The sequence below is a fragment of the Ursus americanus genome, chromosome 16 (assembly GCF_024610735.1).
Source record: "Ursus americanus isolate L20-20 chromosome 16, mUrsAme1.1.p, whole genome shotgun sequence".
NCBI classification, from domain to species: domain Eukaryota; kingdom Metazoa; phylum Chordata; class Mammalia; order Carnivora; family Ursidae; genus Ursus; species Ursus americanus.
Window position 1 is genome coordinate 21,611,893 of NC_142142.1, and position 1,140,999 is coordinate 22,752,891.

The window sequence follows — 1,140,999 nt, forward strand, 5'->3', positions numbered from 1 at the left end:
CTGCAGGATGCTTTAAAGTGAAGTATTCAAATCCTTTTTAATCATCTCCCTTAAGGCAGATATGTTGATACTCAATCCAAACTCTTTTAGGTTATTCAGGATGGTAAGCAGCATGTCTGTCTATATTCTTTAAAGAAATAATTCAAAAGCAATTTAAGACAATTTTTGGCAAGACAGATTTCCCCTTGGATTCTTGGAAATACATAGAAATTTTATGTGGGGTGCTGAGAATGGAGATGATGTTCAGGACCCTAAAGTGGAGTATGTCAAAAGGTATTCATCATGTCCACTCCACTATAGACCTCTAGCTGCTTCTTTTGCTGTTTCCTAAGAGAAACACAAGCCTTCCAAATCTTCTTCAGATCAGGAAAATATTCAATTCCTAAATCTTCCTAAATTTCTTATATAGGTGTTCAAACTTGTGATACCAGATTAACAACTTTACAAAATTGTATATGTCTTCATAAGACTATCTAATTTCCCACAAGGCATGAGTCAATTTTTATAATGGTAGGTAAAATCTTCATGGCTCCTCAGTGACTTTCATATTTTACATTAATTAAATGCCCTGGGAAGAGAGAGAGAGAGAGACAGATAGCAAGATACACAAACGCACACATACAGAAAGTGGGATGAGATTAACAGTGAGAGAAAGAGAAATTCAAAAGCCATCTGCTCTACTTATTGAGTAAGCAAAAGGATTCTTGGACCCCTTATATAGTCTCTTTCCATATGCCTAGGGTAGGATGATCATCTTAGTAAACTGGAGTCATTTCAAGATTTAAAAATTTGTATGTTTTTGAGACAGCGTGGTCTCAAATGTAAACCAATTATTATGCTGAACTGTATAAAACTGTCATTTTTATAGGTCAAAAACTGTCAAATTCTAGCAATTGCTTATTGCTCAACTGTTCATATCATCTCTTATTCACTTTGTTGGTGAGGGAGTACCCCCCAAATAATACAAGATGATCAATCATATGACACTTAACACTGAAGGGAAGGAAGGTTGCTTGCCATGTAGGGCCACGAGAAGCTGTACTTGGGAGCACAGTGAACAAGCAGAGGCTGTGGAAGGCAGGCTTTAAAGTAATAAGATGAAGAGGTGCCCTTGGTTCTTGCAGGAGAATGTAACGGGGTTGTTTGAATAACCCACAAGCTGGCAGGGAACTCAGTCAGGCTGAGGTACAGTGCAGCTGCTAGCTAAGTCTGCTGATGGGAAGCATATCTGTTGAGAGGAAAGGAACTCACAGTTAATCCTTGGGACCCTTTGAAACCCGGTGACCCATGTCAAAGTAGCACATGCAGTTTTTGATATTACAGTACATCAACCTAACTTCAACTGATAATTCAACTGGCAAAAACTTCAACTGGAAAAAAAAAGTTGATATGTTCCATTGTTGGACAAAATTTAGTTGTGTTGTATTCATATCTTCAATATGGAGGCTTCCCAATCATAAGTTTTAGTATATGTGATTTTCTGATTAAGTGCTAAGATAGATGCTGCCAGTTGTCTACTCAATGTTGGTTCTTTCCTTCTTATTTACTAACTTTAACTTTATTCAGGCAACAATGTACTCAATTAAAAAACATGATGTCACAGGCTCCATTATAGTTGTGGTGACCATGTGACATAGCTTTGGCCAAGAAGATATTACCAGGAGGCTACTGGGTGGGAATTTCAGAAAAGCAATGCTTCCCTGATAAAATGTAACAGACTCACCTGCCACATATCTTTTGTTCTTAGGAACTTTGTCTTTTTCCTTTCTTGCTCCCTCATATGAAGATGCAATGTCTAGAAATGGAGAATTATGACCTTAAGAAGCATGTAACTTATACATATATATGAAAAATTTCAAGAATTAGTGTGGCATATGGGTGTACCTGAATTTAAATGTTGACTTCCAGTCATAGACGTAGATGGATAAACATGAAAACAATATGCAAATTCTTACTTTTCTCATTATTTGTCAATTTTCAAGTTTCCTGTAAAGTTTATATCTGAAAACATTTATTTAAGAATATTTATTGTTCCAAGCCTTTAGAGTATAAAAGTAAAACAAAACAAAAAACAAACATAGGGTATGCCCCTGATGAATTTCTAGTGAGGGATGCCACCACCTTAAAAAAAGAAAAGAAAAAGCAAAGTATTAGTAAGTATAAGGTATGACTGACAAATAGGAAGACAAGTGTTATTAATGAAGACAAAATGAGACAGTCAAGAAAACTGTGCTTCTTTCCTTCATCATCAGACTTTTCAAAGTAGTTATTTATACTTGTCTCCACTCTGTGCCTTACCACTCCCCTCACAATCCACTCTAATCTGTCTTCTCCCATCTTTACATCATCTAGGCATGAAAACAGCTCTTACTAAAGAGCACCAGTGATTTCCATATCACTAAAAACAATGTATATCTTTTGGTACCTTGTCTTAATTGCTTTTTCAACATGGTGTGACACAATTAAATTCTCCTCCTTTCTTGTAAAAAAACCCTTCCCTTTTAGTTTTCCTCCTTACCAGCTCATCTTTTTCTTTCATTGCATGTGAAAATTCCTCAGAGCTGAACCTGAGGTCTCTTTCTTTTTATTTTCTGTATTCTTGATGATGTTATCCATACCCATGGGGTCAATTAACATTTATATGTTAGTAATTCCAAATTTATATCTCTAGCCCAGATTTCACTTTTAATTTACAAACACAAATCCTAATATATTCGTGCAACAGCCTGACAATTTGTAGTTAAAATCGGACATTGTTTTTAACTTCCCAGCATCTGATTCCCTTTTTCTTTTCCTTTTTTTTAATAATAATTTTTTATTATGTTATGTTAGTCACCATACAGTACCTCCCAAGTTTTTGATGTAAAGTTCCATGATTCGTTACTTGCGTATAACACCCAGTGCACCATGCAATATGTGCCCTCCTTACTACCCATCACTGGCCTATGAAGTGAATGTCCAGCCACTTTGGAAAACAGTGTGGAGGTCCCTTAAAAGGTTAAAAATTGAACTACCCTATGATCCAGCAATTGCACTACTGGGCATTTACCCCAAATATACAGACGTAGTGAAGAGAAGGGCTATATGCACCCCAATGTTCATAGCAGCATTGTCCACAATAGCTAAATTGTGGAAGGAGCCGACATGCCCTTCAACATTGATTCCCTTTTTCTTGTTTAAGAAAATTAAGAGGTATAATCCTTGTTCCACAGAGGAATTTCAAAATTCCAAATCCTTGATGTCCCACTTTTTCTTGTATTTAGATCATGGGGACATGACCTAGGATCCATCAATCATATGTACCTATCACAGACTGTAAATGGAGAACTAGTGGCATAATGAACTGAAATTTGTGAGACTTCCCCTCTACCATGGGGTTGAGGGAAAAACGATCAAAGCCCTGGACCAGTAGTTGTGGTGCAGCTAGTGACAGGACTCTGTTCAGTGCTCATAGGGTTAGGGAAACAGTTACAGTGTTCACAGCTGGAGTCTCACTGGGCTAGTTCTATGGCATAATTTTGGGCACTGTCCCTGAATCTATATTTATGGATCTGGCTCTGTGCCAGAGTGATGATCTGTGATCTATGAGATGAGACATTTTTTCTTTTAAACTCTTTACTGAAATACAACACTTACACAGAGAAGTGAACAAACCCTAAGTAGACAGACTTCGTGAATGGCTGCAAACTAAGACAAACATGTAGTCAGCACCTTTTGATACCTCCTTTATGCTCACCTCCTCCCACAGCTTCTCTTACAAAGGTAACCATAACCCTGACTTCTAAAACAAATTTTGAACTTTATATCAATGGTTTTAGACAATATACACTCCACTGTGTCTGGCTGGCTTCCTTTGCTTAACATTATGCTCTTGGGATTCAACCACATTTTGCATGTAGTTGTAGACTTACTCATTCTTACTGGTTTATATTTACCACAAGGTAATACACAATGTATTAATTAATTTTTCTATATACAAGCATTTGAGTAGTTGCCAAATGGGGGCTATTTCCATTATTATTTGCAATATGTTATGAACATTCTTGTATTTGTCTTTTGGTGAATGTATGCATTCAATTCAATTGGATGCATACCTATGAGTGGAATAGCTGGGGCACAGGGCTTATGAATGTTCAGTTTTACTAGATACCATCACACAGTTCTCTAAAGTGTAGCAACTACTTCTCTTGTAACAATTTATTCTTCTCTTACAGGGTATAAAAATCCCAGTTCTTCCATCTTCTTATCAATGCTTGGAATTCTCTGGCATTTACATTTTAGCCACTTTGGTAAGCATGTTGTAGTGTAGAAGTAGTTATAATTTGCCTTTCTTTGATAAACAATTATTCATAGACTGGGTGGCATTTATTTCTCACAGTTCTGGGGGCTGAGAAGTCCAAGATCAAGGTTCTTGCAGATCTAGTGTTTGGAAAGGGTCTGCTTCCTGGCTTATAAATAGCTACCTTCTCCCTGTATTCTGACATAGCTGAGAGAGAGAAGCATGCTCTTTCTTGTCTCTTCTTATAAGGGTACTAATATTATCATGAGGGCTCCACCCTAATGACCTCATTACCTCCCACAGTCCCTATCTCCAAATACCATCACATTGAGGATCAGGGTTTCAACATATAAATTTGAGGGGAACATAAACATTTAGTCCATTGCAACAATAAAGTTGAGCACTTTTTCATGTGTGTATTTTTGATTTGGATAGTTTCTCTGTCTATTCAATTCTGTGACCATATGAGATCTCTGCCTTTTTCCTTAATTTATAGGTCTTCTTTGCATATTCTGGATATACTGCTTTGTTAATATATGTATTGCCAATATTTATAGGAGTTTTTATATATTCTGAATATGACTCCTTTTTTTAAAAAAAATAAAATACCATTTATTCATAAATATAGCTCCATAAAGTTAAAAGCAGGGACAACCTCTTTTTGGAAAAGGTAATATAAGAAGGCAACATATCACTTATTTTACATTTTTTATATCTTGTCTCATTCTGTGGGTTACTTTTACCTTTTCACTCTCTTAATGGAGTCTTTCGATAAAGAAAAGTTCTGGAGAAGAGAATTTCCAAGTTATTATTCTGTATGTTCCATGCTTTTGGTGTCCTATTTAAGAAACAATTGCCTACTATGAGTTCATGTAGATATTTCCCCATGTTTTCTTCTAAAGATTTTTTCCCCAGTAACTTTCAGTGAGTTATATTCTATATGAGTCAGATAAAGCTTGTTTACTTTGCTTGCAATTAAGAATACTATTATTTATAATCACCTAGACATTCCAATGTCACCCCAAATTCATCCAGAATAAAACAGAATTTGTCCTACCCTCAAAAACTAGGTTACTGCTTGTATTCTCTGTCAAAGCATGTCAAAGTAGCTACAAAAGCCAGAAATCTGGGATTTCCTTGATATCTTCTTTTTCACTTACCACATTCAGTCTCTTTCCCTATTAATTACTATTGTTGTGTAATACATCAGTGGCTTAAAGCAACAAAAACTACTTATCTCTCACAATTTCTATGGTTCAAGAATTCAGTGTGACTTGGCTGGGCAATTCTGGCAGGTAGTGTCTCTTAAGCAGGATGTAGTCCAATGTCAGCTGACACTGCAGTGCTCTGAAGGCTTGACTGAGGCAGGAAGATCTATTCTGAAGTTTGCTTATACACGGGGTTGGCAAGTTGTTCTTGACTGTTGGTGTAAAGCCCCAATTCTCCTCTACATAGACCTCTCCAAAGGGCTGCTTGAGTATCCTATTGGCATAGTTGCTGGCTTTCCCCAGGTTGAATATCTACTACACCAAGGCAGAAGTTGCAATGCCTCGTTTGATCTAACCTTAGTAGTAACTGTCACTTCTGTAAATACTTTATTAGTCACACAGGTCAGTCTGATTCAATATGGAAGTTGCTTACACAAGAACATGAATAACAGGAGGTGAGGATCGCTGAGTACCATCTTGGAGGCTGGCTACAACAATCACTGGATTTTGTCCATTTTGTATGAGAAATATCTCTCAACTCTGCCACTGCTGTGGTCTAACGGACAATCATTTATCTCTTGTCTAATATGACATATCTTCTTTAAAATCCTTTACAAGTCTTCTCCTCACGAGGAGTCAGAGTGATTTTTCCAATAGATAAATCTGATCATATTAATCCTCTGCTTTAAATCATCAGTAGTAAAAATACTTATAATTTATAAAGATTATATTATAAAATATAAAGATTATATAATATAATCAGCATTATAAATACTTCCTAATAATTTAAAGAAAATATCTAAAGCCACTGAAAGACATATTGGGTTCCCCATGATTTGGCTCTGCTCCCTTGTATTTCTCCTTCTATTTACAATACTATTGCCTCACTAGTCCTCTCTCAGTTACTCCAATGCTTAGATACTTATTCAACTCTAATGCTTCTTCCTGGAACACTCTTCTCTCTCACCCCATTTCTCATTTGACTAACTCCTAATCACTCTTAGATGCCCATTTAAATACAAACTCTTAACTTTTTTTTCCCCTAAGCTCCCACAATAAATTAGATCTTACTGTTATCCTGGGGTGCCTGGATGGTTCCGTCAGTTGAGCGTCCAACTCTTGATTTTGGCTCAGGTCATGATCTCAGGGTCCTGGGATGGGGCCTCATGTGGGCTCCATGCTCAGTGGAGAGTCTGCTTGAGGATTCTCCTTCTCCCTCCTTCTGCCCCTCTCCCTCCCTAAAATAAAATAAATAAATCTTTTAAAAAAAATTAGATCTTACTGCTATTCTTTATCACATCATGTGATTCTTTTCTACCATAGCTCTTAGTTTAGTATATTTAACTATTTAGGTAACTACTTGATTAGTGTCTATCTCTTCTACTAAAGTTCTGTAGGAATTGGAACCACATCTACTTTGCATTCCATAAGAAAGTGCCTAACTCACAGTAAGTCAATGCATATTCTTGAATAGCTTTGAATAAATGGATGAATAGATACATGGATGAATAGATGGGTGGGAGTGACTGAGTACCTAAAAGGGAAGTTGAGTAGAGAGCCTTAAATCTTGGGACATGATGAAGAAAAACAAGGCTGCAGATTTAGCTGGCCATATCTTTCCCCCAAGATAACTGGTTCCAGAATTTCTTGTATGGATATGTGTGTCTGGTAAATGGTGAAGGGGGTGATGGGAAAGTTGTATTCCAGCCAACAGGTGGAATCTGTAAAGCAGCTCATACTTTATATCATGGTTATTATTGAAGGAATGCCAGTTCATACATGCAAAAGAGTGACCACTCTGCAAACACATTTTGCCTTGTATATGTTATTGTTGATTGCCAGAAGCGATTTCAATTTAATTAAAGAAATGAACAGTTTTGATTCTCTTGCATTGTGTTTAACTACAGAAGTCCCTAGAAGACTTCCCTAGGAGACTTTCCTAGAAGTCTTTAAAACTGAAAGAGCTTCTGTCTGTTCTAATCTTTATACAATCAGAAGGAACCTAGATTCCATGTCAGCTTAATGCTCTACAGAATAAATGTCAATGATAGAAGTATTTTCAAATAGGGGCATAACATGAATTCTTTTTTTAAAAAAAATCCGTTTAGGGCTTCAAAAAAATGAGGGCATGAAATATTTTTAGTTGTCTTTATTTTTTATTTTAGTCCCAGTTCTTAATTCCACATACTATCTCAGTAACTTTGTTTCTTAGAAACACTAAGGAATAGCAACTCAAAGTCATAAACCAACTTGCTGAAAAGTAGTTGGAAACAAGATCTTAATACTAATACAAAGATGAAAATTACATATAGTCAATGAGTTTGGTATATTTATTTTTGTCAGTTTTGTGTGACAGAAAAATTGTGTATATGAAATACACAATATGTGTTAAAGACTACTCTTTTTGCTGCAGACTCTCAATTTCTGAATCTTATCTAATTTCTCTGCAGTATCATGCATAACTGATCACATGCTGATGCTTTTCTCTATTTGTTTAAACCAGATATCATGCAGCCTGTCTGCAGTACTTAGAAAGAAGAGTAGCTACAGAGCTGTACTTGGCTCTATCAAGCAATTTCTTGGTGGAAAATGACAAGTTTAATTTTTCTCAACAGGGAATCATTCAGCCTTACTTCTTAGGGAAGAAAAGCAATGGAAGAAGGAGTTATAAACTGGAGAACACATAAAATTTTACTTCAATTTTATTCTACTTTGTAATAATAATCTTTTGCCTTTGTATAACATGCTGCCTATATCACTTTCATGTTTACGGAGATATATTTTGTGCTTTCTTATACAAGATTCTTTCTTGTTAAAAGTCTGTGTTTCTTATTCTTATGAAATTAGCTTAAATCTTTTCATTATCTACTTTTTTCTATGAGAACCTCAGCACACATTTATTCGTCTGTGCCACGAATAAATGTGCTCAATACTATTAAGAATTCACACATACACACACATATGCTTAAGAAAGAACATCTGCTCATAATCCAAAATCCAATGACAAGAAGAGGACAAGCACACAGACACCAATAACACTAGGGAAAATGTGGTAATGTGTGAAAGGATTCATAAAATGAAAATGCCAAAGAAGTTCTGAGTAGAACAGAAATTATCACTAGGATTCTTGAATTGCTTATTATACACTAGATACTTTGTACTTTATACACTAGGTTGAATATTTACCATTATTCTGTGAGACAACTTATTTTCATTTTACAGATGAAAGAAAAAGATTCTCAAAGTTCTTGGGTTCCCAGTCCCAAATCAAAATAAATAAATGGAAGATCTAGAATCAAAAAGCACGTCAAGAGCCTAGGTATTTGGCTATCATGGAAAAACTTTGCATGGATGCATCACTTGACTTAAGCCGAGCATTGAAGAAATCAATAGGATTTTGAATAGTCAAAGAAAGGGACGGAGGAAACCAACCACTTGAACACAAGTATAAATCAGACCCCAGGCAGCTGGAATGGATATCTACAGGAGTGAGCCCAAGCATAATGGTGAGTTCTCAGCACAAAGCTGAGAGTTGATAGAGGAATATGAACTCTAACAGACAACTGAGAATAATGCCAAGAAGGAGGTAAAAATGAAGACTGGGCACTAAGTGCTAAGGACATTAAGGAGGTGGGGGCATGAACTAGTTTTCAGGGGGAGGAATGAAAGATGAGGATGGATAATACATCATGTCATTACATAAACTAACCTTGAAAAATTCCCATGTCTCTGTTTTTGACCCCACACTGAAAAATACCTTGATTTTGCCTTATTTATCAGAGACTGAAAGTGGTCACCAGTATCTTCTTCTTCCTTATTATCTTCATTTTCCAGGACATATGATTTCTTTATCCATTTTCCTTGCAATTAGATAAAGCCGATGACTAAGTTCTCGCCAGTGACATGTGAGTGAGTGATGGTCAGCACTTCCAGGCCCAGTTTAAGGAAGCTGTTCTGCATCCACTTGATCAATGATGGTGTGGCACAGGTACCATCCACTGACCTATATTTCTTGTCAAGTGGGAAACACTGCACCCCCTGCCCTTTTTGTGGTAGTAAAACACTGGAATTGTGGGATTATTTACCTCTGCAGTTATCCCACCCTGATACTCTTTGCTGAATAATTTGGCATGATAACTACTATCTCTGACTTGGTCCCTATTTCTCTCCTGCTTGCTATTCCTGAGACTGAATAGTGCTGGAGAAATTATGCAACCCTACTGGATAATGCCTCAACTGGGCTCCCAGTGTTGCTGTGCAATCCTTCTGTGTGCTTCTAGGTCATGAACTGTTCTCATTCCTTTCATGGCCTATTTTGAAGAATCACCACTCTCCTTAAGATCCTTCTTGCTCTGGCTTTCAGCAGATGAATTAGCCTTCCCTTTAGTTAAGTGCTTATTCAGGAATTGTGTCCATGTTTTTGCTGTCCTTTTCCTATTAAGTAGTTCTTTATGTATTACGGATATAAGACCATTATGCATATAAAATTTAAAAAATGGCTAAAATTAAAAAGACTGACTATACCAAAAGTTGGCAATGACGTGGAGAAACTAGAACTCTTGTACACTCTTGATGGAAATGTAAAATGGTACAATCACTTTGTAAAACTTTGGGCAGTTTTTTAAAATTTTCAGCATTCGTGTAGTCTATAATCTAGACATTCCACTCCAAAGTAGTTATCCAAGGGTCACAGAGGAGATCCCCAGTAGTAGTACGGCTGAGAAGAGGCTTTATATAGAGGATTTTCTGTGGTTTTGTGGCAGGGGTGAGATGTAAATACTTTTCTCTATTTTCCTTATGAACTATTCATTAAGGTTAATGTGAGTGACTACTTACTGTGTTTAAGCTGTTTTTTAATGAAAAGACTGCTGATAATTGTATTATATAAGCAACATCTATTGATTACTTACCGTGGTCCAAGTACTATGCCATCCACATTCACATATATTATCTTTTTCAAATCTTACAATTACCTTGAATAATAACTATTATTCCTCTTTTAGAAATGAGAAACAATGTAACTTGTACTATGACCAAAAGAAAACAAATAACACCTAAAAAGTTGCTGAGAATAACATACTGGGTGATCCTAACACCCTCTACCCTCCAATTAAAGATAAAGCTGCTTATTGTTATCTTTACTTGGAACTTGACCTTATTTTTATCTCAGTTTTTGACCTGTCAGTCTCAGGTTAGTATTAGTGGAAACTTACTTTGGGCTAGGCTTGAGGCAAAAAAAAAAAAAAAAAAAAAAAAAGCCTATGAGTGGGCTGAAAATAAGACATAGCACCTACATTCGATGCTTTAGAGGGGATGGAGAATAAAAAGATATTGCCTGGATGTCTATAGTGAAGATCAAGGTCCAAAGAAACACAGAAGAAAAGTATTGATGGTGTGATAAAGGAGTCTTCCAGAGGAAGTGACACTTCACCTGGGTCTTAAAAGATATGCAGGTATTATAGAAAAAGTAGGGGAAAGTGGCCCTGAGTCACTTCTGGCAGAGGGGCTGATGGTACAAAGGTACTGAAATTAAAAATCACAAAGTCATTAGAAATAGTGGGTAGTTCAGAATGGCTGGAGCCTGGAACAGAGATTTCAATACATGGTGCATGGCAATAAATATGGGAAATGGTACAGAGGACACCAACTCCTAGGAAGCTACTCTCATGTTTAGCAGCCAACTGGACCTAAACCAGACTCAGTCTCCCGCACTCTACAGGAATTTTATAACCATATTTCCTTCTTAGACATACAACATGGAGCTCAGTACTCTGATTTTCATTTATTTTTACATATACTCAGTTTAAATCAGAGTACAAAGAACAGATTACTTCGTGGCACAGAGCTTCTCAGGTAGCCAACTATTGATAAGATACCCTGATATTGCCCTCAGTTTTGTAGGTTCTTTAATGTGATTTGATCACCTTCCCCACAGATGAGAAGGCACAAGAGCCCCTAGTGGACTGCCTCACATTAGCAAAACTTACAATCAAACTGGCAAATTAGATGCCCATTTATTCATTAATAACACAGGAATGCCTCTCCATTGGCCAGAATATTAGAACTGGGCATTCTCAGTAACGGGAATGGCATTTAGTGAAGAACTACTCCATACAGCAGTGAGCACTTACATTATTTCAATTAGTTACCAACACAATTTTGTAATGTAGTTCTTACTTTATCCCAATTTTACAGATGAGGAATTCAAATGAAAAATATTATATGATCTTCCTTGTTCTCACAGCTATTGAGTCTTGAAGCTAAGATCCAAACCTAAGATTCTTTGATTTCTATCCCATACAATGGATAGAGTGCACCCACACGGGCTGAGGAAAAATGATGATGATCTAATTATTTTAATTATAATTTATTAGATGCTTACTTTCAGCCAGGTGCTTTTACATGCATTATCTTATGTAAGCTTCACAACACCTCTATTAGGTGGGAAACTACTTTCATTTTAGAAGTGAGGAGACAGATGTTCAGAAAGCTTAAGTAACTTTTCCAACCTTTCAACCTGGTTAAGTGGAGGGGCAAGTATTCAAACCAGGACTTTCTGCACACAAAGTTCTTTCCACTGCTAGTCAAATAAGAATACCTGATAAATGAGAATCAGAGTGGACAGAATTTGTTAATTGAGAGAATATTCCATCTAGACTAGGATAGAGGACAGAAAATCATTGAAATTGCCCTAGTAGGGACTGGTCATATCTTTAAAACTTGATGTAGCAGACTGAACAGTTTATACTATCAGTTTTTGCTTTTATTAAGAAGTCTTATTAATCACAAAGAGCTCCCGTCACCATCTTTATTCATTGTAGGCAATATACAGTATAATTTTCAGTTTATATATCTCTTTTTTTTCTCAGGAGAAATTTTAGGGATGACAAAGAAGCAAATTATCTCCAACCTGAGCAAAAACTTAATTACTTTTTGATAACATCCTAGAGCAATTTTTCTTTGCTAATCGGTAGTATATCTGTTTAACGCCCTGATCAGTGAAATTATGTTCTAGCCTAAAAAATGGATATATGTGTGATAGTTTTACAAACTTAAAACCTTTAAGCACTCTTGGGACCAGATCAATAAACTTTGACATTTCTTTCTAGCTCCTCGACTAACAATCTTACCAAGACAGTGCTTTTTGTGTTGTGTGTGTGTGTGTGTGGCATTTTTTTTTTCTATAAAGGCTTTTTGCAGAAGCAAGATTTACACTAGCTTCCTTTGAAGTTAGTACCTGTATGACAAGTTTGAAATAAAGCTAGACGTCTGCTCAAAATCAATACATCTGAGAAACTTCCTTCAACATTCTTTTGTCTCTTGAATTCAACTCCTTGAGAAAGTTTTGTTTCTTTTTTTTTTTAAGATTTTATTTATTTATTTGACTGAGAGATGAGAGAGCCAGAAAGCACAAACGAGAAGAATGGCAGAGGGAGAGGGAGAAGCAAGTTCCCCACTGAGCAGGGAACTGGATGCAGGACTCGATCCCAGGACCCTGAAATCATGACCTGAGCCAAAGGCAAACGCTCAACCAACTGAGCCACCCAGGCACCCTGAAAGTTTTGTTTCTTTCCACTGTAGCTCAATTATCTGGTGTGAGGTTTGGTACAAGTGAACATGTTTTCTAAAGGTTAGCTGAACAGATAAATATTTGAATGAATTTACCAACTATGGACTTGGCTTCATTTTTACAAGGCTTATTTTTTGGAAAGATATCCCTGATAAAGGAAATTCGTGTATAGGGACCCACAAAATGGAGGCTGCTCCAGTGGCGCAGATCACACCCCAAATCTCAACCAAAGTTAGCACAAACTTAGGGGAAACACTTCTCTCCCTAGGAAACCTAACATACCAATCGCAATCCTCCTACTCAGCTTTAGGGAGCTCACCTTACTATAGAAAACAGGATCTCCTAGCTAATCCTGCTTTGTGTCTGTACTGCCTCTTCTAACATTCTATAAAACTTGCTCTTGCCCAAAATCTCACAGGAAGAGTGCTTCACTACTTGTGAGGCACTGTACTCCTCCAGTCCATGGATTGTTTTCCCTTACATAAAGGACAGCAAACTTTGGGACCTCCTCTCCAGATTTCTCAGGCCTGTCCGGTCTTACTGGCTTGGAGTTTTCAGTATTTCCTCACCTGCCTGGGGCAATTCCCTCTCCCTCCACCCAGTTAATTCACATCATATTCAAGGATAGTTTCTAAACCTCCTTCTCCTATGCACAAGGATTTTTGTTTTTTTGTTTTTCTTAAATTTGAAAAGGATGGTGGACATTTATTTAGGCAACTTAGAGAATATTTAAAACAAAAGAGAAAAAAATAAAACAAAAGAGAAGTAGATAGAAGGTTAAGAAAAGGTCACTATAGTTAGTAAGAAGAGTCTGACTCACTGAAAAAAAAAAGCCATTAACTGACAAAAACAATCAGAAGAAAAATAATGAAAACATTTTGGGTGTCTGGCCAAACCAATACCAAAGCTGCAAGTGATGAGAATGGGAAATTAGTCAGAAAAGACTACAGGCACGCATCTGAGATACTCTGGTTCAGTTCCAGACCACACAATAAATTGACTATCATAAAGAAGCAAGTCATGAATTTTTTGTTTTCCTAGTACATATAAAAGTTATGCTATACTGTAGTTTATTAAGTATGAAACAGTATTATATCTTAAAAAAAACAATGTACATACCTTATTTAAAACATATTTTATTGATAAAAAAAGGCCCACCATCATCTAAGTGAGCCAGTCAACCCTTTGGCTGGTAGAGGATCTTGTCTGGATGTTGGTGGCTGCTGACTGACTAGGGTAATAGTTGCTGAAGGTTGGGGTGGTTGTGGCAATTTCCTAAAATAAGACAATGAAGTCTGCTGCATCATTTGACTCTATCATTTGACTTCATGAACTATTTCTCTGTAACATGCCATACTGCTTCATAGCATTTTACCCTCAGTAGAACTTCTTCCAGAATTGAGTCAGTCTTCTCAAACTCTGCCACTGCTTTATCTATCAGCTAAGTTTATGTATATTCTAAGTCTTTTGTTGTCAACATTTTTCATAGCTTCTTCAGGAGACATAGATTCCATCTCATGAAACCACTTTCTTTGCTCATCCATGAAAAGCAACTCTTCCTCTACTCAAGTTTTATCACGAGATTGAACAATTCAGTCATATCTTCAGGCTCCACTTCTAATTCTAGTTCTCTTGCTGTTTCCTCCACATCTGCACTGGTTAGGATTTTCATTTTCGCTTTGGTTTTCTAAGGATGTATTTCTAGTGCTATATGACTTTAGCCACTTAGAAGGTTAACAAGGAATTCCCTGGACTTTCAGCACCTTCTATAAGAGAGGATAGCTGATTCTTAGTTGTGTTGATGTGGTCACTACCTAGCCTGGTCTATAGATTTGTGTTCAATGCACAATAGCACCGTAGCTGCCTGGAGATCTGGGAGGTTGCTCAGTGGCTCTCACAGAGCTTGATGGTGACATAAAAATCTGAATTGCAGATGGAAACCCTGAGAATAGAAGAGCCTAGACCTGGTTGGGAACTTGGCCACCCTCTGAGGCCCTGCAGGTGGACATAAATGTGTGACGCAAGTGGGCACAAGACAATAGAAAGCGATGTGATTAGCAATTAACTAGAAAGCATATTTCACTAAAAATCTTCAAATTCTTCTTTCTTTCCCTCTCTCCTTTGAACTCAATGCCTGAAAACTGCACAGGCAGTCCTAAGTCTCAGTTTTGAGATCTCTGGTGGCCAATAAACTTCTACCCTGCATGATGATTTTTGATCTCAGATGCCTGGTCCAGTGCCTGGCACATTGTAATACTTAACTAAGGAAGCTATTTTTGCTACTGTTGCTTACTGGTTTTTATTGCCTCTTGTTTGAAAAGGTATTTAAACTGGTCAAATGTTAAATATTACTAGGATGACTATTATAAGCAATGCTGGATATTTAGAGTCAAACATATATAAACATTTGTTAGGTTAAAATGATACATACAGAATACAGAAATACACCAAAAATTATAGAGAAAAATGCACACAGATACACAAAGTGAGCATGCCTACATCAAGAAACACAACACCATCAGCATTTTGGAAGCACCAGGCCACCTCATGCTCATTTCTAAGGATGATGCTTAACATCAGTTAACAGTGTCTGCCTCCTAGAATGATCAGTGTAGAATCAAATTATTTTACTTATCTCCTCCATCAGACTGTGAAGAACTTTAGTCAGGGACTAGTTCTTTCTCTCCTTTTTATCCACATTATCATTTCAATGGCTTATAGGGTCATCTTAAAGTCCCCAGACCCCAGACATCTACCTAATGAGAAGCCACAGAAAAATCCCATTTCCAGGTCACATCTCAGTTTCTGATTTTATATATCAGATTTAGCTCTTTAGATGTACTAAGAGCTCTCAGAAAAGAGGCATATTCTAAATACAGTCTCTCTGGTTGAACATTAAAAACTGGCATAGAGGATGGTGAAAGCAAAAGGGGTTAATTAGCCATTTTGTGTACATTAGATAACACAGCCTCTTGCAGTTCAATGACCAATATCAGACGTTCTCTAGAAATGTGTTTGATGGAAATTCCCACTTACTCTTGTTTAAGTGGGTTGATACAACTTCGGTAAGCAAGTTGCAACACTGGGGAGAAAAAGGAGACAAGTACCAGCAAAGAAATTAAACTCAAGTGCTTTCTGGTACACCAAATAGCCATGGGAAACTCAGGGCACAATTGGAGGTTTCTGGCAAGCAGCCCCTCTATTCAGTTTCCTGTCCTTCTTGAACCAGATTATAGCACAAATTTTGTTACATAGCTATTTCCTTTGCAGACCATTGTCTTTAGCTTAGGTTTACCTCTAATCAATTCAAATTATCCTCATGCCAGTCCTGTGTTGAAATGTTACCGAGCACAAACTGAAAAAGATCATACTTTATTACAAGATGGGGATCCAGCAAGCTGTGAAGGAAGAGTGCAATAGTCAGTCTGGAAACATCTGTGGGAGTAACCAGATGTTTTATTTAGAGGAGAAACGCAGGCTGAGTGAATGACAGAAAAAGGCAAAAGAGTAGATGACTCATCTCTGAGCAGATGAGAGCACAAATGCTCATGGATTTTCTCCTTTTTTAAGCACTGTAGTTGGATTAAGTGTCTGAAATCATCCTCCTCATACTCTATGTTTTTGGAAACTATTGAATTAAGTTTCTCGATTCATGGCTCCTACTCAAGGATGACCGCCTTTGCATAGCAAATTTCTGATGCCTGGATTGGAAGAACCACAGCAAAGCCATCCCTGTTCATAAGCTGTGGTGGTGTGATTTTAAGGTCATCAGGAAAGTCTTCACTCAGGCTTCTCTCTCCCTGAAGTTCATAATCCCACCAAAGAGGATTCCTTCTTTCAGCAAAATCAATCAGTATCTCAAACTTAGTTTTAAAATGTAAATCCTGATACAAGGATTAACAAGTAAAATTCTGGGGTGCCTGGGTGGCTCAGCCATTAAGCATCTGCCTTCAGCTCAGGTCATGATCCCAGGATCTCGGGATCCAGCCCCACATCCGGCTCCCTGCTCTGCGGGAAGCCTGCTTCTCCCTCTCACACTCCCCTTGCTTGTGTTCCCTCTCTCACTGTCTCTCTCTGTCAAATAAATAAATAAAATCTTAAAAAAAAACAACAAAAAAGTAAAATTCTGTCTGAATCTCTTACAAAGCAAATTAAGGGCCTGGGGAAAAACTAGAGCAGTGTGTGTGTGTGTGTGTGTGTGTGTGTGTGTGTGTGTGTGTCACTTTCTTGAGAATGTAGTCCATCAGGCACTTCTCTGACCCTAGATTTTGAAATTCTAGCAGCAAGCAGAGAAAGGAAGGCATTTGAGGAAGAAGCAAAAAGGGAGACAAGGGTTCAGAAAATGAAATGAGGAGAGAAGACCAATTTTGGATTTTGAACTGATGATTTGAGTTTTTGAGTCTCAGTTTTCTCATCTGTAAAATAGAACCAATAACATTTTTTTTCTCAGCTATTTTTGGTCAATGACCAGAAGGGACTCTCTTTCCTTTGCCAGACTAATTAATTAACTAATCATCTTATTCTTTCTACAAAACAGTTAATGTAAGATTTGGAATTTCAAGAGATATATATAATCAAAAGAGTCTTTTCTGTTCCCTCCTATATTTATTTCTTGGCCCTTCTCTGGTGAGAATTCTTTATTATTATTTTTTTCCAAAGGCATATTAAAAGAATATTCTTCCTATCTTGGGTTAGAGACTAGGGACTAAAAGAAGTCTGCCCAAGCTCATAGTTCATGGACATGATTTGATCAGTAATTTGAAAAGGCAAGATGATTGTGTGTTTTTATTCTTTATTTATCTAAGCAATTTTTTGGAAGGTTTTTTTGATACTATCCTCTAGATTACTTTCACTACCGACAGTTGGTTAAAGCCAAGATTTTTCAGGAATGGAAAGATGATTTCATGCCAAATGCCCATCAGTTTTGGCCGCACAAGTTTCTAGAGACAGCTCAGGATCACTGCAAATTATATCTCTAGGTTCAGGAGAAAAGTAAACATGATACTAAATGTAAAACACCTAGCAGAGAACCTGCATGCTATTAATATGTATTCATAGCAATTTACATACTGACAATTTTGAGAGTAGTTTTCCTGGATTTTTTAGAACCACTCTATTTTATGCTACAAAATTGTGTATCCTTTTTCACTGATTGAATAAGTAAAACACGAGCTTACAGAAAACTCAAATTTTAAGACACATGATATTTATTTCTATGGACACCCAGAAGTATCATTACTACTGAATTATTAGTGCATTGGCTATTAATGTATTAAGGCCCAGGTTTCCTGTTTAAAACAAAACAAAACTAAATGATTCAATGACTAGGGACTTAGGATATCATAAACTTTTTTCATTACCAGTTGGCATGGAGCCAATTCCATCACTAATTTAGACTTTTTCTGAAGCAATTTTCAGTTTCTACCACCTCCCGAAGTAATGAGTTTCAGAAGCTTGCTTCATAGTATATGAGATAAGTCTTCTCCATCAAAGTTTTCCTCCTTCTCTTCCTCCTCCTCCTCCTTTTCCTTCTTCTCTCTTTTTTCCTCTTTCTTTGCTGCCCCTTCCTCCTTTTTCTTCTTCTTGAGGTCAAATTAACCATCAAGTTGAAAGCAGAGTTTCCTAGCTCTGATAGACTAAAATATCCAAATTTTGTTTACCCATGAATAAAATCAGATTTAGGGAATATCTTTAACTATTTGGTTGTCAACATCTCCAGACTATTGATAAATATTTCATTTCTTAACCTGTCACATAGAAAAATTATACTGCTCATCTACTTTAATATTGGGCATACTCATATGATTTATTTTTCCCAATGAAATCAGAATGAAAGTGGCATATAGCCACTTCTGAGCAGAAATTTTAAGAGCCATGCTCAATTTGTCCCATCTCTTCCCCTGAAAAAATAATTGTTGACAAGCAAACCCTTATCAGCATAAGTCCCTGAGTGACTAGTATGAGCAGTGTTGACCTGTACTGGAAATGTACAGTGAAGAAAGACATAAATCAGCTGTTAGGCCATTAAGATTTGGAGGATGGTTGTTACTGTGGCGTAATCTAGCCTATTGTAATAAAATACAATTGCATAATAGATTCTTAGCCTTTATCTTCTCAGTCTGAAAAGTTAGTTTCTTTTTTCTTTTTTAAGACTTCACTTGTCTATTTTGAAGGGGAGAGAGACAGAGAGCAAGTACGAGCTGGGGGAGGGGCAGAGGCAGAGGGAGAGAGAGAATCTCAAGCAGATTCTAGGCTGAGCGCAAAGCACCATGCAGGTCTTGATCTCATGACCCTGAGATTATGACCTGAACTGAAATCAAGAGTCAGATGTTTAACCAACTGAGCCACCCAGGAGCCCCTGAAAAGTTAGTTTCTAATGATGGTCTTCAAGTCAATGCAAACATATACCATACATTGGCAAGAAGATCTCCTAATACTCATGGCTGGTAAAATCCTGGCTTGAATCCCTTCACTTTTCATCATCATCATCATAACCGCATTATCAATGATATACTTAATAGTAAATTATACACTCTTAAAGTTAAGAATTAAAATGAGTTATCTTTCTAACGGTCTTATTCCAGCAATGAGAAAGCTCAGATTTTCCAGAGATAAGGGATTTATCTAGGACAATATAGTTAGGTTTCTTTTTAATTTTAACTTGTAATATTTTTCTAGATCTTTACACTTTGTAATCCACTCTGTTCAATTATGCATTGAATTTTTTTAAAAGATTTTATTTATTTATTTGACAGAGACAGCCAGCAAGAGAGGGAACACAAGCAGGGGGAGTGGGAGAGGAAGAAGCAGGCTCCCAGCGGAGGAGCCTGATGTGGGGCTCCATCCCAGAACGCTGGGATCACGCCCTGAGCCGAAGGCAGACGGTTAACAACTTCGCCACCCAGGCACCCCTGCATCGAATTTTTCAATTAAATTTTTAAAAAGTGAGTATTTCCTGGCTAGTGGAATAACCAAGATTAATCTTAATGGCTCTTCCTAGAGACCAGTGCTATTTCTAGGTGTATTAATTTCTTGGAGCTGCCATAACAAAGTACCACAAGACTCAGTGGCTTAACAGCGTTGTGTTTTCTCATGGTTCTGGAAACTGGAAGTCCCCAAGGTGTTGGCAGAGGTTTTTTCTGAGGTCTCTCTCCTCAATGTGAAGATGCTTTTCATTTTGTGTCCTTAACATGATCTTCCCTCTGTGCTTACATACCCTGGTGTCTCTGGGTTCAAATTTTCTTTTCTTAAAAGAATACCAGTCAGACTGGATTAAGGCCCACCTTTACAGCCTTATTTTACCTTAATCAGCTCTTTAAGGTCCTACCTCCAAATACAGTTACATTTTGAGGTACTGGGAATCAGAGCTTCAACATATCAATTTGGAGGGTGGGACTAGATTCAGCCCCCAACTCTAAGACAAACTGATAGCATTTTATATTAAAAACAAAACAAAAGTTATGGTTAGACTCCCACTGTAATTTTCACTAGCAGTGATGTTTATAGAGTATCAAGTAGAAGAGTTGGACAGAAAATATCTAGAAGACTTTAATATGTTACAAAAGGCCTTCTATCCCAGTGCTAAGACTATATACCACAGTCTGTGCAACTGACAGCTGAGCCATCTACAAGCTGTGTAAGATTGACCACACCTATGAAGCGGAATTCTCCCAGATGCCAAATGGAAACAATCTCACTCCCACTAATGAAAGTCATAATACTTCTGTCCTCTCTCTCTCAGTCCCTCCCTTCTCTTTCCCTCCTGCCTTTTTTTCTTTCCCCCATATGGCTCCTTTGAGTACAATGCCAGTTTCAGGTACCATGCTAAGAATCAAGTTTGGGTAAACCATAACCCTGCCCTCCAGGGGCTCATATCTAGGACATAAGACAGACAAGTGATCACACAATTATAAATAATGTAATATGTGTAATGCTTTACGCTATATGAAAGCATGGAGGAAGATTTTCTAAGTCACAAATGGAGAAGTGGGAAAGAGTCTTATCCTTTTCCTTTCTACAACTGTTCTTCCTTTTCAGAAGGTATTCCTACAATTATTATCATTATATTCCAAGAGATGGAGCATGTAGTACAAGGTGCATTTGCAAAGCATGGGACTAAATTTCTAACTAACGAACTGGGAAATATGCTTCAAAAGAAGTTGGCCCCTTTAAAGTCACCCCTTTGAGGGGCTACTCTCTAATTCCAAAGATGCTGTCTTTCCTTCAAGTATTTGGAATTTACATTTGGTCAGACTGTGAACTCTTCTACAACACAACAACAATTAATGTATGGTGCGTGATTAGGGTTTATAAAACAAGTAAATAGATTCAGAGACAGTGGCCCATTTTTAATATCATGTTTGGCCGATAATACTTGTTCCTGCATGTCTTGGGTTTTTAGGGAGTTAAGACATCCAAATTAAACAAAATCATGATCAGATGAAGAATGTTAGAGTTCACAATTAAGTACAACTGCACAGTAACGGAACTGGCATCCTTTCAAACCAGCTCTGAAGAAAACCAGAACAAAAGCAGGAAGACAAGAAAGCAGGGTTTGATGAATAGCAATGCCATTCTCAAATGTGAAGAGTGCTAGGTGTGATGTAGGAGGAGATTGCTGTATAAAATAAGTACTTTCTAAGAAAAGCGGATTGTATTAGAGGTGTAATTTCTTCTGAGAACAAAACACCATTCCAGGGTTACTCAAGCGCTGGATGATTGTGAACAAACAAAAGTGCCATAGAATTGAATTTCTGGATTGAAGCTGGATAATATGCATGGTGTGAAAAGAATTTGAAATTCCTAGGAGCAAGCCAGGGGAAGCCCACGAGGAAGGAGAAAAGAGGAAAGATACCACCAAGATGAAGAAAGGACAAGTGACACCACTGTGCCTGGGTGGCTAGGAGACAAAGGTAGATTGGTTCACATAGGGATTTGTTTCTTTGCTGCTTATACTGTTGCTGCAAGTATGAGTACCATACCTGTATGATTTTATTGTTAGTGTTATATAAAGTCAAAGAAAAAATCTGAAATCTTATACATGAGTCAAAGTGCTATAAATCAGCGACACCACGCAAAGAAGATGAAATAAAACTGATTTGTGGGAATAGGAGTTCAGAGCTAGAAGTGACAATGGAAACCTAAATCCTCCAGGGATTCATAGAACCCTCAGAAAAGGCTTTCATTGTGGCATGGGAGTTCTGAGAAGTCTTAGCTTAATGAAGGAGTAGGGTTATTCCAGTTGACATGTGGGTTTCATGTAAAAGACAGTGCTAGACAGACTTTTTTCTTAAAAGGAGAATACTTGATTTGAACAAACAGAACTGCATACCTTCCCTTAAATCCTTCTGTTTATTTTGTACATTTGTTTCCAAGGATCTGTGGTATAATCTGATCCCGATAAGGGAAATGATGTCATGTGCAGAAAAAAATGGGATGAACTAGACATAAGATTTGAGCACCTCAGTTTGGTTATAGAAAAGTGATCCCAAAGCTCTTTCCCCCACCCCCAGAAATGTCCTCCTTTTTCTTCCTTTGCTTTATTAAGGAAAGTTTCCCATCCAGCTACTGCTGCTGTTACAGAGCTGAATATGTCTGCTCACATCTCACTGTATTCTCTGGGAATTTCTATTTTAGCACCTGTACAGTTTTAGAGAACTTATGTCTTTACATATATGCTTTTCTTCCCCTTTAGAATGTGAGCTACTTGAGGGCAGGAAACATGTCTTATTTATTTACATTTAACCTGAACCTATTATTTATATCAATCATCCAGTAAGTGTTTACTGAATAAATGAATGAAAAAGTGGTTAAATGAATGCATGAATAAGTAAATGAATGAGAATGGGTATCTATATTCCTAGAACTTACAGTCTAAATACAGAAAAAAATCTGAATAATGAAGTATGAATGAGAACCCAAATCAAGTCAAAGCTTTTCAAAAGTCAAAAGGAATTTGGCCTGACTTCCTCCTTAGAGACTGTCTCAGTTTGTGTGTTTTAAACATATTTCATCTCCATGTCCTTTTTCCTAGAATTTCTGTAAGCCCTCACACTCACAAAGCAAATCTTTCCCCGAGAAATGAAAGAGGAAATAAGTGAAATGTCTTCCTGAATTCTTACAATGAAAGAATAACCTGGAAACACTTTCCCTTACACTCAGCTAAACATTCTTTAGTCTACATAACCCACTAAATCATAAGCTTGGAATATTCTTAAGAATGGAGCAAAATCCAAAGAACGAATTACATACCTAGTCAGGGTTACTGGCAATGTGCTCAGCAGCTGGTGAGAGAAAAGAGGAAGTGGCTAAACCAGACGATCTCATCAGCCTGTTGATCATGTGAGGGGAAGCTCAGAAGTTTTCTTTCTGTTGTTCTCATAGACCTCGGTATCACCCAAAACGAGACAAGAGACCTTTTTAAAGAGATCACATGAAGCTGATAATAGGAGTGCGTGGGTAAATCTGAACCTTGGGGAGAGATTACTGGCAGAAAACTAGAAGCATCGATTTGCCCTGTTCCTGGTCTTCTTCAAAGACCTGTTTTGAAAGCCGGCCAGCATGAGCTGACTATTGTCACTCTGCACTCGACCAGAACACAGTCTATTGCTGGAGAAAAAGCAGTATACGTGGGAAGGAGCTTGGCACCCCTTTGTGGGCCTTGGCTTGTGACTGCACAGCAGAGGACCACAAAAGGAAACCAGTTTGCTTCAGTGGGTTTTTTTGTTTTGTTTTGTTTTTTTAAAGGAGAACTGATTTGAACAAACAAAACTATGTACCTTCCCTTAAATCCTTGTGTTGATTTTGTACAATTTGTTTCCAAGGATCTATGGTATAATTTGATCCTGGTGAGATCTGTGATGTCATATGAGAAAAAAAAAAAAGGAAAAAAAAAAAGAAAGAAGAAAAGGAAAGGCTTATATTAAAAATTATTTTAAGATTGGAAATAAATATGGGCTAGGAGAAGGAAAGGATGTGGCTTGGTGGCTAGGAGGACTAGGAGGAAAGAGGGTGTGTTAGGTAGAGAGCACATGACATGTGAAATCCTAGAAGTTAGAGGGTCTAGTGTTTGGGGTGGCAGTACTGGAAACCACTGTGGGGGAGATGGGTGATTATACCCCCGGACAAGAGATGGGTAGAGTCTCTAAAATCCAAGGTCAGATCCACAGACATTTGTTTCATTTTTGGTTTGACTGTATACTGGGATCATTTTTAAATGACTAATGCCCTGGTATTATAGGAAGCTCTCTAGGTGATTTTAATATACTACATGCTAGAGGAAGCACCCTCACTTTGCCCTGAGTAGCTTCAATCTTGCAATACCCCTGACAGTATTTCTTGACTTCTTTTGCTTTAATGACCATCTGTAGTGTGTCACTTAAATATGTGGTTTTCAAATTTAAGATGCATAGGCATTTCCAGGGTATTTTGTAAATTAATTTTTAAAGGATAGATTTTGATTTAGTAAATCTGGGGAGAGGTGCGAGCCTTAACATTCTAGCAAGTTCTTTGCTGGCCCTTTGAACACACTGAGTAGCAAGACCTTAAATTACACCTACTTGCAGTCCTGTTCACACTTCAATTTTGGCATAGCTTTTAAGAGTCCAGGCTTTGATTTCTGACCACATTGACTTCTACCTTCTACTCGCTGATTGAGTTTCCTCACCTATGAAATAAGGATAAATGAGGGTTTTGGAGGATTATAAAAGATTGCTAATGAGGACTTACATGCAGGGCCTAGCACAAAGTTATTGTCTAATATATATTAAATATTATTATCTCTAACTCCTCAAATACTTTCTCTGTCAGAGCTCCTTTAATTTTTTTTCCTCTGTTCACTCACTTCTGTTTAATCTTACAGAAATTCTCAGTTCACCCAGTTGATCTCTAGTCCCGTGAATTCTGCCAACTTCCCCTATCCACCACTTCTCCCTTGGTCTCTCTTCCCTTTCCACCCATGTGTGTTCTCTGCTCAATCATGAAGACCATGCCTTCCATCCATTCGCTCATTAAACAAGTATTTTCTGAGCACCTGCTATGTGTTAGGCACTGTGGTAAGCTCTAAGAGTGTATCTGGTGGCTGGCTGATAAACTCTAATGGGCATAAACATGTATGTGTACACATGTATGCATACACATATACATGTTTTTATATTAAACACTGATACAAAGAATGGTAGCACACAATGTTGAATACTCTTTATTGTAAATTTCAGAGAGCCAATTTGTTCCCAAACAATTTTTTTTTTTGGCAAACTCCTGTGTCTTCAGCCAACTTATGGCTGCATCTAATGAATAAACATAGTTCACAGAGGAATGTCACTTGATTTTTTCAATATATATTAATGAATAAGATGAAAGCAAAATGAGGACAAATGTTGTAACTTCATTTGTTTGCCAACAACACGCTTCCTTGCTAATCTTAGGTTTTGAATACTGGAAGAATAACATTTCTTAAAGTTTTTATGTAACAGCTATAAGCACAGTCCATTTTTGAGCTTAAACTGTGTTATTAACATTTTCACCATTTTTTAAGCCTAGACAAGAAAATCAATAATAAATCAAGTCATCAACTAGTGTTCACTAATTTCCCCTACAGCTGGTTTCAAGCTCCCAATGTGACATCACTGAACAGATATTTGGGAAGAGATGTGCTGTAGCACATTAACAAATAGTGTTTCTACTATACAGATACAATCGATGAAAATAATCTCAAGAGAATAGATAAAAGGATACAGGGTATGATAAATAGGAAGTCATCAGTTCTGATTATTTACTAACTTTCGAAATTATACTTTAGGGGGCACCTGGGTGACACAGTCAGTTAAGTGTCTGACTCCTGGGTTCAGCTCAGGTCGTGATCTCAGTGTCGTGAGATCGAGCCCCACGTCAGCCACCGCATTCAGTGTGGAGTCTACTTGAGTTTCTCTCTCCCCTCCCTCTGCTCCTACCCCTCCCAACTCTCTCTCTCTCTTTCAAATATATAAAAATCTTTATTAAAAAAAAGAAATTATGACTTATTTGATTGCAAATTTAAACATCTTAGTATCAATGCTTAACAGCCAGATTGCAAAATTTCTGAATAATTAGTAATAGGCACTTGCTAGTTGGTACAAGGTGGCTCCAACACAGCATTTGTGAACACTTGTGAAATAGACTTAGTCATTGCCCTCATGAAGCTTAGAGTCTAGAAATGGAGGCAGAGAAATAAGTGGGCATAGGTCCTATAAAGACATCTAAGCCAAACTTGGAAAGATTAGTGGAGCAGGCAGAAATCTGATTCCCATGATCTTCACTTGCTGGTGTTATGCCCATGAATATGTTATGTTAAATGGCAAAGAGACTTTGTAGATTTGAATTTATAAAATAGTTGGCCTTAAGATAGAAAAGTTATCCTGGATTATCCCACTGTGCCTAATGTAATCATATGAACCCTTAAAATAGAGGAAGGAGGCAGAAGCAGAAATCAGAAAGATTTAAAGTATCAGAAGAATTTGATGCACTGTTGTTTGCTTGAAGAGGAAGGGAATCATGGAACAAGGAAAAGGGGATCATGGTCCTATGACCTTGAAAAATGAATTCTACCAATAGCTGTTAAGTTTGGAAGAAGAACCTTACTTAGCTCCAGATGAGAACCAGAGCCCTGGCCAATACCTTGATTTTAGCCCAGTGAAAACTTAAGATAATTGTGCCATACTGTGCCAGACTTCTGACCTACAGAAATGGTGAGATAACAAGTTTGTGTTGTGTAAAGCTGCTCCATATGTGGTAATTTGTTATACATTGATAGAAAAATAATACAATCAGTGAAGAAAGCATGAAAGTAATAGTTTTGGAGGAAGAGCAGGGGAAGAATGTTCTACCATTTCAGGGATCTAGAGCTGTTTGGAATGTATAAGAGGAAGAGAAATGAGAAATAATGATGGAGGGGCACCTGGGTGGCTGAGTCAGTTAAGCATCAGCCTTTGGCTCAGGTCATGGTCTCAGGGTCCTGGGATTGAGTCCCAAGTCAGGCTCCCTGCTCGGTGGGGTATCTACTTCTCCCTCACCTTCTGCCCCTCCACGTCCCCCTCTTGTGCTCTCTCTCTTTCTCTCGCTCTTGCTCCTGCTTGCTCTCTCTCTCTCAAATAAATAAATAAATCTTAAAAAATAAGAAGTAAAGATGGAAATGAGGTAGGTCCACTTATGAAGAGCCTTTTAAGCCAGGAGAATATTTTGAACATTTTCCCATGAGCAAAGGGAATCAAATTATTTACGATCAGATTGTATTTATGGAGAATAGATGAAAGGGTGTAGACTGGAAGCAGGCAGATCAATTAGATCAGAGGAGCCTGATAAGTTTGGGAAAAAGTGGGATGGGGATGCCTAACCCTGGATACAGACTATCACCTGCTTGTTCTTTCTCACTTCCATTCCTCAGTTCAGGTCAACAATCACTTGATTGGTACCAACTGTTTGCCAGGCACCAAACCAGCAGCGGGATACCCACCCAACCTCGACCTCAGCGTTGCTGACCTTTATCAGCAGTCACGTGGTGTAAGATAAATAAAGTTTACAGATTCCCCAAAATTGTTCTGCCATTTATTAAGTACACAACCTAGGGTGAGTCGCTTAATCCTTCTTAGCTTTCCTTTCCTGATGTGTCAATAATTTTATAGTTACTTCAAGAATCTACTGTGGGAATCAAATATAAAGTATACAAAAACTTTAAAAGTCATAAATGTCTTATTCAAATGATTTAATTTCTTCTCTTCATTCCTTTATATTCCATGTGCTCCAATTCTTCTCATATTCTTTTTACTCTCTCCTCTAGGTCATATTTCTTATTAAATTAGGTTAACAAATAATTTTTGAGAGCCAATTTTTTTTTAAAGATTTTATTTATTTATTCATTCAACAGAGATAGAGACAGCCAGCGAGAGAGGGAACACAAGCAGGGGGAGTGGGAGAGGAAGAAGCAGGCTCATAGCGGAGGAACCTGATGTGGGGCTTGATCCCACAATGCCGGGATCACGCCCTGAGCCGAAGGCAGACGCTTAAGCACTGTGCCACCCAGGCACCCCCTTGAGAGCCTATTATACACTATCTGCTCCTCTGAATTTCTCTCTGTATTTGTTTTACACATTGTTTTACACACACACACACAGACACACATAAACACAATTCCTGTCCCTCATGGCGTTTATTCTCTGAACCCTTAAGTATATATAACAAAGCTCATAATATATTCTTAGATGGAAAAGAAAAGTGATTACAAAATATGTTGGATTGGGCAAGCATGTTTGTGTGTATATGTGTGTGGTATGTGAAAGGAAACAGGGGAGAAAAAAATGAATTTATGCATAGAAGCAAAGATTGGAAAAATATACTTCAAACGTTAGTAGACTTCATCTCCAGATGATTTCATTTGGCTTTCTTTTCATATTTTCTAAATTTTCAGGAATAAATACATTTTATAAATTGAAAAGTATCTCCACACATTTTAGTTAGACCATAAAGTGCAAAGTGCTATGAATAATTTATACAGAGGATGTTATGGGAGTGGATATTTCTTTTTTTTTTTTATGGGGGGGTGGGGGTGGAGTAGATATTTCTAAATTAAATGATACCTGAGTGGAATCTCTATGCTCAGCTCCGAGGGATAAAAAGTTTTTTAGGAAAGAACCTAGGAAATGACATTTCAGAAGGAGGACTCAGGGATGAGAGAGGTTCAGCATTAAGTGTGCACAGGACAGTATTATGTGTGTAGTTCTTACTGCCTAAAGTGTGCCTTGGGTTGAAGCAAGAGATGGGAACTGAATGCCATGCTATGGATCTTAGATTTTATCCTTTAAGCGCTAAGGCATTTGAGCAGAGAATCCACTCAGAGTTAGACCTTCACTTTCGGTAGATTATAGTGGTAGCAGCGTGAAACATGTACAATAGAAAGTTAGAGGCAGACAGGAAGCATGGAGACTAGTGTCCAGGTTTAAAAAAAAATGATAGAAGTCTGGAATAGCACAATGTAGGAAGAATGAAGAGAAACTTTTATAGATAATTAAGAAATATTTCGGGCTTATATCCTACTCTGCCAGTGTCATACTACAGTCCTAAATTAACAACACCACAACTCAGATAAGGGAATATAGTTGGTGCCTACATAAAATGCCTACATGGTTTTCCAACTGGAAGAAGAATGTCAAAGTGGATGGGAAGGCCCGGACTCAAAGACCTTGGAAGACCTCATAATTTGGCTTAGGCCTAACTTCTGCATGCACAGAGGAGATATTTAGGATTAGAAATCCCCACACTCTGACCTAGGATGAGGCTGTTGAGAGATGGAAACAGCTCTGAGCCTGAGAGACTCCTGAGCAAGACCCAATAGGCCTCCATGGCAGATGAGGAACAGAGGAGCCCCCGCGGTCTTGTGGGCTGTCAGAGGACAGGCTGTGCAGAGATGTGACTTGGAAAGGGAGAGAGGGAGTTTTGTGTTTGAGTCATGCTTAGTTTTCGTGGCAGCACGATTTCCAACTGGCACAAAGTGAGTCAGGAATTAACAGAGAAAGCAAAAAGCCCGAGTGTGTCATGAGAACAGGATGTCAAGACATGTTTGCTCGCAGTGAGAAATAACTTGGCTGTCTGTGCTAAGGAGGGGCATAAAAGGCACAGAGAGGGATACATTCTCAAACTCTCTTTGGGTCATGCTTCACCTCATTCAACATCTGCTTTATGTTTGCGCCAAGGGAGCACAAGCTTTCCTGGTGTGATTTTCAGGCTTTCTCTTCATCATCTCTCCCTGACCATACACGTGGGAAGTGTCTAAAAGCTGTCCGATTAAGAGACAAACCTTCCTTTTCCATATACAATGAGTGAATATAGGTACTGAAATGCAAACCAAGGTGTGACTGATCTCTGCCTTCCTGCTGACAGACCTTGATGAGTGTGAAGACCGGGGTGTGAGAGGGGAGAGAAGCCCTAAAGCAAGGAGTCAGGAACACAGGGAGGTTTTTTTAAAGAGTCTGAGATCAGAAGTCAGGAGCACCTATGACACATGGCTTCTGAAGTGATGCCCAGTGAGGGCCACAGCCTCGTGTCTCTGAAGAGCCCTCTAAATCCTGCTACTGGGGGAAGTCAAACCTTCAGTGAGGTCTGAGGGGTTTGACAGCCTGACATAGATAATCCCTAAGATTCTTTTCATTTTCACATTTAGATGCCATGGACCAGGAGGATTGAAAATAACAATTATTTGGAGCTTTTGCAGAAAATAAGAGGAATCTACAAAAGTGACCTTTCCACAATAGGATAACAGAGGGTTTTAACTGAACCAACATCGAAGGCCACAGGTAAAAATCACAGGGCTGCCCTTTTCAGTGAGGCCTATTTTGAGTTTCAAAGGGATGTGCCTCATATTAGCCCTACATTAAAATACATTTGGGATTTGGCAGGGTGGTGTCTGTGTGTGTTTATTTCTTTTTACTCAAGTGAAAATTCTTTCTTCAGCAAAAAGCCCCAAGGTACAGGAAATATAATGAGGAGGCAGTAGGTGATGGAGTGAGAGCTGCTTTGGGCCCCAAAGTCTTCAGATTGGATACCAGGAAATGACCTGTCACATGACCTCCCAGAACCTGAAGACTTGTGAAACTGCTTTTCTGAGAAGACTTGCCTGGCAAACACCCACCCACACCTTCCTCTTGCTAGCTAGTCCTAAAGGAGTTCACTGTTAGCAAGGCAAGAACAGCTACCTTGATGCCCCTCTCCCAACCTCCATTGTGGCTCAGAGAAGGCCTTTACTCCTCAGAGGGCAGCTCGTGCCTGTGGTAAATAATCCCTTGGGAACTTTTTTTTTTTCTTTCTGTTTATTACCATTTCTCTAATCCTTTACCTTCAACACATTTTCTTTTTAAAATGGAATTGTTGCTGGGGCACCTGTTTGGCTCAGTCGGTAGAGCACGTGACTCTTGATCTCAGGATCTTGAGTTCAAGCCCTACATGAAGCCTACTTAATTAAAAAAAAAAAAGTCTGTAAAATGGAATTGTTGCCAATGAAATAGAACGAAGTTTGCTTTACAATTTTTTCACTGGTTAGGCCCATGCAGATACACAATAACATTTCTGAGGCCTTTTATTTCTTTCATTTTTTTTTTAAGTACTTGTTTGAGCTACACCTCCTTCAGCTAGGTCTTTTTTCTGGGAGGGGCTGAAATTGCCCTGGGGAGTGATGTGGGTGAAATAAAGTCAGAAACGCAGAGTAGGATTCCTACACCAATTGGCAAGAAAACCTGTACTTGTGTGTATATGACCTTGATTTGGGAAAGGTTAATTATCATATTTCCAAGGGTTAAAAGCAGAGCAAATGATTCAATGAACAATTTTAAAACTGAATTTTGATTCTCGATTTGAAATTTCCCTGGAACATAAAAGCTTGTGGTCCAACTCCCAGTTTGTGAAATGTTGAGTGGTAGACAGACTAGAAACCTTCAGATTATTTTCCTTTGCCTTCCTCCCCTATTGTCTCTTTCCCACGGAATTCTATGTAGAAGATGATAACATCTTCCAAACTTTTCTAGGATAGCCAACTAGCAGAGTGTGGCTCTTTACTACTCTGGGCAGAAGAAAACTCTGAGATCTTTCTCTTTGTCTATGTCCACCTATCCTTCAAAACACAGACAACATAACTCCTTCATCGTGAAGCCTCCCTTAATTCTCCTTTAATTCTTCCAAAATAAATTTTGAGAATTGTGAATAAGCAAAAGATATCCCTCTTCTAAACTTTCAAAGATCACAAAGCAGTGTTTTGTTAATCTATAATTAGAAGTTAACGGATTCCAAGTTATCGATTAAGTACTTCACAAGTACTAACATTGTAGGTAAATACAACTTTTATCTCCCTTTCGCAAATGATAAAGAGATGAAAAGATGATTAGGTGACTTGCCCAAGGCAACTGGTAAATGCTGGAGCCACTTATTTGCTGTATTGATACACATAATATACTCTTTAACTTTATTGATGTTTATATTAAGTATGTCTTATCTATATTTTTCCTTGCAACAATAATTTTTTTAAAAGATTTTATTTATTTATTCGACAGAGATAGAGACAGCCAGCAAGAGAGGGAACACAAGTAGGGGGAGTGGGAGAGGAAGAAGCAGGCTTATAGCAGAGGAGCCTGATGTGGGGCTCGATCCCATAACGCCGGGATCATGCCCTGAGCCAAAGGCAGACGCTTAACTGCTGTGCCACCCAGGCGCCCCTCCTTGCAACAATAATTAACACTTGTAAAGGGCTTTACATTTTGCCCATTCATGAGCTCATTAACAGCAAGAACACTTTTGTGATGTTGTATTACTATTTTCCTCATTTCATCAATGAGTAGGGCTCCCCAAGTTCCATGGCAAATATGTTATAGTGCCTAAATTGAGTCAGGTGCTTTGATTATAGATTTCACTCTTCCTCAGACCACAGAACTCTCTTGCCTAGCCTCATTCAGGGTCGACATGGTGTTTTTAGAGCCTTTGTAGGACCAGGCCTTTCTCTTCATCATAGCTATCTGAAGGCCTAAGTTGTGGAGACAGGGAAGGGGCATGTCCCGTACTGGCTCAGGGATCAGAGAAGGCTGCACATTCCCTTTACTCCTAAAAGTTGCCGTAAGGAGAGAATGTTCGGATCTTTCTAAAGTTGTATTACTTCCAACGGGATTAATGGGTATCACTTTACATTGGGCTGTTCTAGGAGGTCATAGAATGTAAGGAGCCAGGTCGATATGACCAGTGGCTTTATATGACCAGGTCAATATGTCAAGTTTTCACCAGCCCAAGTCTGGATATTGGTTCACAGAATGGCCCTTGTCTTTTCTGGGGATAGAATGAAGGTCCAGTTCCATTTGGCCAACACTAAGAAAAAATGATATGGAATAAAGAATTACTTGAATCCCTACAGTAGTTCAAGGGCATGTTATAGTTCATTTATCCTTTTAGTCGTCACTGTCTTGAGCACTATGTGCCAGACTCTATGTGCATATTAGAGCTTTACAGGTAAAATAGTGAACAAGAATTTGTCCACATCCTCGAGGATTTCATAATCTTGTGAAAGAGAAATGAAAGACAGTTATGCTGTGTGATGGTTGCTCACAATGACAAAAGCAGGGTGCTTTGCATCAGAGAAGAGAGTCACTTACACTAGAAAGTTGGATAAAGCAGAAGGTGGCAGTGGAGGGGAGGAGAGTGATTGAAGGAATGAGATACAGGGGAGAGTATTCCTGTCAAATGGAATTAGCATGCACACAGGTGAGAGACAAAGGAGGACACAGAAAGGCTGGAGTTTAGCACTCCCAGAATGTATTTGTACAGTAGGACTGAAATGTCTTCCACCTCTTGGGAGGTTAGAGCAACTGCTAGTCTCTGAGGGTTATGTTGCTTCACAATTCGCTCACCTAATAATGTCGTTACACACTAAAGGAATTCTCTAGGCCTTTGGACAAAAAAGTTCCAACTGCTAAAAACAACTTATGTTCAAAGTGCCTAGTACCTTGCTTCAGAAATAAATGGATGGAGGATAGTGTTTTCTGGTTACTATACTGTGCAGTAAACTGGCCCAAATGTACTGGCTTAAAACAACAAGCATTGTTTTATGTTTAGATTGTGTAGGTCAGAAGCTCATATAGGACTAATGAAGAAACCTGTTACACATCTATGGCCTAAGGCTACCTCCTATAAAGTATAAGAACACGTCTTGTGATGGACCACTGGGACTGCGTAGTGTGAGTATGCAAGCCAGGGTCATGTAAGAGTCTTCTTGGAAGCAGACTTCTTCCTCTGGTTTCCCTGGTCCGGCCCTCAACTAGACCTTGGGTGGCCTTCCATGGCTGGACTCCTGCTTAGCACCAGGTGACTTGCCTGGAATCCTTACTCTCATTCTACACAAGATTTTACAAATGGACTTTTGTGAATGGATGATCTGTTGAGGTCACAATGTCCCCTCCTGACTACCCTTTTATCCTGTTTGGCCTCACCCTTTTTCTCTTTAGCTCAGAACTAAGCCTGAGTTGAGATGTCCAGATTCTCTCACAAGGACTATAGTCTTTACCCCTGTTAGACTCCTGAGAGTTCTCAAACCTCTCAGTTTTGTTTTGTTTTTCTTCTTATATCCCAGTATAATTTGAAGAAACTGCCAAAGCTATGAGTACGAACCATATCTCATTGGTTTCCTTTTAAAATTTTAGTTAAAAATGATTTTTTGAATAGGCAATGCATTCACATAGATAAAAATTCTAAGATGAATAAATAGGTTTCCTTCCACACCATCACGTGCTTCATAAATGTTTCTAATTTTTCTAGTATAGGACCTCAAAATACTCACTGAATTTTAACAGTCAAGTTCCTAGCCAAGTACACATAGTACATGAGATGGATTTAGCTAATGAGCCTTAAGCTTCAGGGCACCTCACTTGCCTGGGCCCTGCCCTAGTTTGTTTGGGCTGCTATAACAAACTACCATAGACTGGGTGGCTTGTACACAACAGAAGTTTATTTCTCAGTTTGGATGCTAGGAAGTCCGAGATCAAGAGATTAGGTGTCTGGTCAGAATCTGCTTCCTGGTTCATAGTTATTTTTTCGCTGTGTCCTCACATAGTGGGGAGGTCTCTGTGGTCTCTTTTGTAAGAGCACAGATCCCATTCATGAGAGCTTCACCCTCATGACCTAAACATCTCCCAAAGGTCCCACCTCCTAATACCAACACATTAAGAGTTAGGATTTAACCTAAGAATTTGGGGAAGACACAAACATTGTCTATAGCAGTCCCCTTCCAAATCAATTTCCAGGAGCAAATTTGCAAAATTTGCAATCATAATATGTTTTAACCACATTATTTGAGTCTATTGACTCTCTTCACTCCAACACCCCTTGCCAAAAGGTGAGTGGGAGAGTACCTGTGGGCAATTTTAGGATCTGGCAAAGGAGAAATTGACTGGGATTACATTTTGTTTATGTTTAGAGAGAGATGTTTACAAGCTTTACATTCTCTTCTGTGAATAGCTAAGTTATTGTTAAGTGTAACATTGATTTTCCATTATATTCCTACCGCTCACTCACCTCTTGTCATAATATGAATCTGCGAGGCCAGAGTTATTTGCTATATAAAAACGTGTTAAGGCACCTAGAGTTGGGAGTATGTGTGAGAAAAAAGTATTATAGTGCTGGAGGAGATCATTTATTAAGGAGAATATTATGTTATTTTCTAGACTTTGTGATGTTTGTACTATCTGTCAGCACTGTTATAGTTGTAATTTTTTTCCAAGTCTTTTGTCAATTTTAAAATGTGTTTACACAATTTTTTGTTACTTTGTGTTCTTTTCCTTAGGTACCCAAACTTGTAAGAACTTCTGGCCCCACAGAATATTGATCGTCTCCTAGATAAATAGCTCAGCAGATGTCTCACTACTTTCCTTTACCCCTTTGCCCATCTGTCCCCTGGGAATGACCCAAACAATAGAAGGATTGGCTGTGTTTTCCACAATACAGTCTTGGCACTTTCTTGGTCCTTGCCAAAGTCACCAGCTCATAATCTCCACCACCATTGTTCAGATTAAAATGCAATCTTTATAAGTCATCTTGACTATGTCAATGCCTGAGTTAATGAGTTGAGAAAAGGACAAAAAGAAACCTAAAGGCAAAGCGAAGTAGGAGCGAGAGACAGCATCTCCTCTGCTGCCGCTTCTCCGCTAACTTTCCCAGTTTTATTTCCAATTTTCTCAGCAGTGTGTGCTCACTCTTTCCCTGACCTTGAAAGGACATTGTTAGATACGCACAAGGGAGGAACATGAGGAACTCCAGATAAACTAGACACCGACACAACACACAGAGTCAGAGTCATTTGTTTTCTCTGACAGTGCTTTACCATGCTGGATGGAAGGAGAAGAGACCATCAGTAAAGCAAATTGCTCAAACGGAGTTATAAATCAGCTCTGTACTCTTCAGAGGATTTATTCAGCTAAAGACATGTCTAATCCAGGCCCTTATGGCTTTATTATTATTATTATTATTATTATTATTATTATTATTATTATTATTTTGCTATGTGGAGAAATAACAGTTAATACAGTTAACTATCCCAAGGCAGAGGAGTATTATTAAAAAAGAGTACCGTAAAATGTTATTGATTTCTCAAGACACCATCAGATATTTTAAGGTTTGGATTTAATAACATATAATACAATTTCTTTTATCTGATTTTTATGTTTTCCCAATCTTTATAACGCCATGTGTTTCATATTTCAAAATCCTAATAAGATCAGTTCAATGGATCTTGATCCAAGTTACAAAAAAACTATGGCCTTTAGAGCCACATTGTCACATTCCCTCTGTCACGTCTTTCTATGTGACCGAATCTACTTTATGCTTATTCATATTTTTCTATTTATTAAATACCCACAGTATGATGTGATATGTTCTATAAAAGAAAGGATGGGAGTCACAAGGATTCCTAAGCTGCTTTGGGGAAACAGGTAAGGGAGAGAAGACGAAAACTTAGAAATTCATCTAAACTGAATTCAAAGCTTTTTTTTTAAAGAAGGACTACATCTGTTTTGTTCTCCATTCTTTGCCCAGTACATATGAGTTCCTAGCATTTGGGCGTTATTCTGGTACAGGGAAGGGATGTGGGAAAAGAAAAAAAAAATTGTTCCACATAAAGACAATACATATCTTCAAAGGAGGAGGAAACACAGAGATTAACATTAATAATTTATTGAGGGCCTAAAACATGCTAAAATTGCTATGTGGATATGGTGAAAGATACATTTGAAGAGTGGTGATCAGTTAGTAAGTACATGCATACCAGAGAGCTTCACAATTTTCAGTAATATTTAAAAAGAGGTCATTTACTTGGAAATAGCCGGGTAGTTGGCAATATAATTGGGCTACCGCTGAAGCCATCAAACTTCTGAACTACAATTTGTAGGAGGAGATAAATTCCCTTTGTTATTTAAGCCAATTTCTGTTATTTGCAACTGAAAGCAGCTCAGCTTTATGTCAGATGAGATAAAGCGTAAAAACAGAAAAAGTGACCTGCTCCCACCACACTGCTCCAAAGGAGTTCTGTACAACAGCTGCCATGGTAGTGTCACCATGGAACTCACTAGAAAAGCAAATTCTTGGGCCCCACCCCAGACCTGAATCTCTGCGACACAACCAGGGACCTTTTGAACAAGTTTCCAGGTGACTTTTATGCTTGCTGAAATTTGGAAACAGTGGCAGTCCTGAGAGGTCCCTCTTGTGCGTCTCCAACAAGTCACAGGTAGTGCCGAAGCCACTGGAAGGTAGACCGCCTTTGAGTGGCACAGCTGTAAAATACTCTTTCCTAAGTGCATGTGGAGGTAAACACTCCAGAGTTTCAAGGGATGTGTACTAAGATTTTGTTCTCACCAGAGGTATGCCCCACCTGATCGTGAATTAATTCCAGCTGGTTTCTTCCCAAAAGAAGAGGTGAAACAGCTGGAAGAATATTTCTTCTTTACTTAAATATTTCTTCTTTATATAAAGAAAAGTGTATCCTACAGGTTCTTTGGCTGCTAGGAACAGTTTAGGTCTCTAATTATTCTATTTTATTGTATTTTATATTAAAGATTTTATTTATTCATTTAAGAGAAAGAGAGAGTACCAGTGGGGGGAGCAGGAGAAGGCAAGGGAGAAGCAGGCTCCCTGCTGAGCAGGGAGCCCTAAAAGGGGCTTGATCCCAGGACCCTGAGATTTCAACCTGAGCTGAAGGCAGACACTTAAACAACTGAGCCACCCAGGTGTCCCTCTAATGATTTTAAGTAAGGAAAAGATGTTTGGTGGAAGAACCTAATTCACAGAGGAATCTATAGCAGCAGAAACATGGGACTGTTCTCGCTCAAGTGCTGCCACTGGATGAGTCAGTAACAACAATCTTACACTCTTGTGTGTCTTCATTCAAGTGTGTACATGTGCCATTCCCAGTATAAAAAGAAAGACTGGCCTACCTTTGGGCCCCATGATCACACGTGTGTTCCGTTCATGATTGGCAGACTTGTAACAATCACATGGATGGTGCTGGTGAGATGCTGTTCCCCCAAAGGAAAAGCTGCTGGATATAACAAAAACACAGACACCCATGATAATGCTGCTAATTCAGAAAAATGAGGAAGAAGAAATAAAAAGATTGTATAAAAAAGTCAAACGTGTATCATGAGAATAGAGTTTGAAAAGTTATGACACTGACCTAATGGGATGTATATATTTAATAAGCAACAAAAATAAAGAGCGTATGCTAGTTATTGTGCATTATGGCAGGTATGAGGCTTGTTTTATATAGAGCAGGGTTTCTCAATATCTGTGCAATGTATAGTCATTCTCTGTTGGGGGTGGGGAGATGCAGCCCTGTACATTGCAAGATGCTTAGCAACATCCTTGGCTCTACTCACTAGGTACCAGTAGCTCCCCCCTCTCCCTCGTGACAATCACAAATGTCCCCAGACATTGCCAAATGTCCTCTGGGTCAAAACTGCACCTGGTTTGGAACCATTGATTTGGAGATTTCAGAGCTTCTGGAAAAGACATGATACAGTAAGGATGATTTTCAAGCACTGTTGGGAAAAGAAAAGCTTGCCATTGATCACAGGAGGCAGAGATAAATCGGCATGGCTGTTGTACTTTGTACTGACCATTTAGATACAGATGAATGTAAACATCCTCATCAACCAGAGATGCCTTGTTCTTCTAAAGCATGTATCATATACAGGAAGGAAAGCTTCAGCAAGATGGCTAACCATTTCTCATTCCTGCTGCCTTATATCAAGATTAAAGACATTTAAAGATAGAATTCTTTCTAAGTGTTGAGCAGGAAGTTTAAGTAAGTGAAGGGACTACAGACTCCAGGTGGTATTTTTGACATATCTTCCTAACCATGAGGCTTTAGAACAGAAAAATGGTCTCAGAATTGAACATTTGGCTATACAGATGGTATTGGCAATCATTTGGACTTCTTAACAATAGCCTAAGACACTGGAATGATGGGCTCTTGGATGACATAGTCTATTTCACTAAAGCGGGAACATTTGTTTGTGAGGAATAGTACTTCTCAAAGGGTGGTCTACATCAGAGTTATTACCCAGAATACCAGTTTCTGGGCCCTAGAAAGACCTACTGAGCCCACTGGGAAAAGCAGATTGGAAGTTACTGAATTTGCAACTTGAAATTAGTGCTATAGGTTCTTATGCACCATGAGCTTTGAGAATTCATGGTCTACTAGATAGTTTGTCAATTACACAGCATCAAATCAGGTAAAGAGTTAGTGAAAAATATGTTAAGAAAGTTCTAATGTGAAGAAAGGAACATACCAAATATCTGGTAATTCTAAAAACAGAACAAAACAAAATAAAAAAAACCAGAACTAAAAACAGTGATAAAGAGGACAAGACAATGTATACCTACATATTTACTTGTAAAATTGAGATTATTACCTTAGATAATAAACATTAATCTTGTAAGGATTACTGAGACTTGCTGGGTTTAAGTGTGAGCCCTATTTAAAAAACAATACATCTTTTGGGCTAGAATTCAGAGATCTCCTGTATATCAAGAAATACATTGTAGAAATCTGCAAATTAGATTTGAGAGTCTATTTTCATGAGGACAGAGGGAGGGAAATAGAGGTGGTATCCCAGTGGATATACACTAGAAACAGCAGGGACCAGTTATAGAAATGAATAACATATCCTAAGAAAGGACATAAAGCCAATGCTGTAACATCTGCCAAAACATTCCTCTGGCTCAAAGAAGGGCTTCTGACCATTTTCTTTATTACCTTTTGGATAATTTCACTTCTGAGAAGGAGATAAAGTATCTAGGGTAACTGATACATGGGGCATAAAGATATAGTGACATGAAAGAGATTTGCCTCGGGGTAGAAAGCTGTCATGTTTCTTAGTTTATTATAACCAGGGAAGGAAAGACCAAGCGTAGTCTGAAGTTAGCTCTGCAAAGCAGATTTCAAGTTCAGAGAAAAGAGAGAGAGAGAAAAAAAAAAAAGCCAAACAAACACCAATGACACTGCATTATGAACATCTGGAAGGGAAGTTTACTAGAGGGATTGCAAAACTCCCAAAAAAAGCAATCGGCATTGTACAGTTGCAAGTGGCCTTAATGAAGAACAAAAGGACATAATTTAAAAAATCAGCGATATTGTACAGAGAGTATGCTGAAGTGACCAGATTTTCAAAAAGTACTATGTGTGTGGTAGAATAATTTATCAAACTATTAATATGTTTACTCTTTATTTTTCATCTCTCATCCCTAATTCACTTCTTCATAAATTTTTCTAGAGTGGGAAACAGAAGCTTCTTTTGTCTATGGTTCTTCTTTATTTTCCTGTAAAAATCCCTTGTTTATTACAGAGACTATACTAATGGATGTCCCTGAATGGTAGGCATGAGAGTGTTATAAAAACACTTTTAAGAGATTTCCTAAGCCTGGGAAAGGGATAGAGGTTAGTGGGTTCTAAAAACAGCTAAATCTCACATCCAGCAAAAGACCGCCCTCCAGTAAGTTTCCCAGACCACAGAGAGAATGCGTATAGTGCAGCTAAAGAACATGGATAGCAACAACTGTCATTACCCACACTAGAAAAGTACCTATGCTCAGGGAATCAGCAAGGTGAGGTCCTGTTTCAGGTCAAGGAGTGTCTAAGAAGTCATCAGTATGAACTAAATAAGGACTACAGGGGCATTCCTAATCCTCTGGTGCCCTATGTTGGAAATTTTGCACAAAATTTGATGGAAGACTAAAGAACTCCAATAAGACATTATATTAAATTTCCAACATGTACTAGCTGTGTGATACTGGGAAACTTAATCAGCCTCTTTGTGCTTCAGCTTCTTCTGTAAGGTAAGGATGATGCATCTCATAAAGGAGTAAAAAGGATTAAATGAGACAATGTAAATACAGTGGCAACACAGTGTCAGATATGTATAGGGGCTGGGTCAATAATTTCGTTGTTCTTTTTTCTTTGCCAAGTTAAAATATAGAAACATTCTTGAGATTTCTGACTGGGCTGACAATAGCAGGACTATTTAGAAGTCTACAAAGGAGGACTTAGTCCAGCTAGGTCGTTTCTTCCACCAATGAAGGGCATTGGAGGTATATGTTCCGAAAAATTAAAGCAGAGAGGCTATGGATTTGAAGACATCCAGCAAAGAGGTGAAGCTCTGTACTTAAAACAAAATGACTAATGAAATTCTATGTATTGAAGGTAAGATTTCTCATCCTAGCCTCCTTTGTCCATCTAGCTTCGAAGTGTCAGTAGCTAGACTTATAGATTCCTGATAGACGTTTGGAGGATTATTCTCTAGACTAAACGTAACTGATACAGAAAAAAGACCTGCATATATTAAAAATTGGGGAAGTCTAATATAAAGGCTGGGATACTTTCCAATTTCCAGGTTAGATTGATGTCTATCAGTCAAGAAGCCCTAACTATGTACTTAGTACTTCCAACCAGCTCTTTAGGACCCCACTTTTAAATATGAAAGGGAAAGAATTATTAAACATTATAGGAAGTATCTAAAATGAAAGAGAGAAAATCAAAACAACAAAAAAAGTCTATTTAGAAAAATAAGAGACAACAAAAGGAGAAGAAAATTTGTAAGAGATTAAAAATTAATACCACAGAGATAAGGAAAGCTATTTCAGCCATAAGAAGTGGACAGGCAGGTTTAAAAAATGATCAGAAAGTAAGAAAGAGTTGCCAGAAGTTAAAATAGGATATCCAAAGTAAAAGAAAAATGTTTGGGGGGCGCCTGGGTAGTGCAGTCGTTAAGCGTCTGCCTTCGGCTCAGGGCGTGATCCCGGAGGTCTGGGATCTAGCCCCACATCAGGCTCCTCCGCTGGGAGCCTGCTTCTTCCTCTCCCACTTCCCCTGCTTGTGTTCCCTCTCTCACTGGCTGTCTCTCTCTCCATCAAGTAAATAAATAAAATCTTAAAAAAAAAATGTTTGGAAGATAAACTTAATGAAATCATCCACAAATACAACAAAAAGGCAAAGAGATAAAAATAGAAGAAATAAAATTTAGAGAATCAATCTAGAAGGTATTATTTAAACAATACAAATTTGGGGAGAAAAAAACAGGAAATGAAAAGAAGTAAATTATCAAAGAAATAATATAAGGAAATTTATTAGGATATGGATTTCTAGTTGAAAAGGCCCACTGAAAACTCATCAAAAGAAATGGTCATGAAATTGCAAACACCAATGATAAAATGTTAATTTAAAATTGATCCAGAAAATAGTAAAAATAGTATATATAAAGATTTTGTGTTAAGAATAGTAGTTTGTAGATAATGGACTAATGTCTCTTAAATATTGAGAGGAAATGTTTTTCAACATAGAACCATTATGTCCAACTCAATATTCAATCAGATGTAAGGATAAAAAAAAGGTAGTTTCAGTCAAATACAATCTTGACCTCTTTTTTTTTTATGGTTTTATTTATTTATTTATTTATTTATTTTAATAATATTTATTTTGTTATATTAGTCACCATACAGTACATCCCCTGTTTTTGATGCAATGTTCCATGATTCATTACCTGCATATAACACCCAGTGTGCCATGCAATCTTGACCTCTTTTCAAAAAGCTACTGGAAGATGTGCACCACACACACAAAAAGGGAGTATATCAGGACACAGGAGAACATGGGTTTTTGGGAGTGGATAACCCAGACAGGAGAAAGAGGAGGTGAATTCCTAAGATGGTGACAGAATCTCCAGGACCTCAACTGTGCAGCAGGACTTCTGCAGACCAGCCTCCAGAGTGAAGTATAGGAAAGATAATCTCAGAAAAGACTCCAAGGAGAAAATGGAAAAAAGAAATGGATTTGGTTGAATGAAGGGTTTTATGTGTGCAATATTGTAATAGCTCTATTAAAAGGGTAGGAAGAAGGCTTAGTCATATATTCATGTAAACAAATTAAAAAAAAAAAAAAACCCCAAGAGGCAAATTTTAACTCCAGTAAAACAAGAAACCTGTGTAAGAAACTATATAAGAAATGTAATGACAATAGACTATTTGGCTCAGCAGTAATATTTATGTCATCATAACAATAAAAACACTAGACAAATTTAACCAATAATAATGACGATAACTATAATGGGGATAATGAGGGATCAAAGGGAAGGGAGAATGAAAGCTAACATCTTCATTTTCCATAATAGGAAGGCAGTTGACAATGTATAACCATGATGATATAAAAGATAATAGTAAACATATATTTTCAAATGTTTTTGTTTTGGAATAATAAATTTACAGAAAGTTACCCCAAAATGTCCAGAGAAGTCCCATGTACTCTTCACCTAGTTTTGTAAATAACTGCCTTACTCTTTTTCCAGATCAGCTGTGCTGGCTTGCATTCCCACCAGACTGTATGTGATCCAGGTTTTCTGCAACCTTGTCAGCATTTGTTGTCCCAGCTCTTTTTCATTTTAGTCATTCCGACGGTATGTGGTAGCATTTCATTGAGGTCGGTTTTTTTTTTTTTTTTTTAAGATTTTTTTAAAAGCAGTGTGTACACCCAAAGTGGGGCTGGAACCCACAACCCCAAGATCAAGAGTTGTATGCTCCACTGACTGAGCCAGCCAGGCATCCCTCATTGAGGTTTTGTCTTCTTTTAATGTTTAAAGATGTTGACCATTTCTGCATGTGCTTATTTGCCATCTGTATATCCTCTTCAGTAAAATGTCTGTTCCTTTCTATTGTCTATATTCTAATTGGATTGTGCTTTTTTTTTTTTTTACTGTTGAGTTTTGAGAGTTCTTTATGTGTTCTAGATATTTGTCTTTTTTTTTTAAAGATTTTATTTATTCATTTGACAGAGAGAGAGAGAGAGCCAGCGAGAGAGGGAACACAAGCAGGGGAAGTGGGAGAGGAAGAAGCAGGCTCCCAGTGGAGGAGCCTGATGCAGGGCTTGATCCCAGAACGCTGGGATCACGCCCTGAGCCGAAGGCAGACGCTTAACGACTGCACCACCCACGCGCCCCCAGATATTTGTCTTTTATTGGATATATGGTTTACAAGTATTTTCTCTTGGCCTACACCTTATTGTCCTTTCATCCTCTTAAAAGGGTCTTGCAGAGAAGTTTTTACCTTAAAGAAATGTAACTGATCAACTTTCCATTGGAGCATGTTCTTCATGTCAGGAACAGGAAGTCTTCACATATCCCTAGTTCCTGAAGAATTTTCCACTACATTTTCTTTCTTTTTAAATTGAGAGGTTTCTGTGTTTGTTTATCTACAGATGTCCAATTGCTCTGGCATCATTTATTGAAAAGACTACCCTTCCTCCATTTAATTTACTTTTGGATCTTTGTCAAAAGTCATTTGACCATATTTGTGTGGGGTTTATTTCTGCATTCTCTATTGTGTACCATTAAATTGTCTATCCCTTCGCCAGTATCAATCTTTGTTACTATAGCTATATAATGTTTTTTTATTATAATAATATTTTTATTATATTATGTTAGTGACCATACAGTACATCCCTGGTTTTTGATGTAAAGTTCCATGATTCGTTAGTTGCGTATAACACCCAGTGCACCATGCAATACGTGCCCTCCTTACTACCCATCACTAGCCAATCCCATTCCCCCACCCCCTCCCCTCTGAAGCCCTCAGTTTGTTTCTCAGAGTCCATAGTCTTTCATCCTTCATTCCCCCTTCTGATTACCCTCCCCTTTCTTTATCCCTTTCTTCTCCTACCGATCTTCCTAGTTCTTATGTTCCATAGATGAGAGAAACCATATGATAATTGTCTTTCTCTGCTTGACTTATTTCACTTAGCATTATCTCCTCCAGTGCCGTCCATGTTGCAGCAAATGTCGAGAACTCGTTCTTTCTGATAGCTGAGTAATATTCCATTGTATATATGGACCACATCTTCTCAATCCAGTCATCTGTTGAAGGGCATCTCAGCTCCTTCCATGATTTAGCTATTGCGGACAATGCTGCTATGAACATTGGGGTGCATATGGCCCTTCCCTTCACTATGTCTGTATCTTTGGGGTAAATACCCAGTAGTGCAATGGCTGGATCATAGGGTAGCTCAATTTTTAACTTTTTAAGGGACCTCCACACTGTTTTCCAGAGTGGCTGTACCAATTTGCATTCCCACCAACAATGTAGGAGGGATCCCCTTTCTCCACATCCTCTCCAACAATTGTTGTTTCTTGCCTTGTCAATTTTTGCCATTCTAACTGGTGTAAGGTGGTATCTCAGTGTGGTTTTGATTTGAATTTCCCTGATGGCTAATGACCCAGAGCGATCTACACTTTCAATGCTATCCTGATCAAAATACCAATGACATTTTTCAAAGAACTGGAACAAACAGCCCTTAAATTTGTGTGGAACCAAAAAAGGCCACGAATCTCCAAGGAACTGTTGAAAAGGAAAAACAAAGCTGGGGGCATCACAATGCCGGATTTCAAGTTGTACTACAAAGCTGTGATCACAAAGACAGCATGGTACCGGCACAAAAACAGACACATAGACCAATGGAACAGAATAGAGAACCCAGAAATGGATCCTCGGCTCTTTGGGCAACTAATCTTTGATAAAGCAGGAAAAAAACATCCGGTGGAAAAAAGACAGTCTCTTCAATAAATGGTGCTGGGAAAATTGGACAGCTATATGCAAAAGAATGAAACTTGACCACTCTCTCACACCATACACAAAGATAAACTCCAAATGGATGAAAGACCTCAATGTGAGACAGGAATCCATCAAAATCTTAGAGGAGAGCATAGCCAGCAACCTCTACGACATCGGCCATAGCAACCTTTTTCATGACACATCTCCAAAGGCAAGAGAAACAAAAGATAAAATGAACTTGTGGGACTTCATCAAGATAAAAAGCTTCTGCACAGCCAAGGAAACAGTCAAAAAAACTAAGAGGCAGCCCACGGAATGGGAGAATGTACTAGCTATATAATGTTTTACCTTCAAGTTGACTTATTCCTCCCACTTATTCTTTTTCAAAATTGTTTTAGCTATGATAGGCCCTTTAACTTCCACATACACTTTAGAATAATATTGTCTATATCTATAAAAGTTTTTGGTGTGCTTTTGATTGGAATTTTGTTAAACCTGTAGATCAATTTGGGGAGAATGGATGTCTTCATTATCTTGAGTCTTCCAATCAATGAACGCAGTATGTATCTCCATTTATTTAGGTCATCTTTGATCTATTTCATTAACATGTAAGTTTTAGTATATAGCTCTTACATGGCTTTTGTTAGATTTATACTTAAATATTTTATTTTCTTTGGAACAACTATAAAAAGAACTCTGTTTTTAAAAATTTTTGGTACACACAACATGTTTATTGCTAGTATGTGGAAATGCAGTTGATTTTTAAGTGTTGATCTTATATACTATACCCTTACTGAATTTGTTTATTAGTTATGGAGGGCTGGTTTTGTTTTTGTTTTTGTTTTTGTTTTTGGTAGATTCCTTGGTATTTTCTATGTGTCATGTCATTTGCAAATGTTTTATTTTTTCCTTTCCAATCCATATGCTTTTTCTTTCTTTCCCTTGCCTTATTGGGCTGGCTAGAATTTCTAATACTATGTTAAATAAGAGTGGTGAAAGTTTATTTTAGTTACTATATTTTTCAGTTCTGTAACTTCTGTTTCTCTTTTATATATTTTATTCATTTGGTGGTATTTCTTTTTCTTACTTTTTTCCAAGAGCATTTATAATATTCTTATTTTTTTTATTCTGGCTGTGTTAAATCTGTGTCAAATAATTCCAGTATTTGATTCATCTCAGTGTCTTTTGATTGTCTTCTCTTTCAAGTCGAGCTATTTTTCTGGCTTTTGGTATGGCAGGTGATTTTTGGTTGGATCATCAAAATTTGGAATATTAGGAGATTCTGAATTCCATTTTTAATTTTGGGTAATAATCAAACTTTTTAGGCTTAGCATACAGGTCCTAGTCTACTTTTGTGGGCTCTGTTTCCAATGACAATTGAGTTTTCAGAACCCTTTTGGTGTGATTCTGACCTGCTTCCTTTACTTGGTGCTGAAGGGTCTTTTGTTTCATTTCTGCTTCTACACCTGGAGTGGGAGAGATTGGGCCTATAAGGGTAGAAACTTCTTCCCTTGGCCACCAGATGCCAGCAAGGCCCCTTTTCAGTCCCTGCTGGTGTTGCCTCTGTAGTCAGAATGTGCTGCTCTGGCCTTCCTCCCTGGTTCTCTTCATGGGGGAGATGGATGATGCTAGGTCACTGTCTTTTCCTCAAGTCCTGTGGTCTATAAAGGCTCTTTCTTTCCACATTTCAGAGTTCTTCTATGCATGACTCCCTGCTGTATTACTTCCAGGTTTCTTAGTTGTCCTTAGTGGGGAGGAACAAGGAGAGATGAATCTATTCTATCTTGTCCCAGACTAAAAATCCAATTATCAGTATATGCATTTTTTAAAAATATGGAAGCAAATTTTAGAACAAATAGCAAAATAATTGAAAATAGTTGGTCTGGAGGAGCACAATGCAAAGAAAATCTTTGAGACAGAACAGAGGACTTTTTTTTCCCCCACTCTAAGTCTTTTGACACTAACTTTTAAAAAAAATCACAACTACTCTTAGGCGTGGTAGGCAGAATAATGGCCTCCAAAGATGTCTTGCCCTAATTCCTGGAAACTGAATGTGATGAGAAACCCTTCTGTGAATATATTAGTTTACACGGCAACAGGGACTTTACAGATTTAATTGAAGTTACTAATTAATTGACCTTAAAATGGGAAGCTTATTCTGGATTATCCAGATGGGTCCAATATAACCACACAAACCTTTGAAAACAGAGGGCAAGGACAAAAGAGAGAAGCAGAAAGCAGTCAAAGAGACACACTCTGCAGGTGTGGAAGAAAGCAAACATCCATGTTGTGAACTGCAAGCTCAGAGGGCCAGCCTTCATTTAGCAGCTAAGAATGATCTCTAGCTGACAGAAAAGAGACAGGGACCTCAGTCCTACAGCATCAAAGAACTGCATTCTGCTAACAATTCTGCCCAGAGGTGGGTTCTTTCTCAGGTCCTCCAGATAAGAGCCTGGCTTGCAGACACCTTGATTTTGTCTTATGAGATCCTAAGCAGAGGAGTCATTCAAGCATACCTAGACTTGGTCTACTGAACTCTGCTATAACAAATGGCTATTGTGTTAAGCCATTAAGTTTATTATACATATTTTTTATGTCAGGAAAGAAAACTAAGACATTGGCTAAAAATTCATTAAAAAAGAAATATGTAAATAAGACAAAATAAATAATCATATCTTTGTAGTCCTCTTACTGTACTTAACCCACTATATTATGATTAGTTCTATTTATATGTCTCCTATTCTAGATTATATGTTTATATCCTTTAAGATGATGCTAATGATCATGACAGTGCTCATGCACGAGAACTGAGACAACAAATTCTAATGTGGAATATTAATAAGAGCTGCTAAGTATTGAGTAGCCACTCTACAACACACAGTGTGATAGGTATCTTACATGTATTAATGCACTCATTTCATCCTATTAGTCACTATTCTACCTGTTTTACAGATGAAGAAAATGAGTTTTGGTGAAGTTCACTAACTGGCCCAAGTTAATGTGTTTTCTAAATGCTAAGATGGGATTCAAAGACTCTAAAACTAGTAAGTTTCCCACTATATCAAACCTACCTTTCTTATAAAAAAGCAATTGATATTTAGTTTCTAAATATTCTTTCTTGCCAAAGGAATGTTGAAAAAGAAAACCAAAACTGGTGGCATCACAATCCCAGACTTCAAGCACTATTACAAGGCTATAATTATCAAGACAGTGTGGTACTGGCATAAAAACAGACACATAGATCAATGGAACAAAATCAAGAACCCAGAAATGGACCCTCAGCTATATGGTTAACTAATCTTTGACAAAGCGGGAAAGAATATCCAATGGAAAAAGGACAGTCTCTTCAACAAATGGTTTTGGGAAAATTGGACAGCTACATGCAGAAGAATGAAACTGGACCATTTCCTTACATCATACACAAAAATAGACTCAAAATGGATGGAAGACCTAAATGTGAGACAGGAATCCATCAAAATCCTAGAGGAAAACACAGATAGCAATCTCTGTGACCTTGGCCACAGCAACTCCTTGCTAGACATGTCTCCAAAGGCAAGGGAAACAAAGGCAAAAATGAACTATTGGGACTTTTTTAAGATAAAGGAAAGGAAAGGAAACAGTCAACAAAAACAAAAGACAACTTACAGGATGAGAGAAGATATTTGTAAATGACATATCAGATAAAGGGCTAGTATCCAAAATCTATAAAGAACTCATCAAACTCAACACCCAAAGAACAAATAATCCAATCAAAAATGGGCAGAAGACATGAACAGACATTTCTGCAAAGAAGACATCCAAATGGCCATCAGACACATGAAAAAAATGCTCAACATCACTCTCAGCAAAGGAACACAAAACAAAACCACAATGAGATTATCATCTCATACCAGTCAGAATGGCAATAATTAACAAGTCAGGAAATAACAGCTGTTGGTGAGGATGTGGAGAAAGGGGAACACTCCTGCACTGTTGGTGGTAATGCAAGATGGTGCTGCCACTCTGAAAAACAGTATGGAGGTTCCTCAAGAAGTTGGAAATAGAGCGACTCTATGACCCAGCAATTGCACTACTGGGTATTTACACCAAAGATACAAATGTAGTGATCCGAAGGGGCACCTGCACCCCAATGTTTATAGCAGCAATGTCCACAATAGCCAAACTATGGAAAGAGCCCAGATGTCCATCGACAGATGAATGGATAAAGAAGATGTGGTATATATATACACAATGGAATATTACTCAGCCATCAAAAATTGAAATCTTGCCATTTACAAGACATGGATAGAACTAGAGGGTACTACGCTAAGCGAAATAAGTCAATAAGAGAAAGACAATTATCATATGATCCCAATGATATGTGGAATTTAAGAAACAGAACAGGATCATAGGGGAAGAGAGGAAAAAATAAAACAAGACAAAACCAGTGAGAGGGAGACAAACCATAAGAGACTCCTAATCATTGGAAACAAACTGAGGGTTGCTGAAGGTGAGGGAAGTGGAGGGATGGGGTATCTGGGTGATGGACATTAAAGAAGACATGTGATGTAGTGAGGACTGGGTATTATATAAGACTGATGAATCCTGACCTCAACCTCTGAAACCAATAATACATTGTATGTTAATTAATAGAATTTAAATAAAAAAATATTTAAAAACAAATAAGAATTTTTTCTTGAATTAGGCTAAAAGTATTTTCCTCTGAGGAATATGGGCTTTTTACATATAAGGAGTGGATTTATAGGAGCTCTGGGGGTAGCTCACTCAGTTAAGTGTCCCAGGGTCCTGGGATCAAGTCCCCACATCAGTCTCCCTGCTCAGCAGGGGGCCTACTTCTCCCTCTCCCTCTACACACAAAGCATGAAGATATGACCCACAACTAACCAATGGGACCTGATGATCTTTTTGAGGACCTAAGGTTAAGTTTTTGTGCTGGAAAAGAAAAATTTTTTTTTCTTAAAAAAGAGGTACACCAGGAGAAATTGTCCTCTTTTCTCTTTTTGATATGGCAGGATATGACCCTTAGGACTGTAGTAGTCATTTTGTGATTATGCAAAGGGATTGCCATAAAGAAGAAAGTTGAGGATGGCAGAGTTAAAACAATGTGTAGTAGTTTTCTACATATGGGCTGCCATGGCAAAGTACCATAAATTGTGGGGCTTAACACAACAGAAACTTACTGCCACACAATTCTAGATACTACAAATCTGACATCAAGGTATCACAGAGCCACGCTCCCTTTGAAAGCTGTAGGAGAATCTTTTCTTGCCTGTCTCTAGCTTCTGATGATTTATTGGCAACCTTTGGTGTCTCTTGGCTTATAGATACACATCTCTAATCTTCTATCTTGACACGGTGATCTCCCTGCATTTGTTTATATTTTTCCTCTCTGCATGTCCACCTCTATGTCCAAATTTCCCCTTTATAAGGACACAAGTCATATTGTATTAAGGCCCACCTTACTTTAACTGGATTACTTCTATTAAGATCCTATTTCCAAATAAGGCCACATTCTCAGGCACTGGGGATTAGTGCTTCATATACCTTTTGGGATGGCACAATTTGACCTATAACACAGTGGAAAAAGGCATGAGTCCCTACTGACATCGATGGGACATATAGCTCTAATCCTAATACCACATTTTCTCTTGATTTCTCTGCTGTACAGACATTTTGTTATCATGGCTTAAAACACTTTAGGTAGGTATTCTGTTATTTTCAGCTGCAATCATCCTAACTGATCCACACACTATAGTCTTTTTATTTTTATAATAACACTAAAGTATGTTACACAGAATAATGGAAAATTCAAGTTATGCATTCAGTTCTATTCTGGCTCCAAAGCTAAAGCATATAGTATTTCTTCTACACTGCCGCTTTCGTTTATTCATATATGACTTCATTTGTCCTTTATAATTCCAACTTAGCACAGTAACTTTTATCCAGTAAACACTTAATAAATGTTTATAGAACTGAATTTTCTTAAATTGAATCATTCATAGTGAAATGTTCTCCTCATCCCAGAAGGATAATGAAGAAATAAAAAACAACCATCAACTTAAGATTTTTGATTTTCATGTCTTTTGAGATGCATTCTTTCCCTCAAATCCAGCTTTCTAGATGTGTAGCCTCTCATGCAAAGGGAAGTACTGCTGTGATAGAAGCAATGCTAGATCAAATCCAGCTCCCTCTACTGTTTACTTGCTCCCACAAGGCTGGCTAAGTTGTCTTTCTCTGGGAGGCAACTTAAAACCATTTCTTCAACTCTATGTGGTAACAAAAGCAAGTTGCTCCCTAGCCCATATCTCTAACATTTTGATCTAAAGTCCTTTAGCTTCCTCATCCTTTTCTTCTAGGCAGGTGTCCCTCTTACGGGTGGATAAAGAGAACATTTTTGTTAGAGCTATTTTAAATTAGAAGAAAACATTCCCAGAGGTTATTTAAAGTAAAACAAAACAATACTTAATGTATATATCTCTATTTTAGGCCTTTGGATTCAACCTATGAGAAAGGAGAGTGTCTTTAATGGGTCTTGATCTCTCCCTCACTCTCTTTTCCATACATTTAGTGTATTGAGTAAGGCACATCCCTAACCTCCAGAAACTCACAGTCTAGTGTGAAGACAATCACATAAACAAATAATAATGGTGTGCAATTACGTGATATTTCTTAGGTATGTGTAAGGTCCTATGAAGACACAGAGAAGGAACAATTAACTGTGCTAGGGCCCATAGAAGGGCCCAACCAGTTTTTGAAACTGATGCCACATCAAGGCATCAAAGTTGAAAAACAGTTTGTCATGCAAGGGGAAAGAAAGTCTACTCCAGAGTGGGGACAGTTTGAGCAAAGTCATGTGAAATGACATGGAGTATTTTTCAGTATTCCCTTTCACTGAAAGAGGATAGCACAGGGGAGGGCAAGTCACAGGAAAGGGAGGCAGTGTGGAATCCTTCCCACCTCCCTTACCTTCGCACTGTCTCACCACAGGGTCAATGAAGAGCTCTGCCCTCACTTCACACAACTGTCCTCCTGAATCTTCCTTACTACCTATTCTTTGCACCAGTTCTATCTGTTTGCTTCAGACCCTTCCCATTTGTTTCTTTGCTTTTTTCCTCAACCTTTCCTATTTGGTTCTAGGCACTTCTGCTAGCTTCTATGCACATCCTGTCGTAGGTGACTCCTGTTCTCTCCCCCAAGAGCATTTCTGAGTGCCTCAGATAAACAGAACTCCCAGTTTTTGTAGGCTTTCTCTTTAATCCTGCCACTGTTAACACTCCCTCAGGCCATATTGCAAAAGGCTTTGTGCAACAAACTAAGGCATTTGGATTTTATCTTGAGGCCAACAGTGAACAATTAACGATGTGTAAGCAGAGGAGTGACATGAGCAGATTTGCATTTTGGGAAATATCCCTCTAGTTGAAGTGCAGAAATGAATTGGAAGATGATAAAAACAGAGGTAGGGAAATCCATGGACAGGTTCATAATGATCAAGACCTGAATAGTGACAGGCAGCTGATGGAGGAAGACAGGGAGGTGGATTCAAGAGTCAGTCAATAGATACCATGTCATGTTATCACCAGTCACTATAATCAACTTAGGTCAATTTTCTCTTTTATTTCTTAAAAGGACCTGCCAATGCCTATATATTTACTCTTGTTTTATCCCTTAAATCTATCTCACCAACTAAAATAAATAATTATTAATCCATAGAAATAAACTTAGAGCTGACTTTGACATCATCTAAGGCAACTGATAACAGAATAGAGGTCCCACTGTGAGAGGAGACACGTATGGTTGTTCTGCTTTCTAATCTAATTTTCATGCCGTTACACAATGATTTTTGTTTTTTCTTTCCACTCCTTATTTTCACTTAGGTACATTCTCAGTCAAATAGAAGTACACATTGCTTCCATACTCTGCATTCCTTCTCTAGGGAGTCCACAGGGCTTAGAGAGGAAGTTGGAAGAGGGACATAAAATCCACATGTGTGCAGCAATGACACTACTTACCCACTGAGCCCCATCTCCAAGTCATTGGGCTGGAGAACTCTCTCCTGTATTGTTAGTTTCTGCACTGTAATCCTGCCTGCTTCCCGCCCAATGGTTATGCCTCCCCTTGGAAAACTCACACTATCTGTTTGGGGGTGGCTTTAAATGGAATGTTACTCTAGTGGCACCTTTGTGGCTTGCCATCAGCATCTTCCATTAAATACAGCCACGAGAGTGTCTGATGGACTGTGTGAAAGAGGTAATTTCCCAGTTACAAGGAACTTCAATTGTTTTAACAGCCTCAAGCCCTGTCACACACTTCTACTAAAGGAAGATATTGCTTTTCAGCTTCTCACAGAGTGTGTTTCCCTTACATAATAGCTTTCTCTACCTCAGTGTTTACCTTTAAAAGCCCACCCGCTACTTCCATGTCATTGGCAGCTGTTGTTAAGTTAAATTTCTAAGTAAAACAATCATTTCGGGGCAGATTCAGGACTGAAGAGTTTAGTGAATGTCAAATTACTTTTTCTGAGTTCACTCCAGGAAGTGATCATTTCTTTTTATCCACTGTCTATAACTAATTCCAGACTATGAAGATGTCTCAAAAATCTGTAATGAATGTATATTGTCTACATTCCATTGTCCTTAATGCACTTTAGCATTTCTTTAATATCTCTCACAGAGAAGAAATTCCACCTAGTCTTATTTTTTTTTCAGTGGGATCTCTGCTCTGGTATGAACTGAGACACTTCAAAAGTATCTCAGTAAATACCATTTCTCTTTCACAGCTAAATACCTTTACAGCTTGGGGGGAAAAAAGCAAACACTGTCAAATGTAGCACATTAGTAAACTTTATGATCTGGAATGGAATTTAAAGGTCTTGTTGTCTGATATTTTGCAAACCAAAGCATACTACAAACTCAGTGGTCACTGAGGTGAAATATAGAATGTGAGACAGGAAGAAGCGGAATCTGAGCCTCACTCCCAGAGGGAAATGGTGAAAGGAACAGTCAAAAAAGGGTAAACAATTTGCCATACTAATCAGTGAATCAGTGGATGGAAAATACAGATCTAATTTGCAGATGAGGAAAATGGGACACAGAAAAAGTAAAGATTTGTTCAAAGTCACACAGTTAGCCATTGGCTGTTTGAAGATGCACCCCTGAATCTCTTGGCTTTGCTCCTTGTACATTATACCATAGCTGCTATTTGACCATTTACTTACACTAAGTACCTTGTCAGTAAAGAGAGGTATTTCCTTAAGAGAATAGTTATTAGAGTCTGAGAGGTTTAAGTTTAAATTCTTCTCCACTATGGACTTGGGGTAAGTAAGATGTTTTAGCTTTCTAAGCTTCCATTACTTCAACTTTAATATTGTAATACTGATAGTACATATATTATCATAACAGGTATACATAGACATTAAATGGTAAATGCATGTAAACTTTTTTGTTGAAGCCTGACACTATGCTTAATAAAAGTTTAGTCATTATTATTAAGATTTTTTAAAAATTATATATAACTTGCCTAAGACAATGCATAGCAAATAATCGATAGTAAATTACTGAGTTTCCACTTCATTTTATCTCTAAATTGGAAGACTTCCATTGCTTCCACTTCATTCTTAGGATCCTCACCAAATCCTGCTTTTCCACTGTCATTTTGGTGCTACCAAAAAAGCAATCTTTTCCATTGACTCTTTGAAATTCTCTTGAGAGTCTTCAGTAATGAGAAGCCCCCATCATTTCCTACCAATCCACCATGACATTTTCTTAGAATATAATAAAATATCAACACCCTAAGAAAACATTGCCTAATGCCTACATTATCTTCTGATAATACAAGCAATTGTCCTTATAATTACACTTCTGTTTTAGACATGAACATAATCTTCCAGTACTTGGTAGGCATATTTTTACCTACTTATTATCTTTAACTTATCCATCACCCAGTCTTATCAAGTCTTAAGCTCCTTTCCTTCGGTGTCACCCTTACAGTGCTTTTTCAGTCACTGTTTATTTTTCTCTTACCTCCAGTGCTTCTCCTGGGAAGTCAAGCCTTTGCATTGGTTCCAGAGTGGTCTCCCTTAAATATAATGATAATCTCATCATTTCCTACTTAAAACTCATCAGTGACTCACTGTGGGTTTTCTCACTATCCATATTTCAGGGCTCACTTTAGGGTAAAAATCAAGACCCTTTATGAAGATTAACCCCTTACGTCTATAAGCTGGCCCATGGCCACTTCTATAGCTTTGTCTCTTGCCATATTTTTTGATATCTGAGTTCCCATCTATCCTCCCACACCACTGTTGAAAATCATGTTTTATCTGTTCGAAATACTTACAACTCTGTTTATAGCCATACTCCCCTCCTGTCACTTCTGTCTTATTTTACTCTGTTCATTATTCATATTTTTAGATCTTCACTATGGTAGGCAGAATAATGGCCCTCCAAAGATGTTCACCTACTAATCCCTGAAACCTATTTCTATGTGTGATGGTTAATTTTATGGGTCAACTAGGCCAGGTATTTGGCCAAACATTATTCTATATGTTTTTGTATAGGTATTTTTTACATGATATTGACATTCAAATCAGTAGACTTTAAAACCCTCTATAATGTAGGTGGGTTTCATTCAATCAGCTGAAGATCTTAATAGGGAAATAAAACAAAACAAAACAAAACAAAAAACCTTCTCCAGTGAAGAGGGACTACATCTATAAACAGATTTCTATATCTATAGGGAAATAAAACAAAACAAAACAAAAAACCTTCTCCAGTGAAGAGGGACTACATCTATAAACAGATTTCTATATCTATAGGGAAATAAAACAAAACAAAACAAAAAACCTTCTCCAGTGAAGAGGGACTACATCTATAAACAGATTTCTATATCTTAATAGGGAAATAAAACAAAACAAAACAAAAAACCTTCTCCAGTGAAGAGGGACTACATCTATAAACAGATTTCTATATGTCTATTGGTTTTGTTTCTCCAGAGAACCCTGACTAATATACCATGTTACCTAACCTGACAAAGGAAAAGGAACTTGGCATATGTGATTAAGTTAAGGATCTTGTGAAGGAAAGATTATCTTGAATCACCCAAGTATGTTCAACATAATCACAAGGGAGGCAGGAGAGGCAGAATCAGAGAGAATCTGAAGCTGCTATACCTGGCTGACTTTGAAGATGAAGGAAGGGGCAATAAGCCAAGAAATTTAGGAGGCCTCTAGAAGCTGTAAAAGGCAAGGTGAGAGATTCTCTCCTCGGGTATCCAGAAATACAGCTCTGTCAACATCATGATTTTAGTCAAGTGAAAGCTATTTTAGATTCCTGGCCTCCAGAACTATAAGATGATAAATTTGTATTGCTTTAAGTCAATAAGTTTGTACCACTTTGTTATAGCAGCAGTAGGAAACTAATATGGATTTTGGTACCTAGAAATGAGATGGTGCTATGTGAATACCTAAAAGGTGGAAGCAGTTTAGGAATTGGGCAATGGGCAGGAGATGAAAGAATTTTGAACAGCATGAGAGAAAAAGTCTAGATTGCCTTTAAAAGACTGTTAATATAAATGCGGACATTAACAACTCTGCTAGTGAAAACTCAGAATGAAGTGAAAAGCACAGTATAGAAAGCTTATATTGTCTTAATACACACATAAATCATTATTATCAGACTATTGGTAAAAATACGGATATCAAAGAAATTGCTCGTAAGGGATCAGAAGAAAATTAGTAACATGTTATTGGAAACTGAAGGAAAGAAGATCCTTGGCATACTGTGGTTGAAAGCTTAGCTTAATTGTGTACAGCTATGTTGCAAGCAAAACCTGTAAGCAGTGAAACTGGATATTTACCTAGGTACATTTCCAAGCAAAGGATAAACAGTGTGACCTGGTTCCTTCTTGTTGCTTAGATAATGAGGAGAAAGAGAGAAAGACTGAGGGAAGAACTGTTAAGCAAAAAGGAACCAGGACTTCATGATTTGGAATATTCTCAACCTAACCAAATTGCAAAAGATGCAAAAATTAGAAGATTCATTGTCAGGGTAGTGTGCTCTGGACTAAAAGTCAATGCCATCCCCAACAACTTTTTGGTAGTGGGTTGGAAAGTTTAAAAAGTCAGCATATTCAGTCACATAGAAGACTCTTTGAAAAGGATAGGCATGTGACCCCTGGATTCCCCTGAGCCATCTAAATAGAATCTAGGAATAAGAGATGGGATTACATAAGAAAGACCTGTAGAAGAGCTTCCTGCTTAAAGGAGTCAATCCATGAGACATACATGAGAAAACCCCGAAGGTCCTGAAAATGTTGTATCATCAGAAACACTGACAGTTTGGACTGAAAAAAAAAAAAAAAAGAATGAAGACTTTTAGATTCACAAAATTCTACAAGAGGAAACAGGCAAATTAAAATTTACTAAGAGAGTAGACTTTAAATGTTCACACACACAAAAAAAAAAAGGAAAGGAAAAAAAAGGCAAATATGTGAGGTAAAAAAAAGTATGTATGTACACACACATATGTATATATATTATTTAATTTTCAAATTTGAAAATGTGTCAAGGGAATAAAAAGAGAAGGTGGACACCCTTGAGATAGTTATTAGTGTTTTGGAAGAACAAGGAGAAATATATGACCAAACATATAACAAAATATACAGAAATTGAGACAATGGAAGAAAAGATAAAGGACTTAGAAGAAGAACCTAGGGGATTTTATTTGCTAACAATGGGATTTAGAGAGAAGAAAGGAGCTGGCATAAGAGCGGCAATGGTTAACAAATGACAGAAGAAAATCTCAGTGAATTTAAAAACATTTAAATCTTCTAATTTAGAGTCCTCAACAATGTTCAGGCAAGATGGAGAAAACAAACATACACATATCCTTGTAAAATAACTGAACACTAAAGATAAAGACTTTTTTTTTTAGATAAAGACTTTGATAGAGTAAAACATTAATATTAAAATTTAAAAGTTTCCTGACAGAAAAATGAGCTTTTTTAAAAAAATAGATATTAAAGTGGTATCAGATATTTAATTTAAAATAGTAGAATCCAGAGGATGAAGAATAACAGCTACTAATGATGGGAAAAAGAACTACTACACTAGACTCTTTTTTACTTTTTTTAAGATTTTATATTTAAGTAATCTTTACACCCAACATGGGGCTCAAACTTACAACCCCGAGATCAAGAGTTGCATGCTCTACTGACTGAGCCAGCCAGGCACCCCAGAGTTACTACACTAGATTCTTATACCCAATCAGATATTATTTCTCTGTCAGGATAAATAGAAAAAAAATTGTAGATATTCAAATATTTAGAGAATATATCTATTTGACAAAAAATATTCCTGAAAGGATTCTAATAAATCAAGAAATGAAACCAATTAGAGACTTAAGATGGGAGAAACTGAGGTGGTTAGCAATGACTCAATCTTTCTCATTCTTAACCTCCATGTGTATGTGTGTATAAATGGATAATGATAGTGTGTGAATATGTACAATTTGAAACAATAACTCTTCAACTAATATAGTCATATTACAAGGGGGAAAACCTGTGATTAAAATTCTAAGTCATCTTAACAAATATAGGTATTTAGGAAGTTGGAGAATAGGGAGAAATCTTAAAACTTTCTAAACTTCTTTTTTTTTTTTTAAAGATTTTATTTATTTATTTGACAGAGAGAGAGACAGCCAGCGAGAGAGGGAACACAAGCAGGGGGAGTGGGAGAGGAAGAAGCAGGCTCATAGCAGAGGAGCCTGATGTGGGGCTCAATCCCAGAACGCTGGGATCACACCCTGAGCCGAAGGCAGACGCTTAACAACTGTGCCACCCAGGCGCCCCAAAACTTTCTAAACTTCTTATCCTGTAGTAGCTAAGGGTTAGGGAAATAAAATACACTAAAATGTTTATCATAATATAGTGTAAAATAAAGCAAGAGAAACAGGAAATATAGAGATGGAAAAGAATTGGTATCTTGTTTTCATATAATACCGAATATACAGATTTATAAATATAGATAGATATAGATGTTCAGGAAAGGAAGGGTGAACATAGCAGTTTGGAAGAATACAAATATTCCCTAATAAAAAAGGGTGAGATGTTGAATAAAAACCAATTAAAACCAAAATAAAATGAGGAAAATGAATAAGAAAAACTAATATGATAACATAAAGTAAAATGGAGAGAATAAAACCAAGTATATCAGTTGTTACAGCAAATGTGGGAGAACGTATCTTATTAAAATAAAAAGCAATGGGGAAAAGACATATTTTTTAATAAATGCTTTGGTCAATTGAGTATTCATAGGAAAATAAATAAAACTGGATGCTTCCCACACATAGAACAAAAACAAAAACATTAACTTCAGGTAGTTTGTAGACCAAAATAAAAAAGGAAAAACTGCAAGACATTCAGAAGATCACATGAGAAAATATCATCACGTAGTATTATAGAAAAACTGCTTAAGCAAACAAAATTAGCCATTTGCTAATAGATTGACATGTAAAGAGATAAAAATTAAAAGGTACGTGTAGCACATATACCTAGCAAAGGGCTTGCACTAGAATATATAAAATCAACTGAAAAAACATTAAGAATAAAGGAGGAAACTCAAAAGAATATTAGGCAGACGACCTGAACTATTACTTCTATTAACAGGAAATCCAAATGGTCAATAAACATTTTAAAATGCACAATATCATTAATAATCAGGAAAAAAAATTAAACCATACCACTATACCAGAGTGGCAGACACACAAAAATAGGAAAGTCTGACAATATTAAGTGTTATTAAGGATGTCAACTAGAAGATATTCATATTCACTGTGGTGGTCTTAAAATTAATTCAATTACACTGGAAAATGGTTTGCCATTATCAAGTAAAGTTGAAGATGCACATGATCTGTGATGCAGTTAATTTACTCATGTTACTTTTCCCAGAAAATCCATGCATGTGTGCACTAGGATACATGATCAAGAATGTTTAGAACAGCATTGTTCACAACGGCCAAAACTAGAAAAAAAAAGTCCCTCAACAGGAGAATGGATAAATAAATTGTGGTGTATTCATAAAAGAGAATTCAACAGTGATGAAAATGGACTTGAGCTATATGCAAGAGCATGGATGAATCTTACAAATATACTGCTATAAGAAGGAGCAAGACATGAAATAATGAATATGGTATAATTCAAAAGCAGTTACGACATTTCAAACTTAAGGGTGGTAACGATGTCCTGCCTCAGAATTTCACTACACCTTGCTCACACATTTACAGTCTTGTAAATTCTTCTCAAAATTCATAATTTATGTATGCCATCTCTTTCCGATGTATTTCTATCTGATTCAACTGTCAAAATTATGGTAAATTTGGTTTGGAAACACTATCATTGATTGTATTTTCCAAAGTTAGCCACAAAATTATTTCCCACCACGCATGCTCTTCCTACATGACATTCTTCCCATAGATAGGTGAGATTTATGTTCTCTCCTTTTAAAACTGGCTGGGTGTGTAATGATGTGGATGGAACTAGAGGGTATTAGGCCAAGTGAAATGAGTCAATCAGAGAAATTATCATATGATTTCAATGATATGTGGAATTTAAGAAACAAAACAGAGGATCATAGGGGAAGAGAGGAAAAAATAAAACAAGATGAAACCAGAGAGGGAGACAAACCATAAGAGACTCTTAATCATAGGAAACAAACTGAGGGTTGCTGGAGGGGAAGGGGTGGAGGGATAGGGTAACTGGGTGATGGACATTAAGGAGGGCATGTGATATATTATATAAGACTGATGAATCAATGACCTCTACCTCTGAAACCAATAATACTTTATATGTTAATTAATTGAATTTAAATTAAAAAATGTTAAAAAAAAAAAAGCCTGGTTGGGTATGTGCCAGCTAAGTGGTGCTGTATGACCTCTGCAGCTAGGTCTAAAAAGGTGATACAGCTTCTTCCTTATCCTCTTAGGACCCTCACTCCTAGAACTCAGTTACTATGCATGAGAAAGCTTAATCAGCCATACAGAGTATCATTTTTAGGGGTTCATAAATCCAGTTGATAGCCAGCAAAATCCACCATGCATGTGACTGAGCAAATATTCAAATGACTAAGTCATTCCTAGCCATTGAATCTACCCATCTGAGGCCCCAGACATCATAGAGGAGAAAAAAACCTATCCTCATGTAATATTTATGACTTCCTAACCTACAGAATCCATGACTGTAATAAAATAGTGGTGCTTTATGCCACTAGGTTGGGGTTGTTAGGAAGCAAAGGAATAACTAGAAGAGATTTTGGTACCATAAGCTGTGTGTTACCATCACAAAAACCTAAAACAGCTATCATTGACTTTGGGACTACGTACTGTGTGAAAGCCAGAGGGCCTCAAAAAAGTATTAGTGAAGCCAGCAGAGTTTTGAAGAGGCCATAAGTAAAGGCTTGAAGAAATAAGTAACATTTAATTAGTAGTTGGAGGAAAAGGGACCCTTGTTACTCATTAGTGAAAAGTTCGGCAACACTGTCACCTGCAGTGTAGGAAATAAGATACATACCTAATAAACTTGATGACATAACTTAGATTTCCAGGAAGATCACTTTGAAAGTGCCACCTGGCATCCTCTCACTGTGTAATAAATGTGAGAGGAAAAAAATGAGCTAAAAAATAATAAATCTGAAAGAACCAGGACTTGTTGGTTCAAAAATATAACTATCTCATTGTCACCTTCTCCAGGTGTCAAACTCTTCTGAATTTAAGAAATGAGCTCCAAAGATCAAAATTAAGGTAAGGCTGTCAGATCCTTTGTTAAGACATCAAAAATATGTAAGGCAATGTTTTATAGAACCTGTCAGACTGACAAAAAGGTTCATCTGAAAGAGGGTGCCTTGGAGATCTTCTCCAATAAGGTTTATAGACATTCTGTGATTAAGAATCTTTTCCAAATTTTCTTTTTTTGATTGCTCTATTACGTGAAATTGATTCATGTTCTTTTAAAGAAATTAACCTCATTAATAACTGTACATGTTCTTTATCTGAACCACAAATTTTAAACAAAACATAAGTACCATTCTCACAGAAATAGTAAATGCTTAACTAACAATACTTACTAATGATACGTTACTAACGATACTTAACTAACGTTACTAACGATAAAACTTTGGAGTGTCATTTGTATCCAAACTTCATGTTACTAGCAATAATAAGTCACTCGTATTTTTCATTGAAATAATCAGTTTTTCTTTCCTCAAATGTAAGTTATTTGTTTTTATTTTGTATTCTCTTCCACATCATCAAAAGACATTCTGTGCTTTTCTGACTTTTGTACAGTATCAGAAAAATGTCTAGACTATAGTTCATTATTAATGTCATTTTTTTCTTCCCTGTATATTCAGAAGAATCAATCTAAACTAAGAATAATTAACCACAATATAATTCAAGGATAATGACAAACTAATGCCTCATCTAAAGAATCCTGAGAGTAGTCTTGCAACTAATCATGACTTAGGCCATCTGGAAGACAGTGCTGAGTGTTTTGCAGATGCTACCATGATGGGAATCCAATTCCCCAGTGGTCTTTGTGGCATACTAAGACAATCAGCATAAACCAATAAAATTATAACTTTCTTATTAATTAATATTGCTGCTTACCACAATTACCATTACTATTACAATTACTACTACATGAAAGAATCTCAAGAAAAAAAAAGCAGTGTAGCCATTTCAGTACTAAAATATGAAAATGAATTTTTGAGAACTTAAGAACCAAGACAGTACAAGGATAGTAGCAGGTAGACTTAGGTGCCTATATTGTGTCCAGGCAAAATAGAAAGACAATTATCATATGGTTTCACTCATATGTGGAACATAAGGAATAGTGTGGAGGACCATAGGGGAAGGGAGGGAAAACTGAATGGGAAGAAATCGGAGAGGGAGACAAAGCATGAGAAATTCTGGACTCCGGGAACCAAACTGAGGGTTCCAGAAGGGAGGGGGGTGCGGGGTTGGGGAAACTGGGTGATGGGTATTAAGGAGGGCATGTGTGGTGATGAGCACTGGGTGTTACACACAACTTATGAATCGTTGAACATTACATCAAAAACTAATGATGTACTATATGCTGGCTAATTGAACATAATAATGAAAAAAGAAAAAAATTATTACAAAAAAAATAAAATAAAAAATAAAAAGTTCAAAAAAAAAGAAAAATAGAAGCATTTTCATTATGGCAATACATAAATTTTTGGGTAAAACTATAAATGAATTATAATTGTAAATGGATCTGATGTAAATATTTGTGTATGTAACTGAAACGTATAGTGAAATACATTTTGAAGCAAAAAAATTTTTGTTGATACCAAAAAAGCCTAAACAAACAAAAGCAAACCAAAACCAAAAAACAGCCAAAAAAAAAGGAGAGAGAATACAACACCGAATTTATATTCAAACATGTTACTCCATTCTTCTGATTTATTAAAACTCATTAATATGTCCCTAGAACACCGAGGTCAATAAATGTAGAACTCAAGTAGACAAAAGTCAAAATGTTTATATTCTTTAATATTCCCTTTGTAAACTTAGCTCCACATACTCAGAACTGAAAATACATATTGTCCTTTGGAAATGTTTAGGATTGTTTTTCAAACTAATTGTTAGGCATATTACTAGGTATGTTAGAATTCAGAGAATAGTATCCAAAATAACCAAACAGCACAAGCAGAGCTATGGGACTGTAAATACCCTACCATGAGATTAAACTTTACATTAGGATCTATTGATATTTCATCCACAAGTCAACATACTGTGAACACAAAGTTATGAAAATAATTCACTGCATTCAGTGAGCTTTTTGGATCATTCAGAAGGAAAACCCATAATGTTGGCACATATATATTCTGATATGGATGAACATAGGTGTCAATTGTTAACCAGTTGTGCTCCCAAAACTTACTGCATCAAGAAAATTACTTTAAAACTTGTTCTGACTCTTCATACAACAATAAAAATAAAGTAATTGTTAATAATGGTTAAAAAAAAAAGAGGAAATACATTCTTTGTGGGATGACCGTAAGTGTTATACAGAAATAAGGAAGCAGGAGTGCTGGGGTACACTGAGAGTGAAGTTTCTGTTTAATATGGAGTAGAAAGGAAAGGCTTTCAAAAATATTGGGGCACGTGGGTGCTCAATTGGTTAAGTGTCTGCCTTCGACTCAAGTCATGATCCCAGGGTCCTGGAATGAACCCCGCATCAGGCTCCCTGCTCAGTGTGGAGCCTGCTTCTCCCACTGCCCATCCTCCTGTTTGTGTGCTCTCTCTCAAATAAATAAATAAAATCTTTATATATATATATATATATATATATATATATATATATATATATATATATATTTCAATAGCAGGCATTCTTCTGTGATAATTTATAGAGCTATGATCTATGCACCTTTCTGCATGTGTTTATTATACTTCAAAAATGTTTTAAAAAATCCAGTCATCATCAACAATGTTTCAACTGCTTCACTTATTTTTTAGAAAGTACTTAAATGTATAATTCATGACTTTGAAGTTATTTTTATGGCTTATGTTGATCCTCTGGACTAGAAGGGACATTATCTAAAATAATATACTAGTTTTATTATTTATGACAGAAAGTGGAGTTCTTGAGAACTTTGAAAACTGCATTAAATCTTCATGCAGATGGGACAGTGTAATACTAAAGAGGGATATTGGACTTTCAGCCAAGATTTTGAAAATTTCCAGATGTCTTAATTGGCACTATCTCCAAATAAAAGTATCTCTAGATGAGGCAATCATTGGTAAATTATTCTAGTCACCTTTTTTCAATAAACTTTAAATTTGTTTCTAGTCAACACATAAATATCAAAGAGGATTAAATAATACATCTGAAGATCTAGAAATCAGCAACTGAAAGAATATATGTGTAAGCCAAGCTGGCAGCAACTTGTTATCTAGTTGTAGAAATGGTTTGGAAATTCTTTCAGACCTCGGATATTCACTCTGATGGAAATTATGAAATGGCGGTCACTAAAAATCTTTTAAGGAAATTTTAAATTAAACTTGGCTTTTTTAAAGGATATTTTAACAGAGATGCTAGTATTTTCTTTCTCTTTACAAGAAAGAAACATATTAGTCGTAAAGTTGATAGATTAATTCAATAAACAGAGTGACTGAATGTATAAATCAAAGAATGCATGAAAGAGAAGTGAAATTCTAGAAATGAAGAAATAAAACAAAGCAACAATTTCTAGAGGCTTAGATAGTCTAATAAATTATATGAAAATATGCTTGGAAGATGACAAACATGAAGGCATAATGAAATTTTGTATTTCTTTTAATTTATTGGGTCTTGAAAGTTGGCCCAATGATGTCTGCAAAGCCTGTGAATTAGTAGTGAAAATTGGTGTAACTAATTAAATATGATAGCATAATAATCATCCCTTAACATAATCTAATAAATGATTTTCTTCACTTAGTCAAAAGAAGTGAGATTAATACTACCTGAGATTTTAATATGCCTAAAGGCATTAAATGATTAAATGATTAAAAAAATCATTTTGAAAGTAATTTGTTCTATTCATCTTGAGTCTATTGTCATCTTAAACATTATCTTTTCATTCTCTTTTTGATGATTGGTTGATTCAAGTTACCTTTGTTGGTTATTTTTGTAACATATTTGTTAGGAAATTATCAATTTTTCTAGATTTGAAGTTTTTTTGCAGAAGAGTGGCATATAATATTCTTATATACATTTTCCTCATTTTCATACCTCTAGATATATTTTTTCTTATTTCTAAATTCAACTGTTTTTGCTCTTTCACTGTTTTGCTTAGTTTAATCTTCTCTGTTGTCAAATGACAACCCAGTAATTCATTTTTCTAAAGTATATTCTATTTCATTAGTTTTAAAAGTTAGTAGTTCTTTTACCCTATTCATATGTGCATGATTTTAACTGTTTTATCTCCTAAATTAGTGATATAAATGTTAACTTTCTTGACTTTTGTCTTTTGTTCTTTAATAATGAAGACATTTAATGTATCTATATCCATATATATTTCTACATATTAATGTAACTAACACAAATATTCATGTACTTGGTTACAAAGTACATTTTCACAGCTTTTACAAAAGTAAAGATTTTATAAGTATTCTCTGATAACAAGCAAACATATTAAAAATAAATAATAGAACTACATAAAAACTTGGAATTAATTAACACACATTTAGATAACCTTTAGATCATAATCGAAATAAAACAAAATTACCTAATTCTTATAAAAAGACAAAATGTGAACACTTAAAACCCAACCTATAGGAAACTAAACCAATTAACAGAAAACAACACATACCTTAACTGTCTTTATATATATATATATATATATATATATATATATATATATATATATATATATATATATAAAACTTGAATCAACTAATTACCAACCAATATTATAATATTCATTATATATGTGTGTATATAGATATATATACATAAATACATATATATGTATAACTTATACAATTGGTAATCAACTGATTACCAACCAATATTATAATATTCATTTTATGAGTATATATATAACTTACATTTGTAAGAATATATATATATATATATATAACTTGAATCAACCAATTACTAAAAAGAGAAAAGAAAGGTAACGTTTAAAAAGACAATAGGCCCAAGATGAGTAGAAGGAAGGAAATAATAAAGATCAGAGCAAAAATAAATGATACATAGGCTAAAATAACAATAGAAAAAAATTAATGAAACTAAGAGCTGCTTCATTGAAAAGATAAACAAAATTGATAAACTTTTAACCAGACTCATCAAGAAAAAAAGACAAGGACCCGAGTAAATAAAATCAGAAATGAGATAGGAGAAGTAACAACTGACACCATAGAAATACAAAAGATTATAAGAGAATACTCTAAAAAAAAAAAACTGTATGCTAACAAACTGGGCAAACTAGAAGAAAATGGATAAATTCCTATGAATATACAATGTTCCAAAACTGTTCCAAAATTTGAACAGACTGATTACAAATTACAAAATTGAATTGGTAATCAAAAAGCTATGAAAAATATAGGGGTGTCTGTGTGGCTCAGTCAGTTAGGCATCCAACTCTTGATTTCAGCTCAGGTCATGATCTCAGGGTTGTGAGATCAGGCCTCATGTCATGCTGCACGTTCAGTGGGGCATCTGCTTGAGATTCTCTCCCTCTCCCTCTGCCCATCCTCCCACCCATGCTCTCTCTTTTTCTCTCTAAAATAAATAAATAAATCTTAAAAGGGAAAACAAAAAGCTCTGAAAAGAATAAAAGTCCAGGCCAAGTTGGATTCAGAGGTGAATTCTACCAAACATTTAAAGAGTTAATACCTAGTCTCCTCAAGTCATTCCAAAAAATAGAAGAGGAAGGAGAGCTTCCAAATACATTCTACAAGGTCAGCATTATCCTGTTAAAAAAACCAAAGGCATCACAAAAAAAGAAAACTGCAGGCCAATCAATATCCATGATGAACATAGATGTAAAAATCCTCAACAGAATATTAGCAAAACCTCATACAATAATACATTGAAAAGATCAGGTAGGATTTAATCTGGAGATGCAAGGATGGTTCAATATGGAACAACCAATGAGATATATCACATCAACAAAACAATATGATCACCTCAATGGATGCAGAGATAGCATTTGACAAAATTCAACAACCATTCATGATAAAAACTCTCAACAAAGTGGGGTAGAGGGAACTTACTTCAACATACCTCATTCATACTTCCATATTTAAAAAACCCACAGCTAACATCATACTCAATGGTGAAAAATTGAGAGCATTTACTCTAAGATCAGGAACAAGATAAGAATGTCTATTCTTGCCACTTTTATTTATCATAATACTGGAAGTTCTAGCCAAGCAATGTGACAAGAAAAAGAAATAAGAGGAATCCATATTGGTAAAGAAGCAGCTAAACTGTCACCATTTGTAGATAACATGATACTATACATAGAAAATCCTAAAGACTCCACTAAGAAACTACTAGAATAAATGAATTCAGTAAAGTTGCAGGATACAAAATTAACACTCAGAAATTGGTAGTGGTTCTATATATTAATAATATAATTATAATATATGAATAATGAAGTAGCAGAAAGAGAAATTAAGAAAACAACACTATTGGGGTGCCTGTGTGGCACAGCATCTGACTCTTGATCTCAGCTAGGCCTTGACATCAAGGTCATGTGTGCAAGCCCTGCATTTGGCTCCATGCTGTGTCTGGAGCCTACTGAAAAGCAAAGCAGAGGAGAGGAGAGGAGAGGAGAGGAGAGGAGAGGAGAGGAGAGGAGAGGAGAGGAGAGGAGAGGAGAGGAGAGAAAGAAGAGAAGAGAAGAGAAGAGAAGAGAAGAGAAGAGAAGAGAAGAGAAGAGAAGAGAAAGAAGAGAAGAGAAGAGAAGAGAAGAGAAGAGGAAAGAAAAGAAAAAAGAGAAGAAAAGAAAAGAAAGAAAAGAAAGAAACATTACAAGTGCACCAAAAAAGAATAAAATACCTAGGAATAAATATAACCAAAGAGGTGGAAGACCTACAATCTGAAAACTGTAAAACATTGATGAAAGAGATTAAAGGTAACACAAACAAATGGAAAGATGGTCCATGCTCATGGAGTAGAAGAATTAATATCATTAAAATATCCATATTACCCAAAGCAATCTATGGATTCAATGTAACCCCTATCAAAATACCAATAGCACTTTTCACAAAACTAGAACAAATAATCCTAAAATTTGTATGGAACCACAAAAGATCCTGAATAGCCAAAGCAATCTTGAGAAAGAACAACAAAGCTGGAGGTATCACAATTCTAGATTTCAAGATATACTACAATGCTATAGTAATCAAAACAGTATGGTACTGGTACAAAAATAGACATATAGCTCAGTGGTACAGAATAAAGAGCCCAGAAATAAATCCACAGATATATGGTCAGTTAATCTATGAAAAATGAGGCAAGAATATATAATGGGGAAAATACAGTCTCTTCAATAAATGATGCTAGGAAAGCTGGACAGTTACATGTAAAAGAATGAAATTGGACAATCTTTTAATACCATACACAAGGATAAACTCAAAATATATTAATGATCTAAGTGTGAGACCTGGAACCATAAAAATCCTAGGAGAACACAGGTAGTAATTTCTCTGATGTTGCTTGTTGCACTATTTTTCTAGATATGTCTCCTAAGGCAAGGAAAACAAAAGCAAAAATAAACTACTGGGACTCCATCAAAATAAAGCTTTTGCACAGTGAAGGAAACCATCAATAAAATGAAAAGGCAACCTGGGGGAAGATATTTGCAAATGATATATCTGATAAGGGGTTAATATCCAAAATATATAAAGAACACCGAAACACAAACAATACAATTTTAAAAAATGGGCAAATGACCTGGATAGCCATTTTTCCAAAGAAGACATACAAATGGCCAACAGACACATGCAAAGATGCTCAACATAACTAATCATCAGAAAAATGCAAATCAAAACCACAATGAGATATCACCTTACACCTGTCTGAATGGCTAAAATAAAAAACATAAACAACAAGTATTGGTGAAAATGTGGAGAAAAAGAACCATCTTGGACTGCTTTGGTGGGCATGCAAACTGGTGCAGTCATTGTAGAAAACAGTATGGAGGTTTCTTAAAAAATTAAAAATAAAAATACCATATGATCCCACTTTTTTGGATATTTATCCATAAAAGTGAAAACACTAATTCAAAAGATATATGCACCACTGTGCTTATTGCATCCTTATTTAAAATAGCCAAGATATGAAAGCAACCTTAGTATCCATCAATAGACAAATGGATAAGATGTTGTACACACACACACACACACACACACACACACACACACTCACACTCACACTGGAATATTATGCAGCCATGCGAAAGGATGAGCTGGTGCCATTTAAGCCAATATGGACAGACCTAGAGGGTATTATGTTAAGAGAAATACGTCAGACTGAGAAATACGAACACTATATGATTTCACTCGTAAGTGGAATCTAGAAATAAAGAAAAATGAATAAACCAAAAGCAGAATCAGACTATAAATACAGAGAACAAACTGATAGTTACTGGAAGGGAGGGGCATAATAGGTGAAAGGGAGTGGGACAACTAGGCTTCCAGTTACAGAATGAATAAGTCATGGGGATGAAATGCTCAGCATAGAATACAGTCAGTGATATTGTAATAGTGATGTAAGGGGATAGATGATAGCTACACTTGTGGTGAACATGGCACAATGTATAAACTCATTGAAGCACTATGTTGTATACCTGAAGCTAATGTAACATTGTGTGCCAACTATATGCAGATTTTTTAAAAAGATAAAAATTTTTTAAAAAGAAAAAAGGAAAAAAACACCAAAAATGAACAAACAAGTAAATAAAACAGATGGTTTCACAACTAAGATCTAACTTTAAAATATACATAATTCCAATGGTCAATAATTACAGATCACTGAAAAAGAAAAATACACCAATTCATATTATAAAGGCAATTATATCGGCTAGGGTTCCTTTTAACTGTACACATTAGAAACCTTATTACAGTAGAAAAAAATAAAGGCTTATTTTAGCCTCAAAACAAGTACGTCTGAGGCAGGGGTCTGCTGGCCTTAGTTCCATGGGTTAGAAGGGTCAGACCACTAGGTCTCCTATTCCCTGGCTTTTCTCTCAAGATGGCTACTCCACTTCCAGCCACCAATAGTAAAATTGTGACGAAGGATAAAAGGGGCAAGGGAGCACCTAAACCAGACTTCTATTGTATCTCTTGGGCCAGTGTGATAAGGTTACTCCTCACTGGAAGGAATAAAAAGCTGAGTTATTAGGTTTTATAGCCTCTCTTGTAGAGACTGGCAAGAAGTTAGGATTAGATGAGACAGTCTCTTGTAACTGCAACTTAAGCAGGGAAACCTGGTCAAGATTTTATAATGTATGTGTGTACCTAACGTATGGTAACGGAAGAGGAATGTATTTAACAGAAGAGGAAGTATGGAAAGAGGAGGAAGCTGGAAATTTTGAAAAGGAACAAAACCCAATTCTGTAAAATATTTAATGTCAAAATTGAGAGTTTGAGCTTCGGAAGAATTGGGTACCCATCACACTTTCATCAAAATCTGTCACAGCATTATATTTCAGATATCTTAGTTAAAGCTAAGAATTGGGTAGAGGGGTTATCTTGCTTGGGCTGATGTAAGCAGGTGCTTGGAGTCTGCTTAAGTCTGGTACTCCCCTCCAGAGCTTGCTGGCACCCCACCCCCAACTCCACTCAACCCTTACATGAGTTCTCTGTCAAGCCTCTCTGCTCTTGAATCCATCCAGTCTCTTCACTTTGATGGCCACCTCAGATCAGCCAGGGTACGGGCAGTTGCAGCCCCTAAGTGCTGCTTCTTCTATTGCTCTCCTTTAGAATCCCAATGGAAAAAAAGCTAATGCCCTTATGAAACTGAGGCAGAGTTTATTGATCAAGTACATGGGTACTGGATTCAAATATGGATTTGACCTCCTTCCCAGCCACTTGTTAGCTATGTTGTCTTGGGTAAAAAAATTAACATCTTTGACTCTTAGACACCACACCTCTAAAATATCTACTACACAGAGTAATACAAGTATTAGCATATTGGCTTGCTTATAGTAACCAGTTAATAATTTTTAGCTCTAAATATTATCATTAGATGTTGCTTATGAACAACTAAGAAATGTCTTATTAGAGATTTTCTCTTGCCATAGTTTTAATCATTCATTCAGTCATTTATTCAGCATCCTCTACTGTGCTAGAAACTTTGGGACTCATCAAGAATTTTAACCTAACAATTTTTATCTGTTTTAATTTAGCTAACACACACAATGAACCCTGATAAATTTCCCTTCTACAAAAAAAGAAGCTGAAAATCAGATCAACTCAGTTATCTGCCCAAAGCTAAATAGGGAAAAGATCAAGGGCAGGAAGGATTTGGCTTCTCTGTTCTCCGTTCACTATTTTTTCTTAAGAAGTTTCCAAAGGTGGTTGTGTGTCAGAATTCTCTGGGAACCTTCTCTCTAAAGCACAAATGCCTGGGACCTACTCACTTTTCTGATTCAGTGAGTTTGGGAACCACCACTCTACCTTTGGTGTCCAACATGGTAGTCACTAGCTATCTGTTGCTACTTATATTTAAATCAAAATAAAATGAAATTTAAATTCAGCCCCTCAGTCACACTAGCTAGCTACATTTGAAGTGCTCAATAGTTACATATGGATAGTAGCTACTTCATTGCATCACACAGATTACAGAATATTACCATCATTGCAGAAAGTTCTATTGGAGAGCACTCTAGTCTATCTCATTCTAGTTCGTAGGATTTCATAGTCTCACTGTGTATAAATAAAAATTTTTTGCAACATATGCTGATGTAGGGGAGAGGATAGGGAGTGGTGGTAGTGGAGCACAGTGAGTCGTTCCTCAAGAACTTGGAAATAAGATGTTCCTCTGAGAAGAAACCTGTAGAATCAATGCCATCTTGATCATCTCAGAAATGAAAGATCTAGTGGTAGTGGCCCACCAGCCAATGGGCTTAACTACAACTTGCTTGATTACAGTAACATAAGGCGCCCCAGGAGTAGGAACTTTCATCAAGAAAAGACAAGACGGGGGTGTCTGGGTGGCTCAGTCATTAAGCATCTGCCTTCGGTTCAGGTCATGATCCTGGGTCCTGGGATCAAGCCCTGCATCGGGCTCCCTGCTCAGCGGAGGGCCTGCTTCTCCCTCTCCCACTCCCCCCTGCTTGTGTTCCCTCTCTCTCACTGTCTCTCTGTCAAATAAATAAATAAAATCTTTAAAAAAAAAAGGAAAGGAAAGACCTTCTCCAGATGTTTGTGGTGTCAATGTATACAAATAATGCTATACAGTTACATGGCTAATTCTATGTAATTACTGTTTTTACTTTTATGCTTTAAAATAGCATTATTAATATCTGTCTCATGAAGTCCAAGGAAGAGAATATGGCAGAATTTCTCCTTCATATTCAATTCTCACTGATTGTTATGTCTTTTTATGGATTAGAACATTGGAATTGTTTTCTTTCCTGTTTTATTCACTTGTATATATAAGTCTACCACTGAGAAATGGATCTGTCCCTGCTGTGCTGAGCTTGCAAGGCTAAGGTTCAGACCTTGACACATAGTAAATTAAACACACCAAAGTGGTGGTGAACTGTGATACGGTTTCTTGGCACCTGGGCCTGCTTTCTTTGCCACAGACACCAATGACCCACCCTACCTGGTCCCTGCATGTGCTAGCAAAACTGATCAGCAGACAATGAAATCATTTCTACCTGTAATGTCTCACTTACTTTCATCACAGGATCACAAAAGTTATTTTTAGTGTAATTTGACAAGGAAATTGAGGTTCAAGGAAATATAATGATTTGACCAGTCATGAAACTAGGTGGAAAGCTCAAACAAAACATCTAGTTTTTCTAAATCCCAGCTAAGTACTTTTCCCATTATTTCCCTCTCATTCTGTCAGAACTTAACAACTAACCTACAACCATGTCATATCAGAGTTCTGTAGCCTTCAAAATCTGTTCTGGAAATTAACTTATAATTGATTTATCAAGTTCATTTACTCATCACAGTGAATTTTTGTTTATTATTTCTCTGATGATTAAGTGCAATAGAATTCTCTGATGTGTGTGTTTTAATTGCTTTGAGGCTCATTAAGTAGAGCATTTGTCATTGTTTTATGCGGCCCAGTAGGAAAATCATCATTTGGAAATTATACTACAGGCCAGTTGAGTATCAGAAACACAGTATTATCAAGGTTTCCTGGAGCTACTAATAGACAATTTTAGGTCGTGTGTCAAATGAATCCTTATTACCGTAGACCAATGTTAAAACCATATTCTGCCATGCACACATTAGATACCTCCGACATATATTTATTGGATGGATGCATGCCCTCTATCTCTTTAAGCCTAGAATTTTCACTCAGTCATATCCAAATTTCACCCAATCAAATCAAATCCAAAAATCACCCCTGATGATATGTGAAGTTCATGACTCCAAATTTTACACCTCTCCTTGGGTTCCTAAGTACAAGATTGTTTTAAATCTTAAGCTGTATATTTTATGTGAATATTCTTTATATACCTTAAAATCCACCTAGCATGAACCAGACATGACTTCCCTCTGCAAACCTGCTCCCCACTTATTATTCAACTCACTTTCTAACATCTTCTCGGTACCCTGAATTAGCAATGTTGGAGTCATCTTTCCTTTCTTCATCTTACGGCATCAGATCTTTTTCCCTAAATGTAACTCCCTGAACTCACATACTTACTAAACGCTGGAGAAAAGATTCCAACCAGGCAGTCCAGTCCTGGAAGGCAGGCTCTTAGAGACTGACTGCACATGCCAACCCCAGTGCTGCTAACAAGATTGAGATCCTGCAACCTCCTAACTGGTCTTTCTGATCTAGTAACTCTCCTCCCTGAACCACTCAAAAACAAGGGGACAGAGGTGAGAGAAATCCTTTTGCCGTTATTATTTTACCTTCCTCCCACTTAAAGTCTTTAAAAATTCTCATCACCTGCCCCTCCCTTCCCAACCTCAAAATTCCCATAATTTACAAATTTCCTCCATAATATGATCCCAACTTGCTTATTGTCACTTTCCTCTAAATAGCCTTATGCCAATCTCACTTGCCTGTGTGCTCTGTCCTGCCTCAGTGCTCGTCCTATGCTGTTCCTGCTTTTTAATGCCTTTTTAATGCCTTTTTCCACATCATGCCACATGTTCAGTACCAGTTCTTCAAAGTCAAATTCATCTTTTAAAGCTCTCCTCCAAAAAAACCTCTCTTGATTCCCAAATGAAGTAATCTACTCCTCAGCCCACCACTTCTCTCTCTCTCTCTCTCTCTCTCTCTCTCTCTCTCTCCTTTGTGTGCTCTCATGGTCCCTCATTCTGGGAGGTGAGGAAAGACGGGGCACACAAAACTAAAAAGAACAATTCAAGGTGAGACATGGACAGAGCATGGAACAACAGTGTTAGGTAAGTCATCTACTTCAAACACCTCATTTTATAAGCAGGAACCTTAAAAACTATGAGAGAAAGGGACTTTGCTCTGACAGAAACTGCTGACTCTGATTTCAGTATGTAATCAGCACTATTAATATGCTTCATCAATTCATATGATGAAAATGCTAAGCAGCCACTAAACATGATAATAGAAAACTTGGAAAGATACTCATGGAAACTTGCAAAAAAGATTAATCAAGTGTTACATATGTTTGATTCCATTTCTGTAGAATGACGTGTGTGCATGCATATGTGTGCATGCGTGAGAAGACAGCAACACAAGAGGGGATGTGTGCAGAAGAATGTTCATCCAAGTGCAAACAATGTTTATGTTTAGATGATGACATCTGTTCTACATACTTTGATATCATTTAAAGTATTTACAACAGGAATGTATTATTGTTTATGATCGGTAAAAACACAAAAGGGCTGAGTGAATGCTTAGAACAGAGAAGGAAATGAGCTTCTCCAAATATTTACTTGGGAAACACATCACAGATTTTACTAAAGGATCCCTATCACTTTATTTCCTTTTACAGTTTCCATTTTTATATTTTTTCCAGAAGAACTTTATAACTAGGTAGTATGGACAAAACTGCCTAGTTTTTCTGCTCCTTTGAAATTCCACTTTAATTAAATTAACAAAGCTGCTGTAGTTCTACTCACAATTAAAAAAGAAAAGACATCATTTCCCAATAAAACATCCCCCGACCTCCCGCTGAGGTGTTCTATGACCATATTAACCAAGAGGGCTGGAATTCTCCTACATGCTTCTTTTAACAAGTTGTGTGACATTTTTATAAGCAATTTAAGAATACTGCCAAAAGGGACATTAATGGACTGAAGGGTCATACTTAAAACGAGGCTCACTTAAAGGTCACACTATACTTTCTGGGTCTTCCTGAGACCGGACATACTGTAACTTTTAACAGCATTCCTGGTTGCCTCTCTAATTGTATTTCACTAAATCTCTGATGCTCCCCATTACAAGAAAATGAGGATTCTATTTAAATGAAATGTTTTAACATTTTGAGAGCAACAGATTTTTTTTTCTCATGAGCACATTCTTTGATTGTTTGTCCTGGTTCCCTTCAGACAGTACACATATTTCTGCCTCCTTTCAGCTTCAGTCCCACCCACTTCACACAGCACATGCCAGTCTGCTTGCCACACCTCTACGTAAAGTTAATTTGGGCAGCATCTGTTGTTTCACATGGCTGAGGCAGTGCCTCGTGGTACAAAGAGCATGAGCCTTGCAGCCAGACAGACCTGGGCTTGTGCCTTGGTCCTACTCATTGCCAAGTGGCCTTCGCTAAAATACTTAATGTCTGTGAATCTCAATTTTCTCACATGAAAATGTGAGCAATTCTAAATCCTGGTGTTTGTGAGAATTTAGTGAGTCAGTGAATGTGTTTGTAAAGTGCTTAGCAGTGACTGGCATATTGTAGATTCTCCACAATGTGTAGCTATTAAGAATCAAGTTAAAACCACTCTGGCTTCTTTCCTCAGTGATGCCGCAAGGCTTCTGCATAGTCTTTTCTATAGTAAAACTAACCATTTGGATTTTAAAAGCATTTTATTTTACACAGTACCTCTGCATGCAGAATGTTACTACAACAATTGTACACAAAATATCTCCATTTAACAGTTTAGAACATTGAGGCTCAAAATATTAAGTCTTTTTTTTTTTTGACTGGCAAACAAGGCTTGCCTAAAGTTCAATGATTCATTAGTTGTGTATAACACCCAGTGCACCATGCAATACGTGCCCTCCTTACTACCCATCACCAGCCTATCCCATTCCCCCACCCCCCTCCCCTCTGAAGCCCTCAGTTTGTTTCTCAGAGTCCATAGTCTCTCATGCTTCATTCTGGAAACTCCTTAGGTAGGAAGAGGGGAGAGTAGTAACAGAACCCAGGTGTTCAGAAATGAAGACAAATTTTCTTTATGGCACATCCATGCTGCTTCCCTGCTTTTAACTGGTAACACAGTGATAGCCACTTGCTTGAGCCACAAGCACAACTACCTACTCATATTTAAAATATACACAAACTTGAGTCCCTACTATATGTCAAAGCATACTACACGGACATTGCACAAACATCATACCAGGTAATCTGGGTAGTAGTACTCTCTGGGGTAGGAGTAACCTCCACTTTACAGAAAGTCCGCCGACTTGCTTGTGGTCACATAATCACCAAGAGTCTGTTGGATGAAAAAATGTTTGAAAAATTTTCGATCAGATGGTCAATAAGTCCTAATGAGCTCTAAACTATAAAACTCACATTTTCACGTCAGTGAGAAAATTGAGATTTTTCATTTTATGGTAATCGTTACTCAGATTCAACCTCATTCTCTGTCCACGGTGGTATCTCCCTCTTCAGGTCTTTTCCGTGTCTTAATCCAACTCAAGTACACCATTAACTGCATCTTTGCTTAACATCTTAGCCAGGCCTAACTTTGTCACTTGAGATCTTCCACAACCTGATCCCAACTTAAATCTTCACTCCTCACATACCTGGCTTCCTCGCCATGTCCCACCACCTCTCTGCACATACATCCTCATATTCTCCCTGTTGCCTAGAAAACCCTTGACTCTTGATTCCATTTACATTCAATCTTTATTTTGAAATCAAAAGAGTGAAGATGGGGAGAATGGGAAGAATCAGCATTTACTACCTGCGAGGCACTGCGCTATGCACTTAATGTAATTATTTAATTTAATCCCCCTAACACCATGATGCTGGTATTACTATTCCCCATTTGAGAAAAGCGGTAAATGAGGTAAGGTAACTTTTTGAGCTAAAGTAACTTTTTCCTGAGATCACAGCTAAGATACCAGTTTGCCCAAAGTTTCAGCTCTCATTCTCTTTGATGCCACTTCTTTGAGTATCAGCAGGCCCTCTTCCCTGGCCCCCCTGGAGGCTAATTCCACCCTCCATTTCCTCCTCACCATGCACTCCCTCCCTACCAATGACTCCTTTTTTCTTTATGTTCCCATAGGTATTCCAGAACTCTCTCCTACCACTATCCCCAGGTACCCTAATGAGTTCATTCTTCTTGTTCCCTGGGGTTGTGCTCTTTCAGAGGTCAACTTAAGGGAGCGTCTAAACTAAAACACAAAGTTAACAGCTAATGAGTGTCAGCTTCGTGTGATGTCAAGAACATAGGTTTCTAGATATATTTTTAAAGATTTTATTTACTTATTTGAGAGAGAGAGAGAACGAGCACGAGTGGGAGGGAAGGGCAGCAGGAGAGGGAGAAGCAGACCCCAGTGAGCAAGGAGCCCAATGATACCAGGTCAATCCCAGGACCTTGGGATCATGACCTGAGCTGAAGGCAGGCACTCAACTGACTAAGCCACCCAGGTGCCCCTCTAGATATTTTTTTGTGAAGTATAATCAATACATAAAAAGAGTACATATCAGATGTGTAAGGTGAACACACGGATGGAACCAGCACTCCAGAAACGCCCTTCATGCTTCCTTTCAGTCTCTGCCTTCCCCAAAGGTTAACAATCTCCTACTTATCACATCCTCTTTCTATTACCTACATAAATAGAATAATACAATTTATACTATTTATTGTCTGGTATCTGTCACTCAATACCATGTCTGTAAAATTCATCCACATAGATGAATCATTCTTACTCTATTAGCTTAGCACACTCTTGATTTGCTTAGTTTTCTACTCTCAAAAATTATGAAATGCTTTATTTCCAAAAGTTAGAAATTCCTATTTAAGCTGTAAAATGTGATGTTTTGATATACATATATATATATATATATACATTATGAAATGATTATCAAAAATCAAGATAATTAACATATCCATCACCTCACAGCCATAGCCGAGCTGTTACAGTTTCTCTGTTCTGTTTGGGTTAAAATTATTTGCTAATTATTCAGTTCAAAAGGTGAAATTCTACTAACAGTAAACTGCAGAGGGACCTTGACATAAAGCCTTGTTGTCCACAGACACTACCTCTGGAGCAGATTTTTCTAGGTTAGGCTCTCTGTGAAGATGGTCCCCTTACATCCAGTGGAAAACAAGAGTTTTGCAATGGAGATCAAAAGGAACATGCATTAAATTTTCTCCGTTGGCCAAAGAAAGAGGCTTAAGAGTTGGAAATATTTTTTGGTAGAGAAAGGTAGTATTTTGGCAGGAAGTAACATACTTTATTTTTTAAAGTAAGTTGGCTAAAATGAACTTTTTTGCTATAATCTAGATATATGCCATTGGTGCTGTAATCTAAAAGTACACTTTACTCTGTGGGTGAGTAACAAAGGTTTCCCTTGGGGTGGGGTGAAATGAGGCTGGCATTCATCCTAGGTAATTGGGCATTGTTCTCCATCACTCTCACCTGCTCAGCCAGGGCCATTAATTCAGTATGTCAGCCTCTGCTGGGAGGAGCCCCAGTTAGTAAATCAATGTACAAGAAAAGAATCATGCATTCTAAGGGAAACAATCAGCTGTTCCATGCCACACAGGAGTGATTTCAATTTTGAGATAGCCAAGACTTCATTCATTAAGGATGTGAAAAAGCCTGATGTTAGACCTGTTTCTTTTATCTATATCCATTGGAAATCAGGTGTCAGAAATGAGTTACAAACAAGAAGAGAAATGCCCTGACCATGTCATTAACAGGGTTATAACCCGGGCTGTAAGTTTTTCCTATGATCTGTCATCACATCACATTCAGAAACTTACTGAAACATACTGTTCCTCCCAACCCTCAGTTTTAACCTCTCTATCACTTCTACTTATGTCGTAAAGACCTCAGAAGTATAACTGATTTATCTCGTCTTGTCTTCATCCTTTAGAATATCTTTTATGTCAGTCTTTTCTTCGCTGGGCCTTGCCAACAACCTGGACCTGGTCCTCAATAATCCACACACCCAATCTTGGGCCATTTTCTTCTGGCTGGTAACTCTGTCTCCTGGCTGTACATCTCAGCTCAATTTGTCTTCTTTGAATGCCAATTTCTTAATGACATTTCTTAGTTTATGCACCGTCAATAGTTTTCTGTTCCCTAAAAGTCTGTGGCCTGGCTTTGGATCCTCTCCATATTATGGCCTCATTTTAAATTTGCCTCTTCTACTGTTCTCTAACACATCTCTCCTACTTATGCAGATTATCCATCCATGCATCCATCCATCCAACCATCCATCATGAACCTATGGAGCACCCACTCACATCTGCACACCCAGCATAGGGTCTTCCACATAAGAGAAGTTCAATTACTACTTGCTGCATAATTGGGTCTACGAATCAAAGAATCCTTTCCCACACTTTCCTCGGTGGAATGGTCAAAAAGCCAGCCAGCCTTCCATGCTCAGGTCAGTCCAAAGCTCCCCTGGGAAGCCTTTTCCTACTACTCTCATCATTTGGCTTTATTTTTCTTTGAGTTCTCATGGCATCTGTTGTCTTTACGGCACCACAAAGGACTTCTTTAGTCACCAATTTCTTTTTACTCTATTTTATTGCTTATTTAGATATGCCGATCTTTCAAAAGAAAACTCAAGTTTTGTGAAGAAAAATTATTTGCCTTGTGCTGTTTTGCATCCCTTATATAAAACCACAGCAAGGCAGGACTAGTGAATGGTATTGGATAGGTTAGTGTGTCTCCTAGCCACAACCTCTTCTAATAGAACATTTTTTATCCACAGTTTTGGTGGAGTGAACAATGTGCACACCTTCAATACGTCCATGGGAAACAGTTTATTAGCCAGGTGAACACCCGAATCAAATTCTGGCCATCCAAACTACTGCAGAAAGATAAACTATAGTTTAAACTTGGTTCACATATATTGATAAACTAAATTAGCTGAAAGCAGAACAGAAAGAGGAAAATTTGTTGCACACATAATGACTGAGTGACATTAATGGAGAGCCTGTGGTAAAGACTCTTGCCCTCTTCTAAGATCTCCAGCTCCAGCTCTCAGGGTGCCCAGCTGTATGACAGGTCCTATACTTCATTATGCAAGCCCCACCATACCCACCCCCTCCCTTTTCCTCTAAGTTAGTTTAGGAATGTTCCTAAGAAAGAGTCTTGATTAGTCTTTTCTGAGAAAACATGCTCCTTTGGGAAGTGATCAAGAGTCTCCTCTCCTCCCTGGCTCTCTGCCAGGGTCCTTTGGCTCTTTGTTCCTTGACATAATCACTCTCACCATTTTTCTCATGCTTTCTTTTTCTTTTGTCTTGGAACCTTACTCTGGATTTAGAACTGAGTGAAACTGAGGTCCCAAAATGGCAATAAATTATAGTACACATTTTATGGGTCATGGCACTGAATGGACACAAACAAATTATGAATTTTTGATGGAGGCATCAAAATATTTGTCACAAAAGCCAAACAAAATGTTTTCCAAAAGACTCTCATGGAAAAATTTGAGCCAGAATCGAATATGTATCTTTCCTATAACTACTGAAGTAGGACAAAACCAAAATTCCAAAATCTGATATAAACAAAGATCCAAATGTTTGATCATATTTCATTTGTTTGATCCTCTGACCCAGCACTGTTTTGTGGTGTTAAAATACAATGCTTGGCAGGAATAACAATATCTTCTGTTTGAATAGTGCTTTGTAGATTACTAAATGTTTTCACATCCACAGTAGAAGTTGTTGAGAACACGGACTCAAAAGCTATGTCCCTGATCCATTGCTTAGAGCTGTGTGAGCTTAGACAAGTTTTTCTTATCTTCCCTGATCTTCAGTTTCTCCATTTGTGAAATGGGCATAAATTAGCATCTGTCTCATGGGGTCAATGAATAATATGCAAAGCCCTTAAAATAGTGCTTATGTATGATAAGCACCTTATTAGTCTTTGCTATACTAGGAGGAAGAGGAAGAGTTATTCTATTTGGTCTCCACAATCACCCTGCAAGGTAGGCTGAGCAAGGATAATTAAAAATACTTTATTTTTGAGGAAATCAACACTCTGAGAGAACTAATGACTTGCTAATGGTAGTCGTATAACAGAAATCTAAATTCAAGCCTTTTAAATTTCAACTCCAAGGATGTTTGATGATAGAAAATGTTGGAACTGTCTGTATAAATCACAGTGATTGCCAAGGAATAAATGCTTCTTACATACAGAGATAATCCCTCAAGCGGCTGTGTTAGTAGGCACCCTACCCCCAGTGACTGGACCAGAGTTGGGCATGTAATCATAGTTCAGTCAGAATTCTTTGGCGAGGAATTTGGAATCTAGAAGGAGGGAAAGACTAAAAATAAAAGTAAAATTGAGAGGGAAAGAGTGACAGATCCACTGTGGCTCGAGCTCAATCATGTACACTTGGGAACTATAAGCAGCCATGTTCCTCCAGCATCACCATATTCCACCAGTTGATTAATCAGACATAAGATCAGAGATAAGAGATGAATAGTACTTTATGTGCCAACAGTTTTCCTGTCTCTATTTTTAGCCCTTCCTGAGAGCTGGCTATATTCCTTTGGAGAGGGGGAGTAGTCTATGAAACAAAACTTAGCCATGAAAAGGAAATGTTGACTAATGAGTTAACAGCACTGACTCTGTTTGAACTCAAATCCTACCTCTACCACTTACTAGCTATGTGACCTTGGTTAAAAGCTTTGGTATCATTTTCCTCATTTGTAAAATGTGTATAACAATTGTACCTATATCATCAGTACCATCACGAGGAAAAAATGAGATAACTATAATGCTTTAAGAATAGTGCCTGGGACTTTAAATGCTCAATAACTATTAGCTGCTACTCTGCTTATAATAAATTCCCCTTTGGGGTTAAGCCAGGTCAAAATAGTTGACACTGAATTGGTTTAGCATATCATCATTTTCCAAGCAAACCAACTTGAAAACCGCAGTCATATGGCTTCTCTTTTTCCTTAATTTTCCAAATCTAATCAGTCACTAAGTCCTATTAAGTCTAGCATTGCGATTCCTTCTGCTACAGCCCTATTCCCTACATCCTCATTTTATTGTAATTAGCTCTCTGGATTGCTAGTGTGTTTATCTGTCTTTTACATTGGTTCCAGAGTAGATGATTACAGGCACAGAACAGCATTGTAGAATGGGGTTGATCTGCCATATTTGAATAACTGTTCATTTTAGGTAGGAAATGTGCTCTCCTACTCCCTTCAATCTCCACTTAGAGAAGAATGTCCAATATCATTAATCTAGAATTCAAAATCCTTTATTATCTGGCCCCCATATGACATTCAGTTCTCAATGTCAATTCATGCTTGACATCACTTACATTCTATCTTCACTGAACAGATTATTCATTTTCCTTAAATTTACATAGTCCTTCCATACCTTGGTAACCTGTTTCCTCTGGAATCTTTCCCACCTATTGAAATCCTCATTCCACAAGCCCAAATCAAGGACTTTGTTTTCCAAAAAGCCTTTCAGAAGGCCCCAGAATGTTGCCTCTCTCTGTTTGCTGATTTACCTGAACTTGAGAGGACAGACCTTCTCTGGGTCAACTCTGAGGCTCCTTACCCAGCTCCAATGAACATTTGTCAGTTTCTTCAAGCAGTGGTTCTCAGCGTACCCCCAAAACAGCAAAATTATATCAGCAAAAAGGTTGTGTGGGGGGAAGTAAAGAGTGTGGAAGGTGACATTCTTCATTTGCCAGATTCAGTATTATCTAAAACGACAATAATTTGGGTGGAATATATGAAGAGAAGAATCAATCCCTAGCACATCCCATTCTTTTGCTGGCTCTTATTTGCTTGTTGGTAGGCTGCAAATATGTAGATGTTAGGTAGGTACACATCACTCAGGTAGTATGAACTGGCATGTTGCTGGAAGGCTATAACTAAGGGATTCAATTTTTTAAAATCCCAAAACAAATCACGAAAGAAAGCTGCAAAGAGGTAAACACTGGACACTTTAAACTATGCTATTTTCTACTTAATAAGAGGAGAGGGCCTGTGCATGTGTTATCTTCAGGTCAAACGCTAGTTGTCTGGAAAGAAACCATAACTCAGACATGTTGAACAAAATAGAGATTTGAAGGGAAAGTGCTTTTCTGCCCAAGGCATGAAGTATGTCACATGTGAACAAATTATTCACGTCCTTTCCAAGGGTCTGGGTCGCATTCTATTATTTAAGGAAAAGAGGCAGCTGGGAAATTGTCCTTATGCATGCCAAGGAGATAAACCATTTTATGTATCTACTTTTTATTTTGTGCCATGCAAATGTTCTTCCTACACTATTAATTCTCACTACAGCCCTGTGAGGAAAGCACCATTATTATTTCCATTTTGTAGTTAATGAAACTGAATATTAGGGAGGTGAAGTAACTGGCTCAAAATCCCAGTTTAAATAATCTAACACACAGTACTATACTAAGTGGAAGAGCGGAGACTTGAATGTAGGTTTGTCTAACTCCAAAGGCTGTCTCTTGTAGAGGTCCACCACATCTCACCCACCCTTGACTTTTATAGTCTACTTATACTTAATATTTAGGAAGACATGGAGAGACCACATTATTATCATCTAAACTGGGATATTTTTGAGACTGAAAGTAGGTACAACCAGAACTTACACTGGGACAACAGGAATGAATTGGGACTGCCCTCAAGGAAAACCAGGATGTGTCATCTTGGTTCTATATCTATTTGGGAAAAGAACATAGACTTAGGAATGAAATAGTCTTGAGATCAAATCCAATTCTAAAGGCTCAGTTTTCTCAGCTCTAGGATGACCATGATCAAATCCTTAAATGATGTATTTATAGACTACCCGGCATCACCAAAGTTCATTGTAACTAAAGCACAAAGAATGTAGGACCTTTTTACTGTCCCCCTTTCCCTTCATATATTATTTTCTCAAGCTTGCCTTTGCACAAATATTCACATCTCCATTTACATGCCCCCAGAATTCAAGGTGCAAATCTTATAAAATCACATCATCCACTCCCAGAGTAAATAAAAAGCTCACTGGCACTCAATATATATTTGATGATTTGACTAATGGTGAAATAAATTGCATGCAGAGTTTGACAATAATTATCTTTCTTTTTTTGAAAATGAATTACATCTAGATTTTCTTGTAAACAAATAGATTCTTGCCCTTTTCTATATATTTTTGGGCATTCATATGGGGGCACTTCCCTAACCTGTTATATCATTAGTATCCTATCAATTTCTTCATTATTAAGGTTAGTTAAAAAAAAAAAAGGAGAGAAATATGCAGTAATCCTTAAATGGTCCAAAATGCTCTTTTTCACAGATTTCCAATAGATGGCATCTAAGTCACCTGGGTTCTATAACAACTACAGATTCCTTAAGCTCCACCCCTGAAGATTCTGCTTCCATAGATGTAGGGAATAGTGCACAAGGTTTCTTTCTTTCTTTAAGCTCTCTAGCTGATTCAGACAAGCAGACATGGTTGTAAGTTACTTTTTAACCTTCCTCATGGCTCTTCTAAACCAATCATCACGGTAGTTCAATCAATAAAGAAATATGTATTAGGCATCTATTATATGGTAGGCACTAGGTACTAGCTGTGAATATTATAGATCCTGATTTCATAGCAATTAAAGACAGTAGATTCCTTACAGCCTAAATTTTCAGATAGTTCCAATCCTGGGAGAAATACTGTTGGAAAGAACCTTATGATTCATAAGGCATGAATTCAGAGTTTCACAAATTCCCAAAAACTTGGAAAGAGAGCAATAAAGCCACAGTGAGAAGGGCTCATTCATTCAAACATCAGAGACCTTCAAGTAGATCATGTAATAGCTGAAATCAAGAGTATTAAATTTGTGAATGAAAAGTTTCTATTATACTCACAACAAAATAAGAGTTTGTCATCACCTCATCTCCCCCTTGTCTATTTTCTAAATACCATATAACCTCATTCAAAGCATGTATTTCTACAGTTGCAATTTTTCTATTAGTCTGTGTAACTGATTAACTTATCTGTACCACTGGACTAGACAACCCATGAGGGTGGCTACTGGCCCATGTTTTCTGTTCACTATTGCTTCTGTGGTGCCTAGCACCAATCTTCAGATACAATAGATAATCAAAAACCATTTCTTGAATGCATAAGTGAATGAATGCATGAGACTCTTCTCCCTGTCATACTAGAACATTCATACTCTAAAGGACTATACAGTACTTCTAGATAGCCCCCCTGGGGAACTTCATGCTTTTCCTGATCAATGTAGCATTTCCAAATCTTCCTTGGAAGTCTAGAGAGCCTGTTTTTATTTATATTTATTTTTATTAAATAAATATTGCCAGTGGAAGTAAATATTCATAATTTAAGAGAGGTTTTTATTTAAAAGAAAAAAAAAGAGTCAAAGATCACACTTGGTAAAATATTCGAAAAAATAAAAATACTTGCATATATATTTTGTTCTGAATTCTTGGGTAAATAGTCATTGCCAAACTTTTTTTTAGAGAAGCTGTATATTTTATCTCCCCAACATCAGTGTACAAAGATGCTCGTTTAATTGCTTTTATTCTAATATTAAATATCATTTAAATATGTTTGCTAATGTGTTAGAAACAATTATTTATCATTGCAATGTGTAATTCTTTAACTTCTCATAAAATTCAACTTTTTCCTATTGTCATTTGTATTTAATTTTTCTTTATAAACAAATCTATTGATTTTTTCCCCTCACAATCTCTTTTCCTTCTATGCTTAGAAAATCTTTTTTGTTTTTTAATCCTGAGTTTAGTCATTTTTCTTCCTGTTTTTTTTTTTTAAAGAGGTCACTTGTTTTTTTTTAACACTCAACAGTTTAATTGTACTTAAATAAAGAGTGGTGTATGGTGTTTTCCAAATTCTCTAATTTTGGTTTTTACATGCTCTATTTTTATGTGAGGAGTGTGTGTGTGTGTGTGTGTGTGTGTGTGTGTGTGTGTGTGGTTTCTTCTTTATTTAACCTTTATTTAATTATTAAATAAAATGTAGAGTTGCTGCTTTGTTGTTTTTTTTTTGTTTGTTTGTTTTGTTTTTTTGTTTTTTGCCTTTCCCTTTTTTCATCTCTTTCTTCCGGCAGGAGAGCAACTTAGTTCTATTTTGTTTCATCTTGTTTCTAATGAGTCTTAAGTTTTCCCCAAGATGTGAGTGACTTTGAAAGGGAAGCAAAGGAAAAGAACAACTTGGGCTTGCTTAAATCTCATGCTTATGAGTGTTTATCAAAGATGAAGAGATAGTGGAGTTGCCTGACTTGCAGAAAGGACTTCAATCAACACTTGGCTATAGCAAGTGTTTCCTGCTAGACTATAGGAAAATGTCTTTGGTTTGGGTTCATAGAGATGAAAGGAAGAGAGAATTTACTTAAATCACCTAGTTTTTAGATACAGTGAAACCCAAGCATAAAGGATAAAGGAGATAATACAGTATATACCACAGTATCTAGCACAATACCTGGCACATAAAAAGTGTCAATAGATACAAGTTTGCCTGGTCTACACCAAACGTAAAAGCAAAATATCTTTTTTTTTTTTTTGAGGTCTTATAGCGTAGATTCAAAAACATTGGCCTTAGAATCAGATTGCTAGGTAAGGAATATCTGCTCAGTACTTTGCTATGAATCTCGGGTCTTTGTACTTGGTTTCCTCAATCTAAAATGAGAATCTAGTTCTGTAGCTCTTTGGATTATGTTTAGCAGCATATAATTATAGTAGTTTATTTATTTATTATGTAAGAGAATCATACAGGGAGACCATCTACAGTGTCTTCTAATATCTTCAGAAACCCAGGCCATTTCTATTCTGCATCCTTAACAAGTGGCTTCCATCCTTAAAGTCAGCCTACAGTTAAGACACTCTAGTCATTTTGTATACATTTTATGCATCAAGAACCTGAAATTAAATTGGGGCTTTCTTTCTAAGGACAATGGAAAAAATTACTAACCGTGTAAGAATTTAGTAGTATCTGCCACATGATAACTCTTTTGCAGGGTCATGACATAATTAAATAGGATGAGGTATGTAAGGTGTCAAGGACAATGCCAGGGGCATAGGAGTAGAGTATTATAAGTGGTATTTACTACTGATCAACGTTACAAAGCAAATCAGTCATGGAGTCAAGACCTGTGTCTAGGTCTCCAGCTCTTCCCTATTTTTCATTTTTCATGCATTAAGGATATGTTGATGAGTAAAACATAGTGGAATTTTTAGAGGTTTCCGCCAGCTACTAATGCATGTGTTTTTAATGGGGTGAACTTCTTGGTGCTTTCTTCCATGGCCTGGGACATTTGCAGATTCAGAAGCCTGATTTTGTTGATATAATGATAACAGATGTGTCTTAGAACAGACTCACAGTAAACAAGCTTACATAGACTAATGTAGAGATACTAGGATGTCAACTTACTGATTTACACTGAGAAATATAACTTCCAAAGGAAAGAATACCATAATCTTTTGCCTACATACTCATTCCCTGAGAGTGACCTAAGCCTAAACCAAAATTTTATTTGAGAGTTATTAGTGAATATAATGGCAAGAAAAAAACAAAATGAGCTTAAATTGGAAAATCACATCCTCTAGCTAAGAGCAACCTTCCTTCTGGTGCCATGCTAGGGTCAAACTGATGACTTTTCACATTTGCTTTCTCTTTTTTCTCCCCCTCCCTGCCCCCCATCATCTATAGTTCCCATGTTCTCTTAAGAACTTACTAAAATTAGCATCTAGGTCCATTATTGCCAAACTTTGCTAATTATTTGATGCTAAATCTTATACCTAGGTCCTGGCCTAGATCCACCTGACCTGAAATTCTAAGTACTTCAAGAGAAGTAGCTCAGGGATCCAAACTGTCCCCAGATGTTTCTGTTGAATGACACTCCTTGGCCTCCTTCTAGGAATCATTGGTCTAATCTACAACTTTCCTAAGAGAGCTCATACACTGAAGTGAGAGGCAGAAGGAGGGAGCTGGGGAAGGGAGAGCACAGACAGTTTACCCTGCAGGGAAGTGCTATCTTCTCCCATCCCCATTTAATTCTCAGTCTGAAATTCTGAAGGTCCTTCTTCCTACTTGCCTTGAGAATTCTATTATAATGAGCCACTGTGATTCATTCTGTCAAGGAAGGGACAATCTATCAGTACTTAGCAGACATATCTGGTAGGTAAAAAAGGAAAATGATTCACGAGCTAAACTAGGAGAAATTTTGGTGGGGTAGAAAAAAGAAGAACCACTCTTGACTAGATGGATTAGGCAAGGATCTAGGAAGGCAGTGATATCTAAATTCAGCCTTGACCAATGGGTGGGATTTTGACAAGTGACCAATGAGAGATATCAGTCCAGGCAAAAGGAATACTGCATGTATAGGCATAGAAGTCTGACACTGTAGTATCATCTCTTTGAGCTTACACCAGAGATCAACTCTGTTCCTTCCCTCCACTTGCCCGTAAGGTAATTCTGAGCTTTGGTAAATTCCTGTGGGTATGTGATGCTGCCCATGTTGAAAGACCGGTTTCTAGAGCTTTGAGAGCCTGATCCAAAGCAATGTCTTATGAACAAGGAAATAATAATAACAGATAGAGAAGATCAAGCCAAACCCTGTGGAAGGTTAAAACTGGAGGTGAGGGGCGCCTGGGTGGCTCAGTCATTAAGCGTCTGCCTTCAGTTTAGGTCATGATCCCAGCATTCTGCTCAGCGGGAAGCCTGCTTCTCCCTCTCCCACTCCCCCTGCTTGTGTTCCCTCTCTCGCTGTCTCTCTCTTTGTCAAATAAATAAATAAATAAATAAAATCTTTAAAAATAAAATAAAATAAAGTAAAATAAGATAAAATAAAACTGGAGGTGAATGGTTTCATTGTCTCTTAGGCAGTCTTCAGAGATCAAGAATTGTGCTGACATAGATGTTCCAATTCGTTAGCAAAATACCCTTAAAGGAATGAGAAGGCCTTGAAGGCTACTGTAAAGATTTAGCTTTTATTCTCCATAATGTGAGAGGGTCTTAGAAGGTTTTAAGCAAAGGAATGTCAGGATCCAACTTATATTTTAAAGGGAACTCTGGCTATTGTGTTGAAATACACTAGGGTGGGGAAGGGATGTAGGGTGGAAGCAGAGACCAGTGAGAAGGCTACTGTTGGGGGTGGGAGTATGGGATAGGCCAGTGATGGGTATTAAGGAGGGCACTTATTGCATGGTGCACTGGGTGTTATATGCAACTAATGAATCATGGAACTTTACATCAAAAACCAGGGATGTACTGTATGGTGACTAACATAATATAATAAAAATATTATTATAAAAAAAAGAAGAGGTAAAAAAATCTAAGAGGCAACAGATATAGAGAAAATAATAGATGTGAGTTGTTCTGATTCTCTCTCTGTTTTGAATGTATATCAAATGAGAGTTATGAAGGTATGAAAGAGGAAAGAAGGAAAGACAAGAAACAAGGGTGTAGTTTTTGACTGAGCATTAGAAGAATGGATTTAGCAGAAATATTTTAGTATTTTAATGCTTAATAGAACAGCAAACAGCTAATCATCTTATAGTTCTCTGTAATTACAAGGGAATTTGTAATGTTATGACGTTATTTTATCAGCAGAACAATCTCAAGATAGGCTTCGCACTATTATCAACTCTATTTTACAAAAAATAAAACTGTGGCTCAAGGAAATAAAATTACTTGGCCTAAAATACCACAGCTAGTTGGTGATGGGACTCAAATTTTCACTGAGGTCTGATAGATTCCATCCAAGTCACACTCTGTTTGCCTTTTAATTTACTATTTATCCAGTATTTATTCAGACTAGGAGCAATTCTGTTTTCACACTGATTTCTTATCCTCCAATCTATGTTACCTAAGCAGCTATTCTGGGGAGATGCAGACGCAAGAGGAAAGGTGAGAGAAATGCTTCACTGTGTAACTGTGCTTCTCTAACAAACAGACACACTTAGCCTTGCACACTTGTGACCTGAAGTGGTGGCAACTTCTTTTGCAAACTGCTAAGATCAAGAGTTCAATATAAAAGGAGGCAATAGGGTGTCATGAAGGTAGCCCTCACATCAGGCCCTGACAGAAGACCTAGTTCAAGTTTCAGCATTCCGGAATATTAGCTGTCTGATTATGTCCTTGTCAAAAAGCTAATGCAAATCTTACTGAGGATGTAACATTGTTATTAAAGTTAATAATAATAATTAACAACTCATGAATGGCATTGATCACAAACATTATTTTGCTTTAGCCACCATTAATCCTGCAAAGGAGGATATCTTACTGATGAAAATTCTGATATTGTTAGTAAGTAGAGCTGGGAGTGTTAGTAAACAGAACTGAAGACATGTTAATTCCATTGCTCTTTATAAAAAACTTATCATACTGAGTCCTCTTAAACACCTGGGCTAACCCTCTATTTCTTTCATTTGCCAAGAATTTTGGCTTGAATTCATTAACCCCTGATCTAATAAAAACCCTAAAATACAAATGTTAGTTAAAAACTTGCTAAGCTTTCCCCTTAGCTCTACTTCCTCTCTTCCCATTCTCTATCCAAAAGCAACTTGTCGCTTTAGTCAAGGCCGGCTGCATGGCAAGGTGAATTTATATTCAGTTGTTTGCCTGATTCAGATAGTTGCATGTTTCTTAGCATTCTTAGTGTCCCTTGGGATGCTTTGCATGTGCTTCCTGAGCAACAGAGGGATGTGTTGGTTAAATTGCATGGTGCACTGGGGGTTATACGCAACTAATGAATCATCGAACTTTACATCAAAAACCAGGGATGTACTGTATGGTGACTAACATAATATAATAAAAAAACATTTAAAAAAAAGAATTTTCAGGCAGAAGAGCAACAGTTACATTTGTTTCAAAATATTGAAGGACTATAATAAATTTAAGCATTCAGTTAAAAAAAAAACGAGTTAAAAACAAAGTAATCAAAATGGTTCCTGGTAGGGCAGAAGGGTGTAATGGAATATCTTGAAAGAGGACAATTTTCCCCGGGTGTCTAGATGCTATCACATGCAGCCTTGCCCATCTGTTGGCAGAATGGATTTTTTAGCATATTGTCCACAGATGGATGATGTTAGCAGTGGCTACAATCCCTTGCCCAGGGCTTCTGAGCCAGAAGTGTGTCAGACTCATCTCTGGAGAATTCCAAGGGAAATGCTGCTATATAGCATGTCTCACTCCTTTGCTGCTAGTGTTTTCCAAGTTGGCAATTGCATAAGCATATGATATTCGTTATTTTTTTTTTAAGTGAGAAGTCATTTGGGACCTTCCTAAATTATTCTCTCTATGAAAGAAGCTGGGAGAAAGAAAGATTTTCAAATCTGATTTCCAATCTTCCAAATCATTCGAACCCAAGTGTCTTGCTGACTTTGGCCTGCCAGCTGCTCTGTTTTGTCTCTCCTGAATCCCATTCATTTATGATTTTTGAGCCACCTGTCAGTATGGTAAGCAGGAGAGAGGCCACAGTAAGAGGGCAGATTAGATGTGAATGTCTCTGTGAGCTTCTCTGTCATTGGAAGCTAATGCAATTGCATGTTGAGCAAGCAGATGATCCAAACCAAAGAGAAGCTACCTGCTGGAGCAGAAAGCCACTGGAATGGGAGGTAGGAAATGGGTTCTAGTCTAATTCACAAGGGCTTCTGTATGGATTAAACGACATTATGTATGTTCTACGTCCAGTTATAAATACATAGCAGATGTTCAATCTTTCCCTATCCTGGTCCTGACTCTTTCATGAACTAATAGGGGCATTGAATAAATCAGCCAATACTCTGTACAATCTCATCTCTAGGGGAAGAAGAGTTGAGAATTAAGGATGCATATTTAGACTCTATTTTGCCAAGAACTGTGCTAGGTGCTTAACATAAATTATTACATTTAATCCTCATAACAACCCTTCTGTTAAGTATTATCGTCCTGAGTCAAATGAGACATCCAACACTCAGAGTTTTAGTAATTCGCCCAAGGTCATGCAAACTTTATTTAAGTTATTATTTTAATTCCAGTTAGTTAACATAGAATGTTATATTAGTTTCTGGTGTACAATACAGTGATTCAATAATTCCATACATCACCCAAAGCTCATTTTGACAAATGCACCCCTTAGTCCCCATCACCTATTTCACCTGTTCTCCCCACAACCATCAGTTTTTTCCTCTATCATTGAATCTGTTTCTAGATTTGTCTCTCTTTTCTTTTCCCCTTTGCTTATTTGTTTTGTATCTTAAATTCCACATATGTGTGAAATCATATGGTATTTGTCTTTATCTGACTTATTTCGCTTAGCATTATACTCTCTAGTTCCATCCATGTCATTGCAAGATTTTCTTTTTTATGGCTGAATAATATTCCTGTGTGTGTGTGTGTGTGTGTGTGTGTGTGTGTGTGTGTGTACACACCACCTCTTTATCCATTCATCAATTCATGGACACTTGGGATGCTTCCATATCTTGGCTTTTGTAAATAATGCATGCATCCATTTGAATTAGTGTTTTTGTATTCTTTGGGTAAATATCCAATGCGGTGATTGCTGGGTCACAGGGTAGTTCCATTTTTAACTTTTTGAGGAATTTCCACACTGTTTTCCAGAATGGCTGCACCAGTCTGCATTCCCACCAAAAAGGCACGAATATTCCTAAATCTTCACATCCTTGCCAACATTGTTTCTTGTGTTGTTGGTTTTAGCCACTCTGACAGGTGTAAGGTGATATCTCATTGTACTTTTGACTTGCATTTCCCTAATGGTAAGTGATGATGAACATCTTTTCATGTGTTTATTGGTCATCTCTATGTTCTCTTTGGAAAAATGTCTGTTCATGTCTTCTGCCCATTTTTTTCATTGGATTGTTTGGTTTTGGGGTGTTGAGTTTTATCAGTTTTTTATATATTTTGAATATTAACCCCTTGTCGGACATGTCATTTGAAAATATTTTCTCCCATTCAGTAGGTTGCCTTTTAGTTTTGTTGATTGTTTTTTTTGCTGTACAAAAGTTTTTATTTTGATGTAGTCCCAGTAGTTTATTTTTCTTTCTCTTTCCTTAGGGGACCTATCTAGAAAAATGTTGTTAAGGCTGATGTCAGAGAAGTTACTGCCTGTGTTCTTTTCTAGGATTTTTATGGATCCAGGTCTTACATTTAGGTCTTTAATACATCTTGAATTTATTTTTGTGTATGGTAAGAAAGTGGTCCCGTTTTCCCAATACAATTTGTTGAAGAGACTTTTTCCTGTTAGATATTCCTTCCTGCTTTGTCAAAGAAGAATTGACCATACAGTTGTGAGTTTATTTCTGGGTTTTCTATTCTATTCCAATGATCTATGTGACTATTTTTGTGCCAGTACCATACTGTTTTGATCACCACAGCTTTGTCTGAAACTGTGATGCCTCCAACTTTGCTTTTCTTTTTCAAGGGATCTTTTGTGGTTTGACACAAATTTTAGAATTGTTTGTTCTAGTTCTGTGAAAAATGATGTTGGTGCTTTGATAGGGATTGCATTAAATCTGTGGATTGCTTTGGGTAGTATGGACATTTTAACAATATTTGGTTTTCCGACCCATGAATATGGAGTGCCTTTGCATATCTCATGTCATCTTCAATTTCTTTCATCAGTGTTTTGTACTTTTTAGTGTACAGGTCTTTCACCTCTTTGACTAGGTTTATTCCTAGGTACCTTATTTTTTGGGGTGCCATTGTAAATGGGATTGTTTTCTTAATTTCTCTTTCTGCTGTTTCATTTTTGTTGTATAGAAATGCAACAGATTCTGTACATAGATTTTGTATCCTGAGACTTCACTGATTTTTTTTATGAGTTCCAGAAGATTTTTAGTGGAGTCTTTTAGGTTTTCTATATACAGTATCACGTCTTCTGCAAATAGTGAACATTTGACTTGTTCCTTACAGATTTGGATGTCTTTTAGTTCTTTTTGTTGTCTGATGGCTGTGGCTAGGACTTCCAGTGCTATGTTGAATAAAAGTGGTGAGAACAGATATCCTTGTTTTGTTCCTGACCTTAAGAGAAAAGCCCTCAGTATTTCCCCATTAAGGATGATGTTAGTTATGGATTTTTCATACAAGGGCCATGTAAACTTTAAATACATTTTGGGTTTGTGGACTCCAATATTAAGGCCAATGAGAGAATTAGAAATAATGCTTCTCAATTTTTCCTTATGGCAGAGGAATGCGAACACATAAAATTACTTCACATCTTCCGTTTTATCTTTAAAACTCACATGGGTTTATCTGGATCCTATCCCATAATGCATGTGTGAATGTTTTAATATAAAATGAACGCCTTATAGTCGTGTTTATTTTCTTGTGTTCACAGTGTTAGTTCTTAGAGACATGCATATCCAGAGATGTGGTAATAATCAACTTTAGTAGGTGATCTCTATGGTTCCTTCCATTTTAATGATTTACAGGTTTAACTAATTGTCCTGGTATCAGGCAATTAGGATTATGTAGATAAACAGTTTTCAGTGTTACTTAGAAATGTAATGCTGTATTATTCCAAAGATAATTGGTTAAAGTGTTGCTAATAATAGCCTAGTCTCCATAGGCTGATGCAAGGCACAAGCTATTAGAGTTGACTGACTACCCTCTCCTGAGTCAGTATATCTCATACAAATGCCATAGTTCTAGGCAGCCCATGTGAGATGTGTGGGCAGCTTTGAAGAAAGGGAATGTGCCATTTCCCAGCTCCCAAAGACCATGGTGCCCTCAGGGGGCCCCCTCCTACAGCTGCAGATCTTTCCCATTCAGGACTCACTTTCTCCTCCTAGCCCCTTCAGTCCTAAGGGTCATGGCCACTTCCTACTATGGCTAGGCCCTACCAAACCCCAGTTAGTTGCCTAACCCTGCTCATACCTTTGCAAATAGTTCCTTCATTAACACTTTTTCAGTTAATCTTTTTTGGGTAGGCCACCTGATTCCTGCTGAGATTCTTTCTCTTTTCTGAGTTCTGCCCCCATATCTGCTACTTACTGGACTTGCTGACTATAGCTGCACAGTCTTCTCAACTCCCAAACGGAACTCATCACAAACCTGCTCCTCCCAATGTTTTTTTGCCTGACGATGTTTCAGACATCCCAGTCCTCTCCATCTCACTCCCTTCAGCCAGCCAGTCACTAATTTATATCAATTCACCTTCATGTTTCCTGAATTTAGCACTTCTTCACCATCTGCACAGTTTCTGCTCTCATTATTTGTCAAGTAGTTTGCCTCCTCATGAATCCATCTGCCCCTAGCTTGCCTTCCCCATTCCTTTTCCATTTTCTCTCCTATCACAATCGTATTTTGCAAACAAAAATCTGTTCATGCCAATCTACTCTAAAAGTCCTTTCAATGGTTCCTAATCACCTTAAAAATAAAGTCTAAACTCCTTAGCAAAGTATGCAAGCCTTTCTCTTTTTTTTCTTTTAACCCTCTTAGACACTTTCTTGATACTTCATAGGAACTCCGCACTTGAGTACTGCCAAATCCCTTCATGTTTATCACAGATGGCTGAACTTCACACTTGTGTGTCTGTACATGCTATTTCCTTTGCCAAGAATATCCTGTGTGTTGTAGTCCGACCTCCAACATCACCTGCTCTAGGAAACTTTCCCAGATAACCACACCCCTGACAACTGCTTTGGGTGTATCTTAAGGATTCTAGTGGCCCCTATCCTTCAGGTGATGGCATGCCCTAAGCAAAGTGCTCTGTTTTGCTGGATGAAATACCATTGCTGTGTCCTCCTCTATGCCAAGTGAACACCAGAAGCCTTCTGCTTGCTTTTCTCCTTGAGATGCTATCTCTTGACTGGGCTTGGAACTCAAGTGTGGGCTGTTCTCAAGTCAAGTCTCATGAGACAGTCAAGTCTCATGAGATAAGATGTGTGGGAATCACTGCTAGACCTTGGAGTCAGACGTGGTTTCAAATGCCAGGTCTTCTGTTGACCAGCTGCATATCTTTTAAGGAGGAAAAGTCCCGAGACTGTTATGCCAATGAATAACTTGCTTAATAGTTATGCAAAGGTCTCAGTTACAGTGGGCAGTCTGAAGCAATAGTATAAGTGAAACTGGCTCACAATTTTGCTTTTGAGTCAGAGCTAAGATTGAAGTATTCATTAGTCAGGCCCATCTCACCTTACTACACAGTGAGAAGTTCCCTTTGTTACTTGTAAAATATTACTGGTTAGGCAAATGTAATTTAAAATTTCTATCTGTATTGTAAAGTTCACTAATTTTTAAGCTAAAACTAACCATAGGAATAATTTAGAAATATATTAGGGAAGTATAATATTTTTCAATCTTTGATTTGTGGGGTGATATTTAAACTTACAATGCCCCCTAGGAATTAAAAAAATCAAAAATTTTAGGTAACAAATAAGAAGGGATTTTTAATTAAATAATTTATTTCTTATCTTTATATATTATGTAATAATTACATATTATATACAGTTGACCCTTGAACAGTGTGGGGGACACTGACCCCACATAACCAAAAATCTGCTTATAACTTTTGATCTCAAAAAACTTAACTACTAATAGCCTACTATTGACTAGAAGCCTTACCAATAACATAAGCAATTAACACATCTTTTGTATACTATATGTATTATACATTATATTCTTACAATAAAGTAAGCTAGAGACAATGTTATTAAAAATCATAAGGAAGAGAAAATATATTTACAGTACTGTAAAAAAAATCTGTGCATAAGTGGACCCATACTGTTCAAATCTGTGTTGTTCGAAGGTCAACTGTAATAGGATTTGCTCTTATATTATCTTCTGTAATTGATATATGTTTTACAGCTCCAGCTCAGACTTCTTCACTGAGCTCTAAACCCTAACACCCACCTGCTTCCCTAAGAGACATCTCAAATTCAACATGTCCTGATTCTCCTTCCAAAATCTGTTCCAACTAAAGCCTTTCCCAACTCAGAGGCTGCTCAATCCTGATCAAAAAACTTTGGACTCATCATTCTCAATTCCTCTTTCTTTAGCAGTCCACTTCCAGTCCATCAACAAATCTTGATGAGTCCATCTTAGACACATATACAAATTATGACCCCTTCTCGTGACCTCCACTGCTACCACTATGGTCTATAAGTCACTATCAGTTTCTTGTCTGTTAATTCCAATAGCTTCTCAACAGCCTCCCTGCTTCCTAACTCTGCCTCCTAAAAATTTATTCCAGGGCTTCCAGACTGGTCCCCTTAAAATAAACTATGTAAGTTATTCTTCTGCTAAAAACCCTACGAGTAAAAGCCAGCCTCCTTATTATGGCATGCAAGGCTCTATATGAGTTGACTCTGAGCTTACTGAAACCAGCAGCTACTCCAGGATCAGTTCCTCAGCCACACGAAGACTTGCAGTTCCTAAAGTGTTCAGACTTGTTCCTTCCTGGAGGTCTTTGCATTTATCATTTCCTCTGCCTGGTGCATTCTTTCCCCAGATATGTTCATGATTTGTTTCTGTACCTCCTTCAAGGCTTTGCTCAGATATTACCTAGAAGTAAAGTCTTTCCTGATGAACTTATTTAAAATTATTCCCCTTTCCTGAATTTTTCTCCTTTACTTAATTTTTCTCCACAGAACTTATTACTTTCTAATATATGCTAGACTTTGCTTGAGATATATTTTTTAAAGATTTTATTTATTTATTTGACAGAGATAGAGACAGCCAGCGAGAGAGGGAACACAACCAGGGGGAGTGGGAGAGGAAGAAGCAGGCTCATAGCGGAGGAGCCTGATGTGGGGCTCGATCCCATAATGCCAGGATCACGCCCTGAGCTGAAGGCAGACGCTTAACCGCTGTGCCACCCAGGCGCCCCTGCTTGAGATATTTTTGTCTCTTCTAGCAACACACACACATTCATATACATAATAAAAAGGCCCATGTAAACATAATTTTTGTTTTGTTCATTTCTGGACCTCCCAGAATGTAGAAAAGTGCCCTGCCACATAGGAGGCACCCATTAATTATTTGTTGTTTGAATGAATAACATATACATAAAGACAAATTTCAACTCTTTTTCCATTTATCAAAACACTTCTTAAAATTAACTCAAAATTATATTTGGAAGAAAAATCCATGTTTTGACGACAAAATAAGACGAGATTATTTCATGTTTAGCTTAGATATTAAATGTAATTTAAAGGTAGGTTGAAATATACTACCTATGATGACCAAAACAACTTGCCTTCATGATCTGTGTTAAGAAGTATATTTGGGGGGTGCCTGGATGGCTCAGTTGTTAAGGGTCTGCCTTCTGCTCAGGGTGTGATCCCAGGGTCCTAGGAACAAGCCCCACATCGGGCTCCCTGCTTTGCTGGGGAGCCTGCTTCTTCCTCTCCCATTCCCCCTGCTTGTGTTTCTTCTCTCGCTGGTGCTCTCTCTGTCGAATAAATAAAATCTTAAAAAAAAAGTATATTTAGAATTTAAATAATCAAATTGCTTATATTTCTAAAGTTAATGATTTGTTTCTAAATTAAACCAAACGTGTTCACATTGAAACCAAAAGCTACTCTATGCCACCTAGGGTTTGGCAGACTTAGTGAAGGTGTCTCGAATCCATAGTTCTCATTCTTTTTTTTTTTTTTTAAGATTTTTAAAATTTATTTATTTGACAGAGAGAGAGACAGCCAGCAAGAGAGGGAACACAGGCAGGGGGAGTGGGAGAGGAAGAAGGAGGCTCCCAGCGGAGGTGCCTGATGTGGGGCTCGATCACAACTCTGGGATCACGCCCTGAGCTGAAGGCAGATGCTTAACGACTGAGCCACCCAGGCACCCCCATAGTTCTCATTCTTATCAGCTGCTCATCTGCTCCTAGCTTTTCTCAGGGTCCTGGCCTCTCTGTGACTTCCCAGCACTAGGGTAAGTTTTCTGCCATGAATAGCGAGGCTTTTGGTGCCCTTTAGAAGTCCCCACAAAAGCAGAATTGTGAAACAGTCCATCACCAGACTGCCTCCCCTGTCTTCCCCATCCTTCTCCCAGTGCCGATTATTCACGGTTTGACACAAGAGTCCAGGAAAGCCTCTGGCGGGCGACCCTGTGTACGCACCAGCGCATTTTAGACCAGTCATTGTGAGGCCGCCTGCCCTGTCGCGAGCATTCCGTCCCCTCCCGAGGCCCACCTCTGGCTGGAACCTGGATAGGCCCGCGGCCCTCTCCCAATCTTCTTCTCCTACCTCCCCAGCACTGCTTGTTGACTGTGAACATGACGGTAAACACGTTCCATTTTGAACTGGCCCTGGGGAAACGGGTCAGTAGCTGTGCAGGAGAGAGGGAGGGTTCAGAACCCCTGGACAACTGAGAGCTAATTATGTATATATATTATATACATATATAAAATAGAAACAAACATAGTGGAAACAAGTCTTCCGAAGAACCGACAAGATGATGGAAGAGGAACAGAAGAAGAGGGCGACTTTTCACAAGTTCACTTACCCTGTCGTGGAGCTGGACCAGTGGCTGAACAAGGCCTAGGGGCTCCTGAGGCAGACGCTGCACCCGCCTAAGCGGGAAGCAAACGGTCTGCTGGCGGGCCTGCGCAGAGCGCACAAGGAGGCCCCACCCGTGGAGAAGCCCAGGTGGTGAACACGCACCTGCGCGCCTACCTGGTCTTCCTACCGCAGGTAGTAGGCTTCTGCAAGGGCCCGACCTTTAACCAGGTGGAAAGAAAGCCTGGGTTGACTGGCTGCTACCTCGGCGAGTTCTCCATCACCTACAAAGCTGTGAAGCACGGTTGGTTCCACATCCGGGTCACTCAATGCAGCCGCTTTAAGGCCTGAATGCCAATAATGATGCAGACTTCTCTTAGAAGGAAGGGAGGAAGGGAGGGAGGAGAAAGCAAGCCTCTAGATGGGTGTTGGGTAACATGGATCTAAATATTTAATTTCTTTTTAGTTATTTACAGTAGCCAGGATGTGGAAACAACCTAAATGTCCATCAATAGATGAATGGATAAAGAATATGACATATAAATACAATGGAATGTTCTTCGCTCTAAAAAGGAAGGAAATGCTGCCTTTTATAACATACTGGGTGAACCTTGAGGACCTTATGCTAATTGAGATAATATAGTCACTAAGAGGACAAATACGGCAAGATTATTTCACGTACGTGAGGTATCTCAAAGAGTCAAACTCTAAGAGTAGATTGGTGATTGCCAGGGGCAGGGATTGGGAGAAGTGAGGAATTGCTATTCCTTGGGTATAAAGTTTTAGGAAGGCAACATGAATAAGTTCTAGAGACCTGCTGTACAACATTGTGCCCATAATTAGCAATACCGTATTATATACCTAAAAATTTTTTTTTTGAGAGGGTGGATCTCATGGTGTTATTGCGGCAATAAAAAAAAAAGAAGTTAAAACGGATGTATCTACTGCCTTAAAGGCATGAAGGCCCTTGCATAACTTTGAAACTCTTAGAAACATTGATCTAAGACAACTGTTTCAGCTCCCAGAAGAAAAAAGAAGGTCTAGGGAAGGGGGACTATCTGAGTGGAGAAACCTCCAGAACTGAAGGAGGCTCTTGTGCAAAGTCATACACAATGTAGCTTGTATTCTTCTTAAGTCCTTCCTTTTTTGCCCTCCCCAGTTTCAAATATCCTTATGTTTTAAAGATTTATTAATTTATTTGAGATGGAGAGAGAGGGTGCGCAGGAGTTGGGGGAGGGGCAGGGGAGGAGAAGCAGACTCCCCGCTGAGCATGGAGCCCTACACTGGGCTTGATCCCAGGACCCTCACCACGATCAATACCTGAGCCCAGGGCAGCCGCTTAACCCACTGAGCCACCCAGTCCCCCCAGCTTTAAATACCCTGATTCAAATGCCACGTCTTTGTTATATCCTCTCTCATTTTTTTGTCCTTGTCGAGTATTATTTATTTTTATTAGTTACTAACAGAGGTGATTTAGTAATTCACTTTTTCATTTAATCTAATTTGGTTGTAAATGTTTATATAAACTACTTTCTCACATTTATTTCTGATATTTGCTATAGTAAATGGTAGTGAGTTTGTGGTTTAAGAGAGAGAGCGAGAGAGAGCCATGTGTGATCCTGAATTCTGATTGGTTGAATTTATACATGTACCACCTGTTAGAGAATATTGCACAAATGCTCAGGAATAAAAGTAACAATAACAGTTTTGCATTGGTGTATTATTATGTGTGTCGTATTTCTCATAGTATTTTATTAAATCTAAACATCCAACACTCAACACTTTTATCACAATATGACTACGGCTGTTGCAGCTAGCATTAAAGAAACATGTTCTGTATGCCAAACACCACGCACTTCGCTTCATGTACATTTTCTTATTTAATTCTCCCAAGGAGTTCTAGTCATATCAAGCTAATGGTGAACACTCCTGAACATACCATGCACTTTCTTATGTCAGTGGATGTGCTATTCCCTACGCCTAAACATTTTCTTCTGTATGCATCTGGTCAGCTCCTACTGATCCTCTAAAATTATGTTCTTTGGAAAGAACAATTATTATCTGTAGCTTGGAACATATGGATCTCACCTACACCTTTCCCCTTTACTTTCTCTTTGTCAGACACAGTTTACTGTTTTTTCCCCCCACAATTAAAAAATTACTGTGTCTACGTCTTTAATTTTCTCTACTAGTTTAGCAGATTACACAGTGCTCATGAGCAATCTGTGACATGAAATTGCTTACCCAAAGTCACAAACTTATCATTATTTTTTCTGTTTTTGTTTTTTCATTACACTACATTTAATATTTTATTTCTTGTTTTAGATTTTATAGGTTGATGAATCTGCTAATAGTAGATTTCTTTCTTTAAAGTATTAAAATCTACTTTCTCTTTCTTGACTTAGATTTTATCTAGCACTTCAAGTATCATATGAAATAGCAATGAACTAGAATGAGCCTGTTTTGGTTTGTCCAGGACAGTCCAGGTCTAAGTAGTTGCCCCAAGTAAAGCTGCTTGTCTCAATATAACTAATGCTTACATTTCAATCATAGTCACCTTAGAAATTGTGCATACATAGCATACTTCTCTCGTTCCTGATTTAATGGGAATTCTAATATTTTTCTATCAATATCATGCCATAGGTTTCTAATAGATTTTTTTTTTCATTTTAAGAAAGTGTCCTTCTGGGGCGCCTGGGTGGCTCAGTCATTAAGTGTCTGCCTTCAGCTCAGGGCGTGATCCCGGCATTCTGGGATCGAGCCCCACATCAGGCTCCTCTGCTGGAAGCCTGCTTCTTCCTCTCCCACTCCCCCTGGTTGTGTTCCCTCTCTCGTTGGCTGTCTCTATCTCTGTCAAATAAATAAATAAAATCTTTAAAAAAAAAAAAGAAACTGTCCTTCTATTTTTAGTTGCTACTTTGTTTGACTTTATTTTATTTTTAAGATTTTATGTATTTATTTCAGAGAGAGAGAGAGAGAGCACAAGCAGGGAGAGCGGCAGAGAGAGAGGGAGAAGAAGACTCCCTGCTGAGCAGGCAGCTTGAGGCGGGGCTGGATCCCAGGACCCTGGGATCAGGACCTGAGCTGAAGGCAGACACTTAACTGACTGAGCCACCTAGGCGCCGGTGCTACTTCATTTTATTTTAAACAGGAATTGGTGTTGACTTATCAAGTGTTTTTATCTTATTTATTATGTAGATTATATTTTTCTCTTAATATGTTAATGTAAACTAAGTTATAGATTTTCTAATATTGAACAACACTTAAAATCTTAGGATAAACTATATTTAGTTATGAAGTATTACTAGTTTGTCAAGTTTCACAACATGATGTGTAATTTCTTTGGGATTAAAATATATGTTTATGAGAAATAGTCTCTAAGTATTTCCCTCCTTGTCTGATTTGTCTTCCAAAGTTATAAAAGCCTCATAAAATGAGTTATAGATATTTCCATGTTTTTCCATGTTCTATATTTACATTCCATAATAGAATTCTCCTATAAAATATTTAGGTATACGCTTTTTAAGGTAAGATATTTTAAAAATTTCTCTCATGATATTTTATCATTTTTTGTTTATCTGCATTTCCTACTTGTTTTTGTTTCAATTGGATAATTTTATATTTTCCTAGAATAATATTCATCTATCTTTTTAGATTTATTAGTAAAAAGTTTTACCTCGTATTTTCTTACAAGTGCTCTCTATACATGTAGCTATGACTCCTTTCTTATTACTAATATTGTGATTTTTCCCTTTTACTTGATTAAATTTGACATGTGTTCATTAGTGTATTGGTCTTTTCCAATTAGAAGACTTAAGCTTTAAGGGTCATTTTTAATTTTCTGTGAGATAGTTGTATTATTTCTTTAAAAGATTTATTTATGTAATTGAGACAGAGAGAGTAGGGGGAGTGGTAGAGGGAGGGAATCTTTCAAGCAGACTCCCCACTGAGCACGGAGCCAGCCACGAGGCTCCATCTCATGACGCATCAAGATCAGGACCCGAACCAAAACCAAGAGTTGGATGTTCAACCAACTGAGCCACCGAGATGCCCCAGATATTTGTATTTTTGTATTAATTTTGACGCAATCAGTATTTGTATTTTCTTTGTTTTTTGTTGTTTATTTTTCAACATGTTAGTTGGATGTTTAATTAATTTATTTATCAGTCTATTTTTTAACGTTCACATTTAGTGTAAAACATTTTCTTTGGAGTACTCTTTAGTGCTTATACAGATATGCAGGGTTTTCACTAATGTTTATTTCAAAGTAAGATGTAATTTCAGTTTTCTTCTTCATCCTAAAAAACCTCTTAGAAAAGATATCCCAAATGAACATATTTCTTTTGCATATCTTTTTTTATTTTCAAAATTCATTTTTTTAGTCAGTGAATATAGACTCTATGATTTTTGCTTTTTGGGATTTGTTAAGATTTCCTTTGTGGTCAAATCCAAGGTTAATGTTTATAAATGTTCCATGGATGATGAAAAGGATGTCTATTATCTGTTAACAAGAACAAAGCTCTAAATAAATCTGATTTTTTATGGTATTTATGTTACTTGATTCCTCTAAATTCTATTTCTTTTCTTTCTTTCTTTTTTTTTTTTCTTTTGGCTTCTTGCTGTATTTGTGAGTTAAGTATATTATAAAGGTTGGTTCATTGTGATTGTGGAATTTTTGTGTGCATATATTTCTATTAGTCTTTGCTTTATATGTTTTGAAGCCATATTGTTAAGCATGTATAGGTTCAGGACTGCTCTGTTTTCCAAGTAGATTTTTATTGATTCAAAATATCCCTTTGGCCCTCTAAATTAATTTCATTTTGAATTACTTCTTGTCTGACATTAATATTCCTATATCCACCTTTGTTTATTTAGCATTTGCCTCTCAGTGTTTTGCATATGTGAGGGTTGGATTAGCTGAGGGTGCTGGTTAACATCACTCAGTAACACAACTGCATTATTTTTTCATTAGGCCTTAGCTTCCTTTAATTTTTTATCTGTTTGTTGGCCTAGTCATCATTACTTGCATTTTTCTTGTGTCCCTCACCCCCACTTTGTCCATTTGGAATGGCTGTATCTCAGCTCCTTTTTGCTCTCCTTTTTTAAAAATTATTTTTATTTTTATTTATTTTTATTTTTTAAAGATTTTTTTTTAATTCATTTATTTGACAGAGAGAGAGAGCACAAGCAGGGGGAGAGACAGGCAGAGGGAGAAGAAGGCTCCTCACCAAGCAGGGAGCCTGATGGAGGGCTCTATCCCAGGACACCAGGATAACGACCGGAGCTGAAGGCAGACACTTAGCTGAGTGAGCCACCCATAATTGAATTTGGGGTTCTTTGTTATTATGCGAAGAGCAAAAAAGTATTTCTACTGGCTTTTCTCTTACTGACTAGATAGAACTAGCTAGGGTATTCCCCTAATTGTGCTGCTTGATTTCTCCTAGATTATTAGGGTGAATACTTACCTTCCCAGAATAAAAACTTTTCTCTCTGTATTCAGTTAGAGTTTTTAATACCTCCTTGGAGTGTAGGGTGAGGTGGATATACTAGGGTTAATGATGTGATTTAAGCTCTTCAGAGAAAAAGTATGTGACAGAGAGAACCACAATACACAGGGAAGTAAAAGGTTCAAATCATTATTTTGAATATGTAGGAGTAGAAATGCATTATTATAGTATATGTTATAGATATGCCCATGTAACTTTGCTTATTTATGTAAGTTAGAAAAAACATGAAAAAAGTTTCTAAAATAACTTCTGAAAAACACTCATATCTTCTACTGCTCTTGGCACACAGTTCACTGCCTACTTAACGTCTCCTAATGTTATAGTGTCATAGACTGCTTCATCCAAAGCTGTTGGAGTTAAGGGAACCATCCAACATGTCTGATGAAAACAAAAACAAAAACAAAAAAAGAAAGATTTGGAATGGCTGTATCTCAGCTCCTTTTTGCTCTCCTTTTTTAAAAATTATTTTTATTTTTATTTATTTTTATTTTTTAAAGATTTTTTTAAAATTCATTTATTTGACAGAGAGAGAGAGCACAAGCAGGGGGAGAGACAGGCAGAGGGAGAAGCAGGCTCCTCACCAAGCAGGGATAAAGAAAAAGCTTGATCCCCGAAAGTAAAATTAATGTGCTGATAGAGCCCTGAGAAATCAGAAAATAGGAGGACAATGGATAATAAAATTGAGTAAGACTTCCCACGGCTCAATTAAATGGTTCTGAAGGTGACACTACCAATCCTTTTTTTCCTTTTCTAAAAGCCTTAGGAGATCATTATGGAACTAGCGATTAATTTTCAAGATTGAAGGAAAAAAGTGTGTACAAATTACAAATTTTATATCATAGCATTTTCAAACTTCTTTCCATGAAGCTCCACTTGGAGGAGACTACTCATAAATAATTAAAAAAATAAAATAAACAGACTTCTAAAGTTATTGTACATTAGCATATTTAAAGAGTGGCAAGTTCTGAGTCTGGGTGGCTCAGTTGCGTTAAGCATCTGCCTTCAGCTCAGGTCATGATTCCAGGGTGGTGGGATTGAGCCCCACCTTGGGCTCCTTGCTCAGCGGGAAGCCTACTCTTCCCTCTCCTTCTGCCGCTCCCCCTGCATGTGCTTGCTGTCTCTGTCAAATAGAAAAAAAAAATCTTAAAAAAAAAAGTGACAGGTTCTGAAGCAAAGTTAGTCATTTAGAGTTACTATGTTTTTCAAACTTTTAAAACTCTAAAAGCTTTCATTTTATTAAATACCTATTACTATTTAGCAGTTCAGAAAAGCCAATTTATTACATTATGTAATTTTCATGGACATAGCATTCATATAATTTATTATTTAACATTTGTCCTGTTATAGAAACACAATAGCTATGTAAAGCTTCCTTTTATGTCAACTGGTAAAAATACAAGCTCTATATAAATAAGCCAAATGTGTGTGATATATATATATACCACATAACTAGCCTGCTTATATAAATGTTTATATGGGTCATATACCTCAAAAAGACTCATATGTCACAGCAAAAATAAATGCCTTTGGACTGGAGTAAAAGTTAATTTAAAATATTCATCCATGTGGCTGTTTTCTTATAATACTTTTTGTTTAGGACTCTAAGAATAGCCACAGAGGTTGAGTCTACAGGTTTTCTTTATTGAATTCACTAAAATACTTCTTAAAAAAATAATAGACAGGGTAAAATGTAGTACCTGATTCTGAATTTCAAAATACATTGAGAAAAAAATGTAAATACTATACTGTGTTTATGGAGATAATTTCATTACTATAATTCTATTTACCTACCTATGTATCTAGCTGACTACCATTAAAAACTACATGTTTGAGACTTGTTTATTTTTAAAAACTGATCATTTATGTATAGTGTAACCAAAAAATTGACCAGAAGAAAAGCATTCTTTCTGTGGTGTTTAAGATTATTTTGCTAAGTCATCCTAGATGGACAATTACGAGGTTGCAGGAGTTCAAACTTCAATAGGTTTCCTCCCCACCCTGCCCAGTGATATATGCTTTAAGTTAGACAAGAATTTGTTATAGTTCTACAAATAATATTAGACATATCGAAGCTGAATATTAACTGTATAATAAATTCCAGGTTGCCATGAATAAGAGCTATTATCTATTGAGCATTTGTCACATACGAGGAATGCCGGAAATGAAAGAAATCTCACAGGTTATAGTAATTCATCTCTGCACTTTAAAAAAGAGGAACTGAGTTATAGAGAACTCAAGGTAATCTTTCCAATGTCATATGGGTCAGGGTTATGGATTTTTTAATTCACTGCTATTTCTATTGCATAGGCTGGTTTTGACTGGCTCTATCATGAGTCTATGGAGTCTTAGAAGACTTATTTGATCTTTAGAAAATGATTTGCTGTATGTGGTCCAGGTATCTCACCTCAGCCCTAAGTTTGTATAAACATATGCCCATTTGTATTACTTCAGAATAGAAGACACTGAAGCAGTAGAATCTGACAAAGCACACAAAATGGTTTTCTTTTTTAAGATCAAACATATTTTGTATCAATTTCCATATGTATAAGAATATTTGTATATACATATTATATGTGTATAAATAATACAATGTAGGGAAGCAGAGAGAATCTATGTTTTAAAATCTACATTGTTTTTCTCATCCACACATCATGCTTTTAGGTTTTAGGTAATCTGTGTTCAAGGAGTGTAAATTTGCTTAAGAATCCATCAAAGTAGAAAGTGACTTGACAAGTAATTTTTTTTTCTGGTAAAATTATACAGATATGCCCACACATGCACACACAAACATACACACAGAGACACATATATAGATGGACTCGGAAGTAAAATATCTATATAAATGTGTGTATGTTTGTATACACAACCAGACATTCACAGATATATAAACACACCTAATCTATATTATTTTTATGATGTAACCTCTATCAACACAGATAACTTTAGAACTATAATTTGTATTTGTATTTCCAGAAACAAAAAACAAGGTATAATCCCTACATGCTTCATTGTTTTTTAAAAAAGATATTTATGTCTTAAAAGATGTTTGTAGATGTCTTTGAGGACAGCATCTCTGGTTGGTTTGTGGTTGGTTTACATTTTTAATTTAATCTATTGTCCACAGGCTACTACGTAAATCCCATAATTCAAATGTGTAGATCATTTAGAATTTAAAGATGAATTAATAGTATGGCTCTTTGGGTCTTGGAAAACACTATTAAGACAACATTCTAAACATTTAAGGGGAAGCATCTTAAAGTCATACCATAGTTTCTTTTTTAATATTTTTCAAAAAGTAACTAACTTCACAAACACCAACTATAACATGATTTAGACAACTAAGAAACAGGCAAGTGTACTTTTAAATGCTAAAAGAAAACACATTTATACAAGTACAAAGCAAAACAATGCTGATAAAAATGTTAAACTTTATGAAAAAAATCATTTGCAATTCACATCAAAATAATTTAACATTCTCTATTGTTTTAATAGTACAAGCTGCAACACAGAAAAAGAACAGATACGCGCACACAATTTTAAAACCAAATCAGTTAAAGTGCAGAAAAAAGTAAGTACAAGCACTTGTAGCCCACACAAATCTTTTAGGATTGGCACCATCTTTCTAAAACATCTATATTCTATATAGATTTCTAATTACAACACCACCAGCAGCTGCCATTGAATTCTAGAAATACACACAATATACATAGTATATTTGTTCACATTGGGAAGATCAGTGAAATTCAGTCAACTATTTTGTACATGCCTCATTCTTCAACATAGTAGAGAATCTCCCAGGCCTCAGACCCTCTTGAGAGTGAATTTCGATTTATCTTTATGCTTTTCACTGATCTGTATTTTTCACAGTATAAAATTGTAAATGTTTAACTATAGAGATTCTGCCAGCTCAAGGGTTATTAAGAAGCTGTGGCTAAATGTGAACTCAGATAATACTTTTGAAGTCTCCAAAACACGTACATTTTGCTGGGAGACTAGCATAGGAAATGTTTTTTGTTTTTTTGTTTTTCTTAAAAAGTGTTTAATTCCTGGTTTGGAAGTCACAGAACTGCAGCAGAGACATTATAACAACTCATTCACAGTCAGAAATAGCTCCTAGTCTTCCTGATCACTTGCTGGCAACAGCAGAAGCTTGGGAAAGACTTTTACTAACAAGGATTAGCACATTCGGGGATTTACTGTTTTTCTTTGTTTCAGTCAAATCTCATATGATTTTCCTTTGCGTACGTACTCCCTCTCTGTTCCCCACCCCTCACCCAGAGAGATGCTTCTTCCCAATCCACATAGGGTCTTCTCTGCCCCTACTCCTCTCCCAAAACAGAAGAGTGAGTGGACTGCTTAGATGGTCCATATAACTTGATCAAACCAGGTCTTCTTTTTTTCATCCTGGGACCAAATTGTCCTTTAGGGTCACTTTTCTGAATCTTAGCATTTCACTGTACTTTCCCCTTCCTTTTGGTCATGCTGGTCCAACTGAATTATCACTGGGCACCAGGAACAGACTGTTTTCAAGGAAATTCAATGAAAATAGGTACCCAAATGAATTGCGAAGTTCATATCCTAGCCCTAGAATGAATATTCAGTTCTCCTTGTAGATTTATTACTTGGAACCTGGTATTAGAGTTGGCAAAGAGACAGAGTTAGCATCATTCCAAAATAAAAGATCCCAAGAATGCATTACGAATAATATTATGTATTATACAGTGTACTGAATGAAGTGGCAAAGGGTGCAGAACACAGAAAAATACATCTTGTTCTCCTCTAATTGGATATATTATTTTTCTTGTTACAGTTTATTATAATTTCATATAGAATTATCAGATGGCTACTTATTTGCATTAAATTTTAATTTCTGATGAATTTTCTCATATGGTAGTGAACTTTTTAACGAAATATGTTACTAAAAATTTAGAAGAGGAATTTGATCATGGAGAAAGTTTTTAAAAATGTTTTTCTATTGCTCAATACAGAATAAAGTGGAAATCAACCAAAGGGTTTAAGAAAGAAATTTAAAACTTAATAGTAGAGTATATTTGGAAAGGTTTCAATGTTTAAAAAATCAAGATGGTAATCCCCAGGTGAATGCCACCCTTTTCAAGAGGATTGAGGGGTGTTAATGCTTCAAAATATTTATATCTGTTTTTCAGGTAGAGGCAGACATTCACTTTCAATGAAACCATAAAGTTTAGCTAAATTCACTGTTTCAAGAGTCTCATTATAACATGTGGGTTTCAGGGTGCTTTGATGATGTTATTTTCAAATCTGGCATGGGAGGTTTGATTTTTGAAAATTTATATTTTACTAAATTAATGTTTGCTTTTAATATTTTATATTGGGAGATTTTATTTAAAAATTTAAGAACAGATATCAGGAAAGTCAAGCAGTATATGTATTATAACTTTTAAAAGTGGGGAATGATAAATTATGCCAATGGATATATTTCCATTTCTCAATTCCTTTTTTAAAGTAGGTGTAAAATAAAAAATACATGCCAAAATAAGGATATTGAGCTAAAGATAAAGGTTTCATTTATTTTTCTTTCTCCTAAAAATATACTTCTGCCTCACAGCAAATCTTTTTCATAAGGCTGTCTTTAGTATAAGGCTAGATCAACTAAACTCTAATTTTATAGGACACCTCCTCCTTTTCTTACTATCCTTATTTAAAAATTAAAAACGAAATCAAAAACCAAACCAAAACAAACAAACAAACAAAAAAACATTTGGCACCTGAGGATAGCTGTAATGGGAGAAGAAAGCGATGACAGTGGATACAGGGCTTGAGCTATGAATTCCACCTATATGAGCCTATTAAAGCACATGTATTTCTATTATATCTTTAAATCTCTCTTCTGCAGTATTTAAAAAGTGACAATATGAAGTGCACAAAATCATATTAATAATTATTTTAAAAAGGAAATATTAATAATTGCTTTGTCTCTTTTTGGAATGGCTAAGAAAGACTGTGTGTTTTATATTCATTAAGGTTCCTCTGTTTTAGTATTCTGTATTGCTTTGAAAAATCTACATTTGTCATAGTTCATAGCTGCCCTATTTAAGCAGCCAAGTAAAGTTAAAATCACTGCTCACTGGCATAGCTAAATCTCTGCTAAGCCAACTTGACACAGTTTAAAATTTCCAGTGTATTAAGATTGTGTTAACTTTTTGAACAACAGTCCCTTCAATCATGACGCTGTCTTCAGTGGGTCTATAGACCGTTCTTCCAGTGGTGGGACTTGAAAAGAACAGAGGAGCTCTTTGTGCATCAGGTTCTCAAAGGAAAGGAATGAAGAAGCCCAAATGCATATTTTAATATTTTAGCGGGCAATGCTAATGGAACAGCATTTGTAAGGAGGAGTGGCCACATTTCATGAAAGAGATAGCCAAGCTGGAGCTCAGGAATTATTATTATTATTATTATTATTATTAAAAGAGAATTTCCAGCTACACAACGTACCCTAGGGAGGGAATTACAAAACAGTATTCCAGAAAATATTTTTTTGCTACTCCAGTATTGATTGGCAACATGGTGAAATAGTCAAGAAATCTTCCACTGGTTTTCTTGGTTAATGGAGGTGAATTGAAATAACTAGGTGGACTCCCGGATGCAGGCTTCTGGAAGAGGATTTCAAACCAAATCGGGGAGGAATGTCTCTGGTAAAAGCCCTACACACGTCAGCGCAGCACTCATTATCCAGTTGTGTGTTATGCATGGGACACACTCTCAACAACGCCGCAGTAAATACTGGGCCCAAGGTACTGCTTTTCAAGGTCTTTACAGGACAGAAAAAAGAAAGAAAAAGAGAGAGAGAGAGAGAGAGAGAAAGGTTCACGTTTTGGTCCCAGATTTTGAGTTTGTTAGAAAATGTACATTCATGTTTGGTGAATCAAAGAATCTTCTGGGAAAAGAATTAAAGTAAACAAAACTTTTTACAGTTGCTTATTAAGTATGCTTTTCCCCCTCCATTATGCTGTTTCACATTCATTGCTTCCCTAGAGCAAAGCACTTGGTATGGAACTGGTTCAACAGACTCCTTGTCAGCCCTCAAAAAGATAAGCAGTGTTTCTTAAAAGCCCATGTTTTCTAAGGCCACTAGAAGAAAATCTGCCAAAAGATTTGTAGTTGGTGTCTTCGTCGGTTGATGTGAAATTAGCACTATTAACATGTTTCCATTACGGGTGTACTTGGCATCTTCCACCTCGGGTCTTAACCAGGCGACTATGCTTGTCACTGTGTCTGCGTGAACTCGGGAGATCTCGGCTCCGTCAGCGGAACCCAGCGTGGTTTCCAAGGACATTCACAACGACGAGGAGCTCTGAGTGTAATCTCTTATGATAAGTGTGTCATATTTGGGAGACGACGGGATACAGAGGGCCGACTCCGACACTGGTGAGTTGGGGGTGGTACTACCCGAGTCCACCGAGTCTCTAAAGGGGGACGGCGGGGTGAGAGCCACCAACTCTTCCAGGTCCGGCTTGCCGGCCGCAGCCTCGGGCCCGGCCGCTGCCGGGGTCTCCCGGGCAGCGCCCCCTGCCGGCGGGGCCGCTGCCGCCGCCGCCGCAGCCGCCGCGGGCTGCGAGCCGCCTGTGACCTCGATGGCGGGCAGCGGCTGGATTTCGGCGAACGTCGTCATGGTTGTGGGAAGCTGGATCTCTTTGGGGATCAGGTAGGACGAGCAGAGAGGGGCGCCGACGCCGGGGCCGGGCGCCGAGGTGGACAGCATCATGGAGTTGAGCTCGCTGATGTTGGCCGTGAAGCGGGTCACCACGCTGCTGATCTGCTCCATGAGCGAGCCCTGCGAGGAGCTGCTGCGCGCCGCGGGCTCCGAGTGCAGCGACGGCACGTCGTCGTCCGTGCGGCTGGCCGAGCCCGCGCGCTGGCTCAGCGTGCTGATGGGCGACGGCGAGCGCGGGCGCGCGGGCACGGGGAAGTGCTCCTCGGCCTCCACCACGTCGTATAGTGCCTTGGGACTGGCGTCCGGGGGCTCCGGCCCGCCGGGGCCGCCGCCCGCGACCCCCGCGCCCCCGCCCGCGGGCCCCGCGCCGCAGCCCGCGCCGCCCGCGCCGCCCGCGCCCAGGCCGCGGCTCTCCGTGCTCTTGGGGAAGGGCTTGATGACGGCGGTTTGGTTGGGGTTCTCCTTCTTGTTGATGTGGATGGACAGCCGCTGCCACAAGTGCTGCCCCCGGCTGCTCTTCTCGTTCTGGGCCCACGTGACGGATTTTCCGTTGGAGCTGCGGAGAGAAGGGAGACCAGAGGTGACTCGGAGGTTCCCCAGTGCTGGGTGATGGGACTCGGATTGGGAAGGACTGTTGCTGATCTTTCGGGAAATAAGGCGTCAGCGGACACTATGGGCAGAGATCTCGGAAGTGGCTTTTTGTTTGCTTGCGTTAAAGGCCGCTTTATCGTATTGGCCTTCGGTTTATCATTACCACGAAAGTGTGTTGTAGGGGATAGTAGGAAGGTTAAATGTATTTATGGAGATTCTGCAGTAGTTCTGAGCCCACCCGGGAGTGCAAGGGCTGGTTATGCTGCAAAGCTAGAAGCCAGGGCTTGCAGTATTGTGGCGGTGTGCAGAAGTGCCTAGTACTGGGCAAGGCTTCCTGAAGTTGGCAGCCTCTGACAGGAAACGGTAGAACTAGGACCTCAACTCACCCATCCAGTCGTCAGAGGGGAGGGAAAGGGTACGAGTCGAGGAAATAGACAGTGGTTCCAGTTCATTTTTTATTCTGCACGTCAACGACTGGTGTATGTCAACGACTGGTATATTTGACTAGGGATTTGTATCGAACTCCTGACTTTGAACATGGTTTTAGTTAGTCTGACTTATCTGCTGGAAAATAGAAATTCAATGAACACATACACACATTTCTAATTAATTAGAGCGTTTCTACTTCACCCAGATTTTCCTCACAAATTTGTTTTTAGGCCTAAAACTTGAATAACAATTCTGTGAGGGAGCATAGTGCCTTTGGCACCTAGCATATTGATTTCCAAATAGGGTCTTGATAAGTGTTATCTGGCTCACTTGACTTCTTAGGTCCTTTCTCCTTCTTCCCTTTCTCCACAGTTCATTTTGGTTTCCACCCTGGGGTCTGAAAGCTGCTCTGATGATGACGCAATTGGTGCCTCAGCCTCTCAGGTCCTGACTGTGTCCTCCTTACCATTAAATATGACACAACTTCTGAAACTACAGACCCTCTATCAGGAACCTCATTAATGGTCAGAGGATGTGACTTGACTGTCAGGGATGTTCTGTGGAGACCCTGGGGGGATTTCTCATCACAAAGGAAACTAAGATCTCTGTAACTAGGGGGTCTCTCTTGTCCATACAGCTCTGTCCTAGCTGCTGTGGCCAAGAGATAACCTTGGGCAGTCTATGAACAAAAGGCTTTGGCCACCCAGTTTTCTCATCTCAGCCAGGGGTGATGAAACTTAATCGTGCATAAGACTCATCCAGGGCATTTGTCAACTATCTCAGGCAGGACCCCAGGAGATTCTGATTGTCTGGATTGGGTTCCAAGGATCTATGCATTTTACATGCACTCCATCCCCAAAGTGATGACGCAGCAGGTGTTTCCCAAACTGAGAAATCTAGGAGGAAGCTCTCCTTTCTTTCTGGGTTCCCATTGCTCCCTTGGCCTCCTTGCTGGAGGGCCGAACTGCTTTCGCCAGGCAGGGAACTGAATTGTATTTGCAGCCCACCTGCCTTGAACTGCCGGACTGCAACTGCCAGATCCACTCTGCCTGAGACACCAACTCCTCCGATAACAGACCCCTGTTTCTGTGCTCCTATGACAGGATGCTTCCTGTCTCTTTCCCATACTGCTTCTCATTTCTTCATCTGCCCCTTTCCTCTTTGTGGTCTTCCTTTTTCTGCTTCTTCCTCTGAGATCTCATTCCATTTAATCTACCCAATATTTTGCAACCTGGTGTCGTTTAGAATTCTGGAACGTGACATGTCCCCCACCGCTGCCCCACTTCCTGCAAAGGATGGATAAACTCTTTCCAGGTTTGGGAGTTGCCGTACAGAACCTAACTTTCCTTTCCAGGAGAGTTTCCAGATTTGTTTCTACATTTTTGCATTAACCTGACCTGCCACCTTTTATGTTTTTAGTGCATTACTTTCTTTTTCCCAGGTGTCTACTAACTTCTGGAACATGGCACAGAAGAAATAGGCCAGACTATTTATGGGATTTGATTGGGAGGATGGTTGCCAACAACTCCTTTTCTCTCCTACCAGCAGGATAAGAAACAGCCATGTTGGGAAGGACAAATAATCTTTCAGGTTGCTGAGGCCACTTTTAATACAAAGCATGGGCTAGAAACTAGATGCATAACTGGATTTATCCTACTAAGCTTTACTGTAGAAAGATTCTTGCTCCCTTGACATAGAGAGATTTTGATGGAACATAACTCTGGGTATTAACAGTGACAGTCTTTGGAATCACATGTGGAAGTGCCTAAAAACATGATGGCAGATTGAAAAGCCTGTGGATGAATGTGCAAGAAGGCAGCTATCCTACCCAGCCAGTCTGCACAGAGTACTGACGTTGTTCCCGGCCATGCCTTTGCTCATAGTGTCCATGGTCATGTGGGAGAGAGAGCACCAAGCAATCTGTATACCAATGGAAATGGATGTAGGAGACACCAGAGAGATGGAGCCCAAATCTGAGTACTTCATTTTATTCCTTGGGTCATGAAAGGTTTTCTTTTCCAAAATGGGAACTTTTAGTAAGCATTTGATGGACGAATAGGATTCTAAAGCTAGCAGGACCATTGTGTGGTGTCCTGGAAGGTGCAGTGGACAAAGAAGCCCAAAATCTGGGTTCTAATCCTGGATCCGCCAGCCTGAGTGCTTGGAAAATACTAGTCTGTAAGCCTTGATGAAAAGCAGAGAGTATATCATTTGGTGAAGGTGGTTGTGAGGATTCAATAGACAGTGCAGGTGAAAGGTTCTTGTAAGGAGAAGGTGTCTAAGAGTATTAGTTTTTGCATTCCATGTGAATACTGCATCCCAGAAAATAAAAACAATGTACTAATATGGTTTTGAGCTCTGGCTGAGAAACAGAGAATTAAGTGTAACGTAAAATATTTTATGTGGTAAAGCCATAAAATATTTTTGGTTGTTCCACTGGGTTTGGTCTGTGGTCTTTTTCTACTCTAAGTGTCTCCTTAGATATCACATCCACTTCACTAAATTCTACAATATTCCACAATTTACTTCTTCCTGAAATGCTCTTTCATGGTGCTCCCTCCCTTTCTTCCATTTTGACTAAGCTCTTCCCATTGTTTTTGTTTGTTTGTTTTTTCAATTTTACCTTAATTGCTTTTTCTTGAGAGAAGTTTTTCTGACCCCACCTGGACTAGCTTGGATTCCCAGAGTCCTTGCATTAGGCACGTCATACCTCTTTGGTGTATGTCCGCCTCATCTGCTGGATGGAGTGTTGTGGGAGTACAGACAGAGGGTTCTTTGTTTCCTGTTATAGCCATAGGACCCAGTGCATGGTCTAGAACACAGTATGTGTTCAATAATATCTTTGAACTAATAATGGAGTAGATAAATGCATTCCATTTCAAAAAATCCAAACTGAATTGTTTTTGTTAGAATTTTAAAAATAATTCAATATTAAGAAAAATTCAGTAATTCAGTAATAATATTAAGAAAAATTCAGTATTAATGAAATTCTATTTCTTTTGTCTTATGGATCTACTTTTTATATAACTTACTGTAATCAGTAGTGCTCAGTGTATGCAAATAAAAGATATTACATTAACTAAGTACAATAACAGATCTTCATATCTACCATGAAAATCACAAAGGAAGTATTTGTTCCTTTTTTGTAATTTATATATGCATATGTGTATATGTATATGTATGTACATATGTGTGTGTGTGTGTGTGTGTGTGTCTATTCTAGTGAAACTTCTCAGTGATGAAAGTTTATGGAGGCAGGTATGGATAGTAGCCCTAGAATGTATGTGTAAGATCCAGCCCTGAGTGATGGTGGGCAAATTACTTAACACCTTTGTACCTCTTTGTTCTTTGGTACAAAATAGAAGAAATAAACCTCCCCTTGCTTACCTCACATGATTTCTGGGAGGAACCCAAACGGTAGTACACATGAGGGTACATTATAAAACATACCACCTCTGCAAACCTCACCATCAGATCTTCCAACCAATTGAGATAAAATCATCATTGTTGCTGTTGTTAAGATTTTTTTTTCCACATCAGGATTAGACATTTGTCCTGAGGGCCCTGAGGTAAGAAAAGGGAAAGCAACTTTTCCTTACCTGTTTTTAGCACTTCACCTTTCCCACCGAATATTTTAGGCATTAGAAAAGAAGGAGGAGAGAGGCATGGAGAGAGACAGAACAGATGATTTGCCACATCTGGAAAGGACAGTTTGGCCAAAAAAAACCTGTGAAAACTCTGTGCTCTTTCCAGGTACCAGTTAACGCTTTGCCAAATATAATACTAGCTGATCTAATGTTCTTTCTACTATGACAATTGGTTCTTTTCTGAGAGGGAGAAAAAAAGCATTTTGATCATGTTATTTGAGGGTTGCATTTTTTGTTTGTTTTTCGTTTACAGTTTGTGTCGGCCAAAATGACATCTTCTACCTTTATTCTCAGAAGTTTATTTTTCCTTTATCTATTCCATGCATGACACATAATTTATTCACTTCAAACAGGCTCTGAATGTCAGCTCAATGACCTCTCCCAGTTTCTCTATTCATCTGCCAAAACCTGTAGGAGGTAGCATTCTGCCATGGCACACCATCATGAGGAGGCAAATGTTAATAGAGTTGGACCATCCAAAAAGTCAATGGAATTTAGAATTTTTGTGTTCATTTTAAATGGCTGTTGAATAAAAATAATTTAAAAAAATGGCTGTTGAATGACCTGTGTGGGTTTTTTTCCTGAGAAATTGTTTAGGGTTTTATTAAGGCCGTATAAACAACTAAAATCCTCAGAATATTTCACTGAATTAAAAAACTATGCCTTTATCCTCTCTTTTGTTACATGGTTTAGTAGTACCTTCATGAGTTGTACAGATCTAGGGCATCAGAATAATCAAATATATCCTTTGAAAATTAGCACATTCTTTTCATGAAAAAATTATCTTCATTACTAAACCTCTCTTGTTTATGATTTTGAGTGGAGAGGCAGCCAGGAGAGAGGAATAGTAAGATCATGAGCTTCCTAATACAAAAAAATATTTTTGAAAAGTTTTTAAAAGCTTGTAATGTCACTAGCAGATACGGAGTGACTTCAGAAAATATTAGGCCAGTGAAAGAATTTCATGAATCAAGAATATTATAAGCAGAAGATTTCCAATTGCAGTTCCATTTTCTGCACATTTTCTTAAACTTTTATCAGTATATTTTTCTTGCCATAATTTGCTTTGAATTACGAAATATGGAAATATGGTTTTTAAAAGATAATGAGCTATTTGATATTGTTTATATTCAGACACTCTAAATTAGGTGGAATAATTTCTTTCTGAGTCTTCCCTAAAATCTGACATCTTGACTTTGAAAATTACACCGAGAAATACACCATGATATATAAGAAAACGGCAGAATCATCCATATAAATTTCCTCAGTTACAGCATAAATGGATGTAAATAGCTATCTTGTTGACAAAAAAAAGTTAAATGGCTGTGATAATGTATGCATTAGAAATACACATATAGACAAAAACACTTAAGTAAATCGAAATGAATTACCTACAGTGACACAATAATCGAAGCACTATCACCTTATATTTGCATACTGCTTTATAAAGTACTTTAGGAACACTGATTGTCAAAGGTAGATAGGATCAATGTCTTGGTCTTCCTTTCAAAGATAAGAAAACTGAGGCTCAGTGAGATAGGTGATTTACCCAAAGTTAAGCAGTTAGAAAATGACAACGTGGAACCAATACCATCTCATGATTTCCAGTTCATTTTTCATGACAGTACACCATCCATATTTGTTTTTTGAAGTGAGCTGTCCTTACTTCATGGAAGAGAAGCCCTCAGATGTTACCTGGTGATGATACGCATTTTTAAGTCGATAAGTTAGTCATTTGATTTATATTCTCTATTACCATATGTCTTTGTTCTTCTTAATCATGTACTTTGAAGTCTCAAGAAAGCACCCTATATCACTCTTTGGTTGTTAACTCAAATAGCACAGGTTGACCAAGCATTTATACTTGCCAAGGATAATGATTAGATGTCTCGATCATGAAGGCAGTTATTTATCACCATATAAATAAAATATCATATAGCAATTTTCAGCCCCTCTTTTTTTCCCCGTGCTGTGATCTAATAAAAGACCGTTGTTTTATGTGTGGCACACTTATTTTTTCTCTGACTTTTTTTGGAATACCACTAAATAAGAATGGTATAATTTCAAGGATAACTATTTTGCAAACTTTGGCATTTCAACGAATATTGGTTAACAAATGATATATGCTACCTTTGCAAATGATTGTGATTGATCAGTACTTTCTGGTACTGTGGTGGAGAGTTGCTGATATGAAACTTCCCTCAAAGAGGGCAAGAGAGAAGATGCACATAGAAGGCTAGCAATATGAGTTACTCATAGTATTTTGATAGAGGTTGTTTTTCTTTTCCTTAGGTCCTTGAAAGAAGGAAGCAGGTGGGCAGGTGGAAGGGTGCTGAGGACAAGGAGAATGAGAGATTGTGGAGCATGAGAACAAGTAGTTCATTGGGTAACTGTAGGGTACAGATCACAATGGATTCAAAACTTCGCAAGAGGAAGAAACCATTTGTAGCAGGAGGGGAGTGGCCAGGGAATGATTCTTGCCTCCAGAAGACAGATTGTATCTACACCTTGAAAAATTAGTAGATTATGGCAAAGTCCAAAAAGAGCAGTAGGCATTGCCCTCCCGGAAAGATAGCAGTGACTAAGTTCAGAAATCCACAAAGGATGTTCTAAGATAAGCAGTAGCCCTGTGTGGGGATGGATAAGAAGTTAAAGCATCAGCAGGTAAGAGTTTGGACTTTTTTGTCCACTATAAAAATGCTTTGTGGCCACCCATGACCTGCAAGGATGTTCTTTCTTTTCTTTTGCTATTTTAATAACTCATTAGTAATTAGCCTCGAACTTCTTATCAGTGTCTGGAATAGATAGGTGGTCTAATATATTTGACCAGAAGATGGTCTAATTATTAGATACATATGTGATCTACATACTCAATCAATAAATGAATGAATATATCAAGAAATACTCATGGGTTCTTTTCTGTGTTATTCTTCAACGCAAGAATTCTTTTTGCGTTATTTAATATTTTAGGTATTCGATATTTTTGGAACTCAACAAAAACAATTAAATGTAGGAATCATGCCAAAATCTTCTTTAAAATCTCACTGCAGCTTCATCCATTGACCTTATTCCTTGTCTGCCCTAGTCCTGGTCCTACTTCAGGAATATGTTAAGGCCTAATTAATATCTGTTAAGTTAATTAGTCCTTCAGGCATAAGGAGCCAAGAAGATTGACACAAGCAAAAGAGTGGTGTCCAGGGTAGATTTAAGAAGCTATTTTCATAGTGCAGGGACACAGTGTTAAGATGCTAACAGGTGTGGAAAAAATGAGGATGGAAAGGAATATACTGATCTGAAAACTGTGCAAGAAAAGACGTTTAGGTCCTTGCGCATTGGTATTAGAGGAGTGCAGAGAAAAGTTTCCTCACTAGGGAAAGAAGTTTCAAGGAAGGATTTGCAAATAAAGTGGAGATTAACTAGGTCTTAAAGCCTGGGGAATGTTAAAATAACATGGATAAACAAAATCCAATTAATATGTGTGTTGCATATACGGCAAAGCAGCTAATGCCACATGCTCAATCCCTGGAAGCCCTTCCAACAACCTTGTGGGGTGGACTTTTGCCTCCCTTTTATGTAGTTGGGAGCGAGCAGTGGCTGCCTGCTTCTATGATAATTCCATCAGAGAACATCTTTTGCTAGGCATTTAGTCCCTAATAAAAATCCTTGTGGGACAAGAACCACTTGGCCCTATTTTAACTAGTCTTTGGTTTAACAGGATGCCTTTTCAACAGGTCACAATCCATCCAGGGTGGGTTATTAAAGTGCCCCGTGCCTCTAGCTGCTACTTTCCCCACGTCCTCATAAGGAAAGAGCATTCAACGAAGGACGTAAAGCAGGAGCATGTGCCAAGCTTTCTGCTGGATCACCACAGAGTTTTCTTTCTCAAGTGAAGCTATTGTTTAAATCTAAAATTCAGTAACCTGGGCTCAAACCTCAAACTAAACTACTCCTCATACTGAGATGCAAGTTCTAGGTTTTAGTAGAGGTACTTCAACTAAGATTAGAGGATGTTTTTACATCCAAAATGGAAATTATGTTTTCCAGCAATTACTATTTGTAGCCCAGGTTACAGTTTCATAAAGAGAGAACAAAAGAAGACACAGCTATTTTGCGCCCCTTGGGTGGTACCACCAAGAAGACTTGGTGGAGGAATCCAGCTTGATTTAAAGCTTGAATAAAATATGGGGTTGGAATTGATGACTAAGAAGAGGAGAATCCCAGGATGATAATAGCTCCCTTTGGAATAGAACTTTACACCTCACACGGTGTTTTCATCTGCTTTATTATATTTGACCTTCACAACAGCTGTCTAACATAGCACTTATTGCATGGTATTTTTTTTAAAGATTTTATTTATTTATTTGACAGAGATAGAGACAGCCAGCAAGAGAGGGAACACAAGCAGGGGCAGTGGGAGAGGAAGAAGCAGGCTCATATCGGAGGAGCCTGATGTGGGGCTCGATCCCATAACGCCGGGATCATGCCCTGAGCGGAAGGCAGACGCTTAACCACTATGCCACCCAGGCGCCCCTATTGCATGGTATTTTTAATCACTTATTTACAAGTCTGTTTCTGTACTAAACCTGGAACACTCCAAGGACAGTGACTATGTACATTTCCTATGCTTAGTATGGTACCTGTTACAGGGTAGTTGGCTGCGAGTATTAGGGAAATGAAGCAAATTCTATCACTTGAATGCCTCATATAAACATATTATTAGGGATGCCTGGGTGGCTCAGTTGGTTACGTGGCTGCCTTTGGCTCAGGTCATGATCCTGGGGTTCTGGGATGAGCCCTGCTTTGGTCTCCCTGCTCAGCAGGGAGCCTTCTTCTCCCTCCCCGCTCCCTGCTCCTGCTCTCTCCTGTGCTTTCTCTTGCTCTCTCTTGCTCTCAAATAAATAAAAATTAAAAAAAAAATAAACAGATATTATTAAACTGTACTATAGATGCAAAACCTGAGGCTTATGGAATTTGTGCCCAAGTCAAATAAAAGGCAGAACACTGCCCCAGATCTCACCTTAAATACAGAGTCATTGCCAAAATGCAGTATTGTCTGTGTGCTAAGAACACACAAAAACTAAAGGGCTAACAAGACACATCCTTATGGAGCATCCAAGGAAATGATAACACCCAAGTTTGTATCCAGAAAATGACCTGATAGTAAATTCCAAAGCTCTCTAATAGCATTGACCTGAATGTTGCAGAGATGAATACTGAGGGAGTGGAGAATAAGAGAATGTCCCAGGATTTGATAATGGTTGCTGAGAAAATGATTTCTGCATAGAAAAAAGATTCCTTTTGATCTTATTTACCTTAACTGTAATGATGAAGAGTACTTTAGTTTTGAGGTTTGAATCCTGGTTGTTACCTACCACCAACATCCTTATTATCTACACAAAGCTCCTGGCTTAAGGAAATTTTTAAAAAAGATTTTATTTATTTATTTATTTATTTATTTATTTATTTATTTATTTATGAGAGAGAGAACACACGAGCGGGTGGGGGTTGGAGGGAGGCGTGGAAAGAAGGAGAAGCAGATTCCCCACCACTAAGCCTGGATCCTGACACGGGGTTCAAATCCAGGACCCTGGGATCAAGACCTGAGCCACAGGCAGACACTTAACCGACTGAGCCACCCAGGCTCCCTGCTTAAGGTAATTTTTGATGATTTTTTCTTACTGGATGTAAACAGGAACATGTCACAGATATGAGGTGCTGAGTAAGTTCCAGTCCCATCCCCTTTGGGATATGTCAGATGCCTAACTCTCTCTCTCCATCTGTCTGTCTCTCTTTCCTTGTGGTAAGGATGCGTAACATGAAATCTACCCTCTTAACAGACTTTTTTTAAATGTACAATACAATATGATCACTCACACCTGTTAGGATGGCTACGATGTGGAAAAAAAGAACCCTTGTGCACTGTTGGTGGAAATTCAAAATGGTGCAGCCACTGGCAAAACATTATGGAGGTTCCTCAAGAAATTAGAAATAGAACTACCATATGATCCAGCAATTCCATTTCTGTGTATATATCCAAGGGAATTGGAATCAGGATCTCAAAGAAGGATCAGCACTACCATGTTCACTGCAGCATTATTTGCAGTAGCAAAGTTGTGTAAACAACCTAAATGTCTACTGACAGATGAGTAAAGAAAGTGCACCCCTTTTGAACGTTTTTCCAAAGAAGACATCTAAATGTCCAATATATACATAGAAATGTACTTATCATCCCTAATCATCAGGGCAATGCAAATCAAAACCACAATGAGATATCACCTCACACCTATTAGAATTGCTAGTATCAAAAAGACAGTCAATTAAGCACCTGCCTTTGGCTCAGGTTGTGATCCCAGGGTCCTGGGATCAAGTCCTGCATCAGGCTCTTTGCTCGGTGGGGAGCCTGACGTTCCCCTTGCTTGTTCTGTCTCTCTCTCTCTCTCTCTCTGACAAACAAATAAATAAAATCTTAAAAAAAAAGACAGGAAATAACAAGTGTTGGCAAGGATGTGGAACAAAGAAAACTCTCATGCACTGTTGGTGAGCATGTAAACTGGTGCAACCAATTTGGAAAACAATGTGGAAGTTCCTCAAAAAATCAAAAATAGAACTACCATACAATCCAGCAGTTTCACTTCTGGGTATTTTTCCAAAGGAAATGAAATCACTGTCTTGAAAAGATATCTACAGTCCCATGTTTACTACAACATAATTTACAATAGCCAAGACATGGAAACAACCTCTGTGTCCATCAGCAGATGAATAAATAAGGAAAATGTGATACATATTTACATATACACAAACACACAGTGGAATATCATTCAGCCATTCCCCAAATAAGGAAATCTCACTATTTGTCCCAGTATGGATGATGCAGATGAAATATGAAAGCATTGTAATAAGTAAAATAAGTCAGAGAAAGACAAATACTGTATGATATCATGTGTATGTGGAATCTAAACAAAAAAAAAAAAAAAAAAGAAAAGAAACCCCAAAAACCTGAACTAATAGATACAGAAAACAGATTGGTGGTTGGTGGAAGTGGGAGTTGGGGGTGGGTGAAATGAGTGAAGAGAGCCAAAAGGTACAAACTTCCAGGTATGAGAGAAATAAGTCCTGGGGCTCTAATGTACAGCATGGTGACTGTAGTTAATAATACTGTATTGTATATTTGAAAGTTGCTAAGAGAATAGATCTTAAAATTTCACAAGAAGAAATTGTAAATGTGTGGTGATGGATGTTGTTAGCTAAATTTATTGTGGTGATCATTTTTCTATATATATATAGAACATATATCAAATCTTGTACACCTAATACTAACACAATTTTATATACAAATTTATATGTATATATCTACTAATATATTAGTATATACTAATAATTTTAGTATTAAAATGACTTTTTATATCTATCCTATACACTATTATCTTGTTTATGTCAATCTTCTTGGTTCCTCATAGATGACAGGAATCTTTCTCTGGCTCCTTAGAAAATTTATTAGGTAGGTGCCTACAAAAAATAACAGATGTTCCTGATTAATATTTGCTTTTGTCTTTTGCTAGCAATATACTGCCTTCTGTATGTATATCTGACTGCCTCATTTAGATTCTCTTACTCCTTTAAAATATCCATGTATGTTTTCATATATATGCTATTTTTAATCCCTTATCAACTATTTTATAGACTATAAAGCTGATGCTTAGAGAGATTCATGGGACCTCCATGCCCAGCCATCCAAGTGCCCCTCAAGTCTTTGTTTTGTAAGCACTCACTGAAAATCTCCAAGAAGTGCATATAACATGTAGTGTTGGCTACACTAATTTCATCCTTACTGTTACTTCTGCCGTTTCTTCTTTCCAGCTCATGGAGTATCTCTTGCACTTGGTCTAACATTCTTCAAAATATAGTTTGTGAAGTTTTCTTCCAGGGATTCTAAAAACCTGAACTTGAAACTGCATGCCATGTTGCTTTCTCCCTCCCTTATTCAAATCTGGGCCTTATTATCTGGATCACAGATATAACTATACCTTAATGTAGTCGATTGCTCCTGCAGTTTCCTTCAGAATGAGTTTTATTCCTTTATTAAGATTGTCAGGGACACCTGGGTGGCACAGTCAGTTAAGCATCCAACTCTTGGTTTCAGCTCAGGTCGTGATCTCAAGGTCATGAGACTGAGCCCCACATCAGGTTCCACCCTCAGCATGGAGTCTGCTTGAGACTCTATCTCCCTCTCCCTTTGCCTCTCCCCTGCATGCTCGCTCTCTCAAATAAATAAATCTTAAAAAGAAAAAAAAAGAACAAGAAAAAGATTGTCAGTTCTTTAGGGTGGAGATTATTCCATGTTTTCTGGAACACACCATGGTCCCTTAAATAGTGCAGCCTACATGCAGAAAGGTTCTCCTTGCACTCTTATTGATTGATTGACTGAGTCAACAGTCCCAGAGCACTTTTGGATACTGAGGGTGGAAAATTGAACAGGACATGTTTTTGCCTTCAAAAACCTTCAAGTTTAGTGGGAAGAGACAGGTGACCAGATAATATGCAGTATTATTATACTCAAGATACTTTAGAATTATGAGTTTGGGAGATGTAAAATAGATTGTAAGAATTTTGGAAAGGTTTCAAAGAGGAATTGACATTAGATTTGGGTTTTGAAAGCTGAGTAAGTTTGCCAGGCAGAACAGGACTGGGGGTTGGAAAAGATGGATTCAAGGAGCAAGGATGGGGCAATTCAGGTGGAGACACAGCACGTGTTAGGGTGTGAAATTGTAGAAAGGAGTCAGCATGTTTGGAGAACGGTCAGAATTAGAATAGGGTTAGTGTGTGAAGGTCCTTGTATTCTGAATGCATGGGCTTGGATTTTATCCCAGGTGGTAGGTATCATAGAGTGTGAATTCCAGAATCAAACTGAGTTTGGCTCCAGTGTGGACTTTATCGTTTACCTTTTTAAAGATGAAATAAAAGATCATATAGATAAAGGACTTAAGCCAGTGTCTGGTGTAGTCTGGTGTATCTAAGCACCCAGGGAGAACCATGGGAGAACATGAATTTTAAAGCAGAGTAATTATATCATTGAATTAATTTCATTGAAATTACTAGATTTTATTTTACATACTTTCCCAGAATTGATTGTTGAGAAAACAACCATGATAGCAAGTGGAGAATGGAAGAAAAAAAACAAAAAAACAAACAAAAAAAAAAGGACTTTCTAAGCTGAGTAGCCTTGGTTAACAGTAATACTAAATAGAATCTATTGAATGCCTGCTAAGTGCTGTGCTTGCATTATCTCATTTAGTTTTCACAGCATCATGTAGTAAGGAAGTACTCTATTATTATCCTCATTTTACGGACAGTGGAGATTAAGGAGGTAAAATGGTGCCTCAAGGTCACATTGGCTAGTGCTGGAACCAGGTTTTAAGGTCTTTGATTCACTCTACTGTGTTGGTTATTTAATATCCCTGAGCCTCATTTTCCTCATCTGTACCATGGAAAGATCATTCTTGGGAGAATCTAGTGTATAACCAATGGGAAGGGACCACTACTGTGTTTGATGCACAGTAATTACAGCAATGGTAATAACTGGTTATTGTTACTTACTTTATTTTATTTATTTATTTATTTATTTATTTTTAAGATTTTATTTATTTATTCGACAGAGATAGAGACAGCCAGCGAGAGAGGGAACACAGCAGGGGAGTGGGAGAGGAAGAAGCAGGCTCACAGCGGAGGAGCCTGATGCGGGGCTCGATCCCAGAACGCCGAGATCACGCCCTGAGCCGAAGGCAGACGCTTAACCGCTGTGCCACCCAGGTGCCCCTGTTACTTACTTTAGAACATCTCTAAACGTAACTTAGAACATTAATCTGAAACTGACTTTGGGGAGGAATGAAGAGAAGACTACTGCAGTAATCCTATCACTATGAAACTAACTGGCTTCATACTGGAAAGACAGAACATTTCTCTCTGTGGCTCTGAATTTTATACAACTTTATGTATAGTCCTTTCTGAACACTCAGTTCAGGTTAATATTATTTAGTTTATATTACTCTTAATTCTGTTTGCACTGGTATAAGCTGTAGCTTCTGATAGCAAATGAGTTAACTGTACACATTAGTTCTCCTGTGGGACAGGGATTTTTGTTGCATTGCAATTATCTGTTTTTTTCTGACTCTGTTCTCTTGTGGACTATGGAGTTTCAAGGGTATCAGTCAAGTCTTTGTCATCCATTTATCTCCAGAGTCTTGTAAGTGCTTGGCTCGTGGTAGGTGCTTAATACATGAGCATTACACAAGGGAAGATATAATTGAATCAATGAAAGGCAAAACAGTCTTAACACAGACATCACATTTTGGAATTGCTTTTCAAATCTGAGTTCCTCGTGATTATGACATGACTACTATCAGATTCTCTGAAGAGTCTATGAAATATTTATACCCACTAAAATTAGAAGCTACATCTACTAGGTGAAAATCAGTTACTCAAGTGATTGGAGATTAATACCTCACCTAATTGATATCCTGACATTGCAACAGTAAAAATCACCACGTACCACCCTCCTTCCTTCAAGTACTGGAGGGGGACTATAGATCTATCTATTTCATTTGATTAGGGAGCACTTTTCCAAAGAAAGACTGGGAGGCTCAGGATGTCTATTCCTCTCCTTCAGGGGGTACGACATGACATGAGCACCTCAGAACGCAGACTCCAATGAGCACTCTGATGGAATGGCCCTGCTGAGACAAGAGATCATAACATTCATTATTGAGGTTTTAGCCATCTCTGAGGTGGGCCTTCTCAGTATGAACTCACACCATAACAGGGCTTAGAGAATTTCCAGTTCTTAGAGCACCTCCCTGTTTAGGACTCTCTTTCACTTCTCCTGCAATCAGGAGGTCTCTGCTCTGAAACACATTTAGATTGTCCACTGTGGAAATACGAAAAGATGACAAGTTATGCTAGATTCCGACAGAAGAGAAAAAAATTCACATAAAAGGAAAATAACAACATAATATTTCAGGAAGCTAGAGTGTTAGGGATACATATAATGTTCTTATTCCTTTCCAAATGTGGGGGTGGAGGGAAAACGAAGAAGTGAGGGAGTGTCTGTAAGGCCCCGTCATTGTTTCAGGTAAGATGATAGTGTTCAGCTCTAGGGCTGCTTGCACAGGAAAATTCTCTCTCCCTGCCAGGTAACTTGGCTCTGGAAGAATCACCCCAGGCATGAATTCACTGGGTCCTGTCCTTTGCATAGATTCAGGATGGAAAACATAGGCAAATGAGATTCAGGGCGACACTCCAGGTTTTCTGTGATTGTTAAGCATTTCTTAGCCCCACCCTGCGACGGGTTGTTTGGTAATGGCCACAGAACCAGCCCAGATGTTTGCAGAGTAAATATGCTTGACTCTGACTCTGGGAAACAACTCAGGGGAGGAGTGGGAGCTGCTAAGAAAGAGGGCCTCAACAGCTGATGCCAAAAGTATCTGTAAAAATCGAATACTGATCCTCTCCCCAGCTCTTCTATTCAATTCCAAAGGCAGCACACTGGGATTAACTACTGTAACTTCTTTAGAAATGGTTTACATTGCCTCTATCTCCTTTCTGATAGCTTTTTCTCTTAATATTCATTCTCAACTTGTTTCTCCTGGATAAATGTCATTGTATGTGTATGTGTGTGTATTTATATAAACAAATATGAAGTTGGAAAGAAAGATTTGACAGTCTTGGACATTTTGGCCTCTCCTTTTATGTGTCTCTAGGCCTTTTCTCCTCCCTAATGGAAAGCTCTGTTAGAACACTGAAGGACTCGCTTTCCCTCTCCAGTACTTTCACTCTCTTCCACCAGTTTTTATTTAATGCTAAAGAAATGGGAAGGAAGAAAAAGTAGGAAGGGAAAACCATTTGTTCCCAATGAATTGTGCTTATCCATGGGGCTGAGATGGTCATTCCAACAGAACTATCCTTACTAATGCATGCAGTAGTCCCCTGGGCTTCACCTGGATATATCAGTGTAAAAAGCCTTGTCATTACCTCAGCTATATCCAGACAAGTGAGGAAACAAAAGCTAACTATTATCTTGCCGTTGTAGAGAAACTTAGACTATTCCCCGTGTAGATACATTTAATTGCTATCTCTATATATCTGGACCTGACCCAAGGAATAGTGGTCTGGTTGACCTGGAGTCCCCTTACCCTTTCCTACTATCTCCTATCCATCTCCTCACCCATATTCAATCAAGACAGCTTTGAGCAAATCTAATCGCTGGGCTGATTGGATCTGAGATTTCCAGACATTGACTAAATACTCTCAGGAACAGTGCATGACACAATGGAGACCTAATGTTTACCATGAATAGCTCCATGTCATCTCCTAGACGAATGGATCATTCCACAATATTGGTTTATGGATATAAATTGGAATGACCTAGGAAACTTGTTACAGTACAGACTTTGTCTCAGTACGTTTGTTAGGCAACAAAGTTTGGGAAGTCCAGTCCTAGACAATTGCTTCAAATCAGAAGTCACTCTGGACAGAGCTCCTATAGTCACTTGATACAGTCATTTTCACCTTGTCCAGCCAACTCCAGTGCTGTTTGACTGATTTTCAAGGACAGGAATTATGGCACTTTGTCATGTGTGAATAGAAGGAAACCAGTAGGCCCAATGAAAGGAAACCATTTTGTGGGAGTTACTTCCACAAAATGATCCATTGAGGCTTATCTTCCGGATACACTGAGATCCAAAGATGGCTGTATAAAGGGATCACAGGCATAAGGACCCCAGATACACTAATGTGCACACACATATATATGCCTACACAGGTACACATGCTCTCATTGCCTTGTCCCTGGGAGCCACGGACAAAGCTGGCCAAGCTCTTGGACAGGGCTGCTCTAAATGATTGGTCAAACTATATGCTACACAGTTCCAGGCACCGTTTTCACAGACTGCAAAATGAATTCCACCGCCCCCTCTCCAGAAGTTGTGCAATGCGGTGGTCCTTGGAGAAAGTTAGACATTATTTTGAAAACTAGAAGGAGCCTACTACAGAGTAAGCAAATACAATGTTTGGGGTGAAAGTTCAACAGGGCTCAACAGAATTATCTTCTTGCTGTGCAGCTGGATCCCAAGCTCTGCTCTCAGCACACGCACACACACATATGTACGCACTGTACTTCCTGCACTTCCCCTTTCCTTTCACCCAGGCTGACTTGCAGGAGCTTCCCTTCCACACCTTTGTACCACTGATGGATGGGGAAATGCCACAACACAGTAGAAGTGGAGAGTTAGCTCATGGTGAGTGATTCCCCAACTCGGGGCTCCTCTGACATTCTGGAACTGTTCAATGCCAATCTTAACAGTATTTATCTCCAGAGCCCTTTTCTTGAAACACGGTCCCATGCAATAAAGCACGTTCATTTCATGCAACACAACTAAGTTGATGCTTATAGTTCTAAATAACCCAGTTGCCTGGGCATAGCTCAGTTTGGAGAGCCTGGTATGAAGGAACATGCACAGCGCAGCGACAGGGGTTGTTTGCCACCAGACACAGAGAAAGAAAGGAGCTGCAAAGCTATGGTAGCTAGAGGAGGACTAGCTTTCCTGATTTCAGTTCATGAAAAGCTTCTTGCCTCTACAGCTCACTAGTTTGGCCCGGCATTTGCCCTTGTCTGTAAGATGATGTTACATCGAAACAAAGTCAGATTAATTCCCAGGTTTGTCTGGGACAGGGCTGGAATCTTTCCTCATTGCAGTCCTTCCCTCAGAACCAGTCCTAGGCTTTTGCCCTTTGTTTTGACAACTGATTGGACAGTCCTGAAATGTGAATTTCCTCCAATCTCTTCCACTTTGCAAACTCCAGAAGCATTTGACCAATAAGTTAAAATCCATGGGAGAACTGAATGTGAGCTAAGGCTTCAGACATGCAAAGCACACGATCCTGGGAAACAGCAGCATCTGGGACAGGAGGCTCCCATCACTTCACATGAGGATGGCATGGGTTTTGCAAATCAAACACACACAGAAAACCAGTGGTGACCCCGTTGGACACACTGCATGGGGTACACAGTGGAGCGAGGACCTACACCAGGGAGCCACCTGTTCCTCTAGCTTACGGACATTGATTTCACACCACCTCAGGCCACTCACAGTTTGCTTACCTGCTCATTGTTGCTCTCCCACCATTCCCCACACTCCCTTTGGGGGTGAAACACTCTATTTCCGACTTGTGCTGGGCCAGTCTCCTGTCTTTGTACCTGGTGAGCATGAACAAGGACAGGAGCAAACAGAAAGATATGATTGTGTGCTTAACTGGCCAGGCTGAGGAAGAGCTGTGGCTGCAGAGGGTGGTCCCATGACAAAACGGACTTCTGCTCTTTCCTGCAGTGGCTGACCTGTAATACGTATTAGATACTTGTGATGGCATATGGATAACATTTGGCATGATTTTGTTACTGCTTGTTAAACCACACATGATCTACCCTTCCGTAATGCCTATTAATCTATGATTTCATCACATTTAATAGTCAATGGTAAAAGAAAGGCAATTCTTAGCCTTTAAGAAAAAGATTAATATCAATAAATTAGAATTCATTTACTGTTTACCATGTGCCAGACATGGTGCTAGGATTTTACCTAAATTTAATCCTGGCAAGAACCCTATGCAGAAGCTCTGCTATGATTATATCCATTTTGCTGAAGAAAAGAAGCCCAAGATTGTAAGGATTAAGTAGATTGATCAAGGATTTTGAACACAGGGAGTCTAAATTTAGAACACACACTTTTAGTCATTGTAGTGTGTTGCCTTCCATTATGGGTTGTTTTGTTTTGCTTTGTTTCCAAATTGCTCTTTTCATTAACAAAGCTTTGTTGAGTGGCATTATGTCTGAGCATTATTTTAGAGACTGCTGATGCCAAAAGCAAAGAGATGCTTCTTGGATGTAAGAGGTTCATATAACCATTAAGCTGAAGTTGAACAGTCACTATTGGGCTACCTGCATTGTGGCGGATAGCTCAAACAGCTTTTGTATCAGAACTGGCAATTCACCACACCTGGAAGGTACTAGATATTTCTTTGTCTAAAGTAAATTATAAGATTCCCAACATTATGCTATATGGTGAATCAAGATGAGCCTTTATATTTGAATGACAGTTTTTAGAGCCAACATGCTTTCACGGAAATAATCTTTTCTTATTCATCAGTTTAAGCCTGTGGGTAACTAAAGAGGGTACAGTTATGCTCATTTGCCAGATGAGGAAGCTGAGACTTAATTCAACTGACTTGACCAACGTCACAAGGCTTACTGGTAAAGAATAACTGTTAGTAGAGCTTGCAAGGGCCCAAGACTCTTAAGGTTTATTGCCTTTTCCTTTCTAAAACTGGAGCCTAATATGATGCCACTTCATCCATACGCCTGGTGTTCAAAGGCAGTGATAAAGTGACTTGGTGTCAGAAGACTTGTTTACCCTTGGTATAGTCATCTTTCCCCTAAGTTTCTTTTCTTGCTGTCTCAAAATTAATATGAAATAAAACAAAATGCAACAAAAGCAAAATCATTATTAGTCCGGGATAGAGGTCTTCCTCTCTTAATTTTCTTTTAAAATGTTAAAAGTCTTTAGTATTTGAATAAAAATGGCTCACTAAATTAAGCCAAGTGGATGGAATAGATTACCTTATTCAATAGACTTTAGTTGAGCATCCATTTAATTCTAGACAATGCACTTTGGCCTGGAGATACAGAGATAAATAATTCACAGGTCCCTCTTCACAGCGTTCACGGTGTAGTGGAGAAGGAGGGGAAGAAGGTGCATGTTGTTTATCAGTTTCAGCCAGTGATCGTGAGAGAGGGTCTTCTGGAGATTTCTAGGAACAGTTTCTTTCTTTCTTTCTTTCTTTCTTTCTTTCTTTCTTTCTTTCTTTCTTTCTTTCTTTCTTTCTTTCTTTCTTTCTTTCTACTCTTGGCAAAGAAAACACTGGAAACCGTGGCCTCTTCTTGCTATGGACAATTGTTTGGTGTGGTACTTAGCAATGCTACACCCATGTTGTAGGCATGAGAGAAGATAAGCCAACATTCTAAAAAATGGTGGCGCGAAAGATTAGAAGAATGTAGGCCCTAGACAGTATCTCTGAGCAATGGAATTAGCCTGTTTCATCTCAGAACTTCTTTTTATGTAAGTCTTATCATGTCAGCCATTTTGAATTAGGTTTTAGATTCTCTGATGCCAAATCCCCCTAGATTTTACTTTGCTTTTGTTACTTTCTCTACCACAGCTGAGTCTAAGAATGTCTAAGGTTGTTTATAGCATTAGGTTTGGATATTTATAAGTTCTCTCTCCGTGTGTGTATGTGTGTGTATTTATGAAGACCCTAAAGAAGCAAGTTACTAACAAATGCTTTAGTCTTTACTTAATCATTTGTTTTCTTTTAAATACTGTTCCTTTTTATATATACTACCATATATAAAAAAGTTTAAGAATCTTCATAGAGTTAGATTTTGTATAGGAAGAAAAAGAGGGAGATAGATTGGGTAGAACAAAGGATTTTTTTCTCGATAACCCACATTTAGGGAACACCTAAACAATTGGCCCTTATAACCATGGTACAAACACCGCTGTTAATTTATTGGAAGCCATGCTAATTGTAGTCCTAACCCATGTAATATGGTGATTTATAAGAAAAATACATTTTGGTTATTCAAATAACCAAATATAAGTAATGCAGATGACTAAATACATATGAGAATGTAGATATTTCTTTGATATATTTGGTTTTCTTCCACTGTTCGGGCTTAGGGTTCTCAGCCGAACCCTTGGAATTTCCTAAGTGTTGAGAGTCATAAAGATGCCTTTTGCTATGTGAATAAGCTGAGTTCCCAAAGCACTTAAGGATGGGGGCTGGTTGCCAGTGCAGTCAGCCAAGTGATTAGAGGGTTGGAACTTCCAGTCCCACCCCCCTTGCCTCTGGGGAGGGGAGGTGGCCTGGAGACTGAGTTCAACCACCAGTGGTTGATGATGTAATCAATCATGCCTTTGTAATAAAGCCTCCATAAAACACCAAAAGGACAGGTTTGGAAAGTGTCTGGATTGGTGCACACGTGGAGGTGCTGGGAGGGTGGCCAGCCTGGGGAGGGCGCAGAAGCTCCACAGACCTTGTCCATGCATCTGTTCCATCCGGCTGTTCCTGAGGGATGTCCTACAAGAAACCTGTGCTCTGGTAAGTAAAATGTTTCCCTGAGTTCTGTGAGCCCCTTGAGGAAATTACTCAAATCTGAGGAGGGGGTCATGAGAATCTCTGGTTTATAGCCAGTTGGTCAGAAATATAGGTAACAACCTGACTTGCAACCATCTCAGAAGTCCAAGGAGGGGGTCGTTGGAACCTCCAATCTATAGCTGGTCGGTCAGAAGCCCAGGTGATAGCCTGGGCTTGTGACTGGCTTCAGAAGGGGTCGTGGAGGGGAGACAATCTTGTAGTACTGAACCCTAGACCTGTGGCATCTCCAGCTTGAAAGTGCCAGAGTTGATGTGAATTATAGGACACCCAGCTGGTCAAGAGAATTGCTTATTGGTATGGGAAGTGCCCACACTCCCAACACACACATACATGGGAACTGGGTCCAGGAAACCAAAGTAACCAGTTACTATGGGTTTAGTCTTACACTTTCAAACTTCAATGGGAACTATCACAAGTCAGAGCACTGAAAAGTACTTCAATAAAGCTTTTGGTCACATGTTTATTAGCATTGGCCTCAGTCTGCATGGATTTGCCAGAGATTTTCCTCAATCACTTTTCCTGTCACTAGACTAAGAAAGTATCAGGAAAAACAAAGAATACAAAGCTGTGTCCCTATGTGCTCATCCCTTACCTAGTCCAGTTCTAGACCCATGGAAAGGTGGTCCTGGCTCTCTGATGATTTTGGAATTCTCTTCCAGATGCCATCATGTCTGAGCTTGGAGCCAGATTTTATTTTCTAGTTTTCCCTTTGCCTTCCTGGCTTTGGACAAAATGTTTCTGCCTTTAGTTTTTAGTCATTGTTTCCCTTTCCCTCTTTCCCACTATGGGCCTTCCTAACAGTTCCCCTCCATCCCAGTATGATTTTCATAACAGCTTTGGAAACATTCAGCTTTGTTCCCATGCTGTCCTCAAACACCAGCCTAGCCTCAGCTTTTGGACTCCAGGCATAGTTCAGATAAGACCCCTACCCTTGGGTAACCTCGTTAGCGATCATCCAAACACAGTTTCTAATTTTAAAATGTATGAGGCAGAGTGCAACCCACTGCATTTTATTTTCCAGATTTATTGACACATCACCTTTAGAACTATCCTAATTTTGGATGCTGACAGTGATAAAGTAAGGAGGGAAACTCTGACATACATGTGAACAGCATTTCCAATATTGTAGAAAATGTTTCCTGTACCAATTGATTCTCTTAACAAACAAAGTAATTATTTTCCTCATCCTTCAGGAGAGCCTGTGGCTCAGAACACTTTACAGTCTGGCCAAGTCTCCATAATGGCCAGTCACAGAAACAGGGCTAGAAATCACATGTTCTACTTCCAAACATCATGCTTTTTATTAACACCTCACTTCTTAATGTCGTTTTACACTGAAAAAAAAAAAAAAGAAACTTTTCTAAATAATCTGATAACCCATTTGAGGGACCGAAAATGTCATACATGAAGGGAATAGTGTGTACTTAATGCAGCGGGGCTTTGAGCTCAATATAAACCCATTTTTTTATTTTCAAAGGTCAAATTTGACTACACCATGGCCAAGTAGAACAGATCACCCTCCAGGTCCCCTGCTAACATGGAAACAGACTGCCATTCCTCTGACTAGAGTTTACCTACAAGGGAATACACAAAAATCTGAAGGTCAAAAAGGCATTGCTGAGAACAACCGTCAATCATTGTTGATGTAGGGGATACTGCACCATATCAGAAGACACACAGGATGAGGTGGTAGACTTTTTCAACAACTCTGTAAAGTGTTACAAAGAGAACTGAGGGAAATTCCAAGTCAATCTTTCAAGGCAAAGACTCAGGGGAGATTTCTAGCTGAAGACAGAAGGGAAGTCCTTACAGATCTTCATTTTAAAGGGAAAGAATAAGGCCAAATCTAGTTCGTGATTACAAAGTTATTCCCTAATTCAATCCCATCTTTCTGCCCTCTCTGTGTCTGTACCGAAGTAAATATATTCAAATGGTTTACTACTAGTTCCAACAGATCTTGTGGCCTCCGTATCCAGAAAAGAAATAACTTTTGTCCCAACTCGCAATGTCAAGTTGATTCACTCAGAGATGTCAGATTAAAAACAAAAAAATAAGCGTGATTAATAGCCTGAGAAAATAATGTCAGAGATGAATATAAGTTGGGAAAGTATTTGAGAGGCTGCCAGGGAACATACTGCTCTGTCCTGTATAAAATAAAAGGGAGGTAGAAGTTGACAGGTGGGGAAGCAATGCAAATAAGCAATTAAAATGTAAAGAATCAGCTATATTGGCCCAGTAATTCTATTCATAGGAATTAATTCTAAGGAAATAATTCAACAGAAGCTCAAAGGCTTCTGTACAAAGATTATTCCTTTCAGTGTTGTGGAAAAATAGCGGAAACTAAACAAAACAAGAACAAACCGCTGGAGAATGGTTTAATAAATTATAGCATAGCAATATTATGGAAATGTGTTAAATTTGGTATTGAGTAAAGCCTTTCATTTAGCTTCCAGAAAATTCCCCAAGGATGTATTTTAATCCCACTTATGATGAGAACTTGTTTTCAGATATGAATCATCTGAAGTCATTGCCTTCCGCCATGTGCTTTTTTTTTTTTTTTTTGACATTATTTGTTTCACAATAGAAACCCAGGAAGGTAGAGATTTTAAAACTAATTCTAAGGTGCTTTACAAGCTTACACAACATCCTCAACAGGGAAAACTTTTCAGGGAGGAGCACAATGTTGATTGACCAGAGAGAGGATCTCCAGAAGAGAATAGGATCAGCCTAAAGAATCCTTGGGGCAAAGCAGTAATTACAAGTTGCTGGCTTCTCTCTTAGGACTGAGGGATTTTCAGATAAAATAATTTAGTCTTCCTGAGAACTGATGAGTTGTTTTTCCAACAGGAATTTTTCCTAACATTTTTGTGCATAAACAGCTGGAAAAGCTTTGGAGTCAGACCAAGCTGGGTAATGACAAGAAGAACCAATATTTACTGAGCACTGGGAATGTACCAGACACATTCTGAGTACCCAAACTTAACTGATGTAATCACTCAACAGCTCTACACATTAGGTACTCCTGATTTTCCTGTTGTACAAATGAGGAAGAGCCAGAACTCAGGGAGATTTACCCAAGGTTACCAGATTGGTTAACTCTGATGCATATTGTTTCTCACTAAAATGCTGGTTACCAATACTAGTGGGGCCATGTCTTAGGCCTGGTTCTGTCTTAAATGGCTGAAGGCACACCGGGAACTGTGCTATTTTTGAACCCTTTTATCTTTTTGCTGATCTCCTGGCTTAAGCCCCTGCTTCTGCTCTTCTTTTGACCCTTTTTACGCTAGTGAATAGGGAGACTGGTCCCTCTTTCCCTCTCCCATACTGACTTTGGTAACAATCTGCACTTTAGTAACTTCATTTTCTCAGTCTGGGGTCGGTTGGAGCCCAAACCTCAGTGTTTCTCTGTGGAAGCAGATTTGCTCTGAAAGTGATAGAGAATTGGGGGCCCTCACTTACAACAGTCCCTTGCAAGGCCCTGTTTCTATTTTTAATTCACATTCTGTTATCTTTTTCTTAAATAGAATCCCTTCCCCAAATTGTATGACCTTAAGTTTTATAAAACTTGAATCTACTGGGGTGCCTGGCTGGCTCAGTCGGTTAAGTGTCCGACTTTTGGTTTCGACTCAGGTTGTGATCTCCTGTGTTGTGAGATTGAGCCCCATGTGTCGGGGCGGGGGGGAGGGAGTCTGCTTGAGATTTTCTCCCTCTGCCCCTCTTTCCTCCCCACCTGCTCGCTTGCTTGTGCTCTGTCTCTAAAATAAATGAATAAGGAACACCTGGGTGGCTCAGTTGGTTGAGCATCTGCCTTTGACTCAGGTCATGATCCCAGAGTCCTGGGATCGAGTCCTGTGTTAGGCTCCTTGTTCAGTGGGGAGCCTGCTTCTCCCTTTGTCTGCTGCTCCCCCTGCTTGTGCGCGCTCTCTCTCTCTCTCGCTCTGACAAATAAATGAGTAAAATCTTAATCAATCAATCAATCAATCAATCATGTTGCCTGGGTGGTTCATTCTGTTAAGCATCTGCCTTTGGCTCAGGTCGTGGTCCTGGGGCCCTGTGTAGGGCTCCCATCTGGTCAGGGAGTCTGCTTCTCCCTCTATACCTGCCTCCACTCATGCTCTCTCTTTTTCTCAAATAAATAAATAAAATCTTTTTAAAAATTAAAAATAAAGACAGTTGGAGTTAAGATGGCGGAGCAGTAGGAGACACCGTTTTCAGCCGGTCCCCCGAGTCGAGCTGGATAGGTACCAGACCAGCCTAAACAACCACGGAACCAGCCTGAGACGCAGGAAGACGCATCTGGATCTCTACAAATGAACATCTCCAGCGCTGAGTATTGAGGTAGGAAGCGGGGAGCCATGAAACCGTGCACAGATATCGGAAGATAAACGGAAGGGGGAGGGAGCCGCCGCGTTCTGGCGCCGGGAAGCGGCAGCCACTTGCACGGGGGAGCGGGCGGGCTCGAGGTCGGCACCCACAAAACAGCAGACTGAGACCGTGAGCCGGGTGCACGCGCCACCAGGCATCTCGCGGATCACCGGAATCCCGGTGCCCTCACTGGATCCAGACTGAGACCGGGAGCTTCCGGAGCGCGCACCGCACCGGGCGGCTGGCAGCTGGCAGCATTAGAAACACAAAGGACAGAGACGCCGGCCCTGGAAGTGAGGGCTGGGACGCCGGGTGTGGGGCGCACATCCCGGGACGCTGCAGGGTTGAGCAGCACCAACAGAAACAGAGTTAAAGTGGCCAGAACATTAGTAGAGAACGGGCCGCAATCCCTCTGTTCTGTGACAGAGGCTGAAATTCGGCCGCTGCTGCTCTGACTCTCAGAAGAGGCACAGCAAACCGCCAGGGAAAGCCGCCAGAGAACAAAAGCCTGGAAATACCAGCTCAGGGAGTGCCCAACCCCATCCCCCCTCGCAGGGGACGCCGAGACTCTACCCAAACAGGGTTGCCTGAGTATCGGCGCGGCAGAGCCCTCCCCCAGAAGGCAGGCTGAAAAATCAAGAAGCCCACAACCCGGGCGCCTGGGTGGTGCAGTCATTGAGCGCCTGCCTTCGGCTTAGGGCGTGATCCCGGCGTTCCGGAAAGGAGTCCCTCATCGGGCTCCTCCGCTGGGAGCCTGCTTCTTCCTCTCCCACTCCCCTGCTTCTGTTCCCTCTCTCGCTGGTTGGCTGCCACATAAATAAATAAATAAAATCTTTAAAGAAGAAGCCCACATCCCTAAGATCCCTATAAAACAAGGGGCACGGCCTGGGACCCAGTCAATAATTTGGGCTCTGGAAACCCCGCAACCTCTCTTCATCAGAATGACAAGAAGGAGAATCCCCCCCCAGCAAAGAAAAGACAGTGAGTCTGTGGCCTCTGCCACAGAAATAATGGATATGGATGTAACCAAATTATCAGAAATGGAATTCAGAGTAACGATGGTCAAAATGATGAGTAGAATTGAAAAAACTATTAACGAAAAGGTTACTGAGAATATAGAATCCTTAAGGACAGAAATGAGAGCGAATCTGACAGAAATTAAAAATTCTATGAGCCAAATGCAGGCAAAACTAGAGGCTCTGACGGCCAGGGTCGCAGAAGCAGAGGAACGGGTTAGTGAATTGGAGGATGGGTTAATAGAGGAAAAAATGAAAATAGAAGATGGTCTTAAAAAAATCCACGCCCACGAATGTAGGTTACGGGAGATTACTGACTCAATGAAACGATCCAATGTTAGAATCATCGGCATCCCCGAGGGGGTGGAGAAAAACAGAGGTCTAGAAGAGATATTTGAACAAATTGTAGCTGAAAACTTCCCTAATCTAGCAAGGGAAACAAACATTCGTGTCCAAGAGGCAGAGAGGACCCCTCCCAAGCTCAACCATGACAAACCTACGCCACGTCACGTCATAGTGAAATTCGCAAATATTAGATGCAAGGATACAGTATTGAAAGCGGCCAGGGCAAAGAAATTTCTCACGTACCAAGGCAAAAGCATCAGAATTACGTCAGACCTGTCTACACAGACCTGGAATGAGAGAAAGGGTTGGGGGAGCATTTTTAAAGCTCTTTCAGAGAAAAACATGCAGCCAAGGATCCTTTATCCAGCAAGGCTGTCATTCAGAATTGATGCAGAAATAAAGACATTTCAGAATCGCCAGTCACTAACCAATTTTGTAACCACGAAACCAGCCCTACAGGAGATATTACGGGGGGTTCTATAAAAGTAAAAAGGCCCCAAGAGTGATACAGAACAGAAAGTCACAGCCAATACAAACAAAGACTTTACTGGCAACATGGCAACATTAAAATCATATTTCTCAGTAATCAGTCTTAATGTAAATGGTTTGAACCATCCCATAAAATGCCACAGGGTTGCAGATTGGATAAAAAGAAATGACCCATCCATTTGCTGTCTACAAGAGACTCATTTCAAACCCAAAGATGCATTCAGACTGAGAGTAAGGGGATGGAGTACCATCTTTCACGCAAATGGACCTCAAAAGAAAGCTGGGGTAGCAATTCTCATATCAGATAAATTGGATTTTAAACTACAGACTATAGTTAGAGACGCAGAAGGGCACTATATTATTCTTAAGGGAAGTATTCAACAAGTGGATATGACAATTATAAATATATATGCCCCCAACAGGGGAGCAGCAAGATACACAAGCCAACTCTTAACCAGAATAAAGAGACACATAGATAAAAATACATTAATAGTAGGGGACCTCAACACTCCACTATCAGAAATAGACAGAACACCCTGGCAAAAACTAAGCAAAGAATCAAAGGCTTTGAATGCCATACTCGACGAGTTGGACCTCATAGATATATATAGAACACTACACCCCAGAACCAAAGAATACTCATTCTATTCTAGTGCCCATGGAACATTCTCAAGAATAGACCATGTTCTGGGACACAAAACAGGTCTCAGCCGATACCAAAAGATTGAAATTATCCCCTGCATATTCTCAGACCACAACGCTCTGAAATTGGAACTCAACCACAAGGAAAAATTTGGAAGAAACTCAAACACTTGGAGACTAAGAACCATCCTGCTCAGGAATGACTCGATAAACCAGGAAATCAAAAATCAAATTAAACAATTTATGGAGACCAATGAGAATGAAAATACAACAGTCCAAAACCTATGGGATACTGCAAAGGCTGTCCTAAGGGGGAAATACATAGCCATCCAAGCCTCACTCAAAAGAATAGAAAAATCTAAAATGCAGTTTTTATATTCTCACCTCAAGAAGCTGGAACAGCAACAGAGGGACAGGCCTAATCCACGCACGAGGAAGCAGTTGACCAAAATTAGAGCTGAAATCAATCAAGCAGAAACCAGAAGTACAGTAGAGCAGATCAACAGGACTAGAAGCTGGTTCTTTGAGAGAATCAATAAAATTGACAGACCACTGGCAAGACTTATCCAAAAGAAAAGAGAAAGGACCCAGATTATTAAAATTATGAATGAAAAAGGAGAGGTCACGACGAGCACCACTGAAATTGGAAGGATTATTAGAAATTTTTATCAACAGCTATATGCCAATAAACTAAGCAATCTGGAAGAGATGGAATCCTTCCTGGAAACCTATAAACTACCAAGATTGAAACCGGAAGAAATTGATTCCTTAAACAGGCCAATTAATTATGAAGAAATTGAGTCAGTGATAAACAACCTTCCAAATAACAAAACTCCAGGCCTGGACGGTTTTCCTGGGGAATTCTACCAAACATTCAAAGAAGAAATAATACCTATTCTCCTAAAGCTATTTCAAAAAATAGAAACAGAAGGAAAGCTACCAAACTCATTCTATGAGGCCAATATTACCTTGATCCCCAAACCAGGCAAAGACCCCATCAAAAAGGAGAATTACAGACCGATTTCCCTAATGAATATGGATGCCAAAATCCTCAACAAGATACTTGCTAATAGAATCCAACAGTACATTAAAAGGATTATCCATCACGATCAGGTGGGATTCATACCTGGGATGCAAGCGTGGTTCAATATTCGCAAATCAATCAGCGTGATTCATCATATCAACAAGAAAAGACTCAGGAACCATATGATCCTCTCAATCGATGCCGAAAAAGCATTTGACAAAATACAGCATCCTTTCCTGATTAAAACCCTTCAGAGTGTAGGAATAGAAGGTACATTTCTCAATCTCATAAAAGCCATCTATGAAAAGCCTACTGCAAATATTATTCTCAATGGGGAAAAGCTGGAAGCCTTTCCCTTAAGATCAGGAACACGACAAGGATGCCCACTCTCGCCACTATTATTCAACATAGTACTAGAAGTCCTTGCAACAGCAATCAGACGACAAAAAGGGATCAAAGGTATTCAAATCGGCAAAGAAGAAGTCAAACTGTCTCTCTTCGCAGATGACATGATACTCTATATGGAAAACCCAAAAGAAGCCACTCCCAAACTATTAGAAGTTATAGAGCAATTCAGTAACGTGGCAGGATACAAAATAAATGCTCAGAAATCAGTTGCATTTCTATACACGAATAACGAGACCGAAGAAAGAGAAATTAGGGAATCCATCCCATTTACAATAGCACCAAAAACCATACGTTACCTTGGAATTAACTTAACCAGAGACGTAAAGGACCTATATTCTAGAAACTATAAATCACTCTTGAAAGACATTGAGGAAGACATAAAAAGATGGAAAGATATTCCATGCTCATGGATCGGAAGAATTAACATAGTTAAAATGTCCATGCTACCCAGAGCAATCTACACTTTCAATGCTATCCCGATCAAAATACCAAGGACATTTTTCAAAGAACTGGAACAAACAGTCCTTAAATTTGTATGGAAACAGAAAAGGCCCCGAATCTCCAAGGAACTGTTGAAAAGGAAAAACAAAGCTGGGGGCATCACAATGCCGGATTTCGAGCTGTACTACAAAGCTGTGATCACAAAGACAGCATGGTACTGGCACAAAAACAGACACATAGACCAATGGAACAGAATAGAGAGCCCAGAAATGGACCCTCGGCTCTTTGGGCAACTAATATTTGATAAAGCAGGAAAAAACATCCGGTGGGAAAAAGACAGTCTCTTCAATAAATGGTGCTGGGAAAATTGGACAGCTACATGCAAGAGAATGAAACTTGACCACTATCTCACACCATACACAAAAATAAACTCCAAATGGATGAAAGACCTCGATGTGAGACAGGAATCCATCAAAATTCTAGAGGAGAACATAGGCAACAACCTCTACGACATCGGCCAAAGCAACCTTTTTCATGACACATCCCCAAAGGCAAGAGAAACAAAAGATAAAATGAATTTATGGGACTTCATCAAGATTAAAAGTTTCCGCACAGCCAAGGAAACAGTCAGAAAAACTAAGAGGCAGCCCACGGAATGGGAGAATATATTTGCAAATGACACTACAGATAAAGGACTGGTATCCAAGATCTACAAAGAACTTCTGAAACTCAATACACGAGAAACAAATAAACAAATCAAAAAATGGGCAGAAGATATGAACAGACACTTTTCCAATGAAGACATACAAATGGCTAACAGACACATGAAAAAATGTTCAAAATCATTAGCCATCAAGGAAATTCAAATCAAAACCACACTGAGATACCACCTTACGCCAGTTAGAATGGCAAAAATAGACAAGGCAAGAAACAACAATTGTTGGAGAGGATGTGGAGAAAGGGGATCCCTCCTACATTGTTGGTGGGAATGCAAGTTGGTACAGCCACTCTGGAAAACAGTGTGGAGGTCCCTTAAAAAGTTAAAAATTGAGCTACCCTATGATCCAGCCATTGCACTACTGGGTATTTACCCCAAAGATACAGACGTAGTGAAGAGAAGGGCCATATGCGCCCCAATGTTCATAGCAGCAATGTCCACAATAGCTAAATCGTGGAAGGAGCCGAGATGCCCTTCAACAGATGACTGGATTAAGAAGTTGTGGTCCATATATACGATGGAATATTACTCAGCTATCAGAAAGAACGAGTTCTCAACATTTGCTACCACATGGACAGCACTGGAGGAGATAATGCTAAGTGAAATAAGTCAAGCAGAGAAAGACAACTATCATATGATTTCTCTCATCTATGGAACATAAGAACTAGGATGATCAGTAGGGGAAGAAAGGGATAAAGAAAGGGGGGGTAATCAGAAGGGGGAATGAAACATGAGAGACTATGGACTATGAGAAACAAACTGAGGACTTCAGAGGGGAGGGGGGTGGGGGAATGGGATAGACCGGTGATGGGTAGTAAAGAGGGCACGTATTGCATGGTGCACTGGGTGTTATACAGAACTAATGAATCATTGAGCCTTACATCGGAAACCGGGGATGTACTGTATGGTGACTAACATAATATAATAAAAAATCATTTAAAAAAAAAAATAAATAAATAAAAGTGAAAAAAAAATAAAAAAAAATTAAAAATAAAATAAACAAATGCATCTTAAAAACAAAACAAAACTTGAATCTACTGCTTCCCCAAATTTGCTTCCTCTCCCATAAGGAAACCATAACCCAGCTGTGTTATACTAGTGGACTTGCTAATGTTCTCTGAGTTACAGTTGCCCCCCCTGCCAGATGGAAATGTTGGGGATCAGGTGAGAGAGATTATGTAAAATTCTTATTCTTAACAGGGGCATATTAATGGTACTTTTATACTTTTTTTTTTTTTTTTTTTTTTGGTTCTAAGAACTTCTATAGCCTGGCAGGTTTTCCCCAGACAATTCTGATGCAAAATATTTTGTCCTGTTTCCTCCACATGTCCCTTAGGATACTTACGAAGAGATGAGTCCTCCTATGGGATAGGACCTGGATGATCCCCATTACATCTTGTGGGTTAATGAATCTTTGATTTTTACCACCACCCAGACCTCACTTGCAGGATCTCGGTGTTCCCACACGCCCTAACTCAGGCTACAGGAATGTATGCTGGATATGAAAGTGAAATGCAGACAGAAGAGGTTCTTTTCTTTGTCTCAACGCTTCTCTCCTGTTGGTTTTTAGTAGCACCCTGATCTCTTCCTTCGGAACACTTATTTCAAATTCTAATTAGACATCAGTTTGCCTACTAGCTCATTATCTTTCTCACTAAACTTAAACTTTACAGGAGAAAGGGCGTACGTGTTCCTTTGGCAAGCACCTAGTACAGGGCTTGGCATACAGCAGCAACTCAGCGAATGCTTTTCTGCATGATTGCAGCTGCAGAAATTGTAAAAGCGAGAACATTTATCAAAGGCGAGGCGGTAATATGTATCCAAGCCCACCTCCATCTAAACTGCCTTTCCCTTTCTGTTGTATACACAGCCCTTCACCGATTCTGATCACAACAGACTTGTTCTGTTGGCCACCCTCCTTTCCTCCTCTGTTGTCTTCTTTGCTCCAGCCCCACAGCCACACACAGAACTTTTCCTGTTACTTCTCGTCTCTTGAGGACTGCAGGACAAATAAAAAGTGCTTCCAAGTGTTGCCAAGAATCCTAGTTCCCCTTTCTCTGAGGCTTAAAAATCACTTGATTTTGACGGGACCAGGAGGAGGTAGGGGTGACAGAGGGAGGTTGCAGTGTTCCTGGTCCCTGTGTGCCTGCGAGGGGCTGAGGAGTGCAGGGAGGTTCTGCTTCCTGTGACTGTGGCAGCTGCCTGAGAGTGGGAACGACCCCCAGAGAGAGGGGAGCAGTTGTGGCAAGTCTGGGTTTGCTGAGTTGTGCTCTGACTCATGGGAGCTTTACAAAAATCATTTCTACTCTAGTGCACTGGACAGAATGTACTAAAATCCCAAGTCTGGACTGAGGACTGCCTTTCCACCTCCCTTCTAGTCTTCATTTCATTGTTTTAATAGTATCATTTTCATAAAGGCAGCTTACTTCTCCTGGTTTTAAGATAATGTCCTATGGTTTATTATAATCACATATAACTACAACAGATGGATTTACTGATTTTGCCATTTCTGAGCAGATTCCACATTGTTCAGTGTCTATCACAATAAATTGAGAGTGATTGTTTTAATTTCATAATGGGAGACACCGGAAGAAACATTACATAAAAATGATGATAAGGTCTTTTCTTTAGTAAATTTACTTGTTTCTTAAGTACTCATTATATACCAAGTACTGAGCTTGTAGTTGCACAGTGATCTGGAAGTAGAGGAGTTTATCATGGCAGAGTGTGATAAGCAAATAGTATGCAGTTACATAGCATCATATGTACCACATATATACATATAAACTCATATGAATACACATACATATATACACACACAATTGCACACAAATCTCCAAATAATCATATACAAACACACACATATAGGTAGTTCTCCAAATTTTTCTAACCATGTTGGGTTTTAGTTTGCTTGAGATAGGCAATAAATCAAGCAATTAAGGGTACTTGTTTTGGAGTTAGTCAACATGAGTTCAATTCCTAGCAATACCCCTTACTATCTGTATGATTTTGAGTAACTTATATAACTTTTCTTAAATTTTCTCTTTGAATAATGGGAGCAATACTATTTAACTCATAGTGTTGATATTTTGCATGAGGATTTTAGCATTTAATTTCAGAAAGACATTGCGAGGTAGGTACTATTATCATCCTCATTTTACAGATAAAGAAACAGCCACACAATGGTTAAGTAACTTGCTGAAATTCACACAGTAAGAGGGGGCAAAGCCAGACACATTATCTGAGCTGTCAAACTCTAAGGCCTGTACTCTAGAGAACACTAGAACGAAAACTGACAAAGGGATAACTAAAAGGGAAAAGAAAACTCAATTTCAAAAAATCAAGGAGAAGCCAAAGAATAGGAAGAGGAGAGGGGGCAAACTTAAGTGCCAGGCTGTGAGGAGTTTTTATATATTGTCTCAAGCATCCTTGCAACCCTGGGGAGGGGTAGTGATGACTTTATTCAGAAGAGACCTGTAGTTCACATAGCTGATGAATATTGATGTTGGAATTCGACAGTAGGTCCTTCTTATAAATAATATACTCAGACACATATCATGTGTCTTCTAGATATTTAGCATAGTGCTTGGTTCTGTAGTTGACATTAAGAAAACACGTTTCCCAGCCTCTGATCTCAAAGAGTTTATAATCTAATGGGGAATACAAACATGGATGCCATAAACAGTCAGAGAACACTAAATCCAGGGTGAAGATAACACCACCACATGCGGCCAAGACTGACTGATCATAGAACTAAAATGGCAAATGTCATGATGGAATTCTAATTTAACCTGGCCCGAGTGGCACATTATGCAGTCACAGGTTGTTGAATGCTTAAGTGAAAAGACATGATGTTATTTTTTTTCTTTTTTTTTAAGTTTGTATTTATTTATTTGAGAGAGAGACAGAGTGTGTGTGTGTATGCACGTGCGTGACCTAGTGGGGGAAGGACAGAGGGAGAAAAAGAAGCTCCAGCAGACTCCCAATGAGCGCAGAGCCCCACGTGGGCTTGATCTCAGGACATTGAGATCACAACCTGAGCCAAAATCAAGAGTCGGATGCTTAACTGACTGAGCCACCCAGGTGTTCCATGATGTTATTTTTCTGTTTTCTTTCTTCTCACACAGGACCTATGGGACTGAAAGGCTTAGCTTTCTCCATCCCTAGAGAGAGGGTGCAGACAGGGGGAGGAGGAGGAAAACCAATGCGAGCAGGCTCATTGCTCTGCCTTTTAGTGCCACATCAGAGCCACATCTGTATCCCCGTGCCCACATGGTGCCTAGAACCTGGCAGGCTTTCATAAAAGAAATGTGCTGATTGAAAGAATAAATGAGGAAGAAAAAAAGATTATTTCAGGGAAGACCTAGAGAAATCACAAGGGAGAAAAAAAACACTACAAACAGGACCCATAGTATCATGTTGTCCTTTGAGGCCTTTCCTGTCTGCTCTTAGATAACTATGTCCTTTTCTGTGCCCCTGTGTGCCCTCACCAAAGACGTGAAGCACCTACAACTCTATACTGACATTATTTGTTTACATCTCTGGCTCAGCTTTGAGGAGAGGCATTGTCTAGGGGAAGGACAGTATTATATTCATCTTTATTATCTCCAGTGCCTAAAATATCGTCTAGCTCACAGCAGACAACATCATGAATAATAGGTTCTTAGCAAACAGTACCTGTTTATTATTACTGTTGGGATAATAAACATGCACTGAGCAGAGAACCTTGCTTTCCTGTGACTGACTTACACCCAACTCTTTCCAGCCAACTTGTTTTTGTTGTCCGGTATACAACTTAGATCCTCCTACCAATTCATTAAGTTTAATTTGGATCCCGTTCTCCGTAGAAGTGTGCATTGCCCTCTTGTGTCTCCTCTAGTGAAATACCCCCCCTTTCATTATTTCTCCCCCTTCCTGTGAGGCTCTGCTGCCCTCTAGGGGGCCTTGTTCATCTCACACTTCTCAAGACCCAGTTTGATAGGCTTTTGGCAGCGCAGTCCTCGGGAGGACCATGCTCAGGGCTGGGCTGCCAGCTCCCAGGGTTCCCTTGTCTGCTCTTGTCATCCCCATCTTATAAACTTGTGGCTGTATGGTGTCATGGGTTTAGGGATATGGTACTTGGGCGTCAGCAAGCAAGGAGGATGTCAAGAACGGAAACCCATCACAAGTGGAGGTTTTGAGAAGGCTGCATGGGGTCTCGGTATGCTTGGTACCAACAGGTTCCCAATTATGGGTATTCCACTTGCATCATGGTAGTTTACATATTACATCAAAATGTATTCTATGGAATTCAGTAGCCGACTGATGGAAGTGTTCTACCTGATGAATGAACAATGATTTCTGTCTTAGCGTGGGCCTCTGGGAGACAAAGAACTTCCTCAAAGTATCTGGGGCCTAAACTGCTTTTTGTCAAAGCCCGCACCAACACCCGGTTGCCATATCCAGTAAAGATGGCCCTTGAGTCTATCTAGTTTGACTTAGCTGGAGCTGCTGACTACTTCTTTGTTTATGAATCATTCTTTTTCCTTTTGTGTCACTGCTTGCATCTGGGGGTCAGGGGTAGTTGGTCTATTCTTCGGGAATTCTTTGTCTACTCTGCAGACTTGCTTTCTTTATCTAGTCTCTGGTTCCTCCCTTGACTCTCCCACATTGTACTTCGAACACTAAACTTCTTTGATTTTCTTTCTTTCTTTTTTTTTAAAGATTTATTTATTTATTTATTTATTTATTTATTTATTTATTTGACAGAGAGAGAGATAGCCAGCGAGAGAGGGAACACAAGCAGGGGGAGTGGGAGAGGAAGAAGCAGGCTCCCAAAGGAGGAGCCTGATGTGGGGCTCTATCCCGGAACACCAGGATCACGTCCTGAGCCAAAGGCAGACGCTTAATGACTGAGCCACCCAGGCGCCCCTAAACTCCCTTGATTTTTAGGCCAGTTTTTCCAGCAGCTTCTTGGACTTGTTCACTTAGATATTCTCTTGGAAATCTTGAATTTAACAATTCCAAAACCAAACTCATATTTTCTTCAAACCTTCTCTCTTTTACCTTGGAATCATCTCTGGTCCCGTTTCTCCTCATTTAATCCTCTTATCATCACATGTGGATGGCTCCCCCCAATCCTTTATTTTAATCTCCAGCCTGGACTTCTCTAAGCTTATAAGACATAGTCCTATGTGTCAAAAACTGAACACTTGATTTTACCCTTCAAAACTCTTCCCCAAGTCTGAATTACAACAGTCCCAATCCTCCCATTTACATATTTATAGGTCATAAACCCAGATCTCATCTTTAATTTTTCTCTTTTCATTATATACAACTTAATGATTAAGTCCTATCACTACACTTCCTTCTTGAAATCATCATAATCTCTTACCTAGCCTGTCACAATGAATGTCTAACTGATTTCTTTCTTTAATCTTTTTTCCACTCTACATTCTATTCTAGCTCTAGAAACCAGATGGATCTCTTTAACATATTAGTCTCAGCGTATTTTCTTCAGCACTTTATCCTCAAAGCTTAAATCAGTTCCTGGTACACAGCACATTCTCAATTAATACTGGCTAGATGTACTTGATTAATAATATCAGGGTATTGAAATATAATCTGAGTCCTCATATAACTCATATAACTTTGGCTTGATCTTCAATGGGGCGATGTATATAAAATGTATTATGTACTATTTGAAAATATTTTTTAAATAGCATGTAATATCTTAATAGCATCTAATATCTGATTAAATATGTTTAAGTTGAGGACAAGGACAAATTAAGCATGGCTAACATTTTGAGACTGGGAAGTAGCATTAGTTGCATTTAACAGAAGACAGAAAGACAGAAGAATATTACAGAATAATTTATTTAGTATAAAAGAGTGAGTTTTGGATGTGTTGAGGTTGAAATGATGCCAGTTATGAAGATGGTACTATCCTGTTGCTATGTGAAGACTAACAACTAGAGCTACGGAGGAATACTTGAGAATTGAAAGTGCAATGATGGTTGGATTCTCCAAAGAAAAGAACACAAGGAGAAAGGAACCACGGGCCATGGATTGATTGTAGAGAGACAGCTAGGAGACAGGAAGTGGCCCCATGTAGCCCTAAACTCTGTACCTTTGTGCTTGCTGTTATCTCTTGCTGAAATGTCTTCCCCTACCTAAGCAACTCAAATGCTTCTACTTAGCTTTCTTTTCAATGCCACCTCCTCTGTGATTTTTTTAGTACATCACTGAGAGTTGAAATTGATAAATAATCCCCCCTTTGCAGACCAACAGGAATTTTTTTTTCCAGCTGAAGAATAACAGAGAATATAATAAGGCAGAGTACAAAGAGAATGAGGAGTAGCCTGGCAGTCATGAGTTTCAGTCACCTCAATCACAGGCTTGTACAATCTTGGAAAAATTTTTTCATGTCTCTGGGTCTCCATTTCTACGGCTATAAAAATTAGTATATCTTTACTTTTCAAAGTTGTTGTACAAATTAAATGACATATGTACTAGTTCAGAGCACACTGAAGGAGCTCGATAAATATTCGTTCTCTTCTGGTGTGTGTGTATGTGTTGGGGGAAATTGTCAGGAACGCAAGAGCAATTGGTGGCCAAGTGACTCAAGAAAAGTGGAAAAACTATTTTAGCCAAGAAGCTAGAGAAAAGGATATTCTTATCTTCCCATTTCTTATTTCTTCCTCAACAATTCCATCTTTACCAAGGGAATGGAGTTTGAGGAAAGAGGAAGAATCATTAACTCACAGAATTTTACCTAAGGCATACTTTCTTTTGGTGTGAAATCTTGTGTTCTGAAAGAGATACGACTTGCATGCCCCAGAGCTGGTGTAGCTAGCTCACTTCCAAGCAGAGCTAATGCAAATAAAAAGTACATTTCTGAAAACAAAGTTTTGAAAAAAAAAATGCTTAGTTTGCCTCACCACCCAATTTATATCAATTAATTGAAAATATTTTAATCAAATTCAAGAAGTAACAAATGAAATCACTAACGTCACTTGCAAATTAAAATTCAGTGTAATCACAGCATTCAAGAATATCAATTCATTATACAAAGGGAATGTTTTAGATGCAATTCATCAAAATCATCCAGACATAGTCTTTTATACTTCCACAAATATACTTCAATTATTGCAGAGCCAAAGCATTTAATTAATCATTTCAAAGCATTTCTCTTCCCCCAAATTAAATACCTGAAACATATCATTCGTAATACTACAACCCACCAGATCAAAATCTTCTTAGCATTTACCTCTGCCTACCTGGTGAGATATATTTAATCTCTGTTAAATATAATGGAAATATATTTAAATGGTATATTATCAAGTGGTGGCAGAGCAAGACTTGACAAGTTGACTTATTCTCTTGGAAAGTGAACTATGAGTGCTGATTCACCATTAGGTGAGGAACTAGATCTTCATCAGAGGCTAGAAAAGTGAATCTTTGCTCACATATTTATTAGAGAACTTTTTTTTTTAAGATTTTTTTTTGAGAGAGAGAGAGAATGAGAGAAAGAGCACAGAGGGAGAGGGCGAGGGAGAAGCAGCCTCCCCGCTAAGCAGATAGTCTGATGTGGGGCTCGATCCCAGACCCTGAGATCACGACCTGAGCCGAAGGCAGATGCCCCACCAACTGAGCCACCCAGGCATCCCTAGAGAACCTTTTGAAACAGCCACTGTGTTAGTTGCTGATGATGAAGACATAGAAAGCAATGCCTACAAGAAACTTACAGTCTAGCAGGGAGAAAAGCAAACAAATATAATGCAATTTGAGGGCTCTACATGAAGGGACCCAGCAAGTCCAATGGAAATGCAGTTTATAAAAGAGATATAATATTTGAGTTAGGAATTGGAGGGTAAAAAGGTGTTTTCTAGGTAGAAGGAAGATAAACACAGGTATTAGTAAAGGCAAAAAGAATAGAATATACATAGGCAGGAGCATACCAAGCAAGGAAACAGCTGAGGCCTTTAAGCAGTGGTGGAGGGGACATCAGGATTGGGTGGGATATTTAATATATGTTTGGAGGAGCACTGGTGGAGGGGACATTTGGGGATTGGTGGAGTAGCTTGGTGGCTGGACCTCAGGTTGAGAAGGTCAAGTCCTGAAGGTCCAGGTCTTTAAGGGCTTTGTGAGCTATGTAAAAGAGTTTTAGATTTTTATATTTTATGGGTTGTATACCTACGATTTGAAGGTTGGGTAATGTGATCAAATTTGCAGTTTAGAAAGATGGCTCTGGCAGCTGTTGGGGCAGGTTGGTGTATCGATAATAGAGATTTAGGACCTTAGTCAATAATTCAGACGATAGCTTATGGAGATCTGATCCATGGTAATATCGGTGAGAATGCGAAAGATAATGTAATATAAGTAGAGAATATGATTGACTGGGTGTGAAGCATCAAGGAAAGTGAAGAGTCAAGATTGACACAGGTTTGGGCAACTAGCTTAAAGGTGTAACTTTTATCCAGAGAGGAAATGTAAAAATAAGAAGAGCCTGCAATGATAATGTTTAGAGAAGTGATTATGAGGTTATTATTTAATTTTTTGGTCAAAATAATATTTTCCTCTGATGTCCTGTCTCATACGTTATAATTATTAAGGATTTCAAAAACACTGAATTCTAAAAATTGACTTAAATATTTGCATGAAATTGGTGCTTAAGAAGTATCTGGTGAATTTCACCATATCTAACCACTTTTTTTATTTTTATTTTAAGGACGTTATTTATTTTAGACAGAGAGAGCATGAGCAGGGGTGGGGGAAGTAGGGGAAGAAGGAGAAAGAGAATCTCAAGCAGACTCTACACCGAGTCCAGAGACCCACACAGGGCTCGATCTCATGACCCTGAGATCATGACCCTGAGCCAAAATCAAGAGTTGGATGCTTAACCAACTGAACCACCCAGGCACCCCAACCTGACCACTTTTAAAAGATATCTTCCAACATTTCACATAGTTTTAAATTGCTAACTTTAGAAATAGTCTTTATTTGAAGAAAGGAAATAAAAATAAATCATTAAAAAATCATAACTGGTAAAAATGTAACCATGTACTTAGTCTGATTCTGCTTTTAGGAAATATATCCCATTCGTGTACTAATTTAGTTCAAGTAAGTGCTATCTGCATTATGTGGATATTTCAGCCAAAAAACCCTGAAATGTCCTTCTTGTGCATACTTGCTTTGATGACCAAACTGGGTTGACTTTGGACCTTAACTAGATCACAACTCAGCAAGTACTCTAGACAGTGGCTTTAAGTCTCACAGAAAGAGAAAGTACTAAGGGAAAGGGTTAACAAAAGAAAATGGGGCAATGAGTAATCATTTCATTTGTCAAGGGTTTAAGCAGGAAGGTATCCAGCCTAAATCAAAATACAGGGAAGATGACACTTTTTACAAAAGTCTTTTTTCAATCCTGACCTTTCATTAATTCCTACAAATTCTTCACTACCCTTTCAAATATTGGGTTAGTGTTTATGATTTCTGGTAGCTGCGGCCATGGACGCTAAAGCCAAACTCCTGGGATTAGAATTGAAGGTCCAACCCTTTCTAGACATCCGTCCTTAGGCAAATTGCTTTCCCTCACTGTGCCTTAATTCTGTCGTTTATAAAGTGAGGATACTAATGTTGCCTGCCTCCTGGGGTTGTCTTGGGACTTGACAAAAGTTTCTAAGGCACTGATAATAGTGCCCACCACATCATAAATGCTGGTAAAGGTTAGCTATTAGCATCAACATCATCATTTTGATCATCCTATTTCCACATCCTATACTCCACCTTCTCTTCTATAGTTTCTGACCGTTTACACTTTGGGCTGGAGTGCCTAAAAGCTTGATTTTAAATCTAGTGGTGGTGACTGCTGACCCCATACTTGGTGTCATTTCTCATCCACCTCCCACTGGCAGCCTGTAGCCTCGTCTTACTTGCACTGAGCACTCTCCTACAAAATACTGCAGACTCTGACTCATTAACTTTTACTGAAGTAAAAGGCTACCTGCCCCTTCATCATGCTTTGGTGTGCTCCAGAAATGGTGTGACTCAGCACATGACAGGGCAGATCGGCTTCTCAGTCAGAAGGTCAAGCTTTAGAGAAAGCCTTACATTTTAGGGCTTACGTTCTTAACTGCGGCAGTGGTGTTCAAACCCTGGTTAAGCCAGCCACTCACCACTTTGGGCAAGTGTCTTCATCTTTCTAACCTTTGGTGTCCTCATTGGTATAATGGGCATAAGAAGTCTACTTGGAAATCAGGATCATGTAAGAAAGGTAGTGGTCTAACAGAACAAAAGACAACTTACTGAACGGGAGAAGTTATTTGCAAAGGACATATCCAATAAGGGGTTAGTATCCAAAATATATGAAGAATTTATAATTTATACAACTCAACACCAAAAAACCCCAAATAATCCAGTTAAAAATGGGAAGATACTTTTCCAAAAATGACATACAGATGGCCAACAGACACATGAAAAGATGCTCAACACCACTCATCATCACGGAAATGCAAATCAAAACCACAATGAGATACCACCTCACACCTGTCAGGATGGCGAAAATCAATAACACAAGAAAATACAAATGTTGGGTGGATGTGGAGAAAAAGGAACCCTCATGCACTGTTGGTAGGAGTGCAAACTGGTACAGCCACTGTGGAGTATGGATGGAGGTTCCTCAAAACGTTAAAAATAGAGCTACTGTATGATGCAGTAATTCTACTACTGGGTATTTACCCGAAGAATACAAAAAACACCAATTCAAAAAGATATATGCACACCAATGTTTATGGCAGGATAATTACAATAGCCAAGATATGAAAGCAGCCCAAGTGTCTATGGATAGATGAATGGGTAAAGAAGAGGTGGTATAGATATCTATGGTATATCACTTAGTCATTAAAAAAGAAGGAAATCTTGCCATTTGCAACAACATGGATGGATCTAGAAGACATAGTGCTAAGTGAAATAAGTCAGAGAGAGACAAATACCATATGATTTCATTCATGTGGAATTTAAGAAACAAAACAAATGAACAAAGAAAAAAAAGAGACAAATGAACAAACAAAACCCCCCAACTCTTAACCATAGAGAACAAACTGGTGGTTAACAGATGAGGTGGGTCGGGGATGGATGAAATAGGTGAAGGGCATTAAAAGTACACTTTTCATGATGAGCACTGCATAAAGTACAGAACTGTTTAATCACTATATTGTACACCTGAAACTAACATAGTACTCTATGTTAATTACACTGGAATTAAAATTTAAAAAAAGAAGTGAACTGCATTACATACATAGTATGCATGGGCACTTGTTGCATCCCCAATAAATCAAAGATCTTGATAGAAATTGGTTTGATTCCCGAAGAATAAGCACTGGAAGCATGATCAATTGAATTCAAAAGGCATTTGTGGTGGCAAAGTGTGTGTCAAGAAAATATTTAGGCAAGGCTCCTCTACAGCATATGACAATAACATGTATGTTTTTAAAATCTAGCATCACTATTCTAGGAAGTAATGCTGATTTTTTTTCCAGCTTTTATATATCACACCATTTTTATAGGTATGGAAATGTGTTATCAGTGATGACGAGAAAACCAACAAGTTTGTGTTAGGAATATTCTTCAGTCAGTACATCTGGGAATCAGCAGATCTACTGTTCGCACTGCTTTCTACAAAACTTTGCCTCCAGCTGCTCCCTTCAAGCTCTCTGTACAAGCCCACTGTGGCAGTCCTGCATCGTTTTGGCACAAGTTCAGCGAAATGCTCTCTCCCCTGGAGCCGCCCAGAGAACCCCGCCTGCCACCTAGTGGCCAGGAGAGGGACTGGTCCACTGCTGCTCGGGGTGGGCACGGAGGGGTGTGGGGGCAAGGAAAAGAAAGAAAGGGAATGAAGCATGAGAGACTATGGACTCTGGGAAACAAACTGAGGGCTTCAGAGGGGAGGGGGTGGAAGAATGGGATAGGCTGGTGATGGGTATTAAGGAGGGCACGTATTCATGGTGCACTGGGTGTTATACGCAACTAATGAATCATCGAACTTTACATAAAAAACCAGGGATGTACTGTATGGTGAGTAACGTAATATAATAAAAGAAATTAAAAAAAAAAAAAAGAAAGAAGGGGAGAGTCCGTAAACAGTTGACACACCGCACCCGGTTCTTCACTAGCACCACTGAGGATGGTTAGAAATGCCCTGGAGTTAAAGGCTGTTTTCTTTCAGCTCTTGACTTGCTGTCTGTCTGGCACTGTTCTCCCTGGAGATGGAGTCACAAAGCAGTGTCTGCACAGTGAATACAATTAAAGGAAAGCCTCTGGAAATGTCCAAGGGGAAATTAGATAACATGTGCTTTGATGCAGGGATTTGGAGTTTGAAGGTGAAAAAGACAGGCAAGACATCAGAAGTCTGCCTCTGCTTAGCCCCAGTTCAGCACATTAACATTCTGCTAATGTGTCTTAGTAAGTTCTTCACCGAACTCAATTTGCTCGTTTTTCTCAAGTATCATCAGACATTTCAAATATCTTTCAGATTAAAAGAAGTCCTAAAGTTAGACTTCTATTATGAGTGGATGCTGAGATCAATTTTTTTTCTTACGTTATTATTAAACAACGAAAGGGAAAAGTGCTTGCTGGTCCATTTGGGCTGGAACATTAGGTTCTCGTTTTGCTGTCCTGGCAGCCACTAGATCTGTGCATGGAGGAGAAATGTCTACTTTTGCCCTGGTCCATTCTTAGCAATGGGCTGCGCTCTTGGCTGTACCCCGTGGCTAGATAGTCCCTGAGAGAAGCATCCATGGTTCACCCTGAACTCAAATTCCCTCTTATTTCCCTCAGATGCTCCTACTGTGCCTTTTTTCCCCCTCAAGGTAATAATATGTCTGACTGAGTCAGAACACACTCTCAGGAGTGCCTGACTCCCACCAATGGGTCAAGTGGGCTCTGCTGTCTTTAGTTTCTGACCAAGACACTGATGGGAACCAGACTGAAATGAACAGACATATCATAGAAGATAGTTGAGATGGCATGGAGAACAGTGGGAACCTTCTATTATCCTTTGAGGAACATAAGTAGGAGGGATCTCCTTTTTACCTCTTGTATTACCTGTATTACAATAGCAATTTACTGAGCTCCTACGCAGAGCCAACCTAGGAATAAATAAGAAAATGTTCTTGTCCTCAGGAATTTCTGGTAGAATGTGTGTGTGTGTGCATGTGATACATATGACCACAGTAAACCCTCATAGAATGTCATGGAACCTCACCAGAATTTTGTATGGAGGAGACCAATTCTCCTCTCTCTCTGCCTGAGCCAAGATATCTTTTAGGGAGTATTATGCTCAGAGTAGAGTCCTTTACTTGAGCTCCAGAGTTTACAATGTAACATCTTCAAATCTCTCTCTGACTCTGATATCCCTGCCTTCCTGTTATAACAACCCTTGTGACAACCTTGGTTTCACCTGAGTAATCCAGGATAATCTCTTCTCAAGATCCTTAACATAATAATATCCACAAAGTCCCTTTTTCCATGGAAGGTGACATATTCACAGGTTCCAGGGAATGAAGTGTTACCATGTTTGAGGGTCATTACTCTGCCTACCACAGAGGACATCCATGTTAATATTATACTACTCCATTATCTCCCTTGTTCTGCCCATGCCATCTAAAACTGAAGAAAGTGTCTTTGCTGGTTTGGTTTTACTCTTCTTTTTATGGCAATATTATATGGTGACCATACACTGAAATTCTAGCCAATTTATATCCCAAGGCCTTTCCCACTCCTCCATCAGTTAACCACGCCCTCCCATTTTGCACTGATGCCATTGTTGGTTTGGACCTGAGTATAGGGGAATGGCAGCTGATCTCCTGACTGGACACTGGCTGCAGTGAGGTAAAAGTGTATGCCCTTCAGTCACTTAGGGAGAAAGTAGGTGTACATTTTAGAGTCCTCTCTGAGACTGCTGTGGAGTTTATGAATGGAGAGTGTGGAAAGTATGCCTAATAACCCAACCAATAGCAAGCCTCTGGCAATATCAGTGTTATTACCTTATGCCCAAGTGGGCAGGCGATGCCTTAGAGTTTGAGTCCACAGAGTAAAAGTCCTAATATGGGGCAAACAGGAAGGAGGAACAATTACCCACTTAATATATCCTCTTGAAAGCTTGTCAGTCATTTTATTGTGGGGAAAAAACATGGTGTTTAGACTTGGGTTTGAATCCCACTTTCATCCCTCATGAGCTGTGCCGTCTTGGACAAATCACTAAACCTCTCTGCACTTAAGTTTTCTCACCTTTAGAACAGAGAATAATAATAATGTTTACTGAGTCATGGTCTCTCTGTGTTTTTTTTCTCCAATTAAAAAAGCCACATGAATTAGAGAAAACAGTTAGTTTGCATTTTGGCTATGCCATTCTAACTCAGCAGAGGGAGAGTCACATTCTCTGGCAGCTTCTACCATCCAGAGTGTGTAGTCGCAAAGCCTGAGAACAAGGCCAGGCAGCAAGCTTGCAAACAGGAGGGATGTTGTGACTCTTTCTTTCTTTTTCTTTATTTCTTTCTTTTTTTTTTTTTTTTGGCTAAACATAAATGAACAATGTGAGGATGCACTTGCCTTCCCAAAGAGAACTTCATATCATTTGATGTATAAAATTGACCAAGTGATTCATCCCTTAGTTTCCAAACATTAAGTAAAATAGATCCATCTGGGCCAAATTAAAATTCAAAATACTTTTTTCATGAAGAAATATAAACTCACTGCCAAAACCACAAGGGGAATGAGACAAGTGGCTAACACTTACAAATCGCCTTTAAACTCTGAGGAAAGCCTGACTTCTGAAAAAGCACTGTCACAGAAACTCTGTAACCTTCTACTGAAGAATATAATGGAAATTTAGGGGACCATCGGCCACCAGGATGTAGCCATGATTTACTGGTAATTCAGACCAGGTTCCCAAAGTCAAATATTTCCATTTCAGTAAATTTACTGAAGACTGATGTCATGGAACCTCATATTAGGTCACCAGAGCTATATATTGGGTGGACGGGAACTAAGATGACCCCATGATTAGGAAACAGGAAACTCACATCTCCTGAACCTGGCCTGTGGGACATGCTCTGTATGACGCTCACAATGATCCTGTGAGCATAATACACAGTGTGATGCATAGTATCATCCTCATTTTCTAGCAGTTCTGAGAATTCAGGGCTTCGTCTCAAGTCCCAGACGTGAGTGGCAGAGCCAGGATTGGAATCCTTACCTTTGCTGACTAGGCTCACTTCCTACACCACAGTATGTCTGCCAAGTTATAACAGGATTGACACCGACAGGCTATCTTATTCCATGATGTCACCCTGACTGATTTGCCTATATGCCGCCCCCCCCCCCGCCCCAAATCACCTTTAGGGTCATTTCTCTGGGAGTAAAAATTAGCATCAAAGTACTAGTATTTTACTTGGCAGAAACACATTCACAGTGACTTTATTTATCAACGATAAGATGGAATATATATATATACATGGTTGAGAAAATGAATCCATCAGAAAGGCAATATTAAAATAAAAAAGGGCTATAAGAACATATAGACCTGGGTTTGAATCCCAAATTTACTACTTATAAACTATGCACTAAATAAAGCTTGCTTAACCTCTACCTGTCTCAGTTTTTTTTTTTTCTTTTCTGTGGAGGGGGTGATACTTTCTATTATAAAAAACTGTGTGAAGATAGATAGATGATAGATAGATAGATAGATAGATAGATAGATAGATAGACAGAAGATAGATGATAGATAGATAATACATATAAAAGTATAGATAGATAATACATATAAAAGTACTCAGTGCAACCTCTGCAATCAGGTAGTTGCTCGGAAAGTGTTTATGACACAGACGATGAAGCAGGTTATTAAGGATCATTATTGGAAAAGCACAAATGAATTCACTTGTTCTCTAGCAGAGAGGAAGGGTAAGGACACATAAGTTTTGGTTGGGGATAGCTGGGGAGGCATCACGCTGGTGTTAGGAAGTGGCCACGACTATGAGGAATTTGATGATAAACTGAAGAGGTTATTGAAAGGAAGTCGAGGGAGCTGGAAGGTGGGCAGATGGCAGCCCCCTGCTCAGGCTAAGCCTCTTCAGTCCATTCCCTGACTCCTGCCCACACATATTTGACATGCTGCAATTCCCTGCCCACACTGTGTTGGGTCATACCTCTGGGCTGTTGTTCATATTGTTCCCCCAAACTCTGTACCCCATGATGTTTATCTGGTTCATGTCATCTTTTATTCTTTGGGATTCAATGCAGGTGTCAGCCTTCCAGGAAGCCTTCCCGAAACCTCCAGATTGGACAAAGTGTCCTTTTTAGCCTGACTTCCTTCTGCATTGTCTCCTTTATCATGTCATATACTACAAAAATTAATGATTTGTATATGGTTTGGTCTCCCCCACTATTCCATGAGCTGCTCCTAAAGGCACAGTTTGTGTCTTATTTGTCTTTATATTCCTAGAATTCAGCAATGTACTTATAGTGATTACTCTAAAAACACTGGCTGGAATTACACTGGACTGGGTCAAGGTGGGAAACGCTAGGATTCCTTGTCTATTTCATGAGATTTTATCGAGGTTAGGCATACCAGAAGACACAAAAAGAATTATGTAGGAAATTAGTATAAATCCTCATAATTCCTAATTATAATAAAATGCTCATATTAATAAGTATAATAAATATGATAAATAGTAAAAACAAGTCAGATTTTTTCTGCAAAAACAAAATCTATATAGTTAAAAATCACCATTAAATAGAAGAGATATTGGGTAGCCCTTTCAAGTTCAAATTTTACCTCAGAGGCTTCTAAGAGAAAACACCAGTCAAATCAGGCTCAGCTGAAGGAATGACCGTGGCAAGAAAGTACAGTTCCGTAAAGATCCAGGGAAGAGTTTTCAGGGAAACTCCTGGGGGCAAGTCACATTTCGTACCCATTCAGTCTCAGTTTTTCACAGTTCAGGCTACAAAATATGAAGAGCTGGAATGGGGACCATTGTGGAATGGTTATCTGCATGGGTCCTGAAGCCAGCCTGTCTTTATTGGAAGCCTGCCTCTTCTACTGACTGTGTTTATGGATTTGAGCAAGTAAGTTACCCTCTGCTTAGCTTGGTTGCCTTATCTGTAAGATCAGGATTGTTTTGAGGATTAAAAGAGTTAATCCACAGAAGGGTTTTGTTTTGAGCAGCAGCAGGCCCATCCATCACCAAGTGCTTAATGAATATAAGTATTCACTGTCCTCCACCCTTCTTTGTGTTCACTGTCAAATGCCAGTGCTGTTCACACGTCATTATTCGTATATCCACCCATCTATCCATTTATTCAACAAACATTTTTAAGCGCAAACCACATGCCTGGCACTATGCTGCGTTCCAAAAGTCCAGGAAAAATGAAGACATGGACCCTGTGCTTAGTCGGTTCACACGATAATGTGTGAATGTGTGTGTCTGCTCACATGCATGCATGTGCATGTGTTTAAGGGAGTCTTACAGTTAAACATGGAATTATAACACAGGATGATGAATGTGTGAGAGGGAGAAGCACATGGCTCATTTGGATGATAAAGGGTGGAACCTAATATGGTCTCGGAGAATCAGGACAGGCTTGCCAGTAGAAGCGGTATCAAAGATGAGTGTGATTTAACCGAGTGAGAGTTGAGGGTGGTGGGTCCAGTGTGTTTTTTAACAAATTAACTGCATTGATAGAGGCCTGAAAAGCAAGAAAATTGAGTGGGTCTGAATGGAAAGTCAAGCAGGGAGTGACTAGATGCCAGGCTGGCCGGAGGAGGGCTCACGCCATCAAGGGCCTTTCCTGGCATGGAAGGGGAAGGAAGTTTGGCTCTATCTTATCCTCGCTGGTGAAGCCCTAAGGACAGCTAAGCAGGCATAAAGTATTTAAATAGTATCTATTGTTTGAATTGGATCCTTTGGGCAGTTTTTCTAATTCTCCACGTGTAGAATTTGCTGCTTCTAACTCTGGGCCCCTCTGTTCCCCTGTAGACTCCTATCATAGCACTCTATCACTTTATTGAACTTAACCTGTTTCCAGTTCTATTTCGGGAGACTGAGGGCTCCTCAAAGACTGTTTCTTACTTATCTCTGTATCCCCGGAATCTACTTGGCACAGAACAGGCACTCAGTGGAAGCTTGATTAAAAACAAAAAGTTTACTTGTAGCAGGAAGTATTTTTTCTTATATTTTTCAAACAAAGTATTCTCAGATAAAATCTGGGTAATGAAGTCAACAAAGTGAGTAGTTCTGCTCCATGTAATGGCAGTGTGATCCCTAAGAGCTGCTGCCTACCCGAATCAACATCTATCACTGGGCGCTGCTGTGTGTCAGGCATGGTGCTAGGCGCTGAGGAAGACAGAAGTACTTTTAAGACAGCATTGCATAGTTGTGAAAATATCGCATGTCTACACAAAACAGCCCCCCCACCAGGTCCCTAGGGCCTACCACAGTGCCTGACAACGTTCAGTTCTGTTTGTATAAATAATAAATGAAGAAGGTGTGAGGAATGTGTGCTAAATGTTCTGGGAGTCCAGATGAGGGAAAATCTGTGAGACAGTTTAATCTGATAAGGTTTCAGCGGGGAAGCTGGGCCCCGGAAGAGAAAAACAACCTGGAAAGATAGAAGGAAGAGGCAGGGGCTTCTAAAGAGAAAGAGATACACCAATGTCCCTTCATATAGACTAATAACTCCTTAATGACATCTGAGCAATGGAAATCATCAAAGCTCTGAACATAGTTGGGGTATGTTGGCATTCACACAAGGGAACCAATTTTCCAGGCCAGCTATAATCTGGGCAATGGACATGAAAGGGCTAGTGGTTGCTTTAGCAGGTAGTCTGACTGGACTCTCGTGACAATGTCAATGAAAGCAAAGTTAATTAGTTAATTGAAACAAAAGCGGCAAATGATAGTTTCTAAAATTAAGGTGGAGGCAGTGCTAACGTTTCTGCCGCTTGAGAATCCCCAGTGAGGCTTTTACCTTCTGAGAAGATGCATGTTCTGAGCTACAGCCTCTGTCATCCATTTAGCCATGAAGTGCCCACTGCGTCTGAGAACCTTAGCCCCACGACCCTGGAAATTCTGAATCTTGTAGAACCAGAACTTTAGACTCATCACATTCAGTGCTTTATTTAGGTCAGAACTGGTTTTGTGTTCATTTGTCAGTTTGCAGCTGAAGTGAAGGCCTTACACGGAAGCATGGCATTATCTGCTTGACAATGATTTGAGGCTGTACCATGTCGTGCTGGAAAATTAGTGTCTAGAACCAAAATGTTAATCACAGGGACCTCTATACATTGATGGCATAAATAGTACGTTTCTATATAAAAAAATCTATAGTGAGTCACTCCGTTTAAATAAAAATCTCCCTTTGCTATTTCAGTGAGTTGAATGACTGACTCTGGGCACTTTTCTTTTTGGTGCTCTAGGGTGAGACTGTTTTACTTCCCAGAAAACTGTTAGATCTCTTAGCATTGGCTCTATTTTTCCCTTAGGTGCTCAGAGAAAAACAATGGTTCTCTCTCCATGACCAGAGGTGGAAATTGGCTCTTTCTGTCCCCCTTCTCACTGAAGATAGTCTCCCAGAAACATCTTCTCTTTGGCGATGATGATATTTTCCATTGTGAATCCCCTTTGTAGTATCAGTGCTCCAGAAAGTTAAGAGAGTTACTTGAAAATAATAGTCCTGTGTTAAACAAGCTTGGGAAATGATTGAAAAGAATGAATGAATGAATGATTGGTTTCTTCACTGCAAAACTTCTCAGTGTTTATCCCTAAACACAGTCACACTATTCTAAAGGAATAGTCAAGAGTGTTTTCAAGCTTCTTTGACCAAATACTTTTTTTTTTAAGGGAACAATTTGTGAGACTAGCTGTCTAAAGAATACATCCTGGGGAAGGCTCAGCTCTAAGGCCAATGAGCTAAGGCCTCAGTTGAGAGTTGTATGTAACTGGTCACAAGACTAAGAGTGGGGGCGCCTGGGTGGCTCAGTCGTTAAGCATCTGCCTTCAGCTCAGGGCGTGATCCCGGCGTTATGGGATTGAACCCCACATCAGGCTCCTCCGCTATGAGCCTGCTTCTTCCTCTCCCACTCCCCCTGCTTGTGTTCCCTCTCTCGCTGGCTGTCTCTATCTCAGTCGAATAAATAAATAAAATCTTTAAAAAAAAAAGACTGTAAGAGTGTTCTAACACACTGGTCCTCACATTCCCCATTTGAAAAACGGGGAAGATTATTGCTTCTCCTTTTAATATTTTGTGACCACTAGGTAATTCTCCTACCATTACTATTACTGCTGCCACTACTAGGTACTATCACTTTATACGGCAGACACTATTTATGGGCTTATCCAATAAGCACTTGAAACCCCCTTCTCCCTCTCAGTTTCCATTATAGAAGATGTAAAAGATAAATGTACACTTTTTTCTACTCTCTTGCAGCTAGGGGTAACTACATGAGACAGTTTTGGCCAAAGAGATAGAAAGGCAATTATGGAATCCTGAGAAGACCATTGTTTTCCCTAATGAAAGGGTGTAACACATGGAGCCATTGTGCAACCATGAGTAAAAAGGCCTGGAGAGGGGGCCTGGGTGGTTCTGTTGGTTAAGCGTCTGCCTTCAGCTCAGGTCATGATCCCAGGGTCCTGAGATCAAGTCCCATGTCAGCCTCCCTGGTCAGCTTCTCCCTTTCCCTCTGCCTCTCACCCTGCCTTGTACGTTTGCTCTCTCCCTCACTCACTCTCTCTCTTAAATAAATACAATCTTAAAAAAAAAAAAAGGCCCAGAGACCAGTGGAGATGTTGGCTTTGGCACCACTGAGCATTGGAAGACCACCAGGAGCTGTCTGTCTACATGTTTCTTGTAATACGAGGGAAATGAAACCCATACAAATCATATAAATCTCTGAAAATCAGGCTTTCTCTTATTTGGCAGCTGAACACATTTCTAAAGATTTATCTACCATTTATTGAGTGCTTTCTATGCACTAAAGTAAGCATTTAACACATATCACTTCATTCACTCTCACAACATGGATCATTATCTACCATTTTACAGTTGAGGAAACAGACTGACGTACCTTGTTCAAATTCACACTGCTAGATTTGAATCTAGGTGTGGCTCCAAAGCCAGAACTATACACTAGTTTGTTCTATTTGCATCTACTATCTCTACATCCACTGCTCCAAAGACTATGTCCTAACTTTTGAGTCACTATAACCTTGTGAGGTATTACTTTCATTCTAAAGTATGCAATTAGTGTCATCTTTAAAATGGAGCTCTAGCTGTCTGCCATGAGATGTAGAAGGGATATCCATAGGCCTTTTCAAACAGGGCCCAGACCCAGTCTGGGTTTATAGTAGCCTGCCTCTCTATGTAACAGATGGAAGAAAGCAGAACCAGGCTGGGCCTAGCATAGCAGCTGCTTCTCTCCAAAGACCAACGGTCAGAGATTTAAGTTAACTATTTAAGCCCCTTATAGATCCCAATAGATGGGCTCATTGGCATATTACAGAATTCAAGCCTGAGAAGCCCAACTGATGAAGGTAATTTAGAATAAAATATGAAAATATTAGAAGCATCCAAGTTCACTTCTCTCCCCATCATTTAATTCCTAGAGATAGATAATGTGATACACACTGGACTTTATAAATTAAAAGGGAAGATAAATCCATATATAACCAGTTATATCTTACAATGTGATAAATACCATATTAACATGTTGTTAATTGATGTTGGATCACAGAGAATAAATACTTAGTGTGAGAGGTCATGGGAAACATAGAGGAAAATAATTTTAGTTTGGATCTAAATTATTTTGTAGGGTTATAGCTAAAGGGGGGGGCTGGTAGGGGATATGTGTGTGATGCAAGGATATTATAGCTTTTTCTGGCCTTTCTTCTCCATATCAAAAGCAGGATCCAGCAAAAAATAAGTCACTATATAATCCGACCATAGCCTGTCTCAGCCATCATCACACAGACCAGCATTTGCCACGTCTACATACAGGAAACTCAACAAGTGTCAAATGTCCCTCCTCATCATCTTCAATATTCTAAAACCCAAACTACAAAATCCTGTCATCAAGGACTACACGGCCCTGTAGGAAAAACAAGTTAAAATACTGCCCCAAATCCTGAGAATTTCTGTTTCCTATTGGCACTATCACTAAATTGTGTTATTTATTTTGCCCCTTATTTCCTAAAGTAGAGAAGAAATAGTTGAAAATGGTAACTTAATGTTACTAGAGGCATGTTAGAATTATAACAAAACGTGAGATCAATCGATGGGATAGATGACCTGATTCTTGAGCAGAAACTGAGGACCATGGGAGTGCAGGGGATATTTGTAATAGAGATCACAGTAGACTTCATGTTATGAAAGGTAGGAGAACCACTAGGGGATAGTAGTATGCACACCTGAACACAAGCAAGAAATACCCACCGCATTCCTACTTCCCAAATTTATTTGCTCAATAAATATCCCAAAGATTATTAAGTGTCTTCTATGTGTCACATGCCCTTCTTGGTACTTCCAGGCACTGGAGGCCACTCCTAAGGAGCTCACCTTGCCTAAATTAGGACAAAGGGTGTGCTCTACAATCTGGCAAGGAACTAGACCATGTCAAAATGGAGATGCTCTAGAAAGCTCAGGCTGTGTAATTAATGTGTGTATAGACCTATATTGTCTTTTACGATGCTCTCTTTGTTATTAGCATCATCCTGATTACATGCCTGACACAGAGACTTCCAGGGGTGGAAGAAGACTGACAAGTGTTAATGTAGTTAAAAATAATAGCAAACACACACTTATGTGGCATATACTTTACATGTATTTACTTATTTAGTCTCACAACCCTGTTTGAAGGCTGTGTTTCATTATTTCCATTCATCAGAGAAGGAAACCACAGCACAGGGAGGTTAAATGATTTGCCCACGGTTCCACAGCTGGTAGGTGATGCTCCCAGTATTCAATCCCAGAGCTGCCTGGCTCTGTACTCTGATACCTTCAGTAAAGTATCTGCTGTGTACCTGGCCTTTACACATATATTATTTCTTTCACTCTTTACAATCCTCTGAGGTAGGTGATATGATCTCAATTTGGCAGATGAAGAAACTCAGGCTCAGAGAAAAGGAATGGCAGTACCAGAGTTCAGACTCAGGAGAAGCTGGCTACAAAGCCGGTGCTCTTCCCCATTGCTCCACACTGTCTAAGGAGCCTGCCTTGGGTGAGCTTTTGGGGCACTTAGGCAGAGGTTCACAATTCTATTCCTCTAGCAGCCTGTTTGTTTTACCTATCAGAATGCCTTGGAAGATTTTATTTAAAGAGAGAGTTTGGTAAAAGAAAAGTTTGAAAAATAAATCTTCTTGGACAAAATAAAAGGCTGATCATACGGAAGTTTCAGAAAAAGAGTATTCTAGAGAGGAGTCAGGAAAGCAGATGGAAAATATTCTAGCAATTTAGATAGATGAAAGGCCTTCTGGGTAGACCATGACATTGCCAGGATTTATCGAAGAAGTAGAAGACACAGTTGTTCATCCCAAGATTTACAATTTAGTTAAATAGCTTGCTCAGTGTACATGGAAAAAGATGAGAGGCATACAGGAATTAGAAAAAAATAAAATAAAAGAGGCAAAGATACAAGTTAATAATGCAAATGAATTAAGCTATGTGATTAAGTATCTTGTAAGTGCTTTTCAATCCTCAGAAGACACAGTATCTTTACCATCACCATTATTCAGGCTTTGAAGAATTAGGGCTGATAGAAAGGTGGGACTTTCCACGCAGGCTAAATTATGGCATAAGAGAATTGTTCAAGCAATAATATTTTGCTATTTGTCTTCCATTCAAAAGATGTTTATCTTCCATTTATTTATCTAGACTTTAGGAGAATTGTAAAATCTCTGTAGAGTAAGCAGATGATATCCTAACTAGCTCTTTTGATATGTACTTCTTAAATGGAGGGAGTCCTTATTCCCAGGAACAATCTATGTAGCCTTTTTAATACCTCCGAATTTGTTCCCAAGCCACTGATAAGATGATCTCATTGCTCCCCTGTTGGAAAGTTATTAGTTGCACTAATTTCACATCATCCCACCCAAAGAGGCCACAGTCTTCTCTTTCCCAGAGAAGCAGGGAAGGAGAAAATGGTTACTAGCCAGTCTTACCACTAGCATAAGTCTGAGCAGCTCCATGGGATGATAGGTTACACTTTAAGTTTTTAAAGTTTGTCATATTTAAACAGATTTTAAGGAACCATATATCTCTAGGATAGCATGAAATATAGCAATCTATGCTACCAGTATTCTCTAGATGTTTGTTAAAGAAACAGATCTCAATCAGCTAAAAAAAATGATCTCATTGCTTTCTGAAGTGCCTTGGGAGGTATTTATCACATAAGGAAGTCCCTCATGGTGGGGGAATCATTGGCTATTGGCTCCAGATTCTTTTAAGATGGGAACTGCCCCATAAGTACTACCTTGAAGGGTGGGATAGGACTGTGGACAACAGAGAAAATGGGAAACTGGCTAGTTGTTGTAGAAGATAATATGCAAGGTTACTTTTGCCTCTTTTGGATACTTAGACATTTCCCAAAGAGTTCATGTTTTCCATTAAGAACTAAAACGTAGAGTCTACATTCACATGTGTCTATGGGATGGGCAGTCAAGAGCTCTTCTGGGCTTGGAAAAGGTCAGGCACACAGCGCAGCCAGATATGTAAGGCTCATGGCACTCCGTGTTCAGCATAATCTTCTATGTTAAGAATAACCTTCTCTACTCTGGTCTGGTGAATTAGAATTTGGTCCATGATGTATTTCTGTCCCCTCAGGACCTGGAGGTCCTTGCCTTGGCTTAATGACTTAACTGTGCTCTTCCTGCCCTTTTGGACCTTATTTCCTTTTTGCCGAAACTCTGTTTTTTTTCTTTATTCCAACTTTGCTGTTTCTGGCTTTGGCATAACTAACTGGGGCCACATCCAATTAACCCCATAAAAACCATTCAACGAGAATGCCCAAGGCCCCTTTCCCAACCCTCTGCCTCCCAGAGTTTAATTCACTCAGCTATTTCCCATTTAAAAGATCCAGGAAGCAAATGCCTTTGCTTCAGCTATAGGGGCCAGTGCCCCACAACTTCCCCCCACAACTTTTACCTTAGGGTTTCCCCAGAGGAGCCCCTCCTCTTCCACAGGTTGACCAGGCTGCTGGATCTGCTGGCTGCTGAGGATGACTTGCCATCCCCCACGTGCATGCGCACCACGGTAGATGTGGTGAAGGCGCTGCGCACATTTCTCTCTGGTTTGGCCAGGATGATGTACACCTTCGGCACAAACATGCAGCCTAGTGCCACTGTGGCACTGAGACTGACTGAGAAACACATGGTGATGATTTTGTAGTTGCTGCCAAAGTAGATTGGCACAAAGGCCAGCCATATAATGCAGGTGGTGTACATTGTGAAGGCGATATACTTGGCCTCGTTGAAGTTAGCTGGAACATTTCTGGTCTTGAAAGCATAGAAGGTACAGCTTAAAATCAGCAAGCCATTGTATCCAAGAGGAGTGACAACTCCTAGGTTGGTGGTATTACAGATCAGGTAGACTTCTCGAATGCTTGGGTAGTCATGCATTATATCAGGAGGCTCCATTATAAAGAGGGCAACAATGATGCCCAACTGAATGCATATGAGAATGAAAGCAATCACAAGCTGGGCACAGGCACTCATGAATCTGGGCTTTTTGGTACAGATCTTCTTCTTGCTGCCGGCCAGGATCCTTGCAATACGATTGGTCTTGGTTACAAGGGCTGAGTAGCTCATGGCTGGGGAAAGACCAATACCAATTCTCTGAAGGTAGCAGTAAATCTGTTTAGGCTTTGCAATGAGGCAGAAGGTACATAAGTAACCCAGGCAGATGCCAGCCAGGATGATATAGCAGAGTTCCCTGCTAGAGGATTTGACTACTGGTGTATCGCGGTAAATGATGAAGACTGCAGTGACAAACAGGGTGGCCAGCAGGCCGAGGCAAGCAAACACCACAGCTGCAATAGGCTCAGGGTCACCCCAGCGAAGATACTGTACTGGAATCAAGTCACAACCTGCAGAGACACAGACACATATTGGAAAAAAAAGGAAGAAACATTTACTTGGATCACCTAAGTAAACTGCCTAAGTTACAAGCAGCTGCTTATGACCCTTTCACTTTGACTCCACTCTACCTTTCTAATCTCAGTATCCTATGCTACTCAGTTCTTCGTATATTCATTCATAAAATATGTATCTTTATAGTATCACATACTCTGCAATAGGAGCTGTTCTAGGTTCTGAAAACAAAATGGTAAACAACATGCTCCCTGCTCTCCTAAGAAATAACTGGGGAGGGAGTGCTTCTAAATAATTACTTACAACTGTGATAAGGGCCATTAAGAAGGACAGCATGGTTCCTAATGCAGTCTGTGGGAGCAATCAAAGCCTCCTTCAACAGGATTGAGCAAATGGAAGTGTTGGTTTGATTAGTTTGGGCATTCAGTAGGTTTGGCGCACAGAGATTAATTGTAAGGAAGGACCGAGGGGGCACTGGAGGCATGAAAGAAGGTCACTGTACAGGTGCAATGAGTGGCCTAGATAAGGCTGGGAGGTAGGCAGGAAGGGATCTTGCAGGGCAGAGAGGCCTAGACCAATAGGAAATCATTGGAAGGATCTATATACAGGAGAGGAAGGACATGGTCAGATCTGTTTTAAACATTCCTTTGGTTGCTGTGTGGATATGGGATGAGGTAAAGGTGTGGACAGATTTGAAAATTACTTGAAACAATACAGATAGTTTAAATGGATGTGGGTCTCCTTGAAAGGTCAAGAAATCAAGAATGACCAACGTTGGATCCATCTGTGCTGTCCTTGAATCCACTGTATAGAAAAGTTAGGATTTTCAGAGAATTGTATGGTTCCAATGTTATATTAGAGAAGATACTTTAAAAAGGGGGGGGAGGGTAGCAGAGGCAAAGTGACCCCAAAGGCAAACAATTGATCTGTGTGGGAAGTGCCAACACTCCAAAAATTATTCTTGACTCATGGCTTGCAGGTTTTTATATTACTTCATCACATCAGAAAAAATGACAAAACTTGGCATCATTTGGATTATGCACCTTCTTTTCACATTTCTTTAGGATGGTGGTTCTCAAACTTGACTGCACACTGGAATCACCCAGAGACATTTTCAAAAAAATACTGTGGCTGGGTCTCACTGTCAGAGTTTCTGATTTAACTGGTCTGGACATCAGGATTTTTAACAGACACTCCAAGTGATTCTAAACGTGCAGCCAAAGTTGAGAACCACTGCTCTAGAAGGGTCATTTCTCTGTGTGTGTGTGTGTGTGTGTGTGTGTGTGTGTGTGTGTGTGTGTATGTATAAAGTATCATTTTTTATATTTAACAGAAACATAGAAATATAGAAACCATATTGAGTGAGCAGGAAAAGAGTTAAACAATCTGGAGCATTGGAGATTTGAGGAACATGGCAGAGATAATAATTGCCGGCAAATATCCATTCTCCCCTTTATTCTCAGCAACAGATCTCTAATTTCATTTGGGGCTGGTAAAGGGTGCAGCTACACTACATTTTCCAGCAACCTTTGCAGTCAGATGTGCTATGTGACTAGGTTTTAGCTAGAAATATGTAAGCAGGGAACTCCTTATAGAAAAATGACTCATCTTGGAGAATACCCTTTTTGCCCTTCTCGGCTTTCTCCTTCTCCTGCCTGGAATATAAAGATGATGGCTAGAGCTCCAGCAGTTATCTTGAAATTTAAGGTAATTTTAAGGACAGAAAATGTGTTCTGAGTTTTGGAAGAGAATCACTGTTAACCATGGAATCACAGAGTAGCTCTAGACTGTGGACATCTCATTTGCCTTGCGTAGGCTACTTTTCCCCCTGATGTATGCAGCCAAACCAAATCCTAATTGACACAGGTATAAAATTTTCTATTAAATTCCCATATCCCATGATCAACGGTGTTGTACTAAGAGGCTTTGAATACCAAAGATTACTTGGAGGTAGGGGAGACAATAATAAGTAATGATAGCAAGGAAGCATGTAGTTCTTTCAAAATATGTCTAAGGGCAGCTCTTGTAAAAAGGAAAGGAAATATTCTCTGTCTCTTATTTCTGCCATGCCAGTCTCTTTCTTCAAGATCTCAGACTTTAAATAGTACCATTAATATTATTGTTAAATTCATTATGGATTTAATGGGATTTGTGAGTTAGCCTAGGATCCTCAGCACACTCTACAGAATTGTTTCTATGGGAAAATGCAGTCTTATTTTAAAAACCTGTGTATTTAGAAGCACCTTGGTGCCCCAGTCGGTTAAGCGTCTGACTCTTGATTTCTGCTCAGTTCATGATCTCAGGGTCATGAGATTGAGCCCCGCGTCAGACTCCAAGCTAAGCATGGGGCCTGCTTAAGATTTTCTCTCTCCCTGGGGCGCCTGGGTAGCGCAGTCGTTAAAGCGTCTGCCTTCGGCTCAGGGCGTGATCCCGGGCTCCTCCGCTGGGAGCCTGCTTCTTCCTCTCTCACTCCCCTGCTGTGTTCCTGCTCTCGCTGGCTGTCTCTCTGTCACATAAATAAATAAAATCTTAAAAAAAATTTTTTTTTCTCTCTCCTTTTCTCTCTGCCCCTTTACCCCTGCTCACTCTCTCTCTCTAAAACAAAACAAAGCAAATAAACAAAAAACCCCTGTGTATTTAATATTGAAACAAGGTGCTTGTAACTTAAAAAAATGTGGATGGCCCAGACTAAATATGAGACCGTTATTTTACATACTGTTATTAATTACAAATAAATGCATATTGCATTGCTAATGAAGATAGTTGTATCCTTATTTTTAGGCATCTGTGTTCACATATGTGTCTTATATGTTGGAATTCAGTCTCTGAGATTTTAGTATACCATGGGGTTTAACTTCATATTTATAGATTTGTTCCTTGTAGAGACTATTTTACAATAGGAAAATAGGGATTAATCAATCATTCCTACCTTTATTCTTCCATAACTGTTTATTTAGAACAGTGATGTGACAATGAAATTTATTATCTACTGTAGTTAATTCTAATGGGGCCTGTTTCCCCTCATAGGTCATGAGCTGCTAATGTCCACAGTAACTTACTGACATAGGAAACAGGTTATGTGGTGCATAAAGTGAGAATCCTTTCATTAGTTAAAAAGAATCTACTGAAAAAAGATGTATAAATATTTACTTTAAAGACTTTCGTTTTACTCTTATTTCTCTGCTGTTCTGCTAAATCTTAATTGCTTTTATCTAGATGTAATTAGCACCCTAATCCTAAATGTTTTGCATATGATAGCACTCACCACTATTTTTATATCAAATATATTTTTGAACTCTTCTATGTCACCCATTAACATCATGTGTAAAACTAAAGAACACACCATTAGATATATTTGTTGTAAGAAATGTGCATGAAGCATGCCTCTAATGTGATGTGATTATTGTCACAAATTTACCAGGATTTATACATTCAAATGTATGTTTTTTCATTTAATGTGAACCACTCAGAAGGCTTTATGTTTAGTTTAATGATGCTGTCATTGCACAAAATACTTTTGTAACTATTCTCTTCGAATAGCAAATTGGATTCTGATTAGAGTGTTATAATCACTGAATCTTATAATTGGGTAAGTTCTTAGAGTTTCCAAAAACGGATGTGCATCACAATCACTTGCGGCATCTACAAAAATCCAATCCAAGGGTCTAACTCAGGAGATTTTGAAATAGTGCATTTTGAATCAGGACAAAGGAATCTTATTTTGATAATGACTATACAACTGATCCTTGGTCCTTGGTTGGGAGCCCAACCTTAGGCTAGCAGACTGACTTCTTATCCAGTGTGCCTTTTTTGATAATTCCAAGGTGTGATCACCCACACTACACCTAAGACTAAACTATATTGTCTCAAAGCCAAGATTAGTGGTGGGGGAAGATAGATTGGAAAGGCAGGAGGTCAGGATGGCAAGTGGAACCTGGAGGTGAATAAACTGGTCAGAAGGCTATCACAAGAGGGTAGTCCTGGGATGTTGGGGCAAAACTAAGACATTGTACTGAAGAAAACATTGAGCTGGGAAAGACATTTTCAAGGTGGAATTGAAAGAAATTATGAGGTAGACAGAAGTGTCAGGAGAGGGGCTTCTAACCAAGTTGATAGCAATGCTAATAAAATAACTAAGATGATATAAGACGATATATATCACTAACTAAGGCTGTAGGAAGAGAAGGGTCACATTTTATGGGGATGATATCTAGTTCCAATTTGGACATGTGTTTGAAATATCTATGAGTTACTGAGTAGGTGGAAGCAGAGGTTTAGAATAGATATTAGGGTGGAAGTTATAGCTTTAGGAATTATCTGTTTACAGGTGGAAATAAGAGACATATAAATAAATACAATTAATGAGGAAATTCACAGATAGGGAGCAGAGCCTAGAAGTCTGGCTTAGCACCAATATTAAGAAATGGCAGAGGAAGAGTATATGTCAGGGAAGACATAAGGTAGACCAGCTAGAAGGAAAGAAGTATATCAGAAACCAAAGGGAAGTGGTCAACTGGATGGCTCACCATACCCTCCTCCAACAATATCATTACAGCTTTTCATTTTTTAAAAAAAATCCTTGCCCAGAGAGCTGGCACAAAGTTTTGAGCTTCAGGTTTGCAGATATCTCCTCTGGTGGTACATCTTTCTCTTATTTCTTTCCTCCCTTACTACTACTAGATCTATTTCTTTTGAACAAGGTGGTTTCTTTCCATTGCTGTGTTCCTATCATGGAACATAGTCTTCCAAATCTTGGAATAATGCTAATCTTATTATGATATAAATTTAAATTCTTATTGACTACTCCCTCTGCTGTGTGTATTGGTTTACAAACATCTGAATGCCCTGTTATTCTTCCTAAACCTTCTTTATTTCCTTCTGTGAATTACTGGGCATTTTCTTCCTTAAAGTTAGTTTGTTTTTTATTCCCTGTTTCCTTCTTAGTGTAATGGTAAGTTACTGGTACATACTGGAAGGGTATACAGAGGTTAACTAAGAGTACAATATATATATTTTATAGTTTTAGTATAAATTTAATCAACTTAGCATATGTTATGTTTTAAAGAATCTTGATCATGTCAATGAAGTTCTCTCCTAGCAAGCATTGTTAGAATTTCACAGAAGATACACAACATTGCAGTTCTTTCTAAATATGCAGGTGATCAGCAGACTAGAAAAACAAGACTTATTTTCTGATAACATTTATTTAAGTAGTTACCCATTTCTCATTTTCCTCCTCTTTCATGCTTGATCCTTATTCTATTGTTCTCTAGTATAATCTATGCTTTCATTGCTTGAAGTGATAAATACTGAAAATACAAAAGTTTTTTTTTTTAAGGGAAAGTGAACTGCCAAAACTATATAGTCCACACTCATCCTGTGATTCCACCAGTGTGCTTTCCATACCTCTAACGGGAGAATGGATGGTCCACTGATTTCTGGACACCTAAAAACTATATGACTGCTCAGTAATAACTGGTACTCACACTTGTTGTTCAGGTATTAGTCTTAAAGGATCAATATTCCTGTAGTTAATAGTTCCTAGACCATTGCATTTTCAAGTCCTGTTCCAAGTGTCTGTTAAGGCAGAAGGAATGAGGAGTCAAAGATCCTGGGGATGGATATCTGATATTCTATAAGTCAGCTAGACAGGAACTCCTTAACAAGTTCCATATTTTTGGAGGAAGGGAAGGTTGCTGCGAATCTCCAAGAATCAGATATATGTGTCCTCAGCTGCTGATCAGGCCATTTCAGGTGTACAAAACCGATATGGGACCATTGCGGGTCTATCCTTTGATACCTGAGCAATAGATCTGCCCAGAGTACAAGGTGTTGACTGGTGACTAACATCATGCTTGCTTTCAGGCTGTTCCATCCATAAGCCATTTGTCTGTTTTTACTCCTGTTTTTACTTCTCTAGAGTTTGATTTCTAGGATGTAGAGCTGAGATATCAGAGGAATGGAGACTCAGAATTCTTTCTGCATTGTCCATATCCCTGAAAATAATCTCTTCACATAGCTTGAACTAAAGTTTTTTTTTCTTTATTATTTCCACGGTGCAGAAGAATTGGAAGTGGTGTGTGTGTGTGTATGTATGTATGTGTGTGTGCGTGTGTGTGTGTGTGCACGTGCGTGCATGATATCTAGGTACCTTATTTTTCTTTGTAGCCTTTACTATAACATCACCTATTTTGTGTGTATGAGAGAGAGAGATTATGTTGTCAAGGACTATCCTCCTTCCTTGACTATAACACTCTGATGTTAGATAATTTGTCTCTTTTGCTCACAAACGGATCCCTGGTACTGAGCACAGTGCTTGGCTCATATTAACATGGAAACTCACAAATTAATATATACACCATACAATCAGAGTTTATAATTTTCATCCTGGTGTATGGATCAAGTCATTCTCAGTGAACCTTTTTTGTTGCCTTTAAGAAGTTCCAAGTTACAGAATTCTTAGTTACCATTATAGATAAAAGTCTAAATTTAATACATTACACCTGAATTTTAGAGTAAAGATTCTGTTAACCAGAGAGAGCAAAACTAAGTAAGTACCTCAAAAGCTTACTTCTGCCTAGAGGTGACCTGTTTCACATTAGAAATATTCCTGGTACTAACTTGGCAATGATAAATGTCTTATGATTGATTGATTAATCTAACTCTGAGTAATTCACTGGATCTGGGAAGTATGGTTAGAGGAAAGAGAAAGGCAGTAGACAGAAGTCATTCTTCAACAAGTGCCATCTATGAAATTCAGAGTCACTCTTCTCAAGAAGGCTGTTAATTGCAACATGTTTTACTTTAGGCCAGGAAAAAAAAAAGTCCTTAGTGGGGAAGACTTATCTAGAGTTGATTGATTTTTACCATTACGTTATCATAAAACAAAACATACCATGATTACTCCCTGATTTAGTCTGTATCTAAAATGTTGGGCAAGTTTTACCTGAAACTGCCTCAATAGGAAGCTACCTCATTCCTGCTTATGCCCGTGTTACAAAAAGGAGGAAACTAACACTTATTGAGAGCCTACTATATGTCAGATGTTATCCTAGATATTTTAGTAATCTTCATAATAAATAAGTAAGGTAAGTATCATTAATTCTGTTTCACAGAGCAACAGTATAAGGTTTGATATGCTAACTTACTGGGGCTGAGATTAAAACCTTGTGGGATTTTGGTTGATTGATGCTGTATCAGGAGAGGCAAACTGATCAAGTGCCCCTTTGAAAGGAGTCTTGAGGCTACTTAGTAGGAAAGAGAATCATGAATGATTAACAGTGTCTGCCCATGGGCAAGGAGGAGCCAGTGGTAGCATACATATTTGATATTTGTTATCCTAACAAAAAGCCATGCCCCCTTCTGAGAAAATCTCAGTGGTTCACACTCATCAGCATTGTCCTCATCCTGGCACATATGTCCTGAGTTTCTGGGCCAGAGACACCGATTGTTGCTTTTGTGTTCCTGAAGTTTTCTAGTGTAGATATATTCTTGAATGGGCACCAGATCCCTACAAGGACACAAGAACAAGGATTGATTGTGGGACATTTCTAACATTGCCACACAGGGGACACACAGCCATCCATTTATGACTGGACCCAGCCTATATCATGCCCTTCATGGTTTATTAAATATTTGTATTTTAGATTCCCTTAATAAAATCCCCTCAAATTGCTGACAACTCAGGGCTGCAGCGTTTATTTAGTTTTCATTTTTGTTCTTTTTTTATTGGTTGCATTTATAAGGGAGTTTGAAATTGTATGCAAAGATTTATTTCATAATTAAAGCATAAAGGATGGTTTAATGGTACTGCAGGGTGCTAAGGGGAAGGATTATCACAGATGCACATTTGTAGGGAACAGCTTTGAAAAATATGACTTCTGGTCATACTGCAGATGAAGAAGAGAGGAAAAACAGCGTAGGAATTTCAGTAGTAAAATGTGCTGACTGGAACACTTTGTACCATTTTTACCTTTCCCCTCTCCCTTTTCACTAGCTAACTCCTCCTTCCTCTTTCATTTGCCAGATCCTCTGAGCATGGCTTTTCTGATCTCCTGAGCCCGAAGGACAGGCCCCTCCCAGGTGGTCAGCCTCTGGGCCTGGGCCTATCACTGCGTTCTCACACCACTGTTTTGCACATAATAGCACAACCATCCTGCTCATAGTGAGTTTGCAGCATCTGCCTTACCTGGTGGACTGTGAGCAGTTTGAGAGCAGGAGGCCGTGCCTTTGCTTTTGTACTGTGCTTGACATACAACAGGGAGTGAAACAGGTGAATGAATCTATGCTTACATTAAAGAGGGGGGACAGCTGAAGAATCAGGAGACAGGCACTTCATTTTCAGGTTGCACACAACTATTTCCTGAGAATATGAGGCTTTTACTCTATTTATGTCTCAATTTGCCTACACATGAAACAAAAATAATGCAGAATTCCATTCCTTTCTCTTCCTTATAATGAGAGCTTTGATCTCGAGAAACCCTTGGAGAAGAATTCACATATGAGAAATTAAAGACTGATTACCTGAAAAGCATGAGTGAAGCAATTTCTCGAAACTGAGTCTATAAAAGGCTTAAAACTATTTTTGTGTTTTACCGGAATAAAACGCTACAGTCATCACTTTAAAACCAACAGACTCTCAAAATTTTACGTAGATATTTTCAGCCCTAATGAGTGTTTTACAATTAATTTATATCTTTCTATTAAAATTATGGCTTGCCAGACCCCTTCCTCTGGTTTTAGTCACTCTTATAATTTTTTTTTTCAAATAGTCTGCATACTAAAAGGCATTTTCCTCCTGTGTAGCTGGTCTTCCATCAAAATGTCTGAGGCTTTCTGATTTTATGACTCGGAGTTTTTGCAGGCCCCACAGTATTTCTTCTTTGTTCCCACAGACTCTGTCACACAGTCTTGATTTTTTGTTTTGTTTTGTTTTGTTTTGTTTTGTTTTGTTTTGTTTTGTTTGGGCCTTGGAGACTTAAGAAGAGTGTTTAAAGGCTGGGGTTTACATTACCTTACCTAAGGTTGATTGCAAAATCACATGTACATTCTTCCGTGGATTTTACCTCTCATTTCTCTTCCCAAGACTACTAATTCCTGAATTTTAAGTGTCATAATAATGAAGTATTTCTTAATTGAGCCACTGGTATATATTTTATTAACTAAAATGCTCTAAGAAGTCCATGAGAAGAAAATATAGGAACAAACCCACCCATATATAAATGCGTAAGGGCCAAGATTAACTCCTCGTTTTACCACTGAAGAGATTAAAAATGTTCACCTAGCCCAACTAGAGCACGCCACTCACTTCTCAGTTGAGCACACACTAACAAGCACCCACTCCATTCAGGGCACTTGGCCCACACCACAGTGACACAAAGCAAAGCATTTATTCCTTTAAAATGGTGGCTGGGTCAAACACTCAGGCTCTGTGACTCTACTCTTCTAGGCACTTATATCTTCTTCAATACCCCACATTCTACTAAGTAGGCACCATTACTCCATGCACTTTTAATGAAGAGAACTGAGGTAAGATTGGACGTGGAGAGCATCTGAAGGAACCACAGGAGAAGAAGAACAGATGTGGAAAACCAAAGAAATGTAAAGAAAAGAGTGAAAAGTGAAGTTAGATGTGTAGAGGCCTATTTCTACAGCCTCATGACAGAATGTCATAAGGGAATTATAATATTTCTGGCAATTACTGCTGAGTTCAAATGGGAAGTCAGCAGAAGCTTTAGGAAGGAAGATAATAATACCTTCCTGCCTACATCTCAAGGATCAGACGTAGGACCATATAAAATAACATGCGACTTGAAGAGTGGCATGACAATTATGAAGTGAAAAAAGGAGGAAAAAAAGAAGCCTATGCATAAAATAGTAGTGACTCAACATCTGCTAAATTGCCTGTGTGTTTTATTAGATTGTCTTATGTTCTTCTGTGGAAAAGCCAGGCCTATTTAATCTTTCTCACCTATACATATATACACAGCCCCAAGTAAATGATATTATATTGTCTTAAATTGTTTGTAAGTACAAGGCAGCACATATGCTCTCAGAATTTTTCACTTGACTTAATGTGATTTTTAAGAGGTGGCAAGTAGGAGACATTTATCTGCTTCATATTGCTCATATAATATACCATTGCTTTATGAAGTATTTTCCAAGTGGGTTAGATAATGTAGTGGTAGGCACTGTGTTATAATGTTTTATGTTATTGGGGGGAAATGTGATAATTTATTTTGGGTAAGCTATATTTATCAAGAACTGAAATCAATGAAACCACATTATTTTCTTCAGTCTGGTTATATTAGAGTGGTTTTTGACCACGAGGACATTGTTTTTAGCCAGACCACAAATTTATCACTGTGAAGAATACAGTGCACATTTTTCATTGCATGGTTTCTGGCAAGATGAAAACTGGCTTATGTTCTCTTTGAGACTTGTTTTGAGAAGTTCCATTGAGAGAGGGCCTTTTAGCAATTTTATTTTTCCTTGGCACAAATGGTGTTATGTTTATAAGTATATCACATTTTGACTTCTCGTGGGATAAACAAATTTATCAGTTAATGAAAATTGAGAAATTGGAGGAGTAAGAAGTCATTTGACAATTTTTCGATGCATGAGCCCTGGAATTCTGCTTAAAAAAACCATTGTTCTTTCCAGCGTTAACTAAAACAGCTTCATCAAGCTCAGTATTTGAAAATGACCACTGCACACAATTCTTCATTGCATTTTAGAGATCATTTCAGAAGGAATCCAGTAAGTCATGCTCATTTCCATATTGCCTACGGCATTGTATCAAGGAAAAAGCAAAGAATTTTACATAAGGGTTTTACAGTAAGGCTTGAACATTATATCTTTTACTTACTGTGTGACCACAAGCACAGATATTTTACATTTGCAACCTCACTTTTCTGTAAAATGGAGATAATGATTCCAATCTTTTTGGAGGATAAGGAGGATTAGTTAGCAGAATACGAAGCTCCTATTACAATGGGTGACAGGCATTCTCTACATGGGGATTTGTTTTCTTCTATTCTGTAATTTCTTCAGCAAAAATGTATTATCTACTATGTTCTAGGAACTTGATATACCAAAATGAACAAAACAGGCAAGGAAAAAAAAAAACCTACTTTAGCCTATAGTCCATCTAGGGATATTGACAATATGCATATAATCAGTAAAAAATTAATACCTAAACAATAGAATGAAAGTTGCATATGAAATGGAGAAAATAAGAGGTAGAAGAGGGTAAGGAGGGACAACTGGTAGTATTAAACAAGTTGTCTAGAATAGACATTTGAGCAAGGACTTGGAGGAAGGAAGGATAATAGTATGTGTGTCTGGGGTAGAGCATTTCAGCAGAGAACAGCTAGGACAATGACCCTAGGATAAGAGCCTTCTAGGTGTTTTATCAGAGCTAAAGAAGGACAAATGTGTTAGAGGGAAGGGAAGGTGAAGTGAAGGGAAAGTACTCCAGAAACATAACAAAGGACCAGATTATATAGAACATAAATTTGTAAGGACTTTGACTTTTTTTAAATTTGTTTTAATTTTTGTATTATGTTAAGTTAGCCACCATACAGTATATCATTAGTTTCTGATGAAGTGATCAATGATTCATTAGTTGTCTTTGAATGAGATAGGAAACTATCAGAGGTTCTTAGACAATGGAGTGACATGATCTGGCTTATTTTCCAAAAGGGTATCTCTGCTTGGGGTATTAAGAAGTGGCTGTAGCTAGGGGCAAGCGTAGAATCAGAAAGACTACTTAGGAGGTTATTTCAGTAGTAGAGGTAATTAATGATGATTACTAGGACCAGGGTTCTTACAGTGGAGGTAGTGAGAAGTGGTAGAATTCTGCTTGAAGAGTCAGTGGGATTTCCTGGTTGACTGATTAAAGGATCTGAGAGGAATCAAAGGTGATTCCAAAGTGATTAGCTTGAGCTTCTGAAAGAATGGATTTGCCATCAAGTGAAATATAGAATGCTACAGATAGAGCAGCCTTGGGGATCAGGAAGGTAAAGACCTGGTTTGCATCTTTGGAAGTGTAAAATTTGAGATCTCTATTAGACATTCAAATAAATATGTCAGGGAAGCAGTTGAATATTCAAGTTTGGAGATCAGATGAGATGTCTGGGCTATATATTTAAATTCAGAAATTTCTTCAATATATAACTAAGAACAATAACATGAGACTGGGTAAGATCACCAATGAAGCAAGTGTAGATAGAAAAGATTAAGCCTTGGGACACTCCAAAACTTTATCCTTAATTTTAGTTCAAACACATAGCTGGATATAAATGTAAAAATACTGAGGTCAATAGATGCTAGATCCCTTTTGGGGAAAATTAAAAAAATCTTTTTCCTCTTGTGATTGAGAAAAATAGCGTAAGTGGATAATGATGCCTTCAATGAAACCAGAAAATTCTTGATTACGGAGAGTGATTTTAAAAAGAGGGGGGGTGCCTGGGTGGCTCAGTCGGTTGAGCAGCCGACTCTTGATCTCCTCTTAGGTCTTTGGTCTCAGGGTTGTGAGTTCAAGCCCCAAGTGCATTTTAGTATTGTTATGGCTCATGACTACTTTTCTGGGGTTTCCAGATCACTGTTAACCTGCACAATCCATTCATTTATAATCAGAAGGCCTAAGAAGAGCATCTGAGTGACCCTAAAAGAAATGTTCATTATGAACATTCATAGATAGTTCAACAGATAAAAATTCACTGCCTATTCTGTGCCATTCACTGGGCTAGATAGACATTGATTTAAAGGATCTTACTGGCAAATGTGGAAGACACTCAATAGAGAGAGGTTGGAACTTTCTCCAGATTTTTTCATTCATTCATCTTTAATCAATTTCTATATTCATTTCTCATCACTATATATTTTTTAAATTTTATTAACACTAGACTGATAATACAATTGAACTGGTAACAGATACTAAACTCCTTGCACACTATTTCATCTCTCTAATAATTCTGTGAACTAGTTACTACTATTACCTTCATTTTATGTAAGAAGTTGAAGCTCGGAGAAGGAAATTTATTTTCATGAAGTCACACAATGAATCACTGGCGGGGTATAGATTTGAACATGGATATGTCTGACTCCAAAGCCTTTTGATTTAAACCACTATGCCCTTGGAAGATAATAAAGATGAATTGTTGCAGACATGTCATGCACACAGTCAAAATTCTCATCTGCATTTTTAAAACTACATTTGTCATAAATTCACCTTCCTGAGATTATATTGGTGTTTATGTAGCAAACTTCAGGAAAATCTAGAAAGTGCTTAGCGACCTGGGAATTCCATTGTTAAACAAAGTAGTCTGGTCACCTGGTCACCATTATGATGTTTGGTCTTTAGAAAAGGATAATCCCTGGGCACTTGGATGGCTCAGTTGGTTAAGCATCTGCCTTTGACTCAGTTACCTGAGTCAGGCTCCCTGCTCAGTGGGGAGACTGTTTCTTCCTCTGCCCTTCCCCCCCTGCATTTGTGCTTTCTCAAATAAATAAATAAACTCTTTAAAAAAAGAGAAAGAAGGGGGTAGTCCCCATAATAACAGCTTTGTTAAAAAGGTGAATGTGAAATAGTGCTTCGCTTGCTCCTGAATAGCTTTGTGATATTGGAAAAAATATTTTCAGACACATACATTCCTAGATATGACATGCTGTAACATTCCTCAGGGTCTTTTCTGTTTGAAAATTCCTCTCCCTTTTACCTGGTTAGCTTCTCATTTCACATTCACTGATTCCATTTCCTTCCAGAAGGTACCACGAAACTGCCAAGACCTGGTTAATTTTCTATTCTCAATGCTCCTATAGTAATCCCTACTTACTCTCATTCTAATACTTTTATTTCCTCCTTTATTCCTTTCTTTCGTTTATTCATTCATCCTATTTCCTCTTCTCTCTTGTATTCTTTCAATGGACAAACATTAAATCAATTTCTGCTATATGCTGGACATACTTAATAAATTACAGTGAAATTGCTTTTTTATTAGTACATTTGTCTGCTCAGGCCCTGGGATACTTGAGGGTAGGATCTGTGTCTTCATGATCACTGTATGTCCAGTGCCCAGTGCTATGTTTGCACCTAGTTGAATTATTGAATTATTCACTCATGACTACTACCCTCTGTGTCACCAGTGAACCTGGCATATGGTTCATTTATAGCATATATCATAGGTTATACTCTTAATACAATTACTTCTTTAAGTCAGCCCTCTTCTGTTATAGACATTTGATTCTATATAAATAGAATGCCAGGCACCTTCCATTTACATCTCTATCGATAGAACTTTGCACAGTTAACAGCAGTGTAGAAACTTGATAAAAGAACTTTTGTTGAATGAATGGTAGAATAACCAGCTGGTATAACATATGTTCCTATTCAAATTACTACCTAACCTAGAAGCCAAGAAACTAGAGGTTACCATTTATGAAAACCTGTTCTGTATTTAATATTAACAGGAACTATTTATTATAATCATAATGATAAAAATAAACTGATTTCTCAACTAAACTCCTAACAGATCTCCCCTAAAGAATCAGAAGCAAATAATATTTAATACATGGCAAGGATTTTCTACCCCTTTCCTCATCCAAATTGAATTGTAATAAACAGGCAGCATATTTTAAGCACATTTGAAATGAAAATATCACAGTAACTTGGAGATAATTAACATGTGACCAGCTTGAAAGTGGAATTTTTTTCTTTTCTATAATTTCTGGATAATATGGGACTCCAAAATGTGATGGTGGAGAAAGGAAGGTGGTGTAGCATAAAATAGTACAGTACTTAGGTTTGATTTTCCACTAGCTTTGTCAGTTAGTCACTAGTTTGAACAATTTACAGAATCTTCCTGGGTCTTAATTAACTCAATTATAAAACAGTAATATTTACCTCATAGGATTCAAAAGGATAACGCTTAAGATAGTTAAAATTATTGGTAAGGAAAATCAATCTTCCCTGTTTTTTTAAAATGTACTTATTTGTTAAAAGGCAAAAAAAAAAAGTCCCAAGGAAAGTGGGACAAACTGAGGAACACAAATGAAGTGATTATTTGTAGGAAGAGAGTAACTGAAATGCCAGAGTTATAAAACTTGCGTGGCTAGTCCCCTTGGAGCTCATCCTCCAATCCTTCCCAGGTTCCCACCAACTCTCTTTTGTTTGACTCTCCTCTCTTTTTCTCCCTTAATGAAGATACAAAAGTTCCAACCTCCAAAGCAATTAGGTAACTCAGGGAACCAAAGAAACTTCCGAGAGAATGTTCCTACTGACATTAAAATGTTGATACGCCCTGCCTTCCTTCTATTTTACAGCTCTGCATTGAAAATAAATAAGATACATTTCCTTATAAGTGAAAAGCAGGAAATCATTCTAACTTCCTGTCATAAAGCTTCTTATTGAGTTACTTTCTGGAAAGTCATTTTGTTTTTGCTTTTTCCTTTCAGTTAGGTTTGTTTGAAGATTGCCAGACTTGGCAAGTCCACCTGAAAGGGTTTCCGGTGGCTTTGGCTTTAGACAGAGGAGCCAAAGATCTGCTACTTTTAACCCATCCCAAATTCTTTGAGAGAAACAAATGAAAGATTCTTTCTAGGACAGTTTTTGCATTTATCTGATGGGGAATGGTGTGCAATGAAAAAGTTGTCTTGGCAGAAGCTTTTAAGGAATTCTGTGAATACTGAACCCCAATTGTTGCTTTCCACTATTTTTCCCTCCTTCCTTGCTCAAATTTGATTAGATTGCAGTTGCATTCTTCTGTCAGGGAACAATTACCTTCTCCTTTTGATTTTAATTCCTAATCAGACTTCTCTGTTGCTTTTTTCCCACCACATCATCATAGTCCAAAACACAGATTCACATTGTGATTTGCAAAATTTCATTATTGTGGTTTTTCTCTTATCCTCCTTTTAAAATCCCCATTTTAATCTTTATTTTTAAATTGTATCTTTCAGTATTCAATATTTGAATAGCTCAAATAGTATGAGTATTTTAACTTCTAAAGATTGTAAACATGCTGGGAATTATAGAACAAACATAAAAAACCCAGATTTAACAAATGGTGATATTTTGTCATAATTATTTCAAATTACACACACACAGTTTACAGACAAAATTAAAACCTCTTTTGTAACTCCCATCTGACTCCCTCCCTTCTCTCTCTCCAGAAAAAAATCACTGTTCTGAAATAATCTTTTTAAACAATATTCACTCTTTATGTTGCAACTACTTGATTAATATTTATAGAGCAGTCCACTATGTATGCATTAACTTTCTTATTCAGTTTTTGGACAATCCTGGAGATGATAATTGCCTTGTTCCAAACTATTCTTTCCACTAGAATGTAAACATCAAAAGGGTGGAGAATTTTATGTTTTAGTCATGGAAATATTTTCAGCCTTTAGAATATTGCCTGGGGCAGAGGAAGTGCTAGGTATATATTTTTTGAACAAATGACTAATGATTCAATAATGATTTTTAATTTCCCTTAGAACAAACTTCAAACTATTTACCATGGCTTACAAAGCCCTCCAAGAATTGGCCTCTGCCTCGCTTGCCTGTCTCATTCCCTCCACCCCATAGTCTCTGTTCTTCCTCAGTTCTTGTATTCTATGCCCCAAACACTCTTCTCTTTCATTTTAGTTTGGCCAACTTCCACCTTTCCTTTAACTCTTGCATGTCCAGTGTTCATGGACGAGGCAAACTTAAAACTCATCTAAGTTGCTTACACTGATGTAGGATCCTATGCCCTTGGGTGCTCTCTGTTATTAACACTCAACCTCTCACTGTTCTCTATCAATATTTAGGATGATCATCTCTTTGAGGGCAGGGATCCCATTTATCCTTTTCCCGGCTAACACAGACATCTGAAGAGTGTTAGACAAAGAATAATGACTTGCTGTCTCAATGAAAATAAGTTGGATTAGGGACATTACCTGTATTCTGCCCTCCCTCATCCTCCATTTTTAAATCTCCTTTTTTCCCCTTCTTCTTCCTGGTTTTCATGCCAGATTCTCTTTCTCTCTTTTCCTAATTTCTGGTTCCTGCCAATTTATGATAGCTATTAAGAATATGGCTAGCTTAAAATTTATTTTAATAGACTTATTGGTGGAAATATATTCTTATAACATAATCCAATATTATATGCATATATGTTTACACACACACATATGTACAAATGTATGTATATGAAAAAGTCACCCATAATCCCAGCACTCACAAACATTTTTTCCTACCAGTGAGTCATCTTCATTTCAGCCATCTATCATATGAATATATACAACTATACAGATACATGGATGAAAATATAGATAGACATTAATGTCAGTTGATTGTCACCTCTAGTCTAAATAATTATTCAATTGTTGTAGGCTCAGATCTCTTGACCATGCTACCATTCTTATAGAATTGTGTTGGGATTAAATAAATTAACATTTGTAAGATGCTTCAAACAGTTCCTGACACGTAGAAAGCATACATGTATGTGTAGTTGCTATCTATTATCACAATGAGGGTACTGACAGAGAGGTGACCTGAGCTATCATGTTATAGGGCTGAAGTAGGGTAACTATAAGCCAAGTGGGTAGAAGGAAGACTTAAAATTTTCCCTGAAGCTAGCCCCATCTCTGTGGTGTGCTGAAGCCAGCAGAGTAGTCTTCTGGCTACAGAGCAGCCCCAAGTGCTCTGATGACATTGCATCAGAGTCAGTGAGATAGGGTCACAAAGAGCTACAGGCTCCTTGGAAAAATGCCGTAGATCTCAATTAAAGGTTAAATTTCACATAATATCAATGTGGAGACCTTTCCAAGTTTGGCATTTATTGCCCGCACCTTCTCCTCCCCTACTTTCACATACAAACCAACTCACTTGTATGCACGTAGCCAGAGGAAAAGCATTTCATTCTTCTGCTTGAAAACCTCCACTGGCCCTACACTGCCTATAGGATAAAGTCCAAACTCTTTAGTTAAAGGCTGTCTTCATAGGATGGCCCTAATACATACTTTCATCTTCATTTGTTACACTCCCCATAATTTTCCTGCTGGTTGACATACATTGACTGAGTGCCTGCTCTGTGCAAGACATCATGTCAGATGCTGGGAATGCAAATATGATTGAGATAGAGTTATGTACCTGAGAAACTAATGATTCAGTAAGAAAGGAAGATAAAGATAAAGGCCATTAAAATCCAGTTTGAAAACTGATGTAAAGAGGGAAGCAGAATTTACTTTAGAAATACAGAATAGGGGGCTTCTCAGTCTAAGTACATCAAAAAAGATTTCATAGAGAAAGTGACATTTGAACAGAGTAAGAAAGGATAAGCCAGAGTTACTCAAGTAAAGAGGAGTAAGTGCCTTCCAAGCAGAGAAGATAACACAGGTATTGACATGGAGGAATAAAGTAGCATTGGGTGTATATAATGAATTATAAACAGCCCTTGATGCCAGAAGGTAAAATGAGAGTTGATAAGTGGTAATGACTGAAACTAGAAAGATTATAGGAGGGCGGGGATGAGAGGGAATTTTGTATGCCATGTTGAAAAACTTGGTTTTTATGAAATTGAGGAATGTACCCTTTATCCCTACACTCTGAAGGGTTTTAATCAGGAAAGGATGCTGTATTTTGTCAAATGCTTTTTCTGCATCAATTGAGAGGATCATATGGTTCTTGACTCTTTTCTTGTTGATATGATCTATCACACTGATCGATTTGCAAATGTTGGACCACCCTTGCATCACAGGGATGAATCCCACTTGGTCTTGATGGATAATCCTTTTAATGTACCGTTGGATCCTATTAGCTAGGATCTTGTTGAGAAGTTTGGCATCGATATTCATCAGGGAAATCGGTCTGTGATTCTCTTTTTGATGGGGTCTTTGCCTGGTTTGGGGATGAAGGTAATACTGGCCTCATAGAATGAGTTGGATAGTTTTCCTTCTGTTTCTATTTTTTGAAACAGCTTCAGGAGAATAGGTATTATTTCTTCTTTGAATGTTTGGTAGAATTCCCTGGGGAATCCGTCAGGCCCTGGACTCTTGTTTTTGGGGAGGTTTTTGATCACTGCTTCAATCTCTTTGTAATTAATCTGTCTGTTTAAATAGTCAGTTTCTTCCTGTTTCAGTCTTGGTAGTTTATAGGTTTCCAGGAAGGCATCCATTTCTTCCTGGTTGTTTAATTTATTGGCATAAAGTTGTTGATAAAAGTTTCTAATGATCCTTCCTATTTCATTCGTGTTGGTCATGATGTCTCCCCTTTCATTCATAATTTTATTAATTTGGGTCATATGCACCCCAATAGCAGCATTGTCCACAATAGGAAGGAGCCGAGATGCCCTTCAACAGATGACTGGATTAAGACGATGTGGTCCATATATACAATGGAATATTACTCAGCCATCAGAAAGAACGATTACCCAACATTTGCAGCAAAATGGACGGGACTGGAGGAGATTATGCTAAGTGAAATAAGTCAAACAGAGAAAGACAATTATCATATGGTTTCACTCATTTATGGAACCTAAGAAATAGCAGGAAGATTGGTAGGAGAAGGAAGGGAAGAATGAAGGGGGAGGTAAACAGAGGGGGGAATGAACCATGAGAAACTATAGACTCTGGGAAACAAAGTGAGGGCTTCAGAGGGGAGGGAGGTGGGGGATTGGGATAGGCCGGTGATGGGTATTAAGGAGGGCACATATCACATGGAGCACTGGATGTTATACGCAAGTAATGAATCATGGAACACTACATCAAAAACTAAGGATGTATTGTATGGCGACTAACATAACATAATAAAAAATTATTATAAGAAAAGAAAAAAAAAGGAAAACTCGAAATATATCCAGTAGAGATATGGAAATGCTGGTAAGTGTTGAGCAATGAAGCAAAAGGGACAAATCTGTATTTTGGATACATTATCCAGCAGCAAGATAAAAAGTAGACTTAGAGACAAATGGCATACATTTGGGAATACGGAAATACACTGGGAAATTACTGCAATGCTCAAATGTGAGAAGATGAGAACCCAGTCAAGGGAAGAGTTGTACAAATGGAAAGGAGAGAATAAGAACATTTAGCAATTCAAATAGCCAGGCTTGACAGGTGCCTGGATGTGGCCAGGAATAGAGAAGAGTTGCACACTCCTTCTAATATGAACTTCTTCACTTTTTAAAAAGTGAGATGAGATTATGCCTCAACATTAAATGTTCTTGAATTTTGCATGTTAAGCATGTCCTCCTTCATTCTTCCATAATACTTTTGTTCATTTCTTATCTATCTGCAGCACTCAGTACACTGTGTTGTTACCATTTATATGCTTTTCTCCCACTAGATTATAAGTTTCTTGAAAAATTTGACTATATTTTATATTTCCAGTTTCTATTATATTTTCTGCTCAAACTAAGGAGCTTGTTAAATTAATTAATTCATATTTCATATTTTTACCTTTTTACCTCCCTTATTAACTTCTTTTTTTTTAAAGATTTATTTATTTTAGGGGGGGAAGGGCAGAAGAAGAGGAAGAGAGAGAATCCTTAATCAGACTCCCCACTGAGCGTGGAATCCAAGGACCCTGAGATCCCAACCTGAGCCAAAATCAAGAGTCAGCCGCTTAACTGACTGAATCACCCAGGCTCCCCCTTATTAAAGATAAGCTATCTTCTTTAAGATAGACATTGCATCTTTATTTCTAGATATTTATTTCAATGGTAGGCAAATAAGCTTGTAATATGCATTTGATAAATGTTTATTGAAAAAATTGGAAGGAGGGGCACCTGCGTGGCACAGCGGTTAAGCTTCTGCCTTCGGCTCAGGGCGTGATCCCGGCGTTATGGGATTGAGCCCCATATCAGGCTCCTCCGCTATGAGCCTGCTTCTTCCTCTCCCACTCCCCCTGCTTGTATTCCCTCTCTCGCTGGCTGTCTCTATCTCTGTCAGATAAATAAATAAAATCTTAAAAAAAAAAAAAGAAAAAATTGGAAGGAAAGATGAAAGGTATTATATTCTGTTTTTATATTGTAAAAATTAGAAATAGCTGTGAAATATAATCTTGAGAACACAATGACATATTCTTTTACATGTTTGGGAGAAAAAAAGAACCCAAACCAAAACAACACAAAAGCCAAACAAACAAAACAAACAAGAACAGCAAAAACAAAAAACCAAGCTGAGATGAGTTTTACCCTGTGCTAACATTCTTCAAAAACTCATTAGTTAGAGCTTCCTGGTTTAGACTAAGGAAAAGTACTAAGAGTAGCAAAGTTTTAGACCAACTTCCACCCAACTCTGTGCTACTTTTTTTGCTTTTGGATATGTCATGACATATTTTAGTCTTTTCCTGGCAAATAGCTCTCCCTCTCCACCTCAAATGATGGTTAACTGGGACCCTGCTTAGGACCTTCTGGGAATAGTCTGAGGATGGGCTGAAAACATCCAGTAGAAAACCTAGGAATTCTGATCTACTTTGGGGGTGAGGGCAGGAATATTGACCAATCTCTCCCTGAAATATAAAGATTTTCATGGTTAGCCCAGGCATTGGGAAGGCTTCTGTCCCTAAAGGAATTCTTTGTCACATGAACAAGACCACCAAGATGAGAAATACTTGGAGGTGTGACCCCTTCCATCCATGCCTGCATCCTTTTGCAGTTCATTTTTGAGTCATATACCTACGCTGACATTGTGATACATATACCTGTAAGGTCATCAGTGGGCCATGACCCTAGCTGGCACGCCTTGCAGGTGTACTCATCAAAGACATACTCATTCTCTTTACAGGGTGTACAGGTCCAACAACAGCTGACTTCTCCCTTCCGGATCACCTAAGGTAAATATTTAAAATTTTGATTATTTTTGTACAAATAAAAATCCAGCAATCCATTATTCAAATATGCTGCTTTGCAAAGCAGAAATGGCTTTCACATAAGTTATTTCAGATGTTATCAGATAGGCAATGTAAGCATTAATATTCTCATTTTATAATCAAAGAAGCTGAAGCTGAGTTTAAGCTATCAGTCCACATCAAAAATTAGTTGTTGACAGGGTCTGGAATTAAATTAAATGCAAATCTTTGGATACTTAGCTTTAGATGTCTATATTTAATTAAGTGCCTGTGTTTGTGCTCATATATAAATACATTCATTTACGTATGTATGTATGTATGTAACTGAATTTTCCCCAAAGTCTGTGTCTGTCTTTCCCTAAAACTAAGAACTTTTACTCTTCAAATTTACCTTGGCTTCCCTCCACTAGTTGAATAATTTTTAGCAAAAAACATCATATACCTGCTACAGTTCAAAAATCTACCCATATTGATTAAAAATCATTAGGAATTTCTACTGAATTAAGAGGTAAAACATGACTTTTTTTTTATGGAGTTCATCTTTTGGTCTCTGTTTCTACTGAAAATCTGGTTCAATAACTCACAGCTCATTCCTTCCTATTCTAGTAGCTTTGATTTGCTTGGGATGTCGGTGGATAAGGTCATTGAGACTATTATATACCCCTTCATCTGTTAGATTTTTTTAAGGCAATAGGATATAATTGAAATAATTTAACAGTTGAAGGAGTCCCAGATGTTATTCTTTAGAAATGGATGTCTTTTATTTTTTTCCGCCACTGGTGCATGAATAGCCTCTGTGGAATAGAGACAGCATTCATTAAACATTCCTATAAATAATTAAAACTCTGATTAATCACCAGCAATAACCAGACACAGCGATGATTATACCATATATTCCTCGTCCTCCATCCTGACTCTATTACTGACCTTCTATAGTAACAACATCTAGATATTGATAGCCATATACAGTTGTAATCTGGCACCTCTTTCTTTATATTTTCTATCCCTTTTGCTAGCTCTTGACACTGCAACCACACAAGGAGAGAATGATGATGAAAAGGTCTGAATCGTCCTTTTCTTGAAATAACCAGATAAGTGAGGCAGAGTTGCTAATTAGACTTGCTTAATCTACCTAAAGTACTCTTCATAATAATACTTATTGGCTGTTTTCTGTATGCTGGCAGTACACTGTTATCTCATTAAAACATTAGAGTGGCTCTGTTTAAGGTGGTTGGTTTTATTTTGTTCTTTTTTTTTAAGGGGAGAGAACCTAGGTGTAATGAGCTTACATAACACATACGGTAAATAGCCATTGGACTTCAAGGCTCATGCTCATAAACCCTGAGCCTTATTGGTCTATATAAAGGCACAGGTGCGGGGATGGGTGAAATAGGTGATGGGGATTAGGAGTGCACTTGTCATGATGAGCACCTGGTGATGTAGGGAAGTGCTGAATTACTATATTGTATACCTGAAACTAATATAATGCTGTATGTATAACTAACTGGAATTAAAATAAAACCTAAAAACAATAAAGATAGAGTTCATGATATTTTGAAAAATATAGTAGGAAGAGTCCTGGCCTTGAGAATCAAGAGGCACAGGATTCTAGTCTTTCTTGTAGCCACTAAATAAATAGTTGTGCAGCTTTGAACAGTCCCCCAGCTGATCCTGTTTCTTCATACCAAGACGAATGTTTTTAAATAATATCTAGCTTTATAGGCTTTCCCAAGGATTAAAATATTATAGTGATTTGTAAACTGTAGGACACTCTAAAAATGTTAACTGTTTTATTAGTAATGTACATATAAATATTTATAGAGAGAAGTAAATTTGATTTTAAGGTAATTTCAACCACACTTGGTAAAACTACTGTTGGACAATTACTAGATTTTGTAATGCAAGCAAGCATTTGAAATACTGAAGGATTTTCTTTCTTATCAGGGCATGGCAAACAAAAGCAGTTGCATTCTTCCTCCTAAAAATATACTCACTTCCATGCTTTAGTTTGCACTGGTGTGTAAAATTTCAGTTTTTGTTTTTTTTTTACCAAAATAAGATCATTTCCTTTTCCAAAAATAATTCCAATATTATAGTCTTTTTTTGTTTGTTTGTTTGTTTGTTTAATCTGGTGACAGCTCTATATGTCTGTTTCTGATCATTTAGGTTTGATTTTTTAAAACTTTTTCTCATTTGATATATACGTTCTGTTTCACATTCATTTTGAGTATAAGGGGTAGTGATAATTCTGTTACATAGTGATTCCCATTCTTTTTGAAAACCCTGGAAGTAGTGCTGCTTTCTTTATGAATAATAATATGTAACACATTTGAACCTTTGCTAGATCAAGTGTACTTCCATGGACACTAAGTTAACAAATCTGAAAAATGGCATGAGGTGTTGACATCTTTAATGAAATTGCTCAATGACATCCTTAAACCATATTAAGAAAATGTTGTCTACTGTGTATTTAATAGAGTGAAAATGATATACGGTTAGGAAAATAAAATTTGGGATCAAAAAAAGACTAAATAAACATTACAGATTAGCTAGTATTAAAAATATGATACTAGGGAGTCAAATTCTTCCCATGATGTAATTTTTTCACAGCAGAATGAGGTAGAAAAAGATATATAAAAAAATCCCCAAATCAGCCATTCAGCATTTTGAAGTTACAGTTCAAACTGTCTTGCTGTGAAAGGTCAAAACGAATAACATCCATGTAGTAATTTACACAGGCTTATCTTTCTACAGGAGGAAATGGAAATTATGAACAATCGATATTCCGAATGAATCTAAAAAACATTTCACATACAGAGTCTAATTTCAAGATGACTGGGCAAGATGCAGACTGTCACTGAATATTAAGTGTTTGCAAACTTTTTCTGCAAAAGACCAAATAGTAAATATTTTTGGCTTTGTTGTCCAGGCAGTCTCTATTGCAACTCAACTTTTCAACTCAATTTATTATAGCATGAAAGCAGGCATAGACAATATATAAACAAATGAGCCTTGTGTACTTCAATTTTTTAAAAGATTTATTTATTTATTTATTTATTTGAGAGAGAGAGCGTGCACATGCACATGAATGGGGGGGCAAAGGGAGAGAGAGAGAGAATCTCAAGCAGACTCCCCACTGAGCATGGAGCCTGATGTGGGCTTGATCCCAGGACGCTAAGATCAGCCCTGAGCTGAAATCAAGAGTCAGACACTTAAACTGACTGAGCCACGCAGGTGCCCCTCAATAAAACTTTATTTACAAAACCAAGCAGCAAGGTTGGATTTGGCACATGGGCTGTGGTTTACTAACCCTGTTGTGTATCATAACAAAACATAAGAAATTTTTAGCTACTCCATAAACTACTGTGCCATTTAGCAGATACTAAAAAAATTATATTTATATTTATTTACCTTGTCTTTCTTCTTTCTGGTCTTATGCTTACCAAATCTTCAGAACTACCTCTTGAAGATCTTACAATTAATATTGAATTATTTCAGTTTCATTTGTAATCATCAATGAATGAACACCTCAAATGTTTCAAACAGAGTAAACACAAGGTTGATTGAAAAGACCAAGGCCAACTTCTCTGGGTGTATACACTGCCTGAAATGTGGTACCATAGTATTTCAATAAGTATTTGATGAGTAAATTATTTTGATATCATTTTTCTTCCCCTAGGGCCTTATACCCAATAACTAAACTTCTTTCTATTTTTATTATATCTTCATTCTTTCTTTCATGACCGTTTATTTTTCATGACTGTTTATTTCCTGTAAGTGTGGCCAGAACTTACTTAGTCTAAAAGTAACTTTTCAATGTCCTCAAACTACTAGGACTGCCCCTTACCTGCTTTTCACCACACATTTCTTTCTGCTCAGTTACCTTTCTATCCTGTTTAATCTCCAAGTACTATTTCCAGAAGGCTCCAGATGAAGGGCTAACCCCAATTTTCCTGTCTTTCCCTCAGTTCTTGTCTTCCTTGACCTCTCTCTTCCACTGACCACCACCTTCCATGACAGTATGCTCTCTGGCTCTATCTCTCCCTGGCTCTATTGTCCCTCGCTCTACCTTTTCTTCTTCCCTTATGCTTTCAAAGCAGATCTTCAATATCTATTCTTGGTCTACATTTACTTTCTCTGTATACTTTCAGGTTCAGTGACCGATCTACTTGAACAGCTCCAACTTTAGCTCTATTCAATTAACTTCTAAATCTGTATCTTCAGCCTCATTTTTTGTTCCTTTATCATAGACCAATGTTTTCTGTCACTGGCTAGATATCTCAAAACCAACAGGCTGCCAAACTAACCCATTGCCTTTCTCTAAAACCATTCCCATTTTTTCTATGCTTGACAACGACACTTTCTAGTTAGTAAGAACTGAAATTACAATTGATTGTCATAGACTTCTTTTTCTTTTTCTTTTTAAAAGATTTATTTATTTATTTATTTGACAGAGATAGAGACAGCCAGCGAGAGAGGGAACACAGCAGGGGGAGTGGGAGAGGAAGAAGCAAGCTCATAGCAGAGGACCTGATGTGGGGCTCCATCCCATAACGCCAGGATCACACCCTGAGCCGAAGGCAGACACTTAATGACTGCGCCACCCAGGCGCCCCTAGACTTCTTTTTCTTCTCCAACCCTACATCCAATTGGTAGCCAGGTATAACTGAGTATACCTCTCTATATAATATTTCTTTCAAATATCTCCCCTGCTCCCTCTCTGTTCTCACTGTTTCTTCCATAATTCAGGGTTCTTATCCATTATCACAGTGTCCTTCTTAATTGAGACAAGTAATGTTTCATAACTATTCATGCATCTCACCTACTATAGTCCAGTTTATGTCAACATCTTCGTCAAGATTACTCTGACTCCTGGTTCATAAAAATTAAGTTCAACCTGCTTAGTATGACATTCAAAACTCTCCACAAATATGGTTTCAATCTATCACTTTGACTTTCTCTTTTATAATAACTCTTTAAAGCAACAAAACCTAGATTATCCACTCTTCTTCCAGAACAGTCTTCAATCAACTACTTCTGTATCTTTCCAATTATTGTTCCTTCTACATAAGTGATCATATTTCCACATCTCTCTCTGAAATCATATCCATTCTTCATGGTCCAGTGTCTGATATTTTACTTAGAAGAAATCTCTCCTTTTCTTTTATATGAACTTATACACATGTGGGGGGTTTTTGTTTCTTAATGAAGTCATCGCATTTTATATGATGTTGCTTATTTGTGCCCATTTTTCCTCAGCTAGACTATAAATCTTCTGGCAGTAAATGTGTGTTACTTATTTTTGCCCCATTGGTTAAACTATTAAATTAGTAGGAGTTTGATAAATATTTGTTAAGTTAATTGGAAATTAATGTGGTTTCCAACTGTGAACTATTTATCCCCAGGAAGCACATCTTTCAAGGGCTTACATGAGTATAAAGGGTGTGGGCAAACATGACTCATCAACTGGTTCAATCAGTCCTACTACGAAGATTTTTGTGGGTCATACTATCAAAAGGAATTGATGAGAGAAAAGTAAAAACAAAACAAAACACAAAACAAAATTTCTGATATTAGAAGCTTATAATATAAAAAGACAAATATCTGAATGTTTAAGAAATAACCAATGATGGGGCACCTGGGTGGCCCAGTTGGTTGAGTGTCCAACTCTTGGTTTCTGCTCAGGTCATGATCTCAGGGTCATGAGACTGAACCCTGTATCAGACTCCATGCTCAGCACAGAGTCTGCTTGGGATTCTTTCCCTCTTTCTCGTCTTCTCTGTCTGCTCTTCCAACCCCCCTCCACTGCATGCAAACACAATGCATTTTCTCTCTCTCAAATAAACAAATACATCTTTTTCTTTTAAAGAAATAGCCAATGATAGTGAATGCTTTTGAATTTATAACAAAAGTTTAAAAAAAACATTGACACCATTTTACCTTTATCTGGCCTTTCTCACATGGTTCACTGCACACGGATCTGATGATGCTGTTTTTCTTGGACCATACTTCATCATCATCCATTTTTAATTCTCCATTGTCCCAGCTTCCAACATTGATATAATCAAAATAATCTTTTCCCATTTCCTTGAAATTCATTATTTCATACCTTAGGAACAAGAATATAATGATTATTCAGCTAAGGATATAAGTTTTCTGCTGTGAAAAAGCAATATATTTCATTTCCCAAAAATGTATCTACTGTCATATTAGTGACATTGGAATTTTCCATGACACTAAGCTTAGAATAGCAAAAAAGTCTGTTGGCTTTACTTTCTCTTAAGGGACTTTTTTTTCTTTTTTTTTTAACCATCAAGCTTATACCTGAAATAGAAGATAATCCCATGTGAGAAGGTGACTTGACCTCAGCAGGATGACAGACAGTTTTGAAATAACTTCAAGAAGTTTAAACAAGTACACTGTTAGGCTTCTAAAACAGATAGAAAGGTTTTTATCTCCACTCAAATAAAATGACAAAATTTTCCTTTACTAACCAAGTAAGAAATTTGGTAAACCTTTAATCTTGTCTTCAGCTTGAGGGAATGTGGGGATAATCTGGGTAGGGCCTGATCTTACCTTTTTTTTCTTCCCTTTTCAATGGCTAAACTCATTGTATAAAAGACACTTTCAGGAATGATGTTTAGAAAAGAATTTATGAGGTTGGAAAAGGGCAGCAGAGTAGGAGGATACTAGACTTGTCTTGTCCCTCAAGTACAACTAGGTAACTATCAAATTATCCTAAATACCCTAGAAATCAACCTGAAGAGTGGTAGAACAAGCTCCACAACTAAAGACAGAGAAGAGGCCACACTGAGGAAGGTAGGAAGTGTGGAGACTCAGTTTGGGAGAAACAGGTCATGGCTGCTGTGGTGGGGAGGGAGCCACTGCTGAGGAGAAAGGTGAAAGACAGACTAACACATAGGCGAGTGCATGAGGATAACAAATCCCCATACCAACTGACTCGGAAGGCAAAAGGGCCTGAATTTCATGAGTTCTTGTAAGTCTAGGGTTCTAAAGGTCAGTGGGCTTGGCTCCAGGAGAACCTGGAGGATATTGGGGCTACTCTTGTAGAAAAGGCAGGCAAATAACCGGCATACATGCATCATGGAAACAGTGAGCTGAAGAGTGCCTGGGGCGCACAGTGGGGAGGTTATCTGCTCATCTTGGAGCCTGTCCTAAAGAAGCACCATTCACAGAGAGACACCTCCAGGGATGAAAGAACTGGGAGGTGCCATTTCCCTGCACTGCCCCTCAGCATAAACACAGAGCCACCTGTGGTAACCAGCCGAGCACTGACCACTCATTACCTAACTTGCTTACACCAAGCCCTGGCCCTTGCTCCAGTGCAACTGCCTTTCCCAGTCATGCTTCCCTAAATCCCAGCATGACAGGCCACCTTCCCAAGAAGACTGGGCAAAACCCCAACTCACACATCTCCTGATGCAGGAGTTTGGAGTTTGCAGGAGTTTGCAGGGCCTTGGTTCTGGCAGCAGTGGCAACAGGTCTCATTTCACAAGCAGACCAGAGCTCACCTAGTAAAAATGAGCCACATTCAGGCCAGGGGCCAAACAGTACCCACAACAGACAAAAAGAACCTCTGAAGATGACTGGCCTAAAGGATAAAGTGACCAGGGCAGAACAGCAGAGCATGTGCAGCACACATTGGAACTACTTGCTGAAGTCCCAGGCCCTGGGGAACAGGGGATACTACACTGTAGAGCACTACAGACCTCTTCTTCATAAGGCCATTACCCTCAAGAACAGGAGAAATAGCTGAATTTCCTAACATAGTCACAGAGACTTAGACAAAATGAGAAGACAGAGGAATTTGTCCCAAATGAAAGAACAGGACAAGGTCACTGCCAGAGATCTAAGTGAAACAGATATAAGTAACATTCCTGATAGAGAATTTAAAGTAATAAACATAAAAATACTCACTGGACTAGAAAAAAGAGTATAAGACATGAATAAGACACTTAACACAGAGATAAGGAATAACATAGCAGAGATAAAAAGTTCAATAAAGGAAATGAGAAACATGCTTGATAGAATGAACAGCAGGGTGGGAGAAGCAGAGGAAGAAATTAATGACCTAGTAGACAGAGCAATGGAAAGTGATCAAGCTGACTAAAAGAGAGAATAAAGAATTATGCAAAACAAGAATATACTTAGGGAAATCAGTGACTCCATTGAATGTAATAGCATTCATATTATAGGGATCCCAGAAGAAGAAGAAGAAGAAGAAGAAGAAGAAGAAGAAGAAGAAGAAGAAGAAGAAGAAGAAGAAGAAGAAGAAGAAGAAGAGAAAACAGGGCAGAAAATTTATTTGAAGAAATAATAGCTGAAAGCTTCCCTAATCTGGGGAAGGACCAGATACCCAGATCCAGGAGGCACAGAGAACCCCCCAAAAAATCAACTAAAGCAGATCCACACCAAGACATGTCATAAATAAAATAGGAAAATGTAGTGATAAAAAAAATTTAGAGCAGCAATACAAAAGAAGACAGTTAGATACAAGGGAAACCCCATAGGGCTATCAGCGGATTTTTTAGCAGAAACCTTGCAAGCCGGAAGGGGGTGGCATGATATACTCAAAGTGCTGAATGAGAAAAATCTGCAGCCAAGAATACTCTATCCAGCAAGGCTGTCATTTGGAATAGAAGTAAGATAAAGGGTTTCCCAGAAAAATGAAAACTAATGGCGTTCATGACCACTAAACCAGAAGTACTAAGAGGGACTGCAAGAAATATTAAAGGCGACTATTGAAGTGGAAAACACAGACCAAAAGTGAAAGTATAATGGTAGGAAACACAAAAGCAGTAAAAATTAATAGTCCCATTAAAAAAATCAGTCAAGGAACTCACAAAATAAAAGGATGTAAAATACAATGACATATACCTAATATGTGGGGAAGAGAGGAGTAAAAAATGGGTTCAATCTTAAATGACCATCAACTTGATATAGGCTGCTATATGCAGAACAGGTTATATATAAACCTAATGGTAACCATATATCTAAAACCACTAATAAATATGCAAAGAGTAAAAGGAAAGAAATCCAAACATATCATTAAAGAAAATCAGCAAAACATAAAAGAAAGAAAAGGATCAGAGAAAATTTTCAGAAACAACCACAAAATGAATAATAAAATGACAATAAGTACATATCTATCAATAATTACTTTAAATGTAAATGGAGTAAATGCTCCAATCAAAAGACACAGAGTGACAGAATGGATAAAAAAACAAAACCCATCTATATGCTGCCTACAAGGGACTCTTTTTAGACCTAAAGACACCTGCAGATTAAAAGTGAGGGGATGGAGAAACATTTATTATGAAAATGGGTGTCAAAAGAAAGCTTTAAAGCAAAGACTGTAAAAAGAAACAAATAAGGGGACATATAATAATACAGGGGACATACAACAAGAAGCTATAACAAATATAAGTATTTATGCATCCAACGTAGGAGCACCCAAATACATAAAACAGTTAATAAAAACATAAAGGAACTAATATATAATAATACAATAATATTAGGGGACTTTAACACCCCACTTAGATCAATAGACAGATCATCTAAACAGAAAATCAACAAAGAAACAATGGCTTTGAATGACACCCTGTACTAGATGGATTTAACAGATACATTCAGAACATTCCATCCTAAAACAGCAGAATGCACATTCTTTTTAAGTGCACCTGGGACATTCTCCAGAATAGATCACAAAACAAGCTTCAACAAATTCAAGAAGATTGAAGTCATACTGCTTCTTTTCTGACCACAACAGTATGAAACTAGAAGTCAATCACAAGAAAAAACCTGGAAAGACCACAAATACATGGAGGTTAAATAACATGCTACTAAAAAATGAATGGGTCAACCAGGACATAAAAGGAGAAATAAAAAAACTAGAAACAAATGACAGACTAAAATTTTTGGGATGCAGCAGAAGCAGTTCTAAGAGGGAAATTTATAGCCATATAGGGCTCACTCAAGAAGCAAGAAAAACCTCAAATAAACATTCTTACACTGAAAGGAGCTAGAAAAAGAACAACAAACAAAACCTAAAACCAGCAGAAGGAAGGAAATAATAAAGATTAGAGCAGAAATAAATGATACAGAAACAAACAAACGAACAAACAAAAAGAACAAATCAATGAAACCAGGACCTGGTTCTTTGAACACAATCAATAAACTTGATAAACCTCTACCCAAACTTATCAAGGAAAAAAGAGAAAGGGCACAAATAAATAAAATGACAAGTGAGAGAGGAGAAATAACAACTAACACCACAAAAATACAAATAATTATAAGGGTATATTATGAAAACTATATGCCAATAAACTGGACAACCTAGAAGAAATGAATAAATTCCTAGAAACATATAAGCTACAAAAACTGAGACAGGAGGAAATAGAAAATTCAAACAGATCCATAACCAGCATAAAAATTAAATCAGAAATCAAAAACTCCCAACAAAGTAATGCAGGACAAGGTGGCTTCACAGGCAAATTCTACCAAACATTTCAAGACTTAATACCTGTTCTTCTCAAAGTGTTCCAAAAAATAGAACAGGGAGGAAAACTTCCAAATTCATTCTATGAGGTCAGCATTACCCTGATACCAAAACCAGATAAAGACACCACTAAAAAAGAGAACTACAGGCCAAAATCCCTTATGGACATAGTTGCAAAAATTCTCAACAAAGACTAGCAAACCAAATTCAACAATACATTAAAAAAAATCATTCACCATGATCAAGTGGGATTTACTCTGGGATTGCAAACACTTTCCAATATTCCCAAATCAAACAATGTGATACATCACATCAATAAGGTAAAGGACAAGAACCATATAATCATTTCAATAGATGACAAAAAAGCTTTTGTCAAAGTACAACATCCATTCATGATAAAAACCTTCTGCAAAGTAGCTTTGGAGGGAGCATACCTCAACATAATAAAGGCCATATATGAAAAACCCACAGCTAACATCATCCTTATGGGGGAAAAACAGAACTTCTCCTGTAAGATTAGGAACAAGACAAGAATGTCCACACTCACCACTTTTTAAAAAAGAATTTTATTTGGGGTGCCTGGGTGGCTTAGTTGGTTGAGCATCTGACTGTTGGTTTCAACTCAGATCATATCTTGCAGTGGGATGGAGCCTTGTGATCAGCTCTGCACTCAGGCAAGTCTCCTGGAGGTTCTCTCCATTCGCCTCTCCCACCCCTCCCCCCAACATGCACTCCCATGGTATCTAAATAGATAGATGATAGATAGATAGATAGATAGATAGATAGATAGATAGATAGATAGATAGACCAATGTCTTACACCTGACACAGGACTTGAACTCACAATCCCAAGATTAAGAGCCACATGCTCTACCAAATGAGCCAGCCAAGCTCCCCATATGGCTTTTATTCAGGATAGTACTAGAAGTCCTAGCCATGGCAAGCAGACAACAATTATAAAAACAACAATAACAATAACAACAGCAGCAGCAACAAGGCATCCAAATTGGTGAAGAAGTAGTAAAATTTTCACTATTTGCAGATGACAACACATTATATATAGAAAACCCAAAAGATTCTACCAAGAAACAGCTAGAACTGATAAGCGAATTCAGTAGAGCCATGGGATTCAAAATCAATGTACAGAAATCTGCTGTGTATCTATACACCAAAAATGAAGCAGCAGAAAGAGAAATTAAGAAAACAATCCCATTTACAATGACATCGACGTAATATACCTAGGAATAAACCTAAACAAAGAATTGAAAGACCTGTACTCTGTAAAGTATAAAACACTGATGAAAGAAATTGAAGAGGATGCAGAGAAATGGAAAGACATTCCACGCTCATGGGTTGGAATAACAAATGTTGTTAAAATGTCTATATTACTGAAAGCAATGTATACATCTAATGCAATTCCTATCGAAATACCAACAGCATTTTTCAAGAGCTAAGACAAACAATGCTAAAATTTGTATGGAACCACAAAAGCCCAAATAGCCAAAGCAACCTTGAAAAAGCAAAACAAAGTTGGATGCATCACATTGTGGACTTTAAGTTATATGAAAAAGCTGTATTGATCACGAAAATTTGGTACTGGTATAAAAATAAACACAGATCAATAGAAGAGAATAGAAAACCCAGAAATAAACCAACAAGTATATGGTCAATTATTCTTCAACAAAGCAGGAAAGAATATTCAATGGGAAAAAGAGAGTCTCTTCAACACGTGGTGCTGGGAAAACTGGGCAGCAATATGCAAAAGAATGAAACTGGACCACTTTCTTTCACCATTCACAAAAATAAACTCAAAATGGATTAAAGACCTAAACATGAGACCTGAAACCATAAAAATCCTTGAAAAGGCAGTAATTTATTTGGCATCAGCCATAGCAACTTTTTTCTAGATATGTCTCCTGAGGCAAGAGAAACAAAAGCAAACATAAACTACTGGGACTTCATCAAAATGAAAAGCTTCTGCACAGCAAAGGAAACAATCAACAAAACTAAAAAGCAACCTTGGAATGGGAGAAGTTATTTGCAAATCACATGTCTCATAAAGGGTTGGCATCCAAAATATATAAAGAACTTATAAAAGTCAACACCCAATAAACAAATAATCCAATGAAAAAATGGCAGAAGACATGATAGATATTTCTCCAAAGAAGACATTTATATAGCTAACAGACACATGAAAAGATGTTCATCATCACTTACCATTAAGGAAGTGCAAATCAAAGCTACAATGAGATATCACCTCAACCTGTCAGAGTGGCTAAAATCAACAACACAGGAAACAACAGGTGACGACAAGGGTGTGGAGAAAGGGGGGCCCTTGTGCACTGTTGGTGGGAATGCAAAGTGGTGCAGCCACTCTGGAAAACAATATGGTGGTTCCTCAAAAGGTTAAGTACTCTATGATTCAGCAATCACACTACTGAGTATTTACCCAAAGAATACAAAAACACTAATTCAAAGGGCTACATGCACCCCTATGTCTATAGCAACATTATTTACAATAATGGATATTCTAGATATGGAAGCAGCTCAAATATCTATTGATTGATGAATGGATAAAGGAGAGAGAGAGAGAGAGAGAGAGTGTGTGTGTGTGTGTGTATATATATATATATATATATATATATATATATATATATATATATATTATAAAATTCAGCCATAAAAAGGAATGAACTCTTACCATTTGCAATGACATGGATGGAACTAAAGAGTATAATGCTAAGTGAAATAAATCAGTCAGAGAAAGATGAATACCACATGATTTCACTCAAATGTGGAATTTAAGAAACAAAACAAACTAGCAAAGGGAGAAAAAGGAGAGAGGGAGATATAAATCAAGAAACAGACTCTTAAGTTATAGAGAACAAACTGATGGTTACCAGAGGAGAGATGGGTGGGGGTTGGGTGAAATAGGTGATGGGGATTAAGGAGTGTACGTGTTGTGATGAGCACTGGGTGATGAATGGAATTGTTGAGTCACTAGATTGTACACCTAAAACCCAATCTAACACTGTATGTTAACTAACTGGAATTAATACAATACAATACAATACAATACAATACAATACAATACAATAAATACAATACAATAAATACAATACAATACAATACAATAAAAAAGTCTGAAAAGAATTAGCTTCTAAAGCACCTCATGCAATGTAAAAATGCTGGAAGATACTAATACCTTGTGAGTTCTCAGCCTTTATTAGCTATTGTTCTCATTTTGAGTATGAGGATAGAGATGTAAAGAGGGAAAATTAATGTACTTATTTATAAGATTTTTCTTACGTGCAAGAACATTTCCAGAGAAGCATTTTTGAAATAATTTTCTAATGTCAGGACAGTGCATGAGCAATACCATCACTTTATCGGCTCCTGTAGACACAACTGTGGGTATGTCTTAGGTACACAAAGTTTTCACATAGTACCCCATGCTTTTACCTCTTAGGACTTATAGGATTGGCAGATGGGCTTTGATAAATGCCCCCTCCATCCTTCCACGCTCAGCATAGTTAGCTATCTGCAAATTGACATGGATGGAAAACTTTCTAGCTTTTGGGTTCCAGTGACCAGATTACTATACTCAGACCAATGCTTAGTAAGGAAATGTTAAGAACAAATCTGACATCAGTCTGTTTGAATCTACACTGTAAAATGATACCATTCTGTTTTTACTCCCAATCACAGTATTTTACAGTAGTGTCTTTTTCAGAATGTTAATTCATTCTTAAATTTTGTTAGTTGCTCAGTAGCTTAAGGATCATCCTAAAGTGTTTTATCTGCAGTAAATAACAATTTTGAGTAACTGTCTCAAGTTCACTTCTAAACCCAAAGTATCAATCTACAGGATACATAACTGAGTCCTAAACCTTCCCACTCTGTCACAGTCATCCAATGGTTACTATGTATACAATGAGTTGAGATATTCAAAAATAGAGCACTAAGGCTAAAAAAGAAACTCATGTGTTATGTCATTGACTACTTCAAATATATAGGCTCCTGAGACTTCCAAAGGTACCTGTGTGAGCCAATAGAGACTCTGTGAGCAAATAAGCTTTGAAAATTCTAGAATGGGAAAAAGAAAATTATCGGTGTCAGGAAGCTTCTTTCTTGGCTGCTGCTGATTTGAAGAGCTATGAGGGTTTCACTGCTCACCCCAAAGGAGCCCTCAAGCCATTCCTACCCATCTTTCACTCTCACAGGTCTATCTATACTGTGAATTTTACAGATAATGAAACTGAAGCTTGGTGAGGTTATTGAGCGGTACCATACTGTGGAGTATGCAAGTGGCAGAGCAAACCGAAACTCAGCCTTTAGACTTCCAGTCCAATGTTCTTGCCCATTAGACTGCTCCACATCTATTTGACAGAGTGAAAAATCAACTTTCCTTGCCCCTCGATTGCAGAACTCTGCATTTATGTAGGAGAAACGGGAAAGTGTGGAGAGATCCAATTTTTGCAAAATAAATATGAAAACTGTATAGAACAGAAAATGTTATATTTGACAGGGAAAGGATTTCAAGAAAAGTTAAACCTTAATTTTGGTTCAAATCTGTCAACCTGTTTTAGCTGTGTTAGAGAAAATGAATCCTTCTCATGGAATTACCCTTTAGATTTCTGGTAATTATTTCTTATCTACAAGAGAAATACAGAGCTGGTATTACTAGTCGTTCCATTGGTGAAATTATAACATTGCTGTAAAAATCTTTGGTAGCAGTACATTAGAAAAAGAAATAGGTAAAAAATAATTCTCCATTAAAAAAAAAGATTTCTCCGTCAATTGGTATGAATTCTTTCAATTTTCAGAGATGGATATAGATTTTATTCTCCATCATAAGTGAGAGAAAGTGAGTGTTTGAAAAATACTCTTAGTTAGATTTTGGGTAATCCCCTCTCTTTCTCACTATCTTGCTCTCTTGCTCTCTTTCACTGAGCCTCTTGGTTTCTACATCTTTCTGCTCCTGAAACTTCTTTCTCATCACTGTATGGTATGTGTGACCTGTATTCTCTAATATCTCTTCCTTCTTTCTCCTTTCTCTCTGCCTTCCCTCATCTCTCTTCCTTAACTGGCCACAGTTCATAGTCGAAATATACTGAATTTTTAAAAAAACGAATTTCATATAGCATTCAAAAACAAAATAAAGCAGATAAAATGTTTTCTAACCAAAAAGAAAAAAAAAAGCCCTTTTAAAGCACTAAATAGAAATAGAGGCAGGCAGGGTTCAGTTTAACAGAACTAAGGAAATTTCTAAGTGATTATAACTCTCTGAAAATTAGAGCAGCTTCCTTCCTCAGAAGATGGTAAGGTCTTCTTTACCCAAGGGGCTGAAGCAAGGGGAATGGCAACATCATAAAGGGGAAGGGACTGTGCAGAAATTTAGATTTATATAGCTCCTAAAATCCTCTTAGTCTATAATTCTAATGCTTAGCTCTGTGTTTTTTTAAAACTTTGATTCTTAAATATGTGACAAATTGTCTGTTGGTCAAGAAAATTGACACTTTAAGCACATACAACAAAGCAATTATAATTATAATTATAATTATCTATGTCTTTGGGGGTAGATTATTGGAGATTAAAGAGAAACCACAAAGTGGCTTTGACCAAGTCCTTTAATAGTAACTAATAATGAAATCCTTTTCCAGGATACACATAGAACCATTTCACATGTAACATAAAGAAAATGGAAAAAAAAAAAAGAAAGAAAACTAAGTTACATTTTCCTCATTTGAATTTAATGATTGTGCCTGGGAATTGCATACTGTCCTTGTTCTGTTACTAATTGACTGCATGACAGTGGGTGCAACTCTTCCTTTTTCTGAGACTCCATTTTCGCCCCAAGGAAAGTTAGGAAATTAAAACAAATCATCTCTGTCGTCCTTCCATGGGCAGAGCCACATATTAAGAACCCTTGCGCAAACCAGCTCAGTATCTTCTAATTTCTAGTGTTCTAGCCTTATTTTCTATTTGTCACATCTGTTTCTGTCCACCCATTCCTCTTTTCTTGCCTCTTGGATTAATCAAATTTTTAAAAGTATTCTGTTGACTTTTCAGCTATTCCTCTTGTTAAGGGATTAAATATGCATTCTTTACTTATTTTATTCTATTTAAAGTTAATATTGTGTTATTAATGTAAATTATAAGAAACTTGCCTTGTAGAATTCTAGACCCCCTTTCTTTATGCCGTGTTGACAAATAGTTTTCATCCCCACACTTATCAATCCCACAATATAATGTTAAAATTCTTGCTCTAAATAGTCAGTTGTACTTAGTCTGATATTCTGATGTTGACTCTCCATGTTTTCTCTGCCTAGTTATGGGCAGTCCCAGACAGTGCTGAGGTCTCTTAAACCTTAGTTTTCAATGGACTCTAAGAGGTCAAAAAACTTTTGCTCTAAAGGGACAGCCAATATTTTGAGGCTTTGTGAGATGGTCTCGATTGAAACTACTCAGTGCTGCCAGTGTAGTGTGAAAGAAGCCAGAGACAGGCTCTAAATAAGTGGGTGTGACTGTGTTCCAATAAAACCTGATTTATGAAAACAAACTTCAGACTCCATTTGGCCTGCAGACCGCAGTTTGCTGACCTGTGGTCCATACCATTGGTGGTAAATAGTCAAGGTCCATATATCTTATATGTAATTCTGAAATCCTTAGAGCTCTGAAAATTATATTTTTATAATTCACTTGGCAGCAAAACATGACCCAGTCTGAACTTATCTGGTGAGAGAACTTGACCCGCACTGGAATGAGGCTACGTATCTCCCATTTATCATACTTTGTGTGACTATTTGTATGTTTTACTATAGAGATATTAATATGTTGATTAAAGAGTGCAGCTCCACAGCATGCTGGTGGCATAAGAGGACTGTGTTACCCTTTCTAAATTGAAAAATTCTCAATTCTGTAACAAACCTTGCTCCGAGGGTTTCCTTAAAGAATTGTGGACTGATAGTTCTGATTCGATGTGAGGTTTAACAGCAGTGGTGAAAATGAACTCTCTAATGGTCTGTGAGTGTGTTTGCCAGAGCAAGTTACTATCTGTCCCTGTTTCCTCTGTTTAAGATCTTCCTCCTGTGCCTCTGTCATTTTAGGGGACTCCCTAGTCACCCCAGTCTCCTGTAGTTCATTGCCCAGTTTGGAATGTCTTTGACCCAGCAGAACCATAACTTTTACTCCACAGAAAAAAACAATAGAATGCCTACCAGTACATTTCTCAAAAAATAGTATCTTTTTAATTTTGATCCTGGTTGATTAATTAGCAGGCTGGTGTATAAGGTTAGGAGTGAAGTCCCGGAGACTGAATTAGAATCTTGGGTTGTCATGTATTAGACTGTACCTTTGGGGAAGTCACTTAATCTTTGTAAGCTTCAGTTTGTGAGCCTTCAGCTGGAAATGAGAATGATAACATTACCTCATAGGGTTAAAATGTAGAGGACTTAGCTAAGTGTTTGGCTCAGGCCGCATGTTCAATAAATATTAGTTTAGTTATTTTGTAAATAGAACTGGATTAATTGGAAAAATAAAAAGCTGCAAACCACCTTCCTGAATCTGGTTGATGTCTTCAGAGGCCAATTCAGATTATTTATTAATGGGTTACTGTAATACCTAACCTTTGAAATATGTGGAAAGTCTCTGAACAATTGTGAATTCTTGGAAATTATTTGCAAAATTTTATGTATATTGTCCTTTAGAGAATATCTATAAATTTTATCTAAGCCTTATAGATATTCACGTTCTAAACAAGATTAAGAACCAATGTCCTAAATGCACCCCATTACAGCATATTTGGAGGATTATGAATGAGACAGTGATGTTCTGTTTGATCCATTAAGGTTTCCCATTGGAATAGAGCTGAGACATTTCTTCACTATCTGGTTTTGTGGAACTGGCTTGGGTGCATGACATGAAAACTCTTTGAATATTTGGAGTGTAGTCATCAAAGTTTATGAGCAAGTCAGAAGCTGATGTCAGTGCTATAGGTATGCTCACAGGAATAATAAATCCGTGCACAGATATCAGGGACTAGGCCTTGACTTGAGCCTACAGACTGAGCTCATTGGTTGACCTGCCCTATGAAGCCTTAACAACAAATGTGAAATTTTCTGTGGCCTTGATGAAATGCTTGTATTCCCTATTCCCCATGGGTATACTTAACAGCCCAAAAGAAGAAAGCTATATATGAAAAGTCAGCTTATCTTGGCAAAGAGCCTGCTTGAAGCAATATTCTTCCAGTCTCTAGAAGAGAAAAAATATATAGCTTTCTTCTTGGCGGCATGGCTTGGAACTAGCTGTCACTTAGCAGTTCAGCTTATGACATGGTAACAGCTGCCTCAGGGACCAGCTCCAGCTCACCTCAGCAATATGGGAACAAGCTAGAACCAAGGTGGTTGGTACATGGGTGGGCACATGGGGTGTGAGTCATGGAGGGAGTCATGAAATCTTCTCTTGGCAGGATTTGCTGCAAACAGAGTGTAAAGACACCCTCTCTAAGCATGCATGTCAAGCATAAACTGTTGCTGGAAGAATACTTGGCGATTTTACAGTGGAAGACCATAGGACCCTGATTGTGCCGATGTAAGGCAGAGTGAAGAGCCAGCCCTACTACAGCTCATAATATCTTTTCAGTGACAATATCCCTCATGGATTAAAAGTCTTATGTGTAGAGTCACTTAAGAATTTAGAGTATGAGATCTATGTGAATTCTGGTAAGTTCTAGTTACCTTATGACTTCCCTGGAGGCTGATCTGTAATAATGAGTAAGTTCATATTTCTCAGGCTCCTCTATAAATAATGAAAGGTGGAATTTCAGAGTAAAAGGCAATTTAGTCCTCGAGAAAGGAGGAAGTCCTCCAGCTAAAGGATAATAAAATAAAATGACTTATAACTTACTATAGGTACAGCGAACAATGTAACAGAACCTCAGCCCTATTTCTAAATTACCAGAAATGGAATTGTTCATGTTTCAGAATAGTTCTATGGCCCATGAAGAGATCACAGTACAGGAAATAACATGGAAAACATGTACAGAGAAACCACAGAGCTGGTTTTTGAGTTTCTACCATAACGTGAGGCTCCTGTCTCTAAGGATGGGTCTCTGAAATGGGATGATTCCAAGAGCCTGTTTTGGAAGTCAGCATCAATATGTGTACCTGGCCATGGAAAATGGGCCTCCCCTTCTCTATCTTTAATCCCTTTGTGATGTCAGAGCTGGGCAGTTATGACCAGAAAGCCTAGATAACCACAAAGGAGAAACGGGCACATCAGGATCAGCAGATGACTGTTCAGGTGCTATTGTCTAGAGGAGAATTATAACAGTACCTTCCTGGAGAGTCTCCATTCTCATCAAATAGGATCATATCTCCAGAAACCCCAGTAAAATTGGTTTTCATCAGGGAATCCAAAAGTTTCCGACCATCGATTGGCTTCATTGCATCACAAAGGCCCGCATAGCCTGGACAGAGGGACATCTGCATGTTGTGGAGTCCATAGGCCATGGAATAGATTGCATTGATCACAAATCCCATTTTGGAATCTTGAACGTGATGTGTTCTCAGAGTCAGAGAACCTGTTGAGAAACAAATTATGGATTAACTGTGAGATTTAATTCTATTGTAGCTCTCCATGGATTCTGAATAATCAGAGAATTCACAGGAACAATTTATCAGAGTTAGAACCAGAGTAAAAGAAAAGATACAGGTGCCAGCATAGTATGCCTACTAATTGTCTTCTATTTCCAGGTTTTTCTCCCCTGAAAACCTTGAAGAACAACCTGAATTCCCAAGAGTCATAAGGTTCACTTCCTCTATTACCAATCTCTGGAGATGGATGCAGAAGAGCACTGTATTTCTGTACCAGAAAATTTACCTTAAGGACAAATTAATCTCCTTAGTACTCAACTATGATAATCCCTCTTTGGTTTAGAAATCCACAACAAATGTCCAGTTTCCAAACTATTAAGTCTTAGCTAAGCAAACTAGATTTTCTACCATCTTGACTCAACTTACCTGTTTGGATTTATCATGCACCACTTTCAACCTCAAAGCATATGTCCTCCATAAACTAGCCTATTTGGAAATTCTAAAATATAATCTAACATTTACGTTCCATTAATTAATTAATTAACTTATTAATTTTTGGAGTCTGAGCATACAAAAAGCTGTGTGGTTGATGATCTAGGGACAAAACAAAGATGAAGTGGGTATGGATTCTGCACTAAGAAGAAACTTGCTCAATAATAGAGATAAATTATGTAACTATAGTGAAAGGTTGAAGGTGATAAATCTGTAACACATGTGGAGGTAAAATCTGTGGAGGCCCAAAGAGGGAGAGATCCCTTCCAATGGAGGGCTCTTGGGAAAGTTTCATTAAAGAACTAACATTTGGTCTGGCTTATTAATTCAATAAATATGGAATGAGCGCCTGTTGTTTCTGACTGCTCAGAATGTGCTGGGAATGAGGGACATAATGTTAACAAGATAAATCTGATTCTTGCCCTAGAGTCTAGAGGGCACATGGGAATCTAAGTGGGCCATTGTGGTGTAGTTTGATAAATGTGGAGGCAGGATTGAGTTAGGAGGGGAACCAGACCCAGAAGCTCACTGATGCTAACTATTATGAGTATCAGTGAAGGGTGGAGGGAAGAATGTTTGAAGGTACATAGATGAGATAGAGCATGCTGTGTTTTGTAAACTTTAAGAAGGGTGGCATGTCCAGAACATGACATGGGAGATGTGAGAATGGGGAGAACTAAAGGAGCAGAGGAAGGAAGGACTACTTAAACTACATTAAGATTTCTGCACTTTATCATCAGATCATTGGGATACTTTGCAGTGTTTAACTAGCAAGGGGCATGATCAGATTTCTATTTCAGGAAGACCCGTCTGGCTATAGTGTGGAGAAAGACTGAAAGGGCTGTGGGAGTGGAGCCAGAAAGACCCATGAAGAGGAGATACAATGATCTGCATGATAGCTGAAGGTGGCCTGGCCTGGGGGAGGCCATGGTTATGAGCAGTATGGTCTAGGAGGCAGAATCTACTACCAGGCCTGGTGAGCAAAGAATGGGGAGGATTGAGACATAAAGGAGAACATGGTAAGAAGGTGAAAGGAACAGCTGAGGCAAAGACACAGCTCATCATTTGGGGAAAGGTTTTCTGTAAGAGAGATAAAAAGGAATTTTCCAAAGTAGCATGGTTCTTCATGACTTTTCAAACTGTAGAGGCATATTATCCCCTTCTTCATTCCTGGCCCAAATGCTGATACTTTGTTTCCCTGAGCAGAGAAACAGGGAAAACAGCATGGCTCATCCTGATATAAGTTTAAGATTGGGAATCCCATTTCCATATAAGGACTAGACATTGGACCCAGGCTACTTCTTACAATTTTTAAAATTTCCTTTTCAGATGATCTTCATACTTCCACATTTCCCCTTCTTCCAATGGAAGAGGCTCCGTACTTGTAGGTCCTGAGTCAAATACCATAGGGTCACTTTTCACTCCTCTTTCCTTCATACCTTCTAAACTTTTATTTGATCTATCTTTAAAATATATCTAGAATTCAAGTACCTCACACCTATCTACTTCTACCATATTGGAGATGAATCATCTCCTATCTGAATTACAGTGACAGTCTTTTTTTTTAGTGCAATTTTAAGATTTATTATTTTATTTTATTTTTTTAATTTTTTTATTATATTAGTCACCGTACAGTACATCCCTGGTTTCTGATGTAAAGTTTGATGATTCATTAGTTGCGTATAACACCCAGTGCACCATGTAATAAGTGCCCTCCTTACTACCCATCACCAGCTTATCCCATTCCCCCATTCCCCCATCCCAATCCCCTCTGAAGCCCTCAGTTTGTTTCTCAGAGTCCATAGTCTCTCATGCTTCATTCCCCCTTCTGATTACCCCCCTTTCTTTATCCCTTTCTTCCCCTACAGATCTTCCTAGTTCTTATGTTCCACAGATGAGAGAAATCATATGATAATTGTCTTTCTCTGCTTGACTTATTTCACTTAGCATTATCTCCTCCAGTCCCGTCCATGTTGCAGCAAATGTTGAGAACTCGTTCTTTCTGATAGCTGAGTAATATTCCATTGTATATATGGACCACAACTTCGTAATCCAGTCATCTGTTGAAGGGCATCTCGGTTCCTTCCACGATATAGCTATTGTGGACAATGCTGCTATGAACATTGGGGTGCATATGGCCCTTCTCTTCATTAGGTCTGTATCTTTGGGGTAAATACCTAGTAGTGCAATGGCTGGATCATAGGGTAGCTCAATTTTTAACTTTTTAAGGGACCTCCACACTGTTTTCCAGACTGGCTGTACCAACTTGCATTCCCACCAACAATGTAGGAGGGATCCCCTTTCTCTACATCCTCTCCAACATTTGTTGGTTCTTGCCTTGTCATTTTTTGCCATTCTAACTGGCATAAGGTGGTATCTTAGTGTGGTTTTGATTTGAATTTCCCTGATGGCTAATGATTTTGAACATTTTTTCATGTGTCTGTTAGCTATTTGTATGTCCTCATTGGAAAAGTGTCTGTTCATATCTTCTGCCCATTTTATGATTTGTTTATTTGTTTCATGTGTATTGAGTTTGAGAAGTTCTTTATAGATCTTGGATACCAGTCTTTTATCTGTAGCATCATTTGCAAATATCTTCTCCCATTCTGTGGGCTGCCTCTTAGTTTTTTTGACTGTTTCCTTGGCTGTGCAGAAGATTTTTATCTTGATGTAGTCCCACAAGTTCATTTTATCTTTTGTTTCTCTTGCCTTTGGAGATGTGTCATGAAAAAGTTGCTTTGGCCGATGTCGTAGAGTTTGCTGCCTATGTTCTCCTCTAGGATTTTGATGGATTCCTGTCTCACATCGAGGTCTCTCATCCATTTGGGGTTTATCTTTGTGTATGGTGTGAGAGAGTGGTCAAGTTTCATTCTTTTGCATGTAGCTGTCCAATGTTCCCAGCACCACTTATTGAAGAGACTGTCTTTTTTCCACCGGATGTTTTTTCCTGCTTTATCAAAGATTAGTTGCCCAAAGAGCCGAGGGTCCATTTCTGGGTTCTCTATTCTGTTCCATTGGTCTATGTGTCTGTTTTTGTGCCAGTACCATGCTGTCTTTGTGATCACAGCTTTGTAGTACAGCTCGAAATCTGGCATTGTGATGCCCCCAGCTTTGTTTTTCCTTTTCAACAGTTCCTTGGCCATTCGGGGCCTTTTCTGGTTCCATACAAATTTAAGGACTATTTGTTCCAGTTCTTTGAAAAATGTCATTGGTATTTTGATCACGATAGCATTGAAAGTGTAGATTGCCCTGGGTAGCATGGACATTTTAACTATGTTAATTCTTCTGATCCATGAGCATGGAATATTTTTCCATCTTTTTGTGTCTTCCTCAATGTCTTTCAAGAGTGATTTATAGTTTCTAGAATATAGATCCTTTACGTCTCTCGTTAAGTTAATTCTAAGGTAACGTATGGTTTTTGGTGCTATTGTAAATGGGATGGATTCCCTAATTTCTCTTTCTTCATTCTCATTATTCATGTATGGAAATGCAACTGATTTCTGAGCATTGATTTTGTATCCCGCCACATTACTGAATTGCTCTATAAGTTCTAATAGTTTGGGAGTGGCTTCTTTTGGGTTTTCCATATAGAGTATCATGTCATCTGTGAAGAGAGACATTTTGACTTCTTCTTTGCTGATTTGGATACATTTTATTCCTTTTTGTTTTCTGATTGCTGTTGCAAGGACTTCTAGTACTATGTTGAATAATAGTGGCGAGAGTGGGCATCCTTGTCGTGTTCCTGATCTTAAGGGAAAGGCTTCCAGCTTTTCCCCATTGAGAATGATATTTGCTGTAGGCTTTTCATAGGTGGTTTTTATGAGATTGAGGAATGTACCCTCTATCCCTATACTCTGAAGGGTTTTAATTAGGAAAGGAATGCTGTATTTTGTCAAATGCTTTTTCTGCATCTATTGAGAGAATCATATGATTTCTGAATTTTTCTTTCTGGATAAAATCTAAGACACTGATCGATTTGCGAATGTTGAACCACCCTTGCATCCCAGGGATGAATCCCACCTGGTCATGATGGATAATCCTTTTAATGTACTGTTGGATTCTATTAGCCAGGATCTTGTTGAGGATTTTGGCGTCCATGTTCATTAGGGAAAATGGTCTGTGATTCTCCTTTTTGATGGGGTCTTTGCCTGGTTTGGGGATCAAGGTAATATTGGCCTCATAGAATGACTTTGGTAGCTTTCCTTCTGTTTCTACTTTTTGAAATAGCTTTAGGAGAGTAGGTATTATTTCTTCTTTGAATGTTTGGTAGAATTCCCCAGGAAAACCGTCCGGGCCTGGAGTTTTGTTTTTTGGAAGGTTGTTTATCACTGACCCAATCTCTTCATAATTAATTGGCCTGTTTAAAAAATCAATTTCTTTCCGTTTCAGTCTTGGTAGTTTATAGGTTTCCAGGAAGTCCTCCATCTCTTCCAGATTGCTTAATTTATTGGCATAAAGCTGTTGATAAAAGTTTCTAGAAATCCTTCCAATTTCATTGGTGTTGGTTGTGACCTCTCCTTTTTCATTCAAAATTTTATTAATTTGGGTCCTTTCTCTATTCTTTTGGATAAGTCTTGCCAGTGGGAGTGAGCCTTGAATGGCTATGTATTTCCCCCTTAGGACCAGCTTTGCAGTGTCCCACAGGTTTTGGACCGATGTGTTTTCATTCTCACTGGTCTCCATAAATTATTTAAACTGATTTTTAATTTCCTGGTTTACCCAATCATTCTTGAGCAGGATGGTTCTTATTCTCCAAGTGTTTGAGTTTCTTCCAAATTTTTCCTTGTGGTTGAGTTCCAATTTCAAAGTGTTGTGGTCTGAGAATATGCAGGGAATAATTTCAGTCTTTTGGTATCAGTCGAGACCTGTTTTGTGTCCCAGAACATGGTCTATCCTTGAGAATGTTCCGTGGGCATTAGAATAGAATGAGTATTCTTTAGTTCTGGGGTGTAGTGTTCTACATATATCTATGAGGTCCAACTCGTCGAGTATGGCATTCAAAGCCCTTGTTTCTTTGTCTACTTTTTGCATGGGTGTTCTTTTTCTGATAGTGGAGTGTTGAGGTCCCCTACTATTAACGTATTTTTATCTATATGTCTTTTTATTGTGGTTAAGAGTTGGCTTGTGTATCTTGCTGCTCCCCTGTTGGGGGCATATATATTTATAATTGTCATATCTACTTGTTGGATACATCCTTTAAGAATAATATAGTGCTCTTCTGTGTCTCTCACTATAGTCTTTAGTTTAAAATCCAATCTGTCTGATATGAGAATTGCTACCCCAGCTTTCTTTTGAGGTCCATTGGCATGAAAGATGGTATTCCATCCCTTTACTTTCAGTCTGAATGTATCTTTAGGTCACAAACAAACAAACAAACAAAATGAGTCTCTTGTAGACAGCAAATGGATGGGTCATGTCTTTTTATCCTATCTGAAACCCTGTGTATTATGGGAGCATTAAGGCCATTTACATTGAGACTGAATATTGAGAGATATGATTTTAATGATGCCATGTTGCCAGTACAGTCTTTGTTTCTATCGATTGTGGCCTTCTGTTCTGTATCACTCTTGGGGCCTTTTTACCTTTGTAGAACCCCCCTTAATATTTCCTGTAGGGCTGTTTTTGTGGTTACGAAATTGGTCGATGACTGGCGATTCTGGAAGATCTTTATTTCTCCATCAATTCTGAATGAGAACCTTGCTGGATAAAGGATCCTTGGCTGCATGTTTTTATCTGAAAGAGCTTTAAAAAGCCCCCCCCCCCCCACCTTTTCTCACGTTCCAGGTCTGTGTAGACAGGTCTGACATAATTTTGATACTTTTGCCATGGCACGTGAGAAATTTCTTTGCCTTGGCCACTTTCAATACTGTATCCTTGGATCTAGTATTTGCGAATTGCACTATGACGTAACTTGGCATAGGTTTGTCATGGTTGAGCTTAGGAGGGGTCCTCTCTGCCTCTTGGACACGGATGTTTGTTTCCCTTGCTAGGTTAGGGAAGTTTTCAGCTACAATTCATTCAAATATCTCTTCTAGACCTCTGTTTTTCTCCACCCCCTCGGGGATGCCAATGATTCTGACATTGGAACGTTTCATTGAGTTAGTAATCTCCCGTAAGCCTACATTCATGAGCGTGGATTTTTTTAAGTCCAGATTCTATTTTAGTTTTCTCCTCTACTAACCCATCCTCCAATTCGCTGATACATTCTTCTGCCTCATTCACCCTGGCCGTCAGAGCCTCTAGTTTTGACTGCATTTGATTCATACAATTTTTAATTTCTGCCAGATTTGCTCTCATTTCAGCCCTTAGAGATTCTATATTCTCATTAACATTTTCGTTAATACTTTTTTCAAGTCTACACATCATCTTGACTGAACTCCATTTCTGACAATTTGTTTATATCCATATCCATTAGTTCTGTGGCAGAGGCCACAGACTCATTGTCTTTTATTTGCTGGGGGGATTTCTCCTTCTCGTCACTCTGATGAGGAGAGGTTGCAGGGTCGTCCAGAGCCCAAATTATTGACCGGGACACAGGCCGTGCAGCCTTGTTTTATAGGGATCTTAGGGATGTGGGCTTCTTGATTTTTCAGCCTGCCTTCTGGGGGAACCCTGTTTGGGTAGAGTCTTCGTGTCCCCTGCGAGGGGGGGTGGGGGTGGGCACACTGTGAGCCGGTCTTTCTAGGCTTTTGTTCTCTGGCGCCTTTCCCTGGTGGTTTGCTGTGCCTCTTCAGAGAGTAGTAGCAGCAGTGGCCGAATCTCAGCCTCTGTCTCAGAACAGAGGGATCGCGGACCATTCTCCACTGATGTTCTGGCCACTTTAACTCTGTTTCTGTTGGTGCTGCTCAACCCTGCAGCGTCCAGGGATGTACGCCCCACACCCAGCGTCCTGGCCCTCACTTCCAGGGCTGGTGTGTCTCTGTCCTTTGTGTTTCTAATACCACCAGTTGCCCCCGTGCACTCCCGGAGCTCCCGGTCTGAGTCTGTTTCCAGTGAGCACACCGGAGCTCCGTTTCAGTCTGGTGGCGCGCATTCCCTGGACAGTCTTAGTCTGCTCTCTGGCGGGTGCTGGTCTGTGAGTCCACGGGCTCCCCGTACAGGTGGTTACCGCTTCCTGGTGCCCGAACGTGGCGGCTCCCTCCCCCTTCCGTTTATCTTCCGATATCTGTGCTGTTTAATGCCTCCCCGCTTCGTACCTCAATACTCAGTGCTGGAGATGTTCATTTGTGAGATCCAGATGTATCTTCCTGCGTCTCAGGCTGATTCCGTGGATGTTCAGGCTGGTCTGGTACCTATTCAACTCGACTCAGGGGACCAGCTGAAAAAGGGGACCCCTACTCCTTCACCATCTTAACTCCCCTCTCACAGTGACAGTCTTTTGACTAGTCTCTTTTTTACCTTTGCCTATCCTCCTCTACTCTAGCCAACTTTCAACACAAGAGCCAGAAAAATTCCCTTAAGATGTAAATCAGATCATGACACTCCTCTGACCAAACTTTCCAGTGGCTTCTTTATTGCTAGAAGTGAAAGCTGCACTCCTTGCAATGACCTTTGAAGACATGCAGTAACTTGACTCATGGCGCTCCATCCCTCATCCTTCTGACTCCATCTCCAAACATTCTACATTTAAATGATTCCTCTCCAGTCACACTAACCTCCTTCCCAAGCCTCAACTATTCAGGGGTGCCCCTGCTTCTGGGCCCTGTACTTGATATTCCTTCTACCCAGAATGCTCTGCCACAGAGATCTGCAGAATGTTTCCTCCTCAGCGCAGGTTTTTGCTCAAATACCATCTTCTCTGTGAAACCTTCTGGGGACATCCTGTCTAAATCTTATCTCCACCCCCCCCATACTCCCTACATCCTTTCCCAGCAATATTTTTCTCCTTACCACCATCTAAAACGCTACATGTTTGTATTTTTATTGTCTGTCTCAACTATCCACTAAAATGTAAACTTTGTGAGGCCAGGGATTTTATTTCTGGTTTTGTTCACTACTTAGTACCTCAACCAGTGTCTAGCACATAGTAAGTCTCCAATAAATATCTGTCTAATAAATTAACTGTCCCTTCTAACTAGACTATTCCTTCTACTTTCTTTTCCTTCTTGACCTTACTAACACTAATTCTATACATTTTTAAAGGTTCCAAGAATATTTCCTTCATAAAGACCACCAGGATTGCAGATACTAAAATTAATCTCACTTTACCAAACTCCCTATCACTTTCTCTATACCTCTCTTGGGTACCCTGCACACTGTGCTATAGAAATGTGGGAATACTTACGGGAGGAAGAATTTGAAGTATCCATTCCCCGTGTCAGTCCATCTCCTACCTCCCCCAACTCCCTAAATGGATGTGTGTTACACACCACCTCAGCCTCCCAACCCACTATCAGAGGTCAACAATAGTTACTTCTTCGGCTACTAGATAGGTGGTGGTTTGATTCTCATTCTCTTATTTTTTCTCTTATGAGAAGAGGAGGGAAATGTAGCTGTAAATTCTTGCTTTATGTCTTCTTAGCTCTGTGACTTGGGCAAGTTACTTAAATTCTCTAAGATTCGGTTTAATCATCTGTTAAATGGTGATAAGTCATAAATACCTTGCACAGTGCCTGGCACAAGGTAGATGCTTCATAAATAGTCACTGTACCAAAATGTAAATCATAACGACATTTAGCCAATATGTTGTGTGGTCAAGACTTTGGAGAATGAAAGTCTTGCCTGATAGGATGTGCAGTAAAGCTCAGACAGTCATCTTTCAGGTTTCCTTACTGATTTTTCTTTATGCCTTCTCTGTGATAGACAGCAACTGACACAAAGGCAACATTTGAGCCTTATTCATTTGTAAATCAAATCACAGTGCTTAGGGCATGGTTACTGCACTGTTTGTTGTATTGAATGGTGGCAAGAATGAAAATTTGCATTTTTGTTTGGCACTTTTCATTTTTTTTATAATAATATTTTTTATTATGTTATGTTAGTCACCATACAGTACATCCCTGGTTTTTGATGTAAAGTTCGATGATTCATTAGTTGCGTATAACACCCAGTGTACCATGCAATATGTGCCCTCCTTACTACCCATCACCAGCCTATCCCATTCCCCCACCCCCCTCCCCTCTGAAGCCCTCAGTTTGTTTCTCAGAGTCCATAGTCTCTCACGGTTCATTATAGAGGGGGAATGAAGCATGTTTGGCACTTTTCAAAATAATTTTTGCATATATCAGTGATGTGCCCTGATACTGTATTAATACTGCAGAGATAAAGAAACTGAGGTGTTGGGGTGCCTGGGTGGCTCAGTTGTTAAGTGTCTGCCTTCGGCTCAGGGCGTGATCCCAGAGTCCTGGGATCAAGCCCCACATCGGGCTCCACTGGGAGCCTGCTTCTTCCTCTCCCACTCCCCCTGCTTGTGTTCCCTCTCTCGCTGGCTGTCTCTCTTTCTGTCAAATAAATAAATAAAATCTTAAAAAAATGAGGTGTAGACAGTTTAAGTACATTTTCCAAGGTTATGCAAATAAAACCAGAAGTAGAAAGAATTTCTAGCACCAAGATCGGTGCCCTTCTTGCTGTACTATATCACTTTCACTAGAAATACTCTCTGCACCATATTGCTGTATCACCTTTTAAAAATTTTCTAATTAGGAGATAAAGTGAGGGAAAACAAACCGGTAACAAGGTTGGGTCTTTCCTGAAAAGCACTATGTTTCTGTTCCCTTGAATAATGCCCACTAGCGCTGCCCAAAACCCGGTCCTAGGAATATATAAAGGGGCTGACCAAAAGCAAGAGCTCAAAAACCAAAGGACATATTAGTTTTGCACAGTAGGTTGTATCATTTATTGTGACTGGGCATCTGGAAACAACTGGTCTGTTTGGGCAGCATTAGGGTCTTAGGCGCCTAAGTTTCTGGTAACTGTTTTCCTTGTCATTCTAAATACCAAAGGATTGCAAATTCAAAAACAAAGGAAGCCTGCCAGAAGAAAAGTAGTGTAAATTTAACCTTTGTAATTTCTCCTTAAGTCATTTTGATGCATGAATTTTTAAAGAAAAACATCTTAATCTGTTTTAGCATTCTGGATGCAACAGGGGGTCAATTAATAGAAATTCAAGTTTAAATTCTGCCTACACCACTTCACCTGGGTAGGAGCCTTTTTTCTCCATTAGAAGCAGCAGCTCAAGGCTGAGTTATCACCTTTAGGTAGCTGAGAGAGCTCGGGTGAAATGTGTGACAACAAAATAAATACTTTAAAAATGCTTTAATTTCATGAAACTCAATGAGCTTTAGGAGCTTTTTCCATGATAGATGAAGAAATTAAGGAAATTGAGATGCTTGTTTATAGCTGGCAAGCCTAGCTTTTCGTGCAGAGGATAGTGGTAGCTCTATTTAAAAGCAATTAATGCAATAGACTTAATATTTGTATGTGTGTGGGGAAATTTGATTTAGGGAATTCTTCTGCCTCTTATCTCTTCAGGCTTATATCTGTCTATATCTACCTGATCCCTATCTCCACACACATCAGAAGGGAGTGAATCTGCAAGATTCCCTACTTCGTGTTTGAGAGTGCATGCCAAATACTAGCAGCAGTAGAGCATAGAGGATTCAGAGTACAGATTCTGAAACCAGGCAGCAGGTTAGGATCACAGCTCTGCATGCTACTTACTAGCTGTGTGACTTTGGCCTAGGTCATGAACCTCTCTGTGACTGGAAAAAAAAATGGGTTTAATAATCGTATCTAATAGATTTATACAGGGATTAACTGAGTTTATATTTATAAAGCACTTGATAAAATAAAATGATTTATGTTACTTGGTCCCAGATCCAAGTTGTGTTACAAATGATCTGGTTTGTTTCTTCACATTCAAAATATAAAGATCTGGAAGAAGCGTGTTGCCAAGCAGAGAGGCATTTGCTGGTGCAAGTGTGCCTAGCGTGTTTTTGAGGAATACAAGAAAGGCCAAAACAGTGAGTAAGGGGAAGACAAGCAGGATATGAGCTAAGGGAGCTAGACAGGGACTGGATAATATAGGACTTTGGAATGTTTCTTTTTTTTTTTTTAAAGATTTTTTATTGTATTTATTTGACAGAGATAGACAGCCAGCGAGAGAGGGAACACAAGCAGGGGGAGTGGGAGAAGAAGAAGGAGGCTCCCAGCGGGGGAGCCCGATGTGAGACTCGATCCTGGAATGCCGGGATCAAGCCCTGAGCCGAAGGCAGACGCCTAACGACTGCACCACCCAGGTGCCCCAGGACTTTGGAATGTTTCTATCAGAGAAATATCATGATCTCCTTTTCATTTTAAAAACTTTACTTTGAGGAAGGAAGATTGAATGAAAGTGGGAAAACCTAGGGAGTATGGAAATAGGAGTTAAGAGACCATGGTGGCTTAGTCTAGGATAGGATTCTAAGTATATTTTGGAAGCAGGGAGAATAGGATGTGTTAGTCAATTGAATGTGAGCTATTAAAGAAAATGAAGAACCAAGCATTAATCCAGGTTTTCATTTTAAGCAACTAGGTGGATTAGAGTGCCTTTGAGGTGTGAGAAATAGGTCTGTCGGTGTGGGAAACCCAAAGTGCTGTCCAGGGCAGGTTGAACAGGGAGGTGAGTCAGTGGCCAATGTGACAGACTGGGCAATAGACCCTACTGGCTTAGATGAGGGTGATAGCAGTAGAGATGGTGAGAAGGGTCCAGATTCAGGGCCCATCTTGAAAACAGAACTGATGTGAGCAGCTGACTGACTGGATCTATTGCATTTATCAGACTCCTTCTTGAGTTCCTGGTGCCACACTATTTTGCTACCTGCATAGTGTTTCCTTGTGTGGCTATATCAAGATTTATGTTTTATTAGTTCCAGAACTAATTATATAATTAGAAATTATATAATTTCTTATAATTTCTTGCCTGGGTTACTGTAATAGCCTCCTAACAGGTCTTACTGCCTCCTAGCTTGCTCTGCCGGAATCTCTGTATTCCCGGTGTAGGTAATATAAGGAGTGGTCTTTCTACAGCACAAAACTGATTTTATTAGTCTCCTTTTAAAGCCATTCAGTTGATAACCAAATTATATCCTAAATACCTTGTCCTGACTTTCAAGAGTTTTCTATTCCACCCTTGATTTACCCCTCAATTCTGATCCATGATACTATATATATACCAGATATTTGGAACTTCCTGTAACCACATAATAAACTCTTCTCCCTTTATCTGGGCCTCTGTGCATTTCACTTTATATACCTGGAACATAATTTCCTGCAGATTTTCTACTTGTTAATTTGTGTGTGTCTAAGACTCTTCCACTTAGAAATTGGTCATGAACCTCTTCCAGTCCAGAATTGAGGATTTGCTCTGCTCTCCCATAGCACTGATGCTGGCACTTATCACACACTGAATCCCCTAATACACAAATTGCCTATTTACCTATACATATCTAGTCTAAAGGCTCTGCTTTGTTCTCTTGTAGCACTGGTGGTGACCTCTGGCCTATTTCTAGTACACTATGGACTCCCCAACAACAAAGATTCTGTGTCATTCACACAGTTAGCCCTTGTACCAAGCACAGGATGTCTGAGGGGCTGTCACCAAATACCAGATCTGGTCTTCAGATTGTCAAATCAGTGGATTAGAGCAATCATTCCTTTGTACGAGAGCACTAAACAAAACTAATATTGCCAGTTTACGATAAGATATGCCAGGTGGACCAGGCGATCACATTAAGCAATCTCATGGGCTTTCACCATCTCACAAAACGACATGAGAAAAATTCTGGCCCAGTGAAGATGGAGTAAGTCCTCTCCATCCTGGTTCTCCCATTGAATGCAGCCGAAAGCCTGAGGCACAATGACTAGAGCAGCTTTCAGAGGATTCTGAAAAGCAAATGGTAACAGGTAGATTGGAGAAGGAAACCAGAATTTAAGAATTTAAGACACCACTGAAGCATGCATGAGATTCTTGGATCCTTTCCCTCCTGTTTTTCTAGGCTCAGTTGCAAAGGTGGCCCAAAACACAGAACTGTGCACTCGTTCGAGGTACAGGCAGAAAGAGCTCCAAGAGAAGCCCTCTGTTTCTAGTCTGAAGTGTGAAAAGGGGCATCTTACAAGTCAGAGAGTGGGGGAAATTCCATTTTTGTTTATTTGTTTTCCTGTACAAACCCCAGGGCAGCCCTGCAGAGGTGGTGGTAGCAAAGGCCAACAGTGGCTGGGCAGGCTTCTGTCCCTCTTAGGGTGGGAGCCCTTCTCTATGACCAAAGGAACTGTGTCCCAAGAGTAATGGCAAATGCTATTTTCCTTTCTCTAGCCTCTCTCCCATGTGGCTCCCATGACAATCCAGCCAAAGGAACAGGAGGTAAAGGACAGAGGTAGAGACAAAAGCCTCAGATTTCTACCCACCAGGACCAGGACAGGATGGGAGAGGCTGAAAAATGTCAGGGAGACTGGGGACCAGGGAGATACTGGTGTAGAAAGGTCAGTCTATAGAGCCAGACTGAACTGAGGGGGGAGCTCAAGACAGTGATCTTACAAAGTCGAATATGAACTCCTGGGCTCCCCTTTGATTTGTGCAGGCATATATTTGACCTCGTTAGCTGACCAAAGTTTTGATATGTGAACTACGGGGTAGAACACGCGTAGGTGCAAGACTGGCCACTCAGTGAGGCACATGAGCAATAAGCTCTGAAACCACTGCAGAGGCTTTGAAACCTGGGCTGACAGTGGAACCAAGCCCAGAAAAGGTGGGTTCTGACTTGCAGCCTGACACTAACCAGGCGGATTTCTGGTTTTGTTTTGTTAATCAACATTCTCTAGAAGGTGACATTATATATGAAATGTCCAGCTTCATGAGATGATCCATGGACTATGGGGACTGTGTGTGATCACTTGGGAGAGCTGTAAGGGTCCCAACCACTTTTGCTGATCTTCTGTCTACATTTTTAAACTCCTTACTCTCTGTTGGTTGACACAGCCTTTCTTTAGATGTCTTAATAGAACTCAGAGCTCTATTCAATTCCTTTGTTCTTGCTGCTTAGGCCCTAGAGAGAAATTCTGGTTCTTAGTTAGTTTATTCATTGACTCATTCAGAGATTAATTAAGTCATTGATTAAACAGACTTTTATTGAGTCCATACTATATGTCAGACCCTGTGTTGGATGCCGGTGATACAAACTTGAGTAACAGCATCTCTGTCCTCAGAAACACTTAGCACATATCCTATGGGCTCAGTGATAGAAGTTTGTAGGGGGCCGAAGAGTTTGACCTTATTTGGCAAATGTTAAGGTCCAAGGCACACATAGTAAAATAATTCATTTTATTTAGACTTCTTTTCACATCCACTAAGCAGCAGGAAAGAGAGGGCATGTTAATTAGTTGGCATGTTGATACATGAAAGAACAGGACTTTATTCAACAGTATTTACTTTGTTTGAGGATTATTTCTTAGGGTCTACTATGGGCCAGCCAAATGTGGGCATGAGAATTTGTTCCAACCCAAACTGGCCAGCTGCTCTCAGGCTGGATCCACCTCACATCACCCTGCAGAGAAGAAATGGAAGCAAGGGAAGAAAGGTGGTTCCCTTTCTATTTCTTTTCTCAAAAATCTTGGATTTAGAATAGTTAACATTTTATCCTAATTTTACTATTGTTTAATCAAATGAGAAGACTCCAAAAGGATTAGCAGAAACTGAAATCCTCCAATCTGTGATTACAGTTTCATTTTACAGTGATCAAAACATGTACTTTAATTCATCTGGGGAATCAGAACATTGAAGCTTAGTAGCTGCTAAACAAAGGGAAATCAGACTGTCTTCACAATGCAGAATCAGAGAATATATATGGGACTCTAGAAAGCACCTAGTCTAGAAGGGGCTGAATTGGCCTTTAGATATATTTTGTTTGGCTGAATGCTATTTTGTGGAAATTTTACAAGAGAATCCAGCTTAGAAGACTCTCTTGAAAAAAAAACAGAAGATGTCACAATACTGGCTTCACATTCTCACGTGGTAAATGCTTCTCCCTTTTATATCATCTCTTTGGCCCCTATACTCCTCTGATCTTGGGAACTCCTATTTTGGTCCAATAAACTCAGTCAATAGATGAAGAAATCAGGCCAAGGGAGGGAAAAGGATCTCCCTAAAGGCATAGCTTTGGTTAATGGCAGCTGGTCCCAGACCTCTTGTGCTTAAACTTTTGGACTAGTGCTATTTTTATTGGGGAGGCAAAAGAAACCATGATTTAAAATTCTTTCCAGGAAACTAACCCATGACCATAGAGTAATGAAACGGGCAACATTTATTTTTTAAAAAATTTAAAAATCCCAAGTCAACTCTTTTCATTAGCCCTTAAACTAGATACTGAAATACTTTTGGATTGTCATTATTTCCTCTCCATCCACCAGTATGCTAAGGGTAGTAAAGGGAAGGGAAATGTAAGGGAAGTGATTCAAGTATATTCTAGGAAGGAGATTATAAATCTGGAAGATGTCACTTGATAATATACTGTAACATTGCAAAGAAAAAGAAATAGCAGGGAAACAAATTCTCCCTAATGTCATTTATTTTCTGAATCTACTCACTCCTTATGCATATGGCAAATGGATTCCACTTATACTCAGTGGCTGATATAATAATTTGCTTTCACTGTGACAGAAGGGCAGAACATCCCCCAAGCCAGAATTAATCTTTTGCTATTACGTGCTCCCACAGAAATGTGTGTATACCTCTATTACAACATGTAATAGTTTCTGCCATGCATTAGAATTACCTATGTGCTTGTCTGTGACCATCACAGAGTATTAGCAACATGAAGGCTAAAACTGTCTTGTGCACATTGTATGCTCCACAGTTCCTAATGCTGGCATAGAGTGAGCAACCCATTCTTTCATTTAACATTTTCTATAGCACCTATTTTGTAGAAAAATCTCAAAACATACCATGACATTCAGAGATTAGCTCATACGAGGCAATGAGTTCTATGCAGACGGTGACCACATTGATCTTGTTTTCTAGCACCCACAACAGTGTTTGATGTTGTCAGTAATGGTGGGTCATATCAGTGATGGAGGAACATGAACAGACTTCCTGTATGGAACTTAATATATGGTGGACCAGACAGAGACATGTATGTTTTAACAAAGACACAGCTAGCTTCTTGGGAGCAGAGGTTAAGATTGTTAAGATAAAGGACAGGTTAGGAGTTCTGAGGCTTGGATCAGAGATTAGTGATACCAGGAAGGAAAGAAATAGTCACGAAAGGACTGGATTGACCGCCAACATCACGTAACTCATCCGCGCTCTTTCTTAACACTGTGCCTTTTCTGTGCCAGGAAGCCTGGCAACACTGGCACCCAGAGCTGTATTGGTACACCTGTAGAAACACCAATTTCCAATACCTGCTGGGGCTCCAATTTATAACTGTGCCTGAAATTCAGGCAGTTGACCTCTAAATGTTCATATTGAAATGCAAATGAATGCAGCAGCTGCAGAAAGAAGACATGTCTTCAGGGAGCTACAGAAATTCAGCAGGGATTGTACACTTCTATGTGCAGAACACCAAATTTTAAATTTAAATGATTCACCGTGAACAGCCGGTTGGCAGCCCTCTGATGGATGTGTTATTTCAGATAGTGTATCTCTTTCATTCACATTACAGTATTTTGAGGAACTTCCATATGGTGTGTAAATGAAGGAAGATGTCCATAGGGATATGAAGGCTGGTGGTTATTTAAAAGAGTGCATGACGAAGAGCCATGGCATTACATTCTCCTTACTATACTAAGAACAAACTCCTAGGCCAGAGATTTCCACTTGGCCCTACCTGTCTGTCCATCTTCGATACTCCCCATTCTCTTCCATTTGAACTGTTTCACAATATTTCCTGAAGATATGGCATTCTCATCTCTATCTAATGAGCTTCCAATCACATTTGAAAACACAGTTTAGTGATCTCTCTACTGTGAAAACTTGCTAGAGTTTCCCAGTAGAGTTGAATAATTCCTTTTTTCAGGTCTTCCTTATTTGGAAAACAAGGAAAATAGTACCTTCTTGTCAAGTTGTGGCAATTAGAGACAGTACATATTGACATCATAACCCCATAATGGGTACCAAATACTTGGAAGCTCTTGGCTGGTGGTGTTATCTATCTACTACAGTTTATATACAAGAGGTCGCCAGATTATTCAAAGATACTTGTAAAATTAGTGCTCCCCATCTTTGAAAATTTGAGGATTACTCTACTTTTTAATTTGCAAAATGTACCAGAGTTTATAGTTCTGAAAGTAAGGGATGCTAAAAATTTTAATTTCATTAAGACTTCTATGTCTAATTAAAAATAACAAACATGCTAAATGGAGACCCCATCTCCTATAATAAGCACTGTGATTGAAATGAAGTAAAATGTGAAAAAATGAATTGCAGTTCAGTACATAAACCTTCTGTATATAAGCAAAATGCAGAATTCACAAATAGTCCATGTGGAAGATTAATTATCCTGTCTAATACTAGAGATTTGATTAGAATAGAAAGATTTGATAGACACTGGATCATGTTTATTGGAAACTATGAAGCTCCCTCTGTGAGCGTGCTATTTACTGTACCACTAGTACTAGCTTCTTCATTATAGACATTGCATTAAAATCACATTAATGCCACTTTCAACCATGACAAAGATTATTTTCTATAAACCATTTTATTTTGAAATAATTTCAAAAACAGCCATTAATGGAGAAGAGATGGGAAAAGAAAGTATTCCACAGATGCTGGATACTAGGTGCTTTATCTTCATTATCTTATTTAATCCTCATAGCAGACATATCAGCTAAACATTATTTTCTGCCTTTGTTTTGATGAGACACTTTGGGCTCAGAGACTTAAAATGCCCAATAACATAGAGTTAAAATGTAGTAAGGTGGAATTTCAGACTCAGTTCAGTCTGGTGTTATAGATGGACCTTTCTACATCAGTATCTCCCCTAATTTTTTATGAACATAAGAAAGTCACTTTTGCAAACGCCACTTTCCTTCCCTTGAAAATGAGACTCACCATACCTATTATCTTCGGAGGGTTAAGACTTGAGGAGAAATGAGAAAGTATATGTAAAAGGCTTTAATAGTAACGAGTAATATTTATTGGGAAATTACAGTATTATAATTTAGCCATTACATAAGCCCTGTGAGTAGACATTACCATTAGCCTCACTTTTTATACAAGGAAACTGAGGTTCATTTATGTTAAACAACTTTTCTAAGGACAAACAGATTGAAAACATCAAATTGTATAATTTCAGAAGGTAAAATTCTGGTATGCCAGAAATTAGGAAATTCCTGCCTCAACAATATGTAATTAGGACATATCTTAACTAGAAATAAATTCCTAACTATATTACTACATGCTTAGACTAAATAATAATAATGACATATAAAAGATTAAAATATAAAAATAAAGCAAGTGTATGTATCCAAAATTTGGGTTGAGCCTACATATATTATATAGAAGAGAGGGCAGAGGAGAAAAAAGGGAAAGAAAAATACAAAGTTATCAAATGCCTACATGTGTCAGTTTCTAGGTTTTTTTCAATATACATTGTTGACACTTTCCTCTCACTTCTTCTTCATCTTCTAAAGTACCCATATCCAAGTCCTATGGATTCATCCCCAGTCTCCATTCATGTGTCTACATCTCTACCATCACCAATTTAATCCAAACGACCATCATCCCTCACTTTTATTACCATAATTACCTTCAAACCAATTTAGCTTCATCCACACTGGCCACCCTTTAATTTGCTCTCCATATGCATAAAGAAAAAGCTTTTGAAAAACAAATCTGATCACGTCACCATATAGTCTTCCTTGATTTGCTTCACTCATAAAAATTGAATGAATTCCCATTGTTTTAAGATAAAAATAAATATGTTCTTCATACTCTGCCTACATCTCCAGGCTCATCTAAGGTGACTAACCTATGATAAATCCCAGTATTTATTAGATCCCTATAGCATATAGGATGCAACAACTGTAATTGAAAATAGTTGCAAGTACCCTCTTGCACTGTCGGTAGGAATGTAAACTGGTGCAGCCACTGTGGAAAACAGTACGGAGGTTTCTCAAAAAATTAAAAATAGAATTACCATATGATCCAGTAATTCTACTACTGGGTATTTACCCAAAGAATATGAAAACACAAATTTGAAAAGATATATGCACCCTTGTGTTTATTGAAACATTATTTACAATAGGCAAATCATGGAAGTAGCCCTCAACAGGGCTATTATCGAAGCATCTCTTAACAGATGAATGGATAAAGAAGATGTGGTATGAATATAGAGAAAGCTCAATATTACTCAGCCATAAAAAAGAATGAAATCTTGCCATTTGCAATGATATGGATGGAGCTAGAGGGTATTATGCTAAGCAAAATAAGTCAGTCAGAGAAAGACAGATACCATATGATTTCACTCATATGTGGGATTTAAGAAACAAAACAAATGAACAAAAAAACAAGAGATAAACCAAACACAGAGTCTTACCTATAGAGAACAAACTGATGGTTACTAGAGGGGAGGTGGGTGGGGGGATGGGTGAAACAGGTGAAGGGGATTAAGAGTACACTTATCATGATGAGCACTGGGTAATGTACAGATTTGTTGAATCACTATATTGTATACTTTAAACTAATATAACACTGTGTGTTAACTACACTGGAATTAAAATTAAAAAAAAAAAAGAGGAACATAACTAATTTTATGTTCCTGAAAGTGAAAGTGACCGAACAAGAAACAAAGAAAAAAGCAAATGGTGAAGCATTGCTAGTGTCTGGACTGAACACATTTTCAAATACTCTGGCACTGTGTTAACATAGAGAGTCATGCAGGGGAATACTATAAGAAACCAGCATTTGAAACATTAACTTTTTTAACTCCTAGGCTTACTCCCAACTTAACTCTGTGTCACCATGCCACCAGGCAGATACATATCCTCAGAGCACCAGAGAGATACCACACACCGTAGGCCCTTCCCCTTGGACTCATTTAATGTCGTGTGTTGAAGACAAAACCCCATAACGTAGAAACCATGAAGCTAAATCTCCTTGAAATGACTCAAGGAGAGACTGATTTTTCCTGCTTTATATCATTCTGCAAAATTCCAAATTGTGTTCAACAGTGGTTTAATGTTATCAGCTGGATAACTATTTACCAATTATTTTAGTTCTAATTCATTTGTTATGTTTTAATTAATTATTTACTTGGTTCTATCTAGTGCTCTATGGGTTTGTTTTGCATTTATAGAAGGCAGCACAATAAAAATAACAATTTTAGAGGCTTGGATTCAAATTTCAGCCCTTTATTTGTCAGTAATATGTCTGACCTGGGCAAGCCAGTAAGCCTCTTTAGCCTTAGTTTGCTTATCTGTAAAATATCAACAACAGTAATAATTTCCGAGGATCAAGACAGAGCAAGCGAATGAAAGAGCATGAGGAAACCATTTTACAATTACTACAAATTAATATTATTTTATAATCTATAGATGTGAGGGCAGGCTATACCAGTTCTCCAAAGAAATGTGTGAGCTGGTTCATTTGGACATGATATCTATTTGCAGTGAGACAAATCAAAATTGAAACATTATTGTCCTTTGAAAAGAATTCCTGCTTCTTAGGTATAATTATTGCTGGAGGTCAAGGTGGGACCTGCCCTTGGGTATATTAACTGTGGCCCATCTGTAGGTGTTTCTCCTTCCATGCTCAGTCCCCGGGGTGGCCCATTTGTTTTTTTAAAGATCAGAGTAGAAAGTGATGGAGTTAAAAAACGAAATGATTCACAAAGACGTTTTAAATTGTATATAATTTCTTGTCTAAAAAGGATATTTTCTAAACTCTCATCATGTTTGAAAAGGATAAAGATAAGTTACTGCTTAAATGCACAGTTCATCTTACCATTGTGAATATGCACTGATTTCATTATAACCTGGACTTTTATCCGTTTAATTCATGGGATCACCAACTCAGCACAAAGCTCAGAGCTGCATGCTGGGGGAAACTATGGTCATTTAATAAACATGTAATGTACATTCTTTTCTTCATTTAACAAGTATTTCTTGAGCACCAACTATATGTCAGGGCTCTTCTAGCCACGGTTTTCTGCAAATATTTATTAAGCACCTACTGTATTCAATAATCTTTACAATTGCTAACTGGCAGCAGAGAAGTCAGTCCCATGTATGCACACATGGGTTAGCTTATTTGGAATTGTACAGCCTGAGGTTTGTGACTGCTTTGCCATTTACTAGCTGTGTGATCTTGGGCAAGTCACTTAACCCCACGAAGCATTTTTCCTTCCATTGTTTTATAAAAGGACTCTAATGGTAGCTCTCTCATGAGATTGATGGGAGCATAACATGAGATCATGTTGGGCAGGTGTGGGTAAGAATAAAGCCTAGCAAGCAAGTAACTGCCTGTCAAATGTTAACATTTGACATGTTATGACATGTTATGATAACAATGATGGTAATGAGACCCCTTATAGCATTCCCAATTATTGAATTAATTTGCCATAATCTTCATTATTTGGACTCAGAATCCAAATCCCATTCCTAATTTTGATGAATTCCTCATTGCACCCAGATTCTGGTAAGCTTTTTACTCCTTCATTAGGGAGTTTGAAGTAGTCTTATTCCTCAGCATTCTCCGGGCCCTGGTTGCCAAGTAATGGGAATGTAACCCAGACTCAGTAAATTATAAGCTTCCTCCCAGGAATCTGGAGAAAGTGAAGTAAAGCAAAAGGATGGCTTGTATTGATTCATAATGAAGTAAGCGGTGGGGGCCCAAAGCAGTTAGACTCTGGCCAAACTGCTAAAAGAGGGGCTTCCTGTTTCGTGGCCTTAGGGAGCTGGTCCAAGTTTTCAAACTCGGTCCTCCAGCAACAGTAGATCCCGAGAGGCCTTAATAGTCTTCCAAATCCTAATATTTATTTATATTTTTATTTATTAATTTTACCTTTGAGAGCCAAGCTAATGTGGGTTTCCTGTGATTACAACCAAAACCTCTGACATGAGTCAAATTGTTTGCAAAAGCAACCTGTTATCAGCGGGAAAACCACTCACTAATTACATGAATTCCAATTCTCTGTTAATTTTTATAATAGTTACTGGTTTGGCTCTATCCGGTATTCCATGGGTGCCTACAGTCCAACAGAGGCAAATTATTTAATTTTAAGACTGAAGGAGAACCTCGGACCAAAATATTGCCTAAGTTGAATTATTAAACAAAGAGAATGCAGACTTCAAATTTGGTTCACTACTCCTGCTTTCCCTTGTCAGGGAGAGCAGATGCTTTGCACCTTGGAAGCTGCTTTTACAAGAGAGAACACTCTTCAATTACCTGTGACTGTATGAACCAGCTGATGCAGTCTAGAGAAAGAATCACCAGATGAATTTTCTTCTGTCAGTCTGTCTCATTGCAGATTGAGCCTTAATTAAATATTACCTGAAAACACAGAGGGAAACCCTGTGGTTCTTGCCTATTTCTTTCCCTTCTCCAAAGAAACTGAGAAACGGGAGAGAAAGGAAAAATGACAACAGAGAAACTGGAATAAGAAACTGAAAATTTCAGGTGTCAAGGGAACTTCTACTAAAGAAAACTTGCCGTGTGCTTCTGAGATAGTCTGATCCAACACCAGTTTTATTTTCTAAATTTTCCACATGATGACCAGTAACAGCTAATTATCCAGGATTTTTTAAAATACCTCCCTCCCCCCTTGAAGCAATTTACTACAAGGCAGATAATGTGTCCTAGAACCATAAAACACTCTTAAATATTGTTTTTATATTTTGATAGAATTTCCAGATGCAGCATATGCCAATTTGAGCAGAATACGGAAAACATTTTGACCTAGAAGCAACAGTTTGCACGTAGTTTATAGATGCACAAACCAATCCTTTTGTGTTGCTCTCTACTGCAGCCTATAGGGGTTTGTGACTTTGTTTGAGTTGTATTTTTCATACATGTATTTTTTGGCTGAACTCTTTCTTAGAATCACATTCTTTTTATTTGTTTGCAGTGTTGGGATTCTTAGCTCTGTAAATCTGCTAGAGAAAAATATGGTGTGGAAGAAAAATACTAATAATGATAGGATTTATTGAATTTTAGTAAAGGCCAGAGACTATGTGCTATGGACTCAACTATGTCCTCTCAAAAGCCCTAACTGCCAACATGATATTTAGGATAAGGCCTTTGGGAGATAGGCCCTTTGCAGGACATTTGGGATAGGCCCTATGAGATCACGAGTGTAGAGCCCTCATGATGGGATTAAGATCCTTACCAAGAAGAGACACCAGAGAGCTTGCCCTCTTTCTCTTTGCCATGTGAAGAGTCACCTGTGTACAAACCAGGAAGAAGAGGTTCTCACCAGAACCTGATCATACAGGCACCCTGATCTTGGGCTGGCAGCTTCCAGAACTGTGAGAAAATAAATATCTGCTACTTACACGTCCCAGTCTATGGTATTTTGTAACGGCATCCTCAGCTGCCTAACACACCATGTTAAGTGCTTCATTGGTACTATTCCATCTTCTTCTCTGTAAGATCTCTAGTAGGTAGGCATTTAACATCATCCCAAATTTATATCTGAAGAAACTGAGGAAAGAGAGTTTAAGTAACTTGTCCAGCGTCCCAGAGGTACTAAGAGCCAGTATATAAATTTAGTCTGTTGAATGCCAAAGCTGACCCATAACCACTCTACCTTGATGTCTCCAATGTGTACAACTATTTATGTAAACTTGCCACTCATCAACCAATTTGATAACATCTGTCATATTTATTAATATATGCATTTATATCATATTTCCTCATAGAATATTTTTGGGTTGAATGGTTTGTGCTCTTCCTGCTGTTACCGTCTGAATGATGGGCATTAAAGACAGTTGTCAATGGCCTCTAGCCTTGAGTTCTTTATGCTTCCATCTAGCCTTCTAGTCTTGAATTTACTGTAATTTTATACCAGGACTTCCTCATTACCACTACATGTCACTAAGCTACCAGTCCCACTTCTAATCATCCCTATACCTGTGTAACTTCAAACACGAAATATTTTAAGTGAAACTCATTTTCTCTTCCTAATCAATCCTTTTTCTATTTTCCCTATTTCTCTATTAACGAAATTTTCTCAGTTACCTATAATTGACACCTTGAAGTCACCCTTGACTCCTTCCTTTTCCTCAGCCCCACAGAGGGTCACCAAGTTTATATCACTCTTCTGTCATCCAACAGTAGCTGCTGTGACATCCTCAAATTCCCAGTGGATTAAGACAATTAAAGCTTATTTTATGCTCACTTCCATTATTAATCCTTCCTTTATCCCATAAACTCCAAGGACACTGTCAGATTAACCTTTTTAAATATGATTTTTATTATATCATTTTCCTGCTAAAGAAACTTCTAAAAATTACTTAATATGTAGAAGAAAAATATTCAAATCATGGCCTAGTGTGCATGATCCTTAAGAAATATTTCCCCACTTTCATTTCCAGTCTTAATCTGTTACCACATATGACACTTCTACTCCAATTGAACAAGTTCACCCCCATATCATCTGAACAGGCCTTGTATTTTCTCAACTCCATTCTTCAGTTCCTCTAGGCTTCTATGCTTAGAATCATCTGCCTCAGACTCTCCTTCTGTCATAGCCCAGCTGAACTTCTGGACTCAACTCAAATGCCAGCTATATTATTAAGCTCTCACCTCCCCAGACACAAGCAATCCCTACCTCTCTAATGCCTAAAGCTCTTAAGGCCTATTTCACTAATTTTCTACTTAACAGGTATCATGTTATATTAAAAGTATCCACAGATGAATTATAAGATACCTGAGGGAAGAGGTCAACTACTTATTTTTGCATCCTCTCTTATAACTTTTGAACTAGCCCAAGATCTTACTTAATCGATGTTAAAAAATGATAATTTGATAAAGAAGATATAATAAAAATTTTAATAAATGCCCTGAAGCTGCATCTTGAAAAGAAATCATGGGCCACTTAGGTCATATTATCGGCTCTGAAAGTACCAAGGCTTTGAGGTAATCTACAAGATATTTTAGAAGCAACAGCTCAAATATCCTAGACATATTTCAAAACTTGAATTGAGAGGGTCAGTAGGAATCAACACAGTAACAGATGGGGCCTCTAATTCTTGTAGTCACTTTGGAGTCAAGCAACATTTAAACATCACAACAAAAGTCGGGAACTACTGTGCATCAGCAGCAGTAGGAGGTTATATCACAGTACCTTCTGTGACAGCCTTTGAACATCTAGTCATATAACTTAATACAGTGGGTTTATTTCTTGCTCATATCACAGTCCAATATAGATGGTGAAGCTGTCCTGAGTCTCCCAAGTGACTCAGAACAAAGCTCTTTCTATCCCATGACTTGTGAATTAGAATGCTGTCATTGTCCCTGAACAAATAGAAACCCTTGGATTCTTCCACTCCTTCCTACATGACTTTCCCGTTGGCTCAGGCTCTTCTCTCTGCTTGGCCTCTCCTCTCCCCTTATCCACACCATGACCAAGCCGTCCCTTCTAAAGATCCTTGGAAAACTCGACTTGCACTGATTTCTTCTATCCATGGACTTCCATGACTCTTAGTAGTTGAGTCACACATTCCAGCAATGCTTTAAACCTGAGAGACCTTGTGGCAGAGTGGGCAGCCTGGGCACTCTGGAGTCACACTGAGGGCAAGGATTTGCAGTATAACTTGTTCTAGAAAAGCTAGTGAACCTCTCCAAGCTTTAGTTTCTACCTAACACAATAGTTACACTACTGTTACCTGGTAGAATGATAGGAAGAATAAGTGACACAGCTGTACTCGAGTCTCCTTTCCACAGTGCCTGGCATATAGAAGCACTCAATAAATAGAGGTTCCCTCTGCTTTACTTCCACTAGTTAAAAATATCCACTGCTTCCACTGCTATTGCCTGGATCCCAGCCATCATCTCTCATTTTATTACTGCAATAGCCTTCTAATTATCTCCCTGCTTTCTTCTCTGCCCACACTTACCATCTATTCTTAACATGACAGCCAAAGCGATCTTTAAAACAAAACAAAACAAAAAGCCAGTTCAAGTCCTTCCTTTGCCCCAAACTTTAATGGCTTCATGTTTCACTTGAGTAAAAGCCAAGGGCAATGCTATGCCAACAAGACCTTACAAGATCTTCCCCTCTGTTACCTCTTTGCCATCGTCTCCTCCTAGATTCCTCCAATTAACTCTGCTCTAGCCACACCTGCCTTCCAACTCTTGCCCTTCTCTGACTTTTTACCTGTGATTTCCCACTGCTGTAATCATCTTCCTTCCTGTACACCTGTGTTACTCCCTCATCTCCTCCTGGGATTTGTACAAAGTCACTTTCTTAGTAAGGTTGTCTCTGCATCCTCCCTACCATTCCAAATACTGCTTCCCTGCTTTCTTTTTCTCTTAGCAATTATCACCATCTAATATAATATATAATTTACTTATCTATTTTGTTTTAATCTATCTCCCCCAATAAGCACGTAAGCTCCATGAAGGCAGGAAATTTTGTCTGTTTAATTTACTGCTATAGCTCTAGCACCTAAAAAAAAAAAAGTAGCACAAAGTAGGCATTCAGTTAAGTATTTTCTGAAGAGATAAATAATATATTCAGTTTTAATAGAATATCTTCTATTCTTTTATGTGGATACCCTAAAGTCAAGTACCAGATCATATGGTTCCCCTGGATTCCACCCCGTATTACCCAATGCTGTAAGGGTACAGCAGTAATTTACCAACGTGAATTATCTTTTAATAGTCAAGCACTTTCACATCATTTTCTCAGTGATCATATCTTTGACAGAAGGCTCTCTTGTCACCTCAGTGCCACATCACAGCTGTGGGGGACAGTAGCTTCTTTATTTAGTAGCCATCTGGCCTGGGTGTCAATTCTCTACAATTTTTAAAGGTTGTGACACTGGCAATTACTGAAATGTCAAAACACTAGGCCAGCCATGGGGGCTGTGGCAACAACTGTCCCACATAGTTGCCATGGTGATGTGGTTAAACTCATATATAGCATCTGACACTCTGACATAAAATTAAAATTAAGTTAGCTCTATATATTGGCTCAAGGAATGGCATCTCTTATAAATAAAGCAGGTAAGCAGACTACAACACATGTATTAGTATGAAGACTAAGGCCATCAAAAGGCAGAGGATATATATGTATGTGTGTGTGTTTTAATGTCATATTCTAATAATATGCTGTTAATCATCATTCCTAGCCTGGAGATTATTGGAAAATATATTTACTAATACCAGTGGTGCATTTCACTTTCATTTTCAGAAAAATGTAATACAAATAATTTTAAAGCAAAACCCAATTTGGTAATTTGGTAAGTACAAAGCTTTATTACAGCATTTCTAGAGATCTTTTTATAGGATTATTTTACATGTATCATTTTATCTTCATACTGAGTCTAAAATAGAAGTATTATCCAAATTGTATAAGCAAAAAGGCAAGGCTAAGTAACTGGCTCATGGTTACAGAGTGAGTGAGTGATGGAGCTGAACTTAACACAGTTCCCTGCCCACCATGAAGCTTTCCTGCCCACTCACAGAGACTAGTGAGCCATCCAAGCAGCTAGTACCAAAGGCTGCCTGGGCAGCTCAAACGGGATGAGCTTAGGGATTAAAAACAAGAGGAAAAAATCCTACAAAATGAATTTCTATTTGGTTACGGGCATCAAAATCATAAGAGATAGAATAGATCAAGGTTTGGTTATTTGCTAGAATTCTCTGAAACCCGAGAGTACGTCTGGCAATATATATTATATATTTGTACTTAAAAACTTAAAGTATAATTGACACATATTCAACTGCACATATTGAAAGTGGACAATTTGATAAGTTTTCATATATTTATACTTTTGTAAAACCATTACAACAACTGTATCCATTACTTCCAAGAGTTTCCTCATAGACCTTTTTAATCCCTCCCATCCCCAGGCAAACACTGATTTGCTGCCAGTGTACCTTACTTTGCATTTTCTAAGGCTTCATAGAAATTGATTCATCCAGTGTGTACTCCTTATTTTCATGATTTCTTTCATTCAGCGTAATTATTTAAAGATCTGCTACATTGTTACACATACCAATAGTTCATTGCTTTCTGGTAATGAGTAATATACCCCTGGACCTACAGCTATCCAAATTTTCCAGTGCCATTTTTTAAAAAGCCTATCCTTTCTTCACTGAATTGCTTGTTCATCTTTGTCAAAACCAGTTTTCCATATATGTGGGGTCTGTGTCTGAATTGCCCATTGATCTATGTGCCTATCTTTATGCTGATACTACACTTTTAATTACTTTACTTTTAGACTGAGTCTTAAGATCATGTAGTGTTAATCCACCAACTTCATTCTTCTTTTTCAGAGTTGTTCTGAGTAATTTAGGTTTTTTGCCTTTCCATACAAAATTTTTAATCACTTTGTCAATTTCTACTTAAAAAAAAGACTGCTAAGATTTCAATTGGAATTCCTTGAATCTGTAGATCAATTTTGGCAGGATTGACACATTAACATTATTGAGTCTTTTGATATGTGCAAACATTATCTCTCTCCATTTAGTTAAATCTTCAGTTTTCTGAGCAACATTTTATGGTTTTCAACATAAAAATGTGCATATTTGTTGCCAGATTTACCCTTGACTATTTCATATTTTAAATGGTACTCATTTTATTTCATGTTCTAATTGTTTACTGCTATTACATAGAAATACCATAGATTTTTATTAATGCTTCAAGTTTTTATTTAAATTTTAGCTAGTTAACATATAGGGTAGTATTGGTTTCAGGAGTAGAATTTAGTGATTCACCACTTACATATAATACCCAGTGCTCATCACAAGTGCCCTCCTTAATAGCCATCACCCGTTTAGTGCATCCTCCTGCCAAGCTCCCCACCTCCAGCAATCTGCGGTTTGTTCTCTATAGTTAAGAGTCCCTTATGGTTTGTTTCCCTCTCTTTTTTCCCCTTTCCCTTATGTTCATCTGTTCTGTTTCTGAAATTCCACATATAAGTGAAATCATATGGTATTTGTCTTTCTCTGACTTATTTCGCTTAGCATAATAATTCTAGTTCCATCCACATCATTACAAATGGCAAGACTTCATTCTTTTTGATGGCTGAGTAATATTCTATAGTATATATATATATATATATATATATATATATATATATATATCCCCCATCTTCTTTATCCATTAGTCAGTTGATGGACATCTGGGCTCTTTCCATAATTTGGCCATTGTTGATAATGCTGCTATAACCATTGGGGCATATGCAACCTTTTGAATCAGTATTTTTGTATCCTATGGATAAACACCTAGTAGTACAATTGCTGTGTCACAGGGTAGTTCTATTTTCAACTTTTTGAAGAACCTCCATACTGTTCTCCAGAGTGGCTGCACAAGTTTGTACTTCCACCAACTGTTTAAGAGGGTTCCCCTTTCTCCACATCCTCTCCAACATCTGTTGTTTCCTCTGTTGTTAATTTTAGCCATTCTGACAGGTGTGAGGTCATATTTCATTGTGGGTTTGATTTGTATTTCCCTGATGATGAGTGATGTTGAGCATCTTTTCATGCATCTGTTAGTCATCTGGATGTCTTCTTTGGAAAAAAATGTCTATTCATGTCTTCTGCCCATTTCTTAACTGGATTATTTGGTTTTTGGGTGTTGAGTTTGATATGTTCTTTATAGATTTTGGATACCAACCGTTTGTCAGATATGTAATTTGTAAATATCTTCTCCCATTGTGAAGGTTGCCTTTTAGTTTTGTTGATTGTTTCCTTCGCTGTGCAGAAGCTTTTCATTTTGATGAAGTCCCAATAGTCTAATTTTCTTTTGTTTCCCTTGCCTCAGGAGACATATCTAGGAAAATGTTTCTATGGCCGACGTCAAAGAGGTTACTGCCTGTGTTCTATCGTAGGATTTTTATGGTTTCAGATCTCACATTTAGGTCTTTCATCCATTTTGAATTTATTTTTGTCTAGGGTGTAAGAAAGTGGTCCAATTTTATTCATCTGCATTTTGCTGTCCAGTTTTCCTAACACCATTTGTTGAAGAGACTGTCTTTTTCCCACTGGATATTCTTTCCTGCTTTATCAAAGATTAGTTGACCATACAGTTGTACACGCAAGAAATACAACAGATTTTTGCACATTAATCGTGTATACTACAAACTTTGTAAATTCACTAGAACTTTTTGAAGATTCCCCTGGATTTTCTAGGTAGATGATTATGTTAATAAAGACAGTTTAACTTCATCGTTTCATCTGGAGATTTTTATTTCTTTAGTTGCTATAGTCTAGTTTCATTGACTAGAAACTGGTGGTAAGAGCCAAACTCCTTATTGCCTGATCATATGGGGAAATTTTACTAGGCTGCTGAGAATTTTATCATAAATTAATATTAGGTTTTGGCATTTAACCCTTTTGTAGGTTTTTAATACAATAAATTACACTGACCAATTTTTGAATATTAAATCAGCCTTACATTTTAGGATAAATCTTACTTTGTCATGATATACTATATTTTTTACATCTAGTTGGATATAATTTGCTAAAATTTTCTTTAGAATATTTATACCAATGATTTTGAGGTATATAGTTCTTTTCTTGTGATATCTTGGTCTGATTTTATAACAGGGTAATGTTGGCCACATTGATTGAATTGGTAATTATTTCTGCCTTAATTTTCTGGTAGAGTTTATGTTAGAATTTCTATGAGTTCTTCCTTAAATATTTAGTAGCGATTCACCAGTGAAAACATCTGGTCTGTATTTTTCTTTGTGGGAAAATTTTTAACTACAAATTTAATTTCTATAATAGATATAGGACTACTCAGGTTGTCTATTCTTCAGTGATCTTTGGTAGTTTATGCGTTCCAAGGAATTTTTCCATTTTATCTAAGTTGACTAATTTATTGGATAGAATTGTTTTAATAAATGTTTCCTTATTTTTCTTTTCATATTTGTTGACTCTGGAGGGATGCTCTATGTCTCTCATTCCTGATATTTGTAATTTGTTTTTCTTTATTTTCCTGACCAATCTGTTTTTTCAATTGTATTGAACTTTTGAAAGAACCAGGCTTTAGTTTCATTGGTTTTCTCTATTGTATTTCTGGTTTGTATCACATTGATTTTTCACTCTGATCTATTACTTCCTTTCTTCTACTTACTTTGAGTTTAATTTGCTCTTTTTTTCCAGATTTCTTAAGGTAGATCTCTGGTCATCGACTCGAGATATTTTTCTTTTCTGATGTAGCAAGTTAATGCTGTAAAATTTCCTCTGAATATTGTTTTAGCCTTCCGAACTGTAAATTTTTCTAGTCAGACAGCTGTGAACAGACACTGTTCCTTGTCCCATATAGGTATCATACTATTCTCTCTAATCCTATGGGGGTTCTTTCCCAGGTCTGAAGTATTATCCTCATATGCATGCAGTGATCAATACTCAGCTCTATACTCTAGAGGGAGCCTCTGCCAATGGCCAGAGTTCTCACTTCCTTCACCTCTCTTTTGTTCCTTGCCTTGAGAACTCTAGCTTCCTTGGTTCCTCTGAAATCACAATTCCATCTTCTTAACTCAGAGGATTCACCACATTTATTTCCTATTTCTTAAGAATAACTGTCCTTCATCACTTGATAACCAATGTCTTGAAACCTCTTGTTTTATATATTTTGTCTTATTTTGTTTTTGTTGCTATTTTAAGAAGGGGAGTAATTCCAGTCTCTAGTACTTCATCTTTCCTAGAAGCAGGCACTTTCCCATCACATCTTCAGGTCTTCCCATACATCATCATACCTAAGCCTCACTAGAGTCCTCTGTCAGTTAGGTATCAGTTTTAATACTCATCTCATCTCACACATGAGAAAACGGAGATTCAGAGACACCTAATAGTGGGTATAGGTTGAGTTTTTTAATATAAATCTTCTGGGTGTAAATCTAATGCTTTTTACAGTGCACCTGTATGCCTTAAGTGACTGATTCAGCAAGCTTGTCTGGTCTCTCTCTGGTTTATCTTAAATTTCTTTAATACATCGTGCATTCCATTTCCAGTGTCTTAAGAGTTTGAAATGTAGTTTCTAATGCAAGGGTTTTCTTCTGGGGATCTCTTTGAGTACTTTCTGATGTTAGCTATTCATCATGAAGAATTACATACACTGACACTTACTTGGATGAATAATTACTCTTAATAATTTCTTAAACTCTGGAATTCAAATAAGAAATATGACAGATTATGTTTCTTAAAACTTTGATATGTTAATATCTGGGGCCTTGATGTAGCTCTATGTTCCATTTCGTTAAAGTAGAGCCCAAGATGGTGAAATTTTTCCCTCTTGGCAATGAAAAGTATCAAAATGTAACAAATCCAAGAATTGTATGAAGCCAAAACTGACACATCAAATTCTAATTAACTTAATTCTTTGGCTGATATAAAGACAGAAATGGGCTTCTGCTTAGCAGATTTCATCACATACACTACGATAATGTGATCAAATTTCTTTTTTACTGTATGGTTATTAAATTGTCCTACTGTAGTCTTTTCTGAAGTATGGTGATAATAAATGTCATATAAGATGAGTTCATAGTAAAACAAAACAACAACAAAGGAGATACTGAATTAAAGCAAGTTATTTAAATTTTTTTTACAATGGGGTTTGTCCTTTTCCAACATGTGGATATATATTATGAATCTCTAGAAAAATGGATAAAGAATGTAATAACCCAATATATGAACCATGGAATCCTTTTTTCACATTGGATTAGTTTTCTTTCCAAATGCTATCTTGGAGATATTAATGTTAGATTAATGCAAGGATGAGAAATCTTTAATCTGGGGTTAGCTATGGCACTTCATTAATTTGGCCCTTGTGATGCTTTTACTAGAGTTCAGCTCCTCCTACCTAAACAAGTATTTCCTCTCAATGTACTGTTCTGAGTTTTCCAGTCATGTTTTCAGACAGAGATGCTGAAGTATTTTGGGCAATGTCTAAACCACTAACAAGTGGGGTTTTTCTCTTAAGATTTACTTATTGGGGCACCTGAGTGGCTCAGTCAGTTAGGTGTATGACTCTTGATTTTCGCTCAGGTCATGAGCTCAGGGTTGTGAGATCCACAGTGGGTGTAGAGCCTGCTTAAGATTCTGTCTCTCCCTCTCCTCTCCCCTCTCTCTTTCTGTCTCTCTCTCTCTCCTTCTCTTAAAATTATTTATTTATTTATTTGTTTGTTTATTAGAAAGAGAGATATTGAGAGAGAGTGAGTGCACACAGCAGGGGAGGGGAAGAGGGAGAGGGAGAGAGAGAGGATCCTCAAGCAGACCCCTTGGTAAGCATGGAGCCCAATGAGGGACTCCATCCAAGGACCTTGAGATCATGAACTGAGCATAAATCAAGAGTCAGCCACTTAACTGAAGCAAACAAGATGGCAGAAAAACGTTTCTGATGCATAAGGAAGTATTCTTTAACTAACCTACCTCAAATATTTCCGACACATATTCATCAGAGAAAACGTGGACACCTCTGGCTGGAAACTTGCTGTACCAAAAATGGAAAAGAGCTACCACCAAGCTAGTGAAATTAACCTTTTTGAATACAGAGAATGCTTTTAATGTCAAAAAATTCCACACATTCCATGAATGGCTTTTGTACTGTTAGTATCTTTTATATAGAAAACACATAATGGCAATAAGCTACCAAGATTTGAGCAATTTAAAATTAATTTGTAATTTGTTAACTGCAACAGCTTGTGCACAAAAATAAGGTACTTGTGTATATAAACACACACATGTTCACACAGGATATGCAAGGCACAGTTCAGTTCACTGATAATGCTGAACCACATAAAAATTCTAGATTCAGGCAACAAATCAACAGTGACCTTGAGACCTGCAGCCCACAGATTGGGAACCACTGTTCTAGGTCTTCTAGCCATTGTAACACTACTTGGGTCTAAGAGAAATGAAGTCATATTCATTTAACAATATTTATCATATACTTGCTCTACATGAGGCATCACGCTTGGAATTTGGAAAACACAGATGAGTAAGACAGTTCCTCTCTTTGAGAAATTTCTAATTTAATGGAGACAGATGGACATAAAATGTTTACATACTGGTGTAACAATGTGAAAAATCTATTTATACATTAGTGTAATACAGTGGAAAAAATTATATTGCTGCAGCTGCTTTATCTCCTCTGAGAATGGCATCATGTTTTCTCTGGAGTAAATGGCTTTCTGTTTGGCAATGTAACTTCAGCAGCAGCTTTGCACTCAAAAGGTGAGCAACCCTTCTCCAAGGGTAGAATTTTGAAGGATACAAGAAAACAAAGAAACAGTTGAACAGCTCTACCTATGAAATGGAGAGATATTTACTGTGGCATATAAAAATATAGAGAGGAAAGGGGGCAAGTGTTATAGAGAAAGGAAAGGAGAGGAATCGAGCAACATAGTGGCAGAAATCTGGTCGGAGTGTGTGTGTGTGTGGGGGGGAGAGTATTGTGAGAAATTTGGACTAGAAGGAATTTTAGACTGGATATAGTGGCTATAGGACTTTTATTTGGAAGTGGGATAGTTAAGGTAAACTCATTAGAACATGAACACAGAAGTGAAAAAATCATAACTATATGTTATTTTTTTTTCAAAAGAAACACATCTAGTGATCATCACTGGCTCAAGAAATAGCACATCACTAGAGCCCCAGAAATGCCCTCCTGACCAAAGAACTTTTATGGTGTTCTGAACCCATTTTTCTCATCTTCATTTTATTGATAGTAGTTTGGCGTATGCAGAAATGCCTGTGTGAGTAGTTACTTGGTGGCATAAAAATAAAGGGAATGGAGGATCTATGCTCAATATCTGGATTGGTATGTGACAAAAAGAAGACAAAAGGCACAGGAAGTGACCTGAGGAAAAGTGGAGTTTCTTTGAGAACAGGAAACTGAAGTTACCCGAAACCATGAGAATACAAGCTCAGTGGAATTGACAAATATCTTGAGGTAGGTCTTTCACTGAGCAAAAGTATATGTGCAAAATTTCAGGGACTTAAGTAGGCATGCCATTCTAAAGTGGACTAACACACTCAGTGAAGTGCTTAGAGCATAGACTTCTTGGACTTAAGGGATAGAAGATGAGATTTGAAAAAATATATGGCGAATTTGAAGAGTTTTGACAGGGGGCAAAGAGGTGGGTTTCTTTTTTATTAACACCGGAGAACCATGGAAGATTAAAAATGGGAGTAATAAGGATGAAATTAATTCCTTAGATGGACTCTTTCAGTGCTAATTGTCAGCATAAAATGGAGGAGGGAGAAGCTGGTGTCAATAAGAAGATTAAATAGGAAGATTATTCTAATATGTGAGGTGAGAGATCCTGAAGAACCAAACCACAGCATGGGATAAAGATTTGAATTCAACCAGCAATGAAGAACAGAGAACAGATGTGGGAAATGTTCAAACAGTAGAATTAACAGTATTTGGTCATCAGTTGGCTGAGAGGATGCTAGAAGGGGAATAGGAGAGGACCCCTTATCCCTACATCTTGGGATACAGGATAGATGGGTGTATCATTTACTTAAGTTGGAGATGCTAAAAGGAGGAACTCAAAGTTTGGGGCTGTGGTTGCAAAAGTTATAATGAGGTGAGTTTTAGGTATGTAAGTTTGAGGTGCCCTCAGGACATCCAGGTAAGAATGCTTGTGTGTTAATGTCATAAATGACACCTCTGGAACGTACTGGAAGTGACAGGGGAAATCAGAGAAAGGAGACAGTAAATGAATGTCAGTGCGTGACAGTGTAACTGTAAAGGAAATGGGTCCTTAAATTGGTTCAAAAATAGAATAGCATACAGTTACTAGAAAATGGTTTTAATTTAATTCTCAGTACCTTTTATTATTGGGTTACTTAAATAAACAATTAGAAAAGTTAAACTATATTCTTCATACTTTTAATTTATTATCATTATTAATCATTTTGTATAATTCAAGTCTAACATAATTATGCAATTTAACTAAAACTTACCAAATTGGGCTCACTGTTAATAGTATATAAACCTAGATTCTGTCAAAACCACATAGTTAAAAATCTGAAGGGTTTTAGTAATATTTTGATTTAAGTTTTTAAATGCTTAAAAATAAAACAAAAATTGACAAAAGTATAAGCATTTTGGACATTAAAATTCCAGGGTTCACTTATATATCCAAATTGGGATTGCAGGGGTAGTGACGATTAAGAACACACACACACACACAAAAAGGAGGAGCCTTTGGTGTTAGGTAGGATGGAGAAGAAAGCAAATGAAAATTCTTTTACTGCATAACTTTAATAGGCCAAATAAATGCAAAATTAAAAAAAATTAAAGGCAGTGAAGATGTATGGACACAACAAAGACAGAATGAATGAACAGAGAGGAGACCTATGAAAGTGGGCAGGTGTCACCCGCTGCTTTCTTGTCTGAGGGCATCTGCAGGTTCTGGACCAGGCTGCCAATCTGGTTTGGTCTGAATGAAGGGACATTAGTTTACTAGGGTGGCCATAACAAAGTACCACAATTAGGTGGCTTAAAACAACAGAAATTTATTCTCTTGTGGTTCTGGAGGCTGGAAGTCAGAAATCAAGGTTTCGACAGGGCCAAGCTTCCTCTGAGACTCTTGGAAGAATCCTTCCTTGCCTCTTAGCCTCTAGAGATGGCCATTGATCTTTGGCATTCCTTGTCCTTGTATTGTATCACCCAAGTTTCTGCCTCTGTCTTCCCCTGCCATTCTTTCTGTGTGTCTCTCTGTCTCTGTGTCACTTCTCTTTTGGGGTGACTAAGAGCCCATCCTACTTTAGTGGGTCCTCATACTAACTAATTACATCTGTGATGATGCTATTTCTCTATGAAGTTAGCTTCTGAGGTGCTGGGAAAGGACATGAAGTGTGGCTGGGTGAGGGAGAGGTGTAACTCCACGTTGTACATGACACTTCTGGAAAAACGAGAAACCAGAAGTACTTTTGGATATTGAAATCATCTGGTATCTCAATTCATAAAAGGCAGGACCCCTAAGTGCATGATAGCCATTTTCCATTGTGATTCATTTGCTGGTTCTGGGAGCTGCTCGGGGGCTCAAGGTTTTGAAGAAGAAAACTGAACTGTCTCGTTGTTTTATACTATCTGAGAGAAAAGCCCCACTTGAGGAATAGAAACTGCTCAATCTTTAATTAGTCCTTTCCTCACAATGCATGCCAAATTTAGAAACAGTATGATACAGGAGGCTGGAGAGCAAAGCTCAAAAATAGTAAAAATCTGACTGAGTCAGTCAGCCAGGGCATGGGATACACTAGACTCTCAGTTGAAATTCCACATCAGTTATCCCTTAAAGACATTTTTTAATAATAATATTTTTATTATATTATGTTAGTCACCATACAGTACATCCCCGGTTTCCGATGTAAGGCTCGATGATTCATTAGTTGCGTATAACACCCAGTGGACCATCCAATACGTGTCCTCCTTACTACCCATCACCAGCCTATCCCATTCCCCCACCCCCCTCCCCTCTGAAGCCCTCAGTTTGTTTCTCAGAGTCCATAGTCTCTCATGCTTCATTCCCCCTTCTGATTACCCCCCCTTCCTTTATCCCTTTCTTCTCCTACCTATCTTCCTACTTCTTATGTTCCACAGATGAGTGAAACCATATGATAATTGTCTTTCTCTACTTGACTTATTTCACTTAGCATAATCTCCTCCAGTGTCGTCCATGTTGCAGCAAATGTTGAGAAATCGTTCTTTTTGATAGCTGAGTAATATTCCATTGTATATATGGACCACAACTTCTTAATCCAGTCATCTGTTGAAGGGCATCTCGGTTTCTTCCACAATTTAGCTATTGTGGACAATGCTGCTATGAACATTGGGGTGCATATGGCCCTTCTCTTCATTACGTCTGTATCTTTGGGGTAAATACCCAGTAGTGCAATGGCTGGGTCATAGGGTAGCTCAATTTTTGACTTTTTAAGGGACCTCCACACTATTTTCCAGACTGGCTGTACCAACTTGCATTCCCACCAACAATGTAGGAGGGATCCCCTTTCTCCACATCCTCTCCAGCAATTGTTGTTTCTTGCCTTGTCAATTTTTGCCATTCTAACTGGCGTAAGGTGGTATCTCGGTGTGGTTTTGATTTGAATTTCCTTGATGGCTAATGATTTTGAACATTTTTTCATGTGTCTGTTAGCCATTTGTATGTCTTCATTGGAAAAGTGTCTGTTCATATCTTCTGCCCATTTTATGATTTGTTTATTTGTTTCTCATGTATTGAGTTTGAGAAGTTCTTTACATCAGCCACAGCAACCTTTTTCATGACACATCTCCAAAGGCAAGAGAAACAAAAGAAAAAATGAACTAGTGGGACTTCACCAAGATAAAAAGCTTCTGCACAGCCAAGGAAACAGTCAAAAAAACTAAGAGGCAGCCCACAGAATGGGAGAATATATCTGCAAATGACACTACAGATAAAAGACTGGTATCCCTTAAAGACATTTTTAAACCAGAAGTTGTCTCCTTCTATCTTATGTTATAACTTACCCTACCTCAATTTCTTTGAATCTGGAAAAGGCAAACCATCACAAGGGGAAAAATAATATAAAATTCAATCTGTACGGTATTTTATACTCAATGTCTAGCACAAAAGAAAACATATGGTAGATGTTTCAAGAAGCACAAAATGTAACCAATATGAAAAATAAGCCAATAGAAGAAGACTGACAGAAGATCCAGATGTTAGAATTAGAAAAAGGGAACTGTAAAATAACTATAATCAATATGTTCAAGGAAATAGGATAAATGATTGAAAAAAGTGGATGAGAAAGAATATTTCAACAGAAAATTGAGGACTATAAAAAGAAAGAAAATGGGCATTCTGGGGCTGTAAAATACCATAACTGAAATTAAAAACTTGTTATTTTGGCTAATAGCCGACTGGACATAGGTGGAAATAAGATTGGTATAATCAAAGACAGAATAATAGAAAAGAATCAAATTGAAGCACAGAAAGAAAAAAGATAGGAAAGAAAGCCCAGAGAAAAAGTCACTTTATGACATAGTCAAATAATCTAATAGGTGTATTTGAGCACAGGAAAGAGCAGAGAGAGAGAAATGTGGCAGAAGGAATGTTTCAGGAAATAATGTCTGGGAAATTTTCAAAACTGATACGGGTCTTTCTTCAACAGGTTTAAGAAGCTCTGGAAACCCAAAGAATGAAATATTTTGGGAAATCACACCTAATTTCATTATCTAAAAACTTTAAAAAAGCCTTAAAAGCCTAGGAAAAAAGACACATTTGCATCAAGGGTACAACATTAAGAATGGTGGCTAACTTCTCAATGAAATCATGGAATTCTGGAAACAAAATGGAATGCTGTTTTCAAAGGAAAAAAAAAACTGAAGAAGACCTGGCAATACAGAATGCTATACTTGGCAAATACATTTTTCAAAAATAAAGGTGGAATATAGATATTCTTAGGGAAAAAAAGCTGATAAAATTTGTTGGCAGTAGACCTATATTACAAGAAATAGTAAAAGAAATTCTTCAGGCTGAAAAATATCACTGGTGAAAACAAGGAAGTACAAGAAGGAATGAAGAACACTGAAGTGGGTAGATATGACTGTTAACCATTTAGAGCAGCAATTCTAGCAAAACCTTGTAGTGTACATAATACATAGAGAAATAAATTATATGGCAGTAGCAAAAAATAGTGTAAGGGGGATAAACAGATATAAATATTTGCAAGATTTTTTAATGCAAACAAGAACCAACTTAAATTTGTTTGTATTAAATTAAAGATTTGTTTAGTAATTTCCACTGAAAACTAAATGAAATAAAAATATTAAGAAAGGTGATAGAATAAGATAATAAAAAATATTGCTGAATCCACAAGAAGGCAGTAAAAGAGGAATAAAGAATTAAAGAACAAGTGGACAAATAGAAAACAAATAACTAATGAGAGAAACAGAAACTAGTAATAAGCCATGGTCTAACTGGGCAATTTTAACGATACATATATCTAACAAAGGACTCATTATACAAGGAAGTTTTAAAATAGATGTTAAAAGATAATCAACTCAAAGAAATGTCCAAAAGACTTGAACAAACACTTTACAAAATAAGATGCCTAAATTTCCAATAAGCATATGAGAAAGAACTTAACTTGGTAATAGATAATGGAAAGCCAATAAAAATCACAATATGATACAAACACACACTCACAGAATATTTAAAATTAAAAAAAAAAGATAGTATCAAATGTTGATAAGAGTGCAGAGCAACTTGAACTCTCATACATTTCAGGGAAAGTAAAAATTAGTCCAATCACTTTAGAAAACTGCTTGGCACCATTTACTAAAGCTAAACATATGCAGAGCCTATTATGTAGCAATTCCATTACTAGGTATACATGTAACAGTAATTAGGATATAGGTCTGCCAGGAGATACGTACATACTTGTTCATAAAATCTTCGTTTCTAATGCCTAAACTGTAAATAATCCATATGTCCATCTATAGGAGAAATGATAGGTAAATTCTGGCAGTAAATCCATACAAAGGGACATGACACAGCAATAGAACACAATAAACTACTAATATATGCAATGACAGGATAAACTCTACCACATTACTTTGAGGGGAAAAGGCCAGACACAAAAAAGCAAATAATGAAAGATTCTATTTATATATTATAAGAGAATAGGCAAAACTAACAGGCATTGAAAGAATTCATATGAATGAGACATATTATCTATAAAGCTACTGCTAATTCTGGACTACTAGATTTAGATACCTCTCCTAACTTTTATACTTTGCCTTCCAAGAATCTCCTAAGAAAAATAAGCAGTAATTCAGCTATGAGTATTTCTGTTTTTTGTGTCAAGCCATTTTTCTTATTGAGCTATCTGTTAGGTTTAAGGTACTGAAGACAGTGAGTAAGGTAAAGCTTCTTGACTGGCATGAATTACAAACTCTTAATACTTCTTAACACTCCAACTCAAAAATGGTTGTCTTATGCACACTGCCTGATGAAAGGGCTTAAGTACATTATATTTCGGAAAACACTGGTAACGTTTGGTAGTGTTATAAATACGAGTAAACTACTGGGGCCTCTTTGAAGATGGGGATTCAGATACAAAAAGGACATTTGAGGAAATAAGAAAATACGGTCAAAAGTAAAGAGTAGTGAACATTTGGGTATCCATTACTGCATTTCATAATCATATACAAATAATTTTAAGATTTTTCTTTTTTGTACCTTTGACCTATATATTAACTATTATATAATGCAAATTTGATGGCAATTTTTAAAAACCATCATATTCTATCTCTTTAATATACCATATTTGTTAAACTTTAGACAAACCTAAGTCCAAGTATAAGTTCCAGTGTTTAATAGTTAGGTGACTGTGAGCAAGTTATTTTTTCTCTCTAAATCTCGGTTTTGTTATTTTTAAATAAGGATAATCACAGTGCCTCCCTTATTGAGAAGAATAACAGAGGTTTTGCATATGAAGTGTCCATGTTTATGTACAAAATGACATCTGTTGTCAGATAAGATTCCAGAGGTGGCAGAGTGGCTAAAGAGTGCTTTTTAGTACTAGAGTAAGGAACCAATTCTGACCAGAGAAATCATATCAGGGTAGTCATGTGAAAGAGAGCTATAGCAATAGGTTGAAAGGGAGGCTTTGGCAGAACAGTTTCCATAGAAATAATATTCCATGGAAATCAATTAAAGAGTTTTTCAAGACTACATCTAAATAAGATCTCCAACAGTGGGGGAAAAAAGAGAAACAAAGAACTATTTCAAGGAGAAGACATTTCAGACAAAAAGGCATAGAGAAAGAGCATTGGTACAAAAGAGGGTGAAGACCAGCTGGAAAAATTCCCTTAGCCACACTGGTTAGGGACTGTCACTAACTCCTTGATAGAAGAGAATGAAGATGAGATCAGATCTATTGTTTATCCTTTATAAGTCCTTGAATGTAGCTACATATAGCAATCTGTACACAATCATAGGACTGGAACCCAGAGAGGAAGCGCTTCCCAAATCTCAAGGGAGGAAAGAAGTCTGTGTCCATCAGAAACTGGATAGAATGGTGAAAAATATGAAATTAGCTGTAAGAATTGAAATTGTGTAACAGCAGTCACAATGCTGTGTATTTTCACACTTTTTTTTCCTGAAAATAAAAATAAAAATGAAGGAAATGAACAAAAATTTGAAGATTTTGGACAAGCAGTATCTGAAGTGAGAGAGAAACAAACAGAGGCTTACACCATGAGCCTTCTGTGATTTCTGGACTTCGGTGACCAGTACAATATCCCACACTACAGCATTCTTCCCCTCCCTTATTACCCAAATAGGAACTGACATAAGGGTGCCAAGTTCTTATTTTAGCAAGTACTGACATTTAAAAACAATCACATATCACCATTTATTCTCTTCTTCATTTCACAAAAGAATGAACTGATACCAAAAAAATCTAGGATGGACATGAACTGGGAAGGAAAGTGCATTATGAAAAATTCTGTATATCATTCCCATTATTCTCATTTTTGTGCTGATATGGGACAACTTCTCTGTGGACTGGAATTGGTTTGTGGGCCAGGATTTCAAACTCACTGCCCCAGTGCTCTGTTGTGTTCCAGCATCGTGGATGAAGGCACCTATACCACCAATTCAAACATTTTATTCCTAAGCAAATGCATATGGGGTTCTTGTTACACAATATGGGGATAAGGCAGCCTCGACAAATCCCTTTCATTTTTAACAAACCTTAATTTTTGCAAGCTTTGACACATAGATCAATATTGGCCCTACCTCAGTTACTAGAGTCGAGATTCCCTTTCAGTGTGCAACAAATAAGAGTACCAAGACCCTGTGTTTAACTTTTATGATATCACTCACAACATTGGATTGCAACATTGGCTGGCATGACTATCTTCCTTCTAGACACTAAACCTCTTGAGGGAAAGAACTAGTTTTCCTCACCTTGGTGCCCTTACAATCAGAGCAACAGTTGGGACAATGTGAGCCCTTATAGGTATGTGAGAAGGCATGGCTCTGCTCAGATTATGTTTCCTGAAACATAGTAACTACACACAGCAAATCCCTGATGCTATGTTATAGTTTATTGATGAAAACAGGGATTGGCTCTGTCCTTTAAAATTCACTGACGCATTCTTCAGAATATATAAAATCCTTACTAAGTGTTTAATGCTGTGCTAACTGCTAAAGACAATCAAAACTAGCAGAATGTAGTTCTTGCCTTCAAGGCCGGCAACAACAGTTCCTCTCTGGAGCCCACATTATCCTCTTAGCACAGTGCCAATTTCTTAAATGATATAAATAATAAAATTGTTTGAGATCTCTGTGGAGTAAACATTTGCTCTGATATGTTTTTCTTAGCTCGAATGAAGTCCGTTTATCACTGTAAGTAGCAATACCCACTCTGTTTCTGTAAGAGTCCTCTTCTCTAACAGATTGCAGCCACTATCCCCCTGACACGGTTTACTTAACCTGGACCCTTAGTCTTATAGCCACTCTAAGTGAAACAAAGAATCTGCTTACTATTGCAGGTCTTGTTGTATTTGCTGTTCTCCTGTGCAAAGCCTTCTAGCCGGCACTGGAAACGATGCTGCCAAAATTCTTGAAACCAAGGGTTGCGAAGGTTTGTTTCCGGCCGGAGCTTCAGATAATAATCATCAAACCATTTGACATCAGGAGATTGGAGCTTGATTGTGATTCCACCAACAGCTTCTCGCTGATACCCATCTGTCACATCGTACCTATCAGCCCAGCCGTCACTGTGGGAAGACAAAACCCAGCTCAGTTCAGAACAGATACCTTCTAAGCAACTGATTACATATTTGCTTTCCTTTTGAAAATGTCAGTCACTGAATGGCTACTCAGGCCACACCAGTGTCCTACATTTTACCTACATGGATTTTTAAGAAAGAAGCTCAGAATAAAGAGTATAAAACACCACGGGAACTTTGGGTTTAAGAGGGCTAGAAGGCACCAGTCTCATTAACCTCAAACTCTGGAGAATAACCTAATGCTTTTGGCAGAATTTTACTGGTGGTAAAACCAGTATATGCATGGAAATTGCATGATATCACCATTCATACTATTTACTGAATGTTTAGTAGCTAGGTCAGGTTGACATTAAACTCATTCTGTTCCTTTACAATAATTATTATAGCGGTCATAAAGTAAAAATGAAAATATTTCTAAAACACACCTAATATTAATTTAACCCTCCTATGACATGATATTCATTTTTTCCCCTCATTTTACAAGTAAATTATAAGGAGGTTAAAAAAATGCTGATTATGGTCATTCTCTTAAATATAGATTCTTCAGCACTTCCAACCAAAATCCCATAATCCACAATCCACATATTCTTTCCTGTCACATGACACTTCTTTAGTATATTTAAAATGGACATATGAAATCCTGTTTTGCATTAGACAGGTTAAAAAACTTCTTAACAATGAGCCATCAAGGATGGTGACAGAGATCATGCACTTCAACATTACCATCATTCTATGCACTGATTACACAAAGTAACCTAGGCATTTTAAAATAAGAATTTGAAATCAGAGAGTTTGTGTTACAATGGTATAAGAGTATAAAAGAATAAGTGGAAAGTATTCTAAGCTTATTTGGAAAATATGTGAGACACAACATAGGAAATAAAAGACATAAAACGATGTTTATATCACATTTGGGCACACCTCGGGTCATTCAGGACAAAGATAACTGACTTTACTATTCTCTCTCTCACTGGAAGATGCACGAATTGTGCTAAGTATCTGCTGGGACCCAGTGTGCTGTTTTTCCTTTGAAGACAGGCAAGTGCTCTTTCAGGAAAGATAAAGAAAGTCATGGGACATTTTAACAGTGAGAAGAATTAACAGAGTGGGAAGAGATCAGGTTTGGAGAGAGCTGAGGGGAAAAACAGAATAGAGCCTCCTGAAGGCAAAGCAGGAAGTGTTTGGAGGTAATCAGTGGGGGAGGGGGAGGGTGGGCGCTGAGGAAACAGGGAGAGAAAGTATTTACATTTACAATTATTGTTTATTTCATCCATATTAGATATATTTGTGAGAATGTGAATTTCTTTTTAACTTCCTTCAAATGCATTTTTGTCTTTTTAATTTTTTTTTGTAGGTGGAGAGCATGCTCCAATATTTTGCATGTAAGATCAGTGCTGGGGAAGGTATTATATAAGTAATTAATTAAAATAAGTATTTTAAAAAATGTACTTTTTTTCTAGCATGCTCTGCTATGGCAACTCTGACTTAAAAACTGATAATGAGAGTTTCTCCAAAGGTCACAGATTACTCATGAAGATATCATAGGGGCTTGCCATAACTTGAGATTGTTTCCTAAGGCATCAGTGGGTGGAAGAGAACAAAAAATAAACAAACAAATGAACCATTTCTTCTTCTAAGTCATTGCTGACAAAAGAGATTTCGTTAAAAATTATGGGGAAATTTCAAAAAGTTTTGTGGCAGATCAGGAAAAAAACTAATAAGTCATGCAATATGTTTTGTCCCAGTGTTGAATTTGGTTACTTCACACATTCTCTTCCCTCAAATTTCTCATTTTCAGCTACAGAAGATTTTATTTAAAGCTGACAAGTTGAAATGATGTGGGCTTGTTTGCCTCATTTTCTCCCTCTGTTGTGGAGGGTTTATTATATCACTGGTACGAGAGTGTGGGTCTCATTGGCGCTGGAGGAGATGCAGGGGCGTGCTGCAAACGGGGCAGGAAGGGCTGTTTGTCAAGCAGAGCCCCATTCTCCAAGAAGTGGGAATTTAAATTGCTCCTTTTGTTAATGCTAGCTCGCTCTTATGTAACACTATGATTATGAATATTACATAAGAAATGTAAGATTATAATGGGTCCAATTTACCCTTCACAATTCATTCATTGAATTTAATGGGGTTTGTAAAAAGCTTGTCTTGATAAACTTTTTGGTAGGAAATATTTCCATAAAAAAAGTATCCATGCTGGAGTGTGTTGACTCAATTCTCATCATGTTCTTTAGCTTTTTTTTTTTTTTGGTATAAATCTCTTCTCCATATTTAAGAATCTAGCAAAAGATGTTTTATTATTAGTCTATAAATTAGAGTTGTGAATTTAAAACAGTTCAGCTCCAGATGTTCCCATTCAACAGCAAAGTAAAAATTGTAATGGAGTTTGTATGTAAACAGAAAATTCCAATATCTACTTGACAAAACAGGGTTATTCTATTTAAACTGACTGAGGAATATCTGCTATGTAAGTTTCAAGAACCTTCATTCCATGCTGGCTAAGTTAGATGGTATCATATTGACTTTAGGTTATTAAATAGGTCATTAAATATTAACATTTTCATCAAAATGTGCTTTTAAGATTTGTGTTAAGATGATAGGGTATCTCTAAGTAAGAAATAATAAATCCAAAAGCAAAATGAAATGCCAAGAAAAACTTGAGCTTACTTTTCTACAATCTAATGCTTTACATTACATTGATAGATTAGACTGTCAAGTACTACCTAAATACTTCTGGGTGACATCTATTTTACCAAATAAGGAATAGAGTAGGGAGGAAGACAAGGAAAGAAACTAAAAATACACCATATTTAAAGCACCTCTCTAGATTTAGTATCTATCAATCTATCTATGTCCATCCATCTATCCATCCATCCATCCATCCATCCATCCATCCATCCATCCATCCATTTATCTAATTTCTCTTCTCACTGGTGAGCATTTTACCCATCTCCCCATAATCCATTTCATTATTTTCCTTCCAATTCCTTGATATACAGTCAGTCCTCATTATTTGTAGATCCTGTGTGCAAATTCATTGACTTGCTAAAATTTATTTGCAACCCCCAAAATCAATACTCAGGGCATTTTTGTGTCACTTGCACACATGCACTTGCACACAAAATTTTGAGTCTCCTGATGTGCACATTTCCAGCTGAGACTGAAAAACATGCTCCTCTGCTTTCTTGTTTTAGCTTTCACATTATAAGCAAGTGTTCTTTTCATGATCTATTTAGTATCAGGGTTTTTGTATTTTCATGTTTTTTTGTTGTTGTTGGTTTCACTGTTGATTTCACTGTTTAAAATAACCTCCCAGCATAGTGCTGATGTGTTACCTAGAGTTCCCAAGTGCAAGAAGTCTGTGATAGTCCCTACATAGAAAATGCATTTTTAAAATCAGCTGCATTCATGCATGAGTAAAGTGCTATTTGTTGTGAGTTCAATATTAATGAATCAACAATATATATTAAATAAGGTATCTTTAGACAGGAACATGTATAAAGCAAGGTTATGTACTGCCTAGTTGATGGAAATGTTGTGAGTAGAGGCCTACAGCAATTTAAACCTGTACTCACTCTTCACTAATTCAATATTTGGTGCATGTTTATGGAACGTAACTACTGTGAATAGCAGTAGTTAAGTGTACATATAATATTCTTAATTTAAGTATTTTATTAGTCAAGCCTCTAGCTTTTCTTTGACTATAGAAACTGAGTGACTTGGACATTTTTAGCTTACTTAGGTTGACTCAACTAAAGGAGGAATCTTTAATATGTACCCATTCTCAAAACACCTCTTCAGTAGATACCTTAGAGTCTTTAAATTCTCCCTGAAGACATCTTAAGGACACGCTCATCCTGCAAGAATTTATTTTCATTTTCTTTCCAAATTGCATTACCAAGATATATATTCCTACTCTATTATCTATACTTCCTCCTTTCTCTTCTCAGCCCTCAATTCCCACTATTTCTCCTAATTAGCAATTCATGGAAATTTAATTTTTATCTGTTTTCAACAGAAGGTTGTTGTTTAACAAAATTGACTCTGGAATTCTCTACCTGTAATTCATCTTCCATATCTCTATAGCTTTTCTTATTTTCATCAACATTTATTAAATATCTACCTACCTTAGACTAAATTATTTTGTGGCAATAGACAGTTCCAATACCCCAGTGGTTTAGTACAAACGTTTATTTCTTGCTCAGCCTTTAGATTCACTGCAGATGGTCTATAACTGCTCCATGTTGCCTTCATTCTGAGACAGTCTGAAAGAACAGTTTCCTTCTGGGACATGCCAATCTTGTAGAAGGAAAAAACATGCAATGGTTCTTAAGTAGTCTACTCACAAGCAGCACAGGTCACTTCTGCTCATATTTCATTGATGAAAGCAAGTCATATGGCCAAGACCAACCTAAATGGGACAGGTGTGTATGATTTTTTCCACACAGGGGATCAATTAATGTTGTGAAGAAAAATTCACTTAACCTTATTTATTATATATTGAAATTATATTGAGACTGAGAAAAACTAGTTAAATAGGTTTTAGACACTACATTGCAAGACTCACAGACTAGTAGAGGAATGAGAGAGAAGGACAGAAACATAAATAAATGACCTCATACAAATATTGTTGCAGGTGTGAAACAAATGCAATGAAAGGAAGATCAGTTTTTTAAATTATTTATTTACTTATTTATAAAAGGAAACATTTATTTATTTGAGAGAGAGAGTGAATGTGGGGGAGGGGCAGAGGGAGAGGGAGAGAGAACCTTCAGCAGGCTCCACGCTCAGCACAGAGCCAGATGTTGTACTTCATTTCACTATCCTGAGACAAAATCAAGATCACATGCTTAACCAATTGAGCTACCCAGGCGGCCCCTGTTTTATTTTTTAAAAAAATATTTATTTATGTTTTATAGAGGCAGAGGGAAAGGGAGAGAATCCCAAGCAGACTCCCCACTGATCTTGGAGCTCCACTCAGCTCCATATCAGGACCCTGAGGTCATGACCTGAGATGAAACCTAGAGACTGGAGCTTAACCAAGTAAGCCACCGAGGCACCCTGGAAGATCAGTTTTAAACTGAAAAGTGTGGATAATGGAGTGATAACAGTATTTTGACATGTTATTTTCTAGATAGGGAGAAGGTATTTGGTAATCAGGAAGTAGTGGCTGTGAAGCATCACAGCTACGTGGATCACCCAGGACAGTGAACCAATGAGAAGCAAGCAGAGGAAGTCCAGTTGTGAATGGTCTTTTGTGTCATCCCAAGGGCTTGGACTTTTTCATTCAGGCAACAGGGAGCCAGTGGTGGCTTTTAAGGTGGGAAATGAAATGAGGAGACGATGAGATGCGGATGAACTATGGAGCAGTGTTACAGATCAGAGTGGTGGTAGATGAGTGTTCAGGGGGTCAAGTTAGAAAATGTGCTGCAGTGGTCACAGAAACCATTGGAGGCCTGAATTAAAGCAGTAGCAGCAGGCCTGAGGAGTCTTATTTGTAAGGAATTCTAAGAATCCCTAGGAAGAGAGGTGTGGAGAATAGGGGTAAAGAGGGAATTTTATGGTTTATGGCAGACATCAATGCTATTGTGATGAAAATGCAGCTCCACATCCTAAATGTAAAGTAGAGGAAGACAACAGGTCTGGGGTGAAAAAAAAATTCAATACAAGTTGGAGTCTGTGATGATCAGATTTCCCTTTATATGCTCTCTAGTAATTCTTTTCTCCTGGATTTCTATCTATTCTCTACATATACAGCTGATTTGAATGTTAAAAAAATAATAAAAGTTAAGAATTTTCTTGTCTTTGGTCCAGTACCATGTTAACCCACCCTATTCTATTATGTTTAGTTTTTTGTATGCTGAAAAATAGCTGTTGACATTCAGAAAATGAGCAATAATGAAAATTATAGAACTCTAAAGACTTGATACTCTATACCATTATGTCCTTAAAATATAAATATTTTAACCTTAGAATTATTATTTTTGTCACTTATTTTATTAAATCACTGATATATAAAGCAGATCAATACTTATGGTTATAAAATAATTACTTCAGGGTTTACAACCACAGATTTAATATCAAAATATATTTCTGGAATGTGGAAGCCCCTGAAGGCTGCATTCTAAAGGAATAAAAAAATCTTGGAAAATTATGAAGAGAAAAGGTTTATGAATCATCAAATGTTAGAGATGTTAAATAATTTTAAAAATTGTTTCTCTTATCAAAATCTAAATCTATATAATGCAGATGATATAATCTTGCTTTCCTCATTTTCTGTTAATATATTTTAAGTGACTGGTATGGAAAACAGAAAAATACATGTAGCACAGAAAACTGCATCGAATGATCCTTTAGTTACAGTCTCCATGTTCTATTCATTCCAGTTCATTGATTCAATAAACATTTTGAATGCCTCTTGTATGCATTCAAACTGCGCAGACACTGTGGTAGGTTCTAGTACATGCCTTTAAGGAGCCAACAGTCCATTAGGCATGACCTGGCTGAATGGGCAATCCTGATTTACAATCCATTGGCATTTTCCTCATTTATCCTTCGAACTGAACATGCCCTTTCCTTTTTCCTGTCTATCTGCAAACAGCACTGTTCATTAGGTTTCCAGTCACTGCATCACTTATGGAAAATCACATTCCTGTCCTACCTCCCTGAGATTATTCCCCAATCACCTCAATTAGTATTCTGGGTGTTTCTAAACTCTTGGTTCCTAACATTTACAATCTCTTGATTTATTTACATGGAAGGCTAATCACATACAATGGGTATGGATTTCATTAGTTGAACTCTCAGAGGTCAACCTGATGATTCAGTATAACTCCACAGAGTTCATGGCATCGGCCATGGGCAAACAACATGGAAAATCCCCTCCAAGTCTGTTTCAAAAAGCAATACTAGACGAAAAACATAAGCATCAGAGTGATTATTCCTCCAAGGGAGCAGTCATTAAATTAGTGTCAGGAGATGTGGTTTGGGGGGCTGTGCCAGGCACACGTGGTCATTCTTCAGTCCTATGTGTCAGAAGGTCAGTGTTGCAAAGAATAAGCACACACATGTTGTATCCTGGAGATATAACACATGGATTCCTTTGCCTCAAATAAGTCTCACGTTCACACCTCCAGACCTTTGAGTACGCTATTCCCTCTAGAAAGAGTGCCACCCCTTCAATGCCTCTCGTGTCTTCTGATTTTAAAATCCAATTCATCTGTCAAGACAATAGACTGGGCTAGAATGCAACCTAGTAAAACCTTCTTGAGCTCCCCCGGGCTGAACTGTTTCCTCCTCTCTGCTTTTAAAATGCAGGGACATTTATTCCTTTATTCATTTAACAAGTATTGGGTAACCAATATGTTAAATGTGGGGGCATAGTGGTGAACAGGAAGACAAGACCTGCTGTCATGGGGCAATATTATGATGCTTTTAGTTGTGCATGTGTCATCATATTTATTTCTGTTTCTCTAAGTAGGCTAGAAATGTTATGTTTTGGACAACTCCTCATCTTTATGTCTATTAGAAAGCCTGGCACATAGTGAGCACTCAAGAAATATTTAGTGTAACTTATTAGGGAATTAGATTTTTAAAGGCAAACTTCAAATTATAGAGAATTATTTTAAGATAACTGCATATTTTCATTTTTAATTGAGGATGCACCACTGTTGGATGCACCTTGTAAAATGACTCTGAATGGCTGAATTGATTCCCCCTCCAAAATGGTCCTCTCCATTCTCTACCTGATGCTATTAAGGTTAATGAGTACATTCATTAGGCCGCATCCCAGCATTTTTTTTTTCAAAATCTGTTCACAGCCCACATAATTATTATGGAAACTGCTGTTCTACCCACATGTAATCATCATCCTGCCAAATCTTTTACCAATAGCATTTTAACAGATATTTCAGGATTTTTTTTTCTAATAGTGGGAGTCTACTGACTGCTTGGCTGTCCTCATATAATATTTCTTTTTTTTTTTTCTCTCTCTCTCTGGGGGAGTAGGAGGTCTTAGAATCCCTAAATAATAGTGAAAAGCAAGGAAGGATATTGAGCTTTCAGATAAAAGTTCTTATGAATATACACCATTCAACACTAATGAATTATTTAATTCTGAAGAGAAGTACAATGTAGAATTTTCGAGAAAATGCTTAGGTTACTGAGAATCAGCCTATCTCTGGGGTTTATAAATATGAGTTTTCCCATTCCCCAGGCTTTATAAAGAATAAGTAGATGTAGATTGGAGGAGCTATAGTAGGGCATTCGAAAGAAGGATAAAAAGTTAAGAACCTAAAGTTTGCTATGTGTCTAGCGTAGATCAGGTGATTTCTATTACATTACTTTTCTTAATTCTCTTGGAGGTTACTATTTTTAACCCTAGTTTTTACTGCTCAGGAAACTGAGGCTCTGAGGGATTAAGGAAACTACTCAAAATTTCAGAGCAAATATAGAGACCCAGATATTTGAGCTGCAAAACTCCAGTGCTTTCCATACCTCCTAGAGCCTCCTAAGTAATGATGTACAGTGGTGATAGCACAGAGAAGTGTTTCTTAAGGGGATCATATTTAAGAGGCACATAATGGAGGACAGGGAACAGAGTGTAGGGCTGGGGCTGCATAGATAGAATTCTAACATGGCACCCAAGATTCCTGCTCTCTGGCATACACACACCTTCTCATACCTTTTTAGTCAAACACTAATCTAGATAAGTGCTGCTGTGAAGGGGTTTTCAAGATGCAATTAAGGTCCCAAATAAATTGACCTTAAAAACCAGGAGATCAACCTCAGTGAGTCTGCCCTAATCAGGTAATCCCTGAAAAGTGACTGGCTCTCCCTGGACAAAGAGATTCCAACATGAGAGGGATTTGAGGTGAGAGAGCTGGAGGAGAAGCTCCATTGCTGGCTTTAAAGATGGAGGTGGCTCTGTGTAAAGAAACACAGTGGCCTCTGGGAGCTGAGACTGCCACCTGGCGAACAACCAGCAAAGAAAGAGGGACTCAGGCTCACATCCAAAAGGAACTGAATTCAGCCAAAAACTTGAATGTGCTTGGAAGCAGATTCTTCCACAAAACCTCTAGAAAGTAATGCAGTTCAGCCAACACTCTGATTTCAGCCTGTTTAACCCTGAGTGGAGAACCCACTTATGCCAGCCATGGACCCCTGACTCTCAAAGAAATCATGAGATAATAATGAATACTGTTTTAAGCTGCTAAATTTGTGGTAATTTGCTACACAGTAATAGAAAGTTATTATATATTCCCCACCTCTCTGCTACATTTCCTCACTTGGAAGGCCAAAGCATTTTAATAATGGAAGGAATGCAATTGTAGGAGGATTGATGGAATTCTCAGTTTGGTTACAATAGACAGACTTCCAAAGGCTTGGGGATTACCAAAAATTATGGAGGGTATTTAACATATTGGAATAGTTGAAACATCCAACCTGCTTCAATTTAGACTTTAAGATGGTAAACATTCTCCCCTCTGGTTTAAAGACTTGTTCCTCAGGGGATGCTTCCTTATCATACACATCCTTCATAGAGGAGAAGCTGAGAAAGATCTTTGTGAATAGATTATTTTGTGAGTTGCACAATGTATTGTTTCTCTTGTCATATTATATAGCCATTTGGAGATATGCAAAAATTGAGGCAATTGTGTAAAATGTACGATATGGTAAGATAATTCATTTAAATGGAGAAAGTGTATTATGAGCAGACAATTGTACCCACAGTTTTCTATAACCTTTTCCATGTTTTCTCATGAAGCTTCCTTACTTAGGATAACCTTCCAGTTTTCAAACCCCTTTTCCACTGACAGACTAATTTCTTCTCCTATGTTGGTAAATTAAGCATAATGTTCAGAGTAATAATTATTTATTGAACATCTATTAAGTTCCAAGCAATAAGGCATATTTCATGATGATGCTGGTGAATATACCACACCCCTCCATACACACACTATTTGTTTTCTTCCCTTCTATCTTAAAACAGGTCATCAGGGACTTCATAATTTCAGATCTACTGTATTTTCCTCATAGTTTCCTCAACCTCCCTTCAGTATTTGACCTACTGTTCCAGTTAGCAGCATTTAATGAGTAACAGGGCACGTGCTAAATTCTCTGCAGAGTGCTGCAAATGAGGACTAAAGAGAAGAAAAGCTGTCATTCCTTACCCACTCTGCAGCATTGGAGACAGGGAAACAAGAACTTACAGAGTACTAACGGTCCTCACGTATTTAGGGTTTGCTGTCTGCCAGGCGTTGCTCCAAGCACTTTCTATGGGTGCTTCCTCTCTGCCAGGTATTATTTATATATTCATATTCATCATTTGTTAGAGAGGGTGGGTGGGGGAAGGGCAGAGGGAGAGGGAGAGAGAGAATCTTAAGCAGGTTCCATGCCCAGCACAGAGCCTGACACGAGCTCGATTCCACGACCATTAATCATGACCTGAGCCAAAATCAAGAGTCGGACGCTTAACTGACTGAGCCACCCACGCACCCCTCATATGATATTTTATATCTTCACATTTCATATGAAGAAAGTTCAGCTGGAAAAATAATACATCACCCAGGGTTATATAGGATTCAAACTCAGTCTATCTAAATCTAGAAATCAAAACTGAATCTGTACAACATATCAATGTGGTCTTTGATCCAAATGCTTGTTGGCAGTTACCTGGTTTTGTACATGAAAATGTAGAGAGAACGGTTATTTTAATTTCTGTTAAACACACACACACACACACACACACACACACACACACACACATGCACGCACACATCTTGGAATTGGTTTCTTTTTTTTTTTTCTCCCTGAGACCGTAAACAAAGAATTGCCTTAAACCACAGCATTCATCTTCTGAAAAAAAAATGCCCATCTTTTTAGTGTTAGAATACACTGGCACAGTTATTAAGAATCTTTCTACTCACAAAGAAAAGAGCTATTAGGAGATGCTCAAGAGACCTTGATATCTGTACATAAACACAGAATGGACTCTCTTCATTTCACATTTCACTTTGAGGCAACATATTTTTCCTTGACAAAATACCCCCATGACACCCACTGAAACCAAGTCTGTTGTTAACTTCTCACGTCTATCAGAGATGGTTTACCAGTGAACACTTATAAGCTGTGGAAGACCAGTAAATAATCAAGAATGGCTCTGGGTGGGAGACTAAGGTGTAGAAGTAGTCATTACTGAAAAAGCCAGATAAAAGTCAGAACCTAAAAGCCTGAAAATTTTGATGAATTTAGATGCTATAGGCCTAATAATTAATCCAAATAGACTGAAAATTTAAGTCACATATTGGAAACTGAACAGCTCCTTCCATTTCCAGCTATGATAGATTAGAACAAACCTGCCACTGAACACAAATAGAAAAGCTAGATACACTTTGAAAAATGTCTGCTTATGTTATGAGAAAGCTGTCAAGTCAGCCAGGTCTCAGGCACCAAGGTCCTAGAGAGAAAAAAATTATACTGAGGTATGATTTTCCCTTTGAGTACTGATAATTCATTGAAAGGCAGGGATGAGTGGCTAAGGGGTTGGAACAAAAGCAGAAAGTGAGGTTCAAAGTTTTTTAAGTTCTGGGCTAACATTACTCCAAAACATGATCAGCAAATATCTGGGAGAGAAGAGAGAACAGATGTGAAAAAGACATTTGGTACTATCCCTTGAGCCATCTGCTTATTTGTAGGAAGTTGCTGAGAAGCTTAGAAGTTGAGCATAAGGCAATGGCTAAGAGGCTGAGAAGATGGGCAGAGCTTTACACAGTTACAGCGGATTGAAAAAAAAATTGGCATTTTGGACCTCCAAAAAGAAATACTCCCAGTAAATACTCCAGGCTTTCATTTATGATTCTTAAAGGCTATATCCTCATTGCCAGGCCAAACCAGAAAAAGACAAGCTGCAACAAAAATGGGACCCAACTTCAAATCATCTCAATAGTGTAGATGTAACTTTAATTAGATTAAAGTGGTTGTTCTCTGTTATAACTGCTGGAAAGCAGCAAAAGCAAATCTTTGGAGCAACTTAACTATTAGACATAGCTTCAGATGATCTCTACCTTGTCTATCATTCAATTAAAATAAATTAAAGCAGTTTTTTGGGTAGGGGTGAGATGTTGAGGATGTTTATGAACAGATTCTAAAATTTGTATGAAATATAATTGACTAAGAATAGTCACTATTATTTTGATAAAGGGAACAAATTTGGGAAAATACACCAGTAGATGCCAAGACTTAGTATAAAGTTACAACTATATCTAATGTGTAGAGATAGATAAACAGACTAAAGGGACAGAGTCCTACGGGTATACAGAGATTTGATTTCTGACAAAGCCAACACCACAAAGAAGCACAAAAAATGTTCTATTAAATAAATGACAAATCTATATCTATATGGAAAAAATCTTGATACTTAATCCATGAAAATTAATTTCAGACAGATTATAGATCTAAATGTAAGTGATAAAACAATAAAGCTTCTAGCTGATAACAAACTTCCAGATATAACATAAGGAGATTATATTCATTATCTTAGGATAAGAAAGATTTCTCAAACACATCACAGAAAGGACTAACCATTAAAATCAGGATTATTAAAAATATTTATAATAAAGTTGATATATATATATATTTTTTTCTCATCAAAAGATATCACTGATTGAGTGTAAAGGAGGCCACAAATTAAGACAAGATCTCTGGAGTGTGTGTGTGTGTGTGTGTGTGTGTGTGTGTGTGTGCAGGTAGATATATAGATAATGGATGGATTAATAGGTAGGTAAGGCGATGATAGATAATTTAGAAAGCACTCATCTCTAGAATACATGAAGAATTCATATACATTAATATAAAAATAAGTCCTATAGAAAAAAACAGTCAACAAGTTTGAACACTACACTTCACGGAACAGCTTTGAAATGGCCAATAGATAAAACAAGTGCTCCACTTCACTCATAAGGGCGATACAAAGTAGAGCCGCGATGAATAGCATTACACACCAACACGGATGGCTAAAGTTAAGAAAAGATTGACATAGAGCAGGATTAAATCTGAAGCAATTTCAATTCTCAAACATTGACAGTAAAAGTAGAGCTTGGTATAATCACTTTGGAAAACTATTACGCAGTGTCTTTTTCTCTCTCTTTTTTAAAGATTTTATTTATTTATTTGAGAAAGAGGGCCAGAGAGAGAACACGAGTGGAGGGGAGGGGTGGAGGCAGAAAAATACTCCCCAGTAAGCAGGGAGCCTGATGCAGGGCTCAATCCCAGGACCCTGAGATCATAACCTGAGCCAAAGGCAAACGCTTAACTGACTGCGCCACCCAGATGCCCCCAGGCGCTGGCTATAACAACTGAATATAAGGATACACTATGACCAAGCAATTCCACTCTTTGGTATGTCCTCAGTAGAAATGCTTTCATATACACACCAAAAGGCATGTAGAAGAATGTTTACATGAGCACTATTTGCAATAATCTTGTTATTGAAAACAACCAAAATCTTGATTGCCAGTTAAAAGGATAATAAATTGTGGTTTACTTCACATAATTAGTACAGATAGCAAAGAAAATGAACAAGCTACTGCTACAGGAACCAAAATGTATAATATAAACATAATATTGAAGAAAAATATACACAAAAGAGAAAAACATTCCACTCATATTAAAATAAGACAAAGACAATGCTAACCTACAGTGTTAGAAGTTAAGATAATGGTTCCTTTTGATGAGTGTGCTCCAGCTTTCCTCCTGTTTTAGATTTCTTGCTTCATTCCATTGTGGTAGAAAAAGATATTTGACATAATTTCTATCTTCTTGAATTTGTTGAGACTTGTTCTGTGGCCTAAAATATAATCTATCTTAGAGAATGTTCTGTGTGCACTTGAGAAAAATGTGTATTCTGTTGCTGTAGGAAGGAATGCTTTGTATATGTCTGTTAGATCCATTTGATCTATAGTGTTGTTCAAATCCTCTGTTTCCTTATTGATTTCCCGTCTGGATGATATATCCATTGTTCGGAATGGAGTATTAAAGTCCCCAACTATTAATGTTTTGATGTTTCTTTCTCCTTTTAGTTCTGTTAGTATTTGATTATGTATTTAGAATCTCTGATGTTGGGTGCATAAGTATTTACAATGGTTTTATCTTCTTGATGGATAGGCCCCTTTTTCATTATATAATAATGTAGTTTGTCCTTTTTGACCATTTTTAATTTAAAGTCCATTTTGTCTGATACAAGTACAGCTACCCCTTTTCTCTTGGTTTCCATTTGCTTGAGATATCTTTTCTATCACTTCACTCTCAGTCTATGTGCGCTTAAAGCTAACATGAGTCTTTTGTATGCCTATTGTTGGATGTATGTTGTTGGATCTTGGTTTTTTTAAACATTCAGCCATTTTATGCTTTTTGATTAGATAATTTAATCCATTTATGTTTAAAGTGATTATAGAGGTGTAAAGACTTACTATTGCAATTTTGTTGTTTTCTTTCTTATTTTTCTGGTTTGATTCCTTGTTCCTATGTCCTCTCTTGGAGGTTTCATTTGTGATTTGATGACATTTTGTAGTGGTATGTTTTGACTCTGTTAGCATAATCTTGTGTACGTACTACAAATTTTTCCTTTGTGCTTATCATGAGGTTTACAAAAAAGAATGTCTTATAGCATCCTACTCTAAGCTAATAACGACTTAACTTCAACAGCATACAGAAATTTTAGCTTTTAATTCCCCCTCCTCACATTTTTGGTTATTGATATTATAATTTCCATCTTTTTAAATGTTATGTATCTAATACCAAATCATTGTAGCTATGATTATTTTTAATATATTTGTTTTTAAACTTTTAATCTAGAATTGTAAGTGAATTATGCACCAACATTACAATATTTGAATCTGACTTTGATTATCTATTTACCATTACCTGTGAGTTTTACACATTCAGATACTTTTACAATATTAATTTACATCTTTTTTACTTATGCTTGAAGAACACCCTTTAGCATTTCTTGTAAGGCAAGTCTAATGGTGACGAACTGTCTTAGCTTTTTTGTTTGTTTGTTTTGGAAAGAGTTCATCTTTCTTTCATTTCTGTAGGACAATTTGCCTTGTATAGTATTCTTGGTTGACAGTTTTCACCTCTGGTCAGGTGAGGTTGCTATGTTCTGTCCAGGTGGTACCACTGGTTGGACTTCTTGATTGGGCTATGGGCTTGGCTCTCCAGTTGCTCCTGGTTGTGTGGAATCTCAGGCCATGATCTTTCACTGGATGGTGCAGCTGGCTGGACTCTGTTTATGTGGGGTTCCAGGCAGAGCTTTGTGGTCAGACAAGGTCTCAAGCTGTGCTCTACAATCAGGTGGGAACATAGACTATGCCCTGATGTTGGGTAGGACTACAGGCTGGGCTTCGTAATCAGGTAGGCTGTTCTGATGTTGGGCAAGGTCACTGGCCAGGCTCTTTGGTTGGGAGGAGGCTTCAGCTGTATTCTATAGTTGGGTAGAGCTAGAGACTGTGCTCCACATTTTGTGGGGTGAGGATTACTTTCCAGCCTCCTTTGTTGGGGGCAAGAGACTCTGGCTATGCTCCATGATTGGACTGGGCCACTGGTGAGCCTTCCTGATGGCTGTGATCAGCAATCAGGCAAAGCCATAGGCTGGGCTCTTTGTGGGATGGGCTATAGGCTGGGCTCCACAGTTGAGTGGCACTGAAGACTGGGTTCCAAGATTGTCCAGGGTCACTGATTAGACTCTATATCTGCTTGTGTTTTTTGGTTAGGCTTCTTGGTTGGGGAGGACTTGAGGCTATATTTAGCTAGTAAGCAAGGGTTCAGATTTGCTTCCCTGCCCAGACAGGGCCATTTGACAGGCTCTAAGGCTGGTACAGAGTTTGCCTGATCAGGCTAGTGACCTGAATTAGGCAAAACTCTCCCACTGAGTACCAGACAGGGCCACAGGCTCAATTCTGTAAACTGGCAGAAACTTTGGCGGGGCTCTGTGCTCAGGTTTCCCTGCAAGCACAGCCATAGGATGTGCTATGGAGTTTCCCAGGTTCTCTGGTTGGACTTCTTGGTCAGGTGGGTATGGAGGCTATATTCAGCAATAGGCAGGGCTTCCAATTTTGTTCCCTGCCTGGGTGGAGCTGTAGAACAAACTCCACACCCAACACAGCTCACTGGATGATGAACCCAACCAGGCAGAACCACCCACTGGGCTTCCTGACCAGACAGGGCAACTGGCTCTGCTCTGCAGATGGGCAGAGGCACTGGCTTGGATCTCTGCTCAGGGATAGCTGCAAGGAGGAACGTGGTCCACTGAGATCTGAGTGCTAGTTGCCAAAACCCTAACTCCATTCTCTATTTCTGTCTACTCCTCAGTGGTCAAGCCCCATAAAATTTCCCAGTGATCCATGTGAAGCGAGAAGCAAGTGTACTTCATAGAAAGCATCTTGCAACATTGGGGGAGCTGGATATCCACCTTGCATTCTTTTTTCCCCACTGGAGAAAACCTAAGCTCAGGGGCCCCTCTCGCTTTTCCACTGTGCTGGCCTGGGGCAGAGGTGATGGGGTCCGCACGCAACTGCTCTTCTGGCCCTACCGAAGGGCACAGTGCTTCTCAGTCTCTGTGATCCAGAGGTGCTTCAGTGGCATCTTTGTCCTGGGATTTTCACCACCATGTCTTGTCTATGTATAATTGCTAGTTGTGAGGGCAACTGAAGTCAGGAATGACCTGTGTGGCTATCTTGATGACATCACTCTAGCCAGCAGTTTGGTTTTCATAGAAGTCTTAAACACAATCATATGTGACATAGTTCAATGTACAATTTTGATGGATGACTCTTCTCTATGAATATATTTGAGGAAAAACAAGACTTATTAGAAGGCAAGGACTTACAGTTCAGACGGGGACTGATGAATGTTTGAGGAAGAGAAGAGGACACAGGATTAAAGGAAAGACTCAAGTAAGTAGTTCAAAGAGGCAGTGTTTATGGATTAGTATTCTGTAGAGTAGGAGTAAGATAAAGGAGTCTAGAAGGACTCTGAATTTTCTTATTTGTGTGATAAGTACCATTTAGTAAAGAGAAATGTGTATTGGGGGTTTAGTTTTAGATATGTTGACTTTGAAATGTTTGTGAGATATACAAGTGGATTATGTTAAGAATGCAGTTACACAGATAGTCTGAAACTTAGAGAAGTCTGGCCCGAGATATTTAATTTAAATGTTGCCAATAGGGGGTGCCTGGGTAGCTCAGTCATTTAAGCATCTGCCTTCCACAGAGGTCATGATCTCAGGGTCCTGGGACCGAGCCCCATGTAGGGCTCACCGCTCAGTAGGGAACATGCTTCTCCCTCTCCCTCTGCCATTCCCCCTGCTTGTGCACACTCTCTCTCAAATAAATAAATAAAACCTTCAAAAAATAAATGTTGCCAAAAAATTGGTACTTGGTAGAATTGTTAGAAGGTAATGTGATCACCCAATGTGAGTGTTTGTGTGATATAAGCAAGGGAGCAATGTCTAAGTCCAGATGATACCTGCATTTAAGGAATATGTGGAGGAGAAGATATGCTTTTAGGAATTTGATAAAGAAAAGATATCATTCTCAGCAGGGAAAAGCTGAAAGCCTTTCCCTTAAGATCAGGAACACGACAAGGATGCCCACTCTCGTCATTATTATTCAACATAGTACTAGAACTCCTTGCAACAGCAATCAGACAACAAAAAGGGATAAAGGTATCCAAACTGTCAAAGAAGAAGTCAAACTGTCTCTCTTCACAGATGACATGATACTCTATATGGAAAACCCAAAAGACTCCACCCCCAAACTACTAGAACTTATAGAGCAATTCAGTAATGTGGCAGGATACAAAATCAATGCTCAGAAATCAGTTGCATTTCTATACACGAACAATGAGACTGAAGAAAGAGAAATTAGGGAATCCATTCCATTTACAATAGCACCAAAAATCATACATTATCTCGGAATTAACTTAACCAGAGACGTAAAGGATCTATATTCTAGAAACTACAAATCACTCTTGAAAGACATTGAGGAAGACAAAAAAAGATGGAATAATATTCCATGCTCATGGATCAGAAGAATAAACATAGTTAAAATGTCCATGCTACCCAGAGCAATCTACACTTTCAATGCCATCCCGATCAAAATACCGATGACATTTTTCAAAGAACTGGAACAGGGGCGCCTGGATGGCACAGCGGTTAAGCGTCTGCCTTCGGCTCAGGGTGTGGTCCCGGCGTTGTGGGATCGAGCCCCACATCAGGCTCCTCCGCTATGAGCCTGCTTCTTCCTCTCCCACTCCCCCTGCTTGTGTTCCCTCTCTCGCTGGCTGTCTCTATCTCTGTCGAATAAATAAATAAAATCTTTAAAAAAAAAAAAAAACAAAGAACTGGAACAAGCAGCCCTTAAATTTGTGTGGAACCAGAAAAGGCCCCGAATGGGCAAGCAACTGTTAAAAAGGAAAAACAAAGCTGGGGGCATCACGTTGCCGGATTTCAAGCTATACTACAAAGATGTGATCACAAAGACAGCATGGTACTGGCACAAAACAGACACATAGACCAATGGAACAGAATAGAGAACCCAGAAATGGACCCTTGGCTCTTTGGGCAACTAATCTTTGACAAAGCAGAAAAAAACTTCCAGTGGAAAAAAGACAGTCTCTTCAATAAATGGTGCTGGGAACATTGGACAGCTATATGCAAAAGAATGAAACTTGACCACTCTCTCACACCATACACAAAGATAAACTCCAAATGGATGAAAGACCTTGATGTGAGACAGGAATCCATCAAAAATCCTAGAGGAGAACATAGGCTGCAACCTCTTTGACATCAGCCACAGCAACTCTTTTCATGACACATCTTCAAAGGCAAGAGAAAAAAAAAGATAAAATGAATGTGTGGGACTTCATCAAGATAAAAAGCTTCTGCACAGCCAAGAAAACCGTCAAAAAACTAAGAGGCATCACACGGAATGGGAGAAGATATTTGCAAATGACATTACAGATAAATGACTGGTATCCAAGATCTACAAAGAACTTCTCAAACTCAATAAACGTGAAACAAATAATCAAATCAAAAAATGGGCAGAAGATATGAACAGACACTTTTCCAATGAAGACATACAAATGGCTAATAGACACATGAAAAATTGTTCAAAATCATTAGCCATCAGGGAAATTCAAATCAAAACCACACTGAGATACCACCTTACACCAGTTAGAATGGCAAAAATGGACAAGGCAGGAAACAACAATTGCTGGAGAGGATGTGGAGAAAGGGGATCCCTCCTACATTGCTGGTGGGAATGCAAGTTGGTACAGCCACTTTGGAAAACAGTGTGGAGGTCCCTTAAAAAGTTAAAAATAGAACTACCCTATGATCCAGCAATTGCACTACTGGGTATTTACCCCAAAGATACAGACGTAATGAAGAGAAGGGCCATATACACCCCAATGTTCATAGCACCATTGTCCACAATAGCTAAATTGAGGAAGGAGCTGAGATGCCCTTCAACAGATGACTGGATTAAGAAATGTGGTCCATATATACAATGGAATATTACTCAGCCATCAGAAAGAATGATTTCTCAACATTTGCTGCAACATGGACGGCACTGGAGGAGATAATGCTACGTGAAATAAGTCAAGCAGAGAAAGACAATTATCATATGGTTTCACTCATTTATGGAACGTAAGAAATAGGAAGATCAGTAGGAGAAGGAAGGGAAAAATGAAGGACGGTAAACAGAAGGGGGAATGAACCATGAGAGACCGTGGACTCTGGGAAAGAAACTGAGGGCTTCGGTGGGGGGGGGGGTTGGGATAGGACAGTGATGGGTATTAAGGAGGGCACATATTGCATGGAGCACTGGGTGTTATATGCAAATAATGAATCATAGAACATTGCATCAAAAACTGGGGATGTACTGTATGGTGACTAATATAACAAAATAAAAATTATAAAAAAAATAAAAAATAAACAAAAAACCCCACAAAACCAAAAAAAAAAAAACCAACAACAACAAAAAAAGAAAAGATAAAGAGGGAAGAGAATAACAATGAGTATAGTGATGGGAGTAGGGTGCTAACACAAAGCCAAGAAAGGTAAGAGCTTCAAAAATAACAATCTAGCCACCAGTGGACCCATCACAAGGCACAGGACTTAAAACTGTCCTTAGGATCTAGCAACATGATCAGGATGTCCTAGTGGAGTGGTAAGGACAGAAGCCAGATTTTAGTAGAATGAGACTAAAATAAAAGAGAGAAAGAAAGGGCTGGTATGGATCATAATGGAATAAAGTTGCATGCTTTTCTCTAGTATTCCTCAACAGTTGAGAAATAGCACTGCTGAAGGTGGATTATAGAATGGATTTTGCCAAACGAGTGAAATGTAAAGATCAGGTTTGTAGGACATTTGAGGGTTTGGCTGAGAAACTGATTTGAATAATCAACTATGATATAGGATGATTAAGAAATTCAGGCTGGCCTGGAAGGAGCTGAGATTTTGGGGGAAAATGGGGAAATCCTAAAATAAGGGTCTTCTAGGAAAGGAAGGGCATATGAAGAGGCATGGAAAACAGGAGATGGCAAAAGCAAAAAGTAGATGATAAAAGTGAAATTAAGCGATGATAAAATAAGATAAAAACAGAGAGGGAGGAAAACCATAAGAGACTCTTAACTACAGAGAAGAAACTGAGGGTTGCTGGAGGGGAGGTGTGTGGGGGAAAAGCCAGATGGGGGATGGGCGTTATTAAGGAGGGCACTTGTTGGGATGAGCACTGGGTGTTGTATGTAAGTGATGAATCACCAAATTCCACTCCTGAAACCAATACTACACTATATGCTAACTAACTTGAATTTAAATAAAAAATAAATACGTGCTTTACTGAGAAAATAAAAAAGCATTAAAAGGAATACGCCAGATACATTCTGCTAGCTTCAGAAATTATAATGGGATTTGTTTCTAACCCAGGATTTGAACCTAACCCAGACTATTTAAAAACAAGAGAGAATGTGTTACATTTTTATTAGTAAGCTTTAGAAGACCTAACAACAACAACAACAACAAAAGAGATGATAAAAGCATGGTTGTTCAGAGAGTAGGATATTGGATTTAGGATTTCGAGGTGATGGAAGAATTGTAGATGTGCCATTAGGCATGTGTTAGGATAAACTGGACATTTATTTCCCTTACTCTCCATGCAAACTATTCTTTTCAATTAAATTTCACTTCAATTATTTTTAAGCACCATGTATTATCTTGTTTGATTATAATAGAGAAATTTTATGACTAGCGAAGTCTTGAGCAGGTGTCAGCAAACAATCTTTTAATAATAAGGAGGTTATTTTGTTTGTTATTGTTATTTGTGGTTTATTTGTTGAGTTATTTGAATGTAATGTGATGTTCATCTGTTGGACAGAATGTTTTTACCTAACTGGGAACATGACCTTCTTACCTTTTTTGCTAATGAGAAAGTCACTGCCAGTGTCCGTTCTCTAGAGCAGTTAGGATTTTATACACAAGGTCACACTCATGTGCACATATATCAATACATACGCTAACACATATAAGCCCACATACATTCATGCACAGACACATGGATGCAGATACATTTGCCCAGGAAAAACAGAATCAGTGTAAGCATCACCTTATCTAAGATATTATTCCTTATAGGATATTTTGGAAAGGGACAAAGAAAATTCATTTGTTCCGAAGAGGTGAGACAGTATGATGATCTGCAGCTCTAAAATTACTGGCAGTGAGCAGTGCAAGACTTTAGTCACAATTCAATACAGAAGAGTCAACCAAAGAATAACACTTAGAATGTGAATTTAGGCAGTTCAATGATTCTGTTCTGGACCCATGTCTAGTTATTAAAGTCACCCCGGAGAAGCCTGGCAACTTAAGAATAATTTATTTCTGAGCAGTAGATTCATTTGTTCCTCTTCTTACCAAATTAATTTATTATAGATTTTTTTATGGGAATAAAATTCACTCCTTTAGTTTGCTATTGCCCCTAAATGGTTTAATACTGGCTCTTCATGCCTGAATGTCCAGTTAGAGCAAAAGTTATGGTTCAAAAGTAGGAAGGGAGAAAAAGGTGTCAAGGGAGGTGTATTTTATTTTTAGTAGAAAATATGAACCTAAACAATGTGAGAGGAATAGAGAAGGGATGGATAGGACCAAATGGTTCATAGTTTAATATCTCTATCAGACCAGGAGACACCACATTATCCTCTCTCACTTAGAGTAGGTACTACTAGTCTTCCTTTGCTGTTACCAGTAAGATTTTTAAAAACACAAAACTAATAATACCACATCTCTGCTGAAACATTTTCTTTGGCTTTTTCTGGCTTTAAATAAAGTCCAAACTCCTTAACAAAGCACACAGATCCTTCATGATATTGTCCTTGCTCAATATTATCTCTCATCTTCTCCTGTTCTTTCCGTATGCCCTGATTGCTTTAGGTTCCCAGAAGATATCATGGTTTCTTACTAATTCTCCCTACTACCAGTTTTAAAATCACTTGTGTTTGCTTAGTCACATCTTTCTTCCCTTCATTTTTCTAATTCTACCTGTTTTCTGACCTCTTTTCAGATGTCTTCTCTTTTAAGCCTCTTGTGATCCCACCAGTCTGAAAGAGATATGCTTTTGTACCTTAATTCCAATTTAGTATGCGTCACATTGAATTTCATTTGTTTATATTGCTTCTCTTCCTCAAGACATGGTGAATTTCTTAAGGATGGTGCTTTAATTCTGTAGCCCCAGCACTTAACTCATTGCTTGTCAATGAAGCAGAGACTCCATAGTATTGGATAAATGGAAGGAGTGTAGCAGTGGTTAAAGAGGAACATTTTTTATCGGAACAAAAAAAGAGATATGCTAGCAGTTTAAATGGATAAGGATTTTGGAGGCTACACTGAGGATACAGGCCTGTGGGGCATTTGAGATGGGAAGTAATATTTTCTGTCTTCAAGAAGATTAAAATCTTTTTGGTTGACAAACTTTTGGTGCACAAAATAATTTCGAACAACCTAAGGCTATCTCTAAGCAAAAGTGTTGTGCACCAGAAGAGAAGCACAGCAGTAGGGAATATTTACGGTAATAATAACAGTCAGAGCAGGGTTTAAAGAAAAGAAAGGATTTGAACTGAGTTTTGATTATCCATAGGTTTTGTGTAGGCTGAAAAAAACAGGATTTTTTTAAGATAAAGGGATCATCAGGCACAAGAATGGAGATTTTCATGGCATGCGTAAGTGGTGGTAAGGATTCCATCTTAACTATTGCTTCCATGAAGATCCAAACTCCCTCCAAGGATTCTGCCTCACAGTCATAACTGCTTGCCAGATCCTTCTATCTAGGTGTCCCATCCTCATCTGAAGCTCTATAATTAACATTTGCAGCAACATGGACGGGACTGGAGGAGATTATGCTAAGTGATTAAGTCAAGCAGAGAAAGACAATTATCATATGGTTTCACTCACTGATGGACCATAAGAAATAGCAGGAAGATCGGTAGGAGAAGGAAGGGAAGACTGAAGGGGGAGGTAAACAGAAGGGGGAATGAACCACGAGAGACTATGGACTCTGGGAAACGCACTGAGGGTTTCAGAGGAGAGGGGGGTGGGCGGGTGGGCTACGCTGGTGATGGGTATTAAGGAGGGTGCATATTGCATGAAGCACTGGGTGTTATATGCAAACAATGAATCATGGAACACTGCATCAAAAACTAATGATGTACTGTATGGTGACTAACATAATATAATAAAAAATGTAAAAATATATATATAATTAAAGTCAAACTCATTTTCCTTCCCCCCTAGTCAGTTGCCCTGTCTTGACCCCTCTCAACTCATCCAGACTTCAAAGTTTGGACTTGTTAGCTCATGTCCTACACATGAAGAGTCAGGTAATGGTCTTGGCACATACTAGGCATTCTATAAATGTTTACTGAATGGACAAAAGGAAAGACTTTGGAGTCCAATGTGAACTTGTGAAGGTTAAACCCAGGAATGAATGGATGAGATATTGAAAGGCAGAAAGAATAGATAGCCATAACTGAGGGTCTGGGCATCCCAACATGTAAAAGAATCAAACATAGTGTTTGAAGAGTTAGAAACATTAAGTGCTGCCAACTGCAGCTCTGGTTTCATGAGTGATAAAAGACTTGAAGTTAATTATAACAAAGAACTTGGCAACAGGGATCATTAGGAAAGTCAACGTATTTTATCCTTTAGGGAAGTTACCAGCATTTCATAAAACTTAATTTAATGCCTTGAATTTTGTTATAATACTGTCATAAAATTCAGTCTATCTAATTCAGTGTTTTATTTCCCTAATTGATTGGTTTTATAACTGTGACTGACTTGAGTCCCACTCCCAACCTTTCTAGAGGAATTGAGTGAGCTATAAAAGTCTCCAAAGGATATTGTTAATTCAGTCTTCAATGAATTATTTGTAAACTTAAAAATGTTCATTAGTCACCTGCTATATATCTATGCTATCATTTGAGTTACAATGACAAATGATATGTTCTTTATTCACCCTCATCCACACCGCACATTTTCTTAAGTTCCTCGGGGACAGGTATTGTATCTTTGTTATATTTATGTCCCAGTACTTAGCAAATAGTGAACACTGAATAAATATTTGTTGAATTAATGGATGACAAATTATACATTGTAAGTACTATGATTTATATATGCACAGGATGCTATAGGAAGTATAAAAAGAATGATGATTACTTATTGCCTAGAACAGTATATTTCACAGAGATTTTCAATTTTGTTTATAAATTTTGGAAAGAATAAGTGAATCAGACAGAGTGAATCCCTCAACTCAAGGACTTCATCATTATCAAGTTGGTAGATAATGAAAGGAATTATTTTTAAAGTGAAAATTACAGACTTGATAAGTTAGTGAGTCTAAAACTGAAGTTAATCCATTCATCTAATCAACATGTACTTACTTAACACCTACTGTGTGCCAGGCACTGCACTTAATGCTTCTGATCAAATGGTGACCAAGATGTGGTCATTTTGTTGAAAGAACTCAGTGATCATTCATCTGAAATTATAGAAAAGCAATTTAAATTTAAAAAATGAAAATAGGGGCTCTCGGGTGGCTCCGTCATTTAACATCTGCCTTTGGCTCAGGTCATAATTCTGGGGTGCTGGGATCAAGCCCTGCATCAGGCTCCTTACTCAGCAGGGAGCCTGCTTCTCCCTCTGCCTGCCCCTCCCCCTGCTTGTGCTCTCTCTCTGTCAATAAATAAAATCTTTAAAAAATAAAAAATGAAAATAATCTCTTCTACTTAGCCAACTACATGAAAAAATATATCAAAGCTGTTTAAAGGCCGTTAGAGTAATACAATAATAACAAGTTGTTCTATAAATTAATAACTTTAAATTCTTTTATTGGTGGACAACCTGCCATTTCACCTTTTTATTTATGTTAATGTCCAATGATGTTGATTTTACTATGTGCATTTATGTGACTAGAAGGTATCTCTCTGTCCCTCTCTCACTCTCCATTTATAACAGTTTTTATTCAGTCGTACATTTTCAGCATTCTTCAGAAGCTCTCACTTATAGTGGGTAGTGGTTTTCTGTCAATATTCACTTTTGCCCTCCTCTGTCATAAGCAAATGTTTTAACTCCAGAGGTATGACCTGATTAGTCTCAGTCAATCAAGGGTAATCTATCTTATTTGCCACAATTATGGGTTTAGGTAACCTTAGCCAATATAGTTAGAATTTATATTTTTTCTGGCCGAGTCAGAAATTTGCTGGAAATTGTGTGATGTAGATATTCTCCTTCCCCCTGAAGACAATGTCATATGAAGGGGTAAAGCTGCTAATTCCTATTTTTCTACCGTGAGGGAGAAGCCGACCCTAGAGCAAATCTGCTTTGGCTTCATGTTTCATGGAGAGTCACAGGGAAATGGAGTCAGAGTTCTGGTCACAACATACCTAAAACTTGACCACTCTAGACTTTTTAGTTACATGAACTAATACATTCTCTTTAATGCTGAAGCCAGTCTACATTGAGTTATCTGTTATTTGTATAAAAAATAAAAACATTAAAAATTATAAGTAGGCACTAAACTGAAACGTGGCTATGAATCCATCATGATCATAAAGTTGTGCTTGATGTAGTGCATTAAACATTTAACTGGAAGAAAGAGACTTGTATTTCATTGAATACTAAAAATTGGCAAGTTTTTAGATTAACATTGCATATTATCACAATACACAGAATGTTATTATTACTGCCAGATAATCAGTTACTGACAATTATGCTGTATAAATTTCAAGATATTGGGATTAGTATATAGAATTAATAATAACCTTGTGATCCATAGAAATTTAAAAATCACAATATACACAATAATGTGGACTTAAGATTGCAAACATGATGAATTTTTAATTGGTCTAGCCCATCCTGAACCTTTCCTCACTTGTCTATTATCTGAACCACACCACAGAAATTGTGGCTTCTTAAGTCCACTGGCCATCAGCACTCATTTTCCACCTTTTAACATATTTCAGCAATTGGCTAGCTCTTTCCCCTCCATAATCTTCTCATTTATTTATTAACTCATTCATTCAGCACATTTATTTAGCAACCCCTACATGCCAAAGAACTTAGTTATAGAATACCTAATATAACAACAACAAAAAAGATATATGTGATGCCATTATAGTGAATAAAAACATTTATACCAAGATCACATAATAATTTTAAATTACAAATTGATTACAATAAGAGAAAGAGGTACAATAGTGAAGAAATATCAGATGTTGACTTGACTTCATCTGGGGGCCAGGATGACTTCCATGAAAAAGTGAAAGTTTAATCTGAGCTCAAAAGATTATGATAATTAACAAAAAAGAAATATGCCAGTAATAATTCAACCAGGTAAAGCAAGATCCTGAGAAGTAACCTATTTGAAGCTCCCATTTGAAGGAGCATGACTCATTGAAAGAAGTGAAAGAAGGACAGGGCAGAGAATGAGAGGGAAGAGTGACAAATGTGCTGAAAACCACATCACTGGAAACTCATAGGCCGCTTGAAAGATTTCAGTCTTTGCCCTAAGAATGAAAAGTCACTGAAGAGTTTCAAGAAAGCAATGACAGAATCAGATTTACCTTTTAGAAACATCACTCTCTAAACTAGTTAAGAATATGAAACATTACTGATGAGAGCCAAAAATAGAAGACACAGTGACAAATTAAGATGCAATTACATTTGCTGCAACATGGACGGCACTGGAGGAGATAATGCTAAGTGAAATAAGTCAATCAGAGAAAGACAATTATCATATGGTTTCTCTCATCTATGGAACATAAGAACTAGGAAGATCAGTAGGAGAAGAAAGGGATAAAGAAGGGGGAGTAATCAGAAGGGGGAATGAAGCATGAGAGACTATGGATTCTGAGAAACAAACTGTGGGCTTCAGAGGGGAGGGGGGTGGGAGAATGGGATAGGCTGGTGATGGGTAGTAAGGAGGGCACGTATTGCACGGTGCACTGGGTGTTATACACAACTCATGAATCATCGAACTTTACGTCAAAAACCAGGGATGTACTGTATAGTGACTAACATAATATAATAAAAAAAATTAGAAAATAAAAATAAATAAAAAATAAAAATAAAAAAATAAAAAATCCAGAGCTTGATTGAGAGACCTCTTGAATGAAAACGTACATCACTTAACAAAAGAAAGTATGTTGGAGCAAATTTGGGAATCAAAAATTTATTATGGTATGAAATGCTATGTGAAAAAGGTGGTTGAGAATTATAAATAAGAGACAATTAAAAGACTTTTGCAAGACTCTGAGTCTTTTGTAATATTTTTATGACTGATTCTAAGTCTCAGATTCAATGCCATTCATTGTGTCTAGATCTCAGACGCTCCTCTTCAAAACAGTCAAATAGACTTGCTTTCAGAACCCTTGTCAGCATTTCAATTTTTCTCTTTGCATTCTCTCATTTCCTGCATCTTCAAATTTGCACAGGCCTCAACATTCTTAAAAATAGTCTTAACTTGCTCCTATCCCCTGATAAGTTATGTCATCTTTATTCGTTTTTATTCACTTTCAAACTTGTATTAATGGAGCACACTTAACAATTTCACTTCTTCATCAATACCTTACATTTTTTAAGTTGTTTTCCCTTCTGCCCTTCCTATAGAAATTACTTTGTCAAAGTAAATAAGTACGTGTAAACATATACACACTCACACTCATCCCAATTTTTGTCTTTTTCTCCTATGACCTATGTGGAGCCCTTCCTTGAAACTCTTTCCTCTTTGGTTTCATGACCAGGGCTATTTGGTTTGGGACTCCTTTTCTGACTCCTTTGCTTTCTTTCCATTCTTTCATTTCTGGATTATATTTTCACTCTTATCCACAAACTCCAGAGGTTGAGTTCTTTTCTTTTTGTTTATCATATTGCATGTTTGTTTTTTTTTTTTAGAGGACTCTAGCTATTCTCATGGTGATCAATTGTCCTGCTCATTAAATGATCCAAATTATAGCCACCATGTGTACTGCCACATGTTTATATATGAAAAATCTAGTGTTCACATAGAACAATAACATTACCAATATTGTTAGCACAATTTAAAATGTATGATCACTGTTTGACTTAAATTCAATGAGCTGACTTTAATAAACTAGGACTCAGGGCCCAAATAGGTAACTTATTTCCTTATGTATCAATACACATCTATTGGGCTGCTGGGATGGTGGCTAATATAAAGAGGCAGAGCCTGGAAGATGCAAGGGTTTAATGGAACTTTATGGTGAATATAATATAAAAATTCAGCAATAATTCATCCTTGGAGAAAAATGATTTTAACAAATTACAGCATTTATTAAAATCAGAAAAAAGTAAACATTGATTATAATCAGATATTGTGCTAGATGTAATCATGTGTGGCAATAATATACAGGACAATGGGCTACCTATATATTTAGCTGTATGGAAACTACCACCGGAATATCAGTTATTTGACAACTGAAAAATGTTTGTGCGTGACTTCTTTTTTCTCTTTAAATCCAACTCATCCACCAAGGACACATTCTAGCATTAATTACTTCCTGATACCTTAATCAATCTTCCCTTTTCTCTTAATAATGAATCAATTTATATATATCTGCTTGTGATGTTTTGTATGCTTGTTAATGCAGTTATCTGTAATCATAGTTGGACAGGTTACAGTCAGGTGTTTACTTGTGTATACTACCACTAATTTGTGATCTCCATGAATTAAAGGCATCTTCCTTCCTTCCTTCCTTCCTCCCTCCCTTCCTTCCTCCTTTCTTTCTTCCCTCTCTCTCTGCCTTCTTTCCTCCTTTGTTTCTTCTTTTTTTCTTGATATTTCTTATGTCTGGTTTATTATAGCTGCTTCATAGCTTACTGGTGTTTAAACTGAATAGTCTTTTTAATCAACTAACATTTTAGGCAAACATTTTGTACTGAGCATTTTCAATGATATAAATTTCATTATTACCCTAAATAGTTAATTTCTCAGCTCTTAAACAAAAGCAAGTTACTTTTTTCCCAACTCATATAAAATAAAGTTTCCATCCTATTTTTAAAGTACTTTTCCTCCAGACAATTTATGACAATGAGTCATAGCTACAATGCCACCCCAGGCAGGTCTCAGGGGATCATTGTCCCCACAAGGAAGTGCATTAATTTCACACTGTGGTTCATTAATGGTATTGTCAATGCCCCCATGAGGTATGCACATTTGTGAATCCCTGATGTTTCCTGATTACTTGGCTTGCACTCTATTCCTTTACCAAGAAGTCCTTTCCACTAAGTTGTCACCAGGGAAAACAGTGCCAATGGCACATATATAAACTATACACACAATTGTCTACTACAGCAGCATTTTATACTGTACCTGTTAATAGTGTGTGTGTGTATATATATATATATATATATATATATATATATATATATATATCCTGCTAGACTAAACCATGTTAATGATTTCCTGGACATAATGTGATAAGCTATGTGTGGAAGTATCAGAATGGAGGCTATCAGTTGGTATTGTCCTCAAACTCACTAATAACCTCTCAAAAACCTAAAGTTTTATTATTTAGAAATTAGTTTTCTGGATAAATTCATATATAGTTGGTAGTTTAAAAAGAATTCTTTGGGTTCTCATTCAAGATTCAACATCTACTTTGGATAAATGAAAATTGATTATACAGGACAAAATCCTTCACCAGTTAAAAAATACTTAATGAATCCTCTTATGTGCCAAGCACTGGTTTAGGCACTGGGAAATTAGTGGTAATAAGAGATAAGAAGGGTGCCGGCCCTTCTGGAGCTTCTTTCAGAGGGCTTTGCAGAAAAATAAATAGGAACACACACACACACACACACACACACACACACACACACACACACATATATATATATATATATATAATGATATGTGTTATAATAAAAGAGAGTGAAATCCAAGACTCAGTAATAATTGTGGCAGGGAGTGTGGTACTTAGCAAGAATGATCAGGAAAGAGGCTTTGGAGTTGGTGACATTTGAACTAAGACCTGAATAATGAGAAGGAAGCACTCAGGGGGAAGTCTGGGAAAAGAATATTCTGGGCAAAGAAAACAGGAAATACAAGGGCTCTGATGCAGAAATAAGCACTGACATGTTCTTAGAATAAAGAACACTGTAGCTGAAGCATAATGAACAAAAGGGAGAGTGGTAAGAGATTACTCTGTAGAGGCAGAGAGGGATCATGTTGGATTTGTAGGCCATTTTATTTTACATGTGGTGTGAAACCTAATATACTAGTCCAGGTAAGGGGTAATGATGGCTTAGAACTGAGAGGTGAAAATATTGGTGATAACAATTATTGCACTGGGTGTATATCATGAAGCTTAAACACAGTGCAATTTACCATCGGTAGGATATGAAGAGTTACAGAAGGGAGTAAGAGTTGAGCCCAGAGGTTCTGGCTTGAAGAATGCATAGAAATATAATGTGCAATATCGGGGTGGAAGGTGGAGCAAGAGGTTCAGAGGCACAGATCAAGTTATCTTTATTAATATGCTAAATTTAAAATGCCTATTAGATATTCTAATTGAGATGTTGAAAAGGCAGCTGAATGGAATTGTCTGGAACTCAAGGGAAAGGTCCAGCCTGGAGACAATAAATTGCAGAATGAGCAGCAATGGAGATGGCCTTCAAAACCATGGGAAAAACGAGAATGTGAGGCAAAGAGCATAGGACACTATTGACCTTTTCACAAAGCCTCTCTCCTGCTTCTTCCTTCCCCTCAGTCTTCCCACCCTCCACATATCCCCACACTCCCCTCCCTGATTGCTCAGTTGGAAGTGATCCTTCTCCAAACTCCCCTCAAATCATCCCTTTCCTATCTCATGGTCCTCATAGCATTGACTAGATTTTGCTTTCTGTTACAGTGCTATTGTAGCTTGATCTCCTCTCCTAGACCCTCTTATGATAACAGTCCCTGAAGCTTTCTATCTGATTTGCCTAGAAATATTATTTCCTTTCCCAATCCCTGTTCTTAATTTTTTACCTGGTCTACACTAATCTACTGGGCAGGACCTTTCTTCCCTAATGCCTTCCCTAGCCATCCAGCCTAAATGATGCTCTGGGACAACTCTAGATTTAAGATCTCCTATGGTACGATGTAGCCATATCAGAAGTTCATCACTAAAAAATATGTATTCCAGGGGTGCTTGGGTGGCTCAGTCAGTTAAGTGTCCAACTCTTGGTTTCAGCTCAGGTCATGATCTCAGGGTCCTGAAACTGAGCCCTGAGCCCTGCAACTGGATCTGTACTCAGAGGGGAGTCTACTTGATGATTCTCTCCCTCTGCCCCTCCCCCCACTGGAGCATGAGCATGGGTGCACACTCTGTCTCTCTAAAATAAACAAACACATCTTTAAAAAAATATGTATTCCATATCTATCTACACATGATGGTGGAAAATGAATTTTACATATTTGCATTTAAATGTCTATACAGTTTCACTATATAAATGAAAAATGGGAATTTTCCATTCAATATGTATATCTGCATGGTCTTTATATTTAGAAAAGCCTCTTCACCAACATTATTTAAATAACTCATTGGTGTATTAATATTAATAATATTAATAATAATAAAAACTAATAATACTATTAGTATTACTATGCTATATATGAGAAAAGTTAGGAAACTTTAAAACGTTATCTAAGTTACAGATAAGTGATAATATTGAGAATCAAATCCAGAATACTGTCCACCACTGCAGTCTTCCTTCCAGTCTAACATAGCTTATTCAGAAGCCTCAAATAATTCAATTAAGACTTTATTTAAATTTCACCTTTTCCTTCCATTCACTATATGTATTTACATACCCCCACTCACAGGCATTTGCACATACATACTCACATTAAATGGTCAGTTAGGCTGTACCATTTGTAAAGGTCTTGGATGAGAAATGAGAAAGGCAGTGTGACAGGTATGATTATAGACTTGTAAAGTGAAACTCTATAAAGATCAACCTTCACCACTGGACTTAAATACTAAAGACTTAAACTGTTAGAATCAGATCACTGGGTATTTAAATAAATGTCCTAAATGCACTAAGTAGGGAATACAACAAAGTTTATATCCTAACATCTACTTATTATATAATCTCTTTCAATTGTCTTTAATTATATTTAATTTTAAATCACTTTTTTCCTAATAGATATAATAAAGGTGCAAGTGGACAAGTTCTTTTTTGATGACCAGGCTGTAGGAAGTCCAAACAAGAGCTAAGAATAATATTCTTCAGGGTCGCCTGAGTGGTTCAGTCAGTTGAGCATCTGACTCTTGATTTCAGCTTGGATCATGGTCTCAGGGTAGTGGGATGGAGCCCTGTGCGGGGCTTTGTACTGAGTGGGGATCTGCTTAGGGTTCTCTCTTTCCCTCTTCCTCTGCCCCCCCCACTCACTCTCTCTCTAAATAAATAAAATCTTTTTAAAAAAAGAATAATATTCTCCAAATTTCAGTACAGAATTCAAAAGAATTAATAAAATATTGACCAAAGTGGGACTTCTTCTATTTGCATAAAATCTACTTGATTTCATAATTATAGCCTAGTAAAAATCTATTTTTAAGACAGATAGAAAAATCCAACCAGAAAAATTTTACTTATCTGAGACTACTTTTTCAGTTATTTTTCAAAGAAACAAAATTACCCAAATATTTTATTCACTAATCCAAACCACATCAAAGAGGAACCGAATTGAATGCAAACTAGTATAGCCACTGTAGAAAACCATATGGAGTTTTCAAAAAGAAAGAAAGAGAAAGAAAGAAAGAAAGAAAGAAAGAAAGAAAGAAAGAAAGAAAGAAAGAAAGAAACCAGAATTATCATAGGATACAATTCCACTACTAGTAAATTCCATTTGCCCAAAGAATATGAAAGCACTAATTTGAAAAGATATATGCACCCCTATGTTTATTGCAGCATTATTTACAATGGCCAGAATATGGAAGAGGTGGTATATAAATATAAACATAAATATAAATATATATCATGGAATATTACTCAGCCATAGAAATAATGAAATCTTACTACTTGCAACAACATGAATGGATCTAGAGAGTATAATGCTAAGTGAAATAAGTCAGTCAGAGAAAGACAAATACCCTATGATTTCACTCACATGTAGAATTCAAGAAACAAAACAAAGGAACAAAGAAAAAAAAAGAGACAAACCAAAAAAAAAAAAAACAGATTTTTAAGTATAGAACAAACTGATGGTTACCAGAAGGCAGGTGGGCTGGGGGGGTTGGGTGACATAGGTGATGGGATTAAGGAGCACACTTATCATGATGAGCACTATGTAATGTAGAGAATTGTTGAGTCACTTTATTGTACACCTGAACCTAATCTAACCCTGTGTGTTAACGACACTGGAATTAAAATAAAAAAGAGGAACCCAATCTCTATCATTTATTTGCTCACCGAATGAGAGAATCATATTAATTATAAGTAAATATTTATAGATACACAGTAGAAAAAGAATTGTCTTTGAATCAGACATATCTGAGTTTTGATTCCAGCCACCCCCTCAATTTATTAGATTAGACCTTGAGCAGTTACTGAGCTTCCGTGAAACTCACTTCTATCATCGGCAAAATGTGAGACAAAGGACCACCTCTACATGGTTATTGTTATAATGAATGTTAAAATATTAAAAGCACTCATACGAAACAGACACTAAATGAAAGGGTCACTGCAAAGATAAAAATTAGTACTGTAGTGCTCACAGCATTGTGTACGATACCTGGCACCTAACAGGAACTTGATAAAGATTTGCTGAATGAATGAATATTAGAAATTACTGACATACCAAAAAGACTCAGTGTTTTAACAGTTCTTGTCCACATGTAAAAACAAACCATTCCTCTGAATATTTCATTCAACAAATATTTATCAAATGCCTGCTCTGTATTAGGCACAGTGCTAGGCTCTGGATATGGTGAATAAGTGTAACTTGCAGAGAAGTTAGTAAAACAGATCCTTGCATAGGCAACTTGCATACACTGGGGTGAGGTTGGTAGCACAAAGAGTGACATGAACTTGCAGGAAGGGTACCTAACCTAGTTTTGAGGAATTTGTGAAGACTTCTCAGAGAATGACTGAGAGGTTGGAGTCTGCACAAAAATAGTGGCAGAAATGAGGGGATGAAAGCTCAGCTTTGAGGTTGTGCTTATTCCTCACGGTGTCTGACATCAGTTCACAACCCTTCCTTGGCTTCTTTCCTCTGCACTGCTCTGGGCATGAAGATAGAGGCTTGGCTGTGTGGCATGATGATACAGATGACCACCAGATACCATCCAAGACGAAGCTGGGGAGGTCCTTAATTAAAACAAAACAAAACAAAACTATTTTTTTTCCTTAATTGAGGAGACATGTTTGAAGTTCTTTCTTTATGCCAGACACTAAGGAATAAAAACAACCTGTCCTTCAGGAGCTCACTACTCAGCTGAGTTGAGTAACATAAAAACAAATGCATAGAACAGCAAGAGAGGTGCTGATAAAAATTTGTTCAAAGACCTAGGACATCATCAGTTTATTAATGCAGATAAATACGAGTATAGTTGAGCATATTTAACACCAACACATATATCAAACATCAGTGTTATTTTCTTTTTATTTATGATTAAATTACAGAAATGGTTTTAGAATATGAGACGCTTTCTTGACCCTGACTCTCAGATATATGATTCAGAATATTAGATTTTAACTTAATAGCTCACATTTTATTCTTGGAACAGAGTTCAATCTGGTTTTTTTTTTTAAGAAAAGGAACTCCATCATTGTGGGAAGGCATATTAGAAACCTTGAACAAAGAAAGTAAAAATGTCACTATTTGCAGATGACATGATACTATATATAGAAAACCCTAAAGACTCCATCAAAAAAGTATTAGAACTAACAAAGGAATTCAGTAAAGTCACAGGATACAGAATTAACATACACAAATTGGTTGTGTTCTACACATTAATATTGTGCTATCAGAAAGAGAAATTAAGAAAATTATCTTATTTACAATTGCATCGGAAAGAATAAAATGCCTAGGAATAAATTTAACAAATGAGGTGAAAGACCTGTCTTCTGAAAACTATAAGATATTAATGAAAGAAACTGAAGATGACACAAATAAATGGAAAGATATTCTATACTCATGGTTTGGAAGAATTAATATTATTAAAATGTCCACACTACCCAAAGCAAGCTATGAATGCAATGCAAACTCCATGAAAATACCAACAGCATTTTTCACAGAACTAGAGCAAATAATCCTAAAATTTGTATGGAAACACAAAAGATCTGGAATAGCCAAAGTGATCTTGAGAAAGAACAAACCTGGAGGAATCACAGTGCCAGATTTCAAACTATACTACAAACCTATCGTAATCAAAGCAGTCTACTGGTACTGGCACAAAAACAGACATGTAGATTAATGAATAGAGCAGAGAGCCCAGAAATAAACCCAAACATACACGGTTGATTAGTTGACAACGAAGAAGGTAAGAATATACAATAGGAAAAAGACAGTCTCTTCAACAAATGGTGTTAGGAACACTGGACAGCTACATGCAAAAGAATGAAACTGGACCAGTTTCTTACACTGTACATCAAAATAAATTCAAAATGAATTGAAGAATTAAATGTAAGACCTCAGACCATAAAACTAGAAGAAAACAATGACAGTAAGCTCTTCGACATCGGTCTTAGCAATATTTATATTTTTTTGAACCAGCTTCCTCAGGCAAGGGTAGCAAAAGCTAAAATAAACAAATGGGATTACATCAAACTAAAAAGCTTTTTCACAACAGAGGAAACCATCAACAAAATGAAAAGGCAATGTTCTGAATAGGAAAAAATAACCCCTATGACAAGGGGTTAATATCCAAAATACACAAAGAACTTACATAACTTAATATTTAAAAAACCCCAATTAAAAACTGGGTAAAGGTCTTGAATCGATATTTTCCCCAAAGAAAACATAGAGGGCCAACAGATACCAGAAAAAATGCTTAACATCACTAATTGTTGGGGAAATATGAATCAAAATCACAATGAGCTATGACCTCACAACTGTCATATTTACTATTATAAAAGACAAAAAATAATGAGTGTTGGCAAGGATGTGGAGAAGAAGGAACCCTTGTATACTTGGTGGGAATGTTAATTGGTGTAGCCACAGTGGAAAACAGTATAAAGTTTCTTCAAAAAATTAAAAATAGAACCACCATATGATCCAGCAATTCTACTTCTGAGTATTTATCCAAAGAAAACAAAAACACTGATATAATGAGATATATGCACCTCTGTGTTCACTGCAACATTACTTATTATTGCCAAGATATGGAAGCAACCTAAGTGTCTATCAATAGATAAATGGATAAAGAAAATGAGGTATGGGTGTGCACACGCATACACACACTTAGTCACCAGAAAAATGAATGAAGTCTTGCCATTTGTGGAAAACCTGGATGGACCTAAAGGGTATTATACTAAATGAAATAAGTCAGACAGAAACACAAATACCATATGATTTCACTTCTACCTGGAATCTAAAAAAAAAATACAAATGAACAAGCAAAACAGAAACAAACTGTTGGTTACCAGAGCAAAGAGGCATTGGGGATTAAGTCAAATAAATGAAAGGGATTAAGAGCTACAAACTTCCAGTTACAAAATAAATAAATCAGGGGATGTAATGTGCAGCATAGGGATTATAATCAATGATATTGTAATAACCATATGGTAACGGTAACAAGACTTAACTGTGAGGATCATTTCATAACATACAACAACATCAAATCATTAAGATGCACACCTGAAACTCATAAGATAAGATATTGTGTGTCAATTATACTTTGGTAAAAAAAAAATTAAAAAAAGGAAAAATACTTAAAAAGAAAGTGATAGAATGAAATAGATTTATTCATTAAAATAGGGTATTATATGCAATTACCCAATGACATTTTTATTCACAATGCTTTATCTTTTTAAAAAGATGAATTCTGGAAAGAATTACAATTCGTTTAAAAGAAATAGCTCCTAATTCATATGACTTGTCACAGTTTGGCTCTGATAGATAAATACCTAAATTCCTGTTTTGGATTTGATGCCACACTAGGTGCCGAGGCAACTAAAATGAATGGCATGTTCCCTCCCCTGGAGGAACAGTCGCTCTGGTCACAGAGATCCAAGTGGTTCTGTAGGTAGGGTAAGGGTAGGGTAGAGTGCTCTTCTCAGTCAGGCTGGGGCTGGAAGGCAGAAGGGCCATGGCGGTTTTCCAAAGCTAGAGGTACAACCTGAATTGAGCTTTGAAAACAGATTATATAATCACTGAATCCACATTCCATTTTGACCTCACATCTTTATTCATCTCTCTGCTCAGTGATTTGAGGTAGCTTTACAACTGGAACTTGCATATGCAGAATTTGGAAGAGAACCAAGTTCAAACCAGCATATAGACAAGTTTACTTAACCCGAAATGCAAAGGTTGCAGAACACAAAGAGGACCCTGCCCTTTGGGTTCTTTAAATAATTTGCTACTGTCAGGAAGAGAGGGCTCTAGCTAGAGTGCAGTTCTGCAAATTGCAGAGGGTGGGAAGGGGGGCAGGAAAGTGGTGCAGGAGAAGGGAATAAATTTCTAATAAAGTTAAATAGGGGTTTGGGTCAAATGTCTCTTCTACTGTGACCACAGTTTTATTTTTTCCCTCTATCATACTGTAGGAAGAATCACATTTAACATATTTTAATTATTGCAATGACCCATGTAGTCATTTTTCTGTATTCCTAAGAATAATGTGTAGATGTGTCAACACTCTGGTGTTTGGTATTTCAAAAGAATAATAGTTACTTTGCTCAGCCATGAAGGAAGACCAAAGAGTGACCTTCCTATTGGAAGTAAGACACGTTATCTATGCAGTCAAAGCAATTAGAAATATGGTTACATGTAGAAAAGATTCTATCTACACCCATAATTTTAACCACTATCTCTGTATTGACGATTATTTTATGCCTGTTGACTATACGCCTTGGCTGCTCTCTACTCTGCCTGCCCACTGCAACCTGGATAGTCTACAAACACTCCAATCTCAACATCCAGATTTATCATTTCTCTCTCCACACTTACACATCACCTTGTGTTTCCTGGCACCTATTCAGGAACTTAAGCCAGACTTTGAGGCATTATCCATAGTTCCCACCTTCTCCTATACTGTCTTTCCTATGAACTCCCAATAAACAGGCATTTAATCAGGATCAAGTCTTGTCGTTTTTTTTTTTTTTTTTGTAAATATCCCTCAAACAAGACTCATGTCCATCTCACTGACTGTTCTTAGACAAGAATATTACAACAGCCTACATTCTGTTCCCGTGGTTCCACAATGAACTTTTAATGGTGAAATCAATGACGTCATCCTCCTGCTTGAGGCAGCTCCCTAGGAGCAGAAAGAGTCTAAATTACTTAGCATGGCCTCATCTCTTCCTTAGCCCTTACACGCTGTCAGCCTCCCCAGAGGAATACTCTGCTCTGGAAACTCTGGAAGCTCTGCACCATTTTCTTTGGTCTCTGGATAACTCCTGCGAAAGCCCTCAATGTTCATCTCAAAACTGATTTCCTTTTAGGAAATTTTCCTAGACCTCAGCTTGGTTAGAGACTCTCTTTCACCGTCCCATAGCACCCTTATCTCATAGCATATGCACTGTAATATTTCCTTTTCTGATCTGTCCTGTGGGCCCCTTCAGGGCAGGAGTGATCATCTGTTTATCTCTGTCTCTAGCACCTCCAATTGGGTTCTGCATAATGTAAGTGCTCCGTAACAGCTCTCGGAATGTATTAAAGCATGGACTCAGGTGAAGGAATGAGTAAATGAATGAACTGGATTATGATTAGCTACAGGATGAACTTCAAATAAGAAATAATGCTGAATGAGCAGAGCCCAACTTTCACCCAAGGCCCTCATGACATTCAAAAATCCTCTCGCTGATGTTCTCTGTGACCCTTAATGAGTCACATTGTTTCTTATCTGTAAAGCTTAATTAGTGTTTCAGCAATAAGTGCAAGGTCTTAAAATGCTAGGTGTTAAATTCATTGCTTCAGAAACAGTGTCAAGTGCATATTCATTTGAAATACAACCATAAGATATGCAACTATAATTCATTTTCAATTAAATAGTCTAGATTCCCTCTTGCCTGAAATAGATTTAAAGGCAGCTGGCTCCCAGCTGCTCCTGAAGATGCCTCAACTTTAAATATGGGAGTGTTGTCATTTCTGAGACACAAAGTCCCTTCTCTTAATTCCAGGGTAACATCTCATGACAGTGGCACTGGGGGGCCTGTGCAGGATGAGTGCTCAGAGAGAATGGGAGGAGAGGCAAATAGGCAATTCTCCTAATGGAAGCAGTTGATTGGCTCACTGTCAGCCAGAAGGCCAGCAATTTTCCAGTTTCTCCACTGGGCCTGAAAAACCTCACTGAGTAGTCTACTGCAGAGGAGAGGAAATGAATTTGTCTTAGCCAACTGGGGAATTAGGAAAGTGAAAATAAAAGTTTAAAGCTACACACAAAGATGACATTACATGAAAGCAATTACATTCAATTCAATTCAACAAACATCTTTTCGAGATCCTACTATTTACAAAACCCTGTGTTAGGTTCTGGGGAAGATACACTGATGAGTGGATGAGCAACAGTTGTGAACCTGGACAGTTTCACATAGGCAGCAATAAATGTGTCACTAATAGAAGTGAACCTGTTGTAAAAGCTGGTGTGGAAATACAAAAGATGGTGGGGATAAGAAAAGGAAAAGCAATTTTCGACTTGGGTTTGGAAAGGGCTTTTCAGAGGAAGTAGAATCTGGGGGTCTGGGCAGGTTCACAAACTGCACCCCTCATCTCTGCTCCATTCTGAAAAAGTTGAGAAATAGAGTAAGAGTGTGGGGTAAAATATCACCATAATCACTGATGATACTAAGCTGGGAGAAACAAGTGGGCTTCTTGAAATGGGTCCCCAGAAGTAGGCAGACTTACCCACCCACCATGGTAGCACTAGACTGGACATACCTTTCCAGGTGCGCAGGCTGAACACATAAGATTTAGGAACTTAGGACAGTTCTTGCTCTAAAATAAGGATCACTCCCCACAGAGGAAAGGTAAAGATGAGCTGCTACTAATTATTCTTCCCACACTTACCAGTCAGAGAAGTCAGCCTACCTCCTCAGAGAGAAGCTCAGAGCTACACTAATTAAGATCCCTCTGAGGAAGGAAATATTAGGACTAGGGAAGAAATGTTCCCAACATATGCTAGGATCTGAGTGGTGAGAGAGAAGGAAGGGCGCAGGCTTACAAATGTAAGCAAGCTCCCAGGAGATGGAATAATGTGATGATTTCATTAAGATGGAATAATGTGATTATTTACACTCTGAGTAAAACAAACATGGGTTTAATCCTAAATATTCTTGATGTAAACAAATCACCTAAATTCTCTGACCCTTGGCTTCTTCATTTTCAAGTTGGGGCTGAGAGTACCCACCTCATGGAACTCAATAAATAGTAGCTATGATAACTTCTACCACTGGAGCGACTAGAAAGGGGATTTGTTGAATAATCAGACAGCTTCCTTCACAAAGTGATTTGGCGATTCTAAGTTTTATTAATAATGTATTTCTTTCTGATATATCAGCTTGGTGAACTAAATTCCTAGGTATTGTGTTTTCTTGAAATGAACTCGGCCTATTAAACACATTTAGTCCACCATATTTTTGTAGTGTATTAGCATAGGAAGGCTCTCATGTGGATTTGTAAAGCAGGAAAGAAGAATGTTACAGGCAGGTACAAAGAATGGCACCAGAAAGTATAGTATAGGACCCAGTTTAAGTAAAGTGGTGTGAATGCAAATGAAGACAACCAGAGGAGCTGAGGGTGGAAAGAACACTGGGCGTCATTTCATTTCCAGTTCCACACTTTTTAGAGCATCTAACTTTTTTGGAGGGACCAGGCTTATGAGCCTGAACAAGCTTTAAACAGAACCCTGCCAGTTTCAGGGTACTAAATGCCCTTAAATGCATGACTGAATAATCAGAAGAATATCATGACCATACAAATGAAGATTATTCAGGAATGCACTTTCTGGTCTTTTAGAAAGCAATGTTGTGGGTATCTTTATTATATAAATATGAGTGTATATGGCTATGGAATCATCTTAGGTTGTTGAGTACATGTGACTTAGGGGAATTATGAACTATTTCTCCTATTTATGAATGTGCTAGAATGCTAAAAGACAGCCATCACACATGTTCTTTAGAGGACTACCTGACAAACTGGGATCTTCAAATGGAAATGTTTTTAAGCTTCCTGATGAAGTAGCTGCTCCTAAATGAGCTCTGAATTTAACCACATAAACCTTGGCTCCGTCCCAGTTTAACGACTAACTTCAGAGTTCTGTGTCTGGACCAAAGGTTACAGAATAATTAGGAGGGCTTATTTGCAGCCATCTAGGTGTGACATCTGACAAGGAGAAAGAAAATAGCAAAGAGTTAGCATGCCTCTTAATTTTCATCACATGAATTTTCAGAAAGGAAACCAAAAAGACTTGTCTGACTGCAATTTAACAACCTCTAGAAAAGATTACGTAACCATGTAGCAATGAGTTTATCTTTTAAAAATGTACAGTTTTTAGATGTTGAAAATATCACTGCTTGACCACTTAACTCAGCCATCTTCCAAATATGGACTTCCATTATTTCTATAGTGCAGCCGTCCTACTTGCTTTTAAGACCAAATGCTGAGATTCACTAAGAAGAAACTTTTCACACAAGAGCATATCTCTACTTCGTGTGATCATATTAATGCTTTGAAAGGCCCCAGGTCAGTATTTTTAGGAAATAACTATGGTAGGTTGTTTTTTTGTTTTTGTTTTTTCAGGATTTTCTCTAAGTTCCAAGTAAGTCTACCTTTCCCATTACCAAAGAAGCATTTAGATTCCAACATGGTGATTTAGATTACACTTCCTCTTCATATTTGAAATATTTCCTGGTGGAGTTTTCTGTGTCTTCCAATTACAATGATCCTGAAAGTGTTTTTGCTGTTTAGTTTCCAAGGGCTCAACACATATCTTGATAGTTGTGTTACTATGATGACAAGAATGACAGATGATTTGAGGAAAAAAAAAAGACTGACAAATGATTTGAATATTAAGCTACTCATCCTAAGTTACACTTAGGTGGGATGTGTGGTTTAGGTGAAATGATCATTTATAAGATAACACTTATGGAGTCTAAGTCAGACACACCTGGATATCATTATGGCATTCGATATTTAATAGTGGAGTCCCACTGAGAAACTTATAATGGTGCCTATCTCATAGTATGCTTGTGAAGATTCCATGGGATGATGTATGTTAAGTAGTGTCACAGTATTTTGCATATTTTGCACATAGTGAGCCCTTAATATGTATTTGGTTTTGTTATCTTTGAATGAGAGAAATAGAAAAAATCTTTGAACTTCATTAAACTTCTCTCTAAACTCCAGATTATGGTTAAATTTTATGTCAGATGACAGTATACATTTAAAACACTCTTTGGAGAAAGTGATACTGCATCTCCTTGTATATGATTTAATTTTTTTTCCTTTGAAGGCTGCCAGCTACAATTTAAGCATTTATTCTCTTTTCCATTATTTCTGGATTGGCACAGGAGCTGATTTAGCATTTAATTTATGTCTCATGTGTATACAGCATGTAGTGTATATAATTGCTATATACAGTATGTTTATAAAATGCTCATCATGGAATCAAATCCTAAGTCAGCAATTCTCTTTCAAATGCAGCTGCATCCAAATGACTCTATCCCTGGGGAAGGAACTATTTTATTTACCACCCCCCCCCAAGGCCATATGAAGCCAGGAACTCAAAGAGGAGCTGACAGAAGGCAGTTTTTCTCTGAGGGAGAGCTGCTTTTTCCTGATGGTAATGCCAGAGCAACCCTGGTGTTTGGTTCTGTCATTAAGGATTAATGTACTTTTGCATGGGTTCCCAGAGGAGCATTTTATGTTTTGTGATTCCCTGTGAGAATTAGGATAGCGCTTTGCAAGTGCCCACTAGATACTCATCTGTTAACCAACAGTAAAATACAAAATAAATGGATAACTGTAACAGCTGTGTAAAGTCATGTTCCTATCTTCCAACATTATGTGGTGCAGTGTCCAAGTGAGGCGACAGGGTACATATTAGACAATAAAGATTTGGTAGAGCTTGTTTTACCTCAGATCTACAGACCACATAAATTCCATGTGATTTGAAATTAACATGGATGAAATTGACCCATAAAATACATGAAAAATCATGAGTTGATGGGAAAACATTAGTTTTGGGTCTAGACAGAAGTTTCATAACTATCATAAATTTCTTACAGGATCCACAATTCAAAAAATGAGGCTCATGTTGAAGACTAAGCTTCTAAATTCATAGAATTCTCTTTGTATGTAAGTAAACTCATTAAATATTTAATCACATTCTGCCTGGAAATGTTGATCTGTGTCTGTCTTGGCATTCCTTCCATTCAGTTATGGTAACCAAACCCTGAAAGCCATTCTAGACGTCTTCTCTTCCATATGTAATCTAGCATCTGGTGTTGTCCATGTTACTGACTGAATACTTTTCAATTCCATCTGCTTTTTTGAACTCCACCAGCCGAGTGTCATTTATGCTATCATTATCTTTCATCTGAGCAACACAATGACCCCCTAACTCTCCATCACTACCCAGTCTTGTCCCCTGCCTGTCCGTTCTTCACAGGGCAGTTAGGGGACCTTTTAAAGATGCAAATCTAATTATCTATTTTCCGACTAAAATAATCTAGTGAGTTCTTCAGGGTAAAGACAAAACTCCTGTATGGTCTGGCCCTTGCTTACCGGTTCCCACTATATTGCACACACCTGTCTGTTTTCTCTACTCCAGCCAGAATAACTTTTAATCCTTCCTATGTGCCATGTCTTCTTCTGCCAAAGGGTCTCAGCATGTATGGTTCCCTGTGCCTTGAGTACTTCTTATTTTCTTCATCCAGTCAACACTATTAATACTTTGTATCTCTATGCAGTAGCCATTACCTTAGCAAAATCTTCTGTGACATCCACAATTAGGTCATTCCACTTTTTTTTTTAGATTTTTTAATTTATTCGTTTGACAGAGAGAGAGAGACAGCCAGCGAGAGAGGGAACACTAGGAGGGGGCGTGGGAGAGAAAGAAGAAGGCTCCCAGTGGAGGAGCCCAATGCAGGGCTCCATCCCAGAACGCCAGGATCATGCCCTCAGCCAAAGGCAGACGCTTAACAGCTGAGCCACCCAGGCGCCCCAGGTCAATTTCACTTTTATGCACATTCACAGAATCACATTTCTCTATCTCAGAGCACTTATCACACTGTAAGTTTGTATTTATTTTGTGATTATTTGGTAAGTGTGAATCCATCCAATTAGACTACAGGCTCCATGAAAGCAAATATTCTTAACTATTAAATTTCCACAGCTTGGCACTATTGCCTGGGAAAGAGGAGGCATCAATAAATATTTGCTGAGTGAATGGATAAAGTCTCTTCTATTGAACAATAAGGTTTTTAGAAGTAAAAATGATAGATGTATAATGAGTTGAACAAGTTGAAGGACTTCTATCTAACCTTCTTTATGATCAAATGACTTCTCCATTCACTTTCTGGCTCTATGGTCTTGGGTCCTTCTGAGTCCGCATGTTCTAGAAGTGGTTACAACTTAAGAGTAGCAACTACTATTATATCAAATTTATAGATGCAGAAAACTGAGGTTTAATAACAACAGATAGGGAAACCATTCCTCCCATGTGTTAGTTTCCCATTCTGACAAATGGGAGAGTTGCATTAGCTATTCTTTAAGGGTCATTCTTAATTATGAGGTCTGAAAGATTCTGGGATGACAGTTTACGCAGTTTGAGACAATCTATTATCTATATTCAACAAGCTATTTATGAGAGAGAGACTTAGAAATGTAGATAGAAACAGAAGCTCTGGATCTAAATTTCACTGAAGCATTTGTTTTTTACATATATAAATTAAAAAAAAAACTCATTGTGCAATCAGACCCTGAGCAAAGTTCAGAGTTATCAAAGCTACCTCAGCCAAAAGAGCTAGGAAATTGTCTTATCCTAGGCACTCAACATCCATGGGAGCAGTCTGCTTCCAATGACTGGTAGATGTTGAGGGATACAAAGGCTGACTCTCTTACTTCTGGAGGGTGACGTAGCAGTCCATTGTGAAATGAAAAAGTGGTACATTTGTGTCAAGAATGAGCAAAGCCTGTAAGAGCTAGTATGCCCCATGAATAGACAGTCCAGATCCCATATGATCACAATTAAATCAGTAATTCTCCCAGAACTAACACCTATGGCTTCATGGAGAATCTCTTATGGCCCAATGACAGAAGAGGGGGAAAAAAGCTAAGCTTGAGTAATGGATGAGCTTGTGTGTAAGTAGAAGGCAAAAAATCTGCTATTGCTATACCACAGACCTTCTCAGGGTGGCCCTGAAAAATAATGGTGAGAGAAGACCCTCTCAATGGACAGAACTTTGGTGGATATTCACTTTATGTGAGAACAAAAGTTACCTGAAATAGAATATATATGGATTACTGGCTGCAAGGAATTTAAAGAAAAAAAAAAAAAAAGGAAATCCACAGCAACAAGAAGGTCTGGGGAAAAGACATATGTATGAACCTTTGGGAGTGGCCAAAGTGTGAAGAGCATTGTGTTGCATGTTAAAGTTCATTAGAAACCATCACCACCAAAGGGGCACCAAATAGCCACTTGATACCAGCCATTCTGTCACTGGCCACCCCACTGCTGGCACAATGTGCTCAAGAAGATAGTACCTATTGGCTATGCGTGGATTTTACAGCATGGGCATTCATTCTCCAAGATTGATCTAGCTACTGGCACTGTCAAAGCTTTAACTTACAAGCAACAAAGACCAAGGTCAAATCCCCAATATGGCATTATTGTTCAAGGAGACTAACCAGCCACTTGGGACATGATGTCTATATTGTACTTCTTCTATTTTGAAAGGGGAAACAATTTATGTTCAGTGATATCAACACATAGTCCAAGTATGGATTTACCTTTCCTGTCCATGGGGCCTCAGCTGATCCTTCTAAATGATGGCTCACAGAGTGTTTAATCTACCAATGTGAGATCTTGCATAATGTTACACTAGACCAAGGGACACACTGATCAGCCAAAGAGGTGTGTTAGTGGGGTAGTGGTCACATATCCATGGGATTCACTGGTCCTATCATACATTGCACCTCTCAGAAGCTGCCAGCCATATAGAGTACTGGGACAGTGTCTTGAAAGCACAAATGAGGTATTAGCTTGGATACAATGCCCTCCAAGGATGGGATGACATTCTTTAAGATTCAATGGACATCTTTAACCAGTGAAGTCATGCTGTGTCTTTTATAGGTAAAGTATATTAGCTCAGCAACCAAGAGTGGAACTATGAGTGGCCCCACTTTTCATCACTCTATGTGTCTCACTTGGAGTATTTTTGTTTTCCTTCCCCACATACCTAGGTTCTGTGGTTCTGTGGTTAGAGGTCCTGGCTCCCAAAGAGAGATGCTTTCAGCATGGGGACACAGCAAGTGTCTCAAAAAGTATTAGCTTTAGCTGCTACTCAGTCATTTTAGATTTCTCTTGTGAAGAAAGCAGAAAACAAGGAAAGGAATCACCATCCTGGCCTGGATAATTGAACAAGTCATCAGGAAGGAAGAGCTGCCAACACACAAGGGCCCCAATGATAGGGAATATTATTCCTTGGGTGAATTATCCACTTGGGTGAATCACTGGAATGTCTTTTGGTATGTCCTTTCCCATCTTGACAGAAAACTGAGTGTAACAGCCAGTAGGTAAGCCATCAAAACAAGCATAGCTAAGGATGCATGCAGAAGTGAGGAAATCAAGAATGTAAATATACAAATCTAAAATGGGTAGTAGCAGAAGGAGAGAATGAGAGTAGTATCAGTGAAGGACCCAAGGTTGTTCCACCAACCTTCCGTTTCAATATTTCCCTAGGAAAAAAGACCAATCAAAATCTTGGAACAGATATTTTGAGTAAACTCAGTATATGAAGCCACTAGATCCAAACAGCACAAGAAATAGACTGTGGCAGATATAGGAAAGCTGCTTTGTCCAGGGTACCCCCCCCCCATTCACAGGAATAGTTGTGTGATTCAAAGGTACAAAGAGAGACAATTTGCTTCAAAAGGGGAAAGCTCTGAAAGCTTGTTTAGCTCAAGAGTCCTAAAGGATCAGAGAAAGTTCTCTGCTGCAACTGCCTCACAGTTCATCTTCTTCTTCTCTTTAGTCCTGTTCTGCTTTATCTTTCACAGTAACCAAGATCCTCTCCAGAAAAGCCCCTACATGCATTTTTCAGATTTGTGGTGTCTGTTTCCTGGAGACCCAGATATTGTGTTATGATCCCAAGAGGAAATTCAGCTACTTTTAAGTATTTAGAATTTACTTGATTTTATGGGAAGGCAATATGTACTTGAGGGTAACTTAAAAGGTGTTTTCAGACAATTTCATAGGGTCAGACCCATGTGATTCATTGAATTAAGGCTCACTGATAAAGTGTTGCTGGCTGAACTGTGTTCCCTAGAAACTTATATGTTGAAGGGTGCCTACAGATGCCAGTAATGTCTTCTCTACATAGATCATCAGACCTAGGGTCGGACCATTGCATATTCTTCTCTCAAAGACACTCAAAGTTGCTTCTGGCAGGAAAAGAAGGTATTTAAATGGAACTGGACATTTTGAAAATTATTTTCTCATCTCTGAGGCTGTTCAGAAAAATTTAATGGACTTAAGAGAAAAAGTGAATGAATGACCCTCCCTGACTCTTTTGGGGATTGGATGAGGTCAGTGATGGTTTTCTGTCTGGCTCCTGGCTGCACGTGAGAATCACCTGGGGGGTTTGAAGACACACCAGTGCTTGAGCTTCACTTCCAGAGATCCTTACTTAAGTGATCAAGGATGGGACCTGGGGATTCGTATTTTGTAGAATCATCCCAGAGGGTCTTGATTGTAGTCAGGGTAGAGAAACACTGAGCTGGATCATTTCGTTAGGTCCTTTCTAACTTTAACATTTCAGTCACCCCTAAATGTAACCTTCATACAAATAGATGCTAAAAGTATTACTGTGTTGAAGGCTCAAATTTCATCTCCACAATGCTAATGTGGTTAATTAGCTTTTGTGGTGAGGATTTCCCACCAGCATGGTGAAGATTTTTGACATGGGGTTAAATGATGCTGCCACTTAACCATCTACTGAAATAGCTTTTCTCTCTGCCTCCTACTCATCTCATCTCCAATTCATCCTCCACACACTTGCCAAGGATGATCACTCTTTTAAAAATCTAATCTGATTGTTTCACTCCCCTCTGTGCCACTCCCCTTCAATAATTGCTATTTCCCTCCAGATCAGGTGCAAACTCTTTGGGTCGGTCACACAAGAAGTTGCCCTCCTCTCCCCATTTAGCATATTCATATGTATACACTCTACACGTTTCAATCTTATTAAACCAATAATAACCAGTCTTTTTAGCACTTACTATGTGTTACCCACTTTTTAAAGTTTTTTACTTACATTAGCTTAGTGAAGTCTCATAACAACCCTATGAGTTAGATAAGGTTGTTCTCCATTTTATCCATTTAGAAACCAAGACTCAGAGAGGTTCAATAACTTCCTAAGGACACACAGCTAGCATACAGACTTGGTATTCAAAATCTGACACTTTGATCCCAAATCCTGTTTCTTGACCACTAAGTTTTATATCACCCTCACACTACCCATCAAGATTCATCTGTTGTTCTTCTATTATGAATGCTCATCTTTTACTAGATCATCAAATATTAATATCTATGATCCTTTAGGATTCAGCTGAGGTGTTTTCTCTCTGAGAAGCAGTCCCTAAGCCCTCACACTACACTCTACACTGAGTATCTCTCCTCTACTGTCCAGGCAACTTGTCTCAACATCTCTATCCTGGCATTTACTGCACTGTCCTGTAATTTTGTTTTTATGTATCTCCTTCAAAGTGGGGTGAAATCCACCCTGTGAAATCCTCAAGGTCAGGGACCATGTCTCCTATCTCTGTATTGTTATCATCCCCCACAGTGGAGAGTGAAGCCCTGACATGGGATATTCTCTTAGATAAAGTGGCCATATAATTTATCATCCAATTCATGGGTGAAAGAGGTACTATTAACAGTTGCCCAGGAATTATAGGTATAAACATGGATGTATGGTTACCTTATTTAAAAAACTGTTTCCTAAGGAGACTTCCTCTGTGTCTTAATGATCAAATTCTGACAATACAGATACTGACTTACCTTTAAGTAAATGTCTTTATCATACAAGAAAAATTGTACAACTTCTCCAAGATATGAGTGCTTATAATTTCACAACATCTATACTTTTGCTTACAGCTAAGTTTAAAGTAAGAATTAATAGCTGTATATAGAACTGGTGTCTCATTCAAGGAGATGGTATTTAGTTAGTGGTGACAAATCTTTGTTAAGAGAAAACTCATGAAATTAGTGATCTTACAGTAAAGTTAATTACTGACTGACATGGTGTATAGGTTGCAGTGTTTAAGGATTGATGATGTTTCTCTCTTTCACTTATTCCTGCTAAATGGGGACCAAGGCTTAATTCTGTAGCTCTCTGTGTACCTTATTTCTGAGTCCCTCAAGGGGAAACCAGTGGATAATCTGACTGATCGTCATTTAGTCGTTAAGAAGATAGTCACTGGTGCTTGAATGTCTAGGATTGACTCCCAGTTCTGTCACCTATTATCTGTGAGATCTTGGGTAAATTATTTAATGTGCCTCTATTTCTTCATTATAAAATATTACAAACCTACCTCATCTAGTTATCATGTTGATTAAGTTAATGTCTAAAACTACTTAGATCGATGCCTGGCTTTTGGTTATATAGTAGTATATGGTAGAGAAAGACATGAGCAGTGTCATTTGGATATAAAGGCCATGCACATGTGGAAAGCCCTCTTCTCTTCTCTATGACATGAGGGGTACTGGTTGGCTGAGCCAACCAGACTGATCATCCTCAACTCTCATATGTTACACCTATTTATTATTTCCTTCCACATTTGGAAGAGAGTGTTGCTATCACTTCAAATTTTTGTGTCATGAGGTCTCTGGTAGGTGATACAATCCTGAGGTTTTGATTCAAGCTGAGGAAAAAGGAAGACCTTTACTCTGAAGCTTCAGCTATATATCAGGAGTGCTATGGACCATGGCCCAGATAATAAAGCAGGGTACTGTGGCACCTGGGTGGCTCACTCTTGATTTTGGCTCAGGTCATGATCTCATGGTTGTGAGATCAAGCCACGCTTTGGGCTCCACACTCAGCATGGCATCTGCTTGAGATTCTCTTTCCCTCTCTCTCTGTTCCTCCCCCCACTCATGTGCACTCTCTTGCTCTCTCAAAATAAATAAAAAATAAAATCTTAAAAAAAAAAGCAGGGTACTTTTATTCTCTATGCATACATTCTTCAGGGTCTCCAGAAGAAGATTTTTCCAGTATGGGATTTCAACATTCTTTGTGCCTTTAAACAACGTCTATATATATCCTTCACACTGTAATCCTTTAATAGTGGTACATCAACACAAAGGAAGTAGGCTGACTGGATATGATTGCTTATCAACATGTTCGGTAAAGGGAGAGAATAGATATCAGAGCCTCCCAAAGAAGAAGATGCTGACCTTTCTGGAAGGATCAGTGAGTGGCCCCAGGAAGGACAATGACAAGGAAGGGAATTGCATGGACAAAGACACAATCAAGTAAGTGATCATGGTCAGGGTTGTGTGAAGGATTCTGGGTAGCATGGGGGAAGGATAAAGTAGACATTGACCATGAGGCTAAAGGGCTGGTTAGAGGTCAGGTCATGTAGAGCCAGGCCTCTTTCTGATGAGCAAAAGGAGTCCTTTAAGCAGGGTGTAGCAAGCCTGGATTTGCAATGCTGATAGATTTCCCTGGACCACTGGCATAGAAACAGGCAGGCAATGCCAATGAGGAGTGGAATGAGGAAGGGCCTTCTTGGAAATGGAATCCAAACCTAGTTGTCTGAAGTGAGGGAACCCAAACAAAGCTCTAGAGAGGAGGCTACCTAAGTGTCATCCTGACGGATTGCAGCAGAAACCAGCATGAACCCACAGCACTGGATCCTGGGCTGTCTGCCCAAACTCACTCTAAGGCAACAGAGGCTGTATTTCTGTGACTATTCCCAGGGAAGCATGTGCTGCTGGCATCATCCCCATGTGCCCTGGGGGCAAATTTAGCTGGGTTTTGAATGTGTGAATGCCCCATTATAGCTGAGTGTCTGAGAATCTCTCTCTTCACAAACATGCCCTGAACAAACGGAACCTGTTCTCAATAGGAAACAAATGTGCCCCTGGAGTTGGCACAGGGAATTTGGAAAGCAAGCAAGGTACAGCTCTCCTTCCTATCAAGCTGCCTCTTCCAGCTTCTTGCTAAAGACCCCTTCACTTCCCTCTCCTCCACAAACCAGAGGGAAAATGCTGTGTATTCACATTCACAACTCCAATTGTTCCAAATTAAACTGCCCCAGGAGCTGAATTACCTTTCTCAGTATTGTGGCACTCTGCAATCCAGAGGTTTCAAACAAGATTCCCTAAAGATAGGCATTGTTCCTTCCTCTGCTCAAAAAGAAAGCACTTGCAAAGTTGCAATTGTGCTCCCCACAGAAAGTGTTGTTTTGCTTGGTTTCATAAAACTGGTGGGTGGGAAGAACATATTGGCAACAAAATATAAAAAAATGTCTAGAAAAAATAGTTTCCAGCAATTCCTGAAACAGTTTTACTGAAGTTCCTTTTATTCTTAGGGCCTGAGAGAAACTTCTGCTAAGCAGGTGACCATGCTGGCCTGGCTTGTTAGCAGGAGCCCAAGAGAGGCGGTAATAATAGGACATGGATTGCCACCAACCTGAGATTAAATCATGGCTCTGTCATATACTGCTTGTAGCAAATTAGACAAATCACTTATGTTCCCCAGTGCATTTTCTCCACCCTCACAGAGTAAGTGTGGTTGAAAATACAGCATGCTATTATAAATTGCTTTGCAAAATATAATGAGCACCTCCACTCCAAAGGTTCAAAATTATTCAATAAAAATTTGAAGAACATAGTCTTTCTTTGGTTTCTGGTTCCATTAATTTATTCAAAATAGTTGAAACTTATTATGTGTTCGAAATAACCCCCATGATGGCTAATGATTTTGAATATTTTTTCATGTGCCTGTTAGCTATTTGTATGTCTTCATTGGAAAAGTGTCTGTTCATATCTTCTGCCCATTTATTGATTTGATTATTTGTTTCATGTGTATTGAGTTTGAGAAGTTCTTTGTAGATCTTGGATACCAGTCTTTTATCTGTAGTGTCATTTGCAAATATCTTCTCCCATTTCCTGGAATGCCTCTTAGTTTTTTGACGTTTTCCTTGGCTGTGCAGAAGCTTTTTATTTTGATGAAGTCCCACAAGTTCATTTTTTCTTTTGTTTCTCTTGCCTTTGGAGATGTGTCATGAAAAAAGTTGCTGTGGCCGATGTCGTATAGGTTGCTGCCTATGTTCTCCTCTAGGATTTTGATGGATTCCTCTCACATCGAGGTCTGTCATCCATTTGGAGTTTATCTTTGTGTATGGTGTGTGAGAGTGGTCAAGTGTTATTCCTTTGCATATAGCTGTCCAATGTTCCCAGCACCATTTATTGAAGAAACTTTTTCCACTGGATGTTTTTTCCTGCTTTGTCAGAGAATAGTTGCCCGAAGAGCCGAGGGTCCATTTATGGGTTCTCTATTCTGTTCCTTTGGTCTATGTGTCTGTTTTTGTGCCATTACCATGCTGTCTTTGTGATCACAGCTTTGTAGTATAGCTTGATTTCAAATCAAAACCACATTGAGATACCACCTTACTCCAGTTAGAATGGCAAAAATTGACAGCGAGGAAACAACAAATGTTGGAGAGGATGTGGAGAAAGGGGATCCCTCTTACACTGTTGGTGGGAATGCAAGCCACTTTGGAAAACAGTATGGAGGTCCCTTAAATAGTTAAAAATAAAACTACCCTATGATCCAGCAATTGCACTACTGGGTATTTACCCCAAAGATACAGATGTAGTGAAGAGAAGGGCCATATGCACCCCAATGTTCATAGCAGCATTGTCCACAATAGCTAAATCGTGGAAGGAACCGAGATGCCCTTCAACAGATGACTGTATTAAGAAGAGGTGGTCCATATATACAATGGAATATTACTCAGCCATCAGAAAGAACGATCCCACAACATTTGTAGCAACATGGACGGGACTGGAGGAGATTATGCTAAGTGAAATAAGTCAAGTAGAGAAAGACAATTATCATATGGTTTCACTCATTTATGGAACATACGAAGTAGGAAGATTGGTAGGAGAAGAAAGGGGAGAATGAAGGGGGGATAAACAGAAGGGGGAATGAACCATGAGAGACTGTGGACTCTGAGAAACAAATTGAGGGCTTCAGAGGGGAGGAGGGTGGGGGATTGGGATAGGCCAGTGATGGGTATTAAGGGGGGCACATATTGCATGGTGCACTGGGTGTTATATGCAAATAATGAATCATGGAACATTACATCAAAAACTTGGGATGTACTGTATGTTGACTAACATAACATAATAAAAAATTATTGTAAAAAACAAAACAAAACAAAATAACCCCCCAGAAAAGGAGCCCACCAGAGGAATAAATAACCCAACCTCACTGCTTCGTCCCTTAACTTCTTGCTCCAGCCTCCTAGTAGCTGAATCCAAAGGCAAAAGAGCCCACTGATGAAGTCCACATGTGTTAGCTCCCAGGGTGCTTGGTTGGGCTGAGAAGAGACAATTGTGGATGGGAAATGGCAACTGCAAGGGGTGTTCCTAAGGGAATGTGTCTTTATTCTAAAGGCAGTAGAAGCTTCCAGCTTTAGAATCTTTTGCGTAAAGCTCCCCTAGTTCTCATAGTAACATGCACTTCTCCAGTACACGCGTTTTGGATTCTGAGTCCCTGGGTTTACAACCTGGACCTATCACTTGTTAGCTGTATGACTATGAGCAAGTTGTTTAATCTTTTGGTTTCCTCATCTACAAAATGGGAATAATAAGAGTAAGTTTTGATTAGGACTATTGAAGGGATTAAATGTCACCATTCATTTAAAACATTTAGAAGAGTGTCTGGCAAAGAGGCGGTGTCAAAAAACCACTTACTCTCCTAATTCATGTTATTGACATATCAAAGAATAAAGAATCAAAGTTTAGAGACTTTTCCAAATAGTCACACAACTAGTCAATGTCATAACTGGGAGAGAGAGATTCCATTATAACCCACCAACTCTAATAACAGTAATCTACACTTTCCTGTAAACTCCTTGAGGACAAGGATTATATCTTAATCATTTTGCATTCAAGAAACCATCATAGTACACAATTTTTGCTCAATAAATGTTTGATGAATGAATATATAATGCACTGTGACAGAGATACAGAAGTAATTTTTGGAGGAGAGAGGAGAGCTTCCTTTGCAAGCCTGAAATTCTTCTCTCTTGTCTTATATAAATGGTTCTATAAATAACAAAACATAAGTTGCCTTCTTCAAGAAGGCACTGAGATTTAGTAATAAATTGTAAACAATTGACATATTGTATGACTGCTCTGAGGTCCATTACTTTGGTTGAAATATTTGAGTGACCATTTCTGAAGTCCCATATATATTGGAAGGAGAGACAGTCTATAGCTTATAGGAACTCATTAGAACCAACATTCTCTGAAGTCTAGGGTTTTCATTATTGTTTGGTAGAGGAATTGATGTATTATTCAATGAGATGCTGTTAGTGGCCCCATTGGTGCTTTATTCATTTCTTTTCACATTGACTATAGGGATAGCCTGGGGCTTCTCTGGGAAAATTGAGACTCTAAGTGTATAACTAGAGTTGTGATCTTGATGTCTTACTTGCATGGAAGCTAAGGCAGGAGTCTTAAATAACTGAGGTAACTTAGTCATCTTAGGTTAGAACGGTTTTAGAATGAATCTTGTTCATAGTTAGATGTCGATAAATCCATAAGGAAAAGCAGACTAGGAATCACAAGACTAGGGTCATATCATTGACAGTTGGTTGGTCAGGGCAATGACACTAAACTGTAAAATGGAAATAATAACTTGCCTTGTCACCATCTCAGGAACATCATTAGAATCCGGTGCAATTTTATCCTGTACATGCTGTGAATAATATAAAGACCAATACAAAAACCAAAAGTTATTAACTTTCTGTTTGTAAGAAACTGACAATTATACATTGTTTTCCCTATTTGGTGCCTTTGGCAGTCACCAAGTCTTTTTTCTTCCATTTGGTCAATGTTTGCCTCTATGCCTGGGTGTAGAAAGGCCCTAGTGTAGAAAAAAGGAATGCCTGCCTTCCATTCCCTTCTAGGTTTGGGATGATCGTAGCAGATTATAATAAAATTGTGTAACACTCATAGTTTTCAACTGCATTCCAGAAAGCATAGCGCCACACTGTACCTCTAATTCACTTTGAACATTTCGTCAAAATACATATTTACTAAGCATGTTCTAAAAGCCAGGTTCTGTGTTAGTCAAGTGGTTTCTAAATAAATATTAATAAAAATGTCCTCTTTCCCAAGAAAGTTCATGGTTTATTACAGGAAAGTGAATGGATTAACAGTAAGAGCTTTGAGTAGGTAACCCGATCCCCTTTCCCCAAGCCTCCATTTTTGACATGTGTTAAATAGAGATAATTGCATCTACCACTTAAGGTTGCTGTGAAGATGAAAGAATCTTGATAATTATAAAGCTTTGAGCACAGTGTCTGTCACATAAGTGCTCAGCTAGTGATGGCTGTTTTTCTTAGGAAAGGCACGTACAGAAACAGATCTTGCTGTGCCATTTGCTACACAGTGACAGAACAGAGGTGTCTTTATCTATCTCCTTTTAATGTCCAGGAGTGCAGACACATTTTCCTGTATAACCAAATACTGAAATGTCAGGGACATGAATACGATGTAAATGTTCCAAGGAAGGAAGAAGAGTAGTCTTTTTCTCAAGTAGGAAGTATGCAACATCACTTCTGCGGGCATGGACAACTTGGCTCAGGCACTCCGGACCTTCTTTGGAGACTAAACTTTGACGTGGGACCTAAATGTTAAAATGCAACAGGAGCAAAACATTTCCAGTTTTTCCTAAAAATTCACCCAAACCGTTGACAGCTCTCCATGAAAATGAATAAACCACTATTTTTTTTTCTTTCTGTTGAAAACAGTATAGTTTTCAAAGACAGTAACAGGAAAAAGATTGACACTGAAATTTTAAGATTTATTAATCTTATGGCATATAATTAATTCATCACAGATATTTTTTAGGGACACCTTGGTGGCTCATTTGGTTAAGCGTCTTCAGCTCAGGTCATGATCCCAGGGTCCTGGGATTGAGTCCCCACATTGAGCACCTTGCTCAGCAGGAAGACTGCTTCTCCCTCTGCCTGCTGTTCGCCCTCCTTCTGCATTCTCTCTCTCTTTCTCAGACAAAAAAATAAATAAAATCTTTTAAAAAAGGGTTTTTTAAAAATATTTTTTTGTGCTAAGAATATGGATTTAGTTTTCACCTCTTTCAATCATGGTGGTTAATTTGATATGGACTTATGGGTTTTGTTTTGTAGTTTCAGTTAACTAGTGAAGGAGTGTCATAAATAATAAATTCTGGAGAAATCTAGAAGGCGGTGGACCTACCATGGACTACAGGGGGGCTGTGGAATGTTTTCAAAAGGATGCAGGCTGTGAACTGAGTTTTAAGTAGCTATTAGAATACAGGTGCGTAGGGAGCAGGGGGTAAGAAGGTTTCTCAGAGAGTAGGTTAGGTGTACCTAATGTTAGAAATGCATGGAAGTACTGGGCTGGAAATGTCAGTTACAAGGTCAGCTTCAAAAAAAGACAGTGCATGTCTTTGGTAGCACTGTATTCATTTAGGGTAAAAATGGAGGAGAATTATTTTGATGGAGACATTCTGGGAAACAGCAATAGAAATCTAAAGCATGTCTTGCAGGTCACAGGTCTGGCCATATAGTACGGAAGAGTCCGGCAGTTCTACAAATCACTAGGGTCCCTTCTTCAAGACTTGGTTGCAGCTTGATCACACCTAGATGGCAGTCACTTGACCTCTGCTGCTTGCAAGTGCATCTACAGTCCCTTCACAAAATTCTCAAGTAGTCTGTGAAATGGAGCTTCACCCACACAAGTATGAGGCAGAGGCAGGTTTCCTGTTGATGTATATGAGAACATCTACAGTACAGCTACACCTAGAACTCTGTAAAGATGTGACTCCTTCCTTCTCCCTGGGACCCGTCATGGTAAAAAATTCCAAAGGAGACCATAAATTCCACTAGTTCTGAATGAAAGAAAGAACCTCAATACAGGTTAAGGGACTTTTTTGGATCCCAGCTTCTGCCTGATTTTTCTTCAGAATTAGAAGTGTTTTTTAAAAAGGAACATTGGGAAAATTATTTTCCCAACTATATTTTGGGGTATGTACATCATTTGAAAAGAATCAAAGGTGGGGAAGAGAATTAGCAGTTATGGAATGCTTGTAAATATACAAAACCTTTATGTACATTTCACCTAACAATCCTCTGAAATAGGCAGAGTTATGCCTTACAGAATAAAAGCATCATGTGGGCAGTGGTTGTCTATTTTGTTGCCCCAAATGCTTAAAACAGTACCTGTCATATGCTAGATGCTCAAGAAGTATTTGTGAAAGAAAAATGAATTTGAGTTGAATCTTGTCATTGAAGAAATAGTAGTAAAGGAGAGTTAATTCTATTTCCCAGGACTGCAGAGCTATTATCAGTTAAGCATGGTGCATACAGAAGGATCTGAACATAGTATCTGACTGCAAGACACAGGATTTGTCAACTACATCACAATACCTCTCCATAATGACATTTTTATGAAAAAAACAAAAAACAAAAAACAAAAAACCAATTATGCAATTCTCAGTAAGGTGAATGCTACTAATTTAGAGTCGGAATTTATCTAGGAAGCAGATATTGCTGCTGATACTTCCTGGGTTATTCTATAATTGAATCCTCTCCTGATTCAGAATGGAGAGAGATTTTACATCAATATTGGTAAGTTGCCTTAAATCCTTTTTGGAACAAGGATGGTAAACCTAAATACACACAAATAATGCTGATACACTGTGGTTTCATTTTTAAACAACAGGTATTTACTAAGTGCCAACTCTGGAATTTTGGGTATGTAGCATTAGGGATCAAGGTCACAGTGGAGAAAGGATACAATTCCTGCCTGAATTAGCATTCAGCTTTATTTTAGGTGGGGAGATAAATCAAATCAGGGTTTCCTAAACCTGGTTGTATATAAGAATAACCCAGGGAGCTTGTTAAAAAATACAGAATTAAACTATCTGGGATTGGGCTTATGAGAATTTCTGCTTTATCAACAGCCTCGGATCATTCTGATTCACAATCACATTTAGGAAACACTGAATTAGATGCACACTCAAATCCCTTCCAGATTTGGAATTCTAAGATTTTCTATTATTCTACAAGTGTCCTACAAACATAGAAAAAAAAAAAAGGAACATTTCTCTGAGAGGGAATGCTAGGTTAAAAAGGATGGGAGCTGTTAGTAAGGATGAAGTTTGGTCTGGAAAGTCATGGGCAGCCCTGGGCTAGCACCAGCCTAAACCCTGAGTGGCTTAGGCCAGAAGTAGATTCCCTAGGCTCTTCCAGGTTTGGCTAACTTGGTGAGACTTGGACTAATTATGGAAACTAAGCCAGTCTACTTGCTTGCATTTTTATTTTTTCCTATTTAGAAAAACAGCAAATCATCAAGTATGTCTGTGCCTTACTAGCAAAACTACACAATGCAACTGCTTCCTTTCTTTAAAGGAAAGGAACTCCATACAAAAATGGTCTTCTGTAGACTAATCCATTTAAATAGAAATAAGTTTTTATCACAGAAAACCAGGATTAGTGACTTTTGAGGGTTATATACTAAAAAAAGCTGTTAGTCTTTGTGTACGTTAAGATTACTTTATAAACACTGAAACATCAGAAAAATAGTTGTTAGTATTGTACTATACACAAAAACTACATTTCTTAATATTGTTAATGAGCACACTAGTTAACATTTCTTAATTGTTTAATATTCTCAGGCACTATGTTTTGAAATACTTTCCACAACTGATTCAATCTTCGTAACAATTTTATAAACTAGATCCCTTTTCAAACTCCATTTTGCTGATGACAAAACTGAGATTTATAGAGATTGGGTTCCTTGAAACATCCAGCTGACAAGCTTGGGGCAAAGACTCCAGCCTACTTCTGTCTGAATCCCCAGCCCATGTTTTTAAATACTACATTAAATTAGCTAAGTAAATAAAATAGATCTTTCCATACAACAGAATATTATTCTCTAGCCATTAAATTGTGTTTTTGAAGAATATTTAAAGGCATGGGAAGATGTCTATCACATCCACACTAAGGAAATATACATACATATTTAGGAAAAAGTTTGACAGAAATACATCAAAACATTAACATTTTTCTCTAGGTGGTTAAATTACGATATATTTGTGTTCTACCCAATACTTCTCTGTGTTTCCCATATTTTCTATAATAACTATTTATAATTAGAAGGATAATTATGTGTTATTAATTAAAACAAAACCTTTTGGGCACCTGGGTTGCTCAGTCGGTTAAGCGTCTGCCTTTGGCTCAGGTCATGATCCCAGGGGCCTGGGATCGAGTCCCATGTTGGGCTCCCTGCCCAGTGGGGAGTCTGCTTCTCTCTCTCCCTCTGCCCCTTCTCCCTGCTTGTGCTCTCTCTCATAAATAAATAAAAATCTTTAAAAAATAAAACCTTTTAATGTATTAGAAAAATTATAAGGAAATTCATCAAAATACTGAAAAGGCTCTTACTTAGGCAAAAGAGCTATGAACATGCAAAAATATCACTTTTTAAAAATAATTTCTAAAGGCTCCTCATAGGAAATATTTTAAAAATCCAAATGCCTTAGTTACCATACCAGATTTTTATAATCTAGCCCTTGGTTATCTTCCCAGATAAGATTTATATTTCCAGAAAGATTTATAATCTTTCAAGACTTAATCCCTAGAACTCTCTGTGAGGTATATTCTGTTTTCTGGTTTTACCAAACCACTTGAAGGTGACATGACCTATTTCTTCACATGTCAATGCCTGTCCATGGGTTCCACTTGCCTGGAATCGAGGCTAGGGTTCATATGGTCTTATTCCTTGTATTTAATATTCCTAACGTGGTGCTCAATACACAAGAAGCCTTCCACACATAACGGTTGAGTAAACGGAGTGGGTAGGTCCAGACTCTACAGCCAGTCCGAGTGGAAGAATGGTGTGTGGGTTTCATACCCACCCTAGACATTTGTTTGAAAGTCTGACAGTAGAAATGTATTCACTTACCATTATGTAATTTGAAATATGGAGATGAAAAAACATGTTTCATGTAAATTTTTTTGACAGAAAGGAAAAGGTTAGCTCTTATTAGGAGCCATTATCATCTTTTAATTCTCTGTTCAAATATCGCCTCTTCCCTAAAGCCTCCCTGTATTTCCTTTAGGCTCAGTTCACTTCTCTATCTTCTTATTGTTCATTTTGCTTTTTATGTTTCTATACCTACATATTTCACTGCATTGAAATAATTTATTTCTGACCTTTTTCCCTATATGATGCGAAGGGGAGCATAGAGTCTAATTCACTTTTATACTCTAAAAGCTCAACTCATAGTATACATTTGTTTAGGACTGGACATGCACAGGACTCCCTTTCTCAAATAACCCACAGACTCCATGAAAGACCTCACTGAGAAGACATTTGACTGAATTCCTCCTCTCATTCCAGTCCCAGATGTACAGGCAGTATCCAACTGACATTCGTTGAATAAACGAATGCCATGTGCAAAACTACAGAGGCATGCACAGAAGGTGTGTTCTTCTGTGGATGGAGTGACTACTATACAAAATCTAAGCATTTTTCTCAAATATCATTTTGACAACCAATGAGTAGCAGTGAACCCAATACTCCAGAGAGAGATTTGAGTGGGAGTCATTTATATTGACTGATGACTGCAGATCTAACAGGATCTTAACCATCCCTAGCAGACAATTAAGTGAAGGGAAGGGTGAGCATCCTTTCATAAAATATGAATAATTTATTAAGCGGCTACTCTCAGCCTCTGGTACAAGGTACTTGAATGAGTAACTGCCCGCAAGCCTGCCATATACCTTAAAAATTGCTTAGGACCCTGCCTTTCACACAATCTACTGAGTGAGGAAGGCTATAATGTTTTACCTCACAAATTGTGGCCAAAGTAGTTTTAGCTTGAAACATACTTACCACAAGTGTAACTAGATACTCATCCTACCCAGGGTACAATCCCAACAAAGCCCCTTTTAGAGCACCAGGCAACATCATGGTAGAGCTTCTTCCATGCAGTCCACCAGGATAATGGAATGAGAAATAGTGAGGTAACTAGCTGAGTTAATTTACTGATAGCCTGGGCAAAAGATTAGGAGCAAGAACAAAAGACATGTTTTGATTTAGAGTATTCACTATCCCTTTTTCCTTTAGGCAGTAAGAAGCGAGCATGATCTGTTGTTTACTCAGACCTTTTCTAGTTTTACCTAATAAAATCAGACTGTCTGCTTTAGAAGACCATGGGTGTTCTTTTCTCTGTAATGGGAATACATATCTGGTTTAACCAAAATTAAGTCAACACGTTGTAAAAGAGTTAAAAAGAATGTTGGAGAGCACCTTTCTGTTTAACCTCTCTGAAAAGTATCATGTGTGCTCTCCAAAGACCATTTCTATGGACTCAGACTCATGCAGTGTTTGTAGGACAATCGTTACCAGGAATGTTTGTGTGTGTGGTGGAAGGGGGTGGGGATGGCCCATATTCAGCTTATGCTACTTAGCTCAAAACCAGTCCTGATTGACAGTGACAAGTATTCAGTAATGTCTACAAATTTCAGATGGATTTCTCCAGAAGTAGAAACAAATACACACGATTCATCTAGGACAGCCATGATGTAACATTTTGATATGTGGATTCAAATCCAGGCATTGCCACTTTACTACCTGTATGACCTTAAGCACATTTCTTAATCTTTCTAAAACTTACTCTCCTCAGCTATAAATTTGGCAATAACAGAACCTTAATATAGGATTGTTGGAATGGTTAAATGGGAGAATACATGTAAAACATTTAGCCTCCTGCTTGTGACACAGAAACATAATCATGGTTACCTATAATATTGAGTATTTTTATTATTCAAAGAGCAACCAACTTTCCCTCTTTCTAGAAACTGAGTATTTTGGTGAGACTATGGGACTGAGAAATACCCACGGAAGAGATCATGTACGGTCATTACAGTCACCTCTGCAACAGTTGGGAATCTGAACATAAGAAAGTATTGCTTCATTGTGATCACAGCTGTGTACTATAGCTTGAAATCTGGAACATGATGCCCCCAGCTTTTTGTTTTTCCTTTTCAATACTTCCTTGGCAATTCGGGGCCTTTTCTGGTTCCACACAAATTTAAGGGCTGTTCCAGTTCTTTGAAAAACATCATTGGTATTTTGATCGGGATGGTATTGAAAGTGTAGATTGCTCTGGGTAGCATAGACATTTTAACTATGTTTATTCTTCTGATCCATGAGCATAGAATATTTTTTCCATCTTTTTGTGTCTTCTTCAATGTCTTTCAAGAGTGATTTGTAGTTTCTAGAATATAGATCCTGTGTAGTGAAGAGAAGGGCCATATGCACCCCAATGTTCATAGCAACATTGTCCACAATAGCTAAATTGTGGAAGGAGCCCAGATGCCCTTCAACAGATGACTGGATTAAGAAGAGGTGGTCCATATATACAATGGAATATTAGTCAGCCATCAGAAAGAACGATTACACAACATTTCTAGCAACATGGATGGGACTGGAGGAGATAATGCTGAGTGAAATAAGTCAAGCAGAGAAAGACAATTATCATATGGTTTCACTCATTTATGGAACATAAGAAATAGGAAGATCAGTAGGAGAAGGAAGGGGAGAATGAAGGGGGAATAATAAACAAAAGGGGGAATGAACCATGAGAGACTGTGGATTCTGGGAAACAAACTGAGGGCTTTAGAGTGGGTGGGGGTGGGGGATTGGCATAGGCTGGTGATGGGTATTAAGGAGGGCACATATTGCATGGAGCACTGGGTGTTATACGCAAATAATGAATCATGGAACAGTACATCAAAAACTAAGGATATACTGTATGGTGATTAACATAACATAATAAAAATTATTATAAAATATGCATTGCTTCATATTTTCTTGATTTTACTGATTGAGAAATATAGAATGGGGAACTATTCAAAAGTAGGACCTCCTTCTGAATTCAGACAAGCATGTTTAATGCATTGTTAGCAACACACTTTAAAGTTTCTTTTTGGAGCATTCTCTTTCACTGTGTCATTAATCATTCATACTTTATTACTGTTACATATCATTAATTATTCCAAACACCAATAAACCTTTCCAGAATCATACCGTTACAAATGCTTAGCCATGTCTTGATTTTGTGCCATCTTAAGTAACTGACAGTTTGTTGGAAATGACTACAAAGCGTCTATCAGTGAAGTCTCTCTCTGTAATGAAATTTTTGACCTTCTGAGGTTAATATAGAAAGAATATCCTATTGTATCAAGATCTTCAAATACGTGAAAAGAAATTGACAAAGAAAAAGGCAGCTTTTGTTCTCCACAACACTGGATGCAAATTTGAAAGACTGCTCACTTTTATGAAGACACATCTCATTGCTTCCTAATTTCTTCCCAGAAAAACAGACTGGGGATGTAAGGTGTGACTGAATGACTAGTGATATCTAATTATCACAAGCTGAACACATGGCCTGTCACTGAGTATTGGGTCAATTCACATTTCTAAATTAATTAGCAAAGCAATGAGAAGAAAACATCAAACAACCGAACATTCTTTCGGTCCACATTCAGTCAAGATTACATGGCATTCATTGCTAAGAATCACTAACAACACCTGTGAATTTAGCCTGTAACCATACTAGGCATTATGTTTACACCCTTCTTTGGTTTGGCCTTTTGGGGGCGGTGGGGAAGGTGGAAGAGCAGAACGATATTAATAAACCTGTCTCGTAAGATTGCGAATTTGAGTTGGTATGACTTTGGGGATGCACAGCCATTTGCAGCTTATTGGGAAATCTGCTGAGCTTCTGACACAGCTCCATCCTACCCCAGGGCCCTTGATGTGACTGTCATTTGGACATATCTCTAAGCATTGAGCAAAGGGAAAACCCAGAAATGAGAGGAATCACTTCATGGTGGCTTTTGTATTTCTAGAGACCGTAACATGCAGAACTCTCAGTGCAGCTGCTTCTGTTCCTCAATCTCTCACATTTGTTGGGAGGCAGTGGCACAAAAAATTCTCTCTGCCCTAAGACAAGGGTGATCCCTTGGCAGAAAGCCAGAGATATCCCATTGTGTGCTGTATGACAAAATAGTCTGTTTAGTTTGGGCTTTCTAGTAATTCATGGTTATGGCATGATTTATTTTTTAAATTAATAGACTTTCTTATTTTAGAGCAGTTTTACGTTTACAGAAAAGTTTATCAGAAAGAACAGGTATAACCATTTTATTGTACTTGGCTTTATTGTACTTTGCAGACATTGTGTTTTCTATAAATTGAAATTTTGTGGCAGCCCTGCATTGAGCAAGTCTATTGGCACCATTTTTCTAGTAGTGTTGGCTCACTTCATGTCTCTGTGTCACATTTTGGTCATTCTCACAATATTTCAGACTTTTTCTTTATTATTTTATTTGTTATGGTGATCTGTGATCAGCGACCTTCAATGTTACTACTGTCAGTTTTGGGGTGCCACAAACTGTGCCCATAAAAGACAGAGAACTCAACCAATAAATGTGTTTGTTCTGACTTTTCCACCAGCTGGCCATTCTTCCATCTCCCTCCCTATTTTGGGGCCTTCTTATTCCCCAAAACACAACAATCTTAAAATTAAGCCAATTAATAATTCTACAATGGCCTCTAAGTGTTTAAGTGAAAGGAAGGGTCACACCTCTCTCACTTTAAGTCAAAAGCTAGAAATTAATAAGCTTCGTGAGGAAGGCATGTGGACAACCAAGAAAGGCCAAAAGCTAGGTCTCTTATGCCATACAGTTTGCCAAGTTGTGAATGCAAATGAAAAGTTCTTGAAAGAAATTAAAAGTGCTACTCCAGTGAACACACATATAATGAGAAATGGAAACAGCCTCATTGCTGGTATGGAGAAAGTTTTAGTGGTCTGGAAAGAAGATCAAACCAGCCACAACATTCCCTTATGCCAAAGTCTAATCCAGAACAGGGCCTTCAATTCTATAAAGTCTGAGAGAGGTGAAGAAGTTGCAGAAGAAAAGTCTGAAGATGGCAGAGTTTGGTTCATGAGTTTTAAGGAGAGAAGCTGTCTCCATAACATAAAATTGTAAGATGAAGCAGTAAGTGCTGATGTAGAAGCTGCAGCAAGTTATACAGAAGATCTGGCTGAGATAATTTATGAAGATCATTACACTAAACAACCGATTTTCAATGTAGACAAAACAGCCTGCTATTGGAAGAAGATGCCATCTAAGACATTCATAGCTATAGAGGAGAAGTCAGTGCCTGGCTTCAAAGCTGAAAGGACAGGCTGGCTCTCCTATTAGGGGCTAAGGCAGCTGGTGACTTTCAGTTAAAACCAATGCTCATTTACCATCATGAAAATCCTAGGGCCCTTCAGAATGATGCTAAATCTACACGGCCTGTGCTCTTTCAAGGGAAGAACAAAGCCTGGATGAAAGCACATCTGTTTACAACATGGTCTACTGAATATTTTAAGCCCACTGTTGAGACCTACTGATCAGAAAAAAAATCTTCCTTTCAGAACATTACTGCTCATTGACAATGCACCAGGTCACCCAAGAAATCTGACAGAGATGTACACAATTGATGTTGTTTTTGTGCCCAATAAGACAATATTCATTCTGCAATTTATGGATCAATAAGTAATTTCAACTTTTAAGTCTTATTATTTGAGAAATATATGTTATAAGCCTATAGCTGCTATAGATAGTGATTCTGCTGATGGATCTGGGCAAAGCCAATTGAAAACTTTCTGGAAAGGATACACCATTCTGGATGCCATGAAGAACATTCATGATTCATGGGAAGAGGACAAAATATCAATGTGAAGAGGAGTTTGGAAGAAGTGGATTCCAGCCCACATGGATGACTATGAGGGCTTCAAGACTTGAGTGGAGGAAACAACTGCAGATGTGGTACAGAGAACTAGAATTACAAGTGGACCCTGAAGATGTGACTCAATTGCTGCAATCTCATGTTAAAACTTGAGGCATTCGTTCCTGATTAAAACACTTCAAAGTGTAGGGAGGGAGGGTACATTCCTCAATTTCATAAACCATCAATGAAAATCTTACAGTGAATATCATTCTCAAAGGGGAAAAGCTGGAAGCCTTTCCCTTAAGATCAGGAACACGACAAGGATGCCCACTCTCGCCATTATTATTCAACATAGTACTAGAAGTCCTTGCAACAGCAATCAGACAACAAAAAGTGATAAAAGGTATTCAAATCGGCAAAGAAGAAGTCAAACTGTCTCTCTTCGCAGATGACATGATACTCTATATGGAAAACCCAAAAGACTCCACCCCCAAACTATTAGAACTTATAGAGCAATTCAGTAATGTAGCAGGATACAAAATCAATGCTCAGAAATCAGTTGCATTTCTATACAGGAACAATGAGACTAAAGAAAGAGAAATTAGGGAATCCATCCCATTTACAACAGCACCAAAAATCATACGTTATCTCGGAATTAACAACCAGAGACATAAAGGATCTATCTATATTCTAGAAACTACATATCACTCTTGAAAGACATTGAAGAAGACACAAGAATATGGAAAAATATTCCATGCTCATGGATGAGAAGAATAAACATAGTTAAAATGTCTATGCTACCCAGAGCAATCTACACTTTCAATGCCATCCCGATCAAAATACTGATGACATTTTTCAAAGAACTGGAACAAACAGCCCTTAAATTTGTGTGGAACCAGAAAAGGCCTCAAATTGCCAAGGAATTGTTGAAAAGGAAAAACAAAGCTGGGGGCATCACGTTGCCGGATTTCATGCTATACTACAAAGCTGTGATCACAAAGACAGCATGGTACTGGCACAAAAACAGACACATAGACCAATGGAACAGAATAGAGAACCCAGAAATGGACCCTCAGCTCTTTGGGCAACTAATCTTTGACAAAGCAAGAAAAAACTTCCAGTTGAAAAAAGACAGTCTCTTCAATAAATGGTGCTGGGAACATTGGACAGCTATATGCAAAGGAATAACACTTGTCCACTCTCACACACCATACACAAAGATAAACTCCAAATGGATGACAGACCTCGATGTGAGAGGAATCCATCAAAATCCTAGAGGAGAACATAGGCTGCAACCTCTTTGACATCGGCCACAGCAACTTTTTTCATGACACATCTCCAAAGGCAAGAGAAGCAAAAGAAAAAATGAACCTGTGGGACTTCATCAAGATAAAAAGCTTCTACACACAGGGACACCTGGGTGGCACAGCGGTTAAGCGTCTGCCTTCGGCTCAGGGCGTGATCCCAGTGCTCTGGGATCGAGCCCCACATCAGGCTCCTCCTCTAGGAGCCTGCTTCTTCCTCTCCCACTCCCCCTGCTTGTGTTCCCTCTCTCGCTGGCTGTATCTATCTCTGTCAGATAAATAAATAAAATCTTAAAAAAAAAAAAAACTTCTACACAGCCAAGGAAACCATCAAAAAACTAAGAGGCATCCCACGGAATGGGAGAAGATATTTGCAAATGACACTACAGATAAAAGACCAGTATCCAAGATCTACAAAGAACTTCTCAAACTCAATACATGGGAAACAAATAATCAAATAAAAAAATGGGCAGAAGATATGAACAGACACGTTTCCAATGAAGACATACAAATGGCTAATAGACACATGAAAAAATGGTCAAAATCATTAGACATCAGGGACATTCAAATCAAAACCACACTGAGATACCACCTTACACCAGTTAGAATGGCAAAAATTGACAAGGCAGGAAACAACAAATGTTGGAGAGGATGTGGAGAAAGGGGATCCCTCCTACATTGTTGGTGGGAATGCAAGTTGGTACAGCCACTTTGGAAAACAGTGTGGAGGTCCCTTAAAAAGTTAAAAATTGAGCTACCCTATGATCCAGCCATTGCACTACTGGGTATTTACCCCAAAGATACAGACATAATGAAGAGAAGGGCCATATGCACCCCAATGTTCATAGCAGCAATGTCCACAATAGCTAAATCGTGGAAGGAGCCGAGATGCCCTTCAACAGGTCACTGGATTAAGAAGAGGTGGCCCATATATACAATGGAATATTACTCAGCCATCAGAAAGAACGATTACACAACATTTGTAGCAATATGGACGGGACTGGAGGAGATAATGCTAAGCGAAATAAGTCAAGTAGAGAAAGACAATTATCATATGGTTTCACTCATTTATGGAACACGAGAAGTAGGAAGATTGGTAGAAGAAGAAAGGGAAGAAGGAAGGAGGGTAAAAAGAAGGGGGAATGAACCACGAGAGACTATGGTCTCTGGGAAACAAACTGAGAGCTTTAGAGTGGAGGGGGGTGGGGGAATGGGATAGACTGGTGATGGGTATGAAAGAGGGCACATATTGCATGGTACACTGGGTGTTATACGCAAGTAATGAATCATGGAACTTTACATCAAAAACTAGGGATGTACTGTATGGTGACTAACATAATATAATAAAAAATTTTATAAAAAAATAGAGCTGAAATAAAAATTTATAGTAATTAAAAAAAGAAAGAAAAGAAAAAAAAGAAGTCAACTTCCCACAAAATATTTGAAAACATCAAGAAGACTACCATATATACAGATTTTTAAGCACTAACATGATATATGCCTCAAAGTGCAAGCTAAGAATACTATGAAGCTCCCATAATTAATTACAAATCCACTTAAGTAGGATTTATTTTACTGGGTATTATATGCAAACCATGAATCATCTAACACTACATCAAAAACTAATGATGTACTGTTGTGGTGACTAACGTAACATAATAAAATTTTTTAAAATGAAAATAAATAGAAAAAATAAATTGAGTTTCATCTCATGGATGAGCAAAGAAATTGATTTCTTGAGGTGGAATCTACTCCTGGTGAAGATGCTGTGAAGGCCGTTGAACTGACAATGAGAAATTTAGAATATTACATATGCTTAGTTAATAAATCAGTGCCAAGGTTTGAGAGGATTGACTCCAATTTTGAAAGTTCTACTGTGGGTGAAATGGTATCAAACAGCTTCGCGGGATATAGAGAAACCATTTGTGAAAGGAAGAGTCAATAAATGCAAAAAACTACATTGTTGTCTTATTTAACAAACTGCCACAGCCACCCAACCCCTAGCTACTACCACCCTGATCCCTCAACAGCTCTCAACACTGAGGCAAGACCCTCTATCAGCAAAAAGATTACAACTCACTGAAAGCTCAGCTGATGCTTAGAATTTTTAACAGTAAAGTATTTTTTAATTAAAGAATGTACGTTTTAGACACAATGTTGTTGCATGCTTAACAGACTACGGTATAGTGTAAACATACTTTTCTATGTACTGGGAAACCAAAAAATTCATTTGACTCACTTTATTGCAGTATTTGCTTTATTGCAATGCATTTTATTGCTGTGGTCTGGACACAAACCTGAAATATCTTCAAAGTATGACTGTATAGAGTTCTTATATACCCCCTCACACTGCCCCCAGTGTCCCCTATTATTAACACATTGCATTAGTGTAGTACATTTGTTACAATTGATGAACAAATATTAATAATTACTGACTAAAGTTCATAGATTACATTAGACCTCACCCTTTGTTTTGTACATTCCATGGGTTTTGACAAATGTAGAACATGTACACTGTGATCATACAATATAGAATAGTTTCACTGCCCTAAAAATACCCTGTATTGTACCCATTCATCTTCATCCCATGCCCCTGAAACTGTTGGCAAGCAGGGATGTTTCTACGATTTCCATAGTTTTGCTTTTCCCACCATGTCATATACCTGGAGTCATACAGGATGTAGCCTTTTCAAATTCATTCCTTTTACTTAGCAATATGCTTTCAAGGTTTCTCCATGTCTTTTCAGAGCTTGATAGCTCATTTCTTTTCATTGCTAAATAATATTCTATATGCGGTTGTACCCCAGTTTGTGTATCCACTCACCCACTAAAGGGCATCTTGGTTTCCTCCAAGTTTCGGCAATTATGACTAAAGCTTCTGTAAACATCTGTGTGCAGGTTTTGGTGTGAACATAAGTTTTCTTTTTTTTAATATATATAATTTTTATTTTGTTGTATTAGTCACCATACAGTACATCCCCAGTTTTTGATACAATATTCCATGATTCATTATTTGTGTATAACACCCAGTGCTCCATGTAATATGTGCCCTCCTTAATACCCATCACCAGCCTATCCCAATCCCCCACCTCCCTCCCCTCTGAAGCCCTCACTTTGTTTCCCAGAGTCTATAGTTTCTCATGGTTCATTCCCCCTTCTGTTTACCCCCCTTTCATTCTTCCCTTCCTTCTCCTACCTATCTTCCTATTTCTTAAGTTCCATAAATGAGTGAAACCATATGATAATTGTCTTTCTCTGCTTGACTTATTTCAATTCATTTGGGTAAACACCAAGGAGTGTGATTGCTGGAGTATATGAGAAGAGTATTTTTAGCTTTGTAAGAAACTGTTAAACTGTCTTCCAAAGTGGCTGGACCATTTTGCATTCCCACCAGCACTGAATGAGAGTCCCTGTTGCTCCTTGCTATTTTCTTGCTTGTCTCTCCAATCAAGTGGTTGTTAGCGTTGAAGGGGTCATTAAGCTATGTGAATTCTAAAAAAGATGTGGGAGATATCTGAAAATTCAGGCAACTAGGTAACAAACAACTGTTCAGTGTGGAGCATCCTTTGCCTGTTATCTCTGATGTTGTAAGGTGCAGTTCCCCTGTGGTTAGCATCTCTAGGATCCTCCAGCCCTGCAGTCACAACCCTCATCTTGGCCAACATCAAAGCATTCTACTCTAACCACAGGTCTGCTCTTGTAGCACCTATTCTCTTTGTTTACTTGGTAGCCAGAGTTAGCTTTTTGAAATGCAAATCCTAACCTAAAAACTTTCAGGAGACAGTTCAAATTCTTTTTTGTTTTATGGGGGGTTGGGGAGGGACAGAGGGAGAAAGAGAATCTTAAGCAGGCTCCATTCCCAGAGCAAAGCCAGACACAGGGCTCAATCTCATGAATTCAAGATCATGAGCTGAGCTGAAATCAAGAGTCAGACACCCCAGTGAGCCACCCAGGCACCCTGAAAGTTCAACATCTTCATATAACTTAGGAGGCCTTGCATGTGCTGGCCTCTCCTCATGCACCTCTGACCGTTTTCTTCACCGTTCAGTTCTGCCCATCTCTACTGGCTGTCTCCCTCTTTCATAAGAGTATTGAGTTGCTAACCCACTACGAGGCCTACGCATGTGCCATCCCTTTGTGTGGGACATCTGTTCCCTCTCACTGCTCTTCATTTGTTGAAATCATATTCATTTTCAGGTATCCACTGAAACGACCTTTCCTCAGGAGACCTTCTCTGGCACTCTGCTCACCTCGGGCCTTAAAGTTACTGGTTTCCCAATACCCCATACTTCCTCTTCACAGTGTCTCCCATAATCGTTAGTTTATAATTAACTATATGGTGTTTATCTCCTTCTCTAGACAGTATGTTTTATGAGGGTAGGATTGCATGTATTTTATTCACTGTATTGTCAGAATCTATAGTAGTGATTGGGCATTGCAGTAAATCAATTAATACTTAGTAAGTAAATGGATGGATAACAAAGATATAAATATTATGCTTCCAGATGGTAATTACTATGAGTAAAAAAGAAAATCTTCATCAATGTGCTACTGAAAACAGAAACTTCTAATATCCAGAAAAATGCCAGGTTTTTTTTAATGGGTCCAGAAAGCTGATAGAGTCCTTTTTCATACAGTCTTAGCCATAAGTATAAGATTCTTCACGACTTCACTCCCACCTACTTCTCCAGCCTCGTCACCTCCCACTCCTCCCTTACATGTGATGTTCTAGTAATGCTGGAATGAACTGTTTGCTATTCCCCACAGGTATCATGTTGTTTTATAGCCCTGTGATATTGGTTCTTCTTTTTCTACTGCTGAAAATATCCTCATTGTCTGGTAAATCACCTGTGATTCTTCTTGGTATGACTTACTTGCTGCCTCCTCCAGGAAGCCTTCCATGAATTCTCAGCCCAGGCCAAGTGTATCTGTGTGCTGCCATCTTACTCTATGTAGTCCTATATCATGGCTCAAATGTTCAACAAATGTCTAACGAATGACATGAATATCACTTATCAAATTATACCACACCACTGGAATATGTTTTTATCTTCCCATCTCACCTACAGTAGTGAGACTCTTTGTCTTGTCTGCTGTTTTATCCCCAGTGCCTGGCATGGAGTGGCTACCTAATCTAAATGATCTGAATGATCAATACCAAACAGTAATAAGTAGGTTAAGATTTCCTCAAGTATCCTTTTTGTTCATCCTCGATACCTAAGGGCTTATAAATAATCACAGCATCCTTTTTGTCCATCTTTGATAACCTAAGCAGTTATAAAAGATACATGAATTTGCTGACTTCCCTAAAAGCTGTCAGAATTCATCTCTTTTAGACTATAAGAACAGTGATCATGTCCCTGCTATGGTCTAAATTTCTATAGGACCACTTAAATCAAGGCCCCTGTTATAGACACCTTGCAAAAATGAAACCAGAATTAAGATTTGTCCAGGTTTTCCTGGATCATGTTCTAGTTCTTCCTTCAATGACAGAGACAATAACTCTTCATCCATTTCCTCTTTGAAACATCCCTATCACTAAATTTGAGCACTCGCTCCTCTGAACCCTACCACACTTTGTACATGTCTTCATCATAGTACTTACCAAGTTGTATTAAAACCATTTGTTGAGGGGCACCTGAGTGGCTCAGTCAGTTAAACATCTGCCTTTGACCCAGGTCATGATCTCAGGGTCCTGGGATCGAGGCCCACATTGGGCTCCCCGCTCGGAGGTGAGCCTACCTCTCCCTTTCCCTCTGCTTCTCTCCATGCTTGTTTTCTCTTGCTCTCTATCAAATAAAGAAATAAATTCTTTAAAAAATAAATTAAAAAAAATACTTGTTGAAATGTATGTCTCTCATGGTTGATTGCAAGCTCCCTGAAGACAGGATTCTGTCCCATCAATCTTCAAATTCTAAGAATCTAATCCAGTGGCTAGCCCAGGCACATAATAGTCCACAGTTTTTGAATAAATAAACCAATGATGATACATACAATAGAATAAGAATAGTTTATAAATAGGTGTTATAAATACCTGAAAACCAAGAACACCGCAATTTTTTAAAAACACAGTATAATCTTTAACATTGGCTCTGGGGAAATAACTGATGTTTACTGAATGCCTACTGTGTACTAATATTGTGCTGAATTCTGAGCACTTTGTCAATGTGCTTGTTTCATCTTTATAATAACCTGTCAAAGTAAATACAATCAGCTTATTTTTCAGATGAGGAAACCTGAATTCAGAGAATAGGGTTATAAGTATATGAAATGTCTGACAACAGGGTGCCTGAGTGGCTCAGTCAGTTAAGTGTCTGCCTTTGGCTCAGATCATGATCTCAGGGTCCTGGGATGGAGTCCCGCATCAGGCTCCCTGCTCAGTGGGGAGTATGCTTCTCCCTCTGCCTCTCCTCCCCCCACTCCCTCCCCCTCACGAGTTGGGCTCTCTCTCACTCACTCTCTCACTCAAATAAATAAATAAAATCTGAAAAAAAAAAAAGAAAGAAATGTCTGACACCAAAGTTCCTTTTCCTGCTATTGAGACACTATCATTTAAAGAGAAAAATATTCGGAATGGGAGAGAATATGTGGAGAAAGATGAAGTGATCTGTGGGTAAGGGCCCAAAGTAATGTTCCCCATACAAAACTTCGTCAGCCTTAGAACACAAAGTCTCATTGTACCCTTTTGGCTGTCCCTGCACTTCTCTCTGTACCTAAGCATATAGAACTCACTCTGCCCTAGAGACACTGGGAGGCCTGTCCTGGCGATATTTTTCCAGGACTGGGTGGCATCTGCAGATGCCTTGAACTGGGATCCTTGTCCAAGGATCTTTTCAAAGCTGTGGTTACCAAAGTGCATTTTCTACCTCTTTTCTGAATTTCCTTAACACTTTAATTTTACCTCAATTTATTAGTCATGTCAAGTAGATGTCATAGGGATAGCCCAATAAAACTATTTAGCAATAATGGATATCATGACAGATGAAAAATTTAGTTTTTATAGGATCAACCAATTCTTTGTATTATAGTGTGTTGTTTCTCTGGGTGTTTATACATTTGTTTCATTATAAGTTTTTTGAAAGTAGGAACCAAATTCTGCTTAGCTGTGTCTCCTCAGCATCTGGAACAGTATATTAAATAACTGTAAATTAAAGTCTGTCATTGAATATTTAAAGCATATATATCTTCCATCTGTTCATGAAGGTTCTGGAAAGCCTGGTGAAACATATACACTTTGAGATGAAGAATAATACACACACACACACACACACACACACACACACACACACACACGGCAATAGTGAAGATGAGATTCAGTGAAATCAAATCCTTTCCTCAGACCATGCATTGTGAGGGCCAGAACCCAGATTTTCTGGCTCTGAATCCTCTCTGTTTGCAATGTAAGCACCTTGGGGGCCAGGGGAAGTCTTGATATCGCATACCTTGAAAGCCCAGCAAATTTCTTACTTCTTTAATTTTGAGAATATAAGCAATACTGCCATTTATGCTATGGTAGTTGGAGACACATTAACAAGTGAAAATTGAAAAGCTAGAAATAGCAAAGCTTTTGTGGTTCGATATTAAGATGTCTGGGAGTTGACCACACAGGGCTGCAGATGTTTTCTCTGCTTGCCTATGTTATGTAATAGTGGAGAAATTTCTCAGGAACCTGAGCAGATTTTATTCTTGCAAATGTTGATGGTTCCAGGGGAGCTCAAGAGAATTAATAAACTTTAGAGAACGCAATCGGCTTCCATACGAACAAAATGCAGTAGTGGAAGAAAAGTGGGGGGAAAGGAATGCCTATGATCAATGTCATCCTTACTGTAACAGTTTCCAATACATTATAAATCAGTGAGTCTCCTGATGCCCGCCTGCTCTGCAATTCTAAGAGGGTTGGGTAAGCGGGATTTACCAAAGTGTGGTGTGAGGGCTGCAGGGAATCTACAAGATGATTTTAGGTAATCAGTGGTGAATAGTTTTATTTCAATACTCATGCATTTTTATGGCTAATTTATATTCATTAAAATTACTCTGTTCTTTCATTTACAGAAGTAAAGAAAATTTTCCTTCTAAGTAAACTAATTTCGTTATGGAATTGATTTTATTCAGAAACGACAAAGAAACTAGTAGTATAGGTAGTACATGGATATGAAAAATTATTTCTGAAATATGAAACACTTGTGACTGACATTCAAGAAACACTATGTTACAGCATAAGTTGACCCAAATAGTCCTATTATCTAATTTCCTTTTGTAAAAGAAAAGGCTCAAGGAGTTGTACTCCTCAACAAGTTGAATCTTTTTAATTTCAGAATATCTGGATCATTTTTTTCTGGCCCCAGTGCAAAAATTTTATGTATTATTATTATTATTTTTTTTACAAAAGACAATACCTGGTACAAAAGGTGCTACTTAAAGGCATCAATTACACATTTTTAAGAAGTCTGTGACTGACAATCTATATGGCAAATTGGAAATAGATTCCAGAGCTTGAATTAACACTGTTTGGTAACCAGATGGCTGTAACAGGTGACCAGGGAGAGATATCTAGATGGGTTCTAGGTTCACTAAAGTAGCATTTAACCAGGTAATAAGATATTAGAATAAGTGAATTCTATAATCTACTCATAAACTGGTCTCACTGAGATTTTACATTTGATGTGCACATTTGAAATAAACATTTAAGCTATCACTGCTTTTATAACACTTGAGTACTCACTCTAAATGAAATCCTCTCATTATATAACACCAAGAAATATATTAATTTTTTAATTTAATTTAATTTTTTTAGTAGTCTCTACACCAATGTGAGGCTTGAATTCACAACTTCAAGATTAAGAGTCACATGCTCTTCTGACTGAGCCAGCCAGGTGCCCCGTAAATATATTATTTTTTATGTTGATATTTACCACATTCTCACTCTTGTCTCATGGGCTTTTTCTTCATTTCCCCAAAGATAACTGTTACTTTAACAGTGCAGTGAAATCTCTCAGCTTCCCTGGCACTCTGTGGTCAGTAAACTTAGTCTAAAAATGTAGTTTCATCAGGATTCCATTTTGCCAGAAAAATGAAATAAAAGTAGTTCTCAGGATAAATATATTCTGTGCCCATTAACTTGTTGCTTGGTTTCACACTGGTAAAATGTTTATTTCATTCTGTGTCACTTCCTACCTGTCTCTATTCATCTCTGCCAGCTTTGTTTCCACACAGCAGTCTGTAATAACAGCCTGGCAAGGAGTGAGCTTAGTCCTCCAGACCCTGAGCTAAGGAGTATCTGGAGATACGCTGGGGCATCTTTCCCTTTGAGAAGTAAACAGGGTCTGAAAATGTGTCTGCTGCCCCCACACCTGATATCCTGGCTATGGAGGCCCTGCCTGAGAGTACCTTGTACTGTAGTTTCACACTTGCACCAACACCAGTGTATGTGTGCTTCTGCCTTTCCACTAGTTTATAACTTGAAAACAACTCATCAATTTTTCACACTATTCTCAAATCTGCAGTGTGATAATGTCAAATGCCAGAGTGTCCGGTGACACTGACTCAGATAATACCATTCTCCATACTACTGACACAGTAACATCCAGCCACGGGCTCTGAAGGGGGTGCACTCATACAATTGTCTGACGGCCAAATCCAAAAAAAATCATTATTAATTATTTTTATGTCTAATCATATAGCCTCATTTTCCTGTGCTACCTCCCTCTATGCAGTATAATGCTCTTCAGCACTCTCAAAGTTGTACTGATTTAGACAATCAATGGTGATCACTCGATTTATATCCTTTGAAATACCTGTTCACCTCTCTTAGCTTCAAAGGGACTAACATTATGATTTCTAAAGATCCCCCCAGTTCTAACATTTTATGAGAAATAAGGCCCACATGAAGTACACAGAACAATGATTTAAAAAAAAAACTTTCCTGAAAATCACCCATTCCAAATAAAAATATGAAATTTATTTTTGGACCCACAGACTAACTTTTCATGTGCAAATTGATCTTATGCCCACCCAACCCTACACAGGCAAAGAAAGCTAAGTTCTGATGCCCCCAAAGTTTATTTTCTCTGTTCTTTCTCAGCACCTCTTTGCAAGAAGCTAGGTGCACAGGGCTGAGTCAGCTTCGGGACAGAATAGGCTGATTCCAGCAGTGGGACTCCGGGGGCTATTTCCTCAACCAAGAAAAATCACTGTTATTACCTAGAGGAGTTGATGTTCCCTGCCTCTGTTTCCAACTTTCTTACAATTATGTGAATGTGAGGAGGACAGGGTCCTGCTTTGCTAGCATTTTCCATGATGCCTTCAACTGGCCAGCCCAGGCACGTTTCTCTGCAGGACAAGAACTGATGGGGAAACTGTATAATTTGCTGATTCTCTGGTGTTAAATCCCCTTGCAGGGCAACAATATAACCCACCACGACAAAATGAAAGTGCTCCTTTCATTGTATCGTAGCCATTTCACCAGGATGCAAAATTTTATTTATTACCAATATACGGAGAATGAGGCAGTACAGTTTAGCCAAGCGCTGGCAAACCTCTGGCCCCTGTCCCAGGTTTGCTCCCGTGTGGCAGCTGTGCAGCCTCGTCATCTAGCCTCCAAATCTGTCTATTTATCCAGGAAAGAGTTGCATTAGGTAGAGCAAACTAAATTCTGGACCAGGAAGCTACCTAAGTAAATTGATTATGGAAGCCAAGACTGAAAAAAAAGAAGGCCCCTAGTGGAAAAGAGAGAATGTGAATCCCAGATATTAAGCCTGGATATGAAACTGCAACTTGTAGTTCACATTGTGAAAAGATTTCATGCCAACAGAGAGGAGCAAATTCTCAAGTGTTGCTTCTTATGTCCAGACAGATTTCATGGTTGGTGGTTCTTTCCAAAAGTATGATGCCATCAGGGTATGCATCTAGGTCTCCACATTTTCATAGGGTTAAGAGTTGAATAGAGCCTGCCTGTCCAGCCCCCAGAACTAAACTGAGAAGCTGAAGTCAGGGACAGTGTCTCTCTCTGGGAGAGTGTCTTTCTCTCCCAGTGCCTTACATCCGGGAGGTATTCAACAAACCCTTAAATGTTGATGCCAATTAATGAAATGTAGGGGCATGTGACATGCATTAAATGTCTTTTATGTGTTATGTTATTTAACATCTTTTCTTTTTTCACAGGTAAAACAGTAAGACTCAGAGAGCTCATAATGCTTATAAGTGGTAGAACAAGAGTTACTGACTTTTCATTCCATGTGTGGTGATCTGTTTTCTGTACTGATCCATTGGCACTGAGGGGGTCAACAACTGGATAGCTACATGACACATTTGTACAGCACATCTTGTGATGCTTTCCCCCCCAGCTCTACACAAAATAAAAGGTGGGGAGGGACACCTTGTCAGGATTTTAGACTCTAACCTTCATTCACAAGATACACAGTCCTTTTAAACAGATTTTTAAAAGACTAAATGAAATTCAAATATTTTGATATATTGGAAATGAGCCATAAGAGACTCTTAATGATAGAGGACAAACTGGAGGTTGACAGAGGGAGGTGGGTGGGAGATGGGCTAGATGGGTGATGAGTATTAAGGAGGGCACTTGTGATGAGCACTGGGTGTTGTATGTAAAGGATGACTCACTGAATTCTACTCCAGAAACCAATATTGCATTATATGTTAACTACCTAGAATTTAAATAATAAAAAAAGAAATAAAATGTTATCAAGTTATATTTGAGAACTTTATAAATAGGAGCAGTAATTACATAACCCCTAAACTGCACAGTTACCATGTCCATGAACCTTTCAAATAAATGGAACTCTCTTTACAAATAAGCTATCCCCAGAGACAGTGGTTTTAATTCACTGAGAATTTCTCATGTTTGCTTTAATATAGGAGTATTTTCATTAAAACTTTTCTGTTTTCCTTACACCAATAACAATATAGACTAGGATTATCGTCTATACTGTTACAACTGGTGTTACAATTAGTGTCTCCACAGTACTGGTTTGTGCAGGATGGCTGGATTTAAGACTGCTTTCTTGGTGTAATTAATAATAGCACATTCAGAAGTGAAAGTGATAAGGTGTGATGGTTGGCTGGCCTTGAGAATACTCATCCTTTCAGCCCTCGGCCAAGCATGAGCCAGAGACTTCCAGCCATCCATGTATGCACTTTGTCATGCAGACATTACTGTTTTTCTCTATGTGCCACAGCATTACTAGGGTTGACACATCAACTGGGCAATGCAAGGCTAGGCAAAGAAAAACATCCTCTAATTTTTAAAAGTGCACAGGACAAATGTAATGGATTTATTATTCCCTGAGAGACTTGAGGGAATTAGAAATCTATATTTCCAAGTTTATTTGGGGAGTTATAATGATCTGGTCAATGGTGCTGGTTTTTCAAAGCAAGCTCATAGATACAGAGAACAGATTGGTGGTTGCCAGAGGCAGGGGGTTGGGGAACACATGGGTGAAGGGGGTCAAAGGTACAAACTTTCAACTATAAAATAAATAAGACATGGGGATATAATGTCAGTCTGACTACTATATTTAATAATACTATACAGCATATTTCAAAGTTGCTAAGAGACTAGATCTTAGAAATTCTCATCACAAGGAAAACATATTTTTGTAACAATGTAAGGTGACAGATGTTAATTAGACTTATTGTGGTGATCATTTCACAAAGTATATAAATATCGAATCATTATGTTGTATATCTGAAATGAATACCTCCATTTAAAAAAAAACAATAATGCTGGTTTTTCAGTAATAGAAAGGAATTTGGAGTCATGAACTTAGATTTTATTTTTTATTTGAATTAAATTAGCCAACATGTAGTACATCATTAGTTTCAGATGTAGTGTTCAATAATTTATCAGTTGCATATAACACACAGTGCTCATCATATCACATGCCCTCCTTAATGCCCATCACCCAATTACCCCATCCCCCCCGCCGCCTCCCCTCCAGCAACCCTCATAAACTTAGATTTTAATCTTGACTATGATGTGCCCTTTAGCAATTAACTTGCTCTAATTCTTGGTTTCTTTATCTGCTAAATGGGGATATTTTTACTTACATCTCATAAGATTATTATGAGGATTAAAATCACACATTAAGAATCTGATACCAAATACTCAAATAGATATTAATAATTATTACCAAATGATACCTGGGTATGTCCTTCCAATAGAACCCACTACCACAAAAATCAATGTTCTTGTCCATTTTCCTCCATAGACTATAACCTTCTTGAGAACCAAGACTAGGTCTTACTCATCTTAGAACCCAAGAGACTGCAGTGATGAGTGTGGTTCATGTTAGGCACTTGAATGTTTTGAAAGAAAGGTTATATAAAAAGTGGGAACCTTGGTTGACTTTCCTATCTTTTGTATGAATTTACTATGTATCTTTGGAAGATTTCTTTTTAATCTCTGAATTTCAGAATAAATCTATTCACTTTCAATAATTTCAACCAACATCAACAATATTATCAATACTGGAAATCCAATGACAAAAATGCCACATGTTTCTTTGATTAGTTAAGTAAACTAACTTTGCTTTTAAGAACTAGAATACTGTTTTAGAAGTGAGTGCTTCTAAATTTTTTTTATTTAGAAAAACTATTTACATGCACAAGAGTATTTGTTCAACATTGTAACAATTAGTAAAAATAACCTAAATCTCCAGTGATAGTAGAATGATTAATGTAGGTATGTTTAGCCACATGATGTAATATTTTGCTCTCAAATATAAGAAAATTACATGACACACAGAAAAATGTTAAAGTGGTTTTAAAAGCTGGAATATAAAATTGATAATTTCAATATTTTTAAAACACGCATATGAAAATGAATATACCAGAATGAAGAAAGTTAGAAAGTTTTATCTAGTGAAAATAGATTTTTAAAAATTCAGTTATTCAGAGAATAGTTTTCAAGCCAAGCATTGTCGAGCTATTACTAAGGTTTGAAATCACAGGGCATTTTTGAAATGTTTAAATTCATGTTTCTGTATTTTATAGTGTTATTTTATTATTTGTACTTTAGCATAGTTATAAAATCTCTTCTGAACATAAAACATGCCAAAATAAAATATAAAAAGATTTATTATATAATGGAAAGCTGTAACCTAAATATTATGTGTCAACATTTGTGCAATAAATGGATATTTAAGAAATGTTATGGAGAAATTAATGGTCAGAACCTCAGTAAAATGGTGTCTTCAAGTTCCTGAATTGCACTTGACATGTTGCCTTCCTTAAATGTGCACTAAAATAGAAGATTCATCCACTTCCAAGCCTTTATGTAAAGCTGCCCCTTCTATTGTTTGGAACAGTTGGTAGCAAATGTCTTAGTGATCTAGCTATTCAACATCGGCCTTTGTGAATGTGAAGATCTCTGAGTTCACAATTTTTTATTGGTTTATTTAAACATGAGCAACTATATCATAGTTAAGAAGACAATGCTGCAGACTCCTTTTCCTTCTCTGAATACTGAGGGTTTAAATAATATAAAGTAGCCAATAGCTTATACTCTGATCCTCACCTTCACCTCCTCTAACATGGTCACCCTTATACCTCTCTGCTGACTGATCTCGGCATTACCTTGTCCAAAATCCTCCCATGGCTCCTCATGACTACTGGATGAAATCAGTACATTTTGTCATTGCATTCAAGACCCTCTTCAATGAAACCTCAATACCCATCTCCAGCAGCACTCCTGCAAATACTCCATGTTCCATGATGAACCTCTCCCTGAAATTATCTGCTCTTGGCTCTTTGGTTATGCCATTCTTATACCTGGACTCCCCTTCTCTCCCCTATCTTTACATGATCTGATTCCAAATGTCCTTCAAAGTGCAGCTAAAATGCTGCCTTGCTCATGAGATATTTTTTAATACTTCCCATTAGAAGGGATTTCTCTGTTTCCAACTTATGCATGGAATTACAGTTAAATATTTCATAGTGTTTAGCACTTTTTACATTGTCATTTTATACCTTTTACTATACTGTACCCCTATGTTTGCTTTATATAACTGTTAGAGAAGTAGAACTAGTACTCTTGAGATGTGATCAATAGGCTCAGATTTACAAAAATTCCACTAATCACACAAATAATTCTCATGTAGCTTTCACCAAGATTCCTTAAACACTAACCTATTACAAAACCAAGTACTTTTAAGACCAGGGAATTGACTTTAACTCTAAACTGATAACCAGTCTTCTAAGTTTTTTCAAAGTTTGTCCATTTCCCCACTAACGTCTTTTCTCTAGATGAGGACCCAATCTGGGATCATTTTGTTGTTAGTCACCTTACATTTTCTTCAATTTAGGACAGATCTTCAGTCTGCCTTTGTTTTTGATGACTTCCTCAATTTTGAAGAATACTGGCCAGTTATTTTTTAAAATATTGCTCAATTTGGGTTTGTCTGTGTTTCTTTCTGATTAAACTTGGATCATGCATTTTTGGTAAGAATACAACAAATTTTATTTTGAGCCCTTTCAAGGAATTACTTCAACAGGCACATATATTAATATGTCTCATTACTACTGGAGTTCATTTTGATCACTTGGTCAAGATGATATTTCTGAGGTCTCTCCAATATCCAGTTACTATTTTTCCCTTTGTAATAGCTAAATGCAGTATAGAGAGATCCTTTCAGAATATGAAAATATCCTGTTTCTCATTACTTTAACACATTAATTTTAGCATCCACTGATGATATTGCCTGAAACAACTGTTGCTATGATGTTCACCAAATTTTTTTTTTCCATTTTCATCACTCTTTCTACACTTACCAATGGAATTCTACCATGAAGAATAGCTTCCCACACCCTCCCTCACTTACCTATATTTAATCATTTACTTCCATTATTTACTTCTATAATCTATTATTGACTCATAGATATTTTTTCAATTAATATTTTTAGTATAATTACATAGATCTTGGAGCAGCATATATATTTTTTGAGAATATCTGGGCAAGATGCAGCTGAGAACTGTTCTGAATGTTACACCTACTTCAACTCAATCATCACAGTAAGCTCTAGGCAGGTGGTATTGCCATACTCATTTAAAGATGAAGAAATTGAGACACCAGGAGCTTAGATGACTTGCCCAAGTTATTCCACCAGTAGGTGACAGAGTTAGGATCAGAACCTCAGCAGTCTGGTTCCAGAATCCATGTTTTTAACCAAAATAAAACATTTCATCCAATAAGGCTTGGTGAGAATCAGGAGGAGTTTTTTCTGTCCTGTTATTCACATTTCTGTAGCCAAGATCAGTAAGTGCACAAGGCATGTTAGGATCTCAGAATCATGGAACTAGAAGGCAGAGCTTGCTCACAAGAATGAGGTTGGAGGATGATAATCTGGCTGCATAGGCAGGTTCTAACAAGGATTGTAGAGCAATTGGAGCTATAACAGGATGGTTTCATCATGCTCCAGATATGGTCTATCAGTAGTATTTTCCTCTGTGCTGTCTTAACCATGCTCATTGCTGTAACTGATTAGGAGTGTATATCATGAGTGCAGGATGGGAGAATGAATATAACTGAGGTAGTCAATTAGTCAAATCTAGAAGGAAGACCAAGAATTAGAAAATTAGGCAGCAACATCTGTTGATGAGGAGTTTAATGGTAGGTGAATGAAGTATATTTATGATTAAAAGAATTACTAAGTCTAGAAACAGGGCTAGTCAGAAGTAGGTGACCAACAGATCAGTGGTCTGGAATACCAGGCAGGTAGTCAGGCTGACTACAGACCAGAGAATTGAAGCAAAATTTCAGTTCTACCACTGGACCAGCACAGAAGAAGAAAAGGAAATGTTGCAACTTGGAAACCTTCAAGACCCCTCCTTTGGTAGACAGAGCAGCACAATAACTACACAACTAGGTTAGGCCTAGTGATTGGACTTCAGACTAAGCTTTTGGTGGGGCTGAGAGTGGTGTCATTTCTCCTGCATCTGCCAGGAAATATCTCAAGAACTGGACATCATTGAACTGATAGATGGGACTCTTTCATTCATTTATTCTTATGTCCGTGCATTCACTCTTTATTGAGTGTCTCCAGTGAGCCATGCATATATGCAGGGAATAGATCATGGTCAAGACATGATCTACATCCTCGAAGGATCCATGTTCTAGTGAGGTTGTGTTTCAGTCATGAATAGCAGGTGCACGTAGGAGGGAGTGGTTACTCAAACTTGTGGTGGTGTGTCTGGATAGGAGGTTTAAGAGAAGGTTTCATGGAGGAAACAATTCCAGCTGTGAGGATAATCGAGGCAGAGAAACTGAGACAAGTGCCTACAAAGGCAAATACCTGTTATGAATGCCAACACATTAAAAAAATATGAATTGGTCCATCTTAATGAAAGAACATTATCAAAACCACCCCCATTACCATCTCTGATTAGCATGTTCAGCTATGGTGGAGTGGAAGGAAGGTCGAGATATTTATAGATTCTTAAATAGCTGTAAAGCACAGCACTGAATGACATTTGTGTGACCCCTTCCCCAATAATAGGAATTAGAGCTGTGGAAGATCTAGATGGTCATGGAGTTCAATCTCTAATTATTTCTAATTCTAGACAAGGTATAATAATAATTATTTACATTTGCATAATACTTACAAAACACCTTCATAACCATTATCTCATTTGGTCCTCACAACGATTTAATGAGATAAGCAGGAAAGATATTATTAAAATCCTTATTTCCCAGAAGAGGAAACTTAAGGAGTTAGAAATTTTAATGGCTACAGAAGACAAATCCAGGAAGTAGAACCAAATCTGGAATCAGGTTTTCTAATTTCTCGTCTAGCATTCTCTCCGTAACACCAACTCCTCCAATCTGCCAGCTAATCAAGCTCATACAGATGGTCCCTGACTTATGACAGTTTGACTTACATTTTTTTTTTACTTTAAATGGTTTGATGATGATACATATTCAATAGAAACTATACTTCTAATTTTGAATTTTTATCTCTTCCTGGGCTGGTGATATGCAGGATGATCCTCTCGTGATGCTGGACTGGGGCAGGGGAACTGCAGCTCCCAGTCAGCCACCTGATCATGGGAGTAAACCACCTACAACCCTTATAACCATTCGGCAAACTGTACACTCATTCTTCTTCTCACTTTCAATATAATATTCAATAAATTATATGAAATATTCAATACTTTATTACAAAATAGCATTTGTGTTGGTTGGTTTTGCCCAACTGTAGGCTAATATAAGTGTTCTGAGCACATTTAAAGTAGACTAAACACTGCTATTCAGTAGGTTGGATGTATTAAATGCATTTCAACTTATGATATTTTCAGCTTACGGTGAGTTTATAGGGACATAACCTCATTGTAAGTTGAAGAAAATCTGCAGTTTGAAATGGGGAGTCTGATATTCTCTCTTAGTGATTCCCTATGTATGCATGTCTCCTTCCTGCAGAAAGTCTATCAGGAGGGGAAGTAATAATGTTATAGAGAGAAAGTCTTTCAAAGTGTGACCTCTCTGAAATATTCATCTTAACATGTCCTCAGGAGTTTGCAGAAAAGGTATTTTTTTTTTTTTAGAAAAGGCATATTCTTATCCTTAGGTCAAATATAAAAACAGGAATCCTGTTATTCAAACACTGCTTAAGAAAGTTTCCTAGGCTCTCCTTTTAATGAGATTGCTACCCATTAAGCTCTATTTGATATATAATCCATACCTGCCCCTGCATAGGCTGTGGATATCAGACCCAAGGTTTTCAGGAGTAAAGTTGAGGCACCATCTCACCTTCCTTATAGAACTTCAAAAGATAAGCAAAAATACAAAGCTCTGAGGAAAATCCCAACCGAAAATAATCACCCAAACTGCCCTATTTGGCACAGAATCTGGGTATACAATAGGTCTCATGATTATGCTTTACTTTTTAGTTGCACAAGATTATGGGAGTGGGGGAAGGGAAAGTTGTGGGCAGATGATATTTTGATAACCTGAGCATGTTGGATCTTTATCCTTACTTCGGTTCCCAAACATCTGGGACATACACACTTTACCTCCCATGTCATTCCCTCTCCACTGCTGGATATGTTCAGGATGATTGGAAATGACATAACCTGGGCCTTTCCCAAAATGACCTTCAGTGGTGACCTCTTGGAGAACATTGTCTCTTATTTTGTGGGCTCCAAATTGGAGTGGACTTGCAGGATTCAGTGACGGTAAAGGGGATATGATTACAAAGCCTCAGGATAGGCTTTGGGCCATTTTGGCAGGATCCAAATAATCAGTGAACCCAATAGACTGCCTGTCTAGAAGATATTTGAGGCAAATAAAATCACATTTCATCATATCAGAAACCTAACAACAATTTCCTACAATTAATCACTAACCCAAAATGGCAGATTGTAGCCCCAGAAGCAGCAGATACTTCTAATTAGTGCTAGATGATTGACCACACACACTGATTTGGCCATACATGTTGGAAGGAATTACAGTTAATTGCCAATTGTAATGAAGCTCATATTGACTAGTTAGGCAAATATCAAAAGCAAAATTCAAACCTGTTTCAAGAAAAGATCAAAATGGTACTGAAAATTGGTGAACAAGGAGCTGTTTACAGGTTTATCTAATGACCTTTAATGTGAGAAACATGCTTGTAAAATTACAGAAAGGGATAAACATGTACTGCCTATTTACTAAGTTCTGAATTTATAAATCTAGGATGATAGTTAGATAAATAAATTTGTACCTCAACCTGGTAGAAAGCCAAATGATAGCAATTTGATTTACATTAAATATCTCCAAGTGAGGAATATTAATGAAAGGCCAGAGGAAAAAAAGGCAAGACAAGAAAAAATGATAGTGAAGCTTAATAGCAATGCATTAAAACAGACAGGGAGACATTAACGTCCAGACATTCTGTGCAGCAAATCATTACTTATGACAAGGTCACCTCTGCTATAAGTAGATATTCAGCAACCACTGAGTTATAGGCTGGCGGAGACCTTAAAAGTTACAAAATCTGTGCTTTTCATTTTACAGTGTCTGCAACTAAGGCCCTGGAGTAAGGGATAGAGGAGAAGAGAGCACCTGTCATGGAAAAGTGTATGCCTTTCACAGACCCCACTTATTCAATCCCATTATAAACCTTGAAAGGCAGGTGTCATTAGTCCCAGGTCATATAAGAGAAAACTAAGGCTTCAGAGAAGTGGTAGAGCTTGTCCTGCCACTCCTGCTGCCTTTATGGGAAGGCATCATGGCTGGCCTATTTGGTGAGCCAGTGGCAACCTGGGGACTGGATTCCAGTCTCAGTCTCAGGAGTTTATTCCTGACCCAGGTGATAATAACAGTCCTATCAGAGGCATTTTCTAGGATCTCAAAAATAGGATGGGAACCATTTAAAAAGTGCAAGCATTTAACATCCATTGGGTTTTAGGACAGGGGAAGGCTTACTTATTCCAGAATAGTTATGTATCTACATACCAATTTAGAAATAAAAAAAGTTCCCTAGAGTATACTGACTAATAATGTTGGTTCCCATTGATTGAACGCCAGCTATATGCTTGGCTGTAGAGTAGACAATTTACTTTTGTTTATACCTGATAGTATAATTATTACTAGACCTTGCAGGTTAAAAAAAATAAAGAAAAAGAAAGGAAAAGCAATGTATTACAGAGTGTTTAAGTGACTCCCACACAGTTCCATGGTCAAGGAGTGGCAAAGCCAGATTTTATACCCAGGTCTATGGTCCCCAATACTCCTGTTTTTGCTTCTCTACCACTTAGATCTCTTGATATTCCCTAACTCTTCACTGAACCCCATAGCATTCTCAGTCTGAATAGTTCATTTGGACCTTGATCTTGGTTCGTAGCCTGTATTTCTAATTTCCAAGTTTCTTTCTGTGCTAGTACTGTCTCCCTACAAAGATGGCATGCTTGGATACCTCTCTATCTTCCCCAGCATGAATGATGATACTTGACATACTGCTGACACAGCCTATGCCAATAGTAATAGCTGTGACGAAGGCCTGCTATAGGCAAGCTCTGGAGAGAGGTTCCCCACCATCCACCCCCAACCCTGGCTTTTTGTTGTTGTTGTTGTTAGTTTCTATCCTTGCTGAGAACTGCCTAAGGCATTCAAGAGGGAGCCTCAGAGGAAGTGTCCATCACTAAATTATAAGGGCTTCATAATATCCAGTTAACCTGGGACCCATCTCTCTATGAACACGCCAGTATATCTTTCTTTGTAGGATAAGGTGGAAACTGACCTTAACTTATTGTATCTGCCCAATGATTCTGTTTAGAAAGTTTGGTGCCCTTTATCTCATTTCCTCTCATAATCATGATATATTTCTTTCAATTGCTTCTCTTCTTTGCAGGTACTCCCTATAGCCCAGAACCCTAGAAGAAAATCCAGTAACAGTGAACACTTGTCCTCAGAGAAGGCAACAGAAATGAAGAAAACACTTCAAAATGTAGAAGCAGCAGACAGATCTTCCAATGCTAATGAGGCCAAAGTGGAAAACTGTACATAGACAAGTACTTAATGGCATCAATCAGTGATCTAAGTGTAAGGACTGATAAAATTTAAGAATAGAGTTTAATTCAGAATAAAACTGAATTCATTTTGAGAGACAAGCTTGAAGAGAAACTTCCTGGAATTAAGTGATTGGAAAGATTATGTTCTCTTTATTTTGGTTTCCCCCTGAGACTAAAAGCAGACTATTTGAAGGAAATAATATTTTTTCAAGATTTTTCCTTTTCCCCTTTAGTCTTCATATAAAAATGCTATTAATCTGATCTCAAATATATTCAAATATCATAAAAGTAATTGTATTTTGTTTTCTAGTCTTGAGAAAAAATGGGTATTCTTGGTTACAATATTTGATGTGCTTAATGAGCTTTAATATATGTTAAATAAGACTTCATTTCAAGTTACCTTGCTGAATTGGAGACTACTGAGTATATAGCTGCTGTTTGAGATAAAGTTACCCAAAACCAACAGCAATAAATATAAAATCTTGAAATGAATCTTCTTTATTTAACTTTTTACTGTGGAAAGTTTCAAACACATACAAAGAGAGACAGGATAATATAATGGACTCCCATTTATCCATCACCTGGCTTCATTTCTCTTCAGAATTTTGCCAATCATCTTGTCCCACCTAAACTTTCTCTTTCTCTCTCTCCCTGTCTGTCTCTCTCTCTTATCATAATATTTTAAAGCTGAATCTTGACATCAAGGCATTTCATCTGTAAACATATTACTATTTCCAACAGATATTTAAGATATATAGGTCTTTCACAATATCATAATCACACCTAATACATTATTAAGAATCATTTATTAATATTATTTAATACTTATTTCAACACTGAAATTCAAAAGTTGATGAAACCAGGTTATATTGTGAAATGTAGTCAGGATGTCTCTGGTATGGTAAGATGAGGAATTATCACCAATGTGGCCAGGGTTAACAAGACTAGGGCTCTTGGCCGAGAAGTTTCTCTGATTCTGATTCTTTTATAGAAAAGAGCTTCCTGCCTGCATCTCCTAGCTGATTTAGGATCAGCTATCTTGACTTATTCTCTGTTTTCTGAATTAATTCTCCTAAATTCTAATTGACTATTGTAATTTGATTCTCCACTTTGCAACAAGCATTCCTATATGAATACTTACTCTAGATATGATTCTAGCACCTCAGTTAAGCTTTGATCCCCATTTTCTACAGAGACAGCGTAATCCAGTGGTAAGTCTCTGTCATTACGGTTTATGTTAAACAAGTTTAATTTCTCCATTTACTACCTGTGTGATTATGGGCAAATTATTTACCTTTTCTGTGCCTCAGTTCCTTCATTTGCAAAATGAACATAATAAGAGTACTTAAAAAGTTGTTTTTTTAGAATTAGAAGAAATAACCCTTTGCTGAGTACCTGGTATATAGTAAGCATTCAATAAATGTTGACCATTTTGGTCCCCCTTGCTTCCAGCCTTTGCTGTGGGTTTGATAATCCTGGGGTTTCCCTCACTCCTCTTTGACCTCTTTAGCATGTCACAACAAACACCTTAACTCAGGTGTCACCTCTTTGGGGATAGCCATTGTCATTACTGTCACTCCTATCACCCTGTTTACATTGATCATTTTTTTTTGCACTTTCTCTGAAATATGAATAGATTTCCATAATGACATATAAAATAAAAATCCTCATCTTTAATTTACCTTTTCTTACTATTGGGCAATACGCTGCTTAACAACAAGATTGGTATTTAAGGCATCTTTGTTCAGTGTGCTTCTAGCATAGTATCTGTCGTAAATGTTTACTGAATGAATCCCTAGATATCATATGTAAGCATACTTTTCCTTTCTTGCTATTTCTAATACTAGTTCTTATCTTGTCTCAGGGACCCAGCACTTCCAGAATGCTATACTATCTTCTTCAGTAACCTTAAAAAGGTTTTCTATTTTCTACCACATCATGATTAAGCTCTATTTGGACTTCAAAGTCCTGTATAATCCAAGCTTACTATATTGATCCAATTGTATTTTACTCTACTTGACAATTATAATTCCTCGGTTGGTAAGCAGGACTCTTTCCATCCTACACATGATGATACATGTTTATTTCCATTGTTAAGCACTTTTCAAAACAGAACTTCTATCATTAAGGTCCCCAAGTGAGAAAATGGTATGATTCTTTGTTGCACTCCTTATGTTGAAAAAAGGACATCTTATTTTGATTTCATGGTATTTTATTGGTTTCTCTGACTCTTAATCAAATACTGCATTATATGATGGATCAGATGGCCTAGATTCAAATTTTGACTCTTTCACTTGCTAGCTGCATGAACTTGGATTAAATATTTAACTTTCCTAAGTCTCAATTTGCTCATCTGTGAAAGGGTAAGAGCATTAATACTCATCTCAGTGGGTTGCTTTGAGGGTTAAATGAGACAATGGCATATTGCAAAGGTTAAATAAATGCTAACTGTGATGATGATGGCATCAATAGTAAAGAATCTATTTTCTTGGGATGAAATTGGATTCAGTTTGCACCCATTGGATTTAGAGACAAAAATAAAACAAAAAGATAAGCCTACATATTTTTTTCAATATATAAGCTGATTGATTTTCTCCTGCCTTCTTCATACTAATTGGTTTGAAGGCAACAGATTTTCAGAATTCCTGTTCTCTTGTTACAGCCAAAGACAGTATCTACTAATAGGCTAGAATAACCATTTTCTATATATACACACATCAAAGGTAACTGCATATATAGCATGTGAGCATTTGAGAATGAAGGAGAATTATGGTTGGTGCTGTCAATATAAAAATTTAAAAACTATAATAAAGTCAAGAAATGTAGCTATAAAAATGTAAACTCTATCAATCATACACTTTAGACCTTATATTTTTCCTGGAATTTTTAGGTACAGAGATCATCCAATTGAAGTAGAATTCTTAAAAGTTACACATGTTTTTTACTTACAGATTGAAGTGTTTCAGATAGTAAATGTACCATCAGTATAACACTGTGATTCCACAAGTAAGAAACCTCCTTTAATATTTTTAATAAGAAAACATCATTTGCATTCACTTTCTATTTCACATTGAACCCATTGCTTCCCATTTCCTGATAGTGAGAAGCTAAGACCTCAAAACTCTTTCCAACAGTGTAGATGCATGCTAGAGTACGGTGTCAGGTGTTTTCCAAACATATCTCCAAGAAGAAGTTTTAGGGAAATTAAAAATATATATATTTTTAAATATATTTATTTATTTGACAGAGAAAGAGAGAGACAGCCAGCGAGAGAGGGAACACAAGCAGGGGGAGTGGGAGAGGAAGAAGCAGGCCCATAGCGGAGGAGCCTGATGTGGGGCTCGATCCCTTAACACCGGGATCACGCCCTGAGCCGAAGGCAGACGCTTAATGACTGCACCACCCAGGCGCCCCCCCCCCAAAAAAAATATTTGAACTACATGAAAATAAAAATGAAACTTACCAAAATTTTGTAGGATGCAACAAAAGCAGTACTTAGAGGAAAATTTATAGCACTGAATATATACACTGGAATAGACAAAATGTCTAAAACTAACAACATAACCTTTCACCTTGGAAACCCCCCCCCCAAAAAAAGAGCAATTTAAATCTAAAGAAAAAAAAAGAGGAAGAAAGGAAGTAATAAAAATTCAGCACACATCAATGAAACTGAAAACAGGAAATCAATAGAGAACATAAATTAAGCCAAAAGCTGGTTCTTAGAAAAGATTACTTAAAATTATAAACCTCTAGTTAAGCTAACCAAACATAGAGAAGACGCAACTTACTAATATAAAAAATGAAAGAGAGATAACTCTTGACACAATGGTTATTAAAATATAATAAGGAAATATTATGAATAGCTCTATGTCCACAAATTTGATAACTTAGGTGAACTGTAACAACTCCTTGAAAGGTGAAAACTACCAAAATCCATACAAGGGGAAGAAAATAATCTGAATAGGTTTATGACTACAGTACTAAAGAAATTGAATCAATAATTAATAGCCTTCAAAAAAAAAGCAATTACTCAGACAGATAATTTCCATGTATGCAAGGCTGGTTCAACATTTGAAAAGCAAGTGCTATGTAATTCATCACATAACAGAGTAGGGAAGAAAAATCATGTCATCATATCAATGGATGCAGAAAAAGTATTTGACAAAATCCATACCCACTTATGATTTCAAAAATATAAAAAAAAAACTGGCGGGAAACCCCCTCAACTTGATAAAGAATGTCTATAAAAGACCTATAGTTAATATTATACTTAATTACGAGAAATTGGGTACTTTCCACTTAACATTAGGAACAAAGTAGGGGTGCCCTTGTCTCATCACTCCTATTTAACCCCACACTGGAAGTCCTGGTTAATTTAGTAGAACAAGAAAAGTAAACATACATAGAAGGAAGAAATAAAACTGTCTTCGCTCATAGATTACATGATTGTTTATGCAAAAAGTTTCAAAGAATCAGAAAAAAAGATCCTATAATTAACAAGCAATTAGAGCAAGGTCACAATATACAAAGTTGGTATACCAAAGTCAATTGGTTTCCTTATTACCAGCAATGAACACTTGGAATTTTAAACTTAAACTGTAATACCATTTACAAGAAGAATGAAGTGCTTAGGAAATAACTCTAACAAAATATGCACAGGATCTGAATGCGGAAATTTATAAAATTATGATGAAAGTGATCAGGGAAGACCTAGATAATTGGAGAGGTGTTCTGCATCCATGGATTAAAAGAGTCAATGTTGACATGTCAATTCTTCCCAAGTTGATCTGCATATTCAACTCAATTCCAATCAAAACACTTGGTATAATGTCAGTCTTCTTAAATTTGTTGAGACTTGTTTTGTGACTTAACATATAATCTGCCTTAAAGAATGTTCATATGCTCTCAATAAAAATGTGTATCGCATTGCTATTGGGTGGGAATGTTCTAGATGTGTCAGTTATAACCATTTGGTCTAAGCATTGTTCAAGTTTGCTGTTTCCTCATTAATTTTCTGTCTGGATGTTCTTTCTAATGTTGAAAGTGTAAGTTTCCTGCTCTTATTGTATTTTTGTTTATTTCTCCCTTTAAATCTGTCAGTGTTTGCTTTATATGTTTAGGTGTGCTCATGTTAGGTGCATGTATATTTATTATTGTGATGTCTTTCTGATGAATTGAGTCTTTTATCATTATATAATGACTCTCATTACCTACTGTGAGTATTTTTGGCTTAAAGTCTATTTTATCTGATGTAAGTAAAGCCACCCTTGCTCACTTTTGGTTACCATTTGTATGGAATATATTTTTTCTATCCCTTCACTTTCAGTCTCTATGAGCAAGATACTAGTGGATATTAACAAATTGATTATAAAGTTTGTATAGAAGGGCAAAAGACCCATAATATCCAACACAATAGTAAAGAAAAAGAACAAAGTTCGAGGATAGACATTACCTATCCTTAAGACTTCCTATAAAGCTACAGCATACTATGGGTGAAAAAATAGACACACAGATCAATGAAACAGAATAGGGAGCTAGAATTAAGACCCATACAAATATAGTTAATTTATCTTTGATAAAGAGCAAAGGCAATTCATGGGAGAGAAGATAACATTTCAACAAATGGTGCTGGAAGAACTGGACATCTATTTTTTTAAAAAAAATGAATATAGACACAGACCTTAACACCTTTCACAAAAATTAACTCAAAATGGGTCATGTAAAATGCAAAGGCAAAATGCAAAACTATGTAAATGTAAAATATAAAACTATAAACTATTTTAGTAGATAACATAGGAGAAAATATAAGTAACCTTGGATTTCCCACTGAGGATCTAGTTACAACTCCAAAACCACAATCCATGGCAACCACCTGCCCCCCCAGAAAAGATGAATTCATCTTTATTAAAATTATAAACTCTATTCTGAGAACAATACTGCTAAGAGGATAAAGAGACAAACTATGTACTGGAAAAATAGTATTTGAAAAACACATATGTGATAAAAGATTACTATCCAAAATACATAAAGAACTGTAAAAGTCAACAATAAGAAAAAAACAAGCCGATTAAAAATTGGGCAAAAGATTTGAGCAGACATCTCACCAAAGAAGATATACAAGTGGCAAATAAGCATAATAAAAGATACTCAACATCATTTGTCATCAGGAAATTGTAAATTACAATAACAAGATACCACCACATACCCTATTAGAATGGCTAAAATTTAAAAAACTGACAATACTAACTGCTGGTAAGGATTTAAAGCAACAGGAACTCTTACTCATTTCTGGTGGGAATGTGAAACAGTACACTTCGGAAAAATTATGGCAGTTTTTTACAAAGCTACCGTATGATCCACCAGTTGTGCTCCTAAGTATGTTTCTGAGTTGAGAACTAACATCCACATAAAAACCTGCACCCAAATGTTTATAGAAATTTTATTAATAATGTCCAATAATGAGAAGCAACCAAGATATTCTGCATTAGGAGAATGGATAAACAAACCATGGTACATCCATACAAAGGAATATCATTCAATGATAAAAAAAGAAATGAACTATCAAACCATGGAGGCATGGAAGAATATTAAATGAATATTACTAAGGGAACAAAGCCAATATGAAATACCAAATACTGTGTGACTGTAGTTATACTACATTACGAAAAAGGCAAAAATATAGAGATACCCAAAAGTATAGTGGCTTCCAGGGTTTGGGAAGCAAGGAGACGTGAATATATGAAGCATAGGGGATTTTAGAGCAATAGAACCATTCTGTATATTGATAGATACTTGCCATTATGTATTTGTCAAAACCTACATAAATTCATAACATAGAGAGTGAATCTTAATGTATACAAATTTAAAAAATCATTTAGGATTTTGGGGATGCCAGGAAAGAATGCAGATTGTAACAAGAGTACCTAACCTTATTAAAAATGTATGAAAAAACCTCGCTGAAGGAGGTGCTAGCCTAAGTATCTTTGGAAATAAATGGAGTCTATAAGTGAAAAGAAACTGCATGTAAGTAGAATGTTGTAGTCAATGTTGTTTCACATGGGGATACGGCTTAACTATGATGATACTGATACATAAGTATCCCTCAATTAAGTAATTAAATAGCAGCAGATGGTGGGAGCCAAGTTTCTCACTGTTGGAGTGGGATCTTACAAATTAGCAAGGTGAGGGTCTAGAATAACCCATGTGGTAATAGAATAGAATTGGACACATCAAGAACGCCTGCTCAATTTAACATAGATGCAGGTTGTTGCATACAGAAATATTTATAGGTATGTGTATATATGAGTTATATTGTCATAAAATAAGGACGCTCTCAGAAAATAACAACAACAAAAGGCATTGATGGGGTATGTCAAAGGGGCACAAGAACAAACTGGAAACCACCCAGTGGACAAAGTTGGACAATTTGAGCAACAAAATACATTATTATTAGATTACAGTCTAAAAAATAAAATACCCACAAGACCATACTGATAAAAGTAAATAATAAGTTAATAAAATAGATAAATAGATAAATCTCCTCTCCAAATAAGTTATGTACGTATTCCACCCTAAAGGAGGGGGAGCAAAACTCTACACTCTTAAAGTGAGAGTATGTGCAATGACTTCCTTCCAAAGAGTAAAGAATGGAAGCAGGAGGGAAGAATAACTTTATAGTGGGGAAACTGAACTTAAACATTCCTTCAGCCAGGTGACCAAAGTCACATCAACAGTCATAAATCGCATTGACAATATGCACCCTTAAAATGATGTGATTAAAATGTCACCTTACCTCTGTGATCTATCCTCCAAAACCCTTTAACCCCAGTTGACCATGAGTAAAACATCAGACAAATCTCAGTTTGGGAACATCCTACAAAGTACCTGACCAGTGCTCATCAAAACTCAGAAGGTCATCAAAAACAAGAAAGTATGGGAAACTTTCAAAGCCTTGATGAGCCTAAGAAGACATGGTGACAAAATGTTATGTGTTCTGAATGGGATATAAGAACAGGAAAAGACATCAGATAAAAACTAAGGAAATATTAATAAACCATGGACTTTACTTAATGACATATCAATATTTTTAATCAATTTTAACAAATGCACCATATTAATATGTGTAATGCACTATTTAAGATGTTAATTTAGGGGAAACTGTTTATGTGTGTGTTTGGGAGGTAACAGGCAACTCTGTACTATCTGCTCAATATTTCTGTAAATCTAAAACTTCTAAAAAATAAAGCCTATTCATAAAGAAATCTATTGAAAAAATTCCTTGCTCTTAATTACTTGATGAAGCATGCATATAGTTTCTGTTTTAATGATGTGGGACTCAGAACTTGTGTTGGCTTAGTTAATATTTGTTTTATTACTTTGTGATTGATAGTATGTGTCACTAAAACTGAATAGAATTTTATCACATGAAAGGAGTAACAGGAATATGCTTCCAGCAGAGAATGTATTCTTGACAGAAATTGATAAGGGTTACAATTCTGAGGCATCTAATGATTTAAATCACTTACAGCACATGTATTAGTAGAATTTGGCAGAGTTTAATATAAACATAATCATTTGATAATGTATTCAGCTTCGAAAAGAATAACAGAGGGACATTTGCCACTTAGCCTCAGAATGGATTCCTGGACAAATATGACCATATTGCCACTCAGCAGTTGCTAAGCAATTTAAATGTCCTTTTCTCATTTTTAACTCTGTTAAATCAGAAATTCATCCCTCACTACATGGTAAACCCATGTGCTCATGAAAAATAACATTCAATAAAAACAAAAACTAATGTGAAATTTAAGAAACAAAACATATGAATATAGGGGAAAAAGAGAGAGAGAGAGAAAGCATAAAGCAGATTTTTAACTATAGGGAACAAACTGAGGGCTGCTGGAGGGGAGGTTGGCAGCGGGGATGGGCTAAATGGGTGATGGATATTAAGGAAGGCACTTGTGATGAGCACTGGTGTTGAATGGCTCACTAAATCCTACATGTAAAACTAATATTACACTGTATGTTAGCTAACTGGAATTCAAATTGAAACTTGAAAAAAAACAAAACAAATGGCTAAATATGTGGTTAATACCACAGAACGTTTGATATGGAAAGATCTTTATAGATCATCCAGTTCCAGGCAATCCAGGATGGTGGTTTCTCTAGCCACTTGACATGTGGCTGGTCTGAACTAAGATGTATTAAAGTGTAAAACACACTCATGATTTTGAATACTTCTCGCCAAAAAAGAGAAAGCAAAATAACTCAGTAATTTTTATATTGGTTATGTATTGAAGTGGTAACATTTTAAATACATTAGAAAAAATACTAAAATTTTCACCTGCTTCTTTTTACTTTCACAGTGTTGTCATTAGAAAATTTAAAATTATGCATGCGACTCATACTGTATTTCTCTTACATTATATTTCTATTGGGCAACACTAATCTAGTCTAATCTGATTTTTGTATAAAGGAAGAAACTGTGGCCCAGAGAACTTATTCTAATCAATTCAAGTTCCTGTTCTCAGTTAAGCTGGGTATTTTTAAACAAAAATGTTTCTCTGTTAAATTCAGGAGAAAAGCTGTTTCAAATTATGTATCAGGGTATCTTCACTTAGGTTTCATGAAGTTTAAATATACTTTGCATAATAATTCACTGCTGTCTACTGAAGCAAAATCTTGGCATGCTGCTCTTCTGGGTCAAATAAGATGAGCTACCATTTATTGAGTGCTTACTCTACTCCAGGGCTGCACTTCATATCATAAATAACTTGTCTCATTTATTAGTTTAATTCTCACTAAAATCCTTTATAGATGGTGAAGAAACCAGATTAGTCAGAAAGTGGTACGCATGGGATTTCAGCTGGGATGTTCAGTCTAAAGCCTATGTTATCCACCGTTCTCAACTGCCTCCTGCATACGTGATGATGAGTCTCGCTAAGTGGCTGGTGCTGTCAACAGAAAACCTGTAAGGATAATTTAGCCTTTCATAGCTGTTTGGAAGTAGCAGCAGTTGAAATCCCTTCAATTCTTCATCTGGCTGAATCCAGCCATGGTGTCATTTGCTCTAAAGAAAACGAGCATACTGTATTTTGTACTCTGGTGTCTCAAATTTATCAGGTTCTACTGGGTATAAAGGATCACATTGCAACAGAGGCTAAGGAAAAGGAGAATACTGGTTTGAGTCTGGATTGGTGTTTTTTTTTTTTTCCTATTTAGAAAACCCCCAAGTATCTGAAGATTTCAATAACAGGATTTTGTTCTGTGCTTTTTCAGGAGAAAGAGGAAATGACATCAGAGATTTCTAATTTCAGAATTAAAGCAATTAATATCCTTGCACACCCACATTCATTCCCACCCACACATACAGCTCTGAAAGAGGTTCATCACCCTTGAAACTGCTCCTCCTCCTAACTTCTATATTGTAGCTAAAAACCTTCCTTATTTGGGTTCTTAATCACCAAAAACCAAAAGCCACAGCTCATCTGCTTCAAATCATTCTTTTTTTTTTTTTTTTACCTCACACATCAACACTGTTACCAACATCCATTAATGTCCACTCCATGATGTCTCTTGCATTATCTCCCTCTTCTCCCTCTTCTTTAGCATGATAACCAACTAGTCATGACCTCCATCACCTTCTCATGGCCTAGGGCTACATCTCCCTCTTGCTCTCCATGTTCTAGCCACTCTGGCTTCTTTCATTTCCTGGAAAATAAGATGCCACTCCCTATGCCTAGAATGTTCTCCCACATCTCCCTAGCAAAGTATAACTCATTCTTCAGGTCTCAATTCTTCTGCAGAATCCCTTCCTGCAGAAACAAAGGAGATGATGAAGATCATCTTTAAATAGGCTCTTATGGCCTTTTTTGGGGGAGGGTAACACTTATAATGATAATAAGTAATTGTGTAGTTATATTTTAAGACTTCTCTTCTCTGTTGGAATGCTCTTAAATGTTATGCTAGTCTCCTTCACTATACCATGCTGCTTTTTTACTTATCAATGATTTCCTCTGTTAATTCTATTGCAAAATCTTAGAAAATTTTCAAAATACTAGCAAAAGTATCAAGTGGCTTTTTTTACATTTAATTTTTAATTTTAATTTAATTAAAATTTTAAACTATGGGTAGTTGTAAGTATGGTTTAGACTAATTATGGTTTGAGACTCCTTTTCTTGGCCTATCCTGGTAAGGCTAACCAAGCTACTTTCTAGTTGTATGATACTGGGAAAATATGTTTCTGTGAGTCACTTTGCTCATCTGGAAAATGGGAATAATAATACCACTAAATCTCAGAATTTTCAGGCAATATATCTGAGGGCAGATACATAATATCCATGAATGTTGTCAAGTATTAGTTTGCATTTTAGGATATCTAGATGTTTAGGAAATATATACATTTATCTCAATGATTTATTAGACACATAAAAAAGTGATTAAAACAACCTCTCAGAATTAAACTCCCATCACTAATGGGAGCACCTCTCAAGAGTGAGACACATTTGCAGCATCCTTTGATCTACTCACACATTACATTTCTGTAGTCATCAAAACATGGAGATTTTTTTTTTCACTAGGAAGTCTTAAGACTTCTTGAAATCACCTCAGGCTTATTCCTGTCTTTTTGAGTAGCTCTCTTTGGCATTCAGAGCTGGAGAAACAAATAAATGGGACAGTAGAGAAACAACCAAGCAATTATGTTTTATATTTTCTTTGATGCAACCTTTTGCACAAGGCTTATTTTGCAAAGCACACAGGGGTAGGGGTGGCTAAGAAAGGAAGCATGAGGGGAAGAGAAAATGCAACATCTGTAAGATATATTGCTCTGATTATCAGCACTGCTCCCATGTGACTCTGAAGAGTACCAGAATGTGCTCTGAGTATCAGCAGCAGAGAACTGAAAACACTACTTAAACAGAGATGGACCTCACAAGCTACACACACACACACACACACACACACACGCCCGTATTATGTAGACATGCATCTTTCATTTGTTTACAGATATATGCAGAACTCAAACCAGTCTATTTTTACCACACTAACGACCATGTATTATGCTTCTGTGCATGTATTATGTCAGATGTACAGTTAAGTGAAACAAAGGTGTGGTACAGCTTTTTGCTTGGCATTTCCAAGCAGGATGGATTTTCCTGGCTGTGATTCTGGCCATCACAACTACATTTTATTCTCACAGATGGTCCCCTGGTTGCTTCCAACTAGGTCCATTTGTCAGGCAAACAGTGAGCTTGTTCTGCTGCTCAGTGACTTTCGGAAGGGTCCCTGGGTTCCTGCTAAGTGTGAACAAAGAGGGGAACCTTTAAGGTGCTGACCACAGAACAACCCAGGCACGGCGCTCTGCTAGGGGAACAAGAGTTCTGGGTCTAATCACCTCTTAGCTCAGTGACACCTGTTGAAACTGACAAGCCAACAAATCTGAGATCCCACGCTGAGCAGAGGAATTAGGGACACTCTTAGTTGCCAACAATGTGGCTGCATGACAGCAGGAGCCTGAGAATCACATTAACACGGTACTGGATTTATATGTGTGTTTCCAAGCTTTCTCATGTGCTATCCCTCTTGGATAAAAATGTTGCATTTATGCATTGAAAAAAAATATTGTGATTCACCAAATTATTTTTATTTATTTGGATGTTTACAGATTTTGTCTTTGTATCACGTTTTTGAAAATTTATATTATCAGACCCATTTTTTCTAAACTACTTAAGAAAATATGAATTCTAATAAGAAAACATCAATTATTCTTGTATTATTACTAGTAGTAGCAGTGATGGCTAACTTTTACTAAGTACATATTATTTTTCCAGACACTTCCCTGTGACTTTACATGTATTGGTTCATTTAAGATTGTCTCTATTATAAATGAAGCTGTACCTCTTTATGCTCTGAGTATTGGAAAATGTTAGGTTTCACCAATTTATAGGGGAAAAGTTGTCTTTATTAACATAATGTCCAAATAACTGAACTGTCAATTCAAATGGTCCAAGACTGACAATTTGTGGTTCCAACAGGTTCCAGAAGAAATGTCAATAGTGATAATAGGTGCACTTGCTTATAGATGACTCACTATGTATGCCAGGCAAGGCAGTAGGCCCTTTACTGAGATTATTGTTGTTTGAGAGATTAAGTCATTTGCCCATGATCATTCTGCTAGACTGTGGCAAAGCCAGGGCTGAAACTAAAGTCTGCCTGACTCCAAAGGCTGGACTTCAAATAATTATGCTAGCAAGGACTCAAATTATTTTCTAAATATTGCATTTATTTCCACACTTTCAAAATGGAGTGAATTTTTACATATAGTTTGAGACATGGATTCTATCTGTTAGTTTTAGGGAGGTTTAACTATCCCTTACAGTAATTTGTAGATGCCCTCAAATTAAACTCAATACGATTGACTTTTATTCAAGCAATGTATTCATTAGAGTCATCACTGAATCTTAAGAATTCTGTAAACAATCCAGCATTAAATGGTGGGTCTCCAGGTGCCTGGGTAGCTCAGTCTTAAACATCCGGCTCTTGATTTTGGCTCAGGTCATGATTTCAGGGTTGTGAGATTGAGCCCCATTTGGGGTTCCATGCTCAGTAGGGAGTCTGCTTCTCTCCCTCTTCCTCCCCTCCCCCTGCTTGCAAGTCCACACACACACACACACACACACTCTCTCTCTCTCTCAAATAAATCTTTAAAGAGTGGGGCTCTTCATCATTGCCCATCTATAATTATGACTTTATCACTGAATTTCCATTATATAATAATAGTTGTTTATTTAAATATCTACAGGCTCTAAAATACTACTTCACTAAGAAAAAAAGACAGAGAATGTAGGTAGGTGGGTGTGTCTGAGCAGAAATGAGAGTAAAAGCAAGCCAAAGGAAAACAATGAAGCACAGGAAGTTAGAGCAGGGCATCTGTCCCATAGTTAGGTCTCTTACATAATAACAATAACTTCCCAGGAGTCTGATTTTTAATTCTATTTTTCTTCTTTTCCTCTTTCTGGATAATAAGGACAATACTACCCATACTCATTTGGATGCCAGAACATTCCTGTGATTGAGACAGCAGATGATATACTATGACAGAAATGAAGGAATACTTCTATTTCTTACTTTTTTTTTCTTGTTTGCACTTAGAAAATATCTTACACACCTAGTTGACAGGATTTTGGAAGGATTATATGAGCTAGTGCTTGCAAAGCATCTTATACACTGGTTCATAGGAAACACTAATGATTACTTTTACATTCCACCTTTCTATCCCATAAATATGCTAGCAGTGAGTCCCTCTATTACAGAAAAAAAATAATTCCTCCAAATCAGTGGAGTGCTTGTGTCAGCCTCATATCAGCTTAAGGAAACCCAGTATGCACATTTCTTCCTAGCTTCTCCTAACACTACAAATCAACCTCCCCTCATGTCACCTCCCCACTTCCTTTTATTTGCCCCAAGATCCAGTTATACATCCACTAGTATAAGAAATAATTTGCCTTCCATATTATTCCCTCAAGGAAATCTTATAATAGCAGGCAGGGTGGAAGGCAACTAATGGAAAGAAAGTAAACAGTTATCTTGTTTGTGTTCACAGCAATCTCATGCTCTGCTCAGGTGTCAAAGATAAGACGATGTCTCCTACTCATATACTGATCCATCAGATAGGCTATCCAATCATGGTGAAAAAGTCTGCTAGCTTAGAAGCACCCATAGGAGCCACACTTCTACTCTCCATCCTCACGGCCGCTGGAGAACTAATTGATCATTGCTCTCTTCTCACTAAGCCCACTCTTACTTAGGTGCTGGATATTGTGCTGAGGGCTTTAAATGCAAATCACATTATATCATGACAGTAATTTAATGTGGTAGATATTACCTGCAATGAAATACAGAGGAGGAAAATGAAGTTCAGAAAGACTAAGTGAACAACCCAATGTCAATAAAACTCTAAATGTTTGAGCTTGACTGGCTAGAATATACGTAGTCAGACTCCAAAGTCTATACTCTTTATCACTATATCATCTCCTCTCCTCTCCTCTTCCGTTGAATAAAAACTGTGTTGCCCTGGGTAGATGTTATTTATCTTATAAGTGAAGATAACTGAAGCATTAGGAAATGAATGCCTTTTAAAAATGATTCCATAAATGTAGAATTTAACGTTTCCTTACAGAATTATACAAAATACAAGGCAAGTCTATAAACCCGATTAGCGGATAAAAATCTGTTCATCTTTGGCAATGTTAATCTCTGGTCACATGTTGCAAATATTTAACTGCTATCTCCATCACATAATCCCTCCTCGTAAATTTATCTTGAAATATTTTTACAGCTTTATGCCATATAATTCACAAGAGAAGACCTAACTTAAGCTAATATTCTGAAACCATTCTCAAGAGGTTTTGCAATGTAAAAGTCTATATTCAATTTATCACACTATGGCAACTAACACTCTAAAAAAGCAGAACAGTTTGATTACTAGCATTAAACAGAGCTCTTAGAAGATTCCAAATGTATTCTGCTGAGGATTGTCAGTGGAGGTGGAGTGTATGGGATTATCTTTCTATCTCAACTGAAATGATTCCACGATAAGCATTTGGTTACTTAGTAACATTAAAATTGCATTTATGTTCCCTTATAATTAACGACTTTCAAATAAATACTTTTGTGAACAAATTACATACTTCACCCGAATTTTATTCTATCTTGGTAATTATTTCACTCAATTTCTAAGTGTAGAGAGCATGATTTTCCTTTATAAATACTTTTGTACATTCTAAAGAAAGGTTGGAAATTTAAGGACTCCACCAAAAAACTACTAGAAGTGATAAACGAATTCAGTAAAGTTACAGAATACAAAATCAATACCCAGAAATTGGTAGTGTTTCTATGCATCAGTAACAAAGTAGCAGAAAGAGAAATTAAGAAAGCAACACAATTTACAATTGTATGAAAAAGATAAAATGCCTAGGAGTAAACTTAACCAAGGAGGTAAAAGACTTGTACTCTGAAAACTATAAAACACTGGTGAAAGAAATTGAAGATGACAAACAAACAGAAATATATTCCATGTTTACAGACTGGTAGAACCAATATTCTTAAAATGTCCTTATCATTCAAAGTAATCTACAGATTAAATGCAATTCCTATCAAATGCCACCAACATTGTTCATAAAACTAGAACTAGTAATACAAAAATTTGTGTGGAACCACAAAAGACCCCAATGAGCCAGGGAAAACTTGAGAAAGAACAAAGTTGAAGGTATCACAAACCTAGATGTCAAGATATACCACAAAGCTGTAGTAATTAAAACAGTATGGTACTGGCACCAAAATAGGCATACAGATCAATGTAGCAGAGCAGAGCCCAGAAATAACCCCATGCTTATATGGTCAATTATTCTATGATAAAGTAGGCAAGATTTTGCAGGGGGAAAAGACAGTCTCTTCAATAAATGGTGCTGGGGAAACTAGACAGTTACATGTAAAAGAATGAAATTGGACTACCTTTTAACATCATACACAAAAATAAATCAAAATTTCTCTGTAATTTCTCTGACACTGGTCATAGCAAATTCTTCTAGATATGTCTCCTAAGGCAAGGGGAAGAAAAACAAAGATAAACTATTGGAACTACATTAAAACAAAAAGCTGCACAGCAAATGAAATCATCGACAAACAAAAGGACAACCTACTGGATGGGAGAAGATATTTGCAAATGATATATCCAATAAGGGGTTAATAGTTTGGATATATCTTCCCCTACCGATCCTCCTAGTTCTTATGTTCCATAGATGAGAGAAATCATATGATAATTGTCTTTCTCTGCTTGACTTATTTCACTTAGCATTATCTCCTCCAGTGCCGTCCATGTTGCAGCAAATGTTGAGAACTCATTCTTTCTGATAGCTGAGTAATATTCCATTGTATATATGGAAGGAAGGGATAAAGAAAGGTGGGGTAATCAGAAGGGGGAATGAAGCATGAGAGACTATGGACTCTGAGAAACAAACTGAGGGCTTCAGAGGGGAAGGGGGTGGGGGAATGGGATAGGCTGGTGATGGGTAGTAAGGAGGGCACGTATTGCATGGTGCACTGGGTGTTACACGCAACTAATGAATCATCGAACTTTACATCAGAAATCAGGGATGTACTGTATGGTGACTAACATAATATAATAAAAAAACACTAAAAAATAGTTTGGATATATCAATAAGGAGTTAATGTCCAAACTATATAAGGAACTTATACAACTCAACACCAAAACACCAAACAAGTCAATTAAAGAATAGGCTGGAAACCTGAATGGACATTTTTGCAAAGACATACAGATGGCCAACAGACACATGAAAAGATGCTCAACATCTGTAATCACCAAGGAAATGCAAACCAAAACCACAATGAACTATCACCTGTTAGAATGGCTAAAGTAAAAAAGACAAGAAATAACAAGTGTTGGTGAGGATGTGGAGAAAAAGGAAACTTTTACACAGTTGGTGGGAATGGAATTTGGTAGAGACATTTGGAAAATAGTATGGAGGTTCCTCAAAAAGTAAAAATAGAAATACCATATGATCTAATAATTCCGCTACAGGGTAATTACCCAAAGAAAATGAAAACACTAATTTGAAATGGTATATGTACCCCTCCATTTATTATAGCATTATTTACAATAACCAAGATATAAAAGCAACTTAAGTATCCATCAACAGACCAATGGATAAGGAAAATGTGGTATGCACATGCACATGCACATGTGTGTGTGTGTGTGTGTGTGTGTGTGTGTGTGTGTGTGTGTGTGTGTTTAAAATATATAACAGTATATTAGACAGCCATAAAAAGGATGAGATCCTGCCATTGGAGGCAACTTGGATGGACCTGGGGGTATTATGTTAAGTGATATAAACCAAACTAAAAAAAGACATATACCACATGATTTCACTTACAAGTGGAATCTTAAAAATTAGTTAACATATAGTGTATTATTAGTTTCAGGGGTAGTGTTAGTGATTCATCAGTTGTGTATAACACCCAGTGCTCATTACATCACTGGCTTGAATTTAAATAAGATCTAAAGAAAAATAAAGGTACTGGGGGCTAAGATGTAGACATATTTGGGAGGTCCTTATTCTGTCTACTACAAGAAATTAACAGGCAAAACAGTATCTATGTTTTGTCATTTTTTGACATGGCTAGCGACAGTGACAGTGACCCTGAACTATTTAGCTGTAGACAGACTGAAAGGTAACTACTGAAAAGATAATAAGGTAATATCTTGCTTTTATTGGCAGCACTTTCATTCTCTTCTCAGGTGCCAAAGATAATATGATGTCATCTAATCATATATTGACACATTAGATGAGATACCCAATCTCTTAGTTTAAAAATCTGTTATTTCAGAAACACCAATAGGAAGCACACATTTTCTATTTCCACTCTTAGGTCAAAGAGACATCAAGTATTTGCCATACACTGTGCCAGGTATTAAATATACAGGCATGAATAAGATGTGGTCTTTGGCACCAAGAAGCTCATGGCCTAGGAGAGAAACAGATTACAAATGTAGGAACTAGGAAGATCAGTAGGAGAAGAAAGGAATAAAGAAAGGGGGGGGTAATCAGAAGGGGGAGTGAAGTATGAGAGACTATGGACTCTGAGAAACAAACTGAGGGCTTCAGAGGGGAGAGGGCTGGGGGAATGGGATAGACTGGTGATGGGTAGTAAGGAGGGCACGTATTGCATGGTGCACTGGGTGTTATTTGCAACTAATGAATCATCAAACTTTACATAAAAAACCAGAGGTGTACTGTATGGTGACTAACATAATATAATAAAAAAAATTTTTTAAAAAGCCAAAATGGTCATGATTCTTGCATTATTCAGTCAATTCTCTTTGGCTTTTTGTACTCGTTTCTTTCAACTCTTCTGATCATTCATGCCCTGTCAGCCACACTGGAAGATGTATGGAGTATCTTCCACTTCTGATCATTTGTCTTTATACTGTCCTCAGCTTAGACAGCTCCTCCCATAAATACCAGCATGGCTCCCCACCTCTCCTTTCCTTTAAGTCTTCTCAAATATTACCCTCTCAGTAAAGTCATTCCTGACCAACTTATTTTAAGTCACTACCTTCACATACACTCTCCAAATGTCCATTCCCTGCTTCATTTTTCTCATATTCAATGCTTTACTTTTTGTGTTTTTGTCTGTCTCCCCCCCGACATTAGTAGGAGTGGTAGAAAGGACTTTTACAAAGAAGTGAATCATATTTTTATCCAATAATTCCATTTACTGTAAATTAGAATTTAAATTCCATAAAGTCAGGGAATTTTGTTTGCTTTGCTCAATGCTGTATGGCCTGGGTCAGGAAGAGTTCCCAACACACAGGAGGCCCTCTAAAAATATTTGTAGGAAGAATTAAAACTAAAATCATGTGTTTATTTGTTGAAAATTCTGAGCCCTTACAGTGTTTCAGATGTCCATTGGATAGGACCTTCAGATGGAAGAGACAAACAAATGTGAGTAAAGGAAAATATATTAATTACACATTGTATTTAATATATTAAATATATTAATTACACATTGTAATTAATATACAATAAAAGAAATAAACAGAGCTCTTTACTTAAAAATATAGTGTGTGTGTGTGATTGTGTGTGTGTATTCATGTTTTAATTAGGACAGTCAAGAAAGCCCTCTTGGAGGAGATGATGTTTTAGCTGAGACCGGATGTCTAAGATGGAACACTAATTTACAGAGCTGGTGTAACATTCAAAGCAGGGATTAGGCAAGTATAAATGTCTAGTGCAAGAAATAACTGGATATTCTTTTAAATGCCAGGACAACTAAAATGGAGAGGTTCCGGAGGATGCCACCATCATGAGGCCACATCATGAAAGGCATTAGGAGACATAAGGCATTGGGATTTATTTGAGGAGTTTATTGAGGGTGTCAACTGGCTTTGATTAGAAAAATGGCACCACCTCTTGAAGATTTCAAAAAGAGTCTTCAGGATTCTGCATGGTGAGTGATTGGGACTGTTGAAAGGATGGAGCCAGAATAGAAGGCTCCTATAGCAGTCCAGGTGTGATCAAATGCTTTGGGTTAGAAAGATAACAAACAATGGAAAAGAGCAAATATATTTAAGTTCTGCTTTAAAAACAGATGAACAGATGTTGCTGATGGGCTGAATTTGGGAAATGAAGAAGGGATAATTTCCTTTTTGGGTAATGAACTAATATCACTTACTGAGATGGGGAATCTAACTTTAGTAGGGGTAGGGTAGGAATGGAAATCTAGTTTTGGTGTTTTGTTTTTGTTTTTGGGTTTTTTTTTGACATTTTAAGTTTGAAAGGGCTGTATGATACCCAAGTGGAGCTATCATGTAGGCAGGTAGATATACGGTTCAATTTATGCCTGTCTTAATCATTATGCTATCAATTTCTCAAGGGGATATATTTTACCTTATTCATCTCTGTGGCAAAGTGGGTGTTTTATAAATGTTGTTGTAAATACTACTGACATTGTAAATACTATTCTCTTTATATCCTGCTGGCTTATATTAGGTTTGCAAGAAACATCTCCTTATTCTTCTTATCTTCATAGATCAGAATAGGCCATTATATGTAAATGGTGGACTCCAGAAAAACTTTTTAAAAATATTTTTCTTTGTCTTGTAAAATAAACCTAAGGGCCTTTTGGATATGACACGATAAACCTGATGGAAAGTTGTTAGAAGAAACAAAACAGATTAAACATAGGGGTAAAATTGTATTCATAAGGAAATAAGAATTTTGGATTGGAAGATCCTAAGAATAAACAGAAAACAGTAAGAATAGAGTGGGGAGAGGCCAGGGACCATGTGAGGAGGTAAAATACATGAAAAGTCAGGGTGTTAGAAAGGTCTTTTATGAGTAAATAAATCATATTTTATCCAATAATTCCATTTACAAATATAGTGAAGTTCTGGTTATATATTGTTTTTCCCCAGCCTCTGTTTATATGACATCTCTTCTGTTTGAGAACAAAGAGAGACATGGTCAGACTTGGCTGTAAAGATAGTGAGAATAAATTGCTGATAATATGTTAAAACTATTTGAGCTCTCGAAAAATGTGACTATGCTGGGAACAGGTTAAAAATTTCTTCTTAACTTTCAGTTCTGTTTAAAGCAACTACAGTTGACTCTTGAACAAACAGCACAGGTTTGAACTGCGTGGGTCTGCTTATATGTGGATTTTTTATATATATAAATACAGTATAGCACTGTAAATGTATTTTTCTTCTTCATGATTTTCTTAACATTTTCTTTTCTCTAGCTTACTTTGTTATAAGAATACAGTGTATAATACATATAACATACAAAATATGTGTTAATTGATTGTTTCTGTTATTGGTAAGGTTTACAGTCAACAGTAGCTAGTAGTAATTAAGTTTTGGGGGAGTCAAAAGTTACACATGGATTTTCAATTGTGTGGGTAGTCAGAAGCCCTAACACCCAGGTTGTTCAAGGGTCAACTGTATGTTGTTTCAAATTCAGTCAGTTGCTAGGGAAAATGGAAAAATGGCCATAAAATTGTATACGGAAAGTTGTTGCAAAACACATCAAGTAGAGATTTACACAGGTAGATATAACTTTTTAGATCCAATATAATGTGTAATAGCCTAAGGAAATGGTGAAAACCCCCAAATTTGGTATTTTTTTTTAAAGATTTTTATTTATTTATTTATTTATTTATTTATTTATTTATTTATTTATTTGACAGAGAGAGAAAGAGACAGCCAGAGAGAGAGGGAACACAAGCAGGGGGAGTAGGAGAGGAAGAAGCAGGCTCCCAATGGAGGACGCTGACATGGGGTTCGATCCCAGAACACTGGGATCACGCCCTGAGCTGAAGGCAGCCGCTTAACGACTGCGCCACCCAGGTTCCCCCAAATTTGGTATTTTGATGGAGATTCTATGCCACCTTTTCCATAAGCCATTGGTATTTTTACTATACACCACTGGCATCCATCTTTTTATCGGCCTCTTGGGGGGTATATTGTTTAGGAGAGGGAGTAATTTTAGAAGAAAAGCCAGGGTCTTCTTGAATCAATAACATAATTAAAGGGAAGAACACTGGACCAAGAAGAACCACATTCTACCCCAGACCCAGCTGTAAACTTAGGAAAGTTTGTTCCTTTCTCTGGTTCTTAGTTTCAGCATCTGGATGATGAATATGGGACAAATAATTGCTAAAGTCCCTTCTAGTTATAATAATCAAATCTATGATTGACAGATGAATGGCAAACTAAGAAGTGGAGGATAAAAACCTTAATAAGGAAATTGTGGGTAGTGAGATAAATTGTCAGGATTTGCAGGCAAAATTAAATAGCATAGAAGCAAAAAAAATTATCTTCTTTAAGAGAAAGGTTAAGAATGAATTGTTAAGTAAAGCCTATCTACCAGTTGAGATATTTGCTATATATAATTTTTCATTTGTCATAAATAGAAACAACATTTATTATTCAAGTTCACCATATTTAACCATTTTTGAAAGATTTTTTTTAATATACAAGAGAATTTGTAAACACTTCAAAAATCTTGTCATGAGTCTTACCTTTTGGAATGATAGAAACCTCTTAACTACCTCCTTCTGGTACCATGTTAAAAACTCAAGGGGAAATTTTGAACTCTTTAAACCACATGCCAATGGCATTCCATAGTCTACAGGATAGCTATTAAGCTAAAAATTCACTAGTTCCAGAGATTTCTTTCTTCCATGTCTCCCTATAATAAATCTGTGTTGTTGCAGTATTAAAGTGTTTTCTGCTTCCGAAATAGACAATGCTCTTTTGTTCCCTGTCTTTGTACATATAATTCCCCTGACCTACTATGTACTTCCTTTCCTTCTATTTCTACTCAAACCTGGCATATTCTTCTTAGTACCAAATACCAAATGAAGTCTTCCTTGACTCTATTAAAATCACTAACTAATGTCTAAAATTAATTCAACAATTATTTATTGACCATCTATTATGTGTCAGGCAACTTCTAAGCGTTATTCCAGACTTTCTATGCTGTTTTCGCACTATATTTATCTTCCCATCTATCTACCCACTCATTAATTCACTCATAAAATGTTATTCATATTATTTGAACAGATACAACACCACAGTGGACTGTACTTACCAATTTTTGTGACTATTTTTGCTACCAAACTCTGAATTCTTTGAGTGCCTAGACTCTATCTTTTCCATCTTTACTGAGTAAGAAAATGAGTTAAAAAAGCTATGCATGAGAACATTTATATTTTATTATTATGTAACAGCCACTTTGACCAGAAATATTTGCATCATAAAAAATTTAACCACACAAGATTTATAACTTCAAATGAAGCATAACATTTTTCTCTTTTAAAATGTAAAAAAAAAATCACTGGGAAATAAGGTGTAATAAGTCATTTTAAAAACAATATATGAGAATAGATGTATATGACATACAGGCAGACTCTTGGGATAGTATGAAAGGACAGGATGCCTCGGATGGAAAAGAGAGAAAAAATAATGAAGTCAAGATGAGCAATAAAGACAAGGGGTTGAGCATTTTAGACAACAGAGGTAATGATTTGGAGGTAGGAAATAACCTGATGTACTCTGCAAAGGTGAGGCTGGAGCATTTAACAGCGAGAATGAACACAGCAAAAAATAGATTTGGAAAGGATGGCAAGGGTTAGACTATGAAGAGCTTGAAATGCAATGATAGATAGTTTGAACTTTATCTTGTAGGTGGCAGGGAGCCTCTGGAAATTAGAGCAGCAGAATTAAATTTTAGAAAGATCACTTTAGCAACAATGAGAAAGATGAATTGCGAAGGATGGTAGAGGGAATGCAGGAAGAGCACATAGGAGACTATTGCAGTGGCAATAGATAATGAAGGTTGAAAACACTGGCAGCATGAATGCAGAGAAATGGACTAAAGATGTCAGTCATCTATTAGAATTGAGGGTTAAGGTTTCAACAAAAGATTGTATGATGACTCTCATTTTTCAGGATTGAAACTTCTGAAGAAGAAGAAAGGAGGATCTTTAGATGGTAAGGTAATAACTGGGTTTCATTCTAGCTAAGTTTGGGGTACCTTTGAAAAATTCACTGAAGATGTCATATGTGGGTGAAGATCTTAGGAAAAAATTGTGGGCTGAAAATTGAGATATGAGGAAACATAATAAGATGCTTAAGAAGAACAACTCTGTCTTATTTTCTCTGTATTTTAAATGTCAAATATAAAGCCTGGAACCTTCAATGAATGCTCAGCTGCTGCCATTAACATTGAGCTGATACCAACACCAACCTCCAAGCTCTCTTGATTAGAAAGGTAACAGATGCAAATCTTCTGTCATAAAGTAGAGGCTCAATAAAGGAACATTCTACAGATAACTTGGACTGCTGGGGTTATTTTGATTTGTTTTGTTTACTAAATTGCATGTCTTAGAATTATAAAATATCATTATGTGTTAAATGACCAAAATTACAATATATACAGAAGTATATAGGGTACTATTAAATAAAGGTGGTTTAAATTATGTTAAGGCATTATATTAATATTTTAAAGAGCTGACAATTTTATGACATAGTCAGAAATATAATTGATGCTAATTCACTTTTAACCCCTGGCCAGAAGTTTTTGTTGGTTGGTTGGTTGGTTGGCTTTTGTTTATTTGTTTAATCAGTGTTTACCCTGTGTTCTATAAACTCATTTGTTTTTCTCTGGGCTTTTGTGTCTTTTATTTTCTATTCAGTTATTTGTAACATCTTGTTTTACCTTTGCTGAAAAAGAGTAAAATAGATTTGAATTCATTGATCAGTATGTGATCTAGGTTGATGTGCAAGCTAGGTAGAAGGACATCTGTAGAAATAAAAGAAAGCTGGGAGAGCAAGTCAGATAAAATGTGGAGTTCCAAATAATAAGACTGTCAACATCCAGGCTTCTTCATCTCAGCACCCAATTTTACTGTCAACAATCTGATTTTTTTTTTTAATTCTTGTGGTGGCATTAAGGGCTGAGTCCTGTGATCAAACCAATAGCACTGTTTACTTAGGGGAGAGCTGACAACTTTCAGTTACTTTTGCTCTAGAAGTAGCCCATCTCATGCTTAGATGAGTTTACATGTATGAATCTAATCTGGGCAAAACCAGTCATGGGTAACTTATTTGTTCCATTATTCCAATTTGGTTTATTTACAGGTCAGAAAAAGCACAATGGAGGCCATCTCTTGAAATAAAAGAACTAAACAAATGTGGTGGCCATGGAAACTACTCTTCTATTAGTTGCCATTAACATACTTCATGCAAAAAGTAAAACATATTTAAGACAGGGCTTCTATGATTTCTGGTACTGAGATGACAGTAATATTGAAAATAAGGGGGATTTCTAGATAGACTAATAAAGCTTCAAACTATATCTCTGTTATAAGAAGGAAATTTTAAAGACAAGAATTTCTATCAACAACCCAATCAGTATTTAGTCAGTACATATTGTCTGGCCTACCTAATATATTTCTGTGCTTTGGAAGAAATAAGAAAAATATAGAGTTTTGATCATAAAATAATATCATCTAATAGTATTTTCTTGAAACAAATTTTTTCTTAGTGGTCTTATAGGAAATAATACCATTCCCTATTCCCATAGAATTAAGAATTATCATAGACTTAAGAATATGTGCGTGTGTTTTTAAAGATTCCTTAAAAATTATAAAGTGTCCAACCAACAATACGTATTGGTGAGGATGTGGAGAAACAGGAACTCTCACGCACTGTTGGTGGGAATATAAACTGATGCACCCACTGTGGAAGACAGTATAGAGATTCTTCAAATAATCAAAACTAAAACTACCCTATGATCCAGTAATCATGCTACTGGGTATTTGCCCAAAGCATAGGAAAACACTAATTCAAAGGGATACATGCTCCCCTATGCTTATTTCAGCATTAGTTATAATAGCCAAATTATGGAAGCAGCCCAAGTGTCCATCGGTAGATGAATGGATAAAGAATATGTGGTATGTATATACAATAGAATATTACTCAGCCATACAAAAGGAAAAAAATCTTGCTATTTGTAACAACATGGATGGATCTAGAAAGCATAATGCTCAGCAAAATAATCCAGTAAGAGAAAGACAAATACCATATGATTTCACTCATATGTGGAATTTAAGAAACAAAACAAATGAACAAAGGAAAAAGAAAAGAGACAAATCATAACTCTTAACTCTAGAGAACAAACTGATGGTTACCAGAGGGGAGGTGAGAGGGGGATGGGTGAAATAGGTGATGGGGATTAAGGAGTGCACCTGTTGTCATGAGCATGGGGTGATGTATGGAATTGTTGAATCACTGTATTGTGATTCTGAAACTAATATAACACTGTATGTTAACTATACTGGAAATAAAATAAAAATTTTAAAAAAATCACAAAGTGCCAATCATAAGTTGAAGAAAAAAAGTAGAATGTGTTTCTGGGTAAGGCAGAGAATCTCCTTTTATTTTATTATGTAGTCATTACCTAATTTTTTAGAATTAGAGACCAGACAAACCAACAAGGAAGGCCAACCATGTTTGCTCACACTGAAATAGGGACACTCAGGTGGTGAGGTAAAAAGGAAGGAAGATGAAGGAACCAGGAAAAGACTGGGAAGGACAGATAGAGAATAAATAATTTGGTATTTGGAATCTTCGATGTATCTGGAGCATGCCCATTTTTGTGTATTCCCATCTGTACTACCTTCCTTTAGGGAACCAGCATCTCTCACCACAATTAATGCAACAACCTCCCAAATGGTTCATCTTACCAATATTCAAGCCATTCTTTGTACTGAAATTAAAACGACCTTTCTAATAACATGCTATTTTATCCCCTTCTGTATTGGGGAGTAATTTTTAACCTTACGAAGTCAAAATTATTTACCATGACTTAAAATTCTCTGGCAGATCTGGGATAGTGTAGTGAGTCTGGAGAACTGGTTTGGGGTAGATCATGGACTTTTGAATGAATGATATTTTAATAGGAATATTCTGCTAAACCTTTAGAAGATGATCCAAAGTGAAGACACCACAAGACTTGTGACCAGTGAAGAATCTATTGCAACTGAGATGTTAAGAATTTACTGTAAGGTTCATCAATGGGAATGGATGTGAGAAGCATCATGGAGGTGAACTTAACAGAACTTGAAAACAAAATGTATACATTGGATATTGAAGAAATTCAAACCTGAACAAGAGAGAGGATGATTATGCTAGTAAGAGAGTATATTAAGATGAGGAGTTGCATCCTATCACTATGACTGCCATGTCAACTTGGATACAGAATTAGGCCAAAAAGTACATTCGCATCCTAATGGATATACCTCCTGGATGGGGTACATGAAAGCCCATACTCTCCATGAGTCTGGAGTCTAGTTAGTATGAGAAATAGCTAAGACAACTGTACATGTAAAGCCTAGAGAACTCTGACAGGACATAATTACCACCCTCCAAGGTGCATTAAATGACAAAGAAGATTGGCCATGTGGCTCTAATGACCCAAACCAAACAATGACCAAAGACCAAAATGCAAGGAGTAGAATTTACAAAAATTCTTAAAATAAGCAAGAGTATTTAATAATCAGAGCCAGATACATGGAAACGTGGTAGAGTCCACATCACTGAAATATGAAAATGTACTGAGAGGCATTGGCATCCCCACCTGTAGACTTTCACAAAAGAGATTATGGCAAGTTGGCACTGAATGAGCTTCACAAGAGAAAGCAGTGTCCCAGAGAGAAGGAAGTGACTTGGCTAGGTTTGAACAGTTCATGACATATTCTGATCCCATATGATTCACAGCCCATGCCCCCTATATTACATAACAATGGCTCTTCAACAGTGCTGTGATTCCCTCAGGGATACCACAGAGGGAAGGCCTGAACTAGGCAACACAGCTGGAAAAGAAGGAACAGTGAATTGACTGTGAACATTGAACAGTCTATTAGGATGGATTATATAACAGGGAAAGGCAAATAAAGAATTGTGTGGGTTGTTTTTTTTTTTTTTTACATTACTGCTTGAAGGCATCTATGAAGTCATTAGAAATAACCAAGGTGGTCATAGTAGCAATAACTACACTATTGTACACTTACTTGTGCAAGGCTCTGTGACAGGTTCTTAACCTAGATACTACTATACAGCAACCTTATCAATCGGATACTATTATTATTCCTCATTTTACAACTGAGTAAATGAAAACTTCAAGAGGTTATGTTACCAGCCCCAAATAATTTCTCTAGTAAGTGGTGAAGTAAGACTTAGAAATCAGTCTATGTCCTGAACCATTTTACTTTATTGCAAATGTGCTTATCACAGTGGGTCTCTTAGTTTGAGAAAACAAAATATTTCATAGTTACATGTCCTTACTGAATAGAAGGGGCTTAGAGAGACATTTCAGAAGCTTTCTTGGTAAAACACAAAAGCAATTAGCCAATCTTCTGGATTGTTACTTATTTAATGAAATGTATTAGTAATTTGAAATGGACTACAATGAATTACTCAGAGAAAATGGGTTCAACTAATTGGTCCAGAAAATCATCTCAAGGATATAATTAAATTGCCTAGTGTACTATTACTGCTAGCATAAACACTATTACAGATCTTCAGGATTGCTTGCATTTCCAGCATAATTAAAAATAAGTGGTAAGAAAGATGAGATCCATGAACAAAATGTGGTTCAAGGAATCAGTCATGTGGTTAGCTAATGAAAACAAACTAAAGTCACTATTTGAAACGTTTCCAGCATTTGAGTTTGCTGCTATATATTTTAGTTCTTAAGAATCATTCATTTAAAATAACCATCAAACTCTAAGTTGTTGTTTTTTGTTGTTGTTGTTTTGTTTTATGTTTTTTAGGGCAGTTACCATTTTTGTTAAGACCATACTTCTAGGTTGTTGGAACAAAAGATATTTAATAAATACATATTGAATATCTAAATTCAATTTTTATAAAAAGTACCGTTTTCTTCCAAATTTTATGGAAGGCACAATTTAAAAGACATACATGACACTCAGTACATTATTTAGTGACTTTAGTGAATTTAACCTGTTTCAAGCTAATGATAGATAATTGGATCAGAAAATCACATATAACTTCACTTCAATTTTGTTACTTCTGTAGAAATTCTTGATAAAAAAGGCAGGTAATAAATAGTAAAGAATGTAATTATTTTTAAGTGACAGGATATTTTCATGACTATTTTCCATTTATGCATGGGAGGTCACAAAGGGGGGATCAACATCTGCCATGGGTCCTGCATTAAATTTGCCTGATTCATAGCTAAAAAAAATAAATAAATAACCTGGTAGATGGAAAACAATATTCTTGGGATCTTAGTTAGGATCATATGTGTTTCTTCTTTGTCACAAGTTATCTTCTGTGAGGTCCATGAAGTAATATTGCTCTCCAGGGAAGATGCAGAACAAACAGGTGCCTGCATCTCTTCGCCTAATGACACAGGTGGGAGGAAGGTGTACACATATATCTTAGAAAAAAGGAGTAATTTTATTATACTCTTAGAATCTGGATTATTTCTTGGTACACAGTAGGAAACCAAGAAATGTGTGTTATTAAATTAATGAATTCCAAATTAATTTCCATGACTGTGTAGGCTTGGACGTCATCTCTGCAGAATTTACGTATTCAGCATAAGAAGATGGGGGTTTTCATTACCCAGTCAGTTTTTTTTTCAACAAATGCAAATCAAAGAACCAGCTCCTGAGAAATGCTAAATATAATAGGCATGTCTTAAGTGATCTAAGCAATAGCCCAAAGAGTTTTACCACTAAATTCTTCTGAGGTTTGCTTAAGATCATACCAAAAACACTGTGAGCTACCAAAACTAAAATCGAATAAATCAGGCAACACTAATTTCCCAATAATAGTCTCTTTTAAAGCAGGTTCTAAATTTTCTGGATTCCCTTATTGTCACAATATAGGAGCCTACCGTGGTATAAGACAGTTGAGATGGGTGTCAGGACACCTGTATTCCTATCTTGATTTTGAAAATATAATTTACTCTGTGAACTTAGTTTCAAGAATTGCTGTTGTTAAGCATGAGCGTTAAGGAGTTCTCCTGCTTGTGCTCACTTCCTTGCTCTCCTGCACGCGTGCTCTCTCTCTCTTCACACCTCTCTAAATTTCATTGGAGAGATGTGACATAAATGTAGTAAATAATAAACCTTAAAATATTTTGGTGTATATAAAATACCATGTTGTCATTTTTCCTTCTCTGCATTTTATAATACTTCTAAAAATCGTGTGCTATTCTCTCAGTGACTAGAAAGAATCCCATCTCCTTTTTCGTCTGCTCTTTCCTCTTTCACTTAGCAAACAACTAACTCCTTTAAGTCCCCAGGCCAAGTATCATTTTCTGATGGAAATCGTTTCTGACACTAAATGCTCTCTTTCCACCTAAATCAGTGTTAGGTGGCATTCAACTCTGCTCTCAATCTTATCATTGAATATGACAACATCATTTAATTAACTTTCCTTCTCCTGTCCTCTCCATTTGTCTGAAAAATCCCTTGAGGTCAGGTACTTGTCTTATTAATCTCTCATCCACTCATTCTAAAAACTTTTGTTGAACCTTTGTTATGTACAAGGCACTGGATTAGGGGTTAGGAATTCTTGACCCAAAGTTCAGTACATTACACAGAAAACAACTCTGTGGAATGAATGAATGGTAACTTAAATCAAGGAAATTTCAAAATGTAGCTCATTTTTAAAAAGTCTTAACTAGAAAGCTGGTTACTGTGGGGTGTTGTTCTAGCAGGGCAATGAGCCAACATCTTCACCGTATATCATTAAGTTCATAATTCTCTGTTTTAAAAGAAAGTGAGCTTTCAATCTTTAAATGTCATGTCTTTTCTACAGTTTTAACATTGGTAGGGAAAACAATGAGAACATAATAAATATGGAAGATTTTGAAAAGCACATGTTATTATATAAAGTTATATTACGGTCAGAATGGCTCCTTCACAGGTAGGGATGTTTGGGACAGAGTTGAGATTTAAAATCCTGGCTTTTGGGGTGCCTGGGTGGCACAGCGGTTGGGGTCTGCCTTCGGCTCAGGGCGTGATCCCGGCGATCTGGGATCGAGCCCCACATCAGGCTCTTCTGCTATGAGCCTGCTTCTTCCTCTCCCACTCCCCCTGCTTGTGTTCCCTCTCTCGCTGGCTGTCTCTATCTCTGTCGAATAAATAAATAAAATCTTTAAAAAAAATAAAATAAAATAAAATCCTGGCTTTTGAGTAGAAGTTGTGTTTCTGTGCTCTTTATTAATCTTAGAAGAGCATGGAAAAAGTACAATAGTGAGTCCTATTCTATATGAAAAATCAGAGAAGATGCAGGAGTTAAACATGCAACTTTGGCATTTGTTCTAAAGTAGCTCTGCATGAGAAAGGTCTAAAGTAAAAAAAAAAAAGTACTTCTAAAATGAATCACTGTTTAGTATCCCATGTTAACAAAAGTGAAAAACAGGAAACTTCAGGTCCTTTTCTTGAGGTAAAATTAGTAATATGCATCAATAGTTCTAAAAAGTCATGTCCTTTCATTCAAGAAATTTGCTCTCAGATACTTGTCTTAAAGAAAATTGTCCACATCTTTTCATATGAGAATTTTCATTGCATTTCTGTTTATAATAGTAATATCCAACCTCAATTTTTATTATTGATTTCCTAAATAACTTAGGAAGATTAAAAATAAATATTTTAAACTAGCCATTTAATATGAAATGTATCAGTAATAATTAAGTAAGGGACTACACAACTCTATATGTAGTGTTACCTCATTTTTTGAAAGTCTATATGAATATATATATTTACTTATTGAAGTATAGTTGACCCAATGTTACATTAGTTTCTGGTGTACAACACAGTGTGATTTCACATCTCTGTGTTATGCTATGCTCACTATAAGTGTGGCTACCATTTGTATAGAAATGTATATTTAAAGAGAATGACATGTACATCATATATATATGATATACTATGATACCCATATGTATGCACATGGAAAAAATTTGAGGCATATACATCAAATTATTATTCCTATTCATTTGAGGGCAGTGAGATAATGCATAATATGGATAAATGGGCAATGAAATAAATAATACAAAGAAATAGAAGTGCATACCATAAAGATATTCCAAACTTAAAATGCCACACTTGGTACCTTTAATGGAAAGCAGATATGATTTCAGCCTAAGTTTGCATATGAACCTATACGTCAACCTGTCTTAGAGGTTTTTTGGAGCAATGTTGGCTTTCCTGTGTATCTATGCTTATAGCAGTTCTACAATAATAGAGGCCAGAGATCTCTCAATCCACATTTTCTTATCCTTTACCTACATAAATGAGAATGGTATGAATAGTTCATAAAGTGCCCAGCTCAAACCAAATACCGCATAATGTGCAGAAGCACGTATTAGGAATCCCAACTGAAACAGTCTGGGCGTTGGTCCCAAACTTCCTGGCAAACAACAGACTCTGGAGGCCTATAGACAATGGAAGTTAGCACCAACTTCCCAGAGAAAAGAGAAAGTGACATCATGAATGAGTTCCTAACTGGAAAAAAATCTTAGCAACAATTTCTGAAAACAACACTACAGGGAGTTTATGTACATCTGTGAGAAAAGTAAAAAAATGAAATAAACCTCGGGGCTGGAAAGGAACTTACCTATCATTTAGCTCAAACCTTTCATTTCATAGAGGAAGAAATTGAGGCCAAAAAGGGGGAAAAATTGCCAAAACCCTATGTGAATTAGTTCTTTAAAATCAAATCTCCTGATTCCCAATTTAGTAGAATTCTTATTTAGGACACGTAAGACACAACACTAGTGTTTCTGCGGGCTGTGCCATTCTCCGGACAAAAGGAGATTATGTTATATCAAATTCTTTTTCGATCATGCCAGGCAGAATTATGTAATATTTTGTGGTTATAATACAAAACTCTTTTTAAATTTCTGTTAGATTTACATGCAAAACAGTATCAAATTATTTATTTATTTATCTCCCATAGCAAATTTCGTGTTCCTTGAGGATGAGAATCATCTTTTATTCACCTCAAATCCTCAGTACCAATTACACAGTCCAGGATATGGTAGGCACTCAGTAAATATTTCACAAATGAATGAATGATTTTCTTTCAATTACAACTGGTAGTAAGAGGTCCTGCCCTTGGATCAGCCAGGGAGTATGATGATATGATGGAAAGAGTGGGCTCTGCTAGTGAAGAGCCCTGGATTTCAGTCCCATTGGTAGCAGTTCCTAAATGCAAGACTTGAGGCAAGACCCTTAAGTGTCCTGAACAATATATTCCTCATTCATAAACCAGAGAAAATAATACCAGCTCTTCCATCTCCACACATGGCCATGAGGATCAAATGTGCTATGTGTGAAAGTAAGAGCAATTTTATTAAGAGCAAATTGTTAAAAGCATGAAAGGGAAGTGTGTGCAGGTGGAGTGTCTGGGTTTTAATCATAGTCTGGCTATTTCAGGGCATGCCATTCAAACAGATTGACCATTATATTAAAAGAATATATATATATATATGACATATGCTCTGATGAGAAATCCAAGTAAATGGCTATATAGTCCTGAGAGAATGACAGTAGAGAGGTATTATCAGTAGACCTTTAACATGCGAGAATGATACATCCTCAGATTTGGGCATTCCCATAAACTTGAAGACCTTAAATTCCAAAAATTTCTCCTCAAATGCATAAATAATTGTAAGTGGAGGATAATAAAGGATGTTGCCATGCACATCCTTGACAGCTGGCCAAGGGAGCTGTTCCTTTATGTCTCTGGATTGGAGATTCTTATTTGTATCTCAGTTAAAAAATAAATAAACTACTACATGGCACAGGCTGCTAGGTTTTCTTTTGCATAACAGACATCGCAGATGTTAAATTCAAGAATACCAATATCCTGCTGTAGCTGTACCCACAATTGTACTACTTTGAGGCAAATAAATCTATTGTACTAATCATCTACCCGAGTCCTATTGGAAGAAAATTTAGGAACATATCATTCTCTAAGCATACCACCTAACCTAAATTCTGTGTATTGATCTCAAAGACTCATTACTTCTGTCTTAAGCACCAAGGGGGTGTAGCAAGAGGGAGGGAAATAATGGATAATGGTGGGAAAGTGAGGCATAGGGGAGAAACCCATATAATAGGAAAAGTAAATTTCTTTCATACAGACAGTGAGTGTAGAGAAATAGAAGGCACATTCGCTTTGGAGGCAGACATTCCTAAGTCTGGATTTAAATTTTGGTCCTGCCATTTGCTAGATATATAGTCTCAGTTAAATTTTATAACCCGTAGGAAGAGAAAAACATACAGGCCATGCTGACAAAGGTCAGAGAATTTGGTTAGACCTTTCCCTGGTTGCTCCCATTTGCACCATGCAATAAGGCCAGGAATCTTCCAAGCTTTGGGAAATCTCTTCCTTGGTTGACCAAACAGGGAGTAAAGTGGGGAAAGGAAACATGGAGGGATATTCTAGGATAGTTTTCTAAGTTTCAGGGAGACAAATTCTCTCCTTTTCCTGGGTTTACTTAATGTTATACTTTTTTTTTTTTTTTACTCTTGCAATGAAAGTAATAAGATTTAAGAGTAAGGACACAGAGGGGGGATAAAAAAACAAAAATAGAATTTCTTCTGTATTTGGTTCAGGCTCTAAGACTATGAAGTCTAGCTCAGTTCACAAAAGAACTGAAATTTCAAATAGAAGTTGATGCCAAAATCTCAACTGTAATAAATCTGGTGATTTTTGTTTAGGGTCTCCCCCCATAAACACATGCACTGCAGACCTAATGGGGATTGTTGCAAACATTAGTTGGTAGCTTGTTAAGGAGCTGGACCCTGAGGTTCTACTGTATCACACAAGCATTCACATGTATCAGCTCATGTGTTCTGGCATTTCTCCATATAATTATAGAAAACAGAAAATACTGCTTCTTAAAACATTCAGTGCTGGTTTCCAGAAAAATAGGGCAAGTTAACCATCTGTATAGCTTTACTAATGTAAAAAAGAGGCTTCAAGGCAAATTGACATGATTGATCTATGAATCTTCATTCTTCTAATCAAAAATACTTTAAAAAATTTGATCAAAGAGTAAAGCCTAGGCATCATCATTTGTACTCTCCCCTTTTCCTGTTTTCAGTAATTAGCACATAAAAAATGCTTAAAATTCTGTTCAATGAAGGAATCCACTAATCTTATTAAAAATATATCTCTCCAACTTTTTTTTGTTGTAGTTGAGGAGTGTTTGATCTTTCTAGAATAATCTCTTCTCTATGCCTTCTTCCATCATTGCCACTGCCATTTTAAATTTCTGGTCAGGCTTCTATTTTTTGAAAGATTTTATTTATTTATTTGACAGAGAGAGAGAAAGAGAGTTAGAGAGAGAGCACAAACAAGGGGAGCAGCAGGCAGAGGGCGAGAGAGAAGCAGACTCCCTGCTGAGCAGGGATCCTGATGTGGGACTCAATCCCAGGATCCTGAGATCATGATCTAAGCTGAAGGCAGACACTTAACTGACTGAGTCACCCAGGTGCCCGGAGGTTTCTATCCTGCAAATGACTTATTACCCCTTCCAAAGGCCGCCCTTTAGAGGCAGCTGTCAGGTAATGCCAAGAGCACTGGAAAGGAAAATAACAATTCAAATCCCATCTTGTCATTCACTAGCTGTATGGCCTTGAACAATGTACTTAATCCCTCTGGACCTGAGCTTCCATATCCATACAATGTAAAGAAAAAACTTTGTGGTTCTTAACGAGGAATGCACATTGATATCACCGGTGGAACCTATTACCATATACAAACCCAGGTCCATCACCAGAGTTTCTGATTCAGTAGGTCTGAGGAGAGGAAGACAGACTAAACATCTGTATTTCTAAGATGGTCCATAAGCTTCTTTCAAACATAAGTTTGAAGTTTTAGAACTTTCCAAATTCTCATTTATTCAAGAATTTATTAAACAGGAATGGGGTACTTTGTATTTTTCTAAATCGTCTGGAGGAAATGCACTGGATATTTCAACATTAATCTAACCATTAATTTTAATTATTCTGTTACTCATTAATTTTAATGGTCAATTTAATTATTAACAGATGAGATCTAATTCCTTTGGTCTCTGCTTCTAGCTAATCAAGTTCTGGAGCCAAGGAAGTAATATGCAAACTACACTCTATCTTTCTTTTGATCTCCACTGTGGACACTAACCAGTTCCCAGGAATCAACTGATGCTGGAGAGCTCATGGCTGCTACTACTCAGGTCACTTTACATGGAGCTGGATTTACACCTAATTATGAAGCAGGCCACACTCATCAATTCTGGTGCCCTTTATTACCTTCAACGCCCTTCAACTGAGATTCCACACAGAAATACAGTTTTGTGCTGCCTCATTGGTGTGCTATGGAATCTACCCTAACTTCTTACACCTGTATTGGTTCAATATGTACGAAGGTCCTATTAAATTAACCTGTCCTCAGGTTCAATAATGGCTAATACCGTTGCTTCATTTCCCTATCCTGAACTGTCAGATACAATATAAATTTTAAAAGAGAACTTTAAGACGTCAACCCTTTTCCTTAAAGACTTGATTTAAATGTTACTTCAGTGAATTCTTCCGTCTTGTCCAGGCAAATCCAAATCCTACCATCCCTGAGCTGCTTCTGCATTTTATATGCTGTGCTAATTATCTGTTGGCATGGATTTCTCACCAGACATAGGCCTCTCAATGTCAAAGGCATTGCCTTTTTATCTGTGCTTCTTCATTGTCAGCTGTAATTCCTGAACATAGTCAGCCTCCAAAAGTTGCTGGTTGAACAAATGAATGAATGGGTAATATAAGAATTTCAGACAGCTTTTAAAAACAGTCTTAAAACTTCAGGTAGCTTTGAAAGGGAACTTCTAAAATCTCCTCATAATTGAACTTATTGGTGAGTTTGTATTCTACCTTTTCTGAAAAAAACAAAGGGCCATCAAATGACTCTATTGTTTAAAGACACAGCATGCATTCCCTCCTGCCTTTATTCAAGCAGACTGTGTCTGCAGTCCTAGTCAGACAGGCATGTGAAATTCAGAGATGAGTCTGAAATTGACTCTCTCTTCAAGTGATTTATAATCTGTAGGATGGATAAAAAACATCAATGAATAAGTAATTCAATGTTATAAGACAGGTACAGAGAAAGTTCTACAAGAATTTAGAGAAAGTGATCAAGGAAGGAATCATAGGAAAAGTGAACTTCGAATTGGATCTGGAGAAGATACAGTATTTGAATAAGCAGAGAATTAGGAAGCGTATTGCAAGCAGACAGAATACATATACAAAGACAAGGAGGTAAGGAAAATATGTCGGGGGTTCATACATATTTCCACTGATGGGGAGAAAAGAATGAAAAGGTGTGTAGGATGGAGGCAGATCGTATATAGCTCTCAGTGTGCACAACAGAGTTTGAACTATATCTTCTTACGCCAGTGGGAACCATTGGATTTCTCATCAGGGAACATGACATTACCAGAAAAGGAAAGGCCTCTCACATAAGACAAACCTAAATTCAGATATCAGCTCTACCATTTATTAGCTGGGGTGACCTGAAACAAGTTACTTAAACACTTTGATGCCCAGTTCTCAATCTGCCTTCTTAGTTACCATAATGATTAAAGAAATGATCACTTGAAAGCATTGAACACTGTTCTTAGCTCAGAATATTCACCGTATTTTATTTTAGGAAGAATATTCTGTCTCCAATGAGGATGCTGTTTTGAAATCTAAAGAGGCAGGAAAAAGAGAAACTGTTTAGGAGACTTTTGTTCAAATGGGAGACAATTCAGGCTGGGCTAGTGTCTAAAAGCGCAATAGGACCTGTATCTTACGGTACTTTGTACAGGAAGAAAATCATAATACTGCTTCTACTATGGGTATGTGAAATATCCCCTTGCTCTGCTAAGGGCCAATGTGACATTTACCATTGATCAGACCTGCAACCAGAGAATACCACCACTCTGTTAAGCACTCACTACTGGGTCCTGAGTCAGGAGTGATTGATGGTCTGTCATCTTTCTGAAAAACCTAAAAACTGCAAGTAATTATTGCCTATCAGGCTGTTAAGCAAGTCTGTCACTAAAAGAGAGATCTGATATGCAAGCTGTTTTTAGTGTTTCTTCAAAACAATCGGACAGTAAGAAGGAAGATTCTCTTATTTCTGAAGGATCCAAAAGTTAGGCAATATATCTTTCAAATAAGACCTTTTTGTATTATTTGAATACACTGTGTTAAGAAATTAAGTTGTACCTACTATCCAATTAGCAACTGTTTCTCACTTGCCATTGAGTTTTTATAACACTTTAGAATATTTATTTCTCAGTATTTGTTATCCTTTATAGAACATTAATTTTAATTCAAAAACAGGTACACCAGACATTTTATAGCATAATTTTGGTAAATATTCAATTATGAATTTCTAAATTTGAGTTATTTATTTTAAGATATACATGTGTACAAGTAAAATTGTATAATATCTATTATTCAATCATATTGCATGTTACAGTGTATATACTATATACTGGCAATTCCTTATTATATAAAAAGATTTTATGTATATATATGTGCAATGCATTTAGACATGTATATTAAAGACTCATTATCTCATATTTCAATTTTTTACTGAAAAATAAATTTTGGAATGACATTATTTCCTAATTTTTAACTAATTATAGCACTAAAATTTTGTGAGATAAAAGAATCTGATGGTCCTTAGACACTGCATGTTACTTTATAGCCATAAGATTTTATTTTTTAAAAGATTTATTTATTTATCTTAAGGGGGAGGGGCAGAGCGAGAGAGAGAGAGAGAATCTTAAGCAGACTCCCCACTGAGTGCAGAACCCCCCACGGGCTCCATCTCAGGACCCATGAGATCATGTCCTGAGCTAAAACCAAGAGTCTGATGCTCAACCAACTGAGCCACCCAGGTGCCACGTAGTCATAGGATTTTAACTGTAATATGCAGAGTGTATATTTACTATGAAAACTGCTTTTCTTGAAAGAACATTCAGGCACACAAAGAAATAAACAGAAAACATACTAAAAATATTATGCTGCATTTGCATTATTATTTCTAATTTCTCCCCTTTATATAAAAGGGGAAAGGAAAGAAGAAAATGGCATGGACCTTACAGTCAAATAGCATGGAATTGTGAAAAACAGCTTTTGTGAAGTGAAAAAGAAAGTTTCCCCAGACTTTATTAAGAGGCGACCAATTTCTCAAAACACATTTCAACACAGTGACCGTGGAAAATGACACTCCTCAGTGTCAGCATGTTGGAATCTAAAATATCACTGCAGGAGAAATAATAATAATACCATCCAAATTAGCTATTTAACAGCTCTTCTTTTCAATCTCCCAGTCTTCCTAGATGAACTGCTGGCTTGGCAGAAATCTCTGAATTCTGCTCATTCCATGTTCATGAATACTAATCATGTACCTTGAAATATGATCCCTGAACATGAATTCATTCTGCTCCCCAGGACATATTTTTATTTTTCACATTTCACAAAGATTTATGAGAGACACTTCTTTGGCATTTGTTGCCATCAGTGTTTCACTAATTAACATTCTTGTATATCCACAGAGGAGAATGGACACAGATTTACAATCCACTTCTTGTATCTTTGAATAGTGTGTTTGTTCCTGTGTGGAGACTGTTAATTAGTTTAACCAAGGCTTCTTAAAAACATTTTCATTCTTCTTTTTTTTTTTTTAATTCTCAAGTCATTGAGGAAAAAAAAAAACAGAGCAACTGATTCAAATGAAGAATATTATCTCATATATTTCTTGTAATTGAGGAACTACTTGGAAAATAGTCTTATCATGAAGATATGGAAATATCCAAGTGAAGGAAAGATTGTGATGAGTAAGTGTATTTTCTTAAGCTTTACGCCAAGCTTCCTTTACTCTCTATGGAGTATATTACAAAAAGTCTAACTGTAACTAGCAGATTCGAGTTTAAGCCCCCAGCTTCCCCATGCCTTGGCTCTGTGATCTTAAGCAAGTTAATTAGGGTGATGACAGATGAGTGTGGAGCTTATGTAAGTTCATTCAATCATTTATCTGTCAGTGAACTTGCTTCATGTAGTTCATCCCATTTAATCTTTGTAATTATTCATCAAAGTAAATACGATTAACACTATGTTATATCCTAGAAAACTGAAACCCAAAGATATTAAACAACCAAGTTAATAAGTGGTAAAGAGAGTAACCATACGACTTCAAGTAACAAATGCACTTTGAAAACAGCGCAGCATTACTGATATGTAAGGTACTACATCATTATAAGGACAATAAATCAGTACTGATTGAGACCAGGTATCAAGCAATTAATATGTAAAAAAAAAACTGGGAGGGGTTCTCCAGAGATAGGGTTGCCAGATTTGGCAAATAAGAATACAGAATTACCAGTTAAATTTGAATTTCATAAAAATAATACATATTTCTAGCATGAGTATTTTCCATGTAATATGCAGTATTGATACTAGAAAATGTGTTGTTTTTTTTTTAAATTTGACATTCAAATTTGACTGGGTGTCTTATATTTTATCTGACAGCCCTACTCAGGGACCTTTGCCTATAAAAAATAAAAGCTAGAAAGACTATTAATACTGAGGACAGAAACCACTGGAGGAGCTTATACAGGATTTTATGTCTTGGTTAGACCTCTGATATTACGGCCATTATTGGAATGAGACCCTACAAATGATCATGATTTCAGAGCAAAATAGTTGGATAAAACTGATGTCTGAATCAGCAAGTTTGAGTTAATGGAATAATACTGTGTGTGGTAGTCTCACCGGGACCCAGGAAAGCCAGTAATTATGAGGTTAAGGTGGTTGAGGAAGGTTTGATGAGGAGAACTTGGGCAGACTCTTCAAAGAAGAGTAGGATTTAGGTATATGAAGAAAAATAAGGGAGGGTTAGTGTCTGTCTGTGGCAGAATTAATGAAAATAAACACATGAGACTGAGCCTGTATTAAATATCAATTCTGCCCTAATATTTCCTGTAGCCCTATAAACACTGCAGAAAGGAACAGCTAAGATGACAGTAAATGCCCATAAATAAGTTGAGTGAGTTAGACTCTTGGAAACCAGGGATTGAGTTAGGAAAGGAGAAGATATTGAAGATCAGTTAAGGGCCATTGGGGTCAGCAGGTTGCAGAAGGCATGAACTGGCAGAATGAATCCCCCCCATTCCTCCAAAAATGAGACTGAAGAGAAAGAAAAGGAACAGCTTTTATCAGTAATCTTATATGTTGCCAGATAGACTAATCAGAATTAAATTCATTGTAAAATATAAATATAAGTTTAGAAAGTTCAATGTCTACCCAGGATCATTGTATATGGTTTTTCCTAATCTATTTATTGCCAGTCATGGCCAGGGAGGAAGTCAATAATTACAGATGGTCTCCTTGACCTTAAAGAGTTTTCAAATTTATGTCAGTATTTGAGAGAAACAGACTGAAGTCAGGAAGCCTGCTACTAAAATGTTAGCAGAGTTCATTCACCTATAAAATGGAAGTAAGACTACCTACCTTAAAGAAAGATCATGAAGACTGAATTAGATAAGATTTGGGGAAAAATTATCTTAGTTGTAATATTCTAGGCTCCCTGCCTTGAAAAAGTTATTGATCTAGAAATACTTCCAACATTCTTTCCAAGATACTATGATTCTATGAGAGATTAGAAGGACACCTTAGAAGAACAACAATTCAATTATTCAGACATGTCCCCAGCAGGACACAGACGAAGCTGGTATCACTGAAGACAAATAACAAAAGATATTTTCTGAAAAAATTCTGAATACATTTTATGGCAGACTAGAGAAAGGGGACAGAGAGAATAAAAGGCTTAAAATGAATTCTAAAATATAAAGAAGGACTTTGATACCCTGAATAAGGAATCATAAACCCAGTTTTGCATATTTTATAACAACAAAAATCTTTTATAGAACCCACAGTATTCTCTAGTATTCTGTACATATAGAGAAAATCTGACCCTTTGTCCTTCCTACACAAAGGGAAGAAAGGATTCCTGGAGGCCTCTCAGAGAAGTAGAGAAGAAAATAGTTTGGTCTGATAAAAAACTAGCTTTGGTGCACTTTTGTAGATTGAATGAACCTATTCTGTCTCACTCAGTGAAAGTAGAATGGATTTTTTTTTCAGAATTAGAGAGATTTGGCTCTGTAACTTAGTACCTATAAAATACAAGTTTGACAAGACGGGGAAGTAATGATACAAAATACATATACTGTCATGTGTATTAAATGAGCTATCTTATATAAAGCATACTACAGGCACACAGTAAATGATGATCTCCTTCCTTCTCCAATCAAATCTACCCCACCAGGCCCAATGCCTGTCCTCTTCCAATGGTACAACATGCCCAAAACCCCAGTACCTGGCAGTACAAACTTACAACATGTATCAGAGATAATGGCCAGGCATGACATGATACATTCCCTGAAGAAAGTCTTTTTTCCAGAGTGTAAAGGGAGAATTAAGTCGTTATGTAATACATTAAATGAGCACATTCTCGGCCACTTTGGCGATATCGCTAATGTTACTGCCTTCAGTGGTAACAAGAGGAAGGTGAAGTTAATTTCCCTTGCTTCAGAATTAGTATAAGTCTGAAGGGTACAATATTATAACAATAACTACATACAATATTAACCATTTTCTGCCAAAAGAAACACTACATTTCAATAGTAATTCCATAAATACCCAAGAAAAATTGTCCCAATATCCATATATATTGCAGTTAGCTCAGCCGGAAAAGTCATTTTAGTGATGAGGCTCTGAAGAGCCACCGCAAACTTGAGATAATTATATGTGATCCATCAACTACCAAAAGCATATTGGTGAGAGCTGCCCAATTATGTATGAATAAGAATCTTAGAATTAAAGAATGATCTAGCTGAAGAGAATCTTTCCTAATGCATTCATTGTAGAGACAAGAAAATGTCACCTGGAGATTATTTGCTTAGGCTTGCCCAGTAAGTGGAAGAGATGATTCTGAACCAGCTCTTTTGACTTAAATGCTTTCCATTAATAAACTATCATTATTGATACAAACACAACTAATACTTTGACTCTACTTTGAAGATCTTTATAAGGAGACACAAAAACACCCTATGAAAACTTTTCAATAAAGAAAGACAAAATTACATTTGTTCCCCCAAAACTAGATTTTAAAACAGAAAGCTTGAATTCTAGGAATTACAATCCTCCTTTTGAAGCCAGTATGGCATAATACATACCTGGTTTTACACGTGGGGAAATGGAAACACGAATATTTTAAATGTTTTGAGCATGGTTTCACAGATGCAAAATGACTTGAATCCAAGGCCTCTGAATCTCTGTCTATGCATTTTCCCCTCATCTTTTATATCCTTTCTCACTTAAATGTTGGTAACATTTCTACACCTGAAACTAACATTACACTATATGTTAACTAACTGTACTTAAATAAAAATTTGGAAAGAAAAAAAAAGAAATTAAGCAAAGCTGATATACAAATGTGTACACACATATTCCCACATACGATACATGATTCATGTAAAATGTTGGATTATCCAGATAGTTCCATGTTTGAGCAAGAATTTACAATGCTGAATAAAGTAGCTCAAAAATATTTAGGAAAGAAATATGCTCTCTTTATTCCATTTCAATTGACTCTACATTCATATCTTAGATAGAATTTTTATAAAAATATTTACTTTCTTCTTTAGCCACTAATCCAAGAGATAAAGAAAAGCAAGATTTGGTTTTCTTTTTTTTTTTTTTTTTAAGATTTATTTATTTATTTATTTGACAGAGATAGAGACAGCCAGCGAGAGAGGGAACACAAGCAGGGGGAGTGGGAGAGGAAGAAGCAGGCTCACAGAGGAGGAGCCTGACGTGGGGCTCGAACCCGGAACGCCGGGATCACGCCCTGAGCCGAAGGCAGACGCTTTAACCGCTGTGCCACCCAGGCGCCCCAAGATTTGGTTTTCTAAATTCAAATTGCTTCTAGGATGTAATAGTAATTTCAACTAGTAAATGATTCAAAAGTTAGAGCTGTTGGACTCTGGCTTCTGACCAAGGTGTTGTAACAAAGATCGGATTTATCCTCCCATCTGAAACAGCAAAAAACTGGACAAAATATTTTAAAAAAAGTAGTTTTCAAGAAACTGTATATCAAGCAATGGAGGATAGTGATCCATGAAAAATGGCAAATAAACAAGATGAACCCTATAATTGCCCCTAGCCTACTGCTTAAGGGAATTTCCAGGCCGTTGCCCTAGGAGTCTGGGGAGACAAAGGCTGCTAGAGTTTACAAGATACAGGACTAGAGAAGGGGACCCTGAAAATCTACAGAAGTACTCCCTGAAGTATTTACCAGGGTATTGATGAGTACATGCATGTGAGCAAACTACTAGAGGTCGTGTAATACGTCATGTGAAATGATTACATTGCATAGTACCCAGTGAGTATACAGCGCATGGGATAGTGCCTGTTCCCATAACCCAAAGTGGACAAACTCATAATTAACAGGCATTGGGAAGAAATCAGAGAGGCAGACAAACCATGAGAGACTCCGGACTCCAGGAACCAAAGTGAGGGTTACAAAAGAGAGTGGTGTGGGGGAAGGGGCAACTGAGGGATGGCTATTAAAGAGGGTATGTGTGGTGATGAGCACTGGGCGTTATACACAACTAATGAATTGTTGAACACTACATCAAAAACTAATGATGTACCATATGCTGGCTAATGGAACATAATAATAATAATAATAATAATAATAATAATAATAATAACAACAACAGGCCCTGGAAAAACTCATAATTAGCAGGTATTGAGTAGAGTACGCAGAAGGCTCCTGCTTCTGTCATGGAGAATAATTTGCTTTAGTCTAAACACAGATTTAGCCCTGCCTAAGAAATTATGAAACAGGACCAGTAAGGATCAAGCTGCCTCCAACTAACTGTATCCCAAGATAAAACTGAATACACACACACACACACACACACACACAAAACCACCACCACAAAGGCAAAACTTACATGATCTAGATTAAAAAAAAAAAGTTACCAGGCATGCATAATAGTAGGAAAATAGAAACCATAATGAAAAAAAGATTAATCAATCAAAACAGACTCAGAATTGAAAAAAATATTACTGTGGGTCAAAGTGTCAACTCACCAAGTGGACATGATAATCCTAAACACCTAATAACAGGGCTTCATAATACATGAAGTAAAAATTGATGAAACTGAAAAAGACAGAGATGAATTCACAACCATAGTCAAAATTTCAATACTGTTCTCCAATGATAGATAGATAGAACAAAATGACTGAAAAATAATAAGGTTAGAGAAGACTTGAACTCAGTCAACCAACATGAGCTAGTTGAAATTTATAAAATATTATACCAAACAACAGCACAATAGGTATCCTTTTTAAGTCCACACAGAATGTTTATCAAGACAGACCGTATTTTAGGCAATAAAACTAATATCAAATTAATTTAAAGCAATTTAAGTCATGCAAAATATACTTTTTACCACAATGAAATTACATTAGAAATCAATCCAGAGGATATCTGGAAAGTCCCTTGCTATTTGGAAATTAATAACACACTTATAACAACACATCAAAGAAGAAATCAAAATAGAAATTAGAAGACAGTTTGAAGTAAACGAAAATAAAAATACATCATATCAATGTTTGTGAGATATCAATAAAGAACTACTTAAGGGAAAATTTAGGGGGCTATATGCCTTTATTAGAAAAGAGGAAAAGTCATAAATCAAAAGCCTTAGCTTCCACTTTATAAAATCAGAACAAATGAAACTAAATATAAGCAGGAAAAAAAAAGAAAATCAAAGCAGAAATCAATGAAAGAAAACACAGAAAAACACCTGAGAAAATCAATGAAGCAAAAGCTGCTTATTACAGAAGATTCATAAAATTGATAAATCTCCAGCCAGATTGATCAAGAAAAGAGAAAAGAGAGAGAGAGAGAAGACACAAATTACCAATATGAATTATAAAACAAGTGACATCATTATGAATTCTATAGATATTAAAAGGATCATAAAGGAGCATTATAAATAATTTTATGCTAACAACTCTGATAACATAGATGAAATAGAAAAACTTCTTCACAACTCATTTATGAGGAAATAGATAACTCAAGTACACTTACTATTCTTTAAAAATGAATTTGCAAACTTTTCAAACAAAAACCAGTTAACTGCTTAACTGCTGAAGTTTATAACAGTAACTTGAGATTGGTTTACCATACAAAAATAAATTAATTTAATACAATATATTAACACACTGAAAAATAAAAATATGATTATTTAAATACATGCAATAAAGGTATTTGACAAAATCCAGCATCCATTCCTGATAAATGCTCTCAGTAAACTAGGAATAGAAGGAATCTTACTCAACCTGATAAAGGGCATCTATAAAAAAGTTAAAGCTAATATACTTAGTGGTGAAATACTGAATACTTTCCCCCTAAGATTAGAAAGAAGAAAAGGATATCTCCTGCCACCATACCTATTTAACATTATAGAGGTTCTAGACAATGAAATAAGACAAGATAAAAAAAAAATTAACGGTGCATGGATTGGAAAGTTTTTGGGGTAACAAATGCTCATCTGTATGTTTAAAAATATGCCGTAAATTGTGTGTCAATTATATCTTAATAAAGCTGTTAACAAAATATTACCAAGAAACATACACACACACAAAAATAAATTAATGCCTATGAAACATACCAATAAATTAACTAAATCACCACTTGATTAAGAAGACAAAATTTGGCTCTGTAATGCTCTGTTACTGTGGTTCACACAGTTGACTGTTCCTAAAATGTCTTCAAATTGAATTAAAAGTTGCAATAAGGACACAGATGGGAATTTTTCACAAATAATTTTGGTTATGTTTGGTTACTTGTTTCAGTGAAGTGTAACCAGTGTTTAAAATGTCTTTTTGATGTAAGAAAGTTTAATATTGGATGGTATTAAGAATTTTTTTCTTCGTTTTTTATCCATGTTTCTTTTCTGTTAGACTTACGGCTTCACAGTCTTAAACTATGACTTACCCAATTTTCAGCTATATTTAAGATAATTCCCAAACCCTGAGAATTAATTTCTAGTTTGGTGTCATCATATAACAACAACTCAGAAAAGTGATAACCTTTTACCATATTTAAAATTTTACATTGAGTTCTAATTTATTTGACTGTTACTAAAATTAACATGAACTAATTAAGGATATTTTTTATCATTCATGAACCAACCAACCAACAAAAACAAAGATTACTTTGAATGTGTGAGGAAAAAAATTGTAAGCTCCTTGAGAAAGAGATAATAATATTGAGTTATTTATCAAGTTACTGAATGCCTACTTTGTGCTAGGCCTTGTGTTAAGTTATGAGATTAATTGGTAATCAGCTTTAAACATGAGAAAAATGAGGTTTAGATAAATAATTTGCCTGACGTCTTACCTGGTAATCCACAGAGCTAAGAATTGAAATCAGCTTTTTTCGACTTTGAAGTCTGTATTTTTAGCCAACATGCTACAATATTTCCCTAAGCCTGTTTCTTTCATTTCTATAGTTTCATCTAACATGGAAACTTAAAAGTAGTAAGCACTTACAGACTACTTATTAAATAATGAGCACATGGCTCACTGACATTTACATTATTTAAATTTATCCAAACCTTAGTTCTTTTTTGCTTTGGAAAGTCAGAGAGCTTATGAAACATGGACATACAAGACAATAAATCCACTTCCATTATAAAAAAGAAAAAAATGAAAATTAATAGTCTAAAAGATCTGTAACAGTCCCATCTTTATGTTGCCTTGGAAGATAGATAGAATCCTACATGTCTTAAGTTGAAACAGCACATTTGGTTTACCTGCCACCATTATCTCTGGCTCTATTCAGCAATAGGTTATAATCATGATTATGACAGAAAAAAAAATCAGCCTTTTTCATTCTTATAAATGCCTTTGTTTTGTGCAGAAGTCTATGACAAACCTATATTTTGAAGGTATGGTCATGAATGATGAATATGTATTTCAAATGTGATTAAGTTATGCCCTTTCTGGTAGCAAGATTAAACTTATAAATGTATGGCTGCTTTGATATTCTATAATTTTCTCATTGCTGTTAAACATTCGTTACATAGAAATTATTGTTTTGCAAATTGTAACAGAATAACACATTCAATTAGTATGTATACAATAGGCATTATTCAACCCTCAGTCTTTCTATATCAATTTCTCAAATTATTCTCCTCAAAGTAACTGTAATCAATCAGTTCATTTGCAGAACAAAGCTGACTAATATTCATATTATATGCCTCTAAATCAGTTTCCTATATAAATATTCCATAAAATCAGTAGATATCAAAGGTAAATACAGATTTCAATTCTATAAAATAGGAAAGGAAATAAAAATAAAACATTAATTATTTGGTACACTTAAAAAATTCTTATAGTTTGACAGAATGTCCAAGGTCATTGAATTGCATTAATTGAGCCTAATTGCCAGAGTTTATATTTATCACTACTAACTTTCAATTTCTAGCTTAAGTTCAACTTTTCAATTGAGAAGGTTTTTTTCTTCTAATTTTAATCCTGTCATTAGTCACATAAGTCGAAACTTCCAGCTCTTTGTGAAGGACAAATTTGATATGCAATGCTTCCATGACTTCATACAAATCACTAATACAAATGTTCCCAAGAAAGAGAAAAAAGGAAGTCTAAGTAGAGTGTAAAGAATATAGATCTTGGAATCAAAATAATTAGGTTTGAGGCTTGATGCCACCATTTCTGAGCTAGTGACTTTGGGTAAATTATATAACACTGAAAGTTATAGATTACTCCTCTAAAACAGAGAAAATGTACAAAAATATGAAAATACCTTATCAACTGCAAATGTTAAGTTTATAGATGGTGTCCATAATATATAGTAGATATGTCACTGAAGATGTCTTTTTTTCGAAGACTATCTTTTAAGTTGATATTAATGTATGAATATTATTTAAGTAATCAGTTCATCTAAATTCATATTTAGGTATCAACTCATCTACACTTCCATTTTTTATATCATCCTCAATAATATCTGTGCAGAGTTTTACCAGATATCTTGCTAAATTCAGTATCTCAATCATCATTTTTTGAAAAAAAGAATGAATGGAAAGCATACATATTGTTAATGGCAATACCATAATTTGCCCTTCATTCCTATTAAAGTTGTGGGTCGTTCTTAGTGAATCTATGTGATTTCTGTGGATTGTGTGATTCCTTTTTTAAGGGCCCCAAACCAGAAATTTTAAAAATAATCCAATATAATCAGCAAAATTAATGTTCCTATTATTTCTATCCTTCTCTTCCCCCAACTACGTAGTTTTGAAAATGAAGTACTCACTGGCCAACTGATTCATCTGCAGTTAGGCATTAAGAAAATGAACTATGGAGTTTGAAAAACTCTGATTTGAACTTGGATCTGACATTTATTAGTCATGTAAGTAGCCTGGCTTCTTGGAGCATCTCATGCAGAAAATAATGTTTATTTTACCAGTTTGTTAGGAAAATTAAATGAAATAACATGTGCACAGTGTTTAATCAATGTTTGACCCACACCAAATGTTATCTCCACAATATTCTCTTTCCTCATCCCCTTTCCTTTCTGAAACAGAACAAACTGTTTTCAGGTTTATCTTTTAGAGGCATAGATTCCTAAACATATATTCTAACTTGGAGATATAGTAAACACTAAGAGAATGGCTTTTCTAAAATTTGCATAAGCCAACAAAAGCACCAAATTGATACTGTCAACAGCCCTTTCTTTGGGGCACTAGACAATTCAGCCTCATACAGGAAAGGCAAAATTCTCTATATTCAGGCATGTACAGTCTCATTTTAGAAATATATACAAACAGAGGGCACTGCCTGCAGATAAGCATCACTGAAGTCAGGAAATTTGTCAGCAAAGGTAATGATCCGATGGCCTCAGCTGAGTTCCTGAAAGGTCTCTACAACAGTGTTAAAATGGCCATAAATAACAAGATAATTAAGCATCTGTCCTGAAAATCCATTTGAAAAGAGCTGTTCTAAGTTTCTGAGAGTAAGTTGTCAAAAGGAGAAGTGAAAGCAGAGTTTGGGCTTCTTAAAATCACTAGCTTCCTGTTTCTTATATTAAAAAAATATTCACAAATCTTTTGAGTTGTTTGCATCTTTGGAAATTGTCCTGAGGAGCCAAAAAGGGGACAATAAAGCAGGGGGAAAGTGGTATGTATCTAAAATGCCCATCGCCTGAGCAGAGAGCCCTTAGTTGCAGGACCAGCCTAACAGGGATAAGTTCATTCTTTTCTGCCACTTTTCTCCGGGCTGTATAAGCCGGGACCCTTAGTTTCTCTGTTCTTTCTCTAGTACTACTTTACTTCAGACCTTCAGCATCTCCTGAATTATTGTAATGATATCTCAGTTGATCTTTCCAGGCTCTAGCCTGGTTTTCCTTTTGATCCCCTTCCATTTTACTCCTGGAGTAATCTTGAGGATACCAAACTCGCTCCTGTCATCTCCCCTACTTAAAGTGTCCCTTAAGTCCATTGTCTTCAGGATAAAGTCTAGAGTGGGAAAGTATTATTTTCAGTTTTGAACCTAGCATAAGTTTCCAGATTCTTCTCCAGCCATAGGGAATTCAGACTTGAAAAGGCCCTTGAAAAAGAGAAAAGTAGGAATGCCTGGGTGGCTCAGTCATTTAAGCGTCTGTCTGCCTTCCACCCAGGTCATGATCCCGGAGTCCCTGGATCAATTGAGCCCTGAGTTGGGCTTCTTGCTCAGCAGGGAGTCTACTTCTCCTTCTCCCTCTTCCCCTCCCCCCACTTGTGCTCTCTCTCTTGTGCTCTCTTGCTCTCTCTCTCTCAAATAAAGAAATAAAATCTTATAAAAAGAAACACAGAAAAGTATTATGGAGAAGAGTGGGTATTCCCAGTGAAATCAGTAATGGATGGAAGAAGGAACAACAAAGCCCTGTCTTTGAGAGACCATGGGCTTGACCTGAAAATGTTATATTTAGGCTGGCTTTGAAGGCTAGAAGGGGCTGGGTTAACTGAGATAACTGGTGAGAAAATTCCAGAGCATGAGTTGAGTTCATACGTGACTCTGTGAAAGAAGCAGGCAGAGAAGTGTGGTCCGCGTGAGATGACTATAGCATTTGCCAGCGTATCTAACATCTTCCCCACAATGAACTCATCTGTCCTTCTTGGACCTGACACATGGCAAGTCTACAACAAATACTCAGTGATGAATAAATCCATCCATAACAGATTCCCCTTACCTGCTACACAAACTTTACTATGAAGCAGCTTGTGCCCAGTGCTTTACAGAGAAGATTGTCTTTTAATGCCTGCCTGTTTCAGTGGAATCATTTCAGTGGAAGTTGTTACTTAAGTACCTTTTGATATTTCCTTTCTCAGACTGTTGTTTGGATCAAATATACAAGTGACTTTATATAATATAAGTTTGTGAGAGACTAGTAAATGCCAGGCATTGAGAATACAATGGTAAATAAAACAGACATAATCTATGGCCCATGGAATTTATGTCTTAGTTGGAAAGATAATTATAAAAACAGGTAATTTCACTACAGGATGACTCACAATTTGATAGATGACCTACTATGTCCTAGTCACTGTGCCAAGTATAGTGGAGATTATAATCTTATGAAGAATGGATATTATATAGATACAAATGCCAGTTCCTATATAATTACAAACTACACAAATGTGATGCTTTAAAATACAGGATAATATGAGATCACATAACAGGAATGAAGTTATTTTAGGTAATAAGAGAAGATTCACTGAGGAAGTGATATCTACACTGATATTTGATGGATGAGTAAGAATTAGCTGAGCTAAAACCTGTAAGAAGAACATTCAGATTGAAAGAATAGCATGTGCAAATATTCTGAGGCAGAGAATGGCTTCACATATTTTAAGAACTCAAAAAAATATAGTTCAGCTGGTATATGGTGACAAAGTACAGCAGCAGACAGGCTGGAGTAGAAATGCCATCTTAACAATATGGACTCTTCCAGTCCCTGAATGTGGTATATCTTCTTATTGATTTCAATATTTTCCCAGTGATACTGATTTCTATTCTTTTCCTTTTTCTTTTTTCTTTCAAGTTTTTATTCAAATTCCAGGCTGTCAACATACACTATAATATTAGTTTCAGGTGTAGAATTTAGAATTAAATCAATTATATACAACACCCAGCACTCATCACAGTAAGTGACCATCCTTAAACCTCATCACTTATTTAACCCATCCCCCTCCACCTCGCCTCTAGTAACCCTGTTTGGTCTCTATGGTTAAGAACCTGATTCCTGGTTTGCCTCTTTTCTTCCCCCTATGTTCATCTGCTTTCTTTCTTAAAATTCCACATGAGTGAAATCATATAGTATTTGTCTTTCTCTGATTGACTTGTTTTGCTTAGCATTATACTCTTTAGCTCCATCCATGTTCCTGCAAATGGCAAGATTCTTTTCTTTTTTCTTTTTGGCTGAGTAATACGCCTTTGTATATGTATATGTATAGGTATATGTATATATATGTATATGTATATGAATGTATGTATACACACACACATACACACACACACACACATACACACACACACACACACACACACACACACACACACACCACCTCTTCTTTAGCCATTCATCAGTCAATGGACATTTGGGCTCTTTCCATATTTTGGCTATTGTGAACACTGCTGCTGTAAACATTAGGGTGGATGGATCCCTTCGAATCACTATTTTTGTATCCTTTGAATAAATACCTAGTAGTGTAATTGTTGGGTCATAGGGTAGTTCTATTTTTAACTTTTTGAAGAAACTCCACACTGTTTTCCACAGTGGCTGCACCAGTTTGTACTTCCACCAAGAGTGTAAGAGGGTTCCCCTTTCTCTGCATCCTCACCAACACCTGTTGTTTTTTGTGTTGTTAATTATAACCATTCTGACTGGTTTGAGATGATATCTCCTTGCAGTTTTCACTTGTATTTCCTTGATGATGAGTGATGTTGGGCATCTTTCCATGTATCTGTTAGCCCATCTGGATGTCTTCTTTGGAAAAATGTCTATTCATATGTTCTGCCCATTTCCAAACTGGATTATTTGTTTTCTGGGTGTTGAGTTTTAGAAGTTCTTTATATATTTTAGATACTAACCCTTTATCAGATATGTCAGTTGCAAATATCTTCTCCCATTCCAAAGGTTGCCTTTTAGTGTTGTTGATTGTTTGCTTTGCAGAAGCTTTTTATCGTGATGAAATCCCAATAGTCCATTTTTGCTTTTGTTTCCCTTGCCTCAGGAGACAATGTCTAGTAAGAAGTTGCTATGGTTGAAGTCAAAGAGATTGCTGCCTGTGTTCTCCTCCAGGATTTTGATGGTTTCCTGTCTCACATTTAGGTCTTTCATCCATTTTGAATTTATTTTTGTGTATGTTATAAGAAAGTGGTCCACTTTCATTTTTCTGCATGTTGCTGTCCAGTTTTCCCAACATTTGTTGAAGAGACTTTTTCCCATTAGATATTCTTTCCTGTTTTGTTGAAGATTAGTTGACCATATAGTTGTGAGTCCATTTCTGGTTTCTCTATTCTATTCCATTGATCTGTATCTGTGTTTCTCTGACAGTACCATACTGTCTTGATCACTACATCTTTGTAATATAACTTTAAGTCCATAATTATGATGCCTCCAGTTTTGCTTTTCTTTTTTAAGGTTGCTTTGGCTATTTGAGGTCTTTTCTGGTTCCATATACATTTTAGGATTGTTTGTTCTAGTTCTGTGGAAAATGCTGTGTTATTTTGACAGAGATTGTATTAAATGTGTAGATTGCTTTGGGTAGTTATAGACATGTTAGCAATATTGATTCTTCTGATCCATGAGCATGGGATGTTTCTCCATTTCTTTGTGTCATCTTCAAATTCTTTCACCCGTGTTTTATAGTTTTCAGAGTACAGATCTTTTACCACTTTGGTTAGGTTTATTCCTAGGTATCTTATGGTTTTTGGTGTAATTGTAAATTGGATCAATTCCTTGATTTCTCTTTCTGCTGCTTCATTATTGATATATGGAAATGAAACAGATTTCTGTATGTTGATTGTTTCCCGCAACTTTACTGAATTCATGTATCACTTCTAGCAATTTTTCTGGTAGAGTCTTTTGGGTTTTCTACATAGAGGATCATGTTGTATGCAAATAGTGAAAGCTTGACTTCTTCCTAGCAGATGTGGATATATTTTGTTTCTTTTTGTTGTCTCATTGCCGAGCCTAGAATTTCCAGTACTATGTTAAATATCAGTGTTGAGAGTGGACATCCCTGTCTTGTTCCTGAGTATAGAGGAAAATCTCAGTTTTTCTCCATTGATACTAGCTGTGGGTTTTTCGTATATGGCCTTTATGATGTTAAGGTATGTTCCCTTTATCCCTATGGCAACCCAGGAATAAATCCCACTTGATTGTGGTGACTAATTTTTTTAATGTACTGTTGGATCCAATTTGGTAGTATTTTGTTGGGAATTTTTGCATCCATGTGGGGGTCTTTGTCTGGTTTTAGAATCAGGGTAATGTTGATTTCATAGAATGAGTTTGGACATTTTCTTTCCATTTCTATTTTTTGGAATACTTTGAGAAGAAAAGATATTAACTCTTCTTTAAATATTTGGTAGAATTCCTCTGGGAAGCTATCTGGCCCTGGACTTTTTTTTTTGGGAAATTTTTGATTACTGATTCAATTTTGTTATTGGTTACTGGTCTGTTCAAGTTGTCTATTTCTTCCTGTTTCAGTTTTCATAGTTTATATGTTTCTAGAAATTTATCAATTTCTTCCAGATTGTCTGATTTTGTACCGTATAATTTTTTACAATATTCTCTTAATAATTGTTTGCATTTCTGTGGTGTTGGTTGTTATTTCTCCCTTCTCATTTGTGATTTTATTGATTTGGGTCCTTTCTCTTTTTAAGTCTGGCTAGGGGTTTATCAATTTTATGAATTTTTTCAAAGAACCTGTTCTTGATTTCATTGGTTTGTTTGCTTGTTTGTTTGTTTTAGATTCTATATTATTTATTTCTGCTCTAATCATTATTATGTCTCTTCTTCTGCTTGCTTTAGGCTTTGTTTGTTCTTTTTCTAGCTCCTTCAAGTGTAAGGGTAGGTTATTTATTTGAAAATTTTCTTGCTTCTTGAGATAGGCCTGTATTGTTATACAATTCCCTCTGACAACAGCTTTGGCTGCAACCCAAAGGTTTTGGACCATTGTGTTTTCATTTTCATTTGTTTCCATGTATTTTTTTTTATTTCTTCTTTAATTTCCAGGTTGACCCATTCATTCTTCAGTAGCATGCTGTTTAACCTCCGTGTATTTTTGGTCTTTCCAAAATTTTTCTTGTGGTTGACTTCAGGTTTCATAGTGTTGTGGTCAGAAAAGATGTACTTGTTGAGGCCTGATATGTGATCAATTCCAGAGAATGTCCCAGGAGCACTCAAAAAAAAAATGTGTATTCTGCTGCCTGAGGATGAAATGTTCTGAATACACCTGTTAAGTCCAACTGGTCCAGTGTGTCATTCAAAGCCATTGTTTCCTTATTGATTTTCTGCTTAGATAATCTGTCTATTGCTGTGAGTGGAGTGTTAAAGTCCCCTATTATATTGCATTATTAACAATGAGTTACTTTGTTTTTGTTATAATTGTATTATATATTTGGGTGTTCCAAGCTGAGGGCAAAAATATTTACAACTGTTAGATCTTCCAGTTGGATAGGCCCCTTTATTATCATATAGTGCTCTTCTTCATCTCTTGTTACAGTCTTTGATTTAAAATCTAGTTTGTCTGACATTAAGTATTGCTACTCTGGCTTTCTTTTTATGTCCATTTGCATGATAAATGTTTCACCAGCCCCTTACTTTAAATCTGCAGGTATCTTTGGGTCTAAAATGAGTCTTTTGAAGATGACCGGGTGGCTCAGTTGGTTAAGCATCTGCCTTCAGATCAGGTCATGATCCTGGGGTCCTAGGACTGAGTCCCACACTGGGCTCCTTGCTCAGCAAGGAGTCTGCTTCTCCCTCTGCCTACCATTCCTCCTGCTTGTGCACATGCTCTCTCTCTCCCCCAAATAAATAAATAAAATCTTTAAAAAAGATAAGTAAAATAAAGAGTCTCTTGTAGGGAGCATATAGATGAGATATTTTAAATCCATTCTGACACGCTATGTCTTTTGATCGGAGTATTTAGTCCATTTCACATCAGAGTTAATTATTGATAGATCTATATTTAGTGCCATGTTCTTAATTGTTTTGTCTGGAAATTTTCTCCATCCCTTTCTAGTCTTTATTACTTTTGGTCTTTTCTTCCCACTCAAAAAAATCCCCTTTAATATTTCTTGCAGGGTTGGTTTAGTGGTCACAAACTCTTTTAGTTTTTGTTTGTCTGAGAAACTATCTCTTTGATTCTCAATGATAGACTTGCTGGATAGAGTATTCTTGGCTGGAGATTTTTCCCATTCGGCATGTTGAATATATCATGCCACTTTCTTCTGCCTTTCTAAATTTCTGTGAAATCAGTAGCTAGCTTTATGGGTCTTCCCTTGTAAGTGAGGGACTTCTTTTGTCTTGCAGCTTTAAGGACTTTTTTTTTTCTTTATATTTTGAAAATTTAACTACAATATATTTTGCTGTTGGCCTGATTCTGTTGACTTTGATGGGAGTTCTCTGTGTCTCCTGGATTTGGATGTTTGTTTCCTTCTCCAGATTAGGGAAGTATTCATCTATAATTTCCTCAAACAAACCTTCTGCCCCCTTTTTTCTCTCTTCTTCTGGGACTCCTATGATATGAATGTTATATTTGATGGAGTCACTGAGTTATCTAAGTCTACTGTTGTGATCCACCATTCTTTTTTCTCTTTTTTGCTCAGCTTCATTATTTTCCATAATTCCATCTTCTCTATCATGTATTCATTCCTCTGCTTGTTCCATCTTTGTGGTCATTATATCCAGTTGCTTTTGAATCTCAGTTATTGCATTTTTCATTTCTGCCTGATTGGTTTTTTAGCTCTTTTATCTCTGAAGAAAGGGTCTCCCTGATGTCTTCCATGCATGTCTCAAGCCCAGCAAGTACCCTTATGATTGTTGTTTCAAATTATGTATCAGGCATATTACTTATATCTGTTTCAATTAGATATTTGGCCATGATCTTTCCTTTTCCTTTCTTCTGGGATGAATTCCTCCAACTTGGCATTTTGTCTAGGTCTCTGTCTTCTCTATGTTAAAAAATCCTGTTATGTTTCCTGCTCCTCAGAGTAATGACTTTATGAAGAAGAGGTTAGAAAGTGTCTGTGGTGTGTGCTGTATGCACTCTGCTGCTGTATTTTGCTTGCTCTCTCCCTCAGGTCAGTCATCTGCAGAGGTTCTCCTTGCCTGAAGTGGGCATAGTCCAGACCTTGGCCATAGTGTGGCAAGTGGTTAACTAGGTGTGCTCTGGTCTGTGTTTTAAATGACTCCTCAAAAATTGAAGCTTTGCAGAACCCTACAGTCAATAGACATGTTGCATGTGGGGGTTTGTGCTGTTTTTTTTTTGGGAAAGGGCCTGCTGTGCTGGTCCTCAGGCACACTTGCCTGAGAAAAGTAGTACCAGCAGAACACAGGGGGGTGGCAGTTGGTATAAGCAGTTTAGGCTGTCACTATGGTGCTATGTTGCTTACTGAAGTTAGTTTATGTTGGGGGCAGGGGAGAGAAATGGTGCCAGCCAACTTCTTTGTCCCCATATAAGGGAGTACTTGCTTGCTATGTTCATGGAAGGACTCCCAAAAAAGTGAATAATTTCCCCTCATGCATTCTAGGCATTTCTCAGATCACTGTTTTCATGTGGTCTGTCTCTGGGTTGCTTGCCTGCCTGAAGCAGTGCAGTGCATCCTGGGCTCTATCCCATCCAAGCCTGCTGACTTTTAAAACTCCAAACCTTAGGAATTTGGTGTGAAGACCTGTGCTGGTCCTCTGGGAGAGGGTCTTACTGTGTTGGGACTGATGCAGATTTGACCAAGAGCAGCAGTGACTCCAGAGTGCAGACGCATGAGATCTGGAGCAAAGCAGGCTAAACAGCCAGTGTCTTGGTTAGCTGCCTTCACCAGGTGTCTCTGTGCCTATGCTAAGTCAGGGCAGGGGTGGGACAGGGAGGGGGGGAGTAAAATGGCACCTGGCAGCTCTTTTGTCCCTGGAGAAGCAATGCCACCTCTCACAGATGCACTCCAAGAAGAGGGAACAGTCTCCCCCCGACCCCCACCATGCCCTTTGGGTGATCCTCAGATCACTCTGTCTGCCTCCATGTTTTGTACTCCTGGAGAGAAGGGCAGTGCCCTCAGGTTTCTATTCCAGACAAGGCCACAGACCTCTAAAATCAGTCTTTGAGCCCTGCTGGTTGCAAAAACTCACAAAAATCAGTGTCTCTTGTTTTCCCAGACAACAGTTTTGGGGGTGTGTTTTCCTTGTGCTTATCTCTGTGTGCTCCAATCTCTCCTGACTTTCTCCATGACCAGGCTCCCTCCCTTCCACAGCACCTGAGATCCATTTCTCTGCCAAACCACATCTCTGCACTTCCTACCTTCCTCGATGTGGCCTCTTCTGTACCTCTAGTTGTGTAGTTTGTTCTGTCAGTCCTCAGGTTGATTTTTTCAGTATTCAGAATGATTTGATAGTTATCTAGCTGTGTTCAGGGGATGAGGCAAGCCTAGGGTTCTCTGACTATGCCACCATCTTAGCTCCCCTGGTTTCTATTCTTTTTAGTTCTTTCTCTGTGTGTGCTCTTTCTACCTGTCCCCAAGTCTCTCTCACCTCTCTTTGGAAGCTTGATACATTTTCTTTTTTTCTCCAGTTATCTGAAATTTGACAAAACATGTGTCTCAGTATGGCGGGGGTGATTTCCACTCACTGAGATATTCAGAGGGTCATTTTAACCTTGAAATTTGTGTTCTTCAGTTTTGGGGAATTTTTTTAAAATGGTAAATATGGTTTTAATGATTTATTCCTTTAATTTTCTCTATTCCCTTTCAAACTCTTATTTAAATGTTGGTGTATCCTAGATCATTTCTCTAGTTTTCTTATATTTTCTCTTCTATATACCATTCCTTTGCCTTTTTGTTTTACATTTTTTATATATTTCCTCAATTTGTTTCTCATATCCCTGTATTAAATGTTTTACTTCTATTACTACATAGACGTTTTATTTCTAATTTTTTTTCTTATTCTATTCATTTATTTGGTATTTTCTTATATTTTCAAAGATGCAATATCTTATCATGTCTTTGAAGATATTACTATTAGTTCTTTATTTGAACTCTTCATCTTCCCAGAGAGTCTCTGTTTCTTCCAAACAGCCTTTTATGTTTATTGGTTTTGTGCTTTGTCTTCCATGTTAGAGGCTTTTCTCAGATGTCTATGGGTATGCAATGGTTTCTTTTTATTTAATTGTGGGACATTAAAAAAAAAAAGAAAAAGGAGATTCTGTGCCTGTGTCTGAGGCCTGTCTATTGTGGACTTCTTATCAGACAGTCCTAACTGGGCTGTTTATTTGCCATCCCTGAAGTTGGGCTGGTCACATGTCTCAGGCAAGAAGTTATTTCAACTCTCCTGATTAGATAGAAAGATCTGGCTGCCTGCTTGTTAGGATCCCAATGAGGAAGAGGACTAAGGCTGTCAACCTTTGGTGTGTGAACATTTATTTTTTTCCTCTTTAAATATCGTGCCCTGTCTCTCAACTGGCTTGGATCCTTCAATCCAGAGATCTTAATTTTTGCCCTATACTCTGAATAAATTTCAACTTTTCTGCCAGAATCTGGGTGGGGTTCTGGAGATGTTTAGGCTTATGCAAAATTTCACTTACTTCTGCTTTTTTTTAAGCCTAGCTTCCAGACATAACTACCATCACAAATTCCTGAGCTTATGGTATATTGGTGTATTGGATTGTTTCTTGGCTGAAAATTTGGCTTTCTTTCTAGTTCATTCTTTCTTTCTACCACTTGTCCATTAAAAAATTTGTGTTACTGTCATCTCTTCTTCCTTTTTTTTTTTTTTTTTTGGTTTTCATATAATATATGGAAAAAACTCCCTTTCTTCAATTTGGAGGTATTCAGGAGAAAAGGGAATTAAATGCCAGTGTTCAACTTTCATTATTGGAAGTTGTTTGGATTGACTTTTAAAGCTTCACAGAATGTGGGGTGGTGGAGGGGAAGAACTGTAGATAATAGTGGTCTTTGAGGAATACATCAGGAACTACAGGGCTAGATTATATGAAAGGATCCTTTCATGTTTTGAACCTCTATATACTTTGCCCTTTTCCACATCAACCCACAGACAAGGTCTATGGCTTATTTAAGAAGTTCTAAATCATTAACCAGCTTCTGCATATGTGTGTATATTTGTTAAACTGAACATTCATAACAACTATCATCCTTTATGAATCATATATTTGTATTATGTACTTATTTTTAGATTTATAAATACTGCATGCATAATCATTTATGTAAACCTAAGCAACAACATGTTTCTAATCTTAGATATATAAACACATACGAGTCAACACTCATGAGTTCTTGTGAAAGCTACCACTTCTGACCATGAGTGTAGTCTAAAACAATTGTGTTCCATACACAATTCTTAGTACCTCAGTCTGATGTGTTTGGGTTTTTTCCTTATATTTTCAGCTGTGACTTTTAATTCTTTTTACCTCTCTGTTAGATGTTCAATTTACCTTCATGATCATCCATTATTTCAACTAACAGGTTAAAGATCTACTGAGCTGGATCCTGAATCCTTTGAGTTAACATTTGTTCTTTTCTCAATTACTGCTGAGTTTCTTATTCCTTGATTTATACCATTTCTGCTAATCAATAAGGCAACTCCCATCCAAAGAAAGCTGAAAGATTTTCACTATTTCACCTAGTTGCCTTCAATTTTTCCCTCTAGAGGCATTATGTTAGCACTACCCCAATCATTCAGGAATACTAGAGGCAGTCCAATTTGCTTTATTTGTCACTCTGTCATCTTAATTAATTCAGAAATGAGTTATGTCTTAAATCAGCAAATAAATATTTTCTATGACTTTTATCAAGACAAGGGAATAGATACCACTTAACACACATTTGTGGGTCTCTCTCATCATATCCAATAATCCTTATAAAATGGGATTGACAACATAAATCAAAAGTGGGGTGCAATGAATCCTAGACACTTGGAAAAGCTGCTTTGTGTCTTAAATATGAACAAATCATTCAAAATATGAAAGAAGAAAGACAAGTTGGGCTCAAATGATCATGGCTTTTGGAATTAAGTTAATTAGGGCAAATACTGGCTCTAGCCATAAGAAAGATTATCACTGTTTATGTATCTCTGAAAAAAACACCAAAAAGAGTTAAAGCACCTTGGGTTATAGTGTGAATGATACTACATGCTTTCTTTGATATTTTCAGTCATCCTTACCTTATTTCATCTTAACACATTGCATGCTCAAACACTATTATAAATGTTAACCATATTCTGCATTCTAATGTGGAACACAAATACATTGTATTTTTGATAGTTATTGGGTTATGTAACAAGAAGTGATTATTTTTATGTAAAAGAAAAGGACGAGTTTCACTGTAGGTGTCAAGCTGGCTTTTACACTCATCACTACTCCTTCTGGGATAGTATCTTTAAAGTTATAGGCACATCATGGGGAAGGCTTGAAACACCACAAACACCATTATGGAAACAAAGTAATTTAGAGTTAACAGAACATTGGCAATTCAATTTTTTCCCAATTTTTAGCAAAACAAATTATCATTACTTAATAAATAATATCTTATTTCTAAAAACAAGCAAAAAAAAAGATTTCTTCACTGCACTTATTAAACTTTGCTTCCACATAGAAAAAAACAAAAACAAAAACAAAAAACAAAGCAATCAGATTGAAAAGACATCCTGTGGAATGGGAGAAAATACTTGCAAATCCTTTATCTGATAAGGGGATAATATCCAAAGTATATAAGAGACTCATATAATTCAACAGCAAAAAATCCAAATAACTCTAAGAAAAGGGCAAAAGACTTAAATAGGCATTCCTCCAAGGAAATACAAATCAGCAACAGATATATGAAAAGGTGATTGACATCACTAATCATCAGAGATATGCGGATCAAAACCACAATGAAATATCATCTTATCCCTGTTAGGATGGCTCTTATGAAAAAGACAAGAGATATTTATCAGTGAGGATGTGGAGAAATTGGAATACTTACATACTGTTGGTAGGAATATAGAATGGTGCAGCCACAATAGAAAACAGTATGGAGATTCCTCAAAAAAATTAAAAATAGAAGTCTCATATAATCCAGCAATCTCACTTCTGGATGTATATTCAAAATAAGTGAAATAAAAAGTTGAAGCGATATCTGCACCCCTACATTCATTACAGCTTTATTCATAATAAAAATATACGGGAACAACCCACAAGTCCATGACAAATGAATAAAGAAAATATGGGGGCACCTGGGTGGCTCAGTCAATTAAGTGTCTGACTTTGGCTCAGATATGATCTCAGGGTGCTGGGATTGAGCCCCACATTGGGTTTCCCACTCAGGGGGAGTCTGCTTGTCCCTCTGCCTGTTCCCCCCTGCTCACATTCTCTCTCTCTCAAATAAATAAATACATAAAATATTTTTTAAATATGGCATATGCATACAATGGAATATTATTCAGCCATAAAAAAAGAAGGAAATCCTGACATTTATTGCAACATGGATGAACCTGGAGAACCTTATGCTAAGTGAAATAAGCCAGTCATAGATGAACAAATATTGCATGATTCCACTCGTATGAGTTATCTAAAAAGTCAAACGCATAGAAAGAAAGAATAAAATGATGGTTGCTGGGGACTAATGGGGAAATGTTTTACAATGGATATAAAATTTTAATTATATAAGATGAATAAATTCTAGAGATCTGCTGTACCTTTATAGTTAATAACACAATACCCATAGTTAACGATACAATAAAGTTGAAAAACTTTAAAATAAGTTGAGAAGATAGATCACATGTTAAGTATTCTTACTAAAACCCACACAACATGCACAAACACAAGGAAATTTTTGGAAATGATAGATATCTTGAGTACCCTGGTTGTGGTAATGGTATCACAGGTTAGGCGTATGTATAAACTCCTCAAGAAGTATACTTTCAATGTGTACAATATATTGTATATCAATTACACCTTGATAAATATAAAAACACAGAATTAAATATTTGATTTGTTATTTGTTTAAATCCTCCAGAAAGACAGGGGTTACATTGGTCATTTTTGCTACCTTATAGTCAAAGTATAGTGTTGCAATACAGTAAATACCAAATGAACACTTGTTGAAGAAATAAATGAATGGAAAATTCTTTTTAAAATAAGGAAAGACAGCAACTATACATACACAGATGAATAGACGTGTGTATAATTGCTTGCTTGTTTAATTTCTTTTTGGACCTTTGAAATTTTCATTAAAGCTTTCTAAAGGCCCATGAGCCTGCATTTGGTGGCCACTAGTCTAATGCTTATTTGGGTGGGCTGATGTCCATTTTCAAGCCATCTGGACACATTTTCCCTGATGGTTATCATGCATTTACTGAGCAAGGAGGATTAAATTGAATAATACACATAAAAGCGTTTGTAATCTTTAAAGCAACTACAGAAATATAAGGTATTAGCACTGTTATCGCTATGATATTGCCTCAAAATGTACAGTAGCAAATTCTAAGCCAAAAAATTCCTCCTTGTCTACTTAGAAGTCATTAGATTATGCAACATTTTTAAAAATGAAATTTTCCCACAGGAGTTTCCACCACTGCCTTTTTCAATTGTTTTGCCACATAATCCAGCCTGCTATAAAAACTGCAAAAATGTAAAAATGGAATCGCCAAGCTATAATAATCTCTTGAGACAACCATATTAAATGTAGTTACATCTTATAAGTTTTTCGGCATATCTTCAGAACTAAGATTCTATTGTGGGAGACAAAAGGTTTATTTGCAATAGATTTTTTTTTGAAAATAATGTTCTCTTCTCTGGCTGGATAAGTGATTTGTACAAATGACAAATGTCCTTTTTTTCTTTTTTTGAGATATGAGAACATCTGAACTAAAAACACAGAAACCCTAGTAAATTCCACATTCCTGTAAGTAACGATCAGTGAGCAAATGGCAGTACCATCTACCTCTACATTAACTCAGTCACCCTCTCCTAGGGCAACCTCCTGGGCCATGACCTCATTTGGCTCTGCTCCATATCAGCACTGTTGCATTTTAATTTCTTAATCTTCAAACACATCTCATCCTTCTGGGTCTCACATGACTCATCCCAACATGTGTCCTCATATTTCATGGAGATCTCTAGAACCCTTAGCTTTTAATTTTGTCTTAATATATTAGGCCCCTCTTTCTCTCCACAGCTTTGTTTTGAGACTAAGGAAGAGATAGCTGTTCAAAGAGTGTCAGGGTGAGATGAGGCTGGTGAGAGCAAGAGAACTAGCTCAGCTGTTCTGAGATCATAAAACTACTTATTTTGCTGGTGATATGAAACTTCCTTTTTCTCCCAGACATGCTATCTCTGATCTCTGAAGATTCCAGGGTCCTAAGAGGGAAATTTAAAAAAAAAATTTACCTGCCAAAATATGGGTTAAGGGTTCTCCAGCTCTTTAAAGATGATTTTATTAGGTGCTTATCAGATGTTTTTCCAGAGCCAGAGGATAGAGCAATGAACAAACTGATAAAAATCCCTGCCTTCCTGGAGATTATCTTCTAGCAAAGACTAGAAAGACAATAAACCAAGTGAAAAAGGAAATTATGTAGCACAGTAGAAGATAATAATGTGCTGGACTTCAGGTAAAAAATCCAGTGATGAGGATATCTGGGAGAAGACTGTGTCAGGCAAGGGAAACACTAAGTATGTAGGCCTTGAGGTGCACGTGTAACTCAGACATTTGAGGAACAGTAGGAAGACCATTGCGGCTGGGCTGGAGTCAAAGAGCAGAGAAGCAACAGGACATGGTTGGGGAGATACATGTGGGAGTCTGGTACGATATTGTAAAGACTGTGGCTTTTACTCTAAATGAAATGGCAAGTCAGTTCATGGGTTTGGAGACAGGAGGAAGGTTAAACTAGTGTGTTTAGGTTGACATCTTGAACCAGATCCAAACATCATTTTTAAAAGTACTCTGTGATAGAGCAAATTGTAAATTCAGCACTTAGGCTCCTAATTTCACATCTTATTTTATTTGTTCTAATATGTTTGTGAGTTTGTGTGTGTGTGCATTCTTTAATTTGTGTATTTGGATCTGAAGATATGAGCACCAATGCTTATTAAAATGACAATGTAAAAAGAAGAAAATAAGTAAATATGCTAAAGATAAAAATATAAAATTTCATAGTAAAATAACAAATTTATCTCATCAAACTCAAGTACAGGGAAGGATATTTGTTATAATTACTATCATATACCAGTGTTTTAGAGATTTTAGATTTTAGAATTTTAGAGTGAATACAATAAGTTGAGAAAATAACACAGTTAATGGAGAGAAAGTTATCAGTTATTTTGTGTCAATAAAATTATTGCATATCTAGAAAATCCAAGGCTTCTGGAAAAAGCTACAAACATTGAAATAGGAATTTCAATTATACAAACGTCGAGTTACTTTTATCTATATTAGCAATAATTAGCTAAACATAAAAATATGCTAACAAAAAGTACAATGCACAGTAATAATTCAATAAAAATACAAAATATTCATAAAGTAATCTTTATGGAAGGATATAAAAATCTGATTAAAATTCATTTCCTATTTTTGGATTTGAACATCTAATATCATTAAAATTTCAACCCTTCAAAGGTTAATATTTAGAAACTGAATTTTGTAATTAGAAAAATAATCTTAAAATTGATAGGGATGAACAATATTTAACAAAAAATGGAAATAATGAGTGTGGCATGCCTTACTAGTTATTAGAGGTCACTAAAAAGATAATATAATAAAAACATTCTGCTACTATCAAAAGTGGTACTAAGAAAATCTAAAATTATATACTAGTATACAGAAAATGATTAATTTTCAAAATATAAAATTTAATAAATGAAGCATTATTATTTCATTAGGAAATGATTATTTATTCAGTAATTCCTACAGGCACACTTGAGAATCTACCTTAAAATATGATGGATCTCTTACTATAGAGATTTAATTGAAAAAATTCTGTTTGGATTAAATGAATAAAGCTAAAAAAAACAAGCAATACTCTCCTGGTTTCAGAGAAAACAATTTCTTTTTTTTTTTTCAGAGAAAGCTTTTTGATCAAAGAAGAAAATCCAGAAGCTACAAAAGAACCATATTTAATGATCCACATAAAAAAATGACAAAACATATTCACATTAACAACAACAAAAAAAGTCAAAAACCAAAAATTAAGAAAAAAATGGTGTGGTGGTTATGTGTGTGTTATAACTGAAGGACTTGGAGCAATAAGAACTTTTACTCATTCTTGATATAAATATAAAATGATACAGTCACATTGGAAGGTAGTTAAAAATTTCTTACGAAAGTAAATATACCCTTACCATGCAATCCAATAATCATGCTCCTTGGTATTTATCAAAATGAACTGAAAACTATGCCCACACAAAAACCTGTACAGGGATGTTTATAACAGTTTTATTTGTAATTGCCAGAACTTGGAAGCAACCAAGGTGTCCTTCAGTAGGTGAATGGATAAACAAACTGTGGTATCCAGACAATGAAATATTATTCTTCACTAAAAAGAATTGAGCTATCAAGCTATGAAAAGACATGGGGGAAACTTAAGTGCATATTACTAACTGAAAGAAGACAATCTGCAAAGGCTACATACTGTATGACTCCAACTGTATGACATTCTGGAAAAGTCAAAACTATGAAGACAATAAGGACATCATTGGTTGCCAAAGATTAGCAGAGAGAAAGAGAGAGCAGTGAATAGGCAGAGCAGAGAGAATTTTTAGGGTAGTGCAAATGCTCTGTATGACACTGTATAACTCTGTTATTATACATTTCTCCACACTCATGTCATGTACAACACCAAGAGTGAGCCATAAGGTAAACTATGAACTCTGGATGATAGTGATTTATCAATGCAGGTTCATCAACTGTAATAAATGCACCATTGGGTGGGGAATGTTGGAATGGGAAGGCTATAAATGTGTGTGGGAGGGAGATTATGGGAAATGTCTGTACCTTCCTCTCAACTTTGCTGTGAACCTAAACCTCCTCTAAAAATTGTCTATTAAACAAACAAAGCAGATTTGGGGATCCAAGAATGTTAAATTGAGAGTCTCTATAAATCTTCTTGAAAAATAAAGATCTGCATTTATGTCTTGATAAGACAGCAGAAGACAATAGAGCTTTCAAGTGTTCTGAACAAATAACTGAACCATTTCTAATCTACATTCACCAGAGATGGCAAGGCTAATGCATTATGGTCAGACTACTAAAAAAACTAAATCTGTTTTCTTTCCCTTAGCAAGGAACTAAAACTTTGAACCTTCCTTCCCCTGAAATGGCACATGTGTCCAAACATGTTCATGGCATTCCTTATCCCACCATTTTACTAATCGTTTAACTTTTCCCATTGAAAGTGACTGATAGTTGATCACATGATTTAGCCTCATATAAAGTGCCTTGTTTTTCCCTGATGTGTTTTGTGAGGGCCAGAAGCTCAGCAATCTATACTGAAACTTATGAAATAGACCTCTCTCGTGAAATCATAGAGAGTGTGTCCTAAGAATTCCCTCTGCCTTCTACCACGGGGCTTTTAGTTGGCTTCCTTGCAGAGTGGCCTGCATTCACATGATTCTTTCTATTTCATAAGAGCTTGAGAAATCCGCCTTTTACTTAGGCTGATGAGTTGAGGAAACTGCCATACTTGATTCTCCTCTGAGGTCACAGCTATTCTCAAATGTTCATAATATGGTAGGTACTAGACGTCACAGAGATGAATAAACCTTTGCCCACACTTCAGGGAGCTCATATTACAGTGAAGAAGAAGAAGAGGAAAACAGAAAAATAGAAATGAAAGTCACAGGGGCTTTAAGGGATCTGTGGAAGCCCTACTAGCATTTAGGAAGTCTTTGGAACTGTTGGGTAATGTCTCACATGACAAAATTGAGTTTCATGGTAAAAGACAGGGAGGTCACTCCACGGAGAAGACCATGTAGGTGATTCTGCAAGCTTGGTATGCTTGGGGAATTCTAAGAATTTTGATATAGGAAATATAAGGATTTGGGAGTGGTGGAAGAAGGGTAGATGTATAATAATTCCACTATTTAGGTGGCATGAATTGGCACTGATTTACCCACCGTTATGATTCTCACCTGTTGTAGTTGTACCCACGTTTTACTAGTTGTCAAATATTTAATTAATTAATTATTAATAGTTGTCAAATATTTTAAATTTCACCTTTGAGTATAATAGAAAATGATTGGCAGATTTGGCCATATTTTAAAGGGCCATGTATGCCAAATTAGAGATTTGAATATGAAAGAAAAAGAGAGTCAAGTAAGATTATTATGCAGAAGGATTACATAACTAAATTGGTTTTTTCTTCTAAAATAACTCTCAGGAAAATGGGGAGGATGGATAGAAGGAGAAAGAATAAACTTGTAATCTATGTCATCAGTTTGATTTAGCAAATGAGTAAAAATAACTTTATTAGATTAATATTTATAACCAAACTGCATTCTTTATTAAATTTAGTACATTCTTTTATTTTAGATAAAATTAAGTCACTCAGGATTGAATAAAGAGGTATTTCAAATGCATCATAAGTTTCAATTGCTTTGAAGATTATGTTCCAGAATGTTAAAATAAAATTATAAAAAACTCCTTTGTTCTTGGTCTCCTCTCCATGATAAACATAGCACCCAAACCTATGCCTCTAACTCTGACCAAGAGTCTTAGGACTGTCTGATCCCATGACCCAACAGTGGCCTTCAAATCTCAAGGAGAATTAAAAAGACTGTGGAAGTTAATGTGCAAACTATGACTATTGCTGAATAAATACTCAAAGTCCTAATATGTATGTAAGTAAGCACAGCTATCTCAACAGATTAGAAAAACAAAACAAAACAAAACAAAACAAAAACCTCTAGATCAGGGAGTTAGTTAACTAACAACTGTTTTAGAATGATTTATCACAGTGTCCTCCAACTAATAGAAACACATACATAAGATAGTCACTCCACCAAATCATATTAGTCTTCCAGAAAACAGTGGAAGAGTAAATGAACTTCACTTGGTTTCACCACAGAATAATATTCTATGTTTGCCTTTGTTTCTTTGCAGGTGTTTGATCAATCTTTTTTTTTTTTTTAGATTTTATTTAAATTCAAGTTAGTTAACATGTAGTGTATTATTAGTTTCAGGCTAGAATTTAAAGTGATTCAACAGTTGCATATAATACCCAGTGTTCATTACAGCCAGTGCCCTCCTTCATGCCCATCGCCCAGTTACAATATCCCCTCATCCTACCTCCACTCCAGTAACCATCAGTTTGTTTCCTAGAGTTTGGAGTCTCTTATGGCTTGTCTCCCTCTCTGTTTTTATTTTATTTTATTTTTCCTTCCTTTCCCCTGTTTATCTGTTCTGTTTCTTAAATTCCACATATGAGTGAAATCATATGATATTTGTCTTTTCCTGACTGAATTATTTCACTTAGCATAATAGCAAAATATGTCTAGTTCCATCCACATCATTGCAAATGGCATGATTTCTTTCTTTTTTTTTTGGCTAACATTCCATTATATATGATATATATATGTATATATATATGTTATATATATAGTTTATATATATATATATCATTATATATGATATATATGTATATATATATGTATATATATAGTTATATATAAACTCTTTATCCAGTCATTAGTTGATGGATGATGGATGGACATCTGGGCTCTTTCCATGTTTTGGCTATTGTGGAAATTGCTGCTATAAACATTGGGGTACGTGGGTCCCTTCGAACCCTTTGGATAAATACCATGTAGTGCAATTATTGGGTCATAGAGTAGCTTTATTTTAAATTTTTGAGGAACCTCCATACTGTTTTCCACAGTGGCTGTACCCTTTTCTCCACATCCTTGCCAACATCTGTCATTTCCTGTGTTGTTAATTTTAGCCATTTTGACTGGTGTGAGGTGATACCTCATTCTGGTTTTGACTTGTATTTCTCTGATGATAAGCAATGTTGAGCATTTTTTCATGTGTCTGTTAGTCATTTGTATGTCTTCCTTGGAGAAATGTCTGTTCATGTGTTTTGCTCATCTTCACTGTATATTTTGTTTTTGGGGTGTTGAATTTGATAAGTTCTTCATACATTTTAGATACTAGACCTTTATCTGATTGATCATTTGCACATATTTTCTTCTGTTCCAAAGGTTGCCTTTTAGTGTTGTTGATTGTTTCCTTTGCTGTTCAGAAGATTTTTATCCTGATGAAGTCCTAATACTTTATTTTTGCTTTTGTTTCCCTTGCCTCCAGCAACATGTCTAGTAAGAAGTCACTCTGTCCAAAGTCAAAGAGGTTGCTGCCTCTGTTTTCCTTTAAAATTTTTTTATAATAACTTTTTATTACGTTAGTCACCTTCATATATACAAATAACGATATACAGTATACTTAGTTTTTGATGTAATGTTGCATGATTCATTATTTGCATATAAAACCCAGCGCACCATGCAATATATGCCCTCCTTAATACCTATCACCGGCCTACCCCAATCCCCCACCCCCTCCCCTCTGAAGCCCTCAGTTTGTTTCCCAGAGTCCATAGCCCCTCACGGTTAATTCCCCCTTCTGTTTATCCCCCCTCATTCTTCCCTACCTTCTCCTACTGATCTTCCTATTTCTTATGTTCCATAAATGAGTGAAACCATATGATAATTGTCTTTCTCTGCTTGACTTATTTCACTTAGCAGTATCTCCTCCAGTGCCGTCCATGTTGCTACAAATGTTGTGTAATCATTCTTTCTGATGGCTGAGTAATATTCCATTGTATATATGGACCACATCTTCTTAATCGAGTCATCTGTTGAAGGGCATCTCAGGTCCTTCCACGATTTAGCTATTGTGGACAATGCTGCTATGAACATTGGGGTGTATATGGCCCTTCTCTTCACTACATCTCTATCTTTGGGGTAAATACCCAGTAGTACAATGGCTGGATCATAGGGTAGTTCTATTTTTAACTTTTTAAGGGACCTCCTCACTGTTTTCCAAAGTGGCTGTACCAACTTGCATTCCCACCAACAGTGTAAGAGGGATCCCCTTTCTCCACATCCTCTCCAACATTTGTTGTTTCCTGCCTTGTCAATTTTTGCCATTCTAACTGGTGAAAGGTGGTATCTCAATGTGGTTTTGATTTGAATTTCCCTGATGTCTAATGATTTTGACCATTTTTTCATGTGTCTGTTAGCCATTTGTACGTCTTCATTGGAAAAGTGTCTGTTTATACCTTCTGCCCATTGTTTGATTATTTGTTTCCCGTGTATTGAGTTTGAGAAGTTCTTTGTAGATCTTGGATACCAGTCTTTTATCTGTAGTATCATTTGCAAATATGTTCTCCCATTCCGTGGGATGCCTCTTAGTTTTTTTGATGGTTTCCTTGGCTGTGCAGAAGCTATTTATCTTGATGAAGTACCACAAGTTCGTTTTTTCTTTTGTTTCTCTAGCCTTTGGAGATGTGTCAAGAAAAAAGTTGCTGTGGCCATTGTCAATGAGGTTGCAGCCTATGTTCTCCTGTAGGATTTTGATAGATTCCTGTCTCATATCGAGGTCTTTCATCCATTTGGAGTTTATCTTTGTGTATGGTGTGAGAGGGTGGTCAAATTTCATTCCTTTGCATATAGCTGTCCAATGTTCCCAGCACCTTTTTATTGAAGAGACTGTCTTTTTTTTCCACTGGATGTTTTTTCCTGCTTTATCAAAGATTAGTTGCCCAAAGAGCCGAGGGTCCATTTCTGGGTTCTCTATTCTGTTCCATTGGTCTATGTGTCTGTTTTTGTGCCAGTACCATGCTGTCTTTGTGATCACAGCTTTGTAGTATAACTTGAAATCCGTCAACATGATGCACCCAGCTTTGTCTTTCCTTTTCAACAACTCCTTGGCGATTCGGGACCTTTTCTGGATCCACACAAATTTAAGGGCTGTTTGTTCCAATTCTTTGAAAAATGTCCTTGGTATTTTGATTGGGATGGCATTGAAAGTGTAGATTGCTCTGGTAGCACGGACATTTTAACTATGTTAATTGTTCCGATCCATGAGCATGGAATATTTTTCCACCTTTTTGTGCCTTCTTCAATGGCTTTTGAGAGTGATTTGTAGTTTCTAGAATATAGATCTTTATGTATCTGGTTAATTCCGAGAAAACGTAGATTTTTGGTGCTATTGTAAATGGAATGGATTCCCTAATTTCTCTTTCTTCAGTCTCATTGTTCATGTATAGAAATGCAACTGATTCATAGTAGCATTGTCCACAATAGCTAAATCGTGGAAGGAACTGGGATGCCCTTCAACAGATGACTGGATTAAGAAGTTGTGGTCCATTATACAATGGAATATTACTAAGCTATCTGAAAGAACGAGTTCTCAACATTTGCTGCAACATGGACAGCAGTGGAGGAGATAATGCTAAGTGAAATAAGTCAAGCAGAGAAAGACAATTATCATATGATTTCTCTCATCTATGGAACATAAGAACTAGGAAGATTGATATGGGAAGAAAGGGATAAAGAAAGGGGGGGTAATCAGAAGGGGGAATGAAGCATGAGAGACTGTGGACTCTGAGAAACAAACTGAGGGCTTCAGAGGGGAGAGGGGTGGGGGAATGGGATAGACTGGTGATGGGTAGTAAGGAGGGCATGTATTGCATGGTGCACTGGGTGTTATACGCAACATTAAAATAAAAAAAATAAAATAAATTAAATTTTAAAAAGAATGATATATAGAGTTACAAAAAGAAAAAAAAAAACAAAAAGAAATGCCTCCGATTTCTGAGCATTGATTTTGTATCTCGCCACATTACTGAATTGTTCTATTAATTCTAGTACTTTGGGGGTGGAGTCTTTTGGGTTTTCCATTTAGAGTATCATGTCATCTGTGAAGAGAGACAGTTTCAGTTTGACTTCTTCTTTGCCAATTTGGATACCTTTTATCCCTTTTTGTTGTCTGATTGCTGTTGCAAGGAGTTCTAGTACTATGTTGAATAATAGCGGCGAGAGCGGGCATCCTTGTCGTGTTCCTGATCTTAAGGGAAAAGCTTTCAGCTTTTCCCATTGAGAATGATATTTACTGTAGGCTTTTCATAGATGGTTTTTATGAAATTGAGGAATGTACCCTCTATCCCTACACTCTGAAGGGTTTTAATCAGGAAAGGATGCTGTATTTTGTCAAATGCTTTTTCTGCATCGAGAGGATCATATGGTTCTTGATTCTTTTCTTGTTGATATGATGTATCACATTGATTGATTTGCGAATGTTGAACCATCCTTGCATCCCAGGGATGAATCCTATTTGGTCTTGATGGATAATCCTTTTAATGTACTGTTGGATCCTATTAGCTAGGATCTTGTTGAGAATTTGGCATCCATGTTCATCAGGGATATCGGTCTGTAATTCTCCTTTTTGATGGGATCTTTGCCTGGTTTGGGGATCAAGGTAATACTGGCCTCATAGAATGAGTTCAGTAGTTTCCCTTCTGTTTCTATTTTTTGAAACAGCTTCAGGAGAATAGGTAATATTTCCTCTATGAATTTTTGGTAGAATTCCCCAGGGAATCCGTCAGGCCCTGGACTCTGGTTTTTGGGGAGGTTTTTGATCACTGCTTCAATCTCTTCATTATTAATCAGTCTGTTTAAATAATCAATTTCTTCCTGTTTCAGTCTTGGTAGTTTATAGGTTTCCAAGAAGGCTTCCATTCCTTCCAGGTTTTTTAATTTATTGTATAAAGCTGTTGATAAAAGTTTCTAATGATCCTTCTTATTTCATTGGTGTTGGTTGTGAACTCTCCCCTTTCATTCATAATTTTATTAATTTGGGTCCTTTCTCTATTCTTTTGAATAAGTCTGGCCAGTGGCTTATCCATCTTATTTATTCTTTCAAGGAACGAGCTTCTAGTTCTGTTGATCTGCTCTACTGTGCTCCTTGTTTCTAATTCATTGATCTCTGCTCTAATGTTGATCAACTGCCTTCTCATGCTTGGGTTAGGCCTGTTCCTCTGTTCCAGCTCCAGCTTCTTGAGGTGAGAATATAAAAACTGCATTTTAGATTTTTCTATTCTTTTGTGTGATGCTTGGATAGCTATGTATTTTCCTCTTAGGACTGCCTTTGCAGTGTCCCACAGGTTTTGGACCATTGTGTTTTCATTCTTGTTGGTCCCCATAAATTGTTTAAATTGATTTTTGATTTCTTGGTTTATCCAATCATTCTTGAGCAGGATGGTTCTTAGTTTCCTAGTGTTTGAGTTTCTTCCAAATTTTTCCTTGTGGTTGAGTTCCAATTTCAAAGCATTGTGGTCTGAGAATATGCAGGGAATAATCTCAGTCTTTTGTTTTCAGTTGAGACCTGTTTTGTGACCCAGTATATGGTCTGTTCTGGATAAAGTTCCATGTGCATTTGAAAAGAATGAGTATTCTGTTGTTCTGGGGTGTAGTGTTCTGTATAAATCTATGAGGTCCATCTGGTCCAGGATGTCATTCAAAGCTCTTGTTTCTTTTTTGATTTTCTGCTTAGGTGATCTGTCTATTGCTGATAGTAGAGTGTTGAGGTCCCCTACTATTAACGTATTTTCATCTATATGTCTCTTTATTCTGGTTAAGAGTTGGCTTGTGTTTCTTGCTGCTTCCCTGTTGGGGGCATAGATATTTATAATTGTCATATCCGCTTGTTGGATACATCCTTTAAGAACAATATAGTGTCCTTCTGTATCTCTATCTACAGTCTTAAGTTTAAAATTGAATCTGTCTGATATAAGAATTGCTACCCCAGCTTTCTTTTGAGGTCCATTGGCATGAAAGATGGTATTCCATCCCTTTATTTTCAGTCTGGATGTATCTTTAGGTTCAAATGAGTCTCTTGTAGACAGCAAATGGATGGGTCATTTCTTTTTATCCAATCTGCAATCCTGTGGTGTTTTATGGGAGCATTTAGGCGATTTACATTGAGACTGATTATTGAGAGATATGATTTTAATGATGCCATGTTGCCAGGAAAGTCTTTGTTTCTATAGATTGTGACTTTCTGTTCTGTATCACTCTTGGGGCCTTTTTATTTTTATAGAACCCCCCCCTTAATATCTCCTGTAGGGCTGGTTTCATGATTATGAAATTGGTCAATGACTGGCGATTCTGGAAGGTCTTTATCTCTCCATCAATTCTGAATGACAGCCTTGCTGGATAGAGGATCCTTGGCTGCATGTTCTTCTCAGAGAGAGCTTTGAAAATACTCTGTCAACCCTTCCTATCCTGCCAGGTCTCTGTAGACAAGTCTGACGTTATTCTGATATTTTTACCTCTGTGCGTAAGGATTTTCTTCCCCATGGCTGCTTTCAATACTGTATCCTTGGATCTAATATTTGTGAATTGCACTATGGTGTGACGTGGTGTAGGTCTGTTGTCATTTACCTTTGGAGGGGTCTTCTCTGCCTCTTTGAAACGAATGCTTGTTTTCTTTGCCCAATTAGGGAAGGTCTCAACTAAAATTTGTTCAAAAACTCTTCTAGACCTCTCTCTTTCTCCACCCCCTTGGGGATGCCAATGATTCTGACATTGGAACGTTTCATTGAGTCAGTAATCTTCCATAATCTACATTCTTGAGATTGGACTTTTTGAGCCAACTTTCTGTTTTAGTTTTCTCTTCTACCATCCCATCCTCCAATTCACTAATTCGTTCCTCTGCCTCATTTACCCTAGCCGTCAGAGCATCTAGTTTAGACTGCAATTGATTCATAGCATTTTTTAATTTCTGCCAGATTCATTCTCATTCCTGCCCTTAGAGATTCTATATTCTCATTAATATTTTCTTTAATATTTTTTCAAGCCTACACATCATCTTGACCATTGTTACTCTGAACTCCATTTCTGACAATTTGGTTATATCCATATCCATCAGTTCTGTGGCCACAGTCTCTGTCGCCTTTCTTTGCTGAGAGTTTCTCCTCCTCATCATTCTGATGAGGAGAGGTTGAGGGGATGCACAGAGCCCAAACTATTGACCAGGACCCAGGCAGTGTGCACTTGTTTTATAGGGACCTTAGGGATGTGGGCTTCTTGATTTTTCAGCCTGCCTTCTGGGGGAGGGGCCTGCTGCGCTGATACTCAGGCAACCCTGTTTGGGTAGAGTCGCCCTGTCCCCTGCGAGGGGGGATGGGGATGGATACAATATGAGCTGGTATTTCTGGGCTTTTGTTCTCTGGCGGCTTTCCCTCGTGGTTTTCTGTGACTCTTCTGAGAGTCAGAGCAGCAGTGGCTGTATCCTAGCCTCTGTCTCAGAACAGAGAGATCACAGTCCGCTCTCCACTGAGCTCTCTTGGACACTTTAACTCTGTTTCTGTCGGTGCTGCCAAAAAACCCTGCAGCATCCCAGGTTTTGTGCCCCACAGCTGCTCTCACAGCCCTCACTTCCAGGGCTGGCTCGTCTCTGTCCTTTTTGTGTGTGTTTTTTTTTTCCTTGTCCTTTGTGCTTCTAACACCGCCAGCCGCCCCTGGTTCCTGTGTGCGCTCCTGAGCTCCCTGTTTCAGTGTGGTTCCTGAGTGCTCTGGAGCGCCATTTTTCAGTCTGGTTGCACGCTCCTGAGCTCCTGGTATCAGTCCGGTTCCAGTGAGCGCTCCGGAGCTCTGGTTTTCAGTCTGGTCATGTGTGTTCCTGGGCTCACGGTCTCAGTCTGCTCTCTCTTGGGTGCCGGTCCGGGAGTCTGGCCTGCTCCCTAGTGCAGGTGGCTACTGCTTCCCAGTGCCCAAGCGCAGCAGGTCCCTCCCCCTTCTGTCTATCTTCCGATATCTGTGCATGGATTCATGGCTCTCTGCTTCGTACCTCAATACTCAGCGCCGGAGATGTTCATTTGCAGAGATCCAGATGTATCTTCCTGCAACTCAGGTTGATTTCGTGGGTGCTTAGGATGGTCTGGTAGATATTCAGCTCGACTCAGGGGACTAGCTGAAAAAGGGGTTCCCGATGCCTCCACCATCTTTTCTCCTCCCTCTTCCTCTAGGATTTTGATGGATTCTTGTCTCACATTTAGGCCTTTAATCCATTTTGAGTTTATTTTTGTGTATGCTGTAAGAAAATGGTCCAGTTTCATTCTTCTGCATGTTGCTGTCCAGTTTTTCCAACACCATTTGTTGAAGAGACTGCCATTTTTCCATTGGATATTCTTTCCTATATTGTTGAAGATTAGTTGACCATAGAGTTGAGGGTCCATTTCTGGGTTCTTAATTCTGTTCCACTAACCTATGTGTATGTTTTTGTGCCAGTACCATACTATCTTGATGATCACAGCTTTGTAATACAGCTTTAAGTCTGGAATTGTGATGCCCCCAGCTTTGGTTTTCTTTTTCAATATTGCTTTAGCTATTCAGGGTCTTTTCTGGTTCTATACAAATTTTAGGATTGTTTTTGTTCCAGCTCTGAAAAATGCTGGTGTTATTTTGACAGGGATTGCATTAAATGTGTAGGTTGCTCTGGGTTAGGATAGACATTTTAATAATACTTGTTCTTCCAATCCATTAGCATGGAATGCTTTTCCATTTCTTTGTGTCTTCCTCAATTTCTTTTTTTTTAAAGATTTTATTTATTCATTTGGGAGGGAGAGAGAATAAGTTGGGGAGGGGGCCAGAAGGAGAGGGAGGAGTAGAGACCCTGCTGGGCAGGGAGCCCAATGCAGGGCTCAATCCTAGGACCCAGAGATCATGACCTGAACTGAAGGAAGATGCTTAACCAACTGAGCCACCCAGGCGCCCCCTCAATTTCTTTTATACATATATTATAGTTATCAGAGTACAGATCTTTTACCTCTTTGGTTAGGTTTATTTCTAGGTATCTTATGGTTTTTGGTGTAATTAAAAATGGGATCAATTCTTTGATTTCTCTTTCTGCTGCTTTACTGGTGTATAGAAATGCAACAGACTTCTGTGCGTTGATTTTATATCTTGTGACTTTGCTTAATTTTTGTATCAGTTCTAGCAATTTTTTGATGGAGTCTCTTAGCTTTTCTATAAAGAGTATCATGTCATCTGCAAAGAGTGAAAGTTTGACTTCTTCCCTGCCAATCTGGGTGTTCAATCATTCTTATAAAGAAAGCTTAAACTTTTCTATTTGCTGAAAACTAAATTTCATCAGATTGTTCCCATGTAAAAATAGTAATGCAGACTGAAAAGTCCATCTAATCATCGGATTCTTCTGTTTTATGGAATGTTGGGTTGCTCCAGGTTTTATTGTCTTAAGAAGGAGGAAGAAGAGGAAAGGGGGGAGTATCTCTTTTGCAATCTTCTTTAATGCTATTTTTTTCTTTATTAAAGATTGTCTATTTTAATAACAGAGAAAACTAAATTAATCTTTTATACCATAAGAATCAAGTTTATTACTGAAATAAAGATCTAACTAGTTTACCATAGTGGTTAAGGATACAGACTATCTTCTAATGCCCTGTCTGCCATTTACTGCTTATGTGATCTTGAGTGAATTGTTTGTCTCTCTGTGCCTCAGCAATAAAACAAGGTTAATAATAACAGCTTCCAAATAAGATTGTTATGAAAAGTCAGTAAATTAATACAGGAAAATCAATCACTCAGGGCAGTGCTTATTACATAAAAAACACTCCATAAAGAGCTATTATTATCATCCAATTAGTTTAAATTTTACTTAAATGTATTTTGCAAGTGCAATGCATCTTAAAAGCTACCAGAACCCTCTGAGATGCAGATGCCTCTAAAGTACAAGCCCTAGGACTGTAAGAAGACTTTGAAGTCATTTGTTTTCATCACTCACACAGGAATCTTTCTCTGTCCAATAACATCAAGGCCTTCTGTTCTCCTTCTGGGCATTTTCAATTGTCAGATCCATAGCACCTTAGAAAGCAACTGGTTTCATTTAAATTTCAGCTGCACATCTAATAAGCACGGTGATATTGATGAGACAAGTAATGTCTCTGAGCTCAGTGTCTCCATCTGTAAAGTCAAGTTAATATTCTTTATCTACTTCAGAAAGGACTTGAGAAAGAGAGAGAGAGAATATTTCTCACTCTTTAAATTTCACAAAGGAACATTCCAGAAAAATTTTTACTCTCTGGGAGGGAAAAGCATGGAAAGAAAACACACAGCTTGTCCTCACCCTCTCCCTCCCTTCCCCTGGGAATGAGTGACTGGTCTGTCTGGTGAGGTGGAGAAAGAATTGAGCAGGTGTGACTCAGCCTCTTCTTTTTATGGAGCAGTCTGTCCTCTCAATCTGAGTTTTCCTATTGTCATTCTGAAAGCCATCTTTTAAAGCAGGAAAGTCCTGCTACTGTCTAGCCTTGCCTGTGACTCTAGGGTTTAAGGGCAGTGTTAGGAGGTCCATTTGGTCACAGATCAAAGACTTGGTCTCTAATTAAATGATGTACATTAATCTCCATGACTCACTCCCACTGGTTTTTAATTTGAGAACAGGGCTGTTGTTTAATCAACCTTTAAAATCCTAACAGTACTAATTCATTACAATCCTTGATGAGACAGTACATATGCAAATGTCAAATCTGCTGTTATTTTAAGAGCATTCGTCCATGATAGTATAGCCAGATCTTTCTCTCCCTACTGCTTGTTACCAAAGGAATAATATAAAATAAAGATAATATATAAAACCACTTGTTAACAGTGTAGCTTTCCTTGTTCTCCAACGTTTACTGATAACTTCTCAAACCACTGCTACCCCGCCTCCCGCAACACACACACATTCCCCTTGGCCTCCAAAATTATGAAGAAAAGAGTGGCTATCAGGTGACTTCTGTATTTTCAAACTTTTAAACATACCTCATTTAAAAAAAAATTCTGTTCTACTTACGGAATTGACCTTCTTAGCTTGCTCCCTCCATCTAAGCTTCAAATGTCACTCATTCCCACATTTTAGGGGTTTTATATAATTAACAGTTCTCCCTCATTTATTAAATTGCCTATCCTACCTTGATCCTAAAATTAAGCAACCAAACCTCTGTGACTGGCCTCTGCATGCAACTTACAAATCCTTATGAGTCATAAAAGGAAAAGGTTGGCATTGTCCAAAATGTTATAAACAAAGTCAAAATTAAATAACAAGAGGGAAAATACTTGCTACACCTGTCAATGAACCCCTTCCTTAATTCATAAAGTACTTTTGTATAAATCAGCAAGGAGAAATAAACAGAAAAAAATTGGCTAAGTGCATGAAGCTTGAAGAAAAAATAAATATATCACTTATTCATATATGAAAGATATAGAATATCATTCATAATTAAAGAAGTACAAATTAAAATATTATGATACCAGTTTTCACCTATAAAATTATCAAGTACCAAATAATTTATTAATACTGTGTATAGACAGAGGGTATAAAAATATAAGTGTTTTTCACTGTATAGCTTTGTTCATTGTTAAAATTATTTTTTTGTGACCATAAATTACATTTTTGGGAAAAATGACTACATTAAAAACCTGTCTCTTGACCTCATCTTTCCTTAAGAGATAGTTTTACCGTTCTCTATTTCTTATTAGTTTAACCTCACAGAACAGTGGCTTATATGCCATAGGTTCATTTTTTCACCTCCTTACATTTTAGCTACTTCATTCTTAATCTACTTTAATCCCTCCATTTGTCCATCTCTTGCTAAATCACCAATTAATAAATCTATCTCAATAAATTTAAAGGTCCTTTAAGTATTATTTTCACTTGTTCTAGGATTATTTGACACTGGTGGCCCCTCCTTTAAACATTCTTCTCCACAGGCTGGGATGACACAACACTTTCTGGGTTTTCCTCCTCCATCCTGGATTTCTTTCTCCCTTTTGCCTTTTCATAGTTCATCCTTTTTCCAATCATTACATTTTGAGATCCCTTCCAAAGCCAAATTCTTCAACTTCTTCCACTTGAATTCTCCATACTCATGTCTTCCATTCATAAATCTAAACTACTCAGATGATTCACTCATTTTTATTTACAGCTTATATATCTATTTTGAGCCCCAGACTCACATATTCTCCAACTTTCTTGGCTATATTTATGTTTGAAATGCACATCAGGCCATTTTATCAAAAACTGAATTCATAATCTGTTCTCTGCATCACACCTGATTCTTTCAGCTCTGTTCATCTTGGTAAAGTTATCATCATTCATCTTGTTATAAAACACAAGAATCTTTCGAGTCACTCCTGACACCTTCCCCATGCTTCTCTACAATACCCAATGCATCTGACAACTACTGATTTTTTTCCTAACTTACTGAGTTGTACATGATATGCAAAAAGTCACATATATTCAATGTATACATTTTGATGATTTGGACTTATGCATATATCCTGATACCATCGTAACAAAAAGATAATAAACACATTTTAATTAGTAATCTACTACTTATTCCATTTTTGTTAGGGATACTAGTTCCTCTCTATCTACTGTATCTCTTCTAATCCATAATCTATACCTAAGTTATCTTTTGAAATACCACACCTGTCATATTCTTACCCCCCCCAAAAAAAAGGTTTCTCCAATAATGGGATAAATATCAAAATGCTAAAAGACTGAAAACATTGTCTCCTAGGTTCCTCTCCAAACTTCTTCACACTTGCTCCCCTTGCCTTCTTCCTCAACCTTCATGGTTCATAATGTGAGGCAGATAAAACTAGACAACTGTTTATAGACTGAGCATCATGCAACTAGTCTGGTCTTTCCAACTCAAGTGTAGATAAGCAGAAAACAACTCCAGACAAAATGCAGCATAGTTTGGCTAGCTTTATTTGCACTACATATTCACCATAAAAATCTCAATAATTTCAAGGCATTTTACTAAGTTTATTTAATTTTTAAAGGATAACCTAAAACAACAAAAACAACAATAAAGCAAAATTAAATGGAGCTTATCACAAGTGTAGAAACATTTATGTTGCTAAGCCTTCTCTTTTTGTGATAATTAGCATGGCCATTAGGATAAGAAACTGGTATAATCTTGTCTAGTCATTTAACTTCTGAGTCTCAATTTTCTCCCCTACAAAAATGGGTCATTATTGCCAAACTCAAAGGCATCTAAAAGTTGACATATTCAACATTGCTTACAGCACTAAATTAATCTCTCTCTCTCTTTTCCTCTACCCCTCCCCTCTTGTCTCCTCTCATCATTTTCTCTCCCTTCCTTCCCCCTCTCTTTCCCTCTCTCCTTGTTTCCTGACATATAACAGGAGCTCAGTGAAAATAAGTTTTGTTTTCTTTTTCTCACCATGATTAAAAGAAACTGAATGGCCCATTGGAAGACAAGTATACTTATTTTAAAAGGGGCTTTAACTTAGAATGAATACTCTGATAATATGCAAGGATAAAGATTAATTTCTACTTCTGAATAATACCTACTATAATAATTTCAGTAAACAATTGTTTGTAATTCTACCCACAAAAATATTTATTAGAATAAGCTCTTGTCCTTTCCATTTTGAAAAATATTGATAGAGAGTGGCCTCCTGATAAGAAATACAGGTTATAATTCCCAAATAGTTTTGAAATTTAACCACATTTCCTCTTGTATCCTGGTAACAATTATCATATTGAAGGACAGAGATTCTTAATTCAAACAGATAGTTTTAATTATAAACAAGATTTTAAAAAGATGATCTTTAAGTAGCTAATTTGCTTAAAGTTGGTCCTTGGTTCCAAGTTCATATTTAAGTATATAACTCATAAATAATATACCTCATATGATATTTTCTCAGGTCAAAAACTAAAACACTGTATCCATTCTAGAAAAATAAGATCCTTTAGAAATGTCATTACTGTTCAGATTATTGATCCCATTCTGCTGTCAGGGCCAAAGTGTTCAGCAAGACTATTTCAGGGACCTGGACAGGACATTTTTATTGGCAGTGAGACAACAGATTACCCTGAGTTCAAATGAGAAGACCCAGTGGCCAAGTCTATATCACTCTAACATTCTTCTGATGTGCAGCACAGCTGGTGAGATATGTTGATGGATGAGGTTGTCTCAGTAGCAGAGTTATCTTACTAGTCCTGCCGTGCATTTCAGTTGAATGACGTATTAAACATGGCTGTCCCAAGGCAACTGGACAGATTTATAACTACAGCTGTTAAATGGGACCCTCTAGGAAGTTCTAAATATAGATTCCTTCTCATAGCCTTGACTTCTAATTTCTTTTCTTTACTTTATTTCTTTTTTGGGGGGGAGGGGAGGGGAGAGAGAGCAAGCATGCATGTGTATGCAAGTGGTGGGGAGGGGCAGAGGGAGAGAGAGAATCGTAAGCAGGCTCCACACCCAGTGCACAGCCAGATGTGGGGCTTAATCTCACGACACTGAGATCATGACCTGAGCTGAAATCAAGAGTTGGACACTTAACTGATTGAGCCACCCAGGCACCCCTTGACTTATAATTTCTAAGAACCATTATGAATTGGGTCTGAGTTAGGTAAGGGAAGGAAGGAGCATAAAGGGAGATTGGGAGAATATATGCAAACAAAATAATCTCAAATTACTGAGAGCACAGCATAGAGAATATAGTCGATGATATTGTAATAGCATTGCATGGTAACAGATGGCAGGTACAGTTGGGGTGAGCATAGCATAACCCATAGAAATACTGAATCAAAAATCTGTACCCCTGAAACTAATGTAACATTGTGTGTCAACTACAAAGTGAATTAAATTTTTGGGAGGGAGCATTAAAATAAAAACGTTAGATTAAAATTATCTAGGATAATTTCTTTATATACTCATGATCTGTGAAGAACTGGGAGTTTGCTATCAGACAACTTTCCACTGTTTCTATTTTATAGGAAACAAGCTAATAGAGAAAAGCACTGAATTATGGCCCAATTGGGTTCTTGTGTGACCTTAACCATGTTATCCAAACTTTTGGGGTATCAGTTTCCTCACTTGTAAAATGGGAGTGAGTAGATGTACTAAATTCTCTCATAACTATTACAGTTTGCCTTTCTGCTCACTACCCTAGATTTCCGCTCTTATGAATAGGAATACTTTAAATTTACTGAAAAGTAACAGTGCACAGCATTAAATGCTCAGTTTCTAGAATTACCCACACTTATATTTAATTTTGTCTTCAACACCTACATCTATATAGCCTTCTAGTACTCAATATAAATTGAGTCTTAGAGTCCTTGTCTATAAAATGGCGATAATAGTATTCAGCATGAAGTTGTTCCTAGATTTACTTATTTTTTTTCATAGCACTTACTACCTTCTATCTAATTTACCATCTGTGAGGTTCATAAAGGTAGTGGGTATTGTCTGTTTTATTCACTGATATATCCCAAGCATCTTAACATATAGTAGCCAGTCAATAACAAATGAATACATGAAACAATGCATGTACAGAGTTTAGTGTAGTAATTGGCAGAAAGCATTTGATAAATTATCCCACAAATGATCTTGATAAATAGTTTTATTAATATCTAGAGTTCCATTTCACTATGAAGAAGTAGAAATGGAAGAAGCAGGAATGTTTCAAAGAGAAGATGAAGGGGACTGGCAAGCATATCATTACCAAATATCTGCAAGAGTACCACACATTACTTTCAAAGACAAAAATATGAGCCAAGAGGTGGAAACTACAGGGAGACTTTTTTTTTTTTAAGAGTAAGAGGACTTCTAACAAAACTCCTCTAAGATGAAATGAACTGGTGCTCAAGTAAATATTGAATTACTAGTAGCCAATGAATGAAGGGATTAAGAAATCTAATTAAAGGTTATGAATCTTATTATTCCATGAATCAGATGATATGGAGAGAACTTCTTATAAATAGCATGTACAAAATAAATTTTAAAATATATAAAATAGAGGCACCTGGCTGGCTCAGTGAGTAGAGTGTGTGACTTTTGATCTCAGGATTGTAAGTTTGAGCCCAACGTTGGGTGTAGAGATTACTTAAAAAATAAAATCTCTCTCTCTCTCTCTCTATATATATATATATATATGTATGTATGTATATAGTTATAGTTAGTTATAGTTATAAAATTGTGTATATATATGTTATATATATATAAAATACTGAATTTTGGCCTTCTGGTATGGTTGACAATAATAATATAGATGGAAAATGGCAAATATAATGAATACCTACCTATTTTCCTTATGTACATATGATCAAAAAACATTTACTTGTTGACAAATCATATGGGATGAAAAACAAATGGGATGAAATGTTGGGATGGGATGGGATGTTGACAAATCATATGGGATGAAAAACAAATGCTGCTGATTTGTCTTATTAACATTGGTGGGAGCAGCAGATAGGAGCTATAGAATCTCATACCCTACTGGAAAAACAGGACTATTTAAAGCCAGCTTCTTTCTTTCCTATTCTTTTACCCCAATGGTAACACTGCACTTTGGAATTTAATACTGGAGTGGGAGTGCTCCTGGGTTGTATGAAACTAACTTGTGCATCACTCTTGCCAACTAGGGATAATTTTAGAAAAAATGTATGACATCAGTGAAAAAGGAATCTCACTCAATATCATTTTTATGAAGGATAGTTGGCCTTAAACTAAAATAGCCCCATCAATCTACTGCCATCAGGTCAGACAGAAAAGCATTAGGTACATAAAGTGGCTGTCATAAAATGTAGCCAAGCAGGAGCCAAGTCTGATCACAGAAGGTCAGTTAGGCATTTAGAAAATAAAGGAAGCATGTTTTCTTTAATGAGCTATCAAAAGTTAATAACAAGTGAGTTAGCTATTTTGGACAGAAATATTGAGAAAGATGCAGGGGTTCTGAAGGTTTTCTGTATTTTTTAAATTGACTCCCTACTAAGAAGATGTACAATAACACAACAAACTACATTCACATGGTCAAACTATGGGATCATTTTACGAATTGTGATGGTTAATGTCATGTGACCACTTACTGGGCCATGGGGTACCCAGATACTTGGCTAAACATTATTCAGAGTGTGTATATGAGGGTGTTTCTGGATGACATTAACGTTTGCATCAATATGCTAAGTAATGAAGATTGTTCTCCCTAATGTGGGTGGGCCTCATCTAATCTACTGAAGACTTGAGTAGAATAAAAATGAGTGAGAGGGAACTCTTCCTGCATGGCTGCTTGAGCTGGGACATTGGTCTTTTCTGGCCTTCAGACTTGAATCCAAACATTGGCTCTTCTTGGACCTCAAGCCTACCAGTTTTCAGACCAGAAATATACCACTGGCTCTTCTATGTATCTCTCGACTCATCTCCCTCTCTCTCTCTCTCTCTCTCTCTCTCTCACACACACACACACACAAACACACATACACCATTATATCTGTTTCTCTAGAGAACTCTAATATACTGATTCAACAACATCAGCAGGGAATGAGCTAAGTTGTGCCAATCAAGTGGATTATCCAAATAATTAAAATCAATCCCAGTAGAAGTTAATGTTTTAGAAACTTGTCTGGTAATTGTGTGGATGATCAGGCAATGTAATAACACTTTTGTAATGTAAAATAATGAGCCAATTTTCCAATACTTTAAAAATTAGTCCTAAAGCAATTCCCCTTTCAAACTCAAAGTTCTATGACTCTATATTATAAAACAAGTTAAAGTAGCCATTTCAAAATCAATTTCAAAAGCAACACCAAAAAGTCTGAAAAATGTTTATTTCCCAAGGGAATTATGAAGTGATCCAAGTATCTAAGAACCCATCTCATTTCCTTACAGTCTTTTTTTTACGACTTAAGTACTCGTCATCTTCATGTGTTGATTCCTGTTACCATCATTAATCAGCACATGGTATATCTATTTATTGTCCAGGCTCTGGTGTTTTATGATATTCAAGTTCTACTTCTACCACACAGATTAAGTTTCCAAAGCATCTGTCCTTATGCACCAAAAGATACCTTTGATGCTGCCAAATTCCTGGCATTACCTTCATGTGAATTTTCTCATTGTCACTCACCTGCCCAGAAGCAGAAATTCACCTGCTAGACCCAGGCGTCTCATGGCCATCAGCAGACCTCTCACCGTCATGCCCTCACAGAAGCAGGCCACCACCCGGGCCTTGGGCAAGTGACTCCTGAGCTTCTTCAGCAGCTTATCGAAGCTCTGTTCCCCTGCATTGCTATAGATTTTGTAAGAGTGAGCGATGCAAATTCCTTCCTTGGCTGACATATCTTTGAAAGCTTCCATTCCACTCTCTCCATAGTTGCCTGTGTGAAAACAGATAAGCAGAGAGATAGTAAGATGGCAGTGTTGGATACAGTGGGTCCAATCAAGAATGCAGAAGCGCTGGGAGCATGAAGGTCACTTGGTAGTGTTGAACTTGGAGCCTGAAGACCTGCGTTTTTTTTTTTTTTTAGAGATTTTATTTATTTATTTGACAGAGAGAGAGACAGCCAGCGAGAGAGGGAACACGAGCAGGGCGAGTGCGAGAGGAAGAAGCAGGCTACCAGCGGAGGAACCTGATGCGGTGCTCGATCCCAGAACGCCGGGATCACGCCCTGAGCTGAAGGCAGATGCTCAACAACCGAGTCACCCAGGTGCCCCCTGAATGAGTTTTTGCTCTTTCACTGACTTGTTCATTTTGGGCAATTTACAACAAAACTATATTATACATATATGCATTGAACTTTAAATGTTGTTTTCACTGAAAGAGAGAAAATAGTATAAAAAACAGAAGCAACTCAGTTCCCCTTTTGATTTAAAAAGTTCATACTCTAGTGTGAGATGATGGTAGACATTTATCTGCTGTATTTTCATTCTATCTCACTTCCCTTTGCTTCTTATTGTATGACCATCTCATCCCACGACTCAGATTCCTGTATTTAAGGACACAATATATACACTTAATATGGTATAGATGCTCTTGTACAGATATCATATAGAGTATTATGTTTTTATAGAATATTATGCATATTACATTAGCAATCATAAGAATTTGTGACTTTATCCCAACTGAAAATTCCATATTCTTGCTTGAGATTTGAGTCTTGGTACAGGTAAATGTATAAGCTTCAAACAAAACATTTGAAGTTTCATTCTGTACAACTATAGGGAAGTCAGTGATTTGGGAGAATAATTCCAAAGTCCACTACAAATTTGATGGGCTAAAGACTGATGGTGGTCCTCTAAATTAATGGAAATGGTGATCAATACTTATAATCAACTGTATGCCAGGAAGTGTACCAAAACCTTTATAGATGTGATCTCATTTAACTCTCACAAGAATATACTGAGGAATGCGTTATGACTTCCATTCTGTAGATAAGAAAACAGATGCGGCAGTTAGGTTTACACTTGCTTAAATTTACATACCCAGGAGGTGGAATTCTGCACTACATTCTCAGATCTAAGAGTGTGGTTTCTGCTCCCTCCCCTCGTCCATGGCTGACTTTTGGAAGACTCAAAAGTCCAATTATATCTACATTTATTTTTCCTATTTAAAGGTCATGATACTTCAATTTTAGATATTTTTAGAGCCTAAAGGCTCTATAAATCATACCAGGCTCATTTTCTGAGTTTCCAAAAGAACAGGTGGGTAAGGGGAAATGATTTAAAGAATACAGGTTGCCTATTAAAAGACAAGCAAGCTGTGGAGCATCTAAGGATGTAACCAGCCTCACAATCAACTAGACCTAAGAGTAGAAATTTCTTCAGGAGGAGATGTCCAATGAATAAGGAAGGAAAAGGCATTCAGTTGCATTGGTTTCACTGTATGACTCTAATAGAGATTCTTATAAACCAGTATACCTGTATAACATTTTGATTTTTGAAGTCACTTCATACAGATTAGCTCACAGCTCCTTACACCAACTCTCTGATAGAGGTAATATTATCTTCCTCTCACAACTGATAAACTGAAGCTCACATTTAGCAAGTAGGTGGCCAAGTCTTGGTTTGAACATACAACTTCTCTCACTCCTGACTCTGTGTATGTTCCACTGTAGCATAGGCACCTTGCTGCAAATGAAATCCTCAGACTTTCAGGGTAGATTTTTATGTAGTTTTATCTTCCTGACAAACAGGATAGCTTAGGTCCTAGCCAAAAAACCTGATGGGCCAGACACACCTTTCCTTTTTCTCTAGAAATAAAATAACAAGAAGCCCCTATGATGATGGCAAGTGGACAATGTAGTTATTTTGCAATTAACAAAGTTTAAAGGCCACCCCCTCTGAAAAATGTGCCCAGGGGCCTAAATTACTAGCTTTATACTAATCGGAGTAATCTATTATTTTCTGATTTATTTTTAGCCAACTCTATTTTTCAACTGACTGTCTTGCACTTAATGCTTTCATTAGTACTGGGGTATTTGCATAAATAATTTGAAATTAGGTACGTAGTGATTGTGATGACAATGATAAAAATTCTCAGTTTATTCACAGTTAAGTAAGAAAAAAATAACTGACAACTTCATTATCTTTAGCACCTCTTCTAACAACTTGAACATTATTTTTGTTTATACAGTAAGTTATATAGAAGCAGCTTGTAATAGAGAACTTTGTTATTAGAGAGATTTAAGTTCTAATTCTGCTTGGATTAGTCTCTCTAAATCTAGCTTTTTCACCTGAAAATCAGAGGTAACACTGCCTAATACATGAGTATTTTGTCTATTATATGTGTTAAACATTATATCTAGTTTAAACTTTATAATAAATGCTTATAATTATTATATTAATATATTTTATAATTAATTCTATATACTATTATGCAATAGTGTATATAATGTCTAAACATTATATATATATATTTATAAACTATAAAATAATACATATGTTAACTATATAAAATATCTGATAGGTAGCCTGAACCCTGTTAATTGCACCTACTGGCATTGAATGTTCTAGATATAGTGAAGCTGCTCTCTCCTGGAGCATCTAAAACAAATAATGGAGCAAAAGGAATTAATACTGATCATTGGATTAAAGAATAAACTTAAACTAGTTGGGGAAATATGATTTTCTCAGAACAAAATCAAGCAGTGCTCTTTAAAATTAAAACAGGAAACAGTTTTAATATATGTGTGACATAAAAATTCTGCAGAATAATTTTGATTCAGTTAAAGTCATTATAAGCTGAGATTTAAAAATGGGAGCATGCAATCCATGTATTCCAATAAAACTGGGAAGCCTGAATTCATTGTTGGGATTTTCAGTAGTTGATATAAAGTCTGTATTTTGGAATTAAACACTTAAAATTAAAGGAGAAACTATTAAAAAGTTCATAAGCTTCTTATAGGAAATGAAATAGATTTCAAGCAATGTATAGAACGAGAAAAAGTTGAGGAAACAAAGATTTATTTTTCCAACAGGGAAATAAAAGTGATAGAGAAAGGAAGGTACAGTGTAAAATATTAAACTAGCCTGTGGCTTCATTTTAAGCAACTGGTAAGAGCAGGAAGGAATCCATCAGACACTCTTTTTTAAATAGCAGAGGGCTGGTGATTCGGAATTATGAGAAGAAGATGTAATCAAGGCTTTACTGGACTCTCAGCTCACACTATTTTGCAACAATGCAAATGCCAATTACTGATTTTCAACTTTATGAATCCACATAGGGACAAAGCAAAAAACTCATTATACAATAGAAATAAATCTTATTAACCTTTACAAAAAAAAAAAACTAAAGGAAAAGATGATAGGTTGAGAGATGGAAGCAGGGAGAGCTACGGTGTTAAAATCCCTCATGCACAATTTAGAAGTCAAGATACAGAAAACAAAAGAAAGATGAATTATTTGAATCTAAAAAAATAAGAGACTAATCTAAAATAGAGTTATACTTAAGGGAAGATACATGAATTAAGAGATGATATTGTCCATAAATTAAAAAGTAGACATTTAAAAAAGCATATATTCTTACTAAGAAATATAATGGTAAAAAACAGAAAAAAACCTAAAATGCACTTCTTACCCTTAAGCCCTTCTGTACTATTAGATTTTGAAAAATACAAAAGTTTAAATGAAAAAAAATTTAATAACATACTTAAAAGTTATTGAAATCAGGAAGTAGATATAGAAAATTTTAAATAGGTGCTTGCACTAGTACTATTTGACCTACATCATGTCTGTGGAGATCTGGAAGTATCTGGAAGTAGGTCCATCTGGGCCTACAAAGTACACATTGAAAACAAGACTGGTTAAAGATTAACTCCAAATCTTTCTTCTAACTTAAGAGAGATCATTTATTTGAACTTTATGATGAAAGGCACTAAACAATCCTTTAGTATGTAATGTATAATCAAAGGTAACTCCTCTTTCAGATGGTACCAATTCAGTATCAATAACTACTGTGTTACTGTGGCTTAAACACACTTCCAGATAAAGTAATAAAGTATAGGAACATAGACAGGATATACAGTATATGAGAGATTTTTCTAGCAAATTATACATTCGAGATATGGTTCAAATTTATAAATTTTGTCTGTATTGGGGAAAATGATCATAAGAATCAAAATTAAACTAACAGAATTACACTAAAAAGACTAAAATACTTTTCTTTGACATTTGTTTTTGTTTTTTTTTTCTCCATCAGACCATCATTATTCCTTCCATTGAAGCTTATGTGGTCATGTATAATCTCTTACCATCTCCTTTCTCTCATTTCTTCAAAACTTTAGCAAACATTATGTTTGGGACTCTTATTTCTTATGATGCCCTTCCATACGTCCCTTGAATGCCCCCATCCATTCCCAGTTATTTACTTTTATTCATGATGTTCTTTCCATCCCGAATACCCTTTCCCCATGTCTCCATGTTGAAATCTTACCCATTCTTTCTGGTCCAACTCAAATGCCCAGACTGTAAACTTATTTAGGATATAGACCACATCTCCATGGCACCATCCAACAAAAGCTTGTGGAACTAAATTGACCTACTCACCATGCTTTTCAAAAATCTCCCTATAAGGAATAGGTAACCTGTTCATTTGACAGATATTAATGAATTAATTAAATACAGATATGATACTAGGCACATAGTAGACTCTAGATATTTACATATTTTAGCTATTGATCTATATTACAATACTGAAGAGATAATTTTTGTTACTTGTAATTTTTAGAGAAGTTTATAATTGTGGTTCCTTCACCTTTATGACTAGGCTGATCACACTAAGGATTTTTTTTTTTTGATATTGAGAATTTTGTTAAAAATCCAATCCAAGATATTAACATTTTATTCCTTAAGAAAATATAACCCACTTCATATATGTGTTTTATCATGAGATTTCTAAGGAGAGTTCCTTGAGTCAAATAATGAGCTATGGTGTTAATTAGGTATTATATTGTATTAGGCTCAATTTAAAATACATATTCTGTGTTCTATGTTATGTATATATATTTATATGTTACATTCTCTATATACTTACTTGTATTTTGGATATATTATATATCCTACTTTCAACAACTGTAAGCCCCTTGAGGGTAATAAATTCATTTAAACATATCACTACATAATAGGTACTCAGGTTCTTGAACAGAAAAAGGTGGTACAGAAAGACAGGTAAAGACTAAAATTTTATTAAAGTAAATTTACTTGTTCAAATATGATCATCAAGTGGATGCTTAAAAAATGTAAAAACTACTTTTTCAAAAAGCATTCACTTTAGGAAAATTTTAATTCACTTTAAAGACAAGTATTAAGCTTGGAGTTCCACATTAGAACTTTTTTTTCCTTTTATTTGGTCCAAATGATCATTTTCCAAAAAGGAAATGAAGATTCTCAATATAAACTGTAATTTAAAAATACATTCTGATTGGCTTCTACTATTAATATCCTGTTACTATTATAAACAATGTATTTTTTATTGACAACTACTAGTGAAGGAAAACCCTGCCATTTCTCATGAGAGTTACTGCCTAGGATGATACCATCCCCCAGAATATGTGTGAATGGGATCAATAAATCAGTGTCTAAATCACCACTTCCTGCCCTTTCATGGGGCCATAAATGTTCATCAAGGGATCTTAACTAAAACTGCCCTTTTTGAATAAGCTATGTCTTAGTTAAACTAGTGGTTAACTAAAACAGCTAGAAGAGAGAAAAGCCAGAGAGACAAACACCTCTTCTCATTGTATTAGTATTTCTTTTATAAAGATATTCCTCTTTTTAAAAAATGTCTTCTCCCCATTATAGCCATCTGTGCAATGAGTATAGCAATTTCAAACTCTATATTGCACTCATTTATATTTGTCTCCTACTACTAGACAATTAAGTTCTTCAAAGCAGGTATTTATATCTTCACAACAAAAACAATATATGTACATATTTTTGTTCAATGAAAAGAAAGAAGGAAGTTAAGTGTAGCAAGGAATAGTCCTAATTAGGTCTACAGAACTGAGATTTAGATGTTTGGGATGCTGGAGGTATTATTAATGGAAAGGTTTTTAAAGCTAAAGGATTGGAGTAAATAAAACATTATTGTCATCTATCATGTACCCTTCATTACAGTTCCATGAATTATTATAAATGCCTTTGCTACGAAAATCTTGGCTAACAAACAGATTTCCAAGTTTGGGCCAATTATTTCAAATCCTACCCTGGAGTGTTTCTATGCCATGACCTATATAACACAGTATTTATTCAATGTGAGGTAGAACATTATTAGATCTCATCTAGAGTGTTTTATTATTGAAAGTACTAGAAGGATCTCATTTAACAAAATCACTTTAGGAATTACTCTAGGCATGGATTATGTAAGCAATATTTGAGCAATATTCCAATAGTGAATTCAGCAGAAAAAAAAATAACTAGTTGTAACATAGCTTGGATTTTTAACTATATATATATGTATATATATACATGTATATGTATAGAATATTATTTATGGGAATACAAACTAGGGCTATTGAATATTGTTAGAGAAGTATGTACCAAGCAGTTGCTGAGCAGTATACTATGTTGGTGAACTTTCCTACTGTCTACCAGGAAAAAAAGCTAGAAAAAGAAGTTTGATCTTAAAAGCAAAGATACGTGATGCCTGGGTGGCTCAGTTGGTTAAGCATCTGCCTTTAGCTCAGGTCATGATCTCAGGGTCCTGGGATAGAGTCCCACATCAGGCTCCCTACTCAGCAGGGAGTCTGCTTCTGCCTCTGCCTGCCGCTCTCCTTGCTTGTGCTCTCTCTCTCTTTGACAAATAAATAAAATCTTAAAAAAATAATAAATGAATAAATACATAAATAAGCAAGCAAGCAAGTAAAAATTAAGAACAAAGATACAAGTTGACTGTGCAAATCCATACATGGCAGAGGACATGAAAATCAAATCAAGGAATAAAGAGTACATGATAGTAATAGCTGTCAAACATGAAGTACAACAATTCTGAGTCCCACCTTTGGTTCTGTACTGTAGGTGGCTGAGCCTTAGAATCAAAAGTTGTGAGATATACTCCCTCCAGTAACTCTAGTCTATATAATTGGGTTGAACTAATTGAGATAGACAAAACTGAAAGGGAACCAAATTCAGAAAAAAAAAATCAAGTTTTAGAATTTATTTTTAAATATCTTTGAAAGAGCTAAGTAGGAATGCCAAATAGAAAACTGAATAAGGACATTCTGGCTCAGAGAATAGAAGTCTAAATTGGAACTATCTGGGATCATCAGAATATGGACAACAACAGTAAGAGCTGCAATTGTAGGATATGAAGAGAAGAGGGATCTGATTATATCCTAAAGACTTCAAATATTTATGCATTAATTGAGAAGGAAAAGTTGACACAGACAATGAAGAAGAAGAAACCAAGACAATGTATTGTCATGGGAGCCAAGATAACAAAATGCTTTTATCTGCTTTTGCACATTAACTGTATGAATAGTAAAGTAAGATGTGTGGTGAAAAAACTTACTGATTTGGGCCATTATAGTACAAGACATTTAATAGCAGGTTGTGTGTGAATGGGAGTAAGAGAATGAAGTTGGTATATATTTTTTAAAGATTTTATTTATTGATTTGACAGAAAGAGAGAGCACAAGCAGGGGGAGCAGCAGGCAGAAGGAGAAGCAGGCTTCCTGCTGAGCAGAGAGACCAACATGGGGCTCCATCCCAGGACCCTGGGATCATGACCTGAGCCGTAGGCAGACGATTAATGGACTGAGCCACCGGTGCCTGAAGATAGTATATTTATATACAACATTTTGAGACACTTGGCAATGAAGAGAAACAAAGAGTTATGCTGGTAATTGGAAGAGAATGTGGAAATCAAAGGAGAAGTTTTGTTTATTTTCTGATAGGGGTCCCTTAGGTGAAGGGTTTAGCCCAGGGCAGAATAAGCACTCAATATATGATAGTTTCTATCATCATCATCATCATCATCATCATCATCATCATCATCAATCTAGATCTTGTGGAATTAATTGGTAAAAGTTTAATATTATTATTATTGGTCACTTCAAATAACACAACTACTAATAATTTATTAATCATTATTTAAACCAACCAGTCCCATGAGGTAGCTATTATTTCCCACATGTTATAAATAAAGAGATTATGCTGAGAGAATTTGCCAAATAATTGATAGCTTCATCTGTCAAATTTCAAAGCCTATGCTCCCTTCCAACTGTATATTATACTCTTAAAGCACTGAGTGAGAATTGGTCATTTAGTTCTGTGGTTCTTCCAAAAGCATTCATCCACCACCAAATGTTTCATTTGAAACCAATGCCTGATACTACTGAATAGAATTCATTTCAGCAAACACACATTATTTGACAAGTACGTTTTTTGCCTAGTTACTACAAATATGATAGACATATGTGGTTTAGCACTAAATGATCTAATCTGTAACATTGCTGAGAATTGATGTTTAAATATCAAAGCCTTCCTTGTACAAAATATACAATGCTTAATTATAACTTTTCTGTAGACAAAGGCCTGTAAAATAAGAGGGGGCTTTTGGAAATAGACATGCCATATCATCTGTCATTGTTATTTCACTAAATCCTTACCAGGAAAGGAATCTTTGCTGGGACTTCAGAGAAACAGAAGGAAGAGAAAAAACTAATTTTTCTATTAAAAATACTGCAGTGTTTTAATTATTACCTTGTTAATATAGCTTAAATTAGAGATTTATAAAATGAAAAAAATCACTTTATTAATCTCAAAAATAATGGAGTTGTTGACTCATTTCTTTTTCTGGCTATTCTTCCTAAAGGAAAATAAAAAGTTGAGACAGAAGCTGTGACCCAGATTCCTGCTCTAACCCTCCAGAATTCAACTTCTTTCTTTCTTTGTAAGCTGTCAACTTCACAGCTTAAGCCTGCAGTGCACGTCTCATTAAGAGTGATTTCATTTCCACAGAAAGGATAAACCTCTTTATAGAACTGTGTGTCAATGGGTCGGGGGGGGGGGGTTGGTGAGTTATTCGTTTTGCCTATTTTACCTGCCAAGTCACCTCTGATCTGGATTCTAACTGGATCTAATGACAACCTGGAAACTCGCCCTTCTCAGCTGAAGGCCGAAAATCTGCAGCACAGCCAAAGCCATTCAAGCTTGACAGACTTTCCTTGAAAAGAAGCAACTTCTCTGACAGCAGCTCCCTGGCCTGCCACTACCTTCTCCAGTTCATATCTGTACCGTCTGGCTTCTGTGGCTGCAAGATTCTCTCTGGAAGGACTGTAACTCCCACAATACAGAGAGCAGGAATTCGGTTTGGACCAAATTCTGCCTGGACCATCATTTTACTGCTGAACTGAGAAATAAGTAGAAAGAACTGGAATGTAGTGTCATGTAGTTGCCAAATTGAGCTTCACTCAGGAGTGGGTCAATCATGTTGTATTTAGCAGGATGGTCTTGGGGACTGTCTTCTGTAGTGCAGACCTCTGCTGTCCAATATGGTATCCACATGTGACTGTTGGGCATTTGACATATGGCTAAGTCAAATTAAGATATTCTGCCACAATAAAACAGAATAGATTTCAAAGACTCGGTATGAAAAAAGTGTAAAAAAAGCCCATTAATATTTTATAATATTGATTACATGTTGAAATGATAAAATTTTGGATGTACTGGGTTAAATAAAATGTATTTTTAAAATTAATTTCACTTGTTTCTCTTAACCCTTTCTCAAAATTACACATATAAAATTATATACTCATTATATCTTTATTAGCGTGTACTGAATTATATATTCAGAGAAGACTGACATTCTGTATGTTTCAGAGTAGAATTTAAACTTCTTAAAACATTTTATGTTGTCCAAGAATTTTTTATTATCTAGTGTCTAATCTTTCTCTCTAGCCTTGCTGCCTGCATTTTCTTTATGTATATAGCACATGCTTCAGCCGTATGAAAGAATATACAGATCACCAAATACACGATGCTTTTACACATCTCTAAATTTCACTCATTTTTCCTAAGATATTCTTCTGTGTAGCTAATTCTGGCTCATCCTTCAAGACTCAGCGGAAAGTGACAGAACTCTCTAGTTCTAAATAGGTACCCTCTGCTGTGCCCTTACTGCCCACCTCCACTCCAACATCACACGATTTTTCATGTTTTATTATAATTATTTGTGTCTGATTACCTAAGAGACTGTGAACTAATCAGCAAAAGAGGTTAGATCTTAGTTACCCTTTTATCCAGAGCCAAGGCAGCCTAAGTATTTGTTGAATAAAAATTTATTTTAGAAAATGAGAACTGACTTTTCCCCCCAGGTTTATGGACATATAATTGACATATAACATTGTGTAAATTAAGGTACAAATGTGATGACTTAACATACATACATATTGTGTGTGTGTGTGTGTGTGTGTGTGTGTGTGTGTGTGTACCAAAAAGTCCCCAGTAGTGTCTGAGTGTCTGTTCTAAGGCAAGGGCAAAAGTCCTGGCCTGGAACCGGGAGAAGATGTGATTTTAGGTCTCATTTAGAAGGAATCCCAATTTCAAGCATTGGTAAGTGGACTCTAGGTTTTATATACTTTCTAATGACACCAAAAGTCTTTCTAAATATAGGATAAAGTAAGGGGTAGGTGGAGGAAGGCTGACATAGCTTACTAGCTTCTTAATCTTAGGTAGTTTCCATGGACCCCAGATTCAACACCTTTAAGAGAAATAGGTTCCATTCCACTCAATATCCAAGCATTTGCTGAAATGAATAATAAAAATAAAACTACATAACGCTGGGGGTGTGAGGTGATTAAATATGTCTGTTAAAATAATATTAATTAACATATAGAGGACTGATATACAAATACCTATATATAGTATGATCGATGTTCTTATATATGTGTGTATAAACGGTAGATATTCATTCAGATATATGATACACACACATATGTATATATGTATACATATGCATGTATATACTGTAACAGCAGTACAAAGTACTAAGTTGGATGTAGGTAGTAGAGGTAAAAGAAGAGATTTCTTCTAACTGGACACATCAGGTGACATATACACTATATCCTTTTGCTCTTTCTATTTTCTCCTATTATGTATGGATAATTTCTTGTTTTATTATTTTAATTTTAATATTTTTTGAGTATAGTTCACATACAATGCTACATTAGTTTCAGGTACACCACAGAGAGATTCAACTTCTACATATGTTACGCTATGCTCAACATATTTGACATGGTAAAGAGCTTAGTTACACCCTATTTCAAAGGACTGGTTTTGTCACATGAAGTAGATATTATCAAAATTTCTCCATCTGCCCTACATGATCGTACAAAGTACCTTGGCCTAGGTCCTCAATACCGTAGAGCTGAGGGAAACCAAGAGTGAGGCAGGGAAGGAAAGGTAGCCAATACAAGAGTAGATTACTGAGTCTATGGATTGCTCATTTTGTTGGACCATCTCTGAAGAGGACTTATAAAGCTGTTTTGCAAGGCCATGTTGAGGAAGAAGGGAGAAAAATATGTCCACAGTTTCTCATTTGCCAATGGTTAAAGATCACCTCCTCAGGGCATTATTTCCCCTACTCTTCTTTCTTATCATGAGTTGGCTCCAAGCAGTCGGCCTCAGCAGAGCAAGGTTGATCCTAAGTAGAATGTGAGAGGTATGTGGACAAGATGCAAAGCAAGGCACTACTGAGCTGTACCCATGTGAAATGATTTCAAGTCCATGTAAAGTTGGTTATCACACTATTGGCTGGGAGTGAAACTCAAAACAAAGGCCTGGAAACAAACCAGGAAGATTTGAAATGATATCTTAAGTGATATCTGATACCAGAGAGGTAAAACATTGGGTTAATTCAACTATTTGCGGTGCCTTTTTTTTTTTTAAGATTTTCATTTATTTGTTTGACAGCGAGAAAGAGAGAGAGCACAAGCAGGGGGAGCAGCAGGCAGAGGGAAAAGTAGGCTCCCTACTGAGCAAGGAGCCTGATGTGGGCCTGGATCCCAGAACCCAGGGAACATGACCTGAGCTGAAGGCAGATGCTTAACTGGCTAAGCCACCCAGGCTCCCCAGTGCCTCTTGTTTTTTTCACTTTTGACAAGATGTCTGCTTGGCTCCCATAATATGAGGGATATTTGGTGGTAAATGTTTAATAACTACTTCTTTGATGGGAAATGTGTGCATGTGTGTTAAAAATGTTACCGATTATGTAATTAATGTAGCACACCCTTTAGAAATAATAATAAAATACACAATTTAGTTTATTATAAATTCTATATAGCCAATTAACTATATTGCTTTCATTGAATTTTGCCAAAATCTTACATCCATAGCCAATGTATGTTTACAATTCACCAATCAGTGTATTTCTGATAAGAATGTTGACTGAAATTTTTATATATGTGAAGGCGTTTGATGAAAGTGAGGCCAAAGAAGTTGTAGTCAGAACTTTGCTTACCAATCAATGATATATGTAACTTCTTTGTTGAATCACAAAATAGTTTCAAATGCTAGAAGGATTTTTTTTTATATATATTGTGCAATCACAATGTGATGGTTATAAACTTGACATACTTTTAAGTTTAATCTAAATTGTTAGGATTTTCTCCATTGAAGCAATCTCTGATTTTCAGTGTGCCAATTTCATGGTTTAAATATTCCCACCATGACCAATTTTCAATCTATTATTGTGAGGTCATTAAACATGGAGTTAGTTAGAAGGGGATCACAGTAGTACACCAATACGGTATATTGAGCATATACATACTGTCTCTGTAAATAGCCTAAAGAGTATAGAAAACTGTAAAATGTGGAGAAATAATTAATAATAATCTGGTTTTCATTAGAATGTATTGATATTTTACTTTTTAGGATAATTTATTTAATTATAAATGTGTATAATTTAATTTTTAATAATGGTCCTGCTTAACAACGGGCTACTGAAAATATAACAATTCTCTTTTGCATACCTCTATGAGCTATTGCTAGCACACCCTGGATATGCCAATAAAATCTTTTAAGGTTCTGCTGGCCAGGGTGCCTCAGTGACTCAGTCAGTTAAGCATCCCACTCTTGGTTTGGGCTCAGGTCATGATCTCAGGGTCACGAGACTGAGCTCCAGGTTGGGCTCTGTGCTCAGTTGGTGGGAGGGAGTCTGCTTGAGATTCTCTTCCTCTCCCTCTGGCCCTCCCCTGCTTACTTGCTCTCTCTCGTTCTCCAATAAACAAATAAATTTTAAAGATTATGCTGGCCAATGGTCTCTGTGTTATTTTTAGTTACTCCAGGATTTTGAAAATCACAGACTCCCTTTGAATAGATCCAATACAGTAAAGGTACAAGTTTAATGGTGGAAAAAGGAATAGTATATCACTTTGGATTTGATTCAGGAAAAGGCCTGCTCATGAAGTAGAATTTAAGTTGGGTCTTGGAGACGGAATGGATTTTGGCAATCAGGAGATGGTGCTCCAGATGGAGCTAAAAGAGGTGGATAAGTGTGTGGTAAAGATCCAATCTGCCCACCTCGGAGCCAACAAGAAGGGAAGGCCATGTCCAGTCCAGGACCACAATGGGGAGGCCCTAACTTGATAGATAGATAAACAGGCACAACAGAAGGGTTTTGAGAGAGCAGGTGACATTATCTGGATACACATAAGAAAGAGTACCCTATTAATAATGAGCCAAGAGAGTGGAGTGCTTGTCCAGGGAAAAAACTAAAGAGTATTATAATTACAAAGTTTAGAAGTAATAACAGAATGAATTAGGATAGTGATAATGGAAACAAAGATATAATGGTGTACAGTGCCACTCTGTAATATAATTCAGAGGGGGTTGGTATTCACATGGAATACAAAGTGAATGATGGTCTTTGGGACTACACTATGTGATCTCTCTTTTTTGTTTAAGATTTTATTTATGAGCAGGAGGAGGGACAGAGGGAGAAGCACACTTCCTGCTGAGCAGGGAGCCCAACACAGGGGCTCGATCCCAGGACCCGGAGATCATGACCTAAGCCAAAGGCAGATGCTTAACTGACTGAGCACCCAGGTGCCCGCTATGCGGTCACTTAAAAAAAATAATTGACAGATGATTATTTCATATGAGATTAGAGAGAAAGCAGGAAGCTTAGTCAGAAGGCTAATGCAGTAGTCTAGGTGAAAAATGAGGGTGACTTAAAAGTAGTGGCAGTGGACATTATATCCATATGCAATATAGCACATGTGAACTGTGTGTCCCTGAAATTTATGTGTCGAAATCTTAACCCCCAAGGCCTCAGAATATTACTGTATTTGGAGACAAAGCCTTTGAATAGGTAATTAAAGTAAAATGAGGTCATATGGGTGGTTCCAAATCCGATATGACTTGTCCTTATAAAAAGAGATTGGGGCACAAACATGCACAAAGGGAAGATGATGTGAGGACACAGGAAGAAGATAGTCATCCACAAGCCAAAAAGTCAGGCCCTGAGAAGGAAACAACCCAGGTGATACATTGATCTTAGGCTTCTCCAGAACTGTGAGGAAACAAATTTCTGTTATTTAAGCCACCCGGTTTACAGTTCTTTGTTATGGCTGCCCAAGCAAACAAATACAGCCCTCTGAGCCATCCTCAGGCAAGATAAAATGTAATCTAATTTTGCGGTCAAAGGAATCATGAGTATTTGAGAAGGACGTTGGTGTGTATAGTATGTGGACTGAGCTGGGTTTTTGCATCAGCAATTCCCTGAGCACATGCACCTAGGCAAATTGTATAAGTACCTCTGAGCTCTGGTTTCTTAAATCACACTAGATGGGATACAACAGCCCAGTGTCTGGCACAAACACATCCGACCAAAGTTAGTTCTCAGTTTTCTCCTAGTTTTTTCTTCCTAACAGACAGTCACAAAAAAGGCCTTAAAAGAATGCTCTATTTAGCACAAGTTTAAATCTCACTTGATTTCATGAAACCTGGGTTCAAATCCTGGCTCTGTCACTTGCTAGTGTTTGGGCAAGTTACTTAATCTCTTGAAATCTTTGCTACCTCATCTATAAAATTCTCATAATAGGACTCAGGATTACATGTGATTTTGCATGTCAAAGGCTTAAAACATAAATATTGCTTAGGACATAGAAAAGGCTCAACAAGTATTACTATTACTAATCACAAGCAATTTTATAAGTTCTTTTTCTGTAAGTCCTTTTTCTTAGACACTGGTATTTGCCATCACTGTCTAAGACCAACTTCTCTCAATTAAAATTCTTCCTCTGTGGTTTTCCTCTATTCTCAATGCTTCAGCTAACACCTACAGCTCCCAATTTATATCTCCAGTTAGATACCTGGCAAATGTTAATTCAGCTGTTGCCAAGCATTCTTCCCAGACACTTAAAACTAAAGCTGTTCGTTAGATATGGTGGTGCACTGAGTGTCTAGTAGTATTGCTACAAAGTAATAACATTTTAGTATTTTTTAAAAACATGATCCCTATTCCTGTTGCCTATGTAGGCACCTCACAAAGCAAATTAGAACAGACATAACCTCTGTCATCAGGGAACTTAATAGCTAAAGCATCTTGATTGGATTCACCCAGGGTTTTAATAAAAAAACTCACGGTCCAATTCTCTTGTCCTCATTTGTCGCTGATGAAATCCCAGGATAGTACCGAAGTGTTGGCTTTTCTCACTCTGTTGCACTAATGTCTGCTCTTTTCCCCATACTCTAATCCTTTAATCATACCTTTGGGATTCTGGAGTGTAGTAAACCATTCGGGATTATCTCACACACAGGAATAGCAAGTTATTCTCTGAAGCATATGGAGGTTGCCAATGTGGCTTGTTTCCTCCCTGTCCCTCAAGATATCTTTTATTCCTCCCAGGGCTCCACAGGGCACTTCTGGCTAAGGGAATCCCTGAAATGGAAGTCCTGACTATTCCTAACTTTGCATTTTAAAAGCAAGTCAGATTTGGAAATGATCCTAGGATGCAGCACTATGTTGAGTCATGAACTTGTGGAATTGTAGGCCAGCTATGAAAAAAGTTAAACAACGATGGTCATGCTTTAATAAGAACTCATTCTTATTGAAATAAACATGGTATCTGTCCAACTTCTAAGAAGTGCCTCAGTGCCATCTCTGTGCATGGTCCCTTTTCCTGGCAGCAGACTCCTCTGCCTGTTTACTGGAGAAGAGTATATAATCCAGTTTACACTTACAGCTCTTCAGCCCCTTGGCCTCAGTGATTGGCCTAAAGGGGTGAGATGCTACCTAAACTAGTTGTCAGGTCTTTTGCTTGGAATTTTTTTTCAAACCCAATTTCAAAACTTATATAGGGAATGTCTTTATTGCCTGCAAAAATCTCTTCATTCTCTGCAAAAATGTGAGTCAAGCATACAGCATGGTTCTAGACACATGAAGAAATGAAAAAAAAGAGAACAATGCCCCCATAAAAAAAGAGGGGGGAGGAATTAAGAGGCAGAGAGTGGATCTATCAGAATTGGGCTCCTGGTTGTCCTTGCTAGTTTTCTCCTACTGCATCCCCAGCTTTCACAATTACATAAATAAATGAATCCCCTTTTTTGCTTAAGCTAGCTTGGTTTCAATTTCTGTCACTTGCAATGACAGTGTACTGACCGTTATTCTAATCAAAGCAAGAAACAAATATAAGGTAGCAGAGGAAATAATTCTACAGAGGTATTAGAACTTTAGTTAGGCCATAAGGATGGATAGAAAAAAGAAATACTTTAGTACATGACACAGAATTCCAGATATGGGACAGAACTTTATGTGGGCTTGAGAGAAGAGACAATGGATATGAAATTTATTTGTGGTTGTTACCAGGTTTTTCTAAATCACAGGGTCCCTGTGTGTTAGTAGTGGGAGAAAGCACTAAAATACAGACAGGTTTCAAAGCCAGACAGAAAGTTTCAACCTAATACAGGAGACAGTAAAACCATTTTTATGTTCCAAGTAGGAAATTTAAAGAATGAAAATAGCATTTAAAAAATCTTTTCCTGGAATTAATTTCAGTGATGACTGGAGACAAGAATACAGTGAGAGATCTCATGAGAAGCTCCTGAAGGAATCCAGTTATGAGATGACAACAGCCTGGAATCAGACATGGACAGCAGGAATGGAGAAGAAAGAGTTCATTGTAAAGGCACTTCTAAGAAGAAAACAGTGTTTGGCATTACATGGAGTAGTGGAGCATAGATCATACTACAGAGTACAAAGGTAAAATGAGAATAGGAGGTACAGATGGTGTTTATTGTCTGCAAATTCTAGTACATGGACGTGAAAGGAAGGATGTAACCAATCTAACTCAGGTACATCAATGTTAGCAAGAAGACACTAGCACATTAGGAAAGCTTTCATTCACATGATATTTTCATTCTTCAGAGTAATGTGCAATGCTAATTAGTGAAAAAGAATTTACAGATATTAGACCAATATCTAAGTAACTAAGTAACTTAAATTGCATTTTACTGGCAGTTAAATATATTATAACTCCATAAGAACCATGGGAGAATGAGTTAGACATTATTACACCCAATACACAGTTAAAGAAACTAAAGTTCAGAAAACCTCAGTAACTTGCTGAAAATCACAAAACTAATAAATATTGGGAATAGAAACTAGGCTTCTGGAATTTATCAAGTTCTCTTTCCATTATATCACATAGAAACTTACAAATCTAATTATCATTTTGCTATTAGGAAAACCTATATTTTCATTTAGAAGAAAAATGAGGACAGAAAAAAGAAATTAATGCTATTTAGCATTGTCAGTGTATCCTGGAAATCTTTGTGAGACTAATGAGAGCTACATGTTCCAGAAGATATTATATTATCATATATGCAAAGAATCATGAGCAGTAAAATTAATTCCTGAAGAAGAAAAGCAAGTCAAGATACAGGTAACAATGCATAATACAATGTGATGAGATAAACAGAATCACCTAAGAGTTATAATACAGAGAAATGATGGAAATCTAGGATAATTTAAATTTTATTGAAGTGAGTCTTCTAAAAGGTAAATTCATCATAAATTAAGGTGAAGCTGCTATTTCTTTCTCCTTCAAGACCTCATAGTTTAAATTGGATCAAAATAATGTCAGATGTTAACTACATTCTGAATATTAATGAAAGCAAAATAAACTATGTAAAACATTTTAAGCTAATCAGATCCATCTTTCTAAGAAAAGGTACGCTATCACAGCGCTTTAATCCTAAAGACTTCCATTAAATGATAATAAACTACAGGACAGAACAAAATTAAACAGTAAATATTTACTAAGCATTTACATTTGGAGTCCCTGGGCACTGAGAAGCATATACAAAAGATTGAGAAAGTCCATGCCTTGAGAAGGCTATACTACAGTGAAAAAAATAAAAAAGCTTACTTTAAAATGGAAATAACAATTTGATATAACATATAGTATAATAAAAAGAAAGCAGACTAGATTCAGATTTTGTAAGACATGACGTTCAAGAAGGAATGCATTTCAAGTGAAGAAAGACATAGAGATGAGACAGTGTAAGATCACTAGTTAATGATGTATATATAATCCACTTTGACTTGAAGGGGAATAATTTCATAGTATAAGAGAAGGTTGTTGGTCTGAAAACACAACATAAAGGCAAGTTGTAGAGGGTGGTGAGTGTGGGTTGAGTAAATTATCTCCAATTGATCTGAACATCTTTTGCCCTGATAGCCAGCCATCTGTCATTTATTTTTATGGAGATCATTCAGAGAAGAGATGTTTTATTTGCTTTTCTTGTTCTACTCCACATTTACAGGGTTACTTACCTGGTCTCCATGGCCTCAAATTCATAGCATTCATGACATTGATTAGGCAAAAATAAAAGAAACATACCAAAATTTGTGTAATAGAGTATGCCAGTGTTTAGAAGGAAACCGAACACATGAAGTGCTTAAATTTGAAATTAAAAGAGATCTAAAATGAATAATCTAAGTATCAACCTTAATAAACTAGGGAGAGAAAAAGATCAAATTAAACCCAAAGCAGGCAGAAAGGAGGAAGGAGAGAGACAAATATTGACAGGGTAAAAGAAAGCAATTCCCAATTAATTTTATAAAGCCAGAATTTTTCTTTTCTTTTTTTTTTTTTTAAGATTTTATTTATTTATTGGACAGGGAGAGACACAGGAAGAGAGGGAACACCAGAAGGGGGAGTGGGAGAGGGAGAAGCAGGCTTCCCGCTGAGCAGGGAGCCTGATGCGGGGCTTGATCCCAGGACCCTGGGATCATGACCTGAGCCGAAGGCAGACGCTTAATGACTGAGCCACCCAGGTGCCCCTATAAAGGCAGAATTTTCCTAATACCAAAGTCTGAGAAAGATATTACAAGAAGACTACTGACAGGAAAAATCCTCAATAAAATGTTAACAAATCAATCCTAGCAATAATAAAAGAGACAATATATCACAATAGAGTGGGGCTTATTCTAAGAATGCAAAGCTAGCTCAACATTCAAAAATCAAGCAATATAATTCATCATAGTAACATAATAAAGAAAAAATAATATGATCTCACTATTTGCAGGAAAAGCTTTAGATAAGATTCAATATTCATACATAATAAAAACTCTTAGCAAAGTAGGAACAGAATGAAACTTCATTAACATGATGAAGGGTATTTACTAAAAATATAAGGTTAACTATGCTGCTGTGAAAGACTAAATGCATTGCCTCTAGATCAGGAACAATGAAAGTATATCCCCTCCTATCATTATGATTAACGTTATACTGGAAAGTCCTAACCAGTGCAATAAGGCAGGAAAAGTAAATAAAATAAATTCAGATTGGTAATTAGAAAATAAGACTATCTCTTTTCACAGACGTTTCCCATAATTGTCTAGGTGAAATATTCCAAGGACTACAAAGCAGCTCCTAGATTAATAAGTCAGTTTAGCAACATTATAGAATATAGAATCATCATACAAAATCAATCATATTTCTAAGCATTAGCGATAAATAACTGGAATTCAAAGTTTAAACAATAGTGGCATTTATAATAGCACCCCACATATATTAAATACTTAAAGTATATCAAACCAAAATAGCATAGAATCTGCATACTGAAAACTACATGGATTAAAGAAATCAGTAGGAGCTAAGCAAATGGAAAGATACATATGCTCATGAATTGGAAAATTCAATATTGTTAAGATGATATTTTCCCCCAGCTTTACCCATAGATTTTACACAATTCCCATCAAAATTTCAAGAGATTTTTTTTGTAGATAGTAAAAAGTTCATTTTAAAATTTATATGGAAAGGCAAATGACCTAGAAAAACCAATTTAAAAAAAAATAGAGTATTCAGACTGCCTAATATCAAGGCTTAATATAAAGTTACAGTGATCAAACATTACTGGTGAAAGTATAGACACATAGGTCAATGGAACAGAAAAGAGTCCAGAAATAGACCCAAATACATATAATAAATTGTTGTGTGACTTATTTGCAAAGGCAACTAAGGTAATTTATTTTTTTTATAATTTTTATTTTGTTATATTAGTCACCATACAGTACATCCCCAGTTTTTGATGCAATGTTCCATGATTCATTATTTGCGTATAACACCCAGTGCACTATGCAATATGTGCCCTCCTTAATACCCATCACTGGCCTATCCCAATCCCCCACCCCCCTCCTCTCTGAAGCCCTCAGTTTGCTTCCCAGAGTCTACAGTCTCTCAGGGTTCATTCCCTCTTCTGTTTACCCCCTCATCATCCTTCCCTTCCTTCTCCTACTGATCTTCTTGTTTCTTATGTTCCATAAATGAGTGAAACCATATGATAATTGTCTTTCTCTGCTTGACTTATTTCATTTAGCATTATCTCCTCCAGTCCCATCCATGTTGATGCAAATGTTGAGAATTCGTTCTTTCTGATGGCTAAGTAATATTCCATTGTATATATGGACCACATCTTCTTAATCCAATCATCTGTTGAAGGGTATCTCGGCTCTTTCCACAATTTAGCTATTGTGGACAATGCTGCTATGAACATTGGGGTGCATATGGCCCTTCTCTTCACTATGTCTGTATCTCTGGGGTAAATACCCAGTAGTGCAATTGCTGGATCATAAGGTAGCTCAATTTTTAACTTTTTAAGGGACCTCCACACTGTTTTCCAAAATGGCTGTACCACCTGCAACTAAGGTAATTTAAAGGAAAAAGGATAGTCTTTTTAAACAAGTGGTGCTGGAACGATTGGGCATTCACTGGTAAAGAAAGAGATCTCTGTGCAAGCTTCATACTTTATTAAAAATTAACTCAAATTGATATAAATATAAAACCTAAATCATATATATATATATAAATATAAAACCTAAGTCATAGATATAAATATAAAACCTTAATCTATAAATCTTCAGAAAACAGGAGAGTATCTTTGTGACCTTGAGTAGAAGAGTTCTTAGATATTATACCAAGTCATGATTCTTAAAATTAAAACAACACTGATATATTAGACTTCATGAAAATGAAACACCTTTGCTCTGTGAAAGATATTCTCAGAATTTAAAGACAAGCAACAGATTGGAAAAAGTATTTGTCAGTTCCAAATCTGACAAAGGACTTGTACTGAAATATGGAAAGTACTCTCAAGACTCAACAAGAAAAAAATAAAGAATTCAATTTTAAAAATAGGTGGGGGAGTTTAGGAAGATGGTAGAGTAGGATGACCCTGAGCTCACCTCCTCCCGCAGACACTTCAGGCCAGCAACTTGTTTGAGATTCACACAGTGTAATTGACTCTGAAAATGACCTGAAGGCTGGTGGAACAGCTCTTCTATAGCTAAAGATATAAAGAAAGAGCCACATCAACAAATGTAGGAGGGGCAGGATGCAGTAGGAAACAAACCACTTTTGGCAACTCACAAGGAGGAGGGATATTACAGGCATGGAGGTCCTCCCTGAAGGGCAAGGGGATAAGCTCTACATCGGCACCCCCGGCCCCCGCCCCAGGGATTTGCACAGAGAAGACAAGCCCTCATAACATCTGGCTTTGAAAATCAGTAGGGCTTTACTTTGAGAGCTTTGAAAATCAGTGGGGTTTAACTCTGGAAGAGTTGGAGGGTTATAGGAAACTGAGACTCTGGGCCAGCACACTGTATCACTCACTCCAACACAGAACAAAGGCATCAGTTTGAAAAGCACCTGGGTTATACATGAAGATTTGCTGACTAATTTTACGGTAAGTGGTAGAGGGCAGAGATCTGTAGGAACTTCCTCTGGAAACAAAAGGACTGGCAGGTGCCATTTTCCTTGCCCTACTTCAGCCTAGCTGGCCCTAAGCTAACAGGAGCCAGTTCTGACACTCTCCACCTAACTTGCTAGCACTGCGTACCTCACCTCAGCATTCCCCTGTAAACCTGCTCCACCCAGCAAACCAGCCCTGGCAAGTATCCCTCCAGAGCGACTCCTGTTTTGGGGAGGGGGAGATGGAGGTGGAGGGGAAGCTCTGCCGACTGGCATGCCCACAGCAGCTGCCACTGGGCCTCCCAACCAGCTGTGCCAGAGACTAACCCCACCCACTGGCAAGCCAGCAACAGCTGCAGCCAGAAGTCTCAGCCAGCCACACTGGAGGCCAGCCCTGCCCACCGGTGCAACCACCAGAGTCATGACCCAGTCACAACAGGAGAGCTCATGCAGCCCACACAGGAGTCACCCCTGGAGTGCCTGGGTCTGGTGACCAGGCAGATTGCTCTACTGGGCACCACAGGACACCTTCTACATAAGACCACTACTTTCAAAACAAAGAGATGTAGTTGTCCTATCTAAAACATAGAAACAAACACAGAAATTCAAACAAAATAAGGAGACAGAGGGATATGTTCCAAATGAAAGAACAAGACACAACCCAGAAAAAGAACCAAACAAAATGGAGATAAGCCATCTATCTGATAAAAAGTTCAAAGTATTGGTCATAAAGAGCCTCACGGGACTTGAGAGGAGTAGATCAACTCAGTGAGAACTTCAAAAAAGAGATAGAAAATATAAAAAAGAACTAATCAGAGCTGAAAAATACAACAGCTGAAATGAAAATACACTATCAACACCAGATAAGAGAATTCAGAATGGACCAGCAATCTGGAAGACAGGATAGTGGAAATCATCCAAGCTGCACAGCTAAAGGAAAAAAGATTTTTTAAAAAAACGAGGCATAAAATAAAATAAAATAAAATAAAATAAAATAAAATAAAATAAAATAAAATAAAATAAAATAATAAAATAAAATAAAATAAAATAAAACATAATGATGATGATAGGTTAAAAGACCTCTAGGGCAACATCAAGCCTACTAATATTTGCATTATCAGGGTCTCAGCAAGAGAAGAGATATAGATGTGAGAGATATATTATTGTGTAGTCTACACCAGTGAACAACAAATATTTTTACAGCAAAGACAATTTATAATGGTTTAGAATGTTGACATTATTATTAATTAAAGATTACCACAGATGTCAAGAAACCAAATAATAACTATTAATTGGTTCCTCAAATTTATCTCTGTCTATTTCTGCTTTGAATAATAGGCAGAGCAGCTTGTGTAAAAATACTAATGATAAATAGCAACATTTTATATTCCTATAGTTCAAAAATATTTTTTAAATAATTTTTTATTATGTTAATCACCATAAATTATATCCTTAGTTTTCACATATTGCATGGTGCACTGGGTGTTATACGCAAATAATGAATCATGGAACACTACATCAAAAATATTTTTAAAACCCAATTATGATAGTCAACATTTATTATTAGCTGTGCAAAATTCTTTACTGTATTATTTTATTTAATCCTCACAGTATAACTGAGAGACGGGTATGGTAATATTCCTTCTTTATAATGAAAGACACAGACTTATTGACATTAAATTATTATTAAATCACAATGCTACAGATTAGGATTCAAAATTCCAGTCTGTCTGTTGGCAAGCTCATCACCCCTATAACCTAGCTGAGAAGTAGTTTTCAAAATTACCTCTGTTCTACAGATGATGAAAATGTGTCACAGAGTTTGTTATGTAATCCTGTGATACACATTTCCCCAATCTAAAATCAATGGCATTGGGGTGCCTCGGTGGCTCAGTCAGTTAAGGTTAAGGGTCTGCCTTGAGCTCAGCTCATGATCCAGGGTCCTGGGATCGAGTCCTGCATAGGGTTCTTTGCTCAGCTGGGAGCCTGCTTCTCCCTCTCCCTCTGCCTGCCACTACCTCTGCTTGTGCTCTCTTTCTCCTTCTCTCTGTGTCAAATAAATAAATAAAATATTTAAAAAAATAAAAACCACTGGCATCTACAAAGAAGAACTCAAATCAGTCTTTGTTTTAACTATTTTTTGAGTTATTTCCTTAGTGTTTCCTATAGGGCTTACAATATACAATATACATTTCATCAAAATCTTCTTCAGATTTGTACTAACCTAATTCTAGTAAGACATAGGAATTTTACTCTAGAGTTAACATTGTCTACATTTATTTACCATTCAAATAAATACTTTACCTTAGCTTTTGTTTGTTGTTTGAGGTTTCACAACTCAGATCTTGAGAAATAAAATGCCTCTTTCACCTCTGTATTTGAGTGGTCATTTGAACGTATTTTCTGCCTGTGAAAGGCAAAGTAATGGCCCTCAAATATGTCCTCGCCCTAATCCTCAGGTGCAGTAGATATGTAACCTTACCTGGAAAAAGGGACTCTGCAGATGTGATTAAGGTTAAGGATCTTGTGATGGGGCACTTATCCTGGATTATTCAGATGGTTCCCCTCTAATCACTTGAGTCTTTACAAGTGAAGAAACTTTTCTGATTACAGAGAATCAGAGAGATGGCAGAAAGAAAAAAAAGGAAAGAAAAGTATGTTTTCATTGGTTATATTGCTATTACAATGACCAAAGCAAGCTACAAAACATCTGCCAAAAGGTCAGAAATGTAATAAAGATTATTATTAAAAAAAAGAGTTGTCATTTTTCCCCATAGAATTGAAGGAATATATATAAATAAAACTTTAGTGTAGTCTCCAAATATTAACGAAAACTCAATAGAATTATCATCTTTGCAATTTAATAAATTAAAATATATTAATCATTATCTTAAAAGAGCAATAACTGCTAGGAAAGTAAGTATAGAGTTTGTAACAAGCTTCATATGTATAAATGTATTTCTATATTAATTAAAGCATGAATATTGCTAATTATTTGCATTCTAGAGCAAGATTTTTAAAAAAATAAATCAAAATACCAAAAGCATATTTGTTGTATTTTATTTTTTATATACAGTATAGCATTACTATAATGTTTGGGATCCTGAAAGTGTGCTTAAGTGCTTTTTTTATCCATGTTATTGAAATGTATCCTTCATGTGGTCTTACAGATTTTTAAAGTCTTCATTCATGTGTGATGAAGTTTGTTTCATTTTTGCGTACAAAACAAGTAGAAGCATTTGGCTTTATCCAATTATCAACAGAGATAAGAGGGAACAGACTTCTCTTCCTCAGATGAAGGGATCTCATATCTATTTCAGGACATTGAACACAAATGCGCCGTTGATAAAAACTTTCTAGACTACCCACCACACAATCAACATGGGTTTTAGATTTCACTATGTTGAATAGGAAAAAGAAAAAATATTAGTCTGAAAATATTTCAGTAGTCCTAGGTAAAATAGATATATCTGGTTTCCTATCCAAGAAAGAACGCAGCTGTCAAAATTGTAACGTTTAGACAATTAAGTACTTGAGTACTGAGTCTCAGGCAGCTATGATAGTCTGCAATCATCGAAAAATACATTTTTTTTATTTTTTACTTTATTTTTTAAGATTGATTGATTTATTAGAGAGAGAGAGAGAGAGAGAGAGAGGGAGGAGCAGAGAGGGAGAGAGGCAGACTCCCCACTGAATGCAGATCCTGACCTGGGCTCCATCCCAGGACCCTGAAATCATGACCTCAGCCAAATCAAGAGTTGGTCACTTAACCAACTGAGCCACCCAGGCACCCCCAGAAAATATGTTTTTAAGCTTTACCATTCTACATACCTGTCAACTGAGTTCCTATCTTCACTAATTTAAAAACCAAAACAACAAAACTCTAGGGACTATCAGCCATGTTAACAACTTGTTCAAATTAAACTGAGTTCTATAGGACTCCTTAAGCCAGACCTGATTTAATAGGTGGGTCATTCTTTGGTGCCTTGAGAATTAGCCTGAACTCGGTGTTTTCCAGTAAAGGAAGGCAATTTCCTTACTTTTCCACCTTAAGCTAATACTTAAAGATTTGGGTAAAAATCACTTCCTTTGTGTAGGAGGGAACATGTGGGCTTTGGAACCAGAAAAGGATTGTTGTGAGTCACTACTTACTAGCCTTATGTTTTTACCAACTTTATTAGTTTCCTAGGCTGCCATACAAAGTACCACAAACTAAGTGACTTTATACAACAGAAAGTTATTGTCTCATAGTTCTGGAGGGCAGAAGTCCAAAAGACAGCGTCATGATCCACTGAAACCTGTATTTGCCTATTTCTAGCTTCTGGTGTTATGACAGTAATCTTTGGCATTCCTTGTCTTAGAAATACATCACTCCAATCCTCCATCTTCACTTGGCATGCTCCATGTGTGTCTTCACATTGTCTTCTTTATGTGCATATCTGTCTCTGTGCCCAATTTCCTCCTTTTGTAAGAATATCAGTGATATTGAATTAGGGCCAACTTTATAGTCTACTTTTGATTACCTCTGTAAAGGCCCTATTTCCAAATAAGGTCACATTCTGAGGTACTTGGGTTAGGGCTTCAACATATCTTTTGAAATGGATACAATTCAACTGAAACACCACTTACTTAATTTCTCTAAGCTTCTGTTTCTTCATCTGTAAAATGCAAACAATCCTGTCTGCAGTGTTATTGAGAAAGAAGCAATGGAAAGCTAACTAGCATAGCAGCTGCTGTACCACAGGTGCTCCAATATATATAATTTCCCCTTTTCATTTACATTTCTCCCAGATATTTATATCTCCTCCATGTTCACCCAAAATATGATGCAATTTTCCTTCCCTTTATTATATTAAAAGTACATATCTATTTATCTGTCTGGCTTGCTACTATTTTTGAGATAGGAGACTGTTATAGTAATTTTAGATGCCCAATGCATACCTTAGTTTACTGCCTAAGAGGATTTATTGATAAAAGGAGTGAACAAATGATGGATAGATGAAAAATGCCTAGACATTACCCAAAAATACTCCTTTTAAACCTCAATTTCTCTTAGTGGGTCAGAGTTTAGGGAGTACCAGAAGTAAACTAATGAATATACATGTTCTGTTTTCTTATTCCTTTGTTTATGTTCTTATTGTTGTCACTTGATAGTCTCCTAGTTATTTGATTGTGATCTTGAGTTTTTTCACTATAAGCTTGGATTTTTAAAATCCAGTGGTGTTCACTGCAGTTTCCCAGGAGTTTCCTTTTAGAATATCTGCCAAAATAATTCATTGTTCTCTCAAGTTATTTCATCTTTAAAGACATCAACATTCTGCCCCGGAGGAGGGTATGGGGGAGAAATCTCATTAGGAAAGATGCTGGTTATAATCAGGCATCTATCAATCACAGTTAAATGTTATCTCACACTCTCTGAGATGGCGGAGATGCAGAACTGATTTACATTTTTCAATAAAAATTCTTTCTTCCCCATTTACTATATTTGGAAGAGAAACCTAGTAGTTTCACTGGTTATTTATGAGGGAAAAAAAAAGAGAACAGTATTTGAACAGAATTTTAAAAACACACCCATATTCTTGAATGCTTCTACCTTCAAGTAATGACAGAGGAAATGGACTGATTTATAACCAAAGATTGGTTTATAATAATGACCTGCAGTTTGAAATCCAGGCTTCATTTGGCAACATGAAACAATTATTCATAATACTGGAATAGCCTGAAATAATCTTTTATTATCCTGAATATAAATCTGAAGTTAAGGGGGGAAAAGCCTACATATTTTCTATGCAAAGGAGTGTAAAACAATCTCAACCTTACATTCCAGAAAAAATCAGAAGAACCAACTTAACTACACATTTTTTTTTGTCCAAATAAGTAAGACAAAGGAAAGGTTTGGTCAGCTGATTAAATTTATTAGTACTTTTTAGTGCTATCATTGTTTTCTAGCTCCACAAAGATTCTTTGTTCAGTCTGCTGAACTTTGAATATGATCCACTCACAAAGCTGATTCTCCTAGCTGCTACTTAATAAACGTAAGAAGACTTTAAAAAATACATCAGGAAAAAACAAGTTATAGATGGAGACTGTTTACCCATATTAATTAATTGCTTATTTTATGGGTCTCTGTTGTACCATCAAACAATTCTGCCAGAAATTATTTATGGGCATCTAGGTGGCATAAAGAATGAAATGCAGCCTGTGTGGCTCAGTCCGTTAAGTGTCTGACTCTTGGTTTCAGCTCAGGTTATGATCTCAGGGCCATGAAATTGAGCCCTGTGTCAGGCTCCACACTCAGAGTGGAGTCTGCTTGGGATTCTTTCTCTCCTTCTGTCCCTCCCACTCATGTGTGCTGCACCCTCTCTCTCCCTCTCTCAAATAAATCAATCTTAAAAAAAAGAGACAGAGAGACAGAGAATGAAATGGAACCAGAAAACTAGACATAACTTCAACATCAGATAAAGCCATGAATGCAGAACCCCACAAATTAGAGTAATATGCTGGTAAGTGTACAACCACCAGCTCTCTGGGGACAAAAACCCTGACATGCAGTATTTGTTGGCTTCCATGGCCTAAACGCTCCCAACTTTGCCAGTTTCCAGTTTCCAACATGATGTTGCTGAACATGGAGGTGGGAAGAGAAGCACACAATTGGCTCCTGTGAGTTGGTGGGAACAAACTTCAATGCACCACTGGTTAGATTTAAGTGTTAGAGTGTATGATTATTTTGCTAGATAGGATACTAAAGAATTTATGTGAATTTTTACATAGAGAAATCCCCTATGTCCAAAATATGCCAGTCAAAATAATCATTTTGAATAGCTAAATCTGTTGCCATTCTCATAATACTAATACAATTAAAACAGTAACAACTTTCTCTATGGAGGGTATATCACCTGCAACAAAACACATATTAGATTATATTAAATTTTATGAATATCTACTATGTATTATATTGGACCCTTGCTATGAGCAGGTGATTCAGAGATCAGTGGGGCACTGCATCTGTCTTTACCTTCTACAGAGGGCCACTAAATCGCTAATTCCAGTAGATAATGAAATAGTAACACAGAGGTAAAAGCTGTTCTGCAGTGCAGAGCAGGCATATTTAGCCCACTCTGATTCGTGATGGCTTTCTGGGAAAATGATGCTGCCAGAGCCACTTTACAAAACACAGAGTTTGTTACTTTAGAGTCATTCTAGTATTGCCAAACACATCTGTCCCCATATTCAAGGTGAATTCTGAAGACCTTACATGAAGGTGAAGTAGGTCCCTGATTTTATGAGGATGGTAATTAGAGGCTGAAAATCAGATGGAATTTTTAGGTCAGGTATAAGATCTTTAATGGAATCAAGATCTATTTGGTGGTGATGAAGAGATGGACAGCTCCAGTGGTAGCTGGTAGATTAGGTAATTAACAAGTTCCACTTAGTCATTTTCCCTTATCTGTTTTTTATTTTTTTTAATGTTTTTTTATTATATTATGTTAGTCACCATACAGTACATCCCTGGTTTCTGATGCAAAGTTCGATGATTCATTAGTTGTGTATAACACCCAGTGCTCTGTGCAATACATGCCCTCCTTACTACCCATCACCGGTCTATCCCATTCCCCTGCCCACCTCCCCTCTGAAGCCCTCAGTTTGAAATCAATTGTTTGGGCTGAACACTAACAAAATAACAGCTATTGTTTATTGTCTGACTTCAATGCTGTTAGGTCTTTTCACATACATTAATGCACTTAATTGTCACAATGAACCTATAAAGTGATATAAAATGATTTCTCTCATCTACGGAACATAAGAACTAGGAAGATCGGTGGGGGAAGAAAGGGATAAAGAAAGGGGGGGTAATCAGAAGGGGGAATGAAGCATGAGAGACTATGGACTCTGAGAAACAAACTGAGGGCTTCAGAGGGGAGGGGGATGGGGGAATGGGATAGACTGGTGATGGGTAGTAAGGAGGGCACGTATTGCATGGTGCACTGGGTGTTATACGCAACTAATGAATCATCAAACTTTACATCAGAAACCAGGGATGTACTGTATGGTGACCAACATAATATAATAAAAAAACATTAAAATGAAAAAAAAATCTTTCCCTCTTTATATTCAAAATTTGAGATAATTGTAAGCTGCATAAAATCCCAAAGTCAAGAAGGGACAGAAGTAGAATTCTAACCCAGTTCTTCCTGACTCTAATATCTTAGGCCTCTCCTGAGGTAGTTTCTAGCCTCATGTTCTTTGATTTCTTATTTGTCTTGCAGTGTTGCCTTAATTGCTATATTGGTCACACAACAAAGACTGGGGAAACCAAGGATCCAGGCTTTGCTCCTTTCATATACATGCATCCTTGTGAATAAGCTCTGGAAACAACAGGGAATTTTGCTATCAAGTTTTCACATTAACTTTTCAGCAATATTTCCCAGTTTACCAATTAGAGGGAGGTCTGTCTTCTCCTTGGCCTTTGAAAAGTGATCATTTGCTTGATCGCTCTCAACAGACATCTTCCTATAGCCTCTGATATTTTCTTTTCATCTCTTCTGGGTTGTTTATTTTTAATTACTTAACATTTTTGAAGCCTCCTCCTCTGAATGCATCACAAACCTAGGGCTAAAAAAGCCAAATGCTTCTATTTTGTTCCCCCACCTTCTATGCAAACAGCCAAAATGAATTTCACAAATGAGCCATGTTTTTTTCACAACTCTGGAATTACACAGGCTGTTCTCACTTCTGGAAGTGGTTCCATCCTTTCACCCATTTCTTTACATGGCAATTTCTCATCAGTTATGATTTAGATGATTCTGTGAGAAGCTCCCCAAGGGCCTCCCATCTTCACTCTGCTATAGCCCCCATCCTACTGTATGCCTTTCATGCAATTCTGCTATAACATAACATGGGAGAGCTTGGGGTCTGTAGCTAGGATATCTAGGGTTAAATATTGCCCTCTGCCACTTAAAAGCTGTGTAACCTTGGGCAAATTTCTCAATTTCTCCCAGCCTCATTTATTCATTTGTGAAGAGCACATAATAAGACAACTCACCTCAAAAGATGTTTGTCAGGATTAAATGGAAATGGTCCATGTAATTTGCCTGGCACATTTGCTGGTACATACTGAGAATTCAAAAAACATTATTATTAGGTGCTCAAATGTTGAATGATAAAAAATGAATATATGTATTTATTCAGAAAATATTTATTGAGGTTGACTTTATGCTAGGCACATTTCTAAGACCTGGGGAAGCAGCAGTGAGCACATGACAGTCACTTCCTGCTTCTATCAAGCTTATATTCTCTTAAAGAGACACAGACACCAAACATAAAAATAAATATGTATGGAAATAAAGAAGAGTAAGAGATTAGAAAATAAAAAAGGAAATGCTATTTTAAATAAGGTAGCCAGGGATAGCCTCCTGATTATGATCAGACTTATTCACATACTGAATGAAGAGAGAGGTATATCTATATCTCTATCTGGGGGAAGAGCAAATGTAAAGGCCTTGAGGACAGAGGATTTCTGACACTTTTCAAAGAAAAGCAAGTCAACTGGCTGGTTTATTAGAGAGGGAATAATCAAAGGGGAGTTGGGGGGGGGGAATGTTAGGAGGAGAGGGTGTGACAGAACTTTAGGGCTTGTTAACCAGGTAAGGACAATGGATTTCACTCTGAGTGAGATGGAAAACCATTTCAGAGTTTGTAATAGCATTACAGCATGAACTGATAATGCTTCAGTTGAAAATAGGATAAATAATTGGGAGGAGGAGCACCTTCAGATAGACAGTCAAGGGTCTAGTAGCCAACTGATGAAAAGGATACACTAAAAAGATGAAGTTCAGGGAAAGATAAGGAATTAACAAATGAGGTATTAAGAGTAAAACTAAACTGACCTTGTGCAAAGGAAAGTGAAGACAAAGGCATTGTGAAAGGTATGAGACTGTGAATGTATGTATGCAAGTCTGGGTCTAGTTATCAACTCTTTACCACGTAGAGAACCTTTGAGCATTTATTATATTTTCCTCTTGGATCCCATACTCTGAAATATTTTATTCACCAAAAATAATTATAATTAATTCGTGCTGCCATATTGTATTCATCAAAGTTGTAGTATCTATGGAACATAGGTATGAAATAAAATACTCATGTAAGCCTGCAAATATAAAGTGTGTCTTATATAATGCATTATGTACATATTAAATCATACATATGTATACAGGACACTGTATCTCTAGAATATATGCTTGTAAATAAGGACATTTACAGGTCCTGGGGGTTAGGACATGGATCTAACTTTTGGGGGACCACCATTCAACTCACTATATACAGAGGGGAAAGTTGCATTAGAAAGGAGAACTATCACACTGCATTATCTGTTAAGCATCTAGGATTATTATGTTAATATAAAAGACTCCATAAATGCAAGTCCTAGCCCTCTCAGAGTGTACTCATGTTTTATTGGTATATGAGTATACAACTGAATCATGGGTTCCACTGGAAGCATGCATGCATCATACATCTGCATCCAATCATTCTGACTGGATGGCCTAATGTGTTCATATGTTTTATCTGTTGTTCTTTCAAAAACTGCAGGGAAATGTTACTCTTGCAGATAAATCATTCTTACTGAGGTGAAGATTATGAGGTAGGGAAGAGCTGGGAAATAAAACATATCTGAATACCTATTCCCAAAGAGAGCTCAATATTTATTTATGAGGACCCTGAAAGCAGGAGGCTCCAAAGAGCAGAGGACATGTGCATGAGAACAAAGAGTTTAATCTAATAAAGAGGGAGGGATTTCTTGTTAGATTGATTCTCCTGAAGGACTATCTTCCTGATATCTGAGTTTGAGTGCAGGGCTCTTTCAGGATCTCTCAAATGCTCATTCTAAAAGGCATTTATTAGACACTTACTAATGCCAGATATAGACATGAGTTAATGAATAAAACAGAGTTTCTGCCTCTTAGGAACATAAAGCCTGGAGGAGGGCAGAGTTGGAAAGGGTGGTGGGGCCTGGGGTAGAAACAGATGCATTCACTACACTGTAATCTTACACTTTTTTTCAGAAACATTTTAAAAATGTAGAAGACAAAGATCAAGATCCAAAGACCGCAAAGAAATTTAAAAATACAATATTCAAATTTCTTGAAGTACCCTTAAATCTACTTAACACAGAGTAGAAAATCAATTACATTGGTCCTCCATGTTTGGTAGGCCTGAATTAATTTTAAAGCATCTTTATAAGGCAGATAAAAGAACTGGTGTTTACCAACAAGTAAATCAAAAGCATTTACAGTTACTGGTTTGTTAATTTCAGCTGATACTGGAGCGTTTCTAGCATTTACATTGGGCCATTTTGATGAAAGACTCCTAACACAGGAAAACTGAAACAAGAGTTTCTCTAAAGTGAATGTGAATTTTTTAGGATATGAAACATACTTTATCACTTTATTAGCCATCCTAAAATTTTGAAAATATTTATACATAGATCCGTGACTTATTTTCAAGAGGTTATCCCACTAGATCTCTCCTTAAAGTATAAGTAGCATTACTGAAGTAATGCTTTCCATCTGGGATAAAAAAAAAAATATTAAGCTCTGCATTGGGGCACTGGGTGGCTCAGTCGGTTAAGTGTCTACCTGTGGCTCAGGTCATGATCCCGGAGTCCTGGGATCAAGTCCCACACTAGGCTCCCTGCTCAGCAAGGAGCCTGCTTCTCCCTCTCTCCTTCTGCCACTCCCCCTGCTTGTGCTCTCTCTCTCTCAATAAATTAATTTTTAAAAATCTTCAAAAATTAAAAATTAAAAAAATAAAGCTCTGCATTATTTTATCTATTTTTATTTTAGGCAGTGGCAAACCTATACTCCTAGGAGAAACCGATGTTGGTAAGTTTTTGAAAAATAAATGCATACCAAAATTTTGGAAATTATCTGTGTTAAAAATAACCATAATCATGGCATAATGAATATAATACCTTTCTTGAAATTAGGAAATGTGGCATAAATTTTGAGTTTTATCACATATTAACTCTGTGACCTCCTGCAAATCACTTAATCCTACTTAAACATCATCTTCCTCTGCTAAGTGAATTAGCATGGAGCAATTAGATAGATTAAAACACACTACCATGTTTGAAAGTGGTAAGGGATCCAGGGGTGCCTGAATGGCTCAGTCCATTGAGCGTCTGACTCTTGGTTTCAGCTCAGGTCATGATCTCATGGATTGTGAGATCAAGCCCCACATTGGGCTCCCCGCTCAGCAGGGAGTCTGCTTGATGATTCTCTCCCTCTGCCCCTCTCCCCACTCACACACACTCTCTCTCTAAAATAAATTTATAATAAATCTTTAAAAAAATGGTAAATGATCCATACTGAAAAAGGTTAAAATAGAATATAATCAGTCACTATTATTTTTTTAAATATGTATTTTTTAATTGAAGTATAGTTAACATACAGTGTTATATTAGTTTTGGGTGTTCAATATAACAATTCAACAATTCCATACTTATTCAGTGCTCATCACTATAAACGTACTCCTAGTCCCCTTTATTTTGCCCATCCCCCCTCACTTCCTCTCTGGCAACCAACAATTTTTTCTCTGTCTTTAAGAGTCTGCTGTTTTCCTTTGTCTCTTTTTTTTCTTTGTTTTGTTCCTTAAATTCTACGTATGAGTAAAATCATATGGCATTTTCCTTCTCTTAGTTCACTTAGCATAATACTCTCTAAGTCCATCCATGTCGTTGCAAACAGCAAGATCTTGTTTCTTTTTTATGGAATATTCTAGTGTGCATGTGTGGGGATGTGTGTGTATCTATATGTATACCTGATTCCATTTTGGAAGCTTACATGATTCTAGGAAATTATCCATTTCCTTTAGGATGTTCAATTTTTTGTCATACACTTTTTAATAATATTCTCTTATAATCCTTTGTATTTCTTTGATGTCAGTACTTATTTCTACTCTTTCATTTCATTTATTTGAGTCTTCTCTCTTTTTTTCTTGATAAGTCTGGTGAAATGTATATCAATTTTGTTGATCCTTCCAAAGAACAAGTTCCTGGTTTCATTCATTTGTTCTGTTGTGGGTTTTGGGGTTTTTTGTTTGTTTGTTTGTTTTTTGTTTTGGTTTTTTTGTTGTTGTTGTTTTAGTTTATTTCATTTATTTCTGTTCTAAGACTTATTATTTCTTCCCTCCTGTTGGCTTTTGGCCTTTGTTTGTTCTTCTTTTTCTAGCTACTTTACATGTAAGGTTAGGTTGTTTATTTGAGATTTTTCTTGTTTTTTGAGCTAAGCCTGTATTGCTATAAATTTCCCTCTTTGAACAGCTTTTGCTGCATACTAAAGACTGTTGTGTTTCCATTTCCATTTGTCTCCATGTATGTTTTTACTTTCCTCTTTAATTTCTTGACTGACTCATTAATTGTTTAGTAGCATGTTATTTGACCTTCATGTATTTGTGTTCTTTGCAGATTTCTTCATGATTGATTTCTAGTTTTATAATGTTGTGGTTAGAAAAGATGCATGATATGACTTCAATCTTTTTGAATGTATTGTGGCTTGTTTTATGGCATAACGTGATCTATTCTGGAAAATGTTCCATGTGTTCTTTAAAAAATGTGTATTTTATTTTTGGAGGGACTGTTCTATCATATCTGTTAGGTCCATCTGGTCTAATGTGTCATTCAAAGACAATAGTTCCTTGTTGATTTTCTCTCTGGATGATTTATCCATTGATGTATGTGGAGGATTAAAGTCTCTTACTATTATTGTATTACTGTCAAATTTTTCCTTTATGTTTATTAATAATTGCTTTATGTATTTAGGTGATCCTATGTTGTGTGCATAGTTATAATTGTTATATCCTCTTGTTGGATTTTTTCCTTTATCATTATGTAGTATCCTTTTTAAAGACATTTATTTGAGAGAGAGAGCATGCGCATTAGTGGGAGGAGGGGTAGAGGGAGAGAATTTTCAAGTAGACTCCCGGCTGAGCGAGGAGCCCAATACAGGGCTTGATCTCACAATCCATGAGATCATGACCTGAGCTGAAACCAAGAGTCAGATGCCAACCAGCTGAGCCACTCAGGTGCCTCATGTAGTATCCCTCTTTATCTCTTGTTATAGTCTTTGTTTTAAAGTCTATTCTGTCCAGTGTAAATATTGCTTCCCAGCTTTCTTTGTGCTTCCATTTGCATTGTAAATGTTCTTTCACCCCTTCACTTTCAATCTGCATGTGTCTTTAGGTCTGAAGTGAGTCTCTTGTAGGAAGGATATGAATAGGTCTTGCTTTCTTTTATCCATTCACTCACCCTGCCTTTTGATTAGAACAATAGTATACTTATATTTAAAGTAAATATTTATAAATATGTGCTGATTGCCTTTTTTGTTTTGTTTTGTTTTACAGTTGTCTTTGTATTTCTTCTTTGTTCCTTTCTTCTGCTTTCTTCTCTTGTGGTTGGATGACTTCTTTACTGTTATGCTTGAATTGCTTTCTCTATTTTCTGTGTATTATAAATTTTTGATCTGTGGTTACTATTAGTTTCATATATAACATCTTATGTGTATAACACTTTATATTGATGGTTGCTTAAGTTTGAACTCATTTGCAAGGCACTAAATCTTTACTTTCCCACCATGTTTTGTGTATATGATGTCATGCTTTACATCCTTTTATTTTGTGACTCCCTTGACTGAGTTTTGTAGATATAATTGATTTTACTGCTTTTGTGCTCTAACCACCATACTGGTTTTATAAGTGATTAACCCATACTTTATTATACATTTGCTTTATGTGTGAATTTTTTTTCCTTTATAAGTTTTGTACTCCTGAGTGCCTGGGTGGCTCAGCTGGTTAAGCGTCTGCCTTCAGCTCAGATCATGATCCCATGGTCCTCGTATCAAACCCAATATCGGGCTCCCTGCTTAGTGGGGAGCCTGCTTCTCCCTCTCCTCCCAGCTAGTGCTCTCTCTATATATCCCTGTCTCTCTCTTTCAAATAAAATATTAAAAAAAAAACTTTCTTACTCCTGCTTATTGTCTTTCCATTCAAAGAATTCACTTTAACATTTCTTATAAAGTTTAGTGGTCATGAACTCCTTTAACTTCTGTTTGGGAACCTCTTTATCTCTCCTTCTATTCTGAATGGTAAGTTTGCTAGGTAGAGTATTCTTGGTTGCAGTTTTTTTTTTTTCCTTTCAACACTTTGAATGTATCATGCCACTCCCTTCTGGCCTGCAAAATCTCTGCTGAAAATTATCTGATACCCTTTGTATGTAACTGTTTTTCCTTATTGCTTTTAAAATACTCCCTTTATCACTTCTTTTTGCCATTTTAATTATTATGTATTTTGGTGTAAACTTCCTTGGGTTAATTTTGTTGGAGGCTCTCTGTGCTTCCTGGATCTGGATGTCTATTCCCCTCCCCAGATTAGGAAAGTTTTCAGCTATTTTACTTGAAATAAATTTTCTGTCCCCTTCTTACTCTCTTCTCTTTCTGGGATCCCTATAACACAGTGTATATTATTACACTTGATGATGTCATTGAGTCACCTTAATCTATTCTCATTTCTTAGTATTCTCTTTTCTTTTAACTGTTCAGCTTGGTTGCTTTCCATCACCATGTCTTCCAGATCGCTGATCTGTTCTTCTGCCTTCTCTAATTAGCAACTGATTCCCTCTAGTGTATTTTTTATGTCAGTCATTGAGTTCTTCATATCTGACTGGCTTTTTTTTATATTTTCTCTCTGTTGAAGTTCTCACTGAGTTTATTCACTCTGCTCTCAAGTCCAGTGAGTATCTTTATGACCACTACTTTGAATCCTTTATCAGGTATATTGCTTATCTCTGTTTCATTTAGCTCTTTTGTCATGGCTTTGTCCTTCTTTCATTTGGGACATATTCCTCTGTTTCCTCATTTTATGTAAATTTCTGTGCTTATTTCTATGTATTAGGAAAGTCAGCTACATCTCCTGATTTTGAATGTCATGGCCTTATGAAGAAGATATCCTGTGGTGTCCTGTAGCACAGTGCCCCCTGTTCACCAGAACCAGGAGCTCCAGAAGTATCTCCTATGTGGACTGTGTGCATCCTACAGTGTGGCTAAGCTGAATTTGCTGTCAGTCCATTTGGCTGCAATGACCCATTTTGCCTATTGTTGGTACACCATCTGTTACTATTATTAATAAAAAGAAATACTAAATAATTCCAGGTGCTCATTAACTATTCTGAACACCTATAACTGCCAATGACGATCTTTATTTTGTCTGGCTGTCCTCATAATTTAAGAGTTAGTTTGAAGATTTTTGGGTAATAGGTAAAGAATGCTGGCTTGGAAACAGATGCCAGACTCCAAATTCTAGTTGTTCTGTCTTTCCAGCTGTGAGACCTTGCATAGATTATTTGGCTCTTCTATGCCATAGTGTACTCATCTGTAGAATGGGGATGTTTATGAGAATCAAAGTTCCTAGAGGCTTATTTGGCATATAGTGTTTACCCCCATTAATGTTAGCTTGTAGTTGTCATTGTAGAGTTTGGCTGGAAGCCTGCTAACAGCCAGAAGGTCACAACTGGTGACATTTCAGCCTCCCACAAAAACCCCAGGGAACCCTCTGTGGTCTTCTGTGCTCCTGCTCTGTCCAGACCTGCTACTAGTGCCATGAATGGACATAGAAAGAGAGAGGGTGCAACTGAGAGAGAAGACTAAGAAAGAAAAATGGTGGAAATATAATAAAATGCTATTTCATCACAACAGAGTAGACTTTAGAAGGCATAGTGCTGGACCACAACTCAAGGCCTGGCCTCTTATGCTGTATCTTATCACTAAATATTTGTATGACTTTAAGATGTCACAATTTCTCTGCAGCTATTTTTACTCATCTGTGTATTTGAAATTATTGCAATTACAAGGAGCAACTGGGTAAAGTTTTACCATTTACCAGGGAGAAGGGCAAAATAACATAATTGTGAAAATGTAGAACTTTGGAATCAAGAAAAAAAAGGGTCAAATCCCAGGTCTGCCATTCCTATCTATATAATCTTGGCAATTCACTTCTCTATTCCCCAGTGTATTAATTAGAAGAGTAGCAATTAAGAAATGTTCCTCATAGAATCATTAACAATTTAAATAAAAATGTATAAACACATATACATGGTTCCAGAATCTCACAGCAGAAAGTTTGGCAGTAGCTTTAAAAACATGTCACGTGTTCTCTCTGTTGTATGTGATTCATGCCATTTGTACAGAATCCCACCACAACTGGAAAAAATAGCATCTGAAGGGACTAAAAGCAAAATAAGACAATACTGGTAAAAGGGTATTATAAAACAATGCCATCAAAAAATAGAATATGTACTAAAATATTAACTATGGTTGTCAAAATGAGATAAAACTCAGGGCAATGTTTCTTATTCATCCTTTCCCATATTTTATCATTTTTCTACAAATATTAGGTCTTTAATATTTGATCAAATGACATGTACAATAAAAATAATTGTGACTAGAGTGCCATGTGGACATTGTCTGTCTTGCAGTGCTTTTCAAAGTACAGCAAACCTGCGGTTCCTGCCTTCTAGCTGGTAGTTGCAATAGGAGGTATAGCTCCTGAAAAGCCCAGGATTGCCTGATAGAGTTTTTGACAATGAAAATAATAGTCATGATTCATCCTCATCTTACATGATAAAAGAAAAAATAAATTATTAGACTTTTCTAGTAATATGTCTGGTCAGTAGTGATAGCATCCTTGCAACCATTCCTGGGGTAGTCTCTTTCCTCTGCAATCCATCTTTCACATACCAGCCCAGATGAGGTAACTGTTTTCCTATGAACTTAAAAATGATTGCCCAAGCATAAAGAGGGTAATTTTTTGCTCTTTTTTCAGAAGTAATATGATCTTAAGTTTGATTTTCAGCTTATTATCCTATTATATCTTCTTTTACTACTGTATTTTAGTTTCTAGGTATATTGAAGTACAATCTCCAAAGCTTTGGTCATTTTTTCCCTCAGACTGGTATGCATTACTATTCTATTATTATTATTTTTTTGAAAATCCTTTTCAATATCTCAGATTAACCTAACAAAGCACCAAGAGTAGACCTTAAACTGACTGGTCAGATTTCAGGATGTCCGCTGAATCACATTAACAGAGTGAGGTCACCCAAATGTATGTGGCTCTCTCTTCTCTACACTCCCCAAGGAAACCCATCAACCTTGCCTTCCTGGCCGCCTTTTCTTAGAACTTTTATGCTCAGGAATATTCATCACTTTGAGCTTCAGAGCCAGCTAGTAGTAAGATTTGGACTTTGAGGTACAAAGTTTTGCTTAGGAATATTGAGTCTAATTCACACACTTCAATCCAGCTTTTCCAGAAAGTTTCATTGGCAGTTATAGGGATTATTCCAACTAAAAGTAATGTGGAACTTTGATTTCTCATTTGTCATTGTTCATTGAGTATACAATTGCCTCTGAAGCCTCAAGGGAAATAGATGATTGTAAGATACAGTTCTAGCAGTCTTGGATTGCTCTGGCCAAATTCTATTTGATAGCAATTTAAAACTCATCTTATACTTACACTTAATATATTAGCAAAGTTGGCACCTTGTTCTTGGGTATACTTCCTCCCTCAGTGTGGCTGGTGCGTGAGGTAAACTTGGTCATATTCTTCCTCCCCCTCCCCCTTCCCCTCTTTCTTTTTTTTTTTTTTTACCCACCACTAACATGTGGCTGAATGGCTAGACTGACCTGCCTTCCCTATGTCCTCTGACTTTGTGTTTATTTTGATTTTTCCCTTCACTCTGAATCATATGTTTCCTTTGAAAAGGGTCCTCCTCCACTCATCCCCATCAGTGCACGCATGTACACATGTACACACACACACACACACACACACACACAATTTCATACCTTTGACTTCTTTCCTTTATGACAATTATTACAACCTGCATTTTTCTCTTTTTGCTTGTCTATTTGCTTGATGTTTCTCGAGCTTTTCTGCTGGGTATATAAGCACCACAACAGCTTACATGCATATCTACAGCTCAACAGTGCCTCTCAGGGATAAGGAGCACAATAATAATAAATACATTCTCACCTGATATCAGGTGCTCAGAGTCCCATGGTGGGCAGCCTCAGCTATTTCAGTAATGGTAATTTTGGGGATAAATAAGATTTTTCCTGCTGTTTGTCTTTATTTTTCCTCTAGGAGATGGTATACTTTATTCTTTTTTTAAATTGTGGTAAAATATTTAAAAATTCACCCTTTTAACCACTTTAAGTATAAAATTCAGTGGCACTAATTACATTCACAATATTGTACAACCATCATCACTATCTCCAACATCTTTTTCTCCCAAATAGAAACTCTTTATCCATTAATCAATAACCTCCCATTCCTCCTTCCCCGGTCCCTACTTTCTGTCTCTACCAATATACCTATTCTAGATATTTCATATTCATATCTATTCTAGATATTTCATATAAGTAGAATAATACAATATTTGACTTTTTCTGTCTAGCTTATTTTTCTTAGCATAATGTTTTCAAGGTTCACCCTCATCATAGCATGGAAGAGAACTTTTTAAATGACTGAATAATATCCCATTGTAAGGATGGATGTTCTCAATGTATGCTTAACTTGTTTACACCTGTTGGCTATTGTTAAATAGTGTTTTTACAGATATTGGTGTATGAGTATTTGAGTCCCTGTTTTTGATACTTCTGAGTGTGTACCTAGAAGCAGAATTGTAAGGTTATGTGGTAATTCTACAGTTAACGTTTTGAGGTACCACCAAACTGTTTTCCACAGCAGCTGCACCATTTTACATTCTGCTGAGTGTAGTTTATATTGGCTTTTCCTTTGACTGAGCTTATAAGCAAGGAATGTATTAAACAAAATCTTGAAGCAATTTCTCATAGATATGTCTGAAATTGTCAAACAGCTAGACAAGGAAAAATATTTTCACCTATGCCATTTGAATCTGAAGGACTTATAAGCAAAAACATGACAAACCAGCAGAGGTATTTAAGACCTATTTCAAGCAAGAATGCAGTAGCTGAAATACCTATGCACATAAATATATAGCCACATAAGTGGGCTCACACTTTAAAAAATAAAATGCAGAATATATTTTCTTTTGATTTGAAATAAAAGTCCTAAAATTCCATGCAACCTGAAATCTAAAAATCATTTGGAATTCCTGATCTTTGTCCTTTTTGGTAGCTAGAGAATAGGGAGGGAAAGAGAAATTTAGTCTCTAATTCTTAAGGATTAAATCTTTTACTGAAATGAGCATATACCCTAAAGTAATAAGTAAATACCTCATGTCATATTTGGAACAAAATGGTTTCTTTATAAAGAGGAACATGCTTTTTTTTTTTTTCCTAACCAGTTCTTGGTTTTTGCATGTGACTCACCTGCTCCCAAAGAAATTAAAAAGATTAAAATCCACCATATAGAGTTTAATAACAATAATAAAAAAAAAAGCCTGGTCCCTATTGTGTACACAGCTCAGCTCCAGGTACAGGGATAACTGGCTGGACTCTAGGGAGTCATAAGAAAAGAGATTCATTTTTAACAAGCCTTTCGCCTACACAACACTATAATTGCACAGCTTGTGTGGGTGTCTGTATCTTTCTCTATTTATCTATCTTGTGTTCCCTGCTCATTTCCTACCGAAAAAAAAAGAAATAATAAAATAAGCCACGTGAAATTAAAACAAACAAATTAGAAAGCATTTAGATATTTTGGATTCAAAGGTAAAGCTCTCCCTCCCTGCTGGAATACTCTAAACATTTCTATCTGTAGGATTGGCAGTGTGAGTAGTTCATTCATGTACCAATAGGACTTTAGCCCAGGTCACATACTGTACTCAAAAAAGCATTGAGGTTCACAGCCTTGTTCCTTCATCCTGGCTCTAATTCTAATAAGCTATCTGATGTTGAGTGAGACATGAAATCTCTCTGAGCTGTGTTTTTTTATTTGTAAACTGAGGAAGTTGAACTAGATCGCTGGTTTACATATCATGTTACCTCAGAAATTAAAATTAGATGTCAGGGGTTGGCAAATTGGTAGGGCTCTGCGTTCCCTATCCTCACTTCAAACACGGTGGTTTTACCTTTATTTGTGTCATGCTTTTGGAGTCTGCACAATTTTGTTTGGGAGAAGAAAAAGTTCTCTTATTAGAGCTAGTGGTGGGGGGAACCTAGAGATATGAACCATTTAGTAACAATAAATTCTTTACCCAAGTATGAACTTCACGTATTTCCTTAATATAAACCAGTGAAAATGAGAGCATCTACCAGTTGGGGGTGCTGGTGAGCAATCTATAAGTAAGTGCCATTTTATACTGTGTTGGTGAGGCTCAGAGGACCATGTATCCACATGACTTCATAAAGGGACCAAAATGAAGAGTACTAGAGTGCTCAACAGTCAGGATTAGGGAGTACAGTAAAAATTCTATTCTTCAACAGTTGGGTTTTTTTTGCATCAAGATAACACATTAAATTATAAATTTACTTTGGCATAACTAAAATCATGATAATTGTTATTGACAATTTATTATCATCAACAAATCCATGTTTTTTATTACTATTATTTTTAAAGATTTTATTTATTTATTTGATGAGAGAAAGAAAGAGCACACAGAGGGGGAAGGGCAGGCAGAGGGAGAGGGAGAAGCAGGCTCCCTGCTGAGCAGGGAGGCCAACGCAGGGCTCAATCCTAGGACCCTGGGATCATGACCTGAGCCAAAGGCAGCTGCTTTACCCGACTGAGCCACCCAGGCGCCCCCATGTTTATTATTTTCATAAATGGTATGACTCATACTAAGAAACTTCTTTACTTCCGTCTATTTAATGAAAATAACTTCAAGATGGAAATCAAGATGCTCTGATTCTGGTCTTGGTTCCCTAAACTAACTCTACAGTCAAAGGCTAGCCTGTGCCCTCTAAGCATTTGTACTGTATTTCTGTACACTGTCACATTTTTGCCATAGTATAATTAGATAAGCATAATAAAACACTAAAAATATAGTAATAATGTGAAAGCAAATGTCTAAAACTGGGCATCACAACTGTATAAGAAAAAGACCTATAAGACCTCTCCATGTGAGAAAGACCATAGAAGCACACTCCACTGCTGTTTTGTCTCTCTCTCTCTTTCTCTCTGTATGTAGATCAATTGATCAATCGATCTCAGGTTAATCTGTCTACAATTGAGGATAATATATCAACTCTTGATGACATTTTTGTCAAAGAATATGTTAGATTTATAATCCTTAGAGTTAGAAACACCCATGTTGGTCATTTAGTCCAACATCTTGCTTACCATGAAATCCTTTCCACACCACCTCTGACAGATTGTAACTAAATTCAGCACAGAGAATTCCAGTTACGAAGTATATTCTGTCATCAAACAGATCAACTTGTTTAAACAACAGCAAGCAAACAAAGAACACTTAATAAAATGCCCTTCCTTGGATGTGGATTTTACTGTCTTAAGACACAGACTGGGCTTTACCCATTGACCCCATTATCCACATGTCAGTCCTTTAAATTTGTGATGGTAGGGACACGTTGCCAGGGCTGTCTACATGGGCACACAACCTGAGGGCGTGACTTAGCTAGGCTACATGCTCAGTTTAATCCTCTGCTGTCACTGTTCTGATAGTCTTAATATTTTGAGAACAATGATCCTACTTCTAGATTTTACAGTGGGCCTTGCAAATTATGTAGCCAATTCTGTATGTTTTCTTAAATCTTATGTTCCCAAGCTTAATAATCCTTGTTCCCTTATTCACAATGGCTTGCATTAAGTAACTTGTGTTCCTTTATCAATGACCGTGTTAGAAGGTGGTGCCCAGAATTAAGCACAGTGCCCTAGATATGGACTGATCAGTGAGGAAATCAGAGAAATAATTGTGTCCTGTGCTGATTATCCCGTGTCTCCATGTCCCCACACACTCCAGACCTAACCTTTAGACTTCTTTGCTCTGCTTTGTGCCAAAAGGTTGACTCTTGAAGAGGCAGCAACTGGGATCCCTTCTTGTCTGGGTTCCAGAGGGGTTTGGCTAATGAGAGGCAATAGGAGTTGGGGGGGGGGTATAGAAGAGAGAGTTCAGGATATTTTTTTGTCCCCCTTTCCCAACTTGGAGCTGCACCTCTGATTGAAACTGTATCCCTCCCTAACTACACTTCCCTCTGGTTGGCCCCTCTTCCACAATTCCATGTATTACTGGGCTTATAATATTATCTCTCTCCTTGTTCCATTGGCTCTAGTGGGTAATACTGGTTTCCTGTTGCTGCTGGTCCCTCAGTGCTGACTACACATCTGTGTATGTCCCTTCATTAAAGTATCTTTTGTTTTATTTTAAAGATTTTTTTTACTTATTTGAGAGAGAGAGAGCACTCGCAAGCGAGTGAGCGAGCAAAGAAGCATGGGCAGTGGGGAGGGGCAGAGGGAGAGGGAAAAGGCTTCCCACTGAGCAAGGAGCCAAGGAGCCCAATGTGGGGCTCAATCCCAGGACCCTGAGATCATGAACTGAGCTGAAGGTAGACACTTAACAGATGGAGCCACCCAGACACCAGTTTGCGTATGTTTTTGGAAATTTCTTTAGAAAGCTCAAGTGGATTTTCTTTGCTTCACTCAGTAGCTGATCTGTCTCCTTCCATGTTTTCAATCACCATCTTCAGGCTGATAATACTCAAATTTCTATCTTTGTAACAAACTGCTTCTAGAATCCATTCATTCAAACAAATATAAAGAAACAATTAGTATATGTCAAGTACCCTTCCAAATCTCAGGGAAATAGTAGTGCCTAAGCACATAAAATTCGATATCCTAATGAAGCTTATATTCCTGTGAGGAGTGGCATAATAAAACAGAGGACTCTAAGCAACTAAATGACATGAGTGACATAATTTAAAAGGATCACACTATCTATGTTGAGAAGAGACTGTCAGGAGCCTAGGGCAGAAGCCTGGAGAACAATGAGAATCCAGGTGAAAGGTCAAGGCAGTCACCAAGGTAGTGTCAGCCGGGGTGCTAAAGCCAGTGCTGAGCCTGAGCTTACATCCTACTGGATCCCAAGCTGGGAGCCATACACCACTGGTGTTTTACTGGTTTGCTTCACACAAGGTGTGTATCACTTCATAATGAATTACAGGTCAATAATACTCAGCTCAGAAGGACAAGGAAAATAATTTTCCTATTTCTTAGCAATATTTATTACCTTTTGTTTTCTCAAATCTAAAAAAAGAAATGAAGTTATAGCAAGGTACGTAGGGAAAATTAAAAATAAAAGAACAGTGAAAAACCTTTTATTGATCATTAAAACTTGTCTAAAATGAAATAAGAAGGTGATTATCATCTTTAATTGGACTTGGTGTTCAGGCAAAGATAAAATATTCAGATAATCAAGGCTTTCTCAAAAAGATTTTTTTAAAACATTTTATTTATTTTTATTTTAAGAGCAAAGAGCCAGAGTGGGGGGTGGGGGGTGGACATGGGGCAAAGCGGGAGGGAAAGGGAAAGGGAAAGAATCTCAAACAAACTCCATCTGAATGATGTGGGGCTCAGTCTCACAACTCTGAGATCATGCCCCAAGCAGCCAGACACTTAACCAACTGGGACACCCAGGCACCCCTCTCAGCAAGATTTGTAATAGCTTTTTAAAATCAACTTTTATGAAAAAGTGAATGTTTATGTTTTCCAGAAGATAGAATAATTGATAATTATAATATTAAGAGTACTAGGTACAGCTACCACAACCTACACTTGATAAAATAAAAAGGTTTTAATTTCTAATTAAGAGCAAAAGAAATTGAGGAGGTAGAGAAGGAGGAGGAGGGAGAGGGGAAATACTAACAGCTATACTCTGAAGCAGTTCTTCAAGCTGCCCTATGTTACTTTTCTAAAGTAACATATGGTTATGGTTTTACACATGAATCATAGAGCAATTCACTCTTTAAAAGGGCCTCAATCTAGAGCCCACCAAAATATAAATCCCATGAGGGCTGCTCAATGCCCCTTTGCACATGGTAGCTATTCAGCAAATAATTGTCAATGAATAAGTGAATCTAGCCCCTCTATTTTAACAGATAAATTAATTAAATGTTTAGCAATTATATTTCCACTATTTAATATTTAATTAACAGTTAAATATTCATAATTCAAGTATTCACATATGTAAGCCATTTACACAAAAATGCTACAATCTATCACTTTTCCACTTCTTGTAGCCTTTCTTTTGGTCTTTTATTCAGAAGGCTAAAACTCTAAGGCATACCATACTCATTCATGGTCAGCCTCATGATGTCTTGCATAAAGAAAGCCCTCTTTCTTCCTCCGTGGTTTGGAAGAACTAAGCTCAGTGCACCAGGACTGAGGATGTACCAAAAGGAAGGAAGTCAGCACAGACCACAGACATCCAGGAAGTTCCATCCTCCTGTTGGCCCTCCCCCAGTTCTGCTAGTGCTATTTGCACACAGCCAAATACCCCAAGATTGAAAATGAAAGCCTTCAGAATTTTTGGCAGAAAGAATATGTTCTAGAAGTAAGACCTCAGTGTTAGATTGTTTTGACTATCTGGGAGAATACATCATTGTTTAGAGTTTGCAATGTGAATGCTAACCCCTCCAAAAAAAAAGAAAGAAAAAAAACTTGATCTGAAAGCTGCACATATTTGTCATTATTTAGAAAGAAGATTACATAGATGAGAGAAATCATATGATAGTTGTCTTTCTCTGCTTGACTTATTTCACTTAGCATTATCTCTTCCAGTGCCGTCCATGTTGCAGCAAATGTTGAGAACTCGTTCTTTCTGATAGCTGAGTAATATTCCATTGTATATATGGAAGGAAGGGATAAAGAAAGGGGGGGTAATCAGAAGGCGGAATGAAACATGAGAGACTATGGACTATGAGAAACAAACTGAGGGCCTCAGAGAGGAGAGGGGTGGGGGAATGGGATAGGCTGGTGATGGGTAGTAAGGAGGGCATGTATTGCATGGTGCACTGGGTGTTACACACAACTAATGAATCATCGAACCTTACATCGGAAACCGGGGATGTACTGTATGGTGACTAACATAATATAATAAAAAATCATTAAAAAATAAAATAAAATAAAATAAACAATAAAAAAAAGAAAGATTACATTTTAAAAGTCTTAAATGTTTTCAATAGAAATTTTACAACCACAAAAGACTTAGCATTTTATCATAAATTTGGCATTTGTCAGACCACTGAACTTAATTTAAATGGGCCAACTTTGTCTCTTGGCGATGAGAATCCACAGGAACTGGTAGGCACTGTCTCTGGGGGAAAATCATATTCCTCAATATTTATGAGCCACATTATTAACTCGTCTACCTTTTCTCTAGCTAAAGGCTGGCATTACTATTGAAAACCGCACAAAGTTAAACCACCAATATACGCAGTAAGTATTTTCACTCTATTTACTCGTTTGTTTTATTTGTATGTGTGTTCAATTAAGTTTAATGAGATAACAAGAGATCTAGATTTCTTAAAAACATTCTCCAAAGACATTACTCATAGCTCAGACGAAACCTCTAATAAATGCACATTGTATCAAGTGCTTCCTGCTAAAATCCAGGGGAAAACGCACATAAAAATGTGATCTAAAAATTCCCTCAATCATTGGGATTTCAGACCCAGGTTCTGGTAGCCCATTTTCACTCCACCTCCCAGACCACTTGATTTTTAACCTAGAAATAAAGATGGTAGTCTTGACAAGTGTTATTACCTGTGGCTTGTGAGGAGCCTCTAACAGGACTGTGAGCTCTCTTAGGATTATGGGCAGAATTTCATATGGATGCACACACGTATATTTTCCTGGGCTAAAAGTCCATCAGATTCTCAATGGGACCGTGAGTAAAAATGATGAGAAATTTTAATGTGAGGAAAAGTGTATAAGACTAAAATTTAGCACGTCTGGACTCTGAATATAGTAGGGTGCTCACAAGTTACAGAATGGTGAATAACTCACTATCTCTCTGGGCCATTGTTACTTCACCTCTGAAATGAGAATAATAGGCTATCCCAACAATTCCACATTCTGCAGTGCAATCAACTGTAGCACCAAAAAGAGTAGATGCGAGGAGTCTGTGAATCCATAAGTGCACCAAGCTCCAGCTATAGACTGAGAGCATATCTCACATGTGTGTTTCTAAAGAATGGTGACTTTCCTGTGATTAATAGAACAGAAAAGTATTTACAAGCATCCCTCAATTAATTCTAGTTTTGGGGGACTCTTTGTTTTCTGAATCAACCAATACTGAAAAAAACTGACAATTAAGTGTGGGCTCTGCCAAAACATACTGGAAGGGCTAGTCCAGATGACCCCTATGGTATGTGCAATTCAGTAAAGTTCAAATATTTAATTAAGTATCCCAAATATGGACCTATAATTTTATGTTTTAATTTTGAAGTTTCTGTTTCAAGATAATTTTAACATTTAGACCATTTGCTATCAGGTGCCTTTGTAGACGCATGGATTGTAGTAAAAGGATATTAAGAGCTGTGGACAGAAAAATTCTTTCCCTTAATGTTGTCTAGAGGTATGTACCTATGTTATATACATCCACGTGTTTATTTCTTTGGTACTTTGGCTGCTGAATATAAGATTTAGTGTCAGACAAACTTAAGTTCATATCTTAGCTCTTTCCCTAGCCAAATAAGTGACCAAGTAAATAAACATTTCCAACTTCAGTTTCATCATGTGAAATAAGGATAATAATAACCAAGTCATGCTACAGGACATACAAAAAAATTAGACTCTATATCCCACGTCTGATAGGTTCTTGGTTCTGGAGTATTGGTTCAATCTGCACTTCCAAGGATATATGCACCCAACTAAGACCCAAATAAGCTCTTATACTATTGTGGTTTTTTTAAATTTTTTATATTTTTAAAAGGTTTATTTATTTAATTATTTGACACAGAGAGAGAGAGACAGAGAGAGTGAGCGCACACAAGCAGGGAGAGTGGCAGGCAGAGGGAGAAGCAGGCTCCCTGCTGAGCAGGGTGCCTGATGTGGGGCTCGATCCCTGGGATCATGACCTGAACTGGAGGCAGATGTCCAACCAACTGAGCCCCCCCGTGCCCCAGAATACTGTTTTTTTTAAACAGCATTTTATTTTTCCCCCTTTTAAAAGTTTTTATTTAAATTCCGGTGTTAGTTAACATACAGTGTAATATTAGTTTCAGGTGTACAGTGTAGTGACTCGACACTTCATACAACACTGGATACTCATCACAACACACGCACTCATTAAACTCCATCATCTTTTTCACCCATCCCACTGCCTACCTCCCCTCTGGTAACCATCAGTTTATTCTCCATAGTTAAGAGTCTGCCTTTGGTTTGCCTCTCTTTCTCTTTGCCTTCATTCTGCTTATTTGTTTTGTTTCTTAAATTCTAAATATGAGTGACATCATATAGTATTTGTCTTTCCCTAACTTGTTTTGCTTAGCATTATACTCTCTAGATCAATCGTATTGTTGTAAATGGCAAGATTTCATTTTCTTTATGGCAGAATAATATTTCATTGTGTATGTATGTATATATCTATATATCACATTTTATTTATATATTCATCAATCATTTATACTCCTTTAAATTACCTTTTAAAATAAAACTGTACTAATTACTCATATTAATAAATCTAATAATAAAAAGGATTAGTAATGACTAATTATTCATATTAATAAATCCAATAATAAAAAGCAATAATATTGCTTTGTAGAACGATACTTAAAGAAAACAAGCACCATGTATAATTTCCTTTACCACTCATCTTTAACTGTTATTAAACATAAACTAAATACTGGTATTTTACAAACTTAACTAAGAAGTTCCTTTATTCAGATTTAGATTGTCCTATGTTCATGAAAAAGCAAGATCAAAAATCTAGGGTTGTTTCAATTTATCACTAAAAGTTTTTGTTAAGGACAATGGTCTACTTACAACTAATAAAGAGCCTGACAGAATGTGGGTTTATTAATCTTCCTTTTTGTGATTTTAAGAAACTTGTCTATTTATCAATAAGTATTTTATGAACTGATGAAATTAACCTATATTTATCAATGAGGCCTCACAGATTCTTTTTTTAAAAAACATTATAAATGATAAATTAAATGTGTTTATCACTTGCTAATGTTATAAATGTCTTCTAAATAATTATTAGTAATCTGAGAAGTCTCAAAAAGATTAAAAGCTGAGAAAAAATTTCCTCGATTCATCTGGACTGAATCATTGTATGTATAAGTGATATACACATTATTCTTATCCACTTCTGTTATGTTTTAAACACACTGAGAATCTTAGTTTGTTTTATTACCCTAGTTTTTCTTTAAATTATTGGGTCAGATTGATATTTCAAAGAAATAAATTCAAATACAAATAGTTGACTAAGGTTGTCAGACACAGAGAAGAGTCTGTCATCTCTCTAAACTTTACTGTTGTGTATGTGTCTCAAGCCTCCCCAAAATAAGACATGCCAAAGAATGGCTGTATTAACTCCGGCTTACCTCAGGATTAAATAATAATCTGGCACATTACTCAAAGGAACTTGGATTATTTGGCCCTCAAATATGATTTCATATTATATTCCTAACTCTTGGGAGGTGAAGAAAAAAGGAAGTAGTCATAAGAATCATTTTAATGATTGATGAAGTGAAAGTGGGGTAGGTTTTATAAAAAATAAAGGCAAGGGAGTGTGGTTTCTGATTTTATTATTTCTAGCTGTGGAAAATTAGACCAAGTATGTAAAAATGGAGGACATTATTCTAATGACAAAATAGGGGGGAAATGCTATTATATGTACTACAGATGTGTGACTATTTCCAAAAACAATTGGAAACTTTCCTGAAAATAGTTCAAAAAAAAATTCTCCAAAGACCTTAGAATATTATGGGCTTAAGAATAAGCATTACAAATAAACACTATATCTTATTCATTCAACAAATATTTTTTAAAGATTTATTTGAGAAAGAGACAGAGAGGTTGCACACGTGTGCAAGTCAGGGGTGGGGCAAAAGGAGAGAACCTTCAAGCAGAGCCAGATGTGGGGCTCAATTCCATGGCCCATGAGATCACACCGAGCCCCTAAGCCACAACCAAGAGTCAGATGCTCAAAGAACTGAGCCGCCCGGGCGTCCCAACAAATATTTTTAAGTGTACATTTTGCCAGGCATGTTGAGTTCTGGTTATATTTCAAATGTAGCTAAGATATATCCCACTCAAGGAATATACATCAAAAATGGGAGAAATAATTAATCACATAATTATTTACAATTAAAAATTGCAATAATATTTACAATTAAAATTGTAATAATTATATTTACAATTAAAATTGTCTAATTATAATTATTAACATATAATTATTATTACAATTAACATAATTATTAACAATTAACCACATAAAATTAAAACTAAACAGACAGAAACAATATTGGGAAACCAAAAAGAAAAATAAATCAATTCTAATTAGGAAGATCAAGAAAGCTCCAAGCAGACAGTGGTATTTGATCTAGGTCCCACTAAAAAGTAGAGTATGAACATGCAGGCCTGGAAAGCCAGGTTGAGGAAATGGCATGAGCAAGGACAGAAAGAGATTAAAATGCAGTTACTATTGTTTTTCTCCTGCACTAGCTCTGTATTATAACCTGGAAATTATATTGTGTATGATGTCATATCCCATTTGGGGAATAAATGCCCTTATCTCTTATTTTTATTGTCATTTGCTATTTGTGTATAGATAGAAAGTATGCTGAAATATTTCTAAGCCTTTTTTTTAATGGTTCATATTTGAACTAAAGTGATAGTACTACTTAAATCTTCTCTTCTGTCTCCAGATATATGACATTATTTATGCTGTGAGGGCACACTACTTGGCCTATTAAGATATCCTAATATATGAGCCCACCTATAAAGTAGAGAGACTAGCAATTCAGTGCCTCCACAAATAAATCCACCTGGATCAGCTTCAAGGCTGACCAGCCTTATCAAAGATTGAAACACATGATAACAGTGTTAGGAAGAATGCAGGGAAAGAAGTCTCATGAACTATTAATGGGGATATAAACTGACATGAGATTACTGGGTGATAATTCATCCACCCATATTAAAACCTCACTGTTTTTTCTACCTTTCTGATATAACAGTAAAATAACGATGTTTCAATGGGATATGTAAATGTTTTGATTCAGGAATTATGCTTGTAACAATTAACCCCAAACTAATAATGCAAGATGTATGAAAGATTTGATTTTGAAAAAATTACCTTATGTTTACATACATAGCACAGAATATTTGGAAATAACAAACGCCTAGTGATAGTTGTGGCACATAGTATGCTATACTGACATGCTTGCTATGCAGGTACTAAAAATTACAATGTCTATACATACATTTAGTGACATGGAAATGTTCAAGATGTGTATTAGTGATGCTCAGCATAGTTCATTGCATATAGTGTACACTTGATCCTACTTAGTTATTATTACTGTTCTTGTCTGTTAGTAATGAAAATGTAATAAAATATAAATAATATGAAGCAGGTTTTATAATCTCTGTGTATACAGGATAATCATAAAGAAATAGCTATACATGGAACAACATATTAAGTGTTGTTATATTTTGGTCAGGTATTAGAGTGATTTAAAAATCATTCTTTGTTAGCCAAAGCAACCTTGAGAAAAAAGAGCAAAGCTGGAGGTATCGCAGTTCTAGGTTGCAAGATATACTACAAAGCTCTAGTAATCCAAACAGTATGGTACTAGAACAAAAATAGACACATAGACCAGTGGAATAGGATAGAGAAAGTAGAAATAAACCCAATCTTATATGGTCAATTAATCTATGAAAAAGGAGACAAGAATATAACTTCAGGAAAAGACAGTCTCTTCAATAACTGGTGTTGGCACAACTGGACAGCTATGTGTAAAAGAATGACACTGGACCACTTTCCTACACTATACACAAAAATAAACTATTGAGGCTACACCAAAATAAAGAGTTTTAGCACAATGAAGGAAACCATCAACAACATAAAAATGCAACCTACCAAATGGGAGAAGATACTTGAAAATCATTTATCTGATAAGGGGTTGGTATCTAAAATATATAAAGAATTTACACAACTCAACACTAAAAAACCCCCGAATAAACCAATTTAAAAATGGGCAGAGGACCTGAATAGATATTTTTCCAAAGAACACACACAGATGGCCAAAAGCCACATGAAAATATGCTCAACATCACTTATCATCAGGGAAAGGCAAATCAAAACCATAGTGAGATATGACCTCACATCTGTCAGAATGGCTAGTATCAAAAGGACAAGAAATAACAAGTGTTGATGAGGATCTGGATAAAAAGGAGCCCTTGTGCACTGTTGGTGGGAATGTAAATTGGTGCACCCACTGTGGAAAACAGTATGGATTTTCCACAAAAGATTAAAAATAAAAATACCATATGGTATTTACTCAAAGAAAATAAAATACTAATTTGAAAAGATATATGCACTCCCTATGGTTCCTGCAGTGTTATTTACAATAGCCAAGACATGGAAGCAACCCAAATGTCCACTGATAGACGAATGGATAAAGAAGAAGTGGAATATTACTCAGCCATAAAAAAAGAAAAGATCGCCCTTTGCAACAACACGGTTGGATCTAGAGGGTATAATGCCAAGTGAACTAAGAGAAAGAAAAAATACCATGTAATTTCACTTATGTGTGGAATCTAACAAAACAAACAAAAAACCAGAAATAGATTCTTGAGTACAGCGAACAAACTGGTGGTTGCCGGAGGAGTGGTGGCTGTGCAGATGGGGGTGAAACAGATGAAAGGGATTAAGAGGTACAAAATTCCAGTTATAAAATAAATAAGTCACAGGGATGAAAAGGACAGCATAAGGAACAGTCAATAATATTGTTGACAATATTATTATATTGTATGATGACAGATGGTGACTACAACTTATCATGGTAAGCACAGTGTAATGTACAGAATTGTCAAATCACTATGTTGTACACCTAAAACTAATGCAACATTTATATTGACTATACATCAATTTAAAGAAAATCACTCTTTGTTTTATATATACTTAGTAGTCTCTAGATATTTTCTAAGGATACTAAAAATCTATAAATCACCCTGGCTCACTGCAACTTGAAATCCACTCTGTTACATGGAAGTTTCAGTACCCTGTTGATTCGTTAGATAAAAAGACTTTAAAACCTTATGTTGCCAAAATGCCAGGTAGGCTTTCATTAAAGACCACCTAAACTGTTAACATTTAATTTGCAATTACTTTTCTACTTGCCTTGACCCATATGTCTCTAAATCATGTAGATGACCTTTTTACAAATCAATTTTACTTGGATAAACATACTCTTTGAGATTCTTTTAAGTTGTCTCAGAGACAAGCCTTCCAAATGGGTAATTCAGAAAGGTCACTCATAAGTAATTAACATTTAAACTTTACATTTCTTTGTATCTTTTAATAAACTAGAAAACTTGGGACATTTTCAGAAAATACTTCAGCTGTGCAGTACAAATGTTTTGGGCAATTCTTTTTGCTAAGCACATGCTTTGAATTGCCAGTGGAAAAGAAATGTGTCATTTTTCTTTCCCTCAACGAACATCTAACTAAATATGAAGCTCAAGAATAAAATAAATAAATAAAATAACAGCAATAAATGTTGAAGTGTAAGTACATGAGCTGGTGTTCTATTTGTGAAATGTCTCTGCTACGTTGGCCATGACTCTTCCGTCTGACTGTTCATTGCTAAATTTCAAATGGATGTATTAGAGACAAACTGCACGTTAATAGCCTTTCAACTGTTCATATTTTCTCATCTCTCAAAATCTATGCACAGGCTACTCTTTGGATATTTTCTCTCACTTCTAAAAATTTAAATACTTTCATTAATGTTGTCATTTATCATTCTACGTCCTCTGTTCCATTCAGTCTCACTTGCTGGATCTACTTAGTTTGAGTCTTAGATCAATGTACCACCACACAATTGTCTAAGTCAAATTTCACATTTTTCCTAATTCTCTCCATTACGTACTCTTGCATGAGACCCAAATCAGGAACACCCAGAAATCACATTAAAAAATATTATTTAATTCATTCATTTCCTTACAAGTTGGCTGCCTAAACTGCTCCAGGGAGATAAGAATAAAGCCCCTTTTAAAATACTCTTCAGAGATTAAAATCACTCCTTCCTTCAGTAAATGGCTTGGAACATTCATTACATATGCTAGGCATTCAAGGGAATATAAAAGTGCACCATATCTGGACCCACTGAAATAGAAACATATCCTAAGATACTAGCAAAAAAGGCAAGGACTTCTAGGGTTAGGGTTGTAATATTGGTTTTTATCTTACTGATATTGTTTTCTTCTTTTAAAAAGGAGCTTAACATCAATAAAGTCACGCTTGCTATATAACATGACTAAAAACTACCAAAAGAAACAAACAAAAACCCTTTATTTCACACTGCCCTAAACTTGCTTCTTCTCTAGCTTTTTCCTTCTTAATAATGTCATCAAAACACTTACTAAAGGTTTATTTTTTGTTCTTGAATCTTTTTCTGTTTGTTTTGGTCGTTGAATAAGGAAGGAGTTTCAAAGAGCTATCTGTTATTCTTCGACAACAGGGTTCATAATGAAGTCTACAAATTAGTCAAACTTTGTCAATTGATTTCAGGGATAACCCAGAAAAGTTAATAGCTCTTCTCTTCTGAATGAGAGTCTAACAGCTCAATACTGTTGCACATTTTGGTGCCCAAACCCACATCTGATTTATTTGCCATATGTTTTTGAGAAACAAAACAGTGGCATACAGTATGTAGATGATCATTTGCACCAAGAGAAGGTTAAATACTACCAGAGCCCAATGTGAAAATGGAGAATTTGGATAACTGAAGTAAAGAAAAGTGACAGAAGACTCGAGTTATCACATAGCACAATGAGGTAGAGTAAGGTTAAATGCAAAATCATATTCAGTATTATACTCATGTTGTACACCATGATTTAATTTCAGAAAAATATCATCAATCATATTAAATTAACAATTTTATTTGAGTTTTATTGGACGTTAATTTCATTTAAATTTTATTCAAAAATCTGCTTTACTTAAAATTGAATAGGCATTACAAACATTAGTATTGAATTCATAACATAGTGCTTTTATATTTTAAACATTACAATAAAAATAATGTATATGCTTTTCCTTTAAAAGGAGTTGAAAGTTAAATCTGAAACACAGTGGGCTACAGAAATAGGCCATCAATGTGCAAGAGAGTTGGCCAAAATCTATGACTGAAAGCTCTGGTGAAGGAAAGGGAAGGGCAAATTAATATCTGTCAGATGCCTGTTGTGTGCCTACTATGTGCTAGGTACTGCACTAGCTTTTGTTGTAACTAACAATTTCATTTAATTCTCACATCAACACTATAAATCTGTAGCTATTAATATCCCCATATGACAAATGAGAAAATATGAGCATAGAAACATCAGGTGACTTCGTCAAGGTCCCAACCTAGGAAATGACAGAGCTAAGATTCAGACTCTGATTTTATTTTTCTACAACCTCATGTTCTCTTCCGAAGGAACGGCGTTGTGTTTTGGCTCTCAATTTTCAGGTTAGAGGGTGCCAAAAATAAAGTAAGTGAATAAGATGACAAGGGTGAATTGGAATAGTGAAGAGAGAAGATGACACGGTGACAAGAAGAAATAATGTTTGTTTGTTTGTTTTTAATTACCATTTATCCAATCCTTGCTACCTGGAAGTAATGATTTCTCAGTTTGCGAATAAGGAAACAAGGCTGGGAAGCTGGGAAAGTTACATGGTTCAAGAGACGTAAAGCAGTAGCTACCAGTCATGTTTGTTTAGCTCCGAAGTGGCTCTGTAGTTGTTATAAGCAACCATGCTTCCAAATAAATAAGGAGGGATTCCTGCAAGCTACCAATGTGGTATGGACATTAATCTCTCCCATTACCAGATGCCCTCATAAAAGCAAAGGGCTCATAGGTCTCATTTTGAGACTTGCCCCTTCACTGGATAAATGGAAAGAGAGACACTCTTGTCAAAGAAACCCAAAAAAATAGAAATTTCATAGGATGAATAATCTTTATATATAAACTATACATTGTATGTTTTCATGTTCTTTTCTGTTAATTATACTCTTTATAAAACGTTTTTTTTTAAATACACATTCTACTATTTCTGGAAAGAGTTAGCTGACTAATATAGTATATGCATGGGGTAAGAGTAATTAAAAATAAAACTAAGTAAACCCCAACTAATCCTGATGTCTTTGGCAATATTTAGATGACATACAGATTACATCTATTTTAATGTTTTTTTTTTACATCTTCTATCAAGTAAATTCCACATTTCCTTTTTCTGATTATCAGAAGTCAATAGGAACTTCTGATAATTAATGGATATAAATATCAAGACTATAGGCAGTTATGGAAACGCAGTCTCAGAAAGACGAGTGGTCAAATCTCACCTCAGCCACTAGTAGCTATACAACATAATTAAGTTATTTAAATTACTGAAGATTTGAGTTCCTCAACTGAACAATGCATTCCTTGCAGGGTGATTGCACAGATTAAAATGACATATGCAAATTTGTTAACCAAGTGCCTAGAATTGGCAAGAAGTCAATACATGGTGAATATTATTATTAGTCAGAAGATCATTGTTTCAAACGTAAGTCAAATCTTAATAAAACACTTGTTGAAGGAAACAGAGGCTCTACTATTAAGGCCAATAGCAGTAAGACACATCTGAGTCATGCACTCATTCTCATTATCGCTTCTCACTTTTCTTCTGTTTACTACCATGTCAAAGAAAGAAAGGAAAGTCGTGAAAACATGAAAAACAATATGAAATAAAATGGAATTTAACATACAACTAAGGAAAGCTGACATAACTAGATAAACTATGTGGTAAGGACAAACACTTTAATACAAAGATATAACTATGGATATGTAAATATCAGCTTTTATGGATATTAAAGCCAGAATTAAAGGTTCCCCCCATAATATCTTTAGCCTGCTAATTTTAAATCACGTGAATGGTAATAGAAATATCATTAATGCATTTGTTCACAGAAAATTAGCAAGCTGTAAGGCACCCAAAGCGTCAGTCAGTTCACTCAATTAGTTTTATTGGAACCAACTGGACTATTAAAACGCAAACCTACCCTTGAGAGAAAAATGTAGCCTGGGCACAATTTATTAAATATTAATCACTTTGAGCACTAATAGTATACTTGACTGCCCTAGGATTTGAGGTATAGAGAGTAGGAGATGGAGAAGTTAGAAGCAAGATTACTAAAGAAAGAGCAGTTTCAATCTTGGTCATGCTATGTAACATAATTTATTATAGAAAAGAACAAATAAATGACACTGGTGAGAGTGGCAAAAAAAATTCTCAAAGTCATCTAAAGAAAAGAATGTTTCTTTGGGCCTTCTGAGAAAGAATGTAGGTATTGAGCTTAATTGGAGCACAAAGGAGCCAAGTGGCCTCGACCTTAATGTGTGGGGATGTCCTCTGGGTTTCTCATACGAAACATCCTACCTATCATACCTGCTTGCCTTGAAGGTGCTTAAAATCAAATAGTAAATGATAGTAAAATCAAATAGTAAATATTAATAATGTTCTCTGAGTAGAACAAGGAAAACATGAAAGTAATTTGAGGACCTGATAAAGCAGTATTTACACAAGCTCTTCTTAACAATTCTCTACTTTCATCATTTATAATGACTGAAATCTAAGTGGTAGATTTTTAATTTTCTACCAAATGAAAACAGAGCCTTCTTTCTTTCTGATATGAATTTGCATATCACCATTTGTCAGCAATAGTATAATAAATGAACCAAATGAAAACAATTATAGTAATGTTTCTTTTATCCAGCATTCATATGTCTCAAACTCTAAATTAAACAAATTATACTCTCAGGAACTAGAAGGGGGGAAAAGGGTTTCTGTGCCACAAAATCCCTGGACTCTGCACATCTCTTTCAAGAGAGCCTTTCAGGCAGTCACATACAATATGTGTCTCTTATTTTATAGACAGATTTTAAAGCAAACTCAATCCAAGCACACTCCAGAATAGAAGCAGAAAATTAGAAGAGATGGCTGTGACCAAGTCACACTGATATCCATGAGCAAAGGCATCAAAGGTGAAGACAAAAATGACAAGTAATGAATAAAACTGACACAATCAGTGTCATTTATAAAAGGGCAAACAGTTGTCATGATTCAAAAACTTCAGAAAACACGGTTGTATCAAAACAAAATGTAATTACAAATGATCATCATGACAAGCCTTACAGATAAGAAGATATTAGTTTTTGTACTTTTTACTCATGTTAGGAAGACAGCAGAGTGTAGAATACATTCTTACATTTTTTTAAAAAATATATTGTTTTTTAAAAGGTGAAGAAATTTTTTTATATTTTTGATGTTTGAAGAGCTAAACATTCATTATTTAAAAAATTAAGAGAAAAAGCCTGTTCTTCAACAAGAAAAAAAGGGTTCATTATTGAGCATGTATTTTATTTCAATTCTTGTGCTAACACTTTTCACAAATTTTCTAATTTAAACCATATTATTATTTTATTTTTTAAGAGAGAGAGAAAGCACATGCACATAATTTATCTAAAGTTACACATTCAGTAAGTGGTAGAACCAAAGTACCTCTGCCCAAAACATTGTCTTGATTTACTGTCTTTTTTTTTTAAGATTTTATTTATTCATTTGACAGAGAGAGAGCACAAGCAGGGCGAGTGGCAGGTAGAGGGAGAAGCAGGCTCCCTGCTAAGCAGGGAGCCCAATGTGGGGCTCAATCCCAGGACCCTGGGATCATGACCTGAGCTGAAGGCAGATGCTCAACCGACTGATCTACCCAGGTGTCCCTTGATTTACTGTCTTCTTGTCCCACCTGCACCATAACAGTGTTTAAGTAAAGGCAGGTTAACCATTTGAATGGAACATGAAAATTCTGTTATATTTTTACAGCTTCATGTTTTGGCATCAAATATATAAAAATAAAATTTGTTTTTGATTTCCTAAGTTATGTTAGTGTTGCATCTTGAAAACAGACCATTTCCATTAATATGTTCCAGGATGGATTCTAATCCATATTCTCTTTTATTCCCATACTGTGAATTTGTACTGTGTTTGCTGCCCTACTGATATTTGCCTAAAAAGTTCTTGATTGTGCTATATTTTAAATACACAATTGCTCTATTTTTCATGCTCTGCAATAATTTTCCTTGCATATTCTATATTTTTAGTTGATGACTAATTCATCTGTGGATGACTCAAGAATCCCTTTTTATTCTGGCACATCTGAAATAATTTCTCTTCTCTTGAGATCACCACAACATATATTCCAATTTCATTCCCCAAATATAACTGCTAAGATCTGAATTGTTTACTCAATTTTGTTTTGCTGTGTTTTTAATCATCACAACTTTGGTGCCAGGCGTACCTACTTTAAAATATTATCTTTACAATATAAAGCAATTAATTTTCAAATCAAATAGCCAAGTTTGCCCACATTAATTGCATTTTCATGAAGCTCAAACAAACATGATGTACAAATGTTATCCTACAGACTAGGGAAAATTATCGTAACACTAGAGAAAAATAGGTCAAAATGATCAAAGGACAGTAGAAGCTAATAGCTTTTAAAATTTGTAGTTGTGTGCATATTTCATCTCCACATTCAGGCTACAAAGGAAGAGATCGTGATCATTCCTCTTTGGTAATTCTCACTTAGTCTTCTAACAAGTCCTTGGATGTGTTAGGCATTAGGCTGGGCCCTTGAGGCCTGCCCTCAAGAAGCTCACAGTTTAGAACAGAAAGAGCAAACACAAAGCCAGATCTGAATAATTATGAGTATGTATCTGTTTGGTGAAATAATAGGAGCTCACCCGACATTTAGTAGATAATGGATAAATAAGTGTGGAGAGGTAGGAAGGAAACAAAATATCTAATGTTTAAATGAAGACTTGTTATTTAGAAGTAGTAGCTTCCAGTTGAAAAAATAAGCCAGAGGAGGGACATGCCAACAAGGGGTAAAAATATGGAAATGAGAAGTAAAAGCATGCGTGCAAGGGACTGTGCCCAAATTGGGGTAGCTGTGACAGAAAGAGCAAAAAAGATGACACAAGAGTTGAAATGCAGAAATAGAAGGAGCCAGATTGTAGACTTGGTCAAATATCACTCAATGAGGTTTAGCAGAGCTGAGCAGCAGTAGCTGAGTAGCCTAGCCTACAAAGCCTAGTAGCATCTTAACACAAAATTAGGTAAACCTGTCCAGATACACCAGAATGGAACCTATTAGTGGCCCAAACCTTAGCTGACACACTCCAAAATTCCACAAAATAAACCAATTGTAATTTTCCTTCTTCTTTGTTCTTTAGCTTCAATTTGCAACATTATTTAAGTGGTCCTTTTTTTCCTAATCTGAAATCACCCCACATACCATGATCTCATCTTAGATTTGTATTTTTTTTTTTTTTGGAAGAACTTTTAAAAGCATGTCAGCCTCATTGGATTGTCAATTTTTTTTTACTTCATTTCTTTGGGACGAAGGAGACTTTTTTTTATCAAAATAAGGTTGAAAAAAAGAGTTATCTGAGTTTTTTTATTTTATATAGCTTTAACTTTTGAAAAATGGAAGTAGCTTAATTATTCAAAAATAGAACAAACACAAGAGGAAACTCTGAAAGTGAATAGAACTAGAAATAAATAATTCTAATTCCATGCAAAATTGATAAAATATTCACAAGGGAAAAAAATTAATTCAAACAATTCTGAACACAGTGTTTTGACTGTAAAACCAATGCAAAATATAGCACAAGAATAAAAAGAACTGAAAAAACAATCTCAAACTTTATTTAGATGATTTCTTCATAGTAATCTGGGTGGACCAAATGAGAAACTATTTGGGGCACCTTCTGGGATTGAAGAGATGAATAAATATGGATATTTTGGGGAGAGAAAGATAATTCGCTGCAGAAGAGAAATACAAATATCATAGAGAGGGAGGTGAGCAAGAACCCTGTAGGGTTGTATATTGATGTGAACCACCAGTATGAATGCACTCACACTTGCGCTCATGGGCAGGCATGTATGTACGCACACACACATTTTTTTCTCTAATTAAATCCCCTGAAAGAGCCAAGAAGCAATGACATACCAGAGGCAAAAACAAAACAAAACAAAACAAAATTTTAAAAAATTAAAAAAAATAAACCTCAGAACCTAGATCTTTGTTCCTAATTCGCATTTTCCAATAATAAGAACCAGAGCTTCTTGGAGAAATGGCTGATTCCAGTCTGGGACAGAAAGAGTACAAGGTGAGCCTGGAACACCTTGTTGTGCCAGAAAATAAGGAGATGCCGAAAGCCTAATGGGGACATTACAAAAAAACACAGAAGCCAGTGTCAAAGGAGATCCCACTAACAAAACTGGAGCTGCTCATCAAAAAAGAATGATGACGATAATGGAATTTAACATCTTCAAATTAAAAAAAAGGAAGAAAACCATGTGTACATAGCAATAAGAGAAAGATATGGACAGAGAGAGAAAGAGGAGAGGAGAGGAGAGGAGAGGAGAGGAGAGGAGAGGAGAGGAGAGGAGAGGAGAGGAGAGGAGAGAAGTTCCTTTACGGAAAAATGGCATCTATAAATGTAGAACCACTATAGTAATAACTGATTTACAGAAGATCATTAAACCATAGACTGAGATGTTGTTGGAAACACAACATCAATTTTAATTTTACGAAGTGGAAAACTACCTTTAGCATGGAGATTATCTCATGGTTTTCGGCTTAACCAAATAGCAGTGCATCGTGTGCACATGATGTGATGCTGTGAGACCTACCCCACCAACTACAGGGTGTTCTTGCCTGACATGTTTGCCTTAAGTTGACCCAGGATGAGACAGTCAGACAAATCGAGACTGTGAGATATTTGGAAGAACAGCTGACCTGGACTCTCAAATAATGCCATGAGATGAAAAACAATACAAGTGAAAGAGACTGTTGTTTGACCAAGAGGAACTGAGGAGAAATAATGTGAATACATGAATATTGATTGGACATTATATATAAAAATAAAATAAATAAAACACAAAAATACAAAAACAAAATAAAATACAGCCATAAAGGACATTTTTTAGATGATTAGGGTAATCTGTATGGGCTGTCTATTGGTGATGTTATTGAATTAATGCTGAATTTCTTAGGTGTCATAAAGGTGCTAAGGCTATGCCAGAGAAGTTGCTCATTCTTGAAATATGCATTCTGAGGTATTTGTAGGTGAAATGTTATGACATTTGCAGCCTATTTTCAAATGGTTTGGCAAACGGGAAGTTCAGGGTAAGGTGTTTACAGATGGTGAATTTGGCAAGGATATATGAGTATATACCGTACCATTCTTTCAACTTTTAGTTTGTTTTAATTACTATTTTTTTAAAGGGGGAGAGAGACAGAGAACATTAAGTGGGCATGGGGCCTGATGTGGGGCTCGATTTCAGGACCCTAAGATCATGACCTGAGCTGAAATCAAGAGTCAGTAGCTTAACCAACTGAGCCACCCAGGCACCCCTAAGTTTGATTTTTTTTAATGAAAAAGAATAAACAAGCCAGAGACACTGCTTGAACAACTGCAGTCCATCCTAAATCCCAGATTAGAGCACTCATTATCTATTTCCTTCTCAAATGAGGCCTGCGTGAGGGGCAGCTGCTCCTCTCCCCCGGCAACAAGTTTTTGATGCCCCTCCAAAGTTCTCCTAGAATTATATATTCATAAATTAAGTCTGAGAAGGTCACTCACATACTTAAAACATTTTCAGGGGTTCTGTTGCCCTACAGGATGACTTTTAAGCTTAACACAGCATACAAGATTTTCTATTTGAAGATCTAATGACCTAGATTTCTCATCTTCCTATAAAATGAGTGTTGAAATTCAAAAACAGTGTGGCACTGCTGAACTCTGAAATTACTTTGATGTCTTGAGTTTAATTGATTTTTATAATATTGCATTTGCTCTATTAGTACCTCAAAAAATAGGTTTCAACATCTGTGATATCCCAGTGCTTTCATTTTTTATTGTAATAGCTGCAGGATGCAAAGTAGAGGCCCATGCCAAAAATTTTAAAACAATACATGTATCACACAAGCAACTCCAATTGCTCTATTAATATGGAACCATTTCTTGAATCCTTACAACTCCCTAGGAAGTAAGGGGCAAGTGGCCCCATCTGAGCACATTACTGCTGTTGTTATTAATAACTGTTATTACTCTGAGGTTTAGAGAGATTAACTGATTCACTCTAACAGCTTCTCATGGGTGTAAAGAACTCCTGAACTCTATGACCAATATTACCTCTTTTCTCACCTATTAGGCAATAAATTTTGATGTCTGTATAGTTTTTAAATTTATAGTAGTCATTTAATCAAAACTAACTTTCATTTGTGAAAATTCGACGCAGTTAAAATTTCTCTAGACAACTAAAAATCATCGTAAAGTAAACCAAAGTTTCCCTTCTATACATTAGCCTCAGAGTTTGCGGCAACAGGATAATCTCATCTATTTCCACCATTTCTTCTCCCATGTAAATTTGAAAGTCTAAGTCTGACTGTGTATGGCCAATTTTCTACTGAACATATTCATCTCAATATATTGCTACTACTCACTGATATCATATCAAAATAGAAACAAAGTTTATTTCCTTCCCATGAAAACCTCTTTGTCCTGTGATTTCCTTATCGACTAATGATATTAGACACAGCTTCCAAGTGGGAACTTCCGGTGCCCTGAGGGGCTTCTCCTTCTCCCTCTCTCTCACCCACCACAGAGAGTAGTTGAGTAGAAATAGAATCAGTACTGACAGATGTGGGCTTTGTGTCAGTAGACATGAATTCAGATTGTGCTGCATCTTTGAGCACACACCCTCACTTGTATTGGGCCTCTGATTTATCTAAAATAGAGATAACAAACCTCACCTCAAGAGACTGTTGTGAAGGGCACCTGGGTGGGTCAGTAGGGTAAGCCCCTGCCTTCTGCTCAGGTCATGATTCCAGGGTCCCAGGATAGAGTACAGCATCAGGTTCCCTGCTCAGTGGAGAGTCTGCTGCTTCCTCTGACCCTCCTCCCTCTCATGTTCTCTCTCACTCGCTTGCACTGTCTCTCAACTAAATAAACAAAGTCTTAAAAAAAAAGAGATTGTTGTGAGTCATAACTATGAATAATCAAGGTCAAATGTGTGGCACTTTCATAGTGTTGGATGGAGAAAAGATGTTCCTAAATTGTTTGACCTAAAGAATGATACATTTGAGCTCCATCTTGAAAGTTAAATTGATCACTGCTCTAACCTCATTTTTAGAAGGGGGTTGTTCCTCCTTAGAGCCTTGTCTTGTGATGAGATGAGCAAGTTTACTTTGATAGAGTGCAAAGGATGTGGAGACACAGAGGCTAAACTTGAAGCTGGAAAGATAGGGAGAGGCCAGATTAGACAAAGTCAAGATTTTGGATGATAGGGAATCAATGAAGGTTTATAAGTGGGGAAAATATAATCAAGTTGTGTACATCTATGTGTGTGTTTGGGTCAGGGCAGGAAAATAAAATAATTGTTTAATAATTCCTTTATTTTTAAAAAGTAAACAGCTGGGGATGCCTGGATGCCTCAGTCAGTTAGACATCCAACTCTTAATCTCAGCGTCTTGATTTCAGGATTGTAAATTGAAGCTCCATGTTGGAGCCTACTAAAGAAAGAAAAGAAAAAAAAAGAAAAGAAAAGAAAAGAAAAGAAAAGAAAAGAAAAGAAAAGAAAAGAAAAGAAAAAGAATGAATAAATGAAAGACACCTGTGTCCAGTTTGTAGCTACATTTCTACCCTAACAATTTTATAATTCTTGTTAGCCATTTTGACTCAAACTCGAGATAGAAAACATACAGAATTACAGTTAAAAACAGACTTCAATTCACTAGGATGCTCAGAATTTGTAAATATCACTTAATTAAATCCAAACACCAAATTTATGTACAACAACTTCCTTAAATTTTCTTTGTCATATATTCTGGATCTGTCCATGCAAACGAAGTAATCAATTTATTTTAGGGAGCACACTGTTATGATCTTTTCAAAAATTATTATTATTGTTTTAAGTTAGTTATTCAGTCTGGCTTCCCTACAGGGTTCTGGGAGAAAATGAGAACACGATGGCATTCATATGACTGACAGAATGCCAGTCAGTGAAGTCATCCAGTTATCACCTGGAGCATTCTTAATCTAACTGCTTTATTATTTCCTGTTCTTTAATCGGAGTGAGAATGTTTACTTACAGGGCAAGTCTGCACAGGTAGACTCACTGAGGAATCTAACAACTCTATCACTAAAGCGCTGTTTGGCTTTATTTTTATTTATTGATTTATTGTTTTTTAAAGATTTTATTTATTTATTTGACAGAGAGAGAGAGACAGCCAGTGAGAGAGGGAACACAAGCAGGGGGAGTGGGAGAGGAAGAAGAAGGCTCCCAGCAGAGGAGCCTGATGTGGGGCTCGATCCCAGAATGCCGGGATCACGCCCTGAGCCAAAGGCAGATGCTTAACAACTAAGCCACTCAGGCGCCCCAGCGTTCTTTGGCTTTAAAAATGAATTGAACATACTGAATTTTTTTTTAAGAAATAGGAAACACATGATCACGACAAATTTTAATAGGATGGCTAAATGAAAGATTACAGCTAGAATTATGAAAAACAACCCCCTTTTATTGTATCACTTATAAAACCTCATGTGTGACTTAATTTTACCAGTTTATCCTACCTCCTGCATTAATATTTGGTGTTTTTGCCTATTAAAGTTAATAGAATTCCCTATTTTCAGCTTGTTTTTTTCTGTTGAAAATGTTAGCTGAATGAATACTGGTGAAACAACTTTAAACAGCTTTCCCCTAAGCCCTATTTCCTCACATGCCAGTACCTTCCACACAGCGATCGATGCAAACTCCTCATTAGGACAATAGTCCCTCACGCCCATGGCCTCCTGACTCCACTACAGCGCTTACCAATGCACACTATGGAGGTTTAGCCATATATAATGTATTCTTTTTTTTTTTTCTTTTGGTATTTGAAAATGGGGCCTTTGGGAGAGGATTAGTGTTTTTTTTTTATTATTATATTATGTTAGTCACGATACAGTACATCCCTGGTTTCTGATGTAAAGTTTGATGATTCATTAGTTGCGTATAACACCCAGTGCACCATGGATACGTGCCCTCCTTACTACCCATCACCAGCCTATCCCATTCCCCCACCCCCCTCCCCTCTGAAGCCCTCAGTTTGTTTCTCAGAGTCCATAGTCTCTCATGCTTCATTCCCCCTTCTGATTACTCCCCCTTTCTTTATCCCTTTCTTCCCCTGTATTCTTTTTCCCCTTTGTACCCTAGCATTGCTATTCCCTTTTCCTAGCATCCCTTCCACCCTCTGCCTGGCAAACTCATCTTTCAAGGCTTTGCTGTAAATTTCAAACATTATCTCTGGTTTTTAAGTCTTTGCTGACTACCCTCTCTGCTGTTGGAATAATCTTGGTTGATTAATAGATTAATATCATCTATCAGTAATGCTGGAAAACATCTGCTTTTCCGGGGTGGAGGAGTGATTACCAGGGCTCCCCTCCTCCTACTGAACAACCTTGTGCAGTGTTAAGGAAAAAGGAAAAAGGAGTAAATAAATATGCTATTATACATAAAATACCTCATTCCCACCTTCTTTCCCCAAACCACCAATTATAGTATCAAAAATCTGAATGAGTATGAAGATGTCCCTGGGAAACAATAGTAGTTTTAAGGGCTGAGTTCTGGAGCCAGCACTAGCAAATTAGATGATACATCCCTTGGCTTTTAAATGTGATCTGCAGGAACCTTGGTTCCATGGAAATTGAAGGTGACTGGGAAAGGAGAAGGAAGAGCAAGGGGTCAAAGGGACAGGTAGCAGAGAAAGGAGGGGACTTTGGACAACCGACTTCACCTTGGGCAGAACAATCTCACTTCTACCTGTTTTATATACTGGCCTTCTGTATAACACTCCCTTTCTAAAAATAAAGAAGAGAACAGGTGCTTTAAAAAAAATTTGAAAATTACTGGTGTAAACATTTGACCTCCCATAGTAGTGGTCCAAAGCATTAGAACTGTATTCCCCAATGAATGAATCAGGAATTAGTATTCAAAACAGTCTGAGTCGGGTGCAGGTTTCTTTAATTAAGCTCCCAGTGTGGCTCACAAAGGACAGATGGCTACAGTTTCATGCTTTGGTTAAAAATGATGTGCTGCTTCAGTTTACACAAGTCTCTACCAGCTAGAAACAAAATTTTACCCATGATGGTTAAAAAAGGAGACCTTAGTAATTATTTCTTCCTTTTACACATTCATGAAATTTCCCTGACATGGGGGTATGCATTGTGTCTCTTTGTTAACTTAGGTAGAACTCTGCTGTACACAGAGTCCGGTATACAATATCTCATGAAGTTCCTTGAAGTTTTGAGTCTCTACTACATGGGGCAAACATATACCCTGTCCGTCTAATATGCCTCCTTTTTTTGGTGATCACTGTTTGGAATAGGCTCATTTCCAAAAGATCACATGAATTCAAGAAATAGCTACTGGTCTCCTATTAGGTGCAAAATATCAGATCTCAAAGAGATAAAGTTAATCACAGAAATCATTTAAAAAGCACAATTTTTTTAAAAGGGGAAATAAGATTTGGACCTAAGTAATATAATATAAGGAAGAAAGAAAATAAATAAAGACAAGTGCAATTAAAGGGACAAGGGAGTTAAAAAGAGAAACGACTGCTTTCAACTGGGGCACCCAAGGGGAAATGAAACATGGCCACCTTCTCATTTTATATCTGGAATGGCATTACTCTGTTTCTGACAAAAGAGCAAGCCCAGAATCAGCTTGCTTTGTTCCATCTTTACTGTCTGGATTGATGACTGATGAGCAGATACCCGATTTCGGGCTGTCCCTTGAAGCAACCCTCCCAAGATGTATGAGCAGCCTCTGGGCACTATGGTTAGTATTTATAATAAAAACACAATGAATAAGGCATAAGGCCCATTTTAAATCTGAATGCCATCTACAGGGAACCCACCTTCCTTCATCTATGAACTCGCATTATTCCAATTGTTTTCCCTTCAGTGTTGTGCTTTTCCACCTTTGTGCCCCTTTAGTTTTGAACGTCTTCCATCAATATAATCATTAGACTGTGTTATAACTGCTGGTTTTCTGTGTCTCTTCCATTGCTGTAAATTCTGAGGGAAATGCTTTGCTGTACTTGATTTCCACTACTTCCCAGGGTGTACCTCAGTTTTGAAATACAGTAGCCATACCAAATAAATATTTGTACATTTGAACAAATTTTGCCATAAAAAGTAAAATTATGAAATATTACCCTATCTGGAAACATATTTCAAGTAATTGAAGAGATCGATGACTGAACTTGAGACAGTGTAACATGGACAATTTATGAAGTGTGAGTTCGTTACTACAAGATACCAAATATAAATATAATAAGGTGAAGAGTTTTAGTTTAAAGAAACTGAAGGCTAAACTTAAGGAAACCTTCGAAATATATTGTTTTAAAATAAATATCAGGATGGATAAACAGGTGGAACACAGATCATTTTCAGGGAAGTGAAACAAATCTGTAGGATGGATACTTATCATGGATAAAGACATCATGTTTTTGGCAGAACACACTGAACTGCAGAACACAAGGAGTGAGCCTCACTGTAACTATGGACCTTAGTGGATAATAATGTGTCAACACTGTTTCACTAATTGTAAGGAATGTACTGCACTAACGCAACATGTTATCCTAGTGGATAACTTTCCACACAATTTTTCTTTAAACCTGAAACTGCTCTAAAAAATAAATTTTAAGTAAAAAGAAAAATCAAATCAAATCAATATAGATGTATTACAGAGTTATCTATAAGGATATTCACTGCAACATTTTTCCAATAGCAAAAAAATATGTATCTAATAGAGTATGTAATCATTGGAAAAAATATTTGAGAAGCTTAAATTGATGTATGTATCATTTATGATTCCGTATTTCATTTGTTATCTATTAGACCCCATCAGGAAGAACTACTCTTTCTCATTTACAATTCTAGAATTGTGTTTAGCAAAATTCCTAGCATATAATAGTAATTCGGTTGAATCTATGTTGTACTGGCAATTGAGAAAAAAGGTAACAGAATATTTATAAGAAGAACCTATTAAGAGACATGTGTGTGATATACACTTCTGTGTGTGTGTGTGTGTGTGTAAAGATAGAGGATGTATATGAGAAATGCAATTGCATATATCATATGCATGCACAGAGAGAGAGAAACTCAGTAAGAGACCAAAAGTAGCAAAATTATCTTTGGGGAATTTTTTCAATTTTTTTTATTTAGAGATACTTTCTAAATTTTCTGCAATAAATACATTAATTATAAGGAAAAGATAAAGAACCAGAAAATGAGTTATAAACTACTGAAAACAATCAAGTATTTATGAAGTAATATCCTTTGACATAGGGCAGTCTACTGTTAGAATGGCAAGGCAAATAAAAGTGCAAGACTAAAAAATTAGAAAAAATACTAAGAAAAGCAATCAGGGATTCCAGCCGGAGAGTCCAAATGCCATCCTCTCGTATTACAAGAAACTCTTCCTTGGGCATTATTTTCTTTGAGAGCACCAAGCTAAAAAGTTATTTTGTAGCAAAACCAATTCTATTGTGATCACTGAACAGAATTTTCACCTTGCAAGCCCAACCCACATTAAATTCCCAGGTTCGTTGTTAGGATCAAAGGAGATGCTCTTGGGAGAGAAGTTGGAAATGTCTAAGTGTACAAATGTGCATATGAATGGCACTCCAGTTATTTGATACCACCATTGTTAACAAAAAGCCAGGACTGAAACCAGAAAATGTTTATTATAGAAAGTCAGTCTACTAATTCCTGATTCACAGTTCCTCTTCTTCGAATGGCAGGGTGTGTGTGTATGAGAGAGAGAGAGAGAGACATGGAGAGGGAGAGGGAGGTTGCTTAATTTTTTAAACCAATGAATAGAGCTTCGTGTCTATTTATCTTTTCTGCTTTGTATATAAAACTGTTGAGTTCAAACCAGAAAGAGAATGGCTAACACTTCCAGGATCAATTCCATTTCCAGAACAGCCTCAGTTTTCAAATATTGTCTTGAAGAACTATGAGGTAAGAGAGAAGGTTGGAATATAAGGAAATTATCTGCAGACTCATAGGGATATTGAAAAACCAGTTTTTGAAAGGCATGGGGAAGTTAAAGGAAAAGAACTCTTCCCTTCTGGGGAACTTCGGGCCTGCCTGGAAGCAGAATGTATTAGCCTGCATGTCTCAGGCATTTGGCTGGTTGACAACCTCTTTTTATAGGGTGGGAGGTAAGAACTGACTCAATTTGCATTTGCTTTTTCAATCTATCAAACCTCAAAGACGGTTCATATTAGTTCTCCTGGTTAAACAACAAAGGAGCATAGTAGACACAATATAGACTTCTGGCACGTGATGTGAAGAGCACTGGGTGTTATATGCAACTGATGAATTACTGAACTCTACATCTGAAACTTATGATGTTCAGTATGTTGGCTATTTGAACTTAAATTTAAAAAAAAGAAAATAGCCTGATAAGAGCTAAAAAATATATTACGAATTTCCTGGTTCTTAAAAAAAAAAAAAAAGAGGGAGAGAGAGAGGCCTGCATTGTTTATTAGGGAGATGCAGGCAACTTGCTTATCCCTTATGAGCTTCAGTTTTCTCTGAATTATAAACAACAATATCCTGACCAGAGGGATTTTCTGAAGATAAGACACTCTACGTGCAACTGTGGGTACATGTTAAATGCTCAATAAACAAGTGCCATGTGATGACTGTTGAGTAATTCTGGCCTAGATCTATGTCTGCACATGCATGTGTATGTGTTATGTATGTATGCAACATTAAGCAAACTATGTATCACCTCATCTCTCAAGCATGGGAGTTCATTCAGTGCATTTAGTTTTGATTGCTCTGTACTGACCATTTCTACCACTGTTTAGTGTGGGAATAACGGAAGACACTTTTGGTGGAGTGACCTTTCTAAAATGCAATTCTGTTCCTGCCACACCCCTCCTTACAACTCACTGAACTTTCCCCAACTTCCACGGAGTGACTTTTTCATAAGGTGGTTAAGGTTGCAAGGAGGTTGAGGGGGGAGCTTTGGAGTCATGCCCTTGCCAACTTCAGTGTTAGTTCTCAGCAAAATCTCTCTCACCTCTGCCACACACACACACACACACACACACACACACACACGCACACCACGCTCTCTGCTTTTTTTCTGAGTTCATTCACACGATCCTCTTTCTCTGGAATACCAATCTTTGTCTCTTCCCTGAAAAATCTTCATCTTTTGAGTTTCTTCATTGAAGCCTTTTCTGATGGCTTTCTGTACTTCCTGTTGTCACTGCAGTGACATTGGTTGCCCTGGATTATGACCGCCTGCTTAATCATATGTCTCATATACGAGCCTACAAGTTGCCCAAGAGCAGAGATTTTCTCCCTTTCTCACCATTTTATTGCCAGGGAATTGTAGGGTAAATGGTATGTGGTATGCACTCAATCAATATTGGCCAAATGGTTGAATAAATATATTGATGTTCTAATGCAAAATTCATATTCCAAAATGAGCAGAAAAACTATCTTCAACTTAGTCAACTACCTCCTCTACATTTCATGGGAAATGGGAAAGTTTCCCTGGCAGAAGAGCTCTTTATCACCAGCAAATCTAATGTGGAAAATCACAGGGGCTCAGATGCTGTCTGAATGTCTACTGTCCTCTCAATGTTATGTGTCTAGAGGAAAATCAGACAATGGGGATCTTTAAAAAAAATAAATCAGAACAATATATCTTCAGTCTTAGGCAAGCATTTCCATCTCTTACATGAGAATAAAAACAAAGATGAGTAGATATCCATTTCCATATGCTATCCCATGATTGTTTTTATCTGTAAAATCTTCTAAAATGAATACAGAGAAGAGAGAAAGAAAATAAAAAATGCAATGGCCACTGTAACTATATTTAAGGGTTGGGACTACGGATGATTCTTTTACCCTCCCTTTTGAAACTGCCTAAATCTTAAAATTCCCTCTATAGTAATAATAACATGAATAGAGGTTGAAGAAAGCACCCAGGTTTCTGAATTACTACTTCTCATGTTGCAAAGACATTAAAATAAAAAGCTTGATGTTACAGATAAAATTCATGGCAGGTTTTATAGTACCTTGCAGTTTGTAAGGGTCCCAGTTTACTGACTGAGGGCCATGAGATGGAAAGAGAGGAGAGATCAAGACATGAACATCAACACTCCAGTTTTTAAATGAATGCATTCACTGTGATGTATACACACACACACACACACACACACACACACACACACACGCAAATCCCTGCAAGTAGATCAAAACCTCCTAGCATAAAATTGGGCACAAAATAGGTTTTCAGAATGAGGCCTTGAGAAGTACTTCTTTACATTGCAAAAGCCTATTTTATCACATTTTTCTTCATTCAGATAGTATCTTTATTTTTTTTATAATTTTTATTTTGTTATCTTAGCCACCATACAGTACATCCCTAGTTTTTGATGCAATGTTCCATGATTCATTATTTGCATATAAAACCCAGTGCACCATGCAATATGTGCCCTCCTTAATACCCATCACCGGCCTATCCCAATCCCCACCCCTCTCCCCTCTGAAGCCCTCAGTTTGTTTCCCAGAGTCCACAGTCTCTCATGGTTCATTCCCCCTTCTGTTTACCCCCTCTTCATTCCTCCCTTCCTTCTCCTACCGATCTTCCTATTTCTTATGTTCCATAAATGAGTGAAACCATATGATAATTGTCTTTCTCTGCTTGACTTATTTCACTTAGCATAATCTCCTCCAGTCCCATCCATGTTGCTGCAAATGTTGTGTAACCGTTCTTTCTGATGGCTGAGTAATATTCCATTGCATATATGGACCACATCCATCAAAATCCTAGAGGAGAACATAGGCTGCAACCTCTTTGACATCGACCACAGCAACTTTTTTCATGACACATCTCCAAAGGCAAGAGAAACAAAAGAAAAAATGAACTTGTGGGACTTCATCAAGATAAAAAGCTTCTGCACAGCCAAGGAAATAGTCAAAAAAAAAAAAAAAAAACTAAGAGGCAGCCCACGGAATGGGAAAAGATATTTGCTAATGACACTACAGATAAAAGACTAGTATCCAAGATCAGATAGTATCTTTAAAGGAGTACAAGAAGGTGTGTTAAACAGAACTAAAACCTGACTATATATACCTTGATGATCCCTCAAAGTCAAATACCCTGACCCGTTATAAGCCATAGACCATACAAGCCTGCACTCTCATTTGCTTTCATGTCCTTTGCATGGGCACTACTGCCAGGTTCTGTGGAGTGTTCTGGACCCTGAATAAATACTTGTTAGCCAGCCTTCAGTAGGCAAGCTCACTATCCACAGAATAATTTGATCCCCATATCTATACTGCTTAATCACACAACTTGTGAAAAAAATACAAAATGTCATTTTATGGAAAAAGAAAAGTTCATAAAAAGTTAATAATTCAGGGGTGCCTGGGTGGCTCAGTCAGTTAAAGTGTCTGCCTTCAGCTCAGATCATGATCTCAGGGTCTTGGATCGAGCCCCACATCTGGCTCCCTGCTCAGCGGGGAGCCTACTTCTTCTCCTGTTTGCCCTGTTTGTATTCTCTCTCTCTCTTTCTGTGAAATAAATAAAATCTTTAGAAAAAAAGTTAATAATTCAAAGTGAGGCAGAAAATCATATAATTAAATGTTTTATGCCACTAAAGATATATCAGCAGCCATTTGCTTATGGCCTTTGTAACGTGGTATCTTGCCTTACAAAGTTTCAAGAGAAGGCTCTCACCTAAATGGGCAGGTCACGGAACAAAGACTTGTGTAAACATCACTGAAAGAAACACATTATGTTTTATGTTAATTCAGTGTTTTGGATTATAAATGATGTAGACAGTTACTATTCAAAGAATGATTATCAACATGCTGCCCTACTTCTAGACCTAGCTTCACATTCTGGCCATTTCTGGCCATTTCCAATGCTAAGTACAAATCCCTAGTCTGAATGCTTTCCCTCCGAATGAAGAATGAAGAAATCACAATAGTAAATCATGTTGACATTCTCCATATTAACAGTCCCCAAAATGTTCCATTTGAGATGTAATGCTGCAGACCTAAAAGAAAATCAGTGCAGAATTCAAAACCCTGCCATCAACATCGTGAGACCCCCCAAAATGATACAGTGACATCTGACACTTTATAGTAATTTTTCAACATAATGTTAAAAAACATTTTTAGCTGACATTTCTTTGTATCTTCTCTCAGGCACGTAAAGCCAGTGTTATCACCTTTATCATAATGTTATATAAAGAAAAATGAGGCCCAGAGAGAAGAGATAATTGATGGAAGATTATTTAACAATTTAGTATTACAGTCAGGGCTAACATGTCCGACTGTCCGAGAGAACTTTCTGCAGTGATGGAAATGCTTTACAAATCAGAGCTGTCTGATATCTATAGCTACTGAGCACCTGAAACATAACTGGAACTAAAAAAATTTCATTTGTTTAATTTTAATTAATTTAAATTTAAATAGCCACATGTGGCTAGTAGCTCCAATACTGGACAACAAAGTGCCAGTGGATCCCTCCTTCCTCTGCCCTTCGATCACCTGAGAGAGTTTGTTACCACTGCCTGGAGCTCAGTCAGCTTGCAGTAAGGGTGCTTTCCAGCCTCGCTGCCCCGTGATGTGCATGGTGGAGAAGACACTGGGAAGGGTGAATGGAGGAAGGTTGCAAGGCAAAGGGTGAAGAAGCGAAATTTAACAGGGTGAAGGGAAGGAACTCTTTTACTATTATGTCTTCCATAATACCAGAACTCATGGAGATACTTAACCATTTACTAAGATCCCCCAAAATAATGTGAACAAATTTTATAATTTTTATGGCCTTCCTCACACTTTCAGGGTGCATTAACAACAATGACAACAATGAAAAAGTCAACAAATATGCAAATTGCAAATATGCAATTGTGCAATTTTACACAAATATAAATTCAGGCTAAGATAAGGAAGACGTCGGGGCGCCTGGGTGGCACAGTAGTTAAGCATCTGCCTTCTGCTCAGGGCGTGATCCCGGTGTTATGGGATCGGGCCCCACATCAGGCTCCTCCGCTATGAGCCTGCTTCTTCCTCTCCCACTCCTCCTGCTTGTGTTCCCTCTCTCGCTGGCTCTCTCTCTCTGTCAAATAAATAAAATCTTAAAAAAAAAAAGATAAGGAAGACGTGCAATGTTAGGATTCTTAAAAAATGGCCAGGATGGAGAAAATCTTTTATTTATTTTTTTAAAAATATTTTATTTATTTATTTGACAGAGAGAGACAGCCAGCGAGAGAGGGAACACAAGCAGGGGGAGTGGGAGAGGAAGAAGCAGGCTCATAGCGGAGAAGCCTGATGTGGGGCTTGATCCCAGAATGCCGGGATCACGCCCTGAGCTGAAGGCAGATGCTTAATGACTGCGCCACCCAGGCGCCCCAGGATGGAGAAAATCTTTTAAAATGTGCCATACAAAATACTTTGAATGGTTCAATTTATACTTTGTATATTGATCACTGCTGTGCATTAATGATTCAGAAAATTGTATGCAGAATATTTGGGTTAATCCTAAATTATTGATGAGTATGTATGTTTATATTCTATCTTGAAAATCAGTACATTTTGTATACCATGTATATTACTGCTTCATGACTGTAATACATATACATAATTATGTTATTATAATTTTGTTTAAGTCTGCATTTCCCTAGCATGTACAAAATAATCTGCCACATCTCTTCCTCCACCCTCTACTGCTTCATTAACTTTAATACCCATATTCTTCCTATCAAATTTCTTTACATTTCACCTGTACTCTAATCATCCCTTATTCCTCTCCCTGTTCCAAATTTCCCTGAACTTTCTTGCTTTTCTGCTGATATGGTGGAGTTCTCTTGAAGTTCTCTTCCCACTGCCCTGCACCCACTAAGTCTTGCATTTCCAGTAGGCAGACCAGATCCCTCCCACTACAGGAAGTCTTCTCTCTCATCAGAAGTCGTCGCTCCCCACTCAGTGTTTTCTTAGCAATTCTGACCTTGACATCATGTCTTGCACAGTAAACAGATGTCTGAAAGTACACGTTTCTAGTTAATAGTCAAAAGGCACCTTGAGGTCAGGACCACTTGAATCCCTCCAAAGTGCCTGCTTATGAGTTTGGTTCTTAACACCAGTTTTAAGGAATTAAAAAAAAATCAAGATGGGGAAACAGCATTTGTTTTTGCCACACTGACTCTAGACCATCAGTTTCACAAAACCGCTTCAGAAGGAAATGGAAACTCTACTCCAGCTACTCCTGATACTATTCATAAGTGAGAATGTGAAAGCACAGACCTTAGTATAGCAGGTTGGCACAGGATCCCCTCTGCCTGATAATTTTGTCAGAATAAATAATTACCTAACACTTTGCCTTCACAATCTTTGCACAGAAAAACTAGGGTGCTTGGAAGGCAACTCCCTTAACAAAATTCTAAGTAGTCAGAGACTAAAATAAATCTTAGTGATAGGTGGCATTTATCATAATTAAACTTATTCTAATTAAGTGAATTATTTTCTTGCTCAGTTATTACTCTATAAAACATATTTTACCATAACTTAATAAGCATTTTATTCATTTATTGAACAAATATTCAGTAAGCACACATCATATGCTAGGTCATTCTGCTAGGCTGGAAACTGATTATAAATATTACATTGTCCCTATTGTCAAATATTCAGTCCAGTAGGAAAGGAAGAATTACATAATAGCTTAAAACACAACTTTAAGTACAATGACTTCCATTCATTTCCTGGCTTGATCAACTGATCATTTAACTTTGAGCAATCCCCTTCACTTTCTTGATCTTGTTGATCTGTAGAATGGGGGATACTAAAAGGAAATTACTCATTGAGTTATTGTGAGAATTAAATAACCCAATGTGCTTAAAGACAGATAGTACTTAGTCCAATATTCGGCATTTAGTAAATGCTTTGTAATTAGTAGTAATACTAATAGCAATTCAATGTGAAGAGTGCTATGACCAAGGAATACAGAGTCTGCTCTGCACGTGTGAAAGACTAAGGACCTCATTCTGTAGGAGCAAGTTGGGAAAGGCTTCCCAGAGGAGGCAAGACCAGAACTATGAGTAGGGATTTTCCCAAAGACATTCCTAGGAATGGATGGCTGTTATAGATTAAGGACACATCCTCAGAGAAATATATTCAGAGATCTGTAAGCAGCACAGGATGGCTTGAGCAAAAGGCATATAGAGAAGAACCTAGAGAGCATGGAAAGGGATGCAAGAAACATTGAGAAGAGGAGGGCTCTGAGAGGATTTCCATTTTACAAAGATCAGTATGGCTACAGCTTTAAAAACATATACTTTAGGCAGCTGAAGTTTTAAGTGAGAAAACAAGTTGAGAAGTTACTTCAACTATCCAGGGCCATGGATGATAAGATTTCGAATTTCGTTATAAATGTCATGGCTGGAAATGAGAGAGGGATGAGGAAGCATCAAAATGAGGTCATGATTGGTCCCATATCTTGGCTATTATAATAATACTGCAATCAACAGAGGGGTGCACATATCTTTTCAAATTAGTGTTTTTGTTTTCTTTAGGTAAATATCCAGTAGTAGAATTATTGGATCATATGAATGAAGAAGATGTAATACACAAACATAGTGGAATATTACTTTTCCATAAAAAAAAAAGAATGAGATCTTGCCATTTGCAACAACATAGATGGATCTAGAGGATATAATGCCAAGTGGAGTAAGTCAGTGAGAGAAAGACAAATACCATGTGATTTCGCTCATATGTAGAATTTAGGAAACAAAACAAATGAACAAAATAAAAAGAGACAAACAAAAGGACAGACTCTTAAATACAGAGAACAAACTGGCAGTCGCCAGAGAGGAGGTGGGGGGGGATGGGTGAAAGAGGTGGAGGGGATTAATGGTATACTTACCTTGATGAGCACTGAGTAATGTACAGAATTGTTGAATCACTGTTTTGTACACCTGAACCTAATACAACACTGTATGTGAATTATACTTCAATAAAAATATTTAAATGATGTCATGATTAGTAATAGGGGTTGAGATATCATCATAGTATCACTGTAGAAGAAAGTATATTCCTCAATGAGTTTATTTTTTGACCATTTGCTATAATAAAAATGGATAAATACCCGAATTGCCATTATCAATAATAAATATTATATTTCAAGCTCTTCAGAAAGTCACCTATCCTTTCAGTTTATTCATACATAAATTGAGGATAATAATACTGTCATGCTTGGATTGTTGAGAAGACAAAGTAAACTGCAAATTTAAAGTAACTGTCCTAGTCGAGCTATGTATTAGGAGCTAAATAAATGTAAGTTTCTTTTCCACTATCATCCTTAATAGCTAGAGGGGAAACGTATCCCAGTTTTTCTCAAACTGTTCTTGTTTATCCTTGTTGTCCTAGTGTTCTTGGTTTGTTAAAAAATGAAAAATCCAAAAGAAATGCTACTGTATTATTTTTAATGACTGCACTAAACCTCAAGAAAACTATTGTAGGGGCCCTTGGACATATTTATGCATAAAGTAAAATATTTAATATAATGTGTTTCTGAGGCTTGGCTGGTGAGGATACTCCTTCCTTCCTCTTGATAGTGCAGTTCATGTCATTGGTACGGTCTTGGTATTTAAGCCTGTGGTTGTTTCCCTACAACTTTCCCCAGCCTATATTTCTTAGTCTTATTCACATCTAAGGGTAGCCTTAGACTATATATTCTTTCAAATGGAATATAAGCAGAAATGATGTGCAAAGCTTTGGTATTATCTCCTTTTCCTGCACTTTCTTCCTTTTCCCTTCCTGCAGGCTCAAATGTGGATGGTGATCATCAGCCAACCTCAACCATGCGGTGAAGGTAACACCCTAAGGTATGCTCAGGCAGCATCCCCCAGTAATCCCACAGGACAGAGCTGCCTCCTTGGTTGGGGTCACCTATCCACCTTTGAACAGGTACCTTTCTTACCTGCATAAGAAAGAAAAAACTATCTTTCTTATTTTGAAAAAACCCGGCATTAAAGGAATAGAGGTGGTTTTGATAGATGCACCTTTTTTTATTTCTACCTTTGTCCATGATATCATCTGCTAAAGTGTGAAATAGATATGCAGTTAACAATGTTTTCACTTTAACTGACGGTTAAAATGAAAGACAATAGTTTCTCTCTTTTCCCTGACTTTTCAGACACAATATAATAATTTTTTTCAAGGATAGCATACAGGACCGTTGCTGACAAAACAGAACATACTTTGACATGAGTAGCTAGGGATAGGTAACTCCTGGTCTAGCCTGGTTATAGAACTGTTTGATGCTCTTGGTATTTGGTATACTAGCCAGTCTGTAGCATCAGGGAGGAAAGTGGGAAATGAATAAGTCAGGTGTACATGAAATATGTTCAGTAAATAGAGGTCAAGCGACCAGTCTTGCCGAGAATAAGCTGAACTACTTTATTGCAGCAGTTTGGTCATTTTGGGATAAATTTACAACTATGCATGCATTTAATTAAATTATAATGTTTTATTTTGTAAAGAACTGTTTCAGCAGCAATGACCTAGAAAAAGAGAGGTTCATGTTTCATGAAAAGTTACTGAGTTTCCATCTCTAGAAAGTTCCATTAATAGAAATTAATGTACAATATAAACTCACTTATACAAACTATTTTTAAACATTTACTATCTAACATGACAGTCATATAACTGACCACATGAACCTGATGACACAAAACTGAAGAACTCAGCATCTGCTTCAAGAGTTAGTCGTTAGTTTAAGAACATTGCACCTGAAACAATAATGCAACCCACATATCAATTCAGAAGTGGCATGACTTTTCATTAAGATCAAATAACTGTGCTCTGTATTAATTTTGCCCAAGCTGTCTTGTGTGCATAAATAAAATAAAATGGTAGTGCTACCTAGATTAACTGCAACAGTTTAAGATGCAATTCATAGAAAAATCATTAGATGCTTCTTATTTTCTCTTCCAGCTCATAGAATAAACTTTTGGAAGTTTTTTCCACTGAAAGTGAAATATCTAGCAGTACTGTGAATGCTATCACAAATTCAGTTTAAAAGATAAGCATTGAAGATAAAGTGACTTGTTTTTACGAGGCAAATAAAAGTACAAATTTTGATGGAGCAAAGTACCATGAAAAAAACAATCATCTTACTATAAAAAGAAAAGTAGGGAGCAGAAATACACTTGCAATTTGTTGCACTATAAACATAATTCATAAGGGCATCAAAACAAGTTTCAACATTACATCAATCCAAGTAGAATCTATAGTTGTCAAAAGCACAAACATATGTTCAAAGGGTAGCTAAACTTTTAATTATTTGTGATGTGTGATATTGAATAATTAAAAAAAAAAACTCCAGCATATGTCCTTTGCCTCTTTACTATCCACCATCAATCAAAATTTAGAAGTATGTCAGCTTTTGAAAAACTAATTTCACATAAATCTCAATCTTCTTCCTCGATAATGAATGAATTTTGTAAATCAGCAGTATAAATTTTGGTTGGATTTTGTTCACATTAAGTTTATAATTTGTGATCAAACTATGCAATTACTAGAGTACCAAAAAGTTATCTTTTAAAAATTTTGGTAGAAGTGCACATAATGACAACAAAGCTTACCAAAAAAAGTATTTAAATTTATCTTACTAAAGCAAAAAGGACAGATTATAAGGAAAGCTTAAACTATGCATAGTGTTCTAATTTTTAAATTCTGTAATTATGTTTTGTACTATTTCAAACCGTGGAAAGGATTTTATTTTATTTTATTTTATTTATTTTATTTTATTTTATTTTATTTATTTTATTTTATTTTTCTTAGAGGGAAAGAGAGAGTGCATATGTGCACTAGTGTGCATTGGGGAGGGAGGGGCAAAGGGAGAGGGAAAGAATCTTAAACAGCCTCTACTCTCAGCGCTGAGCCTGAAGCAGGGCTGGATCTCATGACTCTGAGATCAACAGCCCGAAATCATGACCTGAGACTAAATCAAGAGCCAGACACCTAACCTACTGAGCCACCTAGGTGTCTCTATGGAAAGACTGTTTTTTTTTTATTTTAATGTTTTTTTATTATATTATGTTAGTCACCATACAGTACATCCCTGGTTTCTGATGTAAAGTTCGATGATTCGTTAGTTGTGTATAACACCCAGTGCACCATGCAATACATGCCCTTCTTACTACCCATCACCAGCCTATCCCATTCCCCCACCCCCTCCCGTCTGAAGCCCTCAGTTTGTTTCTCAGAGTCCATAGTCTCTCATGCTTCATTCCCCCTTCTGATTACCCCCCCCTTTCTTTATCCCTTTCTTCCCCTACCGATCTTCCTAGTTCTTATGTTCCATAGATGAGAGAAATCATATAATTGTCTTTCTCTGCTTGACTTATTTCACTTAGCATTATCTCCTCCACTGCTGTCCATGTTGCAGCAAATGTTCTTTCAGATAGCTTAGTAATTATCCATTGTATATATGGACCACAACTTCTTAATCCGGTCATCTGTTGAAGGGCATCTCAGTTCCTTCCACGATTTAGCTATTGTGGACAATGTTGCTATGAACATTGGGGTCCATATGGCGCTTCTCTTCACTACGTCTGTATCTTTGGGGTAAATACCCAGTAGTGGGTATGGCTGGGTCATAGGGTAGCTCAATTTTTACCTTTTTAAGGGACCTCCACACTGTTTTCCAGAGTGGCTGTACCAACTTGCATTCCCACCAGCAATGTAGGAGGGATCCCCTTTCTCCACATCCTCTCCAGCAATTGTTGTTTCTTGCCTTGTCAATTTTTGCCATTCTAAGTGGTGTAAGGTGGTATCTTAGTGTGGTTTTGATTTGAATTTCCCTGATGTCTAATGATTTAAAAAAAATTTTTTATGTGTCTGTTAGTCATTTGTATGTCATCATTGAAAAAGTGTCTGTTCATATCTTCTGCCCATTTTATGATTTGTTTATTTGTTTCTCGCGTATTGACTTTGAGAAGTTCTTTGTAGATCTTGGATACCAGTCTTTTATCTGTAGCGTCATTTGCAAATATATTCTCCCATCCCGTGGGCTGCCTCTTAGTTTTTTTGACTGTTTCCTTGGCTGTGCAGAAGCTTTTTATCTTGATGAAGTCCCACAAGTTCATTTTTTCTTTTGTTTCTCTTGCCTTTGGAGGTGTGTCATGAAAAAGGTTGCTTTGGCCGATGTCTTAGAGGTTGCTGCCTATGTTCTCCTCTAGGATTTTGATGGATTCCTGTCCCACATCAAGGTCTTTCATCCATTTGGAGTTTATCTTTTTGGTGTGAGAGAGTGGTCAAGTTTCATTGTTTTGCATGTAGCTGTCCAATTTTCCCAGCACCACTTATTGAAGAGACTGTCTTTTTTCCAATGGATGTTTTTTCCTGCTTTATCAAAGTTTAGTTGCCCAAAGAGCCAAGGGTCCATTTCTGGGATCTCTATTCTGTTCCACTGGTCTATGTGTCTGTTTTTGTGCCAGTACCATGCTTTCTTTGTGATCATAGCTTTGTAGTACAGCTCGAAATCCAGCATTGTGATGCCCCCAGCTTTGTTTTTCCTTTTCAACAGTTCCTTGGAGATTCGGGGCCTTTTCTGGTTCCATACAAATCAAAGGAAAGACTGTTTTTAAAGACTCCTATTTTTTAATTTGGGAAATTTATGTTTTATAACACAAAGGATTGAAATTGAGAAGAAAAATAATTTCCAGCACCTGAAATTATTTACATAATAAAAGAATCATAGAAATAATTTGATGAGTTTTGTCTTATAAAAATATTTGTCAAAGAAAATATTCTTAAGAAAGGAGAAAAGACTGTAAGTGTAAAACTATATATGCTTAAATATTTACACATTTCAATATAAAAATACAACTGAACACATCTTTCATTTACCAGAATCTTTTCTGATGTCTACTAGGTGTATTACTGAGTACCCGGAATGACTTCTGCTTTGTGGGTGATATATATTGTATTTAGTATATTAGAAATTGAAAAAATATTTATTACTTTACTTAAAATAATAAATCCATTATATGTTACTATAAATACTTTGATAAAAATTGGTATACATTTCTATAGAAAAACTTCTTAATGAGAATAGAGGTGCTGTTTTTTTTTTAATTTTTCAATTTTTGTAAATATCTGATTTATAGAAGGCAGTTAGTTGGATTTTCATATCTGCTTCTGCATTCGATCTGTTGTGGTATTATGTCAGTAAGCCCATGGAAAACTCTACCATACATTCATGAGAAAGTGAGAGCAAAAAAAGTAAATGACCAGCTACTATTATATAAAAGTGGTTTTGATTTCATGGGTGCTATAAAAGATTTTGAGTCCTCTCGAGGTTTTTGGACTACCTTTTGGTAATTGTTGCTCTTCAAGAAAAGATCATTTGAAGGTATCATAAATTTAAACTTAGTAACTCAAAATGCAAGTCTGAAGATGCTTACAGCAATTTTATATAGAAAAAATAGTGATATCATATTGAAATAAATATTTTCAGAAAAATATCAGTGACTATTAGAGACAAATATGTCTAAGAAATGGATAAAATTATGTAAAATTTTACTATTATTCAATTATGTAATTTTCAATGTTCAGATTCTCAATATAAGAGTTTTTAATTAGCTTCAATGTACATGGTATTGTAGAAATATGTTATTTATGTTATAGAAATAATTTTATTTTTTGTTATTTAGTGAATGTTATTTATCGAAATATGTTATTGAATATATAGAACTAATTTTATTTTTTGCATAGATTTTAATTTTCAAAATTTATTTTTTAGAATATAAACTCCTATAGTAAACACAGTTTTACAGGTATGAATTGATGAACTATTCATCTCAAAATTATAGTTCTTTTAAAGTTTTAAGATGTTCTATTTTGGGAACAAGTCAAGAAACTATACCCTCCCCCACCTGCACATGCACACACACAAACACAAACACATACAGTTTCATCTCTGATTTGGGAGAACACTGTGTTATTGACCTTGGTTGTGTCGGCCAGAGCCAGAGAGCTCTGAGTTAGAACCACTGCCCAGCCAAGAAGAAGAAAATGTGATAAGAGGTCAGTGCTTTGCTATTAATCATACTAGTGACTTCTATGCTTAGATGAGATGGGAAGGAATAAATCATTAAAGTCAATAGTCTTCCTAACAGGAAAAAAGATACAGTTAGAATTTGGAAAGTTTTTCTTCTCTTATTTTCCATAAGGAAGAAATTTTCAACTAAATTTAAAATATGGTGTTTATGGTGGGTATTTACTCAAAAGACAAAAACACTAATTCAAAGAGACATACGCACCCCTATGTTTATAGCAACATTATCTACTATAGCCAAAATATGGAAATGCCCATCGACAGATAAGTTGATGAAGATGTGATATATATATATATATTTTTTTCATTCTTTTTATGGAATATTATTCTGCCATAAAAAAGAATGAAATCTTGCCATTTCCAACAACACAGATGGATCCAGAGGGTATAATGCTGAGCAAATAAGTCAGTCAGAGAGACAAATACCACATGATTTCATTCATACGTGGAATTTAAGAAACAAAACAAACAAGTAAAGGGGAAAAAATAACAGAGAGAGAGAGAGAGAGAGAGAGAGACACTAATCAAGAAACAGACTCTTCACTGCAGAGAACAAACTGATGGTTACCAGACGGGAGGAGGGTGGGGGAATGGGTGAAACAGTGATGGGGATTAACTAGGCCACTTGCTCTGATGAGCACAGAGTGATGTATGGAAATGTAGAATAACTAAATTGTACACCTGAAACTAATTTTACATTGTATGTTAACTATACCAGAATTAAAACAATAACTTAATAAAAGATATGGTGCTCAAGAAAGGTTTCACTGATAAGATGATGTCTGAGTACACATCTGGATGAGGTGGGGGAGAGAGCCGTGAAGACTACTAGGAGAAAGCATATTGCAGGCAGAGGGAACTTCATGTGCAAAAGACCTGGGCTGACTTGTGCTTGGCGTTTTTGAGGAAGAACAAGTAGACCATTTGCCTAGAGCAAACTAAGGGAATGGTTGAAGTAAAGGCATGAGATCAGAGAAGTTGTAGGGATCAGAATAATGTGTTGGTCAATTTACAGTTACTAAGAATGAATTTGGGAACTACTGAAAGCTTGTAAGCAGGGCAGAGACATTATCCAATAATTAACACTTAAAACAATTACTAAGTGTCAGGTACTATTCTAAATACTTTAAATAAGCCTACTTAATTCTCACAAAAGTTGAGAATATTGCTACATAACTGCAACTGTGTTTTGCTAAAAGAATAGATTTCAGGTACTCTTATCACAAAAAAAGAGGTTACCATGTAAAGAGATATGTTAATTAGTTGGACTATGGTAATAATTTATATACATATATATATAAAATCATATTGTACATCTTTAATATATACAATTTTGATTTTAAAAAAGAATATTGCTAATATTGAAAAGGAGTTATGGAGTTCTTAAGATTGAGTTTGTAAACCACTGCTTATAAAGACAAATTTTCTAGGAAAGAACATTCACCACTAACAAGTTGATTTCTGACTAATGCTTCATGAAACAGAACTAACTTTTAGTGTAGAAGGATCACACTGTATTGTGAGACTAGACAGTAGCAGAGCAAATGTGGAAGCAGAGAGAAGATTTGGCAAACTTACAATATGCAGGAATTTTGGTATACTCAGGATAATGTGAGATGAAGATGTTTTGGTTGATTTACCCTGGATTCTTCTTTACTGCTGGTGACCCAATAATGTTAGTTGCATTTGATAGTATGGGACAAAGACAGGAGTAAAGGAGTTCAGTAGAATGAGAGGACAGATTTGAAACCAAATGAACCTACAGGACTGTGGTTAGTATAAAAATAAGCCCAAAATGATTCTGGTAAAGTTGCCTATCATTTCTGATTCCATTTGCTGCATAGAATAAAAACAAAAATAAAAACACAAATCCTAGACCCATCAAAGTAAATGAGTCAACAGACACTGGAATTTCCATGATACTGATAAGGATATTGACAAGGCTCAGAGATATTAGATAATATATACTAAAGGACACCCACCTAACAGCTGTTTGGATTTGAACCCAATTGTATTAGACTTCAGAGCCTAAAATAGCTGTTAAATTGTATCCCTAACCCTTTGATTTACAGTTGCTCAGGAGCCTCTGGGTCTCTGGGTGATAATTTCTTCAGGAATAACCTGAATACATAAATCAAGTCAACTCAAGTCAATCTAGGAGGCTTGACCAGAGCCAGGTGGGGTAAAAGGAGAAGGCTGAGGCCAAGCAGTGTAAACGAATCACTGTTTCAGTATATTGTTCTGAGCATCCAGACAGGTAGATAAACAAATGGGTGCAATGTTCAAGCAGCTCAGCTGTCCCCAGTGATTTGCTTTTTTGTTTAAGTCAAAATAACTCAGCCAGGTTGTCCTCAGAGAAATGCAATGGCATTTTAAAAAGACATTTTGCTTATTTTAAGAATACTGGCAAATCCAAAGAGATACAGCAGCCAAGAACTGAGGCTGCCATTTGCAATTGTGCCAGGGTCAAAGTCACTGTCTGTCCTTGGGTCATTCATTCAGCTGTTTTGAGACCTCATTTTCTACTTCACGGTTAAATGGAACTTTTGCTACTTACACATTTTTCAGATATTTTGCCATTTAATAAGAAGTATAGACAAGATGCTATCATCTTTTCTGTTAATTTTATCTTCCTTCTCTTTACCTCCCAAATTTCCAACATAACATTCCAAAATTTGCTTGACTTTTCACAGTCTTTCTCTTTTTTTTTCAGTTCCTAATAAATCTGTCACCTGGCACTGAATATTCCTTTCATTAATGGTGGTTATCCTTTAATACATATGTCCTATCTACCCACAGTAGCTGGGAGATCCTAGAAGGCAGAGAGCCACAATTACATACATATTTCCATATACATCCAGGGATTAGTCAAATGTTGTGCAGGAAGTAAGAGTTGGCTGAGTATTTGATGATGATGATGACTGTAATAACAATTACTGTTCATGGAGCACATGACTGGTACCAACCACATTATACACTGCCTTATTTTACACTTACAAAAAATTTACAAGGTATTTATTATGATTTGATTTTAGAGGTGAGGAAATTGAGACGTACAGAGTTTAAATAATTTGGGAAAATCAGAGAGAAATGACAATGATGTGATAAAAATCTAGACTTTTCTATATCCTAAGCTGATGCAGTACAGCAGAAGTGTCAATTCAGATATATATACTCCTCGCCATTCATTCACCAAAACATTTATGCATCCATTTGTCCATTAATTTAATGATTCATCAATTCATCCACCTTTGCTTCTATCCATACACTCATCCATTATCTATTCATACATCCACCCTTTGATCCATCCATCCACTCACCATGTAATCCATCTCTTCACTCACTTATCCAGCCATTCATCTAACCATTTATGTACACACTAAGCAATCCATTCATTCATTGATCTACTCACCTATCCGATGATTCCCTAACTCATTCATTAATTCCCTCAACTATCTGTATGTTGATCCCCTAGAAAATCTGTCCATTTATTCAGTTAATCACTCATCCATTTAGTAACATACTCATTCCTAATCCATCTATCCATTCACTCACATATTCATCTAATAATTAGAAACACATTCATTCATTACTGTTATCAAGCTCCTTCTTTATAGCATATCCTTGTTAGACACATAGAAAACCAAAATGAATAAGACATAGCCTCTGCCTTGAGTTTAAAGAAGTTCAAGAATCTTGAAAAAGTACTGTGTGGCAGATGAGAAAATAAATTCGTTATATAGATGGAGGAGATGGTTCAATAAAAAAAATTCTTAAAATAGGTGATATACAAACATAGTTTCAAAAGAAACATGAGTTGACAAGTTGGAAAACAAAAGAAACAGTTATTTCAGGCAATGGGAAATGGCAAAGTAAATGCAAATTTGCATTAAATAATGGGATTAGCCATTCCCTAATACTCATTATGCTATTCTCTGTGTACTAGTAAAACCACTAATTAATAGCAAGGCAAATAGTTACCCAAAATCAAAGTTACATTTTCCAGCCTCTCTTGTAGTTAAATATTGCCACTTACACAAGTTTTGATAATTGAATATGAGCATGAGTAATGTATGCAACATCCATATTGTTTTTTTAATAATATTTTTTATTATATTATGTTAGTCACCATACAGCACATTCCTAGTTTTTGATGAGAAGTTCCATGATTCATTACTTGCGTATAACACCCAGTGCACTATGCAATACGTGCCCTCCTTAATACCCATCACCAGCCTATCCCATCCCCCCCCCAAAGCCCTCAGTTTGTTTCCCAGAGTCCATAGTCTCTCATGCTTCATTCCCCCTTCTGATTACCCCCTCTTTCTTCTTCCCTTTCTTCTCCTACCAATCTTCCTACTTTTTATGTTCCATAAATGAGTGAAACCATATGATAATTGTCTTTCTCTGCTTGACTTATTTCACTTAGCATTACCTCCTCCAGTCCTGTTCATGTTGCAGCAAATGTTGAGAAATTGTTCTTTTTGATGGCTGAGTAATATTCCATTGTATATGTGGACCACATCTTCTTAATCCAGTCATCTGTTGAAGGGCATCTTGGCTCCTTCCACGATTTAGCTATTGTGGACAATGCTGCTATGAACATTGGGGTGCATATGGCCCTTCTCTTTACTACATCTGTATCTTTGAGGTAAATACCCAGTAAGTTTTATTTTTTTTTTTATTTTTCTTACATTTCTTTTTAGGCTTTATTTGCTCACATTTTAAAATTTTTTGTCGATTTTTATTGACCATTTTTTCCTAATATTCCTGAATAATAGCTATCATCCTATCTGTATGCTGAACAGGGTTAAAGTATGTTAATATTATTTATATAGAATTTATATATAATTCCAATATCAAATTTAATTCATTACGATCCCAATAAGTTTTAAATTTAATATAATATCTTTCTCTTATATCTTTCTTTTGGTTGGAATACCATTATACTATTGAGCCACCTTGGATCATGCAGATAAAGGCTACCTGCTAGATATGGCAGAATAAATAACAGGATAGAAAAATTCAGATCACGTGATGACTTTGTGCTCTTGAACATCTTCTAGCTTAGGCTTTTACCTTCTATCTTGTTTAAGACACTTTTAGTTTATTGTTCAGATTTTTTAATAGTATGTGAACCTACTTTGAAACAATTTAGACGTTGATACCTTAAAATGGGATGCTTCTTTAACAGAATATTAAATATGTGGCATTGTCTTTGAGGTAAGAAAGTAAGCTGTGAAGATCAGGATAATACATTCTGGAAAGTTGACAACTCTTAGTATATTGTGGTAAATATTTGTAAAACTTGCCATGATACTTAAAAAGAAGACCACTTCCTGAGAGAGTCTATGCTCAAGAGGAAATGATTGGAAATATTCAGAATATTGGTATATATTGGATCCTACCTTAATATTTAATAAAGGCTCAGAAGAGATGGAGGACATTGGACTGGAACTAAGGAGTTTGCACAGATTGAAAACTATACATATAAGCTAAGTAAGGCACTCTCTCTATATGTACCTTGAAATTAAACTGATAGAAAATCTGGTAATTTGTGGCCTTATAGATTGGAAAAGTGAATTGATTTTTTTATCTTAGATTGAAACAGAAATATTAGGAAGCTTCAAAAGAAACATCTTAGCTGGAGAAAGGATATGGCACCAAATCTTTTTAATTAAAAAATGTTAGCAAGACACTGGAGCTACTGCAGTAGCAAAAATCAAATTATCTTCCCATTTAATCCTGTTGTTTCCAATGACTTGAAGATAGCTGCCATGATTTGGTGAAACAGTAGGTTAGACAGGATTTATAAAGGATTAAAAAGAAGGCTAGATTTTCCAGACTTAATATCATACTAAAGCCACATTTTTCTCAGGAATGTAGAGAGCGAGAATGTGTACCATTCCTAATCTAACAATAAAAATACTGCAGGCAAACATCCAGTTCACAAATTTTGTTGACCTCTTCATAGTGCTGTTGTCACATGGCAACCAACTGGCCCCAAGTCTACAAATGCAGATAAGTGAAGCATAACCATTTCCTAAAATTATTAACAGACAACAAATTACTGATTGAAGAAGCTCAGAACAATAAGCAGGATAAATACCAAAAATACCAGATCTAGGCACATCATATTCAAGCTGCTGTAAACCAAAGACAAAGATAATTTCTTCATAGTAGCCAAGGAATGAAGGCAAATTATATACAGTGCAATAATACTAAGAATTACAGATGTCTCTTCAGAAATCATGCAAGCTGAAATAAGTCAAGCAGAGAAAGAAAATTATCATATGGTTTCACTTATTTGTGGAACATAAAGAACAGCAGGGATATCATTAGGAGAAGGAAGGGAAAAATGAAGGGGTTCAGGAAACAGAGGGAGAGATGAACCATGAGAGATTATGGACTCTGGGAAACAAACTGAGGGTTTGGGGGGGGGATGGGCTAGCCCAGTGATGGGTATTAAGAAGGGCACATATTGCATGGAGCACTGAGTGTTATATGCAAACAATGAAGCATGGAACACTACATCAAAAGCTAATGATGTAATGTATGGTGATTAACATATCATAATAATAATTTTAAAAAATCATGCTAGCTGGAAGATAACGGAGTAACATCTTAAAAGTGCTTTAAGAAAACAAACTGAAAATTTCCTTTAAAAATGCAGTTAACCAAAGTAGTCAGAAAAAGAAGAAAAATGAAACAAAACCCAGATGGAACAAATACAAATACCTAGCAGTTTGTAGATTTTAATCCTACCATATCAATAATAGCATTGTGTGAATGTTTTAAACATACCCATTAAAAGGTTGTCAAATTGCATTACAGTCTAAGACATACATCTATATTTATCTACAAGAACCTCATTTTAAATATAAAACCTTATATACGATAAAGGTAAAAAGATGAAAAGAAATGTAATAAACAAACCCTAACCAAAGGAAAGTTGGGATAGCATTATTAATACCAGATAAAGTGGAAATCAGAACTACAAATATTATCAGAAATAAAAAAGTTACATAATTTTGTTAAGAAGACATAAAAAAAATCTTAATTGTGTATGCGATGAACAACATGGCCTCAGAATACATAAATCAAAAAATGTTAGCACAGAAAAGAGAAATAGACAAATCCACAATTGTAGTTGAAGACTTTAATACTCTACTCACTAATTTAAAGAACAAGTAGGCAAAAAGTCAGGATGCTTATAGAATACCTCAAAAACACTAGTAACCAACTTGACATATCGTAGAGCACTCTGGCCCCAAACAACAGAATACACACTGTTCTCAAGCACACATAGAACATTCACCAAATCAGAGCACATATTGAAAAATTCAATAAACCTTAAATTTCAGAAAAGTAAAAATGATACAAGGTGTATTCTTGTGCCATGGTGAATTTAACCAGAAATAAATAACAAAGATATCTGGGAAATCCTCAAATATTTGAAAGCTAAAAGCACACCTTTATTTTTTAAATTTTAAGTCTTATGTAATTAACATACAGTGTTTTATTTGTTTCAGGTGCACAATATAGCAATTCAACAATCCCATACATTACTTGGTGCTCATGTAGATAACTGTATTCTTAATCCCCTTCACGTATTTCACCCATCCCCCCAACCCTACCTCCCTTCTGGTAACCACCAGTTTGTTTCTCTAATTAAGAGCCTGTTTTTTTGGTTTGTCTTTTTTTCCCCCTTCGTTTGTTTTGTTTCTTAAATTCCACATATGAGTGACATCATATGGCATTTGTCTTTCTCTGAATGGCTTATTTTGCTTAGCATTATATGGCATAGACCCATCCATGTTGTCACAAATGGCAAGAGTCCATTCTTTTTGATGGCTGAGCCTGCTTCTTCCTCTCCCACTCCCCCTGCCTGTGTTCCCTCTCTCACTGGCTGTCTCTCTCTGTCAAATTAATAAATAAAATCTTTAAAAAAAATGGAATTCATGAATTAGGAAAAGAGATAATGCTGGAAGTATCAATGTGAAAAATGATTTCCTATGATACAGCTTTAGTTAAAACTATGGTAAGATGTAGAAACATATAGATATATGCATACACACATATATTACTTACAACATGTTTCTCATCTCATTCTGTTGAGAAAGCATGGATACAAAAACGTCCCAGTCACAAAGAACACACAGAGTGCCCAAGGATTTGTTTCTAAATACTTCTTCCTGGGGCGCCTGGGTGGCACAGCGGTTAAGCACCTGCCTTCGGCTCAGGGCGTGATCCCGGCATTCCAGGATCGAGCCCCACATCAGGCTCCTCCGCTATGAGCCTGCTTCTTCCTCTCCCACTCCCCCTGCTTGTGTTCCCTCTCTCACTGGCTGTCTCTATCTCTGTCAAATAAATAAATAAAATCTTAAATAAATAAATAAATAAATAAATAAATAAATAAATACTTCTTCCTAGAGATGTACAGCTGACTCCAGGGCTAAAGGGAAAAAAAAAAAGAAATACAGGATGATCTGGGAAGATCATGTTGCACCAGAAATGAGGGTCATGTCAAAAGAACACAGGAACTAGCTTGAAGGAGCTCCCACTGGCTACGTCTAGGACAATGTGAATATCAAATAAATAATGATGACAGATTGTAATCTTTTCAGTAAAATGAGTATCCATGAGACTATACTAATATAAAAACATAATTGGATGCATATATAAATAGGGCTGAATAGATGTTTCTATGCCAACTAATAAATCTAAAATGAATTATTGAAATAGAACATCACAATTTGACAATCATCATAGTGATTTTATACTTATTAGTTAATAAATATCATATACTTACTAATTAACTTTCCAGTGAAGAAATCTGACAGACACCATTAATCAAATGATACATGCTAACTCCATCAATAATGGCACAAGTGAACATTGTTTACTCCTTGATATGTTGCAGTGAGAAGAGGCCAGCATCACCTCTGTGATAATCTTGCCCAGAATGCACAAATTCTTTAATCATGACAAACATCAGACACAAGTGGTGGGACATTCTGCATGGTAACTGGACTATACTCTTCAAAAATGTTAGGGTCATGAAAGACAAAGAAAGGCCAAGGAACTATTTCAAATTGAAGGATATTATCTATATATGACAATGAATGGAATAGTTGATCCTGGATTGGCTCCTGGACTTAAAATATATATATATATGTATGTATGTATGTATGTATTTGGGATAATTATGAAAATATGAATGGGGTCTGTGGACTAAATAATAATATTGAATTATACATTTTATATATATATATTACATATGATATATATATATATATATATTACATATAATATATATATTACACGTCATAGATGGAGATATATCCTCATTTTGATGGATATATTGTCCTTTGGGGGAAAATGTTCTTTTCTTTTTAAGTTTTTATTTAAATTCCAGTTTGTTAACATACAGTGTAGTATCAGTTTCAGGTGTATAATCAGGTGATTCAATACTTACATACAGCAACACCCGGTGCTCATCACAGCAAGTGCACTGTTTAAACCCCATTATCTACTTATCCCATCCCCCCACCTACTTCCTTTCTGGTAACCATCAGTTTGTTCTCTATAGTTAAGAGTCTGTTTCTTGGTTTGCTTTGCTCTCTCTTTTTTCCCCCTATACTCGTTTGTTTTGTTTCTTAAATTCCACATTTGAGTGAAATCATATGGTATTTGTCTTTCTCTGACTGACTATTTCGCTTAGCATAGTACTCTTGGATGGGAAAATGTTCTTGTACACGAGAAATGCATATTGGAGAATAAAGGGGTATGTTAGGCAGAATAATGATCCCCTAAAGGTTTCAGGTCCTGATACCTACAAGTTATATATATCACCTCATAACAAAAAGCGTCTTTGCAGATGTGACTAAAGTAATAATCTTGAGATGGGAAGATTATCTTGGATTATCCAAGTGGGCCCTCAAAAGCTATTACAAGTGTTCTTATCAGAGATAGGAAAAGGGAGATTTGACAGTCAGAACAGGAAAAGACAATGTGAATTAGAGGCTTTTATTGGAGTTATGTGGACACAAACCAAGGAATGCTAGCAGCCATGAGTAGTCAGAAAAAGCAAAACAGACCTCTTCTATAGACTCTGGAGGGAGCACCACCTTACTGACACCTTTCTGTCAGCACAGTAATACTACATTTAGACTTCTGGCCTCCTGAACTATGAGAAAATAAATTTCTGTTGTTTTAAGCATCAAGTCTGAGGTCATTTGTTGTGGCAGCCAAAGGAAACTAATACAAAGGATAATGGGGCATCATTTCTTAAATTTCTCAACTTTTCCGGAATATGATAAATGTTAACAGGCATGTCTGGGTGAAAGTTATACAAGAGCTCTGTATATTTTATCAACATTTTTATAAATTTGGAATTATTTCAAAAACGTTTAAAAAGCTTTAAAATTAGAAGGTGAAGTTGGTAAAGGTTAAGAGCTACTACTCAAGCAACATGAAACTGAAAGAAGCAAAAAAAAAATTGCAGAGAGATTATGAACCCTGATTTTCTATTTCATCCTTGAAATCTTGGCCTTTTATCCTAAAATTCTTTACTTCTTAGTTGTAAGATGGCTATAATATCTACACATATTACACTTGCCTTCAAGTTCAGAAGTGTGGTGAAAGAGGATAAGGGGCCATGCCAGTTGATTCTATACATTTTATCAAGAAAGCAAGAGTTTTCTAGCTATCTGTGGAAAATCTCTGTAGCTAGAATTTCAGTTGCAAGAGACTCTGTTGAGGTGAGCAATAACTTTCTCAGCTTCTTGAGTAAATACGGAGTTGGAGGAAAAGACTGAAAATGTCTGTTGAGGGGCTCCTGGGTGGCGCAGTCCTTAAGCATCTGCCTTTGGCTCAGGGTGTGATCCCAGCGTTCTGGGATCGAGCCCCACATCAGACTCCTTCCTAGGAGCCTGCTTCTGCCTCTCCCACTCCCCCTGCTTGTGCTTCCTCTCTTGCTGGCTGTCTCTGTCAAATAAATAAAAATCTTTAAAAAAAAAAAAGAAAGAAAGAAAGAAAATGTCTGTTGAGTAGTCTTACATGTGTTTGCCTATTGTCCCTTTTAGACGGTTAGCTCCTTGACGATATTTATATTTGTATTAAAGGTCTTAAGAATGCTTAAAATATGTACTCAATGGTTGTAGAAATAATTTATGCATATATGAATGAATGTATGAATTAATGGATTAATGAACCTAATACTCCAAGATCATATTAACCACGTGAATAAACATCTGTTTTATGAGAACATAGTTTTCAATGTAGAATCACATTGATACATAAAGAACACTGATATTTCAGAATACTTTGACCCTTATGCCATCATTTGCCTTTTGGTATGTAAGTTTTGTATCATGATGATTTGTCTATGGATTTCTCTTTTTGTGCCCACTGTTATGGTATCAGATTAAAACCATATCAAACTTTTGCCTGAATTGTTAAAATATCTCTTATCTCTCATCTCTTCAATGTCTTGTCTCTCACCCCACCAAATGAGGCAAGTAAGTAGCCACATACAGAAGAGGAAAAACAGGAAAGGCAAAACTTGATAAACAATTATATATAAGGAGCAATTGATAAGGCTACTTAATAAATATTGTGAAGAACCTCTCTTAGATAACTAAGTGGATGGGAATACCAAACACAGGAAAAGAGATTAATTGATAAGAAACAGATTATGCCAAATTGATGAGTCATGTTTTAGACAGAAATTTGATGTGCTTAGGGGACATCCTGGTGCAAATGAATAGTCAAGAATTAAATATTTGAGCCTTGAACTAAGAAAAATTAGAACATGAGATATACATTTGGCATTCTTCTGCACATAAGTGATAGTTGAAGCTTGTGGATAGATGAGATGAAGAAACCATGTAAAGTGTGAAGAAAATAAACTAAGAAAAACCTTGAATATTCACAAGCCCTAATGGCAGGCAGAGAATTGAAAGAGAAATTGCAAGGAAATAATAACGGCTGCCATTTACTACTGTGTGCAAAGCACCATGATGCTAGGTTTAGGCAGAGCTCCACTATGCATCGTGCAAGATTACTAGCACTACCTCAGCTTTTACAAGTGAGGAACCAGAAGCAAGAACGTTTCAGTTCTTTGTCCCTGGGTAGAGACAGAGCCAGCTGTTGTTGCTTGACCAAAGGGAGGGGTACTGAAACAGAAGCAGGCTGTGAATGCCACAGGAAGAAAGAGTTTAGGGTTAGATTGAGTTAACCAATCACATGGGACAAGAATGTTCATCAGTTAAGGATCAAAAAGAGACCTCGGGTCTATAATTTGGCAACCATTGGTGACACCTGCCAGTGAAATGTCAGTTCAAAATGAAGTTTAAAAGAAATTTAAATGACTTTTGGATGAAACTGGAGGAGAAGATGTAACAAAAGATCACAGATTTGGTTTTGAAATACATTCGTTCCAACACTGATTGCAACAGTGGTACCTGATATGTGGGAAAAGCAGAGAAGGAACACTATTTTGTGAGAGCTGTATTGAGGAGAAGGTGTGGGAAGAGAAAAGGCAATGCACCAAACTTCAGTGTTTAGCAGGCCTGCTCAAGTCAATCCAACTGCAGACTGACTAAAAGATCTTCAAATTAAAGGAAACCCATAACTGGAAATAAATATGTAGGTTCTGGTGAGTGTAAATTTTTATTTCTGGGTATCCAGCTATATTATGCTGAGGTACAACAAAATAAGGCCATGTGAATGCCACAGAGTCAGAGTGTAACACAGGAAAAACCTTAGTTTCTAATGCACATTTCCCTCACTATGAGGCCCAGGAGGAGTGAGGGTTCTGAAAGTTGATGAGATGTATGTCCTAGATAAATATTTCAGATAAGAATAGCTAGCATTTGTTAAAAGTTTACCATGTGTCCAACTTTACTAAATCCTTCAAATGGCTCATTTTATATGGCCTTCAGAGCATACTTTGACTTTAGTACTATTCTTAAACCCATGTACAAATGAGGAAACTGATGCTGACAGGTGTATAATAACTTGCCCATGTTACATAGCTTGTAAGTTTCAGAGCTTTGATTCCAACTGGGGTCTGAATGACTTTTGATAATGTATTCTAACCTACTCTACAATGCAACCTGCTATGTCCTTTGGTGGAAACTCATCAATAGCTCTCAGATAAGAGCAATAGCCGTATATCAAAATATGGACTTCTCTGGGCATTGAGAGGAAAGAGCATAAAGAGGAGACAACAGTGCAGATGTCATGAAATTAGAATTTAGAATTTCAGGGACCTTGAAAGTCATCTATTTTAAAGTTCTTCTGTTTGAAACTTGTATCCCTAAGGAACCCCTCTGCAATATACATTCTCAGGGCACCTAACCTCAGCTTGAACACTTCCAGTAGCAAAGAATGGTCCATTTGATGGACAAACCTATTTGTTTTTCATTCAGTCATCTCTCATTTTTGTTTTAATTACTTTCTGAGCCATAATCTGCCTCCCTCTACCTTGATCCCAATTTTATATCAGTTAAAAAAATATTCATTATCTTTAAACAGCATCTGCATACTCTCAATACATGTATTTTAAGTTGTAATTACCTAGGACTCAATTTTACTTCTCTCTTCTTAAGGTTCAAATCAATAATCATTAGCTGGAATAATTCCACTTAGAGCATCAGTAAATTTACCAAATTAACTAATCAAATAGGTGGAACCAACATAACAAGCAATTTCACAAATAGCTCCATGCTAGCTGCAACCTGAATATTCATGTAGAAGTGTAAAACCAATGTCAGACTGTACCTGTCTACTGTTATATTCATAACACTATTTCATTCATACCTTAACCAAGAGAGGACACTATTATGATCCCCATTTTATCCATGTAGAAACTAAGGCTAGCAGAAGCACAATTCACTCCCAGATGTCTGGTTTCAAACCTCAATTTTTCATCCCACAGTACGGTGGAATTGAAATGAGATCAACACCACCATTTTAACATATGTGAAAACTGAGGTCCTGATAACTAAGAACTATAGTGCTTGCCACACTTTAATGTCCATATGAATTACCTGGAGATCATGTAAAACTGCTGTTTTAGATACAGTAGATCTGGACTGGGGTCTAAGATTTTACCTTGCTAACAAGATCCCAAGTGATGCTGATGTTGCTGGCCCATGGGCCACATTTTGAGGAAGACAGTTAATTAGTCTTGAAATTTAAAATCAGTCCCACTCGGCAGCATTGGCATGATTTGAGAATTTCTTAGAAACTGGAGAAAGGGGAACCCTCTTAAACTGGTACAGCCACTCTGGAAAACAGTATGGAAGTTCCTCAAAAAGTTTAAAACAGAGCTACACTACGACCCAGCAATTGCATTACTAGGTATTTATCCCAAAGTACAGATGTAGTGAAAAGAAGGGGCACATGCACCCCAATGTTCATAGCAGCAATGTCCACAACAGCCAAACTGTGGAAGAAGCTGAGATGTCCTTCAACAAATGAATGGATAAAGAAGATGTGGTCCATATATACAATGGAATATTACTCAGCCATCAGAATGGATGAATACCTACCATCAATATGGATGGAACTGGAGGGTATTATGCTAAGTGAAGTAAGTCAAGCAGAGAAAGACAATTATCATATGGTTTCACTCATATGTGGAACATAAGCAATAGCACAGAGGACCCTAGGGGAAGGGAGGAAAATCTGAAGGGGGAGAAACCAGAAAGGAGGTGAACCATGAGAGACTATGGACCCCAGGAAACAAACTGAGGGTTTGAGAGGGGAGGATGGTGGGGGGAGGGGGTAAAATGGTGATGGGTAGGAAGGCAAGTGTTGTGATGAGCACTGGGTGTTACACATAACTAATGAATCACTGAATACTACATCAAAAACTAATGATGTACTATATAGTGGCTAACTGAACATAATAAAAAACAAAACCAAACAAAATAAAAAGAAATTCAATCTGTTTGGCCCTGCTTGAGACCCACCAAATTAGAAAGTCTGGGCAAGAGACCTGGAAATCCATGTTTTAGCAATCTTTCAAGGTTTTGTGTTCACACTAAAGTTTGAGAACCATTAATTTAGATTGCACATTGAATTAATATCAGAATAAGAAATTATGTCTCCTCACTCTCCTGAGCAGTGTTCTTTCCTGTATCCCAGATTGGTTCTTTCAGAGCTGGAATTAGCAACACTAAGCCATGTTGGTCTATAAATACTCCTCCCTTAAGATATCCATGTGGTGGTTTTAAAATATGCCAACAAACTCTTTGATATTCCTCTCTCCAATAAATGGAGCTGAGCTACCCTCTGCTTAAATGTTGACTCAGTTGACTGCCCTATATCTAATCAATAGATATAGCCAAAGTGATGACCTGTTACTTCCATGATTAGAATATAAAGAGACTGAGGCTTCCATCTTGGGTGCATTGTGTCTCCCAGAAACCAGCTGATATGTTGTGAGGACATTCAGGTAGCCTAAGGAGAGACCCATGTTGTGGGAAACTGAAATCTCCAGACATTAGTCATTGAGGAACTTAGGCCTGCCAACACACACATGGGGGTGCTTGGGAGAGACTGCTCCTCTACCCAAGCTTTCCCATGAGACTCATGAGAGACCTCTGGGCCAAAATCACCCAGCTATGATGGGCCCAGATTCCTGACCTAGTGAAACTATAAGAAAATAAATTTTTGTTGTTTTAAGTTGTTGAAATCTAGGGTTATCTGCTATACAGCAATGGAAAAATAATACAGTCTCTCAGCAATTGGATTCCTATGAAGTGAACAAGCTAACAGGGTAGCTCAAAACTTCCTATATTCTGGCTGTTTCTTGAAGAAGCAACCTAGGACTTTCCCCCTCGTACTGCTTTTATTCTTCACTTTTTTTTTTTTAAATATCAACTGCCTCAAAAAATGACCATATTTTAAGAATGACTTATGTCTGGAAATAACACTACTAAACTTGACATAAAATAGGGGTTCAACAGTTGCCTGCAACTTACCAAATTACGATGTAAATGAATCAATCACTATTTTTAAGAAATATTTAGGTCATCCCAGACCCAAATAGCACATTCACTCCTCAATGAATATATAAGTCCTTCCAAGACTTGAGAGATCGTATTTCACCAGCCAAAATGGATTTTGTGAAACAGGTAATACAAGTATTCAAATCATTCTAGAACAGGAGAGCTATAAACACTTTAATGAAAATTTTACTTTCAAATACTACTTCTGCAGGATGAGTTTGAACTTCTCTGTGTTTCAGATTCATAAGCCTAAATAAAAGCACTGAGCAGGCTGTTGTTCTAACATAGTATCCATTTCCAGTGAAATGGACCTTTGAAATACATGGTGAGAAATGATTGCAATAACCTCTCAATCTTAGGCCTAGTTAGTCCTGTAGAGGTATATTTTGAAACTTGTATCCCTAAGGAATTAGCCAAATAAAGTTAAAAGCCTTTTGCCTATTATAATCATCAAAGCAAAGCCACTCATTATGCAAAACACCAGCAAAAGTTAAAGAAATCTCTGATACATTAACACATTTATGACACTGAATACATTGTCAGGATAAATCAACATATTACCTGGGTACTGATGAGAGAACTGCCTTCTGAGCCACCCACCTTGACTTCCTGGTGTTTAACAAGGAACAGTCACAGAGAACAGCTGAACTGGGCTAAGAAGGAATGCTAATGCTGGAAACATCATGCTATTTTGGATTTCTAAAGTTGAAAGGGAATTTTTAGCTTGCCTCATTTTTTTCCTTTTCTTTTCTTTTTTTTTTTTTTTTTTTGGTGAGATGATCATTCAGATTCTACTTAAATACTTCAATGTTATTATATTAAAGGCATCTCATTCCATGTTTCATCATCCTTACCTCCTCAAAGATCCTCATATATCTAAATACTGCTTCTCTGAAGATTTCCCAGGATTGGGTAAAAAACACAAAAGATGACCACAGGTTGAGTTAGAGATAGTAAAATGACAGTACCTTGCACAAGGTTTTGCTATGTAGTCAGGGGCACTGTTCAGAAGGAGTCAGGATGGGAGGCCAGTTAAGGAATATAGTTCTGGCACAGATCCTAAGTATAAGCCTGCAAGAGGTCACATCAGAAGAGGTACCAAAGACCTGGACGATCTCACTCATTTTAGCTCTAATGGGTTGACAAGGTCCAGAGTCAAATGAGGTAAGGGAGTTAGTAACAGTGCTAAGGGAAAAGTTAAAAACAGCTGGTCTTAACTCAGCCTCTATTTGCTTTCACTTGCCTCATGCCCAAAGACTCCAGATTCCCAGGGGGAACTATGGGTATAGATAATATTAGGAAAAGGGTAAAGGCCTGATAGGTGAGGACTGCCATTGCTTGCAGTAGGGGCAGATTACAAGAGCACTCTGATGATCAGTGTCTGAAGAACAATTTACTGAGTCAATGCTGTTGGACCAAAAGCTATTACACGTCAAATGTAATCTAGGAGTTTTCATAAAATTATTTCCGTACTTTACAAAATGCAAAGTCATAGCCACTGCCTATAGTATGTATTCACTCTTTTGTTCCACTAATAAATGCATTCTTCTTTTATAAACTTCACAGGATTATATTACCTTTGTGCCAGCTGAGGCTCTGAAATGATATAAGAGGTTCACCAGGAATTCAAAAAGTATATCTTTCAGTTTTAAGATATAGAAGGGATTGCTGTGCAAAATTTACATTTTGATAATTTATTGCTTTCCCCCATAACCTTAAACTGGCAAACACTATAAATAATTTAATTCTATACACACATCTGATGTGTGTGCATGTTCGTGTGTGTGTGTGTGTGTATGTGTGTGTGTGTAACATAGTGTATATAATGTACATAAATTCCCAAGAGGAAAAATAACATAAAGAAGGGCCATTAATGCTCCTTTATGCCAAATATCTCTAGTTCCTTCAACCTTGCCTTAAATGGCATAGAATTGAAACCTATAGAATCACTCAACTCTGAGATATTTACTGGTTTGTTTGGCCCCTTTTCACATGAGAGCCCCTGAACCCAAAATGGAATACATTTCTACCAGGGGGGGCCACTCAGTTTAAGAATCATCAACATCATTATCATCATCATCACCATATCATCACCATTTATTATCTCCCATGCACAGAATACATCTATTATCATTCCTAGAGCCTATGGTGGTTATCATGAAAATACCACCATACTATTACTGATTTAGCTTTAATTTACAGTAAATTAGTCTATGATTTTTAAAAGTTATTTATTTATTTATTTATTTATTTATTTATTTATTTATGTATGTATGTATGTATGTATGTATAGAGCATGAGCAGGGGTGGAGGCAGAGGGAGAAGGAGAGAGAATCTCAAGCAGACTTCACACTGAGCATGGAGCCTGACATAGGGCTCAATCTCAAGATCCTGAGATCATGACATGAGCCAAAATCAAGAGTTGGACACTCAACTGACAGAGCTACCTCGGCACTCCTCTTTATGATTGTTTTTAATGAGAGCTTTAGAAAGTCACAGATACATTATTCTATTCATATTCAAGCAACATATGTTTTAACCTAAAATAAAATTTAACTGTATAAAATGTCATCTCATTAGAGACAGCAGGATGTAACAGAAGGGTTTGAGCTTTGGTGCGAGATAAACCTGACTTTGTACCTCTAGAATGCTACTGTCTGTGTGACTGAAGGTCAGTTTCTTGACTTCTCTGTGCCTCAGGTTCTTCATATGTAAAAGGACAACAATAATACTTCTAGGTTATTGTGGTGGTTACAAATAATATATAAGAAGTATTTGGCATATAATAGGGGTTCAACAAATGGTATATTATCCTTTCATTTATTGTTATCATGATGTTTAACATTTTTAAATGACAAGAACTTAAAGACTTGAATTTTTACAAATTTCATCAGTATTCCATCTCTGCCAGTATCCAAATCAATAATGCAAATGTCCAGCAGGACATGACTGCAATTAGAGGTCACGGTCTACCACTAGGTAACAACTTCTAGGTTGTTGTAGATTATTTAATCTAAAATAATAGCTCATATGTATCGATTCTTAGTAAAATCCAGGACAGATGCAGTACAGCTATTCAATAAGCTATGGCAATTTTACAAAGAAATGGAGGCACAGTAAGGAGTGCAATTATGATTGTGAACACAGAACCCAAACTCCTAACCCCCACAGAATCTGTGTGTTTCTTACTATTATCAAACAGGCTTGAGTCTGCCTGAACCTTCTATGTCAATAGTTCGTCATCTCGGATGTGCGAATATATTATCTTGTTAAACACCCTGCCAAAATCCAGATATAGTATGCCTACAGAGTCTTATAACTTTATATTTCTAAAATTTCTATTCTTTAAAAAAAGATATAAAGTTTAAACTTTATTATGGTTTTATTTCTGTTTCCTTTTCAGAGTTCTCAAAAATACCCTGAATAATGAGCTCTAAACTCTTGTTGAAATGTACTTCAGTTTTAGGAATCTTGTGAATCTATTTCCTTCCTTTCTTAAACTCTATTTTTTATAGGACTTCCGTAGCCTGATTCTTATTTTCCAAAGACTTTGTTTCTTTATCTAATAAGTGGAGATAATAACATCTAATAAATGGCATTGTTGTAAGGAATACATTTAAAAATCTAAGTGCTGAACACATGGCTTGGCATAAAACTAATCAATAATAGCTATTATTATGTAAATTTCACTCAATAGATTTGTGAGGAAGTTGATGATGCTGTTTTTCAACATCGTATTCTTTATTATTAGCAGCACTCTATTATACACAGAAGCAACGTTCAATAATTGTTTGCTGAATTAAGCATCCAGAGTAAGTTTTTATATTGCAGCAGCGCAATTTAGCAGCAAATCTGAACACATAAAACATTTTATTTTTCAGAAATAAAAATGGAATTCTTTTAGATTGCTTGTGGAGACGTATTTCCACTTAAGTTGTCCTATAAATAAATAAAAATACTTAGGTATGCTGATTTTTCCTCTAGGCTTAGCATATTTCCCCTAAATAATCCTGCTGGAGAAGACAGTAAATGAATAATTTCATCTCTAGTAAACTAGTCAATATTGGAGAAAAACACTCAGTTTGTTCTAATTTTCTTCCATATTGAATGAAATGCTATTTCTGGTGTGCACAGAGTAAGATTCCAGCAAAACTGTATTTTCAAATAATAGATTCACTTGGTTTCAACATAAGACACCTTTAAATGTTTGATAATTATTAATAAAGTCTTTAAAAACTGGGCTCAATTTTTAAAAATGAAGTTCTGTTCAGAAGGTACCAATTTAAATTTCAAGGGTACTGTCTCTTATTATTATACAGGAAGGTCTTGAATACCTGGAGCAGAGTCATGTGCATAAGGTTGAGACGGTCTGAGTAAGTGACCGTGGCAGGTAAGAAGCACACTTTCTACAGTGACAAGATTCAGATTTTAATCTGAGCTATCACCCTGTCAACTTCAGTGTTTCAGGAAGGGTCGTTTGCCTGTAAAAGGAAATTTTCTAGAGGAAGACAGATTTCATAGGATTCCCTCAAAACTGAGGCTCTGGTATTGGCATGTGAAGGGAGTGTTGTTTGATTTCAAAACACCCTGGTAAAGATGGGTAGAGGAGAATTACTTTCTCTTGCACAGCAACATACCTCCAATCAGGCATCCGATCTCCTAGAAGTCTTGCACGGAACTTTTTATTTCCCCTGCATTTATTATTTGTTTATAAATCCTTAGGCATATCATCTGCTTTATTTGACACCGTATAGAAAATTCTGCACGTTTTTATTAATAGTAGCTAAGTTTTTCTTTCACTTGCACCAAATCAATCCTCAGATTAGCCTGCTCTGGGAGGTTGATGTTGGAGAGGAGAAAGAGAGCAGCTGAAAGTTTGAGTGCCTCATATGGTCAGTTCCTATACAAGCTGCTCCTAACTTTATGTCATGTGATCCTCACATTCTCTACTAGGTATGTATTACCTTCATTTTACTGATAGGAAAACTGGGGTTCAGAGAGGGTAAGCAATTTATCAGAAGACACCCATCCAGTGAGTATGAAAGCTATGATTCCTAGCTTCAGCTCACATACCTTTAAGTCTGCACAGATTTTAGTAGGTCAGACAAGACATCTCTACCACAGAATGTCTCAGTGTCCTTCAGTAAACTCCTCTGCTTTCTCTAAAACTGTCCTGGTTTCTTATAAAGATCCATTTCACAAGGACCCAGGAATCATTTTATTTTTCAGCAATGTAGTTTCATCCCTGATGCTACTAATAACTCTTAAATAATCTAAACTGAATGAACAGTGGCAAGAGCCACAGGCAGGTGAGAAGAGTGTAAGGAGCCCTGGAGTGCTGTAGCCAATGCTCAGCCCAATTTGTGGGCAGCCAGCCCCTTAAAGCAACAGAAGCCTCTCGAATCATGAATCATGGAGGGTCAAACTGGTCTTGCTGTCATGCTTTCCAAATTGAAGGAGGATTGATTAGGTGACCAGTTGGTCATTAAAATTACTTTCTTATGTTCATCATGTGTTTTTTTTTGTTTGTTCGGTTTTTTTGTTTTTTTTTTTTACAAATAATTTGAAATAGTTCAAAGAATTTAGTTAGTGTCATTGGGATAACAGAACTTTTTCTAGCCTACCTTACAATATTCTGTATCCCTTGCATTTATAAAATTGAAGCATAGGAAAAATAATAATATATAAATCTTTTGCTAACATCTCAATTTTAACATTAAGTAATATTTAGCCACAGGCTTATGAATAATAGAGAAAAAGAACTTCTTCCAGCTTATAAAAAGCTGGCATTTCTAGTAAATTATTTTATATGTGTAATAATTATATTTCCTAATTTGTAGCATTTTATCTTTTGATAAATTTAACACTAAAGTATTTATGAGAATATCTTAATCCAGGATAATCTTGTAAACACAGGAGAAAAAAAATATATATATATACATACATACATGCACAATTTATCTGCATTTTTGTTTTAGAGACATACAGATTAACAATAACATATCACATTAGGGTATAATTTTGTGAGGGAAGTAGAATGGAAATACACATTCAAGAGTAACTGGGAACGATGTTAATTTTATGACTGTTGATGAGAACTGCTTACATTTTTAAATGGTCAATCCTGACTATCAGATCACTGGTTTTTAGATTTCACTTGTTACATTCAAATCAATGATGCTATGGTTCATTTGAAAATGTAACTACAATGTAACAAAAATCACGTCCTTTGTAACTATTCAAAGTTATAATTAGATGTTTTAGATAACAACATAAAAATGTACAAGTGTATATACTTATTGTGTAGGTATGATTTGGGGAGGTTGTGTATATTCTTTCAGAGTCTATATCAGCAAAAGAGTATGAAAACAAATGAGATAATAAATTAGTGCAGTTAGTTGATTTTTAAGTAGCTGGTTTTAAGTATTTAAATTTAAATAATTCTGGGGCAATTTGGAAGAGCAAAGACTCATGATCCAATAGGGGAAGGACCCTGAGGCTAGAGATTGAATGCACCTTATTTGTTGTTCTAGGCCTAGCACATAGTTAGTGCTTATTAAAATATACGTTGAATTAATAATCTATTGTAGAAGAGTCTATGTTAATCGACATTGTTTTAGCTTCAACAAAAGGACAGAATTCTCCTATATGCATCTCTGCTGATTTTCTTTTTCCAAAGAAGTTAAATCTTAAGCTAACCTTCACAACCATGACAGACCCTGCTTTTTCACTTTTTCTTTTGTAAGGCATTCACATTTACATTTTCAAGTGTATGCTATAATACTAACAGAGGAGTCTTTGCAATGTGGACATATTAACTTTTGGATTAATTCATTATAAATTTTTCTTCCTCACAGCAATTCTCTTGCTACTTTAAATTCACACACAAAACTCTATTTCCCCCTTGGTTGTTGTCACAATTTATCTTAATTAGCACCTAAAGCTTCTATGTGCCTGGTGACTATATGTATATTATGCAGCTAATTAACAATATTCTCTTAATTGTAAGAGAGTTACTTACCTAAGTTTAAACAAACAAGTAAAAAAAAGTAAAACCTGGCTAACTGAAGTTCACTTTATACTTGGAAGAGAGATATTTTTAATCTAAATGATTTCAATTCTATATAACACTCAGTTTATTAAAAATAGCAAGAGAAAGGGAGGCTATCATCTGATTTGTAGTACCGCTGGGGAACCTACAGAACGACTTGAGGTACTTTTATTTTCCAAGGCATAGCATCCCTAAGAAATATTCCATTTCACGTCTTCGAATTCTAAGAACACCTGCCTGATAATATCAAGAAAAGGAAATTTTATATTTATATTTAATATTTTCTTAAATTGCCATTTTAACAATTTTATCCATTGTCTTTCTAATTGCATTCTCTGTAACTTAAAATCTGGCATTGAGTTTGAGTCAACGCAACTTAATCATTTACTGAGTGCTTTGTCTGACCCCAGGCCCATTAAGCACACAGAGTTATAAATGCCACCCACCAGGAAGAAGTCCTGCTACCTCACTCCCACACCCAAACCTCTGTTTCACCATGTTCTTTAATACCTGGTTGCAGTGCCATCATTTTTTCTGGGGCTTTCTTTCCGACTATCCCCATGACCACAACTCCAAAATGTTGGTGTGCCCCACCTCATGCCACCACAGCTGGACAGGACTCATTCTGTTTATTTATATCCTCAGAGTCTGGCAAATTGTAAGTACATAATAAACATCCTTTAAATTATTTCATTTAATAATGATTATGGGAGTGGGTAAAACAATGTTCAGAGTATAAACTAAGGCAATTTTCTAAGACAATTAAGATAATTAAAGCTTTAACTCATTTTAACAGGAGAGCTCTGTGGATCTCAGTCATACCCTATACCTCACAGGTCCTTGAATTTTGATCCCACAGAAACTAACGTACACTTGGAATGATGGTTTAATAAACAAAACCTTCTGATATAAAATAAACTCAAATCACAATCATACTAGGAACACCAATAGAGTGCTTCTGTTTTATATAATGCTTTAATTCAGCAGTTTTCAAAGAACGGACATGGGCACCTCTTTCAGAGATTCCGCAATGTCAAAATTATTTTGATAGCATTACTAAAACATTGTCTATATTTTTCTACTGTGTGGACACTTGCAGTGATGGTACAAAAGCAATGGTTGGTAAAACTGCTGGGGCCTTAGTATGGATCGGCAGCAGTACCAAACTGTAAATGTTTGGGTTTTCTTTTTTTCACCACTACATCCTTGTAATAAAAAACTGAAAAGAAAATCCAGTCTCACTCATATCAACTCTTTTTTTTTTTTAATATTTATTTACCCATTTTGGAGAGAAAGAGAGAAAAGGAGAGAGCATGAACAGGCAAAAGGGTAGAGGCAAAGGGAGAGAGAGAATTCTGAAGCAGACTCCCTACTGAGTGCGGAGCCTAATGCAGGGCTGGATCCCAGGACCCTGAGATCTTGACCTGAGCTGAAATCAAGAGCCAGCCATTCAACCAAATGAGCCACCCAGGCACCCCATCAACTTTTTTTTTTAATGCACATCTTTTGACTGTTCTGTATAATATAGCAAGTCCTCATGAAGCTCTCTTGCTGCGCACCAAAATAGGATGGTTGTCTCTAGGAACAGCACTTGTGAGATTGAATTATGAGATGAGCTAGCCATTTCTTTCATAGAAGTGCGACTTTATTTGAAAGAATGACCAACATACAAATGATGGTGATTTAGACTTGGATATTTGGCTAATATTGTCTCCAATTTTTAAATTTTTTTTAAAAGATTGTGTTTATTTATTTGAGATAGGGCACAGAGGGAGAGTGAGGGGGAGAAGCAGACCCCCTACTGAGCAGAGAGCCTGATGAGGGATCCATCCCAGGGCCCTGGGATCATCACTTGAGCCAAAGGCAGAAGCTTAACTGATTGAGCCACCCAGGTATCCCCTATTTTCTCCAAATTTAATGAAGTGACTCTATCATTTCAAAGAAAACAACTGGCCATATTTTATGCCAATGATAAAAATTGAGTTTAAAAGAAAAAAGAAAGAATTTTGGAAAACTTTTAAACACTGTCATGAATTTAACAGTTTCTCAGTACTTGAATATTATTTTAATGAGATCAATGTGAATTAACAAATGAGATCTTTTGAAAGAACGTAATAAAATCTGTCAATGTTTGGAAGATCTTCATAACTTAGTGAACCAACATTTTCCAAGTGACCAATGAACAGAATTACAAAATCAGGCAAGGGTAAAAAATTCATTCAAAGTAAAAATTGGCCAATTGATTTTATTGTAAAAGAGCTCAAAATTTTCATCAATATGCTTATCAGATGCTATATTGCATTTAACCTTTTAGGAGATACCATTTGTATATTTTCATTGTAGAATTAATGAGACATATCCATTTATCTAACTGCATGATGCCAGAATTTTGTCAAATACTTGGATCAAAACAACATATTGAAAAGACTGAATGCTGAAGCAGCTATCACAATTGAGATATCTTGTATTAAGACAGACTTTTAAAAGATTTGCAAAGATGTTTCAAAATACTCTTTTGAATATTTTTGTTTTGGAAGAGAAAACTATTTTTCATAAAAAGTGTTATTTCACATAAGTATTATATTATTATCTTCATTTTATAAATATTTTAAATATTTCTCTGTTCATTTTTAATATGGTGAATATCAGTACATATAAACCACATAAACAAAAGCTCTTTGGGGGCCTGATATTTTTTAAGAATGTAAAGAAGTGTGGAGATCAAAAGTTTGAAAACTGCTTTCTTAATTATCTTACTTTATTTCAGCCTCACAACAGCTCAGTCAGGTATGTTTTTAGGAAACAAAGACCCGAGGTGCCTGGGTGGCTCAGTTGGTTAAGCGGCTACCTTTGGCTCAGGTCAGGATACCTTAGTCTTGCCACCAGAAGCATAATACGTAAAATGAAAACTGATAAATAAGCCTTCATCAAGATTAAAAGCTTTTGCTTTGTGAAAACCCATGTGGAGAAAATAAAAAGACAATCTGCAGACTGGGAGAAAGTATTTGTAAACCGTATCTGACAAAGGACTAGTTGCTTCAATTTATGAAGGACTTTCAAAGTTCAACAGGAAATTAATAATAATAGTGATGCAATTAGAAATGGGGCAAAAGATAAAAAGAAATATTTCACTGAAAAATTTGTGTAAATGAAGAGGTGATCTATACCATAAGCTAACAGGAAAATGCAACTTAAAACCATAATGAGTTACCACTACACAACTATCAGGATGTCTAAAAAAAAATTATAATACCAATCATTCATACATTTGTTGGTGGAAATTTAAAATTGTATATCTACTGTGGAAACAGCTTGGCAATTTCTTAATAAAAATAAACATTCTGCTACCATACAACCCAGCAACTGCACAGGACATTTATCCTAGAAACTAAAAATTCATGTTCACAGAAAAATATGTACACAAATCTTCATAACAGTTTTAATCACCATAAGTAGAAACAGATGTCCTTCAATGAGCGAATGTTTAAATAAATGATGAGGGGAAAAAAGAAAAAAGTAAACGATGATATATCTATACCATGGAATATTACTGGGCAACAACAAGGAACAAACTATTAATACATATAATTTATATAATCTCCAGAGAATTTTGCTGAATGAAAAAATCAATCTCCCAAGTCATAATTGTGTGGTTCCATTTATATGACACTGCTGAAAGGATAAAAATATAGAAATGGGCACCAAACAGACTGGTGGTTGATGGGAGTCAAGGAGGAGAAAGGAAAGGAAAAGTGGATGTGGTTATAAAAGGCAACATGAGGCTGGAACATGGTGATGGAACTCCATGGAACTCCTGTTTCTTAACTGTACAATGTCAACATCTTGACAGTACCTGCACTGTAGTTTTTTTTTTCAGGATTTATTTTTTTAATATAAATTCAAGTAGCCAACATATAGTACATCATTAGTTTCAGATGCAGAATTCAATAATTCATCAGTTGGGTATAACACCCAGACCTGCACTACAGTTTTGCATGATATTACGATCGGTGGAAACTGGAACGGTAAGGATTTTGTTTGCATTATTTTTTAACTGTATGTGAATTTGCATTTATCACAAAATAGCTTAATTTTTGACAAGGAAATCCTGAAAAACTATCAAAGACTGGCGGTATCAACACTACTAAATACAACATAAGATCCTGAATTGGATCCTAGAACAGAAGAAGAGCAATTAGTAGAAAAACTGGCAAGATCCAAATAAAGACTCTAATTTAGTTCATGATATTAAACCAAAGTTAATTTCTTACTCTTAACAAATGTACCAGGAATATGTAAAATGTTAACATTAGAGGAGACTGGGTGAAAGGTATGCGGGAACCATGCTTTATCTTTGCAATTTCATTGTAAGTCTAAAATTATTCCCAAATAAAGAGTTTAAGAAAAACCTATGGTTAAGAAATGTCCCTACCTGTTGTTTCTAGTCAAATACTAAGCATTGTATCTAAGCAAACAAAGTTCTCTGTCATTTACCTCTTGTCTCCCCTCCAAACTTATCTTTGGCTATTGGTTTTTTGTCCTTGAACTATATCAGTATGGAATGCCTTGTAATTCTCCAAATGTGTTTCATTGGGTCAACACTTATTCCTTTATACAGACTAGTCACTGGACCAAGAGTGACCTTCTATTCTCCCTGTTCTTCCCACTTGATTAAACCTAGTCTTCGTTTAGACATTCAGGTCAGACAAAATATTTTTCATGAATTATTCCTTGACCATCTTCACAACAGCACTGATCACTCTTCTGTTTCTTTACCTTACAAAGAAATAATACTCTCATTTGACTAATAATGATTTTTACCATGTTTTTTTTTTCCTCCATAAAATTCTGATGAAGCAGTAGTGTGGGGGAATGAACACAGACTTTGGATTAAAATACACCTAGATTTGAATTTCTCCTTCACTATATTTTAACTCTGTAACCTGAGTCATGACACTTAACTCTGAACCTCAATTACTTCTTCTATTAGAAAACCAGGGCTATTATTTTTACTTTATAGATTTGCTGTGAAATTAAATGAGAGAAAATAATAATGCAGTAACATTGTATGGTGACAGATGGTGACTACACTTACTGTGAAAAGTATTGAGTAATGTATAGAACTGTTGAATCACTATGTTGTACACCTGAAACTAATATAACATTGTACGTTAATTGTACTCCAATAAAAAATTGTGAAGCCAAAAAAATACTTAAAGCATCTAGTAAGACATCTGACAAAAATTCAATTATATCATTAATTTTCATTATCACTTTTAAGTTGTTGTCATTATTATATATTATGTGTTTGAAATGCCTTAGTATTGCTGTGAAAAGAATTTTGACATCATGGATCCTCTGAGAAAGTCTTCAGGACCCCCCAGTATCCACTGCCATTGTTTGGAAAGTACTGAATTAAAGCATTATATAAAATGGAAAACACTTCGTGTTTCTGATATGATTAGGATTTGCTTAAGATGAGGATTTAAATTAACTTCATGTCATAAGGTTTTCTTTACTAAACCACTGTCCCAAGTGGGGGAACACTGGATCAAGATCCAAGGATCAGTGAGGTAAGGTTTGACTATATCCCCCAGAGCTCCCTGCTTTCAATGAGTTATGACTTGTTATCTTAATTATCTTAGGAAATGATTTACCAATAACTTACCTCTTATGTTATACTCAGAACATTCACTTACCCTCTCATTCATTTTCATAACCATTATTAAAATCAAATCATTTAAAGGATGTTTATTATACACATATAATTTGCCAGACTCTAGAGGTACAGAAATGAATGAAATGTGACCTGTCTAGCTGTGGGGAACATAACCTTCAAAAATTGTAGGTGTGAGGATAGTAAAAAAAAAAAAAATCCCAGAAAAATGATGACTAAGATTTAAAAAACTTTGAGAGCTTTGGGTGTGAGATTAGAATATCAGGCTTTTAAACAGAGAGAATAGGAAACAATTTGCACCCACATGGGAAAAGACATGAAACAGGAGAACCACTAAGAGATAGTTGAACAGAACAAAGTCTATGTGTGAACATGTAACTTAAAATAAGGCCAGGGAGATATACAGTGCAAAGTACAGAAGAGGAGTATAGGCTACATGTTATGAAGGATGCTTAATGCATTAATGATGTAGGACATGGCTCCAGGCAAGGACAATTAGAAATCATCAGGATGGGTTTAATAACTATAATAGCTGCTGAGCTACTGAGATCCCCAGGGTGCAAATCATTTGGCATTTCCTAAATGTAAGTTCTCATTTCTAATAATATGATTGAAAAATAGCATATAAGTTGTATCAAATATGGGAAGGCATCCAGCAAGCCCCAGTTCTTGAAATGTCAAATGATAAAATATACACAAATGAGTGAACATAAACTGGAACCATGGGCATGGGATAAGAAGGAACCTTATGATTTCTTGCTTTTGAATTTTTCATCCAGAGGCTTTCCAGCAAGTAACATCTACCTCAGATATAGTCTTTAAAATCAAAGACAAAAGAAAAACAGAACCAAAAAATTTAAAAACCCTCACAGAGGGACAATAGTACATAGCTGTTAGTCAAAGTAAATGCTTATAGCTTCTCATTTTTCAGGGAAATTTTAATTATCACTCAATTTATTAGTTTCACAGTTCAACTCAGCACAAAAAACCCTTTGGGATAGTTTTACTATAAAAATGGCCTATTTTCTATGCATATAATTTGATTACAACTATGTCTTTGTCTCTGAAGTTCATGAGAAATGCTATCACCATCTGTAATAAAACACTCTATCTTCGAAACCATGAAGAAATATGCTGATGAACTTCTAAAGGACTTCTCTGACTCCCTCTGAAGAGAAGAAATAGTGGCATTTGGTTCATTTGGGCTTCATAAACCATGCAAGATAATTCAGGTTGAAACAACACACACTTAACACACACAAGCACACACAGACACATATGTTTATAAGATACATGTGGCAATTTTATGGAGGTAGATTGACAGGAAGAGCAAGACAGATAGACCCATTAAGCAATTATAGCATTCCAGGAACAGATTAGAGACCTGGGGGGATTGAAGAAGCCAAAAGGTAAGGGAAAACAAAGATGACAGAGCATCATGAAGAAAGATTTGGCAAGATCTGGTTGGTAATGGGATATGAAGGGTGAAGAAGAGAGTAGGATTAAGTATGAGTGGTATTTACAGTCTTGAAGACAGTGATAAGAGTGGTATCTCCAACATTATAGTTGGAATCAGGAAAAGAAAAATGTTTTCTATACGGAGATGGCTGATTAAGTTTTAGATGTGCAGATTTGGGGGCAAAGATAAATCTAATGTATATGTTCTTTTACCGGCTTTCTTGAGGTATAATTGATACACAAATAACTGCATATATTAACATACATAATTTGATGAGTTTGATCATATGCAAAACCTGTGATATCACTACCACAATCAAAGTAATAGACATATCAACACCTTCCAGAATTTCCTTATGATTCTTTTTTTTTTCGTTTTGTTTGTTTATTGTGGCAAGAACACAAAATGCAACCTACCTTCTTTATAGATGTTGTACAGCAGATCTCTAGAATGTATTCATCTAGCAAAACTGAAACTTTAGACTCACTGAACAATAATTCCCTATTTCCTCCATGCCCCTTTGCCCTTAGCAACCACTATTACATTATTTTAATCTATGAGTTTGGCTACTTTAAATACCTCATATAAGTGCAATTATGCAATATTTGTCATCCTGTGAATTAACATGCTGTCCTCCAGATTCATCCATGTTGTCATAATATATCTATCTTATAAATGGAAGCCTAAAAATAGGAAAGAAGCTGGCATGGGTGATGAACACTTGGAAGGCATCAAAATGGGTAAGATCTCTTTGAGAACAAATGTTTTAGAAGAAGCCAAGCACACAAACTGAACGAGGACAAATACCTGCAATCACAGGTCAGAGGCAGGACCCGTCTCATCAGAGAAGAAGGAATTCAGATTATTTAATTACCATTTTTTGAGCAGCTAATAGAATAAAAAAAAATTACAGATGAATATAGTCAATGGGATTATAACATGTTTGCCATATCTAATCCCACTATCATGGTAGTGTTAGGGACGAAGGAATATTGGGGCCAGGACCCCACTTACTGTATTAAGAAAGCAACACCCTCAATAGAAAACCATATAGGAAGTCTGAATTTCTACTCCCACCTAGTAAAAATGAGGCACCATGACCCTCCTTGATGGACTGGCACCAGAGAGACCTCCTAGACAGTCAGAACTTTCACCACCACCCAGTGGTAATGAAGATACCACCTCCTTCCCACCTCCAGTGGTGTCAGTGGGAGGTCTTATATGGAGCTTGAACTCCTAATCCTGCTCAGCAGTAATGAAAAGCACCCCACCTTGGGTGGGTGTCAATGGAGACCAAATGGGGAACCTGAAATTCTACCCCACCTACCAGTAATAAGGTGACACCCCATCTTCTGCTGCTAAAGCAATGTCAAAGTAAACCAGTTTAAACAGATTTCAATAAGATCTAGAGACTCATAACATAATGTCCCAAATATTCAGATTTCAATAGAAAATCACTCAAGCACTCATCCATGAAACAGGAAGATCTCAGATTGAATGAAAAAAGACCATCAGCAAATGCCAAGAACAACATGACTGAGATATTAACATATATTTTAAACTAGTCATCTTAAAGAGGGCAGTAGTAAGGAAGGCAGGTAAAATGAGCGAAGGGGAGTGGGAGAGACAGGCTTCCAGTTATGGAATGAATACATCATGGGAATTAAAGGCACGGCAAAAGGAATACATTCGATGATATTGCAATAGTGATATATGGGGACAGATGACAGCTACACTTGTGGTGAACATAGCGTAACATATATACTTGTCAAATCACTAGGTTGTACACCTGAAATTAATGTAACATTGTGTGTCAATTATACTCAAATTAAAAAAAAAATCTAAAAAATAGTCATCTTAAAACTTTTCAATAAGAAATTATGAAAATGAGTGAAAATAATGAAAAAAAATTAAAAGCTTCAGCATAGAAATGAAAGATATAAAGGAGAATTAAATGAAAAATAAAAGATACAGTAACAAGAAAAAACAAAACCCTTAACAGATGGGCTTATAACAGAATGGAGGGGAATAGGAGAATCAGTGAACAGGGAAAGAGGACAGAATTACTCAATCTGAACAAGAGAAAATGGATTAAAAAAGTAAAGAGCCTCAAGGATCTGAGGTGTTAAAACAAAAGATGTAACTATCATGTCGCTGGAGTCCTGGAAAGAGAGGAGAAAGAAGATAGGACAGAAAAAGTATTGACATAAATAATGGCTTGAATACTTCCCAAATTTGGTAAAAGACATAAGCCTAGAGATACAAGAAGCTGAGCAAACTCTAAACATTATAAACCCAATAAAGTCCACACCAAAACACATTATAGTTAAACTTCTGAAAAATAAAGACAAAAACTCTTAAAAGCAATTAGACAGAAAGGGCACCTTTGAAGAAAAAAAATTATCTGAATTGGCAGATTTCTTATCAGAAATCAGTGAGGCCAGAAAGAAGTAACAAAGTATTTTTCAAAGGCTGCAAGAAAAGAACACTGAAACTAAAACCTATATTCAGTAGAAATGTTCTTCGGAAATTAAAGGGCAATAAGACATTTTCAAATGAAGTAAAACTAGGAAAATGTGTCAGAAATGTACATCAAAAGACCATCTAGAGAATATTCTGTAAATAGAAAGAGACAGAAAAAGAAGGAATCTTGGAATATCAGAAAGGAAGAAAGAAAAAGTAAAAAGTAAGTAAATAAATTACACTTTCCTTCTCTTCAATTATGTATGGCAGTTGAAGAAATTATATAATATTGTCTGATATGGTTCTAAATAAATGTAAGGGAAATATTTAAGATAATTATGTTTTAATTGGGGAATGGGAAAAAGATATGAATATAGGTAAATTTTCTACACTTCACTTGAACTTGAAAAATAACATCATAGACTGTGATAAACTATGTGTATCTAATGTAATGGATGCCTAGAACAAAAGCTATTCAAATGGATGCATTCCAAAAACAATATAAAGACACCAAAATGAAAGTCCAGAGTATTCAAGTAACCCACAGGAAAGTAGGAAAAAAGTCCAGAGAAATCAAAATGAGAAAATCATCAGAAATAAAAAAATAATGGAGTGCCTAAGTGGCACACTCAGTTGAGTCTGACTCTTGGTTTCAGCTCAGGTCATGATCTCAGGGTCATGAGATTGAGCCGCATGTTGGGCTCAGCATGGAGTCTGCTTAAGACTCTCTCTCCCTCTGCCCCTCCCCACCCAGCATGCTCTCTCTCTCTAAAATAAATAAATCTTTTTTAAAAAGTCAAAATAAAATGGAAACTTTAACCATAATATAGTAATATTACACTGAATGTAAATGATCTAAATACACCAATTAAAAGAGATTGACAGAGTGGATTAAAAAAAACATGGCCCACAATATACTGTCTATAAGAAACTCCAAATATAATGATATAGGCAGATTAAAAGTAAGAAAAAATGGGAAAAGATATATTATGCAAACCATAATCAAACAAAACAGTAGTGGCTATACTAAGCTAACTTCAAAGCGAAGAAAATTACCAGAGATAGAGCAGGACATTATATAATGATTAAAAGAGCAAACCAATCCTAAATATGTATGCAACAAACAATAAATCTGCTAATTATGTGAAGCAAGAACTGACAGAATTGAGAGGAGAAATTAACAAACCCACAATTTCAGTGGGAGACTTCAACACCCTTCTCAACATTTCATTGAATAACCAGGAAAAAAGCAGTATGGATACAGAAATGTTCAACATCATCAAGTAATAGGATTTACTGAACATTTATGGAACATTCCACTCAATAACAGCAGAATAAACTTTTCTTTTTTCAGTGCCCTTGGAACATATACCAAGATGGACCTTATTCTGGTCCATAAAACAAGCCTCAACAAACAAAAAGGACTTGAAGTCATAAACAGTGTATTGTTTGACTACAATGAAATAAAACTAGAATCAGTAAAATAAAGATAACAGGAAACTCTCCAAACATTTAAACATTAAAGAATATACTTCTAAATGATCCATGGGTCAAAGAGGAAGTCTCAAGAAAAATTTTCATAATACACAAAACTGAATTATAGGAATTACACACCGTGACCAAGTAGTGTTTATTCTAGGGATGCAAGAATGGTAGGACATTTGTAAATCATCACCATAATACACCATATGTATTCATATTATCATCTCAATCAATGCAGAAAATTCATTTAACAAAATTCAACATCAATTTATTAAAAAGAAAAAAAAACCTCTCTGGAATATAGGAATAAAGGGGAACTTCCTCATCTTGGATAAAGAACATCTACAAAAACTAATAGCTAATGTTATTCTTAAAGGTGAAAGAATAAATGCTTTCCTAAGTTTAAGAACAAATCAAGGATGTTGAATCTTGAATAAGAATATATTCTTATTCAAAATAGAGCTAGACATTCTACAGCACAATAGGCAATAAAAAGTAGAAAGATTAAAAAGGAAGGAATAAAAGGGATCCCCTTTCTCCACATCCTCTCCAACACTGTTGGTGGAAATGCAAGTTGGTACAGCCACTTTGGAAAACAGTGTGGAGGTTCCTTAAAAAGTTAAAAATTGAGCTACCCTATGATCCAGCAATTGCAGTATTGGGTATTTACCCCAAAGATACAGACGTAATGAAGAGAAGGGCCATATGCACCTCAATGTTCATAGCAGCATCGTCCACAATAGCTAAATTGTGGAAGGAGCCGAGATGCCCTTCAACAGATGACTGGATTAAGAAGTTGTGGTCCATATATACAATGGAATATTACTCACCCATTAGAAAGAACGATTTCACAACATTTGCAGCAACATGAACGGGACTGGAGGAGATAACGCTAAGTGAAATAAGTCAAGCAGAGAAAGACAATTATCATATGGTTTCACTCATTGTGGAACATAAGAAGTAGGAAGATTGGTAGGAGAAGGAAGGGAAGAATGAAGGGGGAGTAAACAGAAGGGGAAATGAACCATGAGAGACTGTGGACTCTGGGAAACAAACTGGGGCTTCAGAGGGGAGGAGGGTGGGGGATTGGGATAGGCTGGTGATGGGTATTAAGGAGGGCACATATTGCGTGGTGTACTGGGTGTTATATGCAAATAATGAATCATGGAACATTGCATCAAAAACTGGGGATGTACTGTATGGTGACTAATATAACAAAATAAAAATTATATTTAATAAAAGGAAGGAATAAAACTATCCTTATTTGGGGATGACATTATTGTCTAAATAGAAAATCCCAAGAAATCTACAAAACAACTCCTAACCTAGAAGTGAGGTTAGCAGGGCTGCAGAAATTAATTGTATTTCTATATACAAGCGATAAACATGTGGATACAAAAAGTAAAAATGCTATACCACTTACCATCACCCGAAGAAATGAACTACTTAGGTCTAAATCTAATGAAACATGTACAGATTTTTTTGGTTGATAAAGACCAAAATAATCCTAAATTTTTTATCCAAAGGTAAAGGAACTAGAATAGCTAACACAATTTTGGAGGGAAAGAACAAGGTCAGTCTACTTGGTTTCAAGATCTAGTATTTAGTTACAGTAAACAACAATGTCTGATGCTGGCAGAAGGACAGGCACATAGATCAACAGAACAGATCAGAGAACTCAGGAACACACCCACACAAATATGCAAATATGCCAAATGATTTTTGAGAAAGGGGTAAAGCAATTCAATGTAGGAATAGAGCCTTTTCAACAAATGATGCTTCAGTAAGTTGTCATATATAGGCGAAACAACAATAACAAACAAACAAACAAAACTTCATCTAAACCTCATACCTCATACAAAAAAAATAATTCAGAATGGATCATAGGCTTAAAGTAAAACATAAATTATAAAAGTTTTAGGGAAAGATAGAAAGAAGTGTTCATAACTTAGGGGTAGGCAAAGAGTTCTTTGACACAGAAAGCAAGATTTATAAAAGGAAATGATGATAAATGGGACTTTGTCAAAATTTAAAAACTGTGTTCTACACAGGACCATATTAAGCATGTTAAAACAAAACAGGTTATAGACTGGAAGAAAATATTTGTAAACCAAATAGCCAAAAAGGAATACTGTCTAGACTACATAAAGAATTCTCAAATTTCAACAGTAAAAATGAATACATGAATAAATAAATATTCCAAATAGAATATGGGCAAAAATCTTGGTCAGACATTTCACTGAAGAGGATGTACTGATGACAAATAAGCATATGAAAAGGTGTTCAACATCAGTAGCCATCAGGGAAATGCCAAAAAAACAAAGAGATATCACTGGACACTTTACAGGGTGGCTAATTTTTTTTAAATGAATGATACCACCAATTATTCATAAATCAATAGTAGGAATATAAAATGACACAGCCACTCTGGAAAACAGTTTGGAGGTTTCTTGGGGAAAAAAAAAAAACTAAATTAAATGAAGCTTTTCACTACATTACAATCCTAGGGAAATGAAAACTTATGTTCACACACTAAAACCATAAGGGAATGTTCATAGCGGCTTCATTAGTCATAGCCCAAAACAGGAATCAGATCAGATGTCCTTCCGTGGGTGAATGGGTAAACAGACTGTGGTATATCTAAACCACGGACACTGCCTATCAATAAAAAGGAACAAGCCATTGGTACACCCCAACAATCCATATAAGTCTCCAGAGACTTATATGCTAAAGAAGGAAAGCCAATCCCACAGGGCTGCATAGTGTAGGGTTCCAATTAAGGAACATGTTTGAAAAGACAAAATGGTAGAAATGGCGAAGAGATTAGCAGTTGCCGGGGTGAGGGATGTGAAAGAGGGGAGGGAGGTGGACGCTTCTATAAAAAGGAAGCATGAAGGATCCCTGTGATGGCAAAGCAGCTCTGTGTCCTGACTGGACTGATGTCCCTAGCCAAGGTGTGATCTGTACTGCAGTTTTGCAAATGCCATTGGAGGAAACTGTGTAGAGTACAAGAGGTCTCTGTATATTTCTTATGACTGCATGTGAAGCTGTAATTATTTTAAAAATGAAAGCTTATTTTTAAAAGCTCTGACATCAGCATCCTGCTTTATTAAAAATAAATCATTCAAGGACTTTAAAAACATCACATTAATCATAATAAAGCCAACGAAAACAAAACACGTATATTTTAAGCAGATTGTCATTACTAAAACAAAAATTCTAGTCCTATTTTTTTCTTAACGCTCTCACTTCAGTGTGATTTTTACTTATATTGAAATAAGAAGCACCTATGTTTCTTGGAACTGTGAGCTATCTTTTTCCCCAGGAGAGTTCTGGAAATATGGTAATAACAACATTTTAAAAGGCATGTGGGCATAAAGGAAGTGCTTGGAGCACATGTTGTCTTCTAAACCTCTTGGCTTAAATATATTGGCTTCTATTTCAAATTTATCTATTTTCAGCTTGCTTTACTAACTGTATTTAGGTTAAGAAAGATGTAAAGTGCCAAAGTTGGAAGACAATTAAAATTCCAGAAGATTATACTTTAAATGAAGACATAACAAGGAACAGAAGAATTTTAATAAAATGTGTAAGTTATTTGCATCAGGGAAAGAGTTGGTGGATATATTTAGCAAACCGGATATGCATGATCTTGCCATTCAAGAACATTAGAAAAATCCCATTTTGGAGCCCTCACTTCCTAAAAAATACTCAAAAAGGAGAAGCTGCTAATGCAAATAACTAGATTTGTTGACTGTGATTCCCAAATAAAGACAGGCTTCTTTTGCAATGAACCCTGGTAGACTACCCCTTAGCAACAGCAACCTGTCATTCAAGTTCATTAGCTCCTTTATCCACCAAATATATGATATGTGTATTCGGTAAATATATTCTCCAAGTTTATTCTCTGCAACAAGGGCAAACTTTGTTTTGCATGTGTCCAATGTCAATAAAATACACAGAATCAACAGGAATGAATATTTAATAAAATAAACTGTTGTACACTTTACAATCAGTATACGCTCTTGTATTTTTGTTTATGTATTTTAGCATAAATCAGATAATAATCTTCATTGGTTTAAAACTCTGCGGAGGCTTCTCATTTCTGTCACGTGTTCTGCACTTTTTCCCATCTGCTCAGTACCCTCCTCCCTAGATAACCACATATCACTCCCTCGACTCCTTGAAATGGTTCTCTAAAGTCCTCTCTCCAGTGAGGCTGCCCTGGGAACCTTATTTAACATTTAGTCTAGTCTATCTCACATTCACATTCTTTAGGGTTCATTGACTATTTGCTTTTACAGTCTTTCTTCACCAGTAGAATATAAGCTCCAAAAAGCAGGAATTTTTACCTATTATTGTGCACTGCTCTATCTGCAGCACTTTTCTCATGACAAGGCACAGATCATGTGCTTGAACAGTTATGTTAAATAAATGGAAGAACTTATGTTTTTCCTCCCTTGCCATGTTTCCACAAACATTTGCTTAGTATTACGTTGATGGCATCGTGCTAGTGCCAGAGATGACTATAAGCTAGACACCAGCTCTGCTCTCACTGGTTTTGCTGTGGAGGGAAAGGCTGAATTGGGGTCAGGGAAGGGTATTGAAAACAAACAGACAAGGCAGTGCTTTAGGTCCAATACCTGCTATGATACCAGGCTTCTTCTTGCTAACACAAGACACAAACAGACCACAACAGAACTGTTAAAATCCTTACCCTTGGGGATCCGTCTAATGAGGACAGAGACAGACAGAGGTGGTTGTACAACGTTATGTGCATTAGGCTGAATTCAAATAATGACAATTCTTGGAACATGGAGGAAAGCCTGTCTCTATGGCATGGAAGGCTCTAAGGGCAACAACTTGAACTAAGTCTTAAAGAATTCATGACTAATTTTTAATAGTGCTCTGCAAATTGGAAAGCTAGAAAGAACTGCAATGGGAAGCTGCTGAGACACTATCTTGAACATTTAAACAACTTGTTATTTGAAGTGCAAGTCTAAGTGGTGTCTTAACATCAAAATCTATGTGAAAGCCTCCCTCCCTGCCTTGCACTGGATTAATGCAATGCACAGCTTGTGCAGCTGACCATGTAGCCCTTATTCTGATGCAGTAATACTATTTTGCATGCTAAAATGCTTCATAATTTAAAAAACACATCCACATTTGTTCTCTCATTAACATCTTGTAATATGGGTAGTAGATATTGTTGCCTCTTTTTTTTTTTAAGCTGGGAAATGAGGTTTAAGAGATATATTTTCACCTACTCCCAAAGTTATGTAGCTAATTAATGACAGATGTGGAACTTCTGTCCAATTTTTCTGACATCAAGTCATGCCCAGGTATCTGTTTAATTCCTACTACCCTCATTAGCTAGTACATTCAATGAACAAAGGAGCCACATCCCCAGAACCATAATAATCCTTAGGACCTTACACACATTTCATCTATTATAACAGCAGGGAAAGCAAACTGCATGGGGAGAATTTCAGGAGCCTTGGTGGATCTGTTGGTAAGAGAATTAAGATCTCTCCTGATTTTTCTCCATTTTCTTGGTGAAATAAGAAGGAAGGTCATTATTGAATGTAAAGAGTCAGATAAATTTTATAGACTTCAGAAGAGAGGAGCAGGTGTGAAGTAGTAATCTAGGGCACTGGGAGCATGAATGAACTACAAAATGTGGTTATAGGATTGACAGGTGGTAAATTGGGGCCACATAAGGTTTATGATAATAAACTAAAGTAAAAGTCATCAGTATCATTGTGTGTTTCCTCCAGCCCTGTTCAGTGGCTCAGGTGCAGGAATGAAAAAGGAGAAAGTGGGCTCTGCCGAGGTTGCAGTTGTACCAGTCAAGTATGGTGGCAGGAACTATGTATGAGGGAAAATAAAGCTATGCCAATGAGTGAGCATGAGGTTGAACTTGAAATATAGGCTGAATGAAATGGTCATGAGGACTTGAGAAGGAAAATGGTGATTAAAAAGGCAAGGAAAGTCTATGAGTTTTAGGTCTTTGTGCAATCAAAGAATGGTTGGAGCTGAGGGTACTGGAGGAATGCAATTAGAAAGAGATCCTGGCATATTAATAGATGGTAAATGCTGCATTTTTTTATGAATGAATATCCCATAACTCTCTCCTAAATGCCAGAGGCTACACCATATAATCTCTTTTTATCCTCTATGTTAAATTCCAAGAGATTTACATTTAGATTTCTAAGGTAAGTTTCTCATTTATTCAGCAAGAAAATATGACTTGTAATATTGACATCATCTTATTTTATCAGGGATAGATTGTAAGTGCAAAGAAGCCTGAAAATGTCTCTAATATTGACATTTCTATATTGCCACTTAAAATTGGATTACTCACATTGTTTTACATTTACACTTTTGATGGTCTCTGTTACAGACCTCCTGTACTTGGTTAGGGGGCGGGGCAGTCCTTTTTTTATTAGTAACCAAGGTTGGTGACCATTGGTGAGGACAGAACAAAGACATATCTTCTAAGAGAAGCTCATTGGATTTGGGGATTTCTAATCTGAAACCAAAAGGAAAAACACAGCATTCCTAAAATAATGAAGGAAAGCATCTGCAGGACAAAGTCTTAATGTTTAGGGGCGCCTGGGTGGCACAGCGGTTAAGCGTCTGCCTTTGGCTCAGGGCGTGATCCCAGTGATCTGGGATCGAGCCCCACATCAGGCTCTTCTGCTATGAGCCTGCTTCTTCCTCTCCCACTCCCCCTGCTTGTGTTCCCTCTCTCGCTGGCTGTCTCTATCTCTGTCAAATAAATAAATAAAATCTTTAAAAAAAAAAAAAAGTCTTAATGTTTAAGAGCTTAGGATCTGGGATAATTTAGACCTGGGTTTGAAATCTACCTTTGGGACTTGAGCAAGTTACTTCTAACCTTCTAAGAACCATTTTGTTCTTCAATAAAGCATAGCCAAGTGCGCTGTTTGTAAGGTTGCTGAGAAAAGGAATTTGATTACAGGTCCACTCAAAATTTACAATTTTTTTATCCCAACTGGGTGAAATATTCATGGTTTTGAGACTAGAAATCCATTCTCTTCTATAGAAAGATGCTGTCTTTCAAACACAGCTCTGCTTGGTTCTTCAGTCCACTTAGAGAGCTATGATATACGGGTTACATGCAATTGAGAACTCCATGATTTCACCTCCAAAAGTGGAACACACTCTGACAGACCCAGCTATTGCTGGGCTTAGGACACTACTGCCTTCTATGACAAAAAGATTTCATGTGCTAGAAGCAGGGACAACATTTAGCAAAGCTCTTACTTAGGTGAAGTCTATCTTTAAATTGATGCTCACAAGTAAAATTCTGCAATGGATTATTAAAATATTTTACTGCGTCTTACAGTTTTTAATGTATTTGTAAAAGGAATACATTTGAAACAGTTGTCACCAAAACTTGTTGGATTTCTCATCATTTGAGCAAAAGTTGCAAGCATGTCACTCTACACAAACAACAGGCTATACATTCCATAAGCAGAATGGGCTAGAAAGAGCAGAAATGACAGCGGCCAGAAAGAACCACCTATTTCTGTCAGGTTTTTTTTGACTTAGGGAAAGGCATGTAATTTGGAAGGCTAGGGTCAGGAAACATAAGATGTTATTTCCTATCCAGCACCAGATAGCTAAGAAAAGACCAAACAAATGTAATGGGGATGGACACATTGTAATCTGCATCAAAAATCTTTGAATTCAGAATGATTTAAGTTTGAATTGTGGACCTGGCCATCTTAGATAAGTTATTCAGTTTTCTCATCTGCAATATGACACAATAACACCTATTTTTTAAGACTTTATGAGCATAAAATAGGATTATGTAGCCAGTGTCTAGTTAAATGGCTGGCACTTAGAACGTGGTCAATAATTTATTGTCAAGGGATGTCTTCAGTGACCCTTTGCTACAAATGCTGTAACAGAGGATCCAGGGGGTGTCAGAGTTGCTTGATCTGGGTAATTAACCTAAGCATTCCTTTTATTTAAATTCTGTTTCATACCTACTATACATTTGGCATCTTGTTAGGCATCAGGACTATAAAAATAAAAGTCCTACCCCCCCCCGTCTTTATGAGCTTATGAGCTATCAGAGAAAGAAATAAGGAAACAGCAGGAAAGCACAATGTGCTTTGAAATCATGGAGGACAGACACTGACAGAGACTGGGAGCGTGAAGCAGCAGTGGTTGGAGAAGACTTGCAGGGATTCATTACATGGAAGGGCATTAAAAGGTGAGGAAGCAGTAATGAAAAATTATAGCATGACAGAATATGGAAAGAAAATGGCATAGTTGAAAGAGTACAATTTGGAATTCAGAAACTTGGTTTCTGTGGTCTGACTATGCCACATATTCCTATGGAACTAAGTAAATTTATATAACTCCCTTAAGCCTCAATGGACAGATCTGTGAAGTGGACTTGATAAGACCCACTTCATCACATTGTTGTCAGGCTTAAAGGAGATAATATATCATACATATCTGATATGTATATCAGAAATATACATATTTCTTTTTACACCATCATTTCCAGACTAGCATAAATAAAAGCAGAAATCCTCTCTTGGACTCTTCCTTACATTCAACTGAACTCCTGCTTCTAACCTGTTCAGCATGAAGGCTGAGAGACCTTTCAAAATAAATGCCAGGTAAAGTCACACTTCCGTTTAAAAGCCCTGAATGATTTCTATTGCCTCCTAAACCAAATAATTAATGAAGGGCTAAATGATTTGTCCCTGTCTCACTCAAGTCACTTTCATGACTCACCTTCCTCCATGACTCTGTGCTGCAGCCACACTGGCCATCTGGAAGTTCACACGTGTTAATGCCCCCTCCTACACTTTGTATTTTGCCTCTGCCTTGTACTCCTGTGTCTCCCACTTGGCCTACATAATTTCTAGTCATTCTCCACCCCTTGTGTCAAGTGTACCTTCCCCTTCCTTCCTGATTAGGTCACAAGCTCCTATCATACTTGCTCCCTTGACTTTGTAGCTCTTGACGAAAATTACACCTCGCATTTGCTTGGGTGAAAGTGTGCATTCCTCTCTACTCCATGACTACTACCCTAGGAAAGCAGGGAATGTATTTGTTGTAGCTTGATCTGGATGATTAGTGTTCTTTGCTTTACAATGGATCTCTCCACTAAGTATAATGCCAAGTATATGGTAGGCATTCAGGAAGCATTTTCTCAAATAGATGTATAAGTAAAAACTCCAAGTTCAGTGATTGATCACATCATTGGTAATCAATCAATGGGAGTGGTTTTTATTACTGTCATTGTTGTTCTCAGTTATTTCATGTTTTACAGTATTTACAAAAGAGTATAGATGTAAGTCAATGAGGGAGAAAAAATACTGCTTGTGGAAGTAGGAAGGAAACAGATCATGAAGGTCCTTGTATGCCTTTCTAAGTACTATGGGTTTCATCCAGAAGCAGTAAAGGGGTTAAAGCAGAAGAGCATTGCTTCTCTCCCTGCTAGTGCTCTCTCTGCCTCTCTTTCTCTCAAATGAATAAAATCTTTAAAAAAAGAGAGAGAGATCTCTCATTAACTCTGATTCAAACCTTAAGCAAAATTTCGTTTCTTTAAAATATATAGTAAGTTATGACCACATGGTCATACGTAAGTAATGGTTTTGGTAAAAACAATCAACAGAAAGCATGTTTAGAGAATAGAAGGAACAATAAATGTGCATGGGTTCTTTTAAAATTCCTGCATTTTCATTTGCCTCCATTATTTCTTTGGAGTTTGTTTCCTAATTAAGGGCATGGGTATAATTCTTTAAAAAGTAACTGACAGGGACACCTGGATGGCTCAGTTGGTTAAGCTTCTGCCTTTGGCTCAGGTCATGATCCCAGAGTCCTGGGATTGAGCACCAAGTCAGGCTCCCTGCTCAACGGGAAGCCTGCTTCTCCCTCTCCCTCTGCCTGCTGCTCCCCCTGCTTGTGCTCTCTTTCTCTCTCTCTGTCAAATAAATAAATAAAATCTAAAAAAAAAAGTAATTGACAAAGGATACCTTTGTATGTATCACTAATGAAGGGTCTAAGTTGCCTTTAACCCCATCACCTTAAACACCATATCAAAGACACCATCAGTGTCTAATCCTTCTTCTGCATCTCTTCCTCTTTTACCTCCTTACAAAAACAAAATACAAACCAAACTGAAATGTAGAGAATGGTTCTAGTGTTTGTAAGTTAATTTCAAGTGTATAAAATGAATTAATTTTTTAAACAAAGGTAAGTTGACATGTTAGCATGCATGGATGGAATGACACTAAATTGTAGATCACATAATTTTAGTTTTTATTCTTAACATTTTCCTTCTTTGGTATTCCTTAGACTTTCAGCTTGAATGACCTAATTTTAATTGTGAAAAAATTGAAAAGTGAAGAATTAGATCATTATATTCACTTCATTTCAATCACTAATTAACCCGTTTCCTTGAATAACAAATAGCAGTCAATTGATAAAACCAAAGCTTAGAGAAATGGAGGAATTTACTCAAGGTCATCTAACTAATTGCTGACAAAACTAGGATTCTGCCAAAGCCATTGTATGTGACGTGATAGCTGTATGAATTAATTAGATGGGAGGGATCCTTTCACAATATCAATGTATATGTATATCAAATCATCAGGGTATATATTTTAAATCTCTTATAATTTTAACTGTCACTTATACCTCAGTAAGGCTGAAAAAAAAAAAAGACAACCCACATAGCCATTGTGTCCATCAGGTAAAACAATAAAATACCTATACAATTGTACAGACTACCAAACTACTTAAGATCTAAACAAAACAATTATTGTCTTCAAGCCATAAAATAAAACTGTGAAATCAAAAAAGTTTATGATTTCAATATCTGCAAAATGAAACATACATCAAGTAATTAGCTACATCTCTCCATATGTGTATGTATGTACATGATACACATATATAAATATGCATGCACTCCTATGCATACACATATTAAGGCAACAGAAAAAAAATAATTTTTAAAACCCAAACCTCAAAATTATAAGACATAAAAATACTTTCACTTTTTTAGCAACAGAAAACTTTTAAATGTAGAACGTGAATGTATTTTAATATGAATATTACTTTGGGACAGCAGGTGTACATGTAAGGGTTCCCACGACTTATACATGCCTTAAGATGGCTTTGACATGTATGATGGCTCCTATCTAAGAGCCTGAGCTGCTGCAAGGACACCGTACCACAGGCTACACTGCAGTCAACACAGCAAGTCTGAGGACTTGGAAAGAGTTGCGAGAGGACTGAGGTTAGAGATGCAAAGGGAGAAGAGGAAGGGTGGATTTGGGGTAACCTCTGATAGTACCTTCTAGATTTGACAGGGAATCAGTTGCAGGAGATTGAGGTAAATACTGGGCAAACAGGTTTTTTAATGTGAGTTTTTTAAGTCTCAAGACCACATGTGATTAGAGAGATTTATACACAGTGAAAGCATGCCCAAAGAGTACTTTCCCTTAATGTTGCACAATGAATATATAAATTAACCAGAATGTGGACTGAGATCTGATTCCAAAGTCCAAGATTTTTCCACTATGTTACCCTACAAAGAAAACCCAAAGAAACTCCATAAGAATCCCCAAATCTCACGACAAATCTGAAGCTAGAGGAAGTAAAAAAGGACATACTCCAGTCTCAGAACTCTTCCCTAGAGTCTTTTCACATACAGTTTCTCACCACTCCCTAAAAAGTATAAGCTATTTGAGGGAGAAATGTTAAATACCTAAGGATCACAGAATTACAGAGTTATGGTAGACAGCAGCAATTGCCTAGAGTAAGCGTACTTAGCCTAGGGTCCATGCAGTTGTAAGAGCATCAGGGTAGCACAGAATAATTGAAACTGCGTATAGATTTATTTGATAAGATTTCCATATTTCTGGCAAGAAAATTCATAGGTTTCATAGTATTGTCAAAGGGACTGTGACTGAAAATGTTTAAAACTAGTGATATAGGGGCGCCTGGGTGGTTCAGTCCTTAAGCGTCTGCCTTCAGCTCAGGGCATGATCCCAAGGTCCTGCACTGCTGGGAGCCTGCTTCTTCCTCTCCCACTTCCCTTGCTTGTGTTCCCTCTCTCACTGTTTCTCTCTCTGTCAAATAAATAAATAAAATCTTTTAAAAAAGAACTAGTGATATAAAACAAACAACTTTTTGTAGATGAGAAATTGCAAGCACAGAGAGCTACAGTGACTATGGGGGAAACACGCAGCTGGATAGCAGAAGAATAGCTCCTAGAACAAAGGTCTCTTCCTCCCTAGTCCAACAGCTTTTTCCATATGAGAGGGCCACATATGATGCCCCACACCATGAGGGTGCAAAAGGAAAGTTGGTATCTGGAGAGTGTGGCTCGTAAATATGAGGAAGTGAGAAACCTTGGTGTCGTTAAGTATCCTGGTGGACCATAGGTCCTCCCTCCTTTGCTTTTCAAGAGACTGATAAGAAAATATGTGTATAGTTTTACATGGTTCAATTTAGAGAGAGAAACAATATCTTCTGTTTTATAAATTATGGTGCAAGGCTAACTGTGACCATTTTCTAAGAGGACGCAATGACTTAGGACCTGCTAACCTCAGTAAACGATACCTCAGTAAGGTGTAATTAATGTTCACCGTGCATCTGCTGAATTTTCCTAATGCATTAGCCTTTCCCCCCACCTTTACAACTCCTATAATCCTTCATAAGCCCTACTTTCAGTAATTTACAGTCAAGTTTCTTATCATATTTTAACATAATAGTACAATGTTAATTTAGATATTAGTTTTTGAGGGCAGAGGGATTTTAAAAAATTAATAATATATTCATCAAGGTTTTCAGGCTAATGCAGTTATGGATTTTATAAATATAATTTAAAGGAGAGATGACATCTATATTATCAGTTCAGTGTGTCCGGTTGGACTTTTCTATATTGTGGAGAAATTGTCAGGAGCTGCAAAAGAATTTTTCAGTTTGCCTACATGTAAGGATTAATCCTGATTATTGAAAACCAGAACTTCACAGAAAATTGCCCTTTCAGTCATAGTAACATCTCACACCAATGACTAGAATTTTGCAATGTACTTTCAGAAGGAAGTGGGTATGATACACTTGAAAAAACACAATGATCCATCTTTGCCGCCACCACCACCAATGACAACACTACTGTCAAGGCAGCAGTCACAGCACCTTGACCATTCACTGACTCTACACTAGGAGCAAGTCTGGTAAATGTTCCATACTGCTTCCATTATTGTACCTAATATTGTACTTAATATTCATGACATTGTTATTATGTGGATGCTATCACTCCTTTTAATATCTACAAGATACCAGTATCATCTCATAGACGTTTTCATAAGTGAGGAAACTTGTTTTGAAGGAGATTAAATGACTGGCCCCTTCTTCCATAACTGGTAAGGAACCATGTCTAGATTTGACCCCAAATTACATTGATTCCAAACCTAGTTCTATAAACCATCAAGTTATTTTGTCTCCCAAGTTGTTTATTTCATAGCAGTAATGCATTGGTTAATGGATGTATTTTCCACACTGATTCGGAAGGAAGGAAGGAAGGAAGGAAGGAAGGAAGGAAGGAAGGAAGGAAGGAAGGAAGGGGAGGAAGGGAGGGAGGGAGGGAGGGAGGGAGGAAGGGAGGGAGGAAGGAAGGAAGGAAAAGGGGAGGGGGAGAAAAAAAGAAAGAAGAAAGAAAGAAAGAAAGAAAGAAAGAAAGAAAGAAAGAAAGAAAGAAAGAAAGAAAGAAGAAAGAAAGAAAGAAAGAAAGAAAGAAAGAAAGAAAGAAAGAAAGAAAGAATATTATAAATTAAAAATAATAAAGTGAGAAATGTATGGTCAAAGGAAAAGATATGAAAGGTAAAGTGAACAGCAGATGAGTAGACTTTTATTTCAATGGAGCTCTGGACAAAAGGTGGCAAAATATACCTGCAAATTATACTAGCAAGTAAGCATCCATACAAAGTAGAAGAAATTTAACATGCTGGTTCATATTCCTTAGGTTAGAGCATCCAGATCCAATTCTGTGAGCCCTGGCATCAAGTTCCATAAGCAGAGTATGGACCATTTAAATTAGCATGCTGAAAGAGTGAATTTAGTTATCTTGCATATTGCAAACAGAGACCTTTATGGTAGAATCCATGGTAAGTAGAAAAATACAATTACCTTATATAACTCTACCTTTGGCGTGTATAGAATTCTGTCTCTAGGGCTGAGTCTACTAAAAGAAGCAAGAGCAACTGCTGCACAGCTTTTGGCAACCCATACCCTAATATGAAAGAGAAAGAAATGCATAGGAGACCTGTATTCAAAGCATGCACAAAACTAAACAAAATGTGTAGACCTTACAGAGACCAAAGATGTAAAAAAAATTCTTAAAGCCTCAGCACATCATCATCATAGCCAGCCCAAATGGTCAGAGAGCAAGAAAGCAATGCTCAATAACGACATGAAGAAATCTTTCCATACTGTTCGAATAATTTCATAAAACTCACTCGGTGCTCTATCTATTATTAGTCAAAGCACTGAGAACTTGTTTGCCATTACAGATGGTGGAGGATTTCTAGTTTGCATAAAATCAACATCCCATGAAGTTCTGAAAAAAACATATGTTTGCAGATGATTATTCAAAGATAGCACCAGACACCAGAACATTCATTATTCATTAGCTGCATCATTACAAATTTAATAGGATCCATTCTCCATATCTCACTGAAGCTAAGTCCCTGTGGACCAAGTTGATACAGGCAGTTTTATCTCCCTTTTCAGTTCAGATTAGATCAGTCTGGAGGATGCTATGTAACTAGCCTCATGTGAGAGTTTTGTAAATGTGATAAATGACAGATGTTGGAAGTAAAACAGATATGTATTGTTTTTCTAGATTTGTCAATAGCTACTGTAGGAGAAAATAGGCTCTCCGCACTCTTGTTCTTGCCTTGGCCCACACAGAACAAATGTCTGTTAGTACCTCTGCCTTCTGGGGAATATTAGAAGGAAACTTCTATATTTGTCTCTAACTTCTCTTTTATTGCTCGAAATAGCACCAGAGGAAGAAGTGTAGAACCTTCCAGGTGATACCTGAATAAAGCTGATTTATGGATCTCTGCATGACACTTTATGGACATGTTTTAGTCAGGATACTGGTGGAGAGGAGAGTAAATAATAAAAATCAGGTACCAAAATCCCACCTTAAGCCCCCAACAACTCAATATATTCTGACCTGTTTTCAAATCTTTGCTTTATAAGGTCAGATTTACCCCAAACTACTTTCAGGCAGAAATCCTTTTACTTCTGGTTGAGGTAATAGCTATAAACTGTGAAAGCCGCTCATCATCCCATGTCACCATCCTTTTCATAATTAAGGGTTTAGCCAAATGTCATTTCTACTGAGAAATGGTTTTTACATCTCAAGTCTAAATCTAATGTCCCTTCTGTGACCCTTTAGCACTTTTAACCCTTTTATAGCATTGTCACAGCCTGCCAGATAATTATTGAAATTATTTGACTATGTACCTTGTTCAATGACTAGAATGTGAATCACTCATAAGTAAAGGTTACACAATACTTATTTGTGTGTTCTCTCAGTCCTTATGGAGCAGGTTATGTATGAAAGGTATGGACAGATTTGAATCTATAAAGCTACGTATACCCACATATATATCTGTAAAAATATATATGTGTATATATTATACACACACACACACATTCTTGTTCAGGAAAGACAGAATGGCTAACATCAATAAATCAGGTCCTCTACTAAGAGATTCTGGAGTATAATCACTAATGACATCCTCAACCACATGCATATACATAAATATGTGTGCACGCGTCACACACACATGTACACACATCTCTACATATACATGCACAGCACCCCACACATCTTATCTTCCAATAACTGTGGCTAGTAACTCAACCTCTATTTCTTAATCAAAAATTTCTTTGCAAGAAAATTGCAAAGGCCATGGGCCATTTTTCAAATGTAGTATCACAACACAAAACAAAATGTGTGCTACTGGTCAACAGCGCTGGCACATCATAAAGGCACAAAGAAAATTCACTGAGTTGATCTGAACTTGACTTAGAAATTGTTGCCTAAATTCACTGTTTCTGCACACGGAGATCTTCCTCCTCTTTGTGTCAATTACTCTTAAATGTCTGGTTCTGGATCTGCTGACTTCTTGTGAGCAGACTGCTCACTGCAGGTGCTCAGGTAACCTGTACCCATTCATCTTTTACCAAGGCAGGTTCACAGGGTGGCCAATGGCATGTGTAAGACCACAGCTTGCCACTTCTGTCAATCAGTGGAATCACACAAAACACAGCATAACATGGCTCAGCTAAAAGAGCACAGAACTAGTATCAAAAGATCTCAGTTTAAGTAACATTCCATGACTTACTATTTATTTGAACTTGAATTGGTCACTTAGTGTGTCTAAACCTCAAATTCTTGGGGTGTCAATGTGGCTCAGTTGGTTAAGTGTCTGCCCTTGTCTCAGGTCATGATTTTGGGGTCCTGAGATCAAGCCCCGTGTTGGGCTTCCTTCTCTCCTCTCTCACTCTCCCTCTGTTCTCTCTCTCTCCCTGTTTCTCTCAAATAAACAAATAATTTTTAAAAAAATAAACCTCAAATTCTTTATTGGTAAACTGAGCACAATTCTAAAATTTCATAAATATACTTTATAAGACTGCTATGTTATATAATTTTGTGAATTTCATTATTATACAAAAGTCAGTGATTCCAGACCACACAATTTAAAATTTATATCTCATTTCTTTTGTTTCCTTTCAATGTGAGGTACCGCATGATATCACTTTGGCGCCAGGTCCGAGGAAATGTGTTGGCTGTTCATTTTATTGCTCTTCTTCCTGCTACTAGTGCTCATGACTGAAAAGAGATCAATGGGTGTCTTGGCAGTATTTGGAAGATGTATTCCTTAGGTAAAATTGAGAGGTAGTTACTCATGGGCAAACAAATGTTTCTAGATATGAGTCTGCCCTCATGTGGATATCTGAGCCTGATTCTTTATCAGGCAATTGTCAGTTCATTCTTTTTCCCTGAAGCTATTAAAGATCAAATATATACTTTCTTCTGTGCATTTTTGAAGAGTACAGATAGCACCAACAGCCATTTTCCAGCATATGTGTTAAGTATTTTGGAGGGTGTTCATTGAACGTTCCATTAGAAAAGCTTCCTGAATGGGTGAAAGTTATTTGATTGAAAATAACTTCGTGAGCTCTCATTAAAACTTTGAGTGTGACTACACAGATCAGTTTAGAAGAACACCAGTCATCACCCGGTTATTTTTATCTTGAGTCTCCCATTAGCTAACAATGTGATTTAAAGAACGTGTCATTTAACTTTGCCGCTCTCATTTTTTCTCTTGAAACAGAAGGCATGATATGTCTGCACCTGAGGTCTTCATTACTTCTAAAAGTGATCTAATGTGGTTTATAATGAAAGGAGCAGATTGCTAAAATTGAATAATCAAAATCCAGTTGGAAGGAAAAAGAATTAAAGGTATCAATCATCTAAGGGAAAAAAATATACTGTCTTTAGAAATTTATTCTAGTACTGAGCTCCCTGGAAGTTTAGGTTAGAAAAAAAAAAGTCTATCACCTATACACATACATATATATATTTATATAATACCATGCATATATAATATAGCACATATACTTTATATTTATTACATATTTATGTTATACATATACTTACATGTTATATGCATGAAAAAATATTGGTTTTCCATATGCACATATATTTTCATAAAATTTGCCCCAATTGGAAATTTTTCATGTTGATGTTCCTTTATATAAGGACGTTGAGGAACAAGACTGATAATGTCTTTAATAATAGTTTTATAGAGAGAAATTAATATTTTTCCAATATTTTGAGAATGTGGTATTTGCTGGCCAATGTGTAATCCTTTACATACACTCCCAATAGTCATTTAAATATCTCTAAAAATTTGATATTATCATCTCCATTTCTAGAAAGGATAAAAAGCAGTATTTAAAGAAGCTAAGTGATTTCCTTATGGCCAATGAGCTGGTATAATATAAAATCATTATACTGTGCTATTTCTATGCATCTGGACATAACTCAGCAAACATGCTTCTTTTGAGAGGTCAAACCAATGAGGAACATATTGGCTCCTCAGATATGGTACATGGATACAATTTCTACCTCTCCAGGGATAGAAGGATAAAATAGTCTTGAATATAACCTAAAGTAAAGATTGCTTTCAGTCTGTTTTCCACAGGGAAAAGGAACTGGATAATAGCCATTTACATATAAACTTTCTAATAAGATTATAAAATAAGGGTATTTTAAATTGCTGGTAGAGTATGATTTCATGGGGTGCCTGGTGGCTAGTTGGCTAAGCATCCGACTCTTGATTTTGGCTCAGGTAGTGATCTCAGGGTCCTAAAATTGAGCCCCACATCAGGTTATGGGCTCAGTGGGGAGTCTGCTTGAGATTCTCTCCCTGTCTCTCTCTGCCCTTTTCCCTGCTTGTGCTGTCTCTCAAATAAATAAATAAATAAATAAATAAATAAATAAATCTTTTTAAAAAAAAGAATGTGATTTCACTTACATGTGGAATCTAAAAAAGGCAAAACAAATGAGCAAATAAAAGCAGAGTCAGACCTATAAATAGTGAGAAATAGTGAGGTTGCCAGAAGGGAGGGGGATGGGAGGATGGGCAAAATGGGTGAAGGGGAGTGGGAGGTTCAGGCTTCCAGTAGGAAATAAATAAGTCATGGGGATAAAAGGCACAGCATAGAAAATATAGTTAATGGTACTGTAATAATGTTTATAGTGACAAATGGTAGCTACATTTGTGGTAAATGAGCACAGCTTGTCAAAGCTTGTCAAATCACTAGGCTGTACACCTAAAACTAATGTCATATTGTGTGTCAATGATGTTCAAATAAAAATATAAATAAATAGCTGTTAGAGCTACATATTTCTATTACCAGATATAAGAAGCGAGAGTTTCACTATCAGTAACACCAACAAGTCATTCATATTCTCTCATCAGTGACTACACAGAGGTGGATATAAGGGGAATAAACATGATAAGCCCTCAAGTCCTTGCAACTTTAAGAGTCTGTCTCTGTAAAACAGACTATATGGAAAAGCAAGCCTGTATTCGACTCCACTGACAATCCGGAATTCATCAGTGAGCACTTGTTCTATGTTCAGATCATCAAAGTTGAACTGCTAGACTTCTGGGCATGACCATGCCTCTCGTCTTAAAGCAATCCTGAATAGAAGGTAAGCAGACATGCCTGCTAATACTACTTTCTCCCTTACAACATAATCTCTATTGAGAATGTTGTTCATGGGGCAGGCTCATTCAGTAAGATTAATACTCAAACAAGGCCCAGGAAAATATACGGAGAGTGAAAGCTGGCCTTAGCACAACCACTCCCCCTCCTTCCACCAGTTACTGTGCTTTTCTTATCCCCTCGCATGTAACAAAAATGCCATTTACCAGCGATCAAATACTTACCCTGTGTCCAGTGCTCAACATAAATCATTAATCCTCCCAATTACCTTGCAAGGGAAGAAAGAATTTCCACTTACAGAGCAGAAGCTGAAGCTGATTGGCCAAGGTAACAAAGCTACTAAGTGTAAACCCAGGATTCCAGTCCAAGCCTATCTGATCCTGGCTTGAACTCTTTAAACTAACAATGTGATTTCTCTAACAAGCACTGTGTCTGATATTCAGTTCTCACTGGGTATTTGTTGTCTTTACTATAGAATTTCTATTGCAGAAGGAATAGTAAAGGTCACTATGCCCACCGGTAGCACTCCATTTCCACTCCCTACCCGCTTCATCTCTCTCACTCTTCTGGTTGTATATCCAGTGTTTGCAGCATAGTAGACTCTTTATATGCAACCTTATGTAAAGTTACTTAACACAACACAAAGTTGTTACATGGCTGCAATCAGTCCACTCTAGCAACCAGCACTTATAAGACTATATAAACTTATGTAGCAAGTATTCAGTAAATGCTCAGCTACTATTATCACCTTTGTCATTACACATTTGTTAAGTGAATTAATGAATGAAACCCACAGGTAGGATGCACGGAGTTGCTACAGATGAAATGACTGTGCTTAACACCAACAGGCATCCATGGACCCTCTCCAATCCCTAGAACAGAGCCCTGACCCTCAAAAAGGAACCACTTGTTAGTGATTATATTATCAGTGCTTCAACAATATGGGAAATGGGCTGTGGCCAGGACCTTCAGTTGCTGCTCTTCTCCAACTGCTTCTCAGCACAATCACTGTTCATGGCAATGTCCGTTCAGTTATTTGTTCATTTAAAAAATTCAACTATTTATTTTAATAGTGATTTGTTCCATTTTTCCCCACTTATTCTATTGCATGAGTATTATCGATCATGTATCCGAAACACTGTGGAAAGCAGCAGAATATGGAGATAAAAGACCAAATACCTGACCTGTGAAACAATTATAATACAACGTGATACGAAATAGACAGGAGACACTAATTCAGACTATGGTGGTAGGGGAGAGCGGGAAGATATAACATTATAGGCTTACATAAGAGGAAGGTTTTCTAAAGGAGGGATTTGAGTTTTGAAGAGTAAGAATAGTGAAGATTTTTAGAATGGCTTTAGATTTATAGAATTATTGCAAAGATAGTACAGAAAATCAGAAAAGTGTTCCATACTTAGTTTCTCCTATTGTTAATATCTTGCTTTAGTATGGCTCATTTATCACAAATAATGAACCAATATCGATACATTAACTGAAGTCCATCCTTTACTCTGATTCCCTTGGTTTTTACCTAGTTTCATTTTTCTTTGCTGGGATCCCATCCAGGATACCATATTATATTTACTCACTTATGTCTCTTTAGGCTCCTCAAGACTGACTGATTCGCAGATTTTTCTTGGTTTTAAATACCTTGACAGTTTTGAGGGGTACTAATCAGTACAATTTTGTAGAACTGTCCTTCATCTAATATTTTTCTCACAATTCGACTAGGGTAACGTGTTTTGGGGAGAAGGACCACCAAAGAAAGTACCATTCTCATCACATTATACTAAAGGTGCATACCATCAGTATTGCTGATCACTGTTGATTTTAGACTTGATGACCTGACTGAGGTCATGTTTACTAGGTTCTCTGTTATAAAGTTACTCTCTTCCACCCTTTCATACCACGTAGGCTTAATGCCAAGAAAGACGCCATCTTAAAAACATCCCTTTTCATCTCAAATACATCTCAAATTTCAGAGTGGGGACATTATTTCTGATCCTGGAAAGTACAGAAATTTTTCTGCTATAAAATAGGGTGATGAATCAGTGACCTTTGGTTTAACTATTCATATGATTTAATGGCTGACAGTGCACTGCCTGAAAGAAGTGATGTGATTCTGGAAGCCCCACTTATTACAATTTTATTCACATGCACATTGAGCTCTATTTTATGTGCTGCAGCTGCAACAACCTCAGGATGTGCCTCATAATCTTGTCTGTGCAAAATCTGGGTAGGGAAAGGGGTGGTGCGCAGCTGTGCATGGTTTGTGGAAGGAGATAAGCAAAAGCATTAACAATTGTTAATCTCTCACTTTTGAGGTGCTGAATATACATTACTTTATTTAATTTAACCCACATAATAACCCCGTGAGGTAGGTATTACCGGCCCTATTTTACAGCAGAGCAGTAACAGTCTCAGATCATACCAGATGGTAAGTGGCAGAACTAGAATTTAAACCCAGCTGTTTGGACTCCCAATCCCAAGTTTATAGCACCAACATACATTTTAGGCAAAGAATTAACTTTAGCAATATATTACATTCTTTTTACCACCACAGAAACTGCAGAGCATGCTCACTTGTAGAAAGCATTCTTAAGCTAAGTTGTCATCTTTCTGTTTGTCATCTTTCTGTCAAGTGGGGAAATAATAGAGATCCATGCTGAGAATGTGAACCACTGCAGAATTTAGTGATAGACTACTGGAATTATGAAAGATTACTGCATGTTAACAGTTAGAAAAGTCTAATTATAGCACTATTAACTAGAAGAGTAAAACCAAACCACAGTGTGGCCATGATGGTCCTCCTTTGATTGGATTAGTAGGTAGCCTCCTTAAAGACCTCCAGATACTCATACGTGGAACATGAGGAATAGCTCAGAGGACCACAGGGGAAGGGAGGGAAAGCTGAATGGGAGGGAAGAAATCAGAGAGGGAGACAAACCATGAGAGACTCTGGACTCTGGAAAACAAACTTAGGGTTACAGAAGGGAGAGGGATGGGGGTATGGGGACTGAATGATGGGTATTGAAGAGGGCATGTGTGGTGATGAGCACTGGGTGTTATATGCAACTAATGAATCGTTGAACACCACATCAAAAACTAATGATGTACTATATGCTGGCTAACTGAACATAATAGATAGATAGATAGATAGATAGATAGATAGATAGATAGATAGATGATAGATAGATAGATAGATAGATAGATAGATAGATAGATGATAGATAAAATGAAAAAAAAAGACTTCCAGATAATCTGGCCTATGTAGCCTAGACATAGAACTATAGGCAACGTCAATTCCAGCCCTCAACTCCAGCCTAGTTTTTGATAGATTACTAATTTGTTACACCTGGGAACTGATATTTTATGCTTATGTATCATTATGTATTATCCTATGTTAAAATAGTAAGTTCAACACCCATTTATGCAGTATCTACTATGTGCCAATCAAGGTCCAAACAGCCTTCACAATCACTATCTCAATTCTCGAATATCCCTGCTATGTAATCATGATGAATCCGATTAGACAGAAAAAGAAACTGAGGCTTACTGAGGATAGGAACTTTCTGAAAAGGCATAACTAGGAGTCAAGTCCAGGACATTCTTCCTATGAGGCCTATTACCTTTCAAAAGCAGGTGTCCCTGCACAAGCCTCTTTAAAAGCCTCCCATGGCCAAGGCTCCTGCTGTCAGTTCACTGCAGGAGCAATCCATTGGCTAGCTGCTTCCTTAATCTTACCTTTCTGCTTCCTTGATTTAGTTCAAGGATGCTTTCACAAGTTGCGGATGCAAATACCAAAACTATTGGGAGAGCAGGTTCTATGCAAGGTTGAGCTTTCCTAGGTATTTTAATTCAAAGAAACACTTAATTGCAAAGCTCCCTGCCCTTTTGGGCAGACAACTTTAAAGTGCAGGCCATCTGTACCGAGAATTGCAGCTCAAATTCCTGAGCACCCTTGAAAAAAGAGAGACAGAGACACTACAGGCAGAAAATCATGTGGAGATGTCCAGTGCAGTTAAGGAACACAAGCTTTAGAACTGGAAACAAGTTAGCCTGAGTTTTAGGCTCTACGTCCATTCATTTAAGTTCTTGGAGCCTCAGTTTCTTCTGTTACAGTGGGAGTTACAATGTCTTCCTCATAAAGTAGTTTATCCTTTAAGTCATCCATCCATTCAAAATTATTTCATAAGTGAATATTATGTACCAGATTCTCCTTTAGGCATTGGAGATATTGAGCAAAGTCTCTACTCTGACAAGTTGGGGGAAGAGCAGACAAGAAACAGGAGAATAGCAACAATGAAAAACACATGAGAATCTGAGATAATAAGTGTTCTTAATAAGTTATGTGGTAGAGAGTGTGTTCAGGGTTTGGTTTAGATTGGGTGAGGCCTGGCATAGGTGGGATGGCATTGCTTAGACAACATGAGAGATGTAAGCAAAGGTAGGCTGTATGTTTCTTGTGGGTTTTTTTTTTTTTTAAGATTTATTTATCTATTTTAGAGAGACAGAACAGGGCAAGGGGCAGAGGGAGAGGGAAAGAGAGAATCCTGAAGCAGACTCCTGTTAAGTGGGGAGCCCAACGTGGGGCTTGATCCCAGGACCTTGAGATCATGACCTGAGCCAAAATCAAGAGTCAACTGCTCAACCAACTGAGCCACCCAGGTGCCCCTAGGCTGTATGTTTCTTAAGGACAGATGCCATATCATATTTTTCCCCAGGATAACACATGAGGCCTGATTTGTAGCAGGTATTCAATATATATTTTAAATGAATATGTGCCTGGTCCCCAAGATGTATTCATTTTGTGGTTTTTCTTTCTATATCAGTGAAAACTGGTTTTCATGGCCAAAGGAGTCAATGTAAACTACATAGACTAAGTAAAATTTCAAGCATTTTGATATTGTAGAACCTTGACTCCATAGTCACCATTTGCCAACTATTTAACATATCCAGGGCAAGCTACGAGCAAGACTTGAAGAAGAAGAAGAAGAAGAAGAAGAAGAAGAAGAAGAAGAAGAAGAAGAAGAAGAAGAAGAAGAAAGAAAGAAAGAAAGAAAGAAAGAAAGAAAGAAAGAAAGAAAGAAAGAAAGACAGACTCAGAAACAAACTGAGGGCTTCAGAGGGGAGGGGGGTGGGGGAATGGGATAGGCTGGTGATGGGTAGTAAGGGGGGCACGTATTGCATGGTGCACTGGGTGTTATACGCAACTAATGAATCATCGAAATTTACATTAAAAAAATAAAAATTAAAAATTAAAAATTAAAAGAAAGAAAGAAAGAAAGAAAGAAAGAAAGAAAGAAAGAAAGAAAGAAAGAAAGAAAGAAAGAAAGAGTAAGTACAACAAAGTTACTATCCTGTCTGGCCAGGGGAGTAAAATGTGTTCAGACAGAACTGAAATACAAGACAGCACCCTCTCCAGTTCCTAAGTTTGGTGTGAAATGCTTTCAGTATGTCAAGAGCTTACTTATGGTGGGGCCACAGAGAGTTAAAGGAGGTGGGCTTTGTACTAGTCCGAGAAAGATTTAAAAATGAAAGTGTAGAGCAACTACTTTTCAGAAATTATGTTTAAAATGAAATTTCCAGAAACTTAATTCTCAAACATTAGCCTGCATCAGAATGCTTAAAATACAGATTCCGACCTCTACTCCCAAGTCCCTGATTCACTAAGTCTGGTGTAGGGTCCAAGAATGTGTATTTCTGAGAAGTTCCCAGATGATTCCCATGAAAGTTCCCAGATATTTCTCGCAGTGATATACAATATCCCAGGGTGTTATCACTACACTCCCCTAATCAATTAGGGATGAATGAAGTAAATATCAAGTGCGCACACATGTGTGTGTACGCGTGTGTTCCTTGTGTGGGCAGATGCAGAATACTGGAATAAAGTTGGAGAATGGTCTATCCTCTGCTACCAAGGGAAAACATTATCCCTTTTGTTTCTGCTTTCCATTTTATACAACATGGACCTACTTCCACTGCCTTCTTCCTTCAACTTCCCAGATTCATGCTATCTATCATAATGTTAAAGAAATAAAATGTTGCTATTAAACTAGAAATAAGAGCCATTGAGGTCATGAGAAATTCTAGTTTCAAGGCAATACAGACTAATTTGTAACTCTAGTCCCAGATATACAGGATCTTTTCTTGACCGGCCGGCCATCCATGCTTCATCATTTCCTTGATGCTCTTTTACCTTAGGGTAGGTTCCTTCATAAATTTAAAAATGTTAATGTTAAAAATGTATTAATGAAATAATACAATTTTGTTTCTCAATGGAGAACCTTACTAAACACAAAATATCAGCAGACATGTTCATTCATATTACCATATCACATTTTAGCCAAAAGTTCTCATGATAAAAAAAATTTGTATTCTATGCCAATATATTATGGCCAACAATATTAGAAAAACAATGTGTTCTACTTTGTTCAGCTTTTTAATAAAACATTTTCAATTGTTGTTTGTATATAACTGGAAAGAACAAACTGAATATCCCGGCTTAGGCTTGAAATTTATGGATCAAGCCTTGCAACCTAATATTGGGCCCTAATACTGTTTATAAATTATCTTCTACATCTTGGCCCAGCCCTGAATTATAGTAGATTCCCTAAATAACCAGAACTGGCTGTTCTACAGATGATGATCTCAAACGACAAGTAATCAAATCAGTTCTACACCATGATTAGGCAAGTCTTCCACCATGAAAGATTAATTTCTCTCTTCTTGATGTCTTTCCTTGGCCAGAAATCGGTAAGATGTTGGCAGGAGAAACTGAAAGCTGAAAACCAAGTGTAGTGAGAACGTAATCTAGAAAGTCTTGTTCATGTTATATTGACCTTCATTTTCTTCTACATCTTGTGTAAGGATGTACGGAGTAGTGGAAAATGAGAAAAAGGAACATGAACAGTACTTTGCTGCTCAAAAGGGAAAGCCTCCATTTGTGTCCCTGACTTCCAGGAAAAAATGCAGTTCTGTGCAAGTGATAACACTTTCTATCTGTATTGGTGGTTGATGATGAATTCTGAGCTCAGTATCTGAGATGGACATGAAATTATATTTAGAAGTTGCTGAGGATGGCTAAAGAAACATAGTGGAAAGGAAAATGCAGTCCAAATGCTGAAGATTTCAACAACAGTGAAAATATGAGACAAAGGTAATGCAGACATATTGAATGTGGAGTCAATAAAATTACAAAGAAGAAATGTGATAATACCCAAGAATGACCTGGAAGTAATTTACACTTAAAAGATGCAGCATACGGGGGTACCTGGGTAGCTTGGTCAGTTAGGCCTCTGTCTTTTGCTCAGGTCATGGTCCCAGGGTCCTGGAATACAGTCTTGCATTAGGTTCTGCTCAGTAGGGAGCCTGCTTATCCCTCTCTCTCTGCCTGCCACTCCCCCTATTTGTGCTCTCTCCCTAATAAATAAAATGAAATCTTTAAAAGAAAAAAAGATGTGTCATATTGACTTGAAAATGTGTCCATGCCATATTGTTGCTGTTGCTTTTTAGATTCAGCTACAAAAGAAAGTGAATGGGATTGAATTTTTGTTAAAAATATTACTTAACAAAATATGGAGAAAGAGAAGGAGAAGTGAAAGAAACTGATTTTGAAAAATTATACAGAAAAGGTGGAAAATTACAATACTGCCAATACTAGTTAACCTCCATGATGGAATTGGAGGGTCATGATTCCATAGGTATACTTTACTCTTCTGTGGTACTGGAATTTAGAACATAGGATATAGCATGATATAATAGAGTTTTTGGAATCAGAAATGCCTAAATGAAATTTTGTCTAAAGCATACTGTAACCTTGTAAATTTATTTTCTCTGTACTTTAATTTCCTTGGTTCCTGTAAAATGACAATAATTCTATTTACTTTACAAGTCAATAGGAAGAACAAATGAGATCATGTATATGAAAATCTATACACATAAATGTCATTTAATGTGTGGGAACCTATTATTGTTTTTCATATTCTCAGCCCCTGTTGGAGGAAAAGAAGAAGAACACAACAGATTAATCACTCTTTCTTTCCCTGTGAATTGAACACAAATTTAGAAAAAAGGGAAATCCATAGGGTGACATGGAAGGGTGTCTGGGAAAATTATTTTTTATAGTTATTTAAAACTTTTTTCTTACAATATTTCATGTATTATTGAAGCCATATGTCATAAGTGACCCATATGACAAAGTGAGGAAGCAAAGAATGGCCAAGTAATCAGACGTGGGGCAATCACACATCCTTTCACACACATGGGACACAAAAGGGATAATCCTCATACCCTTTCAGGAGGCAAGGACTAGCTTATTCTCACTCCTCATCTCCCACTTCTCTTTCTTATTGGATAATTGCTCACTAGCCATATCCAGCAATCCCTAATTGTTCCGCACCTTATCTGGCTACTCACTCAACTATCTCAAAGCCTACTAGCAATTAGTAACTAAGTTAGAGTGCCCAACAGACTACTGAAACAACGAAAGCCAAGAAGAGTTGTTTTACTAGACAAAATTAGTTTATGACAAAGTTTCAGATTTTCATACTTCTACATTAAGTAAGATACAATAAACATCAAGGTTGCAGTATAGACCAAGATCTCATGAATTAGTCACTTCAGTCTAAACTCTAAGACTCTAACCTCTAGGTCTTCAAAGGAAACACTTTCACATTAGCATTTTTGTGTCCTTCTTAGACTATATAGTTATACTTGAATTCAACTTTGAATAAATGTAATTCAACATGTGTTTATTTGACATCCATATACTCAGAATTTTGACAAGTGCTACAAAAGACATAAACAAATTTGTCATTCTTTATTACAACTAACATTAATTATAACTAACATTAATGTAATACCTTACTCCAACAGAATTATTACCTAATTTTTAGCAATTCAAATACCAGAATCGAACCACTATATGACCAAAATGTTTAGTGGCATTAAATTAACACACAGCATAATGTTAGGTGTTAAAAAAGAATAGTGCCTTGATACATCTCCAACAGTACATTTTTTTTTCTGATCAAAACATAGAATTTATAACAAAAACAAACCTAAGAAATTAGTAAGGAAAGGAAAGCTACAAAATGTTTGGTAGAAGCACAATTAAAATTAATTTTTGATTATTCTGTCAGGATAGTATTTTGGAGGAATAATTCAATACAACAAGAAACTACATGTAAAAGCAATTGACATCTAAGAAAGGAAGATACATTACCTCATTGATAGAAAATTAATTTTCCTAATAATTAGTGCTTTCTTCCTAAGATTCTGATACAATTTGACAGCAGGTCACATTCACTTTCAAAGGTAACAGTTTTCCCCCCGTGGCATATATATTTAAATAGATGCAAAAAACGCATTTGACAAAGTATAATATGCATTCATGATAAAAACCCTTAACAAAGTAGGTTTCGAAGGAAAACACCACAACATAATAAAGGCTATAAAAAAAAAAAACCCACAGCTAAGAGCATCCTCAATGGGAAAAAACTAAGAGTTTTTCTTCTACAGTCAGGAAGGAGACAGGGAAGTCTTCTTTCATCACTATTATTTACATAACATTGGAATTCCTAGCCACAGCAATCAGACAACAAAAAAGAAAAAGGCATCAAAGTCAGCAAGGAAAAAATAAAACTTACAATATTTGCAGATGATATGATACCATATACAGAAAACCCTAAAAGTTCACCAAAAAAACTGTTAAAACTGATAAACAAATTCAGTAAAGTCACAAGATATGAAATTAATATACAGAAATCTGTTGTGTTTCTATACACCAACATGAAGTGGCAGAGAGCTAAATTAAGGAATGGGATTCATTTGTAATTGCATTAAAAACAGTAAGATACCTAGGAATAAACCTAACCAAAGAGGTGAAAGACCTGTACTCTGAAAAATATCAAACACTTATGAAAGAAATTGAAGAGGATACAAAGAAATGGAAAACATTCCATGCTCATGGATTAAGAAAATATTGTTAAAATGTCTATATTAACCAAAACAATCTACACACTTAACATAAGTGCTATCGAAATACCACCAGAATTTGTCACAAAGGTAGAACGAACAATCCTAATATTTGTATGGACAAATGAAAGAGCCCGAATAGCTGAAACAACTTTGAAAAAGAAAAGCAAAGCTAGAAGCATTAAAATTCTGGACTTGAAATTATATTACAAAGTTGTAGTAATCAAAACAGTATGGTACTGGCACAAAAATAGACACATAGATCAACAGAACAGAACATAAAATCCAGAAAGGAACACATAACTATGTGGTCAATTAATCTTCAACAAAGCAGAAAATAATATATAATGGGAAAAAGGCAGTCTCTCTTCAACAAATGGTGTTGGGAAAACTGGACAGCAACATGCAAAAGCATGAAACTGGACCACTTTCTTACAACAAACACAAAAATAAATTTAAAATTGATGAAAGACCTTAATGTGAGACAGGAAATCATCAAAATCCTAGAGGAGAACACAGACAGTAACCTCCTCGACACTGGCCAGAGCAACTTCTTTCTCGATATGTCTCTGGAGGCAAGGGAAACAAAAGCAAAAATAAACTAGTGGGACTTCATCAAAATAAAAAGCTTCCGCACAAAACTATAAGGAAACCTATGGAATGGAAGAAGATATTTGCAAATGACATATCCAGGTAAGTATCCAAAACATATAAAGAACTTATAAAACTCTACACCCAATAAACCCAAATAATCCAACGAAAAAATGGGCAAAAGACATGAATAGACATTTTTCCAAAGAAGACATGCAGATGGCCAACAGACACATGAAAAGATGCTCAACATCACTGATCATCAGAGAAATGCAAATCAAAACAATAAGGAGATACTACCTCACACCTGTCAGACTGGCTAAAATCAACAATATAAGAAACCACTAGTGCTGGCAAGGATGTGAAGAACAAGGAACCCTCATGCACTGTGGGTGGGAGTGTAAACTGGTGCAGCCACTGCAGAAAATGGTATGGAGGTTCCTCAAAAAGTTAAAAATAGAATTATCATATGATCCAGTAACTCTACTCTAGGTATTTATGCAAAGAATATGAAAACACTAACTCGAAAAGATACAACCATTCCTATATTTCTTGCATCTTTGTTTCCAAAGGCCAAATTATGGAAACAGCCCAAGTGTCTAATGACTGATGAGTGGATAAAGAAGTGGTATATGTAATGGAATATTATTCAACCATAAAAAAGAAGGAAATCTTGCAATTTGCAACAACACTAATGGAACTAGAGGGTATAATGCTAAGTGAAATAAGTCAGTCACAGAAAGACAAATATCATATCATTTCACTCATACATGTAATTTAAGAAACAAAACAAATCAACAAAGGAAAAAGGAGACAAACAAAAAAACCCAGACTCTTTTTTTAAAAGATTTTATTTATTTGTCAGAGAGAGAAAGAGAGCACAAGTAGGGGGAGGGCAGGCAGAGGGAGAAGCAGGCTCCCCGCTGAGCAAGGAGTCCTTATTGGACTCAATTCCAGGACCCTGGGATCATGACTGGAGCCAAAGGCATATGCTTAACTAACTGAGCCACCCATGCATCCCAAAAACCCAGACTCTTAACTACAGAGACTCCCCTCACCAGAGGGGAGGCTGAAGGGGGGGAGGGATCTGTGTAAGAGATGAAGGGGATTAAGAGTACACTTATGGCGATGAGCACTGAGTAATGTATAGAATTGTTGAATCACTGTATTGTACACTTGTAACTAATATAACATTGTATGTTAATTATACTGGAATTAAAATAAAAAAGAAAGAACTCCTTTAAAATGTATAAACTAAGTCCTTAAGATGGGTTATGTGATTTTTCCCAAGTCAGTATAAATGTGAGAATCTTAGATCCAGATTATTTAATTCCAAATTTTGGGCTCTTATGCCCTGCTATATTTCATTAAGACCATAGAACTTGGCTGGATCCCCAAAGATACAGACGTAGTGAAGAGAAGGGCCATATGCACCCCAATGTTCATAGCAGCATTGTCCACAATAGCTAAATCATGGAAGGAGCCGAGATGCCCTTCAACAGATGACTGGATTAAGAAGATGTGGTCCATATATACAATGGAATATTACTCAGCTATCAAAAAGAACGATTTCTTTTTGGACGGCACTGGAGGAGATAATTCTAAGTGAAATAAGTCAAGCAGAGAAAGACAATTATAATATAGTTTCTTTCATCTATGGAACAAAAGAGCTAGGAAGATCGGCAGGAGAAGAAAGGGATAAAGAAAGGGAGGTAATCAGAAGGGGGAATGAAGCATGAGAGACTATGGACTCTGAGAAACAACCTGAGGGCTTCAGAGGGGAGGGGGGTGGGGGAATGGGATAGGCTGGTGATGGGTAGTAAGGAGGGCATGTATTGCATGGTGCACTGGGTGTTATATGCAACTAATGAATCATGGAACTTTACATCAAAAACCAGGGATGTACTGTATGGTAACTAATATAATATAATAAAAATTATTATTATAAAAAAAGAAACAAATGTGCTGGCAGTTAACTTTTTACATTATTTTGTTTACTGCTTACTTACTACTTACTGTAATTGATAGAGTCACCATTTAACTTGATATGACACAGGATACTGGAATCTATAAACTAATTGGTAAGGTATTAGAAAAATGACCATTGTGCCAACAAAGCAAGTAGACCATTTTGATAGGGTTATGATTGGTTGGGGCTGTTGGTTGTACAAATAAATTATTCTCTTTGATCTGTTTTAAAAAAAAAAAAGACCATAGGACTTGGCACAAAATTGCAAATATTGTAATCATGTGGACATACACTGTTTAGGAGAGAAAACAGAGAAGAATGACACCGGTGAGTTGATTAAATAGCCCATGGAGGAAGCAGGACAAACAGGGCTTCAATAATTTTTAAGGCTCTTAAACTTTGTAACATCAAGAATATAAGTTATTTAGATAAATAATTCCTAGCATAAAAGTTCAGGTAAATATAAATATATTTACCTAAGAACAACCTTGCTTAAGAAGCAAAACATTGTATTTCTCCCTGCCCATGGATAACCCTATCCAAGTTGCTTTCAAAATAAAGTTTTGGTCCTGTGAAATAGAATTTTGAATGTTTAAATATATAGAGTGACTGTGCATCAAGCATGAGATTGTTATTAAAACCTTTTGTTAGACCTCATCACTAGGGTAAATCATCCTTTACCTTTGTAAGCTCTGCTCTTCACTATACACATATATTATATTGCAGTTTTTGTGATAGTCCTTTAAAAACAGTTTTATTGGGATATAATTGATATACAAAACCTTGCATGTGTTTGTTTACAGTTTGATGAGTTTGCACATATGTATACACTGGTAAGACTTTAAATACGTCAATGTTGTCTGACCTTCTCCTTCCTAATCACAAAGAACTCCTCAAACTCAATACACAAGAAACAAATAAACAAATCATAAAATGGGCAGAAGATATGAACAGACACTTCTCCAATGAAGAAGTACAAATGGCTAACAGACACATGAAAAAATGTTCAAAATCATTAGCCATCAGGGAAATTCATATCAAAACCACATTGAGATACCACCTTATGCCAGTTAGAATGGCAAAAATTGACAAGGCAGGAAACAACAATTGTTGGAGAGAATGTGGAGAAAGGGGATACCTCCTACATTGTTGGTGGGAATGCAAGTTGGTACAACCACTCTGGAAAACAGTGTGGAGGTCCCTTAAAAAGTTAAAAATTGAGCTACCCTATGACCCAGCCATTGCACTACTGGGTATTTACCCCAAAGATACAGACGTAATGAAGAGAAGGGCCATATGCACCCCAATGTTCATAGCAGCATTGTCCACAATAGCTAAATCGTGGAAGGAGCCGAGATGCCCTTCAACAGATGACTGGATTAAGAAGATGTGGTCCATATATACAATGGAATATTACTCAGCCATCAGAAAGAACAATTTCACAACATTTGCAGCAACATGGACGAGACTGGAGGAGATAAAGCTAAGCAAAATAAGTCAAACAGAGAAAGACAATTATCATATGGTTTCACTTATTTATGGAACATAAGAAGTAGGAATATCAATAGGAGAAGAAAGGGAAGAAGAAAGGCGGGGTAAACAAAAGGGGGAATGAACCATGAAAGAGTATGGACTCTGGGAAACAAACTGAGGGCTTCAGAGGGGAGGGGGTGGGGGAATAGGATAGGCTGGTGATGGGTATTAAGGAGGGCACGTATTGCATGGTGCACTGGGTGTTATATGCAAGTAATGAATCATGGAACTTTACATCAAAAACTAGGGATGTACTGTATGGTGACTAACATAATATAATAAAAAAATATTATTATTAAAAAAGAAGAAGTGCCAGGTCATTTCAGATCTGACACTTTATCAATATCTGTTACTTATGGCATGTGCACGTGATGTGGAAAACAAGTCCCCCACCCCCCAAACACATCTAGCAAGCAAAATCTCACTGTTTTTGTGGTGGTGGAGTCATCAATAACCAAAGGTCTTTGATTAGCATCTGATTTCATGCTACCATGCTCAGTACTTTATAAAAGCCTAGCCGAAGCATATAGATCCTGGCACACAGTGAGTGTTCATTCAATATTTCATTAATACATCAGGCAGCTTTAGATTTCTAAAGTGCATTAACTGATTATTCAATTGACCATCATAATAAAAGACTAGTACAGAGAGTGCAGATATAACCATCTATCATCTTACAAACGAGGATCTGCAGATTCAGAAAGGTTAAGTGAACTAACTGCCCAAGGTCATCCCAAAGTGGGAAATCAAATATAGTCTCCAAAGTATTCCAAGATGAATGCTCTCTGCACTGATCTCAAAACCAAATTCTTTGACACTCTAACTGGATCAGAGGTAAAGTTTTCCAGGCTCAAATTCAATCACTTCAGTATGAGTTTTGGCCCTTTTTCAGTTAAGACTCATTTCAGTTGCCTTTGATTAGAAATTGTGTACAATTTCTGAAAGTCCACTTGTGGCCACTTTCATGTATTATATATTAAAAAATTGAGAACACACTTTTCTTTGTCACATCTCTCGATGATATTCTTTCTTCCTATGGATGGCACACGTGTTATACTCTCCTCAACCTCTTTAAACCTTAAAGTCATATACAATGCGATTTGCCATCTGCTGACAGAGGAAAGGTAAATGCAAAGGCATGTAACAATCTTTAAGGCTAGCAGAGAAATTTCCTGCCAAACAAACCCAAAGTACTACTCTCTACAGTCACAAAACAGCACTGCCTCCTTCAAGGATGTTGCTTTTCAAATAAATGAAACCAGTTCAGTAAAACCATTAATTCTACTGATTACTCAAAAGAATTTGAAAAATATTACAGTTCAAGATTCCAAACTAAGACTCAGAAAGAGAGAAGGTTGAGAATTTCAAGGAAGAAGCAAATACCAAGAAACATTAAAATCAGAGATAGGATTGAGTTTATGAATAATTTCACTCAAAGAATGTAAATTTGTATCAGGCAAAAATGAGGTATGATTAAAAGGAATAAAAAAATGTTTAAGTTTTCCCAGAGTTCCATATAATTAGATAATTATCAGAGGTCTAAATTCATAACAAGAAACAACTTCGGTTTTGTTAAATAAGCCAGAGAATGTCTTAATTACTAGCGATTACGCATTTTATGGTTTATTGTTTGAGGTTGTCTGCAATATCTGTTAATGAGGGAGATTAAAATCATATTATTTTACATAAAAATATTATTAACCTAACTAAGGCTATCCTGAATGGAACAATACTTATCAACTTCATCCTAGATCGGGGGCACTGAATAGTATAAACAAAGGGGTATAACTAGGCGACCTATGGTTCTCCACATAGCTGCCTTCGATCCCAGAGTATTAAGTACTAGGCAAGTATAAGAATCACGTTGTATTAAACAAAATAACAACAGATTGCTTTTTTTCTTTTTTTAAAATTCTGGCAGAGGATCTCTATCCCTGTTTACCTTAATCATGTAATATCCTGCTTCTACGATTACTTATCTCACTGTTATTATTTAGTAGTGATTATAAACAGAGACTCTTATAAAAACATTTTTAAACTCTCCATAATTTTCCAAATTATACTTAATAAAGACTTCTTTCCTTCTATCTAGTTTCTTAAAATACTCATCCCTTGCCATATCAGTGTCACTTTATAAATTTTTGCTTACACATAGCCGTATTCTTTTTATAAAGGTAAATTTTATATTAATATGAGGTCATGACTTGGTATACATGTCAGAGGAGTTACATGCTCACAAATGCATCATCCCATTTTTCTCAGAGTGTGTACTACAGAATCTAACACATAATATATTCCCAAAATACTAACTTACTAATGAATAAATTAGTTCATTTGTTGTAGCATCACATGGACCTTGAGCTCTATTAGGTGTGCTTTTATATAGTATATGCTTGCATAGAAATATATATATTGCTTTTTGTCCAAATATATGACATACTGTGTGTAAAATTTTCTCTCAAATAATCAAAAACATTGCTGCCAGTTTTTAATTACTTTTCTAACTTTAAACAACTTGGCAAATTAAAATACCACCAAACTCCCAAATAATTTGTATTTTTTTGCATTTTAATATTTATGTGAAGATCTACCATCAATACATACAAATTCATATAATTAATATTGCCAGTTTGATTCTTTAACACAAACATTTTAAAATAAAACCTAGAGTTTTAACATTAAATGTAAAGAAAATTAATGGTTGCTTATAAATTTTTATTTCCTCAGCACAAAAAAATGAGAACTAATTATATTCATGTAATAAGAGATGAGTGGACTAATTTAGGAATTGAAAACAACCAAATTAACTTTGATAATGAGTAATGGAGCCAGACAGCTTGCTTAATTTTTTTCAGTGTCTTGATATATTTTTTTCTCTCTTCTCTCAATTTACTTCAATAAAAACATATTAATTACCAGGTTCATTAGTAATTCAATTTTTTTTCAAATCCCATGAAATTGAAAGTATACTAACATGACACTTCAATACATCTTACTTAACTTGTATATTTCTCCAGCTTCTCGAAAGGATAAAAATTCATCATATAGCAATGCAATAATTTCTATTTCTGAAAGAATAATAACTCCCTGCTCTTATTAGGGAGAGTCAAGCCTTGAAATCCTAACCCAAATCTGGTGAAAAGTAGATCTATGACTTCTGAAAAAAAGTTATATAACCAAAGATATATCAAGGAGGTTTGTGAAGAAACTGGCAAAGATACAATATTTCTGTTTTTAAACACCTTGAGATAAGGAACAAAGACATATCCTTTTTATTCTCTATTCTGTTTTCATTGTAGCTATGGGTAGGACTGACATTCAGATAACAATAATAATACTATGCCAGTAATAGCACCAAAATTTATATCTGGTATCAATTCATAGATAAGAAAAACTGATAATTTCTGATAATAGTACATGCTTGATAAATAATAGTTACTATTACTGTCACTGCTATTATTTGAGCTATAATGATCTGTAAGAGAGCATCAGTTTAGTTTTCCATCTAATATAGCTATTAATATGTTTTACTTCCTAAGGTCCATATTATCTCCTTTTGGTTTTATACTCAGGCCTCTGGCATGACTCAATTTGGCTTTCATTAGCAAAGCTGCAGTTAAGGGGCAAGAGGAATTTTGTACCCACTGTAGGGTTTTTTTTAACTACAAAAGATGTTCATGCTTGTTATAAAAGTTAGCATAATTCAGAAGTACTTAAAATACAGTGTTAACTTTCCATCTTCAAATTCTCTGTTCCCATAACTCTACCCCCTACACACACACACACAGTGAAGACAACCATGTTAATAGTCTATGTTGTATTATGTGTTTGCAAAACTAACTTCCAAAATGAAAATTGGTAAAAATCTAAAACTCACTGCCTTTACTGGTCACTCTCCTAACTCTCTACCTCATTCATTACTCAATTTTAACTAGGTAAAGCCAAAGTGAAAATTTAGTATGAGAAAATTAAATTAAGTGACTTAGTCTGAAGTCCCTCTATTAGCAAGAATATTAATCAAGATTTACACTCAAACTTGCCTGTGTTCACACTACTTAAATAGAATGGTTGCAAAGTATCAGGAAACTTTGATTCCTGAGATGTCTTTGCAACAAACTTTGTGATTTAAGGTCATGACTCCAATGTAGTTTACCCATTTCATGAAACTACTTTTACTTCTTAAAGTGCTCTCTCATATCTTACTTCACTTTATCTTACTAACAGTGTTTGGCTTGATCTTCACATTCTCAAAAAACCTCAAATTTAGACTTAACTACATATCAAATGAGATTGTACATGTAATCATTAGAAAACTCAGATAAAACTGAAAAAAGGCTATCAATTTATGTTTAAACTTGTGCTTTATTACACACCCCATTACATGCGGTATATCATACTTTGTTTTATGTTACAAGGAACCATCTTAAGAACATCATCACATTGTATTTTCTGTGTGTGTGTGTGTGTGTGTGTGTGTGTGTGTGTGTGTGTGTTGGGGGGAGATGTATTAATTTGATATATGTACACTTTTAATACCAAAATTATAATTAATATCACTTGTATTTATTTTTAATGTACTATATTGGGATATCAAAAAAATAAAAAAAAAATGTCCCCAGGTTTGTCTTGATGTCTGATAAAAACTTGGACTAGGAACTTTCCTCTATCTTCGTGGTCTAGTGTCCTCGCCATTGTTCTATGTTGATGCTTACGTCACTTATCAACAACGTATTAATTAGTTATGTTTTCTCAAAGTCTTCACCATTTCCCACCATGGGTGTCTTAGAATTCTTGCTTATTCTTAAGAAGAAGACTTAGAACCCATCCATCCAGGAGAGAAAAACCACATGACACTGTCACAGAAGAATAAACCTGAGTATGTATATTGTATTTTTCTAGCAAAAAAATGTACTAACAATGTTAAAAAGAAAAGTAGAATAAGTAGCTTTCAAGTTTTTTTTAGCTGTACAACATAGTAAGAAATACATTTTAAGTGGTAACCCACAGGACACATATGGCTATGTGCAACTAAAATTAAAATGTACAAAACACTTACTATCATGTAATATTCTGAAGTTTATATTCTACTCCATCCTATTTTATTCACCTCTATATTAACTGCTGGTCTCAATCCAATGAACAGGTTTCACAAATGACTCGTGGGTTTTGATGCACTTTTTGGGTGAAAAAAAAAGACTAGGCAATTTCTTTCTCTTGAAAGCCTTTGTGTGTGTGTGAAAACAGATACATAAAATGCATCATTGGGACATAGTCCCTCATTTCAAAGTCCCCTAAAATGAACATAGCTGACTATCACACCTCTTGCCAAAAAATCTCCTCAACTCAACATTTAGTTAAGTTGAGAAGTCTTTCTGGAGTACATGCAAATGTGCCAAAATGAGATTTCATAACTCCTAGTCCTGATGAATTCCAAAGAAGTCTTTCATACATAAGGCTACATCACTTAACAATATGTTCTCCTGTTCCTAAAAAATGTGTACCATCCTGCTTCCTGCTATAATTGGCATCTGAAGGAAGGAGTGTGGCGTCTGCAATGGAGATGTGAATAAAAACAATCAGATACAGTCTGTACTTATCATCAGACTCACAAAAAGTTCTCCTGTGAGGTCAACTTGTTGCCACAAGCATCCTCCTTAATTTATTTTCTCTTTACTATAATTAATTCCTTCCGTGGGAACAAAGAAAGGTGTTGCTTTCAAACCTGAATAAAAAGATAAAAGAAACATGCTCAAAGATTTTCTCAGTGGGAAAACAAATAGCTTTCTTATTTCTTAGGAAGGGAAAAGGAGTCAATAAGTGTTGAATTCCACTCTTGCTTGAAGCCACCACTACCCCAATATAAAGGGAGGAAGTTTGGGTTTATTTAAAAAGAATTACACTTGGGTCCAAAAACTCGCTCTGCCACTAACTGGATGCAGTATTATTGGGAAAATTACTTCCTCTTTCTATACCTCTTCTCTAACCTATGAAATGATTACTTTATCATACTGTGTTACAGAATAAATGAATCAAGGAACAAATTAATGAAATATCACAGCATATGCAATCATGTTTTAATTCACAGAATAGAATCTCAACTAAATGACATTTGATTGTCAATATCAGTAGTTATCAAAAGGGACAGATAGTTCAACTCCCTCCTTCCCCCAAATGAGACTTAAGCTCACTTTTCCATAGCACCTCCGAGTGATTATCTATTCCAGGCTATGCATAGGACCTACAGAAAACTGACTCACCACCTTCTAAGAGAGGCAATTCCTTCAGTGAACATTTATACTACTGAATAAAAATAACCTTTTTTTTAAATTGAAGCATAATTTGTTACTCTGGCATTTCAGTAATTGGCTCTCTTTGCAATGCTCCTGGTCATATAGAGTGAGTATGGCTCTTTCCACCTGAATTCTCCAAATACCTAAAGGTAGCAGTCAGGTCCCTGCTATGTTTTATCTTTTGTGTGCCAAATTCATTCTCTGAAGACATAGTTTCAAGTCTCATAATCATTTCTGACCACTCTCTTTTGAATAGATCATACTTGGTTGCATTTATTTTAAATGTGGTGCCCAACATTTATAAAATCCATTCCAGGTGTGGTCTGTGAAAGCAAAAAAGCAAGCCACAGAAAGTCAGTCTTGGAAGGTATCTCCAAGAACATACTTTCTAGCACCTCTTCAGATGACAAATGAGGAAGGAGTTGAAGACATATTCTCAGAGTCACACAGTAAACACTCCTGTCTCTAGTGCCACTGTTATTTCTTTTAGTAAAACTAGTCCTTTCAATGTTATTTTTTTCCACCTCCAAAATATCATTAATGTAATCGGGAGTTTTCATATATTCATTTTCAAATTAATGGAATAATGAGGCTATTACCCTTGACCAGACTTACTGAGCAACCTATAAAGTATAAAAACTGCCAGTAACTAAAGAAGAGATGAGGAAAATGTGGTAAAGAGGGACAGAAAGAAAAAAACAGAGAAGGAAGAAAGGGAAAAAATCTTCTGTTTAGATTTTTGTGGGTATCTATCCCTGAGTACTTGCTTCATGTGTATTGGGTAGAGTTTGCTGTGCAGAAATTGTTTTAATTGGAACATGAACACCTCATACCATGCCCTCCCATTCCACAGTAATCTTCATTCAGTAGCAACCTTTGTTACTCAGACTAAACTTTATAAACCCAGAAGCTAATAAAGTTCTAATGACTGAGGAATGGAGTCACAAGATCATCTCCTTAATAAATACAATGAATGAACTTTTTGAATATTTAAACCCTAAATCTCAAAAAATAATGTTATCTCTTTGGGATCTGGAATAAGAGAGGCCAAGGAAGAACACAATGGAGGCAACTCGCATCCATAAAATGGAAAATGCTAAATATATCTAACAGGTGTACATACTAAGAGGTGATCTTCCTTTTTCTTTTTTTAAAGATTTTATTTATTTATTCGACAGAGATAGAGACAGCCAGCGAGAGAGGGAACACAAGCAGGGAGAGTGGGAGAGGAAGAAGCAGGCTCATAGCAGAGGAGCCTGATGTGGGGCTCGATCCCATAATGCCGGGATCATGCCCTGAGCCGAAGGCAGACGCTTAACCGCTGTGCCACCCAGGCGCCCGAAGAGGTGATCTTCCTTAAAGGAAACACCTGATTAGTTGGAACTGCACATTCCCCAGCACCACCAGGTATTTATTTGTGTGTGTTGAGGAACCAGTGCAATAATACCTGCTGAAAACAAGGGTCTTTTGAACTTAGTCATCCCAGGCTTGGAGTATTTCGGTGGGGGGTGGGCAAGGAAGGGACATTTCTGGTATTTTCAGCAGTGAATAGACAGTAATAGTGCGTGAGAGAATGGAAATAGGGAAGCTAGGTCTATCATGAATCTTTTATAGGTGAGTTAGAGTCAAACCAGGTCTAAAGTCCTTTCAGATCTAATCTGTAAACAGGGAAGATCTTGTCCAAGCCACAGCTAGATATGTCAATGGATCCTATGTTTTCCCTGATCAAAGCAATAATAAATCCCTCAGAGGCTAGCCACTAATAGTCCATATGCTATCCTATCTGGAAGGGAAGGTGAGAGCAACACCCCCTGAACGAATTTCCCAGGGCTACCTGTATTTCTTTCATTACCAACAATGAAGTTTCTGACAGTGATATATGGATATGAAAAATTACTTAATTACTACTAAAGTTGCCACTCTATTTCCCAGATTATGGTTCTATGATAAAATCAATTCAACGAAAAATCCACCTAAAAGTTCCTGCATCTTCTGTTTTTTTATGTATTGTTATATCAGGGTAACAAATATAATTACCCAATCATTCCATAATCAGAAAGATTTCTGGGGGTCTAATGTTTTCAGAATTTTTGTGAAGCAAAGGAAAATCTTTCAAAATTTCTGCAAAACCTGCAATATGACTCAGGCAAAGAAGCAATTCATCTAATTCACAGGTCAAGAGCAAAGGGGTCATGCCATTTCTCAAAGCTAATTTCTACATTAATGAGTTCATTTGTAGTCCCTATTACTACTTCAGATAGATATTAAAACTTTCAGCATATTGGCATCATTGAAATGAAGGAAAAGGAATAGAGCAATGAAATGGAGAACTAATACTAAGACCAAAAGAAGAAGGAGAGGGAGACGGAGAGGGAGAGGAAAGAGGAGGAGGAGAGGAGGAGGAGGAGGAAGAGGAGGAGGAGGAGGAGGAGGAGGAGGAGGAGGAGGAGGAGGAGGATGACGACAACAACAACAACAACTTGAGTAATTATACCTATCAATGATGTAGAAATGGACTTCTGGACAGGAATATTGAGTTCCGAAACCTAACTCTGTAACTATGTACAAGTAAGGCCAAATTACTTGTCCTTACTGTCTTTGGTTCCCCAACTGTAGCAGAGGTGTCAAACTACGTGCTCACTTAAGATGCTTCCAGTATTAACATTCTACAAAGTTAACAATAGTTTGTGTCTGAATTATTATCATGATCATCTCAAAATCCACCTCAACTCTCAACACTATTCAACCCCTAGAGAAACAAAATGAAACCCTTTTAAAAAGTATCAGTAAGGCTCATAGTGATATTTCTCATCTTTCCATACTAAATTGTTGTCTTGATATAATTACAATTAATAGAAAAAAATGTGACATGTTTCTTTGTTTCATGTGTATTGAGTTTGAGAAGTTCTTTGTAGATCTTGGATACCAGTCTTTTATCTGTAGTGTCATTTGCAAATATCTTCTCCCATTCCGTGAGCAGCCTCCTAGATTTTTGGACTGTTTCCTTGGCTGTGCAGAAGCTTTTTATTTTGATGAAGTCCCACAAGTTCATTTTATCTTTTGTTTCTCTTGCCTTTGGAGATGTGTCATGAAAAAGGTTGCTGTGGCCAATGTGAAAGAGGTTGCTGCCTATGTTCTCCTCTAGGATTTTGATGGATCCCTGTCTCACATTGAGGTCTCTCATCCATTTGGAGTTTATCTTTGTGTATGGTGTGAGAGAGTGGTCAAGTTTCATTCATTTGCATATAGCTGTCCAATGTTCCCAGCACCATTTATTGAACAGACTGTCTTTTTTCCACTGGATGTTTTTCCTGCTTTGTCAAAGATTAGTTGCCCAAAGAGCCGAGAGTCCATTTCTGGGTTCTCTATTCTGTTCTATTGGTCTATGTGTCTGTTTTCGTGCCAGTACCATGCTGTCTTTGTGATCACAGCTTTGTAGTATAGCTTGAAATCCGGCAACGTGATGCCCCCAGCTTTGTTTTTCCTTTTCAACAATTCCTTGGCAATTCAGGGCCTTTTCTGGTTCCACGCAAATTGAAGGGTTGGTTGTTCCAGTTCTTTGAAAAATGTCATTGGTATTTTGATCGGGATGGCATTGAAAGTGTAGATTGCTCTGGGTAGCATAGACATTTTAACTATGTTTATTCTTCTGATCCATGAGCATGGAATATTTTCCCATCTTTTTGTGTCTTCTTCAATGTCTTTCAAGAGTAATTTGTAGGTTCTAGAATATAGATCCTTTATGTCTCTGGTTAAGTTAATTCCAAGATAACATATGATTTTTGGTGCTATTGTAAATGGAATGGATTCCCTAATTTCTCTTTCTCCAGTCTCATTGTTCATGTATAGAAATGCAACTGATTTCTGAGCATTGATTTTGTATCTTGCCACATTACTGAATTGCTCTATAACTTCTAGTAGTTTAGGGGCGCAGTCTTTTGGGTTTTCCATATAGAGTATCAAGTCATCTGCGAAGAGAGACAGTTTGACTTCTTCTTTGACAGTTTGGATACCTTTTATCCCTTTTTGTTGTCTGATTGCTGTTGCAAGGAGTTCTAGTACTATGTTGAATAATAATGGCGAGAGTGGGCATCCTTGTCGTGTTCCTGATCTTAAGGAAAAGGCTTCCAGCTTTTCCCCATTGAGAATGATATTTACTGTAGGCTTTTCATAGATGGTTTTTATGAGATTGAGGAATGTAACCTCTATCCCTACACTCTGAAGGGTTTTAATCAGGAAAGGATGCTGTATTTTGTCAAATGCTTTCTCTGCATCAATTGAGAGGATCATATGGTTCTTGACTCTTTTCTTGTTGATATGATCTATCACACTGATCGATTTGTGAATGTTGAACCACCATTTCATCACAGGGATGAATCCCACTTGGTCATGATGGATAATCCTTTTAATGTACTGTTGGATCCTATTAGCTAGGATCTTGTAGAGAATTTTCACATCCATATTCATCAGGGGTATCAGTCTATAATTCTCCTTTTTGATAGGGTCTTTGCCTGGTTTGGGGATCAAGGTAATACTGGCCTCATAGAATGAGTTTGGTAGTTTTCCTTCTGTTTCTATTTTTTGAAACAGCTTTAGGAGAATAGGTATTATGTCTTCTTTGAATGTTTGGTAGAATTCCCTGGGGAATCCGTCAGGCCTGGGACTCTTGTTTTTTGGGAGGTTTTTGACAAATCAAAAAATGGGCAGAAGATATGAACAGACACTTTTCCAATGAAGACATACAAATGGCTAACAGACACATGAAAAAATGTTCAAAATCATTAGCCATCAAGGAAATTCAAATCAAAACCACACTGAGATACCACCTTACGCCAGTTAGAATGGCAAAAATAGACAAGGCAAGAAATAACAATTGTTGGAGAGGATGTGGAGAAAGGGGATCCCTCCTACATTGTTGGTGGGAATGCAAGTTGGTACAGCCACTCTGGAAAACAGTGTGGAGGTCCCTTAAAAAGTTAAAAATTGAGCTACCCTATGATCCAGCCATTGCACTACTGGGTATTTACCCCAAAGATACAGACGTAGTGAAGAGAAGGGCCATATGCACCCCAATGTTCATAGCAGCAATGTCCACAATAGCTAAATTGTGGAAGGAGCCGAGATGCCCTTCAACAGATGACTGGATTAAGAAGTTGTGGTCCATATATACGATGGAATATTACTCAGCTATCAGAAAGAACGAGTTCTCAACATTTGCTACAACATGGACAGCACTGGAGGAGATAACGCTAAGTGAAATAAGTCAAGCAGAGAAAGACAACTATCATATGATTTCTCTCATCTATGGAACATAAGAACTAGGATGATCGGTAGGGGAAGAAAGGGATAAAGAAAGGGGGGGTAATCAGAAGGGGGAATGAAACATGAGAGACTATGGACTATGAGAAACAAACTGAGGACTTCAGAGGGGAGGGGGGTGGGGGAATGGGATAGACCGGTGATGGGTAGTAAGGAGGGCACGTATTGCATGGTGCACTGGGTGTTATACACAACTAATGAATCATCGAGCCTTACATCGGAAACCGGGGATGTACTGTATGGTGACTAACATAATATAATAAAAAATCATTTAAAAAAAATAAAAAAAAATAAAAAAAAAAACAAATGGCTAACAGACACATGAAAAAATGTTCAAAATCATTAGTCATCAGGGAAATTCAAATCAAAACCACACTAAGATACCACCTTATGCCAGTTAGAATGGCAAAAATTGACAAGGCAGGAAACAACAAATGTTGGAGAAGATGTGGAGAAAGGGGATCCCCCTTACATTGGTGGTGGGAATGCAAGTTGGTACAGCCACTCTGGAAAACAGTATGGAGGTCCCTTAAAAAGTTAAAAATTGAGCTACCCTATGATCCAACAATTGCACTACTGGGTATTTACCTCAAAGATACAGACGTAGTGAAGAGAAGGGCCATATGCACCTCAATGTTCATAGCGGCATTATCCACAATAGCTAAATCGTGGAAGGAGCCAAGATGCCCTTCAACAGATGACTGGATTAAGAAGATGTGGTGCATATATACAATGGAATATTACTCAGCCATCAGAAAGAACAATTTCACAACATTTGCAGTAACATGAACGGGACTGGAGGAGATAATGTTAAGCAAAATAAGTCAAGCACAGAAAGACAATTATCATATGGTTTCACTCATTTATGGAACATAAGAAGTAGGAAGATCAGTAGGAGAAGAAAGGGATAAAGAAAGGGGGGGTAATCAGAAGGGGGAATGAACCATGAGAGAGTATGGACTCTGGGAAACAAACTGAGGGCTTCAGAGGGGACAGGGGTGGGGGAATGGGATAGGCTGGTGATGGGTAGTAAGGAGGGCATGTATTGCATGGTGCACTGGGTGTTATATGCAAGTAATGAATCATGGAACTTTACATCAAAAACTAGGGATGTACTGTATGGTGACTAACATAATAAAAAATATTATTATTAAAAAAAAGAAAAAATGTGACAGGAAAATGAGGTCCCATTCTTTAGAAGTTAAACTAAGCATATAGACTATGAATCACATTGAAAATCTTTCAAGCAAAACTTGATTGTTATCACCTGTTAAAATAATTGATGGAAAACCGTATCACAACTTGAAAGTGGTACATTGCAACGTACAGGTTAGACTGAAGACAATGTTCCTAATGATGTCATTTTACCAGTACAACTTATTGGTACATTTTTCCCCAAGAGCATCACTGACATGTTTTTTGGCTAGAACAAATTAACATTCCTATATTATTAGATGGAAATAATAAATCAAGAGTGAATGCAAACAAAAATGGAGTAGGGTATGGATAGAATTTTACAATTAATCAAGGGAAGCATCTTGGCACCTCATTTTTATAAAGAAGCAAAACTGAAAAATGACAAGCACCTGTTATTTATCTACATGCTATATATTCATAAACAGTGAGTTAGATACTATTCTAACACAAATTCATCCATTCAGCAAATAGTCTTTGAACACCTATTATGTGCTAGGCACCCTCATAGGCCCTGTGTACAGTGGAGTTTCAAAGTCAGCAAAAATTGCGAAGTATAAAAATCCCATAAGTCATCCATAAAGTATAATATACATGACTTTGTACATAAAATCCAATCTGTAACCACTTTTCTCAATGAAATAGAGCTGGATCAAGGGGAAGCATGTAACCATGGAATTCATGCAAGTGTCTTATTACTTAAAGCATCAACACTTTAAGGGAATTATCGAACCTTTAGTCATGGGAGTATGGATGAAAGACTTTAAATTTTTCTTCTTGCCTACAGCACTTACTTCACATTTATAAAATAATACATTATATTTTATTACACATGTAAATATAAAGATATTAATTCATTTTAATACATGTATTTTGTTTTGATTTTGAGGTATAAACGTTGTAGTAGTATCCAATTGGGAGACAGGACAGTTAAAGGCATGGGAATGAGTATGTTTATACTAGACTCTGTCTTGAAGGTATTCATTATTGCTCATAAATTTATGGTTAGCTGAGTAATGATTATAGTTTCAGCTGTCTCTATGTGTGATTGCAATTAATGGTGGGTCAGGAAGGCAACTGTGTTGGATCTTCATTGGGTGTTCTCACATAGTTGAGTTCAAGTGGTCTAAGATGGCCTCATCTGGAAAACCTGGGTGCTCTCATCTTTTGCATGGTGATGATAGTGTCCCAAGACAGACAGACAAGAAAGGAAGTCCTCACTTCCACTACATCTTATTAACCAAAGCAGTCATAAGGCTGGTGCTTCTTGGGAGTAGAAGGGAACTATCAAGTTACAAAACAAAGGAAGTCATCAAAACAGCTGGTCTGCCACACCCCCAAAGAGGGAAGCACTACTGATCCTGTGACATAAATGGACCCACATACCAAAGTTTGCAAAAGTGCTGAGGCAAAAGACCCCTTAGAGCAGAGAGAGTACTGACTCGATAGACACCTTCAAAAGGACTGTTTTTTTTTTTCTTCTTCTGAATAATTTCTGTTCCTTTCCTACACACAGTTGAAGAATTGGTATGGACTGCATTAAAAAAAATCTTTTTTTTTTCTTTTTTTGCTTTCATACTATTAATCGGTTTGCCTAGAAGGCCTAGGCAGAATTTCTGCATGGTACAACAAGCCACAGTAAATACTCAGTCTTGTAGCCTAGAAAAACCACATATCAAGGAAATGGCAAATGTAAGAGATTAACATTGAAGCAAAACCCCAAGTCTCCTTGTGTTCTCTTCTGGAATTCTGTGACAGCAACACTTTCTTGAAGGAACACCTTGTGATCCTGCCAGGAGGACTGAGTGACACAGCACTATCATGTTTAAGTATAAAGTAAATGAGCAATTTGTGGGGTGAGGGAGGATAAAGGATTTTTTAAATGGGACATCTTTTCATAGACATCAATGCCTCTTGGGAAAACATTTGGAAAGTTCAACACTCTTTAAAAAAGAGGAATATCAACTGGGCAAAGGTGGATAATTATAAGGACATAGGAATAATTTGAGGTACTGGGGCTGAGAGATCTAGGGCTAGAGAGGGTTACCCCAAACCAGCCAGAGAAAGAGGCTGAAGGAAGAACTGGTATTACCATTTCATGGAAAATCCCACAGGGGCTTTCTGAAGGGCCAGGCTACAGAAAACCAGGCATCATCTTGGGGAGTTTCCACAGTACCCAACAGAGCTTTATTTCATTACACTCAAGCACTTTTCTGATCCCAGATGTGATTTTTACCTTCTGAAACTTCTTACCACACCACTTCTATACAGATAAATTGTAAGATATAATACCACATAACCTCATTATCCACATACTTGCTTGGGATCAAAGCAATATAAATACTTTCTGACTAAACCACATAAAGAAATAAACCAAAGAGTATTTCTTCCTGTCTTTGTCCATACTCAAGTGTGCTCTCTCCTGAATCCTAGTGGTATCCAAATATTTTGCCAGTATTTTGGCAATAAAATTACTATTGACCTATTTTTGGCAAAATAATTAAATCTGCCTAGATTCGGCAATGGAATTTTTATTGGCTTATTTTTTTTTTTACCCACAAATAGAATGTTTCCTTTTAATGGTTATGTTTCAATAGGTGGCTTATGCTTATAAAACACAACTTCAAATGTTTGCATGTGAAAGTTATACAAGAAAAGTAAGTCTCTCCCATTCTACCTGATCCCCTAACTCTTCTATTTCCTCCTCAGCAGGAGCAATTGTTACCTGTTTTGGTCTTCTCTGAGAGCAATTCTTTGAATATCAATCAAATGATTTACATAAACTCCATTTTACACAAATAACATGCCATACACAAAACTGCACCTTGCTTTTTTCACTTAAAAAATGATCTTGGAGTTCATTATTATTATTTCATTGCCTACAGAATGCCTCATTCATTTTAATAGCTAAGCAATAATACTTATATGGACAAATCAGTTTATTTTATTAGATCACTATTGGTGTACATTTATGTTATAAATGTAAATTAGTAACAGCCAATGGTCATGATGATGAGTTTCACTTAGAACACAATCTTGAATTGGCCTGTCCTACATAGAGACCAAGACTTACTCTTCTAAAGCTAGAGGGAAGTGCCTACTGAAACTTATGATTTGAAGCGAACCAAAACATAAATTTATTCTTGGAATTTTAGAACATTTTTTTACTTTCCCACCTCATATTTTCTCATGCCCTTTCCTGGAACTCCATCCTTTCTTAATTTTCACCAATTGTCAGTATTCTTCCTGTCAAAATCCAACTCAAAATCCATTACCTTCTTGAAGATCTTGAAGATGGGGCCTATAACCACAGGATAGGACTTGATTTTTTCTCTGTTTACTTTAAAGACATATTTATAACTTCTTGTCATCATGAATAATCGTTATGTAAGTATCAATGCATGCCTCCTGTCCTTTGCCAGATTGTATACCCATTAAGGGTATTTATTGATATATAAAACAGAGGGCTGTCCCTTCACAGGACTATCAGAAGTCCTTACATGTATTTGTGCTTAATAAATATGTATTCTATAAATATATCCTCAGGTGTGATTACATTGAATTCTGTTCAATTATAATAGGGCCCTAAGCTAGAAGTCAGTAACTAGGAGTCCTACTTTTAAAATTACTGTTAGGTATACATTGGACGGACCATTTAAACTCTTAAAGCATGTGTATTTTAAAATGGGAATAAAATACCTGGATTGCCTGTATCACTGGATTGTTGTGAGGTTAAAGTGAAATATGGTTTTATAATGAAAATCTCAGCATTAGAAAAAATCCAAGGTCTCCTCGATCATCTATCCCTTGCTCAAAATCTCCATATACCAACATCTCGATAAGTAAATTACAAACTTATATGTAAGAATTTCCAGAGGCATAAAATTCTCAATCCGGTATGGAAGCCCATTTTTGTTTGTGCAGCTCTGAACATCGTTAATGAGTGGGCCCACGGTGAAATCTATATTATGCCACTTCATAATTAATAGTTTGCTATATCTGACTGGTGATTGGTTACCAACCTCCAAAGTAGGCTCACTCTGGTCATTTCATAAATTGTTCAATAACTCAACCCCACATTTTACAGGATTGGATTGTTTGGACCATATTGATAATGTTATTGCAAGATTCTTGAATTCTTAACTAATCCTCACAATGCTTCCATGAACTATAAAAAGTATTTTGTACCTTCTGGCTTTAGTATATGCATATGTTGTGCTAGAAAGAGTGTTGTGTAATTAGTGAGTCTCACATTTGGGTCACTTAAGGTAGTCAAACCAAACCTATCCCAAACAGCCTTAGTCATGAACTAATAAGTTATGTATATGAAAACATTTCAAAGCACCGCAACCAATAAAAAGGACTAATAGTGTTATTGTTTAAAAACCTCAGTCATGTTTTGCTTCCTTGTTTTGCTTTGAGCATAAAGAAGCAAGAAATTTTAAAGCAAAACAATTTTGACTTGTTAAAACTTACACTCTGAGTATGTTCTAGACAAGGGTAATATTAATTCATACATATCTTTCTTCCAGATTTAACTATACTCTCTTTTGAAAAAAAAATAGTTGTAAGACTAAACTGATGATTTTCTATTACAGTATACCTGGACCAGAACCGACTGCCTTCAGTTCCTACCTCCATTTATGTGTACCTTCTTCATCAAAAACAATAGGCAATTGGAGCAACTTTAAATGTGAAAATTATGAGGTGTTCAATGAATTTCAGAAAACTTAAAAATCTCTATAATCATCATAGCAGAAGTACAGATAATATAATGTATAACACAAAAAAAATTTCACTTCACTGAATGATGGCCACAAAAACATTCATATTAGCTTAAATCTAAGCTTCTCTAGACATCTGCCACTCGACCTCTTCTTATATTACTGGTATAACCAGGCAACTCACAAGATCCCAAATAATCAAGAATATTTTAGTCTTCCAAAGCCTGAAATTGTAACTGGGAATCTGCTGAGTGTATAATAAGACATACATCAACGGATGTAAAGGATGCTTACCTTCTGTGTGTACAGCTGACACATAGGTCCAGTTGTACCTCTTCACTATGTCCACCATGGCCCGTGCCTGCTGAGCATCTGAAGGTACAACCCTCATGAAGTACTTGAACAAAGTCTTGTCACTCAGATCCATGCTTGTTGCCGAGTAAGCAATCTGAGGTATGTTGAAAAGCTGGAGCAAGTTCTGGACCTGAATTGCCACGGAACTGGAGCCAGGCCCAATGACCCCTACAATGGGCTTCTTAGAGCGGAAGGAAGAGGAAGACCCATCCACGCAGCGCACCAAACCTTCTTCTTCTTCTGAAGAAATGAGGGAGTCCCTTATGAACTCAATGCTCTGCTCTAGGGCCACAGCTGAATGCCAGCAGGAATCCCTTATCTCACAACCCAGTGTGATGTTGGGCAAGAGCGTGGGGTCTGAGTTGATCCTTTCCAGAGTATGCAGCATGGCCTCCACTCTCTGAATGCCATACTGTTCACGAACTGCCCCACACTTCCTCTCATGAACTTTGTCCACTGTGGGCTGGTGGTGGACAGAAAAGAGAGCTCCAATAATGATGTCACCCGGCATGTGAGCCACCACCCTCCTCTCACTGGATTGTGCACTCCCACGGACATCTTCTTTCAAAAGCAGAACTGACAGGATCAACAGAAGGACCATTTTAGGAAAGGAGTTCAAGCTAATAAAGATAGCATCGTGGGGAAAATTTAGGAGAGTTCTGATAGATAGAATCAAACAACGTCCTATGTTGGGTGGCAAACCAAGGAATTAGCCAGTAATTTAGATGTGCTCTCTAAAGGACCACCACGTCCCCACGTACCATTGAGTTAGATGCATCCACGTGATCATGATCTTCAAAACCTGAAAAAAAAATAGCATCGGTATTTAGCAACGTAAGTACAACTAGTTTGAGAAACTCTCATGGTCTATATTAGTAGACTTTGATTATGTAAATTAGGAATATAATCTTTTTGAAAAAGCAATCTAAAAATCTTTAAGACTCTTCTTTGTCTCTTTTGTAATTTTGTAATTTGATGAAGCAATCTGATAGAGCTTCTTGATCCTACTTTACATAAATCAGTATTTTTTTCATTTGTTCATTTGGAGTACACAAAAGCAAATCTTATGTGTGGTAGGCCAAATGATACTCTTATGTGGAGATGAGAGAAAGCACCGTAAAAACAAAACTATGGCATGAACAGAAAACTTTAGGGAGTATGCAATCCAAAATAAAAAACACTAGTTGTCTCTGGGTGATGGTACTTTTTGTTTTAGAAACACTTTTTTTTCCAAATTTTCAGCATTAATCATGTATTAACTATGCAATCACAAAAATAAAGTAACTTTTAAATAAAGACTACATAACCCCTCTTCAAATGCAATGTAAGGCAAGCTGAACAATCTTCCCAATAAGTATTGTGTCCAGTTTCCATATAATATAAAACAAAGACATACGAGGCCAGGTAGGTATTTCCAAGCTAAATGAATTACAGGAAAGAAGGAAGAGGGTTGGGGTATTGCAGAGTAAAATGTTCCCCAACTAGGTAGAAAAACAAAGTGAAATGGGCACCAGTTTTTGGCAAAAATAGCTTTCAGTTCAAACTCCAGTTCTGCTATTAAGAATTATTAATAAAGTATTCAACCTCTCAGTACCAGAATTTTCTCATCCAAAAAGTCCCATCATATGTACTAGGCTACCCTTATGGTAATCAACATAAGATATCAACTATGCAAAAGTTTTGTATATTGAATAGGACTATATACGTTCAGGACATGACTTTTTCTGTTATTATATTTCCAAGGGCATTCTGTAGCTATGTGGTGAGGACAGAAAATTCTCTGGCAACCCACTCAGTCCTCCAGAGTCTTCAGAGTAATTACAGAGTCTTGTAATAAAATTCACAGTAATCAGTCCTCTATCTCTGGTCCAGGAGAAAAAAAAAATTCCATATCACAAAGACTCCAAGGGCTGGAAGGATGCATGTTTAGAACTATCCTTCCAAGTAGAAACTTAGTACAGTGTTGAATATAGTCATCTATTTCAGTTTAAACTTCCAGGAAGAAGGAAATTTGTCCCAAATTGCCTATAGCAAATTCTAGCAGAGTTTGTAAAAGGGAACTGACAAATTAGTGATTTGGGTTATTGAAATAATTGTATAAGAGACATATTTGGTACGTTATCCTCTCTGGAGCCAAGGATCTCAAATTGTTTTCAAGTGACTGACTCCCTAAGCAGCACCTTTCAAAGACAGGTGATGCTTCTTCAGGAATTTATACAAGTATGATGCTTCTTCAAGAATACTAATGGTTTTCAAAACCCATCAGATCTGCAAAAATTCTAGTCCACACACCAAGTGAAGATGACCTGAATCACAGTTCTAATCACTCCCCAGCTCCCACCATTTCCACCACTGCCTTTTACTGTTTCTTATGGCAACAGAGAAAGGCGGCCTTGCATAGTGCCAAACATTAAAATAAAAAACCTTATCAAATAACTAGATGTTCCAGGATAACTAGGTGTTTAGCAATATTTAGGGCAAAAAAATCAGTTTTGGTATAGAAGTTGGCACTGTAGGCAGGGGGCAGGGAACAAAGACTGATATTAACTCTTTCATTTGGGAAATTATCTGACTATTCTCAAGATTTCCCTTCACTTGCTTAGACCAAAGACGTAGAGACCAATGCTTATTCTCATGAACATGTGAATTCTACTTCAGACCAAAAAAAAAAAAATACATATACGTATGGTAAAAGAAATTACAATGTCTTGTTAAATCCAGAACGTTACTGAGCAAACTCAATAACAAAACAGGACTCACTTTTATTACATAAGAGCATCAAAGTGATAAGTGAGACTAGAAGTGGCTTAAAAATGGTGAAACTAAAATATTCCTATGAATTTTATTTGTTAGAATTATATTCGGCAAGCCCTATATATTGAGACATAGTCAACACACACACACGCACATAAAACACTGAAGTATTGCCTTCCATTTATAAGCTAAATTAATTTTTTAACTCATTCAAGAAATATCTACTAACTTTTGAGTGGGCAAGCCTAATGTAATGAATCAACACAATGATGTACATTGATAATTGCCATCATTATCTTTCATTGAACACCCATCATCCACCAGGCACTTGTTCATTAACTCATTTAACAAATATTGATGGCATGCCTATGCCATGACTCTGTCCTCGAAATTAAGTATTCAAGAGAGAACAGGTGATAGATACATGCTTCCTATCGGGCTCACAGATCAGTAGTATAAAAGGTGACTTTAGCTAGAGCCTGGTAAATGCAAAGAACGATAAAAGAAAGAAGGCAGTCATGTGAAAAGTATGGCCAGAGCATAAAGAATGGGAGCAACTGTGGTACAAGATGAGGCTGCAAAAATAAGAAAGGGCCAGACCATGTAGGATAGTGTAAGCTATTAAAAGGAATTTGTATGTTAAGAGCAATAGAAAACCATTGAGATATAAACAAACGACTGGCACAATTCAATCTTACAAAAGATTGTTCTAGCTGCTCATTGTTCTGGATAATGGACAGAAGAAATCTGATTAGGAGACCTGAATAATCTAAGTAAGGAATTACAGTGGCTTCACTATTATTGGGGACAGCAGATATAGAAAGAAGTGGACACAATCAGATATATTTTGCAAGTAGAATCAACTGGACTTGTGATGGACTGGATGTGGGTTATAAGGTAGAGAAAAATTAAGGTCTACTCCTAGGTTTTGAGTCTAAAAACAAGTGTATTTTACTATTAAAATATATGGGATGGACTGGTACAGAAACAGATGGAGGCGGAGAAAAACTGAGTAATTTTCTCCTGAACATGTTAAATGTGAGATACTTGTAAAGCACCTAGGTGCAGGTGCCAAACAGGAGGGTGGCTATATAAGGCTGGACCAAGACGAGTGATCTGGGTTAGAGATGTCAACTGAGGGTCACCAAGACATAAAATCTTTGCAATGAATATAATCAACTGGAAAGCAAGTATAAATAAAGAAAAGGTGGAGCTGAGAAGTAAGCCCCACAGAGAGGTCAGATTGTGGAAAAGCCAGAGAAGGAAACAAAGGCAAGTCATAAGTAAGGAGAGAACATAAGAACATGTGATATAAAAGGAACCAAAAGAGAAAGTCCTGAGCAATTTATATTCACAGACACACATAGGGCTTTCATGTTGCAAAAAATAAAATATATCCTGTTCTCCCAAAAATATTATTTTCTGTGTGCATTGAGTGTCTGTGTGTGGATGTGTCTGTGTGTGGCATGTGTGTGGCAATAATCCTTATAACAACCTTGAGATGTAAGTATTATTTTATTATATTTTACAAATGATGTAATTGGTTTTGATAAGTTAAAAACTGGCCAGTCATTCATAGCATAACATATAAAGGTATGGAATCACTGTATCATACACCTGAAACTAATGTAACATTGTGTGCCAACTAAACATAAATGAATGAATGAATGAATGAATGAATGAATAACTAGCCCATCCCTTAGAAAGTGATGGACTTAGAATTTATGTCACGTAGCCTCTCTGAGCCTAAATTGGAATGACAATAGTATCACTCAAAGGGTTTTAATGAGGATTGAATGAGATATTTCAAAATAGTCCTTTTATAAAATCGTCCCAGATCCTTCACATTGTAGTATTTGCTCTAATCCCTGAATTCACATGACATTTTTATTGATACTTTGTGTTTATTACTAAGCTAATATTATAGCTATTTATACATGTTTTATCTTCCAACACACTTTGGATCCCTTAAAGGTTAAATTGATGCTATATATGGCACCTGGTATAATCCTTACACAAGATAGATGTTCAATAAATTCTGCTACATGAACAAATAAATACAGTGAATTGCCTCCACTGGGCTTTCTGGTCAACTACCTGATTGAGGTTCCAAAATAGTATCCCTCGCCCCACCCTGGAAAATTTAAAAATGGATAATACAACTCCCTCCATCCAATGGGTTCAGGCAACAGAGGTCCTCAAAAAGAGAAGAGGGCACTGACAACGTAGCAGGCAGAAACCTTTAGAGTTCCCCATGGCTTTTCAACATATTAAGGAAAATTGCATCACAGAACTAGAGAGAGCCCTGTAGATGACTCAGTTTAATTGAGACTCACAAAGATTAAATGATTTTTGGCAGGCCTGGGACCAGAACCCAGCAAAATGCCATCTCAAAACTCAGGTTTAATCACATTCTACAACTTGGTATCTGCTCTTCCATAATTTTCTAAACATATAATTTTTATCATATTTTTAAATTCAAATAGTGTTAGTATGAAATCTATATCAATATATCTTATTATTCTCTATATATTGTAAATATTTTCCATATTGGTTCATTTTGTTGATGGGGACAACAATAACAATAATTAAAATACAGAGAGAGCTTACCACGTGCTAGGCACTATGTTTAGTGTTTCACATGAAATATCATTTGTCATAAAAAAACTGTAAGATAAATAATTTTATGCATATTTTACAGATGAAGGATCTGAGGCTCAGATAGATGGAATGGTTTGCTTAATATTCTAAAGCAAGTGACTATCAGAGCCAAGATTCACACTCAGAACACCCATTTCTTTTTAACAGCTGCATAACATTCAATTATATGATTATACCAAAATTTATTTAATTATCCCCTATTAGTAGATATTTAGATTGTTATAAATAATGTATTTTGCTTACTTTTGAAAGTATTTTTATAGGACAAATGCATGATATTGCTAGCATAAGCATTTTCACACTTTACTATCAATTTAGATTTTAAAAGGTAACATCAACCTCCTATACAGGTTCATGGGTGAGGCCATTTCTCCTTAGTTATCTCACCATGAGGTACATACATTTACTTAACAAGAGTCTTGGAGGAAAAGAAAAAAAGGAGGGGAAATAGTAATACTGTATTACTTTCTCAATTTATAGAACCTTTTCCCATTATTAATCCCACTTCAACCTACAACAAAATTACTGCCAAGAACATCTGATTATCCAATTTCATATATTAGGAAATGGAGTCTCCAAAAGAATAAATTATTTGCTTTAAGTTATAACTCTGAGGAAGTAGAGGTTATAGATTGGTAGAAAAGAAAGAAAGAAAGAAAGAAAGAGAAAGAAAGAAAGAAAGAAAGAAAGAAAGAAAGAAAGAAAGAAAGAAAGAAAGAGAAAAGAAAAAAATCAGGGTCTTGTTATAGATAAGGAGGAGGAATTAACTAATACAATGATTTAAAAAGCTTTCAAAATGTTACAGATCTACAACCTAATATACGGAGAGTTGTAATTCAATCAAAAGCAGTAAATGATAGGAGTTTACGTAGTGTAACTTATATATATTATATATATATAATAAACCTATACACACACACACACACACACACACCAATCTGTGATTGGTTTAGGGTCTTATTTTCAGAACCACTGTCTGCTTTATTCAATAATATATTTCTTGGCTCACAGCGTAATCAAATTAATCACTACCCCATTATAGAAAGCAGTAGACATATATTTAATATGCATAAAAGTATTCTGCCTCTGGTAATCATACAGTCTCCTATTGTATCCTAAATGAAGAAAAAACGTTGGTGGGTAGAATCTGCATAAATGGCAACTTACACTGTAACCAGATTCACAGCTCACATTGTCTTTTATTTTCAATAATCTTCTCAAACACTGACCATCTTTCTGGCACAGATGTCTCTTATATAACTTAATCCCCACACAAGCAAATCACACAGTTCAGGACATCAACACTAAAATGATTCCTTCTGCCTGAGCAATAGCCTCATCCCAAATAGACAGCGGTGTCAATATTGCATGTGCCGTGAATGCCTTTGATGTATTTTCCTGAAAACAAGTGCATCCCATAGATAAGAGACACTCTGAGGTATGATGCCGAGAGCTTTATAGTCTAGGAAAGCTCCTTTGTTGTAGCTATCTCAAGCACACATCTGTGACCTTGTAAACAAAAAAGCCCAGCACCCTCTCTATTTAGCCCAGATCCAAAAATATGTCATATTTTCAACAAAACCCCCTTAACCCAAAAAAGGGCCACAAAATAACATTGTACAAAAGTGAAATATGTTATTTTCTGCATTAATTAAAAGGTGTTGGCACTAGAATAAAGCCACTAAATCGTCGTAAATCATGAAACAACTGGTTTAGTAGTCCATGAAGACCTGAAACAGTCTTCTACAGCAAAGCAATACAAATGATGTAATCTACCGTTAACTAGTCTCAATTTAATTATCAAGCAGGGATTCCAGGCATCTTCCCATTTTGCAGCCTTCAGCTGCTTTCTTGTTATTTATGGCATACCTCGAAAGACTGTAAAGCATTACAGTGCATATTATATTACTTATCAGGTGCTTGAAAATGTGCTTTTGCATTTCTAACTCGATCTCCAGTTACTTATTAATAGCTAATATTTATTTGGTGACTATTTTGTGTTAAATAATGCATTAACATTATTTAATGTAAGTCTCAAAATGACCCTGTGAGGTACGTGTGATTACTACCTACATTAAATATCTCTAGAAATTAAGGTTTCAAAGCGAAGAATCTTGCCAGGAGTCTCATACCTATAATAAATGGCAGAGTCAGGACATGAACCCAACTCTCTCTGGCTCCAAAGCCCACACTCAACATAATCAGATGATAATGTCTCCCAAAAACCAAATGGGTTGGCTGGTTAAACCTTATGCATTGATTGCAAAACATTCTGGAGACTCTCTTTGCTTTCCATTACAAGTTTATATAATGACAGCCCACTACATTTAGAAGCCATACAAACCAACTAAATAAATAGAGTAGCTCTATTTCCTGGAATCATTTGGATCACAGTTCCCCACTCTTAGCACTGTAGACATATTGCTGTGGAGGTTTACTGTCCTGTGCATTGTAGATGTTTAGCAGCATCCCTGGTCTCCAGATGCCAATAGCAAACACACCTCCTCTAGTTGTAACAAATGAAAATGTCCCCAGAGACTGTCAAATGTCCCCTGCAGGTCAAAGTCATCCCCAGCTGAAAACTGCTGATTTATATCCTGGCAAGTTCTTCATAAGCATCAAAAAAGAATATAACTAAGTGCTAATCATCTGGATTTGTCAGTCCCAGAAAACTTTTTCCTGAAACGCCCTAATAATTTAAGGAGAGTAGTTTGGAATAAGCTTATCTTATCCCTTCTTTACTTTGTAACTTCTTTCTAGCTGCGTTATATTGTTTTAAAGGTTACACTTTCAATTTGAGAAATATAGATTAAACCCTGAGAGTGAAGGATGATATTGCCTTACATTAAATAAGCATGGTTCTGAGTAGCCATAAGTTGTAATAAATGAATGAGTATCCTCTGATACACTTTATCATTTTGAAGACCATTTTTAATATGAAATATCAAGTTCATTTTAATTTTAACAAGACAAAGAACATTTTATATAGTAATTATACACTGGTTTTTCAAAATCTCATTTTTATTTTTAAAAAGGTAATTATTATGTTATTTACCTTTCTTCTTAGTCTTTAAAGATTTCTACATTCTTGTGTATTAAGACAAACTGATTTTTAAGAAATATTTTTCAATTATTCCTCTGCAAAATATTATAAATGTAAACAGGTTACATTCTTCTTCTTCTTCTTCTTCTTCTTCTTATTATTATTATTATTATTATTACAGTGCCCACTAGCACCATTATGACATTTTAATTTTCCTCAGAACATTTATGTTTAAGAGCAAAGTTTAAGAGCAATAGCCTATAGCTAGAGTTACTGTGAAAACTAGGGAATTATTCATAGATCTGATATTTTTATAAGACTAACAAGACCAACTTTTGTAAAACCAACATAAAATACATTTTTCACATCTAAATCTTTCCTTTAAATTTCCTAACTAGTTTGACTAAAATAAGAGAAGATATTTGAAAGAGCAATTATGTACAAACCACAGGGTTGCTGAGGAGATTAAATTCAGTAACAAGGGAAAGGTAGGAAACATTTGATATTCAAAGGCCTAGATGAGATTAATAGTCACAACACTGTTTAATTGTAGGTCTGGAACTTTGCTTATATTTGTACAATTAATTCATCATAATTATTCAATGTGTCTTATAGTGTTACAACCTGTTCCCCATTTTTTTTAAGTAGTCTCCATGCCCAGCATGGAATCCAACATGGGGCTTGAGCTTACAACCCTGATGTCAAGACCTGAGCTAAGAGCAAGAGTCGGATGCTTAACCGACTGAGCCACCCAAGCGCCCCCCTGTGCCCCATTTGAAAAATGAGGAAAACAGAGGCAGAGCAATGTTAAGTAACCCACTCTAGGTTAATAGCTAGTAATCCCATAAAAAGATGGGATTCCAACTCAGGCAATCTTGTGCAAGGGTCTGCCCTCGCAACCATACCACGACTCACTGGAAACCACAATGAAACAATTCCATGATGTTTAACCACACCATAGGTTAAAGTTACCTAATGTAATGAAAGAGGGTAAGTTTGATTTCCAACCAATCGGATGTGTGTATTTATTTATTTGTCCCATTTCATTTGACAGTGGAAAGAAAACAACAACAACAACAACTCAGTTTTAACAACAGAGAACTAAGAACAAATATTGCTTTGCAAATTGTTATGAGGATTAAATAACAACAATGTGTGGCATGGCGCCCAACATGCTCAAGAAAGGGTAGTTGTTGGATCAAGGTTGAGCCTGAACCAAGACTTTTGCTTGGTTCCCCTCCTGACTAAAGGTAGATATATAATTCAAACAAGACTAGAACTGGTAAAATCTAGATTTTTTTCTTCCCCTGTGAATTTAAAGGAAATGAAAACAAGCCTATGGCATAATGTTTTTTAGAACTATGTTTCAACTGACTGAGATGAAGAAATACCAGGAAGATTGTCTTTTACAAACAGTTGAAAGTTCAAAATCAAAATTCAAATGTTATTTTTCACATCATGAACTAAAAAATATTTCTTTTTATGTTCCTATGTCCTCCTAAGCTCCACTCATTAATGAAAATAATGACTAAATGATGCTTCAGGACTAGCATTAATATTTCTCTGAATTTAAAAAATAACACATATTTCTAAACTATAGGCTGTTCCTGATTTGTAGTAATACACCTTCAGCATATTCAAACTCCAAACAAACTGATTAGCTTTAGCATATCCCAATATATATCAAAAGATAGTCTTCAGTATTTTTACAAAGCTGGTTTATACTCTATTAAAATAACACAGCAAAGAGTATAAAGAAGAATAGTTGGATATGTATCTTTCTTCATCCCATGAGGACAGAAAGCCTGGGAAAGAACGGTATATAAATAAGTACAATATTTTTCATGATTAGTGTTATCTCATATTTTCTATCTATAATTTCACCTACGCTTTATTGGCATTTAATTTAGTTTTTTTAATCTAAAATGCTCTGAAAACTTCATAAAAGAAAATGTGAGACCCCTATAAAATCTTTAATGTGTTTTGAACAAAACTGAGAACGTCAGAATTATTAAAATCCTTTAGTCACAAAAGTAACATATTTTGTGCTGGTTGGACAAAGTTTTCACCTTGGTGTTTGTCACCATGTCCATCACATGGACTATGAAGTGATGGCAGAGGCCTCTGTCTCCCTATGGAAGTAAGTATCTGGATTGTTCAAACATCAACCCCTCTCACAAATAATCTCAAATAAGTGCTTTAACAAATCAACATTGCAGAGTTTGGTTTCTCTTTGGGTACGGCCCACAGCCAAAATACTGCCATGTGATGGCAGTGATGTAGGGGGTGCGATGAAAATATCCAGATGATAGATTTTGTCAAGCAGAGTGTAAAGGACTAGGGAAAGCTTCTCTCTTAAAAGAAGCAGTTACGTGGAAAGTATTCTACCCACATTCTTCTCCTAAGAAACCCTGGAGGATCTGTCCGGAGTGCTGAAAAGGTCCCTGCTGGAGAAGGCTTTGTAGGATGTGCATTAACCTGATGAGTTCAGGAAGCAGTATTTTCAAGTCCCAAACTAAACATCCTTTTAAACAGAAACTGAAATCTATAAAGGACAGAAATAGTCACAACTCATTCTTAAATGTGTAATTCATAGATATAAGAGAGAAATTAAAGGAGAAAATTCCTTGTATTCTATGATGGTAATGAGGGTCACAAAACACACCTAACAAGAGGTAGCATACCTGAACACCCAAAACTCAAAAGGATGTCTAGAATGTTGAATAACTACGGGGATTCTACAGAAAAACTTGGCTTAGCCCCACTGGGGGAAGAGGCTGAACATAGTAAAAGGCGATGTTAACTTGGCTGTCTTAAATGGCTAGAAGCCAACATTAAGAATACAGATTAGCTCTGGCCCAGTCTCAAGGGACTCAGAACAATAAAACAATATGTAGGAAATGAAGAAAAAGGTAGAAGGGAGATGCTGCCTTCCCACTGGCCTGTGTCAATTTCTTAGTGGGAAGTGAAGTGCTGGAGAATCTATCTGCCTGGTTACTCAAGCTTACAGTTCAGCCGAGGCAGCCCCAGGTTTGTGCCTAAATAAACACAAGTGCTTGTTAACCTCTCCTCAATTTCCCTTCCCCACAGCACCTGCTCTGGAGGGAAATGAGGGCAGTCAGAAATTCCAGCACCAGTTCCAAGAGGCTTCCAGGCAGACTCTTCACTTCCCTTTGTGAGGTCCCAAGTCTGGGTTAGGCTCTGGTCACTGGCTAGCTCATGGGCCTGACTGGGGTTCTTTCCCCAAGTCGCTGTAGCCTGGGTTCCCTCCTCAGCTCCTTGCTCATGCTGCCCCTCCCAGGTAGCTAGCAGGCTGTGTTTCCAAAGGGAAAGATGCATCCACAGGACAGGAAAGAGCGGGAGGGAGCAGAATGGGGTTCAGAAAGAAGCACGCTAGCTTGAGTGAGAGCTGTGCTTTCAGCACCACCCGCTGTCCCCCCTCTTCCTGCAGCAGGCGCCTCGGTCGCGGCATCTTACCGATCTACTGGGAAGCGATTCTCCTTCCTTCCCTCTCCGCCTCTGCTTCTCCCAATTCCAAGCCCTCCGGTGGTTTGGGGCAGCACAGTCTGCATTCTAAACATGCGCACCTGGCCTTAGGGAGAGGGAATTCAGATCTGAAGGCATGCAGGATCGCTGTCTTAATCCTTGCAGCCATCCCCTCCTTTATACCCCATTGCTCTTGCCTTTTCTCCCAACAGGTTTAACTAAGGCCATCAGCAAATGGAACGGACTTCAAGCTCAAGGTCTGGCCAGCCCTGCTCCACACTCGTCCCACTCCCAAACCAAACTGTTAGCTACCCAGCAAGCTGATAGCTCCTACATCCTTCCCTGGTGCGGGGACACTTGGGCACACAGACCCTTAGCAAGCTTACCCCCCTGTTGGCCGTGCAGCGGGCAGTGAGACGCAGTCTAGCTAGCCCCCCATAAAGTTGGGCTGTGCTGATCAGCGGGGCAGAGCCAGCCTCTCCATTCCCGGGCTCCCCACCAAGAAGATCTTAAGCTCATCTCCTGTGCTCAGTGCGCACAGAACAGCAGAGCTGAGGGCGGCGTGTGCAGCAATCTCCCTGCTACTGAGAAAGGGGGGAAGGGGGGAAGGGGAGCTCGTGGAGGAGGGAGGGGTGGTAGTTTGTATTTATAGAGAACAGAGTTCTCAGCGCAACTTTTTGGTGCCACCAAGTGGCACAGTGAGTTCCTTTAGGAACACAGACTTCAGGTCTAATCTGGAGGGGTGAACCAGCTCCGAAGCCAGATGCTCACATGATAAGGGGATCGGGAGCACCCCCAGGACTTGAGTTTTCCCATGTGCACCTTCGTATCTCAGCACCTGGGATGCAGATGCCTGAGTTCTAGGAATGAGCTTGCATTGATGGGGAAGAAGTACCTATGCCCTCCTTGGACAAGTGGCAGAGGTGTCAAGGACAATGGGCAGATGCCAGTTGCCTCCTGGGAGTCTAGGAACTCTTGTCTCAGGAAGAATAGCCATTCTCCTCTCCCTCCTAACCCCTCTGCCCAGATTACAGTATTCTCAGATCTCACTCTAAAACCTTCCTGCCATCTGGAGTGCCCAACATTTCATGTAAGATGCCATTCATTTCCTTGCATTAAAATCAATTCCAGATTATTTCTCAAACCATAGGATTCAAAGAACTTTACAGCTTGCCACCAAACCTCCTCCTTTATTTGTTACCTTAAAAAAGGAAGCGACTTTAGGCTCTGTGGATCTGAATCTCTCCAAACAGCTCTCAGAACTCTAGGTTCCCTTGGCTATAGTCTAAGTGTCTGATTGTCCTGTTCAACCATTTCCACAGACTTCTCAACATGCATTACACCAACAGCACAGCCAGGAGCTTGCAAATGTCTTTGATACTTTGAGGGAGAATGCCTTGAAGCTTCATTTATCTGGATTTTCTGGGGGTTCTTCCTTGGATGCAGATCCAAAAACCCATACGATCACAGACAGACATTACTGCACGGAACTTTTGTGCCCTCAAACACAGAAGAATCTCTACATTTTGCAGAAATGGAGGAAATGGAGAAACTGAGTACACAAAGGTTAAGGGACTTTTTCAAGGTCACACATTTTCCTAGAGAACAACCCAGGAACTATCCAGGGTGGTACTAAATGAACACAGTGATGCCAAACCTGATTTCCAGGCTCCTGCTCCTTCAACCACCCCATTCACTCACTCATACTCAACTCCCTTTCCTCCCCCACCCCCACCGTCCCTCTCTCTGACCCCATCCTTTGCCAAAGTTCCATAAAGAAAACTAGCCTAAGGATATTTCCTTATCCCCACTGGGAGTACATGAACCTGAGTGTGTAAGTCCAGAGTTACAGGTGTACCCCTTAAAAATGGCCCCCTGTTCTAGAAAACCTCTCCCTCCTGTAGTGCAGTCATGGAAGTGTCATTTTAGAAATGGAACATTGGCATTCACACCAAACCAGGTCCCTCTTTTGCTGCCTCTTTTCAGAGTAAAGCATTAGCAAATGCTCTTCCTAGACGCCAAACACCTAATAGTCTCAAAAATAGATAAGCCCCCCTCCCTTGTTATGCACCCTTTTGTGCACATGTATCGGTATGCGAGAAAGAGAGAGAGAGAAAGAGAGAGACAGAGATCGAAATCCAAATGCCTCCTTTGGCTCAGATCTCTATTTTCTCCTCTGATTTTTTTTAGTTCGTTTTCTATGGAAACGAGCCCACTTAAGTCCTTCACTTATGCAAATAAAAGCAAAATGATCTTCATGAACCTCTCCTTGGAGCCACGCCGCGGTAGCCTGGGTTCCTGACTAGAAATTCGTGTCTGATTCACACAGCACACGTCCTTGCAGGGTGACTTTTCTAAACTTGCAGGACCTCGCAGCGTCCCTGGCTCCACCAGTTCTCCACCTGCCCACCACCTGCCCTCCTGGGTCCCTTTCGCCCGCGCTCCCGCCCCTCGCCTGAATGCTCTCCCGCCCCTCGCCTGAATCCTCTTCGTTCCCGTGCTGGGGGAGGGGCTCCGGCGGTATCCTACATCCGCGGTGACTCTCTAGCTGAAAGAAAGAAAACCGCGCTGTGCTTACCAGGTGCGCGCCCTGAGCCTGGCGCCCCCAGCCAGCCACTCCTCGCGGGCTTCCTGCGCTCCCGTGCCGGCCTGCGCTGCAGCTGGAGCGCGAGTGGCAGCGGCGGAGGCAGCGGCGGCGGGAGGCAGAGCGGCTCCGGAGCCCGCGGCGGTGGCGCTCGCGCTCTCGCGCCAGCGCCGGGAGCACGTGCCGAACTCGGGCAGACGCAGCTGGAAGCGCAGCGCAGGGGCAGCTTCCTACTCCTGCAGCGCGCGGCGGGGGGTGCGGTGGACCGACCAGGGCACAGACTCTGTGGGTAACCTGGAGCGTGGAGCCTCGTAGTCTCGGGGTACAGGCGAGAGTAGCTTCGGGCTCCCTCTGCAGCTCTTCAGCTTCCCTCTGGGAGCCGCGGAAGGAGAAGAGCTGTGCTTGGAGGCGTGGGTAGTGTGTCACTCAGAGAGAAACTGAGGGAGCAGGTAGATAATAAGCTTCATCCTGACAATGGCACTTAAACCCCTGACAATGATTGGGAGAAGGGGCGTCACTGCTGGAGGATACAGAGAACCAGGAAGTCAGGGAACCCCAAGATGATTCGGAGGTGTGAGTGCTTAGAAAGAACGGTCTCTTTAATGGCATTACTTATTAATAATGCCATTTCTCATTTGTCTGCACTTCTTACAAACGATTCTTTCTATATCCATTAAAATTTCTCTCTCCATTAAAATTTCTCTCTGTGTAGTAATTAAATATGTTTTACTTAAATGACTTTCCTTTCCCTCCCCCACCACCCCCATAACTACCAAGACTGTGAAAAATGCTGAAGTTATCTTTAAATTCCAAAAACAGACTTCATTTCTGCCTCTGAAAAGAGATTGGTATAAATTAATTGCATGGTTTAATTTAAAGAAAAGAAAGACATTGCAGTAATAGGATTATTACTATTCCCATTACATTTCCCTAGCTGAATTTTAGGAGCCAGGTGCTTGCTGCAGTTGGATGAAAGACCTACCAAAAGCTGAGGACACTCAAGATGATGAATACATTACTAATGTAGATTTCCCACCAGACCCTTGAAAACAAGTTGTTCTTTGATAGCTTCAGGATTCAACAAGAAGAAAGATATGTTATCTACCACACCTTGTTGTTCTTCACAATGGCATCTTTCTTCTCCCCATTTGTCTGTGTTCTCTGATGGTGGCATTGTTAATTTCTCAGATTCTTTCCATTGCAATCCAGGAAGTAAACTTTAGTACTTTGTAGACAGGCCAGCAAAGCTGTGGTTGATCTTCCTTAATGAGAAACAGGAGAAAGATGGTATAGATGAAAAAATGCAAAAATAGTGAGAGTTCCCAGGAAAATAAAGGGGAACTAGTGGCTAGCTGATTCGGGAGATGTGATTAAGTTTGATGTACAAAATGATTTGTTAGCGCAATTGTCGGGGGCATTGATGATAAGGAGAAGATCACAAATTTGATCCTGGCCTGGTCTACTTAGCTTTGAGTGAGCATAGGACACGCTAAGTTCCCAATCCTTCTTCATCAGTTGGAACTAGCTCAAAGCACATCAGTGAGTGGGCTAACCCTGAGAAGGGGTTCTCATGGTGGCTACTTAGTTACTTAAACTCTTCAATTTCCTATGCATATCTCCTGCCCTGCTATCTGCCAGGGTTTGGAGATGATGGGATGAGATAAGACATGTCAGAGCATGTCAGAAATGATAAAGTACTCCATAAATAGAATACATAGTTTACTGGGTTCCTGGGTGGCTCAGTCCTTAAGCATCTGCCTTTGGCTCAGGGCATGATCGAGAGTCCTGAGATCGAGACCCACATCAGGCTCCTCCACTGTGAGCCTGCTTCTTCCTCTTCCACTCCTCCTGCTTGTGTTCCCTCTCTCGCTCTGTCAAATAAATAAATACAATCATTAAAAAAAAAAAGAATACATAGTTTACCAAGACATATCCACTTCTAAAAGTTAAAATGAAAAGGACATTCCCCATGTTGAACAATAGTGATATTTTCAGCTGAGAAGGAAAACACAATCATATAATCTCGAATTGCTCAGGGACATTTTACAATATAGCTTTACCTCATAATGGTAATGTGCTGAATTAGGTAAAATTAAAATTTAAAGGAACAAAGAAACAATGTTTTAAGTCCCCAAAATAAGTTTTGATTATAAAATGTTCAAAGATATTTCTTTTGCCTTAGGATGAGCTATTAATAATCAAAATACTGTAAATCTTGCATAGAATACTATAAAGGAATGAAAAAGTTATTTATACATATAACTGATTAAGCTTAAAACGTGGAATTTTCATTGAATCCTTCCTTTCTCTCACACATTACAATTGGTCAGAAAATGGCTCTACCTTCAAAATGTATCCAGAATGCTACAACTTCTAACCACCTTCACGGATACTGTGTTGAATCAAGCCATCATCATCTTTTACCTGGTTACAGCAATAGCTTCCAAACTGGTCTTTCAGCTTCTTCACTTTTTCTCTATAGGCTATATTCAACACAGCAGCCAGAGTGTTTTTTTCTTTTGTTTTTTAAGGAAGTTAGCTCAAATCAAAACCCTCCAGTAACTTTCCATTACACTCAGAGTCAACACCCAAGTCTTTACCATGACTCCACATAATCTGTCCCCACTCCATTACCTTTCTGACCTCATTTCCTAGTACACTTCCCTTTTCTTTGCTCCTTCTGCTCCAGCCACAAGGACTCCCTTGCTATTTCTTAAACATGCCTGACATGCTCCAATTTAATGGTCTTTGCATTAGCCGTTTCTTCTGCTTGGAATGCTCTGTTCACAAGTAGTCATTGGGCTAAATTCTCTCCTTCAAATCTTGGCTAAAATCTCATCCTAAATATGTCCTTCCCAGGCTACCCTATTTAATACCACAATCTATTCTCCCTCATGATCTCAGTGTCCCTGATCCCCTTTACCCAATTCTTCCCCCCCCCAATAGCTCTTAATACAATCCAGTATACTATATCATTTCTTCATTTGTCAGGATTATTGTTTATTGTCTGTCTATTCCCCTCCCTCCCATTAAGTGTAAACTCCTCAAGGAAAGGAATATTTGTTTTATTGATATATTCCAAACACTGAGAAGAAAATTCTAGCATATAGAAGCTACTCAATAAATATGTTTGATTATTTAAATGAATCTGTAAATAGAAGTATACATTGTACACAGTGCCCTTCATTTTCCTGGTTGGCATCACTGATAGTCACGTGAGTGTTTGAAGGAGGTCTGCAAGACTACTGAGGGACAGCACTTGTGCCCAACCTGGGCACACTTCCCTACCTCTTACCCTCTTCCATCTTTGAATTTGTGCTTCTTACACTTAGCTCATGTTCTAAATTCCACAAGGATTATTGTAATCCTAAATGTTTCACGACAATCTGGTTATCTGAATCCATCAAATAACAGATCAAAAGTAGACTTTTAAAATAATTTGTCCAAGTGAATTTATTTTCATTCTTTTAATGGTAACTCATCAAGCATCTACTTTTTTTTTCTTTTAATTTTTTGCCTGTTACTATAAAAAGGACTGCAATAGAATGATGAACAAAATACTGGCTTGACTTTAGAAAACCTAAAGTTAGTAAGTATGTGTGTATGACCTATATATATGCTTATTGATTTATTCATACCATTTATTATATATATGCACCACTGCATATATTGTAGCCATTGTATATATTGTAGTCATGTATCAGGTATGGCTAAGTGTTGGGAATGCAATGGTGAATGAATTAGAATTTGTCCTTATAAAGCTTAAAGTCAAGTAAGGGTTGGGTCACACAAACAAACTAATATGTCTTGCAACTTGTGGGATGGCCAATGAAGAATCGAACAAGGTAAGTTATAAAGAATAGCATGGCATGAAGAAGGGCCTGGATATCTTTCTATAGAACATTAAAAAAAATAAAACAAAAAATTCTCTCTGAGATAGTAATATTAGGTAAAGATCCAAAAGAGTCAACTATGCAAAGAATGTTGCATGTGTGTTTGTGTTTGTGTAGTTTGGAGATTGGGGAGAAATGGTTGACCAGAGAGAGAGAAGAAAGGAAGGGGTTTATAGGCATAGGAAACAACAGCTGGAACTTCTGAGGCAGAACACTTGCCATGTTTTAGAAACTGAAAAGACATTGGTGTCAATGAACTAAATCTTGGAAAACCTTCGTTATATCTCAATTTGCTCAACTGCAAAATGGAGGTTATTTTATCAGATTTTATTTAATAAATTTCAACTGTCCCTAAATGTGAACAAAACAATTATATATAAAAGTCATTAGAAATAGAAAATAAAAGCCATGCCGAAAGAGGAAGTGACAAACACTCCAGTATTTTTGACTAGTGCAGGATCTGTGGTCTACCAGAAAACATTTACTTATGAGTTTACTAGCAAACAATAAGAAGAGGGCAGATGTCTTACCTAATTATTATTATCAATAATATAAGAAAATGAGTTTGTTCTTCGAAAAATAATTCTGTTAGTAAATGCTGATATTATTACATAGACCCTTGTATAAATTGTCCTTAAAGACTCAAGGCCTTCAACAAGAATTTTACAACAAAAATACAAACCTTTTTCATATTACATGGTCTTATATAAAACTCCAATCTAGGTTCCAGGCAAAATATGGAAATTTAAGTCAAAGAAGTTGTAACTTATGGGTCTAGTGTTACTTATCTCTATTCTCCAAGCAGGACAGATTTAGAATATGGAATGTTTTTCATTTGTCTGATACGGGGTAAAAAATAATAATAAAAAGCTTTATTTCTCAGTACTTGAGAAATTACAAGTATTTGGGTCAGTGTTTTCCAGGACAAAGTCCTATCCAACCAGTGCTCTTGGAAACTCCTTTCCACTCCATGATCATTGACCATGTTTCACTCTGTCATTATGATAGGGAAAACACTTTCTTTCCTGGAAGCCCACAGTGAATAACCAGATCTAATTAGACTTTGAACCCAAACCCAAAGGGTGTTTCATAGTGTCTACTGGATTTCAAGCCTAACAGTTTCACCCTTCAAAACTGCCTCTGGCTTTTTGGGCCAGAGGGGATTGGGCAAGCTACTAAACCTCAAAACCTCATTTCCTAATGTGGAAATGAGAAAATGGAAAATATAATTTAAAAAATACCTTGTTCTCTTGGTTATATATATAGTCACTTTGCAAACCAAAAAGTATTATAGAGATCTCAAGCAAATCATGGTTCTTTTTCTAACATTACTTTACAATCTAGCTTTATTTTTCCAGTACAAAAGTATGTGTAGCCAAGATTTTTGATAATGATGTTAGATTATTAGGGTCTTAGATAACAAAATAAAATTCCTCTCCACGTTATCTTTTTGTATTGACTAGAAATTTCTTATTTCCCTTCTCTAAAATATAGATCATAGTATCTTTCTAGTTGGGTTGTTGCTAAGATATTAGCAATATTGGGGTGAGGCAATTGTACAGTCCCTGAAACATGGTAAGTACAAGGTATTTAGTGATGATAATGATGCAAATGAGGATTCGTTAATTTTAATTTCCAGTTATTTACATCCTGTACATTAGAATGGGCAAAGCAGTAGACATATAGTTTGGGACTTGTGGCTCACTCTTTAAGACACTTGGAAATTTGAAAACCACTTTCTAGTCTCGTAGGGTTTGTTTCTTTGTAAATGTATTTAAATTGCAGGCAAGGTTTTGTGGTAACTTTTTTTTTTTAAGATTTTATATATTCATTCGACAGAGAGAGACAGCCAGTGAGAGAGGGAACACAAGCAGGGGGAGTGGGAGAGGAAGAAGCAGGCTCCCAGCGGAAGAGCTTGACGTGGGGCTCGATCCCAGAACACCGGGATCACGCCCTGAGCCAGAGGCAGACGCTTAACGACTGCGCCACCCAGGCGCCCCTGTGGTAACTCTTAGTTAATACTTTTGGCAAAGGAAGTGATTTGTTTCAACTACAATAAAAAATATATTAAATAAAGTGGCAGCATTCTGTTTTGCATTTAAATGACCGAGTAAAGTTATACAGATTTTTATCCTTCAAAACAGGGTTTGGAATAGAATCCCTGGAAATTTTGCACCAGAATCATTGCTTAATAGAATCCTTGGAAACTTTGCCCCGTATACATAAAAGACAATTATGTTCTTAATGATATGCATACAACGGTTGCAACTATTTATAATACATTTAAATATAAAGAGTTCTAACCACTTAAAATCTAACATTAACCTAACACTCACTGGAGTGATTTAGGAGGTTTCCGTTGTTTTTCAATGTTTCATTGTCTTATAAGTAGTTTATTGAGCTAAAGTCAATAATTTAAAGTTATGTAGTAATCAGTGCAATGCCAGAAATTTGAAAATTGATGAACTGATACCTTTTTTTTTTTTTATTCGACAGAGATAGAGACAGCCAGCGAGAGAGGGAACACAAGCAGGGGGAGTGGGAGAGAAAGAAGCAGGCTCATAGCGGAAGAGCCTGATGCGGGGCTCGATCCTGTAACGCCGGGATCACGCCCTGAGCCAAAGGCAGACGCTTAACCGCTGTGCCACCCAGGCGCCCCTGAACTGATACCTTCTTTTATTTTGTTAAATAGTTGGTTTTTACATCTCCTCAAGATTTATCAGGGATGTTGATCTGTGCTAGGCATGTGGATCTATCAAGAACATTGAGGCCCATCCATCAAGAACACATGGGCCCAAGAGCCCATGTGCTACAGCTGAAGTGATAAAGTATTCAGTTCTGCTCCTTAACTTCCGTATCTATAAAGTGGGGGGAAATACGAGTTCCATGGGTTAATTTTGAAAACTCAATAAGCTATACTTGTAAAACACAGATCTTGGCACATGGTAAGCATTCAACACATTGTTAGTCCTAAGTACTGAAGATGAGAAGCCAGATAGGCACTACCTGGTATCTCTGAATTCAATCTGCATGGATTTGACTCTCGGTTGTGTTGCTTACTGGTTGTGTATAAAGTAATTATTTAAACTTTCTGTGTCTTAGTTTCTTTATCTATGATGTAGTCCAAGAGTAATGGTAACTACTTCATAAGACCATTGTTAGTATTAAAGGAATTAACTATTGTTAAGTTTTTAGAACAGTGCCTTGCACATAGTTACCATGCAATGTTTTCTGTTATTGGCATAATTTAGAAGCGTTTCAATCCATAGTTACTCATTTAGGTTCCCTTCTCCTTTGATACAATGCAAATTTTGGGGGGTAGGCATCATATTTTATGAATTCTCCAACCTTAGTATTGTGGCTAGCATGCAGTGGTTACCAAACATATTTAATGAATAAATTAATGAATACATTCTATCAATCCATCCAGATTCTTGTAAGCTAGATTCTAAAGCACCCTAAAATGAGTGCAGACCCATAAGCTTTCAAGTTTAGGGTTCTACACATTAAAACGTGGGCTACACATTAGAATCATTTAGGAGAGGTTCTTAAACCACTGATTTAATTAGTATCATGTGGGGACCCAGGGAATTAGTTTTTTTAAGAGTGTCACAGATGATTCTATTGTGCAGCCAATATTCAGAACAACTGCCCAATCTATTTAAACCTTTTGTGCTCATTTTAAATTAATATGGCATAAAGTATTTCATAAATAAGAGTAATAAGAGTGTAGGTACCATATTTTAAGCAAAGCATGGTTTGATCACAGGAAAATAAGTTCTATGAGATTCATGGCCTGTTAGCCCCTGCTGATAATGGGAATCTTTTAAAATAAACTCCTGCATTTCACATTTATGAAGACTTTAAAGGCATACTTTCTATTAGAAACACACATATAATCTCCAAATATTCTTCATACCAAATGTGGGAAGTAGATGATAAAACCCAGAGAGGTGAAGTAGTTTGCCCTTACCACACAAGTTTAAAATAGCTACTTGAAAGGTAAAATAACATCCTGAGACCCAACACTCATGCTATTTACAATATTTCACGCTGCCTTATTCCTGCAAACACCTCTATACTTTGACACATAAATTGTCCAAATTGTGAATATTGACATACTTGTTTCATATATTCTAGAACAAAATGTTTTTATTATAAAATCTTAAATTAAGGGGCACCTGGGTGGCTCAGTTGGTGATACATCTGACTCTTTTTTTTTAAGTTTTTTTTTTAAGATTTTATTTATTCGACAGAGATAGAGACAGCCAGCGAGAGAGGGAACAGAAGCAGGAGAAGTGGGAGAGGAAGAAGCAGGCTCATAGCGGAGGAGCCTGATGTGGGGCTCGATCCCATAATGCCGGGATCACGCCCTGAGCCGAAGGCAGCCGCTTAACTGCTGTGCCACCCAGGTGCCCCTACGCATCTGACTCTTGATTCTGACTCAGGTGGTGATCTCAGGGTCATGGGATCAAGCCCTACTTTGGGCTCTGAGATGGGCTTAGAGCCTGCTTGGGGTTCTCTGTCTCTCCCTCTCCCTCTATTACCCAAACTTCACACACACATGTGCACTCACTTGCATGCGCTCTCTCTCTCTCAAGAAAGGAAGAAAGAAAGAAAGAGAGAGAGACAGAGAGAAAGAGTCTCAAAGAGGTATCACTGCACTTCCAGGAAAATAAAAGAAAGCAAAATATGTTTTTATATATAAAACATAGCAATTTGTTTTATGAATGTACATTCAGGAATAATGTTCAAAATATTGCAAGATCATTGATTCAATGTTCTATCTTCAAAATAAACTAGCTTTATTTGTTTGCATTTTACATGCAACTTTTAAAAATTATATATATGTGTGTGTGCATGCATGTGTGTATGTGTTTTGATGTACTTATAGACTCTCAAGCAAATATTAATTGAGGAGTTTTTACATGTCAGAATTTGCACTGTGTAAAAAGGTTACAAAGTACAACAACCTCTGGGTTCTGAAAGTCTAGTTGCATTTATATGATACATGAATAAAAATTGTATTCTGGTTGTCTTACTCGAAATTTTTGTAAACAATTTCCTGTATTTGTAATTATACCAGCTGATGATTATTTTTTCACTACATTCTATTTGTATTCATATGTAATTATATAAGGAAATCCTCAAGAAAGGGTCAAAATTTTAGGAAAACTGTGAAGTAGCTCTCTTACTAGCTAGAATATTCACTTAGAATATTAAATGATCGATTTTCTAATTATTGCTCTCATTTTAGATTTTAATGTTGTATTATTTTTTCCAGTTCTTAGAAATATTTTTAATTTAGAAAAGGCAAGGGCGTTTTGTCCTATCTTCTTTTTTTCACATTTCTCACCATAGATCTTCACTCAAAAAATAAGAAGATGAAAAAAGAAAAGAAGGAGGAAGAAAAGAAAAGAGTGAAGACAGGAAGAAAAAGAGAAAGAAAAAGAGCTAAGGAGAAAGAAAAAAGGAAGGGATGGAAGGAGGGGGGAAAGTGAAAAGAAAACAGTACAAATAGAATTTTACAAAAATTGTCAAGTCTCAAGGCTGCATAATCTAAAATAAATCATATAATTTATAAAGAAGTTATCCTCAAATGAAGGTTAAAATCTATGTCAGCATTCCACATTTAAGACTCAGAGGCTCAGCTCAAGACCTCTCTTCTTGATCTCTTGATGTTTCATGGACTCATGTCTGGTTTCCATGGTGACCATTTTCATGGTCTTTTAAATAATAAGAAAAATTTCTTTTCTCTCGTCATTTATTTCTAGAATCTTTGAATTAGAATCTTTCCTCTCTTCCTGGCATCCCAAGGAAGACTGTCCTTAACTTAAACTGCCTTTAACTTAGATAATAAATTACCATCTCAGGAAAGAAGTGCAAGAAAGAGAAATAAACACGCATCAGGCATTACAAATTAAAATTTTAGACAGATAGATGGTAGACAGTAGATGAGTGGACCAGCCTTATCTTTATTTCTCTGATGAAATGCATATAAACATAGATCTCCTTCTTCCGGGGAAACATAAGATCTATAATACCAATAAAGATCTAGTGAGGAAATAGAACTCGAGGGCATAAGCTGTGCTTCAGGGGAATTAAGTTAATAACCTATAGCTGATTTCTAAATTCAAAACATTCTAAATACGACTCTCTTGCACCAAATAATATGGAAAATATAATTTAAAATTTCCCAAGAAATCTTGGCATTTTCTACCATAAATATATTCTACCTAAATTTAAGCTCTCAATTTTGTCAGATCCATTATTGTTACTTCAAAATTTTAATCCAATCATTTTTATGTGATTATATTATGCATTTTCTTATGAATTATTGATTTCCAATTGGAAACATGCATGATACATTGAATAAATATACAAATATATGTGGTTTTTATAGTTACATGTTTATATATATAGTTTTTATTTTTATATATAAATGTAAGTATAAAGGCAGAATACCCAGCAACAGTATTTGATAATAGGATTGATGTAATGTTGATTTTAAAAATTCTCATTGTTAGTGATTAAATTGTGTCCTTTAGTTAAATAATATTTATAAAGACAGAATTATAGAACCTTCAGGTTATAAGACATCTTTAAAGTAGTATTATCAGACAAAATATAGGAAACCAACTTAAATTTGAATTTCAGGTTGAAGAATTATTTTTTCTAGTGTAAGTGTATGCCAAATATGTCATGGGACATACTTATACTAAAATAAAACAAAACAAACAAAAAAACCCTATTTTTGTTTTCCTAAAATTAAAATTTAACTGGTGTCTTTTTTTTTTATTTGTTAAATTTGGCAAACCAATTTTCAGAGGGAGAGGGAAAGGGAGAAGCAAGCTCCCCACCAAGCAGGGAGCCTGAAGTGGGGCTCAATCCCAGGGATCATGACCTGAGCCAAAGGCAGATGCTTGACTGACTAAGCCACCCAGGCACCCCTGGCAAACCAATTTTTAAGCCATATACTCTAACTGCCCTATGTTCCAGGGGTCTCATAGCAGAGTGGGAAACAGGGGAGAAAACAGTGACAAATGGTTGGATGAGTGCTAGGATAGAGCATTGTACAAGCTGCAGTTTACAGGGGCTTTGAAAGTACCCAGGAGATACAAATTTAAGATCTGGTGATCAAATGTTAGAAAGTTACAGTTATACACTGTTACACGTTCTAAAAGTCAAATACATGTAACTGGGAAGTAAGAGCAGGATCACAATGGAAACAGCCTTTTTCCTCTTGAAGATGCCTGGTGGGCCTACAGTTCATGATATCAAAGAGCCTCCATCCTGCAGTAATTACTTACAGTAGATATCAAAGAGACATCATCATAAAGCAACACCCAGACTAATACAACGTAGCCATGGATGATTTTTTTTAATGCATGAAAGTATCAGTTATGAAGCCTCTGGAAGTTTCTATGAAAATGTGAAAATAATTTTGATAAAAGTAACTCTAATAATACCTGAGTGCTTGAGAACAGCAACTGGGCCTTACTCGTCTCAGTATTTCTAACACAACACAATGCCTGGCAATCAAAACTTTTTTTTTAATAAATAAATTAATACCTCTTCACTCCCCTAGTGATTCTGCTTATTTGTTCTGATTTATCTAATTCTTGGCCTACTTCCTTCCTTCTGTTGGCTGGTATTCTTTCAGCGAGAGGCTAACCCAGAGACTATAGAAGATGATCATGTTATAGAGCTCGCATCAAGGAGTCAATATAACTAGAATCTCTTTCTACAATGACCAGAGAAGTCATGTGGGGTTTGGGTGGGCATCAGCATCTCGAGGTAGCAGTCCAGTATGTATACAAGGGCACTGAAGTGTCTGATGATCCTTGATGTGAAGTAGGTGGGGAGAGTCTAGTGCCAGATGATCTCCTGGGGCTCTGAAGAGAAGCAAACATCCAAATGCCTCTACTGAAAAGTCGAGCCAGGGTTATGCAATTATCACTATAAGACAGGTATTTGGGGTTCATGGCAAGACTCAACCCTAGCAAGAAACTTCAGTATGGATACTACATAGCTAATAGGACGTAAAGGGAGAGGGAAAGAATGTCATCTGGGAAATGAGATCCACTAGATAGAGTGTGTGACAAGTTACTCCAGGACGAATTAAGACTTAAAAAGGATCCCCAGAGAATAAAATGATTAAGGTGTACACCTATAAAAAAGTCAAAATAAAATCAATAACTCTGTAAAAACAGTGCAAAAGTCCTACAGAATTCTTAGTTATCCCTATGATAGCTGCCTCAATATTTATTTTCAAGTAGCAAGTATAAAATATAAAATAAATTTTAAAGAAGGGTGGATATTTGCCATGCACCTGAAATGTTCATGATTAGTTTTCCATTTGAGTAGCATAAGACTGGGTCTAAGATGGCAAAATTAATTTTATCAATTAAGTCCCTTCATACTGGTGAAGCAAAGCTAGAAAGGTGACCCCTCCATTGGTTAGGTGTGATTCTGAGACATGTGACCCAGTCAGAGGGTTGGCAGGGCAGCCACACTGGGTGTATCCCATTTGCTGACTCTGGATGCTTTCAGCTGCTATGTCTTCATTGCATTTTAAAATTGTGTGTACTCATTTGGAATATTTTTAAATGTATATGATATACCATTTAAATATATCATGAATGACAGTGATGAGTGAAACTAGGTATCCCTATTATTCATGTCCTTTTAAATATAGTCTGAAATGCTTGTGTTATTTTTGTTTTTACCCAAATGGAGTATAGCATATTAAGGGCACTGTTTTGTACCATTTTTTTCTTTATCAGTACAAATGGTCACCTTTGACTTTTGTCATTGCTGCATAGTATTTCTCTGTAGAGATGTACTATAGTTTTTAACCAGAATCTATAAGTAAACAATTAAGTTGTTTCCAGAATTTTGGTATTGCCAATCAGATCATAAAAAATACTCTTATTGAACATAACATTTCACACAACTGTGAATACGTATCAAGGATATACCCAAAGAATAGCTTCAGTTATAATTTAGACAGATATTCCTAAAACTTCCTCCATACAGGTTGTTCTAGTTAATGCTTCAGCAAGATATATATCTTTTAAAAATGCTCTTAATTTTATCCCCTTTCTTTTCCTAATGAGTGCATCTTTATTCTTCAAGATAAACTTCCTTCCCTACACATTTACAAAGATAGTATATTCATCACATATAGATCCTGACAAATACAGTAGCAGAAAAATGACATCTCTGTATGGCTTGAATTTGCATGCCTCTTATTATGAATAAGTCAAAGTATCATTTTATATACTTATGAGTCATTTGTAGTTCTATCAGCCATCCCTATCCTTTACTTCCTTTTTTCTTGAGCTTACTATGCTTTTCTTGATTTGTAAAAACTCTCTTCATAACAAGAAAAGTAGATCTTTGTGATACGAGTTGCAATTATTTTTCCAGGTTTTCATTTATCTGTTCATTTTGGTTTTTTTTGTGTTGATTAAATGAGTTTTAAAGATTTAAATAATCAAATTGGTCAAATTTTTTTAATATCACTTCTGGGTTTGTATCTTATTTAGAAAGATTATTTTTATAAATCAAATTTCTCCTTTATTTTTTTCTAGTATTTTTATGGTTTCTATTCTGTTTCTGTTTTTATTTTAAGCTTTGAATTATCAGACTTTATTTTGTTCTAAATTTTTATTTTTTGTTAAATCATGAGGTATACATCCAACGTTGTTTATTCCAGAAAACTACCCAGTTGTACTAACCATGACATTAAATATCTATCTTTTCTCTACTGATTTGTAAGGCCACCTTTTTCATATAGTAAGCAGTCAATTATATTTGGATTCATTTTTATATCAATAGTTTCCCACTAATGGCAACTTTGTCTCTTGGGAAACATTTGGAGCTGTTTGGATTGTCATAACTTGGAAGTGTTACTGGCAGGTGTTACTTAGTGGCCTCATTTGTGGCTGAACATCCTACACTGCACCTGACAACAATTACGCATCCTGAGAGGTCACTGGTACAGAAATTGAGAAACGCTGTTCTTGATTTATATTCTAGTCCACTGAGCTGTCTGTCCATGAACATTTCTGATACAGTAATAACATAGTTTTCTGATATAATATCTGATAAAGTTAACTCCTTTTCAGTATGTATCTTTTCTTGGAATTTTACTGGTTATTCCTGGTTGTTTATTTTACAAAAAACAATCTGTTTCTCTAACCTCCCCCCCAACACCCAATAAATCTCAAGGCATTTTTATTGACATTGTGTTAAATTTTAAGCAACTTGGGCAGAATTGATGTCTTCATCTTTTGCTTTCCTTAAAAACCTTCTTTTGTATCTCTCAATTGTCCTCAAACGTTTTTATCTTATTGAAACCTTCTCTGTTTATAAATTTACTTTCTTTTAATTTTTATTTGAAATGGGAGTCTTATTTTCACTGTTTTGTTTTGTTTGGTGTCCTTTGTTTGAAGCTAATGGGTTTTTATAAATTAATTTTCAACTTAATAAATTATCTTATTTTTTGTAGATTTTTTTATTTGACTTTAAACAAAGCAAAATTGATTTACTTTTACATAAACAATTATATGATCTCCAGAGAATGATAATTTTATATCTTTTCTAATTTGTATACCTCTTTTTTCTTCCTTTCTCCAACTGCACTGCCTAATAACTCGAAAATGATGCTACATAATAGTGGTAACAAATGGCAGCTTTGTTGTATTTTTTATTTTAACAAGAAAATGTTTTCCAGCAAACATGATGCATGTCTGTCTATTGTTATTTTATCAAAAATAGATGTTGAATTCTGACAATTTTTGTAGCATTTTTGGAAATTATTTGTTACTCTTGGTAAAATTAGGTAGTGTTACCCAACAATAAAACATTCTTTTATTTCTAGAATAAGCTGCATTTGAAGTGGTTTGTTATGCTTTTACTATTTTGCTGAATTCTATTTATTAATCTTTTATTTAGAATCTACATTAATACTCTATTGTATTTGACCAAACAGAGAAAAACATTATTTTCATTGTACTATGCAGGCGTGTTATAACCTTAGTGTCATATGTTACTAGCAGCATAATTTTTTCCTTATGAGATTTGAATTCTAAATATTCCCATCCGATAATGCCATCACTCTGAAAAAAGACCAAGTATTCACAGATAAATTAGTTCATGTTAGCATAACTAACCCTAGCTCCTGTAATAGATAAATCCTTAAACCTCAAAAAGACTTACTGGTTGCTCATGTTAGTCAGCAGGGACAGTGGAGCAGCTGGGGTAGATGCAAGAAATGGTGTCTTTTCTGCTACATATTAATTTAGGATGCAGGTAATTTTTATCTTGTGGCACTGCTATTTTCAATACATAGTTTCCAAATGTCTATGGAGTGGGAAAGGAGAAAGTGAGGGTTTTATGACCCTAAATATGGTGTGTATCAATTCCACCCACATTCTGTTGGCCAGAATTAAGTCAAATGGCCCAACTTAATTATGAGGGAGATTGGAAAACATAATCTTCCTTTACACCCAGGAGGAAAATGAAACAAGTCGTTGAACAATTTGGCAGTGGCAAAAAAAAACTTTATCATCTAATCCGCAAGAAAAGCGAGGGATTGGAGAATCAATAGCAAAACCAACAAATAACAACAACAAAAGTCATATACCTTAACTTTTTCTATTTTTCTGTTCATAACATAGTTTTTTAAATGCTATCTTGACTGAATTTTGAGGCCCCAGCTTGTAGAAATGTACCGCCAAGAAACAGTACTCAAGGTTCAGTTGAGTAGCCAATTAAGTCCATTCCCCCAAGTAGCTCTCTATCAGGTTATCACGCTCCAGACCACTACACACCTGCCCTAATTGTTCCAACACTAGGTACCAGATAACCATGGACAGGACCTATTCCCCAGAGCATGCTGAAACTCTCCAAAGCAGCTCAGGGCAAACTTGTTTCCCCATGGAAACCACAATAAAGGCATTTGCCCACAGTTCTCATCTTTCCTTCTGTATTGTGACCAATCTGGTGTTTCCCCTGAGTAGGCCTGCTCAGCATGCTGTGTTCTCCCCAGGGAACTGTGAGTAACAAACTGTAAAACTCTTTCAGTTTTTTCTCTCCTGATCTGTGATTGGCTTCACCATACCTCATCCAAGATGATATGCTTAAAGCACTGTTAAAAGTGCATACGGCATGGATAGAGCTAAAGAGTAAAATGCTAAGCAAAGTAAGTCAGTCAGAGAAAGAGAAATGCTATGTGATTTCACTCATATGTGGAATTTAAGAAACAAAATGAATGAGCAAAGGAATAAAAGAGAGAGAAATCAAGAAACAGACTTTTTTGAAATATTTTTATTATAATAATATTTTTTATTATATTATATTATATTTTATTATATTATGTTAGTCACCATACAGTAACTCCTGGTTTTTGATGTAAAGTTCGATGACTCATTAGTTGCATATAACACCCAGTGCACCATGCAATACGTGCCCTTCTTCTACCCATCACCAGCCCATCCCATTCCCCCCGCCGAAGCCCTCAGTTTGTTTCTCAGAGTTCAGAGTCTCTCATGCTTCATTCTCCCTTCTGATTACCCCCCCCTTTCTTTATCCCTTTCTTCCTAGTTCTTATGTTCAAGAAACAGACTCTTAACTATAGAAAACACACCGATGGTTACCAAAGGGGAGGGGGTGGGGGATGGGTGAAATTAGCGATGGGGTTTAAGGAGTGCACTTATCATGATGAGCCCTGGGTAATGTATAGAATTGTTGAATCGCTGTATTGTACACCGACACTACTAAAACACTATTATGTTAACGATACTGGAATTAAAATAAAATAAAATGATTTTTTAAAAGGGCATATAAATGTTCAATCCATTTTCCAGAAAGCATATTCAGTTTCAACGCCTAATCAACTGAAATGTCTCAGAGCATCTTATTTGTCAACATGGCACTATTAGTCTGGGTTCAAACTGACAAAGGAAACTGAGATATTACTTTCATTATCCAAGGGAGAAAGCCCCAAAAGTTGAATCAGTTGAATGCCTCTGTCCAAGCCAGTTCTTAAATGAAAATTCATGCAATGTCATCAGCCTATAGGAGGATAGCACTCAGTTCTGAAAAAGAAAAAGGAAGTATGTTTCTAACTGACAAGAGCATTTATGTTTTGATAGTTTCAAAACTATATAAGAAAATTTACCTAAAATTTGTTGTAAGCTGTTTCCTCTAAAATATGCAAGAGTATCAAATTAAGAAAGTCTGCCACAAATTAAATGAAATAATAACTGTCTAGTTTATAAAACTAGCTGAAGGTGGGTGTCAGCTCATTTAATGGCTATCTTTCATTTCTTGTTTCAGCACATCTTTTACTGAGGTTTTTTATTTATTTGTTTATTTATTTTTTTAAAAGAGAGAGTGTGCAACCAAGGGGGGAGAGGCAGAGGGAGAAGGAGAAAGAGAAGCCTAAGCAGATTCCAAGCTCAGTGTAAGCCCCACGCAGAGCTCAATTTTATGATCCTGAGATCATGACCTGAGCTGAAATCTAGAGTCCAAAGCCCAACTGACTGAGCCACCCAGGCACCCCTCTTGAGGTTTGTCTTTGAAATGACTTAAGACAGGAGAAGGAAAAAAGGACAGGACATAATTGTTTCTTAGAGCTCTCCTTGAACCTATTCAGTGCGTTTCTGAGGCATTGATATGGTATCAGGTTTGACATAATAACACCATAAATCACTGTTAAATGTACTTATCAAATTGTGTTATTAAAAGTCTCCAGTGAGAAAGTACTACCAAAATAATTTATAATTTGATTTGCATTCTGCTCATAACCTGGAGTATCAGGTATTATGGATTCCTTACTCTACTAGATAAGCCATATCTTGGTTTGTCTAGCACATTTTGTCAAATATTATTTAGCTACTTTTGTATTTATGAGAATGCCACACCAAGTTCCTTGGAGAAAGAGCAAAGCAGAGGACCTCTAGATTAGTGTGTGGTTAACATCAAGGATCTGACTTGAGTTTGAATTCTAGTTCTTAGATTTAAATAGCTCTTGCAAGCTTGATCTGATCACTTAAAATCTATAAATAAGTTTCATGTCTTAAAAAATCAACAATATCTTTCTTGTAACCATGTCAGAATTTAAAGAGCTAATGCATATGAAATACTTCATATAAAGTCTTCTAAACAGGAGGTGCTGGATAGTTGAAGGAATTGGGTGAATTTCACCCAGATTGTACATGTCTACATTCTAATGTCAATTTAGGCCAATAAAGGAAAGATGTGTCTATCAATGCCTGACCTTTAATGATGTCCTAGGCCTAAATATGCTATCTCAGACACCCTTCAGACCATGTTTCCTCATACATTGAACACTTGAGTTCTTGCCCAAGTTTTTGACACAGAAGTAATTTTTTGTTGTTTAACAAATAAAAAATAATAATTTTACTATTGATTGGGCATACAATAAGTGCCAAGCATCTTACTAAGCATTTTGCTTCCATCTACATAACAATCCCATGGTTAGGTATTCATTAGTCAATTCTTTCCCTTCTTCCCTGTCTCTTTCCTCCCTCCCTCCCTCCCTCCCTCCCTCCCTCCCTCTCTCCCTTTCTTTCTTTTTCTTTCTTTCTTTCTTTCTTTCTTTCTTTCTTTCTTTCTTTCTTTCTTTCTTTCTTTTTCTTCTTCTTATTCTTCTTCTTATTCTCTTCTTCTTCTTCTTCCTTCCTTCCTTCCTTCCTTCCTTCCTTCCTTCCTTCCTTCCCTCCTTCCTTCCATGCTTCCTTCGGTACCTACACCCCACCTCCCCCTTTTTATTTTCCATGTAGAGTTCCCACAGAAAAGAACACCTGGCCCTCCTTGTGCACAAGTTAGAACTTGGTTAGAATTTAGTTATCTAATTAACAATCTATGCATGCTAAAGCACATGGTTCATAGAGTGTAACTTTAAAAATGAACAAATTAAAATAATAAATAGTAAATTGTGCCATTTAACACACCTTCAAAGGAAAACTGTGCATGTTCCATGAAATAGTTGCCTAGGAAACAATTTCATCTTATTTTCGGCATAGAACAGTAGGTGTATAAATGCTCTGAATCAGTCCCCACACAGCATGAAAGCTGGTATTTATGAAGCCAGAAAGACAGTAAAGAAGCTTCTACCTTGTGGTAGATTAGGAAATCCAGAGAGGAAATGAGGTCTAAATTTTGTCTAAGAATTCTTTGAGAGATCAACTGGACAAGAACATCCCTTCAAGTTACTAGGAGAAGTTAAGAAGGATTTTAGTAGATATCTCTCCAAGGAAGATATATAAATGGCTAATAAATATAAGAAAAGATGCTTAACATCATAATCATCAGAGAAATGGAAATCAAAACCATAATGAGATATCCCCTTTAACCAATTAGGATGGCCACTATGAATAATAATAATAACAATTAATAAAAATGTGTTGGTGAAGGTGTGAAGAAATCAAAACTCCTGTACACTGTTGGTGGGGTTGTAAAATGTGCAGCCACTATGGAAAATAGATGTAGGTTTCCCAAAAAAATTAAAAGTAGAGCTTCCATATGATTCAGCAATCCCACATCTGGCTATTTACCTAAAAGTATAGAAAAAATCCTAAAGAGATATTTACACATGGGGTGCTCTCATTGCAGTATTATTCATAGTAGCCGAAGTGGAAGCAACACACATATTCATCCCTGAATGGATGGATAAAGAAAATGTGATCCATACATACAATGGAATATTAGTCAGCCTTTAAAAAGGAGGAAATCTTGTCATCTACCACAACATGAATAAATCTTGAGAACACTGTATTGAATGAAATAAGCCTGTCAGGAAAAGACAAATATCACATGATTCTATTTATAGTAGGTATCTAAAGTAGTCAAACTCTTAGAATTGTAGTTGTCAGAAGCTGGGGAGTGGTAGAAGAGGGAATAATTAAATGAGTATAGGTCTTCAGTTTTGCAAGATAAAAAAGTTCTAGAGATCCATTGTAGTAACATATGTATATAATTAACATTACTGCACTGTATAGTTAAAATTGGCTAAGATAGTAAATTTTATTTTGTTTTTTACCATAATAAAAAATTATAAAATAATTTTGGACTAGATCCTTTGCCTTTTCACGTAAATTATTGTCTCTTTAGTAAGTGTAGTGTCTTTTTAATTCTTAATTTTGATAATTTGTATTTTCTCAATCTGTCTAGTGATATATCAAGTTTAATCATCCTTTCAAAGACCTAACTTTTGGTTTCACTGAATTTTCTCTATTATTTTTCAGATTTCTATTTCATTGATTTTTACTTCATTGATTTTGACCCTTACACTTATTATTTCCTTCTCTCCAGTTGTTTTGAGCTTAATTGGGTCTTCTTTTGAATAGTTTCTTAAGTTGGAGTCTTAGAACATTAATTTGAAGCTTTTCTTTTCTTGTGTTTTTAGTGCTATAAATTTTACTATAAGCTGTATCCAACAAATTTTGATATATTATACTTTCATTTTGACTTGTTTTAAAACATTTTCTAATTTCCCTTGAGCTTTATTCTTTATCCATGTGTTATTTACAAGTGTAAGCTCTAATTTTTGAATACTTGGAAATGCATCCTATTTTTTTTTAGTTTAATTCCATTGTGTTTTACATACATACTCTTAAGATTTCAATACTTTTAAATTTGTTGAGACTTTTTTTATGTTCAAAATCTGATCTATCTTGATGTGTTCTGCACGCAGTTGAAAAATGTGTTTTATGTTTTGTTGGTTATAAGATTCTATAAAAACAATTAGGCCAAATTGGTTGATAACTCAGTACTGGTCTTACAAATTTTTTGTCAACTTCTTTTAGCCATTATTATGAGAGAAGCACAGAAATCTACAAGTATAATTGTGGATTTGTCTATTTCTCCTTTGGCTCTATTAGTTTTTTTGCTTTTTGCATTTTGAATTTCTGTGTATGCATACCCACTTCAGATCATTATATATTCTTGTTGAATTGACCCTTTGTAATCATATCGTGTCCATCTTTGTCACTTGTTGTAAAGTCAATTAGCATCAAATTTGGTTAATATTTTCCTAGTGTACGAAAGTAAACGGAGTGCATCAATATATTAAAAAGTATAACATATCATGATAAGTAGGTTTCATCTCATAAATGAAGCATTATGTCAACACTGGAAAATAATTTAATTCAATATATAAACAAAATATGAACAGAGGAAAATTTTATAATGATCTCAATAGATGTATTAAAATATTTGACAAAAATTAAACATTTATTTATAGTAAAAACTCTCAGTACATTATAAATAAAAAGGAATTTTCTCAGTCTGAAAAAGAGCATCTATGAAAAACTTTCCCCTAAGAGCAAAGGATTAAATGCTTTCTTCCTTAAAAATCAAGAACAAGTAAAAAATGTCTTCTATTACTAAATCTATTAAATATTTTACTGGAGGTAGATCTTAACTAAAACAATATGACAAGATAAAAACAAACAATCCATACGATTTGAAAAGGAAAGAATTAGTACTTATAGATGACATTATAATCTACATGGGAAAATCATCAAAAATATATCCAAAAAAGCTTCTAGAACTAATAAGTGAGTTTAACAAAATTACAGGACATAATGCAATGTAGAAAATTTAGTTGTATTTTATATACAATGCAGGGAATATTGAGGTGAGGCAGAAGAGTCAGCTTGGATGTAAAATTTAAGATGGCACTCATTTTTAGGATTATGGGACTAGCAATAAACAATATGAAATTCAAATAAGGAAATAATATTCATAATAGCACGAAAGTCTGAAATACTTAGTGATAATCTAATAGTATGTATAAGATTTGTATGCTAAAAATTGCAAAACATTATTAAGAGAAATTAATAAAAATTTAAGCTGATGAACAGATAAACAGTGTTCATCAATTAGAAGACCCAAATTCTCCTCAGATCGATCTATAGATTAAATTCAAGCTACATCAGTCTCTCAGCAAGCTTTTTAAATTTTGGTAGAAATTTATAAGCTTAATCTAAAATTTGTTTGTAAAGTGAAAGAACTGGAACAGGCAAAACACAATCAAAAAACAAAGTTGGAGGACTGAGATTCACTGTCTGGTTTCAGTGTTTACTGTAAAGCTACAGAAATCAAAACATGAAAGGCAACATAAAGCATGATTCCATTTGTATAAATTCTGGAGAAGGCAAAACTAAGGATAGAATCAGATCATCTTTTGGCAAGGTCTCATGGTGGGGGAAAGGGAATAATGGCAAAATGGTACCAGGGAATGTTCTGGATGATGGTAAGTTTTTCTATCTTGATTGTGGAAGGGTTTACACAACTATATGCACGTTATATATGTACTACATGACGATCACTGTGAATAGTAGGTAAACCTAAGAGCAGTAGAAGAATCATGGACTGCAGATTCAGGATTTATTTTATTAATAACAGCTCACCTCTTTCCTGCCAGTGTAACCTCAAGGACTTATATAGTGGGTGATTCTCATTTTTCTCATCTGTAAAATGGCCCACGATGGTAATAGTTACCTCTGTGTAAAGCTCTCTTGGTGCAGTGCCTGGCACACACACGTAATTTTATATATATATATAATATTTATATTTATATTTATATATCATACACACATATATATATCATACACACACACACATATATATATTTAATTTCCCTCCACTTCCTTTCCTTTTATGCCAGTATTTCTCAAAGTCTGACTTTTGGGCTTCTGGCATCAGAGTCACTTTTATATTAAAATGTAATCTTTGAGAATAAGATTGCAGAAAGTACATTCTAACAAGTGCTGAAATTGAGCAGGCAATGATGCTCTGACACCCTCAGGCTTCACTTGTTCCCAGCCTCTGCAACCTTTCTTTTCCATAGGCAAAATACCCAACAGCAGGATCTTCCTCAATCTCTAAGAATGATTTTTAATCCGAAGCCTTGAGGGATTTATTTGTTTTCTCAAATTGTCATCCAAGGACTTTGTGTATCAGAATATCCTGAGAGTGCTTGTTAAAAATCCAGATTTTTGAACTCCAATCCATACCTACTGAATTATAATCCCTAGGGATAAGGATTCCGGAATCTGCATTTAAACAAGCTTCCCAGGTGATTCTTATAAACTGTAACATTTAAGAACTCTAGCCAAACCCGCAAATCACACTCAAAGTGTGACTAATGTTGGGTTCAGTTTGGGTAACTCTATTCATATCTACTGTCCTGTGGCTGGTTCTCACTTCCAAGCAGCAGGAATGGAGGACTTCACTATATTTGTATTGGGCAGATTTTGGCCCCAACCTATACCCTAATTACCAGGTTTTGATTCCTACTGATATTTCTTTGTTCTGCAAGTGTTTATTGAGGAATTAGTAGGTGCCAGGCCCTAATCTATGTGTTGGAGATACAGCAGTGACTACAAAAAAAAAAAGAAAAAAAATTCCCCGAAAATTATTTTCTAATACATATACATACAATTAACAAAATTAAACAGTTAAGGATAGCTTGTTAGATGATTAAACATTGTTATGGAGAAAAATGAAACAAGGATGGAAATAGAAGTGTGAAGATTATAATTTTAAATAGGATGATCCGAAGTCTCACAAGAAGGTGCTGCTCTACCTGTTTCCTGTGCTTCTTAATATGGCCTAATGAGAAATAATCTTTTCATTACTAATGTCATGCTTATTAGCAAGCATGCCTAAAAGAGATAACACAGGTAACTATTACCATCATGGGTCACTGGCCTGTTCAGGACTGTTTGGCTAGCCCACCATCTAAAGTCTCTAACCATAGCCTTCAGATGTCAAATTCTGGGACAGGACTTGGTTACCTAGAGCCGGGAGCTGGTTCTGGATGAAACATCTGCCCCAGGTCATTTTTCCTAATTCAGCCATTACCAACCACACCTAGAGCTAGAGATAGTAGATTCACCTAGGTTTGAAGGACTAATTGCAGTAATAGACTCCCACCAGAAGAGGGTAGCAGAGGGTTGCAGAGTAAGAGCTTCTGCCGGCATAGGTCCCCCACAGAGCCTATGTTCAAACAGAACATTAATATAGTCAAAGTCAGGAGATGAGTTCACTGGGTAAAGCACTGGCCTGAGAAAGACGTCATTTGTAAGAACTGGGACTCATGTGGAATTACACATGCCCTGGAAGAAAGGGAAAGCAAAGTGTATCAGAGTGACAATTCTAGAGCACTTTTCTAATAAGTTCTCTTACCTGCTAACAAACCTTTGATTTCTTGCTAAAGTAGATTTATTTATTCAGTAGATCCTATTTATTCAGCTTTCTCTCCTGTCACTCTCACATACTTCACTCCTGTTAAGTTCTACTCCATTAAGAACACAATGGCCTCTACACCTGCCATGAGATCTCAAGACTCAAACTTTCTTTTCCTTTTTCTCTGTGGTAAACATTTACTTGAGTTGTTTAAGCTGATCATATAAAAGATTAAAACTGAAGCCTCAGAGGATTCCCTTATTTGAGAATAACAAAAAAGGAACCAGACCACCTATAGGATTCTTGTCTGCAACTCCAGCAACTAGCACAGCACCTGTACGTTATAGACACTCGATATTTTTTTTTATTGGAAGCATTCATCATATTATTACAGAAGGCAATTAACTGAGATGGCAATTTTTACAGTCCTTCTTCTAAAGGGGTAGGCAGTATGATGAATTTCATTTCTACCTTATGCTCTACAGAAGACAGATATAATGCCTCCTTTGTCAGCAGTACCAAGCAGAAAGCCTGTCACCTACTGATCTCTTTGGGTAGTAAGATGACAGTGATATCAAACAGATGAAGCTAAAAAGGCATCGCTGGAAGGCAGAATATTCTTCAAACGATCATTCCCATGAGCCTTGGTCCAAACAAGGCCAAAGGTCAGTACTCTTCCCTGTGCTTCCAATGGCCAAGACACTGACAGCTGTCAGCTACAGCAGATTTCCCAACATCTCTCTCAGGACATGAACTAACAGATAATATTCTTGACTCCTAGAGGCAAATATATGAGAAAGGAAAAGGAATGGGAATCACTGAGCTTGTTCTTTTCAATGAAGCTGTGGGAAAAAAATTCAAAAGCATTATTTTTCTTAACTTTTTTAAAAGATATGTAGAAAGCTATTATTATTTGCCTCATTTTTAAGAGGCAGTGGACTAAAGGGGGGTAAAAGGACTTGTTTAAGGTCACTCACCAGTTTTATTGACATTAGAGTCCATATTTTTTTTTCTATTCTGCCATGCTTTACCAATTCAATTCAATGTAACCCATGTATCATGTTTTATAATTTGCAAAACATGCTAATATTGGTTTTCTAATTTATCTGGCATAAGCACCATATTGGACATGTAAAATATTAGTTTTCTCTTTGGATAGATAAGGATACTAAGACCAGAATGGGGATACATGAATTTTGACTCTAAATCTTATCTTCCTTAAACAAATGGTTTGCCCCTATAAAATGGTTCGGGCTGCTCAACTTATAACCAAGAACAGGCAAAAATTTCCAAGGTAAGATCTGTTCTTTTCATCTTAGGTAAGTGCCTAATAACAATTCAACCTAGCCACACATAAGGTGATAAAAACTTAAACAAAACTGCATTTCCCTTACTCAAAATGCTGGGGGAAAAAAAAACATCAGAAATAGGCTTTGTCCATTTAGACACAAAATAAGCCTGGTCTTTGCTGCTTCCTTACATTGGTAAGATGGGCTGGGAGGGCAAGGGCAGGTGGCAATAATCTGACCTCTTTTCCTTCTCCCTAATGTCTTCTTGTCCAGCTGATAAACTTCTCATCCTTCAAGACTTTGCCCCAATATTTCCCCTTCTCTTACACCTTCTATAATGCTTTCAAGAAAATTGGCTCCTTCTTTTGTCTATAAATGCACCTTGAATATAATTCTTCCTGGTATCTATCATACCACATCTCTATATTCCCAGTGCTTCATATAGTGCTATCCATAGGAAAGGCATTATTATAAAGTATTTTCTGGGTTAAGGAAAGATGAACAGATGAGACAACACTGAAAATAACTGATGAATATGAAATATACAATAAACGTTTAATAACTTCAAGTTCTAGAATTAAGAGATGTAATATGCAACTTGGTAGTGACAATTTTTTATAATGTTTCTAAAATACTAGTACCTTAAAAATTACAAATATTTAACATATCACGAAGACAGACCACTTGATTTATTATGGAATAGAACTGGACTTCTATTCCCGTGGGGTGGGGGTGGAGAGCTGTGTTTTTATTCTTAAGATTATTGGTAGGACTAGTTGAGTGTAATAGTCATAAAGCTGTTGGGTCTCTATTTATATTTCCAGAGACCATAAGTTATGTTTCATGACTGGCATACTTAGCGATGGCCAAAGAGAGTCCAAGAAATTAGATGTAGCTGAATTGAATCCCTGATTTCAGCATGCTTCATTAAATAACATGGGCCAAGGAGTGGACTTCGGTTGACTTCTCAACACACATTTACTAAACACCTGCCATGTGCTTGAGCTTAATAATAAACATGGACCCTGCCCATTTGGTTCTTACAATTGAACACAAGAAATAAGGAAATGTGGAAAATGACTTTGATAAAAGGATGGATAAGATGGTGTAAGAGATGCAACAAATGAATAGAAACTGAGAGAGAAAGAGGACTTCAGAAGAGTTGTGGATCATAAAAGTCACGGTAGAAAATGTGGCATCTGAAAGACGTTTTGACTATTCTTAGATAAGGAGGAGAGAGACAGACACCAGGTGAGGTCAAACCAATTGTAGTCCCATATTTGTTTCAGAAGATAATACCTCAATGGCTCGCTAGATTCCAGATTGGGAGTAGGGAAGAGGAGAGCAGCCTCCTGGACTCAGACTGTAAGCCTGTACCTTCCATTCCCTTTATCTCCACTCCCATGACAGTCTCCACTTCATTGGTAAAATGGAAGTAATAACAATGACTTTATAAAGCTGTTGTGAAGAATGAATACAATCATGTATAGAAATGTTCTTCCATAGTGCCTGGCAATAGAAATCACTCATCATTAGTAACTGTTTATGTATTCTAGCATCATATTTCATTTCCTAGTGGATTTTCTTGAAAAATCCCCCCCCCCCAGTTATTTAATACGTAATGAACTAGTATTCTTATTTGAAGTATAAGTGCCTGCTGGATAGGGCCCAAATCTTCTGTTTACTCAGTTTATTTCTCTTACCCCCAATCCCACCTCCCAATCAGGAAGAGCTCAGCTCAAAGAACATGCTTATTGAATTATTTCCAAATTACCTTCAAGTATAAAACTTATCCCTATCCCTTATCACTATCTCTTCACATATTTAGAGCTGCATCACACTTCCATGATATAAATGCAAAAACCTGGGGGGGTTATTAAACAATTCTATCACACTAATTTATTCTTAGAGGTTAAAATTTCTAAAAGTTAGATAGGAACCGAAGCTTTTCCTTGACATATACATTTATTTCCTGGATATAATAAGGAGAAGTTTGCAAACTGTGAGGGGGTTTCATCAGAATGGCTCATTTTGATTATATTTTAAATGGTGATAATAAGGAAGCATCCTAAGTATCGGCTCTATTAGCATATTTCTTAGAAATCTTGTTAACTATGTGACAGAGTTGAATTTAAATTAATGAATAATTTAGAGATAAGAAGTTTCTGCTGTGACTATAATTTGCAGGTTCTTGAAGTTATGTCATAGAATAGTTTTAGGTCATAGGCACTGGGATCAAATACACCTACCTGATCTATCCTGATTCTCTTTCCCATGGGATTTTGAGAAAAATTGCATAATACCTCTAAGAGGTTTTGAAGTGTAGACACACACACACATACATTCAATCACTCATTCATTGACTATAAGTATCAGGGTAGCTAGCATAGGATTAAGCGCATCAGTCAGAGTCAGAAGAACATCTGGAATCCTGCTTTATGTGATCTTGAATATATGGTGGTACATTCCTGGGTCTCAATGTTATCATATATAAAATGAAGATAATACTAATACTGCTTGGTTGTCTTATTATGTACAAGAATCTGTTGAAAAATATTATACAACCTAGCACAAATGCAGCAACAAATGCTTTGAAGTTATTATTATTGCTCCTATTATAGTTATTATTATTATTATTATTACTACCCTTATAGCTACCTGGAGACCCACAAAGATGAACATAGTCCTTTAATCATTTATATTGCCGTGAATGCCAGCATGATGCCTGAAGTTAGGGGAGTCTCCATGTGATCTTGGGAAAAGGCCAAGAGAACAATATGATTGCAGAGATGCTCACCCTGTTTTCACCGAGCCTCTGAACCATGGCAGCAGCATCTTATTGCAAGACTGCACATTATATGAGAGTCATAATCCATGTATCCATGTACCTTACCTCACTATTTAACAAGATTTATTTACTTGTATCCAGAAATACTCCTCGCTAATCTGATAACCACGCGACAAAGCCTTTCCAGAATGGCTGAGATGTAGCTGATATTACATGGCATGATGATTTTGATAGTTCCATATTACTGTAGACAAAAATGTCCCCAAATTTCAGCTACCACATAACTAGGATCTTCCTTCCTCTGTTTTCCAATATTATCCTCACATCCCTCTAAGCCATCACAGGAAACATTCTCAAAGTCCACCATGTTTGGCAGTCAGTTTCCTCATTGATACTCTTCTTAATATCATTCTAGCTTCTACACAGTGCCTGATTCCAAAGCCACTCCCAAGTTTTTAGATATTTGTTATGACACCACATCCAAGTACTGAAGTCAGTATGAGTTATCTAGTCCATATAAAAAATTACTCTGAAATTTGGTGATCTAAAATGTGAAACATTTGACGGTTTTGGAAGATTAGAAAACTAGGAGCATTTTACCTGGGTGGGTCTGACTTAAGATCACTCATGAGGTTGTAGTCAAATGTATGCTGAAGATGCAATCATCTAAAAGCATGAGTGGAGCAGGAGAATCCACTTCCAAGTCACTCACGTGGCTGTTGGCAGGAGGCCTCCATTCCTTGTGACATGAACCTCCCTGTGTGACTTCTCAAACAGGTGCAGCTGGTTTTCCCAGAGTGGCTGACTCAAACAAGAGAGAGAGAAAATGTGAGCAAGCCAGAAGCTTCTTTTATTAACTATCTCCATAGTTACAGGCTGTCACTTCTTTATTTCTGCTTTCCTCTCTTGAGCATATGGACCAACACTGGTACATTGTTGAAAGCAGGTAAGCAGGGTCATGAGTATCAGAAGGGAGGATCCTTGGGCTCCCTTTGGAGGCTGGTTACTACACATGGGCCTAGTATATGTGAAGACAGCCGACTTACCTTTATATGTGAAGACAGCTGACTTACATGTGATATATGAAGCATGAATAAGTCATTCACTACTTTCATTCTGTTTAATTTCTGTGCAATTTAGGGAGAAGGGTAAAAGTTGTAATCCAAGCCAACAAAGCATAGTGGAAAGTATGTCTTGCTGCTATGTTTTTAAGACAAAGATTTTAAGGGAGTGAATTATCCTCCATTCCTTACTTCTAAAAATAATAACTTACCCTATCAGCTACAGTGCACATCAAATTATCTTATTTTATTCTTGATTAAGGAGAAGGAATAGAGGGCAGAAACAAACTTTTGGTAAACCATTGATAAGTAGAGACATTATAGCATGTTCACAACATGGTCAATCTCATTTAATCCTTACAACATTTTACACTTTAAGCCACGATCTGGGGAGACAAGTTCCAGAGCAAAGAAAGTCACACACAGTGGAGAAAACTATATAGAGGGCTGAAAAAATCTATAGAGGATTCCCCTTGAATTTTTAGCTAAGTGTAGAGCTGTGCATGAGTATGAGGAATTCCTCAGGGTCAGGGAAAGGACTACCCTAAAGGAGGAGGTGGCAGGATCTGTGGAGCTCGCAAATGTCCAGAAATCATGTGTCTTCACTAGCCGGAGTAGAAAATGTAATACTTCAGGAGGCATCAGGTAGAGGACTCAGAACGATAATACCCAAATAGTGTGGGAAAACTTGGCCTTGCTCTAGACCAACTTAACAAAGCTAAAAAGCAAGTGTCATAGGATGAGACTGATTATAAGAAAATTAACTACACCTCAGAATAAAAGTTAAGAATATTTTAAAAACCCAATTACTCAACCAGATCAAATCCACCATACCTGCCATCTAATTAAAAAAAATTAACAGGTATGGAAGAAGCAGGAAAATATACACTAGTAAGGAGAAAAATGGATAGAAACAAAAAAGTACACAGATATAGAATCAATAAATAAGGACATAATAGAGTTATAAGTATATCCCATATGTTCAAGAAAGTAGACAAAATAATTATCATGTTAAGAAATATGCAAAATTGAATTTCTAGATATAAAAATGTATTATCTGAGATGAAAACTGTACTAGATTGAGTTAAGAGCAAACATTGTGGGGAAAGATATTAGTGAACAGAAATTATCCAAATGAAACACAATGGTAAAGTAGTTTTCAGAAAATGGGACAAGTTAATTCAGCCTGATATTATGCATAGAGTCATAGAAAGAGGGAAACAAAAAATATTTGAAAAAAAACAATGGTTAAGGACATCAAATTGCTTTAACAGTAGTAAAGAGAAAATTTTAAGAGCAGCTGGACATGAAAGAGATATATTGTATACCAGGGAACAAAGAGAAAAATGACAAGGAACTTATTTATTGTTAGAAACAATATTAGCCAGAACATAAAGGAACAACAACCTGAAACTACTATCAAGTGAGAATTCTGTACCCAGTACAAATACCTATCAAAGATGAGGGTAAAGGACAACTTTTTCTGATATACAAATGTTGAAAGAAACCATCGTTAGCAGACCTGCACTGCAATGTACAGGAACATTAAAGGAAGTTGTTCAGGCAGAAGAAAAGATAACAGATGATAAATACATGGGTGAATATAATTTTTCCTTTTATTTATTTATTTTTAAAGATTTATTTATTTGATAAAGAAAGAGAGAGAGAGCCCGGGGGTAGAGGGGCAGAGGAAAAGGGAGAGAGAAACTCTAAGCAGTCTCCACACAGAGCTTGGAGCCGGACGTGGGGCTCCATCTCATGACCCTGAGATCACGACCTGAGCTGAAACCAAGAGTCAGATGCTTAACTGACTGCTCCATCCAGGCGCCCCTATAATTTTTCCTTTTAAAAAATTCTCTTTGAAAAATAATTGACTAAATAAAATAATAATGCATTATAAAATTTATGACATATTTATGAACTGTATATTAATAATATAAGAAAGATGAGAGAGGAGAAATGGAGTGTTCTGGTGTTATCACCTTGCATATAGTATATTATTAAAATAGCTAAGGAAGTTAAAGATGTATAATGTCAATCCTAAAAGAACAGCTAAATATGCAAATAAATAATTTAAAGTAATAAGTTTGGAAAGAAGGTAGAATGGAATGATAAAAAAAATACTGAATTAATCCAAAACAAGGCAGAAATTGAGGAAAATTGTGATAAAGTACAAAGAGGACCAACTGAAACAAATAGCAAGATGGAAGATTTAATCCAAACCATATCAACAAACATTGAATGTAAATGATGTAAACATCCAATCAAAGAGCAGAAAAGTCATACTGAATTTTATAAAGAGTCCCAGCTCTATGCTGCCTAAAAGAAATTCACTTTATAAGGACACAAATCAAATTAAAGGACAGAAAAAGATACATCATGCTAATGCTAACAAAAGAAATGTAGAATGGCAAATTTATTATCAAAATTTATTTCACAGTAAAGATTATTACAGGAATAAAAGGATCCTGTTATAATGATAAAGGACTTAATTCATAATAATCTGTTATTGTGTGAAGAAGTTATAAAAATCCAACACTTTTGCACTTAACATAACTTCAAAATACACATGAAGCATAAATTTATACAAATAAAAAGAGAAGCAAGTCCACAAATATAGCTGAGGATATCTCTCAATATTTTATGAAACAAATACACAAAAAATCAGTAAATATATGGAAGAATTTCACTTCTTTATCAACTAACCTGACCTATTAGACATTTATATAACATTCCATCCAACGACATCAGGATACATGTATTTTATAAGTGCACATGCAACATTACTAAGAGAGACCATATTCTGGTCCACAAGACAAGTCTTATTAATATAAGCATGTTTTCTGACTACAATGAAATTTAAATAAAAATTAATGAGGGGCGCCTGGATGGCTCAGTCAGTTAAGCACTTGTCTTTGGCTCAGGTCATGATCTCAGGGTCCTGGTATCAAGCCCCATGCCTGGCTCCCTGCTCAGTGGGGAGTCTGCTTGTCCTTCTCTCCCTCTCTCTGTCTCTTTCTCAAATAAATAAATAAAATCTTTTTTAAAAATTGCAGGCATTTTGCAGCTGTATAGTGTTAATTCAATGTGCTTTTAAGTTGCATGTTCCCAATGACTGAAATTGAGTGCCTTTTCACGTATTTATTTTCCATATATACATCTTCTATGGAGCGTCTGTCCGAATCTTTTGCTTATTTTAAAATTGGCTATTTATTATTGATGTGAAGTATTCTCTATATATTTAGATATAAGTTCTTTGTCAACTGCGTATTTGCAAATATTTTCTTCCAGTCCATGACTTACTTTTTTCCCTTTCATTAATGGAGACTTCTAAAGAGTAAAATTTTTGTAAATTTTGATAAAGCTGAATTGATCCTTTTATATCTCTCATTTTTTCATGTCCTTTTTAAATATCTTTGCTGAATCAAAATCTTCTATGTTTTCTTGTGGATGTTTTACATTTTTTAGTTCTTAAATTTTAGGTCTGTAATCCATTTTGAGTTAATTTTTGCATATGAAATGAAGAAAGTATCTCCATCACACATGTTGCAAATATTTTCTTTCAGTTTGTTTTATTAAAAAAAAAGTTTAAACTGTGTTCATAATGGTTTTTTTGGTCACAAAAGATGCTTTTTAGTTGTATGCAACCAAGTTTTTAATCCTTTTTTTACACCTGGATTTTGATTTATAGATGGAATGCCTTTATCTGCACCTAGGTTAAAGAGGAACACATTATGAGTTTCAGATTTTTTCAATAAAGATGAGTAAAATCTTTTAAATGATATATCCTTCTAGGAATTGCATGGCTTGCTGTTTACTATTATATTGCTGATCCATTTAGAGCTTATTTTTGTGTGTAAGGTAAGGAATGGATTGAAATTTATAACTTTTTTTTTTTCCCAAATGACTACCCAGTTGTTTTGGGCCCATCTTTGTCCATCTTTGAACCGGAGATTTGAGCTGCCACTCTTCTCCTGTATTAGAGTTCCACATTATTTGGGCTCTATTTTTATTTTTTATTTTTCTATTCCACCAGGCTCTCTCCTCTTGTTGCCAGTACTACACACACTGTCAATTCCCATTAACACATAATTTGATGTCTCATATATGTAAGATTTACATTCTTTCCTCCAACCTGCAGGAAAGTCTTTGCCAAGTTTATGCTCCCTCCTGGATTACTGCTATAAAATTGCACCCAAAATTTAACTTTGTACCTGTTCCTTCTCCTCATTTGCCATTTGAGTCCACTGGTTTCCTCTTTAGAGATCCTGAAAAATAGCAATCCCGTAACTTCATTATTTTATAGTAAAACCACTTAACACAGAAGAAATACTTCTCCCAGGTGAGGTGGCCTCATCAGTATTTATTGGCTCCTGGATACTCTTCTCTTCTTAAGATTGTTGCAGAGTTCCCAGTGGTTCAGCTTCTATCTAGCCAATTTCTGGCACACAAAATTCAGGGCTGGTGCTTGATGCCAAGATGAAATTTGGAGTGATGACCCTACAGATTTTGGGGGTGTATAGGTGGAAAAGGTCTGAAAAGCTGTACACATCACTCCAAATGACTTTCATCCACTTATTCATTGATAGGTGTTGCAATTGCTTCTTCAGTTGTTAGCACACAGCCAGACATTAAGCAGCAGAGAAAATCTCAGATGTGGTCTTCTTTTCTGCAATATTGGTTAGTCTCACAAGTGTCACAGAAGAAATATAGATTGTTGAAATTCAGGTGTTAGTTATTTTCTATTTTGTTTTTCAGTGTCCAGGAACCCATGTATTAAATTCTTTTTGAAATTTAGTCCAGGAAAAACATTTACTCTTCCCAAGACCAAATACATTGTATCTAAATAGATTATTTTCTAAGCTTTATCAAGTTTTTTTTTTTTCTTTTTTGGAGCCAGGGTATGGAGTATAAAAGAACTAACCAAATAAATAAACTGTTCTTATGGTAACTGGAAATATGTCAATATTCCCTTGTTTAACATAATCACTGAGAGGAGTACCATGGTAGCAGGACAAAGAGAGAAATCTTCCAACAGAAAATTAAATGGACCATGAGAGGTAAAATCAAGCAAATTGATTATTCTGACACTACAAAGTCAAACACATCTGAAGGCCAACATCACTAAAAAAAGTAAATCTTTCTCATAAAACAAAATTGCTCTAGGTTTGAATTCACTGGAAAAGAATTAGTCAAAATGTTAAATGACAAGTATATTAAACTTCTTGTTTATACTTTCCACAATGGTAGAAGGCAGATTTTCAAATTGTTGAGTACAGTATCAAGATTGGTGAAAACACAAGAAGCAAAATGACTAATTATGTAGACTACTTTAGGACTAGACATGTCACTCAATAATTAAAGTGTCAGTGAAATCAAGAAGATTTATAAGTCTTGTGTAATGAAATTATAACCTGAGAACTGTTGATTTTCCATGTAAATGGTGTCTTAGAATGACATGTGCATTTGCCACATAGATTTTATTTAATATATGTTAATATTTACACTATCAATGTTCTAAACTACTTCATGATCAAATCTTTAGAACAGAGAGGATAAACACTGTAAGAAATGTTATATTATGCTGTCAAAAATGGGGACAATGGGGCCAAGATTCTACATCCATATATATCCATATATCTATTCTATTCCCTTCTCTTGGAAAAGCTCATCCATTTAATATTACCTCTATCCCGTCTTCAAAATTGATATCTTTAGCCTTCATTTTTTGTGTGTGAACTATCAACACCAATTTCCAATTGTCTGATGGATATCTACAATAGTGTGCAAAGTAACTCCTGCAAGTTTCACTATAGCAACTTCTAATTTCTGGTCTAGGATGTATAAAGCTTGTAAATCACCACTCCATCCCTACAACCTGTGGAAAGCTGAACAAACTGAAAACTCAAGAACTCCTTTTATATCCATAAGAAAATTAGGTCACAGGGAAAACCATTGTCCCCCAGAGTTAGATAGACAGGCAGTCAAAACAGAGAATCACAACTTGCTGGAGCAGAAATCTTAAGAGGAACCAGTGCTGGGATAGTAAACCCTAAACTACAATTGATGAATTGCTGGAGCTCAGTGTGGACAAATTTGAGAGTCAAAAGCTCCATGGGCTCAGTCACAGAGGAGGGAAGATTGGAGGTTCCCACACTTTTATGAGTTTTACCTCAAGAGCTTGACCAGGTTCTCACAGTGAATATCAGTGAAAAATCCCCTCATTCTGCCTGCAGAGAAAGCAAGTTAAGTCACCATTTTGAAACACAACAGAGTATTATGTTCTTCTTAACACTTTCTGTCCTCAGGAGAAACTATTGAACCAGAGTCTAACGTACTGGGGGTTTTTAAGAGCCTGAATGACCTGGGAAAAGGGAAATACCTAACTCCAGCCAGCTCTAGCCTCCAGAGGGAGGAAGAGAAATATGTACCTCTTTCTAGCCTTCTATGAGGAATAAAGGAAATACACAACCCCAACCCCCTCTAGCCACCTTTTCCCACTAAGGGCAGGAGGAACTGAGAAGCACTTGTGAAGTTCACAGTGCTGTGGCACAGACCTACTGAATGAGACAAGAGCTACTCAAAGGACTATCCCCCGACACCTCACCACCACATTACTAAAAACTTATTTATAGTGGTTCCTTAACCCAGTACATCATGTCAGCTACCAAAAAAAAGTACAAGGTATACAAAAAGGTAAAAATAACCCACAGTTTTAAGAGACAGAACAAGGAATACAACTAGACTAAGATATAATACGCATGTCAGAATTACCAGACTAAGAATTTAAAACAACTATGATTAATATGTTCATAACTCTAATGGATAAAGTAGACAGTGTTCAAGACTAGACGGAGCAAGATAAGCAGAGAGATGGAATTTTTAAGAAAGAGTAAAAAAAAGACATCGTAGAGATAAATGAAAAAAAATAAAGAATGACTTTAGGGGCACCTGGGTGGCACTGTCGGTTAAGCATTGGACTCTTGATTTCAGCTCAGGTCATGATCTCAGGGTCCTGAGACTGAGCCCCACATTGGGCTCCCCACTCAGCTGGGGAGTCTGCTTGAGATTCTCTCTCTGTCTTCTCCTTCCCTCTTCTCATGGGCTCTCCCTCTCTCAAAATAATAAATAAATAAATCTAAAGAAAAAAATAATGTCTTTAGTGGGTTTATGAATAGAGTAGACAGTTGAGGAAAGGCTCTGAGCTTAAGGGTAGCTAAATAGAAACTGCCTAACCTGAAAAACGAAGAGAAAAAAAAGACTGTAAAAAGCCAGAATATTCAATAACCGTGGGACAACTATAAAGGTGTAACATACATGTGATGGGAATATCAGAAAGAGAAGAAAGACAGAAAGACATAAAAAAATCTGAAGCAGTAATGACTGAAAATTTCCCCCAATTTAATGTCAGACATCAAATCACAGGAAGCTCTGAGAACACCAAGTGGGATAAATGACAAAAACTTTCACCTAGGCATATTATATTTAAATTACAGGGCGGCTGACTGGCTCAGTTGGAAGGGCTTGAGATGCTTGATCTTGGGCATGAGTTTAAGCCCCATGATGGATATAGAAATTATTTAACTAACTAACTAAATAACAACAACAACAACAAAAAGATAAAGAAAAATCCTGAAGGAAGCCAGAGGGGGAAAAATCCAACTTCTCCTCAGAAACCATGCAAGCAAGAAGAGAGTAAAGGGAAACAAAAGATGAAGCGAAGGACTTGATGAGAGAAAAAAAAAAGTGCTAATGTAGAATTCTTTGCCCTGCAAAATGATCCTTCAAAGGCAAAAACTGAAGAAATAAAGATTCTGCTGTGTTTTTTCAGCTTGGTGTGCAAGGCAGAGAATGGTGGGAGACCGTGCTAGTGAGGTGGACAAAATCCAGACTAAAGGGGGTTAGGCAAATCATGTAAAAAATCAACTTAATCCCAGGGTGTCTGGGTGGCTCAGTTGGTTAAGCATCTGATGCTTGGTTTCAGCTCAGGTCAGGATCTCAGAGTCATGAGATTGAGCCCCATGTCAGGCTTCATGGTGAGCATGATACCTGTTAAGATTCTCTCTCTCTCTCCCTCTCCTTCTGCCCCCTGCTCTCTGCTTGTGCCCTCTCTAAAATCAATTTAATCCTATAGTCAATGGTACTAGCCAGTACTTATTAAGTGCTTATCATTTTTTGAGTATTGTGGTATTTTACATATATAATCTTATTTAAATCCTCATACAACCCAAGCAAAAAAATTGGGATACAGAGAAATTAAGCGATTTCTTAATAACAATGCAATGGGGAGTCATAAGAAGTTTTTAAGGATGAAAATGATGTTGCTATGCACATATTCTTTGCAGCCTTAATGGGTTCAGGAAATATTAAAGCTAAAATGAATTTGAGAGAAAGTCTAGCTCAAAAAGTTTAATTTACCCAACAAGGAATGGAAGCCCAGCGAGGCACATTAACTTGGTCAGGCCCTGCAGATTCAGTGGTAGAGTATGATTAGAATCTAGGACTCCAGGCTGACTTTACAACTTCATGGTGAGTTCCTTCCATTAACAGTCTCTGCTTGGATTTTAAAGATCATCGATTCAAACCAATAACAATGACTGCAACCTTAACCCTAATGACATCTTCTTCTTTCCTTCTTTTTCCATATTTACCATATCTGAAATGTAGTGTAAGAGAGAAAATAAGCAAACATTGGTTTTCCATCATGTGGAATTAGAATAGTTGACATTCTTTGATGCTCACTTAGTCATTTCAAACAGAATCGATTTCATTTTATTAGAGCTTTTAGGCTAAACTCTTGATAATTTCCTCATTAAATTTCACTCCTCCAAAATGCTCCCTGGCAAATTGTGGAGCAGTTGTCTCTGAAATGGTGTAGGGAAAAGATTGTGGACTTAGGAGCCAAGATAACAGGCCTCATGATCAAGTTCCATTGTTTGTAGGTCAAGTGATCTTGGACCAATTACTTAAATATTTTGGTGAATTAGTGGCAGCATTAATAACAACCTTGCCAAATTGTTGTGAGGATTGAATCTTATCATGATAAATTAGGCGTTTTTTTGATGTTCAAATGTTTTAGGAAAAAAGCTAGTTTTTCTTTTTTTTTCTTTTCTTTCTTTTTTTTTTTTTTTTTGTAGTCCACTAACTTGCTGAAAGCTAAGTGGTAATACAAGCAGATAATGAGAAAGTTTAAGGCCTTGGTTGTTTATAATAATTAACTTATAGCTGGGAATCTGTTAATGTAAAAAATTTTTAATTTGCTTTCAAGTGAGAGAATTTGCCATTTTAAAGACAGATTTCCTTCCTAAAGCTATTATGTATGCAGCACATAACTTCAGAGTGAGTAAGATAAAATCCAAAATGTGGAAATAACACAAAAATATATTTTAGATTTTCCAGTGTCATGTTCAGGCATGTACAACAGGCCCATCTAAAAGTTCAAAGACTATGGATACCTGGGTGGCTCAGTTGGTTAAGCATCTGTCTTTGGCTTGGGTCATAATCCGGGGGTCCTGAAATTGAGTCCCACATCCAGCTCCTTGCTCAGCAGGGAGCCTGCTTCTCCTTCTGCCTGCCACTCCCCCTGCTTGTGCTCTTTCTCATATAAGTAAATAAAATCTTAAAAAAAATAAAAGTTCAAAGACTATTTGAGAAATAAAGACTAATATAATCGTAAGAAAACGAATGCAGAAATAAATTCACTAAATTAAACGCAAAACCCAGGATTATCTTATTTCCTAGGTGAATGTATATTTGACTTACTATTTACTATTGATTAGGCCCCTGTTCATAAATTCTGTATGGTTTTAAACTTTTTTAAACTTTTTAAAAATTGCTGAATTACAAATATTTTTGGTTCAGAAAAAAAAATTAAAATAATTCTTGTCCAGGAGAAACAATAACCTCAAAGGTTATATAGTTTTATTGACATGTAGGGTATTAGCCACTTTTGTATCTAATACAGCAAATGTATTTACACATTTATGTTCTAGCTAAACAGATAAATATGTTCTACACATGTTCTCTGTCTTTGGGGAGAGGGGAATTATGTGTAAGTGTCAGCTCAATGAATTTTCACAAATTAAACCTACCCAATGTAACCAGCACTCAAGTCATGATGCAGACCATGGCTGCCATTCTAGAAGCCCCTCCAATCACAGCTGAGATATAAAAGGGTAACCACTATCTGACTTCTAATCACATAGATTAGTTTTGCATTTATATATATATATATGTATTGCATTGCATTTTATGTATCTATGCAATGCAAAACTTACCTATGTCATTTATATAATCATATATATACTATATTTGATTATAGTAATCATACACTAGGTACCCTTTCCTTTCTGACTTCCTTCAAGTTCAACATTAAATTTGCGATACTCATCCCAGATGGTGTGTATAATCATAGTTTGTTTATTCTTATTGCTATATAGAATTCCATTGTATGAATCTTTCTTTTTTAAAACTGTAATTGGCGTATAACATTATATTAGTTTCAGATGTACAGCATGATTCAATATTTGTATATATTGCAAAATGATCATCACAATAAATCTTGTTAACATCCATCACCATACATAGTTGCCATTTTTTTACAATGAGAATTTTTAAGATGCACTCTTTTAGCAACTTTCAAATATGCAATATTATGAACTATAGTCACCATGCGGTATATTATATCCCCAAGACTTTTTAATCTTATAACTGGCAATTTGTACTTTTCATTTGTCCTTCATCCATTCTGCCCACCCCCCACTTCCTATCTCTGGCAAACACCAATCTGTTCTCTGTTTCTATGAGATACAATGAATAAATATTCTTTGAACCAGCTTTACCATCCTGCTGTTTTTCTTGAATAATCACATTTTTGAAATGTGTTTGATATATATTTATACAAGAATCATCATTTTTTAATATTTAAAAAATATTGTTTTGAAGGAGTGGATCTTTTTGATGTCAATGTTTTCTAGGAAGAATCCTTTGAATGCTCCCTCCAGCTAAAGTCACAAAAGGAAAGGGGGCACTTGCCACTCCAGCAAAAAAGTGGACTGAACCATTATTGGGGAGTTGTTGCGGTTAACTCATAACATTTATCCATTTTATATCATTACTATGGAGTCAATATATCTACACAGAAGCAAAGACCCTCAGAGAGAAAAATGTAGGCTAGAGCCTATATTGAACCCCTCTCCTTTTGAAGCTCAATTTTATTAAAATCTCTGATCCCATGGCTTGAAGTCAACCAGGTGAGGAATGCTGGCAGAAAGAATATCAAGGTCATCCCAAGAATACTCACTCGGAATAGTCAGGGTGAGTGAATCAGGCTCACTTCCAGGGCTGAATGACTATGGGAAAAGATATTGTCACAAAAGAAAAACTGTGTGGATAACACCGAAAACCTTCTGCCCTCTCCTCTTGTTGCTCCCCCAACTGTACTGATAGAAGCAGCGCTCTGTGAATAGTCACTCAGCATATAAGGCTAAATAAAAATCAGTAATCCTGGAGAACCAAATGCAGAACACTTCTGGCTATTCTCCAGCTCAGAGTTACTACAGACTGTGAGGGGATCTACATCCATGGCTTATTCAGGGACAGTCAGCTTGACAGCCCAAACTGTCCATATGGCTACCACGGGCAAGCATAATACTTCAACAAAATCCTTTCTTTCTCCCATTTCCTATAACCTTAGAAATTCCTGCCTGACCAGCCACTGGAGTAGTGGACAATGAGAATATCCTGACTATCTGGGACACCTTACAACAGCAGCACTAAGAGCCAGTGACAGAAGAAATGGCAGCAGGAGAGAAAGGCCATTACTAGACTGATTAAATTCATTAGGTTTCTTGCTCTGAATATTCTCAGGCAGCCCCTCTGGACTGAATAATTTGTGGGATTCTGAAACTCAAAGGAGGAAGCCACATAAAAAAAAGGATAGTACATTTTCTACTAACATAGAAAGGGTGAAAGAAGAGCGGATCATTCAAAAGAGATAGGAACTTTATGTATCTGCTCCTAAAGTTTCAATGACACCTATTCTAGTTGTTACGGGTTGAGTTGTGTCCCTCAAAAATTCATATGTTGAAGTCCTAACCCCCAAGACCCCAGAATGTACCTTATTTGGAAATAGAGTCTTTACAGAAGTAATCAAGTTAGAATGAGCCATTTGGGTGAAACTTTATCCAGTATAACTGGTGTTCACAAAGGAGAAATTTGGACACAGACATGAACACAAGAAGAATGCCCTGTGACTATGAAAATGGCCATCTGCAACACAAGGAGAGGGGCCTGGAGCAAATCTTTCCCCCACAGCCCTCAGAAGGAGCTAATCCTGACACAATGCTGATTTCAGACGTCCAGCTTCCAAAACTGTGAGACAAATTCTGCTGTTTAAGCCACTCAGTTTGTGGTATTTTGTTACAGCAGCCCCAACAAACCAATACACAAGTTTGTATTAGAATACGTGCTATCTAGATCGGTAAGAAGACATAAATGCATACTGTATAAAATATTAATGTCTACTTTTATTTCATGTTAAATATATCAAACTGTGTATGTACAAATGTTATCTACTTAAATGCCCCATTCATGTGGAGGGAACTCACTGTCACCAATATGTAGCCTTTTAATCAAAACCATTTGGGGACGTAATGTTAGTGTTATCATTGGCATTGAATACACTTCTTTGCTGCTTTTTGGGTCTTAGACAAGACTCAACCACAAGCACAAATGTGGACATATGCCCAAGGCTGGCCAATCATATTATCCACTGAATCTAGCCATCACCATCCATCTGGTCATGAAATGTATTAAAAAGTAAGTGCTTCCAGAGGTGCCTGGGTTAAGCATCTGACTCTTGATTTTGGCTCAGGTCATGGTCCCAATGTCCTGGGATCATACCTCAAAGTGGGTTCCATGCTTAGCTGGGGGTCTGCTTAAGATTGTCTCTCTCTCCTTCACCCTTGCCCCTCCCCCCTGCTCTCTCTCTCTAAAATAAATAAATCTCAAAAAAAGTAAATGCCTTCTTACCTTCCAAGAAATCCCTCCCCACCTGTTTTATTAATTTACTTTAAATTGTGTTTCTGTCACAATTGAAATTACAAAGTTTTACTCAATGCATTTTTTAAAAATTTCCTTCAGATTAATATTCCCACTGATTAATTTTAGATGATAAATCTTAGATTTTTAGAGGGGAGTCATTTGGCTTTATAGAATTGGACATTTGGATGACTCATCATTGGTCACAAAGTTGTAAGTGGAATTAGAACAAAAATGTAGGCCTTGTAAATGATAAAATAACAAATTAATGAGGTTTCAGAGCTGAAAACAGCAATGAAACTCACCTAAACTAATTCCTAATAATTCTAATACTTGAATGCTCTTGATAATGTTTTTAATAAATATCAAGCTTTAAAGTGTCATGTTTATTATAACACATTGTTTTTTTAAAGTGATGGGAATAAAGAATGGTATTTAATTCTAAGTATTCTTTTTTTAAAAAAAGATTGTATTTATTTATTTGACAGAGATAGAGACAGCCAGCGAGAGAGGGAACACAAGCAGGGGGAGTGGGAGAGGAAGAAGCAGGCTCATAGCAGAAGAGCCTGATGTGGGGCTCGATCCCATAACGTAGGGATCATGCCCTGAGCCAAAGGCAGACGCTTAACTGCTGTGCCACCCAGGCGCCCCTAATTCTAAGTATTCTAAATAAGAGATATAGTAATGTTATTTGACACCAAACATGTGGTACATCTATAAAGTAATGGATTTGCTTTCCTATGGGGCTTATAAATAGGTTTTATGAAGTTCAGAATCTTCAAAGATGCTCCATTTTCTTGAATGAATAGTTAACTACCAAGATCCGTATGTAAAAATAATTAATACACATAACGATAATGGTGATAATAATACTTATATACTAATAATGATTTCCTATGATAGTTTAAAAATTGATATATAGTACACCAGACCTTTGTTTTGAGGTAAACAAAGGTATATTTCTTTGGTCTGAGAAATTACAAAAAAATATATTAAGAATCCTGCCTCTTGCATTAAATAGAGCAATGTAGGTGGCATAAAATAATCACTATACAACAATTGTTCCTTTAGTCCAAATCTAGAATATCTCTTCCCACGTAGTAGAGGAAAAATTAATATCTAAGGCTGACGTCTCACACCAGATGGAATGCTTTTCAATTCTAACAAACTAAAGTTAGCATGCTGTAATTGTGTCAACTAGCAAGTTCTTTATTGAATACCTAGTACCATGGGAGAAACAGCTATGAATCCCACTCTATTAGATTAGATAATTCTTATCAATGCAGAATTCAAAACAGAGAAAATAATGTTACATGGGATAATTAATTTATAATTGTGTTATATGTACATACAATATCTGAAAAGTAAAATGTAATACACATTTATACACACATATAAACATACACACACATATACATCTAATCAATTAGGTTTGAGTTGAGAACTATACAAAAAAACCTTAAGTAAAGTATAAATTGTACTGCAAATCATTTCCAAAACTATAATCTGATGATCTGAAAGCAGTGCGTGTGTGTGTGTGTGTGTGTGTGTGTGTGTGTGTGTATCTCTCTCAAATCACCTGCCAGTTAGGGATAATACTATCAGAAACTACTTACAATACAATTTATACCCTAAGAATGATCTACTTAAGGCCTTTGTACATAGCTGTCAACTCAAATCTAAATGATTAAATGCATATGTGTAGGTCTGATTATATGCATATATAATGTTTATATAAAGGTAGTGTGCAACAAAAATTAAGGAAAATGTCACAGGATGAATATACAACATTAATAAGTTAATCAAGGTTAGAAACATTCAGACACTAAAGAGAATTATTGAATTGCAACTAAAGTTTCCCTGAACGATTGTAATAAGCAAACTACACATCCAGCAATGATCTTCAACAGCGTTTACCATAGACATCCTTTCACTTGGAGCAAATAGACAGCAATCAATAATCGCCATGGAGTAGTTTTGTAATCTGTCCCACCAAACCATGTCAGCCTAGAGTGACACTGATAAGGCCCCTGCAGTGACTGTTCAGCATGTATGGTATTTGCAGAGAATGCACTGGATAAAAAATTTGAGAGAGTTGCTCATCGAGATGAAAAAGAATTATGATCTTAACAACTCACAATGTGCTTTCTCTTAGGTAGTGAGTTATACTTTAGGAAATATTTTGGAAAGTGGCCGAAAGCATGAGTAGGCAGTAAATGACAAGGTGACAAAAAAGACAGTTAATTTTCCCTTTGTTAGAACTGAACAGAAATATAAGACTACGGGGTAAGAAAAGAGGAGAAGAGAGAGGAGGGAAAGCCAAGGACCACATTGCAATGGCCAGTGACTTTTGCAAATAGACATTTCATATTTTATTTGGTCTATCCATACCTGATTTTGAGTGATTTGTGATTTTTTAGAGAGAATCTTTTTTTATAATAATTTTTTATTATGTTATGTTAGTCACCATACAATACATCCCAAGTTTTTGATGTTATGTTCCATGATTCATTACTTGCGTACAACACCCAGTGCACCATGCAATACATGCCCTCCTTAATACCCATCACCAGCCTATCCCATTCCCCCACCCCCTTCCCCTCTAAAGCCCTCAGTTTGTTTCCCCAGAGTCCACAGTCTCTCGTGGCTCATTCCCCCTTCTGTCTACCCCCCCTTCCTTCTTCCCTTTCTTCTCCTACTGATCTTCCTACTTCTTATGCTCCATAAATGAGTGAAACCATATGATAATTGTCTTTCTCTGCTTGACTTATTTTGCTTAATATTATCTCCTCCAGTCCTGTCCATGTTGCTGCAAATGTTGTGAAATCGTTCTTTTTGAGAGAATCTAAGCAGCTTATATTCTCATACTCGTAATTAGCCTCTTTACTGTCCATGAACTTAGCTTGTCAAATGGCCTCTCTGCATTTGAAGTAAGTTATTTTCCATAAGGTTCCTCAATAGATCCCTGGTGGGCTAGCTACACTGGCGGTCCAGAAAGCCTAATTACCCTAAATTCTCTAAGAGTAAACAACATGAAATTCAATCTGGGCTCCCAGTTTGTTCATTCCTAGTTGCTAAGGCAGCCCATGTTTAATTCCTAGAGATTAATCTCAGGGAGGTTGAAGAAGTTGTTTTCCTTGTTAGTCATGACTCCCCTTGTAATAGTACTGGGCAGATAGGGATTCAAATTTAACACTTTTATAGAGCAATTACAACATGGCAATGTATGCCCAATTCCTTCCTTGGGAAAGCAGGCCAGGGGAAGGGATGGGAAAAGGATGGTCAAAAGATGAAATGAGTGTGATTCTCTGTAACTGTAGGTGAAATCAAAATCAAGGGAGGAAACAGAGATGAAAGTCTGCTGGGTGATGGCTCAAGCAAGATTATTAAAGCAGAGAGGGGACTGAAATAAGACATCAAAAACAAAGGCAGGGCCAGATAAACACAAAAGCAGTCTAAATAGAGATCAAAGAATAAATTTATTAACAGAAAAATTAATTCTCAGTTATCCCAAAAGGTAGGATTTCTGGAATACTGGGTAGAGAGTGTGGATTTAAACTGGTATGATAATGAGCCATTCCACTCCCTTCTTAAATCTATAAACCTCGGGGCATACTGATGGGGACCAGGGATCTGTAGCATAAGCTTTGCTTGGGAACTGCTCATGCACTAAATGGCCTGAGAAATGGAAAGCTCAAGAATGGCAGGGCAAATTTTAAGGGGGAGGTAATGTAGTCAGGAGATGGATCTGTCCTTGTCTGATGACATTTATTGCATGAAAGCAATGTGTATTTGAGAAGACAAGAGCACATGAGCACTCAATGTGTCTGAGAGCAAATATAGTTCGAGTAAGAGACCATGTATTTCATGAGTGGTGAGTTCAAATAAAGTACATCGACTTTTAAAGCAATGTGTCCTATTGAATGACAAATTCTTACCAGCCCAACTATTTGCTCTGATTGCTACAGGGAAGAGTGAGTTAGGGGAAAGGTGAGGTAGAAAAACAGAAATTCCCTTATAGAAATTCCAAAGGAGCTAAAGTGAGAATATCAGAAAAAGGAGTTTTCTTTTGATGTTTCTTAGATTTTGTTCTTTTATCCCAAAGGCAATAATAATATCTATGGTCAACCAGGAATATTTATAAGCCCATTAAGGAGAAAGATTAGCCAACAAATCATGTTTGAGCTGTACTTACCTTCATCACACTGCTTGCTAATCTCTACTACCATTGATCCTTTTGGTTCTCCTAGGACAAGACATTGGTAGTTCAGTGTTTATGTTCAGATGAATCTACAATAAGTAAAGGAAGGATATTAATTACATGTTATTCTAATTAATTTCCCATTTTCCATTTTCCTTCTCACGCAGTCCAGTGTGTCTCACCCGGGCATAGAGGACAGTGAGTGCTATGGGGTTGCATAAGATTATTCAAAACAATATAGTTTTTGTAATCTAAAAAAATCCATATTTAAATAATATTACTTCTGTCCTCTGTAAGAAAAGTTAAATTCCAAAAGTGAAATCCTCCACCCTTTATTGTTTATAGAAATCCAAATCAAAAGTTTTCAATGACTTAATATCTTAATATGCTCAGTTTCAACTCAAAGAATTTATCTCAAGTAATATCTGGATTCCTCTGCATAGCTGTGGCTCCTTCAGTATCTTCAAAGTTGTATTAATCCTACTCTAAGACCCTCAGAAGCTCCACTTTTTAAAGAATCCAAAATTCAATAGGACACAGAAGAATATCACATAATCAGCTCTACAACTACACATGCTCTTTCTCTCTGAAAAATGCAAAAAATATATATACATAGTACTTTCACAAATCATGCTAAGCAAAATTGTGTTTCCAGAAACTAGGATTTAGTATAGTTCAGAATGTCATTACAAAGAACACAACAAAGACATCCAGATTGTATTTGGGAACATGGGAATTAGAGAGGAAGTATGAAGAGTCTCAAACCTTCTTGTATTCTTTCAAAACCTAAAAATTTGCAATAATGTCACATCTAGACACCAGCTCTTGCTGAGGCGGCCTTCTTCCCCATGGTGTCTTCCTACAACAAGCCCAGATGTCTTCTAACACCAATATCTTAGTTTTCTTGGTCTCATCCTAAGAGGGTCTTACTTAAATGGAACCTGCCTTCTTTTGTGATAGTTGTCTTCTGAAAACCCAAGCTTTCTTATTTATCTGCATTTCCAAAGAATCAGAATCAGTATAACCACAAGACAGCAGTTGTCATCCTTTTTCCCCAGCATTCCCTGTGACCATCACCCTCTAAAACACCAACCGGCTGGAGATCAAGTCAGAGGATTCTCTGCATCTAATGGAAAGTCTAGAATGAAGAAAATAAAATGAAAGTGAAGAACTTTTAATCAGTCAAGCAAAAGCCCAATAACTCCAAAGTACAAGTCTCTCAAGGTAAAAGCAGATTAAAGAATGTGGCTTAAGTTTAAGTCTGATAGAATCCTTTTATAACCCACCCATATTTACAGCCTGGAACACCCACCTAAGGGAGGAGTAGACTTTACCAGCTAAAATAATTCAGGCCTTCTACACTTAACAGTTACTCACAAGGAAAGAAGGGAGGAAGACAGAGTCAGAGAGCAACAGAGAACAGACAGAGAGAGAAGACAAAGAGACACATACATTCAGAGGGGTCAGGGGGACCAGACAGAGAGAAAGAGAGACAGAGAGAGAGATCGAGGTTACTGTCTTTAGAAGGCAGTTTTAGGTCCCTGACTCAAAGATTCTCACCACGTAGAAGTAGGAAACAGAATAATCTTTCCATTGGTCTTCTCGTTCATCTGTGAGACAGGAAATAGAAGGAAAAGAGTAGAGTGTATTTCCTAATATTTAGACAAAGTAACCCAACAGCTAGTAGAACAATGTTGCTAATTACATGACAGTCTTACACATTAGATTAACTGTTGTTTTTACTATGAGCAGAGACAAGTCAAGCAGCTCATAGACAGTGAAAGCTGCCTTCTCAACATGATGCCAGAGGATTCAAAGTTTGCAGAACTGCTCTCCTCAAAGAGCCCAAAGGTGAATGTGGGGAAGGTAGAGAGATCTCTGACACCATACCCACCATTCATTATAATTCCAGGTGGATTGCTGTCATGGATGGTGTGAGTTTGAGGGCATGAGCAGAAAGAACTGACTGGTAGGTAGAAACTTTGGGGAATTTTTTGCAGAGGAGGTGACATTTGTAAGATGATTTGAAAGTTAAGTAGGATTTTTATCAGGCAATCAAGTTGAAAAGGGCATTCCAAGTAATAAGACCAAAAACTTAGAGATATAAAGTATATAGCTCATTTGGTAAACAGAGAATTCAGACAGGAAAGGCTCATGTTATTGGAATTGACAGAGAAATGAAGAAATAGTGTGTGAACGTGAGTGTACAGGTATGTGTGGAAAAGACAATTTTCTCACATATTATGCCTCTTTTAAAATATCACACGAAGGCTCGAGATTTTAATCTTTAGCAATAGGAAATCAATAAAGGATTTTTCAGTATGAGAATGACATAATCTGATCTGTGATTTAGGAAAAAATATCTCTGGTGAACATGTGGAAGGTGAGGATAGAAGGCTAAACTTGATGTGAGCTCAAGGTCTTTCTGGTCCAGGCAATCCTATCCACATCATTGGTGCAATGCTCTCCATCAGGCATGAAGTTTGGTGATCTTTGCATAGGGCAGGACCCTCTGACAGCCTTAGGCCTCAGTGGCTCTTAGAAATGCTCTAAATGAGGGTTTGACCAATCTAAGATATGGCATTAGCAGTTATCAATGTTTTACATAATAAGCCAAAGACAACAAGAAAAATCTAGACCAATGTTAATATGGCTCAGAGATTTTCAGTGAAAACCTGACTGGTAAACTTAATCTCCCCTAATCTTTGTGCCTAATGACCAGCTACAAGATAGCTTGTAACCCCCCGAGAGTGTTTGGTAATTTATGGGGATATTTTCAATGACCAAAATCACTAGGAAGTGCTGCTTTTAGTGAACAGGGCTCTGGGATGCAAAACTTCCCAAAATGCGTAGGACAGGCTCTTAATAATAACAACCGTCATTAACACTGTGTCTCACCCAAAATGCCAACAGTTCTCCTGTCAGAAATATTGTTATACCAATATTTACTAAAGTGTGTTCTGTGGAACATTTTCTTTTTTAAAGATTTTATTTATTTATTTGACAGAGAGAGAGAGAGACAGCCAGCGAGAGAGGGAACACGAGCAGGGGGAGTGGGAGAGGAAGAAGCAGGCTCCCAGAAGAAGAGCCCGACTTGGGGCTCGATCCCAGAGCTCCAGGATCACGCCCTGAGCTGAAGGCAGACACTTAACGACTGAGCCACCTAAGCGCCCACTGTAGAACATTTTAATCTGAGGAAATTCTATGAAAAACAAACCAACAACTCAAAAAAACCTAGTACCAGTGTATTGTGCTAAGTGAATTTGGTCAATTCTGAATACCCCATCACCTCTTAGAGAAACATTGTATACATTTGCATATTAAAAACACTGAACAGTTCTGCTTAACTTTGTGTGATCCGATGTTTCTTTTTTTTCTGTATAGAAACCATCTTTCTAATCCAATGTTTCTTAAATATATTTCTCTGTAACATCCCATCAACCACTTTCAGAAATGGCTTGAGAAATACAGAATCCCAGTCCACATCCCAGATTTTGCATTTCTAACTAGTTCCGAGAGTAGCACTATTACTACTGGTGGGAGGATCACACTCTGGGTAGCAAGGGAGAGGGCTGGTTCTCAGCCCTTTCTGTGATTAAAATCGACTAGGACTCTTAATATACATATATATATTGGTGTCAGAGCCCCACTGCTGGAGATTCTGGTGAAGCTTATGCATCAACTTTAAAAAACAAAACAAAAACAAAACAAAACAAAACAAAAATCCCTGAACAACTCCCTAGGTGATTTTAATATCCAGCCAGGTCGATAATCGAATTGCTTTGAATTGTTACTGCTTTTATTTAATGGGTACCCATTTATCATGACAGATATCAATGGCTTTTATTTTTTGTTAATTTACTTATTGAGAAGAGATCTGAGTTTGAATAAGTATAATCAATATGATAAGCAAAAAAAATCTGGATTATAATATTTTTAGATCTATTTGCAGATCTCAAAGCAACCTCAGGCTTTTGTCTCTCAAGTTTCACTTTTCTCATTTGAGAAATGACAAAAGAAGCCGGCATCGATTTATCACATGATGATAATGATTTGAAAGAGAAATATGTCTTATGTTTAGTGGAACACACTTTAAAGAGCCAGTGCAAAGAGTCTATGGGCAAAAGAATGACATGTTTAGGCCCGTGTTTTGAAAGGCTACTCTACCAAAATATCTGTTAGAGAATTGAATGCAGCAAAGAGAAAGTGAAGGTGTGGAGAACAGTTAGGAGAGTGTTTCACATGTCCAGACAAGAGATTATGAAGCTTGAAAGAGAAATGAAGCAGTGTATGCAGGAGGAAGGAAATTAATCGATTAGAAATATTTTGAGGTTAGTCTTGCTTAGATGTTACAGGAGAGGAAACAAAAGTTTCCCTTTACCTTTTTAGGTTCTTGGCTGAGACCCACCCTATAATAAAAAGATTAACAAGAGAAAAGCAAATAGAAGTTTACTAATGTGTATACCTCTTCTATACATAGGAGAGACACAGGAAAATTGAGTAACTCTGAAATGTGCCAAGCTACCACCTTAAATACTATCTTCAGATAAAAATAAAAATGCTGTTGGGTGGGGGAGCCAGTTATGAGAGGCTATCGGGAAAAGCCCGATAATAAACTGAAACCCCTTAAAAGCATAAAGTTGAACAAAAATCAAAATGGCTGAACTCATGCTTTAGGGAAGCTCGATTTTAACCTTAGTAACCCTTTTCCTCTCCTCTGCAAACCTCCCCTCCTCTTCTGCAAACCTCCCCTCCTCTTCTGCAAAGTTCCCCTTCTCCCTTTTGCTTCAGGAACCTGGTACCACCCTGAAGACATGATCAATGAGGCTGGCAGCAGCACTCAATTCCTGTTGAAAACAGCTAGATACCCTATATCCCTATAAACCCCCAGCTCCTTCCTCTGAATGGCCTGAAGGTTTTGAAGGCCATAGCCTGTGGCAGCTTCCTTTGCCCATCAAAGCAATAAAGCTACTGTTCCTCTTTATCCTAAACTCTGTCTTCACATTGTATTTTGGCTCCCAAACAAGGAGATTGGTTTTCAACAACAAAACAAGGGTATGGTTGGGATGTAGCTTTTAGACCTTGCCTTCCTCATCGTATTGCATGGTGCACTGGGTGTTATACGCAACTAATGAATCATCGAACTTTACATAGAAAACCGGGGATGTACTGTATGGTGACTAACATAATATAATAAAAAAAACATTTAAAAAAAAAGAAGAAGCTTAAAAAAAAGAGTTTCGAGAGATTTAGTCATTCTCCTCTTTCTCTTAGAAGAGAAGGAGACACCCTTACAAATGGAGATCTGCCTTATAAATGTCAATGTGCCTCACAAACGGGCAACTTCTACTTGGTTAGCAGAGCTTTTCCTGTGTTTCTTGTTTCTCAAAAAGTACACAGCTCAAGGGGCATAGTTTAGGATGACAATTCTGTTCCCCTTTAATGTTTGTTAGTCTAAATGGAAAGAATGAAATAATGGACAATTTTACAAATAGCTCCCAGATTTTTTTTTTTCTTGGAAAGCTGAAATACAGAAGGAGAAATAATTTAGGAGATACAGATTTGGAAATACATAATTTTTAAGAATAGGTACTTAAAAATAAAAAAGAATAGGTACTTAAGTCTATGGCCATACCACCCTGAACATGCCTGATCTCCTCTGATCTCAGAAGCTAAGTGGGGCCCAGCCTGGTTAGTACTTGGGTGCAGATCACCTAGGAATTGCAGCTGCCGCTGACTTAAAAAAAAAAAAAAGTAAGTAAAACTATAAAAGTTAGATATCCTCCCAGGGAAAGAAAATAAATAGATTAAAGGAAAACACTAAGAATGAAACCAACATTTTAACAAATGCTTAACAGTTCTACCCTAAGAAAATTCTCTTAACCTGATGGATTCAATAGACTATCTTACAGAAATTTGACTGAACACCAATAAGACCAGCTGAGACTGGAACTGGGAAGAATTCCTGCACTTGTGCAGAAGGAATCAGAGTGAAGGAAAGTAACCTCTGTGATGACAAGCCCCTGCATCGGTCATACTTAACATTGCCATTCTTTGAATATCTGTCCTAAAAAGAGGCATGATTTCTGAATGCACATGCCCCAAAAGGGGGCCACCTCTCTTTGTCACTATATCCAATCAGCATATCCACATCCTGACCCCTTGCCCTTAAATACACTCAACCCTAACCCTTTGAGGAGGTAGGTTCAGGAAATCTTCTTTCCTCTCCTTGCTTGGTGTCTTGCAATAAAGTTCTTTTTCTCTACTGCAAAAGCTGGTGTCACTGTTTGCCTTACTGTACATTAGACAATAGAGCAGTAAGAAACCTCTATGTAAGTGATGACAAGCAAGTGAAGGTGAGTAAGTAGAATAATCAGAAGAGGAGGAAACCACAAAAAACCAACATGGAAAGATTTTCAATACAGAGCAGGAAGGTAACAGAATCAGTGTGCAGAGAGCTGTCAAAGAAAAGAATCAAACTCATTGTTGTAACTACCACGGATCTACTCCTGACCTGTGAGAGACATATTTCTTACCACGAAGGAAACTATAGTCAGATTAAGGGGAGAAAGAGAGAGGGAATCAGGCTGTAAAATGAAGGCAAAGAAAAGCAATCCTGAAAGAGTCATGAGAAGGTTTTTCCAGGGAGGAAATACTTGATATATTTCAAGGTAGGATGAAAGGCTGTGATGTGGCATTGGGGGCAGGGTTTGGGAGGAGATACAATAGAACAAGTTGCAAAAGAAGTCAGTGGGAGGAAAGGTAGAAAGTCCCATTGCTCTGGAAAGGGTGGATTCTCCAGCTAAAGATCAGGTCATCTGCCAAGAGGAAGCAAGTGTGTTAAAAAAAAATGGTTTGGGGTATCTTTTGTAAGAGAGATGAATAGGAATGCTGACCACTGAAGGTCCAGCTGAAGTTTAACAAATTCAATTTGTATTTTGACCAGAGGGTCATAGGCGTCTTCTTTTTTCCCTAATGGTGTCACCCTGGGAATCTTGGAGAGAAATATTATTGATTAATCTAACTAGATTTCCTGCTTATTTTGAGCAGAAAAAGATAGGGAGGAAATACGACATTAATAAGAATGTCTTCTCTTTGTATTAAAAGATATTTGTTTAAAAGAGCCCCAAATCTGGGGCACTGGGGTGTCTCAGTTGGTTAAGTGTCTGCCTTTGGCTCAGGTCATGATCTCAAGGTCCTAGGATCAAGCCCCACATCAGTCTCCCCGCTCAGTGGGGAGTCTGCTTGTCCCTCTGCCCCTCCTCCTGCTCCTGATCTCTCTCTCAAATAAATAAGTAAAATTTTTTTAAAAAAGCAAAACAACACAAATCAACACCTTCAGCATTCCATCCTCTTCATGATCACAGAACAGGTGACAAGAAATATTATAGGCATTCAATTAGAATTGGGTCATTAGTTCAGTAACCACTCTACAGTTGGTATAAGTCTGAAACCTCTTGTCTTCTGAGGAGAAAAATAATCCCTGTCATCAACTTGCTATGAGAGTGATTTTGACACCTCCTCAAATACTTCAAAAAGAATTTTCAGGTGATTTATTACCTGTCATAACAGATTCAGGCTCAAACTCTGAACACACCTTACTCAGTGTCAATCTAATCTGTAAAAGAAGTTTCATGGACAAGGAGGGAGAAAATCAGGAAAGGGGAAATTAACTATAAATATGGAAAAATTGATTTCTCATTGCTCCAGTGTCTACTCTTACAGCATGCTTGAATATAAGTTCAGAAAATGAGGTAGCCCAAGGAGAAAGCATTATAATAAATAAAGAAAACAACATGCACAGGGTAATCATAAAGTCCTCTATGATAGATTTGGGGTATATCAATCTTTAAACTCTCAGACTTCATTTTGAAGTCTTCAAAAGCCTGCATTCTAATTTGCAATTCTTTCACCTGATGAGATTTTACTAAAAATAGGATAAAGAATTAAAGTTGATTTTATAGTAATTATTGGTGTTATAGTATCCCTACAGTGATTACAGAAATAATCACTTGTTTATTTTTCTAACCGGGAATCAATTATATTTTCATTATAATTACCTACTCCATCCCTTCCCTTTTTAGTAGATGTGGTCTTTTTGAGGGGAGAAGGGACATCCTGGGGTGGAAAAAAATCACATAGAAAGAAATGGAAGCCATTTGCCTTTAGGATCTTTTCTTGACACATGGCCTTGCCTAGACAAATTCTAACTGAGAAAGAGAAGATTTCACAAAAAGTTGATATGTTGAAGTAGGTAAATAATATCATCAGAATACCCCCATTCCTTCATCTTCCCATCTTTATGGCAGTTTATATAATACAAAGAATGAAAAGCAGTTTTCTGGTCTTAACTTCTCCAACTGTTTTCTCTTACCTTTCAAGACTTACTCCTTTACCAAAACTGTGGGCATTGGGCTTTGAAGAATAAACTTACTAAATTTTACTTCTTTGAGGGGTTGATTCTTGTGGTACAGTGAGGTTAAAAATATGACAAAGGTTTTCTTAAGCCATTTTTTAGAAAAACAGAGGATTATGGAATATTCAGGTAAACTATGGTTTCAATAGTAGTATTCATTTCTATGTCTTAAGGAATCATGGAAAACTTGAGGGAGGCAGCTAACCAACATTAATTCAGAACATATTTCTTTAATACTCTTTAAAATATATTTGGAAATCATGTTAAAAAGTGATGTTATAATTCCAACATTTAAATTTTAGTTCTATAAAGAAGTTAAAGTCACCCTTTCCAATCCTCTATACCCAGGAGCAAATACAATTAACAAGTTGGATGCACATTCTCACTTTTTTTCTTGGATTCACAGAGGCATATTTATATTTGTAATATACTTGTACTTGCTAATCCTCCAATAAGATAGAGAGTCCATTTCTCTATTCATTGGAATCAAGGAGGCCCTAAGACTTTTTTTTAACCAAATGATTGTAAGTGAAATAATAGTATTCTAGTTACAGACCTGGCCCTTAATTAGATTGGCAGCACCTACTTTGTTTTTCTGGGACATACTTTGGAATACTCCCTCTTTGAACCCAGTTTCTATGTTGTGAGAAGTACTTGCCTTGTGGAGAGGTTATGTGTGGGCAGTCTATTCAACAAGTCCAGGTAAGCTTTCATCCAACAGTCAACATCAACTGCCATCCATGTGAATGAGGCATCTGGGACGTCATCCCAGTGATGCCTTAAATTACTATAGTCAAAACTTTCATTTGAATGTAGTTATTTGAGAAAATCCATGAAAGGATGACTCAGTTGAGCCCAACAAACCCACAGAACCATGAAAACTACTGGTGAATTTTTGTATTAAGCCACCTAATTTGGGAGTGGATCATTACAGAGCAGCAGATAACCAAAGCAGCCTTTCTCACATTTTAATATTTCAATTATTAGAATTATAATGAATGTGGTAATAGAAGGCATCATTCCATAATTTGCAATAATAAATTTCTCTCCTGGTAATACATAAGCTAATAGAGCTACCAATTGTGCATCTGCTTATCAGTAGTGTTTTAGATTTAGGGAAATATATTTCTTTAAGATGGCATGAATTAGAAAACAAACAACGACAACAAACGAAAACCACAAACAAACAACAACAACAACAACAAAAAATGATGCCGTGAATGAAAGTCCTAGTGGTTGAGATGTGTCAGTGAGTGTGAGGAGAATTTAGTAAATAGATCAGGCAGGCCTTAAATATCTAGGGTTTCAGGATTGAACATGCACAGGAAAAAAGACAGTAATACAGAATAAGGTATCCAGGAGCATAAGAATAAATCATCTATGCCAAAATATCTAGCTAAACTTATAAGCCAAAGTATTTGTAAAAAGGTAGGAGAAATGTTAAGAACACTGATTCAAAATTAAAAATGTTATATTCCAAAATAACTGCTATTTAAAGTGTAGTCCCCTAGTTATCAATCAAATTTCATAAACTGTGAGAACTTGAGCAAGTTTCTTCATCTTCTCAAATTTCAGTTGCTATGAAAAGATGAAAAAAAAAGAACATTCCTCCACAAAGTTCTCTTATAAAATAATGTTTCTGAAGGATTTCAAAGTGTAAATTGAAAATCAATGCAAGGGATTTTTATTAATATTATTACAGTGAACAGCAATGGCTTAGAATGAATCATATCCCACATTCTGGGTCAGAATTTAGTCCAGAACTCAATCTTCTCCTTATTCTAATACATTTAACCTATAAACTCTACTATCATATTTAGATCCACAGGGATGTTTAAATTCCTAGGAAAATATAAGCATATCAAATACTGTATATATAAAAAAGTGTGTGTGTGTGTGTGTACAAAATGTGCCATGATTAAGTGGAGTTTATCTCAGGAATCTATTATCCCAGAAATTAATCAAAGTTCAGAAATTAAATATTATAATTCACCATATACACTGATTTAAAAAGAAAAATTAAATGATGATATCAATAGATGTAAAAATAATTATTTAACAAAATTCAACATCTATTCATGACCAACATCCTGCCCCTGAAAAAAATTTTCCAATACCTAGGGATAGAAGGAAACATCCACAAGCTAATAAAGCATATCTACAAAAATCTTACAGCTAAAATCATACTTTATCTTCCCCTAAGATCAGGAAGAGGGCAACGACATCTCTTCTCACCACTCATATTCAAGATTGGATACTGCATATCCTAGTCAGTTCAGTGTAACAGATGAAAGAGATAAAAAACATGCATTGGAAAGGAAGACATAAAACTACTTTTCTCTTGGGGCACCTGGGTGGCTCAGCCGGTTAAGCTTCCAACTCTTGATTTCGGCTCATGATCTCAGGATCATCAAATTGAGCCCCACCTCAGACTCAGGGGCTGGGTGTGGAGCCTGCTTAAGATTCTCTCTCTCTCCCTCCCCCTCTCTAAAAAAAGCCCTGCTTTTCCCCCACACAAATGACATTACCGAATGTACAGAAAATCCCAAAAATGCACAAAAGTATTAATTGAATATTTATATGATATGAAAAATGAAATTAATTAAATGGCACCATTTGTAATTGTATCAAAATGTATAAAATCTTTATGGATAAATGTAACAGAATATGTGCAAGAAAAATGCAAAGCTTGTATACCCCAAACTACAAAACATCAATGAGAGAAATCAAATCTGGTTTCAAACCGGTATGAAAGTCATCTGGGGAACTTTTCAAAAATAAAGTTTCCTGACTTCTCTCTGGGTCTCCTGAATGAGAAACTTTGAAAATGAAGCCTAAAAATCTGTACCTACAGGTGATTCTCCTACAGACAAGTCTGCATTCAGATATAAGTGTTATTATCACTGAACTCAAGTAGGGTTATTTTTCTTTTAGTTTGAAAAGAGGCTTTTATTCCCTCTCTTTTCCCATCAAGCACCTCTTCAATATGTTTCTTGTTTCCCTGAGCTTTTATTTTATTTTTTTAAGATTTTATTAATTTACTTAGAAAGAGAGTGAGGGGAGAGGCAGAAAGAGGGAGAGAGAGAATCCCAAGCAGACTCTGCACTAAGCACAGAGCCCAATGCGAGGCTCAGGCCGGGCTGGATCCCATGACCCTGAGATCACAACCTGAGCCGAAATGAAGAGTCAGTCGCCCAACCGACTGAACCACCCAGGGGCCCCTCTTGTTCTCCCAAGCCTTTAGCAGATGCCCATATCCAATAAATAAATGCTGACTTGAATAGAGTGTTTACACAATAAGCACCAGTGAAAGGGGAGGAACAAAAAAGAAGAGTATATTTGGAGGATCCTGGTATTCAGTGATTTTCATTTTTTTTTTTTGCCACTCTAAAATTGTACTCTGATTTGCAATCCCCAGGCCCACAAACTTGTTGAGAGCGGCAATGCAGTAGCCACTGTGCATGGAATAAAATTGTTGCTAGAGCAACATCTGGTAGTGAGCAGAGAGGTCTCTGGGAAGAGGTAAAAGACCGCATGGATAGCTGTCACACTAAGTTAAAATGGGTTTGAGGGAGAAATAAATGGGGATGAGAGACAATCTCACAATGGCATGGGCTCTGGGGTGGGTCACAAAACATTCACGGAGAAGTTGCTTTTGGTTTGAGAGAGAAGAAAGGCAATTTTCAAAGTCTTCCTATCTTGAAGATTTCAGGTTTCTCACAACAGGTGGGGGAAGAAGAGTTTAAAGAGTATTAAACTGTACACCTGAAACTAGTGTTACACTGTGTGTTAACTAACCGGAATTTAAATAAAAATTTTAAAAAATAATAAAAAATAAAGAGCATTAAATAAGGGCCAGGAAGACTCGATTCTGATGCTTGTTCTGCTTCTATGTGACTGTGATCTTGGCTGTTTCATTACACCTCTTTTGTCTTTACTTTCCTGCTCTAAAAATGAGTGGATAGCATGAGTGGAAATTATCTTTAAGTTCCTATACTGGTCCAGAAAAAAGTCTGTACTTCAAAATATGGGATGTTTATACCGAATGAAAGGTACACAAAACTGAGATTTGGGTGAATAAGAAATGTGTCACTCAGCTCTTGAAAATGGACACCAAATCTTAAGAAAATTCTTTTAACCTGAATAGGCATGAACATTTTTCCAAGAGAGACACAGAGAGACGAAAACAGATCGACATAGAAACGCAGTGTCATAGTATGATAATCTGTTCTGTGGCACTGAGAAAGATACAGTGTAATCTAAATCCTGAAAAGCTTGAAACACTGGTAACAGACAACTGAACAAGGAGAAAGAATTTGTTGTCCATATCGCACTGACTGCTGTTTTTATTCTCTTAACTATATCCCTGTTGGTTCACAACTGGCCCCTATAGACAGGGAACAAGGAGAGACAGAAGAAAGAGGCAGACCACTCCAGATTAGGAGGAAGCAGGTGTCATAACCAAGGAAATTTATGAGGAATTCCTTGGGCAGTCACAAGATGAGTAGGTCACTGCACCTGAGTGCCTGAGTCTTAAAAGCTTATGTAGACACCTTGATGAAGTTGAATCATGTGTACCATCGGGATGGTCTCAGCAACACTCTACCCTCTCAAGGCTGCAACTCTCAAATGGCTTTGGCTGTGGGAACCGTGAACAGAACATATGTTCCAAGTGCTGGGGAGAGGGCTAGGTGAAGTCCTGCTGCAAGTCAACCAGCGGTTGTGTCCTCTAGATGACCTCCCCCAACAATCCCCACAGTACCTCTCATGGTGTGGGGGTGGGAAGGATTGGCACTCAGCTAGTTTAAATGAAGAGACTTTGTTTCCTCTCAAATGAAAGTTGCTGTACTCTTGAGTTGTTCATTTTTCTTTTCTTTGCTTTTCTTCACTTTGCTTTGCTTTCTTTTCTTTTTAAAATTTCTCTTCAATCTGGTACATTTCTGAATGGTAAAATAACCTGAATCAAAGCCAGTTCCATAGGCTTATATTTTCTCAGACAGGCCTCTGATCTGAGAGACTCATGGGAAGATTTTGGAAGGCGAATGAGAGAGAGTGTGTGTGATACTGTGATTTATAAGAAATATGTATTTGGTCTTTTTCTATGGTTGTGGCTCCTAAACCCCCTGGAATTTTGGAAGTGATGAAAATTTAAAGTTGTCCTTTATACTATGTTAATGAGGTGACTTATGGACCTAAGGATGGGAGCTGGTCACCAGAGGAAGCAACCATGTGACTAGAGGGTCAGAAATTTCAGTCCTACCCCATGACTTCCAAGAAGAGGGAGAGGCTGAAGGTCAAATCCTTCCTCAATGGCCAATGATTTAACCAATTATGCTTATGTAATGAAGGCTCCATAAAAAAACCAAAAGGATGGGTTTCAGAGAGCTCCTGGGTTGGCTGTTTCTGGAGAGTGGAGTGCCAGGGTATGGCATGGGAGCTCTGTACCCTTTCCCCATATATTGCCCTATGTATCTCTTCCACTGGGCTGTCCCTGAGTTATATCCTTTTATAGTAAACTGATGATCTAGTAAGTATATTGTTTCTCTGAGTTCTGGCAACAGCTCTAACAAATTAATTGAACTGGGAGGAGGAGGTTGTAGGAACCTCTGATTGATAGTCAGTTTGGTCCAAAGTACAGGTAACAACCTGGACTTTCCATTGGCCTCCCAAGTTGAAAGGGATCATTGCAGCCTCTATTCTGTAACCAGTCAGTCAGAAGCCAAGTAATAAGTTGGGCTTGCTACTGACATCTGAAGGGGCATAGGTGTGGCAGGGGCACAGTGGCGGTCTTGCAGTCAACCTGAAGAATCTGATGCTATTTCCAGGTCAATAGTGTCAGAATTGAGTTAAATTCTGCTCAATGTTGTTTGGGAAGCACCTCTAAACATACACATAGGAATTGGGTCCAAGAACTTCATTTAGTATGCCCTGTTTGACAGTGCAATTCAGATCAACATGAGTTGGTGATAATTGTAATCCTAACCTGTTTTACATTTCTCATTCTCACCGTCTCAGAACACAGAAAGAAGCTTGAGACATGTAGCCATGCATCAGTACATCATTCTTTCTTATGGCTGAATATTATTGTAATATAGGAATATACCACATTATCTTTATGCATTCATTCGTTGATGGATGTTTAGGTTTTTTCCCCCTTTTTATGCTATTATGAATAATGCTGCTGTAAATGTTCCCACACATGACTTTGTGTGAATATATGTTTTCATTTTTCCTTCCAAATACCTAGGAATAGCACTGTTGGGTCATATGGTAACTATGTTTTGTGAAAATATGCTAAGTGAAAAAAATCAGTCACAAAAGAGCACATACTATATAACTCCATTTATTTGAAAGTACAAAATAAAAAAATCTACAGAGATAGAGTGTATATTCATGGTTATGTAAGGCTGAGAGTAGAGAGGAGGGTATAGGAGAATAATAGCTAAAGGGTAAGGGGTTTCTTTTGGATGTGACAAAAATGTTCTAAAAGTGACAGTGAGGATGCTTGCACCTATTTGTGAATATATTAAAAACCAATAAAGTACACTTTAGGTGAATTGTATGGTATGTGAACTTTATCTCAATAAAATTATTAAAGATGAATTGGAAAACACATTCATATCAAACTAAAAAAAAATGTTTGTGGGAACCTTTTGCTTTACCCAGAACCATGTATCTGTGCTTGATCTTGGTTATTCCTTCCATGCAATCCTAGGTTGGTGTAAGTGAGGCTACTCTGTGCTTACCACTGTTATAGCTCCTTCCACTTGCACCAGATTTATGCATTTCATGGCTAGTTTTACATTAGATTGTTATCCCTTTGGGAGGTGAAGTGATATCATACTAATAATTATTTCCATAGGGCCACAGTGTTCCAGAGTCTGGAACATAATGGATAAAAAACAAATATGTTATATGGACAAATACCTCAAATCATTTTTCCTCACTGGAGAGTTAGAGAGTTTTCATAAGGAGGCATACAAGAAGGTTTCATTTGGAGCTGCCAATTCTGTTAAGTGACAACTTAAACTTCTCATTTAAAGTGGTATTCAGCTAGCAAGCTTCAGACACAGCCTCTTAAACTCACCACCAAAATACTTACAGGGACATGGATAAAGACAAAAATTCACACCATCATTTAAATGGACACCGACAGTTTAAGAGCTAAGAATTTCCACTAATTATGACTGAGGGAGTGGGTTAAAATTAACCAATAACCGAACAAGCAGACATCAGTAAGTGTCCTGTTCTTGAATCACCTCTTCAGGTAGAAGAGTCTTATCCATATGAAAGAAATTAGGGATTGATGTAGAATTCTCCTACTGAGAGATACAGGATTTTGTCAACAGGAAAATGGGCAACCACCTCTGCCATCTTTTCAGGGAGGCCATGTTTAATGTGCAAGATTACCATCCCATGCCCCACACCTTCAGATATGAAAACATCCATAAAGATATAACAAGTCCAAGGACACGTAAGGGACTCCTCTTACTTACTCGCATTCGTTACCCAAACATAACTGGGTCACTTTGTGGACACTTTTAGAGACCTCGTATTCCATCAAGCAATTTAAAGATTTTGTAGAAATTTCAGAAAAGCATTATATATCTTTAAGTATTTTAAAGAGGCAGAAAAAGGGAATTACTTTGCAAGACTTCATAGCCAACCTTTTACCAAAAATTTCCCAAAAGTCTTTCTAGCAAATGCTCAATGATGTTTCTTATTTTCTCTCTCCTACAAACTCTTTACAAAATTCTGATCCTTCCTATAAAGACAAAAAGAACCTTGAATGAATCCTAACAGATAAAATGAGTTATCTGTAAAGAAATGAAAATGAAGCTGGCCTCACTCTTCTCTGTAAAACCAAATGTCTGAAGTTTAATCGACAACTATCTTTACATTTTGATGGCAAAAGCTTTAGATATTAAGAGTTTCTGGAAAACAAAATATTGTTTCTATCAGTTATGTGTGATCTTGGTGCACCTTCAACTTGAATTATTAAAAAACTTACTGGGAAACATGAGCACCTGGGAGGGGCTTGTAGACTCTAGGCTTAAACCTAGGGAGGTCTGAAGAAACTGTTTCATTTGGAAACACCAGGTTGTTTTCTAGGACTGGTCAGATTTCTCAAAGAAAACGTCCAATCTCTTTCCCAAAAGAAAACAATCAAAACAACTGCTAGAAATCTAGGAACCAAGCTGGAGATGAGAGTTGGTATTTGGGGCTCACCTTTCAGTGTGTAAATGGGCTTTTCCCTATCCTTCCATTTTCAATACAGTACTCCCACCATCAACTGTGGGCTTCATCCCTTAATGTAGAAGCACGGGGGGCCTTCTCAGAGAATGGCAGCAGACCCCAGAGAAGACATTCTCTCAGAACTGGCTTAGAGATCTTGGAATCAGACTACCTCTTCGAAAGACTTTCAATTAATCATACTGTTTTCCTTTTTCCCTCCCTAGGCACTTCCAGAAATAGACTGTGGTATCAGTTACTGAGTCTTCTAGAATTTCTGCCGTACACACTGTGTAGTTCTGTTGATTTTCACTCTTCCAGTTTAGGATTCAGCTTGGTCTGACTTGGTCAGACAGTTGCCTTGACCATCCATCCCTCATGTTGCATCTTCCCAGTCATGAGTCTGTCTCTTCTTTCAGTCATGTCCTTGTGAGTTTATTTATTTAAGATTCCCCATTATCACTTATTTGTTTAATCTTAGCAAGAGGTGAAACTAAGTATGCTCTAACCAAATCTATTAATGAATTTATAATTTTAAATTATTACTAAGATGAATCCTAGTTGGTCATAATTACTTTGCTAATTTTGTTTGCTAAATTTTATCGAGATTTTTGCATTTTATCTATAAGTGATATTCCCCTATTGATTTCCTTTCTCATATTGTCTGGATTTGGTTTTGAAATAGGGTGAACGAGACTCATCAAATTAGTTAAAGCACTGTGTCCTATTTTTATTATCCATAAGGGATTAATATGGGAATATGTATTCCTAGATGTTTGGACAAAACAGAACTGTAAAAACACCTGGGAATGTTGCTTTTTGCAAATACATAGATACTTTATTACTGATCAAGTTTCTTTAATAGTTTCAGGGTTTATTTAGATTTTCTATTTCTTATAAAGTCAGTTTTGTTGATTGTATTTTCCCCTAAACGCATACATTAAAGACTTTAACTTTTTTTGAAAAAAGTTATTTATAAATTTGAGAGAGAGAGTGGGGGAGGCAGAGGGAGAGGGAGAGAGAAACTTTAGCAGACTCCTTGCTGAGCCTGATGGGGGACTTGATCTCATAACCTTGAGATTATGACCTGAGCTGAAACCAAGAGTCAGCCGCTTAACTGACTGTGCCACCCAGGAGCCCCTAAGCCTTTAAATTTTTAATCATAATTTTTAATAGAATTCTTCTTATGATTTTGTTTAATGCCCTTGCATCTATAGTTATGCTACCTTTATAATTAATAATAATTAATTTATAATTAATAATTTATAATTTAATAGAGTTTGTGCTTTCTCTTGAGTTTCTTATCAATCTCCTCAGAAATTTAACTATTTTATTAGTTCTCCAAAAAAAAAAGATCTTTTTTATTGTTTCATTGTCCTAAAAATCACTAATTGTAATATTTTTTTCTTCTACTTTCTTTGGCTTCTACTTTTTCCTCTAACTTCTTGAACTGAACACTTAAATTACTAAGTTTTAGTAATAACCTCTATTTGTAATATATACATTTTGAACCACAAATTTTCTTCTAGGAACCATTTTATTCCTGCATCCTCCTACGTTTTGTTACATAAAGCTTGTGTGTGTTTAGTTCTAAGTATATTGTAATGTCTATTTTGATTTTTTCTATAATTTAATTATTGATTAATATATGCTGTGTCATTTTGGCTTTTTGGAACTAATTATGACTTTTACTGAAATACAGTCAGAAAAGACATTTGTATAATTTTGTTCACTCAGTATTGGTTGAGATTTAGTTTTTGGCCTGGTTGATAGTCTATTAAAATGTTTCACATTTTATTAAAAAGATGAACTTTGTGTAATGGTTTCTCAGAAATCCCTGTTACACTTTTGGACATTTCAACATCAATGTTCAATTCTGGCATTGTTCGCTTTGTAAATTTGGGGGAATATGAAAGTACAAAGAGGGGGACCTGTGTGGCTCAGTCGGTTGAGCGTCAAGCTCTTGATTTCGGCTCAGGTCATGATCTCGGGTCCTGGTATTGAGCTCCGTGTCCGGCTTTGCACTTGGTGGGGAGTTGGCTTGAGATTCTCTTTCTCCCTCTGCCCCCTCAACCCCATGTGGGCGCATGCTCTCTTTCTCTCTCAAACAAGTAAATAAATCTTCACCAAAAAAAAGTACAGAGAATTTGTATGTTGCTATAAAGATTTAGAATTAAGCAACATAAATGCTACAATTAAAATATATATTACACAAATAAGATGGTTCTAAATGGAAATGAATAGCCTTGAATTCATATGGAAAGGGCTGTTCCTTTTATTATTAACAATTGTTTTCTTTATCCTTACTACATCTCTTGGGCTTGAAGCCTATTTTATCTGATAATAATAAAGCTACAGCAGATTGATTTTGGTTAATAATTTCCAGGTTTTTTTTTTTTTCTATTTCAACATTTTGGTACCTCTACATTTGGGACCTTATTTAGGGCAATGAATAGGTATATATAAATTCAGAAAAAAAAATTAGCTTTCTAGTAAATGAATTGGTCTTCCAATCTTTAAGTGATAGCTCTTTATCCTTAATAAAGCTTTTAAAGTCCATATTGCTTGTTATTTAATACTGTAGTTCTACCTCATTTTTAAACCACTCAAATTACTCAATATAGTTATTGGTGTTATAGTCAGTGTATTTATAATTTCCCACATCTTTCATCCAGTTGTATTTGCTCACCATTCCATCTTTCTGGATTTTTTGTTCTCCACAATGATATACATAGTATAGTCACTCTTTCACTGAGAAGCTGTGAATGGTAAATCCTCTCAGTGTTTCTTTCCAAGTGTCTGTATTTAATTTCATTCTTATATCATAATACATTAAACTATGAAATTGTATATTTGGGGATTCTTTTCTGTTAGTATTTTGTGTATGTCTTTGTATTGTCTTCTGTACTTCATAATTGCCTAACTTTTTTTTAAAATTAATCTGTCTTTTCTACCAGGTTCTTTGTTAAGATTTGTGTTTTGCTTTGATTTTCTTTTGTTTTGGAAGTCTATTTTATTTGCTCTGCTTGCAGCTCACTGTGCTTCTTAAATTGAGAACTAATGTTGTTCTATAATTCTGTAAACTTTCACTCATCCATAATTATTGATCATCTTTGCAATTCTTCCAAGCCAGGGGGTATGATGTCCCATCCAGCCTGTCCCTGAGGGGCAATCTTTTCACACTGCTGACTGTGCAAAGTTTCATCTCTCCTTTTATAGGCCTAAAAACGAATATCTTGCCCTATATAAGTGTGAAAACCTTATCTCTTAGCTTTAAATCCATATCTGGATTATTGCCCACTAAGTGCAGCAGATTTATAAATGACCACAGTGGCTTTTGATTTTCTATTCATGTCTGGAACTCAGAATTTCCCTTTCTGATTTTTTTCCTTCTTTCCTTTCTTCTTCTCTCCCATCCTTCCACCCTTTCTTTCTTTTTTGACTTCTACCAATTAGTAATGTTTAAAATATTTTTTCAGAATTTAAATTTATTTTAAAGCAGGCTGGAACTCTGCATTTTTTTCCTTCATATTTCTGTTATATTTGTAATCCATAAAGGAAGAGGAAAATAATCACCAATATACCAAGGTATCTAATAAAGCTTATATCTGACATATTATCTTAATTTTTCTTAATTTAGATAATAAAAGAAAAAATCATTAAGAAAATAAGTCTGCTAACACAACTCTTGGCTGAAAAGAGTCTAAGCCAGTAACTAGCAATGTAGACACGTAGGCTGACTGTGGTAAAGTCTAGGCTGTCAGATCAAAGAAAATCTTCCCTTTCTTCTGTCTTTCTGACAGAGCCCTAATGTCCTTAGCTCACCCTTTATAGACTATGGCCTTCTTTGGGCTTTCCATTTAATCATTATACCTCAGTAAATTGAACTGAGTCATACAATTGGCATGAAAGTCTATCTGAAAGCTGTCAGTGTTCTGTATATTACTAGTTTATAAAAAAATCTATCATCTCTTGACAGGGTGAAAGAAGGGAGTCAGGTTGGTTTGGCAGTCAGGCTATTGGGAAGACACAGTTGAATTGAAGTTGTGTATAACATGGCATAGATGGAAGTTCCTGCTTCCGGGGAAAACTAGCAGATTTTTCCAGAGTTTCTTCTTCCCCAGAACTACTTTGCAAAATGAATTGGATGCAGGGAATTTGCCTCATCTCCAGCTTCCTTCATGGTAACATTAGGCCAGTAAGTTCAGGCTGCGTCAGAGTTGTTTTTCTAGCATGAAGCATATGTTTTCTCTGTGTTTCAATGCCTCTGATCATACGATATAAATATGCCTTTGCGCACAACAGCAGTTTTCAAAGGGCTTTACAAATATCAGATCTTTGAGGAGTAAGTGATCAGAAAGAATGAAGCATTCTATGCCTGGGAATTTAGTTACAACTATAAAATATTCAGAGGGTCAGGCAAAAGTTTCTTAATCCCTTAGACTGTCTGATCCTCCAACATATAAAATAGAAATATTAGGATGTAGAATCTTAGTAACACAAAGATACATTTATTCCTAAGCTTGTTAATAAATTGAGATAATGTGGGATGAAAGAGAAATTGATAATCTAAAATTCTGTATAATTCTTTCATATTCACTGTCTAACATTTTTTTTAGAACTGCTTAATATAAGGAACAAATTTGATATATATGAATTCCACTTTTTGAATTTTACCTTTTAAGTAATGGCATGTCCTCCAGGAAAGAGATGTGTAAAACACAAAGAGAAAAATGTACGGAATTTTTGAGGGGCTGAGGATAGAAACCTCTTGTTTTAAAGATATCTAATTTAATTGTCACAGTAATCCTGTTAACTAATTTTATTATCCCTATTTTACTTAAATAAATAAATAAAAATAAAGCAAAATAAACTGAAGCTCAAAATGAGGTCGATGGCTGGTATAACAAAACTTTGGTCTTGAATGATGGACTCTTGTGTTTTAAAGCCTATTTTCATTTGTTTGTTTGATTTTGCTATGTATCATGATTGACTCTAGATAAAAGGCTATATTATTGGCCACTGGGTAAAAAGAAGATGTTTAACAAAAGTAATAGAGTTTACATCTAAGCGGTAAGGGTACCAAGCTATAGCAAAAGTGCTATCACGGAACTTCCAGGCCAGAAGTCTCGCTAATTCCCTTACAGACTTGGCATTATTGATTGACTCTTTTCCACACATGCAATATTTATCATTGATTTAGGCTGACAGCCACTTGAATAGCACAAAATCATTATACTTATATATTTTATAATGAGAAGACTTCTACAAAATGTTGGCTTAGTCCTCGATGGCGATGAATCAAGGGCCAATGGTGAAGGAACTGGGTTGCAGTAATGAGGAAGCACTTTTTCTTTGTTTGTCATGACCTTGCTGTATTTTATTTTCACCTAAAATAATCCTATCCATTTGTCCACATGAGCCCTAATACCTATACACCATGAAGTGTATAGCACGCAGTCTTTAAACTCATCCCTAAATCATGTCAGTTTTTCACACTGTTAGTATAGAAGTCATGTCTTCTCATTAATTCTACTTCTCAATCATAATCAAATACTTGAAGTCCTAAATGCATCTTATCATCTCTGTATTTTTCTGCTCCCTTACCTGGGCTATACTCTCTTCACCTTCACTTGTTTACTCATTCCATCCTTCCTTTAAAGCTCAATTCAGGCATCATCTATCCCCAGGAAGCTGCCTGAAAATCTTGTCTCCCCAGGTCCCTTCACAGATGAGATGGTGAGATGTGAGATAGAACACATGTCTCAAGCATGTTCCTCTAATTTCCTGCATATAAATCCCAACATAGAGAGATCTGGTGAGAAGAACAGAGGTATTGTAACTACACTGGTATGTTCAGACCCTGGATCCATCAGTTCTTAGTTGCATGCCCTTGGGTAAGTCATTCAAACTTTCTTGATCTCACTTTCTTTATTGGCAAGATTAGAATAACCATCTTATTCAGGTTTGTCCTAAAGATGAATGACATTATGTGAAAGGCACAGAATAGGGTTTATGCTGGATATCATTCTTTTGGCCTCCCAGGTCCATTCTTTGCCTTCTCTAACTCATTCTGGGACACATGAGGCTGACTATAAGAACTGCATCAATGGGTTCCTTTCTCTTCTGGCTTGAGCTTGGCTTCACTCACAGAGGTGCACAGACATAAAGATCAGAGGGCAGAAGGAAAGTGAAGTCAGGGGTCAAGGTATTTCATCCCCAAATCCTTTTTTGCTTTGTAGCCAAAGTTTGCTTGCATCCTTCTATAAGGACACAGCTCCTGTCAGCTGCCTCAGTCAATACAGTGACCTTCTCTGTGTTCCAGCACTTGTTCCCTCCCCTTGCCTTTCATACCCAGGATACTGCATTATTCCTTGTTCATTTCCTTTAACTCTTCTCCCCAAATTGTAAATAGCTCCTTTATTAAACCCTCCTCAAAAAGCCAGCTTGAGTGTGTCAGCTGTTTTCTGCCAGGGCCCTGACAAATATCACATTCAATATTATTGACAATGTGCACTTAACAAACTGTTCTGTAATCGTCTCTTGATTTCTCTGAATCCCTTGCCAGACCATGAACTACTTCAGAGCAGGGATCATGGTTTATTGTCACTGTTATTCTCTGTTGTCATGTACAATGCTTGGCAAAATATAACCACTCAATAAATGTTTGTTGATTAATTAGATGAGGGAAGGGATGCATATTATTCTGACTTCCTAAGAGGAGATACTGCCTTTTATTCTTCTGAGCACAGTGCTTCAAATGGGTGATAAAAATACATGCCTGCCATAATGAATGAATTTGTCCAGAAATCAGTTTAAGATGATTAAAAGGAATGTTTCAAGGCAAATTATTCTTGGGAACAGTCAACAGACCATCAGAGTAAGTGCCATATGAAATTAGCTTAAAAGGATAAGCAGAACTGACTGAATTCTGGAGAGGACACAGAAATTGAGTCTGGGTGAGTATCATCATAAATCCATACTTAGTTTAATAATCTATGTAACCATTCAGAGAACCATTCTCAAGAGTGAGTTGAGAAGGGAAGCATTCTATAGATTACTCAGGTAAACACTTTTTTTTTTCAACCATTGTCTTGCATTTAACATTACTGTGGGGCATCCATTTGGGAAGATACCACTTTGAAGCATAATCACTAGGTCAATTTTTTTCTCTTCACCATAAGAGATATGCTAATTATGTTAATTTAGTGGGGGTAGGAATAATTATGGGAATTACACTTTTAACTCTGTTCATCACAGGGATCATTGGGTACCCAGGAACAATAGGAGCAGGAAAGGAGCTCAGGAAAAGACAATGGGTTTCAAATGGCCAATTAGAAATTCTGGGTTGTGTTGGGGGTGCTGATTCAGGATGAAATAAACTTTAAAAGACAAGGAGATTGAGTTTGTAGATGTACTTTGTTGTCTAAATCTATGAAAAAGTAGCATGATTCTAACAACCTTTGGCAGTAGACCAGGCAGGCATTATTACTTCCATTTTATAACTGTGGAAGTTTAAAATCAGAGAGGTTAGGTGCTTTGCCTGAAGTCACATGGAACATGGCAGTACCAGAACTAATATGAACTAATCTGTGGCCCAGTGCTTTCCACCTTACCAGGATGACTCATCCCACCCACAGTTGACCAGTTCTTTCCTGGACTTTATTGAAGGCCCATTTATTATAGGCTTTTTTCCCCAAAGCTTTTCTTCTAAGAGTTCTATGTGTTTATTTCTTATTATAATGAATTTTATTTATTTATGTTGTTTTTGGTACTTATATGAAATGCTTTTTTTTAAGATTTTATTTAATTATTTTCTGAGAGAGAGAAAGAGAGCACAAGTAGGGGGAGCAGCAGGCAGAGAAGAAGCAGATTCCCCACTGAGCAGGGAGCCCGATGTGGGACTCGATCCCAGGACCCTGGTATCATGACCTGAGCTGAAGGTAGATACTTAACTGACTGAGCCACCCAAACATCCCATATGAGATGCTTTTTGATAATAAGAGATTATCTTTACTGATAAAACACTTAGGGGATGCTCATATCAGCCCTTATTTTTTATTTGTGTGGTTTTTTTCTTAAAGATTTTACTTATTTATTTGACAAAGACAGAAAGAAAACACAAGCAGGGGGAGTGGCACAGGGAGAGGGAGAAGTGGGCTCCCCACTGAGCAGGGAGCCTAATGTGGGACTTGATTCCAGGACCTCAGGATCATGACCTGAGCCAAAGACAGATGCTTAACCAACTGAGCTACCCAGGTGTCCCTTGGTTTAAGTTTTGATGTCCTCCTAGAGCCACACTTGTTCTTAAAAGCACACCCAAACCATTGTATGACATTGCCTTTCTGGTTATTCACAACCCATTAGCTGCAAAGCCCTTAGGGAAACTAGTTAATGTATGGGGTCCTGGATATTCAAAAACAACCCATGTTATGTGTGGACTGAATAATTTCTGAGACTTAAACATATATGCTTAATGTTTTACAAATGCATATACTCACTGTTATAAAAAGAAAATAATGGATTTATATGAGAGAATTATTAAACAAATAAGTTTGTGTTGTTGTTTATGTTTAATAAAAACTGAAAGACAATGCACTTTCTCCCAGAGGATCTGCACTATCTATTGACATGAAAACAGGTTTTTTTTTTTTCACTTGCAAAAATGCTATGCATTTTAGTTCTACATTTTGGTTCGTTAGCTAGGTCTGCTTTAATGCCATCAGAGGCTGTGCTGTCTTTCAGTGGCCGCTCTACAATTGTGTCTTTGTACTAACCCATTTTCTTTTCTTTTAAAGATTTTATTTATTTATTTATTTATTTATTTATTTATTTATTTATGAGAGAGAGAGAGAGAGAGAGAGACCATGAGAGGGGAGAGGGTCTGAGGGAGAAGCAGACTCCCTGCTGAGTGGGGAGCCTGATGCAGGACTTGATCCTGGGACTCAGGGATCATGACCTGAGCCGAAGGCAGTTCCTTAACCAACTGAGCCACCCAGGCACTCCCCATTTTCTTTAAGTGTTTTAAATTCTACTCTCTGTTCTTATAATGCAGGTTTTGCTCTTTGTTAATGCTGTTTAGATAATTCCTAATAAAGATTTAATTAAAAGTGGGGTGTGCATTAAGCAATAGCTGAACTAGCTTTACACATAGAATTCTGCACAATCAAGAAATGGACACACAAAGATTAAAACCCTATGCCTTTACGATAATTTATAGACAGTTCAACTGAAGCAAAGAAAATAGGAGTCATTTTGTATTGTGTTGACCATGATTTACCTAACACCCAACAGTTTTATGAGAATCAGTTTTGAAGGGAGATTTAGTGTATGATTGATGTACTCTATCACAAAAGACCACCTTCAAACTGGAGCAGAGGGTGGCTAAGTTTCATCTCTACTCTAGAAGCGTATCAAGGATATGGTCAAGTATCCAAGGCTGGCCCTTACCATAGTTATGAGAATATGACACAAGCAAAGTATAAAGTTAAGATTAGTAGAAAAGCAGGATTAGTATAATAAAGTGAAGTCAGAAAGTAAAATGTTATCAACATAGAAGATAATAAAATAGAATAGAATATCTGTGAGATTTGGAGTTATACTGATAGAGATATGCCTCTGAGATTCCCTAGTAGTTCGACCTTAAACACTAACCTTAATTTTTTTAACTATAGAGGGTATAACATGTTCCTTGTAGGCTTGTTATAAGGATTAAATTTTGGAGAGGGTAAAAAAAATTATATTTAATTTAGCAGCTGGACTATTTAGATGATCCCACTTTTGTTGGCAACATCCAAAACATCATAGGCAGTAGCGTGTTGAACATATGCCTTCTTCTTTCCTTTGGGGTTGATCAGGGTGTTGACCTTGGCTATGTCAATGTAGAGCTTCTTCACAGCCTGTTTGATCTGGTGCTTGTTGGCCTTGACATCCATAATGAGCACAAGTGTGTTGTTGTCTTCTGTTTCCTTCCTGGAAGACTCTGTGGTCAGCGGGACCTTGATGACAGCATAGTGGTCAAGCTTGTTTCTCCTGGGGGTGCTCTTTCCAGGATACCTCGGCTGCCTTCAGAGATACAGTGTCTTGGGTCATGAGAAGGTAGGTGATACGCAGATCTTTTTTCTTGTGGCTCTGGACAACTTTGGGCACCACTTTCTTGCCCTTCATTGCTTTTGCTTTGGCTTTAGTGTTGGCTTTGGGAGGGGCAGGGGCTTTCTTCTTCACTTTTGGCACCATCTTCATGAAAAGTGAAGATTAATTTTTTTAAAAAATTATGTGTAAAAAGCCCAGCCCAAAGTGGACATTTAGTAAATAATGTTGCATGAAAATGACTGTTGAATAAATCCTAAGTAAATGCTAGTCCTTTCTCTTCAACAAGGGAGCCCTCTGTCAGGATGTTGGCCAATGTGTCCCAAACTCTCCCTGTCAGTATCTCTTCACAGCAGGCCTTCTCCCTAGTCTATAATGAAATGGTATGATGTGATCTTAAAAGTTCATCTGTTAGCCTAAACTGCTATGCTTTATTACCTCAGTGTAGTGGATTTATGGTTGCTTATTTTATTATTTACCTTTTTCTGTATGTTTGAAATATTTTAGAACTTTAAAACACACTTCACAAAATAAGGATAATAAAAGAAGAAATGAATCTATCCATTTATCAATCCATACATTCTCCCTCTAATAAAGATATATGTAAAGTGCCAGGCACTATACCAGGTACTTGGCATGAAATCATATTTTTGCCCTCAAAAGATTCATGGTCTAAATTGGACATGAGACAAATTGATAGATCATTACAAGGTATTCTGATGAGTGCAATGCCAAAGGTAAAACCAGGGTATAACGAGAGAATAGAAGAAAGCACCCCCACTGACCCTTGGAGGAGTCCTGTAGAAAGCAAAGGCTTAATTGACATCTGAGCTAAACCTGTACAGTGTGACTAGATTATGCAAGTGAATAGAGAAAAGCATTCTTAGTAGGGAAAAGGGCATGTACTAAATTCAGAATTCTAAGGAAAGCAAGACATCTTGGTGTAATGGCAGAAGCTGAGTATCTTAGAGAATAAGGTTTTAATTAGAGGAAAAGGGCAAATGAGGATGCTGGTTAGAGAATAAGGGGCAATTTATAATAATGATATCTAATTATATCTAATAAAAGAGTTATTTCCTAGCTCTTAACACTGCAAAGTCCTAGACATAATGAGAACCCTGTAATGACGAACACCGTAAGCACCCAATTTATGGTTTTTAATAGTAACATTTAACATTTATTGAGTACTTAATACATGTCAGAACTTGTATTGAGTGTTTAACATATATCATTTTTTTAAAGATTTTATTTATTTATGTGACAGAGAGACAACCAGAGAGAGAGGGAACACTGCAGGGAAGTGGGAGAGGAAGAAGCAGGCTCCCAGCAGAGGAGCTCGATGTGGTACTCGATCCCGGAACGCCGGGATCACACCCTGGGCCGAAGGCAGACGCTTAACGACTGTGCTACCCAGGCACCCCTAACATATATCATTTAAAACTCGAAAGCAACCTATGTGATAGGGCTGAGTCCACTGAAGCCATGATAAGTGAGATTATTGAACAAATCATAAGTATATGCCTATTACTCCCCCTTTTTTCTTCCCACGAGGCCTAAGACTAATAACTGGCATCCTTGGATAAAAATTCAGTGATTCCAGAGCATCAGATCACAGTTGAGGCTTGTGACTCATACAACTTTGCACCCCAGGTATCTAGTATAGATTCTTGGACATGGTGAATACTGAATATTTATTGAATAAATGAATGAGTCTAAACTTAAACTGTAGAAAGTTGACGGCCACATATTTTTCCCTTTAACTCTGCACATGCATACAAACGAACACAATGATAATAATCATTACACAACATATCATAATGTAGGTTGTCTGATGTCTACTAATTAACTGAATATTGGATGCATCAATTTTTTTATTGAAATATAGTTGAAAAGATGCATCAGTTTTTACCTCTAAAAGAAAAACAATACATAAACTAATAAGAAAGCAAATACATTAAATTCTAGAAGCCTTCGTAATAGTTAAAACAAATATGTCGGTTATGTTTACAGATTGTTAGGGCACTAATTCATTGTTGTGAAAATTGATAAAGGACAAGAATTGAGCATTTACCCCACCTTTCTTGTATAGAATGTATTTCAGAGTAACTAAATAATTGATAAGGAAAAGTTATTCTTAAACAAGAATCATTATTAATAAAAGCAAATAGAATTACAAAATTCACTATTTTCATAATCTTTGCTGAGATAATGGATATAGGAAATTATTATCAATGAATGATTAAATTATGAGGTGAAAGTTTGTCAGAGAACTATAGAATAGACATGACAGTCTGACATTACCTCAAATTATTGTTCAATTTAAAAAACTAAGAGTGCAAAAAGCAGACAACATGTTCCTCTGATGTCTTTGAAAAAGTAGTGCATGACAACATCTGTGAAGAAATTCTTAACAAAAACAATAACAAAATTGATCCTGAACCTAATCACACCTCTAAATCTAATTCCCTAATTATAGAAAATCCAAGAGGTTATTATTGAAAATCTATGAGGTGATAGAAAATACAGGATAAAGAAACATGTTAGATGATATTGCAAGGATAAAATTAGTCATCCCTGAAGAGTGGAGAATTCTACTGAACAAAATTCAGTTTCTTCCATACGTAAGTTGCATTAAAAAAAAAGAAGAAGAAGATGAGGGGGCACTTGGGTGGCTCAGTCGGTTAAGCATGGGACTCTTGATTTTGGCTCAGGTCGTGATCTCAGGATCATGAGATCCAGCCCCACATCGGGCTCTGCACTTAGCACAGAGTCTGCTTGTCTCTCTCCCTCTATTCCTCCCCCTGCACTCACTCACTCACTCTCTCAAATAAATAAATAAATAAAAATTTTTTTAAAAATGAGAAACATAGTTTTTTTCCAAAGATTTTATTTATTTTTGTGAGAAAGAGAGAGAGACAGACAGACAGGCAGACAGAGAGAGAGAACAGGAGCAGTGGGGAGGGGCAGAGGAAGAAGCAGATTCCCCACTGAGCAGGGAGCCCGATGCGGCACTCGATCCCAGGACCTTGGGATCATGACCTGAGCCAAGGGCAGACACCGAACCAACTGAGCCACCCAGGTGCCCAAGAAACATAGATTTTTAAAAACAAGAAATATGTTAGACCTTGTTTGGATCTTCAAAAAAATATGTTTAAGATAATTAAAGTAGATTGAGCATAGACTTGAAATCAGATGATATTAAGGAATTATTGTTCTGTATTTTTGTCTGAGGTGTTATACTGGTATTGTAGTTACATTTTTAAATCCTTAACTGTTACCTGTGTATACTGAGACATTATAGAGAAGATATGTTATCTGACATTTATTTTAAAATACTAAAGAAGTTTTTTTCTTTTTATGTTGGTGGGACAGAGGAAACAATGCCTACAGAAAGATGATGGTGGTTCAAGTGTGATGATGGGTACATGCTAATTAATTAAATTATTTTTTTCTGGTTTGAGTATATTTAACTATTTCCACAGTAAAATTTATTTTTTAAATGGTAAATATTCAAATTGAGCTAATTATGTTACTTATACTCAATAAATGGTAGCTAGTATTAAAACTGATATAAGGAAGGCAAAAAATGAAGCTGGGGAAGAAGGTTCAAACTCTCATCAAATAAATGAGTGAAGACAAATGATCAGAGTAAGGGAAAAGAGCAAAGTTGACTGGCCAAAACCAACGAGTGGGTGAATGATCAATGCAAACACCAGAAACCAGAGGACAATTGTTTATGGCTACACTAGACCTTAAAATCTCAAATTCAGCATGTCTAAAATTGAACCCATACTCAATTTCCACAAACATTTTACCTTCAATCTTCTCTCATTTTAGTTAATGACACAAGCTAGAAACCTAGAAGTCAATCCGAAATCTCTTTCCTCTTCACCTCTCACTCCTTTTGAATTCATCACCCCTTTAACTCTCGAATCCATTCACGTCTGTCCCTCTCGGGGATCATCACTCTGGTTTCAAGCCAAATTTCTTGCCCGAGTTACTCCAATAATCTCTAACAGTGATTTCTGGATTTATTCTTGCTCCCATCCCCATGTCTGTTGTCGTCTCAGCAACTTGAGCAAATGTTTTCAATTTACATATGAGAACATCACAACTCTGCTCCAAACCTGTCATGGACTGATTTCATCCATATGTACACCTCCATACTTAAATCGAATCTCCATAGACTTCGGGGTTATAGCCGCTCTAAATGTCTTTAGGATTCGTGAACGTGCAATGTTCCTTCCACTTCGGAGTCTTTGCCTATAATATTCCCTCTGCCTGAGATGCACTCACATCCACTCTTGTCCTTTTCACCAAACAGACTTCTTCTAATCTTCCAGATGTCACTTGAATGTAACTTCTTCTAGAAAACCTCCCTTGACTATGCTTCATGACTAGTGAGGTCCCCCTGCCATTTTCCCTAGTAGTTCTTTTTTTTTTCTTTTAGAGCAGCTTTAAAAGTCATTTAGCCAGGGAAAAATTTAAAATACACACTTATAAATGTTATTTAAAATTTAAAATTAGCATAATCTCCTCCAGTCCCTGAGAGACTGTGGACTCTGGGAAACAAACTGAGGGCTTCAGAGGAGAGAGGGGTGGGAGACTGGGATAGGCCAGTGATGGGTATTAAGGAGGGCACATATTGCATGGTGCACTGGGTGTTATATGCAAATAATGAATCATGGAACATTGCATCAAAAACTGGGGATGTACTGTATGGTGACTAATATAACAAAATAAAAATAAAAATAAAAAAATTTAAATTTTTAAATTAAATTTAAATTTTTAAATTTAATTTAAATTTAAAATTTTTTATTTTTTTATTCCATTCATATAAAAATTTTCAATATTTTATTTTTTCATTTTTAAGATATAATTGGCATATGACATGGTATAGGTTTAAAGTATACTATACAGTGATTTGATATCTGTGTATATCAAATATATAGTGAAATGATTACCACAATACGGATAGTTAACACATCCATCACCTCACAGAGTTACAATTCTTTTGTTTGTTAGTTTGGTGGTATGAACTTTTAAGATCTACTCTCTCAGCAACTTTTTTTTTATAATAATTTTTTATTATGTTATGTTAGTCACCATACAGAATATCCTTAGTTTTTGATGTAATGTTCTATAATTCATTATTTGCGTATAACACTCAGTGCACATTATTTTAATAGACTATATATTTTATGAGGGTGGACACCTCTCTGTTGTGTTTACCATAGCAACCCTATCTCTTTGCATATGCCTGGTAATTGATAGTCAATAAATATTTGCAGGGTATTTACTGAGCCCTAACTCTGGCTAATAGAGTATTTTATTAACTTAGGTGTTAATTTATACAATAATCTCCTAGAATGGGACACTCTCAAATTCTATAAACTAGAGACACCTAGAGAACGTACATCTAGAGTTCAGGGAAGAACCAGTTTAAATGGGGTTTGATATGTAGGGCGTTTGTTTCGACAATAAGACTGTTACACATGTGGGCCAAGTAGATAGTGTTTCTATACTTGAGAGTAATAAAGAGGTCTGTCAAGTTAAATAAATCACTTTTGTGAAGGAAATTAAGAGGACAAAGTACATTTTTGCCATTCATCTAAGCATGGTTGGAGGCTATAAAAAAACAGACCTGGGAGAATAGACACAGAAGCCCAGCGGCGTGATGAAGGCTTTGTAAGTTATTTACTGGAAAGCCTGATAGGGGGGCAAGTGTAAAGGAAAATTCTTAATTAAATTGAACATTAGAAGTTGAATTCTGTCTGCAAGTAGATAGAACAGAATTACAAAAGGCCACATGTGGTTATAAGTAATACAGAACCAAGACTCCCCAGGGGCAAGAAGCCCTGTGCTAATCTCTCTGTGGCTCTGAAAGGAGGAAGAAAAAAGATTAAGCCTCCTTGTGGCAATCATGTGATGACTTCCTGATCCCAGCCAGAGGCAGCATTTCCATGGAAACCTCTCTTCCTCTTCACCCACACACTGCTCCTTCCACCTAAAAACGCTGCTTTTGAGTCCCAAGAGAGGTGTATAGAGGCACCTTAATGTTTTTTTTTCTGAATAATGAGACAAACTCCAGCAGAAAGGAGAAGAAAGCAGAGGTGGACACTGCTACTTACATTGAAAGTGATGGTCTTCCCCAGAATCCCACAGCTCACAGTTCAGGGACCAGGCACTGCTGCCTTCCTCAGAGCTTTCCCTTGTGCACAATTGTTCTGTATGTGTAGGGGGACCACCCAGCTTCCAGTCTGGAACAGGATAAAGAAGGAAATCTCGCAGGGACAACTGTGGTTTGACTATTCTCATCCTCTAATCTTTCACCTCACCTAGTTTAAGCCACCTAGTTTTTAGGTCCCTTCGTGGACTGGTCCTGGGTTTCATTTCCGCCACTGTGGGGAGCCTACCTGAATCTAGTTCTCCAGCTTTGCCTCTGTAGTTTCCAACCCTGCCTGAAGGATTATCTCCAGTCTATTTGTCTTTCCAACTTACGCCCACCATTAAGGTTTTATTCAAGGGACATCCTTTTAGTAAATTTAAATATTATTATCCAAAACTATGCAATCCTTTTCAGTATCTTCAGTTCACAAAGATGTCCCCTCCATTAAAAGTCTGATGTACATAATATCTATACTGCTTATTTGAAAACTAGCGTAAGTGGTAGAATTAAATTTTATCCATGTGTTTCAATTTATCTAGCTCACTATACACAGAGAAAGAATTCCTGAATGTATACGACCAATAAATATTTGCTGAATAAACATATTTATCCTATTTATTCACACCCTAAATTGAGAATTCTTTTACAAGACCCTATGGTAGTCAAAATTTCAAAACAATTTCTGACTTCTAGAACTTATGGGTGAAACAGTGTGGATACAGCATTTAAATAAAAAGAGTTTCCTTTGGAATATTAGGTAGTAGAAGTCTCCACAATAAAGCAGAGCACCCACCTATCCCACCCATAGGAATAGTCAGAAAATAAATGGTTAGATTGCTAGCAACTAGTCAACTGCACCAAGAGAATCAGGGAGACATAGAGGAAAGATTTTTTTTCTTCAGATACTTTGTATGAAATAAATAAATATATGCAATATAACCAAAGATCAGATATAATCTCTAGGCTCTGAAAAGCATCTCTTTCTGCAAAACTGAGTTCTGTAAATTCTGTGGCCTACTTACAGTCTCTGAGAAACAACTACTTTGCACCCATAATCTCTAACATTGCCTGAACTTTCTTAATAAGAGAAGCTCTATTCCTGACACCACCTCTTATTTTCCAATTCAAATCATCATTAATCTCCTACTCAACTAACTAGGTTTCCTTAGATCAGGCACTATTATTATTATTGTTACTGTTATTGTTATTATTATTACCATGTGAATTAAACTATTAATGGTGAATAGTGTTTCTCACTTTAACATAGGCCTGTCCCACTGGTGGGATTCGTGCCAACTCCAAAGAAAAGTTAGTCATGTGGTTTACAGAAGATGAAAGCTTAAGATAAAGCCCGAGAGTGTCTGATGCTGGAGGTGGGACTGGTATTATATAGGTCTTAGCCAAAACATGTGATAGTCACTCTGAAAGAGAAGTGCATAACTCAATTAACTGGCTCAAGCAGATCCGTGAGGACTAGAGGAAGAATGCTCCTGACTGCTCTGTGCTGCCTGCTGTGGAGTTTCCGGACCTCCACTGGCCATTTCCCTCGAGCCTGTGCCTCTTCCAAGAGCCTGATAGAGAAGGAATGCTGCCCACCATGGAGGGCTGACGGGAGTCCCTGTGGCCAGCTTTCGGGTAGGGGAGTCTGTCAGGACATCGTTCTGTCCAATGCCCCCCTCGGGCCTCAATTCCCCTTCACGGGGGTGGATGACAGGGAATCTTGGCCCTCAGTCTTTTACAATAGGACCTGCCAGTGCTTTGGCAACTTCATGGGATTCAACTGTGGAAATTGCAAGTTTGGCTTTTGGGGACCAAACTGCACAGAGAAGCGACTTCTCGTGAGAAAAAACATCTTTGATCTGAGTGTCCCAGAGAAGAACAAATTTCTTGCCTACCTTACTTTAGCGAAGCATACCATCAGCCCAGACTATGTCATCCCCACGGGCACCTATGGCCAAATGAACAATGGATCAACACCCATGTTTAATGACATCAACATTTATGACCTCTTTGTCTGGATGCATTATTATGTGTCAAGGGACACACTGCTCGGAGGGTCTCAAATCTGGAGAGACATTGATTTTGCTCATGAAGCCCCTGGTTTCCTGCCTTGGCACAGACTCTTCTTGTTGCTGTGGGAACAAGAAATCCAGAAGCTGACTGGGGATGAGAACTTCACTATTCCATACTGGGATTGGCGAGATGCTAAAAGCTGTGACATTTGCACAGATGAGTACATGGGAGGGCGCAACCCAGCAAACCCTAACTTACTCAGCCCAGCATCCTTCTTCTCCTCTTGGCAGGTAAGGCAACCTGGACATCCAATATCAGAGCATAAAAGAACCTTAGCAATTGCTTCTTCAGGCAGGTCTTCATATACCTCCCAACCCATCTCTCCTGCCAAGAGTAGAAAAGATCCCCTATTAAAAGTTCTCAGCACAGCTTGTATTTTTCCTTTATAGCACACTTCACAATTGTGATTACATAGGTATTTGTGTGTCTATTTGTCTAATATCCTCTACCAGTTTCTTAAACTCTAATAAAGAGTATTTGGTTCATCACGGCACTCTCAGCACCTAGGTTGGTGCCTGGCAAGTGGTAAGGTTTCATTAAGTATTTGTTGAATGAATGGATGGATGAATATTTAGATGATTAAGTTAATGATCTAGGTCAGTGCTTATGAAATTTTCTTCACAATAAAATTCATACAGTGTACAAATTATAAATCCCTGGTCCTAACCCTTAGACCCATTGATCAGAGTTTCAGCTGGGAGTCCTTAGGAAGGCATCATTTACTAAATGTCTATGGTAATTATTATCATCAGGGAAATTTGAGGAATATTATTTAGATTAAATCTTTTTTAAAAAAATGAGGATCCTGGAGCCCAAATAGGTAAATAATGAAAACAACTCATTTGCATTATGTGTGAAGACCTGTTGCAAGTGTTTCTGTGTGGTAACTCAGTTAATACTTTTACTATCCCTTCCCCCTGCTAAGGTTTAAAATACTGAGCTATCAAGGTAACCCGTACAAGATCACAGGATCACTAGGAACTAACAGAGACAGGTCAGGCTTGGCTGTCTGACCACCTAGACTTTCCCCAAGGACATGACTGCTATGTCTTTAGCCAAAGGATCTGGCTTACTCTGTCTCATCTTTTTCCATTAGGCTGCAGAAGAAATTAGCTTTTTTTTCCTAAATATGTGCAAATTTTAGAGGTACATGATAAGGGATTGCAATTCTGAAATTTAATTTCAATTTCTCCTATGCTGAATTTTTCACTCTGGATTAGGGGCAAAATGTGACCAAAGAAATACGCTTTTAATTATTTATCATTTTAAAACCATAAGGAGGAAGAAATGTTTTTCTGTCTGTATTCCAGACATTTTTAATACAGCACTTTTGACTAGCAGTGCTTTATGGAACTAAGCACAATGTTTAAATGAGATGGGAAGAATCTGGCATCCACATCTTGTGCTCTGCAGGTTTGAAATGTGAAGGGCTTTCTACCCTCCCCACTAAGTTCACACACCTTCCAAATGGAGCCTATCAAAGCTCATTGAAAAATGGTCATGATGTAATACCTGGTATCACTAATGTCAGCTATTTACCTAGAGGAATGAGTGTATTTATGCAGGAAAGGCTGGAAAAGATGAGCTTGAAAAAAAAAATCTATTTCAATAAGGCTTCAGACCTCCTACCTTAATCTATAAAGTGCAAAACTCTCATCTAGTTCTCTCATCCTCTGTTATGCTGAAAATACTGCTAAGCTAGGACAGGGATTTTCAGTCCATTATAATGCTTTCCTTAACTGTACAGCTTCGCTTGACCCAGAAAGGCTGGTAGCTTACCTAAATTACCAAAAATGTTACAACATCCACATGGAAGCTTAATAGGCAGATACTAATTGATATTTAATTACATAAGATATATGGTAGTTGGTATTACTAGAATTATATGCAATTTTTTTTCCTAATCATTTATTGAGTGGAAAGTCCCTCCCCATCCCCTTTTTTTCTTTATGATTATGGCCAATTTTATTTCTAAATAAATCTTTTTGGGTCTAGTGGGTAAACATTGGACTGAAATTATGACATTAGTTTCCATATTATTCAATGATTAAGCTGCTGTGTGTAATTGGTGTTAAAAATCAAATTCAGAAACAGAGTGAACAAAGACCATTGAAGAAAAAGAAGCAAATGATAGTTTAAATAAAAAAGGGGAATAAAAGAGAATTTGTGTCTGCTTACTGTGAGTGGTGTCCCTGTGTGAAGTGACAGTCGCTGTTTCCATTTCCGGTTACTGTCCTTTAAAAATGAAGATCAGTTGTTTATATCCATTTAATTCAGTAGTTCTTAGTATCTAAACCACTTAGGGAGCTTAAAGAAAATTGCATGGATCCACCCACCGAATTCCTGCTGGAAAATCCTCTTCAGGTGGTCCATTGGGAAGTCCAGGCATCTGCATCTTTAAACACTTTTAGAAAGATTTATTTATTTATTTTAGAGAGAGAGAGAGGGAGAGAGAGAGAGTGGGGGGGAGGGCCAGAGGGAGATAGACCAAGAGAATCCTCAAGCAGACTCCCCACTGAGCAGGAGCCCCACCTGGGACTCAATCCTACAACCCTGAGATCACAACGCTAGCCAAAACCAAGAGTCCAGCGCCCAACTGACTGAGCCACCCAGGCACCGCGAGGCATCTGCATTTTTAAAACTTTCTCTTGTGGGACGCCTGCGTGGCTCTTGTGGGGCACCTGGTGGCACAGTTGGTTAAGTGTCTGACTCTTGGTTTCGGCTCAGGTCATAAGATCCAGGCCCAGGTCAGGCTCCACACTCAGCATGGAGTCTACTTGAGATTCTCTCTCCCTCTCCCTCTGCCCCTCCTGCTTGTGCTCTCTCTCTGTCTCTCTAAAATAAATGTAAAAAATCTTTAAAAAGAATAAATAAAACTTCTCCTGTGATTCTTTTTTTTTTTTTAAGATTTTTATTTATTTATTTGACAGAGACAGACAGCCAGTGAGAGAGGGAACACAAGCAGGGGGAGTGGGAGAGGAAAAAGCAGGCTCCCAGCGGAGGAGCCCGATGTGGGACTCGATTCTGGAACGCCAGGATCACGCCCTGAGTCGAAGGCAGCCGCCTAATGACTGCGCTACCCAGGAGCCCCTTTCTCCTGTGATTCTAATGTGCAGCCATCGTTGAGAATCACCGATTTAATGAATCTGGAAATTGTTTTGGTATCTATTTCACTTTACAAACTCAGGTTCTGTAATAAACACACCACTAGTTTAAATGTTTTCACCTGAATTGTACACTCAAATCGAGAAGTGAGCTGCTCTGTGTGAAGTGAGAATCAAATAGCTTCTGGACTCAGTGAACTCATGGAGGCCTTTGAAATTAGCTAGACTGCTAGTCCTTTTAAGGCCAAGCCTCCATTTCTTCCTCAATTTCAGATATGTTTTACAACACAAAAACAGAGGTTTTAGAAATTCGTAGCATTTATTAACTGTGAGCTAAGAGACACTCAATGGTTTGTGGTGTAATACCCTTATTTTATAAAAGAAGATAGAGGCCCCAGAAAGGTATAATTTGTCCAAGGTCACACAGATGAGGACTGAAACCCGGTGCCTCTGACTCCAGTGCTGTTCCTCTGTTAATAAGGAGCCATTTAGGCTCAGAAGAGATCAATTAAGTCACTAATTTATGAATATAAAATTTGACTTGTAGCCACTTGGACTCCCTCAAAATTCAATTGCAAAGACAACTGGGACAGATATTCTGATGTAGTCCTTTTCATTTATGTTATACTGAAAATATCCCATTAGATTCTTACTGATCCACATCCTTTTCTCAGGCAGAATTGACCCTCACCCCTTTGAGCAATCATTATACTTTGTACAGATTTATATGATAGCATCTATAACTCTTCAGTACATGTCATTGTTTTCAAACCTGTCTTTGTTTATCAGACTGTCAGCTGCTCCAAAGAAGAAACCATTTCTAATTTATTTTTGTATCCACAGAGCCCAGAACCATGATATATGCATAGAATGGGCTTTATAAATGTATGCTGAATTGAACAAAATTAAAAGTCATAGAAATGTTAGCTTTATTAATAACATACATTAAAAATTAAACTCTGTATGCCTGGATTTCTAGAACCTTAGACCATACTTCTTTATAGCCCTGGGTCCCCAAGGCCAAGGACACAACAATGCAAAGTAAGCAGCGACTAACTGAACATGTGGAATAAAACATTTTATGTAGTTCTCTCTGGGCTTCTATATGTGTGTGTATGCATGCAAAAAATACAATAGAGAAAATCAAGCGAGTTACAACATATCTGAGTGTTATTTAAGTGAGATTAACAATATTTACTGATAGGGTTTTCTATTAAATAAAATAATATATAAATCATTTTCAGAATTCATGTCTTTTTTGTATATATTTTTTCATTTCTTTCTTTAATGCCTTGAGTTTTTAATGTAGAAACATGCTTGTCATCAGTTAAAACAGTCCAATATTTTTGGCGATAGGGGTCCTTAATAACATTAAAGTACAAATACCTGTGCTCAACACAATTAGATCCAATGTTATGCAAGCAGCAGATAGACCTGCTATAAAAAGGAAAGGTAGATCGGGGTAGCTGTCATGATGGATCAAAATAAAGAGAAATAAACATTCCTAGATGATAGACATGAGTGAAATGTGGCCAGGGAATTCACTCTTCAGGTGAAAAGCACATCACGTGGAAGCAAACAGTGGGAAGAAAAAAGAAAAAAGTCACATTTCAGCAGAGAGTCATGGGTTTTAGGTAACCATGGCAACAGCTCAGTGAAATAACAGCTTCTCTTTTTTCTTTATGGAAAAGATTCTGTGGAATGTCATATGGTTTACTTCCCCCCCCCCCGATAAATCTCTAATACCCTAATAGAATCTTTGCTCCTGACAGCTTTTAATAACTGGTAGTTTGTTGCTATGTACTTAAGTCTAAGAGAGCACTATCTAGGTTCACCTCCATTAATATGTCTGTTTCTTCTTTCTATCTCTCTTTTTTCATTTGACTTGGGACACTTGATTTTTTCCCCATCATATGTTATAAATCACCTGTGTTGAAATAGAAAAAGAACTTCCTCATCAGAAGACCTCTGCCACTTACCAGATGATATTGAACAAGTTACTTAAAGTCTTTGACCTTTGGTTTATCTCAACAGAAAAAAATGGGGTGCAATTATTATATATGTTTGTTTTCTGTGTTAAGGAAAGCACTAAATGCAATGGAAAGCAAAATAATGTAGTGGTATAATCTTTTGAGTCACAGAAACATGAGTTTCAGTGGACTTTTGTAACTTCGCTACAAGATACTAGACAAGTTACTTATTCTGGGATCTTTTTTCTTTAAAATTAGAATAATATATCTTAAAGAATTATTGTGGAGGGATTCAATGGAATCTGTTAATGTAAAATAACTGGCTTAGTAACTTACATATTCTTTGAGGTCCATGTGTGGAAATCATTATTATATCTTTATATGATATATCAATGTTCATTATTACAATAATTAATATTCAACCAGTGTTAAAGAACCAGAGTTAAAAACAATTTGGTGGCCTGCCCAATGGTCTTGTAGTCAATAATAGTATAATAGCTGTCATTATTTAAGAAAAAAAAAAGATTTATTTAGAGAGAGAGAGAGTGCACAAGAGAGGGGAGGAAGGATAGAAGGAGAGGAGAGATTCTCAAGCAGACTCCCTCTTGAGTGCAGAGCCTGACATGGGGAGCTCAATCCCAAGACCATGAGATCATGACCTGAGCCGAAATCAAAAGTCAGACACTCAACCAACTGAGCCACCCAGGCACCACAATAGGGATCATTATTAAACCCTTTATATCTGAAACTATATACTAAGTGCTTTGCATATGTTAAATTATTTGATCCTTCATTAAAAGTTATTTCAATCCCTATGTATTATAAGATGAAGAACCTTAATACTCATAGAGCTTAAGTAATTTGCCTAAGGTCATGTAGCTAATAAAAGTCAGTACCAGAAATCATGTCTGACTGTAATCTCCATGATACTAACCACTGTGCTAACCATTTCTCCTTCCTGACTCTCCTTCTGTATCAAATACAAACATGATGACTTGGAACTAAGTTTTTCTAATTATTTCTGGAACCAGGGTAGATTTCCTCCTTGTTACTAATACATCCAATCATCTGAACACTTAGTCACTTGGCTGTTGGCATTTCAGCAAAAATAGTTCCATTCAAACCTTTGCAAACGAGTCTGCTGTAGGAATTTTTGAGGCAGTAGGACTTTTGAAAATGTCCTGAGATGGTTTAATATTCCAACAGGAGTGAAAATAATTTCGTTTATGTACCTGACATGATGTCTAGTTAATTGACATAATAAAGGAATTCAATATATTATATTCAATGCAAAAGCTAAGTTAGCTTTATTCAACCATTCCTAAACCATTTACAGGCAGTAATAAATGTTATGTATATATACATTTGGAATTAGCACTGTGTATTAATGTTCTAGCTCTGGCTCTAAGCATCATATGACCTTAGACGAATCACCCAACAGATCTATTTCTCAATTATGCATGGATGAAAGGATTGAGGAATGTAGTGAAGTGTGAAGAAACCTGTAAACTGACATTTGCTGGGCAAAATCTGTGCTACTTTCTGTTACTATTTTATTTTATTATTAATACAGTAAATGTGAATTATACATTACAGTGTCATATAATAGTATATTTTTATTATACCCTATTATATTTAATACAATTTCATATTATGGTTGAGAAAATTGAGACTTAGCAAGTCTAAATAACATGCTCACTGACACATTGCCAGTAAGTAACAGAGCCGGAACTGATGCCCGCATCTACCGGAATTTGGCATCCAGTTCTTTTCCAACACACAACGCTTCAATTCATAAGTGATATCTTAGTGACCCAAAATTAAAAGCTTCTCTAAGTGTCTCTCATTGAACACAGTAGCAGCCATTCCTGGGAGGCACGGCTCATTCAGTTCCATCTCATGATAATTGAACTTGCTTTTACATTTCTCTAGAGTGCAAACTCACTGGAGCAGGAGACTAAGATTGTCTCGATTATTTTTAACTGTGGTGCAAACAAATGACCAGGAAGGCTTTTCACTTTTAAAATATTGTTCCATGTGCCTTGCCTGTTGTCCATAAAAGTATTCATCATAACCAGGGTTTTAGATGATACTAGCCTTTTGTATTCTCCCCTAGTCAGACTGTGTTTCCTCGTCATTAAAACAGGGGAAAAAATCATATAAACCTACAAGGTGGTTGTGTGAAGTTTTAAAAATGTACACAGTGATGCCTTCCTCATGTGTTTAATAAAAATGATATATTTTTAAAAATATCTTCTAGAGCAGAGTTTGGTACCGATTACAGGACGAGTTAAAAAGGTTGTTGAACACATGTTTGTAGTTGAAGATTCATTGGTTCATCCACTGATTTTATTCATCCATCAAATATTGGTTGAGCCTCTGTTCTAGATCCTATGAATAGTAATAATAATAAAGTTGTCCTGGTGAAGATCACATTTTCTAAGGGAGATGATACTGATTGTTTATCAAGGAATCTAAAGTAAGTGAAGTCTACATTGGCGAAGAATAATGTTATCTGCTCAATGGGCACAGGCCTCCTGTGGAAGTATGTGCTTGTGGGTCAAGGCGGGGTGGCTCTCCTGTACTTTTTGTTTTGAGTTAGGATTGATATCTTGCTACTTAGTTCCTTGCTCTCACTGAATCAAAGGCATCAATGATTTTAAGATGAATTAATTTAAATAGCACTGAGACCAAAAAGTAAAGATAAATCTGCCTATTAAATTGTGTGATTTTTTACTCATTTACAATTTTTATTTTATATTTATACTGAAAGAGCTCCTTTTGACTTCTTTAGTGAGATATTATCATAGTTTATTCTTCTGCCGACCTATAAATGAAACTATAAGTAAAATAATTCAGTGAAGAATTCCTGAAAATTCTTCATATTTAGAGTCAGATCCTTTTGAATTACTTTCGAAGTCAGAGTTAACAGTGTCTGTTTTTTTCTAAAATACTGCCTTATTCTTGAAGACGAGGTCAGATGTCAGATCCATGGCAAGGAGTGAGAATGCTTAGGTATGAACAAAGTTGTGGCAGGGAGAAACACGAGTAATGCTCAGAGAAGGGTAGCCAACCTGACTTTAGCAGTCAGGTCACATCATCTGTAGGCAAATTGAAGAGTGGTTCCCAGACTCAAGCTGTATTCTGGAGGTACAATTGACAAGACTGGCTAATGATTTCAACCGTTAGTGAAAGACCTAAGAGAATAAAATACAAATGAAAACTCACCAGTTTCTGGCTTTAAAAGGATGACTCACGGGTTTGAGCTGCAAGACGGTTGATGTGATAGGAAATATGGGGAGAAGAGCAGAGTTTGGGGAGTTTAAATGTGACATGTGAGATGCATGGGAGATAAGACTGAAATAGGAAGTCAGAGATGGATATAAAGGTTTAAAATTCAGAGAAGTGGTTTTGAACTAGAGATAAGAATTAGGGAGTTCTCACCAGGTAGTTGAAAGCTTTGAAACTTGTAAGAGCCAAAAGAGAAGATATAGAAATAGAGAAACAAGAGATGGCACAGACGTAAACTCAGGACTAGGGCTAGCTTCGTGGGCATACAACCAGCGAAGTCACACAATGGATGTTTAACAGATGCTTGTCAGATTTATATTCTCATCAAATAAATACTTGACAAAATTATATGAAGTCATTTTTATTATCCTCCTTTGATCATTGAGGCCTAGGGAATTTAACTCATTTTCTTAAGTAGATACAAGAAGAGAATTCTGTTCTAGATTTTAGATTTCACTCTTATTTTGCAACCCTCAGAAGGCTGGGTCCTTCAACAATTTCCTTTAAAATATGAAGCTCTTGGTGAATCTTCCCACCTTCTCCCTTTTGATGTTGAGGCCCCCACAACTCCTTTAACATAAAGGTTTTTGTGTAGATCATCTGCACCCGCCTGGAGGAGTACAACAGCCGGCAGGCTTTATGCGACGGAACTCCAGAGGGACCACTACTGCGAAATCCTGGAAACCATGACAAAGCCAGGACCCCGAGGCTCCCCTCCTCTGCTGATGTGGAATTCTGCCTAAGTCTGACCCAGTATGAATCGGATTCCATGGATAAAGCTGCCAATTTCAGCTTTAGAAATACACTGGAAGGTAATTCCCTTTTTTCACTCATTTAAAATTTCCTGTTTTTCTGAACTCCTGCTTGTAATCTCTTATCTAAAACTCCAGATATGTTAAGAATTCAGAATTTTCTAAGGACAAGTGGCATATATGCCTATGTGGCCAATAATCCTCACAGAATCTGAGCAGCACACCATCATCCAACACATACAACTCTTCAGCAAAAGGTATGAATACACCCCCGTCACAATAAAGAAAGACGAATGGCACTCTAATGGTGAATAAGGTCAGCTTTTTCCGCTGATAGAGTATTGATGCTGAACAAAACATTTTCAGACCATTTAGTATTTTGGAATTATGGATAAAAGACTGTGGAACTATCATACTTTGCAAGTTTTAGTATTTTACCTAGTTTAAAATAATCTGGACCCTAAGCTCTGTGAGCCAAGTCCATTCTCTTACCTATAATAAGGATAAAATCTATATGTCAGGTTAAGTCTCCATCTCATTATTCCTCAAGATTTCTGTACTTTGTCAGAGATTCCTTCTCAGAGGTTCTTCTAGGCCCACTTTTCCTAAAAAGCTTTCAGTACTGCTTGCTCTGCCCTTTAGCACCTGTTGATTCTTCTCTGCTCAATACTGTCCTGGTCATGAAACTCACTTTTTTCACCTTAATAAGCATTATGGAAGCAAACTACAAACAAAACAAACAAGCAAGCAAACATACAAACCAAGAACATTCACTCAAGTCACAGATTTAATAGGAAGTTTGTGAAGACAGGGGACTAACTTGTTGCAATGTCAACAATTCAATATTTAACATTAAACAGTCCACCTCCTACAAACCCCTTTGGCACCCTACCGTGTAGACAAAAGTTTCTCTCATTTCTTTCTTCTTAACTTTCTTGTTTTGCTTTCTTGTCCTTGTGGTTGTTGTTTTATCCTCTAACTTCTGTTGCTCAACTATACAACTATGTCTCCTTCATATCCCTGGGTCCTTCTAACCATAACCTCAGGCCTTGCTCTCCTCGAGAAGCAGTTAAAATAAGGAGTATATCATCTATATCACCCTAAAGAGGAATCCTGCTTCCAGCCATTAAAATAAAAATTGTGCTTATCTTCTGAAAGTAATATTAATGATTAACATTTTCCAGCCAATCACTGTGCCAAACACTATCTCTCTTAATTCTTACAACCATCCTCTGAGAAATATAGCACCATTATTTTGAGTTGAAAGAGAGGAAACAGGATTAGAGATATTATATAATTTGACTGTAAGCATTCATTCAGTCAGTGACAGAGCTAAATCTGTTCTGAGAATTGTCAAGTGTCAAAACCCAAGAGTCCTTTCCATTGTACTCAGATGACCCAGAGTGGGTTGAGAGTTTCTTGAAGGTGAACAATAAATATATCAAGCTGGACCTCAATAATATAATATAATATAAGAAGGCACTACATGGTGTCAGGAATCTCAGAGTCTATATGCTGAGACAAAGGTGCACACACAAGTTGGCAGTCACCATCTGGGAGGATTGGGTGTCCCATTGGACTATGCAGAGGTTAACAGCAAGACTCTAAATTCTGACTTAATGACACTGCAAAGTTGGACCTCATCCTTAAGGAAACAGAAGTACTTTATAGGTTTTTCAGGCAGATTTTCTAGTAGTTAAAATGCATGAACTTTGTAACTAAGGAACATGGGTTGGTCACAGAAATAAGGTAGGGGAGCCACATGTTTCTGGGCCTGAAGTTAATAAAAGAAAGCGGCTCGAGCTGTGTCAGCTCAGCCAGTGGCTTCCAAAGAGATTCTAACGCACAGAGGTAAGTGGAGAACATTAGATATATCACAAATAATTTGCTGCTATTAATAAATTATGGTTGTGAATTATTGTCTTCTTTTTTCTTTATTATTCTTATTCACACATAGTTTCTTATGTTTTCTTGAGGAGGAGAAAAAAGCATATGATAACACATTATCTGGCACATGATAGGTATTCATTAAGTTTTTGATAACTGAATACATAAATAAAACCTAATGTACTTCAAATTACATCTAACCCACCACTTAGCTTATTTATCAGTGTTGTATGTTGCCAATGTAGTGGTGGGAAAATCTTAGCAAACATTGATCTGAGCTATAAAAGGGCTTTCCCTGATCAAGGGCACATTTTTTTACTCTTTTCTTTAAACTTTTATTCAGAAATAATTTTAAGCCTACAGGAAAATTACAACAATAAAATAGAAAAGACACACATACATCCAGATTCACTTACTGTTTACATTATATCTGGTGTGCTGTCTCTCTCTCCCAAACTGAACCACTTGAGGGTGAGTGGTACAGATTAGAACACTTTACCCCTGGATATGTCAGTGTACTTTTCCTTAGAATGGGAATATTCTCTTACGTAACCACAGACCAGTTATTAACTACAGTAAATCATATATTGATATAAAGCTTTATTCTAATTTAATATTTACATTCTATTTTTTCAATAGACCTAATAATATCCTTATAGAATTTTTTTTTCCTTCATAACAGGATCCAGACTAGGGCAGGTAGCATTTGGTTGCCACATCTCTTTAGCCTTCTTTCATCTGAAATATTTTTACAGACACTTTTTTTTTCTTTAATGAGATTGACATTTTGGGGCAATACTGTCCCTTTCACTATTTTTAAATAGAATATCCTTTTTTTGAGTTTGTCTGATATTTCCTCATAATTGGATGCAGGTAATGCTTTCTGAGCCAGAATTCTATGTAGGTGGCTTTGTGTCTTTCTAAGAGTGTATCCCAATGGGAGGCACAGAACAACCATCTGTCTCACATTGATGATGTGAATTTGATCATCTGCTCCAGATGTAGTCCAATTTCCCCACTCCATAATTAGTTATTTTCTCTCTTTCAAAGTAATAAATTGATTAAATGGAGACATTTCTTAATACTATGCAAATATTCTGCTTTCTCCTGCAGTTGCCATCCATTGGTGGTTACAAAATGATGTGTCCAACTTCAGCACTCCCTTTACATTTATTAGACAACACTCAGTATTCTACTGTTAGCAAGATCCCACCTGCCTACCTTCTTTCCTTCTTTTCTGCCTCCCTGTATTTATCTATTTATCATCTTTCTTTCTTTCGTTCTTTCGTTCTTCTTAATAGTTTGCTGCTTTTTTTTAAAGATTTTATTTATTCATTTGAGACAGAGAGATACAGAGAGAGTGAGAGCATGAGCAGGGGTGAGGCAGAGGGAAAGGGAGAAACAGACTCCCTGCTGAACCAGGAGTCCGACATGGGGCTTGATCCCAGGACCTGGAGATCATGACCTGAGCTGAAGGCAGATGCTTAACCATCTGAGCCAACCAGGTGCCCCTCTATCTATCTTTCTATCTTAATCTATCTATGGTATCAAGTAAAGCCTTTCAGCACTCAGGATTTTTTCAATGGTATATAATTCTTTAAGATGCATCATTATCTCAGTGCTCGGATGGTTCCAGATTCCATCAATGGGCACACCTTCAAGCTGGCTCTTATGTCTTTGTTTCACTTCCCCATTATTATTTTTTTTTTAGCATTTTCTTTCTTTCTGGTATAACAAAGTATTCTAGAGTCATCTTGTACCTGCAGTGCCTTGGGCCTGAATCAGTCATATTTCTTCAGAAACAATTGTTCCTTTCTGTGGGGAAGGATATTAGAAACAAAGATCTGGGAGCAAGTATTGCTCACTGGACACATTTTAAAACCAGGATAGGATGGGATGTGGGATGTCTTGGCCTACAAGGAATGCTCAAGCAAGTATAGCTGTGAGGAACACAGAGTGGGAGAAGCAGGAGCAAAAGCAACTACTGCATTCTGCTCTCAGTAAACGAGGTGGAATAACCTCACAGTTATTGCTGCCCTTGGATTCTCTCTAGCCTTATGAGAGGTGTGTGATGTACATCCCATTGAACACATTCTCACAGCCAGACCTGGGATGGAGGAGCTGTTGTGTTTTCATCTGCTGAGGTTATTTATGTAACTTCAGCTTCCCTCTTAGATTTAAATGCTGAAATAAATATTGAAAATGTGCCATTTGTGAATTGTGTAAAAGAGACTCATGTTCTTTAATAAAGCAAAGAAAAAATAAGTATGCATTATAGAAGGTAGTCTTCTGATTAGGCTAAATATTTGATGCCCATGCAGTGTGGGCTATTGGATTCGAAGAAGAATCTTCTCACATCCAAATCTCTGACTGCCCAGGGTGTCTTGTACCTCACAGTTTATAATCGTGTTAATGCAAAGTTAGCAGTGGCATGTGTGTTGGGGGCTGAGGGAGGAATGCCAGTTTAGTGAAGCGGTTAAAAACAATCAAACTGACAGGAAGTTGATCCAAACTCTACTACTTTCTAGATATATCACATTGAATAAGTTACTTCACTTCTGGGCCTTAGTTTCATCATCTTTAAAATGTAGAAAAGAATAATAATTTATGGGGTTTGTGTAAAGATTATATGATATAATACATGTAAGGAATTTAAACATTTCTTCAATAAATGACAGCCTTAATTATGTTAAACCAGGATTATGTAAAACTCAGTTATCACTCATTAATTTTTCTGACAATTAGCTGAGAAACCAAGCATGGACTGACTCCTGAGAAAATAGGTCATGATGCGCAAGGTGTAGTAGAAAAATGGGGAAGGGGAAGGATGGAAAAAAATTTCTTGAGAGAGACCCAGAGATAGATAGCATTTCTGGAGGCAAATAGTTTTCAAGGGGAGTTCCCAAAAACAAAGAGACAAGAGAAAAGACAGCTCCAAAAGGAAAAAAAGTTACAAGAACAAGGAACAATTCTAATTTAAAGTTATGTTCACAACCCTAAGCACAGTGCAACTTAGGATCATGGAAACTTAGAGCTGAAAGACATTTCCATGCATTCACTCCAACATCCCATACTATGCTGAGATTCCACTATGACAATATCCCTGGGTAGCCATTCAAGGACAGGGACTAACCTACCTCACTAGGGACAACAAAAAGTTCCAGGGTGAGAAAAAAAAAAACAACAAACACCTAGTTCTATCCAATTTAAAGAGCCCTCCATGATTCTGGTACTATAGGAAATGATGGACTTCTAAAGACATGTAAAGATGACAGTTACATAGTTTCTGACCTCGAGGAGCTTACCATCCAATAAAGAAATGCCACACTGGCGCATGGGGAAAGCACAATATGACAAGCAGTATAAAATGAGGTAGGAACCCAGAGATAAACTAGACATATTTCCCAAGAAGGTGAAAATAGAATTGGATCTTGAAATATCAATAATTTCTCACCAAGAAGGGAGGAGGAAAAGCATTTCCAGCAGAGGGTACAACATGCATAGTGGAACAAAGCTGTGAAATTAGTTACCAAAAAATAAAAAGTTCTGTATGGCTGGAATATTAACTTTGCAAAGGGAGCTAAGAAGAGGTATAAAGAGTTTAGAATACATCCTGTGTACCCCTGTATCTCAATCTGCTCTAAAGGAAAAATAATTATAGTGTCCTAAAAATATGCCCACAGATCCCTGGGGAATTAAGAAACTAAAGTGTGTTCTGTGTAAATGTCCCTCATAGCTTCTCTGTAAAAGATAGATATTTGAAAACCTGATGGTACAATGTTTGTATCTTCAAGAATACGTCTACATATCTTGTTTTGTGAAACATGGCTTTAGACAATGTGAGTCAGGAGAGGGCAGCAGGAAGTTGATATGATCCTTTCTACATGTCAACAAGGTATGAAGCTGGTGGACTTAGCAGAATGAGGGATGATTAATCAGTGAGCCATTGAGGGGACGATGGATGGTGAGGGCTTGTTTTCAGGTAGGGAGACAGAGATGCAGATGAATTGGTTGGAGTCTAGCAACTTTGGTATACTCTAGAGTATAGAGGATCAGGGGTTCTTGGTAGCCAAATGTGAGGCGGACAGGTGAGCAACATATTGAAGATGGTTCTAAAACATCTCCCATCGATTTCTCATAATTGGTCCTTGTTTTGTCTTCTTAAGCTATATACCATTAAAAAAATCTAGTTTATCTTCATATGAAAGCTCTTCTAAAATAACTGCTACTATATTCTCCAGAACTTTTCTTTCCAGCAGTCCTCCAACCCTATTTTTTTGTGACTGCCAAACACATCACTGGGAAGTATCTCACCTCCTCATTTGCTAGGATTTCTTGAGGAGGAGTTCAAAAAAGTTAAGAAAGAAAGAAAGAAAGAAAGAAAGAAAGAAAGAAAGAAAGAAAGAAAGAAAGAAAGAAAGAAAGAAAGAAAGAAAGAAAAAGAAAGAAAGAAAAAGAGCTCTGGACTTTAATGAAAGTGGAAGTTTTGACATTTTGAATGACGTTTTATAGCAACATGCATATTTGAAGAGAAAGGCCAGCAGGCAGTCACAGTGAAGTCTCAAAGAATGACTGAGTTTTCAGTGTCTGTGCTTGAGAAATGGACTTTATTAGGACATCCAGAAATGATCACACAGACTCAAAAACTAAATTCCATTGAGACTGTAACTGTATAAATCTTAATGCCAAGGAGATGGTTTCAGTCGGATGGGACATTCTAGGGATGGGAAGACTCCAGCGCTCTCCTGTACACCTTTACTCATTCTGAGGAAATCAGAAAGCTGAACAGCTTGGTATTGATTGGTGTTCACTGACTCAGAACAGAAGCAAAAGGTTTTGAGAAGCTCAGAACAAGAAAACTTTTCCAAGCCTGGGTTATTTAACTCCCTAGAATTACCACCTTGCCAACTCTGTTGGTATTTGGATCAGGCAATGTTTCTGATCATAATAATAACAAAAATCTCTGTGTGCCAGACATTTTCATTTCTTGTGTTATATTATTTAATCCTGACAACAGTCCTATGATATTTAATATTCATTGATCACACTAATGCACCATCTTAAGTAGTTATTCCACTGAGTTTAGAAAACAGTATGTCTCCTTCCAGTTGAATGAGCTGATTCAACTTATTTGACTCAAAGCATAGCCTTGTTTTTTTTCTTCTCTTTGCTCCAAGTTCTCAGGGAAAATAGGATCCTTCCGATAACATGTAGGGAATTCAAACAAGTATCCTGTGTATTATTTTCAAAATGGGTTTGCTTTGATTGTGCTTCTCTTTTAATCAGGATATAACTACCTTTTTAAAGTCCTGAAATAAAATAAGGACTGCTATGTTATGGAGAAGGCTTTGTGGATAAATACTTACGTTTTTAAGAGATCTAGGGCAGAAGCTGCACTCAGGGTAGAGTTAGTACTTATGAACTAGGTTCACAAAATATAACTCAAGCATAATTCCTATGCATAATTTCTATGCATTCTTATGAAATGCATGTTAAATTCTTAATCAGTCAAAGCAGAAAGTGGTAAGATCAGAATACATTTATTTTATCTTGCCCTTAGAAACTCTCTAGCCAGGATGCAGTGATTACCTGCTAAAAACTATGACTGTTTAAACATTAGGAGGCATTTTAAATTTTGTAGAAACAAATTTCTTTAGGCTCAGTGACATTGTTCAGACATCTGGGTAGTAGAAACTCACAGTTTTATTTTTTTTTTCAGAAAAAAAAATACCTTAAAAACAGAATAATTTAGAGTGTGGGGATATTATTGCTTGATACTCGGTAAATTTAAGCAACAAATGCGATAATGACATACCCTGATATCTCTCTGTAAAAAAATGAAACAAAACAAATTGTTGTGTTAGTCCTCATTTATTTATACAGTTTTAAATGATTCTTCTGTTTCTACCATCTCTGACTGGTTGTAATGCTATGCAAATTATCCTTGCCAAATGTGAATATTGAGAAAATAAAGAGATTTATTTAAGGCATACGTCATCTTTCCTATGAGTTAAGAGGTGCTGGTATTATGTACTAGCAAACACCATCTTGGAAAGCTACACTGGAGAAAGATAGAGAAGAACTTCCCAGATCTCTATAAAGTAGACTGAAACACTGATTTTGAAGACATATAGCAATATATTTGAGTATTTGTTTTAACATTATGAGCATTCCTCATTTTTAAAATTTATTTAATGATGACCTGTTTAGGCTATTGCAAGAATATACTCACACCTAGCTCCTATTATATACACGAAATGTTTCCTTTTCCCTACTCCTGTCTTTGTAGTTTTCAATAGTTGTCCCAACTTTCCTTATAATTTAGTAAGGTTATTACTCCTCATGATATGTATTTATTCATAATAAATAGCTTTTATTTATTTTTTCATCATTCAATTTCACTGTCGAAAATGGCTGTTTGTTGAAGGATGATCTTATTTTCTATTTAAGGTCACAGAAAATCTTTAAGGAGCAAAATAATAATGCACCTGTTCTAAGAGTAGAGTCAGGCATTAGACATATAGAAATTTCACTTCCTTGGGACAAATCTTGGTGAAAATACCAGCACTCATTAGTAATAAACACTGCAAAGAAAAAGCAGGATTTTCTGTTTATACATTTATTTATTTAACAAAGATGAATTGAGAGATTTCAGGATATCAAACACAAAGTAACAATGTCTCTTGTAGGATGGCTTGTAATCTTCTGCAGAGGTAAGTCTAAAATATTTTGGCTTCAGTGTCTATTTACAACTCTTACAAAATATGGAGAACTACAATAAGACTTTGTTTATGTGGGTTATATCTATAGCTACTTACTGTTTTTAAAACTAAAACTAAAAAAACTTTGAAAATATTTGATTCATTAAAATAACAAAAAATATTCCTTACACACATATAAATAATGTACTTAAACATATTTAAAAAAAAATAGAAAGTGACATTCCCCTGCTTTATATTTTTGCAAAAAAAAAAAAAAAGAAGAAGAAGAAGACATCTGGATTCTATGTCTGCCTCTACACTCAGTGGTATTATGATATGGTGTTTGGTTGAAAAACTTGAAGAAAACATAACTTCACACAGGTATAAAATTAAAATAAGTAGAAGTATTTTTAAAAATATTTTCTGATAATTGTAGATCTTAATTTTTTTTGTACACCAAAACTTGACAAGTAGTAATTTCTTAAAAGTTGCTTGGAAACTCAAATTTTATCATGGGCAAAAAAATATCATCAGGTATTTTCTTTTTTAAGGACTTATTTATTTATTTATTTGATTGAGAGAGAGAGAGAGAGAGCAGGGAGAGGGGCATAGAGAGAGAATCTCAAGAAGACTCCCCCCTGAGCATGGAGCCCAATGTGGGCCTCCATCCCAGAATCCTGAGATCATGACCTGAGCATAATCCAAGAACCAGAGGCTTAGCCAACGCAACTGAGCCACCCAGGTGTCCCCATCAGTTTTCTTTTAAGTGACATACTTATTTTGTTCAATATCAAGAAAATGTCTGCCAAATGCCTAAGTCTGAATAACCTGAGTTTATGTCTCAGTTGTGCATTCAGGTAGAAATGGATTCCATAAAAAGCATGGTTATTTCAGTTCTCAATACAAACAATGGCACATCTGATTTTCTTCTAGATAGCCATCATACTTAAGAGTGCAGCAAAAGTATTACTTATGTATGTCACATTCTGGCTTCTCTAGGTTACCAGAGCAAAACTTTTATCTCTGATGCACTCCCAATCCTGCTTCTGTTCTATGGCCCAGCACTAATCACTCCACTCTGTGTGGGTATCTTAGAAGAAATCATTGTGCAAAAACAATGGACTTTTTAGAAAACCAAAAATACAGAAGAATCACAGTCAATAAACTAATAAAAGTACATAGACTTCCACTTCTGGAAAAATGGATTAGATATACATTTCTCTATTCTCTCTCTAAGTATAACTAAAATCTCTGTATATTGTACATAAAACAGAATAATATTAATGGTGAAGATAAGGCAGACTTGCTAGAGAACCTGGGACCTCTTGCATGGTAAGGAGTCCCTTGTGCTTTCTTTTTGGCCGTATATCCAAGATCTAGAGCCAAAGAAGCCTAGGAAATAGTAAGAGGTATAGAAAAACAAACAAACAAAGAAACAAACCTAAAGGACAACAAAAATTTGCTCTCTTTAGCCATAAGAAGTAGGGAAGAAAGCTTTAAGGCAATAACCACTATACTCCATTCAAACAATGAAAATACGAAGAAGAAGAAGAAGAAGAAGAAGAAGAAGAAGAAGAAGAAGAAGAAGAAGAAGAAGGAAGAAGAAGAAGAAGAAGAAGAAGAAGAAGAAGAAGAAGAAGAAGAAGAAGAAAAGGAAGAAGAAGAAGAAGAGGAATGAAGAAGAAGAAGAAGAAGAAGAAGAAGAAGAAGAAGAAGAAGAAGAAGAAGAAGAAGAAGAAGAAGAAGAAGAAGAAGAAGAAGAAGAAGAAGAAGAAGAAGAAGAAGAAGAAGAAGAAAGAAGAAGAAGAAGAGAAAAGAAAAGAAAAAAGAAAAGAAAAGAAAAGAAAAAAGAAAAGGAAAAAGGAAAGGAGAGAAGAGAAGAGAAGAGAAGAGAAGAGAAGAGAAGAGAAGAGAAGAGAAGAGAAGAGGAGGGGAGGGGAGGGGAGGGGAGGGGAGGGGAGAGGAGAGGAGAGGAGAGGAGAGGAGAGGAGAGGAGAGGAGAGGAGAGGAGAGGAGAGGAGAAGAAGAGAAGAGAAGAGAAGAGAAGAGAAGAGAAGAGAAGAGAGAAGAGAAGAGAAGAGAAAGAAGAGAAGAGAAGAGAAAGAAGAGAAGAGAAAGAAGAGAAGAAGAACACTTTATGGTAGAATACCCACCCACGCCAGTAAATGTTAGTTGGGATGACTAGACCTCCATCTTTACCAGAATAACAATGTGCCCCAATCCCCTGCTTGCATGGTAGAATAGAAGTCTGTGTAAGAAGCAGAGATTTCCATCCCAAAAAGGCAGTAAGGAGACATTCCTGTTACCTTAAATGGAGACCATAGAGGGGACCTGCACTTCCACACCTACCTGGCAGTAAAAAGGTGATACACTTTCTCTGCTGGATTGGGGTCAAAGGAAACTTGTGGAGAGGCAGGACCTCTACTACTACCCAGTGATATTGAGGCCATCCAATCCAGTGTTAGTGGAGGCCAATTAGGGAGCAGTAATGAGGCATTCCTACCTCTCAGAGCCAGGAAGCATAGAGACTTCCTGGAGAACAGATCAAGTGGGGAACCTGGACTTCTATCCCCACTTAACAGTTACGAGGCAATGTTTGTTTCTCCTTCCCTTGCTGTACTTGAGTTAGAGAAAGCCAGTTAAAATAGATTTTAATAAGATCCAGAGTCTCAAAATGTAATACCCAAAATGTTTAGGTTTCTAACAAAAATCATCACACCAAGAAAATCTCATGCTTGAATGAAAAAGACCATCAGTAGAAGTAGTAGTAAGATGACAGAGAAGGTCATCTTATAATAATAAATGAGTCATTCTTCCAAGAAGATATAGCAATCCTAAATATGTATGCACCAAACAGTGGAGCTCCAAAATATATGAAACAAAAGCTGATGAAACTGAAAGGAAAATAGACAAAATCCACAGTTATAGTTGGAGAATTTAATACCCCTTTCTCAACAACTGATAAGACTTGACAGAATACAAAAAAATATAAAAGAACTCACAACACTATCAACCAAAAGGATCTGATTGACATTTATAGAACACTTCACCCAACAACAAAAGAATAAACATTTGTTTTGAGTGCCTACAAAACATATACTTAGACCATATCCAAGACCATAAAACAAAACTCAACAAATTTAAAAGAACTGGAATCATATGGATTGTGTTCTCCCATCAAGATGGAATCAAACTATAAATCAATAACATAATGTTAACAGGAAAATATCATTAAAAAAAAAAGGATAAAAAGAAAACCACAGCCCAACATCACTCGTGCAAGGCTAGTTCAATATGTAAGTGTCTTATATCTTCACTCTTACATGAACAATATCTTGGCTATAATATTATATTATGGTTTTTCAAAGTGATACCATTGGGGAAAATTGAATAAAGGGCACATTAAATCTCTCATTATTTTTTGTAATTGAATGTAAATCTATAATTATCTGAAAATTACAACTTTAAAAATAACAAAACCAAGAAACAAAAAACTGTTAAGCCAATATTTGAAATTTACTTTTATTTTTTAATTTTTTATTTACAATAATTTTTTATTATGTTATGTTAGTCACCATACAGTACACCCCTAGTTTTTGATATAATGTTCCTTGATTCATTACTTGCATATAACACTCAGTGCACCATGCAGTACATGCCCTCCTTAATACCCATCACCGGCCTATCCCAATCCCTCACCACCCTCCCCTCTGAAGCCCTCAATTTGTTTCTCAGAGTCCATAGTCTCTCATGGCTCATTCCCCCTTCTGTTTACCCCCCCCCTTCATTCTTCCCTTTCTTCTCCTACCGATCTTCCTATTTCTTATGTTTCACGAATGAGTGAAACCATATGATAATTGTCTTTCTCTGCTTGACTAATTTCATAGATGGATGAGATAAAAGACCCTAATATTGAGTCTTTTTTGGTCAAGTAATTAACAATACTTTTGTGTATTTGCATTTATTCATAAATCAAGAGATGCAATGTGTAGCACGATCCAAGATAATATTACAGTTATTGATATATGCGAAAGTGGACTTAGGGCAAACATAATATAGATTTTATTCTAAATGTTGCATTCCTCAAATAGCTATTATCACTTTCTTTTCTGCCAGTTTGAGATTAATAGAAATACTGTCCCAGAGAATAAAGTAATTGCCCAATAACCGGTATACAACTCACCTGAGTCTATAGATTGTTTACAGAGAATTTCCTTAAATACACATCGTAGTTCTAGTAGATCAAGAACTACTTGCATCTCTAATTTTGTAAATACCTCTAAAACATCTTTATTAACCTTAAGTACCATCCTTAGATTTCCTTGCCTTGTTTTGATTTATACAAACAGCATTAATGTTTACTTTTTATTTTGTAGTCATATTTTATGGAGGAATAAGTTTTCATATAAATTCATAATAGCTACTGTTTATGTTATAGTAAAGTAAGAACAGAAACATTTTAATGAGGCAAACGCTAAGTAGGTGACTAGCCTAGCTCACTGGTTAAGAAAGAGCCTTGCTCCTATTTTTAAGTTTTGCAGTTATCCAGTTCCTGGTTTGGAGAAAAATGTTAAAGGTTATATGTCATTAGCTTTGGGAATCTGATATACATAGTCTAAACAATCTATAAAATAAGCAATTTATTTTTCCTTTAAAGAGATCTGTATAGAGTAAGATAAACAGAAAAATTGGTCATTAGACTAAAGTATTTGGAAACTATAGATGGCACATGCCCTTTTTAACACATCCTAGAATGAGGAATCTAAGAAGTTCTGCAATTTAGAAAGCTGTTTTGATTTGTTTAACTAGAAAGATTTCCAACTAATTTGGCCATAGAACCCATCCATTACCATCACCTTGTGTTTTTTATTTCTCCAAATACTCTTTTAAACTCTTTTGGTTTATACATTTCAAACATTTACTTGGGAAAATGTGGTCTAAAATTAAAATATTACACCTACAAATAACAAGGGCTAACTCTAGTCTCCATCTTTTTAGAGCCAATCAATTTCATGCCAGAGACTATGAATAATTATCCTTTCCTTCTTTACTGTTAAGTTTAAGAGGATCAAAGTGATTATTTATTCTCAAACTATTCCAAAAAATATAAAAGGAAGAAAAACTTCCAAATTCATTCTATAAGACCAGCATTACCCTGACACCAAAACTGGATAAAGACTCCACTAAAAAAGAGAAGTATCGATCAATATCCCTAATTAACATAGATGCAAAAATTCTCAGTAAAATAGTAGCAAACCAAATCCAACATTACATTAAAAGAGTCAACCATGATCAAGTGAGATTATTCCTGGGTTTTTCAAATCAATAACATGATCACATTAATCAAAGAAAGGATGAAAATCGCATAATCGTTTCAATAGACTCAGAAAAAGCATTTGACAAAGTACAACATCCATTCATGATAAAAACCCTCAACAAGGTAGGTGTGGAGGGAACATACCTCAACATAATAAAGGCCATAAGAAAAAAAAACAACTAATATCATCCTCAATGGGGAAAAAACTGAGAATTTTTTCACTAAAGTCAGGAACAAGACAGGGATGTCCACTCTCACCATTGTTATTTAACATAGTACTGGAAGTCCTAAGCACAGAAATCAGACAACTAAAAGAAATAAAAAGCATCCAAATCAACAAAGAAGAAATGAAACTTTCACTATTTGCAGTTATATGACAAAGCTGTAGTGATCAAGACAGCATGGTACTGGCACAAAAATAGACACATAGATCAATGGAACAGAATAGACAACCCATAAATGAACCCACAACTATATGGTTAATTAATCTTTGACAAAGCAGGAAAGACTATCCAATGGGAAAAAACAGTCCCTTCAACAAATGGTGTTGGGAAAACTGGACAGAAGAATGAAACTGGACCATGTTCTTACCCCATACACAAAAATAGATTGAAAATTGATGAAAGACCTAAATGTGAAACAGGAAACCATTAAAATCCTACAGAAGAATACAGGCAATAACCTCTTTGACATTGGCTGTAGCAGCTTCTTATTAGATGTCTCTGAGAGAAAGGGAACAAAAGCAAAAATAAATTATTGGGACTTCATCAAAATAAAAGGCTTCTGCACAGTGAAGGAAGCAATCAACAACACTAAAAGGAAGCCTATGGAATGGGAAAAGATATTTGTAAGTAAACTATCTGATAAAGGGTTAGTATCCGAAATATATAAAGAACTTATAAAACCCAACACCCCCAAAAATGAAAAATCCAATTAAAAATGGGCAGAAGACATGAATAGACATTTTCCAAAGAAGACATGCAGATGGCCACCAGACACATGTAAAGGTCCTCAACATCACTGATCATTAAGGAAGTACATTCAAAACTACAATGAAATACTACCTCAAGCCTGTCAGAATGGCTAAAATCAACAACACAAGAAAAAATAGGTGTTGCTGAGGATGCAGGGAAAGAGGAACCCACTTGCACTGTTGGGAATGCAAACTGGTGCAGCCATTGTGGAAAACAATATGGAGGTTCCTCAAAAAGTTAAAAGTAGAACTATGATCCAGTAATACTTGGTATTTACCCAAAGGATAAAAAATACTGATTCAAAGTGATACATGCACCCCAATATTTATAGAGGCATTATGTACAATAGGCAAACTATGGAAACAGCCCAAACATCCAACAACTGATGAATAGATAAAGAAGATATGGCACACACACACACATACACACACACACACATTGGAATATTACTCACCCATAAAAAAAACAATAGAATCTTGCCATTTGCAAAGACATGGATGAAGCTAGACAGTATAAATAAGTCCATTAGAGAAAAACAAATACTATGCAATTTCACTCAGATGTGGAATTTAAGGAACAAAACAAATAGGCATGGGGTGAAAAAGGAGAGAGAGAGAAAGGCAAACTGAGGCTTAGCTATAGAGGACAAACTGATGGTTACCAGAGGAGAGCTGGATGGGGGAATGGGTGAAGCAGGTGACGGGTATTAAGGAGTGCACTTGTGATGAGTACCAGGTGTTATATGAAAGTGTTGAATCATTAAAGGCATGCCTGAAACTAATATTACACTTTAAGTTAACTAACTCAAATTTAAATAAAAACTTCTAAAAAGAGAGAAAATATCCCAAAGTGATTATTTAGTCAGTTACAGATTTCAGTAGAAATTTATAGTAGAACTGTAGCTGGATCCAGGGGAAAACATGTGAAGTAGAAGATTGTTTACAATGCCAAATATGTGTGAGATAAAAACTATCAAGGTCTTTTAAAAAATTCATTAAGGTTTCTGCTTGCACAACTCTAGGGACACCATCCAATTTTTACCGTATTGTGCTCCAGCGAAGGGAATTATAAAATATAATCTAAATGGTACTCCCTAGGGTTGTACATTTTTATTATGCTATAAATCTATCCTCCCTTAAAAATTAAAACTTAAAAAAAACTAATAGCTAACATTTATTGAGAGATTACTAAATGTTAGGTACTTTAGGTAAACAATTTTTCTACCTTTTAGCAACCTAATTCCAAGTGGTAAGTTTTATTTATTGTCCCCATTTCATGGGTTAAAAAAAAAGTATGTCGGGAAAGCAAGGTCATCCGCTTATAGCAACATAAATCATAAGTGGCAGAGCTGGAATCCAAAATCGATACTGAATTCTGAGCTCCTAATCTCAAAGGGAAATGTTTAGAAATTTGACAAGTATACTACCATCCTTGAAGAGAGATTCCTAGAACTCAAGACATGAGATCCTGGGTAAGCTATTTATATTCATACAGCACATGTATTTCATCTACAAAATGGAGATAATATTTCTGTACTATCTATCTCTTAACGTTCATATGAGTATCAAATAAGAAATGTTTGTTAAATGTGGGAAGCCTCTGTTATACTACAATGAAGAAAATCTTTTTAAAGATTTATTCACATTATGTGAATTCTATTATCTTTTTATCAATAATTTTAACTTAAACAATATTTTTCTTTTTTGTCCTATGGTAAATTCAGAATCTTGTGACAGTGGCCTCACAGTAGGTGACTTATCAATAGAAGCTTTGAACGTTTATGAACTTGGAATTATCACTTCAGTGTTTAAATAAGTAGAAGAGAATATACTGATAAAAAGGATTCATATTATAGGCAGAAATACTTGCAATATGGTGATTAATATGGATAAGAAGCCAAAAGCAACTACGGCTCTAAGTATTCCTTTCAAGATTCTGTAGGTCATTAGTTCCATAAGATATTGTTGAGTTAGTCTATTTATTTCTCCTTCTTTTTGTTAGAGCTCACTTTAGATTATTGTAAGAAAGAAAACCCAAATAATGCGGCTTAAAAAAAAAACCGGTTTTTTTTGCTATCATGAAACCACAACAGAAGTGGATAATCCAGGATTGGTAGTGCAATTCTACCATCCTCAACAACCAACATCTATTTCTAAATCTTCATTTTAATATCTTCATCTTAATTGGCAAGAAGTACACAAAGTGGGAAAAAGAATGTGTGTCCATTTTCCTTTAAAGGCATAAGTTAGAAGTGTCTCTCATCAATTCTGTTTTAATCCCCATGGTCAAACAGACATGGCCACACTTAACTCCAAAGGGCAACTGAAAAATGTCATTTCCAGCTAGTGGCCATGTGCCCCACCACATTTAGGATATGTATTATTAGAAAAAGGAAGAGAACTAGTACTGGTGAAAAAAATAGCAGTTTCTGTTACAATCCCTCTCTCTAGTGTTTATTGAAATAACTTAGTGTTTTATAAAATGAACATCAAGTATACTCTGTCTACTACGTTTCATATAGGACAACAGTAAATCTATAGTGGTAAGTGAAGTACCAAAATATTCTTTTACTCCTGACCTTTTGAATTATTAAACTTGGAGAATTTATTATATAATTAGGAAATTAGAGTATTGTGCTAGAATGCATAGACCAAATGTTTGTGTCCCCTCCAATTTCATATATTGAAACCTTCCCCCTCGATGTGAAGTTTTAGAAGGTGGGCCTTTGGGATTTAATGAGGATTAGATGAGGTGATGAGAATGGAGCCCTCATGAACAGGATTAGTGTACCTATAAGAGTCACAACAGAGCTTGTTTCCCCTCTCTGCTCTCTGCCATGTGAGAATACAACCAGAAGCCACTAGTTTGCAGACTGGAAAAGGGCCTTCCCCAGAACTTGACTATGTTGGCACCCTCATCTTACGGCCTTCAGAAACATAAGAAATATATTTCTGTTGCTTATAAGCCACCTGGTCTATGATACTTTGTTAAAGTAGCCCACCCTGACTAGGCCATAAGAGCCAGAACAAATCCCCAAATCTTGGTGGTTTAACCTAATAAAAGTTGATTGATTACTTGCTCACACCAAGCCTAGTTTGGATGTTAACAGTTGGTGAGTGGCCTTTCATGTGGCTATTTTAGTGACTCTACTTTCCCTCAGCTTTCTAATGGATCTTCTGCATGTTCCTGGGAGACAAGAGAAGAGGGTGTTTGGTGGGTGCTACGGGAAGAATATATGGGTCAAGCCTAGGAGTGGTCCACCTACCTTCTGCCCATATTTCATTAGCCACAGTTCATTCACAGGGACACACCTAAATAGGAGGTTGGTTGTGCATACAGGAGTTCGAAGAACTAGGTTTCGTGAACACATTGAATGGATACATGTTGTGTCTTTCTCTTTAAGCCTTTTCAATTTTTTCCTCTCTAGGATTTAGTTATTGCTAGGGGTTTTAGTTTTGGGCTCACATTGAAGCCTCAACTCTTAATTTATCTGTTCTCACTTGCCATTGCTTTCTTCTTCCCATCTACCTTACTACAATATTTTGTGACTTTATCCCATTTTCCACCAAGTAGAAAAAGGCCATGAAATTCTCTTTTTCCTTAGCCATTATATATTCTTCTTTCCCAATGGCATCTCTCAAAACGTATACCATGATCTGTCGGTGAATAATTATTTCTATTAATGTGTGTTTTTTTTTCAAATGAAGAATCAACTTTCCATTCTTTCTTAACATCTACTATTATCTCCTCCATGCAGAGCAACACCACAACTATTTTTCATACAAGTTGTTTGGGTCTTGCTCTATATACAATTAATTATTGCATCAGAAGAATATTGACAGAATGGCCTGTTCAATAAAAACATAAGAGCCAGATTCAGAGCCATGACGCATCTCATGCAGTCATAAACCTAGGAACATTAGGGACATGTTCCAAAAACTTTTAGGTTAACTGATTTTATTTTATTTTTTTTTAGCTTACCTGATTTTAAAATTATGCCAACAACTAGAGTTGCATGTTTTAAAAAGAGAAATAAATATCCCATATTTATTTATTCAACAAACATTTGTAAAGCATCTACTGTGTGCAGACACTTTCCAGTACACTAAGAATGACTTGTGACTATGACGCAGATCTTTCTCTCTTGGAACAGTCAAATTAAGAATTGGACCATGAATATGTAAATATAATCCCCCCAAAATATAAATTATTAAGAAGAGGGAAGTATAAGTGTTATAAAACAGAGGAACATAGCCAAGTGTTTATTGTTAGAGAAACTCTGATTGAGGATCTTTGTGTGTGTGTGTGTGTTCTACTTTATTTTTTATTTTTTTTCCTACACAATTTTATTTTTTTATTTTTTTATTTTTAATTTTTTTTCATAATAATATTTTTATTATATTATGTTATTCACCATACAGTACATCCCTGGTTTTTGATGTAAAGTTCCATGATTCATTAGTTGCGTATAACGCCCAGTGCACCATGCAATACATGCCCTCCTTACTACCCATCACCAGCCTATCCCATTCCCCCACGCCCCTCCCCTCTGAAGTCCTCAGTATGTTTCTCATAATCCATAGTCATTCATGCTTCATTCCTCCTTCTGATTACCCCCTTTCTTTATCCTTTTCTTCTCCTACCAATCTTCCTTGTTCTTATGTCCATAGATGAGAGAAACCATATGATAATTGTCTTTCTCTGCTTGACTTATTTCACTTAGCATTGTCTCCTCCAGTGCCGTCCATGTTGCAGCAAATGTTGAGAAATCATTCTTTTTGATAGCTGAGTAATATTCCATTGTATATATGGACCATATCTTCTTGATCCAGTCATCTGTTGAAGGGCATCTCGGCTCCTTCCACAATTTAGCTATTGTTGACAATGCTGCTATGGCCCTTCTCTTCACTATGTCTGTATCTTTGGGATAAATACCCAGTAGTGCAATGGCTGGATCATAGGGTAGCACAATTTTTAACTTTTTAAGGGAACTCCACACTGTTTTCCAGAGTGGCTGTAACAACTTGCATTCCCACCAACAATGTAGGAGGGATCCCCTTTCTCCGCATCCTCTCCAGCAATTGTTGTTTCTTGCCTTGTCAATGTTTGCCATTCTAACTGGTGTAAGGTGGTATCTTGGTGTGGTTTTGATTTGAATTTCTCTGATGGCTAATGATTTTGAACATTTTTTCATGTGTCTGTTAGCCATTTGTATGTCTTCTTTGGAAAAGTGTCTGTTCATATCATCTGCCCATTTTTGGTTTGTTTATTTGTTTCTTGTGTATTGAGTTTGAGAAGTTCTTTGTAGATCTTGGATACCAGTCTTTTATCTGTAGTATCATTTACAAATATATTCTCCTATTTCGTGGGCTGCCTCTTAGTTTTTTTTTTTTTTGACTGTTTCCTTGGCTGTGCAGAAGATTTTTATCTTGATTAAGTCCCACAAGTGCATTTTATCTTTTGTTTCTCTTGCCTTTGGAGATGTGTCATGAAAAAAGTTGCTGTGGCCGATGTCGTAGAGGTTGCTGCCTATGCTCTCCTCTAGGATTTTGATGGATTCCTGTCTCACATTGAGGCCTTTCATCCATTTAGAGTTTATATTTGTGTATGGTGTGAGAGAGTGGTCAAGTTTCATTCTTTTGCATGTAGCTGTCCAATTTTCCCAGCACCATTTATTGAAGAGACTGTCTTTTTCCCACCGGATGTTTTCTCCTGCTTTATCAAATATTAGTTGCCCAAAGAGCCGAAAGTCCATTTCTGGGTTCTCTATTCTGTTCCATTGGTCTATGTGTCTGTTTTTGTGCCAGTACCATGCTGTCTTTGTGACCACAGTTTTGTAGTACAGCTTGAAATCCGGCATTGTGATGCCCCCAGCTTTGTTTTCCCTTTTCAACAATTCCTTGGTGATTCGGGGCCTTTTCTGGTTCCACACAAATTTAAGGGCTGTTTGTTCCAGTTCTTTATAAATGTCCTTGGTATTTTGATCGGGATGGCATTGAAAATGTAGATTGCTCTGAGTAGCATGGACATTTTAACTATGTAAATTCTTCCGATCCGTGAGCATGGAATATTTTTCCATCTTTTTGTGTCTTCCTCAATGTCTTTCAAGAATGATTTGTAGTTTCTAGAATATAGGTCCTTTACGTCTCTGGTTAAGTTAATTCCGAGATAACGTATGATTTTTGGTGCTATTGTAAATGGAATGGATTCCCTAATTTCTCTTTCTTCAGTCTCATTATTCGTGTATAGAAATGCAACTGATTTCTGAGCATTGATTTCGTATCTCGCCACATTACTGAATTGCTCTATAACTTCTAGTAGTTTGGGAGTGGATTCTTTTGGGTTTTCCATATAGAGTATCATGTCATCTGAGAAGAGAGCAGTTCAACTTCTTCTTTGCCAATTTGGATATCTTTTATCCCTTTTTGTTGTCTGATTGCTGTTGCAAGGACTTCTAGTACTATGTTGAATAATAATGGTGAGAGTGGGCATCCTTGTCGTGTTCCTGATGGAATTTATAATACTATTTTGTTAGGATATTGGAAAGAATTTGTAATTTTCCCCTTTTTATTCTTTGTATTTTACCTGACCTACTCCATCTCATCCTTGAGAATATCAGATCCTCAATCAGAATAGAATGAGTATTCTTTTTTGAGTAGGTCAGGTAAAATACGAAGAATAAAAGGGGAAAATTACAAATTCTTTCCAATATCCTAACAAAATAGTATTATAAATTCCCGGAGAGTCCTTATAATTAATAACAACTCCTGCTGTCAATAAACCATACTTTTTCACTTCCTAAAAACTTTTCAGATCCATTATCTTAATTGCTCCTCTCAAAAGATTTATACCGTCTTTATTATTACACTTATTTTGGAAATGAGGGAACTGAGATTCAGAATAACTTGACAAGGTCACACAGATGATAGGTAACAAAATCAGATCATCAACAGGAGAGGTCATGTCCCCAAATATTTCAAATACAGGGACCGAATTTTAGAGGAAACAGAGAATAGAGGTTAAGAATCAGACTGCCTGGGTTAAAATCCTGATACTGTCACTTATAGCCAGATGATTCTTGGTAAGTTTAACCTGTGTTTACTTGAAGTCCTCTATTTACAAAGTGAGGATCATCACAATACCTACCTCATGTGTTGTTATCACATGGGTTCATATTTATAAATTACTTAGAATGGTCTCTGTAATGAGAAAATTTTACCTAATAATAAAGTCACTGACTTGCATGCTGATGCACAGTCTTATTTTCTAGCTCCATGTACAAACCAAATCCTAAACAATGGAGTAGACGTATTTTAGATCTTCAGTGGACAAAAATTATTCCAGAAAAGTATTAGACCTAAACTGAGTTGACATCCAAAGTGTAACAATGTGATAATACTGTCTATGTAAAATGACTTTTAAAATCAACCTTTGAGATGCAATCAGACCCTTCTGCAAACTTTTGAAATTGAGTGAGGGAATTCAGTTTGACAGAAACAAACATGGGGCTTAAGGATGTGAATATCTGGCCCTATATAATGGTGGCATCCCCAAAGAATTCTAACCATCTCTGTGTTTTATGATGGGAATCTGATTGATCCAGCTGACTGTAAACCATCTGAAGTCCTGTGATAGAAAGCTTATAAAGTACTCATCCAAAAGAAGAGGGAGAGTGGGAACCACCATGATAGGTCCTTTTCAATCTTGAAAGAGAATTTTATTAAAAAACTGGGCTGGATCAGATGCCTCAGCTTTTTCATTGAAAAGAGTTCAGGGAAACAAGGATACTGTTAGAACTGGAAAAGATGTATTGTTACCTTGGAGATTTTATACTTTAGTACAACTGATAGCTCTATATCAACTAAGAGTGTAACAGAATCTCTGTAAGAGCAGAGATTTAAAATCTGGTAGATAATTAGCCCAAATCCAGGTTCTGCCACTTACCCATTGATTGACTTTGGATAAACCACCATAATTTTTTTGCATCTTAGTTTTACCACCTGAAAGTTGGCTTGATGATATTTTCTTTACAGAGTTATTATGAGGATTAAGTTTCATAAGAACATAAGGGAACACTTAGCCTGGTACCTACCACACAGAAGTTGAAAGTGTTATTAATAGCAAAAATCTTTTTTTAATATTTTATTTTGAGATTTTACCTATTTATTTGTCAGAAAGAGAGAGAGAGAGCACAAGAAGGGGGAGCAGCAGGCAGAGGGAGAAGCAGGCTCCCTGCTGAGCCAGGAGCCTGATGTGGGACTTGATCCCAGGACTCTGAGATCATGACCTGAGCCAAAGGCAGATGCTTAACTGACTGAGCCACCCAGGCATCCCAATAGCAAAAATCTTTGTTGTCAAGTGGTAATAACTAAATAGTAATAAAGGCAAGTAAAATATATGAATCATGTTTCCATTTGTAATAAAATTGTGAAGAGTAAGCTTTGTGATATGCAAGCACAAGCCTCTAGTTGAAATTGAAGGTTGAAAATGCAAACACCCTTGTGAAAGATTCAAACATATTTTCAAGTGATTTTAATCAAAGGCATCTTAAAAATAATTACCCTGGTACAGCATAGGGAATATAGCCAAAAGTAGTGTAATAGTGTTGTACAGTGACAGATGGTAGCCACACTTGTGGTGAGCACAGCATAACATAGACCTGTAGAATTGCTATGCTGAACACCTGAAACTGATGTAACATTGTATGTCAACGATACTTCAACTAAAAAAAATATTACCCTTAATTTAACATAAGTAGAATCTTTATTAATTTTGTTTCCCTACAACTAACTTTATTTGATGCCAATTTTTTTTCATCCATGGCATACGTATGCTCTCATTCATAGCAATAATTCCTACACATAAATTTATAGATAAGAAAGAAAGAATGGCATAAGGGGAAGACTTTTATTGTATGGAATGCCCTGTTAAACCAAGCCAATGACAGAATGTTATATAAAACCTTTGCAGGGTGACTAACCATCTCTGTTTGCCTAGGATTATGGGGTTTCCCAGAACAAGGATTAGCTATATAATTTGCAAGGCCCATTGCAAAATGAAAATATGGATCACCTTGTTCAAAAAATATTAAGAATTTCGAGATAGCGACAGCAGAGCATTAAACCAAGTATGGGCAGTTCTGGGTGGGGAACACTCAGTTGCATGCTTATGAAACTGGTCCTACATATGACACGGGATTTTCAGTGCTAAAACCAGAACAGTGTGGGGCAAACATGGACTAGGATGGTTGGTTACTGACCTTTGCTTCAAAAATAATTAGCATTAGCATTAATACACCATCCCAAAGTTTAAGCATACCAAAGGCACCAACTCCTATCAATTCAGTCATAAGTGAAGTACAGGGAAGAGACTACAGCTTGAATAACACTTTGTCTATAAAGATCTTTGCTTGTTTCAGTCTGTACGATTCAGTCAACTAAATAACTCTACTGTGTGGTTCAATATTCCTGTGTTGCCAAACGCACAAATCTAATCTTAGAATATAGAAAGCCATTATAAAACTTAATCTTAAAATAAGTTTCAGACAAATTTTAAATGAAGAAATGGATAATTATCCTTGATGTGTAAGATCATTTTATAGATGTGTCATAAAGTGGAGATAAGATGTAAGAATGCTGAAAAAAATCACTGGATGATGTAAATTATATATATGTTGTGTATTTATAACATGTATGTAAAGAAAATGATCACATATGTGCATGCACATACACAACACACACACACTGAGGTTACTAACAGGAGAAATTAGTCTGATATTGAAAACGATAAACAATTTAAAGTGATGGCACATGAAATAATTCTGTTGCTCTCTTTTATTGAATTTATGGAGATGACTATGACGAATTATCCATAGTCTTTGTGCAAACAATGAAAATAATTAAAGCAGTGGTTCTCAAACTTTAGTTTGCACTAGAATTGCCTGAAAGACTTGTTGATGCAAATGGTAAATCCCACTGATTTCTGATTCAATAGTTCTCTGGAGGACTAGAGTATTTGCATTTCTGACAAATTTATAGGTTAATGCTGCTGGCTCTGGGGACACATTTTTGAGAACCATGGAATTTGTCTAGCATTTGTGACCTTAACTATCCATCTAATAATTATATGGCAAGAAGCAATCACCCACTGCTACATTTGTTTCATTGCTCCATTCCCTGTTGTTGAAGGAATTTCCTGAGTCGAATTAAAAGTATTTTCTAATTAACATAAATGCTAATTAATTACATTTATGGCTGTAGAGCTAGTGCTTTATTTGAGAAAGTTTGAAACTAGATTCAAAGTTAATGCTTCCATTATACCTAGGGACCTGTTTATAGCCAAGATCTTTTTTTTTTTTGATATCCAATATTGTATTTCTACAGCAAGTAGTTTAAATTATAAGCCTTTTCAAAGTACTCAGCCATCAAATACAACCCCTTAAAATCATTGTGTATAACATTGTGAGTCTATGCACTTCGTAGTTCCTGAATTAAGTTGCACATTAGGAGACTAATTAGGGGGAATGTAGCCAGGGGGCCTGACAGTCCCTTTGCTTCAACCTTCAAATGCACTAACATACATTTTCTATCTTTTTGCTTTTTTTTCTCTGTTTATATCACTGAAACTCTAAGAAATATTAAAAGAGGTTTGAGATGCACTGAAAATAAAATAAATCAAAAAATGTACTCTGTTCTAAAGATTTAGCTACGTACTTTTTCACATTTCAAAATCTACTAGGCATGATGAAGTGTAACATCTATAATCCAACTTCCTAGAAAGGAGCATACAGAATTAAATAAGATGATATATGTAAAAATGCCCATTTGGTGCCTTCCACATAGTAGTTGCTAACTTTTTTTAAACATCATTTTCAAGGTTACACATTGGAGCAGTTATTAGCATGAAAATATTCTTTTTAATTTTTTTAATTAATTTTTTTTAAGATAGAGCACGAACAGAGAGGGAGCAGAGGGAGAAGGAGAGAGAGAATTTCAAGCAGGCTCCACTCTGAGCAGGGCTCGATCTCACAACCCTAAGATCATGACCTGAGCCAGAGTCAAGTGTCCAAGGCTTAAGTGACTGGGTCAACAGGGTGCCCCAACATGAAAATATTTTAAGGTAGAAGTGTGTAGTGTGCAATTTTACTTCCAGAATAGAGAAGGAGCAAATTTCAAGTGAAGGGAATAATACATTAAGAGGTAAAGTTTTTAAACCGTGAACTCAAGTTTGGAGGATGGAAAGCAATTTAGCCCGAATCAGTGAATTTCAACCCTGGTTGCACATTAGAATCACTTGGGTGTTTTTAACGCTCCAAGTGCCTATGCTCCACTCTATACCAATTAAATCTCAATCTCCAGGGGTTGGAGAGAGGCTTCAATGTTAAAAAACAAACAAACAAACAGAAAAACTCCAGAATACTATTGGGGAGGAAATGAAAGAAAAAAGACATGGGTTGATGAGCTGAAGTTTTGTATTGTTAGGATGAGCTGGAAACTGTGGTTATTAATTTCCCATAGGAACGCAGCACGCAGACTTGAAGGCCTAACCCAGAGTACTTTGGTTCAACAGTCGCTGCCCTTCACAAAGAACTGGGAGCCATTTTGGCGTCTGTGACTGCTAACAAGGTCCCTGCTGGCTTACTGGACTTCCCATCCTGGGGACTCCCCGGACAAAAAGGAAGCAGTCACACATTGGGCATCTCGCTGTTAATATAAGTAAACAGCAAGCTCATAAATTAATTTGGTAGTCCACAGGAAAAAGAGGCTTCCAAGTCAGCACAGACGCTACCCAACTGCAGTTTACCTAAAATCACAGGCTTGAAACCAATCAGCACTATCTTTGATTCCCTGATTCCCTCCATGACTAGCTTGAATTTAGATGTGTTAACTGATAGACGTGTAACTTCTATATAAACTTAAGTTTTCTCATCTGTAAATTGGGACAATGATACTATTTATATCACAGGTAGTATGGGGATTCAAATGAGATCATGTACATAAGAGATATTTCAAAAGCTTGATGTATAAACTGCTTTTATTTGGTGCCTAGAATTTCTTCTTCAACTTGCTCTTCCAAAAGAGAATTAAAATCTCAGCAAGAGAAACTACTGATATTGGTGTAATCCTCTCTTATTTTTCCAACGTGATTTACTGGCCAAAAAATGAATTGTGTGAAGTAAAATAGAAAATCATTTATTCAAAATTTTCACACTATTCAAGTCCATGACATTTTCTCTATTTTGTCTCTTAACAAGCAGCCTAGTAAAGCTATTTGAGGATCCCTTAAGATTTTATGGAGAGAAATGTATCTTTCCTATTCCCAGTCTCTATAAAATGATGTAAGTGAAGTATTGAAATGTATTTTGTATTTGGTGTTCTTTTAAATACAAAGATGTGAGAGTCTCTGTCTTTGTGGAAAATCAAAGCTAAAGATTTGGTCCCTACTTCTAAGGCATTTCCAGTCTATTTGAAGAAAAAAGATATGCATAGTTCATTTAAAATAGTTAATATAATAAGATTATCTATATTAATAATCTAGTACCTATCACAAAGATGTTGGGTATTTGTTCAACCTGTATCTTTGAACTATTTCTGAGCATGTATCACAATAGTCTGATAAACTCTATGCGCTTCTTATTCAGATTTCCTTTCTTAGTAACTTTGGAGGCTATCCCAGATGCAGTATCTGGCAAATTAGCAGAAGAAGTGAGTAAGGAAATGCTAAACCTTGCTGAGAACACTGTTAGAAATGCAATCTTACTTTCTAAGATCACCCTAACGGATGAAGGCAAGCAACAGGCAGGGTCTGTAGAGCAATGGAGTTTAGGAAGGGTAGAGGTGTCTGGTGTTGGGATGGGTCCTGATGGTGGGTATCATGGAAAAAGAGACTTTTCTGCAGTGGGAGTGACTCATATTCTTGGCTAATAGCTCTCATGATGAGCACCCATTGATCAAATGCAGTGAGCTGATAGAAATGGTAGGTACTACTCAGGAAGTCTCCATTTTGTGCCAGATTTTGTACTAGTTGCTTTACCCCTGCCAACAAAATTATTCCTCATCAGAATCCAGATGGGCAGTAATTATTCCGTCTCTTACCAATGAAGAAACTGAGACTAAAAAAAGATAGCTATCTTGACAAAAGCCATACATTTGGTGAGTGACAGAACTTAAAGTCAGGTCTGAGGAGCTCTAAAAATCTTTTCTCTATGGCAGTATCTTCAAACTGGGATAGACACACTACTGCAGGTTCACCAAGACTTTCTACAGAATACATGGTACAGAACATGTTAAGGAAATTTGTTTCCAGGTCCTCCTCCCAAGTATACTTTTCTTTTTCTTTTTTTAAAATATTTTATTTATTTATTTGACAGGGACAGAGAGACAGAGAGCACAAGCAGGGGGAGCAGGAGAGGGAGAAGCAGGCTCCACACTGAACAGGGAGCCCCAATGCAGGACTTGATCCCAGGACACTGGGATCATGACCTGAGCCAAAAGCGGATGCTTAACTGACTGAGCCACCCAGGCAATCCCCAAGTATATTTTTCTAAAATGAATCTTGAATGGGAAAGTTCCTGAAGGTTCTCCTTTTCCTCTCTTACCCAATACCTTTCTCGTACTTTTCAGGAGAAAAGCCTTCCTCTCACATATCATAAATCCATTCTCAACAAAGCACATTCTCAGAAGGGGTAAAAACTCGCAGGGTGCAAAACAAGTGGGGCATTCAAAATATTGGTGCCGGTGCTGCTAAAGGGCATGACTTTAATGACTAGGCGGCAAATATCTTGCAGGTCATGTGTTTTGTAAATAAATTTATAATTTATAAGATTGCTTTCATTAAAGAATTCTTGATTGAGCTGTCAGCTGATGAATCACGTTATTTTGATGCTTCATCAGTGAGTCATTTTTGGGCTGTAACTAAAAGAAAGCTCAAATAATTAAATGAGATTACTATGAAAAATCTTTTACTCCCATGTAGTTATTTTTGAGAACAAAGTTTTCTCAGGACCCAGATTTAGTTTTTGATATTTAGAATTGGATTTATGCTAAACTTTATCTCTTTGTAGCCATAAATAATATTAATCCATGGATAATTAATTTTTAACTAACAATCTTCCACCAATATTATTAAGAAATAAACTTTTGATAAAATTTTACTCTTTTATATTTAAAATTGTGTAAAACATTTTGATATATGTGTGTGAGTTTGATAAGTTGTTTATGGCTAAAATAGTGATAAATTAACCCAGATTAGATTGTTTCCATAAAATTTTTAAACAGTGATTTTAATCTTTATACCTATTTTCATTGCAGAAAAGTTTTTTTTTTTTAATCAAGCATAATTTATATAATATTTAGGTATGTTTCTCTGGGAAAGTAGAATAAAAATATGAGATGAAGTCAAAAAGGAAACCTCAAAATTTCAGATGATAATAGAGTTTGATTAGGTATTTTTGATATAGATGATAGTGAATGAGGTAAAAGTGGTATTAAATTTTTAGTTTTATGTTTATACTATTTGTAATATGTCTGAAGTTATATCCTCTGAAAGTATTTACAATTAGGATTAAAATAATCTGGATCTACTTAACAATATGTGACAGCATATATAAAATGTGGTCTTAAAACTTTCATTTGGTGCTATCTCAAGGGTAAAAGCTTAAAGAACACTGATGGGCAGAAATTTGTCTTCCATGATCCGGGATTTATTGCTACATAGAAAGGCAGTAAAACATTGCATTCAAAAGCCTGAGCTCTAGAAGAAAACAAGCTTGTGTCCCAGCCTTAATTTCTCTTATTTCTAAGTCTTACACAAGTTACTTGACTTCTCTAAGCTCTTTTTTCAAACTGATATAATGGAGATGATAAAGGTTGCCTAATTTGTAGGATAACTCCGAAGGGTATATGAAATTAATCATGTCAAGCTCTTAGAAAAATCCCTGCATACAGTAACGGCCTTATGTATATAATCATAAAAGTTTCATTGACAAGAGGGGAGAGAAGTGCATGTTCTTAGGCTAAGCTCCCAGTAGGACCAAGTCTTAGCATGGTCTCTGAGAATGAGCATAAAAAGCTCAAAAGGAGGGGGAAAAAAGTCACAAACTGAAGGATGGAAATACTGTGAGCCACAATGGTGGAAGTGCACAAAGTATCGAATGTAGAAGTTAAGAGCTGCACTTTTAGAAATCAACAGGGTGACAACAAAATAATCCTAGTTGCATAAAATTAGCTAGACTTCCACTGCCCAAATTATATTGCCTTCACTGTGTGTACCCTACTTTTATTATTATAATTATCATCTTCCAGTTTGTTTGATATTTCTAAATTCTGAAATTTAATAATATGCCCTTGGCCATATTCCCCCAACTAGGTTGCTACTTACAATTCAACTTTGATAAATAGACTTCTTTGTCTGGTTCTGAATCTGAGTTCTATTTATTTTATGTTTTGCCTGAATGGACTCTGAAATACTATCTTCCTCTTCTTCTTCCTCTTGTTCTTCCCAGGGACTGTGTGAAAGAGAACACAAAATAACTAAAGCTCAGGTCTTGAAGTTTAGTTGATCCTGGTTAAAATCCCAACTCTACCACTCCCTGTGCCGCCTAGGGAAATTCAACTTCTCTGAGCCTCGGTTTTCTCTTTTTCTCTTCTTTCCAGTGGAGATAATAATTTCTAATTGACAGAGTTACTGAAAAGGTTGGAGAACGTATGTCACCAAAAGCATTTAGCACAATTAATATTCAGAAAGTAATAGCTCATATTATCATTATTCACCCACTATTAGTATTCCTGATGCAATGAAAGGAACCTTTTAATGGAGTTCTGATTAATTTGAAATGAACAGTTTGCGAAATCAAACACCTTTTGACCTGATGTCCGCTAGGCTGTGGTACAGAGGGTCACAAATTTTCTGTTTTCTCTGGAACCAGAAACCAAAATTAAAAGTAACCACCAGAACTGGGAAGCAAGGAGATACATAACAGGCTGGAAAGATCTGCTCTAAGCGCCATTAAAGACTGAAGGGAGAGTGACCATGCTGATTAGTATAAAAAGGTCTTATTACTTTGTAGTATCTAAAGAAAAATAATAGGCAGAAGCAACAGGAGGGAATATGATTGGCTCCACCTATTCCACCTGATTAATCAGTCCACTGTACCCAGATTAACAGCCTTCAATTCCACCAAGATTTATTAAATACTCAGTGGGCATCCAAAATCTAAGGAATCCCAATAGAGAATGAATTTTATTATAGATTTTTATTACTTTGAGTTAAGTGCTCAAATGTAGTTGCAAACCAAATGAGATAATCATTGAGATTTTCAATTATTAGTGCAAACTGATTTTTTCTTTCCAATTTTCTTTTTAACAACAGGATTTGCTAGTCCACTTACTGGGATAGCAGATGCCTCTCAAAGCAGTATGCACAATGCCCTGCACATCTACATGAATGGAACGATGTCTCAGGTACAGGGATCTGCCAACGATCCCATCTTTCTTCTTCACCATGCATTCGTTGACAGGTTGGTTGATACTTTTTCATAAATTATGTGCTTATTGGTGTTAATTGTAGTGGGACTTTATCACATAAAAGCTAAGAAATTATGGTAGTCTATTGTTGCAGATCAGGGTCTCCCAGAAACAGACCCGAAACAAAAGATTTGGATGCAAATGTTTTATGTAAGTGTTTTGTTAAAGAGAAACCAGTAAGAGAATGGGTAAAGCACAATAAGAAGGGGAAAAAAGCCAAATAAGAGTACAGTTTCAGTTGAAGTCCCGGACTCAGCCAGATTTTGGTAGAGTGTGAATTACACCTCAGTTTGTTTTGCCTTAAGATAAAGGAACTGAATTTTTGTATTACCCTATCAAATAGTCATTGTCATTGGCTACAGGTTGCCCTGAGGTAGGAGCCTTAAAGCTCCCAGGCACTAGTCCATTCCAGACCTGTTGTGGAGCGCCAGTGCCCAAGGGCAGCCCTCCGAACGTGGCAGGGCCCTGTGGCCAGGAGTCAAGCCTGTAGAATCAGAGAGGTGCACACACAGACCTGGCACAAGGGATCTAAGGCCATCTGGGCAGGACACAAATCTGCTACATCCCTCTTTGAAACATATTTTTTCTCTCTGCCAATGTTATTATTATTTCTTCTTTTCCAATCTCAGACCCCCACATAGAAGCAGATATAGTCTTTGATCTCAACCATCGGCCTGAGCATTATACGATTAGCTCTCCAGACATGATGCACCATGGCCCAACCATCTTGTTTGATGTAATTTAATTCTCCTGGAGCCTTTTTTACCCTTATTAACCCTCTTCCTCTTTGTTACATGTGCAATGCCTTATCCGTAAAGAAGTTAGACTTAATCATACATGATGATAGCAGAAGAGAAAGTACCTGGAGGAGGGTCAGCTGTCTGTTTCTGGAGTTCTTCAAGAAGAGAGGAGGAAGTAAAGCATTGAATCGTGACAGACAAATGTAGGGATCTTTTTTTTCTTTTTTGTCCCCTCTTAGGTAGTTTTCTCCAGTGTAAAAAGGGCACAGATTTATACCTGCCATTAAGATAATACTTTCCTGGGGCGCCTGGGTGGCACAGCGGTTAAGCGTCTGCCTTCGGTTCAGGGCGTGATCCCGGCATTATGGGATCGAGCCCCACATCAGGCTCCTCCACTATGAGCCTGCTTCTTCCTCTCCCACTCCCCCTGCTTGTGTTCCCTCTCTCGCTGGCTGTCTCTATCTCTGTCGAATAAATAAAATCTTTAAAAAAAAAAGATAATACTTTCCTTCTTCGTGGTAAATACAAGAAGTTCTATTTTTCCTGTTTTAAAGATAAAGAAACTGACACTGAAAATTAGATGTTCTACTCATATTATCACCATTTCTAACTCACTCATTTCCCCAGAACATGGACATGATATCAGATAAAAAGTGACAGTGAGCCTGGAAGATTATTAGGCAGATTGTTATTGTCTGCAGAACAACTCTAATACTGTAGGAATTAAGTAACAGCCCAAGTCAAGTTTCATTCAGAAATCAGTTTTTAAGAATGCATATAAGCACCAAAATTATATTAATTTGACATCATAAGTACCTATACCTGTATATGAAGGAGGGAGCATGAGGCTTGGAAAAACATCTTACCAGAAAGAATAGATTGAACTCTTTTTATGAAGTCATTTTTACATCTTATTGTCCCTGCAAATTGTTGGCATTTTTTGATCTTTAGTGTCCCATGAACTTTAAAGAATTCTAGATTTCTTAGACAACTTTGTGCTCTAAGGAAGAAATCAGCACGCTATGGCTTATAGGCCCCATCTGTCTCCTGCCTTATTTGTAAATAAGGATTCATTGGAGTCACAATCATTCATTTATATCTTGTCTGTGGCTGCTTTCATGCTATAAGGGCTGAACTGAGTAGTTGTAACTGAGGCCATGGGGCCCACAAAGTGGAAACTATTTACTTTGTGGCCCTTTATAGAAAAAGTTTGCTGTCCCCAGCCAAACCACAGAATTCCATATTTATAGACCAGAAAAGAGAAAACAAAAAGTTGATCTTTAGCTACCTTGCCTATATCTGTCTTTATAGAAAATACTATAGTTGAATTCAGTGGCTGGGGGCATGTTTGTTTAATAGAGATCAAGCCATTATGCAGATGTATGGCTTTTAGGCCACTCTGCCACTCTTGAAAATTAAAATTTTCTGCCCTCTTAGAGTTCTCTGCTAATCGTATCTTACTATTAGATATCTGTATGCTTATTAAAATAACTGAAGGGGCGCCTGGGTGGCACAGTGGTTAAGCATCTGCCTTCGGCTCAGGGCATGATCCTGGCGTTATGGGATCGAGCCCCACATCAGGCTCCTCCGCTATGAGCCTGCTTCTTCCTCTCCTACTCCCCCTGCTTGTGTTCCCTCTCTCACTGGCTGTCTCTATCTCTGTCAAATAAATAAATAAAATCTTAAAAAAAAAATAACTGAAAAGTAATAAGCAAATGGCCAAGTAGTTTCTCACTCAGCCCACAGAGCCAAGCTGATGAAGATTCTGGAGATGGAGAGGGAGGAAAAAGCACCATTATGAAGGATAGAGACCCATGGATTGCCACAGAATACTGTGGCACCTGAGCTTTCCTCTCAAGTCTCTTCTCAATCAGATGGTCGATTCACTGCCATTCGACTAGTCACAAATATATTTATTGAGTACCCACTGCGTGCTGAGTATATTTGCCTAAATATTCCACATTCTTTCCTGTCTCTATGCATTGCTTATACCATTCTCCATACCTGAAACATATTTTCCTTTAGTTATCTAATTTTTATACAATCTTTAACTCAAGTTTCAATTTTCACCTCTTCCATGAAGTCTACCCAGACCATGCCAGTCTGTAAGCACATCTCCCATCCAAAGTGTGCTGGAGCCAGCCCACAATGGCTAGCAAGATCTAATATGGGCATCTTTCCCCAACTTTGCTTTAGTAACCTCAAGCTACAGCTTGAAATTAGTCATGGTGGGAGTATTTATACTATGAAATTGGCAAATGCTACAAATCAAGAATTTTATTCTGACCTCTGGTTATTAAAATAATGGCCAGGATACCACTCACTCCTCCATCTACTAACTGATACCACATTCTCTCTTTACTCTTCATTTAGGACACATTTATATTGTTCTTGATTATGTCATTACTCATTTGTGCTTTGTCTCTCTCACTAATCTGTGAATGACTTAATGGTAGGGCCCATGCTTTGTATTATATTTGTTTTTCTCACAGTATTGTGTCTAGCATATAACAAGTAAATATATAACCAATTTCTATCAAGTAAATGAATGATCAAAAAAACCTTAGCATGCTACATTTGTCACAGCTACAAAAGGAACTACAGAAAAGCCATTTTAACTGGAGGAATTTTCTTTTGCAAGTCTTAAAAAGCAAAATGTAATAATCATTTAATATTATGAACATGTCTTAAGATTTTGGCATATTTCTAGACATCAGACCTGGTTCTAGGCACTGAGGAAACAATAATGAGACAAGATCAATAATGAGAGAGGTCTGAAAGGCATAGTTTAGTGGGAAATACAAATGAGTAAACAACAATAGTACATTATGATTCATGCATAATCATGGAAGACATTCTTAGAAAGCTACATAAAAACCGATGACATAAGAGCCAATCTCTGAAGAACAGCAGCCTTACAAGACAAGAATGAATATTCAAGGATCAGGAGCACAGCTTTTGTCTCCTTGAGACCAGTCACAAATGAGAAGTATGAACTGAAGAAGAAAATGCAAGCCTGACATCCAAAACAAGGAAATAAGCCTCAAAGCTCATGGGAAGAGAAATTCATGACATTCCAGTGCCAAATAGTCTGCCATTAGAATGTGCCAACATTGGGAAAAGAAAGATGTAAACTAATTCCAATTCTCTCTACCACTTAAAAATATCAGAGAATGGATTTAATATAACAGTTTTAAAAGATAATATACATTTAGTTTTTATTATATTTGAGGCACTGTTCTAAACTCTTCTCGATTTCTATTTCATTCGGTTCACACCAAGTCTATAATGTAGGTTCTAGTATTATCCTACTTTATAGATTTAAAAAAGAGAGATAGAGATTATGTAGTTAGTAAAGGACAGAGTTGAGAGTTAAACAATGTACTCTTACTGCAGAACCAGGTTCTTAACCACTATGGGCAACTCCCTGGAGATTTGAAATGTAAGTGCCCTTCTGATTCCTCTTAGATTGAGGATAAACCATTTTCATTAAACATCAATTCATTCAAAAACATTCATTCATTCATCAAACATCTTAAGTTTTTACTGTATTCCATTTACCATGCCAGATATCATATCTGTTTTATTTGTTGAGAGGAATAAAAAGCCCTGACCTCCAGGTGCTTACAGTCTTTCAATACAGAAAAATAATTAATAATCATAGCAATGCAGCAAAGCCTATAAAAGAAGTATGAGAGGTATATGAATCCAGAGAGGAAAAGCTTAGCCCTGCCCTGAAAATTGAAGGCTTTCTTGAAAAGGTTCTCCTTTGATTTATTCTTAAAGATGAGGAAAAACTACAGATATGACAAGGAAGGTAAGGAAGTGTATGTCATACTTAGGGAACAAAATTGGTAAATCATAAGATAGAGGAAATCATGTTGAAGAAATTTTATTTAGCCAGGCTGGAGAACAGATTCCCACAAGTAGTAGCAAGATTAACATCAGATTTGAGGGCCCTGACATGTTTTTGGCTTCTTTGAAAGATTTCCTTTAAAGACTATATTGAAATATTTTAGTTTTTATTTTTGTTTTCTTGTAAATTAAAAAAAAAGCAACATAAAGGAGCAGATTAGGTGAAATTACCTAAAATCCATTCCGCAATTTAGAAAATTCAGAGAAGTAAAGAAAGGAACAAATTAACAAGAGAAGCCTCACTCCACCATTCCAATATACACTAAAGAATTGTATTTGTGCATAATTCTGTACTTTTTTCCCCCACTTAATAATCTCAGATATATTTTCACATCTGTGCATGTAGATCAATTCCTTTCCTTTTGAAGCTTTATAGAATTTCATTGTATATCAAGAGAATGAGAAAATAAGGCACAGACCGGGAGAAAATAATTGCAAAACATAGCTGATAAAGGACTTAATCCACAATATGAAAAAAAACTTCCTAACATTCAACAATAACAATATGAATCCAACTAAAAAGTGAGTCAAAGTCCTTAATAGACACCTCACCAGAGAAGATACACAAAGACAAGTAAGCATATGAAAAGATTCTCCACATCATTTGTCATCAGGGAAATGCAAATTAAAACAACAAGATAGACACTTTTTAGGATGGCCAAATCTGAAACACTGACACCACCAAATACTGGTGAAGAAAGAACGGGACAGGAGCTCTCAGTCATTGCTGGTGGAAATGCAAAATGAAATGACCAGTTTGGAAGATAGTTTGGCAGCTTATTACAAGACTAAACCTACTCTTACCATATGATCCAGCAATTTTGTTTTTTGGTATTTACACAGAGGAGCTGAAAACATATGCCCACACAAATATCTGCACATGGAAGCTTGTAACAACCATATTCATAATTGCCAAAACATGAAGGTAACCAAAATGTCCTTCAGTAGGTGAATGGATAAATAAACTGTGCTACATCTGGACAATGGATTATTCCGAGATAAAAAGAAATGAGCTATCAAGCCAAAAAAGGACATGGAGGAAATTTAAATATATATTACTAAGTAAAATAAACCAATCTGAAGAGGTTACATATTGTGAAATTCCACCTGTATGACATTCTGGAAAAGGCAAAACTATGGAGACTATAAAATGATCAGTGCTTGCCAGAGGTGAGAACAGGGGCAGATGAATAGGCACAGCACAGAGGACTTTTAAGGCAGTGAAAATACTCTCTATGATATTATAATGATGAATATAGGCCGTTACACGTTTTTCTAAACCTGAAGAATGTATACCACCAAGGGTAAACCCATATGTAAACTACGGACTCTGAGAGGTAATTTTTGCTCCAATGTAGGGTCATCAGTTGTACCAAATGTATAATTCTGGTGAGGGATGTTGCTCATGGAGGAGGTGATGCATGTGTTGGGGAAGAAGGTAAATGGGAAATCTCTGTACCTTCCTCTTAATTTTGTTGTGAACCTAAAACTTCTCTGAAAAAAGGGAGAAGGCTATGAGTAGTTGACATTTTAAATAACTGAAATTATGACATGACACTGTACTCTTGCTGCTTAATATCAGGCAAAGCACCATTAGGACTCATAAATAGAAACATATCATGGACATGGACAGTGAGGGCATTGATGAATCTCTAGGAACTTCCCATAAAGCATACAATTTCAAAAGGGCTTAATAGTCATTTACTTATATGAATATTAATGTCATTTACTTATACAAATTTAACCTAAGGAAGGCTGAGTATCTCTTCCTGTTTGAGAACTCTTCCCATGTAACTCATCAATAGTAACTACCAAATAAACCTACTTATTTCTATCTCTCTTTTCATAAGATGGAAGAATAGATCTTTGTGGTTTTGCTGGGAACCCTCTAAGAAATCACAAACAGAGTTTTAGGTGTAAAAGATATTCTAAAAGATTTATTTAACTTTTTATATTCAGGATCTGATGTGAGCAAGACAGAAATTAAAGAAGTTATCAGAGGAGAATTGAACACTTGATTAAGATGGGATTATAGGCACCTGAGAAAAAATACTTGGTTATACGTTTAATCAAAGTGTCAATAAAAGATTTCAAAATAAGAAAAAGAAGGTAACATGATTATAAAGAATCTTAGTTCTTTTATAAGTGAGGAAAGAGAAATCTTTGTTCTTTTTTTCTTTCTTAAATAGTCAGGAATATAATAAAGTCAACATATAGTAAAGGAAATTATTCTGGTTAAACACAGAATCTCTGCTATCCAGAAAGTAAAGAATAATCCTTTACATTGTAGGCAAAGGCAATAAGCAATAAGCTAAGGAAGTAAAGCCATCAAAATTTAAAACACTTTGCTAGGATTTTTAACAAATTTTATAACTGTTTTTCAAACTTAGGTATTCTAAATCAGGTCAAATAAAATTTACTTTCCAAATTTTGTCTTTTATTAGCTCCTTCATATTGTGGAACAAACTGACTGACACTTTAAGACAGAGTTTAAGGGCTCCACAATGTCAGCCCTAACTTCATCATAATATTATGATACCATTAACATGCAATGTGTTCATCATTGTTCTTTTTAAATGAATCAATAAATGTGTTAAAAAATTCCATTGTATGGATGCACTTTAATTTAGTAATCACTTATTAACAGCTCTTTTGATTGTTTCTCTCTTTTTTTTTTGCTAAAAAAGTATGTATGTATGTATGTATATAGATATACCATATATATAATTTTGAACATTGTGAACATAGCTAAAGAACAAATTTTTAACATTGGAATTGAAAGGTGAGAGGTTAAATACATTTAAAATTTGTAGATATTTCTAAATTGCCTTTCAAAAATGATTGTGACAACTACATTCCCACAAGTAGAGGATGAAAGTATTTCCTTCACCCTGTACCCTCACTTGCGAGATGCCATCAGCCTTATTAACCTTTGCTACTCAGAAAAGTAAGAAAATATCTATTTGAATTTCTCTATTTTATGTACACATTATAGATTTTTTTCCCTAAAATCTGTTGACATTTGTTGCTATTTTATATTAGGGTGTGTGGGGGGGCGGTTGCCTTTTTATTACTATATTGTATAGGCTTTTCATAATATTTTTAAAAGTTGGTCCTGAAATAAACATTACAAATATTTTCTGCATTTTAAAATTACCTTTTAAGTTTTAATGGTATGCTTCTCATTTCAGAAGTTAATTGTTTTTATATGGACTTTTTTAATCCAATCTTTTATTTGTGGCATCAGTGTGTTTACCTTCTTGTTCCTTGGTATTCTTATTTGTAAAAAGAATGGATTGCTGCAAAAACTCCAAGGTCCTTTCTGGACTTTACAATATTCTGGATATATTTTTTTAAAGAAATGACAATAGAATGCATTAGTACAATTACAAGGCTTTTAAGGGTTTCTTACTGACAGTTTAATCATGCATAGTTATGATTAATAGGTAACTGACAAATAAGTCCAATTCATAGTTATTTTTTTTCTCTGCCATTCAGAATAAGATCTGACAAGGGACTCTGACCTGTTCTCAGGTTTGTAAAAAACAAAAGAAAACAAAACAAACAAACAAAAAGCAATTAAACCCCAAAGTTCTGGCAAGAAGAGAAGGTTGAGGAGCAATTACCCTAAAAGGTAGAATAAGTTGGGGTGTTATTTCTTCTTTTTCTCTAAGAAGACCAGATTTGGGGCCTGATAAAAATACAGGGTTTTGAAACGTTAAACCAATCTAACGCTATAACACCCATCAAGCAAAGCTGATGTTTAAGCAATGGAAGTCGGAGTTTTTATGTTTATAGTTTCCTCCCAGATGGTGTACTGTGGATAAATGTCAGTGCCACAGAAAAGGAGCTTAGGAAATATTTCCCTTTCCTTGACACCTAATCACTCAAGAAGGCATGGACAAAAACAAACACACCTCTGCATGCAAGCATGCATTCATCTGTTACTTCTGCATGCAAGCATGCATTCATCTGTTAATAAGTACCTTCTTTGTTTTGTGTGCTATATTAGGCCATGGGGCTGCAGCAGTCACTAAATACCTAATGTGTAAATGTCCAGATGTGTAAATATGTCCAGTCCAGATGTGTAAATAACTAAGTAACACAAAACAAGATTCTTTAGTAAGGGCGGTTTAATAAGCTGGGGTATGTTAAAGAGCAGAAATGAGCACCAAAATGTAAGGACCACAAAAGCTGTCCTCTTCAACCCCTAGATCTGTAGCACCTGCCTCAAAGGGCAGCTAATCAGTGAACACTTTATTTAGAGTCTCTTATTTGGAATACTCTTATGACTGTGGCTTTATGAAGAATGAGTGGGATTTTGACTTGTGAATTTTGGTAGTAAAAACATTCAGTGCATAGGGAACAAAACAGGAAAGGCACAGAAGCATGAGGTTAAAAAAAAACTTTAGTGTTAGTCATGATCTCTCTCCTTTCATTCATATTTTTATTAACTTGGGTCCTTTCTCTTTTCTTTTGGATAAGTCTGGCCAGTGGTTTATTGATCTTACTAGTTCTTTCAAAGAACCAGCTTCTCATTTCGTTGACCTGCTCTACTGTATTTCTGGTTTCTGATTCATTGATCTCTGCTCTAATCTTAATTATTTCTCTTCTCATGCATGGCTTAGGCTTTATTTGTTGGTCCTTCTCCAGTTCTTTAAGGTGTAAAGTTAATTTGTGTATTTGAGATTTTTCTATTTTTTTGAGTGAGTCTTGGATGGCTATGTATTTCCCCCTTAGGACTGCCTTTGCAGTATCCCATAGGTTTTGGACCTATGTATTTTCACTCTCATTGGTTTCCATGAATTGCTTAAGTTCTTTGATTTCCTAGTTGACCCAAACATTCATTAACAGGATGGTCTTTAGCTTCCAAGTGTTTGAATTTCTTCCAATTTTTTTCTTGTGATTGAGTTCCAGTTTCAAAGCATTGTGGTCTGAGAATATGCATGGAATAATCTCAGCCTTTTGGTATTGGTTGAGACCTGATTTGTGACCCAGTATTTGGTCTATTCTGGAGAAAGTTTGAGAAGAATGAGTATTCTGTTGTTTTAGGGTAGAAAGATCTATATGTGTCTATGAGGTCCATCTGGTCCAGTGTGTCATTCAAAGCTCTTGTTTCTTTGTTGATTTTCTGCTTAGATTAACTGTCTATTGCTGAGAGTGGAGTGTTGAGGTCCCCTACTATTAATATATATTATCAATATGTCTCTTTATTTTGGTTAACAGTTGGGTTATGTCGTTGTCTGTTCCCATGTTGGAAGCGTAGATAATTACAATTGTTAGATCCTCTTATTGGGTAGACCCTTTAAGAATGATATAGTGTCCTTCCGTATCTCTAACTACAGTCTTTGGCTTAAAATCTAATTTGTCTTAGATGAGAATTGTTACCCCAGCTTTCTTTTGAGGTCCGTTGGCATGAAAAATGGTTCTCCATCCCTTCACTTTCAGTCTGGATGTATCTTTAGGTTCAAAATGTGTCTCTTGTGGACAGCATATGGATGGGTCATGTCTTGACTAATGTCAAGGAAATAGAAACAATTATTAGAAATTATTATCAACAACTATATTTCAATAAATTAAGCAACCTGGAAGAAACGGATGCTTTCCTGGAAACCGATAAACTACCAAGACTGAAACAGGAAGAAACTGACAATCTGAATAGACCAATAACCAGTAACAAGATTGAAGCAGTGATCAAAAACCTCCCAAAAAACAAAATTCCAGGGCCTGATGGATTCCCTGGGGAATTCTACCAAACATTGAAAGAAGAGATAATACCTATTCTCCTGAAGCTGTTTCAAAAAATTGAAACAGAAGGAAAACTACCACACTCATTCTACGAGGCCAGTATTACCTTGATCCCCAAACCAGGAAAAGACCCCATCAAAAAGGAGAATTATAGACCAATATCCCTGATGAATACGGACACCACAATTCTCAACAAGATCCTAGCTAATAGGATCCAACAGTACATTAAAAGGATTATCCATCACCAGCAGGTGGAATTTATCCCTGGGATGAAATGGTGGTTCAACAGTCACAAATCAATCAGTGTGATAGAACAAATTAATAAGAGAAGAGACAAGAACCATATGGTCCTCTCAATTGATACAGAAAAAGCATTTGACAAAATACAGCATCCTTTCCTGATTTAAACTCTTCAGAGTGTAGGGACAGAGGGTACATTCATCAATTTCATAAAAACCATCTATGAAAAGCCCACATTGAATATCATTCTCAATGGGTAAAAGCTGAGAGCCTTTCCCTTAAGATCAGGAACACGACAAGGATGCTCACTCTCACCACTATTTTTCAGCATAGTAGTAGAAGTCCTTAGCAACAGCAATCAGACAACAAAAAGAAATAAAAGGTATTCAAATTGGCAAAGAAGTCAAACTCTCTCTCTTCAGAGATGACATGATACTTTGTGTAGAAAACCAAAAGACTCCACCCCCAAATTACTAGAACTCATACAGCAATTCAGTAATGTAGCAGTATACAAAGTCAATGCACAGAAATCAGTTGTTTTCCTATACACTAACAATGTAACTGTAGAAAGAGAAATTAGGGAATTGATTCCATTTACAATCACACAAAAAACCATAAGATACCTTGGAATAAACCTAACAAAAGAGGTAAAGGATCTATACTCTAGAAACTAAAGAACACTTATGAAAGAAATTGAGGAAGACACAAAAAGATGGAAAAACATTCCATTCTCAAGGATCAGAAAAATAAACATTGTTAAAATGTCTCTGCTGCCCAGAGCAATCTATACTTTCAACACCATCCCGATCAAAGTACCAAAGACATTTTTCAAAGTGCTGGAACAAACAACCCTAAAATTGTATGGAACCAGAAAAGACCCTAAATCACCAAGGATATGTTGAAAAAGAAAAACAAAGCTGGGGGCATCACGTTGCCTGATTTTAAGCTATATTACAAAGCTGTGATCACCCAGACAGCATGGTACTGGCACAAAAACAGACACATAGATCAATGGAACAGAATAGAGAGCTCAGAAATGACTCTATGGTCAACTGATCTTTGACAAAGCAGGAAAAAACATCCAATGGAAAAAAGACAGTCTCTTCAATAAATGGTGCTGGGAAAATTGGACAGCCATATACAGAAGAATGAAACTCGACCATTCTCTTACACCATACACAAAGATAAACTCTAAATGACACTACAGATAAAGGGGCTGGTATCCAAGGTCTATTAAGAACTTCTCAAACTCAACACCCAAAAAACAAATAATCAAGTCAAATAATGGGCAGAATACACGAACAGACAATTTTCCAAAGAGGACATACAAATGGCTAACAGACACATGAAAAAATGTTCAAAATCATTAGCCATCAGGGAAATTCAAATCAAAACCACACTGAGATACCACCTTACACCAGTTAGAATGGCAAAAATTGACAAGGCAAGAAACAACAAATGTTGGAGAGGATGTGGAGAAAGGGGAACCCTCTTACACTATTGGTGGGAATGCAAATTGGTACAGCCACTTTGGAAAACAGTGTGGAGGTTCCTCAAAAAGTTAAAAATAGAGCTACCCTATGACCCAGCAATTGTACTATTGGGTATTTAGCCCCAAGGATACAAATGTAGTGAAAAGAAGGACCACATGCACTCCAATGTTCATAGCAGCAATGTCCACAATAACCAAACTATGAAGGAGCTGAGATGCCCTTCAACAGATGAATGGATAAAGAAGATGTGGTTCATATATACGATGGAATATTACTCAGCCTTCAGAAAGGATGATTACCCAAGATTTGTATCAACATGGATGGAACTGGAGGAGATAATGCTAAGTGAAATAAGTCAAGCAGAGAAAGACAATTATCATATAGTTTCACTTATTTGTGGAACATAAGGAATAGCATGGAGGACATTAGGAGAAGGAAGGGAAGAGTGAAGGAGGTGGATCAGAGGGGGAGATGAACTATGAGAGACTATGGACTCAGGGAAACAAACTGAGGGTTTTAAAGGGGAGAAGGATGGGGGGAATGGGTTAGTCCAGTGGTGGGTATTAAGGAGGGCACATATTGTGTGGAGCACTGGGTGTTATACACAAACAATGAATCATGGAACACTACATTGAAAACTAATGATATACTGTATGGTGACTAACATAACATAATTAAAAAAAAACTTTAGGAGAGAGACAAAAGTTAAAACACAGTAAGATGCTAAGAACACAATTAACTAGACTTACTGTGCACAGAACGCTAAGTGCATTATGTGGTTTGACTTGTTTAATGCTTCAGACAATCCTACCAGTGAAGTGTCATTTTCATCCTTAGCTGAAGGACAAATAGACTGAAGCACAGAGAGGTGAAGTCATCTGTTAGGATATTAATCGTGTTCTTAACCCATACTATATGCTTCTTCATAAAGAATTTAGAGTTAGCAGAAGAAATGTATATATAGAGAAAGAATATACTCTTCTCTCAACAGAGGAGCAGGAGCTGCCAGAAGAAGTGGTTATTTTGAGCACCAGCAGAGCAGCATGGTTAGTGCTGCCAGAGATGATTCTAAGAACAAGTTGGTTTAAAAAAAAAAAAAAGGTACTTAGCAAATTGAAACCGGAAGGGGGCAGGGAGCAGTGGGGTGTAGGAGAGCAAAGACGGGACTGATAATGGAGTGGGGAAGTTTCCCATTGACAGTGTCCAGAAGCTTAAGTTGTAACTGATTCTTAAACCCCCCTCTGATGTGGGTGGTTCTCTTCTCCATCATCCTGAAAGGGCAGGCACTGGACTCAGGGGCTAAGGAAGGTGGAGGTGGAGAAGGCAGGTCTGGCACCCAGCCTCCAGGAGCTCATGGTCTGGTTCCTAGATTGTAGGTGTGGAAGAGAAGTGCTCTAGTGGATGAACCATGACATCTGCTGTCAGAGGCCTGTGAGCATGTCCTGGCTCTGCCTCGTGATACTTGTGTGACCCTGAGAAGGTTGCTGAACCTCTCCCAGACTTATTTTCCTCTTATAAAATGACAGTAATAATACTACCTTCCTCATAGGAATATCAGTTTACACTTTAAAAACTATAACACATTATGCAATGACTAGCTGTTGTAAAAGGAAAAGAGTATAAGGGACTTTTAAAAACTCATACAGTGCTTTTGTTATTTATTCACTATTTTCCTTGTGTTCCTTAGTATTGATAACACCTCATTGGTTCTCCTATAGCCTGTCTCTTGAGCGCATGGGAATCCCAAGTAGGTACAAATGTGAAGCAGAATGTTCCAAGGATGGCAAGCCTGCCTCACAACGCAACTACAGATTAATTACATCTTTTGGAGAGACTTGTTGGCTATATTTGCTGCTGAGGCTTCCCCTTTACTCTACTCCCCAAGCATCCCGTGGGCCATCCTGCAAAGAAGGCTGCCCTAATCCACGTGCCCATAAAGCAAATGCCTTGCCAACTTGGCGGCCTAGAAATAGCCCAGGCAGAAGGCAGGTCCCTGGAGCTTTAGGAATGAAGAGCAGATTGCTTGCCTGCTGGCAATTGCAAGGCTGAAGCTTGCTCAGAAAGGCAGAAATCACAGGGTTATGGAAGGAGGTGAGTTCAAAAGCCAGAGAAATGTCTTAAAGTCGGCTCTAGGAATCAGATGGGATGGCAGGGGAGGACCTGGTTGTTTCTTGGTATCTTTTCATATTGTTGGATTGTAACCAGTTTTAAAAATATTCCCTGGTTTTTTTCTAAAGCAGGATAATTAATTCCCTAAAAAAAGGAGCAGTTATAACATCATAGTTTTACTAACCCATATTCCCACAGCTGATTTTGTTGTTGCTATTATTGTTCAGTTGAGCTCTTATATCAGTTGGCTTTGGTTAGACCAATTGTAGGTTTGTCTATCTCTCCTAATAAATCTTGAGCTCCTTGAAGACAGGGTCTATGTATTGACCACCTCTAGCATCCAGCCCAGAGTCTAGCACCTAATACAGACCTGGGTACATAGGACACATTTAATTAAATACTTATTAGACTGAAGTATTGTATGATAATTCTAAGGCAGGCAGCCATCTGCTAGGCGATAAATAACATTTTGTGGTGGATTAAAATATTAATCTAAGGGAATTGAATTGTGCGCTATTAGCTGATGAAGAAGCCATGTACTATAATAACCTAAAGAATGTTCCTCCTACAATGTGGGACATCTCCCAACTCTTTGTGGGATTAATTTGTTTTAGTACTAGGAGAATTAAATTGCTTAAAGTGTTAATAACTTAAAAATCCCAAATGAAAGAGGATAAAGAAACATGAGTCGTCATCATTTTTGCTGAATTTTTAAATCTGAAAGAGAATGCCAAGGTCAGTCTGAACCCCTGGCTTTACAAATAAGGAAGCCGGGGACCAGAGATGGTGACCTGCTCAAGGACACAGTTTTCTGCAAAGTAGAGAGAAAAGTATTTCGAGGTCTTGTGGTGCCAAGCAGGAGGTCCCAGAGACAGAATGGAATTTTTTAACATGACAGGGGGATATTTAACCAGGGAAGGCAGAAGCAGCATGACTGTAGGAAGGTCCTCACCATAGTTATTTAGAGAGCCAAAGGTCAGAATGGCTGAAAATATTAGGTCCAAAGGATGAACAGGGCTATAAAAATAAGTCAAAAGGCTGGAAATTAGGAGACTAGGGGACAATGAATCATGTGATTAAGATCACAGATTTTTGCATAGACATTCCTCATTTTGAATCCCAAGGCTATTACATCTAGCTCCATGATGCCTGGCAAGCCACTTATTGTCCCCTAAGCCTGCCCTTTCTCAGCCATGAAATTCTGCTAATATTGGTAGCTCTCTGATTGTAGCTTTGATAATTAATATGATTTTTTTTGTTATAATAATATTTTTTATTATATTATGTTAGTCACCATACAGTACATCCCTGGTTTTTGATGTAAAGTTCCATGATTCATTAGTTGCATATAACACCCAGTGCACCATGCAATACATGCCCTCCTTACTACCCATCACCGGTCTATCCCATTCCCCCAACCCCCTCCCATCTGAAGCCCTCAGTTTGTTTCTCAGAGTCCATAGTCTCTCATGCTTCATTCCCCCTTCTGATTACCCCCCTTTCTTTACCCCTTTCTTCTCCTACCGATCTTCCTAGCTTTTATGTTCCATAGATGAGAGAAATCATATGATAGTTGTCTTTCTCTGCTTGACTTATTTCACGTAGCATTATCTCCTCCAGTGCTGTCCATGTTGCAGCAAATGTTGAGAAATCGTTCTTTTTGATAGCAGAGTAATATTCCATTGTATATATGGACCACAACTTCTTAATCCAGTCATCTGTTGAAAGGCATCTCGGTTCCTTCCACGATTTAGCTATTGTGGACAATACTGCTATGAACATTGGGGTGCATATGGCCCTTCTTTTCACTACATCTGTATCTTTGGGGTAAATACCCAGTAGTGCAATGGCTGGATCATAGGGTAGCACAATTTTTAACTTTTTAAGGGACGTCCACACTGTTTTCCAGAGTGGCTGTACCAACCTGCATTCCCACCAACAATGTAGGAGGGATCCCCTTTCTCCACATCTTGTCCAACAATTCTTGTTTCTTGCCTTGTCAATTTTTGCCATTCTAACTGGTGTAAGGTGGTATCTTAGTGTGGTTTTGATATGAATTTCCCTGATAGCTAATGATTTTGAACATTTCTCCATGTGTCTGTTACCCATTTGTATGTCTTCATTGGAAAAGTGTCTGTTCATATCATCTGCCTGTTTTATGGTTTGTTTATTTCTTTATCGTGTATGGAGTTTGAGAAGTTCTTTGTAGATCTCGGATACCAGTCTTTTATCTGTAGCATCATTTGCAAATATATTCTCCCATTCCGTGGGCTGCTTCTTAGGTTTTTTTGTTTTGTTTTGTTTTGTTTTTTGACTGTTTCTTTGGCTGTGCAGAAGCTTTTTATCTTGATTAAGTCCCACAAGTTCATTTTATCTTTTGTTTCTCTTGCCTTTGGAGATGTGTCATGAAAAAGGTTGCTGTGCCCGATGTTGTAGAGGTTGCTGCTTATGTTCTCCTCTAGGAGTTTGATGGATTCCTGTCTCACATAGAGGCCTTTCATCCATTTAGAGTTTATATTTGTGTATGGTGTGAGAGAATGGTCAAGTTTCATTCTTTTGCATGTAGCTGTCCAATTTTCCCAGCACCATCTATTGAAAAGACTGTCTTTTTCCCACTGGATATTTTTTCCTGCTTTGTCAAAGATTAGTTGCCCAAAGAGCCAAGGGTCCATTTCTGGGTCCTCTATTCTGTTCCATTGGTCTATATGTCTGTTTTTGTGCCAGTACCATGCTGTCTTTGTGATCACAGCTTTGTAGTACAGCTCGAAATCCGGCATTGTGATGCCCCCAGCTTTGTTTTTCCTTTTCACCAATTCCTTGGCGATTCGGGGCCTTTTCTGGTTCCACACAAATTAAGGGCTGTTTGTTCCAGTTCTTTGAAAAATGTCATTGGTATTTTGATCGGGATAGAATTGAAAGTGTAGATTACTCTGGGTAGCATGAACATTTTAACTATGTTAATTCTTCCGATCCATGAGCATGGAATATTTTTCCATCTTTTTGTGTCTTCTTCAGTGTCTTTCAAGAGTGATTTGTAGTTTCTAGAATATAGGTCCTTTACGTCTCTGGTTAAGTTAATTCCAAGGTAACGTACGGTTTTTGGTGCTATTGTAAATGGGATGGATTCCCTAATTTCTCTTTCTTTAGTCTCATTATTCATGTATAGAAATGCAACTGATTTCTGAGCATTGATTTTTTATCCCGCCACAATACTGAATTTCTCTGTAACTTCTAATAGTTTGGGAGTGGATTCTTTTGGGTTTTCCATATAGAGTATCATGTCACCTGTGAAGAGAGACAGTTCGACTTCTTCTTTGCCAATTTGGATACCTTTTATCCCTTTTTGTTGTGTGATTGCTGTTGCAAGGACTTCTGGTACTATTTTGAATAATAATGGCGAGAGTGGGCATCCTTGTCGTGTTCCTGATCTTAAGGGAATGGCTTCCAGCTTTTCCCCATTGAGAATGATATTTGCTGTAGGCTTTTCATAGATGGTTTTTATGAGATTGAGGAATGTACCCTCTATCCCTACACTCTGAAGGGTTTTAATCAGGAAAGGATGCTGTATTTTGTCAAATGCTTTTTCTGCATCTATTGAGAGGATCATATGATTTTTGGCTTTTGTCTTGTTGATAAAATCTATGACACTGATAGATTTGTGAATGTTGAACTACCCCTGCATCCCAGGGATGAATCCCACTTGGTCATGATAGATAGTCCTTTTAATGTACCGTTGGACTCTATTAGCCAGGATCTTGTTGAGAGTTTTGGTGTCCATATTCATTAGGGAAATCGGTCTGTAATTCTCCTTTTGATGGGGTCTTTGCCTGGTTTGGGGATCAGGTAATATTGGCCTCATAGAATGAGTTTGGTAGTTTTCCTTCTGTTTCTATTTTCTGAAATAGCTTTAGGAGAATAGGTATTATTTCTTCTTTGAATGTTTGGTAGAATTCCCCAGGAAAACCATCAGGCCCTGGCGTTTTGTTTTTTGGAAGGTTATTAATCACTGTTTCAATCTCTTCATAATTAATTGGCCTGTTTATAAAATCAATTTCTTCCTGTTTCAGTCTTGGTAGTTTATAGGTTTCCAGGAAGGCCTCCATCTCTTCCAGACTGCTTAATTTATTGGCATAAAGCTGTTGATAAAAGCTTCTAATAATCCTTCCAATTTCATTGGTGTTGGTTGTGACCTCTCCCTTTTCATTCATAATTTTATTAATTTGGGTCCTTTCTCTATTCTTTTGGATAAGTCTTGCCAGTGGTCTGTCAATTTTATTGATTCTCTCAAAGAACCAGCTTCTAGTTCTGTTGATCTGCTCTACTGTACTCCTGGTTTCTAATTCATTGATCTCTTCTCTAATCTTGATCAACCAGTTTCTCGTGCATGGATTAGGCCTGTTCCTCTGTTGCTATTCCAGCTTCTTGAGGTGAGAATATAAAAACTGTATTTTAGATTTTTCTATTCTTTTCAGTGAGACTTGGATGGCTATGTATTTTCCCTTTAGGACTGCCTTTGCAGTTTCCCATAGGTTTTGGACCATTGTGTTTTCATTCTCATTGGGCTCCATAAATTGTGTATATTGATTTTTGATTCCCTGGTTTATGGAATCATTCTTGAGCAGGATGGTTCTTAATTAATATGATATTTTTATAAATGCATATGAAAGTTCTTAGCACTCAATTACAAGACAGGCAAGGTCCTTGCCATTAAGAGGCTTGCATTCTAGAGGGGGAAAACACATGTAAACCAGGAAATAGAGAAATAAGCACAAAATTCAATTAAGCATTATAATGTGATATAAAATACGTGTTTTATAAAGAATTACTTGGAAAACTTCCAATTTAGACAGATTGGCTTTTCTGAGGAAATAAGTTCTAAGTTGACCCTGGGCTTGTGAGTAGTCAGCCAGAAAACTCTTTTGGAAAAATATTTAAGGATGTGAGAACAAATCCAAAGGGTCCATGGCAGGAAAGAGCTTGGCTTGTCTCAGGGAAACCAGCAAAGCCAAAGATAGTGTTTACAATCTTGCATCCATAGGGTACAAGATGAGGTACCATCCAGTTGGTACAAGATGAAGTTAAAGAGATCAGCAGAGATCAGCTTAAGCCTAAGAACAGTGGAAAGATTTTAAATGATTTTATCAGGGTACTGAAATAATTTTAGAATAATTAACATTTTCAAAAGTTATCCTGACTACTGTGACAAATGAATTGTTGAGGCCAGATCTTTTATAGGAACATGAATTACTCTGTTACACTAGTCCAAACAAGAGACATTAGTGATTTCAACCAATTGAGTGAAGACAGAGCCCACTGTCATCTCATTGTGAATGAGACTGAGCCCACACATATTTCAGAGGTAAAACCAACAGGATGTGTTGCGACTAGATGATGGTGTAAATATATATAATGCTAGAAAGAAAAAAAAAGTGAAATCAAGATGACTCTTAGGATTAGGAGCATTAGGGAAGACAAAGGGGCCTTTACTGAAGTAGAAAAGACTAGGCAAATAATGAATTTAGTAAAGAAAACTGAATTAAGAATTCTATTTTGTATATATTAGGGTCCTTTTTGGATATGGTGATGAGATATTGAAGAGAGGCTGCCAAATAGTCTGTTGGATCTTGGAGTATGGAACTCATAAGAAAGAAAAAAGTTGGAGACATATATTTGGTCATCTTTAGCCTATAGGCATTATTTTACACCATGGGAGTGGAGATCACACTGGCTCTCAGAATAAATAGAGAAGAAAAGCCACAGTCTGTCAAACCCTATAGAAAGGAAGAGTGGATACTGGTGAGTCAGTAAAGAAGGATGAGAATCACTGGCCAATGAGGGAGGAGAGAAACAAGTATAGTAAGTCACAAAAGCCATGTAGGAAAAAAAATGAGGAAGTGAACAAATGTATCAAGTGCTTTTAAGAGATTAATACAGTGGGGAGAGAAAGAACCCATCAGGTTTGAAAACATAGGGGTAGTTGCATCTCTGAGAGTAACAGTTACGGTAGAATGGGAGCATCAGGAGCCAGATTAAGTGGGCTCTAAAAAGCTTTTGACAAGAAAAGGAGCAGAGAGATGGGAAACAGGGAAGGGGATAAGGAACCAGAGGAGAAATTGAAATATTTCTTTTTAGAGAGAGAAGGTATTAAAGAATGTTTGTATGCTACTGGAAATGAAAAACTACAGAGGAAGAGACATGTCAGTGAGAGGGAAAATCTGCTAGAGAAAGGTTCTTGAGATTTGAGGTCCAAAGCCCAGTGGAGAAGTGGGCCTTTGCAATGGTTATAGATGGGTCTTCTTTTATGCCTGAATGGACATAAAAAATAGGATGTAGATGCATGTGCATTTGTAAACTTGGTGTTGGAAAAATTAGGGTCTTCTGATTCAATTACTTCCATTTTCTCACTGAAATATGAGGGGAGGTCATCAACTCTACATGGGGTAGGAGCTGACTAGAAGGATAAGGATGGGAGAGGAAGAGTTTGTAGAAGGTTTGAGAAAAAATATTAAATAAATTATCCTTAACTTATGTCATTCAATATAGCAGTGGGCTGCTGTATTAAAGAAACATGCTAATAGGACAATAGGAAAGAAATAAAACATAAGTTTCATTAATCTCTGCTCTATATTCTGCAAGCCATTTCCATTTACACTATTTTTCTTAATATTTAAAGTAAGTATTTATTATCCCCTTTATAGAAGCTTGAAAACTGAGGCTTAGAGAGACTAAATATTTAAGAGCTACTGATTGATGAAAATAAGATTTTAAATTTAAAAAATTCCATTTGTCTGATGTGAAAATCCCTATCTTTCTGTTCTATCATCATTCCAATGAGGAAGTCACTGTAATCACATCAGAAACATGATCTGCAGGGTGATAGATTAGTTTGCTAGGACTGCCATGTACCATTGAACAACAGAAACTTATTTTCTCACAATTCTGGAGGCTAGAAGTCTGAGATCAAGGTATTGGCAAGGTTGGTTTCTCTCTCCTCGGCTTGTACATGTCTGTCTTCTCCCAGTATCTTCATATGGCCTTCCTTCCCTACATGTCTGTGTCCACATTTTCTCTTCTTATAGAAAGGACACCAGTCATATTGGATGAGGACTAATGATCACATTTTAACTTAACTACTTCTTTAAAAGACCCTATTTCCAAGTGCAGTCACATCCTGAGGTGCTTGGGACTAGGACTGCAACCTATAAAGTGGGCCAGGGGTGGCATAATTCAGCTCATAACAGATGGTGAGGATGAGAGTCAAACTGTAGTAGAATGAAAACAGGATAGAAATTGAAAATATCAAACAAGACCAAGCTTTTAATAATATGATGACAAAATAAAATAGGACAGCAAATTGTTGAAAAGAATTCAGAAAAAGAGTGTTTTGGAACGGCTTTTTTTTTTTCTTTAATAATAAGAGATCCATGACTAAATTTATAATTTCAGAGAAATTTGCTAAGGAAATGGGAGGGGGGAAAAGGCAATAAATGTGAAGCACATTGAAATCTTTAAAAGGTAAAATATGAAAAAAGATACATGGCTTCAATTCTAAAAAAAATGATTCTCTAGGGAGAAGTATCCCATATTTTTTCCCAAAGGAAAAACTAATCAAAGAATGATAACTGATGTATAAAATATTCATAGGAAATACTATCTTGAGAACCTCATTTGTCAAATTATTCATAAAATATCTTTTTATCATATAGCTTTGTTTTGTTAAATTACTTTAAATGATACAAGGGTTTCTGGAAATATCAAAACAGAATTTCTACGTGTGGGATTGGCAAAGCAGAGAGTAGGGAAAACTGAGGGTGTGCAATATAAATGTTATTTCTAGCCTGGAGTCAAGAAGGCCCAGGATAACTATTGTCATGTACAAAATGTCACAATGATCTGCAAATAACAATGAGGATGAGCATCTGTTGGAGGCTCAGGAAAGACATATTACAAAATCCAAGAAGTCACAATGGTAGTAATAATGAAAGGAGTTTTCTGTAGCTGGATCCTTATACAAAGCAATCTATCAGGAAAAAGTTACATGTATTTATCATTTTTTTATTATTATGTTCAATTAGCCAGCATATAGTACATCATTAGTTTTTGATGTTGTGTTCAATGATTCATTGAATCATTGCTTATGACACCCACTGCTCATCACAACATGTGCCCTCCTTAATACCCATCACCCGGTTACACCCCTCCCTTCTGTAACCCTCAGTTTGTTTCCCGGAGTCCAGAGTCTCTCATGGTTTATCTCCCTCTCTGATTTCTCCCCCTACAGTTTTCCCTCCCTTCCCCTGTGGTCCTCTGCGCTATTCCTTATGTTCTACCTATGTCTTTCTCTGCTAAACTTATTTCACTTTGTGTAATCCCCTGTAGTTCCATGCATGTTGATGCAAATGGTAGGTATTCATCCTTTCTGGTGGCTGAGTAATATTCCATTGAATATGTGTACCACATCTTCTTTACCCATTTATCTGTTGATAGACATCTTGGCTCCTTCCACAGTTTCAGGAGGAAGTTACATATGTTTATCAGAAGAGAAAAAAAGCAGTAAAGCCTCTTTAATATCAGTGAGAAAAAAGACAGCCGTACAGCCTTCCAGATTTGTCTTAGGGGGTTTCATCCAGTGTCAGCACAGCATGGAGTTTGGTGGCAGAATTCTTAGTCCTCTCCCAGAGGTAGCTAATCTTTTCCTGGCAATATAAGGCAGAGACCTGGGTAGAGGTGCAAACGTTTCCTCCCATTTCTCAGCAGCCATCATCTTTTCCTCAAATCAAAGATCTGTGACCTGAGCAGTTTTTCTGCCTGTCACACAGCAGCCAGTTAATAGCCTGTGATCTTGTAGCCCAGAGCACAGATGGATCCTCCAGGGAGATCTCCAGCACCTCAGACCTAAACAGGCCCAATGTGTCTTCTCTTGGGTCTCCCAGTCTTTCCCATGGGCATCCAGTAGAGACCTGTGGAAAAGAGCTGGTAAATGGTCATATATTGCCCTTGTGTCTTGCATTCTCAGGAATTAGAAAGAATACATTTGTTAGAATTTCAGTTCTTTCTTCCTTACCCCTTTATACCCCTTTCTCTCATATTCTGGTAAGCTGAAACAGTTCACATTTCCTGTCTCTCCTCTGCATGTCTTGCCACCCGTTGTAATCAGTTTGCTTGCTTTCACTGTGATGCTAGCTCTCTGCAGAGGCAAAAATGTGATTTTTAAATTATGACATTTTTATTGTTAAATCAGAAATGATGTACTCTTGTGATGTTTTTAGCTTGTAAATGGAAGCAGCGCTGATTGATGACAAGTATTAATTTTCTCCTGTCTTTTCCATCACAAAGGGAAGACAATCCTAGTGTTAGTTGTGTCAAGATGGAAGTAATCAAGCAAAAACCTTGGGGTAAACATAGGGAGTGAGGAATGGATCCGGAGAGAGACCGAAGTAATAGCTAAGACATAAAAGGGTGTTCAGAATTCATGTCTGAGGAACTGCTAACTAAGAGCATGTAAACCTAAGAATCAAAGTTCATAAGTAAGTGTCAGAGCTCAGAACTGACAAATAAAGAAAGGCTCAAGAGTCACTGTGGTCCCATATTCTATCCAGAATAACTCCTGTATTGCACTGCTATTACTGTGAGATTGACTTGGAAGACCTGAGCTTCCCTTCTCAGTCAGTCTTGTGGGTAATGCAGAGGCAGAACACAGGAGAAAAATGGAAATCCTGTTGAATAATGGTATTTTACTTGTGTTCTGGCTTTGGCATCATGCAACTGCCACATGTGGTCCCAAAATTACATCCATAGGTCATTGTATCATCAGGATGGAGTGTGAGCAAGAAAGCCAACAGTGTAGGTCTGCAAATGTGGCTACTGAGTACTTAATATTTTGCTAGTACAACTCGGGTATGCAATTTCCAATTTTAATTTAAAAATGGATGTGTGCTTCTGTTGTTAGAGAACCTATAAGTATGTTTGGAACAATTTGAGTACCTGAATATATGTTTTTCATCTGTAAAATGTATGAAATCTAAATACATATTGAGTATTGCTGATACTCTCCTATGTCTTGTCTTCAAAGTATACTCTCTAGTTACTGTCTCAGTTTTTCTTAACTTTGTCTAAAATAAAAATTTAACCCATGACCAATTAGCCAAGAAAAACTTTATTTTCTATAGTTTATTATCAAAAATTGACAGGGCTGTGTGTTCATGCGAGTGTGCGCGCGAGTGTATGTATGTTCTGTATTGGTCAGCATCCAATGAGAGAAAACAAAAAATGCCAGTTATTTTAACAGAGAGAACTGAACACAAATAGTAGTAGTAGATGAAAGAGATTTGAGAATTAAAAAGGAAACTGAAAGAATATGGGGATAGGAGCTGGAGGAAACCCCTAGGTTTGGAAAAAGACAAGGAAGTGGTTAGATGTATTAGAATCTGGTGACTTTTGGAAGGCCTTCACAGAACTGGCCTCAGACTTCTGACAAGGGGATATTGTTCAGTTAATATTGGTACCTCATGGTACTAGTTGATATTAGAATGGGGGGGCTTCATGAAACAGGAACTCAAACCTCAGGGCAGGGGGTTCTAAGTCCGTTGGTACTGATACCTCAGGAGTTTAGCAGCATTTTACAGAAGTAGATATCAGATTTCTGTGGGGGAATATAGTTCAACTTATGTTGAAACTTCTTAAGGGGTATGATGATGCTGATTCTGGGAGTGCTGATAAAAAACTGGCGGCTGAACTCTACTGCCTTCTCAGGGTCAAGAACAATCATTGAAATAAGTAGGAGAGAGCAAGCCCCTTGTTCTTCTCCCAGTCTATGTCAATATCTGGGAGGGATCCAGCTAGGAAAGGAGATAAACAGCTTACAAAGGTTTGGCCTCAGTATGACAAAGGGGGTATAGAAGGATATCTCTAGGGTTGAGAAACACTAGTGAATAACCAGCAGAGTCCACCCCCTGGCTTTTGAGATTCAACAGAAACACCTTCCCACACACAGTTAAATTGCATGTTAAAGCTGTACCGTACTTATGTTTTGTGTTTTTTTTAAATAAAAATTCACTCCTTCTATCCCCCAAAAGAAATTAACTAAAGCCCCAAAAGCCATTATATTCATTTCTGATTAATAGTCACAGTATACCTCTCTGGGAGATGTTATATGATTATCAAATTCTGTAACGGTCTATATTGAATATTCTGTACACTAAAAACTAAATTGTAAAATTAAATATTATTGATAGTCCTTGTATGGAATAAGAAGAAAGGAGATGTTTAAAAAGATATTAGTTAATATGTCAAAATATATGGACATAGATGGACACAAAAAATTAGGAAGTATGTAAAAATAACTTAGGATAGACAAGGAAGAAAACATTCATATCTGCTGCTGCCCTCATTTCCTTAACAGGTGATAATGCCTTGGTATCTCAGCTAGCCAAGCTCTTTACCAGTACATGACCCCAACTTTTATTCCTAGATGTGAATTCCAAGTTACTTTATCTTTCTTTGGTTTCTATGGTCTTCCATTAAATTTTAGCATTGAATATAGAAATGCTAAAACTCCCCAGAGAATGCCCTGACTTTCGTAGTCTTTCCCGAACTACTGTGTAGCAGCAGCCCAAACATACCTTGATAATCAGGATCAATTTTTTCAACCACTGTAGTATAGTATCCCTCTTGCTTGGTGGCATAAAGCATCTTAAATACCCTTTGATTAAACTTGCAATCCAATGCAATATTTCTATGTAGCTATATGGAAGCAGTTCTTCTACTTTGGAAAGTCATACCTGAAAACCAGACAATCTCAAAATTATGGTTACAGGAAAAAAAAATTATGTAAGTGGGTTGTAAAATGCAATTGTGAAGGAACCAGTCCCATTTCCATTCTTACTTCCAGCACCTGTAAGGATGCACATGGGAGAAATATTACTCAGTAATTCAAAACACGTATTGCCTTTGTTGAACAATACCTCATTCTTCAGGATATTTTCTCCCAACTGCTACCTCAACTGAATCTTCAGTGGTCAATCCACTATTTTATTAAGCCAATAGCTTTTAGGTGATGGAGTGCATAGTAAAACTAGTGAATTCCACAGGAAATAGCACAAGAGTGTGTTGCTTTTGCTATAAAGTGAGTTCTGTACTCAGAAGCCAAGTTGAGTGGAATAATGTGATAATGAAGAAACATCGTCTGGGTCCATGCGTAGTGGTGCTGGCAGAAGCACTATCCACAAAGAAAGCAAACCCATATGCAGATATTCATCTGTTTTGGTGAAAGCATTTGCTGTATGCATTATGATGATAGAAGTCCATTGTAATCAATGTACCAGGTGAATGAACTTTACCTGCTCCAAAGGCATGGTGTTTTATCAGAATCTCATACACCAGAGGGTATAACAGAGTCTGATACACCGGAACGTTTTAGCAGATTTGGCACTCCCTAGTGGTGGTAGCTAAGTCAGCCTTTTTGAGAAGGAAAACTATATCATTGAATCCATGCCTAGGCTCCACCTCTGTCGCTATGACTACTTTGCACATGGATTTTTTTTTTTTACCAAAACTGTTGAAACCTGGGAAAGAGGTTGAATGTCATCAACAGAATGTATAGCTTATTACCAATAATGGAAGGGTCTGTGAGACATTTGGATCTGCATTTGGGTCTGTGAGACAATAGCTTAATAATTACCACATGTTCTAAATATAAAATTGTATTATTCTAATAGCATCTATTTTCTCTTTAATATAAATTCCCTCAGAGACTCCTCCCTTGAGAATTCTTCCTATGGGGAAAGGCAAGTAAATTATTTTTTTAAAATATCTTTTACTTCCTATTAGATGGACAGATCCCAAACACTTGGTATGTCATGATTAATCAGAAAGCTCCTTCCCATTTGCACACTAATTAAAAAGAAGGCCTTTCACTTCAAAGAAGGGCAGTATACATCCTTTGAGAATAAAAAGATAACTTTACTCAAGGCCCTGAGAGTTCAAGACAAAGTATATTCACCTGTTTTTCAACTATATTCTCCACAGTTGAGTGGAATCATTGGGAATGATTGAGTTCTCCTCTAGGTGGAATCATTAGGAATGTGCCCCCCTCCAAGGGGTCTTTGTGAAAACTGGCATCTCTTCCTTTGAAATTCTCCATCAGCTTCTCCTTCCTTCTCCATCCACCAACTATGCTTCTAGCAACCCTTCAAACTCCAGCTCAAATATTGCTTCTTCTCGTTTTCCTTCCCTTCAGAATTGATCACTTCCTCCTTCTTACTTTCTTTTAGTTATCTCTATCCTAGTGTCTATTAAAATTGCATATTCCTGTATTTGTCCTCCCTTCCAGACTGTGGGCACTTTTAAGTGCAGGGACCAGTATTTCTGAGGTCTTTATGTGCAAGAATCAGTGTAGCCACTCCAAAATATTTGCTGACTTTTGAATAGGCACTTCAAGTTTGGGGATAAAAAATGACTCTTGATTGCAGATGGAGAATGTGCCAAATGGTCAGACACTATACTATTAGCTGCAGCTGAAAGGGATAGTCTGTTTGGAAACTAAAATTGCCCACTCAAACAGGTTTACTTTGGGATAATACACCCAACATTCAAAGAAGTTTTATTTTGGTAGATAAGGACTCAATTCTAGAAGAACTTCACAAATAGGTTAATAAGATAATAACCCAGGTCAAGGAAAACATGGCAGAAAAGATGAAGCACAGTTATTGGAATGTACGTAAGTGGTCAGTCCATGATCAGTGAAAACTTAGGTACTGTCATGGTGGTCTACCAATTCATTCTACTGAGATCACAATTAGTCCTCAAAACTGGTACATGCCTGAGCCTGGGGTGGAAATTAAGCAAAATGTGGGTGAAAAATGCTTGCAGAGGCTCGAAAAATAAGTCCCTGCTTATTTACTTTGTTAATAATTAAGTGTGCAGTAAGAACACTGTTTTTCTTAAATCCACTCAATATCCATCCACTTATGTTTTGTTTTTATTTGTCTGTTTGCTTATTCACTGTATGGATCATAATTTCTGTCTGGATCATAATTTCATGGGAGTTTTTCCCCAACATATTCTGTGATGCACATCATCAAAGGTGCCAGAGGAAGGGACACTTAAATCCTCATTTTTTTCTAATCTAGTACCTAATTTTAAAGTTGTCTAATTTTTCACACTGAAGCACCCCCAACTTATTTCACTGTTTTTCCATTTCTCACATTTTCCTTTGGCCAGATGTTGGCAAATAGGTGATGGAAGATTTTCCTTATTTTTCTCTTAAAATTAGTCAGTATATCCATCAGACTTCTAGCAAAGAAATCAATTTTTTGTGTGTGTTTTTGCTTGATTTGATACAGACAGCTAATATGAAGATACAATTTTTCCTCTTTGTCCCTTCAAGATGCTAGGTGTTATAATTTGTCAAGTTTATAAATAGTAAAATAAACAAAAACAAAAACACAATTTTTCTCATCTATGTTTGGGTAGAACCCATCTGAGGAGTTTTTTTTTTTTAATCTTTCACCAGAGCAATCAATATGTACCTCATTGCCACAATGCCACACCCTCAAAATGAATTAATAGACATAAAAATCAATATTGTGAAAGTAATTAGAGAAATCTCTTTAGATACTTGTCTTCACCAAAAAGCAACTTGCACATTGTTAATTTTATCAGGAACACGATTGGATTATTGTTTTTAAATCAATGAGCCAGTCTCACTCAGCTTAGGATACTTAATACATTTTGCTCAATGTCTGTCTCACTCATTTTCTAAATTGACCTGACAGAAGAGGTAATCTACTATGAAAGTGGTTCTTAAACCGTGCTATAGAAGTCTATGAGATGCTTTTAAAAAATAGCCAGGTACAGTCCCCCCCCCCCCAGACACACAACTTCTTATCTAATAAATATAAAAGCCTGGGACTCAGCATGTCAATGGATTGAGAACCACTGTGTTTATGCCCACAATGAATGGGTCTAGAATTGGCAACATGTATATAGCCACAGATGTGCTAAAAGTGAATTCTAAGAACACAGATAGCCATCAGCTTACAGTATTCTCTTAACCCCTTCTCTGAACAGCTAGACTTCTTTCTTTCAAGCTTAGCATTCTTCTTTTCATACTGAAAGTTAAATTTTGCCCTGTTGTGAAGGATACTTGGCTAGGACACTATTATCTTGCCTGACTTCTAAGGTCCTTTTCCCAAGAAGGCTGACACTACTTAAACCTCTATCACTGACAAAAAAATGCTAAGCAGACAGACTACCTAAAACGACATTACCTAAAACTCAGCACCCATACATCCCTGAACCATAGATTTCACACTAAGTTAGGTTCTTCCGTAAAAACAATTTGTAAATAGCTCCAAACATAACCACACTGAAGTATGTAATGTAGCTAGATTTTGGGAAAGGTCATTTGTACAAAGAATTGGAAGAAATAGAACTAAGGAATGAGTTTTCAAGGTCTGTGAATTTGAGTAAGCCAAAGTCAAACCAGAGTCCATGACATCTTTTTGAATGCTCATGTTTAGATCCCTGGATTCCCTGTTCAGTGGTTAACCTACGTAAGGCCAGGACAATTTCTTAGAGTCACCTAACTTGTGGCTCTACATCTTTGTCTCCAGACTGTCATGCTATCAATTACTCAGCATGTCTGCTGGTCAACTCTTAATGAGTAATAAAGAGAAGCATTCAGAAGTTCTTAAAATATATTGCATTATTGTTACACTGAATGCCCCCTAATGTTAATTAAAAACCATTCTCATGGGGCTCCTGGATGTCTCAGTCAGTTAAGTGGCTGCCTTCGGCTCAGATCACGATCCCAGAGTCCCAGGATCGAGCCCTGCATCAGGCTCCCCGCTCAACGGGGAGTCTGCTTCTCCTTCTGACCCTCCCCCCTCTCGTGCACTTTCTCTCTCTCACTCTCTCTCTCAAATAAATAAAATCTTTTCCAAAAATTCTCATTATTTATATCTATTATTCCCTTTTGCTAGGAGATCATGGATGTATTATATTAATTGATTTTTGGATATTAAACCAACCTTGAATTCTTGGGATAAATCCCACTTGATTGTTGTGTATAATTCTTTTTATATGTTGCTGGATTGGTTTAGTATAATTTGGTTGACTATTTAAATTTATATTCATAATGAACAAAAAGTGAAAAGAAAGTATATACCGTACATAAGGGGCGGAAAGCGGTCAAAAGAAACTGTGCCTAAGGGAGTCTAGATGTTATTTCTAGACAAATACTTAAACCAACTTTTTAAATATATGAAATGAGCTAAAACTAAAGGAAAGTATGAAAATGGCATCCTACTAAATAGAGAATATTAATAAAGAAATACAAATCATTAAGAAGAATCAAATAGAAATTTTGGAGTTAAAAGATATAATAATTAGAATAAAATATTAATGAGAAGGACTTAACAGCAGACTTGAGTCAGCAGAAGAATCATTAAACTTGAAGGTCATACAATTAAGATTAATCTGTTTGACAAACAGAGAGGAAAAAAAAGATGAAAAAAAAGAAACAGAACCTAAGGGACCTAGGGGACACAATCAAAGATATCAACAAATGCATAATAGAAGCCTCAGAAAGAGAGGAAATAGAGAAGGAAGTAGAAAAATATTTGAGAGGGGCGCCTGGGTGGCGCAGCGGTTAAGCGTCTGCCTTCGGCTCAGGGCGTGATCCTGCCATTGTGGGATCGAGCCCCACATCAGGCTCCTCTGCTGGGAGCCTGCTTCTTCCTCTCCCACTCCCCCTGCTTGTGTTCCCTCTCTCGCTGGCTGTCTCTATCTCTGTCAAATAAATAAATAAAATCTTTAAAAAAAAAAAAAAAGAAAAATATTTGAGAAAAAATAGCCCCAAACTTCCAAAATGTGATGAAAAACACAATCTTGTATATACAAGAATCTCAACAAACTCAAAATAAGATAAATGCAAAGAGATCCACCAATAGACACATCATAGTAAAAGTACTGAAAGCCAAAGACAAGGAGAACATGTAGAAAAAGCAAAAGAAGTGACTTATCACATAAAAAGGATCTCCAATAAAATTAAAGTTTCACTTCTCATCAAAAGCTATAAGAGCCAAAAAAGAGAGGACTTACATATTCAATCTGCTGAAAGAAAATATTGTGAATCAAGAATTCTATGTTCATCAAAATAATCCTTCAAAAATGAAGGGAAATTAAGACATTTCCCTGTAAACAAAAACTAAGAGATTGCATTGCTGGTAGACTTTCACAACAACAATGCTAAAGGGAGTCAGGCTGAAAAAAGGACACTAGACAGTGACTTAAATCTACATGAAATAAAGACCATGGAGAAAGGTAACAACATAGGTAAATATAAATGTATTTTCAATTTGTAATTTCTTTTTTTTCCTATCTGATTAAAAGAAAAATGCATAAAACAATAATTATAAAGCTAGTTGGGCATACAATATATGTTTGTGTAGCTTGAGACAGTAATGGCATAAAGATGAGGGAGTGCTCTATAGGAGGAAATATTTTATGTAATATTAAAATTAAGTTGGTATTAATTTAAAATAGATTGTTATAAGATGTCAATGGTAATCCCCAGGGCAATCGCTAAGAAAATAACTCTAGATAATATAGTAAAACAGATAAGAGTTAAGATGGCGGAGGAGTAGGAGACACCGTTTTCAGCCGGTCCTCCGAGTCGAGCTGGATAGGTACCAGACCAGCCTGAACACCCACGGAACCAGCCTGAGACACAGGAAGACGCATCTGTATCTCTACAAATGAACATCTCCAGCGCTGAGTATTGTGGTACGAAGCGGGGAGCCATGAAACTGTGCACAGATATCGGAAGATAAACGGAAGGGGGAGGGAGCCGCTGTGTTCGGGTGCCGGGAAGCGGTAGCCACTTGCACGGGAGAGCGGGCGGGGCTCATGGACGGCACCCGCGAAACAGCAGACTGAGACCGTGAGCCGGGTGCGCGCGCCACCAGGCTTCTTACGGAACTCCGGAATCCCGGTGCGCTCACTGGATCTAGACTGAGACCGGGAGATCCGGGAGCGGGCGCGGGGCGGCTGGCGGCTGGCGGCATTAGAAACACAAAGGACAGAGATGCGCCGGCCCTGGAAGTGAGGGCTGGGACGCCGGGTGTGGGGCGCACATCCCGGGACGCTGCAGGGTTGAGCAGCACCAACAGAAACAGAGTTAAAGTGGCCAGAACATTAGTAGAGAACGGGCTGCAATCCCTCTGTTCTGTGACAGAGGCTGAAATTTGGCCGCTGCTGCTCTGACTCTCAGAAGGGGCACAGCAAACCACCAGGGAAAGCCGCCAGAGAACAAAAGCCTGGAAATACCGGCTCAGGGAGTGCCCATCCCCATCCCCCCTCGCAGGGGATGCGGAGACTCTACCCAAACAGGGTTGCCTGAGTATCGGCGCGGCAGGCCCTTCCCCCAGAGCAGGCTGAAAAATCAAGAAGCCCACAACCCGAGGCGCCTGGGTGGTGCAGTCATTGAGCGCCTGCCTTCGGCTTAGGGCGTGATCCCGGCATTCCGGAAAGGAGTCCCTCATCGGGCTCCTCCGCTGGGAGTCTGCTTCTTCCTCTCCCACTCCCCTGCTTCTGTTCCCTCTCTCGCTGGTTGGCTGCCACATAAATAAATAAATAAAATCTTTAAAGAAGAAGCCCACGTCCCTAAGATCCCTATAAAACAAGGGGCACGGCCTGGGACCCAGTCAATAATTTGGGCTCTGGACAACCCCGCAACCTCTCCTCAACAGAATGACAAGAAGGAGAAGCCCCCGCCAGCAAAGAAAAGACAGTGAGTCTGTGGCCTCTGCCACAGAAATAATGGACATGGATGTAACCAAATTATCAGAAATGGAATTCAGAGTAACTATGGTCAAAATGATGAGTAGAATTGAAAAAACTATTAAAGAAAAGGTTACTGAGAATATAGAATCCCTAAGGACAGAAATGAAAGCGAATCTGACAGAAATTAAAAATTCTATGAGCCAAATGCAGGCAAAACTAGAGGCTCTGACGGCCAGGGTCGCAGAAGCAGAGGAACGGGTTAGTGAATTGGAGGATGGGTTAATAGAGGAAAAAATGAAAATAGAAGATGGTCTTAAAAAAATCCACGCCCACGAATGTAGGTTACGGGAGATTACTGACTCAATGAAACGATCCAATGTTAGAATCATCGGCATCCCCGAGGGGGTGGAGAAAAACAGAGGTCTAGAAGAGATATTTGAACAAATTGTAGCTGAAAACTTCCCTAATCTAGCGAGGGAAACAAACATTCGTGTCCAAGAGGCAGAGAGGACCCCTCCCAAGCTCAACCATGACAAACCTATGCCACGTCACGTCATAGTGCAATTCGCAAATATTAGATGCAAGGATACAGTATTGAAAGCGGCCAGGGCAAAGAAATTTCTCACGTACCAAGGCAAAAGCATCAGAATTACGTCAGACCTGTCTACACAGACCTGGAATGAGAGAAAGGGTTGGGGGAGCATATTTAAAGCTCTTTCAGAGGAAAACATGCAGCCAAGGATCCTTTATCCAGCAAGGCTGTCATTCAGAATTGACGGAGAAATAAAGACATTTCAGAATCGCCAGTCACTAACCAATTTTGTAACCACGAAACCAGCCCTACAGGAGATATTACGGGGGGTTCTATAAAAGTAAAAAGGCCCCAAGAGTGATACAGAACAGAAAGTCACAGCCAATACAAACAAAGACTTTACTGGCAACATGGCAACATTAAAATCATATTTCTCAGTAATCAGTCTTAATGTAAATGGTTTGAACCATCCCATAAAATCCCACAGGGTTGCAGATTGGATAAAAAGAAATGACCCATCCATTTGCTGTCTACAAGAGACTCATTTCAAACCCAAAGATGCATTCAGACTGAGAGTAAGGGGATGGAGTACCATCTTTCACGCAAATGGACCTCAAAAGAAAGCTGGGGTAGCAATTCTCATATCAGATAAATTGGATTTTAAACTACAGACTATAGTTAGAGACGCAGAAGGGCACTATATTATTCTTAAGGGAAGTATTCAACAAGTGGATATGACAATTATAAATATATATGCCCCCAACAGGGGAGCAGCAAGATACACAAGCCAACTCTTAACCAGAATAAAGAGACATATAAATAAAAATACATTAATAGTAGGGGACCTCAACACTCCACTATCAGAAATAGACAGAACACCCTGGCAAAAACTAAGCAAAGAATCAAAGGCTTTGAATGCCATACTCAACGAGTTGGACCTCATAGATATATATAGAACACTACACCCCAGAACCAAAGAATACTCATTCTATTCTAATGCCCATGGAACATTCTCAAGAATAGACCATGTTCTGGGACACAAAACAGGTCTCAACCGATACCAAAAGATTGAAATTATCCCCTGCATATTCTCAGACCACAACGCTCTGAAATTGGAACTCAACCACAAGGAAAAATTTGGAAGAAACTCAAACACTTGGAGACTAAGAACCATCCTGCTCAGGAATGACTCGATAAACCAGGAAATCAAAAATCAAATTAAACAATTTATGGAGACCAATGAGAATGAAAATACAACAGTCCAAAACCTATGGGATACTGCAAAGGCAGTCCTAAGGGGGAAATACATAGCCATCCAAGCCTCACTCAAAAGAATAGAAAAATCTAAAATGCAGTTTTTATATTCTCACCTCAAGAAGCTGGAACAGCAACAGAGGGACAGGCCTAATCCACGCACGAGGAAGCAGTTGACCAAAATTAGAGCTGAAATCAATCAAGCAGAAACCAGAAGTACAGTAGAGCAGATCAACAGGACTAGAAGCTGGTTCTTTGAGAGAATCAATAAAATTGACAGACCACTGGCAAGACTTATCCAAAAGAAAAGAGAAAGGACCCAGATTATTAAAATTATGAATGAAAAAGGAGAGGTCACGACGAACACCATTGAAATTGGAAGGATTATTAGAAATTTTTATCAACAGCTATATGCCAATAAACTAAGCAATCTGGAAGAGATGGAATCCTTCCTGGAAACCTATAAACTACCAAGATTGAAACCGGAAGAAATTGATTCCTTAAACAGGCCAATTAATTATGAAGAGATTGAGTCAGTGATAAACAACCTTCCAAATAACAAAACTCCAGGCCCGGACGGTTTTCCTGGGGAATTCTACCAAACATTCAAAGAAGAAATAATACCTATTCTCCTAAAGCTATTTCAAAAAATAGAAACAGAAGGAAAGCTACCAAACTCAGTCTATGAGGCCAATATTACCTTGATCCCCAAACCAGGCAAAGACCCCCTCAAAAAGGAGAATTACAAACCGATTTCCCTAATGAATATGGACGCCAAAATCCTCAACAAGATACTTGCTAATAGAATCCAACAGTACATTAAAAGGATTATCCATCGCGATCAAGTGGGATTCATACCTGGGATGCAAGCGTGGTTCAATATTCGCAAATCAATCAGCGTGATACATCATATCAACAAGAAAAGACTCAGGAACCATATGATCCTCTCAATCGATGCCGAAAAAGCATTTGACAAAATACAGCATCCTTTCCTGATTAAAACCCTTCAGAGTGTAGGAATAGAAGGTACATTTCTCAATCTCATAAAAGCCATCTATGAAAAGCCTACTGCAAATATTATTCTCAATGGGGAAAAGCTGGAAGCCTTTCCCTTAAGATCAGGAACTCGAAAAGGATGCCCACTCTCGCCACTATTATTCAACATAGTACTAGAAGTCCTTGCAACAGCAATCAGACGACAAAAAGGGATCAAAGGTATTCAAATTGGCAAAGAAGAAGTCAAAATGTCTCTCTTTGCAGATGACATGATACTCTATATGGAAAACCCAAAAGAAGCCACTCCCAAACTATTAGAAGTTATAGAGCAATTCAGTAACGTGGCAGGATACAAAATAAATGCTCAGAAATCAGTTGCATTTCTATACACGAATAACGAGACTGAAGAAAGAGAAATTAGGGAATCCATCCCATTTACAATAGCACCAAAAACCATACGTTACCTTGGAATTAACTTAACCAGAGACGTAAAGGACCTATATTCTAGAAACTATAAATCACTCTTGAAAGACATTGAGGAAGACAGAAAAAGATGGAAAGATATTCCATGCTCATGGATCGGAAGAATTAACATAGTTAAAATGTCCATGCTACCCAGAGCAATCTACACTTTCAATGCTATCCCGATCAAAATACCAAGGACATTTTTCAAAGAACTGGAACAAACAGTCCTTAAATTTGTATGGAAACAGAAAAGGCCCCGAATCTCCAAGGAACTGTTGAAAAGGAAAAACAAAGCTGGGGGCATCACAATGCCGGATTTCGAGCTGTACTACAAAGCTGTGATCACAAAGACAGCATGGTACTGGCACAAAAACAGACACATAGACCAATGGAACAGAATAGAGAGCCCAGAAATGGACCCTCGGCTCTTTGGGCAACTAATATTTGATAAAGCAGGAAAAAACATCCGGTGGGAAAAAGACAGTCTCTTCAATAAATGGTGCTGGGAAAATTGGACAGCTACATGCAAGAGAATGAAACTTGACCACTATCTCACACCATACACAAAAATAAACTCCAAATGGATGAAAGACCTCGATGTGAGACAGGAATCCATCAAAATTCTAGAGGAGAACATAGGCAACAACCTATACGACATCGGCCAAAGCAACCTTTTTCATGACACATCCCCAAAGGCAAGAGAAACAAAAGATAAAATGAACTTATGGGACTTCATCAAGATTAAAAGTTTCTGCACAGCCAAGGAAACAGTCAGAAAAACTAAGAGGCAGCCCACGGAATGGGAGAATATATTTGCAAATGACACTACAGATAAAGGACTGGTATCCAAGATCTACAAAGAACTTCTCAAACTCAATACACGAGAAACAAATAAACAAATCAAAAAATGGGCAGAAGATATGAACAGACACTTTTCCAATGAAGACATACAAATGGCTAACAGACACATGAAAAAATGTTCAAAATCATTAGCCATCAAGGAAATTCAAATCAAAACCACACTGAGATACCACCTTACGCCAGTTAGAATGGCAAAAATAGACAAGGCAAGAAACAACAATTGTTGGAGAGGATGTGGAGAAAGGGGATCCCTCCTACATTGTTGGTGGGAATGCAAGTTGGTACAGCCACTCTGGAAAACAGTGTGGAGGTCCCTTAAAAAGTTAAAAATTGAGCTACCCTATGACCCAGCCATTGCACTACTGGGTATTTACCCCAAAGATACAGACGTAGTGAAGATAAGGGCCATATGCACCCCAATGTTCATAGCAGCAATGTCCACAATAGCTAAATTGTGGAAGGAACCGAGATGCCCTTCAACAGATGACTGGATTAAGAAGTTGTGGTCCATATATACGATGGAATATTACTCAGCTATCAGAAAGAACGAGTTCTCAACATTTGCTACAACATGGACAGCACTGGAGGAGATAATGCTAAGTGAAATAAGTCAAGCAGAGAAAGACAACTATCATATGATTTCTCTCATCTATGGAACATAAGAACTAGGAAGATCGGTAGGGGAAGAAAGGGATAAAGAAAGGGGGGGTAATCAGAAGGGGGAATGAAACATGAGAGACTATGGACTATGAGAAACAAACTGAGGACTTCAGAGGGGAGGGGGGTGGGGGAATGGGATAGACTGGTGATGGGTAGTAAGGAGGGCACGTATTGCATGGTGCACTGGGTGTTATACACAACTAATGAATCATCGAGCCTTACATCGGAAACCGGGGATGTACTGTATGGTGACTAACATAATATAATAAAAAATCATTAAAAAAAAAATAAAATAAAATAAAGCTCCAAAAAAAAAATATAGTAAAACAAATGACAAAGGAACTAAAAGGGTAACTAGAAAATATATATTTATCATAAGAGAGGTCAGCAATGAAAGAATGGAGAAACAAAAAAGATATAAGATATCTATAGAAAAAAAAAACAAAATGGCAGCAGTAAGGACTTCCTTGTTAGTAATTACATTAATGTAAATAGATAGAATTCTCTAATTAAAGGCAGAAATTAGTTAACTGGATAAAGAAACAAAAATGACCCCACATGTGTTGCCTAAAAATAAACCCTGTAAATAAACAGACACAAATAGGCTGAAAATAAAAGAAGGAGAAAATTTTCATGTAAACAGTATTCAAAAGAGATCTAGAATAGCTATACTAATATCAGACCAAAAAAAAAAAAAAGAGAGAGAGAGACTTTAAAACAAAAATTATTACTAGATACAAAAGAAGACATAATATCATAATAAAAAGATCAGTCAAGAAGACATAACAATTATAAACATATATGCACCTAAGAATAGTAACAAAATACATGAAGCAAAAACTGACAGAATTGAAAGGAGAAATACACACTTTAACTATAATGAAGACTTCAATACCCAACTTTTAATAATGGATAGAATTACTAAGCCAAACATCAGCAAAGGAAAAGAAGATTTTAACAATATTATATACCAATGAGACCTAACAGACATATAATGAACATTCCATCCAAAAGCAGAAAATGTACATCCTTTCCCAGTGCACATGGAATATTCTCCAGCATCAATCATATGTTAGGCAATAAAATGAGTCTTAAAACTTTTAAAAGATTAAAATAATAAAATGTATGATCTCCAACCACAATTGAAAGAAATGAGAAGACAATAATAGAAATTTGAAAATGTTATAAATACATGGAAATTAAGCAACACACTTCTAAATAACCACTGGGTCAAAGAAGAAATCATAAGAGAAATTAGAAAATACTTCAAGTTAAATTAAAACAAAACACACAAAAACACACGGGATGCAGCAAAAGTGGTGTGCAGAGGAAAATTTATAGTTGTAAATCACCATATTAAAAAATGAGAAAAATCTCAAATTAGTAATCTAACCACCAACATCGAAATTAGAAAAGGAAGAGCAAATTAAACCCAAACAAGGAGGAAGAAATAATAAAAATTAGACTGGAAGTGGGAATCAGAATTATTACTATACAGAATAGGAAAACAATGGAGAAAATCAATAAAACTAAAAATTAATTCTTTGGAAAGATCAACAAAAATGATAGCCCTTTCGTTAAATTGGCCAAAAAAAAAAAAAGACTCAAATCAAAATCAGGAATGAAAGATGCAACATTACTACTGACTTTACAGGGAGAAAAATAGATTATGAGGAAATACTACAAACAATTGTAGAGCAACAAATTAGCAATGATGATGAAATGGACAAATTCCTAGAAACACATTAATTACTAAAACTAACCCAAAAAGAAATAGAAAATGCAAAAAGACCTATAACAAATAAAGATATGGAGGGAGTAATTTTTAAAAATCCAACAAAGAAAATCCCAGGATCAAATGGCTTAACTCATGAGTTCTACCAAGCATTTAAAGAACTAACACTAAAGTCTTTCAAAAAATAAAATACGAAGAAACATTTCCTAACTTATTCTGAGGCCAGTATTATCCTGATAGTGAAGCCAGACAAAACAATCACAGAAGAGAAAACTGCAGAATTATATCCTTTATATAAATGAAAAAGTCTTCAATAAAATACTGGAAAATAGAGTCCAACACTATATAAGATTTAGACCATGGGCAAGTGGGATTTATTCCAAAGAAGCAAGGTCAGTTCAACATATTACAATCAATCGATGTATTATATTAATATAATGAAAGGAGAAAAATCACATGATCATTTCAATAGATGCAGCAAAAACCAACATTCTTTCATGAAAAAACAAACACTTATGAAACTAGGAATAAAAGGAAACTTTCTCAATTTGATGAAGAACAGCTATGAAAAAGAACAGCTAGTATCACACTTAATGGTTAAAAACTGAAATCATTTCCCCTAAGTTTAGGAAAAAGACATGTTTGTTTGCTTTTGCCACTTCTTTTTAGCCAGGGCCATTAGGCAAGGAAAAAAATAAAAATTGTCCAAACTGGAAAGGAAGTAAAACCATCTCTATGTGCAGATGACATGATCTTATATATAGAAAACCCTAAAGAATCTACCAAAAAAAAAAAAAAGTGGGGATAGAGCTAATGAAAGAAGTTCAGCAAAGTTGCAGGATATAAAATCAATATATAAAAATACATTGCATCTCAGGGCACCTGGGTGGCACAGTTGGTTAAACATTCGATTCGATTTCTGCTCAGGTCATGGTCTTAGGGTCCTGAGATTGAGCCCTGCATCACTAGGCTCTGTGCTCTGCAGGGAGTCTGCTTCTCTCCTTCTCCCTTTCCCTTTCCCCCTCCCCCTGCTCTCTTTCTCAAATCCATCCATCCATTAATCAATCAGTAAATCTTTTTAAAAAGTTGTATTGCTATATACTAGCAATAAACAGTCTGAAAATGAAATTAAGAAAATAATTCCATTTGCAGTGGCAGCAGAAAGAATATAACAGGAATAAATTTGAAGAAGCACAAGACTTATATACTGAAAACTACAAAACTTGAATGAAATTAAAGAAAATCTATACTGGAAAGACACCTCTATTCATGAACTGGAAGAGTTGTCGTTAAAATGTCAACACTCCCCAAACTGATCTATAGATTCAAAGCAATCTCTGTCAAGTGAGAAGTACAAGGGTCATGATTCAAATGCCAGAGGGTTTTATGCTAAGTGTGAAGTAAGCCCGATAAAGACAAATGCCATTTGATTTCACTTACATGGGGAATCTATTTTAAAAAATGGACAAACAAATCAAAAACCAGAAACAGACTCCTAAATACAGAGACCAAACTGGTGGTTGCCAGAGGGGAGGGGGCTGGAAGGCGGGGATAGGCTAAATACGTAAAGGGGTTTAGGAGGTAAAAATTTCCAGTTATAAAATAGAAGATTTTCTTGAATAAATGTTTCTTCATTTGTGGTATGACCTCATAAAAGTTTCTGGAAACTTTAAATTATTGGGGTTGTTTTTTATCATTTTCACCCATTATGTTTGATTTGTGAACCAGGTCTACAGAGCTTCTCCCACTTCCCCTCAAGAAGTGGAAATCCAGAACCATTTTATTGTTTTAATTAAACAGTGCGCTTCAATATGTAAAAGACACATAAGCAGAACTGCTCTAATTGTGATTGAGCAAGGCCTCAAACACTGCCATGACCCTAGGCTACTTATTCACCGATGCCTGAGGAGGTGACAGCATTCTTTCAAGTCCTAATATGTGTTATATTAATATGGGCATAATATGTGATTTCTACATCTAAGACTTCTCTCTCCTTTCTCGGGAAAATCACTTTTCAAAAGTGCCATTGTCTTTCTGCTACTTCAAGAAAACAGCCAAATATATTTTTCCTCCCTTCTCCCTCATATAAGTCCCCAGTAAATGATATTAGTGCATGTTAATTTTTTTCAAGCTTCACTGATCCCTACATCAGTTTTGAGTACAAACCCATTAATGAGGTAATCAAATCTCCGAGAAACTCTTGTATTTTTGAATGATTGTATCTGGTAATATTTTCTTAATAGCTAGAGATTCTCAAATGTTTTGGACACAAAGAGAAACTGATAAAGCTTCATTGACACAGGCAAGCTCAACTTTCGAAAGGAAACAAGGAAATCCTAAGAACTTGGGACACAAGGGATAAATGGAATTACTAATCCTCCCTGTCTAGAAATGTATAGGCAGTTGAGGGAAAGGCTTCAAACAGGAAATTCATTTCTCTGCTTTTGAAAAGTGAGAGGGATTGTCAGCTGGGCCCAAGGAAGAGTTTGCAAATATGGCTGCCACGTCCATTCTGTCCTTCAGAATTCCTCTCTCTCTGCCATGTGGTTATGGATTCGAGTAATCTCCATGGCTACTGTTTCCCTTGATGTTCCCTAATAGCATTGTTCTCATTTCATGAATTTTACTCCTAATCACTTGGGGGAAAACAGGTAATAAGTGGTAACAAATTGGGACATTTGTAGAGATTTCAAAATCCTCACTATCATAAACTCTTTGGTTTATATCCTTGACTCTTCCTGAGATGGTCTGTATTTTCTCCTTTGGTCTTCTACCCTGTTAGTCATTGTATAAGAAGGGGTCTCTAATGTCTCTTCTCTCTAGTGATCATTCTTTCGCTCAGAAGACAGAGATTCTTTCTTTTATGTTCATTCTCTTCCCATAACAAAGACCCAATACAAACAGAATAATAGATTTCCCCTTTGCCTAAAGTGGTAATTTATATTTTTGACCAGATTGGGTGACACTCAGAATCAGTGCTCTTTGAAAGCAAATACATTTGTCACAAACCATGACAGACTTTTGACTCTGGGAAGCAAACCGAGGGTTACAGAGGGGGTGGGTGGGAGAATGGGGTAAGTGGGTGATGGGCATTAAGGAGGCCACATGATGTGATGAGCACTGGGTGTTATACACAACTGATGAATCAGTGAACACTACATCTGGAACTAGTGATGTATTATATGTTGGCTAATTAACTTTAAGAAAATTTTAAAAAAGAAATACATTTGTCAGTTTCTCCCAATTGGAAAAGAAACTTAGAAATTGTGGTAAAGATTTTTGGCTACACAAAAAAATAAAAGGGGTTAGATGGGTGTATAACAACTACTTTAGAGAAATATACACAGAAAATCTGTTTTTTCAGCCCTTGATCTATCTTTTCATGAGCTCCTTCCTTCTAGCAGTCAGAGTCATTTGCTGTGATTAAGATGTTGGGTTGTCAGCTCCAGTTGAATTTGTTTTCTGAAGGATGTTTTACATTATCTTCTTTGTTCATTAGGCTAGACTTGCGCACAGTATAATTTTTCTCATCTAAATTTCCAATGATATTACTGTTATTGCTCCATAAATTATTTGCGTATTTGTGTTCCATATGTTTCTATAATTGTAAATCATAAATATTCTTAGACATGCATAGAATATTTGCTGTTCACTGGAAAGAAGCATTTGAGCTCATACTGAATTTTTCTTCTGCCAGATGGTATTCCTGGTGTTCAAACATTTGTGACCTTCTTTGCTTTCTTGTTCCATTTACAGACATTACCTTCAGTTTTTCCTACAGTGTTAGGATAGGCCCTAGTTACTTAGCTACCCCATATGTGTTGTTGGTCCCTTGCCTCTAATCTCTCCAACAAAAAAATCCTTCCTGGGCAACACTTCCATATACATCTTCTTATGCACAACTTTTTTTCATGTCATTCACCTTCTCAAATGGCAGCAATGACTTTGATTATGTATGGAATAAATTCAAATTATTTCAAATGCCTTATGCTGACACCCATAGATTTTTGCTATTTTGTTCCTCTTCATTTTCCCCACTAATTTTTCTTTTATCCATATGCACCAAATAAACGTATTCTTTTTTTTTTCATTAAATGTTCTGGAAAAGAGAAACCCAGGAGATGTGCAGACCAGTTATAGGTGTTTGTGAGTTGGCACCTGTCCTACTAGTGATCCAAGGTGAAGAATGAGATTCTTAGTTATTTTTATTAACAAGGACTCATAGAACCTACAAGGAAAATGAAAGATACCCTGTTACAGTTGAGGACTGGTAAAAATTGATTAATGGAATTATAGCATTTGTGAAGCTGAGAATGCAGGGATCTCTAGGCTGTGAGGTAGGTTCCTAGGTGAAGAAATAATTCCATTAACTTCTCTGAATTTCCATCAAACGATACCAATTCTTGGTGAGGCTAACAGTGTTGGAAGTACGTCTGAAGGGCCAGATGCCAAAATGATAGTAATATCCTTTTGTCTGGAAAAAAGAGCTTTCAGTACAAACGAAGGAGTTCTCCATCTGTGCAGGTAATAGATGTTTGGTGAACTCCTTGCTGTAACCCTCAGGAGCAGATAAAATCAATCATGATTGGGGGAAAGTAGTAAGGCAGCTAACATCACATTGAAAGTTGATGCCTAGGGCCTAGAGACATGGTATTAAAAGCACGATTTAGAGAGAACATTGGAAACCACAGAGTGTCATCTGGTGCTCATGACAGCAATGCCAGGTCAGTGAAATGGTGCTTACACTAATTACACCCACCTTGAACTTGTTTTATTGTTCTTGCCAGAAATGATGACTTTCACTCCATGATACCTAAAGACAATTTTCCACATCAGATACAGGTGCTAGAGCCTTGGCTAAAGCAAAAATTAAGCTTTCATTTCTCATACAAAATGCCACAGAGTTTTCCACTCACAAGCTCTTTCTCAATATTTTTCTTTTCCTGGCTAAATGAGAAAATGGGCAAATCATGCAGGTTCACTCTGTTTGTTTGCAAAACATGCAATTGTAAGCACTTGTTATCATGGAAAGTACCAAGCGCAGCAAACCAGAGTTTGATTTCTGCTGCTCCATTTATTAACTAAATGAATTGAAGGAAGTTATTTAAACTCCTGCTTTTGGTCTGTTTGCTCGGTTTGTGTGTGTTTTCATCCGAACACTGCAGTGAGGTGATACTTTGCCAAGGCTAAGAACAAGTACTGCGGTGAGGTTGCCTGGTTTTAAATCCCTGTTCTGCCTCCTGCCACTGTACTAGCTGTGTAACCTTGAGCAGGAGTCTTTATCCTCTTTGTGCTTCAGTTTTCCTATCTGTAAAATAGGGATAAGAATCAAACATTCCTCACAGTATTGTTTGGTGAATTAAATGAGTTCCTACATGAGAAGTGCTTCCAGCAGGACGTGGCGTATAGTGTTACATAAGCTAACTCTCACAACTGCTACTGTTACTAATAACGCTCTTGCTGTATTGTTGGGGAAATAATATAATGTATGTCAAAATCGGCAGCATAGTACCACATATCTAAGTACTTAATAAATGGGAATAATTACTGAATCGTCACTATTTTAGAAGCCTCAGGAGCATCACTATAATGAAGAGTAGTAGGAAGTAATGGAGAAGTTTATGTTAAATGAAGAGAAATTTTGTAAGGAATGGAGGCACCATAGCTATCTTAAGAAAAGTCATAATTGTCTGCATTTGTAGAAGTTCTTATTCATTACTGGTCCACTGATACATCATGATCTCCAGTAGATGGAAATTACGTGTTGTCTTATTATTATTTAATATATTATTTTATATATTAATATATTTTTTAATATGTTAAATAATAATACACATGCCCACTGTAATCATATTTCTAAAATTCAAATTCAATCATGGTCACTGCTTAGGTGACAAATTAACTCTCAGGATCAATCCAAACTACATCCGCCTCCCCCTGTGCTGTATATAGACCTTTCACAATCTGACCCTTCTCACCTTTCTGGTCTCACTCCCTATTAATCCTGTACCACGCTACATTCTACTCCCACACACCAAAAAAACATTTTCAGTTTTCAATTAAGTCGGTGCCCAGGCTCCCTGTGGGTCTCCGGTTTGAATGCAAAGCCTTCAGCGTAATCTACTCATCCAGTTTAAACACCATCCCCGCTGTGAAAAGCTTTCCTTGACTCCCAACAATTAGTTGTTCCTGTTACAGTACCATAGGTTTTATACACATGCTTCCAAGAGCATAATTGACCTTGCTTTGAAATTTTATGTATCTCTCTATCACAACACGGAGTAAGATCCATAGAGGATAAGGATCATTCTGATCCCTCCGTGGAGACTGACATGAAGTGGGTACAAGATAGAATATTTAATGAACAAATAAATGGGCAATTTAACGAAGGGGGCCAGGGAAACTGTATTGTCACCACTTCCCTGGGAAGAACACTGAAAATCGGGAAGTCAATCAGTAATATCTATTGAAAGCCAAATGAAAAACCTGCCCTGTTTATACCAAACGTTGTCTGGGAGAGCTGGCCCATACGGATTCTCCTCACAGACCCCTCTGAGCAGCTGTGGCCTGTGAGTGCAGCCTGGCTCATTCAACTTGAGTGCAACTTCTGCTTAATACAGTGGTTCTCAGTCACGGATGCGCATTATAGTCACAAGGGGAGCACAGTAGCTTGTTTTTAATCCCCTCTCAAAACAGCTCCTGGCAGGGTGCTTTGCCACCTAATGACACCCCTACGTGTTTATGGGAAAAGAAAGAAAAACTCTGAAACTGCCTTTTGTAGACTTCTAGTTTTTTGGTTCTTTTTGGTTCATTATCACTGATATTTTGGTTCTGACACTAAAATTCCTTCAAGTTTCATCATTAGCTTGAGTGATTTTAATCTGGTTTTCACTCCATTCCCCATTCCCCAAGGACTTGTCTGTCCTTTCCCCAACCAAGCTAAGAAGTTGTAGAGCATATATTTAAAATTAAAGTCAATTGAGTTTGGCCCTGGTTGAATTTCTTAGCTGTGGAACCGGCTTATCATTTGCAGCTACTCATCCCTGACAATCTACTCATCCCTGACAATCTAACACATTTCTTTAAATGTGTTATTTTTCAGTAAAAATTTCCAAATACTCCTTAAATGAGTTCTATGATTAGGCAGGTGCATGAAGAAAAGGAGCTTCAGGGATACTGTTATTTCAAGCCCAGAGAGAGGCTCCAAGTATTTGCAGGGGTCTCGGCACAAATAAGTCATATATCTGTTACCTGGTTACTTCCTTTGGGCCTCCAAAGTCAGCTGTTGATTCATTTAATTATGCATTCATTAAACATGGTTATGTCAATTCCTTGCTTAAAATCCTCCAAAGGCTTCTCATAGATTTCAAGATAATTATCAGACTTCTTACCTTTTTTAATGTGTAGAAAGGCCCTGTATAGTTTTGGTTTAGCCACATGTACCCACATACATCCTTTTTCCAGCCCTTTTGAACCACTTGCAGGGCCCCCAAAGCATACCTCTGTTTCTTCATGCTTATGCTCTATTCTTTCCTAAACTGCCCTTTCCTGTTTATTACTTTGCCCAGACTTGTGCTATTCATTTTTCATCAGTTAGATACAAGTGCACCTAAAATGGAATGTCTTATTGTGATGGTTAATTTTATGTGTCATCTTGGGTAGGCCATTGGTACCCAGGTATTTGGTTGAACATTATTCTAGATGTTTCTGTGAAGATGTTTTTAAAGATGCTATTAATATTTCAATTAGACTTTGAGGAAAGCAGATTACCGTCCATAATGTGCGTAGACCTCATTTATCAGTTGAAGGCCTTCATAGGAGAAAACGGACCTCCCCAAGCAAGGATGAATTGTTCTAGCATAATGCCTTTGGACTTTAACTGTGTCTCTTTCTTCAGTCTCCAGCCTGTCTGCCTATCCAGCAGATTTTGGATTTGCCAACTTTCTACAATCATATGAGATTCTCTCTGGCTTTCTCTCTCTTTTACTCTATCTTCTTCTCTCTCTATTTTTCTCTATGTCTCTCTCCACAAGCATAGACACACACACACACACACACACACACCATTGGTTCTGTTTTTCTGGGGAACTCTAGTACATTACCCATCCCCTTCTGAATCAGATGCTATCTCATTTTTCTTTGTTCTCCCAAGATGTTAATGGCCCTGCTTCTCCCATGGCACTTCTCCCATACCATAACTGATCAGACTGCAACTCTTGAAGATGAGACAGTTATCTATTTGACTGTGTATTCCCAGCACCTAACCCAATGGTTATTACGTGCTAGACACTGTGCTAACTGTTGTGGGTCAGTAAATAGCACACCATCTACAGAGATATCCAACTCAAAACCATCAGCATCTCCTGGATTCCTCGTTTTCTCAGTTTCCTTATCGAACCACTAAATAAATGATATCTTAGTGTATTTAATTCACATTGTCTTTGAGATTTTAGTAAAAATTTGTGTGCTCTCCCAAGAAAACTCTACAATTGCCGCTATTTTCGAATTATGTGAACCCAGCCCACTTGTTGAGTAGGCAGTATGAGGGACATTAATGTACAATGATCAATAAGACAACATCATTGCTCTCAGTGAGCTTCCCCATACACCATTAGAGAATGACACATAATCAAATAAATTACAATATGACAAATGTAATAATCAAAGGAGAGAAACATTAACTCTGATTGGTATTTTCATAGAAGTGGCATTTGACACCTAAGCCTTGAAGGAACAAAAGATGTAGTAGAAAATAAAAGTTTAAGGAAATCTTATGAAAGGAAAACTCAAAACCAAAGTAATTATAGTTTTAATATCAATAATAGCAATACTTGTTCTATTCTATACATTATTCTAAGTGGTTTTGCATATATTAACACACTTAATACTTACAAGAATCATGTCAGGTAAGTACTATTACGTGTTAGTTTACTAGGGCCACCATAACATAGTACTGCCGTCTGGGTGAATTTGTTCCCCCCACTAGACTAGAATTTTGACTGGCTGGTTGTAGGTATCCCAAGCAGTGGGTCTCAAAGACAATGTGATGATCATTGCATCTGTCTTGGGCTTCCAGGAAGATCAAGCCTGAGAAAAATAATCGTAGATTCTCTTATCTTTTCAGTGTCTCACTACTCTCATAGCTTCACTTATTAACAGGCTGATGGCTTCTCAATTTATATTTTTGGAAGTAAATCTTGCTCTGAAATCCAGACCCAAATATCTAGCTACCCACCTGACATCCCCATTGAAATGTTTCAAAAGTATCTTCAAGCACACAGCACATCAAAAATCATGTTAACGTCCCTTCCTCATGTCACACTTCCTCTCCAGTTGTCTAAATCTTTGGGAATAAGAATATTTTGTCCTGCAGTATAAGCCAGAAAACCTGGAGTTTTCCATGACACCTCATCTTTCAGTTGTGATGCTTGGACAGTCACATACCATCTTTTAGTTCTTGTTTTCTCAGTGATTTCTTCATTCCTTGCTCCCTGTAAGCCTTACTACCCTTCAGCCCCTCTCCACAACACAATCTGTGCAATCCTTTAAGAATGATCATCTGTTCATGTTATCAACTACCACCACAGAGACAGTGACTTCCTGTTGTTTTTAGGAAAAAATACAAATATTTCTCACATGCCTTCTGCTGCCCTTCATGATGGGGGCCCCATTTACCTCTCTAGCTTGATCTCAAACTATTTTCTTCCTGCTCTCCATAGACATATCAGTCATTTATTTCTTTGGACTTGCTATGTACTTCTCATCAGAATCCTTTTGCAAATACTCTTCAGTCTTCAGAAATGTTCCTCCACCATTTCTCTAAATGTGCTTTCTTCAACTCTTGTTTTAACAGACTATCAGAGACTTTCCCAGAGGCTGCAGACTAAATGAAGTCTCCCCATTACATCTTCTTACCATGTTGCTTTCTTGCTTAGTATTTGCCAGTTTGAAACTACTGGTTAGTATCTGTCTCCACCCCTAGATGCTAAATACCACAAGGACAGGAAACTTTACCAAGGGGGACCTTGGGGAACCTTACCTTGCACAGAGACAGTTTATTATAGATGCTCAGAATGTACATATTCATCTATTTCCAAAGTAGATGAAATCAGAATAATCAAAGGCATTCTCCATTTCTGCTACAGTGTTTTTGATTTCCAGCATTTCCTTTGAGTCTTTCGTAGAGTCTTTCCACCAATCTACTTCACTGCCCATCTGTTCTTGCATGTCATTCACTTTTTCTGTGAGAGCCCTTAACATATTATTCACAACTACTTACATTTCCTGTCTGATAATTCCAATATCTATCTCATATTTGAGTTGGGGTTTACTTTGCTTTAATCGCTTTGTCTCTTCAGACTGTCCTTTTCTTGCCTTTTGGCATGCCATGTAATTTGTTATTGAAAGTCAGATGTATTTTATTGAGTAGTAGGAACTAAGGTAGATAGGCCTTTAATGTAAGGATTTATGTTAATCTGGCAAGAAGTTGGGCTATGTTTAATGATTTTTGTAGCTGTAGGTGCTGGGGGCTTCAAATTTCCCTAGGTCTGTCTTAGTCTTCACTTTTGGCTTTAGGCTTTCTTGTATACTCTGATACCGTCTGTCTTGCAGCTCTTTCAGTTGCAAACCCTGTCATTATACTGGAACTCTGTTGATATCAAGGTGTGTGTGTGGGGGCGGGGGTTGTGTTCTAAAATATTCTGATTAAATTTCAGTCTTTTACTTGGCAATGTCTTGGGGCTATGACCTTCATGACTGTTTCTCCAATGGTATAGCTTTTCTTTTCCTTTCCCTGCTACATTTTTGGTTACAGCATTCCCAATTTATTTCCTGGAAGCCCTAACCAATATGGCCTATGTTTTAGTTCCCCTTAAGTGAGAGAGAAAAGCTAGAATCCCCTTCCCCCAGTTGGGATAAGGCTCTGGGGAGTTATTTCCTCTGAATGAAAGAGGTTTGTTATGGAGAAGGCTGGAGACTTACTTCGTAATGGTACCTCTCTCCATCCCTCTGACAGAGCCAGGAGAGGATCTTTCTCCAGTCTTCATCATGAAAACCTGGTAGAGTTCTTGGAGTTAAAATCCCCAAAAGCATGGGAGTCCCCCTAACACTGTGGCTCCCAGGAGTTTCTCACTACCTGTTGGTCCATACGCAATCCCAACCATTCATCAAAATGTTCAAGTATCTCTACTGGTTTATGGATACAGCTGCTTCTGTTCCTGGTGAGCAAGTCTCAGCTGTGTTCCCCTGGATGTACTTATCTCTGCAGTTTGGGTGGGGGAGGTGACTGTCCTGTGACTTCATTCTCTCATGGTCCAAGAAAAGTTGTTGATTTTCCATTTGTCTAGCCTTTTCTTGCTGTAAGGATGGGAGTGTCCAGGGTTCTTACACATAAGACTTAAAACTAGATGTCTTACATTACTTTTATATATAAAACACATTCCTTCCTATTTGCATCTGCAATCATCTTTATGTTTTCTTAATTCCAGAAAACTGTCTAGATACAATTTATATAAATCTTTGATAAGAAGACAAGTTCTTGCCAAAATGTCAGTGTGATTATCTAAGTTAAGCCTCAGTATTCCAATGTGAGCCATTTTAGACATGATTTGATGAAATTAACTGAAGATGAGAACCACTGATGAAGAATTTAATCAAGATTAATACCTTCATTTTAAAAGGTTGATAAGGTGGGTGAGCACATTTAATGGTTTTATCCATTAAATCTTTTGGTGCTAAGAATTGATGTCCTCATCTTATCTAGGTAAAGAATTTTTGTTTCTTGGCAGAAAAAAAGATTATTTATAAGCCGAACTACAGTAGTAATTTTTCTCAATTGACAAAAGGCACAATTTTTGCCTCAAGCCCTTATCTGGTAGCTCATTTAGAAACAGTGGGCTGTTTCTAAATCAAAGTTTAATAGAGGTTGGGGGGAGATTAATTGTATCAGAGAGCTTCCTCATTAAAAAAAATAGATTTGCCAGTTGAGAAGCTGGTAAACATTGTTTAAGCATATTTAAATATTATTTAAATATTAAATATTGTATAATACAAATAAAATACCTTTTAAAAATTATAATACAATTCTCTTTTGTTAAAATATATGTAGTGTTATTATGCATATTTTACAAACTAGAGGTAACAGAAATATGAAGCAATTACATGAATTCTTTCTTCTCTCATTTCTGCTCATTTATATTTTCTGAATTGCATACAATGAATAAGTAATGCTTTTATGAAAAGAAGAAAGCTGCAGAAGTTAAAACAAAAAAACTAATAAAATTTTAGGACTTGAATAGAATGTGGGGTTTGTTTGTTAGGCCAGTTCCTAATTTCTATAGTTGAGAAGGCACCCACAGAAAAACCAATCCTTTTGAATCTTCTTTCTTATTCCTGCTAGTTAGAATCATAACACTTCCTAAAAAGACTCAGCTTAAAGGGGCGCCTGGATGACTCAGTCAATTAAGCATCCAACTTTTTTTTTATTTTAAGATTTTATTTATTTATTTGATGGAGAGAGAGACAGCCAGCGAGAGAGGGAACACAGGCAGGGGAAGTGGGAGAGGAAGAAGCAGCCTCCCAGCAGAGGAGCCTGATGTGGGGCTCAATCCCAGGACCCCGGGATCACGCCCTGAGCCAAAGGAAGACGCTTAACAACTGAGCCACCCAGGCGCCCCTAAGTATCCAACTCTTGATTTCAGCTCAAATCATGATCTCAGGGTTGTGAGATCAAGCCCCATGTTGGGCTCTGCAATGAGCATGGACTCTGCTTAAGATTCTCTCTCTCTCTCTCCCTCTCCCTCCACTCCTCACCCCCTCACCACCGCTTACACTCTCCCTCTAAAAAATAAAAATAAAAATTTAAATGTTTCCCTAATTAAAAAAAAAATACCAGCTCAAATATACATGGCTTTGGCATTTCTATAACAATATGTCTTCATCTCTCTTGCCAATTGTAACATTTTTCCAGGATAACCTTAATAGTGAGGAGGGGGGAGAAAAGGATGAACGGGATGTGGATGATGATTGTTTCCACTTACATTTGCCAAGCACTTTAACATACATTTTACTTATATTATACTAATTAATCCAGAAATATTATTCCCATTTCACAGGTGAAGAAAAGGAAATCAAACAGGTTAATTTTACAAATTTCCCTTGTCACAATCCATGGAATTAAGGTTTTTATATAGGCTCGTGTTTCTCCAAAATTTAACATATAATAAGTACTCAGTAAACATATTTAATAATTGAGCTATTTAGAGAACGTTTAGTATTTATGGACCAGATTTTTAGTGCTTATCAGTGGCCTGCTGATCCCTCAATCAATTCACAATTAAAAGCCAACTTTCTGGGAAACAAACTGAGGGTTAAGAATGGAGGGGGTGAGGGGATGGGGTAACCGGGTGTTGGGTGTTAAGGAGGGCATGTGTTGTGATGAGCACTGGGTGTTATACGCAACTAATGAAGCATTGAACACCACATCAAAAACTAATGATGTACTGTATGTTGGCTAACTGAACATACATAAATAAATAAACAAACACATAAATAGATAAAAGTCAACTTTAACCACAATTCGTTTCTGAGATCCAGATTCCCTAAGCAAATAGAATTGTTTTCCATCATGGAAAAAATGATCACCATGCTGCCATCCAGCATCATTGTTCTCTTCTTTATTGTACTTCAAAATGTTTTTCAATTTTTTTGTTTGTTTGAAGCATTATCACTTTCCTTTTTAGGAACTACCCCTGGGACTATGCACTTACCTTTTATCTCCCGGAATAATTTTTTTTTTAAGATTTTTTTATTTATTTATGTGACAGAGAGACAGCCAGCGAGAGGGGGAACACAGCAGGGGGAGTGGGAGAGGAAGAAGCAGGCTCATAGCGGAGGAGCCTGATGTGGGACTCGATCCAGGTACGCCAGGATCACGCCCTGAGCCGAAGGCAGATGCTTTAACGACTGCGCTACCCAGGCGCCCCTCCCGGAATAAATTTTATACCTAAGTAATAATACTTATTAGCGCTTTCACAAATTTTATCACAGTGGATAATCCCTTTGGAAATAGGGCCGATATTATTGCTTTCATTTAAGGATGAGGAGGCTAGATCTCCAAGAATTTCAATGATTTGCTTTGAGTCATACAGCTTTTAAAGCACAGAGCTAGGCCTCAAGGGGAGTTCTCTGACCTCAGATCTATGTTCTTCCCTCTGTTATATGACCTGATAATACAAAGTCATTTTCTTTCTCACATTTTTAGTGACACAATATAAATTCTTCTATAGCTTGAGTATTCTTACCCAGTCATTTTGATCCCTTAATTGTTTAGCTTTGGTTCCAGTCAGAATTTTTAATTGCACACAACAGAGACTAATTTACAGAATTAGTCTGGCTAATTTACAGAAAAAGAATTTACTAAGAAGATATTGGATAGCTCAGGAAATCATGGAGAAGCAGCTTCAGAAACAGGTGGGAACAAGGGAGGAGGAGGGTAACAACCATGAGAGCTGCTAAAACCATGCTATAGAACACAGGATATTCCCTTGCTGGACTTCTGGTCTTGCAAACCATAAAAATTGGATATTGTTATCGCAACACTCTTTGCCCACAACCAGAATAGTTTTCCATTGTCCTTGCTTCTGTGTGTCACTATCTTCTGTTTCAAAGGCTTCATGGGCATATCTGATTGACTGAGTATTGATCATATGGTCATACTCTAGTTTCAGGGGGAGCTGGGAAACCAGTCCAAGTATTTTTAGTTTCCATTATGAGAGGTGAGCTTCTTCTCTCCCCAAGTTTCATTAAGCATGCTCTTCATTAAACAAGGCAAGATGGGTGAAATAATTGAAAGTTCCCTAGCATGATCCAAAAGATGACCAAATTCCAGTACTAATTCCAACCTAGTTTTATGGGTTCTTTCTTTGGGCTAACTTTCTTTGAGACAAGAAACATATTTCTGAGTCTGAATAATCCTTTCTTCCACAGCATTTTTGAACAGTGGCTCCGAAGGCACCAACCTCTTCAAGAAGTTTATCCAGAAGCCAATGCACCCATTGGACACAACCGGGAATCCTACATGGTTCCTTTTATACCTCTGTACAGAAATGGTGATTTCTTTATTTCATCCAGAGATCTGGGCTATGACTATAGCAACCTACAAGAATCAGGTAAAGTTTAATTTCTTTCATATGAATTAGTGAATCTAGTGTGACCAATTTCTTTTGAGAGAGTACCTAACCTTATGTATTTATAATGTTATCCCCAAAGCCTTTAAATTGGGAAAGCACATTACAACCCTTAATTTATCACTGATTTGTTATTACATGAACTAAGTTGCAAGGATCTTTAAATTCACATCCATTCAGCTTAATATAGGGCATTTTGTATATGGCAACCATGGAAAGAACACTAGAATTAAAATCAGAAAGAAAAAAACAGGTTTAAGACATGAGTCTATCAACTGACTGTTGAGTGACCTTGGAAATTTTGTTTCAATCCCATGAATCTCAGTTTTTTAACCTGAAATATTGGGATCAGAATACCGCAAATAGATATTGTGATGATTTTTTTAAAGACTTTATTTATTTGAAAGCGAGAGAGAGTGAGAGAGAGCATGAGCTGAGGGAGAGGCAGATGGAGGGGGAGAGACAGACTCCCCACTGAGCAGGGAGCCCAATGTGGGGCTCGATCCCACGACACTGGGATCATGACCTGAGCTGAAGGCAGATGCTTAACCTACTGAGCCACTCACATGCCCTGAGATATTGTGATAATTAAATGAATATGATGTATTAAAGTGTCCAGTATGGAGTGGTACATGATAGACATCCAGCAGCTTTAGAGTTATCTTTGGGAACTTTCTCCTAGGGTTACCAAGAAAATTTGTGGATATTTTTAAGTCCAATTAATAATAAATAATAATAATAAATAAGAAGGAGTAGAAAAAAGAAAGAATGAACTATTATGACAATTGTTATGACTATGATTAAGGTAATAATATAAGACTTTAAGATTATAATTATATCTGAGCTTTAAATAATCTTCCTGAGTAGAAATATGTCAATATCTTCTTAATAAATGAGAAACAGTTAGCAATGTCTTCCCCCACCTAAGAGCCTGCTGCATGCAGATCTCATATATGTATTATTAATCAATCGTATGTAAGATAAGTATTATTACCTCCAGAAATGGCTGAGTACACAAATACAATGAGAATTTAAGTGACTTTCCCAATATCAGACACCAAGATATGAAGGAGCTAGATATCAATACCACAAGGCCCTCTCTTCAATTCACTACATTATGCTTCTACTCTAACACAAGAGGGTCAACAACCAAAAAGAGTAAAACAACATATGGCTTGTAGGTAAGAGGTATTCAATAAGCATTGGTATTCCATTATATTCATTGATAATTCATAAAAATTATAATTCACAAAAATAAGAGAAGTAAATTAAACAAATGAGTAATGGCATTTACCAACTTTCAACTCTTGTGCTAGATTTTAAGGACATAAATGACTGACACAAAAACCTCAACGAGCTCCCAGTTCAGTGTGGTAGCCAGACAATTGTGTAAGAAAGTACAAAACATCAGGCTGTGTTAAGTGCAGCAAAAGAGTCATAAACAAAAATCCAACAGGAGCACAAGGGAGAAAGCAATGACTTCTGAATAATTCAACCTAGAAAGACAAGACAAAACCCTGAAGGATGAGCAGGCAAGTAGCAGATAGAAAAGGGCAGAGAATATTCTAAACGAAGAGAATAACAAGAAAAATAGAGGTAAAAAGTGTACAGTGTATTTATGCAATGCTAAATTCTCCTATTTGAGTAGTATAAGCATTTGTCTCCCTGTGGAGAGAAATGGAGTCCTTTCATAATAATAACACATATTGAGTACTTTTTTATGTGACTGGAACTCCTCTAGGAGTGCCCTGTGCATTATTTCCTTTAATCTTCATAACTATTATATGAATGAGGTACTATTATTTCCATTTTCCTTTTTTTAAGTGAGAAAACAGAGGCTTAAAGAATATAAATAAGATGTCCCAGACATTCTAGCTAGTATGCAGCACAGCAGAACCACTGTTTAGGGCCAAACAGGAGAACCTGTATTTTGTCAACTTTTACCTGACCTTTGGGGGACCCTTAGCTGAACAAATATGGGTTTGATTAACCTGTTTTGTTTTATCTGAAAATCATAGCCAGTGAAAGGAATACTAAAATGGCTGGCATTGGAAATCAGTTTTTTTGAAAACTTTGAGATCACTGAGAACGGGGGATTTTGCAAAGGACAGACAGAGGTGTGGTAAGGGGAGTAAAAAAAGTAGCAGTTTTCCCTTCTGAAAAGGGAGGAAAGGAGCATATTGATAATGGCTTTTCAAAGATTCACCACTTAAGATTTCATGATTTTGGTTTCCAAAACATGCCAGACTCTTTCATGGGCTCATGATTTTAAACATGCTGTTCCCTCTGGCTAAATTCTGGTCCTGTTTATCCATTTGTCAAACTCTTGGGTAGTAAATCATTTTATGCATATATATAGTCATTTTTGATCACTCCTTCTTAGAGTTACGTGGTAATTTTTTATGTTTGAAGCTTTCCTCTGTCCACCTTGACTATGAGTCCTACAAGATTAGAATTGACATTTTGCAAATTTCTCTAGTTTAAGTATCAAATGACATCTAGTATCATTGGGGTGAAATCAGTGAATCAATTTGAGTACAAGTGATATTGATCATAAAAGGTGATATCTCTTAACTGGTATAAATAAAGCTTTCTATTAAAATGTCACCCCTTTTAATACCCAGGTCATTTTTAGATATGTATTTTTAAGGTATTTCAAGTCTCCTATAACACTAGGTATTTTCTAGGTAGATTTATTTATTTATTTATTTATTTATTTATTTATTTATTTATTCTTTCTATATACATGTATTTAATAACTGCACTGAACAAACCATTGTCTTAGAATGGATACAGTGGTAAAAAATATAGTCTATCTTCACAGGGTTTACATCGTAATGGAAGATAAAGACCTTAAACAATTACTTGCCCAGTGATTTATTTATTTAGAGACATACCTACCTCTAGGGGTCAATGAAGTGATATTTTAGAGGATAACAGTATGACGGGAAGAAGTGATTAGTTGAAAAGGGGACCTAGGGGCGCCTGGGTGGCTCAGTCGTTAAGCTGCCTTCCGCGCAGGGCGTGATCCCAGAGCCCTGGGATCAAGCCCCACATCAGGCTCCGCTGGGAGCCTGCTTCTTCATCTCCCACTCCCCCTGCTTGTGTTCCCTCTCTCACTGGCTGTCTCTCTCTCTGTGTCAAAAAAATAAATAAAATCTTTAAAAAAAAGAAAAAAGAAAAGGGGATCTTGATTTTGGATTTTGGCCATATTGTTAAAAAAAAACACAGCCATTGATAAATTTTAAATGGTTTGATTTGAGAGTTTTCAAAACATTCCTGTTGCTGCAACGTGTAGTAAATTCTGTAGAAGTTGCAAAGCACCTTCAGGGAAGGTAGTGAAGATGCTATTACACACGTCCAGGAGAGATGTGAAGGCAGTGTGGATTGCAGTGGTTGTGCTCAGAAGAGGGCAGAAGGCATGAAAGAATTTGACATTATTTTGAATTTGTATAGAATGTATAGAACTTGGAAAATGATTCATATATGAGGTGAGAAAGAAGGAGATATTGGGGATGCCTGTAAGCTCTCTAGCCTGTGACAATGAGGGATGGTGACATTCTCACTGAGATAGTGACAGTAGGAGCAAGGCCAAATATGGAGGGAATCTCATAGTTGTATTGGCTACACAGTGAAATGGGGTGATAAGAAACATCAGGGCAAATATGTCTCTGGGGCCGGTGGATGGCCTTGAAACTCAGAAGACATTCTGGCCTGCAGATACTAACAAGCTATAAATTACAGACATCAGCATATAAATTGTTATCTCTGTTAATCTTCACAATTTTATGTAGTAGTTATTTTGACTTTGTTTTATAGGTATATTGAAAACAGAAATGTAAAGTGACTAATTCTAAGTCACAGCATTACTAAGTGGCCAATACCGAATCCCAAACTAATTTTCTCCCCATTATTCCACAGTAGAGAGGGTTCTCTTTAGTCCCCACATGTCTTGCCCACTATGTTCCATTTCATGGTTCCTTCCCTGGTGTCCAAATGGGCACTTTTTACTGAAAAGGCAACAAAAACCATGGGAGCAGAGGAGGGGGTGGAGGCTCAAAGAATCTTATTAGGGACTTAAGGTATTTATTATTTATTTCTAGTTAAATGTTAAATATAAATATGTATATATATTATATATTTTAAATGTTTTATCTATTTAGAGTACTTTTCATACAATTGTGAAGCCATACCATTAATTTTAGAGAAGTTTGACTTTAAAAACAACAATAGTAATTACCTATTTTCCTTTTATGAATTATTCCATTGCTTCTGGTACACATTCAAGGAATTTAAAATTTATTCCTCTTTATTGCTAAACTTTAGGCCTACTAAAAAATTCCTTAAAAACTTGTTGATATAATTTAGTTCTCAATCAGTTTGTTATTCATCATTCAGGTACTCATGTTTATAATTACTAACATGTTTTCTGTAAAAAGCAGCTGATGTCTGGCATTTGTCAAACATTTTCTCTTATAATCGAATTTAGTGATGCTTTTAAAAATTGAGCAGCAGGTGATTTTGTTGCGTGCATAACTGATTAAAAAAGCGAGACCAAAAAGCTTTGGCAATGAAAGCTTGTGTCCTCAATGTTGTTGGTAAATGTGATCCTGCTTTCTGTGTGCTACCGCTCTGTTGAGAGCCTCCTAAACCCAAAATATTCCCGAAGACCTTGACATTTGCTGTTAAAAATGAGAGGAGGAGACATGATCATGGTAACTAGAGTGTCTCATTCTGCAGATGGGATTTGATGATGGACTTCTGTCATTCACAGAATAGCTATTCTTGCCTACATAGAATCTTGTCTATGTGTTAATCATTATTATATATATCCGTGCCAGGTGGTGGTGCAGTTCCCATTGCCTGGGATGGCTTGCCATCAACATCACAGGTTCAAGTTCTAATCCATTCTTCTACTCAGTGATATAGTCTTCTGGGAGTTTTTCCTTGACTCACCAAACAGATATAAGAGGTCTTTCCACCATGATTCTATTGTATCTTTTTGCATACTTTCATAATATCAGCATTACTCTTGAAATAATTGTGTGCTTGTCAGTCTCCTTTTCCAGTTATTGTTTCCTCCAGGCCAGGGCCTCTGTTTATGTATCTTTTTACTCACAGTGCCAGGACCACCACCTGGCATGTAATGTGTCCCAGTGAACATTTGCTGTATGAATGAATCAACGAATGAATGAATAGAAGAATGAAAGATAAAACAAATAAGACCTAATACTTGCTCTCAAGAATTTATGATCAAACCTGAAAAGTAAGCATATAAATAATTATTAACAATAGACAATTGTGTCCAGTGTCCCAAGGGAGCAAAGAAAGAAAGAGTCTGAGAATGCAAAAGAGGGAGCTGACCTGAATCAGTAATCAAAGTAGGTTTGAATGAGAAAACTCTTATTTCTTATAGGAAGCTGGTTCGATTGAAATATTGTTGAAATTATTATGGAATAACTAGAATCAGTAACAGTTATAAATTGCTTTCTATGTGCTAGGCATTGTACCAAGGGCTATATACACATTTTCTCATTTAAATATTACAGACAAACCTTCCAAGTTTCAGATTGGTAATTCACTAAGGTAGGATAATGGTCCCAAACTAACTCATACATTTGTTGTGTGAGTCAATGAGCATGTGATTTGAACATGATAGAGCACAAGGCAAACAGAAAACTGTATTATTATTCTGAAAAGAGTGACATGAAAAATGGAACTTTAGGTAAAAATAGAAAAATTATGACATTAAGAAATAATGTAAGGGTGGGGGGATGGGATAACTGGTAATAGGCATTAAGGATGGCATGTATCTGACGAGCACTGGGTGTTATGCAACTAATGAATCATTAAACACTACATCAAAAACTAATGATGTACTATATGTTGGCTAATTGAACATAATTTAAAAAGATAATAAAATTATCTCCTATGCAGGCATAAAAAAAAGAAATAATTTAAAGGTGTACTGTTTGGGTTCAAAAGCAGATAAGTGAGAATGGAAGTCTGAATTTTGGTTTGGAGCCATTGGAAAATATAAAGTGTTTCAAAGAAGATCTTGGTGATAGTAAAAATTGAGGCCACTTGGAGTCAACTGAAGTAGGAAAATTATCAGAGAAGCTGGACAGCAGGACAGATGTAGAAATAGTATTTTGAAATTGTGACTTGGGCTTAAGCTGAGCCAGAAACAGAGGAAGTCATATTTCTTACGTAACTTCTCACGCTCTGTTAGACATTTTAAATGTACTTTATATATTGAAGTGACTACTAGCAAAATAAGACAGGCATTTGTAATCCCTCTTTTAAAGTAATTTTAAATATATTGAAAGCAGTAACTTTTTTTTTACATCATGAATTTATTTTTCAAAGATTCATGCAAGCTTCTTTTTTTTTAATAATTTTTATTTTGTTATATTAGTCACCATACAGTAACTTTTTGATGTTTCTTTTTACTTTTAGTTTTTTGGCTTTCATTGTTTAGATTTAAATATCAAAATTATAAATCGTTTTTATAATTTATTTGGTAATCTTATCCTTTGCAAGTTGTTATCCCTTCCTGATGAAGAGAAACTCTAAATTGCAATACTGTTCAAATTATGCTTAATAAGCTCTAGGAATTTTAGAGGAAACTTAGTGACAGCTGGCAAAAAGATAGTGTCAAGGACAGAAGAAGAAAAGGTAATAGGAGAAATGGACCGGGTTTTACCCCTATACCCAGGGAAGCCCCACTTTTATCTCCTGTGAATGAACGTTGGGCTTTAGTACTATGAAATTAGTTTGTTACAAATTCTCCTGTAAAAAAAAAAAAAAAGAAGAACATTCCTGCTTTAATCATTCTGAATGTTACTGAGTTTATGGCAAACAGTGAGACTTTCGTTTTAAATTTTATTTCATGTTGTTACCCATGCTTTCCAAGATATGTTTTTAGATAAATATTCCCTTTCTCATTGGTTTGTGGATCTCATTTTTATTATACATGGAGTTTACATATAATTGCAATTCCAGAATTTCCTAAGGTAATTACTCTTGTATTGTGGTGGGCATATAATCAACTTTAAAATATTTGTGACTTTCAAAAATGCAAATGCAGAAACTCCATAGGAATGAGATTAGATTTGAAAAAGGGAGTTTATTGGTGTAAAAAAGGTATGAACACTCAGACTCTGGGAAAGGCAGAAATGCAGCTGAGACTGAGGAACAGCAGGAGCCAGGGAACTAAATGCTCTAAGGACTCTGTCTCTCTCTCTGTATCTCTTTGTCTCTCTGCTTCTCTGTCCCCTCTCTTTGTCTCTGTCTCTCTCTCTCCTTCTCTAGCTCTCATCTCTATTTCTTGGGATGTGTACTGTCTGACACAGGTTAAGAGGTAAGGCTGTCATCAGTTCTGGAGCCACCTGACAAATGTAGCACAGTGAATTCTGAGTAATAATTCTGATTGGCCCATCTTGAGTCAGTGGTCTACCATGTACTGATCAACTGTAGCCAAGGAAAGAGTTTACAAAAGAAGGTTATAGTTCTTGCATCAGCGAGGGTGGAAAGGTAGGGATAGGGAGCAGACGCAGGTTCAAAGATCTATGGCTTAAATAAATTACTTGATTTATTACTCAATAATAGTCTTGGTATGTTGTTGAATATCAGCTCCATAATTTCAGGAACCAGAGCTGCTTCTTTCTTGTGGTTCCACAAGACCTAGGGTTTAATCTGGACCACATGGTCCATGATGGCTCATCAACACACTATCTGCATTCCAGCTAAGCAAAAAGAAAAAAAGGAAAAAGAAGACATAGCTTCTTATTTTTAAGGAAACTGCCCCAAAGTTACATATATCGTTTTGTTCAAGACTTGAGTCACATAGACATAATTTGCTGCAAGAGAAGCCCAAGATGCACTCTCTTGTTTTCTTTGTATACAAAATGAATATGGAATATCTTAGAGTATCTTGTAAGTAGTGATGGGTATTTTTAAATCAAGCAAAAGGATATAACAAGCTATTATCTCCCAGGGAAATATAACATAAGGAAATGTAATCATAACACAATATTTGCTTCCACTGTGAATATTTATATACTAAAATTAATGAAAATCCTAGATGTGGATATGGCCCCAAATCATGATGTTATTATACCAAAAAGTCTGAGGAAAGAAAAGCGGAGTTGTATGAAAACAAAAATTATTATTTCTATATGAAGAACTCCAGATATAAACTTGGTGAATTAAAAGATGGTAATATTTACCTATTATTTAGAAATATGGAAGCAAATATAAGACTAAAGAGCTAAAAGTTACTGTAGTTGACCTGGTTGTAGGCACTGCATAATTTACAGATCATATGTTATCAATCAATTTTAAAACATTCCAACAAGGTGGTGTTATGCTTTTATTTTCCTAATGAAGAAACTAAGGCGTAGGGGTATTAGTGTGAATTTTCCAAGCTCTTACAGTTAGTAACTGGCAGAGTTGGCATTCAGACCCAAGCATCTGACTTGGGTCTATGCAAGTCAGTACTATGCAAGGATAATGATGATGACAATGATGATGATGTTAATGATAGTGATGATGATGATACTAATGATGACAACAGGAAAAACATTGGAATGTCTTTCTGTTTCAGAATGGGACATTTTTCAAGAATACATTAAGCCCTACTTAGAACAAGCAAGTCGGATCTGGCCATGGCTCATTGGGGCTGCTGTGGTGGGTTCCGCCCTCACTGCTGTGCTGGGAGGGCTCACTAGCCTATTGTGTCCTCGTCGCAAGAAACATAGACTCCATGAAGAAAAGCAGCCACTCCTCATGGAAAAGGAGGATTACCACAGTTTGTTGTATCAGACCCATTTATAAAAGGCTTAGGCAATAGAGTAGTGCCAACAAGGTTGACCTCACTTTAACTCAAATGATGTTCAAATCCCCAGGAGTTGTCCCCAGAGCAGTACCCGGCATTTGTCTATGAAGACCATCAGAATTGATACGAAAGGTACCCTTCCTTCAATGCAGGTAGAATACACCTGTGCTTGCCTGTCTTTCGATCATTCGTTAGACAGTTTTCCTCAAAGCCATATTTCTAAGAAAAGGATGCCATTTAGTAATGAGTAACTGCTACTTGTATCTGAATGAAAGTGCTCTTATAAAAATGTGGGAATAATTTTGATCTTTCTTCCTGATTGTTTAATGAAATGTTTCTTTTTTATTGTCCCCTTTCTTTGATTTCAATAAAATAGTAACAAATTTACATGGATTCTTTTGAGCTTGAAAAGTGCATTTTTATTTTCCTCAGAAAGCATAATGTTCCCCTTATATTTTACATTCTTGCACCAAAAATGTGTTAGGGACTTCAAATAGACAACAACCTTCAGCTCTTTCCTGCCATAGTTCTGATTATGTGTTTGAAGGTCACTGAAAATAAAGGCCCCACCCCTACAATAAATCTGGCTAAGTACCTGTCTCAAGATGTACTCATTAAATATGTTGACAATGGTGATAATCCTATTAAAAGCTTTTTTTTTAATTTTCTAAGAAGAATTTTATTAGAAAACATTTAAAATGCTACAGAACATTTGAAGTCTGAGTTGCCTTCTTGCAGTTCTATAGTAAAATCACATTTCTGTTTCTCTTGGCTATTAAGGCCTTAAATTAGGATATGCAGATAATCCTGTTCCTTGAATTTTTGGTTCCCATTGAAATTCTAAGAATAGTACAATTGATATTACATTTCTATTATAGCTATGTATAACATAAAAGACAAGGACCTGTTGTTGGAAGTTACAGGGGACCATTTTGGTCCAAAAAAAGGAAAAACAGTCCAATTCTCAGAGCTTTCCAAACCCAAAAGGGGCATCCTTAGAAAATCATAAGTCGTCGCCATTATAATTCTTCACATATATGTCAGATGGCTAATTCAAGTTGAATTCTACAAAGAGAATTTAAGTATTAAGTCTATAGTAATACTTAAATCTCCTCAGGACTCTTCACAACTCCCCATTTAGAAACAAGGCCAAGCACGTTCTACAGAAAGTCCCTGTGATTCTTCCACAGTATTCCAGGATGTTTCACCAGATTCCAATTTCCACTCTCCCTGGATATCCAACCTCGTTTGCCCAGTCCTGGCATCCTCCATCTCTTCATTTCTCTCATGCCTAGTCAGCATTTGTCTGCTTAACATTTTCAGTATAACTTGAGATTTACTACTTGAGTTGCCTTTCCCTCCTCATCTCTGAACACTGTCATTCCACTATCTCTTGATGCCAAAATTTAAAGACAGACTTGTCTCATCCAGGAACCCAGAAAACTGTGTGGGTCTGGCATCTGAACCTCTACATATCTGGGAGAGTATGTAAAAGGAGACCTACTGACCTGTATGGTACCTTTCAACTAAAATATTCTACAATTCCTGTTAAGCTCTGAAGCACAGTGTTCAGGTTGTTTATGAATGCATTTAAAAATGAGTGGACTGAAAAATCTGAGCTCTTAAGGCCTTTATCTAGAAAAGACTGACTTGAGTGTCGAGATCACATAACTTCAAATGATTACATTTCACTTAGTCCCAGTTTGGATTTCAAAGAAGAGCAAGAATTAGCCTATTATACATATTGGTCAAATGATCTTGGCTAGTTTTCATGTAGAATAAATAGAAATTCATGATTATTGCTGAAGTAATGCTTTTAACTCTCAGAAATTACTAATAGTTAATAAACTCAGTTAAATAGAGTAATATGATCTTCTAACTCCCATTAGTTGTCAGACTTATTTACTAGCTTATCTAATTTCAGATGCTTAGTGGAGAAAAGTCAGGCAAGGGTCTGGGGAACAGCGTATTTATTTAGACAGTGGCGGACTGTGGGACTCAAGGGCAAATACAAGGGATTCTTCAACTTGGTGCATAACCAGAAAAAAATTTTTTTAAATAAATTAACAATGGCATCTGAGAACTGGATTCAATTTAGCTGGGAATTGGAACCAGTAAAACTGAGAACCAAAAGTGGGAAAAGACATTTGGATAATGGTCTCCAGAAGATTCTGAGGAAGCAGTAGCAGTGAATGCGGTTGCCTTTAGTCTAATCTCAACACACAAAACAGTTACTTAGTTAGGTTTGGGGGCAAAATTTTAGTCCAGGAGGTATTTTTTAATCATTTTTACAAAGCACCTTGAATAGAAGTCCACCCCAGGAATTTTCATTGTTCTTGATAGTGATCTGTAGAAAGTCATTCTTTTCTTTATCACAAGACAATTCCCTCCTTTACCACTGAATTTCAAGATAGAATATTGTGTTGTTTCTCTAGAGGCTCAAGGTATTTACTTGTGTAGCAGCAATACCTGTGATAAAACCACCACCACATTGATGCTCAATAAGGTTTTCTCAATAAGGTACCCAAATTACCTGACCGATATTTGAAGATACCTGGCAGTTTCATTAAATTTGAACCAACATATTCTGCGGCATTGTTTCAGAGTGTGGCTTTTATAAATGCTTCATTTTGCCTCTGCTCTTTTTCCACTGCCACATTACAAGTCACATTTTGTTACAGAGAAAGGAATAAGCAGCTGCCACTCTTTTTGTTCCTCTTTCTGGGTTTTATTTATTTTTTTTAAAAAAAGAGTATTTTTAGTAACCAACCTTTCCAACAAGTCAAATATGTAATTCTCCATCTGTAGAAATAAGTATGTGATGGGTACAAGTCATTTCAACCAGTGTCTCTACCAGGCTGACAACTGGCATTGATGGTGGATGTTTTTAAATAGCCTTTCCCTTGTTTATACGGGCTTTGATTTGTAGGAACGTTTTACTTTGTCATCATTAAAAAGGGCCTCATTGGGGCCTCCTATTGTTAGCCTGTGCTATTTTGGAGGGCATGTCAGTAGAACAAAGTTCCACTCCCCTTCTGACTATACTTCTTCTGAAAGCTGCTGAAATGCAAGTAAAAAGAGTTTTGTTGGGTTTTTTTTTTAACTTTATGCTGCTTATTTTCAAAAGCATTTGCTAGTTTGTATAATATCATGAATATAAAATTGCCTATGGTAACTACTGGAGGTCTTAAGGGCTTTCGAATCATTCAGCTATTTAAAACTATATGGGAATAATTTGAGCACTTCTTTAAAATATAAGCCTTATTAAAACTCTAGATAGCCCGTGTTTATCTAATTGTTTCATAAATTCTTTTCTTAATTAACAAGGTAAGAAATTATTCTTCTAACTTCATGTTAACGTACCAATACATGTGTGCTTTACAATCATGATCATAGTGATTTCTGACTTCTTATTTTAAAATAAATAACAAAGATGTTACAATCTAGTCAGTAGTTATGATGTTCCAAGAACTGTGTTGAGCAATTCATATTATGTAAACTTATTTACTCCTCACGTCAATATGGGAGTAAGTATTATTTGTGCTTTCAAATGAAGAGACAATTGCTTAAACAGGAGACATACTTTGCCTAGATTCACATGTCAGTTCAGTAGTTTAGGTAATTTAGCTAGGGTCTGAATCCAGTTCCTCGTTCATAACTATAAATGTTGTTGATTATTATACAATTATGTTGATGTGCCATAACTTGCCAAGTCCTTGTTATGGGACATTTAGGTTTCATCTAGTTTTTTTTTAATTAAAAATTTTTAATTCCAGTATAAATGCACAGCATTACATTGGTTTCAGGTTTCATGGTTAATGCCATATGGAATATCTGGGCATATTTGGCATCTACTTTCTCTTAAATTAGCTTCCAGGAATTCAATCTCTGTATCAAAGCATATGAATAACTTTATGGCTTTTCTAATGAATTGCCACAGTGCTTTTGAAAAGAGTTGCACAGATTTAAAAATGCAGAGATGAAGTCTAAAAATAAGAGATTAAAGAAATGAAGAAGAAAATGGAGAGGTGAAGAACACTGAAGAAGGAAAAAGAGTTGCAATTCTCTTTGAACAGAACTGAAGACCCTAATTGTCACCTGGAGTGTTGCTTCTTTTCATAAATCTTTTTAGAATTATAACATCAATTTAATGGGCATTTTTTTCTCTCACAAAAACTAGGAGAAAATTCAGACCCAAGCAATTTTAGAGAGATAGGGAATAACATACATGTGAATTTGTCTCAAAATAAGATGTACATCTTGGCGAGGTAGAGAGGTGTGTGTGCCTCAAGCTATCAGAATCATGCAGGGAAAAACAAAACCAAAACCAAATAAAAAACAAGCAAGCAAAAAAAAAAAAAAAACCAAAAAACAAAACAAAACAAACAAACAAAAACCCAGCAACACTAGAATCCACCCTTGGAAGAATAAGCACAAGGCCTCAAAATAGTCTGAATCAACAGTCAGGGTCAGCTATGGGGATAATTAAGATCATGAAACAGGGGTAGGGAAGGCTGGGAAGACTCTGAAAACCAAGTCCCAGGGCAAGTTTGAATGCTTTATTTTTAGTGCTTTTTGAGCAAGTACTCTACCTGGAATTTGGTCAGTCTTCTTTAGCAGACCATGTCAGTTTTAAACACTTGCAGAATAATTGCAAAGTATAGATGTGTTTACATCAGTGTGTGTGTGGGGGGGGGCATACGTGCTATGTACAGAGTGAAAAAAAGAGAGAAAACAAGAAAGACTGAAATTTTTTTCCTCTCTCCAATATCAAAGAGAACTTTGTTGTTGGTTGTATTCATTTTTATTGCTACCGTAGTAAATTGCCACAAAGAGTGGCATAAACAATATAAATGTGTTATCTTGTAATTCAGTAGATGAGAAGTCCAACATGGGTTTCACTGAGCTAAAATCAAGGTGGCAGTAAGGCTATGTTCTTTGTGGAGGCTCTGGAGATTTCATTTCCCTCTGTTTTTCAGCTTCCCAAGGCCATCTACACTCCACTGCTCCCTCCATGGTTAAAGCCAGATACATTGTATCACTCTGATCATTCTTCTGTAGTCATCTCTCTGATTTCAAAAAGAAACTGATAAATGAATTGAACTCATCAAGTTCTATTAGATGAGGTAGTTAGGTAGTCTCAACAAAATCATGGCAAGTGTTGACAAACTGTGGCCCAAGGCCAGAATTCTGCCTGCCACCTGTTTTTGCAAATGAAGTTTTATTGGATCTCAGCCACATCCATTCATTTATGTTACATACTGTCGATGGTCATTTTCATGCTACAATGAGAGAGTTGAGGAGTTGCAACAAAGACCATATGCCCCTCCGCCCCCCCCCCCCTCCCCGCAAAGCCTATGATATTCATTACCTGGCCCATTACTGAAAATGTTTACTGACTCCTGGACTAAATCAAATCAAAATTTAGAGTCATGGAAGAGAAATAAATGTAGATATAAAATCATGAGAGAGAATTCCTCCTTAACAATTGTAACAATAGTTCCTTTTCTTGCTATTCTATTGTTTTGCCAGTTTATTAAGATATAAAGTTGTTTGGTACAAAAAGAAATAAAGATATAGATACAGTTACAGTTTATATATATAGTGTAGATTAGGAATGATTCACAAGGTTGCAATATTGAATTATGTGTATAAGGTCTATGAAACTGCCAGATAGGAAATCCTTTATTTTTCTGTCCCCAAATCAACAAACTTCTAACATTTTTGTTTTATTCATCTTATTTTTATTTTCTGCTGTTCCCATTTAAGCATCCTTCCTGCTGTCAAGGTCCCATCTCTGTAAGCTTGAGATCCCAACCCTGCTTGAACTCCCAAGGGCCTTTACTTCATTGCTTTTCCTCCTTTCCTGTGTCTTCAACCCTTCCCACTCTACAGAACCCTTGACTCTTCAGCATTTACACATGCTCACCTTAAAAACAAAATCATTCTCATTTGACATCACATTTTCCCCCAGCATTTGCCCTATTTCTTGTCTCCAGTCAAGCTTTTTAACAGAACCCTTCAAAAATATGTGATAAGCACTGGGTGTTATACGAAATTGACGAATCATTGAACGCTACATCTGAAACAAATGATGTATTATATGTTGGCTAACTGAATTTAAAAAAGGAAATATAAATATTTAAAAAATAAAAATAAAAATGTGTGGTCTCTATGTCTTTGCCTCCTACTTACCATTCAACCCAGTCCAATCTGTCTTCTGTTCCCACCTCTCCACTGAAACTCTTCTGACCAAGATCACCAACTGTCTGTAAATTGACAAATCTGATATTATGGTACTCGTTCTGCTTGATCCTTGATCTCTTTTTAAACTTTTTCCTTGTGGTTTCTGGAATAGAACTCACTTGTGGTTTTCCTTCTTCCTCTCTGGCTTTTCCTTCTCGGCATCCCTTATGGGCTCAGGTCTTCTATCTGTACATACTGGAAGTTTCTTGGTTGGGCTTCTCTGAGAAACAGACCAAGGCAGAAGCTTACATGCAGGAGATGTGCTAGAAAGTACTTGCAGGACTCACACTGCTGAGAGAGTAACAGAAGCAGGTTACTCCTGCTTATAGGTTACTCCTATAAGGAGTTCTACAGCTAGAATGGATATGAATAGTATATATATAAAAATTTATATTATTATATAAAATAATATGTATTATTAGAATGGATGTATAATGTATATAAATTTATTATAAGGGATTTGCTTATACAATAATGGGTGATTATGAAAAAATTCTGAAATAAATCTGAAGTCCTTAGGACAAGCAACTCAGAAGAGAGAATAACAAGCAAACTGGAATTCCAAGAACATGAGCTGAAATGTCTTCACAGGTAGGAGTCTCTATACTCAGGAAAGGCCAAGCCCTGCTAAAAGGGATTCCAATTGATTGAATCAGGCCCACTCAGAATAATATCCCTTTGATTAACTTAAAATCAACTGGGGGGGGGGGTCTTTGACAATACCTACAAGTTCCCTTCATAGCACTACCTGGATTAGTGCTTGGCCACATAACTGAAGATGTGTGAATTAGACAAAAATGCTTCTTCCAACTCTGTGAGAGAATATTCCTTGTGGTTCATTTTAGAAACATAGTAGAAAAGAAATTCTGGTACAGGAGTTCAGTATAGCCAAGTTGACACAGCAAAAGCCATCACACATGGTGAGGAGATGAGATCCTCCTGATTCTAAGCCATTCTCAGGCTGCAGCTTCTAATGGACAAGCTGGTAGTTTTGGGTGGTGTGGTATGTGAAGGACCCTTTGGATCCCATGGTCATGTGCTCCTTGTCACATCTTCTTTGCTGTACAGTGTTAGTATCCTAGAATCTCCACCAGAATCAGTTCTACAGCTACATCTCCTATTCTTAGTTCTGACCTACACAGCACAGACACCAGTGAGCTTCTCAAAAATACTGGTACCCTTCTCAGAAATTCTTAATCACTTTGGTAAGTGGAGGTTTTTTGAAGACTTCCCATGAGACAGCAGATGGTTTTTCCAGTCCTATCCACTCTATCCATCCTGGTCTGCCCTTTGATGCTTCCTCCAGCATCTGCCATGGAGTTCTGACATTTCACTTTCATTAATGGGGGCCATCTTTTTCTCAAACATCCAAGAGTGATCCTTGCATCATGTCAGCACTGTTTTCTGGGATTCTTTCAAGGATCTTAAATTTTATATCATGGGAGATGCTTCCCTTTTGGTAAATTTTTCCTATCTTGACCAGCTTCCTCAGGATCCAGACTTGTATATATTCTCCCAGAACTTCCTGGGTATATATCAGCAAAATCTGTATCTTGTGTACTTTTTCCTCTTTTAACTGACTTAGTATGTCTTCAAGCAGTTTCATATTGTCACTTGACCTTGATTATTGGTCTCACATCCATGAAGAGAGTTAGAGATAGGTACTGAAAGAGGTGTGTGTTGTTTGCAAAACAAAGTTGTCATCATTTTCAAGTAAGAGAAGAGGACTAGGCTTTAAGAGGGATAAGTAGGCCACTTTTGCAGCCCAGAGAGTCAAGGGGAAACTGAAGGTTCAAGATTCCTAAGTGCATTAACGTAAATGTCTCCATCTTGACTCAGGATTCCATTTACTTCCAACCAGAGTCCTGATCTTTAGGTATCAGAATTGATAAGGTTAAAAATTCAAACTTTGTAGCAGCTCAGTTTCCCATATTATTATTATTATTATTTTTTAAGATTTTATTTATTTATTTGACAGAGATAGAGACAGCCAGCGAGAGAGGGAACACAAGCAGGGGGAGTGGGAGAGGAAGAAGCAGGCTCATAGCAGAGGAGCCTGATGTGGGGCTCGATCCCAGAACGCCGGGATCATGCCCTGAGCCGAAGGCAGCCGCTTAACCGCTGTGCCACCCAAGCGCCCCAGTTTCCCATATTATTAAGTCCTAGACTGATCATCTGGTGTTTCCGTCCTCTTGTGACAGGGGCTGAAATCCTCTTTAGATTTTGCCAAGAAGGCTCTCTGGCTTTCACATATCAGCTTAAATTGTAGGTTCACTGGCTTTCACAGTCCACCTTAAAATAATTACTCCCCATCTTTCATTGTCTCTTTTTCAGTGTATCAATAGCACTTAACAAGAGCCATTTGCCTTGAACTTATCAAACCTCTAAATTATGCTTGAGTTACAGGTGTCCATTCTACTATTAGCCTATTCCAGGTGAAGTTTGAACAGCTGCTTGATACAACAAGTGAGGACTTCTGACACCAGATGTCTTCACGTGGTTTCCCCGAGGTCTCAGCCAATCCTAGAGCTATATGAAGCTGACAGAGTCCTTTAGAACTGTCCCACATCAAGGCCAGGATCTCTACCGTTTGTTTTTCCACCTTGTCTACTCGTTATGTATCAACTGTCCCAGGGAGGGGGTGGAAATTTGAAGAAGAGATTCCTTTCTAGTTCCTGGCGAGGGACTCAGCTATGCACAATCTGCAGCCAACACTGCCAGTAGCTGGGGAAATGAGTGTCTCAGTCCTGAAGGAGCAATCTGTTCAGTACAACACAGCATCTCTAAGATCCTCTTATCTTCCCATTCTACTTTCTTTGTGAATTTTCTTTTCCCAAATTTCCACAAGTATTGATGATTCTCAAGCTTATGTCTCTTGTCCAAGTTTCTTTTCAGATTTCCTGATGGATACACCCAAATGTTAGTTTTTTAAATTTACTTAAATATCCTTCAGGAATTAAAACTTACATTTAAAAATGAACTCTTTGGGTGCCTGGATGCCTCAGTTGGTTAAGTAAGCATTTGCCTGTGACTCAGGTCATGATCTCAGGGCCCTGGGATTGAGCCATACTTCATCTTCCTGATCAGCAGGGAGTCTGCATCTCCCTCACCCCACTGCTCTTGCTCTCTCTCCCTCTTTCTCTATCAAATAAATAAATAAAATCTTAAAAAATAAATAAATAAAAATGAACTCTTAATACCTTTCTAAAAATTAGTTCCTCCTCCAAACTGCCACACATGAATAAATGGCACCTATACCCTAGCCACTGAAGTCCTTTCTAATATCTCACCCCCCCCTTACCCTCCATCTTGGTTATACCTTCAATATACTGTGCATGTGGAAGATGTCCCTTTGTTCTCACCTGTCCTCTGTGGGAGAGTATGCTCTCTACTTCAGGTCTGGTCTAAGCCATCATCATTTGTTGCTCAAACTACTGTAATAACCTCTTGGCTGGATTCTATCTTCTTCACTTGCCTTTTTCTAATCCCTTTAACAATTGAAGTGGCTGTTTTTAAAGTGTGCTTCTAACAGTTTGGAAGGTAAATGTTACTCGCTGGTTAAATCCCAGGTCCTCTCAACAAAGGTTTCCTTGTTGCGGACCTGCCTGTCTTTCCAGGCCTATTTCATTCCATTCTGCTTCTTACATGCACAGTGCTCCCACAACATGGTGGTTTGTTTGCTTTTGCTTGGTTTTTAGCTCATTAAACGTGTGATTCTTTCTGCCATCATAGCACCCCAGATAGCACTTCCCTCTTGCCCCAAATTCCTACTCATACTTTAGATCTCAAATGCCACTTTCACAAAACAGATCTTCCTCTCATAACCTCTCATCACATATTTTATTTTTCTTTCATAGCATTTACCACAGCTTTTCATTGCATAACTATTTGTATATGTATACTTTAGTGTATTTGCTTCCCTTAAAGCAATAGCTCAATGAAGACAAGGCTGGTGTTGATTTCCAGACATATTCTCAATGCCTGGCCTCTAGTAAGCACGTGATGAATATTACACAGAAGAACGAAAATGAAATCAACAAAAGTTAGATCTCAGCAAACAGAGAAAACTAAAAACAGAATAAACACAATGTGTACATAGAAAATCACAGTAGGCCCCACCTCAGCATATAAAGGACTTGCAAACGCTTAGGGCTGCCGAGAGTTCTGCAAAGGTCAGTCTTGCATTAAACTAGGTAATACTCCTATAAAGGAAAAGTGGAGAAGCTGGTGAAAAGAGTAACCCTGAAAAGAGAAAAGTGCTCATGGAAAGATCCTCAGCAGGAACTGAAAGCACAATGACATGATAAATCTGCTAATGGCTCTAGAAGACAGTGTTCTTAGAGGCAGATGGTAAGCATCCCCAGTAGAGCTTCCATAGCATGATAAATCATGAAGAAAAGGCCATTAATGATAGACAATACTGGAATAATTTATAAAAATAGTTCAGTTCAGAGCAATTCTTTGTAGAAAGCAATCAATAAAATCATGGGCTGGAATTAGGCATACTCAGCCTCGGATTTGTGGGCATACAGAAGTGACTAGACAGAATTGCTGTCCTTATGATGTTTGCAGTCCAGGAAGAAATGTAAGAGATACTGACATGCACAAACTATAAAGGTAGAGCAGACTTGGCTTGGGGCATTGGAGAACAATTACAGAAGTTGAAAGACTTAGTGGACTTAATATTTACAGAGGACTTTATCATATGTCATGTAAAGATCTGGGCATATTACGTATTTGATCTCATTCCATTGTCACTAAAATTCTGTGAGTTTAGTATTATCCAAAAAGGAAGCTAGACTACCAAAAGACTAAGGGGCCTGCCTAAGGTCATACTGCTAATGTGAAGCTGGGATTCAAACCTACATCTGATTCTGAAGTTCACAGATTTTCGAATTGGTATAGCTTATGGGCACATGTACAGGATTTTGTATTGTGTACGTTTGTGTGTACATCTGGTGGTAGCATCAAGAAAAGTTCAAAAAAGTAATGACATGTAAGCTGATCTTTCTGGTTATTCAGATGACTGCTATGTCTTGAATCAAGTATTGAATGCAAGACAGAAAAGAGTATGTAAGAATTTTTGGTTCGTTTCCTTTGATAATAATGGAGCTTTTCTAGCAAAGCAAAAGAAAACCCTGTTCTCCAGCTCCCCGGATGACTAGAGGTCACTGGGGTGCGCATTCTCTGAAACTTTTCGGTGAGATGCATCCTTAACTGATGGCTGAAAGAATTTTGACTGTAGCCATTGATATTAAGTAAAAAAGAAGGCCAAGAGCTATGGATATTGAATATTTTTTTATGAAAAATGTTCTCAAACATACATGGAAAAAAATCATTTCTATTATGCTACGTGAGTAGTCTCTAATGCTCCTCTACATTTTGGCCAATGAATTAATGAACTGGTATTGAAGTTGCAACAACAGGTGGGATGGTAGCCATGGGAAGAGAAAACGACAGATGCAAGAAACTTCAAAAAGAAAAGAATAAAAGGGCTTGATTCATAAAAACAGTGAGAAAAAAATCAAAATTAATATTCAAGTTTTGAAGTCTGATTCTACTTTTTCCCTAACTAGTCAAATAATTAATGTGTAGGTGCTTAAAAAATCTTTGTTCATATAAATGATTAACTGATTCCTTTTGGTTTTTCTTTATAATATTTTTCTCTTTCCTGAGGACTATTTTAAGATTATGTCTATACATAGAGGTAACCTTAGCAATAACAAATATTTCTTATTTGTATGCTCCTCAGTTATAACAACACAATGAGAACTAGATTGAATTTAGCAAGAAGTACTGAGAACCTATTGAGAATCAGATATTTTGCTAGGAACCAGAATATAAAGATGATTAAGTTCCTAAGACTGTGCACTTCATTAAAGGAATGAACAATTACTAGAGGTGTCAGGCAAGCAGACGAATAACTATGAAATTGTAATGGAAATATTATCACCTCAGAGCAGTATCTTAAAATACATTTTCATAAATAAGATCATTACACAGAAAAAGTAACTAATTATCCATAGTCGACTCCTGGATTTCTTCAGGCTGGCCTAATTTCTTCCATAACACTTACATAATAGTTACGTTTTTGTCTGTTATATGCTAGACATAATTCTAAGCACTATTATCATATAATTGCTACTTTTCATATAAACCCTGAAAGTGGATATATTATCTTAGTTTTATAAGGTATAAACCCAAGGAACAGAGACCTGCCCAAAAGTTGCAGAACTAGACTTTCAGTTCATACCTGTCTGCTCTACTATCCTGCTTCCTGACTCCAATACATAGTCAGCTTTCTCTATGTAATAAAATTATCATTGTTATTAACAGTATTGAGCACTTACTCTGTCTCCTCAAATACTTCACATCTATTCATTCATGGAACTCTCATTCTATAAATAAGAAAACTAAAGCTGAGAAAAGTTAATGAAAAAAAAAAATTTCCCAAGATAGCAGAGCTAACCTTAGGCAGGATTTTAACTTAAGTAGTATGACTCTAAAATTCAGGGAGTTTGTCTCAAAAAGGGACAAACCATTGTGTTGTATGGTCAATTCTGGAATTCTGTAGGTCTAGAAAGACACCAAACTGTAAACTCAATTGAAACAAGTCATCAGCCTCCATCTTGACAGAGTATAATACTAAAAACATGACACCTGATAAGCAATCAAATTGGCCTCACCCTGTCATGTGTTGACCCGACAAATGCTATCTCGGGTACAGTGATTCTTCTGTATGAAATAAACCAAAGCAAGGTGGGAAAACTGGTCTCTGGTACTTTTTGGAAGTGTAATAAAAATGGCTGATGGAGTCAAGTCTGTTTTTCCAGGGAATATAAGCTGTTCTGTAAGTTATGGGTAGAATTAGGAGATTTGATAAAAAGGTTGGAGAATGCAAGTAAGAGAACAAAGAAAACAAGGCATATCTTAGAACAACTAATCCTCACAGCATAGCCCACTAAGGAAAAGATGGGAACAGACAGGTTGGAGAAGAGGATGGGTAGAAAATAGAAGCAGATGAGGAGTATCAGCAGTATGGGTGGTATCCTCATGATATTTAACAAAGCAATCAAAGAATGTTTGAATCCTGCTCTGCCAACTTCTGTTTTGTGTCAGGTACTCATATTTTGTGCGTATCAGGGATTGTATAAGAGGTCAACAAGATGCAAAGAAGAGAAAAAGTGGTGTTAGTTTACTGGGCCAGTGTCTAACCCCAATATAGGGCTCTCTGGTAAAGCAAGGCTGATACAGAGTATGTAAACAATAGTTTCAAATGGAGTCCTCAGCTGTTGGTTAAGGGTGACTCCAGATCCAGGGCATTTACTGCCGTTAGTCTGTTGGATGGAGAAAAGAAAGTGAAGAGAGAAAAGACACACGACAAAGAAGACAGCAACTTTCAGACAGGCTGCTTTACGAGTCAGCCACATGCACGGAATAGAGGAAATAGAGGAGAGAGCTGAGAGTGTGGGATAAGGTCCTGCATCCACTTGCCTTCCCAGCACACAGAAGAGTAGTGAGAGACAAGATACTGAGAGGCATGCAGGTTATGTCAGCATGCCCAATATGACACGGGTTTAGTGATTCTCTAGGAGGACTCGGCGTACAGCTGTACTCACAACTAAGATTTATTACAGCAAAAGGACACAAAGCAAAATCAGTAAGTGGAAAAAGTATGTGGGGTGAAGTCCACAGGGAATGAGGCACAACTTCCAAGAGTCCCTCCTAGTGGAGTCAATACAACATACACAGAATCCCTCCAGCAACAAGTGATGACAAATTGTGAAGTGTTGTCTACAAGGGAAGCTCACTGGAAACTCAAAATTTTTGTTGGGGATCCTAGCACTTATCAAAATTCCTGACTCCCAGAAGAAAAGCAGGTGTTCAATGTAAACCTTATTGTTTACACAAAAGTTTAGTCATATTGAGCCACTTTTATCAGTTAGGGTGGTGGGAACACTCCCGAAATCTAGAATCCTGGATGCCAGCAAATGGCCAATCTTGCGAGCAGGACTTTCTTAGAAGGGTAGAAGTCACAGGTCTGGATGTTAACTTTTTCTGAACACAAGTATATGCACAATCTTTTACACACAATAACCATGCCTACTAATGAATGTGAGCCAATAAAAATTCCATACTCTGTCCAAATTAATATTCCCTATTTTTGAGGTGGAAGAAGGGAAAGGATTAGAAGAGAAGTAGGTCAAGCTGGAGAAGTATTTTTCTCACCTATAGAAAAGACACTCCAGGTTAGCTCAAAATCAGTAATAAGTGGGAAGAATAAAGATGAAAGCTACAAAAAAGGCACAGAATCTTCCTTCCCAGTCGCCATATCCAGGAAAAGTAGACATGGATCATTCATAGCCTTGTTATTCATGGATTCCTTATGAGCCAGTCACCTACTTGCTCAATTTTTTTTGGAACCCCCAAATCAATACTTGCTGTACTTCCCTGGTCATTTGCAAACCTGCACAGAACAATGAAAAATTGGAGTCACTTGAGGCCCATGTTCCTAGATGATATGAAATATGGCATCTCTCTGCCTTCTTGTTCCAGCTCCCATACTGCTGTCCTTTTCTTGGTCCATTCAGTGCCACATTTTTTGCATGTTTATGATTTTTCTTGGTGATTTTGCTGTTTAAAATGGCCCACAAAGATAATGAAGTCCTGTCTAGTGTTCCTAAGTGCAAGGTGGCTGTGATGTGTCTTTTAGAAAACATACTGTTAGATAAACTTCATTCAGGCATGAGTTACAAGTGCTGTTGGCCATGAGTTCCATGTCAATGGATCAACAATATGTATTAAATAAGGAACACACATATTGACTGGTTGATAAAAGTATCGTGGTCAGAGGCTCCCAAGAACCTAAATGGGTGTGTGTGCGTGGCATCTTCACAGAACAAACTACCAGACAAACAAGACTCAGCTGTAACTACAGCATCACTACACACAGAAATAAACTCTATCTTTCAGTTTACCATAATGTTACCTGGTTCTACAATATACTGTTTGTGAATGGCAGCAACAGTGACCGTGGGCATAGAGGGACGTAGCTGGGCAGGCATGAGTCAGGCCTGCGTGACCCCCCCTAAGCCCAGAGACAAAGGAAACTCAACCAAGGATAGTAGCTTAATTCAGGGGTTGAATGGAAAAGAGACAGAAGCTGAGCCTAGGTTAATCCATTGACCTAAACAAATAGGCTACAGGACCCGGGAGGTTTGAGATCTATAGCTGCCTAGGATAACAACAGAAAAAAATAATGAAAAATATGTGCTTGAGAGTCCTAATAAAGGTTCTGGGTTAAAGTTGGTTTCAAGGAAACAGGTAAAGAATGGAGTCTATATTAAATGATGGAAAAGAGAAACTGTGAACATAGGACAGTTTCTGATCACAGGGTGGTTCCCGGCTCCCAGGGCTGTCTGCCCGCTGATCTACTTGGAAGCACCCTTCCGGTTACTGACAGGTTAAAGGGTAGGGCCAACACCTCCAAAAGGAAAGCTTCACAAAGCCCACACAGTTGTAACACATTACTAGACGTATTGTTTCCATCTGCTTTGAAAGACCAAATGTTTTTTTTCCCCTGTAAGTATCCCATCAGGGATTTAAAAAATAAATAATTAACTACTTCTCACAACCACCATAAAAGAAACCTAAGGCAAACAGACAGCTATTTTAAAAACTTGAAGCCTGCGTCTGTTTAGTAATCAAAACCTCCTACCAACGTCTTTTGTCAGAACAAACTGGAAATTTAATTTCAGAACTTACCTTGTCAAAATGCGTGCAAGGTGACTTTGAAATCTGTCACAATTAACAGTCACTCTAAGTCAAAGAAGTATTTTTTACACAATACCTTGGGTCTATATCTGAAATACAAAACCAAGTTTTAGATGTTTGCTTACATCTCCCAGTTTACGACACACATATCACAAAGCTGCAAACAGGGCCTCTGTAACACAAGCCACTTAAAAAGATTTCTTATAGATTTCATTGCCTAATAAAAAGTCTGATGAGGAACTTCTACTGTCACACATTTTCATATTTTTGAGCTCTGGCAAACACATTCCTGACAGCAGGGTCATCAATATGAATAAAGGAAGGCATTTTAGAGGAACTTTTAATCTTCAGGATTGAGATTTACATCAAAGTCTCCTTGATTTGCGTACCCCCAAAACATTTTTTTCCCAATTATCTTTTGTGGTTTTCCCTCACTGGCTGCTGCTGTTGAGTAATTTTACAACACTAATGCTATTAAAGCATGCACTCATGACCCCATTGTGACATAAAGCAAATAATGCACATAGGGAATGCAAGCACATAACTGCTAATCTTGCCTTTAAATGCATTTGAACTTGACCTATTGAAATGCCCATTACTGAATGCATGACAGCCTGGCAAAATACAGGAGGCAAGACACCATCTGAGGAAAGCAGATTCTTTGAAAATAAATCACTCAAAGGACTGCAATGTGGTAGGAATTGAGAACAATGCAGTACTACAGAGTGAAGTAACTTGCTTAAACCCTACAAACAAGGCACCACTTATAAAAGCTCTAAAATTAGAGCACTGTAGCAATTGATTTGGTCCATGAATGACTTTTAGATTAGAGAAACAATGAATAATAGTTTAATGTAACATTTATAAAGATGGGTACTCTGAAGCAAATATCTTTTCACTCTGCTGATGCAAAAGGCTTTCCCTCTTTGTGTACCTGGTGAGGCATACCTTAGGACCTAAAAGTGACCACAATCATATATACTGAAGCACTTTCACTCATCCTGTCCACTATCAAATTACAAGTTCACAGCCAATGCAGAAACACAACATGGAATGAATCTTAGAGAAGATTCTAGTGTGCATTATTCTGATGGGGGAAATCACACAACTAGTTTTCAGATGGTGCTGGAACACAGGTGTGTCTTTGAAAGCTTATGCCAAGCTGCTCATATCCCACCTATATAAATGTCAGGCAAACCTGTGAGTGAATGATTCTATTAGTATTTTTTATTTTGTGTAATTCACAGATTTCTAAAAAGGGAGATGGTGATATGTTGGGAAAAATACCCCCTTGTCCATAGGGGAGACATTTCAAGACCCTCACTGGATGCCTGAAACCACAGATAGTACTGAACCCTAGATATACTCTATTTTTTTCCCACATATACTTATCCACGACAAAATTTTATTTGTAAGTTAGGCACAGGAAGAGATTAAAAACAACTGATAATGAAATAGAACAATTGTAACAATATACTATAATAAAAGTTATGTGAATGTGGTCTTTCTCTCTCTCTCAAAATATTTTACTGTACTCACCCCTCTTCTCGTGATGATGTGAGATGGTAAAATGCTGAGGTGAGGAGACAAAGTAAGGTGAATAACACAGGCACCTTGACGTAGCGTTACGCGGCTACTATGTATTGACCTTCTGACCATACGTCAGAAAGAGGATCATCTGCTTCCGGGTCACGGTTGACTGCGTCAAGCCAAAACCATGGAAGGCAAAACCGCAGATAAAGGGGAATACTGCAAACAAAATCCTCTCAGCTGGAGTGGCTGTATTGGTGTAAATATTTATGGCAAACTCAATGTTTAGGTAAAACTGAAATCCTCAGTGATAAAGTATAAAAACTCAACGTTTAGACTTCATAATGAACATATTATATTTTATTAATTTTCTATGCAGAAAAAATATATGTAATTTTGACATCTTAAAATTGCATGAGTATTTCAATGGGCACAATTATGAGATGTAGGAATAATACCCCCCAAAAAACCCCCAAAACAAAAATAAAACCAAAATCCCAAACCCAGCATGAGAGAGATTTTAAGTATATTTGTCCAACCTTTTTTTGTTTAGCTTTTAAACACTATGTCATGTTCTAAAACAATAAAGGTTTTCTACAAACATACCATGTCTTTACAATAATAAAGTTACATTAAAAATAACTATATATAATTTTCCAAATCTTTGCAAGTATTGACTCTGTGTTAGCGCTTCCTCTCTAGCAAGGTATAAACCCACACCCCCATTTAGCCAGACAAGAATCAAATGCCACACTTGGATTGCTGAGGAATTCATATTTTGATAGGACTGTGCTTCCTCCCATTGCAAAACCGCCACCACTGAATGCTTATTATGAAAGCTGGAAAGTGTCATTATACATTATTGCAGAATGTCATTATCATTCAGGCAATTATCTCTCTCTCAAACACACACACACACACAATTTAAACACAAATATCTATAAAATAACACAAGCTTTAATGAAGATATATAGTGTGAAGTATCTTTGGTAAGAGTTAAAAAAAATTAATTTTATTCCATCTAGGAAAAAAATAATTACAGTTAAGTGCTTTTTTTCCTTCTATAGAATTGTTTCTAGTTCTAAGATATAGGTCTTGGTTTTAATTCAGTGGGATGTCTCATAAACACTTGCTTTTTCCTCCATCGAACCTTAAGTAGGATGGCTTATATCACCCTCCAGTAATTCCTAGCCTGACCATCATAGATCAATACAGGTATCTCTAGCCACATTGGGCCTGATCAAAATTACTTAAGCAGAATCTAGAAGGCAGCTATATTGGGCGTAACAGGCAACTTTGTTTATGGCAATCTCAGAAAAACAAAGATAGATAGTGGTGATTATTTGCTTGCGGGTATTTCTCTACTTGCCCAGAAAACATAATTAAACACTAAGCCTTTCAGGTACAATGGATGGTGACTCATAAAAGCATGTGTTTTTACTTTCTCAGAGCACTGTTTCATTTTTACTATGCTAGCAAAAATCTTACTAAGGAAGATTAACCCAGGAAATTTCTCTTACCTCAGCATTTTTTCCCCTTCTTCCCCACATGCTTTCTCCATTACATCCCAGTAAAAGGGATGTAGGCAGAGGTAGAAATTACATGCATTTTCATGTACAGAGTCTAATACTCTTCAGGGATAAAGTCTACGAGTCTTTGGATTTCTATCCTAGGGCCTATTTACTCTACACGCTGGAGGTGGTTGGATAAAATGATGACCCTGGCACTCTCAGGATAATCAGAACTGCAGTCAATCATTCCTACTTGTGAAAGCAATTTCTACTTTTCCCAACTCTGAATCTGAATCAAATTTTAATGAGAAGAGAAAAAATGAAAGAAAGGTTCCTGTCAATGCCATTTGGTCAGCAAATGGTGGTCATCTTTAAAAGAAGGATATAATCACACCTGGTGGGTGGTTACGATGCTAAGCTGACCAAAGAGCTAGAATTTTCCTAAACTGGACAGTCCCTAGGAATCAAGAATAAACTGTGCAGTACATTGAATCACAGAACATGGAGTACAACTCAGGTCACATTCCAACATGTGTGTGGTAAGGTAGTTTACATCATTTTTAAGACTCAGTTGGAGAGGAAAACCTAGAAGATGGAACTGCTTTCTCTCTAGCCAATGGGTTGGCTGACATATATATTTTTAGCAGACAAGCAAGGCCCCCATTTTGTACATTGTGGAGATCTCTCACCACTAAAATGAATTATATAGTCATCCTAACTGAGAACCAGTTTCAAATGAATGTGCAGATATAGGTGAACAGACACTGTTATAAGACAGAACTGTTTCTCAGCATCTGCATTTGTGAAGAAGGTTTCATTCTCTGGGTGCAAGGATGAGAGCTGAGAAATATGACCTTGCAGTGACAGAATTTTAATGTGCAGTGTATGCAACTGAAGAAAGGCCTGGCAGACTCCCCTTCTTTATTGCTACATATATTAGAGCATTTACATAGTGCTGGTTCTCATCTAAATGACGGGGTTGTCTCCAGGTCAACCAGCAGCTCATGAAAGATCTAATTCTCCTAGAAGCCAGATGTAATTCTGATCAAAGGTGAAGCTTCTGCTAAAATTCTAGTCACAGTGAAAATGTGAAAGGACCCTAGAAACAAACCAAACATTACATTCTTTTACATTTTCCCAAGCCACAGCAATAGCCAGTTCTGCCAAACATTTGAACATCTATCAAGTTCTGAAAAGAAAAGCATAATCACATCCTGATGTGTTCAGTAATTTTTCTTTCTTTGACTCCTTTTTTTTCTTCGTCCTAGTTTTGCTCTTCTGAGGCATTTCTTGCTCTTACCAATTCTTAATTTGTAGCCTAACACTGCAGTAAGATTACTGGTAATTTCTCTACAGTGTTTAAAATAAGAAATCCATTTTCAGATTTTATTAACAGGAATTTAACAATTTTGTATAGGAAAAACTAAACATTCTGTATATTCACTTCAAAGAAAATTTCTGGTCTCTGTTCGAAAGCAACATTGCTGAACTCTTTGCTTATTTTAAGTGGCTGGCATGGCCATTTTTCTTTTTCTCTCTTAACGGACCCTTTTTTGCTAAGTATTTGGAAGTCTTCTGCTTCTTTCCTTTGGAAAACTTCATCTAGCTAGCTTTTGCAACTTTGTCCTTTGAGAATACCACAGTATGGGATAAAGAAGCTGGGGTAATGGAGTGGAGATTTAGACAGAAGGAGACAGAGTTCTTATTGCTCTGTGCTGGTTGAAGTAAATGTTCATTATGCTTGATTTCATTTATTTCCTGTCTCACTCATTAAAAAAAGCTGATTCTTTTCTCCTGAACATAATGGTCATGTGGGTAGAGAACAATAATTGTCTGTTTTAATATCAACATTTCCCTGGATGGTTAGAAAGCTGGGAAGTTATGACTTCTGTTTATGAATCTAAATTTAAAGTTAAATATTAGTATTTCCTAGAAACCATACTATTCCACATTTCTTCAAAGTTCTGGAGAACATAATCCCTTCGACACAATCATCATATTTTAAAAGAGATTTCTGGAAATAGGTTCTAATTGGCAAAACATAAAAGACTAACACATTTAGAATCAGAAGATAATGGGAAGAAGAGTGTGATTTTCTACATTTGAATCTGGAATTAACACATAGTACCTTATTTTCCACCTCGCACTAAATAGAGTTTACAGGGAGACTCAAACTAATGGGACTAGATGCATCTTATTAGATGTGTATGTCATGGGGAGGGGAAAGCGCCCTTCAGTAGCAGAGATAAGGAAGGCTGAACTCCAGTTTCAGCTCTGTGACAAACTCAATGAATGCCTTTTTTCCCCGCCACAGTAAGTGCAGTCGCCACCTGTCACCATAACGTTACTGCGATATGACTACATATTCTCTGCGCCATACATCTCAGCCAGTGGAGGACAGAGCAAGCTACCATCTTCCTTTATGCCTCGGTGTTCACGACCACAAAATATGAGTACTCCTAACTTCAGCCTTTTATGTTTTTATAATATTACTGGATATGAAAATGTCCTGGACTGCACACGAAAAGGAAATGTTTATCATAAGTAGCAGCTAAAAATGTGTCTCATCAGTTTGTTTAAAAACAACACCATTCCAGCTGGGTTAACCTTAAGGAAAAAAAAATTTTTTTCTTAAGTCTTTTTTCTCTTTAGTATCATAAACATTCTTAGGCACTAGCATTATCTGTTGGTGACAATGGCCCATTTGCCTCTGACCAGCCTCTTTAGCAATGCCTTATGATTTCAGTCTATTACCTGCTGTGAATGCTCCAAGTAAACAGTAATTTGGGGAGTTGTAAGTAACTTGGATATAGAGAGTAAATCAATTCAGCCTATGCTTTGTCTATATTGCTTTCATTTTTTTGTTTTAAGTGCTTCTATTATCACAATCACCCAGCTGGCATTTTATGTTGCTAAATGAAAAAAAAGCCAAAGAACAAAAAACTATCATTTCATTTTTAAACTGATTTAAAAAAAGAAAAAAAAAAGTAAACCGTGAATACATGTGTGGTATGTATATATGTATTATATGAATCTAAGTCTTTTATTATTATGGATATATAAAATCACAGCCTTCCCTTGCATAAAGCAGGAGACCTAAAATTAAAAACTGAGGGAACGTTCTGTTGGATTCTCTGTTTGAGGGTATATAAAAAGAATTTCCTTGCCTTTGTCCACAGAGTTAATTTCATATTATAATCTTACAAAAAAGGATAGTTTCTTACAAAAAAATCACAAAAAATTATAAGTAGAGAGGCCTACAGTGACTGATTATTTTGGTCAGAGGTTCTTAAATTGGGTTCCTTGCTTTTGGAGATTGTGGGCTCCCCAAAATTGCATGTAATATTTTGTATTAATGTCATTATATTCATTTTTAATCAGGTTCTCAAAAAGATACATTATCCAGAAAAGATTAATAACTACTAATCTTGTCCAAATGAGAAGTCTTAATCTCAGCGTGGGAGCAACTTGCCACAGTCACACCATGGGCCAGTGACATCCACACCTGCAGAACTCAATGCCCCAAGACTCTCATGCTAGTGTAGATGCAAAGAGATTACGTTTCTCCAACTTGCATCATTTGTGAAAAAACACTGCCTGCTTTATTTGTTGCAAAGGTAAAGTGCGCTTATAGAGATCTCATGATACCATTTCAAGTTTAACATTTATTGTCACTGACATGAATGTTTTAAGACGTGTAGGACAAGACATAGCCCCAGAGGAAAAAAATCCCTCAAAACAAAACTCTTTTCTACATGCACGATGAAAACCTACTTTTATCACTACCTACAGAAGCAAAGGTGACCTGTATTTAACACTTCATGTTTGAATATCGACTAGAATTTCAAAGAGACAAGGCTGTTCATCTAGAATAACAGACCCACCTGGAAAGATGTTTCCTTTTCTGAAAAAATCTTCCACCTCTTTTACTGAAATTAAGGGGTATTAATATAATCACATCAATAAACTATGATCAGCAAAGAGTCAGTATTGAACATCAAGCCTCTACTAACTCAAATTTCTTTTTATTCATTCTTTCTGTTATGTGTTTTTATGAAAATTCTTTTTAATTTAGAAAGTGTTGCCAAGATGTACTGGTTATCAAATATGCCTTCAGAGCTAAATCTGTAGGAACATTGCACATTTCCCATATCTTTTTCTGACTCGCCTTCCTTCCACAGAAGGAAGAAGAAAGAATTCCAAGGGAAGGAAGAAATATCTATAAGTAACATGTTCATGGGCATTCAATGCTAGATGGTTTACCATGCTTGATTGCTATTGGTGAATCAGAGCAAAAAATGACAGCAGCATCTATCATGTTCTGTGAAACCATGCAAAATTTTAACAAAGGCAAGATAAGTCATTCTGCTTATTTCAGCAGTGTGCTCTATTTGATAGCAATTGATAGATGTCTACAAAACAAAATCACTAAAGGGCAAAAATGACTTAATGACTTAATTCTTTAAGTAGGGAAGTGGAGTTTTCCTCTGGGCCAAGAATGTAATGACCAGTGAGCATAAAGTGATAGGATCATCCAGTATCGTCCCAACAGTGACTTTAAACTCAATAATTTCCCAGCAAGATCCAGAAAACCAGATAGTGTAACAAATAATATTCCCGATTCTGAACTTAAATTCAAATAATTAATGAAGTATTTCCTCCTGTATAGAAAGTAAAGTACAGGGTGTTTGTTGTTGTTGTTCAGGAATGTGACTGCACTTTCAATGTCTCCAGTATAAAACAGTATGGGGTAAAAGAGAGATATCTTATATCTCAGTGACCACTAAGAGGCACAATGCTCTTCAGTTTCATAGTGCAAATTAAACAAAGTACCTTCAGAGACGAAAAATAAGACAGTCTATGCTGGGGGAAAAAGTAAATAAAAATAACGGAGGCCAGAATGCTGAACAAGGGAAAAAGTTATTAGTCTATATATTCCTTTATGATTTACAGTAATGGTATTTTCCTCATTACTATGCAACAGTAATAGATTAAGTAAATTGCAGATGAAAAGGACCTATTAAATCATCATATCTAATGCATGCAAAAGAGGGCAGATTTCCACAGAGGAAAAAAGAAGAAAGAAAAATATAAAAATAGATACTCTATTAACATCTACCAAAGTTCATTCAGCATTAAGTCCACAGACATCAAATAGAGGTATTAGCATCAGTAGTGAGGAAGAGGAGACACAAAGTACCCGTATTAATAGAGAGTCCTGTGCTGTATCTTCAAACATCTACTATATTTGCCTGGAGCTTTCCTAAATCAAAGCTACTCTGTTTATACTCACGTAGAAAATGTAATCTGAATTTCAATGCATTTTTAATTTCTTCCAATCTTGCATTTGTTCAACCAAAAACAATTTAAAGAGGACCAAGGCTATCAGCCTCACAGTGAGCAAGGGCAGCGCCTCGCTAGGGAGTTCTGGAATCTGCCATAAAAATCAACAGTGTGCATCTAATGCTTTTCTTTTCATCTGAGCCCTGAAAAGTGAATCATCACAGCAAATATTCTTCAGGGCCTCTTTGGTTTCCAGATTAAGCATGTAATGTGACCTGTCATCTTGCCACATCCTCTGCATTTCCATTTTAAATAATCATAAATAAGAAAACCTTGTTACTCTTTGGCATGACACAGCTACTTGATTCAGCTGAGCTTCAAAGTCTTAGAAATTGCACTCATTCCATGTTCAGAGTCCTGGTTCTTCCTAAAGTCTTTCAGCTGAAAGATTCCTTATTGTATTCAAATCTTGTCCCATATGGGTTGTTTTGGTTACTCAGTTTATGAAGAGTTTTAGAAATTGAATTGGGTCCGCAGCAGAAAACACCAACAGTTTTCCTGGTGAGAAAGAGGGAGAAAATGGAAAATCAGGTGGAAAATTAGGAAGAACATAATAAGAAGTATGTGTCGGGATCATGTTTAAGGTATTAACAAAGTTCATTTCTTGCTGCTTTGCATACTGAATTAATTTCCCAATTATTTCCAAATGTAAGTGATCACCATGAAGATATTTTATGTACTTCGTGCCTTCCTTCCCCGCTAGAATTCAGGGCAATTCAAAGAATGTAACTATGAGCACAGATTTGCTTATTATCAGACAGAAAGTGAGCCGTCTACCCTTAGCCTTTCCATTACATGCAGAAACCAAATCAAGAGCAGCAAATGATAGATGTCCATACACACTGGATCATATCAGTCTTCTCTTACTAGATGTTTTATATGCATTTTTCTAAAGATCCTATGAATTGTCATGGGCAGTGATGAGTAAAAGAAAGAAAAGCTATTACCAATTTGAAAGGATAATTCTAAGTAACTAATTTATATTCATGTTGAAACAAAAGCATACTAATCTGTATATATTTTCCTTTTTATTTATGCACTATAATAACCACACCAAATGCCAAGCAGGTTTTATTGTTTGCTAACATAAAATTTTAGTCGATAAATTATACATATCCCTAACAAATAGACTAAATAAATCCCAGGAAATGACTGGTATTTCACATCAACCTTCCTCCGAAGTTTGTTATTTGCATTGAATTCTTCCTAGGATACCGAAATGATTAACAATTCATATCATATCTTGGATAAATATAGTATGTCCTCATTATCTTATCTGAGAATAAGTGGTGCTGAAAAAAACCCAGTAAATCCATTTAAGTGAGTACCAAGATTTTATAATAAGTCCTTAAAAAAATGGTTTTACTTAAATTTTTCACCTTGAAAAATGAACACAAAGAACTACAAAAATAGAACTTTCACTTGCAGCCATGATAGAGTAGTTAGGATGAGATTTACCCTCATGCATTGAAAATCTAGGGGAAAAACCCAATATATGAGAGACGTATATTCAGATACTGGAGAGTAGGTAGAACAGAACAGTGATTCCTAAGAAAAAGAGAAAAACCAAGGTGAGAAAACTAGTTGCTGGCAACTGTCTCTGCTTATGACCTGGAGGCATTCTACAGGCTGCAGCACAGAGAAACTCAAGCCAAGATAGGGGGGTCTCACTGAGTTTAAGAGACAAAGAATGGAATTCGTGGAGGACTAAGTTCTAGAATTTGTGGAAGGGAAGAGAGATCTACAGAAGGAAGCTCTATCCTCAAGTCTTTGGCTGAGTACTGATGTGCTCATGTGTGAGAGGAAACTACATGAATCTGGATAAAGAACTAGCAGGGAGCCATAAAGCAAACAATTCTGAGCTGACACAAGGTTGTAAAGAATTCATAGTCCCGCAAGCCAGAACGGAAAGATCTACATATCATATGTGGGCAATGGGTAGTGTTCTAGAAAGTTATCACTTTACCTGCAAGAGGCAGGGTGGATGGTGGTAAAATTAGCCTTAGACTGAAGGTGCTCTGGATCTATACCCAGAAAGATCAAACTGAACCCAAGTCACAAAACTACATGCCAGAAACAAGTCCAACAGTATTGAAAAGAGAAGATCAAAATTTGGCATTTAACATCTAAACTTCACAATGTACAGTACTCAATAGGAAATCACCAAGAATTTTATAAACTATTACTAGGAGTGTTATGGGCTGAATTATGTCCGCTCAAACTTTGTTATGCTGAAAATCAAACCCCTAGTACTTCAGAATATAGTTGTATTTGGAGATAAAAGCTATAAAGATGTGATTAAGTTAAAATAAGGCTTTAGAGACTTATTTCAATCTGACTAATGTCTTCATATGAGAAAATTGGATACACGAAGAGACATGAGAGAATGCACACGCTCAGAGAAAAAGACCATATGAAAAGACAGCAAGAAGGTGGTCATCGGCAAGGCAAGGAGGGAGGTCTCAGGGGAAATCAGCCCTGCTGGCATCTTGATATTAGTCTTCCAGCCTCTAGGGATTTGAGAAAATAAATTTCTGTTGTTTAATCCACTCAGTCTGTGGGATTTTGTTATGGAAGCAAGTCCTAGCCAACTAATACAGAAACGGGCCCAGAATGACAAAAATGATGGACTTATCAAACATTTCACTGAAACAGTGATGAGAAACATGCTGTATTCAAAGGTAAGCATCAACATGATGAAAAAAGAAATGGAAGATTTTTTGAAGGCCTAACTGGAAATTCTAGAGATTAATGCAATATTTAAAATCATAAATAAACTGACGGGTTAACAGAAAAATAGGCACTGCAGAAGAAAATATAATTAAACTTAAAGACCTAGCACTACAGTCTATCTAAATGGACCACACAGAGAACAAAATTAGGAAAAAAGATGAACAGAGGCTCAGTGACCTTTGGCACAATATCAACTAGTATAACATAGAGGTAATTGTAGTCCTGACATGAGAGAAGACAAAGGGAAAGAGGAAAAACACGTAAGAAATAGTTATCAATTTCCCCCCCAAATTTGATGAAAACAAATACATAGATCCAAGGATCTAATGAACCCCAAGGAGAATACACACAAACAAAACCATGTAAGTCAACTTATAATAAAGCTGAAAACCAGGGACAAAGAGAAAAACATAAAAACAGCTGAAGGGGGCAAAAAGATACATTACAAATAAACAGAAGATGAAAGATGGAGTTCTTGTCAAAAACTGTGCATGTCAAGAGGCAATGAAGTGATAGCTTCAAAGTGCTGAAAGACAAGAGAAAATCCAACTATTCCATACCAAGCAAATTCTACACTAAACACAAATAACTTTCCAAACTGAGGATGGAATATAAGCTTTTCAAACAAAAGGGGAGAGATTCATCACCAGCAAACAGTACTATCAAGTATATTAAAGGAAATTCTTCAGGAAGGAGGATGAAATCAGATGGAAATTTGAATCTACCCAGAGGAATGAAGAGCACAAAAATGGTAAATGTATAAATATAGTGTGTATTTTGTCTAACTTTTCATCTTTTTGAAATATAATTGATTGATTTTAGCTTCATCAGAATTACTTGAGGGACTTCACAGACCATAGACCAGCTGGTCCACACACCATCCCTAGAGCTTCTGATACCAGAGATCTTGGAGAGGGCTCAAGAATTTGCTTTTCTAACAAGTTCCAGGTGACGCTGGTCCAAGGAATGCAGTTTGGGAACCAGTGCCTTAAAGAAATCGCTAAAAGCAGACAGACAAACAGAGAGGTATGGCTAATATGCCAATATAGGAGAAAAAAAATGGCATCATAAATGTGCTCAATCCAAAAGAAGATAGATGAAGAAAGAAAAAGAACAAATGAAGTAAATAGAAAGCAATAGTATACTGCTAGATTTATCAAAGGAAGCCAAGAACACTCAATGAGAAAAATACCATCCCTTCAATAAATGGTGCTGGGAAAACTGGATATTTACATGCATAAGAATGAAACTGGACCCCTATTTTACACCACTCACAAAAATTAACCTGGTAAGAATTAAAGACTTAAATGTAAGATCTGAAACCATCAAAGTCCGAGAAGAAAACACAAGGAAGAAGTCTTTGACATTAGTCTTGGAGTTAATTTCGTGGATATGACACCAGAAGTACAAGCAATAAAGCAGAAATAAACATGTGGGACTATATCAAATTAAAAAGCTTCTGTACAGCACAAGAAATGATCAACAAAATGAAAAGACAGCCTATGGAATGGGAAAAAATATTTGAAAACTACATATCTGATCAGGGGCTAATATCCAAAATACATAAGAAATATACACACAAAATAACAAAGACAAAAAAGAAAAAAGAAAAGAAATAATAATTGAATTAAAAAATGGGCAAACCCTGAATAGAAGTTCAGGCTATTTTCAAAACAGCCAAAAGGCACATGACAAGGTGCTCAGCATCACTAATCTTCAGGGAAATGCAAACCAAAACCACAATGGGATATCACCTCACACCTGTTAGAAAGGCTATAACCAAAAAGATGAAGAGGCAAATGTTGGCAAGGATGTGGAGAAAGGGGAACCCTTGTGCACTACCGTGGGAATGTAAATTGGTGCAGCCACTGTGGATAACAGTATGGAGGTTTCTCTAAAAATTATAAACAGAAGTTCCATATGATCCAGCAGTCCCTCTTCTAGGTATATTTCCAAAGGAAATGAAACATTATCTCAAAAAGATACTTGTACCTCCATGTTAATTGCAACTTTATTTACAATAGCCAAGACATGGAAACAACCTCAGTGTCCATCAATGGATAAATGGATAAAGAAATCATGATGTGATATACACATATATTTATGTTAATTATTTATACCACACACACACAGGGCAATATTATTCAGCCATAAAAAAGAAGGAAATCCTGCCATTTATAACAACATGATTGGAACTTGAGGGCACTGTGCTAAGTGATACAAATCAGACCAAGAAAAACATGATCTCGCCTATATGTGGAATCTAAAAAAAAACCCGCAAAACCCCCAAAACCCAAACTCATAGAAACAGAGAGATTGGTGGTTACCAGGGCCAGGTGGGAGAGGTAGGGAATCGGTGAATGTTGACAAAAAATTATAAACTTCTTGTTATAAGAAGAATAAGTTCTGGGAATGTAATGTTCAGCATGGTGACTATAGTTAGCAATACTGTGTTGTATATTTGAAAGGTGCGAAGAGAGTAGATCTTAAAAGTTCTCTTCACACACACACACACACACACACACAAATTGTAATTATGTGAGGTATGGCTGAGTTGATTAACCTTCTTGTGGTAGTCATTTTGCATTATATATACATATATCAAATCATTATGTTGTACAGATTAAATTTACACAATATTATGTGTTAATCATATCTCAATAAAGCTGGAAAAATTCCAACAATATTTTTACTCCATGAAATAATAAAATGTAATATATTTTGTAATAAATAAATATAATAAAATGCAATAATAATAATATGTAATGGAATAGTTTAAACACTACAACTAAATCCTCCAACTAAAAAACTCCAATATACATGAAACAAAAACTAATAGGACTATAAAGATAAATAAATCTAGAATTACAGTTGATGATTTCAACACTCTTCTCTCTGTAATTGACAGAACAAATAGAAAATCAGTAAGCGTACTAAGGACCTGAATACCACTATCAACGAATTGGAACAAATTGATATTTATAGTGTGCTCTATCCCCAAACCATGGAATACAAATTCTTTTCAAGTGCGTATGGAACATTTATCAAGACAGACCACATTCTGGGCAGTAAAACAATCTCAAATAAATTTTAAAGGATTGAAATCACAGAGTATATTTTCTTAAGAGAACCCAAGTGAACCAGAAATCAAAACCAAAAAGATACATGTGAAATCCCCACATGTTTGGAAATTAAACAAAATACTTCTAAAATAACCAATGGGTCAGAGAATAAATCACATGGAAAATTTAAAAATATTTTGAAGTACATAAAAATAAAAACATACCAACATTTGCATGATGTAGCTAAAGTGTTGAGAGGGGAATTTATAGTATTGAACACTTTTATTGGAAAAGAACAAGGGTCTGAGATCAATGATATAAGGTTCTACCTTAAGAAACTAGCAAAAGAAAACCTAATTTAACCCAAAGTAAGAAGAAAATAAAAAAGAAGTGTGAAAATAAATTATACTTAATAAAATTTAGATTACTATTAAAACCAGATCTAGACACACTAGGTTACTTAAATTGAATAAAACTGAAACATTCAGTTTATACCACCAAAAACCAAAGACAAACAAAAAACATAATGTGGTTTCCATGGAAGTGAGAAAGCACTGAGTCATTTTGTCTGTTTGTATACATTCTCTGTCAACACTGCGCCACAGTAAGATACCATTACTTTCTTCACAGGGCAATTACAAAGTTAGCTTTTCAATTTGTACAGACTTCCTAAAGGCTTCTCTTAAATATTTCACAAAATTATCATCTTTAAAGCACCCATATATCATATATATTTTTTTTTCATTTTGTATTTCATTTGTTAACTAATTTAACTCTAGTAGGTCTCTGTGTAATTTGAGGAGTTCCCCAGTGTTACTTTCACTAACAATGAGATCCTGTAACTTTTTCAAGATCTATACTTAATCTCTGCAATCCATTTGCACTAAATTTGCATTAGGTTGGGGCAATCCAACAATCATCTAGAAATTTATCCACAAAAACTTTGCTGATATGGGTGGAGATAGATGCTAATCAGAGAATGTTGTTTGGGGTCACATATTGGGAACTAGTTCTATGAATGTTCGATATATTTGTGCATATTTTCCTATTATACCACTTTGTTTTTCCACGTAGATTTGTAAGTGTGGGGTCTCATAATAATGACAGCTTATTCACTCCTTGTAATACAGACCCAGAAGGTTTGAGTGACTTGACCCAGGGACACCGATCGAATGTTAGACAGCAAACCTAGGTATTCTTAATCTGTACATTTTTTTTAAACACCATGAGGCAGGAGAATGTAGATATGGTCTCAAGACATTTTACCCAATCCCAGAGTAATAGTTCTCTACTCCAAAGGCCACAGAAAGTTAATTCTTTATGTCTCTTTTGAATAATGCATAAATTTGACTTATTTATGATATGATATACATTTTTATTACAAATAATAGGAAAATGGACTTTGGTTCAGATAATAAAAAAACATTTCCTGTCATTTTCTTAAATACTGAATGGCTTATAAAGTAATATTTAGAATATCTTATATGTTTTTGAAAAATTAGTTGTTGACACTTTTAGTATATTACAGTTAACATTCTGCTGTAATATACATTTTGTAATATACAACATCTCACTGTCCCGAGGAGGGTCATGGTAACATAAAATTGCTACTCTTTCTACTTGTGACCAGGCTCTGTGGTAAATAAAGTACACTGAACTTTACGGTCAGAAGATAGGGTTCATGTCTGAATTCTGACTCATTAACCATAGCTTGAGATAAATTATTATCTTTTCAGGTCCTAGCTTCTTCACTTGTAAAATAATGATGAAAGCAGAGTGACTTCAAAAGTTCCTTCACCATCCTTGATCATACCATTACATAATTCATTTTCTGAATTTAATAAAGGCACATAGGAAGAAACCACCTCATACATATGGGTAAAGAAAATTGAGTATAAATTGCCTTTTGGTTTTGATAAGACAGTATCTAAATACTGATACTCTTTGAGCCAGCAATTCCATGTCAAGGATCCTAACCTACTGCAATACTCCCACAAGAGCATGAGAAAATATGTACAAAGAAAATTATCATAGCACTGTCTGTAACAGTAAAGGACTAGAGGTAACCTAAATATCCATAAGTAGGTTAGCAACGATCATGTTATCCATATTCTAGAATACTGTGAGGTTGAATTACACGGAAATTATCCATGAACAATATATGAGTGTATGTGAAAAAGACTACGTTGAAGAATTCTATATTATAGATTCACTCAACTTTTGTTAAAAAGTTAAGTTTCGGCACATATTGCATGGTGCACTGGGTGTTATATGCAAATAATGAATCATGGAACATTGCATCAAAAACTGGGGATGTACTGTATGGTAACTAATATAACAAATAAAAATTATAAAAAAAAAAAGGAAACATATAACTAACATTTATTAAAGACCTATTATATCCTGATCAGGGTTTTATGATTTTTGTTTCCCAGATATTCTTATTCACTTCTTGTTTATTAAAATCCTAACAGGGTTTAAAATAAAATTAAGTTTCATAATTTCAGTGTATAGATTTTAAATATATATATATATGCATATGTATATGCACACATATTTATGAATATATACATTTATAAGTATGTATGTGTGTCTCTACATATTCTTTCAGTAATTTATGTACTCGAGGTTAACCAAAATTTTACATCTAAGTAAGGACTTCTGTTTAAATAACACCTTTTTTCCAGTTAGTAAACCCTTGGGATGTTGATCCGTTCTTTTCCTAAATATGCCACATAAAAATTCTTTAAAAATAATGCATTTTAGGTGTCTGTCCAGAGCAAATACACAAAGTGAAAGTGTTGTACAAAATATCAACAGTAGATGGTGCACACTTGTTCTTCTTAAACCAGCTTTGCTGTTTGAAGAAAATGAACAACCAACCAAATAAACATACAACATCTATCTAAGTTGTGAACAGTTTAACAAATGAGAATTCTTAAGAAGTAACCAAAGAAATCAATAATACCAATCTAATTTCTTATAAGTGATCCTCTACTGTTGTAGGGTTTGGTTTCAGAATTGAGCAAAGACAACAGCAACAACAACAAAATTCCAAAGTGTTTATCACTACACTATAAAAATTAATAAGAGAATGCTTGTCAGAAGTCAGCTGAATGTCATTAAAGAGGAAGGAGTCTGTGGTACATTGTGAGACCCAGGTGAGTATGACAAGATTATCATGTCTAAGGTGGAGGATACTGGAGAGAGATAGGAGAAGAATATAACCAAAATTGGAGTGACATTTTTTTAATTCTATAGTTCACCTTTAACTAGGGCCCTTGTTATTACAAAGGACCTCTGCTTTTGAAATAATGCTTTCCTTTTCAACCCAAAACTACTTCAAGAGAAGGGAAATGCAAAAGTGGTTTCAAACAGAACTACAACCTGACTTTCACAGGTAGCTATATTTCTTTTTAAAATTTGCTCTTGGCGGGGGGCGCCTGGGTGGCTCAGTCGTTAAGCTTCTGGCTTGGGCTCAGGGAGTGATCCTGGTGTATGAGATCAAGACCCACGTCAGGCTCCTCTGCTGGGAGCCTGCTTCTTCCTCCCCACTCCCCCTTGCTTGTGGTCCCTCTCTCGCTGGCTGTCAAATAAATAAAATCTTTAAAAAAAATTTTGCTCTTGGGACATAAGAAATAGCAGAAAGATCAGTAGGAGAAGGAAGGGAAGAATGAAGGGGGGGTAAACAGAAGGGGGAACCAACCATGAGAGACTATGGACTCTGGGAAACAAACTGAGGGCTTCAGAGGGGAGGGGTGTGGGGGACTGGGATAGGCCGGTGATGGGTATTAAGGAGGGTACAGATTGTATGGTGCACTGGGTGTTATACACAAGTAATGAATCATGGAACAGTACATCAAAAACTAAGGATATACTGTATGGTAACTAACATAACATAATAAAAAATTATTATAAAAAAAAATTTGCTCCTGGGGCTCCGCACCATAATTCCTGAAACAAAATCTCTAAAGATGGAGTCTAGGACTCCATGATGAATCACTGATTCTTTCAATAAATCATACTCATCCATGAATTCATGAATTGAAGCTTTTTTAAAACTCTTCGATCCAATAAGCTGCCTCATTCATTTATAAATATCCTTTTTATATTTATAAAAATGTAGTTTTTAAATTATGAATTGACCAACTATATACTAATAATTGTCATGATAAATCAACCGAGAAGAGCCATAGAGCCAAAGGAAATTTTTAAAAATTAAGTCTTCAATTTATCTACATTATCTTTTTATCTCAGCAGTATGTTTACTTAAGCAACAAAAATATGATTAGTTCAAATGTAAAAACACATTGAATTTTGATAAATTCTGTAGGTTAAAAAGGATAGAAATACAAGTTCAAGTAGAAAAAATAATGTAAAATTTCCAACTGCTAATGAAAGCTTGTTTGTATATCTTTCTGATAGATGAGGTTGGTATCAAAAACTGATATTTCAATTCCAGTAGACATGTTTAACGATTTACACTAATTTTAAAATGTCAACACATGCAATATGGTATAAATTAGAACTTTGCAACTATTTAAACTTTTGATGAAACTATTTCAATGCCAAATTTAAAATGTGTGAGTGGGTACATGGATTTCAAAATGTTTCAAGAATTCTTATAGACCGTTGCCCTGAACTACAAGTTTATAGAAGACAAGGGGGTTGGCTAGTCTGTGCCCTAAAGTGAATGTTCTCTTTCAACAGTCATCTCTTCAGATCACAGATATGTATTTCATAATCCTAAGATTCTTCAGAGAATTATAGCTTCCAAGATAAAAAAAAAATTGTGTCTGGAAATACTCCTGTTTTAGAGACTGCATATTACAAGTTAGTGTTTTTAAAAATTTATTCATTCTCATAAAAAAGTTCAAAAATCTGATTTTAAAGTGCATTCATTGTTAGAACTGCTGGTAGAGCTCCCTTGTTTGCCAACATGATTTCGAAAAGTTTTTCCAATGATCACCAGATACATGATATCGGAATGAATACCCATTTTAACATGGGTCTATGCAAATTTGAAAGTAGGTAGGAGAGTTTCATTCATAAATACTTTAATAGACTATTTCTTTTTTTTTAATAGACTATTTCTAAGCCAAATTTTAATTATTTGGCGTTCCAGGTAGGTGAGGTGGTCCCTGCCTTGCCTCCTCCTTTGCTAGTGATAACTGAGTGTTTAAGCAACTTGTAATTTGTAAACCTATTACTTAATTCATCTTTAAAAACTACATGTAATGACTTGAGATTATTTTAATTTGATCATTAGCCACATGGAAAATTTCCTGAGCAATAGTACTTACCCTCTATTACATTTTGCTATTTCATCAAACAGAAGTTTCCACCGAGGACGTCCAATAAAGAGTCTTGAATTCAATGCTTGATATTTTTCTCCAATTATCTTCTGCCAAAAAGAAAGCACTATATTTTATATGACACAGAGTTGGACGAGTAACCCAATTCTGTAACATCATTTCTACTGGTTCTGTGGCTTCCTACCAAATTGCTGTGATATCCAGAATGTAAGTATCAAATGGCAAGCTATTAAGTACAGTCATTTCAAAGCATCATATCCTTCCTCTTTTCCTTTAAAATCCATTATCTTCTTCAATGCCATTATTATAAATGGATGATTTTCCTAGACTTCAGTTCGTTGCTTCGTTTTTAACAACCACAATGTTAAAGAATGCATTTTAATTGCCTACTCTCAAAACGGGTGCAGCACATAAACTTTACTGAAGTGTTTTTACACTGCGAATACAGTCATCGTATTTGGCTCATTATATGAGTAAAATACTACAAATTGTCATCATAAATTTGGGGAAATGATCCTAGGCAAGACAGCCTAAGACAGAATGGCTCCAAATCTTGGGTCTATCAACAAATAACTTCTAATGGGCTGGTGTTTGCAATGAACAGAAGATTAGATCTGGATTGGCAAGGAAGGGTCAGAATGAAGTGAGAAGAGAGGAGAAAGTGTCTGAGTCGCAGGCAGACAAACTGAGAACCAATGTAACGTTCGGTCCATACCTTCATTACAGCCATACCGTGAGGAATAATGATACTGACTTGCTTCATGAGAATAGTAAAATGAAAATTTTTTTTTTACATACCAAGTGGGGTAGAAATCTGACTAGAAAAAATAGGGTTAGATTAGTTTTGAAGTAACTGACAAGCATTCCTCTTTTGTATCCAAAGTATTATAGAAAAAGTATAATAGAAAACACTAAAATAGAACTCGTGAAAGCATTCATGCCCAGATTTACACACCCACGTAGTACTTTGGTGTCATCTGTAAACATCAGTTTCCTCCTCTATAACATAGGGATAGCACTATCATCTACCTCTTGGATCTGCTGGAATTACACAAGATAATGAATATGAAATGCTTAGCACAGTGTCTAACACAGCAAATAAATAATGTGTGATGGCTATTACTACATTTTTAGTTTCCCATGAAGAGAAATAAGCTTAACTATGTATGACCTTATCTTGTCTTGCCACATAAAAACTCCCTTGATGAACACAATCATGAAACTGTTTGCTTCTGGTCCGTTCTCTAGAGGTAAGGAATTTGAGACGACAGTGAAAAGGAAAGAGATGAATTCAAAGGTCTGTTCCAGCTCCCTGTGAGGAGGACAAATGAAAGGCATAGCACAGTTGGCTTCCAGGACAAGCCATGGGTTTTCTGGACACACTGCAAAAGAGGCCTTCCTCTGGGAAACTTCTCTTCAAACCACCTGCAGAATTTTTCTTCCAGCACAGCTACCACAGTAAATCTTCTATTATCAAGAGGCTTGTTTAATTTATAAAAACATCCAACCACGTACCTGTATCCCATCTGTTTGACTGAGGTACAGCTGGATGTTGACATAGTCAGGTCTGTTCTCTTGCCAAAACTGAGAGGACATAAAAGTAAATAGACATGAGAATTCTCTCTGTAGACTCAGACTTTCTCCTCTGCTACCATATGTGATTCCACAATTTAAGATGTATTTTGTCTAATGTCTAACCAACATTTATAAGCAATACACATGCCAGATTCTAACATTAATAACCTGTGCCTCCTGGCACAATAAGTGTAAACAGCAGTAATAGTAGTGATAAGGGAATGGTAGATGGTGGTAGCATAAGTGAATCATTCTGTTACCTTTACAGATACAGAATCAAGTGTGCTAAATGCCACACTGATATTCCCCTCAATCCTTCCACATATCTCTTATTTTATTCCTGAGTCCCTAAATCATAGCCAAGAGTTCACTCATAAAGAACATGACTTTCTTAAAAAACAACAACACACAAATAGTGATATATAATATGCATGCTAGGAATCAAACAAAACAAAACAAACAAGACAAAAACAAAAAGCTCTGTTCCTGTTCCTGCCTTCCGCCTACTCAGCACTGGTTTTCCTTGTACAAAACTGTATGAGGCAGGAAATATACCTGCCAAAGGAAAAATAGTCTGGAAAAATCTCAAACATTTCAATTCTTTGAGAAGCAGATAAGAAAAATATCATCTGAAGGAAAATTAAAGAGGGTAAAAAGGTTGTTGTTGTCCCTGTATGCTTCCTTTTTCCTTTTCATTCAAAAATGAACCTACTAATAACTGACCTGACTCTCACTGACTCCTGACTCCTGAAATCTATTCTTCTAAAAATATTTTTGTACCTGAAACTAACATTACACTGTATGTTAACTATCTGGAATTTAAATAAAGACTCAAACAAAAACATATTTAAGATTTTTAAAAATATCTTTAAAATATTTCTAAATATGATTTGAAATATTTAAAAATTTTAAAATAATTTTTAAATAATTTTTTATTCTTAAAAGTATTCTTCTTAGGGCCGCCTTTCACCACTCTGAAATAGGGAGAAGCTGAAAGATAAGGACCAGGCATCAAAAGTGGAAGAAGAGAAGGAAAGGAATACAAGAGCATGGTGAGCTCCTTGAAGAACAGGTGTGGATCTGAGTGTCTGAGGTGACAGGACCAGCATGTCTTCAAAAGCCAAACCATTTCTTGAGTGTAAATCAGCATAGTGGGTTTGCTTGAGATGGTAAGGTTTTGCTGGACTTCATTGCTGCAAGAGGATCAACTGATTTAAAGTACTGTTTCTATATAGTATAATGATGTTTAGAGCAGCATTATCTACAGTAGCCAAATTATGGAAATGGTCCAAGTGTCCATTGACTGATGAATAGATAAAATGTGATATATATATATATATATATATATATATATATATATATATATATAATGAATAAATACACACATACACATATATATACACATACATAAATATGTACACATTATACATACATTACATACACACACACACACACACACACACACAAGAATATTACTCAGCCATCAAAAGGAATGAGATCTTGCCATTTGCAATGATGTGGATGGAACCAGAGTGTATTATGCTAAGTGAAGTAAGTCAGTCAGGGAAAGACAAATACCAAATGTTTTTACTCATATGTGGAATTTAAGAAACAAAACAAATGAGCAAAGGGGAAAAAAGAGAACGGGAGACCAACTAAGACTCTTAGCTGCAGGGAATATGCTGAGGGTTACCAGAGGGGAGGTGGGTGAGGGGGTGGGTGAAATAAGTGTTGGGGATGAAGGAGGGCATTTGTGATGAGCACTGGGTGATGTATGGAAGTGTTGAGTCACTAAATTGTACACCAGAACCTAATATTATGTCATATGTTAACTAACTAGAAGTTAAATAAAAACTGAAAATTAAATAAATAAATAAAAGTAAAATAAAATAAAAATTTAGATATGATGTATTGGGACTCAAAGTAGAAGTTTCAGGAATGCAAATAAAGTCACATTGCGAACTGGGGGTGATTAAGGAGGGTTTCATCAGCCCTCTAGGGAACTCTTACAATGAATGGTAGGAGCACCTGGCAGGTAACTGACTTGTGTCTATCGCCACCACTATCTGGCCCTGAGATTTCTAAGGAATTACTGACTCATCCAGGCCTCCGTTTTTTCATCTGGACAGTGATAGATAAGGTTGAATGTCATCATCCCCCATGTCTCTTTTCAGATCTAAAATGATACATTTTCTGACAGGTGGAAACTCTGAATATAAAATTCCAATAAAAACATATTTTACTTTAAGAGTGATGTGATGATTCTCATCTCCCATAATATTCTTAAAATATAATCATTAATTATATCTCATCAAATAGCTGCCTGAAGTTATATCCAAATACTAAATTCACTTTTAGGCACTTTCTGAATCGAATCAGGGTTTATGAACTTTAATTGTGAAGAAATAGAAACTTCCAGATGCCAGCAAAGAATAGCACCTCACAAAACACATGGCCTGTGTTGATTCTTGTTTTAAATGTCTACCAGGGTGCTGTTCTGAGATCAGTCCTATGACTTCTGCATCGATAACTGGGTTTGGTGCCCACAGCCCCAAGCAAGAACTATGCAAATTTGGATAGTGTTTTAAGGATTTCAATGTCTCCCCTTTAACTTACCCATCACTGAAGACAATAATATCTACTAAAGGCACGTTCTCCAAATAAAGGAACAGTGAAAAAATAGACATGTGGATCAACACAATCTAACAAATAGATTAGGATTGTCGGATCAGGCACAAATATTATGTTTTTCACTTTTATTTCTCCTGCCTGTACTCTTCCTTATTTTTCTCACAAATAAAAAATAACAGGATGTGAGTCCTGGAAGGAATTTTACAGATCACTAATAGGAATCATAGCAATCATTTATTAAATGCCTTCAAAATGATAGATACTTTAGATATGTTAAAGCTAAGTCTCACATCAGGTTTCAAGAGCTGTTAGCCTCCTTTACAAATTGAAAGTATAAATCAGGTTTATAGAGGTTAAGTGATTAACCCAAGGACTTGCAGTTCATTTGAGGTAGAATCACTGTTCCATTGTAAATGACAGACTTCAAATGCCTGATGGAGCCCTGATATCTTCATTTTGATTTTACCAACATGACTCACAGAGGTGAGGTGACTTGAAGCAAGTCATGTCGTTAGATATTGGCAGAGCTCATACCAGATCATCTGACTCCCGGCCCTGCACGCTTCCATCAGCAGGTTGGACAATCTGGCCAAGCAAGATCCACCTAAGGTCCTCTTTTATCATCATTGCAGATAGTCTGACACCAGACAGAGTGACTAGGGCAACTACGATAGCTTTGTCCTACGCATTCTAGGATGATATGAAAGAACTCACAGCTGGAACAAGATTGAAAGACTATATTTTCATCTGGTTTTCAAAAACACTTTCAGCTACTTTTACACGACTGTATGTAAAGTCCTTATGCTTTATTGCTATTGATTTCTCCCTCTCTCTCTCTCTCTTTCACACACACACACACACACTCACTGAATTTGGTAACACAGTTGCAAACACATCATCCTCAGAGATACAACTGAAGGACAGTTCATCCTGCTGATGGGAAAAACCAAAACATAGATGCAGAGGTGTGTGTAGAAGATAATCATCACCGTATTGTTTATACTGGTTTTAAACTTTTCTATTATTTACTCCATGGAATCCTAAGGGTAAAGCACATCCATCAAAAAACTTGAAATGGAAAGAAAACATAAATCTTAAGATTCAATTCCTTTGAGGGTCTTCTTTCCTTTATTCCTTTACTTCCCCACTCCTTGCTTTATAAAGCATCTGTTATTCAAATGTGCCTGTCCACATCTTGGATCCTTTTATTTAAAAAACGGTACAGTTTCTATATATCAGTTCAAGAAAGATTAAAAATTAGAAAAACAAAGGTAGAATTAGGAAATCCCAGAAGAAATACAACTGGTCAATAATCACAGGAGGAGAGGTTCAATCTCACTAGCATTTAGGAGAAAATAGAATGAGATCTCACTGTTTAAAAGATTGAGAGAAATTGAAAAGACTGATAATATAAAATTTTAAAATAATTGTCTCATACTCTTTGGTGGAAATGTAAATTTTTTAAAGGTTTTATTTATTCTTTCAGAGAGAGAGAGAGCACAAGGAGGGGGAGCAGCAAGCAGAGAGAGAGGGAGAAGCAGGCTCTCCGCTGAGCAGGGAGCCCAATGCGGGGCTCGATCCCAGGACCCAGTGATCACAACCTGAGCGGAAGGCAGACACTTAACCAACTGAGCCCCTCAGGCACCCCTGTCTTTCCTACTTAGGATGTAAATCACATGAGATCAAAAAACTGCTTTTTATTTTGTTCTTCAACGTAGCTCCAGGTCTTAGAACAGTTTGTGATTCATAGTAGGCAATGAGTGAATATTTGATGAGTGACAGAATGACAGACTGAATAAATGAATATCTGAATAAAAAAACATGTATGGGGCACCTCGGTGGCGCAGTTGTTAAGTGTCTGCCTTCAGCTCAGGGCATGATCCTGGCGTTATGGGATCGAGCCCCACATCAGGCTCCTCCGCTAGAAGCCTGCTTCTTCCTCTCCCACTCCCCCTGCTTGTGTTCCCTCTCTCGCTGGCTGTCTCTATCTCTGTCAAATAAATAAATAAAATCTTTTTAAAAAATGTATGATATTCATTGCAGTGTTCTTTTTTTAAAGACTTATTGATTTATTTATTTGTTGTTTATTTATTTATCTATTCATTTATTTAGAGAGTGCATGAGCACAATCTCAGAAGACTCCATGCTCAGCGTGGACCCTGATGTGGGGTTCGATCCCAGGACCCTGAGATCATGACCTGAGCTAAAATCAAGAATTGGACACTTAACCAATTGAGCCACCCAGGGGCCTCCATCATCGCTGTGTTCTTTGTAATAAAAGAGTAAATATCCATCATTAAGGGATGGTTAAATAAAGTATTAAGTACATCCATTCTACAAAATATTCTATAGCAGTAAAAAGAATGAGGTAACTATATATGTACTATTATTAAAAATGTTCAAGACATAGAAATAAGTTTAAAATAATTCATAGAACAATATGAATAGTATGGAAGAACTATAGAACACTCATGAGTTGCTTCTGGTTACACAGATTGGGTGAGGAAAGTAGTAAGGGAGGATTTGGTTTATCTGAATTATTTGATAGTTTTCCAAAGAAGGCATACAGATGGCCAAGAGACACATGAAAAAATGCTCAATATCACTAATCATTGTGTAAATGCAAATCAACATCACAATGAGATATCACTTCACACCTGTCAAAATGGCTAGTATCAAAAAGAAATTGTAAGTATTGGTGTGGGTGTGGAGAAAAGAGAGTCCACATGTACTGTTGGTGGAAACACAAGAACTGTGGAAAACAGTATAGAGGTGCCTCAAAAAATTAAAAATGGAAATGCCATATGATCCAGTAATTCCACTACTGAATATTGACTCAAAGAAAATGAAAACACTAATTTGAAAAGATATATGCACCCTTACGTTTATAGCAGCAGCATCTACAACAGTCAAGATAAGGAAGCAACCTAAGTGTTTACTGACATATGAATGAAGAAAGAATATATATATATATATGTATATGTATATGTATATGTGTGTGTATACATATATATATATATGTAAAAGAAATAAATTTTGTCATTTGCAACAATATGGATTGATCTAGAGGGTATTATGCTAAGTGAAATAAATCAGAGAAAGACAAATACCATATGATTTCACTTATATGTGGAGTCTAAAAAACAAAACAAACGTACAGAAACAGGCTCATAAACACAAACTGTGGTAGCCAAAGGAAAGGGGGGTGGGGGAATGGGTCAAATAGGTGAAAGGGACTGAGAAGTATAAACTTCCAGTTATAAAATAAATAAGACACAAGGATGAAAATTACAGCATAGGGGATATAGTCAATAATATTATAATAACTTTATATGGTGACAGATTATCATTACATATATCATGGTGAGCAGTTTGCAATGTGTAATTGTGGATTCACTATGTTGTACACCTGAAACTAACATACTACTATATGTCAACTATGCTACAAATAAAAAGAAAGAAGGGGGTGCCTGGGTGGCTCAGTCAGTTAAGCATCTGCCTTCAGCTCAGGTCGGGATCCTAGGGTCCTGGGATTGAGTCCCGCAACAGGCCCCCTGCTCTGCCCCACCCCTGTCTCTCATGAATAAATAAATAAAATCTTAAAAAAAAAGGAAAAGGAAAAAATTGCCGTAAAAATGCATGTGTATTATTTGTATAATTTGAAAAAATAACGATATGTATACTAATACATAAATACAAGTTTATGTGTAGAATAGATGAAGAGGGCCTATTTTTTATCTCTATAAGAATGAAAACTTAGAATTTGGAATTTTTGAAATTCTGCCTAGTGTGCCAAAAGTCTGGTGATGGTCCATTTGGAATATTAAAGGTGGAAACAAGAGATTAGAGCTAACAGAACAAAGGATGAAAAGTGCAGTAGCAACCATCTGCTGATGTTGCCCTGTCTTTCCTCACCACCCCACATGCATACATCATCTGCCATATGCCTACATTCCTATGTTAAAACACAAATAGTAGCATTTTTAAACATGTCATAGATATAAACACATACTCTCAGTTATCGAGATCTGAAAATATGTGTACTAAATTATTAATACATTACTTCTTTGATGTTTAAGAGATTTTTTTTCCTTCTTTCAACTTATCTGCATCATTTCTGGTTTATTCTCTAGTGAGAATTTATTGCTTTTGTAATTTGAAAAAAACTAAGTAGAAATTTAAAAACATTGCAAAAGTAAAAACAAACCTAATTTTACCTTGTTATGCAACACACAGAGTAAGTCTGCAAACCAACGGAAGGATTGGATGTCTCTGCACACCCAAATAAAATACAGTCTTCTAAGCTTGTATGGTTTCCAGTCATCCCTTTAAAATTAAAAGAACATGATGGTGATTAGGATGGCAAAAAAAAAAAAAAAAAGAATCCCTGTATCATTGAAAATTTGCTTTTCATTTACTAATGAAAAACCAGCCATTTACATGTATCATTTTATCATTTTTTTATCATTTGTCATTGCACTTATCACAACTCCCAAATGAATTTAAAATGTAATATACGGACTCAGAGGCATGATATACTCCACGAGCTTAAGTGTTTATATTTGTGAATATTTTATGTCCATTTTCAGCTGAAGGCAATAAACTAAACTCCTGGATGAGAATATGAGCCCTGTGTCTCAGAAAAAAGTTCTCTATTTTCGGTGAATTCTATCACTCAACAGGGCTCCAGTGGTCATTAGCCATGTCCTGGCCTCCAGGCAAGATGAGCCAAAACCATTCCAGAAAGCTGGTTGTTTATCCCCTTTTAAAAATCATTAAAGAAAGAGATGTAACAGTCACCTACTATGTAATGCATTCCAGGGCCTCATAATTCCAAGTCTGGATTCCTATTTATAATTATGAAGTCGGCTTGAGGTTAAGAAAATATTTTCTCCTTTTCTTAGCTTTAAGTATCCAAATAACTTGCAGTATGTTTTCAGAAACAAATGATTTCTGGCTTGGAATATGGTTGTTTTTCTAAGAACCTCCCAAAGTCCCAAATTTGTAACAAGTATTTAAAATGAAATAAAATACCATTCAAACACATCATTTCAACTTTATTATTTCCTTCTTTAGTACTCCATAAAAGACTCTTAATGCAAATTGTGTCTACTTGAAAAGTGAATGGAATAGATTTGAGAATAATTTCCTACTGTTATTTTGTTTGTGTTTTCACGACAACACTAATCCATTAATTTTTGCTTATCATCCTAGAACAAAAATAACTAAAAAAGTATTTCCTACATAAGCAATCTTACATTTGAAATTTCTATTCTTCGGTCTGTTAGAAATTTGCTGAGTAACAGACCAAGGAATCATGTGCTCATTTGTCATCTCCCAGCAAAGCTTTTCCTGACCATACATCTATAATGATCCCAGCCCTTTATTTCCATATCCCATTAATCTCTCTTCTTTTTATCAGAGTTCTAATATTTTCTGAAATAATGTTGTTTATGAATTTCTCACTGGTTTATTTTTTACCTGCTCCATTTGAATATAAGCTTTTTAAAGACAGGGTCTCTGTTTCATTCATTGCTGTATTTACCAGTCCCTATAGGATGGATTGGCACACAGGTGCTCAACGGTATTTGCTGACAGGAAGGATGAGGATTGCCAATTACCATTTAGGAGGAAGTACAGAAATGAAGGCTGGTGGAATGGCTTTAAAAGGACAGAGGAACACCTGTCTGTGATACTTTACAGGACAGCATGCCGAAAGCCATGGACCACATACTGAGAATCATTGAATTATTATCTCATCAATCAGTAAATGGAGTTCCATGAACAAGTACAGTAGTCCCTACTTATCAGTGGTTTCATTTTCTGTGGTTTTAGTTACCCACGGTAATCCACGGCTGGGAGGCAGATGATTCTCCATCTGACGTATTGTCAGAAGGTCAACAGCAGCATAATGCTTACAACATTCACCTCACTTCATCTCATCACATAGGCATTTTACCATCTCATCTCATCACAAGAAGGGTGAATCCAGTACAATAAGATATTGTCAGGGGGAGAAAGAGACACCACACTCACATAACTTTCATCACAGTATAGTGTTATAACTGTTCTATTTTAATATTAATTATTGTTGTTAATCTCTTCCTGTGCCTAACTTATTAAATTTTATCACAGGCATGTATGTATAGGAAAAAACATAACATATGTAGGGTTCAATACTATCTGCACTTTAAGGCATTCACTGGGAATCTTGGAACATATTCCCTGTACATAAAAGGGGGATTACTGTAGATGAATTCTATGAGGAATTACCTCATACTAAAAGAGAGATGTTTGAAATATTGATAGTTCTCTATTTGAACTAATAAAACCGACCAAAATAACATACAGCAGAGTGTTGAGTATTGATGCAAATGGAGTTACTCCAATGCCTCCAGCCACACAGAGGCTAACCTCATAGTTCAATGATTCTTCAAATGGACTTCCAAATGGACCATCAATGTATAGCCTGTGGAGAAGGCAGACAAAGGTGGGGAAAATGAAAATAAGTTAAATTAATTCTCTGTAATTGGTAGCAAACATGTTGAATCCAATTCCCAGGCTTTGTATGGCTCAGGCCTTATTTCATTGTTCTCATACTGAGAAACCTAAAGGAACAAGAAGTGTTGTGTATGAAGTCTCAACATTAAAACAGGTACATCTGTTTCTAAGCCTTCCCTTTTTGAGGGAAACATTAATTAAAAGTATAGAGAAGGGTATATAGGACCATGACAGATAGCTAAGGACAAGTTAAAGCTCTGATCATATTTTATTATTGTATTTGACTAAATCAAAATATCAATTGCTTTACTGGGTCTAAAGTCAATAAATAAGGTTCTCTTTAATGGCAAACTCAGTAACAGAAATATTTACTGAATCATTTACTCTGTGAACAGAAAAGTAATGAGAGAAAAAAAAAAAGAAACTGTTTCCCTCTTGCCCTAGTGAAGTTTATTTGTATAGAAACAACTGGAGAACAATCTCAAAAGAATCTCTGCTTACTTGAGATTGTATTTTCAAGTGTGTATGTGTGTGTGAAATCCGTAACTACAACAGAACTTGCCAATTGTTCACTTGATATTTTCCCTCTCTTCTCTCCTAATAACAAAACACTAATTTATTAAGGGAAGCAAAGTACCCAGCAAAAACACTACATCGCCCAAACTCCACTGCATTTATTTGGACTGTGTGACTCTGTACTGGTTAATGTCACATAAATGGCAGTGCTATTGGAAAAACTAGAAGGCTCTCTGCAGAATACTGTGTCAGCTGAAAGTTGCACCTCTATATCCCTCCCTTTGTTTCCTTCTTTCTGGTACCTAAAATGTTGACCTGATGGACTTCATACTTACCTTTGATGGCTTTAGATTAAGATAGCCTCTCTAAACTACCTAGCTCCAGGTATCTTTAGTGTGAAAGATATCTTAAAGGTATTGCCATTTTAATGCACTTTTTTCCTAGCACATAAAAAAGTAACTTTTCTAAAACATAGCAACTGTCCCCAAAAGTACATTTATGTCATCAGCCTTATGATATACATGTCTTTCACTGTGAGGAGCAACTGCAACAGTAGATCACTTACTTTTAAGCATCTGTGGTCTTACTGGTTAAATGTTAAATGAATGAATGAATGAATGAACAGTCTTTTGACCTCTGAGCTCCATGGCATGCAGTCTAAGTTGTATCCCATTAGTCACTGCCAATATTTGGTTTCCATTCCTCCTGGGTACTTATAGACAATACTCCTTGGAATTTTTGTGATTATATTGAGCCATACATCTAATTCTGACCACTGGGCTGTGAGACTTGCTACTTCTGGAATAAGGCAGGGAAAAGCTCTGTTCCTTCCATGAAAACTAAAAGCCATGTGTTGAACCAGAAGACAAAACCAACTGAATCCCTGAGCTGTTCTGGATCCATTGGACCCACAGAAGTCACTTCATGAGTAAGAAAGAAATGTATTTTGTGTCTAATCACATTTTCAAGATATTTCAAGTTTCACTAGTTACTGCAGCAGAATTCAGACAAGCATGACTACCACATGTACAGTTTATATTTAAATCCTCAAAGGAATTTGCAAGAGTGCTGATTTTAAAAAATACCATAGTCTATAAAAAAGCTACTTACTGTACCTCAAGGAACAATAACTAAAGTTTGATTGCTTAAGATAGTGTTCTAAGCATAGCAGAAATTCAGAAAATACTGATAGATCACATACACACAATATGCCTGATTCTTATTACATCCATCTCCTTCAAATTTTACAGATTAGTCACTCAACAAACATGCACTGTGTACCAATGATTTCTGTGATATTATTTTGGGCTCAAAGATAAAATTAACACCAGAATATCAAAAATGACCTTGCTGAAGTTTTTGCATCTTCATACGAAAATCACATTACATGGGTTGGAAAAGAATGACTACAATACTTTGATCTTTTTAAAGATAAGATATTTAAAAACATCAGTGATAAAATTGGCAGATGCTTTTAACATGTATTTAAAGAGCAGAATTTAGGATACGATTGTTTATACTTGTCTGATGTACAATGCTTTCATAAAGATATTTTCACTGAACAGAAAAAGAACAACCTGAAAACAAAGCTACCAGAAGATACTTGAAAATTAATGATCAGTACCTTAGATTCTTGATAGAAATCTCAAAATATCAGTGGCTCAAAAACAACATATGTGAATTGATTCTACCACTTCTCACCATGTAAGCAAATCTAGAATATAAACTTTAAGTAAGAAAGTTGGGCTTAAAAATAAATACTGCCAACTGTAAAAACAGATCATTGCAAATCTCCGCAACTATTTTAGAATCTACTACACCCAGTGTAATCTTCTCTTAGTTAGTCATTCACTCATTGAGCAAATGCTTTTATGCACCTGCAATGTGCTAGACAGTGTGCAAAGTGTCAGAGAAACAGAAATGAACAAGATAGAAAAAGTCCCTGGCCTCTTCTTTCTTTGATTCTAGTGGAAGAGGAGCTAGCCCATAAAGAAGGATATAAAAAGATATATAATGTCATACAGTGATAAGTGCTTTCAAAAACAGGTAAAACACAGTCATTGTTGGAGCTAGGTGACTGGTACATAAAAATTCATCATACTATTCTGTTTACTTTTATATATGCTTGAAATTTTGCATTAGCAGTTTAAAGGGATAGTCTGAGAAGGACTCTCTGTGCATAGGGCAATTGAACAGAGACTTAAATGAAGTGAAGAGGCAAGATATAAAAACATCTGGAAGAAGAATCTTTCCAGGAGGAATAACAGGAAGTATAAATAAACAAAGCATTTTGGCTTAAAGATATATTCACACCAGCCAAACCCTGCCTGGGAATTTTCAGCTCAGTTTCCGCATTCAATCTCCTGCTAATTGTATTTATGAATTTTTCTTTGTCAGGACTAATGCTCTGTTTGGACCAGTCCCTGTCATTTGTTCATTAACAAAATTTTTAACATCTATCCTATAAAAGGCACTTTCAGGCTCTGGAGATGATGGCAGTGAAAAGAGACAAACATCCCTGTCCTCGGAGAGGGCTTCTCTCTTGTGTGATTATCTAACACATCCTTTATTTGCATATATTATGTTCCATGTGCAAAGTCCTAGAGATAGAAAAGTACATCCCCTGTCCTCAGTAATTATGGTGCTGTCCACTTCTTTACTCGTGTCTGCTTCCTATAAGAAAAAATAAACACAAGGACATTTTATTTGACCAACAAAGGAGAAAAGCAGTTATGAAACACACCTCTTTCCTACTTGTCTGCTTTACAAGCAACAGGCCCCCATGCACACCCTCCCTACATGTTTGGTGTTCCAGAATAACTTTTGGCAAGAAGACAAGAATTCAGGGTTCTAGATATTTACTAGGGTTGAGAGCACAGGCCAGATACTTGTCCTTGCCAAATCTGATTTCCTTCACTTTGAAAAGGACCAATCATACGTGGTGACACAGAAAAAGCCTGCTTAAGAATTGTGGAGGGCCGCAAATATCAGAAATGCTCTTTGTTAATGGCATCAATGAGCCCCTGCAGTGCCCTCCTGTCAGGTCAACTGAGAGATCCAGCGTGAGATGACAAGTAGATGGGAATGTGGTGCAAAGGACCTTAGAGAAGCAGCTGTTTTTTTGTTTTTTTTCATTGATTTAAGTTTTTAAATTTTAATTCCAGTATAGCCAATACATGGTTATATCAGTTTTAAGTGTACAATATAACGATTCGACAATTCTATATATTATTCAGTACTCATCAGGGTAAGTGTACTCTTAATCCCCATCACCTATTTCACCCATCCCCACACCTACCTCCCCTCTGGTAACCATCAGTTTGTTCCCTATTAGAGTCTGGTTTTGGTTTGTCTCTCTCTCTCTTTTTTTCCCTTTATTTGTTTTGTTTCTTAAATTCCACATATAAGTGAAATCATATGGTATTTGTCTTTCTCTGACTGACTTTATATTCTCTAGCTCCATCCATGTCTTTGCAAATGGCAGGATTTCATTCTTTTTTATGGCTGAATAATATTCCATTGTGTATATTTATCACTTTTTTTCTATTCATCTATTGATGGACACTTGGGCTGCTACTGTAGTTTGGCTATTGTAAAAATGCTGCAATAAACACAGTGGTGCATATATCCCTTTGAATTAGTGTTCTTGTTTTCTTTGGATAAATACCAGTAACGCAATTACTGGATTGTAGGATAGTTTTATTTTTAAGTTAAAAAAATTTATTATGTTATGTTAGTCACCATACAGTACATCATTAGTTTTTGATGTAGTGTTCCATGATTCATTGTTTGCATATAACACCCAGTGCTCATTGCAATACATGCCCTCCTTAATACCCATCACCAGGCTAATCCATCCCCCCTCCCCCCTCCCCTCTGAAACCCTCAGTTTGTTTCCCAGAGTCCACAGTCTCTCGTGGTTCATCTCTCCCTCTGATTCCCCACCCCTTCCTTCTCCTAATGTCCTCCATGCTATTCCTTATGTTCCACATATAAGTGAAACCATATGATAATTGTCTTTTGAGGAACCTCCATACTGTTTTCCACAGTGGCTGCACCAGTTTGTATTCCCACCAACACTGCATAAGAGCTCCTTTTTCTTCACATCATAGCCAACACCTGTTTCTTGTGTTTTTGATTGTAGCCATTCTGACAGGTATGAGTTGATATCTCATTGTACTTTTAATTTACATTTCCTTGATGATGAGTGATGTTGAGCATCTTTTCAGGTGTCTGTTGGCTTTTTGTATGTCTTCATTGGAAAAATGTCTGTTCAGGTCCTCAGTCCATTTTTAAATTGCATTATATGATTTGGGGTGTTGAGTTGTATCAGTTTTTTATATATTTTGGATACTAACCCTTTATCGGATATGTCATTTACAAATATCTTCTCCCATTTCGTAGTTGTCTTTAATGTTCTTAGTTGTTTCCCTCACTGTGCAAAAGCTTTTTATTTTGATGTAGTCACAATACTTTATTTTGCTTTAGTGTCCCTTGCCTCAGGAGACAAACCTAGAAAAATGTGTTATAGCTGATGTCAGAGAAATTACTGCCTGTGCTCTCTTCTAGGATTTTTGTATTTAGGTCTCGTATTAAGGGCTTTAATCCATTTTGACTTTATTTTTGTGTTGGGTGTAAGAAAGTGGTCCAGTTTCATTCTTCTGCATGTTGCTTCCAGTTTTCCCAACACCATTTGTTGAAGAGACTGTCTTTTCTCATTGCATCTTCTTTCCTACCATGTCAAAGATTAATTGACCATATAATCATGGATGTATTTCTGGGTTTTCTATTCTGTTCTACTGATCAATATGTTTATTTTATGTCAGTATCATACTGTTTTGATTACTACAGCTTATAATATAACTTAAAGTCTGGAATTCTGATACCAGCAATTTTGTTTTTCTTTCCCAAGATTGTTTTGGCTATTTGGGGTCTTTGTTGGTTCCATACAAATTTTAGGATTGTTTGTTCTAGTTCTGTGAAAAATGCTGTTGGTATTTTGATAGGGATTGCATTAAATGTGTAGGTCGCTTTGGGTAGTATAGACATTTTAAAAATATTTGCTCTTCCAACCCTCGAGCATGGAATCTCTTCCCATTTCTTTGTGTTGTCTTGAATTTCTTTCATCAATGTTTTACAGTTTTCAGCAAGTTTATTCCTAAATATTTTATTGTTTTTGGTGCAACTCTAAATGGGATTGTTTTCTTAATGTCACTTTGTGCTGCTTCATTATTAGTGTATGGAAATACAAAAGATTTCTGTACATTGATTTTGTATCTTGTGACTTTGTTGAACTCGTTTATCAGTTCTAGTATTTTTTGGCGCAGTCTTTAGGTTTTTCTGTTTGTAGTTATCATGTGCAAATAGTGAAAGTTTTACATCTTCTTTATCACTTTGAATACCTTTTATTTTTTTGTTGTCTGATTGCTATGGCTGGGACTTCCAGTACTATGTTGAACAAGTGGTAAGAGCGGACATTCTTGTCTTGTTCCTGACCTTAGGGGAAAAAGCTCTCAGTTCCCTGATTGAGTATGATGTTTGCTGTGGATTTTTCACATAGGGCCTTTATTATATTGAGTTATGTTCCCTCTAGATCTACTTTGTTGAGTGTTTTTATCATGAATGGATGTTGTACTTTGTCAAATGATTTTTCTGCATCTATTCAAATGATCATATGGTTTTTAACCTCTTATTAATGTGATGTATAACACTGATTGATTTACAAATATTGAACCACCCCTGCATCCCAGGAATAAATCCCACTTGATCAAGGTGAATGATTTTTTTTTTATGTATTGGTGGATTCGGTTTGCTAGTATTTTATTGAGGATTTTTGCATCTATGTTCACCAGAGATATTGGTCTGTAGTTCTCTTTTTTTTGTGGTGTCTGGTTTTGGTATCAGGTAATTCTGGCCTCATAGAATGAATTTGGAAGTTTTCCTTCCTTTTCTACTTTTTTAAACAGTTTGAGAGAAATAGGTATTACTTGTTCTTTATTTGGTAGAATTCACATACAAAACGATCTGGTACTGAACTTTTGTTTGCTGGGAGTGTTTTGATTAGTGATTCAATTTCTTTGCTGGTTATCAGTCTGTTGAAATTTTCTATTTCTTCTTGCTTTAGTTTTGGTAGGTTATATGTTTCTAGGAATTTATCCATTTCTTCCCTTAGGTCTCTTGTTGTGGTTTGGTACTGTTCTTTCATTTGGGACATATTTCTGTCTTCTCATTTTGTCTAACTCTCTGTGTCTGTTTCTATAGGTTAGAAAAGTCAACTATGCCTCTTGCTCTTGATGGTAATGACATTATGAAGAAAGGATCCTGTAATGCCCACCAGTGCAGCATCCCCTGTTCCCCTGGACTTGGCACTTCAGAGAGTGTCTCCTATGCGTATTGCATGTGCTCTGCTGTTGAGTCTTGGTCTCTTTTTCCTTCAGTCTAGTTGTCTGCCGAGGCTCTCTCTGCCTGTTTTGGGCAATGTTTTGTCCCTAGATGGGTGGGGCATGTTTTAACAAGGTGTGCAGTGGTATGCTCGTGAAGTGAGACCTGCCACCACTGTGAGATGAGGTCCTGCAAAACATGCAGGTTTGGGAGGTTTGTGCACATCTAGGAGAGGGATCTGCAGTGCCGGAAGTGAGGCAAGTGTGGCTGAGAAGGGCACATCTGCTGAACCACGGGAGTGTAGAGCTTGGTGCAAGCAAGTTAGGTAGCAGGGCTGTGCTGGTTCCTACAGGTGGCTGCTGTTTATGTTGGAGGGCAGAAGAAGGAAGTGGCATCTGCCAGCTCCTTTGTTCCTGGAGGAGTCTTCCTGTGATCCCTGATCTTCAGGCCATACTCTGAGATGAGTAAATCACTCTCCTTCTTCTCCCTTCAGCACTTTCAAACTGCTGCTTCTATGCTGTATCTCTGCCTACTGTTTGTGGTGCTTTCTCTTTAAGGGTAGGGACTCAGCTTCCAAACACTTTCCAGACTCTCCTAGAGCTGAGCCCACTAATTTTTAAAATTCCAGGCTTTAAGTCCCACTGGTTATAAGAACTCATGAGATTCAGTCCTTCTCACTTCCAAAACCAAATGTTATGGGGTTTCGTCCTCTCTGTTCATGAGCTTCCTGGTGTGAAAGTCTGTTTTTCACCCTTCTCCACATCACTGGCTTCTTCCCCACTGTGGACAATCACAGCCTGTATCTGGACTCCTTGGATGTCCATGTGAAGTTGCAGTCCCTCCTGCTGGGAGGGAAAAAGCCACCCATGCCATGGGAAGCTGAGTTTAAAAGAAATAAGGACAGGAGAGTGTTGGTCACAGCTGGTTCATTGTCCAGGAAACCCAGAGTGATCTCCTGGGGTCACCTGTAGACTATTCTGTCTGTTTCACCACTGGCATTGGTCAGTAGCATCAGGACCATTTTACTCCCAAAACACGCTTTCACTATCCCTACCTTCCATGATGTGTCCTCTTCTCTACCTTTAGTTGTGGAGTTTATTCTGCTAATCCTAGAATTGTTTTCTGGGTTATTTACACTGATGTGAATGAGTGTTATCTAGTTGTATCCACAAGACAAGGCAAGTTTAGGGTCCTCCTACTCTACCATCTTCCCAACCTGTATCTTCTGTTTTTTTTTTGTTGTTGTTGTTTATTTGTTTGTTTGAAATACTTTTTGCAATTGGAGAAACAATTTTTTCTTCTTTGGGAGGAAAGATGAAGAATGAAATTACTGGTAATTTGGCAACACCTGGGCTTTTGAGGGAGGCAGAAAGAGGAACTATGTAAGTCATTTTTCATGTATTTAATGTGATTAATGTGTAAAATCCATTGCCTTTAATTTATGAGCAGTGATTTTCACCCATCTTAGTACCTGCTCTTTAAAGGAATGCAAAATGCCTGTTATCATTATTTTGTCTTGTTTTGTTTTGTTTTTGTTTTGTGAGACGATTACAGAAACTAAAGGCAACTCTCCAAAGTCTTGCAACAACATAATGGAGGTGAGAATCACCTGATATATTTTTAAACTACAGTTGATGACTAATAAAAATTTTCATTATGAAGGAGTGTGGATATAAGAGAATTCTAAGAAAAGGAGGGATGCTCTTTCCTGGACCTTTCAAAAATATATAAACATTTTTTTGAAAATTCAGTAAGTTTTCCCTTGAAAATAGGATACACTAACATGTTTAAAATCGATTTAAGGTTGCCTGGGTGGCTCAGTCGGTTAAGCATCTGCCTTTGGCTCAGGTCATGATCTCAGGGTAGTGGGATCGAGTCCCACATTGGGCTCCCTGCTCAGCAAGGAGTCTGTTTCTCCCTCTCTCTCTACCCTTTCCCCCTGCTCATGCTCTCGCTCTCTCTCAAATAAATAAATAAAATATTTTAAAAAATATTCTTAAAAAAAAAACAAAGTTGATTTAATTTTTCAATGTGTAATATCGATCAGCTCATAAGCCAGTTACATCAGATCTCTTCCTCTCAACAGAAAAATTAATGGGCTGCAAATTAATTCAACTATATTAAAAAATAAACGTAAAACCAACAGTTCTCGAACTCTTGTTCCCCAGTACTTCCTATTACTTCCCCCAAAACACATTGACATCATAATAAATTAAAATAGAACTTATTTAGATAATCTGATAATTTGTAAAAATTATTTTAAGAAAGATATGCAATATATTAATTTAAGAAAATAGATACTAATTATACTAGTATTTCAAAGAATAATAATACAAGAAGGAAAAAGTATTTTGTAGTCAAATTAATTTGGAAAATATGTTAAGAAAGTTTTTTTATTTGTTTATTTAAAAATTCCTTTTTTGGGAGGGCAAGCAGAGGGAGAGAGAGAATCCAGCATGGAGCTGGATCTCACAACCCTGAAATCATGATCTGAACCCAAATCAAAAGATGCTTAATTAATTGAGCCACCCAGGCACCCCTAAAAATTTCTTTAAAAAATAAAAAATAAATAAATAATTTCCTTAATTCAAAACTAGAGAAGCCTTCCATATGCCCAAAGTGCCTTATGAACCTCTAAGCAGGGGACACACAACACTTTGAAACATATTTCACCATAAATTCTTTCTCCATAAAATATTTGCCAAGATTTTAGAGAGTAGGGAACAAGTTAGGAAATACAAAATCAAGAAAAAGAAAAAGTATTCTTCTTTACCAGACCACTTCCCTCACTAAGTTTCACAAAGAATAACTAGCTACAACAGACGCTGCAAAAATTATTTTAAAGATTAAGTGGGTGGGGAATTAATGCCCTTTTATTTAACTTATAAGAATGGAAGGCTTAATATAAGTAAAGCCCACTACTATCTGATGCTGCCAAAAAAAAAAAAAAAAAAAAAAGCAAAGAGATGATTAATTGCAATATCTGCCCACAAGGGGGTTACAAAGTGGTAAGTGGTTGGGACAGTGTGCAGCATATAAAATGAGGCACAATTTGAGAAGTTCCTTACATGTGCTTTATATCCATGTTATATATACACAATGCTTTGTGCTTTTCACATATTGTCTGTCATAATCTTAACACTATATGAGGTGGTTACAGTATAACTATCCCCATTTAACAAATTAAGAACCTGAGGCCACGAGAGGTGCCACAACAGGTCTGAAGTTCCACATGTCCAAACGGAGGAGGGAGAGGATGAGGGAGAGGAAAACGTGAGGAGAGACAGATCAGGGTTCATTCGATAAAGAGAACCTCATAGGTTGTGCCTCTCAGTCACAGATCTAAAAATATCTTTCCACTCAGAAAGAAATAAGTGGTGCTTTCGTATGATAGCCATTGGTCAAATGTGAGAATAATCTGGAACTAACACTGCCTGCAGGAAAGGAAGCACATCATTGCTCTACAGCCACAGTGAGAGGAAGAGGAAGCCATTGCCCTCAGCAAAAGCTAGATGGGCTAAAATGTTGGAACTGTTCAGTGGTATTTAGGTTTTATAGCTATGCACGCACAACTTTTAAAAACACTTTATTACAGAGATTCCAGCAAGGGTTGGGGGTGGGGGTAGGTAGAGTGAACAGCTTTGAGATTACAATTTTGTAATTCTCCATCCCTGACTTCTCTGTCACCATAAAACTACCACTTAATTACATTTTGATAAATGTAAGTTTCTTAGGAATTAAAAATGTCATGTTATAAAAAATAGATTTTACTCAATAAATATATTTTTAAAGAATAAACAAAGGACGTGATATGCTAGCCTAAGACATAAAAGATCTTGGGATTATTAGCTGTAGCCACTGAAAGAGGATGCCATTATACAAAGATAAAATGAAGTAAATATTTTTTTCTTAATAGTCATTAGGTGGATAACAATCCTGAACTATTTTATGGTGTTTCAAAGATCAAAAACCACAACTGTATGAATTTCTGATTTGATGTCAGAGCAATCCTGGGTCAGCAAAATATGGCAAAAATGGACATTCCTCCACATCTTCTATCTGGATTGATGTCAAAGATGTTACTTTTAATGAAGTTTCAGGGGCAGTGAGGTTTCTATAGGGAATAGCTGTCTTTGAATTAAACTAGACAGCCCAAGGATTATTTTTCTGACCAGAATAAATTCATAGGCCTAATCTTTTTGTTTATGGAAAGATACTACAATGTATGACTATCAGCCTTTTCCTTGCCTGTCCCTGGACAACAACAGGACTATGTGGATGGCACAGTGCTAAATGATTTAGATGAATTATTTATCATTATTAAATTAGAGTTAAATGATATTATTTGACTACATTGATTAGGAAAGTGAGGTTCTGGCAGTTTAAACATTTGCTCGGGACCAACATCTAATAAGTGTCTTATGTTGAACCTCAGAAAGAATTCCGTTTATGTTTAGAAAACAAATAACCTAAAACTTCCCAAAACAGTAGTTTGTTTTGATTTTTCCAATCAGAGAAATAATCAAATGAGCCTTTTATAAATGATTAGTAACTCCATTTATGCCTAGAAATATTTTTACCTTAAAGTCTATTTTGATCGGAGTTAAGATGGCGGAGGAGTAGGGGTCCCCTTTTTCAGCTGGTCCCCTGAGTCGAGCTGGATAGGTACCAGACCATCCTGAACACCCACGGAATCAGCCTGAGATGCAGGAAGATACATACAGATCTCTACAAACGAACATCTCCAGTGCTGAGTATTGAGGTACAAAGCGGGGAGCTGTGAAGCCACGCACAGATACCAGAAGATAAATGGAAGGGGGAGGGAGCCACCACGTTCGGGTGCCAGGAAGCTGCAGCCACCTGCACTAGGGAGCAGGTGGACTAGTGGACCGGCACCCACAAGAGAGCAGACTGAGACCGGGGGCCAGGGAACGCACGCAACCAGTCTGAAAAACGGAGCTCTGGAGTGCACGAGAACCACACTGAAACGGAGCTCCAGAGCGTGCGGGGGTGGCTGGCGGCTGGTGGTGTTAGAAACACAAAGGAGAAGGGTGCCTGGGTGGCTCACTCATTAAGCGTCTGCCTTCGGGCTCAGGGCGTGATCCTGACATTCCTGGATCGAGCCCCACATTAGGCTCCTCCACTAGGAGCCTGCTTCTTCCTCTCCTACTCCCCCTGCTTGTGTTCCCTCTCTCGCTGACTGTCTCTCTCTGTCTAATAAATAAATAAATAAATAAATCTTTAAAAAAAAAAGAAAAGAAACACAAAGGACAGAGACGTGCCGGCCCTGGAAGTGAGGGCCGGGATGCCGGGTGTGAGGCGCACATCCCAGGACAATGTAGGGTTTAGCAGCACCAACAGAAACAGAGTTAAAGTGGCCAGAAGAGCTCAGTGGAGAGTGGACTGCGATCCCTCTGTTCTGAGACAGAGGCTGGTTTTCGGCCACTGCTGCTCTGACTCTCAGAAGAGGCACAGCAAACCACCAGGGAAAGCCACCAGAGAACAAAAGCCTGGAAATAGCGGCTCAAAGTGTGCCCATCCCCATCTCTCCCTCTCAGAGGACAGGGAGACTCTACCCAAACAGGGTTGCCTGAGAATCAGTGCGGCAGGCCCCTACCCCAGAAGGCAGGCTGAAAAATCAAGAAGCCCACATCCCTAAGGTCGCTAGAAAACAAGTGCACACTGCATGGGTCCTGGTCAATAATTTGGGCTCCGGACAACCCCACAACCTCTCCTCATCAGATGACGAGAAGGAGAAATCCCCCCCAGCAAAGAAAAGACAATGAGTCTGTGGCCTCTGCCACAGAACTGATGGATATGGATAAAACCAAATTATCAGAAATGGAGTTCAGAGTAACAATGGTCAAGATGATGTGTAAACTTGAAAAAAATATTCACGAAAATTTTAATGAGAATATAGAATATCTAACAGTGCAAATGAGAGCAAATCTGGCAGAAATTAAAAATTCTATGAATCAAATGCAGTCAAAACTAGAGGCTCTGACGGTCAGGGTGAATGAGGCGGAAGAACGTATCAGTGAATTTGAGGATGCATTACTAGAAGAGAAGGTTAAAACAGAAACTTGGCTCAAAAAAATCCAATCTCAAGAATGTAGGTTACAGGAGATTACTGACTCAATGAAATGTTCCAATGTCAGAATCATCAGCATCCCTGAGAGGGTGGAGAAAAACAGAGGTCTAGAAGAGATATTTGAACAAATTGTAGCTGAAAACTTCCCTAATCTAGCAAGGGAAACAGACATTTGTGTCCAAGAGGCAGAGAGGACCCCGCCCAGGCTCAACCACGACAAACCTACGCCACGTCAGGCCATAGTGCATTTCACAAATATTAGATCCAAGGATACAGTATTGAAAGCGGTAAGGGCAAAGAAATTTCCATGTACTAATGCAAAGGTATCAGAATTACGTCAGACCTGTCTATACAGACCTGGAATGAGAGAAAGGGTTGGGGGGCCATTTTTAAAGCTCTTTCAGAGAAAAACATTCAGTCAAGGATCCTTTATTCAGCAAGGCTGTCATTCAGAATTGATGGAGAAATAAAGACCTTCCAGAATAGCCAGTCACTGACCAATTTTGTAACCACGAAACCAGCCCTACAGGAGATATTAAGGGGGGTTCTATAAAAGTAAAAAGGCCCCAAGAGTGATACAGAACAGAAAGTCACAATCTATAGAAACAAAGACTTTACTGGCAACATGGCATCATTAAAATCATATCTCTCAATAATCAGTCTCAATGTAAATGCTAAATGCTCCCATAAAATGCCACAGGGTTGCAGATTGGATAAAAAGACATGACCCATCCATTTGCTGTCTACAAGAGACTCATTTTGAACCTAAAGATACATCCAGACTCAAAGTAAAGGGATGGAATACCATCTTTCATGCCAATGGACCTCAAAAGAAAGCTGGGGTAGCAATTCTCATATAAGACAGATTGGATTTTAACCTAAAGACTATAGTCAGAGACACAGAAGATCACTATATAATTCTTAAAGAATTTATCCAACACGTGGATATGACAATTATAAATATATATGCCCCCAACAGGGGAGCAGCAAGACACAAGCCAACTCTTACCAGAATAAAGAGACATATAGATAAAAATATGTTAATAGTACGGAACCTCAACACTCCACTATCAGCAATAGATAGATCACCTACGCAGAAAATTAACAAAGAAACAAGAGCTTTGAATGCCATACTCGATGAGTTGGGCCTCATAGATATATATATAGAACACTACACCCCAGAACCAAAGAATACTCATTCTATTCTAATGTACACGGAACATTCTCAAGAATAGACCATGTTCTGGGACACAAAACAGGTCTCAACAGATACCAAAAGACGGAAATTATTCCCTGCATATTCTCAGACCACAACGCTCTGAAATTGGAACTCAACCACAAGGAAAAATTTGGAAGAAACTCAAACCCTTGGAGACTAAGAACCATCCTGCTCAAGAATGATTCGATAAACCAGGACATCGAAAATCAATTTAAACAATTTATGGAGACCAATGAGAATGAAAACACATTGGTCCAAAACCGATGGAAACTGCAAAGGCAGTACTAAGGGGAAAATACATAGCCATTCAAGCCTCACTCAAAAGAATAGAAAAATCTAAAATGCAGTTTTTATATTCTCACCTCAAGAAGCTGGAACAGCAACAGAAGAACAGGCCTAATCCACGCATGAGAAAGCAGTTGATCAAGAATAGAGCAGAATGAATTAGAAACCAGGAGTACAGTAGAGCAGATCAACAGAACTAGAAGCTGGTTCCTTGAAAGAATAAATAAAATAGACAAGCCACTGGCAAGACTTAACCAATAGAGAAAGGACCCAAATTAATAAAATTATGAATGAAAAGGGAGAGGTCAAAACCAACACCAATGAAATAGGAAGGATTATTAGAAACTTTTATCAACAGCTTTATGCCAATAAATTAAGCAACCTGGGAGAGATGGAGGCCTTCCTGGAAACGTATAAACTACCAAAACTGAAACAGGAAGAAATTGATGATTTAAACAGACCAATTAATTATGAAAAGATTGAAGCAGTGATCAAAAACCTCCCCAAAAACAAGAGTCCAGGGCCTGATGGATTCCCGGGGAAATTCTACCAAACGTTCAAAGAAGAAATAATACCTATTCTCCTAAAGCTGTTTCAAAAAATAGAAACAGAAGGAAAACTACCAAACTCATTCTATGAGGCCAATATTATCTTGATCCTCAAACCAGGCAAAAACCCCATCAAAAAGGAGAATTATAGACCAATTTTCCTGATGAATATGGATGCCAAAATTCTCAACAAGATCCTAGCTAATAGGATCCAACAGTACATTAAAAGGATTATCCATCATGACCAAGTGGGATTCATCCGTGGGATGCAAGGGTGGTTCAACATTCGCAAATCTATCAGTGTCATAGATTTATCAACAAGAAAAAAGCCAAAATCATATGATCCTCTCAATGGATACAGAGAAAGCATTTGACAAAATACAGCATCCTTTCCTGATTAAAACCCTTCAGAGTGTAGGGATAGAGGGTACATTTCTCAATCTCATAAAAACCATCTATGAAAAGCCTATAGCAAATATCATTCTCAATGGGGAAAAGCTGAAAGCCTTTCCCTTAAGATCAGGAACATGACAAGGATGCCCACTCATGCCATTTTTATTCAACATAGTACTAGAAGTCCTTGCAACAGCAATCAGACAACAAAAAGGGATCAAAGGTATCCAAATCGGCAAAGAAGAAGTCAAACTGTCTCTCTTCGCAGATGACATGATACTCTATATGGAAAACCCAAAAGAATCCACTTCCAAACTACTAGAAGATATAGAGCAATTCAGTAATGTGGCGGGATACAAAATCAATGCTCAGAAATCAGTTGCATTTCTATACACGAATAATGAGACTGAAGAAAGAGAAATTAGGGAATCCATCCCATTTATAATAGCACCAAAAACCATACGTTACATTGGCATTAACTTAACCAGAGACATTAAGGATCTATATTCTAGAAACTACAAATCACTCTTGACAGACATTAAAGAAGACACAAAAGATGGAAAAATATTCCATGCTCATGGATCAGAAGAATTAACATAGTTAAAATGTCCATGCTACCCAGAGCAATCTACACTTTCAATGCTATCCCGATCAAAATACCGATGACATTTTTCAGTGAATTGGAACAAATAGCCCTTAATTTGTGTGGAACCAGAAAAGGCCCCGAATCACCAAGGAACTGTTGAAAAGGAAAAACAAATCTGGGGGCATCACAATGCCGGAATTTCAGCTGTACTACAAAGCTGTGATCACAAAGACAGCATGGTACTGGCACAAAAACAGACACATAGACCAATGAAACAGAATAGAGAACCCAGAGATGGACCCGCGGTTCTTTGGGCAACTAATCTTTGATAAAGCAGGAAAAAACATCTGGTGGAAAAAAGACAGTCTCTTCAATAAATGGTGCTGGGAAAATTGGACAGCTACATGCAAAAGAATGAAACTTGACCACTCTCTCACACCATACACAAAGATAAAAACTCCAAATGGATGAAAGACCTTGATGTGAGACAGGAATCCATCAATATCCTAGAGGAGAGCATAGGAAGCAACCTCTACAACATCGGCCACAGCAACCTTTTTCATGACATATCTCCAAAGGCAAGAGAAACAAAAGATAAAACGAATTTGTGGGACTTCTTCAAGATAAAAAGCTTCTGCACAGCCAAGGAAACAGTCAAAAAAAGTAAGAGGCAGCCCACGGAATGGGAGAAGATATTTGCAAATGTCACTACAGATAAAAGACTGGTATCCAAGATCTACAAAGAACTTCTCAAACTCAATACACAAGAAACAAATAAACAAATCATAAAATGGGCAGAAGATATGAACAGACACTTTTCCAATGAAGACATACAAATGACTAACAGACACATGAAAAAATGTTCAAAATCATTAGTCAACAGGGAAATTCAAATCAAAACCACACTAAGATACCACCTTACGCCAGTTAGAATGGCAAAAATAGACAAGGCAAGAAACAACAATTGCTGGAGAGGATGTGGAGAAAGGGGATCCCTCCTACATTGTTGGTGGGAATGCAAGTTGGTACAGCCACTCTGGAAAACAGTGTGGAGGTCCCTTAAAAAGTTAAAAATTGAGCTACCCTATGACCCAGCCATTGCACTACTGGGTATTTACCCCAAAGATACAGACGTAGTGAAGAGACGTGCCATATGCACCCCAATGTTCATAGCAGCATTGTCCACAATAGCTAAATTGTGGAAGGAGCCGAGATGCCCTTCAACAGACGACTGGATTAAGAAGCTGTGGTCCCTATATACAATGGAATATTACTCAGCTATCAGAAAGAACAATTTCTCAACATTTGCTGCAACATGGACGGCACTGGAGGAGATAATGCTACGTGAAATAAGTCAAGCAGAGAAAGACTATTTCATATGGTTTCTCTCATCTATGGAACATAAGAACTAGGAAGATCGGTAGGAGAAGAAAGGGCTGGTGATTGGTAGTAAGGAGGGCACATATTGCATGGTGCACTGGGTGTTATATGCAACTAATCAATAATGGAACTTTACATCAAAAACCAGGGATGTACTGTATGGTGACTAACATAATATAATAAAAAATATTATTATAAAAAAATAAAGAAAGAAAAAGTAAAATAAAGTAAAAAAAGTCTATTTTATCTGAAATAATTTTGCTTTGGTCAGAATTTCTCTGCCATATTCCTCACCTTCTTTACTTTCAGCCTTTATCTTTCTATTTTGAGTCAATCTCTTGAAAACTGTCAAATAGCTCAGTTTTATTTTGTTATGCCAGGCCAACAGCCTTTTCCTTTGAACTGGAGAACCGAGTTCAGTTATGGTGAGTGACTTACCACAATGTCATCTTGTCCTGTTTATTTTCCTTCTTTGTCTGTTTCTTCCCCTCCCCTTTCTTTCCTCGACTATTTTTTTTATTAAGTGTTAGTCTCTGTTTTAGTTTTCTATAAGTAAATTATGATGTTTCGCACTGTGAATTTATTTTTATTATATTGCTTGGGATTTATTGGTATATCTGAATTTGAGCTATTTTTCTTCAAATATGATATAGCTTATACTTCTCTCCTTCTTTCCCTTCTTTATGGAAGGTTAATGTAAAGAAATGCAGGAACTTCTCCCTCTACCCACTGTATTTTTTCAATATTTCTTTCTTATTTTCCATATCTTTGTCTCTCTATGCCACATTCCAGGTAATTATTTCCGTTCAATTTGACAGTTCATTTATTCTCTCTGTGGCTGTGTTAACCTGTGAAGTTTATGATATTGTTTCTTTTATTTGGAGAAGCTCTGTGGGCCCCTTTTCTAAAGCATCTTGAGAATTTGATTGTCCTTTGTCTTTTAATCATTTTTCTAATGCTCTGTTTTATCCCTTTTGATATATGAGACACTTGCTTTAAACTTTTTGAATATATGATTTCTACTAACATATTCATGGCGTTTTGGTTCCTCATTTTTTTAAATATGAGCTCATATTCCTTGGTTCCTTTTAGAGAGGAATCCTTTGGGGATTTAAATGTGTCCCCCAAGAAAGAATTTTCATTTTCCTCTTCCAGACAACAGGAGGGTGCCATAAATCTGGAATCACTCTAAACTAAGTTTTTGTCTCTGGGTTTATTGGGCTATATATATATTAGGATTTCACTGTTCCAATCCAAGTGGTCACTAGATATCAGGGGAGAATTTTTGTTTTAATTCTTCTCAGAGCCAAGGACAAAATAAGGCAATCATCCCTACTATCTCCTTCTGCATAGCAGGGTATTTAATCTCTACTCGATCCACTGACGATTGAGCACATGAGGAGTTTAGGCCATTTGCGGGGGGCTCTGATTCACTCTCCCACCCTTCTCAGGGTCCAGGCCTTATCTCTTTGACCACCATGTATACAGCCCATTGAAAGCAGCTCTAAACTTTGGGATAGATAGATATCTTGGTAAGAGCAAATATGAGCTCGAGTACTCCCTTCACTTGCTAGTCTGTACAGAAATTTCTTATGAGTTATGATGCAAAGCAATGCCATCCATTCATTTTCCACATCTCAAACATGCATTGAAACTGCCAGTGTGTGTGTGTGTGTGTGTGTGTGTGTGTTAGGGAACATTTTTAGATTTTTTTGTATCATTTTGTATCATAGTAACATTATTATCTAGTATACTGTATATCTAGTATTTTATATATACTTTTCACTCTTAGGTACACAGACACACATACACATACATGAATCCTCACCATTAAACTTAGTTCCTATAGAAAATGAAAGAGAATTTTTTTTTGCCTTTTTATTTTATGTGTTGGCTAATGTCAGCTTGCTTTGCCAACATGCAACTTGAAACTTTTATTCAGATGCAAAAAACAGTTCAAATATTATCAAAGAAAACCTACCAAACTGTTCAACTGTTCAAACACTAGTACTTAAGTGGAAACATGAATTATAAGCTGATCAAACCCCTACTGGATTTTCAAGCATAACATCTAGCCAAATTTCACACCCCACTCCAACATATATTTAAACACAGCTGTAACCCTTACTAAAATAAAATTACCTTTGAAAGCTTTCAGAGGGAATATAGTCAGTTAAAATAAACACCTTTTAAAACTGAGTTAAGATCTTTAGTTGAGACTTTTTTTACTACAATCAGCAGCCCAACGTGGGGCTCGATCCCAGGACCCTGAGAGACCATGACCTAAGAGGAAGGCAGACACTTAACCAACTGAGCCATCCAGGCGCCCCTACGATCAGCCTTTCCAACAAAGATTGCTGTTTTATAAACTGTATTTAAAGTGTTGTTTATTTAGATGGTGGTGAATCCTTTAATTTCCTGTTCACTTATATGCCTTCAGGCTCAAATATTTAATAATTTTTTTTTCTCAAACACATCATTCCATCCTTTTCCTGTCTTTCCTCCTTTTTCTACATGGCTACTGACCTTCCTGCTGAAAGCTAGGTGTAGAGCAGGCTTTTATCTTAATTGCTAGCTAATTTTAGCATCTTTAAACTTTCATACCTCAAACTCCTTTGCACTATATTTTGGTTTTGCTACTTCTTTTCCATTAGTTTAGAGAGCTTAATTCAATTAAGAAATAGACCATGGCTTGTACTATATTATGTATCTTCCTGTCTTCACAGCCAATTAGAAAAAAAATAGGGGTGGGGATAGGGGAAAAAAACAGAAAAAGTGGGACAAATAAACAAAATTATGTCATAGAATGTAATTCAGTATAAATGGACCAAAATCTTTGGTTTCAAAGGAAAAGATTGTTAGGCTGGAATAAGAAAATAGAGTAATAGGTCTTTTCAAGAGATCCAAGATTCTGTGTTTTATATCAGGATACAAAGAAGTTGAAAGTTAAGGGGTATAAATATAGGATATAGTAGAAATTCTAGCAAAAGCAAAATAGCTGTAGTAACACTGATTTCAGACAAAACAGACTTTAAGGAAAAACAGTACTATAGATATACTGTTACTAATCACTTACAACCCAGCTGGCTGCACTTTCAGATTTTCCTTTGTAATCAAAGACAGATGACTATGAGGAGGGAGACTCTGTTCTACTCTGTTCTCTCCTGCTTAGCATGCTGAGCACTTCTCTCTTCCCTGGCAACACATGTGGCAAAACGTGACTTTGAAGGGAATGAAAAGCCCTTCATTAGGCTGTGACTAAGATGACGTGGTTCGTTTCTATTTAAAGTGTGGTTCTCAGACCAATAGCATCAATTTTACCTGAGAACTTGTTAGAAAGACAGAATCTTACACCCAACTTCAGATTTATTGAATCAGAATCTGTGTTTTATTAAGATTTCCGGGTGATTCCTATGCCTGTTAAAGTCTGAAAGGCACTGCTGTAGTGCATCTTTCCAGAGAATTCCACAATGTCAATAGAGAAGTGGGATTTTTCCCTTTGTTTTCCTCTTGAACTCTGTGAACATTATCTTCTTTGAGACTTTTTGAAAGTAATGGGTTAGTGATTTCAAAATCTGGAGGATACTACTACCTGAATATGAATATTCCCCAAAAGTGTATGGTCAACAAGGAATGCAAATAAAATCACATATAATCCATGCCTTCAGCATTTCTAGGAGAAGGGGAGGGACTATCTGTTGCAGGAAAAAAAAATCACTAAATACCAAAAGATAAAAGAGTGGTTGAAATGGAAGATAGGCAACTGATGTCCAAATTATATATAACTATCATCTCTTAAAAACAAAACAGAACCACTACAATGGCACAGAACTAAAAAATAGAATCCAAGAAAGTAAGAATTCAAGAATATCATCAACAAAATCTCAACCTATTAACTTACATAGGCATTGGTAGTATATTTTGTGAGCATATGGGCTCCAATATTCTGCCTCACCTTCCCCTGACATCTTTTTTTCCTTCCCTAGGTGAACACCAAAATGTTGATTTCAGTTGTGACAAAATTTACCAACTGCAACATTTTTCAGACAGATGAAATAAACACTGTTTCTGTCATTCTAGCTTCTATGATTATCAATCAATTGATCAGAGGTTCTCAATAAACAAAAGGAAAATTATATCATTAATAAGTAAATCTGACAGAAGAAATGGATATAACAGACAAAATACCACACATGGAGGTGCTTTGGAAACAATAAAACCCTAGAAGAATAAAGCATAATTTTGTAAGTACAGCTGACCCTACTGCTTAGACATTGCCAGATTTCCTCTTTGAATTTTATTACTAACTCAAAAACCAGAGAAAACCAGGACATTGTGTTAAAATAGTTTAGCCTATTATTATCTTCAGTTGCTGGCACTTAATAGGCACCAAACAAATATTTGTTGAAAGAAGTATTGAAAAAATAAAATATGCTCAACATGTTCATTTGCCTTTAACTTGACGACTATTATGGCTGAGCCCCTCATTCCCTATGGGGGAGAATGCTCTTAGAAGGGTAAAATTTTTTGTTCTCAAAACTTCCATAGCAATTCCTTTCAGTACAGAAATCTTAACAGCAAAAATCTGCCTTTTAAACTCTCAGCAGAAGAAAAAAATACAACTTCAAAGAGTTATTGAAAATTTAAGGAAGATAAGTTTTTACTATATAATAATATAGTTTATTAGAATATAGGCTCTCAGAACTAGTTTAAATCATGGCTTTGCCAGTTGGCACTACATGACTTTGAGCAATTTATTGATCACTCTGTGCCTCAATTGCATCCTTTGTAAATAGAAGGTGATCAAAATAATACATATAATAACATGTATAATAATACATATCTCACTGACTATTGTAAGGATTAGATGAGATAATTCAGGCAAGGCAAAGACCACTGGTTGTCTACTCTTTATTTCATTTTCCCACTTTGTTCCCAATTTTGGGGTGGTGTGATAGTAATGTTTAGGATAACTAGGTGTAAAAGAGCTGGGTTGGGGTTCTGAGAAGTTCCTTGAAAGGGAGGTCAATTCAGCTTGCCTGTACCTTTCATGAGGATGGATGAAGATGGGATGGCTGGGATGAGGATGTGATGACTGAAGTTGAAGGAGTCATCTTGCAACCACGAGAGGGAAAGAGAGGACAGGAGCAAACCCCTCAGATGTGATATGCTGACAACAAATTCCAGCCACCAAGTATCTTGGTACTTTTGGCTACATGAGAAAAATAAGCCCCCCTCATTTTTAGCTACATTTCTATTTTATGTAGCTGAATGCTAACACACCTGATAAGCTTTTCACATTGTACCCGGACACACTAAGCATTTAATAAATCTTAGATATTATTATTAACAATAACAAAGGTTGAAATTCACATCCATTTAATACTAATGGAAAGTTTCCATTTTTGGAAAATTATTTGCTTTTCTTATCGTTATCTGATTAGCTTTCACTTTAAAAAGTTCTTCTAATTCGGGGCGCCTGGGTGGCACAGTGGTTAAGCGCCTGCCTTCGGCTCAGGGCGTGATCCCGGTGTTATGGGATCGAGCCCCACATCAGGCTCTTCAGCTATGAGCCTACTTCTTCCTCTCCCGCTCCCCCTGCTTGTGTTCCCGCTCTCGCTGGCTGTCTCTATCTCTGTCAAATAGATAAATAAAATCTTTAAAAAAAAAAAAAGTTCTTCTAATTAAAAAAACAATCAAAAACTATCTCAGACCCCTACCTCTAAATCCTAAAATGAGATGTAGTAATAGATACTCTTCACTGAACACTTAATTTAATCCAGGGTCTACACTTGTTCTGTGTACCCCTTCCCTCCTAATCTACACAACAGCTCTCACAGGAGGTATTATCTCCCTCATACTGCACTGGGAACTAAAACCCAAAAATGCTAAGTAATTTTCTCGTGGCCACACTTCTATTAAAGGAAAGACTCATCCAATTCCTTATGAGTCTGACTCCAAAGCTCATTTTCTTAGTGATCACATACTAACCATTACAGTCTGTTGTAAATTATTTTGGTTAGGGATAATACAGAAAGGCAAATAAAGTCTGAAAGGGGCACATTGTGCCAAGGAACTCCTGGAAAAACCTCCTTTGCAGGCTAGAAGTGTTCAGGGCCATTCTTTATATAACAATTCTTCCTTTTTCTGGGAAAAACATGGATGTCATGAACTGTTTCTCTGGAGACGATGGTGTTGCAGTTTTAGACCATTCTACTCCCAGAAGATAATCACATGAGTAAAAACAGCAAGAAGTGAGAGGGAGTTAAAAAGCCTGAGATGGTCTTCAAAATCTTTCTACCTTGCTCTAGTGGTCCTCAAATGTTACTGTGCATCAGAATTTCCTGGAAGGTTTGTTAAACACAGAGTGCTGGGCCCCACCCCCAGATTTTCTGAGTAACTAAGTATGGGCTGAAGTCTGAGAAACTGTATTTCTAACAATATTCCATGTTGCACTTATGTTGCTGATGGAGAAGATAAGAAAGATGGGAAGTGAGTTAGTACAGGTGGTGATTAAATATGTTGATCAGGGTAAGCCCTTAATGTTTGAGTTAAGACTTGGTGGGAGTAGTAGGTCGTGGTCCATATTGTTTGGACTTTTTTTTTTTCCTTTTTAGAATTTTTTAAAAGGATTGATTTATTTATTTGAGAAAGAGAGAGCACGTGTGCACATGAGATAGAGAGAAAGAGAGAGTGAGCAAGTGCATGAGTGCAGGGGAGGGGCAGAGGGAGAGGGAGAAGCAGACTCCACGCTGATCAGGGAGCCCAATGACATGGGGCTCGATCCCAGGACCCCAACATCATGACCTGAGCCAAAGGCAGATGCTTAATACACTGAGCCACCTAGTTACCCCTTGTCTGGACTTTAGGAATAACTTAAGGAAAGAGACTTCACCAGCAAAGGGTTAAGAAATCTCTGTAATTAATGTGTGATTATTACTTAATGCAATCTCATGCATAAATAAAAAGCAACACTGTTTAAAAAACCATTTTGACTGATGTTTGTTTCTTGAAATTCTGAATTATTCAATCAAGGCCTTACAAATAGAAGCCATTAATTAATTTAGGATCTGCAAAGAAAAAAGCTCTTTGACAAGGAATTCCAATAAACAGACATATTGTTAAAATTTATGACTTGATAAATTTAATATGAGACTTTTAAAATTCACCTCAGCTATAGAGTTCATAAACTGTTCCTGAAATCATGGCTTCACTTTGATGACACCTCACTCTTGTAGAGCTGGGAATATTGTTGACAAGCTGGAAATCGCCTATGCAAAAATATTCTTGAGTTCCATAAGTTGTTCTAGCAAATGATTGAATCCAAGGAGGAGGTCGTGGGAATTTCTGATTTGTACCCTGCAAAAAGGAGGTAGTTCTAGTCCAAGGAAGTTAAAGTGGGATTTTAAGATTGGTAGCAAAGGAAGAACTTCAGGTAACATTCTGTCTCACCTGACAGATAATCTCTGAGTCAAACCAAACAAATAAACAACAACCCCAAATCTTAAATGCTGCCTGAGAAGATGTGTAATAGTGGAGAATGGAGGATGGGTCAGAACAAAGAAAACAGACAGCTCTTAAAGGCACTAGCTAGAGAATCATAAGTGCTTACCTTGTCCCCTAGAAAGTGTTACTTTCTCAGCTTGTTTTGATATTTCGGCTGCCCAGCTTCATGGCTACAGGCTCCTCTTGGCCCTATCCTTGAACCAGTTCTTACTTGAGTCCAAAATAAGCTGTTCTCTCACTGAGCACTGAGGTATCCTTATTGCTTGCCCACTAGCCTTGCACTAACAGTTTCTTGACTTACCACACGTCTGAGCCAGTCTTTACAAGTTCCCAACTACCTCAGTTTTTGTAGGATTGTTTGTGGGGTTTGGTGGTCTGCTTGGCTTTTGCAGTCCTGATGGCAGAGTTTCTACATGTAAATGTCAGCCCAAGGGTTGGACCTATTACCTACTGAGAGACCAGCTTAATTCTGACATCTTGCTTGCTATGTTCACCAAAATCAAAAGAACTGGGAATCCTCATTACTGCATCCTGTACTTTAGTCAGAACACCAGCTTGTTAGATCTCTTGCCAGACAGGTACTGGAATATCACCTACTATACAAAAGAAAACCTACATTTAGGGATGAGAGGATGAAAAACAGTAATCCTTTAATGAAAGGCAATACTAAAACGTTAGGTATATTGGGAAGAACATGATGCATAGCTGTGACTGTGGAAACGATACAGAACCACCTCTGTCAGGCAGAACAGCATGTCCCTTCTGGCAGGATCTAGATTGGATTGAAGACACTAAGGCAGACAATGTGGTAGAAACTTTCCCCTACCCTGAGGTAAGGCACAGCTTTGAGAAAAGGCAGAAGAGAGCTGAGAATGAGGATGATGGTGAGAACTCACATTTGCAAGAGGCAGGTACTTTACATTGTTTTATTGAACGATCACGAAGTCTTACAAGGTAGAATTATGCCAGGCACTATGCATTCCTCAAAGCAACATTAGAGGGAAGCTACTTGTGAAATAATAAGAAATACTGATATTGTTCTCTGCCCCTGGTTCTTGACACAGAGCTCCTAAGACCTTTGTAATTTTCTTAGTGGTAGATGCATCTGACACAGAGTTCCTAAATCTCTTGGAATTTCCTGGGTGATGGGAACTTATTTTGTTCTAATGAGGTGACTCTTGGTAGGCTCATGGATAGGGGCCTACTCATCAGAAACAACAAGCCAGGGGTGCCTGGGTGGCTCAATTGGTTAAGCATCTGACTCTTCATTTTGGCTCAGGGCATGATCTCAGGGTAGTGGGATCAAGTTCCAAGTCATGCTTGAGATTCTCTGCCCCTCCCGCCCTGTGTGCTTGCTCTCTCTCTTACTCTTTCTCTCCAAAATAAATAAATAAATCTTTAAAAAAGAAAGAAACACCAGGCCATGACTTAAAGCTCAGAATGTTAAGCTCTACCCTCTATTTTCTGGAGAGGGACGAGGAGCTGGAAATGAAGTTAATAATCAATCATGCCTCTGTAATGAAACTTCCATAAAAACCCCAATGGTATGGGGTTCAGAGAACTTCCAAGTTGGTGAACACATCTACAGGCCAGATGCGTGGTGCACCCCAACTCCACGGGGACAGAAGCTCCTGCACTCAAGACCCTTCTAGATCTTGTTCTATGTATTTCTTCATCTGGCTGTTTATGTTTGTCTATTTCCCTTAGCATATTCTTTACTACATACTAACTCCATAAAATATTCTTGAGTTCCATAAGCTGTTCTAGCAAATGATTGAATCCAAGGAGGAGGTCGTGGGAATTTCTGATTTGTACCCAATGTGGACAGAAATTGTGGATAAATTGGGGACCTGCTACCTGCAACTGGCATTTGAAATGGGGGTGGACAGTCTTATGGGACTGAGCCCTTAACCTGTGGGGTCTGTACAAACTCTGGTTAGTGTCAGAATTGAATTGAATTGAATTGTAAGACACCCAGCTGGTATTGAAGAATTGGTTGGTGTGGGAAAAATCACATCCCGCACCTGGTGTCTGAAGAATTGTATGTGAGAGTAAAAGCAACAAGGAGTTTTTCCTATAGCACTATTATAACCTCCATACCTTCATTTGAAATAGAGACCAAAAAAAAAAAAATGATGCTCAGAGAGATCTACCACTTGTCCCCAGCCCTGGGACCACTAATGCAGGATGTGACCCAAATGAAAAAGCTTGAACCCCTTCTTTGAACTTCTTCTTCTCCCCTGCCCTTCCCCTCTCCCTTTTCATCCTCCTGCCCTTTGTCCAGTAGTCATGACATTTTTGTCACGTGCCTCCTAAAATCTTCAGATATCTATCTGCTTTTCCCTATTATTATCACCATGGAATCTATTCTTTCTCATTGCCTTCCTGAACATGAAATTGCCAGCTAGCTAGTGTGCTCGCCCCATGCAGTGCCTCTCTGGCTCCATGATAAAACTATGAACGTGCGAATCTAATGAGTTTGCTCCTTTCCTTAAGTTCTTTCATGATGCTCCACTGTCTTTATCACAGAGTCCAAACTCATTTAAATGGCAATCCAGGTCCCTCATGGAGTGGTCCCTGCCCTCATTGCTCCTTAAACCCCAGCTCTCAGTGTGTGTGTATGTACGAGCATATGCACAGACACATGCACGTGTACACGTGTGCCTACACACACATATGCACACGTCCACAAAGCTTTTTCAACCAGAATACCTGCAGGTGATCTCTCAATGAACAAGCCACTTCCATGGCTCTATATGTTCCAGCTAAAAAGACTCTATCTGGTTCCATAGCACTTGTCAAGATTTTATTCAAAGGGAACTTTCCATGAATTACCTAGACTGGAAGACATGTTCTGCTCTCTTCTCCCACTGAGTTTAGTGCATTTCTCTATAACTTTAGGTCTTATCACATCACTATAATTAATTTCTCCATTAAAGTCTGACTCTGTTTTTCACCTACTAGACTCTAGGTTCCTCAAAGCCATATGCTATGTTTTCATTATTTTTGTATTCTCAGTAATTGTGACTGATTCTAGCGTACAGTAATTTTTCAATAAATATTTGAAGAATGGATTAATGGAAAAATGGACAGACGAATGAATGAGAGGCAGGATAGCACAATTAGGGGTAATTTGGGGACAAAGCAGACCTTGAATTTGGGACCCAGCTCTTCTATATGACTTTGGATAAGTCACTTAACCCTTTTAAGTCCTCTAATATATAAAATTTGTACAATCGGGGAAATAGTACTACCTAACTCATAGGAAATGACAAAGATTAAATGAAATAATATATATAAAGCACATAACACAATCATGGCATGTAGAAAGTATTAAGTGCTAAGTATTTTTATTATGAATAGGGATAACTTAGCTCCAGTGACAAATGTATTACACACATACAGATTGAACAAAAATTACTAAAGAGAGAGAGAAGGCTGCTGGAAGAAGAGGAACCCAAAATTTTCTTTGGAAAGAAAAAGGAAGACAAGTTGGAGAAAAGATGAAATCTGGAAAAGTTTTCTGAGGCTTTGCAGTTAACCACCTGATATCACCGCTTGAAGCCATTGTTAAGCAGTACACTGGAGATGAGAATGGGTTGAGGCATTGCTTTTGTCTAAATAAGCAAGGTTATCCTTTCATAGCAAACCAAATCAAAAGGAATACTTCTGAATTTTATCATAAATAATATTTCTTTCTCTAAAGAGTACTGAGATTAAGCATTCCAGAGTACTTGATCTTCATGAGAACAAAATAAAGATATGCCACATTTTATTCCTACATTTTCATAAAATTTTTATACATATAATGGTTAAACTTCCAGAGCGGTCATGTTCTGTTGGCCTAATTGCTAAAATGATTGCAAGCCACTTGTGAGTAAAATTATGCCAAATGTCTTCAACCATTTTATGTCTCTAAGCTACATTCACAAGGATAAGAATATTTATAGCTACCCTCTAGTTCAAATACATTGTAAACGTAAATGCTTCAAAGTTAGTAACAGTGACACCAGCTAGAAATGAGCAACAAAACTTAAGTTTCATTATCTCCATTTCTTTCCTCTAACCTATGAATCAACAACATTTATTTCGTATTAAGTATACATTCATTTTCTTCTTTTCATTCACCTGTCTCTTTCTGACAATGGTCATACCTATTCATGCTCCAAGAATTCTCATGAGGCAATGTCTTCAATTACATCCTGATGAGAATGGCTTTGGCAATGGATCAAATGCAAGATCACAAACGTAAGAACATGATGAATGAACATTATTATATTTTACAACAATGTTTCCCAGCAGGGAACATTTTTTTTAAATGGCTTTCCGTTAAAACATACACACACAAACACACATACACACATAGACACATTTCAAGAACTTTTCCCTGTTTCATTATTCGTTAGATGTCTCTTGATAACCAGATGCTTAAGATGAAAGGGACAATATGCTGACTAGAGATCCTACCCCTAACCCAATAACCACTGTTCACTCACCAGCTTATATTAACCAGGGTAGAGTGAGTCTCACTTAAAGAATGTCGGCTATACTATGCTCCGTAAACATCACCCTGTGACATTATATATAGGGCATACAAGGACATAATATAGGGCAAACAAGTTGCTTCTTAAACCATATTCTAACTCTTAAAACATCTCTCACTAATAGTCTACATTCAGTGAGTCAGTAAAACAAGCAGAAAAGTGAGGGAAAATAATCTCAATATAAATAGGTATATTACACTGTGAATGAGAGCAACAAATACTAATGGTCTGATTAAATTCTCAGCTTTCCAGAAATTTTTGCATGTCATGAAATGACAAATTCCTTGACTTACAGTTATCCTCAGTAATGAATAAATGATAGAATATTTGAGAGTGAGTACAAATGAGAGACTAAATGAGAATATTGAAAACCATGAATAATCCAAAAAGAGTTTAAATTAGGTCTAGACATACACAAATCCCTGCCCACTTGTATTTATTGACTGGCTTTTACTACAACTGCCTCTTCTTCTACCCCAGCATTCTTTACCTGGGTATTATTTACATGCTTAGAGTTTTTGCTCCTATGATCTTCCCTGGACCAATTTAACACTCCTTAGGCACAGCACAAACAGAATTCTATTACCCTTTCTCTGTTCTATCAGCACCTCCTAAAATTCTACTCCCAAACTAGACATTCTGTGGACAATGGGAGGATGCAAATGCTTAATATTCTATAACCTAAATAAACCAATTGTATTTAACCCAGAATTTTTATATAAATACTATTCAGACCCAGAAACCTTTACTTAGCATGCTTTCATTTGACAGTTCGGAAAATTGCAACTCATAATGATGTTAAGTGACCACCAAAGAAGTGCCTCATATTGGCATCTAGCAATAATCCAGAAATATTAAATAAATAGTTCTTCTCCAAATATTATTAAGGGCAGGTGATAAAGGTAACCTGATATAAGAATTATCCTCCGAGATCTGTGTGTCAAGCTCAGTTCTAAACATTTTTTTGTTTACTAATTTACTTACTCTTCAGAACACGCCTGAGTGGTAGGTCTTATTATCTCTCCCCTTCCACAGAGGTGGAAACTGAGGCACAGAGGGTTAGGTAACCCCAGTCACAAAGCACAGCTGGTAAGGCAGTCTGCTTCATAGTCTACACTCTTTTTTTTTTTTCACTCTTCACTCTTACTCACCCCAACATGGTGTTTGTGTCATCAATGGATGACTTTTATTCTATTAGTCCACAGATGCCCCTCAAAAACAAAATAAACAAACACAAAAACTACACTAAGGATTAGACACTCACAAAGAATTCTCACATGGTATCTCTGTTAAATATCAGAATTATATTGGAATATCACTGTCAGAGCAAGAAGGATACGTGTAAGAACATACAGCTAAGGAATCCTAGGGAAATAGCGGGAAACAGATTACCAACGTGTAATCTGAGAAGCGACTGTGATTCCCGTCTTCAAGAAAAGGTATCAGGTGGACAGTAAGCCTAAGAGGCAGAAGAGCAGGCATCACCGGCCTCTGCAAACAGCAACTGGAGGCAAAAATACCGATAGACATGCATCAATGCCTGCAGGCTCCTCCATGCTCTCTATCATGAAAAGTAATGTACGCATGGAACACTGTCCAGGCCTGCTATGTCCCTCAGGAGGGTCCCTGTGAGGGGACTAGAAGATTATTGCTAGAGATTAAATATGGATTAATATGTGGCATCTAAGAGAAGAAAAGGTCTGCCCTGTATAAGAAAGGGTCAGGAGATTTCACTTCCCATAATTATCAAGATAATAAAGAAGAATATACAGAAATTACTAAAATCATATCTAACAGGCGGTTCTGAAAACCACTTAATACAATATGAATGAATCCTTGCATTCAAAGGCTAGAAACTAGGAAACCAGATGAGGGATCACCCACAAAATATCTGTTGCTGTTGATACAGAATCAAGTAAAAAGAGGCACAACCAGACGCAGATGCAGGTAACTTGCAGTTTGCACTCTGCAAATACTCCTACTCACAGCTGGGCTGTAGTGCTGGAAAGGCTTTTTTCTCTAACCCAGCTGTGAAGAGCCTGAGACATTACAGTGCAGGAGATGCCCTCGTTAATTAGGTTAGGGTATTCTAGCTTTCTCAGAAATCCTTAGAAAGAAAATATTTTGTTTTTGTCCCCCCAGATCTTCCCCATCACTATGCCTGTCCCCTTCCCAATATCCAGTGAACTCCTAGTGCTTACTTGGGATACTTTCTAGATTGAATGAAGGGCAGAATCTCGGAGTCTTGATTAGAAGGTGGAAGTAGTAAATCTCGAAACCGTTCTGTCAAAAGAAAAATAAATGTCAAGTTGTGAAAAAATAAAAGTCACAAAAATAACTTCAAAATGCAATTATTACCTATTGTTTTAATTTGTCGACTATTTCGACTGCACATCTTTTATTAGAAATGTGCCCACCATTTTGTATAGTACTGACATACATCTATTTCACTTTAATGACTATATCTTCTTATGATTAAGATATTGCAACAACTGCCAATACAAAAATAAAAAGTATCCATCAGTATAGACTAGTAAAATCTTATAATTGAAAGATTAGAGGAAGCACTCATGACCAATAAATAGACCTAAGAGATGTGCAATCTCATTAGTAACCCGGGAAGTGCGAATCAAAGCCACATATCATTAGACAGCATTCATATTATGTGGCATTCGATTGATAGAATAAATCTCACAAGACCAAGTATTAGAGATGATGTGGATCAACATAAGCTCTCATATATTTCTGGTGGGAATGCAAGTTGATACAAAAGCTTTGGAAAACAATTTGTGATTATCTTCTAAGCTTAACCTCTGTGTACCCTATGAGCCAATATTTCCATTCCCAGGTATATACTCTGCAGAAAGATTCGTACATAATGTCTTAGGCAGCAAGTAAAAGAATACTCATAGCAGCACTGTTCATTACAACATAGAAACTACTCAATTGCCCATCAACAGGAGAACAGATAATTTGCAGTACACACACACAACAGAATATTACTTGAAGTGAAACTGAATGAAATCAGTTACAAATAAAAACATGGTAAACTGGTGAGTGGAAAAAATACTAGTAGATTACATACAGAAAAATATCATTTGTTGAGTTAAGAAACAACTAAGCAATGTATTATTTAGAAATATGTATAAAACAAAACAAACCAATGAAAAAATGAATAATGTACATAATCCAAGATAATGGTTATCTTTTAGAAGGGGTAAGAAGATGAAATAGGAGAAAAGCAAAAGGTAGGTCATCAAGGGGCGCCTGGGTGGTACAGCGGTTAAGCGTCTGCCTTTGGCTCAGGGCGTGATCCCGGCATTCTGGGATCGAGCCCCACATCAGACTCCTCTGCTGAGAGCCTGCTTCTTCCTCTCCCACTCCCCCTGCTTGTGTTCCCTCTCTTGCTGGCTGTCTCTATCTCTGTCGAATAAATAAATAAAATCTTTAAAAAAAAAAAAAGGTAGGTCATCAGTGTTAATATTTCATATCTATATGAAATATATGAAATTTAGATATGTATATAAAATGTATCTATAGCATCATTAAGGAGTAAATGAATGAATGAGGGTCAGGGATTGTCCAATCATAAAGTTGAACATGAACCATGAACCAAAACTTTTACTAACAGAATTCTGCACTTATTAAGTTCATAATGAAGGAAGGAGGGAAAGGAAGAGCAAGAGAAGGAAGGAAAGAAGAAGGTAGGGAAGGAGAGAGGGAGAGAGGGGTGAGAGAAAGAAAGTGGGGGAAAAAAGGAAAAAAGAATGTGGAGGAAGGCAGAATCCTCAGTTCCACTTTAGAAATAGTTGTACTGCATAATTATCTGCATTGCGTAGAGTAGTCTATCATTCTGATGCTGATCCCATATTTCCAGAACTAGATACTCAATTATCTCTAGTCATCCCTATTGGAAGGTTTCCTTGATCCCTCTTCTTTCTTTTCCTTTTCCTCCAAAATCTTGAGTAGATGACCCTACTCTGTGTACTCCTAGTATACTCTGTGCTTACACTCTCACAGAATGTTTCAGATTACATTTTTATTGTTAGATATAATTGTCTATCCACCTCTCCTTCTCCTTCTAGTAGATGGGTATTGTGTTACCTGGATATAGAACATTATCTGATACCTATTAAGATGTTAAATAAATACTAGTTGAAATAATTTTTCCATTTTTACTGCATAAAGAAAATTGCCAAGGTTAATCATAATGACTTTCAGAAAAGCCCAACTGGTCATCTATCAACCATGAAAAGCAAGGGTACCAGAGCTCAAGCCTTGACAGGGTCACACAGTCAGGCTGAGAAAGAGTGCAAAGCCAAAAGTCCAAGCTGCAGTAAATCCATCACTAACTGAAGGTGCACAATTTCCACAAAATACTGAAAATCTGCAGTTGATGACAATCGCCACTTCCCAGTTACCAAATAAGCCAGATGTTAAACATTGGTGAACACAGTGGTTACAAAGTATGCTGAGAAGCAGGATGGGGATTTATCTCCATATTTATTACCACACATTGAATCGGATGTTTAACTGACCTCTCCTCTGCTGCTTGCCATCAGCACTCTGAGGTCCTTACCATACACTTGGGGAGGGACTGAGAAGATCTTAACAGAGGTGGTTGTACTTTAGAGTTCACAGATCTAAGAAAGCACAGTTTATTTTTCTCCTTCATGTACACTTACTCTTTGACTTCATATTTTAAAATTAAATTATATCAACCGATATACTGCTATTTTTAATGAGCACAATTAATGTCAATGAAATGACTAGTAATTTCCTTCCAAAGTGACCCTTATCTTTCAGTACTCATGCCAATTTATGTAGCATTTCATTAAATGAGCGCTTTGTAGCGTTTCTCCTTTTCCCCTCCATTTATACCTGTCCTAAACAAATCTTGAAAAACAGAGCCAAAACCTAACCACAAACATGAACTTCACATCAAGTAAAGAAAGAACTGTTCAATCAAACAGCTACATTGAATATGATATATCCTTGGGTGCTAACAATATAAATTAAAGTTTTACTGAATGATTCTCAAACTGATTGAAATGCAGAGAAAAATCAGAATTTTAATGCAAACAACCATAACGTAGTAAAGCTGGAGGTTTTTCCCCGTTTCTATAATCACTAAAAACATTTGATTGTAAATTTGAAAGACAATCTCTAGAGACAACATTATATAGATAGGATTTAAAACACACACACATACACACACAGAGCAAAAGTAGCATATTCGAAATTACTTGCAAATCCACCCAAACTATAAAATCTCTAATGAGTATTCCTACATTTGAAGCATGCTTTAATCTGAGTATCATAAATGCAAGCAACAACAAGCGAACATGAAAATCCTTCGGTAGCCACCATGAATGTGGAAAAAAAAATTCATACATACAAAGAAAATAGCTGCTTAAAATCATATCCTTTTAAAATGTTTATTTTTATTATTATATTCATAAATTCTTAAATATAAACAATTAACTTTATCCCATACAGGTATAATGATTGTTTACTTTTTATGAGAATAAAAATAAATGATAAAAATTATCCTTAGAAAAATCCAAGTAAATGAAAACTTGTTTACAATTCTTACATTAGTCCTTCTTTCGTCTCCCAGATTTCTGCCTATCAACTAATTAATTAGCATCCCATTGTCTATCTGATGCTGGGGAAAAAAGACCAAAATAAACTGGTGTTTTCTCTGTTAAGTACCAGAATTTTTAAAACACTACTTCTTCTCTTGCTGCAAATGTCACACCAGATGATCCGCTTTCTCAGGAGGCCCAAAGTCTATTTCTTAGGAAAATGGCAGTTATCCAAACATTAGATCTCAATCCTTTCACTGGGATCTTAGAATAATTTCATTAAAGCCACTGAAAAGAACCAGAGGATTTTCCAAAAAGTGATATTTTGATGAGTTGACAAATGATGAGATAATGTCTGAAAATGATTGTCTACCAGTCGGTGATATATCTTAATTAAAATAAGCTTTTGTAGACTTTCACCCACTCTTCCTTTCTCCCATCCACTCAATGAAAAGATGGTGAGGCTAAGACACCTGGATGGCATACTACACATGGTAACACTAATTTGGGCTCTCTAGACAATCAATTGTGAGACGATACACTTAATTATTTTAAAGTCAAAGATGAGAAAAATAAAATAATCTTTCCAATTCGAATTCAAATTTTTTTGTACATTTATTGTGACTCAACTGCTTTATCTTTCCCTTTGTGAAAAATGGCCACTTTGTAATCCTCCCCCAAATGCAGAATGTAACAAATACAATACGAATTTGCATAACAACAAAAAACCAGTATGCAAATATGTTTCTGAGATGAGAAGACAATAAAATCTTCTTCCTAGGTCAGAAAAGAAAATAAAATGATGCCTTCCTCCGGTAGTCCAAAAGTCCCTCACATCGGAAGATACGATCATAGACATCTAACGGGTGTCTTCAATAAGAACGTGAGAAACAGCTGCTGTTTGCTGGAGGAACTCTGTGGAAATTTTACCAATTCTAAATCACTGTTTCTTTCAAGTAATCCCCTTACCTTTGCTTCATAGTCTCCACTATGAAAATGAATGTTTTAACTACTTTAAGTATTACATTAACACGGGCAGGAAAGAAAACCAAATAAAACATCCCTAAAGAGTGATAATGTTGCTCTAAAAAACCTGGTAAGAAGTTATTGGAACATAATATAATAAAAAAAATTAAAAATAAAATTAAAAAAGAAGTTATTGGGATTTTTATTAATAGATACAAATTTTCTCCTCTTTCTTTTAATGCTCATATTACACTTGATTTGCCAGTTTTAATTTCTTTCTTCAAAGAGCATTCAGACAAAATCCTTCATGAGTATTAAACAGACTCATTAGAGACTTAAACTTAGTTTTAAAACTAACTAGCATCAGGTAACATAGTATTGGAAGTTATAACATAAGTGTTGTAGGAAATAGACATCATCCCCATGCTCTTAATCTTCAAGCAAAATCTGTAAATGATTACACTATAATATTTCTATTATTTTACGAGAAAAACTGAAGATTATCTCATAATACAGGCAGTGTTATAAGTGAGTATGCATGATACAGGGTATACCAAAGAAAGAATCTCTCTTTACTATATAGTGTGCAATACTTAGAAGTAACAGTGTATAATAGAAAAGATGCCAAATTGGTTGTCAGAAAGTCTGAGGTCCTCCACCTTCTTCTGCCTCTGTTCTTAATTCCTTTTCTCAATTGACAAATGAGTTCATTGATCTCTAAGCCACCTTTCAACTTTGAAACACTTAAAGAACACTTAAAGAACATATGCTTAAGGACAGGATGGGAATCTTGCCAAAGCCACTGATGGGGAGGGTGGCTATATATCTTGGTTTGCCTAGGAAGGTGCTGCTTCATGCTTGCTAGCATTCTGCTCGATTTAGTATTCATCTCAAAATCTTATTTTTAAATTAAATGTTACTAATGAAATATGCTAGGGAGGTTGTGGTTGATATAGAGAAGCCCCCCTCCCCATCTGCTTCAGTGAAGTGTTTGTTGTCCCAGTTGTGGAGAGTACAATCCGCAGGTAGCTTCCAGCTGTCACTTCCATCAGGGTCCACCTCAGAAGCAAGGGAAATAAATGACTTTTCCAGAACAGCTCATAACTGGCAGCTGAACAAGGCAGGGATATTTTAGCTTCACGGAGGCCACACCGATGGGCAATATTTGCTCCAGAGCTTCCCATCAGTTTGGCTAAGGCTTATAGAGTCTGCTTGGTGGTTCAACTTCTTCCTCAACCCAATCCCACATCCTTCCTTTTCTCTTCAGGGGTGTTGATCCCTAATAAACATTTTAAATTCATAAATTACTTCTCAGACTCAGTTTCTGGCAATCCCAACCTGCAACACATGGGCTTGCTGGACCCCCACTTTCCACTTAGAGCTTCTGCCATATTCTCCACAGCTACAGGGTGATATGCATGTGTGTGTAGTAAAGTCAGAATAAATAAATTTCTTTTCCAGCCCTTCCCATAAGTAACATAACTGACACCTTCATTGTAAGTACAGACACCCATTGTTAAAATGAAATGCTCTCAGACACACAAACACCTTGGGACAAGTAACACCATTCAGTCTGGGCTGATGGTGGAAGAAATAAATAAATACTCTGCAGACCCTGTGGTATTCTAGCCAATTGTACTAGGCCCTGTGCTACAGTCCAGGAGATGCACACAGCCATCAAGACTGCAGGGGATAGTGTCAGTGACAAATGTAGGAAATTATCATTTAGATTGATAGGAAAATTATATAGGAACGAGAGCTAAATACTCCACCCTAAAGTGTACAGAGCAGGCTGAACACTCTTATTTTGTCCTTTTTTATGAAATACAGTAAGTTATTTCAATAGTAATAAGCTAAAATACATAATGATTAATAAAAAAGTAAATACTAAATTTATTTTACTTTTTTCAAAAAAGTTGAACATGTACCTTGAACAAGATGTTTGTCAAGATTTGCCATTCACCCTGGAGGCCATAACAATTTCCCTGAACACACGAAAACACTCAAATCTGTTGATGATGAATCAGGATCTACTTCACAAGTTACTCATTATTTTATGAAAACTATGCATAATGATGATAATTTAACACGCAAATATATAGAAGGTCCAGTAGGTGATCAATGTTATGAAAAAAAAAAAAACGAGCTTGATAGTAATTGGGATCCATCCAGGTAACCTGGTCTCTGTGTATAATGTCATGTTACAGATTGGCCATTCATCAAAATATAGTAATAAATCAATTCTAATTTCATAATACTGCTCAAAAACCAGTCATTAGTACATGGGAAGGTGAGGAGGAGTGAAGAGAGAGCATGTTCTAAGTGTCCACAAACATCCTACACTCTCTCTTACACTCCTTCCACTGATGCATACCTCAACTTTCTCTACCACAAGGCAGCTTTTATATCCCAAGGGTCTCTGGCCTGTATGCTCAAGTTAGGAAAGATAGGCATGTGTTTCATTTCTCTTTTTCTTTCCTATTTTCCTCTCTGTATTCAATTTCCCATTCTTTCTCTTTTTTTAATGAAAATCACTCATTCCAAAGAAAATTCTTCTTTCTCACATCTCTGTTTAGTCATTTTCTACCCACCCCCCTTGACTCTATCACAAAAATGCAATAACAGTTCCAACAGACAGTTTTTTCTTTAGAAGGGGCACCTGAGTGGCTTACTGGTTAAGTGTCTGCCTTGGGCTCAGGTCATGATCCCAGGGTCCTGGGATCAAGCCGCGCATCGGGCTCCCTGCTCAGCTGGGAGGCTGCTTGTCCCTCTCTCCCTCCCCCTGCTTATGCTCTCTCTCTCTCTCTCTCAGTCAAATAAATAAATAAAATCTTAAAAAAAAAAAAAGGAATTGCAGGGAAGAAAGCAAGGTGGTAAAGACCATATTCTGGTTAGTGAGGTCTTCAAAGACATACCTTTAACAATATTATACAAACACAAAAGAATGGTGTCTAACTGTTGAACTTCAAGAAGGAAACAATGGCACAGATGATGAAATAAACTTAGGACTAACAATAAAACATGGGAAATGTTCCCTTCTACTTAAAAGTACAAAACATCAAGAGTAATTTGTTTTTAAATCCTATAAAAGCAGGAGAAAATGAGATTATATAGATAAGGGATTCTGACAGTGGCTCAGTATCTATTCCAATCATGCATTCTGGAATTGAGTTGGATTCAGGGACCCACTGGCCTATGGTGACACACACTGAAGCTGAAACTCCATTAACTTCCCATAAGCCCTGACTGTTACTGGTCTACTACAGTAATGTTTTGGTTCCTCAGGATATAGTACCACCTTAGAGTCAATCTTAGTTCCCCCAAAAGTTGAATATTTCCCTTTCACCCATGCACTCCCCTGCCAAATCATAACATCATTATACAGTTTAATTCTGACATGGAGAGGGTCTTTTGTCAAAGGGACCTGACTATCCCTTTATTAAAGATAGTTCAGAACTGACTCGAGTCAGGGAATTAGAAGAAGGTCTGCACTCTATTGAGATGATTCAGGTTATACCTCTGTTTGCCCATCCTAGAGTTTTATTCCATTTGTGAAAATCAAGTAAGACTTTGGTAAATTGTTCATCTATTTGAGTCCCAAGAATGTCATGGTCAGTTTAGTCAACACCGAAGATCTCCATGGGTCAATCTAATTGGAACACAGTTCCAGGCATCTTGACTTTATCAGTTAAGTGTGGTCTCAGCCCCTGCTTCTCAGGGGCCCCATCATCTCCCCTGAGTTCAAAAAGCCTACTGTGGGGCACATGGGTGGCTTTGTCAGGTAAGCACCTGCCTTCTTCGGCTTGAGTCATGATCCCAGAGTCCTGGGATCTAGCCCCGCATCAGGCTTCCTGTTCAGCGTGGGGTCTGCTTCTCCCTTTCCCTCTGCCCCTCCTCCCCACTTGTGTTTCTCTCTCTCTCTCTTAAACAAATAAATAAAATCTTAAAAAAAAAAAGCCCACTTCAATAATGGCCTCTCTCACTTGTCATTCTTGGCCTTCAAATAGTCACCACAGAGCTTTTTCAAGGGTTCTAGAATGTCTATCACCAACGAATTTCTCAAAGCCACAGTGAAAAAATCCGTTATGGGAATTTAGTTAAGGAGCTGATAATCCATCATTCATAATAAATCTTCTCCAGCATTACAATATCTCCAATGTGTTGGATAACCTCATCTACAATATATCTAAGAAGTCTGTAAGAATATACATCAAGAATGAATACGTTTAAGGATATGAGATAAAAGGAAAAAGGTGTTAACTTTTATTATATCTATATCCTGTTTGTATTTCTGATAGTACTTATTTAAGTAGTAATTTTTGAAAAGATAGCTGTATATACTATCAGTGGTACACACACATGAACATCTCTTCAAGGGTATTTGTCATTCACATTGCCTACATTATAGTTTTCATAACAATGTCCACCCTTCCACCTCCTAAGGAAGTCACAACACCAACGAAGAAATACAACATCCACATGTGCAAATACACACACACATGCTGCTTAAAAGAGAAGGTACAAATTAATTTTCCCCATAACATTTAGGAAGTACTGTTTAAATATATAAACAAAATAAGTACATCTAAAAATTCTTTTTTCAGCAAACATTCATTGACCAGGCATCAAGTTAGGTCCTCAATAAGCTGACTAGTAATGAACACAAATGATTTCAAAAGATAAGTGCACTACAAATAAATAAGTGCTAAATGTATACTCCAAGAATCCAGAAGAACAGAACAACCAACATCACCTGGATCTGTCGGTAATAAAAAGCAAAAGAATCAGGAAGGTTTTATTTAAAAAGCGAAACAAAGAAACCAAAGAAGAAGTCCTTCTGATCCATGGTGCTAGACGAAGTAAATAATTTTGCTAGTATTTCTGTTGTCTACAATATATCAATAATCGGTAATGGCACAGAATTTAAAATTGGGAGTAAGACTAATATTTTGAGCAGAAGGGACATTTATCAATTACATCGTACATTATTCATTTACTCACTCACTCAGCAAACTTTTATTAAATATGTATTATTTGTCACACACTATGAATAAAAAAAGATTCTTATTCTCAAGGGCAGCCCTGTTTATCACGAGGAAATGCCAGGACAACAAAAGAATTGCAAATCCATTAGAGCTACTTGAAAAAGGATTTAGAATGTAATTACAAAATGACTTAAAAATGGAAAGAAGAGCTGTTCTCCTAGGGATTTAAAGAAATTAATGGTTTATAAAAATTAGATGTTTTATTTTCCTCAAAAAAAAGAAATATGCACACCAATCTTAGAAAAACAAATTACTTCAAAAACTGAGAATGAAAAGGCAGGCTTAGAGTGGTACATTCAAACCAACTAGAAAGACAGAGTATAAATTTTCCTTTTCTGAAAAGTTTAAATCAAGTGAATGTTCTTTATTACCATGGTAACTCAGTATTGAATAACAATAGTTGCTATTTAAAATATTGCTTTCAAAGCAACATCAAAGGCATTCAAATTAATACTATTTTAGGTAAATCAGGAAATCTAGTTGCAGAGCAAGAGTATTTTGTTCCTAAAGGTATAGAAAAATCTTCTGTTGATAAAATTCAAATGGAATTCTGCAATTCTAGAAGAAAAAGCAATCAGCTACATGCTCTGGTTATTTAAACTACCTTCTCCACAAATATTAAGGCCAATGTCAAAGGAATATAAAAAACAATATCTCATACTTGTCTTATACAAGGAAAAAAATTTTTTAAAAAAGCCCACCCTTGCAAGTCAGAAGATGAGGACGTAGAGCACAATGTATATACAAACAGAGCTAATAAATGAAGATCCTTAATAAATGATAGGAAAAAAAGAAACATAAAAATCCTGTACATGGCATATGTCCTTCCACAGTATTCCCTTGAGATTTCTCAACTATACCAAAATTAATCTATTATCATTCCTATGTGGCATTAAATTATCCACATTCTAGAACTTACTTCTCTGAAAAGAATTATACAGCTTTATATAAGCAACGAGCCAAGAAATGAGGAAACTCCCCTAATGTAGGTTTTTTGTTTTTCTTTTTTAATTTAATGCAGTATGTTGTAGGTGAGGAAGCTAAAAACCAGGTGGACTGACCAGCCCACAGTCACATGGTGAGTAAAAGGCAATGAGATTTAAAAAATAAGGCAAATCCCCCCCACCCCTCCACCCCTGACAAATTCATGGTCCAGTGTTCTTTCCACTGCCTCACTGTTCTTTCTCTCCCTCATTCTTGGGACAGAGAATGCTGGATTCCTGTCTCACATTGAGGTCTTTCATCCATTTTGAGTTTATCTTTGTGTATGGTATAAGGGAATGGTCCAGTTTCATTCTTCTATATGTAGCTGTCCAATTTTCCCAGCACCACTTATTGAAGAGACTGTCTTTTTTCCTACTTTGTCAAAGATTAGTTGATCATAGAGATGAATCCATTTCTGGAGTCTCTATTCTGTTCCATTGGTCTATGTGTCTGTTTTTGTGCCATTACCATGCTGTCTTGGTGATCACAGCTTTGTAAAAAGCTTGAAGTCAGGTAACGTGATGCCCTCAGCTTTGTTTTTCATCATTCTCTTGGCAATTTGGGTTCTTTGCTGGGTCCATACAAATTTTAGGATTTTTTTGTTCCAGCTCTTTGAAAAATGTCAATGGTAGTTTAATATGGTTGGCAAAGTGTAAATTTCTCTGGGAAGTATAGACATTTTAACAATGTTTATTCTTCCGATCCAGGCATGGAATGTTTTTCCATCTTCTTGTGTCTTCCTCAATTTCTTTCATAAGTGTTCTGTAGTTTCTAGAGTATAGATCCTTTACCTCTTTAGTTAGGTTTATTCCTAGGTATCTTATGGTTTTTGTTGCCATTGTGAATGGAATTGATTCCTTAATTTCTCTTTCTACAGTTACATTGTTAGTGTATAGAAAAGCAACTGATTTCTGTGTAATAAACAGGAAACAACAAATGTTGGTGAGTATGTGGAGAAAGAGGAACCCTCTTACACTGTTGGTGGCAATGCAAGCTGGTACAGCCACTCTGGAAAACAGTATGGAGGTTCCTCAGGATGTTAAGAATAAAACTACCCTATGACCCAGCAATTGCGCTACTAGGTATTTACCCCAAAGATACAGATGTAGTGAAAAGAAGGGGCACATGCACCCCAATGTTCACAGCAGCAATGTCCACAATAGCCAAACTGTGGAAGGAACCAAGATGCCCTTCAACAGATGAATGGATAAAGAAGATGTGGTCCATATATACAATGGAATATTACCCAGCCATCAGAATGGATGAATGCCCACCATTTTCATCAACATGGATGGAACTGGAGGGGATCATGCTTAGTGAAGTAAATCAAGCAGAGAAAGACAATTATCATATGATTTCAGTTATATGTGGAACATAAGGAATAGCATGGAGAACATTAGGAGAAGGAAGGGAAGAGTGAAGGGGGGAAATCAGAGGGGGGATGTACCATGAGAGGCTCTGGACTCCGGGAAACAAACTGAGGGTTTCAGAGGGGAGGGCGGTGGGGGGATGGGTTGGCCTGGTTATGGGTATTAAGGAGGGGACGTATTGCAAGGAGCACTGGGTATTATACTCAAACAATGAATCATGGAACACTACATAAAAAACTAATATGTACTGTATGGTGACTAACGTAACATAAAATAGAAGAAAAGAAAAGAAAAGAAAAGAAAAGAAAAGAAAAGAAAAGAAAAGAAAAGAAAAAAGAAAAAAGAAAAGAAAATGCTGTACTCCCTCCCTTACTTTCTTCTTGCCTAAGAATTACCAAATAAGGGGGGGGAAAGGCAGCAGGGTCATACATAGTCCATATACCTGGACACCTGGTACTTTTAACATCATAAGGTTTAAAGGTAGGCAAGGCAGTATTATACAATGGAAATTTATTTAATGGATCCTTGTATTTCCAGAGGAAGCAGAACGATAAAAGTCTGTTTTTTTTAATACTCATTATTCTGGGTCCTACTTGTTAAACATACTATTAAAAAATCAAAAGCAGCTTTTGAAAGAACTGCAAACAGAGTTCTTGGCTTCTAAATACATCAATGAAGCAATGTCTATCACTAGCTTTCTTATAAAATATAAATTCTCTTCCATTGCCACAGAGGCTAAACTACAACAAAAACTGACAGGGGAAAATAAAAGAACAGAGGTTCAAGGAAAGTGAAAGCAAATAAGAGAGGCATTTTTGGATAAACACATTATTGCTACTAAGCAATCCACTTTTTAAGGAAAATGTTATATTTTCATTTGTCACACTAAATGCATTTTTTAAACAATGTTGGCATTCAACAAAAGAAACACCTCAAAGTGATCAAGGCTCAGCTTGATACTAATTCAGTTCCTGCTTTCTGCACAAACTCTGAATACCTACCTGCTGGGTGCATATTCTATAAGGAACAGGTAATTTTATCCGAGATCCAAAGAAACTGGGCATTTTCTTTTATGTTTTTATGAAGTTCTAACTGAAAGCCCTGGACTAACAAAATTAGTGGCATGCGATATGTAGTCCTTTCAAGCTTATAAAAACCAACCACATAGTAAGAGTCTTCTCTTAAATACAGGACCTCCTGGTCAAAGAACAAGCTTATAAAATGGATTAGGGAAGAGCAACAAGCAAATATATGAATCTGCTTCCTTTGTTACTTTGTTTCATTGGAAAAATTTGGGTTTTCCTTGATCTCCCTGGTTTTCCTTTTGCATAGGCATTCCTAATGTCAATATTTTGCATCCTCACTAGCAATAAATATTATCAACAAAAAAATTTGTTAAGTGATATGCAAAATATAGTATTCTAGTTATTCTAATTAACATTTATTTGAATACTATTACAATTTTCTCTGCTCCTGCAATCCACCCATTTCCTTTCTCAGCTTCTTATTGCATTGAAGGGACTCTTTATGTATTGACAGTATTAGTGAGTAACTGCTATAAATGTTTTTCTGTTCAATTGCGTTTTCTTTTTTGATGGGATTTTTATATTTTTACATAGTTAAATCAACATAGTTTTCTCTGTGTATTCTTCTAGAATAGATGGTCTTTTGCATCCAGACATTGCTATTAATTTCTCTTTTCTTCTGATTCCTTGACAGATTAACTTTTTTATGTTAAAATATTTAACCTATTTGGAATTAATTTTTGGTCATTTAAAGATTTAATTTTTTTAAAGATTTTATTTATTTATTTGACAGACAGCCAGTGAGAGAGGGAACACAAGCAGGGGGAGTGGGAGAAGAAGAAGCGGGCTCCCAGCAGAGCAGGGAGCCTGATGTGGGGCTCAATCCCAGGACTCTGGGATCACGCCCTGAGCCAAAGGCAGACACTCAACAACTGAGCCACCCAGGCACCCCTAAAGATTTAATTTTTTTAATAGCTAAGTGGCAACTGTTTTAACTATTTACAAACTAATACTTCATATTGATTTATGGACCTTTATCATATGATATGTATTTTCATGTGGTAAAGGGTCTGTTTCTAGGATATCTATTTTTCTTTGTTAATAGATTTCCTGTCATTTTTGTTCTAGTACCATAGTGCTTAAACTATTTCAACATTATAGGAGGGAGCATAGTAAATTAGCATATGTTTTAGCATACAATGAGCCTGAGTTCAAATCTCAACTGATCCACTTAATGCCTTCATGTTCCTAAGTACATTTTTTGTCCTTATAAATTCTTAGTTTGTAGTTTATTTCACTTTATAACTTGTTTTAATAGGACTAGTCTCGTCATTCAAGATTTTCTAGAATTTTTGATATTTATTTATAATTATTTTCTTCTGTTTTTTCAAATAAGCATTGATAATTATTTTTAACTTTGAATTATGCTTTTAACTGAAATAATATGAAGCTTATAATTTATCTTGGGGAGAATTAACAGTTTTAAATATCCAGACTTTATATCTACAAACAGAGTGTGTCCCTCTACATTGTTCTATCCTTTAAAAAATCCTTCATTTTATTGATATTGCCTGATTTTCAATTATCACTTAAGTTACATCAGCTTTTTTTTTCCTCTGTGAATTCTTTTTAATATGGTAAAAATAATAAACACCAAATGAATGTTTTTGATAGGCTTAGGGAGTTTTTTGTTAGAGGTTTACTCATAAAGGCTAACTCCTCCAGCTAAATAAATAAGCAAACAAATACAATATGTAATCAATACAATTAAAAACCTCTTTTTGAAAGATAATTTGGAAAATGCTGCCTTTTGTTCTTACTCTGTAGAAAAAGTAAGAATAAGAATATTTATTCATGTAAATTCCTTCCCTGACCCCCCCCCCAAAAAAAAATAGAAAGAAGGAAAGAAAGAAAGAAAGAAAGAAAGAAAGAAAGAAAGAAAGAAAGAGAATAAGAAAGAAAAGAAAAAGAAAAAAAAAGTCCCATTGGTATTGGTTTGGATCTTGCTCTGGTTTGTTTTCTGCTATGTTTGCTGCCAGGCTTAAAAGTCTGTCTGGTTGAGTACACTACCTCAGCCAGAGAAGACACAATATTCAAACGGCTACTAAAGGGTCCACTATTCCAGCAGCAACAAAAAGTTTTCACTGTTATTGTGAAAGTGTAAACTCCGAGGACTGTGTTATAAATGAGAAGGAACTGGGGTAAGAAAGGATGACAAGTCACTTGATTATTCCTTGAATGACGTCTAACTCTTAAAATACACTTTATTTGTTCCAATTAGATACATAGTTTCTACTATGTATTGTCACTGAAAACACTGGGATATGCAAAGTTTTCTGTATAGATCTTCTCTTCTTTCCTTTCCTCTTTAATGATGTTGATAGCGGCACCCCAAGACATTTCACTAGTTTCTCAATATAGTGCCAACAAAAAATGAGATCACCTCCTGTCACGCTACAGCAGACAATTTTAATTCTACTTACCCAATGATCTATTGTACTACTCAGTTTGGTACATTTCTTAGGGTTCTCTAGCGTTTCATGTCCATTATTTTTTGCCTCCAAATTTTCTAAAAATCTCATTTCATGCAAGAGTTTAGTTTTGCCTTCTATTTACATCTGTTTATTATATCCCACCCTACTCCTTTTTTTAAGTTGAAAAATCATAAGAGTGGTGCATTTTCACTGGACACTATTCCCAAAACTCCCTGACTCAGTTGCCTTTGAATCCACAGGAGATAAGCACCTTCCTTCGGTATTAACATACTTAAAGTCTTAGGTATGTTCATTTGGATGACATTTACAAACCCTATCTGCATCACTATAATCCATCAAGTTATAATTTTGCCTTGAAAATTACAATACATTTAAAGAACAGGATCTGTATACATTTGGCTTCCCTCATGAAATACTTAGCAAGTGTAACAAACAAATGAGTACTTACAAATGTTCTTAATGATCATGATAATGGAACACAATTATTGACTTTTTGGCTTCTTGGAAATTATTTAATTCATTGACACTAGACTAACTTGGCAAAATGACATACACATTCTTGGCTACCCAGTACATTACTGTCACACTTTTGACATTCTTAATAAATCATATTACCAAGAAAATTCCTCGCTGTTCTTCTTTTCTTTTCTTTTTTTTTTTTTTAAGATTGTATTTATTTACTTGACAGAGAGAAAGAGGCAGCGAGAGAGGGAACACAAGCAGGGGGAGTGGGAGAGGAAGAAGCAGGCGTCCCAGCGGAGCAGGGAGCCCGATGCGGGGCTCGATCCCAGGACTCTGGGATCACGCCCCGAACCAAAGGCAGATGCTTAACAATTGAGCCACCCAGGCGCCCCCTCTTATTTTCTTTATAGAGTAAAATCAAGCAGAAAAAAACAGTAGATAATGGAGAGTCTGAACTTCTCTTAGGGAAAAAACAATTCATAATAAAAAACAGAATAAACCATGCAAACAAACCACTATGCTATAATAACTCTACTTCCAGGTCTAAAAATTGTAGAATTTGCTTATTTCCAAGAATTAAAAGTCACAATTTTTATTGGCTAGAAAGCAAAAATTGCACATTTCCCCCCATCTTTGGGCTCATAAAATGACTGAACTAGAATAAAACTTAATGAATAGTGAATTCCAATCTTTTACTGAGATGGCTCTACATATTCTGTGGCATAAGTGAGCTGTCATCTATGAAACAATGACAGCACAGACTTCATGTTCATCAACTAAGAAACCAAGGGAAAAACAATTCATCCTCTCTCCTGAGAGCAGATGGGTATTTAAATTATAATATAAATTACTCATTTCTCTGATAGGAAAATTTCCTTGATTTCTGAAGTTATGAAATAGGAAATTTAACCCCAGCTCATATTTATTGAATAATTTATTATATTACAATAACAAATGAATTATGCTGAATTCCATCAAATTAACTAATTAATTGTCCTCCATGATTTCCACATAGACTCACATGAGACCAGAATTAGTGTTCCCAATATATAACATTAAGACATAAGATGTTAATCCTCAACATGACCCAGACCCACCTAGATGGATATAAAAGTAGTTGCATATGGACTTGGTACTCATCTCCCACTGCTAACCACAGTCCAGACCACACTATAAATTCAGTTACTCTCACAGTTCTGGGGAAATTTAGAAATAGGAAGAATTTAGAATTTAACCCATTTGCTGTGGGCTTCTTTTTGTACACTAACTGTCAATTTACTAGTCTCCAATATACACATTAATTCACAGCAACCCATACCATCCCCAAGCCTCACCCCTGCATTTTCCCACTGAGATAATTTTTATAAGGTTACCAGTAACCCCATAGTTATCGTTTTCCCATAGTTATTGTTGGACCCTATTACACTGGACACTATACAACACTCACTCCACAAAACTTTTTATCTCCTCATCTTCCTTGGACAAATCTTTAATTTGGTGTCTTTGCTTCTAACCTGGACTTTCTCCTTGCCAATCTGTGTAATACCAGCAAGGTGACTCATATAAAGTGCAAATTTTCAGTTCCTATTTAAAGCGCTTCAATTTTTCAGGAATATCTTTAGGCAAAACACAAAACTTCTTAGCAAGTCCAAGCTCCCAGCGTGGCCTCCCAACGCCATGACATTTTCCTCACATTCCATGGTAGTTCACACCTCTGAGCCATTATTCAAGCTGTTTCTTTCCCTGGAATAATCTCCCACTCTGGACAAATCCTGTTTACCGTGACTCTGTTTGCCCTGGAAAGCATCCTAACTCTCCTTCCCAGAAGCATCAGCATTCTCCATTTTGGAAAGCACAGTATTACATTTCGTTTATATATTTGGCTCATGCCCCCACTAGCTTATGAGTGCTGGTGAAGCAGAGGGTATGCCTCTGCCTGCTAGCTTTCCTCCTTCCTCCTTCTGTCCATCCCTTCCTCCCTCCCTTCCTTCCTTCTCTTAACAAATAATTACATTTACTAGGAACAACTATTTTAATAGGCCTTTGAATACAGTGGTGAGCAAAAAGATTACTACCATAATTATGCTTAGCCTATTGGAGGAAATGCTACACCAATGATAACACTTTGAATATACAGTTACCAATGGAGATAAGTGCCCTTAAGAACAGAAATATAGCAGCATTTAAGAAACAACATCTACAGAGGAGGGGAGTTAAGATGGCGGAGGGGTAGGGGACCCCTTTTTCAGCCGGTCCCCTGAGTCGAGTTGGATAGGTACCGGACCAGCCTGAACATCCACGGAATCAGCCCGAGACACAGGAAGATACATCTGGATCTCTACAAATGAACATCTCCAGCGATGAGTATTGAGGTACGAAGCAGGGAGCCATGAAACACGCACAGATATCGGAAGATAAAAGAAGGGGGAGGGAGCCACTGCGATTGGGCCCTGGGAAGTGGTAGCCACCTGTATGGGGGAGCTGGCTGACTCGCGGACCAGCACCCGCGAGAGAGCAGACTGAGACCCTGAGCCAGGGAACGCACGCAATCAGACTGAAACGGAGCTCTGGTGTGCTCACTGAAACCAGACTGAGACCGGGAGCTCTGGGAGCGCGCAGAGGCGGCTGGCGGCCGGAGGCTGGCAGTATTAGAAACACAAAGGACACAGACGCACCGGCCTTGAAACTGAGGGCTGGGACGCTGGGTGTGGGGCGCACATCCCGGGACACTGCAGGGTTGAGCAGTACCAAAAGAAACAGAGTTAAAGTGGCGAGAACATCAGTGCAGAACAGTCTGTTCTGAGACAGAGGCTGAGATTCGGCCACTGCTGCTCTGACTCTCAGAAGAGGCACAGCAAACCGCCAGGGAAAGCCACCAGAGAACAAAAGCCTGGAAATAACGGCTTACAGTGTGCCCATCCCCATCCCCCTTGCAGGGGACACAGAAACTCTACCCAAATAGGGTTGCCTGAGTATCGGCGTGGCAGGCCCCTCCCCTAGAAGGCAGCCTGAAAAATCAAGAAGCCCACATCCCTAAGATCCCTATAAAACAAGGGCGCACGGCCTGGGTCCCGGTCAATAATTTGGGCTCTGGACACCCCGCAACCTCTCCTCATCAGAATGACGAGAAGGAGAAATCCCCCCCAGCAAAGAAAAGACCTCTGCCACAGAACTAATGGATATGGATATAACCAAATTATCAGAAATGGAATTCAGAGTAACAATGGTCAAGGTGATGTGCAGACTTGAAAAAAGTATTAACGAAAATGTTAATGAGAATATAGAATCTCTAACAGTTGGAAATGAGAGAAAATCTGGCAGAATTTAAAAATTCTATGAGCCAAATGCAGTCAAAACTAGAGGCTCTAATGGCCAGGGGGAATGAAGCAGAAGAACGTATCAGCAATTTGGAGGATGGGGTAGTAGAAGAAAAAGCTCAAATAGAATCAGGACTCAAAAAAATCCACGCTCAGGAATGTAGGTTATGGGAGATTATTGACTCAATGAAACGTTCCAATGTCAGAATCATCAGCATCCCCAAGGGGGTGGAGAAAAAAGAGGTCTAGAAGAGATATTTTAACAAATTGTAGCTGAAAACAAACCTAATCTAGCAAAGGAAACAAACATTCGTGTCCAACAGGCAGAGAGGACCCCTCTCAAGCTCAACCACAACAAACCTATGCCACGTCACATCATAGTGCATTTCGCTAATATTAGATCCAAGGATACAGTATTGAAAGCGGCCAGGGCAAAGAAATTTCTCATGTACCAAGACAAAGATATCAGAATTACGTCAGACCTGTCTACACAGACCTGGAATGAGAGAAAGGGTGGGGGGCCATTTTTAAAGCTCTTTCAGAGAAAAAAATGCAGCCAAGGCTCCTTTATCCAGCAAGGCTGTCATTCAGAATTGATGAAGAGATAAAGAACTTCCAGAATCGCCAGTAACTGACCAAGTTCGTAAGCATGAAACTAGCCCTACAGGACATATTAAGGGGGGTTCTATAAAAGTAAAAAGGCCCCAAGAGTGATACAGAACAGAAAGTCACAATCTATAGAAATAAAGACTTTACTGGCAACATGACATCATTAAAATCATAACTCTCAATAATCAGTCTCAATGTAAATGGCCTAAATGCTCCCATAATGACACAGGGTTGCAGGTGGGATAAAAAGACATGACCCATCCATTTGCTGTCTACAAGAGACTCATTTTGAACCTAAAGATACGTTCAGACTGAAAGTAAAGGGATGGAATACCATCTTTAACGCCAATGGACCTCAAAAGAAAGCTGGGGTAGCAATTCTCATATCATACAGATTGGATTTTAAACTAAAGACTATAGTTAGAGACACAGAAGGGCACTATATTATTCTTAAAGGATTTATCCAACAAGTGGATATGACAATTATAAATATATATGCCCCCAACAGGGGAGCAGCAAGATACACAAGCCAACTCTTACCAGAATAAAAAGACATATAGATAAAAATACGTTAATAGTAGGGGACCTCAACACTCCACTATCAGCAATAGACAGATCACCTAAGCAAGAAATCAGCAAAGAAACAAGAGCTTTGAATGCCATACTCGACGAGTTGGACCTCATAGATGTATATAGAAGAGTACACCCCAGAACCAAAGAATACTCATTCTATTCTAATGCCCATGGAACATTCTCAAGAATAGACCATGTTCTGGGACACAAAACAGGTCTCAACCAATACCAAAAGACTGAAATTATTCCCTGCATATTCTCAGACCACAATGCTCTGAAATTGGAACTGAACCACAAGGAAAAATTTGGAAGAAACTCAAACACTTGGAGACTAAAAACCATCCTGCTCAGGAATGATTCGATAAAGCAGGAAATCAAAAATCAATTTAAACAATTTATGGAGACCAACGAGAATGAAAACACAATGGTCCAAAACCTATGGGATACTGCAAAGTCAGTCCTAAGGGAAAAATACATAGCCATCTAAGCCTCACTCAAAAGAATATAAAAATCTAAAATGCAGTTTTTATATTCTCACCTCAAGAAGCTGGAACAGCAACAGAGGGACAGGCCTATCCATGCACGAGTAAGCAGCTGACCAAGAGTAGAGCAGAAATCAATGAATTAGAAACCAGGAGTACAGTAGAGCAGATCAACAGAACTAGAAGCTGGTTCTTTGAGAGAATCAATAAAATTAACAGACCACTGGCAAGACTTATCCAAGAGAATAGAGAAAGGACCCAAATTAATAAAATTATGAATGAAAAGGGAGAGGTCACAACCAACACCAATGAAATTGGAAGGATTATTAGAAGCTTTTATCAACAGCTTTATGCCAATAAATTAAGCAATCTGGAAGAGATGGAGTCCTTCCTGGAAACCTATAAACTACCAAGACTGAAACAGGAAGAAATTGATTTTTTAAACAGGCCAATTAATTATGAAGAGATTGAGTCAGTGATAAACAACCTTCCAAATAACAAAACTCCAGGCCCGGACAGTTTTCCTGGGCAATTCTACCAAACAATCAAAGAAGAAATAATACCTATTCTCCTAAAGCTATTTCAAAAAATAGAATCAGAAGGAAAGCTACCAAACTCATTCTATGAGGCCAATATTACCTTAATCCCCAAACCTGGCCAAGACCCCATCAAAAAGGAGAATTACAGACCGATTTCCCTAATGAATATGGACACCAAAATACTGAACAAGATCCTGGCTAATAGAATCCAACAGTACATTAAAAGGATCATCCATCATGACCAAGTGGAATTCATCCGTGAGATGCAAGGGTGGTTCAACATTCGCAAATCGATCAGCGTGATACATCATATCAACAAGAAAAGACTCAGGAACCATATGATCCTCTCAACTGATGCAGAAAAAGCATTTGACAAAATACAGCATCCTTTCGTGATTAAAACCCTTCAGAGTGTAGGGATAGAGGGTACATTTCTCAGTCTCATAAAAACCATTTATGAAAAGCCTATAGCAAATATCATTCTCAATGGGGAAAAGCTGGAAGCCTTTCCCTTAAGCTCAGGAACACGACAAGGATGCCCACTCTCGCCATTATTATTCATCATAGTACTAGAAGTCCTTGCAACAGCAATCAGACAACAAAAAGGGATAAAAGGTATCCAAATCGGCAAAGAAGAAGTCAAACTGTCTCTCTTCGCAGATGACATGATACTCTATATGGAAAACCCAAAAGAATCCACTCCCAAACTATTAGAAGTTATAGAGCAATTCAGTAATGTGGTGGGATACAAAATCAATGCTCAGAAATCAGTTGCATTTCTATACATGAATAATGAGACCGAAGAAAGAGAAATTAGGGAATCCATCCCATTTACAATAGCACCAAAAACCATACGCTATCTTGGAATTAACTTAACCAGAGACATAAAGGATCTATATTCTAGACACTATAAATCACTCTTGAAAGACATTGAGGAAGACACAAAAAGGTGGAAAAATATTCCATGCTCATGGATCGGAAGAATTAACATAGTTAAAATATCCATGCTACCCAGAGCAATCTACACTTTCAATGCTATCCCGATCAAAATACCAATGACATTTTTCAAAGAACTGGAACAAATAGTCCTTAAATTTGTATGGAACCAGAAAAGGCCCCGAATCGCCAAGGAACTGTTGAAAAGGAAAAACAAAGCTGGGGGCATCACAATGCCGGAATTCGAGCTGTACTACAAAGCTGTGATCACAAAGACAGCATGGTACTGGCACAAAAACAGACACATAGACCAATGGAACAGAATAGAGAGCCCAGAAATGGACCCTCGGCTCTTTGGGCAACTAATATTTGATAAAGCAGGAAAAAACATCCGGTGGAAGAAAGACAGTCTCTTCAATAAATGGTGCTGGGAAAATTGGACAGCTACATGCAAAAGAATGAAACTTGAGCACTCTCTCACACCATACACAAAGATAAACTCCAAATGGATGAAAGACCTCGATGTGAGACAGGAATCCATGAAAATCTTAGAGGAGAACATAGGCAGCAACCTCTACGGCATCGGCCAAAGCAACCTTTTTCATGACACATCTCCAAAGGCAAGAGAAACAAAAGATAAAATGAACTTGTGGGACTTCATCAAGATTAAAAGCTTCTGCACAGCCAAGGAAACAGTCAAAAAAACTAAGAGGCAGCCCATGGAATGGGAGAATATATGTGCAAATGATAATATATGTGCTACAGATAAAAAACTAAGAGGCAGCCCACGGATGGGAGAATATATGTGCAAATGATAATATATGTGCTACAGATAAAAGACTGGTATCCAAGATCTACAAAGAACTTCTCAAACTCAATACACGAGAAACAAATAAACAAATCATAAAATGGGCGGAAGATATGAACAGACACTTCTCCAATGATGACATACAAATGGCTAACAGACACATGAAAATGTTCAAAATCGTTAGCCATGAAGGAAATTCAAATCAAAACCACATTGAGATACCACCTTATGCCAGTTAGAATGGCAAAAATTGACAAGGCAAGAAACAATTGCTGGAGAGGATGCAGAGAAAGGGGATCCCTCCTACATTGTTGGTCGGAATGCTAGTTGGTACAGCTACTCTGGAAAATAGTGTGGAGGTCCCTTAAAAAGTTAAAAATTGAGCTACCCTATGACCCAGCCATTGCGCTACTGGGTATTTACCCCAAAGATACAGACGTAGTGAAGAGAAGGGCTATATGCACCCCAATGTTCATAGCAGCATTGTCCACAATAGCTAAATTTGGAAGGAACTGAGATGCCCTTCACCAGATGACTGGATTAAGAAGTTGTGTTCCATATATACAATGGAATATTACTCAGCTATCAGAAAGAACGAGTTCTCAACATTTGCTGCAACATGGACGGCACTGGAGGAGATAATGCTAAGAGAAGTATGTCAAGCAGAGAAAGACAATTATCATATGATTTCTCTCATCTATGGAACATAAGAACTAGGAAGATCGGTAGGGGAAGAAAGGGATAAAGAAAGGGGGGATAATCAGAAGGGGGAATGAAGCATGAGAGACTATGGACTCTGAGAAACAAACTGAGGGCTTCAGAGGGGAGGGGGGTGGGGGAATGGGATAGACTGGTAACGGGTAGTAAGGAGGGCATGTATTGCATGGTGCACTGGGTGTTATATGCAACTAATGAATCATCGAACTTTACATCAGAAACCAGGGATGTACTGTATGGTGACTAACATAATATAATAAAAAAACATTAAAATAAAAAAAAAAAGAAACAACACCTAAAATGGAGGTGTCTAGATGGCTTCTCAGAAGAAATGACTCCTGAGCTGTGTACATGTGTGGGTAGGGGTGAGCAGGGTGGCAGAGAGTACTGTAAACATATGGATCAGGATAAATATAGGTGGAAGGAAACAAGCAAAACAAGAATGAACCAAAAGGCCAATGTTTCTGTAGTGCAGAGAAGAAACAGTTGGATCAAGATGAGATGTAGGTCAGGACCAGAGCAGGGAGGCCCTTCTAGGTCATCATGAGGATTTTCTAACTTTATCCTAGGAGCAATGGGAAGCTATTAAAGTGATTGAAGCAAGAGAAGTGATTTAATTTGATTCAGGCTTTGAAGCTTCTCTGGCTACAGTGCGGAGAATGGATTGGAGGTGACAGCTATTGTGAATTCAATCAGGAGTAGACCAACACCGGTAAAATCCAATACCACCACCACCTCTATCTCACAATAGCTAATCTGAAGAACTGGACATGCCTGGAAAAAACTCACAATTAATCTGAGTTGTCTCACCTAAATTTTGGACCACAAATCTTAGTAGGCTTGTTGGCACATCTCAGAAGTGCTACTATGATTCCCTCATCAATTCACTATTTCAAATGATACATGAAACTTTCCTCCTTCTCCTCAAAATTCAGCATACCTTCCTCCATTCTCAGTCTCAGTGATAACTTTTCTATTTTTTCACCAAGAAAACAGAAGAAACCAGAAAAGAAATCCCATTCTTCCTACTCCAGAGCCCCAATCCATCTATGGCCATGTTCTGTAACCATCTTCTCTGTGTCTGCTCCTGTTACGAAGCATGAACTGCCTAGCTATCTTGTCTGTGGTCAACTCCTCCACTTGCACATTGAATCCAGTTCTTCTGGAATGCATTAAGAGGCACATGTGGACATTGCTTCTATGATTATATCCTCTATCCCTCCAGTAATATGAACTTTTTCCTCTCTACTTCATTCTCATTTTTCCCACAAGTATGTAAACATATTATAATTGCTCACATTAAATATATGTGTATGTGCATATATTTTATATTTCTACATATGTATTTGTTGTATGTTCTCTTAACTTACATCTGCCTTGTCCCTATATCCTCCTTCCTTCAGCTACTGACTTAATGCTCTATTTCACTTTATATCAAAACTCTTTAGAATTTGCCCAGTGGTGTTTTGGCAAATATTTAACAGCCAGATCTTTAAAATCATTTTTTAAATCTTTTTTTATGGTGTCTGTCAATTTTCAAGGAATAAAGACACTGTGATGATTGAAGCTATTGAACTTGACCTCACTGAACACAGAGTTGGAAGAGAAGCACTCAATGATCCAATGAGCTCACAGGAGCTGGTCCCAACATACCACTGTGTTTGTCTATGTGGACCACCTCTACTTCTCTTGCAATCTCTTGGACCTACTTCAGATAGGCTTCTGTTCCCAATATTCCATTAAAAACACAATTCCCAATGTCATTAATTCAGTCCTCAATTTATTCCGCTTCTCAGAAGCAGCATTTGTTTCAATTGATCAATGCCTCTTTTTATGAAACAATGTCTTGTTCTGTCCAGGCTTCAAACTCTCCTGGTTCCTCTCTTACTTCTGTGGCCACTCCACTTTTGTTACCTTTACTGGACTCTACGTGTTGAAATCTCAGGACTCTGTTAAATTTCTTCTCTATTATACATATTTCTTCAAGTATCTACTCTTAATAGGTCAGTGCCACCTTGGAGGAACAGCTTTGAGAATTGGGGAGGCAATTTGGTTCTAACAATGATAATCATCAGTTACTAAAGTTTGAAGAGTAGGGTCGAAAACATTAGATACCCTGCAACATTGTGGAGGATGGGATGTTATGCAACAAGGAATTATCGCACTTTTTGCTTTTTTTTTTTAAAGGACTTGCTGGACATTCATGTAAATGAAAAATTCATTTATCAAAAATGCAAAGTTTTTACATGACCTAAATAGTGCTAAAAAAAATAGTCCCAAGATTGCAACCACTCTGTAAACTGAAGTAATATTATAAACTATTGTGTCTAGAACTTAAAAAAAGTTCACTATTTTGGAAAATCACCCCATAAAGAAAATAGTGCTCATAGTATTCCAATTGTATTGGAATCCTGTATTTAGAACTGTCTTATTCATGATCATTCTGTATGTGGGTTAAGTCACCTATTTCATTATGACTTCTAGTATAGTCACACTTAAAAATTTAATTAGGAAATATAAATCATTTACTATAAATTATTTTATTTTAATAGTTCCTTTATACTAAGGTTAGGACATTATATTGGTTTTTAAAAATCATTTGTGTACATCTGCGAATTTCATTTAAGAATGTAAAGTGGGCATATAAAATGCTATAAAATGAATATAAATTGCTATAAAAGGTATATTAATGTAATGACATACAGGGCAAATACATAAATGTAAATACATAATATATACAATGTAAGATGTATATAAAGGTATATTAAAATGTATACAAATCTTACATAGAAGAGAATTACTATTCTAGCTGATCCTATCCAACTTCACATCTTTAGATCCATGAATATAATAATTGTCAGGTTTGAATCTCTACTCTGACCTCCAGGTTCACACATGCAATGGCCTATTCAACCTTACTTTTTGAAAGCCTAAGAGGCATCTCAAATTTAAACTGTACAAAACTGAATTTGAATGCCCACTCTTGTGCTGCCTGATATGCCACAAAGTTCTTTAACTCAATACACAGCAGAACCATCCATCTACTTACTTACTTACTCTAGAGACCTTAGATTATCTCTGATTCCTAACTATTTTTTTTATTTTTTTGAAGAATTTATTTGAGAGAGAGAGAGTGGGGAGAGGGGAAGAGGGAGAGGAAGAGAGAATCTCAAGCAGACTCCGCCTAAGTGTAGAGTCCAACATGGGGCTCTATCCCACGACCCTGAGATCATGACCTGAGCCGAAATCAAGAGTTGGCCCCTTAACTGACTGAGCCACCCAGGCGCCCCATGATTCCTAACTCTTCTTACATCCCACCTCCAATCCATCAACAATACCTTCAGAATCCATCCACTTTTCATGACCTCATTACTGTCACCCTATGTATAATCAGCACTTTCTCTTGTCTAGACAGCAACAAGGGCTTCTCTCTAAACTCATCTCCTAATTCCCACTCTGGCCCACCCCCATCATATTCTCTATACAGCAGCCAGAAAAATGTGAGTCAGACCCTAATCAAAATCCTCCAATGATTTTCTACAACATTTAAAATAAAACTGAAGTCTGTAAGCACCTACCATGTCTGGTCCATGGGTATTCTCAGATTTTATTTCCTACAACATTCCCACTTACTTCCAGCAACACTGCACTTCTAACTGGTCCTTGAACACAAACATTTGCCTGCTTCAAGGTTTCTTCCTCTCATCTCCCCCATTATTACTCCTCCAGATTCAGAGCTCTGTTCAAAGAGGCTTTGCGGACCTCCTGTAATGGTCCAAATCCAACCAAAACCAGGAATGACTCTACATAATTTAGAGTCGAAGGAATTTATACAGGGAACTAATGACTTAGATGAGGGAAGAACTGAAGCTAAAAGACCATGAAGCAATCCAGAGAATAGAAAGAAGCTACTACCATCATGGGGGCTGATGGGGCACCAAGCTACCAGAATCCATAAACCAGGGCCATATGGCAGGAGATAAAACCACTACTGAAGCATCATTAAAATGATGATACATTCCCCACCCCAACAAAAAGTTTGACCTGTTTTCTGTCATGCTCTGAATTCCTACTTTTTCCCCCTTCTCCCTAAACTCACTCATTTTAAATAAATAAATAAATAAATAAATAAATAAATAAATAAATAAATAACCTTGGCCTGACAACCACTAGGTTGTATGTATTAAAACAAAGTGAATATCATTCAGATGCAGATTTCTAAACCATATCTTTTTTCTCAATCACATAAAAATGCAAGTCCTCTTATAGCCTATAGTGTCCAATCCCCTGCTCACCTCTCCAGTCTATTTCCTACTATTCTTCCCCTCGCCATCTCTATTCCCCACTGGCCTCCTTGCTGTTCCTTGAATATCTAAACTTATTCCTACCTCAGGGACTTTGCACTTTCTCTTTCCTTAGTCTAAATACACTTCTTCCTAATATCCACCTGACATCCCCTCATCTCATCTCTTTGTATGTAACTAAACACCCCATCTAAATATGTGTATATATATATATACATATATATACATATATATATATCTAAATATATATACATACATATATTATATGTATCTAAATATATATATATATACAGTAGGTATTTAATAAATATTTAATTATTAGCCAAAATAACAGATAGTTTAAATGTTATCTTCCACAAATGTCTAACCATGATAATTTGCTAGTCAAAGCAACAACAACAACAACAAAAAAGAGTATTTCTAGTCACTCCTTTGTAGATGTAGCAATTGATAATTCATATTTATTATGGGTTTAAACTAAAGCTTACACTATGCAATCATGAAGTAAGTAAAATCCAGATATTTCATATATCCCAGTATAATTTGTCCTGTTCAAAAAAGTCAGTTTGCTCAAGGATCTGCTTTTTGGGCATGTCCTTCAAAATAGGGCTGGTATTCAACAGGAGTACTTTTAATTTTTGGCTCTTTTTACAGCCACCAAAAGCCATTCACAGATACATATGGTATGAGGTGGATGGCATTATTGTTCCAAAACATGTTCTCATTATAAAATAATTACATTATTATAATTTGTGTGCTTATAATCTGACTTGTAAAGAGCTCCCCAAATGGAAAAAAAATACTTTAAATGCATTACACATGTTCTGTTTTAATCTTTTCACAAACAATCAGCTAGATGAAGTATAATATGTGCCTGGCTAATTTGGTGATATAGAAATAAACAGAGAGAGAATTTTCAACTCTTTTTTTTGGTCTAGTCCTCAACTAAAGTTCTATCTAAGGTTACTTGTACTATGAGTATCAATGTATTATGTATTAAAGCAAATTCATGATGTTATATGGCCCTGTTTTCCCACTTTGATCCTCAAAGTGAACCATATCTTCTGATTGTAGCAATATTTTTCAAAACAATAAATTGATACAAATTGATACCACAGATTCAAGGAAAGCTATTATATAATATATACAATAAGCCCTCTGCTGCATATTTATCCAGTTGTCAGTCCATTAATTATTGAATGTAAAAGTGACAAAATTTTAGATTAATTTCAATGCAGGTATTATGCACATAATGCTTTTGTAGTAAAACTTAACCTCTCTAGAGTAAGCTGCTATTTAGACCACTAAAAAAACCAACGGTATAATATCACCTCAAACATTATTCAATAGTAATGACATCTAATGTAGAAAGAAACAAAACATTTTGGATAGTTAGAATGATAATCAAACCGGTAGGCAATCTGTGACCATGTACTTGAAATTGGGAAGTATGACTGATTCTAGAAAAGCAACAAAATATTAATTAAGTGATAAACCCACTTGAGCAATTTACTCTACCCATTCTATCACCATCATTTCAAGGAAAAACCTAAATTGTGTTTGAGGTTTGAAGGGTCTTCCAAACTTAATGAGTCTTTCACATACTTAAAAGGTACAATGAGAGTCCTGGTTAAAATAAAAAGCTAGACAATAAATTTGCAACTTTGAGGCCTCCTTGTCCTAGGCTATGCAGCTGCTTAAATTGCTTCTTGGTCACTTTGCTGTTGGTATCATTGATTAGTCTTGGAAAGATCATTCATGGGGCAGTCTAAAACCTGTTCTTTCAACCTGCCCAAGGCAGAACATATATCAGGGAAGAAAAAAGTAACTGTAAAATATCTGTCAGTTTAGAAAAGCAAACCTCTGACATTCAACTTTAAAGCACTCTTTTGATATTTCCCACGCCTATTTCTCTTAATACTAAGTTTTAATCAATTCTTTTAGGACAAAAACCATGATCTTAGGAGTAATTTCCCAGTTTTCCTTCCATAATTATAATTCCATTGTTTTAAGACAACTAAACCCTTTTTTGAACTAAAGTGCCAGATATTATTTAGTGCAGAATTATGTAAGGGTTTTACGCATGAACACTTGACATTTTTTTCCAAGTCAACAAATATTTGAAGTCAACAACCAAGAAGGTTTATTAATTGAAAAGCATCTGACTGGAACTGAACTCTGAATAAAATGATATTGTTTCTCCCTCAATGGCACAGTACATAAAAAAGGAGGATAAAATTAAAACTATTAAGTGTTCCTAATAGAAAAAATTGAAATAAATGATGAGATAATCATTTATTTTAATGGGTTACTGACAATAGAAAATAACTTTATGAAGAAACTCAATAACAATAGCTAGTAATAATCCATCAGAAAGTTTCTCCTTACCATGATGAATTAAATTATATCTTCATTGTGCTTGTTTCCCTTCAGATATAGAATTTCATTGATTACCGTTCATTACTGAAGTTAATTCTTACTTCATTGGTATTCTTAGCTAAGAAGAACTCTACTTGTTCTTTATTTGTCAAATAGTGCAAAACAACTGTGATTATAACAACTAGTTCTGGGCTTATGATGAGAATTACTATTTTCATACTACACCAGTGTTTCTCTAACAAGGGGCTTCCATGATCTCTTTTGAATGCAATCAAATAAACTACCATCTATTGAAGCCTGATTTTTTATAATTCCAAATAGGTCATTACTGCTCAAAGATCTTTTGATCAGTTTCATCATTTTCCCATTAAATACTATGTTGCATATTTTTCCATTTTCATCAAGTCTCCAATTTCAGGCTGGCTGCCCTTTCTACAGATAAATAATTTACACACTATTATTTTTAACTGTATGACATAAGCTCTTCAAATGTCCTTCTTCATAAAATACCCCTTGCTTATTACACAATATCTTGTCCTTTCCTGATTTTTACAAAAATTAGTCCCCCCCTTTCCAGTGCTAATTTCTCACCTGTGCTTGCAAATCCATTCGTTCTAGTTCTCTTTCCATTCCCACCCCTCCACTGCCTCTTCTCCTCTGCCTCCCAGTACCAGTAAGTCTTTCCTTGATTCTAATCTATCCAACTAGCAAATTATTAATACTATTTTTGTTATGATGTTCCAAATCTTTCAAAAGTTCTCCAGCATCTTCAAGTTATTTTATTATCTTGTCAAGGCATTCAAGATCTTCACCGAGCTGACTCTAAATGTCTTTTCCCTAATACTCTCCAGAATAACATCTTTGCTTCTGCTAGGCTGATTTATTTACCTTTCTCAGAAATAGTTTACACATTACCTTCCCTGATCTTTGACAATGCTGTGAATTTTACTAAAATGACTTACTTCCTTCTTCATTTGCCTGATTTTCAAGGTTCAGCTTAAATTCCAACTTCTCTGTAAATCTCCTCTTATAACCCTAGACTACACTAAATCTATCTTTTTTCTGATCCCTGTTCCTAGTTTAGCACTCAATTAGAAAATATTTTTATTTACACTTGCATTCATGTCTATATCTGCATCCTTTCTTTTGAGCAACCAAACTAAGCAACTAGCCAACAAGCTAACATTTACTGAGCACTCACTTGTCAGTCACTGTGTTGGACCAAGGGAATAGAAGAATGAATGTTTCTTTTATTTATTCAGAACTCTTAATAAAATGCATCTCTCAGAAAATACAAAAGTTTTATTGAATAAATGAGTAACACATCACTAATAGATTTGCCATTAAAAATGACCACTATTCCAAAGAGGCTGTGGAGTTGATATATACACATAGGTAATATCACAAAAAGGTCATACAAGAACTGGAAGATTTAAATCACAATATAAATCCCAATCCCAGATATTGATTATTTTGAGAGTAAAACCAGCCACTTATTTTAAAATCATATTTTCTAAAAAACACAGTTCATTCTTCCCACTATTGCCTGTGCATTTGACAAGTAGGCAGAAATCAATGATTTGCAAGCAGAGCAAACAATACATTATTAACAATTATTGATATCCAAGGTATTTGAATTCCAAAAATGCATCCTAAAAGAAGAAAATATGACTATCAAAACTGTATATGCAAAGAAAGAAAACAAAACAACAGCTTGAGAACATATACACATTTTTATATATGCTAGTAGTCCTACTACTTAAACACATGCAAACTATTGTATGACCCATTATTTTCAAAGCATGTACCTTCAAACTCTATGTTCCACATACCTGTCCAGTCTCCTACTATTTTAAGGTGGACCCCAAAAGTTGCTTTGGTTTCAGTAGGACACTAAAAAAACAAAACCAAAAACCACTGGAATCAATTCTGAGTAATAGTTATGTATTACCAAACTATGATTTAATTACAATTTTCATTCTCATAGCAAGTCCCCCAAATCAATAGAAATAGAAAGGAATGAACTAAAAATCAATATAGATTCTCATTAGTGGAAGAAATAAGCAATGTTGACCAGTCAATAAAACAATACACATTTCTCTAAAAACCCATAGGTATCTATATAAAAAAATACACAGTCTAAAATTGCTACTATATCTATTTAACAATAGATATTGCCAAAATGCCTTTTGAATTAAAATATTTCAAAGGACACAGCTTTTAACCACAAAGGAAGAAATGGAGACTAATGATTTTAATGTTTTTTTCTCTCCAGATATTATTATACACTTCACATCTTAACAAATTCCAGGAATAAAGAAAAAAACATTTCCCAATGTGACCTGAATTTTCCATGTCCGACAAGCAAACTCCCACTGAAAGAGTTCTATTTCATTCCTTCCCTTAATTCGCAGAAGAAATAATCTGGAGTGAACTGGCAAGGGTACCTGGGAAGGGGAATGAGTGTGGCTATGGAAGTAAGAAAAGTATCCGTGGCCCCACGAATACGAAATGTAGAAAACATCCACATCACTAAAATGAGAGAATAATTTTTGGCTCACAATAAGGAAATGCAGAATCTCCTTTTATTTTTCAGAACCCCAATCCTTCATCCATAATCCCCAGATTCAAACGTTGTGAAAAGTAAGTTTTTTCATAACTCGTTTGGTGGCATATCTGAATTGAATTTATGGGAGAGTAATGATGGGAGGCTAATACCTCTGTATAAAAATTCATACAGAAGTGTTTTCCTACAGAAGTATCCATTTGTTGGGGTGCCTGGGTGTCTCAGTCGGTTAAGTGTCTGCCTTCGGCTCACGTCATGATCTCATGGTCCTGGGATCCAGCCCAGCGTTGGACTCCTTGCTCAGTGGGGAGTCTGTTTCTCCCTCTCCTCCCCGCTCATGCTGTCTCTCTCTCCCTATCTCTCTCTCAAATAAGTAAATAAAATCTTTAAAAAAAAAGAAATATCCATTTGTTTAAGAATGTTACCTCATATCCTGCTAGAGATCTTATGTAATATATGAAATATACATACCTTTTAAAATCCACAAAATTCTGAATTCTGAAAACACATCTAACCTAAGGGTTATGGGTAAGAACTTTATACACATTATTATTTCTAACTGTATGATGAAAATTCTTTCAACTGTCCTACTTCCTAAAACATCCCTTTGTTATCATACAATATCTTGTCCTTTCCTGATTTTTATAGAAATTAGTCCCCCCTTTCCAATGCTAACTTCTCAAACCTGTAACTACCAAGCTTTCACTGAGTACCATGTGCCAAAGGCAGTGCCAAGTGCTTTATCTCCAAAATCTTGCAATAACCCCTGTCTTTCATAGTTAGGGAAACTGAATAATTGAGACTTAAAAATATGAACTTGCCCAAGATCATACAACTTGTAAGAAGATGAGACAGAGTTTGGATCCAAGTCTATCTGACTACATAGTTCTTAACTATGGCAAGTCACTGTCTCCACTAAGGCAAACATGGAAAATGGGTAAGGGTCACGTGAGAAATCAAATGGAGTAGGAGGAAGAAAAGTTATTTATTGAAGATTACTAGAATCGACATCCAACAATAAGAATTAAGGGGAAATATGAGCTGAAGTCATATGTGGTCCTAGGGACCATGTAATAGAGAATGGGTTGTATAAAGCAAGTCTAAGATCCTCAAGCTTACTGTGTCAACCAGTTAATGTAGGTCACATTGGGATGCTATAAGAGGAAATAGGGGAGATGAAGACACCATGGAGAAATGTAAAGAACTCACAGAAAAACAAGAAAGGCAGCTTGGAAACCAGTGAGAACACTAAAATAAAAATGTAGGTATTGCTCACTTGTTCTCTGCAAATCATAAACATACTAAAAAGTACATGATCTAATATATGTTCAGGGTTGGGAATTGATGTGACATGGCATTTCCAAACTACTCTTCTGCAATCAGTGTTTCTAATAGAATCATTACTGTATGATAAAAATATTAAAATAAATAAAAAATACTATAAAAATGATGTTATTTAAATACTATTTGTACTATTAAAATGTTATTCCATTTATAATTCTGACTCTAATATTTATCTCATTTGCATTCTGGCTTTTAATAACTCCGAGATCATTAAATTTTGTTAACCAATATATCTTAATAATTATACCTTTAGTAAGATGGTGTGATCTGTAAAAACCACCTATCATTTTTACTTCATACTATTTAATGCTGGCCAGAGCCTCTATGCAGTAAAATTTGTAGCTTGCAGAAAGCAAGAACCCCAACAGAGTTCCAAGCTACCAGTCTGCTTGTCCATGTCTCGCTTGATGTTTCCCCCATTGTGAACTACCTCTTAGATTATAAAAAAGATCTAAGCCAAGAAAGTATCAGAATAGAGAGCAAAAAAGTTAGTCTTGGGATGCCTGAGTGTGCCTCTGGCTTGTTATAATCTCATATTCTAAAGGAAAACATATATCTTCTCAAATATACATATCTCTAGTCCATTCTTTCAGTGCAAACATTGTAAAAGATACTTGCATATAATAACATCCCCTCTGGTCCTTTCGGAGCCTACAAACCTCCCTCTTGTGATGCTGGACAGATGTATCAGTACAGTTTTTAAGGCTGTTCTGATTTCGAATAGATAAAACATAGTACTGTTTCTTTCAAACTCTAGGAATAATACCCTTATAAGTTACTGATATTTTCTCAAATTAGCTAGGAAAAAGAACACAGAATTTAACATAGTCTTTGCCCAATCATATTGCCTCAGATTAACACACAGAATGGTTTCAGCACGTGTGGTTTAAAACAACGAATGGAGATCTTAGAATCAAATTCTAGTAGCTTTGCACAAAAAATGTTCAGATTCACTAATGTTGCTTAAAACATAGTGTAGTGATTCTTTAATGCTTCCTCACTATCTCTTATTTTTTTTAATTTTTTCAAAGTTTTTATTCAAATTCCAGTTAGTTCACATGCAGTGTGATATTAGTTTCAGGTGTACAATACAGTGATTCAACAATTCTATACATTACCCAGTGCTCGTCATGATAAGTGTACTCCTTTTTTTTTTTAAGATTTTATTTATTTATTTGACAGAGAGAAAGAGGCAGTGAGAGAGGGAACACAAGCAGGGGCAGTGGGAGTGGGAGAAGCAGGCTTCCCACTGAGCAGGGAAGCTGGGATCATGACCTCAGCCGAAGGCAGATGGTTCACCGACTGAGCCACCCAGGTGCCCCTGATAAGTGTACTCTTAATCCCCTTCACCTATTTCACCCATTCCCCCACCCACCTCCCCTCTGGTATCCATCAGTTTGTCTCAATAGTTAATAGTCTGTTTCTTGGTTTGTCTCTCTCTCTTTTTTCCCTTGTTTGTTTTGTAAAATCATATGATACTTGTCTTTCTGTGGCTGACTTATTTTGCTTAGCATAATATTCTCTAGCTCCATCTCTGTCATTGCAAATGGCAAGATGTCACTCTTCTTTATGGCTGAATAATATTCCTCTGTGTGTGTGTACACACCAAACTGGACAGCAAGATGCAAAAGAATGAAACCAGACCAAGACCACTTTCTTACACATACACAAAAATAAATTCAAAACGGATGAAAGACCTAAATGTGAGACAGGAAACCATCAAAATCCTAGAGGAAAACACAGACCTTTTTGACATTGGCCATAAGCAACTTCTTTCTAGCTATGTCTTCTCACTATCTTTTTAATAGTGCTTAAAAACACTTTTCAAAGAGAAGAAATAGTAAAGTACAGATATCTATGGCTATCTATCTCTTCGAGAATATTAATAAGGAATTATGCTTATGACAAGTTTTCAGTTTAAAAAGTTTTAGGATAATATGTGTACTTAAGCTTATATTATTAAAATAAAAACAGATATGAACATTTTTTCTATACAAAGAAATAAATTGAAGAGAATACATAATATAGCATTAGGAATATTAACTTCTAGGAAGCAAAACTGAAGACAGAAAATGAGAACTCATTTCACATACATCTCCATTTTAAATTAATTATTAGTCTTTGTAATATTTATAATTTTAAATATTTTTAAAACCTAATTTAAAATGTAAACAATAAGACATTGTGAGTTTCGACTTAGTCTTACTTAAGTTTCCTAGATGAAGAGAAAGAGTACGGCTCATGTTGACCATAACATGTGTACCAAAATACATATTACCCAGTTCAAGGATAAAAAAATAAAGTGACCAAATTTGTAAGAAAGAACAGATCTGGAAGAATTTCTATTTTGATATCCTTGAGTAAAAATGTTTTCCTTCAAATTATTTGTTCAATATGGCATTGGGTTTTTAAAGTGCTCAAATGACTAATGATTTTATAACAGTCCCACAAAAATATAAACAGATATTACATAATCATCTTACATTTGAGAATTAAATGTAAAAATGATGTCACTGTGCAATGATTTATTCAACATGGAAAAGAAATTTAAAAGCCACAATGTGTTTGTTTTTAAATCAAGAGCCTTGCAATAATAAATAAAAATGATTCTAAAGTAGATGTTACTATATTAAACACTATATTTTCAATATAACAAATTTGTTAAGCCAGAGAAAATGATCACAGAACATGAGTCTTTAATCATTATTGTCAGGTCTTCTTTTCAACCCCTTCTTCCAAAGCTCTAGTTTCGATGCCTGCTAGACGTTTCCACATGAAATTCACTCTCAATGTATTATATTTAAAAATCTTATTATCTCACTTCTCAAATTGTCTCTCTTTCTGATTCTCTTATGTCTGGACATAGAACCTATGCCTTTATCAGAACAGAAGCTCAAATCTCAGAGGAATATCATGTATATCTCTTCCTGCCAACATTCAATCGATTTTCAAGTCCTCTAAAATAATCTTACCAAGGAAATGTCTGACTACAGCAATCTCCTATTGATTAACCTTTTGTGTCCTCCTAAGGAAAAACACCCATATTCTTTCCTACAGTCTATAGCCAACCACACCTGTTCCAATTCTTTCCAACTTTATATTCCATATTCCTCCTTGACCACTCTAATCCATCTAAGCCAACATGGATCAGCTAATACATTTCCCTGGCCTCTCACTTTCCCACTTATTAGTCTACTCATTTAGAATGACTCCATTCCCATTTCTCATACTGTACCCTAGCAATTCTTTAAGAGTCATCTCAAATGCTACCACTTTCATGAAAAAATCCTGATTTTCCCTGCCATGAATATTCCTCACTTCCCTGACGCCCTAAATTGTTTGATTTTTATGCCCTTTATTACGGTCAACCTCTTTAATTCTATGTAATTTCTCTCTGTATTAAAATACATTTACAATGTCTTGAGATCAAGAAATATTTCTAGGGGCGCCTGGGTGGCACAGCGGTTGGGCGCCTGCCTTCGGCTCAGGGCGTGATCCCGGCGTTATGGGATCGAGCCCCACATCAGGCTCTTCCGCTATGAGCCTGCTTCTTCCTCTCCCGCTCCCCCTGCTTGTGTTCCCTCTCTCGCTGGCTGTCTCTATCTCTGTCACATAAATAAATAAAATCTTTAAAAAAAAAAATAAAAAAAAAATAAAAAAATAAATATTTCTAAGTCAGTACTGTATATTCCATAGCACCTTACCCATAGTGGGTATGCATTCAAATATCAGTTCAGCAAAATATTGGAGAATTAACCTGAGAATGAATAAGGACTTCAATGATGGGCAATTCTTCTATAATTTATTCATACATTCAAACATGAATCCAAAGTGTTCCAGAGACTATACTAGGAGCTCATGCAATTTCACAAATGAGGATTGTTCTAAAAGTAAGAGAGGAGATAATGAGCCAGGAGCACAGAAACCATCACAATTAATGCAACATCATGACTCTAAACATTTTGACAAATACAATATTTTAATGTCTACTTGTTTACTTGAAGAAAAAAATGGTGTTTACTTGTATATTTGCAAGAAAAAATAGACTCCATCTTAAACAGAAAGATCCTGGAAGAGTATGTAAATGAAATGTTTATGAACTGTGAAGGAATGTGTGTATTTATCTCAACTCCCTCATAACAACAAAACACTAAAATGATGATTTAGGGATACAAAAACACAAACTAAAACAGCAAAGATAACATGGGGTATGATATCAACAATGGAGAGGTGTCAAAAAAATTTGCCATGGTAAAATGTGGATGAGACGGTGGTTGGGAAACTGATGGAAAGAAACATATGAAGCTTAAATCCCACTACCCTCATAAAGGCGACCACCTTGAGAAGCAAGCCCATCCTCCCCTCACAACAGACCTCAGAGGCAATAGAAAGAAGCTGGGGTTCAGCTTTTGCTTTAAAAAAAAGAAAAAGAGGAATTGTGTTCACATCTGTATACGGGATAATCTGACCCCCAGAATCATCTGACCCCAAGCACAAGCCAGGCAACTCCTCCTCCACAAACCCAAAGACAAGTAGAGAGGGCCCAGAAGGGGCTCTAGATGTAGGAATAACCTGTACAGTGGAAAGTAGGGCTGAGATTGCTGAGATTAGTGACTTTGTTGATTAGCCCAGCAAATATTTAATGAAAGCACACTAAATGCCATCTCAAATTTACATTCTAAAACTGAGCTCTACAAACACTCATCAGGACCTGTTCTCCCTATGGCCTTCCCTAGCTTAATGAAGCCCCAGTTACACTGACCAAACACTTGGGAGATAACCTTAACTCTTCTATTACACATTCCATACCCAAGCTATCAAGAAATCTTGTTAGAGCCCACTTAAAATATACTCCAAATCTGACCCCTTCTCACCAGCTCCACTATCACTACCCTGGTCCAAGCCATCATCATACCCCAACTGGACACCCACAACAGACTCCTAACTGGTTTCCTTACTTCTGCTCATTTCCCTTCATCTAATCTTAACACAGCAGCAAGAGTAACCCTATTAAAAAGTAATTCAGATCATGCCGTTCCTCTACTCAGAAGCCTCCAGCAGCCCCTCCTCACTCAAAGTAAAATCCAGAGTCTTGGCAATGTTCTATAAATGCCAAATTTCTCTGACATTATCTCCTACCATCCTCCCTTTTTCTGAGTGTATTCCAGGCACACTGACCTCCCCTCTTCCATTCACACACATGGATACACACACATTTATACAGATGCAAGTCAACAGGCATTAGGTATAACTCAGGGTGAAAACTGGCCAATTTTGAACAGAGAAATGACATGATCTGATTTCATTTTAAAATAATCACTCTGGCTGCTCGTTAAGATAAAATGGTAGGTGAGCAAGAGCAGACAGAGGGAGACCAGTTAGCAGGCTATCCAGATGGTAGTAGATTGGACCAGGGGGCCACTGTGGAAATGGTGCACATGTTTTGAAGGCAGAGCCAAGAAAATGTGTGGACAGAATATAGACTATATTTAAAAAATGACAAAAATCAAGAATGATATCCAGGTTTTCAACCTGAGCAACCTAAATAATGGAGTTGGCATTAAATGAGGTGGGGAAGACTGTGGATGAAATAGATTTGAGAGGCTGAAGGTTAGGAGTTCAGTTTTAGACATGCTAAGATGTCCTTCAGACATCCAAGTGGAAGTTTCTGGCAGACAACTGGTTACATAAGCTTGAATTTTAGAGTTGGAGGCAGGGCTGGAAATATACATTTGGGAGATGATAGCACCCAGATGCATCAGTAAGACTGCATGAGATCATTGGAGAAATAAGTTTAGCTAGAGAGGAAAGAGGGTTCAATGAATGGACACTGGGGTATTCTGATATTTAGAGGGTACTGGAATGACAAGAAACAGCAAAAAGAGACTGAGTAAAAGTCAGAAAATGAGGAGAAAAACCAGGTGAGTTGGATGTCCTGGAAGCAAAATGAAAAAAGTGTCTCAATAAAGCAAGTGATTGGCTGTCTAAATGCTGCTGAGAGGTCAAGTCCATCGAGAACATGGGAAATGACAACTGGACTCAGCAATCACATGGTCATTGCTGACCTTGGAAATGTTTTTGTAGGATGCTGTGGGCAAAAATTTGGTGGATTTAAGAGAAAATGAGAGAAACAGAACTGAAGAACTAAGGAATGGGGCAGTAGCTGGAAGGAGATGTGAGTGAAGAAGGGAGATTTTATTCACCATGTTCTCTTTTGTACCAACGTAAAAGGAGGCATCTAAAAATATCAATAGGATAAGTCAAGTTTAATATTAAACAGCTGGTTTTCTCTGAATACATTGACCTATTTAGGTTCATATTTATCACGCAGGCCCTCATTAGGCGCTGAAGGAATATTTTCTTTTCCCCTGGAAAAGAGCCAAGCTAGAGCAGTCAGATGATGTTTAATTTTCAGGGAGTTCAGATGTCCTCTTAAGTTTCATGAACATTAGTGACCTTTTTGGGACAATTTCCACCACTGTGTCTGGTCTTTGGTTAAGACACATCATTGCCTTGCTAACCTATCATCTATCCCTGCTGAGTTTCTAAGCTGCCCAAGCAAAAGATTTGTGAAGCCCTAGAGAAAAACAATTTTTTAAAGAAACTACACAAATGAAAGCAAGACCCAAGATCAAAATAGCTGATGTGGACTTCCTGGTTGTATTTAAGCCCATGAAATGAAATAAATAATCATAACCAAAATTTCAACAATCTTTAAGGAATCCATAACCATTCTTGTCTGGTTTTCATTGAAAACTGGAAAGACTATTCCCTAAGTGACTGGTTAAGAGATTAAAAATACAAAGCAGCAAAATGATGGCAAGGGCAGGCTTGCTATGAGAAAGCACCGACAATAACAAACTAACAGCTAAACTTGTCTCTGACTCATGGAAAAATATGTGAAATCAGGTTATCCCGGCTTAAAAATAATGAATCACACAACTTTGAATACAGATGTCAGGAAAGCACATGTGTATTTCTGAATACAAATAATAATGAAAGGATATAGAGGTATTCATGCAAACTGTAATCAATTATGTCCACAAAAAAGCAGAGTCTACGTTATTTCTATAGTTGAGAATCCATGAAGAATATCAATGAACAGAAGTAATGTCCCTCTCAGGTAATTACTAAGAGATGCTACATTTCATAGGAAGCAGTAAGTTTTCACGCTTTCTTAAGTTTGGGCTTTTTAAAAGCCATCTCTGATTTGCCTATCTAAATTAGATGAAAGCGTACCTTAACAGAAGATTTGTTTTGGTAGAAAATCCAAACTTTGGTAATTATAGTACATGGCTGAAAAGCACTGCTAAAGATCCACTACATCGTTGAGGAACAAAATGTAAAACTCTACCCAGATTTGAAGGGCATAAAGGTACAAAGAGGGAGAAGAATCAGAAAATATGAATTCTGAATCTAACTTTGTCATCAATTGTGTTACTTTGGTTACTTTGAACCCTTAAAGATTCTATGCCTTAAATATCTCCTCTCCTCAACAATAAGCAAAAAAAAAAAAAAAAAAACACAAAGTTGGTATTCAGACTACAAGTTGTTTTTTAATTGATGTGTAATTGACATACAATATTATATTGGTTTCAGGTATACAACACGGTGATTTGACAGTTATATACATCATAAAATACTCACCACGATAAGTGTAATCACCATGTGCCACCATACCAGGTTATTACAATCTTATTGGCAATATTCCCTAAGCTATACTTTTCATCTCTGTGACTTATTTTATAGCTGGGAGTTTGAGCCTCTTAATCCCCTTGGACTACACATTTTTAAAGTTCAATGAATTTAGATAACCTAGGATTTTTTTATGTGTCTCATATTTACTTTCAAGTTTTAAAAAACAAGAATTTTCTCACAAAAGATATATTTACGTTTTTAAATATATTTATAATTATATAAATGAATATAAATATTTATGTTAAAGACATACATTTAAATGTCATTTGTAGTGGAAACTGGTGCACTGCTCAGATCCTCTTCCTTCCCCCCCCCTCCCAATTTTCAGCATCAAAACACTAATTCCTCAGTCTCCCAGCTCTTTCAAGTGTTTCCTGCAGAGCTCATTACTGAGGCCCTCCCCAGGAACTGCTAGCCACAGAAGGAAGCTTCCATGCCTCTCCCTCGAGATATCTGATCTCCAATGACTGGTCAGTTGGAGAGTACAAAGTTTTGGCCTCTTGAACTCAACATAGGACAACTCTGAACTGTCACTTTAGGCAGAGTTCCTGTCAGACCTGCAGAGGCCTCTGTTGAGACTTTATCATGGTTCCACTTCTGTGGTGTGTTCTCAGTCCCTCACTCTTTATCAGTGTTGTCCTGAGCACACTCCCCAGAACCTCCATCAGGAAAATCTGTACCTTTCAGTATGTTTCCCAGGAAACCCAACCTAAGACATTAGGTACTACAGGCTAGTCAACCACAGGACACAAATCTTCAGTTCCCTCAAATGACTGTTTCTCAACCAATCTGTGGCCAGAACTTAGTTACTTCATGCCGCAGAATGAGGCAAACAAAACAAAATAAAACAACTCAGCTTAATCCTGTCTTGGTTCTCCCACCATTCTCTGAAATAAGAACCGTAACAGCTGCACACTTACTGAGAACTTATATGCCAAGCACCATGCTTAGCACTTGATTATATCTAATGAAGATTCGGAGTAACTGCATAGAGAAGTTACTATTATTAGCCACATTTAATAAAGAAGTGAACCAAAGTTAAGTATGTCAATAGTCGTAGTACTAAGTGGGAGATCTAGGCCTCCAATCCAGGCTGCAGGATTCCAAAATCCATGGTTTCACACTACACAATGGCCTCTGATCGCCATGAGTCCTGTCAGCAAACACATGCCTGGTGGTTCCGCTGGAGAGAATCCAGGTGCATTAGCAGAAAACAATCATGACTTCCTGGGAAAACCCAACAGATTAGCACATCTTCCTTGTGTGGGAAAGTCAATGTCAAGTATAAGAAACACTAAAGCACTTTAAGCAATTAACACTCCAACCTCTGGATTCCTAATTAAATCAGTACTCAAAACTTAGTTGTACTTTGACTAAAATTGTGAGACCTACTACAGTACTTCTGTACCTTATCTTTTATACTTATTTTTTTGTATTTTCAGTTTTAAAAAGTTTATCTCCATTTTTAAAAATGAAAGTCAGACTACTGAATTTATAATTGTATATTTTATAGATTTGACTTTCTTGTACATTGGCACAGTATATGAAAATAAGCATTAGATTTTTTTTTCTAGTGGGGGAATTTGACCTTTAATGCTCCAGAATAGAGAAGAGCTTAATAGTATGGACAATCCAAAACTTTCAATTGCATATTTCTCTAACATTTTTATAGTTTCAGTAAACGTCTCTCTTAAATGGCAATTCTTTATTATTGTTTGAGTCCAGCAACAAAGATATCCAAAAGTAAGGGGAGTTTCAAAAATACTAATGCCCTTGGGGCACCTGGGTGGCTCAGTCATTTAAGTGTCTGACTCTTGATTTTGGGTCTGGTCATGATCTCAGGGTCATGGGATTGAGCCCCGCATTGGACTCCCAGCTCTGCCTGGAGACTGCTTGAGATTCTCTCTCTCCCTCTGCCTCTCCCCCACTTGTGTGTGCTCTCTCTCTCTCTCAATAAATAAAATCTTTAAAATACATATATTCATATTTATATATATTCATACACACACACACACACACACACACACACACACACACACACACACATGAATGCCCTGAATGTTGATGGATGGTGAGTCAGGTGAGAGCACCGAACAGCTAGCTAGCAATGTACCTTTCTGCCAGGCAGGTCCGTGTGCCACTAACCAGCTGTGTGACTTTGGACATGTTTTTTAATCTGAGGCACACTATTTTCTGCATTATACAACATAAACAATACATGACTCATAGGAATACAATAAAAATTAAAACTACAATATTTCCAAGGTTTATGAAAGAACTTTTAGGCACTTAATTAGTAGGGGCTATTATCCTTAACAAAGATAAAGTGTTTACACACTTCTTAGCGGGAATCAGCAAATGGGAAATTACTTTGTGTGGCTTTACTTCACAGGAACCCTTAAGGGAAACACCCAGTGAAAATGTTTGAGAAGCATGCATTTTACATGTAAGTGCCAAGTTGAAGTAATTAGATAAAAAGAAAGAAATGGCAGGAAAAGACAATACATTAACATAATAGCATGATGTAAAATTTAGCTTAGAAATGTTTGCTTTACTTAAATTCATTCCTAGGCAGCAGCAAGATTTGCCTCTTTTCACTCTTATGAAAATAGAAATTCCTTTGGGGGATAGTAGGAGTGAGCCAGCCAGTAACCCCCCAAAATCTGGGAAGGCTACAAACCATTTCCTAAGCCAACACAAGTACATGATACACAGATGGCCTTTGCCTTAACATTTTTTGGGGAAGCCAACTATTGTTACAATTTAAACTATGAGATACAGCTACCAAAAAAAAATGACATTTAAAATAAGAACAAATGTGAATACACAACCTAAACTTAAAAAATGAAGACCTACTTCCTAAGAAATATTGATAGCATTTGTAAGATAAGCACAGAAATTAGGAACAAGGGATTTTCCACTGTTAGCCCAGGGAATAGGAGCTGGGAGGTGAAAAAGGACCTGTTGTTTTTGACCAGATGTTACCTATGGATTGTTTCCCTTTGCCTTTGGTGTTTCTCCCCCAACCACTTTTGCCATAAGTACATCCCTGCTCCTTCTCTTCTGAGCTAAAGAAAAACAGCCACCATGGCCTTACAGATTAGACTCAGAACAGAACTGGCAATCTAGTCTTTAACTGAAAAACCACTTCAGCCATAAACATTTCTCCTTTTTCTTTAATCCCTATAACTTCCTCTTCTCTAGCTTCACCTTCCAAGAATATGCTAAAACGAAAAAACAACAACAAAAAGAGGAAAAGAGAATTTATCTATAAAGTATTTCTCAAGCTAGATCACAAATGCTAGTTATGTATTAGGTGTTTTTCACTCTTTGATTGGGTTGCCCTGTGTCCTAGACGCTGTGCTGTGAACGCATCTTTGAAACGGCTCTTGGACCTTCTGGTTAGGAGTAAGGAGGCATTAACCAAATAATCAAATGGCACTTGTGTTGAAGACAGTACACAGGCATTTATAAGATGAAAAGGTCAAGAAACAACCTAATAGGAAGGGTCTATGAAGGCTTCTCAAGAAGTGACTTCGAATGAGGTGGGAAAGATGAGAGGAGTTGCTGACGTATAGAGAATGTCAGGCGTTTGGAGTGTGAATAAGTAGACAAAGCAGACAGAGGTTGGTTAGCAGGATGAACAGACTAGTTTATGCCAAGACCCAAAACAAGGAAAATGAAAAGTGTTAAGTAAACATGTGAATAAAATTTAATGAATTTGTTTATTGAAGAACTTCTCAGAACTATCAATATGTTAAGAGGCACTATGAATTTCTAAGTGATGTATATCAAACCGTGAATGCACTATCCTAAGGGCACTGTCAGCTGTGTTGGGCAACTATTGATCTAGGATCATGGTTCTCAATTGCTGGCAATTCTGCCCTTCAAGGGTTATTTGACAATTTTTGGAGACATTTCTCATTGCCACAAGTTGGGGGTACCGTCGGCAGCTAGTGAGTAGAGGCTACCAATGTTGATAAACATCTTATAATGCACAGGAGAACATGCCACATCAAAGAATTATCTGACCCAAATGTCAATAATGTTGAGGTTGAAAAGTCCTGATCTAGCACAAAGCTCCTTCCAAACATTCCAGGGAGATGGCTTTCTAAGTTTCTGGACTGGCCTCATTGTCAGAAATGTCTTTATCATTTTGAATCAAAGTATATTTCTCTAAAACTTTTTACTATTAGTTTTATTTCTACACCTTGGGATCCCAAAGGAAAAATATCTAATCCATGACAGATTTTCAAAAGTTGAGACTACTGTGATATCCCCCCAATTTTTCATTTTCAGGTTGAAAAATCACATGTTGGTGTCCTATCCCTGCTTCTCAAAAAAACAAAACAAAAACAAAAACAAAACAAAACAAACAAAAAACCCAAAAAAACAAAACGTAATTGCAGAAGTGAAGACAAAAATCCAAATTAAAATGAAACATTCTGAGATTATTAAAAATAACAATAGTGTAGTTACCAAGTACTGACCACCACCAGAGATACCCTCCCAGGCATAGGCCTCACAGTGACAGAGCTGGAGCTGAACTGTCAAGTTCATGTTCTTTGTGTGAATATTCACTATCATTTTACATCACATATAATTGTTCTCCTTTTCCCAACTCTGGCTCCAGTAATTTCCAGCTCCTCTTCCGTCTGTCCCCTTCCCCACTTAACTGTGCCTGCAGCCAGACACAGGGCTATCACAGCGCTTGTCCCAACCACCTGCTTCGGAAGCAGGTCAGGCCACCTGGAGCCCTTATGTCCTACACGCCACACTTTTCTGAATTTGTCCTGTTGCCCTGTGAAAGAATCCGAGGACAACCAAAAGAAAGATCTAGAAGAGTCTTGGCACGTACCGTAAGAGAAAAATTCTTGGATTTTCTGTTTTGAGGAGCATAAACAGTTTCAGTTATAAAATGTATACTAAAAAGTAAACTATCTTCTCTGTTTTTACTGAAGCTGGGTGATGAGAACATGACGATCCATTATACCATTCTCTCTACTTTTGTGTATGCTGGGAAATATTTTTGTAAAAACAAAAACAAAAAAAAACTCCTCTCTTCTCTGTATTTAATATTCAGCCACGGCTTTCCTTTCTTATTCTGTATTCTCTATTTAATGCTGTCGTGAAGAAACTATTTTTAAAATAAAGTCTCAAGTCGCATACCTTAAATATAAACAAATTTTTCATTTTTCAATTACACCTCACTAAAGCTGGAAAAAAACAGAGTCACACACAAAGAAAGATTAACCCCAGAGTAGACCAAACTCTTTAAACCGCTTAAATAAAGATTAACATATGTGTGCACTTTCTCCCTGTTCCATTCTTCCCCTTCTTTTTAACATTACCAACTTCATGTTTATGGCATGCATGCAATCAGAGAAATGGAAATGCATCTTACAACTACCAGAAATAAACACAGTGCTTCTGGCTGTAGTGGATGCAATTGTAGCTGAAGCTTCATACAGGAAGGTTTGTTTGTCACATTTACTCACCAAGGATCCTAAGGTCTCATGGAATTAAGGCAATATTAAACCACATTGTAGGGCATGCATATCCCTGAGCAGTGAAGGACATAACGTGGCTCCTTGGCTCCTGGTGATGGCTGTGTCCTGGACTCTGAGGTCCCGGCTCTGAATCCCACGAGGGCAACTAAGTTTTCACTAGTCCTCATAAGAACACATTTCCCCTCTCACTGTAGCCAGCTGCCCACACAGCACCAGATAAAAGGGTGTGTGGACTGTACTCATCAATCATCAGATTGAAGAAACAATGGCAAATTAATTTCTTCCCCAAGGTAGGCCAGTGTTGCCATCTTTCTTGATAAAATGGAATGTTGTCAATCATTTCACGAGATGCCAAACTACCTTTCCTTAATCATTAATAAATAAGTTTGCTACCTACAACAGAATTCAAAATTTGAAGCCACTGAAGCAAAAATATATTTTTCTTTTAAAGAAATGCTGTTGAACAAATCATGTCTATTTTTTCTCTAACCACTTCACACTTCCTTTGTTTCTTTTATCCCTTAAATATAGATTTTTCTGGCCTAGTTGTCTTCACAAGTTCATGTTCTCAAGGGGCAAACCCACAATGAAAATAAAAACAGTAATAACTGCTAGCATATATTTACATGCGCCTGGCACCTTCCATGTTCCAGGCTTTGTTCTACATGCTTTACCTGTGGGAGTTCACTTAAACACACAACATACCTAGGAATAGATACTGTTGTTATCACAATATTACTCTGAGGAAACAAATGCACAAAGATGAAGTAACATGGCCAATGTTTCCAAGTTTTCAACCTAACACATCAAATCTGAAAGTGGTTGCCATTCTTGGGGCACCTAGGTGGCACAGTCGGTTAAGTGTCCAACTCTTAGTTTCGGCTCCAGTTGTGATCTCAGGGTCATGAGATTAAGCCCCACGTTGGGCTCCATGCTCATCACAGTCTGCCCCTCCCTGGCTTCTCGTAAATAAATAGATCTTAAGAAAAAAAAAGTGGTTGCCATTCCCAGTATATCCCCACCCCTACATCCTAGCAGTTAAGCACCAGTGATTTTTCGGTTCCCCCATCTGTTCAATTTTATTTGCATATCCTAAGCATATATTTAAACATGTGGGTCCTGTTCTTAGTTGCTTTTGCTAGAAATTGGGAAAAAAAATCTCAGTCTCCATCATCAATGGGAAATATTAAATAAATTACAGTACTATCCTACTGTGAAATATAATACAGTCTTTAAAAAGAATGAGGCATATGCAAATATAGTAACATGGAAAGTTGTCCGTGATATATTACTGAGTGAAAAGAACAAATTATAAAACAAATGATCCAACAAACAAATGTCAAACATCTGTATGTGCCTAAGCATATAGGAAAATGTCTGGAAGAATATGCCAAATTCTGGAGAAGAAAGAGGATTGAAAAGTAGGGGAAATAAGGAAAAGTGAATTGTTTACTTTTTGATAATAGGCTCATGCTATATTTATAATGCAAAAAAGAATGTTAAACAATGTCTGAAAGGCTAAAATTATTTGGTGAAGCCATTACTTAGCCAGATCTTTCCCCCACCGATTATTTATTCCATTTTATTTTTCCAAATTTATTTTCCTTTCCCTCCCCCACACACAGTCTGGGCACCAATTATAATGGACTTTTTCTTTTCTAAACACTTCTTGGATTTTCTTATGCTTCCACCTCAACTCAGAGTACTCTCTTTACCATTAAATTCAGTCTCTCTAAAGAAAACCATACATATTATATTTTGGTACATATTTCATAAAAGGAAAAATGTAAATATCCAGGAAATTTTCTGTATTTTGAATCATCCAGGTTTAATACATTTTAAATATATTGCTTCCTGAATTGTAAAGCATCCAAAACTAATAAAGAGCTATGAAGTTTCTTAACACATATTTCTTTGTATAAAAAAATGGCTTACTTAAACATTTTGGACATTGTGATTGCCTTGAATGACTTTTAGAATGAAGTAAAATACATACACACAAAAGAAAAAGATGCATGTCACTCTAAAAATTTTAAAAATCAAAAACAAGTTTCTTACCATTGTGAGGGTAAATGGATGGTTTTCTAATGCAGACACACTGGGACAATGTAGAATAATATACTAGAAAACAACAAACATAATTTTTAAATGACCAAGAAAGAAGTTCAAGTATTCTCATGATGGCACAAATACTAATTTTCAAAAATTATATGAAGATAAAGGGAATTTCAGGCACATGGGTGGCTCAGTCAGTTAAGCATTTGACTCTTGATTTCAGCTCAGGTCATGATCTCAGGGTTGCGAGATCAAGCTCTGCACTGGGCTCCAAGCTGGGCATGGAGCCTGCTTAAGATTCTCTCTCCCCTCCTCTGTCTCTCCCCCTTTCCCTGTCACTATAAAAAAATAAAATAAAATAAAAATAAAAATAAGTAAATACATACATAAATAAAAGTTGCTGGACACTTACTCACCTGGCCAGGTCTTGCTTTAAAATTTTCTTTGATCATTCGGATTTCCATGACATCTGAGGGATGACTTATGACCGAGATAATGGTGACTGGTTTATTGCTCCGGATACACCTGTAAAGTCTCTCAACACAATACAGGCACAAAGGTCCAGAAATCCAAAGCCAAGTCTAATGGAGAATTTTTAAAATATACTTTAAGAAATACTTGTGTTGTAGGAATCTTTATATCCTACTCAATTGTTTATTTCATACATTACAGTAATGGTATTGTAATCTGTATTTTAAATAATAAAATGTAAAGAAAAACTAGCAAAAAATAAGATGCTCACTGCAACTTATTCAAACAAGACTAAATATAAAAGAAGTAATGTGCCACATTAATAGGTATGCGTACTTTGTTTCATATTTCCTTCTGTGCATACAGAATAAATACAAAATACATGTATATACAATATCTTCATCTAAAAAGAGAAGAAAGGGAAGTTAAATGCTCAAACCTGAAGACAATTTTAGAAAAAAAATGTACCAGTCCAATGTTTGTTAAAAAAAAAAAAAAAGAATGGGGCACCTGGGTGGCACAGCGGTTAAGCGTCTGCCTTCGGCTCAGGGCGTGATCCCAGCGTTATGGGATCGAGCCCCACATCAGGCTCCTCTGCTGTGAGCCTGCTTCTTCCTCTCCCACTCCCCCTGCTTATGTTCCCTCTCTGCCTGGCTGTCTCGATCTCTGTCAAATAAATAAATAAATAAATAAATAAATAAATAAATAAATAAATAAAATCTTTAAAAAAAAGAAAAGAAAAGAAAAAAGAAATCCTGGATATATGTATGAATATTTTTTTTTATTTTAAGGTATTAAAATGTTCTAATTTTCAGGAGTAATTGGAATTCTTCAAACTATCAGGTAAGTTTTTTTTTTTAAGTTTATTTATTTATTTTTTACTTGAGTGTAGTTGACACACAATGTTATGTTAGTTTCAGCTGTACAACTTAGTGATTTGACAAGTTTATACATTATCCTATATTCACTATAAGTATGGCTACCATCTCTCCCATTACATCACTATTACAATATCATTGTTTTCTTATGCCATGCCTTTTACTCAACCCTGGGTATTTTTAATGCACATAATATATGCATTATGTATATACATAATGTATATACAATATAAAATATGTATATGAATGTATTTTAAAATATAGGGTATACTAAGCATGTTGCTTCCAACTTTTACATAATAAAAATAATATGAACAGAAGGTATTTTATAGAATTTGGAAAGTGTGACAATTTTGCATGTGTGCTGGATGGATAGCCCCGATCCCAGGATAACCCACTGCATATGCTCAGAAGTACAGAAGCCTGTCCTGTGTAGCCAACCCTTCTCCTAGAACAGCATGCCATATTTCCCCCATAACTGGGAACCCTCCGACCCAAATTTATTTTAACAGTTACTTTTTTCTAAACCTTATTTACATAGCTATTTCAGACCTTACTCCTTCCATGCAGACAGATCATGCCTCTTCCTGATATTTAGTTGGATGCTGTGTGGGTAGTAGGCATCACAAGACAAGCCTTGCAATGCAGCAGGCTTGCAACTTTGAAACAGTCACTTACCCCTCGAGCATCAAGTTCCACATAAGTAAAATGGGAGTCACATTACCTGTCCTGCCTAACAGATAGCATTGTGAGAAGCCAAGAAAACTCTGAAAATTGCAAAGTCTATGAGAAACCTAGAGGATTATTATTAAAAATAAACACACAACTAACATACTCATTCCAAAGTCATCTATAAATTCACTCTGCTTTTTGACTCCTCTTTCTTCTCTTTTGAAAAGAGGTATTTGACATCACTGTCCCATACTTCCACCTGCCATAGTCAGAGTACAGCTTGTTAATTCCCACATCGGCAGCTCCCATACCCCCATGGGAAGATTAGGGCCCTTATGGAACCACTTGCTGGGTATTTGGATAAGAAGTTTTCCAAGAGCAAGCATTTTAGTCAAAGACCTGGTTTTGGACTCTACTTCTACCTGTATTAGGTTGTAGAGTTTGCTCAAGGTATTTTATGTATTTAAGTCACAATTTCATCATCAGAAAATTAAGGATGAATTTAATTGCTTCAAAGGGCTATTGTGAATATTAAAAGAAATTATGCATGCAGTACATTTTAGCACAGCATCTAGCAGATGATACCAAGCATTCGATAAATTAATTTTACAATTTATCATTGATAATATTATACATAATATCATACCATATTATGCTATACCATAATAATAATTATAACTAGTCCTTTCACTATTGTTTTTATTATTCAAACTACTTTTCTCAATGGACAGGGAAAATATCTTTGTCACCTCTCTTTTGGAAAGCACAAGTGCCACAGTATGCAAAGATTATATGACCAGTTATATGACCAGGAATTTTTTATATTCTGTAATATCATAGGTCTTTCTTCTTGAACTGCCAGCTGCCTCTAATGGAAAAATAGATGCTATCTTGCTGTTGAAACATCCTGAAATGTTCTATAATTGTGTTATATACCTTCAAAAACATGTTTAAATGCAATGCTGATCAATAATTATGGAAATATGGACTTTGAGGAGACCATCAAAGATATAAAATTAATCTGACCTGTGGAAAATTAGCTTGAAACCTGGGTTCTTCCATACAAATGTTCACGAATCTGTTTTGGGTAAGTTCATCTGGTTTTGAAAGTCCTCCAGAGAAAGTTTCATGAAAATGTTCCAAGGCATGGTCTGGTGAGTGAACATTCTGGTAGTGGGTTCCATTAGGATTGATGCAGCCAGGAGGGTGGGTATCTAAATTAGCTTGATACTTCAGCAGCCCTCTGAAATCAAATTAAGGGAAAAAGAGGAAGATTAAAATGAAATTGAAATCAGAGGACACAGTGTAAGAAAATAGCCTCTTTTTCTTATTAACTTTCCATAGCATTTATCTGAAAAGTGCTTTTCATATATCTTATTTAGGAGCAATTGAGAAATCCTAAAACTTTTAATAAATTCTTTATTTTTAATAAATTCTAATTATTCTTTATTATTAAACCAAGAGTTTTAGCCCCTAAACAATAGAAATACAAGGTAGGGAAGACCACATCAACCTTTCCAACTATTCTTAAATTTCACAGCCTTTATTTCAACTCTATTATGCATGCATACAATCATATATCAGTTTTCACTTCAATAAATACTATAGTGATGAGTACTTTTGCTGTATCTTCAAACACAAATGGGAAAGTATAGGGATCATATCTGATTTGGCTAAGACTGGATAAAAAAGGCCTTGATGATTTACACAGATATTAAACAAACATAACAGAAACTGGAAGCTTGCATCTCCTTTGGTCTGAAAATAATTAATATACAGCAATTAGACCCTAGACATATTTATTTTTCAATTTCTCCATAACCAAAACCACATAAAAGACTCTAAAATAATTGATCAGGCAGGAAAGCTTATAACCCTAAAATACCATTCTGACTGTTTCATGTTTTGTGACCTCCTAAGACCAACCATTCAACTTTCTGTGTTTTATGTAGTTATTAATAAAAAATTAAGATCTACCTCATGGGGATAGTGCATCAAGTGGCAGATCATGCAAAACATCAAAAAAGATCCCTATTGCATAAGCAAATCTTGAGGAAAAACTTAAGATTTTGAAAACCATTGGAAATTTGTCAGTGTGTTTTATTTTTATTTTAAACATACTAAAATTTTGGTATCCAAAACTATTTTTCCTGGTTGGCTAAGAATGTATTCTTAAATTACTCTTCAAGTTACCAAATAATTAACTTTAGTGTGCACAGCTACAATGATTTTATAAATGATTTTGCAAATATATTTTGAAACACCAAATTATAACTGAATAAGACTAAAGAGATCCAATATATGAAAATTAGAAAAGCAGTGGCCAAGGCAGTCTTTGCTAGAACTCACCATCTACTCAACCTGATCATTCTCCTTTTGCTAATGTTCATTCACTTTCTCTCTTCTTTTTTTAAAAAATATTTTATGTGTTTATTTGAGAGAGAGAGAGAGTGCACCTGAGCAGGGGGAGGGGCAGAGGGAGAGGGAGAAGCAGACTCCCTGCAGAGCAGGGTGCCTGAGATCATGACCCAAGCCAAAGGCATATGCTTAACTCACTGAGCCATCCAGGTGCCCCTCTCTCCTCTTTATTATTTTCATCTATATATTTTCATCTATATATATATATATCTATATTACTTTCATCCTTTTGAGTAATCATACTGAAGACATCAGAGCGCATAGTATATGTTATAGTATATATCTATGTAGCAGGCTGTATTATGTAACATCAATGGCACCCCACACACCCATTCTTTAAAGCAATGCAATAGATATGGCCTAGGTACAGAGTAAATTAATGGTTATTATAAAAGTGTGAGCCAAGTATAGAACCCTTCCTAGAATTCTAGTCATATAATACAATCATTGTGGTATTATACTTGGAGAACCTATGAATTTGATTCAGCTTTCATTACAAGTCAAGATTTACCCAAACCTGTTGCTCCTACTGACCATCCCAAGGCTGACAGGTGGGTAGGCCAAAAATCTCAGGCATTTATTCTACTGGCCTGAAATTGAACAAGCATTGCATAATGTATTTGGCACTATTCGAGGTGATTCTACGAAGTTCGATAAGGAGTCAACTCTGGTCCCTGATCCTCAAATACTTAAAATCTAGTTTAGAAGACATCTTGGGAGAAGCTGAATGGAAGTCAGACCATAGGTAATTGGGCTAGAGTATTTTAATAAGACCTTAGTAATGTGTGGTAAACACAGGCCCCAAACAGAGCAATTAATATACATTTCACACTATATGCACAACAACTGCATGACATAGGAATTATTATTCCCATTTTACAAATTAAGAAACTATTTTAATGAATTAAATAACACCCCAGAGTCACACAGCTGATACGTGGCAGAGCCAAGATTTGAACCCAGTTCTGACTCAAATTCTAGGCTCTTCTTCACCTGTCATTATACTCCATGTTAGTTCATTGGATCCTTACAACATATCTGAGAAACGTAAGGAGAGGAAGATTAATATTTAAGATAGGATGTCAGGATTTTTTAAACATCTATTTCTCACTTAAGCTTGAAAACAAAATAAACAGGGTAAGTGTTTTGATGCCCATTACACAGATGAGAGACTTAAGGCTTTGTTTAGGTAAGAGATTAACTAAATGGTCTTCTAAGCATGGGATTTAGAAACCTCCTCTCCCTCATTCCAAAAACCTATACCATATACAGTAAATCAGTTGGTTAAAGAAGTTGACATTAAGGAAAGAGGTTCAAAATAACAAAAGCCTGGAAATAAAGTCAGATAACGTGGGGGGAGGGGAAGGAAGTGTGTGTGTGTGTGTGTGTGTGTGTGTGTGTGTGTGTGTCCGCGCCCGTTGGAAAAAGGTTGCTTAACATAGGCAAATGAATGTTATTTACTAAGTCTTAACTGTTTATTTACTCAGGTCTTAAGTGTTCAGGTGGGCAGGACCCATTGCTAATGATCTATAGAATGACAAACGTTGTTACTATGCAGTAGAAATCTTCAGGCCAGCTCAGTCAAATAAAGCATTGCTGTTCTTGGTATTTCAAGGGGTATGTAATATTCTAAAATCCCTTTCAGGGGTGCCTGGTATATCTCAGTGATGTGGGCAACAACGAAGATCAGCATTGTCTGGCATACAAACACAGAGCTGCATGTTCCTAAAAGCTCTGTTGCATTTGGAAAGATTGCATTAAACTCTAAAGAAAGACATGTATATCTGCTGAAATAAATTAGATACTAGGGATTAAAAACAATCATAAAACAAAAAAAATCACACATAAGATACAACTCAATTTAAACAAACATGCTCACAGTGAAGTAAACAGAATAAAGAGATGATATCTGATATTTATCTATCAATCCAAATATATCCATAATATCTAGTCTACATTTCTATTAAAAATTCTTCAGAATGAAATTATTTTAATGGGCACCAAATACAATGTTTAAAGAAATATTATATTCTAAGAATGCATATTCTAAAAATTCCAAGAAATTCTGCACTGGTACAAAAGAAATGAGAACTTCTAAAAAGTAAGTTATTGCATTTTACTAGACTTGAAAACTAACATAAAATAAATTGGTTTGGTTAGAACTATGCTCCCTCCTTTTCCAAATCTATAACTAGGTAGAGCTGTACATTTTTGTTCAATGAATACATTGGTCTTTAATTTCAGGATTTTGTCCATAGACAGAATGGAGGGGTTGGGGAAGGCCTCCTACAGGGGAAGGTCTCTGTACTTTGGTCTCTGACCTGGCCACTGGCTAGCAGTGTGGTCTTGGGAAGATAACAGCTTCGAACGTTCTCACTTATTCTAAGATGGGGCCACTGATCTTCACCACACAAATTTGTTATAAAGGTTACGGAAATAGGCAGTAAGGCATGAAGCACCTTACTGATATGCCCAATACCTATCCTTTCAACACAGAGTTCAAAATCTGCCAGTGCGCTTCCATGTAACCCATCAGTATCTTTGCCGTCCTATTTAGCCAAATCTAACCTGAGATTCTGTGTTTGTTTTTCTTTTTGATGAGTGATATTTTTTATTTGTTATCATTGTCTGTCTATAGATCTTTTCTCTCTTATCCATGTTTCTTTGATGGAAACAATTACAAAATGAGACCCAAAAAAGAACATTTTAATGGGGTTTTAAGTCAGGTAACCTATGCCATTTAGCTTGAGAGTAGCTTAAAATAACATATAGCTCTCAAATTAAAAGGGATTTTTTAAAAGATTTATTTTGGAGGGGGGAGGGGCAGGGAGGATGGAGAGAATCTCAAGCAGACATCCAGCTGAGCGTGAGCATGTCTCGTGAATTTATATAACCCCACATACGTCCATACTCACTGCCAAACCTGTCTGCCCTCTAGCAAGTTTCTGGCACATGATAGACCTTCAACACATTTCTAGTGAATTGATTTTCAAACCAAATAATCACATAATCTGTTTGCATATAGCAAGGGCATAGAAGTTAAAATAAAGAGAACATTCTCGTACATACTGTTGTATCTTTCATAATTAAATGATAAATAATGTGAAAGGAAAAACAGGAAGGGAAAAAGACGTCCATGAATGGTAAACAAAGAGTCTTGCCAAGTTGAGATGGTGATAGAGCAGGGGTAGAGGAAGAAGGCACACAGACAATGTAGGAATAAGAATGCTTATCACCCATTTTTTAGTTGTACTATGTTTCAAAGGAGAGATTTTGAAATATCTTTGGAATGTCTAGTGTTCTATCATGAGAAATCAAGGATATTATGGTGTATCAAAATACATGGTTGTGGATGCTATTGTTTTGATACTCATAAGGACTTCAGTATGTGCTTTCAAAACTCAACAGAGTTCCAAAAAATAGGTTTATTTCTTTTTTTTCCTTTTTTCTTCAAGAGCCATTATAGTTACAATACTACCATTTCTTTAATGACAAAGTCATACAAAATAATACAGTACACAGAATAAATCCCACTAGGTTACAACACAGAAATCATAAAAATATTTTATGGCAAAAATTAAATAATACAGAATGCCATGCATTCTGGAGAGTCACAAAATCATTCTTACTTTAATTGCATGTTAAAAATATCTAACAAATGCAGTGTCACTTATGTAACCTTTATGTTTGTGATTTTAAAATCCTTTTTTAAAGTAGAGAAAAAAATCCTTGTCCCATGAGGAACCTACTTTCTTTCCTAGTATTCTATAACACAAAATGTTTCTTTACAGAAAAAATAGAACAACCTGTTTCTAGCTGTTCTTTTTACTTTGCTCCAATACAAAAAAAGAGCTTAAGAAAATACACTCAAATTCATTATTTCAAAACCCATTGGAATTCATTGACTTCTATGGAATCTATTAGAATGCACACTGCATAAGGTCAAGGAGTCATCCCGTGCCTCACCTATATTGCTGGTGCCTAGAACAGCGCCTATAATCTATAGCAAGCGTTCAATATATATTCGTTGAATGACTTCATGAATGACTGGAAGTATACATTCAACTTTTTGTTTGGGTTGCTGTTGAAACACATGATTGAGGAGTCATCTGGCTTTAACAAACACAGAAGAGGTCTGAACTCATAATCCAACTTCAAAAAAGATGTCTAGATGTTAGGAAATGGTATTTAGTAAAGTAAACCATGTATGCACATTCACCTTTGTTAAGAAATACCATTAAATCAGTCTGCAACTTACATCATCCTTCTTCACTCTTGAGTATGTCTAAGTTCATCCTGAGATCTCAGCCCTGCCCTGACCCTGATCCAATTCTAATCTAAGCAGACAAGTTATCAAGCGAGTCAAGTTGTCCACCTACTTCTTAGCAGCATGTAGAAGTGGCATGCTTTCCTAAGCTAAGAATCCAGCTTACATCAGGGAACCTCTAAGCATCTGAGTACATATCAGATCAAAGCTTTCACTCCCACCCCACTTTGTCTGGTCTAGACAGGTCCTTGCCTCTTCATTCTTTCCTGGGCACTTGCTACTGACATCTGAGTGTACTTACATCCTGCAGCTTGACTGGAACGCATATTGTGTCTACCTCTTGCTGATGGTGTTGTCCAACATATAAGACTGGGCAACACAGACAGGGCCAGCATCATGGGTATGTGACCTTTGCAGTCTCATGGAACCATGCTCTTAGACAGGCCCCATGATTGGACCAACACTCTGTTGTCACCATCTTGAAATGCTTAATAATTTTTTATCAAAGGGCCTCACATTTCTGTTTTGCAGTGAGCCCTGCAATTTAAGTAGCTAGCCACAGACACTATGCAGCTGGCAAAACTAAACCTTGGAGCCTAAGAACACAGGATCAAGACCGGAACATTCCTTGAGTGTGTAAAGTTAAATAGGTCATTTTATGAACTTTCCTTAGCTGAAAAAGTGAGATAGTCCATGTTTCTCTCTACTCCACGGATATATAAAGTAAAGGACTTTGATGTCTTAGGAAGAAGAAAACGTATAAGCATCCGATATTTCTTAGTATATCCTCTGCTTTCAGGCCTCACTAAAATGGCAGTGGGAATAAAAGAATGATTTCACATTTCAGAAAAACATTAATGTACTAAAAATATTTCTTAAATGTAGCCCTTGTTCCTTCTCCTTTCTCCCCAACTTTGTTACCCTTCACCTCCAGCCAGGACCACTTGTTATTATGAATAAGATCCAGGAAGAAAAGTGAGATTAAAATTATGTGAGAAAGAATTTGGTCTGAAACTCACTATTCCTATCCTCAAAGTGGGGAAAAAATAAACTCGCAATTTAGATTAAAAACTCATGAACAAAAGTAGCTTCCAGCACAACTGAATTTATCTACATGAAAATGCTCTGTCTATACTACATCAATCTACCTATTCATATGGAATCCCTATGGGAGAAAACACCACATGACCTCAATACCTACCCCCTACCTGCTTCCAGGATAAAATATCAGCAAAAGTAAATAAATCATAAGACCTTAGTCCAGAATTGTTATACAGAAAAAATCTTTTTTTACACAAAAATGAAAATCCTATAAATGGGAAATTAGAAGTGGGGGGAAAAACACATCTTAAAGACCACAGTTGTACAGAACATTATGTTATTAACATATGAGAAATATGTAAATATTATGTGACAGAGATTTGGATCCCAGATAAGAGAGACTTCATTCATGAGGAATTGTCTTCACTCTATATATTCGGCTAAAAAATTCAAAAGCCAAAAAGTGAGAGGAAACAAAGAGATGAAATTGTTTTCTTCTGTAATCCAAAGAATTTTTAGCCACAGAATTACACAAAAATCCCTAATAAAAAATGTGCCAATTTGCAAGACAACCTAAATAATCAAGACTTAAAAGCTAATTCCTCTGGCACAGAAATTGATATACTAGTTACCATATGAACTTATTACCAAGAGACACTAAACATAAGCAACAGTCCCAAAATGGGAATCCAATTACACTGAAACAAATACACAAATTATTTTTTATTGTTATCTGCAATGTTTTGATAATTGGGGAAACCTGAAAGGGCCTAGAAGGACAACAAATTCCAAGCTAAAAGCCAATTAATACAATTCCACTTAATCCAGGACATACTCAATGGTGACTTGTGACAGGGATTCCATTGATAAAGATGGGCAAGAAACATTCTTGCCCTCAAAAACACTATAATTTACCTAGGATATATCACTGCTGTATTGCCTTTTCTCTTTCCTATTGGAACTCACAGATACATAATGGGGTAGGTAGAAGAGAGCACTGGACTGTTCTACCATTCAGCCACATCTCCAGCTGTAGCCCGACGTTCTCCCTCTTATATAAGATTTTACATAGTGTATCCTATTCTGTACTTCTGGATATACTGTGTTTATGGTAATTTCCCTCTTCCCCCTGGATATTTTCAAGGAGTATACATGTAGGTTCTTTCTTTTTTTCTGTGCAATTCCCATTCTCCTTAATCTATGTTGTTAGCCAGGACAGGCACCATTCTGAGGCTTGGTAACAGATTTCAAAAGATGTGGACCACCTGTCCACTGAATAAAGAGCTACAAAGACACAGTGTACCAAGAATACTGGTAAGAGTATCTCTTCCACTGTATTTTTATTAGCTCCAGTCTAGAACCTAGCTTTTTTCATTGTTATTTTCAAGTCACCTAGAAGAATTTTGGACGTTAAAGTACCACATAGATATAATTTTATCATTAGAATTATTTTAAAGTTATATTTATTATTGTGCCATAATAAGGTTGAACATTGTAAGAAACATTTATTAAGCAATACAAAAATTTTCATTTTCTTCTTACTGTCTTCTCAGAGGACTAAATTTCATCTTCAAAACCTTGAGATCTACGTAACTTGTAACAAAATTGAATTTCTTACTCAAAACAAAATATACACATACACACCAACTTTTATAGGTATATTGGACAGTTATCCCAGATTTTCACATGACTTGAACATATTTCATTCATAAGCAAGGTACTTCCAAACCATGAATAAATAATTCATTAATTCAAGAAAAGATTAGTAATTAAATGCATAGATTCTGGGGTCAGACTGTGTGTCAATCCCCTATCAGGCCCTAGCTAGGTGGCTTTAAATACTCATTTAATCTAACCTTCTGCGCCTCATTTTCCCATTTGTAAAATGAGGATAATAATAGTACTTACCTCATAGTGCTATGAGACTAAAGAAAACGACAACAACAACTCTGAGGCATGTAGGGGGAGTATATATGTATGTGTGCATAAATTAGTGCTAAGAACAGTACTTGTCAAAAACGGAATTATTATATAAACCTTGGAAATTATTATGAGTCTCACCATTATCCTCTAAAATGACAATGCAATTGACAGGTCCAAAACCATATTTATCAGGTAAGTTCTTACAGAACCTTTATGTGAGAAGAAAATTGCCCCAGTGTTTCTTATTTTCCCCACAATCTATATTGTTTTTAACTCTGGATAAAACTGAAGTGGAGACACAAAATGTATAAATGTAATATTATGGCTCTCTAGTAAAACTCTAGCTTTAAGAAGCTTCATTCAGTTCAGTTATTTTTAACTTCCTTTACGCCACAAACAGCCTTGGGAATCTAATGAAAGCTAGTGTGTGTGTGTGTGTGTGTGTGTGTGTGTGTGTGTGTGTGTGTGTAATGTATTAAATATAAATATATATACATATACATATTTACACACACACATTGTGCAAGAGGAGAGGGGTTGTATTCAGGAATTCATAGATCCCCTGTAACCATTCAACGATTCCTAGAGATTATGAATCCAAGTAGAGGACTCCTACTCTACTGAAAGAGAAGTAGGCTTTTGAGGTAGAAATAAAGGGTGTCAAACTAATAATAATTATGCACGCTTATCAGAAATTAAGCATCTAGAAACTATTCAGAACAGGTTACCTGTAAGAGTGATTAGTAGTATACAAAAGATTTAGCCATGACCACGAGCATGCAAATCCTCAACCTTCTACCTAACATGGTAGAGCACATCCAATTATGATCTATAAAGTGGGACAAAGCTAAACAAATCTATTGTGTTTATTATTTGAAGGTTCTAGGCTCCCAAATACCCATGTAGAGCCCCCACTTGAGGTGAGGTTTTCTTTTGTGATTCAGTCTCCCTAGAACTTTCCCCTAACACCTAGGAATAGGTGGAATCACTGTATGTCCTGGTTCACACACAAGACGCTGCTTAATTAATAGCATCCCATTTCATTCTCAGAAGTGTCTGGTTTGGACAATACATTATATAGCCAAGTCAAATCTAGAAGCAAGGAAAGGAACAAGGAAAAGAAGGTGTAGGGAAATAAATTGTTCTTCCTCGGTGCTAGAACAGAATTGGCTTAACATAACACTTCTAAGCCTTCCTTTCCCTGGGCTTCACCACGTTCCCATTGACATTTTAGGCACAAATGCTTCTGACTAGTAGGAAGATCACACAAGCCAGTGTGGGTGAAAGGAGCCCTCAGGCAAGTGGCTTCTAAGAAGATATCTGGGAATCGGCAATCAACACTTATCCAAATTGCATAAATACCACTATCCCCCAACGGGATGTTCTTAATTTCCTCCTCCTAAGGGCATAGTGGAGTGAGGAAAAGCCAGTACAGTAAGCCAAGTAACTTCATAAATATCTGTCTAACCCTGGTTAACTTCTTGAGCCTAAACTCCTATGAAACCTCTGGTTCATTAATGTCATTGTTGACAAAAGCTGCCCACTGTGTTCCCCTGGTTGAAAGAATAAATGATTTTAGAAACATGTACATAGAAACCCACTCCTTTAAAATCCCCCTAGAAAAAAGGACTCAAACAGAATATAAATCATGCTCTACAATGTACTCTTGCCAGCAAGTATTTCCAAATGGCAAAGAGCTCTGTTTGAAAGAATAATGTACCATGTAATATATAAATAATATATATTAGTTTATATAATAAAATAAGATCTGAGAAGTCCAGCAGAGCTAGCACAAAAATGTTATTTACACAATTAATTGGCTCTCATTGCCATACATGCGTTTGAGGAGGCTCTTCCCCCTCTCTTTTTCAGAATCGTCACATTATGATTCCTCTCTCATATAAATAAAAAAGCAAAATACAATCACTCCCACCTAACACTCCAAGCTAGAGCCAGTGGGTGTTGACTAAGGTAAGACTGAGAGGCCAGGGTGCCAAATCTCATTTACAGCGCATTCCCTCCACATGCCTGTCAAAGGAGTAGGGTTAGTCTCTCAGCTGCAGCTTTGTGACATTCATAATTGCTTTTCCCTCCAATATCCCTTTTATCAGTAAGTGAGAATGGCAGTACAGATCTCCTCCTGAAGAGTTTTTCAAATGAAAAAGAAATGTCCAGTTACATTCATGTCTGAAAAGAGGAAACAGTTTTGGCTTTTTGCCCCCCTCAAATGTCTTTCTGAATTGAAATATCTTTAATATAGCACGCAAATAGCAACCTCCTAGAAAGGCATATTAAAAATTAAAATAAAAAAAATTCCCTCAGGAGGAGGCTTGTCTTGCAAGTCCCAAAGTAAACCTTTATTGTTAAAATCAATTGAATTTTTGAGACCTAACAATGTTATAAAAATTGTTGCCCTTTCAAGGAATATTCTTTTGATCTGCTAAGCAGTTTTCATTATAATTTCATCAAATTACTTTGTAGATAGGAAAATCTGGGCTCTTCAAAAGTGCTGTGTCTTTATCAGAAAAAAAAAAGACTCTTCAAACAGTTAAATGTAGAGTTTCTTCCTAAAACAGCTATTAGGTATTGGCACAAGTATAATTTTTTTCCTGCTAACATTTGAATATGCCTATATTATGCCTACATTGCTATATTCACTTATTTAAACCTGAGACAACCCGATGATGTGACTTTATTAATCCCATCTAATAGTTAAGAAAAAGAAAGGACAAATTATCTGGCAAGGTCATACAGATATTAATGACGTACCTCTTAATTGCCATGCTTTTTTGACCTCTTGGAAAGGAAAATTTGCATATTTTAAAGATACCTTTAACTACTGAAAAGAAACATCTGAGTTTAATGTATATGAAATGTGTTTTTTTAGGGTGTCATGCAATAGATTTGCTTATAAATAATTGAAAAAAATCTAAAACACAGGTAACAAGTATGAAAATTAGGTTAAGCTAAGGGCATGGGTAATCATGGAACAAGACAACTAGGTCCTAAATAATGGCTGCAATATTTGGAGCAAAAAAGATAAACTTTCCATGTTGCCAATGTCATGTCATATATCCCCAGAGCACCACATTTACGGTGGTTTCCAGCTTTAAAAGGGATACAAGGGAAGCATACCAAAGTGCAGCCAGCCTAAGTTAGTGGTGAGGAATGTGGGCTCAGGAATCTGATTCTTGGGTTCAAACCCAAACTCTTCTACTAACTACCATGACTTTTAACAAGTTACTTCCCCTCTGCCACTGCCCCTGTTCTGTCACCTGGTTAATGATAATAATAATAATAATAATAATAATAGCAACAACAGCAACAGCAGCAGATTTTACCAGGGCTGTTGGGAGGATTTAATTAGATCAAACATTAGTAAGGTACAAGATAAGTACTCAATGAATATTAACTATTAAAATATTTTTTAAAGTGTGGAATAATGATAAGACTTGAAATAATCATCAAGCAAAGAACAGATGAGCACAATTTGAAGGAGAGGGGCTCAATTTCCATGGCCTACAGAGTCACAGCTGTTGAAGTCACTGAATTAAAGTAAAATAAATTCTGGTTCAAAAGGGAAAGAACTTTGTGAAAATTAGAGGTTCCCAAAGACAGAATTGGCTTTTCAGAATTAGACATTTACTCAGTTTGTATGGGAGACTCAAGGCATCTTACTAGAGATATCCTTTAAGCTTCCTTCAAAACTTGAAATTCTATAAAAATAAAACTGACCTTCAAAAAATCACTGGAAGCAACTGCTCCTCCTACTGCGAAAGGCTGCTTAGGCAGAGAGACCAATCAACAATCTCTAATCATTTCATCCTTGAAGGCTAAAATTTTCTAAAATTTCTAGCCTATATTGAATTCTTGAAAATAAAATATGTTTATACCGGGAAAATATGCAGTCTAAAATACTCTCTAGCTCTTTCAACTGACGTTTTAATTCCAAACTAATTAGCAATGCTGGGAGACTAAAGATCATATATTATATTGTTCCACTATACCTCATTATACTACTTAGCACACTGATAGAGTAAATGGCCAGAAAATACTGATTTCCTGTCCCCTACCTAAAGCACACTCTTTAATAGAAATCTCAATATAAATCCAAGAACCTTATTTTGAATAACTGCATTTTATTTACTCATATAACCAAAAGCTAAAGAATGAAATTATCAAGGTATTTCATATAACAAAGATATTTCTAAGTTCTCAACATTGGCACAAATGATAATAATTTCAATAGATTTACTTAAATATTTTATTTATTTATTCGACAGAGATAGAGACAGCCAGCGAGAGAGGGAACACAAGCAGGGGGAGTGGGAGAGAAAGAAGCAGGCTCATAGCAGAAGAGCCTGCTGTGGGGCTCGATCCCATAACGCCGGGATCACGCCCTGAGCCGAAGGCAGACGCTTAACCGCTGTGCCACCGAGGCGCCCCTAATAATTTCAATAGATTTACTTAGATCCTTTAGTAATAAATTTTTTTTGAGAAATGTTCCATTTTGAAAAAGCTGTAAAATTTACCACCAGTAAATTTTCCCACACCAGAAGCATAACCTATGTGGCTTTATTCAAAATTTAACTTCACAGGGTTACAAAGCTTTAGTTATAAGATGGGAAAGTTCTGAGGATCTAATGTACAGCATGATGACTATAGTTAATAATACCATACTGTATACTTGAGATTTCCTAAGAGAGTAGATCTTAAGCCTTCTCACTGGGGTGGGGGAGGGGAAGGTAAGTGTAAAGTCTTAGATGTGTTAATTCACTTGGTTGGGATAATCATTTCACAACATATATGTATATCATCACAGTATATACTTAAAATATATTACTTTGCAATATATAATATATAATTTTATCAATTATACATCAATAAAAATTTAATTCCATAAAAATGTGTACTATAGAATCCTTATAGAATTACATATTTGTTGTATGACACTGATTTCAGTATTAGAATGGTTGTTTTCTACTAATAGTTTGTGACAATTAAGTTAGTATAAGAAATTGTTACATATAATTCACTCTGCAGATGCCTTTTGTTATTTCTTTGCATAAATTAAAGTCACTTTCTGTTTATAACCCTTGTTTTACAAAAGTAAATTCAAATTTTAAATATGCCTCCTTTTATGTCCAAAAAATAAAGAAAGAACTCTCAATACAAGCTTCTTTAAACTTAAGAAATCTGTTTGAACTCCTGAACCTTTTTTAAAAAATTGACTCTATTTTGAATTACAAAGAAACAGATATTTTCAGTTTTAACTGAGTACAACATAATGCTCAAAGAATGCATAACTAATTATACTAACAAATGACTGCATTTTTCTCTCATTTGTTACAGATAGATGAGAGAGACCACAATCCCAGATAAATCAAGATATTAACCTTTAAAAAAAAAATCTTAACACCAAGTTCTCAGTACAGAGCTCTCCAAAACACAAAAACCTAGTAGTAAAAAAATATGAGTTTTTGGGTCACAATGGCTGAATTTGAATCCAGGATCCATCAGTTAGGTAAACTACCAAATTACTTAATCTTCCTAAACTTCAGTTTTCTGACCTGTAAACAGGGTTTAACAATATTATTTTATCCTTGTAAAACTGTGATCCCTGAAGACATAAAACATCTAAATCATTCTGAATTTATCTTTGGTATATAGTAAACATTATGTAATTATTTTAAATTACAGTTAACATTACTAGCATCTGTTTACCCATAGTTCATTTTATGATAATAGCCCTGACAGGCAAACAAGCCATTTAAATAACAGAGTGTAAACCAAACTTTCTGTACTGAGAACTTTCTTGGTGTCCTAATGTTCCTTAAAACATATTATCCCCACAAAGGAATAGAACCCAGAGCTTCATCAGACCATGGCCCTCTTCTTCGTGTGGCAGGAATAACTAACCGGAAATCAGGATAATAATGTGTGGCTGTGTTTCTGATGCTCTATAACTATATGTTCTGGAACCCAGTACAGAACAAATTGAGCCAGGACATATATGAGAGACCCATATAATACTGCTGTCTAAACCAGTGGTCTCCAAAATCAGAGGAGAAAAAAAAAACATTTTAAACACGCACCCTGAAATAAATACATAGTTTATGTATATGACCTACTGTAGTGACAAAGTACATTAGAAAACATTCTGAGGAAGGAATTAACAGCAGATCTGAACCTTTCTCCAAACACTGTCTCCCTGGAAACATTTTGGGCTATGATAAGTGGGGAATGCCAGCTGTGTTTCCAGGCAACATTGTTTATTATAGGTGGAATGCATCCAGACCAGGAGGGCTATGAGTGCACTATAAAATTGTTCAGGACTCAGACCTCAGTTTCCTGTGTGCGGTGTGTTCTCACAACTGAGGAGATCCCTTGAGGAGATCGGGGCTGCTACCAAGATACTGGTTCCTGTGGACCATGAGCCTTATGCAAGGCAAGGTAGTCCATGCCTACCTGTATGGTTTATTCATTTTGAAACTGAGTTGGTATACGGGAGGCAAGGGAGAGGAGATGGGAAATAATTCCTAACCAACCAGAGGGATCTCCACAGAAGAAGGACCTGACATTATCCTAATTGACTTCCTGTTTCCTGTCCTCTATTATTCTATGCAATCAAGTGAACCTGATATCAGACGATGGCCTATTGTGTCATATTATGTGAGTCTCAAGACAAAACCACACTCTACTCTGGTGATCATGGAGATACATGCATATAAATGTACATTATTTCCTTCCTCTAAGCTAATGGATTACTTTAAGCACTATACATTTGAGTAAACTGCTTGGGTTAAAACACTTTTCAGAATATTGGGGGTATATTCTTTGTAACAGGCTTAGGATACTTTCTTTTTTTCTGTTGTGATCTTCTGATGTTTTTGAGAGATCTTTGTCTTTGGTCATTGTAAACCTTTGGCTTTCTCTACAACTATTATTGCAACTAGGCCTCATTATTTTGTTTGTATTTCTATTTATTTATTTTAATTAAGTTTTGTATTTTAATGCCAGTATACTTAACATTAGTTAACATTCCAGTATAGAAACATAACAGTTTTAAAAGCCAGGAAATACCAGCTCACATTGTGCCCATCCCCATCACCCCTCGCAGGGGCAGGGCGACTCTACCCAAAGAGGGCTGCCTGAGTATCAGCGTGGCAGGCCCCTCCACCAGAAGGCAGGCTAAAAAATCAAGAAGCCCACATCCCTAAGGTCCCTATAAAGCAAGTGCACACTGCCTGGGTCCTGGTCAATAATTTGGGCTCTGGGCATCCCTGCAACCTCTCCTCACCAGAATGACGAGGAGGAGAAATCTCCCCCAGCAAAGAAAAGGTAATGAGACTGTGGCCTCTGCCACAGAACTGATGGATATGGACATAACCAAATTGTCAGAAATGGAGTTCAGAGTAACAATGGTCAAGATGATGTGTAGACTTGGAAAAAATATTAATGAAAATATTAATGAAAATATAGAATCTCTAAGGGCAGAAATGAAAGTGAATCTGGCAGAAATTAAAAATACTATGAATCAAACGCAGTCTAAACTAGACGCTCTGACGGCCAGGGTAAATGAGGCAGAAGAACGAATTAGTGAATTGGAGGATGGGATGGTAAAAGAGAAAGTTAAAACAGAAACATGGCACAAAAAAATCCAATCTCAAAAATGTAGATTAAGGGGGATTACCGACTCAATGAAACATTCCAATGTCAGAATCATCGGCATCCCTGAGGGGGTGAAGAAAGAGAGGTCTAGAAGAGATATTTCAATAAATTGTAGCTGAAAATTTCCCTAATCTGGCAAATGAAACAAGCATTCGTGTCCAAGAGGCAGAGAGGACACCTCCCAAGGTCAATCACAACAGACCTACACCACATCACATCATAGTGCATTTCGCAAATATTAGATCCAAGGATACAGTATTGAAAGTGGCCAGAGGGAAGAAAATCCTTATGTACAGAGGTAAAAATATCAGAATAATGTCAGACCTGTCTACAGAGACCTGGCAGGATAGGAAGTGTTGGCAGCATATTTTCACAGCTCTATCCAAGAAGAACATGAAGCCAAGGATCCTTTATCCAGCAAGGCTGTCATTTACAATTGATGGAGAGATAAGGACCTTCCAGGATTGGCAGAAACTGACCAAATTCGTAACCACCAAACCAGCCCTACAGGAGATATTAAGGGGGATTCTGTGAAAGTAAAAAGGCCCCAAGAGTGATACAGAACAGAAATTTACAATCTATAGAAACAAAGACTTCACATGGAAACATGACATCATTAAAATGATATCTCTCAATAATCACTCTCAATGTGAATGGCGTAAATGCTCCCATTAATGCCACAGGGATGCAGATTGGATAAAAAGACATAACCCATCCATTTGCTGTATACAAGAGACTCATCTTGAACCTAAAGATACATCCAGACTGAAAGTGAATGTATGGAAAACCATTTTTCATGCCAATGGACCTCAAAAGAAAGCTGGGGTAGCAATTCTCATATCAGAGAGATTAGATTTTAAACTAAAGACTGTAGTTAGAGATACGGAAGGAGACGATATTATTCTTAAAGGATGTATCCAACAAGTGGATATGACAATTATAAATATCTATGCCCCCAACAGGGTAGCAGCAAGATACACAAGCCAACTCTTAACCAGAATAAAGAGACATATAGATAATTTACGTTAATAGTAGGGGACCTCAACACTCCACTCTCCGCAATAGACAGATCACCAAAGCAGAAAATCAAGAAAGAAACAAGAGCTTTGAATGACATACTGACCAGATGGACCTCATAGATATATACAGAACACTACACTCCAGAACAACAGAAACTCGTTCTTTTTGAATGCACATGGAACTTTCTCAAGAATAGACCATATACTGGGTCACAAAACATATCTCAACCGATACCAAAATACTGAGATTATTCCCTGCATATTCTCAGACCACAATGGGTTGAAATTGGAACTCAATCACAAGGAAAAATTTGGAAGAAACTCAAACACTTGGAACCTAAGAACCATCCTGCTCAAGAATGACTGGGTAAACCAGGAAATTAAAAATCAGATTAAGCAATTTTTGAAGACCAACAAGAATGAAAACACATTGGTCCAAAACCTATGGGATACTGCAAATTTGGTCCTAAGGGGAAAATACATAGCCATCCAAGCCTCTCAAAAGAATAGAAAAATCTAAAATGGAGTTTTTATATTCTCACCTTAAGAAGCTGGAGCTGGAACAGAAGAACAGGCCTAACCCACGCACGAGAAGGCAGTTGATCTAGATTAGAGCAGAGATCAATGAATTAGAAACCAGGAGCACAGTAGAGCAGATGAAGAGAACTAGAGGCTGGTTCTTTGAAAGAATAAATGAGATTGATAAGCCAGACTGATTCAAAAGAAGAGAGAAAGAAAATACAGCATCCTTTCCTGACTAAAACCATTCAGAGTGTAGGAATAGATGGTACATTTCTCAAGATCATAAAAACCATTTATGAAAAACCTACAGCAAATATTATTCTCAACAGGGAAAAGCTGGAAGTCATTGTTAAGATCAGCAACAAGACAAGGATGCCCACTCTCGCCACTATTATTCAACATAGTACTATAAGTCCTTGCAACAGCAATCAGAAAACAAAAAGGGATAAAAGGTATCCAAATCGGCAAAGAAGTCAAACTGTCTCTCTTCACAGATGACATGATACTCTATATGGAAAACCCAAAAGAATCCACTCCCAAACTATTAGAAGTTAAAAAGCAATTCAGTAATGTGGCAGGATACAAAATCAATGATCAGAAATCAGTTGCATTTCTATACACGAATAATGAGACTGAAGAAAGAGAAATTGGGGAATCCATCCCATTTATAATAGCACCAAAAATCATATGTTACCTTGGAATTCACTTAACCAGAGACATAAAGGATCTACATTCTAGAAACTATAAATCACTCTTGAAAGACATTGAAGAAGACACAAAAAGATGGAAAAATATTCCATGCTCATGGATCAGAAGAATTAACATAGTTAAAATGTCCACGCTACCCAGGGCAATCTACACTTTCAATGCTATCCCGATCAAAATACCGATGACATTTTTCAAGGAACGGGAACAAATATTCCTTAAATTTCTATGGAACCAGAAGGCCCCGAATCGCCAAGGAACTGATGAAAAGGAAAAACAAAGCTGGGGGCAACACAATGCCGGATTTCGAGCTGTACTACAAAGCTGTGATCACAAAAACAGCATGGTACTGGCACAAAAATAGACACATAGACCAATGGAACAGAATATAAAACCCAGAAATGGACCCTTGTCTCTTTGGGCAACTAATCTTTGACAAAGCAGGAAAAAACATCCAGTGGAAAAAAGACAAGTCTCTTCAATAAATCGTGCTGGGAACATTGGACAGCTACATGCAAAAGAATGAAACTTGAGCACTCTCTCACACCATACACAAAGATAAACTCCAAATGGATGAAAGTCCTCGATGTGAGACAGGAATCCATCAAAATCCTAGAGGAGAACATAGGCAGCACCCTCTACGACATCAGCCAAAGCAAACTTTTTAATGACACATCACCAAAGGCAAGAGAAACAAAAGATAAAATGAACATTTAGGACTACATCAAGATAAAAATCTTCTGCACAGCCAAGGAAACAATCAAAAAAACTAAGAGGCAGCCCACGGAATGGGAGAATATATTTGCAAATGATGCTACAGATAAAAGACTGGTATCCAAGATCTACAAAGAATTTCTCAAACTCAATACACGAGAAACAAATAAACAAATCATAAAATGGGCAGAAGATATGAACAGACACTTTTCCAATGAGGACATACAAATGGCCAACAGACACATGAAAAAATGTTCAAAATCATTAGCCATCAGGGAAATTCAAATCAAAACCACACTGAGATACCACCTTACGCCAGTTAGAATGGCAAAAATCAACAAGGCAGGAAACAGCAATTGCTGGAGAGGATGTGGAGAAAGGGGATCCCTCCGACACTGTTGGTGGGAATGCAAGTTGGTACAGCCACTCTGGAAAACAGTGTGGAGGTCCCTTAAAAAGTTAAAAATTGAGCTACCTATGACCAAGCCATTGCACTACTGGGTGTTTACCCCAAAGATACAGACGTAGTGAAGAGAAGGGCTATATGCACCCCAATGTTCATAACAGCATTGTCCACAATAGCTAAATCGTGGAAGGAACCGAGATGCCATTCAACAGATGACTGGATTAAGAAGTTGTGGTCCATATATACAATGGAATATTACTCAGCTATCAGAAAGAACGAGTTCTCAACATTTGCTGCAACATGGACGGCACTGGAGGAGATAATGCTAAGAGAAGTATGTCAAGCAGAGAAAGACAATTATTATATGATTTCTCTCATCTATGGAGCATAAGAACTAGGAAGATCGGTAGGGGAAGAAAGGATAAAGAGGGGGGGTAATCAGAAGGGGGAATGAAGCATGAGAGACTATGGACTCTGGGAAACAAACTGAGGGCTTCAGAGGGGAGGGGGTTGGGGGAATGGGAGACTGGTGATGTGTAGTAAGGAGGGCACGTATTGCATGGTGCACTGGGTGTTATAGGCAACTAATGAATCATCGAGGTTTGCATCAGAAACCAGGGATGTACTGTATGATAACTAACATAATATAATAAAAAAACATTAAAAAAAAAAGCTTAAAGGGGTAAACAACAACCCAACTTGAATAAACTCAAACAGCTGAGAGATATTTTTCCTCTAATTAAAAATTTAGTGTTTTTTGCCCACCAGTATTGCCAGAAACAAGTGACAATTAATTCAGATGTAAAAATCTTCATGCAAACTAATTTTGAAATCTTGAAAAATATTTTCAACTTCAAAAGTATTTCACACCAAAAACAAATGACTTATTTAAAATAAATCCAAACTTCTTTATGTAAAAAAAAAAAAGACGAGAAAAAGGACCCAAATTAATAAAATTATGAATGAAAGGGGAGAGATCACAACCAATACCAATGAAAGAGGAAGGATCATTGGAAATTTTCACCAACAACTTTATGTCAATAAATTAAACAACTGGAAGAAATGGATGCCTTCCTGGAAACCTATAAACTACCAAAACTGAAACTGGAAGAAATTGATGATTTAAACAGACCAATTAATTATGAAGATATTGAAGCAGTGATCAAAAACATCCCCAAAAACAAGAGTCCAGGGCCTGACGGATTCCTGTGGGAATTCTACCAAACGTTCAAAAAAGAAATATTACCTATTCTCCTGAAGCTGTTTCAAAAAATAGAAACAGAAGGAAAACTACCAAACTCATTCTATGAGGCCAGTATTACCGTGATCCCCAAACCAGGCAAAGACCTCATCAAAAAGGAGAATTACAGACTGATACCCCTGATGAATGTGGACGCCAAAATTCTCAACAAGATCCTAGCTAATAGGATCCAACAGTACATTAAAAGGATTATCCATCATGACCAAGTGGGATTCATCCCTGGGATGACACGGTGGTTCAACATTCACAAATCGATCAGTGTGATAGATCATATCAACAAAAAAAGAGTCAAGAACCATACGATCCTCTCAATTGATGCAGAAAAAGCATTTGACAAAATACAGCATCCTTTCCTGATTAAAACCCTTTAGAGTGTAGGGATAGAGGGTACAATCCTCAATTTCATAAAAACCAACTATGAAAAGCCTACAGCGAATATCATTCTCAATGGGGAAAAGCTGGAAGCCTTTCCTTAAGATCAGGAACACGACAAGGATGTCCACTCTCAACATTATTATTCAACATAGCACTAGAAGTCCTTACAACAGCAATCAGACAACAAAAAGGGATAAAAGGTATCAAAATCAGCAAAGAAGAAGTCAAACTGTCTCTCTTCGCAGATGACTTGATACTCTATATGGAAAACCCAAAAGAATCCACTCCCAAACTACTAGAAGTTATAGAGGAATTCAGTAATGTGGCAGGATACAAAATCAACGCTCAGAAATCAGTTGCATTTCTATACATGAACAATGAGACTGAAGAAAGAGAAAGTAGGGAATCCATCCCACTTACAATAGCACCAAAAATCATACATTACCTTGGAATTCACTTAATCAGAGACGTAAAGTATCTATATTCTAGAAACTACAAATCACTCTTGAAAGACATTGAAGAAGACACAAAAAGATGGAAAAATATTCCATGCTCATGCATCAGAAGAATAAACATAGTTAAAATGTCTATGCTACCCAGAGCAATCTACACTTTCAATGCTATCCTGATCAAAATACCAATGACATTTTTCAAAGAACTGGAACAAATAGCCCTTAACTTTGTGTGGAGCCAGAAAAGTTCTCCGAACCGTCAAGGAATTGTTGAAAAGGAAAAGCAAAGCTGGGGGCATCATGTTGCCAGATTTCAAGCTATACTACAAAGCTGTGATCACAAAGACAGCATGGTACTGGCACAAAAACAGACACATAAACCAATTGAACAGAGTAGAGAACCCAGAAATGGACCCTCAGCTCTTTGGGCAACTAATCTTTGACAAAGCAGGAAAAAACATCCAGTGGAAAAAAGACAGTCTCTTCCATAAATGGTGCTGTGAAAATTGGACAGCTACATGCAAAAGAATGAAACTTGACCACTCTCTCACACCATACACACAGATAAACTCCAAATGGATAAAAGACCTCGATGTGAGACAGGATTCCATCAAAATCATAGAGGAGAATTAGGCCGCAACCTCTTTGACATCGGCCACAGCAATTTTTTTCATGACACATCTCCAAAGGCAAGAGAAACAAAAGAAAAAATGCACTTGTGGGACTTCATCAAGATAAAATTTTCTGCACAGCCAAGGAAACAGTCAAAAAAACTAAGAGGCAGCCCACGGAATGGGAGAAGATATTTGCAAATGACACTACAGATAAAAGATTAGTATCCAAGATCTACAAAGAACTTCTCAAACTCAATACACAAGAAACAAATAATCAAATCAAAAAATGGGCAGAAGATATGAACAGACTCTTTTCCAATGAAGACATACAAAGGGCCATATGCACCCCAATGATCATAGCAGCATTGTCCACAATAGCCGAAGCGTGGAAGGAGCCGAGATGCCCTTCAACAGATGACTGGATTAAGAAGTTGTGGTCCATATACAATGCAATATTACTCAGCTATCAGAAAGAACGAATTCTCAACATTTGCTGCAACATGGACGGCACTGGAGGAGATAATGCTAAGTGAAATAAGTCAAGCAGAGAAAGACAATTATCATATGATTTCTCTCATCTATGGAACATAAGAACTAGGAAGATCAGTATGGGAAGACAGGGATAAAGAAGGGGGGGTAATCAGAAGGGGGAATGAAGCATGAGAGACTATGGACTATGAGAAACAAACTGAGGGCCTCAGAGGGGAGGGGGGTGGGGAAATGGGATAGACCGGTGATGGGTAGTAAGGAGGGCACGTATTGCATGGTTCACTGGGTGTTATACGCAACTAATGGATCATCGAACTTTACATAGGAAACCGGGGATGTACTGTATGGTGACTAACATAATATAATAAAAAAAAAAACATTAAAAAAAAAGAAGAAAAAAACAAATGGCTAACAGACATATGAAAAAATGTTCAAAATCATTAGCCATCAAGGAGATTCAAATCAAAACCACATTGAGATACCACCTTATGCCAGTTAGAATGGCAAAAATGGACAAGGCACGAAACAACAAATGCTGGAGAGTATGTGGAGAAAGGGGATCCCTCTTACACTATTGGTGGAAATGCAAGTTGGTACAGCCACTATGGAAAACAGTGTGGAGGTCCCTTAAAAAGTTAAAAATTGAGCTACCCTATGATCCAGCAATTGCACTACTGGGTATTTACCCCAAAGATATGGATATAGTGAAGAGAGGGCCATATGCACTCCAATGTTCATAGCAGCATTGTCCACAATAGCTTAATTGTGGAAGGAGCCAAGATTCCCTTCAACAGATGACTGGATTAAGAAGATGTGATCCATATATAGAATGGAATATTACTCAGCCATCAAAAAGAATGATTTCACAACATTTGCAGCAACATGGATGGGACTGGAGGAGATTATGCTAAGTGAAATAGGTCAAGCAGGGAAAGACAATTATCCTATGGTTTCACTCACTTATGGAACATAAGAAATAGCGGAAAGATCGGTAGGAGAAGGAAGGGAAGAATGAAGGTGGGGTAAACAGAAGGGGGAACGAACCATGAGAGACTATGGACTCTGGGAAACAAACAGAGGACTTCAGAGGGGAAGGGGGTGGGGGATTGGGATAGGCCAGTGATGGGTATTAAGGAAGGCACATATTGCATGGTGCACTGGGTGTTATACGCAAGTAATGAATCATGGAACATTATATCAAAAACTAGGGATGTACCCTATGGTGATAATATAACATAATACAAAATTATTATTAAAAAAAAAAAAAAGAGCAGAAGGAGAGGGACAAGCCAACTCCGCACTGAGCTCGGAGCCTGAAACAGGGCTCAATCTCACAACTATAAGATTATGACCTGCACTGAAACTAGGAGTTGTACATTTAACCAACTGAGTCACCCAGGCACCCCAGAAATTGACTACCTGTGATATAATTTCATTCAACTCTGCATCTTAGTAAGGACCAAAAAACATAATGCTGTTTCTCAGCTGCCAGACCAAATCTTCATGAACTTTGTGATTATAGCTGTTGTTACAGTAGAATCAAATTTGTCTTCCCTGATGAGCTTTTCCAAGTAAATTTTAAAAGCCGTGGTTAAAAAAAAAAAAAAGGAAAGAAACATAACAGTTTCAGGTGTACAATATAGTGATTCAACAATTCTTCATTAGTCAGATTCCGTGAATCCCAATATTTATAGCATCATTACCAACAATAGCGAAACTATGGAAAGAGCCCAAGTATCTATAGACTGATGAATGGCTAAAGAGGATGTGTTATTTTTATATACAATGGAATACTACTCAGCCATCAAAAAAGAAATCTTGCCATTTGCAACAATGTGGATGGAACTAGAATGCATTATGCTAAGCGAAATAAGTCAGCCAGAGAAAGACAATTATCATATGATTTCACTCATATGTGGAATTTAAGAAACAAAACATGAACATGGGAAGGTAAAAAAGAGAGGGAGAAAGGAAGCAAACCAAAAGAGACTCTTAACTATAGAGAACAAACTAACGGTTGATGGAAGGAGTGGCCAGGGAATGGGCTAGATGGGTGATGGGTATTGAGGGCACTTGTGATGAGCACTGGGTGTTGTATGTAAGTGATGAATCACTAAATTCTAAACCTGAAGCCAATTTTACCATATATGTTAACTAGAATTTAAATACAAACTTGAAATAAAAAAATAGTGCTCATCATGATAAATGTACTTTTTAATCTCCATCACTTATTTTACCCATCCCCCTACCCACTTTCCCTCTGGTAACCATCAGTTTGTTCTCTAAGAATCTGTTAAGAGTTGTTCTCTTAACAGTCTGTTTCTTGGGGTGCCTGTGTGACTCAGTCAGTTAAGCAGCTGCCTTCAGCTCAGGTCATGATTCCAGGGTCCTGGGATCAAGCCCCAAGTCGGGCTCCCTGCTTAGCAGGGAGCCTGCTTCTCCCTCTCCCTCTGCCTGCTGCTCCCTGGCTTGTGCTCTCGCTCTCTCTCTCCCTCTGTCAAATAAATAAATAAAATCTTTTTTATTTTAAAGAGTCTGTTTCTCGATTTGTGCCTTTTTTTCTTTGCTCGTTTGGTTTCTTAAATTCCACATATGAGCGAGATCATATGGTATTTGTCATTCTCTTACAGACTTATTTCACTTAGCATTATACTCTCTAAGTCCATCCATACTGTTGTAAATGGCAAGATTTAATTCTTTTTTTATAGCTGAATAATATTTCATTGTATATACCTACTACATGTTCTTTATCCATTCATCAATTGATAGACACTTGGGCTGCTTCCATAGTTGGGCTATTGTAAATAATGCTGCTTATTAACATAGGGGTGCATGTATCTTTGAATTAGTGTTTTTGTATTCTTTGTGTAAATACCCAATAATGTGACTGCAGGATCACAGGGTGGTTTTATTTTTAACTTCTGGAGGAAACTCCATACTGTTTCCCACAGTGGCTGCACCAATTTGCATTCCCCCCAACAGTGCGAGGGGGGTTTCTATATCTCCACATTCCTGCCACCACTAGTTGCTTGTGTTTTTGTTTTAGCCATTCTGACAGGTGTGAGGTGATATCTCACTGTGGTTTTGATTCGTATTTCCCTGACGATGTGTGATGTTGTACATCTTTTCATGTGTCTGTTGGCCATCTGGGTATCCTCTTTAGAGAAATGTCTGTTGATGTCTTCTGCTGATTTTTTAAAGATTTATTTAGTTTTTAGAGAGAGTGTGCACATGAATGGGGGGGAGGGGAGGAGGGAGAGGGAGAGATAGAATCTCAAGCAGACTCCCTGCTGAACGTGGAGTCTGATGCGGGTCTTGATCTCACAACCCTGACATCATGACCTGAACCAAAACTAATAGTTGGATGCTTAACTGACTGTGCCACTCAGGCAATCTGTTCATGTTTTCTACACATTTTTTAATTGGATTATTTGGTTTTGGTTTTGAGTTATATCAGTTCTTTATATATTTTGGATACTAAACCTTTATCAGGTATATCATTTGCAAGTATCTTCTCCCATTCAGTAGGTTGCCTTTTACTCTTGTTAATTGTTTCCTTCACTGTGCAGAAGCTTTCTATTTTGATGGAGTCCCAATAGTTTATTTTGCTTTTACTTCCCTTCCCTCAGGAGACATATCTAGAAAAATGTTGCTATGGGCTTCTAGGCCTTTTTAAACTAAAAACCGATAACTCTGTTGTTACAAATTCTGCAGCAGCAACACATAAGGAATTCCTAAAAATACAAACACTAAAATACCTTCTTGAAGTCTGCACTTCTTATTAACTTTCTCTTAGACATTATCAGGATATAACTATAGAGGGGCTTCTGGCTGGCTGTCAGTTTACCATCCAACTCTTGATTTTGGCTCAGGTCATGATCTCAGGATTTGAGATCATGCTCAGCGTCAGACTCTACACTGGGCATGGAGCCTGCTTAAGATTCTCTCTCTCTCTCTCCCTCTGCCACTCCCCCTATCTCCCTCTACTTCTCTCTCTTAAAAAAAAAAAAGATATAACTATAGAGGATTTTAAAGATTACAATACTGTGGGGGCACCTGGGTGGCTGAGTCAATTAAGCATCTGACTCTTGATTTCAGGTCAGGTTATGATCTCAGGGTCCTGGGATCAAGCCCCGCAGTGGGCTCCATGCTCAGCGGGGAGTCTGTTTCTCTCTCCACCCCTCCACCTTCTCACACTCTCTCTCTAATAAATAAATACATCTTTTTTGAAAACCTGCAATACTGTGGGAGAAGTAACTATTTCAGTTTTATTTTTTTTTAAGATTTTATTTATTTATTTGACAGGGAGAGAGAGCACAAGCAGGGGCAATGGGAGAGGCAAAAGCAGGCTCCCCGATGAACAGGGAACTGGATGCAGGGGCCCAATCCGACCCTGGAAAAATGACCCAAGCCAAAGGCAGATGCCTAACTGACTGAGCCACCCAGGCACCCCAACTCTTTCAGTTTTAATACACTTTTATACAACTTTCATTAAAATATGCTATGCTAAAAATAGAACTATCTCTTCATTTCTGAGACTACTTTCAATTCCAAGTAACCAAATAATTTTACCACTTCCTATGATAATTCCTATAGATTTGTCTTTCATTACCCCATGTTTAGGCATACATGTTTTTAAAAATATTTTAAAATATTTTTTAAACTTACCCTGAAACATGTAACATCAGCAGCATGTAGAAGACAAAGAAGAGATTATGAGTATACCAGAAGATGTCATAGTTGGAAACTCTGAAAAAACAAATAACTTCATTTCAATGCTACTTTACACCCCATCATTTCGGACACATGTCAAAATTGAAGACAGTTAAAATAGGAGTTATCTCAGATTTATCTATTAGTATCAAAGTATTAGCATACCATGCAGAGAAAACTGACAAAATTATAAGTAATACTTTATCATTTTGAAGGTTTTTGTATTTCAAATAAAGATACATGGAAGGAATTAAAATAAAATGTTTATTTTAAAGTTATGATGATGTAAGATTGAGGAGTAGGTAATAGGCTGCTAATATGAACTTTTATTATCCTTTTGATCAATATTCTCAATTTCCAAGTGATATCTAAAACAAATAATGCTCCTATCCCAATATATATTGTGAGAGGAGTCCAAAGGAAAGTCAAATTGAGAGAAATTAAAGAAATGCTCATTAAAGTTTTCTATTGTTTTCCTGAACAGCATATATGTTAAATATAACACCTTGGTGTTATTGCCCTGGGGGAGAACCAAGAGTCTGAAAAGGAAGGGGTATGATAAGCACAACCCATGAAATTTTTGAGAAAAGTAAACAGACTAACAGTTACTTCATTTCATATGTCTGGATGAATATTCATACTAGTATCTTGGAAGTGGATGGCAGAAATTGGTAAAAGCTTCTTAGAGGATTCTGTTACAACCCCTAGAAACTTTTAGAACCCCTGATTTAAACAGTATTCAATTGATTGGCATTTACTTCATCCAGAGCTTTTGATAATCATAAATGAGATCATTAACATGCTTGTAACATATGCCTTTTTGCACATACCTGTTTCTTTTTGAACCTAAATTCCTAGAAGTGGAATTACCATGTCAAAGGACACACATTTTGTTTTTTATACACATTGCGCATTGCTCTCTGAAAACATTTATCAATTACAAACCCCACTGTAGAGTAGGAGAGCCTGTTTCTCAAACCCAGACTCCACTTTATACATTTTCGTTATTTTGTATTAAGTGGAATTGGGTATTATTTCCTTTGTGTGTTACTTGCTTTTAATTCTTCTGTGATTTATTTCTTCATGATAATTATCCATTTCTACAGGGTATTTTTCTTAATTGTTGCATGTAAACTATTTAAATTTTAAGTATGTACTAGTTTCATATAATTATGATAATTTATTACTGGGCGAATTTCTTCTAAATTTTTAGTGGCATAATTTTTTTTTTACAGTTACCTCTAACTTATCTAGAATTTCATTCACATAAGCTTTTTTTCCTCATAACTTTGTAACATATACATTTATATGTTATATATATATATATATATATATATATATATATATATATATATACACATATATAAATATATAATCAAAGTCCCTTCCAGGGCTTTCTATCAATTCTGTCATTAGGTTCAATTCCTTAGCCATCTTTGCAATTAAGTTCTATTCTGTTTTAAGTCACTGAAGCTTAATCATGTTAATGTTTAATAAGCCACAGTGCCCCTTTTACTCCTCTTTGGAACATGTACTTGGATGTTCTCTCAGATGAACTTTAGAATTGTTTTGCTAAGTTCAAAAACAAAATAATCTATCTTGGATTTTGACAGGAATTACAACAACCTATAAAATGATTGAGGAAGAACTCCATCTTTATGGAGTTATGGAATAAAGACTGCTTTTATTCAAATCTCTACTTATTTCTCTCAGCGAAGGTCTGTGTTTTTCTATATGGCTTTCAATAGTTTCTTATTAAGTCTATCCCTAGATATTCTATGTTTGTGTTGCAGTTGTGAGTGGTACCTTTTTATTTTACTCAATTTCCAAACTGATAATAGCTGTTACCTAAAAGCCATTTTTAATATTTGTTTTATGTTCATTTACCTAATCTGACTCTTTAATTTGGTATAATACTATTTTTTTTCCCCATAGTTCTCTTGGATTTTCTGGCTGGACAATTACATATACCTTTCTGGAAATAATGTTGTTGTTGCATTTTTCTAATCATTATATTTCTAATAATTATAAATGTTTCATTTCTTATATATAAATAATAGTAGAATTAAAAATATCACTTTGGTTTTTTCATAATTTTCCTAGGACTGTATCTTATGTTTTTTTGGTAAGTATGATCTCAGTTCTGGCTTTTATATTTTTTAATTCTATAGATGAAATTAATTCCTCGTTCATTCTACTTATTTTAATTCAGAACTAGAGCTCAGATTTAATCGCTACCATTTAAAGATCTATTGAGATGAAAATATGTTTGTATTCCTGTCACCTGCTATTAAATTATATTACTTATTTTAATAGCTTGACCACTAATGAACCATTGGTGAATTACTAGACTATATTCAATTACTCAAACTGTGGAGCCATTTATTCACTTCATTTCTCTAATGCTTTATTTCCTCACTGGTAAAGAGAAAAGGTAGAAGAAGATTATCTCCATGATCCATGGAATCCATGGGGATTCCATGATTCACCCAAGGGCACATGGGTGGCTCAGTCATTTAAAGTATCCAACTCTTGATTTCAACTTAGGTCAGGATCTTAGGGTTGTGAGATCAAGCCCCACATCGGGCTCCACATCAGTGGGGAATCTGTTTGAGGATTCTCTCTCTCTCTCTCCCTCAACCCCTCTCTCTCCTCCATCTCTATTGCTCTAAAATAAATAAATCTTTAGGGAAAAAAAAGAGAATTCCATTATTACCCCAATAAAGCTGGGAGAAAAGTAGAGTTGGTTTTACAATATCTTTTAAAGAAATGAAAAATGGGGCACCTGGCTGCATAGTCAGTTAAGCGGCTGACTCTTGATTTTAGCACAGGTCATTATCTCAGGGTTCTGCAATCGAGCCCCAAGTTGGGCTCCACACTCAGCATGGAGTCTGCTTGGGATTCTCTCTCTCCCTCTCCCTCTGCCCCTCCCTCCACTGACACAGGGGTGCATTCTCTCTCTCTAAAATAAATAAATAAATCTTTTTTAAAAAAAGAAAGAAATGAAAAACTAAAGATTAATAAACATTCACTGAGTTCTTATGAGCAGAAATGTAATGGCTCAGTTGAAAATAGAAGCTGATCTTTTTATTCCATTTTACAAAACTCTCTCTTAATTAAGGATTTTTTTCCTAGATTTAGAACACTCATGTATCTTCAATCTTGCAAATAAATATGTCATATGCCCTAATTTTCCTTCGAGAATACCTAAAACTGAAAAATGAATTTTTTTTAATGAATGCTTTACCTAACTAAAAGAAAATTTCTCCCCACAAAATTGGCACTCTCATGCACTGATGTTAGAGATTTGATTTGCCTTCCTGTAAGGTGATTTTTAATTCTTATGAAAGGTGTGCTTATTGTTTGACCCAGCCATTGTACATCTAGATTTTTTCCTTGAGACATAACTGAAAATGTATGCAAAGACATATGGATAGGGGTGTTTGTTTCAGAATTGAAATACTATAAGAAATGGAATCAACCTACAATATCCAACAATAGGTGGATGGGGAAAGTAATGTATATATGAGGATATGCAGTTCCATCAATGCAGAAAAATGTTCCTAATGGGTTTAAATAACAAGCAGATTTAAAATGGTATATATAATATGATCCTATATTGGTAAAATAGATATATGAAGAGAGAGATCAGTAGTGTGAAAGGAAGAAAAAGAGAGTGGTGTTGGTGGAAGTAAGAAATGGGAAATGAGTGAGCAAGGGCAAGGAGGATTAAGCCCATAATCCTTAACACCAGAAAGTTTATAGTGCTAATCTCTGAGTGGTGAGTTTACTTGGAACATTTTATTGTATGTGGATGTGTATACAGATGTGTTCAGAAGTTCAAGGATAGACTCATTTTAATACTCTGCTGGGTAGGGGCACCTGGGTGGCCCAGTCAGTTAAGGATCAGACTCTTGAATTTGGCTCAGGTCATAATCTCAGAGTCATGGGATTGAGCCCATGTGCAGAGTCTGCTTGAGATTCTCTCTCTTCCTCTCCCTCTGCTCCCCCCTCACCCAGCTTGCTCACATGTGTGCTCTCTCTCTGTCTCTCTAAAATAAATATCTAAAATCTTTTTAAAAAATACTTTATTGGGCAATTATTTTCAATGGACGTTTATGTGTGTGCATGTGTGTGTGTTTCCATTAAATTTCACATCTCAACAAGTAGAATGATTGGGGATTTTTGAATATTATATATTATCTCTTCTTTTTGCTTTCTTAACCAAAAAGCTTGACCAGAAACATAAGATGCTATAAAATATTACGAAATACAGAACATGTCCATCAGAAAGAACATTTGAAAGTGCTCATGAAAATGTATACCTGCAGTTGCTCAAAATCTCATAAAGAGAAGAATAAATATGCATGCAGATATTTCCAGTTATTTTAGCAGATGTCAACTAACCATGTTTCCAAAGCTTCATTTAGAATACTACATTAAATTCCCACAAAACAAACTCAGACCAGGAAATGGGTTATAAAATAATTGTGATATATTCCTTTGCATATATGTTGAATTCAAGGTCATGTCTCATAGACACACACTCTTCTTCAGATTAATGACCCTGAAGAACTCAAATTTCCTTAGTCATCAAAAAGTCTCCACGTGTTTCCTTACCAACACAGAATATTTGACTAAAACAATAAAAATTTTCAAAAACAGGAAATTTTATATAGAAATGTCTCTATTTCTCTCTTAGTTATCCAAAATAGTCCATTGACCAGAATATTGATTGCATTGGCTAAGCATTCCAGTTAATCAAGACTCTTCCTGTATATGAAAGTGAGGATAATCTGAGGAAAATCTAAACACTCTGGCCAGTAAATACTGAAATAATGACTCTGACACTCACCGTATGGCATATGTAGAAGCTGTAATCATCAGGAAGAGCACCAACACCATGCCGACCCCTGTCAGGCCAGGAACTATAAAAAATGTATGTAAGTACATTTTAATTTAAACCATACAGAAAAAAGGTACAAAAATTATTACCTTAAAATCCAAAGTACTATGCTGCTCTGTGGGAGGCCCAATTCAAATCACCTCTCTCTTTGTATGTTCCCTCTCTAAAAAAGCCTTTTTAAAATTAGCGCAGTTTCAAGGTACTTAAGGCAAAGTAGTTTTTCTACCTTTAACAGAAGAGTCCGCCTTAGTACTTTCAACTAACCCACTCAGAATGGTGAATGTGTACATACTTCTATAGGGACATGCTCTACCAAATGTACATACTATATCAAATGTCAGTAATGAAGACAACAGAAAGAAATTAAACATATGTTTGTTGGGGAGGTAGGAAAGGGGCAGCAGAAGGAAAGACTTCCAAAGGCATGAGGAAATTTTAAAGACAAAGACGAACATAATATAATAAAAAATATTATTAGAAAAAAAAGAAAAAAAAGAAAAATTTAAAAAATAAAATAAAGACTGAGTGTTAAGATACGTTCATTATATTGATAGTGATGATGGTTTCATGGATATATGCAAGAGTCAAAACTTATGAGAGTATGCATTAAATAGATGTAATTTATTAGCTCTTAAGTATACGTTAATAAAATTGTTTTAAAGGAGGAAAAAATATACAACAGGGCTGGGTTGACATGGAACACTCTTTACTGTTTTGGTTTTCTCCACCTCAGTACTAAAACTCCCTTCCTCTCTCAGCCCCCCTTTGATGGAACTAGTAGCTGCTTCAGTTTCAATACAAATAATTTCTTTTTGCTTTTACTATCTAGAATAATTTTAATGAAAAAGTAAACAAAACCTAAAGCTTTCTAAAACCCACAACTTCAAGTGTAGAACAAAAAAATAGATTTCAAGAAAAAAAATTATAGTGTTGATGCTTTTTAAGAACACTTGCAGGCATATTTCCTTAGTACGGAAAATACACTGCAGTCAGTGCTTCTGATGTGATATAATAACCACTTTTTAACAAAGAAAAAACTGTGCAAACGTGTTGGTTTTCAAACTTAATACTGACATGATAGATGGCTAAAAATCCAATGTTAGCCCAGATAGCATATCCAAAATGAATGGCTGATATGCTATATCAAAAAGAACTAAAATCACGATAGTCTCATTTCTTATTATCTTATTCCTACTAAATAAAATATCCTGTCTATAAGTTACCATTATTTACTCTTACAATCATACAAGCAACAGTTAAGTCCCAAATGCCCCAGCTGAGAGATTCCATCTTAAATCTACATGGAAAGCGACTGAAACAATTGTATCTCCAAAAGCACAGACGTCCCCCAACTTCTCTCCTTGCCAAAGAACCACCTAGGAAACGGAAGGGCCATCATGAACTATAAGCCACTAAGAGAAGCAGACAAGCTGGGAACAACAGAAGAGCAACACAGGTATGCATCATTAGAATCCCAACAGTTTAGAAACACTGGAAAATAACATTAGAAATCTCAGTAGAGTGGAAACAAGTTTCTACTTGTAAAGAGCCACATGAGAAATTAAGGAGCTCATCTTTGTATACTTATACTTGGATACTCTTTCCTCCTCAGTCTTTCCAATATACAGATTTGGAAGCTTAACAAGACTTCCCTTTCCTGATGTGCATAATCCAAATCATCTCTTCTTTACACTTCTTTCCCAGGGCACTCCCTTCTCCTCTTTCCCATTGCCCCAGGCAAGTACTAACTTCCTAAGAGAAGAGAAGAAGACAACTGTACTAGTTCACACTAAAGGACTAATAGTACAGAAAAATGCTATTTGCAAATAACAACATGCCTGTAAAATGACCCAGCCTTTCCATTCCCAAGTATTTCCCCGAAAGAAACACAAACATGTATCTACATAAAGATTTGTTCAAAAATATTCAGAGCCACTTTATTTTTAACAGATAAGGCCTGTAGACAACTCAAATTTCCATCAACAAATGAATGGATAGACAATTGTGATAATATCTGTACCTGGAAAATTAATCAGCAGTTTTAAAAAAATGAACTATACGCAACGACATACATGAATCACAAAAAAGCCAGACACTCTCCCCTCAAAAAATCCCAAGAGGAATCACTCTGTGATTCCTTTTATATAGTATTCTAGAATATCCAAACTACTCTCCAGTGATAGAAAGCAGATCAGTTGCTAAGAGGAGTAAAGGGCACGATTAATTATAAAGGCACAAAAATCTTTTTAGAATGACAGATATATTTGTCACCTTGATTTTGGTCTTGATTTCACAAGTGTATACATATGTCAAAACCAATCGAATAACATAATTTACATATGTATAATTTAGTGTACTTCAATTACAACTCAATACATTTGAAGAAGAAAAAAGAGGAGGTCTTTCTCTATGGCCTCAAGTATTAAAAAAAAAAAACTTATTTGACCAAATGAATAAGTAAATGATAGAATCCCAGATGGCTCCATGATGTGAAATGTGTGGCTGGAGAGGCCTTTCTGATAATTATCTTGGGGTTTCATTAAATTCTACTGTGTCTGCATACAGGTTTCCCATGTGGTTCTAAATATGCCAAGACTAATTATGGAATGTCTACAAATCACTTAATCAGGACACCTGAAAAAATGGAGTATGTTTAGTGTAGAGGCATAATTTCCAAAGTATATTATTTGAACATTAATTCCTTGAAGTATTAATTTCTATTACTCAAAAGCGTAATAACTATTCCTTGAAGAGTCACAGGACACATTAGTATATTAATGTCTCTGGGAAGTACTAGTTCCAAGAAGCCAGTTTAAATTTGAACAAATCTTTCCTCAAACATTTAACTAGAGAACTCCTTTTAAGAGCAGAACATGGAAAATATATTGGAAAGATTTGGGGGGATGGGTAGTAAAATAGTTGACATCAGTTATTTGAAGATGAAGTAGACAGCTTGGCTGATGGGATGCACATTCTGGGATTAATGGTTCTGTTACTGTCCCTTAGGACAAACCCCAATCTCACTGGATCTCATCTGTAAACTTAGGAGAATCAACTCAATGCTTTTTAACATTCTTTCGGATTTATGAAGTTATCTTTTCTATCTAAAGGATTCGTGTTTCCTTTCTAGCTCGAGAAGTATAAAAAGACCAGAGTTTGTAATTTATAAAGTTATAGACCAGATCAATGAAGAAAAAGTTACTTATAATTAACAATGAAAAGAAAAAATTAGGGGTGCCTGGATGGCTCAGTAGATTAAGTGTCCAACTCTTGATTTTGACTCAAGTCATGGTCTCAGGGTCGTGAGATCAAGCCCCGCAACAGGCTCCATGCTCAGAGGGGAGTCTGCTTCTCTCCCTCTCTCTCTATTCCTCCCTCTGCTCACACACACTCTCTCTCTCTCAAATAAATAAATAAAATCTTTAAAAGAATTATTACAATTACAACGGTCAAAAAAAAAAAGGAGGGCGAGTTCCTTAAGAAGCTATGATTTTCTGTGGCTAGAATTAAACAAACAGGGGCTGGCTAACTGATTATCTGGATGCTGTAAAGGAGATCTATGTATCTAGTAGAAGAGTTAAACAACTGGCTCTTATCTTCAGTAAATATTCTCTGGGCATCTGTAGTATACTGTTAAGTGAGAACAAAAAATGAAACCTGCTTTAAAAGAAATCTCAGTCCAGTGTGGAAGACAGGATAAGCAGACAAATGCAATGCAGGCCATTAAGTGCTAAAAGAGAGCTAAGCTTGAGTATTTCCCAGGTACATCAAAGGGCACCCTAACCTAGCTTTCAAGGACAGCTCAGCTAAGACCTAACATATTAGCCTCTGTTACTACATACATTCCAGGAGTCAGAAAGCACAGGTTGGAAATGACTGAGCTAGTCAAAGCTTACTGGGCAAAGTTACTTGCCAAAGTGAAGAACACGGTCTCTGAATCCTTCAAGTTATGAAGCAAAACCTATACTTGTTTCCTTAGGGAAAGACAGGCTTGTATGTTTTTTCTTATTACTTTTTATCTGTTTATTAAATTTGTTAATTAGTTGCCTTTAAAATGAATGATTGTACTGTACTGCCAATTCTAGATGAAACTGAGAGATCATTTTCATCCATATCCAGATGTGGTCAGAAATATACCACCTTGTACTCATTATCCTGTTGTTTCTAACATAACTGGAAACACAATCCTATTCGTTTATGAGGGTTTTTCTAATTGAAATTGGATACTGTGCATTTTATTCTCATCATACAAGGTACTACCAAATTTGGAAATAATGTAGCAAACATTTTAAAATGTATGTTTGAATAATCCAATCTTTTAAACTTGTTTTACTTTATAAATTCTTTTTTTTATTTTATAAGTTCTTAATTGAACTGCTTTTAACATTTCTTATTGAGTGATCTAACTACTATATTTTATGTCACTTGAACTACCACAGGCTTTAGTTTCTACAAAATAATCTTAATTTCTCCGTTGTAGATTACGTTGAAAAATATTAAATGACTGAGAAAGAGAGAAGACTCTATGTAACATTAAACAAACTAAAATCCAAGAAATATATTAACTAATAAAAAATGGTCTTTATCACTAGAACAGCTAAGAACATGCATGCATTCCTCCAACAGAAACAGGATTTTGGGGGAGCCTGGGTGGCTCAGTCCATTGGGCATCTGCCTTAGGCTCATGTCATGGTCTCTGGGTCCTGGGATCAAGTCCCACATCGGGCTCCCTGCTCAGCGGGGAGTCTGCTTCTCCCTCTCCCTCTGCCCCTTTTCCTGCTCATGCTCTCTCTGTCTCAAATAAATGAATAAAATCTTTAAAAAAAAAAAAAAGAAACAGGATTTTTCCTAGGCATTGTACCTAACAATGTTCAAAGATAGCTATGAAACAGTTTTAGTCATAGATATATTAGTAATACAAAGCTAGATTAAGTCTATTTGTAGAAAGTGGTCTCTTATTCCTTGCCATCCTTTGATTCTGCTTTGTTCTCTCACCTACTACTCAGTAGGGTCAATCAGATGCCCTCGAAGCTCTAGACTCATACTTTGGGGTTCCAGGCTGGGTTTCAAGCTGGGAAGTGAATGATTCCTTCTGGCCAGCATACAACTCCCTTCATGAAGTGATGTAGACTGGGGCACTAAAATGATGCTGACATGCTGATTTGGGATGATTCCAGTTGTTTGTACTGAAAGAAACTCCACAAAAAAATATGTACATGGGGCCCTGCATGCCCTAGGGGGAGCCCTGCCTCACACCTGAGAAACGCACCTTGTGGCGGAAATGATTATATGTGTAAGGAAAGAAATTATCATACAACATAGCACTTTACTATGTATCTTTAGGAATCCAGGCCAACAAAAGAGATCAGCTCTGCCTACTGGAATCAGGGAGGAATTTGTGCATGATGGGGCATGGTCAGCTGAGACTGAAAGGATGAGCAGAAGTGGACAAGGTTAAAAAGAGAGAGAGAAAGAATCAGGTAAGAGAATAGACAGAAGTTAGGTGTTGCAAGAAGGGAATTACAAGAGTATGACAAGATGCCCGGGAAGGGTGAAACAGAAGCTCCTGAGGTACAGCGGAAGGTTAATGAAACATACTGTTGGGTCACACCACAGAGACTCTCTAGAATGGAGCCAGGAAATCTGTGTTTTTAAGTATCATGTCTAGTTAGTCCAACACCACTCATGAGAACTTCTGGGAAACAACATAGGATGGAGGGGTTTCATGCCATATGGACAGATCACCTGCTTCTATACAAGTATTCATTATACTTAGCTTCTTAATGTAATATCTTGGTCATGGAAGAAATCTTTTTCTGTGTTTGAAAACTAAACTTTTTCAAACATTTTACATGTCCCAGTGGTTCACCTATACTTGGTACTGTAGAAAGTAATATTAAAACAAAGTTCTTGATTCTTTCTGTAAAATGAATTCATACGAACCAAAACATACATTGATTCATACACAAGGTTTGGTTTTTCTGTTTTTTCTCCTTCCTATTTCTCATCCAGTTCTTTTGGCTTAAATAAAAAACATGTTTTCAATGAGCAAAGTTGTAAGCAAAACTAAAATTGTGTTCCTAAAGAGAAAACTGTAAAATACTTTGTAAGTAGCAAACATCATGCATACATAAACAGGGAAAAAAATATTTTATAAATCTAAATATACAGTTGTGAAAGGGAAGGGGAAAATACCAGAATTATTGCTATTTTTATCATAAAACTGGTTGAAAAGAAAAACAATACATTCGACAGAGCCATGCCTCAGTCTATATGCAATCCTGATCCTTAATAGGGTGTTTATGATAGACAAGCCTTAATGACAGACCATCTCAATGACCTAATTGTCCTTATCCCTGAAATAATGCGCTAAAAATCTCCCAAATGCAGTTTTCTATTTCATCCTTATAAATGTAGGGTTGAAAAAGAGAAGAATTTTAGTAAGAATTATACTAACATCAGGACAAAATTTTGAGATGTTTACATGTGCTTTAACAAATGAATAGTCTAGACTGAGATTTCATGGACAATATGCTTGAGAAGGAAAACTAAATTACAGATGAAAAAGGAGACACGTTTCAAGAAAAATAACCGATTTTAATGACTGTTCATTCCTCCTCTTTTTATATAGGTTTTAAGATCACCAAATATCCTACTAAATTACTGAGTTATAAGAACTACAGCGATAATCATGGTGCTTGGTGTGTCTTTCCAACACTTGAGGGTAGAAGACTATTTCATGTGTATTATCGCCAATATTACTCGCCACAGCCAGGGGCACATGAGCAGGTCCTCAATAACCATATGGCACCACTGTTGTCACTGGAGAAACATATGGAAGGCAAATGCATTTACTTACTGGTACTCTTCATTCATTCTAACACGTGTCCCTGTTTTCATTGCAACTTATGTTTGGTAACATTTGTTCTGATCACAAATTTTCCACATTATATTTTACCATACATTTAATTGCTGTGTAGTTTGATGATGTTTATTCTCAAAGATTTTCCTGACTCTTCAGAAAGAGCAATGGAATACCAACTTACCAGTTGTGAAGAGAAGTTTTCTAGGATCCTGAGAAAAAGAGAAAAAAAATTTGACTGAACAAATCATTGATAATGTAAAATTCTACAAGGAATCTGCTAGGTATATGATCCATGAAGTATTTAAGATAGTATTCTCCCAGTGGAAATGAGAAATTCCATCGAGTTTCATAAGTTTTCATGCAACACAGGTTCTGGAACCAGGATATTTGGGCTGGAATCCTGCCTCTGTCACTCATAGCAAGTTTCAGAATTTCCCTAATTCAGTTTCTCAGCTGAAAAACCAAAAATATCTACCCAAGGGGCACCTGGGTGGCTCAGTTGGTTAAGTGTCTCCCTTCAGCTCAGGTCATGATCTCAGGGTCCTGGGATTGAGCCCCACATCCAGTCCAGTGTCGGGTACCACCTCAGCGGGGAGTCTGCTTCTCCCTCTGTCCTTTCCCCTACTCATGCATACACACTCTCTCTCTCTTTCAAATAATTCTTTAAAAATCTAACACAGAGAAGACTGTCCTTCTGAGGAAAAAAAGCACTTGGTAAAGAGTCAGAAAATGTAGACTTTCATCTCAGTGGCTAATTCAAGCTAGTAGCAGTGGCCTAAAGCCCACTCTTTGACCATTTGAGACTCAATATCTTTGACTATAATTTGGAAACATTAATATATACTTTGTCCACCATAATCGCCAAACTGCATCTACAAGATGTCAAGACAGTGAGAATCAAAAGTAATAAAATATGTAGAGAGGGTTATCGTTGTAAAGTCAATGCAAAGAATACTAATTGAATACTTAACAATGTTTCAAATACCATGCAAAGTAGTAATAATACTCAAATAAAGAGGGTAGGTTCCTATTACTCAGAATCGTAAAAAGTAATATTGTTAGTATAATCTGTCCTTTGAACTACATCTTTCATGGTGAAATGGACCTTAGGCAACTCCTTTTCTATCTTCTGGAAAACTGAGGTCAATCCCCGGGAGATTTGGGGATTTATTTTTCATCCTAATAGTGCTTAATATTGCACAACTTCAGAAATTTTTTCCTAGGCCTCCATTGACTCTGGAGTCAGGCCACCCTATATCCAAAGTGGGAAGCCATTCATATGAAATAATTTCAGAAGCCTTGAATAAGGGCCACTTGCGCAGCAATAGCTCCTCATCCCTTTGGGGCCAGACTTCTACCTCTGCCATTAGGAATGCAGCTCAATGGTAACCTAAAGGAACCTAATATATAAACAACTAGTGAAAATACAAGACCAGCTGAACAAAGTGGTAATACCAGAAATATGAACAAAGAGCTGTGGGAACTCAGAAGACAGAACAATTACTATTGGCAGGGAATAGCAATGGAATGTGAGAGTAAGAGACAGTTTTTCAGATGACAGGATGAGGCAGATTCGGCTAGGCCGTCAAGAACGTGCCACCCAGGAGCTGGAGGGTGAGTCACTAGAAATATGGAGAAGACACAGAGCACAAAGCAAAGGACAATACGGTACGTGGCACAAATCAGTCTTTCTCAAAGACAACTCAGGTTAGGCTATATCTGTTTATGCATGCAGTGTGTGTGTGTGTGTGTGTGTGTGTGTGTGTGTGTGTGTGTTTTCATCCTCCCCTAGCACACTGTCTAACGCCTACTAGGGGCTCTAAAATATTTATTAAAATAAAGGAGAGAGAGAGAAAATAAGAAAGAAGGAAGGAAGGAAACAAAGAAAGGGGAAATACATATTAAAACCATGAGTTACCATTTTTCATCCATCAGATTGGCAAAAATTAAAGAGAAACAAAAACAACTGAGGGGCAGGTATAAGCATTTTGACAAACTTGGTAGAAGTGTGTCAACTAGTGAAGCCTTTGTAGAAGGCAACTTGACAATGTCCAGCAAAACTAAAAATGTACATACCTTTGAAACCGAATTCTACTTCTAGGAATCTGCCTAGTGGAAGCGTATTAAAAAAATTAATTTATTGGAGTGTGGTTCATAACAGAAACACAAAAACAACCAAAACATCTGTGAATAAGGAAAAAGCTAAAAATAAACTATCGCACATTAATATGAAGAGACTAATAGGTCTCTATCTTCTGATACAGAAAGCTACAGTCCATGTAATTATGGAAACAAGAAAATTGCTGAGGAACAGGTTTCATAAAATGCCCCTCAAAATATAAGAGGATAGAAAGTTATTAACCGTGGCTACTTTTGGAGAAGTTTTCACTTTTAAACTTCATTTGCTTGAGTGTTTTAAAATATTTTATTTGGAGCACATAACCTTCATAAAATGAAAAAAATAACTAAAAACCTAAAATGACTAAAAATATTGAAATATTTTATAATATTTCAAGTATACAACATTACAATGAGAGAACCATTATAGTTCTTAGAGACCTAAGATGACAGAAACCAAAGAGAGAAGCAAAAGATAAAGAGGAAAGTACATGGCAGATGTAGGAAACAAGGAAGCCCACGTGCTGTGGGCTGAGGGGAATAGAGGAATGGGGGGAGACAGCGGGAGACAGAAACGGTGGTGTCTCCGGTTCTGGGTTGTAGAATCATTACATACGAAGAGCTTCCGGGGACATGCGAAGGACCTGGCTTTGACAGTGGCTCTTAATTCTGGGTGCTCACCCCAATTAGCTGGTGAACTTCCAAAAAATATCAATGCCTGACCCCAACCCAGACCAGTTAAATCATATTGGCATTTTTTTTTTTTTAAGAATATTAGTGTCTCGTCAAAGAAGTTCTCAAAGGCTGCTTGCTATTTTGGTTTCGTGATTTGTTTCTGTGTTCATTGTTAGTTTTCCCTTTGTTTTGTCCTGGGAAGGAGATCAAGCACAGAATCACAGCAGTATTAATTTCAATAATTCCAGTCATATGGAGTTGGGGAAGATGGAGAACAATCTTACAAAGTCACTACAGACTTAGCAGAACAGGGCTGGGTGATCCAATTCGATACCCAGCAGTTGGATTTTTGATGAAGTCTCGGCGTGAAGGAAAGACAGACTGAGGACAGGATGAAGTCCTGATTGTAAGACAGCTAACCAGGGCTGTATGTGTGTTCATCAGGCCCTCGCCCGGCACCCTGCACATATAATTTCATTTCATGGGTGGCTTCCTGTGGAGAAAAGCAGCCCTTAGTCAGACACTGCCTGCTACAGAACTCAGCTCAAGGTCTCCTATTTCAAGGATTAAAACAAAACCAGAGTAGCCACTAAAATTCAGTAAGATTTTTTAAGTCAAATAAAGAGATGATCCAGGATCCTCAAATAGTCGAACTGCTTTTCTGCCCTTTTTCCCCCAAGTGCAGCATCTGACTTATTAAAAAAACCTATGCCCTGTGAAGACACTGTGGATAGTCTCCACTGGCTGGGAGCCAGACAACGCTGCTGGCAGGCAGAAGGCCGGCCTGAGTGGCAGCCATCTGAACTCCGCAGAATGTAGAAAGTAGACACTCTCGAACTCCCATTTTCAGCAGTAGAGACTGTGAAATAGTAATTACCTATTTTTTCTATTGAAAAGGAACAAAACTCAACTTGACAACTGCATCTTAACAGCACTCAAAAGGAGCAGTAAGGTACAAATTTTCTGTGAAAATCACAGACCTTCATTAGTCAGCTCACACCAAAGAAAGGATGAGAAGACGGAGACCACCCACCTCATCTCGGTATCTCGCTGCGTTCAGTTCAGTGAAGTCCTCACTGTAATTCACCGAGAAGTTGAGGGCATTCACCAGATGGGCAGCCACATGCACACCTGTGGAATCACATGAGGTGCAAATCAGTGGGATTTTCATGTACGCTTTCCTCTCCCTAAGTAAACACAGGGTCAAACTTTGACAGCTACCTGAGCAATAAAATATTAAACTGAAAAGGGAAATTTTAAAGACAGAAAAAATCTTGATTATAGACCATTGAGTATTAGAAATCATGTAAAGAAACTGAATTTTCAATGGCTAAAATAAATAACCCTAGCAAGTCAGGGTTAGGAAACAACGCATGTCAGTGTATATAATATGGCCTGGATATTTGAGTTTTTCTACATTTTCCTCCTCTCCTCTAGCTCCAAATCTGTTGTTGGTCTTGTATGCTTCACTACTGCTCAACCTAAAATATAGGCCCACTGAAAGACTTTTAGCCAGTTAAAATTTCTCACAATCCATAAATTCAGAAGGAAGTTCCTAAATTTCTTAAACCTCACAGTAAAAGTGTTGGTAATCACTTCATTGGGATTAAAAACTCAGGAAAATAATAATTACCATTTAATAATCTACCTACACTGGCACAGTAAACAGAGCGCAACCAACTGAGAGCTCACACAGAAGATGGAGGTGTTAGGAAATTATTAGAGAGTTAAACACAAATTAATTTTGGCATGACCAGGGAAAAGGAAAATTATTCTGAGGAGGCTGGCCAAGGAAGGAGCAAACGAACTTGTGCATTGGATGAGAACACCTCCTCCCTTCCCAATCTCTTCTTGTAGGTGAGATAAGTTTCAAATTAACAGTATATTACAATGTACTAGAAAGGACAACAGACAATTCATTGGAAATCTGGTTTTCTTGGCCACACTGCTTGCCTACCAACACCGCAGGTTAGTTCTCTCTAAAATGACAATAATATGGCCCTGTTTATTTGACTTAATCATCTGTTTATTTGACTTAATGAGATAAGTGACCTGAAACTGGTTAGTGAACCATTACAGTCTATACCGATACAAGGCATGTAGTTATTCAACAGAAAACGTGTGTAGAAACTGGAAAACTTCACGGTTCTCTCCAACTTAGCACATGAGATGTTGATACGCCAAGAGTTCTGAAGGACTCACAAAGACAAATAGAAGCAAGAGAAGGACGAGAATGCTAACCAACTTCAAAGTTAGTTAAAGGATTGATAAGCTCCTGCCAGAATCAAATTAGAGGAAGGAAAAAGGTCTCATAAAAAGTGGACAGGAAGTTAGAAGGGGGTTAACTAACAAGCAAGGACAAAGTTCTAAGGAAATATTTAAGAGGCTGTCCAGGTGAGCCTCCGCTATGGCACAAGCATAAAACATTATTTAAGCAAAACTGTGTGCGTTCTCTAGCTTTATCACATCTGAAATGTGCAAATTTTTAAAAATTCCTTCATTTTAAATTAAAGGTTTATATGTTAACTACATGCTTTATGGCTCTTTCTTTTTGAATTCTCCTGAAAAAAAGCCCTAGGTACTAGTTGTCTTAGATACACCCTTAAGGGGTACATTCACCTCTTTAAAGGACCTTTCAGGTCAAAAGAAATCAGGGCTTCTAATTTTGGGCAGCAGGGAGAAAGCCAGGCCAGACATTTTAAATAGATTTTAATTTAATTCTCACAATAAACCAATGAAGTGAGTAGAAATATCCCTATTTCACAGAGAAGAAAACGAAGGTTAGAAAAGGACACCCAGCTAAGGTCAGACAACTAGTGGGTGGCAGAACGCAAACCGTCTGGAATGTGTGTTCATTCATGGCAAGACTCTACACGATCTCAGTCTCTTGGTTGTTCTCCAATTGAACAAGAATATTTGGACACAACTACAGTTTAGAACAAATCAAGTTACAAATGTGTCCACATCCCTGACCCTCCTGATTTCCTGACCTTTCACTCCCTCTGTTCTAACCCAGCCCTGATCCTGGCCACACCCTTGGTCCTCATCTCATCCTGGACTCTTACTCCATCCCCAGCCTCTTGAGCAGTATGGAGTCCTAATCCCCATCTCTCACCTCCAGAGGTGGGACCCACCAATAAGATGTCCAGGGATTAAACAGTGCAGATGCCTGTTTTGACAGCACTTGGCGACTTTTTTAAAAGCTGAGAGCTTAATGACCTCTTGATAGTAGCTGCACCAAAACATGTCTGATTCAAAATAGCCATATATACATAACCAGATCAAATGTCCCTGGTGTCAAAACAGCTCTGTCCTATCAAATAGTGACCGGCGGGAAATGTCAGGTGCTATGCCACTGACATAATTAACCCCAAGATTGTAAATTATAATAACAAATTCCAACCTAAAAATTTCCCATGGGCGATCTCATTTTTAGTCTTCAAAACTGGGTCAGGTGCTACTGTCAATCTATTTTATGATTAAAACAACAACAAATCAAAGACCAGAGAGCTATGTCACATAGTAAGGTAGAAGGGAAGTTGGGATAGATCCTACACAACCCCGTCTCCATAGTCCACGTATTTAATTAATATGTTTATCACTTTCTGTTCCAAAATTTGAAACATATCACATAAATATTCAGAATAAAAACTTGTTTTAAAATGACTCTTTTAAAAACCAAAAGATTCTCACTTGGTATTTTAACTTGGAACTGAACAGGATAAATTTCACAAACATTTGACATTTAATACCAGGTATTAATATCAAAGAAACATTTATCAAATATACTTTTTTTTTAAGATTTTATTTATTTGACACAGAGAAAGACCAAGCGTACAAGCAAGGGGAGTGGGAGAAGCAGGTTCCCCACTGAGCAGGGAGGCTGATGTGGGACTCGATCCCAGGACCCTGGGATCATGACCTGAGCCAAAGGCAGACACCCAGTCGACTAAGCCACCCAGGCATCCCTATCAAATATACTTTTAAATGGAATCACATTCTATGAATGTACATTTCGCATTCTAATTTGTATGCATTTAAAGTCCTATCATACCTTTATTTTTAAACCTTAAAAACTTTTATTCTGTTTCTTTTAGTGTTTCTAAATGAAACATTTTACTTTTAGGAAACAATTATTAACAGCTTGAGGGCCAACTCTCATACATTATAATGTGAAAACTATATATATAATGTGTAAGGCATGTTCATTTTCTGTAGCACCATTAGGCAATTCTCTTTAAACACATGGAAGAGAAAATTAAGGTATGTGATGAGAAAATCACAAGTTGGTAACAGCAAATAATTTACAAAACAACAAAAATACCACTCATAAAATGTGTTCTTCTAACATAATGTTTTCACATCTTTTGGTTTTCTCACCTGAAAAAATACAGATAGTCACACCACAGGTTATATGGAATGTTCTGCTTTTATCCAACAATCTTCTGGTTCTCCTGCTTGGAACCTAAGTAAAATTTGGTATGGTGAAAAATAAGCAGGAAATATGATACGTGTACAAAGTTTTTCACTATAGCATTATTTATGATATCAAAATTTTAGAAATACGTCAGAGGCCTAGGAATTAAAAGTTGGTGAGATGAATTATAATATATCTAGTCAGTGGAACACCCAGACCATTACAGAGAATGTGAAAAGACTTATTGACATGGAAAGATGCGTCAGATATATGGCTAGTAAAAGAGTGATAACACATAAACTATACTATAATCCTATCTTGTTTAAAATTAATGGCATTCTATGCAAATCTGAAGGCATTTACCCCAAACTGTAATCCGTGGTTGTTCTAGCACAGTAATATTAGGAGAAACTTTCACTGACTACTTTACATATTTCTGGAATGTTTGAGTTGTACAATATATATGATTTCTTTTTGTAGTCAAAAAATAAGATGACTTTCAAATGAAGCAATTCCATCTATGGTTTTAAATGCCTTCTTGAGCTTATAAAAAAATAAAATGTCAAGCATCTTTGAATACCTATGTTTCACATCAGGGGACCGTTCTTTAACTTATTTAAATACTGAGAGACTTAGGTGGGCACTTTTCATTTCCTGCCATTTCTCTTCTCTTTCTTCACGCCAAGCCAATAGCCAGCCTTAGGTATCAAAACCTAGCATTTTACAGTGGTAGGCAACCTAGAGAAAGAATTATTTCCACAAATTACTGCATTAAAAGTAAAGAGTTTCTAAATATAATTACGTGAAAAGGTTGAGAAGTTTTACTGCAGTAAATCTGCTCATTTGAACCACACAGAACATCAGAGTGACCTCATATTAACAACCTCTTTTAAAGTATCAGTATTGATCCAGCAGTGCCTTACTATTCCAACAAAGAAAAGAAGCACACACACACACACACACACACCAGGATAACCGAAGATAAAAAATAATTTCAGTTGAGTTTTAATTTCCAAAGTGCTTTACTGTTCCCTTACAACCTTCATTTTACATCACACATGACATCACATCTTAATCAAGATATCTTCTCCAAGACTATTATATAGCTTCAAATATCCATGTATGTGAAAAGGAGATAAATTGCCACCAACAACAGTAGTCACTGTATATTTTGCTCGAAGTCAACAGGGCTCTATTTTCTAGTTTTCTCACCAGGACTTAACTAGATGAAAGCACAGGATCTCAATGAGGCATAGTAGTACAGTGGAAAAATCTCAGAACTGGGACTGATCTGAGCTCTGCCATTTCACTAGTCCCGTGATGTTGGTCGAGTTACTTAACCTCTCTGTGCCTCGGGTTCTTCATCTACAAGACCGGCAGAATCGTTGTGAGGATTCACAGTTACATCCATGGAGTGCTTAGCACAGTGCCTGATATCACTATTCATAGCCATTTCTATTATCCACTACCTTTATCTAGTATTGCAGAAGAGCTCACTGATCATCTTGACAGGTGATGCGGTCTTTACTATCATGACAGCACATGATAGAAATCAGTCTATTAGATGGTCAGATCATGAAAGGTAAGTAGTACTAACATGCCACTGTTCCACTTGATTTTTGTCCTGGAATCTGCGACTAGGAATTTTTGTTCTTACCTTCTGGGATCCTCGAAGGTAAGCCAGGAGTGTCCGGCACACGGGTAAAAGGATAAGGCTGCAGTTGAGGTTAAGAACAGACGCGGAGGCTCTGCTTAGACACAATCCTAGCTGAACAAATAAGGCAAGAGTCAAAACACAGTCAAGGCAAACACAGACTACAAACTTGCTGCAGACCTCACCCTGCTTCCCCTTTAAGGATCATAGCAAAATGCCAACTTCTTCGAGACTTTTGAACAACCATCTAGTTTCCTCTCACCAAAAACCCCTAAAAGAAACCGGTCTCTTTCTGCTCTGCACTTGTCATAAAACTTAGTCTCCCCTCATTTCTACTAGTGTTATAAACACCCGAGTACATTTTTCTGGTGTGAAGTCAATTTCTTGTTGCACCCCCCCCCCAATAGTGTTGTGGGTAGGAAGGGTCCTCCGAAGCCTTGGTATATTACGCATCTCCACACTTGTGCAGTTGAATCCTTTTTTCACCAATAATGTACCAAAAATTTCAAACAAAGCTTTTTCATTTGTTTTCTCTCTAGAACTCTCTGACCGCACAACCCCCTTCCAAACCACTGCCTGCCTGCCTTTCAGCTCTTCACCTTACTGACTCTACCCATCTTTCAGGTTTTACCTTAAGCACTAAAGTGTCTCCAGAGTTCTTCTGTGACCCAAAACTAGGAGAGACCCAGGTCAGTTGTGCCCCATAACCACATTGCGCAATATTTTTTTCAAAGAATCAGAACACTTGGTGTTGAGGCCATACTTTCTGGCAACTAATTTTAAATCAAACTCCTGCTAGACTGTCATCTGCTATTGTGTGGTACAACCTACATTCTTCATATAGTGTATCACATGAAAACAAGAGATGGGGTCATATCTGTACTCTTGTCCTAAAATAAACATAAAAGTACTTTATTTTAAGGATATTGACTAAGAAATATGTATAAGTCAGATGCTTTTCTTATCTTAAAATTATTCACGCTCCTTAGATTTCCAACTTAATTCTTGGCAAAATAGCAACTCTGTTACAAAATGTTTGTTGTCAGCACACGCTGTATTGTTCCTGAAGGGGAGGCAGGGTAATAAGTCATGTCAGGAAAGCAATAATTTTCATTGACTTATATAAAAAGTAATTAATATTTCCAGTTAGGTTATTTCTACACCATGAGTTAGAAAATCTTAGGGACATATTGCAATGACTATACTAGTAAGTAGACAAATAGAAATAATCCCCTCTAGACTATTGAAAAAAATGTTAAATATAATATTCTCACCTCACTCAGCAAAGTTATTATTTCAGAGTGATGGGTTTTTGTTATTTAGGCCTCCAGAGAAATAGAATAATTGTTATCTCTTTGATCCAGCATCTGCACATGACAAGAAAATTTTAGCTCAGGGGATTTTAGATGATAATTTTATCTGCAATTTTAATGTACCAGGACAATAATTCACTTAAAATTTATCAGCTAAAATCTATCTTATATGTGTAGGACTTAAGAGATACAAATAAATTATCCAATTTTCTTTTTAGTTCAATGATTTAAAGAAAATTCTTATATTCGTCATTTTCTAACCATTTATTGCATGTCTGAAGTGTTTTATTGTTGTGCTTACATTAAATCACATAGTAATTTAACTCAAAGTGGCTTTAAGTGTCCCCTTAGGATAGATGGAGTTTATCTTGGCATTCCACTTCTTCCTTAACAATGCTGTAAAATCTACCCGGAGATTTTACCAAGGACTCGTTTCCTCATGTATATTTGTTCCTGAATATACTTAGTTTTTTCAACTAAGATGAAAACTTCTTTTTATTAGGTTATCAGAGTACAAAACTCCCTCCTTCGGAAGCAATGGAGAGAGTGAGGAACATGGAGACAGATCACAGTCAAGTGCCGCAACACAGGAAATCACGTGATCTACTTACTACGTGGGTAACAACCTACAGCGAAGAACATTTGTTTTATTTAGTCCCTATTAACGCATAACCACTGTAAGAATCATCTACCTCAAATGTTCACTAAAAAGAAATGACCGCCCCAAGTTATGTGGCCAGGTCCTCTCTGTATCTGACTCATGTTACCATGCCTAGAGCACTTAACAGCTACTCCACTTTTCCAACTTCATTCAAGTTTGTTGTCACTAGATGGCAGTGTTACTTTCACATTTCAAATCCTACCTGTCAAGGTCTCTAAAATGTAATTAACTGGGAATTCCACTCGTAATTTCAAAACTATAAATATATTTTAGATGAGTATATACAAATAAAACATAGCTTATTTCTTTTTATGGACTGAATGTCTGTGCCCCCAAAATGCATGTGATGAAATCTAATGTCAAGAAAGAAAAGGAGAGAGAGGAGAGGAGAGGAGAGGAGAGGAGAGGAGAGGAGAGGAGAGGAGAAGAAAGAAAGAAAGAAAGAAAGAAAGAAAGAAAGAAAGAAAGAAAGAAAGAAAGAAAGAAAGAAAGAAAGAAAGAAAGAAAGAAAGAAAGAAAGAAAGAGAGAAAGAGAGAGAGAGAGAGAGAGAGAGAGAGAGAGAGAGAGAAAGAAAGAAAGAAAGAAAGAAAGAAAGAAAGAAAGAAAGAAAGAAAGAAAGAAAGAAAGAAAAAAGAAAGAAGGAAGGAGGGAGGAAGGAAGAGAAAGAAAGAGAAGAAAGAAAGAAAGAAAGAAAGAAAGAAAGAAAGAAAGAAGAAAGAAAGAAAAAGAGGGAAGGAGGGAGGGAGGGAAGAAGAAAAAGAAAAGAAAAGAAACCTAATGTCATAGTGTTTGGGAGCTTTGGGGAGGTAACTATGTTTAGATAAGATCAGGAGAGTAGGGGCCCCATTGTAGGATCAGTGCTCTTGTAAGAAGAGGAAGAGACCACAGACTCCATGTCAGAACACAGCAAGAAAGTGGCCTTCTGCAAACCATGAAAAGGGCTCTCATCAGATACCAAATCTGCTGACACCTTGATCTTAGACTTCCCAGCTGCCAGAACTGGAATAAATATTCTCTTAGCCACCTGGCCTGCAGTATTTTGTTAGAGCAGACTGAATTAATGCAATCCTAAAGAACATCATAAGAACATATGCCATTGGAAGCAACTTATAAGGGTCTATAACATCTGGGTATAACAAGTACATGGTAATTTTCCTAAAATCTCAAACACATGGTTTCTTATCTTAAATCTGCTACTTAAATCTGCTACTTAATAACTATTCTTGAGCTAGTTAACTGTCCTTTTCTGTCAAATTAAGAAGGATAAATGTTCTTATCTATAAAATTAATATAATATGCTATGATATAATAATCCTAGTTCTTAGAACTTTTGTGAAAAGTAAAACCAGTCTAAAATATGCAAGCACTACATAAAATTAATTTATTGCCTTGGGGTCGCTGTATCACATCCTTTCTCTGAATATTCCCCTCTGTACTTCTCTAGTAAGTTCCACTTACATTACTCATTCGATACATATTTATTATGATATGCACATATCCCAAGGCACTGGGAGTTCAATTGTGAATGAAAAACAGAGAATGCCTATTCCTTAGGATGTTTATATTCTAGTAGGGGGAACAGATACTAATCAAATAGCTACATAACCAAATGTAAATTCTAACAATGATCAATGCTGTGAATAGAAATACAGAGCACAAGCATGTGTAACAAGAAATGAAAGCTAAATAAGAAGGTCAGGAAGCCTTCCCTAATTAAGTGAAAAGTGAACTGAAATTTTGAGAGTGAGAGCCCAAGTCATTCAAAAATGAGAAAGACATCCATACGGAAAAATACAGCATGAGAACTGATGCGACAAGTGGGATCATAGTGTATATCTGAGAACTTACTAGTAGGTCAGTGTGGTTGGGGTGGAAGTAGAGGGTGATCACAACATAAAACTGGAGAAGGGGTGGACCTGCTGGGTTGTGTAGGTCACATTAAGAATGCACATCTTTATCCTAAAAATCAGGGCAGAATGAATACGTTTTAAGCAGGGAAGTGGTATAAAAAGATTAGTCTTTGCTAATGATTACTCTGACTCAAGTATGAAGAACAAACTGGAAAAGAGTATTTGGGGCAATTACATTACTTTTGTGTAGTTAATCATCACAAAATGTCGTTTGAGACAAGGGTTGCATTTTATGGTAATTATGACTGAGACTTGCATACACAAAGGATCAAGTTTTGACTAAATATTGTAGTTATCAGTAAATTTATTTTGCCAAATAATTTGCTAAAACATGTACCTCTGAACTTGGAGAACTCTCCCACATCCCACCATCCACCCAGAGTCTAAACCCTTCTATATGACCACCATAACCAAAGGTAATCCACACTCCATTGATTTTTTTCCAGAGATAGAAGCCTCTTCCACTGTCAAAAACTTCTGTTTTGCTTTCTTACACTGGCGTGAAGTCTGTGTCTCTGTGTCTCTGCCCACCAGGCAGCTCTAGATAATAATATTCCTAAACTGAAGATAAAAGAACAATGACTTCCTAGTCCAATCTTGTTTTCTTCATGTGAAACACAATCAGTTGCCTCTGAAATTCTTGAAATAATTGTTAGACTCCCTCTCATCTCTATGACTTTTCCCAACTCTGTCAGAATGCAGCATATCCTCAAGATATTAATCAACATAGTAGTAGTAGCAGGCAGTACTGAAGAGCATCATCTCCCTCACAACCATGATCTCTGCTAATTTCATAGGGCAACTATGTTACATAATGGCTCATCTTAAGTGTACAACATAGAGATTTTCTCACATGAGTCGCTACCAACCAGTGACACCTATCCTACAGTGGAAAAAAAAACCATGAAGGTAAGAGAGTGCAAGTACAAAAATCCAAGAATGGATTGGGTTTAGCATAGTCTATCATATTGGATGTAAACTCTATATTCTGACATTTTTCTTCTCAATTTTGCTTTAGCTGAAAATTTTACATTCATGTTTTCCACATCTTCATCTAAGTTCTTGATAACACCATTAAAGTATAACAAAATTCTGTTGAAACCATTGACTTGCCAACTACCTTTATAGTAAATTAACTTTCAAATGAACATGTTGCTCTCCAATGGGAATTTTCTCAACAATTTTGAGGAAATATGACATTCTACATGTAAATATCTATGCAACACTATTGTTCAAAGGGATTTGAAAAGGCCAGAGAAGTATTAAAAGTAAGTTTAAATAACTGGTCATTTTTCTGTAGCTACCTCTTAACAAGTCAACAATTAGTTGACTATTTCCAGGAAAAAAATTACCATATAAGTTTATAACAAATTATTTTATATTCTGACTTGATATTTTGTGTTTGTCTAAAACTATGTAAATTTGTACTCATTAAGGTCAATTTTGTTGACTGTTTTTAATCAAACCAAATGAAGCCTACACAACCCCTAATTCTTACATGTTTTGTAGCCACAGAACTGTAGCTCTATCATGGGCCTTTACATGTCATCCAGTCCAACCTTCTTTTTGCCACTATTCACATTGCTGTTTTGGAAAGAAACAGGGACTAGAACTAGGCTAACATGTCACTCCCCAGAACAGAGACATGAATCCAGACATCTTGCCCAGCACACTTCCCAAACCATAATACTTCCTTACTCCTTCAATTGCTTATCTGTTATCCAACCAGTAGGTTTCCCTGCCTTTTGTGTAACTCTTTACAGAAAATTTTCCTACTCTGACTGACTGCACACTGAAAGCACTTGATGGGCTATTTAAAAATAAACACATCTCCATTGTACTTCCTGAAATTTTGATTCCTTAGGTCTGGAGAGGGGTCCCAGGAGGTACACCCAGGCTTGGCAATCACTATTTTAGAATGCATTTCAAAGTCAAACAAACCTGAGTTTAAAACACTTTTATGAGCTGTGTGGCCTGATGTATTTTCTTACCATGTCTACTTTCCTCATCTATAAAATAAAAACGATATATCAACTTCAACAGGTTACTGTGAGTATTAAGTATAGTACCTAGTGCAGTGCCCAGCATCTAGTAAAAAGTCAACAGAAGCTATTATCATAATCCTGGTCCCTGGCCATCCACAAACCTGCTCTAATTTCAGAATGTAAATGTTCTTAAGGCATGCTTTCCTGCAAATAACTTTTTCTTAGCCTGTCTTTCCATCCTCAGCTCTGAAGAATTAAGATTCTGGTTGCAGCTATGGGAGCTGAGCTTTATTGCATTCGACTGTATCTAAAGATTTCTAGAAAAGTTCTAAGCAATTAGTGGGTGTTCAATAAATTTATGGTGGATGAATGAATGAATGAGCCTATGAGATGATCTTTCAGTGTCCTCATTTTGGAAATTAAGAAAAAAATAATCAAGACCAAAAGTGATCACCCAAGAAATCTAGTTGATATCTAGAGCTACATTCAGACTTACTCTTTCCATCACACAATATTGTCCAAGAATAGCAACTCTGCCTCCATTTCCCCAACTGCCACCATTCTGGATACTAGGAAATACTCTAGGGAACTACATGCCACCCAATTTGAAGAAAATCCTCAGAGCAACTGTAGCTCTTTGATGAGACTGTATAGGTCATCTAGTCCAACCCTCTTTTTGTACCAACTTGTATTAAAAGTCTGTAAATAAGCCAAATTGATGATGCCATAGGGCCAACTGGCTACCCTTTTATGTTTAATACAGCTCCTGGATGCTTTACCCAGATTAATCAGCTCTTCTTCTCTCCATTCCCTATCCCTAGCTCATGGTGTTTGTTGCCATTCCTACTATTTGTGATGGCATTCCACCTCTTCCAACCTCCATATTTCCTTTGGAGTACTTTACATATTATATTATTTTACCTATTTATCTCCTTGTTTTCCCCCAAAAGCTAGCAAGTGGCAGCACTGCTAAGTGGCAGTGCCCAAAATGACTCTTATTGTTGGGGACCTCAAAAGTGCACGCTCATTAAGTGAAAATTATTTTGACAAAAATATTCCTTGAGGAAAATATGCTTTTAGCAATGAAAGCCAAAGAAAAGTAGAAGTGAGACAGATATATGAGCAAAAAGAGACAACACTGTAAAGTAGTCCATATAATTTTCCAAAGCAATAGTAAGCACATTTTATTGTCTTTATAATCATCAAAAGGGTCCATGGCAGAAAATCAGAACAATTTATTTTACCTACCCCTATAAATCAAACTTGTGGTCCTAACTTATATTTCAGTATGTACCATTAAGATATTACAATAGAGATATGAATTTAGAATATGATAAGCATTTCATACAGGCAAGATTGCACTTAAGGATTCTTAAAAATGACATTTCAACGAGAAGTTACTTCAAAAAGTTGATTATCTATTTGATAAGGTTTCATATGAAAACAATAATGAATAACATTCCATGAGCTATCAGAAAGCAGTTAATAATAATTGGAGTAATTATTTCCTTTAAAAATTCCAAAATAAACTACCGATTCAGTGGTCTTGAAGTATATCCAAAAGCTCATGAATGTCCTTTCATTCCATTATGAACTCTAATTCATGCCAAATGATCCTAGCTGGTTTCTGTCAACCAACTGCCCTGGAGACTTTTAAATATGATGTAATTTTTTACTCAAGTTGACCTCTCTTCCAATCTATAAACCTCTTTTTTTTTTTTTAACACAGTCTCTAAAGAAGTTACCAGTTCTAAAGAAAGAAGGCGGGGCGGATTTTGTTTCCATATAATTAAAGGGATCACCAAAAAGAATAGAATCCATCCTGACTTCATATCCAGATTTCCTTATGCTTAACTCAAATCTTTCCTTTTATACATCATCATCCATCATTCCACCCTTTCTAGAAGTAAACTTTCTTCCATTTTCAGTAGGAATGTAGTCTTTCCTTTGAAGTCTATTACCAAACTGTGGAAGGAGCCAAGATGCCCTTCAGCAAACGGGTGGATAAAGAAGATTTGGTTCATATATACAATGGACTATTACTCAGCCATTAGAAAAGATGAATACCCACCATTTGCATTGACATGGATGGAACTGGAGGCAATTATGCTAAGTGAAATAAGTCGAACAGAAAAAGACAATTATCACAAGGTTTCACTCATATTAGAACATAAGGAGTAGCATGGACGACCATTGGGGAAGGGAGGGAAAACTGAAGGGGGAGAAATCAGAGAGGGAGACATGCCATGAGAGACTAGGGACTCTGGGAAACAAACTGAGGGTTTCAGAGGAGAGGGGGGTCGGGGGATGGGATAGCCGGGTGATGGGTATTAGGGAGGGCACGTGTTGTGATGAGCACTGGGTTTTATATGCAACTAATGAATCATTGAACAAACATCAAAAATTAATGAGGTACTATACAGTGGCTAACTGAACATAAAAAATAAAAGAAGTCTATTACAAGTCAGAAAGAAATATAGCTCTTAGAGAAGAAGAAAGCAAGACTGTAACATGGTATTTCTGTCCAGATTTTGTCTACCTTGTCTTTCCTGTGCCAGAAGCCCAGAGAGCAGAAGGTATGTGTCTGTCTGCAAAAGTTCAACCTAAGTGGGATCCAGAATTGCACTGAACACATTCATGGGTTTCTACAGGCAATGCTGTCTACTGAACAGGTCACCAGATTTAAAAGTATGACATTTTCATCACACTTAATACCTGTGACCTCTTCCAAGGTCATTGTCTCCAAAACCTAAGAATTGGAAAACTTACCAAAACAATAGTAAAAACTTGCTCCATTTTCTCTTGTACAACTGCTCTAAAAAGTAAAAACACATCAAATGAAAATGGCTTGACCTCTTTAGCTGACAGAATGTATTTTTTTAATTCACCTATCACATTCCTTCAGATATTCATGCTCATCTCTTATCATCTACTCCTATCCAAAGCACAAGAACAAGGGTCTCAAGAATTACAATGCATTTGCTTTTATGTCATTGTTATAGTTCCTCCTCCTACAGAAATTAGCCATGCACGGGGAAAGACACCGAGGAATGGCAGGTATTTTGCAGAGCATAGTTGGCTAGAAAGCTGAGACAGGCCCTGTTTCTCTTCCGTCACAGGTCCAGCACATCTGATCACAATTACTGGATATTTATTTAGTCACATCTCAGCTACTCTTCATCAGGAACAATCATTCCAAAATCTTGCATCATTCTTCCTCATCCTTAAACCATTTTTAATTTCTCAACATTCCTCCTCAAACTTAGAAGCCAAAACAGATACACTAGTGGCCTGAACACATGGAATAATTTTTGAAAGGAAACAACAGCCATAGCAATGGTACACCCTCACTGGGTTAGACTTGTAATCAGACTATCCATAACGATGTATATTAAAACTCATACTCTGGGGTAGACTGGGTGGCTCAGCCGGTTAAGTGTCTGCCTTCAGCTCAGGTCATGATCCCAGGGTCCTGGGATTGAGCCCCACATCCAGCTCCCTGCTCTGTGGGGAGTCGGCTTCTCCTTCTGCCTCTGCCTGCAGTTCTCCCTGCTGGTGCTCTCTCGCTCTCTCTGTCAAATAAATAAAATCTTAAAAATTAATAAATAAATAAAACTTATACAGTGAATATAGAATATTCAATACTAAGATTTTTCTCTCATGACTGTCAAACATACCCACTTAAACATATCTATTTTACTCCTCCTGAATTCAATTCTATTTGTTAATAACTCCTCTTAATTGAATCTATAAAACTCTTTTTAAGTTGTATCTTTGTCCTCAAAACATCAGTAACCTTAGCTAACTCAGCATGTCTTTTAACCATAACTTTCAACTTTGAATCCAGTTAAATTTGTTCTAGTCTTTCTTTGGGAAAAAAATACTGTCTCCAAGAAGATATTAATTCTAAGAAAGCGAAACCTGGGTACACCAAAATGGCCAAAATGGGTAAGACAGTAGGTACTAAGTAAAATGGACTGAAAAAACAAACAAAAACAACCCTCCAGTCATACTTCATCCCAAACCCTTCAACCATGCTTGGTCTCTGGGTCCATACAGCTATCTATTATATTATACTTTGCAGCTCAGAAAGTTAGGGAGAAACGTTGCTGTGACGCTTCTTTGTTTATCTTTTCTATGATCCATTCCTCTCTATTAACCTATCCTTCTAATGATCTCTCCTATGTTTATTCCATTTTCTATACTTCTTTTTTTTTTTAAGATTTATTTATTTATTTGAGAGAGAAAGAAAGCATGGCAGGGAGGGGCAGAAGGAGAGGGAAAGAGAAACTTCAGCAGACTCCCCGCTGAGCCCATAGCCTGATGGGGGGCTCAATCTCAGGAACCTGAGATCACAACCTGAACAGAAACCAAGAGCTGGAGTCTTAACAGACTGCGCTGTCCAGATGCACCAACCCCCCATTTCCTATATTTCTAAGTCTGACATTATAGGTGTTATTATTATTGCTTTTACTGTAACTTTATATGGCTTTTTTTTTGTTTAAATGGTTAATATTATGTGCAATACATAAGAAAAAAGCCATGGGAATACAGAAATCAAATAATACTTAAAATATTTGCTGCATTCTTCCCTTTAGTTATCCAATAACCTTTAGATTTCTCACTGAAAACCAGTTACTACAACTGAATGTCAGTTTTTAAAATTGTTCTATATGTGATATCACCTCCAACGTCATCTTAATCTCACCAAAAACCATTATAACAAGTATATGGAAATAACCTAACAAAATATGTAATTTTGTTAAAATATGAACAGATTAGTTGTCCTCCAGTGATTGGGCAAAGTCTCTAAAGTATAAAACCAGGAAACTACTGTATAATATTTACACTCTAAGAGTATGCTTTATGTTCATCATGGTATTACCAGAAGTAGTAGGAAATTGGAGGAAATCAAAGGGTCCATCTCTGGGAGAATGGGCAAGTAAACTGTGGCAGATGCGAACCATGGAATACTGTGTAGCAAATAGAAAAAAAACCCAAAGAACCGCATAGTCACATGATAGACTTTGAAAACATAATACCAGATGGAAAAAAGCAAGAAACAGAATGAATCTACGCATAATACCATTTTGGTGAATTCAAAGAAAAATGCAAATAAAATACCAATAGAAGGATACATGTCAGCATGTTAAAAAAAGTTGCTACTGTCAGGACGAAAAAGGAACTGGAGAATTGGAGAATGAAAAGTGATTAAACAATGAATTAATGAATGAATGATGAAGAAAGCAAAAGACCCACAAAGATAGTGTGCTACGAACTAAGGTATAAGTTTAAAGACTTTGTACCTGAAATCCAAAATATAGCTTTTTAAATCCTTTGTTTTTTACAGAGAAGATTCACTGCTAACTTCCTTTAAAATTAGTTCTCTTCGTGTGTACCTCAATCTTTGGTTGGCTTGACAGAAAAAATTTAGATAAAAAGGCCAAAAAATTGAGATAAAATTTGAAAACCATTACCAGTTAAAAAGCAATTAATTATGAGCTTCAATAGTTTTGAAACTGTAATTAACAAAAACACACTGCCGCTTGCAAAATAGCTCTTTAAATAATTCAGAATGTATACGCTGTATGAAATTAGGAGTTAATCTCTCTTAGTTGCTGGAAATTTTGTCATTAGCAGCCATTTACAAATAGATTTCAACATCAAAACATTCTCAACTTCAAAAACGTGGCCTGAAAGAAATGACTCTAGCATTGTCTACTATAACTTGCCATTAGCAAAAAGGGAAGTCATTCTTTTTGAAGGCCTCACAGGCATTTCTTCCTCATTCTACTCAATCCTCTCCTCAAAACAAAACAAAACAAAACCCTGTAAGAGATACTAAATTTAACTATGCAAAACTGCCATTTTTTTAAGTCAGAATATTTCAATACTGGAATATTTAGGTAGTTCGATTTCATAATACAATTCTCCATTTAAAATTGAGGAAACGTAAAGCTTTGCAGATTTCAATAAATTAGTTAAAGATACATTTCTTAAAAGGTAAAGTCACAATTTCCACTTTAGATAATCTGTCCACAAAATCCATATTCTTATATTACATTGTTCATTACATTATATTGTTTCCATTAAACTTTGGAATTTTCACAGGTATTAATATATTTGAAATTTAAACTAATAGTCATTTCATGCTTAGGAAAAGGTGGTAACAGACAGTTTTAACAAGAATTTTTACTCATGTCCTATAAGACTTGAACAAATTTTATATATCTAAAATCTGTGGTTGAACAAAATATATTTTCTTCTTTAAGAATAACATGCCCAAGCTTTAAAATCAGTACAAAGTCAGAGACTAGTTTTTTTCAGGCAAACCAAAATTAAGTAAACTTTATAGATCCATTATGACTGTAAACTCTTCTAAGATGTCCATTTGACTCATTCTTTCCCTCTCTTATGTTTTACAAAATGTACAAAATCAAAATAAATAGCTCAGTGATGGGTTCTACATAGTCCAAGCCAAACTCCAACTCCACAGAAAACTTCCATGGGAGGTAACAAATGTAATACAGACAATGCCCAACAGCAAATGCCATTTCTTGAATGGAAGAACATTCATACTGAAGCTCTGCATTCTTGTGGCTTAATATGAGTCATTTTTTCCCAACTGGAACCCATTAATATAGAACACCGATGATATTTGCTTCGTTTTCCCTTTAGATATTCTGAGCGATGGGGTGGGGGGAGGGGGCAGAAAAACATATTCTTTACCTTTTTTTGCATGACTCAAAGCACTTTACAAATGTGCTTTTGGGCCCATGTTTTTCCAACTGAGAGAATTAACAAAGCTCAAAGGCCCAAAGTACCTTCTCAAAAGCAACTTGGCCAAGGGAAATCAATGAGAGGTAAAAGTACTCTTATCACCCTATTTCAGCATATTCGCAAGAGGTGGTTCTTTTCTTGTACCACAATTCTCTTGGGACACCCTCGCCAGCCTGGAAATCAATGTTCTCATTCGAGGTAGGGTGACAATGAGTTATGCAAGTAATTAGAAGGCCCATAAGAGAGAGAATTGGGGGGGGTTAGAAATTAGCAAAGAGAATCAAAAGTATAACACGCAGAAAAAAGAAATTTGTTTGGATAACTACCCCTTCGTATCTTTCCAATGCACCTGAGCTTTCTAAGATCACATGAAACAAAATTACTGGCACTTTGAAATCAGCTATTTGGTAATCCTATCACAGGAAAAAAGGAATATAGTCAGAAAGGCATTCACCATAAATAATTTCTTAGATTTATCTTAGTATTGAAGTGCCCACTTTCTTTTTAATTTCAGATGTATAAAATGCTTTTACTTTGTGTACATCACTCATCTCTTCTTGCCTGAAACTATTTAAACCTCTGATATCCCTGCGATGTGTCTGAAGACCTTTAACAATTTCCATTCATGAAAACCATTAAATCATGCAATTTAAACCAAGTTCCCCAGAGAACTTGTATTCAATTCATTTATCTCTAGATAAGAGTCATTGTCAAATTCAAGTTTTCAATTTCTAAACATGTAAACATTCTACTGATCATGCAAAGTCCATCTTTATCCTAATCTACTTTTTCTTTAGTCCCACTGCCAAAGCACTAAAGAAACTACTTTTCACATGACTTTTACCACATTGTTTGATTACTATCACATCACAAAGTTGCATTAAAATGTGGATACTAAGAAGTGAGACCCACTCCCCACTTAAGTCATCTGCTATCATACTAAGGTCTCAGTCTTAGTTCATGCCTTAGCAAAATTATTAATTACAACATGTCACAGACCTTCAAGGTCCCATTTCAAGAGTCAATACTGTAAATGTAATACGTATTGGATGTTAAAGAGCATCTGCCACTTTTCCTTTATTCCTTTCTCTGTGACTATGCTTTGTGACTCCTGGGGGGGGCTCTGTCATGGTGCCGTGGCCGGAGCCTTAAAAGCTGGGAGGAATGACAGGACACAGCAGCAGTAAATGATAACCATTTTTCACATCCACGATGTTTTCAATTCTTCAAAGTACTTTCCTATCTTTTACATCATCTAATCCTTAACACAACACTCTAAGGTAAGTACAACGATTTCATCATGTTTCAGGTAGGTGAATTATCACCTGTGGCTATGAAGGAGACAAGAGGGAAAGAAAGAGGAAAACTGGTATTTGGGGGAACACCTGTTACATAATGGGCTTTATGCTTGGTACTTTATTCTATGAGCAAGTTATTTATAATTTCTGTTAGTTTTCTATGTAATAGAAACCACCTTGTGGACTAGTTAAAACTCTGACATGGAATGTATAAAGAACATAATACATCTTTATATACTTTTGAATTCCTTTTATTATTTTTATTTATAAACACAAATAATTTATAATATTACTATTCAGTGCTATTAATACTATTAATGCTAAATAATACTACTTAATTACAGTAATAAATATCATTTGCTGAGTACCTATGCACCAAATGCTAAGCATTTCACCACATGTTCCCATGTAATCTTCACAACTAAACTAAGGGAAAGATTTAAACCCGACTTCACAGATGAGTTAAACTTATGCTCAGAGAAGTAATTTACCAAAATCATAAAGGGAGATAAATGCCTGAGCTAGGATTCAAACTTATATCCATATAGCTCCAAGGTCCATGATCTTCATTTGATTGTTGTTTGATTGTTTATTTGATTTTCCTCCCCAGAATGACCCAAGGACTTTTAAAATCAATTTTAGGATCATCACATTGCTTACCATGATGAACTAGGGAAATTGACTAGGATTAGAAGACTGAGTTGATAAAGAAGACATTTAACTCCACTAAGTTCATCTATTAAACGAGCTAAATGAACTAGATCAACTCCGAAGGTCCCTGTAACATTCAGCCATTCTACAGGCTCCTGGGCCTCAGGCTAGGTGTTCCCCAGAGACAGCATAAAGCATGTGGCCTCCAGAATTGTGAGGACACACTTCTGTTGGTTAGACCAAAGTCTGTGGTACTTTGTTATGGAAGCCTGAGCAAACTAACACAGGAGGCACCAATTAGGATGAGGTGTACATGTCTGCCTCACATCTAGGAGTAATCCATAAACAATAATCTTACCTTCATTTCTGATCGAGTACTTATAAATACAAAAACACACAAACATACATATAGACAGTCTAATGCAGAGCCAGTGGTAGGACGCATAAGAACCTCAGGCAAGTGTAGAAAATTCCATATTCTAACCCCATCTGTCTCAGAACCTCCCTGGTAGAGCACAGTGATTGAGAACATGGTCTTCTGTATGAGACAAATGTGGGTTCAAATAGGGCTTCTTCAGGTGTTAGCTGTTGACTTGGGAAAAGTTACCTAACCACTCAGAATCTCAGTTTCTCAATCCCCTGAAAAGTGATACTTCTTATTTTTCAAGGTTGTTACAAGGACAATTTAAATATGAAGAGTAAATGAGATTATAAAAAGAAAGAGCAAAGAACTAATTATATCTAGCACATAGTATGTGATTAGTAAAGGGTAACAGTTGTTATCAGGTTGAACTATATAAAATGACTGACATTTGATTATTTTTTATCAAAATGGCAATTCCATATAGTTCGGCCTAATATAATGTTACATAGAGGCAGAAGAGCACAATGGTTAACAATACAAGTTCTGGAATCAGGGTATGTGGGAGGGAGTCCTGCTTCTGCCACTCACTAGCAACATACAGAACATCCCTAATTCCGTCGCTTAGCTGAAAAATGAAAAATATCTACTCCAGGGGCACCTGGAGCTACCTGGGTGGCTCAGTCGGTTAAGCACCAGCCTTTGGCTCAGGTCATGATCTCAGGGTCCTGGGATCAAACCCCAAGTCAAAGCTGAGCTCCCTGCTCAGCAGGGAGTCTTCTTCTCCCTCTCCGGCTGCTCCCTCCCCCCATCGCTCTCTCAAATTAATAAAAATCTTTTAAAAAAAAATCTACTTCACAGGTTGGATGGAAATGTTAAATAAATTAGTCCACATAAAACTCATAGACTAATGCTTGCTACCTAGACAATCCTCAATGAATGTAACCTCCTGTTGATATTATTAATATTATTAATAACAAAATGAAGGAAGTAGATTTGAAATTCTCTGAAATTAATTCCACCTTCTAATTCTATACTGTTTTGGCTGGTATTGATAAAAGAGAATTATACCGGAGTATTCAGCTGTATATAATAAGGAAGTTAAACACTAAGTGGTATAAGTCCAACAAATATTATGGAATCAGAAATAATTTAAATAAAAATAAGTCTCATAATTCCTTAATAATTTGTCTGAGACAAATCTAAAACAACTGTAATGCTGAGAATTATGTTATCTTGGGGGTAAATCAATAATTTTCCTTAACTTCTTAAATTGTTAAACATCTTTAAATATCTTTCACATAAGATGGAAAGCTAGTGGTCTATACAGTGTGGGGTTTAATCTGTTTATGCATCTGTGCATAGAGTTGTTCATCAACTGACTGACTGTTGGACTGAGGGTCAATGGGCCAGAATAGAGACCAGGCCACTCATTCAGTGGGTGATGGTGAGCAACTCGCTTCAACTACATTTTTCCATTTGGGAAAATAAAGAAGTCTAAATAAAGATAGCAAAGCTTACTTCCAAGTCTAGAATTCTGAGTTTCTATCTACTGTAAATGGATTAAGAGTATAATGATTGCATCAAAGTAATGTAAGTCATTTCACCTGGCAATAAACAGGAAGTAAACTATTTTCAAATAGCAGAATGCTAAGAATAAAAACAAACAAATGGAAAGAAAAAACCAAAACCAAAAAAAAAAAAAAAAAACCCATTCAGTTAAAAATATCCCCTGAATTGAAACTACAATGCATGTTTGGGCAAATCTAGGTGGTAACTTTTACATTTTATGCAATAAATGAAAAGAATTAATGATGAAGCCTTTTCTGAAACTGATAGGTGGTCTATATTCCTTCTCAGCAAAAGTAAAGCTGCCTAGGCCAGCTGTGAAACCTAAAATACTGACCTAAAATCCTAGGTCCATTTGTACAGACACGCTAATCTCTGACCTTACCAAATTCACATGACATCAGATTTCTGTCTCTGAAAATTGTTAATTATGATATAACTTATAGGACTTTTGAGAGGGTAAATTAGTTAATGTTTCTTAATCACTTAAAGGATAATGATTAACCAAAGAAAGATTGTCACTGTGAGACTAGAAAAAAACCTCAACGCTCTCAGCTTTCTTCCAATTAACATAGGTATCTCGATAAAAGTTTTTTAAAAAGAAAAAAAAAGATCTTCATGACCATGCAGTAGATCTAAAATAATAATTGTGAGGGGGCGTCTGGCTGGCTCAGTCAGGAGAACATGAGACTCTTGATCTCAGGGTTGTAATTCGAGCCCCACGTTGGGTGTAGAGATTACTTAAAATTAAAACCTTTAAAAAAATTAAATAATTATTGTGAGACAAAGCAAAAAATATATAAATTTCTCATCATAGCACCATGAGAATAACTAGTTTGAAAATGAACGGTCCATGTACAAATGTTAGTTTGGGGGGAAAAAGATAATAAAACCAAGACACATTGAATCTGGTAGCATAAAACACATTCTCTTCTCAAAGTAAGATGTTCTTATCAATTAAATTATATCTGTTAATTATTAAAATGTCAGAAATACAACTCAGAAATAAATGAACTTCAATATGAGGGCTTCTATGGGTAGTATTTTGAGTTAAATTGCTCCAACATTTAAAAAAATCTAGGAAACTAAATTTCTCAGAGTGAGGGACAACACATTGGATCTTTCTAGTAAAGTGCAAGCAACTACATTTTCCATTTCTTGAAAACAAATAAATCAAAAATAGATTTTATCTTAAAAAATCGAAGTATTCCCTTATTTAAAAGCTTGTATGGGAAGGTGGAGGAGGTTACTGCTTGGTTAGTTTATATATATGTGTGTGTGTGTGTGTGTGTGTGTGTGTGTGTGTGTGTGTGTGTTTGCTTCCCTCAAAAGACTTTTTTTCTTCTTAGCTTAATTTTAAGATTCCAAAACTCACAGCATGTCATAATTAAACATCTCCAAGGAAGTGCACAGTCTGATTAGCACATTAACTCAAGCATAAACCAGCCGTGACCAGGCTGCCTCCAGGTCTGGGTCAGACCAGTCTGGGAAAGAACAGTCCTAATGAAAACTCCTACTAAGACACATTAACCTCAACATTATTTTATCTTTCATCAGTTGAGATCTTCTTTTCTCTGTCAGTTCTTACACAATTTTTTTAATCGTTAATTCTGACCTAAGAACAATCAACTAGCATCCTATAAATATAAATAAAGATAGATAAAAAATGGATCCACTAGTTCTTAGAATGAAATAATTTTACCTTCATTCTCAAAGATTCCCACCACCAAAAAGTTCAGAGATATTTTTATGGTTACACACCGATAACTAGGGCCCATGATTTCCCATCCAATATCAACTCCTGTTTTGGAGAGGGGGAACAAGAGGACTACCCATATTCCAAATGTCTTTTCATTGGGCTGGTTGGTGCCCAACTGTTTGCTGTAAAACAAAATGATAAGAACATATGACCATGGAAGTAGGAATATCTTCCCCCACAGTCTACACTTACACTGTCTAAAATGGTAGCCACTAGCTGCACACAGCTATTAAGCATTTGAAATGTGCCTAGACCCACCACAAAACTGAATTTTTAGGTTTATTAATTTTTTTAATTTAAACTTAAAGCTGATAGTCCTTTTGTTAGTAGGAAAATTTTAAATATGTTTGGAAGAGCTTGGGTATGTGAATTCACTTTTTTATTTGTAAAATTTTATGAAATCTAAACACAAGTCAAGTATTTCTGATGAAAATCTGATAACTGAATTATGATGTGTACAAGTATAAAATACATACCATATATTTCAAAGAATAGGCAACAGCCTAGAATACCTCATTGGTATTTTTTTTAAATATTGACTACATGTTGAATACTTCAATCTAATACAATACTTTAGATAGACTATTTTAAATAAAATATATTATTACATTTAATGCCACTGACGTTTTACTTTTTTAACATGCTACAGAAAAAAATTTGAATTGCATGATTCATATTCCATTTATGTTGGGCTACACTGATGATGAGTAATAAGTGGCCTAACTAACAGGGATGGGCCAGTGAAGTGTTTTGAAAGTCTTTGTAGCATGAGGAAAGGCAAAAAGGCCAGACAGACAGAAGTGCAATCACATCATAGTTCTGACACTGAACCAAGTCATCAGCTTCCTCAGCCTACCTTTTCCCGTGTGTAAAATAGGAAGAATGGTTTCCTAGCTTGAAACAAATATTTGTAAAGTGCCTGGTATATCACAGGAATAAACAGTTGAATACATAGTTGGTTTTGAGTAGAAAGCAGAGATTTCAAACTACTAAGAATCAACAGCTTGTCAATATCTATGCCTCCTTGCAAATGGGCTATATTCTGTGGACCCTTCCTTCCCCTCATACTCCTGCAACTTTGTTACGACCTTACTTTTAAAGATGAATAACGGCAACCTTTACACGTTGTTATTATTAGAATAATCAACAACTGGAGGGCCTCCTTCCATTTGTGTTTTAAAATGGTAGTAAATTCATTTCCAGGAATACCATCATGATTTTTATGAGTCTAAAATTCACCTTCAAGAGACTTATGGGAGCACTTGGGTGGCACAGTCGGTTAAGCATCCAACTCTTGGTTTTGGCTCAGGTTGTGATCTCAGGATCATGAGATTCGAGCCCTGCATGGGGCTCTGGGCTGAGTGCAGAGTGTGCTTGAATTTCTCTCTCCCTCTCATTTTTCCCCTCCCACTTGTGCTGTCTCTCTCTCCCGCTCTCTAAATAAATAAATAAATCTTAAAAAGAGAGAGAGAGAGACTTGTAATATCAGAATACTTATTATGTCCTTTTCAGGCTTTCTAAAATTCATCACAGTGGGACCTTGTTCTCATGAATGTTCTGTACGCTCTAAGATGCTCTAAGGCATTAAGTTAATAATAATGAAGTATCAGTATTAAACATGTAAAAGATGGGAGCCAGCAATATTTATTTTAAAATTAATTATATCCCATTGTTATACTTTATTTTCTTTGGGACTTGAAAAATGCCTGCAAATTCTTACACTATGAGGTAATACCATAATCATCAAAAGATTAGGAACAATTGGCCTAGGACAAATAAAATTAAGTCCTCTGGGAGCCTGCTTCTTCCTCTCCCACTCCCCTTGCTTGTGTTCCCTCTCTCGCTGGCGGTCTCTCTCTCTGTCAAATAAATAAATAAAATCTTAAAAAAATATATACAGGTATTGGGTGATGATGATGTGTTAATGTAGGTTCATTAGTTGTAACTTATGTATCACACTGGTAGGGGATGTTGATAATGGGGGAGGCTATGCATGCATGTGTGGGGGTAAGGGAGCATAAGGGAAATCTCTGTACCTTACTCTCAATTTTACTGTCAAGCTTAAAGAGCTCTAAAAAAAATAAGTTCTTTAAAAAATAAGTGTTAAACTTTAAAAATATCAATTGTGTGACAAAAAGATAATGAAAAATAGTACTTTAGTGTATAAAATAAAACATCAGTTAATATATTCAACCTCAATTTACTGCAGTCTTAGCATGTACCAAGCACTACTCTTGGAGCTGAGGTTTAAAGATAAATAAGATCTGTGAATGTAAAGAAGGAAATGGAAAGCTGGTCCCACAAATTCATGTGAACTAATCTTAATTTTAAATAATCATTAAACCATGGAAAAGAAAACAACGCATCTCCTAATTAGAATGTGTTCTCTTCCCCAATGAAAAGGAATGACAAAATCTTTTTCAGAAGCCCTAAAATTTTTCAATATGCTTTATACTTTTTGCTTGTTGCTTAGAAAATGCTACCTCCTAATACAAATAAAGATGTCGTCGGTGCCTCTGTCTTTTGTTAAGGAGTCAAGTAGGAAGGGAATGGAAAGAATGAGATCAGAAATGTCATGAACTAGAGAAAAGGAAAAATATCAACATGAGATAAATCAGAGCAAAGTTCTGCACAATATCATTCTCATATTCAGACAGAACACTGGAACCATAATCAACCAGTAACCTAGGGTTGAAGAAGCTGAGAAATGCCTAGAAATGAGTAACTGCCTTAGACACCTACTTTGTGAGAACTGGCAGAAAAAGGAAACAGTGCAGAAATCCTCTGGATAAGCTTATGGGCAGGCTGAGGTCTTGATTAGTGAAAATTGAAAGCCTGTCATTGGTTGGTCCTACTGGTGAGGCAGATCCTTCAAGGCACTTGGCAGCTGACAAGATGTAGCAACTTCTCTCAGGCACTACTAGCCTGGTCTGTCAGGTTCATTCCTTTCACTTTAGCAGATAGTGTCTTTGGTTCTTAAGAGTCAATCATTTTAACCTATGTGAGCGTAAATGATACATCAAGAAAACCTAACCACTTTAGAGAATGACAAATCTTTCTTAAGTGGACAACCAGGGTTTCTTTAATAAATAAAAGAATTGACCAAGCCTTGTAGCAATGCCTGCTTACCCTAAACCCATTCTACAGGGTTACCCAAGTCCCACTTACCCCTAACATCTGGTGGAGGTAGTGATACTCTGGCCCTTGGTTATACAGCAGGAAGGCTTTCCAGAATAGCAAAACATTCAGGGAGAGCCAGATAAACTAAATCATACAGAGAGAGAAAACAAAAATTAAAAATAAACATTACCTGATGAATGAAAACTTCAAGTACATTCGCTGGACACAATACTTCCAGTGGAAGCTGGATTAGTAATTGCAGAAAGCATTTTCAATTAACCAGCAAGCTGAAAATCACTCAGAGCGAAACAAACCTGACCTCACTCAGTCCCTGCACCTGAGATTAAGCATTTGGGTTGCAAAGAGGTCTCCTAAATGATCTCCAGGCATCCCGTGCAGTACAAAATGAGCCTAAGAAATTAGTGACATCACTACGTCCCGAGCATTGCATGTTGTTAAAATGCAACACCAAACAGAAGCAAGCTGGGAAAAGAGCAAAGGGGGTAAGATGTTTAAAGCGTTAAGAAATAGTTGTCTTCACTAAAAGTGATCTCTTCTCCCTTCCTCCACATCTGCTCCTCCATCAGTGTCCATGAAAGTTCCCATGTATTTGGAGAGGGGATGGGTTGGTGGGGGGGGGGGGTCGTTATTATTTCCAGGTATTAACAGCGGAAAGTTTTGTTAGTTGAGAATGTTTGAATTAGAGGCAAAACTTCTTCCAGCTTCCCACCCGCGCACGCTCAGAGAATGAATCAAAGTCGCTGCACGAGAGAAAACGCGGAGAGAGCCCTGACCGCCATCCTACCAGGCAGAGGTGTTTAACCCCTTCGTTGGCCAGCCAGTTCCTCCACGACACAGCCATGCCGCCGGCCCCGCCGCGCTGCGCTCTCCGCCGGCCGGCCCGAGAAGGAGCGGCGGCGGCCGGGGCAGCGGTTACAGTTGTGCGGCCTGCGGGAGGGGCGGGGAGGGGGGGGACGGAGGGTCAAAGACTGAGTGGAAGTCCGGAGGCCGGCGCGGAGCCAGCCCGGGCGGGGTCTGCGTCCCGGGGCCGGGTCTTCCGGGCGCGGGGCTGCGGCCCGCGCGGGGTCTGCGCTGCACCCTCCGCGGCCCGGACCCGGCGCTCGGAGCGCGCGCTCCCCGGCCCCGCCGCCCGGCTGCGCGAGTCGGCCCCGCCGCGCCCGCCTCTTTGTCTGCGGACGAGCCTGTTGTTGTGGCTGCCACTGCTCAGGATGTCCCGGCTGGGAACTGGGAGGCGTCCCCCGCAGGCTCCGGCTCGCAGAGACCGACAAAGATGTGGAAAATGATACCCATACCCTAGGTGGGGAACCCCGCCGCACTCTCGTACACTCGCATACACCTAGTTCTTTGGCAGGGATCGTTTTCCCCAAAAAAGTTCAACTCAAAGAGCCTCCGTAAGGAAATTTGAGCCGGAAATAGCCTTCTGTGTACGAGCATCCGCCTTCTCCCGCCCATCCTCAGCAATTCATCCCACCCCCAACAAGCGCCTCTTCACAGCCCCTTACCTAAAGCTTCCCTCTACCTCCTTCTTAGTCCCTACCCCCACCCCAACCCACATTCATGCAAGGCTTTGAAGAAAATTCCGAAAAAAAAAAAATAGCCCAGCTGTTTAATGGTTAAAGATGACGTAATTCTCAGGGGGCTTTAGGAAAGCTCAGATTCACTCTGTTTGGAAATGTGTGTTTTATTACCTAGTACCAGAATCTGTTTAGTTATAGGAATCCCCCCAAACTCGCACCGGAGGCCTGGCGAAGGGTGAGAAGAGTATGGGACTGACACAGGCTACCTATCCTACACCACAAATTATCTGTATTAGGAAAGAGAGAGAGGGAGAAAAAAAAAATCATTCATATAGAAATATGTCTGATGCAAAGTAAGTGTCCAACAAAAGTTTATGAAATCAGGGATTTTCCAAACTTTAACAACTAACAAGTGGCAGAAAAGGTAAACCACTTGTACTCTAATCTCATGGCTTTCAAGCTTTTGCTTTTTTTTTTTTAAACAAAATCAATTTTACAACACATGCCATAATATGTAATTAAAACTAAAATATCATTAAAATCTTCTCTTACTACAGCAGTGTACTTACCACAATTAATTTCATGGACTGATTAATGACAGCAACCCTCCGTTCAAAACGAATTAATCCATATCAAGTGTGGGTTACATTTCATGCAGTTCACTATCTAGTAGTCTGTCATTTCTCTGTGATAAAGGACTTTCCTCTTTCATGCATGATCAAATCCTGAAAACTGCTTTAAATCTTTCTGGGGTTAGGAAGCATATTATTTATAAATGTTCTTCATATTCTTCATATTCCCTGTTCTTCATATTTCCCATGTGATGTCTAGAGGACCCAAAAAAAGACCACACAGAGAACCCAAGGAGAAACACCACTGGAGAAGGTCAAATTCTGGGACACCCTGGTACTCCTGAAATTACACCCCTAAGTAACCATCTGAGAGCCGTAAGTTCAATAGATGGGAATTAAGAAAGTTCCAGCAAAATGGTTTGGTTCTTGCCAGGAGTTGAGAGGAATGAAGCAATGGAAAAATAGCATAACAAAACACGTTTTTTCTTGACTTAATTGATCTAGTTCTTTTTTTTTCCAGCTTTATTAAGAAATTATTGACATACATTACAGTATAAGTTTAAGGCATACAATGTGATGGTTTGATTTGCATGTATTGTGAAATGATTACCACAATAGGATCAGCTAGTATCCATTTTCTCGTATAGATATAATAAAAAGGAAAAAAAATTTCTTGGGATGAGAACTCTTAGAATTTACTCTCTTAACTCCTATATAACATACAGCAGTGTTAGCTATGGTCATCATGTTGTACTATATCTCTAGTATTTATCTTATCACTGCAAGTTTGTACCTTCGACCACCTTCCTTCAATATCCCTTCCTCCCATCCTCTATCTCTGGTAACCACAGTCTGAGCTCTTTTTGTATGAGTTGTTTTTTGTTTTTATTTTTGTGGGAGTTTTGTATTACACTTGTAAGTGAGATCATACAGTATTTGTCTTTCTCTGTCTGACTTATTTCATGTAGCATAATGCCCTCAAGTTCCATCCACGTTGTCACAAATGGTAGTATTTCCTCATTTTTTATGGCTGAATAATATCCCATCAATGCACACATAGGTTTTTTCCATGTCTTGGCTAGTGTAAATAATGTTGCTATGAACCCGGGGTGCAGATATCTTTTCCAGTTAGTGTTTTCATTTTCTTTGGATATATTTCCAAAAGTGGAATTCCTGAATCATACAGTAGTCCTATCTTTAATTTTTTTAAGGATCCTCTATACTTTTCCTATAATTGCTACACCAATTTACAATCCCACCAACAGTGCACAAAGATTCCCTTTTCTCTACATCCATGCCTTGTCTTGTCTTTTGTTGATGGCCATTCTAATAGGTATGGGATGATATTTCATTGTGATTTTAATTTGCATTTCCCTAATGACAAGTGATATTGAGCATCTTTTCATATACCAGTTGGTCTTTCATGTATCTTCTTTGGAGGAAGATCTATTTAGGTCCTTTGCCCATTTTTTAATTGCTTGGGTTTTTGTTTGTTTTGGGTTGTTTTTTTTTTTTTTTTTTTTTTGCTATTGAATTGTATGAGCTCTTTATATATTTTTTATATTAACCCCTTATCAGATGGATGGTTTGCAAATATTTGTTCCTACACCATAGGTTGTCATTTCACCTTGTTGATGATCAAAGACAATTTTTTTTAAGTTCAGCTACTTCTAGGGAAAAAGAAAAGACAAAAATAATGGATCTAGCTCTTACTATGTACCTACTATTTGTCAGCCACTGTCCTTGGTACTTCATACTTAAAAATCTCACTCAATTCACTTGATAGCTTTCCCAGTGGAAGTCAGTGTCCCTACTTTAGAGATAAAGAAACTGAAAGAGATTAAGCTCACCTGAGAGGGTGGGAGAAATGGGCAGAGGTTGGTTAAAGCATACAAACTTCCACTTATATGATGTATAAGCTCTGGAGATGGAATATACAGCACAATGACTATAATTAATGATATTGTAATATATACTTGTAAGTGTTTAAAGAGAGTAGATCTTAAATCTTCTCACCACCAAAAAGAAAGGATAACTATATGAGGTGATGGAAGTGTTAGCTAACCTACAATGGTAATCCTGTCATAATAGATAAGTATCAAATCAACATATTCAACAGCAAATCAACATATTCAACGCTTTAAGCTACACAGTGTTATATGTCAATTATATCTCAATAAAGCTGGAAAATGTTATCTGGAAGAACAAGAACATTACAATAAAGACTAAAAAAATCAAAAAAGAAGAGAAACTTGCTTGAGATGGCAAAACAGGATTTGCTTTCAATTCTAACAACCCATAATCAGATACTTTTGTGAAATCCTTTTGTAGAATGATAGAATGCTATACAAATGTTGATTATTACCCTGATCCCTATTATCTTGTAGGAGTTCTGTAAAGGGGTCCAGGATCCGATTGTGTATGTTGCCTTACAAGGAAACAATACTGTGAATTATCCTCCTACCCTCCGCAAACAGAGCTATGGCCCTGCTATGCAGAAACTCTCATTAATGAGGTTCTTTTCAAATATCATTTTCTCTAGACCAGATGGGTTAGTGCAAGGAGTTACTGCCTTTACCGACAGGAAAGCCTGTCCTTGAAAAGAATGAGGAGAGAGTTCTGTCGCTATATCAGTATTCCAAAAATCATAATGAAAGAAACAAATTACATTTTTGCCGAGAAAAGGACTTTACAGGGAGAAAAATCAAATGACAACTAATAACTTTGCTCTTGGCTTAAATAATAGGAAGATAGTAGTGACCACCCTATGCTGATTATAACCTGTTTGGCAGTTAGAGATGTTTTTGATCTGTTGTTACTTAATAAACACTGTCTAAGGTAGACAGCATCCTTCAGAATATGAAATCCATGGGGAAAAAATTGATCAAAGTTTACCCCTTTGGCCTGCTTTATTACTCCTTCCTTTATGTGTCAGTTCAGAGGCACGCTTTTGCCATGAAGCTTTTTCTAGCTCTCCTCTCCTGAGTGCTCATACAGACGCATCCTGTAGTCCGTACACTCTTCAGTATGTTCATAATACTCTGTGCACATGATCATTGCTGCATTTTCCACATATTAATTTCATTGTATGTGTGTGTGTGTAACTCCCCTCATCAACCTCAAAGACAAGGATCCTGTCTTACTCAGTTTTTATTCCGTGACTTAAGACAAAGATGAAAATATACCAGGAATGGGGCACCTGGGTGGCTCAGTCCGTTTAAGCTTCTACCTTCGGCTCAGGTCTTGATCCCAGGGTCCTGGGACCCAGCTGGTGTTGGGCTCCCTGCTGGCGGGAGGGGGGGGGAGGGGAGCCTGCTTCTCCCTCTCCCTGCTCATGCTCTCTCTCCCAATCTCTCTCTCTCTCTCTCAAATAAATATGCAATTGAGACTAGTGAGCACCTAAATAAATTTCCTTGGGCTGCAGTAACAGGTTATCACAAATTTGGTGGCTTAAAACAATAGAAATTTCTTTCCTGCAGTTCTGAGAGCCAGAAGTCTGAAATCAGACCATTAGTCCAAAATGCCGGCTTGGGTCATGATCCCGGGGTCCTAGGATCAAGTCCCACATCTGGCTCCTTGCTCAGCAGAGAGCTTGCTTCTCTCTCTCCCTCTGTCTGCCACTCCCCCTGCTGTGCTCTCTCCCTCTCTCTCTCTCTGACAAATAAATAAATAAATAAATCTAAAAAAAGAAAGAAAAGCTGAAACTCTTGGTTAGCAAGAAATCAAGAAGTCAGGAACCATACACCTTTGTGACTTGATTGGATTTACTATTTTTCTTTTCCCCATATCTGATTATCAGGAATGATAAGTGTTAAACTCAAGATGAAAAGAGCCTGTGTGTTTTTCTTCTGAACAGAAAAGAGGGAAGTAGGAAAACTGTCCTGGGATGGGGTATTAATTGCTGAGAGGACAGAGAATCCTGGAGGTATGAGTAACTGACATTAAAGAGAAAGCAAACCACATTGTAAGCTTTATTTAAAAAAAAAAAAATATATATATATATATATATAAAAGAACCTCTCCAGCTTCTTCAGTATTTCTCAAAGAACTGACCTAGCTGTGTGAGTACAGGGTGGACATTCCAAAATAACTGAATCAGATGATGGTCTACACTTGTTTTTGTGTAGAAATGACGATGAGTCACTCTCTGGAACTTGTCCCTAGACTTGTGAATTTCTCACTAGTTTCCTGAGGGGCTCTTCCTTGCCAAGGGTCTCAGGGACATGGCTTCATTGAATAAAACTGAATGGTAATAAATTTTTGTTTGGAATTGCCCTATATACAACACTTTTCCAAACTTCTGGATTTCACAGACCAACAACAATTCAAATAGAAAAAAATAAATGAAACCAACACAGACTATCTAAATTTTGCTGTAAAGGAGGACAACTTCTAAAATGAAAAATAAACAAAAATACCATACACTGCCATTTCATTAAAGAAAATTCTTTTCTACCAAAAAGAAATAATAATTGCAAGAAATTTTGAATACCTTCAGCTTCCATAGAAACTCATTATGTTCTTTCTCTCCCTCCCCCCCTCCTCTCTCTCCTCATTATTTTTCATTATTTGAGCCTCAAATCTCATCTATAAGATGGGTAGAGACATTCTTATCTTCACCCTCATTTTATGCATGAAGGAATTGAGGCACATGAACAGTAACTAACTTGCCCAAGGTCACTCTTTCAGGTTTCTGGACCCAAATCCAATGTGTGTGTGGAGAGTGGGAAGGAGGGGAGTTTCCCCACACCGACAAAAAATTTTCCAAACACCAGCTGCATGTCCTGCAATTCAATTCAATTCTGACACTATCTATCCAGAAGAGTGTCAGATTCCACAGGTTACGGACTCAGTTCTACAAGACTGCCCCACTCTGTCCCCTACTTCAGATGGCAGTCTCACCCCCAGGTTGTTACCTGTGCTTCTGATCGACTGGCTATGAATCAGAAGCTCCCACAATCCACCTCCTCAGTTTCAACTAATTAGCTAGAGCGGCTCACAGAACTCAGAGAAACATTTTACTTACTAGATCACCAGTTTATTATAAAATGATATAACTCAGGAATAGCCAGATGGAAGAGATGCATAGGGCAAGGTGTGGAGAAAGGGTGCAGGGCTCTCATGCCCTCTCCAGGTACACCACTTTTCTAGCAACCCCACATGTTCACCAATCCAGAAACTCTGGACTCTGTCCTTTTGAATTTTTATGCAGGCCTCATTACATATGCATGATTGATTAACCCAATCACCATGATTGGCCATTGGTGATCCATTCAACCTCCAGCCCCTCTCCCCTACTCCTAGGGGTGGGACTGGGGGGCAAGGGGGTTTGGGAGGGAAAGTTCCAACCTTCCAATCACATGGTTGGTTCCTCAGGCAACCAGCCCTCATCCTTAGGTACTTTCCAAAAGTCACCTTGTTAATGTAACAAAAGAAACCTTTATCTCTCTCGTCCCAAGGATTTTAAATTCCAAGGATTTTAGAAGCTCTGTGCTAGAAATGAGAACAAAGATGAAATACATATTTCTTATCATAAATCATAACATCACAAGAAGCTCTGTGCTAGAAATGAGAACAAAGACGAAATATATATTTCTTATCATAAATCATAACATCACAATCATCAAGGCAGAAAGTAGTAGATTCACAGAAGCCAATACCTCTGTTCCCTCCTCCACACCATGTTGATATCTCAGAACTTCCATGAGTTCTGAGCTAATACTTCAGACTCCAAATGAAGCTATGGTTGGTGACTCCCCAGTCCTCTGAAGTGTATAGGGATTTACCAGTGAGCTTTTGTATTCCCAAGATGGCATACTTTCTCAAAAGACTGTCTAATCTATTGCTTATGATATTATTTGTCTTTTTTATTGTACGGCATTTCCTAAATACAGCCATTAACAGAATAATTCCTGGATGTTTGTGTATTTTATTGTTCTTAAAGTTTTAAATACAAGTGTCCCAGGGGGCCAAAAGATATCCTTAACACCTGCTTCCATATTTCTGGTTACATCCTCAAACAGCTTTGAAATATTGAGGAAATAAGATCTCACGTCACTTTTTGAACATACCATAAAAATCTTAGTCATAACTATTAGAATCTATGCTAAGTAATAAGTGTGCCAGAGTCATAAAAACATCAGAATAGGAAAAAGCTTTGGAGACCATCCATCATCACTTCCAGTTATTGAGAGGAAGCTGAAACCCTTCTCTCAGCCCTTTGAGTTCACCAACACCCCTCAATACCACTGAGCCTTTGCACAACCTGAAAGCCTGTATTTATATATTCATTCATGAGCTTACTTGATTCATAATCTGTCATAAAATGTGAACTCCCCAAAGGGAAGTGCATGTCTGTTTTTGTTCATTCTTATTTCCCAGGGCCAAATATAGGACTTAGAATGTGAGTAAGTGCTCAGTAATTATTTTGAGTTAAAGAAATGAATGCCAGGAAGAGAATGGATTTCCCAGTTCCTTTTACAATAATAATTACACACTGATTTTTCCTTTTCTATGCCAACATGGTATTCTGTACTTCTTTAGTTATTTCTCTTCCCCCAAACTTCCCCCAAACTTTCTCCCATCTTCATCCATATGTGCATGCTATTCTTGCTTCTGCATACACCCTACCTAGTGGTACTCACTTAGTCTCCAAACTTACGACAAGGGTTCTTTCCTCTTATGGTCCAAATGGATTCTTCCCAGCTGGATCAGAAACCTCTTCTAAGTGAGTCCATGTGCACTGTGTGCAGACCTTTCTCCGAGCAGTTCTCAAGCTGCATATTGAGATGCGTTTTCTAGGTTGTTCCTTCAACTAGACTGTGAGCATTTTGAGAATGGAAAAGTTTTCTTCATTACCTAAAGCCTGGCACATAGTAATTGTTCAAAAAATGTTGAATGAATGAATGAATGAATGAATGAATGAATGAATGAATGAATGAATGAGAGTCTAGCATGCAATAACAGTTAAGGTTATTTTCAAAATGAAAAATCAGCACTCACCAATCTTATTCTAATTTCCCAGAGTGTAGCAAAGGTTTAAGGTTAGAACTGATGGAAAATAAGTCCAGAAACATAAAAGAAAAGGAAAGAAATTGACTTTTCCTTGTCTACCTCCTTCTCAATATTTTTTCATGGAATTTAAACTTCAGGCAAACTTTTTTTCCTACTCTCCCAAAATTTGAGACTGGAAATTTCAAAGTATTGTTTTTATTGTCATTCTCACATATTAACTCACTTATACGAACATAGCAACTTAAATGTCTGTATGTACATATGCGATTATATATCGCCTAGCTGATCTTGAAAAATATTGTTTGGGATCAAATGTTTTGGAAAAAAAAGGAATGATCTTACAACTTAGAGTTCCAGGTTCATGTTCAACAATCAAATCTTTTGGTGAAAAGGAAAGTTTTGCATTCTTACTTCCTCTTTCCCTTTTCTTCAAGTTCCATCAATTCTTTATTTGGAGCCCCTTTTGAATCAGATTCCTACCAAAGGCATCACCATGCCTCCTCCAATCTTTCAAATTCCTTAGTTCACATTTACATACGCTCAGCCATTACACTGTGATGTAATTATTTGCTACCCAATTGTTTCCATATCAGTGGGATTTCATTGGAGTGGCAGAGTCTGTGAATCTTCCACTATTACCCTCTTCTTCATGTTAGTAATAAATCACCCTGAATTTCAGCTGAATCACAGCTGCCCAGCTAATGTTACATACCCTAGCTTCTCTTGCAATCAGGAGCAGGCATTGACTATGTTTCTATAAATGTCATGTGAGCAGAAGGGATATGTACATCCCTATTACAAAGGAAATTGCTTGCACTCCGCTTTCTTTTTTACCCTTTCACATTGACTGGAAATATGCTTTGAACGTGAAGGTAAAGACAATGAATGGTAATGAAGAAATAAGATATTCAGAATCTGGATACCTCTGTGGGTGAGTTATAACTACACCCCTCGTTGAGCTCACCTCTTGATTGTTACAAGACAAAGAAATAAAAATCCTGCTTGATTTCAGATTTTGTATTTTAAGTTAGCTTATACTCTATTATTATAGAAACTGGCTCCTGGAAATGGAATAACATCATCATAAAAATCAAAATATGTGACATTCGTTTAGCAAATTACATAGCAGGTAGAGAGGACCATGCTCAAGTTAAAGAGAGGTGCCCCTAGTTATGCTGCTTGGAAATATATGCTAACTTATAAACAGACCACATTGCTACTAAGCTCATAGCTTTGAAGAATCGGGTAGAAAACAATGTCATATTTCTGGTGTATGTTGGCTGCTACTTGAAATTTCTAGCAAAGTGCTGTAAGAGACATGAGATAAAGTTAGACAGAAATGACCCATTTGGTTATAGAGATGGAAGGGAATGTAGCTCCAGTAACGTAGAGCCTGTCTGTGAATGCAATTAAATGGATTAAAATGCCATTAACTTGAGGCCCTAGAGGATTGGAAAAGTCAAGTGCTTCTGTTCCCCGAAGAATATGATATAACACTCGTCAGAGTCAGCCCCGGAGCAAAGATCAGTTTAAGATTATCAGCTCCCCAGCCAACTTTCCAAGACTTCAGTTTCAGATGGCATTAAGGGGATATTAAGTTAAGGGGAAGAGAGATGAGCAGTGCAGAGAGGAGAATAAATTAAAGATGGGTGAATATAAGCTTTGCAGAAATTTGTCCAAAAGAGGTCTTTGAATAGCGCTACTCCACATGGAACTGAAAGAAGCAAATAGACAAGAATCTGACTAAGGTTTTGAGGGAATTTGTTACCAAAAAAATCGCAAGTCTGTGTACCAGAGCCTATGATTGTTGAATCTCTAACACAATACTCAGTCCCCCGGAGGTGCCCAGAGTAGAACACGCTCTTTCTTGCTCCCTCTGATATGGATAGTGGACACACATAACAAAAGCCACAAGGAACAATGAATAGAGGAGCTACTTCAGAGCAGGGTGGACCAAGAAACTTATTGCACCAGCAGGAAGCTTTCACAATTCTTTCCCGGAAGAATTAAACACTCACCATGGTCTGAAAACCACTGTGAGCTTTCCATTCTTTACATTTCTCAAAGGGTGTTTTTTCTTTCTTTCTTTTTTGAATTAAACAATTTTTTGTGTTAAAATATATATAACAGAAGATTTATCATTTTAACCATTTTTAAGTATGCAGCTCAGTGGCGATTAGCACATTCACATTATTGTGCAAGCATCGTCAACCCTCCACCCCCAGAATTTCTCACCTTCCCAAACAGAAACTGTACTGATTAAACAATAACTCTTCATTCCCCCCTCCACAATTCTGCTTGCTTGCTTGCTTTTTTTCTTTCTTTCTGAATTTGACTATTCTAGGTATTTCATGTAAGTAGAATCATACGATATTAGTCCTTTTTGTGTGTCAAAATTTGTGTTTGTAACATTCAGCTTATTTCACTCAGCATAATGTCTTCAATGTTCATCCATGTCATTGTATAATGTCAGAATTTTTCTTTTTTTATTTCTTCAATTTTTTTTTTGAGAGACAGAGAGAGGGCACGCCCATGCATGAGCAGTGGGGAGGAGTCAGAGGAAGAGGGAACAGGGAGCCTGATGCAGGACTCCATCCCAGGACCCTGGGATCACAACCTTAGCTGAAGGCAGACACTTAACCAACTGAGCCACCCTTGTGTCCCCAGAATTTTGTTTCTTTTTATGGCTGAATCATATTCCATTTATGTATTCTTAACCGGAAACTTTCATAGGCAATGTGTCCTTCTCAGGATACCACAACTGATGTAATGTCCTTTTCCTACTCTACCATTGTATTGAAATTGGGAAAGACAAGCTTTTTTAGTTGATGGGTTACCAGATCAGAAGAGGCACTTTCAGATCTAATAGAGAGGACTTTCCACTCTGGTCCTGGATTTTCAGCTGCTGAAAATAGGACTATTAGAAAGGATTTTAGACAGATAGGACTACTAGAAAGGATTTTAGACAGCTCCCTTACAGAAAGTCTGAGTGTATTTATGAAGAAAGATGAGGATGCACAGATATCTAGGTAGCTAGAAAGGAAAACTGTGCTAGAGTCTGCTAAGTGTCCCGTACAATATTCATTCTGCTCTAGTCTACTGATAATAGAACCTCCAGAGTTTATCCAAGCATAGAACCTCCCAGCAAGAAACTGCATTTCCTAACCTATCTTAAGGTAAGAGAGAGGTGACTAAGTTCTGAACAACTAGATGTTAGTAGAAGTAAAGTGTTAAACCTTCTAGTCGTATCCACTGCATAGGGAATTGCTTACCTTTCACTTCCTCTCCTTTTCCTCTTTTATAGAACCAAAACTAAGATGGGCAAAGGAACTGTTTTTCACCACGAGGACCACATTCTAGGGGATAGTTGAGCAACACACTAGGAGGAATTATGTCCCTGAATGATCCCTTAGAGCAAAATCCCTGCTAGTCAAGATTGAACAAATTCCTACATTAGAGAGAGAAAAACTTACCATCTTGGTGAATTCACTGGTTCTTTGGAGTTTTTAATCTTACAGTAGCTTAGTCTATACCCTATGTATTATAATTAGATTATAAAAATATAACTTGATCACAGACGAATATTTCTGATATTTAGAAACACAAGCATATTAACATTCTCAATGCTTTCAGTACATCTTTATTGATTAGTAAGGGACTGTATCTTAATCTTCATATTCCTCGCATATTTATCCTACTGTCTGACATGGTAATCAATGCATATTTCTTTCATTAACTAATCAAATAATTCATATATTGACACTAGCAAAGTAAGAATGGCTGTGTGACTCACATACTCTTTTATCTATTAGTTGTAGTTGTTTCCCTAAGTCTAACCTTGTGCCTTCATATGATGAATAGAAATTCATCATATCTGTCCTATCTGAATGAAAAATGCCCTCGATCCCCATTTATTTTTCCTAAAAAATTCTAATCATTTTTTTAACAGTAAATTTAGAACAACAGAAGATGAAGTATTTTGTAAGTGTGGAGATGTGCTTGTTAGCAGAAGTATTCCAAAATATTTTGAGGTCACACAGAAATAAGTCCTCAGATAACTTCTTCCACACAAACTTAATTTAAATAAGAAAAGCATACAATTCTAATTGTGATAATTATTTGAATGGCAATACTCATTAACATGGTTTCTATGTGTGGCGACCAGAGGAATAATATAGCTGGGCCACACTATTCAACACAATAGAAGGAAAACCTGCTGCTCATTTTCCTGTTGAGTATCAAATTTCATTTCCTCTTTCAGGCTCACTGGTACTGAATATGGTTTTGTTTTCCTCATAAGGAAAAAGCCCGATGGTGAAATTGAAAATGCTATGTTAGGGAAGCATTCTGATATACTGGACAGAGCAATGAACTTGGAGTTAGAAGTCCTGAATGCCACTGAATCCTGGCTCTGTCACTAATTTTTTTTCTTTTACTTTGGACAACTAATCTAACCTTTCTAAGCTTCAAATTCTCAATTTATGGGACAAGTAGGATGGGCTAGATGATGACTAAGGTATTTTCTGGTTGTAGAGTTTTATGATTCTATAAATTTCCCAATCCATACCATAACATTAAAAATTCATCTACGGGGCAGACTCGCGGACCGGCACCCGCGAGAGAACAGACTGAGACCGTGAGCCGGGGAATGTGCGCAACAGACTGAAACGGAGCTCCGGTGTGCTCACTGGAACCAGACTAAGACCGGGAGCTCCAGAGCGCGCAGGGCAGCTGGCGGCTGGCGGTGTTACAAACACAAAGAACAGAGACGCGCTGGCCCTGGAAGTGAGGGCTAGGACGCCAGGTGTGGGGTGCACATCCCGGGATGCTGCAAGGTTGAGCAGCACCAACAGAAACAGAGTTAAAGTGGCCAGAACATCAGTGGAGAACGGTCCGCGATCCCTCTGTTCTGAGACAGAGGCTGAGATTCGGCTACTGCTGCTCTGACTCTCAGAAGAGGCACAGCAAACCGCCAGGGCAAGCCACCAGAGAACAAAAGCCTGGAAATAACGGCTTACAGTGTGCCCATCCCCATCCCCCTTGCAGGGGACATGGAGACTCTACCCAAACAGGGTTGCCTGACTATCGGCGCAGCAGGCCCCTCCCCCTGAAGGCAGGCTGAAAAATCAAGAAGCCCACATCCCTAAGATCCCTATAAAACAAGGGTGCACAGCCTAGGTCCTGGTCAATAATTTGGGCTCTGGACAACCCCGCAAAATCTCCTCATCAGAATGACGAGAAGGAGAAGTCCCCCTCAGCAAAGAAAAGACAATGAGTCTGTGGCCTCTGCCACAGAACTAATGGATATGGATATAACCAAATTATCAGAAATGGAGTTCAGAGTAATAATGGTCAAGATGATGTGTAGACTTGAAAAAAGTATTAACAAAAATGTTAATGAGAATATAGAATCTCTAAGGGCGGAAATGAGAGCGAATCTGGCAGAAATTAAATATTCTATGAACCAAATGCAGTCAAAACTAGAGGCTCTGATGGCCAGAGTAAATGAGGCAGAATGTATCAGTGAATTGGAGGATGGGTTAGTAGAAGAGAAAACTAAAATAGAGTCTGGACTCAAAAAAAAAAAAATCCATTCTCATGAATGTAGGCTTACGGGAGATTACTGACTCAATGAAACGTTCTAATGTCAGAATCATCTGCATCCCCGAGGCGGTGGAGAAAAACAGAGGTCTAGAAGAGATATTTGAACAAATTGTAGCTGAAAACTTCCCTAATCTAGCAAGGGAAACAAACATTTGTGTCCAAGAGGCAGAGAGGACCCCGCCCAGGCTCAACCACGACAAACCTACGCCACGTCAGGCCATAGTGCATTTCACAAATATTAGATCCAAGGATACAGTATTGAAAGCGGCAAGGGCAAAGAAATTTCCATGTACTAAGGCAAAGGTATCAGAATTACGTCAGACCTGTCTATACAGACCTGGAATGAGAGAAAGGGTTGGGGGCCATTTTTAAAGCTCTTTCAGAGAAAAACATTCAGTCAAGGATCCTTTATCCAGCAAGGCTGTCATTCAGAATTGATGGAGAAATAAAGACCTTCCAGAATAGCCAGTCACTGACCAATTTTGTAACCACGAAACCAGCCCTACAGGAGATATTAAGGGGGGTTCTATAAAAGTAAAAAGGCCCCAAGAGTGATACAGAACAGAAAGTCACAATCTATAGAAACAAAGACTTTACTGGCAACATGGCATCATTAAAATCATATCTCTCAATAATCAGTCTCAATGTAAATGGCCTAAATGCTCCCATAAAGTGCCACAGGGTTGCAGATTGGATAAAAAGAAATGACCCATCCATTTGCTGTCTACAAGAGACTCATTTCGAACCCAAAGATACATTCAGACTGAAAATAAAGGATGGAATACCATCTTTCACGCCAATGGACCTAAAAGAAAGCTGGGGTAACAATTTTCATATCAGACAGATTGGATTTTAAACTAAAGACTATAGTTAGAGACACAGAAGGGCACAATATTATTCTTAAAGGATGTATCCAACAAGTGGATATGACAATTATAAATATATATGCCCCCAACAGGGGAGCAGCAAGATACACAAGCCAACTCTTAACCAGAATAAAGAGACATATAGCTAAAATTACGTTAATAGTACGGGACCTCAACACTCCACTATTGGAAATAGACAGAGCACCCATGCAGAAAATTGACAAAGAAACAAGGGCTTTGAATGCCATACTCGACAAGTTGGACCTCATAGATATATATAGAACACTACACCCCAGAACCAAAGAATACTCATTCTATTCTAACGCCCATGGAACATTCTCAAGAATAGACCATGTTCTGGGTCACAAATCAGGTCTCAACCGATACCAAAAGACTGAAATTATTCCCTGCATATTCTCAGACCACAAAGCTTTGAAATTGGAACTCAACCACAAGAAAAAATTTGGAAGAAACTCAAACACTTGGAGACTAAGAACCATCCTGCTCAGGAATGATTCGATAAACCAGGAAATTAAAAATCAATTTAAACAATTTATAGAGAACAACGAGAATGAAAACACAATGGTCCAAAACCTATGGGATACTGTAAAGGCAGTCCTAAGGGGAAAATACATAGCCATCCAAGCCTCACTCAAAAGAATAGAAAAATCTAAAATGCAGTTTTTATATTCTCACCTCAAGAAGCTGGAACAGCAACAGAGGGACAGGCCTAATCCATGCACAAGGAAGCAGTTGACCAAGATTAGAGCAGAAATCAATGAATTAGAAACCAGGAGTACAGTAGAGCAGATCAACAGAAATAGAAGTTGGTTCTTTGAGAGAATCAATAAAATTGACAGACCACTGGCAAGACTTATCCAAAAGAATAGAGAAAGGACCCAAATTAATAAAATTATGAAAAAAAAAGGAGATGTCACAACCAACACCAATGAAATTGGAAGGATTATTAGAAACTTTTATCAACAGCTTTATGCCAATAAATTAAGCAATCTGGAAGAGATGGAGGCCTTCCTGGAAACCTATAAACTACCAAGACTGATACAGGAAGAAATTGATTCTTTAAACAGGCCAATTAATTAGGAAGAGAGTAATGTGGCGGGATACAAAATCAATGCTCAGAAATCAGTTGCATTTCTATACACGAATAATGAGACTGAAGAAAGAGAAATTAGGGTATCCATCCCATTTACAATAGCACCAAAAATCATACATTACCTTGGAATTAACTTAACCAGAGATGTAAAGGAGCTATATTCTTGAAACTATAAATCACTCTTGAAAGACATTGAGGAAGACACAAAAGGATGGAAAAATATTCCATGCTCATAGGTCGGAAGAATTAACATAGTTAAAATATCCATGCTACCCAGAGCAATCTACACTTTTATTGCTATCCAGATCAAAATACCGATGATATTTTTCAAAGAACTGGAAAAAATAGTCCTTAAATTTGTATGGAAACAGAAAAGGCCCTGAATCACCAAGGAACTGTTGAAAAGGAAAAACAAACCTAGGGGCATCACAATGCCGGATTTTGAGCTGTACTAAAAAGCTGTGATCACAAAGACAGCATGGTACTGGCACAAAAATAGACACATAGACCAATGGAACAGAATAGAGAACCCAGAAATGGACCCTTGGCTCTTTGGGCAACTAATTCTTTGATAAATTAGGAAAAGACATCCGGTGGAAAAAAGACAGTCTCTTCAATAAATGGTGCTGGGAAAATTGGACAGCTACATGCAAAAGAATGAAACTTGAGCGCTCTCTCACACCATACACAAAGATAAACTCCAAATGGATGAAAGACCTCCATGTGAGACAGGAATCCATCAAAATCCTAGAGGAGAACATAGGCAGCAACCTATACGACATCGGCCAAAACAATCTTTTTCATGGCACATCTCCAAAGGCAGGAGAAACAAAAGATAAAATGAATTTATGGGACTTCATCAAGATTAAAAGCTTCTGCACAGCTAAGGAAACAGTCAAAAAAACTAAGAGGCAGCTCACGGAATGGGAGAAGATATTTGCAAATGATGCTACAGATAAAAGACTGGTATCCAAGATCTACAAAGAACTTCTCAAACTCAATACACAAGAAACAAATAAACAAATCATAAAATGGGCAGAAGATATGCACAGACACTTCTCCAATGATGACATACAAATGGCTAACAGACACATGAAAAAATATTCAAAATCATTAGCCATCAGGAAAATTCAAATCAAAACCACACTAAGATATCACCTTATGCCAGTTAGAATGGCAAAAATTGACAAGGCAGGAAACCACAATTGTTGGAGAGGATGTGGAGAAACGGGATCCCTCCTACATTGTTGGTGGGAATGCAAGTTGGTACAGCCACTCTGGAAAACAGTGTGGAGGTCCCTTAAAAAGTTAAAAATTGAGCTACCCTATGACCCAGCCATTGCACTACTGGGTGTTTACCCCAAAGATACAGACGTAGTGAAGAGAAGGGCCATATGCACCCCAATGTTCACAGCAGCATTGTCCACAATAGCTAAATCGTGGAAGGAACTGAGATGCCCTTCAACAGATAACTGGATTAAGAAGTTGTGGTCCATATATACAATGGAATATTACTCAGCTATCAGAAAGAACGAGTTCTCAACATTTGCTGCAACATGGATGGCACTCGAGTAGATAATGCTAAGTGAAATAAGTCAAGCAGAGAAAGACAATTATCATATGATTTCTCTCATCTATGGAACATAAGAACTAGGAAGATTGGTAGGGGAAGAAAGGGATAAAGAAAGGGGGGGTAATCAAAAGGGGGTTGAAGCATGAGAGACTATGGACTCTGAGAAATAAACTGAGGGCTTCAGAGGGGAGGGGGTGGGGGAATGGGATAGGCTGGTGATGGGTAGTAAGGAGGGCACGTATCGCATGGTGCACTGGGTGTTATATGCAACTAATGAATCATCGAACTTTACATCAAAAACCAGGGATGTACTGTATGGTGACTAACATAATATAATAAAAAAAATTTAAAAAAAAACTCATCTAACATATATTAGTTGAGCAATGCACTTTGTATTAGGCACCATTTTAGATCAACGTTAAGATAAATGACCAAGATAGGCATGATCTCTGTCTCTCTGGAGTTTAGAGTCAATGGGAAAGAGAGAACATAATAATAATTATAACACTAAATAATTTATTGTATTTATGAGAAGTGCCATCAAGAAAGGTGGACAATCTTATAAGATATAAAACAAACGAAGCTAGTCTAGAGTGCTAGGGAATCTCCTCTGATTAAGAAATGTTTAAGCTGAGACCTGAAGCAGAAGATATGTTCAGAGAAGGGAAATAGCATGAGCAAATTCCCTGTGGTGGAAGAGTTCTCGGCCCAATTAAGTTGGTGAAACCAAGCTAGTGTTGCTGGAGAGCACAGAGTGAGGGAGAAAGTGGTACATAATGAGACAGGACAGGTAAGCAAGGCCAGTTCTTTTAGAGCCTTAAACGCAAACATTTTGGACTCTGTACAAAGATATATAAGAAGAGATAGGAGGGTTAAAATAAGGATGCAATGTGAATTTGCCTTTAAAACATCACTCTCGGGGCACCTGGGTGGCACAGCGGTTGGGCGCCTGCCTTTGGCTCAGGGCGTGATCCCGGCGTTCTGGGATCGAGCCCCACATCAGGCTCCTTCGCTATGAGCCTGCTTCTTCCTCTCCCACTCCCCCTGCTTGTGTTCCCTCTCTCGCTGGCTGTCTCTATCTCTGTCAAATAAATAAATAAAATCTTAAAAAGAAAAATCACTCTCTCCCAGAGAAATACCGTATGCAGCAATTGTAGATCTGAGGAAACCAGATCAGAGGCTACTGTAGCAGATAGATGAAAGATGACAGTGATTTTAATAGGGTTCTTATAGTTAAAATGGAAATAAAGTGGATAGATTATTGATATATTAGAAGCTAGGATCTACCAAAATTGTGATTAATTTGGATCTTAGTGTTAAAAAAGTATGAGATTTCAAAGGTCGTTCCATACTCTTAGGCTTCAGCTGCTAGTAGATGCGGATAACATATACCAAGGTGTATTACACCCCACCCTTGGAGAAGGGGGAATAAAGATTTCAACTTGAAATAATGAGTTGTGCTGCCCAAGGAAAATGTTGAGTAGCATTTGGATATAGAGGTCTAAATTTTCATAGAGATATTTGGGATATATAATGTACAGTATTTTATATATATTCTAGGACAGGAGCTGTTAACATGATATGTTATTTTAAATGATGAGAGTGGATTGAATCGTCAAGGTAGGAAGTATAAAAAGAAAAGAGAGCAGAGAAGGAGAGAAGAGAGGGAAAAAGAAATGGAAAAAGGTTCAGGCCAGAGAGCTGAAGATATTCAACACCTACCACCCACATCCAAGAGGAAGAAAAACTAAGAAAACTGGTAAGTGATCAGAGAAGCTAGCAGAAGTTGGGGGGGTGCAGGTGGACAGAACACTTAGTGTTAAGAAGTCAAGATAAGATGGTACTTTTAGAAATAGAGTATGATCGACTATATGGAAATCTGCTGAAAAGTAGAATAAAGTGAGGACTTTAAGTAGCTACTAATATATCTGACACAGGAGTCATTGGGGAGCTTAGCCGAAGTGGTTTTAATTGACCAAAGGTGAGTGGACTGAGAAATTAATAGGAGATAAGAAATGGAGATAAGTACTTTTCCAACTGTTTGGCTACAAAGGGATGAAGAAAAATTGGACATTAGTTGAAAGAGGGGAGAAAATCCAGGGATTTATTTTTTTTAATGATGGGTGATTGTGTTTAAGTGTTGATGTAAAGGATCCAAAAAAGAAGTAGATAATGGAAGAAGGAAGAGAAGGAAGAGGAGGAGGATGAGGATGAGAAGGAGAAGATGATGATGATGATGATGATGATGACGATGATGATGATAATAATAATAATAATAATAATAATAATAATAATAATAATGGGGCTAGTTGGTAGGAAATGTTCCCAAAAAGAGGGAAAGAAATGAGATCCATAACATAGGCAGAATTTAGTTGGAGGAGAGACAAATCCTTCAACAGAAAGGAAGAAGAAAAACAATAATAAAGATACAGCAAGATTTATAAATTTGGAAACAAGAAGTTGAAGTGATCTCCCTATGATAGCTTCCATTTTTTTCCTGCAAAATAGAAGTTTTATCTGCTGAAATTGCTGGAAGTGAAGCAAGAGATCAGAAATTTGAAGATAATTGAGAAGGTTTAAAATAGTAGTTTTAGAAAGTAGGAAAGGTAGCTAACTAGAGAAACACAAGAATACTGCCAGTTCCTGTTGAGACAGTTAGAACAGGCAGTCGTGAATCATAGAACAACTTCTCTGCTTCATTGTGCCATTGTATTTAAGTGAATTTCATGAGCATGGAGCCAAAACCCCAGAGAGAAGTCTGTATGTACTCAACTGTGGATGCATGGCTGGACAAAAGAGCAAGGAAACAAAGTTTCGAAATGCTTGCAGCGGCAGACTATAGAACATATGGTAGATGTAAAAGAAGTGAGGAAGAGGAGGCTGATGGGTAAAGAGAAAAGAGATGGGACAATTAACTGGATGCCATAGAATTCTGAATGGCAGAAGAGGTTTAATGTAAATAATTTGGAAGCGAATCTCTAAAACAAAGGAGGTTGTGGTCAAAGGATTACAAAATTAGAGTTTTTTTAAGGGAAGCAATTCTGAGTAGTGTAAATGCCCAGTATGTGACCAAAGTAAAGGTTGGTGGTAGCGAAGGCGAGAAGAATGTCACTGGATGTGAGAAGAGTTTTCTGTCTCTACCCTTGCCTCGGTCTCTCCTGTCTTTAAATGAAAGTTTAACAAAATTTAAAGAGCTTATTTTGAAGTGATGCCAAATCATCATGCCCAGAATGACCATTTGTCTAGGGTCAGCACTGACAAGTGGAGGGAACAGTAAATTATCTGCTAGGAAGGAACAGAAAACTATATGCTAGGAGTACTGACAGTTGTTCAGGGAATATTTTCTGAAGGAGGTGACACCTGAGCTGAGTCTTACATGGTAAGTACTAGTTAGCAAGGTAAGAGGTATAAGGAAAAGTTCCAGACAAAAAAACAAGCATGTGAGAGATACTTACATTTTTTTATTTTTTTAAAAAAAGATTTTATTTATTTATTTGAGAGAGAGAGAGCATGAGAGGAGGGTAGAGGCAGAGGAAAACGGAGAAGCAGGCTCCCTGCTAAGTAGGAAACCTGATGCAGGACTTGATCCCAGGACCCTGAAATCATGACCTGAGTTGAAGGCAGACGCCCAACTGACTGAGCCATCCAGGCACTCCATGTGAGAGATACTTGAATCAATTTACTCATAAATTGCTTATTTCATTCAAGGAAAGCTCTGCACTATCCACCTTGAAAACACAAAGATGTTTCAGAAAAGTTCTCAAATGAGGAATATTGAATGTAAAGTTTCACTGCTCTATCTGGACTGATACTTGCTAGATTTCAAGCTTAAGAATAGGAACCAGGGCTATCTTGAATACCTCTATTCACTTAGTACCTACAATAATAATTTGGTATATAGCAGGTATTCATTATATAATTGTTGAATAAATGAATGAATAAATTCAATGGCTCGTCTAAGTCCCAGTATAAGTTATATTTCAGAGTACTTGTGAATAAAACATGACATTTTTAACTAATGCAGAAATATGCAAATTTATTCCTTTAAGCGATGGTCATACAGTCTTTGAGCACCTTTAATTCAGGTACTGCATTTTAAAGATAATTGGTTTTTGGACACTTCCAGATGTTAGACAGACCTCCCTGATACTGTGTCAAAATTTCCTGACTTTAATTACCACCTTAAATCTCCTGTCTCACCTCTGAACACCAAAGTGATAAAGATTATGATTAATTCCTCTTTGACAAGGCACAGTTCAAACACGTCAAGGTAGCATACCACTTATCACCTTTCTACCCTCGCCTAACTTCCATGCCAAACCTCTTTTCTCCAGGCTAAGTACAGGAATTCCTTCTTTCTTTACCCACCGCCCTTGTTAGCTGTTACTCATCTGGTAGGTCTCAGATTAACTATTACTTTAGTCTCAGAAAAGCCTAACACAGGAAGATTAGGTCTCCTCATTATAAACTCCTGTATCACACTAATTTTTTTTCCTCATGGTACTTTTTGATTGTCTGTCTTACCTGCTAAACACAAAGTACATTAACAGAATTAGGCCCACAAAGGGGAAAGACAAACAAAATCACTATAGAGAGATTAAATTTGAATGAGACAGACAATTGTTAAATGAGTAAACTATATAAAATTAGAACTGGCATAAATCTAAAAAAAAAAAAGCACTGGATAGAGAATAATATGGGAATAATGGAAAAGTCAGGGTTAGGAAATGCCTTCCTGAGAAGCTGATATTTAAGGTAAAACTCAGAGGAGTGGAATTTAGCTAGGTGAAAATTTGGGTTCAGGATATTCCAGAAGGAATAGCAGTGTTGGAGAGGTCTCTGAGGCTTAGCACTCTAATACAGGTAGAGTAGACCAAGTGAGAAGATAATGGGGGTTGGGGGGAGACGGTGGTTCACTGAACAGAGCGAGCATGCTATGTATTTGATGGAAGTGTAATGTTGGGGAAACACATAGATCTTGAAACTTCACTGGTGCAACAAAACTTAACTGATTTCATGTCTACAAAATAGGGATACGATTTATAATCAACATAAAAATATTAAAATACAATTAATTGGATTTTTGCTTCCAGCCAAAATGATGAAACAGGGAGTAGAGTTAGTCTTCCTTCTGAGTCAACTAAAAAAAACCAGACAAAATATATGAAACAATGGCTTTCAAGACATTGGACATGAGATGATGAAGCATAATGAACTCTAGAAATGGGAAACAAAATCAGATGAGTCCTACAATTGCCACAAATTACTCTTTTCTGAGAGTTTCTAGGTTGAGATGTGGGGCATGGAGACACAGGTAGAGTCCAATGGCTTCTGAATTGGTAGGGTGGAGCTGAGAGTCTGGGAGACCAAGGGGTTTTACATAAAAGAGAAAATACACAAAAAGAGAATTACAGAGATCTTCAGAGGTCTCCCTTGAGAATTTATCAGTATATGCATGTGAAGAAACTACCTGAAAATGGAGAAAGAACTATCCAAAAGTTTAAGAGGGAACAACACAGAGTAGGCAAACAAGGCCAGGAATAGTGCCTCTTCTCACCATTCAGCCTGGAAAATATGCAATTCACAGGATATTAGGAAGTGTACTCAGGAGGATCTTATGTCAGCTGTGGAGAAAAATTAGCCTTAGAGTCAATGCTGTCTTGGTCCACAAAACAAAACTTAAAATCAATATGCAAAGGAATCACTGTTTTTATGTAACTTAATGTGACCCAGAAGAAACCATCAAGAAAATTTACAAGAATGCAGAACTATCCAACACCAAATAAGGTAAAATACAATGTCTAGTATGTAACATAAAATACCCAGGCTTGCAAGCCAATATCTTGGAAGTACATCTTTCATAAATAAAGATGAAATAAATATTTTCTCATCTACACAAAAGCTGGGAGGATTTATCACTAGCAGACACACTACAATAAATGTTAAAGGAGTCCTTCAGGCAAAAGAAAAATGATACCATATGGAATTACAACATGGAAAAAAAATAACAATCATTGCAAATACTAAGATGGGTAAGTATATAAGACTATGTAAATCTTAAAAGATAAATAGACAATTAGGGGCGCCTCGGTGGCACAGCGGTTAAGTGGTTAAGCGTCTGCCTTCGGGTTCAGGGTGTGATCCCAGCATTCTGGGATTTAAAAAAAAATCTTTAAAAAAAAAAGATAAATAGACAATTAGAACAAAATATTAAAAATGCAATGTGGAATTTATAACATATGACAACAGTAGCTGAAGGTTGGAAATGGGGAGAAAAAGAACTATCCATTATAGGATTCTTGTCTTTGAATTGTATATGCCTTTTTTTTTAAAAGATTTTATTTATTTATTTGACAGAGATAGAGACAGCCAGTGAGAGAGGGAACACAAGCAGGGGGAGTGGGAGAGGAAGAAGCAGGCTCACAGCAGAGGAGCCTGATGTGGGGCTCGATCCCAGGACCCCGGGATCACGCCCTGAGCCGAAGGCAGATGCTTAACCGCTGTGCCACCCAGGCGCCATATCCATTATAGGATTCTTATATAATTTGTTAGTGGTATAAAATCTCTTGAATGTAGATTGTGAAAAGTGGGAGATATGTATTGTAAACCCCAGGTAACCACTAAAATAACAAAACAAGGAGTTGTTAGCTAACAGACTAACAGAGGAGATAAAATTAAGTCATTAAAAAAGCTCCACATATCAAAAGGGGTAAAAATTGGACAAAGAACAGATGAGACAGATACAAAACAAAATTAATCACATTAAATTAAGATGATCTAACTATACCAATTAATAATCTGAAATTGTCTGACTGCATAAAACAATCCTCCCAAAAAAAAAGCAAGAACCAACTATACAAACCACTTAAAAACACACATGCTTTATTTATTTGTTTGTTTATTTATTTGGATCTTAAGATTTTATTTATTTTTAGAGAGTGAGAGCATGAGCATGAGTAGGGGGAGGAGCAGAAGGGGAGGGGGAGGGTGAGGAAAGAATCTCAAGCAGACTCTGCTCTGAGTGCAGAGCTCAAGGTGGGGCTCGATCTCACAACACTGAGATAATGACTCTGAGATCATGACCTGAGCCAAAATCAAGAGCTGGACTCTTAACTGACTGAGCCACCCAGTCACCCCTTTTCATGTATTTTAAAGTTCCATTATGAGGAGTAAGGTGTAGGCTTTTTATGTCCTTTTGGTGAAGTAACCTCTTTATCATTATTAAATGACCTCTTTTATCCATGTAACACAATGTTTGTTAACATTTAAAAATAAATACATTGACCATCATAAAAATTAGGACAGAAGAAATATAATCTCAGTAATAAGTATTAATCAATCAATAGTGATAATCTCAATATCAAATGCAGAAAAAGCATTTAACAAAATCATACTTATATATCTGATAAAAAAAAAACTCTAAGAAAACTAGGAATTGAAATTAACTCCCACAACTGTATAAAGAACATCTACAAAAAGCTTACAACAGCCCTCATACTTGATGGTAAAAGCCTGCTTTCATCCCAAGATCAGGAATAAGAAATTGGCATCCTCTCTTAACCATTTCAATTCAATATTACAGTGGTTCAGGAGACTCTAGCCAGTACAAGAAGGAGAAAAAAAAGTGTGAACAGATTGGAAAGGAAGAAACAAAATAGTCTTAATTCACAGAGGACATGTCCACCTGAGTTGAAAATCCAATGGAATTAATAGGGGAAAAACTTCAACAATTAATAAAGAAGTTAGGCGAAGTTGTAGGAGGAAAGGTCAAGGAAAAAATCAATTGTACTATTATGTGTTAGCAATGTGCAATCAGAAATTGAAATTAGAATCTACAATAACATCAATAAAATAAATAATAAAATACTTAGTGATAAATCTGTCCAAATGTGTTCATCGAAAACTACAAAACATATGTGAGGAAAAGTATAAACCTGATTAAAGAAATCCAATAACTAAATAAATGGAGAGATACTGCAAGCTCACAGATGGGAAGACCCAATGATGTCAAAAAGCCAGTTCTTCCCAACTTGATCTATAGATTCAAGACAGTCCCAATCAAAATCCCAGTAAGTTATTTTGTGGATATCTACAAACTGCTTCTAAAGTTTATATGAAGAGGCAGAAGATCCAAAATAGCTGACACAATGTTGAAGGACAAGAACAAAGTTGGAGGACTAATGGACTAATATTACCCGACTTCAAGACTTACAATAAAGCTACAGTAATCAGGACAGTGCAGTATTGGTGAAAGAGTAGACATCTAGATCAATGAAACAAAATGGAGAACCCAGAAATGGACCCATGTATTATAGTCAACTGATCTTTGACAAAGGAGCAAAGGCAACAAAATGGAACAAGGATAGTCTTTTCAACAAATGGTGCTGGAACAACTGTACTCCACATGCAAAAAAGTGAATCTAGACACAGACCTTACACACATCACAAAAATTAATTCAAAATGGATCATAAGACTTAGAAGTAAAACACAAACAATAAAAATCTTAGAAGAAAACCTAGATGATCTCGGATATTATAAATACAACACCAAAGGCATAATCAATGAAAGAAATAACTGACAGTTAAATTTCATTAAAATTTAAAACTGCTAATCTGCAAAAAACAGTAATGAGAAGATGAGAAGACAAATCTTTCACAGGGAGAAAATATTTGTAAAAGATGCATCTGATAAAGGATTATTACCCAAAATACACAAAGAACTCTCAAAATCAACAATAAGAAAACAAACAACTTAAAACAAAACATACCAAAAACCTTTAACTGACACCTCACCAAAGAAGATATATAAGATGATAAATAAGCATAGGAACAAATGTTCCACATCATATGTCATCAAGAAAAAGCAAATTAAAACAAGGTATCACTACATACCTATTAGAATGGAAAAATGCAGAACACTGACACCACCAAATGCTAACAAGGATGTAGAGGAACAGAAACTCTTATTCATTGCTAGTGAGAATCCAAAATGGTATGGCCACTTTGGAGACAAGTGATTTCTTATAAAACTAAACATACTTTTACCATACAATCCATCAACTAGGAAGGAAGGAAGGAAGGAAGGAAGGAAGGAAGGAAGGAAGGAAGGAAGGAACAAAGGAAGGAAGGGAGGAAGAAAAGGTAAAGAGAGAATGGAAGGGAGAAAGGAAACATGAGGAAGGAAAATTTCCATCTATATTTTCCACTATTATGCAAATATTAATTCAAAATATGTTAGAGACCTAGATGTAAAACCTACAATTACAAAACTGCTGGAAGGAAATATAGGAAAAAAGTTGGGCGAGGCAAAATTTTTTTAAATATGACACTAAAAGCATGATCTGTAAGGAAAAAGTGATACCTTAGATTCCATCAAAATAAAAATAAATCTGCTCTTCATAAGACACTGTTGGGGCGCCTGGGTGGCGCAGTCCTTAAGCGTCTGCCTTCAGCTCAGGGCGTGATCCCAGCGTTCTGGGATCGAGCCCCACATCAGGCTCTTCTGCTAGGAGCCTGCTTCTTCCTCTCCCACTCCCCTTGCTTGTGTTCCCTCTCTCGCTGTCTGTCTCTGTCAAATAAATAAATAAATAAATAAATAAATAAATAAATAAATAAATAAATCTAAAAAAAAAAAAGACACTGTTAAGAGGATGAAATAAGCCACAGACTTGGAGAAAATTTATCTGACAAGGACTTGTATCTAGAATATATAAAAGATGTTCAAAACTTAATGATAAGGAAAAAAATATTTCAACGAAAAATACAGAGATGTGTAACCAAAGAATTTATATGGTTAGCAAATAAGCTTAGGAAAAAATACGAAACACCATTAGTCATCAAGAAAAAGTAAATTAAAACTATAATGAGGGGTGCCTGGGTAGCTCAGTCAGTTAAGCATCTGCCTTCAGCTCAGGACATGATCCCAGGGTCCTGGGATCGAGGCCCATGTTGGGCTCTCTGTTCAGCAGGGAGCCTGCTTCTGCCTCTCCACCCTGCTTGTGTTCTCTCTCTCTCTCAAACAAATAAAATCTTAAAAAAAAAAAAGTATAATGAAATACTACCATATACCTATCAGGATGTCTAAGAATAAAAAAACCTATCAATGATACTAAGAAATCAATAAATACCTTTGGGGAAACTGAAATAGCCATACAATGCAATACTATTAACCAATAAAAAGGAATGAACTCTTGATATATAATACAACTGTATGAATCTCAAAATAATTATTTTGAGTGAAAGTCAGACATAAAAGAGCATGCACTTCATGATTTGATTTTTATAAACATCTAGAAAATACAAACTGTATTCTATATTGATAGAAAGCAGGAGGCATTACAATAAGAGATTGCGTCTAGAAGGGAGGACATTGAGGGATCCTCTGGATATGGTCATTATCCTAATTGTGGTGATGTACCCTTTATTTATTTTTTAAAGATTTTATTTATTTGAGAGCGAGAGAGCATGAGCAGGGTGAGGGGCAGAGGGAGAAGCAAGCTCACCGCTGAGCAGGGAGCCAGATGAGGCTCGATCCCAGGACCCTGGGATCATGACCTGAGTCGAAGGCAGACGCTTCACCAACTGAGCCACCCAGGCGCCCTGTACCCTGCATTTTGTGCAGTTTAGTTTATGTCGGCTATACCTCAATAAAGTGCTATGCATCTGTGCACATGTATGTATAAATGGGTATCCCCCACTTTTCGAAAGTTCATGTAAAGCCACTGTGCTTTCACTGAAGACCTACGTTAGCACCTGTTTCTGCTAACTGGCAGTAATCTGAAGAGGACTTTTAGTTTTATGAAAAAAAGGGAAATAGTAAAAATAGCATTCAGCGTTTGTTTTGCGGTGAGAAATTATAGAGGCAGTGCATGACCCGAGCAGCGAGAGTGGCACCACCGATCTCCTTCCCAGGGAGCTATGCTCAGCGTCTCAGCATCAAGCTGTGTCTGTGAGCATCTGTGCTTTATCTCAATTTAGTGTGTGCATCCAAGATGTGTTCTAAGGGCTCAGAAAAGCCTAAGAGAGGTTATTTTTGGGTCTAGGAATGCTCAAAAATTTTTCCATATAAATGAATTCTAATTGCTTGTTTTCTGTACACCATTTTGGTTTACAAAAGTTTTCATAGAAACATTCTACTTTCTGATAGCAGGAGAAACATGCATATAATACATATGAAATAGATCATAATACAAAACAATATGTGTATATATAATACATATAATAATAAAAGGATGCATATATACATGTATGATATACATATATCAAGAAGATTGTGTGTGCATGTGTGAGGGAGTAGGTATATAAGTAACCTGAAAAGTCATCTTCAAGTCTATCCCTTGCTGCAATTTGGTGTCTTAAATGTATGGGATTACCTCATTTTAGGAAGTCACTTCTGTAATATTCTGCTTTATTGTACTTACTTTCACTTACTCTTTTCTGGTTTTCTGCAGTGCCCAGCTCAGTACTTCCCAGATGGCAAATACCAGCTAATTCATTGTTGAGTTCAGTAGAAGTAAGCTTCCAGAGGGAATTATTTTCCCCTAAGGATATCTGTGATGGAACTTTACAAAGTAAGGATTTCTTATAAAAATCACAGTTTAATTCAAAAGTCAAAGAATCTAAACAATTTGGGAATAAAATACAAAGAGTTATGCATTCTCTCTCACTTAAACCAATTCAAACCTTGTATCTGCCTTCACAGTTTATACAGAAGGAAATTTATTTTTATACTAAGCATGCATTCATTTAGAATATATACAACCAGGAAGATCACATAAACATGGTTTTTAAAATGGCATAACACGGGGTGCCTGGGTAGTGCACTGGTTAAGCATCTGCCTTCGGCTCAGGGCGTGATCCCAGTGTTCTGGGTTTGAGCCCCACATCAGGCTCCTCCACTAAGAGCCTGCTTCTTCCTCTCCCACTCCCCCTGCTTGTGTTCCCTCTCTCGCTGGCTGTCTCTCTCTGTCAAATAAATAAACAATTTTTTTTAAAAAATGGCATAATGCAATTAACTATTGGTATATTAATTAACCTTCTAACCATCAGGATCCTTTAGACATAAAAATCTTATACCACACAGTGATAGGGACCACTGATCCAAACCATTATTTGGAACAAATTGAGGCTCCAAAGAGACTTATCCAAAGTCCCACAGTTAGTAGGTTTGTATGGATGTGATGGGTCCTAAAAATGAATGCTAGCCCTGCTGTTCTCTGGCTAGCCTGTGGGCAGACAGCCCAGGTCACAAATGTACAGTTTGTGATGGTAACTGTAATCATCATCATTTCTGAACCATTTTTAATTTACTCTAAGATTACTTATGTTGAGAAAACAGAGGCAGTTATATTTTGAAAAAACAAACCTTATCTTATCATGTCTAATATGCCCAGGACTGTGCCAGATTCTAATCACTGAAATAAGACACAATGATTTGACAAATGACATAGATTCCCATACTCTCAGACTTCACCAGAGATTGCACATGTAGAGATATTTCTTTGAGAAGACTTATGAGGGCAAAGTCACAGAGATAGTTCTGGAAACTCTATCAACAGTCTACCAGACACTATGCGAGGCCTATTAAAGATGTTGTATTATATAATCCCCACAATATTCTGTAAGGCAGATATTATGAATCCCTTTTTACAGACTGAAAAACTGAGGCTATGACCTGTTAAGCTACTTGCCAAATTCACAAAGCAACAAAGTAACGTAGTTATTATTTACACCCAGGGTTGAAGGATTGCATAGGATTTCCGCTTTACTACATAGCCTCCCAGGCAGAAAGATTCAGCAAAGGGGAAATACTAAGTGTTTTCATTTTATTCAGGAAGTATAATTCAGATCCAAATTCAGGTCATGTCACTGAGGACTTACTGAAAATATGTCTTACACTGCTTTTATTTTTTGTAAATCATGAGTGCCATGATTCTGTTCCTCAAAAAAAGAAATAATAGAATCAGAAACAATAAGTAGAATAGATTCGTAAGGAATAAATCACTCTGAGCAAACCTAATTACTTTCTTTCTTCCCACAGAATTACATGGCCAAAGTTAATGGAAGTACAAAAGACACAATATATCTTGATTACTAATATAACAGATAGTGTCTCTAAGACATTAACTAGCACAATTAATTGAAAATCATCTCAATCTGGAATAAAAATTAACTTCATAGAAACAAAAGGGCAATGTCAGAGACTGTCAGGGACCATTCTGCACTGCCTGCCTTGACCTGCTCGGGCTGCCATTTGTCATGGTACTTGTAGGGACAGCAATTGTCTGGAATTACAAAGTAGACAAATGCTTCTGTCTAGTGCTGGCTCTGCCTAGCTAGGAGGCTCAACTTGCGTTAGATGGAAATAAAAGTGGGGAGCCATGGAGAAGCACATACTAGGCAAATGAATAGCAACTGTAAAACAAATGCATAATGATTCAGGAAAAGAAGTGTGCAAAACCACCCGAAGGAACCATCAGGACTTCCAGAATTTTGTCACTGAATTTAAATGGAGGAAACAATGTATCAGTCAGAGTTAGCCTTGAAAACATACAGAAAGGAACCACTGAGAGGAAGTGAACCATGCTGGATTTAGCAAAGTTCAGTAACCTGCCCATGGGCACACCTGTCATGGAAGGGTTGGAGGGAGAACTAAAGCACTAGTGTGTCTATGTCTCCTGATTTTAACCACCTGAACTCCAAGGTCACGTGTGTAAAGATGTACACCATCAACTCACACTTCTCTACCTCCGTGAAGCCGGGCACTGTGAAACTTCACAAGTCAATGAGATGACCTGCGGGTGGTTAGTAGAAGAAATAGGCACAGTCTCCTGTAATGAAGATAATTGGAGCCCATGGAGCGATAAATAAAGAGACAGATCCCTGCTTTCCTCCTAGGAACCTGTGGATTCTTTTGAAGAAATCAGATCTTGATTTAATCAGAAGGCATGGAAGGGTGCTGTGGATGCACCTGTTGGGCCTCTAGCCAGGACAGAGATGGCCATGTTTGCCAAACTGATCACACCCTCAGGCTTACCCCAGAAGGTAACCTCATTTAGATTTTATACAGAGTGACAATTTGGGCTACTCGTTAGGATGAAAGCAAATTCCCCATGAATCATGCAGAACAAAGAAGTCTATGTTTGCTATTTAAAGACAAAAATTGTCCCAGGGCATAGCTTCTATTTGCCTAAGCTGAAGATAGGCAAACTCACTCTAGGCAAAAATAGGAAGTCCTCAGAATGTTTTTCCACATTCTGGAGATCACATTTTGCCTCACTGAGTTGATAGAGTGAGCCTACTACAGCTCCAGACCAAAGCTTTTCAAAATTATGCCAATGGGAAAGTGCCCCTAAGCAACAATACTTCTTGTGCAGAAACAAGAAAGATTATTTTAGTAACTACTAGCAAGCCATGTACTTTTGTACTAATCAGATGTCGTTTTATACTTGAGTATAAACACCCTGTGATCAGTGAATCCTTTCCTAACCTGCCATGTGCTTCTAAATTATCCCGGATTCCTTTCCATTCATTACACTTGCACTTACAGGTCTGCATATAAGCACCATACACCACCACACTTGATAGTATGCAAATATCATCAGAGTACGGTTCTGTCCTTACGTACCACTGCAGGACTTGGAACATACTTGGCACTGAAAATAAGTAAAATAAATAAATTATTTAATTGAAATTTTTGGAGGAATATTTGTGAAACTCTTTAAAACTCTTTGTTCTAATTTTACTACACTCATAGAAAGAATTCCAACAGAGCTGTGTCTTAACTCACTGGGTCCCATGAAAACCCTGATTTTAAATCTCATTGAAAAACAAACACAAAACAAAAATTCCAAACAATGAGAAACTCTCTAGCCACTGACACTTTGTAATGACATGCCACAGACATTAAGGGATCTGTTTATAATACAATTTTTCAAACATTAGGAAAGGAGTTTTTGCAATGCAGTCAGCTTAATAAAAAAACAAAGTTAGCCTACAAAAGAAATACAGATATATATATTTTTAGACATTAAAAACCTCTGTTTAGGGAAAATATCCTCCCTTGACCTGTAAACTTACTTATGCATAGATTTATGCACAAATGAGAAGAATTTAATTTAATTTTAAATAATAATAAATAAATTCTGATCTAAATAAATTTAGGTCTCCGAAACTGGACAAATTTTATTGGAGAAAACAGAAGCAACCAGCAGATGAATTTGTTAAGTGTCAATTGTCCTTAAAGGAATCTTGGAGAATGAAAGATATGCCAAAAGATTAGAGAAGGGAAAAATATGATCTTCATATACATAAAGAGTGTATTCTGTGAATTATCAATCAATGCATTTAGTAGAAATCCAAGACAAAATTCTAGGGGATATTAAATAATAGTTTTAAGTACTTAGAAAATAAAGGAGACTGGACAAAAAATCTGTTTAGGTTCCGGATTATTACATATTAATGTGCTAATAGATTTAAGAATACAGAGTAGGAATTTTGTCCAAATAAGGGCTATCTTTGGAGAAAATGATGCTCAAATTGCTTTATAAGAGGATTTTTAACCTGGTGGGGCATGGATTAGCATAAACCTCCTGAAATTGTGAACAAATATTTCAAGTATGTCTACGTACCTTTTATTAGCGAGAGAGCTCATAGCTTCCTTATCTCAGCTTCTAACTCAGAAAAGTTAAGGACTGCTTCAGTAAAGTTTAAGAATCCTAATGGCAAGTAATGTTACTTACGTGATATTGATTATTCACAGGTCAAGCGGATCTCAGAAACTATAATGTTCAGAGGGTTAGTTCAAGAGGCCCAAGGATCTTACAGTATTCTCTGCAGTGCATACAAATGACTAACTGAAAAATATAGGCTAACATCTTGGTGATATAGAAGGTATACATGGTACTACATATTTATCATTGGTAAGGATACCAGACAGGGCATCTCTCATTATCCAAGAAGCTGAAGGCTTTATAAATCCCTCAACATGATTCGTTTTAGTGCTATTCAAACTTGGCTGTAAAGTTTCAGTATGATTGTTTTCATTAAGAAATTCATTAGTCAGGGTGCCTGGGTAGCCAGTCAGTTGAGCACCTGACTCTTGAATTCAGCTCAGGTCATTATCTCAGGGTGGTGAGATTGAGCCTCCCATCTGGCTCTGCACTCAGTGGGGAGTTTGCCTCTCTCTCTCCCTCTCACTCTGCCCCTACCCCAATGCAATCGCACTCTCTCTCTCTCCTGAAATAAATAAATAAATCTTTTAAAAAAAGGAAATTCATTATTCACTGCATATAGGGATATAGAAAGACTTCTTGGTAAGAATATCACTGTGAAATCATGCTGAAGACTTCAATAACACAATTACATATTTTCTGAAGAATACAGGGTTTATGATGGTAGGCAGGGAAATTCCAAATTTTCTGTCATTAAAGAAATTCATTATAAATTAGAACCTTTGATTTTTTTATTGAGATATAGTTGACATATAACATTATATTAACTTCAGATGTACAAGGTAATGATTCAATATTTGTGTGTATTGTGAAATGATCATTGCAATAAGTCTAGTTAACATCCATCACTGTACATAGAACATCTGATTAAAGATTTAATTTTTGCAATTACTTGGACCCTGGTTAAAAATAAATTGTCCTCTTTACCAGAGGGGAGGTGGGTGGGAGGATGGATTAAATAGGTGATGGGGATTAAGGAGTGCACTTGTGATGAACACTGGGTGTTGTATGGAAGTGTTAATCACTAAATTGTACACTTGAATCTAATATTACACTGTTAACTAAATAACCAAACAAAACTACACAACACAAAGAATCATATTAAGTAAGTAAATAAACAAATAAATAAGTAATGTTGTCCCGAAATAAAAATTGACATTCTTAGGGTGAAAAATACAATTTATAAGTCCCTCCTATTTGACATAAATAAGACACTTTTCAAATTCTATTTTATTTAATCGTCAAAACAAATCTGTGATGTATATACTGTTACCCCCATTTTAGAGAGGAGAAAACACATCTAGTAAGGGTAAGTAATCCACACATGAATAAATGTACCATGATATAAATCCATGTCCCTGTCAACTATTCAACTTTTTTCTTGCTACTCATGACTTTTTAAACACTAAATTTATTGGGATATAATTTATGTTGAATAAACTGCATCCAATCTAATAATATGGTTTAGTGAGTTCTGATAAATATATACACCCCTGGAACAACCACCACAATAAAGACTCCAAGGTAGTAGTTTAAAAAGAAACTATTTTACCAGATCCTAACCAACTGGGATCTTTACCAGAGCCAAACAAACCTAGGAGAGATAAGGAATAAATAAGCAAATTGCTCCACCCCTCCTCTTGAAGGCAAATATCCAGCTCTAGTCTTTTATAGACTTCTAGTCTCAACTAAGCTGAGGGGGACTGAGAAACACTTGTGAAAGTCATCGCCTGAGGCATGCTCGCTGAAAGACCAAATCACAGGCTGTGGAATGCTTACCCTCCCCCTACACCTTACTACAACATCAATAAGGCAGCGGTGTAGCTACAACTGAGGGATACAGCTGAAAGAAGTGCAGGCCTCGGCTTGTGTTTAGGAAGTCTAGGGAAACTCAAAGATAATAAGGGGACAATAAACAGAAAATTTTAGCCTCTGACATACACAGCTAGAGCAAACAGTAAACAGTCTAATCCTTAGCTGGGATTAGACGTGCGTAAACCCTCAGATGAAAGGTTATTTTGCTCTGTTCCTTTTACCCAGCATATCATGTCTGGCTTTCAACAAAAACCTACAAAGCATACTACAGACAAAAAACACAGCGTGAAAAGACACAGCAAGCATCAGAAGTAGACTCAGATAAGAAACGGAGGGATATTGGAATATCAGATGGGGAATTTAAAACAACTGTGGTTAAATGCAGAGCGCTCTAATGGATAAAATAGACAACATGCAAGAATAGATGGGCAATGTAAGGAGAGAAATTAAAAAATCTAAGGATCAAGAGGAAATGCTAAAAATAAAGACTGTAATAAAAACCAAGAATGCCTTTGGTGATCTGATTAATACACTGGACATGGTCAAAGAGAGAATCAGTGAGCTTGAAGAAATGTTGATAGAAATTTCCAAAACTGAAATGCAAAAAGAAAGAAGAAAGAAAGAAAGAAAGAAAGAAAGAAAGAAAGAAAGAAAGAAAGAAAGAAAGAAAGAAAGAAAAAACAGCATATACATGACCAGTGGCACAATTACAAATGTGTTAGCACACATGTAATGGGAATACCAGAAGGAGAAAAAAGAATAGAACTGAAGAAATATTTGAAGCATTCATGGCTGTGAATTTCCCAAAACTAATAGCAAATATCTATAGTGGATTTGCTGGGTCATATGTTAATTGCACGTTTAACATTTGAATAACCGTTAAACTATTTTCCAAAGTGACTACACCACTTTGAATTTCCACCAGCAAGTTATGAAGGCTGCATTTTCCCTACATCCTTGCCAACACATGGTTGTCTTTTTTATTGTAGTCATCCAACTGAATGTGAAATGATACCTCCTTTGGTTTCCTCTAATGCATAATAATGTAGAGTGTCTCTGTATGTGATTCCTGGTCATTTGTCTATTTCTTTGGAAAAATATCTATTCATATTCTTTCCCCATTTTTAGCTGGGTTAGTTGTCTTCTTATTATTGAGTTATATAATGTCTTTATATTTTCTGGATATCAATCCCTTATCAGATATATGATATCAGATATATGACTTACTAATATTTTCTGTAGACTGTCTTTTCAGGTTCTTGATGAGATTATTTTAGCACATTTAAAAAATTTATTGTAGTCCAGTTTATGTATATAGGTATGTTTATGTATATATGTACTTATGTATTTTTGCCCTTGTGCTTTTGGTGTCATGCCAATGAAACCGTTTTCTAATTCAAGGTCACAGAGATTTACTCCTGTTTTCTAAGAGTTCTACAGTCTTAACTATTAGAATTATGTCTGTGATTCATTCAAGTTAAATTTTGTATATGGTCTAAGCAAGAGGACCAACTTCATTCTTTTTCATGTGAATATTCAGTTGTGTTCACACCATTTGTTGAAAAGAATATTCTCTTCCTATTAATTTTTCTTGACACTCTTGTTGAAAATCAATTGCCCATAAATTTATTGCTGGACTATCAGTTCTAGTCCATTTATCTATGCACCTATCCTTATGACAGCCCATGCCATCTTGATTTGAATTCAGGAAATGTGAGTACCCCAATTTCGTTATTTTACAAAGATTTCTAATCAGCTTGTCATTTTTGCAAAAAAAAAAAAATAAACAAAACAAAAACAGCTGGGATTTTGATAGAGATCACATTAAATTTGTAAATCAATTCTGAAAGTACTGTCATCTTGATAATATTGTCTTTTGATGCATGAGCATGGGATGTCTTTCCATTTATTTAGATTTCCTTTAAATTCTTTCAACAAGATTTTATAATTTCCAGTGCATATGTTACACTTCCTTGTAAAACTTATTTCTAAGTATTTTATTTTTATGATGTTATTTTAAATGAAAATTTTTTCTTCATTTAATTTTCAGATTGTTCATTATTAGTAATGGAATTGTAGTTGATAATTGTATAGTGATATTTTATCGTGCAAATTTCCTGAACTCATTTATTAGCTCTAATAGTTTTTAGGTGGATTCCTTAGTATTTTCTATATAACTGATCATGTATCTGCAAAAATTGATAATTTCCTTCTTCCTTTAATATTTGTATGCCTTTTATTTCATTTTCTTGATTATTTTCCCTGACTAGACACTCTAGCATAATAGCGTAATGTTTATTAAAAGTGGGAGGATGGGGTGCCCGGGCAGCTCTGACTCTTGACTTTGGCTCATGTTGTGATCTCAGGATCCTGAGATCCAGCCCCACTTTGTGCTCTGCACTGGGCATGCTCTGCACTTGGGATTTTCTCTCTCCCTCTCCCTCTGCCCCTCCCCTGCCCTCTCTCTTTAAAAAAAAAAAAAGTGGTGGTCAGACAATTTTGTCATAGTTCTGACCTTAGGAAGAGAACATTCTGCCTTCCATATAATGTTAGTTGTGGGTTTGTGGTAGATGTCCTTAATTGGGTTAAGATAGTTCCCTTTATTCCAAAACTGTTGGTGGATTGTTTTGACTTGTTTTGTGCTATGTTTAACATGATGAAGTACTAGATTTTGTCAAATGCTTTTTGTGTCTATTGTATGTGTCATGGCTTTTATTTTTATCCTATAAATATGATGTATCACATTGACTGATTTTTGTATGATAAACCGAATTTTCATTTTTTGGATAAATCTGTTTGGTTGTCTGTTTTAGGGTTTCATATTCATATAATCATTTAGTATTTTGTTGTTGTTGTTCCTGTTCTTCGGACCAGCATAATATTCTTAAGATTCATCAATGCTCTTTCATGTATCAGTAGTTCATTTGTTTTTATTGCTAACAGTATTCTGTGGAATGGGTAGAACATGACATTTTTCTTTTTTTTTTTAAGATTTTATTTATTTATTTGACAGAGAGAGAGAGAGAGAGCCAGCGAGAGAAGGAACACAAGCAGGGGGAGTGGGAGAGGAAGAAGCAGGCTCCTAGCAGAGGAGCCTGATGTGGGGCTTGATCCCAGAACGCTGGGATCACGCCCTGAGCCGAAGGCAGATGCTTAATGACTGAGCCACCCAGGCGCCCCGAGAATATGACATTTTTCATCCATTACCTATTAATGGACATTTGGTTTGCTTTCAAGTTTTGGTTAGAACGAATAAAACTGCTATAAATATTTGTGATCAAGTCTCTGTGTAAATATTTATCTTCATTTACCTTGGGTAAATACCTAGGAGTGCAATTTCTGGGTCATATGGTACATGGAAATTTACCTCAAGAAGAAAATGAAAATTTTATTCCAGTGTAGTCATGCCATTTTAAATCCTCACCAGCAGTGTATGAAGTTCAATTGTGCTACAACTTTGCCAACACTTTTTATTGTCAGTCTTTTTTAGCAGTCCTAATGGGCATATACATGCTGAACACCTTTCCATGTGTTTATTATTCATGTCACTCACATAGCTTCTTTTCTAAAGTGTTCAAGTTGTGTTTCCTCTTTTATTTGTCTTTTTTTTCCTTTGGATTCAAATCATTTTTCACATATATGCACAATAAATATTTTTTCCCATTCTGCTCCTTCTGCAGATTCACTTTCCTAGTGTTATCTTTATAAATCAAATGTTTTAATTTTTATAAGTTCAATTAATTAATATATAAGGTTTATGATTTTTATAATTCTGTTTAAGGCACTTTTCCCTAGGGGTGCCTGGGTGGCTCAGTTGGTTGATGTCTGACTCTTGACTTTGGCTCAGGTTTTTATCTCAGGGTCCTGGGATAGAGGCCTGGGGCATAGGTCTCCCTGCTCATCAGGGAGTCTGCTTCTCCCTCTCCCTCTTCCTGCTGTTCCCCCTGCTTGTGCTCACCTGTTCACTTTCCTTCTCTCTCTCTGTGTCAAATAAATAAATAAAATCTTTTTAAAAAAAGAAAAGAAAGACACTTCCTTATTCTAGGCCTTCAAATTTTTTCTGCTGTGTTTTGCTTTGGAAATTTTATGATTTTAGCATTTACATTTAGGTCTATTATTTATGCAAATTAATTTGTGTATGGCAGGAGCTGATGGTAGATGTTCATTTTCTTACATATGGAATCTATTGTTCTAGCATCACTTGCTTAAAAGACATTATTTGTTGAAAATCAATTGACCATGTATACATGGGGCATTTCCTAGACTCACTATTCTACTGCAGAAAAATTAGCTGAAAATATCCCAAGTATCTTGGAAAGCATTTTTTTTAAAGATTTTATTTATTTATTTGACAGAGAAAGAGAGCACAAGCAGGGGGAGAGGCAGGAAGAAGGAGAGGGAGAAGCAGGCTTCCACTGAGAGGGGAGCCTGATGCAGCCCATCCCAGGACTCTGGGATCGTGACTTGAGCAGCAGGCAGACGCCCAGCTCACAGAGCCACCCTCGAAAAACATTTCTTACACCGGTTATACCTTCTATCTCTATTTCACTGTTGAGCTCACATAACAAACTTATGGTTTCATCTCAAGAATTTACATTAGCTCTTTTGTTTGCTTTGTTTTCATTCTTCTTTCTGTTTACTATATATTTACTTCATATTTAGGATCTTTGATGCTCTTTATTGATTTCTTTAGATCTGAGTTGCCATATGTTGTCATTTCTCTTCAGCCTGAAAAAAATATCAGGACCTTTTAACAGTACATTTCCACTCACTCCCTCATCCTGGTACTATGTTGTTTTATGTGTTACACCTATATACATTATAAACTTCAGAATACAATGTTATAGTTTTAGGTTTAAATAACCATAATCTTTTAAAGAAATTAAGAGAGGAAAAATTTAGCAAAACTGAATATAGATCATTAGGAACTGCAGATGCAAGATGCTCAGCAAACTAGACAGGGTGAACACAGAGAAAATGCTGCTGGCTCTACCATAGTCAAACTGTAGCTTCCTTGCTTCGAGATCCATCTCTAACTTTCAGTTCCTCTACCAACCTTAGGTTTTCACTCTGATACCTTGAAAAAATAAAACTCCAGCTTTCTGATCTACACAGAGTTGAGAATGCACTCAGCTGAAAAAGCAGCAAACACAGGTCTTATCTGATCTTTAGCTAAATCTTTAAAGTGTCGATTATTCTCAGATCTCTGGCTACATTTTTGCCAGTCCCCCTAGGACCTCCCTTGTAGGTGAGGTCTAGCTATCAACCTGGTATATGGGCAATTTATAGTCAAAATTTGGGGTTTACTCCTGCAATTCTCTCACTATCAAGTTATCTCCACCTGTTACCCTAGTTATAAGCAGTATTGTCTGGTACCTTGAGCTAGTAAGCCTGCAATTTTCTGCTGCCCTTGTGTGATCCCATAGTGGGTGTTGGAGAGTGCCTTTTGCCAGAAAATTGCAACTCTTGCCCTTTCAGCTGCAGTTTTTTTAAAAAGTAAACTCCACTGTCTTCTGTTTTTGTAGTGTCTTCTGGGAATTTAAACAACCATCTTTAATATTTGGTCCAGTTTGTAAATGTTTACATATGTTGCTAAATCTAACTCCAGGTATTCATCAAGCTTTCATGTTACCTGGTTGAATATTATCAATATACTGATGTCTGCTTAAACATTACTTGCCCAAGCAATCTTTCTATGGCTATTTTCATGTGCTTCAAAAGCACCTGTGCCCTTCTTTAATGTTTATCTCCTTTAATATTACTTCACTATATATAGTTTTCCTGGGAATATGAGCACCAAAGAAGAAGCATTATGTCTGTTTTACACAACACTGTATGTATGGCCAGCACCCAGCACAGGGCTTGGAATATGTTTGCTTAATGCATGTTGAATGAGTGAATAAAATAAAATCTGTGGTGGACTATGTGTAAAACTCAAAGTTAAAATTATCTCTAGTCTCAGTCATGCAATTCCAACAAACATTAGTTGTATAAAAACTTCTGACTTTAAATCACATTGGAAAGTAAACACACAAACAAAATCCCAAAAGAATAAAGATTAAATGAACTGGCTAAATACATTAAGGATTTTTTTTTTAACTTAAAAAAAAAGATAAACAGGAAATTTGAGACATACTTAGAATTTGCAGTTAGGAATAAGTAAAGAATGGAAATAAGAAGTAAAATAAAACTAAACTTTTTGGGAAGAGACAAACATTTAATAAGAATGAACTTCCCGTGCTTTAATAGGAACAGACAGATTCGAACCAAGAAAATTTGGAAATGTTTTCTGGACAGCTATAGAAAATGATCACAAGAATTCAGTTATCAATGTTTTTACAATGACTACAGAAAATCAGTGGGATAGGCGTGGCAGGCAAAAATGCTACTTGCTTATGCTAAATACAGTAAAACCAGAGGAAAACATAATCAGAACTAGGAGCTACCCAAACTAAAATGAAATTATTATTTTGAGATTCTATCTTATCTTAGAATAAAATTCTCTTATTTGTCTAAAGCAGGAATCTTGGTGTTCCTTACAAGAGTATGTCAAAGGCATTTTTGTGTGGGTTAACTCTATCCCTTTGGCACTCTGGTAAGAGACATAAGTCCACAGTAGCCCCCCACCCTTCACTGAGGAAAAAAAAAATCTGAAATCACTGCTCTGTACTTTTGCCAAATTGGATAATCTAATACTAAATGAAAAGCTGTATGGTATAATAGAAGGAGCAGTGGGAAAGGAAATGAGAAGATCTGTCCTGAATGAACTGTGTGACATGGAATATTTCACTCAACTGCAAGGCATCAGTGCTCTCATTAGCTAAGCAAGGAGACTCAACAAGGTGGCATCTAAGATACATTCTACTTTTTATGATTTCCTAATTTGTCATTCAAATAATTTCCCATTTCAAGATCCACCTGTCATTATGACCTAAAACTTTACCAAAAAGATAAGTATTGGAATTAATTTTACAAGTTATCAGATGGTAAATAGTATCTTGCAGTCCTTATGTAGGATTACATTGCATTGCATTTATTCATTAATCTAATAAATACTTATTAAATGTTTGTTATGTTCCTAGCTACTATGTTAGGCTATGGGTATAAAATGGTAATCAACACATTTCAAGTCCTCAATTAAATCATAAAGAAATAACGGAGACAGGCCAAAAGCACAAAAAGCACAAAAGAAATTTACTTCACCTGGTTTTTAGAAGTTAGGGAAAGTGTTTCAAGGTAGATGATATATATATATGAAATTGTGCTATGTACTATAGAGAAATTTACAGATGCCACCAAATAACCCCTAGTTTCAAAGTGATTGTGGTTTTGAACAGAAGACAAAACGTAGGTAAATGAGGTATTGGATGAAAAGTAACAAGGGACATAAAAGTTACCTCTGCAAATTTTCATCATTTTAAAAGAAGTGGAAATTTCCCCCAACTAAAGAAATCAAGGACATCTTCAAGGAAATTGTGACATATCAGCTGGTATTAAAAAGACAAGGGGAAGCATTCCAGAAAGAAGAGATTTATGAAGCCAAAATTTCCAGAGCTAAGGAGTGGTCAACACTGTCACTTAACAAATCCTAGGGAAGTAGGGAATAAAACTACCAAGGCTTACATATATGGGGGATTCAAGTATGTCCTTTAAATAACAGATGCATCCATATTCAGAGACAAATGCTATCACCAAGGCTTGCTCGCTCTCTATCTCGTGACTCTCATGATGTCTGATCTTCTATGAATGGTGACCTATTCTTTTTTTGCTATAGGCATCCTTAAGCTAACATCTTTAAACTTTAGCAATGCAAATACAAAATCATTTCTCTTTGTCTTTTAACATTCATATGTAAAATGTACTGAAGGACTCTAACATTTCTTTGTTCATTACTTAGACTAATCACCATGAAGTATAAAATGGGTTACAGTGCTTGGCCAGCCCTGTCGATAACCTTGTGATCAGAGGGCAGACAGTGCACTGTGACTGATGGTCCCTTTAGAACTAGGAAGGACTGAGGAAAAGTAGCTCTCTAGTGGAACAGGGATTCTGGGTAGACAAAAAGACTTCTACACTACTGTTCCTGCCCTGAGGAGCTAAGAAAAAAAAAATATAAAAACCCTTATTTTCCCCCTTGCTATATGTGAAAGTACATACTGTCATGCCAGTGCCTGATAAATACTTACTGTTTTTAAAAGAAGCATATTAATGGTTCCCCTAAGTGCCCAGCATTCAATAACATTTCAGTATGCAACCCCACCAAAACAAAATATTTAGGAATTATATTCCAAAACATATAGCCCTCACCCCATCAACAAATACAAACACACATTCCAGAAGTAAAAGAATGACTTAAATTCCGTATATAAAAGGATAGATGATGTTGAAAATTATTAGAGCTTTTGAATGAGAACCATAAAAATACTGAAGAATTCAATTCAAGGATTTTTAAAAGACTTTTCACAAAGCAAAACTAAACTCTTAAATTTTCTTGAATCCAGCAACGGTATCTACTAAGGAAAGGAGAATCAATCTGCAGCAGTTTATCATAGGGTATTTGTCAGCAAACGCTGCTATCCGCAAAAGAGAAAGAAAACAAAATCCTTCAAGAAATTAAACGAGGTATCCCCAGAACTCATCCTCTCGGGTAACAGGAAGGCTTCACTCAGTTTCACACCCTTATATTAACGTCCCTTACAACAAGCTTAACTAGGTCAGCTATATGGATTCCTTCGAATAATAGATTAGGTCCAATAGTAGAGAAAGTAAAGAACTCCCAGGTGGTGGTGAGTAATGATAAACTCCAGGAAGGAGAAAAGAAAACCCAACAATGAGTGAAGAGACACGGGAGAACTGAACAAAGTAAAGTAGTGTGAGGGCGGGAGGATGGCACCCAAATAGAGAGTTAAGAGACTTTAAGTCACTGTGTAGAAGAGGCAGACCCAGGCTCAGTCATTTAACTGTCAATTCTTTAACCTTCTTGGTTGGCTTCCCTCCATAAAGCTCAAAATCAAGGAGCTTCTCATCGGATATTCCACTCCTACTTATTTGACTGAGAGAGAGGAAAACGTCTGTCCACACCAAAGACTGGCACGTAAATGGTACAGTAGCTTTATTCACAATAGCCCCAAATTAGAAACAAACCTAGTATCCATCAAGGAGGGAAGAGACAACCAAAATATGATACATCCATACAAGAGGAATCTATTCATCAATTCAAAGGAACAAACCACTGGTAGGTCCAAAAACTTGGTTAAATCTCAAAATCATTGTACCGGGCAAAAGCACTTTAACACAAATGAATATACACAGTGTGATATATTAACATAAAAATTCAGATACAAGTTAAAAATGCAAGTTGATCCAGGGTGATAAAAACCAGACCAGAAGCTGTCTGGGAACACAGATGGTGCTAACATGAACCGCAAAGGGTCCAACAAAGCTTTGAGGGGTGGCGCGAATATCCTGTAGTTGATGTCAGTGTTGGTTTAGGGATGTATACGTCCGCCACAAGTTTATCTAATTGTATACTTTAAATAGATGCTGGTTATTCTTCATTAATTCTCCCTCAATAAAATCACTAAAAAACAAGGCTTTTGAAAAATTATGTGAAAAGTTTAAAAACTTTTAAAGCAGAACCCTGTTTGATGCCTTAGTTATTAAACATGTTAAGTAGGTGGGGTTTTTTTCCTTGAACAGTATTTGAGAGGATTCTTTTAATTTAAGACTTTGTAAAGGCCAAGAAAAGTAATAATTTTTAAAAACATAAAGAAAAAAAACCTAACAAGTATTGATCACTTATTAGGTATAAACCTTTTACTTATGCTGCGTCATTTATTTCAATGTAATAGGTAGAATTTAATCCATATTGTAAGTGAAAAAAACCCCAAAAGTTCATTGAATTTACTCTGGCTTTCACATCATTTCAGACCATTGCCACATATTCCAGTGTAAGATTTGCTTACTTAACATAGTGAGAGAGACATTACATTCAGTAAAATGTACCCATTTTAAGTGCACATTCCAGTAAGAGTTAATCAGTGTATCTAGTCATGCAATCACTATCACAAGGAACATACACAATATTTTCAGCACACCAACCATTTCTTTTGTGCCATTCCCAGTTAATTGTTGCAATCCTTGGTCCTAGTCAATCACCAACCTGCCTTCTCTCATGACAGAATAGTTTGCAATTTCTTATATGCAAACTTTTATAGTTCTATACTGAATATAAGCTTTTTTATTCAAAAAGAGTATGAGTACTGTATGGTGACTAACATAATATAATAAAAAGTAAAAAAAAAAGAGTAATGGGGATTAAGATGATGAGCACTAAGTAATGCATAGAATTCTCGAGTCACCATATTGTACACCTAAAACTAATATAACACTGTTAACTATGCTAGAATTAAAATTTAAAAAATAAGGCTAAAAGAAAAAAAAAGTATGAGTAGAATCATATTCTTTTGTGCCTGGCTCCTATAATTCTGTGTAATAGTTTCATGATTATTACATGTTACTATGTGTATAAGCAACTTGTCCTTTTAAATTATCGAATAGTAATCCATCATATAGATATACTGCAATTTTAATCCAGTCACCTGTTGGTTGATACTTAGTTTGGTTCTAATTCCCAGTTTAGGACTATTACAAATAAAGCTCTTATGAACATTTGAGTATAAATCCCTATGTGTACATGTTTTTTTATTTTCTTGGTTAAATGCGCAGCTGTGCAAGAGCTGGGTATATTATAGATGTATGTTTAACTTTATAAGAAATTGCCAAATGGTTTTCCAAAGTGATCATATTATTTTACATTTGCACCAGCAGTGAAGAAGAGCTTTGGTTGCTCTATATCCTGAAAATATTTGGTATTGTCATTGAAACAACAAAATGTAGCCATTCTAATAAATGTCTCATTTTGGTCCCGGTTTGCATTTCCCTGGAGTTGAGTACTTCTTATGTGCTTACTGGCCATTTGTTTATCTTCTTTTTGCCCATTTTTGTACTGGCTTGTTTTCCTTCTTGTGTTATAAGAGTTCCCCATGTATTGTGGATAAAAGCCCTTTGCCAGGTATATGTTTTGTAAATATTTTCTCACAATGTGTACTTGCCTTTTCATTCTCTTGATGTTTTTTGAAGAGCAAAAGTTTTAAATTTTGCTAAAGTTTGATTTATCAATTTTAAGGAATTATAATTTTGTGTATTAAATAAATATTTGTCTACTCTTAGTTTTCAAGGATTTCTCTTATATTTTCTTCTATAAATTTTGTATTTCAGATTTTATATTCATGTCTACCATCCATTTCAATTTCATCTTTTCTGCACGGTATGTGGTGAAGATTCATGTTCATTTTTTACACACACGTTCAGTTATTCTAGAACCACTTTTTATTTATTTTCCAAGATTTATTTATTCATTTGAGAGAGAGTGAGTGAGAGAACACAAGCAGAGGGAGGGGCAGAGGGAGAGGGAGAAGCTGACTCCCCGCTGAACAGGGAGAATGTGGGGCTCCATTCCAGGACTCTGGGATCATGACCTGAGCTGAAGGCAGATACTTAACTGACTGAGCCACCCAGGTTCCCCTTAGCACCATTTTAAAAAAATGTGTTCCCATTCAATTATATTGGCATCTTTGTCCAAAATTTACCATCTATACGTCTATTTTGGATACTCTCTATTATTTTCCACTCTTTATACCAATATCCATGTGTCTTGACTAATAGAGCTTTTATAATAAGTCTTGAAATCAAGTTGTATAAGTTTGGTTTTTTCTTTTTAAAAGCGCTTTGGCTAGTGTGGGTCATTTGAATTTCCATATAGATTTTAGAATCTGCTTGTCAATTTCACTACAAAATAAGCTTGCTACAATTTTGATTGTGATCTAATTGAACCATTAGATTGACTTGGGGAAAATTCTTATTTCAACAAATCTTCAACCTTCCAAATAGCAAATGTGCCCTATCTTTCCATTTTCTCAGGTCTCATTAAGTTTCTTTCAATAATGTTTTATAGTTCTCATTGCACATGTCTTGCACACAACAAATTTATCCCTAAGAATTCATGTTTTTGATGCTCTTGAAAACAAATTGTATTTTTTCTTTTGTGTTACAATTTTCTGTTATTTTATAAAAATGCTATTGATTTTTATGTAGTTTTTTTACTAAATTCACTTACTAGGTTTAGCTGCTTTTTTGCATATGCCTCAGAAATTTCTACATAGATGATCATGCCATCTGCAAATTAAACAGTTCTGTTTCTTGTCCATTTGGTATGCCTTTTTGTTTTTGTTTTTTTGCCTTATTCCACTGGTTTCTTTTTACATGTTGTTTGATTCAGTTTGATATTATTGTTAAGGGTTCATCTACTTTAAAAAAACATGCAACATTAAGTTATATACACAATCACTTGAGACAACTTATTACATTCTTCCTTGTGATATTGATGTGGTATCAGATGTTTTTAGATGTGACTAAGGCAACAAATTGTTGAGGATTCATTTGGTTTGAATTTAATGGTAAATATTTCTGTAGTTCACTTTCATTTATAGTTACTTTATTGTAAGCTCTCCTGATACAGAGATATTCCTCTGTCCACTGTGCCAATAAACTCAACTCTGTGACCCAGCTGAAGTACCTATTATGATATGATCTTATTCTAACTTTGATAGAAATGGCATAAGGGAGGAAAAAGGTTTGAAATGCATGGAGCCAGAAACTTGGATGTAAAAAGGTCTTCCCAAATAGAAATATTTAGCACACAATATGTTGCTACTTCCTAATTATGTGACACTGAGCATGCTCGCATGAACTTTGATCTCCTTCTTTAGAAAATGGAGATAAAATACCAATCTTTCAAGTTTATATATATATATAGAGAGAGAGAGAGAGTTATATATAAATGAGTTATATATATAAAATACATATTATCTATAAACTTTAGAGATTGATATTTTTATCTCCATGCTATTGATATGCTATTGAAAAATATATATATAGTTATATATAAATGAGTTATATATATAAAATACATATTATATATAAACTTTAGAGATTGATATTTTTATCTCCATGCTATTGATATGCTATTGAAAAAATATATATATATGGCATTTATCACTCTGATTTTAATTTTGCTGGCTATTGTTATGTGACAGGAAAAAGGTATTAAACTATAATTAACACAATCCCCTTCTCCCTCCTTTACTATAAAGTGTGGTTTTGATAAAGATAACTTATGTTTTGTGAGCTGGTAGAAGAGGAAACAGATTGAGGGAGTCAAATCCCAGAAAATGTAGACTCAGAGAAAGAGTAAAAAAAAAGAGGAAGAAATGTGTGTACCTATAAGGAGCCTGACAGTTGAGGGGATAATGATAATGGACAAGTAGAATTCTTAGAAAGTTTTGTATTTGATGTACCGTCTAATCCCCTTCTCAATGTCCTCAAAAGATCCTCGATAAAGATGTACACTCCTCTTGAAGGTTTTTTGGGGTAGGATTCTGTTTATTGTTAGTGTGACTTTGTGATGAGGCTGGTCTTAAGGCAGGAACTGGAAAGCACAAATGTATTCAATTCTCAGTCATAATCAATTTCACTAAAACAGAAGTGTCAGTGCAAGGCCGAAGGAAAGAAAACATTGGAGAAATCAGGAAAAAGTGGCCTGGATATACGGACCTTTAATAAATCAAATAAGCAATAATATTAGAAAATACTTAAGCAGGTAGAACCCTGGGAACAGATCCTAGACAGTCCTAAAGCCAAGGGTTATTTGTTAAAAAGCCACAGATATGATGTTTGGAGACTTTATTTCCTTTTAATTCCAGGGTGTCTCCTGAGATGTTTAAAAACTGAAGATTCTTGAAGAAGCTATCAAAAGAGCAGAAGACAAAAATACTAGGCATCAATCACTTGGAAAAAGATAAACTGTGACCAGAGGGAATTTACAAACTCCAAAGTCCTGTCTCCAGTTTCATGCTTAAATTTTTTCAGTGACACACTAGAAACCTTTCACTTGTAAATCTACCCAAGACTGAACAATAAATCAGAGTTGTTTATCAAATTAGACACAACGTGCAAAGATTGGATGTGACGAAGAAACCTGTGCGTATGATAGTCATAGCACAACTTGTTCCCATTTCACTGGGTTTTGAAGTTCTTATAAAACCTGTATGTTTGGGATGCCTGGGTGGCTCAGTCGGTTATGCATATGCCTTTGGCTCAGGTCATCATCCCAGGGTCCTGGGATCAAGTCCCACATTGGGCTCCCTGCTTCTCCCTCTGCCTGCTGCTCCCCCTGCTTGTGCTCTCTCTCTTTCTCTGTCAAATGAATAAACAAAATCTTAAAAAAAAAACCAAAAACCTATATGTTTTTTGGAGGATGAGGCTCACTTTCATATGGATAGCACATACAAAAGAAATGAAAATGCAAGAAGAATTAATAATGGCAAACATCAGCTTTTAGCACCCACTGTGGGTGATTTATTTTACATACTCTACTGTTAAGCATCACAGTAATCATGAAGACTAAGAATTATAATGCCAATATTACATATAAAAAGAAACCTGAGTTTATTTTAAATAGAGCTAAAATGACCTATGCAACTTTATAGGCATTGATGAGACACTATTCAAATCCAGATCTGCCTGGCTCCAAATCCCATGTTCTTCTCAGCTACCCACTGTAGGGATGGTCAATGTACTGGACTCTTTTGAAAGGGTCTAACTTTCAATGACCCCTAATTACCTTCCCCTTGCAACATGTACATTCTTAGTTGGTCCATATTGGTTTATCTTGAAGTCTGTGTTTTTAGACTATGATTCATTCACTACTTCATGCTCACTACTGGCTCTCCTGGCAGGGTCTATTGGTCCATGGGTAGGCACCTGATAAAAGCTGACCTAATTATAGTCCTTCTCTGGCTTTGTAAAATTAACAGGAAAGAAGAAGAATTAAAAGCAACCTGTATAGCTTTGTAAGCTGGGAAGAAGAGGACACCGAACTATAGGAAAAGAGAAGAAACACGTATAGAGAAAAATCGAGGTGAGAGAGAGAGATTTCTGCCTGGGCTCTTAATAGTTTCTATTCCCAGAACTCAATTCAGTTCTTTGTTAGGCCCAGCCACATTCTTCCTGTTGAGTTCCATGATGTTCCCTTGTTCCATTATGATTTGTTGTCCTGTTTTGCTTCATTTAGCTCCAGCTGGCTTTCTTCACTTGCTATCCAAGTGTTCTAACACCAAATATGCCAGAGTTGATTTTCATCAGAAGGATAACAGATAAGTTTTCACTGGCCTCCAAGATCAAGTTGACCCAAAGGCTGGGTCTTTCTTAAAAATATCTGGGTAGATCTCTAACTCTGTAGTTCTCTCCGTGAGACCTCTAAGACCACATATTTGGCTTCACCCTCATGCCCAGCACCAAATCTCTTTCTAGGCAACAGGGATTTTAAAACACCTAGACCAGTCATGCAAATGAGTTACCATTAAGACCCACACAAACTTTGGATCAAACAGACCTGAACATAAATCCCAGGTGCTAGTTTCCTGAGTGATCTTGGGGAAAAGAAATCACTCAGTCTCACTAAATCTGAGTTTTTAAAATGGAGATAATACCATGTATCTCAAATTGTGGTTGTAGGTCTCAGAAACAAACTATGTAAAATGCCTAACACAATGTCTAGCATATAGTAGGCACTCAGTAAACGCTACTTTTAGATTGCCACAATTCTGACCTTATTCTACTGGTGATAAGTAACATTGCCATGTATGTGAATTCCCTACATTGGTTTTCTTTATGATTTTCCTTTATAACAGAGTTGTGCCTCCTTTCTTTCCTTTCTTTTTCTTTCTTCCTTCCTTTTTTCTGCCGCAAACATTTTGACTACCTGAAACACAAACTAAAGATAGAGTGGCTGCCTCCAAGGGTTGATAGTCTAGCTGAAGAAAGATCACAGCTATACAACAGCCCAAGTTGGGCATAGAGATATAGGGAAGCCCCTGTGCTAAGGTCACACAACATGGGAACATCTACCTCAGACTGAAAGTTCAGAAGAAATTATCTGGTGCTTCAGTTTCCTGAGTCACTGTTTAGAAAAAATCTTCTCAGAAAAGCTGTTAGATCTGCTTCCAGCCCCACTGTGAGTGAGAAATAAAATGCTGTTCCATTAAGTGGTTAAGATTTAGGAGTTCTTTGTTATAACTAACGTGAATTGTATCGACGAACTTAGTTCTCAAGAACCAGGGCCCCATCTCTGAACACAAGCCCCCAGGTTATGGATATTTGCACGTAGACTCAGGAACCACTTTCCTGCACAGATTTCTACTGTTCGCTGCAAAGTTTGTTGATTCCACACAGCTTGTCTTAACTTCTTCTTTTTGATACATCCATTTCTTTTAATCACCACTGACCACACACCCCCAACACAAACTCCCATGGTGACCCCTGATGGTGTCATCTGACTCACCTCATGGTGTCTGTCTTGTCTCCAGCTGCTCAACAATGCTGGGAGGACAGATAGAACAAAGTCCTTATTGCACAAATTCCACATTCCCACTTTCTCTGGGTCTCAATTTCTTTCTTTAATCTTTTCCTATTCTGCAAGAATGCTTACTTAGTGACACTACTTTGTGACTCAATTGAATAGGAAGAATGGCTTTTGTTTTGAGCAAGCACAGACCTCACTGTTTTGATTTAGTGTTTCCTAATTCCTCTCAACCTGAACTGGCACAATCTCCAGTCTTGATCCGTTCTCTACTCTCCCCATCTTCCCTCTTCAACTTCTTTACTCTACAACACACACACACCATCTCCACACCACACACACCATAGTCCGTGTGGTTTATGCTCATCATAGAACCTTGATGTGTCCTATATCCCATCCCATAGGACTTGGTTCAGGTTTCTCCATAAGCTTTTTCCAGAATCTTCTCCCTGGGGCTGGATCCAATTCTATGAGTTAGTTAGAGACCTGTCAGAAAAGGGAATCAGCTTAGAACAGCCTCAGAGTTCTCCCAGATTCTGCTCCTCTGAATATTTTTGTTTGTTTGTTTTAAGTAGGGTCCACCCACAACATGTGGCTTAAACTCACAACCTTGAGATGAAAAGGCGCATGCTCTACCAACTGAGCCAACCGGGCACGCTGTTTGTCTGAATATTTTTACCCATTTGATTGGGTGCCCAGGAATCCTCCCTGAAAACCCACTTGAGCTAGATGAACATTTGGGACATGTTGTTTGGCAAGGTTAGCTGTCCTTACTGGATTTTTCTTTACATTATGCTTCTATCCTTTTTGGTTTTACCATCTCTTTCTCAGTATATTCTGCACACAGGGCTATTTACATTATGACTTTGTGCACAGGAATGGATGATAACTATCCATTTGGACAGAGAAGCAAAGTAAGTTGTTGGATTTTAACTCCTTCCTAACTTGAATGTTTTGAATTTGGAGTCCAATTTTATAAAACTGAAAAGTGTTTTAAAACAGAGCCTCTTTACAAGGGCTTGATCTATCTTTGCAGTCTTAGAAATTTATTTTTCTTTTGCTACATTTTTTTCCTTATCAAAGTAATATAAACACACTTCAGGGAAGAAGCAAATGAAAAAATATTCAACCTCAGCACTCGGCAAGAAATATTAGCATTTTTCTACTGTTTTCTTTCTCTAGCCATTTTTTTTTGAATATGAATGTTACAAACAGAGTTATGATCATAGTTAGTATTTTTCAATTTTATTGTAATTAATTATTCTACCCCACTTGTGGTTTTAGCTATTTGACTATTTGTTCTTCAACTGCCTTTTGCTTAGATACTTGAGTCAAGAGATTCATAAGTGACTTTTCCGAGTGATTTTTCTTACTGATTTCAGTGGCATCCATGAGCAAGTAATTGTGAAATAAACACCATCAGTTTATCACTAAAGATGTGAGAGGTGGTATTTCTTTCTCCCTCAAAAAGGACCTGAATAACAACAAACCATCAGATGCTATTGCACAAACCTTCATCAGATGCTTAATGGAATTTATTATCATGATCACCATTTCCTTCTTTCCTTTCTTCTTCTTTTTCTCTCTTGTCTTCCAGCAGTTGGCACTGTGCCAATAATATCTGAGGATACAGGGATGAATAAGCTGAAACTTGAAGTTTTAACTAAATAGTATAGGTAAAGAGAATCTAAAATAATAATTAACAAAAATTTTTGAGAAACTAGATGACAACCATAAAAAATTTAATCATAGCAATACCACATCAAATGAATTTTTTCCAAAGACACCACTGAAAAATCAATTTAAAAGCAAAGATCGTATTTATTCCAGCTGTGGAGGAAGACAAAAATTTCCAAAGATAGAAAGCCTAAGTGAGAAGAACAGCCCACAGTCTCTCAGTTCAGACCTGAACTTCCTTTTCTGGAAAACTTTACCAAACCCTTCCTTCAAGCTGCTCCTGGGGTTCTTTCTAGGCCTCTTAACTCTCCTGTTTGATCACCTTTGACAGAACCCCGTCACTTCATTCACTAACGTCCAATGTTCTCAGTGGTCTATCTTGATCTGGTCCTTCTCTACCTGGGCCATTTCATAATACTATGCAATCTCTCTCTTGCCTCCTTTGTTCGCTCCCATTCAGATCAAAAGATGTAGGGCTGTAAGGTTGCTGCAAGGATTAAATCAATTTAGACATTCTATTACTTCAAATACTAGCTGGTACATCAAAAGCAATTCAGTAAAGGTTACTGTAAACACTATTCGCATGACTTCTAGTTTCTATTAGCACTATTACTACTATTACCACTCCTTCTACAAATGCCTGCTTTTTCTCCTCCTCATTATTATGATTATGACCAATTTTGGTTACGACTAGGATTTGCTAGGTCCTATGGCTAACATAGGATGAGTATTACCATCCTCATTTTTCACTCAAGGAAACGAGACTGGGAGAGTTTAAGTTAATTGCCTAAGATTTAAAAGGTATGAAGTCAGAACTAAAATCTGGACAGTGTGACTTAAAACCTTGCTTCTTTTTTCATACCATAATCATTTCCAATTAGAAGATTGTGTTATGTGAATCTTCATTTTTTAAAATAATGACATGGTTCTTGGAGAACTTACAGAAGTACATCTGAACTATATAAGTGGGATTATGCCCATTTCTGAAATTAACAAGCAAAAAGTCAGCTGAACTGGTGTCAAATATTTGACTGAAACTCAAAAAAGCAAGGAATATCCAGAGCCAACAAGAGCAGCTTGGCATCTCCTATTCTGAATTTTTGCCATTGTTTAAAAATATAAAAAACAGAATGTAACTTGTTGGAAGTAAAATGTCAGCCAATGTCCTTAGTCAAAACTGGAAATTGCTTTATTTTCATAATGTTCTAAAGATGTTATGCAAACATTATGACCTACTGAATATATTATTTGATTTTTTCATATGGAGCATTAAAATGTATAATAAAGATGTTTTAACTTAAAAAGCATACTCACATTTGCAGGGAAAAAATATTCCCTGAATTGTTATTATACAATGCTTATAAACACCCTTATATGTTCTATATAAGGAATTGGACTAGAAACATGTATATTTCCTTTTTTCTCTTCTGGGTTAGCATAAGTGAACTTAACTTTGAATTATAAATGTAGAGTCCCCTTAAGACCAAACTGCCCATTTTTAGATGCAATAATGTTACTTATAGATGTCTACATATACTATCAAAATTGAAAAAAAAAATGCAGGAGCGCCTGGGTGGCTCAGTGGTTGAGCATCTGCCTTCAACTCAGGGTGTGATCCTGGCACTCTGGGATCGAGCCCCGCATCAAGCTTCTCTGCTGGGAGTCTGCTTCTTCCTCTCCCACTCCCCCTGCTTGTGTTCCCTCTCTCGCTGGCTGTCTCTCTTTCTGTCAAATAAATAAATAAAATCTTAAAAAAAAAAAGAAAAAATGCATAATGATTCTTCCATTCTAAGATCAGTTTTTATTCTGGAAGTTGAGTTTGTATCCAAGAACATAGGACATAGAAGAGGCCAGTTGCATGTATGCTTTTCATCCCTAGCTCTGACCCAAATCTCTATTCAGTCTTCCTCCTGTGGTAGCTCCCTTGGACCAACTACTTTACAAATATTTTAACACTCCCCACAAATGGAAAAGCAATATGTATTTCTGACAGAAGTTTTGAGAAAGGAAAGAACAAAAAAAATGACAGAATTATAAACATGCTAATATCTGCATCTTATGAAATAGGAAGTTGAGAAATACTGTCTAAAATTGATAGGAAAAGAAAGATAAGATTTAATAATATACTAGCAAACCAAATTCAACAGCACATTAAAAGGATCATATACTGTGACTATTAGTCAGAGTTCTTTTTTTTTTTTAAGATTTTATTTATTTATTAGAGAGCACAAGCAGGGGGAGCAGCAGAGGGAGAAGCATTCTCCCTTCTGAGCAGAGAGCCCAGTGTGGGGCTTGATCCCTGGACCCTAGGATCATGACCTGAGCTGAAAGCAGACACTTAACTGACTGAGCCACCCAGGCGCCCCTTAATCAGAGGTTTTCAGAGAAAGAAGCCAATAGTACATATATCTGTATGAAAGGAGATCATAGGAATTGGCACATGTAATTATAGAGACCAAGAGGATCCACAATCTGCCATTTGCAAGCTGGAGAATCAGGAAAGTTGGTTATGTAATACAGTCCAAGTCCAAAGGCCTGAGAACCAGGAGAACTGACAGTGCAAATCCTAGATCAAGTCCAAAGACCCCAAACTAGGAGGGCCAATGTTCAATAGCGGGTTAGATACAGATGTCCTAGCTCAAGCAAAGAGAGCAAATTCACCCTTTCTCTACCTTTTTGTTCTACTAAGGCCCTCAACAGATTAAATGATGCCCATACACATTGGTGAGGGAGATCTTTACTCAGTCTACCAATTTAAATACTAATCTCTTCCAGAAATGCACTCACAGACACACCCAAAAATGTTTTACCAGCTATCTGGACACCTCTGAGACTTGTTAAATTGACACATAAAGTTAACCACAACAATGACCAAGTAGAATTCATCCCTAGGAAGCAAGAATGGTTCAACATGTCAATCAATCAACGTGATATGCCACATTAACCCAACGGAAGAAAAAAATACCCACATGATTATAAGTGCATAAAAAGCATTTGACAAAATTTAGCATTTCTTCTTTACAAAAATTCTTAATAAGGTAACTATAGAAGGAATTTACCTCACCATAATGCAAGCCATATATGAAAAACTCAGAGCTAACATCATACTCAACAGTGAAAAATTGAAAGCTTTCCCTCTAAGATCTGGAATAAGGCAAGGCTACTCAGTTCTGGAAGTCCTAACCAGAGCAATTAGACAAGAAAAAGAAATAAAAGGAAACCAGATCAGTGTGAAGTAAAATTACCTCTGCTTGCAGATAACGTGATCGTATGTGTAGAAACCCTAAAGACTTAAACAAACAAACAAACCCTTAGAAATAAGAAACGGGTGCCTGAGTGGCTCAGCCAGTTAAGCATCTGTCTTTGGCTTAGGTCATGATCCCAGGGTCCTGGGATGGAGCCTTGCACTGGGCTCCCCGCTCAGCGGGGAGTCTGCTCCTCCCTCTCCTTCTGCTTCTCCCGCAGCTTGTGCTGGCTCTCTTGCTGTCTTTCTCATTTAAATAGATAAATAATATCTTAAAAAAAATAAGAATTCAGTAAAGTTGCAAAATCCAAAATCAATATACAAAAATCAGTCATTTTTTTAAAAGATTTTATTTATTTATTTATTTGACAGAGAGAGAGAACATGAGCAGGGGGAGTGGGAGGGGAAGAAGCAAGGTCCCACTGAGCAGGGAGCCCGATGTGGGGCTCAAACCCAGGATGCTGAGATCATGCCCTGAGCTGAAGGCAAATGCTTAACTGACTGAGCCTCCCCTCAGTCATGTTTCTATGCCCAAACAACAAACTATCAAAAAAGTAAATTAAGAAAACAATCTCATCCACAGTAGGAAGAAAAAGAATAAAATACTTAGGAATAAACCAAGGAGGTGAATGGCATATATTTGTATAATTTGAAAATCATAAAACACTGATGAAGGAAATTAAAGAAGACATAGGTAATTAAAAAGACATCCTATATTCATGGATTGGAAGAATTAATATTATTAAAATGTTTAAACTGCCCAAAGTGATCTAGAGATTAAAGATCTAATACACACCAATGTGAATATACCTAATAATACTGCTGTTAGAGGTTGCAGGAGGGTCAGTAACGTATCCTCCAAACTGAGAAGGCACTTTAAGTCCCCAAAACAAAGGAAGCCACTCCATACCATTTATACAAAGTTTTATTCAGGGTAACTTACTGATGGGGGGGATCTGGCAGAGCAGTGACCCAAGCTCTAAGCGGCCATTTTCCACCCAGTTCCAAACTTAATTCTCAGCTCTTATGGAGTGAGGGACATGGTGGTGAGGTCACAGGAAAGTTAACTAAAGGGGCACTATCTGTGCACCAGAGGATCTCTACTAGTTACCTAAAGTGGAGCCTTCTGTGTGCCATGGTAGGTAAGATCAGAACAAGCCTTTCCACATTCCAGTCCGGGCATACATTAAGCTCCATGGGGCCTGAAACACTTAGCCCCCAGGCGGTCATTGCGCACACCTGAACAAGACGGAGGGCCAAAGATGGAGTCAGTGTTGTCAGCACTCCTTCAACTGTTATTGCATGCTTGAAATTTGCTAAAAGGATAGATCTTAAGTGTTCTCACCACAAAAATAAAAAAAAATAACCAGAAGAAAAGATAAGAACATGATAGTGATGTGAGGTGATGGATATGTTAATTAGCTTGATTGTGGTGATTATTTCACGGTGTACGTGTATATCAAAACATTAGACCGCACACCTTAAATATGTACAATTTGTATTTGTCAATCTTACCTCAATAAAGTCGGAAAAAAACTAAAAAAAAAGGTAGAGTTTGGTGTACTTTATATGTTGATATAAGTATTTAAGAAATAATATGTAATAATAGAATTATCAAAAATTGGCAAATGTAGGGTGGCAAATAGTGAATCAGTTAACATCTTAATTTTCATTATGCTGAGCATATAGACACTATCTGGATTTAATTGATTAAGCAATAAAATAATAAATATCTTGCTAATAATAATGGAGGTGGCCACTAGGAGAAATAAAAGTAGAAAGGATTCAAAAGTAATTGCCTCCAGAGAGTGAGGCTGGAGAGGAAACAAGGGGAACCTATTCCTTTTCGTTTTGTAATTCTGTCTCTCATTTTCTAAATATATAAATTTATTATTTTGAAAATAAAAAATAAGTCTAAGAACGGCCATTTTCCTAATACTGCAGCCTCACATAATATTAAGGACTATGACTAGAATTTCAGGCCCAGGCATAGGCAATGATTTGATTGAATTGATCTCAATGCATTCCAACAAATATTTGTCATTAGCTTAGTTTACACCTTCCTGATCTCTATTCTCATTTTATATATTTATTTATTGCCTGGCCTTGTCACCTAGACTATAAACTATGAGGGCAAGGACTAACACATTTTAGCTTTTTTCTCCTCCACTGTAGAATTAAAGCAGCTTATTAAATGCAAAATCGAGCAAATGCAGAACTAAAAACTGGTGGGTGGGTCAGAGGGTCAGAGCACTTCAGCAAAATGACCAAAGAGAAGTCATAAAGTAAAAGGAGTGCTCAACAGCGGGATAGGTAGCTTTGCAAAGTACCATACTCATGATAATCAGAGTCTAGTTGACCTTCTGTCTGGAATTCCTATATTGAAGAAGTGTGTATTATTGAACACCTGGGAAGTTTAAAAAGAGATAATTCCCGACTTATACAGTCTTTCTTAATCTTTACAACAGTGCTGTTAGCTATGTAAAAACCACCCTAATTTTGCAATAAAGGCAACAGGGCTGAGAGCGGTTCAGTAATTTGCTTGCAGTCATCCAGCTAGAAAGATGTAGAAGCTGAGTTTGAATTCATAGCTACTTTTTTTCAAAGCCACGCTCTCCTTAAACTCTTAGCTCGTAGCATTTTATGATGCTCTGAAACTTGCCAAAAAAAATATATATATATATACATATATATATATATATATATATATATATATATATATATATGTATATATATACACACATCCTGTGACCGTACCCAATCGCTGAATTTACTGAAATACCCAGACTTGGTAACAGCATCACATTATCCCAATGCTTGGTGTATTCTGAGTAACAGGATATTTATTTAGCAAAGTCTCATGAACTTATATATTTAGATTAGCTAGTAGTTTGTGCTCTTGCTATTGTAGTTTCTAAGTTGAATAGAAGAAGGAAACCAAAACAACTTTCATTTTGTCCTGTTTCTGTCCATACATGACAGTTATTGCAGAACAAATGCTGTTCCAAATGATTGTTCAGCAAAAGGTCATCCATATCAGGTGCTAGACATTTAGTTCTGTGTATATCTTCTTGCATGGACTACTTTTGTGGAAGCGAGGCTGCTCCTGTTCAGGAGAAACCTTTGAAAAATTGTGTTCAGAGTCTAAATTTGGCATTCTGTCTATTAAAGCACTAAAAATGACTTTTCTCATTTTAAATTTATGAACCTCTTCTCTGTCCTAACTCCTAAATAAAAATCATTGGCAAATACACTTTCAGAGTCCTGAAAAATAACAATTTCAGCCCTTTGTAGACGATAAAAACCATATATATTCATTACAGAAAATTTAAAATATACAAATGTATAAATAATTTCCAGTGGTTTTTATATTATATATTTTATAATATAATATAACATTAGTGTTAATAATCTCCTATATTAGTATTAATATTTTCAGAATAGGGAAATTTACAGATGATGATAAGGACCAGATTTACATGTTAAAACTCAATTATAAATATGGTTGAGGCATTGCAGCTCTTGCACTAAAAGCAGTCTAATCAATACTCACATTTGAAGAACAAAAATATTGTTTTAAAAGGGCTGTTCTCATTATTATTTCATTTCTTCCCTGCCCCACTACTCTGTTGTCGAGATGAAAAATCAGAGGCTCTGATTTAACCAATGTCTTCTACCTACTCCTGCAAAAGAGAGTACTGAAAACAACCTTTTTTTAAAAGATTTATTTATTTGAGAGAGAGAGAGAGAGAGAGGTGGAAGAGGGGCAGAGGGAGAGGGAGAGAGAAAATCTCAGGCCGACTCCACACTCCTGAGTGCAGAGCCTGATGCTGGGCTTGAACCCAGGACCCTGAGATCATGATCTGAGCTGAAATCAAGCGTTGGAAGCTTAACCAACTGAGCCACCCAGGTGCCCCCTGAAAACAATCTTTTCAGTCAAAAATCAGAGCTTTACATCACATTCCCTAATCTACACCAATTCCACCTGCCTGATCCAGAGGATGAGGCAGGCTGCATGGAATGATTCCAAGAGCACCCATGGCTCATTACCCTCAGTACTTCCTTTTTCGTCTTCCAGTGGTGTGTGATATATCCACCGTTAGAGTGTATCCTATGAATTAACAACGTTAGAAAAGGCCTCTGAATTTCGAACATTTTGGCTATTAACAGTAACATTAATTTATTTGCCTGGTGGAAATGTATTCATCTAGTGTTCTATTCCATTCCATCTCTAACCCTACTGTCACTGCCTCAGGTTAGGCATTCATGATTTTTCTTTTACATAATTATAATAGTAATCATTTATTCCATCAATAAATATCTACTATATTCCCAAAACTGTGTTAGGTGCTGGTAATCAAAAGAAAAATAAGACACATTCTCAGTTCTCAAATGATATTGATAAACCCATGAGACTGCAGCAACTAAGAGGAGGAATCCTAATTGGTCTCCAAGCCTCCATTTTTACCCTATCCAATCATCCTTCATGTGGATGGGACAATCTCTCTGAAATGAAAAAAATGATCATCTTTTTCCTTTGTCTTAAATTTGTCTTTGACTCTCTATTCAAGCTGGTATCACGGATTTGAGCATGGACTCAAGAGAGATAAAGACTTGGCTCTACCATGTATTAGTTATAGGACCTAAGTCAAGTGACATAATCTTTTCAGTTCCTTATAGTTTCTAAGCCATTTCACAGATTTTTTTTCACTGCCTGCCTCTTGAGGAGTTTGTGTGAGAATTAAATGAAGTACTATATACAAAGCATATAGCAAAGTGTCTGACACAGTAGGTGTATGATGGATGTTCAACATTATCATTTAATGAAATGGTCCTTCCCTCTCCAGCCTCGTGTCTGTCTCATCTCTTCCGTAAATGCCCCCTCCAACCTGGCCATCCCAAACTCTTCGTAGAATTTGTCATGTCTCCTCTGTCTTCTCTCCTTACTTTTGTGTATGTTCTTTCATTCTGTCCTCTGGCTTCTCTATGTGACTAACTCTTACTCATTTTTATGGATTCTCCTCCTCTGAGGGACTTCCTTGACCCATGAGGGTGAGTTTGATCCCATGTTGTGCTCTCAGAGATGTTATCATGAGAAATGAGGAAAATATTGAAAGCTCAGAAAGCCCTCATTAGGATAAGTAAGCAGAGCTGAGGCTAGAATCCAGTTTTCAAAGTCCTAATCCAGGACTGTATGAGATCTGTTCCTGTCTCTGTAGGACACACAAAAAGAGTTCCCAATGCCCTGTATGTTTCTATAGAGCCATAGGGGACAATAAATGCCTCTAGTTTAGTTAACTGAACTTAGCAATTTGGACAAACTGTGCTAACCAGGAGTGGTGAGATGAGGTACATTTTCTGAGATGGCAAGATGCTCTTTATTTTCCAGCAGTTATTTTTCAGGATCTAAAACCAGGGCTTGCTCACAGGATAGTAACTTCTCCAGCTTGGAGCTTGAGTAGGAAGGGACATATTTCAGATGACAAATGGTGAGATGTGATTAACTTTAAATATTCCAGAACCTTGCTATTCAAAATGTAGTGCCACGGAACCAACAGCATTCACATCTCTTGGGGGCTTGTTGTAACCACATAATCTCAGGTTCCACTCCAGACCTACTGAATCAGGATCTGTATTTTCACAGAATCTACAGATGGTTTACATGCCTTGGAAGAGCAAGAAGTACTGTTTAGGGCAGTGGATATCAAACTGAGCCATGCGTTAGAATTACCTGAGCGGTTTGAAAACAAACTAAACAGACAAACAAGTGATAATCAGGACCCACTCTCAGGACCAGGGGCTCTAATTTAATTGGTTTAAGAATGGGTATAGGCATGGGTCTTGTTGAAAGCTTGCCAGGTAATTCTAGATAGAGATGTGGTTAAGAATTACAGCTGGGAGGTAGCAAAAAATCCCCAGTATTTCTCTGCACCCCTTTATGTATGGAACCAAGAACCTATGAGCCTTTCTTCAAGGGAGTGGTGGACAAAGAGACATAGATATGGTTCTACAGAGCAAAAAGCAACTGAACAGAGAAAAAAAACCCTGCAAATATAACCTCTGAACTTGATAATTTTATAAGACACTCGATGAGATAAAGGGAGACTAAGTATATATAATTTTTATAGGAAAGGGTGACTGATTCTAGAAAAAATGGAAAAAGGTGGAATTCAGTAGAGAAAAGTAGCTAAAGTCTAGAGTGTGTGGAGAAGAGACCAGGGAACTTGGGGTGTGAGGACGACACACTGGGACCCTCCCAATGAGGCCTTCCCTCTAAGGGTGGTAAAAGGAGTGAGTTATTAGACTTCTTCTCTGTCCACCTGCCCCAATTCTCCTACTTTTTCCCTTCATGCAACACCTTCCAGATGCTTGGGGAGAATTATTTGAACACCTTAAGAACTTTTGGCCAAATCTGGTATTTTTATGAGAAAGTGGTTGAAAGGCTATCTGTACCAGAGAAGAGTATTTCTTTCTTTCATGCCATGAACTGGAAGCCACCGCTATGTTTGTAGTCTGCAGACCTAGCTGGACAAACCATAAAGCTTATCTCCAGACACATCCTCCCCCGACTGGGAATGCAACCAAAGTATCATGCCTTATCCGACAGGAAAAAAAAAAAAGGAGTCTCATAAAGTTTTCAGGCATCCCAAGTCCCAAACTGTTTTTTAACTGGAGATTTTTCAAGAACAAGAAAACTGTATCTTTATCCATATCTATATTACCTATATCCATATATATATAGTGTAACTATTTTACCTCCTTTCTGTTTTTCATTGTTTATTATAGATTCTTCTTCTCAAAAAAAGATTTTGTTTATTTATTTGAAAGAGAGAGAATGAGCAGGGGGGAGGGGCAAAGGGAGAGGGAGAAGCAGAGTCCCCGCTGAGCAGGGAGCTTGATGTTGGACTCCATCCCAGGACCCTGGGATCATGACCTGAGCTCAAGGCAGACACTTAACCGACTGAGCCACTGAGGTGCCCCTCATTGTTTATTATAGTTTCTATGCAGAAATCATCTTGTCAACTTCTTTCCATGTATAGCTTTCCTTTATATCCTTTACTATCATTTAGCATTATAAAACAGTGTTACTGTATATGTTGTTAATAACAAATATTTGCAGACTAAATCATGTTTTGTAGACCACCTTTGATTTTCTACAAGTTAATTATTTCCAACACAATAACCTTCTCCCAGATTTCATCCTCTTTGTTCTCTGCTGTATTGCACACCATTAATCAGCCTATCCTTAAAACTTTCCTATCTTGACTTTTGTGGCAAAACCCTGTTCTTCTCCTACGTGTTAGTATCATGTGAAATGCTTTATGTGTATTATGTAATGCCACATTTTCAAATTTCTTTTTAACACAATCTGTGACAATAAGTGCACTTTGGATTCCAATACATCCGTTCTATACACACGCACATACACACACACACACACACACACACACACACACACACACACACGTGTGCTGAAATTTACTGCCAGAATTCTTTAAAAAAAATGTGGTATAAAACACTTCAAATAAGAAGTGATATTTGCATAGAATTTTGAAAGATGAGGTGTTCTCCAGGTGTTCAGTGGAAATTTAGGGTGGGAAAGACGTCCCAAGTGTAAGGAGCAGGATGAACAGAGGCAATTACGGAAGTACAGTGAAGCATCATACGGAACCTATGAGATTTGAGAAAATGCAGTTCCTCAATTATTGATCAAGACTCTTGTTTCTTAGCTTTAGTGTGTGCAAGTGTATGAGTGAGGCTGTGTTTGTGTGGGTGTAAGTAGAGAGACGGAGTTGATATGTGTTATATCATAGTGAATAGCCATTATAATCTGCATATTACCAAACTGTTACTGCACTGACACTTCCTAGTGTATTTATTCAAGCTTTTAGCTCAACAAAAGAATGTTTAAATAATGTTGTAGGGACAAAAAGTAAACTTATACTATTTGATAATCTGTGGGACTCAACAAATAGTTCGTATGATGCAAACATTTGCAGGTTGGTTTGGTGGAGACTTTGATGGAAAGTAATTGCCTAAGATATACAGACCATTTAATTTTTTAAAGATTTTATTTATTTATTTGTTTGAGAGAGAGAAAGAGTGAGAGAGAGAGAGCACAAGAGGGGGGAGGATCAGAGGGAGAAGCAGACTCCCCGCTGAGCCAGGAGCCCAACTCTGAACTCAATCCTGGGACTCTGGGATCATGACCTGAGCTGACAGCAGATGCCCAACTGACTGAGCCATCCCCGCACCCCAATATACAGACCATTTAATCAAGCACAGGATAGTCAGCAAAAGCTTATATCTCTTATTAACTAATTATTGCCCTTGTGTATCTGGGATCCAGCACCTAGCCTACCACACAGCAAACATGCAATAAACATTTATCAATTGAGCAAACAAAATGATCAAATGGATGAATTAATATGATCATAGCTCTAAACCCAAAGCAACCTAATGGAGGTCCCGGAGAAGGTGGGATGGTAAACAGAACAGAAACTTACATCTTCAGGAGGAATGGCAACATTACAAGTCCAGAGGGAGATATTTGAAGGAAGACATCCGAGTATGGGGGGAGGCAAGGTAAAGAAACTAATTTAAACCATTTGGTAGAAAAAATGGGATTCAAGGGAAGAGGAAGACAGACCTATAGTCAGCTCTCCATTCACACATGCTGAGCTTTGAATACAGCTTAACTTCCATCTGAGGCAGATCAATAATAAATGCAGCGAACTCTGTAAGCTTGCTTCTAAAATATGAAATCCCTTGGCACTATTATGGGACAATGGGGTTGGGGAAGAATGGAACGCAGTAACAATGCTCTGGGCAGGAGTTCATGCAAATATGCATGATATTTTAATGAAAATGTGAGGCTGCCAATGCCTACTTCACACGTGCAGTCAATTACTATGACAACCAGCAGCTCTCTAGACTTCAGATATGGAGTGATGACTTGCTTATGCCTGAACATTTAACAGTTTTTCATGCTGCTAACAAAGATTAAATTGAAAAAGAACCCTGAGCCAAATCTGACAGATATGGGAAAAATTCATTTCTGAAAACAAATGTTGAAACTAATTGCTGGCTACGTTTGCTTCCTAATTCTGAGGATAAATCCCAAGGCATGTGGCAATACAAAAACCTAATCTATGAATTTTTTCATAGTGAATGCTAGAATTCTAAGTGAAGATGACTTTGCAGCATGAACTTGAATAATAATTACAGCCAGGGCAGTGTTGGAAGCACTTCACTGACAACTACTTCTCCGGGAAAGTAGAGACTCAAGCCCGGTCAATTAATTACATCTCTAAAGAAATCTTTTCTCCTGGAAGACTCTGTTTTTAATTCATGCCACATCACTGGCATGTCACAGAGTAGTAAATCACATCCCTTAAACACTTATCATGTTCCCTGGTCCCTTCCCTGCCTTCTGTTGACTCTTTAAACATAAACAACTACCAGATACTGATATAATATAAGGAACAAGAGGAAACAGGTTTTACTCATTTGTTTTTTACAGCTGGGACTGACCAGGTTTATGGGCACATTAACAAAGGTAGCTGTATTTCATGCTCTTTGAACTTAGGCTCCCTCCATATCTATCCAGGGTACTCTTAAAAGGAAAGAACAATTTAGGAGTAATTGCACAGGTGTGTGTGTGGGGGGGTCCCCTACATGAGTGTTGGGTATATGACTCTTAGTTGTCTAGTTTCAGTTCTGAAGCAGAGACTCTTGTAGGGGCCAAAATGACTCATGTCTCTGTCTTTAAGGGTGAGGACATTCTACTCAATGATGGCCTGGGAGAAGTAAAAGAGGGACAAAAGAGAGGAGGGACTTTCAGAGTTGGGAATTGACATTTATGACAGCTTTCTGTTTCAGAGCTTGGGTTTTAATATATGAGCTTGTTCAAGCTTGACCTCAACACCTAGACCAAAATGAATGGTTGTGCAGTTTGCTTCCTGTATTTGAGGACAAGTAGTCTTGTCCCTGACTAGGACCACTACAAGGAAGAGATACCTTTACCTTTACACAAAAGTGTTACTTCTTTGCCAAGCCACTAGCTAGAGGAGCTGCATCAGCTTAGAGCAGGTGCCTTTTACTAATTCACACAAAATTTTCTTAAACGTTAGCCATGGCTCTGGCACCCCATGAGGTTTTTCTTGTTACCCCCTTTGAGGGATAAGGAAACCAAAATGCAGAGATTAAGTAGATTGCGGAAGGCCACTTAGTAAATGGAGAGTTGATTTTAATCGCTTAGTGCTTCTCTTTCCATTCATTTTTTTTAAAAAGATTTTATTTATTATTTTAGAGAGAGAGCAGGAGGAGGAGCAGAGGGAGAGGGACAAGCAGACTCTGCACTGAGCATGATGGAGCCAGACCTGGGGCTCGATCCCACGACCCTGAGATCAGACCTGAGTTGAAACCAAGAGTTGGGCACTTAATTGACTGAGCCACCCAGGCACACCTTCTCTTTCCATTCTGCCATGCTTTCTAAGTCTGGACCTTTGGTAACTAATTCTGGGGCTAGAACTAATTTCTCCTAACTAAAGATTTTACTGCCAACATGTAGATACTTGGTCGTAGCCTGGTAGTGAGCCATAATGCCTCCTCATCTACTGTCCCTACCTCATCACTAGGTTTCAAGGACTACAGAGCAGCTCAGCACTGCTGACCTATCTTTTCAGAGGCAGCATTTATTGTTCAAATGCCTATGGTCAGCCCATCGTCATTTAAAACATTCCCCAAGGTCACCTGAGGACTCAGTAGGACACATGGGAAGGTTTTGATGCCATAGGCAAGTTTCCATTCCTTTATTCAATTTCCAGATTCTATAATTAGAATCGATTTACTATATTCTAGAAACTTCTCACTTGGTGTGTATCCTACACACAATCACAAAGTATCAGTCCTGTGAGGAATAGGAACAAGAACTAAGAGAGAGAATAATTGAAGGGGAGAGTTTAAGTGAGTGCTACAGAGAGCCAGTTTGAGGAATGGAAGATGAAGCCCAGAAGAAGTATAGGATTTGATCAGTGGTATCTGGGAATTGTTTAATAGCTAGTTACCCATGGAGAAACAAGCCCTGATTTGTAGTGTTAATGGCTTTCTATGGCATAAATACTCCCTCTGTGACTGATTTCAAGCTACCAAGTTGATGTCACTGAACATAAACATAGGAAGAGATACGAACAATGTTATTTTGTATTTCCTCTAGGCACATACAATAGAAGTAAATAACGGACATAGATAATTGTAGCAAACTAGGCAATTATCAGTTTTGAGAATGTATTACTTTTGTTTTAAGTTTAATTTTGAATTTATATTATAATTTTTAATAGTGGTTGTTTTGGGGAACAGGCTCCTGAAGATTTAAAAAGTAGCTCTCATCAGCTGGGGTGAGCTGGCCCCAGTACACTGCTGGTAAGTGAACCAGCAGTGGGCACAAAAGTAATGCAGACGAAGGAGAAAACCCATAGGCAGTCTCTGAATTGAGAAAGAGCTGGTGCACTAAACCCGGAAATAGCAATCCTGCCATGCTGATGCTCCCCACCTGTTATGGATCCAATTGTGTCCCTCCCAAGGTCTGTTGAAGTCCCAACCCCCCATATCTGTGAATTTGACCTTATTTGCTAAGAGGGTCTTTGCATACAATCAAATTAAGAAAACGTCAATTAGAGTGGGCCCTGATTCAATATAAGTGGTGTCTTTGTAAGCTAAGGGAAACATGGATCCATTCACACATGGAGACGACGGCCACATGAAGACAAAGATGCACCAGGAGAATGGAATGTGGCAGAGGCAGAGATTGGAGTGATGCAGCTACAAGCTAGAGAACCCTGAGGGCTGATGGCCAACATCACATGCTAGGAAGAGACAAGGACGGATTCTCTCCTACAGTTTCAGAAGGACCATGGCCATCCGAATATCTTATTTTGACACATTTGATTCCTATCTTCCAGAACTGGGAAGCAATAAATCTCTGTTTTTTAAAGCCACCCAGTTTATGGTGCTTTCTTACAGTCACCCTAGGAAACTAATATACTGCCTGCCTATATCTCAAAGTTTATCCTAGCCTACACTCAATACCTCCTATGACCATTTCATAAAGGATTAAAATACATTTAAATGGTAGGCAAAGATATATGGGGCACCTGGGTGGCTCATCTGGTTAAGCAACTGACTCTTGATTTCAGCTCAGGTAATGATCTCAGGGTGGTGAGATGGAGTCCTGCAATGGGCTCTGTGCTCAGTGTTGTCTGCTTGAGATTCTCTCTCTCTCTCCCTCTCCCTCTGCCTCTTCCCCCTGCTCGCACACTAAATTAATTAATTAATTAACTAATTAATTAAAAATGATAGGCAAAAATATAATAATGATATTCTGCACTTGCTTAGCATGCAAGCATAAGGTGAATGAAAGTAAAGGGACACAGGCAGGCAGAGTGCAAACCAGTGGGTAAGTACCTCGGAAGCATGGATTCTGTCCAAATACAACAAATCACTATTTTGTCAAAAAGGTATTCTTCCATCCATTAGCTAGCTGACCTTAAACAATCTATGTAACATTCCAGGATATCCACTTTGTAGCTTTGTGTGATGATAGGAGCTGATGTAGATATCAAAACATAGGTTCTTAAAAACAGAACTAAAAGAATGATAATGACAATAAAATCATAATAATTGCTAATGTTAGTTATGTTAAATTTATTAAATTGATTCATTTCTCTAGGCTTCAGTTTCTTCCAATGGAATTTTTCCCTCTATATTTTATAAAGCTATTCTTTATTCATTCATTCCGTGACTATCTATTTCCACTACATCAGACACCGTCTTTGGGGCTGGAGACACACAGCAGTGACCAAAACAAAGTCCCTGTCCTTGTGGAGATTATATTCTAGTGGGAGAGACTTGAAGGAATGAGCAATGTAGATATTTGAAGGAAGAACATTCCAGGCAGAGGGGAAAAGTACAAACACTTTGAACTGAGGCAGCACATGTTTTGTTAGAGAAGCAGCACCATGGTGAGTGTGGTTTGAGGTAAGAGTTACTTCCAAAAATCTCCAGGCATTAGGACACACTTATCCAAGGCCTTATAAGCACCTATATTCATGTGATGCTTAATGTTAGGCTAATTATAAATATTCTTCTTTATAAAGTCTGTTGAAAATAGTAGCAATGTAGATGTGAGTACATGTGAGACAAATAACTGAAAAATAAGAAAACAGATTTGTGGTTTGAGGGAAGTGAGAAAGAATCAATGGAGCTCATAGAAAAACTTTCTCATGCCTAAATTTCACAGAAGCTCTCATGTAGGAAGTAGAATGCAAAATTCCATAGGCTGAGGCAGAGAACTGGGAAAGTTTTCTCTGGGAACAGTACAGAAAAGATCCTGGAACAATGAAAAGCTGTTGGAGGCAGTCCATGTCCTCCCCAGTGTTCTACTCTACTCACTCAAGCACTGACCAATATCAACCAATAAATCCTAATGAAATGCTTATATTCATTCATCTACCCTTTCCTCCCCACTTCCCTTTTCTTTTTCCATGATCACTTCAAGTTCAGGAGCTTTTGATTTTACTGACCTCACACCTAAATCGTTAAAATAGCCTCACTAATCACTACCTCTCTCCATCCTCTCCCTGATTCCACACTGTCTACACCATCCTAGGAATTCATCATTTGTAGAAATGAACAATGTGAAGTGATAGCATGTGGGATATTTAGTCTCTTGACAGAAGCAGTGATGAAGGGCAGTGTTCTTCTAGAGAAACAGGGAGCTTCTGCAGTTTCTAGCATCATAGGTTCCAAGAGACAATGGCAGCAGCATTTTGCTTAAGGACATGTCTCAATGAGATTGAGTATTGTTTCCTTCTCTTCCACAAACATGCTCCGTGTCTGCTTGCATGGGCCATTTCTCAGTTAATTCCCTTACCTAAGAAAGAGTAGGTAAGAAAAAAATTCATGCAAGTAACCTTCATTTTGTTTTAGTCCTTTGGGGCTAATAAAGATACTAAAGACAGCAGGTAGAGTAGAAGAGTATGTTGGCTTTGGTAGACTATTTCTTAATATTTAGTAAAGACTCTTTGAATGTTCCAGATTATTTCAACTGTTGTAAAAGAAGCTAAGGGAAAGGATTTTTATCTGGGCCAAAAACCTAAGGACAGAAAAGCCAGTGTGGTGGTAGCAGTAGTTACTAAAGTAAGACAGTTCCCAGTGGATGATTTTCAGGGAAAATCAAAGATGATTCTGTATCTAGCTCTGAACTGCAGAGATTCTGGATTGCTTTCCTCTACAGCTAACAAATCTCCTTATCTATAGTCTGGGCCTCCTGTAATTCATCCCATCCATCAATGCCAATGTGAATAATCTGCCCATATTTCTCTCCTCTGTTTAAAAATCCACTCAGGGTGCCTGGATAGCTCAGTCAGTTAAGTGTCTGCTTTCAGCTAAAGTCATGATTCCAGGGTCCTGGGATTAAGCCCAGTTTTGGGCTCCCTGCTCAGTGGGGTGCCTGCTTCTCCTTCTCCCTCTGACTCTTCTCCAGCTTGTGCTCTCTTGCTCACTCTCACTCTCACTCTCTCTCTCAAATAAATAAATAAAATCTTTTTTAAAAACTCCACTCATATGGGGTGACTGGGTGGTTCAGTTGGTTAGACATCTTACTGTGGCTCAGGTAGTGGTCTCAGGGTCGTGAGATCAGGCCCCTAGTCAGGCTTTGTGCTTAACAAGGCATCTGCTTGTCCCTCTCCCTCCCCCTTTACCCCTCCTCCCTGCTCATGCTTACTCTTTCTCTCGTTAATAAATAAATGCATAAATAAATAATACATAAAATATTTTTTAAAAAATTTTAAAAATTACAATCCACTCATTTATTCCCATTACTTCCAGTCTAAAATACTTAATATGGCTAATAAGATTCATTAAAACTTGGTCTCAGTTTTTTATCCTGTTTTTTACCCTCATGAGGTCTAAGAGCTAACCACATGGTTGAATCCTTGTCATCTGTCAAGGCCCAGTGCAAAGGTGAATTCATTTATGAAATCCTTCTGGGTATGTCATGTAGAATGCACCACCCCTTAATATATAATCTTATGGCATTGGAACTATTATGAAATTTCTTACCTATGTTTTATTTATTTGTGATTCTGTCTCTACCACTGTGTCATAGTCTTCTCTGAAGAGTTCCCATGTTTTTGTTTTTGTTTTTCAATACTCCATTGTCAAGTAGGATAGTTCCTGGGATAATATCGAAACTTTTTTTTTTTAATGATTTTTTATTATATTATGTTAGTCACCATACAGTACATCCCCGGTTTCCGATGTAAGGCTCAATGATTCATTAGTTGCGTATAACACCCAGTGCACCATGCAATACGTGCCCTCCTTACTACCCATCACCGGTCTATCCCATTCCCCCACCCCCCTCCCCTCAGGCCCCCAGTTTCTTTCTCATAGTCCATAGTCTCTCATGTTTCATTCCCCCTTCTGATTACCCCCCCTTTCTTTATCCCTTTCTTCCCCTACTGATCATCCTAGTTCTTATGTTCCATAGATGAGAGAAATCATATGATAATTGTCTTTCTCTGCTTGACTTATTTCACTTAGCATTATCTCCTCCAGTGCCGTCCATGTTGCAGCAAATGTTGAGAACTTGTTCTTTCTGATAGCTGAGTAATATTCCATTGTATATATGGACCACAACTTCTTAATCCAGTCATCTGTTGAAGGGCATCTCGGCTCCTTCCACGATTTAGCTATTGTGGACATTGCTGCTATGAACATTGGGGTGCATATGGCCCTTCTCTTTACTAGGTCTGTATCTTTGGGGTAAACACCCAGTAGTGCAATGGCTGGATCATAGGGTAGCTCAATTTTTAACCTTTTAAGGGACCTCCACACTGTTTTCCAGAGTGGCTGTACCAACTTGCACTCCCACCAACAATGTAGGAGGGATCCCCTTTCTCCACATCCTCTCCAACAATTGTTGTTTCTTGCCTTGTCTATTTTTGCCATTCTAACTGGCGTAAGGTGGTATCTCAGTGTGGTTTTGATTTGAATTTCCCTGATGGCTAATGATTTTGAATATTTTTTCATGTGTCTGTTAGCCATTTGTATGTCTTCATTGGAAAAGTGTCTGTTCATATCTTCTGCCCATTTTATGATTTGTTTATTTGTTTCTCGTGTATTGAGTTTGAGAAGTTCTTTGTAGATCTTGGATACCAGTCCTTTATCTGTAGTGTCATTTGCAAATATATTCCCCCATTCCGTGGGCTGCCTCTTAGTTTTTTGACTGTTTCCTTGGCTGTGCAGAAACTTTTAATTTTGATGAAGTCCCATAAATTCATTTTATCTTTTGTTTCTCTTGTCTTTGGGGATGTATCATGAAAAAGGTTGCTTTGGCCGATGTCGTAGAGGGTGCTGCCTATGTTCTCCTCTAGGATTTTGATGGATTCCTGTCTCACATGGAGGTCTTTCATCCATTTGGAGTTTATTTTTGTGTATGGTGTGAGATAGTGGTCAAGTTTCATTCTTTTGCATGTAGCTGTCCAGTTTTCCCAGCACCATTTATTGAAGAGACTGTCTTTTTTCCACCGGATGTTTTTTCCTGCTTTGCCAAAGATGAGTTGCCCAAAGAGCCCAGGGTCCATTTCTGGGTTTTCTATTCTGTTCCATTGGTCTATGTGTCTGTTTTTGTGCCAGTACCATGCTGTCTTTGTGATCACAGCTTTGTAGTATAGCTTGACATCAGGCAGTGTGATGCCCCCAGCTTTGTTTTTCCAATTCCTTGGTGATTTGGGGCCTTTTCTGGTTCCACAAATTTAAGGGCTGTTTGTTCTTTGAGAAACGTCGTTGGTATTCTGATAGGGATGGCATTGAAAGTGTAGATTGCTCTGGGTAGCATAAACATTTTAACTATGTTTATTCTTCTGATCCATGAACATGGAATATTTTTCCATCTTTTTGTGTCTTCTTCAATGTCTTTCATGAGTGATCTTTAGTTTCTATAATATAGATACTTTACGCCTCTGGTTAAGTTAATTCTGAGATAACGTATGATTTTTGGTGCTATCGTAAACGGAATGGATTCCCTACTTTCTCTTTCTTCAGTCTCATTGTTCGTGTATAGAAATGCAACTGATTTCTGAGCATTGATTTTGTATCCCACCACATTACTGAATTACTCTATAAGTCCTAGTAATTTGTGAGTGGTGTCTTTTGGGTTTTCCATATACAGTATCATGTCATCTGCGAAGAGAGACAGTTTGACTTCTTCTTTGCCGATTTGGATGCCTTTTATCCCTTTTTCTTGTCTGATTGCTGTTGCAAGGACTTCTAGTACTATGTTGAATAATAGTGGCGAGAGTGGGCATCCTTGTCGTGTTCCTGATCTTAGGCGAAAGGCTTTCAGCTTTTCCCCATTGAGAATGATATTTGCTGTAGGCTTTTCATAGATGGTTTTTATGAGATTGAGGAATGTATCCTCTATCCCTACAGTCTGAAGGGTTTTAATCAGGAAAGGATGCTGTATTTTGTCAAATACTTTTTCTGCATCCATTGAGAGGATCATATGGCTCTCGACTCTTTTCTTGTTGATAAAATCTATGACACTGATAGATTTGCGAATGTCGAACCACCCTTGCATCCCAGGGATGAATCCCACTTGGTCATGATGGATAATCCTTTTAATGTACTGTTGGATTCTAATAGCAAGGATCTTTTTGAGAATTTTGGCGTCCATATTCATCAGGGATATCTGTCTGTAATTCTCCTTTTTGATGGGGTCTTTGCCTGGTTTGGGGATCAAGGTAATATTGGCCTCATAGAATGAGTTTGGTAGTTTTCCTTCTGTTTCTATTTTTTGAAACAGCTTCAGGAGAATAGGTATTATTTCTTCTTTGAATGTTTGCTAGAATTCCCGGGGGAATCCGTCAGGCCCGGACTCTTGTTTTGGGGGAGGTTTTTGATCACTGCTTCAATCTCTTCATAATAAATTGGTCTTTTTAAATCATTAATTTCTTCTTGTTTCGGTCTTGGTAATTTATACGTTTCTGGGAAGGTATCCATTTCTTCGAGGTTGTTCAATTTATTGGCATAAAGCTGTTGATAAAAGTTTCTAATGATCCTTCCTATTTCATTGGTGCTGGTCATAATCTCTCCCTTTTCATTCATAATTTTATTAATTTGGGTCCTTTCTCTATTCTTTTGAATAAGTCTGGCCAGGGGCTTATCGATCGTATTTATTCTTTCAAAGAACCAGCTTCTAACTCTTTTCATCTGCTCTAGTGTGCTCCTGGCTTCTAATTCATTGATCTTTTCTCTAATCTTGATCACCTGCCTTCTCGTGTGTGGGTTTGGCCTGTTCTTCTGTTCTAGCTCCAGCTTCTTGAGGTGAGAATATAAAAACTGCATTTTAGATTTTTCTATTCTTTTGAGTGAGGCTTGGAGGGCTATGTATTTTCCCCTTAGGACTACCTTTGCTGTGTCCCATAGGTTTTGGACAGATGTGTTTTCATTCTCATTGGTCTCCAAAAATTGCTTAATCTGATTTTTAATTTCCTGGTTTACCCAATCATTTTTAAGCAGGATGGTTCTTAGTTTCCAAGTGTTTGAGTTTCTTCCAAATTTTTCCTTGTGATTGAGTTCCAGTTTCAAAGCATCGTGGTCTGAGAATATGCAGGGAATAATCTCCGCCCTTTGGTATCATTTGAGACCTGTCTTGTGACCCAGTATATGGTCTATTCTGGAGAACGTTCCATGTGCATTCAAGATGAATGAGTATTCTGTTGTTCTGGGGTGTAATATTCTGTATATATCTATGAGATCCATCTGGCCCACTATGCCATTCATAGCTCTTGTTTCTTTGTTGATTTTCTGCTTAGGTGATCTGCCTATTGCTGTTAGTGGAGTGTTGATGTCCCCTACTATTAACGTGAATTATCTATATGTCTCTTTATTCTGGTTAAGAGTTGGCTTGTGTAGCTAGCTGCTCCCCTGTTGGGGGCATAGATATTTATAATTGTCATACCCACTTGTTGGATACATCCTTTAAGAATAATATAGTGTCCTTCTGTATCTCTAACTACAGTCTTTAGTTTAATATCTAATCTGTCTGATAGAATTGCTACCCCAACTTTCTTTTGAGGTCCATTGGCATGAAAAATTGTTTTACATCCCTTCACTTTCAGTCTGGATGTATCTGTAGGTTCAAAATGAGTCTCCTGTAGACAGCATATGTATGGGTCATTTCTTTTTATCCAATATGCAACCCTGTGGTGTTTTATGGGAGCATTTAGGCCATTCACATTGAGAGTGATTGTTGAGAGATATGATTTTCATGATGTCATGTTGCTTGTAAAGTCTTTGTTGTATAGATTGTGACTTTCTGTTCAGTATCACTCTTGGGGCCTTTTTACTTTTATAGAAACCCCCTTAATATCTCAGGTAGGGCTAGTTTGGTGGTCACGAATTCCTTCAGTTTCTGCCAGTCTGGGAAGGTCCTTGTCTCTCCATCAATTCTGAATGATAGCCTTGCTGGATAAAGGACACTTGGCTGCATGTTCTTCTCAGATAGAGCTGTGAAAATACCCTGCCAATCCTTCTTGGCCTGCCAGGTCTCTGTAGACAAGTCTGACATTATTCTGATATTCTTCCCTCTTTACATAAGGATTTTCTTCCCCCTGGCCACTTTCAATACTGTATCCTTGGATCTAATATTTGTGAATGCACTATGACATGACGTGGTGTAGGTCTGTTCTCATTGATCTTGGGAGGGGTCCTCTCTGCCTCTTGGACATGAACGCTTGTTTCCTTTGCCAGATTAGGGAAGTTCTCTGCTACAATTTGTTCAAATATCTCTTCTAGACCTCTCTCTTTCTCCACCCCCCTCAGGGATGCGGATGATTCTGACATTGGAACATTTCATTGAGTCAGTAATCTCCCATAATCTATATTCTTGAGATTGGATTTTTTTGAGCCAATTTTCTGTTTTAGCTTTTTCTTCTACCATCCCATCTTCCAATTCACTAATTTGTTCTTCTGCCTCATTTACCCTGGCCATCAGAACGTCTAGTTTAGACTGCGTTTGATTCATAGCATTTTTAATTTCTGCCATATTCTCTCTCAGTTCTGCCCTTAGAGATTCTTTATTCTCATTAATATTTTCATTAATATTTTTTCAAGCCTACACATCATCTTGACCATTGTTACTCTGAACTCCATTTCTGACAATTTGGTTATATACATATCCATCAGTTCTGTGGCAGAGGCCACAGACTCTGTATCTTTTCTTTGCTGGCAGGGATTTCTCCTCCTTGTCATTCTGATGAGGAGAGGTTGTGGGGATGCCCAGAGCCCAAGTTATTGACCTGGACCCAGGCAGTGTGCACTTGTTTTATAGAGACCTTAGGGATATGGGCCCGATTTTTCATCCTGCCTTCTGGGGTGAGGCCTCCCGCGCTGATACTCTTGCAACCTAGTTTGGGTAAAGTTACCCTGTCCCCTGCGAGGGGGGATGGGGATGGGCACAATGTGAACCGGTATTTCTGGGCTTTTGTTCTCTGGCGGCTTTCCCTGGTGGTTTTCTGTGACTCTTCTGAGAGTCAGAGCAGCAGTGGCTGAATCCTAGCCTCTGTCTCAGAACAGAGAGATCACAGTCCACTCTCCATTGAGCTCTCCTGGGCACTTTAACTCTGTTTCTGTCTATATTGCTAAAATCCCTGCAGTGTCCCGGGTTTGTGGGCCCTCAGCCACTCTCCCAGCCCTCGCTTCCAGGGCCGACAGGTCTCTGTCCTTTGTGCTTCTAACACCGCCAGCTGCCCCCAGTTCCCGTGTGGGCTCCCAAGCTCCCTGTTTCAGTATGGTTCTCACGTGCTCCGGAGCTCCAGTTTTCAGTTCGGTTCCAGTGAGTGCTCTGGAGCTCCAGTTTCAGTCTGGTCGTGCATGCGTTCCCGGGCTTATGGTCTCTGTCTGCTTTCTCTCAGGTGTGGGTCTGTGAGTCTGGCCAGCTTCCTAGTGCAGGAGGCTACTGCTTCCCGGTGCCCAAGCGTGGCGGCTCCCTCCCCCTTCCATTTATCTTCCAATATCTGTGCGAGAATTCACTGCTCCCCGCTTCGTACCTCAATACTCAGCACTGGAGATGTTCGTTTGTAGAGATCCAGATGTATCTTCCTGTGTCTCAAGCTGATTTCACGGATGTTCAGGATGGTCTGGTAGATATCCAGCTCGATTCAGGGGACCAGCTGAAAAAGGGGTTCCCTACTCCTCTGCCATTTCCCCCCTTCTAAAAATGTCAATTTGTTCCCCAATGTCAATTTTACCTTGAGCTCCTATGGGGAAATCTGAAGCAGTTGGTTTAAATCCAGGGGAGCCCCTGGACCCCTTCATATTGACTTGGGAAGTGCTTCAGTTTGAACCTCATAAAGAGGTGGGCAAACAGTTTGGGGTGCTTTTGGCTTCTTGATTGTGAGGGGAGGAGGAGGAGAAGCTGATGGTGTTGGAGGCACTGAAGATGGTATAGGAGTTGCTGCATAAGCTATAGCAGTGTAGGCACAGGTAGAGGAGAAGGGAGAGGCAGAGGTGTGAGGGGTGTCATAGGAAAGGCCTCAGGCAGATTCAACTTTTGGACAAACATGACTTGATCTTCACCTCCTGTTTCTCCTTCCTGCAAAATAGGCTTTTCCTCTGGTTGATTTTCAGCCCACTGTACCATTCATTCAAAATGCATCCTTATTGGACTTTGGGACCAGAAGTATTCCCCATCATCGTAGACAAAGTTCAGAAAGTACACAGAAGAAACAAAACTATAACTAAATGGAGCCCAGGCTGACTCTGTTAGCATTTTCCCTAAAAGTTGGGGGCTTCCCCCACTGAACCAGAGCCATTCAGTGATCACTTTTCTTTTGAGCTAAACATAGACATAGGCCAGGCGGTATTGCCATAAAAAATCATCTTCTTTGTCATCAATTTATAACTAAAACTAGACCAGTCAGCCAATATTCTCCCCGGGGGCTTTGGCAGGAATAGGGTTAGCACTCCCCATCTTGTACACACACACACTCACAAATTCCAACAGGAACCAAATACATATTCTGCCTTCCCATTTCCCGTATGTCCATTCTTTTTCCATAGGTATCTTACAAATTACAAATTACAACAATCCCTGCCATAAATTCATGCAAAGAAGCTGCACAAGCCTGAACAAATGGGTTATGAAAACCAGAAAAAAATGGTTCAAAGGACCCAAGTGGCAAGGAGCCAAAGAAGGATGGGGTCCAGTGTGCACTGTAACAGGGCATACCAGGAACCAAATTTCTAGGGCCTGCTTATTCTTCAGTTTGTTTCTCTGCTTCACCAAATGTGGTTGAGGCAGTTTTGCCGGTCCAGGGTGAGTGAAAGGACTCCCCCTGAAACAAAACAAGTTTCTGGAGCAGCAAGGGACTGTTCTCACTCTCCCTACCCAGGGTCAACTAGCCATAAATACCTAGCTCCAATCCGTCATAGCCATTAATTTGGGAAATGAAGGGGTGAGCCCCGGCACCCTACCGGGGACAGCTGCTCCTTCCTGGGGAGTCCCGGGGCGGGGGATTGGACAAATCAGAGGCACAGCTCCTGGCTGGCTTGCTAAAAATTGTAACTAGGGCCTAAGGGTGTAAGAGCACCTGCCTCAGGGCTCCCAAACAGACCAGATTTAACCACTTGCCACTGACAAACTCCAAAGGCAGAGAGATGAATGGTGATGAAACAAGAAAGGAATTTATTTCAGTGAAGCTAATGCAGGAGAAACAGTGGACCAATGTCCCAAAGGCTATCTCCAAAGCACTGAAAATACTTGCAGGCTTATACAAGGAAAATGTGGGACAAAGGTCAGTGGGTATAAGCCAGTGGTCAGTAAAGGGCAGGTCCATCATTGTCTTGGGGTCAATCAAGTGGAGTCTTGCTGACGTCAGGACAGTCATTATTACTTGAGGGAGTAATTTTGGTTCTCATCACAGGCTGCTTCGCCTGCTGAGTCTTTTGCCTGTGTTATAAGTAAGATAAGCAGGGAAGAAGAACTTAATCAGAAATTACATGTAGAGGCTGCCTTTAGGCAACAGGCTTGAGCAGTGGAAGGTACAGCAAGGCAAAATGGCCCACAGTGATCCCCTGGATGAATACAGACAAGCCCATCAGGTGACCCACCTAAAATATCCATAGGCCCTAACGGACCAATGGGCTACTTACAACCAGGCACAGGTACCAAAAAAGGAAAAATTCCATACATCCCCATACCTCCTCATCTTCCCCTTTGAATACAGCCCCCAGCTGGGTCCTCTTTGCAGACAGTCTCTGCTTTGCTGTCCTGCCCACTGCAGGACATTTGGAGGCTCCCCTCCAGTTGAGAGAGACACCACAGTACAGAGTGAGATCAAAATTGGAAGCAGTTAAGATGACTCTCCTACAAACTTTTACCTTAATTCCAACAACGTTTATATTCCTGCCTCTAGCCTCTATTAGGACTTCATCAACAGTTGTATAAAACAAGGTGGGGGAAATATTCCCTAGCCAGACATAATATCCATTCCCATAAAACATGCAGGTAGAGGAGACATAACTTTTCTTCATAAAGCCTGCTCAAACATTCCTATTTTCATAATCCTATCAACCCTTACACTTTTAAGTTCTCTCTGTTAAAAAGAACAGTAGAGGCTTGAAATGAGATCACTTGAGCCAAGTCACCAAAATGGGACTTCATACCTAATCTAACAGTTTCAACCTCCCCAAGAAATATGTCTTAATTGGTCATTCAGGAATTCTCTGGCATGTGCCAATGAAGTAATCTGCCAAAGGGTTCTTCTCCAGTCCCCAAAAGAAGATGAGGTAATCTGCATAAGACTCCCTGCTCTCCCCCTAAGGGAAAGTGACCTTGCCAGAATAATCCTCTTCTTTATCTCATAACAGCTTGCCCCATCCTCCTTCCCATAAAAAAACTTCCACTTTGTACAACTCCTCTGAGCTCCCCTCTACTTGCTGGATGGGTGCTACCTGATTTATGAGTCATTTAATAAAGTCAATTTGATCCTCAAATTTACCCAGTTGAATTTTGTTTTTTAACAACTCTGGTTGTAACCCCAGTCAGGACCTATGTTGGTTTACAAACTGGACCCCATACAAAGAGGGCAACGAGAGATGGAAGAAAGAGACAGGACACTCCGGATTGGTAGATGGCACCTGTTCACAAGGCTTATTTGGGTGGCTGCAAGATGAGTGGACTTCCATACCTGCTGGCCAGAATCTTACAAGTTTATATTGAGGCATTCACAGGGTTGAGTCATAGGGACTGTCCAGATGGTCTTAATGGCACATTGCTCTCCTAGGCTGTGTCCTAGAAAACGGCTCCAGCTGTGGGAACAGTGGGTGCAATGTATAGTGCCAGGACAGTGATGGGGGCGAGGAGCCTCCATCACCCAATGCCAACTTGTGCATCAGTCCGTGGTCACGTCCTCTCGATGATCTACTCCAACAGCGTCACCAGTGGGTGTTGGTACCACAGTTTGTAGAGCTTCAAGGTTCCTAGAAACTTCTCTTTTCTACCCCGTGATGATTTTACCCACACTTGTGCAAAAGTCTCTGGGTCTCCAGCAAAGGTTGAACCAAGGGACCTTGGCCCTTTGGTCACTCATCACCTTGATTAATCAGTCTAATTGTTGCCCCAAGGGGTTGCTGTTAAGGTTTCTCACTGATCTGTCTCTGGGCTTTTCAAGTTTCTTCAAATTGGGATAAATAGAGCAGACTTATTTGGATCCCTTTAAAGGTGGGGGACCCAAGGGGGGGTCCCTGTGGCCTACTAAAACTTTGATGGTGCTATATTACCACCTTTGTTTTAGCCCCATCAATGCCCATTTTATTCATCTGTTTTCTTAATAACCACCTACAGATTTGCACTAGGGGGACAAATTTCATGACTTACCCTTTCTGTTTCCTCTTCGTTTTATTCCTATCAACATTTACCTTTTCACCTTATCTTAACAACTGTTTAGAAATTTCCACATTGTTGGAAAGATTTTCTTGACTCTCCATTCCGCTTCTGCCCATTCTCTTGTTATTTAACCTAGTGTTTTTATTAGCATCTGTAGGACTCAAGAAGGGAAGCTGAGACAACAAATTTGATAAAGGCTTCCACAACTGTGTTTTGGTTTTGCAGTAACAAGGGTGCCCCTGTGAAAGGCGCCCTTTTAACCACAGCATTCACCATGACCTGAGTTACTGTCATAGTCAGTGGGAGAAGATCATGGTCATTATAATGCCAGCCCCATTTTGTGGTTTGCAGACAAAGCATATTAGCTAATTCACTGGGGTGTTCTACCTGGCATTCATACAGGGAGAGAGACAGTCCCCCTTCTCAGGGTAAACTGACCATAAGTGGCTTTTATGCAGTTCACCAGGCTGGCTCTTCCCTCAGGAATACCCTCCTGGGCATGGGGATCACATACAGTGCTGTCTGGGATTGTTCCTCCGTGAGCTCTGGGTCCTGCATTAACCCAAACACGCTCCTCCACTCTGCAATATTCAAAACCAAAACCAAGACCAGAAACAAAAAAACGGTCCCTAAATTTGTTACATAATCCATTTCAGTAAAGGTTCCTCAGGAAGCTGAAGAGACTCATCCACAAAATGAAACAACCCCATCACACCATACCTTCTGCTTTCAATAGTTTCGTGGTTTTGCCCTTCCCCCATGTTCACTACCTTCTTGGCGACCAGAGATCTTAAAGGTAATTTCTATTGTCCCTGAATCATTTTTCCCTCGGGGACAACTTTGAGGCTAGTGGCCTAAACTCAGACTCACTGAAATCTGAGTTGTGGCCAGCATCAAGGTCCGAAACAACATTCTCTTTTAGTTCAGCTGTTACAGGTAACCATAACAAAGGGATAGAAAATTTTGCCTTTTTCCTGTTAGTTTGCATTTCCGCATGAATCAATGCTGCCGTGCATGACTATGTGGCCACCCAGGAATCCAACGTCCCCCCAATTTTTGTTCTTTCTTTTCCCAAACCACATGTTTCGGTGAACCAGGGCTGTTCTAGACAATCCCACTTCAATGACACCAACTCAGAGATTCTGGTCATGGATTCCACTGGTATGGGGGGTGGGGAGGTTTCCCACACCAATAAGCAATTCTTGGACACCAGGAGGATGTCAGAGAATTCAACTCAATTCTGACACCCAGAGATAGCATCAGATTCCACAGGCTCAAGATTCAGGACTGTAAGACTTCCCTCCCCATACCCCTTTCAGATGGCAGTCTCCCCCCAGATTGTGACCCATACTTCTGCTCAACTGGCAGATCAGAGGTTCCCACCACCCCTTCCTTGCATTCAATTAATTTGCTAGAGCAAGCATCCCACAGGGCTCAGAGAAACATTTTATTTACCAGATCACCAGTTTATTATAAAAGATGTAACTCAGGAAGGGCCAGATGGAAGAGATGCATAGGACAAGGTAAGGGGGAAAGGCCTAGAAGCTTGCATCCCCATTTCTCCACTCTCCCCATTTCTCCACAGTTCACCCACCTGGAAGCTCTTCAAACCCTGTCCTTTCGGGATTTTCTGCAGGTTTTATCACTAAGGCATGATTGATTAAATCGTTGGCCACTGCTGATTGATTCAACCTCTTGAGGAGAGGGGGGCTTGTGGGGTGAGACTGAAAGTCCCAACCCTCTAATTATAAGGTTGGTTCTCCTGGCAATCAGTCTCTATCCCAATCTCTATCTATTTGGAGCTGGGGTCCAAATGATAAAATAACAGAAGACATCTATGTCACTCTCTTCACTTAGAACATTCTTCAGGGTTCAAGAGCTCTGTGCCAGGAATGATGATACAAACCAAATGTATGCTATTATAAATCACAATATCATATCCATCCACAGCCTCTTCCTATTACAGGTTAGTATTACTATCTTAAGGAATAAGAGGGCTATGGCAGATCTAGTCATGAGGACAGCCAGCAACAGGCTCAGTTGTGGGTAAGGAGAATACTTACATCCTCATTTTTTTTTTACCATTTTTAAGCCAAAAGCAGTATAATTTAGGAACCAGTTTATCAGTTTGCATACACACACACACACACACACACACACACACACACACACGCCTGCTGGGATTTTCAATGAGATTTATCTAGTGAACATATAGATTAATTTGAAGAGAACTGATGTTTTACGTATAGAATCTTCCTATTTATGAACATACCTGCAATCTCTTCTTTATAAACTCATATAAAAGATCTCTCAATAATGGTTTATAGTTTTTTACATTAAGATTCTTAAAGGGTATTGTGAGACATTTTTTAGTATACGATATATTAATGTTATTATAAACAGTATCTTTTTAAGTCTCTAATTGTATGCTGATTTATAGAAATAAAGCCAACTTGCTGTATTACCTTGTACCAACATCCTTAATATTCCTGATAATTAATCTATCAGTTTTTTGGATATTTTACATAGGTACTCATATCATCCACAACTAATGAGGGTTTTATTCCTTCATTTTCAATTCTTGTAACATTTTTTCTTTGCCTTACTGTTTTGACTAGATGTGTAGTGCAATTTGGAGGAGAAATAAATAATAATAGGCATTTGGTATATGTTTCTTATCTCAATGAAAAATATTTCAACATTTCATAACAACATTTGCTATAAGCTTTTTGCTAAAAATGTCTATTAGAATAAGAAAGTTTCATCTATTCCTACTTAGCTAAGAGTACCTTATCATAAATGATTGCTGAATTTTATCAATGGCTTTCACTGTATGTGATTTTCCTGCCTTATTCTGATAAGGAAGTAAGTTATATTAATTGTTTTCTATTGTTCAGCCTCCATTCCTAGGATAAACTTAATATGGTTGTGATATATTGTGTTTTTTATATATTGCTGGATTCATGTATTAACAACTTAAGATAGTTGCTTTTCTGTGTATGAATGAAAATCACCCATTACTTTCCTTCCACCTAATGTTCTTATTTGGTTTTGGCATTAAGTTTATGCTGGACTCATAAAATAAATTTGAAGGTATTTACAACTTTTCTATTCTCTAAAAAAATTTATGTAAGATTTATTTTATTTCTTACCTGAATATTTGGTAGAATTCGTCAATGAAGTCATCTGAATTTGTTGCTTTCTCTGTGGGAAGATATACACATAAAAAGACATGTCTAACATGAAAGGAGCTTGGAAATCACCACTCCATCCTGACAAGTAAAAAGCTGAAAAGATTAAAAAATCAACAATTCTTCTTGCATCTGTCAACCTTGAAACAAAATAGCCAGTCATGTTTCCAGCAAAATGGATTTACTCAGCAATAGCAAAGGAATTGCAGTTAGGGACAAACAAGCTACAGCAAAAGCCATAGACAAATCCAGGGAACAAAGGGGAAAGAAGGGAGTTGAGAAGGGCTGTTATAAACAAGAAGTCCATCGGAGTAAACTGGTATTGGAAGTGTCACGGCTTTTCATTGGTTGAGTTGTGACAGTGTCTTACTGGCTGGGCTGTTGCCAGGCAGGGAGAAAATCATTGTTCCTCCTGCTGGGGTTGTAAAGTATAGGCCTATTCCTGTTGGGTCTGTAAAGGGCTGCAGTGAGTGGTAGGGTGTGAGAATTCCCCCCTACTGGCCTCCCAAAATCATTTTAGATGATGTTTCCTTTATCCAGTTTCATAGATCCATAAGGGAGGGTAGGACACAGGGCAAATCACTCCAACATGAATTTGGTGGAGATACAAACATTCAGACCCCAGAGATCTCCTTTTTTGTAAAATGATTATTTTGGTCTTTTGCCTATTTTTCTGTTTGGTTACTGTCTTTTTCTGGTAAGAGTTCCTTATATATTCTTGATTTAAGTAACTGGGTATTGTGCCACTTTAAGGGCTACTTTTTTACTCCCTTGATCTATATTTTTAAAAAATATTTTATTTATTTATTTATTTATTTATTTATTTATTTATTTATTTATTTGGTGGAGAGAGAGAGAAAAAGTAGGAGGAGGGGCAGAGGCAGAGGGAGAAGCAGATTCTCCACTGAACAGAGAGTCCAATATGGGGCTGTATCCTAGGACCCTGTGATCATGACCTGAGCAGAAGGCAGATGCTTAAATGACTGAGCCTACCCACGGGCCCTCCCTTGATATATTTTTTATAAAAAGAAGTTCTAAGTTTTAATATAGTCCAATTTATTTTTTTCTTTTTGATTAATACTTTAAAAAAATCTGCCTACTTCAAAGTCAATAATATGTTCTATATTTTCCTTGAAATGTATATGGTTTACCTTCACATTTAGAGTGTTGATCTACCTGGTAATAGTTTTTGCATATGGTATGAGATAGGCCCAACATAAATATATTTTATCCAAATGGCTATGCAATTAATCCAGCACAATTATTTTTAAAGACTCTCTTTTCCCACTACAATGCAGTATCATTTTTTTTTTCAAAAATCAGGTGATGTTATATTTATGGACTATCTCTTCTGTTCCATTTTCAGTTTGTCCTTGCACTGAGATTTGGGAAGGTTATTTAATTATGGATTGGGTTGCTTTAATAAATATAAAACCATGAGGATTTTCTCTCCTTTTTTTCCTTGTGTGTCAATTTAGAATGCATTATCTTTTAGAAGACTGTGTCCATTTCATCTACATTTTGAAATGTACTGGCATGAAGTTTTTCAAAAATCTTCCCTATTTTTTTAGGTCTGCAGAATATTAATGTCCATGTCTCATTCTTGATTTTGATTGTGTTTTTTCTTTGATCAGTCTCTCTTAGAATTTATCAATTTAATTAGTCTTTGTGAAGAACTCTCTTTTAGTTTTATTTTCTCAATTATATATTTTTCTTTCATGTCATTAACTTCTGCTCTTTATTATTATCTACTGTCTTCTTTTAAGTTCCTTTTTAAAAGATTTATTTATTAATTTGAGAGAGAAAGAGAGCTTGAGACATTGTGAGCATGAGTGGGAAGGGCGGAGGGAGAGGGGAGAGAATCTCAAGCAGACTCCACACTGACTACAGAACCCATCAGGGGCCCATATCTCAGGACCTTGAGACAACCACCTGAGCAGAGACCAAGAGTGAGATGCTTAACAAACTGCAACATCCAAGCACCCCTTTTTAGTTCCTTTTTTTTAACTTACTGAGGAGGAATGATTAGCTTATCAATTTATCAAACTTTTCTATTTTCTGAAGTATACACTCAAGCTATAAAATTGTCTATAGACACTGCTTTAAATCTATGCCACAAGTACAATGGATAGTAGTTTCAATACAATGCAATTCAAAATATTTTGTTGTTTCTATTATGGTTGATTTTTAATCCCATGAGTTATTTAGGAGTGCAGTGATTAATTTCTGTATATATGGGAATTTTTAATGATTTTTCTTTGTTTTTTGGTTTTGGGTTTTTTTGAGGGGACAGGTTCCTTCTTTTGGTTCATTTTAACTATGGATCTCTAGTTTAAATCAACTGTGACCAGAAAACATATTCTGTATGATTTCAATCCTTTGAATTTGATGAGTATGTTTTATGGTTAATTGCTGTTAAGTGCTCCTTGTGGGAATAAAAATAATGTGCCTTCTACAGAATTACTTTCCATAAGTGTCATTTTATTGTTATGTTTCATATGTGTCAATTAAGTCAAACATTTTCATATCTTTTCTGCATTTTCCCAATCAATATATATCTTTTTTAAGCAATGTAAAATTGAGGAGCTTTTTGTTGCTGTTTTTGTTTGTTTGTGTTTGTTTTTGGTCCAGACAGATCACTGTCTCTTAATTAGAGTACTTAGTCTATTTATATGCAATACTTTTTATGCTTGGGTTTAAATCTACAATCTTGCTCTGCATTTTCTATTTGTTCTACTCAATCTTATATCTTTTTCTCTCTTTTCTTTCCTTTTTTGGTTTAGGATTATTTTCTCCTCTACCCTCTCAAATTAACTCTATTTATATCTCTTTTACTATGCATAGTGGTTTCCTTGATATTAGAACATGTACTTGAGTTAATTGTCTCTTTCCAGATAATGCAGCCAGCCACCTTACAAGACCTCCCCCTTCAACTTGTGTTTTTAAAATGGATTTTAATTATTTACCTATTCTAAGCCTCATGAGACAATATATTATTGTCTTATACAGTCAATATTCACTTACATTTACTTGTATATTTTACCACTTTTGTTACTTTCACCCAATTTCAGAAACTGACAATTTCTTGACCACCTAAACAAACTAAGCTCTTTTACCTCTGATGTATTCTTATGCCTAGAGTGTATCCCCTCTGGTTCCAACCCCAATCATAAGAGATTTACCAGGGCCACCATATTTGGTAACACTGGTTTCAATTTAACTCTCCGTCAACCCAAGAAACTTCCCAAAGATTCAATCTTGTCATATTTTGGATTGGCAAGTGCCCACAGAGCAGAAGCAATTACAAAAACAATTACAAAAACTAGGCTTTTCTCTCTGGATTTCTGTTTTTCCACCCAGATATTGGTGCTGTAATTATTTCTTTCTTACCTATCTAATGACTTTAAGAAAATGTCATATTTCTTTTCAACTTTTTTGTTATGATATCTTATGAAGGTACTACATTTCAAAATATTTAGTTTATGGGGTGCCTGGGTTAAGTATCCAACTCTTGATTTGACCAGGTCATGATCTTGGGGTTGTGGGATTGAGCCACACATCAGGTTCCATGCTGAGCAGGGAATCTGCTTCTCTCTCTTTCTCCCTCTCCCTTTGCCCCTCCCCCACTTGCGTGCACTCTCTCTCTAAAACAAATAAATCTTTTAAAAATATACTTAGTTTACTATTACCAAAAGTCAATAATTACCTTCTGTAAGCCTTTTTCTTTCAATTAGACTCATTCTCTAAGAATTGTTTTGTTTTTCTTTGCACCCCTAAGTACCTGCTTGCACTTAATCGGCGAGAAGTCAATATTGTTGAATAAATCATTCAACACAGTCAAATAGCTCTAAGGAAAATACCACGATTGATAAATAGCACTATCTCAAAGATACATATGTTTAGAGGTAAGTCTTGATGAAGAAAACATAGTGCCTACAGGGCAGTGTTTTAAAAATTCAAGTGATTATCTGGTATACCAATGAGTGGTCACTGAAGACGTTACTAGTAAGAGCAGAAATTTACATTTCTGATGAAGTAGCTCCTATTAAGAGATTAAGGTGCACTGTACTAAGTGTTAAATTTTACTCTGACATTCCAAACTAGGCAGAAGCAAATAATTTTTTTCCTTTTTGTGGTGGTACCAAGAGTCGGTTCACCTGAGGACAACTTTGTGCACAGCAGCCTGCAGATTTGTACTAAGATATAAAGGAAAATGAGTGAAAAGTTAACAAAAAGTTAAAATGGGTAAGCACATCTATTGCAAAATTGGGAAAAGTTGAGTTAAAAATGACAATTTAAATCAAATGGAAACATTTGGTGTTTCTACTTACTATATACACCACATAAGGCATTATCCATTGTCTACAGATGCAGGTGGGTATAAAGGGCAAGAATGGCATTAGTTCCCTACACCCAGCCACTTGTAACTTCTTGTCCCACTAATTCCATTAATATAATTACAGTGGAAGCTGCTCTTCACCTTCCTTTTCCCCTTTCAACCAGTCTTCTTTCCTTCCTTCTTTCCCACCTCCTCCTCCTCTCCTGTCCTTCTCCTTTCCCCTTTCCTTCCTCTTCATCTATTTTTATTGTCCCTTTAACTATCACAAAACCACTGGATCCTTATTCCACTCTGGGTTTTGCCACTTGGGCAAGTCTTTGAACATTCACTGTCACAGTTAACTAATTCATAAAATAAAGTGATTAGAAAGATAATAATTAATACAGTTTGTATCTCCAACAGTCAGTTGGTCTGTGACTTCTCCTTGTTCCTATACTACTCTACTGCTCTCTCCACAATTGTTGGTCTAGTTTGGGGCACATGACCCAAGATGAACAAATGATTCCCTTCTCTGAAATGTTTGGTCTTAGAATCAGACTTAGAGCAGTTAGTAACTTTTCCTAGGGGTCAAATTGTAAGGAGTAAAGCTTAGCAAATACTTGTAGTCAGCTTTGCTGCCAAAGAGAGAAAGTTTGAAGAGAAAGAGAAATTTAAATAATTTACATTTAAATAATATAAAAACAATCCTGTAGTTTTTAACAATTTATTCTTATTTATGTCATTCTCAGATGCTATATAGGATATACGTAGGTTTAGAAGATTAAGTCGCAGGGTATGCAAATTGGTCTGTTATAAAAACCTATTGTATGAGCCAACTTTCTTAAGCCACTTACATATCTTGCTAAAAAATAGAATTCTGGAAAAGGCTCAGATGAAGGATTTAAATAAAGGGATCTAAGCAAGAGTTACTATTTGAAAATCATTTATTATCATGAACTTTACAAATAGTACTTGCCATTCATAAAATAATGCATAAAGATAAGAATTATTATCTCAGTTTTACACAAGGAGAAATTGAGATTCAGAACGATTAAATCAATTGCCAAATTTATATAGCTAGTAAATTACTGAGCTGAGATTCAATGTGTTTTGTTATGACTGGAGAGCCCCAGCTTCTTCTATTCTGTAGCAGAGAACTGCCTCTCAGGATGTCAATATATGCCTTTACTTCTGCAATTAGTTTATAATCTTCCTGGAAACATAGAAATAAAACAATTCATATATAAGCATATATATGAATTAAATTAATATAGTAATAAAATATTTAAAAAACAAACCCAGGAAAATTTACTTTCCCAAGGATTATACAATACTCTGAGAACTGTGTATGATTTTATAATCTGTAAATTGTACATTTCTGATGGAAACTAAGTTTAAAATTATGTGTTAATGCACTTCTGTCAATTCTGTGGGAGTTTGCTTGGTGAGGTTTGGATGTCTTAATTACACAATACTATAGGGTTTTTTGAGGCTCTGGGAGATGAGTTTCTGTGCCCCCATTGATTTTCAGAGTTGAATGTCCTGTGTCTGCTATTTTTGAAAAATATGTTTGTAATTTTCACATATGCCTTATATTCTAAGTTATTACTTAAATTATTGTTAATAAATATAGTTACCACTTACTACATGAATACTCCCAACAATCCTGAAATACAGGGACAGCTATTGTCATGTTATATATAGTAAACTAACATACAGGAAGGTTATCTTGCATGAGACCATACAGCTTGTAAATGGTACAATTAGCTAGTAAGTCCAAAGCTGTCTGATTATGAGGTGAAGAAGCCAGTTTCAAACCGCTTCAGTCATTGTTAGATCCACAGATTTAGGGAGGTTAACAGAGAATTTTTTCAAAAAAATATGTCAATACATTAAACCAAATCCAGTAATTATTCCTGAGAGTATGATCTCAAAATTGTATATATTACATATTGATATGTATTGATATGTATGATTACATATCAATATTACATATAGATATTGATATGTTTTTCAAAACCTTCCTGTAAGACAAATACAGTGAAAGCATATTCACACAGAAACCTCCACATAAGTGTTTATAGTAGTTTCATTCATAATTGCTAAAACTTGGAAGCAACCAAGATGTTTTTCAATAAATGAATAAACAAAAATGCATACAGTGGAATATTATTCAACAATAAGAATAAAGGAGCTCTTAAGCCATTAAAACACACAGAACTTTAAGTGCATATTGCTGAGTGAAAGAGGTCAATCTGGAAAGGCTACATACTCTATGATTACAACTACCTGACATTCTGGAACAGGCAAAACTATGGAAACAGGAAAAAAGATCAGTGGTTGCAGGAGGTTCAAGGGCAAGAGAGGAAGAGGGAAAGAATTAGTAGATGGAGCACAGAAGATTTTCAGGGCAGTGAAATATTTCTGAATGATTCTGTAGTTGTGGATACATCTCATTACACATTTGTCAAAAAATTATAGAATGTGTGTACCACAAATCGTGAACCCAAATATAAATTACGGACTTCAGGTAACAGTAGCATACTAATATTGGCTCATCCACTATAACAAATGTGCCGCCTTAATGGCAGATGTTAAAATAGGGAAACTAGAGAGAGTGAGGAGCTCTGTACTTTCCACCCAATTTTTCTATAAAACTAAAACTACTAAAAAAAATAGTCTATTTTTTAAAATATAGTAGCTGCTTATGTTATGGAGATTATGAGTATACACCCACAGAACAAATGGGGGGAAAAAGGACTGGGAGATACACAAATGGATTCTGCTATTTGAAAAAAAATTCCCACAGACTTTAAGAACCACACACACAAAAAAAGATTGCAGTGAAAATAATGATGATGATTAAGTGTTAAAAATAAAGATCTCCAGGGGCGCCTGGGTGATGCAGTCGTTAAGCGTCTGCCTTTGGCTCAGGGCGTGATCCCAGTGTTCTGGGATCGAGCCCCACATCAGGCTTCTCTGCTAGGAGCCTGCTTCTTCCTCTCCCACTCCCCCTGCTTGTGTTCCCTCTCTCACTGTCTGTCTCTCTCTGTCAAATAAATGAATAAAATCTTAAAAAATAAAAAATAAAAAAAGATCTCCATTATGGTGTTTCATGTAAGAGTTTGAATAAAATTTTCCATGTAATATGAGAGGGAAAAATGTGTTATTTCTTAATTATTATTTTGACTAAAAATATGCAGTTTAAATATTGAAGTATAACTAATTTAATAAATCAAGCAAAACATCTAGTTATTAGACTATCTCAGATACACTTAACTGATAAGTACATTTATATTCTTCTTGGGTAAAATAATTTCATTCATAAAATTCTCATTGGGAATTTGGTGGTTTACTCAATTTGGAAGACTACATTATATTCAGAAATTTATGGTTTTTTTATTGTTTACCTTATATTGGGCTGACGATAAGGCGCTGTGAGGCATATAAAAATAATCAAGATACCAAGATATGGTTTCTGCTCTTGAATCTCTAAATATGATAAGAGTTGAATGGAGATAATTCAAGCAATATCTAGTCAGTGCTCAATGCTTATAAGCATTAAGTGTGAAACACGTAATTTGTTACACTATAAATGAAGGATGAATTCTCTCTGTCTGGAGAATTCTGGAAAGTCTCCATGGAGAAGACATTATTTTTGATGGGCTTAAATGGATTCAAAAGATGGAAAGGAAAAAAAGGTGGAAAATTCAGATGGAAAGGATTTCCACATAGATGGAGGTACAGAAAAATCATGTCTAAAGATTGACAGTTGATTCAATGTGGTTACATCACAAGAATCTGAATACAAAGTGAAAAGGGGGATTTTTATGGAGATGGCAGAGAAGCGTTAGTCATGTGGTGCACTGCAAAGCTTTGCACTTGCAAAGCAAGATGAATGAATGTAAGTGCTCCATTCAGTTAGAAATTAATGGGGAGGTATTGAAGATATTGAGAATTTCTGAGCAAAAGGTTATATTTTAGAAAAATGAATATAATTTATCTGTTCTGTGATTATGGAATTTATCTTACTGCATTATACTTTTTCATGTCTATTTGCCTTCTATCCCATGGGACCCTCAAGGGTAAACATCATGTCTTACTCATATTGTTATTTTTAGTACTTAATACATAACTAGTACACAGTATAAACTCTATAAATGCTTTCTAACAAACAATTGAAGTACTTTTTCTTAGATAGTTTAAAAATAATTTTAAGAACTCTTGAAGTATTGGTTTTAAAATACTCAAATCTGAGTTGATCTTAATTACCATTGATTTGTAGGACAGCCTGAGTTGATACAGAAGGGGATGTAGAAGGGATGAAAGGTCATGGTTCAAAGAGAGACTAACCCCCTAACAAATTAACTACTTGGTTCTCTTTATTTTTTTAATTTTTTAAAAAGATTTTATTATTTATTTGACATAGAGAGAGAGACAGTGAGAGAGGGAGCACAAGCAGGGGAGTGGGAGAGGGAGAAGCAGGCCCCACACTGAGCAGGAAGCCTGATGTGGGGTTCCATCACAGGACCCTGGGATCTTGACCTGAGCCAAAGGCAATCGCCTAAGGACTGAGCCACCTAGGTGCCCCTACTTGCTTCTCTTTAACCTCAGCATCCTTCCAATATACTGTACCTATAACTCTGACACTGGAAGGGTCCCTTGTACTTGAAAAGTCTTTTGTGTCAAATGTCCCAGACCCTAGCTACCCTGAGAAGATGGTCCATCTTGCTCCTCTAGGGTCCCTGCTGAAAGTTAGAGTTCAACTTTGAAACTCAGGCCAGTGTCTGGAATCCAGCAAGAGACCTGCTGTAGGTGTTCCTCAGGTGGCTCTCCTGGACATCTAAAAGTTGCTACTTAAAGATTTTGTCTTCGTGCTCTCCCCACCCCACTGTCAGGGCACTTGAACTGCTTGTTGGGCCCTGACCTGCCCTTCCTCTCAGAACCTGTTTTTGTTTCTATCCTCAGGAGACTGTGCCTCCTGTATAGGAAGATTTTGTTCTACCTCTGGTCCCAGACTGCTATAAATAGCTGAGCCATACAGAAGCAGTTCCCAAAATGACTAAATATAACATCAAAATAATCTATATTTTTAAATTTTAAAATACACAGGCAAAATAACACAACTTCTCTTTTATTTTATCAAGCTAGCATTGCAACGTGATTTATCTTTTTAAATTACAAGTCAGTTGGTTTGAAAATGTTCTGCAAATGGGTACTTGAGGCTAATGCCTTTTTAAAAATATGTTATCTTAAAGAAATCAGGGGTATTTCTAATATAACACATTCTAATATAACACATGTCTGAGAAAAGTTATCCTCAGGACTGCATAAACTCAGGTGAAACTTAATATTGTTTATTTTTAACATTTCCAATGGTTATTAACTAGCAGAATGTCTGTATTAAAAGAGACTTTAGAGGTCAGCAGTAATTTCCTTTTTGAATGGGATAAGTGCAGAAACCTCATAACCTTTAAAAAATAAAACTGATTAGCTACACGAAGTCCTTTTCCACATTAAGGTACTATGCAATGTATTTGAAAATGCTTACTACTGCTATTCAATTATATGATCTTACTGATATTCAGAATTTAAGAAACAAGGCAGAGGATCACAGGGGAAGAGAGGAGAAAAATGAAACAAGACGAAACCAAAGAGTGAGACAAACCATAAGAGGCTCTTAATCTTAGGAAACAAACTGAGGGTTGCTGGAAGGAAGGGAGTAGGAGGATTGGGTGGCTGAATAATGGACACTGGGGAGGGTATGTGTTGTGGTGAGGCTGGGCGTTATGTAAGGCTGATGAATCACAGACCTGTACCCCTGAAACAAATAATATGTTATATGTTAATTGAATTTTAATTAAAAAAAATAAAATAAATAAAAATAATAATAATAAATATTCCTGTTGCAGCAAACAGAAAGTTTTTCTTGGCATCATTTTCTGGTAGCCTTGTTCCTACCAAAGCTGTATCCTAAAAGGAACATCTAGTATTCCCCAATAAAAAATAATATTGTAATGAATTTGCTATAGTAAGTTTTCTCTGCAGTGCAGACTTTCTCCTGAGCCATGCTGAGTGTCCTTCACACCACCACCATCCCTGTCCCCATCTCTGCTGTGGCGTTACTCCAGGAATTACTTTGTCCCCCTACTCTTTGTCCCCTCATGTGAGTGAGCATGCTGAAGGTTGTGTCTTTGTTCACCCAGAATCTTCTACAGTGATTAGCACACATCATTGTCTCAATAAAAACTTTTTAAAAAATTGGATAAAAGAATGAAAGAAGAAAAGATGACTAAACAAAAATTTGTATCAACACACACTGAATGTGCATCTGAAATTGAGAAATGTTTGCAGATCAACGATGCCTTTGAAAAATAGCCTTTCATATTCTTTCTTTCCTTCTGGTATTTTTGTGGTAGAAGTAATGTAAGCCAAGCACTGCCTCCTTTCATGGGTAGTGAATGCCTCCTCATTCTTCTTAAGACAAAAATGTAAAAGTTCCTTGAAACCGTTTTGTCACTCCCCCAGGAAGCATTTTATTCCTATTCTTGTTATGACTTATCACATTATATTGTCACTTCCTTCTTTAGCATTATCTAAAACCTACATGAAAATTAAATATAAATCTTTTTTGGATCATTCCAAGGTTATTCACTGTGCTTTTATAACTTTGCATTCAATTTTTCTGCCTTTGGTACATTTTTTAAAGATTTATTTATTAGAGAGAGAGAGAGAGTCTCCAACAGTCTCCCCACTGAGCATGGAGCCCGATGTGAAGCTCACAATTCTGAGATCATGATGTGAGCCAAAATCAAGAGTCCAATGCTTAACTGACTAAGCCACCCACGTGCCCCTCTGCCTTTGACACTTTGTCTATGCTTATAGATATATTTTATGGCTATATATTTATTTCTTATCAGTTTCACATCATAGGTAATTAGCCTTTTAAGTGACTTATTTTATTTCACTCTGTCAGTATGAAAGAATAGTATTACAATGTAATAACAGAAGTGTGAAACTTCTGATAGATATACCTAAAAGTGTATAGCACAAATAATGAATATACTGCTGAGTTTTGATAATTTAATTCACATAAGGTCCAGTGGTTTGAATGTCAGTTAACAATGGACAGTCTTAAGCTGACCAAAATAACAACTTACAATGAAGTAAGGAGTATTTTATATTTTAGATAGTACATTCTTGTTTCATTTGTTCTCAGTGTTGTTTGAATTACATGTACTAGTTTGAACTAATGTGTAGCTCAACAAATTCATCCGCTGAAATGTCCAAAACAAGATTCTCTACCTAAAAAATACATGACCAAAGATAGATACATAGATAGATACATACATAGATACATAGATAAAGATAAAGTTAGATACATAGATGTTGTATTTACATAGATATATAATTCTATCTATCTCTAGAATATTATACTGTGATGAAATGGGAGCTTATTCATAACTAATGAGGTTTTTTTTTTTTAATTGGTTTGTGCTCTAGTAATCTACGGGAAAGACAAGGCCTTATGACTTAAGGATTAAGGTTTTTTTGGTAGAATTACCTCTATCCATCTTCTCATGTCCCCAGGCTTGTGATCTCAACCAGACCTTCACCATTACTGACCAACGGAATTTTACTATCATGTTTCTGGCATGTTTGACCTGAGGGTTCAGCCAAACTGTCTTCTGATAGAAACTGACATCAAGATTCCTTTTTGGAAACCTGAGGTTATAAAACCCCATTAGGCCTCTTTAGCCATGCTTGGAAATCCTGGATAATTTTCCCAAAAATAAGCCTCTTGGTTAGACCAGCTTCTGGTGGACCTTCCTTCCCATATTGCTCAGTGCTCGTTCTCCTTGACCCCGCACCCCCACCATTTCTCCTGTTTCCCTACTAGTCTCTCAAAATGTTTATCATGTCTTCTGAAACCCACTTTCTGCAGTAAGCATTCCTCACTCCATCTTCTCAACTACACACCCAATAGTTCTCCAATTCTTTGAATAAATTGAATCTTATCATAGATTAGAAGATACTGTTTTGCCTGAATCTTTCTAGAGCAGAAAACAGCAAAATTCCTCTGTAAAGGGCCACATAGTAAATATTTTAGATTTGGTGAGCCGTACAGTTTCTGTTATAATTACTCAACTCTGCCATTGTAACAAAACAGCCATAGATAATACAAATGTGAATGAGTGTACCTGTGTTTCAATGAAGCCGCATTTACAAAAAAACAGACAGCAGACCATTTTGGGGGATATAGTATGTCGATCCCTGCTCTAGTGTAGAGGGTGTGCATTCTGTCATGTCCCTTGCTTCACAAAAGCAAGCGTCGAGTCAGGAATATTCTAACTTTCCAGTGTATTGCCCTCGCCTCCTGTATCAATCATCCTTTACCACAGCCTCATCATTATCCTCCACCAAAATCTTGGTCACTCCTCAAACTATTTTGAAGAATCTGGCAATTCATACTATTCCATATAACCCAAGGCCTATCTGATGTCTGGAATTTTCTTGGCAACCATTTAATATCTAAATTTCCAAAGGCGACACTTCAATATTGCAACATTTAATTCCTTGTTTATCTCAACTCTGATTATCTTAACTTACAGTCCATTTCCTCTACCCTTATTTATGACCATATCATGGTAAGTTCATTTGAGCTTACTATGCACTAGGCCTTGTTTTTGGCCTGGGTGTATACAAAGATTAATAAGAAATGGATATTAGTCATTAACCAATTTCGTAACCATGAAACCAGCCCTACAGGAGATATTATGGGGGGTTCTATAAAGGTAAAAAGGCCCCAAGAGTGATACAGAACAGAAAGTCACAGCCAATACAAACAAAGACTTTACTGGCAACACAGCATCATTAAAATCATATCTCTCAGTACTCAGTCTGAATGTGAATGGTTTGAACGCTCCCATAACGCCACAGGGTTGCAGATTGGATAAAAAGAAATGACCCATCCATTTGCTGTCTACAAGAGACTCATTTCGAACCCAAAGATGCATTCAGACTGAGAGTAAGGGGATGGAGTACCATCTTTCATGCAAATGGCCCTCAAAAGAAAGCTGGGGTAGCAATTCTCATATCAGATAAATTGGATTTTAAACTACAGACTATAGTTAGAGACGCAGAAGGGCACTATATTATTTTTAAAGGAAGTATTCAACAAGTGGATATGACAATTATAAATATATATGCCCCCAACAGGGGAGCAGCAAGATACACAAGCCAACTCTTAACCAGAATAAAGAGACATGTAAATAAAAATACATTAACAGTAGGGGACCTCAACACTCCACTATCAGAAATAGACAGAACACCCTGGCATAAACTAAGCAAAGAATCAGAGGCTTTGAATGCCATACTCGACGAGTTGGACCTCATAGATATATATAGAACACTACACCCCAGAACCAAAGAATACTCATTCTATTCTAATGCCCATGGAACATTCTCAAGAATAGACCATGTTCTGGGACACAAAACAGGTCTCAACCGATACCAAAAGATTGAAATTATCCCCTGCATATTCTCAGACCACAACGCTCTGAAATTGGAACTCAACCACAAGGAAAAATTTGGAAGAAACTCAAACACTTGGAGACTAAGAACCATCCTGCTCAGGAATGACTCGATAAACCAGGAAATCAAAAATCAAATTAAATAATTTATGGAGATCAATGAGAATGAAAATACAACAGTCCAAAACCTATGGGATACTGCAAGGGCAGTCCTAAGGGGGAAATACATAGCCATCCAAGCCTCACTCAAAAGAATAGAAAAACCTAAAATGCAGTTTTTATATTCTCACCTCAAGAAGCTGGAACAGCAACAGAGGGACAGGCCTAATCCACGCACGAGGAAGCAGTTGACCAAAATTAGAGCTGAAATCAATCAGTCAGAAACCAGAAGTACAGTAGAGCAGATCAACAGGACTAGAAGCTGGTTCTTTGAGAGAATCAATAAAATTGACAGACCTCTGGCAAGACTTATCCAAAAGAAAAGAGAAAGGACCCAGATTATTAAAATTATGAATGAAAAAGGAGAGGTCATGACGAACAGCATTGAAATTAGAAGGATTATTAGAAATTTTTATCAACAGCTATATGCCAATAAACTAAGCAATCTGGAAGAGATGGAATTCTTCCTGGAAACCTATAAACTACCAAGATTGAAACCGGAAGAAATTGATTTCTTAAACAGGCCAATTAATTATGAAGAAATTGAGTCAGTGATAAACAACCTTCCAAATAACAAAACTCCAGGCCCGGACGGTTTTCCTGGGGAATTCTACCAAACAATCAAAGAAGAAATAATACCTATTCTCCTAAAGCTATTTCAAAAAATAGAAACAGAAGGAAAGCTCCCAAACTCATTCTATGAGGCCAATATTACCTTGATCCCCAAACCAGGCAAAGACCCCCTCAAAAAGGAGAATTACAAACCGATTTCCCTAATGAATATGGACGCCAAAATCCTCAACAAGATACTTGCTAATAGAATCCAACAGTACATTAAAAGAATTATCCACCACGATCAAGTGGGATTCATACCTGGGATGGAAGCGTGGTTCAATATTCGCAAATCAATCAGCGTGATACATCATATCAACAAGAAAAGACTCAGGAACCATATGATCCTCTCAATCGATGCCGAAAAAGCATTTGACAAAATATAGCATCCTTTCCTGATTAAAACCCTTCAGAGTGTAGGAATAGAGGGTACATTTCTCAATCTCATAAAAGCCATCTATGAAAAGCTTACTGCAACTATTATTCTCAATGGGGAAAAGCTGGAAGCCTTTCCCTTAAGATCAGGAACACGACAAGGATGCCCACTCTCGCCACTATTATTCAACATAGTACTAGAAGTCCTTGCAACAGCAATCAGATGACAAAAAGAGATCAAAGGTATTCAAATCGGCAAAGAAGAAGTCAAAATGTCTCTCTTCGTAGATGACATGATACTCTATATGGAAAACCCAAAAGAAGCCACTCCCAAACTATTAGAAGTTATACAGCAATTCAGTAACGTGGCGGGATACAAAATCAATGCTCAGAAATCAGTTGCATTTCTCTACACGAATAACAAGACCGAAGAAAGAGAAATTAGGGAATCCATCCCATTTACAATAGCACCAAAAACCATACGTTACCTTGGAATTAACTTAACCAGAGACATAAAGGACCTATATTCTAGAAACTATAAATCACTCTTAAAAGACATTGAGGAAGACATAAAAAGATGGAAAGATATTCCATGCTCATGGATCGGAAGAATTAACATAGTTAAAATGTCCATGCTACCCAGTGCAATCTACACTTTCAATGCTATCCCAATCAAAATACCGAGGACATTTTTCAAAGAACTGGAACAAATAGTCCTTAAATTTGTATGGAACCAGAAAAGGCCCCGAATCGCCAAGGAACTGTTGAAAGGAAAAACAAAGCTGGGGGCATCACAATGCCGGATTTCGAGCTGTACTACAAAGCTGTGATCACAAAGACAGCATGGTACTGGCACAAAAACAGACACATAGACCAATGGAGCAGAATAGAGAGCCCAGAAATGGACCCTCGGCTCTTTGGGCAACGAATATTTGATAAAGCAGGAAAAAACATCCGGTGGGAAAAAGACAGTCTCTTCAATAAATGGTGCTGGGAAAACTGGACAGCTACATGCAAAAGAATGAAACTTGACCTCTCTCACACCATACACAAAAATAAACTCCAAATGGATGAAAGACCTCCATGTGAGACAGGAATCCATCAAAATTCTAGAGGAGAACATAGGCAGCAACCTCTACGACATCGGCCAAAGCAACCTTTTTCATGATACATCCCCAAAGGCAAGAGAAACAAAAGATAAAATGAATTTATGGGACTTCATCAAGATTAAAAGTTTCTGCACAGCCAAGGAAACAGTCAAAAAAACTAAGAGGCAGCCCACGGAATGGGAGAATATATTTGCAAATGACACTACAGATAAAGGACTGGTATCCAAGATCTACAAAGAACTTCTCAAACTCAATACACGAGAAACAAATAAACAAATCATAAAATGGGCAGAAGATATGAACACTGTTCCAATGAAGACATACAAATGGCTAACAGACACATGAAAAAATGTTCAAAATCATTAGCCATCAAGGAAATTCAAATCAAAACCACACTGAGATACCACCTTACGCCAGTTAGAATGGCAAAAATAGACAAGGCAAGAAACAACAATTGTTGGAGAGGATGTGGAGAAAGGGGATCCCTCCTACATTGTTGGTGGGAATGCAAGTTGGTACAGCCACTCTGGAAAACAGTGTGGAGGTCCTTTAAAAAGTTAAAAATTGAGCTACCCTATGATCCAGCCATTGCACTACTGGGTGTTTACCCCAAAGATACAGACGTAGTAAAGAGAAGGGCCATATGCACCCTAATGTTCATAGCAGCAATGTCCACAATAGCTAAATTGTGGAAGGAGCCGAGATGCCCTTCAACAGATGACTGGATTAAGAAGTTGTGGTCCATATATACAATGGAATATTACTCAGCTATCAGAACGAACGAGTTCTCAACATTTGCTACAACATGGACGGCACTGGAGGAGATAATGCTACGTGAAATAAGTCAAGCAGAGAAAGACAACTATCATATGTTTCTCTCATCTTTGGAACATAAGAACTAGGAAGATCGGTAGGAGAAGAAAGGGATAAAGAAAGGGGGGGTAATCAGAAGGGGGAATGAAACATGAGAGACTATGGACTATGAGAAACAAATTGAGGGCCTCAGAGGTGAGGGGGGTGGGGGAATGGGATAGGCTGGTGATGGGTAGTAAGGAGGGCACGTATTGCATGGTGCACTGGGTGTTATACGCAACTAATGAATCATAGAGCCTTACATCGGAAACCGGGGATGTACTGTATGGTGACTAACATAATATAATAAAAAATCATTAAAATAAGTAAATAAATAAATAAATAAATAAATAAATAAATAAATAAATAAATAGTTTGGTATACTCAAAAAAAAAATATAAGAAATAGATCTTTTCCCCGAGTATCTGAAGTTGGAACTCTGCAGGTAATCCTATAAATACATTGCAACACACTGCAATAATAAAGGAACATGTGAGGTGATGATGTGGTAGCAAATGGGAGAAAATGATTAACTTTCTTAAGGGGAATCTTTGCAGATGTAGCAACACTTCAGCTGTATCTTGAAGCACAATTTGAAATTGACTAGATGGAAAAAAGATTTAAAGAACATTCCAGAAAGGAGAAGCACCATATACAAAGGTGTGAAGACAAACCTCAGCTTATGTGAGATTCTACTGCTAGAGAAAAAAGATGGAAAGACTGGGAATGCTAGGAGATGAAACTGTTGACAAGGAAGGGTCAGATCTTCAAGAATCCTGAGGGACTTCTATATGGTTTGGAAGACAGTCACCCAGAACACAAGTTGGGGAGAGAAAGGATCTAGCAAAGGAGACCATAAAGGTGAAGGAGAACAGACGAGGAGAACAACCAGATTACAGAGGTATATTCCAAGTCAAGTGTCCACTTTAGGAAGGGTGAGAAAGAAAAAAAGTTTTCAAACACAGCAAGAACCAACAGAGCTATCGGATCAGTGGTTTAGGAACAATTTTACCGGAATTTCAGAAACAGAAGTCCCTTAACAATTTAGTTGAATAGTTAAAACTATTTTTATGTGTCTGACTTATTTATCAAATATTATATGTTTATACTGACTGGTATCAAAAGCTCTCTATGTATATATATCAATACAAATAACTCTCATTTTGGGTTTTGCAGGGTTTTTTTTTGGATGTGCACTATTTTTAGACTGAAGACCCTGCAGAACAGATAGCTACAGTTTCAATAAACCTTAACAATGATTTTTGATATTAAAATACAATCATCAGTAGCTTTATTTTTCTCATTGCAACACTTGCCCTCTGATTTATGATATAAATAACAAATGCCTTCCTTATTATTACTTGTAACTGTTCTCATGCTTCCTATTCTTTTCATGTGATTTCACACAATTATAATTATTTTCTCAGTAGTGATTACTCATTTGCTCTTTCTTTACTCTGCCGAACACACTTCACATTTAACAAAAAATATCCCCCTTTAAAAGTCTTGTTAAAATCCAAAGAACTGAGTTTAAATTTTTGTTCTTTGACTTTTCTGATTAAAGTAAATTTATGTTTGTAGAAAAAAATGAAATTTTAATTAGTCATAAATGCTACTTAATTGTTTATATTTTAAGCTAAAGCAACCTAATGTTCTTATTTTTTTAACTTGGCTTTCAAAAATGGTGTAAAAGAACAGAAACACCTAGAAATATGGTCCAGAAATCGTGCACTTTAGACTGAAATTGTTTCTTATTCTATGATGGAAACATTGATGATTGTGCCCATTTTAAGTCTCAGCAGGTCAAAAGGTTTCTTTGCAACCATGCAATAATGAATTACTAATTAATAATGAGGACTTGCTTCTTCAGCAAGTGCTTGCCCATCCCTAAGAGGTCAATGTAAAATAAAACTTTCCACCCCTGTGGAGGCTGAAGAGTTCTGCACTGAGGATACTAACTAAAAAGTTGTTGTTAGAAATGACTAGACAGCGATCTTTGTGAAATAAAATGGTTGGCTGATTTCATTCTGTTTCCTTTTGCTTGGGGGTTACCTGAGGGTGACGGGGAGACCTCTCTGGAGCCGCATTTATTTTTACAATCTGAAAGAGTTGAATATGTAGGCAAGTCACGACATCTACTGAGCATGAAGAATAAACAGTGCTGTGAAGCAGGGGCAGGATTCCTACCCACGTGAAGTAAGAATTACAGTATCAATGGCAGAATAATATATATACATGAAATTAGCTAAAAACATTTCATTGTGAGGAGTCCCATACCAGTAATACTAGGAATATCATCATCTCTCAACCCTCTAGGGATATCTAATCATTTGATACATTGTTAAAAAATAAGTTCAATTAACAGATAATATGTTAAACTAGGTTTGTACCTGCAGCCTCAGTGCAGAAACCATGAGAAACTATCTATAAATGTCTGTCTTGCTTCCAATCATGAGGGAATTTCCTGTTTCTATGTCCATTTGGAGTCTCAGTCTTGAAATCCAAGTACATACTTTCTGCATTCTAACGTCTCTGTGCAGAGCTTTGCTCTTGATACTCACCTATCCCTTTCTCGTGTCCTCCACCTCCGTTTTCACCACGGACCAGTAAGTGGTAGTTGTTTTAAAATGCCCCCAAATCCATAGCCACTCTTTCTTTGAGAGGTAGAATTTCTTTCTCCACCTGTTTAGTTTAGGCTGGTCCAATGTCTTGTTTTGACCAATTGTATATGGCAATAGAAACCCAGTGTGGATATTAAGACTGAATCTTTTGGGATCTGCAGCTTATACTTTTGAGCACTTGGAACCATGCCACCATGCTGTGAGAAGCCCAGACCATGTGGAAGAGAATCATGACACTCTGGTCAGCAACCCCATCTCCACGTGAGATTTGAGACAACAGTCAGCTCCAACTGCAGCCATTTAAGTGAACTGTCTTGGAAATTCTAGTTCAGCAGAGCTTCTAGGTGACTGCAGAACCAGCTAACATCGGTCTAATATGGCAGAAGGACCGTGCGGCTGAGCCCAGTTAACACAGAATTTAAAAAGGTAATTAAAAGTCATTTTAAGCTACTAAGTGTTGGGTAGTGAGCAACATAGCAATACATAACTGAAACACTAATTGAATTATTATCTGAGTCACTTGGTTATTAAATTTCCTATGGATGCTTGCTCACTAAAATTTGAGGGGTTTTTGTTTATTTATTTAAGAGATTTATTTTGATAAGAAAGCATGGACTTAGAAATCAATGAGATCTGGTTTAAATAAAGACTTTACTTCTTAATGTAACTGTATGACTTTGGGTTACACTATTAAATTTTCCTAAACCTCAATTTTCCCTTCTGCAAAAAAACAAAAAACAAAAACGAAAAAAACAGGATAAATAACACTGATTTCTTAACAGTTGTAGCAATTAAGTAAAAAATGTGTACCAGAAAAATTTACCTCTGTTCACCATCCATGATCCATGATCCATCCATAAGCACTTATAAATATCAGTGTCCTCCTCATTGACCATATCCATATTAGAGCCATGTATTTATTGATTTTTCTTTCTCTAACTCTCAGCTGTACATATTTCTGTCTTGTTACTGCTCAAAAGACAAAAATAAGGCAAACATCAAAAACACACTGACAGGCAAGCTAATAAACAAATGATTATGCTTGGTGTTTGGAAGTGGCCTGGGCCAATTTTCCAAGTTCTGTTTCAAATTGTGGCAACTCTTAGCGCAGGTACATTCCACTGGAATAAAACTGAGTTGCCGTCTTTTTACAGTCTGACATGGTTCTGGGGAAGAAGGGAAAGTGTGGCTACAAGTGACACTTTTCATCTTCCTCAACACTACTAGCTAGCCATTCCTTATATGCCTCCGTCCTCCATGCCCCACTCATGAATTCACTGTGGTGATTGAAAATGCTAGTTTCTCCTTTCGAGAATGTGTTGTCCCTCTGCTTACCACGACTCTTTCTCACAAAACACTCTACCATTGTATATATTTTGGAATCCAGTGAAATCCATCTGCTTTAGGAAGCTTATGAAATAGAGTCTGTTTCATCATAATTTCTTCTTTCTTTGAATTCAGAGAATTTATATTCCACAATCAAGGGGGACAATGAATAAGGAACTGTCTTGGGATATGTCTTCTGTTTTCATGTTATTATATAACTGTTCTCTGAATATCGTTATCTATTCAGCCAGATCGAAAGCTTCTTGAGAGCAAAGTCTAACACTTCCCAAAGGGTGATATTTAGCAAGTTACTCAATTTCTTAAAACCTGGAAAATGGGGGTTATAAATCCATTCTCTCTAGGTTGCTTGAATTTAATGAGATAAACACATTAAAATGCATAATTTAGCACATAATTTTGTTCAATATAAGCCAGTTAATTTTTAGTTGCAGTTTTTTAATATGCCTAGGCATTTGGTGGAAAGACACAATGTTTGACTGAGTCCTTGATATGTTCATAAAGTAAATTAGAAAATACTGCTGCCCGGGGCTGACGTGATGCATATGAAAAATAGGTAATGAATATATGGTTAATACACAGAGTACCAACATCAATTTTTTTGGTCCATTGATTTTCTTTCAGGAATATTCTGATGAAATCAAATACCCCCTGGACTTGGAACCTTTAGTATTGAAAACCTAAGACTGATTGTTTTAGTTCAATACAGGAAATAAAATCACGTGAATGAGAATTATGGTTAGCTCTTGGAAACAGGCCTAATATAAGGATTCTGGGCAAATGAAGACAACAGGAAGGCACCACATGGTTTTGATTCACTTCAGTAAAAAAAAAAAAAAAACAGTGTTTGGACAAGGGTAAGTCCCTGGTCTTCATCTCTTCTCAGATGCCTTTGCATTAACTAATAAGAAAGGACTATCTGTTATATCCCTAGGTACAAGGATTCAAATTCTAGGAGCAAAGAGCACAGTGTGCATATCATGATGGATGATGAGGAAAACAATGTCACTGTCCATGATTGGTCTAAACTCCCACATAAAGATCCCCAGGGATTCCTGTTGATCACCCAAAGCCAAGTTTCTTAAGCTTGCTGAGCAAGTGACAGCACAACACTAGCAAGAGTATCCATAGTTCTCAAGAGGGAAAATTTAGGGAGAGGTACTTCTAGAATTGGGGATGGGGGGCAACAGATTTTAGAGCAGAATTAGTAAGCATGGTCTGGGCCCGAGTTGGTCAGAATTTATAAACAAGACAAATTCATGAGACAGTTGTGGTCTTCTCTTTGAAAAACATGAGTTCAGACTTAGGATAAACCAATTCATCTGTGGTCTTATCTTGGAACACATGGGTCTAAATGGGGTGTTGTTAAAGCAGTTTGGGCTTATGCAGCATATGCTGCATGCCATAATTTGGTATAGTTTGGCCTGCAAGTCATACTATAGTTTGTTTTCTAAATTGTCATTTCTATTTTAACTTCTCAGAATGTACGTAATACAGTGGTGGACTTCTAACAAGGAAGAATGAGGCAAAAAATATTTTCGTGTTTGAAGGGAAGAGTCCAAACTTTTGAGTAAAAAGTCGATGCTGTTATTACTGCGCTCATTCTATCCAGGTGGCTTACTGAAGAAATACTTGAGAAAAATACATGAGACACTGGAAAAGTGAGGGAGGGTAATTTCCATTTCTAGAATATATCAGATAGATTTTCACATAAGAAATATTGCCAGGAACATCTGGCATTTTGAATGATCCAGACAGAGTTTATCAGACTGTTTCCTAACAATGTCATCAGAATGAGTGGAAATGCTGGAACATTTGTCTTTGAATCTGAGGAGGGTATTATGAGCATCCCAGAATATGACAGAACCAATGATATACCATTTGAGGAGCAAAATAATTTTTTTTTTGTCCTGATGCACTGGCAAGGAGAGCTTGAAACATTGGGGAGAGGAAGTAAGATAGCAAATAGATGTAGCAAATGCACGGCAATACCAGGGGATCCCTTAATTCTCTGACAAATAAATATCTCTGAGGAAACAGTGCTGTGGAAACCAGCTTTGTTATCCCAATCATATTAAAGAAAAATAATGTCCCAATCTCTCTATTAAAATAACACTGTTCGGGTAGAAACAAAATTTTTTTCTAAGTAATTAAGTATACTTGGCCATAAGCATTTGAATAAACATAATACTTGCTGGTTTCATACACTAATAAAAACAAAGAACAGTGTTTAGAACTAAGCCCCACAAAGAGGCAATTAAAATCAGTTACAATTCCAAATCATAACAGATGCAAAGATCTATTACAGTAGTTTATTTAATGAAGAGAGTAATTGACCACTATTTGATGTGAATAACTATTTAAAAAAATTTTTTTTCCCCATGGCCAATTGAATTTGTGTTAGAAGCGTCATAAGGACTCACGTTTATAGTTCATTCTTATATATATTTTTATAAGGCTGATCCTCATTAATAGCCCCAGGGGCAGTCCGAATCACCTCTGTGTTAATGAAGAATATTTTAATTTCAAGAAATGCAGATCAAACTACTTTAAGAGAAAAAGGAAGATAATTGGTTCGTACAACTAGGAAGTTTAAGAGCGATAGCTGCTTTGGGCATGGCTGGATCCAGGGACTTATAGAGCTTTAACTCTGCTTCCCTTTACAGTGCTTTATTTTGCATTTTGGCTTCATGTTCACTCTCTATTGGGTAATAAAATGTATTACTACTTCAGGAGCCCTTAGTCTATGTTATAGCTTCCCATCAAAAGATGGACAACCCCTTTTCTCTGAAACATACATATAAAATTTCACAGTAAGTCTCTGAGTGGCCTTGCTTGGGTCAAGTTCTCATCTCCGAAGAGATGCGGCGTTCTGATTGTTATGTGTGTGTGCCTGTAGCTGGGGGAGGGAGTGGTGGTAATTAACACCACTGCTGTATTAGGGAGGGATTGGTTTTCCAAGGAAATAAATACTGAGTAAGCAAATAATGTATATCTGATGGAAGTGTTAGCCATAAACAAACAGTTTTGAGTTCATTGCTAACATATTTGCAATTCTAAGAAGAAAGTCTCTGCCACTCTCTGACTGTTCTTTAAGTAGGCTCAAACTTAAGCAAAGGAGAGAATCCTACAGTAACTGTGGTATGCTGATTGTTATAAAGTTGAAGATGTGTGGTTGGTTAGAGTTAGAAGGAAATAACTTTCCTTTCCTCTAAAAAATGACCATAAAGTATGAAAGTGATAACCCTGCCTTCCCATTTTCTGGTCTTCTTTTATAGAAAGAAACAGGATTCTTCATTCCTTTTTGTCTAAGAATGCTCAGTCATAGGATAGAAATTCTCGTTCAGTTCATTCTTCCCCTCTGGCTCTCTCAGTCCATTTCCCTTTCTCCAGCATGTCCCACATACACTTTTTTTTTAACTAATTACATTCTTTGAAATGCCTGTTTTGCTGAATTTTGCAAATATCTAGGAATCTTCATGGGAACAGCTCCTTTTGTCCTTTGTTCTCAGTCACAGATAAAACACAGATTTGACACCTCCTCACTTACGTGTAAATCATTCCCATCTCTCAGTGCCTCCCCCTGTCCCCATGGATCTCTGTTTTCTCATTGGTATACCACTCACGAAACTATATCTGTGGTGGATGCTTGGTATAATCTGTCCAGCATCTTCTCTTAGAACTGCTTGTCACCTAACCGCATGGTTGCATTGCTTTTTAAAAAGTCAGTTTTATTGGGAAATAATTTATATACAGCAAAATTTACCAATTTTAAGAGTACAGTTGAAGTATTTTATAAATCTATAAAATTGTGTAACCACCACCAAAATAATAATATTGAACATCTCCATTCCCCCCAAAGAATTCTCTCATACTCCTTTACATTCAATCTCTTCCTCCCATCTCTGGCAACCATTTGTCTTCTTTTTCTCACTATACTTTTGTCTTTTTCAAAATTTCATATAAAGGAACTCACATAATATATAGTGTGTGTGTATGTGTGTGTGTGTGTGTGTGTGTGTGTGTATAGCTTCTTTCTCTTACCATAATCTTTTCTGAGACTCATCTGTATTGCTGTGTTTGTCAGGACTCCTTCCTTTCATGTGGTTTATTGGCCTTGACTTGACTTTGTGGCCCAAAGCCTCATTGACTGCTCCAAGGATGGGTCTCTGGGTCAAACTCAATAAGAAAGAGTTTCAGTATCATCTCTCTGATGCCTGAAGTCAGGAAATATAGAATTCACAAACTGAAGACAGCAATATATCCTTATTTGAAGAAAGCTAATCTAAAATGAAAGAACAGATACAGGACACAGAAAGAATTCTGGCAGCATTGGAGTCTAGCTCCAGGTCTTTCCAAAGACCAGCTATATAGTCTCCTCCCTCCAGCTTGGTTGTTTAACATATGTTTGGATTCCATAAGTCAATAAAACAATTTTCCTTTTTTTTTTCCTACAAAGTTCGAGGTGTTGTGTGTGTGTGTGTGTGTGTGTGTGTGTGTGTGTGTGTGTGTGTGTGGTGTTTTTTGGTTTTCTTTTTTTTGGAGTGGGGTGGGTTGGTCAACTATGGCTGATGGATTGTTATATCCTCTAGTACATAAGCTCCCTGAGGTTAAAGGCTCTGCCTAATTCATGTTTGCCCTTCTGTCACCCAACCACAGGCATCTAGTATGTTTGTTAGAAAGTTTAGCTAACCCGAGTTAAGCCATATGCTGTCATCATTTGTTAAGCACATACTAAGTGTGTGACACTGAGTTTAGTGTTGGGGTAAAGACGCCATTTCTGTCTCCCATCTACACCTCCCCAATCTTATCTCACAGTAACTTCACTGTGTCTTTCCCCAGCGACACTGGCTACTCCTATCCATGGGTTGTTCAGAGGCTGGACCAGTCTTCCCAATCTTTTTGCCTCTTAAGTCACTCTTTCAGGGAAGCCTTTCCTTGTCTTAAAGCTAAGACTTGGTCAAATGTCCCATGGAGAGATTCTCAGAGGACCATGCACTGGTATCTTTAAATAGCATTGGTTAGAACTATAGTTTTACATTTATCATTGTAATTATTTATTTAATCCATCCTCTCCAGTAGTTTAAAACCTTGAAGAATGTAGGGCTCCTATTTGTTTTCATACACCATTGTATTTACAAAGCTTAATAAAATGCCAGGAACAATAGGGTACAACATATTTTGCTGAGTGAATAAGATTAGGACCTGCCTTAAAGAGTTTATGATCAAATTAGGCTCCACAGATTTTTAAAATGCATTAAGTTCTCTATTTTTATTTGCTAAATCTGGAAAGTATAAATGAGTCATGGAGATACCTAGGGAAGTCTTCATGAAGGAGACAGTATAAGAACTGAATCTAATTTGAAAGATATCAACAAAAGTATTAATTTACTATTGTTGTAGCAGCAAATGTTCCCATTATCTTAGTGGTTTACAGAAACAAACATTTATCTTACTCAGATTACGTGAGGGCTCAGCTCTATTCACCTCTACCTGTTTTCTCATTCTGGAATGCAAGCGAAAAGAGGAACCACTCTCTGGGATATACTGTTTTCATGGTAGCAGGGTAGAGCTAGAGGCAGTGAGCCACATCGTGAATGCACATTTTGCTCAGTTCCATTTGCCAAGGCAAGTCATGTGGCCAAGGCCAAAGTCAATGGGAAAGGAAACGTATTTGCCTACCCTAAGTGAGGTGTGTGGGAAGGGGGATTATGAGAACTAGTAAGAACAAAAGCACAGATGTGAGAATGTTCTTTTAAACAAACATTTGGGGAACTTCAACTTATTTTTTATTAAACTTTCTATTTAGAATGGTTTTAGAGTTACAGAAAAGCTGTGGAGGTGGTACAGAGTTCCTGCACACCTATATTCAGTTTCCCCTATGGTTAGCATCTTACATTCATGTGGTACATTTTCACAGCTTATTAGTTATTACCAATCTTACATTATTATTAACTAAAGCCCATGCTTTATTCAGATTTCCTGAGATTTTACCCACTGTTCATTTTCTTTCCTCAGATCTCATCTCTAGAATGTCTTATAATATTTAGTCAGTATGTCTCCTTAGGCTCCTTCCAATGTTTCTCTGATTCTACTTAATTAAAATTGCTTGATTGACCTTAACTCTACAGAATATCTTAAGATATGAACCTCGGGGGAATTTCCCTGGATTAAGAAATGAATAAAAAGAATTTCTTTTTTGAAACAAAGTCCAAATTGTGATGCTATTTTCTCATCCTAGGTCCTGAAAACTCTGACTTACAACTGTTAGTTTGTTAGGGCATGCCTACATCTGGCATCTACTGAAGAACAGAGAGGTGGTCTAGTGCTTTTTGTGGACATCTGAGTGATGCACATTGAAGAAAATCAATGACTGAGAAACTAAGGGACTGGATTTCAAGAGAAATGCTGAATATGCATAACCTCTTCCATCCCTGAGTTAGTAACATAGACATGAAATATTGCAGTTAAGAAATGAAGACATCTGTCCATTTTTTGATTTGATTATTTGTTTCATGTGTATTGAGTTTGAGACATTCTTTGTAGATCTTGGATACTAGTCTTTTATCTGTAGTGTCATTTGCAAATATCTTCTCGCATTCTGTGGGCTGCCTTTTAGTTTTTTGACTGTTTCCTTGGCTGTGCAGAAGCTTTTTATCTTGACAAAGTCCCACAAGTTCATTTTTTCTTTTGTTTCTCTTGCCTTTGGAGATGTGTCATGAAAAAAGTTGCTGTGGCAGATGTCAAGAGGTTGCAGCCTATGTTCTCCTCTAGGATTTTGATGGATTCCTATCTCACATCAATGTCTTCCATCCATTTGGAGTTTATCTTTGTGTATAGTGTGAGAGAATAGTCAAGTTTCATTCTTTTGCTTGTAGCTGTCCAATGATCCCAGCACCATTTATTGAAGAGACTGTCTTTTTTCCCCTGGTTGTTTTTTCCTGCTTTGTCAAAGATTAGTTGCCCAAAGAGCCGAGGGCCCAATTCTGGGTTCTCTATTCTGTTCCATTGGTCTATGTGTCTGTTTTTGTGCCAGCACCATGCTGTCTTTGTGATCACAGCTTTGTAGTATAGCTTGAATTCACATCAAAACCACATTGAGATACCACCTTACACCAGTTAGAATGGCAAAAATGGACAAGGCAGGAAACAACAAATGTTGGAGAGGATGTGGAGAAAGGGGATCCCTCCTACATTGTTGGTGGGAATGCAATTTGGTACAGCCACTTTGGAAAACAGTGTGGAGGTCCCCTAAAAAGTTAAAAATTGAGCTACCCTATGATCCAGCCATTGCACTACTGGGTGTTTACCCCAAAGATACAGACGTAGTGAAGAGAAGGGCCATATGCACCCCAATGTTCATAGCAGCATTGTCCACAATAGCTAAATCGTGGAAGGAACTGAGATGCCCTTCAACAGATGACTGGATTAAGAAGATGTGGTCCATATATACAATGGAATATTACTCAGCCATCAGAAAGAACGATTACACAACATTTGCAGCAACATGGACAGGACTGGAGGAGATAGTGCTAAGTGAAATAAGTCTAGCAGAGAGAGAGAATTATCATATGGTTTCACTCATTTATGGAACTCATATGGTTTCACTCATTTTTGGAACATAAGAAATAGGAAGATTGGTAGGAGAAGGAAGGGAAGAATGAAGGGGGGGTAAACAGAAGTGGGAATGAACCATGAGACACTGTGAACTCTGGGAGACAACTGAGGGCTTCAGAGGGGAGGGGAGTTGGGGAATGGGATAGGCTGGTGATTGGGTATTAAAGAGGGCACATATTGCATGGTGCACTGGGTGTTATACACAAATTATGAATCATGCAACATTGCATCAAAAACTGGGGATGTATTGTATGGTGACTAATATAACAATAAAAATTATTAAAAAAAAGAAATGAAGACATCTTTTGGAAATACAATAAGAAAATATGCAAAGGATTACTTTAGTGTGGGTTTTTCACATTTTACCTGTCATGCGGAAGGGTATATATGAGGTACCATAGCCATTAAATTTTTGTCCGAAGAAGGGATCTTGGGCTTCCAACTGGTTATAGAGAAAGTAAGTGGGCTACAGTAAAACATAAGGAGAAAAGTCTAAAGTTAATATACAGAGAAACTATGGTACCTCCTTTTCTAAATGAAAATTGGGATGACTATTCTTTTTTTCATTTAAGAATAGTTGACACACAATGTTACATGAGGTTCAGGTATGCATCATAGTGATTTGACAATTGTATACATTATGTTATACCAACCACAAGTGTAGCTACCATCTGTCACCGTACAATGCTATTTCAATGCCATTGACTGTATTCCCTAGGCTGTACCTTTCATCCCCATCACTTATTCATTCCATAACTGAAAGCCTGAACCTCCCAATCCTCAGGATGGGTGTGTTTTTTAAAGATTTTATTCATTTATTTAAGAGAGAAAGAGAAAGAGCACAAGTGGGCAAAAGGCAGAGGGAGAGTGAGAAGTAGGCTCCCCACAGACCAGGGAGTCCCATTCGGGGCTCGATCCTAGGATCCCAGAATCACAGCCTGAGCCGAAGGCAGATGCTTAACTGACTGAGCCACCCAGGTGCCCCTGGGGATAGGTATTCTTAAGTGGCTTGAAGATAGAACAGGTTTTTAGAAATGTTTTGTTTCACAAAATTGCATAATGTTGAAATAGCTAATATTTATTGAATAGATTAAGTGTTAGGTGTGGTTATAAACATTCATTTATTATCACAACAGCCTATAAGATAGACTTTATAATCTCCATTTTCCAGATAAGGGAGAGAGACACAGAAAAATTAAGTAACTTGCACAGTCAATAGTATAGCCGGGTTTCTAAATCTGGTGCCAGAGTCAATGTTATAATCTCTACTTTGATTGCCTCTCCTGTAGGACACTGTTAGCACAGGCATTATGGCCACAGATATGAACCATCCAGACCTCCTTCCCAGAAGGATCTGTGCCCTCATTTCTGGGAGTGCTGTCTGTAGACAAGCGACAAGCCTGGCTCTGGCATCCACACAGTTTACTAGCACTTGTAACTGGTATATACTTGGCAGTCTCTTGAGGATAATTCCACTCTACTCCCTGCCTAGTTGCTGTCTATTGGGTCTTCTCATCAGAACCCTATGACTTCCTCCAAGACCACTTTCCATCCAGATCTCCTCCCCGCTCTACCTCCACATTTCAGTTCATGAATTTCTTCTAGTTTCCCCCTAGAGTGGGGCTAGACTGAGACTTACCACAAAGGAGAGACCTAAGCAAATAGGTGTTGCTCACTATCATCCCAACTTTGCTCCTATCAAGAAACACTTTATGAGTGTTGGCTATCTACACTGAGGTTCGTTTTACTTCTAGGTTGGTCTCCTTTTCAAGGTCCTATGGACTCATATTTTTACTAAGAAGTGGTGGAAAAAGTGGGCAGTGTAAGTAAAAAATAAAAGAGCTGCTTCACTATAAACTTTGTAAATTATTGAGATACAAATACATTTTTTTGTATTCATGTGGAATAAAGGCATACTAAAATTGGGAGAAAGTTGCTCTCCTCACTGCTCCAAGTAGAAATGAAGCCCAGGGGCGCCTGGATGGCACAGCGGTTAAGCAAGCGTCTGCCTTCGGCTCAGGGCGTGATCCTGGCTTTATGGGATCGAGCCCCACATCAGGCTCCTCCACTATGAGCCTGCTTCTTCCTCTCCCACTCCCCCTGCTTGTGTTTCCCCCTCTCGCTGGCTGTCTCTATCTCTGTCAGATAAATAAATAAAATCTTAAAAAAAAAAAAAAAAAAGAAATGAAGCCCAGCTTCTGGTCATTGGTTTTGAAAACTACTGTGAGTGTCAAACTGGTGCCTCCAGGACTCCAGCATACAGCAGCACTTGTACTCAGTAATGAGTGCCCATTGCATCCAACTAATCCATGGAAAGGAAGCTAGAGCATAAAGGGTGGAGGTGGGGGAGAATTTGATGGAAGCAATGAGGCAGCTGATCAAATTTATCTGTGGAATTTTGAAATAGGAGAAGGATGTCATTAAGAGATGGGCTGAGAGCAGGTAAGAGCAAGAGTGAAACATAGATTTTGTACAGGTGAGGAGGAGAGATGAGCAAAAGATAATCTAAAGAATCTCAAGATTGTAGATAACTAGAAAACAGCAGAAAAAGACAACATGAGCAGGCATTCAATCACAGTAGACATCTGGCCAAAATCATGGTATCTAGGGGTGAAATGGGATTAAGAATATAAGTTTGATTGCTTGTGTTTGGCTGCTGTTGAGATGTATCTTTTGCAGAATGGACTTGCCAAAGATAAGATGAAATAATGAACAAAATTTAGTCCAGTGGGATACACTGCAACAGGAAGAAATAGAGGTACTTTTAGGATACTATTCTGATGACTTATGGTCTTGCCTGTACTTGGATCCTGAAAACACAAAGGAGACAACCTTGCCCATGAAAACCTACCTCCTGTAGAAGTATAGCACAGGGTTTTAGAAGGCGAGCAAGCAACCTCAATTCTCCAGGAAATGTGCATTCACTGCAAAACAACTATTATGGGATGTACTGTGTTCAAAGGGCAAAGATGTCTGCATGCATCGTATGAAGCTGAATGCTGAGGATTTAAATGTGGACTTTGACTTGAGGTCTGAAGAGTCTACCTCCTGATTGTCCAAAGGGACAAGTGCTCACCACTGCGTGGAAGACATGTATATTCTTAAAGTTCCTCTTCACAGACTCTAAGCCTATTCTGATGCCAGTTTGGAGTTCTGAGAGTTAAAAACATTGCTATGCTGAGTACTTCTATTTTTTGTGGCATAAAACAGTGGTAAAGTAGATAACACGAATGCCAAGAGAAACCAAATGTTATAAAACCCTAATGCTGAACTGCGAATCTCTGGGGGAAAGTTAGAAATAGCCATAGAAATATCTATAGAAATATCTAATAAATTGTACTCTAGGAAAGAGAGGCTCTTGAAGAGTTAGTGAGAAGATGTTCCAAGGGCAATTGAAGGAGACTATTCATTAACAACAAAAGATGATAGAGGGAGAAAGGAAAGGAGATTACAGAAATGGAATAAAAGGAGCTGTTTACCTCAAGCTGTAACTCTTGAGACAGTTTTGCTTTTGGACTACAAGTTTTGAGAGTGTGTAAGGTAATTGGAAATAGCAGAAGGCTACCCAGTGGCCAGTTGAATTCCTGGAAGGCAGGCAGGAGGTACAGAGATCACAGAACAAGCACCATGAAGGCCAGGAAGGGAGAGAGCTCATCATGGGTACCAGGAAGATGGCTTCAGTGATTTCAACAAGATAAGAAGAAGGAAGACACCTGCAGAAGAACCTCCCTTAGACCTAGCACCCTCAGGTAAGTTCGCTCACCCGCAGGCCAGGAACATGGGAGCAAGAATAAAGAGGCAGGGAGGAAAATAGGGAGGGTACATCTGCTTTCCATGTAACCCTCTCAGTTAATCATAAAATGTGTGGATTTTGTTTGAGCATGCTGGTATACCTCTATCTCTGTGGCGCCTGATAGATATATCAAGAATAAACCCTACTTCATTCTATTACACCCTATGTTATTCTATTACACATGCACCATTAAAACACTAACCAAAGTGGAGATTATTTATAAAATTTGCCATCTGTAGCCCTCAAATTCATAAAATGAGAGATGGAAATGACATCACTATTCAAATAGTCTCTTCAAACACTTTGGAGATTTGTGACTTGAAGCTAACATTTTACCCACATGAATAGGTAAAATAAACTTCATCCAATGTTTAGATATGGTAACCAACCAAAGGCATTGGTAAGATGTCACAGCCTGGGTTCCTGGGGAGTAGATTCTGAGAAGCAGATTAGCTTGCTTAATTGAGAAGTTAAGAAGTGCCCCTGGGATCCACACCTGTATGCCTGTGGAAGGAAAGAAATGAACAGGATAGAGTAGGGAGAAGTGGATCTGCAAGGGAAACTCAACAGCCTCGGCTGACCCCATGTGGAGCTCTGTAGCTACAAGGATCCTTCAGCATTTTCCCAACTTGGATCAACATAGCTAGGTCTTCACTTGATATAGATTAGTCATTTTATGTGGGTCATTCTGGGAAGGATGTGTGTTTAAGCAAGGTAAATATGTAGCTGGAATGGTCTCTGAAGGGGCTGGTGGTTGAAGGTTATAACTGATAGCGCTCTTGGCTGTCAGGGCATTGAGTCCTTCACTGATGGGGGATTTGGGAAACACAGTAAATATTCACCCCCTGGAATGTCTGTGTGTTCAAGACTATACCAGAGAACATGGAGAAGATAGACAAATTAAATATTTAAGGTATGGTTCTCCACTTTAAGGAAAAGAGACCATGGAGCATGCACATTCAGGAGAAGTAGAGTATATTTGAAAGAGTCAGTTCTGACACGTACAAGTTGTATGAGCTTAACTATTCTATGGCTCAAACTTTTATTTGAAAATTATAGATAACAACTGTCTTAATTTTCTATAGCTACTGTAACAAGTTACTACAAACTTAGCAATAGAAAACAACACAGATTTATTATCTCACTGTTCTGTAGGCCAAAAGTCCAAGCAGGCTTGGCCAGTTTCATTTGCTTGGGATCCCACAAGGTAGGAATCAAAATGTCAGCAAAGCTGTGTCCCTTTTTGGAGGCTCTAAGGGAGAATCTGTTTTCTTATTCATACAGGATATTGGCAGAATTCAGTTTCTTGCCGTTTTAGGACTAGGGTCTTCATTTATTTGCTATCAGCTGAGGGCCACTCTCAGCTTCCAGAAGCCCTGAATATTCTTTGGCTTAGGGCCCACCTGTCCTCCATCTTCAAAGCCAGTAATAGTAGGTCAAGTCTCTCTCATGCTTGGCCTATTTCCTGCATCTTCTCCTGCTATATCTCTAATGGACTTCACTGTCTTCCTCTTCTACTTTTAAGGACTCATGTAGTGGATTGGGCCTACCCAAATAGCCCAGGATAATCCCTCTATTTTAAAGTTCATCACCTTAATTTGTGAAATTCCATTTGCCATGTAACATATTCACAGGTTGTTTCTATCAAAACTCACAGTGTTGCATGAGATTATGCTAAATGCCTGTATATCTGACATAGCATAGACCCTCAATAAACATAGCTTGCACCAGGAGTTTGGAAAAGAGACAAAGAAGCACTGTAGTCATCAGTGAAGTCTTCATGTAGGAGATGCTGAGTTTTTCAGGTTAGGAAGAATCTGGATATAAGGAAGGACAGGAAAAAGGCTATCATGTCATGAGAATAACATGAGCAAGAAAACAAGTGCAGCAAGTTCTTATAGCAAGATGCAGGATTTGAAGTCAAATAGACCTGAAACTTTTACTTTGTTTACAGTGAAGTCTGTTATCTCAAGCAATTTAATAAACTTCTCTGGGCCTCAGTATTCCTTGTGTGTGCATGTGTGTGTGTTCCAGGTGTGGAGCCTGCTTAAGATTCTCTCTCTCTCTCCCTCTCCCTCTGCCTCTTCCCATGCTTGCATGCTCTCTCTCTCCCTCTCTCTCTCTTTCAAAAAAATTAAATTAAAATCTAAAAAAGAAATAAATAAGTGTTTTGTTAGCTCAAGCTTCTTCTCTGAGAAAAGATTGCATCTTGCTTCCACTGCTTCTGATTGCCCTTTGCCATGAATTATGCTTTACTTCAGTATTAGGATTGAACATCCCCATTTATATTCCCAAAGAGCCTTTACTCCTCTTCAGCTTATAATTTAAAAATTGCCTCATGTGTACCTCCCCTCTCCATCATAACACTAGTGGATAGGGTTAGATTTTGTACAACATTGCTAGAGAAGTTTAGATTTAATATTTTTATAAATGAGTCATTGAAGATTTTGTTCTGAGAATTTATAAGACTTTAGGAAGATGGTCTTGTCCACCAGATGAGAGAATATGAAGGCTGAGAGTGATTGAAAGTGGAGAGAAGGGCTCAGAGCTGTATTGCCCAACAATCCGGGCATGGGGTGATGAGGTTTTTCCCCCATCTATGGCATTCTTTGTAATGAGGAAAGAGAAACTTCTATCAGTGGCTTACAATATTTATGGTAGTTATCTGCAATGCGCATGGGATGAGCAAACTGCTAGATGCTTTTTAATTATTAAGTTATATATTATTAAGTTATATATTAAGTTATATATTATTAAGGTGATGAGGTTTTTCCCCCATCTATGGCATTCTTTGTAATGAGGAAAGAGAAACTTCTATCAGTGGCTTACAATATTTATGGTAGTTATCTGCAATGCGCATGGGATGAGCAAACTGCTAGATGCTTTTTAATTATTAAGTTATATATTATTAAGGATGTTAGAGGGGATTCTGGCACATAGTTGAAAAATAACTTATGTTCTGCTTTTGGTCCTGCTACCAATTAACTGTGCAATTTTTGGGAAAACACTTATGTCTGTAGTTTCCTCAGCCATTAAAAATGTAGTTTCCTCATTTAATAATATAAACTTCAAGGATCCTTTTGGTCTAGAAGTATACTATTGTAAAAGAATAAATAATGCCTGAATTTGGAGAAACCTCCTTTCTTCTCTTTTTTCCAAGCATCATACATCATTCTTCAACTACAACTAATTTTTCACATGTATTTATATTTCATTAATCTGCATATGTGATCCCCTCACCAAGTATTTTTAAAAGAAGTGGAATTTAATTTAAAAATCACTATATGATATTTTAAAAGTAACTCAACATAAATGGAATCAACATTCAATAATTAAACTTTATTTCTTCATAAAACCACAAAATGATCAAAATTACATTTTCCTCTGAAGTTATAATATTCCAGTATTATGAAAAACTAAGAGATTTCCAAACCAAGGAAGCCAAATTCAGTGGCATGTTGATAATTTGAGGAAGTCCATGCATATGATGTATAGAGAAGGACGCCTCATTTATTAGCTCTAATGGATACAGGCATTAGCAGAGAATCTAAACACAATTATGTTATGGATAACTCTAAACTAAGCTTACAAAATTATGCATAAATATGACTGTGCCTAAATCTTAAGAATTAACAATACTTCAAATTAAATAACGAAATTCCCATTCAGGAAACTGGGGAAGTGTCCAGTTTCACCATGCAACCAGTGCTTTGAAGAGAATGAAAATTATCATCCCTACTTCTAAGCAAAGAAATCACTTAAAACAGAGTAACATTTCTTCAAGTTTACTTTCTCTGGACAACTAATATTTAATTTTTTAAAATATTTATTTATTTGACAGAGAGCACAAGCACAAGCACAAGCAGGCGGAGCAGCAGAGGGAGAGGGAGAAGCAGGCTTCCTGAGCAGGGAGCTCGGGATGGGGCTCAATCCCAGGACCCCGGGATCAAGACCTGAGCTGAAGGCAGACGCTTAACTGAGTCACCCAGGTGCCCCAATATTTTGACTTAAACAACACTTTTGGTGGATTGGAATAAGCTTGAAGTCAGAAGATTTGTGTTTAAATACTGCCACCTCCTTTTGCTAACTCTGTGGCATGGAACAAGGTCACATGTGTGTGATTATTTGGGACATGAAATGAATAATAGAGTTATATCTACCCTATGTTCTTCAAATGAGTATGGATAAGATACGATAAAATGATTAATGTGGAATTACTTTATAAAGTATTTACATTTATAATAACTTGATGAATTATTAGAGATAAAACAAAACAAAATATAATCGTATACATAAACAAATGATATATACTGCATTAACTTCATATTTTATGCAAATGTTGCAAAATAAACCACATTTCTTTTAATGACTCTACTTTCAGGATAATACGATCTATCTGAGAAGACATATAAACAAGAACACTTAACATTCTCCCACTAACACCATGGGAGCTTGTGTAAATCTCTAGGGCTTCAAGAAAACTCGGGGGCCCCCAAATCAATACCCATTCTTTACAGCTGAGGCAACTGAACTCCAGAGTTTTAAAGTATGACTTAAGGGAAAGATTCAGAAGAAAGCTGACATTTGCAATTGAGATTTGGTATTAATAGAGGAAAATGTTGCTAGTGCATCTTGCTTAATTGCAGATACAAGAGCCAAAGAGAACAGTAGTATCTCTAAATCATATCAGTTTCTAAGAATAGTGGGTAAAAAAATTGACTAAATAACGTGCAGATGTGACTTGAAAGTTGATGATAATCATGACAACCAAACTCCGTATGACGAACCTATGAGGATTTTCTTTCACAATGTAAAGTAGTGGTAAGACACCAGACAGGACTATTCAGTTTCCAATTAGACTTTCAACTTTGGCATGTGTGCCTTCATCAACCCATGAAATGGGCACTGTACTTTGCACAGTGCCCACGTGATGCTGTTTTTAGCAACCAGAGCACTAAAATTCTGCAAGTAGAATAGTCCTAGGCTGTCAGGCAGAACAAGGCACAGGTGCTCAATCTTGGAAGCCTACAACACTGTATTTTTTAAATGAGGGCTGTAATAGAAATGATTCCTTAAACTGTACAATGATTTACATACACTATCACTCATGATGGTTAGGTACAATATAGAGGTCTCCACTGTATAGACAAGGAACAAAATAAACGTGACTGAGGTCACATAGCAAGTGAATAATGAAGCTAGAACTATACTTCATATTCTCTAGCACAGAGTCCAGTCTTTTGTGTTTTCATAGTTCCACACTTGTCAATAATAATTATAACTATTATTTACCAACTACTTACAATGTGTCAAGCACTGTGCTGAGTTCTTTAGATGTTCCATTTCGTTCAGTGAACCCAAAACCCCACAGAGAAGGAAGCATTATTATCTGCATTTCATAGGCAAAGAAACTAAAGCTTGTGGGAGAAGTAGGAACACCTTGTTCAAGGTCACAGAGGTACCGAGGGGTGGAGCCAGCACCCACACCCCTGTCTGCCTGACTTCAGCCTGTCCTACTTCCTCTCCTAGGCAGCTTCTGTACCTCTGGCGGTTACCATTGTAGATGCTTCCCCTTCAAGGAGTTTGCCTTGAATCAAAAAGCAGTTTGACTTAAAAATAATAAGGCAGAACAGTGAAAGGACCTGCATTATTGCCCTTTTAGGGGTCTCTTTTCATATCTAATATTAGAAAAATGATATTATTTTATATAATCCATACATGCTGCATTTCGTTCTCTGCTCAGTATTTCAGAGCAGAGCTCTCTATCAGGCTGTTGTTTTTTTTTTTTTTTCCCAATTCCTACCTCACAAAACATAGTCAGTATGCATGTATATGGTTATATGTATATCTCCCCTGGGGCCACCTCCTGTTCTACATGCTCAGAGAGTCCCGGACAATGACAAATATTCTAAAACCTCCACGCGGCCCTGATTGTTCAGCTATATTACTAATGATGTCTCTATATTTTCCAGAATCTAATATACTCTTGAAAAATATTAATTTAACTTCCCACTACCAGCATTCATCCTTTCCCTCCTTGTTTTTTTCCCTTCTTTCCTACTTTCTTTCCTCCCCACATTCTTTTTTTCTTTCCTTCCTTCCATCCTTCCATATAATAATAATTCAAAGTGATTATTAAGTGCAAACATGAACTGGGGGAACAAACTGTCTGGCCAGGACAAGAGCCCATATATGTATTAAAGAGTAATAATGTGTCACAGACTATACACAATGTAGATTTCTCTGTAAATTAACAAAGATCATGAAAAACAGTTCCCTATGAAAGGCCAGAACTGACCCTTGAATAGTACCAAAATACATAAAGAAGAAGGGAGAGGCAAGAGAACCTTTTATAAATTTCAAACAGTGGGCACTATGAATTTGGTCTCTTCTCTCAGCAAATCACCCCCTCGCTTTCCAACCAACCAACACAGACCATGGGCATGCAGTTCTCCAGTTTAACACCCTGTCTTGCACCTCTGTTTCTTTGCCTTTGCTGCCCCCTCTCTCTGGAATAGTCTCCCAACCTACCATCCAAATCTCCTGACTTTCTGTGAAAAGTCAGCTCAAGGGTAAATCTGTAAATCCTTTGTGAAGCTCTCTCTGGTTCCTCCAGACTGGCTAGGCTTGCCTTCCTTGAGCCCCAGTGCACACTGCATGTAACCCCACTGTAGCTGTCATCACTATGTTGGATCAATGCCTATCCACACTGTTTCCACACCGCACTGTGAGTTATTTGTTGTCTAGATCCCAGAACACCAGCAGCCTGGAATGCTTACTAAACAACCAAATACATTCCAGGAATGAATACATTCTATAAAAACATTTGTGAACTTGGTCTATATAATTTGGGTACAAGAGTGGTGGCTCTAAGTGTTAAGAGCTCCATCTAATTCAGGCTAGTCTCAAAAATATTTACTCTGTGGCTTAACTATGAGGAAAAGAATTAAAAGGCATGGTTTGAGAATGTGAGAACCTTCACCATGAAATGAACTATATGCAATATAAGTATCTAACTGATGAATAAATATGCATGAAAGAGATGAATGAGGCATTCATATGACAACAGTGTCTGAGTCTTCTAGAAGTGGCTGGTGATTGCAGGCTTCAGTGGAACATAATGAATAAAAGACGAGGCTGTATGTGTTTTAGGTAGGTGGATGGGTGTGCAGTACAGAGAACTGGTAACAAAGAGGGAGAATATTCAGGAATACCTAAAATAAGTAATTCATTCCCCGGTGAAAGTGAAAACCCCAAACATGACTGTTGCTAAAAGTATCACAATTACATAACATCTTAAACAAATTTTGTGTATTTTTTAATAATAAAATGGATCATTCTCCAGATGGAAAGGGGATATCGCACATGTCAACCAACATCTGGAGACTGATTGTATGAAAATGGGAAAGAACATATAAAAGTTTTCCAGCTTCACAGAAGGTGAAGTTAGCAAGAAGAGGGAATAGAATCATCAGAAGTTAGAGCTGGAAGGTTTATGGGAATCATCTTCTTTTGCTACCTTATTTTCCAATGAGGAAACCTTTCAGAGTCCAGAAAGGTAAAGAAACTTACCAGCTAGTCAAAGAATTTAAAAATGTCAGAATTGGAGCTAAAACCTGAGATTTCTGATTCCCAGTCCGATGTCCTTTCTTCTATACTAGGCTACATCAAAATCAGGCCAAAAATAAAATGCTAAAGCTACTAGGCTTACCGTTCAGAAGAGTCTGTATAAGGAAATAGATTTGTTCCATGTTTCAATGTCAAGTCTTTGTTTCCTTGTTTACAGAAAGAGCAACTTGGACCACAGTCTCCTACTGACATCTGGTGACTGAATCAGGGTAATACAAAATACAGGATAATAAAAACAAAGCACTTTTGCACTTTTGTTTATTAACATTTTCTAGGGTAATTAAATTGAAAATTTGGAAGATATGTTCTAATATTTGAAATTAGTCTTTTATGTTTCCCTTCTTCATTAGTATGTCTACAAACAAGGCTTCGTTTTATAGTAATTCTCTTATTTGTAATAACAGTGAATTATTGCCAATCTCGTGCCATCTGAGTCCAAATTACCTAATCTATTCAACAAAGGTTTATGAGCACCTACTATGTGACAGAAACAGTTCTAGTGACTGGGGATGCAAAGATAGGTATCTATCATCCCCTTATTTAGGAACCTCACGGTCTAGCTGAGGAAATAAAGCCATTACAGGGAACTATAATACAATGTGATAAGGGCTAAATGAAGGTATGTATAAAATATGCTGCAGAAGGAGTGACTGTCTGGGAAATCAGGAAGGCTTCAGAGAAAATGAGACCTTCTTAATTTAAAAGGGGGTTTGGGAGTCCATCTGACTTAGAAAGCAAAAGGTCCCAATTCATTCTCTCAAGTATAACACAAAGCATCTAACATTTAAATGTACTTTTATTAACTTTCATTTAATGAGTATGACTGTCACACTATATTTCTTCAATTTTAATCAACTTGGTCCTTGTAGAAAAGAAGAGTATGCTACTATTTCTGGTCAATAACACAGGGATGTTTCTAATATTCTCACTATGTTTATTTCTATATCTGGTGAGTAGAGAAGCTGCAGGAAAGAACCCAGAGTTGTCTGACTTTAAAGCATTCCAGTGTCACTTATTGAGTGACTAAGATGTGTCAGATATTCTTCATTGTGTGGGAGACAAAATAGTAAATGAAATCCAGACCCTCATTATACTTATAATCTAGAGTGGAGGGTGGTCAATAAATAAATAAGTAAAACATGTTAGTCAGGTAGATATAAGTATTATTAGAGAAAATTGAGTAGAGATGGGGAATAGATAGTGCTGGGAGGGGTAATTTTAAAGATGGTGGTCAAGGAAAGCGTCCCAGAGAAATTGACATTTTAGCAAAGGTGTGAAGGAGCAATGGAGGGGGACATGCAGGTATTTGAGGAAGAGAGCTCCAAGAAGGAGGAACCGTAAGAGCAAAATCTCTGTGTTGGGAACATGTGTAGAGTATGACAAACACCAAGGAGGACAATGTGACTAATGAATGAGGCCCAGAAAGAGTAGAAGAAATTAGTTCTGAAAAAAACAAATAAACAAACAAACAAAAAACAGGGGCCTGTTAGCCCTTGTAAGGAGCATGGTGAAAAACCATTGTAGAGTTTAGGGTACAGGGGTAACATTACTCAATCTGATCCAGGTGCCATGTTTAGAACAGACCATAAGAGGGAGGTACATGCTGAATCAGAGAGACCAAAAGTAGAGTATCATATTTATCTAGGAAACAGATGATGGCCACTTGGAGAAATTTGGCAGCGGGAGAGGAGTCACCAGATTGTTTATACATTTTGAAGGTACAATTAACAGAATTGATTGATGGAGAAAATATGTAAGAGAAAAAGAGAAAAGTCCATTGGGGGTGACTCCAGGTTGCTTAAGCAATTGGAAGGGAAAATCGACATTAAATGCTAAGGAAGATCCAGTTTGGAGGAGCTGAATATCAAGCTCCAGGATATATTAAATTTAAGGTGTCTATTAACTGCAGAAGGGAGGATGTTCAGTAGCAGTTGAATAGAATTCCAAGTTCAGGGGAAGAACATTTGAGCATCATCAAAATACAGATAATATTTAAAACAGTCATATTTGGTGATATGGAGTTGAGAGTTTGTGTTGATAGGGAAGAGAAGAGAGGTAAGGACAGAACCCCAGTGAACTTCAGTGGAAAGATGAGAAGAATCAGTAGAGAGAGCTGCAAGAAGCAGCAAAGGGGATTAGAAGAAGTGAGAGAGTAGCTTCCAGAAGTCAAGTTGAAGTAAATATTCCTAGGAGAGATTTATTCATGGCATCACTGCTGCTGAGAGTTTAGTTAGGACAAAGACTGAGACTTTATCATTGCATTTAGCAGCTACAGAAGTCATGGGTAATCTTGAGAAGAGCTGCTTTTGGAGTAGACTCACGTGAGAACAGGAAGAAAGAAAGGGGACAAGAGAATGAATACAAGAAATCTCTTTCAAGGAATTTTGATGTATAGGGAAGCAGAGAAATCAGGTGATAGTTGGAGGTTATTTTAAAGAAGGGGGTTATTTTTCAAAAGATATTACAGTATGCCTGCATGTTTATGGGAATAACCTGGTTGAGCTGAAAAAAAATGTGACTTACGGAAGAAAGAGAGCCTAACTGCTAAAGTAGTTTTTTAAGGAGGACAGAGAAAAAATGATCTGGAAGTGTCAACTATGAGAAAGGACCTCTCTATGTCTAGGTCCAGTGACAGAAGAGGTCTGGGAGACAAACCAGCAAACACATGAGAAAACACTAAGTTTGTTCTTGCTGTTATTCTTCCAACAGATATTTATTAGAATGCCAACTATATTCAGGTCACTAAATGAGGACTTTTTTTGTAAAGATTTTGTTTATTTATTTATTTTAGAGAGAGAGAGAGAGAGAGAGAGCATGCGAGAGCACATGAGCGGGTGGAGGGGCAGAGGGAGAGGGAGAATCTCAAGCAGACTCTGCACCGCATGCATGCAAGGCTTGATCTCATGACACTGAGATCACAACCTGAGCCAAAACCAAGAGTCAGATGCCTAACCAACTGAGCCACCCAGGCGCCCCATAAATAAGGACTTCTTAAATGAAGAGCATTATTTGATCGTGCTATTTTCATAGGTTTCATTCATTTCTATTGGCACCCAGCATGTTTGAGAGGAAGATAGACATTCATATCCCTGTGTTCTAGCCAATTTCCAACTCAGAAAACCATACAGTGCTTTCCTACATCTGTTCCTGCTATTTCGATTGAAAAAGCTATTTTCTGCTTCTTCTCTATGGTGTTCAGCAGAAAGAATAGTGCCTGTGTGTTTCCAGAGTGGGAGACTCAAATCAAGCGGTGTTTTATATTGTCTCCTAATGGTGACACAGTCTCTTCAAAGTGCTTTCAGAGTCTGCAGAGGAAAAGTATCCAACAAATATCAGAGCTGCTAGGAACTTAATCATGCGCCCTAAGCAGCAGATCACTCAAATATAATTGGCCAGAGATTTCATTTTAATCTTTTTTGCTGGTCACATGTCACACCTCTGTACCCCATGTGTTCTTGCTCCCGGGCTTACAAATTGTGTTTTCTTGAATTCGTTCTCATTTTCAATTCACAGAATCATGCTTCTTCTTTGACGACAGTCTTTCACTCTGATAGTTCAATTCATCCACATGCTTATAATGAGCAAGATCTCAGGTCCTAGGGGGAAAGGGAATGAAAAGATGAATGAATTCTGGTCCCTGCAGGCCATGAGCCTGCTGCGAAGAAGGAAGTTTGGTTCACTCTGCCTCCCTAATCCTTTGACCAGGAAAGAACAGAATATTGTTTTAAGCCTCCTCACTTTAGCAATCCCCTGGGGTGGTGCCTGCAAATAGGAATTATTAGCAGGAACCTCCAATGCTTCGTGTGTATGCTAAGCCAGCCTAATAACACACCTATATTTCTGATCTGGATCTTCCCTTTAGTAAGTGCTAAGGGATCCTACTTCCCCAAATTTCTTCCGGCTTCAATGTTTTCAGCTCATGTTACCACTTCGCAGAAGTTCTATTTCTCTCCTCTTTACTCTTAAGTAAAATCTACAGATTTTTAAGAATACAAAGTGTTCTAAAATCTGCCTGCAATCTATCTTCTGACTCTGCGTTTGGGGGGGGGGGACAGTCTTTTTCATGGAAAAAAACAAAACAAAACAAAACCAGAGCTTGTGGAGGTAGAGATCTCATTCTAAATCACAGTTAATAAGTCTGGGTGAATAAGTCTGGGTGGTATATAGTATAGTATAGTAACATGAGTTCAAAACAATGGTTGAGCAAACTTCAATATCCTCATCTGTAAAGTGGGACAACTATAGGCTACCTCAGAAAATGTGAAGATAATTAAGACAATGTAAGTCTTTATTCCAGTCCCTGGCACTTAGTAAGCCTTAAAAAAATAATAATACTTATCATTGCCCTATCATTCTACTTAGTCTACTTCTCTATGCTCCAGACAGATGGACTGCTCACAACCCAGAGGTTCTTGCTCATTCTCATCTTGGTAAGTGTAAGTGGGCTCTCTCCCCACCATCTATCAAAATCAACTGCTCTTTGTAAGCAGTGCTCAAATGCCCTTCCTTAGAGGCCTTCCCAGACCATCCCATGGCCAAGGGCTATCACTGTTCCCTGTTCCTTATACATAGCTGTTTCTTTCCTACTTGACAATTATCACATATTTGTATGCACTGAAATTGCTGTTATAAACACATGGTTTTCTTTCTTTTCCTTCAAACTATTTACATATCATACAATTGTTTTCTCTTTGTGTATATTCTTTTTTTAACCTTTGTGTATATTCCTTTTGTTTTAAAGATTCATTTATTTATTTGAAAGAGAGAGAGAGCATGTGTGTGAGCAGAGGGCGAGAGAGAGAATCCTCAAGAAGACTCTCCACTGAGTGTGGAGCCTGATGCAGGGCTCAATGTGGGGCTCGATCCAGGACCCCGAGATTACTACTTGAGCCAAAATCAAGAGTCATATGCTCAACCCCAAAAGACTGAGCCACCCAGGTGTTGCCTTTGTGTGTATTAATGCTCCACCCCACCACTGTCATCCAGACAATATATCCCATGAAAGTAGAGATCATCATTTCTTGTGTTTACCACTTTATGACCCTCAAGTTGACTGAGTGCTAGTTACATAATTATATCAAGCTCTCAATAAATATTAGATGAATAAATTTTGGGTCTTAAGACAGGAATCATGTCTTACATTTTCTTTCCCTTACAAAACTACCACAGACTAAAGCAAGGTTTTTTCCCTTGATGAATGCATACTCCAGTGTGGAAAAAAATACCAAAGAAAAAAATCTGCAGTTAATAAGATAATTGTTTTATAGAGGCACTGCATTTATTCTCCAGGGCTGCTACCACCAAATAACACAACTGAGTGGCTTAAACAAGAGGAACTTATTATCTCACAGTTCTGGAGGCTAGAAGTCCAAGATCAAGGTGTTGGTAGGGTTGGTTCCTTCCAAGGGCAGTGGGAAAAAAGATCTCTTTCATGCCCTTACTCTACCTTCCACTGTTTGCCGACAATCACTGGTGCTCCTGGGCACATAGAAGCATCACCCTAATCCCTGCCTTGTTTTCACAAGGCCTTCTCCCTCTATGAATGTCTATGTCCAAATTTTCTTTTTTCATAAGGACACCGGTCATGTTGCATATTGCATTAGGGCCTACTCTAATGGCCTCATTTTAGCTTGATTTCCTGTGCAAAGGCCCAGTCTCCAAAGAAGATCATATTCTGAATTAGTGGGAGTTAGGACGTCAATATGTAAATTTGGGGGGAAACATTTAACATATAACAGGCCCATATCAATTTGGCTGGAGCAGAGAAATAACTCATTTCTAGACTTAAGTTCACAAAAAGATCTGAGGTGGCTTACAGAAGATTTACAAAGTGCATGGGGCGCCTGGGTGGCTCAGTCGTTAAGCGTCTGCCTTTGGCTCAGGGCATGATCACGGCGTTCTGGGATAGAGCCCCGCATCGGGCTCCTCAGCTGGGAGCCTGCTTCTTCCTCTCTCACTCCCCCTGCTTGTGTTCCCTCTCTCACTGGCTGTCTCTCTCTGTCAAATAAATAGATAAAATCTTTAAAAAAAAAAGAAGATTTACAAAGTGCAACAGAATAAAAAATAAGCAAGGATATAGGGAAGATGTGTTAAATTAGCATGCTTCCCTAACATGTTATGGCACATAAAATGGTTAACCAATAATAATTCTAAACTGTTTCAATCAAAGGGAGATAATAAATGCTGTTATATATGAAGTGCCAGGTCACCCATGTTTCTGTCCAACAAGAGGAAGCTTTCATTTGGAATCTCCATGAATATACTCTTCCTATGAAGCGAGCTACGTTTTTAATGGTGCAGGCAGATCATTGATCAACACACACTGGGAGAATCAGAGACAGAGAAGAAGAATAAAGGTACGCTGCATAATGAATGCTGAAAATTATGGCTATACATATATATGGTTAATTTTAGTACCAAAAATTATCCGAATGCAGAAGGATATGGTACAAGAACAGAACATGAAGACATTTAGAAAGGAATTTGCAAAATCTAGGTCAGGCAACAAAGAATTCAACCAAACTAGAATAAAGATGATTCTCATAGCCAGTATAAGTTAAGGGATTACTAAACTGGAATTAAATATTTATACCTGACCAGTGCCCCAGGGTACACAAGCTAC

The 1,140,999-nt window shown here is 37.1% G+C and overlaps 3 protein-coding genes, 3 long non-coding RNA genes and 1 pseudogene across 12 annotated transcripts; 2 read left to right on the forward strand and 5 right to left on the reverse strand.

The window, feature by feature from the left end:
• Positions 1-427: 427 nt before the first annotated feature.
• LOC148108776 (uncharacterized) lies at positions 428-2,115 on the reverse strand. The gene is made up of 3 exons (XR_015727038.1): positions 1,885-2,115; positions 1,724-1,795; positions 428-1,228 (listed from the first exon to the last, which is right to left on the reverse strand). It is a non-coding gene; the product is annotated as an uncharacterized LOC148108776 (long non-coding RNA).
• Positions 2,116-113,538: 111,423 nt separating this feature from the next.
• Positions 113,539-609,608, reverse strand: GRM5 (glutamate metabotropic receptor 5). 3 transcript variants are annotated; one of them, XM_045797501.2, is made up of 9 exons: positions 608,800-609,608; positions 436,423-436,672; positions 258,930-259,165; positions 214,546-214,792; positions 200,632-200,800; positions 194,545-194,671; positions 171,913-172,852; positions 114,745-114,922; positions 113,539-114,624 (listed from the first exon to the last, which is right to left on the reverse strand). In XM_045797501.2, exons 1-9 carry the CDS (start codon positions 609,458-609,460, stop codon positions 113,989-113,991), a joined length of 3,444 nt encoding a protein of 1,147 aa, XP_045653457.1. In that variant the 5' UTR covers positions 609,461-609,608; the 3' UTR covers positions 113,539-113,988. The 3 variants fall into 3 exon arrangements, with proteins under 3 accessions (XP_045653457.1, XP_045653455.1, XP_045653456.1); XM_045797499.2 differs by adding an exon at positions 133,186-133,281 and having other exon boundaries at positions 113,539-114,922; XM_045797500.2 differs by having other exon boundaries at positions 113,539-114,922.
• Positions 609,609-696,301: 86,693 nt separating this feature from the next.
• On the reverse strand, positions 696,302-696,773 carry LOC123792341 (large ribosomal subunit protein uL23 pseudogene; annotated as a pseudogene).
• A 7,503-nt stretch (positions 696,774-704,276) lies between these two features.
• Positions 704,277-809,021, forward strand: TYR (tyrosinase). Its single transcript, XM_045797505.2, has 5 exons — positions 704,277-705,098; positions 713,829-714,045; positions 745,233-745,380; positions 799,907-800,088; positions 808,715-809,021. Exons 1-5 carry the CDS (start codon positions 704,280-704,282, stop codon positions 808,942-808,944), a joined length of 1,596 nt encoding a protein of 531 aa, XP_045653461.1. The 5' UTR covers positions 704,277-704,279; the 3' UTR covers positions 808,945-809,021.
• Positions 809,022-825,839: 16,818 nt separating this feature from the next.
• Positions 825,840-1,010,004, reverse strand: NOX4 (NADPH oxidase 4). 5 transcript variants are annotated; one of them, XM_087868213.1, is made up of 19 exons: positions 1,009,847-1,010,004; positions 1,009,090-1,009,185; positions 996,273-996,318; positions 987,637-987,743; positions 985,943-986,027; positions 982,596-982,693; positions 978,951-978,978; positions 971,854-971,926; positions 966,954-967,034; positions 939,435-939,651; positions 936,804-936,968; positions 936,391-936,453; positions 919,047-919,107; positions 886,817-886,898; positions 855,015-855,134; positions 852,883-852,991; positions 845,975-846,043; positions 844,448-844,548; positions 825,840-833,847 (listed from the first exon to the last, which is right to left on the reverse strand). In XM_087868213.1, the coding sequence occupies exons 1-19, from the start codon at positions 1,009,901-1,009,903 to the stop codon at positions 833,727-833,729; spliced, it is 1,779 nt and encodes a 592-aa protein (XP_087724339.1). In that variant the 5' UTR covers positions 1,009,904-1,010,004; the 3' UTR covers positions 825,840-833,726. The 5 variants fall into 5 exon arrangements, with proteins under 5 accessions (XP_087724339.1, XP_087724340.1, XP_087724341.1 ...); XM_087868214.1 differs by lacking the exon at positions 996,273-996,318 and having other exon boundaries at positions 987,637-987,747; XM_087868215.1 differs by lacking the exons at positions 1,009,090-1,009,185; positions 1,009,847-1,010,004 and adding an exon at positions 1,009,232-1,009,549 and having other exon boundaries at positions 987,637-987,747.
• Positions 1,010,005-1,093,944: 83,940 nt separating this feature from the next.
• LOC123803815 (uncharacterized) lies at positions 1,093,945-1,125,945 on the reverse strand. Its single transcript, XR_006782979.2, has 4 exons — positions 1,125,807-1,125,945; positions 1,123,322-1,123,421; positions 1,114,818-1,114,963; positions 1,093,945-1,094,428 (listed from the first exon to the last, which is right to left on the reverse strand). It is a non-coding gene; the product is annotated as an uncharacterized LOC123803815 (long non-coding RNA).
• LOC148108777 (uncharacterized) lies at positions 1,125,919-1,135,309 on the forward strand. Its single transcript, XR_015726955.1, has 3 exons — positions 1,125,919-1,126,704; positions 1,130,590-1,130,737; positions 1,134,535-1,135,309. It is a non-coding gene; the product is annotated as an uncharacterized LOC148108777 (long non-coding RNA).
• The last annotated feature ends 5,690 nt before the right edge of the window (positions 1,135,310-1,140,999 follow it).

Coding starts and splice junctions, on each gene's coding strand:
- GRM5 (XM_045797499.2), bottom strand. CDS start 609,460: ATGGTCCTTCTGTTGATCCTGTCAGTTCTGCTTTTGAAAGAAGATGTC. Junction 214,793..258,929: donor ATACAACAAGACCTGCAATA/GTAAGCAGATTC, acceptor GTTTCTCAACAG/GTTCTCTGACTCTGAGAACA. Junction 194,672..200,631: donor GTGAGAAAGGCCAGATAAAG/GTAAAATGGTGT, acceptor TATTTACCTTAG/GTGATCCGGAAGGGAGAAGT.
- TYR (XM_045797505.2), top strand. CDS start 704,280: ATGCTCCTGACTGCTCTGTGCTGCCTGCTGTGGAGTTTCCGGACCTCC. Junction 714,046..745,232: donor CTTTAGAAATACACTGGAAG/GTAATTCCCTTT, acceptor TTTTAACAACAG/GATTTGCTAGTCCACTTACT. Junction 745,381..799,906: donor CACCATGCATTCGTTGACAG/GTTGGTTGATAC, acceptor TTTCTTCCACAG/CATTTTTGAACAGTGGCTCC.
- NOX4 (XM_087868213.1), bottom strand. CDS start 1,009,903: ATGGCTGTGTCGTGGAGGAACTGGCTGGCCAACGAAGGGGTTAAACAC. Junction 1,009,186..1,009,846: donor GGGTTAAACACCTCTGCCTG/GTAGGATGGCGG, acceptor TGTATGATTTAG/TTTATCTGGCTCTCCCTGAA. Junction 936,454..936,803: donor TTAAAGCAAGACCTGGCCAG/GTGAGTAAGTGT, acceptor GTTGTTTTCTAG/TATATTATTCTACATTGTCC.